General features: G+C 41.2%; 2 protein-coding genes and 2 pseudogenes across 3 annotated transcripts; 1 reads left to right on the top strand and 3 right to left on the bottom strand.

The window, feature by feature from the left end:
* Positions 1–88,555: 88,555 nt before the first annotated feature.
* On the bottom strand, positions 88,556–372,633 carry Efna5 (ephrin A5). Of its 2 annotated transcripts, XM_041631900.1 has the most exons (5): positions 370,743–372,633; positions 137,322–137,614; positions 98,841–98,906; positions 98,321–98,401; positions 88,556–92,900 (listed from the first exon to the last, which is right to left on the bottom strand). In XM_041631900.1, the coding sequence occupies exons 1-5, from the start codon at positions 370,865–370,867 to the stop codon at positions 92,779–92,781; spliced, it is 687 nt and encodes a 228-aa protein (XP_041487834.1). In that variant the 5' UTR covers positions 370,868–372,633; the 3' UTR covers positions 88,556–92,778. The 2 variants fall into 2 exon arrangements, with proteins under 2 accessions (XP_041487834.1, XP_041487835.1); XM_041631901.1 differs by lacking the exon at positions 98,321–98,401.
* A 213,296-nt stretch (positions 372,634–585,929) lies between these two features.
* Positions 585,930–1,075,931, bottom strand: Fbxl17 (F-box and leucine rich repeat protein 17). Its single transcript, XM_041631789.1, has 9 exons — positions 1,074,399–1,075,931; positions 1,063,481–1,063,603; positions 1,043,836–1,044,093; positions 1,029,127–1,029,258; positions 916,339–916,446; positions 885,345–885,475; positions 758,824–758,900; positions 609,785–609,927; positions 585,930–588,278 (listed from the first exon to the last, which is right to left on the bottom strand). The coding sequence occupies exons 1-9, from the start codon at positions 1,075,488–1,075,490 to the stop codon at positions 588,138–588,140; spliced, it is 2,205 nt and encodes a 734-aa protein (XP_041487723.1). The 5' UTR covers positions 1,075,491–1,075,931; the 3' UTR covers positions 585,930–588,137.
* Positions 725,912–727,239, top strand: LOC121433410 (annotated as a pseudogene).
* Positions 1,030,791–1,031,738, bottom strand: LOC121433411 (annotated as a pseudogene).
* Positions 1,075,932–1,153,433: the final 77,502 nt, after the last annotated feature.

The raw sequence follows: 1,153,433 nt of genomic DNA, 5'->3' as shown, positions 1-1,153,433 counted from the left end.
CCTGCAGTAGGGAGAAATCGCCTCCAAACTCGTAGTTTGGAAATGAGGCAGGGTCAGATCAGGCCAGGCTGGGTCGTTGTCCCCACCGGCTGCTATTGTCGGAAAGGCGTAACGTCACAGGCAGACCCAGCACTAAGGAGAGCCCTTTGCCTCTGTTAGCTCTGCACCCCAAAGACAGACCGTGCACTTTGGCATAGTCTGAAGCCACAGAAAGGCACCGCCCCTTGACTGCTAATCTCAAACTGCAGGCAACGTGTGAACGAGACAGCTGGCAGGGTGTGCTGACCTGCGCAGTCCTCTCTGGAAGCCCAGTCGGGGCTGCTCCTGTTTCTAGCAGTTACTCCAGGAATGGAAGAAGTGTCAGCCTCGGCTTTGCTGCAGAATGACTGGTGTTTACACCCTTCCTGTTAACCTGCCCACCGGAACGGAAGGATGGGATCCTTTAGACCTTTCAGTTAGTGCTCTGGAAATATTGCCAACAGGGTCAAAAGAGAGCCAGGAATCTCCTACCAAACGCCTTCCCCAAAATGCTGAAAGAGACGGTTGGAAAGCAGACAGAGCAGGCTACAAGGAGATTCAGAGCGGTGAAGCTGTAGTGTGCTCATCACTTTAGACCTTGAATTACAGATCCTTAAAGCACTTTCAGAGAAAAGAAAAACAGTAACATAAACGGGTGGGAGAAGCAGGAAAGAGAGGGACAGAGGGAAAAGAGAGTGACAAAGGGAGGGAGAGAGAAGTTCCAAATCACAGGATCCATCCAAAGTCCTTTTAAGGATATACAATTTGGTAAGCAGCTGCCTACTAGAAAGTGGTCAGAGTTATTTGCTGAACGCAGAGCTGATTAGCTGTAAGTTCATCAGAGAACCAGCTCCTAACATCTCAGTAGAAGGTCAGAAGGCAGTTGCTCTAGGACTGGTTTTAAATCTGCCAAGCTGTCATGAGGCAGCTTCTTAACAAGTCTTCATCCAAATACAGCATGGGACCCAACTGTCCCTTGCAATTATGTTTCAGGTGGCTCAAGCCTGGTGTTCCTGTTTTCTCTAGTTGATTAATAGTGTTCACATTTAAATGGTTTCAGTCAGCCCCTGCACTCATTAACACCCCATTAAGATGGATGAGAATTACTTCCCAACTTTTGTTTCAGTCTGTTGGGCTGTGGGCTTAACAAAACAGCAAGGCAGTGATTTAGGGAGGGAAGGTTATCTGCACAGACAGACTGGCTGAAACTTCCTTTAAAACAAAGAGCATTTTTAAATCCCTTATAAAAACCTTATTCTTGGAGACACTCTTCAAATATCATCTTAAGGATGCTAAACCCAAAGTTGCCCATGCCCTGGACATTTATTTGGCATGGTTCTCAGGAATATTGACAAAGCTCTGGCTTGTTCTTCCTTCTTCTTCTTCTTCTTCTTCTTCTTCTTCTTCTTCTTCTTCTTCTTCTTCTTCTTCCTCTTCCTCTTCTTTCTCTTCCTCTTCCTCTTCCCCTCCTCCTTCTTCTCCTTCTTCTTTTCTCCTTTTTCCTTTGCTGGATGCCTGTAATTATGATCAGAAGGCTGGCATTTCTAAGGACAGCAATAGAAATATGAATATCTGGTTACCTATGAGGGAGCAGACTTCAGTGTAAGCCCATGTGTGACAACCAAACGCTGGGTCTATTTCCCCAAGGGCAGTGGGAACCTCGAGTATCTGGAAAATTCAAGGAAGACTTCATTATTTCTATTTAAAGAGAAAATGAACAGCCTGACATTTGGAGCAGGATGCCCCCCGAGATTCTGTTTAACCACCAGAACTGTCATCGGTACTTGATATTTTCAGTTTCTAAGAAAAGAAGAAGAAGAAGAAAAAAAAAACAGCATTCCTTCAAGAGCATCGTGCCCAGGGGACATTGGTAGATTTGTAACAGATGACCTATTCACAGAATTCTGGGGCAAGGTGCCTCACTTTTCAGTCTAAAGGCTTCACGGGGAGGCAGCAGAACACGCTTTCTTTAAAGATGGGAGTTTAGCAGCCATGCTGGTCATGTCAACAGAAAATTTCCAGACAATTCTCAGGTGCCATGAAGTTTCCACCTTAACTTCCTAGCTAAAAATTTGTTGAAACAATCGATATTCGCCACCATTGTCTCTAAATTGTTGTCTTCGATTGAAATGGGTATCTTCCAAGCCATGCGGAAAAAATGTAAGAATCTTAAAACATACATTATCCGAAGGGGCTAAGGTAAAGCACATTGTCTCAGGTCTTTCAGGGGACAGAGCTGGTGGAGAGGGAAAGGAAGAGGGAGAGATGAGAGAGGGGGGCGGGAGAGAAGGGGGAGAGAGAGAGGGAGGGAGAGAAAGAGAAGAGAGACAGGGAGGGAGAGAGAGAAGAGAGAGGAGAGAGAACAGAGAGAGGAGAGAGAAGAGGAAGAGGAGAGAGAGAGGGAAGAGAGAGGGGGAGAAAGAAGAGGAGAGAGAGAGAGAGAGAGAGAGAGAGAGAGAGAGAGAAGAACTTTTCTTGCCATATAGGAATAGGAAGAGATTTTGCTAAGGGGCAATCGTAAATAATATAAAATTAAAATTCTAAAATATAAAATAAAAATTATTAGATTTGTTTTTGTTTCATCTCTAAAGTTACCAAACTAACCATGTTCTCCTGCCCATCCCTGCTGTATTTGAGTAGCTGACTATTAGTAGCAAGGTCCGGGTCTTCCACTAGACTGATAAAGACAAATACCTTGCACTGTGCATCGGTTGCTTTTGGTTTATTGAATTTTCCCATCAGTACACAAGCATGATTCAGTTTTTCTTACGTTAATGAAATTGCCCATTGATCCTGTTAGGAGCTGCGTATCTGTGTAACCCCAAACCCTGAGTCCCAGTGGAATGGCACTAGGAGCTGGACGCTCAGGAGGCAATTAGTTCATAGAAGTGGAAAGATCACAATGGATTAATGTCCTTGTGAGAAGAAAGAAATGATGAACTTTCTCTCAACTCCGTGAGTACACAGTGACAACCCAGGCGGCGTGTCTGTCCCAGACACCAGATCCTGACCTTTAAAACTGAGAAATAAAGTCGGTTGTTGAAACCACCTAATCTGCGGCATTTTGTTCTGGAGCCTTAATTGAGATAGATCCTATGTCTTCCTCCAAATGTCACTTTACTTCTCAGATCCCGTTCACAGGAAATATTCTCAAGAGAAATTCTCACCGCCTTGTCGCCCACTCATTTTTCCCACTGCCTCATTTCTTCTCTGTTCCCACCACCCAACTGATATGGCTGTCACACCTACCACCAGGCTCCATATCATTGTTTCTCCAAGTACTTCTCTGACCTCATCGTAGCCGGACTCGCCGCAGTATTTAAAATGATGTTTGTTTCCTGTCTCTGGCACACAGCCCCCGTGCACACTCTGGAGGTTTCCATGCCACCTCTGGAGGTGCTGCTGAGCCCGTTGGCAGTCCCTCGGCACCCACATAGCTTTGGATTTTAGTCTGCTCCAAAGCTGCTTCTGGCCTTCTTTTTTTCCCCTCTCCTAGTGGGAGCCACAAATAATAATTTTAAAAGGAAGCAAGCAAGTTAAGAAATAATTCGTCTTGCTAATTCTCTAGACCTGGAGGCCAAAGTGGCTTTAGCGAGTGAGAAGAAAACCATAGACTTTAGTGTTTAGACCCTTCTGCCTAGACATCCCATGGGTTGGGATCAAAGGGAAGGACCATTGTGGGGAGTGAAAGAAGGCCTGAGTAGAGGTGTGTTGTTTACATGAGTACAGCCATGTCAAGGATCCCAGTGCCTCAGACCCATGGGAACAGCAAAGCTGACCCCGCCCCCCCCAATCAGACTCAGGGAACAGACGGAGTCTTTCTCTGGTCCAAGTGCAAGTGTTTCAAAACAATTTGCCCAGCGTGTTCAGAAACCAGCACCCACAACTTCCACTACCCGGATGACTGCAGCCTGAAACAGCTCCCCTTTAGAGACCTTCTAGCAAGATGACCTAAACTTTCCTCCTTGTTCAACCATACACCACAAGCCACCTCTTCATTTAACCCATCCCCTCCTTTCACATTTATGAAATAAACGTGCTGAGATTCCAGGTTGCTGCTTCTGCTGCATCTGCAATCAGCGAGCACACAACTGAGCAGACTCCAGCTTTTCAGTATGTGTTTCGGAAGCACAATTAATAAAAACTCAGAGACAAAAATTGGGGCTCAACCTACATTAATTGTGCATAACATTTCTGTGTGTCTGCCCTACTTCGCTCCCTCTTGCCCCAGTCAGATTTCCAGGGGCATGCTGGTCAGGATTCGGTACACCACCACCCCTGCCCTAGGCAGGGGGATCAGAGGCTCATGGCTATCTTTGGCTATTTGGTGAGTTTAATGCCAGTCTGGGATACCTAAGACTCTGCTTCAGAAATGGAGGGAGGGAGGGAGAGAGACAGAGAAATAGACAGACAGACAAACAGACTCTTACACTGCTAAGTATAATCAAAAGTGAAATATAGCCATTAAACTTTTCTTTAAACATGGAGGTCGTCAATACCCTTACAATCTATGGACTATTGTGATGGAGAGAGAAAGGTATCTGAGAGAGGACCTAGCTGGGAGTGAAGGAACAGAAGCAGAGGGAAAAAAGATGGCTGACAACATGCTAAAGAGCAGTTTGCTTTAAAATTCTCCAGCGTATGTAATATGACTCATATGTGTATGGAAGCCAACTCTAACCAAACCCCAGTGGGAAAATAGCACATAGAGGAATCTAATTAGGAACCCAAATTTCAGTGTGGAGCTACAGCACATATTCTCAGTCCACCCCTAGAGAGTCGGCTAATTAGTCTAATAAACATTGGAAATAAATTTCCTTTTGCATGATGAGCAGGGTTCATGGTGTTGGAAGAACAGAAGTGATTGGATAGAGGTTGCAATTCCCACCTGAAAGACAGCGAAGAATCCAAGGAATCTAGTCCTTTCTGCCTGGATCAAGTACAAGTCCCACGAATTATTAGGGATTCTTCAGAGTAGTTCCTCAGGTCAGTGGCAAAGACAGCGATTAGGGAGCCATCAGATTTCACAGGACCGGCTTTGTGAGTTGTGCCTCTATTTCTTAATGTTCGTAAACGGAGGAAATTTCAAACTGCGGCTTCCATTCCGTATATCACCACGTGGACATGAGGTCACAAAAAAGAGCCTAAAGGCTCATCAGTCTGTATGGATCAGAAATGGCCATGTTTTAACAACAACTATAATAAATAGCAATAATAGTACATATTAATTGTCTAACTTAGGAGATTCATGCTGATGTTGTCACACATGCACATATGATACATTAATTATGAGTTCCCGTGTTTACCAAAATCACGGATCACTGTTAGACTGGATTTTTTTTTTTTTTTTTTTTGTCTGCTAGCAATTTCGGAACAAGGAAACAAGTGAAGGAAAAAGTCAGCCGGTAGACGCAGGGCGTGAATATGAATTAATAAACAGTTTTCTCGTTATTGTTCATTCCTCTTGCTTCTAAATGGAAGAGAAGGGAGAGAGAGAGTAAACAGTTTAAAACCAAGAACACGTGAAGGAGAGGGCGATGCTGGCAGACAAACCAGTGGCAGAGAAGCCTTAGAAACATAAGGGAGGGAAGAATGGGGAACACCGGGGAGTAACTCTCTGGATCTTATAACAGGAACTTAACAGAAATCCTATCTCCACGAGGTAAAATCCTTCTTTGAGAATAAGTAAAGAGGTAAATAATTCAGAGTTCTAAATTGTTCTAAAACAGTGTGATCAATGGAGCTCAGGTTTATCGCTGAGAGTATGAGGGGTCTGTTATTCTGGAGACATCAAAACCATGATTTCACGGGACTACAAAATGCAAAAGGCAGATCTGTGAACTCTCAGCGGAAATTTATTTTGCCTTTTCCTTCAGTTCCATTATTTCCAGTGCTCCGATTGGAGACTGGAGAAGGTCGTTTAATCCGTTCACTGGGGGATTGCATCACTGCTCTGCAAGAGGGAGGGTGATTTCAGTTACTGCAGAAACACCTCAGCAAAAGGGCGTGGTCACGCCATGACCGCACCCTCGCTTCAAGTGGGGGGCATGGGAAGGGAAGGTCAATAGGAAGCTTCTAAATTCAACTTCTTCCCTTTTGCTTTTCTTAAGTTTATTTCTTAAGTAATTTGGGAGCAAGGACCTGGTTTTGAATTTGTTTCAAACCAGCCCTCGTATTATTGTTATTTTGCAGCTGTCACGGAACCTTCTATTTCATTTTATTTCAAAACCAGCGTTTTAAGTCATTATCTTTGAAATGGCAGTCATATGGGAATGAACCTGTTACAAACTGCTGGAGAGCAGAATTTTAGTCGCGACAATTTTTGCATTAAATGGAAATAATGCTTAGCAGACAACAAAACTTTTGTTCCGTTTTCTTCTCAACGTTTTGATTCTGTATGAAGCCCCGGGAAACTAGTATTTGATGGGGAGGTTATATGTAAAATACAAAGGTCATGCGAATTATTTGTGCATAGGGTCTGGGGTCCGTGTATCATTGACTTAGAAATCTGGAGTATTTCATCATAATGCTAAAGCTTGTGGAATGTTCCGGGCATCCCCAGCACATGGTGGAAGAAATGGGAGCAAACTGGCAGGGGCCATCCTTTCGCACCCAGTTTAACTGACTGAGACAGGGCAATTTTGTTGGAAGGGGCCTGCTGACAATCTGTAGGTCTCGGCTTGCTCCTCTATGCCTTACTGAGAGAAAGAGTTCTTGGAAGAGAAGCGAGGCATGCAACTTTTGCCGGTGGAGTGTAAAACGGGTACAGGCAAATGATCTCCAAGGCACCCATCCTTTCACCTTGGTAAACATGCAACAAATGTACAAGAAAGAAAAGCTGAAAGGCGGCCCATTTCTCCTCCTGCAGCGACTCGGATACCTGGAGGCTGCAGACTGACTAATAGGTGCCCCACGAGTCTCCGCTGGAAGAGAAATGACCTAAGAAAACAAAAGAGACAGAAGTTTGAGGATAAAAAAAAAAAATAAATTATAGATTCCCCAGAAAGGCCCATGTCGGTTTGACTAGAAAGCCTGTTGTTATTCCTCCTTGTCCTTGCTGCACAGATAAAGACGTTCTGACTGACACCGGCAACGGTTTCTAATAGCCTTTTTGTTTTATTTTTACTCTCGCAACAGGATGCCATGTTTTGCGTTGTTTTGCTTTTTAATCAACTCCATTCTATCCTATTTACAAGCGAGTATTCCCTCAACAACTTGCTGTGTCAGGGAATGACTCCGAGAGGCAATCTCTTAAATGAGAGCTGAAGCAAGCTTCCCCCCATGATTCCCTTTACCGATTTTAACTATCGATTGAAAATTGTTGGCGATGGATAAAAATACACACGGAGGGCAGAGCATGGAAACATAAACCCCACACCTAAACCTAAAGACATTTTTTCCTGAGTCATACATTTCTTTTAAGTTATTGGTACGGATGGTCAGTGCGTTTGAGGACACCAAGCTGTCTGTGGGAGTTGCTTTCATCCCCAGAAATCTAAAAGTGAGTCAACTTTGCGGTTTCTCGGGCCCTTATCAGAAAACAGGAGCATGAAAAATAGCAGTTGATATATGGCCCCTAGAGAAAGTGGTGAGGCAACCCGGCACCAAATTACAGGAACATTCCAATTATGGATGTTATAACAAGATCGCAATCAATAAAGCTATGACTTTTCCCCACCGGAGATCCATCACTTGGAGAAACACCTGAGCTTGCCTTTAAAACTCTGGGCAGTGTGAGGAGAGACAGGGGAAATGAAGGGGGTCGCTGTATATCGAATCCTACCATCTTTAAAGAAAATAAGAGAAATTCTAAAGAAAAGAAGAGAAATTCACTGCGGGAAGAAAGTCAGGCAATCCTCAGCATGTCAGCATCCTTCTCAACAGAAAGGAAGGAAAAGCCCCTGCCCATGAGGATTTCACGGCTTTACCTTCTCTCTTTACAAATCCCTTAAAAATGTCAACTTCCACCCATTAAAAGCTCTAGCAGAGGCTTGGCAATAAATGCAGATTTTTCTACGACCAACAAATAAGACAAATATGTCTGGAGGCCTGAATTTCCCCGTCCCTTTCCCAGAGGTGGGCTGTGGTGCTGAGGACTCCCCATTACGAACACAATGAAATCTTGATGGGTCAACATTTCAGGGCTACAAGAACAGACTTTTGCATGGCAGAAAGAGTGGGGTCAGAACACAGAGGGAGGTGGAGTCTGAAATCCCACCAAACCTTATGGACATAAGGCAAGGCTCCTTGATAGCTCCTGTGAGTGCAGGGTGGATGTACACAGGTTGCCATTTTGTCAAGGGAGATTTTTAAATGGGATGAACGGGGAAGATGATCTCAGTGATGGACCATGGGTGACACTAAATGACAGCTTCCCAGATAGTACTACTGGGTCACCACTGCCACTGACGACCTGGACTCATCCAGGATCAGTCAAGAACAGTTACTGCTTGCATGGCAGTAGTGTGGAGAATGAACCAATTGGGGTAGAAAGGGACACACACAAGACATCCCACAATCGGGCTTTATTGGCTGCAAATGGGGCATATTTGTGTCATCCCTGGGCCTGAGTAGAAGAATTCAAGAAGACACCTGCAGCAAAAATTGACCCGGTGAGGAGGGGAGTGAGAGAAATGGCTCATGGAGCTGAGGAAGGCAGAGATGGAAGATAAAGCCGCCATCTTCCCCACTGGCTACAGACAGGGGACAGGGTAGAGTAAATGTGGATGAGCAAACCACTTGGTTTTCTGGACTGTGAATTTTCTTATTTGATTACCTACCACTCGAGGCTGTCGTCACTAGAGCCTTCTGGAAGCTTCCTTCAAGCGCTTCTCTTTCCAGCCAAAATGCAAAGCCGTGGACATTTTCTAAAATGTTAATTATCAGACAGTAGTATGGGTGTCACCTTCCCCTAACGGCTATCAAAATCAAAAACAAGCAAACAATAAACCTTAGAGCTGAAAAACATTTCATCTGCCAAAGTGTGGCTATTCTCTTCCATTTCCACTCATGACTCATTCACTTAACAAACATTTATCAGAACACAGGAATGCAGCAAGGCTGTTTATTTCCAACATTTTTATTTTTCTTTCTGAGTTTCTCGCGACTTTCCCCCCAGTTAGCCAGAGGCAAGTACATAGCCTTGAGGAAAAGTCAATTTTGGATATTTGTTTTTAATTTCTAAAACAGCCTCCAGAGAATCAAAAGGAAGGGCCTGAGGGGAGTCAGTGATCAATTCCAGGATATAAAAATAGAATAGGTAAGAACAGAGGAGAAAGGTGCAGGGGGAAAGCTGAGGCAGGATGGGGCCCCAGTGGACTGTAGACAGCTTCAGGCAAAGCCAAAGTCCCCTCCAGGACCCCAGACACGCAGCACAGTGAAGGTGAACTATTGCTATGCTCTTCGCGAAGTTGAGGAATGAGAGGCTCTTCTAGATGCCATCTTGGTACTCCTGTGATCTTTCTGTCCCTCTGTCCCTTTCTACACTTGAGCTGACATGCAGGAACTCCTCCCCTCCCTCTTTGCACAGTCCCCAAACAAGGGTAAGTCCTCAAGATACCATACAGGGCTGTCCACACCCATGCAGCAGGGATATGGTGGGAAATGTCAGGCAAGCATGCCAGCATTGTCTTTGTGCACCCTAAGGACTCAAGACAATGTACCACCTTGTAGGCAAAGGGAAGCAGAGGGTAGACAGTAAGAGAGAAAAGTGGAGGTCACCATGAAGAGCATGGGGTATTATATCAGAAATGAAACATAATGGATGATCTCCCAAAGCAGAACTAACCCCCAATTGATTATGAAAGTATTCACAGCATTTAGCTGTAGGGTGGGATGCATTAACCTCATAACACAGCTGTCTGAAACTACCACAAGTTTTGTGATGCAAACAGCAAAATGTGGAGCCTCTAGGGGGATGACTCTATCCATAAAGGGCCTGATGCATAAGCGCCAGGATCTGAGTTCAGATCCCTAGCACCCACAGAAAAAGTTATATGCCCAGAGCATGTCTGCAGTTGCAGCATTGGGCAGGTAGAGACGGGCAGGTCTTTGAAGCTCACTGGCCAGCCAGCCTAGCTGAAGTTGTAGACTCCAGCTTCAGTGAGAGACCATCTCAAAAACTAAGCAGTAGTGCAATTTAGGATAACAACCAACCTCTGGCCTTCATATGCACATGTACACATGCACACATGAACGCTTATGCACATGCATTTGAACACACAGAAACAAACCCAACAACAGCAACTTTATAGTCACCAAAGTGAAAAAGCTGAAATGGTTTCACTGAGATAAAGGTGTAGGCAAAGCTGCACTCTTCATACAAACTACAAAAGAAAGTCAAATCTTTGTTTATAGAATCCGGAGTATTAGCCCATGGCTCCCTCCTGGCAATGACATCACTTGGACTACTGTGTTCATTGTAGTATCACCTTCACAGACTCAAGTCCTGCATCACAAAAGGACGACTGTGACTACAGTGACAATCCCAGAATCTCTAGGTCACAGTATTCAGGCAACAGTAGGGTGTAGACAGAAACCAGTGGTCTCTTCGCTATTTTAGTAGCTCATTCATAGACTCAGGGATGAGACAGGAATGTGCACTATCACGCCTTTCCAGAAGAGATGAGATGGGGCCATGGTTAGAGCAAAGCCTCAAATGTCACAAAACAATGGCCATGAATAAAAATATAAGCTGAAAAGACTAAACCCAAAGACACCATAGCAGGTGTGACGGCTAATCTTGGTGGTCAACTCGACCACATCTGGAGTCCACTAAAACCCAAATTGCTATGCAAGCCATTGAAGAATTTTCATAATCGGGTTATGTAATGTGGGAGGTTCCACCCTAAGTCTGGTTTGCATCTTCTTGTGGCAGCCTACATAAAAGAACATGGAAGATAGAAGACTTTGCTTTTTGGGTGCTTGCCCTCGCTCTCAATGGAAAGTTTGTTTCCCCTGTTGCCGCAGCCAGAATCTAACATGAACGGGGGATTAACAGCTCTCTGGGAATCTCCCTGGACTCCAGCACCAGATTAGGACTGTTGAGACATCCAGTCTTGTGGATGGAACAACTACTGGATTCTAAGTCTTTCTGTCAAGAGACGGCCATTGTTGGACCACAGCCTATAAACCAGTCTAATACATTCCAAATACATTCTTTCTCTCTCTCTCTCTCTCTCTCTCTCTCGCTCGCTCTCTCGCTCTCTCGCTCTCTCTCTTCCCTCCCTTTAAGGAACTCTAATACAACATGACTAGTGCCAGAGGATTCAGGAAGAGGAGGAGGGAGGGGTCAGGAAAAGCATTTTTATTTAACGTCAAGGAACTGGATTTTAATAGGAAAACCATAGATTGCCATGCATGGATTGTAAGTAGGGGCCTATCATCATCAGACTGCCTTCTAGAAGAAGCATTCTGGCTAATGTATACCACAGTATACCCCAAAGTCCCAGAAAGTAGTGAGAGGTTTAAAAAGAAGGAAACAAAGAAGTGTGTTGTCACAACCCAGGTGGAAAGTGACTAGAACCTGAACCTGGACCACAGATAGAGGAAGCGTGAACGGGCACAAGAAACCGCAGAGAGCCTGTTTATAAGATGCAATGGCTAAAGTTAGTGCAGAATCAACAGGAGGGAAGAGTCAAAGAGGACAACCTGGCTCCCTTCGGGTGACAGCATGCCCAGTGATGCTCCCGCCTGACACCTTTCACCAAGGGTGGGAATAAAGGGAGCTGGGAATCAGGTTTCAAGCAGGCATGGTGTGATAGCAAATTTCATTTTACCCCCAACATTCTGCCCCTTCATAACCACTTTCCAAGTCCCAGTAAAGAAATTCTGCCAATGGAAGATTGGTGGTCAGGCCAGCCATCCAGTCTCTATAAAAAGGAAAATTGCCCTGGTAGTGGCAAAGGGCTTGGGTGGTTAGTCTAGAAATAAAAAAAGAAAAGGTAAGGACCAACTGAAGGGGTGAAGGTAGACCCAGTAGCAGGCGCAAAGTCTGAAGACCTTCACACTGTCTGTCAGTACACTCTGAAAGAGATACTAATTGGCACAGTAGACTGACTGTCTTGGACAGTGCTGTTGTTTAGCCTATGTCGTCAATCATTCCCAGTGGTGGAGCAATATTGGTATAACACAGCCACGTTAATAGGAATGGAAACGGTGATGGCCAGACCATCATGAGTTCCCCATGATCCAACGCTCAGCTAGTTAACATGCCCCTAAATTAATGCTGTGGCAACAAAGACTACAATGCAGCCGCCCTGTGGTCTCACCCCCTGCAGAGTTGCAACCCTGCATTCTGGCCAGCCACGTTCTGCATACCTCTTCCACAGAGGCGGCACCATAGAGTTGATAGAAGAGGTTCTATACAATAGACTTGTGTCCGTGAATGTTTCTTCTCAAGAGAGAGGGCGGACCAGAAGCTCAGTGTTAGTTTCTGTTGCTAATGAAGATTCTTCTCGCCTGGAATTGAATGAAGACATAGCACGCACAGACAACAGGTGTCTCTCTTCATTTAAGTTACCGCCCAGTCCTTGTGGGATTTCCGAGCCAAGTAGATAACTAATGAAGGAGTTGTTTTCTTAAGAAAAACCCATTTCTTTAACAGCCAAGGCAAAAGACAAAAGCAGTGGCTACCACCTGAGGTGAGCATGAAAACTCTTAGGATAAAGACGTGAGGGTAACATCTCCCATCAGATAAACACCTAGACCAAGTGAGGTAGGCCTGGGAGCTGGGTACAGAATGAAGGGAAAGGAGGGAGGTGATGAATGCCAGTTGCTTCTTCGAGACCAAGGACTGTGAGCAGACCTGCATCTCACCCTACAATAGCACTTTAGCCATTGGAATTTTAGGGGAGTCCTTCCCAGAGACCTAAATTTAATACATAAAAGGAACTGCTGGGTATGTTGGCTGTTTGCAGCCCACAGCAGAGTCTCAGTTACAAGAAGCCAGTTTGCCCAAGGTTACACCCATATTAAATCACCAGTCACTGGGGGGTTAAAAATGAATCACGCATGAGCTCCTTGCCTCAGTTCAAGACGTCTCAGAAGAACCAGCCCCATTGGAGGGCACCACAGGGTCTGGCTGAAGGCTCCATTGCAACCATGCTGTAGTTTATTTTCTCCCCGCGTAAAGCCCGAGTTCCCTCTTCCCATTAAAAGTGTCATTCCTAAGCTCACTCCCAATAAACAGGCTTCACACAAATCTCGTTCCAGGGTTTGCTTCCCATGGAATCCAAATTATACTTGGCTTCTTTCTCGGTTTTGGCATGATTCAGTCTATTATAAAGCTTTCTGTGCATTTATAGCGCTGTATAAATAAAAGTCCCAATTGCATAAGCTGGAATACTTCATACTCTTGGTATTATAAACAAGACCAAGTTCTGAGCCTTGTGGTTTTATTCCTAGGTAAGTTTCAAGCTAGTTTTATGCCAACAAAACATAATGCACACACAAGAACGTCAAATAATAAAATAAGTTCTGTCTAGATCACAACGTAAAATGTTTTAGAAACAACTTATTTCGTGCATGCCATACTCTTCTGAATGTTTTCCAGGATAGGATTCATTTAATTTTGGTTCATCATTCTGTATCTATCTTGTTTGGTCTGCACTCACCAGCTCCAATTGCAAGGAAGAAGTGTGCTCTGTGATTTCGTGCTTTCGACGGTATGTGTCTTAAAATACAACTTGAAAACGTGTTTTAATACATCCTGCTGTCTCTACAGAATGATGCTTCAAAGAAAACTACAGGGATGATGTCTCTGCCTAAACACAATAATTAAGAGACAAGACATGTTTTTTCTTAGAATCAACACGAGAGATAATTCTAAGTTGCTCTAACCTGAGTGTCATTAATTTCTCGCATTTTCAAAAGTGACATAGACCGACATTTTTACATCATCCGTCCCCTTGATCTTGTTTTAATTCCTGCCAGGGGTTTCTGTTTCAGTGTGCCATAAGCTTTCTCAAAGCAGTCAGCGTTCAAAATGTGGGTCTTGGCTTTTCATCCCCTCTGCCAACAGTGATTCTTATCCAATCTTAGAAATGAATGCCACCATTTCCTTTATTGATCAAGTCAAACCTGTATTTGATTCATTATTTCTCCACTTCAGAAGCCATCCATCACCAAGGTCTGTCACCGGTCTTCAAAACGTACCCCAAAACTACAATCAGTCTTTATCATCCCAGTCAATCTCCTTGACAAGCCCCGTCTATTGTGTCCCACAGTAACCCTCTTGATGCTCTTCCCACCTCATCCCAGCCTCTTTCGGGACACATTACCATCTGAGAACAAAAATGTTTTAATGTAAAGCAAAACACATTATGATTCCACTTAGTCCCTAATGCTTCCTATTGATCACGCAGTCTCATAGCTCACAGGCTATTTTCTCTTCCCTTTCTCCTCGTAGGCCCATGTCACTTCATATCACATCCTCTTTACGCTCCAACCTCAGACATTTTGTCTTCAGTTGCTATTGTAGTTTTTGACCAAATGTGTCAGTTTCCTTTCTGTCTCAAAACACCTGCTCCGTTCCTTCGGTTTGAAAGGTTCTGGCCCACGGATTCCTGTCACTTGCTAATGCAATCAATAAGTCTTAGCTCAACTCTCATGTCCAACGGGTTCCCCAATCAGCTTCAAAATAGACTACACTACTCCTCTCCCCAGGAATACATTAATTGATTAGCCTATCTAATTTTTATAAACTGCTTACTGTTATTTATTCTAAATCCTTGACTATTTTCTCTTCATGGTACGTGAAAATAGGGACCTGACCTGACTTCTTGCAGTTGACATATTAATATTTTATCATCGTACTCAGTAGATATCTATTAAATAAATACACCAGAAATATAAATAAAATAAATATGAAATGTGAAATGAATATATTTATGGTATACCAAATACAATATGTAAGCATAATATAAATATATGGATGAATTTATAGTTTGAGTGCTTAGTGCAAACACTATAATATACAGGGGATGGGATTTATAGCTAACAAACTGTATATTAAAGGTGAACTTGTGTGTATTTGTGTGTGTGTGTGTGTGTGTGTGTGTTTGTGTGTAAAACCCCGAGGAACTAGTTATTAGGCAAGTACACATCCAAAGTACTACAATGGGAAATGATGGGGGAGAGTCTTCTGTTTTGTGTTAATTTCATTGGTTAAATAAAGAGACTGCCTTGGCCCTTTCATAGGACATAAAATTAGGTAGGCGGAGTAAACAGAACAGAATGCTGGGAGAAAGAAGCTGAGTCAAGGAGTTGCCATGATTCTCCCACTCCAGACAGACACAGGTTAAGATCTTTCCTGGTAAGCCAGCTCATGGAGCTACACAGATTATTAGAAATGGGCTAGATCGATATGTGAGAGCTAGCCAATAAGAAACTGGAACTAATGGGCCAGGCAGTGTTTAAAAGAATACAGTGTCCATGTAATTATTTCAGGGCATAAGCTAGCCATGTGGGCAGCCGGGTGCGGGGGACGCAGCCCCGCTGCTCCTATTACAACAGGGAAATCAATTCATACCTGAGAGAATGAATATTACCCAGTAGACAAAAGACTACAGCCATCGGTAAGAACAGGGCAAAAGGAACTTTGCCCAAAGTTGGTGAGAATGTATCTATAGAGATGTTATGGGAAACTGTATGAAAATGTCTCAAAAATTAAAATAGAACCACCATATCATTCAGCAACGCTCCATTTTTTGTTTTTGAGACAGGGACTCAAGTATTCCAGGTTAGACTTAAACTTTGTGTGTAGCCAGTGATGACCTTCAACTTCTGACATTTTTGACTCTATTTCTTGAGATACATTCAAAGAAATGAAATCAGTGTCTCAAAGAGTTATCTTCAGCCCATTGTTCATTGCAGCATCATGCAGTGGCTTATATATTAGATATGTCTATTGGTAGAGATAAGAAAACGTGAGATGGAAATCCATGTATACCCACACCTATGCATGCTCATGCCTGCACACACACACACACACACACACACACTGGAATGCTATTTGGTCTTTTAATAGAAGGAAAAGAGAACTCCATGATGCATTGGTAGTATGGTGACGAGCCTTCCAAAGGAAGGAAATACTGCCAATTGCAGCATCATGAAGGAACCTGGACACTGAACTGTGTAAAACAAGCCAAACAAACACTGCCTGCTCTCACTTGTAAGAAAAATGTTACAGCCATAGAAACATAAAGCACAATGGTGATTTTCCAAGTAACAGGGGGGTGGCAAAGATCGCATGTTGACTAATGGGTATAAAGATTTAGATATGAGGAGCACATAAACTCTGAAGACCTTGTGCACAGCCTGATGACTCTGGTTAATAATATTGCTGTGCATTTGAAATTTGCCAGGAATAGAATTTAAGTTTTCTCATCACATAAAAATATAAGCATGTAAGGTATGTAAATTAGTTAGACTGAGACTTTTTACAACATACATATATTAAAGCTTCACACTCCCTACCCATTTTCAACATTTATTTGTCAGTTATGTCTCAGTATAGATTAATGACGAAGTCTCTATGAAAAGTACAGATTTTAACCTTCTTGGTTGTTTGCTTTTCATATAAGGGGCTATATTACAAACTATACTCTCTCAATATTTTTTTAGTAGAAATGCATTTTCTCACACTTTAAGTGTCCTTGTATGCTATAATCCATGCAGTTATTTAATGTTTCTTCTATTCTGCACATTAGACTCAGTATTAAGTAATTGCTGAGTGAGCGCCCTTCGTTGTGAACAGAGAAGTGTGGGCCTGTGAGGCAAGCAGAGGTGGAGTCTCAGAGGAGGGTCTCTGTAATGTGCTACCTCACTCAGCGAGCAAGAAAAGAAACCCATCCCTTGACTATGATCTCATTAATACCAAGCTATGACAACCAATTTAAATGATATCCAGGTTAGAACGAAAAATCAATGCGACTCAGACTTCAACACTGTAAATGAAACAAACCTCTAAATTATAAATTAATATTTTTCACATAATTACAGCTCTCTCTTTGAGTATCTTTAATAGCCTCGGTGGTACTGCTGAAAACCCCCTTCTAGTGCTTTATTTTCGTATTCAAGCGATGTTAACACCTAAGAAGCGCAGAGCGAATTCAAGTTCGCACCTCTTCCGTTGCTATTAGTCAGCTGAGGAGCGTTTAATTAAAGCAGCGAGATTTAATAATTTCTCAGTCCTTCTTATCTGTGATCTGAACACACCTCAGGCCTAGAGATAAACCTGAGTCCCAGGGTAGCAGAAAGAATCAGAAATAGCTCTCCTCATTTCCACCCTCCTGGCTCCTCTAGGCGGCCAGTAGAAAGCAGGGGCAGGTGAGTTAGCAGACATGTCAAGAAACTCTATCCATTCATCCCAGAACTAATACAGTCTCAATCTTAGGGCAGTCATGTGACTTCCCTGCATGCCTCCTTGTTTGGGGTCACCATCATTCAATCCTAGTTCGAGACAGATTTCTAAAGCCTGGTCAGATGTAAGAAGAAAGAACAGTATCACAAATGAGCAAAGCAGACTAATTCAATATCTATTTCTGAGTGCCAACATCAAGCAGGATATTACTCTACGTAATAAAGATCGGTAGATCATCAAAGCAGCAAAGCCTGGTATCTCGTACTGTAATTTCCATAATTAAAAATGCAAATAGTAAACACATAAATATGTCTTATGCAGCGAGCTCCATTCTAAGCTAATTTTAAATGTTTTAGTTCTTTTAACACCTACCACAACCACGTGTGGGCAGTTACTTCCTTAGGTCAAGACTGAACTCCTTGGCTGCTGAGATCTTTGGCTCTACAATGTCTTTAATACACCGTACTACCAGAAAAAAAAAATACACCGTACTACTTTTGCCTGCTGGGTTATAATGCTGACAGCCAGCAGAAGTCCTCGTCTTCGATAACATGCACTCTGCATGAATAAGACAGTCAAAAATTTTCAGTTTCAAATAGTGACCAGAACCACAGGTCTATAGATGAAACAGTGCCTGTAAGAACCATACATGTGGGACCACCAAGAACATCTCTAGAGACAAGAACGATGGAGCAAGAACCGGATGATGGAAGGAATGGAGGTGTGTTTGCAACAGTGGGATCAGCGTGTATAAAAGCCGGTGAAACAAGGACCTGCTGAGCACCTCAAGGTCAAGAGCATCCTGAGGTCAGAATGGAGACAACATTGGCCTGTTCGGTGATCTGATCCCTGGCCACGTCACGGAGAACAATGTAGGCCATAACAGCAGGTGAGGATGTTATTTCCAGAGCAATGGGGAAGCTACGTGGAATTAATAAAGACACAATTTCAGCTTATAAAAGACTCGAGGTGAAAAGGGAAAAATAAATAAATAGAAGTCCCTAGTTTAGGCTACTTGGCACTTTTCTTAATTTGCTCATTAATTAATTTTAATTTTCTCATGTTTGCCTCGTCTAAAATAAGCTCCGAAGTGGGTGGGTTGTTATCATTCTGCCCACGCGTTTCCGGCATACGCTCATTAGCAGAAAGGCTCCACCATGGAACTGCCGAGCAACTGCTCTGAGCCCCACCAAGAATTGTAAACAGAACCGATTCCAAGAGTGGAGGAGGGAAGAATAAGGACAAGCGGCTTCCCAAGGCAGTAATGAAATGTTCCTTCCGGATGCACGGGGACCTGACTTCACTTGAAGGTCATTTGACTTCGCACTGGGGACAGAGTCCTCCGTTTTTAATTGCTTTCATTTACTGAGATTTTTTTTTTTTTTTGATTTTTGGTCTTGATCTCATGAAGTTTCACTGTTTGTCTGTTTGTCCAAAGGATATTCTGTAGAGTCAGAACGCTCAGCGCCAGGACTGGCCAATCAGAACAGATACGGTACTGGACCAAAGTCCTGAGCTCTCTGTTCCTAGGATATACCATGAAGAGCTCCCGGAGTCTAGGCAGAGATCACAGTGGCCAAGCTGTGTTGACACAGAAGACTCCTCAATAGATGGGCTGCTGCAGAAGTAGATACTAAAACATCTCGTCTGGCTATAGAAGATATTTTACTGTCAGGGTTGCCCTCTCTCTTGGACCCTCTCTAATCCGACAATCGGGATTCTAACTGGGAGTGTCTAAGAGAAACAGGCCCAAGTTGATTTCACACGGTGTTCTGTCGGTTCCCCTAATACTTGGACCGTTTACACAAGAACAGTCAACAGTATGGCTGGAACAGGCCCCTCTCTGTGAGAGAACACACTGATTCTCATAGGACTTTTTTTTTTTTTTTTTTTTTTTTTGGTAGAGTTGTTGGCTAGGTCAGCCCAGCTCTGTTAGCAAAACACCACCCACTTCATCTGGTCAACTATGAACCAGACTGTTGTCCTAATGCAGACACCAAGTTATAGCACAATAGAGGGGAGCTTGCCAGTGAATGCTGGATGCTTGGCCAACAGCCTAGTAATAAGGGCATTGTATTGCATACACTCGTGGGTATTGTTCTTTAATGTGGAGCAATACAGCATCGGCCTTGGAGAGCACAGAAGAACCACACGTTTATCTCCAGGAGGAATGATGAATACCATACCCCCATCTGAAATAATTAGTAGCACAATTTCTAGTAAACGTAATAGGATTTCTGGGTTTCTGAAATCTTTTAACCATGTAGCTTTTAAATCGGTCTTAACTCATTATATTGTCCACGAACAAATATATGAAATACAATAAAACATTCAGCTCTATAAAATAATAATACACTGTGATGTTTTTAAACAATTCCCATGATAATTTGAACACATTTTTGTTAAAGGTACCTAGTAACATCATTGTAATATCTACTTCTGATTTCTTAAGTATTGTTTTTAATGGAGAGGGGCTTCCCTTCATGTTGATGGCGATTCTTTTCTTGTAAGAACTGGTCAACCAGCAAAATGACTTTAGTGGGTAAAAACACTGACTGTTAATACTGAAGAGATACACACTAGAGAGATTGTACTCCAGACATTTGTCTCCTGACCCCTACACACATGCTATGGCACAAGCACACATGAGTATGTGTGTGTGTGCGTGTGCAAGCACACACATACACACAAGACTACAGAGACATGTGAACATACAGATACAGAGATACAAAATGAATAAAGTGTAGTGAAAGATCTTAACCTGAGAAAAAAACTTTTATATTAGCCTAATTTTCACGTTAGGAAAAAAAATCTCTTTACTTACATAAAAAAACAATGAAGTAAAATCCAGTTTGTTTGTAGAACAGTGTGTCAGATTTGGTATAAATTCATTCATAGTTACAGTTCTCTATGATTAAAGGGACTGGAGAAGCTGAGAATATTGGCTGCTCCTCCAGAGGACCCAGATACAATTCCAAGCACCTACATGGCAGCTCATAATCATCTGTAAGCCAGTCACAGGTGGTCTGATATCCTCTTCTGGCCTCTGTAGGCACTGAATACATATGGTGCACAGATACATACAGTCACAACATTCGTGCACATAAATAAACACACACAGTCACAACATTCGTGCACATAAGTAAACAAACACAGTCACAACATTCGTGCACATAAATAAACACACACAGTCACAACATTCGTGCTCATAAATAAACACAGTCACAACACTCATGTACATATATAAACACACACAGTCACACTCGTGCACATAAATAAAGACTAAACGAAAAGAATCACATTACTTTTCAAGAATTCCATTGTCACTAAAGTGAGTTTTCATGCATATACTTATACATAATATTGTTTTTGTTTAAGTCATTGTATATATTCTTTTAGGAATCAAGTCAAATTTATGTATTCCTCAAAAATTTCATGCCATGTATCTTAATCATATCTACCCCGTCCCCTTTCCCTCCAAATCACCTTGGTTCCCACCCAGCACATCTCTCTCATTTTTGACGCATGTCCTCTTCTTTTTTTATTTTTCTTTCTTTTATTAAATAGCTATTTTTCTCATATCATATCCTGATTATAGTTCCCCCCACACCTTTACTCCTCTCAGCCCCTCTCCACTTCCCCTCCCTTAGAATTCTGCTTCCCTTTCTGTTTCTCTGTAGCTTTGGTGCCCGCCCCGGAACTAGCTCTTGTAGACCAGGCTGGCCTTGAACTCCCAGAGATCCACCTGCCTCTGCCTCCCGAGTGCTGGGATTAAAGGCATGCGCCACCACCGCCCGGCAAACAAATATGTTTCTAAGAGATAATAATAATAACAAATAATAAGCCAGGTGGTGGTGGTGCACACCTTTAATCCCAGCACTAGGGAGGTAGAGGCAGGCAGATCTTTGTGAGTTCAAGGCCAGCCTGGTCTACAAGAGCCAGTTCCAGAACAGGCTCCAAAGTTACAGAGAAACCCTGTTTCGAAAAAACCAAAATAATAATAATAATTAATAAATAAATAAAATATAATGAGAAAACCAAAGACTAAATTTAAGAATTAAATAAAACAGAATGAAAAGAGCCCAAGTGAAGAAACAATGACCCACTTGTTTGCACACTCAGGAATCCAATGAAAACACTAACCTGGGAGTCATGCTACGTATGAAAAAAAGCCTGTAGCATAAAAAGGTAAAAGAAATATATATTACATATATATACATATTATACATATATACAAAAATATACATATTATATTTTTTAAAAATAAGATAAAAATCTTAAAAGGTAGGGGCACCCTGACATGACATTGTGAGACAAGGAACGTCCAAAGATGCCATTGCTTCATTTCTCTTGGCCGTCTACAGCTGGGCATGCAGCCTATCCTTGAGAGCAGTTTGTTTCCCTAGTGAAGCTCCCTTGGAGGAAACTGAATTTTCATCTGCAAGTGGCCATCTACGGGAGATTACTTCTGGGTCAGGGATGGGGACCTGTCCACTTCTCCTTTCAGTTCTAGGTTCCTAGCTGATACACACTTGTAAAAGCCCTGTGTTCTGTGCACTCATATGTACGTCATAATGGTGACATAGAGGGCCTTGTTTTCTTGGTGTCCTCCATTCGCTTGGGCTCTTACACTCCTTCTGTCTCCTCTTACACAGGGTTCACTGAGCCTTGAGGGGAAGAATTGGATGAAGACATCCTGTTTTGGTCTGAGTGGTCCGAGGTCTCTCACTCAGACTGTGGTCTCTGTGTTTGTTCCAGTCTGTTTCAGGAAGAAGCATTTCTGATGATGGCGGCACAGGGCACTAATCTAGGAGTATAGCAGAATGTCATTAGAAGTCATGTCATTACTACTTTTTTGCTGTTTTTATTTTTTAGAGCAGTAGTATTTGGTTCCCCGTAGGTTCTTGAGCTATCTATTCTCAGGTTCTTGGTTACCCAAGCAGTGTGGGATCTGGGTTCCATCTCATGAAATGGACCTTGAGTCAAATCAGGTGTTGGTTGATTATTCCCACAAGCTTTGTCTCACCACTGAATTAGCAAATCTTTCAAGCAGAATACCATGGGAGATCAAAGGTTTTGTGGCTGTGTTGATGTTTACATTTCCCCTTTGGTAACATGCAGAGTACCTTCCTGTACCAAAGACTAGAATGGAAGGGTAATGGTTCTTTGGAGATACCAGCTCGCCTTCCCCCATGTTCAATGAGCTGTGTGGGTGTTGTCTTAAGCAATAGGGCTTTGCTGTGAGTTTATGGAGAGCAACATATAGCCTTGGCAACAGCCTGGGTTGTTTAGGAATTCACATTTTACCCCTTTGGCCAACAACTCAATTAGATGTAACCAAATTCCATATAAGCTAATACATTCCATATTTGTCTTTCTGGATCTGGGTTACCTCACCTCACTCAGTGTGTTAGCTGGGATTTTTATTGCTGTGACAAAACACTATGACCAAAAAGGAAGTTGAGGAGGGAAGATTTTATTTGGCTTATACTTCCAGATCATAGTCCATCACTGGAGGAAGTCAGAACAGAAACTCATCAGGATAGGATCATGCAGGCAGGAGCAGATGCAGGGCCTATAGAAGAGAGTGCTTACTGGCTTACTTCTCCTGGCTTGCTCAGCCTGCTTTGTTATAGAAACAAGTACTATCAGCCCAGGAATGATACAACTCACCATACACTGGGCCCTTCTGCATTGATCACTAATTGAGAAAATGCCTTACAGCTTAATGCTCTCATGGAGGCATTTCCTCAAGTGAGGCTTCTTCCTCTCTGATGACTCTAGCTTGTGTCAAGTGAACCCACAAAACCAGCCAGTACGACTAGCCCTTTGTCAAATTGACACACAATTATACCACTCTCAAGTCACAGCCCCTTCCTTTCATATTCTTACCCAAGATCTCACATTAAAATCAAAAATAATTTTAAAGATTCCACAGTCTTTACAAATTCACACACACTAAAATTTCAGTCTCTAAAATATCCAGTATCTTTTAAAAGTTCAAGTCTTTCATCTGTAGGATCCTTTAAAAATCAAAATTAAATAAAATACCTTCTTCAAGAGGAAAGAACCAAGGCACCGTCACAATCTGAACCAAGCAAAACCAAACCCCAAGAGTATAAATAACTCTGTGTCCAATTGTCTGGGATTCACTCACCATCTTCTGGTCTCCTCCAAAGGGCTTGGGTCACTTCCCCAGCTCTGCCCTCTACAGCACACACAGTTTATTAGCTGGGCACCAGTTGGCTCCTCTCCACTGCTGCTGCTGTTCTTGGCAATGTTCCCATGGTAATGGCATTTCCAAAATGCTGGGGTTCTTTGCTACAACTGGGCTGATCTTTCACCAATAGCCTCTCATAGACTCTCTTCATGGTGCCAAGCCTCAACTTAATGGCATGACCCTTTCAGTCGGGAGCCTTTCTTTGTTGTGTTCTTATGCCATTTGGTATCAAGGTAAGGCTGGCTTTGTAGAATGAATTTTGTGATATTATTTCACTTTTTAATGTATGGAATGATTTAAGGAACATATGTGTTGGCTTTTTGAAAAGGGGTTAATACAATTAAACATTGACTCCATCCAGTCCTAAGCTTTTCTATAAATCTGTTTAAGTTGTTTATATCATGTAAATATAATTTTGATATCTAAGAATTTATCCATTTATTCTAGACCTTCTAGTATTTTCTAACATAAGATTTCAAATTACTACCTACTGATATCTGTATGCTACTGGAATTTCTGGTAACCTTTTTCATCTCTAATTTTATTAATTTGGGTCTCCTCTCCTTCTACCAAATAGGTTTGGATATGGATTTGTCAACCTTGTATATTTTATTTTTAAGTCAATTGTTCATTTGATTGACTATATATTCCTCCAGTTACTATTTCATTAATTTCTTCCCTGATCTTTATTTATTGACATCTACTGATTTTAGGTTTGGGCTATTTTTTTTTCAATTGTCTGGGAACTTGAGATGTATCATTAGGTTATTTGAAATCTCTCTGGTTTTTTAACATAAACATTCATAACTACAAACTTTTCTCTTAGACCTCAAAGGTTCAGGCACTTTGTCTACGAACTTTCCCTTTAGCATGTCTTGCATTGTTCCCCATAGGTTTGGATATACTGTGCATTCATTTTCATTCTAGAAAGTCTTTTCTTTCTTTCTTTTTTTCTGTCTCAATCCATTTTTCATTTAGTAGAGAGTTGTCTAATTTCCATGAGTTTTCCAATGAGTTTGTAAACTTCCTGTTATTTCTGTTGCTGTTGATATCCAGCTATAATTCCTTGTGATCTGATGGTATGGAAGGATTATTTCAAATTTCTTGTATCTGATGAGACTTGCTTTGTGTCAAAGTATGTGGTCGATTTCGGAGAAAGTTCCATGAGGTGCTGAGAAGAAGACCTATTTTGTGTTTGAGTGAAATGTTCTATAAGTAACTGTTAGGTTCTTTGGGTGTATAATATATCTGTTATAAATATCTATTAGCTCCTATATTTTTCTATTTAGTTTTTGTCTGAGTGACCTGTTCTTTGGTGAAAGGGAGGCATTGGAGTCTCCCACTATCACCGTGTGAGGGACAATATGTGACTTAAGCTGTAATCGTGTTTCTTTTATAAAAGTGGCCACCCTTATGTTTGGGGCATAGGTGTTAAGAATTGAAATCATCTTGATGGATTTTTCCTCTGATGAGTATGTATTGGCTTCCCATCAAAAGAGATTAGCTTTGGTTTGGATTCTATTTTGTTTTTATTTTATATTTATGTTTTAACACTTATACCAGCTTGGATCTTAGGTCCATTTGCTGGGAATGTCTTTTTCCAGCCCTTTTACCCTGAGGTAAATACTTGGTGCTAAGAGTGGTTTTTGGATGCAGCACAAGGATGGATACTGTTTCTGTATCTGTTTTGTTATTCTGTGTCTTTTTATTAAAGAATAGAGACCATTAACATTGAATGATATCAACAAGCAGTGTTTGTTAATTCCTGTTATTTTGTGTCTGTGTGTGCATGTGTGTCCTGTTTTTGTTGGTCTGGGATTATTTAGTCCTTGTATTTTCTTCAATGTGGTTAACATCTTTAAGTTGGAATTTTCCTTCGAGAGCCTTCTGTAGACCTGTATTTATAGGTAGGTATCACTTAACTATGACTATGTTTTTGTTTGTTTGTTTTTAATCATGAAATGTCTAATTTTCTCCATTTATTGTAACTGAAAGCTATGCTGGGTATAGTAATTTGGGCTGGCATCTGTGATCTCTTAGCATCTGTAGAACATCTGTGCAGACCTTTCTGGCTTTTAAAGCCTCCATTGAGAAGTCAGGTGTTAGTCTAATAGGTCTGTCTTTATAAGACTTGATCTTTTTCCCTTGTGCCTTTTAGTATTCTTTTGTTGTTGTGTACATTTAGCATTTTGGTTATTATGTACTGAGGGGACTTTCTTTTCTGTCCCAATCTATTTGGCATTCCATATGCTTCTTGTACTTTGATAGGCATTTCCTTCTTTAGGCTAGGGAAATTTCTTCTATGATTTTGTTAAAAAATAATTTCTATGCCTTTAACCCGGGTTTCTCCTCTTTATCTATTCTTATTATTCTATTATTTGGTGTTTTTATGGTGTTCCAGACTTCTTGAATTTTTTTGAACAAGAGATGTTAAGATTTAACATTTTTTTGACTGACGTACCCATTTATTTCATGTCATCTATGCCCAAAATTCTCCCTTCTGTCTCCTGTCTTCTATTGGTGAGACTTGGCTCTGAGGCTCCTGTTCTCATTCCTAAACTCTCATTTCTAGATTTCCCTTAGTCTGGCTTTACTTTATCAACTCTATTTCCACTTTCATGTCTTGAACTGTCTTAATCATTTCTTCTCCCTGTTTCCTTGTATTTTCACAGATCTCTTTAAGGCATTATTCATTTTCTGCTTAAAATCCTCTATCATATCATAACGGCTGTTTCAAGATCTTTTTTCTTGTGCTTCAGCTATGCTGCAATACTCAAAGACTGTGTGGTAGGGTTGCTGGACTCTCGTGGAGACATATTGTTCTAGCTGGTATTTATTGTGCTTTTACACTGGTTTCTAGGCATTTGGATTTTAAAAGACTGTAGTTCTAAGTACTGATATCTGGTCTTGTATTTGTTGGCTAGGTGGTTTTTTTTCCCTTATTTTCTGTTGTCTTCTCTGATTCTTAGGTGGGTGTGTTGACTGGTAGGGATTTCTTTTTTTCTGGTGTACTTTCAGCTGTGGTCACTGGATGTTCTAGGTACAATGTGTTTCTGTGTTTTGGGAATTAGGGTGATTTAGAAGGGTGCCCCAGACCTCCACGGGAAGGAGGAAAGTAGGGTGTTCCACCAAAATCTGCCTCGTCCACTGGGAAAGGAAGCAGAGAGTGAAAGGTCGAAACAGGCAATCTGCTGAGGAGCTGGGGAAGAGAATGGGGCATTGGACCTGGAGGAACAGAGGAAGAAGAGAAGATGTGCTGTTAGCCTACCTGCTTAGCTAGCCTGGGTGTTCTGCAGTTCCTGGGAACTGTATTTTATAACCACTGAATCTAGTGCTGCTCATATATACCCAATGGTATGGACTCTCATCTATTGGCCATGGGCCATCCACCGGTGGCAACTTCACACAAGAAATTGGCTCTTCCTCCCCAATCAGCCATTGACTGTCGAATAGCTTCTCCGCTGGGAGTGAGTAGGGCCACAGGAGCTCCCTGCTCCTCCAAGCTAGAATTTTCAACTGATAAAGACAGGACATTAACTCAGCTTAAGTATCTGCCTCATATTCCTTTAGCACTATAACAAAAAAAAATCTAATAAGAGTTTGTTAAAGGTCAAAGCCATTTAAAAATTTGAACTGATTAAAAATTGGTTTTAAACATATGAATTTATCATACTAATATGAAAGGAAGAACCAACTGACTTCAGCTGCTTTCTAGATATGAAGCCTTCAGAGAGGCTCATCTTGCTCATCTACAGTCCCCAACCTAGCTAGCTGGAATACAGGTCGTGATATGGAAAAGATCAAAGGTAGCCATATCCCCTCTCAGCTACATCCAAACATGCACCTGACAATCATCAGAACAGATCTGCTCTTGCTCAAATCACCAGCTCCTAGAACCCACATGATTAGCCCGGCACAGAGTCATACCGCAGATAGTTCAGGCAATTATTAGAGATACACTGGCCCTATGCAGGTTTGTAGTGCTTGTCTAAGACTTCCTTTTGCAAGGAACAGTCCTCAGACCTATTTGATCTACGCTTTCCTGAATCTCAAGCTCTACAGTACTCTCAACTAGTACCCTATGGATTCAGGGTAAGTCTTTCCTGGGACCCTAGAGGTGCTTTAAGGGGTGGATGTGAGCAAAACTGCTAACTCAGTACAATATGGGTCTGTAGGGGATGCTCACTTTATTCTGAGAAGATGAAGAGGCTGGAGCCATGGCAGCTCTTTTGCTCTACCAGGACTGAGAAAGGATGGAACAGAAAACAGGTACGCATGGAAGACAAGAAAAACCAGTGGCCCAAGTAAGTTCTCAATTGCTTCATTTCTCCACAACTATACTGGCTTTGGTGGGTTTTATCCCATGAATAGAGAAGAACGTCCTACTTACACAAGTCTTCTTAAGTCACTAGAATTTCTGGTGCAGGCATGGTGGCACCTACCTTAAAGCAAACTCGAGGTATAGAAAGGAGGAAAGATAGTTTGGGCCCAGTTTTGATTACATAGCAAGACTGTACCTCAAAAAAAAATTTAAAAAGCAAATAAATAAATATATTGCACTTCTGAGTAATGAAACTATTAACTCTTAAATTCAATTAGACTCACAAATTAAGAGTGAATAAGTATCTCTAAAGTCGAAAGCCTTGGGAACACAACACCACGTGATCATCTCTCTTCTTTCTCCCATTGTGCTCATCAGTAACTTATTCCTCCCCATCCTAATTGTGAAAAGGCAGGAAGAGTCCCCTGCTGACAGCTTGGGGGTATCAACACGACAGTGACAGGTTCAGCTACGAACTGGAAGCTTGTCATCTAAGCTAGGCAAAAAACAGCCTTCTAATTGTTTTGGTCTTTTAATCTCTTTTAGTTACTTATGGCCATGAGTATTTTAAATAGCCTTTGCTTTCTGCAGGCCCTCACTCACCATGGCCAATTAAACTCAGTGTGAACTTTGTTAGGTACCTTGTCCCGCTTCCTGTTAGCACAAACACCCCAACTTTTATCACTGCCAGTATCTATGTGTGCACAAAATCTATGCGTTTGTGTGGATGTATTTTGTGTCTGTGCGTGGGTGACTATAGTTATGTTACATAAATAAATTTACATCTGTATGTCTGGAACCAATTTCACCACCTTCTAAATATCGTACACCCTGAGAATTCATTGGGGGTGACCTGGATGCCAGATTTTATAGTAATCATAATAAGATCCTTGGTTCACATTTATTGAGTGTTTACTACGTGCCAGGTTTTATCCTAATTGCTGTGGGTTTATTGGCTGTCTAATCCTCTTAACAACCTAGAAAGTAAATACTAATATCCTCACTTTACATATAAGGAAACAGAAGCACAGGGAGGTCAAGGTCACTGAGTATGCAGATGAGCTGAAACTCAACAGAATCAGTTTGAGTTTCAGGAGTCACATAACTGCCATGGTTGTTAAATGTAGGCTCCAGGACAACATTGTCCAGAATTAAACTCTTACATTGGTGTATATAACATTACAGGATGCAAAAAGCTTTTATATGAAAATGCCCTATTAAATTAATGGTTAATTTACTATTATTCCTATTTTACAAATGCACCAAAAAATGCAAAGATGGATGGTTTTATTTACTCAAGGTCATTAAACTAATGAATGGTGAATCCACATCTCCATCCAAGCAAAGGAAATTTAGATCAGAAGATTGCTTTCCCACAGGCTTTTTGTCTAGAGATAAATGTTTGAAACTTCGACAAAAATAGCTAGCCCAACTCATTCTCTGTAACTTCATAGCAGTAAATGACAGCCTCTGGGCTATCTGGGGGACATTGGCATTAATGATCAATTAGTATTGTAATTTATTTTATTTCCAGTTTTCAAAATGATGCCACAGTCTCTCCCCCAAATTGCTTCCTTCCTTCTCCCCTAACGTTCTTTGGTTTTCAGTATCAGTATCACTGTAACTAGGAAGAGCTACAGTGCTGCCAAGCGAGTCCTGGTTTCTCTTTGCAAAAGCAAAAACATGGTATTACATATCTTGGTTTTACAAAGCCTGATACACCTCCAAAGTAAGCAAACAAGAGAAATGAAATAGGTCCCCATTGTGGGTTGACTTATACACACTTAAAAGAAGTATACATGCCTTAAACCCCAATGCATCAGAATCTGACTTTGAAGTGGGATGGTTGCAGACCTAGAAGATAGGTTCACAGTGGCAGAAACTGGACTTGCTGGGTTAACCAAATGGACAAAATGAAGTTGGGTGAGCATGGAAAGGAGGTGAAGCTGAGACAAGCTGGAGGTGGAAGGTGAATACTTTCCAAACACATCGTGCAACATTCTCAAAGAACTAATCAAAAATTAGAAAAAAACAAGTGAATGAGCATACAATAGATTAGGACCCGCCTTTTGTCCAGGATTACTGCCCTTATTAAAAAAGGGGAGGGGAAGAAGGAAAAGGTGATCATGTGCAGACAGAAGCAGGGGTTGGTGTTAAATCCCCGTGAAACAAGGTATATTCTCTCAGGGCAATGAGAAGCTATAATAGGCAAGGAAGGTTCTTCCCCTGGAGTGTTTGGAGAGAGTGTGGCTCTGCCAATACCTCTATCATCGACTTGTCTCCAGAGCACCGGAAGAAGAAGTTTCTCTTTATGAGGCCATTTCTTCATGATAATGTGATTACAGCCAGTGTAGGAAACTAACACATTTCTCTTCTTCTTCTCTCCTCATCTCATTTCCATATTCAAAACATTTATGCACATACAATAAACATTATATAGTATGTAATATATGGGCATATCATTTATTTTATGACAACATAAAAGGTCTCTGAGAAACTCTGAGGCTGGACTTGAAGAACACAACAAAGATGTAAGACGTGGATACCATTGGACTTAGGAAACAATAATAGGAGCACAAACCCCCACTGAAATTCGCACATCCTACGAAATTGAAGGCCTCCCAGTGTGGGATCCAAAGACAGCAGTCAAGAAAAAGTACTTCATAAATCACTTAGGATTTTGAAGGCGCCCACTCTTACTTACTGCCCCCCAAACTATCTCCAATCTATTTATTCTCTGTTTAGTTTCTTCTCGGTTAGAATGGGAGACCAGAGACCTGTAGTGAGCAACCCGCTCTCAAAATGCACGGTCCTGGTGCTCGCGCTCCGGCACACGCCATTTAAACTCCAAGATTCGAATGCTACCTAGCACTGTTCCTCAACTATCTTATCCTCGCCTCCTTTCTAGGACCCCCACAGTGCTATTTCCTCCTCCACAGTCACCTGCCTTCTTTGCGCCTGCCGTCCCTTTTTCACAGACACCAGTTGCAGAAGAGGAAGGGCGCGCCCTGCTGCAGTGTGACCCAGTGTGACCTAACAGGTGGCTTGTGCATTCATCCTATTTCCTTTTTCACACATCCCCCTTGGGTGTGTAACACAAACAATTCAAATAATATAATCACTACGGGCTGAGGCGGAGGAGTGGACATAAGGGAAATCATGGCAGGCACTGGTCAAATTTAAATTGGCCTCCACAAAGTGCTTTTCCTAATCCTACTTTAAAACGGTTTCAGCGACGCAGTCTGGGGAGGAGGCTGTTCAATTAACAAGCTGTGGTCTCTCCCCCTATGCAAACAGAAATGCCAAACATCCTACTTATTTCGACTAAACAGTTGAATTTTCTCTGACAATAAAACAAATAAATGTCTTAAGCACCGGCTCATCAGTTCATAAATTCACAAAGGTTTACTTGATCTCATTTCCATCAAAATTGGTAACATCTGGGAGGCCTCCTCCGACATTTAAATGGACATTTTAGAAATAATGCTCGTCCATATATTTAGGTATGTTACATGTGTTCTGCAGCTAACTTTTCTTGGCAGGAGTATCAGAATGCAGGCCCTGCTTTCACAGGCAGCATAAACATCGTTCTGGTTGACTCCAATCCCTAACGCGCTACAGTTTCAAGGGCCAGGCCAAAAGGAAGATTCGGAGTCCTGTCTCATTGCAGCTTCCTGTGATTGGAGGAGAGCAACGTGCCTTCTGGTTGGGTGAGAAGCCTTCAGTGGCTCAACAAACCAATTGTGCCTCACTTTCTTCTGTGGGTTTGGGTTCAGGGCTGTGCCCTGAAGCTGACAGCGATCCAGCACTCGCTGAAAGCCTATTTAGAACATCTGGAGTTGGACAGAGATGCCCAGGGGAGGTGAAAGCACTTCCTTCTCCCGGACTCGCCCAACTCTATCCCTGTATTAAGTGAGATCTTTGACAAGCGGAATACTTAAACTTTCTTACGTGCGGCCCCTTAGGAATGTCTTCATTGAATTATGTTTTAATATTAAATCATCAGTTAGCAAAGAGGACAGACTCAGGGGGTCAGTCCAAACACTCTTTAGATATGGCAGAAGTAAAAAGATGCTGTTTATTAGGGGGGAAAATCCCTAATGCAAGAATCCACATAAAAAGTTCTCTTTTAATTTACATCCTGAAATAATTTTTCCCATATACAAAAGTTTGTGCTTGTGTTTGGGTTAAACAATGAGGGTTATGTAACCAATTTATTTCTGTTTTGCTTTAGAAGCCAAAAATTTCAAGTCAATTCAGTTCAGCAACAACTAAGGAATTTTCTTATCATCAACCATCCCCATGATGTAATTTATAATTGTTTTATATGGTTGTTTATGTTTGTCTAATCACATGTTACAATTCCATTTTACAAGCTACGTCAAGCATCCAGGACATGGGTTGGTAATTAATCCTAAGAACTAAAATGCTACTCTAAACTGTTTTTCTTTAAAAAGGAGTTTGAAAGGTCCTTCAGAAGACACGAGTAATCATCTTCATTTGAAGAGCAGTGACAAAGGAAGAACAAAAATCTTGGCCCTGTTGTGTCGCACAAACAAGGACAGCGGGGACTCTATATGGTGATATGCTTTTTTTTAATCAATTTATTTTGAGTTTGGTGACTCCCCAATGTATACAAAATCCAAAAAGAAAGCGCAGACAAATTCATGCTTGTTGCTCACATCCAGAGTATTAATAGCTTTTAGAATTGAAATTGTTTTATTAATTTGATTAGGTTGAAGGAAAAATCCAAAGCTCATGAATAATTCAGGATTCTGTCAGCTCCTACAAAGTCTTATGGAAAGCACCGTTATACCTCAAAAAATGCCCTCACAGTAGACCATACATTTAATTTTCAATAACATTGATTTATAGTTTTATAAAGAAAAATAATAAATATAATGAATTGCCCCCATATTTCCTGATCTCAGTCACTATAAAATAACTGCTGTAGTTTTACATTTCCAGTGTGAAATATTAAATGCATAAATCAAAACAAAATTATTTTTCATCCAGAGAAAGGGACCGGTTCCTGAGCCTGACAAATTCGTTTTATTTTAAAATTAATGTTTTAACAGGGGAGGGAAAGGCTCCAGTGAATCCCCACTACTTTAGGAAGAAAGAAAGTTCTTACAGATGACTCTTTTGCCTGCGATGTTTTTCAAGCAGGTACTGTGTGTGATGTTATTAAGATCCCCACAACACAGCTTATCAGGAACCGAATGGTGCCGGCTTGCGTGAATCATTTTCCTTTTCCACTTCCTTTCTCATGACGCTCCCTTTTTCCATAATTGTCTCACTTGAAATGGCCACCCTGAGATAAGTTTCACCCACAATATGCTTCGCCAGTGCCAGCAGACTGGCATGCTTGCCATTCCAATATTCTCTTACAGCTAAGACTAAGCAATCATGTAACGAGCAGAACATTATCGAATGAGAGCAACTCAGGAGAGACGCGGATTTCTAAATAGGCAGAAACAGATGTGTGAACTTCTTTATTTTCTCAACTTCCTTGCTTAGATTTCATGGAGAATGAGAAACTGCATTTTTGCGTCCTTGTTTTAAAAAGTAAGTGTAACTATGAGGATTCGTTTTTCACCTTTTAAATACTTCTCAGCTTTTGGGCGTGTTCAACATTCACCCCCAGGAGCTTTCAGAAGGTGTGAGAAAGGCTGATTACTATAAGTGAAAATACCCTTGACACATGGGGAACTCGGAGTTAACAGGCCAAAAAAAAAAAAAAAAAGTGTAAACCATCTAGCGGTCATGAGATTGGAAACATAGCTGTAGCATTGTCTCCAAGGCTCGGCTCCATACAAAGAACAGATCAATTCAAATCAGCTTTAAAATAATATATGAAGGGCTTTTATGATTCTTAAAATGATATGTGTATCATTGTCAGTTATGAATATATTGGCTCATTGATTCTAAAACTAAGGGTTACATATCAATCTTTGAATTTAAAAAAAATCCACTGGTTACGTGACCAAGTGCAAACTAACTTCTACTGTAAACTACTGCATGTCGAGAAAAAGCTATGGGTCTTTAGATTAATAGAAAAAGCTATGGGTCTTTAGATTAATAGAAAAAGCTATGGGTCTTTAGATTAATCTTTGCAAAGCTCAGCACAGCTCTGCGGTGTTGCGTCTTCTGGAGGACGTTGAAAAGGAGAAGAAGAGCCCTCAGAGGTCCTGAAACAACCGTCTGGAGAAGATCTGAACAGACCTCCCTAAAAATAACAATGGGCTGTAGACTTCGTAAACATTTTTGGAAATTAAATAGCTGCTAACTCATTCCATATGGAAGCAAATTTACAGCATCCAACGTGTTGTGCAATGAGATCATCATAACATATACAGCAAAGGAAGAGGGAAAGCCATCCCCAAAGTCATTCACAAGAGGCCAGAGGAGACAGATGGTGGTGAACCCCCTTTTTAAAAAAAAAGGCAAAAGGTTCTGAAAACTACAAGCTACTGTGGCTTTAAAACTCTATGGACAGGCAGCGTTTGGTCAGAAAATCTTTTAAAATCCCAACTAATATGAAACACTCCTTAAAAGGGGGCCTAGCAAAGTTATTAAAATTTCAGACAGCAGTTATAATTGCAAACCATGAATTTATTTGAATTTTTCACTTGGCGAAAAAGGCACAATCTCATGAATCTATTTTCACAAGATACTTAACACCATACAGAATCACAGGGATTTTAAATTCTTATTAGCATACAAGGTATTAGGTTTCATTATGGAACTTCCTTTCAAACAACTTTTGCTTGGTGTTCCCCCACTGCCTCCTTATTCCCTTGACCCTGTAGCCTCCTTTCCACTTCCGTATCACTTGAACCCCCCTTTCCCCCGTTTCCTCATACCCTTCCCCCCCTCTTGTGTCTCACTCTCCGGTTCCACAGACTACCAAAGGACATTAAATGCCAGAGCAGCTGACTGAGAGATTCTATACCTACAGAGTTATCCTCCGTGGTTCAAAATGGCCCATTTGTCTTTTAACTCAGAAATCTTAGTCTTGAGTAATGTTCCCAGATCAGATTTTTGGGTTTATTTTGGGTTCATGCTCTCCACGTAGAAGAAAAGGGACTGAGACTGTGGAACAGGAACAGCCCGGTCTTAGATTTGTTTGGCTGTTTCCCAGCAGTTCACCCTGGGCTCATCCACACGCGGGGCTGATTCATCCCAAGTTTATGTTAATAACGTTGGAAAAATCGGTTTCCTCTGGTAAGAAAACACTTAAACTTCAAAGTATTTCCCCTGTATTCAGACCCATGATTTTCATTTTTTGATCTTTCCATCTGCTGTTGTATAGATTCAAACCTCCCACCCCCTGCCCAGATCCCTACTCCCTCCAACAGTTCCAAACACATGTTTACTATTTAACACCCAGCACTTCGGCCTCACTGCTTCGAACTCCTGATTTGGAGAGAAACGGGCACAAGAAGAAAAATTAAAGATGAGATGATATCAAATACATCTTCAGACTAAATTTAGTCTGGATTTTATAATTTAAATCAAATTGGGGTTTGTTGGTTGGTTGTTTGGTTTAAATAAAGGGAAGGTTACATTTCTGGGCTGTTGCCATAGTGAGAAGTAATAGGAAAAGCTATAGGAGCGAAGCGGAGGGTGTCTGGTGCGGCTGATTGCATTCCCACTGGGGAGACGCCGTGGGGTCGTGATATTATTACCTATATGATCGCTACAGCATGTCTGTTCTTGGATACCAGCAGAAGCCTAGGAAATGTGTCTGAGGAGAAGGGAAGAGATAAATATGGAGGCCTTTGTTACAAAGATTCAAATTTCCCCGAATTAAGATTTGCTGTGAGTTAACGCTTGCAGGTTTACCTCGATAACAGAAGCGTTTAACATTAACCCATTTTCATCTGGTGGCCCGAAGATCAGGTAGTTTGTGTTGCTTAGGGAGCGCAGAGCCAAAACAGTTTCTTGCTGTTTATTCTCAATTTCAGGACCATTTTGTAAATCGCTTGGATAGGTGGTCATTTGTAGTGTGGACATTTGTGGAGTGTACACTATCATGGTTGATAGCTGGTCATTTGAAGAAAGTACACTGAGTCTAAACTCTTTGGTTATCTACTAACACGTGACAACTGAGATTTCATCACTAAAGGTTGATTTTTCCATAAGACCCTAGTAAAAGTGGCTACTTATAGGAGTCAAAAGGTGACTTTCATAATGTAAGCAAATTTTGCTCAGTAAGTTTTCTTTTTATTTTGATCTGTATGAATGTATAGCCAAAGGTTAACTCTATGTTTTGAATGTGTCCATCACCCCAGAAATCATGTGTTGGAATATTATCTGATGATACAACAACATTGGAAGATGGTACAACTAATGGTGGTTCACAGTTGATAAAAGCTTACTGCTTACAAACCAACTAATGTCAATTTAAAAAAGGGCTGAAGCTGTGTACACAATCTCTTTTCCTTGGCTTTCTTACCCTTCTTTTTTCACCATAGCATATAGTAAGATACCTTTGAACTTCGAGCTTCCAGTCTTGAGAACCACTGGCCAGGTAATTCTTTACTTTATCAATTACTGGTGTAGGAGGATCTTCTTTCTATGTGTTGTTTTCATTAGTTGAATAAAGAAGCTGCCTTGGTCTTTTGATAGGGCAGCCCTTAAGTGGGTGGAATAGACAGAACTGGATGCTGGGAGGAAGAAGGCAGATGGAGAGAGCTACCATGGAGCCACCTGCCATGAAACTGCAAGGTCAGACATACTGAATCTTTCCCGGTAAGCCACAACCTCGTGGTAAACACAGATTCATAGAAATGGGTTAGATCACTATGTGAGTTGGCCCATAAGAGGCTAGATATAATGGACCAGGCAGTGTTTAAATGAATAGAGTTTTCTGTGTGATTATTTCGGGGGTTAAGTTAGCCGGGTGGCTGGACGCAACCCACTGCTCCTCCTTACTACAAATTACTCAACCTCAGGAATTCTAGCATAGTCACTTAAAAACTGAACCATGGTGGTGTCCAGCTATAACCCTGGCCCTTAGGAAATTAAAGAAAGAGAATCACAAGTTTGAGACCAGGTTGGCCTATATAGTGAGTGAGCCCCCATCAAACCATTCTGAAGTGGTTTAAAATATATCTTCTTGAAACTTTTGATGCTCTACAGAAGTTTCAGTTGAAAAGTAAATGACATATAAGGACTTCCTTTAAAAAAAAAAGTTTTATATTTGAAAGAAGTTATTGATAGCCAGCTGTGAATGCGAGGAACCCTTGACCCCAAATTAACTTTACTTATGAATTTCCATCCAACATGCCTGTCCAACCTCATTCATATCATCTCCAGATATCCCTACAAGTGCAGAAAGAAGACCAATACCATAAATAGCTCAAGTTTGAAGTTGGAACAAGAAAAGATCGGTAATGAAGAAGAAGGAAGGAGAGAAAGCAGCTGGCTCCTCCTGTGTCTGATTGATGAAAAAAGATGTCCTGAGATCGACCGCCCTCCCCCCAAACACACACGGGTGGGTTTTGTAATACAGCAAAATCCAATTGAGAATTACTCTTGGGCAGAAATATGTGGACTATGAGTCTTCTTGAGTTATACTAGCCGCTACCACAAACAACCCCAAATCCCAATGGCTTAACAAAATAAAAGTCTATTTTTTGTTCATATCACAGTCCTAAAAGTTTTCAGGGCTTCTCTGAGCAGGTTTTCCTCCAAGTACCAACTTGGGACTAAGAGTTCCTTCCATCTTTGTCATGCCAGCTTTCACAAATGGCTTCCACCACTGCCGAGGAAAAGGAAGAAAAGGCAGGCAGACATGGTTGGAGAAATCCTTTATGCTCACATCTATGGCCACTAAACAAATACAAGGATCGCTACAAATATGGTTTTACTTTGTTGCAGGAGAGAGAAACAAGATAAATTAACACATAATCAGTTTCCACAGTCCCCCCTTCAGAAGTCCTCCTGTAGTCTTTCTAGGCCGCTGTATCAAATTCAAAGTCCTGTATCTATGAGCAAAATGCAGTCCTTTCCTTCAGACTGGATATACCTAATCTAGTTCTTCCTGTATATGAACAGAAAAGTCAGGCACAGTGGGCCCAAAAGACACTTTCCCTGTAACACTGCAACCAACACTCCTACATGTACATAAGAATCTGAGTCACATAATAGGCCGTTATCTTAGGGTTCCTATTAATGTGAAGAGATGCCATGACCGCGGCCACTCTTATAAAGAAAGCATTTAATTGAGTGGCTCGTTTACAGCTTTAGAAGTTCAGTCCATTATCTTTATGACAGGGAGCACGGCAGTGTGCAGGCAGATATGATGCTGGAGTAGAAGCTGAGAGTCCTACATCTTGCCGACAACAGGAAGTCAACTGAGACATTGGGCAGTGTCTTGAGCATAGGAAACCTGAAAGCCCAGCCCCACAGTGACACAGTTCCTCCAACAAGGCCACACCCATTCTAACAAAGCCACATCTAATAGCGCCACTCCCTATGAGATTGTGGGGGCCAGTTACATTCAAACTGCCGCAACAACGGTCCATGATCGTTCTTCAGTTCCACGAGTCAGATGGAGACAGTTTCCTAAGTTGTGCAGCTCTTGTTGGGCTTGATTCTTCTCCTTGGATGAATCTCCCTGTCAACTTTTCTTTTTGGCATCTGACTTCATCTCCTGAGTGACCTTGTTTACACATCACCATCCCTATTTGTGCCTTATGGACATGTTTCAGAGCATGATTCCCTTGGAGACTTTAAAACATGTCAACGCATGGATTTTAGATTCCTTACTATATGTTCCCTTAACATCAAGTGAATGGACCAGGATTTAAATGACATAGGACTGGGGGTGACATCAAAAAATATTGCAATGATGGCATCTGCATATAAGGCTCAAAGGTTACTTGAAACTTGAGCAGTCACAAGTATCTTTGGTGGTTTGAATGAGAATGACCCCCATAGGCTCATATTTTTGAATACTTGGTCCCAGTTGATAGAAGAGTTTGGGAAGAATTAGGAGGTTTTGCCTTGGAGAAAGTGTGTCATTGGAGGTTAGCTTTGAGAATTCAAAAGCCATACCCAGTTATCTTTGCCTCATGGTTTTACCTCAAGATATGAGCTGTCAGCTCCTGTTCTAGTGCCATGCCTATCTGCCTGCTGCCACACTCCCTACCACGATTGTTATAAACTCATCCATCCTCTGAGACTCTAAGTCCCAAATAAACCATTTCTAGTATAAGTTGTCTTGGTCATTGGGCCTTATCAGAGCAATAGAAAGGTGACTATGACAGTATCTTTAGTCTGGACTCACCAGTTCTTTGGCAATACAATCCCCTCAGCAACTTAATAGGCTTCCGATGCATTTGCCATGAGCTCATGCGTTCTTGAATTTTACATCTTAGATATAATTCCTAAGTCAACTCTGCCTTTTTTATTACGCATGTTTCTCTTGACAATTTCCCTTCGAGGATGAGGCAATCTTCCTTATCAGTAAATAGCCAGCAAGAATTAGCTGATAATCATCTAAGTGAGTGATATACCTTTAATCTGATTTCCCTTGGTTATTTGATTCTACTAACAAGTTTTTTTTTAAAAAAAAAAAACTCAGCTATTCTTGTTTCTGTTCTCAAGACACTTTCCAAACAAACATCCCTAGACACCATGTCTTCCCTTTAATTTTTGCTTGTGAATCAGCTAGTTTATTCCTGAGTTCACTGCTTTTTGTAATACCCAGAAAAATATAACAGGTAATAAATAGAAGGCCTGTAGTAGCATTCTACTTTATTTCAACCGTTCTCTCCCAGAGATGTGGGCTAAGTAGGGATATTTTCTTGCCTCTAACATGACAAGAAAGCCTCACACAATTTAGATTGTTAAATGGCAGTACTTCACTTTTGATAAAAATCTCTCTGTAGTTGCTATAACAAACATCAACAAAATTCCAGATGCTTTACACCAAAAACCATGTTTCTCATTTAGACCTCTTCTGAAGTAAGTTGGCAGCTCTCCTAGGAAGCTATACACACAGTCAGACTTAAAAGATTTTATAGTGGTATGATCTCCGAGATAGCTTTGCTGGTAATTGCTTGTCCACCTTTAGTTCCTTGACAAAATACCTAAGAAAAGTAACTAGAAGAAGAAAGGTTTTCTTGGCTGGGGGTTTAAGCAACGAGAGTCGGCTTGTTCCGTTGCTTCTCGGCTGGAATCAGTGCAGAAGCTTTGTAGCGGAAGGTGTCCTGGAAGAAGGCTGACCTCCTCATGAAGATCCAAAAGCAACCAGAGAAAGAGAGGGACAGAAGAAGACAAGACATATTTCCTTTAAAGTCATGTCCCTCAGGAACCTACTTCCCCAGTCTGAGTCGCAACTCCTAATAGTCCAGTCAGCTCTGAATCCATCCATGAATTTTTTTCATTGACGAGGACATGTGTGAACTCTGCTGCAAAACCAAGCCTCAAAGCCTGATTTCTTGGGGTCATATATAAATTATAACGCTCGCTAAGGCGGGAAAAGAGAAGATGAAGCCGTTTAGAAGTTCAGCCTGTAAGTCTGAAGGGTTTCTCTTCACTAATACTGCTTTAACCTCACCTCAACTGCAAGGGTCTTGGAAACGGCATTTTGTACAAACACAGAAAGAAGATATGGATTTACCTAGCTTTATGACTGACAACCCGATTACCCCTAGTAGTACATGGAGTTATAGCTGTAACTCCAAGAGAGAACTTACCTTGAAACAAATTAATCTACTGCAATAAAATTCCATAATCACTATGTCACCTAGATAGAGAAGGCCAGGTGTTCCCTATTATCCTGTAGATGACACCACAGTCACATGTGAGTGGGGACTGTCCCTACATTGACAATTCTCATCATCATTAGAGAGGAAGTTGTCAAGAAGCTAACTCCCTTGGCTGGGGGCACATGTGGCTATTTTCCCCACGAGTTTTCCAAGAAGAAAACACTGCCAGTTGCCTTAGACACAGACACAAATATAAGAAAATCTGCTTTTACTTCCCTAGACGCATCCTAGCGAAAACTATTGAAAGCCTTGTAGAAAACAAAGTATGTGCGTGTTACATCATCTATAAAAACCAAAAACTCCATTAGCCAGGCTAGGGACACGCTCAGTGGCGAAAAGCTTCTCTGGCATGCGTGAGGCCTGAAGTTCAATCCTCAACACTAAAGCAAAAGGCTATGTTTCAGGTGTCAACACACATGAAAATGTACAGAAACTAAGAGAAAAAAAAAAAAGGCTGACATTTGCCCTAGCAAAGAAAAGACCAGGATTCAAACAGGGTTTTAAGAATCTCGTGGTGGATGCATTTAACTTAAGACAAATCAACTACTCACATTTGGGATTCAGTTTTCAAATGCTACAAAATGAGGAGAAATTGCATTTTTATGCTTCCCACACTCCTCGGTTTTCCCCGAATCTGTTACCCAACCAAAACCATTGCCATTATACACAGTAAGCATAAAAGGTATGTCCAAAATAATGGACCATGTAATTAAGTACTGATATTTTTCTTCTAATTTACTCCTAAAAGACAAGTTAATTCCTTAGTTGTCTCATTTCTGTACATGACCCCACCATCCGACTCACCATCCCTGAATCATGGCATCCATCATCTCTCTCTTCTGGTTCAGCCTCTGCCAGGTCTTTGTGTACAGCTCTAACCCAGCAACAAACATTCATTTTTGAATAATCTTTTGCTTTGATAGCCAGAATCTGACTTTCTTTTTTTTTTACTTTCTTTTAATTTATTCTTTGTGTCTTTCACATCATCCATCTCCATTCCATTCATGTCCTGTCCCTACATCTCCGCTCTCTACCCTTGTGTCCTTCCCTCTCCCAAATAATAAAACCTAAGAGGGGGGAAAAAAAGGAAGTAGATCTTGTCATGCGAAGCTGCAATGTGTCACAGTGAGTCATGCAGTAAACCCTTTACCCATAAATCTTTATGTGCAAGTGTTCATTGCAAAGCGTCACTGGTTTGGTTTGCGGCCTCTGGCTTCTGCTACATTATCAGTGCCGGGCCCTCACTGGGCCCTCTCTTAGATATCCTGTTGTTGTCCTGTTTTGTGGCGATCCTGCAGCTTTGAGTTTGCAGCATCGGCCCCTTCACCTGCTCCAGCAAATCGTAGAAGGAGAGGATGTTGGTGGGGGAACCAACTCATAGCTCTGGTTCTGGGCCTGGGCAGTTGCAGGTTGGTCATCCCGCCAGCTCTCCCCTGTCTTCATCACCAGGGTGAGCTCCCCAGTTCACCCCTTGCTGCAGTGACCAAGGGGCGGGGCCAGCTCTCCTGCTTTCGCATCCTCAGGGGCTGCTCTCCAACACCTACACCTCTAAACTCCACCTTTAGGGCCAGCTCTGCTGTGTTCCCAAGTGCTGTGGGAACAGCTCTCCGCTTTTGTGACCTCAGAGCCAGTTCTGCCACCTTCCACAGGTGGCAAGGGGCATCTCTCCCGCCCGCCCAGGCGAGGGGCAGGGTCCACTTTCTCAAGTGCTGCAGTTAGTAAAGGGGAGGAGTCTGCTCCCTCAGCCACTGCAGGAGTCAAAGGCAAGGGGGTGGGGGGGGGTGAGTCTGACTTTCTATAAATAAAAAACACAGTAGCAAAGATTTGAACCCTGTCCAATGTTTTCTAAAGACAGTCGCTTCGTACGGAATCGGTAGACCTCTTTAGAAGCCGACATCTTGGTGTGTGCGTGGGACATAAACTCAAATCTTCGGCATCAGCTCTGAGCATGACTGAAGGAAGAGAACACATCCTCTGTTTCTACAGCTGTCTGTATCCAGTCACTCAGTGCCACGCATCTTGGCTCCCAGCCATACTTGTCTGCACTCACAAGCCTCCCCCAGTCTGTTGTCATCAAGCTTCCACTTGAGCAGAGAGTTTCAACTCTAGGGCCACCTCATCCACAAGTTCCAAGAGGCTGTTACTCCCCCCACCTCAAAGAAATACAATGCTGATCACAATAGACACTATTATTTTCTACATCGGTATCTTACCCACTTTCATTTTTTACATCTTTTTTACCTACTTACTTATTTATATATATTTGGGGGGATACATACAAGTATGAAGGCCAGAGCAGAACGTGAAGGAGTTCGTTTTCACCTCCTCCCACCATGTAAGTCTTGAGGAATGGATTTAGGTTGCCAAGACTGGCAACAGACGCTTTTCCCTGCTTACCTGATGAGCCCTCTTGCTGGCCCGATCAATGCCAGTTTTTGAGTGCTTACTATCTAGCAGTCACTCGGCTGACCTTCATGAGTAGTGACTCACTTAACAACCATATGAGATATTTTTATGTTCTTCGTTTTATGAGTGAGGACATGAAAGAAAGTATTTTTTCCAAAGGCACAATACCTATAGTGAGGGAAATATGATTGTACCCACCTATTCTGTCGCCAGAGCCTGAGCTCCAACACACTTTGGCCCTTCGGAAAATTCCTGCTTTCTCTGTCTGGAGACTATGCCTAATTTTTAAGGAGAAACAAACCTTCCTTTCAAGGTTGATACTGTCATGATTCTGAGACCTCCGTCCTAGGATGTTTTCACATTGATTAACTGGGGATGATCACTTAGTCCAGCATTATTATTTCAAAAATTACTTACAGCTCTTTACTCTGGCAGGAAATCAGTAAGAGCCGCCGTTGTTTACATCCCGCTGCTGGAGCTCTATGCGCGCAGGAGCTATTTCCTGAGTGGGGACTCAATGAGAAGAGACAGCTATTCAATCACCCAGACCCCAGAAAATGTAACTGAAAAACGCAGACTTGTGGAAGAGGGAGTCATGATGGATATGCAGTTAGTCCTGAGCATCTCCCCCTTGAATTGAGTGCTGTCTGCTCCACGCCAGAAAGAGTCCATCAAATTTGTTTATTCAAATAAGCCAACCATTTCTTCAAAGAATAAAATAATTACAAGCAAGCAATTTACTTAGTAACCTGCAAGTATAATATTTGCATAGAGACGCTCCTGAAATGTGATGGAGTTATTTCCCAAGAAGCAGACTCTAAGTTGAAAATATCATCAATTGGAAAACCCAAAACAACTAATGTATCCCATTTGTCAAACACTGGATCTTGACAACAATGTTAATCCAGAGAGTAACTGTTGTTTGCCCTGGTGATCATGTCATCAGGTGGGAGTACTGACTGGCTACCACCTTCTAGTATCAGAGGAGGGTATCAAAACGTTGCTGAGTGGAAGAAAGATCAAAATTCACAATTTACAGTGTGACCTCTACTGACTATCCATTGCTTTTGTTTGATCTTATAGTTAAAAAATTAACTCCATCTCAGGTCAGGGATTGCATAGGCAGTAAAAATATATTTAGTATATATAGTATATATAGATTTAGTGTATATAGCCATGCTTAAAAAAATAAACAAAAACAAACCTTTACCAGCCATCTGCTTGAGCCATTGATACATTAAAGAAATGCAGAATGCAATGGCAACAGGGAGCCTCATGCGTCTTGTTACATGCATGAGTTCTTCCATTCACATCATTGGATGACAGAGGGAATAGCCGTGGAGCAGAAGGATATTGTATTAAAGTGGCCAATTACACAGAGAAAGCAAAATCAAAACATGCTCAGACTGGGATGTGGATTTAAGCTCTTACTTCAATAGCTTATTGCTCTATTTGGGAGGTAATTGTGAGAGCATCCTGTAGTTAGGCTTCTGTGGGTATCTTCCTGTATCTTGCTCTTGGGATGCTGCGTGTCCTCCCACTAGTAGGGTTCAGGAACAGGAGACAGTGGGCAGTTGGCTATGTGACTATGTAATAATTCCTAAGGATCTGACAGGTGTGTTTGCCTAGACTATCTGTCCTTTCCAGAATGAAATTTCCACTTCAAGTTTTTGTCTATTGTTCTAAAGTCATGTCCGACAATGAGACTCCGTGAAAAAAATAGATGTGCTGCTTACATAACCGTATATCCTTACTCAGTACAGGTCATTTACTCAAGGACCCAATGTTGGATGGCAGATATCAAGAATCTAGCAGACACAACACTAGTCAGTTCCGTTCTGATAGAGACACTAGGGAGAAGAGAGAGGAAGTGGAGGCACCGTCTGAGGAGGCAGGGTTAAGGGTGAGCAGTTCTAAGGAAAGAGACATTTATGGATCCGGAAAACAGTTTCCCAAAAAGGCCAATGGAAAGGTGCCCAGTAACTCAGCTAGCCTAAGGCATGAGGTGACCCATATTGCTCCTATCTATCTGCCAGATGATAAAGGAAGAATGGAGAAATCATGAAAAGGTATCCTGTTTGCGAAATTCAACAGTCTCTGGATGGGTTGGTTGGGGGTGGGGCTCTGAATACAATGGCTAAGAAGGTCAAAATTCCTTATGATTGAATCATCCTCCATTTTCCTTTTCAAATGTTAGTCTTGGGGCTGCAGTGCCTAATTACTATGACGTTAGGAGATAAGACAACAGAAATGGTTTTTCTCACAATCTTGGGGGCCGAAAGTCCCAAGTTGAGAAGTCAGTGGATGGATGGCCTCTCAGGAGCATTAGGGAGAACTGGTTGGCTCAACGCTTTCCCATGTCAGTGATACCAGTGATCCTAGGCGTTTATTGGCTTTCAAATACACAAGGCCAGTGTTTCCTCTGCTGTGGGTCTATCTCTATATTGTCTTTTTATCAGGCCTTGGATTAGGGACTACTCCCAATCAAGTCTGGGATCATCTCAACTTTTTTAAAACGTATATTTGTAATTAAAATATAAGTACACCATCCCCCTCTTCTAGCTTCTCCAGGATCGCCTCTTTACCCCTTCTCCCCCCCACACACACACTTCTCCCATGTCTCCTCTCAAATTGGTGGTTCCTTTTTAAAATTATTGTTGTTACATATATGCATATGTTATATATGTACAAATACATAAATATAGCCTGCTCAGTCTGTTTTATATGTCGACATGTATATGACTTCAGGGATGACAACTTTGCATTGGATAATCATTGGAGGCATCATCTTAACGTAGCCATCTTCACACATCCTATTTACACACAGGGTCCCATCCACAGGCAGTCAGTGTCAGGATGTCAGCAGACCATGTGCAAGGAGTAAACGCACCACAGGTCTCTATCTGACTGGCAAGGAGCTTAATTTACCCTTAGCGATCACTGTTCCCAGGGCCTTCCCACAGTGTAGACCGGATCACTCACCAAAGTAGCCATTCAGCTGAAGCAGGTGATTTAGGAAAACATGACAGCTGTGATTATGAAACCAAATAGCTCCTTGATATTTAAGACCGTATTCGTATTATGTGCAGACCATATCCCTATTACGTTCTTCCATCTGGAGCTTCTCCAGCATCCACATCTCCATAAAGTTTTCAGAGTTTCACCCTTGGTAGTGAGCCAGCACTCGGGCACAGCAGTAAGGCTTTGGCCAAGAAACACAAAGGTTCACTGTTAGGGTTGGGAGTGGCACCTCAGAAGCATAGAAGGAAGAGATGAGCTAATCACGGGGACAAAGGAAGCTGCCCATCCAATCAAAGAGAATCTTAAAAAGACAGGCTAATGGAGTCTTTGTGTCTACATAGTTAGTTTTAGCGAGGTTCTGAACAGAATTGCACCTTGGATAGTAACTAGATATGTTTAACATGTAAATGTCGTCTTCATTCCACAATTTTCTCATCTTGGGTTTTTTTTTTTTTTTACGACTACATCCACGCCCAAATTCCATGTATGCAAAGAAACTAATTAACAGATCAGTCATTGAATAAATGAAACTCAAGTTATCCATGGCATCCACTGAAAATGGGCCAACGTTAATAAACCTACGCATCCATGCAAATCATAGTGAATCCGTCCACTGCCGTCAGTGCTGAAGACGTCAGCCCCTGAGAGCGGAAGCTTCAGAAGGTGTGCGAACAAAATAGAGATGCAATTGACATCAAAATTGGCCACTGGCGGAGCAGTTCCATTACACAAATTAGAGAACCTGAAAAGCTTTAGAGGTTTTGGGGGGAAGGAAGTGGCAATCTCACACCTCTTGAAAGTCAGATTTAAAAAGAAAAAAGATGAAACCACGTGCTGAATAGTAACGCTATAGGAACACAGGTTAACCACTCACCTCTGCATTCAGCCGACCTATATTACTTTTAATCTACAGACTCATCTAACTAAGGCCATTGAGAATTAAGTTTCATACTGCTCGCTCAGCCTGCATTGTCAAAAAGCAAGCAGAAATCCTGAGTGCCTCCTACTTGCTATGTAGTACTTTAAAAATAAGGCAAAGTCCTTACCTATGCAAATAGCATGTCAGCAGAATAAGACAGTCAGGCTGAAGCTTGGAATAGGGTGCAAAACAGCCTTGGAGGAAGTTGGCTTTTCCCCCTACTATATGTGTATCTTAAAATGAGAGCTTCCTTTCTCAGAGAGGGTTCAGATAGCCCAGGCTGCCCTCCAAATCACTAACATAGCAGAGGGTAGCCTTGAACTTTTGATGCTTCCAAATATTGGGATTACAAGAGTGCACATGTGCATTACCACCCAAATCCAGTGCTTAGAGAATGCTGGCAAGCCCTCTGCCAACTGAGCTACATCCCTGGCCCCAAAAACTACCTTACAGGGCAGAAGTTTCTTCTCAATCTTGATGGCCTTTTTTATAAACACTAGAGAAATAAATACAGAGACATGATAATGTGATTGGTAAATGATATGAGAAGACAAAAAAAAAGGTTGATTAGCACAAGGTCAAAAATTTCAAAACATATTTTTACTATTTGATTCTAACAAAAACAAATGCAAAAGCTTGAAAAAAGTCATACAACCATGGACAGAAAAAGGGAAAACAAGACACACCACACAACCATAAAACAGACTTACAGGGATGGAGAGATGGCTCAGTGGTTAAGAGCACTGGTTATACAGAGGACGGACTCTAGGAGCTGGAGATGGGGCTCAGTTGGTAGAGGGCTTGCCTAGCATGAAGGAAACACTAGGTTCAATTCCCAAGGCCGCACAGACTAGATACGGTGATGTGTATCTATGATACTAGCACTGGGCAGGCGAAGGTGGTAGTAGCAGAAATTCAAGGTCATTTTCAGCTACTAAGAAAGCTCAAAACTAGCCTGGGCTACATGAGATCTTGTAACCCCACCACCACCACAACCACCAAAAGAAAAAAAAAACCCTAACTTTCAAATAATCTTAAAATAGTTTTTAAATACAAAGCAAATCTATAATCAAATAATGTTTTACATAAAATTTGGCCAATGGAAAACAACCAGAATAAAATTTCTGTGCTCCTCTTGATCTCGAAGCACATGTTTGATGTTCTTGAAACTGGATTATCATAAAGAAAGCTATATCTGTGATCTGGTATATTGATCTCCATAAAGTTGTTCCTGGCAGGATATGATAATGCATGTTTATAATCCCAGCACTCAGGAAGGTAGAGATAGGCTGCCTCCTGAAAGCTCAAAGCTGTCCTGGTCTGCATTGCAAGGTTCAGGGTAACAGAGACCACATAGCAAGACCCTGTCTTATGCATGCAACAGAGTAATAAAACGAGTTAGTCCCCAGATCATATGCAGGATGGCGTGTGGCGACGAGGGCTTCGGCCCAGGCACCCTCTGCTCTGCTGTTCTCAGCAGCTTCCACTCAGGGGATGCATTTGGTGTTGACCCCGCTCCCTGAGCTTTCATTCAAATCTGCACACTAATTGGGAGCCAACACGTAACTTGGGATAGAATAACTAGTTTTGGTACATTCTACGCTTTGTAAACGTATTAATTTTAAATTTGTGATGAAGGATACAGGTATATTAGCTATTGGTAAGAACCAAACATTTTAAAGAAAAATAATTATTGCTGGGCTTTCAAGTTTCTAGGTCAATTTATTTGAAAAAAAAAAAAATCCTGAGGTTACAAGACAAGTTGCTAAAACCATGGACCATTTGCACCTACTTATTGGTGTGAATTGGGATTATTTTCCATATTATGTAAGTGATGCGAAATGCAAAAAATAAAACTGAACTTTGAGTCTGGGTCTGCAATCTATATAGCACAGGGTATACATGAGTTCATTAATATAGTGTACGTCTCATTATTCTGTTTTCACAGTAAGTAAATACTACAAATATAAACCTTTAAAATGGTGTTTCAAAGGTAACGTTGCTCTTATCTCTTCTTTACATGAACAGTTTTACAAGATATTGGCTTAGAAAATGCTTTATTAAGAAAGCAACTTTACAGTCCTGGGGAAGGCTTCCTTTCAAGAAGGAGAAACTTATTGTAAATATTCACGAGTTTAGGCTGTCATTACTGGATATAAGCAATTCCAATATGTCTGCTCAAACTGTCCTGAGCATGGTCTTGAAGGCCTGACATCACTTCCGTCCTGTGCACAGCTCTGATCTCAAGTCCTACCACGATCTTCCAGGCTTACTGTGCACCTGCCACGCTGACCACCTTGGTTCCTCTTGCTTACCTTCTCATTGTCTGACATTTTTCTGATATTTCCACTGAAACTGTTTCTCCAACTGTGCCAGGAGACAACTTCCTATGATCAGCGCCTCCTTACTCCTCTCCTCCTTTCCTTTCTCTCTCTCAATATGTATTTCTTCCACCCCTCCTTCCTCTTTTCCTTCCTTCCTTTTATTGATTGGTTCTTTTATTGAGACATGGTCTTATTATGTAACCCAAGCTCCAGAATCTTCTATCTCCCAGATGGCGATTACAGATGTGCACCGCCATGCCTGTCTCTTGTTTTTCTTTTAGCCATTTTGTCTTCCAAATCACAACCTTAATGGCAGCTCCTAGTGCTGACACAGAATCATTATAGGATTGATTCTGAACAAATAAATAAATGACTGGAGGAGTAGATGAATAGTGAGCAGGATACCCAACCCAGTGTGAGGAGTGAAAGAGGGAAATGAAGAACTTAGTTAGCTTTGAGAATCTATTGTTCTCCCCGCCTCCTCGATTTACACCTCCTTTTCCTTTCTCCAGACATGTGTTCACAACACTCAAAACTCCCAGCAGGCTCAGCATGGCTTAAGAGTCTTCTTCTAGCCTCTGTCCCTAAGTTCAGATTCTCAAAAGAAGTCATGTAGGATTGATATCGCACGGATTCCGCTGTTTTTTTAGGATCACCACGTCAACAGGCATAGCTGATGGCGATGTAGCAGGACTTCTAGCCACCAACAGAGTACAATAAAAGTAAAAACGCTAAGGAAGGCCATTTCGGATAGTCCCATTCTAATATTAACACTTTGATAACATAAAGTGGAATATATTGTATTTCTTTTTTTCCACTTCTGGTTGCATTTTGTAACTGGGATTCATTCCATTGTAATTTACCAAAACTTCAAATTTGCTAAAACAAACAAAGAAAACCCAAACAAAACAAACATTTGAAATACACTAGCTCACAGAACTGAACAGGACAGATGCGTTCTAGATCCAAACAAGGATTGATCTTGACCTTCGGTTTTTTGTTGTTGTTTGTGTTTTTGTTTTGTTTGTTTTGTTTTTTTGTCTTTGCTTCGTCTTTATCTTTCTCAATTTGATACCCTCAGTGTTCTCACCATTGGAAATGGCTTCCAAGAGCTCTGGTGTCTGTATTCCCAAGCATTCAAGCTACCTTGCAAAAGTGCTTATGAATGAACTCAGCTTACATTGAGTTAATTATACCTGATAAAGAATTGCGGTGTGATGGTTGGCTTAAGCTTCCGCCACAAGTTCTGCCCCTAGAATGAGGAATACAGTTAACTATCGTAGGTTGCTAGGAGCTGAGACTATGAGAGAAGAGCATCTACTAACATGAAATGAAGCTGCTAGGCAGAAAATCGACAGGTTTCCATTCTACTTGGCATCTTCCTCAAGTAGTGGTGGCTGGAAATGATTCCTCGCGCATCCATAAAGCATCTTGACCTCTGAATGTTGCTCTGCTGGCTTTAATAAAATAGATACTGACCACCAAAACAAAGTACTTTTTCACTGGTCTGTAGATAAAGTATCATAAAGTTAATATTACTACTATATCCTTTGCTTTTGGCTGAATTAACTTATTGACCAATCAATTCTTAATAAAGCCTCAAAAACCCTACTCACTAGACATGTACATTAGGTGACATGAACATCTAATCAATTAATATTTGCTGGCCAATGCTTTGACATTTTCAAAGGCTGGTATGCATCTCTGTGAAATTCTAAGATAAAGAGAGGAAAGTAATCAAGAAGACTTGACGACAAAGAAATCGGCTGGATCCAAGAAGCCTTTGTCAACCATGCTAAGACTTCACATCACACTGTGTTCTGTGAAAACTCAGACAGAGTTCACCTGCCATCCCCCACACAGCTCCCATTCACGGGCTGAAGATCATATGACCAGTGAAGTAAGTCACGGTAAGACAGACTGTTGGGGCATCTTGTGGACCTGGGCTTTAAGCTTCAAACTCCTGTTCACATTGTGTTGTGTCTATTTCTATAATACAATCTCTGTTTTCAGAGAACAGACAGCAGTTAATAGAGAGAGAAAAAAATACATCATCGAGGTTTAAAACCTCTGTGAATTCTCATGCTAGACTGCTTAGAATCAAGTCCCAAAATTGTACTTATTCCTTATATGCCCATTTTAGCACCAGAAAAAAAAAAAAGTGGAGATACTAATAGTAACTCTCTGCTGGGGACATTCTGGAGGCTAAATGAGTTAATCCACATGAAGCTCTTAAAGATTTGGGGAAAAAGAATCCAAGAATTGTTACTACTACTACTACTATTCCCTTTCTCCCTCTCTACCTTTAGTCCTTCTCCAGTCCTTCTCCTTTCCTCTCTCTCCCTCTCTCTCACCCCCTCCTCTTTTCCCCCCTCTGCATTAAGAAATGCTATTAAATTGCTTTACAGCACCTCATTTCTCCATAATGCATATTGCAAATTGGCCCAGCCATGACCGAGATATAATCACCAAAGAGATGCCTTTGACAGAGATGGAGTAGCTGACAAGCTGCTAAACACAATGTTAAATTGTTTGTTATTGTTGAGGAGTGGGAAGCTTCTCTTTCAAAAGACTCCCAAGTTTAAAGCCAACATGATTAATATTCAGAGCAGACAGAGTAGTGTATATAGCCAGAAACACTGAGGTCAGCTTGGATAATGGGAGGCCAGGCTCATCCTGAGCCTGTGGTGACACATACTGACATCCCTACTGAGTCTGGGCACCTCAGGCTTGTCAAAGAGAGGTGTGTCCATGGGGCTGTAAAGATGGGAATCCTTACAAATGGGCATCATGTAAGCATCCGGGTGAGTCACAGCCTGTTTTATGGGTGTAGCTCATCTTCAAAGAAAGATTGAACTGACCATAAACATCAGATCATGGAACATAAGCTTTTCCAAAGGCTCCTCATAAAATACACAATAAAAATAAATAGAGCTATCTCCTAAAATTCAAAGTCTCCCACAGATTTATTGAGAATCATATGCATCATTTCTCATCTTTTGGACAGTGTAGCACACAACTAAATTTATTTTTTAAAATGTTGATAAGCCATTTTTGTTGCTATCCATGACTGGTTATAGATGACAGCCCCCACAGAGCATGGAAAATGAAAAGATGTTAAAACATCTACGTTTTCCTGTTTTCTGATTTTCCTTTGACCATTCACAATCTTCCAGATGCACGTCAGCTCAAAGGCCGTCGGGATATAATCTAACATGACTTCTAAATAAGACAAAGACTTCGAGTGGCCGAAATCTCAAATGAGGTCAAGATGGAAACAAAAATATACAGAGTTGGAGTCATACACATTTTTACACGGCTGGAATAGTCTAAATTGTTTTATTGGTGTTATTACCATAACTTGGGATTGAACCTAATGTCTCCTGTATGCTAAACCAGCATTTTCCCACTGAGACATAACTTTTTACTTCTTATTTTGAGACAGGATCTCACCAGGCTGTTCTTAAACTCATATTATAGCCCAGGCAGGCTTTGAATTTATTATCCTCTTGCCTCAAGCATGCCACCCTAATTTTTTTTTAAAACTAGACCTTGTCTTTCCCTTCCATTCTCTTATCTTCTTTCTTGTCTTCTTTTCTCCTTTCCTTTTTCTCTTTCTTTCTCTCTCTTTCTTTTATATTTAAGTCAGTAAGGGTCCCACTTCATTGCCCTAGCTGTTGTCAACCTCATGATCTTCCTGCCTCAGCTTTCTGAGGGCTGGGATTACAAGCATAGGCCAACGGTCAGCATAAAAATAATTTTCACCAAATAAATAAATTAGGTTTTTGTTCTGATTTTAGTGTATTTATTAATTTTCAGCACCAGCTTGGAAATTCAGAGTAAGCACAAAAGGCAGTCTCTGTCCCCTGGGAGCTTGCATTCCATGGGGGAAGTTAGCTCATGAGCAAATAACAACAAATATTGTACGGCAGACAATTTAGCTTTTTAATAGAAACCACTATTATCCAGGATCAGAGACGAGGAGCAAGGACAAATCTGGCAAAATTCAGCAAAATAGCCTGGATATAGTGGGAAGGGCTTTGGTCCTGCCTCAAAGCAATGTGCTAGACTTTGTTGACTCCCATGGGAAGCGTTAGCCTCTCTGAGGAGTGGATGGGGGAGTGGGAAGGGGGTGGGAGTGGGGAAGGTAGAGGTAGCAGGAGGAGGGGAGGGAGTGGGAAATGAATTTGGCATGTAAAATGAGAAAAAGATAGTTTTTTAAATAAATTAAAATTAAAACAAAGTTGAACTGAATGAACTTCAATGGCCTGGAGAGACAGAAGGACAGGACATCATAAATGAAGTCTCCAACAGGGAGCCAGTGACTCAGATTGACCTAAACAACAGTAAAATCATGAAAAGATCAGCACAAAAACAAGACATCAACTCTTAGAAAAATAGCCGGGTTCCTTTGATAAAAGTAAAAACACCAATGAAAATTTTTGGATTTCAAACTTGGGCAACCTGGAAAAAAATTCCTTTTTAAAGATACAGATTTAAAAAAATGTTCACACACAAGGGAAGTTTTGCTAAATTGGGCATGATGGCCACATGCCTGTAATCCCAGTACTCAAGAGGATGTAGAGGGATTTTGAGTTCCAAGCTAGCCTGGGCCACATAGTAAATATGAAGTCAACTAAGAAAACATGATGAAATCCTGACTCAAAAGAACAAAAAAAGGAAGGGCCAGAGGGAAAGAGAGGGGAAAAAGAAGAAAAAAAAAATCAAGGTTTGGTTTAGAAGGTCCTACCATTGAAGTGTGTGTGTGTGAGAGAGAGACAGACAGAGAGAGAGAGAGAGAGAGAGAGAGAGAGAGAGAGAGAGAAAGAGAGACAGAGACAGAATACAGCATGGCCATTATAATATCACCTTAGTTGTCCCTTAGCAGCTTGCTCAATGTTGTCCAAGTTGCCCATTGATCTCCCCCTACCAGCACAAAACAGAGGAGCTTTGAGCTGTGTCTTTAGCCTCTGAATCTTTTATCCAGGTTCATTGTTTGATGAACAAACAACATTGTTCAATGCTGACAGGGTCATGATGAATCCAGCCATATTTTCCAATTGTCTTCCTCTTCCAATACCTACACAGTCCAATCATGCACTAGATATGCTAGATTTTAGGTTTTCCTAAGTGAAACATTACATATTGTATACAGTATTGTTCCATGTAAGTGCATTGTAACATAAAAAGTCCATTGTTTTTAGATTTTCTTTAAGTCATTATCTAAGCCTCAACAGTTATGTTGAGGCCACCTCAAATACCTCTATTATCAAAATCTAAAATTACTTGCAATAAATAATGATCAGAGTAGCCTTTAAGATTATTTTGTATTTTTCAACCTTGGTCACATTATTTGAACCTTTATTATGTGTTCATAAGAATAAAAGGTGGAAGTCCCAGAATAGTAGAAGCAGGAGGTTTATTAGGTAAATAACAAGGTGTAGTGGGAGCTGCGGGTAGCGTTCCTGCCACCCAGCTCCCGGCCGCCTGGCTAGCTTACACCCCAAAATAACAACACACAAACTGTATTCATATAACCACTGCCTGGCCCATTATCTAGCCTCTTCTGGCTAATTCTCACATCTTGCCTAAGCCATATTTAGTAATCTGTGTAGCACCAGTCTTACCGGGAAAGATTCAGCATGTCTGACCTGGCGGCTTGCTTCATTGCGTCTGCCCTGGAGAGCAGACGACCTGGCATCTATCTGAGGCGTCTTACTCCACTTCCTCTTCCTCCCAGCATTCTGTTCTGTTTACTCCACCCATCTATGTTCTAACCTATCAGGGCCAAGCAGTTTCTTTATTAATTAACCAATGACCTTCCTCCATCAACAAGGCATGAGAGGAAGTTCACATATGTGAACAACAGGTGAAGCATTTTAGCAAGTGCCATTTCCCCATGTTGTCACAGACACTTAGATTTGTGAAAGATACCTTAAAGGTTCCTTCCTTCCTCCCTTCTTCCCTTCTTCCCTTCCTCCCTTCCTCCCTTCTTCCCTTCCTTCCTTCCTTCTTTCCTTCTTTCCTTCTTTGCTTCCTTCCTTCTCTCTCTCCCTCTCTATATCTCTTTCCCTCCCTCCCTCCCACCTCCCCTTCCTCCCTCCCTCCCTTCCTTCTTCCCTCCCTCCCTCCCTCCCTCCCTCCCTCCCTCCCTCTCTTCCTTTCTCTTTTTGACAAGATCTAATGCATCTCAGGCTGGCCCACCTCAAACTTGCGATGGGACTGAAGAAGACATTGAACTTCTGGTCTTCCTTGCCTCCACCATGGTACTGGGATTTCAGGCACGAGCCACCACACCTGGTTTCTATACTGTCAGAGAATGAACAAGGGGTTTGCATATGTCTCACAAACACTCTATCAGCCGAGCTCCATTCCAACTCCTAATAGATTTCTTAGGAAGACTTGAGTCTGGGACAGACACAGGGGGTGGGGAGTGGGGGCTCTCTTGGTAAAAAGTGTTTCTTGCTGTATTCTGCTCCCAGTTGAGACAGGGATTCAGGCTTTGTGTTTGAGTACTTTTTAAAAAGATAACCTTCAAACCCTAACAGACTCCGGAGACTGAGACTGACTTCTCTTTTGCCTAAGAAAATCTGAAAGGTTGTTGAAAAGAAAAGGCCACAAAAAAAATGGCAATGGACTCTTAAGATCATTTTTACCAGATAGGGCTGATTTTCTCATTACCAATGGATAAATTCAACCAATCTCGTCTGTAACTACCCGCTTTTTTAACCTCACCAGGCCTTTTCTCCTCCTGTTGACCTCTGTGCTCTTAACCCTGTGTCAGGTCCTATCGCCCAACGATTCCACACAAATTCTCAGAATGTCTCATGTCAAACAGGTTCATGATAGCCGTGGTGGCAGACGTATGATTCAGTTTCTAGCCAGATCACAATTTTGAAATTTTATGGGACTATATGGCTTGATGGTAGCTCCTTAAACTTGGAAGTTACTTTCCAGGGTGTTTGTTAACATTTGATCAATTCACATGCATAGTACAACTGATGAAAATCAAGCGAACACTAATTCTTCACAATGAAACAAAAAAAAAATAAAGATAGAACTGTACTTAACAATCTACAAAGGGAAGTTTGGTTAATGATGCTGTGTAAACCTGTGTGAAACTTATTTCTATAAATGTCTGTTTTATCTTAGGTCAATATCTGTGATCAGATCTGTAACTGTAGCTGCCAGGTTCTCATTTTCTTTGTTTGCAAGAGGAAAGAATACACAGGGAAATATATGTGGTGTTTCACCGTCTGAAAGATTTTTAAGAGCTAAAACCATTTTGTAAACATTGAGTAAATTCCTTTTCCTCCCCTCTATTTAATGTTTATTATAGGAATGAAGGGTGGTAAGGATTTCTAGAGGAGTTGGTTGCTTGGCCTTAATCCCTGGGAAATTGGATTGCAGATTAAATCATTGAAATGTATTCTTACCCGTGTCATAGCAAATAAACACCGGAAACGGACTATATTTCCCTGGGACTCGGAGTCCCTGAGAGCGAAGGCCTGGTGTGGAGCTCTGATCATGTACTGTCCACTGAACTGCCACCCAGCAGAAATGGCGGTGAGTCACAAGAGGAGGGAAGCTTGTGACAGCAAAACCAGAAAGGGCAACACCTGAAGCCCTGTCCACAGCTAACCAGGCAAACTCCCCAGGGAAGGCGCTTTGCCACGCCCTGAGAGTCGCCCTGCTAGCACCTGGCGTGGTCAGTTTCGCCGGCTCTTCTCCGGAGTGCCTGGGCGCACTGCCCTGGGTTGCAGTTTCTTGCTAGCTACCTCTCTTTCGGATGCTGGCAGTGCTTCCTCACCAGGGCAGACAGAGAGTCCAGGAGCAAGACTCACACGTAGGCTCTTTCTCCCGCGCCACACACTTCGCTTTGCACAGTATTTACTTACGCACATTGCTGATTTCTACCCCCTCAGAGGAGCCTTTTAAATTCCATGATTTCTCATCCATCCCCGTCTGAGTTGGGTAGAGAGGCTTTGAATGCTGAGCGGTCCCCCGTCGACATTACCATTTCATACTGAGGAAGCACCGATAAAGGAGAAAGCACATTTCGGCTCGAAACTACGTCTGAAGTGGACAGACAGGCTTGCCTTCATAAGCCCAGCCTGGACGATTATGATAAACTTTGGCTTCACTCTTTCAGACTCTTGAATCTGGGGAACGACTCAGCTGAAGTGTCTTTACAGAGTGCAATGTGAGGCTTGCCCAAAAAGTAAAGCTGCCCTGGGGGCGGGGGAGAGATAGACGGTTTTAAACAGGGCTAATTTAAAAAACCTGAATAGAAAATAAATCATGTCTCTGAACGTAGAGAAACAACATCCAAACCCTAGGTCCACGCAACCCACCAGTGGAGGAGGAACCACCTCCCCTCGGGCCAGGAACAGAAGCCCCGGGCAACCCTGAGGACTCTTCCGTGAACCTACTCTGGCTGGGTGAAGACAGACGTGGCCCCTGAGAAGAGAAAAAAATATCTATGGGATCCAGTATTAGTGTGTGTGTGTGTGTGTGTGTGTGTGTGTGTGTGTGTGTGTGTGTGTTTCAAATTGGAGAAAGCTTTTATGATGTCTCTTGATGAAATATAACCACCCTCTCATTCTGAACAGCCCCTAAATCCTCAAATGTGTGTAAATGGAAAGCATGCTGAGGGTCTTTATTCGACTGAGCAGCAAGGAATAAATCAGAACTCCCCCTTCCTTGCTACCCCCTCTCTGTCTCTCCCCTGATACCTCACAGATGTGCAGCGTTAGAGGGAAGAGCAGAAAATACTTTACAAAATTAATATGTGGAAACTGCTTATTTACCATAAATGCCTAGCCCGGGGCTTTCTCTACAGTGGCCTGTCAAGATAGTAAGCGGATGTCTTCCCTTCTGCCTACCAAAATGTCTTCCTGTATTTCTATGGGACAAAAGGGTCCCCACCCTCCCATACGAGAGAGGCGGTTGTTAGTGGCTTGGCATTTGTATCAGAAGTAAGGGGGCTACAACTTAGCAGTAAACAAAACATTTCATCTATGATATATAAAATGTGTAAATCCCGTTAGGATCCTGCTGGGTTCAGAAATCCTAAATAAACACCCTTCATTAGTGTAATTGATATTGAACTGGCTGCTGGAGACCCCATGGATGCATCCAAATGCAAGAACTTGCCTTGGAGTTCATTCATATCTAAAACTATGTAGGAGATATACCACCGCGCTCGTGAAAGGCTCTTAACTGATTTTAATAGCAGTCATTACATGAGAAAATGAAACTTCCCCTTGTAGCAGAGATGAACTGGGAAGAAACAAAGGAGGAGAGGTAACTAGTGCAGCACCCCAGTGCCCTGCCAGAATTACTGCTCATCAGTCTTGCTTTCCGCAGCGAGCTGGCGCCTTTTGTCAAAGGCTACCCACCATCTAATGAAACAATTAGGGCTTGACAGTTTAAATATGCTATTTTGTTCTTTTCAAGCCTCCGTGCCAGCCACGAAGACAAACTATACCACCCCTTTCCTATCAGCACAACCATTGTTATCCCAGATAGAATGCCCTAAAAATAAAATCCATTTTGTATGTGCAGCTTCATCAAGTCAGGTCATGTCTGTTCCTTAGGGCAGCCTGCAGTGGACTAATTTCATTATGCTATTTTTAAACGTGGCCTCCTTGGATCTTTAAGTGTGTCCTACATAGCTCAACAGGGCCTCCAGTTAACGTGCGGGGCTTTCTTGCTAATCACCTCTGCCCACCCTGCCCTCGGTCTCCTCTGCAGGCCTATATGGTTACATGAAATAGGCACAGTAATGATGGGTCTGGTCACACTCAGATGAGCGTCACCTACTGAACGTCATGCAACACACGAGCCGGTGGTGTATCTAATGGGAGTCAGTTTCCTGAATTCATTATTAAAGTTGCTCCAGCTTTCTAAAAGAAAGGTGGGGGGGGGGTAGCACAAAAAAAAAAAAAGAGAATAGCTTTCTGGGTGTTTTAGTCGGGGTTCTCTAGAGGAGGCGTACCTATTGAATGAATGTTCATTGCAGAAGGCAATTTACTGGGTTGGTTTATGTAATCGGTGCTGGGCAGCCCTACAGTGACTGTCTGCATGCTGCTCGGTCCCTGGAACCGGATACCCCAGCCACCCCAATCAAGTGATGAAAGCCTGCAGGTTTTTTGGAGAGTTCGTGTCGGAATGAGGAAACTGGGTTATAACATCAGCGAAGGATGGTAGGAGGAGCCACAGAAGAGGGGTGGACGCACTCTCCAGCAAGGGGAGACAGGCAAAAAAGCCACAGATTTTCCCTCATATCTCCTCCTATCTGGGATGCTGCTGGGAGATGCCATCCACTCCTGGGGCTGGGGCGAGGGGGGGGGGCAGAGGGAGCGGGGCAGAGGGGGCAGGATTCTTACCCTCAGTTAATGCTTACCAAAAACATCCTGTTCAGAACTGCCTAGAGATGCGGGTCTTAGCTGGTTCCGTATAATATTAAGCTGATGACCAGGACTTAGACCATTACACTAAGATACCATCGTAAGCCATTTGGAACCCCAGAAAACACTTCTGTTTGGTCTCTTGTATAACATACTTCTTGTAGTTGTAAAGTGAACACAGACCCTTAGATGCATGAAGTTTAAAGAAAAGCATAGCATTAAAAGCTACTCTTCGGTTCATGACTAACAAACGAACTCAACCCCAGTATGTGATGGAGATACACAGTGTTCTCTCCCTATCTGGTTTCGTTTTCCTCAACCCCAGTATGTGATGGAGATACACAGTGTTCTCTCCCTATCTGGTTTCATTTTCCTCAACCCCAGTAAGTGATGGAGATACACAGTGTTCTCTTCCTATCTGGTTTCATTTTCCTCAACCCCAGTATGTGATGGAGACACACAGTAGTTCTCTCCTTATCTGGTTTGATTTTTCTCAACCTCAGTTCTATAAAAATGTTACACAACAAATTCCAGAAGTAAACAATTCATAGAGCTTAAGTCCTTCCATATTTTGAGAAGCTTGATAAAATCTATTTCCAAACTCCTCTACCATGCCCACAGTCGTGAGTCATTTCTTTGTCCATCCATCCCATGTCGCATATCCTGCCCACTCATTAGTAACCTAGTAACAACTTGGGTTATCAGTTTTTGTGTTCAAGTAGCTTTTGTTTTACTTAAAACACCATGTCCTGAAAGCTCAGGACTCTTCCTCCCTGTTCAAGCCACCAAGTCAGAAAGGTTCTCTCTTCCCAGGAGTCCCTCAACAGTCTCAAGATAACAATCATATCAGCCCAGGAACCCTAACAAAGGCATCTCCGTCATCTCAACATTGCACCTAGAGTCCCCAGACTGAGTCTTTATAAGGGTTTGATGTAGATGCCCAGCCCTGAACTTACAGTATGGCCGGAGAAAAGGAAATGTCTGGTTCCTTGCACTTAATTTTGCTATAGGCTTACTAATGTAGCAAGAAATTTATATCTGTCCTGAACAAACCTCATGGGTAGAAGAAAGGAAACATGTCCCATCAGAGATTACTGATATTGAGAGGAAAACATTCAGAGTGTGAAAAAATAGATACTCGCCACAAAAACCTATGTCATCACACACAAACATTAATATCCTTTAAAATGTTTCATTTTTATTTAGATAATGACCAGGGATACAGATTTCACATTAGAAGAAATGGAAGGATTAAAAGTTTTTTTCTTTTTCACACATTTTGTTGTTTGTACTAGTTGAAAGAGTTTAATATTTCCTCATCTAAGATTTAGATATTGTCAGGAGACGTCAGGAAGAGGAAAAATAAGGAAATAATACCCAATGAAGAAAGGATGAATACCCAGAATGTAGCCACTGGGACAAAGCACCCACTAGTTCAAGTCCTCACATTTGAAATTGCTGGTCACCTGCCTTCTTTTCTCATTTTTATCTGATAAAAAGATGCCTGGTTTTCTGGACTGGTACTATGTTCAAGATTTTCATTTTCTTTTCTCTACTCCTCCATTTGTTTATTCTAAACTTCAGCATTTTGGTTGTGGTGTGTGTAGGCACTGGTAGCCTTTCATTTCTCCTATCTGGAATTGTTTGGATGGTTTAAATGTGAATACTAACATTTACAATCAACTTTGGAAAGTTTTAGCCCTACCCTTTCATCTCTCCATCTTTCTCCTCTATGTTGAAAACTGCTATCAGCTTATTTTGAAGAGAAAGTGGTACCCAGATTTCTCTGAGACTGCTTTAGCTTTTTACCCTTTTTCTGTATCTCAGTGGTTTACACTCCTTAATTGATATAACTTTGTCTGATGGTTCTTCTTTCCCCTGTGAATTTTGAGCCTTTCTCATGAATTTTTCATTATGATCGTATCATTATTTCTATTGATTTTTTTAAATTTAAGTGTGTGTGTGTGAGAGAGAGAGAGACAGAGACAGAGAGGGAGAGAGAGAGGGAGAGAGAGAGGGAGAGAGAGAGAGAGAGAGAGAGAGAGAGAGAGAGTGTTGAGGGCAAAGCTCAAGATGGCCAGAAGAAGTTGTCGGAACCCCCATCTGGAGTTACAGCTAGAACTCAGGTCCTCTTCGACAGCAGTACAGTCTCTCAACCGCTGAGCCATCTTGATAACCTCCATTTTTAACTTCAGAATTTCCATTTGTTTTTTTTTAATGTTTGCTCTTTGATACGTCTTGCTTTAACTAAATATTGTCATTGTGTCTTTTTAACTTCATTAGACATGGTTTTCTGTCATTCTCTGAACAAACTTTTAATAGATTCTGTGAAGGCCATGTCTGTTAATCCCATCATTGTACTTCCTCCAAAATCAGTTTCTATCATCTACTATTTTTATAACACATATGTACCCTTTTTTGGTTCTTTGAATATCCTTTTTTAAATTTTAAACTCACAGTAGATAATATATTTATGTAATTATGAATATCCATGTCCCTTTGGGAGTCAATGCTAGATTTTTTTTTTGGCTTGTTTGTTTGTTTGTTTAACCATTTCCTTGCCTAGTGACTAATTTGTTGAGGCTTATTTCCCTTGCACTACACAGCTTTAATGCTTCTGCTCATGCCACTGTGACTCATTTTTATTTTTTAGTCTACATTCCCAGGGCTTGTCTCTTCCTCAACATAGGCCACTTGTAAGTATTATAAGACAGAGTTTATGTTTAGCTCCTATTGTCTGTCAGATTTGTACCCTTTCCCACTGGGTAAGGAGGGGACTTAAAGTACTATTGCGTTCCAGGACATCCATGATCAGACAGGAATGAGTAATTGTAAAACTCCCTAACTGCTCTGGAGACGGCAACACCTAGGACATGCAGAGTCTCTGTAACTGGCAGGAGACATGTAGCACCAGAACTGTTTAGTGGGTGTGGCCCTTGGACCAGAGCTTCTTACTAGTCAGCTAGCATCCAGTGCTTGTTCCAGGCAGCTTTCTGTGGTGGACTGACCTGTGTGCAGTATGAGTGATTTGAAGTCTACCACAAGTCCTGTTCTGACGGCTTCTGCATAGCATCCCAGCAAGTCTTTCTGAGCAAGACTTGGCTGTGTTTCCAAGAGAGTTATACTTGGCTATCTCTGACTATAGTTCTCTCTGTTAAACTTCTGGCTGCTGCGTTGTGTTTTACCTGTTGCTACTCGTACAATGGAGCTACTAACGCCCTCTTAATTATCCTCCACTGAATCCCCATTGTCTTCAAATCTCTCAGAACCAGAATTCTCCCAGCTCCCCTCCAGGAGAGCTGTTCTCAGTCCTGAGAACAGCCACTTGGGAAAAGGACAGTGAGCTGTCTCTCTTAAAGTGACATCTTGGCTCCACGAGTGGGTGATGGATGGATTGTATAAAAGGTGCCAACCCTCTGTCTACACTCGCCCCTCCCCATAGGCAACCTCCACACAATTGAGACACACACAACAGGGACCCTAGTCTTCACCTCCTGCCGTATCTGGGGTGGGCCCTTTGTCCTCGGAGTAGGAGGCTGGGGAAAGATAGGTCCTTGGTCCTTTCAACCACACTTTCCTCCACAGAGCTTTTGCTTTCAGGGGCTGGAGGGGTGGAAAACAACCATTACCTGCCAGCCTCATTGCCAAAACATGGCATGGTACGGGGAGCTTGAAGAAGGGGGGGGGGGGGGGAGCTCTCATTTCTATCTCTCTTCTCTTGGCTACACATGCCCAGAGTACGAACACCAGGAAAGAGATTCCCAACACATTACTTGGAGCTCTGGGCTATGATTCAAATGCCATAGAGGCTGGGCTGTAATGCTCAATCAGTTTTCTAGGGTGACTTCCATGTGTAACTTATGATACTTTCCATAGATGTGAAACAGGATTGTAGAAATACTTTTTAAGCGCAAATGGCTGCCTTACTCGGAGTTTTACTCCACACTCACACTTAACCTCCAGTGCCGGGGGTTACAAATCCTAGAGTCGCGGGCCATTCAAGAGCTTAAAGAGTTATTTGGTCTATTCCCTCTGCCTTTGGGCGGGATAATACCTTAGCCAGCCCAGATAGATGAAAATCTATACTGGTTTTGAAAACCTCCAGAGAAAAAACATTTCACAGCCTTCCTTAATAACCCAAATCAGTGCTTAATAACTCTCGGTGCCAGGAATTCCTTCCTTGCACATAACCCGAAGCCCATGTGCTACAGTTTAAAGGCCCATGTCTCAGCAGCTGTCCTGGAGGAGATAGAGAACAGCTGGCCACCATACAGCACACTTCCTCTCTAGGAGACACCAGCAGGAGCCTCTTAAAAAACTATATTTTCAATCCTCCTTGGCTTCTCCCTGGGAATAAATAATCTTAATATTTCCTCCTATTATTTTCTTTCCAGTCCTCGAATAACCTTTGTGCTCTCATCTGAAATCTTTCCTCTTCTGTATTTGCCCTCTAGAGATTCCCAGTATTTCTCAGGGTCAGAGTCCAGTGGTGCATACCTGAGTGTCTCCGAACACTGGTTAAATATACAGATTCCTGTGTTCCACCTGAGGCTGAGATTGTATCATGGTTATGGAACTGGGCATCAGAAGGCTTAGCAAATTGCGCTGGGTAGTTCTGGTGCTCTCTGTCCTGCTGATGGAGGTGCCCTAAGGCATCTGAGCCTAGATAGATGACCATCTGGGATGAGGGGCTGCAACTCCTTACACAGTGGAATCCCACGGACACGTTGAAGAATTCTGAAGTTCAGGCTGCACCCCGATCCAGCCAGCACACGGTCTCCGAGGTGGCATGAAGGCCGGAAGTCTTTTCAGATGTTTTCTGTAGTATTAAGGGCGGCGGGGCTGCGTCCCCAGCACCCCAGCCACCCGCACGGCTAGCTTAGCTTATGCCCCGAAATAACAACACATAAACTGTATTCATTTAAACACTGCTTGGCCCATTCTCTTCTAGGCTAATTCTCACATATTAATTTAGCCCATTTCTAATCATCTGTGTATGGCACCCCAAGGTGCGCTTACCAGGAAGATTCTAGCCTATGTCCATCCTGGGTCGGAGCTTCATAGTGTGCATCTGCCCAGGAGCCAGGAGCATGGCGTCTCTCTCAGGCGTCTGCTCCCGAGAGGAAAGCTGTCGAGACTCTGAGCTCACTTCCTCTTCCTCCCAGCATTTTGTTCTGTTTACTCCTCAAACCTATCCTCTAACCAATAAAATGGGCCAGGGCAGTGCCTTTATTAGCCAATGACCTTCCTCCATCAGACAAATATTCTAAGAAATTATATTTATATTATTTTATATTTTTAAAGTTTTTGTTTATTTATGTTTTATGTATCAATGTTCCTCATGTACACCAGCATGCCAGAAGAAGGCATCAGATTTTATTATGGATGGCTGTGAGCCACCATGTGGTCACTGGGACTTGAACTCAGGACCTCTGGAAGAGCAGCCAGTGTTCTTTTAACCGCTGAGCCATGTTTCCAGGACCTATTTACATTATTTTTAACAAACCATTTTAAATGATAAATAAATGGATGTTACAGATAGTATACATGTTTTTAATATTAAAAAAATGGTTTTAAAATAAAAAAGCCAGGACTGAACTGTAAACAGAGACTGCTTTTTTGTTTTTTGGTCACTCAGACCTGAATCACACAGAAACTATATTAATTACAAGACCATTTGGCCAATGGCTTAGGCATATTTCCAGCTACCTCTTACATATTAAATTAATTCATTTCTATTAATCTGTGTATTGCCACAAGGCTGTGGACTACCAGTAGGTAAGGTTTTAGCGTTCTTCTCCTTCAGCAGCTACATGACATCTCTGACTCCACCTATTTCTCTCTCTCTCTCTCTCTCTCTCTCTCTCTCTCTCTCTCTGTTCAGATTTTTCACCTGGTTTTACTCTGCTAAGCCATTGACCAAAACAGCTTTATTCATCAATCAATAAAAACAACCCACATACAGAAGGACATCCCAAATTACTGAGTCTTTAAAATCATTCCCAGCTGTCTAATGACCATAGGAGATCTCATTTTGTGACTAAAATGAATCTACTACCTGCTTTGTAAGTGTCCTTACAATTCTAACATAACAGTAGTAGAAAATACACCCTATGGTTTTTGTTTCATTTTGTTGATTTTTTAGCGGGGAGGGGGTTGGCATGACCTAAAAGCGTGTTTTGATTTCCTCAAGTCAGTCCAAGAATATCTTTCAGTTGTCTTCATAGGATGTGGCTGCTACCAAGAAACAGTTCTAAGTAATGTCCATGCAAAATGACTGCAACCACTTTCTGCTGATATCGCTGGAGGAGTCTCGTCATGGTCTTTCTTACAACGCTCTGTTCATAAAACACACACCTAAGTCCACGCTATCATTTTTCTATCTGTACAGTATGTTTTAGTTGCCTTTTTGACAGTTTATGTATGGAGAACCAGGGAGACTAATGCAAAACACCTTTCAAGGGAAAGTTTTGCATCCTGCAAAGCTCATGGCAAAAACCGTGCCATTGACACAAGATTAATTCAAATCCATTTTCCAGGCCTCGATTGAAAGATTTATGTAAAAGATACACATAAAGCCATTCTGTCTACTAAGCCGTATATACATTTTTATTACCACATCCACTTTTTCCCTCACATAGTTTGAAATCTATATTAATCATGTTTCTTTTGTCATTTGTTTTCTCTCTATTAATGTGTCAGGTATCTTTAAACAAATCAGAATATATAAGCTATAAAGCTTTTTATGTAGCAATACAGAGTCTTAAAAATGCCGAAGTCTTCAAGCTAAACAGGTGTCCAATTAGTAAGTCTTCTAGAAAGTTCTATGAATGAAGTAGTTTGGTCAGTGGTACTAACTTAATGCAGAGATAGTAACATTGAAGGAAAGGCTAATTATCTGGGAGATCAAAATGTGCCGTTGAAGTACTTACCTGAGAAGTGGATAAAATAACAGAAAACCCATCGTCACTTAAAAAGAGATAGGAGTGGGTAGAAATTGGATTTTTACCTAATTATTGTGATCAGTTATTCACATTGAGCAAGGTCATTGGATACAGGTCGACAACTCTTGTCAGGAGCAGATGGATCCACAACTCAACGTGGGAAGATACAGATGTACCTTGAGCCGGAGTTAACTTGGCTGCAACTGATTTCTGTAATCCTCCCCTTTACAATGACGACAGGTTTACTAGTTTGAATTAAATTATTCTAGATGATGCTCCACGGGCCTTACTTAGTTGTGTGGGGCTGTGTTAGAGACTCTTACGAACCAGTATTTTCACCAGGCCAGGTGCATTGCTCCCAAGCTGAAACATCAGAGAACTGGAGCAAGCTCAGACACTACCTCTGAGTAATCTTTTCCAGATTCTGCTGTCTTCTGGGATCACACAACTCCATGCTGGCAAGTGGGATGCCACTCAGACCCTCCTTAGCCAGTAGCCCACATGGAAGGAACACTCAGAATGAGATTCAAGGCTTGTGGTTGGTTTTGTTTGTTGTTGTTTTGTTTTTCTCTTTGGGGGCCCACTAGGCAGCTCCTAGATAAATATATGGAAACTTGTTCTTATTTATGAAAACCTGGCCTTGACTTGCTTCCAGCCAGCTACATGTTGCCTCTGGACTTCATACCTTCTTTATTTTTATTTCTTTCTTTCCTTCTTACTCCATGGCTGGCCCTGTGGCTGGGTGAGTGGTCCCTGGCCTCCTCATCTTCTTCTCCTTTTCTTACTGCTCTGGTCTTTTCTAGATTTCTCTTCCTATTTCTTCTCTCTGCCTGGCAGCCCTGCCTATCTTTCTCCTGCCTCGCTAATGGCGGTTTACCTCTTTATTAGGCCAATCGGGTGTTTTAGGCAGGCAAAGAAACGCGGCTTTACAGAATTAAACAAAGGCAACATAAAGGAATGCAACACATCTATGCATCATTAAACAAATATTCCACAGTATAAGGGAACGTAACACATCTTAAACTAATATTCCACAACCAAGGATGTCTGAAGCATCAAGAACGAGCCCTCTGAAATTTTTGAATGTCCAATATCCAATATTGTCAGGAGAGTCTTTTCAGTAGTAACTGACTGCTTTGACAGACCAGGATGCTTACATGCAGGTACTAATCATCCTTATTTTTTTTTTTTAGGAAAATAACTACTTGCTTTATTGGTGAAAAAGAGACAGACTCTTTTAACAATTTTCATCGAAATTTTCTTCGTGGAAAGCATTGATTTGGACTGGCAATGATTTCATTATTGACCCAGGAACCCCGGGAGCACAAAGCCTTGGATAAAAGCAGAGTTTATATGACAATTTAGTTTTCATCAGGTGAACTTATGCTATAAATTCGAAAGATGATAAAGGTTATATCCATTGAATTAGCATTTGAGACGATAAATAACATAAAACCACCTTTTAATATAATTTGCTCTTCTATCCTAGGATTTAAAAAATGATTGGTTTTAAACTTGATATAAGATTTAAAAAAAATTTTTTAGGGTGAAGTTTTATAGTTTCCTGAGGGGAAAAACTCTGTCAGAAAATGCTCACAAGGTATTTTAGGCTGTTTCAGATGTCTCTGGGTGTACACTGGGTATATTCTCTTTACTCCAGATCATCGAAAGTCTCAGACATTTCTTTTCTTACTGCACAGGAAGGAAATCCAGAATCGGTAAAGAAAGTGAGCAACTTCTGATTTAAGAAGCAGAGAACAACCATATCACGTGGAATATTGCACCTTGAAAACACCATCTCCTTTTCTGGCTTCCCCTGATAAACCTTGCCATCTATAAATCTGACATTATTTGTGTAAAATACATTAAGGCAGAAAAAAATGTAAGCTGAATTGTTATTAAATTCCTGCCGGTGAAGTCACTAAATTATAATAGTAAAGCATTACTATGCAAATTGGAGCTAATTTTCCAATATCCCTATCTAATTATTTACAGCGTATGGAATCACGGCGCTGTTAAGCAGGACAGGATGCTGTGTGAAACAGTGTGTTTTTAATTTGAGCCATTTTTACTTCCTGTGATTTTTTTTTCTTTAGTTATAGTAAGCATGGAAAAGGATTACGCACGGAGAAAACGAGGGCAGATGTCTCCTTCATTGTGTACCCAAGGACTTAGCTAATTAATATTTTCCATATGCTTCAAGCGCAGAGATGGAGATGCGCCCTCTTCGGAGGCGCACAACACTTCCTTTTTTCCAGTCTTTATGAGATGTCGGGCAGAACAGTCGACAAAGATTTGCTCCAAGGAATATTTTTAAGAGATTTGTTTTGAGATGAAGGGCTTCTTGAGTGTGAGGCATCCTAAGTGGGCCTAAGCCTCCAGCTGTGTTTCTCTCCGAAAAGGGTTAGAGAAGGCCGCGTGCCACGTGGCCTCGCAGAATTACCTTTGAAATGGTACTTAAGGAAAGGCTTGGAGAAGACAAGACCACTTTCCATCCAGAGGAGAAACCGCGTTGAATAAACAGTTTTGGTGAAAGGTCTCTGAACGCTGCCTTAGAGGGACCTCCCTCTTCCTAGATAAGCAAAAACCAGGGCTTGGATTCATTTATGGAGGCTGTCTGCTTCCTGTTGCCCCCACAATCCTACTTTTATCCTTCCTATTACTCAGCGATTTCATATAAGCTAAACTGCCGGCATATGAGAAACCTCTCTGCCAATGAGATGAATTTTTTTTTCCCTCAGAAAACCTTGCCAAGTTTATGAGCCAAGAAATAGCTGAATTATAATGCCTGCAACTTCAAAGAGAAAAAGGAGTGAACGGTACTAAATATTTTTATGAAATACCTTTGACTAAAAATCAGCAAGGACTGATCGATATGAGAACACAGTAAAAGTTTAGGGCGTGACAGGAGGGCGGGGAGTATCTGGCGTCGAGATAGCCCACTGGTGGAGCCCTCTTGCCCAGTTATTTTCCGTTCCTAACTTGGGAAAGTGATTATTAATTCAAGGGGGGAAACGTGTCAGATGAACAGGACCTCGCTCTTTTCTCTTGATTTAAAACATTTTGTTCCTTCTGTGAGCCACATGTTTTTGAGGGGGTAGCGGGGCTCTTCTGAAACATCCCTATAAAAAGTCTCTTGATCATCAATTATATAAGAATAAGACAAAGCTTTCCTCGTTTTCAACTCTTCAAAAGCCTTTATTTTCACTCTGAAGCTCTAGCCACTGTTACAAAGCCTGCAGGAAACGATCTTAAACCCGGTAACATTTTACCTCTCCCAGAGGACTGGGCCTTGCAGCAGACGAACAAGACACACCGCTTCCTAAACCTAGCCAATAGTTTTATTCCAGGTATCATTAGGAGCTGAATTTACTAGAAACAGAGACAAGATAGAACAGCAGATTGAGGCGGCTGATTTCTCCCACATGGAGAAAGTCTGGTGAGGGGGGCCTTGGATTTGGGGCGCTCCGTGTTTCCCTTCGTTCTGCTGCGTTGTCTCTATTTAAACCATAGTTCTCATTCTCTACTTGGCCACCGAGTCAAAGATGGCTGTTGCCATACTGGTCACATCCAGACAGGGATGACTGGAGACAGAAAGGAATGTAATCTGATATTCTCCCTTTTATAATAATTCTTGGGAAGTTGTCCAGCTAACTTTTGCTTGCATAACACTGACGATACATTTTTATTTAGGATTATCTTTGCCGTCAGTAAATTTGGAGCATTTGACATTGAGAAGAAAAGGTGGAGGGTTAGGGACGCAGTTCTGTACTAAAACATTTGTCTAATATGGTTGAGATGCTGGATTCCATGTCCAGCACCACTGGAAACTATTCGGGGGGATAGTTAAGGGGTAGGGAAAGTCAAGGTGCTGCACCTCTTAAAATGCAAATTTCTCTCAGTTCCCTACCTACTCCATGTGCTTACAAGCACAGTCATTCGTGTTAGCCTGTTCTCAGGACTTAAAAAGATAAATACACTATCAATTCAAGGGCCATATGGATAACATATGGAATAAAAATTCAATCCCGTAAGCAAACTACCAATCCCTCTTTGTTCTTAGCTCTACTGAGAATGGCCAACTCATCCGCTATACTTTTGCTCTCTACTTATTTTCATGATAGTGAGACACTAGATTGTCACGGATAACAAGATACAGATAGGGCTGTTGAAAAAATCTCAAATCCAACACCAATGTTCAGAGATTTCTTTTTTATTCCTACTTAAATTATCAGTTGAATTTCACACAGGCGAAAACAAATGAAACCAAATCCTGTGCTTGTAGACAAACCCACACACAGAAGAAAATTACAGTTCATATAAGTGAAAAAGGCAGAAGATCCCTGTCATTGTCGAAAAGAAGTTGTCAAGAAAAGAGTCTTAATATTTTAGTGTGTCGGTGTGAATAACGTGGCATTTAAAGGCGAACAAGCATGGTAATAACTTCTCCATTTCTTTCTTTCCCCTCCCCGGGGACCCTAATGAACTGGACTTGTAAAGAGCTGACTGCTGACGTCTAAGATAAGTCTCAGAAGTTTCCAGAAAGCACGTGGATGTGCCACCAAAAGAAAAGGGTGAAATATCTGACTTTACAAGACTCAGGGCTGGTGGTAGAATACTTGCCTAGCATGAACGGGCTCAGTTTCCAGCACTACAGAAAAACACAACACAGCAAAACAAACAAACAAACAAAAACATGAAGCTCATGAGTTGCTTGTGGGATATCATGGCTTTTTCCTTTCTTCAGGGTTCAGTCACAGTCTTTGCTCACCCCAGTTTAAGTCACCAGGACTCCCTCCCCACCTCTCCCTTTATTTCTTTCCCATTTCAAGTTTATATATTTCTTGACTTTTTTACTTTATTTTTGAGATTATAACTACATATTTTTCCACTTCCCTTGACTGAGACAATAAGAAAACTTGGTTTTGTGTAAGACTCAGGTTCTCATGAACTCACATGGTGGTTCACTACCATCCATAATTCAAGTTCCAGGGATCTGCCATCTTCTTCTGATTTCTGTGGGCAGCAGGCATGCTCATCTTGCACATACATAGATGCAAGTAAACACTCCTACACATAAAATAAATATTTCAAAAGTAAAGAAAAATAGAAACCATTAAGTGATGTTCTTAGTCTTTTATGGGTCATTGGAAGGCAGGTGTAGGTCACTCATACATGTGAAGTGACAAAATTTTCTGGTGTAGCATACATGAATCATCAGCTTAAAGTGTCAGTTTTGAGAGAAAAACTTAAAATATGTTTAACACCACAATAATAATGAGCATCATTTTAATTTCTTTTGGTAGCTCATAAACTACTTCACCAACTTGTTTAGACTGGCAATCATCGAGATTATAAGAGATATTCATTGTGCAGCCAAAAAGTAGTGGTTAACAAGGTGTTTTGGTGAGGGAGATACCCAACCAACCAGTTTATCTATATTCAGTCTAAATGTGGCTTGTAAGTGTTACCAACTAGGTTTTAAATTAGAAGGCTTATATTAAGTCATAAGTCCTTTCGTATGACACTTGGACTGTGCATCTCAAGTTGATGAAATTAAGAAGATTTATTCCATAGTCATCATTTCTATTTTCTAGATTTGTCACAGATTTTTCTTACTTCATATATTATGTAAATGAGAAATGTCATCATGCCTGGATTTGCCAGGAGAAGCATAAGGTCATCCATGTGCACACGTGTGCATTTGTGTGACATGTTTATCTTAACTAAGTACAAGGGTTGATATAAACATCTGATATATTTGTTCTTCAAAGAAACAACTTGGCCAGGCAGTGGTGGCACACACCTTTAATCCCAGCATGCCAGAGACAGAGGCAGGTGGATCTCTCTGAGTTCAAGGTCAGCCTGGTTTAGAAAGTGAGTTCTAGGGTAGCCAGGGTGGTAACACAGAGATACCAGGGTAGTAACACAGAGAAACCCTGTCTCAAAAAGAATCTAAATAAATAAATAAATAAATAAATAGAGGAAAAAGAATGAAAGAAAGAACTTTAAAATTTTAATTAATTCTAGAATTTTAAATTTATGGAAAATATCAAAGGATTTTCCCTTCAAAATACCCAAAACCCATAAAAAAAAACCACTGATATTTGACAAATTACATTTTGCTAAAAAACACCCTCCCTCCCAGATAGCTCATTCACTATAGCAATTTTGGTTTCAAGAAATTTTCCTCTCTCAAATGAAGAGCACCTTTATACATAAAAATGTGTCTTCTCAGAGGATGTTGGAAAGGTTCTGGAGGCAATTACCAAAAGGGAGCATTTTAAAAAGATTTTTAACTAAATGTACTATTGCAGCATGGCTATGGGCTCCTGGAGGACTGTTAGGAAGTGAGAGACTCACAGGAGGAGGAATCCTGATGGGTTTCTTTTTATAAAGCAGCCGTCTCAGGTATGCCATCTGTTGAGCCTTCCTGATTCTGTCAGACAGGAATATTTTCATCATTTCTCCCTCAGAGAGAATGCAAGGCTCACAGAGCAGGGGAGAAGCTCAGAGAGTAGGGGAACGCAATTCACATCTATCTCCGAACGAGGAAGAAAAGAGATCAGAAGAGAGAAACAGAATGTAGGTGCTGCCTAAGGACAAACGTAAGATGGGGCAGTGACTATGTTCTGAAGTAATTAGGTATCACTTTGAATGTTCTTGTTGGTGACGAATTTCACTGAGCATTTACCACAGCCCAATCACCAGGCATGGCACCTGACATGTGATAGTTCCCATACACCGTAAATGCCTATAAGTGAGATGCCATTACTAGCACCTTCCAGAGGAGCTGAAGTGGCCTAGACAGCGTTCGGATTCCTGTTTCTATGACTTGGAAGCCATGCGTCGTTCACATCATGAAACAAACATAAACCAGCACCTCAGGAGACTCTTCTGAGAGTCAGCAAGTTTGGGCACATTGAAGACACTTTCTCAGAGAATGTGGATGATCTGTCGCTCTGAGCCCATATCATATGCTTCCTGTTGATTCCATCCAGTGTTTTACTAAGGCATTGGACTACCTCTTGCAAAGCACACGCCTGGGGTAAAGGGGAGCATCCGCTCAGTGCCAACTCAATTAGAGTGACACTAGATAGCCACAGTGGCCCAGGAGTGCTATTTTATTTGATTAGCTTCCCTTTTAATACTGAAAAAAACTTTCTACTTGAGTTTCTGGATCATGACTATGTCCCCCAGGATCTTAACACTGCCTGTGTCACAGTAGGTAACCACTGGGAATTAACTGCCTATTGAGAAACTTTTCTACACTTTTCTACAGATTGCAGGTTTGAGATTTGTTCTTTTTTTTTTTTTTTGTTTAAGTTAGAGTACAAAAGAATGGGTTTCACTATGGCATTTTCATATACATTTCTGCCTTAGTTAAGGTTTCTGTTGCTGTGAAGAGACACCATGAACACGGCAACTTTTATAAAGGAAATCATGTAATTGGGGTGGCAGAGGTTTAATCCGTTATCACCACGGTGGGACATGGTGGCGTGCAGGCAGACATGGTGCTGGAGAAGGAACTTAGAATTTGACATCTTGGTCTGTAGGCAACAGGAAATGAACTCTCTACCACTTTGAGTGTAGCTTGAGCAAAGGACACCTCAAGGCCCACCCAACAGTGACACACTTCCTGCTACAAGGCCACACCTACACCAATAAAGCCACACTGCCTAATATCCCTTTGGAGGATATTTTCTTTCAAATCACCATAACTACCAACCGTGACTATCTTAAGTTATCCCTTCCATATAGCCGATTTCACACCCCCTTTGATTCTACATATCCCTTTCCATCCCCCCTTTGATGCTTTTTCCTTTTTTTCCTTTGCATATTTAACTAAAGATGAAACAAATGCCTAGAAAGTATTGTCTCCTTCTACCTGGATTCTAACCAGAAATGACATAAATGGCTTTTGTTTATTTTTTTCTCTTTCATTGGGAATAGATTTTTTAATATAATATATCCTAATTACAGTTCTCTCTCTACTCTTCCCAGTTCTGCCCTACCTCCCATCCAGGTCCACACCTTTTCTGACTCTCATTAGAAAACAAGCTGGCATCTGAGGTATAATAATAAAATAAAACATACACAAAAAATTGGATATAAAAACAAAAATAAACCGAAGGAAAAGACAAAACAAAACAGATGAAAATGCAGAGACCAGCTCATTCACACATTTGGAATTCCATAAAAGCACAAACCCAGAAGCTACTATATATTTGTAAAAACCTGTGGTAAATAAATTTTAACTTTTTTAAAGAACATCCTGATACAGCATTGAGAGACAGGGAACCTCCAAAGACACCACTGAATTCACATTCTGCTGACCATCTACGGCTGGATATGGGGCCTACCCTCCCTTAAGAATAGTTTGTTTCCCCAGTGAGACTCCCTTGGAGAAAACTGAATTTTCATTTGCAAGTGACTCTCATTTGGAAATAACTTTTGGGTCAGAGGTAGAGCCATGTGTCTACTTCTCCTTTCAGCTCTGCACCCCATCTGGTGCAGAACCCACAGGCCCCAAGTCTCTGCGAGTTCCTATGTAGGTGATGCTGTTGTGTTTAGAAGGCCTTGCTTCCTTGGTACCCTCTGTCTCCTCTGGATCTTCTTTCTGCCTCCACTTCCACAGGATTCCTTAAGATCAGAGGGGACGGATTCGATGAGACATTTAGTTTAGTGCTGAGTGGACCAAGTTCACTTACTCTCTGCATGAAGTCTGACTATGAGTCTCTGTGTTTGTTCCCATCTGCGGCAGGAGGAAGCTTCTCTGATGATGGCTGAGCAAGGCACTGATCTATGGGTGTAGCAGAATGTCATTAGGAGTCATTTTATTCTTTTTGAAGAACCGTCGTATTTGGTTTTGCCCTAAGAACATGGGCTATCTAGTCTCTGATTCTTGGTCACACAAGCAGTGTTGGGTATGGATTCTGTCTCATAGAGCTGGGCCTAAAAGAGAATCAGATATTGATTCGGTGCCTTCCATAAGCTTTGTGCCACCATTGCACTACCTGACTTTGCAGGCAAGGCACCGTGGTAGATTAAGGACTTTGTAGCTGGGTTGGAGTTTACATTCATCCTTTGGTAATGTGCAGGGTAGCTTCCAGTACCAAAGTATAATGTGGGGGTGCTGATGGTAGGTGCGCACAAGCTCAACTTCTCCATGATCAATGAGCTATGTGGGTGTTACTTTCAGCAATGGGGCCTTGACATCAGTTTGTGGAGAGCAACATACAGCTTTTTTTCTACATCCTGTTGAATATTCATTCATAGGGGACCCTTTGGCCAATAACTCAATCAGATGTAATCCATTCTCAGTACTGAAGGTTCATTTGGTGATGAGAGATGTCCAGTTGGGTCTTTGTCTCCCTCATTATTTGGTGATTTCATTTAGATTACCTTCATATATGTATATAATTTAGGAAACCTCTAATGTATTAGGTTTCCATTTGATGACTCAAATGAGCCTTATTTTAGCTGACCCTCTGTATTTCCTCCCTCATCCCCCTCATCCTCTGTCCCCCTCATCCTTTTCCCTCTCTGTTTGATCCTCAAATTAGAGCACCCCACCCATCATTATCTACTCTATTTCTCCTTCCTAGAGAGCTTGGTCCTCCACCCAGCCCTTTACTCCGTACTTAATCCCATTGGTTCTGTGGGTTGTAGCCTGCTTATCTACGACTTAATAGCCAACTTCTGCATATAAGGGAATTCATACCATATTTGTCTTTCTGGGTCTGGGTTATCTTACCCAGGATGATTTTTTTCAGTTCCATTTATTTACTAGTGAATTTCATGATTTCATTTTTTTTTAATGGCGGAGTAATATTTTGTTGTGTGAATGTACATTTTTTTATCTATTCATCTGCTTGAGGGAATTTAGCATTTTCCCCTAGTTTTCTGCTATTATGTCTAGAACACCAATGACCGTGGCTGAGCAAGTGTCTCTGAATAGAATTAAGCATCCTTTGGATATGGCTGGGTCTGGAGGTGGACCAATTTCCATCTTCCTGAGGAACCACCGCGTCATTTCCATAGTGGCTTATATGCATTTGCAGTCTCAACAGCAATAGGTGAGTGGCAAATGCATATTTGAATTATCTTTCACCAGTCATAGAAACTAAGTCCTCAAAAACGGATGTATGTCTAACCATTACGCAAACATCTTCAAGCCATGTGAGGAATTCCAGCTGAGCATGTGCAGCTGTGAGGTACTACACAGGCACAGAACACACGCTCCCATTCTTGCTCCTTATCAAAGCATTGTGCAGTTCATTCTGGCAATTGATACTGTATAGAACACACACACACGATTGGAGTTCCTACACAAGGGGCATTAGAATGTACCTCCTCCTTCTCCTCCTTCTCCTCCTCCTCTTCTGCTTCCATCCTTTTTAGATCTCCATCCTTCAGCTCCGTCTCCAGTTCCTTAGGGAGGCAATCCAAGGTATATCCCATAGGAATTCAGTTTCCAATTAGTCTTTTTGCTCCATGAAAACCCTATCACTGGTTCCTCAGATTTTAATACCTAGACAGATGTATGTGCTCTATTAAGGGAGACGCGCTGTGGAACGCGGTGTGCTGCATGCCAAGATTAATCTCCTATTCCAGAGACGCCGGTACTCAGTCTTGGTTGACTAGGCAATTCCCGTGTAGCTTTTGCTTAATGTCTGAGTAATTGGGGGGAGAAGGACGTTGGTTTATCTTTCTCCCTTTGTGACTTCCTCCTTTTGCACTTTACTTGAGATTATGAGTGAGTGCGATTTCAGATGAGAAACATTTAACAGTGAGTCAGGGAAATGAAATTTCACTGAGACGCAGAACACAGGAAGAGAAAATGTGTGAAAACTCACGTTGACTGGGTTGTCTTGGTAGCTCGTAAAGCAGAGAAAGGAAATTCCCGCACAGTGGGTTTTAATAAAATTGGCAAGCTGGGAAGTGGGGCTGTGTGAGAAGGCTGGAGAGGAATACAGAGACGGAAAGCAAGTGGAGGAATCATAAGGCCTTTCTTATCTTGGACATTTTTCCCTCTGCACCTAATTTATTCTCCAAATGAGTTCCCAGACAAGAACTGTTTTCCTATGAATCTGCAATCATAAATTTAAGAAGCTAGGGATACATCTTCCGATACAAAAAGTAAATCAAATACCAGGCGATATTATGCTTTGGGACTAGAGATGTCTATGAAGAATTTGCACTCATCTATGTATATGCTAAAGAATATATGGGAATTCAGACTCCCCGAGGAGATAAAAGTGAGGCAGGATCATTACGCAATGAAGAGACTCAACATGCAATTAAATAAAAGTCACACTTTAAGGGATTTATAAATACTGTTTGACTCTCATGCAACTTTTAGACTTGTAAGTCTACCATGTAGAGCATGACCATCACACGATGGCCACAGAACTGTTTTCTTAGTCCTCATTTTCTCTGTGAGCTACGACTTTCTTATTTATTTTGTTATTTATGTTCTGTTTCTACCTGCGACTCTTGTTACTAACAGTGTAGCTCAATGGTAGAGTAGCTGCCTAATATTCCCACGGCCTCGAGTTTAGTCACCAGTGTATGGTGAATGCGTGTGTGTGTGTATGCAAGTGTGCTTGTGCCCTCATACACCACACACACACACACACACACACACACACACACACACAAAAGCATTCTGAATACTTAGAGCCATTTGTGGTACCCATTAGATACTCTGTAACTTGTTTACTGAATAACAACTGACCTTGAGAGGCTGGGAGAGTTTAAGTTACATGAGAAAACCACTGGAATCACAGCTGGCAGTCAGTCCAGAGCTCCGTCATCTATCACTATTGCAATAGTTCTTGTTTGCTTAGCCATCACGGTTAGTGTGCAAGAGGTGACATGCTCCCAGAGGAGGCTGCTGAAGGCAGGATCCAGGACATTGAGCACCCCTACGTGCCAGCATTCACATTGGGAATCGCAGGCGATGTTAGTGGACATAGCTGCTGCCACCCTTACCTTTGAGACACGTGATAAAGACCCTTTCTAAATTAAGGCCTTTTGGCCTTCAAGAAAGTCAGCAGATTCCAGAGTGAGTGGGTGTTCTTCACTCAGCCACTTCAGGCTTTACAGAGTGCTTTGGATTTCTGTAGCTGGCACAGGAAAGGCACACCAGAGAATCCCGCTAGAGATCCAGGTCGCTTAGCTGCTAGAAGTAGGAGCCCACTTTACTACACTACTTCCTTCTCTTCCAAGGGGGACCAAGGGCTCAGGCACAAAGTGTGGTCAAAATGCCTATTTTGTCTCAAAACATCTATCAAAAGAGGAAGAGAACAGCCCAGATCCCATGCTCCAGCTTGCACTAGAGCTGTGGTTGGATCGGAAGGGGCAAGCAGCCCTGACTCTTCTCAGAGGGGTCCACTCTAGAGCCCTGCTAGTATGAACCACTTCACTGTTTTGTCCCCATCTCGTTATCTGTTCTTGTTAAAAATCTTTATTATTCATGGAAGCAAAGGAAAAAAAATCCCATCATTAACCCATCATAAATATTCATAACCCTTCACAACTGTGTGTGTTTCATTTAGCCACTTGGCAAAACTTCTCTGAAGTATCCAGGTTTTAAGGGAATCTGGCTAATGAGACGAGAGCCCAGGAAATGTAGGGTGGCCTTTCTCCTCTGTGGTGTTTTATTTTAACCTGAAAACAAATGCAAAATATAAATAATAATTAAAAGAGCTAAGCAGGGGAGGCGCTCACCGACAAAGAAGAGCCGCATATCCTCTGGCTTTGTCATGACTGTGTTCTTGTGTTTCGCTGAAGATAACAGTAAACTCTGTACTCCGAGAGAGGGGATTGCAAGTTTGCGCTTCTAATGGATTTATCCAGAAGCCAACAGAGGCAGGGATCTTTCTTCTCATGGTCTGTACCATGACTGACGTCAAGTTGAAGCGAAGATAAGAGAAGTCCTTGTCTTGTACTTATTATACCAGGCAGCCATCCCAGTTTCCGTGTCTGGGAAGGTTTTATATCCACCTCACCCTATGCGCTCTCCCATCGATAAGAAAGCTTTGCGTGGAAGTAAAAGGAAACCCAGGAAATTTCCACTGCAGACGGATAGAATTGGAATAATATACTTCCTCACTGCCATCCCCTCCCAGCGAGGAGAACTTGGGTCCCATAAATTTTCATTTTAAAATCTCTCTCCTGCCTTTTAACTTCAAGGTTCTTACTCCCGAAAAGGGGCGTTTAAATGGAATGAACCTGGAGAAGAAAATACGTCCACCAATAGACGTTGCCCCTTGCCCGCACGTGTTTAGGATTTTCCCACGCCACCACTGACGGCATTTATGCTCGAGAATGAGTTGCTTTTTCCAGCATAACGGCTAACAGGTGCCGGGAAACGTTTTGGGAGCATTCGAAACTGCTCGGCAGGTTCTCCTTCCCCTGAGGGTTTCCGCAGTGTAGAAACAAGTTACCACCAAGGCGAGGACCAGACTGGCTGGTGGCGTGCATCACTTCGTTAGGAAATGTCACATGTTAATAGGGAGCGTGCCAGGTTCCCAAGCAGAGGACCAATTAAGGGAAGCTCTCTGTGGTCCGGTCTTGCTGAATTAGACCGAGTTCTTCCGACTATCGATTCCTGAGCCTCATTTGTGGTAGTGTTCGGCCTCTGTCGCATTATTTGTTGGGCCGTCTCAAAGACGCTAATTAGAGTCTTTCTTTCTTAGGTTGTCCCTCTGCTAACTGATATGGATTATCATCGGGAAGAAGGGGCTCTTCCCACTATTTATTTTATATTCAATCCCACAGAAAAGATCTGTACTGTCCAGAAAATTAAGTGTGCTGTTTTCTAGGATTCATTGTGTCAGTGAATATGTGACCTTTGAAAGGCAGCACATCTCTTCAGTGAGTTATATGTTAAAATTCGAAACCAGGTCTTAAATTCTCGTAGCATTAATTACTCCCACTGTGCCTCCACCGTACTTTCTTCCCAACCTCCTTAGCCCATCATCCTCGCTTAAGAAAGTGTTTTGCTTGCAAGGAACTATGACTCGCTCAGTGTCACTCAGGTAACGAGGGCTTATTTCAAGGGTGTCTATGCTGTTAATAGAGCCAGAATCTCATGAAATCCTCCAAGTAGAAGCCAGTGGTCTGGCGGTAATGCCGCCGCTGCAATGAGAAAGTGACTCTGCATTTAAGGACATAGTTCTAAGGAGCTGGAGAGCCGAAGCAAGGCTTTGCCAGAAGAGATGTGCCTGGGATCGCGAGGCAGGCCCATTCAGGTTTCGCTCCTTCCTGTCTCTTCTGACTTATTCGACCCATATCATCTCTTAAAAGGTACACATTAGGGTCCCTAGTAGTCATTCATGAGAAGAGGGGCATTGCTCTCCTTGTCAGGGCACAATAGAAGCCGCTGACCTCTGTTGTTGCTTGCCTTTTGTGTCAAGTGCCCATTCTTTGTCCAGTCAGCTAGCCGTGGTTAAAATGACGAGCACATTACACAGCTTGCCACGGCTTCATTGTACTTCCCTGGGTGGCAAATTCTCCAGTTCATGGGAACAAATTCGAGATAACTAGCAGCTTTTCCTGGGTGGGGCCAGCCTCCTATTAACATATCCACCATGCTTAGCATCAGTAGCGAGGAGTTGTAGGTGCTCCATCACTTATGGGTTACTTGTGGTCCTGCTTCCCGAGGGTGGTCTTGGGTGAAGTAACGTTGACTGGTGTTCACATATGGTTTGATATCCTGTACTTGTAAACAGGGGAATTCTTGAGGGTTCTGGCTTCTAAGACATACATGATAGGTTTCTTTTCACCTTTCCCCTTTCTAGATTTTTCTGTGCATTAAAAAACAAAACAAACTGTCTGGGTGTGGTGGCACATACCTTTAATCCCAGCATTTGGGAGGCAGAGTAAGGTAGACCTCACAGACACACAAACACACACAAAACAACCACAAACAAAAACAGAAAACAAAAGAACAACTAAAGAGTCATAGCAAAGTCAGAAATCAAGTATATGATATGATATAAAAGCTAAACTTCAAGTCTCTCTCATGTCCTAGGGTTGCTTTCCTTGGGAGAAAAGAATAAAAACCCTACAGCTTCCACAAGAACAAGCTGCTGGGGAGACGAATTTGTTTTCTGGTTTTCAAAGCATCATGCTTTGGGAAAGCTAGACTCCTCCCTTCTAACCCCTTCCTCTCCCCTGGGTCTGGGACAGGTCTCACAGACACCAGGGAGATGAGAAGTAGAACCAGGCATGATTGGCACCCCCTGCTCCCCTCAGAGCAATCATGGGCGCACTGCGTGACTCTGCTTCAGTCTCTCGGGTGTAACGTTCCAGGGGGAATTAATTGTCTACAAACTACAAGACATTCTGGAACCACACGCTTGGTTCTTCTAGAAGCACAAACATGTAGCACCAACTACAAGTTTGTGCCATACAAAGGCTTCTCCTGCATCAACTGTCACCCGTCACTGAGGCGCCACTTTTACCTGTCCCTGCTTGTCTGTCCATTATAGGAAGACAGAGCAAGTCACACAGAAACCTAGAAAACACGACAGCAATTGAAACCTCTTCTTTTTTGCCTTTTGAAAAGTCTCCCATATAAAGGTGTGTATTAGTCAGGAGTGGTGGTGCACATCTCTTATCCCAGCACTCAAGAAGCAGAGGCAGGTGGATCTCTGTGAGTTAGAGGCCAGCCCGGTCTACAGAGCAAGTTCCAGGGCAGCCAAGGCTGTTACACAGAGAAACCCTGTCTTGAAAAACTAAAACCAAAACCAACAAAAAGAAAAACCAAAAAAAAAAAAAAAACCCAAAACAAACCAAAAGAAAAAAAATGAAGAAGAAGAAAAGAAAGTATCAGTTCTTCAGTTCTTTCCTGCAAGCCTTTTCCTTACTTTTTATTATGTCTGGGACACTGCTTCTAGGAGATTCTGTTTAGCCGCTGTGTATCTATAACTAGTTGTGGTTGTATCAGTTCTCTTTGCTATCTTCTTGTCTGTTTCCCCCCATCACTCTGCAGGGTATTTGTCAATAGCTGGAGAACACACTTCGTCCTTTTTCCTCTCCACGGTGCTGTCAGAATTGGACCAGGGAAGTATGGTATGTGTGTCTGCTTTGAATAGCTTAGTAAAGGAAGCTGATGTTCCCAGTAGGCAGAGTAGGTAATAAGTCTTGTGGGCAGGATCGATGATAAAAGGAAGAGAGAGGCGGGGTGGGTGGGGGAAGTGGGGGGGGGGAGCTAGACTAAGATGAGGGCAGCCGTACGGATCCCAGCTCAAACTGACTCTGCTTGCTAATGAACGCCCTTGCTAGTACTGTATTCCTGATACTCTCTTCACCTCTCAAGTCAAGTTTAAAAAAAAAATGATCTCATGCCAGTTACAAGGGGTAGACCTGTCTCTTATCAGGGAGATTAACTTGCTTTGTTGAATACTGACAGGGACGAAGGAAGGGCAGCAGCCACACAGAATGGAGGCCACTCTAACGCATGGTAACCTCGACACCAGAACCAGGAGTTGGCCAAATGTGTGCGGTTTGTGCCAGCACCAAGTTCAGACTAATGAAACCCCCAGAGAGTGAATTTAAGGAATTCTAAAACCAAGAAGGATTTTGGTCATCTCTGAAGAATCTTTATGCCCAAACTGGTTAGAGGCTGGAAGGTGTGGGCTCTAGTCCTTCGGTCGCTGTCACACTCTCTCATGCCGAGCCCGTGACACCAGTCAAAAGAGGTTAATTGTAATAATGGCTGTACTTGGCCTTGGAACATTGGGTCACTGTCTGGGTAGGGAATAAGCATAATTGAAGGAAGGACACCCAGGGTCCCTAATGCCAAGTGATGCTTCTGCCAGAGCAGATGGTTTCCCTGTGCAGCCGAGCTCTGGGAAGTCTCTACAGTGTGGTCGAATATGTGGATACTGTCGTGCTTGGCTGGCCGGGCCCCAGCATGGCTTCTTTTAACTGCCACATTTCTGCCCTATGGCCGTAGATGTTATCAGACTGATTTCAAATATGTCTAACATGATTCTTAGTGTCCTTACAAATGCCACATGGCTTGGAACAGACAATACCTTGGGGGGGAAAAGCTGCTGTAAATACATAAAATTAGAGAATGCACAAAAAAAAAAGTCTGAGTGTGTTTATGTGGAGCGCGGTAGGGTGGTGGTGGGGACAAACACCCCAAAGATAATACAGATCAGAGTTAGTTTTTCCCTATCCATGGGTTTGGCGCCTATTGGATTCAACCAACCGCTGGTTGGAAACGCATCTGTCCTAACTATGCCAACTTGTCGTTATCCCTGAACAGCACACGAGCTATTTCCAGAGTGCTTACGTCGTGTTAGATAGTGGAAGGAGCACAGATGTGACTTACAGTCTGCAGGGCGAGGCCTGCGGCTTTATAAAAACACTACAGTGTTCATATGCAGCACCTGCGCATCCAGGGATATTGATTTCTACACGAGTCCTGAATTCTGTCTAGATACCTAGGATTTCATTAAACGTTTCCCAAGTTTTAGAGATAAATTTGACTATGTCCAAAAGGCATGCGAGGACTTGAGAAATGAGAGAAGAAAGTTACACCAAAGAGTAAAGGTCTGTGGTAAAACCAGTGACTCACAAACAAGAAGTATTTGGAAAGCTGCCCAGCCCCTTTCTCCCGATTACAGGGCTTTGGAAACTTCCTTTAAGACGTTATAAACGTATCATTTGTTTTTCCTTCAGCCCTGGCTTTTTAGTTCTTAGGAATGGGGAGGAACAGACTGGGGCCCCTGTCCAAATCCTTGATGAACTTGCCCCTCCTTCTTTCCCAGTGCTACCTGGGAAAAGCAGCTTGCTGGGCTCTGCTCCTCCAGGGAGGGAGGATGACAATCCCCCCTCCGCCACGTGCCCGCCCTTTTCCAGTTAATTCTTCCAAGCTTGTTGGAAAGAGCCGTTGGTTTATATTTCATTCTCCATGCCTTTGAGATCTTGGGATGAAATACTCTCTATAAACCACAAAGCCTATTACTATTTTAAGTACCTGCATCTTCCAGAAGGAACATGCCGGCTCCCTGCAGGAGAAATAAATGGAGTCGGCTTTCGGGCTGGCACACTCTCCTTAGTAAAAAAATAAGAAAGACACAGATTGTCCTGTTCTGTCTACTGGAGAAAATGTGTCTTGATCTAGGAAAGCAGAGCACATATTTCAGAGGAGGTCCTTGTCACATTCTGCTTCACAAATCACAGGGCCTTTCCCAGGGCAGGGGTGTGGAAGGGGTCAAAAGGGGAAAAAAGCAAGCTTTGCATACGGAAAAAGACTGATGATAGCATTCACTTCCAGGGATGCGGGGGTGGGGATAAACTTTATCTTTTTTGTGCGTTTTAAGGTGTTCTTTCATGGATGTAGAGGAAGGAAAATGGCTCTGGCTACCCCCATTTCAAAGCCACATACGTGCGGTGTGAGAAAGCACCTGGTACTTATGAACAACACAGCAGGCAAAAATATTTTGTTCTGTTTTCCCATTGTCATCTCTCTCTCAGATTTTTTTTTCCTGTCCCTCCCTTTGTGTCCTTGTCAGGATTGACAAGCATCTGTGTGTTACCAAGTAACATGAAGTTCTTGCTTGAATAATCATGCTGAAAATCCGGGGTATTTCACAGCACATTATTGACTCAGAGAACCACCCACTAGAGTGAATTCTTCTGATTAACATTGATTGACAGCATCCTTGAGGTGGTGTTTTTTATACCAAACCGTCAGGTCTGCGGATGCCCCTGCTTTAGCTCGGACACTGGCGTCTTTGTCCCAGAGCTCTTAAGATGTGGGTTATAGTCAGGAAGGTTTCTCTCATTGAGGATACAGACAAACTGTGCTCAAGTAAAACAAAACAACCCAAAACGAAGGAAAACAAACAATAAAACCAAAAACCCCTTAGCAATTGACAAGAAGAGAAACTAGCAAGGATTATTTTCTCTTTTCTTTTCTTTCCATCTCTATTATTTATCGGCCTTCGGGGCTGCAATTGGTTGTAATATGGTACTCATGCCATACTTAGAATGAACAGGGGATATTTTATATAAGCAACGAAATCATGCTTGCCTCCCAGTGTGTGCGGAGGTCATTGAAAAGCCTGAAGCAACCTGTGGTGGAAATAACAAACGGTTCCTTCTGTGGGGGCAGGCTATTCCCATTTCTTCTCCTTGGTCCTACGTTGAGTCCAGAAATGCCCCCATGAAAGGGTTAAAAACTGCACCCTGCTTGGATACTGGAAGGAGACTGAAGGCTTCCCTGGGAACGCTATCTGCACAGTGAGCCCCCGGTTTGTAACTAGCTAGGCACTAAATTCTTCACAGGAGTGGCTTCACAAATCATTTCTTCTACATACTAACTAAATGCTTGGTGAAGTCCTTGACTGTTTCCTGTGCAATGCAATCCCCTGCCGCCTCCTCCTCCTCTTCCTTCTTCTATACTAGCCATTTCCTTATTGTCTGTTTGATTTTTGTTTTGTTTGGTGAGTTGGTTTTTTTGTTTTGTTTTCTAAGTTTGAGACAGGATTTCTCTGCGTAACTTTGAACCTGTCCTGGAACTTACTGTATGGATTTTAAGAAGAGGACAGAACTGCTATAGCTTCCCCACACAGAGTCAAGCAAGCATTCATGGCTCCATCTTCAATTAGGCACACATGTGAGTTTAGCCACTGAGCAACCTAACAAAATGGAAGGTATCACACTAAAAACTGACAGAGAATACAGGTCTGGTGAGTTATTTATGATTTTTGGAATATCTCTTTTCCAAGGGGAAAACATAACGCTTCCCAGAGCAGTTCCGCAGTGCTTTCTTAAAGGATTGAGATATTATTAGCTGAACGCGCAACGAGGCTTTGTGAAGAATCTCTAAGAAGCTGTTTTGCAAACAGTTCCCATGAAACTGTTGCGATCAATGAACAATTTCTCAGAAAGGCTTGAATCTTTATAGCACCTATATCTACTATTTGTTCCTGTGAGATACGGAATTCTAATACATATGTGTGCTTTATTCACAAAACACATGGCGACCTAGATGCGAAATGTCCCCTGTGACTTCTTATTTTCGGCACCTTGGATGACAACGAATTCCAAATGCATTTGGTTCCTGTGACACTGTTCAATGGGCCATCATCTCTGCTCCAGCTTGCTTTGCCATTAGTGTGGCTAGTACTCTCTGTTGAGACCTGTCTCTTCATCTGAAGCTTGCAGCTGTGATCAAACTGCCCATCAGTCTGCAGGTTTTATATACTGTGCTTCTTTCCCTTCATCACGTGTGTGTGCTCATGCATCATGGCTGTGTGTATACCATGTGTGTGCACCCTCTACCGTCACCAAGACGCTGGACTATTTCATGTAGGTACAGCCTTGGATTCAGTTCCAGCTATATCATTTATATTAAAGTGGAATCTGAAATTGTTATTATTTTTCGCTGCCCTTATATCCTCCGGGGAATAAATGACAATTTCTGTAGGCCAACATGTTCCAAGTTAGTTTAGTAACACTCACATTGTCTTGGATCCTCTCACGTTCATAAGCAGCTTTATGGCAACCACGAAAGGCCGCCCCATGACCTCATCTTTCTTAAAGTCTACAGTGGCTTTTCACTTACCTAGTTTTCAATTTTGTCACACACTTCTGATCTCATTTTGACTATTGTTTACATGATTTTCTATAACTTGAGTTTCCTAATCTTCAGATCCCCACCTTTTCTCACTTGCTCAAAGACACAAACAAAAACAAAACAAAAAGACATCTACTTATTTGTGCCCATTGTAAAGACCTGACTTGTACACCATCACCTATAGATGGTTATTACTAGGTTTCCATGTGCACCCTGTCACCCATTGTAAACTTTGAAAGTAGAGACTGTGAAGCCCATTCCACATAGCCAGCAATGCCATGATGGCTTCGATGCTTTGGAGGAAGGATGGTAGAGATGGCAATGACAACGTAATGCCGTTCTGGGTAGGATGTCACAAACGTGGTCCAGTACATCTTGTGAAAAGCAATGTGTCTTGGTTTTCACTTTATAAAACTGTCATTCTTCATTAGTAGGAAAAAAAGTTATGGTAAATTATTAGTGTGTAATGCCCTGCTGAACAATTATAGTAGGACAGTCTTGGTGAGCACAATGTGACTATCAGGTCACTGAAGCCAAGTTAGGACACACATGGGATGTCTATTATGTCATGTGTTTGTTGTCTCTCTACAGATGGACGCTGCAGTTGTCCTTTGATCAATGTCTTCCTCAAAGACAAAGATATGTGTAACTCAGATACAAAATGGGCTCCATACTGCCCAATGGGCAAAAAGAGTCTAAGGACAGCAACAAATCACCTCTAAAATGTCACCACATTCAGAGAAATAAACAGGGTCCTAAAGATACCATGTGTTTTGCCATGGTCACACCATGTAAGTTAATTCTTCCCTGAGAATGGGGATTGAGGTTTGGGCTGTACTGAAAGGGTTAATTCTACTGCTTCTCCTGAAGTGGAAGATGACTGTTGGATTAAATGGTAGGATAGAGAAGTTTGTGTAAAATAAAAATATAATGTGTATACTTCTGATGTACCTGCGTGGCTAAGAACGCAAGGCTTGCCATACTGCCTATTTTAAGGCTCAAATGCAGACAAGGCAGAAACTGCATCATTTTCTCATCAGATAAATGTGCGTTTTTTAAAAAACCCTATATCCTTTGATCTTCCCATACCTTCTCTTATAGTCGTCATATTATGTCTCTGTCCATAAAGATTTAAAAAAAAAAATTCAGTAGCGTACAATTAGTCCCTAAAATAAAGGCGTCACTCAAGGAAGAAAGAAGGAGAAGGAGGGATCCAATTAAAATGACGAAAATCTTTAATTTTTATTTAGGTATACTTGTACGGACATGTGTATATACAAATACAGATCATATGGGTTTGCGTGTGTGTGTTTTAATTTTTTTTTTTACATTTTCTGTTATGTTTATATAATGTCGGCATTTCAAAACAGCACTCCATGAGGAAGTGCAAAGGACTGCGAAGCAGGGAGCACAAGCACAGGGCCACATGGAGCTGGACGTCACACCCAGACGCACACACAATGAGTGGCTTCAATGGGGTGTCAAGAGTAAGCATGGAAAACGGATTCTGACTCATGGGTAACCTCCAACATGCCAGCATCTATTAAACTGTACAAACAATGGGAGTGAGGCCATTGTAGGGAGATTTGTCTCACATCCGAGCAGCTCTGGGGTAAAGGCATGGGAAAAAGTCAGTGATGCCAAACCAGAGACAGACCTGCCCATTCACGGCTCTGGGGGTGAGAAACGAAAGGTGGGAAGGCAACAGAAAAAAAAAGAAAAAAGTGGAGGGGGCAGGCAAACGGGGTGTCAGTGGAGGTGGTTTTTAAAAGAGGAGCTGGTGACCAACCACAACTCTGAGAGCAATGAATAGAAAAGGAGAAGTTTAAAACGATTATTTTTTCTAATTTTGTGAAATTAATAAAAATGGCTGCAGCCGTTGCTAAGGCACAGGAGAAGAACAGAGTCCCTGAAAGCCCACAGGTACTGTGACTCTTCCTTACACAGGACACACTGAGAGAAACAACCCAACTGAGCCTTCCTATAGGGACTGGTCTGCAACCATCCTGAGTCTGAGCTGTACTAGATACTGACAAGACTTCCTGGGGGTGGGAGGGGGGGAGGATGAAAAACAGAAAACCAAACCAAAATACAGAACCATTTCTAAGTTCTCTAAACCTTTTCAAACCACATGCTTGGGGTGGGGGGAAAGGACCACAGAGCTCCGACATCAGACCTTGAAAGCACTGAGGACAAAGTATCAATCGAAGCAGTCCTGTTTTTTTTTTTTTTTTCTGGTCCCAAGACGATGGAGCTGTAAGATTGAGTGGGCAATGACCACGCGAGTCCAGCATGGAGCAGTGTTCCAGTCACATGTGACTTCTCAGCCATGTATACATTGGATGTTTTCAAAAGCCTCAATGCATGTTTTGTATCCTGAAAGTCTACCGTTGTTCTCAGTTACAAAAGACATAAGAATCAAATTAATACTTTATTATCAAACACTATATACAACAGAGGTTGCTAATAATACAGAATTAAAGAACGCAATTTTTTTTTAACATTTTAACTTTTCTTTCCTCTGCCACCCAAGAAAGTACAGTACAAAACAATAGTCTAAAACTAACACGGACTGTCACCTGGACTATTGAAGGATACACAGTATCCACTAAACAGCCAGATCTTTATTCCCTGCTGCATGTTGCAAAGCCCTTGGCAACCAGGGGCGAAGGTCGCTGGGGTTTGACCAACTGGGGCTGAAGGGGCACTCCAGGGCTTCCCTTCATGCTTTTGAATTGTTTTTAAAATTAAACCCACTACCAAGATGCACCGACATCCTAAGCCCAGAGAGGACTGTAACAACACCACAAAAGGCCACCAGCGCTTTTTGGACAAGATAAAAACGGCCTGACACCAATTGTCTCGAGAACTCCACACAAGGGCATTAGCTACGATTATGTCTCTTACACGTAGAAAAGCATATTGTCTACTGGTGTGGAGAGTTCTGCTTTAAAACCAAAAAAACCTTAACCTGCGGTGGCATGACTATGAAGTAAAAGGGTCTAATTGCACAGTGAAAAATGAAAGACAATGGCAGAGGGCCATGAGGAATTATTTCATCATTTGTTAGAGACAAATGCTAGAAGAAGCACAGAATTCACCTTTTCTAAAATGACATTAGAACTGCTAACGTCGTTAGGACTAACTGGAATTATTACAGGATCACTTTGTTCCCTTGACTGTAGTACATGCAGAATTATTTTGGTTCTATCGATCCATCTTAGAAGGGATTTCTTCTTCGTCCCCTTACTGAAATCCCACTAACCCATAAACCTGTAACTATTAATAAAAAGAATATATCTGGATATTACTGAGAGTGTCGAGCCTATAAATAAAGGTAAATCCAATGCTTTGAAATGTGGCTTCAGTGAAATGGTGGGTGCCTTCTATGATGAGACTCTCCCACTCCGGAGAAGTCTCAGATGTAGGAGGAAGAAGACTGACAATATCTTTGAGGCCGGCAACTCCACGCACATGGTTCAAGCAAGAGCAGACTCCAGTTGATTCCACTCCAAAGGGACCAGGCTCACATTCCAACGTGTGTGAACTCTCTAGGGTGCAGTATGTTCCCAGCTGCCTTCCACTCACATGTTCTTCTAATTTGAAACTACTCACGATTCTAAGCAATTTCCGATTTCATGAAGTTCATCTAGAATGTGAACTCTTTTTTTTTACATATACATCTTAAAAACGAATATATAAAAATTCCTTCTCCTGGAATGCTTTCAATTTTCCACATGACATGATCATTGCATTTACTGACTTGCTTGTTTACAAAGGCATGGCTTCTGTTGATGTCGTGCAATGGCAGAACAAGGTTAGACCACCTTTCCACTGGGCTGACACTTTTCCCTGGCTAGGCTTTGGGGTTGAAAGCTCATGACACCCCGCCAGGAGAAACCCCATAGCTTGTGTTTCCTGATAATCAGCTGGGACCATCCCCTTGGCCATGCTAAGGTTCTTTGAACAGGGTCATCCTGTGTTCATTCTCCTTCTGCCCCAACCCTACTATGAAACAAGATAACCCGCCCCCACCCCCATGTTTCTAAATGTATCAAGGGTTACCACCTTTTCTCACAAGTTTAAATAGGACAAGCATATATACTCACTCTCAGCATAAAGTATATCTAAATAATGTATTTTCTATTCTAGTGGATTTTTAAAAAAATATTTTGTCAAAGTCTTTGGGACTCCATCTTGTTTATCTCCCACAGATAAACACGTGTTCCCCCTATGCTTTTAGGCTGTGTCAGAAAGGGAAAGAAGAGAAAAATCAACACTTGAATTTTTATTCCAAACTTTGGAATTTTTTATTCCAAATTTCCCTTTAAGCCCTCCCAAGTAGTGCTGACTGACTCTCCTGGTGTCAGGGGTTTGTGTCTGAGTCCCCTGTGAACACGGAGCTTGGAGCAGAACGTGGGCATCGGGGTGGGGGTTGGGGAAAGGCCACAGCACACTGGAGCTCCAGCAAAGCCAAACCGCATCTCCTAGGGCCACAGACTTCCTTTCCTTGTACACGTTGTCCCCAGAGGGGCAGGCAAAGCTATTCTACTCTCTACTCATCAACCCTGGCTTGTCAGCCTCGGGGAAGGTCACTTTATTCATAAAAATGCCTCTTTGAGCTCCTAAAAAGAAAAAGAAAAGTTGTAGCACCATGGTGATCTGTATTCAAAGGGAAAAAAAAAATCAGGTGTGCACTGCCCAGTCACTAAAAAGTTAGAGGCACTCACACCGCCAGCAATAGATCGTTTTCTCAACATACACATCTTCTGCATTACCATCCCTGCATCCAACACTCCTTCCGGAAGTTTTGCTGGCAAGAACGCTTGAGACAGTCCTATATGATAAAAACAAAAACTAGTATCTGAATCTTGGAGAAGCCTGCTCATTTCTACACTCCTAGAGGGTATGGTGTAATCGTATGTCTACTCTTTATTCCGCCCCTCCGTACCTGACACACCAACATCACCTTCCACACAACCACCTTACTGTCCTGAATGAGAAGGCATTAAGTACTTGATAGGAGAGAGATACCCTCTTGGCCTGGCCACGCTCCTTCCTTGTCTGCATACCGTTGACACCCTGAGCTTACAGAGGTGAGTCCGAGAGGAGAACCCACTGGTGTCGCTACAACGATTTGGCATTTTCATCTGGAGTCCATTGAATTTGGAAGGGGTGAGAGAAGTCAAGGACCAGGGCTGGGGATGGGGTGGGGTGAAGGAGGGCAGCGACGTGTTTAGCCCCCAACAACCCCAGGTTGTTGCTCAGAAATCAGTCTGAAGGAAAGAAAACAAAAACAAAACAAAACAAAACAAAAAATCTGACATCTGCCAAAAAACCAATAACAAGTCCCTTCTTGGGATGAGCAGTTAGGCGGATCTCTGGTGTCCCAAGACCCTGATGTTTTCTGTGACAGGTGACGAGAGGAGGCTGTGCTATAATGTCAAAAGCATCGCCAGGAGGAACAGTAGGATCGCCAAAAGGCGGCTGGGTATCCTTGGGGTCTGTGCCGCGTTCTCACCGCGGGATGGCTCGGCTGACTCATGTACGGTGTCATCTGTTCAAAGAGAAAGCACACATTCCAATGAGATTTCACATCCTTAATAACTCTCTCGCAGCAGCCCCGCCGTTAACAGACCTCGCCACCCTCTGCAAAGTAGGGTAATGAACCCTGTGCTGCCACTGACTTTCGTGTCTGCATAATCGCTCATTATTTACAGCAAACAAAGGAGAGGCGGGGAGAATTGGACTTCCTTCACAATATTTATACTCTCTCTTAAAACGGAGGGGGAAACTGTGCGTACAGTGTAATAATTTGCTGCATAAGCTACTTTGATTTGCTGCTATCGGTCGGATGCACTTTGCACAGAACTTGAGGTAGGAAAGGGACCTCTAAGTCTGCAGTCCTGCGGGGAGGAAAGCCACGGATTGCGAGGGAAGGGGGAAAGAGTTATGTGGGCATATTAGTGGTTACGCAGACGGGGTTGCTCATTTTCTGTGTTTTAGGTGTTTCACAGGATTAGTGGTGAATGGTTGTTCGGTGCCTACATGTACTTTCAAATGTGGAAAATGAAGTGCCAAAACAACAGTATTTTTAAACAAACTATATATAATACCCAGTAAACATCAGAAATCCTGTGCCCACTGGGCTGCCTACAATTAGGAATCAATTACGGTGCTATTTCCATTACAGGCCCTGCATCTCCCAGATTAAATTACTTGAACTTGACTATTCTTATTTTTTATCAGGCTGAAGCTTGGCACATAAATTATCAGTGTGGATGCAAATTTTCCTCTAAATAAAATGGATTAAGTGAGTTAAGCTTCTTTTATTTAGCTATAAAGTGTTCTACGAGGCTGCCTCTGACTTTGGATCGCCTCCCTGATCTGCATGATTAACAGGCTTAACTTCGAAATGGGAACTTTGCAGTAATTAGTGCCCAAAGATAGATTGGAGGCTTGCCCATGAGCCATGCTATTCTCTAATGTGGCCCATCTCCTTCCTCCCATCTGGCCGAGCTTATGCTTTTAGCCCAGATGACCTCTGGACATGTTTCTGGAGCTGACAGTTGGCCTCTGAGCAGATTTCATTTCAGCATCAGGGGGACGTCCCATGGGAACGCAAGCATTGCTCCTCGGGATTCGCTGACTGGTTAATCAGAGAGAAGAGTAACAAGTGAGACTCCAGTAATTGTTCTCAATTATGTAGACCCCCATAAGACAGTCCTGAACAGCCCTCACTGACCTACATGGTGTCTCTTAGTAGATTAATTGTCCATTATTTTAACCTCATGTAAGGTCACCTACCACACATGTCATTATTAAGGGTACTTTTTTTTTTTCTCCAAACAGGAAAGAGTCACAACACATTCTATTATCTGTCCTAAAGGGAACTCTTTTTTTTTTTTTTTTTTTTTTTTTGGCTCACACTTTTTGGAAGTTTCTGTTCATCTCATTCACATCCCATGTGAACTAAGAAATATGCCTTCTCAGAATTAAGTCCTCTGCCCTGGTGGACTCTTATTTTGGCAGGACTTCATCTAGGAGCCCCTGAAGTCCTTTGTTTAATTTGTCCTCCTCGCCCAGACTTTAGCAAACCCTGGATAGATTGCTTTCAGCTTAGGAGACTAGAAAAGGTTAGGAAGCAAGAACGAAGAGGCAAATCGCACACAGTGTAGCCAAGTACGCGTGGGCTCTCATCTTTTCTTTGCTCTTTTCAGCCTTGCTAATGCATTAATTAAATCTGTAGTTAACAGGAGGCAGAAGTAAAGGCCCTTAATAGCCCTGAAATTAAAATCCAAATCACATTTCTTAAGAGCACCAATATGGTGTCAATCAAAACAATGGAGCACTTCAGGCTTAATTATAAAAGAACCATAAACCCCGAGGATTCCACAGCTCATTTTGAAACATCACTTATATTTATACACCTGAAATTACATCACCTACTGGGGTTCTTCTCCACCCTTTTCTCAATAACACATTACTCAGTCTTTCACCTTGTGAAGCTTGGAAACAACCTATTGTTAAAAGATACCCAAGCTGCATTGCTGAACTCGGGGCAAGTATGCAGAGCAGGGCTTCCCTGCTTCCCTCTCCTGCCAGAGGCTCAGCAAAGGTCATCCACCAGCCCAGGCTCACTCAGTACAAGGCACAAGGGACGAACCTTGCAGAAGACCTGACTTTAACAAGAAGGAAGACTTCGGTTTTCTTCTAAGAGAAGCCTAAATTTGGATGCACCTTTCAAACGCTGCATCACAGATAACCTGTGATGTTAGTCCTTCTGTGAGCTGTGTTGTCTGTTATTTTAATATCCCTACCATATTTACCTATCATACATGACCTAATAACCTCCCGTGTAATCACCTACCATACATGTCCTAATAACTTCCCATGTATTCACCTATTATACATGTCCTAATAACCTCCCGTATATTCACCTACCATAGATGTGCTAATAAGGGTACTTTATCTTACAGGGGAGAGTCATGTTTTCCTGTTTCTCTCGAATGAGAAAGCCCACTACATGCTTTTGTTCCTATACCATGATGTTCACGAGTCAGGGTTCTACATGTCGTGCTCTGATTAAAATAGTCGTTGATGGGAAATTCCATGCACCATCACGCCCCCCCATACCCCTCACCCATGGCAGTTACTGAGAAGCTGGAGACCATTTAGATAATTTGGGGGAAAATTTCAGAATTCTAAGTTGAAACTCCTGAGTGAAATCTACCCTAATGGAAATTAAACCTACATGTGAGAGATTACTAAGACTTGGAATAGTGGAGTGTGGCTTGGTGGAAGAGAAAGCTCCTCTGCAGAAGCCAAATGGAGTGCTGTCTCTTAGTTATAGGATCCCACCACACCGGGGGTTCGGTGGTTTACTGAGAACACTAACGATACTTCGGAGCATGTCACGTGACATATGTCTGCCCTGAGATCATCCTGGGTCCCTACAGATAGGAAACTGGCAGGCAGAGTGTGCAAGCAAACAACAGAAGACGAATGCATTCCACAGACAGGTGAATTAGTACACGCGGCTGAGAACATGCGGTAGGATGCATTCAGGCTCCCTGCGTCTCCAGAGCCTGTATCTAGGGCTGGCCAAAAGAGAATGCTTGTTAAATCCAGCAGTTGCCACAGCGGCGAAGAACGCCAAGTGGGACGGACTAAATTCTCTATGAAATGAAGAAAAACACTCAACTCTGTTACCCCATTCATATTGCCAGGCACTGTGGTTCAACCCCTTCTTATCACATTAGTGAGGATGCCTGCCAGCAATCTCTACACACACACACCACACCACACACACACACACACACACTCACACACTCACACACACACAGTCACACTAAACTACACTCTGCTAAACTTTCCAAACTTCTATCAGTAATATGTTCATGGATTTGGGGCCACTATGAATTCCAAGTTCTGTATGAGGAAGAGCTTGTCCCTTAGAGACCCCGACATATGCCTATGTAGGAGAGCTTAACCTTTCCATTTTATCATTATTCGAGTCCAAAGGTGATTTTCTCGTAACAGAATAGTCCTCAGTGTTCTTCTTCATGACCAGGAAACAAAACAAAACAAAACAAATCAAAACATGAAATCTCTTATGTCTCTAGAGGTGCTAGTCCTCGCTAGAGAGGCGATTGACTTTGCCTGGAAAACAAGATCATGGGAAATGCACATCAAAATTCTCGTCCTGAGCAAGTTTGTAACAGGCCTAACCTGTGGTTCGTTCTACTCATGACTACTACTAGAGAAGCTAGGGGAAGTAACGGTTTTTTCTGAATGTCTATACCTCTAGTAGTGGGAAGAGTCTCTTGGATGATCCTGAAAAAGGGAGCTAAGGATATGAAGATTGACAAGCTGAGTGGCCTGGGCTGGCGTCCTCGGCCATGGGAAGAAGGATGTAGGTTCTGTGGTTTTGAAAAAGCTCCTGTTTAACTTGTCCCTATGGTAGTCATAGCCTCAAGCTTGAAGTCTGGTACCTTGAACAGCCACGCTAATGCGTCCAGTTTTTCGAGACAATTAAAATACCTCCACGTCAGCACTCACGTCTTGCTACTTTCTAAAGCGGCGAACTGATCCCTGGGGAGCCACTAAGGCCTCAGAAAGCTCCTAGTATACACCTCCCATTTGTACTCTGAGATGGCTGCCTTAGAAAAGACCGGAGTACTTGGGAAACCCCTAACTCTTCCTGGCAGCTAGAGCACTAAAGCCGTTGTCAGTCTGGAGGCACAGCACTTACGCAGGGTACCGCTCCCTAAGGCTCAATCGCCTTTATCCCTATGACAACACTCTGAGGATGAAGCGGACTGTAAAGCCCTTTGGTTCCTAGAACCGTAAAAACGATAAGTCCTACTACAAATAAATAAATATAGCTAGATAAATAAAATCAAGCAGAAACCTTGTTGTTTACATGAGGGGGCTCAGATTTCTTTGTGAGGGGGAAATGATTTTATTTCTCTTTAGCTCGAAGGTGCTCATGGGAGATAGATAAAGAGCACCGTGAATATCCACCACGTAGGTGGATGACCTGAAGCGAGACAGGAGCTTCCACAGAGTGCTTAGAGGCCTGCTACCCATCACAGTGGTGGGTCTGGTTGCGTTCAACGACCAGGTGAAATGTCTAAACAAAGAGACGGCTTGTCCCAGTTTAAACGACCTACGGTAGGCTGCATTGAAAGTGCTTGCATGAATATTCTTGCAGCCTTTACTTTTTTTCACACTGATGGGGAAGTTGGAGTATGAGCATCAGTAGTAGAAGGAAAAAAAAAAACCCTATCTTTAAAACTTATTTTGTCTTAGTACTCCAGGACGGCTGCTGGCTCAAGGAGCAGCTGTGTGTATCTGTGGTGGCAGCGGGTACGTGAGTTTGGGGCAGCAGCGCAACTGGATGTGTCCAGGCCAACTGCTATTAATAACAGGATAGATAATACCGAAATGAAATACAATGTTTTAGATGTTTCATTGACGCACATACATTTCTAGAGAGAACTAAAGATGTTGAGTCAGTGTTTTTATGCGGTGGTTTTACTACTTTTATTCACGGATTTGGATATGATGTTTTTTTTTAAAAAAAAAAGAGAAAGTTTCATAAACATGTACAATAGAAATATTTTCTGTCTTGTTAGGAAACTGGCCTTCATCACCGTGATCCACCGACACACCCTGAGGATGCGGCAAAAGGCAGGGAGGTTTTAGTAGTCTGGTAGGGCTTCTATATTAGAATACTGCGTCAAGTGAGTCCCATGTCCAAGAAAGAAAAGTTGTATTCTATCCAGCATGCACTACACAAAGATACTGGAGGAATGAGGTAGGAGATAAGTAATATTAGCAAGCTGCTAGCAATGGGCAAAAGCAGAAACGACTGGCGCATGCACACATGCAGAGAGGAAGAAAGGAAAAACAGTACGGAAGCGTGCAGAGGTAGATGCGTTGGTTAAGGAGAGATTCTCTAAGCATACTAACCTGCTGGTTCTAATGAATTTTCTACTTTGTCGTTAACATCGAAAACACGATCATGAACACCTATAGTTTTCATACAGCTATCTATAACAAAAATAGAGATAACAGCCAAATATGTTAGTGAAGACACCCTCAAACTCCCATTTCTTTTCTTTTTTCTTTTCTTTCTCTCTGTTGTTTCCTTTTATTAATGTAGGGATTGTTTTACAATCAATGGCACGTATCCACATGCCAACAGCGTTCCCATTTGCTGTGCATGTACAACAGTCTAAGAAGCAACAAGTTAGCAACTGCTGTGTACTTTTATAAACAAAATAAAAAATAAAGCATCATGAAGAATGATGAGGAAAAAATACGATGGAAACTAAAACATGGATGTGGATATACAAAACAGATACCACACAAGATTCAACAGTAAAAAAAAAAAAAAAAGAATAAAAATAAAATTTTACCGCTGTGAACCAGACCAAAGGATAAAGCATGCGCAGTGAAGGGGCCCTCTGGACTCATTCTAGGAACTTACTTGTTGGTCTCACGAAGACTTTGAGCTTAAGGCAGGACCTTCTTCCATTGTCTGGGATTGCAGAGGCTGTGGGGAAGACAAGGAGACAGGGCAAAAGAAAGGGGAGAGAACAAGGAACCATTATTCTTCGTTTTTCACATGCAAATAAATGGTCTACGTATACTCTTTCAGGACATGCTCTAATTCTTGTCCCGAAGCTAAAACAAATAATACTTTTCAGCCTAAGACAAATGCTAGAGAGAGGTGACTTCCATGCTCCCATCTTCTCTTTCCAGTACAATAAAGGAAGAATCATGCAGGAATGTGGTAATCTATAGAAAAATGCTCAGGGCTTCTATTTCAAAGGCACTTCTCTTTAACTTGGTCTGCTATCAATTTTCTCTAAATCGGGAGGATAATGCCTGAACTCTCCTGCTCCAGGAACAACTCCTCCTCAACCCTCTAGAGAGAGCCCAATAAAGCTCCACAGCGAGGAGCACTGTCGAAACCAGTAACAGACAGTTACGAGGCGGACTTCAACATGACCCACTTCTGCTGGGGAAAGCAGAGCTTTGTCCGTCCTGAAAGCTTGTCTGTCGGTGCTCAGCAGGTAATTCAATTAGAGGTTTTACTCAGAATTTGGCTGCGCTTTCTCTCTGACTAAGCCAGCCCCGCGACTCCACCACGCTATTGTAAGCACAATCTGCTATTGAGAGGGGACGGGGCTGCAGCAGGTACATCTATCTTCTTTTAATTTTCCGCAGAGAAGGATGGAATTAATAAAGTGAGTTTGCTAAAACACGACAACATGTTTCCAGTTATAAATCATCTGAGGAAGAGACTTTTCTTCCCCTCTTCCAGATAAGATCTCCGACTTTGCCTACTTTTTTCAGATTCTCATAAAGCAGTGTCAGAAGGATTCTGAAGGGTGGCCGGATCCTCCACGACCACATGCGTTTGCCAACGCTCTCGAGAAATGACAAAAATCGCAGCAATGAGGGCCACATACTTTCCTCCCCGCGGACTTGCTTCAAGTGGTTTCTTTGTTCAGAAAAGCAGCTGACATCAATCAAAAGGCACATGGCTTAAAATGAGTTTGGGTCATGCCGAAAGTGACAAAGAGGCAGCCGGCAGTGCCTCCTCTCGTCTATCTTCCTCTTACTCTTCATGGCGAGCTCAAAAACCGTGCTCCATATGAGGTGAGAGGAGTCAAGCTCCGAAGTTCTTCTGCATGAACTTCCTTATTTACAAAGTTACGGATCCCTGCGGGTCTCCTGTGGAACCTCCACGTTCAAGCGCTAAGGGACGTCAGACACGAAAGGTTCTCCACTGCCACTATTCAACACCTGTTGAAACTCTTAATTTGAAGACAGACTACAGAGGAAAGATGTTTTTGGCCCTCTGCATCTCTCCTGGTCTCCCCGACAAGCAGTTAAGACATGGGAACAGCTGGCTTTGCTGTAGGCTCTCATTAAATCAAAGTTGGGAAGACTCCCCCTACTGACATTAGCAGTAACAAGTGTGTTATTTAGGGCATCATATTTTACACTCTGTGGTTTGATCCCGGAAATGGTGTCCTTCCTGTGGACCTCATATGTAGCAAATGAACACACTACAAACACACTTCACACAGGTGACTCCAGCTCATTACAAAGCCCACGGGGTCGTGGGAGACGTTCCACCGGCACATGGCGCTCTTCTGAGCGGAGATGAAGGTCCCTCAAACTCCCTGAGCTTGGGTGTCATATGCTTGATTTCAACATGACGCTTCAAGATGAGCAGGCTCAAAATAATATCAAATGTAACAGTTCTGAGAGTCTTTTTTTTTTATTTCATGGAGGTTTTTTCAGATATTTATTGAGGAAAACTAACCCCCCACATTAAGAAAAACTAAACAAAAGCAAATGCTGACCTATAAGAAAACTTATCCGCTCACAAACGAGACGTGAGCCTTAGTTATTGTATAAACAGCGTTCTTCAGTGAATTAAAGATACTCAGTGTACTTCCGTAAGATGGGAACTAAAAGGCTTACTCTCAACAGGCCCCCCTCGTCACTCAGTCACCTACCACCCAGAAAGCTGCAATAGCGACAGGACTGACCCCTTATGATGCTGATTGACTATTTTCCTCCAATCCTTTGGGACATTTATGGACAAATGATCTTCATACATGACATAGTTTGTAAATTCATGTGTGTAAACTACAGTAGCCCAACCCCATGATCTCTAGGCCTACCCAGTCCATGGAATATAATCACAATTCTCTGGACCGACTAACCTGTGGGAACCCAAAAGTGTGAGCCTATACCACCTTGTCTGAAAGTCACAGAATTTCACCTTAGTTTTGCTCTTTCAAAACTGACAACAGGTATGGCTACAAAACAAGAAATCCTGACCTAGGGTGTAGTTACTTGGTGTTTTGGACATTAAGATGGTCCATAGAGGTAGATTTGCTCCCCCGTGACCAGTGGTCCGAGAATTCAAGCATACTTCTGCTCCTTCTTTTGAAATAGGAGGTTTGACTTAGGGAGTGACTGCCTGCAGGATACTTGGTAGGATGTGTTCACTGCCCCAAATATCAAATGCTTTGCTCAGGAATCAATGGCTCAATGTCTCAAGTATTGGAGCAAGTAACTGCTTCTGGTTGTTCTTTGTATCATGTTAAAGCGGTGTGTTGCCTTCTCCCCCACTTTTGTATTGGGGTATAAAAGTGTATGGAAAAGAAATGTGGGTGGAATTCAACATAGAGTATTCGCCGAGTTGCCCTCCCGGTACCATCCTATGTCTCTGTGCTTCTTTCTTATCTCTGTTCCTTTTACCTAACATTTCTAATCCTCATGCCCCTACCCTGGAATGTACGAACCCACCGTGGCTGGACTGTGTGTGGCAGAAGTTATCCCCAAAAGGTGACTCACAACACCAACCTAAGAGGTGACTTTGCTAGGCCCTAGTCACCTGACTTCCTATGTTTTTGCATTGAAACACAAAACCAAAAAAATAATATAAAAATATATCCCACACATTACCAAAACTTCCTTTACTTATTGAAATTTTTTTTTAAAAAGTAAGATTGCAGTTTACTCTATGTTAAATTTGTGATTTCTGCCACCTGTACTCCTTGGCTTCCAGAGGGTAGAGACATTAATTCTGTTTTAAATATAGATGGTTAGCCATTAGTAGTCTTGGAAGAGACTAGGCAATTTGTAAATAGTGTTTTACTTGTCATAAGGAAACAGATGGCAGAGGGCAGAGCACTAAAACCACAAAATGACATTAATTAAAATGTATAATATTCCCACAAGTCAACGCAGAAATCAAATCCTTTCGGGATCATTAATAAGCAAAAGATAGAGCCATTGGTAGACGTGAAAGATGAAAAACCTCCATTCTGCCAGAACTCTGTCGGGAAGGGAACTAACTAAGGCCAAGGCCTCAAATTCCAGAAAAAAAAATATTATTTTGTAACAACCACCACTAACCTTACTTTAGTCAAAGTCTCTCTATAACTTTATAGATACAAATTATAAACAGTCATATGTACATTTTTTTGGAGCTGGGAAATTGGGAGCAGGGACAGAGGAACCCACTAAAACAAACAAATCCTTCCATTCTACCATCTTAGCCACTAGTTCATGAACCTGTCCATAGGCTCTATTTCTGCAAAGTACCAGTCAAAACACTGAGACGGCTGATGAAATACTAGCTGAGATTCTCTGGTCTTTTGACTTCAGAATATAACACTAATATGACAATGAGGGCCCCTACTTCATTCACGATCTCAGAAGCCCCAAGTGTAAGCATTCCTGAAGCCTCATTCCTTTGGTCTCTTGGTGCTCAAGCAAGCTTGGCTCGACATTTAGTCAATGAGGCACCTATGAGAGGCTATATTCCTAGCCCCCGAGTAAGTTCTTATAAATGTGATATTTAGCATTGAAAACGTGCTATTCACACCTCAGGCCACTAACAGTCTACCCATCTAGACACAGCAAGTGTGCACTAGCACCACGCTTGACATGGGTAGCTTCTGCCAATCGTTCTCAACGTTCCCAGCAGGCTTCCGTTAATCCCCCAGTCTCCCATTTCTTTTCCAAAATCCCAATCCCATCGCCTTGAGTGTGGGCTGAGTTTAGTTTCTTGCTCCCAATGAACGGAACACAACAAAAGTTAGGACTTGTCATCTCCATGATTGTGTTCCAAGAGTTGTTGACTTCCTTCTTTCAAAGCACGTAAAGCAATGAGCCATATTGTAAGATTCCAAGTGGAGAGACCCATGCAGCACAGATGCTTCCCATCAGGAAACTGATAATCCTTAGAAAACACACCAGGATCTGAGTGTTGCTAACACTCACATAAGTGGGTGAGAAAAAGGGTCCTTCTTAGCCTTCTTAGCTGAGCCTCGAACTCACTGCGGTTTTGTGAGCTGAACCTGGATTCCCAACTTTCATCTAATTTGGCTGCTTTAGACAAAATAAGACAGGTTGAGCCAACCTATCATTCAAGCATTTACTGATGTATTTTATAAACAAAACCATGTGACCCCACGCTTCTCAGGACTGAGTTCTGATTGACTGACGAAGGCATGACAGCAACCCCCCACTCAAGGATGGCTATGCCCTTGCTCCACAGAGTCCTTCACTCCCCATTCTGCACTCTGCCTGGAGACCTGGATCGTTCGCTACTTAGACAAACCTGGGAGAGAGGTGATTCTAGAGTGTCTGTTAAAGAAATAGTTGCTTCTACTCTAGCATTTTTTTTTTTAAAAAAAAATGTTTTTCATTTTCCTCCTCATGCCTCAGTTCAATGCCAAATTACTGGGTGAACCTAAGTGAGTTTCGAAATAAAATGTGAACTTGAATGAATTGTAACAGAAAGAGAGAGTGTTTCTCATCAGTTGGAGGAAACAGGGTAGAAGAGTGAGTTCGAAAAACACCTCAAGTGAAAAAAAATTAAAAAGCTACTTCAAAGTCTTCCGATTACCTAAAAACGTCTATTAGTGATCTTCAATGTGCGTCGTCCCATTAAATATAAACATTATGAAAGTTGAACTGCTCAGACGTTCCTGGGTAATTAAAGCAAATGTTCTCTGAGACCCAAAGGTTGGCCAGGAGAAGGGCGGGACTCTTTTATCTAGTTTCTTTCAAATATTCAGGTCCAGTGCTGCGTCATCATTTACCACCCCTGGCTAACCTCATTCCGTCTCTAATCTTAAATCCACAGGCCACAGCCCCCCCCCCCTTTCCGAATCCACGTCAATCTGGATACTTTGGGAAATTTTACTTCTAGAGACAGCTAGCCACTTTCTCCTCTTGAAGGGAGTGTGCGTAGGTGAGAGCATTAAAAATGTACTTTTCCGTTATGTTTGCCATGGGCAGCAGTTCTCAATTGGAGCAAGTCAAAAGAAGAGACAGGCTATTAGCCGCCAGCAGGACACGGTTCTTCCCCTGTACGTTTTCCTTACAGCTCAACATAGAACACAGACACATGTAAATTAGACAGGATTCCTTCGACGAAAAGAAGAAAAAAAAAATCCCATTTGAATCCAGAGTGGTACTGGAAATGTTTCCCAGAATTTAATGAATCAATAAAATCCATTTTGTATATGTGGGGAAAGGGTGGGGAGCAGAAGTGGTGGGAATATGAGGGAGACTAACCAGAGCCATATGGGAGTCCCAGAAAATGGTTACCAGACACACAGACACAGACAAAAATAAAAAAAATTAAAAAAACAAGTTAGGTTTCAGAATAACAAAGCAATAATTTGCAACTTAGCTACCTGACATTATATGACATTATATATATAATATATATAATATGTATATTATATTCAGTTATCATATTAAAACAACAGAACAAAACAAAAGACTACCAGTTAGGACAGAATACATATATTTTGCTTCTTATAGACCAGACTTAATAGAGACACTGGTGTGACCTGGGCTTGAACCCAGGGCCTTCCGCATGTTGGGACAGTGTTCTACCAAGGGGCAATACCCTACCCAAAGGCCACCTTGCTGCAGTCACTTGGTTTATGGAGCTCCCACCTGAAGAGCAACCTCAGGAGCTGCCTAATTTGCATACATATTTCGCCTCTTGAATTTGCAGCGTCTCAGTCTTAACTGACAAGTCAAGGTCAAGGCCCCGATGCAAACACTGGAAAGAAGGTTATTGAGTTTAAAGACCCGAGAGAAAGTGAAAATACCATGCACATATCAGACTCTTTAATACAGCACTGGGAATATTTCTTTTATACAAACTAGAAGGTGGGAAGGGATGTATTTCCCACAATGTAACAAGAACGATTGAAAAAACACACTCTCTAAGTTAAAACTTGGTTTCAACACCAGGGGACTGCAGGGGAAAGAATAATTAGAGTAAAGTTCAGGGCGAAAAAGAGAAAATAAATTCCAGCTGGACAGCCTGAGAAGAAAGAGAGCTCGGAAGAAAGGCTGCGCTCACCTTGTGCCCGGCCTTGACCTGGCTTCCTAACCCTCAGGCTAACTTCTCACCACAGACCAGCTAAAATCCTGTGCAAAATTCTAGCAGCTACATCTCAGTAGATCAATTACTGTTCTTAGAAAACTTAAGTGACAAAGACAAAGCCTGTTCCCCTGATTTCCGGGATACAAATGAGGCAAAATGATGCTTATGTACACAGCTATATGTGACTTGTGAGCAAACTTCTATAAGACCTTCAAAGTTCAGTGACGATCTGTTTCTGCTACAGAGGGGCTCAGCTCTCCCCTATGCCTTGGTCTTTACTGAGTAAAAACAACCTGGAGTTTGGAGTAGTATTTTTAAAGGCCCCTAAGAGAAGCATTTTTGTTTAAAAAAAAAAAAAACTGTTTTTACAACAGTTTAACTAACTCCCAGCCTTTGACTCTAGACTTCAGCCTCTCTCCGTGAATGGGAAAATCTACTCCACTTAGGCACAGAAGGAAAAGATAGCGTTTAGATAGAATTACCTTTAAAATCTAGACATGATGGAGCTGTCAGCCTTACTATTAGCTGTGGGATCGTTTTGTTCATGTGAAGCCACTGAACATCCTTCGGCACTTAGAACACAGCTGGTGTCACAGCAAGTCTCAGGAAGCACCCACCCAAGCCTCAGAGTTTAAAGGACGATCCACGCCTCATAGGGCAGATGTTCCTCTCCTTCCTACTTGTGGTAACTTCAGTGAGCCTGCTATACTAGATAGGCATCATTTGACAAAAATAAGCAAGCAAAAGCATGAGCAGCAGAGCCCTTGGAAAATTTTTCTTCAGCGGGAAGCACATAATAAAGGTAATAGCAACAAAAATAAAAGAAAAAACAAGCCTAAATAAAAGGCAGAGTTCCTAGAATCTCACAAGAAGAATAATTTATACTTTTCCTTCCCTGTAGATTTCTTGCATACCTATCATCTGCCCGCCCACCCACCCATCCATCTACCAACCCACAAACCCATCCATCCATCCATCCATCCATCCATCCACCCATTCACCCACCCATCCATCCATTCATTCATCTACCCACCCTTCCATTCATCCACACAACCACCTACCCACCCACCCACGCACCCACCCACCCACCCATCCATCCCCCACCCATCTATCCATCCAGTATGAAGCACTAATAAAGTATAAAATTAATTACTAATTAAGTTATCAAGTTAATATAAAGATTGGTGTGGGCAATCCTGTATATGTGTTGCTTTTATTGGTTAATAAAGAAGCTGCTTTTGTCCAATGGCTTAATAGAACATAGTCAGACTGGGAAATATAGATAGATAGATAGATAGATAGATAGATAGATAGATAGATAGATAAGGCAGAGTTAGAAAGAAGCCATGTAGCCCCGCCAGAGACAGACACTGAACAGAACCTTCCTGGTAAGCTACAACCATGTGGTGATACACAGATTAATAGGAATGGATTAAATTAAGATGTAAGAGCTAGTCAATAAGAAGCTAGAGCTAATAGGCCAAGCGGTAATTAATTAATACAGTTTCTGTGTGGTTATTTCGGGGTTGAGCAGGCAGAAACAAGCAAGTGGACTCCTACAACAAAGGATATTCTCAGAACATCCCTCTTACCCCAGACACCTGTGTTAAAGGTCCTAGGGAGAAACGGGGTTTAGGGATGTCAATGCAGGCACAATAATGCTCAGCTTTCTCTCAGATTCATGCATTTTGGCCTTTCTTTGTGGCTTTGAGGCAGCTGCTTAATCTGTCTAGGCCTCAGTTTCCCAGAGACCCTCCCCTTCTCAAGAGATTTAATTATCACCCATTTAGAGGACATGTATAGGTTTCCTAATTCACTTGGGAGTTCAGGTGGCCTATCCTTACAGATCTAGAATAATATCCCACCTAAGATTCACAGCTACCGATTTGTTTTCTTTCTTCTTCAGCAAGACAATTCCCAAAATAAGGTCCTAACTGGGGCCTTCTAAGGTCTCTAGTAGTGGTGGTTGTTCTTCTTCAATGCTATTCTCTCTCTCTCTCTCTCTCTCTTTCTCTCTCTGCGTGTGTGTGTGTGTGTGTGTGTGTATGTGTGTGTGTGCGCGCGTGTGTGTGTCGCATGCACTTATCACAGGGGGATACTTAGAGAATGAGAAACAGCATTAAAGCGCCTCTTGTTTTTGAAAAGCAAATGAACATTGAGTTTGTTTGTTTGCGTGCAATCGATTTTAAGGTTGTGAGTATGCTATTAAATTTGAGGCCTGGGAGACAAAAGATGGAACTATGGATTCTTCAGAGGAGCAGCCAGGCTGGCACTTTGTACTTGAAAGGATGTGGCCAGAAATAGCACCAAAGAAATCAGCCTGAAGTGGACGCAGATACTTTAGCATGTCCTCAGCTGCCCAGATGTGGATGCAGACACCTTAGCATGTAATCAGCTGCCCAGATGTGGATGCAGACACTTTAGCATGTCCTCAGATGCCCAGATGTGGATGCAGACACTTTAGCATGTCCTCATCTGACCAGATGTGGCACTATTTCACCAAGGCTATTGTAACTCCAGTCTTAAGTGCTCTTTTGTAATCTCTAGGCAATTACCTATTTGCACAAATCAGTGAATTCTTTGCTTATTTTTTTTTTTAGCCAGTAGGCCATGTTCTCCGTATCTATTGCTTCTGATGTGACTGAAGGTAATACAGGCAGGAATACCCACTGGCTCAGGCAGCAGGCTACTGTTGGGAATATTATTTTAATTGTGTAAAGATGTGTTTTATTTCTTTATGCTGTAGAATATTACTTTAACTGTATAAAAATGTGTCACATTTGTTTATGCTGTAGAATACTACTTTAAGCGTGTAAAGGTGTGTTTCATTTCTTTATGTTGCATGTGTTTAACGAAAGGGTATGTGTTTAATTATGTAGAGATCTGTTGCATTTGTTTCGCCTTGGTCGCTTACGGCACCCAGTTGGTCTAATAAAGAGCTGAACATCCAATAGCTAGGTAGAAGAGGAACAGGTAAGGTTCGTGGGCAGAGAGAATAAATAGGAGGAGAAATCTAGGCTTGGGAGAACAAAAAGGAGAGGAAAGAAAACGAGGAGAAAAAGGGTGACATGCCTGGGGCAAGAAGCCTCTAACCAGACACAAGAAACAGTGAAAGTAAAACATACAGAGGGAACAAAAAGTTAAAAGCCCCAAGGCAAAGGGTAGATACAGAGAAACAGGTTGACTTAAGTTAAAACAGCTAGCCAGAAATGAGCCTACGGTAGGCCAAGCATTCATAACTAATAACAAGTCTCTGTGTGTCATGATCTGGGAGATATTTGGTGGCCAAAAAATGAAAACCTGGTAGAGGCTACTAATGAGACTCCAGACAATAGTGTTCTCTCTGACAGGCTAAATTTTACCAAGGAGGGAGTTGTTTAGGTACCAAGATTGCACAGTTTATTTCAAACCAGAAAAAAAAAAAAAAACCAAAAAACTCTTTACTGGATTTTTTTTAAGTTGACACAGTAAGAAAAATCAAAGCTTGGGTCACAGTTCTAGGTTATTCTGACTGTGTGTTCATGGAGACATTTCTAGGAAGGATGGCTGCACCCATCCAGCGGCCCGCAGCATAGCAGCCATGGTCTTCCATGATCTGGTCCCAACCCTGATTTTCTTCTCCATCTCTCCCATCCTTTCTTCTCCTTTAATACGCATTAAGGCTGGTCCTGACAATGCTACCTCCAAAGAAATCGCTTTTCTAACTCACAGGGCCTTCCCTTTGTTTCTCAAAGTGCTCTTCATGGTGCTTAGGACATCTGTTTCTGTCTCCTTCCCCACATGTGCTACCTCAGAACAGGCTACTGCACCTCTTCTCTGTTATTACAGTTGAGATGCAGTTCCAGGAGAACAGGGGCCATGCTAGGTGTTCAGAAGTGGTAGTCTACTCCTTTGTTCATAGAGAGTATTCATGAAAGATCTGAGGACAAGGGTAGAGGATAAGAAAACAGTCTGCAGCAAAGCAATGTGCTAGTCAACTGTGAAACAAAACAGTAAATAGTGGGGGAAGGGGGTCATAGTAAACACTCCCCAAATAAATAATGAAAGAAAAAAATTCTTCTGGAAAGCTCCTCTCCCTTCGCTATGTGCTCTTTCTTATGGAATGACCTTTGAAACTATGATTTACAGTCAGTGAACTACAGAGATACATAGAATTCAAATTAGTATTTTAAGCTCCATAAATGTGTATTCCCAAGAAATGAGTGAAGGGACCGTGGGTATCTTTAAAGACAATGATATATCTAATCTAAAGGACAGAGTGAGTAAAAAGAGGCTGCACACCCTTCTAGTGAGCAGAGGAATAGAAAGTAAGGTGAAACTAGAATCCAGGTCGCCACCCGCTTCTTGAGGAAGTGTTCAAAGCAAAGGTGATGCTGGGGGATGCAGACCCGGGTGAGGTGTCAGCCTGCTCCACTCACTCAGAAGCATCAACAGGATCTCAGATATCACGTTAGGCTGTAACCCCAGAAACTCCACTGAAGGTTCTAGCAACCCTTTAGCCAGAATTAAGCTATAGGCATTTTTTAAAAGAATTTTTGAGAAATCACAGAATCAATACTATGTATGAATACAAAAATTTTAAAAATGTGTGAAAACTTCAGCCAATTTGAGTCACAATTTAGAGATGTAATTCTAAGTTAAAAGATATGATGGAAGGGCCAGGTACACACCTATCATCTCAGTAGTTTAGAGGCTAAAGCCAGAGAATCTGAAATTCAAGGTAATTACCAGCTACACAAGGAGTTTGAGGCCATAGGATCCTGCCTCAAAACTAAATATATATGTGTGTGCATATATATATATATATATATATATATATATATATATATATACACACACACACACAATAGGGAAATTATTTAGATTTGTGACCAACTTGATGTGGGATTCCCCTGTGTATGCTGTGAATACCATTGGTGAATAAAGAAACTGCCTTGGCCTGTTGATAGAGCAGAACTTACATAGGCGGGGAAAACTAAACTGAATGCTGAAAGAAAGAAGGCGGAGTTGAAAGAAGCTATGGAGCCGCGCCAGAGACAGAAGCCTGGTCAGAATCTTGCCAGTAAGCCACAGCCATGTGCTGATACACAGATTAATAGAAATGTGTTAAATTAAGATATAAAAGCTAGCCAATAAGAGCTAGAGCTAATGGGTCAAGCATTGATTTAAATAATACAGTTTCTGTGTGATTATTTCGGGTCTGAGCATCCTCCTCACAACACCAATTGAAATCCTAAGTTTAAAACAGTGAAGCCTGACTGGTGAAACATTTTAAGAGGATGAAGAATATATTTTCAAAGGTGACAGAACATATGAAATATATTCCAACATAAAATCATTAAAAAGACATATGTTAGTTTTGCCTCTGGAATAAGATTAGGAAGAATTATTTTTCAAAATTTATTAACTTTGAAAAACAAACGTTGAATCCAAAGTAATACTCTACATGGGCAAAAGCTACTTTTCTGGTTTGGCATGAACACATGTCTATAATTCCAGCCCTTGGCAGCTGAGGCAGGTGACCACTTCAAGTTTTAGGTGTCACGTGAGCCAGGACTACTTGGCCTCAGTCTCGAAAGCAAAGCAAACCGAAAGAGAAGGGGAATAAGAGATGACTTAGTGGGTAAAGGTTCTTGCTACCAAGTTCAATGACCTTAGTTCAATTCCTGAGACCCACACGATAGAGGAAAGTCAATCCCAGAAACTGTCCTCTGATCTCCACATATGTGTCATAGCATATCCCCGTCTCTTCCTCAAGATGAAATAATTTTTTTTAAATAATAGAAGTTACTTTCCCATGTTCCAAGAGTTCATACTGAAGAGGTTGTACTGTCCCCTCCAGAGAAGCCTTCTATGACCAGCCAATTGAAAGCTGTCTCCATTTTCCTATGTGACCACCTCCAACTTGCTATAGATCCCAACATGATGGCCTTGTTGTCTAGTTTTTGTCTCATTCCCCAGCAAGTTGGCAGCCCCAAAAGGTGAGACTAATTTGGTAATGCTGTTTATCTGACATAGGGCCCACTTGATGACAGACCAGGAAGTTTCTGGAACCTAACACAGTACTTGGCATCAGGCAGACATCCCAAATTATTTCTGCAGGAATGAGTAAACAAGCGAAGTAAAAGCAGAATGAATCAGAAAAAGTAAGTTACCCACGTGTTCAAAGTTCTGAACACTTTGGATGAATCTGCTGCATTCTACCCTCCACTACTATCACTTTGATAGCATCCTCACACAGTCAAGGAGCAATCTTATCAACAGCAAGGCCAAAACTTCTCCCACTTGATCGCTTGCGGCCAACTTTCAGAGACTTATGCACTGCTTGTTTTGCCAGGAAGTCCTGGTTCAGAAAGGAGATAGTGCACAGATGGTAGCAAGATGGATAATAATGGGTCTAGAAGGAGGAATTATAACTTTCCCATCTTAGTACATTAAGTAAGTCAACGGTGTGCTTTTGAGGGAGTTTAGTATGCGGAGCTTGCAGAATGGAGAAAAAGATCAGTATCTTTCACAATATGTTTTTCTTCCTTTTTCCCCGTTATTTGTGAGGTTAACCTAAAGCAAGTATTCTGTGCAGTTATACGTTTACTAATTTATATGTCTATATGGTTAAAGACAAGGAAGCACTGATTTGGGGAGGGAAAGGGGCTGGATATGGGAGGGGTAGGATAGAACACGTGTAATTATATTTTAGACTTCAAAAAATCATTTAAAAAGCAAGCATCCTACCTACTAACCATGATGCGTTATTAAGTTTTAAGTCAATTGTTTAATAACAATGTGCTGTTTATGTCTTGAGAAATTATTTCTGTTTCAAAGTTGGCCCCACGTGTTGCATAGAGGATATTTCTTGTAGTCCGTGACATTTAGGGGGGGAGACTTTTCCTTTTCCTTTGTTTCGTGGACGAAAACTCCCGAGTCAACTTATCTTTTTCATCTAAGGGGTCTCAGTTGAAATTGGCTTTGAAGATTGTTAATTACAAAGCTCAACAGGGGTTTTTCCTTATGTGGTATAAGTCATATTTCTTTTCATTAACCCCAGTTTTAGAAGAGATTAAAAAGTCTGAATAGAAACAACTTAAAAACCGAAGAAAGGCTTCTCCCCTGTGATACCTTCAGACACTTCAAGCGAGGCCTTCCCCACACTATCTAATTGCAATCTGTGGCTTTGGGAAGGAAGGGTCAAATGTGTGCACTCCGAACTTCCCCGCTCCACGATCTTGCAGGGAGATGAGAAATCGGTACATTTTTTTTCCCCCTCTTTCTGTACTGGGAAATTTTATGTCAACCTGGGTTACAAGGAAATCAGGATTCTGAAGGGCCATCCTGCCAGCTGCTTTTTTGTGGGGCCAAGTCACCGAGTTCACATTCTGTCTTTCTGGTGAAAAGATCATTACCGGGCGGCTCCAGGGAAGTCGGCCCTCCTGGAAGTGCGTTCCTTTGTTATGAATATGGAACAGATGGAGCCAAATCTATCTGCTCCATAGGAACAAAAACACTTACAACCCAGCGCTCTCTATTAAAGACTCTACTTAGCTCCTTTATACCATCGGCTTTCTGTGCACTGCTGTGAGGTTTTGACTTTATAGAAAAAGGCACTTCATAAAAGCAACAGTTCTTACTCTAAACCAAAGTGGCCTAAGAACTAAAGAAGATGAATGCATGGTTTCAGCCACAGGGCTCCTTGGAGATATGGAGATATTCAATTAGGAATGTGTGTGTGTGTGTGTGTGTGTGTGTGAGTGGAAGAGTGTACTCAATTCTGGTAAATGTCTGCATTAAAACATGGAAATATAGAGGAGAGTGATGAAGATGTCATGTTTACCATTACAAGGATGGCATCTAATTGCTCCAGCATAATAAAATGCCAGGATTTAATTTTCTATGTCTGCAAGGCTAGGAAGGGGCTGTTTTGCACACACACACACACACACACACACACACACACACACACACACACAGAGAGAGAGAGAGAGAGAGAGAGAGAGAGAGAGAGAGAGAGAGAGATGACTAGGCATAAGAAAATCATGTGGGTAAGCATAATTAGTAATTATGACTATACTACAGGATAGGGTTGGCGTGATGAGTCTTCACTATGAAAAATAGTCACAACTGCGTTCAGCATCATGCCGGGCTGCCTTCATACAATGAACAACCTAAACATGGCAGGTAAAACCAGCACATGCACGTATTTATCATGCTGATGAGCCAAAAGACATCCAAGGCCACCCTGATCCTGAGCTGCTGTTGGTATATGGGTCATAGGCTTCTGGGTGTAGACACAGAACCAAATGGTCACCCCCAACCCCCATTGAAAGCAACAGGGAAGGGTGGGCCTGGCTCGTTTGATTACATTTATTATACTGATACATTGAAAGTCTGGCTGCCTCTTCGGAGATAATTGAAAAAAGAAATTCTGTGGCAGGATGCTTTGATTCTGACTAAATCAAGTCTCCGGGCAAATTTCCTCCTGCCAGTGGAAGCACAGCTTGCCTCAAGTCGTAACCTTTGTGGGAGGAAAGGAACTGGCCTTGAAGCAGGATCATGAAGCAGATGTTTTATGCCAAATCAGAGTCTGGGGATACGTAGGCTACTGCTAATAAAACTCTTCTTCTGTCTGCTCAATCATTTCAATTCCCTGCAGTGTGAAATATGAACTTGCCAACAAATGGCCAGCATGCTGTGTCTCCCAGCAGGGGGGGAAAGCACCACAGCTGTGCCAGAGACTGGAGAACTCCAGGCGCGCATGACATGTTCATTAGTCCCCTGGATGGCCAGGGCCTGATCCAGGCAGGTCTCCAGAGCCATCCACAGGGAAGCAGAAGCAGTGGTTACTACACCCAAAAGACTTAAAGACACCATTTCCACAGACAGGAGATGCAAACTCTGAGCTCTTCGATGACCTCAGGAGGTTAATCTTAAAAACAAGAAACCAAGGGCAGATCTTCATTGAAAATAGGAAGAAAAGATAAGAAGAAAGGCTGCCAATGATTACAGTTTTCCTCTTGACTCTCTTAACAGTCTACTCCCTGAGCACTAAAATATACAATATTTTGATCCTCAAAACAGCCATGCAAGATGGAAATACTTTAGATCCTGTGTACCAGAAGGATGAATGCGCAGGAACAGACAGGCACACCTGTCTCATGGATGACTAGTTCATTCTAGGATACTAGCCCTCTAGCCCATTCTCTTCACAGTTTCCCAATGATAAAACAGTGAATTCATCTAAACTGAAGTAAAATTATACCAGCAGGTTTCAATGTGAGGTCCCGTGTAGTATACAGAACCCACACGTTACTAACACCCTCATGAGTCAACTCTAGAACATCCATATATACATACGCATGTATGTATCCTAATCAATTATGAGACTTTTCAAAGGTTACTCATGGCTTCCTACTGCCGTATTCTTTCACGTTTTAATCATGAGCTCCCTAAATAGAAATCATTTGCATCTGTAAACATTTCCTTGCAGTAGTATTTAGCAATATATTCTCTGTGAGCAGAGCTATTTAAAAAACAAAAAAAAAGTGCGTGGGAGGGGGAACACAACCCATCAGGAACAACAATCAAGGAGCAATGGAAAGGGCAAATTAAAGGAGAGAGAAACCTTGCAACCGCTTTATGGGATTCCCGCTTGAGAGATGTTTGAAGTGTCTCAATTTTAAAATAGCTCAGAATCAGAGAATTTATTTTAGATGATGGATTTTAGGGCCTGCTACTTGTGCAATCTAACTTGTGACCTAAATCGCACGGGTTTTCAAGAGATGAAATGAGTTTGAAATAATTTACGACTCTGAAATGAGGCCAAATAAGTCCACATGGTTCAAGCTCGTAATGATCCGCTATTATCACAGCCAATAGCGGCGTCTCATTAGTTTACCCTTTCTAAATGAATGCTGGAGTCAATAAATCTCTCTCGGAACAGCAACAAATGATTGTTTGAAGGAATTAGTGACAAGACTTATATTTTTATTTTAAGATTCTTTTGGCACCAATTACCCTGGAATATTATTTTTTTCATAATGTTTCTTTTTCCCCACTTAACTGGACCACATACAAATCAGAAACATGAAATTATTTCTTAATTGACTTGGAGCTTGGTGGGAGGGAACCACATTGCAGGACACAGAATACCAATAATATTTTTACAATAGTTATCATTTATCTACTATTTCCATGCACTAGGCACCATGCCAGGTTTATTAAATTTAATCCTCAGCACATCTGTTTGAAGCAGGTATTATTCTTATTGGAGAAACAAGGAAACCGAGGCTTAGGGTAAGTCGCTAGCCAATGTCACACATAGCTAAGTATATGGAAGAATGGATATTCAGTTCCAAGTTCTTTTGATGCCAAAACTATACAACCTCAGTTTGTAGTATAAATCATACTTTCCTTCATGATTGCCCTTCTTCACATAGTGTCCCATAACTTCCCAGAAGCTCCGAAGAGTCTTTCTTTAAAAGGCAAGGGGACAGAGAAGCATGGCGGAACTTGACTGTGTAATCCTAAGTGTCTATAATAGGTCCTACTGGGAAAGCCCAGCAGAGTTTTGTCCACAGAGACATGCTCTGTACATATTTCCTAATCCAGTGCTTGTCATGAAAGAACCTTTAAATATTACAAGGTCATGAATGATAAACTCCCAAATATACAAAGGCATCATGCTGCGGGGAGCGGGGGTGGGGGGATACCCAGGAATTCAGTGTTACAGAAGAATCAGGAGAGAGGTGGCGACAAGACTCGGCATGTGGGAACAGCTCTTGCTACTGCCAAGTCTGATGACCTAAAATGAACCCCTAGTACCCACGTGGTAGAAGGAGACTCCTCCAAGTTGTCCTCTGACCTTGACCTATGCATCTTTGTGAGTGTGCATGCGTGCACACGCACATGCGCACGCACACACACACTCCAGTTTAGTGAAAATAAAGTAAAAATATTAAAAAGAAACAGAAGAAATCAGCAGTGTTTTTTACTATATATTTATTCCCCTGAGGGAAATTCCTGCGCAAGCCTTGCTAACGCTGATGTCAGGGCACTCTCCTTGAGACTGGGTAGCTCTTGCCTGGTACCCATCTAGAGCCTTAGACAGGAAGAGACACAAACTAACATTGTGGCCTAAGATGTAAAAGAACAGGCAGAGGAGGATTGTCTCTTCTCCAAACCCTACCTGTGTAGATCCACATGAGGAAGGGGTCTGTTGAGCTGACACCCACCTATGTACATACAGAGAGTTGGGGTCTTTTCGGATGCCCTAGAAGATAAACATATAGAAGAACTACAAAGCCACTTTAAGTCCAGTAAGGCTGTGATTGCCCAAAAGCTGCAGGACAAATGACCTTCAATTTTTCTGTTGTGTTTGCCTGTAATGATGGTATTTGATCAATGAATGTCTTTTCGGTGGCAATTACATTTTTTTTTCTGTACCATCTTCCAGTCTTTGTTTTAGTTGTTTAAGTACATGGTTCCCATGTAGTAGTAGTAGTAGTAGTAGTAATAATAATAATAATAATATCTATGCCCTGAGATGAGCAAGTGGACAAAAGTTCAGAGAGCCTCCACCAGAAGAAAAGAACCCTTCCTGGCTCCTATCAGAAGAGAACCAAGTCCCAAATATGCACTGTGCACCACAGTGACCCACGCTCGCCTTCACACACACTGGTCTGTATTTTCCACACTAGACATACTCACAGCATTCCTCTGTTCACACTGCTCCATCGGTCTTGAGAGCCTCCTCATGGACAAATCAGGCACACAACCCCCAAGACCTCTGCTGTGTTCCTGGTACCACAGCCTGAAAAATTCTCTTGGCAGACAGAAATGGGAATTTCTGCTGGGTTTCACCTTCAAATGCTAACTTACGGAGAGGCCTTCCTTGACCACAAAGTGTAATGTATTTCACACATATCAATCTTTCTGTTCTCCATTCTCCTTATTCTGTACACACACACACACACACACACACACACACACACACACACACACAATTTCAAATTTCTTTGTTGGTCTTTTACAGCCCTTTCCTTACTTCCTATGTTCAGAAGTTCTATTAAAGCAAAACTTTTGTCCATTAGTATTTTTTCTGTAGTATTCAAACAGTTTGAAATACAACCTGGCCAACTGTCTGTGAAATGAAGTAGAGAAGAAAAAAAAAAGAATAAGTGAATGAAAGAAAGATCAGAGAAAAAATGCTTATTTGTCCAGTGATCTATTATAAACACTTAAATCACATTTGGAGTAGAAGGAACGAACTACATATATATTGCCTGTAATATATATATATATATATATATATATATATATATGATGTATTTATAAAATCACTGAATGAGCATGTGAAGTTCATGCAATGTAATTACGTTCTTAAGTCTGCTATAAATATAAAAGTGGCTCGTTTATCAAGAGCAGGGACTGCTCACATTCAATTAAGTCGTGCTAAAAATGCATTTACATAAAGTACCTTTTGAAAACCTACGGCTAACCTGGTAGTTGTTTAAGGTGTTGCCACGGGAGATGGCGATTGCAGAGCATCAACTGGGCCTGAGAAGGGTTTACTGTTTCCTCCGTGGCCTTTCTTTGGAGTCGTGCTGAGCAGCAGGCTCCGGCCTGAAAATACACCACAGAATGATACGGGCCGAGGACAATTTCTTCTTCACCATCAGTATCCAAACAATGAGCACGTGGAATCCTGAGACCAACCAAGGCTTACATCACTGCATCATATACACCAGGTATGTACACCCACCTATTCAGCCTCTTGGGAGGGTAGGACAGAGATGTAGGATGAGGGGGGCGGGGGGACAACCAACACTAAGGATAGAAAGTGCCATATGGCAACCTTTATAAGCTACACACACACACACACACACACACACACACACACACACACACACACCATAAAAGAGTTTAATTGTAGTTATGCTATTTATAGGATAATGTTCCTATAAGAAGCCACAGATTGTGAAATAAAAGCCCAGTCCAGCTATGGGATACCCCCGTCAAGTTGTTGGTTGGCGGTATCTTAGAGATACCAAGAACAATGCAGGCTACTACTATTGATCTTGATCTCTCACCAGAAGCTATAACACCCCCTTGCCTTCGACATCACACACTTAGCTACAGGACGTGGGGGAACAAAGCTGATGGTGAGTGAGAAGATCTCTCCCTGCTGGATCGCTGTCATAATACTAAAAGGTGCTACTGGGGGAGAGGTCATCATCAATCTTATCCAGCTGGGAACCCTAGGAAATAAAATAACCAGCAGAGGGGTTAAGAACTGGCCCTGGGTAATGTTTTGGGGGTGATCTACCACTTTCTGATTGGATTTGGGGCCCACTCTACAGGAGGAAACACATGTCTTGCTGTAAATCTAGCCAAGAACCCATTGTTGGGAGCTTAGAGGCTCCAGAGGTTCACCGCTTACTATTATTCCGCTAAATGGATGCAATTATCAATGTGCTCTCTAAACTAGTATTTCTGTATCCATAGATTAACGCAGCTCTCAGAGCCTATCAGAGAGGTTTCTGTGTGCAGCAGGCAGAGGCATTGAATGCTAACTGAGGAGCTATGGACATCCCTATGGCTCCTTGGCCAGCCACGCTGACTAGGTAAGTTTCCGGCCAATGAAAAATCCAGTGTCAATGAGCAAAATGAATGGCTCCTGAGGGATAATACCTGAGACTGACCCCCACCCTGTACCTGCATGCACGCAACACATAGTGTGCCCGTACACACACACACACACACACACACACGCACATGGGCACACAAAAAGCACACACACATACACGTGCACATACACACTCATACACATATACACATACACATGCACATACAGACATACACACATACACAAGCACACACACACACAAACACATATACACATACACATGCACATACACATATACACACACACACATGCACAGAGGACACAAACAGCAACAGAGTCTCGCCTCAGCACCTTTATTTAAAGTGTGGCACGCTCTGGAGAAAGAAATCAAACAGCAGCTCTGACTGGGCCACACTTAGCAATGAAAAGACAAAAGTTCATCCAACTCTCTAGGACCACACCGGAGCACAGTGACCACCCCCAAGTACTTTTCCATAACAACTTATGAGGAATTAAGTCCTTAATGAAATTGTCAAGAACAACTCAGCTAAAACCTGTGAAAGAGTTTGGCTGAACTCTGTCTACCGAATGCATTCCTCAGAGCATGTAAAATCAATGCGTGTGATACCTTTATGTCCCTTTTATAGAAAGGAATATAATTTTACTATTTTAAATAACTGCTGAAAGTTATGAAAGTTGTGGCTGCTGCATCTTTGCCTCTGATGTGGGGGTAGGTCAGGGTGATGATTTATCTTCTCCTCAATTACATGGTCCCAGGATCAATTAAGATAGGAGTCTTGAAGGGCAATGGGAGGCGCATTACAGCTCTCCACGTTATGACCAGAAAGTGCGGGCATGAGAAGTGGGAGCTGCCTACGGCACCGATGAGCAAACTAATGAGGTCACAGAACTGCTACTTCTCGTAGCGGCTACCAGCTCCTACTGTCTACACAGCAAAAACTGTATCTCCACACGTATGACGTTAGCCAAGGCCAGACAGGCCAACAGAAAATAACACACACACATAACTGCCACCACAGTGCTTCCATAAGTACACTGTCCCGCACAACAAGACAGGCATCACCCACTACCAACCTCCACAAAACACAGACATTTCTCCAGCCCCTGCAACAATGAATAATTCACATGGCTACCCAGAGAAAACAACACACATACATCGGCATAGCACAGCACAGAACAACACATCCCAGCCGCCATCACAACCCTGAAACAACACACACATCACCATCACACCACACAAAGCAACATGGGCAAACTGCCGCCACCAAACAAGCCATACGCATTGACACATCACCACCACACATTATCATAAAACAACACACACATACCACAAAACAACACACCCGCGCCACCATCGCCAAACAATACATAAATTACCACGATTGCAGACCATAAATGACATACATCATCACTACCACAAAACACATCTACATCATTACCACCACACCACAAGATGACACCCAGGTGCCACCAAAGTAAAACAACACATACACACTGCCCTCATACCACCGCAAAACACACACCACAAGGCTATTGTAAAACATCGTATCGACTCCCACACCCTACTACAGAAACTACACATGTACACAATACCACCACACCGCTGCAATTAAATACAATGCACACTGCCACAAAAACAAAACACCCATCACGGCCACCACCATCTTACTAAGGAAGAAGTTTATAATATTTTTTTTTAAACTCAATTCTTGGTTATCAAGAGTTTCATCTTACTTTCAAAGACATGTTCCTCCAGCTTCCTACCGACACTTAAATCCACTCCTTTGGCTTCTAATAAGCACCGTGACTCTGAGAAATATGTGGAAACTAGCTTTTAAGAAATAAAATAATTTTTCAAAAGGCTCTAGGGCTATTAACAATAATCCATTTTTGTAAATGAAACAATCACTCTGGCATTTGTCCTTTTGTAACGTCATAATTGCCCTGTGCCATACTTGTTTGAAAATGATATAGACCTCTAGACGTTCCCTGAACACACGCAGAGGACTGTCATTAATGGATGTAGCCCTGATCTGTAGTGCCCTTCGCAAAACTGAAAGAGCGACAGGATATGTTCACAATTATCATAAGGGTCAAATAGTTGACAATTACTTCTGAAAGTATTCATGAAAGTATTGAATTCAGGCAGGAGAAGTAGAAATAAGCAAGGGAAGTTGAGGAGAAGTTGATCAAGGTATGTTGCATGCACACATGAGTATGTCACAATAAAACTTATTATTTTATATAATTAATAGACACTATTTAAAAAAAAAACACCATGGCATTTTTTTCTTCACACAAATCTTGCTGAAGTTTAAACGGTTTGGGTTACGTGATACCAACCTTGGGAGATTTCCTGACTAGCCTGTTTCTGATGATGGTAGGAAGAACTATCACACCATATGTCTCTACTGCATAATTTTATCAGGGAGGTGACAAACCGTGCTTTTTAGCGATGCCTTGAACTGAAGTGGAGTGTCCAGTAAAATATGGATTTCCTCGAACGAATTGCCAAAACCATTAATCTTTATCTAAGGACCCATAATAAGAGTTTGTTCTCAGTAGCAGGTGGGGGCTGGAGAGAAAATTTCTTCCAGAAAGCACGTTGGCAGTCAATCTGGTTGATAATAAAGCTTGATGAAACATCTGTGATTAATATTAATTCTAATTCTCTCTTTAATGGATAATTGTGAAAAGGATAATTTATCCCATTTCATTTAAGATTACAGCTGAGTTTCTCAATTTAGGAAAAACGAATATTTCTCCAATGGTTTTCAGGTATAAGACTCCATGAGAGAAGAATAAGTGCACAAAACCCTGCCAACGGCAAAGCAATTTTCTAGTTAGTCCTTGAAAATATTTTTGTACGCATTCATCTGACCACTACAGACTTGGATGTGAACCAGACAATGGCTCCCTGAGCGAGCAGGATGATATTTCTACATCTTCACCACTGTAGAAAAAAAAAATAAATGAATCCAGTGAACTGAATTAATGCCTTTTGAAGTGAATTAATACATTTTGGTCACATCTGATACTATAAAAATTGTGAGGAAAATGGACTTGTGAGTAAATGGCAGTGAGCTATTTCTGACGCCTACTGTATTTCAAACTCGTTGATGAGAGGAACTATTTCTGACATATGCAAATGTATAATTTAAAGTACCCATAAAGATTTGTCATGGAAGTGACCATTAATTTTGATAGACCCAAGAAAGTAACTAATTGCCTTTCAGATATCAATATTAAGAATATCATTTATTAAACTAGCACTTCATCTCACGTATATGCGGGTACCTTCAGGCCCAGGTGGAGATCTATTGCCTCGCTAGACAAACCTAGTCCACAGTAGACCCACGCTTCTCCATCGGAAAATTCTTTTTCTACACGTGAAATCTTTTTTAAATGAATCTCTGAGATAACAGACTTCTTCTCTGGGAAGCAGAGCATATTATGCAGGTTTTGAAATGACTCCTGTCCTGCCCTGTTTATGAGTGGTAGATGGTGATTAAATACACATCCCCGCTGACCTTTAATCATAACCGAATCATTGCTCCACTTAGAGACACTGCTTTTTCGTCAGCCTCTAACTGACATCAGGCAGGGGAGAACAAACTGTCAAGCACAAAAGGTCACAGACAATAGGCCCTGACTTCTTGCCTGCACTTCCAACAACCTGGGCTTGTGTGACGAATGTCAGGCTGAGTCACGATCCTTTACTTTCTCCACAGGAAGAGTTCTTCCTTCCACGGCGTGAGCCTGAAACGAACGTTTCTCACCCGCTCTCTTCCTCCTTTTTTTTTTGTTGTTGTTTGTTTCCATGTTTCTAGGGGTTTTGTCCTTGTTTATGAAGAGTATTGCTGTCTAAAAGGCATTCATTGTATAACAACATATTTTATAAATTGTACCAAAATATACTCAAAAGGCAAAAAAACCCAACCAAACAAACAAACAAACAAAAAACCCCCGCAGGGCTACGTGGCTCTCATTTGCACCAGCCAATCAAAGTGGTTCTCTCTCAGGATGAAACAAATGGAGACAACCTGACTGGAAGGGCAGAAAGACGGCTGATGGGTAGTGTGGATGAGACAGGTCTCAGAACCGCAGGCCACCTCAGCCTGCCTTCGCTTCCTGTTACCAGACCTCCCTGGGTTACGCTAACAGTCACAAGAGAAAATTCACCTTTTCTCAGGATGGAAGCCAGCACAGACGTGACCTTTCCACTTCCAGTGCTCATTCCAGACACATCCACATCCATTTTCCTCCCGCGTAAGAAAAGCAGCTGGGAAGGAAGTCCAAACGGATCCATCACCCCATAAAAAGGAGTGAGTCTGGCGGTGTGGAAGTGAGTTCCAGGACCCTGAAATCTCACACCTTCCTTCCCACAGGTAGATCAGTGCACCTAGGGTAGAGGAGCTAGCCTCACAACCTAATCCCACCTTGCCCGTCAGCTCAGGACTTCCCTCGCCACACATCTTACTTTCAATCCTTTAATTGCTTTTATCAACACGTATTCCTCCCATTTACTGTGCGCTCCTGGGGACAAGGGCTGCCCACCGGCACAGCGTAGACGACTACACAGGCCTCAGATACAGCTCACACAGCACACCAGCACACAGCTCACCAAGCACAGACGATCCTCTTAAACAAGAGGAGAGTGACCTTCTTACAACCCGGTAGATTTTTTTTTACAGATACGATGCATCGTAAAAGACAGCACTAAGTTGAGTCTAATCCATGGATATTATAGCATTTGAATATAAATATTTCAGGAAATAGCTGCAATAAATCTTCTTAAAGGGACTTCAAGAATAAACATATCATATCTAAAGGTCAGAAATTCTGCTTTTTAATTAAACTAATAATCCAGCAAACGCTATTGATTTAGCAATTCCGTTTAACATAAACATCATAAAAGCCGACACACACACAAAAAAATCGAAACTGTATAGCTATGGCAACAGAGTTGAAGGGAACACGAAGGCAACAGCGAAGTGCGAAAAGCCAAGTGAAGGGTATTAATGTCTCTGAGAGGAGAATAATTTCTTAATAACCACCAGGGCTGTCGAAGGAATTGGCTTTTAAACATGACGTTCCCCTCACAGACAAGATCTAAGGGCATGGACTTTGACGTCAGCCTGTATTCGCTCAGATTGGGATTCTTGCACACGTGAACAGTGTAAGTAAGGCCAGTTCCTTGATCTGTGTGAATTGCAGTTTCCTCGTCAGAAAACTGGAAACAATAGATGCCAAAAGAAATAGATAAGATGGCACAGCATACTCTGCGAGTAATGGGTAAGTGTTCATATGGTAGCTATTATCATATGACAAATGATTTCAATGTATTTATATGCTAATCCCTTCCTCCCCCCTCCAAAACAAAACAAAACAACAACCCTGGCTTCCTCCCCAGCATCATGTTTCTCTTAGATACCTGCTTTTCTTTCCCTTTCCTTTCCTTTCTTTTGAAACAGGGTCTCGCTATGCAGTCCTTGCTGACCTGGAACTCACAGGGCAGCGCAGGCTGGCTTCATCATCCTAGAGACCCTGCTGCTTCTGCCTCCCAAGCGCTGGCATTAGAGGTGTGTGCCACCATGCCAAGTATTTCATTCTGGGTTCTTGCTGTTCTAACGTCTTTGTCAGAAGTTGGGAGAAGCTTGTTCGGTTTGGGCTGGGATGTCTTTCCAACTCTAGGTAAGCATCTTTGTGAACCAGGGCCAAGATCATTTCTATGTGATAACTCCCAAAATGCAGGCTAAAGGATTTCAAGTATAGCAAATCTCCAATAGAGTCTGAATTCTAAAATCTATCTACCTACCTATCTATCTATCTATCTATGCACACACATACATGTATGTGTAATGTTTCTAAATTTGTAAAATAAAGAATCCTTTAAGACTTCTAAGCTTATGGAGAAGCAGAGGATTAAAAGGAAGTGTGTGTGTGTGTGTGTGTGTGTGTGTGTGTGTGTGTATTGCACATGACTGTGTAGGTATTTTGTTCGTGTATGCAGAGGTGAACGGAGGATGTTGGATGTCATCTTCTAACGCTCCCCATCTCATTTCTTTGAGGCAGGGTCTCTTACTGAACAGGAGTATCACCATTTTGGCGGGACTGCACGGCTGCTGATCACCGGGGATTGGCCCCTCTTCAAGGCTGGAACTACAGGCACTTACAGCCATGCTCATGTTTTTCAAGGGTGCTGGGTATTTGCACACAGGTCCTTTCCTCCTACATAAGCACTTAACCATCTCCACAGCCCCCATAAACTGTGGGACTTAAATAGTAAGAGCGATGGTTGTTACAGATGACAGGGTAATAATAAACACAATAATGCTAAGGTCCCATGATCCGCAGGGATCAGGTAGGCAATTTTCGGCTGGTCATATTAAGAGCTGCAATGCTGAGACAACTGGTCACAAGGCTTTACAATGCATCTACCAATGTCCAAACTGCACTATTGATTCTGTTAATGAAACTGAACCTCTGAAAAATGACTGAGGGCATAGAAGAGACACACACTTTCAATAGTCTTGAACATCATTAAATGCCATTGTTATAGCAAATGACACACTTTAATATACCATCATATTCTGATCCCACAAATCATTCCACAATGATCTGATGCACAATATCTGTTACATAGGCCTTTTGTGACTCTCAGTAATAAAGCAAAAGTAAATATCCCTAAAGATTTTATTCTAGCTGTTTTCAGAACAGGCACTGCCCTCTGGAGTACAAGGGCTCTGTCAGTGTTTAAACTCTGCCTTACTTTGACTTCTTTAGAAATACTTCTTATGAGGCTGTGGGAACAGCTCAGGGATAACATGCATGCTTAGCAACTGGAAGGCCCTGGGTTGGCGATCAGCAAATGATCTATTTTTATACATTACGAAATGCACCAACAAAACTTCGACCTGGAGGCATGCTGCAAGGACTTAACGTTTACTACTCTCTCTCTCTGAGCATCCCTAAGTAACACTGGGGACAATGGCATCACCTACCTCCCAGATGAGTATTCAATGGCTGGGAAAGAACCTAGTGCTCGAAACCAATATACATAGTACATGCAATAAATGCTAGATCACTATAGTTACAACGAGGGGGATGATCGCCCATCAGGGCACAGCAAACCTTTAGCGAAAGGATGAACTATGCTAATCCAATTTAGTACAGCAGCCACCACATGGGCTCAGATGCCACTGAACCAACTGCTCCCCAGCAAGACCTTTACGCATTCTTTCACAAGCTACATGTTTGGGGTCTCTGACTTCATCTCTTGCAGGTCTGTTTCTTAAAATTCCACCTGAAACAGAGCAAGACTTTCTAAACTGAAGGGTTGGGACCCACTGAAACTGTCCAACCCACCCATTCTCACTCCAGTAAGAATTGGTAGCATTTGCCCTCAGTGGAAAATTAATGTTTAAAAATTTCTAAGAGAATCAGGAAAGGCAAATCTGGATTAGAGCCCTGCTTCTTCAGGTAATAGAAAGCTGGGTGAGTTCAAGCAACGCAGCTTCTTTATTTTAAATCATCGAGAGCATGTTATTTGTTTTTAAAGGATTTGCATGCTAAGGGGATGCTAACTGCAGAGTGAAACTCAGCTTACAGTGATGGAGATAAAGCTGGTCAGAAATATTGTACATCTGTGGAAATAATAATGTAAAATGAAAAGATATTATCATTGCAATTTCTAACAATAATAGACAGGCTGGCTGTTCTCCAATTCACGATATTTTACTTTTGGGGCTCAGAAGGAATTAATATTTTGCAAAGATTTTAAAATTTTCAACTAAGCCTGGATATTGCATTTTTATTAAGATTTTGTTCCTAATGTGGATTTTATACAATCTGCATAAAAATATTTAATGGAAAAACAGCCTGTTGCCAAAGTCCACATATTTCCCCTATTAAACAGAGGTGAGCCACAGCCCCAGGAACCATATTTCAAGCCCACAGGATACTCATGAACTAAAATAATGAATGATAATGCCTCGTTCTCTACATTAATATTAAAGGAAAGAGAAAATAGAAAACTTTATAGCCACTATCAGCCCTCTGGACCATCAATCTCAAGTTTTGAGAATTGCTTCCCAAAAGGGTCGGGAACAGGATGAGTAGTGAGGAAGCTTCAGAGCCTAGAGATATTTTTTAGACATCCAGGAAAGCACTGGCACAGATCTCTACATATATCTGGCTGTGAAAAGTCTCATTTGTGGTGATTTATATTTCCCCATAAAGAACCCTGTAGATAATATAAGCCTGCTGTGAGGCTGTATGACAACTTTCAAACCAAGAGTTACAAGACCATTCTGTTGAAACAGAGCGAGAACAGACTGAGTGGGAAACCCTGCAGAAGCAGCGTTTCTTCGGATGGAAGACCACAACCCCGTTAGTCCCACATGAGCCCTGTCCAGTCAACTTTCACTGTGTGTGTGTCCCATGGAAAGATTGGAATTTTCTATACTACAACGCACTCATTTTCTCCCCTGAAGATCGACTATGCATCTGAAGTGTGCATGCTTGGGCAATTTATAACAAATGCCACTTAGACATCACCCCCATTGAAGTTCGGTTGCCTTCGTAAGTCACTAAAAGAGTCACAGAGACTAGTATGCTGACAACCCCAAGTCAACGAAGTCTAAACACCGTTATCCCAAGTGTCGCCGGTACGTTATTTCCATCTCTCCCGGCATCTGTTCTATGTAGCCCCACATGTACAATGAAACACAGAAGCCCATCCAACTATTTTCTGTTAACTCTGAACCCAATTTAATGCATCCCGTGTTTATAAGGCTGAGCTTGGCTGCTTCTTCGTGAGATTATGCAATTAATCAGAGGGGTTATTTCTGGAGAGGTGGCCACTTTTGACATTTAGGGGAGAAAAGGCGCAATCCTTTAATTTGTTTCTCTTTCAGCGTTTTTTTCAAAGCATGGGGAGAGGAAGCAAAAGGTGACATAATGCCCTCTCATCCCTCAGGAAGTCGGAGTGCTACATGCTTTCTCCATCTCAAACAGCATTCTGCATTCTCGAAGGGAGTACGAATAAGAAATGATTTTGTTGGTGAACTTCTTATCTGAATGTCAGAGCCTTTGAAACAATCAGACAATGGGGAGGCTGCTTAGGAGTCTCGGCTCCTTGTGGTTGATTCCGCGAGCTCCCCTCAAGTCCCAATTACTCAAGACTTGTCACAGGTCCCTCTTTAAATTTCCGGAATGCTCTCCATGCCAACATCCACGAAGCAGTGAGGTTCACTCTGGCTTTCATTTTCACAGGCCTGCTATTAATATCTCGAACTCTTTTTAACGTCTAGCTTTCTCCTTTCGTCCACTCATTTAACAACACGTTCATCTCTTTTGAGAAAGATAAATGCTTGGCAGAGCAATACTGTGAATAGGTTAAAAAAAAGAATGACGTCCTGACAAACATCCTGTGACCCTAGCAGTTTCTCTCAGGCCACCTGATGTGCACAGGGACACCACCCCAGCCTGGGTGCTGCACCCACAGTTGACAACAGGCCACCTGACGTGCACAGAGACACCACCACAGCCTGGGTCCTGCATGTGTGACCCAGAGGCACTGAGACCACACCACACACTCTCATTCAGAAAGTTAACATCAACACCTGTCCAATAAACAATTGTTTCCATAAGAGAAAATTACAATTGACACAGGGGAAAATATGCTGAGGTCCCCGCACATCATACAGGTTGTTTATTTAGCTTTCACTTAAGGACTTTTGAATCCGTTCATGCTTTCCTAAGACGGCCAGGGACATCTTGAACCAGAAACAATTCTCTAAACTCATTCTTTAAATGGAAAGGCACAGCCGTGTAGGCTCACAAGAGACTGTTAGAGCACACAAAGAGAATAAAAATGACGATTATCAGAAAGGGGGTTAATACTATCCCTGAAAGATGTCAACGCCCTACTGGACAAAAATGTTTACATTCTATTTAAAAAAAATTTTTTTAAAGCTAGTGTTTTATTTCTGTAGAAATAATCAAAATCTGTTCCTAATAATCTCTTCGACTTTTTCTGTGTTAACATAAATAGGCCTCAAAACACCACTTTCTGGGACACCACCTTAATAATAAAGCTGAAAGGGTAACTTAGTCCTTGATGAGAGTTCTACTGAACATTTCTGTTATGAATGCCTAGGATCTCAGAACAGTTGCTACTGGAGGGAATAATGCCAAAAGAAGGGCTCAGTAATAATAATAATAAAGACCAATAACAGAAAAGTGTGTGTTTGCACATGAACGCAAACACAGACACATACACACAGGAACAAGTGTTGAGGTGTTAATTCTAAAAAGTATACCGTATTTATAAGTTACCTCCCATGCAAGAGTATAATAGTGTGTATGATTAAAACATTTTTTTGCATTCTGCTTTTATAATCGTACTATTTTCACATTCTTCTATTGCAATAAGAAAATTCATGAAAACAAAGTGGATTGGTGGAAACTTCCAAAAGCAAAAATAATTCCTATGAACCTTCATCTGGCGATGGATCGAGATAGAGACAGAGACCCACATTGGAGCACTGGACTGAGCTCCCAAGGTCCAAATGAGGAGCAGAAGGATGGAGAACATGAACAAGGAAGTCAGGACAGCGAGGGATGCTCCCACCCACTGAGACGGTGGGGCTGATCTAATGGGAGCTCACCAAGGCCAGCTGGACTGGGACTGATGGAGCATGTGATCAAATCAGACTCTCTGAACATGGCGAACAATGAGGGCTGACTGAGAAGCCAAGGACAATGGCACTGGGTTTTGACCCTACTGCATGTACTGGCTTTGTGGGAGCCTAGTCTGTTTGGATGCTCACCTTCCTAGACCTGGATGGAGGGGGGAGGACCTTGGACTTCCCACAGGGCAGGGAACCTTGACTGCTCTTTGGACTGGAGAGGGAGGGAAAGAGGGAGGGGGAGAGAAATGGAAGGAGGTGGTAATTTTTAATAAAAAGAAAAAAAAATAAATTTCACATGGAGTTTGAGTCAGAGGAAAGAAATGTTGTTATGATACAGGCAGGAGTATTCTCAGAAATTAAGAATAAAGGTCTTGAAGTGAAAACTTTTATGAAAAAATAATAATTCCTAATGTAGATTACCAATGGAAGCCATTGCAAATTCAGACTTTACAGAGAATTTAAGACATCCATGGGTGAATATAATTCTGGCAAAATTCTTCTCATGGAACTAGTTTTCAAATGTAATCTTTACATGGTTTATGTATTTTCTTGAATTAAAATATCAATTTGGGCTATTCAAGGTAACTTAAATGTCCAAAGGACACCAGTCGTTTCGGGTAAGGATGGTTGAACGCACCTGTTTAGCAGGCTGTTCATTCTTTAAAAGACAACACATTTCCTGACTTGGGAAGAAGAAAGACCGTGGTGAAGAACTCCTACAGTCAAACCCATTTTACTGATGAAGAAAGGGAAAGCTTGGTAAGGTTAGACAACATCCCATCAACACCCTAGTATCTAGGAGACTAGTACAGGAACTGGAGAGATGATCCAGGGGTTACGAACATTGTTTTCCCAGAGGTCCTGGGCTCACTTCCCAGTGCTACAGGGCAGCTCAGAGCTGTCTCTTAACTCCAGCTCCAGAGACACTAGAGCCCTCTTCTGATCTCTGAGGCCACTGCATACAGACACGCGTATAGACAAAACACCTAAATAAGTCTTCAGGAGACCAGGTAGATTCAAACCCAAGACTGCAGTGGCCAGAGTCCAGACATTTCTCTTCTTCAATGCCACGGTATTTCCACTGAATTAAAAGCAAGCGATTGAGCTACTGCAGAGCGTGCCATACAATATTGCCTTCTTTAAAATTAGTCGTGTCCCTGTAGGTGGTGCATTGTTATGACACATATTCATTCAGGTGTTGTTTGCAGAGCAGATCTCCCGGATGTGCTGCTTGACACTATTTCTCCTCGACATACAGTTTCCGTTGGTATTGACTAAGCGGATTCTCTGTGTTGTTGAGCCCTCATCTGATTTTATAAACACTTCTGCAAGCAAATGCCACTCGGAGCCCCCACATAATTCCCCTACAGAAAACTTCCGGAGCCAGATGGTAAGTGAAGGAGCTTTGCCCTCACATTAATCTTCTGCTGTTCTGAATATTTTCGTCTCTATAAAAGGTTGTTTAATAACCACACTGTGCAATCAGTTTCTAGATCTGGATCATATGGATCCATCTCTTAGCAAAATTTAGATTATTTTGTTGATAAACTGAGTAGGGCATATTAGGATCGTCTCACAGCCTACGACAAAGCTATGCACTACTAAAATACATGGAAGATTAACAGTTAATATGCATTCAAGGAGCAATATACAATGGATTTATGAAAAATGTGCCCATGCATAGAAGGTACCCAGCAGTACATTAGATGAAGCAAAGGCTACCATCTTTTGCCCTTCTATTGTCATTTTCTGAAAATGATACTTATATCTAGTAAATAATTCATTTAGATTCACTAATTTGCCTGGCAGGGGTGGCACACACCTTTAATCCCAGCTCTTGGAAGGCAAAAGCAGGCAGATCTCTAAGTTCAAGGCCAACCTGGTCTACAAAGTGAGTTCCAGGACAGCCAGATCTGTCACACAGAAAACCCTGTCTCGGAAAAACAAGCAAACAAAACAACAACAACAAAACCCAATAAAGATTCACTAATTCAGTGGTACGGAGATCGGAGATAGTTATAATCTAATTTGGACACTTCACTGTTGCGGGAGGTCCTCCCACTCCTCCAGCCTATAGCTGCTGAGATACCAGCCCATTGGGGCGTGGTCTCTCTCCCTTTAAAAAAGCGGCCACTTCCCTCTCCTCTCTCTCTTCACTTCCTGCTCCGCCGGCGACTAGACTCCCTTCCTGGTTGCATAGAGGGCTGTTGCCTGGGACAGTGCTCTGTAAGTTTTTTCCCCTTTAAATAAATACCACCCTATTAATCATAATTCCAAACTGGTGTGGCATTGTTTGTGACTTACGCCTTCATTTTGGCGCCCAACGTGGGGCTCGAACCCACGACCCTGAGATTAAGAGTCTTATGCTCTACCGACTGAGCTAGTTTAAACCGAAAAAGGGGAAATGATGGAGAAAGGTCATTGGTTAAATAAAAAGAAACTGCTTGGCCCTCATTGGTTAGAAGATAGGTGGGAGGAGTAAACAGAACAGAACGCTGGGAGGAAGAGGAAGTGAGCTCAGACTCCACAGCTCTCCTCTCGGGAGCAGACGCCTCAGAGAGATGCCATGCTCCGTTCTCCTGAAGAAGCAAGCCGCCAGGTTAGACATGCTGAACCTTTCCCGGTAAGACCGGTGCTCACAGATTATTAGAGATGGGTTGATCGGGATGTGAGAATTAGCCTGTAAGGGCTAGAGCTAAAGGGCCAAGCAGTGTTTAAATGAATACAGTTTGTGTGTTGTTATTTCGGAGCATAAGCTAGCCAGGCTGCCGGGGTGCTGGGGATGCAGCCCCGCCACTCATATTACTACACTTCACCATACAAGTAGCAATTTAGGGGTTCTGTTTTAGAAAATGCAACTTTTCTGGCTTTGGGAGTTGCCTGGAGTGACAGAGCTAGTAATGTCTTCTGGAGATGGGAAAGCATCCCGCAGAGAGCTGCAGATGTATACACACTGCTCTGTGTGTGTGATCAGGAGACGGGCAAGCCAGCAGCACACCCAACATTCAACATTCCTACGGGCTAAAGATCCTAACGCACGCCCTCACGCTTGTCTGTCAAGGACTTCGCTGTGCCCTTTTCTAACCTTAAAAAAAAAGTATCCTCTTCCTTCTGAAGTACAGGAGAACTTCGATTTTTATCTTTTTCTTTCTTCTCGTAGCATATGCCCCAAATCCTTTTTTCAAGTTACCTGACCTTTGCCTCAATTTCTTCATTCACAAGAGAGAGAGAGAGTCAAAAAAGAACACTATCCTGCAGTACCATCCTAACGACCAAGTGTTCAGAATTGCACTTAGAACAGAGTCTGTGCTCTAGAAAAACTGTTTGCTCCTAGTTACTGAACATATTCTCCACGACAAACAGTATAATACATGCCACAGGGCAGAAACAGCTATGAACAATAAATCATAAATATTTAATGTCAGGAGTGATAAGCGCCTGAGGAAAAATAATAGCACAAGACAGTAAGAGGGTAGAGAATGATTTTTAAAAAAGTGTTGTTTCTATATTTTTTTTCAGGCCTTTGTGATAAAGATGTTTATCAACACACCTCTGAAAAGAGTGAGAGTAAGGGATGGTCAGTGAGGCCGGGAGACATTCCAGTGCCAAAGCCCCACCACTGGGGAGTGCTGCCTAGCTATAGGGAACAGGATGGGGGGAGGGCACAGCAACAGGGAGGAAGGGAAGGATCTGAGAGGAAGATGGTTCAGGGAGGAAAAATGCGATCATGGAGCACCTTGTTGTTCTGGTTCAGAAAAGATGAGATAGGGCCGGGGCAGCAGCACCGGGAGCTGGGGAATCACAGAGGAGCCTGTCCCACTGGCAGAGAACACAGACAGCAGTGACAGAGAGTGCAGGGTTCGACACAAATCTCTCAAAGCTCCCTTGGTCGCTAGCACTGACATCTACTCAGCACCCTGTGGGGCCACTGTACAGATGCTATCGAGGTGCGGACCTCAGATAAAAACTAATAACAGGAGGATATTAAAGTTTCAGGTAATTTCTGAACTCATTCATTTCGGCCACGTTATTGTACAGAGGTAGACGTAGAACTCCAAAGATAACAGATGACTTACTCAGGTTCAAATAGCTCATTACAGCAAGCGACGGGCCAGGCAATCACTGTTTTTATTTCCCCCTTCAACAAAAGGCTGCCCTCAAATCAGTATTTCTATGGACTTACAGAAATAATTTAACGTCCTTATTTTAGTGATTTCTCTGATCGCTTCTGGTGTAGCTATGGGAGCAGAAAAAAGTTCTAAACGTGTTCTCTATAGGTTAATATTTGGGAGAAAAATTTTAAAGTATTTTTTTTAATTTCTAACATTGCAATTTCCTTATAAAAAGTATTGACAGTGGGACACCAAGCCACATTCAGAGCCATTCCTGTCATAGGATGTATTCCGGCTCTGGGTATCAGTTTGAACACGCCCAGTATAAAGTCTATACTAATGACCTATTGCCTTAACCAACTGACTGGCAGTTCTGAGAATCTATTACTACAGATAGAAACACCGCTGATCTTTCTGTAGCCACTTTAGGATGCCAATCTCTTATCAAGGGCTTGAAAACTGTTGGTCAGACTCAGGAGCAGTCCCGGGTGTCACAACTCTGCCTGTAGCTAGCTCCCGAGGGAAGGGGGGCAGTGACAAGCCCCCAATTGAGACGAATAAAGGAGCGAGAACACTGAAGGGCACTTTGCCCTGAAGGTAAATCAGGCGCTCTACATGAGATACAGTCAACCAAAACATTTTCTTAATTTATGTAATGCAAAGAAGTTAAGAAAGAAGATAAGCCTCCTGAAGACGAAGGGGATATTGATGAGAATTCTCTGGTGTGTCTCTTGTCTGAATCTAGGTACCCCTGCTATGAAATGCTTGCCTTGCCTTTCTGCCAAATCTGTTACTTTCTGCCCCCCTACCTCACAGCTGAGCCCAAACCTAAAGCAGGACAGACCATAGGCTATGAGCTTCTTCCTCTTCCTGGTTCTGAAGATGCAAAGAGAGAGGTGTTAAGAGACTTGGTCCCTTTGTCCCCACAAGAACACTTTCTGATTTCTACTGGCTGGCAATTAAACTCCTTTCTGAGATGGATGTAACAAGTGTGAAGAAAAGCCATTTCCCAATCACTTTTTTCATTCCCCACATCGTAGGAGAAAGGAAATTCAACCGAGGGCCAATTCTCCCTGAAGAATCCTGTGCTTTAATTATGAGCAGAGCACATTAAACGTGCTAAGGCGTCCATGTTAGCCCTGCCCCTGTTCTCAGCAGAGAAAGACAGGCGAGCCTTTCACTATGGAGCAGACAGGGAGGGACGCTTCTGAGGGATGAAAACACGGTTGGAAATTCCATTTAATTGAACACCAGGCCACTGTGCCTCTTGTAAATGAACATCGCTTTGCTGCTTAATTTTGTGCTATTTTACCTTTCATTAAAAAAAAGTAATTTAAGTTAAACTCAGCTGAACAGCAAAAAGCTCTTGATATTTTGAAGCATTTTGGAACAATTACTTTGACGGGAGCCCTTGACAGTTAAATGACTCCGCTAAATGAATGTTATAGAAGACACATAATGATTTTTAGTGAAATATTGAATTTAACTACAAATGAGGAAAAACCTAGTCACAAGCACTACAGTATATGTGAATAACGTCTTGCTTATGAACCTCAATGGATTCTATAATTTCTAATAATCACGTAATCAACTAGTTGGCTTGTGAGTGTGTTTCCCATCTCGAGGCCGTCTCCTTATTTTCAGTTTCTGCTTTTGTTGGTTTTTAAATCTGAGAAGCCAATAAGAAGATATCAGTCCTGGTAATAATTTCCCCTTATAATACAGCAGTTTACAGTTGGGGAATTAATGAAATTAATGCTGCCCCATCACTGAAAACCTCCTCCTTCCTGTTCCTCCCTCTGCTGAATGGGATTCTTTCACAAAATCAGAACTCGTGAAGCTGAGTGCACTGCCTGAGACCGTGAGGGGTCACCGGGTGCCAGTGTTTCCTGCATCTGTGAGACTCAATCTTCCTTTTCTTATTTTATGCACTGGATGTGAGATAGTATCAAGGCTTTTTTACATGTTTTCTCATGACTAACAACAGAAGTATGTGCTGAAATAATAAAACTGGTACTGTTCAATTTCCTTTTTAAAATTCAATTCCAATACAAGCAAGAGAGCCGTGGCGACGGTGAAATCTGACTTACGATGAAATTCTGTTTTCTGAAGATGGAGAGGAGCTAGGAAACTCAGGGGCTCTAAACCATGTGGGTGGAGACATCTGGATGGAAGAACTGAGTCAGAAAAACAGGAATGTTCTCTGTCTTGTTTGTCTGGCAGGCTGATGGGGGAAAGGGATGCCAAGTATTCGGAGTGGTATCAGGTGGATTTCTACACAGCGAGTGCAATCACGCTTCTTCATTCCTGACACAGGTAAGCCTCAAGTCCTCCTGAGTCCAGACTGGCCTTTGCATCTGTATTCAGCAGCTGTTCTTACCTGCACTCCCTCTTTACAAGTCTCCCCCTTTACAAAAAATAGCGAATATCTTCGTCTAGCACCTCCCGACACTTCAGAGCCAATGTGAGCTCCTCAATAAACATACCATGAACCTCAGAGTACCATGAACGGACAAATAAGCTTCTGTGGCCTACTGTCAATAGTGAACACAGGAAAGGCCAGAGTCCAGCACCTAGACTCTAAGTATTCGATACTAAAAAAAAAAAAAAAAAAAAAAATGCTCAGCTACCAAGAGGCCTACGGTTGGTATCAGCTAGAACCCTGTTACTCAACGTGTGGCCCGTAGGCCAGCAATATGAATACTACCTGGGCACTTGATGTGTGCAGAATCTCAGGTCTAAAGCCAACATCTGTATGACAACCAGACCCCCAGGGGTCTCACGCATAGGGAAGTCTGAGAAGCACTTAGGAGTAATCTCTAACGGTGTGACGCCTCAATATGTAATGTTGTTGGAACGCTGTGTGTGACGGAGAGGAAGGGCCACCCATGGCACTGTGACGAAGGCAGGTCTGCCAAGAACATTCCGAGTTCCCTCAGGAGAGCGACCCAAGGCTCACAGGTGAGAAAGCAGTTCCCTGGGAGCTCTTCCTAGATCCTGCTTCACGCTTGCCTGTCTAAAGACACAGCTGCTCCTAGTAATTGTCTCTTCTCCTCGGTGCAAAGCAAGTATTTTATCGTCAGCCTGCTGACATTTGCAGGCGTTGTGGCTTTCTCCACGAAAAATGGGGATGATTGAAAGGATATTGCTGACACCTGAATAAGAAATGCAATGACTCCAAGTTATGTAAATTTAATTATTTCCTTTAATTCTTTTTTCAGGAATCTTTTTTTTTTCCTTTCCCCAAGCTTTAAAAAAAAAAAAAAAGTCCTGGCAATTTTCATTTAAAAGAAATACCAGTCAGCAGTGGTTCACTGAACGGGCTGACACGCAATTTCATAGGGGAAGAAGCGGTGTGTCTTTAATCTAATTTTGGTTCTCAATTCCCAGCTAATGTATCTAGGGACCATGATGTGTGCATTTACAAGGAGACATCTGTAATGCAGAGTCCAGCTCTGCAATTCTCCACAACATAGGTTTGGTGGTTTAGTTTTTTTTTTCTTTTCTTTTCTTTTTTTAAATGAGCCCGAGGTTTGCAGCTGCCCCACAACAGAATAAATCGCTATGTACTCACAGATGTAGAAATACTCTCGGCCTGGCCTGAATTCAAATCCTAGAGAAAAGGGAGTGAAGAGCTGGAATTTCTCCGAGAACTTGAGCGGTCCGTTTGGAGAGTGAGGCCGGTTACATTCCCATCTCTTGAACCCTTTGGAAGTATGGTCGCAGGCACTGTAGCCATCGAAGTTCACCATGTAGAGGATATAGCGCTCAGTCTTGTCTTCTGGGACAGAGTCCTCATAGTGAGGGCAGAAAACATCCAGGTAGTCATTGATGCAGACGTCAATGTGGTAGTCACCCCTCTGGAATCTGTTGGAAAGAGAAGGAGATGAAGATAATTCAGACAAGGAAAGTCTCCTGCTTGGAATCAACAGCGGAAGCCGCCAATAATCCTGGAGGTAAAACATTTAGTATAAAAAGTTCTTACTGACCGCTGTTATAGCCTGATGTGAAAAGTTACAAATCCAACTGCACACCACACACACACACACACACACACACACACACACACACACACGAGACACCAGCCCGTAAGTACCACATGTCTGCTTCAGTTCAAGCCTATAAAACTACAGCTTCTCTGTCTTAATGAATATCTTTCCCAATGAACTGAAAAGTATTTCACAGGCCACAGTGATGTGGGAAGTAAGAATCATATGGGCACATCTTTCTCAGCCCAAAATCATGGTAGGAAAGCTTATAAAAACGCCTTTGTTTTTAGCTAGCGGGGAAACTCTTCCCTAAGCCCTCGGAAAGGTTCACTATAAAGCTGTGTTACTGCTGAAATACAACACTCATAAAGCCCCATAATCTTCAAGCCGGACAGCCAGTCTCACATGAACACGTCCCAGCGATGATGAGCTGGTCAATTCCATTTTTGGACATCTCTAAATGTTAGAAACTTTCCTCCTCTATTGAGCATAAATCTGCTTCTGTGTAATTTCTACTCACTGATCCTACTTCTGCCGCCCGGAGTTACAAAGGGCGCATCTAATTCCTCTTCCACAAGGTAGTCCATAAAACATTTAGAGATGTCAGCTGTGTCTGTAGCCTCCTTTCTCCGTACATGAAAATCCTTGTTCCTTTGGTTATCTCTGGGACAGTTCCCAGGCTCCTTCTCTCTCTAAGCGCCTCCTCATTCCCTCCAGCTTCCCACTGAGTTCTTAAACTGGAGGACCCAAGCATAAATGAGGACTCAAGGTTAGCCTAGGAAAAACAGACCACTCTTATTTTCAATGCTAAACACTCTCTGGCAAAGATTCCTGTTTGAGACACAACACTGTTCAAAAAGAAAGCAGGAGAAGCACTCACTTAGTAAGCCTACCTGGCTTTAAGGATTGTATCTGATGAGTCAAAGTCATAAGTCACCCAGAGCCTCGGTTCCCTTCCATGTATGATAGGAGAACAATGGGTATCCACCTTGGTTGTCCCCCCGCCCCAAGGCTCCTCAAGTCTCAGAGGAGGAAGCATAGAAAGAGCAACTGGAGGTTTAAAAGTTCCAAATCAAAAACCAAGGGAAGGTATCGGAACATTTCCATTCCAGCTAGGATCCTTCCAAATACACGGGCATTTCTTCCAAAGAGAACCGCGGGTGTTTATGTCTTTGTGTTTCTCATGATCGTCAGTTTACCACTTCTTCATTACTGCCAGGCACTGATTTGTCAAGATGTACAGAAAGGCTGTTCCTTTTAAGAGATTTCTGAACATCAAGGTAACATCGCTGCTAAAGTACAAAGAAAAGACATTGCAATGTTCAGATAAAAGGTGTCGGGCTATGAATCATCAGTACTCAAGAGTAGCCTGACAGTTTTGGATGAGAGCCAGACAAGAACTGCAGCAGAAGGTGATGCCCAGATGCACTTTAAACTATTATATTATTATTATAGATTTTAGAGACATGGGGGGGGTGTTCTTTCCCTAGTGTCACTCATGCGAGCTTGACTAGCATTTGAAAGTGCTCAAATTGAAAATGAAAATTAAAAACTGTCATTACCCGGTTTTATTCTGATATTCTCTTATTCTATAATCTTGTTGTTCTATAATTAAAAGCCACATTGCCACATTTCTTTGGCACCTTGGGTTTAGTTCACCTCTTCCATTTTTTCTCTGTTAATGTCACTAAATTCTAACAATGCAAATTACGGAACTGAAAACCCATCCTCCATTGGGTTGACCAGTTGTCTCCCCCACGTGATACTGGATTTCCATGTGAGGTAAGTAAATTACTGAGTTGCCTATTTTAAATACGTGCTTGTTCTAACAACTCATATTCTTTATCAATTGCTGAAGATGATAATCTTTCATAGCTAATTTACACTTCTGTTTCGGATCCTTGTTTGCTTGTCTGTTTTTTGAAACAGGTGTTATGTAGCAGAGGCTAAACTTGAACTTGCCTCGTTGCCAAGAGTGGCCTTGGACTCCTAAACCTTCCTGTATCTACTCTTCAGTGACAGGATTGTAGGCCTGTCTTGTTTCGGGTCTTTAATTTGCACATGTGTTTACTAATGCGTATGTCAAAAAATAGGCAATATCTAAATAAAACAATGACTGAGTGAAACCCCTGAAAGGCATTATACAATGTGCTTAGGTATAAAAGAAAAAAATAGGATTAGACATTTTAATTTTATAGCACACAGAACATGACTAAGATTGAATACTTACTATGTTACATTCATATTTCAGTTTAATATCCATCACAGAACCACAGACAATTCACTACTGTGCTATCTACTCAAAGACGAAGACACTGAGATTAACCCAAGTGATGTGCCCAGTGTTCACAGCTAGTAAAAGGCCGAGGGGAACTGAAACTAAAGCCGTCTGACCTCAGAGCTAATGCTCGTCATATTGTGTTTCCTAAGAGATTAAATTGCTAATATCAAGTCCGCAGGTCTGCTTCGTATTCCCTAGAGGGACGAGTCTCATTCTCAATGGAGTTTTGGATCTCTTTCCCATTTACTAATACAACAAGCATTTGCTGTCCTGGGAATCTGTGTGTGTTCTGCATATATGACATACATACACTCTGATACTCAAAACTACTATATCAAGCAGTTACAATGTTTTACGTTACCAATCAGGAACAACATCCAGAGAAGATATCATTCTCTTAGCTCAATTTTTCACTATACATAGGTAGTGGGGTTAAAATCAGAACCCAAGTCTTACTTGGTTCTGAAGCATATCCTGTCTTAGAAACTACAATGGCCCCACAGTGTGACAGCTCCATCACTGCAGCAACTCGTCTTCTTAAATGGTACCCTCTTAAAACGGTGGGTACCAGTTTCCTTTAGGGTGACACCCATACAGGACAAGCCTGCTTCTCTTCCCTTCTTGCCCACGTGAATATCAGCATTGACAAGAAGCCCTCGACGGCAGTGTGAGCTCTTGACTCACACACACTGTTCTAGTCTCTCACAGAATAAAGGTGCTGTTAGGCTCAGCAGCCATTCGCATAGAGGGATTGTTTCCATCAGAAAACAGCTTTCACAAGCCTGGGCTCACACTAAAGAAGAAATGCACATCTAGAAAAGATACTGCATGCCATATTTACAGGTGCTGTGGCGACAAGAGCAGTGCCCTACAGGTTAGCACGCTTCTTAGGGCCTTTCCTGCAAACGTCTTCTCTTTCTTACTTCCTCTGATTTTACCCACTGCATGCGTAGTGGTGACCTCTTTGAGATCACTGAATCTTTAATATATAATAATTAAATAAATTGAATAAGAAACTATAATATCTGGCAGGCCATCAGACAAGGGAGCAATCATTCGTCCAGTCTCTAAATCATCACTGTGGTTCACCCTGTAAAAGCATGAACGCTCACCATATTTAGTAAAGGGGTTTCATCTGTGTAAGCAGTTACCACTCTGCCTGCACAATGTAAATCTCTCAGGAGCCAGAAACATCCCACATGCATAGAAAGATGGCCCCTGTTTCTCATTGGGATCATGTCTGGTCAGATCAATGCTCCTAACAACATACAATAAAATATATCTCCTACAGCAAAATTATATTTTACCCACCTATCAAAAATCTGTCAATAGATTGGTTGAGGGTCAATATCATCTCTGTTACCAAAGGTCCATGTTACCTGCCTAAGAATAAAATTCAGCACAAAAATTAAGCCTCTGTAATCATCCCCAATAGCCAGAGTGTGTCATAGAGTTGGTGGGAAGTTGGAGACGATGAAGCCACCGGACAGGTTAAAGGAAAGGCGCATTTTCAAAGGCGACTTGTGGCAATGTGACCACAGAAGTAGGGACGAGAGCTGGGAAGCCTGCCTCTAAGTACAGTATTTGGCTGGTGACTTTCCATCATATTGCAAAATGTCGTCTTGATTATCAGTTTACAACCATTGTTAATATCTCTTCTCTTAGTTAACCTGGGCAGTGGAAGTGAATCGTGACTTGAATCTCAAAACTCAAATCAAATAAAGAAATGACAATTGTCTTTTCATTTAGTTCTCAATGACATGCCCACAAATTCTTCCTGAGACATAAACTAAACTATCATTTGACAGCATTAATTAGCTTGATCCACACATCTCTGTCCTCCTGACTTCTTTATTTTCCACCCTGGATCACTGGAAAATCAGACATCTAGTAATGAGTACTTGGTTTCGTTTTCAGTGGGGTTCTTACTTCAACCCTGTCCTTTAGTAAAGCAAAGAGAGAGCGCCCAGGTGCCTTTGTCGGGCAACGGCTTTTCGTGACACTGACATTTCCTTCTCCTCGACCATATGCCCTTGCGTCGTGGGCTCTGACAGCTAGAGATGGCAAACGCCAGACAGACACAACCAGTGCAGTAGGAGCACAATCCTCCCCCAGCCATTTTCTCCTGTAGTCTTCCTCCTCCCGCTCCTTCCCCCTCTGCTAATGCCAAAATGCATTTCATCTTCCTAGCTGGAAAAGAAAGGGGACGGTGCATATTTAAAACATTCTAAATTGGCCTTTAGCATATGTTGCTGGCACAGCAGAGAGCTTGCTTCCAGGGAAATACATGTGAGGTATTTTATCAAGTGACTCCTGAGCGAAGTGTCTTCACTCCATAAATACAGACACGGTGTCACTGGAAGGAGACGATGCCATTAGAAGTTAGGGAGCTTCGGGGCACTTTTACTCCCCTTCGGGTAATGTCTTAAAGCACTCAACAATAAAAATGTTATCTCTCCCCAATCGGACGGTTGATGACTACATTTTAAATACATCTTCATATGTCAAGAGGTGATTGTTTTAACATTCCTATTTGAGTAGGACTCCGCTGTCACCTCCATAATTACAGGGCAACCTAATATATGACATTCTGGAAGTGAAATGCAAAAAAAAAAAAGAATGTGATTTATGATCAAAGATTAAGCAAATTTATCAGCTCAGGGTTCTTCTCAAATTTTAAACTAAATCTAGAATGAATATGTCTCGGCAGCATGGTCTTTCAATTCCACTAGTTTTGATTTAAAGTCTAATTACAGAATAAGATGTGTCTGTTAGCCGGAAGAATTTCTCACTTGTCCCAAAAGGACCCAATGGGCCCTGGAAGAGACGTGGGCTTTGCTTTATAAAAGTGCTTCTGGGCAATGGGCAGGACAGCCGTCCAGTTACGTAACACGCTTCTCCCCAGCTCCTTCTGCTCTTCCAAGCTCAGCGCAGAATGCAAGCCTTATGGCCCCTACCCTAAATCCGAAGATGTTCTTTTTTGTGTTTTGTTTCCTTGCAGAGGCTCAAGCATGAAATATAAACAGCAAGTGAAATTTGGCATAGATAAATGGTAGCGGTATCACCAAGGGCTGGACAAATATTTGTTTTGCTGATTTTAAACTTTTCCCCTCTCTCTCCGGGGCTAAAACAGGAGGCTTTTTGGGATGCACTGGCAAATTGAGGGGGCTCTCAGAGTGTGGGGCATGGGTAGTTTCGGTGCAACCAAAGCACTTGAAGCCGTGATGTCCAATCTACCTCCTCCAGGTTCAGCAGCGTAACAGTATCAACTACTATTCCTGCAGTTGCGAGACTCGCCAACTGGAGGGAAAACTTGCTTCCATAAGTATTTCAGGGATGTATCCTCCTTCGTCTTTTGCAGATGAAACACAGTCCAGTATACGCTACGTAGATGCAGCGCGTGTGCTAACAGCTTCTGCTACATTATATACCTCTCCATCCGATGAAGGGCGAGATACTGACGAGCTACTTACTCCACAGATCTAAGTGCCGTGTTGATCCGTTCATGAAAATTCCAAACAGAGTTCACTGGCGTGCAGGCCTGCAGCACGGCAGCTTTCATGAACTTGTTTACAGTGATAAGACCTAATATCTTGACTGACTACCCAGAATTCATCAGTAGACAAGTGTGATAACTTGCGGGTTTGGTCTTTCTCTCTCTCTACTGTGTGTGTCCACTTCAAAGTCCCATTATCCAGTGTTAATTATCCCTACCAAATGAGTAGATAAGGATCTTGAACAGCTCTTGCTTGTTGCTATCCTAGTATTAGGTGTACCAGTCCTAATGGCTTCTTACAAACTGTCCTGTGAGCAGTACCTGCCTCACACACACAGGGCACACGGAATGCTCTCTCCCCGCGTTTTAACTCATTTAGAGTCCGATTTATTAGCTTGACAGAGGAGCTCCAAAGGAAAGAAAGCATTAAATTGGCAGAGCCTAAACAAGACTTTTCTCTAGGAAGGAATTGGGTATTTTGGGTGACAGTCTAATTGCTTTTAAGCCCCCAATGAAGCCCGGGGCACGGGGTGTGAGTGAGCCAATGTCAGCAGGCCAAGTCAGCCTGTTTACAAGGCAGAGCCCTAACAAGACCGACACATCACAGATCATGTCAAATCGTTTTCGAAAGGGGATTTTGAAAGAAAAATAAAGAATTAACATCTGGCAATCAGTGTGGTCCTCACATGGGTCACTTCCACAACGCAGAACGAGCTGTTTCTCACCATGTCTGCTGGCCAGGAGTTTTCAACAAAGCTAGGCAGCAGGCTCCAAGGCATCTGGAGTTTTAGGGCCCCTTGAGTGTATGGGGTCGAGACCCTACTGCATCTATGCAGACTGATCATGAGTAGGCGCAGAAAAAGAATCATCAAGTAGGTTATATAGCCAGTATCTCATCTGATCAGGGGGTATGGGAGTCTACCAAACCAATGAACCATCTGTCCAATCGCTCACTTCTAAGTATGCCACTTTATTCCAGGTAGTACCTGGCAGAAGTCCAGGCCATTCTTAGTTTCAAAAGTAATAATAACAAAGAGTAATAATAAATCCTCTACTTTCTTCACCAAACCAAGAAGAGGACTTTGGAGAATAATGACTCGGTATTTCTCACATACCTGATATATAAACAGGGAAATATTTGTATGAGTTGATGGTAACTTTTTGAAAGTTATGTTCCAAGCCCCAGAGTTTTATCTCTGACTTTTCAATAACTGGATTTAGAAGACCCATGTGGAATGAGTCTATATTAATTTACTGATAAACAAGCAAAACACAATAAGCCAGGAGACAGGAAATATGCACGTCTTATGTGACCCTTATTAGCCAAAAGGTAGCAAGTGTGCCCAAAAATAACCACAGTAACGTCATCTAACTGGAAGCTCTGATTTGTAACACAGAGAGCAGTGCTGTGGCTAGGAAATATGGCATGGAAGAGGCAGCTAGGTTTACAGGCCACTTAGGAGGACCTTTTGAGTAGCTGGATTAATGTCCGAGGGTAAGAAGTGAAAGTAGATGAAATCTAGAATATCAAGAGTTTAGATGTTCACTACTGTCATAAAAAATATCGAATTCATGCAAAGAAAACAGGTAGATGCGGGGAAACTGGGACGTGTCTGTAGGCGTCTTCTCTATCCATCTCCTTGAAGCTGCTGCAGCCTCTATTGTCTCGGCACCCTGACAATCACCTGAGTGCCTGCACTTTGATGGATACCCAAAGAAGGGAAATTTTCGCTGAATAATGTATCCAAGAAATGGGAAACAAGTGATGGTCTTATGGATTCTGGGTCGCTGTGTCAAATTTTCCGAAGAGTTTCACGGGATGATAAACAAAGGTCAAGATCATGAAAGAAAATAATGGCGGGCGGCAAAGGCGGAAAATGACAGTCAAGACTGTTGTTCAAGCAATGCTAGAAAATTATGCCGAGCCGAGTAGACAACTTAAGCACCTAAGGCAGAATTAAAGTTTCTCTCTTGTCATTAAGTCCTCTATTCAATTACCATTTATCGGGGTAATTAAACACTGGAAAGTGATGCCAAGCTAATTGTTAGATTATGATAATTACATGTCTTTGCTATGCTACAGCTGATCAAAATAAGATGCGGTCCCGCGCTCTTAGCTGAAGCCGCGCGCCATAATCGCAGACTTTCGTACGGCACCAGGCCGCTTATTACTAATTCATTACAAATCAGGCGGAGAAGCTTATTATTTGTAATGTTGCCCTCCCCCCCCCCAAGTCTCCTGGAACAAGACTCCCAAAAGGTTAAGCACAAACTGCTGCCTCTCATTGGCCCATTTCCATCCCAATTACACAGCTGAACAGCACTGGGTGCCTCTATTTGAGAGGGTTCAGCAGACTGCTTCACAAAACCCTGCAGCCGCCTCTCTCACTGGCAGGAACACCCAAGACTCCTTTCAGCCTCTGCCAACCACTGTTCTGTTCTGTGCTGTGTCCCGGGCAACCAGACGCTGACAATCCAGTGGCTCCTCTGGTCTGGAGGCTCCCGTCTGCTCAGGTCAGGACCAAAGCAGGCAGGGTTTTGCTGCAGTGAGAAGGCGTGGAGAATACAAACAGCCCGGCATCCACGTCTCTCTGTCGCTGAACCCCGAGCGAGGAGAGGAAATCAAGTTTCTCAGCCAGTCACCACCAATGCGTGATTCAGACCCTTGTGAATAGAGACTAGAATTAAGCCACTGTCCTTAGTCTCTACAGGGCCAGAAGGCCTGACATTTTCCACATCTCTCCCAGTCAATCCAGGCCACTGCTTGAGGCCTGGTAGGTAGACCGGCTTCCCACTGTTTTTACCTTGGGACTTCCTCTAAAGCTATCGTCACCAGAGCACACATAAAGAAGCACAGAGCAAGCACCAGGTCAAAGTTTGGTGACCTCCAGAGTGCGCATTGTGATCTGATCTCTATTTGAGACACCTTTTGTTTCTTCCATACTTGCAGTGTCATGCACTTAACATATCTCTAGCCCCAGACGACTTATGTTGAAAGCCTAGGCTCTATATGAATGCATTTGGAGACGGGAGCTTTATGAGGGTAATTACGGTTAAAGGAGGCCTTAGCCAGAAGGATTAGTATCAGCTTAACAGGAGACAGCAGATCACTCCCTCTGTTGGCCATGGGAAGACACGATGAAAAGGGAGATGTTCATACCCACATAGTCACATTCAGCTAAGCCTAACCAACTCCTGCTGCATCTTGATATTGGATGCTTGCCTCTGGAAAATCAATCTGTTGCTTAAGATACCAAGTCTATTGTAGTTTGTACCAGTAGCCTGGGGGACTAATACTGGGTTTTTTAAAGATGAAATTAATAATATAGAAGAAAGTAGAGTAGGTATCAAGTTAGAATACTATCACTGACTATATTTGATAATAATATCAATTATAATACTATCAGTAAAAATAAAAAATAATGAATAATAAATTGATGAAATGCAATAAAAAATAACTAAAAATACCCAGGGAAGAAGGGAACGAGAGGGAAGGAGACAAGGGTAGCGTTAAGCTATTGTTGGCACCTCCCACAGTATCCTGCATGAGGAGATGCTCAATATCTCTGAGTTGTTCTGAGTAGACAGGACACACTATTTTCCTAAGTAGGGATCATTTTACTTCTGAAATTAACTTACAGAGCTACAAAAGTGAATGTATGGTCATGAGGCAACTGTGTTACCGCGAGGTTTCAGCAAGGCTTTCACTGAGAGACAAAAGAAATGAGGGTGGTATAGAACAGTCCCTACTTCGTTTTTCTCCTCCTTGACCCTGGAAATGAAGCCAGAAAATGCTAGCACCCTTCAAGCACCACAGCAAATGTGCCTTGGGAGGATAGCAAACCACACGGTACTTCTACTATCAGAACCTAGGAAATTGTCATTAATGCACATGCTGGCAGGACGCCCGTAGATTGAGCCTGGAAAGCCGGGTACCACAGGTCATCCCATAAGCATGGGTTTCCACTGCTTACTATTATTATGACTTCTTCCCTGAAGTTATTAAAAGGATATTCATTCATACAGCTGGCTCCTCTGTTTACTTTTATAGCCTGGACCACAGAAAGATATATGTAAGAATAACCCAACGTTCAAAATAAGAAATGGATTGCTAGATCCCAAGGAAACGTAAGAGAAGGAAAGAGATAAACAGTTCACGATTTATTTCTTAGAAACAAATCCAGACACTTCGGGGAGCCTTATGTACAATAACAGCTCTACCTACTTGAATCTTGTTTATCTCGGTGACAGAGAATAGTTGATGACTTGCTCCATCAGTTCCGTGTTAATAACCTCTCCTTTCAAAGCCACAGTTCAAAGCAAGTGGACACGACCTGCGTCTTGAACTTTCACAACTTTTGGTACAGCGTGCTACAGGGTTTGAACGAGCCATGTGTGTAGGCCCTGGGTTTCAAAGGACTCAAGATACAAGGATGATGAAATAGGGTGATAATGGACCCTCCATGCTGGGTGACAAGCCAGCTCTGTGAACTCGGAGGGGAGAGGGTCACAACTGGGTCTCCTCAACATTCCGCAGCGTAACCACAGACCCCAAAGTTTTGTCATGTACACAGTAACATTTTATTGCTATTCAAAGTGTTCCGTCCTCTCAAAGGGAGAAACCAAAACAAAACGTGAGCTGTGGCTGGTCACAAACTCAGCACTGATGAGCTAGGTCAAAGAACAGTAAATAGGTTTATGAATCCTGTGGGAGCTGCCAAATCAGCCTCGAACTTAAACACAGAATCTGTGTCCACTGTTGAGTAAATGTGACTTCAGCTCATCATTCAGCTTATTTACAGAAAAGGCCAATTTCATTTGTTGAAATTTTAATTCAACATCTGGTTCCTACTTTATATATGCCAAATATTTAATTAAAATCATAACCCATTTTACGTGCTAAAAGGAACTTGTGTTTTTTTTTTCCATCCTTCAGATTAAATATCAAATACACCTTTCAGCTCTATCTCAGAGAAGTAGGGTATAGGTAAACAGAAGACGCACTTTGGGGAACTTGCTGACCCTATAGCTGAGAAAGAAGATTTGCAAGGGGAAAGACCTAAGACCTACCCAAAGACAGGGAGTCCAGTCAATAGCAGAAAGGCAGAGGTCAGGGTCCCTAAAAGCTAAGGTGACTGTGGTTTAATAACCATGACTAGCAAGAGAATCATGCTACATGCTTTGACCAGGTAGGCACCACAGTCTACAAGATGGATGAAGAACAGCATCCACTGTTGTTATTGTCAAGGCCAATCTGGTCCAAAGGTGACACCAAAGGCTGAAGGAAAGTCTGCATGGTTTACTGTCATAGGCTTCAGCTTAGAATTCGGAATTATAAGGAGTTACAAACTATTTTTCTTTTATATAATTTATTTATTTTAGTTTTATGAAAACTGGTGTTTTGACTGCGTGAATGTCTATGTGAGGGTGTCGGATCTTGAAGCTACAGAGAGTTGTGAGCTGCCATGTGGGTGCTGGGAATTGAACCTGGGTCCTCTGAAAGAGAAGTCGGGGCTCTTAACCGTTGAGCCATCTCTCCAGCCCCTACAAACTATCCTAACCTCCTAGAAAAAATGAACTGAAAATGCACATGGGGCAGATAACGATTTTGTATTTCAGTGTAAATAAAGATGTCTGGTATCAGAGCTAAAAAAAATAAACTCCTGTAATGCAAACTTCTGATGGAACATTAAACTTGCCTTTGCTTATTTTTCAGATTAGGGTTGTGGCTTCACTATATAATTAATATCTCTAAAGAAGACAGATGTTTGGAAGCAAATGAAAACATGAAACACTATCATTCTCTGACAAGCAAGAGACCCTGCCTGCTCTAAGGACAAGAAACGTTATAAGACGACGCAAAACTGGTCAGATCATTCCTGGCTTTCTTACTGGTCAACTGCAATGCAACAGTCTTCAACCATAAGCTGAACTGGAATAATTAGCACCGTATTTGTGGCTACATGTTTATTATTCACTGTGAGCTCCTCTCAAACAACCTCCAATGCCCAGTTTTGACTCACCAGTCACAACTAAGCTATCTCAGCAAAAGCAATAAAACTCTACCTAAACACATTTTTAAAATATCATTTTATTTTGTATTATTAATTTCTTGAAATTGAAATGTCATTACATCATCCTCCTCCCTGCCCCCAACCTCCACCTAACCAGTCTTGTTTCCCAGGTTGTTCTCCATTGTGCCCCAGACACTACTCATGCTGACTACTGTTAACCTACAGGAATTACAAGTGTATACATCATGCATGGTGTAAGCCTGTCAAAGGTGAGCCTGCTTTCGTTCCCTTGATACTTCGTAGTCAGCAGCAATTACATTAGAACCTTGCTTCTCCATCAAGACGATAATGAGATAAACAAGGGATGGGTTTTGAGGGATCACGGCATACAGATGTTTACTTTCAGGACTGGAAATTACCTAGTATCGTTGCTGAAACTCTCCAGAGAGAACTTCAGGCTTAAATAGCACTTCTCCCCAGAAATTTAAGGAGCAGTCCAAATTTGACTCATAAAGGACTTTCCCTTCCAGGGGCATCCCACAGCATGTGCCTCAGGGCATCCCCACAGCCCTACCCTCGGAGAAGATCTGTGAGGGCAGCAGAGGAAATTGAGCTCATGTTTTCCTAAGAAAGTCAAGCTGATTGTATTATCGACTGTCTACTGCATTAGCAATTTCCAACTGAATTACAAACTGTTTCCCTGCATTATATTGCTATTGTTCAATACCATTTCCATTGCCCTAATGAGACAAAGCTATATAACAAGACCATGAGGTACTGATTACAGTTAGGCACAACGGAAGGGAGCTGAGCAAAGATCTATTTTTATATGCAAAGGAACATAGAGAAGAAACTCTGATAATTGGCAGACATGATTCTCTTTATTCTTTTTTGGATTTAGCGGAACCAAAACAATACTGACAAAATAATTATTTTTCTTACAATAACACAGATAGTATTTTCCCTAAGATAGATCTTTCTGGAAGACTTCCCTAAGAGTGAAAGTGTCCTACGTAAAGACAAAAACAGCAAGCCCGCCCCCTGAATTTTAGACACATCTTTAAAAAGAGCTGCTCAGTCTAAAGGGCTCTAGCATCATGAAGGAGGACATCCAAATCCTCCCAGGGTAGCAGGGCTCTCTCTGTCTGCATGTGAGGTTTCTGGAGACATGCCAACATAAAACCATTAGCGCGTTGCTTATCGCTCTACACTGAGTCAACCTACAACACAAATGACAAGGTTGCTATCCTGGGCTGGACGCTGCCCGAGTACGATGACCAAACCATGGCTGACATTTCTACCTTTCAGCAAAGGCAGTGAAGATATCGAGCAGCCTTTTATGTACTCAACTCCTTTTGGGTAGCTAGATGTAGAAACAAGGTCTTGGAAGGGACAGACAAAAGTGACAGAGGATGTTCTTAGTTCATGAGCTACATTATGACTGGGAGCTGTAGTGCCTGACACATATAACATCCATACCCAAAGCACTGTACCCTGAAAAGGTACACAGTAGAACGGGAACATTGGGGAACAGAGAGCACAATGTTACGACACACTAATCATGGCTTGAGCTGGTGATACTTGATGAAATTATTGGCTAGTTGGGCAGTAGCTGGTCTGCAGTGACTGCCCTGGTTCTAGAATCTCAGCATTCAACATCAGGAAACTCCTCTCGGCTGTTTCCTCAGTGGGCATAGCAGGGACGTATGGCTTGCTGCAAGGAGCCGGATGTGAAGATCAAAGCCTCATTTCTCCAAGATGCATTCCAGTCATGGAGCAAGCTCTCTGGAGATCTTTGTTGGGTATTCATATTTCCATAAGGAACACCGACAATAGAATCGTCCATGTGGACATACCATGCTGAGATCTACACACTGTATTTGATACATCGATCTAATGCCAGCAGCTCAGAGCTCTCTCCTCAATGCTCAATTTACTTGCATTTTTCCCATTTCTGCACCCTTGAACAAAGCCGAAAAATAAATCAGCTGCCTTCTCTTAGACCTTTTTCAATAGTGGGTATGACTTGAAAGATGAACGAGAATACACCTTTCTCTTTCCCTATTTGAGTGCTAATTTATGCAAGTTGGTCTGCCTTTTGTGTCTATTGATTTCATTCTTGTTGTCTCATCCTCTGTACTCCATTAGGATCCTCGCTGACTTAACAATAATGCAAAGCCAGACAAAATTTGTACAGATCTTTTATTTACATGCGCTCGCATCTACAGCCTATTGGGAAGTTTGCATAAGCAAGGCAGTGCAGGGAGAAATCATGGTTGGCTGGAAGAAGTGTCGCACTTCATCAGATCAGGAAGAAAAATCTCAGAGAAGATTGAGCCTACTTACGGCTAGAACTTCTCTCTTCAATTTTAAACAGTTATGCCTGAACGTCTGACTAGAATCCCGTGCTTCGGGCACAGTGACATTAAAATAGAAGCACAATTTGAGATTACAGATTACGAAACCAATAAGCACAGCTGCTATATGCAGGGCAGAAACACCCTTTTCCAAATTTACTCGGCAACACACTCAAACTTAGAAGTCAAATTTCCTCTACCGTGACAACTCGGGGGAAAAAAATGCTTAACCCCAGAGGAACGATTTTTTTTTTCAGATAAGGTTTGCTATTTATTTGCTACTCATCTCAAATAATGCTTGATCTATTACTTCACTGGGAGATATAAAATATAAAGCCCTACATATTTTCAGTGTTAATTAGCCTTAATGCTACCAGTTTGTGGGTTCAAACAAACTAATCTAATTTTAGTCTTGAAAACAACGACAAAAATATAAAATAGTTTAAGTTGTTGATCATAGGATAAAAGCACATAGGAAGCCGGCCAGTGGTGGCACACGCCTTTAATCCCAGCACTCGGGAGGCAGAGGCAGACGGATATCTGGGAGTTTGAGGCCAGCCTGGTCTACAGGAGCTAGTAACGGGACGGGCACCAAAGCTACAGAGAAACCCTGTCTTGAAAAACAAAAACAAAAACAAACAAAACAAAACAAAACAAAGCACATAGGAGTCGCCATCATAAGATGCATTATTTTTAACCCCCCAATTTGTTTTTAGTCTACTTTGCAGCATGTGCAGGTTAACTTCAGAGTTTGACTGCCCGTTTATCCAGACCCTGAAAGGGAGACGGGGATGTGAAAAGCCAGCATCTGCTCTCATCCTGCACCCGGTGGCCCTGGAAGCAGGAATCCCACAGTGGGGAAGTCACAGATGCTCGTGAGCCCACTAAAGGGAGGCTTCTCAGCTTATTGAACATTCTAGAAGTGCTCAGCCAGGGATGTCTGACATGGGCAGAGGGACACCTGGCAGGCAGAGAGGTCAGCCACCCAGGGTTCTCGAAGGAGGGTTGCCACACAGCTCAAGATGTCCAGGAACACTAACAGGCATCCTTGCAACCACCTGGGAGGTGTCAATAATAAAAAGTAGAAATCGGTATGGACAAAGAATTTTCTCTTTAATCCCTCTCGCGGCACCTGGCTTTCGGAGCGCATATGGTATGCTAGGTTTTTTAGTGTCTGGAGGTTATCAGGGAAGCCACAGTTGATTAAAGATATTTCAACTTTCAGACATCACTGATAACATGAAAAGAACAACTGTCTATTGGTTCTGGCAGGCAGGGCAGCAGAAAAGGTCGAGAGAAAGGGATTCACAGCCACCTGCTCAGCTTCCACTCTGGGATCCGCTACTACTGTCTAACCCGGATATGTTCTACTACCTCTCCACAGCCGGTCTGGGGATAGCAATGACGCCTCACTCCTCCAACACTCCTTAAGTTTAAGCATTTCTTTGTGCTGATGAAAACTAAAAGCACTTGGTACAGGAGTTGGTATATAGTAGGCGCCGAAAAATATTAATGGTGAAGGAGACCCAACTCTAATACTGAGATAATTTAAAAGGTACTCTTGACAGCCACAAGCAAGGAAATTATTTTATTTTATTTAAAAGTCTTGCTCTGGGCATTATGTCACATACCTGTAACCCCATTGCTCTGACAGATGAGGCAGGAAGAACTTGAATTCAAGGACAGTTCAGGATGCATGGCAACAAGGGCCTCTCAGGAAGGAAGGACAGAGAAGGAAGGGCGGAAGGAAGGATGAACCAGAGGAAGGAGGAAGGGGGGACAGAATGTGAGCAAGCATGCTGAGATTCTCAAGGGCGGTTACAAATGAAAATATCCAAATAACCGGCCACTTAGTTTGAAAGATTAGAGTATAATTATAAAACATTTGCTAATGTAACCAGTAAAAGTAACTTTGTTTATTTAGAAAAGGTCTTCCTATGTAGCCCAGGCAGACCTCAAACCAGCAAATCTTTCTCCATCAGCCTCCTAGATGCTGAGATTAGCAATGTCCACTAGCATGCCTAGCTGAAAAGGAGACTTCTGAGAGAAGTTTTTTGTGTCTAAACGAAAGGGAAAACGCTGATTCATTTGAAGGGTTCCTCGTGTATTTGCAAAATGTAACAAAGTCGTCCTATGAAGTGTGTCACACACATATAAACACACAAACAAAATGTGAAGTATCGCTTAAATGGTAGGATTTCCAGGACATAGAGAGCATCACCTTCCACCAGGAACATCTATCCTTACCCATGTAAGGAGTGTGTCTGCCTGGGAGGAAAATCACACTAGCTGGTCAGTGCGTCAACACGTGGTCATTTCTCCAACACACTACCTCCTATCACACACAGGACGAAAACCCGACAGGTCACTGACTATGTGGGGACATTTTGATGAGGAGGGGGTTTCAGGAAAAAGGCCCTGAACAGGAAGACAGAAATGCAGGATGGGACAGTAGGAGAACAGGGTGACTTCTACATTCTACTAAGGCAGGCTACAGAAAGAAAGCTCATAGTTTTCTGCTGAAAAAAAAAAAAAAAAGCCTGCTTGAATTTAAACTTTAAAATGCACTTTGCTAGAACAATATATCTGATAGTAAAACCGTATTTATGTCTTGTCTCTGTTAATTAGTCAATTCATTACAGACAAGTATATTGATAGCATTCTGGGGCTCAGGCACTGTACCTGAAGGCAGAGAAACTAACATGAATTAAGACATAGGAGTGGACAACCAGGGGGACAGAGGACAGACTGCCACACAAATCCATCACAGCAATTAAGTGGCAAACATCCACAGAGATACAACTACCAAATACTATGCCTTTTTGTAGATGATAAGGACGACACACTTTGAAAGAGTTTGTGAAGACTTCAGACAAGCTGGGTTTTGGAACAGAGACAGATTTAGTTTAAGAAGCAGAGGGGTGGACTTCCCAGGCATCGTGACCTACAAACCCAGAAAGGCCTGAAGCAATGAGTTTGTTGAGAGCAACTGAAACTACCAAGAAGAGCCAAAACTTCACCTTCAACAACAACATCTGACAGGCACTGAAGACACAGGGAAGATTTTTAAGACGGTGCAGACATGGTTGGGTTTGTACTTTAAAGTGATCACTCTCTTAGCCCTGGAGAAGGCAGCCTAGACAGACAGAAAGCAAGCCTGGAATCATTAGGATTCTGTTGCAAAAGACTAGGCGCGTGTGCACACAGACAAACAGACAGACTGACAGACAGGCAGGCAGGCAGACACACACCCCACACAGACACCCCTCACAGGCGTCAGCTGGGGAATTTTGTTCTGAGGCATCCTCCAATAAACTATTCACTTCTGCATCTATCTGGTGGCTATTTTTAGAGGCTTTCTTCTATGCAGGACATGTGGCATTGTTGAAAGCTACGAGTTAGATTAAACACAAACTCTCTGACTTCTTGTGATTGCCTAGATATGAAGCGGGCTTACACAGGGCATGTGTGGGATTAAAGAAAAGGAGATGAACAAGAGAAAGGCTACAGAGAGGCCACAACATCAGAGGAGCGTTAAAGATAATCCTCCAGGTTCGTCCGTTACTTGGGAGCTTTCTCGTGTCACATGCCTAAAGAGTGAGTGTGAGACGAAGAGCCTGGCTTTAAGACCGTTTGCCTTTTATCGTCTGTGAATTTGAGCACACGACTTAATCTCCTAATTTATCACGTTTTAAATAAGAAGGTGAACAAGTCGGTATCACAGTTTCCGTTTCAATGGGGAACACATGGGCTGGGGGTGTGATTCCATCATAAAGCGCTTGTCTAGAATATACTTGGCCCGGTTTCTATCTCCAACCCTGCAAGCATAACAAGCAAAACACAAATTAAGTATTTCTCGGGGAATGGAGATGGCTCAGAGGTTAAGGCCAATAGCTGCTCTCCCAAAGGACCTAAGTTTGAGTGCCAGCACCCACATGGCAGCCCATGACCATCTGTAACCCCAGTACTGGGGATCCAACATCATCTTCTGGCTTCTGAGAGCACCAGGAACCCACATGGTACATAGACATACATACATGCATCCTCCTCCTCCTCCTCATCATCATCATCATTACCATCATCATCATCATAAAACAGAAAATAAACGGGGTATGTAGAGAACAGTTAGTCAATGTGTAAATGGTAACTGAATTATTTCAACAGCTAAATGGTAACATTTAGTTGGCTACTGAGATAATAATTCCCAATCCCCGGATTAGACTATTACACCTGAAAAAACCATTCTCAAAGGTAGCTCCACGATTGTCCAATGACTGCTGTGGAAAAGTAAGACAAAACAAAACAAATCAAAACAAACATGGCAACAAGCCAGGCATGGTGATACAAGCTTTTAATTCCCGCACTTGGGAGGCAGAGGCAGGCGGATCTCTGTGAGGTCTAGGCCAGCCTGGTCTACATAGTGAGTTCCCGGACAGTCAGGGCTATGTAGAGACCCTGTCTCAAACAAACAAGAAGGAAAAAAAAAACAAAAAACAAAAACATGGCAACAAACTACACAAAGGAAAAACGATTCACCTCTTTCTGCCCAGAAAGTGACAGAACCAAGGACAACTTAGGTGATGGCAAAAGGCGAGAAGCTACAAGAGACTGCGCGGTTAGTTTATTGTACCCCGTATGTCTCCTCCTGCCAGACTGAGGGGTGATGCCACCCAAGAGAAGATGGGAAGCAAAGCAAAAAGAAAAGTCAATGACATCATCATCTAGCAATTTCCATCAAGTACCTACTCACCCGCTTCCGACTCTCGCACCATCAAAGGCCCTGGAGGAGCTGTCTAGTTTTCAAAATCCCCAACAAAAGGCTACAAATATGGAGGGTGCACTCCACGAAAATGATTTTACACCTGCTCAGCGCTACTAAAAATGACAGGAGAAAAACCTCCGCATCACCCTCTCTGGACAAATAAAATTTCTCTCCCGAAATCTTTCAGAAGATATAACTAGGTGTCTTAACTGAGTGGGTAATTTAAGACCCCATCCATACCAGAAACCGTTGCTAATACGTCAAACAGATGGAGGCCGTCACTTTTATCTTCCACCTCTGTTTCTGAATACGAGGACACAGCCTGCTCTGTTGTTCTGTGTGGCACACAGCCCTGTCGATCCCCAAGGTGACACAAATCTTGTCCTTTTAAGCTAGCAGCTATTTCTGCCGATAAACAGGGATGACGGTGGCCAAATGAGTTGAAACACTTTATACGCCTCAACTTCCGCACAAAGAAGAGACTTATGACAGAAGGATGTTCGCCCTGCAACAGCCTGGGATTGAGAAATGGCCCCTGGACCCCACCCTTGCCTGTCTCCTTCCTCATGTTTCTGAGCGGATAATGAATGATAGCGAGCAGCGGGAGACAAAGGGTGAAAGTCTGGACACAAGAGAGACGTGGCTCATCCGAATGTCCCAACCAAATGTCACGTCAACCAGACTCTGCTTTGTGAGAAACATGGGGGTTCTTAGAATTCTAAAATTATAAACAGAATATCATGGAAATCAGAAACCACTCAAACAAATGAGAACAAGGGATTTATGTTTCTATGTCATGATTCGGAAGTAATATTTTACTCCATTCATTCATGTGAAATAGATTAAGGCTTCTAGGGGATTTCTGCTCTCTATGGAACTGCAAGGAACAGGGCTACTTGGGCTTGATATTAATCCCTGAACATCAATCCCTTAGGTGGTCAGAGAGCTCTCCTCTTGGTGTAGACACCACACTATTTCCTAGAAACTGCACCTGAACAAGACAGGAAAGGTTAAATAGAGTTGTTGTTTTTTTTTTTTTAAAGACTATTAAAAGTTTCTGACATCACTTTGTTATTCATTGATACTCGTCAATATGCTCCATCGATCACTAGAGGACTCTTAATGTCACCTATGTACACAGTAACACCTATGCACTCAAGCTTCAGAGACCCGTTTCTTCCACAGGTGTAATTTGGCCACTTACCCCTGCTAAGATAATACTCCCGTTTAATTGACCGTAGAGCAACTGGATAAATCGGCCATATTGGTTTGTATTAATGATCTATGTACATGAGCAGAGGAAAAAAATCAAGACTGTCCAGCTTATAAACTGGTAAAACTACGAAGATTAGAACACAGTATTTTCTTAACAAATCAAATAGCAGACACTTTTGGAATTTGAAAAATAAAATTTGAATACTTAAAGGAAATCTCAATTATTTTGTTATTTTAGAGGCAGACAGAAAATATTCTCAATCTACATTTATCAGTATTTCTATATAAAGAATGAATGGATAATAAAATTAAGAAGAAAACACAAGATACCCAAGCCTGGACATATTTGAGAAATATCAGATTTACTAACCTGATATTCACTGGTAAAACTCGTTTGTTTTTATTTGATGATCAAATACACAATGAAAGTGCAGTCATTGCACAAAACTAATTAAAATCTTTCACATATTAAACTTAAGGAGTTCGATTGAAATTCCTGCTAGTTCTTAGTCAAATGTATGAATTGCATTGCGTACACCCCAAAAAAATCATAAACACAAATACACACACAAGCAGGCAATGTGGTAATTTAAAAAAAATGAATCTCAGTAAAAGATCTTAATACTTCAAAAAAGTAGAAAGAACTCCTTGCTTGTTTTTCTTTCCTTTTAAAGTTTTGTATGAATTTTTATTATCATATAAAAGTCATAATCTGTATATTATTTAATTTTTTTTTTTATTTTCGAGACAGGGTGTCTCTGTAGTTTTATGGTTCCTGTCCTGGAACTAGCTCTTCTAGACCAGGCTGGCCTCGAACTCACAGAGATCCACCTGTCTCTGCCTCCCGAGTGCTGCGATTAAAGGCATGCGCCACCACCACCAGGCATTATTTAAATTGTTTACCATGTGCTTGCAGTGCCCATGGATGCCAGAAGAGGGTGCCAGATCCCCGGGGATCTAGAGTTAGAGGCAGTTGCTGCTGCTGTATGGGTGCTGGGAATTGAACCTAGTTCCTTTGGAAGGTAGTCAGTGCTCTTAACCACTAAGCCATTTCTCCAGGCCCAATCTGTATAGCATTTAACAAATCTTAATTTGATATAATTTTCTTCTAGTGATACCATATTCATTTTTCTTCACTTATTAGAGTAATATATACACACAAACATACATGCATACACTTCGTTGTATATATTTTGTTTTCTTTGAACTTCTGGCTTCCTGTCTCTCCCTCTCAAGTACTGGAATGCCAAGGCGGCATCACACCTGGTTTATCAAGGGCTAGGAAACTAAGCAGAGCTTGTAGGGGCTGAGCAGGCAATCTACCAGCTGAGCTATACCGCCAGCTGCTTTTGATTTTTCTGAGACAGGGTTTCTCCGTGTAACCCTGGCTGTCTTGGAACGTGTTCTGTAAAATAGGCTGGCATCAAACTCAGCGATGCACCTGCCTCCCAAGTGCTGAGATTAAACGCATGCACAACCACGGCCCGAAAGGTATCTTTTATTTTTATTTATTTTTTTCCTTTTTCGAGACAGGGTTTCTCTGTGGTTTTGGAGCCTGTCCTGGAACCAGCTCTTGTAGACCAGGCTGGTCTCAAACTCACAGAGATCCGCCTGCCTCTGCCTCCCAAGTATTGGGATTAAAGGCGTGCGCCACCACCACCCGGCTGGTATCTTTTAAATAATAATCTATTATTAGATTGGAGATTGTGATGTACAATCTATACTTAATAGTACTCCTGGGGCATAGTCGTATTCTCAATTAAGTTCTAGAAGTGTAAAATATTGAGAAAGAAATATATTGGATCTGGAAAAAATAGCTCAGTGTTTAAGAACATCCACCGCTCTTGCAGAAGACTTGGATGCAGTTCCCAGCACCCACATGGTGACTCATGACCATCTGGAACTCTAGTTCCAGGGCACTGGACATCCTCTTCTGACCTCCGGGCACCAGGCGCACATGTGGTACACAGGTGTACACACAGGCAAGACTCTCACAGAAATAAAACAAATTAAAAAAAAAGTGTAAAGGTTAGAAAAGCCATTGTTCTCTTCATTAAAAATATGCTGATATTTGGTAACTTAGACAATGTCTTGGACTAATATAATATCATATCAGAACAAATTTTATATCACTTGAACATGTACTACCTTACCTTATTCTAAGTATAACTTAAGACATCTAGCCTGTTGTACATGAACTCTTTCTTCTGTACCATACATATGTCATTTTACGTGGAAAAAGATTTCTAGGAAGTGAATTCCAGAAGAGCATACATACAGAAACAAATAAAAAGCTATTTATAGGTAACTGATTTCACGAGCCTCAAAGTTATTGACGAGGTGATTTTAAAATGGCACTCGCCATGGAGTTTGCCAAGTTTCTACTTTGGGAAACATCAATACCTTGTGGTCGCAATTTAAAACGAGCCAGATTGCACAAACTCAGGTAGTTCCAGAGGAGACAGGCAGACCCTGCTGGCTTCAGAACGATGGAGCCGGGCAGGTATATTCTTGACACACTTGTTGATATGATTTAAGAGTGCTCAAGGCCATCTGAGGCTAAGGGGCATGCGGGAGATCAGCAGCTAACCTAGTCCACTGTCTCCCCTGACTGTGATGGGTTTGATTACCATCATGAGCTCTCAGCAGCCCTCAGGCAAAGGTGCCAATGGAGGTAGGGGAAGCGCAGACAGATACAAGGTCCCCCATTAACCTAATCTTAAAGCATTAATGTCACCAGTAGAAACAAAAGCAAACTACCCTCATAATTAGCATGGGCATTTTCCTTCTGTTACTCTGGCCGCATTTATGCAAAGCAAAACAAATATGGATAGCCAGGTTCCCTGGGAGTAAAGATGTGTCTATACACTGTCACTGGGAAAACAAAAAACAAAAAACAAAAAAAAAAAAAACAAAAACAAAACAAAACTAATTCTTTCCGGAGCAGTTGCTTTAAGGTACTTTACACCAAGAACAATAAATTGCCTAATAATTTATGAATCAACATTTTCTACTTTCTTCTCATCAAAATACTAGAGAAAGAATGTTAAAATCCTCTCTTCACTTTTGGAATACAGAATAAACATCCAGTTATCAAAGGTGCTACATTAAAACCGGCCAAGTTCAATTCCCATGGCCCTGCTTTAGGATCTTCCTGCTCCCTTCAGGTTAGAATGACTTTTGTGTCTCAGGAGTTTGTGCCAAGAATCTTTTCCTTTACTATTCCTTTGTGAAAATGTTTAAACCTGGGATTTATGATCCCCAGAACATTTAAGTTCTTAAAGGTGAAAATTTGGGGGGGGGGGGGGAATTCAAAATGCAAAAGGTAACATCTACTGCCCCAAATGCCACTAAAGACTTTCCTCTTTGTTTATATATTTGTCATGTTTGGTACAGCCGGGCTAGAATAAGAAACAACACACTGGAGTGACAGTAACTTTGTAAATGCCTCGTAAGTTTGATTTTTGCTTCTTAAACCTTCTTCCTAATGTGGTTTTAAAAATTAGAGCGAGCAGAGCAAGCGACTGCAGTCCTGAGTCTGAGGAGCTCACACTCAGGCCCAGGGATGGAGACGCTTTTAGCCACAGTGAAATGTTTTAAAACATTTGATAACATTACACACAGATCTCCATCTACCTGCCAGACTGGACAAAGTCTCCAGCCTTCTTCGCCTGGTGCCTCCAAATGTAACTGTCAGTCAGTTCGTGTCAAAACCTAATGTCTTTTCCACGGCCTTACACATCTGGTCCCCGTCAATGTCAGCAGGGCTTGTTGGATGTGGTGTCAAGGCCAGCCAGACGATTTATATGCACAGACCCAAAGATCGCAAAGCTCATTCAGGGGATGCGTTTCATCTGGTACACTTGACATCAACAAATGATTGACTGAAATTAAACAAAACTTTACATCCTGAAATCTGAGCACTCACTTCTCCGCTCAGGCAGACAGGAATAGGGCTCTGGAATTCACAGAAGACCCATGTCAACAGCCTATCAATAAGATGGGGGTGGGGTGAAGGCACATGAAACACCTCTGTGTTTTGACCTCTGACCTCCTTAAGCTGGCACATTTTTGAAATTCTTTATGGGATCCAGAATTACTAACCAGCCACACCGGGGAATAGAAATACGGATATTTGGTATTCAAATGTGCCCAGAGTTTTCTTTGAAAACCTTTGACTGAAGAAGGCTGTATATATAATGCACAAGTTTTAAAAAGGATGCTATTTTTTAAATCAAAAATTATCTCAGTATTTGTTTGATTAGAAGAGGAAACACTTCAATCCGTCTTCAATGTTTCTCCTATCACTAAAGGAAATCACATAGATATGCAATAAATCACCCAGTATTTCTTTCTTGGGCATTTGGGCTCGTTGCTGCAAGTTGGTAACGGACAATTCTCTTCACTTTACTCAGTGTGAATTACTCTTTTTTTCACAAGGCACGTGACGTTCTGGAAAGCTAACATTGGTCCAGTCTGTATGAGCATATGTTCAGACAACTTTAATACTCAGATTTCCTGTCTGGGTGCAGCTACACCAGGTTTTGAATGCTTCGCACAAAGAAAGCACCAGCCTCTCTTTGGAAATGGTTCATGTTTATCTGATGTCTGATTAGCATAGTTTTAGCTTTGACTGACATAATACAATGTCAAAGATATTAACTCCTCCTCTGTCTTGGTGGCCTTAATTGAAAACACCATGACAGGGAGGGCTAAGGAGGGGTCGTGTAGGTACCGTACACATCAAGCTAAAGTTAATTTAACCTAAACAAATGAGGGTACCATGCAGATTTTTTCCCCAGTGTGCTCCAAGCCATTTCTGAACTCCTCTCTGTGAACATGCAGAAACTTGCTTAAGCACCGAAGAAAAGGAAAAGATATAAGTAATGATTGTTGAGTAACGCGAGGGCAGTGTGCACGGGCGCTCGAAGAAGCCAGCTGTTCATGCACTGTCCTCAATCCAGGAAGGCTTGTCCTAACATGAAAAGCACTGTAACTCTAAGAGAGGTGTAAAAAGTGGCATGTGTAGCCACCAGCACACAAGAGCAAAATCCTTTCCGATCTTGCTGAGCCTCTGGAGAACCGTGAAGCATCTTATTTTAAGAAAAGATGTTTTGAAATCAAGGGTTGCTGCAACTGTACTAATAGTTGGGCGGGGGGGGGGGGGGGGAGTGTATATGGTAGCAGAGCAAACCACACGGGTCCCAGCAGATGCTCCCAGTCTCTTTGCTACCTGGTGGGGAGTGGGAATGGGGAGTTAGGGGAGCTCTTTATAACCTCCTGCTTCCCCACCTGTTTAAGTGTGTTTTCTGGTGGGAAACACCCTTTGCCCAAGATGCCCTTGCAAGAATTCAGAGGAAGAAACTTAAGTCTATTTCTTATAAGGATACATGTTGCTGGTACATTCTCAGGACATCCCAGGTAACCACATAACCCAGCTCTTCTACACCCCAGGCCTCATGCTTCCTGGATTTCCAGGCAGCAAAGTCCCTTCTGCAGGTCACACACCGTGTGCGTCCTTTCTTTCTGTTTGCAGCCAGGCCCCGTCATCAGCCTAACACCCAACCGCCCCAGCTGAACCAGTCAACTGCTGAACCCCTTTGCTGGCATCTGCAATAGGCTTAAGATTTGAGAATTTGATGTGCCAAATGTTGCTGAAAGAAACGCGACTTTTATGATTTTCTTTTCTCCTTGAATGTTCATCAGCGATCGATCTGTTATCCTCTCCAAAAGAACCATCATTTGCCAGTTAACACAGCACCCCAAAGAGGCGGGAACCAGCCAGTCTTCAGCAAAAACACAACAAACAAACCAAAACCGAGTCTCCTTTAACTGTTCCCTGACCTATTAGCTATAGCTTTATAATGTAGTTTGGAAAAGCTATGTAGCTAACTTTATAAAACAGTTAGCTTTACAGAGTGTTTTGAGCAGGAAAGAAATTTTGAATTGTTCTGAGAAGACAAATTAAACTTAAAGGGTGTGGGGGATGGTGGGGAGGATGAGTCAGTCAGTGGTAAAGGAGCCTGACACCAAGCCTGAAGACCTGAGTTCGGTCCCCAAGTTCATACAGTGAAAAAAGAAAACCGACCCCCACAGATTGATTCCTGACCTCCACATGCTCATCTTAATACCACCTCACAAATATATAAATGAATAAACGGGGAAAACAAAACACAGTGACTTAGCACATGTCTGACATAGCACATGTCTGACTTAGCACAAGTCTTCAGAACGGGTCCCCTTTGCATTTCTTACTGTAGTTCCTCCTCAGCCCTCAGTGCCAACGACATGGAGCTGAAGCTGTTTCTTCTCGCTTTGCAGATGAAGTAACTGAGAAGGGAAGACATTCTGAAACGTGTTCTGGTCAACAATTCTGACCTTCAAGTCCCGTGCTGCTCTGTGTGAATGGCATGGCTTTGGGTATGGTATTTATTATTAGAGTTAGCTGCTGGGAGCTAACACGGAAACACAATGCTCCATGAGGGTAAGATATTCTTAGTATGTTTGTTTCTCTCATCTTTTACACTTTTGAAAAATAGTTTTCAGCAGTCTCATGTGCTCTTCATAGTAAATAAGCTGACTGGTTATTCAAAAGCTTTTGCTGAGCTTTGTGGGCCGGGAGTCATGTGGTACAGCAAGGAAATAACGACAAGGTCTAATTCTGGTGCTCGGAGAATTCGGTCCCATCGTAGGGACAGAGCCAGGAACTTCTAATTTTGCGGTATATAAGTGGGACCCTGCATAGAACCTTGGAGATCAGAAAAGGCTTGCTAGAGTCAAAGTTTGCACAGGAGTATGCCTTCTCTGATTTTAGACATAAAGTCAGCAGAGACATTCCAGGCATGTGGACAGCAAAAGCAACAAAGAGAGTGAGGAGAAGCCAGACGCCTACGGAGTGGACTACTAAAGCCTCTCTAAGCATACTGGCAATCCCAGCTCCAAGGGAACACTGGATCCGATGATTTTGTTGTGCAGAAAGGAATGCTAGAAAACCTTATTATGGATCAGTATCATGAATTATTTGCTCAGATTGTAGGAGAAGCTAAACCTAGAATTCCCTTCACAAACCAATTTAAAAACGTTTTTTTTTTTTTTTAAAGTGATCGAGCCCCCTCAGTGGAAGAGTGAGCATTTTAGGAAGTAGTTTTTTCCCCACAGCCTTGTCTTTTATGCAATAGAAATTTTAATCACCCATCATACTATCTGGGGAAAAACGGAATAATTTAGTCTTTCTTTGTAAACTTCAGAGTTTTGCTGATATTTTAATGAATTCATTCAAGATCATTCTCTTCTTACATTTGATTCTCTACAAAGGCCTCTAAGTACAATTCTTGATTTTTTTATGTTGACAACGAGATATGCTTTTTCATAAATGCACACTGGCAACTCTTTGTTGTCTGACCTAAGAAGCGTTTCTCCTTTCACAATTACTTTGAAATCAAGAAGGTTTTAAGATATCAGTAGGAACATTTTTTTTTTTAAATATTGCTCTGGAAACATAAAAAAAAAGAAAAGAAATGCTCTAGGGATCAATAAAAAACCAGGACTACAAACAGAGGGTGACATGGATATGTTCTTGGAGATCATTTGTAACACACCAATGTCAGAGAGCTGAGAAGCTGTCATCTTGCAGAGGTGGTCTCGGGCATCAAAGATCCCCAGATTTAAAAATGGCTACACAAGAGAAGACTACGTTCCTGAATCCCAGGACAGAGTTGAGGATGTCACCTCCAGGATCACTGTGGGTGACATGACCAAAGACGGGGGAGCTGGGACTTTCTTTAAGAAACCACCCTTGTAGCGAGCACAGGGAGGGTGAGCAGAACGGAGTGGTCCTGCCGTGGCACCGGTTGAGGGAATCTCCACGGTCAGAGGGTGGGTTAGGAGCGATCCCTCGGTGAACAGCACTGTCTAGAATCCCACTGAGGAGACCTGGGGCCAGAACCTCACTGGCGCTTGCTAATTTCGTGGCCACCACTGTCTGTCATCTCTAAAACCTCACTGTGTTCAGCCACATGTAACTACCACGATTTCCTAGTTCTTCTCCTACAGGCCTAGGAGCTGGCCGGCCATTCCAAAGGGAACACATTTGGGTGCACCTTTAACTTTTCTAGCTGCTACGTTTTTTCCAATGAGAAAAGTTTACTGCATTGTAGAGAGACTCCTATCGTCGATGAGGAATTACATGTGGGAAAAACCTGCTCTAACACTCAGTAAGTATGGACTGTCTGACAACCACCAAGAAGGCTAAAAGCCAAATAAAATCTAGAACTTTGAAAAGTGCCTTCTCTGCAGCTTTGTTGACACCACCCTTGTGGTGACGAGATGAGAATTTTTTTTTTTTTAAAAAAAAGGTACTAAAAATGAATTTCAGAATTGGATCTTGCACCACGAAGCAAAGGATTATGGGCCGCATCCCTTTCTGCTTCACGTCTCCCATTATTGCCTGCTGACTATTGCTGTTCATAAGGGACCGTGAACTATCCATGAGTGCAAAATGGATACAGCACCAATTGATTCGGTAACATCACACAGACATGTATGAATAATGAGGTTTGGTTGCAGTCTGTCACACAGCAAGCATATCAGTGTAACTGATTTATTGAAAACTTGAGTGAGTAGAGCCTCATTCTTAGAGAAGATATTAGCTCTTTTTTTTTCTCCCTTCTCTTTTCTTCTTGGAAAAGCAACAGATCTGAACAAACAAATACCCTTCGTCATTTAAGATGTGCCAGTTGAAACTGGCACACAGCTGACCTACTTCCAATACCTCAAATAAAAAAGGAAAGGGGAGGGGGGACAAATGATACCACCATTATGAAAAAACTTAAAGGCTCATCAGAGATGCTAATCAATTTCAAAGACCCCAAGGAAAGCCGTGGCTCCGATGGGCGTCTATGACAGTTAGAGGAATGTACTTGTTGAAATGGGGGAAATGAGCCTGTTACCTTTCTCCCCTTCTGAACAACAGCCTAGGATATGCTGCGTGGAAAACAAACGCGCCCTCCACGTTCATTCCGTATCTGTCATGCAAGTATGGCAGGTGTGCAGCTGTGAAAACGGAGGGAGCAGCAACAACCGCAGGCACAATAGCCCAGCGATACTGAACTTGCCCCCCTAGCCCTCTGGGTTCCCAGAGCAGGAGACATTCCAAAGTCTGGCCATCTGCGCATTTCAATAAAAGAGGTAGAAACTAGCTCTTCCTGGATTTTCAGGCTCCAGGAAACCTTACATTTAAAAACAAAAGATTTTTATATAAAAAAAAATCTAAAGGATAGTGATAAGAGAGAGAAATGAAAAGTCTTAGTTAAAAAATGGCCATAATTGTAATTTACAGTTATAAGTAATTCTCATCTGGAGCAAGCACTATGCAGTCACCTGTGGAGAGAAAACTGGACTAAGAATACAAAGAATGCTATTCTGTTGAGTTCTTTTAGGATTTCAAGGTACCACTTAGGACGTCACTGAGGGCAAGCTCCAAATAGCATCTTTGGAGATGCAGTCAATACACTCCTGAAGAGAGGTCTCACATGTCAGATACTAAATACAGAGAACAGGACTCTACAGGTTGTAATCTAGGCAAGAGAGGGGATAACCATTACTCAGCTAAAGAAACCAGGAACAGTTTACGGCTGCAGCCTCGTTCCGGTGGGTCAAAAAGTGTTTCCTTTATACAGAATAACAAAAGATCCTATCATCACCCATTTAAACAAAGTAGTATCATAAATGTGAGCAGAGGAAATTAAGCCACTGTAGCAATAACTTGATTAGCCCACACAGTCAAGAATCAATTATTTAATATAAGCATTAAATAATATTTTTTAAAAAGCATCTGTAATTTATTCACCGGCCCTTGGGATATCTTTGGAATCAAAGACAGCTAAGCAGCGTTCTGACGTTGTCACCAAATACTTGTGCATATTTTCAGAGCCTTGAAAGCAGCTCAGCATTTTTCTGCTTCAGGCTACACATGCACAGAATTCCAATGTGTCCTGCACGGGGCAACCTCTTGACCAATTCTCTCCTGCAAGTCTTCAGAATATTTCTTTTGTGGAGAATGTGGTTAGACCCTGAGGTCACGAAAATGTCAAGATACACACACAAAGAGACAGACAGACACACACTCACAAACACATTACAAAAACTCTGGTCTAAATCTGGCATGCTAACACCCTTGTCTTCCCAGCAGAGAATAAAGAGCTGGCAGCATTCAGAAGAGGTGTGGAGGAGTGGTTTTGCAGGAGGAAATCTGCAGAAGAAAGGATCAGAAAGGAAGAAAGGAACCTGGGCATCTTGGTGCACATCTTTAATCCCAGCACTTGGAAAGCAGAACTGGGCAGATCTCTGTGAGTTTGAGGACAGTAAGGGCTACATGAAAAGACACTGTCTCCGAAACAAATGAAAGAATAAAAAGGAAACTAGACAAGATGGGGAGAAAAAGAGAAACAGGAAAGCACCCTCTTGTTTGTGTGGTTTAGGAGAGGCTGTCCATAAAGATGAACAGATTTACTCCCTATATTCAGGAAGGCAGAGACTGAGTTTAAGGTCAGCCTGGTCTACATAGTGAGTCCCATGCCAGCCTGGGCTACACAATGAGGCCCTACCTTTAAGAAAAAAAGTTTTGGGACTGCCATTTTTATTTTCTACTGAGAAATCACGCGAATGAATGGGATAAATCCTGTGCTGTTACTAAATTCTCTTATCATTCTGAATAGATACCGAACCCATAGTGAGGATTCCCGTGCAAAAAGTTCCCAGGCTCCTTACAAGATGTATGGAGATGGCCCTTCTGGAGCAACAGGGTTCTTGGGTTCCCCCAACTTAATCGCAAGTTCAGGGGAAATACCACTCCCCAAAGCTCTCAGAGACTGACAAAATGAACGGAGGAGGAGGAGGAAGGAAGAAGAGGAGGACAGGAAGAGGAAGGGGAGGAAGAAGAGGAAGAGGAGGAGGAAGAAGAGGAAGAGGAAGGGGAGGAAGAAGAGGAAGAGGAGGAGGAAGAAGAGGAGAAGACGCTGCTGCTGCTACCTGTGACAAGAGACAGCGTTACCTAGTAACCCTGCTATGTAGCCTCACAGTTCTATAATAAGCACCTCAGGGGCCTCAGTTAAACCAAGTCCTAGTCTCTTCTTCCCAGAGACTGGCAGACCCATTCTTTAGATTTATAGTGGCTTACACTTCTGCTATTATTGCGCTGAGACTCCAAACATTCATGAACCCCGAGTTCATTCACGGGCGTGAAGAGAAATACTTCATAGAGATGTGTACTGGAGAGGAGACACAGCTGGCAGGTTGGCAGGGGACCTGGGTTCTATCCCTTGTCCTGTCATCAGCTGCCAGGGTGCTCCTGAATGTGCCGCACACTTGCCAGAGCTCTGCTTTCTCCTCCGGGGAGTGTGCTGTAAGCAGACCAAGAGACAGAGGCAGCCCAGGTTTTACAGCTTGCAACTCTAAAAAAAAAGTTTTGCTCCCAAAATATATCTAAAAGTATCCTGTAAAATATTTCTCAAGCATGGATTTCATGTGTATGAACGTCCTGAGTGTTTTGTCTGCATGCACATTTGCACGCCAGATGCATGGCTGGTGCCCACAGAGGCCGCAAGAGGGTGTGGATGCTCCTGAACTGGAATTGTGGATGGTTGTTAGATATCATGTAGGTGCTGGGAACCAAATCTAGCTAGTCAGTGCTCTTTCCCACTAAGCCATCTCTTTAGCCCCAAATGCTTTCGAGATACTTCAGTTTGGTCATTTCTTCAGCAAAATAAGTATCATATAAATGTCATACATTACTAAACTAAAAAAGTTGTAGAATAATATATAAAACAAAGCATGTACATTTCAAGGCATATACAAACTCTTTTTTTATACACACACACACACTATGTAGTGCCATTTACAAATAGAGTTTATGTTTGTTTGTTTGTTTGGTTGGTTGGTTGGTTGGTTGGTTGGTTTTTTGAGACAGGGTTTCTCTGTAGCTTTGGAGCCTGTCCTGAAACTCACTCTATAGACCAGGCTGGCCTCGAACTCACAGAAATCTGCCTGTCTCTGACCCCCAAGTGCTGGGATTAAAGCTATGTGCCACCACTGCCCGGCTATAAATAAAGGTTTTTATCATTAAAATTCTAAATTTCTTCAATGATATCTTATTTCTTATATTATCAGAAAAAATAGAATTTTAAAATGAAACCATTTTCAGGGAATCTTCCCAAATACTCCCTGGCAAACTGTGACAGTCCTGATGGTCTACATGAGTACACATATGGACTTGGCTTGTGAAGATGATTTAAAGTTGTCAGTATTGCCATGACGTCATAAAAACACATCCAGCAAGCGATGTCTGCGAATCTAACTGTATGTCCCATGAGGTACCAGGTGCCTCACATGAGATCAAGGTTTATTTAACAACATCAAGGGGACGAGGCTGGAAGCATTAAGAAAACCATTTCAAAGCTCAGAAGAGCTTTCAGGAAACTTTAATATCAACCTTTAAACAAGAAGCGGTGATTGCAGAGAAAGATCATGGGAACATTACGGGGATTTTAAAAAGTAGCAAGAAAACAAGTCAGGCCTACTACTCATATCCTAATCTCAGAAGCCCTGGCTGCTTTGGCTTCAGCCCCAGCGATCTAGGAGCTATGAAGAAAGTTTAGGGGCCCACTTCAAGAGTGCGTGTTTCATCACCTCTCACAACTGGGGGTCCCTGCCACATCCTCTGGTAGGATCACAGCCCAGAACAAACTAGAAAGAGCAAAAATGCTGTTTTGGCAAGCCTTGGCAATGGTACAGTTTCTAAACTCTTGTCTGTCTTCCCTTGGGGGACATATCGCTTAGTCTTGCAGAGAAGGAAAGCACCACAGAGGATTCTGGGCACAGCTTCCCAGCTGCATCTCTCATTGGAGGCGGCAAACAGCCACAGCTTCCCACAGCTTCCCACAGTGCACTCCAGTAACTCAGGCCTGCGCTGGCTGCCGGGGCCAGTTCAGCTAAACTCACAGAGTAGAGTGTTACAGACAGAATCCCAGGCAAGGGGACAGTGGCCCATAGGCTCAAATTAACTACCAGTCCCCATGCAGCTAACCCTTAATGCCTCACAGAGAAAACTCGAAAGGAGAAGCAAATCCATCACAGCAGAAGGACAGGCACTTTGACTCCAAGGCCGCTGCTCTGTTCTCCCCACGGACACCAGATGCTCACAGGGACCGTGGTCACAGCCATCCTGACTCTGGTTTCAATGTGAAACTCCTTCCCTTTCTCTTTGTCCTTGAGACCAGCACTGAGCTCACTGAGGAAACAGAGCCTAAGGGTTTACACCTGCGACCCAAACTTTCCATTCTGTGTGGGGGTTTTATTATTTTTTCTCTCTAAAGCAAAACAGTTCAGAGGATGTTTCCGAACCAGTGCGTTTCCTTAGGCCAATGGTCACCAACAGTGACAGCAAAGCTTTATAGATTCAAATGTGACCCAAATTATGACTTCCACTATCCAGATTTCACCTTCACGTCCTACTGAGTCCCTCCCCAGGTCATCTTTTCTTTTTCATGTGGGAGAGAGTGAAGTCTATTATTTAAGCCTCTGACGGATATGGTTGGAGGTTACCTAAGAGGACCAGGCAGTGTCATTTCTTCCTGTCCCCTGGACCCTGTTCTGTCACAACTCATGTAGTCCACTAGTAGAGTTCGTTTGGACAGCGCAGTGTTGGGCAGCTCCCACAGGGCAGGACACCGGTGTCTCGCTGCTTTTCTCTTCAGGATGCCACACAAATATTTGGCTTTGCTCACAGAGTATGAGCCAATCTGACAGGGGAGCCAGGATGGTGATCGTGACATTCTGACAATTCCCAAGATAATCCTACATCATTAAAATCAAGTAAATAGGGAATTCAATAATTGCCAAAGTTTCGATTCCAAGCAAACCTATCACAGCATGAGAAATGTATTAAGGAGTGACAGCGGTGCCCCCTTCACTCCAGGTCTGGGCATTTCAGTTTGCTTGAAGAACTCTTCTTCATTTTGAATGTATTACTCTGGTGTACAAGGAAGAAAGGGGACAAGGACAGCACAACTCCTGCACAAAGGTTTGGGAACACTGAACAAGAGAAGAAAGAAGGTTGGAAGAGCCAGAAGATCAGGAAATCCGCCACGAGATTCTGTCCCCTAGAATTGCCAAGATATTTTACCTGTATGGTTGCCCAAACAAGTCATGGACAATGACAACACCATAGGCATCCTTATATAGAAGTCGGGAATCTCGTGGGGCCCCACCCCTAGAGAAAGAGCTACAGTCAATGAAGGAATGCTGGGATCAGGATAAATAGACTTGTCTAGGGATGAGATCCCCTAATTGGTTATCAAATACAAGTCACAGACACACAAGCCTGCATGTGCCTAACTATGTAACTGTACAACATATACATATATATTATATGTATACATATGTTATATATGTGTATGTGTCATATATTTATATACACACAAAATGAAAAAGGTCATGAATTTGACAAACAGGTATGGAAAGAGGGGACATAGAAAGGATTAGAAGGAAGAAGAGGAAAGGCAAAAATGTAATTATATTTTAATTTTTTAAAAAACTGAAGAAAAAATGCCAGGCAGTGGTGGCACATGCCTCTAATCCCAGAACTCAGGAGGATCTCTGAGTTCAAGGTCAGCTTGGTCTACAGAGCGAGTTCCAGGACAGCCAGGGCTACAGAGAGAACTGTCTCAATCAACAGAAATAAAACAGAACCAAAAAGACAAGGGAAAGGCACTAAAGCTTCATGATGTCTGGCCCATCTATGCCCCATGGGTTCTAAACCATGTGATTTTACCAAGAACACTCAACAACCCCACTGGGAAGGAAGACTCATCACCTGCCATTACCTCCCCCTCACCTCTAACCTGGTGCACTAGGAGGCAAGGAGGCCACCTCATGTCACCTAGCACCGGGGTAGAGGACTAAAGTCCAGCACCACAGCCCACTTCTCATTGTGGCAGTGTGTCTCTTTGCCATTGCGGTGCCACCGAAGCTTCACTGTGGATGTAGAAACAATGGATGGTCATCAATTGTGCTAAGCCGTTATCTGTGCCAGAGGTGCCGGTATTAAATGCTGAGTCAGTGCTATGCTCGGCAGAAATAATGCTTTATCCTCCTGCCCACATGCTCTCCACAGCCAGCTAGGGTGGGAGAAAGATAGTTCCAGGAGAGCTGGAGACCAGGGCTAGAAAGGAAAGAAATAATTTCTCTTCCGATTTTTTTCTAAGTCCACACCTCTCTGAGCTTCCAGTCTGACTGTTGCAGTGATTCATGTGTACGGGAACAAGGCAGGGTGTCACTGGGCCAAGCCTGGGGAGTTGGAATGCTACCTCTCCCAGCTGGGTTGCATAAGGAATGTTCTTGTGCAATCAGCTTACAGAAACTTACACTGCAGCCCTTGCTTTTCTGTTTTCTGCCATAGTCTATGGTGTTTGGTTTCCTGGCTTCACACCATTCCCCTGGCGGCTAGAAGAAGGGGTAAGTTAATTTTAAAAGGGCCAAGAGTATGCCGCTCTGGGGACTTTAGTAAGCAATGGAGCCTTCAGCACTTGGGGTGCGCTCAAACGTGTTGAGGTTTGATGTGAGCGTGGTAGAATGTGTGGTAGTGAAGAAAGGATAGAAGGAGCTACTCTAGGCTTAAAGAAATCCTGAAGAAGACCCTACTGCTTTAAGCCAACTGAGGAGAGCGTAACATTTGCTTTAAGGACTTCTTTGAACCTTTCCACGGTCGGATGTCTAGTCTCTGATCTTTGGTGGAAAGTTAGTCCCAATAAGAAGGAAAAGCAATCTTTAGGAGACTACTAAAAGGTTACAGAGCAATTTACATTTAAATAGGTAATTACTGAACAAAATCGAAATATAAATCTAAAGGAATGATTATAATGGTGGAGTCTGAGAGTGTAACAAGTGAAGGGGCTTTCTCAGCACCTATGAAATCGCATCCCTCAAGGCAGGGCTCGCGAAGAAAACGGCCTATTCCTCTAGAGGTATAGGCCCGCCATAGATACAACATTGGTGGCCATTAAATCACACCAGAAGATACTTTTTTGATGGGTCCTCTTTCAGGCAGCCTCAGCATGATGCTAATGTGTCACCCATACCTCCCCAACACTGTCTAGTTTCTATTTTTGACATATAGATAGAAGGCATCAAACCAGAACTTGCGGGGTTATTTTGGCAAGTTTTTATTCTTGGCAATATAACATTCAGAGAAAGTTAAAACCTGCTGGTGAATAGGGCTGGAGAGGTAGCTCGGTGGTTAAAGGCACTGGCTATTCTTCTAGAGTACCCAGGTTCAATTCCCAGTATCCACACCCCATGGAAATTTACAAGCATAAATAACGCCAGTTCCAGGGTACCCAATGTTCTCTTCCGGCAGCTGCAGGCCTTAGACACACATGTGGTGTACATTCATACATGCAGGCAAACACACACATACACACACACAATAAAATAAACTTTTAAAAGTTCCCATGAAAGCTGATGAGACGGCTCAGTGAATAAAGATGTTTAGCATCAAGCCTGACATCCCGAATTTGATTCTCAGGACTCGTAGGGAGAAAGGGAAAATCACCAAATTTGGGGAAGTCTCCAAGTGACCTGTACATACATAGCATGGCACGTCCAAACTCATGTGCACATCCTAAATAAATAAATGTAATAGTGAATAAATTTAAGTTACTATGAAAGAAATATTAATTAAAAATTAATGGTATCTTTTGAAATAAATTAGGTAAATTCTGACACAAGAGCTATGTGCAAGCAAGGGAAACTCTGAAGTTCACACACAGACATCTTAGGCAGCCTGTTTACCCCTCTGCTTCAGGGACCCAGAAGCCAAATGTAAGATTCAGTCCGTCTCAGCAAGGACAGTCTAGGCTGTGTACTGTGGCAGCAAGTCCTGATGCAGGGCAAGGCATGGTGTCTTTCCCAAGCAGAAGCAAAATGGACCAGGGACCCACTATCTAAGTTCCCTTCCCTTGACGAGGTGGATCAAAAAGATGCATTCAGGGCAATACAGATACAAAATCAGTACTAGGACTTTTTGGGGAACTCAGAATTCCATTACAGCAACAGGAAGACGGCATTTGAGCCAAAACTTTCACATGAACTCCATATTCTCTTCTCTTTCCGTGACCAGGCTTCACCTAGCGCTCTGTACCACCCATGTCTCTGCAGAATTGACAGCGTGCAAAGCGCACAACTTTCTGTATAAAAGCAGCATTACATAAACCACGGCTTAACGTGTGTAAAGAAACGCCAAATGACAATTGTTCAAAAAAAAAAAAGGAAGAGAAATCACGATGGTCTTTGTTTTACCACAAAGAAAGGTTATCACCCAATAAAAATGAAATTATACTTGTAGTTTTGAATAGGCAAGACTTCCATGGTCAGGGTGACAGTTATTTTCTTGAAAATGGCGACCCTGAGGCAGGAAAGACAACATCACTTTTAACAACGGGACGTTTTAGAAAGAGCTGGGAAGAGTGTTCAAAGAAGCCAAGGGAATTAGCCACAAAGCAACATGGAGCGAATCTACTGTCTCTCTCTCTCTCACTGGCCAGTACAAAACCAAGCCCAGCTATAGAATCATTTAAAGGCCCTTTCGCTGTGGCAGTGGTGACAGGGGATCTTCTTCATGTGTCCGAAGTCTCCCAGGGAGGTCCAGGAATGCACCTGAACCCTCACAAGTGTTCAGACCTTAGCATTCGGGGGCCTCTGCCAGTTCCACCACCTCTTTTCTTTAGAACTATACACTAACACATACACAACCAAACCATTACTCAGTCTTCTCATAGTCTCACAGTTGTTGATGGTTTATATTTGATGTAGAAATAACCAACTGAATAGTTTTTTTAAAAAAAAAATAGTTCAAACAGGTTATTTGGCACATAGTTCCTTAAGTAAATGACCTTTCTCAAAAGGAACAGTCCCGAAACATTGACAGACCAATCTGTATGTTGCTAAGAGTGTAGACTTTAATTACACACCGGGTGGCTGAGACTCAGTCTGCTAGCACACTCGCCGAAAGCTAAACACTCTGCTACCACCGCCAGGAAGGTTTAGCAGGACGAAGTGCTTAGCTTGGAAGATACGGGATGCCGCACAAAATAAAAAGGGGGAGTAGGGCTTGCTAAACATTGTTAAGAATTTTCAATATGGGGACAAGTAAGATAGCTCCTTGACAAACAAGCCCGATGGCCCGGAATTCAGGAAAAGTGACACGAGAAGCAACTCCATCAGGTTGTCCTCTAGTCTACATCGAGTTAGCTATTCCCCACCTCGACATCAGACATACACACGCCGAAACATGCACCCATATACAGACTTTTTCAAACAAGTATTTCAACAGAGAAGAAATACAGATGGAGCCAGCATTAGACTCAACCTCGCCCTGGGGCAGCCTGGGAGAAGGTGCAGGCTGAGCATCCTAGCAGCCAGTTCCTAGACTCCTGACTCCCATCTATTCTTTCTTCCCTCAAAGAAATTCCTACTAAACAAGTATCCTAGAAGTCCATCTTATATGCAAATGAAAACAGAGCCACAAATGCCCCCCCCCCCCCCCGCCCACCGCATTCTCCTTAAGAGACTGAAGCATGCAGGTAATTCTGACTCCCTTTTTCCCTATTGCTCAGCCATTATTTATTATTTACCCCCATCATTACTATCATCGTAAACAAAGACTTCCCCAAATGTTTTCATTTCCTGCTGCAAAGTTAGACCAAGCAATTATTTGGCAGTTCTAACAGGCAGTTCAGTGTATTATAAAGGAAGAAATTAATAGCCATCTTGAAGTCGAAGCCTACATGAACCCACCACAGCCTGGCTGGCCTTACCACAGCGGTGTCTTTCTTCTCCTGTTAATGCATCTTTCAGCGCTCCAACAGGATGCCAGCTAAGAGGAAAAGTTCCTGCCCTTTTCCTACCACAAGCGCCAGAGCCCTTTCCCCACCACAGGAATCCCTGTTACTCCCACAGAGGGTCTGTGCATTGTGGCTTAACCTCAAAATGAAATGGCTGTGCAATTTGTGATATTTTTCTTTGATGTCATTCCACCTATCAAAGGGAATGCTGTTGTCATCAGTGTGAGTTCGCCTCCTCTCCCCAAAGCTGGCCTCCTCCCACCTCTCTGTATTTCCTCCCAACTTTTCAGGCTTTGCCTGGTCAGAAGAAAATCAAACCAAGTGCCTCCCTATTCTGGAAGGCCAACCCTGACTCATGCCTGCCCCGGTGTGTACTCAAGATTTTGATCACACACACATACACACAGACACAGACACACACACACACACACACACCCCGGAAAGAGACGTCATGGCTCAAGTTCTACCTCTGAGGTCTAATATCATTTCCTCTTCGCCTATTTGGAAACCGTACTCTCTCTAAGCTTAACAACTCTTTCTGGCAAGGTAATATGAAGAGGTGATGATTTCTTCCAAATGAGGAGGACATTAACAATTAAGTGTTAATGCGGACGCCCGTTAACAGTAATGCAATTATAACTGTATTCCACAAAGGGCAATAGGAAATAATTACTCCGATCCTCAAGTGAGAGTTGCAGGAGAATGAGATTCTCCATCTACAATTCATTAGGAAGGGTTTGGAAACCCAGACCCACACCTCCTGCTGGAAGAGTTGTTTCTGTTGTGACAACAGCCGCCTGTCAGGGACAAGGCAGGTATGCACCTTTGGTCTGTTCTGACTCCTCAAAATGGTTGCAGCGAGGGTCCTGCGACCACTAGCTCACGGCTCTTGGGATGGCCAGACAGTCCTTCACATAGCCAGAGATGCCATTTTAAGCGTTCAAGCTAGAGCAAATACAACCGATGTCCAGTCACAACGCGGCTCTTGGGGATGATGAAGTGAATCCAAGCAAATGACTAATCTCCAATTACCATACGCGTGTCAGCATCAGGACTTGACCAGAAACACTGGGTAATTGCAAATGAACCATTAGTGCCTATCTCAGTTTTTATTTGATTAAAAGTGCAGGACTAAACAGAGGAGCGGATAGAATCTGTCAATTGGATGTGTTTTCTCCTAATGGTGCATAACTGGAAATCTGGCCTCTAAATTCCAAATGAATCCCCAGTTTCAGCAGTCCTTCAATAATCCACACATTCTCTTCTTCTGTGTGTTAAGGATTAACGGCGCAAATAATGGAGGAAACAAACTTTTTAATAAATTCCCAAACAGTCTCTGATGGACTTGCCTACTTGGAGAATGGAAAAGCAAAAATGGGAGGAAGATCTCTCTCTCTCTCTCTCTCTCTCTCTCTCTCTCCCTCCCTCCCTCCCTTCCCCTCCCTCTCTCTCTCTCTCTCTCTCTCTCTCTCTCTCTCTCTCTCTGTTACCCTCCCCTCTCCCCCTTCCCCTCTGTCTCTCCCTCTCTCTCTTTTCCTCTCTCTCACCCCCTCTCTTAGTCAGGTGTTTAGAGACTCTGATATTTTGCTCTGATGTCATTCCACTTATCAGAAGCAATGCTGTTGTCATCAGTATGAGTTCGCCTCCTCTTCCCAAAGCTGGCCTCCTCCCATCTCTCTCTATTCCCTCCCAACTTTTCAGGCTTTGCCTTGTCAAAAGAAAATCAAACCGAGTGCCTCCCTATTCTGTAGGGCCAGCCCTGACTCATGCCTGACTCGTCATGTACTCACGGTTTTGGTGCCCCAGCCCAGAATCCTGCCCTTGTTTTCTCACGTGCTGTGTCCACTCCTACCTGCGGATCTCTGCGCTCAGTCCCCTAAATCTGTCCCCTTCCCTGAGAAGCTTTTATCACCTTCACATCCACCCACAACCATTTACCGAATCATGTATGACTGAGGGGATTAAAGCACAATTACCTAAACGTGTGTAATTCGAGAAGTGATCTTTTTAAAATATGGTAGGATCCTCATTATAGCATGTAGTCGCCGTAATTGGCAAGGGCCATATTTTCAGCTCCTCTTCATGTTTCATTTTGCAACACAAGGTCCACAAATTCACACTAGTCAGTTGAGGACAGAAAAATCATCTCTCTGACTGGAAAGTCGAGCCTGGACAACTGGCTACGAAAAATGTCTTCTATCAGATTAAGACGCTTGTAACTTATGGGTAGGGGAGGTAAGGGCACAGAGTTCAGAGATGTTCGTGTAGACTCTGAGAAGTCATGACAGCACATCCTCTATGGGAAAGCGCTTCATGGATCTATTTTGTAGTCAGTTCTCATGTACCTGGTAAACCATAAAAACCTGCTACCTAGACTCTGACAGATGTGTGGACCATATCAAAAGAAGACAATATCAGAATGTGTTAACAAATGGATCTCCGTTAAAGGCAAGAGAGAAAGGAAAGAAGGAAGGAAGAAAGGGAGGAAGAAAAAAGTCTTTCTCCTGTTTTCATTTCATCACTGTTCTTGTGAACAGGCATGTCTACTAGATGGTATTGAAGTTAATTTTAAATATTAAAGAATTCGGTATTCTCTGCTGGTTGGCACTCTACAAGGAGAAAATAATGAAGCCGCAGATATCACAGCACCGTGGTTCTTATGTATAATTGGACATTTCTTTTATTGTTTCTTTCAACATTTAATAAATGACATCTGTGCCTGCATATTTTAGAAATTACCACGATATGATATTCTCAAAGAGAATCAAAATAGCCTTAAATCTGGGCTGCCATATAAAAGTTTTGGAAACTGTACAAAATGCTGTAGATAGTCACAGAAAATATATAGACCTATGCGCAAAATGAGGAACATAAGATAGCAAGTGTAATTAGACAGTTTTTAATCCAGGAAATTTGGAGAGTAAATGTGTATTTGTGTGTGTGTGTGTGTGTGTGTGTTGTGCCAGGATCTCATGTAGCCCAGGCTGCCTTTCATCTATCCCAACTCATAACTAATAGGATTACAATCATGAAATATCAGGCTCAGCTTAGATGTGGGTAAGGAAGAAATAAAAAAAATCTCAGTTTTCATAATGTTTGGAGACCAGTATCACTGATAACAACCAGACACTAGACAAACTTGCACTATTCTGAAATACGGTCATTTTCTTTTCTTTTTTTTTTTTAATTTAAAGAGTCTGTGTTTGCAATTAGCTAAATCTATACAAACTCTGATGTTAATATTTAAAAAAAAAAAGGTAACATTGCAGACAACGAAAACCACCAATTCCCAGGAAAGTCCTCTTGAACTTTCTCAGAATTTAGGGAAGAACTTGGAACACCTCCTACATTCCTGACCGTCTGTTAGCGACCGTCACTCTGCAGCTTCCATATGAAGAGCGCGGGAACCTGAAGACTCGGGTCTTTAATAAACCGTGCCCTAGAGGACATTAGTAGGCTGCATGCATCAGGTGACAGGACAGTGCTTCTTGAGCCGGCGAGACTTGTCAGACACGGCAACAGGATCCCGTGGACCGGTCTCAAACAACTTAATTACGGACATCTGCAGCACAAGGCTCTGGCTCTGGCAGCTTATTTGCACCAAAAAAAGGTACAACTCACACGGGACCTCAGAGAGCTAGGATGACAAGTAGATAGTAATCAGCAACGTGAGCCGGCTCAGTCATCTGAGAATGCTCAAGGTTGAAACGAAGCTGTGATGCCCAGGGACACACATGTCCAAATGTGGACTTGATGAAAAGGCTGGAGGATATTTGAACAAACCTTTGATACGCTTAGCCCCCGCAGGAATCTCCACACGGTAATGGAGCCCCCCACCCCGTCCCCTCCCCCAAACACCTGCCTGAACTCGTCAGTCATCGGCACCGTACCTCCCAAGTTTGTCCAAGGATCCCCTTCAGCGGTTTTCCTCCAAACAACTCCGCCCCTTTCCAAGACGCTGCCGCGGATGGAGATCTAGTCTCCGAAGCGGCAGCCTTTGTGCTGCTGATGTTGCTTGAAACCTTGCCTAGGGAACCTAGACTCCACACCAAGCAAAGCTCGGCTCTTGAAGACCAGGCTACTCTCACGCTTTGCATTCCAGGCCTGGGCTTTAGCGCTCCACCTCTACTGAGCTTAGTTGAGTTTTTGTTTTTTTGGTTTTTTTGTTCTTTTGTTTTAATTTATCTCCCTTGTTGGTCACAGTCTGAAGTTCACTGAAGATGAACTTCAATAAGGCCAGCTCCTTACTGATTTGGCTTTGTATGCAGACACAAGGCAGGAAAAGTTAGGTGTCTCCACCAACTACAACCAAGTTTTTCTCTAGATTGTTATTACCGACCCTGTCTTGTCTTAATGTTAACTATAGCAACTAGGAAGACTCACAGTGTTAAGTCCAAGGAAATGTGACTATGATAGACTCAGCTCTCCACACACACGAATCTGAAGAGACTCTAGGTGGGCTGACTACGTTTATGTCAACCTGACACAAGCTGGAGTCATCTGAGAGGAGGGGACCTCATCTGAGAAATGACCTTCATAAGATCAGACTGTAGGCAGGCTTCTAGAGCTTTTTCTTAGTTAGTGATGAATAGGGATGGCGTAGTCCATTGTGACCAGTGCCACTCCTGGGCTGGTTGTCCTGGGTTCTATAAGAGCACAGGCTGAGCAAGCCTGGGTGGATGCGTGGGGGCAGCGGTGGGGGTTGGGGAAGGGAAGGCAGCTAGTAATCAGTACCCCTCTGTAGCTTCTGCATCAGCTCCTGCCTCGGGGGTCTAGCCCACATGGAGTTCCTACCTTGGCTTCTCTCCATGGACTCCTTCCTCCCCAAGTTGCTTTTGATCATAGTATGTCATCACAGCAATGGTGACCCTAACTAAGACGGAAACCTAACACTTTCAAATTAGGGAAAGGGAAGAAATGGGTCTCAAACCAGACACAATCTTCCAAGCTCCATGATGTGTTTCTAATCCAAAATTATAACTTATAAACAAATGGAGTTTTTATTTGACATTAACATCTACTTAGTTAAAAAGACATCATGATTTAGATCTAGATTAAACATTGTAAACCTGTAGCCTCTGAGACAATTTCAGGTCCATGTATGTAGGTTCAATCCAAATAATGTCATCTTAACCAATATATTTGTTTGTTTGAGACAAAATTTCATCTGTAGCCTTGGATGGCTAGGAATTCACAGAGACTCATCTGTCTTAACCAGTGCTGGAATTAAATGCTTTTCTGTGTGTGCATGTGTGTGTGTGTGTGTGTGTGTGTGTGTGTGTGTGTGTCTGTCTGTCTGTCTGTCTGTGTTTCTCCCCAGATAAAATTCACTTTATTTTTCTGGCATAATAGCCCAATGTGGTCACCATAGATGAAGTGAGCCTACATTCTCTTGAAAGAGACTTCATTGTAGGTTGTCATTAGGTGAGCAATGAATTTCTAATAGCCAGACTTGGTTACCATAGTCTCTTCCAGGGGCCATGGGTCAGGTAGCTATAAGTCTTAGAGGTGGCATCACCTCTAAGTTATTGAGTGAAGCTCTCTAGGATGGCAGGGCACTCTCCTGGCCGATGGGTAGCTGTCATTAATGCCAGCCATCAGCAGTAGCTTTCTGAGCACAGGAGCAGAACCAAAGCCAGTGCCTCTGGGGACAGAGATGAGGTATAACCGCACAGACTCACGGTAGCCTGTCGCCTTGTATGGAAAGGTGTGGGGGCTTCCAATCTCGTTCTCCTAGAAGCATCTCTATACAGGGACAATAGAAAACTTGGCAAGGTATTTTGTGGGATTTCCTTTAAATCCCTGTGAGATACTTCCTATAGAGTCAAACTTTCGACCTTGTCTTGAGAAATAAGAAGCCGGAACAGCATGGACTCTGTGTTTCCCTGTATGGAAATTATCTGCTACGTGGAAGAATGACTTCCTTCCTGCACTGTCTACCCTCCCAGTTTGTAGCCCAGACTTGATTTTCTTACTTAGCGATTAGTGCATACATTGTATTAGTCATGGGACTGTGCATGCCCCGACAAAGAACCTCAGCGTTTGTCACTTCTCAGAAGTTTCCATGAAATCAATAATATTTCACCGATCGTCCTTCAGTTTAAGAAATAGTCATCAACACAGAACAGAAAAAAAGATAGAGTTTTCAAGAATTCCAGACAAGAATGAATTTCAGTTTTATATGTAAAAATGTCCCCGAGGATGGGAAACCTTGGTTAAGCTCTCATCCAAGCACGACTGGGACCGCATAGGGAGGCGCTGTGATGCAGTATTGCGCCTCTGCATTGGCAGCGAGGGACAGCTCCATTGCAAGGCACCCATCTCTAGCATCCTGGATGCCACCAACTGTGAAGATGTCAGTTCAGGTGGTATCGAGTCCAGGCAAATAGCAGGAATGCTGCCTCAGCTTGAGTTTACGATTAGAGTATGAACTGGCATTGGTCCGCTGGGCTGCAGAACGATGCTGGCTGACTTGCCAGAGGTGAAAATACAAGGGGAAGCATGGCTATTCAACGCTACTTCATGTGAAAGGACAAACGACGATGCTTCCTATCTATGCAGGCGCCTACAATTCAAGTGTTAGTATATTTACAGAAAACCACTATCTAATAGAACAGCCCTGCCCCGGTAGACAGCGTTTGTGCAATCGGACGGTACTTCTTCCCTCTACACGTGGACTGTGCCTTCTTTAACAAACTTTTGGGTTAAGATATTTACTAGACCAGGAAATGATTACCTAATCAGTGGCTAAGGGACGCAGCCTCCAGCTATGACCTGTGGCAGTTGTAACACCCTTCCCGTGGAACAGGTGTGTCATAGTAGACCGTGAGCAAACGTTCCCTTTGTAAGTTACACGCTCTTCGGTGTTAATAATTAATACTCCTTTGTGGACTAGCACTTAGGGTCTTTTCAAAACTGGCACGTGTGCAACCTCGCTCCACCTTGGTGAGCCTGCTAACCGTTTCGTATGCTTCACGCTTCCCGGCTATCGGTATCGCTGACCTCGAAGAGAGAAGTGTGAAACAGCAGGTGGCTTGCAGCACTCAGCGATGTCCTATGACAACTGAGAATGGGAGACAACATTAGGATGGTGACGGGGAGTGGAGGGAGACCTAATGTCAGCTTCCCGGGAAATTCAAGAGGAGCAAGATGCCACTACGGGTCCACCAACGATTGGCGAGGATCCTGGGAGAATAATGGAAAGGGATTCTGAGGCTATCAGGGGCACAGCATTTTCAGAGCGGGTGAAAGGCCATTTTTAATCTGCAGCCTTGCTAAAAGGAGAATAAAACCCGAAGTATCGTTTTAAGGGCTGACTGAGGACAACATCAGCAAAAGACTGGTGCATCCTAACACAGATGTGCCTAGGGCATCTGCAATCTGATTAACTATTTCTCAGGAGAGCTGACCCAAAAATGTCACCCCAAAAAGAGACCCTGCAGAATCACTCTCCTTGAGACTATCTATACCTTTAGAGTTGTTAAATGCGCAGGCTGAATGGTTTCTGAACACTGTGATGCTTATAGTTAATATCAATACTCTCCAGGCCCTTAAAAAAAAAAAAAAAACTGTTGGATGTCAAAATCTTTTAGAAAAGTGAATTCCCAACCGTGTTCCTGTTTCTCACAGCCTGGTACCTTCTGAGATGGTACCGTTGGAAAAATCTATAAAACACGGGATGGAAGATGCCAGGGTGGCCTGAGTGTGTTGGAAGCACGGTGGGGTGCAAAGCGGCGCACTTAATTCTTAGAACAGACGTACGTAAGCCGTTAGAAGTCTGTGTTCTCATAGCTCCCTCATGAAGCGCAAGCCCAACGCGGCTTTGCTGATAAACAGAGCTATCAACTGGCTTCACTGGGTTTTCAAGACAAGACAGACCATTCTATCCCCGCTGTTTCCCCCTTCTGGCTTCATTAACTATAAAGTAAACAAAATGACCAGTTCAACAAGAACATCTGAGTAGAGTTTGAGAGGGAACACTTCATTGCCATTGAATCAAGTACAATTCCCAGAAAGTTCAGATTCAGGAGTCTGTGCTTCTAATTCCCCGTGGAAACGCTTTATGGTTTATCTACCTACAAGACGCTTATTTTCAAGCACGCATCCATATACATGCACTATGTCATACTGAGCAACAGAAATGTATGATTTTCTTGTCTGGTATCCTGATTCCAAGAAATGATTTAGTTTACAAATAAGAATAAGACACAATGTAATTAGAATTTACAGTCTAAAAACAAACACACACACCAATGGGCAGAAGAGAGCTCAAACAGCTCTTGCCTTGTAAGCATGAGGACTGGAGCTTGATCCCCAGAACCCACCCAGAAATGTGAAGCCAGGTGTCATGCATGGATACTCCAACTGCCGGGAGGTGGAGACAGGGGTGTGCTGGACTCATTCCAGCCTAACTGGGAAGCCCTAGGTCAATGAGTGCTCCTGTCTTAAAGGAGGTGAATGTAACCTCTGAGGGGAGCACCCAAGGCTGTCCTTTGGCCTCTCTGAACACACAGACAGGCAGACAAGCAGGCACGCAGGCGTGTGCATGCATGTGCATGCACACACACACACACACACACACACACACACTCTCTTAAGGGTTTTTCCCCTTCTAAAACAGATTAAGAACTTTAAATTCATTGAAACAACTCTATCTTTCTAGATTATAGTTTCATGCGTGACCACGGAAGGGCAGAAAGAAAAACGCACGTCAAAGGGCTCTCTGTCCGGCATTACTACAAACTGCTCTAGAAGACACTCTCTGTTGAATGTAACCGTGGAAGAACCTCTAATAATTACACTGATTCTATTTCAACTATCTTTGGTTCATCAACTGCCTTTTGGGGAACAGACTTTTCAAATATTTTCTTTCCCTAGGTACTCCTACTTTCTTTGGGGGTGGGCCTAACAGTACTAGCCAAGCTATGGGTGCAAGGTGTGTCCTGGTGTATCCATGTGTATCCATGGCGTTCTCTTGACTTTCTACCTGGACTGTGGCCTTTGCATTGCATGGTTTGCATATGACTAATGCAGGGCACACTACACAAACGATAAATTTTAAGTTGGGCAAAAGCCCAGAGCTTGAAGTATACTGTAGTTTATTTGCTAAATTATGCAAACTAGTATACTTCTAAATCAAACACATACCTGTTCTAAGGAGAGTCCCCCCGGTGCTACAGCGCACTTTAACAAGCCATCAATCAGAATATAATATTTAGAGGTAGCATAACTGATTAGTAGCAGTGGGGATTTCAGGTCATTTTTTTTTTTAGTCGATAACCACTAAAATACGGGAGCAGCTTTTCAAAGCCCTTGGAAGAAAAAAAGGCTAGCCCCCGCCCGCCCCCCCAAAAAAAACCCTCTGACAGATACATAATGCTGTGACAGAAAAGCCGCTCGCCATGTCACACAGGATAACCCACATGTGGCTCATTGCACAGCTGTTTGTGTTACACCCCTGTTGCCACAGAAGCTTGCAGCTTCTCCTCCTGCTCTAGCGATTAATATGCGCATCGAGCACAGTGACCATCATCTATGGAACAGAGGAGGCAGGCATGGGAGGTGCAGACGGAAGACCTCAGCAGAAACCCACTCAGCATTATTCAGGAATGTTGAGTTGCTTGCTCGAATTCATAGCTAACAAAGGGCCTATTTCCCCAAGGTTCGAGCTGTGTAATTAGCAGCAACAAACACTGCCCCAAATCAAGTCAACCTGTGGGATTAGTTACAAAGGTTTTGTAAATTTCAGAAGATATTCTACACAGATGTCAGGAAAACAACACACACACACACACACACACACACACACACACACACACAGTACAGCATAATGGATGCATCCACAGCATTAAGTGGTTTTGGATTTGTGAGGCTCAGACAACCAATACATTTTATGGGGGAAGTCATAAAAGTCAGATAGGAAAAAATATATAGCATGAAAGTTGCAAACTTCTAGACAGCGTGTAAAAAATGCAGGAAAGTGGCAGGGGCAGAGGAAGAAACACCCGGGCTGGATCTCATCACTCTTGATAAATAAGACAGGGTCACCTGAGTTTACTTCTGGAACCAACAGAAGTCCCCGAGTATCTAATTATTTCGTACAAGGATTGGATTTCTTCAGGCTCGCACTCACTCTTGTCATTAGACTGTTCATACTTCATTAGTCAGCTTTCAAAAATGAAACTTGCATCTTATTTATGAAAGTTTTTAGACTTCTCTAAGGCTATTACAAAAACAAAAAACAAAAACATAAAATTAACAGAGCTAACCTTTCCATCAGGAAAGCAGAGGAAACCGGAGAGAGGCGAATACAGGGCAGTGTTGCGAATTGATTAAAAAGGCTCAAATTCAAGAAAGAATTCTAATTTGGATGAAAAGAATAATTTACAAGTGATTGGGGGGAGTCCAGAATGACATTACGGATGAACGTTAAAGCTAGAGACCTAATCTTGACGAACCACTCTGGTCTGCTTAGATTTGTTCATATTTGGTAAGCACCACTGTTTAATACTCAGGGTAACGATTCCATTTTTTTAAGCAGGTGGGCGATTTTCAATTCAGAAGCCAAAATGTTGTCTCAGTTGCCAATAGAAAGAATTAATAAAACCACCTCTAGCCCAAGGGTACATATGCAAGCAGGTGAATGGTGATGGGCGATAAAGCTGCACTTCCTGCTACATCTGGTTCTAATTAAATTCTGATCAGAGCAATAACTGAGCAGTGCCCAGGCTAGCCTTAATTCTCCGTGTCAGGTTTCAATTGTTTGACACAAAAGCACAGACCTCAATAAATGAAAACACATTAAAAAAAAATCTAAATTATAACTATCCTTATCCAGGCCAACAAGTGATTTACTGTCATTCTGGGTTTGGGGGTTGCATGAGACACAAATGTTTTCTCGTGAGTTCTATGTGCCCCTTCTGGAACAGGGAAATCCCCGGGGCTTTCCTTCCGAGGCATTCATTCCTCCCATCAAATCTAAATACAAACTAAGTGTTCCTTGCCTATCCTAACCCTAATTGACCTGAGATAATAAGACATTTCCTGACTTTTGCATGTATCGGAGGCAGGCACGCGGCTAAGCATTTCAGGTTCATGACGTCTTCGCGGGATCCTGCAGCAGAAGAATAATTTGCTTCTCCTCACACATAAAGACACTGCCTACGACTCCACAGTCCACAGTCTTATTTTTATCACACTTTATTAGAGGAAAGGGAAGAGAGGGCATATCTAGATAGTTTGTAAGCAAGGGAAAGGATACAGAATTTCCAGCATAAAATACTTATACTCGGCTTGGAGAGATAGTTCAGTGGTTAAGAGCACTGGCTGCTCTTCCAGAGGACCTGAGTTCAGTTCCCAGCAGCCACACGGGGTCTGGCAACCGTGTGTAATGGGATCCAATTCCCTCTGATGATGTGCATGAAGACAGAGCACTCAAATACATAATATAAATAAATAACTCTTGAAAACATATTTGTGCTCTCTGAACTACCTTTTATAAAAAAAAAAAAAGCAAAATCTCAAAGCCACTTTAGAAACAGCACTGGCTTACTTTTTTTGGATGTGACAACTAAGAGAAAAATGCCTGCTCCTATCAGTTTTAAAAGCCACTGGAAAACACAAAATAATACGCTTGTCCAAAGTGTTCTGTTTTTAACATATATAAAGTTCTAGTTGAGAATGAGAGCAAACATTACAAGTTTTGTATAACTGTTTAAAGAAATGTACACTAACCCTTGAATTGAAGGCCTTTTCTCCCCTCATAAGCCAATGTGTTGCTAGAACCATTCAAACTATTTTATCTACCCAACATATACTGTTCCTATTTAAAATCAAATTCAGTGGTACCTTTTGTAAAATACTGTATCTTGCTTCATGAATGGATTATGACAGAGACAAGAAATACGATCAGCTATTGGTACAAAGTAATAAAAAAAAAAGCTCTGTTTTGTACAAATGTTGTATAAAAAAAAACTCTTATAAAAAGTCCTCTCAGGGACTACAGAAATCAAGGCAAACCGCTCATGGTTGGGTTGGTCCTACAAAGGAGCCTAGCGGGGAGGTCCTATGTATGTGTGTATGTATGTATGTATGCATGTATGTGTGTATGTATGTATGTATATAGATCTTCCATGTATCAGTTCTGTCAATGCCTGTGTCCCTAAAGAGAGCATCTTAGACACCTGAGAAGAGGCCACGACCTAAGCAGAAGCATGGATACAGACGGGTCAGGACAGACTGGGAAGGTGAGCTGAGACCTATAACAGGGGCTGAACTGAGACGGACATTGAATGCTACACCCTGGGAACCACCTTGACTTTGTTATGGCGGGGGTTGGCCTGTTCTCATTTTCACAGTCCCCCTTACTTTCATAATGATTTGCTTAGGAGCACAAGGCTAAGTAACAATGAACCGAACTTTCTGAAACCTTGAGCCTAAATAAATAATTCCTCCCTTAGGTCCTCAGTCACAGCTATGCAAAAAGTAACTAATGTAAATGGTCTCGTTACTACAGAGCTCGAAGCAGGAGAAAATCCACTCCTCTTATAACAACAGATGCACAAGTTTTAGACAAATGTACCTTTGCATTATTATTGTTATGATTGTTTCATTCAAGTAAACACACTTACAAAATGAACATTTATCCTTGACTAGTCCTCCGTCCAGAAAATATTCATTTTAGGAGAAAGGAAGGGGAACAAGCCCCTTGTAGAGCTAGGGAATGAGAAGTCGATGGTGGCTCCTGCACATGTTTCCACCCTCCCTCTGGGTCTTCGTAGCCTACTTTCAGGAAAGCCCTAGAGTTTGGCAAACAAATAAAGGTTACATCCCTTGATGTGGCCTTGCTGCTCTGGTAGCTACCGGAGGCTCTGACCAGCAGTGGGATTTCCTCTGGGCTTTGTCAAGACAACATTTGGGCCATGGAGCCTGCGGTGGCAGAAAATGAAGCTGATATTTATACAAGGTATTAAAGGAGGGCCATCTCATGCCAGGCTGACGATGATAAAATGTCAGTCACAGTTTTACGACAGTCTGTGGTCTCCCTCTGTAACTCCTTTTTTGGGCTAATATATAATATCGACATATGCTTATGGACATACAGATATGTGTGTGTGCATGCGCGCACAAACACACACGCACGCCACTAGCAGAAGAACAAATTGAAGAGAGCACTGAGGCAGAGTGCATTTCACGCACTAGTGCCAATGTTTCATATCTCATGAACCTCGGGAAAACAATTCGGAGAACTAATTAGTTGACAGTGTTTAAGCAGCTTGTTCTTCGTTTTTAATCTTCTTTATGGAATACTGTGAACAAAGCCATATTATCTTCTGATTTTTTTTTATACAGTTTAACAAATATAATCTCCCTTTTCTTCCCAGAGATTACTTCATTTAGACATCAAACAATGTTGTTGTTGTCCCCCAACTCCCCGGGGAGAAAGGATAGAAGTAAATTGACATCTTTTCGCATAGGTCTCAATGGTCTACCAGATCCATCCAGGCCCTAATCCTCTTTGTTGTCATGGAATCCACCTGGCTTAATTATATTTACAGTTTTTTTTTTTCCAGCTATCCTACACAGCACGCGGGTTTTTTCCTGAACTGTTCGCATCTTCCTGAATCCTAGCTATAAGTCACATCCTGGCTGCTGTCTCCTGTGCAGATTCGGGATAATAACAGGGAACTCTTGCCTGACACACAGCATTAGGTTCCCCCAGAACAGAGCCCTGATAAATCTCCGCTCCAGTCTAGGAGCACAATTGAAGAGAACCCAGGACAGAGTCTGACTGAATGGAAATCAAGACAGGGATGTGGAAATTAGAGGGCAAGTCGAGGAAGAAAAGAAAACACACTCAGGAGGATTTATATTACGATACGACATTCCATCACGATCCTTTATCTTGCTTTTATATTCTGGATGGACACGTAATGGCTAAACTATCATAATGCTAAGATACAAGATTTTGACATAGCAAAAATACCAAGGTTAATATTTTTTTATTTATTTAATTATGTGCATGTATATGGGAAATGCACACGGGTACTGATACCCATGGAAGCCAGCGGAGTCGGGTCTCTCTGGAGTGTACATGTATATGGGAAATGCATATGGGTACTGATACCCATGGAGGCCTGAGGAGTCGGGTCTCCCTGGAGTGTACATGTGTATGGGATGTGCACATGGGAACTGGTACCCATGGAAGCCAGCGGAGTCGGGTCTCTCTGGAGTGTACATGTGTATGGGATGTGCACACAGGAACTGGTCCCCATGGAGGCCAGTGGAATTAGGCCTCTCTGGAGCTGGAGTTACAGGTCTTTCTGCATCACTTGATGTGTGCTGGGAACTGACTCCGGTTCTCTGTAAGAGCAAGATGAAATCTAAACCACTTAGTCGTCTTGTTGGCCTCATATAGTAAAACTTTAGACCAACTAAACTAAGATCCAAGACCTCTTAAGGCTGGATTTGGAATAACTATATTCTCCTCAGGTGTTAGCCACACACAAAACTACTCGTACCACCGAGAATCCGAGGCCGTCGTCCCCAAGAGAGAGTGTCTTCCAGCTGGCAGAAACCCTGCCTCAGACTTCACTTCTCTTTGGATCCACACTATTCAAGGGATTTTATAGTCTTGGTAAAACACAGGAGTCCATACAAATTTTCATCTGCTGGCTTGGAAACTGTTGGTAGCCCCATGGTAGCGATCTACCTTAAAGTTCTCTCTGTCCTTAGTTGTCAAACAGATTCATAGTAACTCCTAATTAGTGCAAAACAGGTAAGACAGCTGCGCCTGCCACAGCACCTTTAGCATCTCTATCAAGCTGCGGAGCCCTCGCTGCCATCCCAAGGTTAATGGTTGCTAGTCTTCAGAGAATTATAGAATGGTTTCCCACAGTGAGGGAGGACCCCTGGCTCTCCAAACCTTTGCTCCTCAGTTAATGGAATCAGTAGAAGAAACTGTCAGGTTCCAGCAATAAGGAAGGAAAAGAAAGTCTCTACATTGCTTCCAAATCACAGAGTGGATCGCATTCGGAACTCCGGTGGGAGATTTAAATGGATCCATGGCAACCACATTTCGCGTGCAGTTACTGAGATTGAGGGGAAAGCCATCATACAGGCTCCTGAGAGTTCCGAGTTTAGGATGCACAATAACACAATTTAAGCCAACAATAGCAATGATATTTGCCCCTCAGATCCTACTTTAAGAGCATTGGAATGAGATCACTAGGCATCCCAGGTAGGCCACACCTCAGTTCAGGCCAATTAATTCAGTGAGTTGAGGGTAAAGAATGAAATGAGATGGACCTACTATCTGGGTGTCTTAGTTAAGGCTTCTCTTACTGTGAAGAGACACCATGACCATGGCAACTCTTACAAAGGAAAACATATAATTGGGGTAGCTAACATTGTCAGAGGTTTAGTCCATTGTCATGGACTATGGTGGATGGACATGGGACTATGTGCAGGCAGCCTTAGTGACGGGGAAACAGCCACCTGTCCTACATCTTGGCTTGAAGAGCAAAGGAAGTGGTCTGTCTCACTGGGCATGGCTTAAGCATCGATGAGACTTCAAAGCCCGCCCGCACAGGGACACACTTCCTCCAACAAAGCCTTACCTATTACAACAAAGCCATACTTCCTATAGTGACACACCCATTGAGGGGTCATTTTCCTCACAACCGCCATATCTCAGGGGACATCAAAGTAAGGTACCAGCAACGGGCTGAGCTGCTGTGACAGTCTCATGACTTCTCTTTGCCTCCTCATTCTGGGAGATCAGGGATGTTTCCAAGCAGGTGTACTGTGAGCTCAAAGGCAGTGTGTACAGAAAAGGAAATATTTCCATAAAATAAAAAATGTCAAGGCGGAGAGACAGTGATGAGAAAGATGAAAGAAAAATAAGGAAACTCCAGGAGAACCCACGTGAGGCAGAATTAAAAACAAGAAACAAAGAAACAAACCAGAACCCAAAGAAAAGACAGGAAAATCCAAGAGAGAGGTTTAAATTTCTAATCCTGTTCTCTTCCCCCCTTTGATTCAAATTCCTTTTCCACACTGCAGTTCTGTCTGCGCTGTATGACCCAATTTTAGATCAGCTTCCACTTACAGCAGTCCCGGGGTAGAAATAATGGCGGGCAGGGGGAATAAAGAAAAGAACAAGTTCCTTCTTAGCTATGAAGAATGCAAAATACGTTAAAATGCAAATCAGTGTAAAAAAGAAAGCAAGACAGACTGCGCACACTCCACCGAGGTGAATTCTCAGGCAGAAGTGGAAGCCAGCTAGTAACCCCCTGAGGTGTGCTAGCATAATGTAAGTGTTTCAAGCTTGCCGGATGACAAACAGCTAGCCCCATTACTACTCAATGAATCTTTTTCTTTTTCTTTCTTTTTTCTTTTCCTTTTTTTTTCAGGGCCGGAAAAATGTCTGTGGTAGACTAGGACCTGGAGAAGGAGTGAATTGATCTGCTAGCTTTTTGTATCGGACTAGAATTAATTATTGCCATCCCCGCTTCCCATGGATTATGTTTAAAAGCTGTAGGCACTCACTTTGCTCTGTTTTTAGACTATAGGGAACTGGCTGGAACCAGGGCTCACGCTCACTGGCTTGCCCTTATTTTAAAAGTCAGGCTTAGTACTGAAGAAGTCAAAGAAATGAAGGAGAAGAGGAGAAGGAAGAGGAGGGGAACAAGAAAAGAATATGAGGAGAGGGAGGAGGATGAAGAAGATGATAAGGAGGAGGACAAGAAAGAGAAGTATGAGGAGAGGGAGGAGGATGAGGAAGAGGTAGAGGAGGAGGAGGAGGAGAAGAAAATGATGATGATGATGATGATGATTATGATGATGATGATGATGATGATGATGAGGATGATATTTAATTGTGGGAAAGTAAACCCTGTTTCAGATGAAGTTCTTAATGGATCTCAACCTACCACTGCAGAAGAACTCAGTCTTCAGGGTTTCCCTTTTAAGCTGCATCTTTATGAGCTGATTTTTAACCAGGAATAGCAAATGGTTTGCTGTCTACTCAGTCCCACAAGCTGGTACTGAAATGAGCAAGGCATATTTAGATGCCCTTACACTTTTAGGGTCACCTTAAAAAGGGGCCACAGCCATGTCACGTTCAGAATAAATGTGCGTTTTCACTCAGACTAGACAAGAAACGGGGGTCTCACGAGCAAAGCGGCATGAAGGGCTTTATAATAAATTATTGTATGATCCCTATTGGTCCATCTTAGCTCTAAGAAAATTGCAGTCAGCTGATAGATGTGCAACAACACAGGGAAAAATAAATCATGCGATTCCTGAGTTTTTATGTATGAAAAAGACCACCAAGGCCAGACTCCCAAGATACACACACATCCCAGTTCTGCTAAATCCAACCCAATATGTTTCCAAACCCACTTATTCAGTACACCCCCTTTCCCTGAATGTTAGGACTGGAGAGGGACCCTCTGAACCTCTGAGGAATAAGGCGCATGCATAAGAAAGGACTAGATGATAATTCCGATCAAATGCACAGCCGAACACTGAAAGGTTATTTGAATAATATGGACACAATCTGCAGCTACAAAAGAAAAATTATGACGGGCTGTAAAATGTAGGGGACTTCTAGAACTCAGCCAAATCCACCTTCCTCCCCTGGCATAGGAGGTGGCTACATTCCCTTGCTTGGGAGGAGCTGCGAGCAGTTGTAAGTGCATTACTCACTGGAGCAAAGTGATTCCTCGGTATTTTGTTACAGAGAGGACTGTGTCAAGGTGAAAAGATTGAGAAATATACTGAAACAGCTGTTAGCACCAGTCATATGCAGACTACTACCTACCATAATATTGCCAAGTCCTGGAAACCTCGGGTCTGTTGCTTACTGTAGTATAACCTTTCCTACCATAACTAATATGTGTACATCAAGGCGGGGAGGGTCTCAAAGCAATCTATCTGAACATGGTCTCAACCCAAGGATCTCCTCAGTGTATTTAAACTGACTCTGTTTCCCCCCTTTGCTGAGAATATTCCAATCTTCTACCTCCTGAAACTAACATAACTTTCTTTACCACGTCACTGTTGGCGTTCTAAGATTCCTGTCAGTCACATCTCTATGGGAAACAGCAGAAAACACACACACACACACACACACACACACACACACACACACGAAGATAAAGAGCACACTCCTTAGCATAGAACTAAGCCCCATTGTGACCTTCCTTGCCACCGGTACCCAGACTGAGCCAGTTCCTACTCTCACCCACAGATTGCTACCCAATGCTTCTAGCTGCAGTGCGCCTCCTTCCTCTCCTCCCTGGTGAACTCTTAATCAACTTCTGGTAAGACTCACTTCCTCTGCAAGGCCCCCATCCCCTCTCCTCCCTGGGCGCTTTGCACATTCTATTTCAATACACTGCTTCTTAAGAACGGATTCCTGTCTGTCTTCTCCCACTGGATGGGTGAGCTGCTCCAGGCGGGGACTGATTTACTTTTGCTTCCTCCGGAGTGTCTGACAGGCAGTTAGAAGTTGCCGAAATAATGAATGAGCAAAGGAAGGGAAGGAGGCATGGATGGACGTGTGCATGACGGCATTCGGCAGAGGACAGGAGTGGAGTCGAAGTTGGCTGAATGGTATGAAACAAAAATTTAAGTGGCTAGGGTGGTGTCCAATTATAAAGCCCGAGAAGTCTTCATTTGATCCGAAAGGTGACAGTGAATCATTATAATCTATGAAGCAGGGAAATGACGGAAATTTTGTTCAGCCTCATAGCACCTTCTGCCCTAAATGACAGCTATTTTTTGTGCCAATCTTATTCCCCCTTTGACTGTAAAATTCCCTGAAAACAGGAGTTGCGTCTTAATAATATTTGTATCCCCTTCAGCAGTAAGCATAGAGTTTGTATAACAGGCGCTGACAAATGTTGGATAAATTTAACTGTAGAAAAACTGTTCCTTCGGCTGTGAGGCTAGAGACAAGGCTAAGCAGACCATTGCATCGCACGCAGCATCGGGTGGGGAATGGTCCTAAAGGGTGGTGGCTTCTAGAGTCAGCCCCATTAGAAGCTTCTAGAGTGAGCCCCATTAGAAGCCTTCTCACCCTGACTCTACAATAAAGGCTGGGGGCCAGGGTCTTGGGGGGAAGTGGTACTATGTTTAAGACACAAATCCCTCGTTGAAACCCACAGTGTGTTTATGCAGGGGTACACAATAGCGTTGAGCCAGCCAGAAATACACGCGGATACAAGCAGTTAGAAACAGTAGGCTCCTGGATGGAGGTGGGGGTTCCTTGGACTTCCCGCAGGGCAGGGAACCCTGATTGCTCTTTGGGCTGATGAGGGAGGGGGACTCGATTGGGGAAGGGGGAGGGAAATGGAAGGCGGTGGCGGGGAAGAGACAGAAATCTTTAATAAATAAATAAATTTTAAAAAAAGAAACAGTAGGCTGATCGCTTACTAATTTTATACCTTTTTGGGGTTAATTTTTGTGGTTTATTAATTATTCATTTACTCACTTTTACATTTATAAATCAGCTCCGTTACATGAGACACAATTATTTCTGAAGTTTATTCTGAAATAATCTATTTTCATCTTTTACATTGACCATTTTCACTAAATCCCCCAATCACACGGTCAAGAAGGTGGTGGAAGACTGGGATATTCTCAGCAAAGTGGGACTGAGACCCATTTAAATACATCAAAGAGGTCCTTACTATAAGACCCTGTTCAGAGATATTCCTTCTAGGCTCTCCCTCACTTTCTACGCATCTGTTAGAACAGGAAAGTCATACTACAGTGACAACTCCAGGATTTCAGGAGCTTGACAGTATTTATCATGCAGGTCATTGTTTACCATGTATGACCCAATTAGGCATTTCCCACAAAATCTTTCAGAGATGTCTAGACAATTGTACTACATAATTCTTATAGTGGACATGTGGTTTTTTTTTTTCTTTTCTCTCTCTCTCTCTCTCTCTCTCTCTCTCTCTCTTTAGTTTTTCGAGACAGGGTTTCTCTGTGGTTTTGGAGCCTGTCCTGGAACTAGCTCTTGTAGACCAGGCTGGTCTCGAACTCACAAAGATCCGCCTGCCTCTGCCTCCCAAGTGCTGGGATTAACGGCGTGCGCTACCACTGCCCGGCTCTCTCTTTTTTTGTTACAAATAAATGATATGAAAGGGTGGTGATGTTCTGGGGCAAAGCTTAGACATCAGATGTAGGGGTGGGGAGGTCATGTGAAATCAACTACATGTTGAGATCTGTGGCTCTAAAAAGTTCTGTCTGATCTAGAGTAACCAGAAAGATATCTGAAAAACAGAAAAAAAAAAAAAACAGAGTGGACAAATTCTGTGTGTGTGCAGTCACCATGAAAACATTTCCGTAGAGAGTCACATTCCCATTCAGTGGGAAAGAGATAGAGTACTAAGTCTAGTTGCACAAGCCCTAACCCCAGGTTACCTTGCCCACCCTGACATACGTGGTACCTTGCAGAGATGCTACTGACCCCACATCTGAAAAGCGATGAGAGTTCATTAACTCTGACATGATGATTTGGAAACGGAGTTCCCAGCTCTATGGTCACATGGAGCTTAGCAGCACGTTTTGCAGTTACTCATTTACTCCACATCTTGATACAAAGTAAAGTTATGAATTAGAGAGCACGCACATTCTCGGGTTTCCACTATAAAATATTCAGGGACTTTTGGCTTTGTCATCACCGGTGACAGGAGACACATTGGCTTTTCCAGGGTCTACTCAAATGGCCCCGTAGGGCAATGGTTAGAAAATAAGTCTGCACCTCTGGGAAATGGTAAACCAGGGCACGGTTTATGCCCCAAGTAGCAGGACTCTTCTCAGTTCCAATATTTTCTCAAGAAAACACATTCAGTTCCTATTAGGTTCTCTCTTTGTGATATTTAAGGGAAGGGTGGCATTTTTTATGGCTTTGTATGTGTAATCACTAAGTTTATAAGTGAAAGTCACCTTTGGAGTGGAACAGGATAACTGGATAGAAGGGATAGAAGGCTTCCAATTGTAGTCTTTTTTTAGCCTGTGAGTTTTGAAAGAATGTTTAAAAATACATCTATTTTTTTTTTCCTACCTGGCGGGACAGCCGTGGGTGCTGGGAATCGAACTCTTATATTTTTGGTTGTGAGTCTAGGCTTTAACGGCTGAGCCACCCCTCTAGGCCAATTACATCTATTTATTTATGTGTGTATGTGTGCGCACACGTGAACGCGTGCGCGCACAAACACACATTCCAGTATACCCTCAGTGGCAGCAGTCAGAGACAGTTACATCATCACGTGTCGCCATGTGCACTCCTTAAGAATGTCTACCAGGCGCAGATCACTGCTCTCTGGCTTCTTTTGCCTCTCTTCATCTTGTTGTCTCTTCCCTATTCTCTCTGTCTATCTGTCTGCCTCTCTTTCACGCCTCCCCCCACATAAACCCCCTGCACTAACTCTGTTGGCATGTGGCATGTTTCCTTGGTGGCACACCTTTTCCTGATCCCTTCAGCCAGCGCAGGTGTGGAGGTCAGAGGACAACTCTCAGAAGTCAGTTCTCTCTGTCCACCACGTGGGTTCCAAAGACCAAGCTCAGATCATCAGGTTTGGTGGCCAGTGCCTTTGCCTACTGAACCATTTCACTGGCCCATAACTTGAGTTTATACCCATGTATACACAATACACACACACACACACACACACACACACACACACACACACCACTATATATATCTTAAAGAATCCATGAAGGAAAGAAAAAAAAAAGAAGCAATCTTTATGGCTGATTCTCTATAAACAGTCCAAAGAGTGTATCTGAACTTCTTCACGGCCAAGAGTCATATGTCACCCTTCTGTTGTGATTATTATTCAGTCAGAATGATCAATACTGTCATCGTTATAAAAGGTAGAGAGGCTTTTCAAAACTAATGTATTTTCAAAGAAAAACACGTAATTTCTCAGAAGGTATTCACGAGGAATCTCCAGCACTTCAAGTAAACACGTATTATCTCATTTGTCTATAGTGATCAACTTACTCTCTCCAAAGGGACTCCGGAAGCTTCTGGAATGGGCTTTTATTGCATCATTCACAGAAAGACAGCAGTTTATGATCCTCTCAGAACAAAATAAGACTGAGGTGTGTAGGCCCTCAATTTCCCTCCCAAAGAAAATTACCCTAAGGGTGCATTCTTGTGATATGCACATATCACAAGATACATTTTTTAAGAGGGGAGGAACAAAAAAAAAGTTTGGAAAAAAAAATAAAATGCCAGATTTGAAGCCACCAACTAGGGAGAGAAGTAATATATCTTATTGTTGCCTAATGCCCCACTACAATAATTACTTTTATTTGTTCCTTTTCCAGAGCCCACACAATGGTTTTGACTTTATCTTTTACAACCAAATACTTTTCAGTAAACAAGAGATAAAAGAGCAATAAAACCTTTGTTCTCCCTCCCTCCAACCAAGCCACCCTAAGGCCCACTTTATCTCCAGTGCTGTTATCTGAAGTGAATTACTGATAAGAAAAATTAAAGCCCCAGACTGAATCCGTGAGGTAATTGCAGAGTGTTGCGCATGCCCTGTCTCTATTTGTGGGCTGGATCAAGAGTCATTACATCCTTACCCTGCAGCCTTGTTTAGGCCAAGAAAGCTGCCTAACCAGCTCAGAAGCCTCCATGACTTTTCCAAGGAGAAAAACCAAGGAAATAACACTTGGAAAACCAAAGGCATAGATACAGGTTTATACCTATTTGAATTTGCAAGGTAAATGGCAGGAGGATATTAACCTCCACTTTCAAGAAGCCTCCTCCTCCGTAGACAAATTAGATCCCATGACCACCTTGGCAGACTTTAGGAGGCCCTCCAACCCATCGCTCCTCACCCTGTTCACAACTTCAGCTATCACGGGTCATACACGGGTCATGCACCATCTCTGAGCATCTTTCTAGGCACTTCCCATGCTGCAAACTGCTTAATATTCGAACAGCCCTCTGTGCTTCATGATTTCGCACACACCGCAAACATACATAGATACAAAGTCCACAGTGGATACACAGGCCTGCATTGCTAGACTGGGCACTGCAGGTAGTGTGACTCCAAGCCTACCTTCCACAATCGTTGTCTATGAACTCCTAAGATAACCAAAGATCACTTTGTTCATCTCGGTAACAGACTTTCCCTATGCTCCTGATGCAGGTTGCACTCAGCCATGAGTTCTTATTCTTTTAATATTAGTCATTTTTAATAACACATATATCACCTCCTCTAAATATGGGCAATCTTGTGTCCGGTACTTGAAACTGCTTGGTTTCTGCTTCCCCCAAAAAGGATCAAAACCACATTTCCAGTCACCTTTGAAGTCAGCCTCTTCTAATACCCGTAGCTCTTACAATCAAATGGCTTTATGAGGTCTGGTGTGGACTGCATTGTTGCGCCAAGTTAGCCCAGAGTGAACCCCGGGAGCATCCGGCAGGGAGCAGGTGGCTTGTGTCAAAGAGAAGGAGAGCCTTGGCAAAGCACTGACCAGGTACACATTCTCAACCTTCCTCTTTAAACTCAATCCAATTCCTCCTATTCCCTGCCCTGCCCCCAACCACCACCTCTAAGCAGCTGATTTTTGTCACAGATAAAAGCACAGGGTTTGGGTCACCCTCAGAGGTCCTATTTGAGTGGCTCTGCTTTAGGTTCTCTGTGTGTCAATAATTCAGGGTGGCGCCTGGCTCCTGGAGGAATACAAAGCACCTTATTACAGCCTGTCTGAATGCCTGGGGGACCTCTACTTCTTTTTCCCCTACTACTCCACAAAACCAGATCTGCAACCCAACCGGAAGAAATGAAATGGGGAAAGGAGGCTGACTCTTGCTCCAGAGATCTGTTGATACTGTCCTGGGGGCTTGCTATGCACCTGTGTGGACCAGACAAACAGCTGTAGCATCCACAAGTGCTTGCCAGCCTTGAGGGAGGAATGCACTGAAGGAGCAAGCTAGCCAGCAGATCCACCGCAAACTGTCAATGCAGTAGAGCTGCCAGGTCTCCTGAAGCAAGGCCACAATCCCTCTTGCTGAGATAAAGTAGTTTTTTGGCCAGTGCAAAGGAGACACTGCAAGTGATTGACTTCCTGGAGCAGGTCATTTCCCATTTGGCTGGGGAAACACACTCTTCTGAGCTTCTTTGGCAACACTCACCAATCTCCTACTGAGTAGCTCTCCCAATGACCCAAGGGATAAACCTATAGTTGCAGAAACCAGCTCCCAAAGCTGGTTTAATTTCTTTTACTGGCACAGTTTGGGCACAGAAACAGGTTAGAGATTAAGGGGACAGTGGCCTATAGTCTCGTATGATGTCCCAAGCCAAGTATCAGCATGAACATAGTAATGTCCTTTTATGGCAGGAATGTTGGCACTCCCAAGGACAAATAAAGCCACCCACATCTCCTAACTCATTTGCAGGACAAGCTCACACTGAGCTGAGAGCAGAAACTCAAAAGATGGGCAGAGGCAGAGCCTCCAACGGGGCAGGCATTTCACCTTAGGATCCCCGTGTAAAATCCCTCCTCTTGCTAACCATGTCTAGAACGTAACAAGACCCTCAGATATTATTAGAGAAAATAACAGTCTGAAAATGATACTTTGCTCGGACAAAGGATTTAAAAGGTTCCTTGAACCGTAGAGGCTTTGAAATGCAATGGAATCTGAATAAATGGGGATTTAGGCAGGGAGCAAAGGCACAAACACACACACACACACACACACACACACACACACACAAACACACACATGCAATTGGTGTCACATGGGCCACCCAAGGAAGCATCAGGAGATGGTGGGAACCTCTGCCACTCACGCCAGCTGAATGGGCCCCGGCAGGACCCATTATGTAAGGTTAGAGGCACAGCACAATATGAAAATGCCTTTAATGACACTAAATTATAGGGCTTTCCCTCTCCTTCCTGGTATCTCTCTCCTCAATTTGTCATGAGGCCTTTTATTTGCTTATTAGTATTGTTCTAAAGAATACTCTGACATATTTCATTATTGCCTGACTTTTACCGTTCATCTTCGTATGGTTCAACAACAATCAAGTGCAAAGAGGAGGGCACTGGACTTGTATGTGAAATCGTCAAAGGGACACTTCCTGGTTTGTAGGCGGACATTTACGTCATTGTTGCTGGGATAGAGGGAGCACTGAATGAAACTAACCCAAGTGAAATGAACTCACCTTTCAAGCTCTAGGTCCTGGTCCCACACACATCCCACCAATATTCTACAGGAACGGGTAGTTTCCATCACACACCAATTTCGTGCTTGCCGGGAGCCTGAATTCTTACATCTCAGTCATCGGTCATCTTGCGTTGATGGGGCAGCTCGAAGGTGGTAGGCAATGCTGTCATAAGGGTGATGCTGTGGGGTATGTATCACCACTGCTCCCGTGATGCTTCCCCTACGAGCTACCAGACAGTGACTGGAGGAGTCGAGTAGACACCTCCCGAGTACCTCAGCCGAACAGGCAGCTCCATCCGTCAGACCCCTTGCCGTTGCTGCAGGAGGTTCTACTTCCCAACAACAATACCAGGGTCTTCCGAGGATGCAGGTTTGAAGGCAGTTAAATGAGTTGTGGTAAATCAGCGGGAGGCAGGCTTTTTGCAATTACCCTGCAAATTATCCATTCATACTTTCCAGGGCTATGTGGTCCATAATTATACGATGTCCTCATATAATACTAGTGTGGCCTAGCTGGTGACCCAGGATGCAATCCAGATACGTGTACAGAACAACTAAAGAAAATGCTAAGTGCCTCCTTTCCCTAGGAAGCAGGGACAGTCACCTGCTTTACATTCTGCATGGCTTTTTTTTTCATAGGTCAACACACACACACACAGAGACACACACACACACAACACACACACACACAAATGCTTAAATTCCCTTCAGAATAAAACAATAAAGTTACCTCTCCTAACTGGCAGGAATAAACTTTTATCCCTTTTGTTCTCAAAGAACAGTGGGTCCCACTCAACGAGTTTGAATTAAGGAGTCTACTCCACCAGCCAACAGCTGGAATCCAGCAACTGTTGTCAATCTACCTTAATTGCTTATTATTCTATCAGTTCTTGTTTGTGCTTCTGTTACTCAAAGCAATTTCCTCCACATCCGCATGACCAAGAATGGTTCTGCAAGCTGTGGCTGAAGAATTCTTGAGTTGCAACCCTAGGGCTGTTATTGTTTTGTTTCCAGTCCGCACTCAGGCCGGACTGGAAAGAGAGAGACGACGTTAGTGAGGATGCCCATTACTAGAATACAGGTGCAGCAGGATGCAGGCCTTAGCCACTGTCTAAGTAAGAGCCAGCCTTCCTATGATGTTTTAATTAGAGCCTGGGCTCGTGCGCGGTACCATTTTCCCTAAACAATTCTTCCCCTCTTTGCTTTAGGGAGGGATTTTCACTCCACCACTTTATTGCACTCGTGAATAAATGAGATCTCAGGGTTCCAGGGAGGGGAAAAAATTATCAATATAAATGCATCAGGTGCAAATTACAAAGGTAAATAGGCCCATGGAGACAGGAAGCTGGCAAGACCAACTTGAATATCTGAGCGGAGGGCCACTGAGGGAAAGCTCCCAGATCGTGGTCATAGTTTAGACTGGATAATTTACCCCGCAGCCTCCAGAAGGAATCCACAGTGCCAGCCAGTCCTTACTGAGGAGTCGACGGCTTCATGATGGCTTCTTCCCTACCCCTCTTTAATTTAATTATCTCAGATGTCACACTTGGGCACTGCCTCTCAACGCCAATCCTTCAGGCTGGGAGACCCAATCCACTATAATCTCCATCTATAGGTTAATCATGGGTAATTATTTATTTTCCGGGACTGTGTTTATAATCTGAAAGAAAGCAAAACTCACAAATATATCAACAATGACTCTGATCAGTAGGGCACGAAGGTTGATTTTCCCCCTATTTAATCTTCCCTACAGTTTAAGCTTTATCTTCCACAAACTGTTTGTAGCTTTGTGTCCTTACCCCCAGCTCTTTATGGTAATGCCCTTCTTGTCCTCCAATAATTTTGTTCACGTAAGTCAAATCCCCTGGCAGGATTCATATGCACTAGAGAACTCATATCTATCTTTCCTGCCGTGCCACACTGTTGCGTCCTATCAAGTGACTTGGGATGAGAGAACGCGTGTCTTCCTGTTGACACGAGCCTGTCCCCATCCGACATTTCGCGTAGACGTGAGCCGTCCAACCTCTTTTCCTTCGATAACTCTACTTGAATGTACACTTATTAGCCTTATTCACTTCCCTATTTGTGCTATCAAAGTGGTTTTGAAAAATGAGGCTGTGCCACCCCGACTCAAGCAGGAGACACGTTAGGCAAGGACACATAAGCTCAAGGATGACAAAGGGGCATTTGCTTTGCCCTAAATCACCTTTACTCTGTTTCTTCAAGTAGCAAGATGCTGGAAACCATTCCTTTCAACAAAATAAAATAAAATAAAGAGGGATTGCCTGTGACTGCCTCAGCAAGGACCATCTCTCCTGGAGCCTATGGGAAGGAAGGGGTTTGTGGGCCAGTGGGATTCACAGTCAAAGCAGCTACAGTTCCCAGCTCTTGCCGTTTCTCCCTCCCATAACCTCATCTTAATGCTTCTGTTTTGGAGAGCACAGCAGAAAAGGGAAGGCTGTGCCTGAGCACACAATGTAAACTAACATAAAGACAACTCCTTAACTGGTCCGTCTAGTGCCTTAAAACTCTTTCTACAGGCTTTATATAGGCTAACCTTAACTGCAGCGTAACTCAACTATATGGCTTCTGAAATGCCTTTCGCCTATTTTCCTTTCAGGATACCTCCAGCCATCTGTACGGTATTAAGCACAGAATCAATAAAATACAGCTTTTATTTGTACATTAAGCTTCTTATTCTATTTGTGTTATAATTACTATGTGGTTTGGCGGTGATCTGTAGTTTTAAATAAATGATGTGAAATCCCAGATGACACGGAAGTGCAAACACTAAGGAAATCTGCTTCTCATTCATCAGCACCAATGACTCGAACTCCTCCCCTGAGCAAGGACATTCCCAAAGACTACTCTTCTCGCTCAGGCTCCGGGATGTTAATCCTTTGGAAAGTGTCTCTGCCAGCTGTGGTGGCACAGACCTGCCACCCGAGTACCCGGGGAGGATGAGCAGGGAAGACTGCAAATATGAGGGTGTGCTGGACCACACGTCTGGTTTGAGGATAGCCTGGGCTGTGCAGTAAGACCCCCATCAAAGTCAGAGGCTGGGGAAGCAGCTCACTTGTGGAGTAATTGGCTCTGAGCTCCTTGTCCTCCTGGCTTTTCCTTCCCAAGTGCTGTGATGACAGGCATTCACCACACCGGCGTAAATACCGCCACCACCCACTTCTCCAGTGGTTTTTGTTGTTGAGACAGGCTCAGGCCAGTCTGGTCTCTGACTTGCTATGTATCCAGGGCTGATTTGAACCCCTACCCTCCTGCCTTTAGGGTACTGGTCTCACAGGTGCAAGTCCCTGGATTGGATGGATTAGCACTGAAGAAAAAAACTGATTCAGCGTCACCATTCACTTTATACTTGAAAATTAAAAATACTTTAATACAATAATGAAGAAAAAGATGGTGCACACCCATAATTCCAGTACTCGGGAGGCAGAGACAGACAGACCTCCACATTTGAGGGCAGCCTGGTCTACAGAGTGAGTCCCATGACAACGAGGGCTACACAGAGCAAACCTTTCTTGAAAACCAGAAACAAAGCAGAAAAACACAGATACAGACTATATACTATATTCGTTACAGGTATTTCAAACTACTATCACCCTACTGAATCTTCAGTGAATTCTAACACTTGAATTAAACAAGGTTGGGTTTGTATGTGCAGGGAAGAGATTCAAGAAAATGTCCCAGTTAATTCATACCTTGAAGTAGAAAGGCCATAGCTGGATATGCTGATATACCTCTAGTAATCCTATTCGTCAGAAAATGAGATAGGACGTTCTTGAGTTTGAAGCCAGCCTGGATAGTTATAGCAAGTTCAAATACAATTTGAGCTACAATGAAACCATTTGTATATGTGTGAGTGTGTGTGGTATTTCTTATTTTGTTTGTTTTTGTCATTTTTAAAGGTGGCAAAGAGTTGGGACTCTAGCTCAATGGTACAGTACTTACTTTGCAGGCATAAAGCCGTGAACTCCATCCCCAGGACTGTGAACAAACAGTCCATAAAGTCAAAATAATAATATAGAGAACTATATTTTAAAAAAAGGTAAAGAACTTTTTGCTTAAAAGAAAAGTACTGTAGCTATCATATGATCCTGAAGAACTCCCTACTCTCCATAACAACAACAATGACCTCAAATGGAAACTGATGGGAATCTTCTGTCTGATGGGGCTGTCGTACAGAGCCTGGGCATTTCCGCTGGAAGTCCGCTAACCACACCAACCTTGGTATTCCTCCACCCAACACCAGCCTCCCCCAGCTGAGGGCTCCTCTCAGTTCACCATCTCTTTCTAGTGGGCAAGCATCCTGGCAACCCATTGGCACCTCCCCTCCCCTCTCCCATTCTCTAGGAAAACAATATGAGGCTAATTTATGCTTAGTTTCTCCGTTTCCCCTCCTGCCTCACTGCCACAGGAAGCGGCTGTCGGTGCCGTGTTTGGGCAGACTCATCTTAGCCATGAACTAACAATATCATCATCATTTAGCCAAAAAAAAAAAAAAAAAACCCTCAGCATGTCCCAGTCAGCACCAAAACTATCCCTCAACACTCTGAATTTATGTAGCTCATCGTCCCCATCTGATGCAAATGAACCAGCAATCATTTCAGGAGAGGAAACAGTGCTTTCTAGAATTGTGAGCCTGACACGGTGGAGGTTTACGCATTGCATTAGGAAGCGCAGCTGTATCCTGTTGTTTCATCTGGGGGCCCTTTGAGAGCACACGACTACAGCTGCTGGAAAGCAGGCACAGGGTTGATATACAGGCACAGACATAGATACTCAGGACATGCGGCCGAGGATACGGCTGTGCTCTGAGTGTATCAAACTATGACTTCTAAATTCCTTTCCATCAAATGCCAGGAGAAGCACTTGATAAATGGCCCTTAGGAGAGCACTTCTCGTTGCCCGAGGATGGAATGACTCGCAGGCAGACGACACTCCATCAATACAGAGAGCTGGCAGATTGAAAGGCGGGAAGGCCTATCTCCAATGGGGTGCATCTGCTTACTAACAGCAATGGGCGCTTCAGCCTCTTCCATTCATCGCCTACAGAAACCACTCCTCGGAGAGGCCCGCCAGTCAACAGATGGTCTCTGGCTAAGGTGTAATCAGGAGCAGCTTGCTAAATTTACCCAAAACAAATAGAATTACAGGCTTTTGCCCGAGTCTGAAATTGAATTGAGAACTTGGGTGGTAGATAATGGAAGCTAAAACACGGAGGCACTCAGAATGTGTCTCTGCGTGTTGGGAAAGAACAGAGATGAGGAGAAGTCTGCCATGAACCTCACCGGACCGGGAGAGTCAGCTACCCCCACTCAGGACCATTTCCCGTGGCTATCTGAGTTTCCGGGATTCTTGAAATCATTACCAGCTAGCAAAATCGTCTGCCTCTGTCAACTGCACAGTGGACAAGACAGGACTCAGTACAGTAGTTTTGTTCTGCAGGTTACAGCATACACCCTTTACTGCTGCTAGAAGCTGCCCTAGTCCTACAGGTGCGATATGAAGTTCACTAAAGGACCTGTCACTCAGGAAGTCCTCTAGGCATCAGTGATGTAACGAGCATCCCCAGAACTGGTCAGAGCTGTGCATTTGCTTTCACTAATGGCAACATAAAGTTTCAAAAACTGCCTGAAAAAAAAAAGTCAGCATAAAACTAAAAAGTAAGTCACTGAACCTATCCTGTGGTTTCACTACCTACAGAGTAAAACTATGCCACCCACGCAAATCACAGCACGAGGAAGACATAAAAATAAACCAGACCAAATATGTAGAGCATTTAAATGCTAAAGAGATGTGGCCTTCCATACTGATTCCCTCAGTCCAGAATCGGTTCCCACTCTCAGTGCCTTAAGGGTTCCCTCTTCTCCCCACCCTCCCCAACCTTACCACTTCTGGGTATATACCCAAGTCCGCTAAGTAGACAGAGAACAGAGATACCTTCGTGCCCACATTTACTGAGCTCTTCCCAAAAGCCAATATGGAACAAAACCATGTTTCTGCAAAGAGATGAGTCGATAAAGAAAAAGCGGCATACACATGCACAAGTTTTACTCAGCCGTAAAGAAGAATGAAATTGTGCCATTTGATGGGGAATGGATGCAAATGGAGATTGTCCTATAAAGCAAAAGGAACAAAGTACTGAAAGACAAATGTCACGTGCCCTCCTAGTTGTGGTTTCTGGAATTCTTTACAGACACACACACATGCACACACACACACACACGCACGCACTCACTCACACACACAGGGCATAAAAGCAGAAGGGAGACCAGAGGAGGAAGGGGACAAACGGTAAGGGAAAAAGGGAGGAGGAACATGGGGGATAGAATCGGGACACACATGGTAAAAGAACTCAGTGTGCCGGAGTATCAACAATCACTTCTAAATTAGTTTTACAATTACCGTTATTATTTATCACCATAGAAAATTGCTTACCCACTTAGAAAACCCTTTGAACGGAATTTCCTAATACTATTCTGTTTCGAAATCTCCAGAAATCAGACAACGTGCTGAGTACATGTTTTATAGCATTCAGTGACGGCTATGTAAACTTCCGAGACAGGACGGCAGGCACCAAACTGGTGTCTTTAACAGATCTTGCTCCCTCATTCCTTCCCAGGCACTCCTGCCTGCCCATCAGTTGCACAAGAAGCATGGAGGAGCTTTCTGCCTCCTTCTAGAAGGCTTTTGTTTTAAAGAACTCCCTGCTGTGCAGAAAAGGAAGGTGCAAAGTCTTTCTTGCAGTAAGCCGAAATGGTTAAGGGAGGGACATTTCTGACGTTTTCTCTGCATGTCTAAGGGTGTGTGGGAGGGAGCGGTTTAGATCACAAACTGACAAAGGCTGACATATATTAAAACACGATCATTTTAAAAATTGCCAAATTTCGAAGGAAACTCATACTTTTGTAAAATGGATGCTGGCAAATAAAAAAAAAAACAAAAACAAAAACAAAAATGTGCCCCTGCTCTCAGGAAAAAGCCATCGTGATGCAACCTCATAAAATTAGACACCAGACGACTCTACTCAAATATGTGACCTCTCCATTGGGAACTTTATCTGCTAGGTTCTCTTATCCTCTTGCATAGAGACAGAACTAAGTCAGGGGTCAGTGAGATGAGGCGGCAGAGAAACGCCCTGCTAAGGAGTCTGGCGGCCAGCGTTCAATGCCTAAAACTCACATGAAGTGGATGGAGAGAATCAACGCCACAAAGTTGACCTCTGACCTCCACACGCACGCTGTAACGCACTCATGTTCCCCTGCACACATCGTGCATACACACATAAACACCCACAATAATAACAATAAAGCTAATGGCAAGAGCAGGCAAACGTATCTATAACACCACATTGGGAAAACCCTTTAACTGCACCAGGACTCAGTTTACCCATCTGTAAAGTCATTGAAACAGCCTTCCTGCCCCTCCCCAGATACATGGTCAGAGCCCATGAAAAGTGGCAACAGAAGCCCTGTTTGAACTCCAAGCTCCGAGGGTAGCAGGTGTGTTTGCAGAAATGCATTTGTCGGGATTTTTATCACTGTTCTGCTAGCTTCTGTATTTTAATCCTTGGGAACAACCCTCGCTATTTCAAAGCGCTTCGAAAATAAAGCTGTAACAGAAAAAAACCTACCATAGAAACAACAGTAAAATTATGGCACTATAATATTATTGTATTTATTATTCAATTATTGCTTCAATAAGCCAGAGTATGTATAAAACAGTAACCTTTGTTTTCCTGTATCTTTAATGCAGTCTGTTCTGAAAACTACCATGACATCAATAACAAAGGAGAAGCTGTCCGAAGAGAAAGTGCCTAACAAGGTCTTGGCAATAATCACAGTTCAAGACGAAAATGCTATGAATTTTAAGATGACGGACCTGCTACATGTTAAATAAATATTCATACTTTATAAAGTGTGAAGGGGCAAGTATTTCATAAACGTAAGGAAGAAAAAAAACACTGTTCATTACAGGAAAAGCAGTTTTAAATACCACCCAGTGATCTAGCGCGAAGGAAGGAGGGGAGTTGTGTGGTATCCCGACATTACTAATCTTAGACTAATTTCATTAGCCCTGTGGAGCTGCCGGGTACACCGTGTACCGATTCGCCATGCAAAGGCTGCAAAGGCTACCTAGGGCATGCTGACTGGGAAACCCCGACAGCTGGAAATCACAGCAGACCAGGAGTTTCAGGTCATTGATCTCAGAATTGGAAAATTTCCCCTGGAGACCCAAAATAAACCCAGCACATATTATTCACACACATGTGCATTCACAAGCATGTATAAGCACACACACCCACGTGCTCCTCATACCTCCCAAAGCCACAAAAGAGTAACATGGCGTTGACAAATATTAGAAACTGTGTTCCTGGGATGGGAGACTGTGAGTGTAAACACACAGCCAGGTGACCGGTACGATGAAAACACACAGGACCGTGACTGACGGCTATGAGGCGGCTGCTCAAAACTCTTCAATTGTTTAAATTCTCCATTTTTGCCTCTATCCCCCTCACACCAATAACACGCATCGTCAGCATAAATACACCTCTCCAGGTTAGAAACCCAAAATATTAACCAAGTAATTTTCCCAGGCGAACTGGGATGGGAACCCAGGCCATCTGCGTGCTCAGGCAATGTGCTCCACTGACCTCAAGCAGAACAAGCACAGGGGACACGAGAGACAGTGTAGGCTCCAGACACTCAGAAGGTCCCTAGCGCAGACCCTAAAGCCTGAAGTGATGCTGGGCATAGGTGCCAGAGTCCCAGGAAGCACTCCAGGGAGAGCTGCCCACTTTCCCCTCCGGCCTACCGAAACACCTTGTTCCTATTCCAGGTTTTGCACTTATCTGATGAGTGTTCCAATCATTTGCCTACACACTTGCGCTCTTGACACCTGGAGTCACCCTGGCACCCAGCACACAGGAAGCATCCCACAGGGTTACTCAACGTAAGACTAGCTGTCCTTGGAACAGCCAAAGAAATGGAAAGGGATGAAACTCTGTTCATTGAAAAGCTTGCCTTTGATGAGGATGAATAAGAACCAGGGTCAAATTAGTGCAGGGTGTTCAATAAGGGGCGGGTAAAGAAGAGCTGGCTGGGACTCTGCTCAGAGCAAGGATGCTCTTGGTGGGCAAAGCGATGCAGTTAGGTCCCTGGCATTAGATCTGGAGCAGGGCTCCCAAAGGGGACTGGGCTGTGGCAGGCTGGGATGGGCATAGCTTTCACTGCAAGCAAAGGAGCCTAAAATCTACTGTCTGAACCTGAAGAATGCTGGGAATAGGGATACGATCATAGTCAGAAGTACAATATGGGAGAAGTATTTGGGGTTACAAGAAGGACAAAAATGAATAAAGAAAAGGGCATAATAATTTGGGTGTGTGTGGCGGGGTGTTAAATCTACCCCAAATCCTCCTGCAGGAAGGAAAAATAATGGCAGAAGAACTCGCTACCAAAGAAATGCTTTACTTTCTCCAATAAGCAGATTAGAACCAGTGGATTTTGGTGTAAGCAAAAAGTTATTTAACATGTATTCCTGCCTCATGTTCCCACAAGCTGAATACAAAAGCAGCACCAGTTTTCGGTTCATGAAAACTGAAACATAAAACAGAAGAAACCTATTTTTTTAAAAAAAAAAAAAAAGTATGGGCCGGGCGGTGGTGGCGCACGCCTTTAATCCCAGCACTCGGGAGGCAGAGGCAGGCGAATCTCTGGGAGTTCGAGGCCAGCCTGGTCTGCAAGAGCTAGTCCCAGGACAGGCACCAAAGCTACAGAGAAACCCTGTCTCGAAAAACCAAAAAGAAAAAAGAAAAAAAAAAAAAGAAATAAAAAAGTATTTTTTTTATGAAAGTCAGAAAAACAGCTATTATTTTTCCCACAATATGATCAGTCAATACAAGCACCCTAAGAGAACATGTGATGTGATGAAATAAAGTATATGCACATATGGAAATGTCCTGAGGAAACTTTTACTTCGTGCAATTAATATGCATTAATAAAGTACAATGCATTTGTTTTAGAAGACAGATTGTAAGATCAGAAAACAATAAGACAATCTAATCATACAGCATCTTACAGATGCTAAAACTGTGAGGACCACAGCATCTAAGCAGCCTCAAACATACCAATAATAGGCTGAGCAGGAAGCTGCTGCCAGGGCACAACGCACTCCTCATGCCTTCTTTGGGACAAAAATGTGGCTACCTGCAACCAAGAACTTCTGCCTTGTTTTTTCCAAAGCTCGACTCTTTAGTAGCATCTATATGAAGTTTAAAGGGTTAAAACAATACTGATCACGACAATGGAGCATTCCTTGGCAGCCTGTAGCAATTTAAGAACCTGTCCGGGCAATGCGTGAGCGGAAGTTTTAGAAACAAATGACAAAAGATAACATTTTTAGAACCGCACAGTCTATCACACTGTAACAAATGTAAATTACACGTGGGATTTTGAAAATTGGATAGAAAACATGTAAAACACCTCAATGTTTTCATATTGATTTCAAAGTTTTCATATTGAAATGATATTTTGGAAACTATGAGTTATATAAAAACAAATTTCACCAATAGATAGCTTTTAGTGTTTTTTTTAAATGGGTATTATAAAACTCAAAATATGTGGTTTACATCCTCTTTCTACTCTTGGTACAGCAATGAGATAAAGAGGCACCAGGCTACGCACTACCACATGCCAAACAAGTCCAGGAAGACAAGATGGAATCCAGCCATTACAGAGATAAGGATCTGAAGAGAAAAGAGATGAGTCTTCGGGGCACTATGCTATCTCAAAGGGAAATCATGTGGGAAGTTCTGCACCAGAAGGGCATCCCACCATCCTTGGGTACCTCGGGGGCAAACCAGGTCTTCCCTCTTCTCTCACTGAAGGAAGCTGGCTGTTTGTCACTTTGATCTCTGTAGAACTGTGAGCCGACTGTCCTACAGATGGACGGCTCTTTGGAATAGAACTGAACGCATGCCAGTACTTATGTTAGAATAGCATCCACCCTCCATGACCACAGTAGTCATGTGACCATCACAGGTCCTCATGGTGAGGTTACTGTAGTGACCAGTTCTGTCTGGAGCAACTACGTGTACTTAGCACATTCGTGCCTGTGCGTATGGATGCGCAATGCCATCACGGACTCCTCTGCTGTAAAGCATCATTTCTGTGTACTTAGCACACGTGTGTCTGTACGCACAGACACACAAAGCCACCACTGACTCCCTCGCTGTAAAGTATTATTATAGCGGTCTCTTTAATATGCGCACAAACAATTGCAGACCTCATCTGTGTTATGGCAACCTCAGATACACAAATAGCAGACAAAACTCCAAAAATATTGGGGTCAATGCTAGCGTTTTCTATCATTTTTTTTGGCCTCTGAGATAGAGTAATTGTATGCTTAAACAGATTCTTCTCCAAATAGAAACCAATTAAGTCAATCTAAAAACTAACACTATTCTCAGGTACAACGTATTGTACTAAAAATAGGAAGAGCGTGATACAAATGCACACACTGAGTAAATCTTGTTTGTACGACAATGGGAAAAATCATTCGAGACACTAATGCAACTTAAAATTTTTTCCACATTTAATTGCAAAGTTTCAAGTATTTTCATATTTATATGTGTGTGTGTGTGTGTGTATGTATATGTGTGTGTGTGTGTGTGTGTGTGTGTGTGTGTGTCCTCATTTAGGATTTAGGCTTATCAGTCCCTTCAAACATTTCATCCAATCTTTTATCATTTGTTTATTTCTTTGGTATATGCAATAATTGTTCCAATGTTTAGGTTTCCTCGATTACAAGGATATTTTAGGCATTCTGGTTTTAACATGTACGAATGAACTTCAGGTTTGTAAAGGATATTTGGACAAAGTATTAGTTTCATAAATTCATTTACAGGATGACTTTTCTTCTCAGTTAATTAAAAATAACCAGGTTTTAGACCCTGGCATATTAGTTTTCAATGAAATTTTGTCTGAATAAGCATTTAAATATAAGAGCAGATTCTTTAGACATTCAGATTCTGAAACAACTATTTGTTCCTTTAATCTCAAAGAATCCACACGAAAGAACAAAGATGTCAAGTGTGCGTCCACTAAGAACACACTCATACGCATAAAATTGTTATTAATGATTTTTAATGTAAATGAGAAACAAAGGAATATGGGCTTCACGGGGGCAGAAATTTTTACCCATGATGTGTTAACTGCTGCATCCTGAGAACTCAGAATAGTCTCGGCACACAGTGGACGCTCAATGAATATTCTGAATGAGCTGAATGGTGCATAAGAGGCACTCAGAATATAAACAATGAATGACTGGCTAATTCATGGAAATGGTGGGGCCGCTGGTTCTTAACATGACAGGACCCCCGTTTCTGTGCTGTCAGGATGCCCCAAATGCTTACACTAGAATGGGAGTCAGTGTTTAGTCAGTTTCCCTGAATGGGTGGAGGAAGGAGCAAACTGCATCAGTGTTTTGCAAAAGGAGTCATGAACTGTTAAAGATCAGAACCGAACAACCTTTCCTCACACAGCTCTGGGATACAAGCCTGAACACTGTCTGAAAAAGCTGTAATCAGTGCTTCCAAAACTCCAGAGACTAGGATAACAGAGCCGTCCTCCTGGGATCTGATGGAGACCAGACATCTCTCCTTGATTTACAATGCTGTCAGGTCCTAATTCAACCATGTGGGCTAGAGAGTCAGAGACATGAGTATACAACTATTTTCACAGAATGGGACAGAATTCCTTTCATTTAGATGCTATCCTATAGACTGAGTACCCTGAAGAGTCTGGTGGATAGCTCTGGATCTATCCACCAGCAACATTAAGACGCCTCCCTAAAATCAAAAATAAATAAATAAATAAATAAATAAATAAATAAAAATCCGGTCAGTTAATTGTCTTTAAAAAAATTAAAATGTCTACAAATACATATATGCACTCAATAACAATGAAGAACAGGATCATGAACTTCGAGAGCAAAGAGGAGTGTATAAGAGGGTTTGGAGGGAGAAAAGGAATCAAAGAAATGTAATTAAATTGCTATCTCAAGAACAAATAAAAACAAAACAGAGAAAAGAAGCTAACGTGACCGAGACCACATAAACGTGATATGCGCAGGCTCAGTCTGTTCAAAGGGCAAAGAATCTTTAGAGACAGTCCCACTGACAGAGCATTCCAAACTTTTCACGAGCTTACATCATAGCAAAACTTCACAAGGCAAAACTTTTCCACTGGAAAAGTCAGACTTCCCCTAAGACCTTGCTCACAAAACACCCAAAAGGTGCATTTCAAGCCCACTACGAAGGAAATGCCAAGATGCTATCTGTGACTGTCGCAATGCTTGTTTTACTCCCCTTTGTAAGAAGCAGATCGGCAAGGCAGATTTCAAATGGTGGTCAGATACAAATGGCATTTGGTTGAAAGGACATAAAGCAGCATTCAACAGGGGAAGTCCCACCCCACTGAGTCTGTATGAGACTCCCTCTGTCCCTGTTGTCATTGAAGTCAGGGCTGTCAATCAATTCTCACTCAGTAGTTAAAGAGACCCAAGTCCACTCCTCAGAAGGGTGTACATTACTCCAATGGAGTAGGTAGAAACAACTTATTTTCAAGCTAAGACCGAGGGGGTTGGAAAAACTAGTTTCTTCTTCATATACCCTTAAGTGCACACCCATCCTGTCTTTTGACCCCCTAGTTTACAGTACTTGCAAAAATCCTCATCTCAGGAACTCACAGAAGGCTCACAACCGACCCCTCTCACTCACGCCAAGAAGTTGAAAACCCTACGTAGACTTCCAGAGAATACCAACAAAGAGGCAAGAGCCTAGAGCAACGACAAAAGGTGTTGCCAGAGCAAGGCAAGGCAGTGATATTTTTCCTGGAGTAAATACAAGACCTTCCACCCTGGGGTGACAGCATCATAATGCAATAATTACCAAGAAGGTCATTCAGAATTAAAATGCAATCTTATCGACTGCAATGTCTCACTAGAGATCGCTTAATCTCTTTTATGCTCCATATTGTTCATACCACATTACCTGAATGTGGGGTGCTTATTTAGAAAAAAAAGTGTCAAGAATTGTGGAGTTCTTCACAAACACAAAATTGTGATAGGGAAAAATGAAGCTCCTAGGTGAAGAAGTCTCCAGGTGAGCTAGCTTTGGCTCTTCCAATGCGTTGGCAAGTTCTACTGTTACGAAGGGGCTCTTTGCCCTTCTTATGGAGATTGTAAGCAGGACTCAAAGGGAGCAGCAGAGTAGGGAACAGGCCTTGGTTCTCACCCACACGGAGTTAAGGGTCATTTATGCTCCCCATCTTGGCCCCATGTCTCCGTAGCAACAGCTGTGAGAAGACCATGGCCCAGCCCCAGCTACTGAGTCCAAGTCCTGCTACGGCCAGAGGTACTAAGCTGGGATAGAAGAAAGAAGGTGTTTAACGGTGTGGTTAGAAAGAGTTAAACTCAACTGCAAGATACGCCTGTCGAGACTTACTAGGAAACACTCACTTGGGATCTCAATTAACAGTGAAGTATGATGAGCATTGTTGACTCTGCGTGTTTTGTTTCCAGCACGCTGTCACAAATCTGCAACCCAATCATCCTCCGAGCATGCCAGAAACGGGTACTGGTCCCACTGCAAAAATGAAGAAGTTCGGAAAATAGCTCCCTTGTAGAGCAAGTGGAAGCCAGATGTCAGGAGCCGTATGCCGGGCAGATGTTAGAGATTTAAGATGAGAACTACCTGAACGGCCCTGGTTGGAAACACGGTGCTCTAAAAATAGAACACTGACACCCTACTGAAATCAACTCTTCATTCCTGTATCCTGCGCAGTGACTGCAGTGGGCACCAATTTCTTGCAAACCTGTACACTCACACCCATGGGCTCCTGAGGTCCTTTCTCAGCAGAAAGCAGCGTGTCCGTTAAAAACAGGCTCAGCACAGAGACACTAGGCTCCTTGTTGGCTTTTATTTTAATCTCGAGAATTCAGGGAGAGCCAGGACAATACTCAGTAGCTGGCTAGGGCTGGCTAGGCAGAGGGGAAGGGGAGTAAATGGCATCTGTAAACTGATCTGCAGGACACCCTTAGAGTGGAGGATGCTGCAAGGTAAGCCTGGGTCAGCAGCACACAGGTGCTGGCGTTGGAATTTGTTCCCTGAACATCTGTGCCTACCATAAAAACAGCCAGGGGCGTCGGGGCAGAAATAGCAGGTCTCATATTGCCTTAATAAAAACAACCAAATAAAGCACATCCCTGTTTTCTGCGGTATCTGCCATGCGGAATGACATCCCTGTCCCCAGGTTTAGCTATGTATTTTGCCACCTCATAAAACCCCGATCAATCTGCCCTTCTCTCCTGGCGGCACCAACTCTCAAAGCATCTCCAGTCTTCTGATCTCCCAGACCTAAAAAAACAGCCAGGAGATGAGGAGGCCCATCAGGTGAAGACTTCCTTTGCAGTCCGAATTTGAGACTAAATACAGACCTGAGTCCTCTCTTGGGACTCCAACAGAGCTCCAGCTTAAGAAACACTCCAAACATAAGCAGCCAGGCCTTCCTGCCCCTAGGAGAGCACAGAGAGAAGGCAAAGGTGTCTATTTCATGGGACGTGATCCCCCCTTCTCTGTGGGGGCAGAGAACACATCATCGCACCTGGAACGTGAGTCATTTGTGAACTGTTTTCAACTCAGACTTTTCCATAACCCGAGAGGCATGTGCAGGAGACCCCATGAGTCTGACACACACAAGAACAGATTTATTTTTCCTCGAGAAGAAAATCACCAAGGCAATGGTATCGCGATGTTTTTGTGGTCAAGCAAATAAACAAAATCCCATTGTCCTTCCCAAGAAGAGGAAAGTGCTCAGGACCCTCTGATAGTTTCAGAGCAGAAGGCCAGATTCCTGAGACCCGCCTGTTTCGGCCCAGGATTCCTGAACTATTAGCCTGCTTCTCAGACTGCTTTGCTCCATTCTGAGGACACATCCCAGCCTTGATGCATTAAAATCTACCACTCCTTATGCCTGGAAATGGCCTTCCCCTCAGTGTTGGTCCCCCTTTGTACATCATTTCACCAGAGACTATTCCACAGCCACTGGAGTCAGAAAACTGCCCCACGACATCTCCACTTTTTCCCCTTGCCTTCTGTAGCAATTACACTAACTTCTAATGCACCTCAGAACTTGATGGCTCCTGACCTATGTAGGGATTTTAATGGAAATTTATTTATTATCTACTGAAAAGGAAACTTCTGATCTTACATGCAAGTAACTTTTCCACATGGTAGCAGGTTCTCCATAATGCACAAAGGTCTGGATGCCACCAACCAAATCAGTAGAACTTAAACAAAAGCTCTGTGTCTTTGCTAATCTCATTGCCTCTGCCTACTCATCCTCACACTCCCACAGATATCTACCTGTCTATCTATATTCTATCTATCTATCAACCTACCTATCTACCTATGAATGATGTGACTACATACACTATCACTCTACCTACCTACCTACCTACCTACCTACTTACCTACCTACGATGGACCATCTCTATTTATGTATCTCTCTGTCTGTCTCTCTGTCTATCTATCTACCTACCTACCTACCTACCTATGAATGATGAACTACATCTATCTACCAATGATGTATTACATACACTATATATCTTTCTGTCTATCTGTCTCTCTGTCTGTCTATCAATCTGAAATGAAATAAATATAGAAAAGTCCAGGCTAGAATAACTGAAAATTATTCCGAAATGGTTTTGAAAAGAACAAAGGTGATTTCGTTATTTAGCTTATTGCATCTTCCACTGGTTGAACTAATCTTCATGCTGTTTATTCTAACAATTAAAATGGAGATTATTTAGGGTTTTGTGTTTGAAGCAGCTACAATATATAGGAATTAAGATGGTTTAACCCTAAAGAGCCAAAAGGAAAGGCTTGAATGAAAGGAAGTTATTCAGCCCCTACACTGTGCTCCAAATAACCTATTGATCAGCTTGACTCTTCATCAAACAAGTATTTTAACTATATTATGAGAAATGGCCATTTTATGTTGTTTTTTTTTCCCCAGAGATTTAAGAGTCTTTGCTCTTCCCATACTGCATATGATACACCACATACAGAGCTAGAAAATGACAAGATGGGTTAAAAAGGAGGACATCCATTTCTGAACATTTTAGTGTGTATCTGGGAAGCTCGGGGTGATGATGACGGTTATGCCTCCCTGTAAGCTCCTGAGGACTCCAGGAGAGCTACATAAACTTGGTGTGACAGCTGGAAGCCATAGCCTTCAGTGAGCAAAGCCAGGGCTCCCTTCTCCTAGCAGCAGGCCTAAAAAGACTTTCCAAAGACAGGTAAAATAACCAAACCCTACATAGATATCCAGAACTTTAAAAACATTACGTTTATCAAAAAAAAGTCAGATTCAAGATAATAACACGGTTTGATTCCATTACTATGAAATGTACAAAGAAGTCAAGTATATAGAGGCTCAGATGAGATTTCAGGTTGTTCAGGGCTGAGGAAAAAAAAAAACCAATGGCTGAAAAAAGAGCATAAAGTCCTTCCTATGGCGGAAACATCAGAACATTAGATTGCAGAAAAGCGTATGTAGCTCTGCACGTGGATCAAAACTCTTTACACTATGTATTTGAACTCATGGATTTTATGGCATGTAAATCTCACCTTCACAGCGCTGTTCAGAGAAACTGAATGAGAAATACGCGCAGTGTCTTTGGGATCTTCGAGTTCATCAGGTAGGGAGAGAAACTAGAGGAAAATGATACTCTACAGAACTCATCGCGTGAATGTGGTTTCTGTGCTTTGGCTGTTCCTGCTCAGTCATGAGGATCTGGGAAAGCATTGCAAGTATGTCAGGCATGGCACCTTGGAAAGCATACAGAACTGTGGGCCGGCCCACACGAGCCAAATTTACAAGGCTCCTCCTGGCTCTCCAACATTCAAGGAAGTCCGCTTAAGGCAACCTCTGTGCTCCACGTCATAAAAATAATACCAGCACTTACATCACAGGATTGGTGAGAGAGCCTTACCTTCAATACCCAAACAGTGTTAAAAGATGCTTGTTAGTATTACAATCCCTTTAGCATCACCTGGTATAGCCTGTAAATATTTCAGACCTGTGTATAGGGCACGGTGTGAGAAAAAAAAGGTTGTTGAAGAACTGCCTCGGGTGTGGATCAGACTACATCAGGTGTAAACCGTGTTCTATGACAAGTTACGTTATAAGTGGTACTGTTCTGTAACTTAAAGAGCACAAAAAAGTACAAGAAATACGTGTCCTACAGAAAATGATTGCTTCATGAAGACGAAGGTTGAGGGTCACCTAAAAACACATTCCTGAGGAGCCTTTGAACTTGTACTTTCATCATCTTCTAGTACATACGAACACGACAGGAGAACTTTGCCTACTCAACTGTCACCGTCAAAGGAGAAGTGGGTTGGGTTGACTGGTGTGTCTTTAAAAAAAAAAAAAAAAGTACTGTATTTTTTCTCACGCAATGAAGTGTAACCAGCGGGGATCCAAACGCTATACGAGGCAACACAACACGATTAAAAGCTTTTTAATGAAGGCACTGTAAACAGCCTTTCCCTTCTGCTTTAGAATATTTCAAATACAAAATTAGCAAGCCCCAGAGACTGGAATTTCTGTTACAGGAGAGATGAAAGGTTAACTGTCTAAAAGGAAAGAATATGTTTGACATATTCTATTTAGAAAATAAAAGGGCTTCCTAATAAAAGCAGAGCCCACTCGATGCGTCTAATGCTCCTTCAGTGTTTGCATACACAACCGAGTAATTAGAAAGCTCACTCAAAAAAAAAAAAAAGCAGAGCCATTGCAGACATCGGGGCCCCTTGTTTACCAGGCTTGCTAGAGGCCCCCGGAGGTCACTGTGATTGACAGGATTTTGGTGTTGGTAGGAGGGTTGATAATGCGCACACATCTCTTGAGAAGAGAGCTCCGGGTCCTGACCATGCTTAATAGAAGAGCAGTCACTATGAAGAACAATGTGACGGGGGAAGCCTGGGGGAGCAGTGGGCGGAAGGATGCTCGAGGATTGCAAATGGAATTCCCAGTCAATTAGTCCTCATTGGGAAGCTGATGGATACCATGCCAAGAAAAAGAAGACAAGAAAGAAAACTAAAAATTCCCAGGGCAAGCTTCTGCGTCTGCCAAAGACAAGGCACTCCTGTAAGCCAATTCCGTTGGTGACATGTCAGCAACCCCAGCTCCCCAAATGCATCTTTATAAACTGCCGAAGTTCAAAACACTCGAGGGAAACCACCCCGGGTTTCTGTAACACATGATGATGCTACTTGCCTTGGGCACGTCCGACAGGCAAAAGTAAACAAACAAAAAATTCCACTAAACAGCACAGGACCACAGCAGATAAGACTGTGGCTGTGAGTCACAAAGTCCCCTTAATTTTAATGTCTTCATGTCTTTGTTGAACTTGAATTCCTAGAAGCTCACTGAACGGTACTTTCTGTATTTCTCATGGTGGTGGGAGGTGGACCGTGTTCATTTCTCCCAAAGGTCCTGTTCTTCAAGATCCCATGACTCATGATGAGAGGAGCATCCAGCCAGTTTCACTGGATGCACTGATATTTGGGATATATGGTGACAGGGATAATAAGTGTATTTCAGTCGTATGTCATGAAATTGGATTCACGATAGAACTGCAGCTGAAGATGCCGTCCTTGAAGAAGCACAATGGTTACTGCCACGAGAAGCTTTTTATGCCGTCTCTGCGAGGGAGTCCTGCTCATTAGTGAGATCGGCTGCTGTCTGAGGAAAGTGTTCACCACGAATAAAATGCTCTTTTAAAACCTTGGTGAGCAAAGTCACGGCGCAGCTGCGAACTGTGCTTCTCCCGGCATCAATTAAAGCCGCAGGCTGAAGCCCAGGTTTTCCTAAAATGGGATATTTACCCTTACACGACTCCTTTATCTGAAAACACAAGATCATTTCTTAGGGCAAAAGAAAAAAAATAATCTTGTCTTGACAAGGTCAAACTTGGTTTTCCTAGCTTAATCCTTTTGGAAAACCTGTTGTCACTTAATCCATTTCATCCTGTAGAAAGCCTTGCCCTGAATTTCTATATGATGCTGAAACAATAAACAGACATGCAGGGTGTCAAAGTTCTAAGGGGAAAAAATACACAGAGACCCTTGAAACGGTGTTCTTTCTCCCAAAATAAAACACGCAGGAAACCGGTGTCATTTCTCTGGGGCCCCCAGTGAAGCGATTGCCCCCTCAGAGAAAGCACATGCCGCAGAGAATATAAAATTAGACGTCTATCCAAACAGCAAATCAACCAGGAAGCAGGTATTGCAAAGACAACTCAAGTCTGAAATAAACATCACCTTGCTTAAGTGTATTTTCGTGTTTTGACTCTAAAAATAGGAAATATGTTTTGGAAAAGCCAGAATTGTTATAATTGGCTTTCCCTCTGAGATGAACAGGACTGGACTGGAATGGAGCGGCCATGTCCCCTCCCCTCTGAACGGGCCCGGCAGTGCCTCCTCAAGGTCTGATGAAGTGGGTGCCACACAGACAAAGCCCGGTGACTCACTTTCCCCTTCTGCCCTGATTTCTCATTCATAGCTTTGTTTCCCTTCTTTCAAAGGGTGGCACGACCCTCCGTTCTTTGCCACAAAGCCCCAGAACCATTTCGGGGGCTCACGGGGACAGTGTGTCACCAGGCAACTGAATTAAACACAGGAAAGACAGATGTGAAGGCCGGAATTCTTCAAAGGCAAGGGGGTTTGACACTCCATAAATCACCGTGTCACTCCGCTCGAACAAAAACGGGTCTCGCATACTGTACCCGAGGCGCGAGTTGGCTAGACAGGGAGAGCGTGTTTGCACACCACATCTGGCCCATCACCAGGAGCTTTAAAAATGTAATGAATCAGCAGGAGCATGACAGGGGTGGGGCCTTCCTCCCCACACAGGAAAGCCTTTTGATGGGGAACTCAAGGAACCAGTTACTAAAAGATACCAAAGGTGCTAAAAATGATTCAGGTATGAAATGAAAATACTTTAACATACATACATGGTAGGTTTTATGGTCGTCATCCGACTGCTTTTCACTAGACCCTCCTAGTCTCCAAGGTAAGAGGTGGAAAATAGAGACTGGCTATTGGCATCTGAATCTCAGTCAGTCTAGCGTTTCCCTGCTAGGCGGTGGGAAAGTCCACAACACCTACCGCGGTATTTTCTCTTAATGTACAAGAACAAATTTAAAAGAAAAATTGAGAAGTTTTTAAGAACAGGGTCTTTCTGTTCACTTGGTGCCCTATTCAGACTGATTGGAAGCAGAAGAAATTGACAGGGACCAGTGTGGATCAATATGTTTGCTGTTGCTTTCACTGAAGTATCTTTGTCATGATCGCTCAGGGTGGTCAGGAGTCCCTCGTTCCCCGGCTACAACATCCTGCACCACAGCCAGACGCACGGTGCTGAGCAAAACACCAGATTTCCTTATTCTCCAGGATTTTTGTCTTTTAAATTTAGTTCATAGAGACTATAGCTGATGAATGCAATACTACTTAAAGCTTAAGGGAAAAGTATTTTGTGTCCTTTATGATTAGACTTGTATGAAACTTCATGCCTTGTCTGGTCAGAACACGGATGCCATCCTCCTGCAGCAGAAATGGCCAGGACTGTCCAACCCAGCGTGCCCCACTCTTGCCCAAGGTGGTAAACATGCAACAATGTGCTCTGTGGTGTTAGTCTCATATGGACATGAAAACGTACAAACACTTACGTTTCATATGAGACGATATTTTGTGAATGCAATGCCAAAATATGCATATTTTGGGAAAAAGAGTGGCATACACTCTTCTAAAATACAAGGAATATGGGAGTATTACTTTCAAATACTCATAGGTCACCCCAAACTGCTACTCAGGCCACCAAAACTTGTATCTCAGTGTTTTCTCGTTTGTCTGGCTTCAGTTCAGATGGGAGTAGCTCCCCGTCATCCTTACCGACCACCTGAGCTCGCTTCAGTTCAGATAGGAGTAGCTCCCCGTCATCCTTACCGACCACCTGAGCTCGCTTCAGTTCAGATAGGAGTAGCTCCCCGTCATCCTTACCGACCACCTGAGCTCGCTTCAGTTCAGATAGGAGTAGCTCCCCGTCATCCTTACCGACCACCTGAGCTCGCTCCAGTTCAGCTGAGCTTGTGGCTGGCCAGTGATCTTGGTTGTTTGGGGGTTTGTTTGTTTGTTTTGCATGTTTCTTTCAATTTGATACATGCTGGAGGAAGGAAACTCAACTGAGAAAATGGCCTCCATAAGATCAGGCTGTAGACAAATCTGTAGGTCATTTAATGATTGATGTGGGAGGGTTCAGCTCAGTGTGGGCAATGCCACCTCCGGGCAGGTGGCCCTGGGTTTTATAAGAGAGCAAGCTGAGCAAGAAGTAAGCAGCATTCGTGCATGGCCTCTGCACCAGGTCCTGCCCTGTCTCCTCTGGATGATGGAGTACAACCTACCCCATGCTAGCGGTATCTGTATATCAATTACTCTATGAAATCAAAACCCTGTCCTACCCAAGCTTCTTTTGGCATAGTGTTTTGCCACAACAATAGAAGCCTATAAGACAGGAATTGGCACCAAGTTGTGGGTATTGCTGTGACAAACCTGACCATGTGTCTGAAGGAGGCTTGCATTGGCATGTGAACTTTGGGCTGGAAAAACCCTCAGCTTAGAGCTCAGTTGGCTGTTTGCGGGGAGCTTGGAAGACAAAAACGCTGAAAGTAATGGGGTTCTGGCTCTGGCTCTTCCAGAAGAAATCTAAGAGTCCCTCGAAGATGCTCTTGGGTTTGTTCCTGTGATATTTTGGATTCAGAATCCAGAGCTGAAAAAATATTGGCTGTGCTTAACAAGCGACCAGGACCACGTCAGTGAAACCTTTCTTTACTGTGACGATTGATGCTGCTTATCCGGATCTGAGAAATTAACACTGATAAAGAAGAACTCAGCATTACGGTGATAAAACCTGGAAAGGTCTCCTCAGAGTAAGCAATGTGTAAATTTCTCGGGTGGTGCCGATTTTGATGGCAGTTAGGAGCCGTGGAAAGCATCTGAGGCAGAGTACTGGGGAGCAGGTCTGAAGTCCCTAAAAAGAGCAGCCCATTTGCTCAGGTGAAAGTGCAACCCATTCGCACAGTAACCATCATTTTGGAGAAGCCAGTATCAAGGGGTGATGATTCAAGACAGTGGTACCCTGGGAATGGAGCCTGCCTGAGTCTAGGAGACAAGCCGAATATGCTATGGCCAGACATTTGGAGCCGACTGTGAGTCTCTGAAATCTGACCCTAGACATTACATTGCTGAACTTTGGTTTGGCTTTGACCTGACTATGTGTACACCTTGGTTCTTCTCTCTTGGAGTAAGAGAGTATTTATTTATTTTGATTTTTTTACAGGAGCCCACAATTGAGAGACTCTGGAGTTTTAGAGTGGTTTTGGAGATGGGATATTTTAGAAAGGCTTGAACTTTAAAACAGACTTTGGATGTCTTAAAGAGGCTGAACTTTTAAACTGTTCACATTTTTAAAGACTGCGGGACTTTTGAAAGTTAGAATGTTTTATACTGTAATAGATTGATATATGCTCTTGGGGCTAAGCAAGAAAGGAAAGGCTATGGTTTAGCCAGAATGTGTTTGTCTGTGAAGCTGACGAGGACTCAGTTGTGCTAGCTAGTTATACATCAATTTGACACAAGTAGAATCATTTAGGAAGGGGGAGCCTCAACTGAGCAACTGCCCCTGCTAGGCTGACCTGTGGGCAAGCCTGTAGTGTATTTTTCTTGACTGCTGATTACTGTGCAATGTCTTAGTTCATTGTGGGCAGTACCACTCCTGCACTGGTGGTCTTGACTACTGTGAAGAAGCAGGCTGAGCAAGCCAGCAAGGAGCACTCCTCAATGGCCTCTGCATTAGCTCCCGCCCTGACTTCCCGCAACAATGGGCTATACTTGTAGAACTGTAAGAAGAAACGAATGCTGTTCTTCCCCAGTTGCTTTGGTCATGGGGCTTCATCACAACAATGGAAACCCTAAAACACTGCTCTATCATACCTCTGCTTTTTATGAGTCTTATGTCTTCTCAATAATCTTCAGAATCTCCATTTATTTTGCTTGCTCATATATTTGCAGGCTATCTGTGTCTCCTATCCAAAATGAAGATCAAAGGAAAGACAATTTGCTCTCTTAACATATACTATCCAGGGCCCTTACCATTCCATTCCCACTGACCAAGTTTAGGACCCTGAATCTGAAAGTCCCACAAATTGTATATTAGATATTTTGAATTAGCAAGGCTCAAAGGTAAAGTTTATATAAATATCACCCCCTCCCCTGCAAAAAAAAATCCTTCGAACTCTGAAATGCTTCTTCTGTTTTGAAGCTTTCTGGACAGTGACATTCAAACTACCACAGATCTTTAACACACTGAGGTAAGACTATTAAGACTATTAAACTCCATGACTACTGTTGCAAAAAGAAACCAACAACAGCTGATTTTTGTCATTGTTCATAGCCTTGTTTTTGAAAGATGTTGCATAAGACAGACACTTCTGGGAGCCAGCTATCCTAATATTATGCCAAATCAGAAAGCCGCCACAACCACAAAGACCTGTGGAAATGGGTATGTGTGCTCCTTTGAAAAAGTAGCCCCAGATACAATATGCTTGTCTTCCGCTGGTTTAAGCGGAAACAGTCTCAGGTCTGTGCGAGGCATCTGTTGTTCCACTGCTCTGCAGCGGGCACAGCACTCGCAACTGTGCAGAACCCTTTGTGCCAATACCCAAAAGGCTGCATCAAATTCAAAAGCTCTTGTTCGCAAGGGGCCAGCAGGTGGAGAACGAAAGGATCAGCCACGAGTCTTCTGCCCGCTAGGAAGCAACACAGATGCATAAAGAGAGGATTATGGTCCCAGGCACAACTTCAGTCTGTCCAAGAGGCTGTATCATTAAGCGAGAATACAAAGATTATAGCCGGTACCCAATTCTACAAGCTCGCTGCAAGGCTCCGAAGGTTTAAGTGCACTTATCCGTCATCCCTTCACTTTCCTTATTGAAATAAATCCCTTTGTCATAACAAATGAGGGTTTTCTCCTTTTCCTTATGCAGATAAGCAATGCATGGGTGCTTTTCATTTGGCTGATAGGGAGGAAGGAGCGACAAGAGGCAGCAGAAGCAAACTGCGGGTTACCATCTGCAATTAGTAAGAACAATATAGCTCTCCTCTTACTGCCCATTGCTTTCACCCCTGTAATAGCAAATCATTACATTTCACAACATTTTAAAGTAACGGCTTGGGTTCCAAATATCTTTGAGGTGATACAAAGCAGCAACTAAAAGCTTTTGTTGTTGTTGTTGTTGCTGCTGCTGCTGTTTGTTTGTTTTTTTAATGTTAATGGTTTAGACGCTAAAAGCAATCTACTGAGTTCTCCTGCTTTGTAATTCATGTAGTTAATCAACCAAAATAATAGTATTTAACCCCTCTCCACTCACGACAACCCTTACTGTACAGGAACAGCACCGAGCTATGCACATTCTAACTTGCTGTGTCCGTGAATGAGGCTTTAACGGGAAGTTACTCACCTCAGTTCCTGGCAAAACAGATTTGAGAACCAAAAATTCCCTTTAGGTAATATAAAGCTATTCTTGGTGCCAGAGGTGCCAGTAGGAACGATTACTCTACAGGTAGGAAAGAATAGAAAGAATGAAGAAATACGGTTGCCTGCCTGGTTACAGGAAAAGGGCCCAAGTACAAGGTGAGTGAGTCACAGTCGGCTGAGAGAGCTTGGAAATTGGCAAGGGCCTAAATACAGCAGAAAGTGCACGGCAGCTGGAGGTGGTGGTGCACAGCTGTCCTGCAGCAGAAAGTGCACAGCAGCTGGAGGTGATGGTGCACAGCTGTCCTACAGCAGAAAGTGCACAGCAGCTGGAGGTGATGGTGCACAGCTGTCCTACAGCAGAAAGTGCACAGCAGCTGGAGGTGGTGGTGCACAGCTGTCCTACAGCAGAAAGTGCACAGCAGCTGGAGGTGATGGTGCACAGCTGTCCTACAGCAGAAAGTGCACAGCAGCTGGAGGTGATGGTGCACAGCTGTCCTACAGCAGAAAGTGCACAGCAGCTGGAGGTGATGGTGCACAGCTGTCCTACAGCAGAAAGTGCACAGCAGCTGGAGGTGATGGTGCACTGTTGTCCCAGCACTTAGGAAGCTTGGGCAGGAAGAATGTGAGTTCCAGGTTACCCTGGACCTTATTTCAGAAACGAAAACTAAGCGCACAGCAGCTTTGGGCACCTGATACTATCAGCCTTGCCTCATGTACTCCTCACACGTCACCTTCTGCTCACTTCACTGGGATTCTTTTTCTCTAGGCAAACAAAGAACAGAACACTTCAGTAAATACAGGTCCAATGACAGTAGACATCAGGAACTTGTCAGAGCATTTGTTAAACTGAGTGCCAAACTGGGTTTTGACACTGTTAGTATAGTGAGACCTCATATTAAATCCAAGGGCAGGTAATTTTCCTTGGTACCTGTGACGATCCCGAAAGAGCAGAAGGTTCCCTGTTTTGCTGTCTCCATCACACACTTTCCCCAAGGTGATGTCACTTTGCACCTTCAAAACCCTTTAAATAGTGGCTCTGTAGTCATAAGAGCCATCTAGAAATTTCTATTACAGTAAACAATTGAATTGGTTAAAAACTAGTAGCCAACTAGAAAATAGCTTTTAAACTTTTATAATGTAAAAAGAAAAATAACAATACCATAACTTGCAGGAGTTACTGACATTGCAGGACTAATGTGTTAGCATACAGGAATGCAGAGACACCATCACAGTGGACAGTCAATATATAGCACATAGACACACAGTAGAGATGGTATACACTCACTAGATGTTGCTTTCTTATCCCTTTCCTTAATTCATGTTTATATTAAAATAATATCCCAATTTTAACTTTAAGCAATAGATACCATTTGTAATTTGTTTTTCATTTTGTTTTATTTTTATCCAAGGTAGGGTTTCCTCTGTGTGGCTCTGGCTGTCCTGGAACTCACTATATAGACCAGACTGGCCTACAGAGATTCACTTGCCTCTTCCTTCAGAGTGATGGAATTCAAGGTGAATGCCACCACTGACCAGCTTTTTTTTTTTTTCTTAAATACCATTTTTAAATCTGAGACAACATGAGAATGTTCTGATGGTCATAGAATCTATATCTACATTTTCCTTCAAAGCTCTTACTAAGAGCCGGGCGGTGGTGGCACACACATTTAATCCCAGCACTCGGGAGGCAGAGGCAGGCGGACCTCTGTGAGTTCAAGACCAGCCTGGTCTACAAGAGCTAGTTCCAGGACAGGCTCCAAAACCACAGAAAAACCCTGTCTCGGGAAAAAAAAAAAAAAAAAAAACAACAACAAAACTCCTACTAAGTTTGCAATGTGTGGGATTCCCTTCTGTATGCTGTGAATACCATTGGTGAATAAAGAAACTGCTTTGAGCGAGCCTATAGCAGAGCAGGGCAAAACAGAGGTAGACTGGGGAGAGGGAACTAAACTGAATGCTGGGAGAAAAAAAAGGAGGAGTCAAGGAGAAGACATGGAGTCTCCTCTGGAGACAGACATGCTGAAACTTTGCTGGTAGGCCGCAACCTAGTGGTGATATACCAATTAATGGAGATGGGTTAAATTAAGATGTAAGAGTTAGCAAATAAGAAGCTAGAGCTAATGGGCCAAGCAGTGATTTAAATAATATAGTTTCTGTGTGATTATTTCAGGAGTCTGGGCTGCTGGAAAATGAACAAGTAGCCTCCTTAAAACAGCAATGAATTTTATGCTATTGTGAAAAGTGTCTGTAAGGGGGCTGGAGAGATGGTTCCGTGGTTAAGAGCACTAGTTGCCTGGGATCAAATCCCAGCACCCACATGGCAGCTCAAAACTGTCTCTAACTCCAGTTCCAGGGGATCTGGCATCCTTATATAGGCATACATTCGGGCAAAACACCAATGCACCTGAAGAGAGAGTGAGGGAGAGAGACAGAAAGAAAGAGATCTGTTGATAGATAAGCAGAAGGGCCAGAAACTGCACCCACAGATCAATTAAAAGTAGGCATGACACTTTGACCGTGATCATTCCCAAAGAATGGAAGAGGAGAAAAACAAAGAACAACAAACCAAAATCCACCCCACTCCCCAGAAATATAGTTGTCATTTTCTCCTGGTTTGCCACTGGGCTTGGATTATGCTAGACTTTGAAAACGGGGACAACATTGTTTCTTGCAATAGCAGTAGACTCCATCTCCAAGAGGAGAAGGAGTCTGGCCCTGGTCTCAATTCTTCCCTTCACAGCCAGAGTTGTATTTATCCAGGACCATGTGTCCTTCCCGGAACCAGGGCGGGTCCTTTCATGGGAAGTCCGCACACACAGGAGAATGCAACAGCCTGGCCATGCCCAGGTGTGAACACACCAGCTTGGATTGCTGTGCGACATTAGGAAAGTGAACGTTCTCCTTTTCTGGACATGTTTTTATATTCAGGCTTCAATGATTACAGATTCTCTCATTAAAAAGCTTCCTGAGTGAAAAGAGCACAGGACAGAATAAAACAGGATTACTTTCTGAAAGAGAAAGTACATTATTTTATTCTAACAACTAACTAAACAAGGTGGTGGGTTAGCCTGAGGAGACCAGAAAGGGCCAATTCCTAAATAATAAGGTACTATGCTAAAAATGAGAGTCTAAAGAAAGATTATTCTTTCTTATATCATAATGATAATTATAAGGTCATGAAAACGGTGAAAAGCCATTAGAAAACTTTACAAGTTATGACAAAAAAAGGCCTGAACTCAGGCATTATTTGCATTATTTGAATAAACTCACCATTGGGATCACATATAGTTACATATTTTTAAAATTCAGAATGGGCAACTATATTAACCATAACATGCCATATTCTCACTTATTTCTGCTGAGAAAAAAATTGAGAAAACATCTTTGTGGTGGGAGAAATTATTTGGCCTTTTTTTACTTTTGGGCTTCCTGATTAGGACATAGTTCCTTGTTTTATCTTTTAACTGCCATCAAAGTCAACAGCAGGGAAAATACTCAGAACATCTCTTAAGGGCTCACAGTACTGTACTGTTTCTGTAAGGGCAAAAACCAGAATTTAATAGGAACGGGAGAATGTAATGTGTCTGGGCACCCAGGTAAAGTACGTCTGTCTCATGTGCCCTCAGGCTGACAGGCATGATCTCAAAGAACCTTCTAGCTAACTTCCACATGCTCACGTCCTCACTTGTTTTAAGATCCATTGGTTTGCTTTTTTTGTTCCTGTGGCTAAAATAGTTTAGCTAGCCACAACTAGCATAAAAAATTAAAATGAAATGTTAAATTTCTCTCAGTGATGTCATCATAGCACAGTATTGCAAATAAAATTTAAATATTTTAATCATATCATTAATAGACATACACAGAGAGGGTTATATCAAGTGATATATTGTGACAGGGAGATTAACAGTGGTCTGGGCATTTCAAAGTGCAGATCATGACTTTATTGGACAACTGCTTTTAAAATATCACATGGAATTAAGTAAGTTCTTGTATTACATTTATAAGGAAAATATTCTTTTGTGAAACTTTTCTTTAATTATGTATATGTTATAAATAAATGTGTTCGATGGGCTATTTACTAAACTAATTTCTTACAACAGACCATTGTCTTTTTTAAAAGGCATGCTTTAAGAAACACCAAGGACGCAAATTTTACATTTTCTTTTACGACTTTTCATACAGTGGATGGGGCACTTGGGTGTGTGACGCAGAACCGCTTGAACCCAGGAATTTCTGACTAGCCTGGATAACATAGTGAGGACCTGTCTTTCACCAAAAAAAATATTTTTAAGAAACAAGATGATCTGTTGAACTTATTTCCGTTTTCTCAACAATAAAATCAGACCAGCTGTTTATTCCAATATTGCCAGACAAACGGTTGGGGCAATTAAAAAGTAGTCTAATGTTACAAAGCTTTCTGCTCACTGATAATTAGAGACCCTGGTAATGAAAGCCCCTGACTTAAGGTTTGTAAAGGCCTGTACTAGACACTATCTGTATACTAGGCAATGCTCTTCTGGATATACTGCCAAATACCCTGCATCCAAGGGGCCTTTCAGGCAAGCAGAGCCTAGAGCCCTAGAGTTGTCTAGTCTGGGGCACTCTAGGGCTCTGGTATCCCAGAAGACGTCTGGGGGTGACCAGACCACACACGCTGGAGCTGAATAGAATTTTGATCAGTGGGAGTCAGGAAAACCCACGGAGCTCGGAAATTAATTGCTTTCTTTCTCTGTGAACCAAGCAGGCCAAGGACACCCGGGACTATCTTGCAATGCCAAGTGACCACTTTTGCTCTGCGCACACCTCCTTGGATTGCTTCTCTAGTTTCAGCACCCCAATACCTCTCTCTCCTCACTCTTCCTTCCCTGTGATGGGATGGGCAAGAACCACTTCTGCCCACTGGTTCAACATCAGCTGTGGAGGAAGCTCGTCTTGTTTTTAATTTATATTTATATATAAATTAAATATATATAATAATTATATAATATTAATATAATATTATATAATTATTATATATATATAAATAAATATTTGCCTACATGTCTGTCTGTGTGAGGCTGTCAGATCTTGCAGTTCCAGACAGTCGTTAGCTGTCATGTAGATGCTGGGAATTAAACCCCTGCCCTCTGGAAGAGCACTTAACCACTGAGCCACCTCTCCATCCCCAAGGAAGTTTATCTTAAGAAGTCCTAAACACAGGTGCAGACTCCACTGTGTGCTATGGACAAAGACAGCGGAATGGAGAAGTCTCTGGCACTGTCTATATGGCGCATTGCCTTCCTTATTTTAAGTTCAAGAGAATGTCGAGTCACTGCAAATTTTCTAATTTTTAGTCATGTATACATGATGGTGGGGTGTGCAGCAAGAGGAGAGGGACTTGGGGAGGCCAGAAGAGGATGTTGGATCCTCTGGAGCGAGTGTTACAGACAGCTGTGAGCTGCCACAGGCGGGTGCTGGGAACTAAACTCAGGTCCTCGGCAAGAGCAGAATGAACTCTTAACCGTGTGCTGAGACACCTCTCCAGCCCCAGTAACTGTAATTTTCTATCTTAAGCGGGGTTAGATTTCATGGCGAACAACCCGATCCCATCTCATCTTTGGCAAGCTAATAGTGATAGCCACGAGAAATTACTGGACTATGAAATAACAATCAACTTGCAATTTTTTTTTTGGTGATTTAAAAATAATAAGGATTTGTGTTGCGCTCATCCGTATGCCTACTGCAGAATTCAGGAGGGGGACCGTCACTGCAGTCACGGGGTGACCAGGTGGATAAGCAGCTACTGTCATGAATGTGGTCAGACCAGAGGAAATAGAGTACTTGGCCAGCCCACGTTGCTTCATAAAACTCCCTTTACAAGGAACACCGGTCAGTTCCACTCAGTCCTTGGCCGCAGACAGCCGTATAACCACAACAAATTTCAATTTAACAATATGCCTGGGAGGTAAGAGAACCAAAAACCTTCGTTCAACGTTCAAATGGCTTCTACGAATAGCATATGAGGTAAGCTGTCACTACCACAGAGTGTTTTTACTCTTGGGCCTTAATCCACTGACTTAGGGTGACTTGAAAAAGAAAAGGTTTTGTTATAAATATTGGAAATAATGGGAATTCACCCAAAAAGTCAAAAAAACCAGCGTGTAAACTTTAGCATGGCTATCAAGACAGAGCAGAAAGAGTGAGTAGCAGACTTGGGATTGAGCCTTGCTCATGCTACTTGCTGACGTCATGGCCTTAGATAACTCAACTGCTGGGGCAGAGTCTGGTGTCCACACCGGGTCCAGAGGGGGTAAGGGCGGGGCCAATTATACTCACCCTGTGGGTTTTCTGTCAAGATGAGAAACACAGCAATTGGAGATTCTGCTTGACACTAGGAACACACACAGCAGCACTGGTTAAGGAAGCTGGGGACCTGCATGTCTCCTGTGCTGCTAGGAGACACCAGAACACCTCATTTCTTTTTGCCTGGTGTGTGTGCTTCTCCATCATATGCATGACACTTTATAAGGAGGCCTCTTAAATTCAGTTTGCCAGTGACTCACCTTGTAAAATGATGGACTTAGAATTCAACGCAATGTTCCTTATAAATTATAGCTTTCTTTTTTTTTTTTTTTTTAAGTTTTCACTCAGGATCAAAAAGTCACCGCATAAAAGACAAAAGGGGGGGGCTGACTCTCTGAACTTAACTAACGTTTACACAACTCAGTCTGAACGCTTCTGGCTAACTGCAAGCTCACAACGAACCAGGGCGACATTACAACATCCTCCATCCTCTCCCTCCAGGTAACCCCGGAGTCCAGATCAAAGGACTTGTTACTTGATTTTGGACAGCCAGACCACACACTGCTGCCGTACTTGGAAAATCCACTGATAAATGAAGAAACATACAGGGTGGTGGGTTGCTGCAGAAAAAAAAAAAAGAAAGAAAGGAAAAGAAACGCACAGAAAGAGATGTTGAACTGAAAGAGAGACTGTTGTAGAAAATACCATCCCTCCATCCCTCCTCTCCAGTACCTCAAAGGCTCCATGATGCCCCAGAGAGCAGGAGGAGGACGCCACAGTGAGACCCACCCTGGGCTGCGGGTGAGATCACAGCCCGGTGCAGTCAGTCGCTGACCCTACTGAGGATGAGGGAGGGATTCCACAGGGCCAGAAACTGGGGCTGTGTCTTCTAATCCTACCCATCTCTCCGCCTTTGGGTGTGCTGTACTTGTTCTAAATAGGCATCCTTTTCCATTTTAATAAAGACATTATAAAAATAATAATGTAACGTGCAGAATTCATTTACCCTGCTTATGCTACAGAAATCTTGATTTACTAGATATCCCTCCAGGTTACAATTTCTGCTGCTGGCTGCAATAGAATAGAGATGCTGACAGTTGTGAATTACTTCACTGAGTTCGACAAGTTATCAAGTGCAATGGTAAATAGGGGAGAAATGGAAGGTAAAGTAGGTGGCTGGGTCAACAGGGGTGCTGACTGCCTCTCTACATAATTTAAGGCCCTCTGAGAACCCGAGAACGACGGCACGTAGATGTCCCTTGCCGAGGAAGAAGAGGACGTATATATGGCTTTACGTTTCAGGACATAGAGGTTAATGGAAAATGGGAAGGGCTCTGTTTTATGGGCCCTACTGAAGATGGATGGCGGAGGAGATGGGCAGGAGGAATTATCTCTTCTCTGGATGAGGTTGAGGGTAAGAGATGAGGCAATGGCGTGTGAACGCCGCATGGGACACTTATTAGTGAGGAGCTCTGACTAAAGGTGAATGGCCTGCTGGGAGATGGGAGACATCTGATAGGTAAAGTCAGGTTGGCCCTGGGGCCACGACCTCATTAATAGTTAAACAACAGCACTGAAAATTAATGGCCCACACACCTGACTGCCCAGTGGAACGGCAGTCCTCGCCACAACTGTCCGGAAACCCACATGAGCGCATTCCAACAGGGAGTCTGGCTGTCAGTGGTTACAGCAATCTCTGTGGAAATCAGCCGGGTTAAATGGGCAGCAAGCGGTTCCACAGACGACGACGAAGACTCCATCTGACCTGCACGGTGCAACAAGGGTCAGAAGCAGCCGGAAGTTTCGCTGAAGCAGAGCTTGGCCATGTTGAAAGTATTTAGTGGGAAGACCATGAGCGAGACATCGATGGGCAGCAGGAATGGCACGGATCTCAGGAGGGTGGGCCCCCCCAAGTGACCTCCACCCCAGATGCCACACAGCTGCCGGACAAAAGCCATTCATCAACCCTTCTAGTCACCAAACTTGCTGGCTCAAGATCACCAGATGGAAGGGAGGACATTTTTCAAAGAGCAATTAAGACCACATCATAGTTCTTAATCTCAAGACTTCCCTCTTGGACACATACAGGCTTACCTACTAATGTGTCCCCATCATCATAAAGACCTAAAAAACCAAAGACGCCCCCCGCTCCAACGGCTGCCTTTCCCCCACTCTCTGGGATGTCTTTCTGCTTTGTGAACAGAATTTTGAAAATAGAGGACAATAAATTCCACGCGTGACAGCTTACTGCAGCTAAAGACGGGGCTCCTGAGATGCACCTTTTTATTTATTGGGGTTGGGGAGGGAGGTGGTAATGTTTCCTGTATCGGATGCCTATACTCTGCAGACCTTTGGGGACTCATCTCTGCTGAATTCTTTAACAGCTGAGCTGACAGGGATGTCCATTACCCAAATGGACAGCACTCTGTATTGATCAGGGCCTCACTTAGCGATCTCATTTGTCATCCCTATTGTCTCTCGTCTTTACTGCTCTCGATATGAAGCTGGGGGGGGGCATCTTTTTTTCAGGTGTTGGGTGGTTAATCTACGTTTCAGGCACAACTGAGCAATTAAAGCAGGCAATGAGCAGACGCCTCTAGTGCTCCCCTCCATAGAAGGCTGAATGGGACGTCTCTCTATCTCTCCCATACAGACCAGAGGAAGTTAAGAGCTAATCTACTCCTGAAAAAGCCCAGAAGAATAACCCTGGCCATATCAAGTGCTTACTTTGCCTCCGTTTCTGCTTTCAGAAACTCATTTTAGAAGATAAAAAGGAATATTATAGGAAGAAAGTTCCAATCCCAACAAAACAAAAGAAGGTCTACCTAATCTTGCCAGTTAATCATTGGGGGAAAAGTCTTACTTTGCATCTAATTAGATCCATGCAGTTAAACACCCATCAAGAATTCTCCTACATAGGGTATGGTTTATGTAGTTCTCATAGAGGGATTAAATTGGGCATGTGGAAAGCAATGTTGATGCATTTAATGGACTTCTCCACAACATACATCAGCACCCGTGTCACGGAGCTAGACGACTTCTCCATCCTTTCACCAAAATGCAATAACAGAAATAATTAAACATCTCTCAGACCCGAACTGCATAGTCATTAGGCAACGGTCAATGGCTGGAACCGCCACTTGAGCCTGAACCGTACTTTACCTTGGCTTTTTCTAATTGCCTCTATTCAGAAAGCTTCCCATATCAGGATTTCCCCTGAGAACTAGTTCATGATGCTATAAAGGCTGCCGGCCAGAGGCTCCCCAGCACTTGAGCTACACACAGAACTATCAAGTAACATTTAATTGCTGGATGACACTGTGTGTCTGGGCTTGAATTCCAACCTCCAAATATTATCCACGCAAGTGTCTGCGGAGATAAGGCTGTTATGATGAATAACACCAGATAAAAGCAATTAAACCTGGGAGCGGCAAACACTTCAGGATCTTGACTTCCACAGTAAACAGAATTTGAGGATGGATAAACGACAAGAGGACTGATACTATCTCCCTTACGGAAGGAGCATTACTGCAGGCCTCTTCTCCTTCTGTGTACGTGGGTGAGTGTTTCCATGTAAACACATGAGCTAGAGAGAGCCACACACGCGAACTGCAAAAGCTATTAATTACTCCTTTATCTAGTGCTGGAGAGCCAGCAACGATAAGGAATGAAAATGGAGTTGGTTTTTAAATACTAGCCGTGGCTTTCGTTATGGACTTGAACAGGCCATCGTGAATACACTGAGCATCCCATGCAGGGGGGTCTTCTTATTTCATTTCAGCTGACAAGATTCTACCAGTATCCCTAGCTGTTTGTATCCGTGCTATGCCTGCTTTGTGACAGGTTTGCAGAGCCCAAGCCAAAACACCAAGCAGAAGTGCCAAACCTTAACCCCAAGTTCCTTCTGGAAGACCAGAGATAAGGAAGGGAGCCATAGATTGGGGGGGAAATGGACAGTGTGTGTGAGCTCCCTCGAAAGCTTATCAAAACCCGATGACTATGAGGGACACAGGGAAACTGATCAACCAAAGGACCATGCAAAGGAACAGAGAAGTGACATAAAGGGACATGGTACAGCTTCAAAGAGAGCCAGATTCTATAAAACATGGCCATCTTTCATGAAAAATAAATAAATAAATAAATAAATAAATAAATAAATAAATAAAAGCGTAATGGAAGCTTGCCACTAAGGAAAATATTCCATTTTCTTTTTTTTTTTTCAAAGTGACTTTCTATGCGTTTTGTGAAGAAGAAGAAGAAAAAAAACGATGCTATCCCCTCCTGCGTGTGTTTTTCTCTGCAGAAGAGCTGGGAGGGGGGAGTATTAAAAGCTATTTCATTAGGCTCTCTCTCACACCTGGGGTATAAATAGAGGATAATAGCCCCTATTGTCCAAAAGAGGTGGGTAATGGCGGTGGCATTCAGCAGCGGTGGGTAGTAGGTAGGTAGGTAAAGGACTGCAGACTTAGAAAGGGAAAATAAATGTCACAGATACCAGGGGAACAATGACTAGTTGGAGATTCAGGAGAAAAGAAACTGGATGCCTAATGACCCCCCAGCTAACCAACAACACAGTGTGCCGTTTAAAAAGAAAGTAATTTACCAGCAATATCAGATGATAAATAATACTGAAGAACTTCAAAGGCTCCTTCCTACAATGGAGGGAGGTAGTGGCCCCCTAAAAAACAGGATGCTCCAGAAAAAAAAAATAGAAGTAGTACTGGAGGCAAGAATATAACAAAACATTTCAAAGACCAGAAAATAAAACCGACAGAATTAATAAAAATGTGGAAATTTTTGAAAAGAAAAATAGATATTACTTACATGAAAAATAAACCACTTATGAAAAACAAAGAATTAGGCATTGTTAAATTTAGGACATAATACAAAATCCTCTCATAGTAGCAGGAATGATTTCATTAGCTGTAAGAAAAAAATAGATTTCGAAAAGTGATACGGAAGAGATTTAATACTTCATTTAGTTAGCGACAGTTGTCTCCTGTGGTCCTTAGAGCCCAAATTACTAGCAATTAACTTTGGTTATGAAGATCATTGCCATCATTACTCTCAATTAACGTAGATGGAAGAGTCAGTGTATGTGAGGTGAAGGGGAAATGCTACCACGGTTTTATAAATACGCAGAATTCCTCGCCCAAAACGTGTTCTCTACTTGTCTATCTGAGAAGTGCCTACTTCGTCCTCTTCCTCTTCTAAGGCACCCGTCCTTTCTTTTCTGATCCCAGGGCAGTCTCTCAAGGGCCAAAGCTCAACAGGAGAAGCTATTGTTGGAGCAAGTCCACACCTGACCTACACGGGGTACGTGAGAACTTTAATCAAACTCAGGTTTTATTACCATCCAGCAAGCTGGTCAAGGCTTCCACGTTATACCTTCTCAACAGTCTCAATGCCAGGAAAGAGCCTAAGCGCAGTAAGACATTAACCAGTAACACATGGAAATCTCCAAATAATCTTCTCATCTCACTGACAGCAATAAAGAAGAAATCCTAATGTAATTGTGCTCAAATCTAGGCATCCGAATTCTTTTTTTAGACAACCTATTTGATTCTACGAGATAAAGAGGGTAGAATAATATTGACATAAAGAATCATAGCTTCTTTCAAATCCTTTCCTTCATTTCCTACCGCAAGCCGCTCAATTGCATCGTCATGCTGTTTGTGGTCATGTAAACTGTTCTAAAAATTATTCAATACTTTTTATTGTATGAATTCCACGCTTAGCATGCCTCACACACTGGTCAGGTGTTACTTCTGGTGGATCCTTAAGTCTCTATTGTAAAAAGAAAACAGACATAATACGCACTAATTCTCAAGTCGGGAAATATTTCTTACTGAGTGTGGGAGCTCCATGCCTTTGCCCTCAGCATCATGGAGGCTGCAGTCGGTGGACTGCCATGAAGTGGAGGACTGGTTACACTACAACGCAAGACAGTGTCTCAAAAACAAAACAAAAAGGCTGGGTGTTGTATAGCACAACGACTTTAATCCCAACACTGGGGAAGCAGAGGCACGTTGGATCTCCGCGAGTTCCAGGCCAGCCTGGTCTAAATGGTGAGGCGTGTGTGTGCGTGTGTGTGTGTGTGTGTGTGTATGTATGTGTGTGTGCGCGCGTGTGTTTGTGCATGCATGTGCACACACATACACACAAAAATATATGAAACAGAAACGCAAGAGATATTTTTCCAATCGCCCTACCAATATGCCATCCCCCTCCCAAAAAAAAAACCCAAATGGCTAGGGGCAATAGTTCAATGAAAAATGCTTACTTACATTCATAAAGCGCTGGATTCTATCACCTGTTCTGTTCAGAACAATGGCAGTGTGTATGCATACACATGCATAATAATTTTGTTTTTAACATTAACTGTATGTAAAAGGCACAGTTCTCCATTTGGAAATACAGATAGTACAGATCTCCCCTAAAGGAACTTGTTACTCAAGGGAAGTATGAAGAAGAGAGAGATCTGGGGCCTCCGAAGGCCTGGAGATGGACCTCAGGGTTTCACACATTAGACAGGGTTCTGTCATTGAGTTAGCAATGTCTGTCATTATGACAGTGTCTCACATAGCCCACGTTAACCTCAAACTCACTGTGGAGTCAAAGGTCTGATCTTCCTGTCTCTACCTACTAGGAGCTATGATTACAGGCATGTGCCCAGCTAGGAACACACAAATACACATATGCAAACACATACTTAAAAGCTCATCATCGAGTAATGATAATAATTATTCCATTGGTATTTTGAGTTGTAGTTTATCTACAATTTAATGCACCTTCATGATAACTCTATGAAAAATCTTGGGTGTTTTCTCACTGTATTTTTGTCAACTCGACACAACCTGGAGTTACCTAGAAATAAAAACTTCCATGAAGATGATGCCTCTATCAGATTGCCTCCCCAGGTTGGTTTTGGACATGTTGTTTTATCACAGTACTAGAAACCCCAATTAAGACAATGAGCATTTTACTGACCACAAAACTAAGGTTAAGAGTAACAGGAATTACTAGGTAACAACCATGTGAACCAAATTCCAAACTTATTTAACCCTAAATCCAGGAACAAATGTCATACTAATTACTTGCAATATGCAAAAGGATTAAACTATGGTCATGGGACCTCAAAGAAGGCTAAAAGAGAGTTATGAAAGGAGGCTAGGTATATACAAATAATTTGTGTAGAATCCACTCTGGTATTTGCAAATACTATGTGATAGGCAGATAAGCGTTCCTATCTTAAGGACTGCAAAAGAAGGTCAGATGGAGCTTAGAGAGTAGGGAAAGGCTGATGCCATGGTAGACCTTTGGCTGTGCCTTGAGAGACAGGTAAAGCTAGATAAACAAGAAGACGGGCTGCAGAAATTCTACAGATAAGGGGTCTCCTTACAGTCAATGTGTAGTTTGTATTAAAAATAATCCAATAAAATAAAGGAGACATCTCTAATTTTCATTTAGAACACAATCTGAAGCCAAGGAAAGTTTACCACCCTCACTGTGCCAACCTTATTCAACAAGGGAAATAACCCGGATCCCTTTCTCAGCCTGAGCCGCTCATTTGTTTTCTTAGAGGAAAGTTAGCTAATCACTCACGCATTTCTGAGAGCCCCTTCTAAGGAAGGCAATATGGTGCCCATTCTGGCAAGAGACCGTGTGCGGGCTCTCAGACTACAGTCTCAGCGAGGATCCACAAATGTGACACTCCAATTAAATATTATGTAACTGAGGAACATACGGATGGTTTGAGCAGCTTATGCAATGAATATCCCAGAAGAAGTGGGATGGAGATGCGCAGGAAGTTGGGAGGGATTGGCCTTGCCAGTTCACAGCATAAGCAGAGCTACGATGGACAAAATGAGTAAAAATGTATGCAGGTAACGGAGCCGATAGTGTGTGCAGTGTCTACACCAGAAAGTGTGTAAATTTCACTAGGAGTATTCAGTAGGAGAAAGGGGTTCAGGGAAGCGGTAGCTACTCTACGCTATGTTCACAGCTACCACCAGTGAGATCCAGACTCCTTTTGTAATGACATCATAGGAACAGCTGGATCTTAGGTACAGGGGACAGGAGGAAGGTGCACCTTTCTAGGAATGAATGGCTCCCTTGAGGTGCTAGGCTTTTCTCTTTTGTTGAGGCCACACTGCTTTGATACGGCTCCTGTATTTCTAGCTGGGTACAATTGACAACTGCACACGTTAAGAACAAAACCGCTGTCGCAACATTCGGAGTCTACAAAGCATAACACAAAGGATGCACACTGTTCCAGTCATGAAAGAGTGGATTTTAACTCTCATTTATGTCCCTAAGAAGGTTCATACCACAGGCCACAGAGATAGCTCCCCAGATAAAAACACCTGCTGTGTAAATAGGACAACCTAAGTTTGAGCCCTAGATTGCATGGAAGGGGAGAACTGAGACCCAAAAGTTGTCTATTGATCTCCATATGTGTACCTGAATGCACACACACACACACACACACACACACACACACACACACACACGATAATTAAAGAAAAAGCTCACACCACACCACCATGTCCTTGAAACCCCCTGGGAGACACTGGTTTCTCTGTCTGTAGTTTTGGCCACAATCGCAGAATAAAAGCCACACCTTCTATGCCTAGACTGTTTAAGGCCACCTACTGATCAGGTTTATGGCACTGAAAAGAAAGATGGCTACCATCTGCGAAGGGACTGGAACATGAAGGACTTCTCCTAACTCACTGCGCACAAGAGCTTCCCTTCTCCTTTGAACACTGGGAGAAGGGCTAACCTGCAGCATGGCTGCTGATGTTGTTTTTAAGCTATGACCAATGACTACCAGCATGAAGGCCGCGCATGACATAGAAGTGAAGTTTAAAACGAGAGGGAGGGTCATTTGGCTCTGAACTCCAACCAGTCATCACACCACTGGAGGAAACCTGGCTGGTGAGAAGAAAGAGGGAGGAAGAGGAATTGCTAAAGGAAGAGGGGTTTATTGAAGCTGCATCTCACCCAATGGCTCTTCATACCAGGCCCTACCCAGGAATCAAGGCAATAAACCATTCGCTTTTCCTCAGCCATGGATTCTTTGCTCTGGAGGATTCTGAGAAAGGGAAGGCATTGCTAACTCCTCAAAGAGATGCCCTGACAGATGATCCCTAGGGAGACAAGGATCTACCCTGGAGGGGAGGAGAGAGGAGTTAGAGTTAGGAGCAGACAGAGAAAACTGAAAAAGTATATAGCTCTCAAGTTTCAGAAACTTATGTAAGCGTGCCAGAAGCAACTGCATGGTCAAAATAGCTATTCAAAAGTGTAGTCTAAAACAAGACTAAGAACTCATGACAAAACTTGTTTATGTAAGTTTGGGAAGACTGAAAAGGAGCGTCACATAAAAACAATGCTATTTATTCTTTCACACATTTAGAAGGGGGGAATCTCATGGAAAGGAAGATGATACTATTGAAATTATTGATTATTTATCGAAGGTTTACAACGATTCCATGAAGACAGTGTTAAATAGAATAGGAACAAGCTGGAAATATGTGTAATTCGCACATGAAAACATTCACTAATCAATGAGTTATAGAAGGCCAGAGACTGGTTACTGCAATTTATTAAAGCTGGTGGGGGAAAAAAAAATCCCTCAGTGTTCTAAAATGTTCAGCAATGAAAACTCTATAAGAACTTTACCAAAGCAATTATTCAATAGATATTAAAAAATTTTCAACAGGGTCTCATGTAGCCCAGGTTGACTTCAAAGTCACAATTTAGCTGAAATAACCTTGAACTTCTCATGTCACTGTCACGACCTCCTCAGTGCGAGGAGAGCAGGCATGTATAATCAATGTCCACAGCATATATATTTAAAACATTAACTTTATAAGAATGCCAATGATGTAGAAAGAAAAATATTGTAGATGTTGGACGGTTACAGCTTGTAGAAAGGCTAAGCAACAAATCAAAGCTCTCATGTATAGATGGGGAAAATATTGAAAGCTAGGGCAAGATAATGTTAACAGCAATCAAGTGAGGCCTTACTTTACTCCAATACATCAGAAATAGGTTACAAGTGATACATTTTAAGATAAGAGAATATAATCAACATCTATAACTTTAAAAGTAGCAATTAAATCCTAACACCTCTGCAATATTTGTGAGCAATACAAAATAAGCCAGATTCCAGCTCCTATCAATTCCTAGTTAGACACTGACATGAGCGTGTATCTCACAGCAAGAGAGCAGGGGCTCTGTCTGTCGGGCAAGTTTTGTGCTTGTATGCACACAAATCCCAGGATAAGACAGACACATTTCCATCTAGATTTGACCAACCGCAAAAAGAAGAAGGAGGGGGTAGGGTTTCCTAAGTATTTAGATGCTAAAGACATGACACTCAGCAGGAGGATGGAGAAAGACAAGAGTTCTGCTTTAGCAACTTCCCTGGCCAGATGGCGGCACACAACTCTAAGCCCAGCACTTAGGAGGCAGAGACAGGTGGATCTCCAGGTTCGAGGCCAGCCTGGTCTACGTAGTGAGTTCTAAGACAGCAAAAGAAACCTTGTCTTACAAAAAGAAAGAAAAACAAAAAAAAACTTCACTGAGTTAATTACATATAGGAATGTTCACGGACAAGCTGTAGAAACAGGCTAGCTGTTATCCTATCCTAATTAGTTTCTCTGTTATACAAATATGGTCAGACTTCTAAATTATTGTATACATATCTTAAGTACTGGGTAGAGAAAGTATATTTGCCTGAACACAAGTTATTGAGCAGACTATATAGAAAAAGTTAACATGGTAATTATTCAAGAAATGTTAATTTCAAAGGAAAACACTGACTTTTTTGTTAAGTTCTAGTGATTCGCAACCTTGTTATTTTGGATGGGCCAGAGTTAACATGCGCCCCAGTTTAAGGTGGAAAATAGGCATGTATAGCATGTTTTCCGATGTCTTGTCTAGTTTTCAAAATGCTTAGCATTATCACGCTGTTTACAAAGTTAAAGTTTCAGAGAACAACAAACAAGAGGCTTCGGCTCCCCAATGCTGTGCCGAAAGGAAATTATCAAAAGGAGCATGAAGTCCACTCTGATGAGCACTCCTCCGTGTACTGTGGTCCTGTGGACACAATGAGGGACTCCTGCGGAGAGGGGAAGCACAGCTGTGGTCAAATTAGTAAAAGACTAAAAGACGAAGGAAGAGGAAAGGACAGATTCAAGGTCTGTCCTCTGCAAAAAGTGACCTTGGACCTCCAAGTGCAGCAAGGAACGGTGGCTTTGCTGAGGCTGCTCACAGAGCACACGCTGGGCTTGTCATAGCTGCAGTGTGGGATACTCCATGGATAGGGTGGGAGTGGGCACGGGAGGTAAGAGGGCCATTCCTTCTCTACGGGCCATCTGTGACTCATGTATGCTAGGAGGTGGAGAAACCATTTCCCTGGTTATCAGCTACCCTGATGCAGTTCTCCTGGCATTCCAGAACACCCAGTACCAGGAAAGTCTGGCTACTTTCACAATGCCTGGCTAGGAAAAGTGCATCTAATCTCGGCTGTAATATCAGTGCGATAGCGGGGAGCATTTGTAATCACCACGGAGGAAGTAAACAGGCTCGCCTCGCCTCCACCAGCAGCTCAGGCTTGCCTGGTCCTGGCTAAAATACCTGGAGGAATGCAGACAGTCACAAGCTGAAATAAAAATGACGGTCTCAGTCACCCACTTACGACACCCCCCCCAACAGCGCAGCCCAGTACCCCCAGAAAGAAGAAGGGGCTCAGGGTGGAAAAACCCACACGCTTCAGACCGCACCTGGGCAGGGCTGTGAGCAACTGTACAAGCGTGTAGGATGTTGCACTCTCTGAGAGCCTCCACACTGCGGCAGGAGCTAAACTCTGCCAGCAGTCAAAGAAGAAAGTAGAAAGGGAGAGAAGTTAAGGACTCCAAGTTAAAAAAAAAAAAAAAGGGAAGGGAAGGGAAGGATTTTCAAAGCAACTCCTTCAAAGGACTTTTTATATTTATTTTAAGGAAGCATTTGAATTTAAGTGACACTGTCAATCATTTCTTTTTTCAAATATGACAATGCTATTCTACCCCTACCTTCTTCTCCCGGCTTGATGGAAATGAGGGGGAAGTTATTTTCTTCACTTGAGAGAACACCTTGCGAGGGCAAGCAATTTAAATGTTTTATTTTTCTCTGTTCTTTTTCATCTAGCTGTTTTCTATTTCCTTACAATGCCACCGATGGGCTCTGATTAAATAAACTTTAAGCAGAGCACATACAATTTCCTAAAATCATCCGGGGGCAAGGAAATCCAGGAGGTGCAGAACAGAGTCACAAAGCGGGAAATATTCCAAACTATAACCGCCCCCCTTTTTTAACAGACTCCATTAAGCCAAAATGTAAATTACAATTCTACCTTGTGATATCCTAAATATCAATCTCGGTGACACTATCCTGTATCTATTTTAATATTTAATGTTTCAAAATGGGACTAAGAATACCCACACATCTTAACAGACTCTGAAATTTTAAAATGTCAAATCAGAGGATTCCGAGCTACCGCGTGCCATTCTGCTAACTTCTGGGGCGGTCAGCTGGAGTCTCATTCAAGTGGTTGGGAATTTGGGCAGTCAAGGCATCCAGAGAGGTCTGTCAGGGGGCCCTTGAAGAAAAGGCCATTATGTCTGTGGGGGTTCCTGATAGTGGGGTAATCTAAACCTCATTGCCTGTGTGAATCCCCCATGGTGGGAGGGAGCTTTAGAATAGATACCTCTTACTCAAGCAATTAAGATAATTTAGGAAACAGAGAAAATGGGCAATAAGGCGTTCCCTCCTGGAGAGGGATGCTGAGCTCCCAAGACCGGAGCAATGGCACCAGCTACTTAAAGCACTCTGGGTAAACGCTGGGACTCAGTCCTACAGAGCCTTCAAATCTTGAACAGCCCTGCACAAAACACCCAGAGCTGTCATCTATCATACGTGGTGTCTCTGAACACCTGAGCACCAGGTAGAACAAGGACTCGTGACCTCTGGGGTGTTGCTCACGGATGAGGAGTATACTACTCAAGAGGTTCTCTGCTGGGAGAAAAATTATGACCCTGAATGTCACGTTACTCAAGAACACTACTTAGAAAAAAAAACCAACGTGAATGCTTTGTGAGCCCTGGAAACTATCTCCAGCACCTCTTTGACTTGAACAATACAGAGACATAAGCAGGACAGGCTGGTCTAGAATAGCCACTTGTCCCAAGTGATCTTGAATTGTCCCAACTGCACACTCACCATGTCCCATGCAATTGTTCATTCATGCCACCAGAGGCCCAGGAAGCAGCAAATGTAACATCTTACATTTCTTTTCTCCCCCTCATACTGACATCGAACCCAGAGCCCGGCACATGCTACTTGTACAAGTACTCTTTTTACTGAGATATCAATCATTTTTATTTTTCCAGTGGGGTCTTACTAAGTTTCCCCAAGCTTGCCGTGAACTCGCAACCTAGTCAACGCAGACCTTGAACTTGGGATCTTACTGCTTTAGATTCTGTATGGGTAGGATTACAGGCCTGTGCTACCAGAGCAAGCACGGTCTTATTTAAATGTTACCCTAATGTGTACCACGAGGCGGAGTCATTTGAGTGACCGCATAAAGCTCAGTCTAAACCCAACCGGAAGGACGTTCTCAGATAATACGAAAAGGCAGGCACAAAAGATGACCGCTGTCTCTAACTGTTCATTTCATAAAACATCTTCTCTGTTAGTGCAGTCCCCACTGGCCTCATCTCCATCAGGCGATGCTGTCTTTGGAGCCACGTGACTCTTTTTTTTTTTTTTTTAAAGCCACTGATGAGAAACAGAACTGACAATGTCCAAAAGGCAGCTGACGGTGGCTCTGAACGTGTGTCCTAAAACCCTACCTAGACCTTGGCTAACTGAGAAAATTAAAGTCACACGGTGAACCTCCACTCGCTGTAAGACATAATCAGGGCTGGGCACAAAGCCCTGTGTTGGTTCAGTGCTATCAGCCGTAAGCCAGCTGTGACCAGAGCTAGAGGCCACGTTTTCAAAAACAGATGCAGTCTCTCTGACGATTTAGATTTTAGGTATTCTGAGTATGAAATTGTCTTTCTACCAAGTTGATTACAAAGAAATCACCTGGAGGAAAAGCATTCATAGAGGGTTACGGACGCAAGACGGAGGCTACGGGAGCATTGAGGGTCTAGTGGACGGCCTCGGACCTGCTTTGAGGCAAGCTGCTCAGCTCCCACACTGGCATCCGGTCATTACCTAAGGGATGGCAGTCTGGCTCTTTCTCCCGGTGCCCTTGGAGAGCGATGAGACGCCTAGATGGTTAATTACTTCAGGCCAGGGTCAAAAACCTGTGGTGGGAAAACCCCATGGAAGGTCCTCGGTAGCTGGAGTTTGACTTCTCAATCTCCCCGCATCAGACAGTAATTTTCAACGGGACACAAGTGCAAAGGAGTTTCATTGGAAAGAAGGGCTTTGATAGCTGTGCAATCAACTCGGTTTCAACAGGCCTTTTGCACAGGCTGAAAGCAAAGTCTAACTCAGATAGCCATTAGTTTCCCCAGTGAAACACTGTCTCTTGCCTTCTAATGCCCTAGTGGGAATTATTTCTATGAACCAGGAGAAAATTTTGTCTGTCGCAGTTTGACAACAGAGAAAATGGCACTCCTGCGACCCTGACATTAGTGTTTTGTTTCTAATTGAAATCCAACATCAAATAAACTTGCAATCAGAAGAGAGAGAGAGACAGAGTAGAGTGGACCTTTGGAGGGAAAAAAAAATGTGGTTTTAGTGATTTCACTACCCAGAGAGATTGGGTTGTTTTCCATTTCCATTTAGCTGTACCAAAAGTGGTCACTTTGTTTTTTTATTTTTTTTTCTAATACAGAAGTGAAAAGTAGCCAAGGCAGCTTTCCCTTTTCCTGCGGTCTAGAAAAAAGCTAGTAGACAACAGCCTCCAAAGATAATACAATTTGTAGGGGCCACGCTCTTAGCATGGCTCGGCTGCTCAGCCCATCCTCGCGGATCAATCCGGTCGTCTCCAGCACATCTGCTTGGGCACTGACAAATGATGCGTTCCATCTCGGAATCCACAAGCAGCAAGGAGCCGACTGATGAACAGCCCTGGGTGGAAATGTATGCACCTTTCATAAGCAAGACAAATCACTCATGCTCAGCCGACGCTTCCAACGGGAACGCTAATTTTGTATTTATTTGCGCAGCATATGTACTGTGTCCGAAGCAGTGCATTAAAGAAAGATCTCAGGCAGCCAATTGCTCTGATTACATTTAGTCACCGTTGTATTACAAGGGGCTCAAAGGCAAGCAATGGAACAGGAAGCCGCGGAAGGCGGAAACACCTCATCAAATGGCTTCTCAGGTTGGAGGTTTTTCTGAAGCCTGTCTTTCTCCTTCTGCTCTGAAGTGGGACTTAAAAAAGAAGGCTGTGCTGGGACTGTGGTCATGCATCTTAAATCTACCATATGCCTTTCCTGTCAACCAGCAGTTATTTTTATTAATAACTCCAGGAACATATCGTGGGATTCTTTTTGTTTTGAGATCCAGTCATGTGACTCCTTCCATAGCAGGGAACACTGGGTAAATTGTAATGTCTTAACACGCCAATGAATGGTCCCTTGTAGGGCCCAGTTAGTGATGAATTGGTATTTGCTAAGGCCTAAGCAGGCATAGGGCACTACGTCTATTCCATCTTCTGTGTGCCCTGCAATGATGGATAGAAGCGAGGGGCAGCAAAGGCCTCGCAGAGAAAGGTGCAAGCTGACAAGCTAACAGCGACAAGGAGATTGTTTTCACCAGCCCACAGAAGCAATGGTTGCTTGTGTTACCCACTATAGCTCCATCACTCTACTGTGCACACTCATGGACATACTGCACCTTGGGGCTGGCTGAACACTAGAATGCCGTAGGAAAAACAGGAGATATAACTCCCCCCAGGCCCCACAGGAAGGTCTTCTAAGCCGGCATTCTTTCACAGACGGCAGAATTAGAGACAAACTCCACAGCCGGAGAGACAGGGCCTCCAACAGCGGGTGTGTGGCTCTCCTTTGACGCTCATCCCTACAAAAGAACCCTCCCTCCAGGGCCACAGCATGAGTGCTGTGACGTTATGCAGGACCATCGAAACCTTCCGGCAACAGTGCTCTCCTGCACAGTGGTTTAAGGGCATGTCCGAAAGGCACAGCGACACCCCCACAGTATTCAAAGACATATAAGCCTACCTCACCAGACTGATGCAGGCTGGGAAAAACCAAACACCTGATTAGTGCCAATCCTCAGCAAGACAGTTTTGGTGCGTCAGCTCTGGCGCACTAAGAAAGGCATTAAGTAGATGGTGCATTTCTCTTAACTCTCCTGTGACAGGCATTAAAAAGGGTATTTCTGCCTCTCTGATGATATGCATTCACTGAGGATGTCTACAAAGGCAGACATTGTGAGACTGTGCTTCTTTTTTCCCCAGAAATTTTATGATACTAAAACTTTAGACCTAGGTGTGGTAGTATATCCCAGCTCTCCGGGACAGGAGGGAGGAAGACAGGAAATTCCAGGACAGCTTGATCCACCGAGAGAATTCCAGGCTAGCCAGGGCTTCATAGACAGACAGGACCTCAACTAGGTATTTGACCTAAAACATCAAAAACTAATCAAATAAAAAAATCGGTTGAAAACAAAACTCAATCGAGCAAGCAAACAAATCTGAAGACTCACAACTAAAACTCCGTGCCTAAATGTAACCTAAAGTTTTGAAACAACAAACATCATCCTCTAAACTGGAAACTCGATCTCAGAAATGGTAACTTTCTCTCTATAGAGTAGGCTCTCCGTTCCCAGGAAGTTGTATATAGAATCCTGTGATGGCTATCTTTGCTAAAGATGACTGGGAAGAATAAGAAAAGACTTTGAAGAAAAACCACCAAAATCAAAGAAACTTTGATTTCTCAACAAAGAAAATGGGTTTCAGAGAGATAGCCTGCTCCCCAGGAGCACAGGGCCAGCAAGGCTGACAATACACCCAAATTGAGCGCCTGGAATTAAGGCAATTATCTAATTGAGATGGACTAAGAGAAAACAAGCTAGTTTTATGAAATGATATATGCTGGAAATAGTGTTCTCTTTCCACACCCAGCTCTATGGGAAAACTGGGTATCAATATAATACTACTATTTTTAATTAACACATTTTAAATTACACTATTTTTATTCTTGTGTATATGTAAGCACACCATGGTGCATCTGTGGAGGTCTGAGGACCACTTACGGGGGTTGGTTCTTTGCTTCCACCAAGTAGGTCCCCTAGGATTGAACTCAGGCTTGGTGGTAAGTGCCTCTCACCCACTGAGCCACTGAGTCCCTGGTTAGTTAGAGAGAGAGAGAGAAAGAGAGAGAGAGAGAGAGAGAGAGAGAGAGAGAGAGAGAGGTCAAAAACGGGTTTCTCTGTGTAACCCTGCTGTCCTGGAATTTATTCTGTAGACTAAACTGGTCTCAAACTCAGAGATCATTCTGTCTCTGCCTCCTGAGTGCTGGGATTAAAGGCATGCACCACCATCACCCAGCTTCCTGGTTCTATTATTAATGAAAATATTTTCCGCTGGAATTTTGTCTAATGGTTGAAATGATAGTTATTTTTAAAACGGCAACAAATGAAAATAAGGGAATGTTGTGCATATGTCTTCAGATCACTTTTCCAAAGAGGATCAACAGTAAAGTTGAAACCTGGGGAATCTTTGTTTGTATTCCTGCTATGTGATAGTCTAAAGTCTATGAATAAGTCAGAGCAGAGCTGCAGAGCTGATCTGAGCTGTGAGCAGACGTGTCTGGTAGAGGTGAAGAGACTGACTGGGGCTGAGTAACTATTGAATCAGTCCTTTGTTTAGGCCCAGATGTTCAGCGCATGAACCCACGCAGCCTCCTCGTCTATAGGAAGCCGTCAGTCAAGCTTGTGATGACGTCTTTTGGATGATGGCGGCAGGACCAGTGTTCCTCCGAGTTTAGCTGTGACCAGCAGGATCCAGTGCAAGCCCAGTCAAGGGAAGGTGTCCTGGAGCTTACTCCAGATGTGGAGATGGTCCCGAGCCCTTCTGTGTCTATGTACAACTGCACAGCTCACACACAAGGGGACAGAACATTCACAGTACCGTTCACTTCACTGTTGTCATTGTTGGACATACATTTTTACAAGATGATGTCTTTTTTATATACAATCAAGCTTGAGGAAGCAATAATCTCATTTCCTAAAACAACACTCCTGACCTATCTCGGGATACTATTACTATGAACCCAAAAATAACCCCAAATACACTTGACTGCCATAACAAAATTCTTTGCTTCCTTTTCTGAGGAACAGTCAAAATTGACCAAAATTGTTATGACTTTGAAATAAAGGTGCCCCACCAATATTAATACTTCTAGGTAATTAGCCAAGAAAAAAAATCGCATGCCATATCTCTCTGAACTTACATAAAACAAGCAAGATGCACACAGGTTTTAAAAGGGAAAAGGCTGTTAAATTTTACGAAGTTGAAAACCCCACTACTCACTGCTAATGGCCCACACTTTCAGCTAAAAGGGGACTTTTATGACAATCATTCCTTCAATTCATTTTTTATACAGACTGGAATCTTTCAAAATGTTTTCATATATATGTATAAATGATTTTTTTTTTCCCCTTAAAGCTCTGGCTTTAACAGAGTTCTGCAATCCTGGCCACTATAGCCCACAATGGGGCATAACACGACACTGTTCTTATTCCCTCTGCAGAAAGCAGGGAATGTAGAAGAGCCTTCCAGACACTCGCTTTATGGGAAAGGAGAACAGCAAAGGTAAGGACAACGAGTGACAATGCACACCATGACTCAGAGTAGAGGAACACCACCCGCCAGCATTAACTGAGAGCTGATTTTATGCTCAACACTGGTCTCCGCGTGGGTCAACTCATTTGATCCTTGCACTCTTGAGAGAAGCGCTAGCCCATCATCCCATTTAACAGGGAAGGAACGGAGACAGGAGAGAAGGGGGCTGGGAAAGACCGACTCAGCTATGACTCCAGGCTTCACGTCTCGGTTACTCTTTCTCAATGACCCCTCCATAAGCAGTAAGTAGTTGACACAGCCTAGAGTAAGGGACAATTACCCGTGTAACTGGGGCTGCCACTTAAGTGACTATAATTTCTACATTACCAAACACAGCCTGCTTGTAGGAACAGGTTACACCCTATCAGAGTCTGAAGGTTTTATTTGTGTTTTTTAATCTACACAAGAATGTTTTGCTGTTCTCACATGGACCAGATACATGTCTCCAGCCACATATGGAACAGTGACGTGGTAAAGACTAGCTAAGCCCTGCAAAGGAATCCCTGGGTCCAGCTCTGGGTCACTGAATGACTTGGAATGATTTCTATAACCTATACAATATGGAGACAACATGCATTACTTGTACGAGCAGTTTTACACATTGCCAAAAAAACAAATAAATGCAAGTTGTTTTACTGTGGCAGTCTTCTCTAAGGAATTAAACTGAGATACAAATTTGCTTCCAGAGGTTATATCCTAACACAAAGTAACATAAATATACAGAGAAAGGGTACTGGGGAGAGGAGAAGAAGGCCAGTGCTCCAATTCAACAGAATACCCCAGAACTTAAGGTATTTGCTTTAGTTTCCCCGAGGGACCTCATTAAATCACAGACAGGCTGCAGCCACACTAACTGGACGAGTACTAAAGGCCTGCTCTGAGCAGCCTTGCACGGACCCGGGAAGAAGGAATATAATACAAGGTGACGTTAGAAGACAGGAAAGAAGACCTCATCCTCTCTGCTACTGTCTCATCTCGCTGGTTCTGTTTCCCTAGCTTGGAGAGAATGCTCTGCTCCGGGTCAAGCCACAGAACCCTAAGGAAGATAAGCCTCCCCACCATATTCCTATCTCTAAAAGGGAGACCCCATCTCTCCATTTCCTGTTTCTGTCAGCATCGTCCTTTCAACATCAGGAGACCTCACTCTTGAACAGACCAACACGGTCTAACAGGTGTGCCCTCTCTAAAAAGACACTACGTTTCTCTGTGGCCATTGCTATTGGCAACAGTGTATCCAACGGGAGTTCAACAGAAGTCACCTGATCGATATAAAACTGATGCCTCTGTAGGCTGACACAACATTGCAAGCCATCCCTGTGATCAGATCAGAAGGATACTTTAGATGAAATGAGTTCTCTCAGTAGATTCTCTTACCCAGCGCTTGGGCTGCTTTCCATTTCCATTGGAATTTGTCAAAAGTGGTCATTTTTTCAAATGAAGAAGTGAAGAGAAAAGGATAATTTCCTCTATGATTTCCTTTCATAACCGAAGCACACTGAATATTGAAATGTTGTCTGAATGAGTGATGACCATCACCAGGTGTCATTTGTCCGAAGTCAGTGGACAGGGTTTCCGCGACGACCATCCTCCCACCGTTCATCCTCCTTTCTGTTTGTGCGGGGCTTTTTATAAAAAAATTACTTTTTGACCTGGAATGTGCATATGTCTACTATTATTCTTTATAAAGGAAAATTATGAAGAGCTATGAAATGATTCCTTTCAAAAAGTCAAATACTTTTGTGCTTAATACTCTATGTAGAACTTTTTTTCAAGTTTGTTTTTTTCATCAACAGAGAAACGGCAATTGATGTTCAGAAAGCTGGCTGATTACCCCACTATTTGCCATCATTCTAATTAGAATGGTAGTGATAATAGCAGTTCATTTAAAGGTACATTGTTTCCCATAAAATATTTCAGGTCTAGCAAATTAGAAGGAGTGGGGAATTAATTGCTCCAGAGTATAAACAGATGTGTATTAAAAGCGCACAACTTCACTGTAGAAAGAAAACTGATTAAGGCTTTAAGGATCTTTTTCTTAAAAGTCCTCCCATCCCCATGTTCCAATTCAGTCTTGTGCACAAAATAAAGGAGGTGTTACTGATGGTCATTTTTTTTCTATGCCACGGATACAGGAACAATTAATATTTGCATAATACATGCAAAGTTTCTAATAAAACAAAACATGCTAACAATTATCTACATATTCACAATTGTCTACTTATGCTCATAGAAACATTAAGTCAAAAAGAAGGGATCCATGATGAGATTTCAGGGACAGAAGAATGTGAAGACAGTAATTGACAGGGAAAGAGAAATATTAAGAAGATGAAGAGGGTCTCTATTTAATCCTGTGGTTATGCCTACAAATTACTATGTGCCAAATGTGGTCAACCTTAACCACATCAACGGGCCTACGAGTTAGGCACTATAATTAATTACACATTTGCCGATAGGAAAACTGAATCTCAGCTTTTCGTCACGGTTCAAGTGCTAAGAAACGCCAGAGCCAAGTCTCAAATGCCCACTGTGCACGCCTTCGGAGGAGCATATGCTCCCAGACACTGCGGCAGCATCTTCTCCAACCCAGGTCTAGAGGTCAGCATGCTGTTGGCCTGGCAGCTGTGCGTACCTCCAGCTGCTCTCTGAACAACTGAGAAATGTTTAGCTCCATCAGGAACGGTGGCTTGGCGATGCCCTGGAACCTGGGCACTTGCGGGGGTCCCTCACCTCTTGCTCCACATGGGGCAACATTGTTTAACAGATCCCACGGAGACAGATGTGGAGAGCTGAGCTTTAAAAATAGCAAGTCTTGGAAAACGCCTGGCTTATTAGCCCACACACCAGTTCACAGATGACTGGAATTCTCAAATCAGATTACCTGACAGGCAATTTTATTATCTTGCTCTGGTACACCTTCAAAACCTTGAGATAGCCAGATAGACATCACCTATTAATCTGTTTGGTCGTCGGTGTGCAGCTCTGTAATCCTATTTGTGCAGCTGCCAGTGTTCAGTATTTTCTTAATATTTCCAGGTCCATTTTTTACGTTGTTTTATGTATTATTGAAGGAGAATGGTCATTTTATTATAGGTATTCATATATATATCACATATAATTTATTATATATCACATATAATTTTATTATATATATTACTGGACAACAAATAAGACTTAAAAGGCATTAACTTAAAGAGATGTCCACCCCTTTATTTCCTGATTTCTCACAGGTCCGCTAACACTGAGTATTACACGCTATGCCACGGAAAGCGCTGACCACAACCCGAGTTTAATTACCCCGTGACAGAAGAAAGGAACGCAAAGAATGGATAAAGCCTTCGAGTTAAATGTACGATACACACATTCTTCTATAATAGGAGTTTAAACAGCTAATCTGACTTCGTCGTGGCTATTCATTTTGTCTCGAGCTAAGTTTAATGAAAAACAACTTTGTATGAGAAAAATGGAGCGCAAAGTTCCATTTAAGTAATATAGAAAGAGGAGCGTTCGCCCCCACTTCTTTCTCGTCCTCCATTTGGGAACTTGACCAAGTACAAAAAGCTTCTCCTGGAGTATACCACAAACCTCCCAGTGCCTTCTATCTGGCTTAGAGATGGTCCTCTGGGTAATCAAGGCAGGGATAAGGCAAGAGGATCAGGCGCTGAAGGCAAGCTGCCCTTACTCTCTGCTCCTACGCCTCCCTTCTCCACACAGCATATTTACTTCCTAATCCCTTACACCAACTGCCTTCCGGGTCAGAGTGCTGCCTCTCTCTGGTCCACATGCATCCTGGCTTGCTTTTGTGGGGAAATTCCATAGCCCCGCCAAGGCTGGCTAGCCCTATCAGGCATGGCACCTTATCTACTTGGGGTTCTTCTCGGCCCTCTACCTATTGAGCCATCTCCCCAGATCTACAGTTTCCCTCCTAGAGACAGAGTTTAGTATGGTCCTGAACTTGCTACCTGGCTGAGGATGACTGGGAATTCCTGATTCTCCTACCTCAGATTCCCAAGTCTTGGGACAACAAATGTGTGTCACCACGACTGGCTACGCCTAGCACACTTCATGGGCCCTACAGTATCCACAGTATGAGAACTAGGCTCAATAAAGTTAGACCATGGTAAGAATTAAACAACATCTGAGCCAAGCTCTCAAAGTTCAGGCCCTAAATCTCTCTATATGTCCCCTGAATATTCTGCATTAATCTTGGCGCACCTATATTTTGAGTCCTTTTGTGAAGTTCATTTCCTTATATCCATGTCCCAAGGTAGCTATGAGCTCTGCAAGAACAGCAGCCATGTCTGTGATGAGTCCCATCTTTGCGCCAGTCTCCAGCACAATAAAGGGCACATGGCAGGTGCTCAGACAACACCCAGAACAATGACTAGCACATGGTAAGAGCTCAGTTATTATTAGTTCAATGAGAAGGAATGAAGGGAGAAAGACACAGGTCAGGTAGGAGGAATCCCAGCAGGCAGGAGGCATCTATCCCAGCATGCAGTAGCATACTGGGGAACCTCAAGACTAGGCTGTCCCAGAGCCTGAGCTCAGGTAGATGGAAAATCATAGGTGAGAGAATCTCAGGCAAAACAATAAAAGGTATCTTCTTATTATTTTATTAGTATTATTGATTAAAAATAATGAACTTCATGGTGACATTTTCATAAATGTATATAACATTTGGTTCTATCCACCTCTCAATTAACTTCCCTTACTCTCTTGTCCCTCCTCTACTTTCCTTTTGCTCAAATAATTCTCTTCTATTTTCACCTCATCCGCTTCCTGCCTAGATTTTGCATATAAAGGATCATGTGCTACCTTTGTGTATCAAAGCTGCTCTTGCTCTGTAATGTCTCAATAATGAAATTTGTCAGCTGACGTCATTAGAAGGGCGTTTAGTCTAGGTTAAGGGGCGTTCTCCTACATTCTGCCGGATTTTCCTCCGAGCGTGGAGCTGTCTGTACAATGGGATGTAAAAAAGAGCTTCTTCCTTTTTAGCAAACTGAGATTTTGTTCAATGACCAGAGTGATCAATGACCTTTTGCAGAGTTTCTTTAAAGACAAACTGTTCACATGCACAAAGTTTTGTCACTTCTGTATCGAGAATTGCTTTCACGACTGGATAATCTAATTTTATTTAACTTCTCACAATGACTGAGTCAAACATGGCGGTCAGCATCATAGGTCCTGGATTCAAACAGTAGGTTCAAATTACCTTTCCCACCAGTCAAGCAAAGGTAAAAGCCAACCTTCGATCCTATGGTATTGTCTATCCTATACTGTGGTGGGAGGATCCGCTGGCTAACCATAAAGGACTTGGGAGAGTGGCTGGCTCGCAGCCAACATAAATATTTGTTATTATTGTTATCTTGAAATAAACAGAAATCTGAACCGCAAAGATCTTAAATGACTCGCTCGGGCGTTCCACAGAGCCCAGAACACGTCTGGAGCTCCATCCCCAATTCCAGGGTGCCACACAGATTAGGCTGTTGAGAATGCAGCTGGCAGCTCCCCACCCCCTTTCCTTTTTCACATTACACTGAACAATAATTTCCTGGCTTTCAAGAAATAGTAATTTTTAAATGCTTACTACCTGATTATATTCATTAAAGATTTCCAAAATAGTCCCTAGTCTAGCAAAGTAGAAATCACACTATGATTATGTTATTATAAAACTGAGGGATGGGGGCGGGGGAGAATATATTTCTCTTCCAAAACTTCTTGAGAGTCAATATAATTTCCATTATACTTTCCTTGCTATTTTATTATCCCTTTCTTTATTAGAGGTTTAGATTTGAAGCAGTTCTGAGGAAAAAGGGTAGGAATAGAAAGAGACTTAAATTACTCTTTGTCCATATTAAGGCCAAAGCTTTGGCAGATAAAGGCAAAAGGGAAGGTCAAATGCTGTGACCTAATTATGTCTTGACTGACTTTCTTATCCTTTTATTAATAAGAACCATCCAATTTAGACTGACTTAGTAATTATGTAACAATAAAAGACATATACGTTTAACCAGATCGTTTTTCCTGCCATGCGCTCACTTTCCGAAAGGGGAATATTTATGTTGCAAAAAGACCCCATCTGAATTTGAAAGGGACAGAGGCACAGTGCCTTTTCTGGGGCTGCCTTTGTATTTTTCCTTTCTTAAATGTGGTTTGCTACTTTCATGTTTAAGGAAAACACTGAAGCCAGAAATGAAGTGAGTTTACCCAGCTAGGATGGGCAATTAGACAGCAGAATCTTAAGCGTTGTAGGAGACACACTGGTGTTGGGGGGGACTCCACACAGAAAGGGTCTGGCAATCAGGAGGATTTCAATGACCTTGGCAGGAGCCGAATGCCATTACCGCAGTGCCCCTTCCTTTAACCCCAGTGACACGGTGTTTCTGCACTGGTCACCTCCAGCCCAACCTGGTCCCATTTGCTCCACAGCCTTCTTCACTGTACTTTTGGCTGCCTGAGACTGTATTTTCTGATCATGCATTGGGACTCTTCTTCTACCGTTTACCTCTTTCACAAATGTCTGCCTCACTAAAAACGAAAACCAACCAAAACACCCCCCCCCCAAATATGTATTTCTTGCGTATACCTTACTTATTTGTAACACTTTTGGGACATAGAATAGTTTGTAGTGGACCCAAGTGAGTACTAAGTGTTTACTGACAAGAAGTGGGAATAAATGAGTTCCTCGATAGTAATGATGTTTATACAGATGACGTCCCAAGAGTTCCTTCCTAATTTTCCTCTCCTCCCGTATAATTCATAGCAAAACGCTAACTTTACATTTTTACCAAAAATGTGATTACACCTACTTAAGTTCATTTCATTTCATATATAAAACTTAAAGTAAGAAGTGCAATCCAAAGAATATTTAGACTCTAACTGAAGGAAAATTTGACCTTAGAGCTCTTTGGAAGTCGCCTGTAAAGGGAGATTTTTTTCATGCCCAACCTGGAGTTAGGTGTGTAGTTAACCTGGAGTTAGGTGCATAGTTAACCTGGAGTAGGGTGTGTAGTTCCTTAAAGGGAACAGAAATGTCCCCCTCTGCAAAGACAGACAGATAGTGCAACATACAGTGACACTTCCAGAAGACCAGTTATCCTCTCAGGAGTTTATCTGAAAACAAACAAAACAAACAAAAACCACACACACACACACACACACACACACACACACACAAATCCTTCTGGCTGAATGCTTTCCGACTCCAAAACTGAGAACATAAATATCCTTTGAAGAAAGGACTGGGTATATACATATTGCTTTGCATAATATGGGCTCTGAAATTGACTGAAGGAAGAAGCCAGCCGAGAAGATAATATCTTCATATCGGATCCTATCTCAAGCCTGTTACTGTAAAACACTTTGGTATTCTAAGAGTATTAGAGTAGTTAGGTTAAAACTAGATTTATTCTGTTTTCTCAAAGGCTCGAACACTGACAATTCATGCCTCTTAGGCTGAGAATTTATTTTTTAAGATTGCTTTCACAATGACAAACCGAAGAATGAATTGCTTTCAGCTTCAATTTTATATATTTATGTAAATATCCACAGCATATGAAGATTTTCAATTTTTATAAAAAAAAATATTGGCTCTATTATCAAACAGAATGGCCCAGTTAAAGCTTTTCAAACACTGAGGGTGAGGGGCCAGAGGAATCGGCTGCCTCTGCTCAAGCACCACGTTAGCCACCTTTCTCCTTTCTGTCGTAGGATACCTAACAGAAGCCACGGAGGGAAAGAGGAGTTCGTGTGAGCTCATAACTAGGGGCAGACCATCAAGGTGGGGAAGCTACAGCAGGCGGAATGGCTCCAGCTGCAGCAGGGAGAAAGCGAGGCAGACGGTCATGAGCACCCACAGTCAGGAAGCTGGTACTCCGCCGCCTTCCTCCATTCCCCCATTTTACTCGGCCTGGGATGCTAACCCATGGGACAGTGCCATCCACATTCAAGGTGGGCCTCCTGAATTACACCTCTGTAGAAATACCCTCATAGACATGCTCAGAGACATGTGTCTAGGTGATTCTAAAGGAGATTAACCATTACATGCGTTGTGAGCACAGTCTTACTCATGAACAACAGGCAGATCCGGCTGTGTGCAGAAGTACTGATGACGATACTCTGTTGTCCTGTTTGATTAGCGAAATGTACTCCTTTAGTGACATCTGTCTGTCTGTCCTACTTTCTTTCAGCTTCCGGGGTCATTTCCCACCTAAGATGGAGGGAGCTCATCTTTTGGCTGGCCACAGACAGATGTCAATCCATTCGCTCTTTTGTTTTCTACTCTCATACATGGTATTGCTGAGTTGGGTGACATGGGCAAGTGACTTAATGTCCCCAAATAGCAGACTCTTCAGCTGTCAAGAGGGTGGTACAGGCTCTTCTTGCTTTTCTCCCAGCCTCTCAGTCTAATACTGCATGCACACACCCCCTTCACCATGATAGCTACAAGCTTAGACTCCGCATGCACGCACCCCCTTCACTACGATGGCTACAAGCTTAGACTACACCTATCAGAAGTCTCCCTGGGATCCTAGCTGGGTCTGTGATTCTACAATGTGAACACTACCTTTATATCAGTGTTCTAAAGAAAGAGCATATGATATTTCTTTTAACTAACAGAATAACTTCCTTGGGAAAAATCTATAGGGTCTTAACTGTCAATAAACTTCCCCTTTGAGAATTGGGGAAGTGCCGCAAGGAAGCCGGTCTCCAAATCAGAGCTACGATTCCTGTTGGTGCTTCAGGATCCCAATGTTCAAGGCAGATAATCCAATTAAGCACCCCTGGATATCCATAACACAACCAACAGCTCCTGCTCAACCGCCTTCTTCAAGTTAGGGTTCAAAGATGCGAATCTGGTCTTCAGAGGGTTATTAAAAAGTCAATAAAATATAACCTACAATCTCAACTAAAGACTGAAGCCCTGAGTGGCACCACATCGTGAGTCACGTGACAAATAGCTCATGACCACATTCCCCACCCTGGGTGGCTTCTTTCGTGAAAAGAAAAAGAAAACTATTTGAATAATCAGGTTTCTCTTTCTACAGCCACCGGGAAACTCAAAGTTAAATTTAGTGCTCAAACAGAAGTTCTTAGGCCGTCTACCAAGTGCTGCCTTAAATATTGCCATCTAAAGGGTTTTTTTAAGCATTTTTTATCTCTATTTCAAGTGATGCACTTACTCGTAAGTAGGTGAATACGTGGGTTAGATACCAGTACCTTATCGGGTTCACAGGATGAAAACATAGGCCATGCGGGCAGGAAGATGTCACAGGGAAACCCACGGAACTCCAAGCAGGACTTCGTCTACCCAGTCTAGGACGGCTACACAGCCTACCCTGCCTTAGGCAAATGTATCTTCAATATCCCTGCCAGCTGTGGGCAAGCCACTCACAAGGAAAGAGTTCCCACATCAAGGAACTTCCGTGCCCCTGATCTACATTAACCACATCAGCAACTCAGGCCCAGCCATATTCATTCAGATTTTTTTTTCTTTCATCTCAGTCATGTTTCTTGATCCCTTGACAAAATTAATGATGTAGCAATTCATTACTGACAGAGCCAAAAAGATTGCCACAGTGTGCACAAGCTCTAATAAATTATGGATAATTTACCAAATGAAAGAAAGCCCCCCTTTTATATTTTCATTTATCATTCTACCTAGTTCTTCCTGTCTTCCCACCTGCATCCTCCCTATAGACAAAGTCAATTTAGAAGTTACATTTTCTAAAGCCCCCTCCCCCGTGTGTGTGTGTGTGTGTGTGTGTGTGTGTGTGTGTGTGTGTGTATGATATCTGGAAGTTGCTATTGTTCTATTTCTCTAGCACAATTATTTTTCGGTTTTTGTCTTTCCAGACAGTTTCTCTGCGTAGTCATGGCTGTCCTGAAACCCACTTTGTAGGCAAGGCTGGCGTCAAACTCTGGGACCCTCCTGCTTCTGCCTCATAGGTACTGAGACTAAAGGCGTGCATCACCACACCTGACCCTCTAGCAAACTTTCTTTTTTTTTTTCTTTTTGGTTTATTGAGACAGGGTTTCTCTGTGGCTTTGGAGACTGTCCTGGAACTGGCTCTGTAGTCCAGGCTGGTCTCGAACTCAGTGCTGGAATTAAAGGCGTGCGCCACCATCACCTGGCCTTCTAGCAAACTTTCAAGTGCAATAAGATTCCGATCCAGGTGAAGGTGTGTTGTCGCTGGGCCCTATGCTTGTGGTACCCAAGAACTAGACTTGAAGCTCCGAGGAGCCAGATGGGCGATGGGAATCAGACAGACGATGGACATCTACGTTACTTGTCAACGTCAGCCTTTCCACAATCTGTGACAAAGTTAGCAGACTATGGTGACCTCAGCTAACCATCATAAGTTACATTTTTGGAACACCCACTGTGCCATCACAGAACTCTTAATCTAGGGCAAGGAATAAAGCTGGAAGGAACGCTGCGTTTTCTATTTTTTTTTACATTGGGGTTTAAAAAGAATATATTGGTGGATGACCTTATAAAGCCGAATTATTCTTAGCATCCAGATAATTTCTTGTGGTAATAATGGGAAATTATACTCATAATGTAATATTTATATTGGAAGAACCAGCATTAAATTACGGAGCTGACTGTTTATGTTGTAAAGCGCGATGGGACCAGCCTAGTTTTCCGTGGGTTTACAAACCAACATGAAAGCAAGTGGGGTTAACTCCATAATCAGCTGCTGGCTTTGCGAACCTCCAGATGATGGAACGCGGCAGATGCCAATGTTTTCTTAAAGCCATACCCAACTCTGAGAAAACAGATTTGAACTCCTTTTGAAAGAGCAAAGTTCAATTAACAGTTCTTTCTCTTTACTGATCAGACCTCTAATGAGGCACCGCCCCTGCCCATGCTAATTTTGAATAGTTCTAGACTAACAGGCCATACCCTATCCCAGCCAAAGGCAAGCTTGGCTTTTCCAAGGATCAGGCTTCCTCTGTCTCTTGCCTGAGAACCTGAGTGTCACACCCTGAAGCTTCTGTGTCCCTTCTCATGGTCAAATACTTTCTCTCCCAAGCCCTCAACATGATTTTCCCTCCTTCTCTGGAAGCCTCCATGGTTGATACCCATAGCCCTCTGTTGCCTTAGTTAGTTTTAATATAACTGTGAGGAAAACTCATGATTAAAGGTAACTGAGGAAAACCAAAGCAAAAACTCAAACTGGGTCTCAGCCTGGAGGCAGGATCTGATGCAGTGACCACGGAGAAGCTCTGCTCTTTGGTTTGATCTCATAGCTTGTCCAGCCTGCTTTCTTACAGAACCCAGGACCACCAGCCCAGGGCTAGTCCCACCCACAATGGACTAGGCCCTCCCACATCAATCACTAATTAAGAAAACTGTTCTACAGGCTAGACCACATCCTAATCCTATGAAGGCGACTTCTTAGTTGAGGTTCCCTCATCTCAGACAACTACAGCGTGCACCAAGCTGACTTAAAACCAGCTGGCACCCTTGGATTTCTAGCACGGACAGACCAAGGTTATCTCTCTCCATTCTCTCTCTGACTGTAAGACTCCCGGCTCTAAAGCCCAATTCTCACTCCAGAATTATCCCGCTCTAGATTCAACTGTGGGCCCCCTCTACTGTCCTGATACATACAACCCCCCCCAGAGGGACCCCAGTTTATATCCAAAAGGCTTCACCCAGAGGGTCTCAGAGAAGGTGATGCTAAAGACTAACTAACCTGTAGAGAAAGATCTATCCCTTCAGATAAGGAACAGGCCCAGGGCTGGGGGGTCGGGACCGGGGAAGCTGAGCTTGGTGGGAGAGGGACACTTCGCAGGTCCCAATACTTCCCAGTCGAAGCAGCTGGGTCTGCTTACTCAAGTGTCCAGCATAAATCATTTTCATGGAAGATGCTGCCGCCAAAATGGCCTGACAAATTACTGTCAGAAGTTGAACTCCGGTGTCTCTCTCTTGGTCTCCTGACCCTTCCTCCCTTCCACATTTTCAAAATTCTAACATTTCACACCCATCGAGCCTAAGAGATCCTCCCAGGGCCCTCCATCATGCGTGACTTCCTCGGTCCCTAGACCCCAACATCTGATAACTGTTTGATGCTAACGCTCGTATAGGTCTCGCTGTCGCTGATATCAGACCCTAGTGTATTTGTCCTGTTTCCAGTGTCAACATATAAACAGCATAGAACTCTCCAAACCACCCAAATCTACCACAGGCACCAGTGAAGGTTTGCCAAATACTAAGATAATGGAGAAAGTAGAAACCGCAGCTAGGATATTTTAATCTTAGTTTGTGTTAGTCTTTTTGATATGGTGACCTTCGTTAGAATATGTATTTTGTAATGGCATCTTCAAGGGCATTCTGCCCAGTCTGTGAGAGACCCTCACACCTACGCTTGTCTCCTGTTTTACTCATTTTTTTTTTTTTAGATTTCGAATTAACTTGCTAATAACACACATCCAAGTTCTCCAACTGATCATTATCTGATCTCAGAAGTATGTAAACAGTTGGAAGTGTTTCATAAATCCAGACTCCAAGCACTGAGTACACTTCCCAGCCCACAGCCTTCCTCCCAAGAACCCACACACCTCTCGGCATGAGTACTTGGCCAAGAGGCAAAAGCCTTATGTCACTGTTGCAGGGATTTGGTGACTGAGAATAGAACGTTGGGCATTTTCTGGCAAATGTCAAGGCCAATAATATGATATCATTCCAAATGAAAGCCACGAAGAAAGTCTACCCCAGCACGCATGGGCACCAACCAAAGCCTGAGAGAATCCTCACCCCGCCATTGTAAACGGAAAGGAAGGAAAATAAACACATTTGGAAATTTAAACCATGCCAGGAAGAAAAAAAAAATACAAACGGAAAGAGCACAGGATAGTATTTTTATGGGTAACTTTCAATTTTATCAAGACAGAGTCAGGAAAATCTGCATAGCTGTGCTATCCAGTCATGCCAAGTTTTCATTTTGCTTGATGTTTACATTAGGGCTTCTCTTATTTCATCTGTTTATGTTTAATAAATTATATTATATCAAACCCAGATTTAGAGTATCTCAATATAAGTATCTGAGTGATTCCTGTTGATATTTTCATAGGACTTAAACTTCAGATTTTTTTCCATGTTTCCCTGGGAAATAACACCTAAGCGTATAAATTTAATTCAACTACATTAGTACATTGCTGAATTATGCTTCTATCATTTGCACAGGAAAACGGGCTATGTCTGTTGTGTGTTTTATGCCTACTTGGAAGTGTGTATGTATTTCTTTTCCGATTCAGAGAGGGATGGGTGTGTTCATCACCCGATAACTTTTTTTTTTATTACACATAACATTTTTTAAAACCAAGAGCTAAATGATTAAAAGGCTCTGTCCATCAATAAACTGGCAGAGGAAATTCAAAAGTAAGTAAATAAATAAAGAGCCGAGTCCATCAAGTTTCAACTCTGGGAAAGAAAGGGGCGGAGACAAGTCAAGTTTACATGACGTGGCACAATTTTAAGTTAGCTGCTCTTTCACTCCGTGTCTGAGAAGGCTGCTATGGGAGACCCTTTTGTCACGTGTACAGAGAGGCTTTACTATTGTCCTCCAGGGAAGGCTGGCAGCAGGCTCTGCACTTTGACCTCTAACCCTGCCTCAGCAAGGGGGCTCATTGATAGTCCCAGAAGTCTCCCTCAATGGGAGACAGCCATTGAAAAGAGACCCCCCTCCTTTGAGGCTGGTGGTCCCTACTCCCACCTTTTGCTCTTGCCCCCGCCCCCCATAAGTGGTGGCATGCAGGTTTGGTCAACCCCAACAACTCCAGGGTCTTCACAAGCCACTATTTTTCAAGTCTATTTGATAGGCTCTTCCCTTGCTATTCAAAGCAGTCTTCGCAGTCATGTTTGGGTGTGAGGGCTTTCTAGTATGGCCTCATATTTGATTACTTTGCAGCATTCATGTGTCTAATTCTCTACACACAAAGGGGATGAACTGGCTTGGACTCTATCGACAGCGCATTTCTGCCAGGAGAGTTCAAATGGGAATCGAGCTGTTGGTAGAGATGGGTCCCGGCTTGCTGAAAGGAGCTTAGGAAAACAATAAGAGTCTCGCTTGAAGCAGGACAAAATGCCGCCATCAATGCCAGCGGTTTTGCTCGTGATATTCTAAAGCACAGAGGAAAGCATCTAACCACTGTGTCCCTCGTCAACGAGTGCATACTTCTTCACAAAAAAAGAGTGTCTGGAATGACTGCAGCCGGAGACAGCACACACACACACACACACACACACACACACACACACACGGAAAAACGTCTCCTGGCCTCCTTTCCAATCCCATCACTCAACTTTTATCAACCACGGGGGAAGCAGAAGGCGATAAACACTGTCTGCAGTATCATTTGGGTTTTAAGCTTTGGATCTATTCCAGGCCTGTTTGCGGAAGTGCGAAAGTATCAGGGAAGAGAATACCGCTCTCTCTTCTTACTACTCGATGAATATTTTCAAATTTGCCTCTAAACACGATTCGTGATCATCCCTTCAGCTGACCCTGGCTAATCTTCTCAGAAATGACAGCAAGAAGAGAGAGTGCCAAGTAACCTCCTTACTGTCTCCATGTCATCATTTGAATTTCAAAAGTTAATATTTACCTTTTAAACTCCAGGAAAAAAAAATGTCTATTTAATCGCCCTTCAACTTTTACAAAACATTTCAAAGAGCTTAAAACTGTAGACAAATTATTTTCAAGAAACAGGATAAGAGAGACTCGTCCTGTGTGCCGCACTGGGTTCCATGTGTCCTTTAATAAAAAGTGGAATTATGGTCATCCCATGATGTCCCTGGTCCTCTGTATTTTACAAAGCCCCCAAAGACCAAGTTCTACTTCCTTTTGGGGAGCTAGAGATGAAATAAATCTTTATAATGTAGAGGAGGAAAAAATGTGTACGAGTTCTTCCAGAATATATGGAGGAGCCTGCAAGGAACAGGGAAAGAATCAACAACTTGGTTTCCAGGTTTTCTGATTTACTTCGGTGACCTTGGGTTCACCCTCCTGGTAGAAGCAGGGGGAAGGGGAAGGATGAACTGTTGTATGCATTTCCAGGGGCTCTGGGACTTGACTCTGCACTCTGGAAAAGTGAGAAATTATGGTTCCCGGGAAATGGGAGTTTGGAACAAATTACACATAGAGATTCAGATCTTAGGCTGTGATGCCTGAAATCAAACTTCCTGCAGCTCCCAAGAAAAAGCAGACGTCACCCACAGGGTTCTGGAGACATTCTGCTTTCATAAGAACAAAGTGGCCCCTAACTTAAATATATCAATAGCCAGGGACAAGAGAGGAACCCAAAACAGAGATTAGTGTGTCGTTTTTTAGAGTACACTAAGAAATTGCGGGGGGGGGGGGGGTGCCGTGTGATTTGGAATAAAAGTGCATCTCCAACATACAGTATGTGTGTGTGCGTGTATGTATGCATATGTGTGTATATATATTAACAGAGGCAATGGGGCGGAGTAAAGATTGTGAAGAAGTAATCCAAGAGAAAGGCAGGAGCGAGCAATTAGAACAGCGCTGTATTAGCGCTTAAGTGATATAATGGTCAAAGAGCATCAGGACAGAAGGAAGCCACGGAGCCAGCTAGCTGTCGTCCTGTGCCTGTGCTCCATGAAGTCAGGCCCGCAGATGCATAGACGCCTCTCAGCACGGCTAGATGTGGACCATGGTGGACGTGTGGAGAATTGTGAGATGCCAAAGAATCAGTCACAATATGACTGAAGCTTGAAAATGTGTTGGAGATCAGAGCTGAGGTGATGAGGAAATCAGCTACTTCAGAGGCAGTTACACTTTGACCATACAGCCTAGGAGCCTAGCTAAGAGATGGCATATCTGCAGCACCAATAATAAACAAACGTGAGTAAATAAATGTCTGGGTGCAAAATAACGCTTCAGTTTTATAAAATTAGTATAAGCCCTCTGTATTTTTACAAACACACTTGTTTCTAGATTTAGTGGTAATGGATCTACAATGGGAACTGGTGTTAAAAAGCCCTAAAAGGGGCATGCCAGGACAAAAGAGTATAGTATATCATAAAAATTGCCAGCTCTATCATGATGCCTTGCAGCCTACTGACCTAAGTCCTTTCTCTAAGCTTAAGCACATACACACTCACACACAGAAACACACATACAGGCACTCACACATGGGCACTCACACACAGAAACATACCCACACATAGACACATACACATATAGACACACAGACATTCACACATATTTACACGTCTATACACACATACACAGATATTCACAGACACGCAAACACTCACACAGAAACACACCCACACATAGATACAGACACACACACAGAAACACACATACTCACACACATTTATCCATACACATGGATAAACACACACATAGACACAAAAACACACAAACACATCCACACATAGATACACACTCACACACACATGTTCACACATGGACACACACTCATAGATACACACAAAGACACACACACAAAGACACACACACACATTCATACTCATGCTCACACAATGCTTCCATGCACATCACATTCACAAAGCGTGCAATTGTGAGTTATGAAAGCAGGAGAGAGGCACCGACCTAATGCCAAGATGGGCACAAACACACGGGACAGTGTGTGCATATAAGTCAGAGCTCCGGCTGCTCAAGCAGAAGCCAACTCTACTGAACTTAACAGAAACGCCGTTTCTGATGTGGGATTCTCCTCTGTACGCTATGAATATGTTTTATTACCACTGGTTATTAAAGAAGCTGTTTTGGCCAATGGCTTAGTAGAGTAAAGCCAGCCAGAAAATTTGAAAAGAAATATAGAAAGTAGGCAGAGTCAAGGAGATGCCACGTAGTTGCCAAAGGAGAAAGACACCAACCACCAGCCAAAATCTTATCGGTAGGCCACAGTCTCATACGATACACAGATTAATAAAAATGGATTGATTTAAGATGTAAGAGTTAGCCAGAAGTATGCCTAAGCTATTGGCCAAAGAATGTTGTAACTAATAAATATAGTTCTGTGTTATTATTCGGGTCTGGGTGGCAGAAAAACAAACAAGCAATCTCATACTACACATTTCCTTTAAGAAAAACCCATCTTCTCATAAAATCTCCTAGCAAATTAGAAAGCAACTGCTCTGAACTTAAGACTACTGTTGCTGGAACCAATGTTCCTGTCCTTGATGAGCAGAAATGGGGCCACTGCCAAGATCTTTATACTTCTTCCCTAAGCAAAGACATTAGCATGGTAAGGTTAGATCACAGACCTGCACCTTGGCTACAGGAGATTGCAGGCAACCAGACTCTGGCTTTGGGGCGTTCTACATTAGAGGTAAACCTCTTTCTTTCTTCTTCTTCCCTCCCTTTATTTCTCTTCTCCTCCCCTCAGGAATCTTACAGGTGGCTTCAGAGGGCTCCTCTAAAAAACACAGGGTCACGACAGAAATGCAGCTATACCCCGAAACACACACTGTGAAGCAACCACACACTAGTGTTTTTCAAGCAAAGGTGTGACAGTAAATTTATTTATAGAGGAGATCCTAGATTTTTCTTTGTAAAGAACATAAAATTCCAAGAAACAGTCTTCGAATAAAGAGCAGTGAACTATTAAATTCTACCCTAACCAAGAATATGTCAACTTTTATTTAAAATGCAAATACTAGAAGAATCCAATGGAGGAAAGGGTAAAGCAGAACTATCTGGATTCTTTCCACAACCCCCAAATTATGACGGAGGGTCTGAGGCATATTTAAAAGCTTGTTGTATCTGTTTAACAAAAGTTCAGAGCAGAGGGCTAGCCCCTAATGGGGAGAAAAACTGTTTCCATATTTTGAGAAGTCCCAAAACTGAAGGACCCTCTAATTTCTTGTAATTGCCCTGGTACCTTAAAGTCCATAATTAGAGAAAGAGGGATGCCCTAAGCTGGCTTTTAGTTTGTTCTGAACTCAGTGCTTATAATTAAGCCTTGATTAATATCCCACATTTCACATCAACAGAAACCATGAATCCAAATGATCTTGTGTTCTTCTGCCTCAGGAAGCCTTGCTGTTCAGCTTCTGGGCCTTTTTCGAGGGGATGTGCTGAGCAAATGGGATCAAATGAAGCCCTGGAACCCACCTTGGCCTAACTATTCAGGGGGAAGCAGCAATGTCGCTCCTGTAACCATCTTAATCCCTTGTATCAGATAATTAACACAGAGAAAGCTTTTACTTGCACGTGAGCAATTAGACCAAGTTCCTGGTCAGTGTCCAAATGGACTCACAATGTAATTTATGAACGAGGCTCAGGGAAACACCTCGACACCAGATGACTTCTAAAATGAAGAGTTGGAAGGGCAGCCATTAAAACGTCTCTGTTAACACTAGGATTTATGAATAGAAAATAAACGTCATTTTTCAAAATTCCTTTTGGGGGCCTTATTTGCGCATGACTAGCTTAACCAGGCCCATGTATGTAGGTGAGCAAAACAGAACCAACACCACCAAAGAGTTGTGGCTATGTCTTTAGACAGCAGAGACGGCTGAATGGCTCGTCAGGGATTCGAAAACAAGGAAACCGCACATCCCTGCGTGACTGGCAGCTGCCAAAACATCCGAGGAAGCTCACTGTCCAAGGACTTGGGAAAGCTATCAGTGATTCTAGCTCAGTGGTCTCACTTTGTTACCGAGGCACTAACTGTGTTCATCTCTTCTTTCTGTTTCTTTTTTATTTGTAACGAAAGCAACAAGTCAATACCCATGGCTGGCTGAGGACTAACCAAAAACAGGAGGCCAGTGGCAGAGGGCAGAGGTGCAGAGGAAGGCTCAGCGTCCTGAAGCAGTGCACAGCAGAGCAGGAATGGCTCCAGCACCAGGGCAGCTTGTCATCCAGCAGGGCACACAGGGCACAGGAACCTAGTGGTTCAGGCATTCAAGAAAAGGCTTGCCTAACAAAGCATCACTTTATGGTAACAAGGCTGGGTGCGCACTGAGAACCCTTCCTGTGCAGATGGCTGACTGGGAGAACTTTACCCAACAAAGTCCAGGCAACGAGTCTCCACAGAATCCATGCCTTAAGAAATAAAATGCTTCCTCCAGTCACCCCAACCTCTGCTGAATACCAGTTCACACACACACACACACACACACACACACACACACACACGCAGAGAGAGACAGAGACAGAGAGACAGAGAGAGAGAGACAGAGAGAGAGACAGAGAGAGAGAGACCAATATACTTATCACATAGGTTTGGACTGTCTGTATATACTGTTCTGAGCCACCCTGGGAACCAGACACTGTCCTCCCAGCTATGAACAATCGCCCACCCGTGGAATTTTCAGGATCATTTCCCACCTTCCCAGTATATATCCACTGGCACGAACCAAGGGGCTGTCACCCTGAGGAGAGAAAACAAAGCTATGGGCTGCTTGGCGAAACAGGTTTTTCCTTCCCCCGTAGAGACATTCCTTTATGGTGAGGTCATGTAAAACAGCAAAATGCTCAGTGAAAACACTGGGTTCTGTTCCCTGCAGGTGACTGTGCCCTTCAGCTTGACCCGTGATACAGAAAGAGAGAAAGAAAACCACTCTCTAGTTTCTAAGTAAAAGGTGACCAGATGGCAGCTAAGGCAATGCAGAGACTACCGTTAACAACAAAAAAGAAACGGAATGCGATGCGGGCAGAATTATTAGACAGGTGTGGCCAGGGACCTGGGAGCACAAAATAAAATGTTTCTGGGGTCGAATCTTGAGCCAAATTAATTTAAAAGGACAGGATGGCAGAGCATGTGACGGGTGCCGTGCTGGCATCGGAAAACCTGTTCTTATCTGGCAAGGGCGCCCCCTGCTGGCCGCCACTCTGAACTCCGCCTCTTGGTCTCTCTCCAGAGCAAGCAAACAGCACTGAGAACCCGGCAGAGCTAGGCGGGCGAGTCCCTTGCAAAGCACACAAAAAGAGCAAAAGGTGCGGGCGCCGCCCCAACCACAATCTTTGGCCGTCAGGTCACGGTTCTCTGCCCGTCAGATAAATTACGATCTGGCTGGAAAGTGCGAATACTCTGATTGGCCCTTTGCAGGTGAGAAGTTGAAAGCTTGGGAGGCAAGAGGCCATTTTATGGGGCCCAGCTACAGAAAGCATTCCTCGGTTACTCGCATATATATAGTGCCCGACTGCAGGAGTAAATCTTGACTCTCCTCCTAATGGCTCCAGTTTATTGTGACATCCTTAATAGTAATTACTTAGTCCCTAGCACATGACGCTGCAGCCTGGGTTTAAAACACATCCAAACATCAGGGTGGAACACGGTTGCCAACAAAACTCAGCCCTAGAGTCGGCCTTGCATTCATTCCCATGGCTTTTTTTCTTCCCCTCTGTGCGAGCTACTAGGCACCCAGACACTTTGCATACGCTATCTTTCCCACACCATCTGTTTTCTTTGCTGCTGACCTCTTCCAGAACCAGACAAAGGTTTCACGATATCATCACACCGCCTCCCACGATATAGTCCCTCAAAATTCCTGCCAAACGCCATGGGCAGAAAACACTTCGCCATCGGGGGCTTGTGGGTAAACTCACAATTGTCAACTGGAGCCAGTTACTTAAGGAAAACTGGCCACGACACTCAGCTGGTGACACGCTCCGGGGCTACCAAAAAGAAACCGGTTTGTAAAGGCACGGTGAGTCCCTGCACTCCTGACAGAAATGTCATCCTTGAGCGTCTTTAGCTCAAGTCATACGCCCTTAGTCTCAGGCAGTTCACCAGCTCAGGCTGAACTTGGCTTCTCCCTGGGACCTCAATCTCACGTCTGTTCCCAGCTCTCAACTTCAAACACAGGGGACAGAGAAGCAAGGCATCTAGACGTGAGTAGAGAAATAGAAAGGGCAAAACAAACACGCTTCATCCCCTTTGGGTCACTGGGTCTGGTTTTCATTTTCTAGTTTACATGTGAAACCAAGGGCTGAGAAAAAAAAAAAAACACGGAATATAGGACCCAAGGAAAAATTTTCTCATTTCAGAGAATTTTGAAGTAATTTCCATACACTGGAACTTTGTGTTTGCTCTTTATTTAATTCAGTTTGCTGGAAAAAAAATTGGGTTTCATCTCCTGGTGTTTCTTCTACCACTGAAGGACCATCTGGATAAAACAGTGTATAGCCATTCTTCTGTTTACTTATATATTTATTTATTTTGTTCAAAGAACACTTGCTGAATGCCAGGCATGTTTTTGTCAACATGTCCTGTGTGGACAATATTTAACTCAGGAGTATATTTTATTTGCCGCTTCCTTTACCTTGTACTGCAGACAAGCGCCCCTGGGAGCGACGGGATCAGGTTTCCATGCTGAGGCTTAGAGAGGACAACCTCTACCTACCAAAAGCTGTGAGAATGAGAACGTGGGTCTATTTTTATATATAAAAGGGGAGAGCTGAGCAATTTTAAAATGAACCAGATCAATGTGTACCAGTTTGGGGAATAACTCTACTCTGAATCGACTTATCAAGACATCTGCAGTCGGCCTGGCCCTGCGTCTACAGGAGGCCAAAGGTTTTCATGTTTTTAATGCAGAGGATTTTTACTGGTTAGCACTTCAAGACAGTAGAGAACTCGTGAAAGTTGGGGTGACTTTAGTTGCCCAAATATTTACACATTTATCTTGACACCCACATGTACCATGTATTCCCTAGGACATCAGAATCAGGACCACGCTGCTTCCAAGGTAGGAAAAGTACAATGGCTAGCAAGTGCCATTTTTACTGATGTGAAGTAGTCAAACTGTCTTTAATAAAATCAGACCTCAAAGGCTGTTTGGGAGAATCCTGAAAAAGTTTGCTCGTGGCTTCAAGCATCACCAAACAGTAAACACTGTGGGAGCATCAGGGAACATCCTGCACCAATCAAACCTCTTTTTCACTTGCACCCTGTCTCTCTCTCTCTCCTACTGCAACAATACTCAGAGACCTTGCCTACCGAGAGAAAGGGAGAGCGAGAGAGAATCAATAATAAGCTCTGCCTGATACCCCCTGATTAGACTCAATATGCCATTAATATGAAAAGAATTTGACAGTTTACATAAGGGATGTGACCCGGTGCCAACAACCTCTGGCTTCTTCATTCTCCAGATGGTAGCAGATTAGTAGGCAGCCTTTATTCTCCTAAGAAGATTTTCCTCCCATGGAAAAACTATAAAGACCAACTCTGTTCCAAACTTCAAGTCTCCTTCACAAACGTCTACCCGATGCTAGGCCTCAACTAATGCCTATTAAAAGAAGTCCTTGGGCTTGAAGTTATGCGATGTGGGGGAAAAAGACGAAGGCAAACTTAACTCTAATGCCTGCCTTTAAAAGATCTATTGACAGAAGCAGTAGGAGGAGTTTGAACTAATGTTAACTTAAAGAAAAGGGCTGGCAAGATTCAATTGTGGATGTGAATGCTTGCTGGAGTTTGATCTTGACGGGGGCTTAAGATAAGGGAGATAAAAACCCTAAGCCTACTTATACATTAAAAAATGCAGTCGCGCTAAATTCACTCCACACCAAGCGCTAAATTCACTCCACACCATGGCTCGTAATTTGTTTTATGCCCATCACCACTGAAGCTGCCGAAGGGGACCCTGTATCACGGGGTATAAAGCCCCGGCAGAGGGCAATTGCCCGGCTCTGCCGATGCTAACATGGAGAAACCCTTCCTGGCATCATGGAACCTTCAAGGGTAATGTGGAATAACAAAATTGAACTTTTCTTTAGTTTTCTTCTGAAGGCTTAACCAGAACAGCTGGCTAATCAAAGAGATCTGAGAGATGAAAACTAGTTCTTCACACAGGAAAAAAAAAAAAAATCCTTCCCATATCAGACAGGATGGGATCTAGGAATAATTAGGGAAAACAGCATATTTTATAAACAGACTGACCCGGGTAAAACTATGAAGAGCTCACAGCTACACTTAAAAGCCAGGCAGGTAAGTGAATGGTTCTGCAGCCAGCACACAGGCCATCCATCTGAAGGAGGAAGTTGCTGTCTCTGAAGATCCTCTTTCTTGGGAACCATTTGAAACACATAACGACTATTTAATACCGAATCTTGTATGATCAATGTACCAGACAGGTTAGATACACTTCTTACTTTTTATACTTTTAATATTCCTATCAAACTCTTCAAAAATGAAAAAGAAAAGTGGGGGAGTTTTGCCTGACATTGCTTTTATCCTTCTTTGCTGACAAGTTGACCTACAAAATAATCTACTCCGGAAACAGCATGCACAATAAAAGACACAAATAGCATAGTATAAGATCACTCTTTTCCAGAAGTTTGCACCCTTCTGATAAACACTGCACCAGAGAAATGGAAAGTTCTGGAAATGATCTGAGATACTGAGAAGGAAGAAATTATAAAGCGCTTGCCTCTACTTAGCAGGTCTTCCTCCGATCAGCTTCTAAAATCACTTAAGTAGGAGAACATTAGCATTTTCCCATGGCTTTTTTTGAGGTCCCCCAAAATAAAAGTTTTTGTGGAAACAACAAAGACCATAAAACAGGGAAAAATTTTATTTAATTTCTCTTCTGCACACCGCCTCATTTCCTAAAGGGGGAAACTCCAGACAAACAGTAACTTAATGGTCATATAAAACACTCACCCAAGGATGCCATTAATGGTAACAGCCCAGAACTCATCAATGCAAAGCATGTAGTCTCTAAACACGCTGGCGTTGTTCAAAACTGAGTTATTCTGAACGAATATTTTCTTGTCTTATGGTCTCACTACCATGTTCTCACCGAAATGTCGCTTTTGTTTTTAGTATCATACTGATTTTTAGCAAAAAAAAAAAAAAAAAAAAAGTTACACTCAGTTATGGAAGTATTCTCCAAACCAATAGCTGGGACCATCCCTGCAATCAGATAAGGGTTTCGGAAACAGCTTAAGGAAATGAGCTAATAACAAGACTGCCCACAACAGATTAGCTCTGATTACTACAAAGAATGCTGTTAGGGGGGCACCATGCTTCCAAGTAATCATTTTTCCGGCCTGTTACAGAAAGGTTAATCTGCAACCCTGTTCATAAAATCAATTTTGAAACATGCTAAATAGAAAACAATTACATTTTAAAAAATCCATCACCGAAAGCCATGTTGACTTTGCTTCCGATTGTCATTCGAGGGCTTTCCTGACCAAAAACTGACCAATGAAAATAAAGGCTGGAGAGCATGACTTGACCAATTTATACTGTCTATCTATCTGGCATATCTGGAGCATGCTCATGAGAGGAAAATATCATTGCAGTTTATAAAGACTAATAAACATTTAACTCCCAAATTCCTTCCCTCAGGGGCATGAGCAAACATCCAGACAACTCCCCAAATACTGAGCCTCCTTCCTTCCAAACCCCAGGAAAACAGCTGCTGTTGCTAGGGAGTACAGAGATGGGAGAAAATCCTGTCCAACCCAACTTCAGCCAAACTGCTACTGGTCCCTCCCCCACCACCACCACCACCACGCCCCGCATTCCAGGGTTATCTCCAGTCCAAACAGAGACACCTGTTCTGACCTGCCTAGGTCAGAAGTCAGAGACTTTAGTCTAAAGACTTAATACCTGCATTTCACTCTCCTGTTTGGAAACTTCCAGTGACCAATGGCCCCACATGGTCGCCCTGGGCTGGCAGCAAGATCAGATTGTGAAAAGCGAATCAGAATCCCTTTCACCTCACCTGCAAAATGACTACCATAAAAGCCAGGGCGAATTTCCTCCAGGCCCAAGGGAGCTTTCTGAGGCGCCCCACCACCTGGGTGTGCTGAAAAAAGTCTATTGTGAACGCAAAACCCAAACAGGAAAAGCAGGCTGGGGTTAGTGGGAGATTTACCCTTCCCAAATGAAGTCAGTTTCTCAGTGGAGCTGTTGACAAACATTTCAAAGTTTCTAAGAAATCTGAATATCAGGTATTTCTCCTGCAGGCCCCAGGCAGAAGAATGATACGCCCCTTTCTGATAGAGAAAGCTCAACGGAGAAACTTAAGGGTGCCCCATTCTGGCTGGATTACATCCAAGACCCACTTATCTGAGATAGAATTAGACCAAATGTCAAGAGGAAAGAATGGACAGGCTTACCCCTTCGTGTTTCAGGAAGAGCTAGCCTTAGTATTTTGATGACAATTTAAGTATAAAAGAGTTTTATTGTAAACTGTGGACCCCTAGAAGGCCTGCTTCTAGAGAGCTCTGAAAGGGGAGATTAGCTGGAAGAGCCTCGGCCTTGGATTCCACCCTTCAATCACGTTAGACACAGGGCTTTAGCCACTTTTTTGCTCAGGAATCATGCATGTGGTCAAAAGTTTAATTATATCACCGGCTGCATCGGCAAGCGCATTGTCTCTGAGCCACAGGCGGGAGCAAACCTTTATCGGAATGCTGGCGCTCAGACACCCGAGTGGAGGACTGCCACAAATTCTCAGGTTATGCCTGACAATTGCTATTTTTTTTTCCTTAACTGATCAAAGAACACAGCCTGGATCCTGATGAGATTCTAAAAGGTTTCTCTCAAATTCTCAACTTCTGGCGGGAGTCCCGCTCTCTCCCCAAACAGCTGAGTGGCTAATGGACAGAGCCTAAACACAATCCTATTGGCACCTTTTACATAACTTCCTGGTCCGCAGCCAGCAGTCATTCCATCATTCAGCTGACAGGAATCTACGAAATGCTTAGGGGTTGAGAAGAGAGCCGTTCCCAGAGAAGCACGCAATCTCAGCCAGGTAGAACACCAACTAATTAGACTAGTTATGAGTCAATTAAACGAGTTATGCGTGTTGACCGGCCAAAAATGCATGAAGTCTGAGGTAGCCCTGAGTTTCACTCTCAAGGTTGAGAAACGTTTATTATTATCACCAGCATGGCTTTAAGACACCCGTGAGCCAACAAAACCTTGTCTGTCCCAATCGGAAGGAAGCAGACGAGGAAGAATGTGTCTTCAAGATGAACATGAAAGGGCTAAAGTGGCAATATGTGTCCCCAAATGCCATGAGACGTGATAAAGCAAGGTAAGTCAGAGGAACGACGGAGGCTGCCTTCCTTACAGACACACCCAGCCAGCCAGCACTAAGGGAGACAGCATTTTCGCTCATCCCCAGCAACCACCTCACACCATGGACGTCTGATGAACACACGGTTAGGCCCACAGAGAGGGCCTCAACACCCAACTTGATTCACTGAAGGAAGTCTTTTCTCTGAAGTTGAAAATGAGCCTTGGATGGTTTGAGCTGACTTTATATGAGGGGCCCTGAAACCTCACTCGCCAGGCCCCATACAATGTTTTCAATTTCTTCTAAAACCTAAAGTCACAGGTGGCGGGGAGGGGAGGCACACACACGACATCAGTAAAATCCAGACTGGATTATGCCTGTCTTTCTTTCCATCATGGTTATAAATATATGAATGTGTGTGTGAGTGTGTATATGTGTGTATGTATGTCTGAGAGTGTGTGTGCATGTGTGTATGTGGGGGAATGTGTGTGGGATATGTGTGTGTGTGTGTGTGTGTGAGAGAGAGAGAGAAAGAGAGAGAGAGAGAGAGAGAGAGAGAGAGAGAGAGTGTGTGTGTGTGTGTGTGTATTTTAAGCAAAGGACTCATACACAAAAGTACAAGCAAACCACGCCATGGTCCTGACCAGACCTATAGATCTATATGCCTACTGAACACCCTGCAGGAGCAAAGCTGCTCTGTCCCTTCCGGGAGCACTGGATGTCACGTACTAATTCTGTCCTCACTTCATTTATGTGGGTGCTGCGGCGAAAGAGCTTAGACAACCGTAACACACAACGCAGAGTATATACTTCAGACATAACCACTTCTGGGTTGCAATTCTGACTTCCCCCTTAGCCAATTACGCAACCTTGAACAAAGTATGACATTTAAGTATTTTTGTACTTAATTTTTAATACGTTTTATTAATTGAAGTGTGAGAATTAAGTAAAATACATACAAACAGCGGGCACCTAATAGGAGAAAACAGTGGCTATAACTACAGCAATTACTAGTGTTCGAGGTTAAACAGCTGGAGGAAGACCCAGTATTCAAACTCAGGTTTGCTACCTTGGGCCACAGCGTTTCTTCTCTTTAGACCTACATGGTATAGAAGAGAGAGAGGCTTCAAGATTCTTAGTTATTCAAGCCTATCTCTCAGAAGGTAAGAATGCGTGTGTGAGGGGGGTAGTTATTTTCGATAAACTGTATTCTGCGCGGCAGAAAACCATTAGAAGTCACAGTGAGTGACACCTTCGTGTATCCACCAACTCCTGAAAACTGGCAGTGTGACTCGGTCATTTCGGTTCACACTGCACTGCATGGTGCAAAGGCTTCCTTCGCTGGAGGCTGCACCCTTGGTTCACTTCCCGCAGCCTCCCCTGTGCCCTACCTTCGCCTTGGGGGCCGCACAGCTGCACTTGTGACCTTTCCTCTGGGGACTTCGCGGCTAACAAAATCCCCAGCTGCTTACAATATTTCAACTACGGAAGGGAGCAGCAGAAGGCTGACTACAATGCAGAATATTTGTGATAGATGTTTTTATCTGTGAGTCTTTTATCATCTCACCCTAGCCTGGAGCACCTCCTGGGCTCTCAAAGCGGCTGGCGGATGCGCATGCGCATATATGAAGGCGCCAACAGGCGTTTGGTTTTAAAGTCACTTGACAAGTACCCACAGTGGCATACCTATTTCAGTGTAACAATCTCCTTTTACATATCAATGTGTATCGCAAATTCAGAGACTTAATATGAGATGTTAAATCTCCAACGAGACTGAGCAATGGGAAGAATGTCCCATTCGGAGACAGTACTGAACCACAAACCTGAATTTTAAAAATTAAGGAGACCTGGGCATGAGAAGAGAGTTTCTGTTTCATCAGACCTGTTGTTGAATTCTCTGAACCACTGACAAAGCCTTCAAGGACACAATACCCACACTCTGCCATTAAAAAAGAAGAAGAAATAAAAGCAAAAAGAAAGAGGAAGAAAGGAAGGGGCAGAAAGAGAAAGATGGAAAGAGACGGGTAGGGAGGAGAGGGACAGGGAGAAAGAAAAATAGCTACAAATAAGTGCAAGGCAAACACAGCCTGCAGGACCACTCTATCAGCTGAACCCATACAATGCTTTCTAAGAGACTATCTATACAATGTTGATTCATGCACAACATTATTAAAAATCTTGTATAAAATTATCTTTAGGGCATGCGTGTCCAAAACCATAAGTGAATTTCCTGCTGAGAGCTGTTGGTCAGCGTGCTGTTCTCCAACCTGCTGGAGCCTCTGAACTTAAGTTAGTGTGATCTAAAAATATAAATAAATAAATAAATAAATAAAGCACGCAACCTTCAGGAATTCCTAATCTCTGCACTGAGCTGGTACAATGAGGAAAAATTTTTACTATAAATTTGTAATTCAGATAAAACCAGAAGATGACATAGAAAAGGAAAATTTTATGATGCACGGGTGTACATAAAATATATAGTTGTAACAAGACATCACTGCAATTGGGCAATCCAGGCTGTAAACAACACTGCCAGCCAACTTGTACGATGCGGATCTAGTTCCCTCCTCCCCAGCTCGCTCAGTTGCCAAGACGCATTAATAACCTCCAGAAACATCACGTTCTTCAGCCCGGAACAAACGCACACAGGTTAAACTGTTTTCTACGCGCAGTTCTGGAAGGGGCAACAGAAATCATTTAAGCCGCCTCTTCCCACAACTGCTGAAGTTTCGTTCCCTCTGTGGCAGGATCCTGAGAGAGCTCCCATTAGCATGGCCCTTTACCCCTGAGAGGTACAAAAGAATAACAAAGAGAAACAGAGACACGTTGTGCCCTTGGGGATGGTAAGGGCCCCAATCAGTGAAAAATTCCACAAGTCTAGGGCACCTTGAATATCTGGAGTAAGCTACCAGCTGGAATCAGACATCAGTGCCAACGACAAGGGTTTGAAAACAGTTCTGAAGCCATCGACGTGGTGGCCAAGGGCTTCTGGAGGCTCCACGGCCAGACCTACGAAGGGATGGGAATTCCCCAGACAGTTCACTGCGGCAAACAGTCAAGTTTCATGTGCCACAACAGCCTGAGATTAGGCTCAAGTTGTACTTACACAGCTGCCTGCGTGCCTGTGTCAGTGAGGACAGAGAAGAGGCTCAGGAAACAGAGCCCTGAACATCTCAACAGACAAACTCACCGCTCTGGAGCTCTTGAGATCCCATAGTCCTGTGTCACTGCGGTAGCCAAAACATCTGTTCTAGATACATAGAGTAGGATTCTGATTATATGTTATAGGGTTACCCCAAGTCATAGACTTTGGAGAGGATCAGAAGAGATACCTCAAATCCTATCAGAACAAGGAAAAACAGAGACAAAAGACTGATGTACATGTTTCCTGGACAGTAGATCTCCGTACGGCGGCTTAAAGTCACATGCTAAGTTCATGTGTACAAATTAATTACATACAAATGAAGGTAAGTGGATTAAAATTGACTGACACCTTACAAAGATGAATCGGTAGTGGCTCCAAGAAGGTGATACATTACTTGTCAGCCCATGTTCACTTTTAATCAGTGTAGCTGTGCTAACTACTTTTGATATGTCAGGGTACCTACCAAGTATGCAGCCTTGTTTATAGTAGGTACTCAATAGGTATTGACAGAACTCATAGGCGTTGGTATGTGCATGTGTGGCATTCATATGTAGTATACATGCTTATGCATGCTCATGCGTATGAATGTCCATGTGTATGTGAGTTTACAAGCACACATATGACAGGGTGCCCATGTGGAGGCAACCTTGAGTGCTTGCCTTCCACCTTGTTTGAAGCATGGTCACTAGCTTATGATCACTGTGTACCCAAGACTAGCTGGTCCTGGGACTTCTACGGATTCTCCTGTCTCCACGTCCCATCTCAAGGTGGGGGCACTGGAATTACAAGTGTATAGTTTACTGTCCAGCTTTATGAGGTGCTAGAGGATCCAAACTGCGCTCCTTAGCACTTGTGTGGTGACAAGTACTTTGTCCGCTGCCCATCCTCCTCGGCCCCTAACAAGTATCAAAGCAACATGTTGAGTATCCCCTGTAGGAATTGCTTGCAACTAGGTGTTTCACACTGAGGTTGTTTTTTTTTTTCATCTTTTAAAATATTTGCATATGCATGTTTCTAGCTCTCAGCAGGAAATTCACTTATGGTTTTGGACACGCATGCCCTAAAGATAATTTTATACAAGATTTTTAATAATGTTGTGCATGAATCAACATTGTATAGATAGTCTCTTAGAAAGCAAAGTGGTGGTTCTTGCAGCAACTGGTGTGGTTGTTGGCGAACACCACCACCCACCACTCCTGATTCGGAATGTATATGTTACTAGTAAGCAACTATTTCTTCCATTGTGAATTAACACGAAAACATAGTATGTTGAGGGTACCCAGCCGCGGAAAGGCATTGTGTGTGGTACCATGTTGCTGCACAAAGGGTTTCCATTTTGGAGCATTACACATTTTGGATATTTTGGAGGGGAGAGGCTCAGTTGCTATTTGGATTCATGGATTCTTCCCCATATCTGCTTAGGAACTTAAGTTCACTGGGGGATGTGATTACCATTTGAACAAGTAGAAGGCAGAACACAACAAAGGGTGAACGGCTCGGCAAATAATCAAGGCGCAAACGCCTGGTCTTCTGAAGACCTTAAAGGCCTATAAACGCCATGTCTCCCCGGGTTCTGACACAGGTCCCAGAGGGTAGGATGCTGCTGCAGCAAAGCAGCAAGCCATCCTTGTTCAGGTGATATTTTTGAGCTAATTTTCAAATGTTGTTTCTATTGCCAACCAACCAGTCCCTAAAAAGTAAAGGATTCAGAGCGAAACTAAGCACAATTTCTAAGGATTTCATGAAAACGCTGTTTGAAAAGATAAAAATAAATGAGAGGAGCTCCTTACTCCTCGTTTTCTGTCTTACTTCCACTCGCTGGTCAGCCTGAGAGCAACAATCGCACATTCCCTCCCAACACAAGAAGAACTGAAGATTAGCCTTTCGGGAAGACTGCTGTAAATAATTATAATATAATTAGTCGGGTTCCTTTCTGGCTCAAAAGGTTATAACAACAAGAGTTCTAAATTTCCCCGATCAAAAACTTTAATTCTCTCCTATAGGAAAACACCAGGATGTCCTCTAAAGATCAAAATAGGTCATGGGCCTAACATTACATATATGAGTGAGGATAAAGAACCAGAGTAAAGAATTTTAATCCAATACTACTTAGGTACACAAAGACCCAAGAGACTCACAACAGTATTTTCTGAGGATTCGAGGATAGGAAAGGTATCAATTAATCATACATCATAAGGGTGACCCTCTCTAAGAAGTAGAACCTTCACGGAAAATGCCTACCTAGACTAGGGCAATTCAAAGCCACTCAAAAAATAGAGTGGAAATAAATTATGCAGGCAAAAATTCTGATTCAGAGCCGGGCGATGGTGGCGCACGCCTTTAATCCCAGCACTCGGGAGGCAGAGGTAGGCGGATCTCTGTGAGTTCGAGACCAGCCTGGTCTACAGAGCTAGTTCCAGGACAGGCACCAAAGCCACAGAGAAACCCTGTCTCGAAAAACCAAAAAAAAAAAAAAAAAAAAAAAAAAATTCTGATTCAGATGTAAGTATTTTTAAAAGGAAACTATGAAAATAAAAGATCATAACAGAACAGTGACAATCTGAATATGAAGATGTTAGCTATTCACCACAAGTCAGGCCTCGTCGAGACGATGAAACGACAGCGGGCATAATTTGCTCTTGCAGAAACCTTACTGATAAGTGATGGTTTTGGTGGAAATGCGACCTGCCTAGAAGAACAGAGCAGGCACACTGAGGAACTGGGTTCAGTAGAGAAGCACTTGCTTGGGTCCTACCACACCTGGAAAACAGGGGTAAAGAGGCCGCAGGGAGAAAAAGAGCTAAAAGGGGACATTAGTGATACTAGGATCCATTTGTATTCCAAAGTCTGACAACCATGGAAATTGGGTGTTTCTAATAAGAAGGTTCCCAGAGGAAGATAGCTCCCATCCAACCAGAATCAAATCATGGCGTTGCTTGATCATGTGATAACGAGTATTTTCATTCTCTCTGCCACTAGCCCTGAAGACACTCACAGCAATTTAGATATAGGTCGGTTATGTGATGCCCGATGACCGGTACACTTAGTTTACACTTCAGAGCAAAGATGAAGGACCTTGTAGTTTCACCGAAAATCCACTGTGGACCAAAGTAGCATCAATTTACGTGAGGGCTTGTACAGCCCTGGGGAAACCTCACATGCTAACAGTCCCGAAGGGTCAATTAACTCCAGGGGAATACTAACAAGGTCCAGGATGCTCTGGGAGTAGAAAAACAGTTCCCAAATGGTCCAATCAGGATCCCTTTAGGAGACCTACAAAGAGAGAGCTCTGCCCTTAAGAGAAAAAGCAATCAGGCAGGAAGCCAAAAATGCAGAGGGAATTATTCTCTGAAGCAACTTGAAACTTTCATTGGGACTAGAATCTATCAAAGACCATATTTGCTTAAATTGGTTGCTTCTAAACACGGGGGAACCAAACTCTCCGATGATAAATCATACTGCACTCTTCAGAGTTCTCATAATAAAAGTGAGAATCCAATATTTCGTCCTTTCAGGAAAACACAGCCGAGGCATCGTCCATGTGGCCAGATGTTGCGTTCTCTGAGATTTGATTCCCTAAATGTATTATTTCGGCATAAATAACAATTAGATGCAATATTGAACATTTCTGTTTAAAGTATTACCTGGATTTCTCATCACCTTCTAATCCTCACTTATGCACAACTCAACCATTAAAAATTTTTAATGGACATCATTAATTTCTCTGATTTATTTTTCTTCCCAAGTGACCACATTTACTAACAATTATTTTTGACGAGATACTTGCTATCATGTTTCCCTGTTGCTAGCTCTGGGGCCCTGTCTGGTAGTGAGAGGAGATTCAGTAAACGTCTATGAAAAATGAATGGATGGATAGACAAGACGTGTTGCTCTAAGACTGATACAGACCTCACATAAGGGATGTAAGAGTGTAAGAGGGGTGTAAGAGTGTCTATGACCTACCCACTCCATAGTTCTGAAGCAAAGGGAGACACTGCAGAGATGGGAAGCAAAGTCACAGTGGTCGTAAAAGCGGCAAGACTTAGTACCAGGGAGAAATGCATATTTTATAGGGACTATTCCTTGCTCATGAGAACAAGACCTTTCCTGACACGACGAAGGCACTACTGAGGATCACGAATGTGCACGGGCAATCCCTCTGGGCTGCAAATGGTGTGAAAATCTACACTGGGAACAAACGCCATCCCTCTGAGAAGTGTGGATAAAAGCCAGATGGTATCTGGGAGAAAAAAAAAAAGTTTTATGCACTCTCCACTGTAATTGGGAGTGTGTACAATTTCCTGCATCTTGCTTATAATCAGAGATAGCGAATGGAAACTCGAAGTGGTCGTCTGTAAAATGCGAGTGCCGACGAATCTTCTCCGGGGAGCCCCCGGAGATGACTCATTCCTGTTGCATCTCATCAAGAGGAAAAGGGCTATCCCACAGACCCTCAATTCCTTCCCATTCCTTCTTGCAACAGCAGCCAGGTCAAGGCACGGCGGGAATCAGTTTGGCGATCTGCACAGATCAGTTCTTCCAAACAGAGAACAGAGAGCCGAGCTGGGGTAGTGATAAACAGAAAATCATCATACACAGGAACAGAAAGCTTAGGACTCGCCCTACTTCTGACCTCACGGTACAAATGAGTGAGTCGTTTTCATAATAACCCTAGGATGGATCAAGCAGTGAGGCCTGTACTATTCCCATTATCTACGGCGGCTGCAAGCAGCCATAGAAAAACAACGGAGAAAGGAGAGAAGATTATTAAATTCATGACACCTTTAAAAATCAAGTCGATGACTAAATATGGAAAAGATAATTTTCTTTCCGTGAGAGAAACTGACATGTTGCCATAGCAGAAATTAGCCCTCAGTGTCTCAGAACTGTGGTTAGAAGTTAAGTTACATAAGAACATCTGGGTGCTGATAAATAGGCAGAAGGTATTATATGCTATAAAAGAACTTACATTTGGAGGACAGTGTAGTCCACTGGTATGCTTCGTGCTTTGGATAGCATGGTGAGAAAAGCCACTGACATAAACACTGCCACGCAGAGCAAATCAGTCAGGGAGAAAAATCAGACTGACATCAAAATCCCCATCACCCTAACACCAGGGCAGCAGCAATCTTTCAAAAGTGACTTCTCTTGCCACTGGTCTGCAAAAAAAAAATACTATGTTTACAATGTTTTCCTTTGTTTCTGAAGTCTTTGCTTGACTCAAGGGATGGCTTAAATGTGGGTATTTCTGTTTTGCTCAATCATGCTCAATTAAGAATACAGCTTGCCTAAATAAAACTCGCCACAGAAAGAACTGCAATTGTGAGAATAACCACTCAGAGTAATTTTTTCACAGGAAAGGTTTTTAAAGGTACCTCGTATTCTAGAAACCAGAAGTAAGCTGGGCTTTTCCCCAGGGACTCGCCAAGAGATGACAAAATGCAGCTCAGAGGAGGACTATTGAGTAAGCCTCAAAATGGCCCCATATAAATCCGGTAAAAGAGTGAGTGACGTTGGCGGCGGACACACAGCCATGAACAGGAAGTAAACCTGTAGGACCGGAGAGAATGAGCTCTGCTTCTCTAGGATCCTCCAGGCATCCTGGCTGAGGTCTTGTTTGATGAGTGTCTTCATTAGCTCTCAACTCAAATAATTATTTTCTATCAGTGTATACATCTAAAATCTAAGCGTGTTTAAACATTGTTTTCCAATTGTATGATATGCCAAAGGGAAAATAGCTCCAATAATATCACATTTATCAAAATGTACCAACATTTTTTATTGTTTTAGATTGTTTTGTTTTATATGTGGGAGCGTTTTGCCTGCACCTACGTCTGTGTACCACAAGTGTCTGATGTCTGAAGCAGTTAGAACAGGGCATCAGATTCCAAAGAACTAGAATCACAGATGTTTGTGAGCTGCCATGTGGGTCCTAGGGAATGAACCCCGGTCCTCTGTATGAATAGCCTGTGCTCAAAATGGTTGAGCCGCCTCTCCAGCCCCGCAATGCACCAAATCATAAAGTGAAATCTTTATTTAGAAAAAAAACAAAAAAAATGTAAATTAAACATTAGAGATAATTTATCTTCAACAGTTACTATCTTTTAAGTATATGGATGTCTTACTGAAGAGCACAATGAAGTTTCCATTTATAGACCAAGAAATCAAAACATTGAAACCTGTCTCTCAGATACAACGAGGGGAAATCTCACATAAACACACAAGGATCAACTTGGTTGTTTCTCATAGGAACTTCCCAACCTGTCAGTGAAGATTAAAAGAATAAACCACATTAGAGATCGCATTCATTTCCACCTCTGTCTCAGAAAAATGAATAAAGCAAGGTAACACGGTTAAGTGTCTTAAGAGAATGATAATATTATCTGCACCCCATTTAGACAACACTTACAAAACAGCCAGCCCGGTAAACACACTCCTGTCTTCCCTCCTCCCCTTCTGATGGAAAACTGGGAAAGTAGTAAATGCAGAAGCCTCTTGGCCTCCAAAGAAACCTGGAAGTTATTTCGGGACTCTCAGAAGACTTCTTAACCTACTTACATGCTGGGGGGGGGAAAAGAGGAGAAGGGGCAGAAATTAGATTTAGGGTTTTTAAGGTTATAAAGACCAAACGTGAAATTGTATGCATCACAATAACTGTGTGCTAAGGCGGCAGTAGGCCGCTTTCTCGTCTTCTTTGCCGTCTAGAATTTTAAGCTAGGATGACTGTTCACTCCCCTGGAGCTGCCACTCCGTAACACTATAAAAACGATGCCAGCAGCAGGAGATACTTTGGAGAGAAAGGTGGACAGCATGCTAATGACCGAATTCCCCAAGATGCCAGCAACTGGGCTACAAAGCCACATGTACAAGAGTAAGTAATGAAAGCCAGATAGGTTGCGAGACCTCCATGATTTAACATGTGCAAGGACGGAGCTGGAAATCCACAACCGCTCCCTCATGCTAACTCACTAAAAAATATGGCTTGGCGAGAAGCTAGCCACACGCACCAACCCACTTCCCGGGAAGAGTGTTCAAACCCTACATATAGCTTAAATGGTCTGATTTTTTTTTAAATATCTAGATTTCTAGTTTTAGGGGGGTGGGTGGGAAACAAACAACAGGCAGCTACCAGGTCTTTTGGCATAGTGTCCCGTACTCAGGATCTCTGACGGGGGAGGCTCACCCTTGTCACCCCGTTGTACTCTCGGGTCCTAGGAGAGTCTTCTCATGGTTCTTTTCTTCCAGTGATGTTCACCTCCTATTTATCCCGGTCCCTGCACTGACACTAATCTGCCTTGAAATTGGCTGACTCTGCTCGAGCCATGTTTACAGGGAAGTAAGTTTCATCAGGTCATCCTGCTCACAGACCAGTTTATGCTCCACAGCAAAAAGATTATTAAAAACTATATATTACGTGCATCTACTTTCCAATGGCTCTACTCAGGAAAGATAACTGTATCGTATCTGCATTTCTCTGCCTCGGCTGTATAAAGGGGCCAGGAAGCATTACCATCTTGAATGAAAATTGTTTCCTAAATGTATTATCCTCCATAAGAAGCACTTAGCAACTGTTAGCGCCCGGGGGAAAAGGCTAAGGGGAAAAAAATGTGGGTAATAGAATATAGAGAGAAATGGGAAAAGAGAGGAAAAGGTCTCATTTAAATTATCAAGCTGAGCATTAACCACAAGGAGAGAAAAACAAATGCTCTGTGTTTTGCACAAACATCAATTATGTCTAGTAATTTAGCTGATTCCTCTCACGGAACAGGTGTTCTGGCTACAGTGTAACACAGAGAGCGTACACACCACTCGCCTCCTCTCAAAGGTACCAAGGGTCTTCAGCCTGCTCTCCAGAAGACTGCAGCCCATCCTGGCCCTGTCATCACCAACAGCTAAGGAGATCCCTACCCTCAATGCAGCAGGATGAGGGTGAATCCATCCTAAAGACTTGCAAAGGGGGCGCAAAGAGAAGAAACTCAGACATTATACAAATGCACATGGATTCTGTTGCATAAATCCAAGGGAATTATGCTTGTCAGGGAAAAGCAGGAGAGCTGAATTAAGATAACCGCAAACTCTAATCTAACAATAGAGCTGACTTGTTTACAGACCTAACTACCTCCAAACGGCTTAAAGAACCAAGCTGAATTGTCACACCTCTTTACATCATAAAAGATCAAAACATTGTATCATAAAAACAAAGTAACTAAGAGACCCAAAACAGGTATAGAAAAAAGACAACATCAAGAGCCACAGAAAGATGCAAACAAAGTAAATAACCCAACACCCGAAAAGCAGAGTGTGCATATAAACACACACAGATAAAGAGAATAAACACTCTTAGACACCGTGAATACGTGACATAAAGGAAGTAGACATGCACAGCAGACACGTGTGTGCAGAGGTCTATAGTGCAACGAGACCTGAAAGGATGTGACGTCATCTGCCGATCTCTTGGCTTTATCATGACCATTGGGGAAAAAGTCCAGGAAAGAAGTTCCTTCGACATCCTTTGTTTAGCTTCCACCTTAATTACTGATGGGATCCCCAACTGGTAAGGGGGTTTCCCCGAAAAGTAATCACTTCTACAGCATCTGCGTGTTGGAGATTTACTCCTAGCTAAGCCAACGTAAATGACCTAAGTTTTGCTTCTTTTGTTTATAGTTCTTAATCCCAAAGTATCTCCTTTCTTGAAATCCTGCCAGACCAAGAATCCCTCAGTGTGCCTGCCTTCTGTTTGTTCACAATGGCCAGCTATGGTTCCCTGTCTTGTGTAAATACACATCCCACAAAAGACTTCTATAAAACCAGGGAATGCAGACACTCATTCTCCATGGTTCTTACTGGAGACTGACTTGGATAGACAAACCATGTCTCTACCCTGGTTTCTGACTTGTCCAACAGGAGAGGCAACAGGCCCATGCCTCTTATCAAAGCAGTGAAGAAATTAAACACAGGTAGAGAAAGGCAGATAGATTCCCAGAGCTTTGTAAAATGCTAAAGAATACCGAGTAACTTATCTCGTTCCTATAGTCTAAACACTGCCCTCCAAATAGAAACCTTAGGAAGAATGACATTCTTGAAATGCTTCCAAATGAATTCCACCCAGGGAGAGGCGAGTTTCTAGTTCTCTGTCAAACGTCAGTAAGCCAGGGTCTCTTGTCATGAACATGATTTTATCTTAAAGGCAACTGATGGGCAAGAATCTCACGTGTGTCAGAGCCACGGGGCTGGATCAGACTCTCTGAAACCACAGCTGCTTTGCAAATTATTCTGAGCAATAATGTGGCCACAACGTGTTTAGTCATTCGGATAGTTTATGCGCCTGTATTTTTATGAGGACTGTCCACACCAATAATCATAGACGCTTGGAACCAGTTTGGCTCTTAATGCAAAAAAAAAAAAAAAAAAAAAAAACAACAACAACAAACTTAACAGTTGTGTGGGCGGGTCAAGAGGGGAGTGTGTGTGTGAAATGAAGCTATCATTGCACATATTTTACTACCATCTGTTCTTTCAATAATTTTTAATCACTTAACATGAAATCCTCGGTGCTGAGATATATTTCGAAGTAAGGCTCTAAAGCAAGCGACCCTGATTAGATGGTTTCCATGTGTTGGAGAGGGAGTGGTGTCGGATGGAAAGCAGGAAGGAGTGACAAGGATCGGTGTCCCACGAAGTCTTCAGCCTACGCACGTTTTTCTAGGCTCGTGCAGATTTTATTTTGTTATTTAACTGAGCTGGCATCTAAAAGCCAGTGTGCCGGTGACCTCAATATTTAGATTGCCTGCTTCTCATAAAAACATGGTCACACCTGGGAACACTGTTATTAATATTCATGTCCAGGCATCCAGCTGACCCACAGAAACCCTTGAAGTAGGATCTCCACATTCTATCTGACAATACCCCCTCTCTCTTCATTCTTACTAGAGCATACTAACTCTTTACTTATGTATGTAATTTGCTTGAAAGACACTGACCTTCGTGAGACCCTGATGTAGTTCCATACAGATCAAGGAGACAGACACGTGGTACATGCTTTAAAAAGATAACTGAATGAACGAATCAATGAAGAATCAAAAAAATTTAAAAAATCATCTCGGACAAGCCCAAAATATATCCCCATCTATTTCCCAAAGGGGTTCCTTGTGTAGTGTATTGTCAACTCCATAGAAACATGAAATGAATTTCCAAAGATTGCTCTTATTGTATTGTGAGGGGGCTCACACACCACAGTGAGAGTGTGGAGGCCAGAGAATGGACCACTGGGAGAAGTGAGGTCTCTCCTTCTACCTTTTACGTGGATTCCAGCCAACTCACATGCAGGCTTGCAGGGCAAGCCATCATTCTGTTGTGCCATCTTTCCGGCCCTTCAAATGGCCTTCTAACATTAAACACACAGTTGGTGTTAGAAGATTTGTTTACACCAGCGTTCAACTTCCACACAACCACAGTACCCACGTGATACACAAAGGTGAGAACAGATCTAGGGGACCCTGCAGACAGTCCTCATCCTCGAAGGAAATCTGAGCCAAACGCCACATGATCGTTCATAGCATGGATCTATCTGCTTTAAATAACCTGTAAACCTTACCCCCTTTTTTTTGTCTTATAAATTAACTTGGCTTATCTAAGTTGCTTTAAAGATTATAAAAGATGGCTTTGTGTAAGGGAAAAGACAGACCAACAATGCAATTTCCTTCAATAAGTTGGTGGTTACTTCATACGAGATAAAGGGGTACCCGGAACTTGACAGAAGACATACTCTAGAGGAGCCACAGAGAAAGACCTCACGAGGGGAGAGAATGTGGAGCTGGGGTGGGACCTCGGCAGCATCGAAGTATCGAAGGAAGAGCTTGGTGGTGACACTGGACATGTTGGGGAGGTGAAATGGGTTTGGGATGTGAACAAGGCATCACCCTTCCTAATACCTCTACCTGAGTGTCAAAACCAGGAGCCCACAGCCATTCCCTGATAGTACAGTCCAGCCCATAAGCTACAATGGAGACAGGAGAAACAAACAAACAGAACATGCGCCATCTTCTAATTTTCCTTAGTAGTCTCGAAGAAGGACCAATTAGACAGAATCTGTCAGATTCAATGTTTCACAAGAACAGAAGTATAACACGTAAAGAGTTGTGAGTAATTGACCTTGAGAAGGGGCTGGGCCTTGTGATCCCCACCGACACCCCTACTTACACAGGGTCTGTGTGGTTCTTTGCTGTCCGTGCATGGACATTAGCACCTGTTCGAAACCATCTTTGAGAGCAGCTGAGAGAACCCCACGGTTGGGAGAGACCACACAGATCCTCGGCCATAGTGTGCACTCCTCAATGCCAATCATCCCTCCAAACCCTCAAAAGAAGGCCAGAGAGTTTCTGGGAGGGAGCGCAGTCACTGAGCTTCAGCAGCAAGGCGCTCAGGACTGTGCGCCAGGAGGACAAAGGCACTCTTTCTGGAAGGCAAGGAGACTTCCGGCCAAACTCTGAGTTCTCTGCTGTGGCGGCTAAAGCCTAGACAACGGTGGGGAATGTCACTTGGTGAGTCCCGCTGACCAGAAGGGTCCTGAAACAGCTACAGTTCTGTAAGAAACGTTTAACCTGCAGTTTTAAAAGATCAACACTCCTGCCTCCTGACTCAAATTCAGTCTGACCCTACGGAAAGCGACTTAGCATCAGACATGCCCAGGGTGATTCTAAGGTGTATGCTGCTGAAGCTTGGGTCCTGACAGATCTAAGAGAGAAAGGAAGTGTGAACTGGAAAGCAAAGGGCCGGACTGTTCCTGTCAGGACTCCCGCCAACACCACATCACAGTAAACTTACCCTACATTGCCCAGGACAGGGCAGATTGGATTTTTCTCCCAAGTCCGCTGCCATCTCTTTCCCACCTAAAAAGTCTCCTTGGTTGCCATGTTTAATCTCGCACTGCACTCTGCCTTCTAGAGAAGAGATGCTTCTCCTCTTTTGGTTAGAAAATGGGTAGGACCCGCGGAGGTATGCGCATGTCTTCCGGTTCTCTTTTACCGTAAGCTTTTCAAAGAACTAAACCTAAAGAAACAAGCGATTCCTGTCTGAAACAACACCTGAATCCTGAGTGTAATTCCCTCATCAATGTGACCTAGTTCGTCAGTACAGAAAACACCAGTGCCCCTGACAGGCCTGAAAAGGACATCCCGGAAAGAAAGACGGACGGGAAAGATGACTTATCCGGGTCCTCGGACATAATCACTTTCCAAGTAGGAATGCGAATGGATGAGATGGTAAAGCTTGGAAGGAAGACTGGGAAGCAGAGTGCAGTGATCTGCTCCTGGGACAGACAGGGCCCGGGCCACCAGAAGGTAGAGGGGAGGGGAGGAAAGAATGAGCCCTGTCACTGAAGGGTGTGGCTGCAGAGATTTGGAGAGCTGCGCCAGTTGCTGTCATGACCGCCATCCGCAAGCCAAGCCCTTACACACAAGCTCGGGGATTCAATTTTTTTTTTTTCAAAACTTAATTTTTTTTAAAGCAAAACCCAACTTAATAAAATGTTCCAGTAATCCCCTATCATCAAACTTGACTCAATTTGTGGTATGGACTTCATTTCTTCATATTTTTAGCTACCAAGTCAGGGCCTGCTCTCTTCCAAACATTTTCTCATCTTCCTGCAGAACACTCCGCAGGCATGCCCCAAAGGCCAGGCAAGCGGGGTCCTCTCTGGTCGTGCTGTGGACACTGAGGTACTCCACTTAAAAATTATAAGGAGAAAAAGGGGGCAGGGAGGGAGGGAGGGAGGAGAGGAGAGAAAGAGGGAGGGAAGAAGGGATCCAGGAAGAGGAGGACAACAGATCACTACCCTCAAATGCAGAGGACCAGAGCCTTGCCTTTCTTCACGGTTCGCTTCTGTGACCTGGATCCTGAAGCAAGCTTTGAGCCAAAGCAGCCACTAAGTGGGTGTGCCGCTTCTTTCGTTACTGTATCTCATATCAGATAGTTTGATTTGGGGGTAATTTGTGGCATATGGCTGTATGACAGAAAGAAACAACATGGAATCAAAAAAAAAAAATAAGGAAAAAGAAGGAAGCAGAATCAGTGGTTCCCCCCTCTCCAGGAGCCAAAAGACTACACTACAGAAACCAAGATTAAACCTTAAAAAAAAAAAAAAAAACTTTTTTTAACTTCGATTACACAGTTGGGTTGGTTTGTGAATATGGTAATAAGTATAACCTTTAGAATGGGAAGCAGGATGAGCAGATGGGACCTAATTAATAGTGAAATATTATTAATCTGTCTTCCTACAAGGAGGAAAAAGTCGGTCTTTACAAAGGGATTTCTCTGTACAATTTAATAAAGGCGGCACTCAGCATACAACTGGGGGCTCATTAGGAAACAGATATGTTTGATACAAGCCTGTCCCAAGCCCCAAGAATTAAAATCACTTTATCCTATCACATAGAGCTTAAATATGCTATTAACATGAACTCAGCTGTTATATATCATCATGTACCAGCTAAAATTCATTATTTAATAAATATTCTTTACAGAAAATGAAGCCATAATTCATTTTGGGGAAGCTGGGGATGGAAAGATAAAATTAATTTACTAGGAACTCGACTTTATAATTTCTCAGAAATCAGACGTCTTATGTGGAAAAGGGCTCCCATCTGGGTAGCCTTCCCACAAGGCAGAAGTCACAACCACACCCCACAGGTGCCATAGCCAGGGACCAGAAACAGGAACTTCAGAATCCGCATGCTCAACCAAAGCCTCTCAATTCTACCATCTGTGTGACATCAGCAAGTGAGACTGTCTAGCTCTCAACATGCTAACTTCTAGAACAGGTAAAGGATATATGTCCATCAAGTGTCTGTCACCTAACAGAACACGGTCCCGCACACCTAGCAAGAGAAACTGACAGCACACACATTCACATATGGAAGCAAGCAGAAGACACCCTAAGGTGATACCTCAAACATCCCCACACGATTAGTTTTTTAAAGCTGTCTGGGAAAACAGTGTGTCTTTCTTCATCCTTAAAATGTAACGGACTCTCTGAGCATGGCGAACAATGAGGGCTGATGAGAAGCCAAGGACAATGGCACGGGGTTTTGATCCTACTTCATGTTCTGGCTTTGTGGGAGCCCAGCCAGTTTGGATGTTCACCTTCCTAGACATGGACGGAGTGGGAAGGACCTTGGACTTTCCACAGGGCAGGGAACCCTGACTGCTCTTTGGACTGGAGAGGGAGGGGGAGAGGAATGGGGGGAGGGGGAGAAGGGTGGGAGGAGGGGGAGGGAAATGGGAGGCTGGGAGGAGGCTGAAACTTTTTTTCCTTTTCTCAATAAAAAAGAAAAAAAGAAAAAAAGAATACAGTTTCTTCACAATAAAAACTTTCAAAATTAAAAAAAATGTGATTGAAAAATAAAAGTCAAGGGCAAAGTCGTAAAGCTAAAATTTTACTTACAAACACATTGTTGGAAGAAGAAAGTAATTTTTATTGTGTCAAAACACTGAGCTCATCATTTTGGCCACTGGCAAGCGTGCAGGACTCTGGTGCTGGCAATCAGTGGGTCCTTCTGGCAGATCCTGTCAATTTGTTATCCTGTAAGACGGAAACTCGACAGCACCACCGCACTGGAGGCCCAGCAATTACAGTGCCCTCGCTGGAATCAGTAACTGTCTTTTAGGCCTGGGTTACCTCTGCAAACACAACGGCTAAGTAATATTCCACACAGGTTTCTGCCATATTTCCGGAAGATGCCTAGGCACTTGGACAGGATCCCTCTCTCGAGCACTGCAGCTAGTGGGGCGGTCAGCATGAGTGCTCATTTCCCTTGTAGAAGGTGATAACAGATGTCTTCCGTTTTTTTTTTCCCAGCCATTTGTCAAAAGTAATTATAATAATTTATCAATATTAATTACAATGATTTGGAAAAGAGCCCAAATCTGTCTTGGGTCTCACAATGTTTAAAAGTGACTTAACTCGTAAAATGGAAATTTTGGTCTCCCAGCAAGAGGAGATATGTGTGACTAACGGGTTCTGATAAGATTCTCCTGCCCACCCTTGTCCACAGCAGACTAGGAGAGACTCCTAACCGGCACACTGCTGTCTGTCACTGCTGAGGCCATCATACTCATAGAGGAGAAAGAAACCTGAAGTAACAGTCGTAAGGCAAACGCTCACTGGTACCTCCGCACCAACTAGAAACTCAATAAAACGTTGAAATGTATATAAATCAAGACTCAGCATCAACTCTGGCACCAGTAACTGTGTGGCCACGAGCAAGCCACTCAACTTCCCCGAGCTTATTTCTTTACCTGTACATTGGGGTTAATAACACTCACTTCCTCCAGCGCCGGAACAGTGATTAAATGAGACAACACAGCTAAACTGCCTGCCAAGCACATAGAAAATATTCTAGGAAATATCGTGTTATTTTTAAGCTGGTTTAGAATTGTTGCTTCAAAGATCCAGCTGGGATAAAATAATTCCCAATCAGGACAATAAAAAGTACATTTTAATTCTTCTAAAGGGGTAACTAAAATTAACTATCAAAGCAAAACTCTACTCTACATACACATACACCATAGGGTGTGTATGAGGAGGCAAAGCCAGCACACACAGCCCTCTCGGTCAGATTTGGTTCCTATCAGACAACTTCACCAATTCCAATGTTAGCTCTGACATAGCCAGCATTACTTGGAAATGGATTCATCTTCCTCAAAATTATTTCCTCCTACTGGCACTGACCCATCACCACAAACATCAGTAGGGATTTTTTTTTATATATATATTTTTTTCACAGCACTGAATTAGTGGCTGGATACAAAAGCTGAGGGAACATCTTGAAACTCAGCCATATTGTATCACGCAGAATATAGCTTGGAAAAAAAATATTACTTTTCACAAACAAAAAAACTTGGCTAGAGAAAAGGAACGGGAGATTAAAACAAAATATCTCCAAGTAACAGTGTCGCACAGGAATTGCAGCAAAAACCAGGAGAAGTGAGTGGACTCGAGCCTTGTGTCCTGCCACGGCTTCCCGGAGACGCCTTCTGAATATACAAGATGAATTTCAACGGACCGTGAACCAGAGATTTTGAACATGATAAAGGGGAAGCGATATATATTCAATTTTTACAAGCACTGAGTGAGCAGAAAACTGAAAATTCTTCAGCTCCCGATAATGTGCTGATAGAAGTGTATCCTCTACAGAATCCCAATAGATTGCCAGGAAAGGAGGGAGGTAGCGAGCAGACGTAAAAACTCAGGAGTAACCCCAGGGCACACACCACCCGTCTAGAGTCACCTTTCTAGTTTTGCATGAGAGGGTCATTAGATATCATCTAAATAATTTACCCATTTCTAATAACCCTTAAACATCCCCAAAATGCAGAAGAAAGTCAGAGAGTAATAGATTATGTTGAAAAGAATATATAGTACATCTGTTATCTGGGTATTTTACCACAATTAAATACCACGATAGGCAATTCACATCCGTAAAGCTTCTCTCTGTAACATCCAGGGGAAGATGTTATATTATCTTCATTTTACCAATCAGGAACCAGATGAGCCATGTATTTTCCCCACCGAATCACTCTACTGGATTTGGCACTATTTTGAGCAACCTATCCAGAATAATTTGTGTGTACAATGTAAAGTAAACACAAAAAGTAGGGGTAAAAAAATAAGCTGAATTTATCTATGAATAGAATAAATGAAATTCTATGAAAAGACTACTTCTCCATTAATCTCTGGAAAACCACAGTTTGCTAGGCATAACGGTGCATGCCTGTAATTCTAGCACTAGGGAGGTAGAGGCAGGAAGAGTCATTGTTTAAGGTTATTTGCATCCTCACATAGGAAGTTCAAGGCCAGTCTACTTTACATGAAACCCCATGTCAAGAAAGGAAGAAGGAAGGTAGGAAAATAGGAAGGTAGGCTGGTTCAGGGTTCAAAGTGGCCAGTACACTATATAAAATGAGATACAATAGGAACTACAAAAGAAAAGAAAGACAAAAATAAAATAGAATCATTCGCTTGAAAATTTTACACTTTTTATAAGAAATGAAATTAGAAACAGTGTTGTCTAGGGGAGATAATGAAAACAACAAGGGAGGAGGATGATAGGGTTGAATACCATTAAAGGACATGACACACTTTACAAAAATCCCTTATTAAACTCATTTCTCTATATAATAAATCTATGCCAATAAAATTTCTATTAAAAATATTTACAAGCTTTCTTTGGAATGTTGTGCGTTGCAACTGTCCCCACAAAGCAACTCCTGCACCCACAAATACACATAGGCCAACATATAGCTGGTTCTCTCGGGTCAGAGTTCAGAATAGTTATGGGCCCAAACCCATATTCTATGACATGAATTTCATGCTCAACTATTTTTACTTAAATTTTCTACTTTTAAATATCAGTATAATACTTTCATTCTTTTTCTTTAAATTAACCAATAACATAAGTCCATTTAAAAAAATATTTCACTAGTAAAACTCCACATAGCTTGACTATTTATATTTGACAGTGGGGTGCTTCCTCTAAATTCTATGCAGTCTCTTCTTTACCTCAGTCCCTTAGATAAGTTGCCCAAGGAGGAGCTCATGATTGTGACTCCTAGGGAACACAGATAGTTCAGACTTGGGGCATCTTCAAGGCACCGTTTCTCTAATCAGAAGGTCACTGTGAATATCTTAAGGATATAATAATATGCATACATGGTTTTCTTGTGGCCTAAGAGGACTACACAGAGAAGGGCGGGGGAACAGAATGTAAAGACCAGAAGCAATGAAGCTGAAATGATCTGTGCACAGGGTCACCAACTACAACATCATTACACAGCAAAGGCTGCAGGAGTCCGCCACTGAGGACTACTTAAACAAACTGTAAGACACCCACACAGTAGGACAGCATGAAGTTAGAATGAATATAGACAGCCCTCTAACTGCTAATGGGGAAAGATCTCCATTCATTTATTTCATTCATTCATTCATTCATTTTTCCCTGAGACAAGTTTTCTCTGGCTGTCCTAGAACTCACTCTAAAGACCAAGTTGACCTCAAACTCACAGAGATCCGCCTGCCTCTGCCTCCCAAGGGTTGGGATTAAATGTGTGGGCCAGCACCACCTGGCAGATCTCCAATTTTAAAAAGCAAGACACAATAGGAGGTAATATGCTCTGAATATGGATAATCTCTTGGAAAGGAAGCCAGGATTGTAATACTATTACATGTATGTGTTTGCACAAATGTAGACTACTCAAGAAGCAGGCTGAGTTGGTTCCCCTTGGGGTGTGGTGCAGTAATAATAATAAAGGCAGGATGGAAACAAGGCTTCTTGATATGTTTCTTTTTATATTATGTTGACTTTTGGAGCCTCTAACTATTAATCAAGTAAAGTGAAATACACTGGAGATAACCAGAACCCCATATAAAATCTTTGGTAGCACGTAGCAATGACTACCATTGCACTCTAGAAAGATTTATTAAATATTTTACTGAAAAAAATACTTATGAAGTGAGTGACAAAACTTCAGAGATTTAATGAGGAAGGAAACATAATTGCTAAGCTATGTTTCTGTAAAATCTTAATCCCAGTGACACTACTATCGGGACACTACTAGAAATACCAGCGACAGCCTCGTCTCTAGAAACACCTTTGAGCAAGTGCCTGGCACACACTCAGGGGGAGGTGACCTCTAGGAAGGTACCTGGACAAAACTGAACGTGGCAGCTACAGCCCGTGGCACTAGGTCCTTTGGAGGACTTCCCCAACTAGCGTGAGACCTTCCAAGTCCAGTGAACAAGAATAAACCAGACTTGAGTGTAGTAATAAGGGTGGCGGCGGGGCTGCGTCCCCAACACCCCGGCCGCCTGCCCAGCTAGCTTATGCCCCGAAATAATTACACGGACACTGTATTCTTTTAAACACTGCTTGGCCCTTTAGCCCTAGCCCTTACTGGCTAATTCTGTTATCCCGATCAACCCATCTCTAATAATCGGTGAGCACCGGTCTTACCGGGAAAGGTTCAGCATGTCTAACCTGGCGGCTTGCTTCATGGCGTGTGTCTGCCCAGGAGCCGGGAGCATGGCGTCTGCTCCCAGGAGGAGAGCAGAGCTGTGGAGTCTGACCTCACTTCCTCTTCCTCCCAGCGTTTTGTTCTGTTTACTCCACCTACCTATGTCCTAACCAATAAAATGGGCCAGGGCAGTTCCTTTATTAGCCAATGACCTTCCTCCATCACTTGAGAATGATCATTGCAGCCCAGAAGATTGTGGAGGCTAAAGTTTCTCTTATGCCATCTTGATGTCAAACACGAAGGCTCAGTGCTCAGCCAGGGTTAATCCCAGGCTGCTTCCCAGAGGAAGTCGACGTAAGCCAAGGTTTGAAGGTGACAAAAGAGAAACGAATGCCAAGTTGACAAGAGATGAATTACAGTAAGACCTCACAGGGCTGTGTGAACAGACAGAACAGAGGCATCGAAGCTGCAGTGTGGGCAACTGTAATGGCACACATTTAGGGGAAATGAATATAAATTACACTTGGAGGATGATCAATGAGCTTCACGATGACAGTTACAACCCCAGAAGAGGAACTTCTGGCCACTGATGACTATTCACAGAAGATTATAACCATATATTGCTGTGGTCCCAATGCCAGCAATAAGTTGAAGGTAATTAGTGAGGTTATTTAGAAATGTTTTCCTTTTAATTCTCAAATACAAAGTATGCTTGCACCTGGTATTCCATCTGAAAAGCTAACCCCAACCTTTGAAGAGCCAAAGAGAGTCCAGAGAAGAGAGACTACTCTGATCAAGACAGGGAAAGGCTCCAAAAACGACAGAAACTAATTCTAAATATGTATCTTTAGGCCTGGAGAGAAGTGTAGTTCTCACTAGGCGATGGAGACCATTGCAGAAAACCACAGCCAATCAGAATAAAAAGCTGTGGAATGGGTATATCTACAACGCAGTCAAAAAGGATGCCTCTACAACATGCCCCTACATGGCTCAGAGAACACTGTAGAAGAAGGGGCAGAAAGATTGCAAGAGATAGAGTCGGGGAGCATGGCATGAGACTGTGTTTCTGAGCAAAGCCAGAGAAGGTACACGCATGAAGCCTCAACAACATGGCTGCTTACACAAGACCTAAGTTAAGATGACACTAATAAGCATTCTAGAGTGGATGGGGAAAGCCCAGGAGGCCACAACCATACACCAAGAACCACAGGCAACTGAAGGGCTGAGGAAGAGGAATCGTCTTCCCAAGGAAGAACATACCAATCGGTTATCCAATGCCAGATGTTTAGCCCCCAAAACGTAAACATACAAGTAAATCATACAGACTGAAGAGGCTATATTTATATATTTAGGAGTATACATACATACCTACAAATGTAACAAAAAAGTCATGAGTTTGAGAGAGAGCAAGGGGGTACATGGGAGAAGTGGAAGGGAGGAAAGGGGGAAATGATGTGATTGTATTATAATCTCAAAAAAAGATAAAAAGCAAAAAAGAAAAAAGCAAAAATGAGACTCCTTTTGTCTAGACTAATGAGAGCTGATAAAAGTGAGTTCAAGCCAGCAATGCCTTCAAACAAGTAGATGCAAAGTATTAGAGTTAGGAGGCTTTATATTTAGTATGTAACAAACTTGGAAAACTCTTTGCCCTAGAGAGATGCAGACAGAATTCCAAAGTAACTTCTAAAAAGGTTTAGATTGTTTCGTAGGAAGTACATTCATATTACATGATAATATTTCAAAAGGTCCCTTTGTACTATATTCCCAGGGAGGGGAAGAGGGGATACTTGGCTTTGCACAATTTTTTGGCCCAACCAGTCAGAGAGCATATACCTCCTCATAAATTCCCCCTTCACCTTGGCTCTTGCAGCTACTGTGGAGATGCCTGGAGAATTTGTGTCAGCCACAAAGCAGAGCATCAAGAAGGGCAAGGTAATTCATTCCTCCGTCTTCATTGATAATTGCTTTAAAATGCACAATTATTTGAAGGCTGGAGAAATGAAAGCTATGGTGGGAAAAGCAACGTAAATAAATCAGTGTACAAGGGCAAACAGGTTAGGAAGTAGGACAGCAAACTAATATTAAATATTCAGTCAATTTAGGGATAAGACCATGATCTTCTTAACAAAATCAAAACAAAACAGAACACTTAAAAACCAAACTTAGTACATTAATTAATATAACACCAGCGCTTGAGAGGCTGAGGCAAGAGAATCATATGTCCCAGGCCAGCCTGGGTCACACAGCACGACTTAGTTTCCAAACCACATAAAAACTTAAAAAGCAAAGCAAACTAAAGGCATTTAAAACACAATGTCAGAGAAGCGCCTTAACGGAGTGACACTTAGTCGTCACCAGACACTGTCCTGGGTGCTATGCGTTAATTGTGCTTTCCCTTTGTGTTTTGGGTGACGCTGATATAGGAATGAGATAATCTGGGGTCTATCCTACTGTCCTGTGAGCCTGACTACGCAGGATGATTGGCGAGACAGCAAAGTGTATGGCAGCCTGGTCACCAAACACTAGATGTCTTCTCAAACCCTGTACTTTTTCACAGAGCAAGCTGTAGCTTTCCAGGAATCAACTATTTTCCCCGTCTAGCCCTAACGCACATATTTAAATTTTTCTGAAGTTACTGAACACCAGTAATGAGCATTACATCGGATTTAACCCCTCGTTAATCTTGAGAAAGAGATGTGAGTTCACAGAGGAGGCAAAGGAATTTATGATTGCTCAGGAAATGCATGCATTACTTACAGAACACAGAGCAAAAACACATTCAATAAGGAGCCCTCCACCATATCCTAACATGAGTTAAATGTGGAAAACTGACAGTCACGTCACTTTGTTATCTCAACTGCTGCTTTTTACTAAGTGTTCCCAATTCTGAGTGTTATTAAGGGGCGTAGGCAAGGTTGGGAATGATACTGGCCCGAAAGAGGCCTGGCAATGTATACACACTGGCAACAAAACAGTCGTGTCGAAAGAGAAATTAATCTCGCTGGACTGTGGATCAAACATGGAAATAAAGAGTCTGTTATTTGACTTGAGAAGAGGAAGTAGGACTGGTAGTCTTTTTTTTTTTTTTTTTTGGTCTGGTCAACATTTAGAAACCTCAAATAACAGGAACCAAACAAAAGAACATTTAGGTAAAATGAAAACAGCAGTTAGTACATGCACTTTTCTTAAAGGTATAGCAGTGGGGTCAGGGGTCCTCACCAAACCCTGCTGGTCAGGATAAAAGAGGCATTACTTTGTGATTAAGTCAGGTTACTAATCTAGAACCAACAAGAAATCTCAGGCAGGTTCTAGGCTACACAGAAGAAAGGGGAGAGATGCTCCAGTAATCCTAGAGCAAGCTCCCAGAGATCACAGATTGGCAGAGAACAGGGATGGTCACAAGGAAGCAGAAAGGGAGGAAGGGAGGGAGGGAGGGAAAAGGAGGGAAAGGAGGGAGGAAGGGAGGAAGGGAGGAAGGAAGGGAGGAAGGAAGGAAGGAAGGAAGGAAGGAGAACTAATTATAATAACACAATGCCTAGAGGCTCTGGGCTTTGGGATTTACAAAAAAAATACCCTCAATATTGGCAAGAGGCAAGAGAACCAGCCATCTGGGGAAAGTCATAAAAAAGAAGTCAGTTAAACCTACAGACTCGTAGGCTCCAGAGTGCATCCCAGCCTTGCCAAAGAGCTGTGTCGCTGGTGTTCTTAATGAGGGTCCTGGTTCATTGAGAAAACTCACCCTACTCTAGAGGCCCTGGTCTTGTAAGGACTGTGGCATTTCAGAACCATTTGTAATGAAGGCATTTATAACTGCTCCGTCATTTAAAGGACTAAGCAGACCGAACCAGAATTTCCCCTTCCTAGACACCTGGAAGGAAGGTTATTCTTTCTCTCTACTTAGACGGGATAAAATACACAGAATGAATCATAGGTCTTCAAGAATATGTCATAAAACATATTTCTCATTTTCCTACAAATTTCAAGGCCCTTCTAAGTAACAATAGGGAATCATTCTGAAGATTAACACATAACCAAGATTAATGGGCCGTACTTTAGGAGAGCAGACCCTGTTTCCAAAATACACATGCGCCAGAGGAAAGGTTACTCATTCACTCCACCAAACAGCAGTTCAGTTCAGGCGCCATTGTGGCTCACCTACTTCCTAGTACCCCAAAACATGAAAGGGATTACATCACCAACTTCATCAGCAGTCTTTCCATGCAGGTTTCTCCTGTTTGGTAAACCGCGGTTATTAAGAGCAGAGAAATGCAGGATGCGTTGTTCTAACCCTCCCTACCCATGAGGAACTTTAACTTATGTTAGGAAGCAAAACTGGTAGGCATGAAATTTCTTTTACAAAAGCAAGCCAAGACGACAGCAGAAATTTCCTTGCTGCGCTGGGTTTTACGGAGCTGCGGAGTGGTTCCTGCCCATAGAACAGAGCTAGCTAATCTACTTTGTGAGAGACAGTGACCTTTCAAAGCAGGTTGCAGCGAGAGGCTGAATCGTCACTTCACAAAGACTATCTCTTCTAAAGCGGGCTCGGCAGGGCAAGGTGATTTTGTGGGGACTCATTCAGCTATTCCTTTCTCAAGGTGAAGGGCAGACACTTCTCGCATCTTAGGGGATGCGGACCAATGATACTGCACGTATATGCAATGAAATTCAGACAATCTTAGCTCTTGAGTGATAAATTGAGAGCTACACATCCGTAGAGCTGTTCCTTCTCACTAATCCCAGTCCCGATTTTTTTTTTTTGCTTAAATTGGACCAGTTCCATATTTTAAAAGTCAGCAAATGAAGATGTCTGTGGATTTCACATCTTACTTCTCAGCAACCATAAGAAACAAAGAGTTTGGCGAAACAGTGCTCCGCTTTCTGCAAAAGAAACTAATGTAATTTAGTCTTGTGTCTGCTCTATGAGCCCTCTTTGGCCTTGATGTTATCAAAATGAACAAACAAATTAATAAATAACACAGGGAGGAAGATGATGACATGGGGAGCACATGCAAGAAAACATCTGAGCTTAAAAAAATGAAAGTAACAGTAGCTGTTACCACTCCCATCTGCTGAATCCATAGTGGGACCTGTCTCGGGACTGTTACGTTTGCCATGCCCTGGATGGTTAAATCAGAGGCAGAACGTAAGTGAAAAGAGCTGGTGTAACCCCCTAGACTGTGGGCTATGAACCCTCAGGAAAAACCATTCACCCACCAAAGCATGGTAGTCCATCAGGGGCTTACAGTCTCGTTGGTGCGCCATTTTCATGACTTAAATGGAGGATACCTTGACAAGTCTAATGGTATCTAAGATGTGGCTATTAGTCCTGCTCAGGCTACAAGCAACCATCTGACTCTTTTCCGCCCATAACCTGTTGCACACCGGCACCCTAACAATAGTGCCCTCAATGAGTCAAGCCAGTTAAGTCTTCCTATTTGCTGTCCATCCCATAGGGCAACAAGGGAAGGAACCGCAGAGGCACTGGGAGGAGAGCATGTGGGACACATTAGGCGCCCCTGTACGGTTTGAAAGCTGCGGAGGGGGGCGCAGAGCTAACGAGAGGCAGCTGCTGGGATGTGATTTCAGTATTCCTATCCTCCCCTTCCCCCCAAGGCCTCTTAGGGGTGTTAGGAAGCAAAGCACACGTAAGACACCGTGCATGAGCTCTGAATGGACGTCAGGCAGAGACCATAACTCAGCATGCTGGAGACAGTTACCAGTCAGCAGAATGAGGTAAATGGCTGTAAACCTTTATTTGATAGTTTTCTTAAGCCTTTTTCATCTACATACACTAATAACAACAGAAAATTGCACTGTTAGCAGATAGTAGTCATGATAACCGAGAGAAGCCTACAGCAGCAGTAAACTCAAGCTAACTGGGGGGGGGGGGGGGGGGTAAAGCCGACCTACCAGCTGCAAATGGTACATCCTGTTGCCTCGGTGACCTCTGCCCTCCACCCACCCCCCCCAAACTCCACCTTCAAACTCTCATCCCAAGGCTTCAGTGTGGCTCACTGCCAGCACCTTCGTCCTTTCTTGGGTTCAAAAGTGGTTCTGCTGTTCTATACATATTTCAGGAGGCTGGGCTTTGGGCTTCAGCTGAGAATTAAAGTCACACACTATTTTAAATAACACAGAGAATGTATTGTTCTGACAAGGGTTTCCCTTTGCCTGCCTGCCCTGACCTCTCTTCCCTTCAATATTGTCCTCAATAAGGGGCTTTCTTCCCTCCTTGTAAAGCCAGTATGGGGCACTGAGAGGAAGCAGGGGGAAGGGAAGTGTTTCTATTGCTCTTGGCACCGAATAAAACAGCTCTCTAAAGGACAGAAGAGCGCTCCCATTTTAATAAAACTCCAGCTTCCTATACAGTATCACTCGGGGCTTTTCAAGGTGAGACGGTGATCAGAAACAGACGAGAGAAGACGGGACTTGCAGGTTGGACTCAACACAGGCCACGTGGTGCAAGTCCGTGCAGCGCCAGACTGCACCAGCCCTGCCACGACCCATACACCAGGAACCAAGCAACTCCACACGCTCAGGCAAACAGCGGCTGCAGGTCTCTAATACAGCACATCTTCATTTGAATTTTAAAAAATTCCTTCTCAAACTCAGGAATGATCAACCCATCACACGAAGAACATCAAAACTCTCCCTCACTCGTGAGCTGCTTGCACCCGAGTTTCTAAAGCAGAGTAAAGCACAGGGTAGCACTGGCCTTCACTCTTGGAACAGCTCTTTCCTCCCCAGGACACAAGTCAATGAATCCACTTAATTCAGAAAAAATGCCTTCCTCCTTCCCTGTCACTCATCCATCTATCCATCCACTTGCTCGGCTTTCTGTTGCTGTGAAGTCCAGGCTCCTACTCTGCTGCCCAATCAAATGCACACACCAACTAACACGCATGCATGCACACATACATGTGCGCGCATGCACAGGGATATTAATTCGGTGTGGTAGAATTCCCACCCGAACCACATCCTTGGTAGATACTTTTGGCAAGTTACACAACATCTCCAAATACTCTTCCATAAAATCAAGATGATAACCATTGTCTCTTGAGCCTACTGAGTAATGCCACAGCCACCAAGTACACTCTGCACAGCAGATGACATTCTCTGAACCTCCTGGAGCACAACATCTATCTCACCCCCTCTAAATATATTTGTCATAGATGGGAGGCTTTTTCCAAAGTCTGTTGATGCTATAAATAGCAGTGCTTTCTTCTCCATTGTCAGTTTCTTAATCAGGAATTTTTTATCCCTTCTTTCATGAGTACACTTTCTATCTTACATAGGTTGTTTTTCTTTCCAGTCTTTCTCCAAGTTTTTTTTTTAAATGAAAGGTCTAATATAATGATAAGAGTTAGTACCATCATCACATGAGCAATGTTTTAAGTTTCCCAATTCCATGAAAGCCAATATGAAATTTATATCCTAAAATACAAAAGAAAAGCCCTTCTAACCACACCAATATGACTAATAACCTATCGGGTTAAAAGCTGAGAGGGGTGTGTGAGCTTTCTTCCCTTCTCCAGCAGGAAGCTCATCACACACACTTCGAGAAAGCAGCCAGAGAGTGGTTCCTCTGCCTTCTGCGGAGAGTTCTGTTCGTTTCTTCTCCATCCCCAAACATCTTCAGTTGAGCCTAAGCCCAGCTAATTCATACCTTACAAACATCACTTAGGACAACGCTGCCTAGTTTACTTTCCAGCTACCGAATGTACAAACTTTCAAAACTAATCATTTTTTCCCAACTGTTTCAATTTTACTAACCTGTGTTACAGACAATAGAAACAATCTGTTGCTCCATTTTAAATCACCATGACACTGATGACATCTGGTAGCTGAACTTGAATTTTTCCCCTACAAGTTCATTCCACTCCTCTTCCTCCTGTGCCTCAGCTTCTTCTTCCTCCAGCTCTCAAAAAAAAAGTCTATTCTGCAGGTGACATGGGGTGGGAAGAGGCATGTGTGGGTGTGTGCGAGGGGGCTTCGATTTCATGAAATAAAAAACCATAAATCCTAAATGTCAAAGGGCTATTTTATGTTGCCCATGTCTACAAAAAGACCTAGACCAACCATGTTCCTCATATGGCTCCGAGTTCCCTCCTACCCTCTTCCTTCTCAAAGCTGCAACCTTCACAACAAAATGCAGAGACGCTGGCAGCGCCTAGTCGTCCAAGCCGTCTACTCTCTCCATCTGCTCGGAAATTTCAGAGAATTTTTAAAATTCATCACCGAGAAGGAAAGCGACGTTCAGCAACGTCAAGACAAATAGAGCCCAACGTGCGCTCTAAGGAGGTCTGGCGATGCTATATCGCTGCTTCCACGGTTCATTTCGAAGCAGAAGCAGTATTTAAATAATCACGCAACTTCCCCTGCAGCGAGGGTTTCAAAAATTCAACGATGGATTTAGCTGCTAGGTGCCTTGCTTGCCTCGGAGAATTTTTGCTTCTTGGTCCCCAGACAGCTCTGCATTTTCGAAAGCCACTTGGCAATTCATGTCATATTGTCATAGGCAACTATATAAAGAGACTTGATCAAGACACAGAGGCCCGATTCTGGTTCTGAGACCTGAATCATACACCATTCAAAGGGTTAAGCCTTATCTATCATAGGAAGAGACTAAAACCCCTAGGCTTTCCCCTGGATCACGCGGGCATGCTTTCGAACATTATGTTTGGTGCAGGCAGGACACTTCTGAAGGCCTACTTCAGCTGAATATGCTCTTTGCAAAACGTTCCTTTTGCTCCCTTCACGTCACAATGTGGGGAGGCCATGAGCAGAAGACTCACAGCTTCCCAGGGCAAAGACACCTCGGAGCAGGGAATTGGCACACATGGCTGTATATACCATGATTGTTGTGACTCACTGCTGCACAAGATACTGGATCAATGCCACAGCTGGGCTCAACCCCACTGAGCAGTAGCACCTTGATGCTGTGCCCATAGCCTTCATCCACCCTGGTGAAACGATGACCCAAGCTGGCTCCCGGAGTCAGCTTATTCACAATGATCTGTTTCTACAACTTCATAAATTCTCAGTCAGTGGAACAATTTATTCAGAACGGGTAGCTTCTAATTTTAACTCCTGATTGTAATATGTATATTAAATGGATGCACCACAAATCTGCTGCGCCCTCTCTTCAGGCGTCGATTTCTGAGGGTCGTATTTCTCCCCGTGAAACATGCATTTTTATACCCCATGCGTATCTATCTATAGCTACAATACCTTCCATAAAAAGTATTAAACAATCAAGCAGCAGATAAGTACAGAAACTGAAAGCAGGCAATGTAATTAGAGGGCTATCCTCTCCACAGCTCTGATAAAATGCACTCTCGGCTGCTCTCCTGCAGACTGGGTATAGGATTTACACCAGCATCCAACCCCAAAAAAACAACAGCGATGAAAATTTACTATCAGTCATTTCCATCCGCTTCAGCAAGAAACAAACTCTGTCATGGTTAAAATTATCTCCGAACTGGGTCGTTGAGACTAGCTGTCTGTCACACCAGCCCTGGCCACCTTCCTGTCTTCCCGGGACTTGGCCTTCATTCATCCTGCTTCTCTGGTTCTTGACATTAGTGGCAGGAGTAGCAGCAGATCCACATCAAAAAAAAAATAAATAATTCCTAAGCACAAGAGGGCTTAAACACAGCAAGCGCCCCCGAAGCTGGTTCAAACAGAGACGGGACGCTAAATCATCCCCAATCCCATCTGGAAGTGGGGGCTGCGGCTCAGGCGCCTCGCCTGGTAGCCACTCCGTCAAGCGCATTTGCCAGAGAGGTCACTGTTGGAATTATCTCTCTCCAAATGTACCCGTGATGTACTCACTTCCCCTGCTGTCCAAGGCCGAAATATTCCAAACACACAGTCCTTCAGCCTTGCCTACAAACTCTTCAAACCACCCTTGGCCTCGCCTGCCGCCAACTAAAATAAGACGACTGAATGGTGGCCTCTTGAAAGGTCGCGATAACAAATCCAATTTACCATTCTCAAAGGGACAAAACCAAAAGGTGGAGGCGCCTGAATAGGTGAAAAAGTGTATTATCGTTTAATTTTATTCATCAACAAGATCACCTCTCACTGAAGAAGCACGGTTAGATAGCAGTGTTCAGTAGGATGGGAAGGGGGGAAAACCGGGGAAAGGTGTGGAAGGGAATCCCACCTGCCCTTCAAAGTGGCACCCTGAGTTAAATTCTCGTCTATTATTTCTGTTCTTAAAATAGTCAGATAGCAATATGTTCAAAGGCACACAAAGCAGTGTAGTAGATCCGCCTCTTTTCAAAGGGCCAGGGCAGCAATTCAAAGAGTTATTCAGGCCACAGAGAAATTACACGTCTTTATGCATCTATAGAGAATTCAGAGTTTTCCATTTTTATTAGCGTTATTGTAATATCGAGGGTTTTCAGGCATATCATGAGAGGTGCATTTACAGACACGCTGGGCAGGCCAGGCTCCCGCTCGGCTCCCGCTCTGCACCCGCCTCTCTTTATGAGGTCCACAGCCCGGCAGACATTTTGAAAAGCCTAATGAACACATAGCATCCCACTTGCGAGATCCTGCTAATTCTCGTACGTAGCCGAACACGTTACGTAAAAATGAAAAGGATCCGTCGTTTCTGTCCATTACGGAGACCCCACAGGACGCCTCATCTTTGTGTGAACAGACTCCTTGGGGCCACTCCATCCCTTTCCTGGCATCGGCCGGCTGCCATTGAATTGTCACAGAAACTGTCGCATTTTAAAAAGGTTTGCCTTTAATTTTGTGACAAAAAAAAAAAAAACTAGAATTACTTCTGATTTCTTTGTTAATGCTTCAAGTGTCAAAGTCCCTAGTTTCTGATACAATTCCATGATTTTAACGATCCAATTGTGTCACCAGCTAATCTCATTCACATCTCCTAGCTTCTCCCTGGCATCGCCATGGCAGCCCCAAGCCTCCCATAGTGGCACTGTACACATTCAAAACCGGAAAACAAAACAGGTCATATAGCAAGCAGAGAATTTCCTAGCAATGTAGGTTTCGATCCTTGCTATTTCAGTGTTATTCCCGCTGAGCCTAGCGTGCCAAGAATACCACGGGCGCTGTTCGGAGGCACTCCTGATGGCTCAATGGAGAATCGCGAGACCTGGGTACTTAGCTGGGAGCCTATTCCCAATGATATTCTGTCTCAAATCATTTCCATCCTCACAGAAACAGAAAAGTGGGGCAATGACAGATATGAAGCCCAGCATGAACTGCCTGGAGGAACTCTGCCTAGCAACACAGCTCTATCGCTCTGCCAGGCAGATGAGGCCAGAGTCCAGGGGAAGAAAATCATGACATAAAGACCCTACTGAAAACACTACAGCTTAAGAAAGACTACGGAAAACAAACAACAAACAAACAGCAAAACATACCACAGAAGTGAATGATTAAAATACCTTAAATGCAATAGGTAAGTACAAATGAAAATTACTAGTTGTTTTATGCACACTGAACCAATGCAGTATCAGTGTGTGCTCTCTTTATGGAAAATCATGTATGACTTATAAAGACCCATGCTCATAAATAGTACATGCGTGAATGATGTGGGAGTGATTTCTTTCTAATCTGTTGCTTTCATTGGTTAATTAATAAAGAAACTGCCTAGGCCCATTTGATAGGCCAACCCTTAGGTGGGTGGAGTAAACAGAACAGAATGCTGGGAGAAAAAAGCTGAGTCAGGGAGTCGCCATGATTCTCCGACCTGAGGCAGACGCAGGTTAAGATCTTCCCTGGTAAGCCACCTTGTGGGCTACACAGATTATTAGAAATGGGTTAGGTCAATATGTAAGAGCTAGCCAATAAGAGGCTGGAATTAATGGGCCAGGCAGTGTTTAAAAGAATACAGTTTCCATGTAATTATTTCGGGTAAAGCTAGCCGGGTGGTGGGACACAGCCCAGCCCGCCAATCTTATTACAACACGTGAGGAAATAAAACAGTATGTTCAGGCCTTGACTTAGTTTGATCTTTGTTATAATAAAAGGAAAATGGTTATGTCTGGGACGTCAGGGTCAGTGATTCCCAACCTGCGGGTAACCCTTTGGATTCAAACGACCTTCCCAGTGATCACCTAAGACCATCAGAAAACACGGAGTTACAATACGGTTCCTAACAGTAACAAAATCACAGTTATGAAGTAGCAATTAAAATAATCTTATGGTCAGGCATTACCACAACAGAGAAACTGTATTAAAGGGTTGCAGCGTTAGGAAGGTTGAAAACCACTGGTGAAAGGTACCATCGAGCTTTCTTAAGTCTATTTCATGAACAGAAATTTCTAGAAGGTTCATTCTTCCCTAGACTTTTTTTTTTAACCTTTAAGAATTCTAGTTTCTAATTGCACATATTTTTTGGCAGGGCATAGAATCTGAGTTTGCTTGTTTAGGGGGAAGGAGGGAGGATAGACACATGTGTGACCTACTGTATGCACACTGACCTTTGGATTGGTATCAACCATAAGAATTGGTGGGAGGGCAGACCAGGGCTCTGACAGCGTTTCCAGCATCGGATGGGAATCTAATTAGCTAGTCTAATGGAGCCCAACCCCAAGTCCTTGAGTTGATTAGTAGCAAAGAGCACTTTTGTGGCGATGAAGGAATAAGCATACATAGAGCAGTGACTTCGAATCATGGTCTTTACTGGATTTCGTATTAAGAAACCAAATGAGTAACTGCTTCTGTCCCCAGCTACGCAGCAATTCTGACATTAACGGTGACGTAATAAACCGTGGGAGTTTGCCAGCGATTAATGCATACCCTTCAAATGGATCCGCTCTACTCAAAAATCAACAATGAATTGTAAGATGCAGTCCATAATTCTCCAGTATTAACAACTGAAAGGCAATGTCTACGCATTTGCTTCTGGACATTAGGCACAAGCATGTGTACTAAAACTGTTGTGAGGTTTTATACTATGCTTAGATTTACCTCATTCGTTTTGATGTTTCTTAGGTGGTAAACTTTCCAGATCACACATCTGCATGGTTGATTATATTATTCTATCTCTTTTATAATGACTCATATTAGGGTAGCATAATACAAGTCTACAGAATCAGAAAAGTGCATGACATTGAAGAATGTCAGTCAAGGTCATCTCTCCATGGACCTTGAACTCTTACAACCAGAAAAGCCTAGTTGTTATTAAAATGGGCAATCACCAATAACCTGTACAAGAAAAATAGTGGTGAGCAAACATACTCTTTTAAAAAAATATAAATTAGAATATCATCAAAAAGATTAAAACGTGAATCCAAAATACCTCCCTTGATTGGACCCCATGTCTAACTGGTGACTGTTCAAGCCCATACAGAATTAGTCCACAAAAGGTTCAGGGGAGAGCATGCTGCTTGCTGATGGAGGACGACAAGACGAGAGAACCTTAGCACTGTACATGGGCAAGGAGAAGAAGGCAGGTAGCAGCCTTTCACAAAGTCTGGGCTGCAGAGTTCCGTTCCAGTCAGTCCCTGGGTTACCACACGAACCTTGACTTAATGAACTGCCAAGAACAGAGCAGAGCCACAATGAGAAAACATTTCGTGTTTACCAGACGACAGAATCTGCACCAAGATCCCAGAATCCTCTTCGATGAGTGGAACGTAAAGGAAATAACTTTCCAGACACAAAAGCTTGGAAGCAAAATAAAAAATAAAATAGTTTCAAAAAGAAGTTTTCTTGAAGACTGCAAAACTTGCTTAGTCATCTACAAACAGTAATAATGCTACCCAAACAAAAGATAATCCCCTGGACATCTTGAAGGATGACTTTGACAATTTCCTTTCATGATAAAAATAATAATAATAAATAATAATAATAATAAAAATGATGACGAAAAACCTTGGAAAACACTGTGAGTGTATTCGTTTTATTAACCAAGCAGCATAAACTTGAATTATGTCACTAGGTTAATTTGCTAGTTAGTCATTTCCAAGTGTCTTGCACTAATAAAAATAAAATCTCAAGTGTTTTATAAAAGTAACGAGCCTGGAAAATTGCTGGAAGTATTTTTAATATCATATATAAGTCTCTTTTTATTTTCATGCCTCTGGGGATAAAGAAATGGCGTGCAAGTTATTAATTGTAATGTGGCCAATGTAATGACTACCGCCAGATTACAGCGAACATAACCTTCAAGATGTTGCAAGTGTGTGGAGAGGGGGGAGACAACAGCACCAGACATCTGCTGACGTGTGTGAGGACATGGATGGCCCTGGCTGTGGGGAGTTCTGTTCTCCATCCATTTCTTTCTGATAGGTCACGTGTCTGGAATGGAGTAAATTCAAAACAATTTTCCACCGATTGATACCTTTTTAAACACAGCGCACCTTGAAGGAGATCATTTACATAACGTATTTCAAGAGTTACATTGCTAAGTTAAAAAAAAAAAAAATCAAAGTAATGGCTCCAGTAAAAGATGCCTGAACCACTAAGCAATTTGAAATAAATGGAAGGAGAATGGGAGGCATTTTTCTCACTGGATGATAGACTCCTGATTAAATTTCCTGACACTAAGGCAGGCCTTGTAGTCCTAACGCTCTTCATCTCAGCTAAGGTCATCGTAAAAATGATTATCAAATAAACCCAAATCAGAGAAGACTCAGAAGTTTTCAGAGGCTGCAATTCCATGAGATTTCTGGGCATCCTGATTGGCAGGCTTGTAAAACATAAGGATAATTAAACTGACATGAAAATCACTACCCTGCAGCAATCCTAACAGCCGTTTATCAACCTCGTGGTCTTGGGAGAACTCAGGGTTGTCATAGCACCTGTCCCTAAGCACCATCCGGTGACCTTCATAAAAAGATTAATGCCCAACTCTCACACCCTGCATAGTTTATACGCATAGTCCACGCCCCCTACAATAACACGGCTGCACTAATTCTGTCGATAATGCTTCTTGCTACAACTGGTTCCCAGCAACATCATTCTCTTCTGCAGGCATGAGGCAGAATAAAATGGGTCTTCAAGAAAGACACTTGGTGAGATAAAAATTAATATTCTACTTTCAAACCGCAGCACACCAAATACTTAATGCTTTTGACAGTGTTTAAATTTCCAGTGGCCTGACAAAGTTAAACAGTACTTGAAAAGATCTCAAATTGTATATACAGTAGTATTACTAAATGCAAAACAAGCAATTTTTTTTAAATTAACACTTAAATGTTTCAATTAAAAAAAAAAAGCCTAGGTGAGTGAGAAAAAAACACTTGCTTGCCTATGGATTTCTCCCAAGTGAAGATAATCAGATATATATCATGTGTCCACTTAAAATTCTGCCTATTTGAAAAGCAATAAATACACGTGTGTGTGTGTGTGCGCGCGCGCGCACACACACACACACACACACACACAGGCGTGCGCGCCATCTTTGAGCACCTGACGCTGCCTCTAGATAAGGTTCTCTCTAAGTCAATGGTTGTTTCCCTAACACAGACATAGTCACATAAATTTCCTTGTAAGGCTCAGGGCTGTGTAAACACTCATCTCTCAAAAATTCCAAAAGGAACTTTTGAATATTTATGTGGTATTAAAGCAGGAAAAACAAAAATCCAAAAAAAAATATAACAAGCAGATTTTATTAGGAAGTTATAACATAACAATATATCTAAATGTTCAAGCTCCTTAACAACTTTCTTTTAAAAATGATGCCATAAAAATCACATATCAGCTCAGCCCTTTTGACAAGGGATTTTCCTCTACCTTATTTCAGACTACTTAGGAACCATCATGTTTTTGCTGGAAAGTGCCTGCCCAAGAGACAACAGGTACTGAATAGATTTTCATGCAAAAAGCATAGAGAAAATTGCCATGTCCTGCTTCTAAAAAAATATTGCCACTGCCCTCTTATTTCCTTCATCCTTTTCTGTGCAAAATCTTGAAAGTGACAAGGTATTCTTAAATTGGAGTTTTAAGGGGTACCTGACTGGCTTGTCAGACTAAACGAGCATATTAACTACACTCATTGTGGCACCGTAGGAGCCTCGGGTTTTATCATTTTGATATCCCCTCCAGGGTTTCAATCTTCTCTCTTGGAGCTCAATCATGCTCTGTGATGCTCTGTTCTTACCTGAGGATGAGAGAATTTCTATTTAAAAATACATGGGGGGGGGTTGTCAGGTACCACTGATTGAGAAGGCATTCCATGATGATCCCTATTTTCAGTTAAAATGTGCACTTAGAGTTTTGGATTTACCACCCCTGCCTCTGCAGTCAGACAGTCATTTAGCGGGAGTCAATCAAGCGTATGATTAGAAATAATAACTCACAAGCAATGAATTCAAAAAGATTAGATCTCTGACGACACACACAAGTACAGCAGCATCCCATCCCATTATATATACATCCTTTCCTCTCGGGTTTCCAGAGAGCAGATCCAAAAAACAAACAGAAAAAAAACAAAATCCCTCCTGCATGCTGTAACCTGCCTTCTCTCGAAATCTGACTAATCACCCTCTTCTCTGGGATCAGAAGCTCAGTCCACCAGAGACACGATCAGAGAGGGGGCAAGGTCTCGTCCACCTTGTCTGCCCTATGGCAAAAGTGGTGTTTTTGCATGAAATGGGGTGAGAGCTGGATGGATTTTATCTTATTTACATAAAATACAAAAGGCAGAAGAACATGGGGGAAAGCACAAATCAGGTGAGTTTCCAAACAGCAAAGAATGAGTTTCTTCTTCGGGTCTTCAAATTACACTTCGCCCCATGGTCTAGGTTTTCAATTAAGCTTAGGGTAAGAAGTAATTAGGAAAAAAAAACTATGTGTAGATTTCATAAAGTATTATATTGAAACCCGACTTCAATCAACCTCTCCAGTGTAACATTTCAACCAAGCCAAAAGGATTTAATGTCACTAATAAAATATGGAGAACGTGAATGAACTGTATTATGTCGTGTGGGGGCTTTATTGTTAACCAGAATACAAATAATATCATAGCATATATGTCATTCAGGGTCAACAGTATAGAGAAATGGATAAGGTTATTCCAAAGAAAAGAAGATTGGCAAAAAATGATAAATATTTTTGTTTTAGAGTCTAATGTGATTGGGGTGAGCTGGCTTGCCTTCCCAGGTAAACTCAGTTTACACTCCACTATGGCAGCACACACTGACAACACTAACGTAGTTCATACAAAGCAGGTAGCAGAGAGCAGCCTGGGAAGTGAATTTTTTCTGCAGATAAATTCCAAGGTTGAATAAACTGCATGTGAGAAACAGCTAAGGCCATATAGATTTTCATATATGTTTCCAAAATGCTCCTGTGTATGTGTGTGAGAATGCACACATTCGTGTGTGTGCACGCATGCACATGTGTGTGCATGTGTGTGTATGTGCACGCCTACATCCAAGTATGTGTGTATGTGTTCTTTAAAGGAATCAAAGACTATCTCAACTGGTAATGGAAGATATCTTGCCAATTAAAGAATATCTGACCTGTAGTCTCATCAATAAAGACTTCAACTATATTCACTACAAGCTATATGCTAAGAAAATGCCACTAAGGACACTTATTCAACAAAACGTGACATTTAAAAAAATATATCTAAATATTACTTCGGACACCTTTCACCACATTTGAAAATAATCATACTTAACATTTTCATTTTCCTTCAACTGCCAATTAGAGAATCAGATTCCATCCACCTAACGTGATGACACGACCTAACTACACAGGACACACTGGGGAATCCTGCATCAGAAACCCTGGCGCACCTCTACTACATCCATGGAAGGAGCACCAAGAACCCAGGTCAAAGGCTCTTTTATGCTGGGTCTCTCTGACTTTGACCCAGAGAACATTCACCGTGATTCACATAGGGACACATAGGACATAGGGACACAGGCACACACACTCACAGTAACATGCTTTCCCGGGACCTAGGAGGAAATGGAGCTGAATGACACTCACTACCCCTTCAACCGTCACTTCTGAGAACTATTATCATAAAGGAATAACTGCACTAGAAGCTGGCAGATACAGAAAAAAGCCACACCAGGTTTGTCTCTTGCCAGTGGCTATGGGGCAGTTGACTTCCCACGGAAGGAGCAGCCCCTCCCCCCCAATGCTTGTAGCTGGCTTGGCTGTTACAACAGCTTTAGACATGGCAGAAAGAGTTGGGAGAGACTGAAAAGACAGACTGTTGGGACGTCTACCCCAAGACTGCATGTGTTTATTCCCAGGTGAAGAGGAAGCGTCAAGAGGCACTCCCCAGGGCTCCTTCCCTTCTGTGGTGCACCGAGATATGTCACGCAGCCTCTAAACAGAGCCCATCTGTAGAGGCCCAAACCATCCAGCAGATAGGAAAGGAAAATATAGTTTAATTTGTATTTATTTATCTTTTATTTAGCCTTACAGGAAAGTATCCATCTAAAGTAGGTCAACCTATGAAATATTTAGATGAAAAGCTGTGGGTTTCAAGAAGAAAGGGGGAAAGAAAACATATCTTCCTCCAGCACACTCTCTCCGATATTTCAGTCTCTTGTTTAAAGCTCTGAAGCCTTGCTATTATGTGACAAACCCGTCCCCGGGCTGCCGTCTTTATGTGCATAATATGCAATATATAAATATGCAACTCAAAGAAGCCATACTCTCTCCTGATCAGTCATCCTCTTCAACTTCTTGTGAACACGTGAAGCCACAGCAAGAAAACATGAGGCTTCTGGCGCTAATTCAATCATAAATTCTTCAGGCATCCGGGAGACTTCAGGCTGGGAAGGTAACGTGTGCGTGCGCGCGTGCGTGCGTGTGTGCGTGCGATATTCCTTTTAAACAAAATTCATTAAATGGACTTGTGACTCTCGCGTGCTGGTTCTTTCCATCGTCCCCAACACTAAGTGACAGCCCTGGCACGGTGATGGCACTTCTGTCCCAGGGGTAGACAGCTATATTCCCCAGGCCAGGACACTGACAGATCACAAGGAAAGAGGCTCCCGCTTACATCAGGTGGAATGTGTCAGAAGTACACTTGGCACCGCCTTCAGAAGCGCCAGGTTTGGCGACATCGGGATAGGCAGTTTCCCTGACAGGTTCAGCCGACTGAAGTTTCAGAAGACAAGGTAGACCGAGCTGGGGGAGTGGAGGGAGGGAGGGGGATGGGTATCCGCTTTTGTCTTCAATTTTGGAGGAAAACTACACGCAAGCAAGAGGAAACGTACGAGGAGCCACCAGGCGTCTGACAAAGACGTTCGAAATGCCTAGCTGCTTCATCAGTAAAACGCAACTAGGAAAAGGTCCAAGAGGGTCGTGCATCTCCGCTTATGAAAACCACACTACCTGTGCTCCAAAGATGTCTTCGGTCTCGAGCCTTTCACATTTCCGATGAGCATAGAGCCCGCAGATACTCTAATAAGTGTGTGTCAAATGAGTGACTGGACGGACAGCATCGTATCGCATTGCTGAGAAACTTAAAACGGAGGTGAAGATGGGACACAGCACGCATGTGCTGGGACTTGTGTGTCCCTGTCAGCCCTTGTAAATGATTTTCTCTGTAACACGAGGCAAATAAAAACACAAGAAGGCAAACCCTAATCTAGAGAATCTATATTAGGCTCCTTTCCAGATTTTATGCAACACAAACTCCCCCTCCATTTCCTTCCCTTACCCCCCCCACCCCACTGCCCGTCCTTCCCCTTCCCAGTACACTCAGGCCGTGCTATCCCACAGAAGTAACAGCTCAATCAGTCCTCCAGGAAGCATCTACCTCTGGCTAGAAAACTCTGGCTCCTCCAATTCTCCCTTCGTAAATAGATCTCCAAAAGAAATCAGCCCGAGGGCACCAAATGGCGGTGGGTCTCGGCATGGGCCCTGCAGACTGACAAGCAGAGCCTCCTCAGAGAGCCGGCAGCCTGCCTAGTTCAGACACAGTGCCCCCAAGTGCTCTCCCACCACCGGCGCCGTCAACCTTCATCTCGGTCTCATTTATAAGTGAGGTTGCACAAATCCGCGACGATAAAGAATAGTGATAAAATCTTTGTTAGTACTTGGCATCTCTCATTTTCTACAAAAGCAAAAGCCAGAGCCCCATTCGGGCAACTCCTAATTGTACCGGCCATGCTTCGTTTACTTTCGCCACCGATTCAGGAGCAAACCGTCAATATTTGTGCCGTAAACTACCAAACACTCTAAATTACTTACTGCAAATTAATTATGCATTTGCATATTTATGAATATTATACATTAAAAGTTAAAAAAAAACATGCTTTTTTTTTTACTGCCTAAGTGTATACATCCAGTCTCCCAGATGGCATAAGTACTAAATCAATTAAGAGGTTTCATTTTAAAAAATAATTGTTGTGACTTAACATTGGCTCTCTATTTCAGCATGGCTTCCTATTCTTTTTCTTTCACAAAGGAGAAAAGCCATTTTTCCACTATATTGGGCAAATATAACATAATATAAGGCAACCCTACAAGAGACCCTTATTCCAAGAGTTAATCACTTCCGGATATGTACTCTTCAGTGACTATTTACTGGGCATGAACTTGTGCCCGTATCATGCTTGGTTAAGGAAACAAAGTAGAGAAAGACGGCACTGGAATGTCCCTAATATTAACTGAAGGAGAAAGAAAGGCAAATAGTTATAATTTCTAATTCTCAGTTGAATAGTTTCCTGGGCGTAATTTTAGCCATGTGGAAGGAGTAACCACGTAGCCTGAGAACCGAGGAATGGCCAGGAGCTATTTAACTGACAAGGGGTGAGAGCATTCCATATGTGGATCCCCTTGTTTAAAGAGTTTGAGGACGCACAGAACCTCCCCAGGGAAACAAACACAATTTGATATGCCTCATAAGGAATGAAGGGTTGGGGCAATTAATAGGAAAAGGAATGTGAGCCGGTAACACGTCTTCTATAAAATAAGGAGCCGTCAGAGAATTTGAAGCAAGCAGAAGATGCGGTCAAATTCTTGGGATTCAAAGGTAACGGGGTCAGAAGGTCGGGCAGAAGGCAACTTAAAAAGAAATCAAGATGGATCCGATGAGGACTGAGGACAGACAAGCAGCAGATGTCAGATGGTTTAGGGCTGGTCACCAGGTGCTGCTCGCCACCTTTGCAGGAGCAACAGAGGTTCCTGGCCTAGAAGCAGTGTAGACCAACACTCACAGGGTTCACTCACCCTAGGGAAGGACACTCATTCCAGGGCAAAAGGAAGATAAGGGTTTGGACTTTTATCTTAAGAGATTTTCCTCAACCAAAACTATGGCGGCCACTAAGACCAACACAGCAAAATGCAGTAAGCGATTATGCATGGGAGGGCACAGGGCAGAGACACATCCGGAATGTGTTGGCTGAGGAATGCTGAGTCACCTCCAAGCTGTGCCTTTCTGACCTTGCTGACCTCGAAGGAGCTGCTTTCCACTCTGCATAAGAAGGGGATAATATTATTTATTGGTTTGTTATAGGAATTAAATGAGCATTGAGCATGATTAAAATATAACCGATAAAATAACACATTATAAAAAGGAAGCGTGAGGAGGTCACTGCAAATAAGACCGCAGTTGTTTTGAGTTGATGTCAGCGTGGAAAAAAGACAAGTCGACTTGAGTTTGGCTTTAGATGAGTTTGGGTTTTATGAAGAGAAAGGCTTGGAGACAAAGGCATTTAGCTAAAAGCCAATGCTCCCTCCTATACCTTGTCTTGATGTGACATTTGAATTTCACAATCACTCATGCATCCTTATATGTCGTCCCTAATTAAAAACAACCTTGTGTATGCGTTGGGGTGTGAGTGTTAGTGTGTGTCAGACGTGTGGGGTACCCACGGAGGCCAGAAGAGGACGTTAGATTCCCAAGCTGGAATTGTAGGTAGTTGTGCACCACCCAATATACTGCTTCGTCAGAACCAAAACTGTACCCTCCCCCCGAAAGATGAGCGAACACTTTTACCCACTGCTCCTAATTCTCCCCATTTTTTCCACTGAATATGTGGAAAGATAAAAAAAAAAAAAAACAAGTAGGGGGAGGGGTGGAAAAAGTTACACTTTTATACCCTACCACTCCTTACAGCCAGGAAATTGAGTATTAACCAACATGACAGAAGCAGAAATCAGTACACGGACCGACTATGGAAGAACATACTCCTTCCCTTCCCTTTTCCATTTTGCTGTGAGAAGTATGCCCGGAGCCTTGGCATGCATCATGACCCATGAGGACATAGGTCACATCTCAGGAATGGCAGGGTAGCCTTGCTGAGGCCTTTGCCTTCAGAGAACCACTTGGGAAGCTTTTTTAAAACACATTCATGCCTCTTCCTCAACTATCCTCCACTGCTGGGGTCAACATATTTGTCTCTGGGTGTAAGCATTAGAATCTTCCCAGATAAATAAAAGTATGAAGCTAGAAAAGTCATTAACTTAAACTCACAACTATCATTCCACTATATTCTTTAGTACCTTTATTGGGGGGAGAGGACTCATCACATGTTCAAGGCTGGTCTCGATCTTGCGACCTCTCTGCCTTAACTTCCCAAGTGCTCCAGGTTCGAATGCAAGTTCGAAAATGAGCCTGAACTCTTTGGTGATACCCTCTCTCATCAAAATAATAATTACTTATATAAGGAGGCCCATAAGAAGGCCAGCGGGATGGCTCGGTGGGTAAAGGTGCCGACCACCAAGACTCACAATCTGAGTTCAACCCCTAAAGTTCACATCTTAGAATGGAGAAAGTTGTGCAAGTTGTCTGTGGCCTCCACATGTCCTCCAATACATTCGTGTGTGCTGTGTGTTATTAAGTAATTAACTGTAAGATAGATCTAAGTGACAAAAGTAATATGATGGAAGGATAAGTCACAGATTCCCAACTCTTACTAGGGGTCTTTGTCTATCAAGAATCTCCTTAGGATGATACAACTATGTTAAAACAATAATAAGCCTTACCACTAGTTGACTGTTCCCACTATACCACCCTGGTGGGTGAGATCTTCACAAATCAATGCCTTTATTCTCTAATCCAGTCCTTCTAACCAAGTGTTACGTCCATGTTATGGTTCTGCTGTTACATCTTGGAAAACTGAGGTGGACTGAACTCCATTAATGGAGCTGGGATGTCCCAGTTTTTTTTCAAACCCAGAATTACAGGGAACCAAAGTAGCTCTGCTGGCAACTGCTGGGTCTTAAGGCTTTCATTTAGGTAGGCACCACCCTGAAGGTGCTAATGAGCAGAAAAGCAGCGAGACAGAAGAGCTCACTGCTAACGCCTAAGGTTGGCTGCTCTGGGTAGCCTCCAGTCAGCTTAACCTTTTAGGTCCTAGGGTCTGCTCTCCCAACAATGGGCCTAAGAGAAAATGAGTCACTTTGTCTTGGCCATCTTGAGGAGCTAACTTTATAGAGTCTGCACCCGTTTTCGTGCGACGTTTTCTCTGCTCTGGATCAAGAAAAGGAGCAAGCTCAGAAGGACACAGGAAAAAAGCGTGTGCAGGGTGCCAGTGCCTCACCTAGCTCCGGCTCCCTAGTTCCGAAGCTGAAATAAATCAACGGAGGGACACAGAAAAACTCCTCTTTCTTTCCCACTGTTTAGTGATGATTTATAGGCGTAGAACATTCGTGAATTTAACAGCCCATCAAAGTGTCTGAGAGCACACCAGTTCTAAGGACTCATTAGGTGACATTAAGCATAACTCTCCATGAGGCACGGCGAAGCGGCAGCGGTGGGCAGCCTGTGAACAGCCACGGTTACATAATTTATTGTTAGTAATTTTGTCTTATTACATCTAAAAACATTCCTAAAGAGAGGGGAGAGCTTGTTACATACACACACACACACACACACACACACACATTACTACTCTGCCAATCCTATAAATCGGATGGGTAAAAAAAAAAATCTCTAGTGATTCTAATAATTCTTTTCCCAGTTACCCCAAAGTGACAAGGAAGACATTTTGTGGCACAACATTATAAGATTTTTTTCATGGGGTTACATTCTTCCCAACTCGCCTCCTCCCCAAATTCCAAGAATCACTCAGGAAAATGAACCCAAAATTTGTGGAATTTTCCTCTCAACACCCAGGTGGGGCCTAAGACTTCAGCCAGCTCACATCCTCAGATGGAATGCCTTTTGTTCCAGATATGCAAGGGTCAGAAGCAAGACTTCCTTCCACAGGACTAGTCTTTACAGTCCTAGTAAGGCTCTGTTGGGGCATCCATGCCACTTTAACCAGTCAAATCAGGAAGCCAATAAACGGTAGAGTAGAAGAGGGGATGCTCAAGTTCCCACAAAGCACGCGTGACCGAGTTCCAGTGACAAAAGTGAGTGGTCAAAGTTGGACTTTCTCCACATAGGAGGCAGCCTTCATGTCCATCCCCCCAGACAACCCAGTAGCTTGCCCGTGACATTCGTGGTTTCCATTCTTCCACTGTAACTGTAGGCTTAACAGAATATAAAACTTTTAACTCTCAGGATACTACACATAGCAATTATGCTGACAACGTAACTTTCACATGAAGCAGATCACTTATTTGGCTAAGGACTTGCTTTAAACATTGTTTTGTTTTGTTTTGTTTTGTTTTTTCCCTCCGCTCTCTCCCTCTGGACCAACACAGGTGTGTCTACATTCCTTTGCCAAATTCTGCACTTCACTTTGACTGGTTCTGTGACTAAAAATATCCTCTCCATAAACTTCAGCAACTTTGTAGTGGGTGTCTGCAGCAGCCACAGGTTCTCAGAAATAAAAGTGAAGTCATGGGATTAACATTACCTCAAGAGGGCAGCCATGTTGGAAATGAAATCCAAGTCCCAGGGCCTTCAGCTAATCCACTGCAGTGATCTTACTCACGAAGAACATGTGCAACAATTCCTGCAAAGCAGGTGTCTGCTGGGCGCAAGGTGGTGCTGACTTTAAATTTTTTTGAGTGTTATTTAACGTCAAGCATGATTTTTCAGAAAGATTATCTTTTGCAAGTAAGCATGCAACTGGCTAACTGTTTGGTATAGCTCCAACCAAAGAGTCCAAAATTAATCTCAGTGATGTCCATTTATGTCTACACATTTGTGTGACTTTTTAAAATTACATTTATTTGTTTGTTTGTGTGTGTATGTGTGTTATGCATATGGGTGGTGTATGAATGCCACGGCGTGCATGTGGAAGCCTGCATACAACATGATGAGAATTGGTTCTCTCCTTCCATCGTGTAGATTACATGGATGGAACTCAGGTCACAGTGCTTCGCCACGAGCTCCTTTATACACTGAGCCACATTATTTGCCCTATTTGTTTTTCTTTTTTAAAAATTCTGGAATATATAACACTAATTCCTACACAAGTCAAAAGGGAGCATCTACGTATGTTCATCTACATCTAGTATGGCTGATTTATTGGATAAGAGAAGAAAAAGTCAGCAAAAAAACAAAACAGAAACATAAAACCTCCTAATCTGCTGTACCAACTAATATTTTTAAATCCCATTCAGGGGTTAGAGAGATGACTCAGTGGTTAAGAGCACTGAGTGCTCTTTGAAAGGACCCCTCTTTAATTCCCAGCACCCACACAGCTCACAACTGTCTGTACCTCTCAGCTTCAGGGGAATCCAATGCCCTCTTCTGGCCTCCAAGGTCACTGCAGGCATATGATGCACAAACACACATGCAGATAAAACATCCATATGCATAAAACAGTATTTTCAATTATAAAAAAAATGAGATAAAATAAAAATCTTACTCAGCTCCATTAAACATGGAAGCGTTCTGTGATGGTTTGAAAGAAAATGGCCCCCAAGGGGTGTGGCACTATTAGGAGGTGTGGCCTTCTTGAATTAGGGGTGGTCTTGCTAAAGGAAGTGTGTCACTATGGAGGCGGGCTTTGAGGTCTCCTATATGCTCAAGCCATGCCCAGTGTGACAGACCACTTCCTGTTGTCTGCAGATCAAGACATAGATAGCACTCTCTCTTCCTCTGTCCAGCACTATGTCTGCCTGCATGTCACCATGCTTCCCATCATGATGATAACAGACTAAACCTCTGAACTGTAAGTCAGCTCCAGTTTAATGTTTCCCTTTATAAGTGATGCCGTGGACATGGTGTCTCTTCACTGCAACAGAAACCTGAAGTAGGATGGTTTCTTATCATTGTCCCTGAGCAGTCCACTGTGAGGATCAATTGTCTGAAATTAGTTTAGGTAGCTGGCCGTTCTGTACTTCTGAACAGGTGAAATCCAATTCTCTCATGGGCAAGTCTGTTTTCAGCAACCACCAAAAAGTTGGAAAGATTATTAAATCCACAATTAATCACTCTCTTTCAACATATGTGCAAAGCAGAAGCAAAAATAAAAATGAAATAAACCTATCACCAGCATGAGTGTCTTCATTATTTTTTCCTATCACTAATGACAACTGATATACACTTCATAACATATTATAATATGAAGCGATTTAACCACTTTAAAATGATAATTCTAATTCCTTATTAATTGGTGTTAAGTAAGAATTAGTAGATTATTCTGAAGCTAATATTCTATCATAGCCAGAAGAGGCAGGTTGGACAGTCATCTGAAATTAGCTTTTTCACTATAAAATAAAGATTGAATGTTAAGGTATAAAATTATTCTAAATCCCCAAACACACCAGAACCAATTGCGAAATTAAATGTGACACTTTCCATAATTCAAACTACAGCACTTCATTTTTGTCTCTCTCCTCAGCTACCCCTAAATTAAATTAGTCTTATTGATTATAATTCCGACATATTCATCATCATACCATGATTTTCAAGTTTTAATGAAGTGCACAATTCAGTTGTACGCAACCAAGTTAGTTTTCTTAAATTACAATATAGGAGGTCAGAAACAGGTTCAGTAAAAAGCCACTGACGCGGTTTCAGGCACGGTACAGACAGCGAAGTTCTCTGCTGCTTTAAGACAGCTGGTAAGTCACACGACCCAAATGTCTTTTCAGGCCCACTGAGAATGGTCTTTGGCTAAAGTAGGAGCTTAGTAACTCGTTAGCAGGGCTATTTAACTCGATATTGATGCCAGCTAAGTTATGGAATGAAACAGAAGCCCCCATCCAGTTAAATATGTCACCATAGGTAAACGAATAGCTTTGGTGAAAGCAGAACCAGAAGTTAATACTCCCAGGTCCTTATCCTGGAAATCTGAAGATCACACGTAAACATACCATGAATCTGCTAATGCAGACACACTGAGGAACACAGACTAGCGGCTACTCTGTGTTCGTGAAACTTCTCTCCTGTGACTTCAGAAACGCATTTGTGAAGCTCAGCCTATGTCTCAGCAGCATTTTCAATTTAGTGAGATTTGGATTGGGTTCTGAATTTTTAAGTTGGAAGAAAAACACGTAGCTTTTTCTACACAACTATAGTTGGCAGAGACTGGGGGTGGGGATGGGGGTAAGAGAGAAAGAAATAAGAAAGTATCCCGAGACATTCTCCTACCCCCCCCCCCCCCCCCCGTTCAAAGCTAGGACACTAACTCCCAAGCTGTCCTTATTTGCAATGTGTGGTGATAAGAACATTCTCATGGCTAATAACAGATTTTATATGCTGCAATAAACGCTGTAACTTCATTAACTGCTGCTTTTTTTCTGTCTTTAAAAAATGTACAGTCTATCAGTATAACCCTTGTTTCTCTTATATATTTAGGAATACATATATATATATACATATATATACGCTCATACATAGAACAACAGTTAAAGAAATGAGGCCATGAATTTGCACAAGAGCAACACAGGGTACATAGGAGAGTTTGGAGGGAAGAAAGGGAAGGGAGAGATGAGGTAGTTATACTATAATCTAAGAAAAAAAAATACATTTTTTAAATGTCCAGTCTTCTTGACATGGCATTAGTGAGTTGTTTTCTGGGTTTTATGTTTTTTTTCTGTTAACTTTGGTGAGGTTAATATAAAACTATTACCACCGAGCAATACTAGAGGACCCGAGTGAGGTGATGAGCTTGCCACACTTTACAACAGCAGTGGTACAGCTTTCATTTTCTTCACACAAGCAGAATAATAAATGTTGGACTGTCACTGAGGGAGTGTTTAGCCTTTGTCTGGGTTTACATTGTCATTGAGCAAAATGCTAGTCCAAGCCACACTCAGTAGTGCCCGGCCATTTCTAAGACTCCAGACCAATGGGGGTCCTCCTAAGGATAAGGATCCATTAGCAGGGAAAGAGCATTCAGCCACTGCTTTTGCGTCATGAGGCCTCAATTCTCAACTAGGAACACATGGATATACCTTTAATTGTGATGTTTCTTTTTTGAGCCAGGTGTTTTACAAGGTGACAAATCTCCATTGGAAATGTGAGGTGGTGTTTACACACTTCCAAAGGTTTGTTTACACTCCAGGAAAGTAAGTCCCGCTCTTTTGCACTCCTCACTGTCAAGTAGGAAACGCATTTGCTTTCAGCATCAGCGAGGTACAATATTGAGTTTTAAGATAGGTAAGTGCTCCATGAGAATTCATTTTTAGAAAGCCCTGGCATGATCCAGACATTACTTTCATAACCCATCACTCAAACAAGAGTGCAGGCTTGCATATGCCATGCATGGAACTAATTACTCTAGGCATAGAACACGCACTTACTAACGCTACCTGTGAATGACAGGGGGCGGCGGGGGGGGGGGGGGGGGGGGGGGGCAGTTGGTATTCAGCATTCCTAGTTCCCAGGCGGATGTGATGATACAAGAAGCTGAAGCACGAGGACACAAGTATAAAGCCAGTGATTGGCAGATAATTGATTCTGGAACTTAGGTTCTAAATTCTAAAGTAAGCCAGTTCAGTCACGATGCCTAAGTCTCACTGGAACCGAACGCAGTGGATTGCCAGCGCCTAGAGAAATTTTAACTTTAAAAAAAAAAAATGAAGTAATAGGCCCATTAAGTTATGCACATTGTAGCACTTTAGAAAGTTCACTTTAGACATACTCAAAAATGTTATTAGCATATAAAATGAAACCCAAAACACAAGACACCTAGAGTAAATGTTTTGCATGAACTGAACATCTCCCTCTTCCTTCATTTTCCCCAGTCCATTCATTATGAAAATTTGTCACTGAGCATATGGAACATATAAGCATTTCTTGTTTCTTTCTTAAGACTAGAAGCTATTCACGGTCCAGGAAGGCAACTCAGCTATTTGTTGTGGTAGAATTGTCTGTAATCTGTTAATCATGTTACAAATAAACGCTGATTGGCCAGGCAGGAAATATAGGTGGGAAAACCAAACAGGAAATAGAAATGATGTAATGAGAACAGGAGAATTCTGGGAAGGAGGAAGTTGATTCCTCCCAATCCTGCCTAGATCACTGAAGCAGCAGGATGTGATCTGCCCCACTGAAAAAAGATACTGAGCCACATGGCTAACATAGATCAGGAAAATGGGTTAATCAAGATGCGAGAGTTAGCCAGTGAGAGGCTAGAGCTAATGGGCCAATCAGCTTTATAACTTATAGAAACCTATGTGTGATTTTCCTTGCAGCTAAATAGTTGTGGGGTACCAGGTGGGACAGAAACCCACTACAACAAGCAGGCCCTGATCATGTTACAATTTGGTACTAAAACACCACATCACATTTTACCCAGAGAACCTCTGATAAATACTAAATACTACATAGGCAATGAGTAATGACCCCTGATAACAAAAGCACAATTTAACCCAATGAGAAAATATTACACTAAAATAAGTCACATGTGAGTCCCATTCAAACAGTCACTCACTCAGTCATTTGAGTCCTGCGAAAAGAGAATGTCACCTTTCAGACCAAGGAAGGCAGCATTTTTAAGATTAAATAAAGATAATGACATCACTTACTAGTATTACAATGCTAAGACAAAAATCATGCACCAACGATGCATATAAAGAATGAACAAACTCAGGCTGGAGAGATGGCTCAGAGGTTAAGAGCATTGGTTGCTCCTCCAGAGGTCCTGAGTTCAATTCCCAGAAACCATCTATAATGTGATCAGGTATCCTGGCAAGCCTACAGGTAGAACACTGTATACATAATAATAAATAAATACATAAATATTTTAAAAATGAACAAACTCATCACAGAGCCTTTATCCAGTAACGGATGGAAGTATATGCAGAGATCCACAGTCAAGCACTGGGCCAGGCTCTGTGACTCCTCTTGAAGAAAGGCAGGAGGGGCTGGAAGCCAGGGCACTTGTCACAGTCAAGATGAGGAACCCACAGAAACGGTGGACCTTAGCTAAGGAGGTTGAATGGGATCTACCGAGGCCCTCTGCACATGTGTGATGGTTGTGTAGCTTAGTCTCTTTGTAAGGCTCCGAGCAGTGGGATTAGGACCTATCCTTGGCGTTTAGCTGGCGTTTGGAAATCTGTTTCTCATGCTGCATTACCTTGCTCAGACTTTATACAGAGGGGGAAGAGCTTGGTCCTATGTCATGCTACATCCCAGCCCAAGGGAGACCTGCTCTTTCTGAATGGAGACAGAAGAGGAGTGGGTACATGGTGAGACTGTAGATGGGAGTCAGGGGAGGGAACCGGTGGATAGGAGGGAGTAGAAACTGTGGTCGGTATGTAAAATAAAGGAAAAACGTTAACTTAAGAAAAAAAGACTTTAAAAAAATGGGTAAACTGTTTTGTATAACTGTTTTAGTGTTTGCATATAAATAAAACACATAGTTTCTACGCACCCTAAGGAAATATGATAGGAAGGGTATGTTTATAAAAGTTTTGGAATTTTTGGATGTTGTGTATGGTCTGAAATTTTCCATGTGTACATGCTGTCATTTTAATAAAACCAAGATTTTTGTGTCTATCAATATTCCACCAAAATCACAGCTAGTATTCTACTTAATGTTACCTTAAATACTAACAAGTGACTAATAACTCTGAATATTCTTTATCTAAGGTAATAAGTCATGAAGAAAAGTATATTTTAAATGCATTCAGCTATGTCATTTTTATATACAATTATGACTCATTCAACAACAAGAATATGTTTGACAAATTAATCATTAGATGGTCTTGTCACTGGGAGAACATAAGGGTGTATTTTCCTGGAATAAGACAGATGGAACCTCACTAAATAATATGCTACATGACTACTGTGGTAGGTGACGTCTGTCACTGACTAAAAAGTCATGCGGTACATTATCTGTGTATATATATGTGGAATTAATATGCATGGTGACTTAGAGAAGATAATTAATTTGCAGGATGTAATAATCACCAATACATACTAATGCATAGCTTTCCAAGTCCATAGCTGGCAGAACAGAGAGTAAACCCTAAGAAGAACTATGAACTTTGGGTGATAATGTTGTTCTCACTGTAGGTTTATCATATGCAACAATTATATTTTGTTTTCTTTGGGACAAGAGGCATATGGGTAATCTCCATGTTGGTTCAATTTCACTTGAACTTAAATCTGTCCTGAAAAATAAATTCTATTAAATATACTTTGCCCTATCTTTTTTTCACGTACATGTATATAGGATGTATAATAATATGTATGCTCACACATTTTAGTTCATGTATGTAGTCTCAGAACTATCTTTTATACACATGTTAAAATCTCCCAAAGCAAACTGAATGCATTTAAATTTATGGACACCCACATGGCAATTGACTTTTCTAGACACCAAACAATAATAATTCTTCTTTTAGATTACAGATGGATGTAACATAAATAATTGCTATCAAAACATTTCATGTGTGAAGAAGTAAATATAGAGAGCTACACACAGAGAAATTCCTAATAAAATATAAGAGAGTTTGTTTAAACTCTCTTCAATTATCTGTACAGCCAAAATATTTGGCCACTTTTAAAAAAAACATTATAATCAGCATTGCATCTTAATTCCCTTATAGCAAGAAAATGGAGATGGGCAAAGTCACCAAAAGTTTATTAAGGTTTTAGTTGCGATCTGTTTTCACGACACAAACTGTGGACTTGAACAGTTGAGTCTTGTTGAAGTTTCTTTAGGGTCTCTCTGCTTCTGTTCTCTGGTGCTTACCAGGACGAGCACTGGCTCTTCAGCAAAGTAGACAGTCCGACCAAGGGAAAAGGAACAGCGGACCCCTACATCCCTTTGGTAACTCCTTGGACAGAGGCGTGCGGTCAGCCACACCGAGGAAGAACCACCCAGCTCTCATTTCTCCATCTTTACTTCCACCTCCCTGTTTCCCTGCCTTTCCCATCTCTTCCTTCTCTCACTTTTTCTCCACCATTTTCCAGCCTCTACCGCTTCCCTTTACGGGCTCGCTTCACTTCTTCGTATATGATATCCTTCTGTGTAAGGAAAGATTGTTTTTTTTTTTTTTAAAAAGGCAGAATACACAAAGAACTATAACAGTTGGGCAAAATCCCAGCAGGGAAAACTTGAACAAGCTGGCAAATACCAGCTCCTTCAGCATTCTAGACACTAAACTTCCAACCTCTGCCCCGTCAACTCTCCTTCTCTCTCTCCTTTTGACACCCTCTCTCCACCTCCCTGCTTGTTTATCCTCCACTCCAGCATCCCTTTCTCCCTCCTTGTCCTCCCATCGTCTTTATTACTCAAGCTCAAGAAGATGATTCAACCAAGTCTTCCACCAGCTTTCCCTTCAACGTTTAAAACCACAACAAACCCCAAGCCTCACTAACTGTCTTGCCAAGATGGACGGCTCTCTCCCATCCTTTGCCCTTTCCTTAGCAAGCCTGCAACAGCAAACCGAGAGGGTGTTTTCTAAATAAACACCCTCCACGGATGGAAATAATAACTTTTTACCCATCGCAGATGTCTGTTATGGTTGTGGGAGCTAGTCTTTGAAAAATATTTTCCTAATCTTCTCATGTGCCCAGAATATTTTATTTAAATTAGGTTAAAATTATTCTTTCAAAATAACTTGGCCAAGATTACATTTTAGAAATCACTTCATAATTCAGTAATTCTTCGTTCTATGCATTTAATCTTCTCTAAACTCATTGTCGATACACGTCTACTTTTATGTGCATAGCCCAATATTTTTCGTGTCTTGCTCTCCAAGAAATGGCACACGGAGGTATAAAAACAAAGTCCTTCCGTGGTTTACATTAAGTTTATTTTGTAAAATGTGCTCTGGCTTTTCAATTTTTCTTCTTGTTTTCATTATCCTCAAACCAAGATTCAGGGTCCTTTTCTGGAATGAACTGCTCCTCCAAAAACTACACAAAACCAGTTCTACTGGGAGTCGGGATAAGACAAGAACTCTGGCTGCAAGAGATCTGATGTACTGACCCTCCTGTCCGATTTTCCTGTCCTTTATGCATGGACACGTAAGCAATAGGGAGAAAAATCCTAACAATAGACAAAAAAAAAAGCTGTAGACCTGGAATGAGGTGTCCTCTGCCCACTAGTTGTGGTCCTGGTCCCCACAGCCCCGCTAGCTGTAGTCCGGGTCTCCACATCCCTGCTAGATGTGGTCCGGTTCTCCACAGCCCCACTAGTTGTGTTCCGGGTCCCCACAGCCCTCAAGCTGTGGTCCGGGTCCCCCACAGCCCTGCTAGTTGTGATCTGGATCCCTACAACCCCGCTAGCTGTGGTCCAGGTCTTGACATCCCCACTAGCTGTGATCCGGGTTCCCACAGCCCTGCTTGCTAGCTGTGGTCCATCCAGGTCCTGACAGCCCCGCTAGCTGTGATCCGGGTTCCCACAGCCCTGCTTGCTAGCTGTGGTCCAGGTCCTGACAGCCCTGCTAGCTGTGGTCCGGGTCCCCAGGCCCTGCCGGGAGAGCCCCACCACCTCGCTGCCCCACTGTGGCACATTACTTCTGCTTTTCTAACTTTTCCACTTCTGAGCACCATCAATTATGCACTAGAATAACAGAGGTCTGGCCAGGCACTGGAACATAAAGGCCGATTATGAGGATGAATAATTTAAACACCTGCGTGCCATATTCTTTTAACCCGTGATAGGAGGCCAGGAAAAAGTGATGCACCCGGAAGGTCCATATGTCCCAGAACGCGGAGCCTGGGGAGTGTAAACGGCACAGTCACCCTGAAACTCCCCCACTCATCCACCCAGTATAAAAAGCACAAGTCACGTGAACTGAGTTGTTCCCAAACTGTGTGGCTCAGAAAGGCCTCCCATCCAAACAGCTCATGCACTTGTTCTAAATTCAGCCCAAGAATGTTAGCCCTGGGTACCATTTTATAAGTTCCAGTAAAAACTGATAGAGGAAGACCGTTTCCATGCAAGGTTATTAAAGTTTTAAGAAATGACCAGTTCAGGAGCCCTTTGCTACACCATATACACATTCATCTAAGAATGAAATATAAACAGAAATCGTGAGGGGATTACACACAGGGGACACAGGTCAGTTCCCACTTAAACAGGGCCGCACACACTACCAGACAACTGCAATAGGGAAACTCTTCAGGTCTCTTGAGCGTCCCAATTTTTAAATCGTGACTTGAAAATTGACAATGGAGAGGAAATGGCCTTGCAAGGATTGCAAAGACAACAGAGATCCTCCATGTAAGGATCCAACAAGGCTCGAAAACAGCCCAACATGGAGGCCTTTGGGACATTGCTTCCCTACACCGGGGAAGTAAATTTCAAATCGGGTCTCTAGCAGCCCACACCCAAGCCTGAAACAAAAAAGCATTCCAGATGGGGAAAAAAATCTAGAAAATGTCCTCAATTCTATTTCTTGTGAAGCTGTAATGCAACAGAAGAGTTGTAGTTCACAAAGGAGCGAACAGGGAGCCACGGAAATGGAGACAGCAGAAGCTTGCAGGAACATCAACATGGACCTCCAACCATGAAATCCAGAAGGACCGCGCTTAAACCCTGCCAAATGATACTCACTTCTTCTGCAATGAGGCTCTCATTACCTAGAAATACTCCTAAATTAATCCTTAGTCTCCGTGAGAGCTAATATTACTTTTCTAGCTGCAAATGGATGAAAACTCCAGGGGAAAAACCATTTTGGAACTGTGGTTTCCAGAAGGCTTCAGGTTTAGTCATGTCAAATTAAAGGGGAGCGGAGCTTCTTAAAACAGGAGTCTTCCTAAATCACATCCATGCGATTTAGCAAATTGATATAGCCAAAGTCAATAAATCATGATGTAGGGTTTTTATTTTAATGTATGACTGCTTTCATTTTGTTGTATATATATTTGCTTTCAGCCAACTCCCTTAAACTTTTTAGCCCAGAGTTAGATGCGTATCCATGTCTGGGCAAGATGAGCTACTTCTCTCGTAATGGGTTCCTGCTTCTCAGTGGGAACACACCACCAAAGAAAGAAATCACCCCCAAAGTTCAGCAGGGCACCGAGCCGGCTGCCTCTGTGGTTGTACCAACATGCAACCCATTTAACTGCCTTTCGGTTGGCTGTATTTGAATGTGGAGATTTTTCAGCACTCCTCAGTGTGTGAGTGCTCCTTTTTCCTTAACCCCAGGGATTTCATTTTGTGCTGACACATACCCAAGAAGCAATCTCCATGAAACTATCCTTTTAAGGCAAGCGTTCTGTGCGCTCCTTAATGATGGGTGTTTAAGAGACATGGTAATTATGATAGATTCTGAGCCTTAGGTAACAGCCGCACAGTGAGAAGGTTCACTACATTGAAGACCAAAGTCCTCATTAAGAAATGGAGATGTATCAATCGAGCCCTGTGCAGACACACTTGACAGCAAACTCCAGGTTAGGAAAAGCGTCCACCGCCACGATGGATGGTCTCAAGAGAGAGTCTACGCGCAGCAAGGTCATGCTAGTGCGCCCAAATTTGAGCAAATGAAACTTCTTGGGAAAATTAAACCTAAGGGACACTGGTTGGAAATATTAAAAGAATGCTTATAATACTATTCTCGTCTAACACAATTATGATTTTTTTGGGGGGGTTTAAATGAGTCACTGAAGCTATCATGTTGGATATTCTCCATGCTATAAATGATGCTGTATCATAGTTTGGCAAAAGCAACCTACAATTCTTGACTAATGCTGGCAGTAACACTACCATGAAAACATGTTTCACGTGTGTGGGGGTGTGAAGGCATGCATGCGTATGTACGTATATTTTCCCACACACCTATGACTCCTCAGACTCCCTCAAGACATTGCAGATCAGCGCCACTGTTAAATCAAAGAAAATAAGAAATTACTTCCACCAAAATGACATAACCCCAAAATTCTCCCTATCCAAACAGGTGCATACAAAAGGTTTTTTGCCTAGCTTGTCTGCAAAGATGGCAAATAGAACTTAATATTTTATGGAAGCCGAAAGCACAAAACCTGTTCAAATTTGATACAAGAAAATGCTTTCCCTCGTTGCTTACAGATTAATAATCGAAAACAGTGAAAAATGTCAGAAAACTATGCCAAGTTTTAACCAAATGACATATAAAGTTCCTTCTAGACACCCTCAAGCTCTAAGCAAAATAGAAAATCATATTTAAAAAAAGGGTTGATTTGATTAATCTCCTTACTTTAAAATATTTGTTACCGAAGGGTTGACATATCCTATTATGTTATTTATTACATCCAAAGTGACTTAGAGTATCCTACTCAATTTTTCTCAGAAAGAAGAGATCAGGCTGGTGAGAGTGGAACAGTCCTGCATCTCAAACAACGGCACTTCCTCCATGGAGCTAAATCCCAGGAAGCATAAAACCAACAACTTAGCCCCACAGTAACCAGCTGTGAAGGATGGGGGGGGGTGTTGTGTCAGGGGAGTGGCAGGGTGAGCCAGAGCAATAATCCGTGAGCCATCAGAAAAGGGCACAAAAAGTATTTAGCGCTTTATAAATATTTGAGAGCAAAGCAAGCATTTCTGGTTTAAATCAAGCAGATTTTAAACTTTCTGGTTTTATAAGAACATCCTGCTATAAATCTTTCTAAAATTTGCCTGCTTTTCGTTTATTTTATTTTACTCAAGCCAATAATGACCAGGACAAATGTCTAAATGCTGAACTAAGCAAAGATTCTTCCCCTAAATTGTGTGTGAGAAGCTTAAATTTCGTCTGCCAAGCCAATGGCAGTAAATGGGTTCATTATTGGTCACTTTCCTTTTGATAAACTGTAACCAAAAACTACAATCTCTAAAGAATTTTAAGGAGAATCAAAAGTCTGAGGAAAAAATAAGATTATGGCCATATGCACTCCAATATTTAATCTGCCCCCCCAAAAGGCTTTGGCTAAAATAAATTCTTCCCATCTATAAAATATACTATGATAAGCGGTCCTAGTACTCCAGCCTGCCTCCAGCATCTGTCAAGAAAACCACAATCCTCACTCTTAATTTGCAGAAGATGAAGAACACCTTCCAAGGGGAAAAAAAAGGCACATTACCAAAAGCAGAGGGCCGTGTCTGAGGTGCTCTCTCACTGCGCACGGTCAAAACGTAAGCTCCCGAACCAAAATTACATATAGAAGTTTCATTGCTCATTTAAAAAAAAAAAAACAGCAAAAACAAATTAAATGCAATTATTTATGTACTCACACATATGTCGTTCACACATTGTATGCATGCATGGAATCAGTTTAAACTGGGGGAAACCTCAGTTTTAAAACTTAAACTAGTAAGTTATAATTTTTAGGTTTCTAGTCAATACCTTTAAATGGAAAACCACCTTTAAAAAAAAAGATTAATAAATGTTATGTGCATTGATGCTTTGCCTGCATGTAGGTCTGTGTGAGGGCATCAGATTCCCTGGTACTGGACTGACAGACAGTTGCAAACTGCCATGTGGGTGCTGGGACTTGAACCCAGGTCCTCTGGAAGAGCAGCCAGTGCACTTAACCATTGAGGCATCTCTCCAGGCTGTGAAGCCACTTTTAATGGTCTCTGCTTTTCTGTTCACAAAAGAGATTTTTATCAAACACAGTACTCTATCTCACAAGCTCACCCACGCATGGGGTGTAGGACTGCAGGTCTCAGGGGGACGGAGAGTAAGAATGGGCAGACCTCAGAGGTGGGGGTGACCCCAAGGCTTCAGTGGAAAGACACGAAATCTTAACCCAGGGGAAAATGCTCAAGGCAACTAGTCAATATACAGAGAACTGCAAAGAGATTCTAAGTACGAAACCACACAAAAGATGTGAAGCGATGTTCATGGCAAATGGCACGGTCTGGCCATGCCACAAACTACACACCTGCGTGATGCTGGGCAATACAAGCACACGCAATATGTATGTGCATTCTTAAAAATAAAGGCTGAAAAGTCAGCAAAAGAAGGGAAAGAGATGCGTGCAGCGGATAGTAAAGAAGCATCCTGATTGCACTTATTACTACACAATATTTTTCTGGTTTTTTTTTAAATTAAAATATAATTGTTTCCCCCTTCCATTTCCTCCCTCGCCACCCACTCAGGGGCCTTTCATCTAACCAACAACATTAATCTGAGCATTTGCCAATTTGCTCTGTCCCAAGCGTCACAAACACAGAAAACGACCCTTGTGGTATTGATTAAAATGGTGTCAGAATTCATATTTTCCTGACTATACTATTACTTTGAAGATGGTAGAGGTGGGGAGAACCAATGAAAAACAATGTTCACGTGGTAAACTTAATAATGTAATCCTTATTAATAAGTCTGCTTTGATAGCCTTGGTGGCAGGGGCAGCGAGGCGTGACGGCCAATGGCATAGATTGTGAAGCCGACTGCCAGGAGTTTTTAAATCCCAATCCTGCCCCTTCTAATGATGTAGAGACACACCTAGACTCAATGCCTTGCTTCCTCGTCGGCAAAATGAAAATAGTAACAGAGCCTACACTCTAGGGCATTACACAAATAGTGACTTCACAAGCACATGGGGCTTCTAGCAAGAGCGACACCATTTTGTCTCCTCTTAGATCTGCTTGTGCACATGGGTCACCTGGCTAACTGCTCTGTACAATCTTCACTCAGCAGTATGGGAGCCACGAACAGTTTCACTTCAATGGCAGAGGATCTTAAGAGTGAGATTTATCCATTGTTAGTACCTTCACAGTCAGCGAACAAACAAGAAGCTCCTCATTGCACTTAAAATCAAAGAAGTGTACATCAAAATAATATCTAAGTGAGATCTTGAAAAGAATTTCCTCTGCCGGTTTGGTGGTTGTTGGCACACGCCTTTAATCCCGGCACTCTGGAGGCAGAGGCAGGCGGATCTCTGAGTTCGAGGGCAGCCTGGTCTACAGAGAGAATTCCAGGACAGTCAAGGCTACACAAAGAAACCTGCCTTGAAAAAAAAAAAAACCAAAATTAATTAATTAACTGGAATATCCACTACCAACAGTGTAATGAAACTTATAAAGCAATTCGACAGTGTAACAAAAACTAGTTAAGACTAAACTGTTCAACTCCATACTACTCTGCCTTAAGTGAGAACCAGGCTGAGAAAAGCTTTACAAAGAAATACTGAAGTTGCTTATATGTCACGAAGGTTATCAAAAATGAAATAGCAATGAGGAATCACAGGCTAGAATCTTAAAATAAGAGGTTATGATATGCCCCCACATACAACTAGATTTCTCCATCCAGGCTTCTCAGTTCTTACTTCTACAGTAAAAATACTGAGAGGCTCAGAGACATCCTTTCCCCGACCCTCCACTTCCCAGACACATTTGCTAACAGACGCTATCCAGCTGTAATTCCCTGTAATCAGCACCATGCATCTGGATGGGAAAGTATAGGTTAGTTCAGTGGGCAGAGGCTAATCCTGATGCACATGTATGATGTCATCAACGAGGAATTTCCAGTAAGGCAGTCTGCTTCCAACAGTATGAAACAGAGTACATTAAGTGAGAAGAGAGAATTGCTAGATTTGGCTAATTAATTAATAGCCAAGCATAAAAGAAGCTCAAGGGGGAAACATCCCAACATGAGCTGTGGAATTACGTGCACACGTTCCTACAGTGTGGTGGTACTTCTACAGCCCAAACAAGTTCGCAGCAACGGTACGGTGACGTGGCTTAGTGATACAGAGGGCTGTCTTCAGTCTTCCTGATTTGGAAGTACAGTTTATGTGGTAGTTACTTTAATAAGGCCTGAGGGCAGACTCTTCACCGAAAGTGGCCTGTGACAAGAAAGGAGAGAACACACAGAGCCATCACTCGGCTTCACCAGAGGAAGACATGGAGGCAGCCAGCCCTGTCGACTGGGAAAAGGCTAATGAAACATTACCTGGGGGTGAGCAGACTGTCTCCCAACATCCCAGCTTTGCACGACAAATGATTTCCCAGCCACACAGGAAACCGCCACACGGAGGAGAAGGCGGCCATACACTGGGCCAGTCACACCCTCTGCGCATCCTGGGTGTCTCTTTCCCCACAGGAGATTTGGGGACTGGTGGGCACTCTGGTAGCAAGCCACACCTCTCTGTTCTCTTACAAGTTTGAATTAAGCAACTTGCTGATAAAGAGTATCTATGTATCCATGTGTGTATGCATATGTGTGTGCTAAAACTCTAGATGCTTTGGAAACACATCCTCACTCTGTTGAGGAAATGAATGAACACTGTGTTCATATTATTGTGGCATCAGAAATGTATTACCTAACGGCGTAGTAGGGTGTGAGGACCCTCAGTGACTGGCAGTCCACTTTAAATGCCTCAGCTCCCCAGGTTTACCAAGACGAGATTTTATTTGATGCAATGCATTCTAAGGATCCCCCCTTTTTTTGTATGACCTAATAACGCATCTGAATTTTAACGAAATTTCATTTTTTTAGTATAAGGAGTGTGTAGAAAGGCCGCAGTACGTGGGCAGCATCTGTTCAATGCATCTGCACTCACTACCACAAAAATTAACCTTAATCTAAAGAGGCACAAATGGGTTTTTATGCCATCAGGAGGCCCAAGTACTTAAAAATCAATGACTGTCCACCCAGACGAAGAGCAGCTGTTTCCTGATACTCCAGCTCCACACTGGGCCTCTGCGCCATCCGATGGCCCTCACTATTGTCTTCTAGCAAAACCCTGTCAGGGAAGGACACTATCTAGAAACCACAAGCTGTATCAAGCAGAGACCGGGCAGATGGTACTGCAAAAAGCACCTTTGACAACCATCACTCAGCAATTAAGAAAATCATAACCCATTTTGGATCACGTGTTCAGAAATCTGCTAATGAAATAATTTACCCACTTGTTAAGAACATAAAACTTGAATTAAATAGGAGGAACATGTTTCAAGGATGTGCTGGACATCACTGGGCCTGCACTTGACATTTAAACGCCGCATTGTACAGCAGCAATCAGATATTGCTGGGTATAAATCTTAAGGGTCTTAGTACACGCACACGTGTGTGTGTAGAGTTTCATCTAGTTTGATGTAACCCCTTCATGTTTCATACATGCATCAAATCATCAGGTAACACGTCATAACGTGCTTTTTTCCCTTGACAAGAGGTGGAGCGTTCTGAGGGCCTTGAACTCAAGGATTCCCTCTGTGAACTCCACGTGATATCCACAGACTTCCACAGCCAGGAGAAATGCCATCGAACTAGACAGTTCAAAGAATCTCTGAAATAGAGGCACTTTGGCTCTCCTGAAGGGCCGGAGGCAGATCTTATGGAAGGATAAGGAAAGAAAAACACATTTGCAAAATAGAAAAGTATATGAGCGGTAGCCATGGCCGTCCAGGGAAGCTACTGCGAACACTGGGATTTCCTAGGATGCCTTCCAGAAACATTTTAAACCAAGAGTTTCATGAGAGAGACACACATGCGCTTTCTCTGCTAAAATGTCATCTTTTATATTTCCATCTGAGAAAAAAATAAACAAATAAAATCTTACCTAAAAGATTGTAAAGGCGCGCACACACACACACACACACACACACACACACACACCCCACAATATGGTGCTGCTATCTTCATATAGTTTTCCTGACTCCTTAAACTAAACTTTGGAAGTTACACGTTGGGACAAAGTACCAAGTAATATTTAAAAGTGCTCCTAGGAGATTCTTTCAAAGTTCCATTGCCAAGTTTATCTTCTGAGGTATATATGCATAATTGCCATCTTTTAAAACATCTGTGCCCTTTACAGGAATGTTGTAGTATTTACATATTTAGTGATTTCAAAAATAACATTAACCATCTGTAAGCAATGATGAAACAAACAAAAACCACAACATGACTATCGCTTCTGCCTGGGATGAGAGGAACTGCCACCCTGCGCACTCCACACTGGCTAACAAGACACCGACCCAGGTGAACTGAATGCTTCAATATAATGGAGTTTGTCTGTTTCCATTTCCTATTTTTCTTCTCATGTAAGATAATTATTTTATACATGATTTCATAGCGTTATAATTTTTCTCTACCTAAGTGGCATTTTTGTCATTTTAAATAAATTTCCAACAGAAATAAACTTTTAAAAAGTGAGGAAACAATGCCATAGTTCTTTTAACCCATATGACCCTCAGCACATAGGATCAGACCCTTATATAAAACTTATATAAAACCCATATGACCCATAGCCAACAGGATTAGACTCTTATAGAAAACTCACTAGCTCCAACAAGAGGTCATCTGACACCCTGCAATGCAGAGGTAACCACTGTGTAAGAGCTCTCATTGCAGTGAGGCACAGATAGGCACAGGATTAGTGGCAATTCCGAGTGGCCGCCTCTGTCATTTAAGTGAGGATGAACCACGTGTGCTTAAGAAGCAGCAGGGAGCACCCTCTCCAGACTGCAGGGAGCACTCCCTCCGGACTGCAACCGAAATTCGCCTCAAAACTGAGGTCTTTTCTGACTCATCTTTGAGCCCATGGACTCCTGTTTCAGGGTTCTGCCTTCCAGAAGGTATCCCGGGGTGCTGCCTGAGCCCATTCATCTGGGCCCTCAAAGGGCCCATGGTTCTTACCCCCACACCCTTCCCCCAGTGCGATTGTCTCCAGAACCGCCTTTGCAGTGTCGCAGGCATCAGGGCTTATTAAAACCCCAAAGGGAAGTAATCCCTGAATGCTACTAAAAGATCTCCAGCTGCTACCGTTTATGAAGAAGGAGGGATGGTGGGGGGGAGTGCAGTGGGGCAGGAAGGGCCGGGGAGAGAAGAATTTGGACAAGGGCAAGTTATCCAAACAGAGCCCCCATCAAGACAGACAGAGTTGTGTTTTATCAGCTTAAGCTTTCCTGCCTCCTTTCAAGAAGTATTTCTCCCTTCAACTCCCATTAATTCTTCTTTATAGCTGAAGGCAACACAAAGTTAGGGGAAGGCTCCAAGTGTATAAAAATCAGAAAGACTAGTCAGCCGGGCTACCTGTGAGCATCCAAATATCTTCCCTGGGAAATCAGTGAAGAAAAACTGTGTTATTCCTGGAAAAGAATTAAAGCAACTTTGCTCTCTTTCTCTTTCTCTCTCTCTCTCTCTCTCTCCCTCCCTCTCTCTCCCTCTCTCTCTCCCTCTCCCCCCTTCTATACCCTTTCCAAAGGTCTTTTCATCCCATTAAGTTAAGCTGATTAATAAAAATGTGGCAGTTTGCTGATGGATCCTTTAGAAGCAGGGTTCCAGGCTGGAAGATGCAAGCGGAAGGGTTTTGTCCTGGAGACAATAGGGGGGTCACTTCTTAAGCCCATCGCTGTCATCCTCCATTAGAGACAGTCACCTTGCTCTGCTGGCCTCACAACACCACACTGCTACTTGCTTCTTTCTAGTAACCTTCCGGGCTGGGGGGCCGGGGGGGGGGGGGTGGGAGCACTGCTCACTTAAAAATTAAAAGGGAAGAAAGAAAAACATCCAGAGACAAGACAGTGAGAACATTTTACTTCACTTCCAAAAAAAAAAAGTTATTTGCTCAAATCGCTCCAATTAGTAGCAATGCACAGACTACAGGAATTAAAGAGTCATTGGAGAAAAGGCAATTTTATTCAAAGAAATCTCACACATAAACAAAACACTAGGCTCCTTCCTTTCCTGAACAACTCTTCACTGCGCCATCCAGAAACACTGCCGTGAATCGCCCAGTAAGTACCTGGCACACGTCCGAAGACTAAATAAGAGTTAATAATTTCCTTGACAAACTTTAAACGATTGTGGTTTTCTCCAGAAGATGAAAAAAAAAAATAACCAGTGTCAATTACAGAATGCCGTGATAAGCAAGTGTTTTCAGGAGTTCAGGCATAAGCTGAATTCACTTATGACAAAAATGCATACGATATCTAGCATGTGAAAAACGTGAACTAAAGATGAACATATCTATTGAGGGTGTAGAACATTTCCCAGCACAGTTAAACATGTAGGACACTGAACCGTTCATCTGAATTCTATCGAAAGTCTTTTCTCCCCGATGACTGAATTAAATTTGTACTTCATGATGGTTTGCTGAAAAGTCCTCTAAGTGGCATTACTGTGGGTATGTTAATAACCCTTCCGAATTTGTATCTGTCAAGTCTTTATTTGTATACAGCAGTGGCTGTAGTGCCATTTTAACCAATCTGCACACACTGTACTGAATCGGGTTTTATAGGAAGTCTGATTCCATGACCAAATTTACCCTACGATACCAGATCAAATATCTGATTCAAAGAATTTGGGAGGTAAAATTTAAATCTCATAGATATTTCATACACTGATAGTCTTAGAGAAGATCACCTGTCCTCTTCAGTAGAAGGCATTTTATACAGACAATCTGGATTTACTAAAAAAAAAAACAACTACCACCACAAAATCTCAGTCTCAACCCTGACCAATATATTATTCTTTGTTGCACATAAATATGAAGAATTCAGCACCATCAGGAAATCAAGTGCACTGACCTCACATTCCTTGGGTGGCCCATTTTGCCATTATCAATCCATCTTTTCAAATATGGAAGAGCTCTGCCCAGCCCAGGCAGCGGAGAAAAAAACAAAGGAAACAGGTCTATTTACAATCCTGAGGGAACTAATCCTAGCTAGTTATCTTCTTCATGAGCAAATTATAAAATTGGGCTCACTAACGTACAGCTTCTTTTCAACGGGAGGAGTAAGCAGAATCTAAACAAATCCCCCAGGACTTCATATGTGATATTACCAGGTAGGTCGTAGGATGCAGGAGGTAGTGGTACAAGATGAAGTAAGCCTGAAGGTCTAATGGACATCGTGAGAACACAGTTAAGACTATTTCACTGTATACTCAAGAGAGCGTGGACATGAATTTCCTCCACAGTCACAACCATCTCACCATGTGTGTGGTTCCCAGCCTGGATGTATATCTTGAATATAAAACATAAACAAATTTGAAACGAATTCTAAAACACACCGTAGGTGTAAAAGCATAATCCTTCTCGGAATCTGAAAATTCTACAGTGCCCACCAGCTAACTACCATGCACACAAAGAGTGAAGAGTCTTGACCTTGAGCCTGAGGGAAGCAGAGGCATCCTCAGGTGACACCTTTCATGAAGCGAGAGGAGACGTGGATGGAGCAAGGGAAGGACACCGATTCAGTAATTACATGCACTTCACTGCACCGATCTGCCTGAGCTCAGGGCTCTCCTTGTCCGACACAGACAGGAAGTAGCGCACACATCCAATCATATTGTGCGTAGATCCAAAGAATGTTAAAGTGCTCTCAAAATTGAAGCTGGCGGTGGAGGACACTGCCACCTAGGTACTGGCACTGTCGGGGATAGTAATTCTTAAAATGGTGTACACTGATTCCAAAGAAATAAGAAATATATGTGTGTGTGTGTGTGTGTGTGTGTGTGTGTATAATACATATACTACTGAAAAATCTTCAATCATTAAGTAGGTTTCTGTGTAATGTATAAACTCTCATGACCCATTCTCCCAGGTCCTCTAGAAATGGTATAACATAATAATTATTCTATTCAGATTTTAAACTCCATTAGAATCTGAACTTTTGACTGATTAACACATTGTAAGCAACTAATAATATTGCTTAAGTAAAATATAAAAAATAGTTGTGATGTCCATAAGACTCCTATATTACAAATTATTTGCCTTGCTTTTTCAACTGTATCATCTTTATGGTATTTTTCTTGGTACCCACAGATACTCATGCAATGTAAAATGGCATGTGCTTACATGTCTTCAAATATAATAATTTCTTTTACATCTTTCCTAATATCATCAACACATTTCTCTTAAACTTAGAAACCAGACACAAATTTCTTTCCTTTCCTTTTCTTTCTTTTTTTTTTTTTTTTTTTTTGGTGGAAGGAAACACATTACATCCATTTTCAGCCTCCTCTTAAATGCATCATGGGTATAACCATCTGTAACAGATAAAGATTAATTAAATATTTATAAAATGTATCTTAAAATCATACTCCCATAATTAGCACTGTTATTAAAAGCTCTTGTTCTTAAAATGTCTCCAGTGAAAATAATTACCTGGTAACTGAGAATAAATATTAGTGAAATCTATATTAATACTCACTCCGCTAAGCAAAATAACCAACATTACAGATTTATAGGTTTCTGAGGAAAACAATTCTCTATAAGCTAAGCTTAGATGCTTAAATTCAATATTGTCCCTTCCTTTGACTTGAGTAGCCAGGAAATAAGAACCACCAAGCTCACAGACAACAGATTGCAGAAACACAGGAAAGCACACGTTTTACTGGCGGTAATGGCTGCTACTCACAAATCAATCTACTTGCATGAGAACCGGACCTCTACAAGGACACGTCTTCCAGCTCTGTGACCAAACCCACGGTGACACAGGAGATGATGTGAATCCAGTGCAGCCTACCCATGCAGGGGATTAGGAGTAATTTGACTAGAAATTGCAGAGAAAATAGACCCTAAAGTGGGCCAGGAATCTCCAAGTAAATGACTTGGTAAACAGGACAATCCAATGCAAGGAAGAACATAGAACAGGTGAACCGGATAGTAATTAGCCGTTGCTATTTATACATCTCCTCTACATTTCCTGGCACACTGACGCAAGAACACTAAACAACTCACTTTAAAACATAACTCATTTTAGGACTGAAGCCGTTCATTCTTGCATAGCGCACTGACCTCTTGGAACTTAAGAGATACAGAGCATCTCGTCTGCTCAAGTTTCCATGGGCTATTAAAACAATTTTATTGAAAGGTCCACTTCATATTGTTGACCGTGGTGCTGTCTGTGCTCTTCGGTGACGGCATTTGGAAAAGAAACGTGCATAACGAGGAGAGAGAGCTCACAGGAAATTGGGATTAGAAATAAGGCTGTGGAATTGTGTCTAGACACCTCCGAGAGGGGCCGCCACCGGGCGCTCTTGTATGGAATTCCGGCATTTGACATATTTAGGCGATTGTTTATAGAAGGCTTCCTTGCTTTGCCTCTTACCACCTCCCAAAGGCAAGTGGGGAGGAAACAAGCGAAAGCCAGTTCTTGCGCCTCACTGTATGGACCTGTAAGTGAACATTTTATCTTATTCTAGGTTCTTATTTTCTTCTCTTGAAGCACATAAGGTCTTTTTAAAAAAAAAAAACTATCCTTAATTTTTATCATCTAAACTTGGAGTTTACTCAGACACAGCTTGGTTGAGATTCCCCAATGTGGGAGGATTTGCAGATTTGACTCATCAACCCGGGAGTGGGCAGCTCGAGTCTTTTGTGGTTGGATACGTGTGATCCATTACTGTCACTATTCGCTGACTGCAGTTTTAGCTTAGCTTTCCCATGTGCAAATCCTTTAAAAGACATGTCTGGAAAGAAAACAGGAAAAAAAAATACTTTGATGATCTATTTAGTGTCATATTTGAAAATTAAACAAAAATATGTGTGCCCACTTCAAAAGTTCACACTTGTTGTGGGTATATATGAATGAATCTCCTTGCACTGACAAAATGGGGCCGGTGTGAATTATAGGTTTCAACCAAGTCGATCTCAATGGCTAATAGATTCAGCAAGTCAAACGCGACCAGGCAGAGGACAATCTCCTCTCTTCACAGATGAGGAGCCTCAACTTGACCTGGGTTAAATGACTTACCCAAAGTCAAGCAATTAACAGTGTCAGGGCTCTGACACATTCCAGATCTAATGAATCAGATGTTGTCACCTGAAACACCAACCGATTCAATCATCTTGCAAAAAATGAAAAGGCGAGTTCCAGGGTATGTGGGGATTTGCATGAGGTTAAACACCTAGCTGGGGAAAGAAAGAGAGAAAGGGAAAGAGGGAGGGAGGGAGGGAGGGAGGGAGGGAGGGAGGGAGGGAGGGAAAGAAGAGCAAATTAAAAGAAAAAAAGCACCCAGCCTGATTCCAAGCCTTGGCAGTTTTGGAAAAGACACCACCTCCTCTTTCAAAGGGTCCAAATCAGCACCTCCTTATAACTGGCACCTGACCTCAGTTAGGGTCTCAGAACACGCAGCTATGTTAGCAGCCAAGATGAAACGATGTGCAGGCAATGGAAGTTGTATGTGACACGCCAGTGATTAGCTCTCTAAGTGACTGAATCATAATAGTGACAGTCCCTGGATTTCACTGAAGACATATCACACTCATTCGCTTTCTCAGTGAGTCATGCTGATGTTTCAAACAACATCTCCTCCCCACTGCACATCCATGAAAGCTGAGAGCCGGTCAAAACCAGCTGCAAACCTACATGGGGCTGTATAGTGGGGTTCTATCACTGTTAGGTGTTCTGTACAAGAAAAAAATTAAAATATAAAAATTCATTTAACTCTACTTATTAATAGCCAATATGGATGGCCTACATAGTATATAAAAGAACATTATAGGCTTTACATGTAAAAACACATCATTTAATTGTGGAAATAATTCCACTGGGTGAGAATATGATTATTTCTCTTTGTAGACAGGAAACTGAAACATGGGAAGGTTAATTTTTTCCGGGTCTCAGAAAACACCCAGTGAAGAAGCACAGAACTCCACCAGAACCCACCATAGACTCTTGGCATCACAAGCCAGCCCGGTGTACAGTGGTTCTGTATGCAAACCGCAATCTCTGACCTCAAGAATCCCATAACCTAGAACAGAACCCACGACGGCACCCAAAGGGTACATTAACTATTGCATGACAAATACCTTTAAATTATTCATATCAGCAACTAAGGCAGGAGAGGGTGTGACAACTGCAGTTTCAAGACAGGAAGGATAAAGCCCCTGATGTCTCCAGACATTAGGCTAACATATCTGGCAAAGAAGATGCAGAGGGGATAAAGGAATAGCAACCCCTTTACTCCGCTGCCAGGTACTTCCGGAGGCTGGTGGGGAGCCTGAGCCATGCCCAGACTAGCAGGGACGTATCATGATGACTAGTCAGGAATAATTCACTGGCTTCAAGGCTACAGGGCAGAAACACTGAAGGAAAGACATGAAGGGAATGAAAGAGGTGGATGGAGAAAGAATCTAGGCCACAGGAATGAAGTCAATTCAAGCAAACACAGTCTACTCCCTATTTGTTTCTCTGAAAAAATTATAATATGATTACACCACTTCCCTCTTGTGTTTTCTCCCTCCGACTCCTCCCCCAAACTAGCATTTCATGCTTGACATTTGTATACTACAGGGTAAGTAAAATATATTAAAAGTTTAAATCCACTAGGGAGGCAGAAGCAGGAGAATCTCTGTGGGTTCGAGGCCAGCCTGGTCTACAAAGTTAGTTCCAGAACAGCCTAGGATACACAGAGAACCCTGTTTTGCCAAGAAAAAAAAAATGAAATCACTCTAGATGATCGTGTTTACCCAAACTGGCCCTGAGTGCAGGACCTTAGATTAAATATTTAGGAAAATGCCCTGATTGCATGATGCTTGACTTCAGAACATTTATTCACGAGCCAGAGGTGGGCCAGCTCCTTCCAGACTATGCACGGGGGCTATCTCTGCACATATAAAACAACCTTACTGCTCCAAAGATCAAGTCCACAAAACAGCAGCGCTGTGAACTAATTATGTGCCGACCGGTGAGACAGTTTTGCTTGCTACTTCAGTCCATTAAACACTCAATAAGCGGGACTGAAAGTGTGCGTTGCTAATCCTCCCTTCATATTAGCATAGATTCCCTATCATTTGACACCGTCAGTCCTCAGAAATCTTGCCCCAAGGTCATGCTTCAACATTTCACTAAGTTCTATTAAACTAAGTATGTCGCTCTACACAGCCCAGCTGAGTGGTTAAGGGCCACTTACAGCTAAGAGGCCTTGGGGCTAGTTGAAAATATGCAAAACCCAGTTTGCTCATCTGTAAAGCAAAAATCATTCTAATGCCACTCTCACAAGACCTCTCATCAGGACCAAATAAATGCTAACAAGTGTGAGGTCCCAAGGCACTGGGCACGGTACACAGTAAGCAGCAATGGGTGGGTGCGGTTCCCTCGTTCCTATAGGAGACCCCAGCACGGCCATGGCCATACAAGCAGAAGTGATCTCTTCCAGCCCATACTCCTCGTTACCCAGAGGGAACACCAAGCCTGTCCTGTAACTTAGAGGATCTAAATTGAAATCCAAAAAATGTTCTCAGCCTGGAAACAGGGGTGTACAGATCACAGACCCTAAAGCCCTGAAGTACAGCCTGGGGTCTGTTTGGTAATGTTTAATCTGTTTTATACATTAACTTCCCACTGGTGATTTGGGGGCAACAATGAAGTTTTTGTTGTTCTTATTATTATTATCTTGCTTTGTTAAAAAAAAAAAGACAGAAAATGAGTGTGAAAACAGCAGCTTAAGCCATGCCAGGAATAAATCGTATTCTAATACATGAAACCCATCCCAGGTTTCACACGGAAACACAGAAGCTACTGGTTCTTACCATTCCCACCTGACCACTTACAAGTCAAGTCTGGCTTGAAGATCTTCAATGTTTACCAGTGCCTGCTTATGCTGAAAGAAAATAAACTGCAGTAGCCTGCCCCCTTCACACTACAAATGCTTACTCATGAGGGGACAGGGTCTATGAGGTATTTCAGTCGGTTCAATTGTGCTGTGAACCTAAAACTGGTCTACAAACAAAACCAAACATCAAAACACCTCTTTTCTCCAACCTAAGCAAAAGCAGAGCCTCACATCCATAGCCCACAACCCAGCTAACGCACCTCTTCCACACACGTCTCAGGTAACTTCCCAGAATACAAGGCTCTCCTTGTACCTCCACCTCCACCTCCAAGGCCAGTCTACACACTTTGTTCCCATTGCTGATGGTCCTTGGGCTATTCCTCTAGTGTTTCCATCGTGACTATGAAAACCATGCCTGTCTATTCAGAATCTAGACTAAATGATTTCCCTTCCAGGAAGGGCTTCCCAGCACCCCGGGACAGATGTGGTCTCTCCTAGTGTGCACGGCATTCCATGCTCTGGTGTGACACTATTTGTCCTAACATGCGAGCGGAGCAGAACAGATTGGTGATTGTCTTAGCAATTAATGAATATTCTAATCATCCTGGTATTTGCCTGCATGTGGCCTTCAGCACGGGTGTATTCACATCGAACATCCCAGAAGACTGGGCTTTTACAGTGACCCTAAATATCAGTGGTGATAAAAACCTCCAAACATGTCGTTGGTTTTCCCTGTGTATTTATTAAAAATTATTTCATAGTTAAGACACATGAAGATCCTTTTTCTAATCATGTTTACTTTTCCGGTTAGTAAAAGAATTGGAATGGTTTTCACTAAAATATAAGTCAGCCAGCTGTTGGTTTGAGTTCTTGAATAAAAGATTAAAAAGAAAAAATCTTAGTCAGCATTTACTCACAGGAATACACTTTCCAAGAGAATCTGCACTCTAGCTAAAGGATGTCCGGAGAAAAAGTTCAAATTTCTCATAAGAACAACTCTCCATAACTTCAGAACTTCCATTTCTGAGCATATGGCTCTCCCCCACCCATCTGATACCTTTGGGATGCTGTGGCCCTTAGGAGGCCCAGGAGGGTGTGTAATCCAACATGACAGCTGAAGGCAGGAAGATTGACAGGGCCTCTGCCCGGGCATCAGGAAGGGAGTACTGTGCCTCTGGAATTCAGAGTTATCCATTTCTCTTTCGAGTTCCCCCAAAAGCTACCCATACTGTCCCGGAAAAGGCGGCATCACCCCCAAGGAGGCTGCGCTCAGAGACCAGCTGGACCCACCCAAACAAGCAGCTTCGTGTTTGCTGAACTTCTCTGCCGCAGACAAGATGGCCAGTGTTTCTGCACTTCAGGCCCCTCAATTCTCTGCAACCCCGCGCAAGCCCCGGCCGGCTTTGTGGCCAGCTCCTCTTTCCGCTGTGTGGTGCATTTGCGAGTTCAGCTGTGGGTCTGTTCATTTCCCTCCACGGCCTTTCTTCTCTCCCTGACACATGCATACTCCAGGCTGCGCTGGAGTGCTGAGTAAGCCGGAACAATGGGAGGCTTTGAACAGGGCTCAGGCCAGGCCCCAGTCAATATTTACTTCACTGTGAAGCCACTGTTCTAAAGCTCCTTCCAAGCAGAACTCAACAGTGAGGAGTCCCTAGAGGTTTCGAGATTTTTATTTTAACAAGAGGCAAGAGAGGGGTAGAGATGAGTAAATAGATTACTGTCCAAGCCACTTTTCTCAGAAAATAAGGGAGGATTTTCTACACAACAGGTTAGACTATCAATACTAATTAGCAATTTATAACAAGAAAAACCAATCGTCTTCCAAACACTGATTACTGCCGTCTTAAAACTCCAAATCAGGCTGCACAGCAAATCCACTTAATGCGACTCCTGTATATCTATCTCTGATCCTAGAAACCTGGAGCTTGCCAGTGTTTGCCAATGTTTGCCCCTGCTGCCCAGAATGGCACTACAGGACCCTGGTGCCCTTAATCTACCCTCCGTAACTTGCTTTTGATCCAGGTCTTCTACACGCTGTCCATTCCAGTGTGTCCCAAAGCGAAGTCGTGATTACCACACCCCATGGATGAAGAGTATGCCGTGGGACATGACTGTGCCGTCTGTCTTGGCAACAGATTGAGCAGGTTGATCGTGATGCTAACGGGAGTAGCTGGAGTGTGTGCTCCCTTCCCGCAGTTTGTGGGGGCTTGCTGAGGAACAGCACACAGGACACTGGTGTCACCATTCTCTCCTGTCGCCAACGGCGTTGAGACAATGTGAGGAGACTCTACTTAGGAAAAGCAAAACGATTTAACTGAAAATACGGTCAACTGCTCAGCTGATTTCATGCTTTTTAAATTTTGAAACAGAGTCAATTCTCACAGCATTAACCCATAAGAGGTTGGGAAATCTTACTAAAACGTATGAGATTATTACAGATTTCGATTAAAAATTTTCAGAATTGTCTGGTCTAGCTAATTGCAATGCTTACCATTCTACCCAAATCAGTAAGCAAACTGTGTTATTTTTATAACCTAATCACATATCCTGCCCTCAGTTCATAAAACTTCTATAAAGACAGAGACGAATCCAAACAGTTCAATGTTAAAAACAAGAGGACCTGCAACTGGCCAACGTTATCATTTATGACATTTTTTTTTAATTAAAGGGGCAAGTCATCATCTTCCAAATGCTAAACATGTAAACACTGTGACACAATTTAGCTTTGGCAAATACAAAGCAAGTCATTCAAACCATTCTTCCCTCCAAAATGTATGAACAGAGCGTGCAACAGAATTGCCTATCCTGTTACAGTTCACTCAAGTCATGAGCTGCCCTGACTCCAGTCTTTACACCATTTCCTGTATTAGTAAAATGCAAGCAAACAATGAAAATGTAATCCAACCCAATTGTTTCAACATGGAAAGCAGTTGTTACACACTCGATTGGATCGACAACACTCTCTCAGGGAAAGAAACTGCTGAGGAAGCCTGGTTCAAGTACTTTTCTGGCTGGTACTTTATAAAACTGATACGCAAGAATTTAAGAATCTATTTTTTAGTAACCCAATGCCTGTCAATCAGTCAAACTTCTTTACTATTCTTTTACAAAGAACATAAGCTTGGGGAGGAGGGGGGGGTGGAGGGGTAGAGAGATGGCTCAGCAGATAAGAGGAATAGCTGCCTGTCATGGGGTCCAGACTCCAGTTCCCAGCATCTACCTTAGACAGCTAAAAACCACCTGTACCTCCACACTTAGGTGTGCATATAAACACACAGACATGCACACATACACATGAATAAAAATAAATAAATCTTTTGCGGGGGGGGGGGAAGAAGCTTCTGATGGAGGCCACTGCAGCCACGCCACAGAACAAGGAAAATTACACAAAACTGAAAGTTGTGGAAAGCCGTTTTCATGGCAAACTTTAACTTCCAGTTTAAGAAGCTAAAGCTTTGGTATGTGATGCTAAAAGAGCAAATATAAGTAAGCCCAATGGTCCCCTGGACATACAATTTTAAATATTAAAGCGCTGTGCTTCTACGGGAAGTCTGTTCTGCCATGTTAGCCTGGCTCACTCACACAACCTCAGTGCTCCCAATGAAGAGCTCAATGGGCCTATTAGCGCTGGCCAAGCAGCACTAAGTGTCTGGGTGTTGCACATATGAATCACTGGCCATTTCCCTTCTGTAGCATGTTTCTCTCTTTGGGGGGGGGGGGATAATTAAGAGTAAAAGGATGTTCTCAAATAATGACGTAAGGACATGAATGCTATTTCAGAACAAATGGTGAGCTCATTTGCTATTCACCTAACTATAAACATACAAAGTAAAATCTGCTTCGAATAATTCCCAGACAGCTCTCCAAGGAAGCCATCCTTTGGCAGTGATGTAACTCGGGTTTCACTGAAAGAAGTATGTGCTCCTTGACAAATTCAGCTGGATGCTATGATCTGTCTGTGCTCCTCCCATTAATGTCTGCATAATTAATACGGAGTAAGCTCTAAGGCCATCAGGAGCAAGACTTCTGAAGCAGACAGGCATCAAGAGACTCACTGCCAGAGCCCAGAGCAGTGGGGCATAGATTCAGAAAACTCCAAGATCTCAGGGCCAGCCTGGTTGCCTGCAAGAACAGCCATAGACAGAAATTGATTTGTTTCAGCAAGCTCCTCATTGGAAATACAAGCATTCTCCAGGAGGGTGTCGGTATTCATTAATTTCTCCTTTGAGAAAGAGGTATCTCATTACACCTATGAAGACCAAAGCAGAGAACACAATATAGACAAACAAACCAAGAGAAAACAGGACATCAAAATAAATGACCAAATTGAAAAAAGAGATCCAGAACTCATCTCCGAGAAAGGTCTTGCAGACATGCCCTAAGTACCACTTTCCTGACATTTCTCCTTTAGTGGGAATAAAACGATAAATTGTAATGAGACCTTCTTCAAAACAAAATCTAGATAAAAAAAAAAACGCAATGCAAGTGCAAAATTCATAGATCCCAGACACCACAGCACACACTGATAAATTCGTCTTTTAAAACGTTAACTCTCCCAAGATGCTTTGAAAGGAAGATTTTATTTCTGAGAACCGAGTTTCTCCTTTGCAGTTTTTGTTTTATAATGCTTGCCTGTGTTGAGGCAGAGTGTTACAATAGAGCACAGGCTGGTTTTGAACTCATCCACTTCTGCCTCAGCCTCCCAAGTGCTGGGTCGACAGGCCTGAGCCACCCTCCCCACTTGAAGAACATTTTCATCTGCAATCCATAAGGACATGTTGGGTTTTATAGAGTGAGAGTCACCTGTATGACGTAAACGTGCCCCCTTGAACTCTGACCCTTCCGTTCCCTGGCCTGGGAAGCAGGTGTCTGTGTGAGTCTACACTCCAGGCTAAGTGCTAAAAAGAGGAATGCAGGTTCAGGAGAGCCTGGGCTCCTGCTTGGTTAAGGTCATGTAGGCTGTGCACTAGTGCTGATGTCCTCTATCCACCTTATCAATTTTAGGGTCTCCTATATACATTTCCCTTAAAATTTTCACAGAAGGAAGACATTATTTTTATCGCACTTATTTATTTATTAGGATGGGAAAAACTCAGGTTCATACGTGACACTAATGAAGGGAACTTCTAATTCAACCAGCAATAAAATTTAACTAGATCTAAAATTTAACAAAAAAAAAAAGCTAAAAGATGATTGGCAAATTCAGTTTGATATGATTTTGGCTTTCTTTCTTATTTATTTGATGTGTGAGAGTTGTTTCTTGCATGTAGTATATGAACCACGTGAGTGCTTGGCACCCACAGAGGTCAGAAGAGGGCATCAGATCTCTGGACCTAGACTTACGGATGGCTGTGAGCTGCCATGTGAGTGCTGGGAACTGAACTGGGTCCACTGTAAGAGCAGCAAATGCTCTTAACCACTGAGCCATCTCTCCAGCCCCTCACTATGTTTTTAAATATCTTGTGCGCTAAGCCTTGTGCCTCCATAATGCTCAAAAAAAAAGTTTTACCCTAAACATTTGTGATTACAAAACTCAAATTTAAAAAATAGATGAATTTAATGCTTTCCCCCCCCCTTAATGTTACCAAAACAATTGACATATATATCAGGGGTTGCCTAAAAACTCAATTACAATCTATTAATCTGACAAAAAAGTACCTTTAATAATCGTAAGATACATTTTTCAATATTCACTATATTTATCTACTGTTTTGTAAAAATGGGGGCGCAAAGTCAGGTCTTAGTGGCGCACGCCTTTAATCCCAGCCCTCAGAAGGCAGGGGAGGATGGATCTCTGTGAGTTTGAGGCCAGCCTGGTCTACAGAGCAAGTTCGAGGATAGGCAGGGGTATTAAGTAGAGAAAGCCTGCCCCCAAAAATTTAAAAAGAAAAAATGTAAAGGGGGAGGATGACCAAACACTAGTTAGAATTACTGACCATCGTCTACTTTACTTTAAGCCCGCCCTTAACCATACGTCGTAGGTCCATGATCCTATGCTGAATGAAGACATTCCCTTGGAGATATTCAAATAAGTTCACTTTAATCAGTCAATACAGCGGATTCCTAAATTTAAAGTCTTCTAAGGACATAGCTTCCCTTCTAAGAGCCACTTCTGCTCACGCACAGTGGCAGAAGCGCCTGAAAAATTCTTTAATCTAAGAGAATTGTAAACTGTAAAAACAGGGAGAGGGCCCCTCAACGATCCTATTGAGAAGCATCCTTCCTTTATGCCAGAGGAAGCACACACCCACGCGTACAAATGAACAAACAACCCTATACTGAATTACTATTCTTAATAATGTTCATTGTTCTTACCAACTGCTGCCCAGAATTTTAATTAAATTCATTATATCAAGAATTTAACAAGGGGGATGTTTGCTTCTGCTTTATAATTAACCACAAAAAGTGTTGGCAAACACTGTTATAAAATAAGAGCAAGCCAGGAGATGCGCTTCTTTATCCCAGCACTCGGGAGGCAGAGGCAGGCTGGTCTCTGTGAGTTCGAGACCAGCCTGGTCTACACAGCGAATTCTAGGCTAGGCAGAGCTGCAAAGCAAGACCATCTCTACAACAACAACAACAATAAAAATAGTTATTATAATTATAATAATTTTTGAAAATAAAGGGACAGCTAAGTAGAATGCTCACCATTGTCTTGGTTTTCCTTCCGAAGGACCTGAGAGTCAGCAGGTTTTATCTTTCTTTCCACATTAGCATCAAGTCTACTGAATGAGGCTTTCAGAGATGTAGGATTCATTTAGGTCAGTGGTACTGGATTCACCGCGACAGAATAAGGACAGAAACGATAAACAAAGGAAGGCGGAGTGTCCAAAGTCTAGCCAGCCCTGTGGCTACCTGTTGATGAAATCATCACACACTCTTGGCGACAGAAGAAACTGAGGCCTCTGGCACGACAGGACACAGAAACCTATCTATAGACTCTGTAGGAACAGCTTCGCGCTAAGGACACTGGCATCATAGAAATTTAGAACAGGAAGGATCTTCCCCCAGTAGGTAAAGCTCTGCCGGAAGTATAGGTTTCTGAAAGCCACACACAGGACACTCGGCCAGAGGGAACAGAAATACTGTTAATATGCATCTTCTGTGCAAATATAAAATAAACATTCTGGGCTCATTTGACCGCATGGAGTTAAATTAGAAAGTGTTAAAAATCTGGTTTTGAGGTGTCATCCCGAAACTTCAATTTACAGTGCCTTCGGGGAAGGTTTGCATGTAAATTCCCTAAAAATTCATAGCAAGGTTCTCATCAAACTTCTTGGGCCAAGACAACATTTCCACGGCAGTAGGATTTGTCTCCAGAGCGGACTTACAACCAAATCCCCAGCCTTCACCTTGTTAATGGTACATTTTCAATGAAGCATAAACCTCAATGTACGATTTTATTTTATATGTCTACAATTTGGCGGAAACGGCTAGAAATGAAGACTGCTGGGCCTTTCAGACCTTTTAAATGGAGAATAATTTCACTCATGCAAATAGGAAGCCATTTTTGAAACCACAGAGACGGTTCCATAGGAGGCCCAGGCAAACACCACCCAGAGTCCTTAGCCAGAGAGAATCAACCTCTCCCACTGAATATTCAGGGGACACCCAAGCCCAAATTAGTTCCCAGTCAAAGGTCTCAGCATCACTGGACATGACACTCTCCCCTGGTACCTTGTCAGAAATGTGAGAGACTGGGTCTCTACCTAGGTCTACTAAATTAAAATCTACCTTTCAGCAAGATTCCCCAAGGCCTCCAAGTGCACCCTAGGGGTAAGATAAAGGGACCTAGAAAGCACTGAATTTATGTTTCCTGGTGGCTGGCATGTTGTCTACAATACTCTATTGCCAGCTCTGAGAACCAAAACTGGTCCACAGGAGACACTTTACAGGCTCCTACCAAGTGAAATGATGTGAAGATTTCTTCTTTTTTCTTCTTATTTTCTACTCTGTCCTGTCATTTAGAGCCACAAAATTCTTAACTCTGAACCAAACTCTTGAATTCCTTACGGGCACAGACACCGCCTGCCTTCTCTCTGAGTCTTCGTTATGCCTCTCGGTGTTTTACACATGGTCTCACTCAATAAATATTTTATCAATCATAACTTCTAAGTATCTAACACATGAATATATTATTACTAATAGAAGATATTATTACTAATACCGACAACGTTCCTTTAATGTGAACTCTTTTTTTTTGAGATATGTTTGAATCAATACAAAATTCCTGAATTCCCCCATTTGGATCTGGTATGAGACACAAGAAATGCATTCTCTTCATACAGAGAGAATTCACCCAAAGAATGAAAAGTGTTCGTCTAAAGCATTTCTAGAAGACACAGTGACTCTAGGCAGGATCCTCCACACAAGCGGAGTGTGAAGTGACCGCAACCCAGAACTGGTTCTGAAACACCCTGCTACTTAATAACTCAAGGGCTTGTGAGCAAACATACCGAAGCTGTTGACGGTTGAAAAAAAAAAGCACTATTTCTTGTTTTGTTTCCTTTCTTAAATACATCAAAACAGTGACCAGGACAGTGACACAGCACCAAAAAACTGACCGTCCTGAAAGCGACACAAACATTTAGGTAAGGAACTATCAATTTTCAAGAAATGATTGTAAGGAAAAATCAGATAATTAACAACATGTGTGCATTGATTACAAGACCATGCCCAAATAATATCTAAATTAATGAGATACTCAGAGGCATAAATTGACTGATTCCATCTAGGCACTAAAGTGTAGGGGCTCTCCATCAAAGAACTGTTGTTCTTAAACCTAATTAGCTGAGCTGGATAGCTTATGTACATTTTGTTGCCAATGGTTCATTTAGATTCAGAAAACATATAGATTAAAAATGAACCAGAAGGTATGTCTGACCCTATGTGTAGACATATGAACTTCTCTCTCTCTCTCTCTCTCTCTCTCTCTCTCTCTCTCTCTCTCTCACACACACACACACACACACACACACACACACACACACACACACCATGTTGTTGTCTTCCCAAGAGGACAGTCAACAGTGGTGATAGCTGAGTGTGTAATTAGTTCTCATTGTTCCCCTGACAGCTATAGTTCAACAGAAGACCTTTTCCTTTTTGTGTTGTAAATGCTATGGAAAAAAATACATTAATAACAGACATTTAATTGTGGGCCCAGCAACCATAGAGGAACCACAGCTAGAAAAAAAGTAAAGTCTGCCTACAAACACATTTGAATTTGTGGGGGAAGGGAGTTTCTTTCCCCAAGTAGAAGAATCTCCAAATATTGATGACGGGCATAAAATGAGGGGGAAAGCTTCAAAATAACACCCAAGTCTCTGGACAATAAAACATGTATAAGTGTTACACCAGAACTAAAACCAAGAATAGTATAACGCTTACACTAAAATATTAATAAGAATAAAGGCATTGCTTATTAATAAGGGAAATACTCTTTAGAATAGCTTTATGTTTTTGATAACAGCTGGGAAGAATACAGAGGTTCAGTATTAAGTTATGGTTTTTGTCTCATTTTTCACAGAATTAAAATATATACATTTGCATCTTCTATCTGGGTGCTACATTTCCTAAGGCTTACTTCAATTTCTTTTATATAGTATTTAAAATGAAGCATCCCCAAGTTGCTGCCAGGGTGGACATGAGATCTGCCACCGAGGTCCTTTCTTGTCTGATTAATTAGTAACTGGGAGACACGTTTTGGCAGCTTTCATTTCCCTATTATTTTCCCTCGTTTGACACAAAACCCTGTCAGAAGCACGACTATTTGAACTGCACCCCTCTTTAGTGCTGGGTCACTAAATGCTAATAAATGGAGCCCCTGCCAAAAAAACTACAGAAATAGGCATAAAAGTTTATTGAGGCAGTAACAGTAAACAAATATATGAAGAAAACACGGAATGCCACAGTATCTAAAACAGTAATGGTCTGCCTGAACCCAAAGGTTACTGGCAAGATTGCAGACCTGGAACGAAAAGAAAAGGCCTTTAACAAAGCGTTTCTTTCAGCTATCTTTAAAAAAAAGTATTTGCTAAATAAAGCAGGCAAGTGCTTTGTCCCAGCAGAAAGGTACCTCTGAGCCTCCCTTATCCTGCCTTATTCCAACTGGAGGAGTAAACTTATCTGGAAGCAAAGATTTGTAGCAACCGCACTGACAGTGACCACATCCAGAAGACAGCAGAGCTGTGAGCCCGAGAAGCGTTTCTCCTAAAGGGTGCGGGCGAGGCTCTTCCGAAGCTGGGAAGCCTGGTGAAGCCCTGCAAGGCTGCAAAGAACCACAGCATAGGCCGCAGGGGCTCCATCTCAAAGTGTCAGTCACTTCAAACCGGTCCCCTGCTACGATGGTGGCTCAGGACACTTATGTGCCAGGACAGAGGCCATGCGGTGCGAGTCAGAGGTCACTGCTTCCACATTCCCACATCTGTCTGAATCTTCTTGCACTGAAACAATAGAAAGGGGCCGGGGTCCATTTGCTCACACTTTGTTTAACCTAATTGTTAAATACAAAAGACAATTTCCCCATATTGAGAGTTGCCTTAACCTTTCTTTCCAGTCTCACTTGTCCCCGTTAACTTAAACACTATAAAAACGTTCTTCAGTAGGTTAAGTCTCCTATATATTAAGCTCCAAAAAATATATATATAAAATAAAAAAATGCAACAAAACAGTTATCCCACTGACATCTCAGAAACAACATCTATCATGTCTTTCCCCCATCATCAAATCCTGGGTAACAATTAATGACTTCACTAAAACCATAACTTAATTTTACTCAAACCACAAGACCACATTTCCTACAGGAAAACGCTTTCATCGTGCGTGTTCTCGTAGTAAGAGGCAAGAGCTAATTGTTAATTACAGTTTTTAACCTATATAAATAAGTCACTAGTAGAACTTAAAATGGAAACTCTGACAGCTCGGAAACAGCATTAAAAACAAAGGTATTTGTTAGTTCATTTAAAGCTAAAAGGTCACTTTGAATGCTCAGCTATTTTAATCTTCTCCACCAGCCTGTCAAAGGAAAGGAGATGTTGGACCAGAGAGAAGCTTTCTGGTTAAAAAAAAAAAAAAAAAATCTCTGCCAACTCAGATCTTGACTTTAACCGTAAGATGTCTATCTGTTCTTTAAGCATGAGGCTTATTTGCCCACTTCACCCTGCATCTAGAACCACGCAAGCGCCTCTTCTACTGAACTCTAGTGATCTGAAGCAGACCGAGGGCCCAGTTTAAACGAGACAGACGGAGATGGGCTACTTTAGAAATTAATCTTCAGGAAGCCTTGCTTTTACCAAAATACAAGATAATGATGTTCCCAGACATCATCAAACAGATGCAGCAGCAAGAAGTGTAGGGTAAACTTTTGGTAAAGTTTACCAGGCCACATGTTCTTCCAACTGTACCCAGAAATACAGAACGTGCTAGAAAGCAGAGCAGACTCAGCCCATATGATCTCACAAGTTTCAGGAACAAATGTGCTTGCCTCTAAAATAATTCTCTTTTAATACCCTCAAAAGAGTGTGTTTTAAGAGAGAGAGAGGAGAGAGAGAGAGAAAGAGACTGAGAGACTGTATTTCATGGGCACCTGGGCTCTGACATCACCTAATGCTTCTTAAAGCATACAAATGCTTTAATTTAGGAAGCATCCTCATTTCTACCCCTGCCTCTTACTGCATAAAGATACCTGGTAATGACCATCAATTATATATGTTCCTGCTTGGGGGGCGGGGGGCACTGATGTCAGACAATAGGAAGAACTACTTAATTGGGTCAGCAAAAAAAAAAAATCAGTAGAGAGGGTGGGGGTGCCGACATATTGTCTTGAAATTAGCAGTGAACCGTAAGCTTTGAGAGAAAAGCACATATGGAAATATGGTATAGCCTAGCATTTAACATTAAAATACGACACACCTCAGCTAAGCACATCAACACTACTTAAAACACCCTTTTGTCAACTCAACACAGGAAGACAGCATTTTCGTGACTTTGTAAATGAGCTAGTGCTTTAACACAGAGTCCCACCAAAATGCTTACTTGGTGGTTTAGCCCGCTTCTGCATCCATATTCATTTCCAGACGATCTTCATGAGAAAAATGAAATCGGACTTAAAACAAGATGGCTGCTTTGAGAGGGGGGAAGAAAAGAAAAATGCTGGAAGCCAAACCCAGCTTTTCTAAACGCAGAAACAGGACTTTCGTCTTATTCTAATTTCTGTGTGTTCATAAACACTTCTACCTGGGAACACAACGGTTACACGGTACAGATCTTTGAACGTATTAATAACAAAGCCACTTCTCCAAATGGTCCAATCTTTGTGTGCACACAGCACGACTGTCCAAGGCCTACACGCAAGTGCGTGGCGATCCTGGGGCATCACAGATGGGTAAGTTCTCACTTCCGTTTCACACCAAATCATGATCTCCAGTCATGAAAATCAGGCCATTGGCTAAACCACAATAGGAATAATATCAACTCAAATCTCTTAAGAATCCTATACAAAAACACACAAGCAGTTCAACTGCATTTGTCCTCGTAGAGTTAAAGCATAGGAACCCAACTGTTCAGAATCTCTCCTAGAAATGCATTCGCCGACCTTCCCTGAAGTAAGGGCAGATTAATTTGATGACTTCCATATAAAAATTAAAAATATTTCCCTCCATCTTGAAATAACTTTTAAGTAGATTTTTTTTAAAAAAAAATCTATAAACCTATTTTTATTCCTCCCTTGGGTGGAAAATAAGACCTGACAGTAACATTTTCTTCAACCTGTCAACTGTCAGTTGCGTGAAGGATGTTTCTAAAGATGACAAAGGGTTAGTTTTCCTTATTGAAAATGATAGAATTCACCTGAATGAAAGCTGAGTGAGCCCTCGTGAGTGTGCTGCAGTCGCTCAGCAGCTAGGTACTTCAGGGGGAGTTTTCAATATCTTAGAGTAATGTTTGTTGAAACATATGGGTCACTGTTGGAAAACTAGACTCAGAAAGCTCAAAAATCAGGAGTTTGTATCCATGTAAATCGTCTATGGGCAAACGCTACATGGATTTCAGGAGCTCAGCAATACTCCTTTAGGGAATGCAGTAAGGACTATGGACCATCAAGAAGACCAAAATACATGGATTTCTCTTCACCAAGAAGTATGTATAGTCATTTTTGCACAGAGAGTTTACGTTACTAATGTTTACTTTTAAACCAAGTGGTTCAGTGTCATGGTGCCGACTTGCTCGTGACTGACTACATTTTGAAAACATAAAAATGCAAACAGATTTAAGAGGGGAAAAAAGCGGACTTCCTAGTGGTGAGTGATCTCCTATTCAGAAACACTGGAAGTTCACATTAATCACAAGAAACTTTTCTACAAAACATCTCAGGACATGGGTTGAAAAGCAGACTAACATATAAATGGAAGAGTATAAATCAGCCCCTTCAAAGAGACAGTAATTTATTGACGCTTGGCCAAGACCACTATGGTAAGACAAATTATTAAAAGTGAGCATTAATAACTCATTCCTCATACTCCTCTTTGAAGTTTTTATGCCTGAATATGAAGGTGGTATTTGTCACAACTGATCAAAATACAATTTTTCCCCTCTGTGTAGAAGGCTCGTCTGAGTGAGTTGTCCCAGGCAAGGGACAAGGACTGCCTTCCTCACTGTGCTTGGGGGAACACAGGCTTCCTTTTCACTATGGATATTGTAGTTATGCTGTTATTTTAATAGTTTGTATACTACTTGTGAGGAAAAAAATCAATACCATGGACTGACTCAACAGAGTGGCTCATTCCTGAAGAGACCATACCTTTTAAAACCCTTCTAACGAAGGAGCTTTTTCAAAGCAGTCAGAAAAGGAATGGAGTCTTTTTCAAAAATTAAGCAAATGACTTACTTTGAAAAATAGACTATACAATGCACCAAATACTACTATATACATAAAATTGTTTTTTAAAACATATTCTTATGTTTTGTTCCTCTCTCCCTCCAACCTCCCTCCCTCTCTCTCTCGGATAAATTATTTTGGCATCTTCTTTTCCTACTCTAGCAAAGCCCAGGACTCGAAGGACTAATTGTACGCATTCACTTTCTTGGCCCAGCGTGAGGCTGGTAGGATGCTCCTTTCATAGCAACAGAAGAGAAGGGAAGTACCATCTTTATCTGTCCCTGTCCAACAGGAAGCCAGGTCAGTGGGGAGACGGCCATGAAATGCCTGTTCAGAGAGGCACTTTGCAAGATTAAACAGCAGAAAACTCAGGAAGCGAATCTGCCCCCAAAAGCTAAGTGTTCCATCTAAACCTGCCCCTGTTGTCACAGGCAGAGAGCTCCAACGCTATTGTGTAGCAGGCACAGAATAAACCTGGCTCAAGTCACACCTCGGAAGAAGGGAACTCCTAACAGCTGGCTATGAGAGCTTGGACTACTCAGTTTCTTGATACTGGTTTCATACTGAAAAGGCTGAATGAGCCCGGATAGCAGCCTCACGCAGCACTGGTGTGTCAGTCACCTTAGAAGCAGACAGGATATGCTTTCCTATGACTGTAAAATAATGCTCATCATGGCTGGGGAATAATAAACTCAGCGGCTAATCTTGCTCTGTTAAACTCCAGGAAAGGCAGGCCGAAAACTAAGATGAGGACTTCTGCAAATGTCTGTCTCTGAAAGAGAGACGAAGGGAGGGTGGTGTAGACCACAGATCTATAAATGGACACACATAAGGACATGAGATACCCATCGAATGTAGAGTACTTACGTAACTCTGATATAAATATCAAAATGATAAACTTATCCCAATACAGTTAATAAAAATGATAACATTACATGGCACTGGAACTCAGAGTTTGATTTCTTATGATGCCATTTTTTTAATGTGTTTTGAACATATAAAGACATCACTTTAAACATGTGAAACTTCCAGAAATAAAGAAATCCTTTACAGATTCAATCACAGACCCCACTGGAAACAAAGATGACTTTGCCCTCTCCCTTCACTCCTTGTGCCTAGATTTAAACGGTGATGATTTCATTTCCTTGTCAATGAAAAAAAGCACAGTGCCAGGGTTCTGGCATACATGACCAAACTGACGATGGCTTGGATGTTTTTAAAATGAACCACTGAATTTGGAAAGACAAATACCCAAGGGAATACTCTTAGAAAAATATTAGCACTTCTCCCTCCTTTGCTGTGTGCATGGGTCCCTCACCTTCAGAAACACTCAGGGCTGCTAGCCCACAACTCCGATCACTTTCAGAACTCCAGACGAAAACACAACCAAACAACGCAAGTGAGCTACTGCTCGTAGGTGACAAGCTTCTAGTTCCTACAGAAATGAAAGGATGCAAAGGAAAAAGAAAACTAGATTGTGCTTAATGAAACCTAATACGCTTAATAAACTCTTAAACTAATAATATTCATACCTTAGCAGAAGCAAAACACAGATTGTGGAGAGCTGCATCCGCTATATTTGCAACTGTCTTTTTTTTTTTTAACTCCCTTACCTACAATACAGATCAGAAGACATATTTAATGACTCCAGCATCACTTTGGCAAATAGAGAAACTAAAGAGCAACGTTCACTATACCACGGCGTTTAAAAGAATAGTTGTTGCGAGCTTTGACCTGTTTACAGCAATCTTCAGGTTAATGGACGTGTTCTTAATATTAAGTCGTGTCTATTTGTATAAGCACAGCTACCAAGGGGGGCGATGCAAATAAAGTTTTATTATTGTAAGTGATCTTCAAAAGTTCCTTAAAATCTTTCTACAGTTTGAAGTTAAAGCAAATAGGTATACTCTCTTTGAGTGAGATTTTCATTGGGCAAATCACTCCCTTACAGCCCAGCTAGCATGCAGTTTAATAGTAAAGAGGATTGTCTACACTCTTAGGTAAAACTCCAGCAAGGCTTCACAACTGAGAAACGTGAAGGATGCAGTTAGGCAAACGTGATATAGTACTTCTATTCAGACTGATATTTCTCAGTTGCTATTGCACAGATTTGTGCCAATTTGATGCATAAAATCAATTAGGTTCACTGCCTAATAAATACTGGCAACTAAAAGTTAGCAACGTTGAAAAGCTGAACATCCATTTCCCAGGAGTGACCAGCACGGAGAGGAGCTCTAGCTGTAGATCTATAATGACAGGACATGAATTTATATTTTCCTAGAATCAACGCAAAGTCAGGAAAGATACTCCATAAGGTAGACAAAATTCTATGTGCCTCAGAAGTTACTTCAAGTAATGTTACAGAGTGAGCTGCCTAATGCTTATGACCAAGATATATTTAATTTTATTTCAACCCAATAAACACAGTTTCAAGCAGAATCTAACAGAAGTTAAAATATATTTACTTTGTCTACAGAAACTATTCATTCTTATCAGTTTAATGTGCTCACTGAACTTTTAAGTTAAAATAGAATTTAAATTTCAAGTAATATAGTCTACTTATTTTTCCAAAGGCTGAAGTCTGTTTATTGCTTTACTGATTCAGCAAAATCTTGACTCATCTAGAGAAGACCAAAAGTCGGGGCTAGCTTACTTTACAAAATCATAATGTATATGAAAAGGAAATACACAACATTCAATTTGTAATACTGAATAAATTCATACAGATTCTATGACATGTTTTCTATCCCTGGGACAAAGAATTGGTTTTTACTTTGAAATTACTTGTTTTTCATTTGCCCCCTGGGTTACAGCAAACTGACTTTTTCTAATGTATAAAAAGTACATTTCACTCAATAAAGCTGAATTAAAACTACCTACAACTACCTATCTTTAAAGTAAGTTTTAATTTAACAACATACCACAATAAATGCCTCCGTATATCCCTAAGACTATAAAACGTTGGATCTGAGAAAGGTCCCTTACTCTTTTTTGGAATGTCATCAAATTGCTAATAATCAAATAGGGAGACATTTTCCGCAGTGTTCAAATTAGCAGGCTAGTTTAAGATCTACTCCTGGTATTTAAAAAAAAAAAAAGTCTACAGATTCTAACTTAGAGCAGGTTCAAAGCCACCGTGGTATCCTGAGAGAAAGAGTTTTCTTTAGGCAGGCCAGATTTATTTAAAAAAAATATGACCTATGACAAAAATCAATTTGCTAATCTCAAACTAAACAATGGTATCAAAAGACTAAAACTGAGATAAAATGTCCTGCAACTTACTGAGCCTAACTTGACAGGTGTGGGGGTGGCAGATCAGACATTTTTGATGCTTCCTTCTGCTAAAATCCAGGGCAAAGTGGAATACCCACCTTTGTAATGAATGAATACCAGGGCAAAAAGATCTCACTGAGTTTTTAAGTGACAAACAAGAGCCAACTGTCTCAAATTCAAACAACTGACCCTACTGGATAAAGCACTTAAGTTTAAAAATACAAGCTGTTGTTCCATACACGCTTCCCAATAAAGTCCAGAGAGGACTACGCCAAGCAACGTAATTAGACTCTAGACTTGCTTTTAACACCATCGTAACTGGAAAGCTTGCTCTATCTGTCTTGTCGGCTTTAATAAAAGGCAGATTCTTCAGCACAGTCGTCTCTTTCTCTTTTCCTAATAGTAGTTAGTGGCGTGTCAAAGAGGAAATAGTTTCCCATTCTAATTCCCACCCCCATAACACCCTTTTTATTAAAAACGCAAAGTTTCAGGGATGTCTCCACTTGTGCTAGGCAGGTACTTAGGACTTAAGGCTACCTGGGTGTGACTGGGCTGAAGGAACAGGGCGGGGCAGATTCTCCCTAGGCTGGGCAACCCTTAGAGCGTTCCTGGAGAAATCGGCTCTTCATCCCAGCTGACCCCAGTCAAGCTGGGAATCCTCGCGAATTCACACGGAGGGCAAGCTGGAGGCGCTAGAAAGGGCTGGTGGGAAACTGGATTGGAGGTGTCCGCCGGCCCCCTAGTCCAGAGCAGTAGATGCGCCACAGCCACAGGCTCAGCCCTCGGCCTCCCGCCTCTTTTCTCGCAACTTCCACTTCGGCTCAGAGAAAAACCTATGATCTTAGGTACAAGCGATACTGCTTCCCTCCCAGGACAACACCAGTACCAGCCCACAGCAGGAAGCCGAGCGAAGTGGGCCCTGCGGGCCCGATTGCTGGTCCAGATTCGGGAGAAAGTACGGTCTGGAAATGCTCCGGACCCGAAAGGGTCTGCCTGGTGCTGGAGACGACCCTCCTCCCCTCTCCAGGGTCCAGAAACACAGGGTGGCTGCGGCTGGCTGGGGCCCAGCACGTGCGCTGGGGCAGTCCCCGGAACCCGCCTCTAGCCTCCCGCGTAGCCCGCGGGCTTCGGGGTCGCGGGCACTCAGTTCCAGGTAACCGCGCGTCCCTCCAGCTGCGCAGAGCCAGGCCCTGGGGCGAAGGCTCCCACCTTCCGGCTCGCCAACTCCGGCAGCTCGCTCTGCACTCGTGACGTAACCCGGCATTCGATCAAACTTTCTGGCACCTTAAGCCCACTGGGGGAAAGGAGGGTGCCCGAGCTACGAGAATCCTTTCCACCGCCAAGCGCGCTGGGCCTTAGACCGACTCGGGTTGGGGGGGGGGTGTCACCGAACAGTTTTCTCTCAGTTAAAAAGAACATTAAAACCTAAAGCTTCCGCTTTCCATCAACACACGACCCCCCCCCCCCCCACTTCGCTTCCCCTAACCGTGCGCTCTGGGAGCGCACAGGGGGAAAAGGAATTATGTTTAAATTAGAAACAAACAAACAAACAAAAAAAAAAACAACCACTTAGATGTTTAGCTGGTTCCCCGGGCCCAGTCTTGTACCCCCAGGCTCCAGGAGCAAACTCTCGCCGATACGCACCCAGAGCTTTTCCCAAACCCATGCCCTAAGCCGAGATCCGGAGGTGCAAGCCAGTCTCCCCGGCTTGCAAGCCAAGTCGCTGGTCCCCGGCTCCCGCCCATTTTCGTGCCTTTCCCAGCACCCCCTCGGAGGCAGCGGCTCCGCGCAGCCCAGGAGATTCCAAGCAGCAGCCAGCCGTTCCTGCGGCCGTAGCTTAACAAAGAGCGGCGCGGAGCGAGCGCTTCCCGCCGGCGCCCGGCAGTCAGCAGCCAGCAGCGACCGGCGACGCAGGCAGGCTCCTAGGGCGCGCGCTGCCTGCGGCTGGTGCGCGCCGCTCCCGGCCACCGCTGCTCCCCGCTCCCGGCCCAGGCCCGCGGAGCCCGAGCGCTCGGCGCCCCTACCCCGGCCACCTTACCTGGGGTTGCTGCTGTTCCAGTAGACAGCGTAGCGGTCGGCGACGACTTTGGAACCCGGGTCCTGGCTGAACACACACATCCAGAGCACCAGAAACAGCAGCGTCAACATCTCCACGTGCAACATCACGCCTGGCCAGCGGCGGAGCCCCCGACGCGCCACTCCGGGGAGAGAGCGGGGATCCAGAGGGAGGGAGGAAGAGGGGTAGAAAGAAGAGACCAGACCGGACGCCAAATAAATATGAATAAATAAAATGATGGGGCGAGAGAAGCGCGGCAAGCGCGGGAGGAGGAGGGCGAGAAGAAAAGAAGGCAGTGGGTTGCGGCGGGAGGGGGGGGACAAACTCGCACCCCCCCTGAAGGGCTCGGGAGGGGAGAAGAATCACAAGACGGAGAGACGCGTGCGTGTGTGCGGTGGCGGCGGCGAGGGAGGGGGAAGGGGTGCAGAGCTGTGTCTCGGGCGGCGGCTGCAGGCCGGTCACCCCGGGAGAGGGAGGTGCGTGCGGGGCCGGGCGGCGGCAGCGCGGGTCAGGGCAGGCGGCGGCGCACGCTGCACAGTCACCAGGAGTTGAGCGCCGCGGCCTCGGGGAGACATACACCGGCCCGCCGGGCCCGGCTCAGCGTCGGCTCCGCGTACGCAGGGTTCCTCTGCTGCCCTGGGCCCTCGCTGTGCGCCCCGCTTTGCTCCAAGTTACTTTGGCGGCCGGAGAGAAACTGCGGGAGGAGGGCGCTGTGTGGACGAGGGCGGCGCGGGGGGGGGGGCAGGCTGGAGGGGGGGTTCTTCACGCTTGTAGCCCCTGGAGTCTGGACGCTGCCCGGAGCTTCCCTCTCTGTCTTGGCCCGGCGACCCCCGCAAGGCTCGCTGGAGTCTTAGGTACTGCGGTACCCGGAGGTGCGCAGAGAAGGGTGGGGATCCGGATCCGCAAGCCCGGCTCCGTCGGCGTCCTGGAAGAGCCTAAAGCCGCAGCTGCTCAGGCGAAGAGAGGAAGAGCGGGCTTGCCTCGAAAAACCTCAAAGAAAAGTTTGGCTCTCCCCGTCTTCCAGCAGGTCCCCAGAGGAGTCCGACCGCAGAGGCAAAGAGAGATGGCACCCCCGGGCGCTGGCTGAGTCGGGAATTTCTCCGGCTTGCTTTTCTTGGCCGGCTGTGGGTGCAGCCGTGAATGAAGAGCAGAGGTTGTGAACCAGCCAGGCGGGGCTGGGATGCCCAGACCTGCAGGGCGACGCCAACCCAACTGCTATGCTGGAAAGCTGGAGGGGAAACAATCACTTTCCAACCGAGCCCTCAGAGTCCGGGATGAGCTGATGTCAGTCTCCGATCGCCTTCTGGGAGCGAGCCTGAGCCCCCCACACCGCGTGCCAAGAGCCCCGGGGTGAGCTCTCAAAAGTGTCCCTGTGACTCCGACCGGTCCGGCCCCAAACCCAGCAACTTGTAGAGATTCATCAATCAGTTTGCAACCGGGAAAAAAAAAAAGAGAGAGAGAGAGAGGGAGAGGGAGCACGGCACGAGCTGGTAGCACCTCCCCGGTGACTACATCAGAAAACCTTCCCGATCTGAAGCTGCCTCCTCTTTCCCTCCTTAGGCACAGCAGTAACGAGAGGTGAAAGCCACCAACCGAATCTCCAAAGCCTCTGCCCAGGCGGGAAAATAAACTTGAGTGCAGCAGAGCGCGAGCAGCCTGGAGAGGCTGGAGGACTGGCGAGAAGTAGAAAGGGGTAAAAGTCAGTTTTGCAAAAGAGGAGGGAAAAAAGAGAGAGAGAGAGAAAAAAAATGCTTTATGGGGGAAAAAAAAAAACCTCCTCGGGCACGCCCCCTCGTTAATGACCTGCGTGTAAAGCCGACTGCCGCGGCGGCCCAAGCGGCAGCAGCCTCAGCACAACGCGAGGCCGCGCGCGTGAACGTGGACGTGGGCGGCGGGGGGGGGGGGGGCTCCGCCCGGGCGTGTTGCGCGGGGCGCTGGGTTGGCAGGCGGGCGAGCGCGGGTGTGAGCACCGGACCGAGCAGGGGGGGTGGCGCCGCCAGTGCTGCCTCCTCCGCGGCCCAGGTCATGTGGGTTGCTTTTTTTTTTTTTCTAGTCCCCCCTCCCTCCTTCCAAGCAGTTTACTTGTGAAGGGGGGGGGGGGGGGTTGATTGGAGTAACCAGTCAGGGAGAGGCCTGCTGTTTGCTTACAGATCGGGGTTTTTCCTCTCTCTTTTCTCTAACCGGATTGGTTTGCTCCCCGAGAAAGAGGCGTTTTCCTAATCTCCTCCCTCCCCACGCCTCCACCCCCACCCCGCCCCACCTTCCTGAAACCTGACTAATTGAATTACTGAGAGTGCCCAGGCACCCTCTCCTTGGCCCAGCCCGGCTGCACGTGTAACCCTTTGGTTGCTGAAGTGCGTCCGGACTCAAGAGTGATTTGGCATCTTTTTTACTTGGGAATGGGCTGAGGGGTGTCTTTCCATTGAAAAGAAACTGGCTCCCCACTCCAATAGGAGAGCCAAAAACTACCTCTGGGACTGCTCAGGTGACATGAAGTCTACACGGACAGGCTGGAGGAGCCTTGAGTGAATCCGGGTTCGGATAAACCTAAACTCGGTTCTGCCCGCCACACATTACCCGGCGCTGGGTCATCTGGAAATCTGAGCATCTCTCTCGTGCCTTTCAACGCCCTCTTCCTACCCGAGATTTACAGGCTTGGGGGCAGGAAATGGGACTTTTCTTTAACGTGATGCTCTGAAAGCGCGATTTGAAAAGACGGGGTCGGGGTGGGATCTCAGTTTCAAGCGATTACAATTCAGAGCGAACCTTCACCTGGAAGGAGCTGATGCAGCGCGGGAGCCCCTCAGTACGTTCGTTACGCCTTTTCCATGCAGATCCTGGGGCTGGGTTGCTACGCACACCCCACATAAATATCTTGAACTAAACTCCTTATGAGAAGAAAGGGAGGGAAATAGGAGGCAAGGAAACGCCTTTATTACTGAAAAAGGCCATGAATTTCTGGACTGTCTGGAGGTTGCCTCGGCCCAGTCTTTTGAGACCAGCCTAACTGGACCTCCTGGAAGCGGGGCTCCCCGGGACGGGTCCCTTGTGGTCCTGCGTCCTGGCAGCGAGCCCCACATTCGGCGCTGCGAGACCTGCAGCCCAGGCTTTTTATTTTGTTCTTCAGTGTATACAACCTGGTAAGAAGGCCAAACCCGAGAAAAAAAAGGGCAGTTCTTTTTTTTTTTGTCTTTCTCTCTCAACACTGCGTCTTTTCCCTTTTACATATTAGACAAATAAAATCAAATATCATATTATCTGTCCTGCGCCTTCCAAACCCCGAGCCCTGGGTTTCCGGGCTCTTCGAAGAAATTTGGAAGCGTCCAGACGCCCTCCAGTGGTAGGTCTGCAGTCGGCACCCAGCAGGGGCATCGCCAGCCGCCTGGGCCCAGACTGAGCTGGATGGGAAAATCTAAGGTCAGGAAGAGTGAGGACTTCCGAAGAGAGAAGCAGTTCCCACAGGGTGGGAGTTACTGGGAGGGATGGAGATTTTCCCTTATTATCCTGAAGGAACGTTAATGTTGAGTGACCAGATGTAAATTGCAACCGTATTATTAGTCTGCATGACTAGCCACCTGAGAGACAAATCTCCCTCTGAGTTTATAAAGGAGTTGAAACTCAGAACGTTCGCTCAAGCCCTCCTCTGCTTGTTTCACCAAATACCAGCATCAAGAAAGAAAAGACTTAAAGAAACCATAGGGAAGATTTTACCTTTGGAATCAATGTTTTTAATTTAAAATGCTACCTCTGGTTTCTCTCTCTGTCTCTCTCTGTCTCTTTCTTTCTCTCTCTCTCTCTCTCTCTCTCTCTCTCTCTCTGTGTGTGTGTGTGTGTGTGTGTGTGTGTGTGTGTGTAAAATCTTGCTGGTGTTCAAGTTGAAGGTGCTTTTGTTTTGTTTTGTTTTTTTCCCGCTGTGGAAGGATAGATTTCTTGCCCCAGCCTTTTTGGTAGTAACTCTAATAGACATTCATATGACAAAGGCAGTTTTGCAGGAAATAATCTGGCCCCTTGTAAAGGATATGTGTGTCTTTAGGAAGAAGAGAATTCACAACTCCTGTCTTGAGCAAAATGCTGAGCCTTAAGAAGAGTTGTCTTGGAGAGTGATCAGATATCACAGAGCTAGCCAGCTTGCTTCCTGGAACATTACGGTGGAAAGGGGCTCGACAAGAAAGAAATAATACCCACTTAATTCCCCCTTGGAAATGCATACAAATGAAAAAAGTCTGCGTATCAGAAGAACAAGCATATTTTAGTATCTTAAATATCTCTGGTTTATTTAAAATAGGAATGGCCCAATTTTTATAGGAAAAAAATAGTATGCTGTAGTCTTTCTTAAAATCATTCATGTGATTAGAATAAGATTCTGAAATTTGAAATGGTTCAAAACAAAACTCAGATGTCGATGGGAAGTAATTCTCAATTAAATGTCTCCTCCAGGACCAAGTGTTGACATTGGACTTACTAAGCAATATGACCCTTAACTACTTGAGTAGATACAATTTGAAGAGAAGCATATATTAACTGTACACATGTTACTAGATAATGTGACTATCTCTGCTGGGAAGCACACACTTTAAATCTACAGAAAGTTGTTTTATATAAAATAACATGTTTAATCCCATGTTATCAATCTGGCCTTCACACAATACGTTGCTTTCCTTCAGCCAAGGCAGGGAATTCTTGTCTGACCAAAAGAAAACAAGAACCATTAAAAGTGAAGGAATAAAAATGCAGGGAGTTGTTGAAGGCCTTAAGTTCTATAAGATGAAAACAGTATAGCACCCGAAAAGTAGATGGCCTTTGAACGGGCTTCGCTATTCTGAAAATGTTTGCATTTAAAAGTCACAGCAGCCATATATGCTGGTGGCTTTAAAACAAATGACATTGAGGCAATACCATATTTGCCCCAAAACATGAGCCAACTCTAATGTATTGATTTAATATTTTTGCTTTTAATTGCCCCAACCCGTGTGCTAATCTTAGCTGCGAATAAGAATCGCATAAGAAGCGGGGCAGTCTGTAGAAGGACAGTGCCTGGGCCCATGGTGCTTTAGGGATAGCCCCCTGTCTGTAAAGATCTCTACAAACCGGGAGGTGATGGTGCACACCTTTCATCCCAGAGACAGGTGGATCTCTGTGAGTTCGAGGCCAGCCTGGTCTACTGAGTGAGTTCCAGGACACCCAGGGCTACAGAGAGGGACCCTGTCTCAAAAAAAAAAAAAAAAAAAAAAAAAAACAACAGAAACTCTCTGGAGAATTCTGATGAGCATAGAGGATTGAGAACCACCAATCCAAGTAATTTGTATTTGCCTTAATTACTTCAGTCTTCTAGGAAAAGAAGTCCTATTCTTATTTGTCACAAGCACTCCAGCTCACCAGCGAGACAGACTTTCTTGATCCTGTCTACAAAGTTGAAATGAGTCTTCTGAACAGTTTTTCCCTGCCACACAGTTAGAGGTAAGTGCTGACTCCAAGATGTGGCGACATGGGTAATGCTTCCTTTTCAGTATGGGCAAATCTTTCTTTCTGGCCTTGTGGAATTAGCTTCGTAGAGTTCTATAATGTCAAGTGTCCAAACAAATGAATTAAATAAGCTGGTGAATCAAGCCTCACGGTTCATAGACTAAGCAACTCTTAATTTAACGAAATTAAATTTAACTAGATATTAAGATGTTAAATTGGAATTTGTATCCAACAGAAATAATAAAGGAAATAAACTCTAGAGCAAAGGTTAAGGAAATTATAATTAAGAGAATAAAACGTCCTAACAGATGACTCACAGTATTTAAGCCAATCCTCCTGTTTCTGTAGAGCTTTTAGCATTTATTCTAAAGCCCTGCTAAGCCAGCCCCCACCACCGGGCTGTCAATCATCAGCTGCCCTGCCCACAGACTGAAAAGGCTAATGAAACTCTGCTTACCCCCTTTCTAAGAAGTTTCTCAGGACGTTTAGAAATAATAACTTTGCTGCCTTTTCTCTCCTCAGACATCCAGACGAGAGAGGAAACATTCGTTTTCAATTTCTGACCTCGCTTAGCGAGTACCACATCTCTACCTTCAATCCCATCACCCGGAGCTTCTTTCTCTGGCTCATCTTTCTGTCCTGGGACTTTCTGTAGTTGATTTCAGCATCTTTTCTCTTTCAATCTAAAAAACAAACCAGCAAAAAACAGAAACAGTTTTGCAAGTTGCTACAATATCCTAAAAAAGGCATTTAAATATGTTCCATCTCTCCACTACTGGTCTGGGTTATTTTTCCCCGTCTCAAAACAAGTTTTAAATAATACCACTGTAGCAAATTCTCCAAACACACAGACACGTTAGCAGTCATTTTGATAAACACCTAAATCTCATAATAAGATACACACTCCTGTGTGTGTCTTGTGTTACAAAATTGCGTGCCCATATGTAATTCTGAAAGCAAACACAAAGTGTTGTCTCAACCAATCTCCACAGCACATTTTCAGAGTATATACCACAGAGTTGTGCCACCAACCACTAAACACATAAATGAATTTATCCCTAAAGCAATTTTCCTATTCTATGTTGCTTCTTGAGCATGTAAGTAAATGATTTTATTCTCTATTCCCTCTTCAGATTTTTAAGTGAAATTCTATGAATGAAAATTATCTCCATTTTACAAATCTAATCATTTAGCATAAAGTATAATATCCAATACTGTCTTTGGTGAATTATTAAATCATATACTAGAACCCTTGTGCTTAAATCAATATATTTCCACACACGTATATCAATAACTTGTCTGTATCTGTATTTTTCAATCAGAGACATCTATAACATGCCTTTTTAAAAATTAAAAAGAATATATGTAGCCATTACAGAAATAAAGTTAATGTATAGATTTTTCCACATTCAAACTAGTGATTAGGATGTGTTTCTCCTGCCAGTTCCATCTATCATCATCCAGAGGGCATTTTAAAATTCTTTTTTCTTGCTTTGAGGCTCCACGGAAGTCAACGCATCTCCGTAAAAACTGCCGGTGCTACCAACCCGCACATACACACACATAGACACGGAATTTTTATGTGAGAGGACACAGAAGAGCAAGCGCAGAGGTAGAGAGAACTTAGTCCCGATCAATGTTTCATCCACGATTTTCATCTGCTTCTGCAAGAATTCTATTTAAAGATGAGCCGGGTACACAACCTCTAGTCAATAAGCATGATTGTATAAAATGGGGAAGGCTGATTCCAAGCCCTTTTTTTTTAGCTTTGGCTTTACTTTTCCCCCCTTCGGTTCAAAACTGGCAAAGCAAAGTAAAATGTAGAATTATGGCAAACTAAGATATTCTTTCCTTAAATTATGTGCATTTTTTTTTCAGATGAAAAGCTTCTTTTGGGGAGGGGGAGACTGGATCTTGATATTTTTCAATTCTTGACCTAGTTATTGTTTTATTCATTTAAGTTTCTTTTCATATATATTCGTTTTACCTGATCACATAATGAAGACAAAAATTGTTTTAGAAAGTTGTCCTCAGATCTTTGGCCCCAGCCCTCCAAATACCTTCGTCAGCAGTATAAATTTTATATTGATAAATTAGAAGATATAATGAGGGTATAATGTTTTCAATCATTCCACTTGCAGTTTGGGATAACAATGGTAAGCCTGGTCTAGAAAACACTATCATCTCTGAATGGCAGATAATAATACATAGGATTATAGATCAAAACTTTTTTTAAAAAAAATGAGAACTATTTTTGCAAAATTGAGTCTTCCTAAACTCAGTTCTGTGAAGGAAAGCGTGCTCTTAGTCCGACTGTCCAGTAATCGGAGATTATCACTCTCCATTTCCACTGCCCTCCCTTTTCTCGGCAAGCGATGTATGCTAAATTAAATAGGATTTATTGGTTCAGCTAGATTCTGAATTACCCTATTTTCCTGTGGATTAGGAGAGTGCATTTCTTAGCCCTTCCCTTCAAATCCATCAAGATCCTTTATGTGGACTAGTATTCTGCATACTTCCAATGCTTAGTGTATATTACACTGCAATATTAGCATAATAATAAACCATCTTAAAGTACGACATGGGCTGCTAAGTGAGTGCCTCTTCAGTTTGGAGCCAAGACATCAAAAAGTTTTATTTTCTCCATATATGTACAAATTTTTTTTTTTAAAAAAAAAAAACTCCCTTTTTTTTTAAAAAAAATGAAATGTCCTTGCATCTGAATAGTCTACTTCCTACAGATTAGGGTAGAGAGAAGCATATCTTTCAGAAGCATATTTTTTTGTTTGGTACATTCTGAGGCCTGGATTTTTGTCCATTTTAGTGCTCTTCAAGCAGATGAGGGAGGGGGACTTGATCGGGGGAGGGGGAGGGAAATGGGAAGCGGTTGCGGGGAGGAGGCAGAAATCCTTAATAAATAAATAAATTAAAAATAAATAAATAAATAAAGTGGACGAAAATTACAATAACATCATATATCAAAATGAGTATTCTCTTTTCCATGTCAAATTCTAGGACCTGTTTTTACAAGAGCAGCAGCTAGATATTGTTCCTTGTTATTAAGAAATTATTTTGTCTCTGAAGGGGTGGGTTGTTGGGGGGGGACACAATTCAATTAGTACCATTTCATCTTGGTTGCTCTAAGCAAGAGCCTGATCTTAAGGTATTATAAAGAAAAGAATAACACGCTTTCCCTTCCCACAGTTTACAGCTGGGCGTGTAGCTCCATGGGAGAGTGTAAGCAAGTGTAAGATTCTGGATTCATCCCTGGTATCGTGGACGGGAAGGAGGCAGGAGACCAGGTGGGGATAGGAAACTAGTGTGTTTCTACATTCATGGGATAGGAATAAATAGCTAGATGATAGAACCCTTGCCTGGCAAGGACAGGATCCTGGGTTCCATCCTTAGCAGAAAGAGGAGAAAAGGGGAATGGAGGAGACAGGAAGAAAAGGAGGGTAAGGAACCCTTTCTCCACAGGTGGATCAAATAGGATAAAATGAGGTGTCATCTATGGTCAATAGCAAACATTCAAAATGGCTCCCGTATAGTGTGCAGGTAAAATCAGTCCCTCCTGGTAACAGATGTATCCTATTTTCCACCTCTTGAATTTGGGTTGATCTTATGACTTTTTTAAAACTAAAAGTATGGTGAAAACAATGTACCAATTCCGAGCCACACCTTATACATTCAGGCTTCATCGCTCTTTCTGGAAGGCCCGCCCTGTTGCCAAGGAGACAAATGCCAGTCAAGATAGCCTTCGGGTTGGAGAGAGAGAAGCAACACAGTGACCCAGCATCTTCCCACTCGAGTCCCAGATGCAGAGCTACCTGGTTGACTGGCAGCTATTGGAGCTGGCTAAACAAGAAATGGGGAATAGAAGTATATGACTGAGTCCCACCTAAACTGTGAACCCAAGTATCCTGGGCTGAATGGTTCTCCTTTCAAGATATTACATTTTGGGATGCTCTGTTATTCACCAAAAGCTTCAGAAATAACTTCTCAAATTATTAAAAATAAAACTTTGAGTATTACTTCATTCAAATTTTATCTTTTCACAACCCTATTCATTACTGAGTTAGTGGTGTTAAGTCTACAATTGGCAATAACAACTCTCTAAATGTTTGGAGCATAAATGGTTACAAATGTCATAGGGAGCCTTTCGCTTCAACAAATGAATATGACTGACACTCTCCTCTTTGGACCATTAGAATAGCAAACCTGAGCGGCTGATATATCCAGAGGAGATTCTTCTTCCAAAGTAACTCCCTGCAAGAAAAATAAAATAGTGAAATCAAAGGAAGCTGTGTTTAGCTTCATCTCTGGCCTCCACATCACTCACCACTATTGATTTCACATCACGGCCCCACCATATTTCAGCGGGAAGATCTGCCACAAGACAGAAACTGTAGCGACCCTGCAAGGGTCATCTTGCTGTCAACTTCAAATTACAACATCTCTACTCTTGGCTGACAGCCATGGCAGTCCCTGGGTAGCACAGCTCTCCATGGTAGATGGGATAGGTGTGTTTCAAGGAAATGAGATATGAGGTAAGATATATAGCAAGTGCTATCTCCCTATAATTTCAAGTTTTAAAACATGAAGAGGGGTTAAAGCCCATGGTTTGTTTACTAGGCTGCTTACTAACCTGAGCTTCCAGTGTCTATCATACAGCGTCTCCTCTAACCCACAAAGTTGTCCTTACAGTGTTCGTCCCACTTGCCTCCTCTCTAGCAACAGAACCCATTCATCTTCTTAAAACTTCTCTCTTTTGACATGCATTATTTAACATTTGAAGTTTCTCACATCTTTGACTAGTTTCTTCTGTAACCTCAACACAACCTCAACAGTTAGACCCTGAACTTTCTATGAATTCTTGCCTGCTGGAGTAAACAATTTGTGTTTCTATGTTTGCAGCTGCTCTGAGCACAGAACCCTCATGAGTTTCTGATAACAAGGAAGTGGCTTCTGGTGGGCTTGTAGCTGAGAAGTCCCAAGAGCTAGGGCGTGGCCACTAATCACGGAGAGCACTATATAAGTTGCCTTGGAACATAATAAAATGGGCATTCTTGTATTGACCAAGTTTTCTGTCCCACCAGGTCCCACAGTCATTCGGTCCCAAAGAAATACACAGAGGCCTTCATTAATTACAAACTGGTTGGGCAATTAGCTCAGGTTTCTCATTAACTCCTTCTTACATCATACATTAACCCATTATTCTTGTCTGTGCTAGCCATGTGGCTTGGTATGTTATATCAGCGAGGCCTTCTCATTTTGCTTTCTCTGTGGCTGGCTGACAACAGCAGACTGACCTTTCCTCTTCCCATAATCCTCCTGTTCTAGTTGCCCTGCCTCTACTTCCTGCCTGGTTGCCCTGCCAATACTTCCTGCCTGGCTACTGGCCAAGCAGCGTTTTATAAAAATAATACAAGTGACAAGATGAAAGGTCATTTTCCCCCAACATTCTTGCTTCAAGAGTGACCCACGTCTTTAATCCTCAGACCCTTGCCTGATCACAGTTCCAGGTGGTGCAGGCACCCCAAGTATTTGTGAAAGGAACACATTTATAATGCCCACCTCTGGTGCAGATGTTTGCTTTAGGCCTCTCTTCTTTCTTTACTGGCCTGATAGTCTTTACAGGTTGTGCCTATGCTCAGCTCTCATTAGAGTTTCTTGGTGGCTTTCGTGCTTCATGCCACCATCCCACTCCCTTCCCAGTCTTCTCATGGACTTCACCATGTCACTACACTCTCACACTTCAGAAGTAATACGCTCAAAAAAACCCTGTCTACCCATGTGAGATGTAGCCACACTCTCTGCAACCGCTCTTCTCCAGGACACCGGCATCCAAAAGAAGTCTCCCATAGTTCTCAAATAAGAATTCATAGTTGTCAGGCTCAATAAAGCAGGTAAAATTTAATTTTCAAAATGTTCACTTCTATGCTAGGTTAGCTCCTAAGAATAGTTCAGCCATTCATTCTTGTCTCTGTCTAACAACTAATCCAATTTGTGGCTGAATAATACATTCCAAAGGGAACTTCTGGTGTTACTTTCTACTGCTTAAATAATTGTCTGCTCTCACTCAAAATAAATTTAGTAAGAGTAAGGCTACCAACACCTAAAGTTTCTCTTTACCTTCTGCTCTAATTCTACCCAGGAAAATTTGCCCCACACTCAGAAACTGCAACCACTCTGAACATCTGATGTGTCCTCACAGAAGCGTGTCTTTCTGTCCTTGCTTGTGTGGTACCTTCTGCCTAACACGTTTGAGCCCTCTCCTGGCAAGCTTGTGATCATTCTTCAAATCTCTGCTAGATTGACACTTCCTTTGTTCGGTCTCCTCTGTGCCATAGGATGGGTCAAAACCCCTTCAAACAACCACATGACAGTGAGTTTCTTTTCTTCATGTGACCTGCGTCCTAGATAAAACTGTGTATCAGTGTGGTCCATCCCTCCCCTTTTGAGTCCAGTCACTCTCACTGTCTTGTCCATGCTTAGCGTTATGCGAAGTACGGAGTAGACATTCTCTCGATGTCTGCAGTAATGGATGGAAGGAGGTGCCAGGTGTTTACACCATGTTGTTTCTGCAGTTTTTATTGGGAACCCAATATTGGGTTATAGAAAAGGCGGGAGATGTAGGAAGGACAGTGCAGTGCCTCACAAAAGTTTGGGGAGGTTTAAGCAGCAAATCTCCATACAAGGAAACCCTACAGGAACCAAGAAAAGGCCTTGGGAAGCATTTATAAACTAGAGCCAGGTTAAAATGAAGTCTTTTCTTTTTTCTTTTCATTTTTTTATTTTGTTTTTTTTTATTTTTCTTTCTTTTTTTGAATGACAATAACTCCCATAGGCTCACATATTTGAGTATTCGGTCCCCAGTTGGTGGAATTGTATGAGAAGAATTAGGAGGTCTGGCCTTGATTGAGGAGGCGTGTTAGAGGGGCAGACTTCTAGGTTTCAAAAGATTCATGCTATTCCCTGTATATTCTCTCTCTCTCTCTCTCTCTCTCTGCCTCCTTCTTGTGGATCAAGATGTGATCTTCCAGCTGCTGCTCCAGCTGTTCCTGCTGCCACGCCTATGCTCCACCATCATGGACTCTAGCCTTCTGAAGCCATAAGACTAATCAAATGCTTTCTTTTCTAAGTGATCTCAGGCACGGTGTCTTATCACAACAATGTCAAAGTAGTGAAGGGATATGCAGCAAGAGATAAAATCCTGAAGGTGGCAGCAAGCAGATTTTTTGGGAATCATAAATCTTTGCAAAACTGGAGATGTTAAGTACAGAAAGAAAGGGAAAGACTAGAAGGCTCAGAGTTGAAACTAGGATTTGGGTTTAGCAGGGCTACGGTAGGCAGATCTTCTGAGACTCCAGGGCAGGAGAGATGCAGAACACCAGTTAAAGGCAATCTGTTCTCCAAGGGCTGCTGATGGACAGTACTGAGTTCTAATCAAGACAGGAGACCACGACAGGTGAAGATGGAAGGATGTCTATGTATGTTCATGGATTTGATTTATTAATTCTTCTTTCATTGTCACCTGTTGCTACCGTAGTTTGAAGATGAGGAATTCATACTAGAGATACTTGGATAGCAACAAATTATCTTCCCCTAGAGCTGCCCATGAAACAAGAGGGGAGGATTGGAACAGGAGCCTGGTTCTTAATGCTATAACCAGCCAAAGAGGAGCATGGTTTCTATGCAGGTGGGGTATGGCTTCAAGAACGATAAAAATTTTGAATTAATAAATGACTAACATTGAAATAAACAAGGGGGAGGAAATGTGCATGAACCTCGGGAAAGGATTTTATAATGTATCTGAGTCAACTCAATGATAAATGTACGTAATTAATCACAGACACCATTTTGGCAAATGAAATTTTTAAGTGATCGAGGCAATTATCTATACAATTACATATGCATAGGAATGCATTATTTCCTGACTTTTAGCAGTCAGCCTACCGCACCGTGTGTAAAGAGAGTTACCTTAATTTAGCATCCTACTTTGTAACCTTGCTCTGTCAAGGACTTTTTCCGGTGGCTAGAAGTTCAGGAGATGAACATAATAATGGCAGTCTCTTAGTTATGTTACTATTATCTTTGCGAAGCGATCTAACCACTTATGGATTCTGCTTTAAATATTAGTATAGATTGTATACCCTCCCTTTTCCGTTTTCATTAAAAGAATATAAAATAATTTTCTAATTGCTTTTTCCATTAATGTTCTGGAAAAACAAATACTAAAAATGTGTGGGAACAGTGGAAGAACACGTGAGCTCCCTGAGAAGAGATTAAAGTGAGAGAAAAATTTATCAGCTGCAGAAAGCAACAGTCCTTTCTCTCTTACTTGGTAGAATACATTTGTCTGGTTCTTAGCTTTGCAGTCATATCTTAGAAAGGCCATGTGACACCATGATTTCCATCCAGAATCAGACAAAGGCAGTTCCACAGGCAGCCCTACAACTTACGAAGATGCTAAGCCCCAGTTACAAATTATGAGTGCTTTGTATGCATGAAGCTTATCCTATCGGTCTTGTAAAATTTGCTATGTGAAATTATTTCTATCAAATATTATAGCTGGTCTAATGTTAGATAGATAACATGCTGGATTCTGTCTTAATTTATCATTAACATTAAGTCTTGCCACCCCCTAAGCTCTTTTATATCTTATCCTTTTAAATTAATCATGTCATTCTGTCATTCATTCTTGCCAATAAACTGAATGCTATGCATGTGTATAAGATTCATATATACATATATATATGTATATATATATCAACGTCTCATTTTATTTCATTCAGATTCCTACACTTAAAAAAATATTTTGCATATCACCATAGAACCTTCATCTGGTGATGGATGGAGATAGAGGCAGAGACCCACACTGGAGTACCGGACTGAGCTCCCAAAGTCCCAATGAGGAACAGAAGGAGGGAGAAGACGAGCAAGGAAGTCAGGATCAAGAGGGGTGCACCCACCCACGGAGACAGTGGGGCTGATCTATTGGGAGCTCACCAAGGCCAGCTGGACTGTGACTGAAAAAGCAGGGGATAAAACCGGACTCTCTGAACATGGCAGACAATGATGGCTGCTGAGAAGCCAAGGACAATGGCACTGGGTTTTGATCCTACTTCATGTTCTGGCTTTGTGGGAGCCTAGCCAGTTTGGATGTTCACCTTCCTAGACCAGGATGGCGGGGGGGGGGGACTTTGGACTTTCCACAGGGCAAGGAACCCTGACTGCTCTTCAGACTTGAGAGGGAGGGGGAGAGGAGTGGGGGGAGAGGGAGAGGAGTGGGGGGGGGGGGGGAGTGGGAGGCTGGGAGGAGGCGGAAATTGTTTTTTTCTCAATAAAACAAAAAGAAAGTTAAAAAAAATATTTTATTAGCATATTCATAGTTTAAAGTGACAGGTTTCCTAATGACATTTCATTCAAGTATGTCATTTGATCTGACCAACATTCACACCCCATTAACCACCTATACAGAGGAGACTGTATATGTAGTCCATCATGGTTAGGGGAGGCAAGGCTGCTGGGGTAGCTCTGCCTGTGACTGGGAGAGCTTGCCACACTTGATTCATCTGGTGGAAGGAAGTCGTGAGCATTTGTGAATATTCTCTCCCCGGGAGACCTGCATCTGCCAGGCTAGACCAGTCTTCAGCCTTACAAAAGCATACCACCCACTGGGGATCAAATATTCAGGTATCCAGCCAGTGCAGAACATTTCACATTCAACCCATAACAATGGCCTTGCAATTACTGAACATCTAAAACACGGAGATTTGAGATATTCTGAAAATGTAAAGTCACATAGCAATTTTTTAAATCTCAGAAGAAAAACTACAAAATCTCTCATGAAGACTTTTCCATATTGACCACAAGTTGAGACAGTAATGTGAGGTGCTTACAGGTAATAGTTATATGAATTATTAACAAATTGTTTTAATGAATTCATTGTTTTTATGCCTACTAAATGTGACTATTGGGGAAATACTGTTCTTGAATCACATTTATGGCCGGCATTGTGCTCCTCTTGGAAAGTGGTGATCTAAACATTTAAATACAACAAGAAAGACAGGGAGGAAAAAAAGGAAGAAGAAAGGAAGGGAGGAAGAAGAATAAAGGAGAAAAAGAAGAATTTTCAAGAACCAGAAAACTAAGCTTGAGAAATCGTGCTTTCTGCAGATGCCTCCAATGGTAGACCACCTAAGAGACTGAGACTATGCTTAAATACAGTGTGGGGTACTTGGCACATGCTCAGTTCATATCAGCATTTTTGAATGTTGGCTAAAAAATAATGTTTTTTAAAATTCACAGTAGTAGGTCCTAGCACTGGAACAATGAATAAACAGTCCAGTCTGCCCAAGCATGCCCACTCTAAAAAGAAATACAAAGCAGGGCGATGGTGGCGCACGCCTTTAATCCCAGCACTCGGGAGGCAGAGGCAGGCAGATCTCTGTGAGTTCGAGGCCAGCCTGGTCTACAGAGCTAGTTCCAGGACAGGCTCCAAAGCCACAGAGAAACCCTGTCTCGAAAAACGAAAAAAAAAAAAAAAAAAAAAAGAAATACAAGCAAGACAATATTTTGTAAACATTTACGTTTTTGTGTGTTATTGCGATTGTGGACCTAAACTATGTTAACTTTTGAATTTCAAAGTTTTGTGCATAGTTTTCTATCTGACTCTGGTTAGAGCAATAGCCAACAGTTTCCATTTGATAACAGGGAAAAAAATTAATAGTATCTGTATAATGAAGGGTAATTATAATTTCTATAGCAAAAATAAAAAATCTACTTGCTAAAATGCTGCAAAGGTGTTCAATAATAAAGATTCGAAGTACTTGCCCAGTATCTACCTATCTCTGTACTATCTATATCTAATGTACTGTATGCACCATTTTTATAAAAAGGCATTGTTGAATCCTGAGTCCATTATAAAACCCAGTATACAAATACATAACATCATATATGTAAACATACACACACATATATTTCTATATGTATATGTGCATGCATGAGTGAGGTAGCAAGTATGGTTCTGGCTGACCTTTACCATTTTTACCCCCTCTTTCACCATCAAGCTTCCGAGAAGCTTGCTTGGGCTCCTCGCTTGGGCACACAGAACTAGTCTTTGGATAGGAATATGAGCTGATAGACTATGAGGTGTTCATTGCAGTTTTACATTTTAAAGGAAATAGAATCCTGTCCCTGGAGAAAAGATAAGGGAAGTCTTGCAGGAAGCAGAGTTAGGTGTCAGTTTGAAGGGGTGGAGAGAGAAATGGCAAACAGGAACCGTGGCAAACTGTCGGAGACATGGAGACTTGAGGTGGAATGGATATCGATAAGAGTTGAGACATGCCCAGATTCTGAGGAGAGGGAAGGGAAAGCAGAGAGATCTGTGGAAGATTCCAAGAAGACTTACTGGGGTTCGTGTCTTCTTTTGGTGACATCCTGAGAAGTTTCAATGAGGCTGTAAGACGCTTTTCTCTAACATGTGGTTTACCAGTGGTACAGTTATTTGATACTGGGAAGAGCAGCTCTAAGGAGTTTAGCAGTAGCTAAGAGCCAATTCTGGGGCCTACTTCTTGACTTCAGTCAATCTTGGCTGAAGACTGTCCCAGGGTCTGTAGACTGGCCTCATCTGGAGCAAACCCTTGCACCATGACCCTAGCAATCCATAAATATGGGCTAAATTAAAATCCTTACAGTTTAGAGGAATATTTCGTGTTGATAGTTTTGAACACTAAATAGGTACATCATCAGATTTAACAAATATGTCCTTGTGGTTCTAGATGGTAGTAAAGAAGCAACCCAGGCATTCCCAAATCTTCGCGGTTGTGATACAAACCGCTGTTACAAACGTGAAGGCAAGCCTTCTCTCCCTCATCAGAGGAGTTCTTTTGTTCAGTGGGATACAGAAGATGGCACCTGGGAAGTGTAGACAATCAGTGACTGAGGAGGGCTCAGCCACAAATGGCCAAACTGTATCATGTCATTCCTTAGGACTTAGGGACCAACACAGGCAAAACAATCTGCCCTGCAGTCCACTCTGTCAATCGCAGCCTTCTCTAAACTCTAGAATATTTTCTCCACTCCTCTGCGTAGAGGCTGTAACTCAGAGACATTCTCTTATTTGTCCTGTTTTACGGTTGGGAAAAGGAGGGGAACATGTGCTGAAGCTCTGGGAGTGGACCACCCTGGGCTTCAACCTTGGATGACTACAGAAATGGTCTATGAAGTACAATGTCTTTAGGAAAGAAGCTAAAACAAATGACAGGCAGGCACCTTCAGATAAGCTCAGGGTTTCTCTGTAGCTTTGGAGCCTGTCCTGGAACTAGCTCTTGTAGACCAGGCTGGTCTCGAACTCACAGAGATCCACCTGCTTCTGCCTCCCTAGTGCTGGGATTAAAGGCATGCACCCCGACTAACCATTTACTGCTTATTATAACTCTCTCTACTCTTTTCCTTCTCTCTCCCAAGCCTACATACATTTTTAAAACACTATGACCCATTCAGAGGTTTATTTTTGTCTGAATCTGTCTTTATTGCATATCTGTAATCATTTTCTGACCAGGAGCACTTCTTTAATTAATTAATTAGTTTGTTTGTTTGTTTGTTTGGTTGGTTGGTTGGTTGGTTGGTTTTTCGAGACAGGGCAGGACCACTTCTTAAAATGCTCCGCAGCATGGTTAGGACTAAGGCTGTTTTGCCTTTTGGCCCCGCCCAGTCAAACATGACAGAGGTACATTCACCGTCAGCTCTGGGAGCCATGCTCACCACCCCAGCTCCAGGGACGCAGCAGGTCTGTGTCGTTATTAAGCAGCTAGTAGCATGCTGTTCATAAACCCCATTTAAGTGGTCTGTAACTGCACCAGCATGAACCAGGAAGCCAGCTCTTAAAGGAACTGCACAATTTTTGCTGCTAATGCAGAGTCAGGAAGCCTTCCCTTAAAGGAAGTGCAGTTCTGCTTGCCTCTAGCAAACAGAGTCCACCCAAGCAAATGCTGCTACCAAGAAGCCATGATTAACTCTATTCTTTTGTGCCTAGAATTCCTTCCCAAGCTCTCTTGGATTTTATGTGTATGTAATTGCCCCACGTAGGCATGCCATTTTGTAGACAGAGACTGCTCTTTAGTTTCCCAGCCGCCAGACCTGAATAATCACACAGAAACTATATTAAATACAATACTATTTGGCCAATAGCTTAGTCGTATTCCTTGCTAGCTCTTACATCTTGAATTAATCCATTTCTACTAATCTATGTATTGCCATGAAGCTGTGGCTTACAAATAAGGTTCTGTTCAGTGTCTGTCTCCTTCAGTAGCTACATGGCATCTCCTTGACTCTGTCTACTCTCTCTCTCTACATATATATATATGTATATATATGTTTGGATTTCCTACCTGGCTTTACTCTGCTAAGCCATCGGCCAAAAAAGCCTTATTCATCAACCAATAAAGCAACACATATACAGAAGGACATCCCACATCACAGCACTTAGGAAACCACCTCCAAGTAGAGATGATCCTCCCCGAGGCCAATTCAGTAGCAGAACCACCCTTTGCCATGGCCATAAATATAGCCTGCTTCTTTTTAGCTGCCTGCTCTGCCCACTTCTCATCAAGTCTGGATTTCTCTGAGAGAGTGATGACAGGAAACAACTGGAAACTTCTCCATCTGTTTTCCCTCCATACTGGGGCTTCTTCCTTGACCCCTTTGCTTCCAGCCAGCTTTAACACGTTCTCGACAGCCCTCACACACCGCCTCAGCTCCATCCCCTATGAGCCGCTAAAGCTGGTCGTGAGTCCAAGATCGAGTACTGTTAAATATCAAGCCTCAGGGTTGCAGGACTCAGTTCAACAAAGCAGAGGTTACAAACGCAGATCAGAGGGGCATACTGACCGGTGCTTGAGAGGCTGGGTAGGAAATGGGGTGGCAAGCTGCCATGCACCTGCTGCAGCTCAAGCATGCAGCAAGAGACTGCAGCTGTAGAGGAGTGCTAGTACCCAACGAGAGAGAGAGAGAGAGAGAGAGAGAGAGAGAGAGAGAGAGAGAGAGAGAAATATTAAACCAGGATTTTTATAAGCAGTCTACAATCTTTCTAAACTATTAGTTTTTAAAGAAATGTTGACTAGTGTTTAAATACTCCATGCTGGCTAGCTTGAACTTGTCTGTAAGAAGGATCTTGCTTTCTGGTCTGCTGTTTCCAGTGGCGCGTGGAAGTGTATTGCAGACAAGCCTCTATGCAGTGTGAACTGAAGATTGAGAAATCATCGGAGGCAAACCAACATGAAGTCCAGTAGTGCAAAGTCCTAAAGATCAGCCTGGAGATCTACAGTTTTTATGCATGAAAACGACAGGAACAACAACAGGAAGGCCTATTAAATGGCAAACAGCCACTTAAGAAAATCTTTTAATGAAAGGATATTTTAAACATCCTATAAGAGGTCCACTGTGCATTCTTTTGTGTCGGAACACCTCATTTTTCATAAACAAAAGCCTCTAATTGTCTTCTACTTTAAAATATCTTTGTCAGCAAGGATATTGAGGAGGCTGTAAAAATTGGCAGTGAAATCAGTTTTCATGTCCCTTATGACAGTTTACATTTTGAATGACAACTAAGGTTATCTATTTACAAATCTTGTAGCTTTATGCTCTAACAAGGTGATAGAAAAACCCATCATTTCCACTATTACTTGACATTATCTTGAAAAAGGAAGAAAACTATAGTACTTTAAATACATTATATTTCAACATAGGTTGGCAAAAATAGCCAATTGACTAAAATTTTGGAACATAGTTTTCCAGCCTCAAAGCTATTGACATGTGAGTCTAATAACATTTGCAGGTAGGGGTCTGTCTGGTGTGTCTGGCTATTTAGCAACAATCCTGGCCTCTCCCTACTAAGTACCAGTAGTGCCCTCCCCAGACCATTGCTAACACCCAATAACATTCCAGACACCACCAATATTTTGGGGGATGTAACTTGCCATCCATTAAAAACCTTTGCTTCCGGGGAGTTATACGTGGCAACTTGGATTCAGAGCCACCAAAAGAAAAAAAAAGGCTTGAAAATGTAGTTCACACCAAAGAGAGTTATTAAAGAAGCAATTCCATGTCTTTCACTCAAGTTACACTGAAGATTAGAAAGAGAGCTCAAGAGCACTGGATGAAGGGGGAGTTGCTGTGGGTAGCAGAGTTAAGAAAGGTCCCAAATGGGAAGTCTATTCTTGCCATTGTCAGAAATACCACAGCAAGTACGAATTGATAGAGATGAAGCCAAGTGATAATATCAGGTAGATTCCAAGTTCAAGACCTAAATTCCAACCTTCTTGATTCTGGTTAAGTCAAATTAGAGGTACATTTCAACATCCAGAGAGACAAGATGATTCTGAAGTAAGACATTACAAAGGGAGTTCTATTTTACCCATCAGTGTCAAGTCAAAACATGTTTCCAGGAAATGTTGCAAGGTCTCAGTAGTGATTAGCAGTCAGTAACTTCCTGGTGTAGGAGGCTCATCTGTCTATGTGTTTCTTTTATTGGTTGAATAAAGAAACTGCCTTGGCCTTTTGATAGGGCAGCACTTAGGTAGGCGGAGTAGACAGAACTGAATGCTGAGAAAAAGGGTAGAGAGAGAGAGAGCCGCCATGGAGCTGCCAGGTCAGACATGTTGAATCTTTCCTGGTAAGCCATGACCTCGTGGTTATATACAGATTATTAAAAATGGGTTAAATCAAGATGTGAGAGTTAGCCAATAAGAGGCTAGAGATAATGGGCCAGGCAGTAATTTAATTAATACAATTTCTGTGTGATTATATTGGGCGTAAGCTAGTGGGGCGGCTGGGACCAAAAGCAGGCCCTCTCTTCATTTCTTCAACAATTGGGCCCTGTTCTTTCTTCAACAACTCCCAAATTTTTCGTTTTGGTTACAGAAGAAATCACTAATTCTATTTATTTATCAATAGACTTCACAAATACAATCCTGTCCATGCCAGAACAGAAATTAAATGGCTGTGTGAGCCTCAGGGGAAGATGTACAATGAAGTCTTCAAGCCAAGCCTGGAGAGCAACACACACAAAGGAAGGAGCAAGAGGATGTGTTGTGTGCATTTACAGTTTAGACAGAGTCCTTTGTCAAAACAATACAGTTTTCAAAGGCAAGACTGCGTAAAGTTTCTTTATTGTTTTTCTGGAAGGAGCTATAAGGAACACAACCACTAAGATTTTAGTTGAGTTTTGGGTTATTTAACTTGTTCCCGAATAGTTAAATACTTCAAAATGGCATCTTCTCGGCTTCTTTCCATGGCGCATCATAAATTTAAAGTCTGTCTTGATGGCATTGCAATGGCGGATGCATGTCATTAGACTCCTGTCAAATATAAAACCTCCAACAGAAATCAGCTCAAAGGTTCATTAGGGGCTCCCATTAACAATGATGTTTCAGTGTTATTTCTTCAGTTGCAGTAAGTACACCACACTAATAGAAGATATTAATAGCAGGGAAGCAGTGAGTTCCAGTAAGAGTTTGTGAGGGGAATTCTCTGTACTTTCCACTCAGTCTCTATATAAACCAAGTGCCCTAGTATAACCCTATTCATCCAAATATGCTTTGGAAATTTCATAGAAAGAATTTGAAGTACTAAAATTCCCTATGTAATTTTTTAAAGGCCCTGAAAGATTGAAAGAACGGGAGATTCTCATTCAATACTCAAGATGAAGAAGAGAAGGGTCAAGACTTCCTCACAGAAACCCGGCCATGAGGCACTCTTGCCCATACTCCTGAAAGCTCAATTTGACTTTGTAAATAGTGTGTCTCAACAGATATTTGGCGTTCTTTTCATTTCTGTGATTTCTCAAGCGTTTATATTTTCTCCTTACAAGATAACTTTTGAAGGAAAATTCACTCGTAATTGTTTACAACGCATCACACACGGTAGGTAGAATGAGTGTCTAATTTACAGCAGCTAGGGCTAGCCAGAGAGTAGCAGGATGAGACAGCCAGCCCTTCCTGCTCTTTAAGCAATAGCAAACACGGTGTGAAGCTGACATCTAGCAAATTTGTTTTCTCCGTGGCATTCTGCTCACCTATCATAATAACGATAGACCCTAGCTTTAATTTCTGCCACAATGGAAGATTTTTCAATGCAGGAGCTTCGTGGCTGGTTGTCAGAGGGGAAGCTCCAGGCTCTTTAAGACCCTCATCTGTCAGAGGAGGAAGGCTCGCAGCACAACTTCATAGTAGACGGACTAAGGAGAGTGTCACGATCTAAAGACGTTTTAGGGATTATGCATTCAGAGGATACACAGCCTAGAGCAGTGGTTCTCAACCTTCCTAATGCTGCAAGTCTTTAACACAGTTCCTCATGTTGTGTTAACCCCCAACCACAACATTATTTTCATTGCTACTTCCCAACTGTAATTTTGCTATTGTTATAAATCATAACGTAAATATCTGTGTTTTCCGATGGTCTTAGGTAACCCCTGCGAAAGGGTCATTCGAATGCCCCAAGGGTGTGTGACCCACAGGTTGAGAACCACTGCTCTAGATGGCAGTCTAGAACCTACCATGATAACAGGAAAGAACATACCTAGAGCAACTCAGATAAAATCCTTTGGATGAAAGGCAAACCCGGAGCATCCGAGTGTTCAATGCACGGTAAGGAAGCACAGAAGCTGGCAAACTCATGTCTCCTGGATCTGAGGGAAGTCAGGTTCCGCCGAGGCTGTGAAACGCTGGGCGAAGTCACTGTTCTGAGCCTCGACGCTTGTGGAGAGAAGCAAGGTGAGATCTGGTCTCAGCAGGTTTGTGGCAAGAGCATGAGCAGGATTTTCTCGCTGGTGTTCAGAGCATCAGCTCTTTCATCCTTTCAAAGGGTTCGTGGTTCTGAGAGGCTCAGTGGGAAGTAAGGTGACTAGATTTTCAGGTCAAAATTTGCATTTCCAAAGCACTAAGAAGAAACAAGTGATATTTTGAAGTAAGACTAGACGCTATTTTTAGAAATGGGAATAAGACACAATACAGCTGCAAGAACTCAAAGGGGTTCTTTGGGACTATGTACAAGCATTAATGGATGTTCCCAACAGTAAGCAAAATCTGTGTTTTAAACCGTGCGTGGTGTATAAGGTGATGGAGGAAGGTCATTGGTTAATTATAATAAAGAAACTGCCTTGGCCCATTTTATTGGTTGGAACATAGGTGGGTGGAGTAGGCAGAGCAGAATGCTGGGAGGAAGAGGAAGTGAGGTAAGACGCCTCAGACAGAGACGCCATGCTCCCGGCTCCCGGGTAGACGCACGTGATTCAGCTCCGACCCAGGATGGACATAGGCTAGAATCTTCCCGGTAAGCGCACCTTGGGGTGCAACACAGATGATTAGAAATGGGCTAGTCCAGGTGCGAGAGTTAGCCTAGAAGAGGCTAGATAGAAATGGGCCAAGCGGTGTTTAAACGAATACAGTTTGTGCGTTGTTATTTCGGGCATAAGCTAGCCAGGCATCCGGGGTACTGGGAATGCAGCCCCGCCGCTCTTATTACTACAATAAGGAAGGCTTCTTGTATTAGTATTTATATTTTCTGTACATGTGTGATATTTTCAAAATAAAATGAATCATGTGGAAGCGGAATGAATAAATTCTGATCATTTTGAACATCTGTGTATTGTTTGGGGAGTATTGAGAAAATTTATTTCACATTTTGTGAATTTATGTTTTGGGTTCTGTCGCCTGTTTCTCACATTGTTGAACTCAAACTCCACGAGAAAGAAAACTTGCTCTCAAACATTGACATCGCAAAGACATTTCAGCTCCGGACTCCAGTCCGTGGCTCCAGTCCCGTGCCGATGATTAATTACTCGATAGACAAGAAGAAATAAAAGCTGGGCTCAAGGAGCCACTACCAACAGAAGGCCTAATATGTTTATGGCATAATAAAATGTAATTTACCAGAATTTATCTTCCAATTCTTTTCAAACCTGCAAGTGCTGTGTAAAATGAGATATACCAGTAAATTCCAAAGTAAAGCTCAGGGCTCTTGGGAGCCTGCACACCTTTGATCTTGTCACAAATTGGCTCCTGGAAGCCATGGCTCCAGCACTCAGGTCTCTAGGGACCTTACCCCTGAAGCATCTTAAAACAAATAAAGTAGCTGAGACAGACGCTAGGCCCAGACAGAATGGCAACTATTTCACAAAATTAACCCCAAACGATGTGAACAGACACCCCCCCACACACATGTCATTATGTCTTTTTTCCCTCCCTCCCACGAAATCGTTCTATTGCTTTGGCCTAAATGCAGGAGATAGAGGTATTCAGCCTGGGCTGGCAATATTTCCGATACATATTTCAATAGATTACCCTGAATTGGCCTCCTGGAAGCAGTTATGCTGACCAGCTTTGCAAACGTCTTTGTCAGCCCTCGCCCTTACCTGCTCACACCCGCCGCTAATGGATGGAAGCAGGGGGTGATGATAATCACTGTCTGTCTGCCAGGCCCTGGGTGTGCTGCCCGTGTGTCTCCACAACAGCCCCGTCTGGAGCGGGAAGAAAAGAATAAGGAGTGTAATTCAATGAATCCTTGGGAACCAAGCTTGAGGCTTTCTCTTTTTAAAAGAGAAGTGATATCAGAAGGCAGGATTATGAAAAAGAGTTAGTAAAAAAAAAAAGGATCATTGTGAATTAGAATAGCGAGAGCATTTCAAATTGAATTACACAGGATCATGGCAATTAGAATTGGAAAAGATCTTTCAGTCTTTGTCAAAGCATGATCACTCCCAGTGGTATAGTCTTCCGAGCCCAGTCCAGTCCAATTTTAAATGATTCAAGTGATGGAGTGTCCTCTCTTCTCCTGGGATATCACTTAACAGTCAAAAACAGCTTACAGTCAAAAACGGCTGTGGTACCCCCGCATATTTTTTTCTTTGCCTTCTTTCCAGCATTCTGTTTTGTATTTCCCCAATCCATCTTTAAATTATTTGGATTTAATTTTAAGTGATTATAGTCTGCGTGAAAATGATTAAACCCAGCTGAGTCTGAACCCTTACCCGTAGGGGAACTTGTCTCTCGGGCTCTCGTTCTTTCATGTGCCCCCCCACGTATCCTCAGACACACGATCGTGTAGCCAATAAACATACACGCAGAACGCAAACATATAATATACACAATCTGAAAATATTATACCGGTTCATTTTCTGGTGAGGAAATAAAGGCTCATGATTTTTAGATAATTCTTTGATTAAACAGTTGCGAAAGTCGACAACCAATTCCCTTTAGAGCTGCTATGAAGCCACAACTGGAAACTGAAATATTCTACGTTGTGGGTATATTTCTTTCGCATAAATAAAATGTTCTTCTATGATGCTCTCAGTAATTTATTTGGTATAAATAACATAGATTTACAATATAATACTAATATTCTAAATGTGTTTCTAGAGAATACATAATTCAAAGCTTTTTTGACATCCATCGAATACGCTAACTCATATTTTCTTTATGGGCAGACTTGTTCATATGGTTTAAGATTTGAGTAAGTAATAGATGCAGGAAGAACAGCTGGGGTGTTCAAGGTTAATGGGACTTGTTTAAAGGTATTTAAAGATAATCAAAGAGCTTATATAGCTTTCCACTTCTTTTAGTAGAACTTCCCGGAGTATTTTTCACACCTGTCAATCAATGAGCCAATTTCCAATCAGGGAGGAAGATAAGAGCACTAGAAAAAAAAATGAAAAACATAAATGAATAAACTTTTTCTTAAAAAAAATAGAGCATTTGTTATTTCTATGAGAATTTTATATGTCAGTAATCCATAAAATTTTTCAAGTTGGAACGTATCTTAGAAATCAGGTAGCTCAGTGGTTATGTAGTCATGGCTTGAAGAATAATAGACTGCCTGTGTGCAAAACTTGAAACTTTTAGATTTGTTCAAGAATTAATGGGTGTATCTATGTATTGGACACGTTCCTGCGTCAAATTCCTTTATAAATCTTTCTTTTTCCATTCGGCTCTGGGGTTTGCCCAAGTGTTCTGCACAAGTGTTCTGCCGCTGAGACATGTGCACTAATCCTCCTGCATAAATCTCAAAAATAAAACCATGCCTGCAAAGAAATGTTTAAAACACAGAGACGGCGAGATGAGACAACAGTGGAAGACATGACTCGATAGGGGAAGATGAAAGCAAATGGAATGAAGGACTGAATGAGGAAAAAACAAAAACTAAAAGATTTTGGAAGCTCAGTAAATACTTAGCATTAGTAGAGAAAGCTTGATGTGATTCAATTGCAATCTCTTACTGCAGTGTGCTCTACCCACACTTATCAGATAATGAACCTGCATCACAATGGATTAGCATGAAAGTTGTTTTACGTTAGGACTGGTCCATGACACATCTATGCAGAGGGGAGCATCCGTGACAAGCGAGGCAAACTGCCCTCTCCACCTGTCAGAGTCAGTACTGGAGGACTCCCGTGGTGGATGGGGTGAAGGGAAGAGACTCAAGAAAAAAACGTGGAAGTTCTAGTTTGCTGTGCCAACTGAGTCAGAGAATTGGAAAATTTTTTTGTGGCAGAAACTAAATCTTCTTAGGGGGATACAAAAAACAAACAGGCCGGGCCGTGGTGGCGCACGCCTTTAATCCCAGCACTCGGGAGGCAGAGGCAGGCGGATCTCTGTGAGTTCGAGACCAGCCTGGTCTACAAGAGCTAGTTCCAGGACAGGCTCCAAAACCACAGAGAAACCCTGTCTCGAAAAACCAAAAAAAACAAACAAAAAAAAAACAAAAAACAAACAAACAAAAACAAACAAAATAAAAAACAAAACAAAACAAAAAACCCTGACACTGTGTTTTCATAATGGAGTCAACCAACCAATTATCTGATACGCATTCAGGAGGGCCCATCTGCAAGGCTCTTCTGTGTGTGGAAGCTTGCAGTCAGGCTTTGTTGCATCAGTCTTGATAACTGTTTCTGTTGATTACATCGGCTCTTGATAATATGCTGACTTACTTCCCTGGCAGTTTTGAGTGTGTGTTTGTGTGTGTGTGTGTGTGTGTGTGTGTGTGTGTGTGTGTGATTCGTTTTTGCTTAGTATTGGATAATGTATACAAAAGAATAATGGATACCTAGAAATATTATCTGCATATCCATGTGAAAAGAAATGAAACTTGTATCCAATCTCAAACCATATACAAAATTAATAGTGGATCAGCCAGGGCTTGTGATATATCGTGGTATGTTTTGTCCCTGAATGTTCCGTATCAATCAATCCAATTTTTAAATACTGCATATTTTTATTACTACAAAATCATGTATTTTTCTATCACCTTACATAAATCATGAGTGTTAGAGAAAATGTGGATAGCAAAGAAAGAGGAAAAAGAGGCTAAGCAACCTCCATTACCCAACAGAGACGACCACTATTGGGATGTAGAGTCAATTTCTTAAGGTTTACCACCTTCTCTCACTGTAAGCACATTTTGGAAGACAAAAATTAGATCAGCTCAATATGGCAAATAAGTTTTTTTTCCCCACTCAATAAATGTCTTGTTTGCAACATAAAATGTACCCAATGAACGGCTCAAGTGTTGAAGGCGTGGTCCTATGGCAGTGTTCAGAGGAACTGAACCGTGGGAACGTTGACTTCATCAATGAATCGATAATAGGTGGTTGGATTGGTAGGAGCCAGAGGAAGTAGGTCACTGAAGTCAGCTCTTAAAAGGCTTTTTCTTCTGTTTCTTCCTCTTTCTCTCTGCTTCCTGGATGCAGCGTGGGTAAACAGCCTTCCTCTGCCACACTCTTCTGCCTGTGTGCTCCTGCTAATCCAAACAACTCTTTCTACCCTTAGACTGATGACAGGAGATATTTTTTCACAGTGACCAAAAGCTAATTAATACAAAAATGTAGGGTGGGCACCTTGTGTAGCTAGTGTAGATTTCCAAAATAATTTCACCACACAACATTTGACCATATAGATGGTTTATGATTTATATGCCACTATGTTATTATTGGACATTATATTTATTTCAATTTTAAAGTGAGTATAAGGGATATAAAGGATGATGATCTGGAATATCTAAAGTATTTGATTCTCACTGTAAAATTGACTTTAGAATTATTTTTGAGAGTTTGCTTTCACAGCAAGAGATGAGTGGAAATCCCTTCTTCACTCACCTCTAGAAACCTGGACATTATCATTTTCATAAAATACTGAGCAATAAAAGAGAAAATTGCAATTTAGTAGTTTAAATTTGCAGTTTTTCGTGTGTGTGTGTGTGTGCACATGTGTCTGTTAGAAGTGAATATATGCAGGTGTATATCTCTGTGGGGAGGCTATGGGTGGACCTGTGAGTGCACAAGTTTGTGGAGGCCAGAGGTCAACCTCAGATGTCATTTTCCAGGTGCTATCTCTCCCATCTTTTGAGACGGGCTCTCTCATTGACCTGGAGCTCACCAGACAGGCCTGACTAGCTAGCAGCAAGACACAAAGATCTGCTTGCTTCCACTACTTCCGGGGAGCAAGAGCCACTTCAGTCAGTTTTTTTTGTGCGTTCTTAGAACCAAGCTCAGGCTCTCATGTCTGTGCAGCAAACACTTTACTAATTCAGACCCCTCTCCAGCCTTTCCTCATACTTTTGCTGGCCTCCTGGATGCTTTTTAGTACAAATGCTCTCCAGCACTCCCTCCCGTGTTAAATAAAGGCTTTGCTTCCCAGCTGATGCTGCTCCGGAGGGGTGAACGGGTCATAAGGGACCTAATTTCGTCATTGATGAGTTCATTGTGAATGGGTTCATTTCATTTCTAATGAAATGAGTTCGTTTCGTTTCTATTGAGAGTGGGATCTGGTTTAAGTAACTGGAGGCATGGCTTTGAAGAGTACACGTATTCCTGGACCCTTTATTTGCCTCTTTCTGTTTCTTGGTTGCTCTGATTGACAAGGCCCTCTCCACCCTTGTTCTGCCTAGCCTCAGGCCAAAAGCAATGGATCCAGTCATCCGCAAACTTGCCTTTGAAATCATGAGCCAAAATTTATACTTCCTCCCTTAAGTTGCTTCTTTTTTTTTTTTTTTCGAGCTATTTTATCACAAAGAAAAAAGTGACTGGCAGTCATTTTTATATCTTCCATTGAAAGCATATTTAAATTTCTCCAGTTTTCATTGTGGTGTTCTTTTTCTTATCAGATACAAAGATGTTACTAAGTTAAGGGTAAGAAGACAACTTACCTTTTCCCCTCTTATGTTTTTCTATACGAAGGAGCGTTTGTGAAAAGACAGACAAGTAGACGGACAAAGGTCAAAAGGCTTGGGAGGAAGTTTCTACCACCTTAGGTGTGGCTATGTTTGAGAACTCTAGTTAAGGATGACATTTTTAAGACAAGAAGGAAATTGTTCTCCTGGTTCAGATGTATTTGGGAACGTCTTCTATGTATAAATTTGCATTACATAAGGAAGGCATTAACAGAATCCAGGCTCACCTAAAACTTTAGGAATTAATTCTAGGAATGACAATGAAATTTCTTCTTTTTAAGAATGGATATGTCTCTTGGCTAAACATGGATGAGAGCTTTTCCTCAATATGGGAAACCTCAATAGGGGTTTCCATAATAACCCCTGCAGGCTCACAGCAGTGAAACTAAGTCAGCCCAAAGTATCTTATTACAATAAAATCAAATTTAACCTCTTAAACTCAAGGCATAAATCACTCATTTCTCTTTCCAACAATTTGTGAGTATATTATCATAAATACTACCTGTCACAAGACTGACAGCTGTCAGTAGCTAAAAACTATGAATAAAATTGGAAATGCATTTGAATAAGAGAACCATCAGAGCATTTTTCCTGGATGGGTAACGATAACAAAAGGTTATGACAGACAAGAGAAAGAATCTCAGACAGTGAAATCAAGAAAACTTTCTTTAAATTAAAGACAAAATCAGCCTCCGCAGGGTTTTATTTCCACAAAACGAAGTCAGTAAAATAGCTATTGGTAATGTGTAGCAGTGGCAAATTGTGTTTACTTTGTGAGTTTTTATATTGAAAGTATGTATCGAAATGCAGGATATCAATTCAAAACTGTATTATCTGAGTTTACATCTTTGCAAATGATGCCTAACCTTCATTAATATTTCTCCAGCAATATAAAATTAATCTCTTCTGAGCTCTAAAGTATACTTTTAACCACTTATTAGAATGAATACATCAAATACCTTTCAAAAGACCCAACTCAATATATTTCCACATGTGGAAACTCAATTTGTCTTTCTTTTGCATTTTATGATTTAAAGAACGTAGCATTACATGCAATGACTTAAATAGATCTCAAGGGCGTTATGCTAAGTGGGAAAAGCTGACCTCAAAAGGTTAGATACTTTCCAATTCTATTTACATAACACCCTTGAAATGACAAGCTATGGAGATGGAGAGGATATTCTCAGCTGTCAAGGTACGGGGGTGGAGGTGGTTGTCACTAATAAACAACACGAAAAGAGTGTCTCCATATCGTTGGATCTGTATCTTGGTTATGGTCGTAGTTACAGAAATCTATAAACAGGATAAAATTGCAAGGAGCAATGTGCATACACTCGTGACTGCAAGTCAAAACTGATTAAAAACTGAACAAAGTCTGCAGTCTGCGGAGCAGTTTCTGTACCAACATACATTTCCTGGTTTTGATCTTGTACTGCAGATCAAATGATGACATGTCACCACTGGGAAAATTGAATGAAAAACTTTCCCAGAAATCTAGTGCATTAATTTTGAAACTTTGTATCTAATTAGTTAAAAATAAGAAATGATTCCTGAATCACAATATCAACTCATTCACATTTCATCCTATATAGACCGTTATCAGAAAGGAAGCAAATTATAATCCTTCACAGCCAAATTACCCTTCACAAAATTCATGTACCAGTAAATTTATCTCACTTGCTGGGGAATTCCTCAAACTCTCATTCAGCGCTTACCTGCTCTTGAAATGCATTTTTAATATGCTTCGTTGTTTAGTTTTCACAACCATAGCAGATACGGTTATTCAATCGATCAGGTGTTTTTTCGTTCTTTTCTCAAAATGAAGATGCATGGACTGGAATTCAGGAGAAAAAGCTCTAGACAAGAGCTCAATCATTGTGGAAATCTTCAGCTTTGAGGATGTGTCTGTCCCTTGGGAAGACATTGTTCCACTTCTCCAAACAGAGAGCTGATAAATAGAATGGGAGGAATGGGAAGATAAATGGAACTAACTCAGGAAAACCCCTCTGTGGGGGTTTTGGAGTACTAGCTCAAAAACTTCAAGTCGGGGTGTGGGATAAATGGTGGGGTTTGTTTTTAAGGACTTCATAGGTTTCAGTATGCCAGGCTTGAGGTGAAAGATGAGTTGAGAAGTTCTTGTAGTAATTTTTTCTTTATTAAGATTTTTTTTAAATACAATCTTTTCTCATTTGACATAGCTATCCCCATTCCCACATCCTCCTCTCCACCAGCTTCCCCCACTTTCACCCAACCCTTTCCCATCCCCTTTTCAGAAAAGATAAGGATTCCCATGGGGAGTTAACAAAATTTGACACTTCACTTCAAGGCAGGACCAAGGCCCTCCTCTTATATCTACACTGAGTAAGGTTTCTCTCCAGAAAGAATGTGCTCCTAGGTACCAGTTCAAGCACTAGGAATAAATCCTGGTCCCACTGCCAATATCCCCACAGACTGCCCAAACCTCACAATTGTTCCTCACAATCAGTGGTCCTATGCAGGTCTGCCTACTATCAGTCCAGAGTCAGTGAGTTCTTACCAGCTGTTTCTGGGGGTATCACCATCATGGTCTTTCCTCATATTATCTCTCCTCCCTCTCCTGGGCTGGTCTCAGGTAGCTCAGCCCAGTGCTTCACTGTAGATCTCTGTATCTGCTTCCATCAGTTTCTGGTTGAAGATTCTATGATGACAATTTAAGGTAGTCATCAGTCTGATTACTGGGGAAGGCCAGAGTACAAACTTGTACAGTCACTTTAGAAATAAGTATGGCAGCTTCTCAGAAAACTGGGAATCAATCTACCTCAGGACCCAGAAATACCACTCTTTGGCATGTACCCAAAGGATGCACACTCATACCACAAGGACATTTACTCAACTGTGTTCATAGCAGCAGTATTCATAATAATCAGAACCTGGGAACAACCTAGATGCTCCTCAACTGAAGAGTGGATAAAGAAAATGTGATACATTCATGCAATGGAGTACTACTCAGCAGTAAAAAAACAATGACATCTTGAAATTTGCAGGCAAATGGATAGAACTAGAAAAAAAATTCCTGAGTGAGGTAACACAGATCCAGATAGACAAACATGGTATGTACTCACTCATAAGTGGATATTAGATGTAAAGCAAAGGACAACCAGCCTGTACTCCACGATCCCAGAGAAGCTAGGTAACAAGGAGAACCCTAACAGACGTACGTAGATCCACCTGGGAAGGAGAAATAGACAAGACCTCTTGAGAAAATCAGTAAAGGCGGGGGAGAGGGTGGAAGGGGAGGAGAAAGGGAAAAGGGGAGGGTGGAGGAGAACATAAGGGAATGGTATGCTCGAGAAGGGGGAATACAGTGAGGGAGAGAAAAAAAAAGAGATATCTTTATTGAGGGAGGCATTAAAGGGCTATCGAGAAACATAACACTAGGGAAATTAATTCCCAGGAATCCTCAAGGATGACCCAACTAAGACTCTAAGACACAGTGGAGAGGACAAACTTGTAACCTCTTGTAACCTTTTGAGATGACTCAACAACAGTGTAGATGGGTAGAAGCAGAAAGACTAACTCAGAAGGAAAAACTGACAGGACGATTCTTCCTCACCACTATAGGAATGGAAGCATCCAAAGATAACCCAAGATGGTTGGCTTCAGAAGGAGCTCTGAGCCAGAATCTATTAAATTCATGTCATGTTCACATCACTTTAGTAGCTCCAAACTTGAGATAGCCCAACTGTCATTTGGGAAATAAATAGACTTTGATGGAATCTATAAAGCAATGAAAATGAACCAATACAACTAGACTCAATGACATAGTTGTGTCTCATAAATTTAATACTGAGAAACAGAAGTTATACAAAAGGTAAAGACAGTAGGCATCTATTATGACAAGACCAAACACTAGGAGACAAAATGGGTAGTTTCCTTTATAGAGAACCCTAGAGAGCAGCACTGAAAGAGAAAGAGACAGAGATGGCTTCTGGGGTCTGCTGAAATTCTTATGCTGTTCTTGTGTCCTGGTTTGCTTTCTATTGCTGTGGTAAAGGACCATGGTCAAAATCAACTTGGAGAGGAAAGGGTTTATTTGGTTTAAAGATTCCAATCAGAGTCACATGGAAGCCAAGGCAGGAACTCAAGCAGGCCAGGATCCTAGAGGCAGGAACTGACTCAAAGACCATGAATTAATGCTGCTTACTGGCTTGTTCTCCAAAGCTTGCTAAGTTTGCTTTCTTAGAAAACCCAGAACCTCTTGCAAAAGGGTGGTACCACCCACATCAATTATTAATCAAGAAACACCCAACAGACTTGCCCATAGACCATTTTCTCAATTAAAATTTCCCCTTTCTAATTTATGTTAAGTTGACCAAAAAAAACCTAACCCGCACACTCTGTGAAATTTATTAGCTGTGCATTTGCTTTTTCTATGTACTTCAAAGTTTGATTAAAATTTCACATAAAATAAGCACATAATAGCAAAAATTTACTGAAATACCAATCTGTCTGTCAATGAAGCAAATCCAAAAACTGTCTACTGAGTTGGAAAATAAATAGGTTTAAAATTTGTCTTGTATGGGGTCAACAGAGATGGTTCAGAGTAGGTTTTCACTTTCTAGCACCCATATGGCAGCCCACCACTGTCTATAACTCTGGTTCCTGGGGATCCAGCACCCTCACCACAGATGTTCATGTAGGCAAAACACCAATGTACATAAAAACAAAAATAAATTCAGAAAATTGCCTTGTACTGTGATAAGTCCTTTTATTATACCTGCAAATGAATAGAAGAGAGGACTTTAGCCATTAGCTGTCACAGTCACTAGACCATCAAGACATACGCAAATTTTAGCAGCTTTGGAAGTAGCCGTTTCATAACAGACCTACAAAACTATAAAAGTTACCTACTGTCTGTAAAAGCAGCAAGATTTTTGTAAACATTATCTAGGCGGTACTTTAGATTTCCAGACATCTGGCTTCTGTTCCCTCATTTAAAAGCTGACACTCAGTCCTCACAAGATGTGAGAAGCTAAACAAATTGAGAGATAGACACCTCTACTTAAATTCAACTCGAAAGTGGTGTCATAGAGCAAACCACTAAGCCGCTAATAAGAGAGATGGACAGAAAGACAGGCAGCTACAGATACAAGCCAACTAATCAGGGGTCTCTGTGGAAGGAGTGTTGAGACACAAAAATGCTAAAAAGTTGGCAAACACGTAGAGACTCGATGTGGACATGATTGCACAGCTAAAATTCCAGGAAGACTCCTACACGAGGAGGCTTTCCCACGCTATGAGTTTCACCCTCTGAAGCTCTACATGGAAAAACCCTTCCATGGTTTTTCTGGTCCTTTCTCCAGAGTAGAGCAGGAAACCACATCAAAGCGTTCTAGTTTTAACAAACCCTGCACCAGAAGACAAATGCTCTGGGCCTTAGGATCCAGGCTGTCAGAAGACCCTTGCCCAGCCCCAGAGAGAAGAGACACCAGACTCTACCTCACTGTTGCCATCTGGGTCCCACCTAAGGAGGAAGAAACCTGACAGGGTTTAGGAGGCTTAGAGCCAAGGGAGCAGACTCAAAGAACGTCTAAAACGTTATTGTACGACTACAAAAACAACTCTCCCACTCCTGTCTTTCAGAGAATCTGTTTACTCTAGTTCTTTCTATGCTACATGCAGGGACCACAATACTAGCAATGACAACGTACAAAGCATAGTAAAAGACATAGGACCAACAACTAAAAGCTTCAGAAAGAGACTCATTTACGACAAAAACGTTAGAATTAACAAACCAGTGTCCCAAAGAGCCATCAGAGCCCCGTAGACTTAATGGAAAAACGTAACTTGTGAGATGAAATGGAAAATGTCAACAGAGATCATGAAAGAGTTAAAAAGAAATTTTAATAATAAAAATGTTAAGGTAAGAAAACAAAATTTCTGGCCTTGCCGGAGATATAAGACTCTAGTTGGACACGGCAATCACCTGGCGAGGGGACCACCCCTCAGGAAGATAGAGCCACCGGAAGGAGGAATTATCAACTATTTAATGAGGTAATGTACTTAACCTTCCTAGAATTCTGACTCCCAAGGGTTGTCACCCAGGAGCCAGTATGAGGTTCTGTTGGGTCTGCCCACTTCTCTGAGTCCTGACTAAGAAAGGAATAGCTTCCTCTTTTTCCAGAGCATAAGTATGCTTTCTTTAGCACTTGGGGATTTTTCATTCTTTTTTTCCTCAGGCTCTACTCTATCACGTCCTTGTTTATCCTGTTTGTGTGTGACCTCCATGCCAGCTTAACTCAACGAACACGGCTTTGTTCTTTTCCCTCTCATTCTCCTCCTCTGAGCAGGGGCTAAGCTCGCCTGCTCTGGGTTTATCTTTAAACTCAAGTAAAGTTGTCCTTGAGCTTCCTGTGAGTCTTTTCTTAAAGTCTTTTATTAGCAATACTTGAGAACTCCAAGAAGGGACTCTGATTTCCCAGTTAGAAAAACTTGCAGAATAAATAAGGATGGGCTTATCAGGGGTCTGCGCACGACAGAGGACAAACCTTGAGAGAGGAATTTAGCAGCACTGAGTTCTAAAGCTGAAGAGGAAAGAGAAGAACTGTAAAAAGGAGAACTGAATTCAGCATGGAAATCTATGCGATCAGAACATCAGAATGGGGAGGGGGGACAAGAACAGAAGAGGCGAGAATCGTGTCTAAAACAATTGTGACTGCGGATTTCACCAGGTTAATGTAAGACACGAGATCTCAGGGCCAGGCAGCTCAGTACAGGGTAGTACACCAAGCATGATCAATTTGCAGAAACCTGTCTGGAGCCAAATCAGACCTAAACTCCACAAAATTAAATATAAGGAAAAGCCATGGGGGAGAAAAACACATCTTACCTAAAGGAATGGGGAGTGTAATTCAGTGGTAGACCATCTGTGTGCAGCCCTGACTTTAATCCCAAATTCTGAGAGAATATATATATATGGAGAGGGAGAGAACTTATCCATAGAAGGACAAAAGATAAAAATTATGCCATAAATCTCTTCAGAAACAATGCAGCCCAGAAGGGAGTGGAATAAATACTTAGTAGGAAAAAAAACCAGAAACCTAGACATTTGTATTCTATGAACTTACCCTCCACGAAGGAAGGAAAAATACATTATCAGACAAACAAATATCACAAGATCTGCTTCCAGCAGACCCGCCTTGCAAAAAATGGGAAGAGGAATTCCTTGAAAAAAGAATGCTATAGCTAAAAACCTTGGACTAGAGGAAGAAAGGAAGGGCTCCTGTGAGAACACACATGGGCCAAGTGAGAGGCTTTTCCTGCACATTGTTATCTAATAGATAATTTATCACTTAAAATAATAACGGTAGTAACATGTTTCATTATATATACATATGCATACTTCTGCATATGAGAAATGAGTGGCAATAATATTACAAGCACTGAGAGAAAAACTAGGACTATGTTGTCAACATAGGTCTACTTGGGAAATAGTATAATAATATCTTTTATCAGCAGACATGGGTTAGATGTAAAGAAAGAGTGTGAATTCAAGGGCAACAAAACAAGACATATGATTAATACATTAAGAAATGAGAAAAATGAAAATACAAAATGTGCAATTGAAACTACAGAAGGAAGGTTTGAGATGCATCTTAGTGGCAGAACATACCCAAGACCCTGGATAAGATATGGAAGTAGATATGTTTTTGCTAACCCCAATCTTCAAAAAGGTAGAAAAAAATGTATTAATTTCAAAAGTGCAGAAGTAAGAGCAAGGGATGTCATTGATTATAAACAGGGCATTACATCATGATCCAAGGCTCCATCGTTGAAGAAGACAGCAATCCTGAATGCATATGAACCTAACAACCAAGCATAAAAATGTGAAGCGAAAGTTAAGGTGAAAAGAGAAAGAGATGAACGTAGTATTACCGTGGACTATTTCAGCACCTAGCCAGGAATGGACAGATCCAGCAGGTACGCATCATTGAGCACATGTGAACTCAATTTTTCCATCAGGGAACTAGACATAATTGAAATCTGCCTTAACGAAGGAACACACGTAGAACATTCACTAAGGCAGATCAAACTGGTCACGTCAAACACATATCAGCTATATTAAAAAAAAAATAGAGATTACAAAGTTCTCTGCTCTTAGTAAAAGAATTAGACCAGAAACGCTTTCAAATAAATATAAAGATGAAACAAGAGAAATTTAAAATGTTTTGAATGAAATGATTGAATATATGGCTTATCAAATTCTGTGGGATTCAATAAAAGCACTAATTATAGAGATTTTAACATGTGGTGTATATATTAGAAAAGAAAGAATGTTTGTGGTTTGTGTTGCCTCCGAGGGCCACATTTGTGTCCACAGTGCTAATGCAGCTAGGGGCCGGAGACAATGTGGATGTCCGTGGTCCATGCTGTCACCAGAAACCACGTGGAGGTCTACAGTCCATGCTCCCACCGACTGGAAAGGGCGAGGACGTTCCTTTTACAGTGGTGTCGATGACTGCAGACTCACAGTTGAGAAAGAGGGATATGGAAGGCTTCTGTGGCAGCCCTATCGTCCCCGCCCCCCCCCATGACAACTAAACAGGAAGTCATCAAAGTGCTCTCTTAAAACTTGTGATAAGAATGCTGAGGTGGAACTCCTCACAATTGATGGCTTCTGGCAGGGATATGGGTGGGGAAGAGCTCAATTTTCTTTAAGGAGGTGGCCACTGGGAGTTTGTATCATCATCCAGACAAACACAAACCCAGCCCCTGGGGACCTGGCAGAGTGGCCACACCTGCAAGCACAGCAGCAGTACCCTGACTCTGCACACAGGTGCAAAGGTCTCTTTAAGAGACAAGCGCCGCCTGCTCCCTCTCTCTTTCTGCCATTTCTCTGAGGAGGCAGGTCTCTGCCTCTCTCTGTCTCTCTCTGTCTTTCTCTCTTCTTTTTCCCATCAGTCCCCTCCCTTCCCCAATAAACTTCCTTCCTATATTAGTCTGTCTGATGGCGTGTTTGTCCCCTGCCATGGGATCCGCGGTCCCACCTTACGCTGCATATCCTCACAGTTGGTTCATTCATCAGTGAGTACAAAAGCAACATAAATTGGACTTTTTTTTATTCCTTCCTTCCTTCCTTCCTTCCTTTCTTCCTTTCTCCTCCCCCTTCTCCCTCTTCTTCTTTTCCTATTTCCTACTCTTGTTTTGGGGGTAAGTCACAAGGCTGGGGGACAGATCTCGGAGGACTGGGAAGTGAGTGTGATGGGGTGTATGATGTGAAATTCCCAAATAATCAATAAAACATATGCTGGAAAAAAAACAAAAAAGCATTTCAGAACAAAAAAGAAAAGGGGGAGGGGAGAAAGGAAGAAAGAATACCCCCCAAAAAGTTAACAGGAGATCAAAAGAGAAAATCAAAACACTGACTTTTGAAAAAGATCAGTAAAGCTGATGAAATTCTACAAAGGCCAAGGAAGAAGAGAAAGGGTACAAATGAATGATATCAGAAACAAAATGGTCATAATTATACTTTTCATAAGCATTTAATGACTGGCCAGGAATACCTTGAACAAGTCTTTGTTCACACACCTAACAATCCTAGAATGACCTTTCAAACCTCACATAAGGAAAGAAGTAACGGATCATTTAAACATGCTCACTATCTCTGAAATACATTGTATCACTAATTAATAACCTTCCCAATCAGGAGCAAACCTACCATGGCTCACTGGCAAATTTCACAAAAAGATTTAAGGGATAAATTACATTCGTACTGTACTCCAAGTCGCTTTCAGAGGCTGGAAGGAGAAGGGATACTTCTCAACCCATGCTAACCCAACCAGCACTACCTTAATGAGCAAAGCAGATACAACATTGCACAAACAGAAAGCCACAGAATATTCCACAACAATTGATGTAAACATCTTTAACATAACATTAGCATCTCGAATCCCCACAACAAATGAAAGAAACAGACAAGAGATGATTAAATGGAGTTGATACCTGGTATGCGAAGCTGGAGAATTTTCAAAAATCACACAGAGAAAGCAATTAGTATATGCCTGAGCTCATTCAAAACCTAAAATTGCCAACAACCTAGGACTAAAGGAGCACTTCCTCAACTGCCTTAAGATCATCCAGCAAGAAATATAGAATGTCTACTGTTGTCCTTCTTCAGCTTGTGTTTGGGCAGTCATGCTGATGAGACTTTATGGGTGTAACTTCTGATATTATTAGGAGACATGGTCTCACAGCAAACTCCCCTCCCTGGTCCTCTGGCTCTTGCAGTTTTTCCGCCCCATCTTCTACAATGTTCCCTGGGTCTTAGATGCAGGAGTTGTATTGCAGATGTATCCTTTGGGACAGGGCTCTACAGTTGTAGTTTTCTGTAATAGTCTACATCTGTTGCAAAGAGAAGTTTCCTTGATGAGGGGTGAGGTTTACAGTTACCTTTGGATATAAGGGCAAACATTTGAAAGGTAGTTAGGGATTATGTTGGCTTCAGACCTACTCAAAGAACTACAGGTAATTACAGAATGCTAAGAGTGTTAGTCTTACTCAGGAAACAACATATCACTTGATTATCTAATACCAAAACAACAGACCTAAAAACATGCATGCAAGCAACATTATACAGACTAAGCATATTATATTTATCAATTTATATATATGTATATATATAAACAATTGCTGGAAAGAGGGGCCAAGAATTTGAAAGAGAGTGAGGAGGAGCATATGGGAGAATGGGAGGGTCTAGAGGGAGGGAAGGGAAGGTGGAGTGATGTCATTATATGATAATTTCAAAAATAAAAGCAATAGTAACAAATGTAAATAAGAAAACCCACAGATAACATCATAATTGATAGTGAAAAGCTAAGAGCTTTCCAACTAAGATTAGGAACAAGCAAAGATACTCCCTGTGACATTATTTTCAACACTGTATGCAATATCCCTAACTGATAAGATAAGAAAGGGGAGCAAAGGGCAGATAAATTCAGAAGGCAACAACAAACTGTCTTTATTTGTATAGAAAAATCCAACAGAATTAGCATAAAATTACTTTGAACCAATAATGGCTATAGAATTATAGGATTGTATAAGGTTTATATATTTACTCACCTTTCTCTATAGCAGTAATTAGCAAGTGACATTTGAATTTAAAAATTCATTACCATACATACTATCATCCCCTAACATCAAACATTTAAGTATAAGTACAGGAAGATATACAAAGGATCTATATGAAGATAACCACAAAACTGACAAAATGCATCCAAGAAAAACTAAATAAATGCTGAAACTGTCTATGTTCATGGATAGACAGACAATATATCAAGACATTGGATTTCTATATATTAATGTATAGATTCATTGCAATTCCAATACAATCTCAGCAAGATATTTTATGTAGTGCAGTAAACCAACTCTAAAGTTTATAGGGAGGGGCAAAAGATACAGAATTAGCAACTTAATACTGAAGGAAAAGAACAAAGTTGGAAATCTGACATTATTCTAGTTCAATATTTAATTGTAAGTCTAAAGCAATAAAATCAGTGTGGAACTAATGAAAGGAGACAATTAGACCAGTAAAACAAAGTGCAGAACCCAGAAACAGACTCACATAAATACTGTCAACTAACTGGCAGCCAGAACAACATAATATAACATAACAAAGATGGTCTCTGAAGGAATGAAGCCAGAAGAGCTAGAAATATACACGTAAAGTCACATAGATGTGAACCGAACACTGTCCACACACACACACACAATTAACTCAGGATGGTTCACAGGCCCGGACGTGAAATGCAGAGCTATTATCCTCCTAGAAGGTAGCCTACGAGAAAACCCAGATGACCTTGGGGATGGAGACGACTTTTTGATGGCGTGATTCATAAAATAAATAAGTGATGAGCTGAGCTTCATTAAAATTAAAGACTCTGTGAAAGAGAATGTCAAGATAATGAAAAGACAAGTCTGAGAAAATATTTGCAAATGATGCATTTGATAAAGGACCGTTGTGTAAAATACAGAAAGGACTCAAACTCGGCAATAAGAACTAGGTATCTACCTTAGTAGAAGAATGGTTCTTGTCTAACTGTGGGAGACCTTGAGTTCATGATTCGGTACCCAGCATCTCAAAAAAGAAATCAATGAAACACCTTAACAATCATAAAGTGAACAACTCATTTTTTCATAGGAAAAAGATCTAAACAGGTATTTCACTAAAGCAGATTTACAGATGAGCAGCAAGCATGCAAAAATGTTCAACAGAACATATTTCTAGGGAACTATGAAGTATAACAGACTCCACTGTATACCTATACCCACAGTTCAGAACTTTAACACCACTAAATACCGGTGAGCATGTGAAACAACAAAAAATCTTATGGGGGGGGCTGCAGAGCTGGCTCAGTCATTGAGAGCACTTGTTGTCCCTGCAGAGGACCCAAGTTTAATTCCCTGCACTCACAGAAGAGGCTAACAAATACCTATACCTCCAGCTTCAGGGGTCTAGCACCCTCAGTCACTGGGGTGCATATTTACACACATGCACATGTACGCATAAAAAGTAGACAGTTCCTTGCAAGAGAGAGACAAAGTACTTATTTACTGTTGATGGGAATGCAAAACAGAAGAGCTATTTTGGTGAACGATTCGGCAGTTTCTAAAACTCTAAACCACTCTTACCATATGATCCAACAATTGTGCTCCTTCATGTTTACCCAAATAAATCAAAAACTTATGTCCACATAAAAAGCTGCACATGAATGTTCATAGCAGCTATTTGTAACTGCCAAATTCTGAAACCAACCAAAATGTTCTTTAGCAGACAAATTGATCAACTGGGATGCCTCTAGACTATGGGATATTGCTGAATGCTAAAAGGCAAAGACCTGTGAAGCCATGAAAGACACAGAGGAAATGTGAATGCGTGTACTGGGGGAAAGCGGCTACTCCTTGGAAAGCCTACACAGCACATGTTTCCATTTCTGTGGCATTGTGGGAAGGCAAAGCAAAGCAAAGAAGACATAGGTTAGTGTTGCCACGGATTGATTGGCAGTGAGGGAGACATGAACAGTAAAACACGGAGGAGTTTTAGGATAGCGTATGATGTGGGAGTCCCCTCTGTATGCTGTGACTACCATTAATGAATGAAGAAACTGCAGTGCCCTGTTGATAGAGCAGAACTTAGGTAGGCAGGGAAAACTAAACGGAATGCTGGAAGGAAGAGGCAGAGTCAGGGAGATGCCATGGATCTGCCACCAGAGATAGATATGCTGAAACTTTGCTGGTAGGCCACGACCTTGTGATGATACACAGATTAATGGAGATGAGTTAAACTAAGGTGTCAGAGTTAGCCAATAAGAAGCTAGAGCTAATGGGCCAAACAGTGATTTAATTAATACAGTTTCTGTGTGATTATTTCAGGGCTAAGCTAGCCGGGTGGCTGGGACAAACAAGCAGCTCTCCTCCAACAAGCGTATTCATCTCTTCTCTGATGCCATTACAAAATACTGTATTCAGGATGCAATACAAAGACAAGGTTCATGTAGCCTATAGTCTCAGAGAATAAAAGCTGAAATCAGATAGACTTCTTGATTCACCCTCTGGCGACTCCCCTATTGGCCAAGACAGCACACAGAAGAAGGTATTGCAGGGAGGACCTATCACAAAGTCACACAGCCTATCCTATTATTTCATAAAAGCCTCCTAAAAATTAACAGTGTCCCATGAGAAGTACATTCATTCATCCAAGGGCAGCTACCCCCAACGACTTGAATCTTCACACTACTCACACAGAAGAAGTCTTCCATTGACTCTGACTTTGCCAACTTGGAGGCCAATCTTCCCACATAGGACCATTTGAGGGAAATGCTTAAGCTGTATCCAAACTGCAACAGGTAACAAATCTATTCATTTCAGCAGAATATTGATGGGTAGATATAATTCTACGTTTTCCCCAAACCATACAATGCACAACACTGAAAGGGAGTTCTATTGTAACTAATAGATTTTGAGTGCTAATGGGTATCAACATAAATTTATTGATGGTAGCAAATGTGTCTCTGTGGACAGAATCTCAGTATTGATATTGTTGGATGACAAGTTGGCTGTGTGTCAGGACAAATGGGTCAATGTAGTTTCTCTCAGCTCTCTTTGAACCCAGGACTGTATACATACATAATACATAAATTAAAATATATATCAAATTTGGAATGTAAGTTCAGCAAACAAATTAATTTTCAAATCCATATTCAGAATTTTTCCTCAATCCACTAAACTAAACATGAAAATTGAGAGAAATTTTTGGTTTATTTGAGATGGAGTCTGACTGCATAGCCCAGGATTTCCTGGAACTTACTTTGTAGCCCCAGTTGGTCTTGAATTCATAGTGATCCTCCTCGCTTGGTACCCCAGATGGTTTTATTCAGTTGCTTTTTAAGGTTATCAGTACCACTTATGATTATTTTTTTGAGTCCTAGGCTGATGCTTTCCTTCACAGAAAGAATACACAGAGAGCCTATACACGAGGGTTGTAGCATATACTCCTTGCCATTGCAACACTGGTGAGTTAAATTTCATAGGCTTAAATAATCATTTCTCGTGTTTAGAATGGATTTTGTTATTAATTTTAAAATATAACTTCTAGATATTTCTATTGAGGTTCTAAAAAGAGTAGAGTTTTTTTAAAAATCTATTTTATTTAGATTAGGATAAAAATAAAAGTACCTAGAAATTCACTTTAGCGCTAACACAAAAGATAGACTGTGTTTAGATTAATCATATATTGAGAAAATAGTTTCTCCAACTTTTTTTTTTTCATCTCAGAAGAAATAATTCAGGATCCAGAAGAGAAACAGTGTAATATCTGCTGTCAGGTGCATCTTTCTGATTGTCTGCAGGTGGTGATGTTTAGGAAGAACCAGACATTTCTCTCTTTAATGTTGATCCCTGAGCAGATCTGTGGCTGTCACACAAGTCTGTCCCCCCACTTCCAACCGCACCTGTTCAATTCAGAGTTCACATTGCAAATAACGACATAATTATCTGCTTTGGGAGACTGTTGGTATGTTATGAGTAGGAGATAATGGATCAGGCACTTTCGTGTGATTTCTAAAAATGATGCTTGGACAGATGACTCCATGAACAACGAGTCAAGATGGATTTTCCAGGCTGGGGGAGTCCTAGGGACAAGCAGGTCAACATATCTGAAAGAACTTTCCAGGGTCTCTGAGGTAGAAAGATTCTACCAAACTGAGGTGGGTTTATTTTGTTTTTGTTTGTTTTGTTTTGTTTTTATGTCTTTAAAAGAGTAACTCCTGTATATTTATGGAAATAAATATGAACCCTCCAGCCTTCCTTCCCACCACTGAGTCCTTCCTTTATACCAAATTCTCTGACCTTACCTCCAATTACTTCCAACCCCACTCTTGTCTGTCCTCCAAAGATTTCCTGCAAACACCTTAATAACTATTTTTTTGCCTCTCTCTCCTATGATTTCCAATTACTTATATGTTCATTGTTTTTCTTGTAACGAGCTCAACACTCTGACTCGTGTGCTCGGGTCTCTGGAGGGATGTCTGAATGTCGCCATGGTGATCGAGAACCACAGCAAGGCCCTTTGGGAAAGGAGATGGAGCTCGGGGCTGAGGTATACTCCTGGCAACATTGATTTAAGTGCTCTCTTTGGAAGAGAGCAGAAGGTAAATAAAGGAGCACACGCTAGATTCCGATTCTTTGGTGCTGTGAAGCCTTGGAAAGCAAACTCAACTCGTGACTTCAAGAAGAATTAACCTTGGCTTGGCAATCCGTCTCTCCATTCAGGTGGAAATTTGGCCAACCTTCAGTCCTGGAAAACCCTCCTGTGTCACCTTCATATTGAGGAGCAGAGAGGAGCGTGCGTGTGTTCAGTACCGCAAGGCTCTCAAGGAAGCTGGCTTCTACGTCTTTATCTGTAGCCATAGTTTGGAAATAATTCGTGCTGGAAGAGGTAGTAGAATTAATTACTAATAGCACCATTATATCAAAGTCTGCCACACAGGACAAATAATACAGCCATTTCTTCCTGGCCTCATCTTCAAGCCCGTTGCTCAGGCATGTCCCTGCAGATGCCAGCATCTACAGAAAGGCACTCCACGGAGTCCATAGCTCAGGCTTAGTCACCATTTTACTACTGTAGGATGGCGGGTGGGAAAACCAATATAGTTATAAACCTGATTTTTTTTTCATCCTAAAGTTTTAGAAAGCAAGTTCTAAATAATATATTCTCTAAAATGTTACAGCTGTCCCGCCAACAGTCTCTCAATGGTCACATTCGGGAAAAGAATCATTGGTCGGCTAAATCCAAGAAAATGCTGACTCAAAGGGCTAAGGTTAAAGAAATGAAGTTACAGAGCGCATTTGAGATTTGACAATGGAGGCGCTAAAAGGAATAACAAACAGGTATACACTGAAATCCTGACTCTGGTCTATAGTGGCCTTTGTGACTTACCCGCTTCCCTTCTGTTGTTGGATCTACCTACTTCACTCCCCTTCCATCTCTTTTGTCCCACATTGCGCCAAATACGAAAATGTTTTCTATCCCTGGACCATGTCCTCCACAAATGGTTAGGGTCCAGAGAACTTTAAGTAAAATGGCAGGATTAGGATGTAATTCCCTTGCTTAGGAATGTGGTACTTTCCCAAGGTCTACTGTACAGGGTAGAGTACCTGCATCGCTAGCAGAGTCCTAGGTAACGTAGATGCCACTCAGCTGAGGGACACACATCGAGAACCACGTTTTTGAACCAGGATTCAACCCTGGCCACAAAGTCTGTTAATGCAGAAGGTTTTTTTTTTTTCTTTTTTTTTTAATTTATTTATTTATTAAGGATTTCTGCCTCGTCCCCACAACCGCTTCCCATTTCCCTCCCCCTCCCCCGATCAAGTGTCGTCCCCCCCCCCCCCCCCCCCCGTCATCTGCTCGAAGAGCAATCAGGGTTCCCTGACCTGTGGGAAGCCCAAGGACCGCCCACCTCCATCCAGGTCTAGTAAGGTGAGCATTCAAACTGCCTAGGCTCCCACAAAGCCAGTACGTGCAGTAGGATCAAAAACCCACTGCAATTGTTCTTGAATTCTCAGTATTCCTCATTGTCCGCTATGTTCAGCTAGTCTGGATTTATCCCATGCTTTTTCAGACCTAGGCCAGCTGGCCTTGGTGAGATCCCAATAGAACATCCCCATTGTCTTAGTGTGTGGGTGCACCCCTCGTGGTCCTGAGTTCCTTGCTCGTGCTCCGTCTCCTTCTGCTCCTGATTTGGACCTTGAGATTTCTGTCCGGTGCTCCCGTGTGGGTCTCTGTCTCTGTCTCCTTTCATCGCCTGATGAAGGTTAATATTCCTGAGGATGCCTATGTGTTTGTCTTTGGATTCACCTTATTTAGCTTCTCTAGGAACATGAATTATAGGCTCAATGTCCTTTATTTATGGCTAGAAACCAAATATGAGTGAGTACATCCCATGTTCCTCTTTTTGGGTCTGGCTTACCTCACTCAGGATAGTGTTTTCTATTTCCAACCATTTGTATGCAAAATTCAAGAAGTCCTTGTTTTTTACTGCTGAGTAATACTCTAATATGTATATATTCCATACTTTCTTCATCCATTCTTCCGTTGAAGGGCATCTAGGTTGTTTCCAGGTTCTGGCTATTACAAACAATGCTGCCATGAACATAGTTGAGCATATACTTTTGTTGTATGATAGGGCCTCTCTTGGGTATATTCCCAAGAGTGGTATTGCTGGATCCAGGGGTAGGTTGATCCCGAATTTCCTGAGAAACCGAAACACAATGCAGAAGGTTTGAAAGCTCCTGACATTCATGTATTGACCCAGACCAGTGACATCAGTATCATGGTGGGAGTGACCAGCCTTCAATGCTTCCCCAAATGTCTTTGTGTTCCCAGCAAACAGCCTCTGTCAGGAACACCACCCAATTTCATAATAGTGTCTAGTCTGAACTCTACATTAGAGCTACCTGGTAACTTTACTTTTAATTATGGTATCCTAAAACTTACTCTCTTAAAAGTGTACAAATTAGCAGATTTTTACTTAGCAATTGATTCAGGTAATCATCATAATCAACTAGTAGGAACATTTTTATCACTACCTAGGGGACTTTAAAAATTCTGATGTGTGGTTTTGATACCCAGAGACTGCCAGAGCCTCTGGAGGACCCCGCAGAACACAAGAGGATTAGCTTCTGGTGAATTTCCAAACAATGGCCCAAATCCTTTGTTTCTCTTCATCTCTTCCCTCCTCTCAAGAAGTTCTTCTTGCAACTTTCGTATAAAGTGCATTTCTTGACCCCTTTTTTCCCCACTTTCTCTCAATAGTTTTTTCTCTGCTGCCTTGGTCTTTTTGTCTACTTTTAGCAACCACAGACACAGACAATCATATAAATTTACACACTATATTATATTAAAATTATCTTTTATTAAACAAATGTATTTAGAGTCTGCATATGAGAGAAAATGTGATTTTTGTCTTTCTGAGTCTGGTTTAACTAAACATAATGATATCTCATTTCATGTATTTTTTTGCAAAGGTAATTATTCAATTTTTTTGTATAGCTTGAAAATATTCCATTGTGTATCTACATCCAATACTTTGCTTATTTTAGAACCTCTGGATTCCATAGCTGAGACACCCTTTGAGGGAATCCCGCTCTCCTGTTTTCTCACGGTTTTTATGTTTGTGCTGTAGTTTGTATATCTGTTATTGTGGCTATGTCTTCCAATTTTATTTGGGACTTTTATTCCACAGCCTACTCTTGAGGGTTCATGCGTAGTAACATTCAGAGAAAAGAAAGCAAGCTGTGATAACAGCAGCATTAAATGGTGCAGAATATAGAAATAAAATTAAGTTGATGAAATCCACTAATGTATCACCAATGACCATAAATAGAAAATGGCAAAAAGCAATCTAGAAAGTAATATGAAGTTAAGAATTATTTTGGATGGGGCCTAGACAAATGACTGGACATTTAAGGGCACTGGCTGCTCTTGCAGAGGATCTGGATTTGATTCCCAGCACCCACATGGTGGTTCTCAATCATCTGCAACTCCAGTTCCAGGGAATCTGATGTATTCTTCTGACCTCTGTGCACAGGTCTCCATATAGCATGCAGACATATATGCAGGCCAAATACATATAAAAAATGAATAAATAATAAAAACCCCTTTAAAAATAATTTAGGCTGAATAGTGAAATAGAAAATGATTGAAATAAAGGAAGAAGGCAGAGAAAGAAGATAATATAGAGAAGAAGCAAGGCTGAAGAAAAAGAAGAAAAGGAATGAGCAACACTTTGGAATGGGAAAAAAAGAGCAAAGGTTTATGTCTCTGTGACTGTTCTCCTGCTGTGAAGAGACACCATGTTGGAGGCAACTTATAAAGAAAACATTCGCCTAAGTTAAGGTTTCTATTGTTATGAAGCGACACCATGACCATGGCAACTCTTATAAAGGAAAAACATTTAATTGACCTGGCTTGCATTTTCATTAGGTTGGTCCATTATCATCATGGGGCGTCACAGTGGCGTGCAGGCTGACATGGTGCTGGTGAAGGATTGTGACTCACAGGCAGCAGGAAGTGGTCTAAGACACTGGGTGTGGCTTGAACATATATGAGATCTCCCCAGGGACACAGTTCCTCCAACAAGGCTATACCTACTTCAAAAAAACTAATAGTGCCAGAGCCTATGAGCTTATAGGGGCCAATTACATTCAAACTGCCACGACATTTAATTGTTTATCGCTTCAGAGGGTTAACCAGTGACGGTCATGTCAGGGACTATGGCAGCAGAAGGCAGGCATGACCTTAGAGAAGTAGTTACATCCTGACCTGCAGCAGAAGAAGATGGGGAGAAGAGGATGGGCCTGGCCTGAGTTTTTGAAACCTCAAAGCCCACCCCTGAGGACACAGTTATTCTAACAGGTCACACCTCCTAATCCTTCTCACACAGTTGTACTGATTGGGGATCAAGCATTCAAACATGAGCCTGTGGGGGCCATTCTCATTGAAACCATCACAGTCAAGAAAGAAAGAAAGAAAGAAAGAAAGAAAGAAAGAAAGAAAGAGGGAGGGAAAGAGAGAGAAAGAAAGGCAAAAATTAAGACACATTATCTCAATAATAAGAGTTTAATTAAAAAGCAAAATTGGAGACATGTAAGAAAAGGAATTTGAAAAAGAACAAAAATGTGAGGCTTTTGTTGTCATTGCTGTTTGTCTGTGGTGTGGTTTGTTTGCCTTTTGTTTTTACAGATTAACATCAAGTCAAAGTACTACTAAAAGGGCCCAACTGTGTCTTGGTCGAGACATCATACTCTCAGGATCTCCCGGTACTGATGACCCTGCTGGGCTCTGTAGCAGTGAAGGGGACAAAAGCAGGTATTGATCCACACACTGATCACAGGTTCCAGGCTATCATTTGATAAGAACTGTTCTCGTGCCCGAGGTGGCACAGCCTTTCTCCAAGCCTTAACCGCGTGAACCAAGATTCTCACAGCATGTAATTTTCAGCTCCCCCATCTTTTACTGTGTACAGATTCCTCCCAGGGCTGACCCAGAAGATGTAGCAAGTTAAGTTCTTCCCTAAGTCTGATTGTTCTCGCTTCTCAGGTCCCGGGGGAGGCTGGTACCCCATCACTGCTCTCTGAGTTCTACAGAGCTGGAGGGGGTCGCGGCGGGGGGGGGGGGGGGTCGGGATATGCGATTCCTCCCCCTTGCTGACCAGGGAGGAATGAGCAGCTCGCAGAAATGCTGAGCTGTATTTGAGGCTCTTAAGGACTGTGGGTCTGCCCTGAGGGTAGGACTGCCAGACTCACACCGCCTGAGACACCTGGCGTACTTTTTGGATGAGGTTTCTGCTTTCCTGGGGCAGAGTGACACGGCTGGAGATGTGTCTGCCTTAGTTGGTTTCTTCTCCAGAACATAGCGTGCCTTTTCTCTTCGCTTTGCCACTGCTCTCAGGACAATGCCTTTGTGAGTTACTGAGGCACGCAAGCGCCCTTTCTCTCTTTGGGACTCATGCGATCTAGTCTCTCTAACACTGAGTCTTCTCCTTGCCTGGGATTCACAGAGGCAGCTTTTAGTCTGAACCTTCCCTGGAAGTCCAGAGAAGTTTATAAGACACACTCCTATATCCTGAAGTTCTAGAATTCTCCAGCGCTTCTACCTGGCTCCACGATATGATTCTACTTTCTAGTTTTCATTTGTTGCTGTTCTTTCGCCAGCAACATGCTGTCTTCACTGTCGTGGGCTTTCTTCATTCATGAGCTGTTTCTTTATGTCTGCTAGGATGGGTGCTGTTTCCACTTCTCGTTTGACAATTTTCTGGGTTCGTCACAGGCCTTGCTGTTCCGTGATAATCTTAGAATCAGTTGGTCCAGGTGCCTGAAATAACTCTTCTGGGATTTTTGTTGAAATCGAATTGAATATAAAAAGATGAACTTGAAGAAATCTTTATTTTTCTTTAAATCAATTTTTTTTCATATACTTTGATCAAGTTTTCCCTCTCCCCAACTCCTCCCAGATCCTCCCTCCTCTCCTACCCACCCAACTTTATGTTCTCTCTCTATCTTTAAAAACAAACAAAAAACCCACAAACAAACAAACAAAAAGCAAGAATCACCCCCCCCCCCAACACACACACAAAACACAAAGATAGAAATCAAAATAAATAAGCAAAATACCAGTAAGGCAAAATAAATAAATAAATATGCCCAAAACAAAGCAAAATTAGAGGGAAAGTCTACAAACATATCACTGAGTTAGTTTGTGGTGGGCATGAGACTTGCCCTGGGTATAGTTAATACACATAGTGAGACTCCATTGGAGAAGAAAATTGTTCCTTTGCGGATGAGTGTCAACTGCAGATGGCTTCTTCAGGGCTGAGAGCAGGAGTCCACTTTCCCCTCCCAGTGCTGGGACTTGTGCGTTTCCTCAGCAGAATAAAAGTATTAGCATTCTTCTTGTGTTTTATCTAAATTAATAGATAATATACACACTATGGCAGTTTTATCATTTGTCTTCAAATAGTTGTTTACTATGTCATTCCACTGGGCAAAAATCTCTATTACTATTTTTGCAAAGTAACATTTTAATAGATTAATATTTTCTAGTTCTAGACCCACTTGTACTGTAGCTACGAAGACTTGTACCCTCTTTGTTTAGAACTGGTAGTTTCCCCATAAACCTTTATTTACCTGTGGGGCTAGGAAGTGGCTGGGCACAGAACCTGGCTGGCAGGGAAACACATAAAATGTCTTTGATAAAGCAAATCCAGAGGTTAATTGCATGGAAACTAAGGTACTTATGCTAATACATACTTTGAATTTATGCTTGAGTGATTGCTATAACAGAATTAAATTCTCCTCCAGTTCTTTTCTCCCAATTCTTTCACATCTCAAAAGCACTCTGTAGCCTCTTTGTCTTTTTGTTTGTTTTGTTTTTTGGTTTTTTTGTTTTTGTTTTTGTTTTGTTTTTTGAGACAGGGTTTCTCTGTGGTTTTGGAGCCTGTCCTGGAACTAGCTCTTGTAGACCAGGCTGGTCTCGAACTCACAAAGATCCGCCTGCCTCTGCCTCCCAAGTGCTGGGATTAAAGGTGTGCGCCACCACCGCCCGGCCCTCTTTGTCTTTAAATACTCGTAAACTCCTCCTTGATGGACCCGAAGACTTTCTCTTTTTCTCTCTCGCTCTCCTTACCTGCTCAGCAATTTATTTAGCAGCAGAACTTGACTTGTCTCTCCCAGAGAGAAACAACCTTTCCTCTGTGGGAAGGGAAAAAGCAGTATCTGAGGAGCAGGTAGGAGCAGAGAGATGCTGTGACCATTCCAATTGGCAGTTTTTATTCTTTGTTTACATGATTTGGCAAGCCGGGGCTCTATCATTAGATGTTGAGGTAGACATATTTGAAAACAATAGTTCCTTTGGCTCTGTGCCCTCCTCTCTAGCAGCCCCGATTTGTTCAACGTGACATGTTCCTGCATCACTACGCCCTCCTATTTATGCAGTGTAATGTGGTCCTGCTTACTTAATTATTTAAGCAGCTGTAAAACCTTGCTGATCCATTTCGAAAGTATACTTAACTAAATTCCCAGCGTTGCCCCGTTATTTGTATAATGACTTTTGGATCCAATTCAAAGATTTTTATGTGAGTTCTTAAAATTCTGCCCTAGCGTTCTGTCTTCTGGAGAGATTTGGAAACGGGCCTCGGTTAGCCAGCACACTCTCCCGTGCTCCGATCACCTTGCTGTCTGGAGAATTGGATAGGAATGCCATCAGGGTGCTCCCCCAAACCTTTGATACATATGTCAAAAAGGACAGGGCCAGGGAGGACCCTGAGGCGCTCCACTCTAAAATTTCCTTCTGCTTGACACGGAATTAGCATTCTCGGACACGACTCTTCAATTATTGATGAAGTCACCTGACTGTGCTTACATCCATTTCACATTTTCACATGTTAGCCGCAAGGATTTCATGAGGAACACTGCCAGGTCAAGTGTTTTGTTAAAAGGCTAACGCACTGTATGAGCAGTATTTCCTTGACCCATCCCGTTGGTAAACACCTGCATTGCTCAGTCTACTTCAGTTTCTGATGAATTTCCACTGAAACGAGATTAAGTGGAAGACATAACCCACAATTTTGCCCAGCTCTATATTCTGCGCTATCAGAACATTTGCTCTCCCACCCTCTGTTGGGCTTCATTCATATACAGTAATCTCTCTAGCCCTTGAGTCTAGACAGCTAGTTTCCCCAACCATGCATTCCTCTTGCATCCCAGAGCTAATGTCATTGTCTTTTAGTAGATCACAAGCCTGTCTCTAAGCCAGATTCAGGGAACTGGAATGTTCTGAGTGGCCAACACCGGATCATACATCCAGCTCTCACTCGAGGGCTGGACACTGCTCCATCCAAAAATTCAGGAACTAAAATACCCCGGGACTGGCAGCACAACCGAAAGCAGAGGAAGGGATAGATAAGCTCTGGATTCAGTAAAAATGTCTCTGAGGCGCTCAACTATCTCCTGAACTTAGTTTCATCTTTTCATCTTTTCTTTTTTGGTCTGTGGTTTTTCAAGACTTGGATTCTCTATGGAACAGCTCTGGCTGTCTTGGGACTCACTTTGTAGACCAGGCTGGCCTTGAACTCACAGAGATCCATCTGCCTCTGCCTCCCTGAGTGCTGGGATTAAAGGTGTTCCTCACCATTGCCCAGTCATATTTTTATCTTTAACGTAAGAAAACCACATCAATTATGTAACTAATTACTATCTATTTGCATATGAAATCTCTGGCTAGTATGCAGTTGAGAATATAGAGATTACATAAGCAATATGTTACTAGAAATTTCTTTCTGTAAAGATGAGTGAGTGTTTTCCATTCTGAAGTCAGCGAACTCATATCAAACCCCACGTAACATAGAGCATTGAGCATAAGAAGCTATCTACAGATAAGAGGTGGGGATACCATGTCTACATTCTGAACTGTCCTGCAACGTAGAAATGATGACTTGGTCCTGATTCATTTGGATGCTAATAGTAATGTACAATCCAGAAGGCAATGATCTTAAAGCAACAGGAAAAGCTAGGATTAAAAGACAAGCAAAAGCAGTATTTTGGCTTTAAGCATATAACTACTACAATCTAGAAAATCCAGGAGGCCTGAATATTGTGAGACAATGGTCTGTACCCTGCCACTTGTATTATTTTTAATAAAATGCTGATTGGCTAGTAGCTAGGCAGGAAGTATAGGTGGGGCAACCAGTCAGAAAGTAGCGGAGGGGCAACAAGAATTCTGGGAAGAGGGAAAATTCAGTATGCCGTCCTGACCCAGACACAGAGGAAGCAAGATATGACTGCCTTGCCGAATAAGGTACCAAGCCACGTGGCTAACATAGAAAGAATTATGAACAAATATAAGGTATAAGAGTTAGTGGGAAGGTTGAGCTACTGCGATGATCAGTTTATAACTAATGTAGACCTCTGTGTATTTCTTTGGGGCTGAGCAGCTGCATGACTGGGTAAGACAGAAACCTCTGTCAACACCTGAAAAGGAATTTTCAGAAGTAGATTCATTCTCTAAATATACTTAATGGGCTAAGTGATTTTCCACCTTCCAGTACACTTTCCCAAACACTTAATTTCATCAGCTCCAGTCACATGGAAGTTCACGGAAAAAGTGTTGCCCACCATGTGAGAACCTTATCAAGGAAAGATCGGAGGACAAGACCTTGTGGAACTCTGTGAGAAGATGGCTTGAAGGAAAAAGTCTTGGGAAACCTACATTAGAATTGATTTGCAATCATCTGAAGCCAAACTCAACAGCTGTTTGCAGACAATTCCTATATTACTGATAGGATCAGCTTTTGTCTCTCTGAGAAGTCAGATTTGCCAGAAGGAAAGCCAATACCAATGATCACATGACCCTCTCCCCTCTTTGATCACAGACCCTCTCCCCTCTTTGATCACATGACCCTCTCCTCTCTTTGATCATCCTAATTAATCTAACGCAGGCTTGGCCTGAACTATTAATATATACGCTGATTGGCATACCAAGCTCAACTTGGGCAGTATCTATCCTGTTTATCTTTTTATTGTACAGAGCATCCTGGTTCTGTGTCACGTGAATTTCAATTTTAATCAAAGACAATAAGCATCCAGCAGCAACAGAATCATCAGATCTCAGACTGCAAAGTAGCTAGGCAGGCAAGAGAAAAAGCAAGAGTGTTGTCAACTGTTAGGAAACTATTAAGCTTCCTTAAATTTACTAGGTATAAAAAAATGAAAGTAAATATCAATCAGGGTATTTATAGACAGGCCATATATAGATAGGTCTATATCTATGTATCTGTATAGATAGATATACTCACATATAAGAGTATACTCATAGAGAATGGAGCAGGAGTAGAGGGACTAGATAATTTAGGAAACTAAGGGCAAGGCCAGTGAGCCATTTTCTTTCATTAAACACAAGAGTCAAGCCACATAACCATGGGAATGTAGGACATCCAACTCTTTTCCTGCCTGGTCGATAACAATAAATGCTGCAGTTCAGCCTGACAAAATGAAGCAAGCACAGAACCTGATCACTATCACGCCTACTACGTAAGGAACAACAAAATTGTAATTTATCCGAAGGTTCCACCGTTAGAAAATAGGACAAAATTTTAATTTCCTTTCCCCATTTCACAACAAGAAAGTCAATCCAGTGCTCTAGGCACTATTACATTAAATATTGATATAGAGTCACTGTATAGTAGCTTTTCCTTCTAAGAAATTAATAAATTCTTAATGAAGAGTAGGGAGAAGTCTAACATGAATCAGTAATTCACTCCAATACAATTGACTATTGTTTATTGAGCTGTTCTTTTTCCAGATTGTAAGAAGAATGATTTTCTTTTGGATTTAATATTGCTGACACTGCTGCCTATATACCTAATAAATATTTCTAGATTTTACATTAACATTTTTGTACATCTATCATATGGCACAAATAAAAATGAACAAAACTTAGCAGGGAGCTAGCTGCCTTAAAGCATGTATTTCTTGAAGGGCCAATTATCAATGGTTTCCACTTAGGAAAAGAAAATTCTCTAGTTGGTCATATGGCTTCTGTTCCTTCTACTTTCTGCACTGTTTGATGACATTTTCAACAAGATGGTCTCTGTGTTTAAGATGCACTGAGTGTAATCTATAAGATTCCGGCTAATGACACCTTGAGATGGGCATCTGCATAAGAATTACACAAAGGCATCCACGTGTGCAGCTCTTAGTCCTAGCTTTTGGCTCCACCCACTGCACCTCATTTTACTGAGTATATACCCAAGCGCAGGCGTTTGATCTGCAAGTTAGAAGTAGTAGAGACAGAGAAGACATGACTTGAGCCTTCAAGATATACATCAACCGTTACCTATTCAAAGCGAGTCAGGAAAGCTCAGTAGGAAGAGTCAGTGCATGAGGGTAATATTTACCAAGTGATATTCAGCAATATTTCATTAAGATTAATAAATAAATTAAGAAAAACATTTTAGAACTTGAACTTTGAAAAAGGAAAAGACAGGCTCCTCTTTTGACTTCAGTTAGCATAAGTCACTGGAAAAGTCTGTCGTTCAGATAAGCAGCAGGAACTGTCTTTGGGTTAGAAGACCACCAGGGAATGCTTTTGGTAGCCAGCATTCTCTGATACATACTTTATCACAAACAACTTAGAGATGACCCCTAGACAGGCAATTGGCAGCCAATTGGCAAACCTACCTGTTCGGCAGAGACATGGATGAGATAAGACAATTCCCTCATACAGGTAAAGGTAACTTGGATAAGAAACATTGGGATATTAGAAACCTAACAAAAATGAAAGCTTTTATGGTGTTTAGAAGAGAGTGAGTGTTTGAAGACATTCCAAAGGTAGATTCGATCAGTCACAACTACAGTGCGGAGGTTTAACTGAAATTAATTGAAGTGAATTAGGATAACTTGACATTTAGTAAGAATTACAAATATTCTTATTGGTCAGCATTACACTTCTGGATATATGTAATATAAGAGATATGCAATCTGGATTGTGAAGTTAATAGATGAATCATTGTGGATTTGTTTTTTGTTTTTTTTTTTTTTAGGGGTGATGTTGAGACAGGGCTTCTCTGTGAAACATCCCTGACTAACCTAGAACTTGCTTTGTAGACCAGGCTAGCCTCAAAATCAGAGAGATCCACTTGCCTCCACGAGTGCTGGGATTACAGGTGTGCCCAGCTGTGGATTTGGTTTATGACTCTAGTTTTACTATAGTGAATGCCTTTGCCTTTGAGCATTTAATTTTATTCTATGTTCTTCATTCCATGATAAAACAACAATATGGAAACATTTTGGTTGCATTCCTCTATGCAACCTCCTTGCTTATTTTTTATGTATGGAGACTAAGAACTTAAGCTCCCCAATGATTGCTTCCCAAGTCACTTACTGGCATTAGGCTGTAGGCTCCAAATCACTACGCCAGCATTAAACATTTGTGTTGCCTCATACAATATATATACATAGAGTCTCCGTAGTTCCTTATCTACAGACTGAAGGCTATAATAATTCATGTCTCAGACACAGCTATCCACATAATAATGAAATATAAGAAAAGATAAGTGCAATGTCTACCCCATGACAGCTTTCAAAAAGTATTGCCCAATTATTACCACTCGAATAAAAATAGTCATATTAACTTTAATCAGCGCAGTCAAAAGTTTGAGATTACTGTTCTGTGACTACAAATTCTTAATATTATCACTGAATATGTCACTTCCAGTCACCCTGTCAATTGACCCATGCATGCTTCCAGCATTGCTCCTGATCTTAGCTCTTTAAATAAGGGGTTAGTTAGGTCCTGACCTGATCTAGACCATCTCTCAAGTTGATGACCTGCAGTCAGATTCTGTCCTGATCTAGACTATCTCCCAGGGTGATGACATACATTTAGATTCTGACCTGATCTAGACCATCTCCCAGGGTGACGACATACATTTAGATCCTGACCAGGTCTCTTGATCCTCTTTGAATAGGGGTTATTTAGATTCTGAACTGATCTAGACCATCTCCAAGGTCTCTTGATCTTAGCTCTTTGAATAAGGGTTATTTAGATCCTGACCTGATCTATACCATCTCCCAGGTCTCTTGATTCTCCTTGAATATGGGTTATTTAGATCCTGACCTGATCTAAACCATCTCCCAGGGTGACGACATACATTTAGATCCTGACCTGATCTAGACCATCTCCCAGGGTGACGACATACATTTAGAACCTGACCTGATCTAGACCATCCCCCAAGTCTCCTGATCTTAGCTCTTTGAATAAGGGGTTATTTAGATTCTGTCCTGATCTAGACCATCTCCCAGGTTGACGACCTCCATTTTTACCATCACGGCAATAGGTTAGATTTGGAGAAGTTAAATTTTAACAAATACTTTCTACTTGCTGTTTTCCTTTTTGATGGTGTGGTCATTGAACCCAGTGCCTCATACACAGTGAGAACATACTCTACCACTGACTTACAACCCCAGTTTTATATGTTAAACTTTTAGACTTCACATTTGTGGTATTTATGAGTCTAGATTCTTCTCCTACTAGACAGTCGTAAGTCTCAGAAACAGAAAGATCTTCCTTATTTTTTGGCAACCCAACTGCCTAAAAGTGTCCCTTGCATATGATAACCACTCAAAAAACATTTCCTGAACTGACTTGTCAAAATGAGTTGAGTACAGAATGAAACACACACACGCAGAGAACACACACACACACACACACACACACACACACACACACACAAATGTTGCTGTGCTTTGTTCATCCAACAAGCATCCCTAGGGCTTCCATCCATATTCAGGCTTTAACACATCTCAATTCCCCTCACCCTGAGACACAAGACAGAAGCTTGCTAGTTGAGCACAAACTATATGCACCATGCACTTTTAGCTATTATATAACACAGAACCAACATATGTATGATAAAAGCCAATGCTTGGTATGCTAACCTAAAAAAATTAATACAAAAATAATATTGAGAACTGAGGTACTTATTAGCCAGTTGGAGAATAATTAAGGAAAAGTAGATAGCTTCAATATAAAACAGAATAACCCATGAATCCAGAGTCATGATAGGAGTACTGCCATTGAGGCTGGTTAAAAAATTCAGTGGTTAAAAATGCAAGAGAGTGTTTAAAGGCAGAATGTCAACAGTATGCTGACAAGGTATCAACGTCTGAGTGACTATGGCTGAAGCTGTGAAGAATACTGCAGACAACATTTATATTGGAAAAAAACAAAACTTCGTCAAAGAAATTGTGTCTTCTAAATGTTGATTGAGTAAAACAGACCAAGCCCATTCTCTTGGGACATAAATCTACTGGGGGTGTCAGAAATGAATTAAATAATAACAGAGATAAAATTGCATCCTTGTAAGAATACAACACTGGCAAACACATAAAGCTTGAAGTATATAAAAACAAGATTTGAACAAGATCTGGAAAGTCTGGGAGGAATACTAAGGAGGAAGAAAGGAATTTTCTTCTTCCTATCTTACTGAAAGACAGTGTTCTTTGTGTTTGTGCCTCAGGTCACATAAAAGATGGACAGAGAGGGCTGGAGAGATGGCTCAGCAGTTAAGAGCAGTGGCTGTTCTTCCAGAGGAACTGAGTTCAATTCCCAGCAACCACACGGTGACTTACAACCATCTATAGATCTGATGCCATTTTCCACCATAAAGGTACAAACACAGATAGAGCAATCATATACATAAAACAAATAAATAAAATCTCTTTTTAAAAAGATGCACATAGAATTAGTCTGCTCTTACAATGTACCACAAGCTGAGGAATTTGTGAAGAACAAAAGCTTATTTCTCATCGTTTAGCGGTTAGGCAGTCCAAGAACAAGTATTTGTGGGAATTTCAATGAGGGAGTGTTTGTAACATCCTTGTCTAGTAGGAAGCAGACCAATACAAGAAGAACCGGAATTCTAATCATCAGCTAAGAAGCCCTCATGACTTTATCATCTCCTTTAGCACATCACTCCTCCCTGCCAAACCTCTAGCTGCAATTACATTGAAAATAACCAAGTTTTATAAGGGACATATTCAAACAATAGCTCAGTATGTATTTTTTTGAATGAGAATCTTCTATCAAATCATTTTTCAAATGTTTTCTTATGATACCTAGATGAGAGATCTGAAAGTATTTTTTAATTTTTAAAAATAAGGTAATGATGTTTTCCTATGAGGAAATTAATATTTTGCCCTTTGAAGCGATAAAAGAAGGAATTATTGGGAAGCCAGAGAGACACTAATGACCCCAAATCAGATATGCCTTGAAAAAGGCTGGAGCATCAACAATGTCAGTGGACAGGGAAGCACAGCGCACATTAGAGACGTAAGAATGACGTTAGAGACTGGCAGGATGCAGGGACTGTGCCAAAGAAAAGCAAACCCTAGAGTCTGAGAGGAAAGAGGTTGACATGCAGGAGCAGGAAAGGGAGGGTGCACAAGGCCATGGTGTGGATGTGTTAGCCTGACTGTTTCAGAGACGCTCAACAGAATGATACATTAAAGAAAAATGGACAAAGTCAGAGTCTTTACTGGAAACAGGAGATCGATGGAAAAGTAAAGGTGAATGACAGCTCTGAAGAAGAGGAGAGTTAGAAGAAAGCATGGCCAGGTTGGGTCTTAGGGGTCAAGTATTTGGGCACAGGCTGCTACATTACAGCGGCTGTGTTGAGTGGCAGAGCATCCTGGCAGAGCACTTCCGTGGAAGCCTCAGGACCAAGCTTCTGCCAGGGATATGAGCTGCTCTGGGGAAGACAGGAGGAGAGCAGTCAACCTCCTGAACCAGGGGACCGATGCTCAAGAGGTTTGTGGAGTGGGTGCTCTGTCAGGACACATCTGATGACCCAGCTGTCTCCTGGGATGAAAACACAGAGGTTTACAAGGAGAAATGAGTGATCATGAAAATGGAACAGGGACACACACATCCATGTAATCGGCGGTTTCTCTCCTGCCTCCCAGTTCCGAATAACCACTCAGAGGCTTAATATTACTTATAAATGCTTGGCTAATTGCTCAGACTTATTATTAGCTAACACTTACATTTAAATAACCCATATTTTTTATCTATGCTTTGTCACATGGTTCATGGCTTGTTATCTCATTTCTTACATGTCTTGCTTACTCGGTAGCTGCCTAACATCCCCCAGACTCAGCCCCTCTTTTCGTGTATCTCTGCTCAGATTTCCCCTCCTGACTCTATCCTGCCTTGCCATAGGCCAAAGCAGCTTTATATATTAACCAATGAGAGCAACATATATTCACAACATACAGAAAGGCCATCCCAAAGCACTCTTACACTCCGCCATGCCTTTCTTTAAAAACAAACAAATAAAAACCATAGCCATGAAAAAAAAAAGAGAAGTATTATTGGGGATTGTTGGAGAATATAACCAAATCGTTTTCTCTGTTTCTAGACCTGAAAAAGTGTCTTTTCCAATGGGTAAAAATATTAGATTTTTACTTATAATAAAAGCTATTTACAGCAAGCCGACAGCTAATATTAAATTAAACGGAGAAAAACTCAAAGCCATCCCGCTAAAATCAAGAACAAGACAAGGATGTCCACGCTCTCCATACCTCTTCAATATAGTGCTTGAAGTTCTAGCAATAGCAATAAGACAACATAAGGGGATCAAGGGGATTCGTATTGGAAAGGAAGAAGTTAAGCTTTCATTATTTGCAGATGATATGATAGTATACATAAGCGACCCCAAAAACTCTACCAAAGAACTCTTACAGCTGATAAACACCTTTAGTAATGTGGCAGGATACAAGATCAACTCCAAAAAATCAGTTGCCTTTCTATACACTAAGGATAAGGAAACAGAGAAGCATCACCTTTCACAATAGCCACAAATAGCATAAAATATCTTGGGGTAACTCTGACCAAGGAAGTGAAAGATCTATTTGACAAGAACTTTAAGTCTTTGAAGAAAGAAATTGAAGAGGACATCAGAAAATGGAAGGATCTCCCTTGCTCTTGGATTGGGAGGATCAACATAGTAAAAATGGCAATTCCACCAAAAGCAATCTATAGATTCAATGCAATCCCCATCAAAATCCCATCAAAGTTCTTCACAGATCTGGAGAAGACAATAATCAACTTTATATGGAAAAACAAAAAACCCAGGATAGCCAAAACAATCTTATACAATAAAGGATCATCTGGAGGCATTACCATCCCTGACTTCAAACTCTATTGCAGAGCTGTAGTATTGAAAACAGCTTGGTATTGGCATAAAAACAGAGAAGTCGACCAATGGAATTGAATAGAAGACCCTGACTAAAACCCACAAACCTATGAACACCCGATTTTCGATAAAGGAGCTAAAAGTATACAATGGAAAAAAGAGAGCATCTTCAACAAATGGTGCTGGCAAAACTGGATGTCCATCTGTAGAAGAATGAAAATAGATCCATATCTATCACCATGCACAAAACTCAAGTCCAAATGGATTAAAGACCTCAATATCAGTCTGAACACACTGAACCTGATAGAAGAGAAAGTGGGAAGTACTCTACAACACGTGGGCACAAGAGACTACTTCCTACGTTTAACCCCAGCAGCACAGACATTAAGGGCCTCATTGAATAAATGGGACCTCCTGAGACTGAGAAGCTTCTGTAAAGCAAAGGACACTGTCACTAAGACAGAAAGGCAACCCACTGACTGGGAGAAGATCTTCACCAACCCCGCAATTGACAAAGGTCTGATCTCCAAAATATATAAAGAACTCAAGAAACTAGACCGTGAAAGGCTAATCAACCCAATTATAAAATGGGGCACTGAGCTGAACAGAGAACTCTCAACAGAAGAAGTTCAAATGGCCAAAAGACACTTAAGGTCATGCTCAACTCCCTTAGCGATCAGGGAAATGCAAATCAAGACAACTTTAAGATACCATCTTACACCTGTCAGAATGGCTAAAATCAAAAACACCAATGATAGCCTTTTCTGAAGAGGTTGTGGAGAAAGAGTACACTCATCCATTGCTGGTGGGAATGCAAACTTGTGCAACCACTTTGGAAAGCAGTGTGGCGGTTTCTCAGGAAATTCGGGATCAACCTACCTCTGGACCCAGCAATACCACTCTTGGGAATATACCCAAGAGAGGCCTTATCATACAACAAAAGTATATGCTCTACTATGTTCATAGCAGCATTGTTTGTAATAGCCAGAACCTAGAAACAACCTAGATGCCCTTCAATGGAAGAATGGATGAAGAAAGTATGGAATATATACATATTAGAGTACTACTCAGCAGTAAAAAACAAGGACTTCTTGAATTTTGCATGCAAATGGATGGAAATAGAAAACACTATCCTGAGTGAGGTAAGCCAGACCCAAAAAGAGGAACATGGCATGTACTCACTCATATTTGGTTTCTAGCCATAAATAAAGGACATTGAGCCTAGAGAAGGACATGATCCTAGAGAAGCTAAATAAGAAGGAGAACCCAAAGAAAAACATATAGGCATCCTCCTGAATATTAACCTTCATCAGGTGATGAAAGGAGACAGAGACAGGGACCCACATTGGAGCACCGGACAGAAATCTCAAGGTCCAAATCAGGAGCAGAAGGAGAAAGAGCACGAGCAAGGAACTCAGGACCTCGAGGGGTACACCCACACACTGAAACAACGGGGATGTTCTATCAGGAACTCACCAAGGCCACCTGGCCTGGGTCTGAAAAAGCCTGGGATAAAACCGGACTTGCTGAACACAGCAGACAATGAGGACTACTGAGAACTCAAGAACAATGGCAATGGGTTTTTGATCCTCCTGCACGTATTGGCTTTGTGGGAGATTAGGCAGTTTGGATGCTCACCTTACTAGACCTGGATGGAGGTGGGTGGTCCTTGGACTTCCCACAGGTCAGGGAACCCTGATTGCTCTTTGGAAGGGGGACTTGATTGGGGGAGGCGGAGGGAAATGGGAGGCGGCGGGGAAGAGACAGAAATCTTTAATAAATAAATAGATTTAAAAAAAGAAAAAATAAGAAATAACTATACATACAAGTAATATAGAGTCTGAGCAGGTATACACATGCACATATGAGTGCAATAACAGTGAAAAAAGACTGAATTTGAATGAGAGCAAAGGAAGAAATGCAATGATCTTATAATCCCATTTTTTAAGAAGAGAGACAGAGACGACGTACACAGAGGTGGGGGAGTGAGAGAAACCAGATTTCTGTAGCATTTTTCTCTCTGTAGACAGGCACAGTAGAAGTTATTGATAGATTATTTGGCTCCACCTCGGCATGACACAGCAAATGATTAAATATCCATGACCAAATGGTTGTATGAGAGGGACATTCAGGATCATAGCTAAGTCAAGCAACGACAATGGATTCCCCATCAGGTTACAGAGTTGTAACCTAGCTGTGGCCTAGTGGTTGTCAGTTTCACTGCCGAAGAGACAAGGAAAAGGGAAGTTGGGAAAGAAATATATAATCCAGTCCCACACAGAGATCTAAATCCTCAGATCTGGAGGTGTGCTCTCTTCAAAAATTTGGATTAGAAATAAAGGAGATGGAGTCTTGGGGAGCAGCGCCTCTGGCATGATGACTCACTATTTGAGGGTTTCATTAGGAGGGAAGCACATGTCCCTCCGTAGCTCATCAGGAAATCATGACTGCCTGATTATTCCACTAAATCCTGCAGAATTTAGCTAAGAAGGGAAGAGTCTGGGGGTGGAAGCTTCCACACTATATTGCCTTCCAATTTTTTTTCTATTTCAAATCATGGAAACATATATTTTTAGATGGATTGATAGACACTCTTACAGGATGATATATATATATATATATATATATATATATATATATATATATATATATATAATCTTTTTGTAAACATTTACCTGTCAGAGTCTGTAATTTAGGGTGCCTTTAAATGAAATCTCAACTGAATTAACCTAAAAATAAAATGTTTCCATATAAGTTCCCCAAAAGAAGATGAACCCTAAGAAGTACTACTCAAATTCATTCCAGAGAAAATCGGGACTAAATGAGAATACCAGGTACAGTTAAAGGGTTATTTTGATGAACTGATTTCTATATAATATGAAGGGAGATTAGAGCTCACGGAGTTCTGAGTTCTGTTTTAAAATAAATCACTGCATGGAAACAGAGGAAATAGAACTAAGAATTTTATCCCCATGCCTGGTTAACACTTTCTTTTACAGAATTCAGATTTTTTTTTTCTGAGGGAAAGCTCGGTTTCTGCAGTCTTCAGTCATTCAACTAAAGACACAAAGGACCTCCCAGGAGCCAGGCACAATGCTAGGCTCTATGGGAAGGCGGTAAACAAAAGATAGCTCTCACTCTCGAGGAGCTGAGGAGGTGGTGGGGCTGGGGAAGAGAAGGAGACCTGTAATGGCACCGATGGATGCCTCATTACCAAGTGAGATGAGTGCCTACAGGGGAAGGAATGGAGACCGAAAAGAGGCAAGCCACAGAGCAGGCCAGGTAGGGTGGGTGGGATGCAGACCCAAGAAGGCAGCCATGAAAGTGGACTGAGCGCGTGAGTTGACATCTAAAGATCAAAACGGAGCAAAAGCTCCCAGGAAAGGCAGTGGAGTGGAGAGCCCTCCGGACCTCTAAGGGCCTGCAAGGATGGACCCCACCCCCACCCTCAACCCTCACAGTGGGGAAGTCATGCCGATCCTTGTTAAAGATTTGGTCTTTATCCCAAGAGCAGTGGGAGGCCATTGAAAGACTCTAAGCAGGTTGGTGACAGGATGAGATTTGTGTTTTGAAAAGAACACTCCCGGCTGCAAAGTTGCAAACAGATTGGGGAGCCCGTCTGAAGGCAATTGTTCTTCCCTGAGTAAATGTGAAAGGTGGTAGCTGTCACAATCACTATCCTGTGGCCACCTGACCCTGCTAATGCTTGTCTGCACCCCGAGGACATTTGGAAGCTATTTCGGAGGACTATTAAGCATTTCTTGATTCCCGATCAGATTACTGTGTGGCAGTGTTTAAGTGCAGAGACACAATGCTTTTCTGTCTGCTCGAGATTTGGGTTGGCCCGGCTAGTCGCCTAGTCGTTGTTCTGTGGTGACAACAAGCAGGGACTCACACACTTGTGCATTTCAGAGTCACTGACAATAGCACATCTGCACTACACGTGTGTCCTTAATATCTCTTCAGTCTCCCTGTCGGCGCTTGGACTCTCTAAGTTTTTTCCTTAACCTCTGACTTCTTCCCATCAAAGCATCGGCCCTGGTGAGCGTTTTCAACGTTGCAATTGCTGTAGTATCTGGTTGGAGATGGGGGTGGGGGTGACGGGGATGGCAGGGTCCGGGTTGCGGGGAAGGAAATCTGTTAAGGACAAAGCAGATTGTCTGGAGATGTGGATCCCTGATAGAACACTTGCCTAATATAGGCAAGGCTCTGGGTTCCATCCCTGGCATGCCACGCATAGCACTATACCATAGAGAAAAGCTCAATTACAAAGGCCCATTTACTAAATTCCAGTTACCAGGACTAAATCATTGCTCCGAGGTTATATCAGAAATAGTTCTGGAACTCAAGGAAGGCTGGATTACTGCATAAAGTTGGTGGAGTCTGCTAAAGGACACAAAAGGATATAAGGGCAGGAAGCCAGGTAGAGGCTCACCCCCAGCCTGAGGAAACCTCCCCTTCTGCAGAACTGCCTTCAGGCTGCAAAATGCTGCTAGACAGAGTGGTATGCTCTCCGTAGTCATTCAAATGTGCTCTCCACCATGTTTAAAGCCTTCTTCAGCAGCCTGGGCAAGTGGCAATCACTGGGTATCATGGCTTTTATTGTCCTATCTTCTTAGACTAAAGCCTAGAAGGCTCCTCCTTGAACATCCACTAGCCTAAGCTAACTGTGGTCTCTGCAGCTTCACAGAAGGCTAATCCTGTGTTGAGGAGATGGCCATTAGTGATTTAAGTGTGTCATTATGGCCTCTCTATCTTCTGCAGGTGGAAGCATCGGCACTCATCTGGTAAGCTTTCCAGGGCTCTGTTCCCCTGGCTACACTTAAGGAGACCCACTGAGAGTTTGGGAAACACCAGCCCAACTGTATGATTCTCCCATTGAACAGTGTGGGCTCCATCAACACCACTGTTGTAGCTATTCTTCTCAAACCAGTTCTTTTCATACTTTACAAAGTTTGGAGACGAGTAAATAATCAACAATAACAACAAAATACCCGCCTGTTTTCCTAATGCGGAAAATAAGAATGTTTCTTTGGACATTCAAATCTGTTCAAATTTAAAGCTAACTTCTGTCCGGTTAACTCAAAATTCCGGATGCACACCCAGCTTAATGCTTACCCCTCTTCCTCCTCAGACAGGACCTCACCTCAGAAACCTGGAGTTGGGGACGAATTTAACTATATACTTTATTATTTCATAGTCCCACCCCACTAGAGGCTCTTTCCTACCTTTTTAATGTTAGACTGAAGGAAAGGCTCAGGGACCTGTTGGTGCCTTCTAGGCCGATGATTATGCAAAACTCATTCTTACCTAAAAGATACTATTTCATGTTCCTCTGAAGCATTTTACTAATGGCATTTTAACTTTTCTCAAAGTATAGTTCTCAAATCACAAACTTATTGTTAGCAAAGAGCTACAGATTTTCATACTCCGCTTCACACCTGATGTTTCAGTAGCATTGAAGGTCCACAAAAGGAAGGCTGTTGCCTCCTCCCTAAAAGAAAGGATTGACCTCACAGTTGGGTTCACCCACTTGGGCTGGCCCATCAACTGGCCCAGGGTCCGTCCCTCAGGGAGGCTGGTATTGTAGTGCCAGAGCAATCTTAATGAAAGGAGGAAGGGTTCACTGTTTAATGAGACAATATACATTCTCTGGCCCGAGCATAGTCACAATGACCTGCCATAATGTTTGGTTGTGTCTGCCCACCTTTCCGAGTCCTCTTTCTCCCCATTCCCTCCGTCCCAGCCCCTCTTTCTTTGGGTGAGCCTATGTATGCTTCCTTTGGTAGTTTGGACTCTTTCTCCACTCACCACCGTGTGGCTGTTTGACCTCCATGTGGGTGAACTCCACTCTAGTCTCGTTCAAATGCATGGCCTTTTCTCTCTTCCTCATCTTCCTGCTGCCAAGACTTACAGCTTGCCTGCCCTGTAAGGCAAGCTCTCTTAAATTTTCTTGTAAACTCAGATAAAAGTGTCTTAAAGCTTCCTTTTTAAGTCCATTCTTTTTTTTAAAATATTTATTTATTTATTTATTATGTATACAATATTCTGTCTGTATGCCTGAAGGCCAGTGGAGGGTGCCAGACCTCTTTACAGATGGTTGTGAGACACCATGTGGTTGCTGGGAATTGAACTCAGGACCTTTGGAAGAGCAGGCAATGCTCTTAACCACTGAGCCATCTCTCCAGCCCTTAAGTCCATTCTTAAATTCTTTTGTTAGTAAGACTAAGAGTCACAAGAGGGGCCCAGATTTCTCCCATACTTCAGTGACTCTAGAGGGACTCTCCACATTTTCCAGAAACTCTAAGGAGTTCATGTACAAGTTCAGGGATCTATGTATATATATATATATATATATATATATATATATATATATATATCTCCAAGGAGTAATTCTAATTCAGGATAAAGCTTGAGTGTCACTGATCTAAACTCAGCTTTTTCTCTGCCTGTCATTTTAGAATCCTGGTCTCACCCTAGTTTCTGTGTACAAGACATGGCCTAACCTGTGTTCTCTTACAGGGCAGAGCCAAGGCCCAAGATACTACCCGGTCCCTAAAGCCTGTGACAGTGCAATCCCTCCCAGTATTCTTCATTGCTACATATCTCAGATGTCCCAGATCAGACAATCCTTCTTAGGAAGAGGTAGGGAGAAAGTCTGTCTCCAAAACGGGAATAAGGACCAAGCTCCCGAGAAATTATCTGGTGGGTGTCTGTGATGTGTTCTACACACCGTTTCCACTGATGTGGTCCGTGATGGACATGTTACAACATTGATATGTAAGGGATGTGCTATTAACTTTAAATCATTCCCCTTAAGCTCTTGCTAGTCACATCTCCTCAAGTGTAGTATAAGCCGGGCATTTGTTTCCATTTTCAAAATAGATTTTCATGCTGGGTGGTGGTGGTGCATGCCTTTAATCCCAGCGTTTTGGGAAGCAGAGGCAGGTGGATCTCTGAGTTAAAGGCCAGTCAGGTCTACAGAGAAAGTTCAGAGGCAGCCAGAGCTACAGAGAGAAACCCTGTCTGGTGGGGGCAGCGGGGAGAAAAATAGATTTTTACATGTTAATCATGGCTAGACCCCACTTTTGCTTTTCCATATTCATGTATTGCGAAGCTCATGGAAGCTTCTAAGACACTGACTTATCTACTAGGGAGGCTCTCTGCATAATTACACTAACACTTCTGGATAAGATAATCAGTGCCCCCTTGTTGATCATAGACTCCCTGGCCTGTTCCCTTAAGTATGAGCAATGAAACACCATGGCAGGTGGAGATCCATCAGAAGTTCCGCCATCCCTATGTTAAATACCCTGCAAGTGCTCATCCCCTGTTACTTGACCCCCAGGCTAGTTACTCCTGGCTTCCACTTCATTCCTCAACCTTGGGTGATTCTCCTTGGATCTCATGCCAACTCCTCCTCACTTCTTAGAGAGGAGGCAGCAATTGTTTTCTTCTCCCCCAGAGATGACTCCACATAAAGTTGAATAAAAGAATTATCGCTGGGCAATATAAGCTTCTTCGGTAACCTTCCTCTCCACCTTACAGTTGGCCCAGAATGTTACTCTTTCATCAGCTCGGAAAATAATCCCTACACTTGCTAACACCAAGAGTCCATCTGGGCGTCTTAGTCACCTTCGGAATTCCTTTCCTTTAGTTCCTTGCTCTTCTTTGCCTCCGGGCTGGCTTCCTTACTTTCATCCCCACTACCCCATGACTGCTCTAATCTTTTCTCTCCATAACTGCTTATTCACAGGGAGTTAATGACTTAACCATGAAGTCTAAAAGCCCTGTCTCATTTTCCAAACTCTTGGAATCATGACCTTTTCACGTGAAATCCATGTTCCTCATTTTCCCCACCATGTGAGGTAAGTTCTCAGTGAGTACCAGTACTGATCCCAGTCAACAGAACAGCATCCACTTTGAGACTGTTCTCCCAGTGGGGAGCCTCTCCATTCACTGTGTGCTCCACCTGCAGGACGACTTTTTTAAAGACACTTCAACTTTTACTCGCCTGTCTTAAACGATGCAGCCCTGACACTGAGTTGCAATTTCACTCTTAACTGGTTAGCTGGTTAGCCAAGGTGGATGATCTTAAAAACAGCTGTTGAGAAGATGGTTTGGTTTCTTCAAGCCACTCCCACTTCTCTTCTTTCTCCATTGTTTCTAAGCATCCTCCTGATGCGTTAAGAACCACCACAACCAGGTGGTGTCTATGGAGGCCTTTAATCGCAGCACTTGGGGAGGCAGAAGCACGGGGATCTCTGAATTCAAGCGCAGCCTGGTCTGTAAGAGCTAGTTCCAGGATAGTTAGAACTGTTACAGAAAGAAACTGTGTCCTGAATAAAACAAAAAAGAAAAAGAAAACAAAAAGAACCACCACCACGTTATTTCTTTTCTTTTAAGTCCTGCTGATCACCTTAAAAGACCGTGATTTCCTTTTCTGTAGATGGACTTTTCTTGTGGGCCACCAGCTCACACACACACACACACACACACACACACACACACACACACACAAAAGACATGGAGTTTTACTATTAATTATGAAAGTTTGGCCAATAGCTTGTTTATAACTAGGTCTTATATCTTAAATTAACACACTTCTATTAATTTACTTTTTGCCTCATGATTTTATTACCTCAACTCCGTAGTGCCTATCCTGCTTGCTCTATGTCTCCAAGTGGCTCCCTCTTCTTCTTCCCAGTATCCTCTCTGCTGGAATCCTGTCTAGTTATTGGCTGTTCAGCTTTTTATTAAACCAATAAAAGTGACACATCTTCGTAGTGTACAAAAAGATTATTCCACAGCACTTTTCTCTGAATTCTTGTAACTTTCAGTATTTCTCATGTTATATGGAGTAATAACAAAATAAATAACAATGTGAATAAACTTACTGTTGCATCTTTCTCAAACAACCATAATTTCCCAACATATGAAAAGTCTTATCAGGACCCCACCTTTTGTCTTCCAACAAAATGCCGTCTGAGAACTTGGAAAGCCATAATTTTCTTTAGTATTTTGTCGGCAATTCGTAAAAGCACCAGAGAATATCCTGTGTACACATTTAAAAATTTTTCCCAGATGTCCTAATTTTAGTCTCCATGACACCAGCTGAACAACCAGATGCAGAGGGTTGGAGGACAGGAGCTAAACATGATTGACAGGTCTTGAAAGAGATCCTTTGTCAACCCGACTCCTATGTGAAGAAGGAGAAAGAGGGAGAGGGAGGACAGGGAGCTAGAGCTGGAATTCTTCGCCTTAGAAAAGACAGGGGCAGGAAATGCTGGCAACTAAAAAAGCATCTAAAAAAAACTATTATATGAATGACAGTGAGCAGCTGTTTCGTGTTCCTATCCGATGAGGACAGATGCTCTGGGTACTCCAAACAGACGTTAGGAACAGTCTCCAGGTTCTAAACTTGGCATAAATGTGGAGCAGGCTAACACGTTGGCAATCAAAGGGCAGAGAGATATCTGTCTACACTGGAGGGCCAGGGTGGTACCATCTTTGGAAGAAAAGGTGCTACAAGAAAATGGTATTGAAGATAATGCTCACTCGGGATTTTGTCTGATCTAATGAGGCCACTTACATAGAGAAATTGATCTATTGCATCATATACGAGCAAGGTTTTGGATTTTTTTTTTATTGTTTTAGAAAGTATAGGAATGCAATCAACGCACTCAAGAAAGGTTATAGATTACGGATGGCATCACAGGTAGATGTAGTCACTGAAACAAAAGAGACAGTCAGCTCCTCTAGGCTCACTGTTCCCCGGCTGTGTGACCCTCGATAGGTCATTAGAGGACTTGAAGTATCAGTTTTCTCTTGTACTTTCTTCACAGAAATTTTGTGAGTGGTGACCGAGACACAATAAATGTCCATTTTTGTTATTTTGCTGGACTTGAAACACCTTCTAGGCACTGTGCTAGGCATGTTGCCAAGAGTTCTCCCCTTCACAAAGCAATCATACAAGCCCTGTGTAAAATAAGACGATGTAATGACTTTTCACCAGCCTTACATTCTTTAATTAAAAATGAAAGCCCTGGGTATCAAAGCCCAGCCTGCTGAGCCCCCTTACCTTTCCCAGCAACGAGACATTTCCCTGATGTCTGTAGCATGTCTTTGACGTCTGGGATGGAAGACCAATTTGCCTCCACCCCCAAGAGGCTCCACCTGTCACCATTATTATGTGATCTCTATAAAATTAAACTGAGAATGTACTTTTATTCATTATGCTTTTAAGAAAAGCCATAAAGCTCGAAAATACAGTATCTGTTTAATCAAAAAAATGCCATCGGAAAGAAAATCCGTGTGTTTAATTTCATGTCTTTAAAATAATACAATTGTCAACTAATATATTCATGTTCAGTGTGAACTATAACCTATTCCTTGCCATATGATGATCTTGCAATAGAGGGTTTGTTCTTAGCCAGGGGTTGGTGCACAACATATATTTTCCTCTGGGTCATTGCTGCTTTCTCCCTCTACCATTTGCCTTCAAAAAAAGCCATTTTCTCAAGGGTCCCGGGACATGAATCCTTAAGTCTTCTGTTTATATTGGTAGAGAGATCATCACTTTGAGCTGGGGTAGCAGCTACTACATATCAATATAGACACCTGGGAAGGTTTCAAGTCTCCATTCGAGAGTCAGTTAAGAAGCACAGCTTGCTAAATCCCCCATGCAGTGTGTGTATTTGTGTGTGTGTGTGTGTGTGTCCTTCTTTAAAGGAAAGTGTGGGTTCCAAGGAGCAAGGATAATAATGCATATGCATTATTCCTAGCAAAACAAAGAGTTCAGTATGAAGTGTTATGTATAACTTAATGTAAAATACACTAATAGCTCTCTCTATGCTAATAGGGAAATTTAAAAAATCTAACCTGTAGGATTGTATGGCTGACTCAGAGAGAGTCATCATAATTGGAATTTCAACAACATGTTTGGGATGATAGAAATCAGTGGAGCATGACAATCTTCAGTTTGAGTTATACATAAAGATGGCTTAGGACTTGAATGAGACATGCATGATGTATAAAGGAATCCTTAGACACTATGAAAATAGTTTACCACTGTGCAGAGAAAAGAGAGAAGGTTAAATTACTTCAGCTCTAAAATCACATGTAATGCAAAAGCCAGCTGAGCTCCCCGTTGCTGTTTGTAGAATATTGAGTATATGAAGATGATTTCAGGGTATGGCTGGTGCTTTTAGAAAGAAACAGCACTAGTGATGATGAAAGTTTTAAATAATTCAAGAATGAGTAAAGAAAATAGCATTGTATTGGATTTGGTAAATACTATCACATTAGATTCTTAAATAGAAGATGCTCAAAGTGTCAGCCTTCAAAGTAGGGAGATGGAAGCTGAGTCCCAAAGCTTTCGTTCCCGTCTTTTGAGCCTTGGAAAAGCCCTTTGCCTCACTAAACTTAATTTCGTATTCTGCAAAGTGAGGGGAAATAATGATTACATGAGATGTGAGGGTGTGAAATGATATAGGAGTATAATCCTTGGATGTTGAAGAACATCAGCTATAGTACTGATAGTGATGAAGATAAAAGACAAGAAGAGATCACACAGGAAATAAATGCCAGGTAGACGCTATACCTGTCTATCTATCTGTTTGTCTATCTATCTATCATCTATTTATCTTCCATATATCATTTATCTATTTATATCTATCTATCTACCATCCACATATCATTTATCTATCATCTGTATCTACCTACCATCCAATATCTATCTCATCTATCTAACCTATCATCCATCTATTTTTCATCTACTATCTATGTATATATCTACATATCTGTCTGTATATCTAGCTAGCTAGCTATCTGTTGAAAGCAGCTTCTCAGAGGAAACAATTGTCTTATGATTTAATAAAGAATAACCCCTTGCCAGGTGGCAATGACATGTGCCTTTAATTTCAGCACTCAAGAGTTATGATTCCATATTAACTTTACAATAAATAATTCTCTATAATGACAGATAAATTGAGATGTCTGGATAATTACCTGTAATGTGGAAGGTGTGAAGGAGGAACATGTTTCTTTGTTGTTGTTTTTGAGACAGGGTTTCTCTGTATAACAGCTCTAGCTATCCTAGAATTCACTTTTCAGACCATGCTGGCCTCGAACTCACAGGGACTGCTTGCCTCTGCCACTGGAGTTCTGGGATTAAAGATGTGTGCCACCACCACCCAGCCAGCTAAGCATTTATTAAAGAGATTGCCTTCTCACTTTCACTACTCCACTGAGTAGAGATGGCACACGGCATATCAAAACTTAAGGCTTTTTACTTAAAATACTAAGCTGACCCTGAAACGTAATACTAAGCTAACCCTGAAATGGATACAGAAATCGAAAAAGAACCATGTCTTTTCTAGGCAATCTTTTAAAAGAAAAGAAAAACCTGAGGACTTAAACTACCTAATTTCAATATTCTATGAAACCATACTAATCAAGGTAATGTAGAATTAACATGAAGATTAACAAATCAATGAACCAGAAACAGGGACTGCAGTAAAAAACATACACTTATGAAGTCATCTGAATTTTGACAAAGGTGCCAACGCAATCCAGTAGGAAAAGGAATCTTTTCCAAATCCAATGAAGAATAAATACCATCTCTAAAGTTGATATCCATATAAAAAGAAAGTGAACCATGATCCCTTCATCAGCATACATAAAAATCAACTGAGGATGGATAATAGACATAAACATAAAAGCTAAGCCATAGACATTTGGAAAAAATATCTTTATGGTTGGATGATAAGCTAGGTCGCTGTTGGTTTTTCAATGAGAAAATATAGAGGGAAAAATCAATAAATTAAGTTTCATCAAATGAAAAGTTTCTTCTATCAAAAGACATTGCTAGCAAAATGAATAAGCCAACCATACACTAGAAGGAACTATTTATAAAACACCCACCTAACAAGAGAGCAGAATCCAACATTTTAGAGGCTTTTCCTATTCAGTGGTACAAAGTCAGTGAAAATGGGGCAAAATATGTAGAAACATTGCAAAAGAAGATATATGGCCAGTAACCACAAGAAATAATGATTGATACCATTAGTCATCAGAGAAATGAAAATTAAAACCATGGTGAAATATCATCACATACCCCTAGTCAATCTAATGGTCACAACACAGGCTGACAACCTAAACTAGCAAAACTACATTGTTGTAAGAGGTTGCTTGTTTTTTTTCCAGCTCTCAGACCCAAAATAGTCACACGGAAACTATATTATTTAAAACACTGCTTGGCCCATTAGCTCTAGTTTCATATTGGCTAACACTTATTTAATTTAACTAATTTCTAGTAATCTATGTGTTGGCACGTGACTGTGGCTTACCACGTAAAGTTCCCAGTGTCTGTCTCCGGTGGGACTACATGACTTCTCCTTGACCCCTCCTTTCTCCCAGCATTCAGTTTAGTTTTCCCCGCCTATTCCTCTATTCCCTGCGCAAGCCCAAGACAGTTTCTTTATTAACCAATGGTATTCACAGCATATAGAGGGGACTCCCACATCATTGTCATGGGTGTGAGAACAGCGGGTGGCTGCAGGAGCTGTAGTTCTGATAAGAGGCATGAGGAAACATTTTAGAGTATTGGGCTTGGGTTATATGAGTAAGCATTTGCCTTAAGATTCGTGCATTTTATTATGTATAAGTTTTACCTTAAATTTAAAAAGACTAGAAACAAATTTGAATCTTAATTAAAAATAATTAGAAAAAAGTGTTCTAGTATTTGAGATTGCTTTCATACCCTTGAACACATATGAACTGATAGATGTCTAAGTAGAAGGATAATTGGATGGAACTATTCTATAACCAAGCAGGCTTAGTGAAATGTAGGCAGGATATAAAGTTTCTAGCTGAGTGTTCTTTCAACTTCTAAGTTTGACTATTTTTATAATAAAATTCCAGAAAAAGAAATGAAGGATGCATGTAACAGCTAACAGCCGGGGAAGTACGTCTGATCATTCCAAAATGTAGATCAGCCGGGCGGTGGTGGCGCACGCCTTTAATCCCAGCACTCGGGAGGCAGAGGCAGGCGGATCTCTGTGAGTTCGAGGCCAGCCTGGTCTACAAGAGCTAGTTCCAGGACAGGAACCAAAAAAGCTACGGAGAAACCCTGTCTCAAAAAAAAAAAAATCCAAAATGTAGATCAGCTAGCCATGAAGGTTTTACAGTGGGTAGGGTTGTTATTATCCTTACACGGTAGAAAGACCTCCATGCCTAAAGTATTCAAGGTTAGTTGTAAGCCCAAGTGTAGATGGTAACTTCGGGCTGGGTTATCAATCAGGTAACCATTTGTTTATCCATGAGAAAGACTGGACAGTTTCAGAGCTTGACAAATGTGCTATCTTAGGTTCTCATACTTAGGGGGCGGGGGTGGAGAAATCAGTATTCTCCAAGTAAGTGTGTGCCTGTGACAAGCTGGGAAAGAAAAGGAAGGAGAAGAAGCAAGGGAGAGAGTGACGGTATATGAAGCAGCAGGAAGGAAGAAGAGTTTGAATACAGACACTGGATTCCATAGAACACATGCTGACTTTGAGGTTCACTACAGCGTCTGGAGGTAAAGATGCCCACGTGACATCAACAATAGACACATCAGAATTCCAAGAAAAAGACCATGATGGAAGATAAGGACTTTTGAAGTGTCAGGTAAAAGTCATGGCAATTCAAGAGAAAACTAGCAAAACAGCCCCTGAGGGCACCAGCCCTTTTAGAAAGGGACTGAGAAAGAGATGCAAGGCCATCGGACTATGTTTAAAATTCTCAAAAGAGCCCAGAGAAAAGTTCACACACAGGAAAGGTCACTGCCAGGTTGCTGGAGTGTGAAATTGGCAATGTTTTCACCAAGGAAGCGAGGCATCTTTTCCTAGCAAACAAGAGAGATAAAAGGAAAAGGAAAAATGTGAGTGGCCCAAGGCTTTGAGAACTTCAGAGTGTATCTTTTAGGTGCTAGATTGGGAGCAGCGATGTGATCTTCTCAACAGATCTGAGATGGTTGGTGTCATGGGTAATCTTGATTGTCAGCTTGAGGGATCTGGAACCAAGTAAAAGATACAGCTGTGGGTGGGGTGGGGTCTTTGGAAGGTAGTTAAGAGAAGAGAAGACCCTCCCTTAGAGGGAGTGGAAACTGGCAGGCAGTCCAGATATAAAAAAGATCTATGGGAAACTATTTCTGCTTGCCCAGCTAACTGCTTTTTCTCCTTACTTCTGGGTTTGTCTTTCCCATCGCTGTGGCAATGATGCTGCTCTCCTCCTCTGACATTGGACGCTAGCTTTAGCCTTCCCACATGGACTCAAGATCAATGACTCTCCAGGATCTTCCAGTCTTTAGCATCACATCTGGAACAACTGAGGCATCCAGCGTCATTGCTTGAGAAGCTACTGGGTGGGGCCTCAGGTTCTCCATCATGCAGAGAGCCATTACTGTACCCCCATCGTCTACTATGTAAGCCATTATAGTAAATCCCCTAGACATACATCCAGCTGTTCATCTCGAGAACCCTGACTAACATAATAACACAGTTGGTATACAGACAGAGGGTTGGGAAAGTGTGGTTTCTCAAGTTTCCTGATGTAAATCACTGCTTCTTAACTTTAGGGCCAGTTAGGATCAGCTGGTGGACATGCTGAGTCACAGAATGTGGGTATTACCACCAGAGTTTCCAGTGTCCTAGAGGAAGAGATGAGAAATTTCACAGTGTGGATCTGTGTGGAGCCTGATAGCTAGAATATCTAGTGTGGGGCTGGAGAGATGGCTTAGTGGTTAGGAGCATTGGCTGCTCTTCCAGATGTCCTGAGTTCAATTCCCAGCAACCACATGGTGGCTCACAACCATCTGTAATGAGATCTGGCACCTTCCTCTGGCGTGCGGGCATACATGGAGGCAGAATGTTGTATACATAGAATATCTAGTGTGATACCAGACAATGTGAATGCAGCAGGACTGGCAACCACACTGAGAAACACTGGGGTAGGAGGGGAAAGGTGTCACACAGCTTCCAGGGTCAGCCTCTGGTCAGGTCCTCATTGACAGAGGTGCTTTGACTGTAGAGAAGGCAGCCTCTCCCCACCCCCACATCCTTCTGATGACCATGTAGATGGCCACTACATCCTCCTGATGACTGTGTAGATGGTTATTGCATTCTCTTGATGTTGGAGTAGGCAGCCACCCAATGACTATGTAGATGGTCACATTTCCTCCTGATGATTGTGTAGATAGACGGCCATCATGTCCTCCCAATGACTATGTAGATGGTCGCTACATCCTTCTGACATTCTTGGTAGATGGAGTCTTCTTAATGAAACTTCACCTTGTAGAAATTTGGGGGAGTTTCTGGGGCTAAACTCTCTTCTACAAAATAAGCTCATGTTCAGACTGTATCCCAGAATTCCTGATTTGAACATTGTGGGGACATACATATGAGGAAATATCTCATGTGGAATTCTTCCCCATCCTGGCTGCCTCAGAGAGACCCTCAGCTTGAGGAGATTAATGGGCGGAGAGAATCTAATACAATATTTATTGGTTGTTTGGGCACTCAAAAAAAAGAGCCCACATTTACATCAGTTTATCATTCTGCTTTCACAACAAACTAGTATTGTTTAGATCAAGAAAATAAGTAAGCAGACCAGTGACCGTGGTATATGACTTTTCATAACAGCTTCTTTAAGAGACTCCAATGCACCATGACCTCTCCTAACAAGCTGCTAAGTTTCTGTTTATTTCAAATTCATCTCATCTACAGGTCTGTAACATAAAGAAACACAATCTACTACTGTAATTAATTGGCAGTTTTAATGTTACCTTTTCTTTAATGACAGAATTGTTTCATAACAGTTAAGTTTAGGATGCCTAAACTAGAAGAAGAAGAAGAAGAAGAAGAAGAAGAAGAAGAAGAAGAAGAAGAAGAAGAAGAAGAAGAAGAAGAAACATTCTACTCTTCAAATGCATCAGAAACCTTGAGATTGCAGAGGTCTTGGGGTGTTTGCATTATGGGAAAAGCAAAACCTACATATGTGGAAAGTAAGTGAAAACTTAGCTTCAAAAGCCTCCCTGATGTTAGCACAGAAGAAGAGCTGAGTTGTCCCTGCATCTGCAAGAGGAACACAAAAGGAAGGATCAAGGATAAGACTAATTGGTAGCAAGGAAGGATCAAGGATAAGACTAATTGGAAGCAAGGACTATGCAGTCTCATGGCAAAGATCTTGGTGAGAAGGTTGTCTAGGTTTTGATGGAGGATTATAACTCAGAGAGGTGCTCATACCAGCAAAAGTAGTTTCCATTAAGCAAAGTATATAAACAGTAGAGATGGGGTGAAATAAGTAAGCTATATGATACTATACATGGACCTATGAATTACATATATAAAATAGGTCTGCTATATGGCATATATGAACATATAAATGACCTATATATGAAATAGGTCAGCTCATGATATGGGATTCCCCTCTGTATACTAGAAATATGTTTTATTACCATTGGTTAATAAAGAAGCTGCTTTGGCCTATAGCAGGGCAGAATATATCCAGATGGAAGAGATACATAGAGAGAGTAGGTAGAGTCAGAGAGATGCCATATAGCTGCCAAAGAAGATGGACCCAGAACCTTTCTGGTAAACCACAGCCTGTGTCAATACACAGATTAATAGAAATGGGTTAATTCAAGATGTAAGAACTAGCTGGAAATAGGCCTGAGTCACTGTCCAAACAGTGTTGTAATTAATATAGTTTCTGTATGATTATTTGGGTCTGGGTGGCCGGGAAAAAAAGAGCAGCTGCCTACAAAATGGCTTGCCAACGTGGGGCAACTACATCTGTATAAAACCTGAGAGAGGTTGGGAAGGAGTTCTAGACACAAAATAACAGAATTAAGCATGGCTTTTTGGTAGAAGCATTCTCTCAGGTTTGCTAGAGGTAAGCAGAGGTGTGGCTCCTTTAAGAGAAGTCTCCCTGACTCACCTTTACTGGCAAAAACTGAACAACTTCTTGGTTCATGCTAGTAGTTCATAAAACTCTGTCTCTTCCAGAAAGTCCTGCACTTAAATGGGGTTTGTGAGCAGCTTGCCACTAATTCCTTAATGGCAACATAGACCTGCTGCATCCCTGGAGGTGGTGTGCATGGCTCACAGAGACCTTAAACATAACTCTATCATATTGGACTGGTGGAACAAACAGGCAGGGTTGTGGAGATGGTCTTAGCCATGCTCATTTAGTATGTTTTTTTTTAAAAGTGCTCCTTGTCAAAAAATGATTACTGGTATGCAATAAAGACAATTAAAATGAAAAAGACCTCTGAATGGTTCACAGTGTTAGATACATAGGCTTGGGAGAGAGAAGACAAAAAAAAAAGCGTATAGACAGTTATAAAAAGAAGTAAATGATTTTATTTTATTTTATTTGGATTTTTCGAGACAGGGTTTCTCTGTAGCTTTTGGTTCCTGTCCTGGAACTAGCTCTTGTATACCAGGCTGGCCTCGAACTCACAGAGATCCACCTGCCTCTGCCTCCCGAGTGCTGGGATTAAAGGCGTGCGCCACCACCGCCCGGCTATGATTTTTTTTTTAAGATTTATTTATTTATTAAGTATATAGTGGTTTTCCTGCATGTATGCCTGCAGGCCAGAAGAGGGCACCAGATCTCATTTCAGGTGGTTGTGAACCACCATGTGGTTGCTGGGAATTGAACTCAGGACCTTTAGAAGAGCAGGCAGTGCTCTTAACCACTGAGCCATTTCTCCAGCCCCAAGTAAATGATTTTAAAAAATAAAACAAAGTCTTTAAAGAGACAGTAAAAGTAATATAAAAGAGTATAGAAGTCATAGATTAAAGGAATAAAAAGTAAGCCACATAAAGATGGAATAAACACAGAGAGTCTGAATTATGTGTATTATTGTGTTTTCTTTGATTTTTTTGACTGCAGAGAGATAGTTGATTCTGAGAGTTGCTAAGCTAAACCAATATATATATATTAAAGGTATCTTGGCTTCAAAATTTGGGTCTAAGGATATGTTGCTTTGGTTTTGTTTCCACAGAGGATGGGAACCTGTGGATTCCTTCCAGGTTAGTGTGATTTGTTGGAACAAGACCCCTTTGAAAGGTCTCAGTGAACCCTAAAAATACTTTACCCAACAAACAGCAGAAAGAAGTTTGACGAAAACTATGCTCAAATTCACAAAATGATTGGTTATAAATGTTTGCTTTCATTTAAAGAGGAATGTGATATAAAGATGAATACTTTACATTGGTATGACCTTTGGTGTATTGATAAAAATTTAAGGTCAATTTAGATATATGTATATTATATTTCTATTCTTATTTAAGGTATTATGTTTTTACAGCTCATTTAAAGATATAATGTACAATTAAGAAATACAGATTAATAGTTATTTATAATAGTCAAACTTGTAGTCATATTAGGTTTTCTAGATATATAGAGATATATTTCAGTTAGGCAAATAATTTTTAATGCTTCAAAGACCTACAAAGTATGACATTTAAAATATTTTAAGAACTTAGACTTTACTCAACAGTGAGACATGTCTGTTTCTGGCATCACCAATTACTTCAGAGAGGTTGAAGGGTCTTGAAGAAACTTGTTACTGACTTTGCCTTCAATGTGACAAGACTAGTCATTTGGGCAAGAAATGCTCTTGCCTGGATAGCTTGATGGTATGCCGTATAAACTGCACATGCAGGACCCACAGAAAGCGACTGCTAAACATCCCTTAAGACGGGATGGTCAGAGTTCCTGCTTCACAAAAGAAGCAGCCAGACATTCTGCAGGGCACAGAAGAAAGCAACTGATAAACTTTGCCATTACAAAGCAGAACAGATCTTCTAATTTCTTGCTTCACAGAAAAATCTGCTGGATACTATGGGCCTGTAGGTTGAAGATGAATGCCCCAATGGCACAGAAGAACTTTGAGTCACTGTCCAGGCAGAAAGATGTCTCTGTCAATTCTAGAACTTTGGAAGTTGCTTACAATGCATTTTTTGCTGTTTACTTAGGTAATATTATATCCTTCTGGGATATATATTATCATAATATTGATGGAGTTGAAGACAAATAGTTATAGCTTTCCTGAGTTATGATAACAGGAAAATTAGATGTAAAACTTTAGACCCACAAAGATAAGATATATGATAGAGTATTTTCCTCAATTTGCCAAATGTAAATGGACTAAATATGTAACTATAATTCTTGCTTGATACATGTTTTGTTATATGTAACTTCCTTTTTCTTTGGACAGAAAAGGGGAGATGAGGTAGATTCCCCTCTGTATGCTATGAATATGTTTTATTAGCATTGCTTAATAAAGAAGTTGCTTCAGCCTCTAGCAGGCAGAATATAAATGGTGGAAGAAATATATAGAGAAAGTAGGTGGAGTCAGAGAGATGCCATGTAGTTGCCAAAGGAAAAGAACTCAGAATCTTTCCCATAAGCCATCGCCTTGTGATAATACATAGATGAATAGAAATGGATTAATTCAAGATATAAGAGCTTGCTAGAAATATGCCTGAGTCATTGGCCAGACAGTATTGTAATTAATATAGTTTCTGTGTGATTATTCAAGTCTGGGCCGACAGGAACGAAAGAGCAGTCTCTGTTTACAAACTCATAGTAAATCAACAGAAAGGTGAAGGATCTAACTGCAGAACAGTTAGAGAGGCACATTCACTGAAATATGAGGTACCCATCCTCCCTTCCATCATTTTGTCTTACTAGGTTTAATTTATAATAAAGATATTTACCATGTCCTTAGAGGGAAGCAATTCAAAGAACCAAAGGGCCAAGTTTCATGAAGTCGCATATGATAAAAATGAAACCAAATAAAGTCAATGATACTCAGCCTTAGGACACAACTCAATTCTGGAGGGATGTGATGTTCTCATCAAGAATTCAGAATTCTGTTCATGAAAAGGTTAAACTTAATGCAGAAGCAGAAAGTCACAGTATGAGTGGATGCTGCAAGAAGTAAACATCGAAACAAACAAAATAAGAAGTTTTCTAGAATAAAATGAAGTCTCTCAAAGAGTAGAGTTTACAGGGAGGTTGCTGGGGTTTGAACTCCAGCCCCCTCATGACCTTTAACCCTCTCCAGTGCCTTGGTTTTCTAATCAGCAAAACTGCCACTAAGAGCAACGTCTTCTGAGTGTGTTCCTGTGAGACAGAATGACACAGCAGTCCTAACGTGATCAGAACATTACCTGGCCCATGCTAAGCACACGATAATGTAGTTATGGTCATCATTATCACTATTGTTGCTCTTGATGGAGGACAGTCGTGAGGGATGACGTGCACTCTCGAAGGAGTGGTTCCAGCTGTGGAGTGCATTTACTGCAAAGGGAGTCATGGTGTAAGAGACAGCAAGGTCAGGACAGGGCTGGCACAGGATTAGAGAAGGAGAGTGGCTACATTCGTTCACCAGCTCCGCCTCTCGTAACAGTATGACAACTGCACTTGCGTTCTAAGTGAAAATATTTTCGTGCTACTCAAAATGACAAAGCTCTCCCTCCCCCCCACCAAAACATTTATGACAAGTTTGTATTTTTATAACTCTCCGCGGATGATTTGTGCATTATCATACAAACCATCAAAAGCCTTTTAAAAGTATTTAAATCACGATAGAAAGAGAGACACATTCAATTCTTTTATTTAATACATATTAGATACTTCATATCTATCGGGGCCTGTGACAGACATTAGACATAATTATATGACCATTAATGAGGCATGCCCTGCCTTCCAGGAAGTTACAATTTGGGCAGATTGTTGGAAAGAAATCACAACATATTAATCAACGCTAATCCAAATGAACCTTCGTGAGACATTTCAGTACTGAGGTCTGTGATGTAAATGTGAACTGTCCCCTCCGCAGCCCCATTGTGCTTGACTGAACATTTGGTGTGCAGCTGGTCACGCCGCTTGGGGAGGTTATGGAACTTTGGGGACATGAGGCCCAGCTGATGGATTGCTACTGGGGTAGCCATTTGTGGACTCTAGCCCCCTGTGGTTCCAGTCTAGGTGTCTTTCTCCCCTGTCACGGTGTGAACAGTCACCTAATTCTCCTGTCCACTAAGACGTCCTTGCTAACACACCTTCCTTGCCAAGATGGACTGAAATCTCCTGAAGCCGTGAGCCCCCACCCCACAAAACCTTCTTCATCAAGAGATGACTCTTGTCAGACATTTTGACACAATCATGAGAAAAGCAGCCAACGTAGGTAGAGTAAACAGTTCTAGCCAATTCTTCCTGTGATGCATAGGAGCACGCAGCGTCCCGGGACATAAAAAAGAAGTCCAAATAAATAAAACCCAGCAGCGTAGAACCAGTCTTAAAGTTGTAGTAACGTGTACGTGAAAGGCACCACAGGTCACTATAGGAAAGAACAAGGGCAGGAAGCAGCAATCCGTCCATGATAAAGCAGAGACATGTGTACTGTAGAAAGAAAAGAGACATACCCTAACTAAACTACAGTGTGGAAAACAAAAACTAAAGCTGACCCAGACATAATTATAGATATCAAATTATTAAGTCTCAGTATTAAATTCAGACCAGATGGAGTAGATCAACAAAGGGCACACAAAACAGAGACGGTTGGGCACTTTCATGAAAACTATGTAAGTTAGATATTTTTTCATACAGTATATTCCGATCATAGTTTCCTCTCCCTTCTCTCGTCTAGGATCCTTCCCGCCTCTCCCATCTACCTCCATGCCTTCTTTCTCTCTCTCTTTAGAAAACAAACAGGCAAATAAAACAAACCAACCAGAATTTAAAAAGAAAAAAAAAAGTGAGAGAAGCACAAATACACACATACACATGCACACACATTCTCTCTCTCTCACCACACACACACACACACACACACATACACACACACACAGACACACACACATACACACACACAGACACACACACAGACACACACACAGACACACACACAGACACACACACACAGACACACACACAGACACACACACAGACACACACAAACATACAGACACACACACACACAGACACACACACAGACACACACACAGACACACACACACACAGACACACACACACAGACACACACACACACAGGGGTATGACACAAAGCCAATAATTGCAAAGATGCCGTTTCAACAAAAGAAATTAGAGGTAAAACAAACGTTTCTCTTGCAATCAGTCTTCATCCAACACTGATGGAAAGGAGAATCTTCCAGGAAGTCATTACGTCGCACTTAAGACACGTAAGTATTTCAAATCTCCACAGCCAGATGGTATTCATTGTGAAGCCCCGGAAGGCTTCCCACGTGAGTGGCAATCGCATGGGTCAGGGCATAAAATACAGCCCCAGTGCTGCCTCCTTACCTAAGCATAATGTTCTGCCGGGAGGCTTCCTTGAATAAAGATTTGAGAACTGTGTCTCATCGTCGATTAGTCCAGGGGAATTATTTGGGGAAATTAGAAAGTCGTTCTGTTCTCAGGAGAAACAAAAAAAAAAAAAAAAAAAAAAAAAAAAAAAAAAAAAAAACTCTGAGCCTCTTGAGTTCTCAGACACTTGCTTCCAAGACTAACTGAATCAATATGCAGTTGCAATCTTGATATATTCTGAGGTTAAAAAATAAAATCAATATCCAATTTAAATTGTTTCTAGAGATGGACCACGAAATAGAAAGAAAGTAACTAATCAAATATGATTTCCAAAAAGTGATTTGTAATTTTGGTGCTTTTTTTTTTTTTTTGCAATCAAAGTTTTTTTTTTTTACAAAAACTATGTCTGATGACCAGAATTGGGAAAGATGTTTGAAACAAAGTAGGGTAATAAACCAATTTTAAAGCATTTAGTAAAACATTTATCTTAGAGGCTATACTTAATAATGGTGATTTTATTCAAAAAGATTTAGAATTATCAAGCACAATGAGAGTTAAGTCAACACACTTTAGGTTAGGATCCAGCTAGAGAACATGGATGGGTGGTTTGAAATGGCACTATTTTATTTTGCATTATTTTATTCTGCAACAGAAGAAATTTGAGATTTCATTGATCACTCTCGGTGTAATCTCAGAAACTCCCTATGCTAACCACTATGTGATAAGGAGAAAAAGGAGCGCTCTGTGAAACTAATAAGTCTGCCTTAAAAAGTGACTCTTTTAGCGTCCTTAAAGCAAATGTATAGACCATTATGTCAAAGATTATAACAGGAAAACCAGAGAGGCTTCTGTTTTGAATCATGAGTTATATTTGTCTCCATAAAAACAAAAATCTATCAGTTTCTCAAAACTACTGTGACGTTGTCAAGAAGCCATGGTAGTTAGTTGATTACCTATATAGAAGATAATGTTTATTTTCTCTGCCCAGTGTCAACGACTGGAACCCGCGCCCGCTGAAGACGATGACCAACTCGGAATTACCATTTGTCGCCTACTGATGGAACAAAATCCCTGGGAAATGGAAGATACCGCCGATAGCAGGTGTTTACTTTGGAAAGAATTTTCTTAGAAGAAACGTCCAAGCCTGACGTTGGTGGCCCACGTTTTTAATCCCAGCACTCGGGAGGCAGAGGCAGGCAGGTCTTGTGAGTTCGAGGCCAACCTGGTCTACAAGAGCTAGTTCCAGGAGAGGCTCTAAAGCTACAGAGAAACCCTGCCTCTAAAAAAGCAAACAAGCAAACAAACAAATAAATAAAAATAAAAAAGAAACTTCTAGCCTTTGGTGGAAAGACCAGCCTATTTTCTGGGGAATCCAAATCTGCGTACAAAATAAACTTTATTGGATAAGATACCAGTCTCCAGATCAGAGAGATGATACACTGTGTTTTCAGAACAGTCCTTTTTTGTTCTCATTGGACTAAACTAATACTAAGTGACCTCTGCCCTGTCACAAGTTATCCTGTCAATCAAGTCTGCAGGACAAGGACATTGTGTTTTTGAGGGACAACTTAGTGGTGTTCAGGAGCTATTGGCTTGCTGAAAACCCAACTCCCAAATGTTAAACTTCTAGGGCAGGTAAATAAGCACGATTTGTATCTTTGCTACAGGTAAGAGCTACCATTTCCTTGTGTTCATACCTTCTCAGTGTACATAATCAAAGTTTGTAGAAGTTGATGCTTTTCAAAAAAAAAAAATTCTGTGGAAACTTTAATAAAATTAAAATGCCCAAGCAGCCTGGCCCATAGAAACCTTCCTTTGCATATCTGACTTCTGAAAACGTGTATCCTCTTTGTAGTGTTCAGGCAAGTTGCCTTGAGCTGGGAGCAAGAATAGAGGTCAAATGAGAAAGGAAATCTTAAATAAATCAGATACATTTCATTTGCACCCAGAATTTTCTATCAGACTTGTCTCTATCAAGAAATCAGACTGTCTTTCCAGTTTACTTTTCCACTAGAGCAAAAATTAGAGTTTGCAAATTGTAAATACAAGGGGGAAAAGATAATTTAGAACACTGTTTTATCACTGTCGACCCTGCGGTTTTCATAGCCGAATTCCACGGATCTTGAGAATGTCATTATTGCCTTGCAGTGTTTATAGAGCAGAGTAGAGCCAGCCCGCCTCCACCAAAGGGCAGAAATGAAACTGAGTGACCCAGGGAAGGACACAGTGTGACCTGTTGATGATTAAACCCCGAAAAAGATAAATTGAGTTAGGCTAGCTGCCTGAGTAGGAGGGGAGTAAGGTGCACACAGACAGCATGGTCCCGTTTCCAGAGCCCTTTCGGTGCCAAGGCTGAGGGCTTCTCCTTTCCATCAGGGTGCAAATGTTTTCTTCAGTGCAATCATTAAAGCCCGGAGAAGGCAAGGATCTTGTTTGGTGATGGCGAGATGCACTCCTGTTTATTCCTTTGTATGCAGCGACAAAAAAAAAAAAAAGCAAGAGGAGTTTAGCCGGGATTTCAGCATCTGTCAATATCTAGGCAGAAATTTTAGCAGCGGAGGTCAATCAGTCTCTGGAAAGTGCTAAGCCACCATACCGAGTGCGCCCGCCTGACTAACACTGCCTCTCGATATGCATGACCAGGCATATTTCAGCGTGCGCTGCCAGGCGGTGTTAGTAATGCGAGCGATATGCAGCTCACTTTACTTGCTGACTGGCTTAAAAAGAGAAAATTAAATACATTTCTCATAAGGATATTTTGTGGAATTTTTTCCACATCATTAAATAAAATGTAGCCCTGGTTTAAAGGCATTTCCTGAGAGAAAACATTTCTTAACCTAAACTAACTGAGCTATGTGAAGTAGTCTGCCTGTGTACACCACAATATTTTTTTTCTGATTACACATAATGGGTCTCCTATCCTCCTGCAGGCTTACTCATATCATTGAATTGTTTCATAGCTATGGGGGGGGGGGAATGGACTGCAAACTTTTTAAAGCGGTTCTCAGGAAATGGGTGCTTATTCAATTTTCTTCTCAGAGTTACAAAAGAGTGGATGGTACTAGAGATGATATTTCTAAAATAATTAAGAAAAACAAGGGCAGGCTTTCTTTGGCTAGGTATGCACGTTCTTCGCAGCTTTAACACAACAGGCCGTGTTGCTGCTTCCTCATTGCGCGTATAAGGAAAGCAGGCTCAGATGTGACAGACAGAAAACGGCAATCAGGGGTATGGAATCAAACTGAAATTATTTTCTCTTTGTCCAAGCTGCAGAAGGCAGGGCCTTGTGCACTGAGCAAACACCCAGCTAGTGAGCTACAGACAACCCAGTCCCAAAAGTTTGCCGTTCGATACTCCATCAGAACCTGTATTTTCGCCTACTTCCCAAGGAAGTCAATGTGTGTCCAGACCCAACCCTTTCTGAGCTGAGTTTTTGCAACATGCCTTTAATTACTTTGATCCCAGGCGAGCTGAGTTATTCTCACTAACTTCCTAAATTTGTGGCCCCTGCCTAGGGAGGAAGGGGCTGCATGAGGCTTGTGTATCTTTTTTGTCTTCCAATGGAACAGCCACATGAGATACTCTGATTTTCCCCTTTTTAATAGACTCTCTTGGCCTCTTTGTTTAAGTTGGAAGTTTTCTATTAAGAACAAAGGAAAAATTTATCCTCCCAAGAAGATAGCAAGTATCTTCTCTTTAATCCCAGGAGCCCTCTAGCCAATTTGAAAGTCAACATCAGACAGGGAGGTAAGGCTTTTTTTCCATCTTAACTCTGAGCGTTACTCAAACTGAATCAAGAAGCAAGGCTTTCAAACTAAGTGGAGAACTTAAAAAAAAAGGGGGGGGGGACTGTCTTTTTACAAGGTTGTGTGGGATAACTACAGAGTATACCCTGAGAGGAAAACAAAGAGCGGGCAGTGTTCCCAGCAGAGGTTAAGGCTACACAGCAATCCACAAAGCAACTTGAAGGAGAGAATGAACTCCCTCCCTCCCCACTACCGCATAAACCCTGCTATTGTAAGGCAGCTCCGGTGTTTTGACGGAGGTGCCCTCAGAAATCAAAACAAAGACAGGTTCCAAGGACCTTAGGGAATCCTGCTCCACACACGCAAGCATGTGCATGCAGTCACCCGCACACGGTAGATGTGCCATGGGGACAAGGGTGCTGTGTCTAATGAGAAACACAGAACAATCTTCTCTTCAGGGCGCGGGATCAAATTCCCAGTCTCCTAACTAGGTTAGGACTCTGTCCCTGCTATGGGCATTGCCTTATGGCACACAATAACCTCTTGCTCCATTCCTATTCCCTGTAAAAATAAAACCTTCAAGGAGAAAGAATGTCCTATTGTTGGAGCAGAATTATTCCTCCAACTTCTCAAAGAGGAGGTATTTTCAGCATCTGGGAAGAGATTGTGTCCAGAGGGGCTTCTTAGTTTTACAGCTGGGTCCACTCAAACCGGTCCAACAAGCCAGCATTACATAGAGGAGCCCAGCCAAACACAGGCACTTCAATCATGCTCAATTCACTTGGGTTCTGGTAAATGAAATAAAACCCCAAAGCTTGGCTTTTTATTTTTCTTAGGGCAAAGTCCATTTAGAATGGATATAATCGCTCGCTATGGTTACATATGCCACATTTATTTTTAAATAGCTCCATATCCCAAGGGCTCCTGATTTTCATCCACACGGCAGGTAGGAAGACTGCAGGAAAAAGAATTTTCAACACAGTCTACATTTTATCTGGGACACAAAGCACATGTGGAGATGCTCACACAGCCTGGTTAGGGACGGAGCAAGTTGGCGACTGAGCCTTATGTCCTGGAAACACAGTTATGGGAATGGGGTGGCTAAAACACCCTACAATCTGCTGGCCAAACTGGTCATCCTGTTGCAAGGTTTGCAGCTGCAAGTGGGTGAGGTTACCTCTACTGGGAGCAAAATGATGCCCTCTGCAACCTTGCTTTATCACGAGGCTGTGTTGTCAAGCCACGGGAATGGGCCAGTGTTGGCCTGGATTCAAAAGTACTTCATCTGCTCTTGCATCTCTAGGGAAGGTGGAGCAGCTGGGGTGGGGTGGGGGAGTGGGGTGGGGAGTGGGGAGGAATGATGGTTTTTTGCTAGGGAGGGCTCAGGTGACAGACTTTTCAAGAATGTAGCTAAGTTGGAGAGAAGTGTTGGGGTCAGACGTGCCTCCCTAGTAAATGGTAATTTGGGTTTTCTGTATTTTGCCCAACCTTACCCGATCTTGGTGCTTTCCTTTGCTCTTATCAGTCCCCCGCAGCCAGACCCCAGACCCAACTCATCGTGGAACACTAAATGAACTCCAGTTAAGTCTCTCTAGTTTAAATGGTCTGCTGACCAAGCTGGCTGATTGTAGATCATTAGGCCTAAGCGGAAGTTAGTAGAGATAGGTATCATGTTTTACCCACATGCTCATGTTTATAAGTGGTAAATTGTTTTCTTGGTATCTTTGAAAAAAAAAAAAAACTGGAAAGGTTGGTGGCATGAGTTTACTTTGTACCTTGGCAGCAATCAGCCAGAAGGAGCAGCTGCTTCTTTTGATGACCGGGTGCTAGGTTGTAGTGCCCACTGTGCCCTGGCCCTTCTTGTGAGCTATCTGCCTTGTTTCCCTAGGTACAGAGTTTAATGAAGTAGGAATCACTGGAATAAATGATCCAGTAATTCCCCTTACTCCTGAGGAGCAAACCCATTGCTGCCACCACGACAGCCGTTATTATCACCTGCACTAGACGGTTTTCACATGTGACCTTCGATGTCACCAGCCAGGTTATCCTACTGGTAACAAGACTGAGGTGGTTGCTCCAGCCAGGAAAGCGGTCTGCCTCGAAGAAGAAAAGCAACCAAGTTGCAGGCTTCAGAGGAACCGTCCTGGGGAATAGATGTATTCTGACATCTCCCAGCCGATTGTAGCACACGGGCAGAGCGGCTTGCATCGGAGGAGGCTCTTGAGTCGCAAGAAGGAAAAGCATAAACACGTTCGGAGAATTGTGTTTAAAAAGCATGACAGAGAAGAGGCATCAGTGAGAGCTCCGAGCAAATAATTTTAGGTCAGGGTAAATACAAGGTTTACCAACTTCAATTTTCTGCACACATACTTAAGGGCAGAGTCAGACCCTGACCGAAGACAAATCGGCAGCTGCCTTCTTGTGCCTGGGCTTGTTTCCTGATGAGGGCTTATTTCGCGATGAGGGCTTATTACGTGATGAGAGCGAGCGTCGTCTCTCAGATACTCCAAAAGAGTAAGAGTAAGAGACACAACAGCTCATCTCAAATTCTCTTCCAAGGCTTGCATCACAGTTAGTGTCTGAAGTTGAGAGTGAGCACCAGGAGCCTCCCCTGGAGAGCAGCAGAAATCTTGATCATGTTTCCGGCGATGTAAGGGAGGCTGTGATCTGAGCAGGTAAGAAGCGGTGAGTCTGGGGCACGGAGTTTTAGACCCACATAAAGGATTGCCAGACAGCTCGGGGAATTGGGTGCTGGGTGCTGGCTTGGGGGAGGACTTAGGAGTTGAACAGGGTGCGTGTGTATTCATGTACACACACCCATGATCATGCGTGTGTTCGTCTGTTTGGATGAACATACACATATGTACATGTGAATATAGAAGAGAATATAGAACAATGGGTGTCATCCTTCTCCTTCGCTCTCCACGTTATCTTTAGAAACAGGGTCTAACTGAACTGGGGCTCACCGATTCAGCCACAATGGCTGGCCAGTGAGCCCCAAGGATCATCTTTTTATGATGACACCAACCTCTGCCTCAGTGATGGGGCTACAGGAGTGTAGCACCATGGGCGACTTTTTATATGGGCATTGAGTTTAAACTCCTACATGTGTGGTAAACGCTATGCCAGGAACTTTAAAAAAAAAAAAAAAGAATGGCAAAAGTCAGGTGGTGGTAGTGCACACTTTTAATCCCAACATTCGGGAGGCAGAGGCAGGATCTCTGTGAGTTTGAGGTCAGCCTGCTCTACAAGAGCTAGTTCCAGGACAGGTTCCAAAGCTACAGAGAAACCCTTTCTTGAAAAATCAAAATAAAGAAAAAGAAAGAAAGGAAGGAAAGAAAGAAAGAAAGGGAGGGAGGGAGGGAGGAAGGGAGGGAGAGAGGGAGGGAGGGAGGAAGGGAGGAAGGGAGGAAGGAGGAAGGGAGGTAGGGAGGAAGGGAGGAAGGGAGGAAGAAAATTAAGGAAAGAGACTGGAGGAAGTATGATGGCTAATTTTTCTTTTCCTTTCTTTTTGGTTCTGTCTTTTTGAGACAGGGTCTCTCTATATAACCTGGCTCTCCTAGAACTCACTATGTAGACCAGGTTGACCTCAAACTCAGAAAGATCTATGCCTCAGCCTCCTGAGTGCTGAGATTAAAGGTGTGTGCCACCACCCTTGACCCTGTGGCAGCTAATCTAGGTTGTCAAGGTGACTATATCTGTGATCAACTATAACCCAAGCAACTGGACACACCTGTGAGGAGCTTTTCTCAATTGCCTCATTTGAGATGAGAAGACCTGCCTTAAATCCACATTTTTGAAGTGGGAAGATCCACTCTAAATCTGGACCACACCTTCTGGTCGCAGCCTCTGTAAGAGGACATGGGCGGAGGAAACTGTTGTTGGCCTGCTTGCCCTCACTCACTAGCAAGGCCCATCTGTCCTGCTGTCGAGACATTTCTTGGATAGTGTTAGAACCTACTCCTTTAGAAGTCAACATACATTGAAGACTAGCTAAGACATTCAGCCTCGTGGACAGAACAACTATCGGGCTCTTGAACCTGCTGTCAGAGACGGCCATTGTTGAACCAGCCAGACCGCAGCCTCTAAGCCACTCCAATAAACCTCCTTCTAACACATACATATTTATTCTCTCAGTTCTGTCCTTGCAGGGAACCTGCACTAATCCAGAAGGAGAGAAGAAACCCTCATGGGATGATAACTGCCTAAGTTCTCTCTGAAGCTGGCCTGGTAGCAACCAGAAGTTCAGCTGTTACCCCTGGACATCACAGCAGAGGCGGCTGATTTCATCGGGAACCAGCCTTCACCTGTGGGGCAAGCGGGCCGTCAGAGCCTAGGTCCTAAGGTATACTTGACCACTAACCTGTTCCCAGATTTTTAATATAGTAACTGGCCTTCTGCCTGAGACCATGCGATAGTTACTGGGGAGAACTGAGAGTCATGGTCTGGGAATTCTGTTGTTGTTGGAGGGAGAAAACCATTCATGTTTCCTGGTAGTCTAGAGGACTTAGCAGGAGTGGATCAGGAATAAGGCATTAAGTATTCGGTACTGCCCGGGTTCAGCTTCCTCGCATTCAGAGTAAAAGAATTTTGAAAAAAAAAAGGGGGGGGGGGATTCCAATGTATTTGCATATATATGTATATATATATATATTATAGAGAGAGAAATTGTTTCAGAGGCTTTTAAAAGAGTGGTGTAGGCTAATGGCTTTAGTCAAAGCCTTCTAAAAAAATGTTTTAGCACCTCTGAGAGGGGCTTAATTTTTAGCTGTCTGAGGCATACTAATGACTGAGGTAGAGTTAAAAGTTGTTCTGCTCCCAGGGAGGATGGGGGAATGAAAACAGTGAACCAGAGGACTGCGCCACGCTTTTCCCGGTCGCTGAGTCCATGAGGGAACAAAGCAGCTTTGGTCCTACCTCTGTCTTGGTGCCACACCAGGCTTCCACAGCGGCAGTGAGATGCTCTCCAGGCCCAGCCACCTTTTCCGTTAGAGAGGAGCTGGGGAAATGAATGGTCCTTGAAGAGAATAAAAGCTTCGGATGTTTCTAATTCTCACTTTCCACCCACTTGCTTAAAACAATTGTGTTTCTGGAGTGCCCTTCCACAGATGCATCAAAGTGGAAAACACAGAGTCTGCAGAGAGAGAGAGAGAGAGAGAGAGAGAGAGAGAGAGAGAGAGAGAGAGAAGAAGAAGGAGGAGGAGGAGGAGGAGGAGGAGGAGAGGAGAGGAGAGGAGAGGAGAGGAGAGGAGAGGAGAGGAGAGGAGAGGAGAGGAGAGAGAGAGAAAACAGGATATCTTGGTGGCCTCTTCTGCAGCTCGAAGGCATGATTTTGATAAAGGGCTTGAACCCGGTTTCCACAGATTACAACAGAAAAGAAAACAATGTGAATAGCTGTAGCTAAAACACACACCCAAGAGAACGACTCCTTTATCATCTGCTTTTGAAGCAGGACTTGAGAAGGACATGAAGCCAGAGAGAGAGCCCACAGTGCTAATTGGGCACACAGAGCCCTGTATGCACCAGAATACCCAAGGAGGAAAATTTCCATAGTTTGGTTTTTCTCAGTGATTCAGGCAGAGCAATGCATGTCGTCGCCCCAGTAGAATATTATGGTTTCCAGACAAGAATGCGAGAGATGCTTAGAAAGCCCCCAGCTCTGTTTAGGGACATGCAGGTGCATCTCCCAATGAGCCTAAAGGGTCCAATGCAGGGCTTTTTCTCGGCTAAAAAAACAAACCACCGAAAGGCTCTGTGCACATTCCCCTTTAAGGCCTTCTTTCTCCCTACCCCTCGAATAAAAAACTGAAATATAATGGCTATTAGAGTGTGGTGTTTACTTTTAAAGTCTGGATTCTGCTTGTCCTGTTAGGAAATAATATTATCTACTGAAACTCAAAATAAAAAAAACCCAAGGGCTTATTAATACAATATCTCTTTCCCCCTAGAGAGTAAAACATAAAAGTATTCAATATACTCACACTCTGAGAAGGCTCTCCCTGTCACCAGCTGTTAGTTTTACTGTTAGGACTGCTCGGTTACAAAGTACAAGGAGACAGTGTTCACTTTCCACAGCATCAACAGCTCCGCCAACTGCTTCTGCCATGGTTTCTAGGAAGCAGAAGGAAGCGTGAAGGAGAACTACCATTCAGATGAAAAGTGGGGTCCTGCTTTTGCTCCTGTTCCCTGGCATTTCTTTCCTCAGTTGTGCTGTCTGTGAAATGGGCTGATCTCATATACGGCCGGTTGTATGAAGAAAGTGTGATTCCTGCCATAGAGAGACACTGGACCGTTTGCTCTCAGCGCTGAATTTCATCATGAGCCAAATCCCATTATAACAAGGGGTATCTTTTCAAAGAAAATTTTGGAATACTGTTTCAATATGTGTAACTGCCAATAGGAAGCTATAAAACACTGCTCCGTGAATTAGGCCCCCTCCCCACAACGGTAACTAAAATGTACTTTAAGAAGACTGGGTATAATAGAGCGGCCAAAGAGAGAGGGTTTCAGATAAACTAATTAGGGCCTGGAGAGATGGCTCAGATCTTCTCTGCTCTTCCAGAGGACCTGAGTTCAGATCTCAGGACCCATGTCTCACAACCGCCTGTAACTCCAGCTCCAGGGCCTATGTTACCTCCTCCTGGATTCCCAGGTAGCTACACACAAGCAGTACACATTTGTTCCAACATACACACATACACGTGAGTAAAAATATATCTCAAACTCAGTAGTCACATTTTGAAATTAAATATATTAGTGTGATCTAAAATTTTTAATAATATATTTTAAATTTATACATATATACAATGTATTTTTTTTAGCATAAACTACCCACACTCCTGCCTTTAACTTTCCCAACACTCCAACCAATCCCCTTTCAACTTCAATGTCCTCTTTTTCTCCTCCTTCTCCTCCCCCTCTTCTTCCTCCTCTTTTTCTTTGTCTTCTTCTACAACCCACTAACTTCAATTAGAGCTGCCAACATGTGTATGCTTCTGGGGCCATATACCCACTGGAGCCTTGCGTGGTTGGAGGGACAGACCTCACGAGGTCCGGTAAAGGAATAAAGAAATTACAGACAGAACGATACAGAGAAAAAAATAGCTGGGGTTGAGTGGACTGGGCTGATAGAGACCCCAGAAGCTCAGTATGTCTATTATATGCAGCTGAACAAGGAGGAGGGGCTATTGCCTACAGCTGAACAAGGAGGCGGGGTTTATGGTATACAGTTGGATCAAGGAGGCAGGTTTAGCTAATCTCAGTAGGAGCTGTCTCATAGGGGAGCTGTGTTCAGGCAGTGAACAACCAGGGGGAGAAAGCTACGGCAGATGTTTTCTGCACACACTATCAATATTTGCTTTTAGACCAGGGCGCAGGTTGGTGGGGTGGGGAAGCGCTGCCATTTTCCCATGGGTCCGGGGCCAGGGTCCTTGACAAGGCTGTGCCTCTGTCAAAAGCATACATTCACTCAAGACTTCACACAGGGTTACCTCCACTCTCTAATACAGCCCTAAAAAAAATGGCTTTCCTCCCCTGCAGCCTTCAATGTCCAGTACCTCCTCAGCAAGGGTGGGGCCTCATGAGCTCCTCCCCAACCATGGTGGAATTCTGGCTAGCTTAAACACCTGTAGATCGTGTCTGAGTAGCCACAGCTGCTCTGAGTTCATGAAAGCAATGACCATGTCATGTCTAGAAGACACTCCACCCCACCTTCCAGTTTCTATGCTCTTTCCTTCTTCCACAATGTTCCACGAGACTTGGGAGGAGGGAAACTGATAGATGTCCCAGTTGGGGCTGGGTACTCACAGCCCCGTATTCTCATCACTCTGACCAGTTATGAGTCTATGTCTTAACCACTGCCCACTAAAAACATACAGAAAAACCTCCTCTGACTGAGGCTGAAAGCACATGAATCTACAGTTATAAACATAAATATTTAGAAGGCAGTTTGACAACAGGACCATTTAGAAAAACAACAATCACATGTTCCCTCGTTAGGGTTCATGTCCTGCCTAGCTATGGGCTTTGGACCAAGTTTATGGTACCAGGCGTGAATAATAGTGTGAGGAGCAAACCTCACATCCAATTAAACAGCATTTGGTAGCCCTATGATGTCATATTGTGTGGAGCAAATCTCACATCCAATCAAACAGCATTTGGTAGCCCTATGATGTCATATTGTGTGGAGTAAACCTCACATCTAATCAAACAGCATTTGGTAGTCCTGTGACATCATACCCCTGTTGCACCAATGGGAAACTTTTGCTCCCCAGGTCAGTACTATAGGGGGCAGTGTAGAGCACTGGGTAAGACCACAGATGCCTTTTCCCCCCTAGGAGCCTGCATAGCACCTTCTGGTGTTATGGAAGTCGGCCAGCAAGGAAGAGGTTTCCTAGGCAATTCCAGCTTGACTTCTCTGTCCTAAAACCCAAGCAAGTGTTATCTTCAGCAGCGGAGCTAGTTCTATCTAGTTGTTATCTAGTTCTAAAGGGAGATTAAGAATTATGGTAATAACCTGTGTTATTTTAGGTGCCCCAGGTACCTCCCTGACCAATAACTTTTAAGGAGCCATCCCCTACTTGATGCTGAGATTTTTGTTTTTTAAACCTAGAACTTCTGGCAGAAGCAGTGTCCATCCCCTGCAGTGTTCATTCTTGCAGAGTAACTCTATTCAAGCTGCTTTATTTATATTTTTTAACTTTTTATATGATTAGTGTGGGCTAACATTTACTTGTTTACATGCGTTGAACCATTCCTGCATCTCTGAAAAAAAAAATCTGATTTGTTCATGAGTGATTTTTTAATGTGTTCTTCAATTTGGTTGGCAAGTGTTATGTTGAGAATTTTTGTGTCTATGTTCATCAGGAGATTTGTCCATAATTTTCTTTTTGTTGGTTTTCATCTTTTCTAGTTTTCATATCAGGGTAGTAGTCCATAAAGAGAGTTTTGCTATTGTCCTTCCTTTAGTGTTTCATGTAATAGTTTGAAAAGCATTGGTTTTAGTTCTTTGAGGGCCTGGTAAAATTCACCAGTGAATCCACCTGGGCCTGGATCCTTTTAGGCAGCAGATTTTAAATTGTTGCTTTAATTTAATATATAATGTATCTGTTTAAATAGTTTTTCTCTCCTTGTTTTAACTTCTGTAGACCATACCATCTAGAAAGGCATCCTTTTTTTAGATTTTCCAGTTTAGTGTGACGTCGGTCATTGTTTCTGTTTCTCATCTTGTTTTGGTCTTTGGTGACTTGGAACTATCGACAGAGGTCCTGGGAGTTGAACTTGGGTCCTCTGGAAGAGCAGCAAGTTCTCTTAACTATGGCGCCCCTTCTTCATCCCCGTGGTTCCTTCTTTCCTGTGTCTTTTGGGTAGACTTATTTTTCCCACCAGTCTGAAGAACTCCTTCAAGGGATTTCTGCAGAACTGACTTAGTGACCACAGATTCCTTGGGTTCCTCAAAATGGAATTTTAATCATGGACAGTTTTTGTTTTCCCTCCAATATGACAGATAGCTTTGTAGGATGTATAACCTGAATTGATAGTTGTTAATTTTCAAGACTTGAATACACCTCTCCAGTCTTCGTTGGCTTTTAAAATTTTCGTCAGATAATCTGGTGTTTTTCTGATGTGCTTCCCTTTCTTTGCCACTTAGTGTTTCTCTCTTGGCACTTTCAATAGTGTTTTGATTACAATATGATGCGTGTTCTTTTCTCCCCATCTGGGGTCATTAATTTTTCCTGCATCTGAATTAGCATTTCATTTCTCAACTGGGGGAAATTTTCTGTTATGATTCCTTTTGAAAATATTTTCATTGCTTTTAGAATGTATCGCTGTCCTCTGCAGTCATTATTAATAGATTTGGGTCTTCTCGGAGAGTTAATCTCCCCTGTGCCTTCCCATTTGCTCTTCATCCTTGTTACATTGTTGCAGATGCTCAGCTGTCCTATGTTTTGTTTGATCCATTCTGTTGTTGAGACTTTCCACAGGGCTTTCAGTTGACTTCCGCTTATTTGTTTCCAGCTCTAGAGATCAGTCTTTCTTCAGTATTTCTCTTTATTGAATTCATTTCATATCATCCCCCATCACCTTACTTATTTCAGAGAGTTGTTTGTGTCTGTGAGCATACTTAAGATGATTATTTTGAGCTCTCTGCCTGTACTGTCTAAGTTCACGTCCACTTGACACAGGTTAGAGTTATTCAAGAGGAAGGCAGCTTCAGTTGAGAGAAAGCCTCCATAAGACCCGGCGGGAGGCAAGCCTATAGGACATTTTCTTAATTGGTGATTGATGGGGGAGGTCCTAGCCCTTTGTGCTTGGGTCTACTCCTGTCTGCTGGTCCTGGGTTCTTTGGGAAAGCAGGCTGATCAAGCCATGAGAAGTAAGCCAGTAGGCAGCACTCTTCCCTGGCCTCGGTATCAGCTCCCGTCTCCAGGTTCCTGTTCGAGTTCCTAATCTCACTGTTTTTGGTGATGAACTGTTGTTATATGGAACTGTGAGTGAAAGAAACTGCTTCTTACCCAATTTTATTTTGGCCATGGTGTTTCATATCATGGCAATAGTAATCCTGAATAAGCCGGTGTCTGAAACTGCATCTAACTCACTCTCTGTAGATACCATTTTTAAAGTGTAAGCGTCAGTAATTTTGGGAGGAGTTATCTTGTTTTGTTGTTGCTGCTACTGTTTTGTTTGTTTTTTCTTTGTGTGTGTTTCTTGTATTACAATGTTGGGATTTACGTGTCTGGTGCTATTTTGTTGTTTGTTTTTTTTTAATCAGCTATATTTATTTCAGTTGAAGTCCTCACGATGTTCAAATGGAATTTAGATGTAGTAGTTAGGATACTAGAGGTAAAAACAAAGATGAAAGAAGAAAGAAGAGATGTAAGAACAAGGGATATGATACAGTAGAAGGGTTTAGTAGAGCATCTCATAGAGAAGACTGGGTGGGGAAACCTAAGGAACAGTCCTTATACCTAACCAAGCAATACACAAGCAAAAGTTCTACCACAATGAGACATATGCTAGAGTAGGCGTTAAATAATAGGAAATAAAAAAATAAAAGGATACTATGGTTTGAATGGCTGGCAAAGCTGACCCGAGTTGAAAGGTCAAGCTTATAGTTGGGTCCATGTGGTGGTGTGTGCAGGAGAGGGGAGTAAGAGCCACCTGTCTCTGCAGCCTCTTGTTCCTGGGGTTCAGCGTGCAGGGAAAGAAGGCTATAGATCCTCTTCTGCTAACTTCCTCAGATGCCTGCACTGTACCCGGCCATGGACTGTTATATGTCTGGCCTATGTGAGGGCCAACACTTTCCTTAACGAAAAGAGGACTTTGAAAGAAAGGATGGTCGAGTCTGGTGGGTGTTTTGATTTCTGGAGGCCTCTTCCCCTCTCAGACTCCCTGGCCTGGGAACATGACAGAGTGAGGGCTAACACAGGCCGGAAGCAAAAGTCACAAGTGTTTAACACTCACATTTTGTTTTTTGCAACAATTAAAAAACCGTATTCATACTAGCATACTTTGGCTTCCTTTGTGTTTCTTCTTTTGAGATAGGTCTCATGTATTCCAGGATGATCTTGACTTTCTGATCCTTCCATCTCCCAAGCAGGTGTGTACCACCGCACCGTTGGATGCGTTGTCTTTAAGCCCAGGGCTTTGCGCATGTGCAGGAAACACTCTGTTAACGGAGCGCCAGCGCCAGCCTACTCCCGCTTTTTAAAAGCAAATCTGTTCTGTCATCATGTTATTTAAGAAATAGCATTAGGTTGGTGTAAATGAAAATTACAGCTTTATGTGGTGAAGAAAAATAATTCAATACACTGTGAATTGTGACGTGATGGGAAGGAAACCTCTCTCTCTCTGTGTAAACCTCTGGTTCATTCAGCAGAGCTGAGAAGCCAAGGCCGACAGCTTCTCAGAGATATCAATTTTTAGTGACTGGGATATATTTCCTTACTGAATGAACAGCACGCTAATGCGACGAGCAAAACATCCCACAGAGTTTTGGTTCCTGAAAAAGGCAAAGTCTGCACTCTGTACTTCTAAGAAAATGTGAAGTCAAGTCCATTGTTGATGCGAACAGAATCTTTTGTGTAATTGTTCAGGCAAACAGGCAAGGGTTTGTAGAGTGAAAAGCAAGCAGTCCCGCAGAGCTTTGGCATGGTCAGGGGAGCTGGAATAGCTAGTAAGACGTGTAGCATGCAGGAGACAGACAGGGCAAGGCAGAGTCGTTTTTGATATCAGATGCTGCATCCCAGAAGCCCTCCTAGGCAATGCTCTGACATCTTGAAGGTCACAAATTCAGACGCCTTCTTTCCTATGAAATGAAAGTGACTGAGGTTGGAAGGAGTGAAAAATGAATAGGGAATTGTGAGAAGACAGTGCCTAGAAATGAATGTTTAATGAGAGAAAAATCTACTTGGACTAGTACCTTATAGAAATGCAAACTACACTTACCCTGTTTTCTTTTAAAATAAGAAAGAACAGAGCTAAAGTTGCCTATCAATCTTTCTCCATTTCGAAAACGTAGGAGCTTATTTTAAAATATTTAACTATCTTGAAAGAAACCCCTTGTTTGTAGGCTGTGTCAGTAGATGACCTTATTTTCCTTACACAAGATGTCCCTGGTCGAGGACCACCATTTCCCGGAGTCTCAAAGAGCCCAAGAGCACCTGCTTCTGCCTTCTCTTTCTCAGGAAGAGGCCTACAGGCAGATCTGGCTAGGGCAGATGTTGGCACCACACCCCCAGTTTAAACATATCCAGACTAAAACGGGGCAGGGTTCCCGAGGCAAGGCTTTAGTGACCATCCCGTGTGTGCCATGGGGTTTCAACATATATGTGTTGTTTCTACTGCACAACATCCCCTGCCCGATTCCAGGACCTCAGGAACAGAACTGCAGCCCCTGCCAATGGACGGCTTGTTCTTGTACCAGCCTGGCAGAGTCAGAGAAGGCGTGGGTAAGAGATCTGAATATGGCATAATTAGCTTTTCTTTAAAATCCACTTAATAGACTCTAAAGCATTTCCCCATTCTCAAGTGTTCTTGCTGTAATCCAGCCCTTATTTATGTTAGCAAGTTTGCCCTTGAGTGTCCCTGAGTGAGTTTACTCTCTCTCTCCTAAGAGGCAAAAAGAGAGCAAATTCAATTTTCCATAAGCAGAGAAAGGAAAATATTGTCGAGCAGCTTCAGGGCAGCAATTGTGGATGTTTTCCACAAGGGGAATTTGAGAATCTGCTATGTAAAAATGACAAAAGGTTGCTAGCAAGAGTCAACAAACCAGTTTGGAAGCTGATGTCCCATAAAAATGATGGTCACTTATCATGGGACGGGTGCCGTTAAAGGACATTGAAACCCAGAAGGGACCTCAGGTCATGTTTATGATGAAGCAGGCATCCACTTACTCAGAATGGCTTACAACTCATAGCTTTGTTATCCTTATCCCTCATCCCCCCTACACCTAACGGAGGGCCTTGCTATTTGAATGTTGCAGTATGAAATCAAACAAACCCATCAATCTTCTTCTGCTAGTCATTTGCATTTCAAATCAGTGAGATCATTTTAAATATTCATACCCTTCAACTTGGTAGCACACCGCTCGTGTGAATTTGTTCCAAGGAAAGAATTCTAAACAACAGCAGAAATAAAAATGAAAACAAGTTAAATATTCAATAATAGCAGAATGCTAAGCAAGGCACAGTTTATGTTCTCAGGAAAATGTTATACAACCATTGCAAAGAGTATAAAGATTATGCAATAACATCGAAAATACTTAAGACGTTGTCAGAAAAATCAAGACACAAAATTCTAAATAGGCATGATTATATATTATATGCCAGGCAGCAAGCTGGTGCAGAAAATAGAAGATTAAGAGGAGGGAGGCTTGCGGAAAAGTTAACAGTGGCTTCGTGTCGGAGCTGTACCAGTTTTCCCTGCTCCCTTAATTGACGGCATTTTCTTAAATGAGCGTGTGTTACTTTATTACGAAAATTCTTAAGAAGAGGCTAAACACAAAGGCTGCGGAAGATGACAGAGAACATTTAGCAGGAAGCAGTCTCCTCAGCAGAGTAGGTTTCGTGTTGTCCTGAATACGATCGTCTAAAGCAGACATTTCCTCTGGTTCCATGATGGTTTAAAAGCAGGTTTTCAGAGGAAGGCAAACAAATCCAAACCTTCCCTCGGATGACTTTGCCAACACTCTGAACAGAATCAAATTAATCATTCCAGGGATGGTTTACAATTCAGAAATGAGGTTTTTGTTATTTTTGTCATAATCTCAGCTAAATCTGGTAGAAGTGGTACAATCAGTCAGAAAATTAACCTTATTAAAATCCACCTACAGCATCAAATTAGGATTTCTAAGGAGGCAGATTCAGAAGGCTGAATGAATGCAATGTGGAGTGGAGTTTCCCCTTCGTCTCCCCACTCCCGCCCTTCATAAACCTCAGCCCTTCTGCTTCATCAAGCGGCCCTTTGTGCTAGCGCTCTGGGCAGGAAGTGTGGTGCGAACCGATCCGCTTCCCTAACACCTCTCATGGTTTGTGAATATGCACGTGTTTGAATACATCAAACACATCTGCTTCAGGAGAGTCCCGTGAAGTAGTCTCCATATGTGTGATTCAGATACAAGGCAAGCTTCTTTCCAGCCTTCCCCCTATGTAAGACACACACACACACACACACACACCATACATATACCACACACACACACACCATACATATACCACACACACACACCACATACACACCATACACACACACCACATATACACCACACATATAAACACTACACATACACATCACACACATACTACACACACCACACATCCACACACACACATACGCACATACAACACACACCACACATACACACGCACATCATACACACACACCATACATATACCACACACATACCACACACACCGCACACATACACACACCACACACACACTACACACACATGCTACACACCCCCACACCACACCCCCTCTCCCCCCACATGCACACACACACTCCACACCCCATACCACACACACCACACACACATCACACACACCATACACACACACGATACACACACCATACATACACCACACACACTATACACACACACCACACACACTACACACACATGCCACACCCCCACACACCACATCCCCACACCACACCCCTCCCTCCACACACATGCACACACACATTCCACACCCCATACCACACACACACACACACACACACACACACACACCACAATGGTTTTCCAGACAGGTTTTAAAAGTAAAGGAAAATCTGTGTCAAGAAAATGTGAGCGCTGTGTCACTGAGGCCAAAGCCCCGCTGTGAGTGACACAGCTAAGAAGTCGGAAGTCGGAGGAGAGTTCGGAGGGAGCTGGCCTAGGGAGAAGAAAGCAGTTCAGGCCTGGGCCCCACAGACTCGTTTTTTTTCAAAGCCTTTTCCAAGCTGTCTCCGTCTCTGTTATCACCTCACAAGCAGCCTGACTTGGTTGGGCTCATTAGGACTCAAACATGAACTTCTTCTCTTGGTGCTTGTCTTCCTTCTAGCACAAGGTGTTCAGTAGTTACTAGTCCAGCTGCTGCTTAGGTTTCCTGAGTGGCAGATGGTGTGAGAAGATAACCGGGCTGTTCCTGCTGATACCATGTCAGCAAACTTTCACACTGGTTTTCTTGGTGTCCCGGCTCCCTGGTTAAGAGTTAGTCCCAAGACCCTTCCACAAAGGCATGTATTAACTATGTTTGTATGTATGAGAACGTCCACAAAGGCATGTATTAACTATATTTGTATGTATAGGAACGTCCACAAAGGCATGTATTAACTATGTTTGTATGTATAGGAACGTCCACAAAGGCATGTATTAACTATGTTTGTATGTATGAGAACGTCCACAAAGGCATGTATTAACTATGTTTGTATGTATAGGAACTAAATTTTAAGTAAGAAGTTAGTATTATTTTCCCCAATCATTCTCATCTTTTCTTTCTTTCTTTCTTTCTTTCTTTCTTCCCTTCCTTCTTTTTGGCTAAATTAAATATTTTATTTTATTTTATTTTATTTTATTTTTTTAATTAATTAATTTATTTATTCATTAAGGATTTCTGCCTCCTCCTGAGTGAGGTAAGCCAGACCCAAAAAGAGGAACATGGGATGTACTCACTCATATTTGGTTTCTAGCCATAAATAAAGGACATTGAGCTTATAATTCATGTTCCTAAATTAAATATTGAATGACTTTGATTGTCACTTTCCCAGTTTGCTAAGTTGCATCAAGAGTGCCACAGCTTACCTTGAAAGGGACAGAGTCACGGCGGGGGGGGGGGGGGGGGGCGATGAACATCCACAGAGAGGCTTCCTTTGGCTCTGGAAGCAATCTGCAATTGTTTTCATTCTTCAGGGTGTTAGAGGCAGGTCCAGCTGCACAGCCCAGGGGGAGCTAAGCCTGCTGCGAGGGCTGTGAGGAGAAATTGTTCTGTCTTTGGGCTTTGTTTTACTTATTTGAAGATGCTCTAAAAATAAGGACACTCCCGTAGATCTGAATAGACTAGAATTAAGACACTGGAGAGGACTCATGGAAATTGGCATTCAGCTCATTGTCCAGTCAGCAGCACTGGGCAGGAGCAGCAGTGAGTGCCCTACCTAACACCCCTCACAGACCCCCCTGCCCTTCCCTTTCTAGCCAGTTTTCAGGTCAAAAAGATCTGCAATTTTATCCTCCAGTTAGTTATTCCCTTTAACTTTAAACCAGAAAAAGGGATGAGTAACCTACTGAACTGCTTTACACAGCTATGGCCACTGCTCAGAGGCTGGCTCCTGCCCTAGGCTCCATTCACTTTCACTGGGAATTTAAATGGTAATGTGGTTCCCTTCTACCTGGAGTGCTCTCTTCCTCTCCCGCAGACGGTTCTGCCAAGACCAGAAGCAGTGAAATAGGAACAGCGTTCAAGCTTGAGTTCAACAGCTTCCCAGATATCCCAGTAGCCACTCAAGTTTGGTGTGAACCAGAGAGACAAAATTGCCTGTGAAAGGCTGAGGGATGGGGACCTCTTTGTGGAATGTCCACTTAGCATGTCCAAAGATCCTGGTTGACAAAAATGGTTAGCAGATTTATATGCTAGTCTTAATATTATTAACTCAATATAAGCATTCCTCTGTGAGATTCTTTTTAAGACAAAAATAGGGTTCCATAACTACCTACACATGTTGCTAAGAGCATCTCATACGGGGTTGGAAATGATGGATTATGCCTGTGGAGCCTGCACTTTGGAGGCTCAGGCAAGAAGATTGGCCTAAGTGTGAGCCAGCCTAGGCTACAGAGTGAGGGCTACCTGACAAGCATCCCTTCTCAGGACAATAACAAAAGAACATTGCGTACCGTCAGCCCAATTTGGAAGATTTCTTGGCTTCTTTGGCTCCTCAGAATCCCTTCCAGACCTCTGCTTTCTAGGAGAAATTTATGGTGTACCCTGTCAGTCACCCCAAATCTTGATTAGTTTTCCATTCTCAGTGATTCTGTAGACATCACCCTCAAAAGCTTTGGTGCTCTTTCTAGTGGCGTGAGGCAGACCCTCCTTGTTAAGATCCAAAAAAAAAAAAAAAAAAAAAAAAAAAAAATGCAATCCAGCCATGCCCTATCAGTTCATCTTCTATGTGAATGTGTATCATGCTGTTGGCACAAGCTTGTTCCTCGTCTTTCCCCAGATAAATTCTTCTCTGGCTTCCACACCAAAACACTTCCATTTCCTTTGATTTTTCAGAGGGCCCACAAGAGTGTAAGGAGCTATACTGTTTGGGGGAATTTTCAGTGAACGGGTCATTTTCCTGCATTATGAACACCCTTGGTGATAACGGTTGATGAGAGGAAGGGTTTATGATGTGCCGAGCATCCAGTTTTCAGCCCTTAAACATTTTCCTACATATGCCCAGACCTTATTACCCCTGGGAGAGAGCTTATTAATCTCAGTGTCGAAGCTGTTTCAACAAATCTACTGTAATAATGAAAAGTCGTCCTCTCGCACTTTGCTCTCAGTAAATTTACCATCCTTTGATAAGGTTGCAAACAACTGGGAAGTAATTGATCTGTAATTAGTGCAGCCACTGCGGAAGAGAGCCTGCTTTGGAACCCCATCATTTATCTGCCCAGCGCAGCACATCCTGCTTCAGAACACTAAATTATTTAGTATTCTTTTCAAATACAAATGGTCTTGATGGGTCCTCCATTATTTTAAGAACTTTCTGAAGAAGAGACTAACATTTAAATTTCTGATTATCTGTCACCAGTGCAGTACTTAAAGGAACCGGGACTGGAAGGGGATCATTTTTCACACATGACTTGTCTACTGAAGCCAGCCTGAGCTATGAATGGAGAAGGACAAGGGCCCTTTGATCTGCACCAAACTTGCACAATTTATCTTTTAAATGCACTAAAGCTTTTGATAAATGTCAATTTGACAATTAAATTCTTCAAGGGCCACAATATATCACCATCACAGTGCCTATTTTTGAGGGTCGGTCAACCATAACGTCTTTCAGCAGGCTACAGCAAGCGCAAGTTAGCCAGGAAATGATAGCTCTCAGGCCTGGCTCTTCTGCGCATGGTATTTTTATCTCTTGTTAAATAAAATAGCTGTGATCTTTTCCTTCAACACAGGGCACAGCTCCAATGGCAGAGTTCATGTTCGGCCTTGCAACCCAAAGTGACTGTGTTTTCTCTCATCTTTCTGATGGTATAGGAGAGAAAGCAGTCCGTGGGAACCCTTTTCAATCTATATCCATGTTGATTTTTCTTTCCTCATTGCAAAGGTGTTTTCTTGTGTATTTTATAAGAAACAAGCTAAGGCAAGTCTGTCGCTCTCAGAGGCCTCAGAGTCAGCAAGAGGGTCATGGGGTTGCTACTCTGGGTTTAGGGAAGACCCTAGTTATGCTTTGATTACAAGGGTCATTGATTAAGTCAAAGACCAGAGATGGTAGAGTCCAAAGAAATAGCTGGAAAACAAATAGCCGGTATGATGATTTGTGGAGAAGCTACCCTTTTGAGGCTGTTCCACCTTTTTAGTGTATGTGAACTTCAAAGTTATTTCATGCCCATGCTCAAATCTTCCTGTATCTTTGAGAACAAAAATAGCCATCAGATATGAGGAAGAACTAGCCCCTGCCATCTGAGGGTTTACATTCAAAAGCTCTTCTCTTCTCTGCTCTTTTGGCCCCATTAAAAACTCAACATTAGCCGGGAGAATAGTGATTGTAATGTGACATTTTGATATGCTTCTCATGAAAGACGACTGCCAACTCCGCGGTTACTAAGGGGTTTGCAAAAGGCTGACAAAGGGACAGATCCACGGTGCCTGTGATCCCCTCTCAAGAGATAGTGTCTGCAGAGCCCAACGTGGCCCCACCACCCACGTATTTGGCATGGCTATGATGCTATCTTTTGACAAAACTGACATTTCGGTCCGATTGTGAAGAAAATTAAAGTCCCAGATCAGATAGCCGACCCGCTGAAAACACAGACACCTGGTGCTCTTCGGGAGCCTGCATCGCTTCTTTCCTCAAGGCCAGGGGAAGCAGCATAACCCTTAAAATCTCTAAGAAGAAGTGAAAAAGAGCCACCTGACTGAGTGTCTCCAGGGTGTCTCGCCGTTTCTGACACAGATTAATTTTTTGGATGGGCTATCATGCAGGATTGTCAGTCAAACACTGCTAGAATTGTAATGCGGCATCAGCCCTTGGTACAGCTGAAGTCAAGATCATTGCGAGGTTTCTCTTTCTTGAAAAGAGATGGAGGTCACTTCTCTGACCTTGATAATATCTGCGGTCTCTAACTTCTTGTGAAGAACTGAGACTAACAGCTATTTTGTAGATAGGACTGACAGAGGCTGTGTGTCCTGGGCCTGGGATGGTTTCCTCAAGGTAAACCTGGGTATAAGGTGTCGTTTTGACCAATGCCCTTTCAAGGCAGAGTTCTAAATAGGCCGGCAGCTCTGGATGAAGTTTCCTTGCCATCATTATGCCTTTCAAGGGCCTCCTTATAGTATGTAGTTCTTTGTGGTACCATGATCATTAACTTAGGCATGTAGTTGGACTATAAAGAAGCTCTTCTTTGTGTCTTTCTCATTGTATCGCACTATTCTTTATTGGCTATATTTAAGAAATCCATGGATGGATAAACAATGGCCTGTTTTAAATACCGACATTCAGATTAGAATTTATCACAATGTATATTTTAATGGGTATTTTTGTGAAGTTGGCAAAGTCCTTTGGGATGATATTGCTCGTGTAATAAACTTCTTGTCTCGCTCCCTCCATAAATTGTCTTTTGAAATATCACTAAATGAGTCATGAAGATTAAACATATGGAAATCAGGTTGAGAAATTAAGCCAAAGTAAAGAATTCCATCATTTACCCCAAAATAGCACTGGGTAAGTATTTCTACCGTTCTCCACATGTCATTTGGCTTCAAGAACTGCTCCAAACTGTCCCTTTCATTGTCTTTTGTGCTATAGGCAAGCCCTTCTCTGACACAATGGGGTCCTGCCTAGGAGCACAAAGGTAAATATATGTCAAAATATTAAAAGTTATATATTATATCTAAAATAGTAGAGGTAATACATTAAAACTAAAATTAAATGTCTTATTCTTCTACACTGATAAACATATATGGATAAGATCAAAATGGAGTAATAGATATTTGTTGTTGATTCTGTTTTTATTGAAAATTCATACAATACATTCTGATCATGGTTCCCCTCATCTCTGAGAGTCTCCCCACTTTCCCAAGCATCTAACTCCATTAGTTGTCTTTCATTTTAGAAAACAAACAGGCAAATAAAAAAGCAAACAAGGCAAAACAATTAACAAATGAATTAAAAAGGAAAAAGCACAAGAAACATACACACAAACCCTATAAAAATACAAAATCAAAACAATAATATACAAACAAAAGACCAGTGAGACAAAAAAAAAAAAAGCCCAAACAAAGCAATCTGAAAAAAAAAAAGTCTATGAAAATACTATTGAGTTCATTTTGGGTTGGCCAACACCTTATAGGCATGGGACCTGCTCTTAAGCTTATCTTATGAACTCAGTGAGACTCTACTGGAAAAAACTAATTTTCCCTTTGTAAGAGATTGTCAGTTGAGGATAATTTCATAGTCAGGGATAGGAGACCACATCTACTTCCTCCTCTCAGTGCTGGGATTCTGTCTGGTGGGAACCCGTGCACGCCTTGTGCATGCTGCCACAGTGTGGGTGAGCTCACATGTGCACCATCCCTGTTGGGTCTGGTAGACACTGCTTCCTTGAAATCATCCGTCTCCGCTGGCTCTGACAATCTTTCTGCCTCTTCCATGAAGTCCCTTGAACCCCGTGGAGAAGGATTTGATGATGACATCCCATTTAGGACTCAGTGTTCCACAGTCTCACTCTCTGCATGTGTCCAGCTGTGGACCTCTGTATTAGTTCTTGTCTGCTGCAAGAGGAAGCTTCCCTGATGATCAATAGGTAATGATCAATAGGTAATGATCAATAGGTAGAGCAGAATGTCAGTAGGAGTCATTTCATTGCTCTGTTCCTTTAGCATGTTTTCCCTTAGGTCCATGGCTTATCTAGTCTTGGGTTGTCAGGCACTGGTTCCGTCTTTTGGAGGGAACCTTAAGCCCAATCAGGGAGTGGTTGGTCACTCCCACACTTTGCCACTATTACACCATCACATCATCCATGCAAGTCACCATTATGAATTGGAAGATTTGTAGCTGGGTTTGTGGTTACTTTTCTCCTCTGGTAGTATGTAGAGTACCTTCCAGTACCATGAACACTGGTCAGTAGGGGAGAAGGCTCTTGTTAGGTACCATCTTGACTTCTCCGTGTTTCATGAGATACAAGAGTGTTGCCTTCAGCAATAGGTCCTCACCATCAGTTTGTGGAGAGCAACCAACAGACTTGGCAATAGCCTGAGTTGTTAGGGCATTCCCATGGGGGTGCTTTTGCCTAACGGTATCTATTTGTAATAGTTTGAATAGGAAATGCCTCCCGTAGTTCAAGGGTTAAACCTTTGTTTCTCACTTGATAGTTCCATTTGGGGGAGACCTTTAGGAGGGTAAGGCCTAGCTGGAAGAAGCAGAAGGAAGCTAGACCTTATTCCTAGTCCCCGTACTCTCTGCTGCCCGTCTACCATTAGGTGAACAAGCTCGAGCGCATGCTCCTGCCACTCCCTGGGGTCCTCCTCACTGTGGAACCCGGATCAATAGAGCCAAGGACTACAGACAGAAATTCCTAGGATTGTGAGCCAAAGTAAGTCCTTAAACCTTTACTTATCTGGGAGCCAAGTGAAACAGAGTATCGGTGTCAGGGAAGGCCCCTGCTGTGATTGAACCTGACTGTGTGGTTGCTGAGCCTCTGGAAATGGCTTACGAGAGGAAGTTGGGAAGTGGGACAGAGACACTTTAAATGCTGTAAGCTCAATTTAATGAGAGGTTCCAGTATAAGCCTAGGAGACCAGAAAGCTGCCAGGAATTCAGACAACGAAGCAAGGCCAGGCTCGAAAGCTCCTGAGCAGAAATAAGAACGTTATTGAGACTCTCACTAGAAGTCGGTCATGTCACATTGTGTCCTGAAACTTGGAGTGAGGCTGGATTTAAAAGTAATGGACAGATTAGTGCATGTGTGTATGTGTGTGGGTGGGGGGAGTGTTTCAATACAAAACAGACCATGGTGGTTGAAAATATTAGCACAACTAAAAAGAAACCAAGCAGAGTATTATGGCTCATACCTGTTATCACAGCACCCAGGAGGCTGAGGCAAGAGGATCAAGCATGAGTTCAAGGCCAGCCTGGGCTTCAGAGTGAGACCTTGTCTCAACCAAAAGAAAGAATAAAGAGAGAAAAAGAAAAAGACTTTGCATCCGGCCAATGGGAAATGGGACTTGACGAAAACTCAGGAATTGGTCAGGCCTCCTCCACCACACGATGACTTGGAGTATAAAACTTTTACTTATTGAAAACCTTTTGCTTCAAGAAGAGCGCAGCCCTGGTCTCAGGAGGCTGGCTGCTCCTCAACCTGGCAGTAGGCCAGCCGTCATGTGTGTGATGCCAGTATACGGGCGTGCAGAATAGAAGGATTGTATGGTCATGAGACTTTTACCCAGGTTTCAGTGGATGGCCTGGGAAGCCAAAATACGTGTGGAAGGAACAGAATCCTTCCTGGCAGCCCTTGAGAAGGCAATGTGCCCTGCCATGAGTAGGCAACCTGAGCTGCTGTGGAAATCCGTGGATGGCGGAGGGATGCTGGGTGTCTCGCGAGGAAGGCAGTAAATAGAGACAGCCCCAAAGAGAAGCCATCTGAGCTGCAAATGGAAAGGCCATCAGGGTAGGGCTGCCCAGGACCACACTACGTTGTGTGTTTCACCCTGTACTTGAAGCTACATGGTTTGACTTTTGTCCTGCTGGCTTTTAGGATCACTTTAGCCTCACCCCTCCTTTCTATACCCCAGTCTCTCTCCTTTAGAATGGAAATGTTTACTTGGTGACTGCATCTCAGAAATAAGAACAGTCCTTTTTGCTTCCAGGGCCAAGAGTCTTTCTTAAGCTTCAAAGGGGACTTGGGCTTGAATTTCTAAACAGTGTTGCAATTATTAGGACTATAGTAGGTCGTGCAGATGTGCGTTATAGCAGGGCATGGGCCTTTAGGGCCCGGAGCAGAAGGTTAGGGTTTGACTATGAAATGTCCTGCAGACACTCATGTGTTGAGCATTTGGCCACCAGCTGATGGTACTATTCTAAGAAGGAGTGGAAACTTTAGGAACCAGGACCTGCTTGGATAAAGTGTGTCCCTGGTGGCATGCCCTGAGAGGTTTTACATCATCTCTTGTCTAATCCTCTAGTCTTCTTCCTGTTGGCCCTGAGGCCAATAGCTTCTTCTTCTGCAGGCTCCCTCACCATGATGTCCTGTCACAGGACCGGAATCAATGGAGCCAATCACAAAGGCTGGAAATTCCAGAAGTGTGAGCCAAAGAAAACTCTTCTTCTTTTAAGCTAGCTATGTCATAGTGATACAAAGGTTGCTAGCCAAGACTTATTCCTTCAGCTTTTCCCCTGGACATCCTTCTGCAAAACTATATATGTGCTCAAAAGTTTTAAGCTTTAGGTTAAGTCCACTCAACATCAAGTGATAAGTTTAGAGGACCTGAACACAGTCACCAAGTCTGTAATGTTACAGACTTGTAACCTGTGATGTTACAGAAATGTTACGGAACATTTCTGAGATTCCAGAAAAAAAACAAAACAAAACTATTTTTCAAGCATTGAGTGCCCAGTTCCTTTTGTTTTCAGTCTCTGGGACCTATAAGGAAAATTATATTGTTAATAATTATGATTCATATAAATTTCTTCCTATTTTAAATCTCATGTTTAGGAAAAATCAATATATTTTTACCAAAAATTGAGACGTGATGGAGGAAGGTCATTGGTTAATTATAATAAAGAAACTGCTTGGCCCTCATAGGTTAAAACATAGGTGGGAGGAGTAAACAGAACAGAATGCTGGGAGGAAGAGGAAGTGAGCTCAGAGGCCATGCTCCCCTCTCCCGGGCAGATGCCATGCAGCCAGCTGCCAGGTCAGACATGCTGAATCTTTCCCGGTAAGCGCACCTAGTGGTGCTACGCAGATTACTAAAAATGGGTTAGGTAAAATATGAGAATTAGCCCGTAAGATGCTAGAGCTAGTGGGCCAAGCAGTGTTTAAAAGAATATAGTTTGTGTGTTGTTATTTTGGGGTATAAGCTAGCCAGGCGACCAGGAACTGGGGCGGCAGGAATGCAACCCTCAGCTCCTTACAACAGAGACGAAAAATTAAATAGATATTTTTTCATTTTAAATATGTTTTTGTTTGATTTTTTATTCTTAGAAATTTCATATATATATACAATGCAAATTGATCATATCCACCTCCACTCTATCCTTCCAACTCCTCCAGACCCCCCAAATGTGTCTTGATCATCATAACTGCATGTCCCCTTTTGTCTTTTTTTTTTTGAGATTATAATATAATTACATCATTTCCCCCTGCCCTTTTCTCATTTTAAACCCTCCGTATACTCCTTGTTATCTTTCAAATTCATGGCCTCTTTTTTTAATTAATTGTTACATGCATATATGTGTATACATAGATATTTTTACAAATAACCCGCTCAGTCTCTCAGTCTATAGAATGGTACTTGTATGTACGTTTTCAGGACTGACCACTTAGTACTGGATAGCCAATAGCTGTGCTCTTCCCTGGGGAGGACAATTTTGTCCCCTCTCAGCATCCTTTGGTTGTCTCCAGTCCTTTGTGTAGGGTTGAAGCTTCCTTATCTTTCTCCCATCCACTTTAGCAGTCTATCAATGTCATTTTAAATGAAAATAAAAAATATATAACTTTAGCATCAAGTGGCTGAAGAGGAAGAAAGGATGTCCTTCCATAAGTAGGAGGAGCTTTGCTGCCTGTCTGCCTTCCTTCCGTCTAGAACACTGCTTTCATTGCCCTTAGACTTGCACTGAAATATTGGCTCATCCTGAGTCTCCAGCCTTCAGAATAGAAGGATACTGGCATCTTTCCTGAGTTTCTGGCTTGTTGTTGGAGAGGCTGGTACTTGGGCCCTAGTCTAGGATAATTCCTTATAAGTTTCTTCTCTCCCTCCTGTGTATGGTCATTCTTTCCCTGAGAGATCCTTGTTGTTTGTTTGCTTGTTTATTTTACATTCCAACCACAGTTCTCCCTCCCACTCCTTGTCCCACCCCCCCTCACCACCCTCAACAAATCCACCATCCACTCTTCCCAACAGGTAAGGGCTCCCTTGGGAAGTCAACAAAGTCTGGCACATTAAGTTAGGGTAGGACCAAGACCCTCCCCCTACGTTAAGGCTGAGCATGGCATCCCATCACAGAGAATGGGGTCTAATAAGCTAGCTCATGCACCAGGGATAGATCCCGGTCTTATTGCCGGGAGTCCCTCAGTTCAAACTTCACCACTGTTTCCCATAAGGAATTGGTCAACATCCTTAATCATCAGGAAAATGCAAATCAAAATGACTCTGAGATATCATAATCTTATACTTGTCAGAATGGCTAAGATCAAAAATACTGAGGACATCTTATGTGAGAGAGGATGTGAAGTCAGAGGAACACTCCCACACTGCTGGAGGGAATGTAAACTTGTACAGCCTCTTTGGAAATCAGTATGGCGGTTTCTCAGATAACTGAGAATCATTCTACCCAGTGATACCACTCTTGGGCATGTACCCAAAGGATGCACGCTCATACCACAATAACACTTGCTCAACAAAGTTCATAGCAGCACTGTTTATAATAGCCAGAACCTGGAAACAACCTAGATGCCTCTCAACTGAAGAATGGATTAAAAAAAAAAAAAGTGCTACATTTACACAGTGGAGTACTACTTGGCGGTAAAGAAAACCAATGACATCATGAAATTTGCAGGCAAATTCATGGAACTGAATGAGGTAACCCAGACTCAGAAAGACAAACATGGTATGCACTAACTCATAAATGGATATTAGCTGTAAAGCAAAGGATAACCAGACCATAATTCACAGCTCCAGAGAAGATAGAGGCCTCCATTCAATAACCCATTGAACCAGATGCAGAGATCCACAACCAAACACCAGGCCGAACTCCGGGAATTCAATTGAAGAGAGGGAGGAGAGAATATATGAGCAAGGGAGGTGGAGATCCTATGGAGAAATCTACAGAGACAGCTGAGCCAAGCTGCGGAGACTCGTGAACTCTAGACAGCTGTGGAGCCTCCATGGGACCCAACAAGGCCCTCCATTGTTCTGTGTTAAATGACAGTTTTAGAGTAGTTATTTTGCTAGCGTCATTTGTTTTGCTGTGATCTCTGGAAACAGAGTCATGCCGTACATTACAGGCTGGCCTGCAACCTGTGGTATGCTTGCTTTCTCCCTAGTGCTCGGGTTACACGGGGAGAGCGCTACAAACAGCGCCTGGAATAGTCTTTACCACTGGCATTCTTTTTCTCATGCTATGTTTGTAGCTTCTGCTTGGTTTGCAGAGCGGCCAGCTAAAAACAGGACAGACATTTCCTTAAGTTCCCAAGCCACTTTCTCCCAGTCTTTGCTGAGGAGCTCTGTGTATGTGTAATTGTAAGGAGGCACACCTTTAGTGTTTGGTAAAGGTTTAGCTCTGACTAAGCCTTTGCTTCCTGTTGGTGCAGAACTTCATTCCTGCTTGCACAAACAGCCCATGAACACTGGCCAAGCAGTCTATTCCCAGTTTGACGGAGGGTCCCTTTCTCTGGTTGAGGATCCACGGTCATACATTTTCATGACGAACATCTTTCTGAGGTTTTTCAGAGGCCTGGCTGAGCCCTCCATTGTCTCTGGGATTCTCCAGAATTTGCCACTTCTTTCTAAAACTCTAAGTCCATTATGGCTGTGAGGCGACTGGTCCTCAAGGCATCTTAGTATTGTGGATGGAGAGATAAGAACAGAGAGATCTTTACAACCCGCACTGTCTCAGGTGGAGGTGACACAGGCCCTTAATGCCAGCATTCAGGAGGCAGAAGAAGGCGGATCTCTCTGAGTTCGAGGCCAGCCTGGTCTACAGAGCAAGTTCCAGGACAGCCAAACCTTCATAGAGGAACCCCGTCTCAAAAAACCAAAACCAATAACAAAACAAACACCCCTCCCCAACACACACTGTCTACTATCCTTACCAAAGTCCAGCCTTTTCTTCTTAAAGGCGTCTCTCTGTTGTTTCAAGCCTTTGATTAATTTCCAGAGCAGAGAAAAAGTTGGTTTTTAACAACTTCTGCCAGTTTTTTTTGTTGCCTTCACACAGACCAGATTTCTGAATGCCCTTACCCTGCCAATTTGAAAGAACTTCTCTTATTTCCTGAGTTCTACATGTTCAAAACTTTTGTCTGTCGTCTTTACACTTGCTGGAAATAAAAAGTTTGGCTGAATATAAAATCATTGGCTGACACTTTTCTTTCCTGAAGCATCTTAAATTGTTGAGGAGCTGGAAACTTCTCTGGAAGCTCCGAAGCCAGCCTAATGTTTTCCTTTTATAGGTGACTTCCCACCTTGGCCCTGCTCTCCAGATTGGCAGTGCTTCGTGGGTGTAGTCACACCTCAACGGGGATGCATCCTGAGGATGATGGGAGCTCTGTGTTTGGAACTCACCCAGGCACTGCCTTCTGTGTCTCCTCTTTTCATTGATATTCTGCATTCTTTCCTGAAATTTGCCAGGCTCTGAGGATAATCGCTGTCAGTGAGTCCTTCTAGAGAATTAGCGAACCTCATGGTGACTTGGGAAATCCCCCAAGCTTGAAGCTGGATGTTAGAAACAATGGTGGCTCTGTGTACGGCTGTGCCTCCCGACTCGGCCATTTAGATCAGTCCTGGTGAGGTTTTTAAAATGAGCTGTAGATATAGCAGGCTTGGCGGTGCCCATCTTTAATCCCAGCACTCAGGAGATGGAGGCAGGTGGATCTCTAAGTTCAAGGCCAGCCTGGTCTTCAGGGTGAGTTCTAGCACAGCTAGGGCTACATAGAGTTACCCTGTCTCAAAAGAAAAAAAAAACCCGAAAACTACCCCAAACCTGTAGATATTACATATAAAATCTGAATAGAAGCACTTTTTCAATGTGGGCATGTGTCTGTCTGTATGCGTGTGTATGCAATGTATTTGACAAATATTTTCTTTGTGTGATTTGCCCTTTTTTAAAACAGTGTAATTTGACAAGCAAGCGTTTCAATTCTTTACAGTCTGATTCGTTATTATTTTCTTCTGTAGTTAGTGCTTTCTGTGCTCTGTCTAAGAAATCCCCCATCTGCCCTGGTGTCACACAGTATTCTGACATGTTTTCTTTGGCAGCGTCATGGCCCTTCTCTGTGCTCTAGAATGTAGATGATATTCGTTCCTCTCTCTTCACGGAAATGGTGTTGACAGTGTTTTGCTCATTGACTTCGTTGCTCCTAGACGGAGGAAATGCTGACTTCCACTGCCCTGGTTCATACCAGGAGTCTATGATAACGTCACTTCAATTTTGAAAACCAGTCTCAATGTGACATCAACATTTTGGGACATGCTCTGTCACTCAGAGGCAGTGCATCTCCCTGCTGCCGTGGCTCACAGGGAGGCACGCTTTGCTTGGGATTGTGGTCACAGCCCGAGGAGATGAGCTGATGACGTGGAAAAGGCACTTCACTTCTCAGGAGGAGACTGTGCTTTTCTCACAGGGAACGGCTAGGAACTAACATACTACAACCATTACTTTCTCGTTGGTGTGACCAAACACCATGTGAAAAGCCACTTGGAGGCACAAGAGTTTATTTGGCCCACAGCTTTAACAGCCCACCGCGGCTCCGAAGGCAAGGAGCAGAAGGCTGGTCAATCCCATTGCACCGGCAGGCAGGAAGCAGAGAGCAGACAGGAAGTCATCCACCTCTCCAGCAAGGCTCTGGCTTCTAAAACAGCGCCAGCAGCCCAGGACCAAGCGTCGAAACACAGGGACCTGTGTGGCGCCGCATTTAGGTCAAGCATGAGCATTGGAAAAAACAAGAACAAAAGGGAACCAGGATACGGTTTTTTGGCACGAGAATTCTTATTTTTTTTCTCAAGAAAAAAATAGAAAATCTATAGTTCCTATTTCTATCACAAATGCAAAACTTCCTTTTGTGAACTTGGAGACTTTTCGAAACGCTAGTCTGATCCAGTTGGAGGAAGGAGAACTGAGTGCGGTTTGCATAGAGAGGGAGGATCTGATAAACATAACCCAGAAAAAAAATCAGGATAATGAAGTTGTAAATGCAGAGTGCTATAGAGTTCACCCAGCTCATCACTAATAAGGATGTGGATGGACTTGAATGCCAGTCTTAGTGAGGGTGACAGTTAGGAAGGGCAGCAGAGACAGCAGAAGAGATGAATATTTCAGTGGGTTTAACTGTTGCCGACTATTCCAGGCTGAGCTGAGATCATGACAGAGTTTACTGCGGGGACTTGGGAAGTGCCAGGAAAAATGTTTTGCATAGACATTTTTATTCAAGTATCAACCAAACCGGTACATATATGCATATATATATATATATATATATATGCATGTATATATGCATGACTGTTTGTTATTTGTGAAACACGTTCATGATTTCTGTCTTCATCATTTCCTGCCCACCAGTCTAGGGCAAGTATGATGCCCAAAGCAAAGCCAAGGAATTCTCCAATTGTATTTGTTTGTTTTCCCATTTGATCTTTCTATGATAAAAGAGATTAATTTTAAAAATAAGGATGTTCTATGATCTATTTGGTCCCATTTGCAAGGCAGATGACATTTAATTTAGACTTTTCATAACATCTCCTTCAACTTCCTAACATGGCAGTCTGAAAGTTGATTAAATATGATAAAGCCTAGACTTTGCTCCTCCTATTGGCACTGAGGTATTTTATATGGTTTCCTTGTACTTAGAAATCTCATATTTACCATAGGTTAGAAAACACTTATTTCCCTTGAACTCACAGAGACCTGTTTGTCTCTGCCTTCTAGGCAATGGGATTAAGAGCAGGTGCTACCACACCTTGAAGTCACAGAGGTCAATCTCCCTCTGCCTCCCAAGTGTTGGGATTAAAGGTGTGTACTACCACACCCAACAACTCTCTTCCTTTTTTTTTTTTTTGATTTTTACTTTAAGAACTTCAACTTTTAGCCTGCATATATATTTAACACACTGTAAATAATTTAAAAATTTTCTTTGTCTTTGGATCTCTCTTTATATCTCTCTTTTTCTGACCACATGAGTCTTTAATTTACCAAGCAATCTCAGTAGGACTAAAGCTGTGGCTTTGCCCGCTAGATGTAGCCCATTCCTTAGCTTTCTGCCATTCCAACCTTGTGGCTGAGGTTCCGGCCAGAGCCGCATTCAGTGCCACAAGTCTACAGTGTTTCAAGGTCCTTGCCATCAAACAAGCTGCAACAGACAACACTCAAGTCCTCTCTCTGTAGCTGGCCCTCCTGCTTCAAACAGTCAGAGTTTGCCCTGGCAGGATGGCCCAGAAAGCCAGCATTTTAAAACAACACAGGTTTTTTTCTGCTACTGCTGAAAACAAACAAGCATTCAGTCAGCTTTTATCAACACCATTTAAGTGTTTCGTGGCAGGACCTCTTAAGAGCTGCAGGGTTTTGCAGCTGAAGCTGAGTCAGGAAGCCTCTCTTAGATGAGAGCGCTTGCTTGCTTCTAGCAAGCAGAGCAGACCCGAGAAATTGATGCTACCAAGAAAACATGCTTTACTCTTTCCCAAGCTTTCTCAGGTTTTCAGTGGATTCAGTTGTCCACACGTCTGGGTGCCATTTTGTTGTAATAGGAGCCGTGGGGCTGCATCCCCGGCACCCCTGCTGCCTGGCTAGCTTATGCCCCGAAATAACAACACACAGATTGTATTCTTTTAAACACTGCTTGGCCCATTATATCTAGCCTCTTCTCGGCTAACTCTCACACCTGGACTAGCCCATTTCTAATAATCTGTGTAGCCCACCAGGTGGCTTACCAGGGAGATTCTAGCCTACGTCCATCCTGGGTCGGAGCTTCATCGCGTGTGCCCGGAAGAGGGGAGCATGGCGTCTCTCTGAGGTGTCTGGAGAGCTGTCGAGTCTGAGCTCACTTCCTCTTCCTCCCAGCATTCTGTTCTGTTTACTCCTCCCACCTATGTTTTAACCTATGAGGCCAAGCAGTTTCTTTATTACTTAACCAATGACCTTCCTCCATCAGAGATTGCTGCACCTGGCCAACAAAACAAAACACCCCCTCACAAAAAAAAAAACCCAAAAACAAAAAAACAAAACAAAAAACCCTATTCAATGGATTCTTGTTGATGTGAGTTCATTGGGAAAAAAAAGAAAGAACAGAAATCCTTGAAAACGGAAAATGTTTATTTGCCCTTATTTTTCTACAAAGGGGTGAGAGCATCAGTAAAAGAAAACGTGAGGACCAATGAGGCAACAGGCATGCAGAGCGCCCATCTCTCATCCGAGATCTCCCTACTTCAGAAATACAGATACAGATGAATATGCCTTGAGATTTATATTTTGAGATAAAATTTTAACACTGCAATACCCGTGCTCTGTCATAAAATTAAATAACGCTCAGTTTTACCTTCAGTTCTGAAGTTATCCTAGCATTTACCATTCCTTTCTTACAACAGAAATCTCTAACTCCTAGCGAGGTGAGGTCTAGGTCTCACACTCTTCCAGACTACTGCTTAGTACAAACGGTACCACAGTTTCCACCTTCAACTCCGTGGCCATCTACCGTCTTTACCTGGTTTGCATTTGGTTTCTTCCCCAATTTCTATAAAAGGGCCTGTCGTCATAATGAATAATGAACACGAACAAGTGTCACCCATTTCTTCCTGCCACCAAGTCACTTAGAGTTCTGCCAGAACTGCTTTCTGCCGGCTCCCCTTCTAGGTCTCCTTTTCTAATAGTTCAAGGCTGTGGCAGCCAGTCTGCAGTTGCTGCTGGACTGGAAGAGTCCTGCCGGGCAGAAGAGGTCCGCAGCCTGAACCAAGGACAGAGGCAGGAGCAAGCACACCCGGAACGTAGTTAGCCGAGGTCTCCACTGTCCTACAGAACTGTCAGGATTTCTCCGGTGCTGACGTGCACCGTGGCTTCCGGAAAAGGCCGCAAACTCCAACTTTTCCCAAGCATTAGAGACCATGAAATCATTTAGAAATACAGTTTTTAAAAGAAGCAAAAAGATAAAGCAGGAAAGGAAGAAGGAAAGAAAACGGTTCTAGCCGGTTTCGGCTCCATCCCTTTCTGTGTCAATATTAGAACGGTCTTAAACATATCAGTTAGGGAACAACTGGACACATTAGATGGCTGCCACATAGATTATTGCACAGCTGCCAAGCATAGCCCACTAAAGAGCTCTTAATGGTAGATAGATGTGCTAATTGTGAGTAAGAACAATGTAACTATGGAGAATTTGGCAATTTGTACATTGGAAATTCCTGAAAGGAATAGACACAGGACCTGGGGACTGACTGTCTGCTAGTTTAGATGCCACAGCTATTTCTGTCCTCCTTTCATTTCTCACAACTTCTACTTTTCAGTAATTAATATGTACTAATTTTATAGTATGGCCAAAGTTAAAGTTTTCATTCATTTTGTCTGCTATGATCAACTTGCTAGTCTCTCTTCTTGGAACTGCTTACTTGAACCAACTTTCCCTTTCGCCCACAATCAGTCATTTCTATCCGAAGTCAGAGAACCACAGCCCACAAGCCGTATTAGGAAGCAACCTGGCTGCCTAAATAAAGTTTTATAGGAACACAGACACTTGCCATGCACTGTCTGTGTTGTTTCCACTTAACGGTGACAAGAGTTGAGTAGTTTAGTGTGGCAGAGACTGTGCAGTCCACAAAAGACAATATATTATGTCACTGAGATATTATGTCATTAGATTAAAGAGGCGAGAGAGTCCTCGGGTTGCAGAATTGCAGTGATGGGGCATGTAAGAGGTCAGTCAAGTGCAATAGTGAGCTGTGCAGTAGATGCTGATGACCAGGCCTCTAAGGAGCAGAGTCAGTAAAAGAATGAGCTGCGTTTGAGATTTATTAACAACATGTCTATGAAGAATAAACAGGAGAGTGCTGGGGATACGGTTCAGGGAATAGAGTACTTGGGGTATAAGAGCGATAGCCAAAGTTCAGATGCTCGGCACCTACAGCAATGGTTGTTACGGCAACCTGCCTATAACACCAGTACTCAGAAGTGAGAATTCAGGAGTTCTCAAAGAAAACTGTCTCACTAGACTATCCCACGTTGTCAAACTCTGAGTTCAATTAAGAGACACAGCCTGAAAAAAAAAAAAAGGTAGAGAGAGAGATAGAGAAAAAGGCTCCTGATGCCAACCTTGGGCTTCCACATAGATGTGCACACATGTGACCCATAAACACATGAACATGTATCTATGCACACCACGCACACATAAAATATTTTTTCAAAGGAATAAAGATGAGGAAAAGAGGCTAAGGGATTGCCGAGGGCAGAATATGAGAGAGGTAGACTTTGTGAAGTGTGGCCCACGCTCTCTCAACTGGGTAGGCTCACATTTGACATACTGGCATCCCATTCCTTAGGTGTCTCAGGTTCAGGAATACAGCCCAGCCTAGCACGATTAGTACCCAGCACAAGCATGGGGTTTGGACTCTTTGGAATCGTGGGGTTCCAAAACCTGCTCAACAAAACTTATGGGCAGGACCATTGCTGTAGTGGAGTTTGAAGGTAGTGCAAGACAGGACAGTGGACCTGAGAGATGAAGTATTGAGCCAGAGTTGATCAGCTTTAAGTCTTAAGGTTGAAAGAAATTTGCCTGTTGACTTTTAGGTCTTATTGGGTTCTTAGGATGCTATTCTCCCTTCCTCATAATTCTTTCTTTTGTGATGAAGTGTTGATTCTGTGCCTCTCATTGTTGTGTTTTGGAAGCTTATGATGTGTTTTATTTCACACGTTCACGGCTGTAGAAGAATTTGCTTTTCTATGAATTATACTTTGGGTCTTACCCAAATATGATTTAGATAACATTTTCATGAGACTTTGGACTTTAGGTTTTTGACTCCATGCCTGAGTAGGAAGTCCTTTGAGCCTATTTGGTGGAAGTTTACTTTTAAGAATATGTTTGGGGGGAGCAAGAATAAAATATTATGGATATTGGCTTTCTAATTCAAATATTGAAATCTTCACAACCAAGTTGCTGGCATAGGAGACAAGGCTTTGGGAAGATGCTTAGGACACAAAGGTAGCATGCTCATGTGTGGGGTAACTATCCTTATAAATGAAACCCTAGAAATGACCTTGGTCTATTTCACATGTGAGAATACATCAAGGAGATGCTATCCATAAATAAGGAAGTGGAACTTCATTAGATGTCATATTTACTTTTCTAATGTGATAAAACAGCATGACCAAGGACAGCTTATTTTATTTTCTTAAGTATTTGTCTTATGGCTTCAAAGGGTTGCATCCATGATGGTAGAGTAAAGGCATGGCAGCAGGAAAAGGCAAACATTCACAGTTTGATCTCCAAGGAGAGACAGAGAGAACACTAGGAATGGCGCAAGGTTTTTGAAACCCAAAAGCCCACACCCTGTGACACACCTGCTCCAATAAAGCCACACCTCCTAATCCTTCCCAAACAGATCCATCAACTGGAGAAACAAATATTCAAACATTATGAGCCCAGCAGGGTATTTGGGGGCATTCTCATTCAAATCACTACAAGACACTGAATCTACTAACATGTTGATATAGAACTTCCTAGTCTCCAGAATGGGGAAATTTTTCTAGGTTTTGTTTATTGGGACAGGGTCTCACTATGCAGCTCTGGCTGCCCTGGAACTCAAAGAGATCTACCTGCCCCTGCCTCTCAAGTGCTGGATTAGAGGTGCGGTGCCACCACACCTGGCCTGAAGTCCTGAATTTTCTTTTTCTTCCCTTTTTTTTCTTCCCTTTTCTTTTCTTCCTCTTTCTTTCTTTCCTTCCTTCCTTCCTTCTTTCTTTCTTTTTCTCTTTCTTTCTTTCTTTCTTTCTTTCTTTCTTTCTTCTGACAGGGTTTCTCTGTGATGCCTTTGGCTGTCCTGGAACTCTCTTTGTAGACCAGGTTAGCCTTGAACTCAAAGAGGTCCACTCGTCTTTGCCTCCCAGATGGTAGATTAAAGGTGTGAACCACCATGCCTGGCCTGAATTTCTGTTTTTATGAGCTACTCAGTTAATGATACTTCGTTGTGACATAGCAAGCAGGGCCAGGCCACTCAAGGAAGAACCAGTGCTTGGCAAGTGTGACAGAAAGTCCCTGTTATTTAACTGAGTCACAAGACCAGCCTGAGATGAAGGTGACACAGAGAACTGTCTGCTCAGAGAGATGGAACTAGAGCCAGTCATGCCATGCCTGCACCTCCCATGAAGGTCAGGGGTCTTAACTCTGCAGGAAAGTTAATTTTCTCATTTCTGAATGTGAACGATGCTACATGAATGAAAAGAATGAAAAAAAAAAAAACCTTGCTGCCTTTAGTCTTTCTGAGACAGAGTATAGCAAAATTGAAAATCAACCAAGAGAGTTCAGCTGCATTAACTGAGATTCACTTGGTTGCAAGTCACAAAAATGTCTCTGTTCAAAGTGACTTAAACAATAAGGTATGGTATATTTTATAACTGGAAACCTGAAAGAAAGTCTCCAAGACCTCAGTGCCTCTTAAGTATCAAGAACAGAGGTTTGAGATGGAGAGATGCTCAGACACACTAGCTATAGCCTCAGTTTGAGTCCCAGAACCCATATAAAAAAGGGAAAGTATAGGATCAACTTCCAAAGTTGTCCTCTGGGACCTTCACATGTGTACTGTGGAAGCTATGCCACAAACATCACACAAGCACGTGCACACACTCACCACCATCAATGATGATGATGATGATGGTGGTGGTGGTGGTGGTGGTGATGGTGGTGATGGTGATGGTGGTGGTGGTGGTGGTGGTGATGATGATGATGGTGGTGGTGGTGGTGGTGGTGATGATGATGATGATGGTGGTGGTGGTGGTGATGATGACGATGATGATGATGATGAATCTGGGGTCTTTTCTTCTTCCCACTGTTTCAGCAGCATCAGATTTCGTCCATGACAAAGATGCCTGTCCTTTGCCATGACACTCCCTCAAGCAGAAGAGAGTAAGAATGCAGAGTCTAGATCTTTCTCTTGAGTTTAACAAGGTCATGCTGGACCAGCAATATGCGTAATAGATGGCTGTGTAGTAGAACAGCAGGAATAAGATGTTAGAGTGCCGGATAAGAGTTCATATGTACACACATGCGTGTGCACATTCAGCTATATACCAAGTGTATTTGTCTTTAAGTTCGGAACAATGTGATTCTAATGTATATGGAGACTTCTCATTCATTCCTGGTCACCCAAACCTGAAGTAACCATACAAAAACTGTATTAATTAAAACACTGGTTGACCAATCACTTAAACATATTGCTAGCTAGCTCTTATATCTTAAATTAACCCATTTCTATCAATCTGTGTATCACCACGTGGTTGTGGCCTACCAGTAAGGTTATGATAGCATCAGAGAGACATTGGATAATAGAAAAAACTTCTAAATTAAATCAGCCGGTGTATTTCAAGGATATGTTGACCTCACAATGGAAGTCAGGAGATGTGCTACGTTGGGGAAGGGGTTTTGCTCTTGTTTCAACAGGAAAAGAAAAGCTATGGATACCATCAAAATTAATAGAGATTCAGTTTGAAAAAGAGAAACCTTTTGAGAAAGAGAAATGACAACTCATCCACAGAGGTGACAATCATACAGGTGGTAAGGAAACCTCATAAGGGTTGGGACAGGGTTCTGCTCTTGTCTTTGCAGGAATATACTCATCTTCAAAAAGATGAGAGACCTTGAGCATCTAGGTGCCTAAAGAAGAAAAGATAGCTATCCAGAAAGAATCATCAAGCAAAGAGAAATCTGACTTATGATGCTGTATTATCTGCACAGTAAGATTTCATTACCTGAACATGTATATATCTCTACTTAAAAATCAAAGCTGGCTTTGGAGTTGGACAATGGTTATCCTTCTTAAAATCCAAGCATGTTGTTAAAAGAAAAAAATCAGAGTTTCTGTCTCATATTAGGAGCCATCTGGTATAAGACAGAAAGAAGGAAAAATTTTACTTCTCTCCATACCCATTTTTGTCTCTATCATACCTTTCTTTGAATTTATGTCTATATGAATAATATTTAACTTTTTCACAATGAACAATAAATTTTCCTGACGTCGTCTTTGAGATTTCTAGGAAGAAGATGGGGCCCCACAACAATTCCACCTGGTTGATATGACATCATGATGTTGATAGCACTTTACTTTAAGATTGCTTTTGGGTACCAACTGCTCAAGATGATTCCAACTTGGTAAGCTAAAATGGTGCACCTTCTTACAACATTCTGGGCAGAACTTCAAATAAAAACTTCAGAAAAACCCTATCGATTACTCAGAGACTATTTGCAATTATATCATACAGTAACTTGAAAATTAACCATCATTTTACTTTTACAGGATCCCATAGAAAGAATTTCAACCCCATGACAGCTGGAAGCAATTCTAGAAGATGACGTCCCTTTTCCCAACAAAGTTTGTCCTCAGGGTTAGGGACTTGGTTATATTAGGGGTTGATTATAATAGGTAGAGAGTTGGGGGTTGGGGTGGAAAGTATGTAGGCTCAGGGATCTCTTTGGAAAAAATAAGGGAAATTGGATGGATAATAGGTAGATTAGTATAAGCTTACTCACACTAATAATAACAGTGAGTAATAGAGTGAATACTTGTGAGCTATTATTTAAAGACAATTTACATTAGTATAGATTCTTGTATATTGATACAAATTCAAATTATATTTGTTATATTGAATATGCTCCTATTTCTGTTTATAATACTTGTACACCTAGGCAAAGTTATTTTGTCATATTGTATGCATGCATGCTTCTACCTCTGCTTAAGGCATTTTGTTTATTGATACAATTTTAGTATATATTTATCATATTGCACTATACATTTATACTTCTAATCAAGATACTTATACATTGTTTACATTTTGAGATCATTGTCCTCATTTGCTGCACAGATGTTTAAAAATTGTTTAATATTCTAATATGAAGTCTTAGTCTTTAAGCTATATAGATATTAAGAACTATAGGTCAATAGTCAAACATGTTTGTCACACTTATAATTAGACTAATCAGGTTCTTTAGATACATGGAAATTGTATTCCACATATATAGGTAATCTTCAACCACTTCAAAGAACTGTATAGTATAGCATTTAAATAACTTAGGGTTCTATTGACATGAGACACAATTGCTCCTGGCAGCACCGATTCATTCCTGACAGAATGTTGGGCACCAAAGACACTCCACTTGTAGTTTGTTTTCTTCTTGGCAATACTGACCTTTGGGCAAAGAACCGGCCATGCCTCAACCACTGACAAAATGCATGATGTCTGGACAGGAGAAGCAGAATATAAGAAAAAAGACTGCTAAACCTTGCCAAGATAGGGTAACATGGTTTTGAAAATTTTCCTGCTCTGAAAATGGTCTGTCAGTTACTCTAGACCTTAGCCAAAGTTGGTTGCTCCAACATTGCAAATGAGACTTTGGGTGATTGCCCAGGTAGCCAGTTGTCTCTGTCATTTATTGCATATTTTGGAACTTGCTTGATTGTACTTCCTGTTTACTCAAGTAATATTGTTTCCCTTCTAAGGTCTTCAATGGGGTTGAAGACTAGATAGTCATAGTTACTTTCCTCTCATGCCTTGGCCAAGCCATTTTTAATACAAGATTTAGACTCCTTAGAATAGGATAATTATTGAAGCATTTATCATGTTTCTTGCTTGATATTATTTATGCTGGTCATAATTCTAATTTTTCTTCTTGATATTTATTCTTATTGTATATAGTTTTGTATTAGGCTTAGAACTCTTTTATTTAGACAAAAGGGGGAGGTGCTGTGGGAACTCCTTCAGCCAATAGCCTTTAAGATACTAGCCCACTTAGGCGAGGTCTCTTACACTATAAATGCAGTTGTAAAGCTTGTGTTCTCTCTCTCTCTCTCTCTCTCTCTCTCTCTCTCTCTCTTTCTCTCTCTCTCTTCCTGCCGGATTTGGTTCCTGTTCCCTGCTCATGCTGAGGACTGTGATCTGTGAGACTACCCCTAAATAAAGAACCCTTTATTATACTCAATTCTGAGCTAGTGTGGGACTACTTTATAGTGTCCATCTGCAGTCTAATGCACTGCTTCCAACAGGATGATTACATTAACTAATAATTGCTGAGTGTTACCATGTGCCCAGTGATCTTCTAACCATCTTTCCATGCACTATGCCATTAAAACCCTCACAACTGCAACAGCCTTTTGAGACTATTTTCATCATGTCTCTTTTACAGAGGAGCTAACTGTTTTATCATCTTTGACTCATAGAGGAAGCAGTTAAAGATACAAAAGTGTGAAATAATTTGCAGAGTCATACAGCCAGTAAGTGTAAGCCAATGTTTTTGTCTTAGCATCAGACAGCTCTTCAAGGCTGTTTGACTCAGTTGTTCCCATCTGTCCAGTCAGGCAAGGCACAGACCTCTGTGCTTCACATTCCATGCAACAGGCTCACATGACATCACCAGCCACACTCATCACTGTTCTGTGGAGTGACCACCTTCTGATTCCATAATCTCCCAAGGACTCACGGAATAGAAAAGAATATATGTTTTACCTAAGGTAATAGTTTATTATAGAGAAGAGAGATACATTATAATCTATGTATAGAAGAGCTATAGGGAGAATCAGGGAGAGCAGGAGTTTTTAATTTACCATCTCCCTGTGGAAACTGTAGATTGTTTTTCTTATCAATACCCAATCTCCCTCAGGAAAATCTGAGAGAGCCTGACCCAGCCCCAGGTAGACAAAAGCATTTGCAATAGGCAGAATATTTCAAAGACTTAGAAGTCATCTTCTGAGAGCCAGTAGGGTCAGGCTTCTCCTAGGGATGTGAAGGGTTTGTGCAACTCAGACCTGTGGGCTATCTCTTTATTGTACAGTCCCATCAGATGAAGCTGGTGCCTATCTTTTGGGCCTGTTTCATGGGAGGAACTCAGTTCTCTCTCCTTCACCCCATCCTCACAGCCAGGAAGGTCCACTTAGCATTTCAGGGTTTGAAGGACCCAACCAGCCTCATCACAGCTGACCAGAGTTCAATGGTCACAACCCCTTGTTCCATCACTAATAAATATCAACTAACTCTTCATCTGCATTTTGGAAAACTCACTTCCAAGACCCTTTAAAAGGAAATAGTCTTCAAAGTCATAAAATTGATCATAATGAGAAACTATAATGGTTAGGTTTACAATCTATGATACATCTATCAGACCATTTCCTCTAAAAATGGAATTGTTACTTTTATAATTCAAGAATATGTAGAAAATTGAGATGTTTCTGTTTGGATTTCCCTTCTTATAATGATAAAGCCCTTTTAATTGCACACCTATCTAAACTATGCCTTTTCAACACAATTGCTAACTGATAAAATATGTGTACAAGTACTGCTACGCTTGTACAATGTGTGTCTAATAAATTGTATGCTCTCAGTATAATTCTTGAAAATGAAAACTAAAAATAAAAAGAAATTCTAATGCTATCTTATTGTCATACTGTCTAACACTGATCATCTGCAAAACTCCTCAAGGGTGGGTATCACTTTTCTCCACATGATAACCACACCCAATTCCTTACTGGAATTCATTGCACTCCCCAGGTCATTGCTATCATAACGTTGATGTATCAGCACTGTGCTTTAGAGAATATGATTCAATAAGGCAATAGGCAAAAGAAGGTCTGAATGAAATAACTCAAAGCCACGGAATGTTAAGCTATGTGTGCAGGGATTCAAGGCCATCAAGATGTAGGATTTACTGCATTAGGGTACAGAGGAGCGCCCAGCAAAGAGGAAGGGCTCACATTTCCCTGTAAGATGGATGTGAGTGGGTTGGGAGGTAGAAGTCTAAAGGGAAAAAGGCTGGAAAGGAGGAGTAAATGCAACCAAAATTGTAGGGCACATGAAGCCAACCCAACTGAAAGGCCCAACCCAAGGCGCCAAGAAGCTCTTAGCTTCTTTGCCCAGGGGCCACTAACATAATTCACCCTGTTTCCCTTCTGAACTCAGGGACTCCAGAGTGGGGTGTTGTCTTCTCAGGCTTCATCCGTTGAGGCAACAAATGAAACTCCACAGCTCTGAGATGACAGCTCTCTGTAAACGACTTTCACTAGACTTTGGGCCTCTGGCTGGTTTTCAGGCCCCTTCTCCACACAGTCATCAATCCTAGGCTTTCTCTGAGCCAAGCCGTGTTGAGCAAATGATGGCAGAGGAGACTCTTGGATATGGTGAGCAGCTCATGTTTTCAAGCTAAAGGTTCATCCATAAACTACACGCTGTCTTATTGCGTGTAGCTTTGCTATAAAATTATAGCACAAGCTGGCGCAAAAATAAGGCAGCCCTGACACCTCTACTTCCTCCCAAAGTTCACGGGGATTGTGCCTTGAGAACCTTCCCACTGATGCGGGTGGATATGAGGAAAGACCTCTCTGAAGCAAGGGAGCCAGGGAGGTAGATGGAGTGGCAGGAAGTGAGCGCTAATGGAGTTAAAATTAATTGGCGTGTGTGGGGTAAGAAGGAAAAAGGAAGGAGCAGATGTTGAGGCGATTGCCGGAGAGAGCGCTGGGATGGATTGCCTGTCTTACCGCCAGGGCTCAACGCAAATTCCTGGGAGAAATGGTTTTGCTACCTCAAGGTCTTAACGGAACATTAGTCAGGGCTGTGGAGACGGAACTTCTGCCAAGGACTGTCATTCTAGAGCAGATTTCAGGGAGGCCGCGGAAGGGCAGGGCTTTGCTCCTCTCTCAGACCAGCCATCTCCAGCTTCAGTTTGTGTGCCCTTGCAGCTGTCACAGAGGCGAAACTCGAGGGGATCCTGCAGGCTGCTAAACAGACACTAGATCTCCAGGTTGGATTCACATATACAGCAAGGCCTCAGGTCTAGCCCTGCTCTTCATAGCTTTATAGTCTGTGGGAGCGTGGGGCTTCCACACACAATTCTGCAAATCCATCCATTCCTCACTGAGTGTTCCTGCTGTATTTTGTACCCACATAAACTCTACACTGAAGTCGGATCATTAAGCAAATCAGACAATATTTCTACCTTCAGAGCCAGCATTCCAGTGTATTTGGAAATCAATAAACAATAGATAGAATGTGTCAATCTTCTATTTGGCTAAGAGGATAGGGATTCTGGTTCCAAGAAAAGCTGTAATCATGAAAAGGTGCCATTAATAGTGAAGGAAGATGGACAAGAGGTTAGGGTGGAGCCCGTCACTCAAGGGGGTCGAGAAAGTAGATTCCTTAGGAAAGAATATTCAAGATGGTGGGGATGGCCAGTGCCTGGGCAGAGAGTTGAAAAGTTCATTCACAGACTGAGCAAAGAAGGAAGGAATAGGAAACAAGGTCAAGGAAGACTGGGTCCAGACACAGAGACTACCTAAGGCCTTGCCTTTGCCCCTGGGTGTAATGGAAGCCGTGGCTGAGTTGGTAGGAGTGAAGAGACGTGATTAAGTATACCGAGTCCAGCTGCGGGGCTGAGAGACTCACCTGCGCAGCCATCACAAATACAGGAATGACTCAGGGGCTTCAGAATTCTCTGCACGAGAGATCCTGGGGACTTGGGCTGTGGTTGGAGGAAGCAGTTGAATTCGAGATAGAGCTCTCCAGATTGCCCTCTTCCTTCCTGTAGCTGAGTTTCGGCATCATCTCCACCATATCTGGTGCTTGTTCTGACTCTTGGGATCGTTACATATGCATCCAGAGCATCCTTGGAAAATGTTGTTTCAATGCCCAAGCTTTTTGGCAACTGAACATTAAAAGTCAGTGTCTTGGACACAATGTCTGTCTGTCTGTCTCTCTCTCTCTCTCTTTCTCGGTGTGTGTGTATGCCTGAGTGCGTGCATTTGTGTGTGTGTGTGCGTATGTGTGTGTGGGTATGTGCATGCCTGCATGCTTATGTGTATGTGTATGCGTTTGTGTGTGTGTGTGTGTGTGTGTGCGTGCGTGTGAGAAATGAGCTAGTCTCTGAAGCAGATTATCTGATACTACCTTTTCTCTCGACAACCTTCCTTTGTGCCATCAAATCCTCGTGTTCCCTACATGATCCCCTTCACACACTGGCTTGACTTCCCTGAATCATGCAGGCACCATAGTGAGTGAACCAGTTCTAGAGGGTAGGAAGACTGAAAGAAGCCATGTTCTTGGAACTTTGAGAAGATGACTGTGTGGTAACCATTTTCTGCCTTCTATTAGGTCCTGCGTAGTCCACGTTTGCATGCAGGTCTAACTGTCAGACCAAATCTATAAACCTTGGGCTGAGGAACCAAAGTCACCTTTCACCCTTACCCTCTACCCCAGCACTCCCAAGCCAGGAGTTCCAAGAACCAAATTCCTCTAGCTAAGAACTGTATTTGCCTAAAGTTTCCTGTGTGACTCTGCAGTACCTTGCAATAGTCAAAGAGCTGGTGATGAAGGAAAGAGTCGTCTTTCTACTTAAGGACTCTTAGTCCTCAACTAAGTGTGTTTGGTGGCTAGAGATGATCCAAAAGTGGCTGCACTCACTAGGAAAAGACAAAGAAAGACACCCCTCCCCCTTGGCTCCTCTGCTTGCTACAGATCCTGAAGAGGGAAGTTTCAGTACCTATGTTAGTGACTTACGGGGACAATGTCAAGAAGAACATTTCTGCTATGGCCCTTACCAAAATCACCACCCCCTACACACACACACACACACACACACACACACACACACACACACACAGGGCAATGATTGCAATTCTAACCTCTGCCTTTCCAAAGTTAGAAATGAGATTTACAATGCAAACAAGAGAAGGCTAAGCTTTCTGAAAAGCACTGTTCCGTATAAGGTCTCCAGACAGCAGCGGCAGCCCAGGTGATAAGGCAAAGATGCTTCAGTGCCCAGCCTTCCACACGTGATGGGAATCAGACAACATCCTGGCATTCTAGGCTGGAGTTAGAGGGGAAACAGTCACAGAAGTCTCATGAAGCAGCTTTATCTGGTCCTACCATCGCCATGGCAACCCACATCTTAGAAAGGCAAGGAACGAAATGTGTGAATCCTGTGATAGCTCCTCGACCTTCCGGCCTTTTGGCATTGTCTTATGCTGCACGTTCGAAGCACGCTTGCTGCACGCACTGTGGATTTCAGAGGATGCCCACGAAGAGATGATGACTCCACACAGCATCAGAGACATCCTGTTAGTGGCTAGCCGCTCAGGGCTGTTCTACCCCAGGAAGATGCCACGGTGCATATGGGAAATACGGACTGAAATGTTCAAGATCCATCTAAGTTCATCCAGCCCAGTTCGGACTTCCTATCTCTAATGTTTTCCTTAGCATGTTTAATTCATACCACAAATAAATAGATACCATTGAAGGAAGTAGTACGCACATTTTACTTCTTGCTAAGGGAGAGATGACTGGCGAACTCTAATTCAGTCCCTCGAATTGCTTTAAATATTGAAAGGGGGAACGAAAAATAAGAGCGCTGGCAAACACTGTAGATAGAAGTCAACCAAGCACCCAGAGAAGTTAGTAGTTAATGAGAACAGACACCAGTGAGTAAAGCATTCAGGTAGCTTGCTCTGGGGTTCAGGGTTTGAACCGGAGTTTAGAGTAACTTGAGGAAGCAGGGACCAGGGATGGTCTTTATCCTTGGATAGAACCCAAAACGCGGAGCTGAACAACTTTGATCAAATGCATTCTTTATTCTGGTGAAATAAGGAACTTGTCTGGTACTCTTGCATTAAGACTAGTGTAGTCTGTATGGGTCAAAGGTGCTCTTTAGCAGCCTCTAGTCCAAGCTGGGTGCCCAGCCTCCATAAACCCACTGTCTCCAACGTCATCAGAACTATGGTACATGCGACATATCTGTTTTCCTAAGCGCAAAGAAGCAGCTGATGCATAATGCAGTGGTCTTCAGTCTGACCCAGAGTGGTTGGAGGATCGTCTCATCTCATTTGTGCACAGACACGTGTGTTGCTCTCCACAGCCACGGAACTCTTTCCCCTAACTCCCTGGAAAGCCGAGGAGAGGTTTGGACCTAAATATATAAAGGCTAAGATGCAGTCCGTAGACGCAGACGATCCAGGACATCCTCGTTGACAGAAGGAGACCTGGCCTAGGAAGTGTCCGAGTCCGAGGAATGTGCTGCCCCTGTCAGAGATGGTTTCTTGTCACCTCAAAACCAGCAGCAAGACAACAAGTTCCATTTCTCCAGGAATCAGGAAAGGATTGAGTAGGGGAGGAAAAGGGCACAGACAGCTACCATATGGAAGAGGTTTAATCCAAGGAGAAGAAAGCCAAATGCAGGGGCTATTATTTCAATTCTATCTAGTTTTCAGCCTTAAATATGTTCTTGCTAATTCTCTTTACTTACGAAGCTGAGAAGACTTTCAGAATGAGAGAGAAATAAACAGGGCTTACATTTTTCCTTGCATTGCAATTGCACATTTTCATGCAAGATTTAACTAGCTCAAAGCCACATGTGGAAAGAACCTCTCTCACACCAGAACATACCTGCTGAGTAGCATCTTCAGGCAGTTAAGCCCTACACCCGAACATGTTGTGCAACAGTGCATGTAGTCACCAGCGAACATTCTAGAAAGAGGAATGCGCTAAGCAAAAGCATTCTTTCTTAATGAAAGAGGAAACCCACTAAGAAGAGCATACTGGGCACTTATTAATTTTTACAGAGCTAGGTGACCTATTTCACCTTTTTATTTCAGAAGCATTTTCTTCAGAAAACCAACTTAGTTAAGAAGAATAAATAGACCTGATTTAAAGCAATTTTTATTTCTGTACATCTTTGATGGGTCCTGGCTGATATTTCAATAAACATAATCTCACATGTTCCTAGGGATAGACATCTTCATGGAACCTTTTTATGCAAAAGTTTTCACACTCCTCTTATAAATATCTTATTCATAAACAAAGTGAATGTACTGTATTATAAAGTGTTTTAGGAATTTGTTTAGGATGCACAAAGTATTGTTTTCTTGGTCTCAAAGAAAGCCAAAGTAATAGAAGAAAAATTCTCGGGCAAACACCTTCACCTGTCTGTGTCCAGAACAACTTTGTGAGTGCGAGTGTGTGTGTGAAGTATGTGTACAAGTGTGTGTGTCTGTGAGTGGTGTGTGTGTTTATGTGTAAGAAGTATGCGCATATGTGTGAGTGTATGCTCGCACGCACGCATGCACGTACATCTTCTGAAAGTAGGATACATTTTAGAGCAAATTTATTTCTCCTGAAATTTGGTTTAAAAGCAAACCTAACAAAAGGTGCTAAGTTGAACCATTGTATCTTATTGATAGTGCTGGCTTTGAGTTTGGTAATGGTACTACCTTTGAGTACACAGTGTCTCTTGCTGAAGAATTCTCCTAATGTAGCCTTGCTCTTAGAATTCATGGCATTAAAGTAAAGTGTATACATATGTGACTCATGCATGTATTAGATCACAAACATTTACGGTTTACCATAATCAAGAAATAAGCATGGAGCGATAAGGAGACTTGGACTTCTCATGATCTGTTTTTTGTTTGTTTGTTTGCTTTTTGGTTTTTTTTTTTGTTGTTGTTGTTGTTGAAGTCTATTTACTTTCCTCAATTCTTGCCTTAAAAGTCAGTCCTCCGGGATGCCCTAAGGAAGGAAGTCCTTTACTCCACCCAAAAAGCCTAGGTAGAGTAGGTGCTGGGGTAATGGGGTGGGGGAGGGGAGCGCACAGTAACCAGGTGCAGGAGGCCCCTGCTGGATCTCATTGAGCACTAGCCTGAAAAAAAACCCTTAGGAAAGTTGAGCAAGCACTCACCAGCTGGTGCCCAGGAGTTAATTAAGCTCCTAAACAATTATTTTAAAAGGTGAATAAAGGACTTGCATTTAAAACCCAGGAGGCTTTCCTTAAAAAAAATCTGAAGTTCTGCTCTTCCCACGCAATGAGGCAACCTGCTAACAGAGAATATGTGTTCCCACCTGGAAGCGCTGGGGTAAAAGGGAGGAGCCCAAGTTCTTGGGAGGACAGAGGTGATGGTTTGTCCTCCTCAGTCCATAGGGTGTCTTCACATCCTGCCTGTCTCACTCACCTGACTCCCCTATAACATCTGTAGGATTTTGAGATGCCTCCAACCACGAACTGGGGCAGGAACAGATGAAATCATTTAGGCAAATATGCCATGGCAGGAAGTATCTTGGTGCCCTTCCGCTGGCAAAACTGGACTCTTCATTGTCTCAGAACCTGCCCTGTTTCTTTTGCGATGAGTCTGGAGTCCTTCTTCCCAGGGGATCTTGCGTGCTTCTAAATCACTGCGCTCTCCACATTGCAATACCACGCTCTCTCAGCATCCTTGACACACAACGGGCTGTACGGATTAATAGGAGGGCAGCTAATCTCGTCATACCGTGATAAGCATATCATCCAAAGATATGGAAAGAGACAGGATTAGAGGTAAAAAGAAAAAAACAAATAAACACGTTGGGATTGAGGAATAGCTTGGTTGGCACTCTTCTTATCTCCGGCGCTGCCTCAACTGCAGTCACAACCCAGCACTAAGGGAGCAAGGGCAGGAAGATCTGAAGGTCAAGGTCATCCGCAGCTACACAGTGAATTTGAGGCCAGCCTGGAATACATGAAACTCTATGTAAAAACAAAAACAAAAATCAAAAGAGCCAGGGTAGCAAAATTCCAGTTATGAAGAACAATGGAATAATTTTATGGTGGTGGGGGAGGTCACCACACTGTGAGGAATCATGTGAAGGCTCACAGTGTGAGGAAGGTTGAGAACCCTGCTCTACAATCTGCCAGTTTCAGGTTTCAGCGCCTTTGCCATGTCCAATGGCCTTGCAGAGTAGGCTTGCACTACCGAGATGGTCCCAGAGTGACCGTTAGCCAATAGGAGCTTCTTAGACCAGTTAAGAAATAAAACTGGCATCCTCCTTAGACACTGCCTGGGGGTCCAGGCTGAGGGATTTTATGTGTTCTTGTCAGGACCAATGCTAAGGATTTAATTCCCTGATACAGACCTACACCCCTTGGCCTTTCATGGACACTAAATACACCACCAGTGTGGCGGTGTTTGCAAAGTTCCTCCTAGCCATAATCACATAAATCTCGCCTCCTCCCTGCACTGCTACGCATTGCTTAGCCTGTAATCCTGAGCAAATGGTTTCTGCCCCTAGAAGTGTTTTTCTAGAAGCTTCCCTGTTCTGGTTTTTACAGAAATGTCTAGCTGTACGAAGGAAGCTGTTTGCTTATAATTAGCAGACTCCTGAAAATAATCCTAGGCTTTGCCTTGTGGTCTCTGGGCTAAGCCAGAGGGTGCTTACATTAACTCTTAGGCTACTGAGGGTGGCAGCTGGGCACAAGGATACCCATTTTTGCAAAAGAGATTGGATGGAAAATATTGCTTTTTTGAATCCTAGATAGCTTACCGAGTCCCTGTATACTGAGTACATAGGCCGTGTCTCATTTAATCCTCACAAAATTTCCCATAGTGCTTTTCATGCTTCGGAGGTGAAGAGGGTAGAGTGATGTATCCTACGGGTTATTAGCTGAGCAGCAATAGAGTCAGGACACACCCTCAGTCGCTCTGTTACCTGTCCGTTACCAATCACGTAGGCACGAAGTCCCTCTGACTACTTTCTTTTATAGGTAGATCACAAAGCACACATAATTATTTCATATGAATTTCAAGGTTATAATCATCCAGGTCTCAACAAAACCCTCAAATCCACACCCACAATGAATGCCACGCCTCTTTTCATTAGCTTGGCGACGGGGCAGATTTGTTAGTGTTTGTCTGAGCCAAAGTCTCACTACGTAGCCCAGGCTGGCCATTAACTCACTAATAATTCTACTTGTCCCTGAGTGCTGGCATTAAAGGCAGGCACCACCATGCCAGGCTTTTCCATAGCTCTCAAAACACTTGGGTTGTAACTTTCACACGTATGTACCTATTGTCTCCCGTTAGGTAAGACCTGATGGAGTCTCACGTTACTCCTGGTCTCCATGAGACCTGAGAACAACACGCGTCACGCATGCTCAGTGGAGTATGTACCGCATACTTACTACCAAGTAAGAACCTTGTGTTCGTACCGATGTATAAGCATCGGGCAGGGTGAGCACGTTTTCCTTTCCTCTTGCAGCTGGAACAGATGGCTGCAAATGTAGTGGCTTACACGGCACAAACCTATTCTCTTACAGTTCTAAAGGTCAAAAGTCTAGACCGGCCTCAAGGAGCTGCCATGAAGGTCTTGCAGGCCTTCTTTCTGTCTAGGATTGGAAAGTAAGGCATTTGCTTGCCTTTGTCCCTGTCTGGAGGAGAACCATGTGCCGTGCCTTGTGACTCTCTCTCTCCAGCCTCAGAGCCAGCCGCTGTGCGGACCTCTCCATCCTCAGAGCCAGCCGCTGTGGACCACTCCATCCTCAGAGCCAACTGCTGTGCAGACTGCTCCATCCTCAGAGCCAACGACTGTGCGGACCTCTCCATCCTCAGAGCCAGCCGCTGTGTGGACCTCTCCATCCTGTCTTGTGCTCCCATGCTCGTGTCTTGAATGATCTTGCAGTTAGATTGGCCCTTTCTGAATAATCTACACGAAGTCAGTTGAATTGCCAGAGGAAACCTGAACCCCCTTGCCATGCTGCTTGACATAGTCACGGGCTGCAGGGGTCGGTTTGTGGGCATCTTGGGAAGGGCACTGATTGTCCTGACTAACACACCAATAGAGAGGAGAGGACAGGGAAGTGGATAGTAAATTGGTAAAACCCACAAAACCAGAACTCAACAAGGCACCTGCTACCACTGCCCACTCTCTGAGCACTTAGGAGATACCCGAGTCTAGACTGAGGGCCGTTGATTCATTTTTCTGTACACAATTAAATTCTCAAATTGCTAATTTTTATTTTAGTCCTCTTTTCAGATTGGAAGAAGGCATGGAAAAGAAGTTGATGACTTGCCTGGGGTCCACAGAAGCACCAAAGTCGGGCCACCTTCCCTAAGCTTCCCCAGCCCTGGCAGTTAATCCTAGCTTCTCTCTGTTGTCTGGCATCTCTCAGCTGTACACTTCTGTAGCCTTTTACTCCCCCCTGCTCCCCGCCCCCCCCCCCCGCTGCCCCATAACTCCCAGACCTCCTTAACTCTACAGTGAGCAGTGGGGGTATAGTGAGACATGGCAAAACCCTCCAGCAGGGCGCTCTTAGGGGTTTGTTTTTCCTCTTATTCTTGTTGTTCAAGAAGACAGACGATAATTAAAATGTCAGAGCCCTTCATGCTTCCCTGATCAAGATAACGACTTTCCCACAGGTGAGAGAGAGGAAAGAGGGAAAATGTCTACCGTGGGAGGAGGTCAGAAACGATGCTCCAACTGAGCCAAGCTGGAAAAACTAAGGCCCCTGCGCTCAAGGGACAGCTGATTGCAGCTCCAGCTGATCCTGGACAAGGACTCGCCCACCGAGGCCTTCAAGAGGCTCCGCCCCACCCCTCCCCAGAGCCCCATCTGGAGCAGCTCCTCAGGAGTCTGCTCCCAGAGGGTCTGTCCAACAGCTTGCTAATTCCATCCAATCTCTTCAATTCCGTTAATTCCCAGTTTCAGAAGCAGAGGCAGCAGCTGTCAGGACCGGCAGCTGTGTTCCTTTCTACCTCTCCCTTTGCCCTCTTCAAGCTAACGAAGTGGATCACAGGCAGCTAGAGGGGAAAGAGTAAGGGCTCTGGATGAGAAACAAGGGGGAAAAAAAACCCAGAAAAATAAGATGAACTCACAGGAACACAAAAGGGCCAGGCTTCCTGAAGACAATGGGGAGGGGGGGATTAATTCCCATGCCCTGGCTGTAAATTGAACCATCTCCGCAACACCTATGTACCCTCTACAGGGTAGTTCTCAAATTCACTCGGGTAAAGAGTCAATATTTTAATTGTTCCTGTCTGTCGTTGACTTGTTAACAGTTCTATTGTGCATGTAGCAACACCTGGCCTGTTTGCCCTATGTCTCATCAAGAGACAGCACACACATTGATGTTGGGAACAAATTGCTACTAAAGTATAGACACACACACATATTATAAAGAGTTATTTGTTCGTGTGTTCGTGCTTGCATGTATGTTTACATACCACACGCATGCCTGGTACCTCAGAGACCAGAGAGGGTGTCGAAGTTCCTAAAATTGGAGTGACAGGCAATTATGAGCCACCGCCTAAGTCCTGGGAACCACACTAAGGAGCAACCAGTGCTCTAAGCTGCTAGCCATCTCTTTAGCCCCCGCACTTTAATTTCTGTCCTTATCTCAGTGGCTAAGTAAACCTCTTTTTGAGGCCTCGTTGGGAAATTACGTTCTATGCAAAGTGAGCCTCATACGCCTGCAAAAAGGGAAATTTCCGATGCGGAAATAGATGTGGGGTTTATGGCGGTTCAGGGGAGGAACAGTTGTGGGTCATGCTGGGTCTCTAGGATGTTCAAGGTTTTATCTTTGAATGAGATGGGGGGGTCCGTGTGAGACCTTAGAGAGGGGAGTGTTATAATCCCACTATATTTGGGGAGCCTGGGATAGAGAAAGGGAGGCTATTTAACTATTGCAGCTATCCAGGCAAGCAGATTACAGGAGCTCACACAAGGGTCCAATACTGCAAGGCTGGCAAGAGACCCAAAGCCAGATGCATTTGTTATTTTTTAAAGCAATCTATTTTTATTTTACATACCAAATCCCTGTTCCCTCTCCTTCCCCCTGTAGTCCCCCCCCTTCCCCTCCATTCCCCATCCTCTCCTCAGAGAGGGTGAGGCCTCCCATTGGGAGTCAACAAGTCTGTCACATCACTTGAGGCAGGACCAAGGCCCTACCCCTGTATCTAGGGAATGGGCTCCAGAGAGCCAGTTCATGCACTAGGAATAAATGCTGGTTCTGCTGCCAGTGGCCCCACAAATTGCCTAAGACACAGAATTGTCACCCACATTTAGAGGACCGAGTTGCAGGTTCCCCAGCTGTCAGTCCAGAATCAATGAGCTCCCAATAGCTCTGATCAGCTGTCTCTGTGGGTTTTTTCATCATGGTCTTGACCCCTTTGCTCATAGTATCTCCCCCCTCGCTCTATGACCGGACTCCAGGAACTCGGCCCAGTGCTTAGCTGTGGATCTCTGCAGCCAGAGGCATTTGGGTACCAGAAGGTGGACAGTGTTCAAGAGAAGTGTCAAGGATGAAGGACGGGTGCCATGGTTTTGAGCCTGTGTGACAGGAAGGGGGCGTTGCTGTCGCCGAGTGAGGGAGCGCAGCCTGTGAGGGAGGCTCAATGCCGAAATATCAAGAGTTTAATCCTCAACATCTTGAGACTGAAATCTCCACTTGAAGTCCAAAGAGACATAAGAGATGCCGGGCAGTGATTGGATGTCCAAGTCTGGGGCGTGAGAGAGATGTCTGGGTTGGAATAAAAATGGGAGTGTTGTCGATATTTAATGCTATGGGATTTAATGAAATCAGCAAGGTAGTACATTTAGAGAGATAGGCACTCTCTCTGAAAGGAGAGAAAAGGAGCAACCAGGAAAGGGGTGGAGGGAGGGGGTGGGGGAGCGAGTCATACAGAGCTCAGGACAGTGTGGTCTCCTCAAGGCAGGAGGAAGATGCTTGAAGAGAGAACCCGGGCAGGTTTTCACTTTTCATATTCTTTATCTGCTAAACAGGAATATTAATGTTCACATGAGGTTACTATGGGGATTATTAACGAGCTAATCCATTTAATAAGGGCGTACTGAATGTGGTCTCTGTGCCAGGGACTTGAATTAGAGTAACAGATAGTTCCCCAGCTCAACAGGAGATTACATATTTGTAAAGCATCTAGCCCTAGTGCTTGACCCCAGCATTGCCCAACATGGAGCTTTTTGCTCTGCGTAGTAATTGCCTCTGTGTGGCCTACATGGATTTACACTCTCCTTGGCTTCTTGAGACCAATTAAAATTACTTAGTGCTCATTAGTCAGAATGGGCAAGCAAGGGAATCTACTCCTTCTCCTGTTTTCAACCTTGACTTTATTGCCTTGATGCTCCATAGATCATGTGGGTTCCTGTCTTGATTAGGGGGCTAGAAAGGACCACTTCGGGATGTAGTAAGATATTTTACCTGGGATGCCCAAAGGGCCTTTAGCCCTCACTCAGGGAAGTCAGCAGTACCTAGACAAACTATGCACCCAACTTGGTCCCAACGTCCAAGTTTAGAGAGAGGGGCAATGAAGCAAAAAAAGCAATTTCAAAAAGCACGGGGGGAGGCTTAAAGCAGAAGAGGCAGTCAGAGGCCCACAGCCCAGTGGCTGGGCCTTCTCAGACACGTGTGGTCTGTGGCAGGATGAGAATGTCCCTTCCATCTATGTCCTCAGAATACACGCATGGCTTTTATGTAAGTGAGATTTGCGATCGTAACTAAGCCTTTCTCCTTTGCGTGGTTTTCTCTGCATCTCTCAGAAACCCGAGGCCTGGAAGAAGGCCTTGTCTTTCCTGCATCCTGCATCCCAGCATCCCAGCATCCTGATAGTGTCTTACAGGCTGCAGCTGACACCAGGCTCCACAAGCCACGTAACCAAGGTAACCCCAAACCCCAGAGCCCAGGTGGACCTCCCCGAGGACAGCTGGAAGGCCACAGGCTCCAAGCAGTCAAGGTTGAGTGAATCCCCCAGCTGCCTTGTACCTCCCTTGCCGCTGCCCTTCCCATCTGGGCCGCTGCCGCTGCCGAGGGAGGCTCCCTGGAGCCCCGCTGTTTTCTTTACAACCCTGGGTGACATTGCACAGGCGATCCAGATTCTCTTACAAACGCCTTTGTTTTGATCTGCACAGCTCTGCCGAGCTTCTTCTGGGCCTTGTCATGTTAACAAAAACAAATGTAATAATATGCACTTAAAAAGGCTCACACGTCTTGATATTTTAATAAGCTTTTGATTCTGTAGGGACCTCTGAAGCTTTTAAAAGTTTAAAGTTAATAAAGAGAGTAAAAGAAAAAAATATGAATTGTTTTTAATTATTCTTGTACAGGATTAACCAAGCCAGTTGTGTATAATTAGACAGTAGCTACCTTGCATCGTGGAGGCAGTAAATAGGCCCACAGAGGGGGTGCCAGAAGGCTGAGGTGTTTACAAGGCACCGGGGATGCTTTCACCAAGCTTCTAATTCCCGCTGCAGTTACTATTGCTTTCATAATGGATGTGTTCATTACAACCAGAGACTAATGTGCGAATCCATCATCTTCCGTCCGCCCCCCCCCACCCCACCTCTCACCCGGCACCGAGGACTCTGAAGTGGCGGATGGCAGGGGAGAGTGTGCACTTAGACTTTGGTGGTGCAGTTATTAAGAGAGCCCATTCGTGGGCAGGGTGTGGTGGTTTTGTTTTTGTTGCCCTCACAGAGAGGAATTTTAAGAGGTCAAATAAACAGTTGCTGAAGGAGTGGTCATTAAGAGATTGCCAAGACAGTGTTTTTGTTTCCTCGCGTGTGTGCCTTTAAGATGCCAGCAATGTCCGTGTCAAAAGCATGGGGACCCGAGTTCTAGGGCTCGGTTGTGAGCTAGTCCTGTGACTGCAGAAAACTGATTCTCTCTCGTTCAACAGTTTTGGTGCATTCCCACATATATTCTTGGCCTTGTCTGAGGGAGAGAGATAAAACAGGGACTCGAGAAAGATTAGACTCTTTCCCCCAGGATTCGAGACAGGACGCGCTTCGACATCCCCTGAGAAGTTTTGAAACTCTCCTGCCTGGACCCCACCCGAGACTTAATGATTTGGGGTAGCATCTCCAGGGGGTACCTTGGACATATAAATTTTGGACATGTCTTTGGGCTATTCAGGTGGATTCTGACTGGGGGAAGTGAGTCATAATTAAAGGTTAAAATGTGTCACATGCTAGGAAACGGGTTTTCTCTGAGCCTCCCTCCCTCTGCTCTTATAAAAATGCCTGTTCTGTATTTCTATCTTAAGGCAGAGCCCCCGGGAAGCAGTCTCCGAGAAGGCTTACCCAGGCATGATCTCGGGATAAAACTAGTTGGGGATAAACTAGTCAGCCTATGCCTGCTTCCAGGAGTGGGTGTGGCAATTCTGTCTACTCTCAGCCTTCTTTCTAGGGAGTTGGTGAATGACAATTATCAGCCACCACCTCCACTCCAGCTCCTGGAAGCTGGAGAACAAATGCCCCTCTCCATGTAGGGGGCACCCTACACTACACATCACAGTGTCCTACAGAGATTCAAAATGTAGGTTGAAAAGACTCCCAAAGATAAGAAACCATTCATTTTCTTGCCCCAATCCATAAATAAGTATGCTCTTGACAAGGACTTTTGAATGCTATTCATTTCTTTGTTATAAGAATCATCTGGTTATCATTGTTGGTCACACAGTGAATCCCAGTGCCGATTAGATGGCCAAAAATCCTATTCGTCCCCCCAAACCTCTCCTAAACACCATGTCCTCTCCTAAACTTACATATGGGATGAGGAGCATAGTCCAGGGAGAGGAGACATTACTCTTGCTAACAAACTAAGAGGTTCCACTCCCTATCAATGATGAAAAGAGTGACCGTTCCTTATTTTGTATTTGCTAAGTATCTTCCTTGATCTTCCCACTCAAGGAGGAGATGTTTTATGCATTCAGACAAAGAGCTTAACCCCTGTGTATCTCCATCCCACGACCAGAAATGAAGGGTTAATCTAAGCAGCTTGCATGGTTCCTCTGGCTCTATGGTTCTATGATTCCGCAAGCCTGCTATTTTGGGTGAGGAGAAGCAGACTTCCTTGCAATTAAGGACAGGCAATGCAGGGAGATGTCTAAATAAAAGGCTAGCCTGCTAGAACGGACGTATCACAAAGCTCCTGCTAATGGACTGCACTGTTGGACGGGGACATTTATTCCCTTCGTTGTCTCCTTCTGTCCTTGCGGGGACTCTGTGAGGAGGTCAAAGGTTTACACACAATGGCTGAGGGGAGACACATGAGAAGGTAGTGGTGACAGGGAGATGAAAGGACTGGAGATTGAGTAACACATTTGGGGTCCTTCTCTAGTAATCTCGGACAAACATCGAACATGTCATTCTCAAAGTATTTTTTCAGGTTTCTGTCTCAGTCAAAAAACTTAGGACAGGAAATCTCAATTACCTCTTTTATTTTATGCTTATTCAGAGAGAATTACCTCTTATGAAGCCACTCCATCCTCAGGCATGTTCAAGAATATTTAAACACAGAGCATCCCACAAAACCTAGAACTCTCTTGACTGGGGACCACAAGAACAAATGAGTTTGCTGGAGGATAGTAAGCTGAAATACAAACACAGGTGGGACTCTGGGCGCTGGCAGTGAGCTTGGTTCACAAGTGAGAAATGCATCTTCAATACATTCACTAGGAAAACAACCATTTGGTCTTCAACCATGGGCCATTGGGTTGGCCAAACATGCAAAGAACGCTTTGTATGAGTACATATTTGCATAACTTGGTCCTACTATTCCTCCCGCTTCCCTCTGGAATCAGAGATGAACCTTGCAAGGACAATCTGCCAGGACTGGAAATCGGTTGATTGATGAAAGCTGAAAGGAGATATAAGAAATGGAACATCCACTAGGATCTAGGGATGAGAAACCATCTATAATCATGAAGAAATCTAAGAAAAGATTTAATTATTGCTTCAGAGAAGGACTGGCTCTGAAGATGTTAAAATATTGTCTGACTTCGTTGTGTTGAATGGAAAGTAGCACACACACACACACACACACACACCACACACACACACACCACATACACACACACACCACACACACACACACCACACACACACACCACACACACACACCACAAACACACCACACACACACACCACACACACACACCACACACACACACACCACACACACACCACACACACACACACCACACACACACACACCACACACACACACACCACACACACACACACACCACACACACCACACACACACACACCACACACACACACACACCACACACACACACCACACACACACACCACACACACACACCACACACACACACACCACACACACACACACACCACACACACCACACACACACACACCACACACACACACACCACACACACCACACACCACACACACACACCACACACACACACACACCACACACACCACACACACACACACCACACACACACACACCACACACACCACACACACCACACACACACACCACACACACACATACACACACATATACACACACACCACACACACATATACACACACACAAACACACATACACACACACATACACACCACACACACATACCACACACACATATACACACACACCACACACACACACCACACACACACACCACACACACACACACACCACACACACACACCACACACACACCACACACACACTACACACACACACACCACACACACACACCACACACACACACACCACACACACACACACCACACACACCACACACACACACACACACCACACACACACACCACACACCACACACCACACACACACACAGAGGCACACACAGCACACACACACATATACACAAACATCACACACCACACACACACACACCACACACACACCAGGTCACACACCACACACACACACACCACACACCACACACACACACACACACCAGGTCACACACCACCACACACACACACCACACACCAGGTCACACACCACACACACACACACACCACTACACACACACACACCACACACACACACACACACCAGGTCACACACCACACACACACACACCACCACACACACACACACCACACACACACACACACAGAGGCACACACACCACACACACACACACCACCACACACACACACACCACACACACACACACCACACACACACACACAGAGGCGCACACAGCACACACACACACATACACTCACACCACACACACACACACACACACCACACACACACCAGGTCACACACCACACACACACACCACACACACACACATACACTCACACCACACACACACACACACACACCACACACCAGGTCACACACCACACACACACACACACACACACCACACACACACACACACACCAGGTCACACACCACACACCACACCACACACACACTCTTATCCCCATGGCATAACTGTGAGGTGTAATAGGAGGCATTGAAAGAGAAAAACTTGAGACAGGGATTAGGTAAGAGACAGAACGTCCCTATTCCCAGGGGAAGGTGAGCACATTCAAGGCATTTAAAAATTGAGGTTGAATTACACGCTAGGAAATATTTCCCATTGTCGGCAACAGTTCTACGCCGGCCTGCTGGGACGGTGTACATCTTCTTACAAGACATTTTCATTTCTAATTTCTTTAACTCACTGGAAAAAAATCCATCTTGAATTCTCCACAAATCTCTGTGGTGTTTACTAAGTGAAATAACTTAGTGCCCTCGACAGCCTTCACTAACTTAGTATCCACCGGTTTCTCCCAATCAATAATAAACACATTAAATACTATTGGTCCCCAAACAGACCCCAAATGCACCATGCTATTAACCTCTCTCTACTGCAGGAGACCATCGGACACTGTTTCTTGCTGCTTAGCTGAATCCATAAAAATTTGCAGCTGTTGACTGCTCCTGCCCAGTTTGAGAAGACAACCTCCAGGCCTGTTCTTCCCGCATCAAGTCTGCTTGGCCACTGGCGTGCAGGGTCTGGGGTGATGCCAGCCTATGGGATGTGGGAGGTCCAAGAGACGGAGCAGGGGTGGGGAAGACGACAGGGAAACCTGGTTGTTCTTGCTGCAAATCCATTTGCAGTGCCATTTTTCAATTCATTGAGAAATGTCAATGTTCTTTCCAGTCTGGCGGAGGCAGATTTGACCAGGTGTCTCTACACAGAGTGGGTTCTCGCAGTTTGGCTGGGTGTGTGTCATCAAGCTAAATAAGGAGCCAGTTTAGTCCGCCACCCCCCTTTGCTTCTGCCGGCCAGACACACTTCCCCATATGACAGCCTTATAAATAGCTGCGAAGCAGCTGGTCCTCCTCTCACCTCCTGACTCCGTCAGCTTCCCCCACCAAAAGCCCCTGACAGTCATACAGCTGGGATCTCCCCCTTTCCCTTTTTCTCCCCCCTTTATTCTCCACCTCTGGCATGCAACCACTCCCCTTGGCAATGCCCAATGTAACCATTTCAGGATTGGCTTCCATGAGAGGAAGGGTCAGGCAGGCTGGGGGCTGGATTTGACCACCAAAGCAAAGCCGTCACCCAATTAAATATGGGGAAAGAAGGTTGGGAGATATTGCAGTCAGACACCAGACAGCCTGTAGTACAGGGGCCAGATGGCTGACCCAACAAAATCAGAGAATCATTTCGGAGTGAGTCAAATATTATAAATATCCATGGAGCTTCTCTCTCTCTCTCTCTCTCTCTCTCTCTCTCTCTCAATACATGTAATATAAGTGCATTATTATTAACTTTTACAAAGTACCAAGTACATGTTCAAAGTTAGAGTAAGGACAGGATTTTGGATTAGAACACCCTACAAAGACTTGAAGGTTTGGAAGCCAATATTTAATAAGAAGCACACAAAATAGAAGCGCTGCTTTCTTCTGAAATTACTGTTGCCTTCTATGGAAAGGAAAGGCTCTTGCTCTCAGGGTATCAGAAGTGCAGGGGTATTGAGACTCAACAAATTTTACAAGAGTTCATGGAGCGCTCATGATGTGCTGGACATAGGGTGTACAGGGCTGTCCCTGGACTCATTCAGCCCATTCTGGTGAGTGAGCCAGGTAAGTAGATGTCATGGAAGGTGCAATGGTCAGTTCGCTTTTGGGAAAGAGTCCTGTGGAAATAAAAAGAGAGGTCAAAGGACCACCGAGGTGATGTGGATAGAAGGCCCCTCGGGAAGATGTGTGAGATCCAGCAGGGCAGGAAAGAGTGAGTGGATCCATCGAGTCACGGAGTACAGGCTAGAACTGGTGCGAGTGGGCTGGCCTGGGGAATGCTGCTGTGGACATAGAATTATAAACACGAGAAGGCAAAGCCTTTGGATAAAGAGTGTAGTAAAATATGCTAGTGCTGAAATCACCTATCTTGGTCATCAAGGGACAAACCCACCCATCTTCTGGCTTACCCCATGTTAGTTAATCTTCATGTTGAAACCTACCATAGTCTCAATCTGCTATCAAAAAACCATCCTTAAATTACGGTACCCACAGAAGAACATTCTCCAATGTAGAGGCATGCTTTGTGATGATACATAGCTGTGTTCCCCTCTAAAGGACCTTACACACTATATACATATAATATATATATATGTATATATATACATATATATATATATATTATACACACACACATCCTGTCATGTCCACATGGCACAGGAATCCCTCAAGGGTTAATTCATCATCTGATGATTCAGAGTAGGACTAAGGGCAGAGGGTGGAAGGACGCAGATTGTTGACAACTGGCATCCTTTGGACAGGGATTGGTGCTTGATTTCTGAGGATAGAGAACAGCAGCCTTTGTCCTGAATTTAGACATAGACCCAGCAGGGCTCAGCAGGAAACCAGGTAAATGTATGGACAGGCAGAAACTATCCTAGCTTCTTCTAACGTCAGCCAGCTTGTCAGCCTCTGAGCCACCTTTGCAGGCCATTTGCTTTACGTCCTCCTAGAAGCAAGTTAATCCCCTTGCTTCCCACCACCTCATCACCCTGGAATCAGTGTCTGTTCCCCCTTCCTGGAGGACCATCATTCCTGGTTGATTCCTCTATTTTTAGCACCCTGCCTGAAATACCCCCCACACCTAAGAAGATAACACTTTCTTGAAGGTTTATTGAGAAGTCTATTACCCAACTTTATCATCAATGCTTATTAATTAGATAAATAATATCATTTTTATGCCTTCTTGTGGTGAGTACATGGAGAATGAAAGATTAAATAGCTGGACAGATGCTATTCATTGGCAGAGATTGGAGTCTAACCCAGAAGCCTGGTACTAAAGCCTGAGCTCTCCCACCTTGCTTGGGCAGACAATGTCTCGTGGTCAGACCAAGTGGTAGAATGGGGGGAAAAAGTGGATCAGAAGAAGGGAGGCAGAGAAAGTGGTAAATGTGGGTTTGGGGGAGATCCTTTTCCCTACTTATGCCCAAGGGATATAGCTTTCTGGATCCAGCACAAGATCGCCTCCACTTCAGCTGTCTGGGGAGTATTTAGAACACGATTGAGGCTGGTTATCCTGAGAAGATGCGACCCACCCGCTTGCGGCTGGCCTCTCCAGCTGTTCCCTGATTAGTTCAAACTGGTAATTACTTCCTCTAACATCCCCAGCAGCAGGTCCCTCCAGCATCCTCACTGCTCCCTACTGCCACCCTGACCCCAGGTTCTAGTCTTGGGAGAGGTTCCAAAATAGAAGAGTGGCTAGCTGGTGAGTAGCTAGCTCACCTAGTTCCTGGAACAAGGCAAGATTAGTCCCTGCTTGCTTAAGTCGGAAGCACAGAGCGAGTTAGACGACCTCCTGTGAGCTGTCGCTTCTCTCAAAGCAACAGTCTCTGATGACAGGTGAAAGACCAGGGGCAGAGGGCAGAAGGCGCTTGCTTGACGTCACCTGGAGAATGAATGAATGATGGATCTGGGATCAGAATCCTAGATCTTTCTGGCCGTGGAGTCAAAGATCCAGGCAACCAATAGCAATAGCCCACTCGATTGGATATAATATGTATAACCATCTCCACTTTAGGATTTTGAAGATGATACTTCTTTAGACAGTCTGACCCATTACCTCGGAGGTTAATGTAAGGATTTTTTTCTTAACTATGTAATTATATTGTGACCTTAGTCTCCTTAGAAACAAATCTAGAAACCCCATGTTGTTCTGTATTCCTGATCCTCACCTCTCTAAAAAGTAATGCAAAAAAAAAAAAATGGGAAGTAACTCTGAAGAGTTTCACTTTGAGTGTGTGTGTGTGTGTGTGTGTGTGTGTGTGTGTATGTGTGTGTGGGAGGGTCTGTGGGGAGTGGGTCTGTGGGGGGTCTGTGTGTGTATGTTTTGTGTCAGTGTATTTGTGTGTGCCTCTGTGTGTGTTTGTGTGTGCTTATAACAGAACAACAGCTTTTGTCTAAAAAATTAAATGTGACAAGAAATTAATCCACATTGTGATCTAATTATTTTTAGAATTATGAGAAAAATGTAAGATGTCTCAACTATTTAAGTTTGAAACGTGTCTATGGAAATTAACTTTCTTTATCTTCTATAAGGGTTTTCGTTGTCTTGCCTTCCTTGGGAGGTGTTTCCAACAGTCCCTAATTGCTTTCAGGAAAGGTCACTAGCATCTAAAGTGGGGTTCTTTATATAACATCCGACTTTAAAGAACATGTGACATGCGATATAAAGGCTTATTAAAGATCTAATTACTTAACCTCCTTTCCCACCCCTTGGTTTTGTGAGATAGGGTTTCATGCTGCCCAGTCTAGCTTTGGATTCACTGAGTATCTGTGCCTGGCCTTGAACTCACTCCTGATTCTCCTTCCTAGACTTCACGAGTGGCAAGATTATTGACTTGTGCTATTCTTCCTGGTTTAACTGTTTCTAAATATTATTATTACTCTAGAAAATCAGACAACAATAAGACCAAAAGTAATGGAGGATTTGGTGGATAGAGTGGAATTTGCTAACTGAAGGAAAGAGTTTTCATACTGGACTAAACATATTCACAATTGTGATACATTCATAATAAACGTTTTAGAGATGCTAACATCCTCAATATTTGTCCCAAAATATGTTGCCTACTTAAGTCTTGAATTAGAGCTGATCTTCTAGGAGGACAGATCTTCTGGATCCAGAAGGAGCAATGAAACTTAAATTAATTTAGGGAGAGTTCTGCTCAGGTCTCCTACTCCCAGGGGAGAGGAATTTATTCCACTACTTATGAGAGAGAAGATCACAGTTGAAGTACAAACTGTGCACCAGAAATTACACAGCAGAGAAAGAGCAAAGGGAAAGAAAAGAAACAGAAAGGAGCGTATGACCTTAGCAAGTGAGGCTGCCATTGAGAACCCCTGAAAACCACTGAGGGAGACCCCACGGAGAAGGAGCTCCGTAAACAGAGACGGGAAAGCCAGAGAGGGCTATCGCTCATTTACCCAAAGTTTAGGTAGACTCCTTTGCGTGTTTTATTTACCTGAATTATTTTTAATTAAAATATAATGGTATCAATTCCTCTGTCTAACCCTTCCCATGTCAATGTTAGCACATGGCTAAACCCCCTTCTCCTGAAAAACATGTATCAATCTCAAGGTAACACTTGTTACACTTCTTGTTGTAGTTCCTACAGTAAATTTTAAAAATGATGACCGTATCCAAATGCCCTGAAGGTCTATGAAGTGCCATTCTCTGTGATGGGAGATGCAGGACGCAGACCCCACTTAGAACAGGGAGAATTTCATCAGCAGAACCACTTAGGCAGAGAAAGACAAATTAATTAGCTTGTCAGATTCTTGCTCTCACGAAGTATGGATGCAACGGATATCAAAACACCATATCCCAGTGGTGCCAAGCTGTCCATTTATCCCTGCTTTTCTTTCTCCAGTGGGGGATGCCAAAAGCACCCCCACGTTAGCACGGCAGTCATGACATGAAGCACAGTTGCTCATGGTACTGCCTGGAACGTATGTAATCACACGTGTGGATGCACTACCTGCATGCTTGGTGCCATCCTTCATAGGCAGCTACACAGGATTTCAGCACTAGATGTGCAACGGTTTATATGATAAAAATATGCGATGAATGCTTCACCAAAAAAATGTATATAGGTTTTGTGTCCATATTTTTTCTTTACATTTTTAATATTTAAAAATTTTAACTTGTATTTCTCCATCATCTTGTGTTGTGATCCAGCTGCCCTCACTCCCCCTGACTGACAGTGGAACTTCCTTGTGGTCTGTAATTGACAGGGATGTTTGTGTTCTTTCTGGCCGGTGGTTTTCCACAGAAGCAGTAGAGGTATAAAAGGTTTTAGCTGAGGCAAAATAAAGGTTGCTGTCCTTCCACCTGAAAAGAAGCCTCCGTGTCTCAATCCCGGCACCCTCCCCCCCCCCCCCCCCACACACACACCAGTCTCGGCATCCAGGTTGTGCTGGTGGCGCGGCAATCTTGAATATTTTTAAAGTAAATATAATACTTTTAAAAGTTTTTGTGCATGTGTGATATTCGTGTTGTGTTTTGTGCGTGTGTGCATGTGGGCGCACGTACATGTGGGTGCACACGCATATAGAGCTGGAAGTTGATGATGAGTCTGGCCCTCAATCACTCCCCAACTTATTTGTCGAGACAGGGTCTCTCAGTGAACCTTGGAGTCACTGACTCAACTAGGCTGGCTATAGAACGAGCTCCCGTGACCTTCCTGTCTCCAGCTTTTGCATGGGTATTAGGGATGCAAACTCAGGTCCTCGGGTTTGCACCGCAAACACCGCTGACCGAGCAATCATCCCTGCTCAAGTATTGCTACCGTGATGACGGTACCATAAAATCTACCATCTTAATAATTCCTAAGTGTGTATAACTGGGCCTTATGGTAGCTTTAGCTAAATGTACCTAGTTGTGCAACAGGTCTCTAGAAACTTTTCACTGCACAAAACGGAAATATTATATCCTTTGACAACAATGTCCTCTTTCCCCATCCCTTAAATTTTACTTTCTACTAAAAAAAAAAAACAAGTATTTTTTTAAATATCAATTTAATCTATTTTTTTAATTTTGAGCTTTAATTTCCATTCTCAAGAAAATAAATTCAAAAATTGACAACTTCTAAGTATAACTTTACCTTACTATTTTAACCCTTGGGATAGCAAGCTCAGTAAAATATCCATTGTACGAACATCTAGTTATATTCAACTAGTGGTTTTGTTAGAGGGAAAGCATCATGGAATCTGATAGTTTATGAATTATGCATGCCTTTATTTTATTACTCATCCCCGGCTCTTTCAGCAGAATACCCAGACATATGCAATAACAATTAATTCAGTCATTTTTGTCGTTTTGCCAACTTAAAGTCACAGAAAGGCCAACATTTTACTCACATTTTTCAATTTTTGTCTCTATGAAATATGATTGTCAAGGAAGGAAAACAGAACATATTTTGTTTGACAGTTTATTAGCTTTAAGCACTTAGGCATATGGTATGTGGGCCTCTATTTGTACTCCTGTCCTGGTCCCCAAAATATAAGCACGCCTGGTTGTAACTGAATATGTAATTATCTCTCTTCATTGTGTTAGCGTAAATTTTACAGAGTCAGTTATTTGCTTTATCATTGTATCTCTGGTGGTGGGTAATATCATGGTACATAACTGACCTTTAAAGAAACACATTGAATAAAACAAGTCAGTCCCCTTCATCGATGACAACTAAGCAAGCTATGGTGTGGGAGCCATCGTTCTGGCATCAAGGGGGCAAAGATGGATAAGGCACAGGCTCCCACAGGGCAATTGCCATGTGGTTGGGAATGTCTCTAAAACTCATATGGGTGTGTAATAATAGTGTTTGTGAATCCCAGATGCAATTTTCAATATGGAGATTGCAGTGGGATCTACTTTGCAGGGCTGTGAAGATCAGAAAAGTCAATATATGTAATGCTTAGAACTGTCATGGACTTGATCTGAGTAACGGTGGATGACGGGGGCAATCCGTCATAGGAGCAGTTTAGTGTCCCTAGCAGAAGTAGGCACAGTACTGGCGGTAGTCTTAGCAGTATTGATAGATGTGAAATTTCTGTGCCAAACAGTGTCTATGGGCTCAGAGGGTTGTGAGTGGCATCATAAAGAAGAACATACGGCTGTTAGAGTCAAGGGCACTTCAAAAGAATACACTTTTGAAGAGACAAGTCAAGGAGTCTACTCTGGATAAGAAAACAATTGGAGAGACGTGACATGCACGATCCCGTAGGTCAGGAGAGAGCACGGTGCGAAATGGGCAGGGGTTTCCTTCACAATGGAGGGGACTCCTGGAGAAGGAAAGTGGGGTGGTTACAATCAAGGCATAGCAGCAGGAAGCAAAGAGGAGTCTGACCCCTCCTGCCAGCCATAGGGCATGCTGGACTGCAGAGAATAAACAGTCGGACTTGAAAGGGCTGCTGGGGATTTCAAGTCATTGGGGAAGACCCAGGTGTCAATTAAAGGGAAGAACTAAGAGAGCGCTCTGGGGAGATGAGTTACTGGAATCCCGCACCTCCGGGCAGCAAGGTGGAAGCTTTGATGGTCCGGAGTTGAGTGAAGATCAGGAAGATGGGTCAGGAGCAAGGGAAAAACAGCCTCACTGGGACATGGGATGGTTTAGGAAGATGTGAGGTGTGGAGTTTCTTTTGGCTTAGGCCGCTGCAAGTTAGTTCAGTTAAGATGAAGACAGAGGAGCGCACTGAAAACTCATTTTCACTAGCTTCCTCGGCACAGATAATATATTATTGTCTTGTTGCCCAATTGCACAGAGCATTGATAAGAAATGTCCCTTCCTTCATTTAAAATATCGCTACACTACCCCTGGCCTTGCATGTCAATGAAAATAAAATTTATAAACGGTCAGAGATTAGAAAAGTACAAAGGGCTTTGGGAGTCTAAGATATGATTATGACCGGCTGGAGCTCAGTGCAGATTTCAAACACCGTCGTGCAAATCCTCAGAGATTCGCTCACACCAGCTTCGACTGCTCGCTGGCATCTTATGAAACAGCAGCATCTCAGAAGACTGATTCTAAGACAGCATCGCCCACCAGCATTTCAAGTCAAGCTGGATGAGGAGGGGCATGAAGAGAGATCAGACTGGATCATGATCAACACACCAGGCCAGACTGCTAGAAGGTTCTTTGGAGTTATGGAATGAGTATTGTCACCAGCATTCTGTTGAGAGGGCTTCTGCTTCACTAGGGAAGTCATAACCCCATTCATGACAAACAACACAAAGGTCTTGGGTAGGAAACAAAGAACAACTTGGCAGAATACTAAATAAATTAGCAGCGTGGAAGAATCCGAGTGACATTTCGGTCACAGAGTGATATTATTTCCCCGGCTCTGGTAATATTTCCCCCCCAAAGCTTGACTGTGCACAGATTTAGACATATATTTCTCTCAAAAGTTGTAATGCACTGTAGCTTCTCAGGTGTTAACGTTTATCACAGTGGGTGTTGACAGGGTGGGCATTTAATTGTCTGAGGACTGCTGTATTTTCATTGTTTCTTAAGTAATGAACTTGATTCTATATCAAAGTATGAGGTATTCACAGCTTCTCAGAGACGCTGGGGACCCTTCCATAAGTCCCATGAGAATTCACTTTTCACGTACACCCCAAGAGGATGAATGAAGCAAATGTCTGGAGATTTCGGGAAAACTACTGAGTCATCTTAATTATCTGGATTTACGTAAAATCTCATCTCAACAAACTTTGCTGTCCTAATTATTTTGGTTCTTGAGCACTGTTTGAAAGAAGTGAATTCACCATTAGGGCATAGAACTCTGGTAAATAAGTTGTTATCATTTTAATAATGTGTAGTATAAGATTTAGTGGGATTAAATTAGCTAAAATTTGCTTTAAATGGAAACTTTATTTTTTAAAATTTATTCTTTGATAATTTCATACAACTCTGCAATGTTCTTTGATCAAATCTACTTCCACTCTCTCTCCTCCAACTTATCCCATCCCGTATTTCTTCCTCCTAATCTAATGATTTATTTTGTTTTTAACTCACTAAAAATTCAGTGCTGTCAGTATGTGCACGGGAGTAGGCCCGTTCACAGATGTGTGGCCAATCTACAGGGGCCACATCCTTAAAGAGGACTGACTCTCCCCTCCCGGGAGCCATCAACTGTTGGTATCTCTTCAGCTGCTTCAGCCAGGTGGGAAGTTTTCCCGGCTTGATCTTGTACAGATCTTGTATCTGCAGCCACAGCCGTTGGGGCCTTAGATGTGGAAAACACTGCCTGGTAGCACTTCTCTGCACACACTGGCTCTCATGACCCTACTGCACCTTCTCCTATGATAACCCCTGAGCTTTGGCAGCAGAGAACATGACGTATATGGCCCACCTGAAGCTGAGAAGCCCACATCCTCTCATCCTCTACATGATTTGAGTATCTGTATTGACCACAATCACTGGGACAGAAGCCCCTCTGATGATGGCGGAGAGCCGCATAACCTACCAGATAAATATTTAGAGGGCAGTTTGGTACTATGCTTATTTATTCTTTATGAATAGAAGTAGGTCCTTTCCTAAAGCCTAGGGCCAATTCAGTCATGAATTATTGAGCTAACATACAGAAGCAGGCCTGAGGTCTTTTGCGGGGAACAGACCTTAAATCCAAATGTAGAGTAGTTGGTTATTTCCACAGTGTTCATGCCACAATAGCAGCAATAGGCAAATCTTGCTAGGCTGATTGTTAACATAGTTTTCAGTTGGTGTCTTTTCTCCCTAGCAACCTGATGCCCCTTATGGCCCTACAAAAGCTAACTGGTAGGAAGGAAGTTTCCAGCTTGGTACCAGCTTGATTTCTTCTTGTACAATTCAAGAAGATGTTGTCGAGAATTCTCTGTTCATCTCAGTGCCCCATTTTATAATTGGGTTGATTTTCCTTTTACGGTCTAGTTTCTTGAGTTCTTTATATATTTTGGAGATCAGACCTTTGTCAGTTGCGGGGTTGGTGAAGATCTTCTCCCAGTCAGTGGGTTGCCTTTTTGTCTTAATGACAGTGTCCGTTGCTTTACAGAAGCTTCTCAGTCTCAGGAGGTCCCATTTATTCAATGATGCCCTTAGTGTCTGTGCTGCTGGGGTTATACGTAGGAAGTGGTCTCCTGTGCCCACGTGCTGTAGAGGACTTCCCACTTTCTCTTCTATCAGGTTCAGTGTGTTCAGACTGATATTGAGGTCTTTAATCCATTTGGACTTGAGTTTTGTGCATGGTGATAGATATGGATCTATTTTCATTCTTCTATAGATGGACATCCAGTTTTGCCAGCACAATTTATTGAAGATGCTCTCATTTTTCCATTGTATACTTTTAGCTCCTTTATCGATAAGCAGGTGTTCATAGGATTGTGGGTTAAAGTCAGGGTCTTCTATTCGATTCCATTGGTCGACTTCTCTGTTTTTATGCCAATACCAAGCTGTTTTCAATACTGTAGCTCTGCAATAGTGTGTGAAGTCAGGGATGGTAATGCCTCCAGACGATCCTTTAATGTATAAGATTGTTTTGGCTATCCTGGGTTTTTTTGTTGTTTCATATAAAGTTGATTATTTTCTTCTCAAGGTCTGTGAAGAATTTTGATGGGATTTTGATGGGGATTGCATTGAATCTATAGATTGCTTTTGGTAGTGAAAGATCCCCCCCGCCCAGCTTGTTAAACAACTTAGCACCGGTAACGCCATTTTACGAGGCTTGTACTGAATATTCAGGGTTTGAACAAAGGGCAGTTTAGAAGCTGCCAAAACGAGATAGAGAAACCTGTGGCTGGGCCGGGGGAGGAACGAGGAATACCGAGAATATGGCTGGGTGTCGTCTGCCCCAGGCGGGGAGAAGACACTCTGTCTGCCCTAGAAAAGAGCCAAGGCAGCCCATATCTGAATCAAGTGGTCTCGCTGTTCCTTGGGAAGGGTCTCCCCAGAGGAAAGACACTCTTGGAGGGTCTTTCATTTGGGGGCTCGTCCGGGATTTGGAGACCCCCACCCAGGGACCACCGACCCACCACCGGGAGGTAAGCTGGCCAGTGCCCTGTCTGTGTCTGTGTCTATGTCTGTCTGAGTCTTTTGTCATTCTGTCATTCAGTAAGATTCGATAGGGTCTATCAGTATCTGGCGGGCCAGGGAAGGAGCTGACGAGCTCAGACTTCCCCCCCGCAGCCCTAAAAGATGTTCTAAGGGTGTCTGGAGCCTTTGGGGCTCAATCCGTAACTGGAGGACACTCCAGTATCCATACGGGCTAAGAGTGACCAGGTCACTCCTCTAGTTCCCAGGAGGCCTCCATCTGAATCCGTAATGCTGCGCAGCTTCTGATTTTGAGTTTGGTTTTGGTTGTTTTGTTTCTTTGTTTTTATGTCCTTTGTTTTTGGTATATCTGTTTGTACTCGAGTCTAAATCTGGTACCATGGGACAATCATTAACAACACCTTTAAGTCTCACTTTAGATCACTGGCCTGATGTCCGGGACCGAGCAAACAATCAATCGGTCGAAGTGCGAAAGAAAAAAATGGGTGACTGTCTGTTCATCCGAATGGCCCACATTCATAGCCGCGGGATGGCACTTTTAACCTTGATATCATTTCCTAGGTGAAGGAGCAGATGTTCGACATAGAATCCCCAACCCCCTCACCTATGGCTGGCCGACTGAGGGGCAGACACGGGCCACTGCCTGATTCCACCTCCCACGCCCTTCCCCTCCGAGAGGGTCCAAATGACCAGCAACAGCACTGGCCATTCTCAGCTTCTGATCTTTACAACTGGAAGCAACTAACTTGATAGAATCTATCCTAGTTACACACCAGCCCACCTGGGACAACTGCCAGCAGCTTTTGCAGGCTCTGTTGACCTTGGAGGAAAAACAAAGAGTCTTTTTGGAGGCGCAGAAGAATGTCCTGGGCCACAATGGACGCCCGACCCAGCTGCCGAACGAGATTGATGCGGCTTTTCCCTTGACCCGCCCTAATTGGGACTTTACCATGGACGCAGGTAGGGGACACCTATGTCTTTACCGCCAGTTGCTCATAGCGGGTCTCCAAGGGGCAGCACACCACCCCACTAATTTGGCTCAGGTAAAGCAAGTGATACAAGGGAAACTCCGGAGAAAAAGGAAGAGAGATTATGGCAGAGAATAAAAAAGAATCAGGAGAAAAAAGACATGAAAAGAATAAAGAATTAAGCAGGCTGCTGGCCACTGTAGTTCAAGGACAAGATAAACAGGGAGGTAGGCTGGGAGAACGGAAGGGGGCCACCTATGACCCCAAAGAGTAACATTGGGTCTTCAAGGAAAAGACTGTTATGCCAATGAGAAACCTTACTGGAACGACAGGAAACTGGCCCCAACCTCCTAAACAGAGATGGGGCCCTACAAAAGGTAACTGATAAAAATAAAGCCTGTGCTCAAGTAAACGCAGGTAAGACTAAGACCTGGACAATATGGATACAAATACCTATTGGTATTCATGGACACCTTTTCAGGATGGGTGGAAGCCTTTCCCACCAAACACGAGACTGCTAAGGTTGTAACTAAAAAGCTCTTGAAAGAAATCTTTCCCAGGTATGGCATGCCCCAGGTATTGGGCACTGATAATGGACCTGCTTTCATCTCCCAGGTAAGTCAGTTGGTGGCCAAGCTATTGGGGATTGATTGGAAATTACATTGTGCATACCGACCCCAAAGTTCAGGGCAGGTATAACGGATAAATAGAACCATCAAGGAGACTTTGACCAAATTAACGCTTGCAACTGGCTCTAGAGACTGGGTGCTCCTCCTTCCCCCAGTCCTCTACTGGGCCCGGAACACGCCGGGCCCTCATGGACTCACCCCATTTGAGATACTATATGGGACACCTCCACCATTCATTAATTTCTTTGACTCTAATATTGCTGATTTTGCTAACAGCCCTTCTCTGGAAGCTCATTTACAGTCACTGCAGATTGTCAAGAGAGGTCTGGAGGCCATTAGCTGCAGCCTATCGGGAACAACTGGACAAACTGGTGGTACCACATCCCTTCCAGATAGGAGACACTGTCTGGGTCTACAGACATCAGACCAAAAACCTAGAACCCCGCTGAAAGGGACCATACACCGTACTGCTGACCACCCCCACGGCGCTGAAAGTTGACGGCATCGCCGCCTGGGTCCACACCTCCCACATCAAGGCAGCCCATCACCCTGAGGAGAAGGAGCCAACTGCGACCCCACCATGGAGAATCCAGCGCACCCAAAACCCGTTAAAACTAAGACTCACCTGTGGGGCCCCTTGATTACTCTCTGGGCCCTGCTAAGACTGGTAGGGGCAACCCTAGAGGGGAGCCCACACCAGACATACTCCTTAAAATGGCAAGTCCTGTCCCCAAGTGGAGAGATTGTTTGGGAAATTCAGGACAACCATGCACTTAACACTTGGTGGCCTACTCTCACACCCGATTTTTGCCAGTTAGCTGCAGGATCAAATGACTGGGACCTAGAGATTCCCGAATCCACTTAAAACAATTGAATGGAAGATTCCATTCAAAGTCATAAGAGAAATGGGGGAATGAAAGACCCCCCCGCCCAGCTTGTTAAACAACTTAGCACTGGTAACGCCATTTTACAAGGCTTGTACTGAATATTCAGGGTTTGAACAAAGGACAGTTTAGAAGCTGCCAAAACGAGATAGAGACACCTGTGGCTGGGCCGGGGGAGGAACGAGGAATACCGAGAATATGGCTGGGTGTCGTCTGCCCCAGGCGGGGAGAAGACACTCTGTCTGCCCTAGATAAGAGCCAAGGCAGCCCATATATTTGAATTCTCGGGGACTAGGAACCTTGTCCCGACCTGAACTCGGCCACATTCAAACTGACCAATGAAAACCCTGTAACTATGCTTCTCGCTTCTGTACCGCGCTTTTTGCTCCCCAAAACATATATAAACCCATTACCCCGACCTGGAGGTGCACAAGTCCTCTGAGAGACTTTGTCGCCCCAGGTACCTGTGTATCTGAATAAACCTCTTGCTGTTTGCATCCGTACAAGTGGTCTTGCTGTTCCTTGGGAAGGGTCTCCCCAGAGGAAAGACACTCTTGGAGGGTCTTTCAGTAGAAATGCCATTTTTACTATGTTGATCCTCCCAATTCAAGAGCAAGAGAGATCCTTCCATTCTCTGGAATCCTCTTCGATTTCTTTCTTCAAAGACTTAAAGTTCTTGTCAAATAGATCTTTCACTTCCTTGGTCAGAGTTACCCCACGATATTTTATGCTATTTGTGGCTATCGTGAAAGGTGAAGCTTCTCTGATTTCCCTCTCTGCTTCCTTATCCTTAGTGAATAGGAAGGCAACTGATTTTTTGGAGTTGATCTTGTATCCTGCCGCATTACTAAAGGTGTTTTTCAGCTATAGGAGTTCTTTGGTAGAGTGTTTTTGGTCGCTTATGTATACTATCATATCATCTGTGAATAACGAAAGCTTAACTTCTTCCTTTCCAATACGAATGCCCTTGATCCCCTTATGTTGTCTTATTGCTATTGCTAGAACTTCAAGCACTATATTGAAGAGGTATGGAGAGAGTAGACATCCTTGTCGTGTTCCTGATTTTAGTGGGATGGCTTTGAGTTTTTCTCCATTTAATTTAATTTTAGTTGTCGGCTTGCTGTAAATAGCTTTTATTATATTTAGGTATGACCCTTGTATCCCTACTCTCTCCAATACTTTTATCATAACGGGGTGTTGAATTTTGTCGAATGCTTTTTCAGCATCTAATGAAATGATCATATGTTTTTTTCTTTCAGTTTATTTATATGGTGGATTACATTGAGAGATTTGCGTATGTTGAACCAGCCCTGCATCTCTGGGATGAAGCCTACTTGATTATAATGGATAATTTTTCTAATGTGTTCTTGGATTCGGTTTGCCAGTATTTTATTGAGAATTTTTGCGTTGATATTCATGAGTGAGATAGGCCTGTAATTCTCTTTCTTGGTTGGGTCTTTGTGTGGTTTTGATATCAGGGTAAATGTAGCTTCGTAAAAGGAATTTGGCAATGACTCTTCTGTTTCTATATTGTGAAATACATTAAGGAGTATAGGTATTAGCTCTTCTTGGAAGTTCTGGTAGAATTCTGCATTGAAACCATCTGGTCCTGGGCTTTTTTTGGAAGGGAGATTTTTGATAATAGTTTCTAATTCTTCACGACTAACAGGTCTATTTAGATCGTTCATCTGATCTTGGTTTAGCTTTGGTATATGGTACTTATCTAAAAAAATGTCCATTTCTTTTGCATTTTCCAGTTTTGTGGCATACAGGCTTTTGTAGTAAGATCTAATGATTCTCTAAATTTCCTCTGTGTCTGTGGTTATGTCCCCCTTTTCATTTCTGATCTTATTTATTTGCGTGTTCTCTGTCGTTTAATTAGTTTGCATAGGGGTTTGTCAATCTTGTTGATTTTCTCCAAGAACCAACTTTTTGTTTCATTGATTCTTTAGACTGTTTTCTGTGTTTCTATTTTGTTGATTTCTGCCCTCAGTTTGATTATTTCCAATCTTCTATTCCTCCTGGGCGCATCTGCTTCTTTTTTTTTTTTCTAGAGCTTTCAGGTGTGCTGTTAAGTCCCCAATGTATGCATTCTCCGTTTTCTTTAAGTGGGCACTTAGTGCTATGAACTTTCCTCTTAGCACTGCTTTCATTGTGTCCCGTAGGTTTGAGTACGTTGTCTTTTTATTTTCATTAAATTCAAGGAATGAAGGCGTAAGTCACAAACAATGCCACACCAATTTGGGGTTATGATTATTAGGATGGTATTTATTTAAAGGGGAAAAAACTTACAGATCACTGTCCCAGGCAACAGCCCTCTACGCAACCAGGAAAGGAGTCTAGTCGCCGGCGGAGCAGGAAGTGAAGAGGGAAGTGGCCACTTTTTAAAAGGGAGAGAAACCACGCCCCAGTGGGCTGGTACCTCAGCGGTGATAGGCTGGAGGAGTGGGAGGACCTCCCGCAACACCTCCCCCTTTTGTTTAAATAAGAGAGTTCTAAACCTACTATGAAATTATATACAATAAGTACAAATATCCTATTCTAACTAGCTTAGGTCTTGTATAATAAATAACTTGGCCAAGTCATGAGAGAAAGTAACTACATTTATATAGTCTTCAACCCCATCAAAGATCTGAGAAGGGAAATAATGTTACCTGGGTAATTAGGAAGTTCAGTAAAACAACTTCCAAAACATGCAACAAATCACAGAGACAACTGGCTACCTGGGCAATCACCCAAAATCATGTTAGCAGCGTTGAAGCAACCAACTTTGGCTAAGGCCTAACATAACTGACATACCATTTTCAAAGGCAAGCAACTTTTCAAAACTATCTTACCCTGTCTTGGCAGGATATGACATCCCTGTTTTATCCACTGATGCACGCTCTGTATCTTTGTCAGTCGTTGAGGTATGGGCATTTCTTTGCCCAAAGGCCAGTTCTGCCAAAAAGAAGGCTCCAGGTGGAGTGTCTTTGGTGCTCAACATACTCTCGGGAATAGAGTGGTATTGCCAGGAGCAATTGTGTCTCACTACCACAAAACTCTGAGTTAGATTAAAGGCCATTTTCTACAGCTCTTTGAAGAAGTTGAAGATTATCTATCTATACTGAGTATAATCTCTATATATCTAAAGAACCTGATTAGTCTATTATAAATGACAAACTTAGCTGACTATGAGTCTATATAATTCTCAATATCTATCTAACTTAAAGACTAAGACAATAAACGACTGTGAAACAAATGAGGACAATGACCTCCAAATATAAACAATGTACAAATATACATTGCAGTGGGTAAATATATATCAATACACAATCATTATATAAGTATCTTAATCAGAGGTAGAAATGTACACTGCAATATGGTAAATATATACTATATATATATATCAATACAATATATGTCAATACATAAAAAATGTTTTAAACAGAGGTAGAAGCATGCGTACAATAGTCAATATAATTTAACTTTGTATCAATATACAAGAATCTATACTAATGTATTTGTCTAAAAACAGTAACTCACAATTACAAATCTATTATCCCATCATCCCTTTTTTTTTCAAAATGATCCCTGAGCGTATAAAATTCCTCCCCCAACCCTCAATCGCATACTAATTATAATCAACCCCTAAATGATGTCCCTAAACCCAAGGGCAAACTTTACTGGGAGAGGGGACGTCGTCCTCTAGAATTACTTCCAGCTGTCATGGGGGCGACGTTCTTTCTGGGGGATCCTGTGAAAGTAAAATGATGGTTAAATTTCAAGATCAATGTCTTTTAAAATTGCCAATAGTCTCTGAGTATTTTGTGCAGGTCTGGCCAAAATGTTGTATAAGATGTGCACCATTTCAGCTAACCAAGTTGGAACTGTCTTGTGCAGCTGGTACCAAAAGCAGGTCTTGTAGTAGCGCTATCAGTATCATGACGTCATAGCAACCAGGTAGAGTTGTTGTTGTGGGGCCCCATCTTCTTCCTGGAAACTTCAAATGTCACTTCAGGAAAAACTCATTGTTCATTGTGAAAAACTTAAACATTAATCATATAGACATATATAGACATACATATATATTCAATGAAAGGCATGATAGATATATTCAATGAAAAGTATGATAGATATGAAGAAAAGCAAAGATGTTTTCTATACTCATATTTCTTTCTGTCCCATATCATGGCTCTTGACATGAGACAGAAACTCTAGAAACTCTGGGTTTTTCTCTTACTAACAGGCTTGGAATTGGAGAGGGACTGAGCCAGAGTCCAACTTCAAAACCAGCTTTATAAATTTAGAAATATGGTTTAATATTACTTACACAACCCATTCAGTTGTCTTGATATTTCCTATTGGGCAGGTATTTTTCCATCTGTCAGTATCCAAACATCCAGGGTCCCTTGAATTTCTCAAAGATGAGTGTTTTCCTGTGGAGATAAGAACAGAACCCTGCCCCCATTCTATATGTTTTTCTTACCACCTGTATGAATATCATCGTTGTGGATGAGTTGTCATTTCTCCTTTCCAAGAGGTTTCTCCTCTTCAAATCGAAACTTTATTAATTTTGATGGTATCCACAATTTTTCTTCTCCTGTGGAAACAAGAGCAAAACCCCTTCCCCAACGTAACACATCTCCTGGCTTCCACTGAGAGGTCAGCACATCTTTGAAATAAATCGGTTGATTTAGTTCAGCAGACTTTTCCATTATCCAATGTCTTTCTACTGCTGTCGTTCCTTTCTCATTAGCGTTAAGAAAATTCAAGGTTAATAAAGCATTATGTAATCTATTTCTGGGGGTATTTTCAGTCCCTTTCTGTTTGTTCAGCATATCCTTTATAGTACGATTTGATCTTTCTATAACTGCCTGACCTGTAGGATTATTTGGTATACCTGTAATGTGTTTTATATTATAATAATCAAAAAAGCGTTTCATTTTCTTAGATACATATGCTGGACCATTATCTGTCTTTATTTGCGCAGGTATACTCATGATGGCCATAACTTCCAATAAATGTGTGATTACTGAATCAGCCTTTTCTGAGCTCAGGGCAGTAGCCCATTGAAAACCTGAATACGTGTCTATGGTGTGGTGTACATATTTTAATTTACCAAATTCCATAAAGTGGAACACATCCATCTGCCAGATTTCATTTCTCTTAGTACCCTTTGGGTTACTCCCTGCAGGCAATGGTGTTTGATTATAGAAAGAACAAGTAGGGCATCTCTTTATAATGTCCTTAGCTTGTTGCCAAGTAATGGAAAATTCTTTCTTTAGGCCTTTACTATTGACATGATGCTTCTGATGAAATTCCAAGGCCTGCAACACACTTCCAATCAATAATTGATCAATCTCAGCATTGCCTTGGGCTAGAGGACCAGGCAGACCTGTATGGGACCGGATGTGTGTTATGTACATCGGACAAAGCCTGTTCCTGATTATGTCTTGTACCTGGATAAACAATGAAGTCAACTCTGTGTCATCTGGTATAAATTCAGCGGTTTCAATATGCAAGATAACTCTTTCTGCATATTGTGAATCTGTAACTATATTAAGAGGTTCTTTAAAATCCCTTAGCACCATAAGAATGGCATATAATTCTGCCTTCTGGACAGAATTATAAGGGCTTTGTTCCACCTTACTCAATTCATCTGACTTGTAACCTGCTTTCCCTGATTTATTTGCATCAGTATAGAACTTACGGGCTCCAGTTATTGGAGCATCACGTACAATTCTAGGAAGAATCCAAGAAGTTCTTTTTATGAGATTAAGTCTATCACTTTTGGGATAGTTGCTATTAATTTCTCCCAAAAAGTTAGCACAAGCTCTTTGCCACGGTTCATTGTCTTCCCATAACTTTTTTATTTCTTCAGTAGTAAAAGGCACTATAATTTCTGCTGGGTCTATACCTGCTAGTTGACGAAGTCTCAGCTTACCTTTTATAATTAATTCAGAGACTTTTTCCACATAAGTTTTTAATTTTTTACTCGGTTTATTAGGTATAAATATCCACTCTAAAATAATATCTTCCCTCTGCATTAGAATCCCTGTAGGAGAAATTCTGGAAGGCAATATGACTAGGATGCAGCTAAGATTTGGGTTCACCCTATCCACATGTGCCTCCTGTAATTTTTCCTCAATCATTGTCAGTTCCTTTTCTGCTTCAGCTGTCAGTTCTCTTGGACTATTCAAATCTTTATCACCATCTAAGGTTTTGTTTAAATGAACTATTAGATCAGGTGTTATCCCAACAGCTGGTCGTAGACTGGAAATGTCTCCTAACAATCTTTGGAAGTCATTAAGAGTCTTTAACCGGTCTCTCCTAATTTGTGCCTTTTGCGTTTTAATTTTCTCTAACCCTATTCTGTAACCTAGGTAATTAATAGAATTTCCTCTTTGAATCTTTTCAGGGGCAATTTGTAATCCCCACCTAGGCAAGACTTTCTTTACTTCTTCAAACATCCTTTCTAAAGTATCTTTATTTGAATCAGATAACAAGATGTCATCCATGTAATGATAAATGATGGACTTGGGGAATTGTTTACGAATTATTTCCAATGGCTTACTTACAAAATATTGGCACAGTGTAGGACTATTGAACATACCCTGTGGGAGGATAGTCCATTGATATCTCCTATTAGGCTGAGAATTATTATAAGTAGGCACTGTGAAGGCAAATTTTTCTCTATCCTTTTCTTGTAACGGTATAGTGAAAAAACAATCTTTCAAATCAATAACTATAAGAGGCCATCCTTTTGGTAACAGAGAAGGCAAAGGAATTCCAGATTGTAGTGGGCCCATAGGTTGAATTACTTTGTTGACAGCTCTTAGATCTGTCATCATTCTCCATTTACCAGATTTCTTTTTTACAACAAACACAGGAGAATTCCAAGGGCTGGTTGATTCTTCAATATGGTGAGCATCTAGTTGCTCTTGCACCAGCTGTTCCAATGCCTGTAGTTTATCTTCAGCTAGAGGCCATTGTTTGGTCCATATTGGCTTCTCAGCCATTTTAAAGGTAGGGCTGTTGGTACCTCTAAAGGTTTGGTATTTGCTGTATGTTCTTGTACAGCCTGAATGGCTGGTGACCTTTTTCCATAATACCTCATCATATCCTTCCCAGAATTATGAGTTCCTGGAAATACAGGAATGTTAATCTGGGTATCCCATTGCTGTAGCAGGTCACGGCCCCATAAATTTATGGCAATATTGGCTATATATGGCCTTAGTCTTCCTATTTGCCCTTCGGGCCCTATGCATTCAACCCATCTTGTGCTTTGTTTTACACGAGATAGGGTTCCAATTCCCAGGAACTGAACATCTACCTCTTGAAGAGGCCAATTCAGATGCCAAGATTCTGGGGTAATGATACTTACATCCGCACCTGTGTCTAATAAGCCTTCAATAAAAGTGCCATTTATACAGACTCTTAGCTTTGGTCTTTGATCATTAATAGAAGTCTGCCAAAATATACGTTTACTCTGTCCTATTGGGTTTTTTGACTCATCCTCCACACGTAATTCTTCATTTAGACCAGTAATACTTTTTACAGCAGAAATTGGAGCTTTTAATTTTCTTGGTGAGGCACGTTCTCCACTGTGACTGGGAATGACTGGGCCACTGTTGGCTTGGGGGCCTGCGAGAGGCCCCCCAAGGAGTTTCCCGATGTGATATCGGATTGCCCCGTCTGTCTGTTGTTGACCTACATTCCTTGGACCAATGCCCGCCTTTACCGCATCTCCTACATATACCTGAAGGTCGAGGTCTCCTATTTTTGTCATTCCCAGAAGAGATATTATTCCTAGAAATTCTTTGCCTGCAATTCCTTTGCAAATGTCCTAATTTACCACAATTAAAACACCTGGCAGTTTGACGTCTCCTCATTGCTTTGGAAATCACTTCTCCTACCCAAGATTCGTCATTATAGCTAAATGTCTCAACATTCATCGTATGCTGAATCCATTCATCCATAGGTGCTGATCTAGACTTTAAAGGCCCAATTATCTTTTTGCATTCTATGTTTGCATTCTCAAAAGCTAGAGATTCAAGAAGTATTCGTCTAGCTTCTGGGTCTGTTACCCCTATGTCCAGAGCCTTAATTAATCTTTGCAAAAAGTCAATAAAGGGTTCTCTCTGTCCCTGCCTAATTCTGGTATATGATTCAACCCTTTTTGCTGGATCTTGTATCCTATTCCAAGCATTTAAAGCTGCTTGGTGACATAGACACAGTACTTCATCGTCATAAAGAGCTTGGACCTGTGGATCAGCATATTCTCCTGTACCAAGAATTTGATCTTGGGAAACCTCAATACCTTTTGCTCTTCCTTGCTGTTCCATTTGTTTGGATTCTTCTCTGAAATAAATTCCAAACATCAAGGAAGGTCCATTATCTAAAACTGCAGACACTAACTGATGGAAATCATGGGGGGTAGCTCTAGCATTAGAAGCCCAAGTCCTTATCATTTCCTTTACATATGCATTGTGCAAGCCAAAATTAACAACAGCTTGCTTAATTTCTTTCAGATCATTCATTGCTATTGGTGTCCATCTAGCTTCTCTGACTCCCTTTGAGCCTTTAGAAGTTGATGCTTTGTCAGAATTAAGTATAGGGTATGTCGCTAGAACCCTGGGTAAGCCAGTTCTAATAGCTGGTGGAGGCATTGTATCCTGTCCTTGTGCCTCCTTACTCTGTTCACCAGCTGCAATAATTTCCCCAATCTTTTCAAATCTTTTTATCATTGTCTCTCTTAAATCCTGAATCTCCTGACCTGTATATATTTCCAGTGATTTCACTGAGGTATCAATTTTTTGGTCCCCATTCTGCACCTGTGATTCCAAAGCTTTAATTTTTTCCTTCAAAGATAACATGTCCTCCTTAAACTTTTCTTGTATATCATGTAGATTCCCATCTTGGAGGTACATTCTGTCTGTTACCTTATCAAAACTTTGTGATAAAGTCTGAAGGTCAAATTCAACAGCCTGAACCCTTTCAGGTAACTTTCTAATACCCTTGGATATGGAATCAATTTTGTCTGTCATAGTATCCACTCTTTCAGATAACCTCTGATTTTCAATAATTTTAATCCTGTCAATTAGTTGTTCATTATTAGTTCGTAAAGATTCTATCATTCTTAGGAGTGCCATATTCTTCTGTTCATTATTAGTTTGTAAAGATTCTATTGTTTTTAGGAGTGCCATATTCTTCTGTTCATTATTAGTACGTAAAGATTCAATCGTTCTTAGGAGTGCCATATTCTTCTGTTCATTATTAGTACGTAAAGATTCAATCGTTCTTAGGAGTGCCATATTCTTCCTTAATGATAGAATATGGAAAAGAAAACTGAAGCCTAGTAACAAGCAAATTAAGGTATCCCCATAATCATATAAACCTTGTATGATGTAATTCATTGTATTAGTAAATATAAATTTACTAATCCATTGTATTAGTAAATTAGTATTTTACAAAGCAGTAAAATTTGCGTTAGAAACGAAAATTGCAATATTACCTATTATCCAGCAGGTGGCGCTGTTGCAGAGTCGCGGTGAAAACATGGTCCTGTTTCAGTGCCTTAGTAGATGTTAAAAACTGGAAAATGCAAGTTTCTCAACAAAGTAAATGTAATTAAATCAATTCCAGAGACGGAACCAGAAACCCAGAATCCAGGGGTAGAGAAGAGCAATCTGGAAGCCGCTTATGCCTCCACGTGACAGAGTCACCCTGAGGGGTTGCAGCTTTCAGCAACCGCGTGTTCTGGTTTGCGCCACTTAAGAGCTGTGCTAACAAGGGAGATTTAAAAATGACTCAGAAAAGAGCAAACCACGCGGCCAGAGACTAAGCGGGCCTGTGGAGTTTAAATCCACGTGGGGAGGCCAAGGCTGCCGCTGGAAGGCACAGGCAGCAGCTGAGGAAGGAAGGGCTCCCGCCTAGCCAAACTCGCGGCTGCCAAGCCGGACTCGCGGCCGCCAAGCCGAACCCAAGGCCGCCAAGCCGAACTTGTGGTCACCAAGCCGAACTCGCGGCTGCGAGCGGGGAAAGGAGAGGTTCTGAAACCAAACGTTGGGTGCCAAAATGAAGGCGTAAGTCACAAACAATGCCACACCAATTCGGGGTTATGATTATTAGGGTGGTATTTATTTAAAGGGGAAAAAACTTACAGATCACTGTCCCAGGCAACAGCCCTCTATGCAACCAGGAAAGGAGTCTAGTCGCCGGCGGAGCAGGAAGTGAAGAGAGAGAGAAGAGGGAAGTGGCCGCTTTTTTAAAGGGAGAGAAACCACGCCCCAGTGGGCTGGTACCTCAGCGGTGATAGGCTGGAGGAGTGGGAGGACCTCCCGCAACAAAGGAAGACTCTAATTTCTTTCTTAATTTCTTCCTTGACCTAGGTGTGGTTCAGTAGTTGACTGTTCAGTTTCCATGAGTTTGTCAGCTTTCTGGAGGTAGGATTGTTGTTGCCTTCTACCTTTAATCTGTGGTGATCTGATAAGACACAGGTGGACACTGATATTTTTTTGTATCTGTGGAGGTTTCCTTTGTTTCCGAGTATGTGGTCAATTTTTGAGAAGGTTCCATGAGCTGCAGATAAGAAGGTATATTCTTTCCTATTTGGGTGGAGTGTTCTATAGATGTCTGTTAAGTCCATTTGCTTCATTACCTCTAATAATTCTCTTAATTCTCTATTAGGTTTCTGTCTGATTAACCTGTCCATTGGAGAGAGAGTTGTGTTGAAGTCTCCTCCTACTAGTGTGTATGGTTTGATGTCTGCCTTGAGTTCTAGTAATATTTCTTTTACATAAGTAGGTGCTTTTATATTACGGGTGTAGATATTCAGGATTGAGACTTCATCCTGATGAATTGTTCCTGTTATGAGTATAAAGTGTCCATCTCGATCTCTTCTGATTGATTTTAGTTTGAAGTTAGTTTTGTTAGAAATTAATATGGCCACACCTTCTTTTTTCTTAGGACCATTTGCTTGAAACACCTTTTCCTAACCCTTTACTCTGAGTAGATGCCTGTCTTTGTGGTTGAGATGTGTTTCTTGCAAACAGAAGAATGTTGGATCCTGTTTTCGTATCCAATCTCTTAGCCTATGCCTTTTTATAGGTGAATTGAGACCATTAATATTAAGTGATATTAATGACCAGTGGTGGTTTACTCCAGTTATTCTAATTGTTTTTGGTAGTAGAGTTTGTGAGTCTCCCTTCTTTGAGTTGTGCTGGTGAAGGGTCGCTAGATGCCTGAGTTATTGTAGGCTGTGTTGGTAATGTTGGATTCCTTGGATTGTGATTTTCCTTCTATTACTTTCTGTAGGGCTGGATTTGTGGCTACGTATTGTTTAAATTTGTTCTTATGCTGGAATGTCTTGTTTTCTCCATTGATAGTGAACACTAGCTTGGCTGGGTATAGTAGTTTGGGTTTGCATCCATGTTCTCTTAGTTTCTACAGTACCACTATCCAGGACCTTCTGGCTTTCATGGTTTCCATAGAGAAGTCAGTATAAGGCTTTACCTTTATAAGTTACCTACCCTTTTTCCTTTGCAGCTCTTAATATTCTTTCTTTAACCTGTATATTTTGTGTTTTGATTATTATATGGCAAGGGGATTTTTTTTTGATCCAGTCTGTTTGGTGTTCTGTATGCTTCTTGAATATTCAAAGGAATATCTTTCTTTATGTTGGGAAAGTTTTCTTCCATAATTTTGTTAAAAATATTTTCTGGGCCTTTGAGCTGTGACTCTTCTCCTTCTTCTATTCCTATTATTCTTAGGTTTGGTCTTTTTATTGTGTCCCATATTTCCTGAATGTTTTGTGATGAGAATTTGTTGGCTTTGCTGTTTTCTTTGATCAGTGCGTTTATTTTCTCTATGGTGTCCTCAGAATCTGAGATTCTTTCTTCTATCTCTTGTATTCTATTGATTATGTTTGTTTCTGTAGACTCTGCTCGTTGACCTAGATTTTTCATATCCAGCTGGTCCTCAGTTTGTGTTTTCTTCCTTGCTTCCATTTTAGTTTTCAATTCTTGAAAATTTCCATTACCTGTTTGATCATTTTTTTCTTGGTTTCCCAGGGTATCATGTACATATTTACTCATTTCTTCAAATTTTTTGTTATACTTCTCATCCATTTCTATAAGGGCGTTTTTTACATGTTGTTTAAGGGACTCTATTGCTTTCATAAAGTCAATTTTTTTCCACTTCTTCTGTGTTAGGGTGTTCAAATCCTTCTGTTGTAAGATCATTGGGTTCTGGTGTTTTCATGTTGTTGGATGAATTCTTGCCTTGGCGCCTGCCCATCTCCTCCTACCCATGCTATCTAATGGGTCTTTTAAAACCGGATCAGGTTTCCCTGCTGGCCAGGGGCTTTGCTTACAAAATGCCCCTGCTCTGTTTCCTGGCTCCTGCCACTGGCCAAGAGACCTCTCCCCATTCAGAAGGGTCTTCAGGAACAGGCTCCCCGTTCACCAGGGATCTCGCCAACAAAAGGCCTACCTCTTTGATTTAATTTTAGTGGGGCGACCTGCTCTCGGTGTGGTGTGCTGGTCCCCGTTGCTTGCATCTGCCGCCGCACCGGTCCCAGCCGCTTGCCTATATTGCCATTGTTAAAGCATTTAATTGTTTGCAACTTTCTTGAGAAACTTGCTTCCTTGCCTTGGGTAGATATTGCCTTTTTCTGAACATCTTCCTCCTTTAAGTGTTTGAATGTACCTTAAAATGTTTCTTATTAAACTAGAGTTTGCTTCAACCCCCCCCCCCAAAAAAAAAACAAAAAAAAAATCCAAACTATGGTTCTTGTTAAGCAAAGGGTTCTGAGTTTCCCTGAATGAAAGCAGTAGTGTATTGGGATTCCCATCCTAACTGGGGCTTTGCTTGGAGCAGCTTGGACTTGGTAGGGTTGCTGTAAGATTTCCATTTGAGAGCTGCTCTGTCTTGTCCTAGCACTTCCTGTGTGGTATACAATAGGCTGCTTTGTCCTGAACTCTGGCCCTTCCTCTGGCCATGCTAGGCACTACCGACAGGAAGACATGGAGATTCGCAGCCTAACATTCTTACACTATTACAAAAGTTTTAAAAATATTGCAAGACTATGATATGTTGAATGCCATTACGAAATAGAGCCAAAACACAGAACTATATTCCAAGGGCCTACCGTGGTATGTAATGCCTATGGGTGCTAGATTTTTACTAGCTAAAGTGGAAGTCACTTCTGACATGCTCCACTCTCAGACATGGCTATGGTAATAGAGCTTTCTAAAAGCAATTGCTTCGTGCAAGAGTATAGTTTGTTTCAAATTTCCTTTTTCGTTTCAAACTTACATTTTATCTTATTTTTTAAAAAGATGCATTTGTTTTTGTGGGTATAAGTGTTTTTGATGGTTGGGAGCCAATATGTGGGTGCTAAGAACTGAACCCAGGTCTGCAAGAGCAGAAAGTGCTCATAGCTACAGAGCCAGTGCTCTACCACCCCCAGGCCATTCATACTTATTTTTTTGAGAAGGGGGCTCTCTACACAGCCCTAGCTGTCATAGAACTCACTATGTAGACGAGGTTTGCTTTGAACTCACAGGGATCTGCCTAGCTTTGCTTCCCAAGAACCAGGATTAAAGGTGTGGAACTCAGCACCTGGCTCCAAACTCATATCTATTGCCATCACTACCTTGTGGTCCATTGGCAATACGAGGCCACTGTGGTAGGCAAGGGCTAAAATGACTGCCAAACATCTTGCCTCCTGACCTCGTACTCTGTGCTCAACCCTTTCTTGTGAGCAGGCTGAACCTATGAAAGTCACAGAACTCGCTTCTATAAGATGACTTATGATAAAAGGTAGGTGTTTCAGATTCTGGGCTTAGATTCCCAGAAGCTCTGGTGTGCCCTGCTTGTTGTCTCTTGCCTATTAGCCTCTTTAAGTCTCCCTTGCTTATCTGGTCCATAAGCCTTCTCTCAAGTCTTGGGTCTGACGACAGCCAGCTGCCGTATGGGTGATTCCAGAAAGAGTTGTAAGAGACAAGAAGTTGATGTCTTAGTGAACAACCGGCAGGCACCTGAGACCTGACAATAACTGTGTGTCTGAGTCATGTGAGTTGGCTTCTGGGGGAAACTCACGAGTCAAATCTTGAGGTGACTGCACCCCTGACTGATACCTTGATTTAGCCGGGGGAAGCCTTTGAGTCAGTGAAACTAAGCGAATTGCACCTGGCTTCCTAATCCACAGAACCACGAGAGAGACAATAAACACCTTGGGTTTCAAGCTAGTTTGAGGAGCAGTATGTTCTGGAACTTAAGTAACCAATGTTGCTTCTGTTTTCTTCAGTTGTAACAGTCTGATAAATGCTGTCTTTCCTTTTATAGCTTATCGCTGCTCACCAAAATCCAACCATTGCCAATGTTATATGTTTTAAAGTTTTAAACTGTTATATGGTCCTTTTGTGTTCTCAAACGAACAAACAACAACAACAAAAAGCAAAACTCCAAGCCCAGAAACTCCTGTGTTCTTAGTAGTTGGACATTTAATCAGCATATTTTCAATGTCTCCCTGGCTCAGCTACAGTTTTCCACAGTAAAACAAGGTGCTTCTCAGAGGATGAGCCAAGAGGGGCCATCCTGACCGGACTCAAAATCCTAATCCCACCTTAATCAGACAAGAACCATGCACAAATGATCCATCCATTGAAATCCCAATCTCCTAATCTGCAGAGTGAGAAGAGTAACAACCTACTGTTGTGTTCCTGAGAAACAGTTAAGTGCAGAATAATAAGTGAACAGAGCTCAGGGCAGGGCCTCCTGGCACCAGGTCCAATACATTTTTAATTACTAATTGTATCGGAAACTACAAAGACTAGCACCTATTAAATTTCAATCAGTGCCTCATAATCCTATCGGGATTTTCTGCGCTTTCACTGGGGGAAAGCTACACAAAGAAGTAAAAGCAAAACTTCAGATGCCGTGAGCAACTGTTTTGCCTCCTCCAAAGACTAACCCTGAGTATTAGTAACACTAAAGTAACTACTGAATTAGCAGGCAGAGGGATGCAGAGTCCGTTTGCTTGCTGTACTCTCTTATCAGGAGTCTTAGACTAGAAGCTTCTCTCCATAGTAAAGGTAGATATTAATGGGAAGGAGCAATTGTAGTCTTGAGTTGGCAGAAAATATTTCCGGTTTTCTGAAAGAAAAAAAATATTGCCAGGAAATGCATGCAGGGGGTGTGTAGCATCTGACAGGGCCTTTCCAGCTGCAGGGTGCTGTGGGAGGGGCATAGGCCGCACCCTCAATGACCTGGCGGCCAATGCGACTCTATCCTGGTTGCTGTGTGAGCCTTAGGCAGGCAGGACACATGGGTACCATCTGTTCGGGGAGGGTGGGGTGGACAAGCCTGGTCTCCCTGACTCATGGCGATGGCTGAAGGAACAACAGAGATAACGCATGCGAAGACAATATTTGAGAGTTGAGGAAAACAGAGATGCATGCTGTGTATATTTCTGTGGCTTCCCAGTTAAATAAGAAGTAGCCAGGCACGTGTGAGCACAGCAAGGGAAGCTATAATTGAGTCTGCTTATGTAAATGTGGTGTTTTTCTTAAAAGCTTTCCAAAAAATTCTAAAGGAAGTCATAAGACTAAAAGTCATTTTAAGGAGCTTTTTTTTTTCTTTTTGGAGTAGAAAAGATTTTTCATTTTTGGAGCTAAAAGAACACTAAAAAAAAAAAAAATCCAGTATTTAGCATGAAGGAATGGAGGAACGAAGCTGCAAGGCAGGAGGCAGCAGCTTCTTCCCTCGCAATGTGAACCCTTGTGGATGCCAGGAGCAGGTCTACATTGCCTCTTGAAGGCCAGTGCTGCACCTCCTCACAATGGTGCTTAGCAACTTGTCTTCAAAGGGGCAACCCACCTGAGCTCACACCTTCATTCTAAGCAGATATCAGGGTGGAAAGACACAAAACGGAAGTCTGCTACAGGTAACCGTGATCACTTTTCAAAGGCACCTCATTCCAACAGAGGAAACTAAGAAGTGCAAAGGGACAAGCATTGCCCGCTAGATTATTCTTGAGAGACCAAATCCACTCTTCACAATGTGGAACAGAAGCAGGTAGGTGTCTGCAATGCTCAGAGCCTCGCGGAAAAAAGGCAAAACAAGACAAGGCCTTCAGACCAGTGATAAAAATCAATCTGGTGGAAAATTGACAAGCTTGTTTAACTGGAGGCATAGGAGCCAAAGGCTGACCCCAGAGACCCCCACGGCACATCCGGAGAAATCCTGTCATTTCCATTAACCTGCTCAATCACGTGGCATCACTGCATGTTTTAAAAATTCAAACATCAACTTAAATTAACTTTTTTTTTTTGCCATTGTTTTAAGTTCTGACTTCTTTCTCTCCTTTCCTCTACACTAAATTATTAAAATCACCAACTGCTCAACAATTAAAAATATTTCAGAGAGCAGTGATGCCAAATTTGGATCGACCAAAGTGAAATCCGACAGAAGGGAAAGATATTTTCAACGTTTCCATGCTTGATGCATTGTTTAAGGATATGGCAACGTGGAGTTAAAACCGACATCTTGCCTTTCACCCCCGAAAGCAGCACGCATGTTTGATGCCATGAGAGCCTAGCTCCGATCAGGGGACCTGAGTGAACCACACTCAGGTGTCACAACATACTGGTTTTCATGTATCCCTTCCTTTTTGAAGCATGCTTGAGCTATGACAGAATGAGACACTAACTCAAACAAGGTCTTGTTTAGGGAACTCAGAATGAAGAGACATTAAAGAAGTTCTTTGTCTCATTTTTAAAGGGATTTTTTTATAATTTTAAAGACTCTTACTAAAATGCCATAGAGTTGCGCATCCATCTAAAACTGACCTGTGTTACCTCTTCTCCTAATGCCACCTAGTCACACGCTTGCACAAACAGAAGTGGACGGTCAGCATCACGGGGGAGCAGAATTGCAGTTTGCCTCTGCATCCAGATCCATGTGAGGGCACCGACTTCCTTTTCCAGTGGGTGGTAGTCCCCCCCCCCAGCAGGATCTCCCCAGGTCAGGAGGTCATAATCATGTCAGACAGCTCCTCTCCTCACCCCCTTTACTTTAGGGTATATTTTTCGATTCCATCCAGCTCAACAGCTGGGGTCCAGAAAACTTCCTAAACTTTCACTGTTTGTGGTGCTAAAGATGCAAGATTGACCTTGTTTTTTCAAAGCCCATGTGTTAAGAACTCCTTTTGCAATGCGGGCCAACATTCTAGGAAGTCAGTGGGCTGTACTTCACAAAGTTGAGGGGTGGGCTAAATATCGAATTGCAAATCAATGCATTTTTTTTCTTTTTTTAAGGAAGCAAACGTTCCCAGCGCTGCTGGTGGTTACAGGGCTGACCAAGTGAAGGCTTATTTGATGCCTAATGTGGTTAAAATCGTCTATGATGTCACAGAAGTGTGTGATGAACGGAAACTACATTGCTGTAAACACGGAGCATTTCAGATCTGAGCTATCCTGGACCAACCTTCAAAGCATGGAGAGGACATTCAAACATGACCTTGCTTGGCCACATGACGCTTGTTGTTGTCTTAAGTTTTAAAAGTTAAGAAATGAAAAGTGGTAAGATCAAGCCAGAAGCTACTGTCTAAGGATGGCCTAGTTAAGAAGGAGCAGGTCCAGGCCTGGAACCCGGGCTCCTGACCTGAGGGCCTATGTTCTTCCTTCTGGGATATTCTGAGCCTGTCCCTGAAATGTCTCTGGGGTAACAGAGATAGTCACAGCAAGGCACTGAATTTTACGTAAAGTAGTAACTAAAATGTTCGCCTAGAACTTTGTAGTTTTCTTAAAATACTTTTAAGAAATACTTTTTCCCCTGTGTCTTTGAAAGAATGTTGGGTTGTGGACAGGCTCCTCCCGAGGTGGCTTTTTGGCAGGGCTGTGCTGTTGGTTAAGCAGATATTACCAGGCTGGTTAGTTCCTGGCTCTGTTTCTATGAGCATCTTTCAAAGACTTTCTCTTCAGCGTTCAGGTTAGGAACTCCACATACTGATTAGTTAGAAAACAGAAAACCGAGAAGCTGCTAAAGACCGACTCTGCTTGATCTGTGCCCGGGTCACCTGAGAGCTTTTGGTCTGCCTGTTGTGCGGTTTTAATGGAGGAACAAGCATTTCAGGCAAATTATTAAGTTATTAGTTATCCAAGCCTTATATATTTACCTAGCGTTTTAAGCAAAAGCTTAAATTCTCAAGAAAATTAGACCAAAGTAGGAGTTTCTTTCTTTCCTAAGAGGGACCAAATGAGGCTCTAGGAAGTGAAAGTGTTAACAAATGAGTAACATTTGCAAAAAGAAAAAAGAAAAAAAATCAATTTTAAAATTAAAATGCCTGGATCCCAGATAAAGACATTTGTACTGCTAGCTGCTAATCTGAGTGTCAGAAGTGAATCCATTGTGACTGGCTGCCCAAAATGCAGCTTCTCTAGTTCTTTCTAAGCTTGTCCGCACATCTTCTGTGTGAGGACCCAGCCTTGCCCTCCTGCCTGGCCCCACCCCACTTGTGTGCGCACGTGGCTTATTAGTGTGGCCCACTACTTCTACCTTGTGGGGAGGATATTGCGTTTTCCCACACGTTACCAAGCCGCACGCTTTGGTTAGCTCTCTTGGGAAATTTGTGGCAGTGTGAAGTGAACTTCTGTCACCACTCAATGGATTGCAAAAATAGTTTAGTTCTCGCTAAAGACCTGGATCCTAGCTTGAAAGGCTGCGCGATCCAATCAGAATCTCTTCAGCAAGATCGCTTATAGCCAGTCTGGTTTCAATGTGTGAAATGGATAGAATATGCTTCGGCGTGTGTAGCTGGCTACAGCCTTCCATTTTATGCCTTCGAGATAAGCCCTTGGCGTGGATTTTTATAAGCCCATAAAAAGGAAACAATGCGAAGTGAGTTTGCCTAGATCCTGCTGTGCTGTGGGCACGGAGCTGACCGCCATGAGGGCTCACTGTAAGACACGGGGCTACAGAGAATGTCTCATTTGGATTCTAGGTCAAGCTGTGCTGATAAATATAAAGGCAGCCTTGGGTAAGCCGCCTCGTCCTTCTGGGCCTTTGTTCTTCTCTGTGCAGATGGAGCTAGTAACGCCTGCGTGGCTTGGCTTGAGAAGCACTAAGCACTTAGCAGTACTGTCTGTTAAAGCTAAGTATGTTAACTTGGTTCTGCTCTCTCTGGTCACCATTCCCTTTCCTGCTCCCTAAGAAAGCTACCACCCAAGAGTGTGCGCATGTGTCTAAAAGCTTGTACGTATGTACGGATTTTGGATCACTGAATACTGAGCCCAGCACTGGCATTTGCGGTGACTGCCTTTACAAATATAAAAATAACGTTTTTTATATCATTTGTCACAGGTCATTTTGAGTATTTTGGACAACTATTGTATTTCTGATGTATACAATTAATATAAATACTATATTTATAATAAGAATTATGACCCCAAAATATATAAGAGAATTGCATTTAAAAGGAAAAGTATGAAATGAGAATATTTCTTGAAAAATAAAAATATAAAAATGTGTATTTTGAAATTCATTCTCGTATCAAATAAAATAATTGAATGCTAAATGGTAAAAGTTAAAAAGAAACTGTTTTCAAAAGATGTGTCTGAGGATCGAATGCTAGCAAGATCTTACTGTGGACCACAGGGCTTCAGAAGGCACAGAAACCAACATGCCTTCAATCAGGCTTATGTGAAATTCGAGTCCAAACTCAGAGTTTTCACTGGCCCTTCACTCAGATCTGCTGTGTCTCACCCTTGAGCAAGCGGGCAGGGGTTATTAAGCTACTTTTTATGGTAAGACAATACTTATTGCTTGATTCATTTTATATTTATTTCAGATACATTTTGTTGGAAGAACACCTTTTACGGGATGAAAAGCGAAACTGTGATCCTGGCTTTTGTCTCCCCAAAGCCTGGGCTGACATCAGTAGATAAAGAGACAAAGAAAATCTAGGTATGTACACATATTATTGCAACGTAAAAAGAATGAAAAGATGGAAATTCTATAATCTGCAACAAAATGGGAGGGATTAGGGGTTGTTATGGGAAGTGAACTGTAGCAGGCTTTTTATCCTCTTGGGCCAACAGCCAGCTCCCAAATCATGACATGGAGACTTCTCAGTTATAAACGCCTGGCCTAGCGTAGGCTCATTCCTGGCTAGCTCTTTTAACTTAAAGTCACCTGTTTCCCTTTATCTACCCTTGGCCTCTGGGCTTCTTATTTTCTTTCCTTCTGTTCATCTCACTTTCAGTGCTTCTCATGTCTGCTGGCTGGCAGCTGCCTGGCTTCTTTCCCCCACGCGTCCCTTTTTCTCTCCTCCTCTTCCTCTTGTTCTTCTGTTCTTCTCAAGCCTAGATTTCTCCTCCTATTTATTTTCTCTGCCTGCCAGCCTCTTTTATCCTTTCTCCTGCCTAACTATTTGTCCTTCAGGTGTTTATTAGACCAGTCAGAGGCTTTAGGCAGGCAAGGTGAAACAGACAAGACACATCTGTCCACAGCAAAACATACACACTTACGTCATCAAACAAATGCCGCATAAACAAAAGGAACACACTTTGCACAGTTAAAGTGATATCACCCAGCAGAAACAAATGCGACACATCTTTATGTAATTAAAATAATACACCACAACAGTGAACTAAGAAAGACACACACTGCATGTTCTCTCTCATACGTGGAAAAGTAAACATTTGATCTGCATGGAGAATCATGGAGGGAGATTGGATAATGGGCAAAAAAACACAGTCCATAGAAGAAACACATTCTAGTTTTGTACAGTGCTCAAACAGTCAATGACATATTTATATATTCTATACTCTTTATTATATAAATAAGCAGAAGAGGGGAGCTCCAGGAAGAGTCCAAATGAACAATAATGAGGAGATGGAAGTACCAATTGCTCTTACTTGATCACTATGCTTCATAGTCTTGAAATATACAGTGTGCCTTATGAGCCAATACATTTATTACACATCAATAAAACACATTAAATATTCAAGCAGATTAAAGTGTTAACCATTCTAACTGCATCAATAAACTATGTACATGCATATCTAATCATCATACTGCAAACCCTAAGCGTGTACACCTGAAATTATAAACAGCAAAGCCCCAGAGCTCAGGACCTTTCAGTCTCTTGAAGAAGGTGTAGGAATCATGCATTTGAGTGGAGACGGTCAAACGTGTATTCTCTTTCTTTAACTCCTCAGATGAGAATGTGCTGGGCTGGGGAACTTGGAAGAGAGCGGGGAAGCATCTGCGAACACAGACAGGGTGTGGGAGGTCCGGCAGATTGCTGTGTGCCTCTGACTCCCAGCGGAGGCCGCAGGAGGCAAAAGTAAATTGAAAATTCTGTTCAGAGTTTGAGCCCGGAGCACTCTTTTCCCACAGAGTGAAGCTGTCTGCCCCATGACCCTAGAGACAGGAAGAACTCTCGATGGCTTGTGGAGATGCCCTTGTTTCTGCGTAGCCCATGATATGAAAGGGAGAAACTGTATCATTGAACATGACTTCAGGAAGCTGAGAGATTGACTTTGGTGGGAGGGGCATTGAAGAGGCACGAAGGATCAAGGAAGAGACTACTGTCAACCACTCATCTTTCCAATCTTTCAGTACTCATCTTTCAGTACTGTTAAGTCCTTGCACTTGCCATTCCAGAGAAAAGTGAGGCCCAGACTCGGGTTTAGGATAAAACCCACCAGTTCCAAAGAAGAGCTATTTCATACCTGATTAGTGGTGCTCATATACTCAAGCAGAATGAAAAGAACAGAGACGGACAGAGACCAATCTGTCTGCGCTACTCGAAAGAGGGGTAAGACTGGGGCATGAACAGCTCTCCACTGTCAGAATTGCAACCTCCCTCCATCATCCCAAGTCTCATGGACGGGTCTCTTGAAGTTGGGAAGCTGAGAGGGAAAGAAATCGGCGCCTTTCATGCCACGCCCCGCAGTGTTCTTGAGGCAGTCACTCCCAGGCAGCAGCGTTTAGTAATGAAGTGCGGCACTTGACTCTCGGTGCCTCGTGCGCGTTCAGGAACTTCAGTTAACGAATTCCTTTCACGTTTGTTCCAAAGACTCGCGTTACACCTGAGGGGAGCGCTGGGTTTTTCAAGTGTTCAAGGCAGTATTTGTTAGTCAGGCACAAAGTTTCCATTCCAAGGTGGGAGCGGTGAGAACGGAGCCTGAAGCACATCAAGGGTTTCTTGGCAGGTTTGGAGCAGTGTTGGGGGGCCTCCCAGAAGGTGGCCTCTGAAGAGCCGGGGACTCAGACTCTTCAAATGGAGCCAGAAAGAACTCGGCTCTAAATGGTGTTCTCCCTGCTCTTTAAAACTCTGAAAAGTGGAGCCAAAGAGATTCTATCACTAAATCAGAAGAACGTGAGCTTTATAGCGTACAGTATGGCATGGGTGTTGTCCACTAATATTGAGGAAGGCAGAGATGAGCCAATTATATCCCAGGAAGGGGGTCAAACGGGCTGGATTATTACCAAAACCCTTCTAAGGACAAAAACAAATACACTGGATGCTGTCCAAGGGCAAATCCATAAATAAAACGGGAGACACGGCCGCCCTGGTATGGCTCCAGAAGTTAAGATTGATTGCTTTGCATGCGGTATGAGAGCTGTGTGCAATGTACTTCCTAGTTGTGCGGCTAATCACGCCATTCCTGGCATGTGCCGTGGACTCTGATCCCAGGAGCGCGCTGCCAAGCCCCGGCAGATAAGAGAAATGGACGCACTCTGGATAGCTGCCCAGTCATTTCCGGTCACGACGAAATCACTCTCGTCTTGTCTTAGGCTTCTTCCCCGAGTGAGGGAAGGAAGAGACAAAAGCATCGCCCGGGGCCTGCAGGGCCCTCTTAAACCTGAAATTAGGGGCCTGGAATCGCAGCTCTACCTGGTAATGTTTCAGGGTACCTAGCAGGCTTCTCTCCCTGCCTGGTGTAATTGCTCCCAGGTGCTCGAAATGCTTTTTCAATAAACACGCTTTCCCCTCCCTGTCAGGAGGATTCTCATATTAAGGTGTGAATGGCTGATGCAGTGGGCTGCTTTCCAGGGCTAGGGTTTGATTAAACGAACACGCGATAGGTCATGAAGTTAGTCTTGGTAGCTCAAGTGGGCTTCAGGGAAAGGAAGGGGGTGTCATGCTGAGGGGTGGCAGAAAATGGAAAGAAAGAAATTGCCAAAGTTGGTCAGTTCGGATTTTTTTTTTTTTTTTTTGCATAGGGCCATTCTTATCTAAAGTAATGATATGGCTTTGCTGAGCTACATGAGAGTGTCAATCAGAACAATCTATTCGCATGCACGCACGCGCGTGTGCACACAGACACGCATGCACACACGCAACATTTTACATTATTAACCTTGTCATTGACAAGACTCCAAAGAAAACCCCTAAAAACATTGAGCTGTTTCCAGCTGTCCTTCTGGATTATGCAGCATCCAGGAAAACAGCCCAAACCTGTCCAAGAAAGCTCAGCGCTGATTCTACAAGACCATGGTCAGAAATTGTTCGACTCTCCCTGCCTGAACCTTTGGCAACTGGGAAGTCTCAAGATGTTCTTGGCCAAGCTGGGAGTGGATGTGGCAGGTCTCTCTTCATTATGAATTCCACATGATCCCCATGAAAGAACCAGCAAGCAGAGTCTGGACCTAAACAAGCTGGCTTTGGAGTTGAAATAGAAAAGCAAGCAAAAAAAAAAAAAAATAACCTGGAAATTTCGGGAGGAAAAATGGGAAGGACAAGGGTGAAAGAGACAATCTTTAGCAGATATTAGGACATAATGAAAACTCCGGACTCAAACTCTGTGGGGCTGCCGTACAGACTGTGGAAGAACAAAGAAACACAGAGAAGGACTCTAACACACTTGGTATGAAGGATAGGATGGAAAGCGGCCTTTTGGATGGGGTTGAAACAGCCGAGAAGCATGGGGCAAGGAGGGAAATCGGAGCTGGGCTTGCCCCTGTGCGTCCAGATCAGTGCCTTAAACGCAGAACTAAGCGTAAAGAAAACACACGGACAATTCTTTCATGTCTTGGCGTTGGAAGTGTCTTTCTATCTGTGCCTAAAAATTCAGAATCCATAAGGAAAAGATTGATAAATTTGACTATATTAAAAACACAAGCACCCTCTCCATGCAAAAGTTGTGAGAGAGAAAAAAAAGCCACAAGAAGGGAAAGGATTGCAGCTCCCGTACAGCGCTAATTTCTCTATTTAAAGAACTCGTAGAGAAGAGAAAAAGGCTAACAAACCAAATATAAAAATGAACAAATGACACGAGCAAATGCTTCGTAGAAAAAGGAACGCGAAGCCAAGGGCACGTCAGGATTATCATTGTCGCTCATTATAAGATAAATCAATTAAACCATGCAGAAAGGATGCCTCCCTAAAAGTCTGAGTCCACATGATGGAGGACAAATCCCAGGCATGAGGCTGGAAGACCAGGCCACTCATTCACTGCTGGTCAGGGTACCCCCCTGCCCTAGGTCACTTGACAGTGATCTTCAAATGAATGCACACACCAGGTCTCCACTGTGGGCCATAACAGACAAAAACAAAAACAAGTGAGGCTCTCTCACCCTAAGTGATGGAGACAATTTTTAGAAGGACAAAACACCAAATATTTGAGACGGTAATCTACAGTCATAGAACAGCAGAGAGCAGGGGACAACTTGTTGGTTATATGTGTCAGCTTAATTGGGCCACCAGTCTAGCTAGCTGGGCAAGCATTAGCATGTCTGTCAGGGTGTTTCTGGATGAGATGGACATTTCAATTGGTAGGTGGAATACGGCAGATTGCCTCCCTTAATGTGGGTAGACCTTGTCGAATCACTTGAAGATGTTAAGAGAATAAGAAAGGCGAGAAACTGAGTCTTAGTCTCTGAACCTCTGCGCTACCCCACCTGGCTTTGACCATACTGTCTTCAAGCCTGGACATTATGGGTTGATCTTACCTTTGGACATTAACCAGCAATCTGCTTTACCTGGAATTGGAGACTGCTCCTTCACATGTGAGCATCGTTCAAGGTTCCCGAGACTCTGCTTGTCCACTGCAGACACTAGAGGCCTTCCATCTTCCACCGTGTGGCCAGATTCCTCAAGCTTCTGGTCGATAGGCACATGTCCTGCTGGTTCCTTTCAACATGTTCTTTCTCAAGAGAGCCCTAATATAACCATGTGCGTGACAGCGGAGAAATGAACAAGATGAGCCTACAGTTGCCCCAGCCTTCTGCCTAGAAAGAATTTCTAGGCTACAGTCCAAGAAGGGGGCTCCCAACAGCACAGAAGCATAATTTAAGGAAAGAAGTTCAAAATTCAGAGAAGCAAAGAGAGTGGGATCCTCGGGACAAAGTACCGGTGACCTGAAAGCCCAGAAGGAACTTTGGGAAGTCAGAATTCTTCCAAGTCTTAGCCTAAGAATTCCCCCAAATTCTGGTGTCGGTTCTGGGAGGCGCCTGTATTTACTCTTGACTTTAGATGCCATCTTCCACATGATGGTGCTCCCTTTACCAAAACTACTACCTTTCCTACCACACAACTAGAGAATTACCCATGGCTTTGGTTCTAAAGGCAAGCCTGGCTATAGGACTTGCTGGAATGTGCATGGTGACTTAGCCAAGCTCTTTGACCATTTGCTATTTTTACCTGTTGTAGACTTCAGTTTTATTCAAAACACAAATCAACGAACAGTCCGGAGTACTAGATTTTGAGTCGGGAAGCTTACTGTAAGATTAGGTCTGTCCTATAACCTCCAGTTTGTGTTTTCATCTTCACAGAATGAAGTCGCTCCTTTATGTGAACCCTCATACCCCTTTAGTTCTAGAATTCCATGTAAATTTCTGACGATAGTGCACCACAGTTGCAAAGATTTACAACGCTTCATAAGGCATAATTGCGTTGGTTCCAAAATGTATAGTTACGCTACTTAATTTTACAACGAGATTTAATTAACTCGTCCTTCCTACTATCAGAAGCCCCCAGTGAACTCATTGTCTTTGCAAGTCGTGCTGAGCAGTGATGCTCTGCCTTGGGTACTCTATCCTGATTTGTTCCTGTCGCCGCGGGAGGGACTGTTGGACAAGGCTATATTCACTGGAGAGAGGGACGTAATATTTTTTGTCAGGAACCTGTTTCCACTCTCCCTCTGTGGCCCCAGAGGCCTCACGGAAGAGCTGTGGCACTAGGCACCAGCTAAATGTCAAGGGGAGTATTCAGTTCAATGGATACATTCTGTTCTTTCGGCTGGCTCACACAGGTGGGCCCATCTGAAGCAAATGTTACAAATTGGACTTTTTCATACAGCCGGTAGAAATAGCCAGTGTCCCTAGACCTGTGGAGTCAATGGGGAGTTGTCTGAAATAACCACGTTTTTACTCATCTTTTAGCTGAAGCAAACCTTCAAACATATACTCAAGTCTTCGAGGGCACGGAGTGGATTTGTGAGCTTCCCTTGAGGCTCTTGGCTCCAAATGCTGGGAATGTGTTATATGAAAAAAAAAGTGCCTTTTTTTTGCCATCTGTGAATGAAAAACATTCTTCATATGTTTAACTGTTTCAGATTGCCATATGTGACACACACACACACACACACACACACACACACTCCTGTTTGATGGTTAAGATGGAGTCTGTAAGCAGACTTTGGGCCCCTCTTTCAATTCCCTGCTTTTTTTTTTTTTTCAAGGGGACTAACGGTGAAAAGCTTACAGGTTTATACCCACCCAGAAAGAGAGCAATTTTCCTGTTGAGGCTGACTTAGCCAGGGCAGTTTTCTGGTATTTCAACCATCTGCTGTAATTCTCTTCTCCCTCCTATCCGTTCACCTAAAGTGCTCCCGATGCTGGCCCCAAATCACAAACATCTGACTGCCAAAACCACAGCAAAAAGGGCACCCGCACGCTAGTTAAATCGCTCGGTTTTATAAGACGAGATGGGTTGAGAGAAAGGCGGGAAGAAGTCAACTAAAGGGTGCCCCATGAGCTCGGCAGGCAGAAGGGACAGACATCTTGCCGAGGCGTTTATTATTTGGTCAGCTAGCAACAAGGAGCTTTTCCTTACTTCTCCACAGTTCCTCATTTATTCCTCCCAACCCCTTAGAGGTGAAAGCAAAATCCTTAGCAGCATCCGCTGCAGGATGCGTTTGCCCTCATCCTCTCACCGTGACTCGGGAACTGCCAACGTCTAGGGTGCTAACCCAGGGACGCCGTTATTCCGATATACGAAGGAAGGCCTCCGACAGAGGAATTGCTCACCAAGTCCTTTCAGGGCAGACGTGTCGGCTGCCTGCCTACTCCCTTCCAACCGCCTCGCTCGAAGACACAGGTGTTTCTTTGGCTTAGATTCTGTTGATCAAATCCACCTGGGTAAGACGAGCGCAGCTGCGCAGGCTGGTTTAGACAGCTTTGCCAGTGTTCCCCATGTCTGGTTTTCTCTACTTGTGATGCCCATTCCTTTGAATTCAGGCAGGGAAACGGTAAAGAGGATGTTCTGCATATCACCCCGGGGCGGCGGATTTAATGGCAGGGTTAGCCTCAAAGTCCTCTTTGTCCACAGTGAAAATTTTAAGACAAGAGCGTCACTTAGTCTGGGCCCATTTGTGAGCCAGAGAACCTGTGTGTGACATGGACCGCAAGCAATGCTTTTACGCTATTTGTTTAGTAATATTTTATTAGTATAAAATATTCCGTGCAACATTTCTTCCTTAAAAACAAACAAACAGGTATAAGATCCTAAAATAAACGGCCACCTTCCCCATTCTGGATTCTACATAAGGGGGGGGGGGGCATATTGTAAGTCAAAAGCCTACCAACCCATACAAAACCTTCAAACAGGGCCCTTGATAACAGGGACGCTGGATTAAGCCTGAAAGAGTCTGTCGCTAATCTTTATTTGTGAGTTAATAAAAAAACAAAAAACAAGCAAATCTCATTGTGTTAGTTTTTCTGTTGCAGTGACAAAATACGAAGAAAAATAATTTACAAAAGGTAACGTGCTTTTTGGCTCGAAGTTCCAGACCAAGGTCAGGCGGCTCCACCTCTTTGGGGGGCAGAACGCTGTGGTCCTAGGAGAGGTTGCTCCTGGCCTGGCACTTGGAAGCAAAGAGGCAGAGAGGGCGGGACCGAGGACAAGGCCGACACTTCAAAGGCGTGTTCCTGGCAACTGGCACGTAGGCTCCACCTCCTAAGAGCCCATTCATTTCTCAACTCAATGGGGCATTGATTAAGTCAGTCCCTTCACGATCCAGTCACGCTGGCAGCTGGAGACCAAGCCTTCCGTGCCTGAGCAAATCCACGCACTGGTGAGTGGGGGGTGGGGCATTCAAAACGTTAACAAACCACACGCATTTTCTGGAACTTTTGTTCCTCTTCGTCTCTGTGGTGTTTGTTAGTGCCATTCTTCCTCCCGACTGGGAGTCTAAGTACTAGCTGGGATGTAAATCTTCATTTCTTGAGTTCTTTGACTTTTTTTAAATTTAGTCCTTTGACAAATGTGCTTTCTATGTGTGGGTTCTATGTAACCACACAATTGTTGTCAAGAAGGGACAGAGAGCTTTGGCAGGGAAGCAAGACAGACAAATCGATGGCCACCTGTGCGCCTGGTCTACCACTGTGATCTGCAGATAGCCCACCAGAGGTTACCACTACCACATTATCATCTGAACACCCTCTGCACATCAAGTCTAGGGCCAATGGACCATGCAAGCAGGCCATGCCTATCCTGTGTGCTCAAGATTTACCACCAAGGAACCAACCCTGGTAGTTGTTGACACCCCCCCCCCCCCCAAGGGTGCTTAGAGATTGATCAGAAGCTTCTTCTCAAACCCTGTACTCTATAACCTGGTGTCGGTTCTCTGATTACCTCTATCAAAGACTGATGCGTTGAACAGCCCATTCCCTGCAGGGTGACTTCCAAGATAGTGTCCACAAGGACTGGAAAACAACCCCTGTGACCTTTCCTTGGTACCTCATTCTGGGGCCAAAGATCTATTCAGAGCTTCAGATGGGGCATGTTGTCTAGAGGTAGGAGCCTGGGTTGGTTTTGGTTTGTGAGATTTGCCTTAAAGAAAGGCTGAGGAGATGGCTCAGCTGTGTGTGCTATGCAAACAAGAGGAGCAGAGTTCAGACCTCCAGAACCCACATAAATGCTGGGCTGACATGGTGAGCCATCCAAAGACCCAGCCATGAAAGCAGAGAGAGGGGGTTCCTGGAAGAGGCTGTCCATCGAGACTAACCATATCAAGAGGTTCTGGGTTTGATTCAGAGACCCTGCCTCAAAAGCACAAGGTAGAAAAACAACCAATGAAAGATTTGGGACATCAACTTTGGGTCTCCACATGCGTTCAAATGTCCACACATACACCTGCACACCCACACACCCACAAACAAGCATGTGTGTAGGCACCACATACACACACAGCCCAAAAGAAGGAAAGATGAAAGAATTGTAAAACAATAGGAAGGAGATGGGGAGGAAGTATTGTCCCAAGGAAGACAGAGCAAGCAGGACTAGGCAGAGCTAGCTGTTGAGCTGGAAGGCAGACCAGCTAACGTCAGACAACCCAGAGAGTGCTAAGAAGGAAACACTGGTCATAAGAGTGTTCTGTGGTGTGGTGACATGCTCCCTGGGGCCCAACCCAGTCATCAAGTAAGAGCTGCCCTGCAGAGTGTGATGTCACATGAGGCAGTCCCCTGCAGCTGGAATAGCTCATAACAAAGCTGCAAACTGAGTGACTTGTCTCAGGTGTGCATGACCACTGAGTGTGCACTGTGACCTGCCCTTTGGGCTGCTTGGCTTACTTTGTGGGTGTCCACAGAACAGCAATTTCAGGATCTTTCTTCCTAGAGGAAGAAGGGATAATTGCATCCCTCCCGTGAGTATGGATCTGAGCAGAGTAGTTCACATGGGAGCTGGTAGCCCATGCCGCACCACCTGTCCTTAACACTGAGTCTAGATTTCATTGACCCTCAGAGGCCACATAGTTTGTCTCTAATGGGGCCTACTTGGCATGCCAAGAGTTGTATTTCGGAGTGGGGGGCAAAATTCTCCAAAGAGAATAGGCTTTGCTGCAAAACCTCAGGAGTTTGTGAAGGCGTTCTCCCATGAGGAATTTCCTCAAGCCTCTTGGGTTAACCACTCCGAGGTTCATATTCAATCTATTTGGTTCCCACGTTTTCCTACCCTGGGACCCGACCTTAGGTTAGCAGTCCTGTTTGGCTATTCTAGCTATTCTGAGTTAAAATCTTGAGGCTGGCCCTGGCTTTCTGTGCTGTAGAGTTGAAAATGAGCTCATCTTGGGCCTACGAGTCCTCATCTCTGGCTTTCTGTTGCCTGTGGCTCCAATGAGCTATTTATGTCCTTGCTGTAGACTCTCTGTGACGCTTAGCAATAAACCTTCTAGTCCCGATGTCTCTACAGCCTCATCTTTATGGGTTTAAGATGCCCTACAGTTTATTTCCCTAGTTTGTTCCCTTGTACCAATCTACCATTCCCAGTCACAGCTGATGAAGGGTTTTAACAATAGGGCCGTGATGTGGAGGCTGTTTGGGTGCTACCTGTCACCAGAAAACAGGTGCTAATTGCCAGCCAGAAAGCCAGTGAATCAGCTTCAGCACTGCGACTTCTCCCCACCTGCTTTCTCAGTCATCCTGGAAGCAACTGTCACCAGGCTGCCTCTTCAGAAGCCAAAAGCAATCGCTAACCGATATTTCTTAGAGATGAATACTCACGAAGGCAATGGGGTGGGGCGGCGGGGGGTGGGGGGAGGCTCAGCAAAGCCACGCCCTACTCAGTGGGGTGCTCTAGCATGGATATTGCCTACCGGGGCCTTATTTGACTTCCCTGAAGGAATGTGGTGGTGACGGTGGGTGACACGGTTTCCACAGCTGAGACCCACGCTGAAGCCATGCAAGCATTATCAGCTAGCTCTGCTAGCAGTGGTCAGACCAGGAATTGGTCCATAGGCTCCTCCCTGCAGGAGATCTACAAAGTACGCTTTGACAGCTACCACCAGCCTCATCAAACGGCTTAAGGGACCTCAAAAAGCCATGGTGGCATCAAGTGGGACCTGAAGTGAGGCTACAACCCAAGCCATACGTTAAGCCATATGTTTTCCCACTGTAGGGTGAGGGGGAAGATGTCAGGAGGGTACAAGAATAATCATGCAAGTTTAGAAGAGAGAAGGCACTAGAGCAATCTAAGGTGCAGCAGCATGAACATTTAACCTTGCCTGCCTAAGGTACCTGATTGGTCTAATAAAAAGCTGAACAGCTAACAGCTAGGCAGTAGAGGAATAGGTGGGGTTGATGGGCAGAGAGAATAAACAGGAGGTGAGAATGAAGGAGACAGAGAAGGAGATGCCCTGGGCTAGCCAGTGAAGCAATGTCCAGCCAGCAAGATGGAGTAGGACATATAGAAGGAAAGAAAGATAAAAATCCCAAGGCAAAATGTAAATGAGGAGAAACAGGTAAAGTTATAAGAGTTAGCAAGAAACAAGCCCAAGCTAGGCCAAGCATTTGTAATTAATAACTAGTCTCTATGTCAAGATTTGGCAGCTGGTTGGTGACCCAAAAGAAAGCCTGTTATACTCATATTTTTTAGACCAAGTCCCAGAATAAGAATTTGCCCAACACTTCCTTGAAAACTCTTGGGGGTTGTGGACCCTTCAGATCCTGAGTTTCTTGTAAACAAGTTTTTTTCTTATGCTTGCAGCTTCTCTGAGCAAAGGCCCTCAGGAGTTCCTGATGGCAGGGGAGGGGTTTCTGGTGAGTTTGGCTGGGGCGTGGCTCTCAGTGAAGGATCCCTATATAAGCTGCCCTGGGACACAATAAAGGGGGCATTCTTGTTTCAAGGATGACCCGTGTCCCCGTGTCTCTGTCTATGTGCGTGTGTTTTTAAATCTCCAGCCTAGTTCCCAGCTTGCAAATCATACTGTAGTGTGAAGTGCACTGTACTGTAGAGTGGAATACAGGCAGACAGTGTAAGTGGAGGCAAGATAGGGAACCAGGGATCCTCTGAGAGATCGCCCTTGGGAATGGAGAGGGTGAATTTAAGGCCTCAAAAAGAATGGAAGAAAAAAAGTAAAATTTCAAAGAGACAGAGTATGGACAGCCAGATTAAAAGGAGTAAAGAAATAATAAGCCATGTAAAGATGGAATGTGCACAGAGAATTTGGATTATGTGTATTATTGTGTTTAATTTTTTTTGACTGGAGAGAGACATTTGATTCTGGGAACTGCTAGGAAAGGTTTCTTGACTTTAAAATATGGGTCTAAGGATTTGTTGCTTTGGAAAAGAGGTTCTGCTTTTGTTTTTCCAGAGGATGAGAACCTGTGGAATCCTTCCAGACTAATGTGGTTTGCTGGACCAAGACCCCCTGAAATGTCACTGAGAATAAAGAAACTTCACCCAATAAACAGCAGGAAGTAGTATAGAAAATAATGCTCAAATTCCCAAAATGGTTTACTAGAGGTCGTGAGGCTGCGGAGGGGTTGAGGGGGATGCGGATGCGGCGGTGGTGCCAGGAGCATCAGCAACTGCGGCAACAAATGCTGGAGCTGAGGCAAGCCAGAGCCACTCAGACCCCACTGGGCTGCGGGTCTGTGAGTGGTATATAGAGAAGGTGGTGGTGGTTTCCAGCTCTGTGCTCCTGAGAGTCTGAGGCATGAGCAGCAAGCTTTCCCACAGGACCCAAGCAACCCATGCAGTAGCCCCAAAAGGTCCCCGAGCCTGCCTGCCACCCCGGCCAGTTGTGGTAGCACAGGCTGGTAGGATTTGCTGAAGGAGGCAGAGGCAGGAGGATCTGGAGCTCGAGGACAACTGCTGAGCTTGGTCTAATTAATATAGAAAAGAGAGAGCTGTTGGGGGCTGTGGATCCCAGACCCTGAATTTCCTGTAAACAACTTGTTTTCCTGTGTTTGCAGCTGCTCTAAGCAAAGGCCCTCAGGAGTTCCTGATGGCAGGGGAGGGGTTTCTGGTGGATTTGGCTGGGGCATGGCTATCAGTTAAGTGTCCCTATATAAGGTGCCCTGGAACACAATAAAGGGGGCATTCTTGTTTCAAGGATGACCCGTGTCCCCATGTTTCTTTCTGTGTGTATGTGTTTAAATCTCCTGCCTAGTTCCTGGCTCGCATACCATCCTGTAGTACAGGCGCTATAGAAAACCACCTGCCATATATGTTGAACCGTCCAGGTTTCTCCAGAAGTTTGGATTTTCCAGGTTTCTGTAAAAAAGGTGGGTCAAAACATGCTCTCTCTTCCTTATATTTAGAAATCCAAACAGGAGGTGTGGAATTTTTAACCTTGTTGTATGTATGCAAGCCAGAGAGTCACACTACTGGTCCCATTCTCTCCCCTCTCCGCTGGCCACATTGGCCCACTCCATACTAATCACTCTATGAAGAGATGACCAACAATCTCTTCCCCCTGTGTGTGTGACAAACCACCGAAATCCAGCAGCACCTCCCCCTCTCCAGGTCTTCCACACTGCATGTTTTAAAAAGCTAAGAGCACTTAAAGTGCAAGGATTACTCTGGAAAAGTCCCTAATTAATAAATGTTCTACATTTTTATGTGGGAATGTTTAATATTTAATTTTTCAATAATTTTATCATTTATAATTTATTAAATTTATTTTGTGGCTTGTATTTATTAAAAATTGATATACTTCCTATTTCTTTTACTCCAATGTTAGGTTATTTTTATGCACAAAAAATGAGCAAAAAGCAATACTTTTAAGTCCTAGAACTTTTTTCTTAAAACCCCTGTTGGAACATATTAAGACTGTAATATCCTAGGGTTCCCCTGTGATATTTCGCCCAGCATGGCCTTGGTGGCTGTTGCATTTGTATAGGTCAGGGGATTATCAGTCAACCTTTCAGAACAGAGCTAACCTGGGCTGCTTCCCCCTTCCCCAATGATCTGAGCCCCGAATGTTCATTTACGTGTAGTTGGACTGGTTTGAACTGAGAGAAGTCTCGGTCCACAAGCCTCAGACTCAATCTCAGCATGGATCACTGGCTCTCTGAGACTGACAGCTCAGTGTCTCCAGTCAGTCAGGCAGAAGAAGGGAAGGGCAGCAAGAAGAAAAAGAAAACAACCGAGAAAGAAAAAAAATTTACAAGTGGAGTTGGTGGCAAATGCCCCCATCTTTCATGATCAAACGTTTTCACAGAAAGTGTCTGATGCCTCTGATCTGGATTCGGTCAGTTTGCAGCACTTACGAGGAAGGCTTGGGTCTTTGAGATGTAGTTGGACATAGAGGAATTTGCCCATCTAGGTAGGGGGAATGCTATTTAGACTTCTTTTCATAGTGGCGTTGTTGAGTTGAGCTTAATACCAGCTCAAGTTGCGATGAAGGTCAGGAGGTAAAGCAAATCTTAAATGGAGAGGGACCCCAGCCTAAAATTCACCCAGCAGACAGCGTGTCCAGCTCATTCCCTGTGCAAATGTTTGTTGAGCATTTACTACAGGAGATACCGGAAGGTCAACGGGAGAGAGAGAGGCCAGGGCCGAGAAGGGCAAGGCAGTTCAGTTGGCAGCTTGAACAGCAGTGGGGCAGTGTGACCTTTGCTACCCTCACAGGATAGCTTTAGAAGTCCATCAAACAGAGCTCTGGAGTGCTGTGAGGTGCTGGGTTAAAAATACGACAGCAAACCGTGAATGTCAAAAGGGACCACTCACCGTATTTGGCATCATTTCATGGCTACCTGCAAGCCTGCCTTCTCACCCCTACCGGAACTGAGGGCAGAGGTCACATCTGTTTGGGCTTTATTCCTGCCACCCTACACAGTGCCTTGCTCATGGCAACCCTCATTTAGATGACCAAATCAATTGATGCTCATACCCAGTCCTTCACTAGCCTAGAAGCCACAGGAAGGCAGGTTAGATGTATCTCTCTCATGAGTGTGCCTCTCAAGGAACCAAGAACAATGCACAGTGCAGAAACTGCCGGACCAGTGTAGGTTTTATTGAAGAGGAGCTTCTGAAAGGCAACCAGTTTTTCTGATCCAGGCTCCCCCCGCCCCCAGTGCCCTTCTCAAAGCCTGGCAATGCTTACTTCGGTCCCCTTCAGTGCCAAATGAAGCTCTTTCCTGTATTCTAACTGCTAAGGCTCTTTGGAATTTTGATATAATACATTAAAACATTTCCTCAGCCAAGTGTTTTACACAACATAAAATATTTTTCTATGGTAATGTTTCTTTTATTGAGTTTATTTTTTTACAAAAATCATCACACATTCTACAGATATTCAGCAACACGCACTCAACTGAAACACAAAATAAAATTACAGAAACACCAAATAGAGACATTCTCCAATTAACCAGAAAGAATTTGTTGTGACTGAGGAATAAATGCCCTGACCCGAAATGCAGTTCAGGCATGCTTGGGGTCTCTTCCAGAATCCATCCCATGCTTGGGACATTGTTATCTGCTGATCCAGTCATTAGGACAGCGGACCCAAAGATACTAAAGGTTGTAAAAGAGACCTCAGCTTCAGATACAGAAAAGGCGACACTCTGAACACTGTAGGAGCTCAGACAAATGGGCACGAGGCGATGAATCTCATGTGCAAAGCAGACAGGAACTGCTAAGTCGGGAGGAAGCCGAGCTGAGGAAACTGTGGTTGTTAAACCTTAGCAAGACCCACAGCCTAACAAAAAGATGATGCAGAGACCTTAGAGGTGGTGGCTCCAGGGGTCCGGGTCACCAGGACTTCCTGGGGAAGTGTGTCCAAGTTGGTCAGTAGTAGGGGAAAGATCCGTGTAGGGTAGGGAGATTCTGATCTGGGAACTGAAGCCAAGTTTGTGTCTGAGGTTCAGGAAAGCTGTAGATTAAGTATGCAAAAATTGACTCTTTATCCTTGCCTTTGCGTGTCTAAGTCAGACCACTGCTGGCCCCTTGTGAGTCGGAAGCAGAGGTCAAGAAGCTAGCGCCCTGGGGTCAGGGCTCCCAGCACTACATGCGTACACATAGCGCAGGGAATTCCCACCCGTCACCCATGAATTGGTCAGGATGTTTGTAATTCCTTCTTGGCAGATGCGGAGATGGGGCATCAGGAAATTCCAGTGGTTTGCACAATGTGATATACAGAGAAGGGGAGACCTGGAGCTAGAACTGACGTTTTCTCACCAGTGACCCACTAGTTTGTGGCTTATTTCCTCTGTACCCGTTCAGTTTTCAGTCTCTAGCTGGTTTCCCTTGATCTCTATTTATAGCGGTGTCCCTCTCCCCATCCCAGCATTCTGTTTCCCTGCCCTCACCCTTAACACCACCGGAAAGGCTCCCAGCTGTGTGCTTATTTATCCCACATCCTCCCTCAACAGAAGTGCCCCGTTAGCAGGGCCTGCCTGAGATATTTACTACTGGGTCCCCGAACCTACACTTGTGACCGGCACAGCCTCTTTATGTTTCTTTAAAATCTGTGGGGTCCGACTCCTCAACCATCTGGGATCTCTTTCAGATGCAGATCCGTGTCTGAGCTGACACCTGCCGTGCTGGAGAGGTCTCCTGAGCACTCACTACAACGTTTGATCTTCTTGTAGTTTTAGAGGTGTGGGGGAACTGGTCATAGAAGAGGGCAAGCTGGGATCAGAACCGAGGTGATGAGTAAAACCCATCTCAGATGGGCGAGCCCCTTCTACCCGCAGCGGTTTCCTGTTTGAACACTTGGACATCTCGTATGTGACTGTTTCTCAATCTTACTCAGAAAACATTTGTCTTGCTTCTGTCCCACAGCGCTGTAAGAAACCGGCAAGCTTCAGATCCACCAGGCCCCCTCATGACCACATTAGGAGCTGCCCGCCAGTCGCAAACCTGTTTGAATTCCTAAGCAAGACTTGAAAACAGAAAAGCCTCAAAGGCAGCAGCTAGAGAGACCAACTCCCTCAAATAGGGATTTTTCTTTAGGGTCTATTTGGCAAAAACACATGCGTCTTACTTTGAGGCAGGCCATGTCAGCGGTTTAATTTAAGACATCAAATGAGAAACAATCTGTCTGCTCTAACCTTTTGCCGGTGAAATGAACAGCCTCTGAGCCAGCTCCCAGAGAACACTCTCATTATCCCGGTCTCCGTGACATGGGACATATTGTCTCTTTCCTTGACTTGACCTTAACACATCATTGATGCAAAACATATTTCTAGTTTGAAAAATAGTCATCTAGAAAAGAAAACCATTTCCCTGTCTCAATTCACAGTCTCAGACTCAGCACTGGGGGGAAAAATGTGTTTTACTTGTATTCGTGACTGGTTCTAGTCTCTAAAAATCAGGGAAATATTTGAGAGCAAAGTGGTACCCTAAAAATTTATTTTTTGAATTTCTATTTTTTTTTTTGTGAACAGAATGAGATCTGTGAGATATGGGGGAGGACATTAGCTTTTCTTTAATGTTCCTAGGAATTCAGGGAAAAGGGAGGTTTGCTTAGTAACTCAGGTTACATTCAACAAATTACACACAAAGATAATGTCCCCACAGATCTTTAGAACTAGCCAAAGCTAATTCTTATCTATAGTACGGTGAGGTCTATTGGAATAGAGAGTGGACATTAGGATGGCTTTGGTTAACATCTGCACAGCCGAGAAGACGGCAGCCCCAGACACAGGCTGGAAGAGACAAGACTGGAGTTGAGAGCTCATGGCAGCAGGGTAGTGACTCTTTGGCCTCACCTGCTTTCCCTCTCTTTAAGAGTCCTATTTGAGAGATACAATTGTATTTATTGGTTCATGATTGATTTCTGTGAGGCCCCCTTTTGTTTATATCAGAATTAGTATCTGCAACCACCAACAAGAAGACAGTTTATCTGATTCATTAAAAAGAAACATGGTGTCAGTGAGCAAAGATGGCTGCAGAATTCCAATCATGTTGCTCACCCTGTGTGACGGGATGAGAAGAATGAGAAGAAGGAGAGCAAAGATCTCCCTTTTGCTGTGTCGTTCTCTTTAAAGGAGATCACCAAAACTTGCAAGGATTTATATATACTCTTTCCTCACCAGCTAGAACTTGCCTTGCCAAAAGGGAGAGAGGGTGGTAATGGAAGCTGCTTCCTATCAAACTGGGCTTCTGGAGAGGGGCTGTGGCTATCGGGGGCGCTGCATTACAGTTCAGACACCGTTCTCAAAGTGCTGGGATAGCTAAACATGGCCTCTTTGGAATAATACCGCAGGAATATGGTTTGTGTGATGATAGACAAGCTTGCACTAGACTAATAGACACAACCATCAATTTCTTATGATGAGAGGTTCCTGAAATAAAAAGAAAGTGGAAGGTGTTACAGGGGCTTCAGACATTTAAAGCCAGGAACCATAGGGCAGGGGAGATGGTTGATTGCCTGAGTTCGGCTCTCCAACACCCACATAAACAGTCTGTAACCTAGTGCCCGTGGGAGTGGAGAGAGGCAGGTCCCTAGAGCTCACCCACAAGCCAGCATAGCAGAATTGGTGAGCTCCAGGTTGAATGAGAGATCCCATCTCAAAAATACAAGGTGGAAGAGCTGGAGAGATGGCTCACTGGTTAGGAGCCCTTGCTGTTCTTGCAGAGGACCTGGGTTTGGTTCCTAGCACCTACATGGTGGCTCACCACCATCTGTAATTCCAGTTCCAGGGGATCCTAGGCCCTCTTCTGCCTTTCTCAGGCACGGACATACTTGCTGGTATACCCTCATTCATGGACACAGAATAAAATTTTAAAACGACAGCAATAAGGTGGAAGGCAATCGAGGAAGATAGTTGATGTTTATCTCTGGACTCCATGTGTGCACATATGTGTGCATGCAGCAACAGCATCAGAGAAGACAGAGGAGAGACAGACAGACAGACAGACAGACACACACGGGGGCGGAGAGAGAGACAGAGAGAGAGGAAAGAGAGAGGCAGCAGCAGCGGCAGCACTGGGTGGTTTCTGCCTCTCATGGCTTTCCCGTGAGAGAGCCTTCCCCCTGTCTGCAGTTTGACACGGAGAAGAAAGCTGTTGCCATCTAGAATTGAAGGTCGAAAGAATGGCATTCAAGGCTGCTCAGGATACTGGAAACGGAGCGAGGAAAATCCTGGAAAGTAAAGAAGCCCCTCCGAGTCTGCACATACATTCTGCATATCTTTTGCTAAATTTTTTCCATGTGTGGGGTTAAAAAAAAAAGATAAAGAGCCCAGTGAAAGCAAGAATTGGAGGACTAAAGAGATTAAAACAATTCTTCAGCACAGCTGACACTGGCAAGAAAGGGCTGGGAATTTAAATCCCTTCAAGTTATGGGAATCGACTGTTATAGCGCACATGTTTTTCTCTCCTGTTCTTTTCTTATCTTCGGATTCTAACTGCACATGCATTGGCCGGCTCCTCCCCTCAGCCTCTTTTCTCTCCCTTCTTCAGATTGGGTAGTTTCTATCGATATTCACACCTATGTCACCTTCTTCTGCCAACTCGAATTCGCTCCCAGGCCCAGATTCAATGAGTTTTCTATTTCAGATATTGTACTTTTCAGTTCTAGAATTTCTATTTTTCACTTGGTCTCCATTGCGCTTCTGAGATCCCCATCTGTTCCCTCATTAGGACCATTCTCCCACCCCGCCCCCGGCAGGCCTTAGCGTCATCGTTGTAACACCAACGTCTACAGCACAGGCATCCATGTCAACTGGCTGGCTATGTTTCCCGAATAAGGGTCAGATATTCCTCCTCCTTCAAGCAGCTCGCCACTGTGTAAAGTTGTGCAGATGACTTTGGAGACCAGGCACTTCGGGGATTAAGATTTCTGCTGTTTCTCTTTGTTCGCATTTCTCTTTAAACCTTGGGAAGTGATTGGAGGCTTGTGTTTTCTGCTTTGTTAGAGATAAAACACGAACGACCAGTCCCAAGACAGGACAGGAGCAATGTCCCAGACCCTGCCACCATGAACAAGATAATAAGGGACAGCAAACAAGCCCATGCCAGCAACTTCCGCAGCTCAACAGCAAAGGGGCACTAATTGGGGCACAAAACCCAGGACTGGCCCTGTACAGAAAGTCTAGGTCTTGGCACTGCAGAATTCCTTCAAAATGCTTAAAAATTATTCTAATCTTACATCAATTACTTTAAGAAATAAAAGAATATTATGAGGCCATACTATAACACAAACATGATAGAATTTCTATTATTATACTAATCCATCTTCCAGAATTACTAGCAGGAAAATTTTTAGGATAAAGAAAAAGAACAGAAGAAAGTTATATAAATATGACATAGTGAAGAGAACCAGAAATGTTCAGTGTGGTTGAAAAGGGACGAAGACATTTGATCGGATTTACCACCCACTTATAATAATAAAAAGTAAGTAGAGGGCCTATGACTGTTTTAACTTCATGAACGGCATGTACAAGTACTACCTCCAAGATGATGCTAATTTAGGAAAAGCTGAGGGATTCCTACAGAAGGTCGGACACAAGGACTCCAGCCACAGCTATCAATATCGCCTTACAGCCAGTGCAGTACAGCACAGAAGAAAAACACAAGACACCAATACTGGAAAGAAATAGACACTGTTTTTCTTTGCAACATGTGGCATGATGTCTTTGAATTAAATAATATGTACGTAAGCAAATTGTGCTTCCATGTATAAGAGCAAGCAGCCTACAAGAGAAACATCATCAATTCCTTACATAGAAGCATCAACAAGCGTAAGACATATAGGGATAACCTAATAGAAACAGCGTGCAACCTCTACTATGACAGTGTGGAGCAGTGCAGGGTGTGGAGATTTGGATAAACAGACAAGGCTACAGAGTCAATAAGACCAAGGGGTCCATTACCTATAGATGAATGCAGTCATTGCGACAGATCTCAGCAAGGTTTTATTAAGCTTGTTTTAAAACTTGACGATATGATTGTGAAATGAATATCAGAAGAGAATAAAATTGGAAAACATGCTGCTGATGTAAAACTTTACTAGACAGGCATGGTATTCAAAGCCATATAGCATGGTATATGGCATTGTTCGGAGACAGACGAATAAATGAATATAATACAAGAGAAAATCTCACACATATTGGCAGTTATTTATTACAGAATGTTAGCGCAGTTAAATGAGGAAACATATCCTAAAAACAGCTATACTTTATGTAGCTCAAAGACAAACTTCACAAAAGGAGGCCAGGCAAGGACCACACACCCATGAGAATATCCTTGGCATCATTAGTCGTCCGGGAGAAGCAATTATAAGCACACTCTACCACCACAAACACCTTTGGAAAGAGCTAGCTTGAAGGACTGATGTCAAATGCCAGTGAGGACGCAGGGCAATCTGAGCTGTCACTCTTTGGTGCTAGGTCATAAAAAGGCAGCACCGACTTAGGAGAACTTGGAAGCTTCCAGGTCTGTATGGATATACTAGACCCATGACTCTGGAATCCTCCCCTTAGGTGTGTTTTCAAGAAAACAGAAAAGAGATAACCTGCTAAAGGGTTATGCAAAAATATTAGCTGCTTTCTGGCCCAGGTTTCAAGTAAGCAAATTTCTTTATTGTTTTTTAGGCTTTAATGCGCTCTCTCTTTGTGTTCACTTGTTTTTAAGTTAGCTTATTAGTGAGTCAAACTGGGTAATAACACACATGTCCGTTACCAGAAGGGAGTAAGCAGTGCTACAGCTACGCAGTGGCATCCTGCTCAGCAACATTTGATAACCCAACATGGATGTCTTAGTGTTACTACTGTTGCCATGAAGCACCATGACCAACCCAAGAAAGGGTTTATTCGGTTTACACTTCCACACTGTAGTTCATCACTGAAGGAAGTCAGGACAGGAACTCAAACAGCACAGGAACCTGGAGGCAGGAGCTGATGCAGAGACCATGGAGGGATGCTGCTTACCGGCTTACCCCCCATGGCTTGCTCAGCCTGCTTTCTTATATATAGAACCCAGGGCCACCAGCCCAGAAGTGGCCCCACCCACAATGGGCTGGGCTCTCCCCCATCAATCACTGTAGGCTTGCCTAATCCTATGGAGGCAATTTCTGAGTTGAGGTTTCCTCCTCAGAAGACTGTATCTTGCATCAATCTGGCACACAAGTAGCCAGTACAATAGATGAATCTCAAAAAGTCATCTGGGGGGAAATTATATCAACAGTGCATGCTCTATGATTTCATTCACGAAGGGTTGAGTAACAAGCATGATAAATACGTGATGGCATTTAAAAGGACCCTTGTCTTTCTGGGGTGGCATACACATGTGGTGGGAATTCATTCAGCCAATAGCCTTTCAGATACCAGCCCATTAGGGCATGGTGTGAGGTACTATAAGCACAGACAGGGAGCATGCTCGCCCCCTTTTTTTTCTTTTTTTTGTTTAGTGGTCGGAGTTCAGTTCGCAAACCCAGTGCCCACCGAGCAGAAGAACACAGTGGCTTTCTATTGTGAGTGAGCCCCAGTAAACATTTGTAATCCTTTATCATGGTCTCCTGTGGGCCTCCTTTAGTTACACACACACACACACACACACACACACACACACACACACACAATCATGAGCTTTTACACGACATAGCTCTTGTAGGACACACGTTGTAGCAGGTAGTCTTTAAAATCCAGACAGTTGGCTGCATATTCTGCTGTAGGGAGATTCTACCTTCATTCTAAAAGAGGGTTATCGGGAGACAGATGGCCAGATAGTGATTCCCATGAGCTGGGCATCTGTTTTGGGCTGAGTGGGTTCAGTGAAAACCTCTTAAGCATGGGCACATTAGTTAGTTGGTTGTTTAATTGGAAAAGTTGATTAAAACATTGAAAGGACATATATGCAGATAAATGCTTTCAATATTTTATGTTTCAATAAAACCGTGTGCATGCCCCCACGTGCTCGGCACTGTTCTTTTGATGTGTGGCCTGGGCATTTTTCTTTGGTTTGTATTTCTCTCTCTCTCTCTCTCTCTCTCTCTCTCTCTCTCTCTCTTTTTAAAAAAAATAGATTTACATTCTTTTTCTCTGCTCTGCTCCCTGCCTTCCCCTCCCTTTCAGCCCTTTCCCAAGGCCCTCATGCTCCCAATTTACTCAGGGGATCTTGTCTTTTTCTACTTCCCATGTAGATTAGATCTATGTAAGTCTCTCTTAGTGTCCTCATTGTTGTCTAGGTTTTCTGGGATTGTGGCTTGTAGGCTGGTTTTCTTTGCTTTATGTTTAAAAACCACCTATGAGTGAGTACTTGTGATAAATGTCTTTCTGGGCCTGGGTTACCTCACTCAAAATGATGTTTTCTAGCTCCATCCATTTGCCTGCAAAATTCAAGATGTTGTTTTTTTTTCTGCCGTGTAGTACTCCATTATGTAAATGTACCACATTTTCCTTATCCATTCTTCAGTCGAGGGGCATTTAGGTTGTTTCCAGGTTCTGGCTATGACGAACAAAGCTGCTGTGAACATAGTTGAACACATGTCCTTGTGGCACGATTGAGCATCCTTTGGATATATACCCAAAAGTGGTATTGCTGGGTTTTGCGGAAGGCTGGTTCCTAATTTTCTGAGAAACAGCCACATTGACATCCAAAGGGGCTGTAGCAGCTTGCATTCCCACCAGCAATGCAGAAGTGTTCCATTTTTCCCACATCCTTTCCAGCAGAAGTTGTCATCAGTGTTTTTGATCTTGGCCATTCTTACAGGACACATTCTCATTCTTGTCTACCATCCCCATATTATCTCTGACCTCTAATCCTGATCTCCTTAAAGCAGAGTTAGAAAGAAAAAGCCTGGGATAAAACCGGACTCGCTGAACATAGAGGACAATGAGGACTACTGAGAACTCAAGAACAATGGCAATGGGTTTTTTTTTTTTTTTTTTTTTTTTTTTTTTTTGGTTTTTCGAGACAGGGTTTCTCTGTGGTTTTGGAGCCTGTCCTGGAACTAGCTCTGTAGACCAGGCTGGTCTCGAACTCACAGAGATCCGCCTGCCTCTGCCTCCCTAGTGCTGGGATTAAAGGCGTGCGCCACCACCGCCCGGCTGGCAATGGGTTTTTGATCCCACTGCATGTACTGGCTTTGTGGGAGCCTAGGCAGTTTGGATGCTCACCTTACTAGACCTGGATGGAGGTGGGGATTTCTTGGACTTCCCACAGGGTAGGGAACCCTGATTGCTCTTTGGGCTGACGAGGGAGGTGGACTTGATTGGGGGAGGGGGAGGGAAATGGGAGGCGGGTGGCGGGGAAGAGACAGAAATCTTTAATAAATAAATAAATTTTAAAGAAAAGAAATCAAATGCACTTTTAAAGCAGTCTAAATACAAAAATCCTTCTAGGATTTTTATTTTAGTTTCCCCCGTTTTACACCCTCTGCGCTCCATGAGTAAATTGACAGCCTATTCTTTTTGGTACCTCACACCTTTCTACTGAATTTCCAAAGAATTCATCTTTGTTTCCACAGCGGAAGAACGGCAGCTCTCTCTGTTTTAACCATTCTTTTTTAGCTGGGTTGAGTGCAGTTTAGATCAACTGCGTCATTGCCGCCACCACCCATGCTGGATCTAGGCTTTCCTCAAGAGCCTGCAGCTTCTCGTTTGAGGGCAGGGCAGTGACACCCTTCCTCCCAAGGTCAACTAAAACCACAAGAAGGGCAGAGGGGAGAAGGCATTGGCCCCTTCCTCCGGAAATCTCTTGACGGTCTCTCACCTCCTTACTCTCTCCACACAGCGTTTACCTCACAGCTTCAATCCACTGTGAAGCCATGGCTTTCCCCTTCCCTGAGTGTCCTTTCTTTCCTCTGAAATGTGAAGGGAAACACCCACTTAAAGTGTTTTTACAAACACTATTTCCTATGTGGTAAATAAATCTATGAAACAGTATCCAGCTTTTTAAATGGTTTAAAGAACAACACAGCCTCAAACCGTGATAAAATGTCACTATAGGGCAAAGAGAATGACACACGAGGCCACTGGGAGCTTCTGTAACCTTTCGGTGCAAATTAAATTGGTGCAACTCCTTTGGAAGATGCTGCAGCACCCCTTAAGAAAATTAAGGATGTGCAAATATTAGCAATTCCTCTCTTATGGATGTGACCTAGAGGGACACGTTGCTTGGGTACAGGGAGACAGATAAGCAAGAGAAGTCTTGACAGTGTAGGGTCTGTAATTATCCCATCTAAGATCCCCAAAGATGCTGTCCAGCGGTACAGTGGATAAGCGGTGACAGAGATTTTTGTCAGCCCCTCAGCATGCATATTTAATGCACTTAAATCCTCACTGCCAATACTTAGAGGCAATACTTTTAGAAAGAGTGCAGGGACCCCAGGCTCAGGATTAGCCTCCTTATGAGGAGGTGCCAGAGAGCCTGTGTTCTTCCATCACAAAACGATCCGGCAGGAGCACACTGTCTACCGTTCGGAAAGCCTTCACTACATGCGTGGGTCTTTGACTTTCCAGTCTCCAGAACTGAGAACTGTTAGAAGTATTTAGCCACTGTTTAGAAGGTTATTTTTTGTTTGTTTCTTTGTTTACAGCAGCCTGAGCGAACTGAGGCAACTGTACAACAGCAGAACTGGGAGCAGGACACACAACAAAGTGGACCTGTCCCATAGAGACTGGCAACCAAAGGAAAGCAGTCACACACTAGACACATAGTAGGATTCTTTCAGGGAAACTTCCAGAACCTGCAGAACTGAACTACTTTGCTAAGGACTCGAGAGCCACTGAAGGACAGAGATATTTTCATGGAGCCAGGAGGGAGGCTACATTTGAAACGAAGGAGACGCCTGTCCCTTGTTATATGAAGCAGAGACTTTAGTGTGCTGACCATACCTGTCTGTTGGCCTGCACAGCCCTTGGCATGGTGTTTGTCTCCCACAGATCTTAGACCTGTACACCCCACCTCCAGGCTCCCACACACACCTCTCTCTGTGATGGTTTTCAAGCAAAATGTTTCAAAATGTTGCTCTTTCACACAATCCGTTCATTTCTCTCGGACACCACAACCTCTCACCTGCCAAAGTGTATCGAGACCTCGGTGCGTCCCTAACTCTGGCCTCTGGCTGATTCAAGCTCCAAGTTGAAGAAGAAGCAGGGTTACACATTCAGCAGGACAGACTGATTCCAAGACAAGCTTCCTTCCTGGCGCACGCCTACTTCAGAACATCGCCCTCACCTGGAATCTCTAGTAATGGGGGTGCCTGTGGCTTAATTTTCACATTAAGCTCAATTATTTGTTATCTCCAAGTGTGCTTCTCAGTGTTTGTCTCTCTACATCCATGAATCCCATATTGTAATCTAATTTTTGATTTATAATTGATTAAACAGTTTAATAAAAGCCCCATTTTAATATAATTAGGAAGGTGTCTTATCCCCCCCCATTAGTAAGTGACTCGGTTGCAAGATGCAGCTTAAAAAGACAACAAAGACATTTTGATCACCAAAGTCAAGATTTCAGGCTTTTTTATACCATTTATTTGTATAATTTCTTTCCTTTTCTTTCTTCTTTCCTTCCTTTCTTCATCCCTCTTTCTTTCTTTCTTCACCACTGTCTGTAGCCAGTCAGACTCACTGGGGGCAGCATCTATGTATGAGACTGTTCTGTGTAAAAAGCCTTTAGCTGGGGACTTATTTTTCATTTTCTACTATGTTTATTACAGAAAGCTGGATAGACTGCATTCTGTAGGCATCTTTTATGGCTGAATGGTGCATTTGGGCATGTGAGCATGCATCCGTGGTACACACACACCCCAAGGCACAGGATGGAGAGATCTCAGGCTAGAGAAAAGTTAGCCAGTGCCATCAGCCTGCTTGAGTGTCCCCAGGCCACTTTCCGTCAACGCCTCTCATCTTCAGATCTTTCAAGTGATGCCAAACTGTGGAAAGAGTTTCAGAAATGCATGACCATCTCCTCCATCCGGTAACGAATAGAACAGCTGGATCAAACAAGGCCAGCTCTTTTTGGAAGTCTCTCTCTCTCTTCGCGAGCCTCTTGCATCCTTACGATTATTAGGAAGCTCACAGGACTGTGTGCCCAAGGGTTACTTCTTAGATGGCTTTAGTTTGGGAAAATGTTCCCACAGATGGTTGCATTTTGGTTACTGAAGAGTCCTGTGTAGCTGCAATGTGTCTGCTAAAGGTCTCAGGAAAGCAGGGTTAATTTTAGCAGAATGCCCACTAGAAAGAACCTTCTATTCACTGACGGTCACATGGCTAAACTGTGGTTTATTCATATGATGAGAGGAGTAGACCCCGACTCTGACTGATTCTCCATTTCAATGACTGACCATCAGATTGCCAGCTGGCTTTGATACATGTTTATCACCCAATTAAAAATGAAGAGAACATATTATAAGTGTGGTGACACTTTGGGTCCAGTGGTAATGACGTAATATATACGTCATATGAATTCTTCTCTGCACCTCACACACAGGTGTCCACTTGAGACTCCAGTAATGGCTGGACAGACAGCAGGCTAGTCAGTGTTCTGCTGAGACCACAGAAGGACCACAAGGCTGTTCTGCCTCCTGCTTAGACAGGAGACAATCAGTGTAACCTGTTTGTCACACAACTAATGTCTGCTACTGTGTGAGTGGGAACTTTGCTAATAGGTTTAACAATTCTTGCTATCCAGTTAATCAGTTTAAACCAGACACAAACCTATCATTTAAAACCTTAGTATTTGAAGAAAATGGAGTTGTTACACATCTGAGCTGTATGCATAGTGAGTGCTGTATTGCTAGGCATATGTATTACAAGAACACTGTCTTATGGTACAAAGGCAAATACTGTGGAAAGCTCCTTATTTTAACTTAAGTTCTGTCCTATATTCACTCTACTGCCCTCTGCCAAATGCTTGAGTGTTTGCCATCACCTTCTTTCTCTGTAAATACACGTGCATATCAAAGGACACATTCTTTTTGATTGTTTTGAAATTTAAAAAGTGGTGCAAAGTTTTAAGATTCATCCAACATGGAGCTGAAATTTGTTTTCACGAGTTTGCTGCAGTTAATAACAACTATTAGTTGCCAAGCATGGGGCACACACCTTCACTGCCAGCACTTGGGAGGCAGAAGCAGGAGGATTTCTGTGAGTTCGAGGCCAACCTGATTTATATAGTGAGTTCTAGGACAGCCAGGGCTACACAGAGAAACCCTGTCTCAAAGACAAAGCAAAAACAAAACCCTTATTAATTATTGCTTATGAATGTCACCCCTATGTATCTTCTTCAGCATGCCTTAGGGTCCATACGTGTATATTGTTCTCTGAGGCACACCGGTGAGGGAGTGGCTGCATGTGTAGTCACCTTTGTAAGATGAGGGGCAAACATGAGAGCTATCTCCATTGCTTTGTTCCCCATACTTAGCCTCATGCACGGCTTTGCCATTGGTCATCAACTTCGTATTTTAGCGTTTGCATTCATGAGAACACAGATTGGAGTATGTTTTCCACAATTATTTGGGCATCTGTATTTTCCCTTTTGTCCATATTAACTCAACTCCAAGGACCTTTGTATATTCTGGATCTGTTCATTCGTGAACAACTTTTTGTTACAGATATTGCATGTTAGCTCCTGATCTTAGCCTTTTGACGAGTAGCAGGTACTCATTTTATTTTATTTTTTTTAAAGATTTATTTATTTATTATATATACAGTGTTCTGTCTGCATGAATGTCTGCTGGACAGAAGAGGGTGCCAGATCTTATTACAGATGGTTGTGAGCCACCATGTGGGTGCTTGGAATTCAACTCAGGACCTTTGAAGAGCAGCCAATGCTCTTAACCACTGAGCCATTTCTCCAACCCCGAGTTACTCTTTTAATATAAACAAGAGTCTCGATCTCCGCCTTTCTAAACAGCGCTTCTCAGTTTTGTTTCTGTGATCACTAAATGAAGTTCACAATATCATGAAGAGTTTATGCTAAATTCCTTGAATCCTGATTCTGACTTGTTAATTTTTACTTCATTTGTAATAAGCTTTTTTTTAATAGTAAAACAACCAGTTTAACTGCTGATATTTTATGTTTGTTTTTATTTTATGTGTGTGAGTGTTTTGCCTGAATGTATGTATTTGCCTCATGTGTGTGTAATATGTGCAGGGGCCAGAAAAGGGTGTCATTTTCTCTAGGGCTGGAGTTACAGTTGTGAGCTGTTTTATGGGTGCTGGGAACCGGACCCAGGTCCTCTGCGGGAGTAGCAAGAGCTCTTGGCTTCTAAGCCACCATCACTTTATCCCTCAGCTAGCCCTCTTACTTTTTAGAGTATCCAATCTTTCCCATTCACCTCACCTGCTATTTCCATAATATAGTTTAGATATTTTCAAGAATGTCTGATTTGTTCCATTAGTCCTGAAGCCTTTATTACATTGTTTTAGTTCCTATTGACAACCCGGTCAGTCAGCTTTCTCTTCTCCTACCATGTATGCGTATCTCAGGGATCAAACAAGCTGTCAAACTTGGCCATCTACTGAGCCATCTCACCTTAACAACTATTTGTTATGTCTCAAAATGTGTAAAGCAAATTCCACAATCTTATTCCTTAAATGCTATTTGATTGTTTTTAATTTTTTGTTTTTTATGTGAATTTAAGAGAGAATAAGCTTAAGTTTGATGAAAAATTTTGCACAAGGACTTTGGTTGCAATGACATTATATCAGCAGGTCAATTAGGGGGAAATTATCATGCTAAAAGCTAAGAGTGGCGTGGAATTTTCAGAACACATGTAGACCGACATGTCAGTTTAACAGTTTTGGGGATGTTGACTGAAGACACAGGCTGACTTCCCTGGGGCCTGACTCCTTACAGGAGTGGTAGAAGCCCAACCATCTACAGTTTTCTATGCAGGTTCTGACAACCCAAATTGTGCAAAGAAATAAAAAGGAGTGGTTGACTGGACATGAAGATGTGCGTGAGATAGGGGAACAGGGCTTTGCAGGCACAGATATTTCATCCTGGAAAGTATGCCATGTTTGAAGGATAGCCTTGTAAAGACATAGAGCAAAGGCACTGAGCACCTCTTTTCAAGATGTACAGAAACGCAAAGGTCCTCCAAGAATTGTCTCCTAACAGGCTTAAGATATTGGAAATTCTCCCCATGAACATCCTAGTGAGTGTGCACGCCTGCACACACACAGACTCTTCACACATTTTTTTGGTCTATTATTAGGTCTATTATTATGGCTTGATAATTTATCTACAGAGTCATGAGTTATGTTGCTGGGGGCTGGTCATGAAGCTTAGTTACATATTTGCCCAGCATTTGTGAGGACCTGGGTTTCACTCCCAGCATTGGAGATGTTACTGTATGTATTTGTTAATAAAATGTTTTGTTAGCTACCATATGGGTGCTGGGAATAGAATCTGGGTTCTGTGCGACTGCAGTTAAGTGTTCCTAACTCCAGAGCCATTTCTCCAGTCCATAAGGAGTTTAAAAAGTCACACCTTTTTACTTCGCCATTGATCTAAAAAGATGTAAGAGAACATTCTATTGTAACACCATAGCCAACTAACTCTTAGATTATTTTATTAATTTTAATGAGTACATTCCTTTGAGCTTTGTGACTGTCTTGGTAGATACTCTTACTAGATATACCTAACTCAGAATTTGTTTCTCCCATTCTAGAAGAATCATCTTATGCTGTCAGCGCTCTTCATTTCCTATGCTAAATGATAGTAATACCAGCAAAAAGAAAATGTTCCTTAGGTTTTTTTGTTTTGTTTTGTTTTTTAGGGTTTTGGTTAACGATGCGTCCTAGTTGTATTAGTTCCCTAAGATTTTTGTAACAGAAATAATGAATTATTTTGAACATTTTCATTATATCCATTTAAAAACCACTCATAATTTGTCTTATTTGGTGTTAATGCATACCGCCGCCGTTTGAATGTCTGTGTCTCTTCCAAGGATAATGTTGGACGTTTACCCCAACAGCAAGAATACTGAGGGAGCCACTAGAATGTGACAGCCGGCCATCTTCCCCACGGGTAATAACCTCAACGCCTTCTCAGACGGGACCAGAGCAGTTCTCTCTCCACTTCACTGTCTGGCAGTCGAGGCCATGGTGGTCGAGGTACCTTCTTGGAAGCAAACACTGGATTTTTATGGTCACCGATCTTGCCGGTGTGACTTCCTAACCTCCAAAACTATAAGGAATAACTTCTATTATTTAATTGGCGAATCTGTTATTTTTATTTTTAAGAATCAATGTTAAGGCAGTTTACCTGCTAAGTTATATTTAGGACTTCACTGGTTTATAGATTTTACCTATAATTTTGTGGTTAGACTAGCCTCGTAGAAATTGGACCCACTTCAGTAAGGCTTTGTCCATTGCAAACTATTAAAGTTGTACTTATGAAACCTCCTCATGTTTTACCAGTCAATTAATATTACTTATTTATTGGTGCGTGTATGTGTGTGTGTGTGTGAGAGAGAGACACACACACACAGAGAGAGAGAGAGAGAGAGAGAGAGAGAGAGAGAGAGAGAGAGTTCATGTGCCATAAAGTACAGGTGGTCAGAGAAGAAGAGAGAACTGGTTTTTCTTCCACCATGTGGGTGTTAGGGATTAACCCAGTCTTCAGGTTGGAGGTGAGTGTCTTTATCTGCTGAGCCATCGTGCTGGCCCCAGTGGTCAACTATCACGCCGATCTCCCTCTGCAGCATCACGAGGCTGGATAACTCTGTGTGAGCTTCTAACGTGAACTTGGCTTCTCTTCCTCCTCTTACATGCGCTTTCTCTGGTTTCCTTTGAGGTCTCCTTCTCTGTTTCCCTATCTTTGGAGTGTGCAAAAACACAATACTCACTTAAACCTCTTCCTTCTCTATGTATCTCAATAACAAATGATGACTTTAGACAGGTCCGTGTTCTGATGACAGTCCCTACGGCATCTCCTGCCCTATTTCCAAGCACACACTCGACATAGTCACTTGGACATCTCCATACTAACTCATCCATGACTACAGTGCAACGGGCTCTTTCTGAATTCTGCTACTACCTATGCCGTACTCCAATTCACTGCGTGGTATGCAGGCTGCTGCTTTATTCAGTATGAGCAACTTGAAGCTGGGAATAAATTTCATTCATCTTTAAATCCCTTGTACCAAGCACGTGGCTGCTACTCACTAAGTATTATATTTATTTACTTGCCTTTGGGGGAAAATAAATAGATGACTAAGCAAATGAGTAACCACGTATAAAATGGGATTTTAAACAAATCACTTGCTTACATTTATGAGGCCTGAGTCTTGTTTCTGAATCACGCTTATCATTCCGGATTAGCCAAAGCTATGCAAGTCCGCAGTGAAACACACAAGGGCACCGATGACCGTGAGCATCCCACTCAGCCAGCCACAGGGAGCTCATTTAGTGTCTAAAGGAAAACAAAAGACATGGAGTTCGGTTTCTCTTTTATTGCAACCCATTGCAAGGTCAAAAGATTCACAGAAATATAGAAACTACAAACTGGGTGAATTTTCTTTATCCACTCAAAAGGACATTAAATACAAAGAACCAGACTTTTCCATGGCAGCAATAAATTTCATAGGCTTTATTCTGAAAATACTGTTGACATTTGGAGAGAATAAACAGCCCCGCATTAAATGTGTTCACATGTATTTATGACAGGCTAAGCAAAAAAGAAACTATATCGCCCAGAAAAAGTATTTTAAGCCTCATTTCAAAGCATCTAATGAGAGCACATTCAACACCTTCCACAGGGTCACTGAGGTGATGCTTTGCTTGGCTGTTTTTTTTTTTTTTTTTTTTGTTTGTTTCTATGAGATTAATACTTTGAGGCTGGATATGATACTTCTACAGAGTTCTATAAATGATACAAAGCAGCTTCCCAGTTCTGTTGCACAGCTTCTCTGTATTACCAGCATCTTAGAGATAAGTGCAGCCCCACCCCCAAGCTAAAGCGTGTTAGAGTGCTGGGCTTCAGCTTCAAAGAATGCAGCATTTACAGAATTCATTCTACCGTCTGAAACCACCGGCGACTTCACCAGAACACTCCAAAGATGATCTCAACTTTGAACTGAAATCATGCCATCTATATCAAAGATGACTTTTCCTTCTTTTGTCCTTGTGTAGCTCTTTAACATATAATGTGACATATAAAAATTAAACTTTTGTTTATTCATTCAAGCTACTATTACTATACACACAGTCTTATAAATGACTTTTGGGTTAAAAAGCAGTTAAAGTATTATGAAATAACATTTTTTAGTAGCGGAGAAATGGATATAAAATGATACAGTTCAATGTATAAGAAGAAATGTAGTTTTCTAGTGGTAAACAACTTTTTCTTAAACAATTTGTATTTCTTTCAAACTAAACTGGCAACCTGTTTGGCTGTGGAAAAAAAAAACATTCCTGATACTTGCTCAGTATTTATTTTTAACTGATTGGAATTAGAGCAAAAAAGGAAAATGCCACATCAGAAGCATGTTGACATACTCGAAGGAAACCAACATTTCTACAGGAAAGTAGTTGTTGTACATATGCGAATGGCATTCAGACGGAAGGCTGCTTTCTGCTTCTTGCGGCTCGTATCACGTCAGGAGCATCAGGGTTTATAGGAAATAAAGTCAGACCTCATCATAATTGTCAAAGACCAAAGACCACGTGAGGGGAGAATAAATAGCAAGTTCAAAGGTCAAGGTTTTGCTTCTCCTACTATGAAAGTTAATCACTCTTTCGCTTGAAGAGGCTCCCTGCCGCCTGATTATAGACCAGACACAGGAGAGGTTACTGGAGCCCGAGTCCCTACAATGGATTAACTGGAAGGATGTGTGAAATCAAAACATATACTCATCTTCTGATAGCAACTGAGATAACTAAATGCTGGGAATATTTAATTAAACTAAAACACTTATTTCTGGCAAGTGCAAACAGAATCTTAATGAACAGATTTTCTAACTCTCTCCTTAACTCATACATTAGCTAACAGTAGATCTCTGCAGTAGTGTGAGAACTATTCAAAATTATAACATGCATATATCCAAAAACCTGTTCTAAATCCCAATGCAAAAGAAAATATTCAATAGGAAGATTGTCTACTTACATCTCATTCATTAATCTTCTACCAATGTGACTACTCCACCTCAGAATATATTTTCATAATTACCAAAATTGCCAAAATAATGAAATGATCTCTAAAATTTTTTAAATAACTGCACACCATTAATTACATTCGTGGCTTCAATGTGGATAATGTAAGATAAGCCCCAAATGTCACTAAAATATACCCTGGCCAATAACTACCCACAAAGTAAAAGCTAACAAGGTGTCAATGTAAAACCAACTAAAATATTTATTACTCAACAGAAAAGCATTTACAGAATAATGAATAATTAACTTTTGTGAGCTGGCCAGGGATTGTTGCCTCCATATACAAATTTACAAAAGGCTTTATTTATTCTCTCTAGTTCCTAAGGTACCCACAAGACAGCAAGTTGACCACCTGTGGGCACAGTGAGTCAGCCATTACCACTGGGAATGGCATGCTCCCCCCATGGCCTCCAGGAAGGTCCCTCAGTCTGGATATAACTTATCAAGATATTCACTGAGCATACGTGCACAGACATGAGGGTCCACGAGCGTGGAACTGCAGGTGTGTCTTCTGTTCTGGTCTAATCGGAAGTGAACAGCATATTCTATCACAAAAGAAAGCCTTTGGCTGAGCATCTCCAAGATGTGGCAGAACTTAGGCGCTCAAAATAATACACCCAGTTTTTTGACTTGAGATTTCACAAAGTCTTTTTTTAGAGAAATAAACTTTTGGATTAAAAAAAAAGTTTTTTATGGTTTTCATAATCTTCCATTTTTAGGAACACAAGGCAGCTCACCTGGGGACATAACAAGTGCACTTATGCTATGCAGTATGCAAACAAGACACAAATAGAACACGGGTCCAGACAGACAGGTGGTGGTTAAAACCGTTACCCCAGCCCCGCCCCCCACTGCTCTGCCCTGCTCAGGAGGAAGCGGCAGACATGTTGGGGGTCCAGCCCATCTGGTAGGCTCTCTCCAAGGTCCTCTTGCAGTCCTGCAGAACGGTGCTGAAGGTGATGTGGGGGTACTGCTGCACCAGCTGCTCAACCGTCACCTCGTTCACCTGGGAGCAAAGAAGAGCCACGGTCATACACAGGGACCACCAGCACCACATGGGGCTTGCAATGCAACAGGAACTGGGCTCTCCCCTTCCTTTCCGCTTAGCAGCATGAGGACGTGTTTGCTGGAAACATATGTTTTCCTTTAGTCTGACGCCTCTGATTTCCCAGCACTACATCTGCTCCTATGGATTTTTAATTAAACATGATGTCATGAAATCAAATGTACCTGCTAAACATAAACGACTAAATGACTGTGATTTGCCAAGACCTTAGCAACGACCATTAAAAAGCCAGAGCACAGAGGAAGGAAACAAGGAGATGGCATGCTGGCGGACCTTTGACTTCCTCACCCACAGGAGAGCCCTTCAGATGAACACTTTACAGTGGGGGAGGGGCAGGGTGACTACACAGGATTCCAAATAGAAGGGCAAGGGAAAATGTTTGTTTTTCTTCCCTTTAAATGTTAAGACATTGCAAACCCCAGTCCCTTTGGGAGAAGGGCTGAAATGCGAGGGATCAATAATTAAAACACACATAGCTGGCAGGTCAGGGATTGGCCCCAACAGACCTTAGCCGTCAAAGAAGCCACCGTGATTCTTGATTAGACAAGGCAATCAGACAGGCCTAATTAAAACTAACACCTTTACAATTGCTGTGCTGTGAAGGGATTAATTTGTCGATTATTTTTAAGCTGACTGCAGTTCATATCACAGAAGTAGACAGCTTCCTTCATCCTTTAGATAAATAAATGATTAACCTAAGAACCACAACTTATAGGTAGCTTTATTTAAAATCTTTATAGAACACTTGGGCATTTTCGAATACATCAATATTTCATTTACTGTGTAAGCTATACTGAGTTAATTCAGAATGAAGATATTTGTGGTAAACATTTTTGAACATCTTTCTTGATGTTCGTTATTGGAAATCATCACCACTGCAAAAACAACAACAACAACAAAATCCCCAAAGCCTGAACAATCCTAGAAGCCCTAGCTGCTTGTCTTGAAAGTAAGCTTATAAGTATACCGATCATTCGCTTATTCTCTTGTCTGTACTTTTCCTAACAGATGACTTGAAACTTAGGCAGGGTGTTATTTTTGTTTAATACTGAGAACTGCCATGGTCACTTTGTGCTGGTGACACTTAATCTTCATCAGAGGGTTTAAGACAGGGTCATTGCTATATAACCGGGCTGGCATCAAGCACAAGATGCTAAATCTTCCAAGAGCTGAGATTTTTAGATATGGACCTCCATCCATGCCCTGCTGTCAGGACATTTCTCTAGTTATGACATGCTTGTTCAAATCCTCTCTCTCTCTCTCTCTCTCTCTCTCTCTCTCTCTCTCTCTCTCGTGAAAGGACTTATACTGTAGACCTGTTGTGAGGCTTAGATGTATCCTTATGCCTAGCACCACGACTGACGCAAGGAGCCCCCTGAACGGCAGTGCCAGTTAGTGCAGCAGGTAATCGATGGAGAATTACTGAAGCAGGAGTTAACTAGGGATGTGTATGAGATAACCCTATCCTCACAGTGCTAATCAGAATCATTCCACTTCTAGATGTATCTGAAGTAAACCTTCATAAGGGTGGTCACAATGCTCTCAAGAAAACAGTCACAGCAAGAGCAATCTTTAGGGCATACTTTCCAGGCAGGACGACTGTTCTACTTGATGATTTCAGGAGTGGGCAGCCCAGCTTCTTGAATTGTGGATTGTGACCTCCACAAGTTGTATAGATAAATGTGAAGGTTTTAAAGTTTGGTGGCAGGTGGTTTCTGAGCATGCAAGGCCTGAACACTGATTTAAAATTAAATGCTATTTCAATCAGAGATGCTTCTGGCAGTGCTTGTCCGTACTGTGTAGTGTGAGTTCCCGGAGGCCCTTGGTTCTGAACCCACAGCACATGGACTTTGCACTGTGTATGCCACGCGACACAGCTCCAGAGAGGAAGGCCTCCTGAAACACATGGTCTCGTGGTCATGCAGCTAGGAGCTGCAGTGTTTGCACTGCACGTACAAGATTTCTGCTCTTAAAGCTACAGAATGGTTTAATTACTAAAAGCAAAGACTTTCGTCTATTTTTCTACCGCCATGCAAGTGTCAAATTTGGATTGTGCATTGTTAGAATGTTTGATTTTTAAGAATTGTTACCTGAGTTTCATTTAAAATTTTCATAAATGAATTTTGGTGTGGGACAGGACAATCTCTAATAATTTCTAAGATGGCTCTGGATATACCTCTGCCATTTTGAACTATGAATATGTATTTATGTTTCTGGCACAGACAATTGTAAAGTCTAAGTCTCAGTCAGTCTGAAAAGCACTGAAGATGCTCTATGCTCCACAGTAGCTAATACTCAGCCAAGACCGGATTCTCCTAACAAGTACACCCGCCTCAGCAGGGATCAACTTGCTTTCATCTTTTAAAAAGTGGTATGATTGTTTGTATGCCAAAGTATTATTTTTAAATGAATTTCTCTGTGATCTCTGATCAGTAAATGTTTGATTTGTAGACCTATTTTACTAGCAGATATGCTGGGGTAATGTAACGTTCCGTATGATGAACAGGGATGTGCGTGGCCAGGGTTTGAGAAGGCCTGATCTACAAGACTCGCGGGTTTAGGATCTCTGCGTCAGGGGACTGTGTGTGTTCCTAACACACTTGCGAGTTTAGGATCTCTGCATCAGGGGACGGTGTGTGTCCTAACACACTTGTGGGTTTAGGATCTCTGCATCAGGGGACGGTGTGTGTCCTAACACACTTGTGGGTTTAGGATCTCTGCATCAGGGGACGGTGTGTGTCCTAACACACTTGTGGGTTTAGGATCTCTGCGTCAGGGGACTGTGTTCCTAACACACTTGTGGGTTTAGGATCTCTGGGTCAGGGGACTGTGTGTGTTCCTAACACACTTGCAGGTTTAGGATCTCTGCATCAGGGGACGGTGTGTGTCCTAACACACTTGTGGGTTTAGGATCTCTGCGTCAGGGGACTGTGTTCCTAACACACTTGCGGATTTAGGATCTCTGCGTCAGGGGACTGTGTTCCTAACACACTGGGATGAAAGTGGCTTCTCTGAGAGAGCGCAGGAGCCACAGTCAGAGAGAACGCTGGGAAAGGAGAGCCACTGCACGCATCCAGGCACTTAGCAGGAAGGGACTACTCACTAAAGCAGGCAGAACGAGAGTGTGTGTGTGTGTGTGGGGGGGGGCAGAGCACACTGCACCTCCTTCCCAATCCACACACGGCAGGGCAGTTTTGTGTATACCGCTGACAGGTAATTTCTTTGGAGAATCAATTTTAAAAAGAAAAAAATACCAGTGTATAGCTTCTCCAGAGAGAGGAATGTAATTCACCTTAAGCAAACTCGATACCCAGAGACACAGATTTATAAAGTGTATAAATTAAGGTAGGAATTTTTCACATTAGCAAACCCTTTCAAGGGAGGGTTAATTTATTTCATCAGCTCCCCTAATATCACTTCCTTTGATTCAACGGAATTTAATTTATCTATTTCTTTTTCATGAAGTAAGGTAAGCCTGTATTTAAGAATAGAGATGCTATCATGGGAATTCTCTGGCTTTCGTAGGATATTAAGAACAGGTCGGCTCTGTGTAGCTGTGATGGAACGAACAATGGTGGGCCTCAGTAGATAACATGCGTCTTCTAAGCAACCCTTCTGCTAACTGTGCACTGTAAATTCCAGAGAACGCAGAAGAGAACACACAAACAAACCATTTCAGACCTTGGCTGGGGAAATGTTACGCGGGGAGAGTGCGGCGTGTGCTCTATTTTCACTTATAATGTCTCCGGGTGGTGCTAATGGTAGATTTTATATGCCGTTATGTTCACTGGCTCCTCAGAAGTACATGTGATGCTTACTTCTTCTTGTAGACTCTAAACGTGCCGAAGAGGGGCTTGAGCTTGGTGTAAGACACCAGGGGGAATCAAGTCATCTTCAGCATTATGCTGGCATACACAAGCCTGCAGAAACTTTGTCATGTGCCCTTCCACTTGCTAGGGTGAAGGAACCTTCTCTAACCTATAAAATGTATGTAATATAAATGGGGGAATAAAGGTGTTTTAAACATAATCCCTCATAACATCTTTCCTTCAATGGTAACTAATTTACTTCACATGAGATTTGGAAAATGAAGTGTCTTCCTAAAGAAAAACTTAGAAGTGTTATTTGAAAAAATTACTGTGATTGAAAGGAAAAAAAGCATATGCCCCAGGTTTTTAAAAAGTATACAAGAAAGATTGGATTTTGTCATTCGCTCCAAAGACAGCATAACCATGATCTACATCTTCAAGATTATTATAACTCGTTTTAAAGTAGTACAATTTGTCTGGTATTTTAATCTATTTTGAGTTAACATCTATTAGCACTTTTTGAAAATGTGAGGCAATTTGCTATGCTAATTAAGGTAAATCATACCATAGTTTCAGTATATTGCTGCTGCTGTTGCTGCTACAGCGGGGTGAGGAGAGAACCTCAGAGTCCAGAGATCCAGTGTGAACTGCCCTCCAGTGCCTTCCCTTCTTATCACATCCTCGTCAACATCATCAACAGGAAGTTCCTGCTAAGTACAAACCTAGGCTAGAATTCAACTATTCCAAAAAATTAAGATCTCATAGATATGCCAAAGAAACCACAAGCATCGAGTGGTCCTACTTTCCTCATTACCACAGAAAATGCTTGTTGGAAACAAGAAACCAGCAACTGGAGCACATTAGGTCAACAAGAAGAAACTACTCTAAGTGATTTGTTCTTTAAACTTTTTGACGATTTTTTTCATGTGTGTGGTACATGCATGTGACAGTGCAAATACATGTGCCTGAGTGGCCTCTTGTGGAGGTCAGAGGGGACAGTGGATGCTTTCCGCCATCATTCCCAGCCTTATTCCCTTGACACAGGGGTTCTTGTAGAACAGGAACTTGCCACGTTGGCTAGCTGGCTGTCCAATGAGTATCATCTCCATCACCCAACACTAGGGTTACAGACACGTGGAGCCCTGGATGCTGGTGATCTGAACTCATGTCTCCATGATTGCAGAACTAGTTCTTATCTTCACCGAAGCATCTACCTTTCCAGCCCAAAGTGCTTATCTATCTCTTTAATGGAGAAAGTTCTAGTCTAGTTTGAGATAGCGATAGTAACATGTTTTACTTTATACCCAGACTGTAAGTTCCTTGACAACAAGCAGTACTTCCTTCAACTCTGTTTTCCACTCAAAACACACTGTCTGCTGTTCTCAGCCAACTAAGATGCAGGTTCTACAAGGTAGCAGTCGTGTTTTGTTTGGGGCCTGGGGCACACGCCTACTATGCAGTACACACTCAATGCATATGTGTTGGCTTGGTGAATACAGGAGTTATTAGGAGAATTTGTTCTGTGTACACAAAAAGAGAACATGCCAGTACTGTGCCTAGTCAAAGTTAAGTCTTCACCAGACTTTCTAAAGTCTCCATCTGACCTCCGTCCCAAGTCCTTTAACTACTGGAGTTCCTAGGATGTGAGATTACCCTCTGTATGCCGTGAATATATTTATTACCACTGGTTAATAAAGAAGCTGTTTTGGCCTATGGCAAGGCAGAATAAAACTAGGCAGGGAAAACTCAATTGAATGTAGGAAGAAAGAAGACGGAGTCAGGGAAATGCCATGTAGCTGCCCAAAGAGAAAGACACTGGAACCTTACCAGTAGGCCACGGCCTCGTGGTGATACACAGGTTAATAGAAATGGGTTAATTAAAGATGTAAGAGCTAGCTAGGAATACACCTAAGCTATTGGCCAAACAGTATTGTAATTAATATAGTTTCTGTGTAATTATTTGGGTCTGGGCAGCCAAAAACAAAAGTGCAGTCTCAGCTTACCAATGGCGCCCACTGTCTGGAGCATGGATCAACATAAGACCTAAAAGAAAGTTTAAGAAAGAAAAGAGGGCTTCTAGACTCACAGAAATGGGAATCAAGTGCAGCTTCTTGTAGCTGCATTTTTTTTTTTTCAGATAGGCTGCGTTTGTGGACCACAAGCAGAGACGCAGCTCCTTTAAGAAACTAAGGGCATGAATAGCTCTGGCTCTTTCAGGAGATCCTTCTACAGAGCACTTAAGGTTTTTGAGCAGAGCGCTACAAGTTGCTTAATGGTGACATAGACCTGCTACATCCCTGGAGCTGGGGCAGTGAGCATGGCTTGCAGAAGTGGTAAACATACCTCCTTAAAATAAATATTAAAAAGTAATAGAGTAAAAAAAACATGTAAAGATGGAAAATACAATAAGAGTCTAGATTATGTATGTTATTGGGCTTTCTTTGAACTTTTTGATTGCTAATGAGTTAAATGAAGGGAGACATTTGATTGTGGGAGCTGCTAGGTTAAACCAACATAAAGGTGTCTTGACTTCAAAATTTGAGTCTAAGGATATGTAGCTCTGGAAAAGAGGTTCTGCTTTTGTTTCCACAGAAGATGAGAACCTGTGGATTTCTTTCAGGCTAACGTGGTTTGATGGAACAAGACTCCCTGAAAGGTCTCCATGAACCCTAAAAATACTTCACCCAAAAAACAGCAGGAAGCAGTTTAGAGAAAAATACACCCAAATTCCCCATATAATTGTTTATAAATGTTTGTTTTCATTTAAAAAGGATTATGTATAAATGGTCACAGTCAATTTTTAAAAAAAGATAATAATAAGGGGAATATAATATAGAGATGAATACTTTGCATTGTTATGAATCCTGGTCTACTGGTATAAGTTTAAGGTTGATTTTGGTTTCACTTTGTACATTATTTCTGCTCTTGTTTAAGGTATTGAGTTTATGCAGCTAGTTTAAAAATGTAATGATTAAGAAATACAGATGAATGGAAAGTCATCTATAATAATCAAATTTTTAGTTATGTTAGGTTTTCTAGATAGAGATATATTTCAGATGGATAGGTATTCTTCAAACCTTTCAAAGACTGACATAAAGTGGCATTTAAAATGTTTTAAAAACTTAAGACTTTTCTCAAAAAATGAGACATGCCTGCTTTGGGCAACACCAATCTACTTCAAGAGGTTAATGGGCATTGAAGAAACTCATTATGAAATTTGCTTAAATGTGACACGATTAGCCATTTGGGCAAGAAACTGATCTTGCCTGGACTGTTTGATGGTATGCTGTACAAACTGGACATGCAGGGTCCACAGAAAAGTGACTGCTGAACTTTCCAAAGGATGGAATGATCCTGCAGGGTCCTGCTTCACAGAAGAAACCGCCAGACAATCTGCAGGACACAGAATAAAGTGACTGACAAACTGCTAACACAGATAAAACAGACTTTCACATTTCCTGCTTCATGGAAAAGTCTGATGGATGCTGGATACTATGAGCCTGCAGGTTGGTGGGTGCCTACAATGTTACAGAAGAACTTTGGGTGACTGTCCAGGCAGTGAGATTCTAGAACTTTGAAAGTTGCTTACAATGTATTTCCTGTAATATTTTATCCTTCTGGAGTCTTTGATGGAGTTGAAGATAAACAGTTACAGTTTTCTTTAGTTATGATAAAAGATAAATTAGATATGAAACTTTCCAGATACAAATAAACTAAATAATATAAGTGTAATTCTTGCTTGATACATGTTTTGTTATATATAATTTTACTATACTAAAGTTAAAACCTTCGATTTTATTTAGACAGAAAAGGGGAGATGATGCGTATTTCCCCTCTATATGTTGTGAGTATATTTTATTACCATTGGCTAATAAAGAAGCTACTTGGGCCTATGGCAGGGCAGAACAGAGCTAGGCAGGGAAAATTAAACTGAATGCAAGGAGAAAGAAGGTAGAGTCAGGGAGATGCCATGTAGCTGCTGAGGGAAAAAGATGTGGGAAACTTACTGGTAGGCCATACCCTCATGGTGATTTATAGATTAATAGAAATAGGTTAATTTAAGATGTAAGAGCTAGCTAGGAATATGCCTAAGCTATTGGCCAAACAGTGTTGTTGGAGGATGGTGCTTGTTCGTTCCCAGCTGTTCAACTAGCTTAGACCTGAAATAATCACACAGAAACTGTATTAATTAAATCACTGCTTGGCCTATTAGCTCTAGCTTCTCATTGGCTAATGCTTATATTAATTTAACCCATCTCCATCAACCTGCGTATCGCCACATGGCAGTTGCTTACCCAGAAATATTCCCAGCATCTGTCTCAGGCAGAGGATCCATGGCTTCTCTCACTCTGCCCTTCTTTCTCCCAGCATTCAGTTTAGTCCTCCTCACTACCTAAGTTCTGTCCCATCAACAGGCCAAAGCAGTTTCTTTGTTCATCACAGTGTTAAAATGAATATAGTCTCTGTGTGATTATTCAGGTCTGGGCAGCTGGGAACGAAAGTGCAACCTCTGCTTACATTCCTCCTCATCCTGACTCTTGGATTTTATTGTTTTTCTCCAACACCACCTGGTACTTCTTTGCAGAAGCACGTTTCCAAGAGTTTAGTGATTTTGCACTCATAATAGTGGTAGAGAGATTGTTGCCCTTACAAGGCTTTCAGGCAGCTCTATGAAATGACTAAACTGTACTTTGGGTTGACAGATGGCAGCCCTCCTTCAATATCAGTTACACACAAAGCAACAAGAGACATGTTAAGAATCTTGGATGAAAACAGGTTTCCAATACTTTGCAAACCCTACATCTTAGAAGATTTGATGATTGCAGCCTTAGTGGCTTACTTAAGATGGTTAACTCAAGAAGGCCTCATGGAAAGTCTGAAAATTTCAAGACACTTAAGGTCTCTTCTGATGTCAGTTATTTGGCGTTAGAGAGAACAAATAATGCCATCTGTACCTTTTCTTTTTGGGGGAGGGGGATGCCTTGGAACGGATATGGCTTCGCTCCTCCATGGGATAATGAATAGAGTGGTTTTCTTTGGTTGTTGTTGTTGGTTCCCTGTCACTGCAGTGTGACAGGCGGCAGAGAGTACAGCCCCAGGTTAATAGAAATTACAGAATCTTAACAACTGCTCCCAATACTCCCTGCAGATTAGATTTCATGCGCTGGGATAAGACAGAAGTCAGATCCTTACTGTTTACCTTGGCAAAATATTTTAAAATTTGTGTTAATCTTTTAACTGTAATGAGCAGTAAGGTATAACAGAGGTATATCCCTGTTCTAGATAGTCTTGTACCCGGCAACAATCTCTCTACCACCATCATGAGTGCAAAATCACTGAACTCCTGGGATGGAGTCTCTACAAAAAAGGTACCTGGTGGTGCTGGAGAGGAAGCAACCTTGTGGGTGAGAAGGGAGCCATATGATGAACATCGACTACTTTCCAGTTTTCTGCATGCGAACATGTCACGAGAGGATGCCATGTGGTACAGTCGAAATTAGTAGTGCACAGAGCGAGCCAGTTAGAGTGACCTCAGGATCTTAACACATAGTGCTGTGGCACCTGACTAACACTGCTGAACATGAAGCGTGAGTCCGATGCTCGTCTGCCCTGTAAGACTTTCTAGCATTGAAAACAAAGATTCTAGTTGGGATATAAATACATTTCCAAGCACCTGACAATCTCTTCCATAGGGATGTTCTGACAAATAATAGATGCCACTGGCCTGCAGGGACTACAATGGAGCTGTGCGTGCAAGAGACAACGAGGTGTGGTTAAAACAGGGTGAAGCTCAGGGCTATAATGAGGGCCCTCCTGACAAAGCCAGCTTGGGTCTGGCACCCCAAAACCCGAACGGCTTTCTCTCCCACCTTCTTCACAGCAAAATGTTTCCTCATGTTCTACAGAGAGACTGGTCAGCAAGATGGATACAGGATGTGCTGCCTTGGAACTTATAACACAGCAGGAATACAGGTAATGACTGCAGCAGTAGCAAAAGCTGAGAGGAGATATGCAAGCTGTCACAGAGGGAAGTCCAGAGCAGGTGCTCCAGCGTGTTGGGAAATGCCTCCCAAACACAGGGTGTGTGCGCGACTTTCAAAAAAGTGTCTGTCTGTGCGCCACATATATTAAATGTATACACAGTGTGCAGATAAGAAGGGAAGCCTGTTCTGAAGCCAGCCTCTACTTTGTAAACTAGTACACCCCTGGTTCCTAATGGCTCTGCTCTGAGGAGGTGAGAGGTGAAGAAAATGGTCCCACTGTGCAGGTGGGAAGCACTCACAGCGCACACAGCACACTCAGTCAGGGCTTGCCTCCTAATTCAGGACTCCAGTTCTGACACTGGTCTGTCACTGCTCACAGACTCCCTGGGCAATGTCACTCAATGCTAACAGCCCTAGGGGCTAACTGCAGGCAGCCCAGAGGCAGAGTGTTGTCTCTGGGGCAACTGACCCTGGAGTCTACTTCTGTTAACTGGATCTCTGGGAAACTATACTGGACATCCATGGTATTCACTGGGTGCCGGAAAACGTCTCTCTATGCTCACTCTGGTGCTCTTTCAGCTACTTCCCACAGGCTCTGAAAGTGGTGGACAGTTAGTTACAGGAAGTTAAGTGTCACTCAAAATCTGCATGTGATATGATGGCCCATCGGAGTGCAGTTTATGACCATTTATGCAGGACAACAAGATACTGTTTCCCCACTTGGTGCTGGTGGTTGAGCCAGGACACACCAGTCAGCCCGCAAGTGATCCACCATGAAGCTTCATCACAAGTCCTTCGCAGAGAGTGAAACACCAGCCGACGGACCGATTTTCCAGAACCTGCCATAGCTAACAATGTGCATCAGTTTTCTGTGGAATTAAAGATTTCTTAATGAATCCATGTCTCTCTCCTTTACCAGGATTCTTCATATCGCCGGTTTATTGACAAGTCACATTTTACTGTGCTTTCCCTAAGGGCAGAACTGGAAACCAGGAATTCAATACCACCTGTATCTCTTTTGTTCAACATCAAGGTGAGTCTCAGAGTCCTGTTCCAACTGTTACGTAAGCAGCTTTCCCTTTCTCGTCCTATCCAAGGCTTCAGCCAGGAGCCCCACAGTGATGCATACATAACAAACATATGATACATGCTTCCTGATGTGGAATCAATTAAACTGTGTCTGTCATCAGGTACAGACAAGAACATAGTGGCTGTCATCCCAACTGATTATCAGAATGAGCAGGGGATCTCTTTAAAACCCTGGTGCCAGGCCATCTCCCAGGCAACCATATCAGTCTTTGTAAGGGATCAGTCTTTGGAGGCTCTCAAGAGAGTCAGATGCACAGCACAGGTGGAGGGAACAGCTGATTCCTACCACTGGCACCTGAGAGCAAGAAGTAAAAGCAACAAGTACCCACCCCTTCTGTGACGCCCTCCCCACTGCACAGACTACGGGAGCTGGAGAAGGGGACTTGGAGGCTATAGTCATCTTTTTAAAATATTCATTGCTGTGCTGCATAAAAGGTTAAATACGCCTGGGTGTCTCTTTTCATGCCTGGCATCAGGCCTCTAACTGGTCACCACTGACTTTCCCAGCAGCTAATGGAGAACAAAGGGCCCGGAAATGCAGTTCTCATATGGACTTAGTGCTTCTGCAAGGAGCTATTCAGGGTGCGAGAAAAGCCACCAAACACTGTGCAGTACCTTTAAAAGAGGAAACCTGCATATCTCATTGGAATCTTAAATGCCGCTTGCTAATTGCGGGGTCAGCTGGTCATGGAGCACACATGATGCAGTATGTTTCTGACACAAAGCTCCACTCGTGGGTGAGCTCTTTAAAGACAGAACTTGGTTCCTTGGTATCTTAAGACTGTGAAATGCCCGTGCAGGAAGGAGAGGGGCTGGGAAGAGGGAAGGCAGGGCAGGCATGGGAGAAGAAGGAGCAGGGGACAGAGTGAGAGAAAGAGAGAACACAAGCACAGAATTCCTGAGTGACGACAAACAAAATCCTCATCTAAAAATCCCAGAGCCTAGGAAGAGACAGACCCAGAGAATGCAGCGACCCTGAGAGGGGCAGCCTTGTAAATTCAGTCAGCTTTGTCAAATGCAGCCATTCCATTTCAGAATCGGCAATGATTGGACGTGCTATGCTCGCTCTGTCAATAGCACCACGGGCCTGGCTTCATGCTGTCTCTCTCCTGAAATGCAGGCTGCCTGTTAACACTAGCGCTGCTTCTATTCACTTGAATTAGCACAGGGAGAAAGCAGTGAAGAACCTGGGAGACGGGGATCACAGAAACGCCTGCAGTGTTAAGTGAGAATTGGGGCTTGCGGACCTGAAGCCTCTAATTAGAGATTAGTGTGACAGGAAGTCCAATAACCTGACTGTCAGAGAAAAAGTTAGTGACATTTTCATCCCTGGTCTCACCAAGCAATCTTCCACCGTGAAGGATGTTTCAAGCTGAGAGCAAGCTTTCGAGCCAGTCTTCTAGGAGTGATCATGGGCTTGATCAATGCTCCGGGCTACGCATTTGCACGGGCAGTACACATGAAAAACCAAAACATGGACGTAGGACACGGGGAGAGCTTGAGTCACCTAGAGGAGTCATCTGTGGTGTCCCCAATGCTTCAGCAAAAGAACAGCGATGTGAAAACCTAGGCCCTAATAGGATAATGAAGGTAGTCATAGTGGTAAGCACAATGTATTTATGGAACACATCTGGGTGTTTCTAAATTGAACTCTTAGAGCTAAGTTGAAAACATAATTGAGGGAGAAAACTCTCTACACCAAAAAAAAAAAGTTTCCTTTTGCGCCTAATGGTTTTCATTTCTTATGCTTCTCAGTTTTTAGGTTTTATTGTCATATGCAAAGGCTCAGAACCTGGTGATCACCAAGCAAGCACCTGAGGAAAAGTTAGCTTCCTAAAACTGTACTTTCTGCCAGGTGAGATTGAGAGGTCTGATCTGCTTCCCCAAACAACTGATTATCAGCAAAAATATATTCTGATCATATTCATCCAGAATCTGGGGGCTGAAGAGATGGCTCAGGGGCTAAGAGCACTGCCTGCTTTTGCAGAGGACCGGGGTTCAATTCCCAGTACCCACATGGCAGTTTACAACTATCTGTAACCCTGATTCCAGGGGATCTGACACCCTCATACCAATGCATATAAAATAAAGTTAAATAAATTATTTTTAAAAATCTGAAAATAAGTGTTTTTTTTTTTCTTTGTTTGGGTATGGTTTTGAGAAGCAGAACTGCACAGAAACCAGAGCATTCCAGGGCTGGACTAGCAAGGAGTTCAAGTGCAACAACACAGTAGGTGTCCAAGCTCTGTCTGGCTGTCCCACTGGCCACTCCCAGAATCCTCTACCTACAAGAAATGGGTATTAAACCTAACTCAGCATCTTTTTTATTTGGTTATTTCCTTCAGTCTAGGTACCTTTTTTTCCCCCCATCTATCAAATGGTTAAGAGGCAGTGGGTTCTAAATGTTGTCGAACTTGCTTTTAGCTATATAGTAATTTCATACGGTAAGTCGTGGAGACTTTGAATAAAGACAGCAACAAAAGGCTGCTATGGATGAAGAGACTACATATGATAAACAGAAGGCAATCCACACAGCCACCCAGCCTCTAATACATATTTGTTTAATGAGTAATGTGGGCCTGATGCTGGTGTAGGTCCTGTTTTAAAGACCGAGAACTTTCTGTGTAATGAGGATGAGAAGGGTCAATGCCTACACCTCAGCAAGTAAGAGCTAAGATTTGCTCACTTCATATGAGGGCAGTCCCTTCCTGTAATCCAGGGAATAGAGACACTGGGGGACAGGAGGGTGGTGGGAGATGGGAAAGTCAGCAGTGGTGATGGGGAAGACCGAAGAGCACCTCCCGGATTGGGATTTGCAATCATTTGACAGTTGCCAGGAGACGACAAAGCTGGAGACAGGGAGGTGGACGCTGTTTGAAGCATCATATCGGAGCCACAGTGAGGGTGAAACTGGAAAGAAAGGAGCCAGGAGAGAGCCAGGAGAACTGATCCTAGACAACCCTTTCAGGAGGTTTAACACTAGGGTGCCGAACACAAGGAAGAGAATGGGGAAGGGGAGGAGGGTGCTGGGGGTGAGGGGTACCAGATGGCGGCGGCAGGGCTGATGCTGGACCAATGTAAGAGTTTTGATTCAGGAGAATCACTCGGATGTTCTCTTAAATGAGTGGACAACAAGTTGCACAATAATCTAGTTCACGAGATTCAACTTGCCATTCTTTCTCAGGCTCCAGGGGCTGAGGGACGACTTCTTCACGTTTTCTCCTACCACAGTGACTGCAGTACAAAGTGAGCCCTCAACAGACATTTATTGATGACTAACATACATGACAGAATTGAAGGACAAAGGCTATGCTCTCTGAAAACCTTACGAACAAAAGAAACACGATTCTCAGAGGGTAAGCAGGGCAGGAGCAGATAGCTTGTCTCTGAGTGTTGGGACCTCAGTTTTCCTTTCCAATTGTAGAGAGCCCTCAGTCTCACAGGCTGGTGAAACCAGCCCTGTTGGTGCTTGGTCAAGGGTTAGTGAGCTGCCATTACCCCTTCTACAGCTAAACATTAAAATCACAATGCTATCCAGCCTCATTCTTTCATAGTATTGCTGAAGCCAATTCGAAGCCCCAAGGCGAATACTGACTGTGAAGCAATGATGCTGGGGGGGGGGGGGGGGCTTCAGGCAAACACGGCATAGGGCTACTGACTCTACAGTATTTGGGGGTGGGGTGGGGCTGCAGACGCTCCTTCAGTTTGTGGAAAATAAGCTAACGTTTTCATTTACATCAAATCCCTAACAAGCAGCTATTTGCAGCACTGACATCTTACAAGATCCTACCAGAAGTCGATCTTCTCCAGAAGCAAACCCTAGTCTTACCTGGATCCTGACTGGCTTTTGATTGGCAGGTCTTTACCGTGTTCAAAACAGAGTCAAACAAATATAAAACCAAGTGGTCCTCAAGGTTTTGCCTTCCTCTCTTTCCTTTTAATGAAACAGAATCCTGATGACTGAAAACACATTCTATTATTTTGAAATATTGCTGCATGTGTCTCAGGAGACTGTTTTTTGTTTTTCAGATCTTAGCATGTAGCTGGGTAGTGGTGACACTGAGCTTTAGTCCCAGCATTTGGGAGGCAGAGGCAGGAGAATCTCTAGTTCTAGAGTTTGAGGACAGACTGGTCTACACAGTGAGTTCCAGAACATCCAAGGGCTACACAGAGCAACCCTGTCCTGAAAAAAACAAAACAAAGCAAAACAAAAACAAACAAATAAACAAAAAACAACCCTAGCATGTGCATTTGTATTCAGAGCTAGAAATTATGATCCTGTAGGGCACATGATGAATCTGTCATATAAAAGATTTCAAAGTAGGAATGCACACAAAAATAAGAACAATAGTTATACTAATGATAACCAAAGCTAATTTTTATTTCTTGTGTATAGTGAACCTGACTTGTGCTCAGTGGTTTACTCTCATTTCAATTACTATTGTATGACCCTCTGGGGCACAAGTTATTATTGTGTTTCAGGTCACTGTAGGTGAGTCCGAGGCCCGAGATTAAGTTCTGAAAGGTCCTAGAGGTGGCAAAATGACAGAAGTGAAAAGCTAGCAGTATGGCACGGTGCTGACCAGTGCTGCCTGTTCCAAGGAGGTCCACACCAGTGTTTTCTGATTTAATGGCTGAGCTCGGGACAGGAGTATCAGTGACATTCGGCAGCGGGGGTAAACAGGATGGGAAGGAATGGAGATGGGAACACTTGACTAGAATGAGGCTGAGAGATATACCTCCGAGTCTCAGCCCAAGGCTTCTCCCTGTTCTATTACCAGGGATGATCAGGAGGGGGCTGTAAAATGTGTTTTAAAGTGCTGCTATGCAAAAATCACCTGCGGAACTGTTTCATCAGCAAAAGGAAGATGCTGATGTTTCAAGCAAAGACTTCTGCCCAGAGTTTGGAGCCCCTGCCACCTCTACCTCCCACCACCTCCTCTCGCCCCTTTTTTTGGCATGCAAGGTGGGCTGTGCAGTGACAGGTGTCAAGACAGGTTACACAGGGTAGGTCAGTCAGACCACTTCTGCCTTCGTAGAACAGAAAGCAAATTTTTTCAATGTATTTCTTTTTTCAGCAAGGCATTAATTTTAAATTTTGGCTCAGGGCGATCTGAAACCAGCCGTGCATACATAGGGGGATAAGGAGAGCCCGGCAGGTACTCAACTTTGTTTCATGGCTGAATTGCTACCAAAACAGTCCTGGACACAGTGCCCCACAAATTATTTTTCCCTTAAACTGATTTTTCCAGTTAGTTCTATGTATTAGTTACAGAACCGTCTATTATTTTCCCCATAGGGCTTTCCTGTTCACAATTCCTAAACAAGCTACTAAAACCCCCATTTTTTTCCCACAGAAATATTTTGGTTGTTGAGGCCTTCTTGTCCCATAATTGCCTTCTGAGAAAAGCAGTTCAGTGGTCAAATTTTCCTGAATTAACTTGGGCACACAGTACTGGGCCCTCTGTATCTTACGGCTGTAACCAGAGCTCTGGCTGACTGGTTCCTATCACTTGTTTTCCCCATTAGCCATTTCTCTGCCACTTAAATAAGGAATTCTTCGCGAGAGTCAGGCTTTCTTACATCCAAGAGAAATATCATAGCAAGCGACCTTTATCAAAATAAATCACTATTTCTCTCTTCAACTGAGAATTTCAAGAATTATGGCAGACAAGGAAGATGGTCTTGGGAAGTGAATTTTTGATAAGAAATGAATTAATTTGATTATTTTCATGCTTTGGACCAGTAAGAGCCAGCCTCCGCTGGGCCCCTGGCCTGCAGGCAGCTGGGTGATCAATAGAGACCACAAAGGCAGCCCTCCTCCCCCAGCAGCCTCCCTGATCTCTGCCTGGTGGACGCTTCACGCCTATGTAGTTCTAATTTATGTCAAGCAGCAATCAAAGGAATTCCAGGAGGCTTTGGTCATAGGACACTGGAGTGGACCTTCAAAGTCTATTTATGTCTAGTCCTGGAGTAGCAGGGTCCACACAGCCTTCCAGACACCTCTAGTGGTCCAGAAGACGGCAGCAGCAGATGGCAGCTACCTGCCTAATGGTGATGGGTGGTGGGGGGGGGGGGCAAGGCAGAGTGGCCTAAGGTATAAACTGGGGTACATTTTCTCCTAGTTTATAACTCTGCAGGAACATAAGAACTAAGCATTTTAAGTGAAAGCGTTGCCAAGAGTGGCTCCCTCAATAACGCTCTTTAATGATACCCCAGACGCTGGCATTTTCAAATCAAATGAACAGTGTGTAAAATTAGTTCTGCATGAAGTTAAAAAAAAATAGAAAGTGAAAGAGAGCTTTTAAAAGCTCCAGCATTTCTCCATCCAACTGCTTTTCACAAGGGTTTGGCATTTGAGAATTGCTACGTTTATGATGTTATTCACTGCTCATAATTCAGGCCTGTGTCTCCAAACTTTGGTATTAACACACACTGCAGAGGTTTCCCAAGCCAGCCAAGTTGCCTCTGGCGAGGTCTCCTTTTCTAGCCAATGCCATTCCATTGTGCCCTCTCTCTTCTCATCAACCTTGTTACCCCAAACCTTTTTCATTAACCTTGAACACTGCATTTCCATTTGCCCTACAGCTTTCCCATGCGCTTTTTTCCCTTTCAGTTTTGTTCTCTATCCAAATTGCCTTGTAAGAAATAAGGAAAATATCATAAGAAACAGATCTCTAAAGTCTAGAATTTACTGAAGTCGTGAAAACAATTTCTATGAACAAAGTCACCACTGACTGTTTATGGCTGTGGAAGCTAGAGTAAACACATTGCTTTTATTTCAGTCCCATCGATTACCTACGTACTTTTAACTAAGTCACTAAATAAATGTAAGTCAAACTGATAGGTGATTTCAGGTCAGCTCTAATTCCCAAGGTCAAGTAAGTCTTTGAACAGTGACTAAGAGCATAAGCTCCCCCCAATTCATCAAAGCAGTCTCATACAGCGTTTTCTTCTCTTGGTTTTTACAATGCATTAAAGTTTAGGAGATTATGTGGCGTCAGCTTCAAAACCTTTTAACATGCTTATCCATCCAGTCATCGGAAAAGCTACTCAGAGCCTTCTTAATGCACTTCCTAACTTTACAGCTGCGTGGGGAAGGCTCCAGTGGTTGGAGGGCTGGGGGACGCCTCCCCAGGACCCAGCAGTGTTGCAGCCAAACAAATTTACTGCAAATCTACTTAGACATTGATAATCCGTGTACATGCTTTTTCAGCTGCAAAGAATATGTTTGATCCTTTGCATCTGGGGGTCAGGAGAGGAGACAGAGAGAGATATTGAGATTTTCCTATAGCAAATAAAAGACATTTTGTTATGATTCTTATAACCTCTTAGAAGCAGAAGTAGGGGAAAGTACAAGTTTGGCTAAATATAGCCTCCAAATTAAATGTAAGTAGTACCGAATGAAACCTATATATGAAAGAAAATGCAACTAGACTCTACCCAGTCTTTCTTTTCTTGAGACAGAGTCTCACTATGTAACCCTGGATGACCTGGAACCAGCGTCTATGCCTCGTCTCTGTACCTCCCACCTCAGTTCTGGGACTAAAGGAATTCACCCCCAATACCCAGCTGACTTTGTGATTTCTAAGGACCAGAGAACTCCAGAACATGATGGAGAGACTTACAAACTCACTGACATGTCTCCCCAGCTCAGGGATCCTGCTGGCCACATTCTTGGCCAGGTGTCTAATTGTGTAACAATGAAGTCTCTTGGCCCTTGGCTGGCTCCAGACGGTGTGCCAAACAAGGTGGGGATCACTAACTAATGACCTTTGTTAGTGGTTAGCAGCACTGGTTGAGCTATAGCGACACAGTGGTACGCACCACTTTGGTTGATGCTTTGTTGGCTTGATGACCAATGTTGGGGACACACAGCAGATCTCCATGCCGTGGCCCTGCTTTTACTGTTTCTTATTTCTACTCCTGTTTGCCTTTATTTCTCCTTGCTAGTTTCTCAACCCACATCAGTGTCTTATGTTCATACTTTCTTCATCTCTGTGTGTGAGCAGATGGGTTAGGAACTTTACTCAAATGCAGTGTTCTGTGGAGACATTTGTTTTTTACCAGTGAAATGTGTAGAAAGTGATTATTGGTATCTTTCTATAGAACACAGAAGTTTAGATGTGAAAAATCTACAAAGGTATCTTCTATAGTTTGAGTATTTTATTTCCTCTTTAAATTTGCTTTCAAAATGTGATGTGATGTGTGTGTGTATTATATTCATAAACTCACATACCACTGTATGTTACTATGTCATTAAAAAGAATAGTAATTCAGGGTATTTTATATATGATTGACATTATCCTAAGTACTTTACATTCATTAATTTATTTAAATGTTCACAATTCTACAAGATGGGTACTAGGATAATCCTCATTTCACAAATGCTGCAAGAAGCTGAGCTCAGGACTACTCTACTATTAAGTGTGTGAGCCCATCTGAACCACGCTCTGGCCCAGAGGACATTCCCCTTATTATGGGCTGCTTTTCTTCTCCATGATCTGAACCACGCTCTGGCCCAGAGGACACTCCCCTTATTATGGGCTGCTTTTCTTCTCCATGATCTGAACCACGCTCTGGCCCAGAGGACACTCCCCTTATTATGGGCTGCTTTTCTTCTCCATGCAAATCTTTCTTCGGGTCTTGATGAGAATTTAAAGATGGATGACATAAAGCAAAATTGGAAATCTGAAAAACTACTTTAGTTTGAATTTTCCATCCAACTTTCTGTTCAATACTTTGCTTGCACGTCGTGTGTGGCTTGGAAATGTCTTCTGTTCTCATTGAAGCCCTCATGTTTGGCTCTGAGCAGACTTGAGTCTCAGGAAGCCAGACAGCAAGACTGAGCTCCTTGGGCTGGGCTGAACTGCAACAGGCTAAGGCCAGACGGTACTGTGTCAGAGGCAACAGACTCACAGAGCCGTCCTCTGTTTGAGAAAGGATGCAGAACTGAACACAGAATAGACTGCAATCCTTAGGGACACCACTAATTGCTATGACCTCTCTATCTCATTTTGCAGTAATTTGTGCTTTTATTTAGTCTTTTTTTAAAGTCCAGAATTCTTAAACTTAAAATCAACAAAATGTTGCTTAGCCTAGGGGATGGAATAGTGTTCTAAACTAAGAAACAAGAACATAAATGGTTGTAATTTGTATCTGAAAATGAAGCTAATTTTCAAGGTACAAACTATAAAGAGGACAGGCTAGAAAGAGTGGCTCTAAATGCATTCACTTTGGAGTCCTTGGTTGAAACAGCATGGGTTTTTGATAGATGCTGAGGAGCTTGCTTATCACTGTTTTGTATTTCCAGAGATCTCCGCCTATTGCGGACCCTTTAACTGTAAAGTGACAAGGTTAGCATCAGCATCCTCTCAGCCAGCGATGAGTGTCGAGGGAGACTTGCTCCGGCGGGTCTCAGTGCGGTTGCTAAGATACAAAGCAAGTAGCTTTCTGCGCTGGGCTAAGATACAATATAGTCTCTAGAACAGAACCAGCAAAGGTCTAGAGCAGTTGAGATTTTAAAACCTTGGAAACAACAATTAGATTTATTGTCAAAAATGACAAAGCACACAATGGATTTGGACCACTGTGATTTTTGCCTCAGATTTGTCTACACTTAGAAAACGTAGACAAATACATGGCCTTTGAGCAACATGTTTGTCTAATTTCAATTCGTGTGACAGATTTGTCCCTACTCATTGCAGAAGTGGCACAGACATGTAAACTGAAGAAGATGCCAGTACTTTGTTAGAGCACATCTCGAGACACACCTTTTCAAAGCAAGCTGCCTCTTGGCTAAAGGCTGCCTCTGGCACTTTTAAGAAATGTTGGAATCATATGTCAAAGACTTTGGGTACAGAGCCTTGTTCAGGTGTCTGAGATTTCTCAGCCTTTACTTGGCATTGCAAATAAAGGACTAATTCTTTGATTTGTTATAGGAAAATCATGGAAGCTGCAGAGGAGAGAACATCTGCTCAGGGCTGAGTGGGCTGCACAGATGCTCTCTGTTTCCTTCTCCGTCTTGTTAGGTGCAGTCCCATTTCTAAACTCATGCTCAGTCCCTGACAACGGACGGCTCCATGGCACTTTGGCTGGGCCTCTGGGGACATTTCACAGCGTGCGATAGGAGAGACAACCTGAGGTGCAGGGAGACACAGACTGGCTCCTTCTTGCCTCAAGTGGCCAGAACACACATGTGTGCAGAAATGAAACGAACACTTACGAAAAGCCAATTTGACAGTTTGCTGTTACAGGAAACTTAAACTCTAGAATTTCATTTGTTAAACCGTATAAATCGCGGTTTGCAGCAGCCTCTTAAATTCTGCTCTGTGAATTTAGGGATAGGAAGCTAAATTCTACGATGATACCACGTGATTGCCTCCTCCCCTTTAAGTACAAAAATCCATTATTAATCAGAAATACAAAAATAATTCCTGAATACTTTAGCAAATCAGGGCAAAAACCACATGGCTAGCAGTGTGCATGGGCATGTAGGAAGGAATATGGCATTAAGCTAGTTACTATAGCAACTACATGCAGAAAACAAACAAGTCCATCTTACTTTATCACATCTCATCAGTCCCAAGTATCTCAGGGATTTGCTGCTCTGTGCAATCAGGGTGGCTCCTTGATCTGTGATTTCTTTACACCATCCAACGTCCACTGTCTCTATGGTCACGCTGTATCGCCCAATGGCGATCAGTGCTGCCAGGAGGAAGAAAGAAAGTCTTGACATTAGCAGTGTTAGGGAACCTACCTCCCACCCATGATTGACTACGGCTCATCTCCTCACTGAACCTGTTCCTGAAATGCTGTGTGCAAATGAATGTTTTATAAACTAAATTAAATTTGAAATGCTTTAAGAAAGCTTGCCCTATGACAAACCCTTGTGTGCGGTGAATAATCATTCTGTAATTTCCCTGGCATTGAATACAGTCTTTACCAGTTCACTCACCTCAAGGTCACCTATACTTTCAAGCATTCATATTTGCAGGAGACATAAATACAAGTAAATTATAGATGGAGCATTATAAAAGTCCAAGTGCTATCTAAATTTTATTCAAGGTAAAAAAACACTGACCACATAAACACCATTTTGAGGTGTGTTATATTACATGCAAATTTCTTTTATGAATCAGTATAATTTTTTCCAGCTGTTCATTACTTGTAAAATATAAGAACATATACTACTTTTCACATTAGTTCTTCTTGGGCTGTTGGGAATTAAGAGTATATTATACATATAGTAGAATTTAATTGGTGCCAGGCTAAAGTGCAGCAAAGGGAATGTATTTGTTATGGCAAATTTCCTTTTCATATCAGAAATCTTTCTATCCATTTATAAAAAGAGCCTGCCATCTGAAAACCATGACATTATCTCTGATGTTCTTGGTTCTTTATCCCTGTACCACTACTAAAATGCAGATGTCTATACTAGAGTAACAGAGGTACTTTAGTTACCCCTGAACAGCTCCATAACCCACCACCCTGCTGGAGCCACCAGTCAGCAAACGGGGCTCTCTCCAGGGACTTGTATGTGGTTTGATAGGTGAGTATGGCTCTAACATTTATGAAGCATAGAAAACAGATTTTAGTACCTGCAGCCAGAATAATGTTAAGATGTATTATCTGTGAATGAAAACCTTGATGCCAATGCCACAGACATTAAAAGGGAAAGAGCAATTGTTTGCTAGTTATTTCCTTATTCCGATGACACGGTTTGACTTCTGGAACCATAGAGGTGGGAGGTATTTTCTAAACTGTGCTGACTACATTTAGAAAGCAGAATAAATTTCTCATGTAAATAAGACAACCCGGGAAATATCTCTTGGCAAAACTCCGGTAACCATCTCAGTGATTTGTTTTGTTTTGTTTTCTTTTAAAACAAAACAAAAAACTCTTATAACCAAACCCAAGGGTTCCTGTAACACAGTACTTACAGGAAGCCAATGTTTATAGAACAATAGCCATGATCCCAGTGTCTTCAATTAAAAATACCACAGAGATTTTTCTTAAGTTCCTCCTAACACCGGTATTCATTAACACTTTCCAATTGTGTGCATGCATGTAACAGGAGTAGCAGCAGAAAGGATATCCTACACTAACCCCACAGGGTGTCACTGGAACCATGCTGTACTGAACCAGCCCTGCCCTTGGCTGGCCCTGGGATAGCTGGCCTGCCCCTCAGGGGAAAGTGGTCCCAGCCCTCACCACAGGTATGTACCTTACCCGGGCAGCACACTAGAACTGACCCTGTGGTCAGGGGTGCAGGACTGGAAGTGTGAGAGCAGGAGAGCTGGTCCCTGACCCCAGGCAGTGGCATGGGTGAGGGAAAGATGCTCCCCCTCCACCTCTTGCTACCTGTGGAAGGCGAGAGAGCTGGCCCCAAGGTCACCAGAGGGAGAAAGCTCACCCTGCCCCACACCAGCTACAACACACAAGAGAGCGGGCCCTGCACCTCACATGGGCAGCACACGCAACAGAGCTGGCCCTGCCCCCTCACATGCCCCTGCACTGAGTGTGTGTGACCTGGAGAATCAGTCCTGCTCCCTGCTGCAGGCTGCACTGGTGAGGCGGCTGACATAGTGCTGAAAAGCTCACTCAGGACAGTGACAAGGAGGGAAGCTGGCAGGTGACCAACCCAGCTGCCACCCAGGCCCAGAACCAGGGCTATGAGTTTGCCCACCCTAACACCCACCACATCTATGAACTGCTGGCACACGTGAAGAGGATGAACCTACAAGGTATCCAAGAGGAGCCCCAATGAGAGCCCATTATCAGGCCTGCAGCAGAAACCAGAGGCCTTGGGCCAGGCCTATGACTCCAGTGACTCCTGGCAGTGAATACTTGAAAGTCAAGACGAACGGACAGGCTCAAGGTAACCTGTGCGACACAATGGGCAACACTACAGCTTCCACGACAAGGTTCTTCTCCCTTCTCTTTCTTGTTATGTTTGGTCTTTGGTTTTTCTTTTAAATTTTGTGTTTTTTTCTTGGGGGGTAGGGGACTGCTGCAAGGGCAGAGGTCAGATCTGAGGGGACAGGGAGATAAGTGGGATTGGAATGCATGATGTGAAATACACAAAGAATCAATAAAAGTTAACAGAATAAAACAAAACTGATTTTCTCTGGTATTGGCATCACTTTATTGGTATCCTGAAGATTGCCTCTGCTTAGGGAAGTAGGCGGGGCTCGAATGCCATCCCTCCCAGCACAGCCTGTGCCTACTGTGCTGTTTACAAGATGGAAATGCACAAGTTGAGGGAGGCCCCAGGTCAGAAGATTGTGAACAGCTGTTTCTCTGAGACTTGAGGCTAGAACACAAGAGTCCTGAACTATCAGAAGAGGGTAAATCAAACGATACAAGGCACTCTCCCAGGCTGCCATACAAGCAAATAAGGAGACCACAGCAGCTGCTGACCTGGTCTGAGAGCCACTTGTGTCTGGAGTTTTCCTTTGCTTTTTTTCTCCCTTGTCCAAATTAAATCATATAATAAAGGCAGCAACTGTGGGTAACTCAGGGCATTTGGTTTTGGTTTTGGCCTTGCTCTGTTTACTGAAGTTATGCTTCATCTTCATTATTTTGACATAGCTCATTTCTTCAGTGAACCTCATGAGTGCTAAAGCATTTCTACCAACAGCTTATAGACTACCTTCCATAAGTCAGGTTCTGGACTAAGGATTTCTGGCTAAGTATCTGATTTAACCCTCATAGTAAGCCTGTGGAGTCTTATTACCACCTCAGAGATCAGCAAATCAAGTCACCTAGAGATTGAATAACTTTCACAATGTGTCAAAACAGTAATGGTAGGAACAGTATGTGAAGATGGGAGCCAGCACCTCGTCCTGTCTTCTATCAGATATGTCCATTAGAACCACAGGGCATGACGTCATTCTAACAGGTGACATCCCAGTGGTGGAACTACCATGTGATGTACTGAGCCTAGGTGCTGGGGATACGGACAGAGCTCAAGGCTAGTTTAGTGGATGTGAGGGTAGGTTGGGTGGCTGAGAATAAATAAGCAGTCACAGTACCATGTTAATCCATCTCTATCCCTACTTCCTTCTCATTTTCCATATCTCATGTTCAGAGTCACCGCCCAGTCATTTATTCCTCCTGGGTACAGCTTTCACTTATTTGATGGCCTACCTCTCACATTAGAGCAATGGCCACTATGCAGTGCAGTATGCCCGGCACATGCCCGGCACAGAGCAGGCTCTTAACCATGCTATAAAGTGACCCTCTGCGGGGGAATGACAGAGAAGCCTTCAAAGAAGAGGTCACCTGGGTCTTAACAGACAGCCAAGAGTTCTCTGGAGAAACAAAGGCAGGCACAATGGCAAGAGTTCTGGATGGGAAAGCAGCCTGTCCAAGGGTTGAGGGATGAAAAGAGAGCACGCAAGTAAGTCTATGTGGCCACGCATAAACACACTCAAAGTGGCAAGAGGCACTGCAGAAACATTCCGTGAATAATGACAGATGCTGTGGCAAGACACAAAGCCTGCAGAGCAGGGTCCTCAACAGCACGAAGCTAGTCTCGAACATACAGCTCAAAACAAGTAAACGTGTAAGTAAACTCAAGTCTAACTGTCACAAGTGTTCTACAGAGGGCAGACTGGTCACTATAGGAATCAGTAACGACAAGATGCAAGTGCTGTTGGGATACCAGCTGGACCTGAGGTATTCCCAATGGAACTCTCCTTAATCCCTCCAGGAGCCTTACAGGATAACGAGCATTTGAGAGAAAAAGAACTCATGTTAAGTGGTTCACAAAGGCTGGATCTACCCAAGAGGTACAACCTCCTCCCACGCTGAGGACATTTTCAATTGGTTGGGATGGAGACTAAGCCTACTCTCTATGACACTATTTAAGACCTAAATATTATAGCTTAGGGATGGCCAAGTATTTAGCCTCTGTTGATAGCACTGGCTTAATGGAAAGCCTGATTACTATATCTATATCTATATCTATATATATGTATCTCTTAAAATATATAGCATCTTTGACAACTTCTTCATTGTAGTTCATGAGCTAGCTGTGAAAATGTAATAAAATCTAACTTAGGGTTCACCTCTAGCCACTGTATTTAGTAGATACCTGACCTCAGGGTGATATTTAACTTTTGTGAAACACAGCTTCTTCATCCAGATAATACAGATATTGACTGTATGTCTCATCTACTTCACAGGATCAAATGAGATAATGCACGTAAGGACTTTTTGCTACATAAATGTCACAGCTTGTTTGGAGTTTCTGCAAGTCATACTAGTGAGCAGTTGATACGCAATGGGAAGGCCTGACTCGAGCCCAGTGGTGCAAGTCTGAAATGCAAACTGCTTGAGAGGCTTGGTCAGGAAGGCTGTACGCTCAGCCTGGCCTGGCCACACGGTTCACGGCTAGCCTGGACAACTCTGGGAGAGACTACCTCAAAACTGAAAAGGCTGAGGATATAGCTCAGTGACAATGCGCTTCCTTGGAGTGAGTGAGGCTCTGGACTCTAGCCCCCGTGCCACAAACAACGTCGTGAGGCTAGACAAACGGAAGGCTCCGAGAGCACTGTGTTCAGGCTCTGCATCACTGTGAAGTCCTCGACTGCACGCTCTCTACTGCTGATCATGGATGTGTAAATTGCACCTGTGTTCAGAGAACTGTAAATGTAAATATGTGATTGCTACTTACATCAGGGGCTGGTGACATACCACAACAGTATTTGTACTGTTGAAAAAATATGCAATACTAACTCCCTAATTCCAAGGAAATTTCAATACTTTTTTAATGTGCTAAATGCAACTAGTCAAGAAAGTTACATTCTAAGAAATTTACACAAGCTAGTAGTGATTGCTCAGTAATTTCTATGTTCACAAAGACTAAATATTAACCTGCACACCCAGAGGTATATAGAGAGCTGACAGCTGAGTGCAAGACTGAAGTACACATGCACTTAATATTGACGAAGAAATTCCACTTCGAGGGTTCTACCTAGAAAATGTAGTTCTGATAATAAAAAACCTACCTCTGCCTCCCAAGTGCTGGGACTAAAGGCGTGTGCCACCACCGCGCAGAAAATACCTCTTTTTTTTGTTGTTGTTTAGGATTTTCTGAACTATTGTAGTACTTTACATCATTTCCAAAATAAATATCAATATGGAGAGCTCAAAGAGGAATACTGTCACAAATGAATCCAACTGTACTGAGAATGAACAGCACAACCCGGTGAACGACACAGCTACAACATGAGATGAGAGTTAAGAAATAGTTTGCTTTGGAAACAACGTTTTGACTGGATATTAAGATCATGAATTAGCAATGCAACAGCTACTTTCTGTGTGATCTAGGACTATTAGATTATGACAGGCAGTCTTTTTACTGTTAAAGCAAGGAGTCACAAATAGGGATAGCTGGAAGATGTTTATAATGAAGCTCCTTGCATTGAACTGGAATCTGAGTTATCTGGACGAACTCACGTTTTCAGAACAGGTGATAAGCACGGTGGATGAGTACGCCTGCTTTAGCAAGTCTGTGCATATCCTTGGTACTTCTTGCTGGGAGAGCCTAGGAGCTATTGCTATTATCTGAATACCATTCATCAATAAAAACAGCTTACAAGAGAGGTGACTTCTTATAAAAAGGATTAGAGAAACTAAGTGTGGAACATCTTATGACATTAGAAAAAAGAAGTATTAAAAGGAATGAAAGTACATCAAAAGGATAAAGTATCTAATCAGAGAGAATAACAATGGTCAAAGCTGGAACAAGATGATCACAAAAATAAACACAACAGTGTTGACTAATGATTTCTAAAAAAATATATCTATAAATCCATAGATATAAACAAATAGGCATAGATGAACAGCCCATCCATACAGAAGAGTTGCATTTAAATAATGTAAACCAATGAGAGAAATACAGAAATATTATTAGGCAAAGACTACAACAATAATCATAGCATGACAGAGCAATAGACGCACAAACCAGTTAGTTACACTGTATAAGAACAAAATACTGGAATAGTGACAAAGGTAGTTCTCATTTACAAAAGGAAAAAACTACCTTTGCAGTGGGTAGTCGATCCAGAAGACAGAGCCTTAAACAATGATCCATGTGGACTTAACTATGCATAACATACACACACATTTGTGTCTCCTGATCATTTCTTCAGGATTCCTGAAAAGTAAACAATCGCTATCTAATCATAAGAAAACATCACACTGTGGCCAGGTGAGATTGCTCGGCAAGTACAGGTGCTTGCTTTGTAATCCTGGCAATCTGAAAATGATTCCTGGAGGCCATGCAAAGGCAAAAGAAAAGAACCAACACCAGAAAGCTGTTCTACATCTACATGTGTGCTGGTATGCACACCTACACACACACCTCACACAATAATGATGATGATGATAGACAGCAACAAAAGTAAACATCGCAACACAGAAGCCCAAACGAGAAACATTTTACAAATGAACTCAGCAGTATTTATTCATCTAAAGGGCCAGAGAAGTAGAAATAAAATCCCAAACAAAGAAACAACAAAGATGAGCACATGGCCACAAACCAGAGGAGACTAAGGATTTTATGACAACTAAGTATAATGCAGAATACCAGACTGCATCCTGGGCCAGACACGGAGATTAGCTTTAAAAGCACTAAGATTGTGGCTAGAGAGATGGCTCAGCAGCTAAGAGCACTGGCTGTTCCTCCCGAGGACCAGGGTTCAATTCCCAGCAATCACATGGCAGCTCACTACTGTCTGTAACTCTGACACCCTCACACACAGACATACATGCAGGCAAAGCACCAATGCACATAAAATAGAGATAAATAAATCATTTTTTTAAAGCCAGTAAGATTTAGACACGTTTAGTTCATATTCTTTTCACCATTAATTCTCCAGTTTTGCTTATTATAGCTGTATCTGTCGTCAACATTAGGAATATCTGGGTGAATGCTGCATGTGATGTCTACTACTATTTTTAAAGTTTTTGTAAAATTACTATTTGTTTACTATTGTACTATTATTTGTTTCAAAATAATAACTTACAACATGGACAAATGCACGAAGGACAACAAGTGAAGGAACTAAGCTGAGAACTACAATGTTCTAAGTGAAAGTGGTGTTATTTCCACAGCGAAAGATCTGCTACATAAATGTTAGGACTAAAAATACATCCTCCCTCACGGGAGGAGGGTGAGTCATACAAGCACACTAACGAGGCCCTGCAGATGCTGCTGCACATCGTTCTCAGCTCCTGCTCCCGCTATGGAGCTGGGCGCTTCTAATAAAATCAGAAATGTCCTCATGCTTGAAAGGATAGGGGTTAAAATTTAACAGCAGGATTAACATCTTTCATGTAATACTTGGATAAAAGCCATTTGTAAAGAAATTTCTTGGCACACTTACAAAGAGATAAATATGAAAAAGTGCATGTCTCTGTAGATGTCACAGAGGCTACAGGAACAAAGAAATGACACTTTCAGGGACATTTGTTGCTGTGTTGCCAGTCCCTGACAAGACTCCCCCACCCACAGGGACTACAGTTCACCCTTGCTACCCGGAAGAGTCACAGTCTCCTACCCAAAGCACAGATGCCCAAGTGCCACCCCTGGAGGGTGATTTAGAAGTTGCAACAGCTCTTTGGATCCTGGTATGCAGCTGAGGGCTGAGAGGCCCTGGATAGATTGACCTACAACTCTGGCAAAGTCAGTCAACTCAAAACAAAGCGCTCACTTTTCCGGATGTAAATAGCACCCATGTTCTGACACAGTACTACAATGTGTCCTCTCACATGGCAGCGACTGGTTTATGATCCAACACTTCCTAATCGCTTACATCTTGTTCACTTTATGCACTGCCGTAGTCTTAGTAGCTTAGCAGACACTGACTGCACTCAAAACCAAGTTTTGCTGAGTCTGCTTTGGTAAATATATATACTTTTTACTTCCTTGCACCTACTTTCACACACAGCATGTAGCAGGGTTTTCCGTGTCTTACAATTGCGCATCAAAGCACCTGTCTGTCTTTACATAGGTTGTGAGCACTTTGGGGCATTGAATTTGGGCTATTTAGGAACACTGAATCTCTGAAAATAAAATTTTAAAACAAATTATTTTTCATAGCTATAAAGCAAGTGTAGAAAGTTTGCACATGAGAAACAGTGTGGCAGCCCTGGTCCTTCCCCAGCAGGAAGAAGGTTCATCCTGACTTTTCCATCAGTGGATTGGCCACTGTAAGAATTCATACAGACAGAATTAGACAACAGTGCATTCTGGCTGTCTAGCTGCTCGTTATGTTTGTGAGGTACCGCCAGAGCTGTGGCGCTAAGATGGTATGTTCATGTCACATTCCCTCCAGTATTATAAAGGGTCTAGTTTCTTCATACCATTGACACTGTTTAACAAATGCGCCCTGACTGTAGCACTCCAGAGGGCACACAGTGGGCGTGAATTGTCATTTCCCTGGGAGGAATGAGCTTGTGCATCTTTTCACCATATATAGGATGCTTTTAAATCCTGTAATAGATACACATCAATATCAATTAGGTTAAATAAGAAGGGAAGGCAGATGGTAACTTTTCAATGATTAGGCTACATAAAAGAATAATCTAAGTAAGAAATAATTTTCAATGTAATTTGAAGGAAATTGTTGCTAAAATAGACTTCTTCTGCTTTCAGAAACAAGAATCTTAGAACAGGAGAGTGAAAGGAGAGGGTGAGAAAGGATATAGAGAACACCCCAAAGCTGTGTTACACACACACACACACACACACACACACACACACACACACGCTTTGGTTAGGGAACCGAGATCTTTGCAAGTCAAGTACAATTGTGGCTAACACTGGAATCTGAAAACAGAACTGTCTCCCATTTTCACAATGCTGCACCTTGAGCCATCAATTTTCCATAGCTGTGTGTGGAGCTCAGAATAGCAACGTACAAGCATGGCTCATAGAGGAAAGCCTACTGAGGCCTCTAACTTCCATGGCAAGGCATTTTCCTGCCCTTCACATCCTGAGACAGAGATGCAAAAATTATTGATAGGTTGCATATACTTTCTTTCCTTTCAGGTAAACAAGTTGGTAAAAAGAATAAGTTCAAGAGATTTTTCTTAAAAAAAAAAAAAAGTCTATTAATGCATGAGAGAAGGATCAGCGCCGTCCTTTGATTCCTATACACACATCATTTCCCAGGCAGAAACATACAAATACGGCTGGGTGTGTAAAAACTATTTCTGTATACCTAACTTCCAGAATGTAGTTAAGTGAGAGGTGCATGTAGATGCCAGTCTGACGCCCTGCCCTGTGCTCCACTGGAGGTGTGTCCTGGATAACGAACCTTTGCGGGGATCTTGACTCCTCTGACAATTCTCTATCGCATTTTAGAATCCAAAATGAAGAAGAAAAAAAGAGCGCTACTACTCTAACATTAGCAGAGAATGTAAAATCCCTGGTTCAATAATTCTGCTTTATTCCAACCTGCATAAATACATATATCAAAGAATATATGTATAGCCTTTTCAAAATAGCCTTTTCAAAATCTTGACATTATACTAGATTTCTTCACTTTATGAGAAGTGAATTTAGGTTGAGAGTATGTTAATTCACTAATATGTCTGCTTACCTTCCTGTACTGAATTTTCCAGACTAATCCTAAAGACAGAGATATCGGTTCTAAGTAGGCATGAGCTACAAACATGTGTGTGACCCCATGTAAACAGAGTAGGGTAAGGAGGCATGGAAGTTGGTGCAGGCACATGTCAGGCAAACCAGCCAACACTAAAGGTTTCCTAAGTAGGCACAGAGGAAAAACAGAGTGAACATATTCTCTTGTTTCTTTCAGCAGATTCTGACTGCCTGCGATGTGCCAGCTATTGCTTGGCACACACATGACATACACATGCATGGCAAACACAACAAACACATGACGAGCAAGACACGCAGCACACATGACAAATATGTCACATGTATAACAAATACAGCACGCATGACAAATACATGGCGAACACGGTGCATGTGACACACTATGGTGCACACATGACAAATGCACAACAAATGCGCCACATGTGACAACTATGACACACATGACAACTATGGCGCACATGACAACTATGTCACATGTTTTAATTATAAACTGGTTGGCCTACTAGCTCAGGCTTCTTATATCTTACATATTAACCCACAATTCTTGTCTGTGTTAGATACGTAGCTTAGAACCTTTTATCAGTGAGGCATTCTGATCTTGCTTCTTCCTGGTCTGGATGACAACTGCATATTTGGCCTTTCCTCTTCCCAGAATTCTCCTGTTCTGGTCGTCCCACCTCTACTTCCTGCCTGGCTACTGGCCAATGAGTGTTTTATTAAAATAATCCAACAGACAAATCTTTACAAAGTACAAGACCATTGTCCCACAGCAATTTACCAGGTACTCACTGTGTGCCAGCATCTATCCAGGGTTACTTTCCTGCCTTACTAGAGCTTCTATTAAATTAAGTAGAACACATCACTTGTCATGTGGTGATTCTGTTTGGGGAAAAATAAAAAAGGAACCAAGGGTGGGAGTGTTCCAACCCTTCACAAAGAACGTGATACATGACCAAAGCTGGAAGAGGAGCGAGCCAGTCTGCCAGACATTTCAGAGAAAGGCACCCATGCAGGTAAGATCTCCAAGTCAGTCCCTGTGGTAGCAGGAAGGCTGGTCTGTTCCAGAGGGTGGAGGACAGCTGTGATGAGATTACCAAGGTGACAAAAAGACAAAAGTTCAGGGAAAATCATATTGCAGGTCACTTGACAGTATTGACCTTGGCTCTAAAGAAAATATAAATCCATTGGAATATATGTGGCAGAGGAATGATGTAATTAACCCAAACTATCAAAGGCTGCTCTGGATTCTGGACTGGGAATGAGAGAAGCAGAGAGACGACTGAAGAGGCGGCCACGGCCATTTTCCAGGCAGGAAGCGAGAATGGATGGGCTGCATGGCCGAGCTGAAGGGAAAGGCTGAGTTCTGAACAGACTTCAAGGGTCTGTTGAATGTCTGGGACATTTGTTGATGGATGGGGAAGGAGATTTTAAGATTGTCAAAAGAGCTGGGTGTGATGGCATATACTTCTAATGTCATCTCTTCTGGAAGTAAAATCAGGAAATAGCGAGTTTGAGGTAGCCTGGGCTACACAGTGAGTTTGAAGCCAGTTTGGCCAGCCTAGTGTGACCCTGTCTCAAAATAAAAGCAAAGGGTTGTGGGAAAAGCTCAGTGCTGTAGTGTTTACTTAACATGTGCAAGGCCTGGTGCTGTTAAATGACAAAAGGAAAAACAACAACCCACAGCACTTAGACAAAAGTCTTATATGGATTTTTATCAAGTTGTTTCTTGTGTTCATGTGTGTCTAAGTGTCTAAGTGTCTCTGTGTTACTGAGAATATATTGGTTTCCTCTACTACATAAAAGCCCAGAGTGGGATCAGGCTTAGTCATATCAGTCCATCACTGCACAGCATAAAGACTTTGTTTGTTAGCATTCTATAACCTGCTTATTGAAAAATGCACATTGCAATTACATGTGCCCAAAATGGGCTTCGGCATCCTGCAGAGCTCATAGTCAGTCTTCTACATTTAGAACACTAACCAGGCAGCTTTAGTATGTCAGCCACTATGGGGATTACAGATATCTTTGGAGATATTACAGGGTAACACACATAGCATTCAACATTAGGCTTTTCTAAAAAGAAAAAGTAAAGGCCAGAACTTAAAGGATTGGAGCGAAGCAGCTGGCTAAGTTTACCTGAACACAAAACAAAGACCTCTGTATTCCCTTCAGTGGGTTTTCTGTTGTGTCCAGAGTGCTCCCGACAAACACACTTACTGGTGTCAATAGTCAACCTCTCAAATTATTTCGAATCACGTGGTAAAAGCACAGTTGCAAACCAACTGAAACTAAGCATGGAAGTGCAGCTCAGTTATTTGTCCCTCACTGCAACCATAGCAGCTGTGACTTGGGCTCTGATGGAATGTGAATTTTCTTGGTAATTTTTTCCTTATGGGTATATCTCTGTCGTTAGAAAAACAAAAACAAAAATCCATGAAACTCAAAGCAGTTCAACTTGAGATTTTGTGGTCTGGTGGAGATCCTGAAGAAAACAGAAACATTAAATTTTCTGCATTATCTTTGCTTCTGATTTCTTCTCTTTTTTCTCCAGAACACTCCCCTTCACTGCTGGTTCACATTCTGATACGTCTGGTTATCTCCCAGTCACCCTCTGAACAGAAAAGAAGCCTATGCACACCATTACTGGGAACCCAACAGCAAGCTTAGAAAAACACGAGGAAAAATAAAAGACATACGAGGTTGGAAAAGAGTAAACAAGAGTCAGCAACAAAGAGAAAGCGAGTGCTGTGGTTAAGTGAGGTGTCCTTGTAAACAGCTCAGCCATGGAAGACTTTGCTCCTAGCTGTTGGCACTAGTTTGGATGGTTCTGCACGTTAGGAGGTGGGGTCTATTGGAGGAAATAGGCCAATGTGGATGACTTGCTGGAGGCTGCACTTGTCTGTCTCTCCCTGGTGAGGTGAGCAGCCAGTTCTGTCACACTTTGGTGCCACAATGCTCTCCTTCATCACAGGCCCAGGAATGGTGGCAAGTTGAATGGTCTGTGGCCGAAACACCTGAAGCCATGAGCCCACACAGTCATTGCTCCTGTTAGGTCACTAACAGCAGGTACTGTGTCATGGAAGTCCAAATGATACATACAGGGAAGAAAGAGCAAGTGCAGAGAATATCGGTGCAGAGACCACATGTCAGGATCACAGTCCTGGATCTGCCCACTAGAGTGTTCATGTGCGAGGATCACAGAAATGGTACATAAACGCACACTTATCCTTGAGCGCTAAACCATGGACTGACCTTGGAAATTACATTTTGCATGACCGGGGCCTGGGTCCCAGAGATGTAGACACACAGTAATATATTTCCTTAAATATGTAAGAGGAAGACACTTTGGATTACTCTTGTAGGGGGCACTCCAAAATCCAATAAACTCCAGGGAAGATCTGCAAAACCTTGTCTCATTCCCACACCCATAATACTCCGATTCTGTGGTCAGGGAACATGTGCTGTGTTTTTTAAACAGTTTTTCCGCATCATCAAATGATTGTGGCCCAGAGTCAGGGTTAGAGATCACTGAGTGAAGAGCAGACAGATCTGTTTAATGAGTCCCTCACATCTAGGTAGTATTTTCTTTTTGCTACTTTGCCACCATTGATTGGGACATAAACTATACAACGCTATGTAGTTTGGAAAAAGCTGACAATTGGCAATGCTCACTCCCACACTGCAGCAATGACTCACACAACCCTCTGCGCCGAGTAATTAACCACCCATTTGTATGGACTGGCTGTACCAATATAGTTTTCTTCAACAAGGAAGGAAAGGAATTTGGACAGAACATTAACAGTTGCTAATACCAAGCAAATAGAGTAAATTGGATTTATTAAAAAGAGTATCTGTGTGGATTTTTACCCACAGAGTTGATATAATTTGTCTAGCTTTCTAATTATAGCTGGGACAGAAAATGGCTGAACCCGAGGACCTCTCACGGCACCTAATAAACTCTTACTTACAGCGAGAACATTTCTCGGGTTGGAGAATGACACATACTTTACTAAGCTTTTCCTGAAAGATAGCGAGAGGTGTCTCACCTATATCCAGCTGATGAATTAGCTTTAGCTAATAATCAGTATCATGAGACAGCAAAGCAGCAGCCTGTAATTATTCTGAAAGGAATGAAGGAACAGATCTGATAAAGAGACTAGATCAGCTAATTTCTCCTGTGGCATACTGAGCAGGAGAGAAGCTGATTTTCCCAGGAGTTTAAGGGAGGCCAAGGTGAGGGACAATGGTAGCTTTTACCTGCCCGGGATCCATTGCGACTTCCTGGTAAAAACAAACTAACAAAAAAACCCCCCAAAACCTCAGTTGTCCTTGCTTTGGGAAGAAATCTGAGGTCTGTAATCAAAGTTTCTCTGTACGTGCTCCAAACCTGAGTTCCTAGTCTTGGGACAGACATCTAAATCTTGCTTGAAGTGGTGGCTTCTCGAAATCCAGAGTCCACCTGTTCTGGAGGAAGTTCCCTAAAGAGACTGTCATGGCAACCTGGAAACCCTATGTTCTTGTTCTTTTTAAAGCTTACCATGCTACGTTTTAGTTTTTATTTTGTGCCTGAGGTGGTTTGAATAAGAAAGGCCTTCTACAGGCTCATATACTTGAATGCTTAGTCACCAAGAAGCTTCACTACTGGCGTGGGTTAGAGGGTTAGGAAGGACTGCCTTGTTGGAGGAAGTATGTCACTGGAGAGCCCACACCAGGCCAGTCTCTTCTGTCTCTCCCCATCTCTCTCTGCCTACAGATCAGCGTATAGCTCTCAGCTACTGCTCCAGCTCCTGCCACGCCTGCCTCCATGCTCCCCACCATGCTGACAATGGACTAAACCTCTGAAATTGCAAGCAAGAGCCGGTAAATGCTTTCTTTCGTAAGAGTTGCCTTGGTCATGGTCTCTTTTCACAGCAACACAACAGAGACTGATACAAGGGGGTGGGGTCACCTCAGTTTTGCCAATGTGTTTCTCTGATCTTGTTCTGTATTGTCTTTCTTAAGTAGGGGCTGTTCACTCACAAAGGATGTTAGTATTTGTAGGGAATTATGAGACATTTAATATTGTCCTTGCTCAGCTTCTGAGGTCAGATCAAGGGTGCTCGGAGTTGAATGGCCTCAGACACCTTGTTTACTGTTTACAAGAGCGAATCCTTCCCAGCATTTTCTCAGAACATTATCCACACAGACAAATCAACCATCAAATAGAACCTCACTCAGTATATAACTATATGTGCCTTAAAAAATATGACTGGCTTTTACTTTGTATTTAACCAAAACAATGAAACTGAACTACAACAAAAAGATTTCTAGACTTTACAATGGGAGATAATTCTTTTAAAAACCTATATTCTTAGGGATGGAGGGCTGACTCAGAAGTTAAGAGCACTGGCTGCTCTTCCAGAGGTCCAGAGTTCAATTTCCAGCAGCCACATGGTAGCTTAACAACCATCTATAATGAGATCTGGTGTCCTCTTCTGGCCTGCAGGCAGACATGCAGGCAGAACACAGCATACGTAATAAAATCTTAAAAACCAAACCCAACCAACCAACCAACCAACCAACCAACCTATAGAATTAGTACTGGTCTAGTGGTACATTCCTATAAATTCCATCTCTTGGAAGGCAAAGACAAGACGCTCCTCAGCCTAGGCTATATAACAATCTGTCCTAAAAAGAAAAAGCCCACATAAATGAAAAGGTTAAGGAAAATATTAAACACTTGGGATGATTGTAAGCATCCTTCATGTTAATTTCAGACAGATTTCATGATGCCTCTGCAGGACAGGTGGGGAACCTGACCAACTTTTCCCATTTCCCATATTTGTCAGTGGTATTATTATTTGTAAATTGTTGGGTTTTGTAAATGTTCCTATCTGCTTTTGTGATCACAATTCTTATGGCTGTTTTTCTCTGGTTGCCACATTTGGGTGAATTAAATACTAAGTATTTACCATAAGTTTGCCTACAACTTTAGTTCAAAGCTCTTTATTTTGATTAATCCACTGGGTAGCTAGATGTTATCATTTAAAGATCTGTTCTAAAGCAAGGCTCCACATATACTCCCTAAGTTCCTGCATGCGTGAGAAAGACTGTTACCCTTCTGCTTAAGCAATAGCATGGCTAAATACTGCATTTGGGAGTCACGCCTATTTTTATCTTTGGGGCTTTATACACAGGTACTTGGTGCCAGTGTGCAGAAGCATATGTCTGACCTGATTTCTTCCCCTTCTGTATGTGTCTTGCTTTTAATGTCTGGAAGCCATATGGCTTTCCCTTTGTCTCTCAGGATCAATATCTTTATCAAAACATGTCTTCATAATTCAGTAGTGATTTATTTTCCTGGAACTCTGCAGGCTTCATATATATATTTGTATTCTAAACTCTTGGGCTGCAAGATCCACTGCCTCCCTCTTGCTCTGTTGCTCTCGGCTCCTCCTGATGCTCACACCCCCAGAAACAATGCTTCTGAATGAATGCTGGGTCGCAGACACCATAGAGGATCCTGTGATGGTTCCCTTCAAGGTGTTTCTTCTTTGACCGGAAACGGTTGTCTGTGGTGATCATGGGGTGAGGGGCCCAGTGAGCTAGAGCTGACCACAGCAGCTAATGGGAAAGTCTTATGTCTGGTGTCTCTGGCAGGGAGCTATCATTTTATTTTTCCTGACACACCCTCTCAGGGTTCTCTGTTTAAGAAGTTATGTGATACTTAGTATCAGAACTATTGGGGTCATTCTGAGTTGAATTCTGGAACTTTCTTTTTTTATCCTTCTCTCTCTTTTATCCACATCATTTCTGGAAATCTTCGCCAGGTGAAGGTGGCAGATGACGAAGATGGCTACTCGGCACAGTGTGCTCTCTGCAGGAAATCTTTTCTCTAGTTTCTGTGGGTGGGACACTGGGACCCAAATGGACAATCCAGTCTCTTCAGATTCAAGACTCTAATCAAGGAATTGTTGGCTAGACTTTTCTCCATGGGGATACCCATTTTTTATGTCAACTACAAATATTTCCCAAGATATTTCTCCTCACAAAGTTAAATCAAGTTGATAAAAGTTGAAAATGAAATTATCTGTGAAATTATTGATCTTTGGGTTAATCTTAATAATATTTATTGCATGAGTACTACATATAACATAACAAAGGGGTAAAAAGATCTTTGCCCTTACTTTCAGTAGGAGAAAAAAATAAAAAGATATTTGAATTATTATACTATGTAAACATTGTACACTTCTGGGTCAAGCAGTATGCTATAAGGAACCTCCATTTCTCAATTTGAGGTGGTTTGACTCCTATTTTATTTACATTGATAAACATTTCCCCAGATGGACCCTTACATTTTGCTTCCTAGCTTATACACATACCTTGTCCTACCCACTGAGGTCTATTTCCTGCATGATAAACATCTTCTCAAGTGATAGTGGGCAATCAACTCTAAGAGCATGTTTTTTTCACGTACACCATGAACACTCAAGGAGTGCACAGGATTTCAGAGTGAAACCACTTCTTCACAGGGTGGAAGGTGCTGTTTCCCAATCTCCTGGTTTCCCACGCTGATGATTTTAGAGCTTGAGCTATTCTCGTCACAGATCTGCACGAGAATCCTGAGTTTTATTTAGGCAGCTTTAGAATTTGCATTTCACTTGATCTGCAATGTCACAATGGGATGCCTCCATACAGATCTAGTATCACAATGTAGCTGGGCATTTGGGGGCCATTCAACCTGAAAGTGTTTTTCTTTCTTTTTTTTTTCCTTCTTCAAGGATGCAATTTCTTTTTATCTATAGAAATAATATTAATGGTGATTTATTCATTTACTGCCAACTACTTCACCACTGTTTCCTCTTGGTTTCATTTTAATCTGTTTCACATCTCTTTTATGGATGTGTTTTCTGTCATATGACCATTTACCTAAAGATATTTTTACCTTATCACCCAGGGTTTCGAGGATCCAATGTCTTTGAAGGCTGGGCCTAGCCAACATTCTGCAGCCCATCTCTGTGCCAGGTAACTATAATTGCTTCAGTTGTGACTTCCGTTCTGCTATAACAGTTATAGTGAGTGCCTCCTGATATGTTTTCTAAAAAAAGTGCTAGTATCTTATAATCTCTCTACCCTTTTCCCTAATGTTTTGTCTTTCAAAAATACTCTTACAGGGTTGGCAGAGATGGCTCACTTGTTAAGTATTTGTACTTAACTGCAAAAGACCTGAGTTCAACTCCTAACATACACACAGAGTGACTCACAACCATCTGTAACTACAGTTCCAGGAAATCCAACCCTCTGGGCTAAGTGAGGACCTGTATTTATATGTTAACACACACACACACACACACACACACACACACACACTTACAAATAAACCTCAATGGAGGGGAGGGTACTGAAGAAGATGACTGGAAATGGGGAGTGTGTTTCGGTGTCAGGCAGAAACCTGATGCAAGGGAAACTCCCGCAAATCTACAATGACGATCCCAGTTAAGCCTCCTAGCTATAGTAGATATGTAGCCTGAACTGGTCCTCTCTTGGGATCAAACTGGTTGGTGACTACCCCAATTGTCATCAGAGAGCCTTCATCCAGTAACTGATAGAAACAGATGTAGCAATCCATTGCCAAACATTAGGCTGAGTTATCTCCTGCTGAAGAAGAGGAGGAAGAGGAGCCAGGGGCTCAAGGACATCACAAGAAAACCCACAGAATCAACTAACCTGGCTCAAAGGAACTCACAGAGTCTGAACCAACAACCAGGAAACCTGCACGGGACCAACCTAGGTCTTCTACATATATATGACAGTTGTACAGCTTGGTCTACTTAAGGGACCCCTAACAGTGGAAACAGGGGCTGTCCCTAATGCTTTAACTGGCTCTTGGGAACCTGTTCCGCATGCTGGGTTGCATTGCCCAGCCTTAATATAAGGGAGGTACTTAGTTTTTAGGAAACCTGATATGCCATGCTTTGTTGACATCCATGGGAATCCTGCCCCTTTCTGATCAGAAGCAGAGGAGTGAATGGGGAGGGGGGAGGGAATGGGAGGGAATGGCTGAGGAGGGAGGGGCAACTTCAGTTGGAATGTAAAATACAAAATTAATTACATTTTAAAAATGTTAAAAATTGTCTTATATAAATTCTTGCATCCACAACCATTTTAATGGTTAAGAAAAAAGAGTTCATGAAATATATGGCCTTTCCTAATTGTTCCTAGTTTTAGGCGCCAGGATTTATTTCCTGTGAAGTTGAATGGAACATGTGGTATGTACTGTTTGTTAAAAAACAAGAAAGTAAACAGGAGGCCTGGCTGGCTTGAGCATGAGCAGTGTACTTTGGGAAATAACTGCAAGTCAAGCTAGTAGTTAACCACACCTTCCCAGTTAGTCTGCTGGTTTTGGCAGATTTATCATAGAGCCTGAAAGAATGGACAATTTTAGAAATGTGAATTTTCCACAACTGGGTCTATTTTACTACTTTGTCTATGCAATGTTTTTGTTATTGAATAAAATATGGAATTAAAATCTATTTACTAGGACAGTACCCACACATCCTCAACCACTTTCAATAGTTTCTGTAATTTAAATTGTTCCTTCGTAACATATTTGAAGTACATATGGTTTAACTAACACCTTACATATGCTAAATACCTTTATTTAAGGTATTTGGAAACAAACATGAAAACACCTGGTATTATATGAAGGAGGGAATTTTTGGTAAAGAGACTATTTTTGTAAAACTAGATGTCTTACGAGGAGTTATTTCCTTTGCATTTTACTGGGGCAATTCAGTTCGGCTTAAATGCAATAAACTTTTATGAAACAGTCTTATGTTTCCACTTGCTTTTCCCATCATCTACTCACAATATACGTAATGCGCATTAATTCAGCCAACCACTTCTCAGGTCCAGGGAGAGACTCCTTCAAGAGAAGTGACTATGATTGACAGTGTCCTCAAATCAGTAATATCATAAATATTTATATATACAGTTATAAACACACTATTATTAGTATAAGAAATACAATTTATCTCTGGTGATAATCGCTTTGAAAGTTAAAAAAAAGCAACTCTAAACGTTTTAGCTTTCTGAAACACTAAGGTGGCAGCAAAAGCAAACCTCTCCAGCTGAAGACTAGCAGGTGATTTCCTTCTCCACCAGCTGCTTCAGCACATACGCACACAGCATAACACAGCCACATGTGCTGGGGGTTGTTTCTGTGCATTACACACATCATCTGAAGAAGTGTTCAAACAGTAAGAAACTAAAGGTTCTAAGCCAAACTCCTGCTCCACAAAGTGACCGTCTAAGTACTATGAATTTATTGAAACTTTGAAAGCATAATAATGCCAAGTTTCTTGAGTTGTTTGTATATTTTGGAGATCAGTTCTCTGTCCAATGTGTGGTTTATGAAGATCTTTTCCCATTCGGTAGGCTGATGTGTTGTCTTGCTGACCGTGTCCTTTGCTCTACAGAAGCGTCTCAGTTTCAGGAGGTCCCATTTATTAATTGTTGTTCTCAGTGTCTGTGCTACTGGGGTTATATTTAGGAAGTGGTCTCCTGTGACACTGTGTTCAAAGTTACTTCCCACTTTCTCTTCTATGAGGTTCAGTGTGGCTGGATTTATGTTGAGGTCTTTGATCCATTTGGATTTGAGTTTTGTGCATGGCGATAGATATGGGTCTATTTTCATTTTTCTACATGTTGATATCCAGTTATGCCAGCACCATTTGTTAAAGATACTTTCTTTTTTCCATTTTATATTTTTTGTTTCTTTATCAAACATCAGGTGTTCGAAGATGTGTGGATTGATATCCAGGTCTTCTGATCAGTTCTATTGGTCTTCCTGTCTGTTTTTATGTCAACACCAGGCTGTTTCAGTACTGTAACTCTGTAGTAGAGTTTGAAGTCGGGGACTGTGATGCCTCCAGAAGTTCCTTTATTGTACAGGAGTGTTTTGGCTACCCTGGGTTTTTTTTTTTTTTTCATATGAAGTTGAGTATTGTTCTTTTGAGGTCAGAGAAGAATTTTGTTGGGATTTTGATGGGTATTGCATTGAATCTGTAGATTGCTTTTGGTAAGATTGTCATTTTTACTATGTTAATTCTACCTAACCATATCTTTCCATTTTCCGGTGCCTTCTTCAATTTCTTTCTTCAAAGATTTAAAGTTCTTGTCATATAGGTCTTTTACTTGTTTGGTTAGAGTTACCACAAGACATTTTATGTTATTTGTGGCTATTGTGAAGGGTGATGTTTCTCTGATTTCTTTCTCGGCCCATTTATCATCTGTATAAAGGACGGCTAGTGAGTTTTTGATTTACTCTTGTATCCTGCTAAAGAACAAATAAACTAATAAAAAATGGGGTACAGACCTAAACAAAGAAATGGCTGAAATACACCTAAGGAAATGCTCAACACCCTTAGCCATCAGAGAAATGCAAATCAAAACAACTCTGAGATTCCATTTCTGTCAGGATAGCCAAGATATAAAAAAAACACTGGTGACAGCTTATGCTGGAGAGGATGTGGGGTAAAGGGAACACTCCTGTATTGCTGATGGGAGTACAAACCAGTACAGTCACTTTGGAAATCAGTATGGTGATTTCTCAGAAACGTAGGAAACAACCTCCCTCAAGACCCAGCAATACCACTTTGGGGTATATGCCCAAAGGATGCTCAATTGTGCCACAAGGACATGTAGTCAGCTATGTTTACAGTAGCATTATTTGCAATATCCAGAACCTGGAAACAACCTAGATGTCCCTCAATCGAAGAATGGATTAAAAAAAATGTGGTACATTTACACAATGGAACTACACAGCAGCGAAAAATAATGACATCTTGAAATTTGCAGGCAAAAAGATGGATCTTAAAAAAAAAACAAAACATACTGGGTGAGGTAACCCAGACCCAGTAAGACAGATATCATATGTGCTCACTCATAAGTTGCTTTTAGGCATAAATCAAAGAAAAACAAGTCTACAGTCCATAATCTCAGAGAATCTAGACAATAAACAGGGACATACATGGATCTACATAGGAAGGAGAAAAAGACAAGATCTCCTGAGTAAATTGAGAGTGTGGGGGGCATGAGAGAAGGTAGAAGAGAGGAGAAGCAGGAAGGGGAGCGGAGGAATGCCTGTAGTTCAATAGGAACAACAAAATTGTAATAATGCATTAACTCAGTAAATCAAAATATTATTCCAGTATGTAAGAAACATAATTACACATGATATGTGACATTCTTTCTATATATTTTGAGTTAAAAATAAATCTAGTGCATTCATTACACATGCTGCACTTCTAAGTTGGGATCAGTTGTGTGCTTAGCAGCCTTGTGTGATCATAGCTGTCCGCTACTGTACTGGCCAGTAAGTATACTACATGGCCAAATGTTTTACCAGATGGAAAACTTCAAATGCCATTAAAAAAAAAAAATATACTCAGGGAGCTGTTGTTGCCACTAGAGGACTGCTTTTCTGACATGCTCAGGGGGTGAGGTTTTATTCTAAGCACTGCTCACACTGGATACAGAGACCTCCACACCTGTAATCCCAGCAGTCAGGGGAGAAGACAGGGGGATCAGAAATCCTGAACCACATAATATATAAATGGTGTGCGTGTGCATGTGTAGTCAGTGATATCTCATCTATGACAGACTATACTAGACCATTCTCATTCTAACCTTAAAGTTAGTTCACACTGACTTAGAGCTCTCTGCTCCAAACAGTAAACAATGCAATGAAACAAACTGCTCACTTAGAAAAAATTTAGCAGCTGGGCGATGGTGGCGCAAACCTTTCATGCGAGCATTTGGGAGACAGAGGCAGGTGGACCTCTATTGAGTTCCAGGTCAGCCTGGTCTACAGAGTGAGTTCTAGGACAGACTACAAAGCTGCACAGAGAAACCTTGTCTCGAAAAACCAACCAACCAATCAAACAAACAAAAAAACAGCTTACAGTAAATGTTCAATAAATATCAATAAACAAGATTTTAAAAAGTTACCGTTGCGTTGAACAAAATAGTCTGTATTTCTAGGATTTCTTTTCTAAAATTCATTTTTTAAGTTATCATACCAGGCAATGGCGTCACCACAGCCTACACTCTTTTCAAAGGGACTCCAATAATGGCCACAGGGTGTAGACACAGAGAACAAACTGCAGTGTAGTTAATTTGAAGAACATACTTGATTACATGTCAACTAGAGCAAGCCTCTCCAGAGACAGCATGACATCCCAGGAGATTACAGAGCTTATATAGCTGCTATCTGCTCATAATGAAGGGCTTATCAACCACAAAATATTTTCAATTATCTCACTGAGAGTATACTATCACATGCATGAACATAAGCTATATTTCGGATGTAATGAAGCAAGGCAGTGTGTGCTTTAATTGCTTCTATGAGATTTACATCATATTTACGGCTATTTTCTGTATAGTGTAAATTTTATGAAGTTGAATGGAGCAGTTTCACTCATGCGGTGTTGTGGCGAAGATGGGACTCCACAGAAGGGAGCAAACAAGACACTGGCTATACTGCAGTGCTGCTTTGCAGTAAATCTGCGCTTTCCTTCCTTCCTTTTTCCCTTTCACACCTTTCTTCTCCCCCTCTCCCCTCCCCTGCTACCTTCCCCACCCCTTCCTCTCAGCAGGACCTTATTCTCTGGAGCATAGGTCTGGAATTGTACATCGACCAGGTTGGCTTTAAACTCACAGAGACCCACCTGCCTCTATATCCCAGGTGCTATGATTGAAGGCATGCAATCTTATACAAAGTAAGTTAAGAATTTGAGCAGTTAAAACTTACTCAGAAAATTTCAAAGTTTCTTGTTTTAAGTATTTGGGGTAGAAATAGTTAAACACACACACACACACACACATATGCTTCTGCTTCTTCATATACATATATATTTGCTTTTGAAGAAGCATTTATTAGATTGAGTCTGAGTCAAACTTTTCCTTGACCACAGTTTAATGTGCTGTATTAAAAAGTTGAACTAAGGACTGCAGAACAGTTCCTGGTAAAGACAAATGCCTAAATATTACTAAAGGACATCAGGGAAGCTACTTTATTGCATTATTTATATAGATATGCTTGGTCTGCATGTTATACATAGTAATATTTTCCCTCCATAAAACAAAACCACATCCTTGCTTCCTACATGATTCAACCTTCTAGGCCCAGTTCCCGCTATTCACTTTTTGTTTTCAATGAAGACTCAGGTATGACTTTGCTCAATTTCTTTGTAGGCAGACTGGTCTTAAAAATAAACAATGCGCCGGGCGGTGGTGGCGCATGCCTTTAATCCCAGCACTCAGAAGGCAGAGACAGGTGGATCTCTGAGTTCAAGGCCAGCCTGGTCTACAAGAGGTAGTTCCAGGATAGCCAAGGCTGTTATACAGAGAAACCCTGTCTTGAAAAACAAAATAAACAATGATAAATAACAACCAACATAGAGCCCCAGTGTTGGGGAGATAATAGGGAAGGATGAGGACCATACTATGAACCAGGTAATGGGCATACCGAGGAACTCAAGTCTAAAAGCAAATATTTGAGCCTTGCATGGTGGCACGTTTCTTTAATCCTAGCACCTGAGAGGCAGAGGCATTAATATATTCTATAGAAACAAAGAACAAACAATTTCTTTAAAATATTTTAAATTACTGAGTCCAACACAACTCAAGGTATAGGTTTTAAGAATGCTGTTACTGCTAATACCATTGGCATATTACTGATGCAACCAGTACTGAAGTCAGGGAACAGAGGAGCAGCTACAATGCATGGTCATCCTACCACAAGAATCTTTAGTAGGGTAGGAATTGTGGTCAAAACTGCTAATACTGTAAGATTTCAAGAAGCTAAGTATGTTAGTTAGTTTTCTGTTGTAGTGCTAAAACACCATGCAAAATTTAAGGAAGAGTTTATTTTGGATTACGGTTGAAGAGTTAGGACTCATCATGGTGGCAGAAGGTGAGGCAGCAAGTTTGCTGCTGGCCAGAGCAGGAAGATGTCTTTGTAAGCAGGCAAGGCTATGAACTCGCAAAGCCTGTCTCCAGGGAGATACCCCCGCTGCAAGACTGCACCTTCTAATGGTCCCTGTCAGCACCACCAGCCGAGGAGCAGGCATTCCAACACACTAGCCTATGGGGGACAGTTAGGATGCTATCTCAGAGTCAGCAGAGCATGGTACCTCGGAGGCTGCTCTCCTCCTCCAGAAGGCAGAGCGGTGATCTGCAGAGGGCATGCCTTTGGAGAACACCAACAATATTCCTTAGTCTGGTTCTTCCAATCCACCATTGTTAGGGTTTTTTTAAAGTTGTGATAATATAAATTTAAGAACAAAAGAGATCTATGCATGAACTTTGTGGTATCTATTTTAATTGTGTGAAGTATTTTAATAACTTTAAGGCTTTTGGTTTATGTTCTAGCTGGAGTTGGTTGATAATTAATCTCCAGACAATTGAAATTTTACTGTATTTGTTTAATATAAAGTCATTCATCACACAGTCTGAATATAAAGAGAAACTTTTTGTTTTGTCTCAGGTAGTTACTTATCAGACTGAAGAATTTTTCTTGGATACTTTATTGGCCTCTACATAATAAGAGTGAAAACTACTAAATCATCTTAATTTTGACTTTATGATTACAAACTAATTTGTAATATAATATTAAACCAAAATAAATAGGCAACATGTTTCTGGAAAATAGTTCATATTTTATAATGCTTGTTTGCTTGCTTTACATTTTCAATTTAAATGTTTACTTTCCTTGATATTTATACCCTTTCTTTTATATCAATGGATTCTTTGATATCAGTTTCTTTAAGAGAAATTATCATTACAAAGAGTTAATTGAGATATATGGTAGTAACAGTAATCAGGAATATAATGGTTATTGAAAAATGTATTTTGAGCATTTTCAAGGCACAACAAATGATCTCATCCTTGCTAAAAGATTACAAAGCTTTAGGCTGTACCCAATGATGTTGTGTTTTGGGGGGACAGGGCTGAATTAACTTAGAAGATAGCACAATCATAGCTTTTACTAACTGGAAACTCACACTAAAGATGTAGGTACTGCAGCTCTTAGGACTCCAAGCTATACTCCTGCATGGGCGTGGTGGGACGGTTAAAGCAGAGCAAAAGGTAAAAATGAGAGTCCCTTAAACACAAGAGGTTTGTAATTCACTTGTGGAAATCAAAACAACAGAAAAAGTAACCATCAAACACAGACGCTAGCATAATATAAATATTGTTGTCGTGAAGAGGCCCTCAGATATACACATCCACAGATAAACTTGTCATTAAACCCCAAAAATCTATTACATTCCTCTGTATTAAAAAAATGTGTGTGTGCATGCATGTATGTGTGTATGTAGCATTTGCATGTGTGCATAGAAGTCAGAGAACAGCTTACAGAAGTCAGTTCTCTGTGTCCACTTTGTAGGTTCTGGACACTGAACTCAAGGTTCAGGCGAGGCAGCAAGCAACTTTACCCACGACCAGTCCTGCTGACCCCTCCTTCCCATTTGTCATCAGGTGATGGCACTACTAAGTTGGCCACAAGAGAGTTAGCAGAGTCACCCTTCCCTCCTTCTTGTCCCCAAGAATATCAAGGCGAAGCTCCTTGTCCAATTAGTACCTTATCATTGATTTTGTCTCTAAGCAGCTCTTCAGTCACCCCAGGCCCTCCACTCCCAAGGCCTCCGCTCCTATTTGAATCCTCGTCCTTTCTTGCTGATCAATGATCCAGTCTAATTGGTTCTCAGCTTCTATTCTGGGCCTACTCCAATTTAGCTTTCCTAGGAAGTTTCTTTTCTTGTTTTTAACCATAACAGTACATGTCAAAGATGAAAACGCCCTTCTCTCCTTAGTTTGGGGCTTGAGTGCAAACATAAACCCAACTCAGTTTTGGGTTGGTAACAACTACCGACAAACAGATTAAGCCTGAACACTTGGGCTCTTAGTACAACAGGTACCTATGTAATAATCATGGACACTAACTACACCCACATTTTTCCATATACCAAGGATCAAATGTCTGGTTAAAAAAAATCAAATTGCGCATATGCTGTTACTTTGGACAAACAGAGCTGTGCTGATTCTTTCTTCTCACTGTAGGAGGAACATTCTAGCACGATGATTAATAACACCATTTTCTAAACTACATCTTAGTCTACCAATTCCGGAGAGTGAGGAGGGGGGAGAAGGAAGAAAGCTGAGGGAGGACAAGGGCTATCCCAAATCCTCAGTAAACAGGATTCCCAGTTTTTGTTTCCTACCCAGGGCAGTTCATATGTATATACACATCCTGGCCCTTCAGTGAAGTTAATTGCCAAAGGGAAATGATGCTTAAAACAGCTGCTTTATTGCCTAGAAAATTTAGAGTGGGTGAAAAATATTCCAGTTCAATGTATAGCATCTAATTGAGTGTGTGTGAAGAAACAGATTTTACCTAAAGAATCATCAACACAACTAAATTCCTTTACACATACACAACAGCCTGCTGTGAGCTAAGATGTACCATCTAAGTCTGACACGTTGACTGGCACCTGTAGCTGTAGGGCCCAGATGCTGAGGGGCAGAAAGATAGCCAGTTCAAAGCCTGCCTAGGTTATAGAGCAAAAGTGAAACTTAAAAAAAAAAAAATCTGCTTTTCAAATACACCGCACATTTTAAAAAGTACTTAACTCAAACTCAGCATTCTATTCAATAGCATTCTGTAGTAATTTTGATTTGATTTCTTGCATAATCTACTTCTGTTTCCTAAGTAAGGTAACTTTAAAATAAAAAGCAGAATATCCCATCAGATTTCCATAATAATATACTACTATATATCCATTGTTTCTGGAAAAATAGGTATTTAGTGTGCTCCTTGAAAATAACACTTTAAAATGCACTAGGTACATATACATTTACCAATGATCATACCCTTAGATACATGCTTATGTCTTTTGTACAGATGATCAGACCCTTAGCATACATGCTTATGTCTTTTTGCATCTTATCTTTTTGGACTCACCCACATTAAAAGATCATTTCCAAGCAATCATGCATCTGGAATTATTTTTGTGATAGAATTTCTCATCATATTTGGGGGTAGAGGCTTGCCTTTTAATGAATTGTGTATGTTTTGTATTTTCCGCTGGCCTCACCTGCCCCAGGCAGCTGCAGCCTCCTGTGGTAATCTGTGTGTCTACCTTTGTGCATATGCGCCTCTGGGCAACACTGCTTGAGAATGAAGCATGGGACTGCACGACTATAGGGCATGGCCATGCTGGGAACCAATTTCATATTATGCCCAAAGGACGGAAAAGGAAAAGAGGCAGACTGCTTGCCTAGAGCAAACTTTTTTTTTTCTCTCAAGGAGTTTAGCAAATCTGGTTAAATTCCATGGATCCAAATGTATATTTTGACCTTTTCATGGAAACTAGATGACAGGCTAGTCTAGTAGTCAGAATAATTTCACTAATACAGGGCTTTTGAAAGCATGCTACTTAAACATCACAGGGATTCAAAATGTTCTATATTTACAAGTGCTCACTAAGTGTAAATTAATATATATACAGCATTTACTATCATAAGCATCACACACAAAGTGATAGGAACAGAACCCATTTTATACAAGTCCGAGCAGCAAAGCATCCACTGCTGAGCAAACGAGGACAAGGAAGGGCAGTCGGTGGGCGCTCACTCTGCCGTGGACCCTGCTAAGCGCCTCCGATCCCACTCCTGGGACATAGATGATGTCTGCTTTGTATAAACAAGGAAATGATGACAGGATCTGAAGCACCATGGTTAATAATCGGGTGTGTGTGTGTGGGGGGGGGGGTCGACCTTCAAGTCTGCCTGACTGTGCCAGATTCCAACATCTCATGTCACATCAGCAGATAATAAAATAAAACTCACAGAGACAAGAAAGTAGGAAGGGCTGGGGGGAGAAGCCATCTAGGAACATGGCTAACACATGTGAGCTTTCATTTACAGGAAACAAGTGACCAAAGAGACACAAAAGCTGCTGAAGCGTAGATTAGTGCTTCATTTGAAGAATCTGAACGAGACAAAGAAACTGCACATTCTTATAAGCATTGTGCATTATCGAGGCAGCGTCTAATCCTACTGCCATGTCAAATGGAATCATCTTTCTCTTAGATACATCTCTCAAGCAAGTTCTCATTCTCCATGGCAAGCAAGAAAATACTGAAATGCAAGGGCGGACATTTCAAAATCAGATTAAAAAATATGGTCAAACATTTGAATAGAAATATCTCAGCAAAACAGATAAAAATCTCACAACATATGCAGTAATTTTTTGATGAATAGATCAAAATACCAACAGCCAAGTTGCACCTCCACACCCTGTTCTCCTCTCTTTTAGTGTGTTCGTCCACTTCTGCATCACACGCTTTACCTGTAAAGAGCTCTGTCGTCTGGCGACAGCACAGTAAACAGGAAGAGTTTCAAAAGATGGTGAATTCGAAGGCAGTGGCCATGATCGGAATAGAAGATACTAGACCGTTGGTTAGCCATCACTCACGTTGTTTTATAGTGGTCACTTGTGCACTGCACATGAAATTATGGGGTGTACACAGTGTGTGCACTCAGACTCAGAGTTCAGCACCAGCAGAATGTCAGCACAGTATCCGGCTAGGGACAGCTGCAGATGACAACTCTTCAAACAAGACCAAGCAAACAAACCAGGCATATAACTAACATGGAATACCACACTACAGGGCAACACAAGAAGAGCTCACTCTTATGAATTTTGGTAACTTAGTAATAGTTTAATTATTCACTATTTTACCAAAACTCACATACTGTAACCAACACGTAGAAGAATGAATTTTTTTATTCGATAAGTGGTCGTAAATATCGAGTACGTCCCAGAAACAATTCTGAAATGCTGGAATATAAAAGGGTAGGATACATAAAAAGTATATCATGTTTTCAAGTAAATAAAAATGTCTGCTTATTCAAACTTAAAGGAGTTTTGAATCCATCTATCAAAACTGAGATGCATGACCAAAATCAGCATACGACTCTGAAGAGCTATGGACTCAAAAGCAGGGAAAAACCAGTGCTGCTGGTACAAAAAAAGAGTTTAGGGTGTGGGCTGTGGGCTAAGCTCTCAAGCACAAAAGGCTGAGACGCGGAGGAGGAGTGCATTCCAGACACGGGCCTGGAGACGCATGGGAAAATAGAGTCCAGCGGGCAGATCAGGGAGCCCAAAACCAGTGGTCAGAAATAGCCTGGGGTGGAGAGTAGTTTGGGGTCCTCTGGGGGGAGTGTTTAAATGTCAGTTTGGAAAGTAAAAGTGCACTTAAAACCCTCTCTTAAAATTCTCTAAGAATGATCTGCAGTGAATCAGGCCTTTCTGCTGAGCCGGTGGATACTCTGCTGGCCCTAGCATACCAAGTGGCTCTCGGGATAGATTCTGCTCTGATCTCAACTATGATAAACTGGACCTGTGATGGTTTTGCTTATAGACTTAAATGAACATAAATAGATATTTAAAACAATCCATATTGGGGTTCTAGGGAAAAATGAACAAAGTTCAGCAGAATTCTATAGTGTAAATCAATACAGATTGAATAAAAGCACGGAGGGTGGAGCACTCCCAGCCAGATGGAGCACTCCCAGCCAGGGCACTCTGAAGACTCATTATTAACTCCTTTAAGAGGATCCCGAGACCTTCACAAAGAACAATTGAGCCAAGTTTCTGTGGAATGAACCACAATTTGTGCACAGTGTTTCCAGCCTGTCAAATTAGGCTCAAATAATGATGCCTACTACATGCAGGCAGTGTTTATTACTCAGTGTTACACCAAACTTGCATATTCTTCAGACTAACAGAGCTTTAAGCCATAATTAGCTGCCTTGCCTAATGAGCACAAGGAACTTTCAGAAAGTGGTTGAGTGAAATGGTTCTGAAACCCTTAAGTAACACTAAGAATGATGGCAACACGAGGAGCGGCTGGCCATTAGTCCCGGGGCCTTTGAGGCCGCTCCCTGAACTCCACTAGCACACCTTCAGCGGAAGCCTAAGCAGTACACCCTTCCTTTCCTCACTAATTAAGGGCTTTCTGCCTGAGGGACTTTCCAAGAACATATATTACAAATAGCAGTATCTCTTTACATCCCCACCTAGTGAATTCTGAAGCTCTCAATAAAATATAAAGCTCAAATACAGAGACAAGAGAGGTAAGCAGAAGGGCCCAGTGCAGTGATGGGGGAAGGCTGTAAGGTTGGCTGGGGCTAAAGTAACTTCCCCAGGGAATCCCTTTCAGAATCCCACAAACATCTGCCTGGAGCCACAGGGACCGAGGCAGAACTATTGTCCATGCTCAAAGGAAGGCAAACATTTCAGAGATAAAAGTCCAACCCAAGGAAGACAAACAAGTCCTTTTCTATTTGCACCTTATCATGCTGCTAAATGGCTTAACATACTGGATATACATCGGTTTTAGTCTAAGAAAAGAAAGTCACTAAACCATTCTTGGAGAGTTACATGGTACACTGAACTAAAGTGACCTCACTAGAAGCTGCCCAAATGAATGCGGCCCAGAGTCTCCTCTGTTGTTTGCGTGCAGTGTGGGATGTAGCGGTGGGGAGGGAAGTTATAGAAAAGTGAAGGGCTGGCCATGGGGGATTAAGGGGCAATCTATTCAAGGAATTCAAGAAAAGAACCTGTTAAAGGACAAAAGGAAATAATAGAATTGGGCCTGAGTCTTTTTAAAACTAAGAAAGAAGCAAATGAAGTAAACTGCAAAGTCCACACTTAAAATTTAATGAGTGAAAAAAATATAAAGCAAGAGTTTTTAGAAGTACAGAAGGGTGACATAGACTTTTACAGATAATTGGGTTGATTTTAAGGCCTGGTGTGGTAGACACTTAAGGGTGTCCACCTGAAACCTACACCAAGAGTAGGATTGATGATGCAGAATGTGAATGGCCACTGAGGCCAAGCAAGGACAGGCCAGACCCAGGACCCAGGACACTCACGCTCGGCCCTAGATAATGTCAGTAACCAAGAGAAAGAACAATCACTCAAGGTGATCATGACTTCAAAGAATATGCTTGCTTTCTTAAAAACAAACCAAAGCCATACAGAAGACAGACACTGAAACAAATTACTCAAGACACTCACAAAGTGAGTCAACCACAAGAGGCAAGAAACCAACTGTGCCTCAAATATGAGTAAGAGCCACTCAGAATGAACAAGATAAAGAAAATAAATCAGACAGAAAGCAATAACGAAATTATATAGTGTTAAATAGGAACAAAAGCAATAGAATATGAGATAGCTTTGTGGAGAAAATTACAAAAATCTATTAACAGACATAAAGGAAGTTCTAAAATGAATAATAGTCAATTTATGGAAAATCCATTGTGAGATGACATTTCTCTTCAACAAAATCTATACACTCTGTGTAGTCTCTTCAAAAGACCAACAGTCTTTAAATTACGTTTAAGAAATTTATTGTTTTTATTATGAAAGAATAAGTACATTAATGCCAAAAAAGGAATAAAGGGGTGGGGGCAAAGATGACTCTCCAAGATAACCAGTTGATATAAAACAGTAGTAATTCAAATAGCATCAGATTAGTGCCAAAATAGACAAAAGAAATCCCTGACACAGGCCCATAAATATATGAAAATTTTATCTATGAGAGAAGTATTACATCAAGTCAGATGGAAAATTAGATCTGAAAAGATGTAGAGATAATCTATTAAAATACACAGATCCCAAGTTCACATATAGAAATGAATTTCAGGAAGATTAAGAACTCAAACATTAAAAGAAAAGTAAAATAAGATAACTGAGACACTACAGAAGATCTTCTTTGCTCCACAGTGCAGAGGGGCTACTTAATAAGGAAAATTATCCCTATTGTGTTGCCTTGTGCCAAGGGTTTGCACACATTAATTCCTCCACTTGTAGAAACCTAGGAAGTAGATACCATTGGTCTCACTTTATAGCTGAGGAAATGAAGGGACCAAGAGGCTACATTAAGTTGTCTAATATCTTAAATCAGGAACTGGCAGAGGTGGGATTCAAATTTCAACCTTCAAGACTGAAGGCACTTAAGAAACAGCTTGATAAATGTTGTCTCCAAAATTACATTCTTTTTAAAGATAAAGGTATTTGAAGCCACAGTAAATTTAAGTTGTATGGTGAGAAAATATTTGTAGCACATAACAAAATGTATTAGTGTCAAGAATATATATTTAACCAAAGTCTACAAAAGTAGAAAAATTGGCAATTCCTATAAATAATTTAGAAAAGAAATAAAACTGGCCAATAAATACATAAAGAATACCCACCTTCACTAGTAATCAGGGAGATGCAAATTAAAAGGCTGCCTAGAAAACATTTCTCATTGAGCAGAGCAGCAAATGAAAAAGTTTGCTAATACAAGGTGTGGGCAAGAATTAGGAAGGCAGACACCCTCCCACACTGCTGAGGGAAGCATAAATCCACGCGGCCACTCGAGAGGGTGATTTGGAAGCACCAATTAGAATGAAAACACGCAGAGCCAGAATGCAGACACTTACAGCAGCAGTGCACTCTCAGCGGAGCACCGGCTATGTGCGGAACCGCAACACCCAACATATTAATCCACTTAATTCTCATCATGGATATAAGATAAGAAGAATGAAATTTAGATTATTTACATAACTTGTTTAAGGTCTTATGTAAGCTAGAGAGCTAAGAACTGGGAAGTAACCAGCAAGATATATTGCTTCTTTGTACTCAGGGAAATTCAATGAAGTAATCATTTATAATACAGAAAAATGAAAAAGCATAATGTTAATAAATATTGATATATACACGCATAATATACATATATAAATGAAATATTGTATATTCATTCCATGGGCAATGAACAAATGTGCCTTAGCTACAACTTGGTTAAAAGAACAAACTAGATGTATATGAATCAATATAAATGAGTCTCAAAGGAATATTGCTAAATGAATGAAAGCATGCTGTTGGAAGATGTATAATTATTATTTCATTCACATAAAACAAATAAAAATAATATATTCTGATAGACACATTCATATGAATACATAGAATAGTCTAGAAGAGTAGCCACTTGGAAAGGAGGAAGAGTAGGACCGAGGAGAGGTTCAGTGGGCATAGCAATCATGTATAATCAGAGTGTAGATTCCCGAAATTCTTGTAAAGACAGGTAGGTGTGACAACCCACCCAGTGCACCAGAGAAAGGGGATTCCCTGAGCAAGCAAGCTAGTCATACTAACTGACTTCATCTAGCCTCAAAATATAAGGTGGAGAGTGATTTAGGATGACATCTGTTATAAACCTTAGCCTTCTGTATGCACACATATACACAGGCATACGAACCACACATACATATACATGGCAAAACAAAACTGCGATGCTAGAGGAAGTGCATAGTATGGTGGCCCAAAAGGATGGTTTCCAGTTCTAGTCATGCCACTAATTTCTTGGCCAAGAAATCTCATACTACAAGGTTATCTATGGGCTTACCAAAGGCCTAAAGTAAAGATATTGAAAGCCCTTTGAAAAGGGTATCAGTGGTTTGATTTGGTTATGACGGAAGAACAAGCAACAAAAGTGGTCATCCCGGGGTGCAGTAGAGAATGCCTTTAATCCCAGCATTTGGAAGGCGGGTCCAGATGGATTTCTGTGAGTTGGAGGCTGGCCTGGTCTACATAGTGAGTTCCAGGACAGCTAGTGTTACATAGTGAGACCATGTCTTGACAAACACACATTCACACACAAAACAGATAAATTAAATAAAGTAATTATATTTCACTTATGTTGTGTCTTTCCAGTGATGACCTTTTTCTCAAGAGACATTCAATGAATACTCAGTAAACGGATGAGAGGTTTGTCTATGTGGATGTGTGGATGTGTCTGAGGAGGACAGGAGAAGGCAAGTGGACCATTTCACTTACAGCCAGCAGAACAGTTAGCAGCAGGAAAGAGAAGGTGTCATTTTACAGCACTGACGGATTGAGAGTTGAATTAGTTGCTGGATTCACTGTGCCCTGAAGGCTGTACAGAAGGGTGTGCTGAGACATGGAGCAGGAGAAACAACATTCCTTCTGATACGGAACAAGGGAGGGGAGGAAGAGGAGCCTGGAGGGAGAGCGGTGGTGCTGATGACCATCACATCATAACCCTCTGGTCCCCAGGGCTGCAGAGAGCTCTATTTTGGCACAAAACCTTTAGAGTTCCTCGTAAATATTTAAACCGTGAGTGAAACAGGCCATCAGCTTCTACAGCGCCCTCAAGACTACAGGTGTAGGTGAAGGCATGAAATGACATTCTAATCCTAATATCTATGGGCAGCATTCAAGATTGAGCTTCCTAATGGTGACACTGTTCCTTCTGTAATTGGTCTCAGTTGTGGGGGAAAGTTCAAATCCTAGTAATGGACAAATTGGGGCACTGTTAGCATCACTGAAGGCAGCTCACAAACATGCTAGATAGAACTGAAATCGCTGAGTTGGATAATCACATGTACAAACAGGGTAAAAAACAGAGGAGAAATACTTCCTTCCCCTCTTTATGCGCTTTGAGCCTGCTTGTTTTGGTACAGAGGCACACAGCAACGTAGGGATAAAGTGCAGCTGCCAGCATGTCACATGACAATTGCTATCTACAGGAATATCCCTTATAGATTCAGCAAAAGAAACTCTAAGTACAAGTGACAGAAAATGTTTCCTATGGTATCTATTTTTATCTAAACCCTGGAAAGAATACTCTCAAAATGGGAGATGTTTTATACCAGACAGTATAGTCAATTCAAATGGGGTTCACAAGGTCTGGGAGTAGATCCCTCATGTCTGATGACTACACTCATTTTGCTTCTTCTACCTGGAGACACCCAAATGATGGGACTGTTGAAAGGTAAAGGAGATAACGAGCAAGATTAACATCCCTTAACACCAGCTGGGTACCTGTGACTTTTAGACATACAGGTGTAAGTGACACTTGCTGACTCTCCTAATTTTCAGCTACGATTCATTTTCCCATGTCCTAAAAGCAGTGAGATTTTCCTTCCAGAATAAAATCTCTGCCAATTTTTCACCAGCATTTAGGTGGGACTGAAGGCGCATTCAGCATTGATGTTAAGCTCCAACAGGCCCAAGCACACTTGTGTATCTCATCCACATGGCCAATGATTGTAGGCATTTGACTTGATCCAGCTCCCCCAGTTGCTTCTGGCAGTAGTGCCTGTACACAGATTCTTCTCCCTCCAGGATGATGTTGATGAATTATTATATCTAGAGCTACTATAGCCCACCTCACTACTATAAAGAGAGTCCATCTAACGATACCACCACCTATACCTAGTGAGACAAAATACAAAGAACTGTAGAGAAACAAGAGAGGGACCTGAGAACTCAGTGGCAGGCATGTCCAACCTTTTGGTATTGCAACAAGATATAACTTGCAAATTTCATGCTCCAGAACCCCACAACTGACTTTTTTTAAAAATTGCAAAAGTATTTTTGTAAGGTGTAGGTGACTTTATGGTTTTGGGTTGGTCTGCATTCATAGTGAGCCATGGCCACATGCAGCCCATGGGCTGTGGGCTGGGCATGCTTACTCTTCATGTGGAACTACAACTACCTCTCAGTCTATGCGTCAATAAAGCTGCCCTCCCTTCAATTCTTTTTTGAGCTAGACGAGGTAAAGCTTATATTAATTGTAACCAAAATATTTCAAGACTCCATTTATTTGGCTAATGTTTTAAAAATGAATATGGCCACACTGAACTATATATTAGTACTTAATGAAGAATAATAATAGTATATCTTGTATAGATAAAAACAGTTTCTACTATAATTAGAAATTTTTAAATATATTATTTGCTTAGACCCAAGTATCTCTTCATTATTTTTGGTACTCCCTAAAATTTATTCCATATGGATTCTGGAGGAGGGTGTTTTAATTCTAAATGAAAAGTCTCAGCCATTACAAGCATAAAACATAAGTATAACCCTTATTGCCAATTTTTATTTGTATACCCTATTTTAGATCTGGGAATCTGACACTAAAAATGGCCTCAGATTTAGTGTTGTTTGTATTCAATCCCAGCAACTAAAAATAAAAAGTTAGAAAGACAAAGCCCCTAGTTAACATGTCTTTGGTTGCTGCAGGAGGAATGGTTGATTTTTTTTTCTGTGTGAAGAAAAATTTTCACAAGTAGTATGGAAAATGTATTTTCTGTAAGAACTTAACGAAAGTAATGAGATTTTCCTCTTAGCTTCCAGGAAATTTACAGTGAACCACACTGTTCTTGTGGAATCTTGTCCTGGGTCATGATTTCAGAACATGCACACACAGTTCTGCATGTAGAAATAAACGTAATTTGGATACTTACTTAGAGCAGATAAACAAGAGGGCTGTTTACACTGGCCTTATCTTGACTTGTTCGGCTAAAAACAGCTCCATGGAAACCTGACTTTCCAAACATTTCATCATCATTGCTACTTCCTGCTGTCTCCACTCAGCTTACAATCAGGCTGACACCTTTGGTTCAAAAAACTCTACACATTTGACACGCGACAAAGAAAGTGGTGCCACACCTCTACCCTCATGGTCTGCACCTCATCTCATCTAAGCTCTTCATCCTCAGCAGATACTGCATCTCACTATGTAAAGGCCAACTTAATTCTTTCTTCTTATAGACAATACGGTGCTTTTCTTTGGGGAAATATTTATTTTTATTTTATTTATGTGTGTGAGTGTTTTTACTGCATGTGCGTGCATGCGTGTGTTTTGACTGCATGTGCGTGCGTGTGTGAGTGTTTTGACTGCATGTGCGTGCGTTCGTGTGTGTGAGTGTTTTGACTGCATGTGCATGCGTGTGTGTGTGTGAGTGTTTTGACTGCATGTGCGTGCGTGCGTGTGTGTGTGTGTGTGTGTGTGTGTGCACAGTGTGCATGACTGATGCCTGAGGAGCCCAGAAGAGGGTGCTGAATCTCCTGGAACTGGAGTTACTGAGGGCTGTTAGCCCATGTGTGTGCTGGGATCTGAACCCTGCTCCTTTGAAAGAGCATTAAGTGCTGTTAACTCTGGAGTCATCTCTCCAGGCCCCGTTTGCTTTGCCAGAAGGCGAGTCTAGTAAGAACTGAAACTCATTAAGGATCAGTGCAGACCTCACTGAATCCACATCTGGGGGCATGGGCAGGGCATAAAACGCCAAGTCCAGTCCCAGGTGACACATCCATATTTGGTTAATAAAGACTAGGTAGTCTGGGCTATAATAACAAACTTTTTGTTTTCCCAAGGCTTTATGAACTGTAAAGTCACCTAAGCATGCTTTAAGGTCATGCTTTCTAAAGTATGAAACAAAATTTTCAACAGAGGATGGGAAGGTGCCTCATTAAAACTAAAATCTCTGTAAGAACCCAACCAAATCACACTTTGTATAAGCACAGTGTGTTTGTGAGAGCAGAGTATGTGTTTGAGCACAGGGGGTGTGAGCAGTGTATGTGTTTGTGAGCAGAGTGTGTGTGTGAGCACTGTGTGTGCAAGCAGTGTGTAATTATGTTAGCAGTGTGTGTGAGCAGTGTGTGTGCATGTGAGCACATTGTGTTTGTGTGTGCAAGCACCATGTGTGTATGTGAGCAGTGTGTAAGCACAGTGTGAGAGTGTGAGCAGTGTGTGTGAGCAGTGTGTGTGCATGTGAGCACATTGTGTTTGTGTGTGCAAGCACCATGTGTGTATGTGAGCAGTGTGTAAGCACAGTGTGAGAGTGTGAGCAGTGTGTGTGAGCAGTGTGTGTGCATGTGAGCACATTGTGTTTGTGTGTGCAAGCACCATGTGTGTATGTGAGCAGTGTGTAAGCACAGTGTGAGAGTGTGAGCAGTGCGTGAGCAGTGTGTGAGTATTATCTGTGTGAGCAGTGTGTGTGAGCACAGTGTGCATGTTTGGTTATGTAAGCACAGTGTGTATATGTGAGCATATTGTGGAAGCACAGTGTGTGTGAGCAGTGTGTGATCAGTGTATGTGTAAGCACGGTGTGAGTGTGAGCACAGTGTGGACGTGAGCAGCATGTGAGTGAGCACAGTGTGTGGGGGTAGGGTTGCCTCGCTCACTCCCTCACTCCAATCTTTTCTACTGTAATCTCCTCTAAACGGTATCATCTTCTGCCTACCTTTCAAATGGAGCTTCCCGATGAAAATGACACCGAGTAAAGTGATCTGGGAATATAACTCTCCAGCAGGGCTGTTCTCTCCTCCAAGACATCCAATAATAAATAGGTATTCTGCTTAATCATTCCAAATGGAGTCAAGTCTAAAATTTTCTATTTTTATTCCAGAGCTCATGCTATACAAACATTGTCTTTCTTCTTTTTTATAGGAAAATAAACAAATGTCTTAAATGAGCTCTTCCACTTTTTTTTTGGCTGTGGCTCCTAGGCATAAAACAAGTTGTTAGCTACAGACACTTTAACTCCTGTCTTTATCCAGGTGATCTTTCACCACACCATTAAAAATGTGTTTTCTGTCTGGGCATAGTGGCCTATGCCTCTAATCCAAGCAAGTGAGAAGTAGAGACAGGTGGATCTCTGGGAGTTCAAGGCCAACCTGATCTACAGAGTGAGTTCCAGGACAGCCAGGGCTACAAAGAAAAACCCTGTCTTGATGAAATAAAACAAAACAATACAAAACAAAGAGAAAAAAACTTTTCTAAGTTAAAAATATTCAGAATATGGAATCATTTTTCTAGTAACATGCTAGAAATTTAGTCTTTGAGTACAATCAAAGGTGTGTTGATTGCTAGGACACACACCTAGCACCTTTGGAGCCCAGAATCCTATGTAGAATTTTCTATTTCAGTTTTGCAGGGCGTTTCTATGATTTCCTAAGAATACTTCACAGAAACTTGCAAATCGTTCGTTTCTAAACCTCGAATATGCCCTGCTAACTTGGAAATACTAAGAGGTTGCTAGTCCACCATTACAGATATTGCTACTGGCTGACAGTGATTGACAGCTCCCTAGCAGAGAACAAATACGGGGAGGGAGAAGGCACCCTTATTTTCCTATTCTAACTTCTAGGCTTATTGAGGGTTTAAAATGATCTTGCAAGGATGCTGCTAAGAGCAGAGCTGAAAACCCAGAGAGTGAGCACTCTCTAAAACCCAAGGATGAAATAATATCAAAGCTTCTGTGCGCTGTGCATCTTCGTCTCAGAGAAGGTGAGAGATGAAAGGGAAGCCCGTGCAGGAACGCACCGAGAAACAGATGGTCTTTTTACAAGCTGAACTTCTGCCTTCCACCAGTGTGCTTCTTAATTGTAGCATACTGAGCACTCTCATGCAAATGATTTCAATTGCTAAGCTCACAGCCGAATAAACAGGGTTAGCTCACTGACATTAAATGACACAGTGTACTTGAAGCTCATGTACTATTTAGTCTGTAAACACTTGATATGCAAAATTGTATGAGGGAACTAGTGCCAAGGCGGTTTAAGATTATAACCAGTGTTCAGTAAAGATTTAAAAGCTTGGCCTTCGTTTTGCTGAAGACGCTCACTTTCATATTTAATCAATGAACTTCAGTTCCAGTTTTAGTTCTTGATTCAGAATTTATGACTTTTTTTTTTTTTTTTGCTTATTCCAAAGTGAGTTAAAGGAAGCTGAGAATTAGCATGGGGGTAGAGAAGATACCTCAGGAAATATTATGAGTTAATAGTAACACTTGCTTAAGATCATCTCAGAAACAAGTTGATTATTGAATTTATCTTCCATCGGGAGGACAGGATGCTAATGGCTTAAATGTGTGTTTCTATTTAGCAGAGGCGCACAGGAGCACCAGCAGTGGCCATGGGGTGATCTTCTGTCTTCCTCATTTTTGCATGCTGGTGTGATGTGCCTCATCTTTTCTCATTGAGGATGTCTTTCAGTAGGGCACAGGCAGATGCAAAGACCCCAGGAGATGCAGACTGCCACAGAAGGAAGACCTGCTCTGGCAAGGAGCTAATCTCCCTGGGAGGCTGGGGCAGAGCCCGATGGAGGCAAAGTCAAGTGACGCAAGATCTGTACACAGTCATTCCCAAACTTCCCAGCACAGCTGTCACCCTACCAACAGAGTTCTGGTAGACCTAGCACTTGTAGCTATTCCATGACTCAATGCAAAACTTTTTCATGAAATCCTGGCTAATATATTATCATTAATTTGGATAAAAAAAAAAACCTTTCAAACTGAATTTCAACTTCATGTGCAAAAAGAACTTAAGTAGCCTCCTTGAGCTCAGTTTGCCATTGCTCTAATTACAGTAGCTAAAGAATTTAAAATTGAGAAGTGTATGGGTGAGTTCATCTTTACATATCTATACTGTTTATCTATGTACACATAAAATACAGAGATAGCTATCTTATGTATTTGCATTTGATACAGAGACGTCTACATCTATATTTGAACTAGATGAGCTACGGAAACGCTTAGTAAAGAACAGAGCTCCTTGTAGCCCTCTGAGGTATGTTAGGCAAGACTTTTGTGAAATGCTAATGTCCTTATTTTTAAAAGGGTGTGATATGCATCATATTTCTTTGGACTCCCAGTGACTGTCCTGCTGATTAATTGTAGCAAACAACTTTTGCTCAGCCTCTCTCCAGAATGTTTCTTAGTTTAACGACATCTTGTACAAGCTCTTGCCTTTACTGTTTATATCTCATTCCTTGCACCCCCACAGCTTGCATTATATATGAACTGCACTTTAGGAAAGGGCATCATGTTACAGAGCCTGTTCATTTGGGAACTTAATTTCAGTAACACTGTCAATATTATTAAAGAGCGTCCCTCTTTATGTTATACTGTTTTAAACTTTGCTGACACATCCTCTTCATGTTATAGACAGATATTCTCATTGCACTAGTAAGGAAATAAATACGTAGGCTACTGCTTAAATGGAGCCTGGATCCTTATTCTGTACACCTAACAAAATAACTGGGGCAACAATACTGGTATTCTCTGCACTCCTTCCCTCTTGCCTATCTTTGGTCCTTTAGCAAGTCCTGTTGACCCTACCTTCTATCAGATCAAATGGCTTCTCTCCACTGCCCTGCTCTCTAGGGTCCAAATCGTGACTATTGATTACCGATTACTGCAGCAGCCTGGGCATTTGTATGAACAGAATCTACTCTGATGGAAAGCTCCAGGGGTTCTTCCACAGTTCTGGTCACAAGCAGCTCATGATCCTTCCTTCAGAGTCATACCATAAAGGCACAATACTTTTGGGTCTGTAAACCTCCACTAAAGCTACACGCACATCACCATTCCACAAGTGACTTCAAAATTGCTCTGTGCTTCTTACCTGGCTTTTATGGCCTACAGGGTTGCTTTTTACGGGAAGCGGGGCAATCTTCCTTTCGGAAGCTTCCGCTCATGCAAGCCTTCCATGACGAGATGCTGGTGACAAATGACACTTGCTTTCACTCCCCCACATCGTGCACTGCTGCACTTTTCTCCAAATCATGTATCAGTTGACTTTCTTTGCTAGAATGGAAGCTATGTGCACAAAAGGAACTTAGCTTGTTTCCCTTTCTGCTGTATCCATAGCAAGTACGACAAGGCTTGAAGAGCGATACTAAATACAGGGTGGGGGAGTGGGGCTGGTTAGCATCACCCTGCAGTCTCCTAAGACCTACCTTTCTACCACAGCTTCAAGATGCATGTTTGAACTTCCACATTTTAGCGAAGTTATTTAACGTATTTAGCAATTAAATGTTTAAAATGAAAAATTGTTCCTTATATAAAAATGTACAAATTGAGAACAGAAGTGACCAGACCTGTCAGATTCTTGTCTAAATTGCAGGCGTGGACATCAGCACACAATCTGTAAGTCTTCCCAATAGTGGAGGTGTTATCCAATTACTGAAACTCTGAGCTGGAAGAGTTAATACACTTTCTTGGTGACCATTAGTCACAAAGTGAGGAGACACTTAAGCTCACTATAAACCTGAGGTTTCGCTACTGGCCAAACTGACGGGACAATGAGGTGATGACATCTGTCATACACACAGATTCACATGCCAAAATCTGAATTGAACTTCTGAGAAAATTGCATGACTTCTGTAGAGCACCTTATATAAATCTAGTAGAAGCTAAATTTACACCAATGCCAAAGGCAGAGCGGACCTTTCTGTAAGATGTTCCTTATTCTGCAATAAACCTGTTGAAGAGACAGGTTTAATGTTCACCAAGGTTAAGTGTGTCAGAGGTCTCTGTGGTATAATCTGTCACCACCTTGCCTTAAAGCTTTAAGAGCTACCCAGGAACTAAGATTCTTTTGTCAAAATCACGGTTTAAAATGATTTTTATTTTTATTGAATTTCCTTGTTTATAGCTTATTAGAAAATGTAATATATATATATATATATATATATATATATATATGCCACAAGATACAGTTGTATGAAAATTCAAAGGGAAAACTATTTAAAAACTAATACAGCTTGACTATAGTAACTGGAGCAAAATGCCATAACACTGTTTAACCTATTGGACAGAGGGTTTCACATGTGCAAGGGAACTGAATATTTATTTCCAATCCAGATGAAAGGTTAATTTATTCACATACTAGGAACATACTGACCATATTATAGCCCATGAAACTTGTTTAGAAATTTTTTTTTAAATTAAACACCCATCTCTGTTTTGTGTGCCAAATAAGATAACGGGGCATAATTACTGGATGGATGCATTTCCACACATTCTACACCTTTTCACTCAGTACAGCATTAAGATATCAGAGGCATAAGACTCATATCAAACAGCTCTCCTAATAGATTTTTGGCAGCTGAGGGCAATGGGATGGATATACAGAAAGTAATATGGCAAAAGGCAGGAAGCGTGGCTCAGGGGAGGGGGCTGCTCACACAGAAGAATGTTCATAACAGAGAAAATATGTGGTAACATCAAATGAAACACTACTCCACATACCAGTGGGGAATTAAACGCAGGCCAGCCATTACTCTGCTTGCTGGATGCTGGGAAGGAGCAAGAACAGGTGCGCAGTTTGAATAGCCCAACCCCTCTTCTTTACCCTGAACTGCTCCTCTTCTAGACAGCTAGTTGCTCCTTCCTCCATCAAGGTAGCTGGGGAAGGAACAATCATAACCTTTGAACAGGATTTGGCCTAACTTTACCGAACACTGATCTAATATTGATGTTCGTGGAGCATTTTCGGAATACAAAACTTATGTTTCCTCCATGCACCAGGAAAGGCGGTCTTGCTGGAGCCAGGAGATTGAAACTTGGACCCTAAAGCTAGGAGCAGAGGCCAGGGTATTGCCAAACACACTGAGAACAATGATGCTTACAGCTGCCTCCTCTACATGGGTACCAAGGGATACTGGGGAAGCCAGTGAGAGACCAGTAAGTCCTGCTTTCTTCCCCTTTAGCACATGAAACATATTTCTAAAATAGATTGAGGTCAGACAGAAATACCAGAAGGCATACTGAATCTCTGAATGTGAATGGCTTGCAATGAGAGCTGTGGGCGCTGGAGTCACTAATATGTATGAAGGTCCAGGGGACCATTTCTCCATGCAATACATTACAACATCTGAAAAATCAATGTCCTAGGGCAGAGAAAGATGAATACAGAGCTTTTCAATTATCTCTTTTCTTCTTTCTAAAAATACTTTCCCTTTCAAACAGATTCAAAAGGCAATATGAGTTGTTTTCCAGGGTCTCTACTAGCCTCATTCCACAGGGTAATGGCCCAGCGGGTAAAAGACAGTATAGACTTTGAAGTGCAGTAGGGTCCCTGAGAGCCAGGAATGAGGGCATGTTTAGCAACTGGCCAGTCTGATTAACAAGACAGCCGTGTCCAATTTCTTCAAGATTGACACAGTCTTTATTTATTTTTTTTAAAGCAAGCATCTTCTGTCAGTTAGTCTATGAATCACGGTTTGTTTGAAAGTAAGATTTCCTATCACATGCTCATCTTGGGAAATATAACAGAAGAAATCCTAAAAGCCCAGTTTCTTCATGTTGAATCAAAGAAGAAACGAGATTCAGCTCAGCGCAGCAGTCATAGCCCAACTTTCCATCTCAATTACGGAAAAGGCACAGGGTCACCTGCCACTTTTGAAGAAGCAGAAATCCACAGATGTGATACGCTGGAAAGATTAAGGTCCAAGACTCCTAACTGCAGGGCAGGCACAAGGAAGTGCTGCAGGGGACACAGAGCACAGCCATGTTGTCTTGCAGGCAGTGTTTCCGAAGCAGGTGTTTCTGCCAAGCGCCTAGAGCACTTCCTACCAGTGTTTAATGAGCTGTGCAGAGGAGGCTTGTCCAGCTTGTCATAGCAGCAGAATCCTTCCAAATAAAGTTTTCCAGGAAAGACTAGTAGTACGATCAAAAGCAGAATGACTCTAGCAGTTGACATGCCAGGGAGTTGTGGGGAGGAAGAGAAGGAAGGGGATAAGGCAAGGTCTAAACAGGGCTAGCTCGCAGAATGTGCTCAGCGAGGGTCTGGTAGAACAAGTGGACACTTGTTTCAGTACAAATTGTTCTGGAGTCCCACCGTGCTTGTTTCAAATCCACTCAGCTTGTATTTCTGGTCTAGGTAAGTGGGCTCTGTAACCTTGAAATTGATGGTGTGTTTTAGTTATAAGAGAGCTGGAATTTACCGAGCATTTGATAACTAATGTTTCTGTACTGAAGAATGGAGTTTGAACTCCCGGATTCTTCCCAAACACAGTTAATTGTACAGCTTCCTCCATTCTGGTTAACATCTTTTTATCCTGGCCAGTCCCTCAGCCTCTGTACTCTTATCCCAGACTCTGCCTTTTGACTCCTTTTCGGATTTCCATGTACTACGGCAGTGAGACACAATGAGTTAAGAGTCTTCCCTAAAATATCATGGTGTTTGATATGCTACATTTATTCTCAAGGACACGGGGCCCTTAGCATTTGTCCAAAGATTTATTGGGTACCAGCTATGGAAAGAAGCACCGTTCTCAACACAGAACTGCAGTAACTGAGGGGGCAGAAGCTCTCTTTCTGGAAGGCTGTGATGCCTTCATAAGAGGAGCCAATTCAAGAAGAACAGATAAAAGAGCGGAATCTGAGAGTGATGAGCGCTAAAGAAAACAGGCCAGGATGAGGAGCCAGACTTGGGCAAAGGAGGAGGGGCCAGCGTCAGCCAGTGTTGGAAAGACAGAGGTGGTTCTGAGCTCAATGAGAAATGGCCCTTGGAGAACATTCCTGCACCGCGTTTGCTGCCTTCATTAGGACTGGGGAGGGAATGAGTGATAGCCCCTATCTGTCTGCACTTGTGCAGTTTTGATTCCCCTAAAAACTGAGCCTCATGGCAGGAAGCCACACGCATTTCTATTTGAGTACAAAGAGTCATACTCGAGAAACATTCATTCTATGTAATTTGCTAGCAGTCTACAGATGGTTCTTGGGCATCTGCACAGAGCTCTGTATCAAATTAATAATCATTAATTAAGGTTCAGAGTATTCAAAATAAGCTGCATTGAAAAAGATAGATAAGTTGTCAGGTGGGTTTAGCATAGAGACTGTTCGATTCTCTTTTTAATCCTATGTACTACAACATACCTGGAGGCTTCATACACCACAGTTTAGCAATTCTGAACTTAAACAGGTAATTGAAAAGATCTGCCCTGAAAAGATTCTGAAGAATCTTTCTTTTAACTGAAAAGCAATTTCACCAGATGATCTGTTTTAAATTGAGCAAACCATCCATCACAAAATTCTTGAGGTCAATTTAAAAATCCAACAAAATTTCATGTGCCTAATAACACCTGTGCTCAGCTATAGGGTCGAGCAAAAAAGAGAAGGCATGGAGCTGAGCTCCTCTGGAATCTCTGCATTTTTTTGATGGGAATGATGGTGACATACAATGAAAGAACTGCTTTTGACCCTGTAGAGATGACCCTCAAGGACAAAGACTTCACAGTTTTCTGTTCCTAAAATAGATGAAAGATTCAATGTTCTTTGGAGAATCAATTGTTAGAATGACTGTGACAAAAGTTTGAAGTTTTCATATAAATATTACATGATCAAATTTAATTTGACAAAGGTGCTAAACAAAAAGTAGCAAGCCTTCTGAACTACTCCCCAGAGTCAATGACTTGAGACGCAATGTTTTTAGAAAGGAAAACTCCAAATCCCATTTCAATAATGCAATTTCCATATTAATATTTTCCTCTAGTTTTTTTTTTTTTTTTTTTTTTTTTTTGGTTTTTCGAGACAGGGTTTCTCTGTGGTTTTGGAGCCTGTCCTGGAACTAGCTCTTGTAGACCAGGCTGGTCTCGAACTCACAGAGATCCGCCTGCCTCTACCTCCCTCCCGAGTGCTGGGATTAAAGGCGTGCGCCACCACCGCCTGGCTTTCCTCTAGTTCTTTAAGAAGAATTATAAAGCCAGTGTTTGCTTCCATCCTCTCTTCTTATACAGCTCTCATCCTGCCATAGCATTGCCTGATGCTGGGTCTCTCCCAGACTGTATCACGACGAGTATTTCTAAAAGTTAAGAATTTGCTGGTGGAGGCTTCTGCTCTTTTGCTGAGTCCTCTGGCTCTACAGTATATCTGGATTATGGACAGTACAGCTAGAAATGCCACAGAAATAATTTCCAACATGTAGCCTTTGGTCAAAGAGAGGAAGATGATGGTTGGTAAACATGCGCTGCAGGGGGAAAAGTGTACGCCATGTGCTTCTCACCCTCCCCAGGCTTCTCCAGGGGGAAAGGGCCACGGACTTCTGCAGTAGCCTTGTGATCATTGGTATGCCTAATGGCGACTGATTTTTGGGCTGTGTCCATACCCAACTCCTTACTGGTGTTCATAAATATATCACATGTTTTTAAATCTTGCTTCAGAGGCTACTGAAAATTGGAATGTAAAATATGTGGTGTGAGAGTAATAAAGAAAGCATCTGACGTTCTGAGAATATGCACTGTGCTGGGCATTGTGCTACATTTTACTCTCTATTGACTGAAGGCGTAAGTCACAAACAATGCCACACCAGTTTGGAATTATGATTAATAGGGCGGTATTTATTTAAAGGGGAAAAAACTTACAGATCACCGTCAGCCCTCTGCGCAACCAGGAAGGGAGTCTAGTCGCCAGCGGAGCAGGAAGTGAAGAGAGAGAGGAGAGGGAAGTGGCCGCTTTTTTAAAGGGAGAGAGACCACGCCCCAATGTGCTGGTATCTCAGCGGCTATAGGCTGGAGGAGCGGAAGGACCTCCTGCAACAATAGACTCCTCCAACAACCTCATGGTGTAGAAATGGCTCAAGACTCCCCCAAATCTACTTCCTGGTTAAAATAACTGCAAAGTTGGGGTAACCATTGTATTCTCTCCTGAAGAGTTTTTAGCCTGTACCATTGCCTTGGTGATGGTGGTTGATGTCATCTAACTACATTAGTTCACTGCCGAACTCCAGCTCCCAGAGAAATGCCTAAGCATATCGAACACCCACACTGTAATGGCTGAGCCTGACTTTTATCAGTGATGTAGTAATGGCTGAGGAAGTAAGGAATTTGCTGGTGCTTCTACAGATAAAAATGGAAGGACCTAGTCTAGAGTTCCAGCTCCTAATCTCACACTGAACTGAGAACAATGTAGTTAAAGAAAAGGAACAGGGAGTCTCCTTGATTCATTCCAATGTAGCTTACAGGTGCATAAATGATATGTTTCACATGCAGACACACATGTACACATATACACGCACACACATACATATGCGTGCACGCACATGCACACAGTGCATTATCTGCATGCTCACTGATTACATTAGATACCCTTTTTGCCTGACTTCATCTTTTCTTCCCTTTTCCACACATCTCCTGAACAGGTAAGTTAACATGCTTGCTCTTGCATATGATGAGAAGATTCTAATGTTTAATGGTGGCATGTGTCATAATCTCTCTATGATAAGGTAAAGGAGTAAACATCTCCCTTTTTCTATTAAACACCAGTATTGATGAAGAAAAGTAGAAGGGATAAAAAAATATTTATTTTCTTGTTCAAAATAAATTGAGTACATAGTATTTCATAAAATACTTTCCAGTTAGTTATTTATATACATTGAATACTTGATTTTTCTTATAAATTAATCACTTAGCCAACCCATCATTGAAAACCTATTTATTTTTACTGGAATGTGGATTTGAAATTTATTTGAAAATAAGGCACAATAAAATAGTTGACTAGACTTTTTTTTTTTTATAAAAGCAATTAAGGTGGTATCTAAAAACCATAGTCAAATGTCTATGCTTAGTCAAATGAAATGCTCATAGGTGAATGAGCAGTTTTAAAAAAAGCCCCATATTAAACTATCTACAGAGTAGGTCTCAGTGGGTATTAAAATGGTGCCCCCAAAGACCCATGACTTTTAATAAAAACACTAAATACAGAATAACTACTAATTCAATTTCTCCTAAATATTGTAAATGCCAAAGGTTAATCTATTTTGGCGAACTAGCTATGACAAAGTGACATGTTGTAAATAATAAATGGCCTTCAATAATGAGAACTGTAACTACATTACACAACAGCATTATGTAAATGACGGCTTGGAGTCATGTGGATGTGATGGTTCAGGCAATTAACTATGTTAGGAACGAATGCAATGGCTACCACAACTCTACAGTTACTCTATCCAGAAAGTAGATTTTGTGGGTGGGCAAGTAAGTAGTTAAGACTCTTTAAAGGGCTTTAAAGTCTTTGGTTCTTGAGTGGGCCATGTAGACAACCACTGTCAGCAATCACTTGCTTTTATAGAGATTATTAGTCATGTACAAAAAAAGCAAAACAGAGAAAAGAATTTTTACAGTTAGTAAGTTCTCATAAGCCTTGATGGTGATTCTTTAATAAAGTTGATGTAAAGGGAATGTTATCTTTCACAAGATTATATACTTCATTGACTGATTTTTTTCAGAAAAGATTCTTTAATTTTAAAATTGCATTCTTTGTAGAGAGAAAAATATCAATATAACTCATCTTCTTTTTGTCAGAAGTTTACTAGATTCTACATGTGTTCCAAGAAATTAAGAATAAAGAAGGTTGTATGTGACTTTAAAAAAAGAGTCAGCAATTATTCTTTTGATTTCACTTGCTCATATAACTGACCTCACTTGGCATTTGAATAATAAATACCCAAGTACTTCAACGATGGCATAAATGATATAAAAATGATTCAATTTTCTTACTATCTAAAAAAACGTGCTACCATGGAAAAGGTTGTTCTTGGACAATCTCAGCCATAACAAAGGAAAGTCTAAATAACAACTAATATGTGGAAATATAGTTCTTCTTTGAACAGAGGTGTGGAAAATGTGAATACATCTCACAACCTGTAAACAGAAGCAGCGTGGCAACACACAGGAGAAATGGGGCTCCTCTGGGCCTGCGAAGGCTCGAAGGCTCTTCCACGAAGATCACAGAGGTTTCTGACTAGTGGGCAAAGAAAGACATGCAGTAGCAATTCATCATGCCACTGGCTGGGAAGTGCTTATTCTTTTAAACTTTTATTTACTTAAAAAAGTTTGACTATTGGATTCAGAACACATGAAAAGCTACTTTGAATTCTTTTTAAGTCAGCAAATATGACTCCTCCACCCTCATTAGATCTTCATTTTATAGAAGCTATATTGCATTTGGAATAATGTCATATTTACCTATAGAGACTCACTATTATTTCATGCTTGGATTTGAGAAGAGGCAGCTTTAGTTTCCTTATGAATAACCTCCGCATGCTATTTATGGGGCGGGGCACAGTGTGAAAACAAAGAAGTAAACATATTAGTATGACTGATACTGCCATATTATTTACTATAAACAGCAGGAGAAATGCATCCTGACTCTTGTGGGGGAAGGGTCTTTATCTGTCTATGGGTCTGCCTATAATTAGTCAACATTGCAAGAGCATGCATCCATTGGTAGAAAAAGGCACTCTTGAAACGCTAGTCATGTATACCCTAATTGCCTCTCTAGAAGAATTCCTCGCTAGAAAGGCACATTTTCCCCGCATAAAACCCGACACCAGAAAACAGAAAACACTCTCCCTATGCAGGAGTAAACACTGCCCTGGGTTGCCATTTCACCATTTACTTTCCCTTACATAGGTCGGCAGCGGGAAATAACAGGAGGCAATGAAAGGTGAAATCTCTCTCTACCTCAAAGGAACTTGCCATATTGGTACTGAAAAGAAACTCATTGTTAATATTGAAAACTATGACAACTACAGAGACACAATAGACAACGTCTTCGGTGAAGAATTCATTTTTAAATGCCCTGTCCTTTTATTTCCTTGTGGGTGGGGGTGGTGGCTGTGGACCCAGTTCTTTTGAAAGCCTAATCTAATTATTCTGCAGCTCTTGATTTTTCCTGATGTTACTTTTCCTATCCTAGTCTTTCAACTTGAAAAGAGCCACATTTGTTTGGCATTATTAAGTCTGATAAATTAACCTTAATGCTCTGAAATTTCTTTTACTGTTGCTTAGTGGGAAAACATATTAAATTACAATAACACAATGCTTGACTTATATGACATGGTATATGCACTGTGCAATAAATAACACAAATGACAGCATATTAAAGACACACCGGATATCTAGGGCTTCTAAAAGCTTCCTTGAGCCTTACTCCCAACTACTTATTGAAATATGAACTTGGAAAAATTAGAATTGGAATCAGATACCAATGAAACAATAAATCCTGCTGCTTATCACTGCAGGAGGCTGTAATGCAAATGAAACAAGAGAAGCTTGCTGGAGATGGTGTCAGTCAGGGTCTGTGAGGACTAAGGGGGCAGGAGGACAAGGAGGGATGGGAGAAGGCACTGCATACCTTCCTATACTCCTATAGCTCTAGACTCTGGATTTATATAATCTTAAAAATGACTTTAACACCTCCACGTAAAGCTCAGAAGGTAATCTAGACCACCAGACTGTTCATTCTACAACCTGGATGAGCTTTCAAAATTCGCTTTTTCCACTCCCAGGGCTCTATCTCCATGTACCATAGCAAAGGGTCCAAAAATGGTGATCTTCCACCCCAAACAGCCATTCTTTCCATACCTGCCCAATCAAAAAATTCAAAACACCAATTCTGGTTCTATGCATAATACCTTTCAATGGCTTCCCACTGAATTCAGAATAAAAACTAACATCATTACCACAGTCTGTGAGCCATGTCCCAACCCGAATTATCTAACCCCTGTCACTCGGTTCCTTCAACTCACCAAACTCTTTTCGTCTGGCAGGCTCTTGTAGTCACTGTGCCTTTTTCTTTGCCTAACCTGTCTCAAGGGCCATCTCCTCATCTGTAGGGTGGGGCACAGAGATTTCTTTCTAAGTGAAGGCTTCTCTAACAATACTGCATGTAATTCAGATTGTATGCTGCTGTTCTCTGCCACAAAGTCCTGTCAATTCCCTCAGCCATGACGTGATTATTGGGTTTGTTTACTTCTAGGGAATGAGTACACTTACTCTAGACATCAGACCTTGTGCATAATGAGCATAATAACTAAAAGGCATGAAGGAGAGATATGGGGGGGCGCAGAGGATATTTTTATGATTCAGTTTGCTTTGCTGGCTGTTTATTTAGTTAGGACCTACTATACAGACTACGAGTGTACTGACAACATTGAAAGATTTACTCGGATTACCATGTTTTTACTAAGTACTATAAAACTACACTCAATTTTAGAAAAAAAATGTTTTCACTTACATCATATCAGTATTTCCTGCCTTGACATTTTCTATTGACTGTTTGAGCATCTTTAAAATTTAGCTCAATTTACCACTTCATTGTGGTGTTCAACAAGAGCAAACAGAGACACTTTTTCTTGGGGTTAGGCACTGTGCCTTAGGTGACATCAACTGTCACTTCTGGTTGAGCTAACTGAACTGCCCGAAGTGGTCAGAACAATGGAGTCCAAGCCGTTGGATGTTTCTGAGACTTTCGACCTTACACGGACGGAATGGACCATCTGAACGAGTGGCCCCTGTGATGGCCTCCCCAGGAGCCACCTGATGCTTTTCCTGGAAAATGTGGAAGAAGTCAATATGGTTTAGTACTTCTGTGGCTGTTCATGCGAACACAATTTTAATTGAGTAGTTTATAAGCATCTTTCTACTTCACTTCATGGTAATTTACTGCAACTCTCTACAAACATGACTTTATTCTGACATTCCTAGTTTAAAAAGGAATTTCTAGAAAAACTTATTTAATGTCTGTTAAAGTTCAAAGGCATTTATCCATGAACTCACTGTGGCCTCTAGTTACAGCCATATGTTCACATTTTCTATTCATTGGAAATGTTTGAATTCAGATTATTTGTCTATCTTGGTTTTATCAGAACAATGATAGCTCAGGTGTTGTTCTTTTTTTTTCTGTGTCTGCCTCAATGATGTACATCTCTACCATCAGTCAGCCTCAGAATCTGGATGACGGAAGCCAGGATGCCAGGGTCCCTCCTCTGGATTTCAATTCACTGGGCATGTCTGGGTGGAGGTCCAAGAGTCTCCACTATGAACAAGTTCAGCAGATCATGTGCTAAGCAGTGATGAAGGCATATACTCTAGAAGACACTGGCTGGCTCTACCTTCCTTCAGAAAGATTTTATCTAACTTCTTTCTGTGTCTACTCAGCACTTTGGGAATTACTGACATGACATATTTTTGCTAAATGGACTAGTCATATGTACAGAAAATTTTTCTTGTAACTTTAGGAGCTGGTAGAATATTCTCATTGGTTTATCTTCTGAATAGTGCTATCATTTACTACTACTTTAGTTTAAAGGGAACACATCTAAGGAATGTTTACATTTAAAACTTTCTACTAATGAACTAGAGAACGCAGGAACTGGATATCAAGTGATGAAAGCTGTTATGAAAGGGGGAGAAAGGAAGCACAATGATAGTGGTTTCAGAGAGAAACAAAACAGATCAGAAGAGGGAGGGGCCACAGTAAACAAAGCATAGGATTTAGAACAGAAAGATACAAGGTTGAGGTCCAGCAACTTGACCTCCACCAAACCTGTTTCCATTCTCACCTCTTTTAAAGCGCAGGTATGGAAAGATGCAGGGATCTGAGAGATTTATCACTGACTCACCGGCTGACTCTAAGGGCATGTCGCCTTGGAGCCGGCTGACTGCTGGAATGCGGTCACTGAAGCACCAACATAGGAACAATAGGTAAAGGAAAAGATACTGATATTTTTCAATTTTGTTTCTGTTCAAAATTCACCTCCTTCACAATCATTCCAACGTACTTTCAGGGACTATCCAGCATGGCAACAGTTACTTATCTTCCCTTTGTTCTAGAACGATCCTTTTATTGTAAGACTCAGAAACAATACAGTAAGTTAAATGGTTGTTAAGGAAATGAAAATAACCTTCATAAGTGCTGTTTATATCAAGTGAACTGGAAGGAAGAGGACTGGAATCTAAATGTCTGTTTTCTGATTAGTTCAAATACAGAAGGAACTTACAATAAGTACATACACTTTAAACAGTAACTATTTCAATGAATAAGCCCACAACTAGTCCCTGGAATGCAGCCAGTCCTATTTCCTTTTTACCAATTTGCTTTTGATTTTGCTAGTGCATTTTCACCTCAGCTCAACTCTTGCAGAGTGTGATGTAGTGTTAAAGGCTAAAGAGCTGTTTGTTTATCATAGGAAATGCCTTTCCTGTCTGCTTTCAACATTACATTACATTTCCAATAAATAAAATAAAAGAAAAGAATAGACAGTGAGTTTTAGACAGGATGTGAACTCATCGTGAAAAGATCAGGTCTAATTCCTAATGCTCAGGAAGCTCCTCTCGGATGTCACCATGTAATGTGGACTCGAGGAGTCAAAGCTCTATCCATCCTTTACGGTTCTCCAAGGTGCTGGACCAGGAGACCTATTGTCCGCTCTAAGTACTCTACGTCTTTTACTTTCTATGAGAGACTTAGGAAGTGGGAAGAATTGTGTCCACTGTGGAATCGCATTAATCTAATAGTGAAGTGGGAGCCCCATTGCTACCTCAAAAATGTCATCTAACTATATAATGAACTGTAGATTTCAAAGAGAAAATTTTTATTTAAAACAATCTTTTTTTCTCATTCAATATATTATGTGAACACTTCATATAAATTAGGTAATTTATTTTGATGTCAAAACAGTTAATTCAGAATAAACATACATGAAATTTTGATAGTAAATAAGACCTTAACATTACTACACCTAGATAAAATTATTGACAGTTCGGTTGAACCTGATATCTGTTTGAAGCAGTATGACTTTATCAAAGGTGTTTTTTTTCCTTTCTTCTGGAACTGGTAGCACATGTTCAGCATTCAAGGTTGGTTTAAGCTTCTGTGTTTCGCTTTCTAACTACCACTTTAATTCTTCATTAAGCACTCAGTTTTTCAGATTCACTCCAGTTATAAGACCTAAAACGTAGCCTGTGGCTCTCAGGGAAAGTGGATAGGAAGATGCTCATCAATCTATGGAAGCGTTTCATTGAAGCCCTGGCACCACAAGTTGTCAAGAGCTGGAATTGCTGACCCTGTTCTGTATTTTCTGTGAAAGTATGCTAATACATTGTAATTGCTTCACTACTTATACAAACTTTATCACATGTATTAAGGTATTTTGTAAAGTATAAGGTCATCTTATAAATACAGATACCAAATCCTAGCCTCAAACAATGTCCTCTTGATCGAAGCAGTCACATGTGTTTAAAAGAGCTGTTTATGGTGTGTGCTGCCATTTGTCTATAGATAGTGATGGTCAGCATGATGATGCTCAGATCCCTTTAGATACAAAAGTTGCTCTTTACAAACTGGAGGGCTTGAGAGATGGCTCAGCAGTTAAAGAGTTAAAGCTGCTCTTTCAGAGGATCCATGTTTGATTCCTAGCACACATCCCTTTGTAACTCTAGTCCCAGGGAATCTGACATGCTCGTCTGGTCTCCTTGACTCTAGGCACATAGATGGAGCACAGAATACAGCCAGATAAGACACCCACATGCATAAATAAATAATAAATTTCAAATAAAAACTGGTATGTTTAATGAATTAGGTACCCATTCTTTACAAAACTTGCATAAGTTAGGTAAACTGGTCGTTGTGTATGAACTAAAGTCTTTGGAAATAACCCATAGCAATTGATTTGGCAGGAGACTATAACAAAGGCACGCGCGCGCGCACACACACACACACACACACACACACACACACACACACACACAAAAAACTGATTTGCTTTAGTCTTTCTGGGAAGTCAAAAAGAGGTAGGTAGGTAGGTAAGTGTAGGTCTGTGTGTGTGTGTGTGTGTGTGTGTGTGTGTGTACTAAGCTCAAAATATTGTGCTTAATATTTAACAAAGAAAAGTGTTGTCCATGGTAATACGATTCTTAAGTACATTTGCAGTGGTACCTAGAATCTTTAAGAAAGTGAGCATGCTTTCAAGGTTTTTCTTAAGAATATTAACACATTGGTACTTTTAAAGACAGTAGAGCAAAGAGAATTATCTCATTACTCTATTGTTGCAAAATGTAAGTGTTTGAGCTAGTGTAAAGGAAAGGGACACGTTTCACTTAATAAATCAGACAGGTATGTGGGATTGATGCACATGAACAGAAATGCCAGCAGCCGCCTGTCCAATAGGTTCACAAGGCCTCATTCTATAGAACAGATACAACAGGGAAGTGGTGGAAGGGGAAGGAGACTGTATCTCCATAGCAACCTGAGAGGGTGGGGGAAAGCAGGGCACTGCACGCCACCTGCTAATCAATTAGGAGAATTGTTTGTAAAGCTGAAGAAATTCCTGGAGAATTCAAGGACAGCTCTAGGGTCAGAAACAGAAAACGTTAATTAGAATCTCTTTTCAACTTAAAGCATTCATATTGTCAACACCTATATAGTAATAGTACTATACTTTATATTGACCACTCTGCTCTATTTCTTATGATAGGAAGTCTTTTTAATGTCACTACTATGATAGCCGTTTACTAAAATCAATAATAGTTTTCTTCTTTCCATGTGTGTTCAATGTCTGGGGAAGTTTGGAAGAGAACTTTCAAATGTATAATCTCTCCCTAGGACATCATTTAACTTTAATACTGATAAGCCTGTCTATACTCTTAAAATATTGCACCTAGATAAAATTATTGAAAAGTCCAGTTGAGCCTGTTATAGCTTCTATCTTATTGCCTATTATATCTTAATAGCTCATAACTTCAAAGCGTCTACTCTCTCTGTAGATACTTATTTCATGAAATGAGACTATCTAACTTGTCAAGTGAGGTCAAAGAAGCTTGTGAATCATTTAATATACTATTTGTTTTTTTCTAAAATTCTTCCCAGGGCCCAGTCTCTCTTGTGCTCTGGCTTCTGGGTGCCCCCGCCCTGCATATGTCTTTGTCTTGCTTCTCTTGAACTGGAGGTATCAATGGTGCTACCTTACGCTGGTGGATGTGTTAGCAACGACTCCTGAGCAGGCGGACATGGGATGTGTTAAGCAATCAATCCCTCATTTCACAGACAGGCTTATGGCAGTCACTGGAAACACTTTCAAGGAACACAACATTTTAGTCTCTATTCCTGTTCTATGTTGCCTTTTGGACACAGCATTGCACTAGTAAATCCCATGTGTAAACATGAGGCTGGGTGGCAAGACCAGCCTACTAAATATTTACAATGGTAAACTCTTCAGATTGTAATTTAAAACAGAAATAAGACAAACAGCTTCCCACACCACAAGTATGCTCTCTGCACTGTCTTGGCCGGTCAACAGAAGTTTATCTATATCAAGAAAATCAAAAGAAAACAAAAATGAAACAATTCATCACTGAAAGTAACTATGAATGTGCAAAAGATGAGGAAAAATAATGTTCAACATTAGCATGGAAAACTGTGCCTTAAATTAATAAAAAGTCAGAATGACCATTCCTGTTATTAAGAAAAAATTCTATAATCTCACATATAAACAGAATAGGGCATGAATTATTTTAGAGACAAAAAGATTCTACAGTGTATGTGAAACACCCAACAGTCATCTAAGCATAAATAAGCTAAGAAGCTCAGTCACCAACTGGAGGATAAGGGATGCAAATCAAGCCAGTCTTATTCAATCTATTGTGTGCAGCAATTCTCTAGGGTGGAATAAAGGACTCTGAAGCTAGTGTTAGACTGTGATTTTTGTCCTCTGGGAAACTCCACTTAACAGCTCTGAATATCATTAAAAGCCTGTGAGACTCTCATTCAAGGGCTGCTGCTGTAGGCGGCCTGGGGAGCTTTAAAAATGCACAGAGAAAGGCAGACCATGATTACAGACTCTGCTCAACACAACCAGTGGCCAAATGCTGGTACCCAGCTTCCCATGGAACTTGTTGTGTGTCCTCTCATCATTCCACAATAACCCTGGATGCTTTTGAAGGCATAAAGTGTGCTTTTTTTCCATCTCATGGCATTTTGTGTATTTCTTGGCATATGGAAGGTGTACAATACAAGCTGAACTGATTTACGGCGTGAGATCACGTACTTGCCCCCATCAACAGAGCCCTACACACCTCTTACTGGCAATACTGAGATTACAGGGGTCACTGGCAGCACTCTGCCTAATGGTGTGCTGACTGACAGAGTAGAAAATCAAATCAAGAAGGCCAGCGTGACCTTTGAGCTGGTGGACAGGGTGTGCACTCACTGTAGCAACAAGGTCAAGATCAAAGTGACAAATGTCCAACCTTCTAGGACATGGCTAGAGACCCGACTGGCCACTTCTGATTATCTGCACCATTTCCTCAGCATCACAGGTGAGCCAGAGCTCGGATCCTGGCAAACAAAGAGAGGGACAAACAGCAGCACACTAGAACGAGGCACATTTCCCAGGCTGAAAAAATGCACTTGACAACAGGTTTCTTGTGGATTATGCAAGCCTGCCGATTAGACATGAAAACAACTGCTTTATGGTGACCTGAAATGGGATTAACATAAGCCGGATGAGTGTTCGGAATGCTATAAAGACCCCGGTGAAGGGCCATTCAGAAATGATACGGCGAAGCCGCTTTAAGGGGAAAAAACGTCTTGCAAAACAGAGGAGCTGACATCAGCCTGCTTATCAGCAATCAGGAGAAGGGACAGCTCCTGCTGAGAAAACCTAAGTGGGGAACATGATTCTAGGAACCGAAGACTCTAGTTTCTATGACCCAGGGTGGGAGGGTCATTTGTCACTTTCCGGCCTTTTAGTCACATCAGTTGTCACAAGCGGTGTGAGAGTCAGAATATTACTTTAAAATAACATGGATAAAAAGGAATACTGTGTGTAAATAGAAGCCTACTCACTTCCAGGCACTGTAAAAGCTCTGTTAATTGCTAAGAGAGACAGTCAGTAGGTGACTAAGGCATTGCAATTTACGTCTGCTTAGCACTGATATGTTAGTCAGATCTCCAGAGGGCGTCTAACCTGCCTTCCTCCATATGGTACGCATATGTTATATTTCTTCTTGAAAATGGCCATATGCATCTCTTTCATACCTAAAGAATGGCAGCCTTCCTTTAGTCTTTGTTCGTTATCTTTGCTGTGATGTATAAATATTTATGGAAATAATTATTTTTCAGATCATTAGAATATAATGCCAGTTATATGCATTATTTTCTTTCTTGGAACAAGAAACTTCTTTTAGATATTAAAATTGTCAAGCCCCAAAGTCAAGATATATTGTTATACACATTTTGATCAAAGAGAATTTAACATGGATTTTAGTTAATCATGCAAACGCAGGCTCTTAAATATGCTTTAGAAGCAAAATTTCCCCAGTTGCTGAATGAGTCATTGCCAATCATCATCAGTAATCACTATCATCTATGGTATTAAGTTAACATTTTGTGCTCTGTGGCTACTGACTCCATTATGTAAAGGACACAGCCTGTCTTTCCCTGCCTCCTGTTTTTCTTTTTGCAGTGGAGGGAACACACCGAGGGCTCTTATATGCTAGGCTGGCAGGCATGCACTCTGCCACTGAGTATACTCCTAAGCCATCAGGTTTTATTTTTCCTACAAGGAAGAGCTATAAACAAATGTAACGAAGCTTGTAGTCACTTGTTTCCAGCTGGAATCTGGTATCATTTGCAGTCATTCTAATAGTGCTTTTGCACACTGGGAACCGACAATCCGGTGCTTTCGGTTTATAGAGAGTGAGAAAGTAAAGGGCAAGAGTCTTTTGCTTAGTTTCCATCCTCTAAGTTACTGCTTCTTTCCCTTTAACAGGCAGAATGTCAGCTGACTCAGAGCAGGATCAAGACTCACCTGGTTTCCATTAACACCTGCCTTTTGGTGGGTGAATCTAGTCCTTAAATGTTAGTAGATAATTGCCCCCTTTTTATCACCAGGCTGCCATACAGCCAGACATTTAGTTTTTCTCTACCCTTTGGAGAGTTTCATAATTTCTTGTCATATAATGGGGGGATTACCATATTTAAGGGATTGTTGTTTCTTATATTTTCTATTTCTAAATTATACAGAATAATGCCATTCACAAAATTTTTTGTCACCCCCTTGAGATAGCACAGCCTTTCAAAAGCATGATACTCTTTCAGTCTACTAATTGGTGTGTGAACATGTTCAAGGCTTGCAAACACGGCCCTGGAAGAGGAGGACAGGGAGATCAACTGATCAAGACCTAACTCATGCACATTTCGTTGGCTGATTTTGTCCTGTGTCAAGCTTTGTCTGTCTCATCTGTCACCTACAGTTCCATCTGGGTAGAAGTTTAATAATGAAGAGGTAACAGGAGCAATGGGAGCAGAGGATGGGGTAATGGTCTGCTGTTCTTGCAAAGGACCCATTCGGGCCCCAGAACTCACACCAGGCAGCTCACAATCAGCTCGCTCCAGCTTGGCATGGATACAACTACTATAACTCACGTGTACCTCTACTCGAGAGCAAATACTCCCACACAGGCACAGGCCTGGTTTAGGGCATGTCTTTAGAAGGTGATTGGATTCAAGAAAGTATCATAAACTTGAAAAAAAAAAGTGCAAGAGCCTTTCTGGGAGGCTGGTCTGTTTTCTGTAGATGAAGGGTTCCAAGCAGGTACACACAGCCAGAGCTACATTTTAAGAGGCAGGAGTTTTCAAACCTGGCTGCACATTAGAATCACCTGGAGAGCATTTACAGCTTTATTGAGAACTTGACCCTGTCCCCAAAGAATCTGATTCTGTCAGTCTGAGGGAGGGCCTGGGCACCACTCCATTTGCAAGTTCCCTGGGTGACTCAGGGAAGCAATCTAGGCTAACGCCATGACTTCCAGTACCTGCTTTATGAAAGAATAGGACCTATTTTAGTAAACATGCCACCCAAATTGAAAATCAAACTTTACCTAAATATGGTTCTCAGCTTTGTATAAACAAAATAAACAAACTAAAACCAACCAACAAACAAAAGCTCCTAATACTGAATGAGTTAAAACAACAACAACCACATTTAGCTTGTGATTATATGTCAAGGGTTAAGGGCTTTCTGGCTAGACTGTGACAGAATGCTGGGGGTTGTTACAGAATCAGAGGGTAGAACAATGTGAAAACCCTATGGTATTTAACATGGCAGGGAAAAACCGTCACTATCTACAAGAGGTTTTCTCCTTCCTCAAGCACCAAAAACATCCATCAATGCATCTTGGGTGACAATAGGTAAAAATCAGAGCATCTTTACTTTATTCCATAAAATCTTGACTAAATTGCATCCATGACAACTGTACAACATTTTTAGCAGAATTAATAATGGTTGGAAGGTATTCCAGCCCTTGGGTAGACTGACAATACCCACCCTTTTCATAGACTGGGCTACTATAAGCATGTATTCTATAGACACCTTCACTAACCTGAAGTTCTGGTGCGATTTTCTGTGCATGGGGACTAAATGAGGTTTGGGACGCTTCTCCTGGGCGCTTCAGTTCCTTCCATTAACACAAGTCTTGGCTGAAGATGGATATAACCCTGACTCCAAGCTACACATACAGAAAGAGGCAGTCTTCCATGTCCTCAAGTTAGCACTCTTACTTCAAAAGGTAAGAAAAGTTTTTCAGCATTCAGGGACCCAAAGCCTTTATGAGACACTTTCCTTCCATGAGCTCATGTCTTTCCTTCTCTTTCAAGCAGGGAGTACCAGGCCTGAGGAGCATCTTCAGGTGTAAGTAGCTCTGCAGCGTTGCCTAGTGACCCCATTTAGCCGCCCCCCATCCCAAGCTGGTTTCACAGAACTTGTTCGGAACCTCATTGTTTCCCCCCATCTAGGACAAAAATTCTAGTTAACGCTCTGAGCACTCTTACAGCTTCACCGTAACCTAGCCTCTCCCCAGTGGAGGATGCTGCTGCAGCTTTATATCCTACACAACATATTCAAATCCATATCCTGCTTTGCTCCATAAGTATAATGAGGATACTGTTTAAAGACTGGTGTGCAATGCACACAGGCCTGCAACACCAGCCTTAGGGAGGCTAAGGTAGGAGGGCAGACAGTTTGATGCCAGTCTAACCTATATGATGAAATGAGAGCCTGTCTCAAAACAATGAAACAAACTACAAAAACCCATAACTCTGTCCACTTGCATATGTATAGTCCATGATTGCTTTTGTACTATGGTGGTGGCTTATAAAACCTACAACATGAACTATCTGGCCCTCCAGAGAATATGCCGGCTAATATTGTTATTGCCCAGATAATCCTGATTGAAAATATAAATCTTATCCCATTGCTTTCACATATTAAACTTTGGTAGTTATGCTTGGTGGTGAGGAAACAGTGTCTGCCAACCCCAGCATTTCTGCTTGCACTGAATCACCCTTTTATTCTGAAGGTGCCTGGCATGCTGATGCTAACTTTGCCGTCTTGTGCTTTTTGCTCTGTGTTATGTATATCATGTCCTTTAAATGTGAATTTCTATATACCCTCTTAGGCTGGATTCAATGGTATCACCTTGTAGCCTTCTTTTGACTCCTTCTCAAGAGTCAAATCCTTCACACATGCCGCATTTAAATAAGATTTATACACTTGTCTGTTTTGCGTGTATCACTATTGGTTTTTTCTTTCATCTATTTACATATTTGCTGCCTTGCTAAGTCATGCAGACTCAGCTTAAATATAGAACACTCAATATTTAAATAAAAACAATGGAAGTTTTATGCGCTTTTGAACAATTGAAGCCACTATTATTTCAGGCTGGTTTGGGAATTTTCTTAATATGTCTGCTTCTAGGGTCACTTTATCCTGAGTAAAGAAATGCCACCATAACCATTACACATTATCATAAATTAAACCCAAAAGTTGCTATTTTAATTTTCTCAACAAACATAATCTCAAAGATTTTTAATCCTTTCCAAATACCACATTTGCTCTTAACAGAAGAACTTGCAGGACGCTCATTGCTAAATTATGTGGAATGGGCTCCGAATACAATTCTTAAAATGAGAATTAAAAATATATAGAGAGTTATGACGGCCATCTTGAAATAGCTGAGTACCGTTGTTAGGCTACTGACCTCACCACAGATGGGATGGCTGATGGGGCTACTGCACGGTCACTCACTGTCACTGGGAAGGAACACGGACCACTGACTCGTTAAGCAGATATTCACATTTTTTAAAAGGCAGCTGGATACAGATGAACAAAGGATATAAATATAAAAGAACACCATTAAGGAAAAATTATCTTTATAAATTTTGGATAAAGCAGAGTTCCAGAAGACAAAGATGAGGGAATGAAACAAAATGAAAGTTAACTGTAACTATCTTAAAGCAAAGAATCTGTTCTTGAGGATGGTGTGAAAATTCAAAGCTCACAGAGAACATCTGCAAAGCATCTAATGGTCAAACAAAGAGCACACTGACTGTCTACAAATTCACAGAAGAAAACTCAATCTTCTAAATAGAAAGGTATGGATACATGGGCAGTTTAAAATACAGTAACGTTTGGAGGTCCAACAAGTATATATCATAACATGCTCTATCTCACTAGAGTAACTGTAAATTAAAATCTCAGTTATATCATTCTACATCAATAGGATTGGCACATGCATGTGCGAAACACACACACACACACACACACACACACACACACACACACACACCAAGCAGTATCTACCAACCACTGGCAGAGATTTTAAGCATGACTAATCTTATACGTGATGGGATTCCAAATTAGCAAAAACTTACTTTGGAGGGCAAATTGTGACATCTAGTAAAGATTATAATTAATCCTATATTTATCATTAGACAGAATATTCAACAAGGCATTTATTGCAGCACTGTGTAGAAACATGAAAACAGAAAAAGTTAAGTTGATTAGTGGGAGAGAGAAATATGTAAGAGCCAAAACCAACGAATTAGGACCATACGCAGCTGGCTCTATCTCAAGAATAGAATGCTGGTAACAATGAAAATGCAAGATCCAAAGAACAGAGTATGCCACGTCATACCATTTATATGAAGTTTTGAAACCCACAAAGAAAAGAGTATGCCACGTCATACCATTTATATGAAGTTTTGAAACCCACTAAGGAATCTTATCTATTATTCAGAGATACAATCAGATGAATCAGAGCGTAGAGATGGTCCAGGAGTGATAGATAACTCCAAGTCAGGAGGATGGTTACTTTGGGGGGGGGGGGGACTTAAAATGTCTTTATAAACATTTATTTTGTTTTAGCTAATATTCATGACATATATAATATTTTTACAAATAAAAAAGTCAACCACTGCCAAAACAATTACTTTTAGAGGAAATGGTTAAAAAAGTAAAACAAAAGATATGCCTCATGTAATAATAATCCACTAGGAGATGTTTCCCAGTTGTTTAAGACAGACTTTATACTACTCTAAAGTGCTATCCATTTGAGAATTAGAATTTGTCTTCAAACTTGGTCATTCTATATGCTCCTGACTGTAAGGCAGGAAACAGAAGCTATGTCCATTCCTCAACTCCATAGAACTGCCAGCTGCAAGAACTTTAAAGTTAGGACCCATGTGCTATAACCACAGAGAAAGGGTGTAACCACACAGGCATTTGGAGCAGTACCTCAAATCCAAGCATGCTCTCTGAACCACACCTCACCTAATCTCATAAGCACACAGACTAGGAGTTCTGTCAGATAGAAAGCCCGCATCAGTATTGTCCTTGAGATGACTGTAATGAGGAACTGTTCATATTCATGAATGCATGCATTCACTCACTTACTCATTCATTCATTCATTCATTCATCATAGCTATTTGATGAAAGCAGTGGGGTCACAGGACAGTATGTATAATAGAGCATGCTTGATGAAAAAGGAAAGACATCCGAAGTATTGTATTTGTTGGCTTGTATAGGCCGAAAACTATGCATGAGTGGTTACGAAATGTGGAGAGCGGTGAGTAGGAACGGGTAGTGACTGGGAGGGACCCTGACAGCTCAGAGCGACTTTTACTTTGTATTCTTTTGAATTTTTACAGTTTGAATTCTGTAAATGTTTCATTAATTAAATTAAAAGGGAAGTCCCTAAAAGATGTATCAATCTAGCTTTTACTATATAAAAAAGCATCATTATCCTCATTCTTCAAATGCACTACATTTCCAGCTTCTTTCAAACCTAAACAAGCTTTCCCGTAATTTGGTCAGAGAATGATGAACGGTAACCAGGTCCTGCCTGGTGCTGTCTGGTAGCCATCACCACCTTCGCTTCACTGTGGAAGGATAGTCTAAGAGTCAGCTTCTTGTGCACTAAAACTTGCGTTTTTTTCTCCCAGGTTGAAACGCTTGAAGCCCATTTCTTCTGAAACACGGGTATTACATTATGGCAGGCGACACGGTGCTGGGTTTGCCTTAGTCTGAAAGGTGCTACATTATTCCGTGTCTAGACTGTGTTGGCTCTCTCAGTTTACCTTGTCTTGTCCTGACATCTAGGCACTCAGATGATCACTGGTTCTCAGCACCCTTCAGTTAGGCCAATCTTCACCGCCTGCTGAAGCTCACCAGGGTGTCTATTCTAAGGTCCTACCCACCTCTCCCCCGCCTGCTGAAGCTCACCAGGGTGTCTATTCTAAGGTCCTACCCACCTCTCCCCCGCCTGCTGATGCTCACCAGGGTGTCTATTCTAAGGTCCTACCCACCTCTCCCCCGCCTGCTGATGCTCACCAGGGTGTCTATTCTAAGGTCCTACCCACCTCTCCCCCGACTCCATTTGCTCATACCTAAAACAGCGAATTCACATTGGCCCATCTTTTCAACTAATGAGCACTTCTGTCAACTAGAAAGCCCCTTGGACCTTAAATTATAACTTTCTATCTTCTTTTATGGTTCTCCTTGAATGTAAAGGTGTCACAGTTAATCTTTATGGGCAAATGTCTGGATTCAGAATCATCATGGAAACACGTCTCTGAATGAATTTCAAGAAATGGCTAATGGACGAGAGAACACTCACGCACATAATTAGGACGGGTCAGTCTTCCAATCTCTATGAACCCAGTCTAGAAACTCCCAACGAACATTCCCAGAGGTTTGTCCCCCCGTTTATTCTAGATCCTGTCAAGCTGACAGTTCATATCCCCCATGGCGGTTACCACTTCAAGCTCTATTCCATCGTGTACTTACACACTTTATACCAATTCTTAACAGAACATACACCCTTAGAAACATGCACCTATTTAGCGTATAGTCATATATTAGAAAAGACTCAAAAGCCTTGGAAACATATAGAAACAAATGGGAATTGCTGCTTTCCAACTGCATCATGGGAAAAGTCCTTTTTTTTTTTTTTTTAATCCAAAAAAGTCTTCAAGGGACTTCGGTTCTAACAAACGAACAGGACACATTTCACAAAGGGAAGTAACAGAACTGTTGTAAAGCAGAGCTTGAACATGTGCCATCCATCTACTTGCTAATGAGTTTCTAAGTTTTCAAAATCAGTGACTACTTCTTAACTAATCTGCATTTAGCTGTACAGAGGCCAGGACCGCTGTGGTCATCCTAGCTTCCTTACCTCCCTTGACTATATCCACCCAGTCATCCAGTCTCAGGTGCTCAAACTCACAACAAAAGCCTGAAGCCAGGACTCCTCTATGTTCCTTGCCTAAGTGCTCTGCAGGCCTTGTGGTAGCATCTCTTGTCTGCATCTTACCTCCACAGACAAAGTCATTGTCTTTAGCTCATAAACCTGGCTATGCCACTCTCAAGCGGGTTTCAAATTAAATTCACCCTCTTTTCCTGGCTATCCAAAAATGTGGGATTTGATTCCTGTGTACGTTAAGTAGTTATGCGAGCTTGAGAATGTCACATGATAAATTTCATGCTATAAAATGCAGCTGAGAACCAGAACTTGCCTGTAACATACCTAAGATAGTTTTCAGGGAACTGCAAAAATTAAGCACACTCCCCTCCCCGCAAAAAGCAAAGTAAAACAAACAAACAGATTAAAAAAAAAAACCTGAAAACCTGGTCAAACAAGAAATGGGCTAATAACATGAACAGAAGGTTTCCCAAAGAAGCACAAAAGGCAAACAAACATTTCAAGTGTTCAGCATCCCTTGTCATCAGGGCAATACAAACTGAAGCTACTCTAAGCAGCATTCTGGCAACCTCATGCAGTCAGAATGGCTATCGTCCACGAATAGAACAACAAATGCTGACCAGGATGCGGGGCAAGGGGCCCCCTTATTCACTGTTGGTGGGAGAGTGCAAACTAGTACCACCGTTTTGGAAATCAATATGGAGGCTTCTCATGAATTTAAAAATGGAGCTGTATTGTTCAGCTAAACCACTCCTGAGAACATACTCAGAGGGCTCCACATCTTACTATACACTTACACATCCATGTTCACTGCTGCTGTACTCACGAGAGCTAAGGAATGGGACCAGCCCAGATGTCCATCAACAGAGGCACGAGCAATGAAAATGTGGCACACATACACACAGGGGTTGAAGGATAAAAAGGTAGAAAAGAACATGCTTTGTTTGAAATATAAAATGCACTTTGTTTGAAAGTGAAATAATGATACCTCATTATTATGTGAGAATTAAAAAAAAAATCTAAAGGCCATTCTTAGTACCCAGCAGGCAGTGAGTGAGTGTTAACTGTGCATATGTACAGTTGCACTGAGGATCCAATCTGTGTACAATACTAACATAGGCACTTAAAAACAAAACAAAACAAAAATCAGTGAACACTGACAAATGTTTCTCCCGATATATACCCCATTTCTCACCACTCTGTTGGTAAGAAGGGGATCATGACATTTAACTGAGAAAGTCTTATTTGGGCTAAAATAACAGTAATACAAAAAAATAGCCTAGTGCATTTTCGCAAGTGGGAAAAGACCTTAAGGGCGCAGTGGATTGCAAGTGGCTCAGTGTGGCCATTTTGACGCTGTCTTGTTGGCAATGCATGCAAAGAGAACAGCTGAATGAGGACAGAAGCCCTCCAAACTCCCAGTCCAACAGAACACAGACCTGCACACAGGAGAACATAATTTATTCCACTGATCAGGCAATATTAAGTTTAATTGTGGGTTCCATATGTTGACAGAGTTATTTACCAATTTAGAGGAAGTAGGAAGATATTGGGCCCAGAAACAATGTATATGAAACAGTTAATAGAATTCTGGTAATCAGCTTTGAGAAGAACATAAGGCTAAAATATTTTAAACATTTGAAAATATTTTCCATGAAAACTATGTTTTAATGAGCAGGGCTGAACCCAGATTACAGAAGCCATTACTTAGGAGGAAGACTTGAATTACCAGTCTCAGAGGTGGTGGGGAGAATAATATGGGAGACACCAACAATGGCTGTTTCAAGGGAGAGGGAGAGGTTTTTTTAAGGGTAAAATGAAGGATCATCTAGTAAGAACTGCGGATAAAGAATTTCATTTTGGCTAATAGGACAGACTAGACCATCAAGATAAAAACAGCAGCTAGTATTTATTAAGCACTTGACAGTGTGCTAAAAACATTACAAAATTACTCATTTAAAACTCGTAACAAGGACATAAAAGAAGCATGATTTTACTGATGAAGAAATTGATACAAGTTAAGTGCCTTGCTCACAGTCCAGCAAGGAGCAGTTGAAACAAGACTTAGAGCCAGAAGAGTGAACTCATCACCCCCATGCCATGCAACTTCTAAAGTCGCCAGTGGACCTGGAATGTCACCCTCTAGCTCTCATCTTAGCACAGCTCAAATCCTTTCCAGCCGATGCTGACCAGCATCCTGCATGCCTGCAACTTCCGGCTATGTTAGGAAAGGCTATTCTGCAATAATGAAAGCTTATGGTTTCTTAGAGATGCACAGGAATTCAAATGTACAAGAGGCCGTAGCTGGAGCAGGAATAGAATACAGGAATATTGATCTAAGCAAGACACAGGTAGAGGGGGCTGTAGCCAGAAAGGACCCAGTAAGAATACCTTTCCTAGAGAAAGAGGATTTCTGAGATCACTTTAGATCATCGGTCATTTCAGAACACAGTAATCTAGATCCAGGAGAAACAAACACACACAAAGCAAAGCACAGCAAACTTCACCAATCTTTTCTTGCTGTTGACTTCAAAAGCTTATGAGTTTAGGGCCAGAGCAAGGCTCAGAGGTTAAGATCACATCCTGCTCTTGGAGGGGCCAGGTTCCTGGCTCCAATGCTTAGTTGCTCACAACTGCCTGTAACTAGTTTTTTGGTGATCTGAGGCCTCTGTCTTCCTTATGCACCTACAACCGTATGTAAGCCCATGGGCACATGTGCATGCACACATACATATAAACACACACACAGAGTTCTAAAGAGTTTAATAATTCATGCACACACTGCCTGAGAGTGGGCCCTAGGGTTGCCTAAACATTGCTGTGTATCACCATGGGTAGTCCTGAAATCAAGACTCTCCTGTTACAGTCTCTGAAATGCCAGGAAACCCAACCAGCTAATTAAAACAGTTAACTGCAAGAAGTTAGTAAACCTGTAACCTGAAAATACAGTAGTCACCGTCCGACGCTCCACAGAGAGCACAAAGGAAAATAGTTTGGAATAATTGGACCCTAGATAAACAGGGTAAATATATAAGTTAAAGACAAAGGACAGAATTCTATCCCACAATGCACAAAAACTCTGTTCTAGTAAAAAGTTATGGGTATATAACTATGCTCCAGTGTCTCATATGGTCTCATCTGGCACAATTTTTCAGAGATAGTAAAAAATACAATTTGCTCATTTAGAGCATGTTTTAGAGAAGAGTGAGAAATAATTTCTCTAAATTGAATATTTGGGAACCAATTACAACCCCAACTCTGCTATTAACCTCAAAATAGGTAATTGCAAGTTTGTGTCTAAATCCATTTGTCATAATAGAGCAAATTAAGAGTCACATGATGGATGTGATTAATGTGTGACAGTTATCAGGAGCACCATGAGCACAAACTAATAACAACATCACAGGGAGATTCCAAATGTGATGCAGCCATGAAGGCAAAACGAATTTTCGCATTATAATAGCAACGTCCAGGAAAGCTAATGTTTTCTTTGTGCGATAGTCACGGCTGGGCATCTGGAGAATGGCTAGCCATTAATGTCCTAATAAATGGCAGGCACACACTGGAAAGGCTGTCACCATGTGATGCATGGAGCACAGTAGCTGCTGCTATTGTCATAATGGACTGGCTAGGTGGCAGGTCACAGGGTGCTGTAAAAAAAGGGAGACTCATTACTGGCTCCAGCTCAGGGCCTGGATGTGTCCTAGGGTTCTGACCGAAGCTGCATAAACACAGTTTCAATGCATATAGGAAATATTCTTGCTTAATTTTCATCTTATATTCCTTACCTATTCTTCTGCCAAAAGAACCGGTAAGATTAAACCAGATGATTAAAATAGTAGGGTCACAATACTTAATGCACTTTGTAGATATGATGAACATGCATTTAGTAACTATCACATCGATAGTAAGATAGAAAACAGTCTGAAGATTCTGGCAAAATATGTATTTATCTGATGTCCCTTGATACCTGGGGGAAGCATCTGTTTTGGCAGCTACTGGTAGGCGTGGTTCAGTCATTTGGACCACATCAGGTTAGGCAGTAATTTGACCTTACTAAACAGAATCCTATGAGGTCAGGAAGAAAGCTGGTTCATCACTACATGCCAGGCCTGAGCATGGATGGTGCTCTCACCCAGATGGCCAATCAATAAAGGAGAAGAGAGCTAAGTCAAGAGGCTTGGAGTCCTGGCTCTGCCATTAATTAGCCTGTGCAACACAGGCAACTAACTTTAGTTCTTTAAGTCTTGCTTTATCTCTGTGAAAAACTGAAAAAGTTATCGAGATACAAATTAATGATGCTGCAGGTAGGACACAGTGTGCTAAAAGTAGCTACTTCTTACAGTAAATAGAAGATGCAGCACAAGATGGTCATTTTATCACAGCTCAACTGTGGAGGTGACAGTTCTCTGAGTGGCAAGCAGGACAGATACAGCTTGTACAAAACTAGGTTGTGCACAGATGGCTTTGCAGCACTTACAATGGTCTCATACTCTTCAGACCCCCATAAACCTAAGTGTGAGCAGGTTTTCCGATATTAAACATAGAGATGTATAGGGATGTTCAGTGGGAGATCGTGAGGGGGTGAGCCTTGAGGAACGCTGCAGGTTCTAACCAGAAGACACAGTGGCTGGTGGGTTTTCAGAGTGCCGAGAAGGACCCAAGAGGAGCCGTCTGCAAGGGGCTAGAGGAAGGAAAGGCAGTGTCTCCTATGCTTCCTCTAATTCAAATGTTTTATTTTAACAATTACTTTTCAAATTCATTTTTGAATTTGAAATCACCTTTGTCTCCTTTATGGTAAAATAATGCACTTTTCTCCTCTTTATTATGAATACTCTTGAAACTCAAATGAATAATTTTCAGGCGTTGGAGAATTTTCATGCTTGGACTCAGTATGACTGAAACTATCTTAGCATTGTGTTTGGCAAAGAACCTTATTTGTTTTGTGGAGACTTTAGGTATGGAACTGTTAGAAGTTACGAGTGTCTTCACATAATTATTGATAATTAAAGGGTTAAATTTGAAAAAAGTGCTGTTAGGCTCTGAGGATCTTCGTGAAGTGAAGCCCTTCAATGCTTGTTGAGTTTAGGGACCACAAAAGAGACTGTTATTTCAGCACATCATCCACACCTCAAATCACTAAGATTATGTATTTTTTCTGGGGGTGGGGGTGGGGAGTTCTATTTTAAATGATACAGTTTAAAAATGCAGACCTAGGAGAGGTAATCAGACATGGAAGCAAAATAATTTGCATCATTTAAATGGCACAAAGAGTATATTAAAATGCTCACACATTCTAGCTGTACAACATTGTATATGTGGATGTGATTTCACTTAAAAGAGCCCAGCTTTTCTGAGCACAGTAAAAAGAAGTTAATGTTGCTGTCCCAGTGCTTCATAGGTAACTTGTCAATATGATCACTGTCAGGTAACACACACACACACACACACACACACACACACACACACACACACTGAAATCTTGCTCCAGTGAAACACACACCAGGACACCTGACCCCAGACACAAGCACTGGACAAAGTGCCAGGGGACACGCCCTCTGCTACTATCATTGTCTCTTCCTGCCTGCTCAGCAGTGGCCATCCCAGCACCTGCCATGCTGGCTCCTCCCCTTCAAACCAGCTTCTCTCTACCATTGCAACACTCTTCTCTGTCTTCTCCCAGTTTGAAACCATACTGTCCCTCAAAGTTCAGTGCTCACTCCCTTACTCCTACTAAACATTCCTCCCTTCTTAGAGGCCAGATATACCTCTGTCAAGTCAGTGCTTGGGTGTATATGGAAACTTCTGAAAGGTTTCTTCATGGGCGGCTGAAGGCAGAAGGAGCAGCCAGTCCCTACTGCACCCCGCTGAGGACACGGTTCTGAACTGAGCAGGCTGGCACGTGCTCTGTTCTAAGAGTCCACTGTGTGTGGGAGAAAGTTGACTTTGGAAGCATGAGGCCACTGACCTTAACTTATCCATATAGTTGTGTTATGGAAGGAAAATAAGACCCCATAGTCTGCTCAGTTCTGTTTTCATGTCTAGCCCTCATGTCTCATCTGGTCTTCAGTACCCTTACTTTCTTGTTGGACATTGCCAGAACATGGTCTAAGACTAGAGCCCTGTGAGGAGAATTTGGATACTTGTGAGAAAACTCCAAGAAAACAATACACAAGAGTCTTGTGGCCTCAGTTTCTTTAAAACCAAGGAATTATTGTTGGAATGTGTTTTTGTGCCCCTCCTGGGTGTAGTAGATAGGAGTGAGTTTACTTCGGATTACTCATTATTGCTGCTGTTATTCAATTAAATATTTAAACTCTCTTTTATGTACCTCTATGTTTTTTTGCCTCATGTGTCTTGTCCTTGTGACTGTACATAGCCAGAGCTCCTGAGCCCTTTCCTCATGTGACCGACCATTCTTAACTCACAGAGCATACACTGTCTGATGCTCTGAATAAAGTCAGCTGTAACGTGAGAACTCAGTCTGCCTCATTTTTAGACTCCCCTCCCCCAGCCCCCACTACCGCAGGAGCAGTGACAGACATCACACTTCAAAATGACCAAACTAGATTTGTTACTTCCTCTCTCAAGCCAGGCTGCATGACATCTTTCTCCCATAATGACACTTCATTCCCCCAAGTTATCCTTGCATGAAGCCTGAAAAGGATCCTTGGCTTCTTTTTGAGCATGTAAATTAAATCAATAGAAGTCTTTGGTGTGGCAAATATACTGAAATTGTGCCCATCTTTCAAGGACAAGTGCAAATACCAGATCTTTTCAAAATAATTAATTCACATTGATTTCCCTTTCTTCTGAAACAATAGAACATTGACTGTGTTCATCAATTATTCTGATACTTAATCTTACATAATTCTCTTGTTACTAATGACCAAACTGTAAATTGTTTTGTATTCCCATAAGACCTTTCATACACACACACACACACACACACACACACACACACACACACACAGAGAGAGAGAGAGAGACAGAGACAGAGGCAGAGACAGAAAGCTAACTTAAATTATCATTATTTTGATTGTTTCTATGTAACTTGTTACTGGCATATCTCTGAAAATGAATGAGATGTTTGTCACTTTTATATTTCAAATACTAAAAGCAAGGAAATTAAGTTCTGAATAAGTATGCTTTTAAGACATTTCATTCAATATAATATTTGTAAGTAAGGAAGATAAATACTAGTGATATACATAATGAAATGGGGGCTGTGGGTGATAGCTTGCCTTGCAAGCATGAGGACATGGACTAGAACCCCAGAGACCATAGTAAAACAGCTGGGCACAGGGCCTTGTGCTTGTAACTCCATGGCATGGAGGGAAAGGCAGGAGAATCCCTTGTGCTCTTTGGCTATACAGCATAGACTACTTGGTATATTGTGGACCAACAGAATGGTGACTCAAATAAACAAAACAACACAAACATGTGCATCTGCACATCTACAAATAAACACATATAAAATAACATTAAGACGGATATAAAATAACTGTAAGATATTATATACTTTATGAAATGGGGCAATTTGAATACTTTTTCTGGCACATACTTGAATCACACACACACAAATTTAAATTAGTAATGGCTGTAAGGGACCAAGGCTGTCACATTAGGAAGTATGAGTTCAGAAACTAGGTTGAATCACGAATGAAGCATAGTCTGAGGGCTTGTAAGTCGTGGAGGAAGAGCTGTTTCAGAATGCAGGATTGTGAGAAGGAAAACACTCTATTTCAATTCCCATCATCCAATTTGAGGACTCATTAGTAGGCAAAGACAGCTGATTTTAATTGTTTAGACTGGTACACAGGGAGAATGACAATCTCTAAAGTCAAGAATCTCTCTCCTAATTAGACAAAGAAAGTTGGCATACCATGGCATATTCATGAGCCTACAGGAGAGAAAACATTTTAAAAGGAGAGATGAATGAAAAGACAGCAGATGGAGAGAAACTGTATTTGATCATAGATGACTCAGAGTAAAGGGAAGTTGAGATAAACTAATATTAGAAGGATGAAATGGCTAGGAAAAGACTAATAAACATGAAAAGCAGGCGAGAAACAGGAGGTTAATTATAGGAAAACTGAATTTCACAGTTTTATCATCCATAAATTTAGGCTCGAGAATTACAGATAGCATAATTTCTGTTCTGATCGAATAGAAGACTTTCAAGACAGAGCTTCAGTCTGAAGCCCCAGAGTAAACTCATCAATTCATGACACACTTGAAAAGCTGGCCTGTGAACCGCATGATGCATCTGGAAAACCGCCTCCTTACTATCACCGTCCACACTACAGTAGACTGTAAAGGATTTCATCCTCTGTCCTATTCCCTGATTCTAGAACTGTCTGCAACAAGTAGAATACTTTAAATGAGTAAAATTCATGCACTGATTGGAGGAAATGCAGGGCAAAAGAACTCATCATTCAATACAGTCCACAAGGCGCTCTGCTTGCCTGAACACATCACGGGCTCAAGAAAAAAAAAAAGTTGAGTTGTTACATGGGTAGTATCAGAAGTGTGTGTTGGAATTTTTTTAAAACATTGAAACAAATAACAAAGAATGAATGACTATGAACATGTTTCAACATATTTCAAAAGGGAATAACTAAGAAAAATCACAAGTGTCCTTCACTTGACAACAATCTGACAATCTGACTCTGGAACTCTCCTAAAGATGGGCTTTACAATCGTCATGTTGGCAGCTCCAGGGCTATTGCAGCTCGCCCTGACAAGAAGGTCCAAAGGAGATAAATGATATCATCCCACTGACTGCAAAATTAATCTGAAGCAGACTATAAAAATGTAACTAATTGTGGCAGCACTTTAGTGATTCCAACAGCCCCTTTCAATAAAAATGAACCAAATTATAGAAACCTTATTTTATAAACTAAAAATGGTATCATAACAGTCTTGTTACAGATATTTTACTACTCCAATTCATTACTACTTTTGAGATAGAGGGTCCCAAAGTAACCTATTATATTGCTGGTTTCCGAACGGTCTACCTCTTCAAGATTTTGGATCTATTAATTAAAATTAACACTTAGGGCTAACAGAGTCAAAAGAAAGGTTCTTCAAGACACTGATAGGTGTTAATCTTAAATTCTGAACTCATGAAAATGAGAACAACTTTAACAATATTTGAATTAACCACACACACACACACACACACACACACACACACACACACACACAGAGAGAGAGAGAGAGAGAGAGACAGAGACAGAGACAGAGAGAGAGAGAGAGAGATTCAACTCTCGTTTTCTCGTGATGGAGACAGTGGACAGAAAAAGACTGACAAGTATGCAGATGGACATAAAACTATCAAAAACATGAGCAGTCAGTGGGAAGAGAAATAATTTTTGTTCATCAAAAGAAAGTTATTTTGAAAACACTCCCTGATATTATAAAATGGATGAACGAATTGAAGATGGAAATGGTATTTATACCTTTAGAAACTAATTAAGTAGAAATCTATTTCAGAATTTCTTAGTGTACTTGTTAAAAGTTCAAGTTCCTGGAATCCCTGAGGGTACAATAAGAATCTGCAATTCTACTGTGCTTCTCCCTTGATCAGTTCTACAGTAATGTTTCAAAGCTCTCCTTATGGAAGGGTGGTCTCTCCTCTGGACACAGCATGGTGCTGGAACACCGGGTTTTCTTTCCAAAGGTATAGGTATAGGGGTTAGAAGTCAGAGACTAAACATACTAAATATGGCTCTGCCCTTGGCAATCCAACCATGGGCATGCTATTTAAACTCAACACTTGGTTTCTTTATCTGAAAATAGGGATTATAACACTTTATCCAGGTGCTTTGGAGAGTCTGACACCCAGAATGTTCTGGAAGATAGTATAATTAGTTCATTCCCCAAAGTGAAAATTAACTTGTTCTGTAGCTGATCTGCTGAAAATGTCTCACAAAAAAGAAATGAGTGGCTCTGGAATTGCGTGCTCTTAGCACCAAAAGGAGATGTGACGAAAGCCCCGACAGTTCTACTAAAGCCGTACAAAATCTATTTTGTTGGGGAGGGCAGAATTTTCTGTTTACTAGATAATTTAGAAAAACAAATTAAGATAAGCAAAGAAAGTAATTGACTCTAAGATAAATTTTGGTTTGTATGAGTAATCAACTCCAGGCACTGACAGTGTTGAGAAAGTGTTAAACGAATTTGCATAGATTTCACAATTAGGCCATAATTTGCAACTTTCACAATTCCTTTTATGTTCACATGGTCTTAATGTCTGCTTAATGCAGTCACTTCCTTATTATTCCTTTTTTTTCCTTTAATGTTTTCTCAACTTTCTAGTGTCAATGATTAAGACTCCTTACACCAGAATTATGTATAAGAGGACCTGTATATAAAGAGCCCTGGTTTGATTCTAATCCAGGTGAGGGTAATGGGACAGACCCAGGAAGAAAGGGTGTGAACATCATCTGCTCCCACAGACTGTTCACTAAACTCAGCCAATTAGTGCTAGCAGGAAGTAACGGACTAATAAACAGCTCTAACACTGGAATAGAAAGGAAGTCATCCCCCCCATCACTGGTTGGAAAAAACTGGTTTCAGCTAAATTAAAAAATCTAACTCAGGAAGAAGCCTTAATTATTCCGCAGGATTTACATTTAGAAGTATAGCATGAGGAGGAAGACTTGCACACCGTTTTTCATGGCTCTGTTCATGGGTGATGTACAACTCCTAAAGGGGCTTGGGGCAGTTTTTACCTAGCAGAACCATACAGCTCTCTCACAGATCCCCCAGGTCCAGGCTGAGTTGCTTTTTATGGCCAAACTCCATTGGAGTGCACAATAAAGTTAAAACACATACACACACACACACACACGCACCACTCTTGATTGCCCTTTGGCTGTACAATGCATCTTTATGTTTAAAATACAGTGTTGCTGAGGGGATGGCTCAGAGAGCAAAACACTGGCCACACAAGTGTGAGGACTGCAGTTTGCATCCCCAGGACCTGTGAAGAACCTGGGCAGTTGTCACAGCTACTTGTAACACTTGCTCCCCAAGGCAATCCTGACACTAGCTGGAATGGACAAGTTCAGAGGTCAGTGCGAGACCATCTCAATAGATGAGAAGTGGAGAGTGACTGGGGCCTTTCCATGCATGTGTACATATGCCTGCACCCTCACACATGCAAAGATGAGCGCATGTATACTCACACACAGCCTATACAGCCATATATATATGTGAGTATATGTAAGTATGCAGAAATGGTGATTATAAACTTTCTATTTAATAAGTTTTTTAATTGAAAATGACTCTTTGCTCTCCATATTCATGGAGCAGTTTTAGGATGATCTATCATTCCCATGGGTGGCGGGGTAGTGATCAATATGTGGAATACATCCTTCTATAGCAATTTGTGTCTCAAGCATACTGTACATAGCTGAAGGCCTTGTGTCCATGTAATACATTCTAACTATTCATGTGGTAAAGGTACAAGCTGAAACAGTTCAAGTCATGAAATAAAGGTAGAAGACATAATTCTCCCCCTCATGGCTATGACTTAGCCACATTTTACAGAGATGGGGTAAGTTGGTAAAATAAAGAAGGGAAAAGACAGCATAGGTTGTGTTAGTGGCTCTCAGCACACATGGGCATAGGACTGCTGCGATATGTCTGCCTCTCCCTTCTTCCCCTGCCTCGGCACCGTCTGCACTAGGAGAGGAGTCTGTACTCTCAGGAATGAGGAAGCACTGGGATGGACAATGCAGTGAGCGGCACTGCTGCCAGTTTACAAGATTAGAGAGCCAGCACCACATAGCTCTTCTTGTGAAAAAGGAAAACCCTAAACTACCTTTCCTTCTATAGTTGTGCCAGCTACTGGTTGTCTTCACCAAGCACCGTAACACAAGTCCGTCAGCTGTTTGATCTACAGATACCTTTCGTGTGTGCCCTGTCCCGTGGAATCACTTCCTTAAGGGACAGTGCAACGGTTCGAAATGGATACTTCCATAGGTGTTCCTGGCATGTCCGCTAAACAGCCTTTACCTTTTGACAAGTAATGTGGCTGCCAGCTAATCCTCCATAAGCCATTTTATGTACATATGTTGTGATATGTCTCACACACATATATATATATGGCAAACTAGCTTTTTTTTCAGAAATATCTACACTTAAAGAATAACATTAGAAACGATATGTAAAATAACCCTGCTTTAATACTAAAAGAACTTTTAAAAAGGATAATTTGCATCATCATTCATATTTGTATGGATTATTGCAATTTTCAAAAATGTGTACCTTTAATTTATGAATAATAATAATAGATGAGTCTTTTTCTTAGTGTCTGGCACATTCGTGTTGAAAATGTCAACTCTGGTCAAGGTTCTGTGGAAATTAGTAGACATGAACATCAGGTGCTTCAGCGTCAGGAAGTGGTCTCCATGGTAACAGCCTTGGTGCTTACATCAAAGAGCCACCTCTTACTTACATACACACCATCACAGTTCTGATGAGTGCTTGGGCCATGAAACTGTTCCCCTACATGGGGGCCTTCCGTAGTCAGGGCTCATCATTAAATTGCATTTAAGATGCTGATAGGTGAAATTATCACTCGCAGTCTTGGTTTTAGCAGAGTATAAAAAGTACTTTCTATAAAGAGGTATACTTAGAAGTATCTCATATAGTCTCATACATTTTAGTCAGTTACACAGAAAACTTGTATGTTGAAACATCATGATCATTACATAATCTTGTAATGGTAATGGTCACATAGGACTATCACACAAACATGCACATACAGACGTACACACACACACACACACACACAGAGAGAGAGAGAGAGAGAGAGAGAGAGAGAGAGAGAGAGAGAGAGAAACTAACCATTAAGATAAACTTTATGCCAAATATGCTGGCACATACCTTTAATCCCGGTACTTGAAATGCAGAGGCAGATAGATCTCTGTGGGTTTTGTGGCCAGCCTGCCTATATAGCAAGTTCCAGGCCAGCTGAGTCTACATGGTAAGACCCTGTCTCAAAATAAAAGATGGATGGGCCAGGTGGTGGTGTTCCACACCTTTAATCACAGTACTTAGGAGGCAGAGGCAGGTGGAGCTCTGTGAGTTCAAGGCCAGCCTGGTCTACAAGAGCAGGTTCCAGCACAGGCTGCAATGCTGTAGAGAAACCCTATATATAAAAAAAAGATGGATGTCTGTGCCTATACTCTGATGTGTCTCACCAACCTCAAGCCCCCAATCACTCATTCATCAAACTCACACGACCATAGTGTAAGAAGAATGTTAAACAATCTTGTCTTATATTTTAATATAACACTTGGATCGTGCCAAAATGTCTATATCCCCATGGTACAGTTTTATAGTACATCTTACCATTAAGGACTAAGTCTATCATTTATTGGCAAAATTAACTCCAGTTTTCATGTCCTTTCAACCTAGTGATGATTAAAACAGAGTAGAGTGAACAGTAATTTGCTGAAACTGTGGCTAGAAATGTGTCCTGATTTCTCTGTGTCCTTTATTACTTATTCATCTCTGGATTAGCATGGTTTTACAGCAGCAAGGAAAGCTCTCAGAGGGTACTCAGCACTTTGCAGTAAAATCCATAGTTACTGCAGGGAAAGTCTCAGTAGATCTAATCCAGCAACTAAAATTAATCTATGAGCCTTTCTTCCCATTTCATAGACAAGTCCCTGGGCCTTATTTGGCGGCAGGAACTGATGTCTAGATTAATCAAAGCCAGGACTGGTGTGGCCAGGAAGGCACACATGCAGAACTTGGTGCCTGCTGATGCTCTCAGTTCCTCTCCATTCCTGCTCACCTAGACGCTGGGATTCTCATGTGTGCCACAGAGTTCATTTATGTGCCAGGAGTTCTGGGGCACCTCATGTATACAGCTGTTCATTCCCCTAGTCTCTTCCCCAGAGTAATATCAAACTCCACTGAATAAACAAAAGTATAAATCTAGGCATATAAATTGCCTGAGTCTGGCAGGCTGACAACAACCAGAGAGATCTGAATGCATAGTTTCCATTTCACAATACTTAGTGACTGACTGCCTCCTTCTCGTATTAGACACAAATGTCTTATAATCCAGATCTTAAGGAACTCCAGACTCAAAAGGAAGCACAGAAGGAAGCACATTCAGCAGTGTGATGCACGATGTGAACAGGTCTACCCAGGAGGCTGTGTGGAGAGAGGACAGATAGCCTTTCTACTGCTCTCTAAGCAGTGACAGCAGGCACCAGGCTGGCTACAGAGAAGTACCAGTCCAAGGTGGGCAGGAACACATAGTACATAATTAAAAATACACACAAGAGATACAGACACCGGATTCCAGAGGCAGTAAAGTTCTGATGAACCACATAGAGGTAGGAAGCAGGCACAAGAGCTGGATAGGAACAGAGGAAGTAGCCATACAGACTTGTGGCCAAAGCAAAATGAACCAAACCTTGACAAGATGTGAAGACCATGGAATTAATGCAAAAGTTTTTTCTCGATAAATATTTCATTTTATAACATTCCAGATTTTAAAATGCTTGGAATTGGTTATGCAAAAGCCATTTTCATCCTTGTATAGTTTTCTCACCTACGCTTTTCATTTCATATACTCATAGGCTGGGGTATACGCATATATGAACTAGGAGGGAGCAGACAATGAGGGCTCTTGGGACATGGAGAAGAAAAGATGAACATCTTTATTTATTAATCACATGTAGTAAATATCACTCATTAGATAGTGAAATGCCTTTGGATTTATAAATGACAATATTATATACATTATAGATATACTAAGTAAATTATTGTTAACTTTTCCAAAGGAGGTAATCATCTTAAAATTAAAAATAAAATGCATTTTCTACTTGGAGTGATTAAACTTTTCTAGAAATAGTGGTGATGGCTGAACAACACTGTAAATATATTAATGCCACTAAGTTCTACGCTTAAAATGACCAGAGCAGGAAATGATGTACATATTTTTATCAAAGTAAAAAAATAACCAAGCCTAACATTTATAAGACCTCTTTTTTAAAATGTAGAGTAGAAGCATTAATGACTTTGGTGATCTGTGCTTCCACTGAGTACCAACATCCCATTGTATGAGTGGCTACCAATGACTGACTATCCTGAGAGTGGCAAATTATACCCAGATCATCTTTGACACTGGGAGCCCTCTCACATTAAAGAAAGGAATACCACTTACTTGCTAAATTTGGAAGACAATTAATAGAGGTTATTGCTATTACTCTGATGCCAAATGGTATTTTATCTTGTTTCTTACATCATTAAATATACTGAAGATATCTATGGATTTGTATCTTTAGAATTAAAACACTGGGAATTTTAAATTTTAAATGCTAGAAATTTCTTAAAAATAACTTTGCTAGGCAAGTGAGATGGCTCATGAGGCAAAAATACTTGCTCTGCCATTTTGAGTTTTTTCCTGGGATCCATAGAGGAAGAAGAGAACAGGCTCCCAAAAGTTTTCCTCTGATATTCACACATGCTCACATTTACTTCCATGCACCAAACACAGACACAGTTATAATAATAATACTGTTGTTTTATTGGAAGAAATATAGATACATAAGCTAACTATATTTTTCATAAATTATAACATGAATTAATTGTATATCAATGATTTACATTGTTTTATAAATTTCTTGTAATAACTTCAGCTATTTCAACATCTATAAATGAATGATTAATAATGGGCTGGCATTTGGCAAAGTGTAACACTTACATGTGAACAGTTATTTTATTTATTATACTCCCAGTATGTATTATTTATTTATTATACATTATTATATACCCAGGGCCTTGTGTATGCAGGCACGCCCTGTCCCATCATCATTATTTTAAACTATGAAAGCTGTATGAATAATTTTTTCGTTTCTCTCTCCATTTTTGAGACACGGGTGTACTCTGTATCCTGGGCTAGCCTAGAACTCATTATATATGTTTCCCAGGCTGGCCTCAAAAAGTCCTATAGGTACTTCTGAGTCAGTCTCTGAAGTGGTCGGATTATCCTGCTGTGAACCACAATACTGTGCTTATCTGAACATGAAACCCACAAACTATTAGCATACTTATCATCTGAAGATGTGAGTTACAAGTTCACAGTGAGAAAAAGCCAAAAACCAAACATCAACAACAAAGCTCCAATAAAACCCCCCAAATAAAAACTTCTAAGTATTTGGAAGAGCAAAAATTGAACTATCAAAGAAGAAACAACTGTCTTATTTCTAAGGCACCTAATCCTAATCTTTTACTAATATACACATATTTTTAGAAATGAACATGAGTTTTACCTGAATACTTAAATGTTATCATTGAAGTCAGAAGTCTTTTTGACTGTGGTACTGGCACACCCATTCCATCTTCCATCTATTAAGGACCTATTGTAGGCAGGTTTTGTTAGGCACTGATGGAAAACACAGACATGCCAGACTGTCCAAAGTGGGAAACAAAAAGTTAAACAAAAAAAACAAAAGGTAAAAAAAAAAAGTGTGCATGCGTGAGTGAGTGTGTAAAAAATTGTGCATGTGTGTGTGAAGTATACTTATAGTACAAGTCATATAAAAGCAGAGGCCATTATCACTGCAGTCGTCCCCTTTACTCTCTCTACAGTATAAATACCTAGCGTGAAGCATGTTTAGTCCTGGGATCACAGATTTCACGTTATTTCTATATAACACCCTAGGTCATATTCAACTCAGCACAAAAATGTCAACAATTTTACATTCTGGAAATTCCTTCTAGGCTTTAAAAGAAAGAAAATTGTGAAGGGAGAGTCCTTTCTAATAATTAAGAAACATCATCAGGTAATTCACAGCATCTAAAAATCCAGGAAAAATCAGTCTTGCTTTCCACTACAAAGGAGACCAAGCACACTCGTCACTGAGGCAAATGTCCAAAGCTGGGGAGATGCTGAGTAAAGTCGAGAATGACTTTGATGTCTGCAGAAGCATTTAAAGATTGACTGTGATTTCACCCTAGCAGACACATGGACTCAGCGCACAGCTGCCGACTTTATTTCATTTGTCTAGGGTCAACCGGCGCCATGCAAAGGTTCCCACTCGCTTTATCTGAATGGATAATTTTGTCCGAAGAAATCACTTTGTCCGATGAGCTTTTATGTGGCGAGTTTTCTATGATAAAACAGCCACAATAAAAAAGCACAGAGAATAGAGTGCACGGGCTCTGAATTATGCCTGGGATAAATATTGTTACTTAGAGAATAAAAACCATGAAATTAGTGATTATCTGTTCTTTCAGAAAATTACTCAAAGCGAGGAGTAATGAAACGTAATGCAAACACCCTACCTGCATCCTAACCACACAAGATGATGATGCTGAGCCCAGGTCTGTACCTGCCCAGCTCCCATATTTTATCTTAATAAAATGAATTTCCATTTAATGCTGTGTCATTATCATGAGTACACAGTTAATACTTTATATAGAATGGATAGCTTCATCTTCAAAGCTGTTTATAGGCTGCTAAGAATTGAGACCCCCAAAGACCTCAATTTCCATAAGAAGACGGCAAGGCTACATTCACTCAGGTACACAAATCACTGGCACACAGACAAAGGCTCTAAGAACTCATAATCTCCTCTTTGTGAATTTGGTCAGGGATGGCTGGCTAATTGGAGGGACTCATGAAAGCACCTTACAATCCAATTAGCACTTCAGTGCAATTAAGTGCTAGAGACTTCCCTATTCTACAGAGACAGGCTTTGATCTCTCAGTGAAAAGTGTCCTTCCTTAAAGCTGCGGGTTTGATTTTTTTCTCAGTAATTAGTGCTAATTGTAAACCCAAGCCTGACCTGCTATAAACAGAGTGTTTTACCACATTTGACACAAGGACCTTAAATCAGTGTTCTCTTTTGTCTATATTGTACTTGCTTATTAGAAGCCTGGCTATTTTGCTCATCATTAGATGCACAATGGATAAGTACATACTAAAGTCAGCTGAAACAAATGCCTTGATCGTAAGAGCTTGTGTGGGTATTTTCACTCATGTCTTTAAGCCCAGTTACCACAAATGTGGTTGATTGAATTTCATTTAAGGAATATACTGTAGTTTTTCTACACAAAGAATGACTATTCAAAGGCAGTTTCTAAAGAGGTTTAGTGACCCTTGTATGTTTGGAAATAAAAACAAAAGAAGAAAATGGTCTTTTCATGGGAACAAACAAAGAACTGCACAAATCAACTGCAGAAGTCTGATAAAAAAAGTTTATTATAACAATATCTGTTAAATCAACTCATTGTTGGGATTCATGAAAATGAATTAAAATATAGGGCAATGAGTGTGTAGACCAATAAGATATCTCTGCAAGGAAATGAGATGCTGCAAAATATAAACTCTCAGGCCCCCACTAAGGCATAGATAAGATCCTTTGAAATTAGCAGGCAGTTTCTATGCAAATGCAAAGCAGCTGGGCGCTGGATGGGAAATTTCTCCCTCAGACAGTTTTAAATATACCCCATCCCACTGTTTAGTAAATGATTTCTTCATTGAAAAAAAAAATTAACACAAATGGAGCCAAGCATGAGAAACTGACACCAGACACTGAATTAGGACTGATTTAGTGATCTGAAGTAGAAATAGTCTAGTGTGTTCAGACATATAATTATTAGAGGAAAAATATATCTAAATACATACATTACACAGAAAACGCAAAAGCATCAATTAGCAGCCAGAGAGGCGGATATATTTTTTCCTTGAGGGAAAAAGAGAAGGAGGTTAGAAACAATATTTTTACAAAGGATAATATAGTTAAACATGGCTAAAATGAACAAAAGATGTGATGGACACTTAGAAATTTTCCCTAATTTTATGCTCTTTAGATTTATTAAGCCAGTTTAAACCAATGTATTGCATCCATATGGTTTACAGTCAAATAGTAATGAACCACTGTGATGCTTCCCCAGAGTTTGCTTCAGAGGTATGTCTCTCTTCTTTGAGCCTTTTTTTTTTTTTTTTTTTTTTTTTGCCTACTTCCCACCAGAATTTCCAAGCAGCTAAGATGTCCTGGTTGAGTGGCTAAGAGGGATATCTTTCATAGCTCATCAGGAGAGGAGGTGGTACCTTATGTTAGGACCAGGCATTCACCTTGGTTGGATATGGTACCTTGTGTTAGGACCAGACATTCACCCTGGTTGGATATGGTACCTTGTGTTACCCCAGGCATTTACCCTGGTTGGATATGGTACCTTGTGTTAGGACCAGACATTCACCCTGGCTGGATATGGTACCTTGTGTTACCCCAGGCATTTACCCTGGTTGGATATGGTACCTTGTGTTAGGACCAGACATTCACCCTGGTTGGATATGGTACCTTATGTTAGGACCAGGCATTCACCCTGGCTGGATATGGTACCTTGTATTAGGACCAGGCATTCACCTTGGTTGGATGTGGTACCTTGTATTAGGACCAGGCATTCACCCTGGCTGGATATGGTACCTTGTATTAGGACCAGGCATTCACCTTGGTTGGATGTGGTACCGCACCCTCTTCAGGCTCTGCAGTCTCTATGTCTAATCTGCTCGAATCTATCTTCTATTAGCATCACCTCCAGCCAGGATGGATGTGGTGAGGTGACTTGATCAGGGTTAGTGGGCATTTGGAATCAATGGAGATTGGGAGGTGGAGTCACATTTGCAATCAGCCTTGTCTTCATTAATGTCATTTTCTTTTATTACCCAGTGTGATGGCTTGAATAAGAATGGTCAAGACGCACAGAGGCGCAGCGGCGGCGGCGCCAGACGCGGCTGAGCGGCGGCCAGACCCAAGCGGCTGGGACAGGCTTGCAATAAGGAGAGCAGATCGCCCTACTACAATTGAATCAAAGAGGTAGGCCTTTGGTTGGCCAGGTCACTGGCACAAGGGGAGCCTGGTCCTGTCCTGAAGATCCTTCGGAGGGGTGAGAGGGTTCTTGGCCTGCAGCAGGAACCACGAAAGAGAGTGAGGGCATTTTGTAAGCGGAGCCCTTGGCCAGCAGGGAAACCTGATCCGGTTTCTAAAGGATCCATTGGATAGGATCAATAGGAGGAGATGGGCAGGCGCCAAGGCAAGAACTCACCCAATAATCCGAAAAACAACATGAAAACATCAGAACCCAATGATCTTACAACAGAAGTATTTGAACAACCTAACACAGAAGAAGTGGAAAAAATCGACTTTATGAAGATAATAGAGTCCCTTAAACAACATGTAAAAAATGCCCTTATAGAAATGGATGAGAAGTATAACAAAAAGTTTGAAGAAATGAGTAAATACGTACATGATACCCTGGGAAACCAAGAAAAAACCATCAAACAGGTAATGGAAACAGTTCAAGAATTGAAAACTGAAATGAAGGCAAAGAAGAAAATACAAACTGAGGACCAGCTGGATATGGAAAATCTAGGCCAACGAGCAGAGTCTACAGAAACAAGCATAATCAATAGAATACAAGAGCTAGAAGAAAGACTCTCAGATGCTGAGGACACCATAGAGAAAATAAACGAACAGATCAAAGAAAACAGCAAAGCCAACAAATTCTCAACACAAAACATTCAGGAACTATGGGACACAATAAAAAAAACAAACCTAAGAATAATAGGAATAGAAGAAGGAGAAGAGTCACAGCTCAAAGGCTCAGAAAATATTTTCAACAAAATTATGGAAGAAAACTTTCCCAACTTAAAGAAAGATATTCATTTAAATATTCAAGAAGCATACAGAACACCAAACAGACTGGATCAAAAAAAACATCTCCTCGCCATATAATAATCAAAACACAAAATATACAGGTTAAAGAAAGAATATTAAGAGCTGCAAAAGAAAAAGGGCAAGTAACTTATAAAGGTAAACCGATCAGACTTACACCTGACTTCTCGATGGAAACTATGAAAGCCAGAAGGTCCTGGATAGAGGTTCTGCAGAAGCTAAGAGACCATGGATGCAAACCCAAACTACTATACCCAGCCAAGCTATCGTTCACTATCAACGGAGAAAACAAGACATTCCAGGATAAGAACAAATTTAAACAATACGTAGCCACAAATCCAGCCCTACAGAAAGTAATAGAAGGAAAATCGCAACCTAAGGAATCCAACACTGCCAACACTGCCTACAATAACCCAGGCATCTAATGACCCTTCACGAGCACATCTCAAAGAAAGGAGACACACAATCTCTACTACCAAAAGCAATAAGAATAACCGGAGTAAACAACCACTGGTCATTAATATCACTTAATATTAATGGTCTCAATTCACCTATAAAAAGGCACAGGCTAAAAGATTGGATACGAAAACAGGATCCAACATTCTGCTGTTAGCAAGAAACACATCTCAACCACAAAGACAGGCACCTACTCAGAGTAAAGGGTTGGGAAAAGGTGTTTCAAGCAAATGGTCCTAAGAAAAAAGCAGGTGTGGCCATACTAATTTCTAACAAAACTGACTTCAAACTAAAATCAATCAGAAGAGACCGAGACGGTCACTTTATACTCATAACAGGAACAATTCATCAGGAGGACGTCTCAATCCTGAATATATACGCCCCCAATATAAAAGCACCTACTTATGTAAAAGAAATATTACTAGAACTCAAGGCAGACATCAAACCACACACACTAGTAGTAGGAGACTTCAACACACCTCTCTCTCCAAGGGACAGGTCAATCAGACAGAAACCTAATAGAGAATTAAGAGAATTATTGGAGGTAATGAAGCAAATGGACTTAACAGACATCTATAGAACATTCCACCCAAATAGGAAAGAATATACCTTCTTCTCTGCAGCTCATGGAACCTTCTCAAAAATTGACCACATACTCGGAAACAAAGGAAACCTCCACAGATACAAAAAAATATCAGTGTCCACCTGTGTCTTATCAGATCATCACGGATTAAAGTTAGAAGGCAACAACCACGCTGCCCCCAAAAAACCGACAAACTCATGGAAACTGAACAGTCAACTACTGAACCACACCTGGGTCAAGGAAGAAATCAAGAAAGAAATTAAAGTCTTCCTTGAATTTAATGAAAATAAAGGGACAACATACTCAAACCTATGGGACACAATGAAAGCAGTGCTAAGAGGAAAGTTCATAGCACTAAGTGCCCACTTAAAGAAAACGGAGAATGCATACATTGGGGACTTAAAAACACACCTGAAAGCTCTAGAAAAAAAAGAAGCAGACGCGCCCATGAGAAGTAGAAGACTGGAAATAATAAAACTGAGGGCTGAAATCAACAATATAGAAACACAGAAAACAGTCCAAAGAATCAATGAAACAAAAAGCTGGTTCTTGGAGAAAATCAACAAGATCGACAAACCCCTATCCAAACTAATTAAACGACAGAGAGAGAACACACAAATAAATAAGATCAGAAATGAAAAGGGGGACATAACCACAGACACAGAGGAAATTCAGAGAATCATTAGATCTTACTACAAAAGCCTGTATGCCACAAAACTGGAAAATACAAAAGAAATGGACATTTTTTTAAATAAGTATCATATACCAAAGCTAAACCAAGACCAGGTGAATGATCTAAATAGACCGGTTTCTCGCGAAGAATTAGAAATGGTTATCAAAAATCTCCCTTCGAAAAAAAGCCCAGGACCAGATGGTTTCAATGCAGAATTCTACCAGAACTTCCAAGAAGAATTAATACCTATACTCCTTAAGGTATTTCACAATATAGAATCAGAAGAGTCATTGCCAAATTCCTTTTATGAAGCTACAGTTACCCTGATACCAAAACCACAAAAAGACCCAACCAAGAAAGAGAATTACAGACCGATCTCACTCATGAACATCGACGCAAAAATCTTCAATAAAATACTGGCAAACCGAATCCAAGAACACATAAGAAAAATTATCCATTATGATCAAGAAGGCTTCATCCCAGAGATGCAGGGCTGGTTCAACATACGCAAATCTATCAATGTAATCCACCATATAAATAAACTGAAAGAAAAAAACCATATGATCATTTCACTAGATGCGGAAAAAGCATTCGACAAAATTCAACACCCCTTTATGATAAAGGTCTTGGAGAGAATAGGGATACAAGGGTCCTACCTAAATATAATAAAAGCTATTTACAGCAAGCCAACAGCTAACATTAAATTAAACGGAGAAAAACTCAAAGCCATCCCACTAAAATCAGGAACACGACAAGGATGTCCACTCTCGCCATACCTCTTCAATATAGTGCTTGAAATTCTAGCAATAGCAATAAGACAACATAAGGAGATCAAGGGGATTCGTATTGGAAAGGAAGAAGTTAAGCTTTCGTTATTTGCAGATGATATGATAGTGTACATAAGCGACCCCAAAAATTCTACCAAAGAACTCCTACAGCTGATAAACAGCTTTAGTAACGTGGCAGGATACAAGATCAACTCCAAAAAATCAGTTGCCTTCCTATACACCAAGGATAAGGAAGCAGAGAGGGAAATCAGAGAAGCATCACCTTTCACGATAGCCACAAATAGCATAAAATACCTTGGGGTAACCCTGACCAAGGAAGTGAAAGATCTACTTGACAAGAACTATAAGTCTTTGAAGAAAGAAATTGAAGAAGACACCAGAAAATGGAAAGACCTCCCTTGCTCTTGGATTGGGAGGACCAACATAGTAAAAATGGCAATTCTACCAAAAGCAATCTATAGATTCAATGCAATCCCCATCAAAATCCCATCAAAATTCTTCACAGATCTGGAGAAGACAATAATCAACTTTATATGGAAAAACACAAAACCCAGGATAGCCAAAACAATCTTATACAATAAAGGTTTGTCTGGAGGCATTACCATCCCTGACTTCAAACTCTATTACAGAGCTACAGTATTGAAAACAGCTTGGTATTGGCATAAAAACAGAGAAGTCGACCAATGGAATCGAATAGAAGACCCTGACATTAACCCACAAACCTATGAACACCTGATCTTCGATAAAGGAGCTAAAAGTATACAATGGAAAAAAGAGAGCATCTTTAACAAATGGTGCTGGCAAAACTGGATGTCAATCTGTAGAAGAATGAAAATAGATCCATATCTATCACCATGCACAAAACTCAAATCCAAATGGATTAAAGACCTCAATATCAGTCCGAACACACTGAACCTGATAGAAGAGAAAGTGGGAAGTACTCTACAGCACATGGGCACAGGAGACCACTTCCTATGTATAACCCCAGCAGCACAGACACTAAGGGCATCATTGAATAAATGGGACTTCCTGAGGCTGAGAAGCTTCTGTAAAGCAAAGGACACTGTCACTAAGACAAAAAGACAACCCACTGACTGGGAGAAGATCTTCACCAACCCTGCAACTGACAAAGGTTTGATCTCCAAAATATATAAAGAACTCAAGAAACTAGACCGTAAAAGGCTAATCAACCCAATTATAAAATGGGGCACTGATCTGAACAGAGAATTCTCAACAGAAGAACTTCAAATGGCCAAAAAACAATTAAGGTCATGCTCAACTTCCTTAGCGATCAGGGAAATGCAAATCAAGACAACTTTAAGATACCACCTTACACCTGTCAGAATGGCTAAAATAAAAAAACACCAATGATAGCCTTTGCTGGAGAGGTTGTGGAGAAAGGGGTACACTCACCCATTGCTGGTGGGAATGCAAACTTGTGCAACCACTCTGGAAAGCAGTGTTTCGGTTTCTCAGGAAATTCGGGATCAACCTACCCCTGGATCCAGCAATACCACTCTTGGGAATATACCCAAGAGAGGCCCTATCATACAACAAAAGTATATGCTCAACTATGTTCATGGCAGCATTGTTTGTAATAGCCAGAACCTGGAAACAACCTAGATGCCCTTCAACGGAAGAATGGATGAAGAAAGTATGGAATATATACATATTAGAGTATTACTCAGCAGTAAAAAACAAGGACTTCTTGAATTTTGCATACAAATGGATGGAAATAGAAAACACTATCCTGAGTGAGGTAAGCCAGACCCAAAAAGAGGAACATGGGATGTACTCACTCATATTTGGTTTCTAGCCATAAATAAAGGACATTGAGCCTATAATTCATGTTCCTAGAGAAGCTAAATAAGGTGAATCCAAAGACAAACACATAGGCATCCTCAGGAATATTAACCTTCATCAGGCGATGAAAGGAGACAGAGACAGAGACCCACACGGGAGCACCGGACAGAAATCTCAAGGTCCAAATCAGGAGCAGAAGGAGACGGAGCATGAGCAAGGAACTCAGGACCACGAGGGGTGCACCCACACACTAAGACAATGGGGATGTTCTATTGGGAACTCACCAAGGCCAGCTGGCCTAGGTCTGAAAAAGCATGGGATAAATCCGGACTAGCTGAACATAGCGGACAATGAGGAATACTGAGAATTCAAGAACAATTGCAGTGGGTTTTTGATCCTACTGCACGTACTGGCTTTGTGGGAGCCTAGGCAGTTTGAATGCTCACCTTACGAGACCTGGATAGAGGTGGGCAGTCCTTGGGCTTCCCACAGGTCAGGGAACCCTGATTGCTCTTCGAGCAGATGAGGGGGGGGACTTGATCGGGGGAGGGGGAGGGAAATGGGAAGCGGTTGTGGGGACGAGGCAGAAATCCTTAATAAATAAATAAATTAAAAAAAAAAAAGAATGGTCCCCACAGGTTCATATATGTGAATGCTCAGTCACCAGGGAATGGAAATGTTTGAAAAGATTAGAAGGATTAAGAGGTGTGTCCTTGTGGAAGAGGTATGACCTTTTTGGAGGGACCCCACACCAGACCCTTTCTCACTCTCTCCTCTCTGCTTGCTGTTCATAGCACTAAATTTCTGAGCTCCTGCTGCAGTGCCTGTGTGTGGCCATGCTCCCTGCCATGATAATAATGGACTAACCTCTGAAAGTGTAAGCAAGCCCCTAATTAAATGTTTCCTCTTATAAAAGTTGCCTTCGTCATGGTGTAGCTTCACAACAATAGAACCATGACTAAGACACCCAGCTTTTAATTTATGAGACCTCCTGAGGAGACAAACTGGATACTTGCTCTCTGGTGCTCTTGAGCCTAAAGCATTTTCTTCGACTTTACTCTTTTCTGTTCAGTTTTGTACCTTCTTTAAATTTCTTTCTGAGAAAATATATATAACAAAAATTTATTATTTAAACTGTTTTTAATTGCACAGTCAATACAAAGGCAATTCATACTGTTTTCAACTGTCACCACTATTCACCTGCAAAACCTCCTTGCTGCCCGTCTTCATCTATTTTCTGGCCATAGGTTGTTTCCTGGAGGCTATAATGATCTATAACTCAACTGTATGTGTTTCTCTTTTCCATGCATGGGAATGATTTCCCAAAGAAGGGAGCAGTTTGTTACTTATTCATCGTCCAATCCATGTCTCATCCTCTTAAAAGAGAAAACAACTACTGTGAAGAATGGCCAAGTGATGTGTTCTTGGTATCAATGTGACTTGGCATGACTACTGTGAAGAATGGCCAAGTGATGTGTTCTTGGTATCAATGTGACTTGGTGGCATAACAAGATTAGGACCCAGTTTGCCCAGTCTATTCCTCATCTACACTTCGCATGTCCTTCCTGGGGCTTTGTGATTCTGCATTTCCCTTGATTACTCTCTCATCTTTTCTCCTTTCTATGCATAACTATACATGCCTAAGAGATGGGTAAGACTTTAGATGTTATTACAATACCAACAGTTTGACAGGTGCTGGTTAGGGAGCTAGATCTTTCTAAGCTATGCACTGAACGGAAGAACAATGTAGAGAGCTGAATTTATATCCCTTTACAGATGAGTGCTGTGGAATAATCCTTCTGTACATGTGAATGTGTATTGCTCTCAGTGGCCAATAAAAGAGCTGCTTTGGCATATAGCATGGCAGAATATGGCTAGGTAGGAAAGCAAAACTACAGAGAGAAGGGCGGAGTCAGAGGGAGATTGGAGCCAGATGCAGAGGAACAAGATGTTAGGGGACAGGTGAAGCCACGAAGTCACATGGCAAGATGTAGATTAATAGAAATGGGTTAGGTTGTAAAAGCTAGTTCATAATATGCCTGAGCTATAGGCCAAGCATTCTGTAATTAATATAAATTTTTGTGTGATTACTGGAGACCAGGCAGTTGAGACAAAAGAAAAGCTCCTCTCTGTTTACAGATGACCCTGCAGCCCATATATTAGGACCCGTGAACTATACCTATAATACCTAACATAGCATGCATGCCAAACTCAGTGGAAATACTACTACTAATATTTAAAAGTATGACAAAAAGTATCAATGTTTCCTATTATTGGAAATCACTTTTTGTGATACATTCTAATTTCCTATACTTCCCATATCATGTAACCACCTATTATTTCATGAAAGACATGCTTCAATGATGACCGAAAGGAAAAGGGTCTCTACAAGCCAATATACCTTAAACAGCACACTCGGTCTTATTTTTAATATTTTTTTCCAAGTTTACTGAATTAAATTTAAGAATAAAATTTGAATACACATCAGATAATGTTTTGGTTGAATGTTAAGTTTCAAAATCTGTAATTTTATCTTGCATAAAAGCAGAGAGGAATAATTAGGGTAACAATGTCAAGGCATCAAGAAAGCTCCTCTCAGGCAGGTGTCCTCGTGTCTCTATTTTGTGGAGGAAAAGCCTGGGACTCAGAAAGATAATGAATCTACCAGAGACAAAGCAACAGCATAAACTCATAGCCTGTGCTTTCAGCCACTAAGCTGTGTGTGTAGACTACGGAGCTCCTGAAAACTCAGAACCAAGTTACTGACACCAACAGAGTAAACTGGGGAGTAAGCATAAAAACTATAGTACTACTGATCACGGCAAGGGCAGGGCAGCTTCTTCTCATCTGAAAAGGCAATTTAGCTGCTTCTTTTAGAGTAGACACATCTGTTACTCGTGATAAACTATTCATAAATATGGAAAACACCGGACGAGTCACACTATACCAAGCCCATGAAAAAGTAGTTGAAACATTTGCTCTTGATTTTAGATGAATTTGATGAATCATTACAAAAATTCATTGAGCCACAACAAACTTGTCTTAACACAAAACTTACTTGATACGTCTGCAATTTGTTCAATAACTCAGAAACAAATAAAAAGGACCTGTGAGCAAACATGGAGAAGAACACCATAGTAAATGCACGGTATGCCTTTGCAGCAGAAAGCCCTAGTTCTCACCTGGGAGCACAGTGACTCTGATTTTGGACACAAATCTGACACACTAGGTTCCAGCAGTGCAAAACCACAAAGCAGTAAACAGAAAGGTGTATTACGAAGCACAGGAGCAGAAGGACAGCAAAACACCATGAGCTTGATGTTCTCCTCAATGCTAACTCTAGAAAAAGGGTGGTACATGCCAGCACTTTGGAGTAGAGCCTGCAGGAGGAGCTGAAACCATGCTGGACTTAAGAAAAGCTGTTACAGGAAACCAGGCATGCCATGTACATGGCCTGTGCCCGCTTCCAGTGTAATGGCAGAGTGAGCAGAGCTAACAGCAGCCAGTGTCTTGTGAAACTGAAAGTATTTCCAACCAGTCCCTCAACCTCCAGGTCTAGACCATGGAAAGCATGGCCGGATAGCAGCCGATCCCTCACTAGGTCCAGTGAGCTGGCATATTTGAGCCACTCACCTGGTGTACTTCTCTATAAAACAGTTTGCTAAAGCCTTGAAGAATACAAAGAGTTCTTAAAAAGCCTTCCAGGGGCTAGGGTGATGACTCAGTTGCTCACAAGGCAAGCTGGAGGCTAAAATCTGGATTTCTAATGCTCATGCAAAACACCAGGTACAGTTATGTATTTCAGTAATCTCGGCCCTGAGAGGCAGAGACAGGAAGATCCCCGGGGAGGACTGGGCAGATCCCTAGCTGATCCATGACTTACAGATTCAGTGAGGATTGTCTCTTCAAATTATTTAGAACCTGGCTGAGGAGGACACTTGATGTTGATCTCTAGGCTCTGCTTATACACCCAAACGTGTGCATGCGCATGTGCAAGCACGTGGGTGCGTGTACACACACAAACCAACACCCACAATCTCCAGAAATAATTATAAGCATGCATCTAAGCAGAAACCCATTTACAGAACACTAAAAGAAATGGCATTTCTTCCTAATATTGCCAAAAGAATATTCAGAAGTTGAGATCTTAGAAAAGTTAAATCATTTCACATGCCCTTGCTAAAATACTTTTCCCCTCAAGATCAAAGTTTGTGGTCTGATTTCCTTCAGGTGAGCCCGCCTCAGGCCTGAAGGAAGCCTGTGCTCCCTACACTGAGCTTGCTGGCATCCCTGATTCCAGGCAAGGGAGGCAGCATGTTTGAAGACTGCTGCTGTAATTTAAACTTCTTCTTAATCTTCAAAGCGTGCTGGAGAATCAAGTTTTCGTAAAACCTTCTGACTCAATTGGTTCCATGATGGAGGAAGGTCATTGGCTAATAAAAAAACTGCCTTGGCCCATCTGATAGGGCAGATTTTAGATAGGCGGAGTAAACAGAACAGAATGCTGGGAGGAAGAGGAAGTAAGCTCAGAAATCATGCAGCTCCTCTCATAGCAGGCGCAATGAAGCAAGCCGCCAGGTCAGATATGCTGAATCTTTCCCGGTAAGACTGATGCTACACATATTATTAGAGATGGGTTGATCGGGATATGAGAATTAGCCTGTAAGGACTAGAGTTAATGGGCCAAGCAGTGTTTAAAAGAATACAATTTGTGTGTCGTTATTTCGGGGTATAAGCTAGCCAGGCGACCAGGAGTTGGGGCGCAGGAGCTGGGCTGTGGGAAGAGGCCCGCAGCTCCCACTACAGTCCCACATAATATGGACAGTGGGGAATAAATGGGTTTGATCAATTAGGAATTTCTATGATATGTTAGTCAGCCATTCAGACTTACCCCTACAGGTCAGTATTTTGAACGCTAATGCCATGCTACCTAATTTTAAAATAAATGGGTTTGATCAATTAGGAATTTCTATGATAGGTTAGTCAGCCATTCAGACTTACTCCTACAACTCAGTATTTTGAACGCTAATGCCATGCTACCTAATTTTAAAATGCTGCATTTCAGAAAAATCTTCCTAAGGAATATTTGCATATTTGGAAATCTAATTAACCCAAGCATATTTTAAGGCTTTCAAGAGAGAACATACAATAACATTTTTGTCAGCTGAACGTTTGCTTGAGGCTATGTAAGGATTTTATCATCGGGCATAATTTAACCCTTCAGCTCTCTGTTTGTTTTATAAAAAGGCTGTCCAATTAGGACAGGAAGCTTCCACCTGCCCAAGACTGCAGATTTCAAAAGGAGGACTCTGGCCACTTTAAGAGCAAACCGAGAAGCTGGGCTATGCTGCTTGTAATCCCAGCATGCAGGCAGGAGGATCCTGAGTTCTGAGCCAGTCTCAGCCAGTCTGGACTACATAGTGAGACCTGTCCAAAACAAAACAAAACAACAATGTCTGCCTGGGAGTATAGTGATGACTGTGTCAAACCTCAACCCGAGATCATCTTCTTCCTTTCTTTAGTAAGATTGCCTTTCCCCAGGACACTGGAATTAGGTTTTAAGAATTTCCATCGTAATGTATACATAGTAAAGTACCCTCATGTTTTTTACGGAGAAATATTTATAAGGACAGGTGTCCAGAAAATGACACTGCCCAATCTGGCTCCTCAGTTGTTACCTTCTGTGTCCTTAATTTCTACTAGTGGGGCCAATAGGGCAGTTCATAGGACCTCTTGGCTCCCTAAGAAAGGGCACCTCTGATTCCTACATGAATTGTGTATTTGGTAGAGAGGGCTAAACCATGGACAGGGACAAACTCTACCATGTCTTTTCTTTTCAGCTTTGGTCATCCATTTCGATGGAGTGAAGGCAGACCAGGGCTCTCTTCACTACTCCTCTTCAAAGATTATTGCACACACAGAGGCTCTAGCTACCAATTAATTAATGGGATTGCCCTTGTGTAGTGCTCAGCTGTTTATCCAAGTCCCTGGAGATGCTCTCCTGACAGCAGAGCCCAATGTGAGATGTTCGTGGACTGTGACTGAAAAAGCATGGGATAAAACCGGACTCTCTGAACATGGCGAACAATGAGGGCTGATGAGAAGCCAGACAATGGCACGGGTTTTGATCCTACTTAATGTGCTGGCTTTGTGGGAGCCTAGCCAGTTTGGATGTTCACCTTCCTAGATATGGACGGAGGGGGGAGGACCTAGGACTTACCAAAGGGCAGGGAACCCTGACTGCTCTTTGGACTGGAGAGGGAGGGGGAGAGGAGTGGGGGGAGGGAGACAAGGGTGGGAGGAGGGAGAAAAGGGTGGGAGAAGGGGGAGGGAAATGGGGGGCTGGGAGGAGGTGGAAACTTGTTTTTTTTTTCCTTTTCTCAATAAAAACAAACAAACAAACAAAAAAAGAAGAGATGGAAGCTGTAAGGATTAGTTAGGCAGACACAGGATTCATGAAGACCTCTGGTATGCCCAATGGAGTCTGGATAACAGTCTACTGTAAATCTCAGGGGCTAAAGTAAACTCAAATAATGAAAGACTGGGTACGTAGCTAAGTCTAAAGCTTGCCCACCACTCCTGAGTGGTCAGTTTCAATTTCTAGTACTGAAAAGACACAGGAGAAGGGGAGAAGGAAAAGGAGGTGGGGGAGAATTATGAAATAAAGTTTTTTTTTTAAAAAAATATGTAGTCAGTCCTTCAATAAATCTGTTTCCAAATCACAAATTATTAGAAAAGGATTGATATATTAAGGAACTATCTGAGAGGCTGCAGAGATAAGCTCAGCAAATAAGAGCACAAGCTGTTCTTGCAAAGGGCTGGAGTTTAGTTCCCAGCACCCGGGTCAAGCAGCTCACAACTGCTTGTAACTCCAGCTCTAGGGTGATCAGACTTATTTGCACTACAGCAAATCAAGGAAGCTGGAAGTGCACGAAGCAGATCAAACACGAACCTGAAACACCTATCAGCTACTGCCTTTCACCTGAGTGCCGCCAGCCAGGTGTGAGCTGAGTTCATCAACTGGGGTTCATCTTTCTGTCTGACCCCAGACAGCCCCATGGATCACCACAACCTTCGTTACTGTTAATTACCACACTGATACTCTGCTGGCACTGATCCTCCCTCCCCACTCCCTGCTCCCACTTCTCACCTGGAGCCTTCTCCCTTTCAGTCACATCTTTTATTACCTCCCCTTTCCCTCTTCATCTGCCTCTATAGTTTCATGAGCTGTAGCAGCTCTCACTCCCAACACACACATACATAAAATCAGAAGCTAGCATCCACATATGGAAGAGATGAGACTTCTTGACTTTCTGAGCCTAGGTTAACTTATGGTATCATATTTTTGAGTTCCACCAATTTGCTTGAAATTTTCGTAACTGTATTAGTTGATGGCTAAATAGTTTCATTGCATTTCAACCACAACTTTCTGATGTCAACTCCCACAAAACACACACACACACACACGTATTACTATGTAATTATTAAGCATTTGAAGATGTAAACCTGTAGACATTTTGAGCATTTCCTCCTGGTTCTATTATCTCATAAGAGATAACAAAGCGTATAGAGCAATGACTTTCAGAAAAGTATGTATGCTGGACTGATGAGCGGCTCAGCAGGTCAGAGCACTTGCTGCCAAACCTGATGACAAGAGTTCACCTCAGGAGCCGTGCAGTGGCAGGAGAAAATGGACTCCCCCCTCCCCCGGAGCTGTCCTCTTATCTTTAGTCATGCCTTATGGCACGCCCCACCCCCACACAGTGAAGAAAAGTAATACGAATTTTGAAAAGCATGGATGTCACCTCATAACAGAGGTCACTATAAATAACATTTTATTGTTGTATTAAAGATCAAGGAAAGGGCAGAGGATAGAGTCAATAGCATTTTAGTGGATAAGTGAGACAAATGCTTGTATACACTTCCTGCTAGCATGCATCTTGTTGGGTAAAAGCAATCAGTCCATACGGCTGTTGGTGCTTTATGCTGCCATCCCACCCACACCAATGACACTCACATGGCATCTCTTCCAAACTTGTTCCAGTATCCACAGCTGCATCCACGATGCCAGTGTTTCCACCGCCTCCCAGTATTCACAGCTGCATCCATGATTTCACAGTGTTTCTACGGCCTCCCAGGATCCACATCTGCACCCATGATTTCATGGTGTTTCCATGATCTCCCAGGATCCACATCTGCACCCATGATTTCATGGTGCTGCCATGATCTCCCAGGATCCACAGCTGCCATCCATGAGGGCACAATGTTTCCCTGGCCTACTCATCTTTGGCACAGGGCTTACTACTTCACACTGTGATTCTCTTTACTTACAATCCTCATTTGCTATATTTTGAGCAATTTAAAACCTTCTTTGTACAAGGGTTAAGGTTCTGAATGTGTAGCATACTGCCTAAAACAAGGGAGGTGCCCAGAAACTGAAGTGAAGGCAGAACAAAGGAATGCCATTTCTGTCCATTATCACTCACAGCTTGAGTAGAGTGCTCTGCACACAATGGGCACTTAAAAGGCTCTTCTTGGGTGAAGAAAATGGAAAAATAGTGTGCATTCGAGAGATAGGAAGATAGCACGCAATGCTATGTCTTGAAATGTTAAAGTCCTTGCCTAAATAGCATAATCTATATCCTATAGATGTACGCAGAGGGAAGATAGCTATGCTAGTGTATAATGAGGATGGCACTGTTAATTCCAACAGATTTTCTGATTCAGCAAGTCAACTCTTAAGTCTTCTAGCAAGGCTCTCATCTATTCCATTTTGAGCATCTTCAAAGATTATGACTCTGGGTCGATATAGAAAACATTTAATAGTTTATAATTAAGAAATCCCTTCATGTAAAAATAAGTTCTTCCTTGCTATTTCACAGTAATTCTCCCTTTTCTATATTATATGGAACTGGTAAATACTGGAATGGCAAGCAGCTTCTGTTTACTATTAAGTCTTCAATTGTCTCTTCTCTTTTCCTTTTAAAAAATCTTTCTCTGTGACCTTTTACATTCCAAAACATTTCTGCTTTTCTTTTACAAACATTTCCCAATTTTCATGCTTCCTCTTAAAATGTGGAAGTCAAAATCAAACAAATAGTTTAATAGGAGCTTATGTAATGCCAAACACATCAAAGAATTATTTCCTAATTCCCTAAATCCTAGTATCAAATGAGTTTTACAGCACACTTTGCTAAAAGCTAGCAAGCCTTGATCACTTCTCTGTGTCTGTTTCATGTGTTCCTGGAACACCCGGTGTTTGAGGGGTGCCAACCTCTCTGGTTCACATCACAGTACCGAGATGCAACACTGGGCATTTGGATCAGAAGAATATTCAGGGTGCCCCCATCAGAGCTTCCTGTGAATCTCACCACAAGGACTTATGTGTTCCGACTGCAAAGCAGAACCACTCAGGAAGCCTTGTTTGCAAACAGGCTCCACTGTTCCCACCACTCCAAATTCATGGTCTTCGGGTAATGTCCGGACTGTGGGATCTGGGAATAACTTTGAATCTGTTTCCTATTGCTCAAAAGTGATTTATATAATTTGTCACCATGATTCTGAATTCCAGTTCTAGCTTTCCAAGTGTTTGTGGCTTTGTTATCTTAGGGTAACCCCTAAAATGTATAAGGATGCTTTTAATTCTGTTGCCTATGCAATAATGGCAATGCAGGACAGAACCCATCGGCAGCACTAGGACAGATTCCTAATGGTCTGCAACCAGCAGGCTCCTGTGCTTTATGGCTGTCTTAGTCAGGGTGTCTACTGCTGTGACCAAACAGCAAGTTGGGGAGGAAAGGGTTAATTTGGCTCATGCTATCAGTACTGCTGTTCATCACTAAAGGAAGTCAGAGCAGGTCCCTGGAGGCAGGAGCTAACACAGAGACCATGGAGGGGTGCTGCTTACTGACATTCTTCCCATGACTAGCTCAGCCCAACCTTCTTATAGAACCCAGGACCAGCAGCCTGGGATGGTACCACCCTCCATGGGCTGTGCTCTCCCTCAATGATACTGATTGACAAAATACCTTGCAGCTGGGTCTCAAGGAGGCATTTCCTCAGCTGAGGCTCCTTCCTCTGAAGACTCTAGAGCTTGTGTTACGTTGACTCGCAAAACCACCCAGTACAATGATAAAGACTTTGGGGGAAGGGTTATATTTACCTAATTATTGAAGGATGTAGTCAGACAAAAAAATATTATCTATTCTTAAATATGGCAATTTATGGAACTGAGTTAAAGGTGATACTAACGTGATAATGATTTTATCCATTGTTATGCCTGTGTAGGCTACATTTCATCGGAGACTGAAGTTCTATCACTCCAGGCATTTGCAAAACAAAAAAAAAAAAAAACAGAATTATAACCAACATTTTCTACCCTAGTTTATCACTCTCTCTCTCTCTCTCTCTCTCTCTCTCTCTGTGTGTGTGTGTGTGTATGTTTGCATTTATATATTTATTTTAGGCTGTCATCAAACCCAGGAATTTGCTTGCTGTTCAAGTGTTTGCCATCAAGCTACACCCCAGTCCTCTATGGAACTTTAAAAACCTCAATGATTGGAGTAGGGGAGGTAGTTGCGTTAGTAAACTGCTTGGCTTGCAAGCTGGAAGACCTGAGTTCATCCTCCAGTAAAAATTGGCAGCGAGTGCCTGCCATGCCAGGGCTGCAGAGAAGGACACCAGAGGTGGGCAGCAGTCCTAAGGCTGACACTCGAGCTTGTCCTCTGGTTCCGGACTGATCAGTTCTCATCAGACACTCGGTCATGGGTGCTGCAATACTAAGAAACAGAAGTGCCACTTCTGGACAAAGGATGCAATGCCCTTTAGAGCATTTGGCCAACCGGCAACATTTACTGGTTCAAAGTTCAACTGCTTTAGGGAGTTTCCTAGTAGATTACTTTAAAATTTCCTTCCACTCCAGGTTCAGTTTTTTTCAGACTACCACGTTTCACCATGCCACTGCTTGTTACGTCTTTACTAAACTACACACAAACAACTCCAGGGAGAATTAAAACAGTTCACTGCAACTGACTCAGGTTTACTGGTTATTTGACAATGGGATATATTCCAATAGAAAGCGGAACCTATATCAAAAGAAGGAGAGAAAAATTGAGTTCTGATGTTCAGCAGAGTTAGTGAGCTGACCTTGGAATTGTATAAACACACATTTCTTTCCCATTTAGCTTTCTGCTGGCATAGACAGTTCTGTCTGCAATAATGTTAATGCATCATTTATTTATATCAAAAGCCTGCCCTAGACGAGAGACCTAAAAATGCAGTAGCTGACAGTCTTTGTTCAGAGAGTAAAAGCACCTGAGAAAGGTCTCATTCCTAAATGTCCTAAATGTGTTATTCTATGAAATTAATGTTCCAATATTCTGCTTCCAGTCATTGAGCCATGAGTTGCCTATAAATATGCTCAAACCTGCACCTCCTCCTTCCTCTTCTGCATGTATTGTCTCTGACTGTGCATTAGAACCTCCAAGAAAGCAGGGATGGGGTGACAAAAATTACCAATTAATGAGACTTCCTATAAAATTTGGGAAATTTACTTTCTTACAGAAATTTGATTTTTCATTGTAATTGTTGCTTGCAAAGAGTTTAATAAGATTAAATCAATGCCACACAAACAGATTCTGTAAGAAGTACTGTATTTATTTTCAATTCAAAACTAGCATCATTGCATAATCTATTTCTACTAAATAACATCTGATGCTTGTTTTTCTATGTAATATTCAAGGTTAAAGATGTAGGTTAAACTATACGTTTGTTTTGCCACCATGTATTATATTAAAGAAAACCTTACTGTGTCATTGCCTGGGATTTTTATTTTCTTTACTCTATGATGGCTTTCATTTAGGGATTTAGGATTGTGGATCATGACTAAGAACTGAAATGGACAAGACAAGCGTCCTGTGTCTTTGTGTAAGACAATTCTGGGAATGCAAAGGAACAATGAGCCATAGAATCCAAGTTCATCCAGACGTTAGCAATCCACTTTCATTATGGTAACTCACGTTTTGAGATAACAAGCCAACTGATAATATCAAAGCTTTTGTTCTTGAAGTAAAACGAGGATTCCTGATCTTACCCCTTGCTTTGATTCTCCCAACTCTGATTTTTTTTTAAAAAAAGAAAAACTTAAATATGGTTGATTGAATATGGTAACATTAAGTTTTATTGGTGAAATGCTTAATCTTTAATTGTGAAGTGGTCGCATATTATCAGAAAATATATATAGTATATATATAATATGAATATAAATATTAGTATGCTCAAACTCTTTGTCTGAATGTAGTGAATAAAGGCAGTAATTTCAACCACAAGATTAGAATGATAGCTTGTTTGAATGTTGGAATTTCTCAGTTTCATCTTCTATTTCTAAATCTTTCAGTTATTATGATATAAATGGATGTCCATTTTAACAGCTAAAACCTCTTAACATCTACACCTTTATAGTCAAATGCAATTCTGAGATTGGACTTCTCTTAGTATTCTCCAAGGGAACATAAATCTCCAGATGTTATATATGATGCATGCTGACATCTCTTGTAGCTGACATGTGGCCACTGGAAAGAATCATGACTTTACTTTAAAAGTCTATCTCATCTCTGCTAGTTACATGAAATACAATGAACATTTTAGATATTAAGAAAGCAGAACTATCTAGGTTCCTTTGTCTTAGATTTCTCTTCTCATTGTTGGATTTCCCCCAATATCAACAAAGGAATGAAAAGATACTGCTTGAACTATTGTGCCTACTTGAAACTAGTATGTATTATTCGATCAACCAAGAGTTATCAAATGACTTTGTTAATTTCATGAAGTATAACAGATTATGCAAAGGTGAAGACAAGAGGCACGGGAGACTCCATCTTCAAAGTCACTATGCCAATTAAGGCTAGGCGACTATTCATGATTTTCTATGATTATTTACTTTAGGCATTTGCTTTATTTATCTGGAAATACCCATTTCAGAAAATAGTGAAGAAACTATCATAAAACATTTTTAAAAAATGCTTTCATGGTATTTCCCCTCTATTGCTTTTTGAAACATGTCATAATATGACAACCACTTGGAGAAAAAAGAAAGATAAAAGATAGGGAATAGAATTCAACATGAATTAGTATTTCTACTGGGACCTCAAGTTACACTAGCCAGAAATAGGAGCTGATTTTAGTCTCAAGATTGTGTGTGTGTGTGTGTAGGTGGGTGAGGGTGGGTATGGGTATGCAGGTGGAGAGCATTATAAATTTTAGAATATACTAAGACAGTAAAAAACATTCCAAACTCTCTTCACTTTCACTCTCTCCCCATCTCCTGTTTCAGCTGCGACTGAGATGGTTCTGGAATCTATTGGAGAAGGGGTCGGAAATTTAAATGGTAAAACAACAAAAATACTTTGCCTTTAGTACTAACAAGGGACTAGACTATCTAGTTGTGCATGGGAAAGAAAGGGTGTATGCCTTGTTCCGCACAGGGGTAAACTTTCTGAGAATGTTTTCGAAGAGTTCTTCAGTAAAGGTAGGAGTCAGTAACCTATACTTGTATTTACGTGAGAAGCAACTATTACTATGTTTGAGTTATTTTATTAGTGGATTATTGTTCATTTTCTATTTAATTTTCAAAATAATACAGGGCATTTGAATCTGCAATCTCTCTCTCTCTCTCTCTCTCTCTCTCTCTCTCTCTCTCACACACACACACACACAAACAGTATATAGATGCAATGCCAAGAAGCTTTCATTTACTCCAATCATGCAAGATGAATGTCTGATTATCTATTCCTTATTTACAGGAAAAACCAAACCAAACCATTGAGGCTCAGGTTTGTCTTACATTTGTGTGCTGTGGAGGGTATTTGTGAACTTGGGAAAATCCCAGCATTCTTTACAGGCGTTACAGGACAGTCCTCACAGAGAGATTATAACCATGCAAGGTATTGGCTCCAGGCTAACATGATAAGCACATTTCACAAAGATTCATACACTGGTCACAACTTTCACTGGAAAATATTGAAAATGTCTGTTCAAGAGGGAATCATAGCATAGAGCTTCCTGTTTGACTAAAGTGAGATATTTCTTGAATGTTTAGATTCACTAATACAGAACGGTAATTAGAGGAGGTGTGTAGGTGAGGGGAGGAGACAGGAAGCGGCTGTCTCTTCATGCAGTGATAGGCTGGGAAAGCTGGTTGGAGACCTCAGCTTGAAGGGACAATGGGGGTCAAACCTCAATGCTAGCAGAATCACCTGGGGCTGTGGACACAGATTGCTGGCCCCTAACCTCAAGTCTCCTACTCAACTGGGCCACTATGTGGCCCAGATACTTGCATCTCCCCATTTCTAAGTAGTGTTCCTGCATCAGGACAGGGCACCAAATATCAGGTGTGAGAAAGTTTTGGGCCCAATGGGGTTTAAACCCTACGTCTTACTAAATGTGGGATTGCTAACTGATCCACCCCTTCCTGGCCCTAGTTGCTAATTTAGGAGATGGAGGTGACTGTGTTCTGTGAACACTACATAGGACAATGTAGTTAGTCTGGTGCCTAACATACATGAACAGCTCCATAGGCTCTCACCATGAATCACTAAACTTTTATACATAAAGCATACACAGTTCTCCTTGGATTAAATGGAATTACATATATAGAAATAATTCTCACACAACAGGATAATACCAAAGCAAGTTGGATATAATGCAGCTGTAGTTGTCTTTTAGAGGAATTATGGAGTCAAGCCAACACTATCACTAATATCTTAAACTCATAGTAATTCAATCATGGTTGGCACATCAGTGTTAAGGGAATCCATGGTAACCACACAAAGTAACCCCCCGCCCCCACGTATTAGTGCCAGCAATTATTTGGCATTTGCTACATTAGTTAAACTGTGTAATAGTATGTGAGATATCACTTTTTGCTTCCTGGACCTTTGGAAGGCCGATTTTCTCCCCAGTCTCCCTTGCAGGGAGTAGAAGCTGACAGCTGTGTCTTGAGGCACTGATTCTCTCACAGGCCCTTTGAGAAATAAGGTAGTAAACGTAAAAGGTATTAAGAATCTATTACTGCAGCTAGATTATTAAGAATAATCATTTTTATTTAGAAGACAACAGCTAATTTCTTTCATAGCTAACAAGTATTTCTCGTGAACACAAAACTAGGCTTTAGAAAATACCAATTTGAGGTGCATGTGTCACAATAGGAAAAAACTGAAGATTTTTCATTTCAAGAAATACAAATTGTTTGCTTTTCATTGAGATTTATACAGAGAAGCAAAGACCTTTAGAAAATAAATAATCTTGAACAAGAATAGCAATAAATGCAAATGCATCTTGCATGCTCTGACAATCCTTAAATTTAATCCTTTTCTGGGGGCCCTGGAGGATAGTCTTAGTTGAAGCAAACCAAGAGATGTCAATCAATTGACACAGCTCAGGTATGAAGCAACAGCAAGATGGAGTTGTCAAATGAATCTAAAGCTACATGCAGTATCAGAAAAAAAATAATAAACATGCGAGGGGGAATTCCAGTTTTATTCTGAAAAATTAAAAAAACTACAATCAAAGTAGAGTGTGAGGGCTCCTAAAACAGCAAATGATGGCGTCTACCAGGTGTGACCTCCACCGAGGCCATGTGCTCAGCTCCTTCTATGGCAAAGGCATTTGAGGGGAGGGGCGAGGATAAAGAAGTCATGACACCCACTCTACTGGGCTCCAAGTATCCCACTGGTGTAGAGAACTCTTTGTCCCTCTGCCCTGAAGAAAGCACGGACATTTTCCTTAAAGACATCTCAGGTGGCAGTGGCAGCTTCTCTGTTATAGCCCAGCAAACTGAGGCACAAGGACAGGAACATTATATAATAAAGGCACCCTTGTTGTTCTTGCCCCGGGCGAAGGGGAGAAAAGTCAGTGAATACAGAGTATGAGCATGCATTCATCCCAAAGTCTCACCCAGCCAATTTCACCTCCCCACTCCACCCTCATGAAACATGGCTGCTTACGGGGAAAACCAGGCTTGAGCTGAACTTCATTAGACAAAATGAACAACATAATTTTCTAAACTAAGACCGATAATGAAAAATATTTTACATGACTGCCAGCTCTCTGTGCAATGTTTTCAGTGTAACGGAATGTAGAGACCCAACTGTAATTATAGCTGAAAGAGGAGTTTTATATAATGTTGTTTGGGAAAAAAAATCAATGAAATGCAAAGATGAACCTTATTATAAAGATATAACATATTTGAATATATGATGTTCTCTGTTTAATGTCAGAGAGAGAGAAAGATACATACACACACAGAAAGAGAGAGAGAGAGAGAGAGAGAGAGAGAGAGAGAGAGAGAGTATTTTTCACTGATAGGTGGATAAACATCAATGGATTTTCTTTCTATTGCAACAGAAAGTTAAGGAGGTATTCGTATGTTAAGGCACACGAAGGCATACTTTACAGGATTATTGTACTGGGCCATCAATGCCTTTTCTATACAAAGGACTTTTATATTAGGTTGTCAAGGAAATTCATCAGGTTCATAAAAATATAAATCCTCCAACATCAATAAATAAGTATCAAGTGAGTCCTCGGTGCTGCTGTCATCCCTCCCCTCGCTGCTTTGACAGGTAGAATCCCTGACAATGAACTTGCTGTAAAACAACTGGAGTTCAAGATGAACCTTTCTGCTGCAGAGAACCTGAGGTAAACACACCCATTTGCTTCAAGTGCTGCCTGGCTCTACTTCATTCACGCAGCGTTTAGGTTTAATTGACAGAACACATCGGCATGGTTTCCATAAACCCTTTTACTGAACATATATCCTGACTACAGTGTCACATTAAGAAATGGCAGGCAATCTGTCTTCATGTCATATTTAATAGATTTCTAGTAAACAGCCCACAAGTGCTCTTCCTAACAGGTGATAGGTTCTATTAATGTCCTGTTGTCCTTTCATAATTAAGGGCCTGGCAACCTTTCCATTATAGTCAGGACCCCGGAGAGAGAGCAAAAGGGATGGTTTCCATGTGTCTTGGCCCTGACAACAATGCCTCCCTTTGCCCCACTGACTTTACAGGCCATGGGGATCCACTGATAGTTTGTCTAAAAAGCAAAACAAACAGAAAAACCACAAACAAAACAAAACCAAACCTGGAATGCTGGCTTGTCCCATGGCAATCTTTTCTTACTGGTCCCTTTTTCCTAGCTTTTTTGGTCCTTCAGTCAGCCCCTGTGCCTACCTTTACTTCTCTGTGAAATAATATAGCTATGCAGTTCTCACTAACACCATCTCTACCTGGATGTGGTGTTTCTCTGTAGCTTTGGAGCCTGTCCTGGAACTAGCTCTTGTTGACCAGGTTGGCCCTGAACTCACAGAGATCCACCTGTCTCTGCCTCCCCTCCCGAGTGCTGGGATTAAAGGCGTACGCCCCCACCTCCCGGCTTCAAGGTTGTTTTTTAATTTAAAAATCAACATCAAAATGGCAAAGAGAATCAAGATACCGAAAACAGTAAACCTCTCTCCACAAAACAAATGCAAGCCCACCAGAAAATTCATGGGACAAAATTTTAACTTCTGGAGTGCATCCCAGAGGCACACTTGCAAGAACACAGCAACATCCAACCCAGAATCAGAGGGCAGAGTCTAGGCTATGTTTCCCAACATTGCAGGGATGTGCCATACTCTACCTGCACTAGTCCACACCAGGAATGGAAACAGAAAGGACTGGGCTTAGTGTAGATTAGCGGGTCCAGGGAAGAGAAAGGAGACAACTGTCACGAGAAATGAGGAGGTTGGTGGGGCACGCTCTGGATTGCCTTCATTTGTTTTAAAGGGAACAAAATGAGTTTGGATTACCAAAAGAAATGAGAGTCCTTTTCGGACCTGCAGGGTAAGTGCTTTTCGTGAGCCTTGTTATTTCTACCACAGTGTCCAGTGAGCAAATACATTCTTAGTAGTTTGCGTAAGTAAGGTTTTGAATTCTCGGCTTTCCCAGACTGAACTAGCTGCATCTAAGTAGAGAAGGTAAAGGGAAGAAGTTACACAGGGCAGCAGATCAGTATCCCACAGCTGTTCTAAGGGTTGACTTAGGAATTGAAAACTCAAAGTGTCAGGGTTCAGTTTCTACTCACTTAACTTTCAAGCTATGGCATCTTATGAATTTGTAGCATGAACTGCACTCAATTATTTTGTTCATATTTGCACACTGTATGCTACTGCAAACAAACGGGTGCTTGCTGCTCAAACGCCAAAGCTGACAGGGTCTTCAGGGTTAGGTTGTGTCCAGTTCCAGGATACAGGAAGCCAGCGGAGAAACCCAGTTTTCAGCACCTGTGGGCTCCTGGTTCTCATGTATTTTATTGCACACCAGCAACATCCTTTATTTGTAAGCCCAACCTTCCCTTTATTAGCTGTTATTATTCATGAATGACTTCCTTTCCTGCTAGCAAGAGAGCCTAGATAGCAGGTGAGTCAAAGTCAATTAAAAACTAAAATGTCTATCAGGCATCCACGTTCCTACCTGCTCTACAGTGGCGTTAGATTACCCTGTAAGGACTAGTTAAGTACTGAGAAAGATTACTCGGGACACTACTATTCACCTCAGCATACAATCAGGGCATGTGCATAACTTCATCAGCATGCATTTGGGGCAAAGAGAAGAGTATTTTTCTGCTGAAATTGTATGTACTTTCCTAGAGTAAAAACTTTATCCTAACCTTTTGTAGAAAATCAGAATGAATTAGCATGGTATATACAATAACCTGCTATGCCATCATGCCAGGAGTTTGACCAATTCCCTTTCACGGAAGCCTGAAAATGTCAAGTTCATTTTCAAACCCATGGCTAGTTTCATCTACTTTAAACCAAAAGTGACAAAATAGGAATTGACTGGGGTAAGATTCTGCTAGCCACTGCTCTTAATATTTGATAATCCATGGGAGGCAGGTATACCACACACTGCTGTGACAGAACAAAGATGACAGATAAACTCCTGTGACCAAATTAATTGGAAATAGATGCCTCAGTCTTGTGATCCCATTTCAGGTTTGGAGAGAATTATATGCATCTTCAGAGCACGCCATGTCTAAAGATGATTAGTCTGTGCTTCTGGCATCAGGCTGTCATGGCTGGCGTGTTGCCAAGGGTCTCGAGAGAAAGCTAAAAGTTCAGCGGAGGTGTTGCAGACCATGGAGCAGTTCCAGAACTACCTTGGAGAACATTCTGGCTTTTCTGTTGAGAACTCATCAGTTTGAGAGCTATTCCCTTCGTGCCTGGGCTGTGTTTCCACACTGCTCTAAGCAACCCTTCTTAAACTGGCCTCTTGTTTTCTTCATTTTCATCATGCAGCTGACAAACAATCCACTTCATGGCTGTCTGCTCACCCATGTCTACCTACCTTTTCTGCCCTTACTATTCTCACACCCATCAGAATGGTGAAGGAAGGTGACGAATTCCGAAGGGAACTCTTAACATTTCTCAATTGTGTGAAACAACACCACGATGTGCAAGAGGCAAATGGCAACCAGCTAGAAATCGCAAATAGCGGAGGAAAGAAGACCAAATGTCAAGCATAGCCCCAAAGCTGTTAATTAAATGACCACATATGATACAAGTTGTTAATTGTAATTAAATCATTATCTTTGGGGGATTTGCTCTAAAACAAAACAGCAGTGTTTGTGAGGAGAGTGGAGGAAGGAAAGAGGAAACACTTGGTGCCCACTGTCTCTGCTGAAGTTAAAAATAGGGACAGCAGACATTGTTGCTTTTTATGGAGACTTTAACACATAAAACTAATAACTTTGGAAGATTATAATAATGCCTACTGAGGTTAAATAATGTTGTATTTCTGCTCAGAAATATAAACTGAATGCTTTTCACTGTGCTGCCCACTCTACAAAGTGACTGGAATAAATGTGTGAGAGAAAATATTGCTGGAGCAAAAAGTCCAGGGTCTAAACAGATCTATGTTTGTGTATGGATTAAAAGCCCCTTGCCTCGACAGAGCAGCTTTGACAAAGAGTACAAGAAACGGACAACTGTTTTAATAGACATTTCTTATAGGTATGTTTGGTTTCTAATTACAAATGATATCAACTCTTACAAATTAACCACTGTCTTCAGGGCAAAGGAAAGTATGAATTAAATATAAAGGAAAATATAAAATCATGTTAAAGTAAATGTTAGAGCAACAGAATGGGATCTGGAGACTATATCAGATATAGCTATCACTTTATCTGCAATATGAATAATATTATAAATATTCCCTTTTAACTCAATACCTCATCTTGTAGGGGTATTTTTATTGTTGGTGTATTTTTTTACTTGATATAAAAATAAAAGCCAAATAAGTAATGGATATTCAACTTCTTACAGATAATATTAATTTTTAATTTATATTTACTGTTGTTAAATAGAATATTTGTTTAACTAAGTAAAGATGTGTTGCATTTGTTTAACCTTGCCTGCCTAAGGTTCCTGATTGGTCTAATAAAAAGCTGAACTGCCAATAGCTAGACAGTAGAGGGACAGGTAGGGCTGGTGGGCACAGAGACTAAGAAGGAAGAGGACTCTAGGCTTGAGAGAAGAGGATGAGGATAAAGAGAAGGAAGCACCTGGAGCCAGACAGACACAAAGGAGACAGGAAAGTAAGGCATACAGAATAAAAGAAAGGTAAGAAGCCCCAAGGGAAGATGTAGATGAAGAAAAACAGGTTAACTTATAAGAGCTAGTGGGACAAACATAAACCAAAACTGAGCATTCATAACTAATAATAAGTCTGTGTCATGATTTGGGGGCTGGTAGTCCAAGAACACTTGCTACAGTTACTCTGTTTGCTTTTTAAAGGGAGGGAATAGGTATCAGAATCTTCATTTGGTAATTAAGAGCAGGACAGAGATTGTTTTCCAAGACGGTATTATGTGCATTATTCTAATAGGAATAAGAATAAAGAAAAAAAACAGATATATAATCATGTAGGTAGTAGAGTTTTTCTGCAATACCAAAACCTATAATACAAAAAAAAAATTTTCAAATGAAAGGAAATGTTCTGAAGCAGGAGCTTTGTGTGAAATCCTTCATGTGCTCTCTCCTAAATATTTCAATGGCTTCTTCAGGTCAGTGGTTCTCAATCTGTGGGTCACCCATGGAGTTGAATGACTCTTTCACAGAGTTGTGGAACACCTTCACAAAACACAGACACTTCTATTATTATTCAGAACAGTAGTGAAGTAGCAATGAAAAGAAATTTCTGGTTGGGGTCACCACAACATGATGAACTAACTACATTGGAGGGCGGCGGCATTAGGAACGTTGAGAACCACTGTTGTCAATGAAGATGCCTAAAGTAGCTCAGAATACAATTTATTGAGTCCTGGTAGCATGACCTGCTCTCTGCTCATTCTTCTAGGACACTATGTACCCAGAAGATACAGTGTGTTTATGGATTATGACCTTGTCTATTGTTTTGAAACATGGCTTTAGGGCAAAGATATTTAAAGGCAAGAAATTCAGTATACATTAGCAGATCTTAAACAGATGCCCTGCAATCATGGCTGTGAAAGAAAAAATGAGGAAACAGCCTTGGAGGCCCTTCGGCTTGACCAGGAAGCTCTAGTGAGGTCAGACAGTGACCACTTCCATACCTATTCTAATGATAAAAGATAACACTTGCACAGTGTTGAAATCATCATAGGACACATTAGAAGAACTGGAACTGCTGAAAGAGGATTTCTGTTAACTAATTATATCTTGTTTAAAAGAATACAACACTAGATTTATATAAACATATTTCAAAAAAGCACATAAAAATCTACCAATGCTAACTTAAAATCATCAAAAAAATAGAAATGACTTTTTTAAAAAACACAGGGATGATTTTAATGTATTTTTCATTATTTAAGAGAAATATTCTTAATAGGATCCAATGACAAAATATTTAGAAGTGATCTTCATAATATGCCCTGTAGACAAAACATGTACATATTCTCAGCTGTGTGACTGATCTGAAACCAAGTAGCTGTATCAGGAGCCTAGCAAAGTATCACCTTTCTTTCGATTCATTACCATGTATGCTTCTGCAGTAGAAACAAGTTCATCTGGGAATTTACTAGTCAGCACTTCCCACTTCTGCAATTTAAAAGTTTTTTTTCAGTCATTTTCCCTTGAAGATGTCACCCCGGGTACTGACACATTCATAAGCATAATCAACACCTTTGGAGCAATAAAAAAAACTGCTATGAGTTGAATCCATAGACTGATACAATTAGTCTTTTTTTCTAAGAAGTTTAGTTTTAGGAGACTTTTCTTGCAGGGGACCGAAGAAATAATTCTCTTAAAGCACCAGAATATAATTAAAGGTTACATATGAATGAAATACCACGAAAACTATAAATGAACACTATCAATAATAGAGAAAATGTGAAATTGTTACTTATACAAATTAGAATAATTATTCATCTTGATATGGTACTATATTTGATTTTTTGATTTAAATATAATGTGCTAGAGAGATGGCTCAGTGATTTGAACTTTCATAGAGCCTAAGTTCAGCTCTCTGTACACCTACCACGTGGCTCATAACTGTCTATAATTCCAGCTGCAAGGAATCTGATGTCCTCTTCTGTATTGCATGCACATGTAGTTAAATGCACAAACTAACACAGAGACACGCTTATATACACATGAATAAAAATAAAATCAATCTTTGAAAAAAGATAAATATCACAACAATCCCATGTTTTGTTTAGCTTACTGAAGGGAATTTTTCACACTGGAATTTAACATCAGGATTAAAATTTCCCATAGCCAAGAATGAAACTGGTCAGCATTTGTGTCATGCGGTTAACTCCTGATGCCTTGACATTGAGAAGGACAGCGCCATGTGTCTGTATGTGCATGGGGTTGTTTTCCCAGAACCACAGAGGAGGCGAACATTTGGAGTTCATACTGTTCCTAGTAACTCCTGATTCCATGACACGGAGGATAGTACCACGTGTCTACAGGTACATGGCTGTCTTCCTCAAACCCCAGAGGAGGGTACAGTTGGAGTTCATACTGTTCCTAGTTCTCCCTGAGCCAAGAGGGAGAAGACAAAAAGAGCAGTTCGTGTCGCTTCTAAAGATTAGAGTTCTATTAGATTCTGGGCCACATATGGTCACCATCACTTAACAATGACTAATTGTTTGGTGAGGAAGGATTAAAGGAGCACTCTCTGGAGTTATTCTCTATAAATTGGAATTATGGCTCCATCATGGAAAACTGCATTTCAGGTTTCTGTGCCTTAGTTTCCTCACCTGTGAAACAGAAGTAATAGTCTATAAGCAGGTTATCAGGATTAAGTTCATAAAAATGAAGCCGTCACATAGCAATAGGTACTTGGTGAATAAGTTTCTATTACTACTTAATGTAAGAAGTTTGGTAGTTTCTGTAGCAAGCAGGTAAGCAAAGGAAAGTATAATGTAAACATGAAAGATGAAGGTCCCTGATTCCCAAAGACTGTCTTTTGGCATCTTACCCATTCATCGTCTTAAAATTGCTAGGTTTTGTTTCTGATGTGAAATGTCACAATAATGATCAATTTTCATTATAGAGTGTGTGTGTGTGTGTATATATATATATATATGCACACACAAATAAATTATCTATCTATCAATTTTCATTATAGAACACTAGTTCTCAAAATGTGCTAGGTCCACATTTAAGGCTCACTGGCTAAATCTCCCGATTTCTTCTAAAGAGTTAATGTTATAAGTAATATTATGATTTTAGTCTGGCTTATTGACAGAGGGTTTCAGGAAATAACTTCCCAAACATGAACTAGAATGTAGGTGCACATAACTGGAAGCCAAAAGAACAAAAGAGCTGGTCTTTCTCTTGGCTCACCATGTATTTTTTTCAAGCCTAGCATCTCACTTTTAGTCTGTTTTGTTCAACATAACTACACATTGAATGGGCAGACAGTGTGAGCAAGGAGGAGGTGGAGCATGCCAGTGGTCTTTCTGAAAGCAGAAATGGTGGTACAACTTTTCTCTGCGGAATCACCATGGCGGCTGGGACCCTGTACACATATCCTGAAAACTGGAGAGCCTTCAAGGCCCTCATTGCTGCTCAGTATAGTGGGGCTCAGGTCCGCGTGCTCTCCGCACCACCCCACTTCCACTTTGGCCAAACCACCCGCACCCCTGAATTTCTCAGAAAATTTCCTGCTGGCAAGGTTCCAGCATTTGAGAGTGATGATGGATTCTGCGTGTTTGAGAACAATGCCATCTCCTATTATGTAAGCAACGAGGAACCTGTGAGGAAGTACTCCAGAGGCAGCAGCTCAGGTGGTGCAGTTGGTGAGCTTTGCTGACAGTGATATTGTCCCTCCAGCCAGCACCTGGGTGTTCCCCACCTTGGGCATCATGCACCATAACAAACAGGCCACCGAAAATGCAAAAGAAGAGGTGAGGCGAATCCTGGGGCTGCTGGACACTCATTTGAAGATAAGGACTTTCTTGGTGGGTGAGCGAGTGACTCTGGCTGATATCACTGTTGTCTGTACTCTTCTGTGGCTCTACAAGCAGGTCTTAGAGCCTTCTTTTCGCCAGGCCTTCCCCAATACCAACCGATGGTTCCTCACCCGCATTAACCAGCCCCAGTTCACGGCAGTCTTGGGGGAGGTGAAGCTGTGAGAAGATGGCCCAGTTTGATGCCAAGAAGTTTGCAGAGAGCCAGCCTAAAAAAAGATACTCCAAGAAAAAAAAAGGGTTCACGAGAAGAGAAACAGAAGCCCCAGGCTGAATGGAAAGAGGAGAAAAAGGCAGCTGCCCCAGCTCCTGAGGAGGAGATGGATGAGTGTGAGCAGGCACTGGCTGCTGAGCCTAAGGCCAAGGACCCCTTTGCTCACTTGTCCAAGAGTACCTTTGTGTTGGATGAGTTTAAGCGTAAGTACTCCAATGAGGACACCCTCTCCATGGCGCTGCCATATTTTTGGAAGCACTTTGATAAGGACGGCTGGTCCCTGTGGTATGCTGAATATCGCTTCCCTGAGGAGCGCACCCAGACCTTTATGAGTTGCAACCTCATCACTGGCATGTTCCAGCGATTGGACAAACTGAGGAAGAATGCCTTTGCTAGTGTCATCCTCTTTGGAACCAACAACAGCAGCTCCATTTCCGGCGTTTGGGTCTTCCGAGGCCAAGAGCTTGCCTTTCCGCTAAGTCCAGATTGGCAGGTGGACTACGAGTCATTTACATGGCGGAAACTGGATCCTGGTAGCGAGGAGACCCAGACCCTGGTTCGAGAGTACTTTTCCTGGGAGGGGGCCTTCCAGCATGTGGGCAAAGCCGTCAATCAAGGCAAGATCTTCAAGTGAACATGTCATGCCATCGCCTAGCTGCCTGCACCTACCCTTCTGGGGAGATGGGGGTCATTAAAGGAAACTGAACATTGAAAAAAAAAAAAAGAAATGGTGCAACAAACAGTGGTTCAGGGTGTACAGCTGAAGCTTCTCTATTACTGGATGTCTGAGCGATGTACGGAAAACAGACTACTCGGGGTGCACATACACACACACACACACACACACACACACACACAGCGTCCCATGATTTTTAAGAAAATTACCTTATCTTGATCAGTGATATCTAAATCTAACCAATTATAAAAGCCACCAGAGGAACAATAAAAACATCTAGAAAACACCACAGAGCTCTGGGCCATACCTGCCTCAGAGCTAGCTAGCCTGCCCTCCTTTCTGTCTGCCATAAAAGATTTAGTAGGTCTGATATAGAGGTGAAAACCTGTACACCCTGTTCTTCAAAACCATCAAGTAGTTGACTTGTAAAACACTGAGTGCCCTAACCGTGATCTGATCTTTAGATACTACCTCGTTCCAGCCCTCCACTGAAATGGACTTTACCATTCTGGCACAGGACTAGGAGGTGGTTGTTTGTTTTCTAATTTAAATTTATTTTTAATATGCAGATTACATTTATAATAAAACGTTATTTAGTATATTTACCTTTAAATCAGGCTAATTAAATATACCACTTCATATACTGACTTGTTGAAATAAGGGCAGCGGGGCTGCGTTCCCAGCATCCCGGCCGCCTGGCTAGCTTATGCCCGGAAATAATTACACGGACATTGTATTCTTTTAAACACTGCTTGGCCCTTTAGCTCTAGCCCTTACTGGCTAATTTTGATATCCCAATCAACCCATCTCTAATAATCTGTGAGCACCTGTTTTAGTGAGCATCGGTCTTACTGGGAAGATTCTAGCCTACGTCCATCCTGGGTCGGAGCTGAATCGCGTCTGCCCAGGAGAGCGAAGCATGGCGTCTCTCTGAGGCGTCTGCTCCCTAGAGGAGAGCTGTTGAGTCTGAGCTCACTTCCTCTTCCTCCCAGCATTCTGTTCTGCTTACTCCACCCACCTATATTCTAACCTATGAGGGCCAGCCAAGCAGTTTCTTTATTTTTTTAACCAATGACCTTCCTCCATCACTGACTGGTTTTTCATAAAACATGTACAAATATTTTTTCATAAAACATGTAGCCTGAATTAGACAATACAGGCTTTATTCAAAGGCATTCTTGAAGTTGACTATAATCTGTCTGATCTCTGTACTTCAGATTACCATGAACGTCAGCACTGAGCATGGGCATTAACACAGCTTGGAGTATATAACCAATGATGGATAACACCGAATTACATATGATACTTCCAGAAAGTTCATGCAAAATTCCATGAGATAACTGTCAGTTAAACATCACTGTCATAGGAGGACAGGCTGAAGAGGACAGCACAGTGAGGCTGCTATTTGTATTGAACCATTTGAGAGACAGGAGAGTCAGGGAACAATTCAGGACTTCTCTGAACCTCAGAGGATACTTCTTCAGTCCTTCAGGCACAAACTGGAAGATACTTCCGAGTTCCCCCACTTTCCACATTCTAGCTTCACGCCAACATTGGGGGGTCACGTGTGCTGGGAGAGACAAGGACAACGCACAAAAGCAAGCAGAATAACCTCAGGTGGTGCTCACAGAACCAGCTAGAAACGTGCCTGGGGGACTCGAAGCTAATGCCAGCACCAAAGGAGAGGAACATGTAGACTGTGGATACGGGACTAGCTAATCCCTGGGACTACCTACCTCTCTAGAAACATGCACAGATGTGACTAGCTAAAATGCCAGAGGCCTTGGGAAGGCTACCTGTCATTAGGTGAAGGTTCTGAGGGGAACTGAGCAGATACTGGGGTAGTTCACCATGGACAGTGAGCACACAGGCCTCTGTAATCCTAGACCACTATTTAGTAAAAAGGGGCTTTCAGTCTCACATTAGCTGACAGGCTTGGACTGGCTGACTGGTAAATCCTCTTGATTTGTAAAGGGAGACTGTTAGTCCTAGGAGCCAGAGCTCCTTAAAGAGCACTTTGTACTGTCTTTCCTTTAGTCCCTGTTTGTTCATGGTTGATGCAGCTTCCTTCCTAATAAATTCACAGGTGAGTGCGGTCCCAGGAGTCAGGGAAGATGTGTTGGTCTTGGCAATTTATTGTGTTCTTGCCTGGGTGAGGCTGTAATATATAGAAAAGAGAAGGCAGCCATTACAGGCAGACTGGCTATATTTACCTCTCCGGTTCCCCAGAGTTAACTTGCTTCTTCAGATCTGTTTTTCCTTCTAGTTTATCTCTTTCTGTCTTAAGCAGTTAGAAACTATTTATTTTGGGAGAAAAAAAATAATCTCTGAACTGTTTATCAGTTATTTTATAATATTCTTTCCTCGGCTTGGAAAATGAGGAGTCAATGTGACTTACTTTCAGGGATACTGTGGATAAAACACACTTTTACCACACATAAGTATATCATTCCAGTGCTTAAGGTTGGCAGATTTAATCTAGTACTTAGTGAAATAGAATCTGCTGGACTCAGAATATCAGAATTTCTTTTAAATGAAGTCAGAGGACGGATGAAATATGATTTTACCTCTTAGAAATGTCCTTGGCTACATAGTGAGCTTGAGGCCAGCCCAGGACTTTACAAGCCCTTGTTTTGAAAAACAAGTTTAAAAGCCAACCAATTTCCTAAAAATACTATTTCCTAAATTATTTTATTTCCTAAAAATAAAAATTACACACACACACACACACACACAAATATAGACATATATAATGAAAACCTCTCTATCTGTGAGGCTTTTAAAAAATAATATATTGGGGCAGGTCTATAGGCCATTGAATTTTGAGATTTTTCTCATAACGAATAAGAACTGGGTAAAAATTCTTTTTCTTGCACCATAATGTTACATGATGAAGTCACTTTCTGTATGAAAGCATAATGTCTCACCAAATACCCTGGGCTGACATGCAAAGGACAGGGTTAAGTATAGAATAAAACAAGTCATTTTTAAAAATTTTCTAATATGGTTTATCGAAGGAGGCTGGGACTTTTCCAATTTCTATAATTATTTATTTAATATGTGAAAATCTTGCCACTGCCACGCAGATTCATCTCATTCTTCTACAATAAAAAAGTTAATCAACTCTATAGAACTATAAAGACTTGCATATGTCAGTTCAGTATGTTTTGGCAGGTAAAATTCTTAAAACACAAAAACACAAGAAGTAAGGAAATAATGGTAACTTTTAGGTAGCCGTTACCTGGCCAAACTGATTTCAGCAATTGGCCCTAGCCTAACTTGGTATATGCCCACTCGCGCTCCTGCATTAAGATACATTGCTGCAGCGGCTTCAAAGCAAACCATAAACAGCATGCTAACTAGTGCTGGTCAGCATTTCATTAAGCCATTAGAGCCTGCATCTGAAAAAATTAATATTTTTCTTTTTCAAGATCTATCTCTTGTATTTTTCTCATCCCCATTATTTTCCAAGTTTTAATTCATGCCTACACCTTCTGGAAAGCAGAAAGAATTTCTTAGACCAGCATTAGGAAGATGATGCAAGGCCATTCTGTTTTCAATATGTGTGCTCTGTTCTTCAGGACTATTAAATCAAACACCAGATGGGAAAAGAGAGACACTGGCTTTACTAATGCCCCACAGAATATGATCATACGCGAATATATTTAGGCGAAACCTCTGCCATCACAGACAATGCCATTGTCAGGCTAGCTTCTACGTTCAGTTCAGCCTGCTAAACAAGAATATGGGAAGAGATATGTTTCTGGTGTATCTAACAGACATCTGGTTGTTTAAAATGAGAATATTTCTTAAATTTTCTCCAATACATAATCTAATGTATATTTTTTCCTAGAATTTTTTATTTTTACACTAAAAAAAAAAATAGAACACTTCCCTTTGAGGTGGCTAGCACTGACTGTCAACTGGAAAGAATCTAGAGTAACGCTGGAGAGGAACATCTGGGGAAGCCTGTGGGGGAATTGATGGACTGGATTGAAGGAGGTGTGAAACTCCACCCTAACTGCATAAAAAGAAGTCGCAAGTGAGGCACCACCAGACACCTCTACTGCTTCCCGGAGGCTCCTCGCCATGAGTGGCTGTATCCCACAGAACAGAAATGAAATAACCTGCTTTCTGAAGTTCCTTTTTGTCAGGTGTGTTGTTGCAGCACTAGGAAAATAGCTAATACTCTTCTCCACTGAAAAGGACAGAACATGTTTTATTGTTCTTACTCAGAAATCTTCTGGTCAAATCATAATTTGTTTGTGTCATGGTGCGACCTAACATAAAATATAACAAGTCTAAAACAAAATACTGTGGTAAGCCAAATTTTATATCTGATAATGTCATACTGGATCAGTATCAGTGTCAGTGAAGTGTTTATCCTACTCAATCAATCAATCTCTTAGACTAACATCCTTCCAAGAATATGTGTTCCCTTCAGCACCCGCGACAGTGCCATGGTACATAGGTTTAAGAAGTGGTACGTTCAAAAGTATATTAAAATCATACTAAAGATATGATTAATTATACATATTTAAAACTAAAATTTCAAGGTATGATTGTGTCTGATTAATGAAGAAGCCATGGAAAATACAGCAGACATATTGGAACAAGCTAGCCTGTTTCTCTTGATCATCACAGGTAGTGACTTGTTCCATGACATGGTAGAGGTAATCAAAAATACTGTTCTGAAAAGAAAATCCTCCACTTAGATGTCAAATAACAATTTTTTTAATTCAAAAAGATAATTTTTTCTATTAATATATTATTTTGAGTCATAATATTTTCCAGCAGGTATAAATCTTTTTATGGTGTATATTTATATGAGTGTGTATGTTCATGTCTGTGTGTGTGAGATCAGCCTCCTGCCCATGTTCGCCCTTTGAATGTACACAGAAGGGTATATGTTTATATATGTGTGTGTCAGAGGTAGTCTCCTACACTACCCTTGAGATTGTGGGTAATTAATGTACAGTTACCTTCAGGTTTAAATTTGTACTAGAACTGTATTTTTTCATGCAGTGCTGAGGCCTGAACTCATAGCCTTGGGTGTGGAAAACAAGCATTCTATCATCAAGTTACATCCTCAGCACTAATATTATAGATTTCAAACCGTTAACATAAAAGGAATAGTTTACCACAAACTATACAGAAAGATTCCTATGATGTTTTATGTCAAAAAATAAACAGAGAAGACAAACCTAAATACTGCCCACTGGAATAGGTAATAAAGAGCAAAAGTACAGGAGGACTGACACAAATTTGAAATGTTTCTTGATCTGGGAGCTGGTTCTTGGATTATGCTCAGTTTAAAAAGTTGTGTGTTTTTAATAAATGTAAATTTTCTCCATTATATATCATACACAAATAATGATTTTTGAAAAATTAAAAAATAAAAACTATCTAGACCATTATATAGGTTACTTAGAATATTCTAATCTTGATGTATTTTATATATTAAAACAATTAAAAGACTATCATATCTTAGATATACACAAAATGGAGAGGTGTATCCTGTCAACGCAGTGTAAGTCTAATTATCTCACATTTAATCTGGTGTGTTTAAATATATGTTCCTATGAAAGAATAGGCAACAACAGTGCCTACAACTGAGCTTCCAATAAGACTTAGGTACGGCTGCATGAACTGTTTCCTAAGGAACATTTAAACTATCAGGTGAAAAAAAAAACCCTGGGTGTATAAACTCCAGTGTGCTTTATTTGAGAGAAGACCAAATTCTCCTTTCTTAAAAACCAAATGTCCCTGGAGATGTGTGTAAATCAATGTAACTAAAACCTAATTAAATTTCTGAAGGCTTTAATAAATTATTCAAAATCTTTAAAATACTTTTGAAAAATGATATGAATTTCATACTAAGAAGTTCAACTGATCTGGCCTCATTTAAACTTTAACTTAATAACATTATCAAATAAAAATAAATACTATTAAGTTAAATAAATAGCATTATATCAATCAGCATTTAAATTAGTTCTGTGAAGCCTACTTAAAGGCTTTTTAAAAAGCCAAACTTCTGTTCTTAGACAAAGTACAAGTTCAGGATATGGAATGTGGAAAAATAAAGATATAAAAAACAGAGGCACTGAAAGGTTAAAAATAATTCAAATACAAGGGTGATGAAATACAGTGTGGACCCGAGTTTATAATCTCCTCCTGTGTGTGGAGGCAGAGGAAGCTCTTCTGCTTTGTGACCTGCTATGTCCCGCACCTCCACATCCCGGACTGTGTACAGATGCCCACAGATCATGAGGAACGACTGGCCACCGTAAGCACCGCAGCCCAGCTCATCTTTCATCACAGACTGACAGTCTGACTATGAAGCATTCCTATCCAAATTTTATCCTTGCCACACTGTATGGCATTTCATTTATATTTTAGTAAGTAAAGCTTGCCTGAAGATCAGAGAGTAAAACAGCCCTTCCGCTCAGCCTTTCAGACCAGACCGTGCTAAAGCACACCTTAATCCCAGTGACCACTAGTTGTCACAGAACCTGGGAGGTGCATGCCTTTAATCCCAGCCATAGAGAGGATTATAAAACGGGAGGAGACAGCTTTCAGTCACAGTCCTATTCTGAGATTCTTGGAGGCAGGATCGCCATTTCAAACTAAAGTAGAGGTAAAAGCCAGTGGCTGGCTGTTTTGCTTTTCTGACCTTTAGGTTGAACCCCAATTTCTCTCTCCGAGTTTTTGTTAATTGTGCTTCACCACACCAGCCTAAAATTCTTCATTTTGAAGTCTCCTCATCACACCCCAGTTTTTACTTAATTTTCCTTTTCAGAATTGCTATGATATTAGAAAGATAACTTTAATAGGAAAGACTGTGTTACAAGTTCACCTTTCATTCTTGTTTGATGGGGTAAGTAAAGGGCAAATTATAACTACTGCATTTCCCCACTGTATCTTTACGACAGTCTAAACAATTAGCTTATCTTCCTTCACACACATATTTAGAAGCAGAACCTGGCTCTGAACTCAGGCCTGACTTACTCCCAAGCAATTAAACCTGTGCTTTCAAGCACACATGGATTTGGAAAAGAATATGATCCTACTGCCTGAAAACCATGCAGACTTTTACACATTCCCGGTTAGTGCAGAGCTGAGGCTAGAAACTGCCTCCTGAGAGCTCAGAACCGTTGCTCTAACCCTTACTGAAAACTGAAGTTCAGAGCTTCTGGTGATGAACATGGTCACTAAACTGATAGCACAGTATTGTGGATAGGGCATGGATAAGGGTCAAAGGTGAAGGCAAATTTAAATCATGCTCCTGCTATTTGCTTTTTATCCTTAGGCAACAGAGGGCATGCTTCTGCTCCAGTGTAACAGTAATAACAGATATTAAAAGTCTAATGGGCTGGAGAGAGGCCTCAGTGGTTAAAAGCACTGGATGCTTTTCCAGAGGACCAGGGTTCAATTTCCAGCATCCATATGGCAGCTCACAACTAACTGTCTGTAACTTCAGTTCCAGGGGTTCCATAGCACCAGGCACACATGTGGTGCACATATCTGTGTATGCACAGAAAAAACATACACATAAATAATTTTTTAAAAAAGAAAGTCTATAATTGTTAAGATAAAATGAGTCTAGTTAGCTAGACTAACCAAGATCATACTTAAAACTAGTCTCCTGGTCTCCCTCACAACCAACTGATATGTAACCCTGAAATCCTATATTCTAATTATTCTCCATCATCCCACAAACAGATTCATCACAAAGCAAAGTCCACAAGTACAAGACGGATATCTGTCCATCCTCCACAGTGCATTTAATCTCTTTAGGCATCTCTCCACTATCCATTACTCTAAGAGTGTCCTGGCAATGACACCTGAGAACACCAAGAATTCATTATCACCCAAATAATACAGGAGTCACTACAAGAGGGCGAGAACTTATGATGCCCTTTCCTTCTGTCTGCCTTTCCTCTAAGGTATCAGACGAGCAGTCTGCTGTATTTATAAATGACAGCACAGCTGAGAACAAAAGGAGATTATAAAAAGAAGAAAACCTCAGAAGGTTGAGGCAAGAGGTAAATGTCAAGTCACTGCATAGCTAGATGAAGGGATACTCCAGCCACCACCATAGTTTCAGTGATTGGTTTCATATTTGCCACAAACAAAAAGGCTCACAGTCATTTTCACATTTTATTAAATTTATAATGAACCTATTAAAGGTAGTGAATGTAGACAGAAGGCTTTTCTCTGTCTCGCCTGGTCCCATTGGACCAGTTTCTCTCCACCCACTGGGTCCCCTCACTAGTTCCCCCAGCCGCTTATGAAATAACCACTCTGAGGCTTATAATCAGTTACAATTGTTTGGTCAATGTCTTAGGTTTCTTACTGGCTAACTCTAACTATTAAATTAACCCCTTTCTATTAATCTGTGTATTGCCACAAGGCTGTGGTCTATGTGTGCGGCATGTTACTCCTTTAGTGGCTACACGGTGTCTCCTCAACCCTGCCTATTCTCTCTGTATCTTTGTTTGGACTTCCCGCTTAGCTTTACTCTGCTAAGCCATTGGCCAAAACAGCTTTATTCATCAACCAATAAAAGCAACACATAGACAGAAAGACATGCCACATCGGGTGAATGTAGAGCCGCCCTGCCCAGCAGGGCATGCAGTCGTGGAGCACCTGAAACACGGGCAGTCCTACCTGAGAAGTGCTGTAATCAAAGAGAGTATGGGGAAACTTTTCATAAATAATATAAATTGACTATTGGCTAAAGAGGCAGTAGTTTCATTACACTGCATTAAATATTACTTAAACGAATTTCAACGTGTCTGTTCCTTTTTTGTCAATGTGATGACTAGAAAAATGAATTACTTATGGAGCTTTCATCTGTGACTTCATTGTATTTCTGTAGGACTAGGCTGGCTTACAGTGAAAACTAAACATATTGCACACAAATAGCAACACATAACAATTACTCTCTTCAATTTAAACAGAAAGGGCTGGATTTCATTAAGAATCTTACTGGCAAATTGTAATTGAGAAACAGATGTTTATGTAATACTAAGCAGAATGTAATTAGCATGTGAGAGAGCTACATTAAACATTTTTACCTTTTAATATCAATGCCCACAGATATACAATTTAAAGAATTTAATTACAGGGGTACGAGGGTTGGGGAGATGGCTCAGCAGATAAAGTACTTGCTGTGCAAACACAATCACTCAAGTTAGGATTCCAGAGCCCTCAAAAAAGCCTGACATAATGCCAGTACAATGACATGGTAGCCTGTGTCTGTAGTACCAGCACGGTGACATGGTAGCCTGTGTCTGTAGTACCAGCACAGTGACATGGTAGCCTGTGTCTGTAGTACCAGCACAGTGACATGGTAGCCTGTGTCTGTAGTACCAGCACGGTGACATGGTAGCCTGTGTCTGTAGTACCAGCACGGTGACATGGTAGCCTGTGTCTGTAGTACCAGCACGGTGACATGGTAGCCTGTGTCTGTAGTAGTACCAGCACGGTGACATGGTAGCCTGTGTCTGTAGTACCAGCATGGTGACATGGTAGCCTGTGTCTGTAGTACCAGCACGGTGACATGGTAGCCTGTGTCTGTAGTACCAGCACGGTGACATGGTAGCCTGTGTCTGTAGTAGTACCAGCACGGTGACATGGTAGCCTGTGTCTGTAGTACCAGCACGGTGACATGGTAGCCTGTGTCTGTAGTACCAGCACGGTGACATGGTAGCCTGTGTCTGTAGTACCAGCACGGTGACATGGTAGCCTGTGTCTGTAGTAGTACCAGCACGGTGACATGGTAGCCTGTGTCTGTAGTACCAGCATGGTGACATGGTAGCCTGTGTCTGTAGTACCAGCACGGTGACATGGTAGCCTGTGTCTGTAGTACCAGCATGGTGATGGAGGAGAGAGGTGACTCTTCGTGTAAGCAGAAAAGCGAGCTCCAGTTTCAATGAGAGACTTTGTTTCAAAAAAGAAGGCATGGAGTGACAGAGAAAGATGTCTGAAGTAGACTTCTAGTCTCTAAACATGCAGGCACTAGAGAAATTGTGTGTTTAGGGGATATAGTTTAATTTAAGAAAAGTATATAGATTTTATTTTTATATAAATTACTCATTCTAAGAGTTTCACAACTGAGTTATTTTGACCTTGAAATATAAATCCCAAGGAACTTACAACAGTAGCTAGGTGTCAATAGAATAGCAAAGTACAACATGTATATGCACACCTAGGAGACCTTTCTCCAAACAATTACAGTATCACCCTTGCTTGGTTTTCTTGCTAATCTATTCTCAGCAGCACCAATTCCCACATCAGTGCTGACTCTGTCTTTGGAAGGTAAACTTGTCTTTGCACTTTCTGCTTGCACTGTCAGTAACTCCTAATGTCTGTAGCAGAAAGTCTAACTCTAGCAAAGCTGTTAACGATGAACTGTAAATTACCTATGCCCGCCACTCCTGGATTTGTCAAGATCCATCCTTTGTGCTGCAGGTGAATGCCTGCCCCTGTGAGGGGAGCTTGCTTACAGCTCTGCATGGATGCTAGTAATATGGGCATGAACTTCTCTATACTATCCAGGTAGCAGACAGATATGATCAAAACTCCCTCTCATCACATCATATTGCATATGTTTACAGCCTACTAGAGATCATTTTAAGAGCAAGTTAAGTAGGATAAAGTTAAGAACAAACATTTGTTCTGCATATTGTTAAGATTTGGTACAGGGACAGGCATATATTGACTCTTCAAGAGATTATCTGTCACAACAATGATAAAAAGCTATCAACTTGAAAATGGGGGGAATGGGAGGAACTCAGAAGAGGGTGTCTGGGAGTAGTTGGAGGAAGGAAAAAGACAGGGGAACATGATAAAATTCTATTTCCACAAAAAAAAAAAAACAAAAAAAAAACAATTTAAAAGAAACTGCCACCACTTACCACCACCCTTGCCCCGTCTCTTTGGCACTAGCTACAAAACTCATGTTCTCTCTCTCTCTCTCTCTTCCTCCAAATTATATTCATTTATTTAAACTTTTTATTTTACAACCCAGTCACAGTTTCCCCTCACTCCTCTCCTCCCATTTCTCTACCCCTACTCTACCTCTGTTCCCGTCCCCTAATCCACTCCTCCATTTCTGTTTAGGAACGGCATGTCAAGTGGCAGTAAGACTAAGCACCTCCCCTTGTGTCAAGGCTGGGCAAGGTGACCCAGTATGAGTAATACGATTCCAAAAGCCTTTAAAAGAGTTTGAGACAGTTCCTGCTCCCACTGTTAGGAGTCTTACAAGAAGAGCAAGCTACACAACTGCAACATACAAGCCTAGGTCAGTCCCACGCAGACTCCCTGGTTATGGGTTCAGTCTCTGTGAACCCCTGAGTCCAGGTTAGTTGACTGTGTGTCTTCCCAAGGTGTCCTTGACCCCTCTGGCTCCTACAATCCTTTCTCCTCCTCTTCTGAAGGATTCCTGAACTCCACCTAATGACTGGCTGTGGAAGACTCACATTTTCAAACCAAGTGGCATGTACCAGCATGGGTGAAATGCCTTTAAAATATGCATGTAAGTATAAATACATGTAGTATGTTTGTATGTAGGTATGTATTTGCTTATTTATTCTGGTGGTGGGGACAGAGCTCAGGGATGACTTCTGTTCCGCAAGTGGTCTACCAGTGAGCTACATCTCCCGCCCTGAGTTTACTTATACCAGATAACATATGGATAATGATTTCTGAAGAAGCCGAACAACATAATCAGCAGTCCCATGGTGAATTCCTTCTCATCCTCAAATCTAAGTCTCCTAAACTGACCATCTGAAACTTAGCTTTCTTGATTCTTTCCTTCATTCTCAGATTTCTAAACTATACATACTCTCTGTCTCCCTTCATCCTTCCCCCTCTCTCTCCAAGGAAAGGAAGTAGGTCTATTCCTATTTCCGTGACCTCCAAACCCTTGTTCTGGAGGACTATACTCACAATAGCCATCAGTACACACCCTTTTAAGAATGGGCAAGTGCATGCACATGCTCTTTGGGACTTGAGTGTCAACTGCTGAAGAACCAAAGCAAAGAACTACAACGGCATACCAAGTGAGACCAAGCTAGGGGAGGGTGGAATACAGGACATGTGGATAGCAAACAGGAAATCTTCACAAAGTCAAAGATCAGGGTACCCCTGACACCAATACCATGTGAATGAATCTGGAATCTGATAGCCCAGGCTCTCGTTTTAGTTCGGTGATCTTGGATAAGAAACCCACCTTTCAGTGTCTCAGTTTTCTTATCTGTAAAGAGGATCTAATGTTCTCTATATCCAGGTCTGCTGGGTCTTATGTGATCTCAAAATGAGAGCTTCATTATTACTATTCAGCATATGCAAAGAACATTAAAGCAGTAAGTACCTGCCAATGTTGAGGGCAGGCTGACTTCTGAGTGCACCAGAATCTTGACATCCACTTGGCACTGAGACTTTAACAGGTAGGGTGCAAAGTAAAGAAATGATGTGGCCTGGCAGTGGCAGCTATGCAAGGCCGAGGAGAGGAGACTGGACAGGAATCCATTTGCTGAGACTGCAGAGACCTGTGTGTTTGCCTCCGCTACTCTATCAAGGAAATCCATATATCTTCTTCACGTGGACACTCACACAGGAGCTAAAATAGTATTTAACAAATATCAAAGACACCTGATTGTTGAAATTTAAGATTATGTATTTGGTGGAAATGTACATTTCATAGCATCACCTGCTAACAGAATCATTCCACTGAATAAAATCTCTACCTGCATTGTCTTAAGGCAGTAAAAAAGGTATTAAGTACCACATGCTGAACTCCATTTCAGCTTCTCCATGATGCTTGACTGTATTGATGTCTCGAGATTGGTTAAAAGCACTTAAATAAGACTCCTAGTCTTAAAATGTTCTATGAGTGAAACTAACACCGATTAAAAAAATCTTTCAAAAATGATTTGGTGTGAAAAAAGTACAACAAATTATTAATGCATTTGATAACAACGAGATATATGACACAGGCTACGATTCTCCCACTCAAACACACAAATGACCACTTCCTCTTATTTTAGAGCATGAAATTATAAAATTTGTGAACATAGTTTCATTAAACTAATTTGCAAATTCAAAGCCTCCAGGCAGCATTAGAGTGTTGATCTCACATCCATATACCCTCCCTAAGGATAGAAGGAAGAAGAATTCTCTTCACATGTAGTGGCAAGTTTAGCTAATTTTGAAATTCTGTTTTTTATAACAACTACTAAGAATTTACTAGTTGGTATCAAAATTAGAGAAAATAAAATGATTGGTTATGAAACAAAAGTAGTTTGTATTGATGTTTCGGCTAAAGCATTATGTTAAGAGAAATATATTCTTCACTTAGTCAAATATTTATATCTATACTACTAAAATCTACATTTCCTATTTTAATGAGAATTCACTTTAAATTCTGTAATGATGAGTCATTTAATTTGAAATAAATTTCATTTTGGAGATTTGGTTTTGACTTGTCTTGTTTATTAAAATCTATTACATCACAGAAATAAAATTATAGAATATTATCACATAACAAGGCTTACTTGTACAATATGCATATTTCCATCCTTTCAAGACTGGATAGTTTCAAAAAAAATCAGCATGAATAAGATGATGGAGGGAAAGGACCAGAGTTAGATAGGGAAAGGAAAAGTCTCCCAGCCTGAAAAAGACGGTAGTGTGGAGGCCCTGTATGCCAGTTCATGCATATAGAATATTGGGGCCTCAGAGGACCCAGCATTCCTTAAGAGCTAGTGAGACTGTAAAATCTTCCAGCTCCACCCTGACAGATGCCACCAAAACTTCTGTCCTCCATGATCTCAGAATTGGGAGCCAAGCTAGTGAGAAATGCTTCTTGTAGGATCTGTAGCTTATCATGTGGGATTCCTGCAATGGTTTGCACTACTACTTTTATGAGCTAGAAGATTTTGATTTCGATGCTTCCTGCTGGCCCTAAGAACGTAGGTACCACATACAGAAACTTTGAAGTGTTTACTGAACTGAACACTTTTGGTCTAGAAGAGTTTTGATTTTTTTTTTTTTGCTGGGGGTGGGGAGATGCTAGTTAGTATCTGCCAGGCCACCCAGTGGAAGCAGAGCAACAATGTAAACTGTCAAGGACTTTCTCTCTTTCCATTCTGGAGACCAGACTGATACAGTAGGCAGAAATGTGTTCTTGGTGATCCAACCGCCTAGTAAGTGGTTGTTTTTTCCTCCCACATCCTAAAATAAAATGAAGGAAATCTAAAGTGGTGTGGTCCTGCGTATGAGGCCTCAGGCCACAGCCCACCCAGTTCCAATTGCATCACACGCTGTAAGAGAGAGTTCAGCATCATCATCTCTGTCTCTCTATCACAGGCAAGCAAGCACGACTTCTCAAAAGTAAAGAACTAGGCATAGGCAGAATGGGGTTAAATATAAGTCTTCCAATAACTACAGCATTGTTTTCAAGTTAATTCTGAAGCTGATTTGAAGCTTCCCATAGTCGGCAAAGGACTTACCGAGCCGAACCTTTCCTTTCTTTCTGCGCTGTCTTCTGGCTAACCCCCCAAGCCTGTCCCCATGAAGAGGAAAGGAGTGCGCTGATTGTGTCCCTGAGCAACCCCGCCTGACTGGAAACCGACCAAAAGTGTGGCTGAGGACACTGCTCCATCAAATCCTCGGGGCTGAGGCTTTGTCGCTGGAAACAAGAAGCCATGTACTGGCTTGTGGGTGAGCCTCTCTTCATCGGCTAGGTGAGGAAACCAGCATCTCTGACTGCTGGGTCTGTGGAGGCATGGCGGCTGCAGGCTCCTCAGAAGTGGACTGAAGGACAAAGGCCTCTAGTAGGCTGACTCCAGCCTCCTAGTTCTGAGTGGACGGTTCTAAGGACAACAAGTAAGGGCTAATAAGGTCTGAGGGTAGTCAAAGCACCTGAATGTTTAATTTTTAATATTTCTTTTGGTTTGGAGGCAAAAATTCCTTTCTTGTCTTTCTCTTTTGTCTTTTATTTCTAAAAATAAAGGCTCACTATGTAAACGCCTGTCTGGCTTCAAAACCGGGATTCTCCTGCTTCTACCTCTTGAGCACTGGCTTTACAGGTGTATATTATGGTAACTAGCCTAAAACAATATATTCCAAAAGGCACGAACAATTAGAAATATTTATTCACCTGCAAAACAGTTTTAGAAACTTCATTATAGCTGTTCTGCGAAAAGTTCTCCCCCACTATTGTCTATATTAGATGGAACGTTTCCAATCCTCACAACCCATTAGCAACTCTGATTAGGTGAATACGGGGTTTAAATACATGTCTGCAATTCCGACACGCGTTTTTCTTTTTCTAAGAATACACTATGCTGGGTTGGCGTTGGGACAGCTGCTGCATGCCAGTCTGATAGTCTGAGACAGAATGGCATGATCAGAGGAACGGAGAAGATAGTTAGATGCCTGATGGATATCAATAGAACAACGTTACTGAAGATATATTTTGTGAACAGATTTAGCCTGGCTTGGTCATGGTAGCAATGAGAGGTATGAAGGAAAGTGAGGCACCCAGGATACCCAAGCTTTAGCTGAGTATGAATACTGAAGCATTTTCTGAACCATGTGAAACCGGTACTGGCTAAGAAGACTTTTTAAAAAAATGCTGAAAGCAAACGTTCTACTCTGCATTTAGATTAACCCACTGAAAAGGAAATACTTCCGGAGGCCAGCACAGGGAAATGATGCTTTGACAATCGTGGTAATATGGATCCAGGTTTATAATCAGTATTACACACCTAATTCCTGTACAGGAAGCAAGGGTGAACCAAGAAGAAACACTAGGCAAGGCAGGCGCAGTGTGAGCACGCAGCACATCATGTGTTAAATTGAAACAGCCTCAAAGTTCAACTTCCTTCCCCGTTCAAGGAGAAAATCTGCTGCTATGAACTTTAGGATAAAGGATTTGCAACTATATGGTGCTTGAGAAATATGCTATTGCTGTAATTTAACTCACTGTATGTGGGCTTCAAGATGCACAGTGGCATTCCAAACCAACTTTTAAAGAAAATTGCATGGAATTTTTAAAACATCAGGACCGTTCTTAAAAGCTATGCAGAGAAAAACGGATTTTTGATAGTTACGAATTACATTTAGTGCAGCCAGATTGTAGAGAACGCTCTTTTTGCCTCAGTATGGTTAGAATTACTGTTGACAAAGATTTAATTTAAATTTTTAAGGGTTTAAACTGGAGAATATAGGTCACTGAATTTTCATTCACTGTATAGTATCAGCACCGCAGAAAGCAAGCTTTGCTAGTGAGGGACAAATTCTGGCCCCAGAATCCATTGCTTCTGTAGTAGTTGGGGCCGAGTGTGTGTTAGTGAGAATGATTCGGTTCCCAGTCAATCAGCAGCCTGAACATTCACAGTTAGAAACATGCCTGGCATGGAAGAGAAGCTCAGTTCAGAAAATACTAAACGCATTTGTGAGACAGACCAGAGTCCACAGAAACCATTTATTTGAATCACAAGCTGGAATAGAGTCCATCTTTCCTAGCAGGTTGCAGATTTATATAGATTTATAATAGTAGAAAATATACTACGTAGCTCCAAAGTATAATTCTATGATGGCTAACTGGTTTCCTATAGCTGAAAAAATACTTGTAGGATTTACCACATGTAAAAACATTTAAAAGAACCTTTCTGTACACCTAAGAAACCATGAGAACTAATAGTAGCTTTCTGATTTAAATACGTCATAAAATAACAGGTTTAATAGTATATAGCATTAAAATGAATACCACTTTCATGAATAGAAATTTTAAATTTGTAGTTTTCATAAACTGAGAAGGCCGATTTCAAATCAATAATCTATCAAACAAGAGATGAAGTTTTGTACAGAAATTTTGTGGAGTAATGTAAAGGATCTACCCTTCCACGCCTGCGCTGTGTGAGAAAGTTCTTGCTTCACTTGGATGCCTGGTGCCCACTGTTCTGACGGGACCTCAGCTCTTATGAGTCTGTCCTGTGCAGACTAGGGACCGTGATGTGTAGGGTGTAGAAACATGAATGGATGTGCTAACTGTGCATGTACAGCACATTTCCTGAATTTATTTTGGAACAAGTATTAGCAAATATGGATGTAATAGAAGTCTAGGGGTCGTGTATTTGGGTCAAGGTGGGCAGCTTTCCAATAGTTTCTTACACAAATATCTAAGGAACCAATAATCGTTTACAGGCATAAGTACTAGATACTCAGAGTCTCCCATGAGGTAGAGCAACAGATGATGGGTGAATTTCACCAGCCTGATGAACTCATCTCTTTCACCAACATTTAGGAAAATATTTTAATCAGAATACGAGAAGGAAAAGATATCTGTACTAATTTATAGTATTTTAGAAAGTGAATCATTGCAAGCCTTGATTGCAAGGTGTGTGTGTTGGAAAGACAGAGTTGAAAATGAACACTGTGAGGATTTCGCCCAATTTCTTATGTAAACCAGAGCAGACGGCATGATTCTCAAAAAAGCCAAGTACATTTGCCTCACATAAAATAAGACTGATTGAATTTCAAGCTTTTCACTTATTTTATAGAGCTAAAAATTAAGTTCCCTTTTGTTGTTCAAGATGGGCAGTGTGATTCATGTGTGTATTTGATATGCATGTTATTATAACATATTTATATAGCATATGTATACATATATATAGCATATATATCGCCCCATTGTTTTTTTCATGTAACAGGTAGTTCATGCTATAGAATCAAATTTTGAATATTTGTTCCTTGTGCAAGTCCAGGGCGTCCTTGCAGATGAGTCTTCCCCATGACCTGTCCCCCTGCACAGTGTCTGCTCCTCACGCTAGAACAACATTTCGGGGACTCAGACTTGTAAACATATCTTTTCAAAACTGACTGCAGAGGAATTTCCAAAAATACAGAGGACAAGGAAGCGGCTGGATTCTATTAGGGGATTATTGTGAATTTTCAAATCTAATAGTAGAACAGAAAAAACTTTATGGGAGGAAATAGCATACCTTCAAAGCAAAACTGTTTTCTTGGAGAAGCTCCTAAAGCCATATGTGAGCAAAAAGGAGATAGTAGAAAGAAAGAAAAACAAGTCGTGTGGCATAAAGGAGATATGAACCTAAAAAACAAGGGTGTTTAAAAATAAGCCTGTATCAATCATCAAAAAGAATGTACATAACTAGTTTTCTACACATTTTCCTTCTGAACCAAAGAATTATTTACCATCTGAAAACACCATGACCTGTAACAATTAAATTATCAGTGAATATTATTCATTCGACAAGGATAGATATATGCTACACACACACACACACACACACACACACACACACACACACACACACGAAAAGCATCAGGTATTCTTAAAGATGGTGTGAGTTTTGTTTTGTTTATCTCCGTTTCTCAGTTTTTAAAAACCTCCTCTTCTCTGCTGGCTCACAGTCACACCCGGTGACAGCCAAGTCACTTTCAGGATGAATGTGTGTGGCACCTGGCACAGAGGCTGGATCAGCCATGCCAACTCAACTCAATTGTTAGCAAAGTTGAAAAGTTCAAACTATTTATTAAATGTCATGCGATAAACCCTTGAAGAGAAACATATATGACAGACAAATTCTGGGTGATTGAGTCTTAAGAGAATGTTTTAGAATAAGGGTTAAAACGAATAGTTGAATACCAGAGTTTGAAGTAAGTTTGATTTACTTAATAAAGTAAACTTGTAAGTCAGCCTTTCTGCACATGAGGAAGTTCTGTCTAACATTCACACTAGAGACATCATCAAGAGGTCGATGAATTATCCCTTCTTGCTCAACACAGTTGAGCTTGAAAGGGTTGAGACCATCTACCTCATGACACACTCCATGTGATCCCACTTTAATGAACTGGTTTCCTACTCCTGAACAGGTCATTTACTGACAGGCCCAGGACGTCATCTATACTTTGGAGAAAGTGGAAATGCACAAGACCATTGGTCCTTTCAATGATTAAATTTATTGAGTCATAGTCATCGAAGGACAAGGAATTTGAAGGCCTGTGTGGGAGACTATGGAAGACTACATAACTCATGCTGGGCGGTGGAGGTGAATGACTTTAATCCCAGTACTAGGGAGGCAGAGGCAGGCAGATCTCTGTGAGTTCAAGGCCAGCCCGGTCTACCAGAGCTAGTTTCAAGACAGTTTCCAAAGCTACAGAGAAACCCCATCTCGAAAAAACAAAAACAAAAAAGACTACATAATTCAAGCAACTTTATACTTATTTCCAAGAGGTTGGATCCATAAATTCCAAGTAAAACCTGGACGGAATTAGAAAGTTGATGGAGTAGCAAAAATACAAAACCATCTTTCTTTTTTGTTTGTTTGTTTTTGTTTTGTTTTTCAATACAGGGTTTCTCTGTATAGCCTTGGCTGTCCTGAAACTCACTCTGTAAATCAGGCTGGCCTCAAACTCAGAGATTTGCCTGCCTCTGCCTCCCAAATGTTAGGATTAAAGGTATGCACCTCCAGTGCCTGCTCTATCTTTCCTTCTTACGTCCCATCCCTTTTCCAGAAGCTGGGACTACAACTGTGGATGGAGAGAGGGTGCTATGTATTCTCAAATGATGATGCTTTAAAATTGATTTTTGCTGAGCTACAAAGGCTGTGCTTCTTGTGAGGAACCTACTAGGTTTTAGGCTGAACTTTCTAAGCAGTAAACCAACAATAGATGATTCAGAGTACAATTAGACTTGAGAAATTCACTACATAATCCACAGATTTTAGGAAAAAATTGTCCAATCCATGTGTTACTCTCAAAGTGAATCCCACAAGTCAGGCCTATCTGTATATAATGAGTCCATGTCCAATGACAGAAGAACCAGCACGAAAAGCTTCCACTGTCAAAGATAGGACTGTCTGGATGTCAGTAAGGGAAAACAATGGCCTAGTTTAAAATGATAGTGAACACTAACTTATTAGTCACATCTGAAAGGTAATAAACAACTCAGCATTTGGAAAACTGCTCAAGAGAAATGGTGGTGATGACTCTGACCTTTTCTCCACAAAAACAAGAGAGTGTACCTGGAGGAAAGCGAGCAGCCTGGCACTCTACAAGGAAGCACTGCAGGGGAATCTACTCCCTCTTCCTTCTCCCTCTTCTTATCTCAGAAAGTGAGGGGCACTACTACTGAGGAAGCAAAAGCAGAAGGCAGAGCCACACCAATGACAGATTCATTTTATTAATGTTCATTAACGGAAATGGAGGCAAATAGTGGCACTAAGGCCTAAGAGCCTGTGAGTTCCACGCCTAAGAACTACAGGAAGAGAACAATTAGCCATGCGATTTTTCATGGCATAGGTACAGGTTTCTAAACAGTGTACATCCTAAAAAAGTGATCAATTATCCTGTTATCAGAAACTGGTTTAAAATAACCATTTAAATGAAGAAATAATACTTGCCTGAAAAGCTAAAAATTCTGAAAAGGTACCCGCTGTCAGATGCAGCAGTGGTGGTGGCACTGACTGATTAAATTCTGCCTGGGCTCAGTTTGATCGTCTACTGAAACGACATAATGCTTCTAGGCCTTGCACAAATTCATTACAGTGCTTTCAAAAAGGGGAATTAAAATTTAATTCACTAAGATTTTACAACACTTTATTCATTGACTATTGTGCATATGTGTATGCACATGCATGTCCACGTGCTCATGCATGCTGTGACACATATTGACAGGTCAGAGAACAAGGTGCTACTGTTGGTACAGGGGAGTCCTGAACAATGGAGTCAGGTCCTTGGGCTTCAGGCAAGAGCCTCTACCTAGCGAGTGCAGTGGCACCTCGTTTGTATTTTAATAAGTAAAGCCAGCCCGAGGATAAGAAAAGTACAACAGCCACACTGGACAGTCTTACATACCAGGCAGTGCTAACGCACACCTTAATTCCAGTAGCCATACTAGTTTGCCATAGAAACTGGGTGGTGCATAACTTTAATCTTAGTGGTGCACGCCTTGATTCAAGCCCTAGAGAGGAATATAAAATGGGAGGAGATAACTCACAGTCTCATTCTGAGATTCCTGGAGGCAGGATTGCCATTTTTGGACTGAGGTTGAGGTAAGAGACAGTGGATGGCTATTTTACTTTTCTGACCTTCAGATTGAACCACAATTTCTGTCTCTGAGTTTTTATTAATTGTGAAACAAGTGAGATATATCATGGGCTCCAGAAAATTTAATGTATAAGAAAATTATACAAAAAATTTGAAGTTAAGAAACTAGTTGGGCTGGGGGTGTAGCTGAGATGTAGGGGGCATGCCTAACATGCATGGGGTCTAGATTTGATTCCAGGCAGCAAACATACCAGACAGAATGCAGACAACCAATTGTAACTTCAGCACTATGGAACTGCAGGCAGGAGGACAAGACGTTCAAGGACATTTTCACCTACATAGTGAGTGTGGGGGAAGCCTAAGCTAGAGACCCTGTCTTAAAAAAAAAAAAGGAAAATATTTAATACATCAATGAGTACTAAACAGAGAGTATTTTTAAGTAACAATAGTCCTGGGCACATCATTGACCTATGAGTAATTATATAAGAAGTTACATTAATACTGAATCCATAATACTGTAGTTTATAAACCATGTGATGTTATACCCTACCCAATCTCAGTTTCCACATCTGTAGCTCAAGTATTAGCAATAACTCTTAAAATGGAATGTTTAAGGAATTAAAGCAATGCCTACAGAAAATATCATACAAACTCCAATTAGTTTATCATTATTATGATGAAAATTTATATTTGTTCTCATTGGATCTATATATTTTATTAATAGTTATTACCCAACATAATGTTTCCCTCTATATAATATATGTTAAGTGAAGTTGTTGCCATGGGAATGATGAATTTGACAGGATAAGTTGCAACAAAAATTGGAACTTATTCTGACTTTTTAAATAGAATATTTTCATGATGTTTCTTCAACATTTGTCTGTATGTGCACGTCATCACTTTGGATGACTTCTGTTCATTCTTTAGATTAATCAATGCATACAAACTCACCCATTCAGACACCTGTTTATGCTCCAAGTCTTCCGCATAGCATCTACCTCAGACGCCCCCTTCTGCTACCTCTCCCACAGATCATTCCCCAGATAGGGCAGTCCATGACAATTCTTGTCTTTTCATACACACCTATACCTCACAGACCTACCTTCTAAACTGACACCATCATATTGCTTAAAATGATGGAAAGTTTATTAATATCTGACTATTACTTCTTACCCAAGTTCTCTATTTTTGGATTTTCCATAGCATCTCACCAGCAGAGTGCACACATAAGAGTAAAGCTTTGCTGAATGAAACAGTGCTGAAAAAAGCCTAGGATTAGAAAAGGATTTAAAGATCATATATGACAACTGTCTTCTCAGGTTTCCATCCTCCTAACTCTTCCTCCCAGATTTTCTCTGCCTATATAGATCTTTCCGTACCAACCAAGAAAAGCATTTTCAAGAAATTGTGAACATCAAGATTTCCCTTTATTTTTTTTTTTTCATTGAACAGTATAAAGTGAGAAGCTAGTGTGGTGTGGGAGAATGCTCATGAACACAGTAAATATTTGTCACTTGTATTGGTTTAATAAAACAATGATTGGGCAGCAGCCAGACAGCAAGTATAGGTGGGGAAACCAGACTAACAGAATTCTGGGGAGAGAAAAGGCAGAGACACAGTCACCAGCCAGACACAGAGGAAGTAAGATGAGAATGCCTTCCTGAGAAACAGTAACAAGCCATGTGACTAAACATAGACAACATTGGTTAATTTAAGATATAAGTCAGTAGTAAGTCTGAACTAAGAGGTCAAACAGTTAATAATTAACATAAGCCTCTGTGTGCTCCTCTGGGACTGAATGGCTATAAGAGGAGGCAGGATACAAACTTATGTTTACAAGCGTGGTGTTCAGTGTAGGTGTCACAATGCCACTAAAAAACCACTCAACACTCATATCACACTGAGGAGGAACAATCACAATTCTATTTGTAGTCATGTTAGAACACAACAACAATAATAACAACAACTAAAAATGCTCAGTCGGCATAGTGGAGAGCACTAAGCAATGAACTGTAAAAGTGGGCCTGTGGCAAAAAATGTACTGTGATTTGGGGTAAGTTTTCCATATATATAAAAGGAAACTCCTTCATTAAGAATGATGTTTTAAAAAGCTAATAAAAATTAAACATGGTACTTCCAAAATACAAGAGTAATGTAGAAAAGGAATGCTGAAAAGTTTGCAATTTAGATAACGGCTATACTAAATGAAGAATTACAACATTTAGTCATAAAAAGTTAATTAAGAACAATTGTATGCATGTCTATACTTGGAGGTTTAAGATTATTCATGCACCATAATTATACAAACAGGTTTATTTATCTTGAAAATATGGGTTAGGCTATTTCTTAACTTAAATACTAGACTAAAGGTAGAGTCAAAGTTAAGTTGGTTATGGTAGTAAGTTTTTTCATAGAGAATGTTTAAATTTTTTATTTTAAAAGATAAAAGATTTAATAAGTAAACTTAACATGACAGAAAATACGGAGTCACTACACAAATATTGCCTTTCTGTGCATAAGAAAAATCTATTGGAAAAATTCTGTATGCATTTAAAATAATAGCAAATGCCTACAACATACAGAGGTAAACTTAACTAAAAACCATAAAGTATTACTGATATAAATTTAACAAAAATGAATACTACACATATGTAAAAGGATTCTTAATATTGTTAAGATGGTGGTTCTCCCTTAAACAGAAGTATTGTTTGAAGAAATAGTTTAAAAATTCTTCTTACTAAATCTACATTATTTAGCTCATCATAGCAAATGGCATAAACACTGTCATTGTTCAATCTTTTATTTCAAGGGGAGCTAGCTTGTGTTGTGTACTAATCAAGGAAGGAAGTCAATTCTTTCTAGCAACCAAAAGTAGTTAGATAATGTATAAGCAGCAAAATGTCTCAGTAGGTCAAGTCTTTGCAAGAGTTTGGTCATAGAAGGAGAAAAATGACTCCCACAAATTGTCCCTTGTACACTGTAGTAAACACACACACGGGGAGGGAGGGAGAATAAATTCTCATTCCTTCATATTCCCTCATTTTCTTCTAATAAATAAATAAATGTAACACATACCAAATTTCAGGTGAGGAATCAGGCCCATTATTTAGAAGACAAGAGATCATCTTATCTTCTAAATGCAGCAGGATGGAGAATAAAGGAAAGTAGGAACAGAGAGAAAATTTTACATAGGCATATAAAAATGAGAATTTGCAAAACAGAGTTCAGCAGAATAGTACTATTCTGCAAGCAACAATGAACGCTATTTATATTTAAATAATAGAATGCAAAATGAGAATAAGAACAGTAACCAATAAAGTATTTTTTGACTTGCAAATATCCGTTCTATAGTTTCTCTCTGTCACTTTCTAGCTATTAGAGTCAGGCCTGCTGACAAAAAGAGGGGAATCTTACCCAGCAATCCCCGAGCATAGTCAAAGACAATGTAGAGTGAAACAAAGGGAAAGGCTAGAAGGTTATTTCAAATGCAACATCACTGCAGGTAATACACACCCAATAATGTGAAAAATGAGATGAGAGAATAAGAATAAACTGATTTTGGCTATAAGACTTAAGGAAGGAAAAGCACTTTGGCTGCAGGTCTTGCAGTCCTTCTTTGGATTTCTTCTGTCTCTTCAACGGAACGGCTTACTTAATACATCCCAGACAAATCCTAATCTGAGTGGACTAAGAGCAAAAAAGATCCAGGATCCCCAGAATGGCTGGAGAAGTACAGCTCATTAATCATTTATCAGTAGTAGGAGGTCGATATGGCAAGGGTGAAACATGGGTTATAACAAAGCAAAGATTAATCTTCCCAGACCACCCCTACCAATCTTCTTCCTGGGAGAAAGAGTTGTATTACCACCCCTAGCCTCAAGCCTTGCAGGGCAGCCCTGGCCTCTCAGGAATAGAGAAACTACCTCTCTCTCCCACACAGGGCCTGCCATTGTGGATGCTGACTTTCTATTCTACAGAATGAACATGTCTCAGGCCTGTAACTGTTGGGTCAACTGAAATGACAGCTCCCATGATAACAATGCATGAAGACCGAAAAGTCTGTGTCATGACCTTGTTTTAAGTTAAAACATCCCGAATTAGAGAAGCAAAGTGACCAAGAGCAATATTTAGCAGGAAAGGCGTGGCTCAGAAGAGCACTTCTGGGCTTCTGAGAGCAGCAGAGGAGCTTGGGGAGTGGCACCAGGTGACTGTGCAAAGCTGGGGTACTGTTCAGCAGTAGTCAAAACCCTGGGCCAACTCTGTTGCGGGAGGTCCTTCTGTTCCTCCAGCCAATAGCCGCTGAGATACCAGCCCATTGGGGCGTGGTCTCTCTCCCTTTAAAAAAGTGGCTACTTCCCTTCTGGCTCTCTTTGCTTCTTGCTTCGGTTTGGGCGACTAGACTTCTTCCTGATTGCGCAGAGGGCTGTTGTCTGGGACAGTTATCTGTAAGTTTTTTCCCCTTTAAATAAATACCACCCTATTAATTATAATTCCAAACTGGTGTGGCATTGTTTGTGACTTACGCCTTCACAACTCCAGCACTGAAAAAACGTGTCAAAACACAATAACCCTGGGGGTGCTAGTGATCTTGTAGGGCCCTAAACTACAATGTTGGTACCTAAATGTTACAGTCCTCTTTAAAGGTTACTTGACAGTTTGATAATGGAAACAAAATGGTATGTCTAGAGCATCAGTCTAAGGGTCCTCTGGAGGGCTAAAGTAAAAAGAAATGTGCTAACAACTCTCAGGTACCCTGGGTCCTGACATAACTACCCCCTGACACAAGGGTCGCACAGGAAAGACTTAGTATCCAGACCCCAGAGGAGATGAGAGCTTTTTTCATGTACTGTATCTTACTGTATCTTACGTATTTTACGTATCTTACTGTATCTTACGTATTTACTGTATCTTACGACGCTCTGTGCTGCCAGGATAGCAACTGCTTCCGGCCTCTGTGAACCTGGACAATACAGAGTGATTCCCACTCTGTGTTCCCTTCTTAATAACAATAGACATGTCTCTGAATAAGAATTTTCAGAAGTAGTCATTAAAAGAAAGCAAAAAGATATTAGCTGACAAACTATCCTAGGAACATAGAAAGACATGCAAGAAACCAAGAGTTTCTAGGAAGAAATACAGAGAAGAAAAAAGATAAAAGTCAAGATACTGATGGGGCTTAAACACACTGGACTCTGTTGAACCTCTCTTCCTCCTTGCTGATGGAACACACGTTCTGTACAAACAAGGGGCTAAATGTGAAGGAGGAGAAGGGTTGTGTGTGTGTGGCAGGGGCAGTCTCTAAGAACTAACCATTAGTGAGAGTCCAATATACCACTGGGTACTTGCACAGGTAGTTTTTATTCATCTTCACTACCTCCTGCGGAACATGTTATGTGGCTTAACAGAGGACAAAACCAAGAGATTAAGGACTATGCTTAAGAGTGATGAAGAAGAGACAAGAGTAGAATTGTCACCTGACTTGCCATGCCCCCCTCCCTGCCCCAATACTTCCTACAACAATTGTCCACTCATAGAGGAGCGACTATATTGAATTTTCTTCAGGGAGCAATTTCCCAAGGCTGTGTTTTCCATTTAGATGGTTCTGACTTAGTGATTTGTTCATAGATTGTTATCTTTTACCATAAAGATCTGTTTAATTTGAGGAGTTAGGAGCATATTAGTTTGATGGCTTTCTGCATGACAACTGTGTCATATATCAATTTAAATGAGGATAACATTGGAACAGCCAGGCTAGGTGCTGCTCAGCACTGTAGCCACATTCAACACCTGTGAGAATCTTGATAAAAATCATTTTTTTGCCTGGGGAGCTGCTGCTTGTGAGTCAACTCACCCTGCAACACTGTTAAAAGTATCATTGTTCCCCAACCAAAACAGTCCATACCTAGTAATATAGAAAGAGGAGACAAGGAGGAAACTGGTCAATCTGAACATGGGTAAAGCAGAAATATGTAGTAACCAAAAGAATGACATCCCATAGGAATAAGGTGGACATAAAAATGTCCAGCTTTAAATTGACTTCAAAGTCAAATGGATTAGATCAGCTGTTTCAGTTTGGTTGTATATAATCATCATTTATACATGATCCCAGACTTGCTGCTCCAATCCCGCCACCTAGAAGGTCTGCTTTAACTGGTCTTGAATATGGCTCACACATTCATGGGCTTTTGAAATTCTGCAGGTTTTCTAGTATGCAGAGGGGACTGAGAACCATATCTACATAATTCAGAGACACAAGTAAACTAAGCTGTGGTGCCAAGGTTATAGTGTGCTAGCACCACACTAGGAAATAAATATTATTTAAACCTGAAATACAGAAAACAATGTCACAAAGAAAACTCCCAGAACCTAGGATAAGAAAGTAGTAGAAACATAACCAGCAAGCCTCACCTCTAGCTGTTCTCCAATAGAAACCAGCTCACTAGACTCTTACACAGAAGACTTAATTCTCTACTTCACAAATAAAAAATTGAGTCTCTAATATGTGAAGGTACTTCCTAAAGGTCAAAATAAAAATTTAATGCTAGGATGTCCCAGGTCCAACATCTTTTCTCTTCTCTGAACCTTCTGGAAAGCTATCTGCACATGCCAAGTTAACAGTTACTGGACAAAAGCTTTATCGTTAAACAAAATAAACCTCCCAAACACAGTGTAACTGTAGTGACATTTTCCACTGTCGAGCTTCAGCAGAGTCCTCAAAAATTCTACCAAAGGCAATTTATAGATTCAATGCAATCCCCATCAAGGTCCCATCAAAATTCTTCACAGATCTTGAGAGGACAATAATCAACTTTATATGGAAAAACAAAAAACCCAGGATAGCCAAAACAATCTTATACAATAAAGGAACTTCTGGAGGCATTACCATCCCTGACTTCAAACTCTATTACAGAGCTACAGTAATGAAAACAGTGTGGTATTGGAATAAAAATAGAGAAGTCGACCAATGGAATCATATAGAAGACCTGGATTTTAACCCACAAACCTATGAACACCTCATTTTTGATAAAGGAGCTAAAAGCATACAATGGAAGAAAGAAAGCATCTCCAACAAATGGTGCTGGCACAACTGGATGTCAACCTGTAGAAGAATGAAAATAGACCCATATTTGTCACCATGCACAAAACTCAAGTACAAATGGATCAAAGACCTCAATATCAATCTGAACACACTGAACCTGATAGAAGAGAAAGTGGGAAGTAAACTACAACAGATGGGCACAGGAGATCGCTTCCTATGTATAACCCCAGCAGCACAGACATTAAGGAAAACATTGAATAAATGGGACCTACTGAAACTGAGAAGCTTCTGTAAAGCAAAGGACATTGTCACTAAGACAAAAAGGCAACCTACCGACTGGGAGAAGATCTTCACCAACCCCGCAACAGACAAAGGTCTGATCTCCAAAATATATAGAGAACTCAGGAAACTAGACTTTAAAATGCTAATTAACCCAATTAAAAAATGGGGCACTGAACTGAACAGAGAATTCTCAACAGAAGTACAAATGGCCAAGAGACACTTAAGGTCATGCTCAACCTCCTTAGCGATCAGGGAAATGCGAATCAAAACAACTTTGAGATATCATCTTACACCTGTCAGAATGGCTAAAATAAAAAACTCCAATGATAGCCTTTGCTGGAGAGGCTGTGGAGGAAGGGGTACCCTCATCCATTGCTGGTGGGAATGCAATCTTGTGCAACCACTTTGGAAATCTGTGTTTCGGTTTCTCAGGAAATTCAGGTCAACCTACCCCTGGACCCAGCAATACCACTCCTGGGAATATACCCAAGAGATGCCCTATCATATGACAAGAGCATTTGTTCAACTATGTTCATAGCAGTATTATTTGTAATAGCCAGAACCTGGAAACAACCTAGATGCCCTTCAATGGAAGAATGGATGAAGAAAGTGTGGAATATATACACATTAGAGTACTATGCGGCGGTAAAAAACAATGACTTCTCGAATTTTGCATGCAAATGGATGGAAATAGAAAACACTATACTGAGTGAGGTAACCCAGACCCAAAAAGATGAACATGGGATGTACTCACTCATAATTGGTTTCTAACCATAAATAAGGGTCATGGAGTCTACAATTGGTGAACCTAAAAAAGCTGAGTAAGAAGGTGAACCCAAGGAAAAACATATAGTTATCCTCTTGGCTATGGGAAGTAGACAAAATTGCCGGGGAGAAAATTGGGATCTTGGGGGTGGGGTGGGATGGGGGTAAGGGGAGATGGGGAGAGAAAAGGGAGAAGGGGAGGATGAGGGGAACTTGGGGAAAAAGGATGATTGGGATAAAGGAAGGTTGGATAGGGGAGCACGGAAGCACAATTCTTAGTTAAGGGAGCCACCCTGGGGTTGGCAAGAGACTTGAACCTAGAGTGGCTCCCAGGAGCCCAAGGCGATGTCCCCAGTTAGTTCCTTGGGCAGCTGAGGATAGGGAACCTGAAATGACCCTATCCTATAGCAATACTGACGAATATCTTGCATATCACCATAGAACCTTCATCTGGTGATGGATGGAGATAGAGACAGAGACCCACACTGGAGCACTGGACTGAGCTCTCAAGGTCCCAATGAGGAGCAGAAGGAGGGAGAACATGAACAAGGAAGTCAGAACCACGAGGGGTACACCCACCCATTGAGACAGTGGGGCTGATTGATCTATTGGGAGCTCACCAAGGCCAGCTGGACTGTGACTGAAAAAGCTTGGGATAGGGCCGGACTCTCTGAACATGGCGAACAATGAGGGCTGATGAGAAGCCAAGGACAATGGCATGGGGTTTTGATCCTTCTTAATGTGCTGGCTTTGTGGGAGCCTAGCCAGTTTGGATGTTCACCTTCCTAGATATGGACGGAGCGGGGAGGACCTTGGACTTACCACAGGGCAGGGAACCCTGACTGCTCTTTGGACTGGAGAGGGAGGGGGAGAGGAGTGGGGGGAGGGGGAGAAGGGTGGGAGGACGGGGAGAAGGGTGGGAGGAGGGGGAGGGAAATGGGAGGCTGGGAGGAGGCGGAAACTTGTTTTTTTTTTCATTTTCTCAATAAAAAAAAGAAAAGAAAAGAAAAAAAAAGAAGAAGGGATTTAATCCATAGCTCTTGGCTATTAGTAATGTGACAACTGGCAGAGCTTGGAGAAGAGAACCATGTGACATGACAGAAGGAAGAGAGGGAGGGGGTCTTAAATAACTAATCTGCTGTGAACATGAGTTCTCCATATGCATGTGGCAAGCAGGAGACTCTCCAGGGCCTGGACAATCATGGGCTTCATGAGAATCTTGAAAGTCAGGTATGTAAGTATCAGTTTAACATGCCAAGAGAGTCAAGAGACTATAAAAAAAGGAAAAGAAATCAACACATCTTTACAGGGCATAATTAGGAAAAAAACATAGAAACAGCATTTTTTTTTAAAAAAAAATCTTTATAAAATGTATTTAAAATCTGAATATTTCTTGCCTTTTTTTGACGGAATAGCTATAAACTAAGCATAGAGTCTCATACATACTAGGTAAATGATGGGTCAATGAGCTACATCCCTAGACTCCATGTTGTCCTGTTGTGGCTTTTTTAGGTTTTCTAAATGGCAAACTTGGGATGTGACAAAGTACTTATCTCTCCGGCAGGGCAGGGCAGCATGACACTCTAGGATTGAAGTGAGTCATAGCAGATATAAAAGCTAACAATAAAAGATTTAATGGGATATTAAGTTCTCTCAGATGGAAAAATTTCAGATTTAAATAAACAATTTAAATAGTCAGAAAAGGAAATAATTTCTCCCTCAGAGAATGACAACTACCAGGTTAAAACTATATATGGGTCAAATACATGCTGCTAGGGAAAGAATATAAAGCAGAACAGGATAGAAAGGCATAATTACTTCAACAGGGTGAGCTCACACTCTATATGACAGGGTGGTTCTTGCTGTTTTCAGAGGATTCCAGACAATAACTTACAATGCTGATGGGAATGGACACTGCTCCCTCCTATGTCTCTCAGTGTGGATAGATCTGTTAGAGCCTCTTTGGCACTAACAAGGCTTGTCATTACAATACCAGACAAACATTTTACACAGTGCTAGTGTGAGCAAGAGCCCTCAGTGCCCTGACTGTATTATTCATGTTTATGAGATCAGAAATTTAATCGACCAAAAAATTATTTTCACGTCCTTCCTCTTCAACCCATATTCTTTAGTTCTGTGTGTTAGGAGAATATATGGGGCTGTATGTCACCATGAACTCAGGCACGCATGCATTCCACTATGGTTTTTAGACTATGATTCCTTTTCCTTTATTTTTGTTTAATCTGAATTAGCATAAATGAACACAAATTGTCTAAATGAGTTGTAATATCTTTTTAAATAATTCTCAATGATTTTTAAGACTTTATTCATCTAAGGGTAAGGATTTAGGACAAAGGATCATTACATACCATAATCAGTGATTTTACAGGACACCAAGTACAGCTCTTTCAGGTTTTGTCCCTCCTTTGCAATGACCTCCACACACCTGAAACACACAAAGTGGTGGTGTTACACTATGCATCCCACTTAAATGAGCAAGAATCAGGCCACACATCTACAAGAAGAAGTCAAAGGTCAGTAGTGCCAGAATGCCCCAGTCCTCTCAGCTTTCAACACCTCATTCAAGGTGTCTCAGGGAGTCTCATGTTCTCTGCTTCCAAGATAAGTGCTCTGTTCTGAACGCTCCCATTAAATCCTTGTCTGATCCAGGAGATATTCCTGTAAGACCACTGTGAATTTGGGTACGAAAAGCTGATTAAACCCTTGTGGTATAATGAATGTATCACATATAAAATAACTAAAATTGCAGTATGTAGGTGACAGTTACTTTGAAAGAATGATAATTATTCAGAGTCTAATTTTTTAATTCTGAAGTTTGATATCATTAAATGCACACTTGCAGAAATTTTACTCAACATAAAATCGAAAATTGTAAAAATCTATAACTGGTAAAGGATATAAAACCAGAACATACAAGAACGATAAAACTTTCACTTTAAACATATTTCATTTTTAATATTTTAAATAAATGGTTATATAGACTATTAACTATATAAGTCATATAATATTTTAAAAATTTTTTTACTTAAATTAAAAGATTTTTCAATACAACCTGAGCAGCACTAGAGTAGAGAATTTAATGAATTTTAAAAATACTGGTTAACCACGCCACCTAATTCATAGCTCAGTTCGCTATAATCAGAAAGCTGGACTGTCAGACTGACATACAGGTATGGGTGCCCCGTAATGCAGTCCCTGTTTTAATCTGTATAGATAGCAGTTAAGTAAAAGGGTAAAAAGCAAAAGAGTCATTAACCTTTCTAGGAAGTAAGGATCAAGCTATTTGATACCTGTGTGTACAATCTATCAAAACTCACTTGACATCCATCTCTGTCTATAGGATATTTCATTTGCTGCCTAGCTTATTTGTAGGTATCTTCAAAAAATGTCAGGGAATTTTATACAATTTTATCCCGTATAATTCATTATTGAAGGTTAAATTAGTAAGAAAGACATATTTTTCTTTTAAAGTACTTTTATAGAATTTGGTCTTAATGGAATGATAAACATTTCATTCCCAAGGCAGCCAGGCAAACATGCTTCTTTGGCTATTTTATCTAAAAAGATTCATGACTAAAACATGTTTTTCCATAACTACAGCAGAGACTTAAAACACAATATAATTATGATTGACACAGATTATTGTGAAGGCAAACTTTAAGCCTAATTTCATATCATTTGGCTTTAATGTAGCATTTTAATAAGTTCACAAAAAGAAATGCTAAAAAAAGAAATGAGACAGTTCAGGCAAAGTCCACATATTACATATGACTTACAATAAATTTTCTCATGCTAAGAATAAAAAATAAAAGCCACAGATTACTACAAATCCTAATGATTCAAAATTTCCTAAAACACTTTCTGCAATATCAAAGATCCATATTTTACAATCCTTAATTGGATTAAAAAAGATAATTCAATATGTTTTGGCGACAATAAAAAAAAGTAATTGTATTTTGTTCTCATTCTTCATACAAATACATCAAAATGTCTGATTTATGATTGACTTTGAGAGACACTAAGCAAATGCAGTCTCTTGTATCTATTCATCTGCAATCTATACTGGATACGCCACAAACCCATAAAAACATTACAGACTCACAGAGATGGCTGGAGGGAGCAGATATCAGAAAGAATGCTGCTATACCGGGGAACCAAACACTGCTTCATGACAAAAGAACCAGCATGTATTTAAAACAAGACAACCAGGGGTGATGATTGCCCCCGAACAGTTGAATGACAGGGAACATTAAGGTTTCTCATGCCCCTCCCCTCGAAAAATGACGGAGAAATGGACAGGATGTGTAGATGATTATGAGTAGATACTGCAAATCCATGCAATTTGCTTGCGAGGTAATACATTAACAAAAACAAACTATTTCTTGAAGGGATTACAGCAAAAATTTTCATTTTCAATCATCTGTTGATGAGATATTTGATGATAGAATTTTCAAGTTCTATGAATCTAGACAGAAATTTTCCCTTGTGAGAGACGGTTGAGATAGGCCTTTTCTGTGTATCTTTGGCTGGAACTCACTATGGAGACTAGGCTGGCCTCAAACTCACAGAGATCCATCTGCTTCTGTCTCTTGAGTGCTGGGATTAAAAACATATGCCAACACCCCCAACTGAGACTGAAATTCTTAATACCATGTTAAAACAAACACAGAGTTGGACAGTGAAAATAAGCAGCTATTGTAAACTGGTGGAAATACCCAGCACCGCTCATCCTTGGCTAGTTTCTAAAGACTTGTAATTCTGCCAAGTGCGGCTTCTCAGGCCGCACTGGTACCGGTCTAGATGAAGCCAGGGTAGGGACAAACCTTTTCCCCTTACACTTTTAAAGTCCATCCTGGAACACATTTAGAGGAAGCACTACATTGTAACACGTCAATGAAGCACACTTGCCCTGTTTTATACAGAACACACTGAGAGGAAGCACAACAGTGTAACACATCTATGAAGCACACTTGCCCGGTTTTACAAAGGTTCTTGGTATGAACACACCCACCTCATTGTACAATATGCAAGTAGAAAACAATGGCAAATAATACAAATGATAGAAATTTTCATGACAGGTACTTATGAAAAATTTGAAGGGTATTTTCAAACACTTTTGAAAGATAAAAATGCTTTCCAGGTAATAATTTGACAGTCCTGAGCAGTGTGACTGAAACATACAGGGCATTTAGGACCCATGTGCCTCCATTCCTATCCCCATTCATGTATATCACACAAGAGAACACTCTCTCCAATGTGGCCAAAAAAAAAAAAAAATTACATTGGTTCACAGAGGCAAGCCACGAGCACCTATAATCAGAATCTAGAATTTAAAATGTTTCCACCCTTTCTATACTTTGTTTCCATCATCCCAAAGGACAGATCTCTGAATATCACATGACAAGCATTCTACATAGATCCGGGAGTTCTCATAACAATATAGGAATTCAAAAAAAAAAAAAACACAAACTCCTTAGGATAAGTAGTGAGATTATAAAGGGTACATTCATAACAGAAAAAAAAAGACATAATAGACACCAAAAAAATATCAGAAACTGTTCAAAGTATTCCATGCAATCACAAACAGGTAGGGCATGACACCCTGCTCCTGGGCTCTGAGAGCTCACCGGGAAGCATATCCTTAGCGAGAGGAAGGAAAGGCCAAAGACACATTCCCAGCCATATCTGTAAAGGACCAAGGAGCAGACTCCTACCTTCCTTTGAGATCTTAGATCATTTGCTTCAAAATGAGTCTCTGCATAAACATTTTTTTCCAGATCAAATGTATTGGGTTCACTTCGATATTCTTTAGTTTAGTCTGAACTGACTGCCCTTAGATTATCTTCTTGCTTTTAGACTTCAGCAACGATGTGAAGAAAAAAACTTTAAAGTCTTCCTATTGTAAATTACTAAGTAACAGCTGTTGAGAATGAATATATAATATATATATTCTTCTTTTTTTCTTTTAGAATGGAGAAATGTGCCAGATAGCCTTCTCTAAGATAGTCAGAGTCCAAAATTATTTTTGATAAATTTACACTCACTTGCTTTTAAGAATGTCTAAAATACACCTGAAGCATTTTGTAAAATTTAAAAACTGAAAGGTTATTTTGTGAGATAAATAAGGTGGATTTTTTCTTTTCTTTTCTTCTTTAAGAAAAGAAAGTATCAGTTTTGATGGAGAAAAAAAATCTGTCCTCTTAGCAATAGATTCCTAACCACCTGATTTATGTGAAGGGTAAAGGTTAATGAATTAAGCTGTGTAAGCGTCCACATTATCAAAGGAATTCAAAAAAGCCTTGAATTATGGAAAACAATGACCCATTCTACATACATACCAAGTTTTTATGTTTTTTTGTCTCCTACTCAAAAGCCAGAACATGGCATTAGTGACAATTGAAAAGAACTAATGAGGAAATATGACTACGCTGTTTGCAAGAGGAGTGTCCTAGGAGACCTTGTTACTGTTTGTGATGTACTTGAAACCGAAAAGAAGCTAATTGGAGCTGCCAGACACTGGTTTGCAAATCTTACTTTAAAGGACAGGCTCAATCACCTTCGAGGTGTGAAAAGAAATATCCCCATTAGAGATGCATTAGCAAGGGCTTGGCGGAGCTCTACAGACACTTCGGGATGCTCCCTCCAAGCCGCACTCCTGTTTGAACAACAGACCCGGCTATAAAGAGAGAAAACTGCAACAAGACAAAAACAACCCCAGAGATTAAGAGAAGAAAATGTTCAGAGAGTGCTGTAAAGAAATTGGTAAATACGTACAAAGCTCGGTGTGTTTAAGGTTGGATAAACATGGAGCTGAAACTTCACAATTCAAAAGACACCATAGAAGTGACCTACAAGAAGGTTCTAAAAACAGAGCTGGATTTCTGAGTAAACCTATGTTATATGGGCTGTCGATAGACAAACCGCACACGTGAACGTACACCACACACACACACACACACACACACACACACACACACACACACACCTGAGAAAGGAATTGACAGTTTACAAGCTCTAAACAGAGTAGCAAGGAGGAAGCAAAGCCTCCTGGTTGAAGGATGCCCTGCTAATTCACAGATGGGCTACTTAAGTGATACCAGAGGTTGCCAAAACATAATTTGGCATCTGGCAAAAAGCATAATGACATCTGATTGATTTTTTTTTGAAGTCTGAAATCGAGTTCTGCTGAAGAATAATCTAATCGCACCGCACATGATTTACAAGTGCACCATGCTTTTAGAATATATGGAAAGATCGCAAGGTTTAAAGAAAGGAAAATTTATAAAAAATTTATGTAAATTCAAGAATGTATGACTAGTTCCCTTATTTGAATAAAATCTCATCTATGAGCATTCTATTTGTAGGTTCTTTTTCTAGCAACAGGATAGCTTAGCCTTATAGAAAAAGACTAATATAATTATTTTGTCTTTAGGTTAATCAATTGAACTTGGTGGACAAACAAGATTATTTCAGGAATTTGGCATATGATACATTGAGAACACTTTGTATTTCTCCATGTCCTGTCTCATAAATGCTCTTCTATGCAACACCAATAACTGCAGTTACCAAATACAAAGTCACGTCTAACTTTCATGAACGCTTGTCAAGATATTTTCATAGAAGATATATAAGCTGATTTTTTAAAAGATTGATTTGCAATTAAAATGCTAACTCATTTACTCAAAAAACATTCTTAATATACCACAGGGGTAGAAACTACGAGTGACATGCAAAATGTCACCAGCTCCACCAGTTAGCAACAATTATCTTGGGACACCAATTAAGTTCTCACTTACCAAATGTCATTCTCTAGAAAGCCAGTAACTGATTAGTGAATCTGAGATCTATTTAGGCAGACATTTCCCACTGAAACGGTAGCAGATTCATTGTATCCCACAGAAAGGTTAGAAAATGACCATTGTACAAACTTGTTCCTGTGGTTTTCAAACAGGAGAAGCATCTCAAAAGGCAGGCAAGACTTCAGGTCCCTGAATTCGTGGCCCTTCCTAGGGTTAGAGAATTCTGAGGAGGAGAAGGCAGAGCTCATCGTTAACTTTCTTTCCAAGCACTGGTAACTTGCCCTGAAGCACTCTCAACATCAGCTAGGTTCTGCTTATGAGTTATGGAACTCAGCTAAGAAAGAGTAACATGACAGCAAACAGAGTTTCTCTATGTAGTTATAAGTGTCATCATGAACAACTCACATGGAAAATAGTTCTCTCTACCCATATATCAAATCACGCATTAATTGAATTTGAATGCTTACTTAATACAATATTTAAAATAGTCTTCAGGCAGAGTAAGGTTTACATGTAAATGGCACATTTCTTTTACCTACCAAGAAACAAAATACTTGAAGTTTTTCTAAGAGGCAGAAAAGGAAACTTAAACTAACAACTTTATAATAAATTTGATTCTGGCATTAATGCTTAGGGTATTTTATTCAAAATCTTATTTCTAATTTAGTCAGTAATCTGTCCTTTTTACCACAAGTTCATTAACAAACTAAGCAAACTTTTGGGGAGCAGTCCATAAGCCAAGCAAGAGAGCAGAAAATATGCTAACTTCCATTTATTAAAAATCAACATTTTTATCAAATGTAAAATACAGTCAAGGTACATCATTATATCATGATGAATGTAAGGCTTGTAGTTGTGATGGATCAAATACTATTTACTTTTGTTATTAATATTAGTATTCATAACCATGAATACAGAACTGTAAGTATCTTCAGAATTACTAAGATTCAAATATAGGCAGTCATTTTTAGGGCGAATGGAAACACTATGAATCATAAGACAAAAATGAAGAAGAGACATCCACTAATAAAGATCCTTCAAATGCTTAAGTTTTTTGTCACTGAGAAAAAAATATGGTAGTTTGGGAATAGTTACTGCTAAAAACCTTCTGTGATTTTGCTGTTGTTTGGGGGGCTCCATCAGTTAATCTTCAATGATTGAGGGGCATCCAGACACTGTACAACATGGATGAAGCTAAAACTGGTGGTGTCCTTTGGTACCCTGACAGTTTAATAAAGAGAGGAGACGAAAAGATCTTACTGGTCTATGCGTTACACAAATTTACTGTGCGGAGAAAAGCTTAGACACTTGTAAAAAACAGACATTTGAGAACAGTGTAAACATGAGCATTGGGATCCACCGTGGTGAGCTGCAGTCTAAACATGAGCACTGGGATCCACCGTGGTGAGCTGCCGTCTATGGGGAACATTTCTTTAGTGCACAAAGTTAGTCAGGGATAATCCTGGCCAGCTCCCACCACTTCTACCACTGATGATAAGTACTAACGATTATAGTAATGCCAGCAATATTTTAAAGGTGTCTGTCATACTTGCCAAAACAAAAAGTTTGATGTCTGTGTAGAAGCAGGGTACAGAACATCTGACTGAGGACTTCCCCTTCGTTCTCTACCCAAACCACTGCAAATGCTGATATCAAAGCCTTGTCTGCATTGTACATCAAACAGATATTTTATTTTTGACTGATCTTTAATTTAAAATGGCTGATTATATTATTTTAGTGGTTGATTCAGGATATGAGATTTCAGGCTTCATTTAAGAAAGAGCTAAGCATGTTCTCACCCCAAGATAGCCATACTCTGTTTCACAGTGACTAATTGCCTCTTTACGTCACTCTCTGGGAGTCGGCCCACCCTCCGCAGGAGTTTTGTGAAACAGCCAAAGACTGATGTTCAACACAGACCTCCCTTGACCCTGTGTAATCAACAAGGCAATTGGGACAACACACTGACAAAGGGTTTCCTTCTCGTTTGAGAAGGCAGAGTCTCAGAAAACTACAGAGCATGAGAGGTAAAAACAAAATGTAAATATTAAGTAAAGGGTTCCCCGCTTCAGCTAACAATAGTTTTTAAATATCCCAAAACACCTCTCAAAATTTTGTTTGAGGAAGCAATTATAGTGATATGAAAAAATAATTTAGTAGTGTTGAAGAGAAAAGAAGAAAACAGTAATCTGATATTGTGGCAAGCTTGTAATTAGATAGCTCAAACCAAACACAAGGGAAAGAGGGTGAGTGCTTCCACTCCCACCCGTCCCATTGCTTGCACACTTATCCTCAGGAAGGCTGCACTTTGTCACTAACTTTTAAGCCTCAGTTACCCTCTGGCCTGCCAAAAAAACTAACAAAATAATTCTAAGAAGAGATTATAAGTAGAGATGATATACACATAATTAATTCTGTAATTATGAGAACATGAGATTCAAGTCATCTTGGACTCTAAGACAGAAGCAACAGGAAGACTGTCTAGACCAGGCATCGGGGACAAAACAATGGACACATCTTTCACAGAGAGGAAGGAGAAAGGTAATGCACATGGCACAAATTTCACCATGCTGAAGTACAGTTAGATTGAACTCAGACTTCTGAGGCTCAACCACAATCACTGCTGAATACAGGGACTTGCATCCGAGACTCTGGACCACAGCAGCTCTGCTTCCTGGCCCTCTGCTATTACCTTCCAATGTTCGTGTCAGGGGTGAACCATCTTTGCTCTAATATTTATAGAGAAGAAAGGCCGTAGGTCAAGTTTGGTTGTTTTAGCCATTATATTGACAGAACCATAAATAATTTTACTTAAATAACAATTGCACTTTTCTAAAGATTTTGTTTCAAACATTTAATTTATTCAACTATGCAAAGGCTTGATTATAAATAAAACCTTTAATTGAGAGGAATAAGTTTTATATCTGGTACTTATATTTACATATATTTATAAATATAATTCCTTTTTCTTTCTTTTTTTTTTTCTGGGTATATGTGGGGTTTCAAGACAGGATTTCTCTGACTGTCCTGGAAGTCACTTTGTAGACCAGGCTGGCCTCATACTCATAAATTCGCCTGACTCTGCTCAGTGCTGTGATTAAAGGCATGTGCCACCACCACTCAGTGAAATATAATTCTTTTTTTCTAAATATATTTTTTAAGATTTATTTATTATGTATACAATACATCTCTATGCCAGAAGAGGGCACCAGACCTTATTACAGATGGTTATGAGCCATTATGTGGTTGCTGGAAATTGAACTCAGGACCTCTGGAAGAACAGCCAGTGTTCTTAACCTCTGAGCCATCTCTCCAGCCCCAAAATATAATTCTTAACAAATGTATGTGTCCACAGTCAACACTGTAAATAAATAACAAATCATAATTGTGCAGGTGCACTAGACGGATGAATTTAGCAACTGAAATACCATAATCACTAAAATTCATGTGGCTTTGTCTGGACTAGTCATTTCCCCAAAATGAGAAAAAGTTGCAGAAAGCTGATGACACTAGCTGTTAATAGTGACAGAAACCATAGTGATAGTGGGGGAAAGCTACCCATGCTCTCGTGGCAACTCACAAAGAAAAGGCAGCGAAGAAACATGGAGAAGGGAGAAGGCACCTTTCACTTCTGCTTCAAGACAATGGGGCTCTCTGCTGAAAAAGCAGGCTGGAGGCACCGGAGGAGCGAGGTACAGTCACGGGGCAGTACTCTGTTATTTTATAAAGGAACAAAGGCTAGGAAAGCAAATCTCCAGTGAACTCTCTATGACTGGTTACTACAGTCATTTTCTATGTCAACAGCCGTGAAAAGGAGTAGAACCACAGGATTAGGGTAGGTAGGTAGGTTCCTGCCCTGCACAGGAACACACTTCTCTCAGGATCTAACAACGTAAACCAAACGGTTTAGGCATTCTGAGCAAGTGGGAGGGGTCAGGGGAAACAGGTTGTTACTTTCAAAAGTTATTAGTGAACAGAGACGTGACAAAAAGCCAGACACTGAAAGGACATCACATAAGCATGCTTGGAGTTGGTTTCATGCTCCTAAAGATCCCAAAGGAATATCCAATTTATACCCAGTAATGCTGGAAAAAAATTATAGGTGTGTGTGTGTGTGTGTGTGTGTGTGTGTGTGTGTGTGTAAGCGTGTGTGTGCACACACTGGGGGGTAACAGTGTACTGAAATGTAAGTAACCCTCATCACATACACAATATACTTAAGGTATTTGACAACTTTAGAGAATCTGGGAATTCAAATCCATGCCATAGTTCAGAAAAGAGGCAACTATGAAAAGGTCTTGTTTAATGCAAACAGTGCTACATTCAGGCAAGCATTAGCTTGAATACTGGTTTGATTTTAGCTCCTGGAAAGACTATATAAAGAGGAGGAACAATGCATTCACAGACCCAACAGTCACTGATGGCTCTAAATTAACTGTTTATTTATATCCAGTAATATTCTAAAAAGTATATAGAAATCTGAAGGGGACCAAGTAGGTTTAAAATAAAGGCAAAGAAGTGTAGTCTGAGAGTTATGTAATTCAGACGTGAAGGTGCCACCTGTGGGAGGAGACTAGAATAAGCTTTGGAGGAAGCACAGAAGAGGAAGAACGTGAGTATGTGTAAGATCCACAATGCAGGTGCATTTCTAGCAAGCCCTGGTACTCAGGACACACTGCAAAGAGGTTCCTAACGAAAGAATGCTTTAAAGGTATCAAAATATCCCCTGTCATTTGCAGAATTTCCTCCCATTCCTTAACACAGCTGTGTCCTTGATCCGTGAGAAACTGACCCCAAGGAAAAGCTAGGGGGTGGGGAAGATGACACTGAAATACAACACAATGATAAAATAGATATTTAACGGCACCAGAATTTTATTAATTTCTAATGTTTCGTGTAAAAAATCTATGAGGCAGATGGACGGCTTAGTAAAAACACTTGCCATGAGGCTGGTTCCTTGGGCTTGGTCCCAGGACACACACAATGTAAGGGGAAAACCCTCCTGAAAGCAGTCCTCTGTGTTCCACATACAGACCATACCAGTCATTGCCTCCCCACTCTACACAGTAATGAACAGATCTGTAAAAGTGGCTTTGACAATCCTGGCTATGGAACAGACATGTTTGCAATGCTCAGCTATAGCCCCTGTGTCTGTGTGCCTGTTAACAGCACAGTTCTGAAACCAAGATGGAACTTAGCTTCCAGAAGTTTCTTCTCTAAGGCAGAAGTCACAACATCAACCTCCAAGGATTTAGGCTGCATTTCATGTTCACAAAGATGTTTTTACTCACACAATAAAGATGTCCAAACACCAAAATTTTCATTAAGTATATGAATCCAAAGATGGATGTGTCTTTCCAGGGGACCCTATCTTATCCACTCCCACATCCTCCACAGGAATAAGGTGGTGTGATTTACAAGGATAGAGTTTCCTAAAGCACGTCTCTCAGAGCACTGACACTGAACGAGGCCTCCCAACTTTTATTTTTTGATAACTCTGAAGTTTTAATAGTTGTCAAACACAAGAAAGAAATGCATGGTTTAGTAAGTTTATGTACATTATGTCCATCCCCCCAGTTAAGAAAATAAGTAAAATATATAGTGTGTCTGTATAAATATTATATAATATATATAGCTATACCTAGGAGACACTATGCAGTTAAATGATAAATACTATTTCAGTCCTTGCACAGCACAGCATCTCAGTTCTAAGAATGTTTGTGTGTACACACACCCACACAGTATCTTCAGTAGCTAAATAATATCCCCTAAATGTCAGGTCAAAGTTCACATAGCCTAGAGATGAAAACTTATTCTGTATTCTATAGGTGGGTCCTAATGACCAGCAGAAGGGTACCTAAAAGCTGGGTGGCAACAGCATAACAAAAGGAGGCCTCATCACTATGGGGGCAGCCTGCAGGGATACAGCCATGTCATCATGCTTGCCTCATCACTATGGGGGCCGCCTGCAGGGATACAGCCATGTCATCGTGCTTGCCAGCGGTCACCAGAAGCGAAGGGGAACATTCAGAGGTAGACTGACACCTTTTCTTCAGCTCAGGGAACACGACTTGTGTCCATCTATTGCCTACAACTGTGAGAGAATAAATTCTATTTATGTTTTAAGCGATAAGTTGGTAATTTGTTATACAGTAGTGAGAGGAAACTTCCCAGGTTCTTCCTTTCTCTCTTTCTGCTTTCCAGCATCCATGAGATGAAGAGTTTGTGCCTCCACATGTTCCTCGCCGATGGCTCCAGCAGAGCCCTCAACCCCAGGTGGAAGCTTCTGACAATACGAAAACCCAAATTACCTTTCTTCCCTACCCACAGAGCATTAAAAATGTTATTAATCAATGGATTGTGCATATGGAATTTTTATTTATAAAGATAACAACCTAGTGACATTTAATTAGACATCGCAAATCTTAAAAGATAATTTAATTAGATATCACAGATTTTTTAAAGATGATTTAATAAGATATCACAAATTTTGGTACGGGAGGTCCTTTTGTATATGTGTTGCTTTTATTGTTTAATGAATAAAGAAATTGCCTCAGTCTGTTGACAGGGCAGAGTAGAATTAGGTGGGGAAAACTATACTGAATGCTAGGAGAAAGAAGGCAGAGTCAAGAGAAGCCATGTAGCCCGGCCAGAGACATACACCAGACAGAACGTTGCTGGTAAGCCACATCCACATGGTTATACACAGATTAGTAGAAATGTGTTAAATTAAGATGTAAGAGGTAGCCAATAAGAAGTCAGAGCTAATAGGCCAAGCAGTGATTTGTTAATATAGTTTCTGTGTGGTTATTTCAGGGCCGAGCAGCTGGGAACGAACAAGCAATCTACTTACAACAAAAGATGATTTAATTACATATCACAAATTTTTAAGCTGTGATTGAGAGAGAGAGAAAAAAAGGAAGAACATTCATCTCTGTTTTAAAATAAACCCCCAAAAGTAAGTCTTTTATACGTTTTAGAATAAACACTCATTTCTGTCAACACTTTTAGAAAGAAAATCTCAAAAGTTGAAGGAATTCTGCATTGATAATCCCACTACCCACCACTTAATTCTGTAAGTGACATTTTGATAAGATGCATTCGGCTTTCTCTGTCTGCACTTTAATTCATGGAGTTGCATTGCACTCGTAATGCAAGTGAAGACTAACGTACTTCACTCCTAAACACTATAGTATACATCATTAACTGGAGTTCAAAGTCGGCTAGAGGACCTTTTTTTTAAAAAAAATTAAAACGAGAAGTACCTATTGTTCAGTGAATAAATCACAAATACTATTAGTTTTAGCATGTGTGCAGCCTGAGCTGCTACTGGAGTTTAGCTCTCAGTCAGTTCTCACACTTTCTGGGCCAATGCCCACAAATCCCATTCCACATACACAGTCAACTATTTTGTAGATGCCCTTGTTATTGTGCGTAACCTAGTCTGTTCTAATACGACGGTATTGCACTCTGTAGTGAGAGGCTTGCGTTTTTCATTTTTAGATTATCCTTCTTTCCTTCTTCCTTCCCTTTCTCCCTTACTTCCTTCCCTCTTTCCTTCCCCACGTCCCGTTCCTTCTTTATCTGAGTAACTCAGGTACAATGTAGTCTAGGCTTGCCTCAAACTTGCTGGAACTTCCCTGAACCAGCTCCCAAGTGCCAGGAGTAAGTCATGCATAAGCATGAGCGATTTCCTGCTTGTCTCTTTTTAAAAAGACATCTATGTTGGGCTACAGATGTACAAAGTGGCAAACAAATCAAACGAACATAGAAAAGCACACCACAGGGTTTTGTATCTGAGAATTTCTGCTATGTAGGAATGATTATCTTAGTATAGAATGTAAAAGTAAGGAGAAAATATTTGGCACATTACTATACATGTCATATTTCCAAATTCTAGTAGTTAAAGAGAGAAAAAAAGGTATACTATTACTTCTCAGCTGTGTAAAAACACACTAAAAATTCTATGAGTCACTCTTTTATTTTTCACAAGATTAATATTTAAAAATGTAAACCACTGGGAATAATTACAAAATTATTAACTGTATGAAAGCAATTTATACTTTTATATTACTCAATAAGGACATGCAAATTTCAGACCATTAAAGCTAATTGTTTTTAAAGCACACTTAGTATCATCTCAACACCGGCCTTGTTAACAAGGAGGTCACTCCATTCTCTCTCAGTGCTTTCTAAGCTTTGGCATTTCTAAGCAATGAAAATGCTATGTTTAGGTTTGCTCTTCCCAGTACATTACCTTCTACCCTGTTTTGGCTAAAGATATAATTTTGAAAGAGGCACACAAAGTGACTCAAACTTCCCTTTCATTTTCAAATTAAAAATACTATCTGAGGATACTTATGCTTATACTTTCTTCTAAACTAATTGTAAACATAAAAGTCTACAAAGACACTAAGATTAAGGGTGCACTTACTGCAAAAATTAATAAACTCCAAATGTGAATGTGATATTATCCCGCGTAAGTGTAACTAATGTCAGAGAGCAAGAAGCGCAGCTGTACTTGGCGGAAGTCCTTCCATGCGGCTGGCAGAGCAGGAATTCACAGAAACAGAGAGTGCTCCCTCCGTGTGCATTGTTGAGCCTGCCTTTTGCTGCCTATTCCCAGTCATCTGGAGTCTGGCTCCAGCTGAACAGTAACCTCTGCAGCTTGATATCTGATACTTTGCTGTGTGATCCAGGCCACAGCAGGTGCGAAGAAGCCACAAAGTCCTACGGAAAAGGATTTCCCCTCTCATCTATAATTGAATTAACAACCACAAAACATTAAAGCTGTAGAATTAGCAAAGACAATATGAAGTCTTCATTTTTCCGTGGAGAACTCTTTTCTATTTCTGAAAACAATGGCATGCCTGGAATGTCCTCTACAACTCCTGCACAGTGCTCATCTTGCAAGCAGACTTCTATGTCCAATCTGCACACCCTGGGTAATACAGTTCACCTGTTTATACTTTCACGTTCACTTCTCTGAGGACTGAGCACTTGTATCTTTGTAGAACGACTGTTGTCTTCAGAATTCCCTCTTTCTGCTTTGACCACTGGAGCAGTCACCATGCTAACTTGATTTCAAGTTCTGCTGAGAATGTTCTGCTCATATTTGATAATATGGTCAATCAGGTTTGATGAATGAATGAGAGAAAGAATGTCACATGCTAATAGGGTAAGTCATGTCACTTTATCAAATTAGCATTTGGAAAACCCCACAAATTTATCACTTTTTAGTGAGAATATTTTGGCAAAGTAGTGCTTTATTTTTTGAATGATAACTAAACTACATGTAGATAAGAAGACAAATACCCATGTAGAACCCTTTTAATAATAATGGGAATTGCCGGGCGGTGGTGGCGCACGCCTTTAATCCCAGCACTCAGGAGGCAGAGGCAGGTGGATCTCTTTGAGTTCGAGGCCAGCCTGGTCTACAAGAACTAGTTCCAGGACAGGAACCAAAAAGCTTACGGAGAAATCCTGTCTTAAAAATCCAAACAACAACAACAACAACAACAATAATAATAATGGGACTTGAACTAAATAGCAACAAAATATAAAGGGATTTAAAAGGCGAAAGAAAAAAAAAACTATGTGAAAACCACCAGCACTAAACACATAAGTAGAACAGGAGGATAAGAACATGGATTGGAAATACACAAATTATTCTAAATTTCCCCCAGTTAAAATTCCTTCTGATGGAGAAGGCACAGTAACATTCACTAGTGTAACAGACCAAGAAAACCTAAAACAGTTTTTGAATATATTATGGCTGCTAAAATTTATAAATTGCCATTAGTTTCAAGAAGTTCATTTTAAACTTCTTCAGATCAGAAAAGAAACATTACTATTTAAATGGAAATGGTATAAAAGAAAATAAATTTACTTCACATAAAATGCTCCAATGCAGGAAAGGGAGAATAGACAATTTGTGAAGGTGACAGCAAAGACCACAGACAAAAACAGGCTTCAAAGGGCATATCTTTCAGAGAAGGTAGATGGGGTAAGCAATTTATAATTCAAAAGTGCTTTCTATCACGTAAACATTTCTTTGCTTGAAGAGTCAAGACAGTGCTTTGACTGGAATGACTTGGACCATGACTGTGCTGGGATTCAGAAACACCCACCTTCCGGAGGTAGAAGAGCTGCCACAAAACTGCATGTACAGGTACAGATGAGAGGGATAACTTATTTCTATTATGTGTAGACATTATGCACTTCCTAACTTACTGCAGAAAGACATAACAAAAGGGCATGATATTTCAGCACTATCCTGCCAGTACTCAGGAGGCCAAGGGACCGAAGGACGATAAAGAGAAGAAACAAAGGAAAGAAAGGACAGAAGACAGCCAGGATAATTCATGGAATACTTTCCTCCAAACCTGGAATCTAATATTAATTATTCCAAATTTACTCATCCATTTTAAGGAAATAAAAAGACGAATAACAGGACATACTGAGTGGAAGCATAAGAAGACAATTAGCTAAATCCAGAATGCAAAATTTCTCGTCAAAAGAACGATTCACATTCTTTAACAAACCAATGTCATGCAATGGAAGGGAGGAAAAGTGTTAGTCATTAAGAGATAGCGTGGATTAACGAAATGAAATCTTTGATCTCATCTTGATACATATTCAAAGATGAAAGGGGTTGTGCATATGTTGTATTACAGTTCTTCAATGCCAACCTTTCTAAATTTTAAGAGCTAAATATAAAGTATAATAATAAAATGTTGCTGTGGTGGTGTGATTGAGAATGGCTCCCATATGCTCATATATTTGAATGTGTAGTCCTCTGTTACTGGAATTGTTTAGAACGGAGTAGGAAGTGTGGCCTTGTTGGTGGAAGTGTGTCACTGGGAGTGAGCTTTGAGGTTTCAAAAGCCCATGTCAGGTTCAACATCTCTCTGCTGCCTACTAGTGAGGATGCAAAGCTCTCAGCTACTGACCCAGCACCACGGCTGTCTGCTTTCCACCATGATGGAAATGGACTAATTCCTTACAGCTATAAACAAGCCCCCAAATAAATGCTTTGCTCTATTAAATTGCCTTGGTCATGGTGTCTCCTCACAGCAGTAGGACAGTGACCTAGACACTTGAATACTAAGTGGATCTAGAAAACTACAGTTGACGGTCACAACCATTTTTTGGGTGCAGCCCCCAAACACAGGGTCACACATCTGTGATCATTTTAGCCTCTCTGGAAAGAGCTCAGTTAAACAAAGCCATCACTGACTTTCCCATCAGTTTTCTTGGGTTGTGTGAAAAGGATCTGAAAAGACATGTTAAAATAGCACATACCGACAAAATCAGTGTAGAACATGGCCTATTAGTCCTTCCTAAATTTATAGACTCCTGCAGTCCACACATGACCCCCTTGGGCCAGAAACCCCAAAGACATTATCCCAAGACTGAACACTGAAATCCTGAAGGACTGAAATCCTCAAACCTCTAATTCTGAAATCAAATTCTTTAGAAAAAAATTTTTAAAGTATTAAAATAAATTCAATTGAACTTATGAAATTTGAAAACAGCAAACAGCGCTTCTTACGTCACTTTACAGAATAAAATAGGCAACAATAGCACACATATTTCTGAACGTATGAGTATGCATACACAGTTGGGTGATATGAAGGTATGAGAAAATGTGCAGGACTAAAAGTGAAACACGGATGAAGACGAATATGGTTGGCGACTGTGTGCACTCAGCTTCGTCACTTTGTCATGTTTACCATGGCTTTACCTATGTCCTTTAATGTCCTAGATCCAACTCCACATGGCATTGCTACTGCGGAGCTTTCCATGACAAATGGCCTCCATCCACTCATGTCTCTGAAGGCTTTTACCCAGCTTGCGGTGCTGTTTGGGAGGACACGAAGGCTCCCTGGAGCAGCTATGTGACTGGGACAGGCTCTAAGGATTACAGGTTGGCCCCACTTCCAGCTCACTCTCTTCTGCCTCCTCTGCGATCCCTCAGCTCCACCACCATCATAGACATCTAGCCCTCTGTGACCACAAGCCAAAATACACTCTCCCTCAAGTTGCCTTTGGTGACAGCATCTCATCTCAACAGCAGTAACAAACACAGCTAAAGGACAAGATCTTGGAGAACACTCATACTTCACAAACGCGAACATTTAAATGGGACATCTCTGTTTTACTGAGGAAATTTTGTTTCCTTCTTTTCCTTTTTTACGCTTATTTACTGATTGATTTCTGTATGTATTTATGTGTGTTGGAGCATGCAGCTGTGTAGGTGGTCAGAGCCCAACTTGTTATTTTCTTCTATTAGTTTTAGCCATTTGAGTTCTCGGACTTTCCATCTATGTTTTAGGGTAATTGCCCACATGTACAAAAAGAACTCATCAGGAGTTTTATAAAGGAATTTTGTCAAACTCATTTTAATTTTGGAAATTCTGTTGTCTTTATGAAACTGACTGCTAGTAATTAAACAGGACGTTTCTCTGCACTTAAAGGTTTGTTGTCGTTTATTTTGTTTTGTCTCTGAAGCACTGGCTAAACTCAGGACTCCTTGTGTGCTAGGAAGTGCTTTACCACTGTGAATGCCCCATCCAGATTTTTATTTTTAAGGGCTGTGGAGTACTGAGGATGTGATCATGAGGCATGTTTTGTTAGCTTGAGAAATTTCTTCCTTTTTGTCCTTTGTAGTGGGTGTAAATGATCTGGGATTTAATTTTGGTATCCATATGCTCACTACTACTTTGTAGACAAACAACTGGTTTTTGTAAATCTATTTTGCATTATGAAATCTTGATTATTAATGCTAAGTATATGTTATACATATGTAATTAGGACAACAGCAAATAACTGTGGATTATTTTTTTATTATTTGTATGCTTTGGAGACATTCTGTACGTACTCACTGTTACTACTAGATTGCCAGCTTTCATAGCTCAAAGTCTGAGATAGATAAAAGGATAAACTCAGGGATATACCCACATTGTTTACCAGGTCCCAAGGACACTGGCAGGCTTCTCTTTTCTCCACCCTTTGGCATCTCTCTGTGAATGTTTCATACACTCTTCTTTAAAAGGGGTGAGGAGCCAGGCATGGTGGTGTATACCTTTTATCACAGCACTCTGAGGCAGTGAAATCTACATACTGATTTCAAGACTAGTTAGTGTTAAATGGTGCCATCTTATCCCTGACAAACAAGCAAGAAAGCAAGCAAACAAAAAAGTGTTTCTATTATGTTTCTCTGGAAGTAGAAGCTTGTGATAGAAAGGCATTTAATTATTCATATTCTAAAACCTGTTCAAGTTATTAACTACAAGAAAATGAATAACTGGTCCCCTTTCCTCTAAAGAGGGGACAATCTTATTAATAATCAAGGTGTTATTGCATTATTACAAGAAAAATATAATACTACTCCAAAATGATTTTTAAACTTCAGGTTTATGACACCTGATTTTGTTTTTTAAGTGAACGAGATTCTTAAAAAAAAAAAAGCAAGAAAGAAAAGAAATGACACATAAAAAAGTGGTATTTAACATATACAAAAGAAAATCACTGGGCTGGAGAGATGGCTCAGAGGTTAAACAGAGCACTGGCTGCTCTCCCAGAGGTCCTGAGTTCAATTCCCAGCAACCACATGGTGGCTCACAGCCACCTATAATGAGATCTGGTGCCCTCTTCTGGCCTGCAGGTGTACATACAGATAGAGCACCATATACATAAAATAAATAAATCTTAAATAAAAAAAAATTAAAGTTCCATGGTCTGCAATGGAAGATGAATTTTAAAATTGAGAACCGGGGCTGGGGTTGTTGCAGACAAGTGCAGAATGCTTCCCCAGAATAAAGTATGTAACCAAATAAACATTATTAAGTAAATAAAAACTGAGATGTGGACATGTAGGTTTCAAATTGTGTCACTATCTCTTCTTGGAGAAATCAAATGAACCTTAGTAAGCACTCCTGCTCTGTTAAAAGATTTTCATAGGTAACTATCTCTTTGTAGGGGGTGGGGGACATGATACATGTTTGCTTTGATTTTTGATCTCATTTTCGGCCTGAGTTTGAAGTAACAATTTATAATAATAAGATAATGTCCATGATGATAAGGAACCTAAGACCTACTGGGAATGGTGTGCCTTTATTTAACTGGCTCTGACCCTGACAGCTTTCTAAAATTATTTATGTTTATTTTCCAAAATGAATGACGGTCCAAAACAAAATAAACTCATTATAAACTTCCAATGTGTTTAGGGACATAGCTTAGGGGCAGACCATCTATACAGCACGTGGGAATTATTAGGACCCCCGCCATGCAAACACACTGCGCAGGCACACGGGTGATCTCACTACTGCTCGCACCCAAGGGTGAAAGCCATTGCAAAACCTATGATGGTTTTCTTCAGCGCGTCAATGCTGCGCCCTCTCCTGGAAAGGCCGGAGCCTCTGGCCAGATACTTGATTTTCAACTGCTGTAGAGTATATGAGGATAGTGTGAAATTGCACTAAATTGGAACACTCAGGTTTCGTATTCCAGAGAATACAAAGTAAATTTTCTATAATCAGTTCTCCTAGTTTGGGCCACTTCCTTTCTGCGCTGCTTATCTGCACATTATCAATTCCTGACACGATCCTTGGTGTGAGTAGTGGATGTGTGCCGTCTAAACTCCAGTCAACACATGATGGCTTTACAAACACACAAAGTAGGCAAGCCGTTAACACACTGAAGCACCTAAGAGACCTTTCTCACTGTGACAGAGGCAGTTACGGGACTGAGATGGTGTCTTGCAAAACAGAACTTAGTTTAGAAACCCCAAAATAACCTTCTAGAAAACCATCTAAAATCCACTGCCATCACTCAAGGCCTGAACATGGATACCGATCTTTTGCCGTGTCATCAGGGTAAGCACTTCTAATATGGGACACTGATTTACGGGCTTGGAAAGAAGTTTTCTTTCACTTTAAGAGTTTTCTATTATAAGAAGAATCATAAATCTCCATTAACTGTCCCCACATGGTGTGCAAACAACAGGCAGCTTAACAGACAAAGTAAGAAGTCAGACTTTAAAGGTGCATGGTTTGCGGCCTTGATGCTTAACAAAGAGACATGCAAACTGCAGGCATCACAGTACCATTCTGAAAAGGCTTTCAAAACGACCAGCCTGCTTGAAGAAGAAAACATAAATAAAAATTTGGGGCAAAATACATTTGACATAACAAATAAATACAGCATACCTCAAAATAAAGATTTTAGTTTGCAAACGAGTCTAATGCTGGACACAGTGGCATTACCACTGTGATGACAGGCTGAGGCAGGAAGACCATGGCTGTGAGATTAGCCTGGGCTAAGTAGTGAGTTCCAGACTAGTGGACCATAAACTGAGATGCCATCTAAAAAACAAAATGACTATAATTTTAACACTTTTTGTATTAAACTTTTAAAATTCCACAAGATACTAATTTTAATGAAATGTTGCTATTAACAGCATCTTTGCATTATAAGATCAATAAGTTTAATAATCATAGACTTCAAATATGATAGGGAAAAAGGATGGCACTCCAAATGACCTAGAGCTCCCCGGCATTCTGAAGTGTAGCCTTGTAAGCCTCAAAAAGAAAACAAACAACAACAAAAAGAACAAAAACCTCAGTTTTCATATCTCCCATTTAAGGATTGCCAAGATTTATAATTTTTTATTCTGTCTCCCAAGCTCACTCTGGAGCACTTCTGCAGCATGAACTTGATCTTTATACAACTCAGCTGAAAACTTAAAAGCGCTATCTTTTATACAGTTATGTAGTTAAAGATGAAAGAACTTGTGCTCAATCATCGAGATGCATGCAAACCTCCCCTAAAGGGAAATCAGGAGGCTTAGGGTGCCTTCTCGAGTTCATGCTAAGGGATTATGCTAAAAATAACCTATGTCAGCACACCCATCTAGACAGATAAGTAACTCAGAACAACAAGTTCTGCTGTAGCATTGGTATCAGGAATCCCTTGACTCCTGGTCGTATCAAGCACAATCAGCTCACATAGCTCAGTCTCTCTAAGTTAACCACAAATCTGGTAGTCAGTTTATCCTATAACCCCACCCAGTTGGTTTTATCTTTATCTGATAAATGATTAATCTAAACGGAGATTTTCTCCCTAGGGGAGATATTTATATTAGTATGTATTTAGTATGTATACTAGTATGTAGTTAGTGATGAGCTAGCACCAGACGAACAGACCCTTTGCTGCCTAGACTCAGGAGTACCTGCTGGATAAATGGAAACAGCAATCAGCCAATAGAACAGAAGCTTCTCGACTTGTCAATATTTATCTATGTAACCACAACTCTTACTGGTTTGTTTACCTTTCCTCTTCTCTTTCACAATCAAGGGCACAACCTGATCTAATAGTGACTGGGCTTATTATCTCTACTGAGCATATTACAAAACGTGTGGACTTTCCCTGAGTGAAACAAAGATAGGAATAACCCAAAAGCTGAAAGATGCACCTCTTTCCTGTAATTCGTCCACACTCTTATCTTTTTATACAAGAAAAAAAAAAGAAGAAAAGGAGGAAGAGGAGAAAGAAGAAGGGGGTGGCTAAACACTACCCACTAACTACCCAACTCTGTAATGCCTTCAGCTCTTCCTATATGTATCCTCAACCCAGATTTTATTATAGCCCCTGACTCTCGAAGCTGAAGTAAATTACAAACCCAGCATTCAGTGTATTTGATAACTGCTTAGCTGACTATATTGTGAATAGATTGAGAACAATCAAAAATGACATTTCCATAACTGGAGAGCCTTTCAACATAATAAAGGGAGCTTCACTCAAATCCCGTGGAAAACCCCAGCTATTCTAGGCCTCAGATTTGGGCCACAGCAGCACGTGCACACGCACAGAGAGAGCTGAGGGAACTGCAGGATGAGAGCGCAGTCCTTGGGTGAAGCCAGTGTTCGCTGAGGGAGACACATTGGCACTCCCTGGAAGAACTCTGCACATTTCAGAAATCACCAAAAACAGACAAGGACTCAAGAACTGCAAACTGGGGAATCGGGAACCAGTGACAGCTTCTGACTACCACACTTGACTGTGGTGTCTCAGGGGGATGGAAGCTCAGACCTGTCCGTCCTGCATGGTGGAATTCTCTGTTGGTCTGGTTCTGGGCTACTGGAGAGAAGACTAAATGAGTACAGTGGTAAATGAAGAATACTATCTCAGGACACTCTTATTCTGCCCACTCCCTCTGCCGTTTCTCTCGTCCAAAGGGAACCATCTAAAACATCATGGTCAAGCTACAATTTTGAACATGAATGCTTGTAATGGAACACCATATAGGTGTCTAGTATGCTGAAATGGTCACATGTCTGAGCAAATTCACAACTTCCCACAAAATTACTGAATTGACAGGCATATAAAACACCTAGGGGTATGTATAAATTTAATAAGGAAAAACTAAGGGAAAAAACAAAAATACTCTCATCATCCTTATATAAAGACCTATTGCAAAGTCTGTACGTATATTGAGGCTTGGGAAATCCAGTTTCTAAATATTTAGTAATATACTAACTATATGTTACCTAAACATTCCTGTACTCATATAGTTGTTTATAGATAGAAGAGCAAATTATATTGATTGGTACTAGTGAATTCTGATCATGTAATTCCTGTACTCATATAGTGTTTTCTTACATTAAATTTTTGTTTTTTAATAGCTTACACTTTTTAAACAATATCCATTTTTATTTAATTTGCACTGATGCTTTGCCTACATGTATGCCCATATGAGGGTGTCAGATCTCCTGGAATTGGAGTTACAGAAAGTTATGAACTGCCATGTCGGTCCTGGAAACTGTACCTGGGTCCTTTGGAACAGTTAAGAGCAATCAGTGCTCTTAACCACTGTGCCAGCTCCCAGCCCCCTCTTACTTACATGTTCACAACTACTTATCCACAATTAATTCCCTTACATTAAGATGGCTTACCCTTGGCAGAGAAGAGAACAAGGTGGAGGAAGTCTCCTTCCTACAGCCAGCTTTTCTGGCTGTCTGACTCAATCCCACCAATCAGATAGCCTTTCTCTCGTCTGCTCATTTACAGTTACGTGATTCCTAAAAATCTGACCCTGAAACTTGTGTTTTACATCCCCAGTCGAGTTACTTTACTAATTTTCATACTGAGAGGCAGTAAATGAAGTCAGGTTCATGAAATTCCCCGGAGTTGATTTTTTGCTGCTATTTCCCTAACAAGGCTATTATAACATGCTAGAGCTATCTCTGACTGTCCACTCCTTTGCTATTCTTCAAGCAGAGCTTAGAACTTGAAATTCAGGTCAAGAAATCGAGTATGTTCACAGAAATGTATTTAATTAAGTCCTGGCTTTTGTTGGTGCAGGTGTGGGCTTCCGAGTCATCCAAGCTCCTGGACTTCGTGTTTCCTCTTTAAAAGCCACAGGAAATGCTCCTTATGCATAAAACACTTGGAGCTCCCAGATGAAAGCCCACATGTGAATGTGATGTGTATTTATTGCCTCTTTGCTGATGAAAAGTGGCAGCATTCTGATAGAAACGGGAGTAGAGATTCGGACTACAACAGAGAAGAGGGGGGCACAAATGTGTAACAAGCCGTCAGAATAGATAAAATTGAGAAGAAGGGGAACAGTACTTTTACAAAGGAAACATCAGTTATGAAACTGGTGGTTTAATTTGGTATGCTTTCCACTTTTAAAAAATTGAGCTCAACTGCATGTATAATGAGCTACAAGCAGAAGGTACATTCAGTAGTACATGAATAAAAAATGACCTTTTCATTTGCTCTTCTGTAGCTTGGCATTCCTATATTATTAAAATATAATGTATTAAAGATTAAGTAAGCATATTAGCATACAGACATCATGCTTCTATGACCATGGATATGATGGTTAGCCAATACAAAGCTAGAAATCCATCCCTATATTTATATTTTAATAAGGTAAGCATTTATTAAAATGAATACAAGGCCTTCTAATAACAATTAAAGTCAATTATTTCATTGGGTATGGAAAAGAAGGCAAGGAGGAGCGACTATCTTAGATAGCCACATATAATAATCACAAAATATTCAGTGGCTGGGAGAAGTTGAATTTCACATTACAGAAAACAATTAAACAGATAAAGTCCCTGGCTTAGTACAATGTAACATTTTCAGTCCAGAAATTAAAATAATAAAACAATTTTCATAATAATTTGAAACTCATTTATTAATTTCTAAAAAATAAGTTTATTTTCCTGCCACTTAAAACTATACAGTAGAGAGATGTACAGTGTTAAGAGAGTGCACAGGGAACTGCAAAAACACATAACATAAAATTATCAAATTCCAAAGGCCACGTTTCCCTCTCAGCTCATTACAGGAAAGCAAAGTAGGTTCAGAAGAGAAAACACAGAATTGGGGAAGGAACAAAGGAAACTGATGCTATGGGTGTGACGCAATGGCTGTGGGCTATGCATCTCCCTCCTCTGCTTTCCTGCTTTCCTTTCTTTTGTGATTCTGCCCCCTTGTAGCGCCCTCATTGTTACACTCGAGAGGCACAATGCTCCAGCATGTTCTCTTCAGGGTACATCAGGAGTATTTTAAACAGGTACATCTCTCCTTTTCATTTAAAGTCCTTTGCTTTCTCCATCTCCAAGCAACTGCTTCCATCTCTCACAATGGAAAGCTGACTGCCTTAATGTACAAAGAGAAAGTTCTGTGGAACCTAGAAATCTGTCACTTGTCCTAATGATTATTTCAAAATGGATTAGTAAAGGACACATTGCAGTACCTGAGTGGCTGACCATCATAAAGGACTCGGACTTGTCCAGGCCAAATACCTAAGATTTTAGCCCTGTGTTTCCACCACTAGAAACTGTGTGGTGTGATGAAGAATACCCTAAAAGCTATCTTCGTGGTGGTTAGCTTTGGAGGCCCAGAGATGTCCACTTCTCTCAGTGTAGGCCTTCACCATGCTCAAGGACCCTCAGCTGACAACCTCAATGAGCAATGAGCCAAGGGACAGTCTTTAAACGGCAGCTCCTAGTTTGAAACAGTCCAAAGGAAGGGCCTATAAGAGAATATAGAGTGTGTACTAAAGAGAACAGAATTCATTCATAAATGCAATTATTAAACTAAAATGTTGCTTATGTTTTTTAAAACATAGTTAAGTGGAAATCATACAAATAGTATACTAAATGAAATCTAAGGTATGTATGTGTGGTGGAGGCAAACACTTCTTTTTAAAATGATATAAATTTGAACAGACCTTTATCATACACATGGCTGCATTATGTTCTCTATGGTTTCCTTGGATGAACACAGAAATGACTTTATTTTTAAAAATCAGTTTGCTGTGAATAAAATCTATCATGTACTGATGCATTATTTCTCAATTTCTTTTTCATATTATCTCTTGGAGATAAATGGCAATAACAGACACATTAAAATGACACTAAAAGCAGCTTTTTATAGTTTTAATTATTTTTTCCTTTTTGGTAATAAAAATGATGGGGTGTGTTTGCATGTGTTATATATTGAGAAGCTATAATACTGCTTAAATATTCATAATTGTGGAAATAATTCTCGCTTGGTATTTTGAAAATAAAATAGATTGCTTCTGCTCCCTTAATATTATGTCCCTTTATTAATGCATATTGTGGGCACACCTATATTGACGGCAATCCATCACTGACTGACTAATGCTGCAGAAGGACAATTTTCTTTTATGAGTCCATTAAGCTTCACTTTTCTGAGAAATAATTCCACAATTTGGAATGTAGGTAATGAGCACTGCTTTTGGACCTTAGCAAAGCCAACCATGTGTTCTTATCCATGCAGTCTCCCCTGCCCTGGAGTTTCACCTGAGAAATAAAACTCACACAGATGAACCCACACCCACAGTGATGGGGCCCTCTGAAGGCCACATCAGTGGGCTCTCCAGTGAGGTCACACTCCTCACCTCTGCAGTCAGAAACAATTTTATGACACAGAAATGGAGAAAGGCCCACGAAAGCCAAACTAATTTAGGTGGCATTACAGTAATGAGAGCTTCGCATGTAGAAACTGACAGTACAGTGTCCACCCGTGGCTGGACACTGGCCCCCACCTCAAGGGATTGGGAATAATCTCAGTTCTTTACCAAGAAATTCAGAGAACTTTCTGGTAAATTCCTTTACTCTTCATTATCTGAATCTTTTCATTTATTTTTAACTTAATTTTAGCTATTTCATTTTTAAGGAAATATTATATAGAAGCTACCACAGTGAGGCAAACAGTCTACCTGTCTCCCCTGTCACTTCTAAATGTGATCTCCTCCCATGAAGTTTATGTTATCAGAAATTTCTTGAAGAAACTTCTGAGAATAATTTGTAAAATTATAAATGAATGCATATGTACACATCTATGTATGAGAGCTATTAGTGTATGCATGCAGAAATACAATTTGCCTTCAAATAAGTTACATCCTGGCAGACATGCTTACTTTACTTAGCACACGTGAGGCACTGGGCTAATCCCCAGACTCAAAAGGAAAGAGGAGCCTTTTCTAAGACATACTGTATGGCCGTCCTTCTTACACAAACATCAGTATCTACAAGTGAAATTTTACATCAAAGGGCATTTACACTTATTACCTGAAAAGATACACCTAAATTGATTTATATATTTTTCAATGTTAAATTATAATTAATAACAAAATATCAATTAATATATAACGTATTATGAATGCAAAGTGATTTACTATGAATTTTTACATGAGAAAAAAATTCAGAATAAATAAATTTGATTCTAATTGCCTTTCTATTCTAATAATTATTCTAATAATTCAAAGTATGCGATTAATTACTGATTCCTAGGAAACAAGACCATCATAGGGAATAAATTCGTAAATAGATAAACAAGAAATGAGAAATATGTCATACACCCAACATCAAAATATTTCAATTAGTTATTAGGGTGCAGTGGTACATGTGAATGTGTCTAGACTGGCACAGAAGTTCCAGGCCAGTGTGGTAACAAAGGGAGAACTTGTCTTGAGCAGCAGAAACCAGTTTCAGGGCAAAGCCTTCATAAGCATGAGGAGGGGGGAGGGGGGAGCAGGAGTAAACTAATAGCACCATCAATGACCAAGTTAGAAACCAGGTTCCAGATGAGGTAGGGATGGCTGTCACATACTAACATACTCAGGGCGGACAGCATGCTGTTAAAGTCAGGCTGTTAAAGTCCATCTGGATGGACGCTCATTCTTAGTTCAGATCTTCTCCAAGTAACAAGGGGAAGGGAGGAGGGAGGAAGAAAGGAAGGAGGGATGGGGAGAGGGAAGGAGGGAAAGTGGGTAAAACTAAGCACTGAATCTTCGGACTACCAACGCAAAATGCTTCACTGGGGGCCCAGAGCACCATGACACTGACCAAGACAGGTTACTACATGGAAAGGAGAGCTCACAAACAGCTAACAGAGCTTTAACTAACAACGCTGTTGGGTTAAACAACAGGACATCAAGCATGCAACCCAACAGTAACTAACAGGACATATAGACTAGATACACGGTTACCCTGACATTTTTTAGAAGATTTCTCAGGGCCGTGCTGCCACCGGGGCACTGGTGTCATCCAGATCTAGCTGCTACATAGGACCATGTCTGGGTCGGTGGTCTTACCGCAGCCAGAGTCTGTAATTAAATCTGAGGCCTGCGTTGCCACACAGAAGCCCGGGGTCAAGGCCTTGTTGGTATCCACGGGCCATGCCAACACCAGAGCCATTCTGATCTGAGTGGCCTGTGCTTCCACCCAGACCTAGGATGTCATCTGGGCACAGGCCGATGCCGAAGCTATGTCTGGGTCAGTGGTCCTGCTGCATCTGGGGTCTGTGTTGATGTCTGTGGTAAGTGTTACCACAGAGAATCACAAGAAACATGTGTGATGAAATCAGAGGGCCATGCAGAAGTGGACCTGTATGTTGCTGGCCCTGCCTCTCATTGGACACTCCAGAGAGACGGTCTCCTACCATGAGCAAGGGAGAACTGACCCTGATGACATGGGCTTAGTTAGAGGAGCTGGCTCTGCCCCTCGCCTGATGGGGCAACCCTAGTGGCCTAGACTAACCAGTTTAGCCACTCATGACCACAAACTGAGTGGGGTTGATCCACCCTAACAGCTACACCATCTAGGGCCTGCTGGAGCTCATGAAGAAACTGGTTCTCTGGAACAATACCTGCAGGGGCTCCATGATTCTGAGAGGCCGTGAGATATCTGAGAGACATTTCAGTGAGGATCCAGTGATGATGATGCAGCAGGAACCAGAGGCCTTGAACAAGACCAGTGACTCACAGCAATGAACATTGTAAGTAAAGCTGATCGGACGAAATGGGACCTTGTGTGACACACTGTGGCTCCTAATGCCACCAGAATAAATGAAGAGGGGTTGGAGAGGCGGGAAAGGTGGAGGAGCAAAGAGATTATTTTGTATGCTTTTTGTTTTTGTTGTTTTTCTTTGTTTGCTTATTTGATTGCTTCATTGGTTTGATTTTTTTTTTTAATTTTCTTTTGGGGGTTGCTGCAGGGGTAAGGGGAGGTTATGGAGGGACTGAAGTGTGAATGCAATTAGTGTATATAATATGAAATTCCCAAAGATTCAATAAAGAAATGTTACATTAAAAAAAAACAAACACAAAATACTTAGATATAAACCAAACACACACACACACACACACACACACAAAGTCTGGAAGATTTTGCTGTGTGTATGTCTGTGTGTATAATGTGTATTTCACTCACTACCTTCTAAGACTTAACATGGTTAATAAAAAATTCAATGTTAAAGAACTCCAAATAGTTCACATAACGTTCTTAAGAAAAACAGCATCTCTTATTAACTACATATGAATTTCCCAAAATAAAGAAAAATCTGTAAAACATGTTTTAGTTGTATAGTTTATAGTTACAATTTGAGAGCACTATCAAATATTCAGATTTCTTTTCCTTATATATCATTTTAGGAAGAAAATTGCTATAATGTTCCTCCATTTTATGACTTTGTTGTTTAGATAAATTTGCATATTTTCATAAAGCTATAGGGCTTGTTTTATGATTAGAATGTAAGAATTTCTTATTTGGGCTCTCAGTTCTTCAAAACAGAACAGACATGGCTTTAAAATATCTTATTGATTTAAAAAGTAATTTTGACAATTATGCATGAAATAAAATAAAACATTCATATCTTGAAATTAAATGTGGAACATTTAGATTGCAATGGCCGAGTAACAATACAAATAAAGATATATTACTAAGCAAAATTATCTTCCAAAAATGAATTATTTTCTTCTTATATTCATGATAAAGAAAAATCATGATATGACATAACATTGATTCTACATTGTGTTTTATATGAGTGTTTTAAAAGAGATCACTAAAATATATCTTATTTTTGTTGAGTGAATAAAAATTTCTGAAAGAAATATGATGCATGCCATTAATAAATTATATAACATGGAAAGCTCGATATATGACTATATGAATTTTGTGTGCTAACAATATATGATATTTCATATCATATGAGTCAGGTGAAACAGTTAATAAATGCCTCATATTAGTTTACTCTCATATGTACATATTTTTACCTCCTTTTTGGAACAGAAGCAATTTTACTTCTATTAGTAAGTGTTCCCATACATAGTCTAAGTTCAAACATTATTGGATGAATAGGCAAACATGTGAAAACATTCCTACAGGAAGTAACAAAAATTCTTTAAGTTCACTTCTATGCATGAGTGGGAAGAAATGTAAAGGAATAACTTAATTCTCTAAGTAGCACAGTTACTACTGCCTCGCTCTGCTCCAGTGGGAAGCTGATCTTAGAAGCCACATACGTGCCAGCAAACACTCTAACACTAGGCTTATCACCAGCCCTCAGTTTACAGAACTCACTCACTTGGTCGAAAACATTCAGAATTTGTTATATTTCAGCTACTTAAAGACCATATTTAGAACTAAATTTCCTATTTGTAATTTTGTGCTTAATTTTGTAAGGATAGAAAGAGGGTAAGTATAGCAATTTATAGGCCTTGGAACTTAGATCTGCTCCTCTGCATTTCTTCATAGAGTAAGCAGACCTTCACATGAGAGTTAAAACTGATGGGTCATTCACACAATAAAAAGAAAAAAAAAAACCTTTATTTACAATGGTAAATACCTGTCACTTGTGGGGACCATAAGTAAGGTCAGTGGTAGGCTGTAGTTCTGATGTACACTTTATGATCTAACATATTATGTAGGGAGCTCTCAACTATGCATCAGTGTGTCCTCTCCAATGGCGTATCCTCCTCTATTGATCAGGCTTGGACACCCTAACAGTTAACAGCTGTAGTCTACGCTGCCTTGCTTTGTGAGCTCACACTTCACATCCATTCATAACCTCAGACAGCCCAAGGAACTCAAGGACAACAAACTGTGCATTGCATTTTGTATTCTTTACATTTTATTCCCCATGCTAAAGTATCACATAGTTGTTGGGTTTTGGCTGTATGATCAAACATGTTCACTTAAAAATGTGCATTAATTAAAGTATCCATAGAACATTTGATTTTCAACTAAATATTTTGACATTCATTCAAGGAAACTATGTAAAGTCAATTATCTTGAAACACTTTTAAGTCAGAGATGTTCAAAGCTAGCAAAACAAAGCTTTTCTTTTTAACACCAATAAAATATAAATAGTCTTAATTGTTAGCAGACATCTTCTGACAAGTCCTAGCCCAAAACAAAGGCTTATGCTTATATGAGCAATGGGTATCTGGGAGAAAGATTTACAGTAGAAACATCGGCATGGCCCAAAACAAAATCAGCAAAAAAATATCGACCGTGGGCACAGGTAGCTAACAGGACAGTAAAAAGGCTCTCAGTATCTGAATACTTTAACAACATCTGATCATAGATTTTTCAGCAGACGGCCAGAACCAGTACCTACACAAACACAAACAGTCGCTACATACATAGCTTAGCTTTTTATGTTCTTAAACTTTAGAGGCAAAGATACGAGAAATAAAAAAAAAAATACACATATCCTATAATTTATAACTCAAATAAACTTTGGTAAAATATTAATTTTACTAGATGTTTCTTATTTCTACTTGTGTGATGGTGTATCTGTATTGAGTAAGTGACTATCTTAGGTGATATTAGGGGCTTTGGTATGAAGCTTTGTAATAGAATGTTTACTTAGCATTCAATCCCTAACGCTGACATTTTTGTTTGCTTGCTTGTTTTAAATGTAGGTAAGAATCAGAAGTTGAGCTGGTGCCTACCAAGAGCCTTCACCCAAAGGAAGCAACCAGAGTACTGAAAGGTACTCACTCTGCATGCTAACGAAGGAGAAAAGTGAAGATCAACCCAGCCACAAATTCTTCCATGTACAATGATGTCTTCCTGCAAGATGCACTAGAAGCATTAGTGGAACAAAGCTTGTGGGAGTCAACTTCATGGGAACCCATCCCTGACATTGCTCAGGTGGCCGACAAGCTCAGAGCAGATAGGCTTCCCATCTAAGATTAAGTGTAGGCCTAGCAGCAGATGGCCAACATGTCTTTGGAAATTCCTTGTCTCATAATGTTTTGTCAGGCCTTTTTGTTTTTTTAAAATAACCTCATAAGTCCTTTGCATATATATGCTGACTTTTGGTTTTGTAACTTTATGGGATTCCTGGATGTTTGTGAATATGTGTGTCTCTGCTTTACATATGCTTACATGTGTTTCTTGACTCTTTTTTGTCTGTTTTATCTTTTTTTGTCTTACTCTCTTTTTTCTTTGTTTTGTTTTTAATCTTTGTTAAAATTTAATTACACTTCCTTGAGTGTCTATTTATTTTGAGGAGAGACAGAAAGGAAAGATGTGGCTTCTGATGAAAGAAAGGCTTTATAGGATGAACATGCCTGGATTATACACAATTAATGGCATTCAAGGCCAAAAGTATAATTGTTAATAAACAGGGGGAAGGGAGTCTAGAACTATCACCAATCATTCCTTGTCATCCATATGAACTTTAAAATGTTATAAGTTATTTTTATGTATATTCCTCAAAATATACATTAATAAAATATTTATTTTATAGGCAGAAAAAATTAGGAGACCTTTAGTTAATTTAGCAAGTTAGCATATGTTTATGTCTAGATTATAGATTTTATTTTGAAAAAGTAATGTGAAAGATAGATCTTATTCAAGTCAAAGACGACAGTGAGAAATAATTTAATGATATATGTACATAAGCAAAAAACAAAGGGACTTTTTAATTTTTGGAGAAAAGAATTTTTAAAGGCTATAATTTGCTATATCTATTAATAAATTTTATGTATATGCTTTGTGCCACAGTATGCATAAAGAAGAAATACAAACTCATATTAGAAAACTAGACTCTAGGAACTGTATGTCATTCAGGTCTGAGACCTGCCCCAAAGGTTATAAGGTAAATCAGACATCTCTTTCTCCCTTGGTTCCCAAAGATGCCATGCCCCTGACAGCTGGAGGAAGAAGAAATGAGAGCTGATGACTCCTAATGTTGCTTGTTCTCATTTCAAAACTTGCCACATGCAGATGCCTGAAGCCAAGGCCCACTGCACAGGAGGGCGGTTTCTCACCTCATGTTCTTAGCTGGTACCTACAGCCATTTTGAAGATAGATAACATTCCCTTGTCAAACAAGAAGGCTAGTCCATAGAAACCATCTCAAATAGAGATTTGTACATCTAAGCTAGTGCCTTCATTCTGCTGCTGGTGTCTGTCTTAGTCACTGTTCTATTGTCAAGAAACACCATGACCATGCAACTCTTAAAAAGAAAAACATTGGGGCTGGCTCACAGTTTCAGAGGTTAAGTCCATTATCCTCATGGCAGGGAACATAATGGCATTTAAGCAGACATGGAGTTCTACATTCTGATCTGATGTAGGATTCCCCTCTGTATGTTGTGAATATCATTGGTTAATAAAGAAACTGCTTTGGGCCTATAGCAGAGCTATACGGGTACAGAGCTAGGTGGGGAAAACTAAACTGAATGCTGGGAGAAAGAAGGGTGGAGTCAGGGAAAAGCCATGGAGGTGCTGCAGGAAACGACCCACTGAAACTTTGCTGGTAGGCCACGACCTCATAGTGATGCACAGATAATACAGATGGGTTAAATTAAGAGGTAAGAGTTAGCAAATGAGAAGCTAAAGCTAATGGACCAAGCAGTGTTTTAAATAATATAGTTTCTGTGTGATTATTTTGGTTCTGAGCAGTCAGGAAACCCACAAGCAGCCTCCCAACAACACTGAGAGAACGGGGGGGGGGGGGGGCAATGAAAGAGAGAGAAAAAGACAGGCAGGCAGGCAACCTGGGACTGGTGCCTCAAAGCTCACCCCTAGTGACACTCTTCTTTCAACAAAACCACACCACCTAATCCTTCTCAAAGGTGCCACTTTTTGATTTTTAAGAACTCAAATATATGAGCTTATGGGAACCATTCTTATTCAAAAATCCACACTGTACCAAGCTCTTTGAATATATGGCATATGTATTTCAATTAAAATATTTGAAGTAGAACAGCATTTTAAGTATAAGTATTTTCTCAATGTGTTTAGTTGCAAATGAATCTATCAATATTAGAAATCTTTTCAGAGGGCCAAGACTACATGTAGTTCAGTGGTAAATCACTTTCCTAATGCATATGATGATCAAAGTACAATCTCAAACACCAAACAGAAAACACACACACAAAGAATACTATTACTAATATTAGTACTAATACTAATAAATAAAAACCACCTCATCAAAAATTAATATTCACTGTGCCATTCCATTTTATCAATTTGGCACTGCACAAGAATCTAATGCTTTGATTAAGCTACTGTTTGTTTTTGCAAGGACAATGCTCATCTCTAGAAGTGTATAAAACTCTTAAGAATACTACAATGTCCAGAGACATTCATTCTTAAAGTATATTTAAAAGATTGTCTCTATTAAGAATTTATTTTTCATGCTGGGAAATCTAGGGACCTTTTCATGACTGCATGTGGAAAGAAAATTACATGAAAAAAATGAAAAAAATTATAGTTTTCAAGTCAACGGATTTTACTTAATCAGGACTGCTCGAAAGACATCACACAAGAACTATGTGCTTATTCTCCTGTCATAGTTACTGAGTAAATCAAATAGAACTCATTAGGATAAACAGTCAGGACATACCAAACCTCAATTACTAAGATCTCAGCACTTCTGAAAACAGAGTTATATCCATGCTAACATCACTTAATTAAAAGTAGAGAATTTGCTTTGGACAGTTTCCTCTAACCCTGGTCCTTATTATCTGGAAGAGTGAGGCTGAGATAACTTAAGGCCGACTAGTTCCAGTGTGAGCAGACCATAAAGGCTTCAAAAATAGAGGCCCAGATGCAAACACCCACAACTCTGTAAAACCACTGGCAATTGTAATATAATTTGTAGTACAGCTTTAAGGAAACACCTTCATGAAAATAAAAGGCAATCCTTTAAAACAATGCAGTTCTAAGAATCCTTTAAATTCCGTAATTTTGCTGAAAAAACAGATGGGAATGTCTGAAGCATTTTATTTAATAAACCCAGCAACTGAGGTTTCTTAACAGGGAAAAAGCTGCCTCCGTTAAATAGAACCTTGAACACCTAGACTTAGGACAACGTTTAACAGAAAGATGACAGAATTATGTTACTGGAAGCCAGTGCCACTCTTGGGTGATCTCAGTGCGACCTGTGGCCTGACTGCCAACACGTGGGACTTCCCAGTGTGTTCCCCAAGGAGGAATGAAGGTCTCAGGATGCCCAGTTCATGACATCTTACCCATCCTTATGACTCTCTTAGGCATAAAGTCTTGAAAGAAAAGCTGTAAGATTTTCTTACTATTCATGTAAGAACAGAACAATTGAAAACAAGAAACTCCATTCATGTTCTATAGCTTGTAAGCATGTTTCAAATTAGATAAAACACAGAATTTTGTGACTGAGGTCTTCACCTGTGAGGACCGCAAATAACAACATGCTATCTTAATCTTATCAGATCAAAATGATGCCAATTTACTTCCAAAGCACTCCCTTCCTTTTCTTCCCCCATCTTTCCTTTCCCCTCTTCCCCTCCTCTTCTTCCTTATGCCTCTTTCTCCCTCACCTCTTTCCCCTTCTTTTACTTTTACTTTTGTTCTCAAAACTTACTTCATAAGTTTTTCTTTGCATCAGGGAGAGACTACTACAGGAAACCACAAAGAAAATGCAGAGTTATACAGACAAGTCCCAATGGGTATAACCATGAAACACTCCCATACCTAAGTCTCAAATAGGGGAGAAAGGTCCTGAGAGTCAGAGGATCAGGGACTTTGCTGTGTGGTTATGCCTCCTAGTGACATCAGAAGCTACAACCATATTCTCACCAACCAGACCGCCTAAATGAGAGCTGAACGAGGACACTAACGAACATGTCAAAACTGGATGGAGATTAGCCCATGAGGCCTCATCCCTATACAAACTACTACAGGCAACTAACTGAGTGTGGTGGGGGAGCAAAAGGGGTGCTCCTCTCCAATTGGATGTCCAGTGCCAAAGAGTCAGCTTTGAAAACATATATACAAGTAACATTATATAGATTCAACAGGTATATTTGGGAATGTGTGTGTGTGTATATGTGTGTGTGTGTATACAAATATATAAATGCATACAATATATAATAAGTGCTGAAGAAAGAGGCTATGAATTTGATGGAGAGTGAAGAGGGGTGTATGTGAGAATTTGGAGGGGGATGGGAAAATGTTGTAATTAAATAACAAACAATCTCAAAAATAAATAAAAGAAACAAAGAACTTGCTTACTAAATCCTAAAATGTAGTGATATTTGTTTGTGTTTTAACAAATAAAACTTGCCTGAAGAACAAAGTGTAGAGCTAAACCACTAGAGGCCAAGGAGTAGTGGCACACGCCTTTAATCCCAGAACTAGGGAGGTGGAGACAGGAAGGGATGTGGCTGGGCAAAGAGAGGAATAAAAGGCAGGAGGAGACAGGAGCTCAGATGTATGCAGTCTGAGGTTTTGTAGGGGATGCAGTCTGAGGAGGCAGTCTGAGGACAGGATCGCCCTTTTGGTCTGAGGATTGGTAGAGGTAAAAGGTCTCTCTAGTGGCTGCCTGCACTGCTTTTCTCATCTTCAGCATTAGCACCTATATCTGACTCCAGGTTTTTATTAACAACAATTAGAATTTGTGCTACATCAAGAGAAACTCCCCTCAAATTTGTGCATGCCTTTGTGACTACGAACTAAGGCATTCAGCTTGCTGCCTTTTCTTTCCTATCATTTATTTTTTCAATTAGCACATTAAATATCAAATTCTGGGGCCTAGAGAGATAGCCCAGTGGTCCAGAGCACTTTATGTTCCTCCAAAGGACCCACTTCCAGTTCCCAACACTTGCACACTGGCTCACCACCATCTATAAGTCCAGTTTCAGGAGATCAGACCCTGACCACCATGGGCAACAGGCACACATGTGTTGCACATACATACACATGGGGGTAAAGACTCATATATAAAATAATCTAAATTTTAATTTATATGTATAAATTCTATATCCTACATTTTAGAGTATAACTCTGCTAAAGTTGCCTAACTAACAGGATTTCTTAAATTAAAGGCAAAGTTTGGGCTTTCATCCTACACAACTTCTGCAGAATCTGAATTTGCCAAATTTCTCCTACACGAAGCCATCTTTTCCTCTGGCAGCCTCAGGCTGACTCCATGATTACTTTGTGCTGCCCTAGCACGGTATCAGTAAGCCATGCTACCAAGGTAATGCCCAAATACATCCTGGATGCTGGTTTTTATCTTAATCTTCATGTTTTTGCCAAGCACTTTAGTTTTCGGCTGGAATTTCATGCGTTAAAAAGTCAGCATTTTTATCATTTCCTCCATGAATTTAGTTTTACACATCTTACTTTTAAAAAGATCATTTGGCAAAATATAAAGACTACAATTACCATAGAGCCTCTTACAAAATCCCTGAAACTCTTACAATATAATGTTTGAATGAGAAAGTTGTTAAAACTCAAGTATGAGCAATAGCAAGCTAATCAAAGTCTCAAGTTGCAAACAACGGAAGTGTTCCAAGAGAGTCTAATAAAGAAACCCTCACTTAGAAACAGAGTGGGACACTAACATGTGGTTGCCTATTTATTCGTTTTTCATTTGGCATTTATCCACTGTGGCAGTTTGGATGAGATGTCCCTTGTATAATGGACAGATGAATATTTGGTTCCCAGTTAGTGGTGCTGTTTGGGCAGGTTTAGGATGTGTGGTCTTACTGAAAGAAGTATGTCCCTGGGGGCAGGCTCTGTAAGTCTTGCATCATTTTTTAGTTTACTTTTCTCTCCTTCGTGTTGTAGTTTACCATGTGAAATCTCAGCTTCTGCAGACTCCAGTTGCCATGCCTGCTCCTGCTGACTCTACCCCACCACCATGAATTCTCACCTTTGGAACTATAAGTCCCAATAAATTCTTCTATAAGTAGCTTTTGGTCGTGGTGTTTTTTTCACAATAGAAAATGTCACTGACACACCCACTAAAACTACCATACTATGTCGAGAAACAGTGAAGACTGGACCTCTTGCTACAGGGATAAGCATCAAGCAATGGGCAACTGGGAATTCTGTAGGGTTGAGTGCTATGGAAATGTAGGGAGACATATCTAGCCCAGTCAGTATCTGCTGAATGCAAAAGAAACCCCAGCTGAACTAACCATGAATTAGTGTCAATGGACTGGGTTCCACAAAGAGGAAAATGCATTCAGAAAAATGGGAAGCAAGGATCCTGAGTTCTACTTTCTTCCTGAATTTTTCTAGTCCTACAAACTGGTTTCTCTCAGAAATATTTTTCCACAACCTGGAACCATGAAAGTTTTCTCCATTCACACAATCTGGTCTTCCTCTAGACTACCTCTCTTGATCTGTATTACAATTACTAATGAGCTGCGGTGACCTGAGTAAGAATAGCCTCCATGGGCTTATATGTTTGAGTGTTTGGTCCCAGGCTGGTGGAAATGCTTGGGAAAGCTGAGAAGGTTTAGACTTGTAGAAGAAAGTGTGGCTTTAAGCAGGCTTTAAGGTTTCAAAAGTCCATGCCATTCCCAGTAAGCTCTCTCTGCCTACTGTTTGTGGTCTAAAATAGAAGTTGTTGGCTATGCTTGTTTACAGCTATGCTTCCCACAATGATGGTCAGGGACCCCTATGGACAATGAGTCCCAGATCAAATGCTTTCTTTTATAAGTTGCCTCTGTCATAGTTTTGTTGATGCTCTCTTTCTTTCTTTCTTTCTTTCTTTCTTTCTCTTTCTCTCTTTCTTATCATGGCAATAGAAAAAAATACTTAAAAAATGTAACTAAAACATGAGCCATATCAGGAATATTACCTTAGAGATCTGAGGTTCAACACCTTTGCTATTGGGGGGAATAGTGAAACATGAACAAAAGAGCATACGTGGTTAGACACAATCCAGCAGGAGCTAAGCGGGCATGCCTACTTGAAATTTGGATAGGTCCTCTCATGAGACCAGTGGGCTCTCTGTTGAAAATTTGACCACGTTGTGGAAAAATAACTCAGATAATGATGAAGCAAAGTTATTCTAACAGTCCTTCACAGAAAGCTGGTCATACCCCTAGGCTATAGACAGTTCAATATATGACTGTTGACTCCTAGTTAAAAACAAAAACAGAATTAATGTGTCTCATGTGATGAAAACCACTGGGTGGAGCTTATATTCTGTTAAATGGAAAAAATCCTTTAGTCATTTCTATATAATCTCAGTGTTATACAAGAACCAGAGAAGGTCATTAGAGAAAAATAAAATACCTTCAAACTCAAAAATCCCATCATTATTAACCTCTGCTTGAAAAGTTAAATGTGTAATTACAGGCTCTCTGGGGAAAACAATAACCAGTGTGATTATGTGGAAAAATGCATAGTTATTTGTGGGTGCCAGAAATGCGGTTTCAAGGATTATCTCACAGGGGGTTAAAAGCAGCAAACCTGTGAAGTGTTTGAGGCTGCAGAACCCAGGCTGGAGCCTTGTTTACTACCCAGTAATCGCAATGGGCCTAATTTATACAACAATTACTTAGAAGTAATTCCTTTGAAATGTGTTGTGTGATTAATTGACTGGGTTCCAGAAATGTAATGTTGTTCCCACACTGTTGTTCACTTCAAACTAATGCCCCCTAGAGCACAGATCCAATTAAGAAACAAGGTAGGGAAGCAGACAGTAAGCATGGTATTTCTATATTGCACAGCACTCTGTAGAGACTGAACACCACCACCTACGGTCTGCAGGCACCTGAGTCATTCAACAATCCTCTGTGACAAAGTGATGTGGCCATGCAAATGAACAAACAGGACTTAAAGCAAACATAATAGAGAAACAAAGTTAATAAATGTAACTACTAGTTAAATATAGGAGGCTTTAAAAAAGGCCCAACTATAGTTGAATGTTATATTTTCCTACAGAAATACAATGGACGCACTTCTCCATACTGACTTTTTCACACTACTGCCCATCTGCAGGAGCCACCCCACCCCCATTCCCACCAGCCTCCATTCCCTGGGGACTCTACATCCTGGTGTGGATGCAGGGTTCCCCTACCTACTTCCAGGACCTTCTCAGCTTTCCCTTCTTGCTCATCTCCACTCCTAGTCTGCAGAAACACTTTCAACCAAGGACCACCCAGTGCTTGCACTGGGCTGAGATGCACAGCAATGCTTTTCTCAACCCACATCCGAAAAGTTTCTTTCAGGAGCTGGGAACTGACACAGAGTCCCACAGCTGAACAATGTGCAGGGAGTGGGTGACTATAGAATACTCAGACCTAAACGGGATGCCTTCATCAAACTCCTCCAGGCCTGGCCCAGGGATCCATGGAGAAGAGGAGGCAGAAAGATTGTAAGAGCTAGAGGTGATATACGATGCCAAGGAAACAGTGCCTTCTACACACCACAGGACTGTCACACATAGGAGCCAACAGAGACAGTAGCAGCATACAAAAGACCTGACCAGGTTCAAGCCGGATGGGGTCCCAGCAATGCATGGGGAACCAGAGACACAGGATCACACCCCTAACCATCTACTATCAAGGGGAAATTTAGTTTTTTCTAATGAAGTATTACTGGGTATATCAATCACACTCCAGGGCAGGCCCATGTCCATGTCCAGTGTATTTGGCCAACATGAAACAAGCTCATTGTTTTTTTTTGTTTTGTTTTTGTTTTTATGTTGTGGTTTGGTTTTCTTGCTTTGTTTTGTGGACTTTTTACTTCATTTTGCTTTGTTTTGGTCTTCATTGGTCTTTTTGTTCTGATTTTCATTATGTATATGTGTTTATTGGTTTAATTTTTTTATTTCTTTTATGAAAGAGAGAGGGATGAGGGAGGGATGGAAGGAGGGAGAGAGAACACAAAGTTTGATGGGATGTGAGGAGGGGAGGGTCTGAGAGGAGCTAGAGAAAGAAAAAACATTCTAAATATACTATGCGAAAGTATCTTTTACAAATAAAAAAAGAAGAAATACAAAGAACAACCATCTTCACAGGCAAGAGCTGCAGTTTTGACTGATAGCATTAAAAGAAGCCTATAGTTAAGTTGCTGAGGCTACCGATTTCTCCAAGAATTCACAGGAATTTGAGTTCCATCCTCTTCCATTTATCCCTTGAGCACTCAGTAGGCTCAGTTAGTTAGGGCCTATCAGATCAAAGTCAAAGAGAAACCAGTGGGAAATTTTTAGGCATGTAAAAGCTTTTTAAGAAATCATCCCAAAAAATTAAAAGAAAGAAAGAAAGAAAGAAAGAAAGAAAGGAAAGAAGGAAGGAGGGAGGGAGGGAGGAAGGGAAGAAGGAAAGGAAAGGAAAGGAAAGGAAAGGAAAGGAAAGGAAAGGAAAGAGGAGAATAAGAATACACCAGGATAAAATGGACATGAAACAGGAAATGTCCAGCAGCTAGGAGCACTGTGAAAGTCTGGCACGACGAGCCCTGGCACACTTCCCTTTGAGTTTGAGCACTGCTTTCAGGGACCCAAGATGCAAGGTAAACATGGGATTCTTGATTCTTTAAGAACCAAGAACTTTGCCTTCTACTCCATCTGCCTGCACATGGTTCAGAATGTTTCTCTCCTCCTTGGATATTGATAATGGCCTGATTTGTTGACAATCAATGACTAGTTCCACTTAATTCCTCATGGAATTTTCATGAGCCATTCAAGAGTAACTGTGAAATGATGACGTGAAGGTGAGCCTAACAAGTTCATAGGTGAACTTCCAGTAATAACTATGTTTCTAAATACATGCTTTGGAAAATTGTTTAGAAATATCATTTAACTTGAAATTGTGGCAAATAATAGATATTTATTAAATATGTGACATCCTGATTGATTTTTTTTTTGTCAACTGACCAAAGGGGGGAAAAAAAACAAAACAAAAAACCAGACATATCTGGGAAAAGGGAATCACAATTGAGAAAATGCTTCCATAAAACTGGCCTATAGGCAGGTTTGTGAGGGCATTTTCTTTATTAGTGATAGATGTGGGAGGGGCTAGTCCATTGTGGGTGGTGCCACTCCTGGGCTGGTGATCCTAGGTTGTATAATACAGGAATGAGCAAGTTACAGGAATAAGCCAATAAGGGACATGACATTCTTCCATGGCATATGCTTTAGTTCCTACTTTGAGTTCTTCCCTAACTACTTTTGACAATGAACCAAATGTGAATTAGAACTATAAGACAAATAAAACCCTTTCCTTCTCAAATGACTTATAGTACATGTGGACTCCTTACGAGACTCCACCAATGCCTTCATGGCATCAATAAAGAAGGAGCCAGCCCCTACGCAAGGGAATGGGGAAATGCAACTTGGGAATATAAGAGTTTTGGATTATTCTCATTAATCACTTCTATTTAGCAAAGAATTTATCTTTCATATTCTTTTTTTGTTGTCTTTTGGGTTTTTTTTTAGTAGAATCTTGAAAGCTTTCTCTTCTGTCATCTTAGTCTTTTTTTTTTTTAATTAAAAAATTTCCAACTCCTCCCCTCCTCCCACTTCCCTCCCCCTCCTTTCACTCCCCCTCCTCCCCCCTCTCCAGTCCAAAGAGCAGTCAGGGTTTCAAGCCCTGTGGGAAGTCCAAGGTCCTCCCTCCTCCATCCAGGTCTAGGAAGGTGAGCATCCAAACAGACCAGGTTCCCACAAAGCCAGTATATACAGTAGGATCAAAACCCAGTGCCATTGTCCTTGGCTTCTCAGTCAGCCCTCATTGTCTGCCATGTTCAGAGAGTCCAGTTTGATAACATGCTCCATCAGTCCCAGTCCAGCTGGCCCTGGTGATCTCCCATTAGATCAGCCCCATTGTCTCAGTGGGTGGGTGCACCCCTTTCCTTGTTCATCTGCTCTTCATTTGGACCTTTGGAGCTCAGTCCAGTGATCCAATGTGGGTCTCTGTCTCTATCTCCATCCAAAACCAGATGAAGGTTCTATGATGATATGCAAGATATTCATCAGTATGGCTAAAGGATAAGACCAGCTCAGGCGCCCTCTCCTCAGCTGCCCAAGGAACAAGCTGGGAACATCTCCTTGAACACCAATGATAGTCTTTGCTGGAGAGGATGTGGAGTAAGGGGAACACTCATCCATTGCTGGTAGGAATGCAAACTTATGCAACCACTTTGAAAATTTGTGTGGCAGTTTCTCAGGAAATTCAGGATCAACCTACCCTAGGATCCAGCAATACCACTCTTGGGAATATACCCAAGAGATGCCCAATCATACTACAAAAGCATTTGTTCATCTTTCATATTCTTATAAAGTGGCTTTCTTCTGCATTATCAATAAAAACCGAGCGTTGCCCTTCTTCCTGGAAGGTTAAACTGCTAACTCCTGTTTGAAAAGCCGGAGTGCCGTTTCTCAGAAGAAACGCTACATATATGTGCCTCGAGCAATGAGAAAGAACACGTCGTCTCTCCGACCCTTCATTAGGAAGAGGATCTTGGCAACAGCGATGCTGCCTGTACAGGGTCTCTGCAGGAAAAACTATTTTCAAAGGTAACCTTGCCAAAAGCTATGTTCTGTCTTGGCAAAAGGAAGCAAATTTTACTTTTCTACCAATCGGTTTGCTCTGCATGAGAAACAGGTGTTAAGGTATGAAATCGGGCTATGAGTAGCAGCAAAATAAAACTTACCCAAAATAATTTTCAAGTAAAAAAAAAAAATCCACAATTCTGAGAGATAGTAAGCCTACAGGGCCGACATGTTTTTGCAAAATGCAAATCATGAAAAGTGGTTAAGGGATTAAATGCTCTTTTGCAAAAATGACCATGGAGATTATAATCATTAATTAAAATCATGTAAATAATTTTCTGAAAGAACTCTCCCTTTTTATCTCATAGGTTTCAAACAGTCTAATGGTAAAAAGGTTTAGTCTCAGAAGAGAGTCTCTAATTAAAACTAGAAATCTGGTATAATTAATAAGTGTCAGTCTGCAATCTTAGCCATTTAGTAAAGACATGGCAATCAAGTGCTGTCGGTTCACAAAAATGAAGTAAAACAGGACAGGGAACCCTGATTGCTTTTCGGGCTGGGGGGGGACTTAATTGGGGGAGGGGGAGGGAAATGGGAGGCGGTGGCGGGGAAGAGACAGAAATCTTTAATAAATAAATAAATTAATAAAAAAAATGAAGTAAAACAGAATCTCCCCAGAAAGCGAAGCTTTCATAGGGTCTAGTTCCCATCAGCACAGAAGGTACCCAGGAGGAGCCCGGGGCCTTTGCTACAGCGGGTTAAGTATCTTAACTAAGGCAAGTCCACATGTGCAAATTTTGTTCATTTCTCTTTTCTCCTTTGAGTTGCAAACTGACCTAAAAGTCAGCTTTAAGGAAGTTAATTTGTGCCGAAATTTTGAATTCTCTAAAACTCATTGATTCCTCATTATTATCTTCACCCAGAAGTGAACCAGAACTAAAAGAATAAGACAAAAGTCAAACATATCAAATTCAAATTTTGATTACCAGTCTTGTACCATTTCTTGCATCCTGTCTCCTTGCAGTGGATGCCCAACTCTTTGACAGTTTCACAGCTAACAAGTTTAAATTTACCCCCAAGCAACAGCTCACAGAACAAGGAGAGCCAATTACTATGAGACAGCAGCTGCACAGCCAGGGGCATTTATCACCAACCCTCTTGTCACAGGAATTATTGGTATCTGTCTTTCCTTAGTCCACAACCCCTGGCATCTACCTGCAGGCCATGGGGACCTAGTAGAAGATGAATCCATCCTAGGACCAAGAGTAGAGGTCAGAGCCTAGGTTCAGCCCTTAGCCCTCTCTTCCCTGCTGCTGTACTAACCTACATCAAGGCTGAGTTCACACAAGGACTGCCTAACAGCACACCCTCCCTCTGGCTACAGACCACGAGGCCTACAGAGGGAGAATCAGTGCACCTGATAACACCAGACAATAAAGGCCTACTTATTATGGAGAAATAAGTCAAGCAAACTCCAGAGGGTGGAGCTGGAATTGCAGAGATAAGAAAGATCTGAAATCTACTCAATTTGTGAGATTGTGTTTTCAAGAGCTTGTTAAATCCTAGACTGAATGAGTGTGAGTTGTTCTTTGCTGCTTGTAATACAGATAATCCAACTCAAAATATGAAAAGCATTCAATCAATTATGTATAGGATTACAATGCACTGGGATGGAGGTTTATGCATTCTCGCTTTGAGCATGGACTTCCTACTCACTGAGCCAGGGGTGGCAGGTAGCCTTAGCTGATAACTCCTTCAGGGTCAATGTTATCTTCAGGGAGCCACCTAACTCCAGCAGTAACAAAGCACCTTAAAGGTCTGCAGCGTAACTTGTTCTCGTCCCATACTGTGCTCTTCCTTAGGCTGTCCATGCCTATTACCTCAGAACCCGCATCTCCTCCTGAATCCACGACTCACCAGGGTAACCCAGGTTCCTCCTTCAATTTGTTCTATAATTACCCTCCTTTTATAAGCTCAGATCTTTTATACCAATTAAAAGCTTTACTAGCGTAAACCTATTTCTGCTTGTGAACACTTGAGAAGTGTTCTTCGTTTTCATAAACTATTTGTTAATTTGGCTTTGGTCATCATTACACCTACAGAATATAGAAGACACTGTATTTTAAAAGTTATTCCACATTTTTATGTTTGATTATGGCATACTAAATTGGAATCAATCACCATCCTCCAAACTTCTTTATATTATCTTTCTTGGGTGGAAATCCCTAAGTCTAAGCACACAGCCTGGATTTCAACCAACTCTGCTAGGATGCCGTGCTAACTTTGGCACTCACTGGTCCCCCCCCCCCTTTTCAATCACAGCATTTCTTATAGCAGAGGGTGGTAAACATTTGCTCTAAGGGCCTATTAATAAACAGTTTAGGTTTAACAGGTCACATGCTCTCTATCACAATGACGAATCTGCCACTAAGACATGAAAGCATCCCAGACAACAAGGAAATGAATGAACATGGCTGTGTTCAAATAAAACATTACCACAGACAGTAAGTTCAAATTTCATGATATTTGTTCATCAAGAAAATTTCTCTTTAGAACATTTTAACTCCTGATAATGTAACAACCAGTTTTGGTGCTGACCCCACCAGAATGGGTGGTTGTCCAGGCCTGGTTTAGGAACTGGGATCTGGCTCCACCATGCAAAACACAACAGGGGTACTCCAAGTGCACTCTCGTCGGAGCACGGCCCAAGAACAGAGTCCTGTGAGGAGAATTCTGAAGGCCTGTGAGAACACTCCAAAAATTATCAAGAGTCTTGTAACCTCAGTCTCTTCAAAACACAGAATTTTTCTTGGAAAGTGTTTCCATGCTCCTACCAGGTGTAGTGGATTCAACTAAAGGTTTATATGCCTCTACAGAAAGCCATGTTTTTATCACGTGTGACTTCTCCTTGTGACTGTACACAGCTTGAACTCAGGAGAACTTTACTCAGAGAATAAATTAGCGGAGGCTCTGAATAAAGACGGCTACTGCATGAGACTAGAGCCCACTGCCTCTAGAACAGTGTCACGTGCCTTGCAGTTTTATTATGTGAGGGTATTTTTTTTTGGTAGCTGGAGTTTTCAAATACCCTGGTTTTATTTTGTAGGCAGTTGAGCAATAAAACAATACCATATATTTATGCTTTATCCATACACTAGAATAACCAGTAAATTAACTGTGTCTCCCAAGTTTTACTTTTTATTCATTTTCTTACCATGGAGGAACATTTAAAACAAAGAATATATAGAGTTCACTGAAATTGCCACAATGTAAATTAGAGAAGAAAGCTACTAAAACCAATTAAACTTTAATGCAGACGTCTTACCATCTACAACTACTTATTGGCAGACCACACATTTTTCACCCTGCAATGTAAAATCTAGACAAAATAAAAGAAAGAAAACAACAACAACAACGCTTCTGAAAGTCGAGGCTCATACTGCAAGGCAACTGCCACAGACAGCACACCCCACACAACGACTACCAGTTAACCAGCAAGTCTACTATGCCTTTAGATGACCTCTTTCTTGAAGAAACTCTTGGGTAAATGCTACATACACTTTAACTTGAATGACAAAATTACAGCCATAAAAAACCCATTTCTCTGTCTTCAGCTGCTGTTTTGCATCGACTTCAATCTGTAATGGGAGGTACGTTTGGTTTGTTTCCTTTAACACATCTACCACTTGCAGACCTTCATGTGTGTTTCTTGTTATTATCTGTCTCACTGCTATTTGTATGCAAACCTTACTTGTTCTCTATCAAGTTGTTAAACATGAGCTTTGAGGACAGGATCAGGTCATGGCTTTGACCCATACCTAATACACCTTCACACTGATGGAGGATTAGCACACAGTGAGTGCTAGGAAATGATCCACTGCCAACAAAGGTCAATGAATCCTCTCCCTCTGCAATTTGATTAAATGTGTTTCTGTTCAAGTGGGAACTATGTAAGAATTCTTGTACCTTTTTAACATATTTTCTATTCAATATAGTACAACTTAAATGTATGGTTAGCAAAATAAAATGCTTATTTTAGCAAGAGTAAAAATGATTTACAACAACTTGATTTCTTTTGTTGCTTTAAACACTACACACCTCTGCCTAAAAGATGGGCATACACCCCGCTGTTCATATGGGACACTGCCTTTGGCTGCTTTACCATCTGCTAGCCTGAGAAAAACTGTGGCTTCAGACACTGTGGTTCTGAGTCCCATATGTTTTTACAGACTAAAACTTATTTGAATCTAATGTTAATTTCTGGTTTAAAATTACAATGTATTTTCTGTGGTTGAAGAAAAGACAAACTGTACAAAGTTTTTTCCTGATACGTTTGGATCAATCCATATCTTGTGATGTTTTCTGAGGCTCCTTAGTGAGGCGGGCAGGAGGGTGCAATGAGAGGCATTAACAACCCCGTAACAAAGGGGGACTTGATAGAGGTGGGTCATCTGTCTATCTGTTGCTTTCATTGGTTAATTAATAAAGAAACTGCTTAGCCCTCTGATAGGGTAGAATTTAGATAGGCGGAGTAAACAGAACAGAATGCTGGGAGAAAGAAGCCGAGTCAAGGAGTCGCCATGATTCTCCCAGCGGACACAGACGCAGGTTAAGATCTTCCCTGGTAAGCCACCTTGTGGGCTACACAGATTATTAGAAATGGGTTAGATCAATATGTAAGAGCTAGCCAATAAGAGGCTGGAACTAATGGGCCAGGCAGTGTTTAAAAGAATACAGTTTCGGTGTAATTATTTCGGGTATAAAGCTAGCTGTGCGGGCGGCCGGCTGGGTGCCAGGAACATAGCCCGCCGCTCCCACTACTACAGGGACTCTATATTTACATAACTGTAAAACTTTTCTTTCTACTTCCAAGAATCATTGACAGGTCTTACAAGATCTGCCCAGCACATATCCATGGGATGACACAATGAAGGTGGGGAGTATATATTGTTGTGCATATTGTTAGGATTTAGGATGTATCTTTTGAAGAATTTGATTATTCTTATTTTGCTATGAAATAAGAAAGAACTATGAATTGATATACTGACTATAATATCATTTATCTTATCTCCAAATTATATAAAAATATAACTAATGTGAGATACTTATTCCTGGAAACAGCAACAGAATTCCATAGGGACATTCCTAAACTATATATATTGATAAACTATTAATAATTTAAAAACTAATCCTAGTCATAAACAGATATCTTTACTAACTATTGTACTCTACATAAATTCATCATGCATAAGTCTAAACATTCCTTCAAAGAAGTTACACTTGAAATTTAATTTTGACAGTTTGTTGACAAAATTTTAAAATATTTCAAATTTTCATTACTTTAGAAAGACATCTAAATGATGTCTTATGATATGTTTTTATTTAAAATCTCAATCTACATTTTAAAGAAATGAAATTCTATGTATTAGTGGACTAGTCAGTTTCTACTGAGTGACCGGCCCACTTTCCATAAAGAAATGTGGTCCAGCTCGACCTGGCTTCTTTCTGAAGGAGAAGCAAACCCTGAGAGAAACCAAGTCTGAGCCACGAACAGAAACGCTCAATGACTAAAGATTTCATAGGGCTCCCAGTCAGGATTTGCTGGGAAAAGCTGAAAAGACACCTTCTCCTACTGCATACTCCCTATGGGTGGCCAGTGGAGAAGTCAAGATCATTATTAGGTCCTGTTTGGTATCTTGGAAGAAATTCTTTTCCTGCCTTCAGGGTCACAAACTTACACTACCCATTTTCTATTTTTTCTTTTTACTCAATTTGTTTCATTTATATCTGTAAAGATTATATGCAGACCTCAAGAATTAAGTGAGTAGATCTAAGAGTAAGTAAAATACAGTAAGATCTGAAATCTTTAACTCAGTGGGCTGTCTCTGTTTTATTCTTTATTTAAAATCTAATGTAAATATCTGATTTTTAAAAGACATTCGATGCTTTGAAAACCACACATTCAGGACGATGGCCCCACAGTCTTTAACTCAAGTGCACACATGCCCCTTTGTCAGTCCTGGTCACTTGTTGTTCTAAAATGCAAGCATAAAAAAAATCTATGGTTAAAAATCAAAATCTGTACTTGCTTATGTCCTCTGGAGGTAGCACAGTTAAGCTTTGGGTTCCTAATTTCTGACTGATCAGTCGACTGAGGGCAGCAGCCCTGCCCTCAGAAGTGCATGCTTTGTCACCACAGTCCTGTACAAACTGAGCTCCTGTGGCAGTACGCTAGCTGACGGAAAATCCCTTCTATAAAAACCAGACATCTTCTTTTAATTGAAAGAATAAAAATTAATTACATCTCTCTACATATTTTATGTCGAGAACCTTGTTGACCACCTGTGAATGAGGTAACAATGTTAAGGAAGGAAATGTAACCTCATCAAGGTTCTAGGGGACGGGGAGGGGGTATATAACTGTGTAAGCAGTAAACACTGTCAAAAGAAAAGGAAGGACAATTTCTGCTGTACTTCATCTCGCTTTCGTGTTTCTTTAAAGACTATGAAAACTACCTCTGAAGTTCTACTTATCCAGAAGGACAATATTTAGAAGTTCCTCCTTCAAGTGGAAACTGGATCGCCGTTCAGAGCACAAAGAGGCAGAGGTGCTACTGCTGGCAACTTGCATGAATTTAAAAGCTCAAAATTTTAATCTTCATATAAAAACAGAAGTAAGGATGGAAAAGTCTCTGTTAACCTGTCTGCACACGCTGGCTTTTAAGAACTTTTCAGAACATTTGAGAGCTACTAGAAAAATAGCTCTGCCAAACATCACAAGGCATAAAACAAAAGCTCGGGCTTTTTGGGCCAAATACAATGCGATATATATTCAGTTTTGCTCTAGCACAGTCAACAGGGTACCATTTAAAAGTAAATGCTGTAAACCTGGCTCCTGCAAAGTTCAAGGTCAGTTTAGTCAGCACAGCAAGGCTTCATTTGAAAGGTGTAATGCCAGCCAATTGTGGTCACACATGTCTGTAATCAAGGCATCCATTAGGCTAAAGCAGGGGCGTGGCACACTCTAGGACAGCTGACTATGAAAGCTAGATCTGTCTCAAAATCTTAGAACAAAAACATAAACAAAAATCATACCATCACATGTCCACAGTGGATGGAATGAGCGCTTTTCAAATCAATGTTTTCAGGGTGCCTACCAGACCCTACTTGGGAAGACCTCCAAATAACACTATATACTAAGACAGCAAAGATGCTGCCTAGACGAAAAAAGACTGAGATCAGAACTCAGAGTGGCAAGTTTTCTATCACAATCCATGACATTTATTTAACATTTCCTACAATGTTAAAAAGAAAAGGATTAAAAATGCCATTTGTGCCCTTTATGTGGGGAAATTCAAGTTACATAAAATTTAAGTAAATTGTTTTAGTAAACAATTCACAAAGACATTAGAGAAGTCTCCCACAGTCCTAATCCTCCATCTCACAGATAAATCGTAGCTAATGGACTAAACAAAGGTTATGTAGCAATTGTCTTAATAATTTCCTGGTAATTTTTGTGTTATTTCAAACAACCTTAGGAACATGATATGTTAGAAACCTATTTTATACAATTCGGCCCTGATTTTATCACTGCCAAGCTAATCAATAGTGAATCTAGCCTTATTTTATTCACAATAAAAGCTGATGTGACGATAAGTGGCACCATTCATAGAGTTTTCTCCTGTTAAGTCAGACGCCAGGATGAAGTGGCACGACTTCAATAGCTGGAAAAGAACTGGGACTTTATGAACAGAACTGTCTTTTACAAACAAGGAAAGCTGAGAAGTCAATTTCCTGGACAGGAAAAACCAATGGCTGACATGGACAAGGCCTCCAAACCAAAGATGACTTTAAAACTGTAGACAACATTGGTTTTGAAAAATTATAAACTCCACAGAGCTGAACTGCTCTAAAATTAAGAACAGCAGGGTTACCACATCAATCTAGTTACTGGCTTAACAATGCCACACTCAGCTACAATTCCAGAAAGCTAAGGAGTCCAAATATCAGGAAAAGAAAAAGGTAAAACAACAACAACCGAAAAAAAAAAGTCATGAATAATTACCAAAATAAAAAGCATTGCATTTGATTTTATTCATAAATGTCCAATTCCTTTTACATACTCAGTGAAGCACTGACTCAGCGTCTACACAGGACACAGCTAGGAAGAGAACATCTATTTGTTATCAGTAACACTTACCATGTACAAAGGGAAAAACACAGCTTTTTTCAAAGGTGTACAACAGATCTTAATTTACCCAGCCGCCCACACAAGAGGACCTAAGTGTTACAAAACCCATTTACCCCTAAAATATCTTGGGTAACTTTTCAAAATTATCATAACATATGGAAATTGTCTCAAAAAAGGACTACTAAAAACACGCTTATGGTCGCTACAGTGAAAGAAGATGAGGAGTGAGGCCAAGCACAGGAGGAGACAGAGGAGAGCACAGGAGAGTTCCACATCCAATTCTGAATATCAGACTGGATAAGGGTTAGTCCAGGAAAACAGGGAGTTGGCACTGGAAGACAGAGAAGGCCTTATGTCTTTCTTATTTGATGTTGCAAATTAGGTCGGTATGATAAGTAACCAGGCTAGCTCGAGAGAAACAGGAATACTTTAATGGTTAAAGATGGGAAACTTACTGTAAGAATGGGAGTTCCGAAATCTGATAGGTCCGGTGGACACCACGAAGAGAGAGAGAGTGTGCACCTGCATCCCCAGGTTTTTCTACCTGGGCTCTAGGTGGCCACACCCTAACTAGATGTGATTGGTTGAAACTATCAGTTGACAGTTTCCCCATCAATTTGAGAGTAGGGAGTGCAGGCAACAGTGTGATTAGGTGGCTCATCATTTTGGAAAGAAAATCAGGAAGAGCTACCTGCACAACCAAGGATTTTATACAGTTCTGGGAGAGAGTCAGTCTCACATTTCATCACAGCACGCTATAGGATTGTTGTTAATACATCTATACTGCCAATTGGATTTTAGTGTGTCTTTCTGTGGTGCCTAGATGTAAGTTTCATATGATAGGGCACTTACATATCTTATCACCACGTGGTCTCTTAAACTCAGACACACAGAGTAAGTGTGTGATGAATGAGCATGTGGGCACCTGTAGGGGCAGACAGATGGGTAAGCTGCAACTCCAGGAGGGCTTCAGTAAATATGAAATTACTACTTACATTCTGAAAAAGACTAGAAATTTATAATGGCTACTATGTATTACAGACCGATCTATGAACTCAGAGCAGAATTTAAAACTGTTTTACATTTTATTTCAAGTATGCCACATTGTAGCTGTAGAGGTCAGAGGACAACTGCTGCAGTGGGTTCTTCCCTCGTCCCCTGCGGGTGCAGAGCCCGTGGACTCACTGTGCCCATCCTACAGCAGGGCAGCTTTCAAAGGTCTTGGTATGTAGCGATGCAATGTTGTTAAATTTTGGAGTCAACCTGTCAGGAACTGAGTGTTGATTTCTATGTATACTAAAGGAACGATGCACAGGGGTGGGTGGAGTGGGAGTGTATGGATACCTACCATGGCCCATATTACACAGGTAAGGGGACAGCTTGCTAGAGTTTGCCACTCTTCTGCCATATGGTTTGGGAGTGTGTGGGGGGTTGTGGTGGTGTGGGTATGGCTCACACTCAGGTCTTCAGGCTTGGTGGCAGGGACTTCTATCTGCTAAGCCATCCACCTGACTTCTAGGCTGACAACTTGAAACAGATTTCTCTTGGCCTCAACTTCTCATCCTTATTGAGAATGTTACTTCCCTTCTGGTATGGACATGGCCCGTTTTGCACAGGAATTTCATCTCTTATCTAAATAACAAGAAGGGAAGTTAGCTACAACTTACTGCACCTACAGTTTTTCTAATTCTTTAAATTAAAATTAGGTAAAATTGCAGGGTGTATATTTGGGGATGATAAGTACCTGATGCCATCATCTTCCCTTCTCTTGATGCTACATTAACCAAACATCTCCACAATGATCTGACTCACTATACATGAGGACTCAACGACTTTCATGAAGCCTTTACACAGAGCTGCATGTGTCTGATACTGGTTTACTGGTATATGTTTCAATATATTGACATTTTCTGTGAATAATCTGTAGGAGATTAAGACATTCTAATTATTTTTAATGGCCTAAACATTTCAGGTACCAAACTAATCGACAGAATGATTTTAATATCCTCACTTGTAATGAGTATTCTACAGGACATCTTACAAGTAAAGAGTTGATCATTTACATCTGTAGCCTTACCTTCACAGCATAATTTAAAACTATTAAAGCATTTTAGATTTTTCAGATTTTATTTCTCTAGGTGGAAAACATTTCATCTTGTGGAACTGTGATTTGGGTTTTTTTTTTCTAACAATCCAGAAAACACCTTGAAACATTTTACTAAGAAGAATTTCAAACTTCTAAATAGTAGAAGAAAGACTATGGAAGGCTGTGTGTATCAATACATTATAGAGCGCTGTGTGTATCAATCAGGTCAATCAATTTATGACTAATTTTGGTTGGCCTGCTTCCCCTCCACCAAACTGTTTTTAAATAAACAGCAATAGTTATTTCATTATATTTCTATTTCAACATGTATTTCTGCAAGATCAAATTAGTTAATATTTCAATAATGAAGATTTTTTACGGTCCTATCTATTTGACAGGATTTTGTTTTAGAACACAAGATTAAAATATTTTAGATGCACCCATCTTGATAATTTACATGTCAACGTTAAGGAATTCTATGACTGAAATGTGCCTGAATTCAGGTTCTTTCTGACAGGCTCTAACTATGAAATTTACATTCCATTTTTTAAAAATGAGAATGAGAAAAGAAAGGCAACTTGTAATGTCACATTTAATCAGTCTTGTGAGCTGAAAAATCCGTTCATTTCTTTGCATTCAAGGGGGAGCTGCTCATAAGATCAACTCATTCTTGGAATTGAGAAGTACTGAGACAAATTTAAACCTTTCACCACAAATACAGATGGAGCTGTAAACATAAAAAGTCGGAACATCAGAAGTTCCACAGTAAAAAATCTGTGATTACCACAGCTTTCAGGGGGAGACATTTTGAGGAGAGAAACAGTGAGTGTCGGCACTGCTCTCCAGTTGAGAGAGCTGGTTCATGAAGTCTTTGCTGGGAATTTAGGAGAGCTACCAAATAAAAATGTAGGGTTGTGCCATTTTTACATCCGCTCCTTGTTTCTGGGTATACTCAGAGGAGGTGTTAAGGAACCTCTTCAGAGCTCTGCTTTAAAGGTCTTGTGAATGGAATACCATAGCAGGAAGACAGAGAAGTCCAATGTGTGTACACAGACCTCTGTCCATGAGCCAAGATTTTATTTTCAAAGAGACACAAGGACTTCTTTTTGAACAATGCCATGGTTAGCTCAGCATACTGACACAGGGCCTGTGCCAGGGCATTTAAGCCTTTGGATGTTATACTATTCATTACTCCAAATGATGCTTGCCAAAGGCCATACTGAATCCATTCAGTACAAAGTTTGCACTGAGCACAGTTAAAGGAGGTCAAGGAAAACATGAACAAGTGTTTTGTATGCAGAATCCAGCTCCTGGCAGTAACTCTTAGTGTAAGAGTTCCCAGTCAATTCCTCTCCCTTAAAAATGGCTTCAGCACTAAACTGAGTCACACCTTTGCTGTACTCCAGCATCAACTGATAGGAAAGGGGAGACGTGTTTGTAGTAATCACTTCAAAACACACTGTATGATATGTGCTTTTCCCAAGCTTCTCAACTGTACATGAGATGGTGAAAGCACCAACTTCTGCTCACCAGAAAGACCACCCTGGGGCCTCTAATCTAACTAAGAACATTCACCAAAGTCACTAACAATATAGAACCGGGTTTACTGTGCATGTCACTTCAAAGCCAGGAGAAATGCAGTGGTTATGGGCACACGGGCATACGGGCACACTCGCACGCGCGCCCACAAACACACACAAAATTTCAAACTAGACATCAGAAAATCAAGCACCACTGGGAAAATGGCACATCTGAAAGAAATCTATGTGAAAGGGCATGCAAGATTCCAGGGTAGATATATTTCAGGGGTGCAACACTCCGTGTGGAGCAGACAACTACACAAGTTGCGGGGCTCCAATGTGATGAGCAAAAGCCACCTGAGCAGCCTGTATCGTATCCCAAACAAGGATTAAGCAGAGCAGTTTTTGTTTTTTAGTTTGCTTTTCTTTGAGAGGTGTCCATTACAAATGAAAGTGTTTCTGGCTTTAAAGACTGAGGTTTGAGGAGCTGAAAGGAGCATGAAAAGCTGCATGACAGTATTAAACATCCCAGTCCCCAAACACGCAAACTCAGAAGTAACAGGTACCATTTTTAAATACTAAAATTGTTAGTCCCAAATCATTTCCAGTTTCACATTAGGAAAATAAGTTATTACAAGTTTAATTTCATTAGACTAAAATAGCTCTATTTCGCCCATTTTTAGAATCAAGGCAACAAAATCAAGAATGTGGTGAGTAAAAAAACAGCTTTCCAATCAGATAGTAATCTAATCTTGATTTCACCACTTACTAGGACTTAGTCAAGATATTCAAATCTTTCTGAACAACAGATCACATGTCTGAAAGAGAATAATGCTCCCATTGTTGATTTGAATTTGAAGGGTGTAGGGTGAAGGGTGAGCCATCTTCCGACCTCAGCCCCAAGCACTCTGGAGACAGTCACTGGGTACCTACCTGCCCTTACTCAAGTTCATCACTGTCCAGACTGCTAGTGTATTCTATCAACAAGCAACACTCGGAAATTACAACCTTCATGAGAATATATAGTTCAGGCAGAACAACTCTCAGGAATAAATGTTCTCTGGGTGTCACTAATGTTTAAGTGTCTAAAGAATACATAGCAGAAGAAATGTGTAAATAACACCTTTTATAAGATAAAAAAATCTTATGACAAAGCAATTTTCTCATGACTTTTTCCTGTCAATGATATTTACTGTTATGAAGAATGTAAAGCAGACTTGAGAGAGGAAACAAACACCCTAACATTTGCTAATAGGATGTGGTAAAGTATGTTGTAAATACCGAGATGAAGCCAATGGTGGGGGATTTGCCTTCGGAATTACTGTGTACTCTACAAATGCATATAGCATGTTGTGAAGAAGGGTAACTACTTCATTTTTTTTTCTGTCTCTAATGGCTTTATTATGTGAGCCAGTTAATCTGTCCGTGTTCTGGTTAAACCCATCAGCTGCGAATTCACTTGGGTAGAATTTGGAAAGCAATCAGAGCAAAGGAGAGCCATTTCATCAACTTACACGAGTATGCTGAAGGGAACCTGTATTTAGTAGTTCACTTCCTGAGACTTCAGCTATTCCCTGCAGTTTACAGTTTGAAGCTTCAATCTCTCCACTCTTCAGATTCAAACAGCTTCAAAATTTAAACACCTTTCACTGGAAAATATAGAAAGCCAAGGCATGGCCTCTGTTTAAAAACGTGGTATTTGTTGCTGTTCTTGTGCAAAAATTTTTTGATAGATGATCTGTGACTCACTTTCTTCAGTATAATCTTTGTCATTTAAGAAAAAACAAGGAAAATCAGAAGTATACAAATCTGGTGAGAAAAATATCTTTTAGCTTTCATGTTAGCCGTATATTTTATCATGCAGTTTGTGCTCTTGCAGTAAAATGTTTAAACTGTTTCAGGATGAAGAAGATATTTTCTCCTTTTTCCTACAGTGCTCTCTCTCTGATGGCAGTGTTTTGGAAGTCAGTGTGGCTTCATCATAGTTAAGAGGATAATACAGCCCTTGGTAGTTTGCATTGGCTGTTTGTGTTTTACCTCTCAAAAAGTTTTTCATTCAATCTTGCTCTTGCTCTCTGACCAAGACACTTCTATAGTTTTATCCTGTTGATTCTCTCTTTTTATTTCCCTTCTCTGATACCCTTTTCCTCCATTTCACAAATTAAACCGTGTAAGCCATGATGCCTATAATAGGCCTTCCCCTTATTTCGTTCATCAATTGGATCCACTCCCTCCACTCTAAATATTAATTTACATGTAATTGTATTGCTCAATGTCACTTTCATTAGAAAGATGACCTGAGTTTAAAATAAAGAAATTAATCAATCTTCTAAGACGTCTGCATTTGTAGAACATCAATCTAAGCTACAGTTTCAAAATGTCCAATTAAATGTGCAATGCTTATTGAGTGTCTCCCATTACTCGCCTCTGTGAATCTCTGATAGGGAAGAAGAAGCTAAAGAACTTAAGATACAGTCTGTGCCTTCCAAGAAGCTTATTTTCATTAGAAGACTAAACTAATGCAGATGAAAAGTTAACGGGGACCAAAATAACAGATGTGAAGAGTAGCGTCCACTGAGTTCAGTATATGAGGATCTGCAGTCCTACAGCAATAAATAAGTGCACAGTGCAGGTTGCATGGCCCTGTTTGCATGAGTGGTGTATTTGGCCACATGCTACAAATAAGCAGAAGGATGCTCACAAGAGCTCTGTGCAGCAGAAAAAAACGCTCTCTTCACAGAGTTCTGTTTTTGTTTATTTTGTTGTTGTTTTTTTGGGGGAAATGTTAGTTCTTATTTATAATGAAAAGTAACAGGAAATAAAAAGAGTAGGGAGAAATTTTGTTTCATGGAGCAGATTGGAATGGACCGTGGAAGCTAGGTAGAGAGGAAAAGAACAGGACAGTGATTCAGAAAGAGCAAATCAGGTGGAAAGAATGTTGCTGTGCCTTTAAAAGACTGTCACATTGCCAGCTTGGCTTCGAAAGATGGATCACGATCATGCAAAGCTGCAGTAGGGAAGTCTGGCTGTTGTGAACTGGCAAGTGCTTTGACGTTATGCTGTTATTGTGACATTAGACCTTGCATATGTTCTCAGAGTTGCCTCTCACAACAAAGAAGGCACAGGAGAAAACACTGCTCTCCTTGGATACATACCCAAGTTCTAACTATAAACAGGAAAAATGTGGGCAAGGGCTTTTAAATGCTAGAAAATAAAGAGTTATGTTCAACCCAAGTATCTGTGAAATACAGTCTCTACTTCATCGCTCATCCTAGATGAACCGCAAAATTCCTTCACAAAGGGATAGGGCAAAATACCTTACTTTTCACTCTTTTCTGTTGGCACAACCACTTCTGATGTTAATCAGTGGACACAAAGGAAGAAGGGCCAACGAAAACTCTATGCTATTTTAAAAAGCCATCAAGTGAAAATTACTATTTCTTACTTACTCTAAAACTGTGCATGATTAGAGTAAAAAGGCCAGAGATGGAAGAGGAAAGTGAGTCTGATGTTCTCTGACGTTCTAATAGCGTTTCCATGGCATCTAGGGATCATCACCAGAAGCAAGGGAGTGATGGTGTTTTTAAATGTGGGAGACTGGGGTTCAGAAAAGTGAGGAGATGGATTTACTCATAATCGCTCAAGCGGAAAGGATTCAGTCAAGTATTCAAAGCAAATTCTAATTCCAGGGTTACTTTCTCTACTCCTTAACTAACAACCCTACTGTGGTACACACCAGAGCACAATGAGTGTGGAATATACTTCAGCTAGGGTCAGTTAACTGTGCCAGGCATCCAGGGACCAGGAGAAAGAGCAGGATTGCTGACCTTTCTGAGTTTTTTTTGCTGCTTTGCCTGCTACACTGAAACTACTCAAATCATCCTCTTCCCCTTTGGTTAGTAACTTTGGGATTTCTAGTTCTTTTTTGTTTGTTTGCTTGCTTGTTTTTAGCTGAAAACTGAACTGAGGGACCAACCAAGTGTTCTATCACTGAGCAAAATCCCAACCCCCTCTGCCTCCTGGGAGAAGGAATGCTGAGGCCATCTCCATGGGGAGAACAATAGACATCAGAGAGATAATCCACAACTAAATGGAATTCTTCCTAATTCTCAACTTTCAGTCCTTTTTTATTCTCTTTATATGAGTCTTTTTTAAAGTAGTCCTTTCTCCAATCGACACGTAACTTCAATCATTCCCCACTGTCCTACTTAGGAAAGGCTCTATGGAACGGAAAAGAAGAAATATTTCTAAAAGAATTGATCTAAAATTTTGAGTGCATGTCTTTAAAACAAAAACAGTGAGATTTTCTATATTTATTATAGTGACAAAATAGGAAGTTCTCTTTATATTCAGAATTCTGCTACATAGAACACTGCGCTATATATAGTGATATTCTGTTTATGAACTAGTAAATAAAGCTTGACTGAAGATCAGAGTGCAAAGGAAGTCACAAATCAGCCATACAGGCCAGGCAGTGGTGGTACCCACCTTGAATCCCAGCACTAGAAAGAAATACAAGGTAGAAGGTAACAGGAACTCGTTCTCTTTTCAGTCTGAAGATTTCATAGTGGTTGGCTGCTTTGCTTCTCTGATCTTTCAGCTTGAACCCCAATATCTGTCTCTTGGTTTTTATTAATTACACCTGTACCCATTTTTCTTAATATAAGGAAGCAGCAAAAAATAATGAGCCAGAAAAATTTTACAAAGTATATCTTATCTAGGTTCTGAAACAAAACAAGCTTGGGGAAAGACTTAGCACCCGAAACCTTCAATGCCTATGTCCCATGGAGAGAAGCACCTCAGGAATGGAATATGTACCAAGACAGGCAGCTTCATCTGATCCGCCCCCCCCCCCCCCTTGCTGGTCTCCACACTGATCTAGCAGCAAATGCTTCTGGTCACATCCTCAAAATACATTCAATCCAACCACCTGCCCTAATCCTTGCTCCCGCCACCAAAATCCACATTGCTGCCAGTTCTCAGCAAACTCAACACTCCCTGATTTCTTTGCTTCCATCATTTACCCAATACTAGCTGCTCACCATATATCCTAAGTGATAGATCCTAATGATAGCCCTAAATAATTCTTGTGAGGTACACAACAGACTGTGTTACGTTCCATTCAAACCCTTTCAATAACTTCCCATCATAGCAAGAATAAAATCCATATGTTTTGATATGACCCATGAAATCCAAACTAACCTGCCTCTCTGACAGGACTAAAACATTATTTGCTCCCCACTTCTTCACCAGCTCTGCTCTGGCTGTACATTGTCCCCTATGTTCCTCACCAAAGCTCTTCCGTTTTAGGGATGTAGTTAGCCCTTGCTGTTTCCTTGTTTATCTACACGGCTCATTCCTTGCCTTTACCCAGTGCCATCTCTTCTACAAAGGGCAGTCGCTCCATCCTTTAGAAGGACTTAGAAACTAGAATCTTTAGCTCTACACCACATCCCTTATAGTCACTCAATCTGATCTCCTTTTCTTACTGCTACCTAGTATTAAAAGAGTCCTTACTTGTTCACTTACATCCATCCACTGGACGATAATTCCCCAGAGGCAGGGACTCTATTTGCTTACTGGGGTATCTACAGTGCTACAGTGAGTGTTATGGTTAGAAAGATCACAGAGTATTTGCTGAACAAATGCGTAAATATTCAGATGAACTTCAATGGGAGTTCTCAGAGAACTAGGAAGTGCAACTTTTTTGGACATAGTCACTCATACAGCCTTTAAATTGAAGAATAAGTGGAACCAATACATTTTCTGGTAAGAATTAGATGTATATGTTTAAAGGGAGCCACGAGTAAAAGCTAGGAAAAGCTTAACACATCACTGAAGTTTCCTGCTGTAACTTGTTTTTTTCCCACTGAGTAGAGAGGGCTCCTTAGAAATCCTAGGTCTGTGTCTTGAACTCAGAAAACTAACTTATAGGAAGTCCTATCATTTTGGCTGGTTTCCCACAAACCTAAAGGCACAGTCCAAATCATAAAAGGGAAAAGGGGAAGTACACAGCATCATTTGAAACAGAGGGCACAGAACTCTGGGGTAAACGGATGTACATCAGAATGTATTTCCTCAAATACGGAGCCTTTGTATGTGAGCACCACCCAGAAGAGATGGTGTCTCTTAGTTCCCTCACCCACTTCTGTGCAGAAGCACATCCCGAAGCCAGAGAAGAACTGCTCTGGCCTCCCCTGAGCTGTCCTGACTACTGCAGTAAACCCTCCCAGTCTCTAGAGAAAGCAGGGATTCTTATCTCTGAAGATACACAGACACCAAAAAGCTTCTGAGCAAATAGGTTTTGACAAGTTCCCCCAAGCTGGTAAATGATGGCCATACCTCCTTTCCACTCAACTCCATGACTATCTTCTTATTCATCAAACCCAGCAGAAAAAAAAACACACTGCTTTTCCATTTTCACAGGGCTTCATTTCAAAGGCTGCTATGCTGCATAAAACCAAAAATACTTTTCTCTTGCTAACCTGTCTCTTGTCACAAAATCCTCAGCTGTAAATGCAGCAATAGATAGGGAAGGAAAATATTTATTTCCCCTTTAAAGTAGGATACTTCTATCTTATTGCTAAGTTACTCAGGCATGCGGGGCTAGTCAATTAAAACTCTGTATACACTAAATAAAACAAGTTATATAAATATAAGACTACTGTATGATTGAAATGCGTTTCTTTACCTTTGATAATGTTACTACTTTTATAGAAATTACCTTCCTAATAATCAGTTCAGTAAACCCAGATGGGCGAGGGTGGTGGGATTTAAGGAAAGAACCCACTCACTCTAGTGAAAACAGAAAAAAGGACTTCTTGTCTGATAGTAAAGATCTTTGTCTAGTGGGCTTTCAGGTGATAAATTTAATGCCTTTATTTTCTTCTGACTTCCAGGTCAATGAAGCAATAAAGCATCACTGGTCCCAGGCATGAAGGTGTGACTGTGTTCCCATGCAGCTCTGATGCTGAGGCCCTAGTTAAGGCTGGCTCCCTGCTCCCTGGCCAGCCAAGCAGAGCTCTCCTGCTGCTCTACCAGCTCATTTCCACTCACTTGTTTTAAAATTCATATGAGAGGAGCCATTTGATTCAAGAACACCCAGGTAGAACCTGAAGCATACTTTTGAATTAATCTCTTATATGGTCCTTTCTTTGAGTTTAACTTGAAATAAATTCTTCAATAATACATGATATTTGTTTTTGTTTTTAAATGCAGAAAATGTATGTGTATTAATAATTGAAATAGGCTAAAACAGAGTATTTCCGAATAGAGAACTTCTGAAATTTCTCAAATAGGTACTAATAAAAATGTTATTAACACAACGAAACCTATGAATTAATGCATGCATTTGATAATGAGAATTTATTTTAATTAATGGGCCCTTTATCGAGTTTGCTTAAATGTAGGTACCTGTTTAGCATGTTCATTTCCACACAGGATAGGAAGGTATAGGGCTGAATAATTTCACTTTTCAAAATCTGAATAATGAAGTTTTTTTCCAAAATACTGTTCTTTTTCTTGTTAAAAGGTTTGTCATTTTTGATGAGAATCATCACTCATCAACCCTGTATCAGTCTTCTACCCTTTTATAGTATTTTAGTCCACTAAAAGTAGCAGGTGTGTGCAGAAAATATTTGATAGTATCACTGCTTACTATCCTTAACCATTTAAGGAAAAATAATCCTCCAGCATCTTAATGAAGATGAGCTTCTATGTTCTTGTTATCAGCAAGTAGTTAGCAAGAATGTGCCAGCTGCTGTTAGCCTTGGAGCCTCAATTCCCCTTTCGAGCAGTGTGGATCCCAAAATCAGTAGTGCCGAGTGAGTCTCTTACTTGGACAATGGCAACAAGAAATCTTCAACAAGTGCTGTACCGACCCCTTTTCTTTTGCTTCAGATCCAGCTGAGCAGCAAAAACTGCTTGAAATTCAGCAATCACATTTCTCACTGTTCCAGAATGACCTATTTTGCACTAGAGTGAACCAGTGAATTCATACATATAAATAACTATCTACAGACACTGTGTTTCAAAATATGAACAAGGATAACTTCAAAGCAATAAAATAAAAAATAAAAAGAAAGACAGAAAGGAGAAAAAAAGAAAAAGAGGGTGAAAGATTGGAGAATATATTTTTAAAGGTTGATTAAATCAGCATTTTTAAACTTTTAATATGATAATGGTGAATGACACAGATATCAACACTACAGGAGAGTACTTTGGAATTTTCTGTAAATATATACATGACAGTACATGCAAATACAGCATTTATAGCCAAGTATTCCAAATGTCATGTATATAAACTGCCTTTTCTTGATAACTAAATAAAAACGTGTTAGCAACTCTCAACAGAATATATAACAAATTACTGGATGAATACTATGGATATCAATAGTATTTATTGAATATTTTTGTGTACAAAACTCAATTATATGCCAAATTTTGCAAACCACTTTTCTAAAACTTTCTGATCCCTCAAAACTATTTTTAATTTTAAACAATCTCCCGGTATATAAAAATGCACACTCTAGTGTCCTCGCTACACTCTGAACCACTCTTCACTCACCACTGTTTCCAGTGACAACAAAAGATGATCACATAGTAAACTCTCAAGCAGTTATTTGTCAAGTGTTTTTCAAACATGACCCTGTGGTTACAGACATTTGGGCAGTGTGTGAAGACCCACTGTGTGTCTCACATCAACACCGTGGCATAAACCTGCTGTCAGACAGTGAACAAAAGCAGATGCAGGCAGGACCTCAGAGAGGGAAATGAATGAAGAGCACCCTTCATCTAAGTCAAATACTCACTGACTGGGAAAATATGCAAATACTGCAAAGGGAGAGAGATCAGAGCCCATCATTCTCAGCTGAGAGAATAAGAATACTTGCTACCATAGCTTTAAGATGCCTAAGCTTACATTGTCGATATATAACAAATTCAATCATTGCATAGAATTGAAAAACAATCTTTTGGGGGGATAATTGTATTGTCTTAAGTGTTGTGTGCAATGTTTCGAGGGTGGGAGTAAATATGAATGGAGGCGAAAACGGAAGTCAGTCCAGTAAGCAGAAGAGACAAGGAGACGGGGGAAAGAAAAAGATGGTCCCAGAATGAAACATAATCCTCAGAAGTAAGACAACTACTGAGGAACCCCCAACAGATGCCACGTCAACCTTTCAAAGCTAAGCTGTCTCTCTGAGGAACATTCCCATAGAATGAAACATTCAACACTTTAAAGGTTTTAACTCTGTCTCCTCTAAAACTGGGAAGTGTTTACCCAAGTCATTCTATTCAGTGTTTCCTCACTCTGAACCAACCCTGTAGAAAAAAAAAAAAAAAAAAAAAAAAAAAAAACGGTGTATCCAGTCCAGAAATGAGGCTGTACTCTGCTGCTTTCAGAAAAGTGATTTTTCAAAAGAAAAAGTACAACCAAATTGTGGAATATATATAAAATAATAAAATTTAGTTTGTGATTTTACAGCCTTTGCAAATAAAAGACATTTGGAATTCTTATTATCAGTAGTCACTTAAATAAAATACTCATCTGCAAGTCTTTACACCTATAGAAACAAACTTTGGCAATAGGATGGACTTCAAACAGCAACCCTGCATAATATATATGGAAGTCAAAGAGCAAACCTTGAATGTTGTTCTCTGTAAAACACACACACACACACACACACACACACACACACACAGCACCTCCACAAAGTTTCTTCTCCATTTTGTGAAAATAAAATTTTCCCCTTTCACATACTGCAACTTCCCAACTTTCACAATCAATTATGAATTTAGTGGGGATCTGTTTTGTGTTCTTTCTGTCTGAGGGAGCACCTTAAAATTCACTTTTTCTAGTTTCCAAATTATTATAAATTTGATATGACATCAAGCACAAATCATCATTTATATTAGTTGAATGTTGTCACTGAAAGACAATTAGGCACACATCACTAGTATGTGACTGAAACAAACTAAGCAGGAAAATAATATTATAGCCAATAATGAGAAATAAAGCTGTCTGTTCATGGACCTCATGCTGTTTGTGATAGTGGAGTGGGCTAAGTGACTTTTATATTCTTATGTGGACATTTGTCTTTCAAATCGAGTACATCAGAAGTACATTCAAAGCTGCATAACTCTTCCTGGGACTGGGTGGAGTGCACAAATGCTTGGCACATTGAAAATGTTTCACGCTGGGTAAGCTTTCCCACGCCTGAGAAGGAAAGTAGAGGCAAGCTACCGAATGCTAATCACACTGCTGCAACTATCCAGCACATTTAAACGCTCACAGGAAACATATTTGCCATGGACTTTGATACTACATCACTTTTTAATATTGCTCTCATGCCATTGGATAAAATTTCATGTCCTAAGCCCAGAGAACCACGAAAAATGACAAACACGTTGCAGATTTCTTTTCTTATCTGGAATATTAAAAGAGTGCCTCTAATCTTATACAGAAATACAGAAAAAAGGGGGGGAAAGCCATTTTAAGATAGCATGCACTTGTTGAGGGTAAACGAAGTCATAATCCCTAAGCAACTGATGATTGCATCAATCACCTGATAATTGGTAAATTTAAGACATATGTGAAAGAGCTGGGAGTAACTATTAGAAAATGTATGAAGCTATCTAGAGAATCCAGGTGCAATGCCCTGATAGGATGGGAGGTCTCAAGTGACGTAAACAACATGGTTGCTTCTTCCTCACACCAAGAGTAAAACATGAAAGTTTGCAGTACAAGGGAGAAAGATCTAGGAAAAAACATGGGTGTTTTCAAATTCTGATAGTTGTATGTGTTGTTATACATTTTAGTAAATTTTAATTTTTTTATTTAATTACTTAGCTAACATTTCCACAGTCGCCACTAGAGTCATGTGCCTATGCCCATCTCACAGCAGTCATTACATACAAGCCGTGTGAACTAGCATGGATGGGAAAGAACAGACCCACCCAGACAGACAGCTTAAATTGTTAGAGAAATGTCGGCATGAACAGAGATTTTTTTTCACCATCTTTCTATTTCTAAGGGGGGAAAAAAGTAAAATCTCAGGTTTCATATTTTTAGCACTAATTAAACACTGAAAATGTATTCCTTTGAGCAGTTCTACAAAATGACCCAGATTTATAGATGGCATCAGTGAAAATGCACTAGAGTAAGATGAGAAGGAAGAACGGAAGCTGTCAGAGGCACAAGAGAAGCCTCCATTGTTCCTCTTCACATAGCTCCACACATGCAGATACAGTACCTGACTAGTATAAAAGCTGCAGGGTAAAGTGAGCTTCACACACACGCACGTGAGCACGCGCGCGCACACACACACACTACACAGCAAAAACAGCACAGCAAATCTTCCAGGACTGTTTTGGTTTATTTTCAAGTTAAATAAACATTAGCTTAAATTTTAATGAATCAGACATGGCTTGGGGGGAAAAGATGGAAAGATAGAAATCATATTTAAAATAAAGATGATAATGAATACAACTGGCCTAGAAAAAAATGTGTTGCACAAAAGAAAAAAGGGGAACGATGAGGGAGGAAGAGAAGAAGGGGGTTAAAAATCAACTAGAGTAATAGCAAAGTTAAGAAAGAAAGAATGTGATGGTGATCATAACAAGGACCTCGGACGGCTCTAAGCACAGGAGTGAGAACAGAGTTCTGGAGAAAGACAGGAGAACAATATCCAAATGAGTGGCAATCAAGATGGGGATCCTTTAGGGGTAGAGAACTCCACAAACTCAAACTGGACAATTAGACAACAAGTAATGAAATGAGGGATGCAAGATCCAGTTTTCAAGAAAATGTTACAGCAATGAAAACATACTATCCGCCAAGAAGCACTTCAGGCAGAGCCACAGTGGAATACCAAGCTGTTCAATCCCTAGTTTTAGGGCCAACCCCGCACCCATGTCTTTAGCATGGCTGACATGATAACTCTCAGGCCTCATCAGGTGAGCAACCCTGCAACTTGAGAGAAAAAAAAACACATGAAATCAAGATGTAGACCAAAATAATACTTTTCATACATTTGAGAAAGCTAGAAATATTTTGCCCAATATTTACGATGTTTGAAACATTTAAGAGGAATCTTACAGAGGAAATCTAATATTTTCATTTTTAATTTAAAATAACTAAAATAAGCTAACTCATGGAAATTTGTTATATTTAAGGGCATTTTATTTTGAGTAAGTTATGCAGTGCTTGATAATACCCGAGTAAAGCACAATTGAGACCTTTTCAGTCCACAGTAGTGTTCAGGAGATTTTGGTTAGATTTATAAGGCTGCTTTATAAGGGGTTAAAGGTGTTTGAGAAAATGAAACATATTGGTAAGGTTTAGTTTGGAATAGAAACAAATTTAATCAATATGAAAATGTTTGAAATGTTTGGAGGAATTTAATCTGTCAGTTAAATAAGCTGATTTGATTACCCTGGAAGAAATAAAAATGTTTTAAATATATCTCTGATAAATATATTTACCAATGTATATTTTGTAAATTCAGCTTAAAGGCTTATAACTATTCAGCTTTGTGATTTAAGACTATTCAAAAAAGATTACCAATTATGATACTGGAACTGCTACTTACCTATCTCACATATCAAAGACCCTTAGAGATTCAAAGTTCAAATGACTCAGTGAAACCACTAATTTCTCCCAACCAAGAGATGAGCACAATTCAAAAGGTAAGACCTTTTGAAGATAATCATCTAACAAACCTGCGATATCAACGTTTCCAGGAAGCTATGAATGTAGTCTGGACATTCCCCACATACCTACAGGTCGGCAAGAAGCTTTATGAGCTGAAAACGTGCTTCACTCATTTGTTTCCAACAAGGAACTTAATGCTCACGAACACATTACAGAATAGAAAATGTTAAAGAGAACAGATTAGGGACTGCTGTATTAGAGAGCTGGACACAGATCCTTTTCAGGATGCTGAGCACCTTTAATCCCAGCACTCGGGAGGCAGAGGCAGGTGGATCTCTATAAATTTGAGGCCAGCCTGGTGTACAAGAGCTAGTTAGTTCCAGGTCAGGCTCCATAGCTACAGTGACACCCTGTCTCAAAACAAACAAACAAGGGAGCTGGAGAGATGGCTCAGAGGTTAAGAACATTGCCTGCTCTTCCAAAGGTCCTGAGTTCAATTCCCAGCAACCACATGGTGGCTCACAACCATCTGTAACGGGGTCTGGTGCCCTCTTCTAGCCTGCAGTCATACACACAGACAGAATATTGTATACAAAATAAATAAATATAAAAAAAAAAAAAAAACAAAAAAAAAACAAACAAACAAAAACGAAAGAAAAGAAAATGGTTATAGGTGACCGAAATTTCCATTACTTGGAGGTACCACATAACCCCTGACAAAGGGCTCCCTTAACAAGATGGAATATCTGCCCCATGACATTTTGAGGGTCCTCAGAGAAACGGTTTGCATTTTTCTCATAAAAATATTCCCTCTTAAAATCCCAGGCATATGCCTGGACTCCACTAATTCCTAAACTCACACTCAATATGTATCCACCAATCAACTACTCAACAGAAGCTAGCACAGCTAAGAAGATACTAGGTTGGACTGTCTGGCAGACACTGGTCCTGCCATGTTCAAACATGCTACAATGTGGGCAGTTTGCTACTGCACAAAACCTTCTTAATTGTGCTTGTTCTGTCTCTCTCTCTCTCTCTCTCTCTCTCTCTCTCTCTCATTCTTTGCATTTAAGGAAATCTTATGATTGTATTCATTCTTTTTCTTCCGCTTGCTTCTCAATTCCTACATGTCTCCAGGTTTTTCCTGCCTTAGGAGCAAGCTATTGTTTCCTGTTTTATTTCTAAGTTGCATATACATTCTGCATATATTATTAATTCAAAGAACAGTGTGCTAAAAGAAAACATTCTAAAACTATTATTTTCTGATTCACACATTAATATCTTTAACAACTCACTGACTTAATGGATTTTATGAGGCAAGGCTCTCGGATAGATGCAAAGGAAGACATAGTATACATAAATTCAAGAGAGACTCTGACATTCCAGCCAACCCTATTGCTCTTGTTAAGTGCCCAGGGTGAAAATTCTATAAGGTCAAATGGGAAGATCCTACCTGACCCTGGTGTGGATAATCATGTCCTGAGGTTGTGCAAAGGGAATGCCACTAGTCCCAAATCACCAAACGGATTCTATGCAGAGCCTGGAATAAATTAAGCACTTTGGGGAATGGAAACTGCTGTTCTCCCCAGGAAGAACCACAGCCCTATGAACAGGTCACAGTGCCTGCCTTGGGCATGTCAGGTGTCCAGCCGGCTGTGAAGTTCTTCCTAGCCCTTCTCAGCTGGAAGCAGCATAATAGGGCCCATTGTTAACACTGAGAAAATCAAGACCCTCAACTTCAGAAAGAGTTTGTTTCCCTCTCACCAAAGACTAAATGCAGAAAGTCCTGGGATACAGACCCACCAGGATTAATGAAACTGCATCATTCATATTTTTGTCAGACAATTAAATAAAAACACCTACTACTCTAATGAAGAAGAGTTGTCTCTCTAATAAGTTGTTTCTTGAATTAAGCATTGTACAGAAAGCTCTATGAAACCAAGTGGAGCCAGCACAGTCTATTTATTTTGAAATTAACTGACCCCCTCCATTATAACAATAAAAGTAATTTCTTATCATAACACTGTGTTTTTCAAGTAACTCTTGGGACCAAAATTCACTAAAAATGATCCCATGATTTTGTTTCAATGGTATAAATATCCAGGAAACAGAGATTTGACGAGTGCCACTGGCTCCAAGTATGGCTTGATCAGGTTCTGGCATTAGCCTTGCTTCTAATTGTGTACTTGCCATTAAGTCTCTGTATTGTTAGCATATGCTGCACTGCGCTACCAGTGCTGGGATCACGATTAACATTCATGTACCCTTCATCTCATTCCAAAAGCGATGGGGTAGATGAGGGCAACTGACTTGAGAACAGCACCGTAAAGCTTCCCATGGGCAGAGGAGGGTAAAAAGTGTCCTGTTCCAGTTCCTTAGCCTTTTGGAACAAAGAGGGTGACCAACAGTGCGGTGCCAGGCTACAGGATAAAGAAGCGGCAGAAGCTAGTTCATGTCACCGAGAGCAGCACATCCATGACCTTCACAGCTTTTTCTGAATTTGTGCTTCCTCAAAAATAGTATATCCACAAATATAGTAAGTCTAATCCATCTACCAATGTGTTTAGGCTTGATTTTGTAAGGTATACAACAACAATAGCCTACTTGGAGGTCAAGTGTTGATTACAGAAGGAAAAAAATACACCCCAAAACACTGGTACATAGATTAAACAGGCCTAGCTGATTCAGGTGCTAAACATTTCTTATTATCCAAGGTGGGCTATATCAAGGTGGAAACCACATAAGACCATGTGGTTTAATCTCACTGTTGTGAAATATGCTTCAAATTTGACCACTGCATTTAATAACTATTTATTTCAAGGCCAAGAATAAAAACATTTTAAAGACATAACATAAATAACAGCCCTGTGGATTCAATGTGTGCTTTGATCTTATTAACAATGAAGATCAACTGGGAATGTAGCTCAGTTGGTGCAGTATTTGCCTAGCATGCAAAAGGCTCCGGATTGAATCTTCAGCACAATCAAAAATTTAAGAGCAAGAAATCCCTGTAACACAGAGAAAAATAAACTTCTAAGCTAACGATCTCATCCAAAAGTTTCCTCAACATATCCTTAGTGTCTGGTGGCATAAAAATAAATTAAAGAATAAACCTATCAATACCACAACTTTTAGAATTTTTAAAAGTGAGAACATAAGCCATTACAAAAACCAAACCCAAAAGTTTAAAGGATTAAAAAATTTAATTTCAGCTCTTATTTGTTACAGTTTCTAAATAAATGTAGTACATTAGAAGGACGCAAGGGACTGGGAATCAGCAGAAGTACAGCCCTTCCTTTCATTTACACTGACCTGGCTTCAATTCCTAGACTACAGAAGAAAATCGTTCAATGAAATTTGACAACAGGAAATATGACGTCATGGTGAAGAAGACACAAACTGCACCTCAACCATGAAGATGTGACAGCATTGGAAGCCGTGAAAGACTATCTTTCTAAGCTGTCTACAGGAAGTTCATAGAGATTTCAGTAAGGCTTACTGTAGAGAAAGAAAAAAATGGCCGGGCGGTGGTGGCGCACGCCTGTAATCCCAGCACTCGGGAGGCAGAGGCAGGCGGATCTCTGTGAGTTCGAGACCAGCCTGGTCTACAGAGCTAGTTCCAGGACAGGCTCCAAAACCACAGAGAAATCTTGTCTCGAAAAAAAAAAAATGGCAACATGAATTAGTAGATATAAAATGTGTTTACAAATTGAAAGCTGTCTTTCCTTCTCCTCTTCCCTCTCTTCCTCTCTTCCTGCTTTGTTGAGATAGGGTCTCTCTATGAAGTGCATGCCAGCCTTGAACTAGTAAACTCCTAAGTGTGCCTCCAGAGTGCTGGAATTACAGGAATGTGCCTCTGTGCCCAGCTTCTCAACTTATCTTAAGATGCTAAGACCTGGTACTTTACTGCGCTGTAATTTTACATCTACTCTAATCTAAAGCTTTTACATCTGGTAAGCTCCAACCCTACCTACTAAAAGGACCAAGTCAAATCAGTAAATGCTAAGAACACCCTTGAAAGGCAAAGAAATATTATTTTCTGAATTCCAAAATCAGACTCCAAAAAAATATCAGTTTTTTGTATTTTCGAGACAGGGTTTCTCCTAGCTTTTGGTTCCTGTCCCGGAACTAGCTCTTGTAGACCAGGCTAGCCTTGAACTCACAGAGATCCACCTGCCTCTGCCTCCCGAGTGCTGGGATTAAAGGCGTGCGCCACCACCGCCTGGCAAAATATCAGTTTTTTAGAATGAAAATACCAACAGCATCAATAGCAAGCTCTTACACTAAATAGTACATATCATAAATTATAGTTTTATATGATTTGTGTTATTTATAAAACAATACTTTTGGAATATATATCTTTATGCAAAGTCTATAAAGTAGATGCTATCCTTTCTTCCATTTTTAAATACAAGAACACTGAGCCATACAAAAGTTAAATATCTTGCAAACAGTACATAACTGACTTGTAAAAGAGCCAAGATTCAAGTTCAGTCAGCCTGCTCCTCATTCCATCTTCTTAATAACCAACCACACCTTATTTTTAGGTTTTTTGTAAAAATTCATGAAGTAGGGGCATTGCTACCTAATGGATAAATACTGGCAGCATATTTTGAACAGTCCACTTATTAATTTCCCTTAAAGGAGCCACCTGAAATGGTTTATAGGGCTGAGACTACACGAATACAAAGGAAAGAAACAACAACAAAATCTTTGAGAAATTCCTAATGGTAGAAAGCCAACTGTACATTATATATATATATATATATATATATATATATATATATATATAGTATAAGCCATCTATACCAACTGTACATTAACACACATATATGAACATACAAGCACACACAAAGGCATTACAGTAACATATATACTGTTGAGGACCAGCTTTGATAAAATTACCACTTACCAAGCTAGGGGCATGGGGATTAGAAAAATAAGTAAAAAGAATGAAGATGTGAGTGAAAATATAACAAAAACATTAGGAGATTACCCGGATGGAGCTCTAGGGAATACTGAAATTCACCCTTGTTCAATTTTCCATACACTTTTATACCCTAATACAACAGGGGAAAGAAGAGAAAAGACTGTCTTAACATGATACAAAGGACTATACTTGGACAGTTACTTGCTTCGACATCAAGTCATTAATCCTTGAGAAAAGCATTCCATTGGCTAGGCAGTGAACCCACCCAAGACCAAGTCTCCAAAAAAGGCAGCCACTCCCAAGGTCAAAACCTCTTAATTCAAAAGAAGGAGCAGAAGTTTGCCTGAATTTCCTGACCATTGGTCAGGGTGGAGAGGATCTACCTGTGTGGGCCATCTTAAAGTCCAAAACACCAAGTAACCACACCCTAGGTCAGGGTGTAGCCACACTTGTTGTCAACAACTTTGAACAGGCTGAACTCTGACATTCGGAAAAGATAAAAATAGGCTCACATTTTTGGCCCCCACAATATGCAATGTCAATAAGGCAATACAAGTAACATTTTTCATGATACCCACCACAGAAAGTGTTATAAAAAATGTCCACAAAGAGCTGCCCAGAAAACACCACCTCTGCTACTCCTTGGGGCTCCCACTCTGAGAGCATACAGGAAGCACATGGAAGGGACTGTGTCCCGAACAGCCACCTCTGGATGCTGGCAGAGCTATAACACTCATTAATCTAACATCCCCTTCTGAGCATCTGGTTCCAGCACTCCCAACACATGACCTCACTTTGTGGCCAAAGGTCGGAACCCAGGGGCTCCTGCCTGGCTGCTTCTCACTTGCCCTCTGGCTTTACCCTCTATCCAGTCTCTGTATCATACTACATTTCTTAGGAAAGACTTTTTGTGGTGGTTGTGGCTCTTGTGTGCATGTGTTTGGGTAAGAATTTTAGTTTTTTCTTTTCAAAATTGTCACCATATAGTCTGCAGAAATACTTCTGCAGGAAAGTCAAGGCTGACACTATTAAAAAAGGGAGGAAGGAAAGGTTTTCTAGAAACTGCTAATAAGCATCTATGTGAAATAACTTTTTCCCTCCCACACAGGCAAAGCTAAAAGAAGAACAGAACAACAGCTGAGGAAGGCAAGGCGGCCTACCTTTACAAGGGCAGTGATGTCTTATCTACCCACAACTTTAAAAATAAACAGCAGTGGATGTACTAAAACATTACCATTTGATAACTTTGATTCAAAAACAAAACAAACAAACCAAAAACCCTACTTTCCAGGATTTTCTTTTTAAAAATGAGATTGTGTTATTTGGTAAAAGGGAAGGAAAATGAGAATCTGTGGTCCTAAAGTGCTCAAACTCTGTCTGTATATGCAGAATGTAACATGTTACTGTCCTGTGTACCACAGTCTGGTTTTGCCTGGATCTAGCCTACAGAGCACACGCTAATCAGCTCCCATTTGAAACCACATCAGAGGATGAACCAAGCCAGTCAGATCTGGTCAGCATCAGCGACAGTTTGCTTATTTTGAGTAGAGACTCACTTCATGTTCTAATGCTGACATCACTAAACTGCTTTAGCACAGTAAGACAAACAACGCATTTGTTTACTTTTTGTCTTTGTTTTCAAAATTCTCTTGACTTAAGTGCTTTAGATTTGTCTTAAGCACTGGAGGTTCTGGATCATATGGAGGCTAAGTGTGAGCTAAGAAGGAGAGATATCTCTATTATTTGAACGCACTTTAAACACAGGGGTCTACAAGAGCTAGTTCCAGGACAGGAACCAAAAGCTATGGAGAAACCCTATCTCGAAAAATCAAAAATAAATAAATAAATAAATAAATAAATAAATAAATAAATAAATAAATGAGTTTCAGTTCCAGACATCCAAATTTCTAGGTCTTTGACCTTGACTTATTAATCCCTCCAAGCTTCAAGTTCTTCACTGTAAAATAGGAAGGCAGGCTATACAAACTCTACAGTTCCTCAACATTGACAAACAATACACTTAAGCAAATGTATCTGAATTGTAAAGGACAGACATAATTACAGGTATTTAGGTGCTGCAGTGACTGAAATGGCAATACTACAATACATAATGCTATGGAAAAATATTTCACTTTGGCTCAAAATACTGCGCTTTATTAAGAATGCTACCCAGCTACTAAGCAAATACCTGTACACTGAAAATATTTTTACAGCAAGCATAAACAGTTTGACAGTAATTTGTATCATTCTCACGGGAAAATAACTTCTCCAATCTCATCTTTCTAGTCTATGTAGCAGTGCCAATTTATAGGCATATAAAATTTGAAATCTCTTCTGTGCATCAATTATAACTTACGCAGCTCCCTGAGCAGCATTTAAAAAGCAAAGAAGTGCAAACAATATTCTGCTTGCTGACATAGTAAAAAATTTAGCTAACATTGCTTTAGAACTTCACAATTTAGCTGCAATCAAATATCCTGTTTTTGAAAAAAGAGAGCAGTTAGGGTAATAGCTTAGGTAGATTTTAAATTCTACATCCAACTAACCTGTAATTACCCAGCTTGTCACCTAAGGAAATGAGCAATGACCTGAGCACAAACTAACAATAATTTCCTTCTAGTTTCATGGGTAGTAGAAGATGCAAAACTCCTAAATTTTATTTTTTAAAGCTATATTTCAAATCTCAGATCTACAAACAATTAAGAAAAATAAAATGTAACACAAGATACATAAGTGATCTTAACTTCTGGGGATATTTACTGCTCGGACTAGAAAGAAAGAACAGATAAATCTATACAAAAATAAACTGAAAGTTTGTGAAAGTTCCTAAAGAATCAATAAAGGGAAATCACATAACAAATAGCACACACTAATTGGAATTTAACTTAGAAAGAAAATGTTGTAGATGTGCTGTTTAGAGTTTATATGTAGCTCCCGTGACTACCGGTGAAATGGGAACTGCAGAAGGTAATACACCACCATATTAGACCTTTTACAAGGGCAGATGGTTGTAACTGGTGGAGGTAGCTTTGGTAGGCTACACTTAGACATTCTGCTTGATATTTGCATATAACATTCATTAACATAACTAGAGCCTGGTAAAAATTGAAATGTGTGAGGAAAGGACCCTTTATAAACTGGGAGAGCAGAGATTTATGACACAACGCTACCATTCAAAGGGCATCCAAAGCTCAGGAATTAGAAACTGGGTTTCCTTTGTCCAAAGACGATCTTCTGTCTCCCCAAGGCATGAACCCAAATGAAACATGACACCTGCAAGTCCTCACAGTCCAAAACGTCCAAAGAGTCAACATAAATTCTGAAAGCCCACGAGTAAAAATTCCTATTTCTCAATTCCCTAATTTTAGATTGCTCTGATGGAATGGGATTTTGAGAATTTCCCCTACAGCAATCATGGTCAGTAACAAGAGATGCAGAGGCAAGCAGCTTCTGGCCAGCTGTGGACCAGAGATAGTACTGGGGTGCCGTGCTAATGGAACATGGCTTGACTATAGTACAGAGCATAATTTAGCTTCTAATTTGATCAGTTTTAAAATCGGGTTGAGGGGGGTACCTTGGGCTCTAGGCTAGAACTTGGCATATGAGATATTAGCCCAAGGGCAAATTTCCTTGGGGACTATATGGGTGTTCTGTAGGGTGAAGCAAGGTAAGATTCAGCACATCTCTCTTCACATTCGAGATTTGGTCTCCTGTGTTAGACCACTACATATTCTTTAAAATGTAGCTAATAAAGAAATAAACCTGAAATCTTTACCCAATTTAAATCAGAATATATATTTCATATTAAAAGTGAATTTTAATAACTTTCTAGGGGGCTACACCACTAGAAGAAACTGCTGCTCTGTATTACGCCAATGGTCATGGGTAATATTCTATGTATATGTCCATCACTGATTCTCATAGATAGCCATGGGCCATCTACAGGATGAAGAGGGTTGTCAGCTCTACAGTCAAGGCACGGAATTTTACATTGCCAGGGTCAGTATGGTCTTCAGCTCACTGAAAGATTTATTTAGATAATGATAATGATAATAATAATAAAAATACCTTAGTATTTAAAGATGTAACAAACGGTCAAGGAGTCCATTTGAGTTCACCGTAAGTCTTGGAGTGCCAACACCTTCCAAACAATGCAATTTCCACCTTTTTCTATGTACTAGGCTCTTATTACTGTGTACATGTGTGCTTTGTTTGCTTGTTCACTTCCTTACACTAACAGATGAAAAAAAAAAAAAGCAAACATGAACTGGTAGCTCTCAGGCTGCATCCTCTCTGTAGTTCAAGCAAAGGCTGCAGTGAGGCCAATGCTAAGTTCTGACACCCAAGGTCTAGAATGATGACCGAACTGTTCCCTAGGTGTTGCCATCATACTGTCTGAACTATAATCGCTGGTATAGCTGGGCTGGCACAGGCAGACAGAAATGTCCTACTCACTCTTACTGGGGTGAGTGAAATGCAGGATAGAACTGGCTTAATAGGAATGCGTTTCTGAGGTTAGTGAGGCCCAAGGATGGCTGCCTTGGGGAAATGGAGACTTTCAGAATCCTGAAGAAGGTAAGAAAGGAACACTCAGGACTGGTGGAAATTTAAGCCAGGAAAGAATTCCATAGAAAGTATTGGGGAAAACCTTGGATGACACTTAGCATTCTGTTTTTTTTTTTAAGTTCAAAAAATATGTGGGGGCTGGAGAGATGGCTCAGAAGTTAAGAGCACTGACTGTTCTTCCAAAGGTCCTGAGTTCAATTCCCGGCAACCACATGGTGGCTCACAAACATCTGTAATGGGGTCTGGTGCCCTCTTCTGGCCTGCAGGCATACACACAGACAGAATATTGTATACCTAATAAATAAATAAATAAATAAATAAATAAATAAATAATTTTTTTTTTAGAGAAAGAAAGATGTGGAATTGAAAATACAGTTTGTAACACCTTAAAAGTTTGCTTAAAACTAGTTTATTTTAACAAAATCAATCTAATAAAAAAGATAAATGAATTAAAATGGTTTTTAGAAATATGTCATATGTAAGTGCATCCTCACAGTGAGACACGTTCGTGTAATAGCCCTCCTGGGGTTTTTCGAGAGTTGTCAGTTTTCATCAAACAATCCTTTTTCTTTTCTCTGCTTAACCGGTTATTAAAAATTTCTCCTTAAAGCTTGATTACCTCAAAACTGTAATCATCCATCTATGATTCTTTGTTTCCACTGAGTTTCCCACAGTAATAGGAAGCCATATTTTATGTTCTTCACTACAGATACTGTTTTCTCCAATATAATAATCACTTGAAGCAGCTTCACAGCTAACACCCACATACACACACACATACATGGACACATACATACACACACATATTAAAAAAGGCAACAAAACAGATTAAAAGTGAAAGGGTTATTACACTGACAATAATTTGTCACCTTGCATAACTAACAGCTTAAAACAACACTTTGAGGGTTTGCCATGATTACAGCTTTAAATAGCAAAACTCAACAAGCACAGTTAAAAATTATATGGAGATCTATACTACAATTTTATTACAGGCAGTTTTAATTTTTAATGGGAAATAGGTAACACAACAGTAACTACAGAAAGCAACTGTAAAACACAAGGGACTATAGCTACCAATGTAGATTTCTACGTGACAACTATAGGGAAAGTAGTCTTGAGATAATATAGATAATTTCAACAGGACCACCTGGATATTAAAATATCTGCAATATTATAACACACCAAACCAAATTCGATGATTATTTTACGTTCATAATATATAGGGATTCTTTCCCTATCTGACTAAATGGAGTCTTCTAGCTGATGTGATTTTTAAGTGGGAGCAATTGAAGCTAGAAAAACTGCATTCTCAAAGAACTGCAGCAAAAAGATTAACTTTAAAAACTCAGTCAACAATCTTGATTACTGTTAGTAGAAAACTGTGGTTTAAGTATATTCTTTCTACTGTAAGCCATCAATCTACTTTTATTGCACTCTGATGGAGCACATAGTTAAGAAAGAGAAAACCTGAAGAAAGGCTCTTTTTAGCACCGTTTTTTCATGAACTAGGATTTCACCAATTTGTTCTGTGGTTATACACGCTATCAAGTATTAAGAAATCAATGCAATGTCTTCAGCTGTCAGTCACGGGGTGGCACTACTGGAAACTAAGGGAACACATCTTCAAGTAGAGTTGCACACACATATTTCTAAAGGAACCCATTTGCAGTCTTATTTATGCTCTTAAAATAGACAACCTACCACTATCTGCTGAAAGTGCTCATGGGTATGAAATTATCTAATTGAATATCATTTTCTTTTATAATCAAAGTACGTTCACATTTAGCTTCAATCACTTGAAGCTTTAATTTTAATATTTTTTATACAGTGAAAATGAGTCAAAAGACTTCATATATAGTCCCAAATAAGATTACTTCTTTAAATATGTTTCTACTGGGAGGAAAACTGAGTGAAAATATGTCATGGTTACATAATCCCCGAGAGTTTAATAAGCAACAAGCTTGGAGTAGTAATTCTTTACAATGACAGATCGCTAAAACTTCTCAAAACTCGGAGTACAACAGAGGTTTTCAAAGGAAATGAAAGTAATGATGGAGTGGAAAATTATCATTCTTTATATATAAAGTAACCTTCTTCAGATCTTAAGTAAGGTTTTCCGGAGTGTGCTGCACATCTCTGTTAACCATATTTACTCAATAACCTAATAAAAGCGACCAAAATGGGTCAGTACGAGTTCTGGTAAGTTCGCATAGAAAGCCCATCATTGTGGTTGCTTATTAAAATAATGTTACTACAGGAGAAAGTTCGTTTAAGAGGAAGAATACTTATGTTGTGTAGGCTGCTTATTTGTCATGTTTACTTTAAGGCTTTGCCCTTTATTTTATAAATATATATATATGATAAACTTACTTACGATTTTATTATGTCTAAGAAAAATATTAAAAAGGTTTTAGTGGAGCCAAAGCTGAATTTTTAATTTGGAAACACATAAAAGGAATTAAAAACTCTATCATATACATACATGAAATGAATTCTAACCTCAGAATCAGAAGCATGAAAATGATCAAAACAAATCAATAAAATCCCATGTATCTTCATAGTCAAGGAGCTTTTATTAAAAGCAGAATTTAAAAAAATTAGTATTTGAATTATACAATGTGTGGAGATGGCCTAAAAGTGCAATGGAATGACTATCAGGCCTCTGGTGACATGCCAGGATCTGAGTGCGTACGGATTCAATATAAATTGAAAAAAAATGAGAATCTGCTCAAGATTTAAACCAAGCAGGAAAATGTCAATGTGTGCGTGCACGTGGGACAAAGACACATATACATGCATGTGTACGTGCACGCACATACACACACACATACACACACACACGGACTGGGGTGAGACAAAACCAAGTCTGCTCATAAAGACATTTTCTGCATGTTCAGTATTTCAAATATTTTTTCCATTGCTACCACATAGAGACATTTGTTAATGTCTATGTTCATAAGTATGAGAGAAACTTTGATTGCTTTTACATTCAGTTTAAAAAAAAACCACACAGGCGGTCAATTGTGTTCTGCCAGCACACTAAGATTTACAGGCTCAAAGATGGTATGGTCACATTAGCCAGGTGTGCAGAGAAGAGGAGAGCACTTATAAATGAAATTAATAGCATTATACTATGGTAACCTTACTTTAAAGCTCAGTCCTTGTTTTAACGTATTTCTCACACTTTTATTTCTGAAAAACAAAAACTAATCTTTTTCATTATTCCAGAAAGCAACAATCTTTCTAAACCTTCCAATTTTAGAAAAACTGTAAAACTCAAGAAACATGCAAGCCACATAAACCTCTATGTAACTCTTTCTTTACTTTGCTTCCAAGATACTGTTCCAAGATACTGATACAGGAACAAGAAGAGAAACAATTTTCCAGGTTAAGATCTCCTATTATACTACTAGTTAACGTTTGTTGTAACAGAAAGTTCTAGATTAACGTTATTTCTGATGCCGGTAAATTACTTCCCGGTCCAATAAAAGGCTCTTAGATGATAACTGTCTCTTGCCTACCCACCAGTGGAGGTTCTAAATCTTAGTCGCAATAAGCAAAATAGGTTATAATATTTTGTTGTAAGAGTGATTTGTCAAAGATTTGTAATTAGTCCAAGAATTCAGCTGCTAAAATACCATACAAACAGATACACAGTCCTCAAGAATGAGCATAAATGATTTGGAGTTGACGTGAGGAGGATGAATCTATAGAAATGCAACTTGTATGTACATTATTGGTTTTAATAGTAGAACACAGACCTTTGAAGGGAAATCCTAATAAAGCATTCCATTAGGAAAAAAGGAAGGTGGATGCATTCCTTAAAAACTAATGACTACTGTGAATTCTCTGGTATTCTCTGAGCAGCAATAAACTGCATTCTTATCAAAATATAAATCTTCACTACAAAGGGAATTTAGAGTAATGGTGAGGAGAAATAATTATTACGATATATGTTATATCATGAATGTTAATTTTTATATGACTGCAATCATCATGATTCCATTACAACTTCTAGTTTTCTCTTATGATTTCTAAAATTTATCTCAATAAATATAAAGGCTAAACCACATGAATCTTTCAAGAAATCATTTCAATTTTAAAGGATAACTGGTATATCATGTACAACTACATTCAGCCAAGTGTTATATTACTGGGTTGATTATGTGTCTTAGCAAAAGGATTTTATATGCATCTTAAATGAAGACAGTGCGCTCTTTACGATATCCAAGTATGATGACCACATGACTCTCTAAATCTAGCATCTTTTAAATACAGACAACAATGACCACTATTGTCTGAAGTATGCACCTGTTCATGTTCAGTAAAAATGCATGAAGTATAGGCACGCCATCCAGATACTAGGGAGGCTGAAACAAGAAGATTATAAGTTCAAGTCCAGGCTGAGCAACTCAGTGAGATGCTGTCTCAAAGCCACTGAATGAGAAAGGCTATGGTGTAACTGAGTAAATGCCACTGGCCAGTATGAACAAGGAAGGCGCTGGGTTCAATGCTCATTCCACAAGAAAATTACAAAAATCTTTAATTAGGATCTATGTTCATATCCATTCTTTATTGATAGGTATCAGCCAAATAGTTATTAACTAGGAAAAAGGTAATTTTTTAATATATAGTATATATGCTATACTTTGGTTGGAAGTTCTGGAGAGCCATCCTTGGATGCTGTCTGGACAGAAGCATTCTAAAAACCAAACAAATATTTTCTCTTTAAACATTATTTTCTTAGACTTAAAGAGATTTTGATGAATAATTACAAAAATGTTTGTATTTAGCAGTCTTTTAGTCAAGTACAGATATCTACAAAATAGCTTTCCCTTCACTGTCACCTTTTTGGATACTTCCTTATTAATGTCAGCCTTATACAAAAATATAATCTGGAGGCTCAGGGCAGGCTGCAGAGGTATTATTGGTTTGTGTCTTTTTACAAGTCATCACATAATATGTTTGATGATGTGTTTATCAGTTTGCCTCTAACTCATCATGCAAACAAAGAACCATTTATTTTTAAAAAATGTTGCTAGCAGAATTACATTAAGAAAATTTAGAAATAGTTTAAAATGCCTTCCAAGAAGAACTAAAAGAACAAACATCTACTTCCTCAGAGGCAAGGACGGGGCGCAGTGTAATCACTGATAATGACTCCAAAGATTCTGGAGGAATCGTTAGAATTTAGGCACTGCTCAAACTGTACAGGATGATTGCCATTTGAAAGACTATCTACAAGAAGGGGTGAGAAATCACAAAATTAAAAAATACTAGGGTACATTTTAACCTTCTCTCAAGTAACTAGCTCCTCCCTAAACTACTACCTCTCTGTCTGTCTCTGTTTCTACATTTATATTTCTAATGGAACTGCTGTTCTTCTGTGAGGGGGTATCCAGCAAGGACTACTCTGTTCTAATAGTAGAAACAAACTGTAAATGATAATGGAAATAGAAAAATCCCTATTTTATGGCTTCAACTTGTCACGCATTTATTCATTCATTTAGAATAAAAGAACACCCCATGCTAGAAACTTAAATATTACTGTTTTTATTTCATATTTATGTGTACCTGTCTGTGTCCATGTGTGTGCGTGTGTGCGTGTGTTTGTGTGTGTGTGTGTGTGTGTGTGTGTGTGGTGCCTTTGGAAGCCAGAAGAGGACACTGGCTCTCCTGGAGTTAGAGGTATAGGAGGCCGTGAGCTGCCAAACATGGGTGCTGGGAACTGAATTCAGTTCCTCTAGAAAAGCAGCAAGTACTCTTAACTGCTGAGTCCCTACACACAAAAGTCCCTATCCAATAAGAGCAACACTGAACTCTGAGTCAGCTCTGAGAATCTGGACAGGAGAAGAACAGAGAGGGAAGAATGGGGAGAGAGGGAGAAAGCGTGCAAAGGGATGTCATCTGTGTGGAGACCTAGAGAAAAGACAGGGAGAAAAATAAAGCAAAAAAACTGCCTCAGTCTGTATGGTCAAATACGTCAGTTTGAATCTACTCTCACTGGCTATAAAGTCTTTGCACTCAAACACTTATGGTCCCTTTTCCTGGTTCATAAGAATAGATGGAATGAGCTGGCATGTAGAAACATTTTGCACAATACCAACATACAGCAGAGATTTAGTGCATACCAGCATCTTAATAACACAACACACCTTCAACCATCAACAATGTAAGCTTTGAAAATCATCTCTCTTATTCCAGTACTACAGCGCACTGCACTCCAGGCCTTCTCCTCAGCTTACTTCCATGTCTACTCATATATTTTAAAACAACGGATAGATGTAATTTCAGAAATGACACATTAAAAATGCAACTAATTTTCTCCTCAAACTACATAACTGAGCTGATAGCTGCAGGTTTCTTTCCAGGGAACAGCGGGCACAGCACAACTGTGCCAACACATAGCCACGGGGTATGAACAAAGCGGCAGGAGTACACTCCCAAAGCTGTGCGTGATGGAGTGCATGCAAGCCATGCAAATGTGCTAAGAAGTTCGCCACACTGATGCCTCGCTGATGTTCCATTCAATTCTAACAGTTTCCTAGCTCCTGACCTTACCCTTGCTTCTGAAGTTAAGTGGGATCCTTGGGTCACAGTGCCCTGTCCTGTGCTGCTGCTACACACTCAACTTCTTCCACAATTTGTTCTCTCTGTCCTGCAACCACACAATGACCCTCCCCATAAAAAGCCATGAATTCACTCATGTTTAATGTACTTACACATTAATAGTAACATCATCATCTAAACAGGTCTTAATCACCTTCTGTTTAAACAGAAAGCACTGCTGCTGTAGAGAATGCTCTTGTATAGTGTAAAGATTTGCCACTCATGTTGGTTTAATAAAATGCTGATTGGCCAGTAGCCAGGCACAAAGTATAGGCGGGGCATCCAGGCTAAGAGAATTCTGGGAAGAGGAAAGGCATAGAGTCAGTTACCAGCAAGACACAGAGGAAGCAAGATAAGAAAGTCTTATTGAGAAAAGGTACCAACCCACATGGCTAAACATAGACAAGAATTATGGGCTAATTGAACTTGTAAAAGCTGGTTAATAATAATCCCCAGACAACAAGTCAAACCGTTTATAATAATGTAAGCATCCATGTGTTTCTTTGGGAACCACACACTGCTGCTATTTTTCTGGGAAAAGCCATGACTATGAATATACAAACTCAGAGGGGTAATAGACTGCATATCCAGTGACAGCCTCAAGTATGATTACAGGTGGGACCAGGGGCTGATGATGGTGAGCATCTCATTGCTGTGCGGTACAGTTGGCTTACAGCGTTGACATTCTGTCTGTGAATTCAGTATAAGCTTACAAGGGGAAATGGGATGTGGTTTGGAGGACGTTGGACCAGTAATTTTTTTCACATTTGAGAAAAAAAAATTGAAAGAGATTATTTAATGAGGAGAAGTAAGAGGTGGAATTGTAGGTGGGACACAGAGGAACACTGATGCACAATATGCTGTCTTCATTTCTGAGCCTTTACCCTTTACACTGAAAAGGGAATGATGCTGTAAATACCTGCCTCCTGGTGCAAACCTGGCTGACTTAATACTCTTGCAATTCAAGCCATGTTCCTAAGAGATTTTGTACTCCCCTCAATATCTTAAGTTATCAGCAGTGAAGTGAACAAGTCTAGTTTTTTTTTCCAGTATCTATCTTCTTTCATAATTATCACACTGTGTAGACAATAAGAAACTGAGCAAACCTAGGCTATGTGTGGGAGTTAGGGGCTGGAGGGGGAGGGAAGTCAGAGGAAAATAGATTAAAAAAATCCTTTGTTCTAAATGGTAATATTAGTTATCTAGTATTCCTTTTCTGCCCAAATACTAGACTTGGGTGGTGAGTTTAATAGCATACAGCTCTATTTCCTCTATCAATCAGCGGCTCTAATTTCTATAATAAATGACACGTCTGATCTTCCATATAAAAAATGAGATTTTAGATACCTGTCTTAGGAAATATTACCACAGTGGTAAAAAAGTAAATTCTAAACTAAGCACTTCCTCTCACACCATCCAGAAATCAGTACTTCCAGCACAGTTCTTTCTGAGCCATGGCAAGCATTAATGAAAGGACTAGCAAATATAAGCAAATGGCTACGTCATAGAAACACGGCCTGTGCTGTTCTGTGGACGTTTCTTCATCCTCAGCCCTCCCAATAGGTATGCTAATACCGAAAACAGATTCCTTAGAAGAAAGCATGACAATAACAGTGAACTGGTCTTGTGAACAGTGTGTCTTTCTCAGCTATGCACCTTCTATGAGCGGTCACTGTTAGAAATGTGGTCTAAAGGCACCAGGAAACTCATGTTCCTAAATTAGCATGAAGAACTGATTCCATCATCCCGAATTTTTAACACAACAAGAATAGTATTTATATTTAATAAGTATAGGATATTGTTGATATTGTTTTGAAGCCAGATTTTTATTTGTTAATTACTTTGAAAGTATGGCTAAAAACTAAGCTGTGGCACTGTTTCCTTAGGGTTTTTTTTTTTTTAAATATTTATTTATTATGTATACAGTATTCTGTCTGTATGCCTGAAGGCCAGAAGAGGGCGCCAGACCTCTTTACAGATGGTTGTGAGCCACCATGTGGTTGCCGGGAATTGAACTCAGGACCTTTGGAAGAGCAGGCAATGCTCTTAACCACTGAGCCATCTCTCCAGCCCCCTCCTAAGGGTTTTTTTAAGCCATTTTCAGCTTGACTTGGAGTAACCCTGATCAACTGCAGGAAACACAAGATCTGCCCTCATAGCACTCTCTCATGGAGGACAGGGGAGGCTCTGGAGACCGGCAGGTTCCTTCCAACCCCAAGGCCTTGTAAGAGGTAAACAATTAACTGTGGTGGGAGAAACTCTTGGATGTGTAGCTGCCTATATGTCACCCTTGGGGAATGTGCAGTGTGCAGCTGCCATGGGCTGTCCTTGTGGAGGTGGGACTCTCCAGTGGCATACCTAGTAATTGGCTAGGGGACCTTTAAGTTCGGTGTAGCTTGACAGTGAGTCACCCAAGATTCTTCTCTTTTGTTCCCTAAGTTAGCCTGGGATAGGAATCCTGTCTTTGGTTTGCCAGGGCCTTACCTATCTGATGTAAACAGAAATAAATGGGAATAAGCAGAAGAGATGGAAACACTCATCTAATATTCCAAGAAACTGATTTTGATACTGAATACTATCTAATCTTTTAAATCAAGAGTAATAGAAGCTAAAAAAAAAACAGTATCACAAATATACCTATAATATTGTAAAGTTATTTCAACTTATTTTCTATAGACTGAATACAAGATTAATAAATAAAACTCTTGAAATGTCTTTTTATATTTAAAGAAGGATAATTATTTTCAGTGTAATCTCTTCCAAAAATACTCAGCTTTATTCTATGGAAATTGGTTGTGTGTGTGGTGTACGGGAGGTGTTCGCAATCGAGGTTGGAGTCTTAGAGTGAAGGATTCTGAGAACCACCAGTGCTCTCTTCTGCAAACATGAAGAGCCTCCCCGTGCTCTTTGGTTCCATGCGGTAACATGCCGTCACATGTTTCTCCACTACCACACTGGCATCAGATACAGGATCACAACCCATGAACATTGACAAATTGGCACGATCATCTGCTGGTAGCCAAACATGAGAGGAAAGTGGCATGTCAGCTTGGAGAAAGCTGCTGTAGAGGACAACTGCACACAATGAGAATAGTTATTCCAGAACTGGTCACTGCCCAGCAATTATCAGAAAATGCACTGGACTTAAAAAGTCCTCACTGCACAGGATGTTCTGACATCAGTTTAAAACACAAAATTTCCAGAAGGCATTTTAGTAGAGCACTTTGTCTTTCTCAGAATAAATACTTCAGTATATCCACATACACATTTATTTCATATAAATCCTTCAGATGAAGTGAAAAGTCAAAACTGGGGAGAAGTAGAACATCACATTTGACTCTGGTCCAGTGAGAATTGGAAATACACAGAAACTCCCTCTGCCTAGACCATTGATAATCCAAGCATAGCGTTTCCACAATAAAAACCAGACACTATTAAAACTATTTTCAGTGCTGTCCTTGTCAACTCACATTTGGGTAATCATGCTGGTGAGACTTTATGAGAGTAGCTTCTGATACTGCTTAGAGATTACTATGCAATCTATGACATCACTACACAATCTCATAGCAAATAACCCGATCCTCTAGCTCTTAAAATCTTCCCACCCTCCTCTTCTGGAGAGACAAATGGGGAAAGCTGTGTGCAGGAGACGTGGTCTTCCCCACAGAAGAGCACAACTGACTGTCCAGTGCCAGGCAGTCAGCCCAAAACACATACATACAAATAACATTATACAGACTGAACAGGCAATATTTACAAGTATATATTTATATACATATATGCATGCAATAGAAATTGGTAAAAATAGAGGCCATGAATTTGAAGAAGAATGGGGTAGGATGTATAGGAGGGCTTGGAGGAAGGAAAGGGAAGAAAGAAATGTTGTAATTCTATTATAGTCACAAAAAAATTTAACTTTTTCTGGGGTTGGGAAGATGTCTTGGAGAATAAAGGTGCTTACTGTGCAAAAATGACTTGGGATTTCCAGAATCCACATTAAAAGAACCCATACACATCTAAGACCCCAGAACTGGATAGGGCAAAGGCAAAAGGATCACAGTGGCTTACTAACCATAAGCACCAGATTCAGTGAAGATGCCAGTCGCTCTTAGCTATGGTTTCTATTGGTGTGATGAAATATGACCAAAGCAACTTGGCAAAGAAAGGGTTTATTTGGCTACATATCCTGAGTCACAGTTCACTGATGAATGCCAAGGCAGGAGCTCAAACTGGGAAGAAACCTAGAGGTATGAGCTGATGATGCAGAGGCCTCGGTGGAGTGCTGCTTACTGGCTTACACATCATGGCTTGCTCGGCCTGCTTTCTTATAGAACACAGGACCACTGAACCTGGTACTAGAACTTGCAGCAAGTCTTCTGCCTCTGTCTCCCTAATGCTGGGACTACAAGCATGTACCATAAAACTTGGCCTAAGTCATGAGTTTTTATAGAAATTTTCTGTCCCTTTTAAGAAATAATTAATTCCTAAAAATATTCTTAAAAACAGAATTTAAGTGTGTCAATTTTTTGACCACCAGTAACAACCTGCTTCCATGTCTCTAACAGTCACTTTATATCTACGTACCACTCTGTTGGTTATAACTTTCATCAGACAAGAGGATGAAATAAAAGTTAATAAAAAGAAGAATGACTAGACCTCACTGCTTGTCCTAATGGAACCCAAAAGTAAACAGAAATCGCAAAGTGTTATGGTAACTGTGTATGTGCAAGGCCTATCACACAGTAATAACATCAGACAGAGATAAAACATCAAGTTGACCATTGAAAAAGGGGAAAACACAAGTTTCTACAGAGCAGGTCACATAAGTAGCAGACACTGAGAGAAGAATTACCTCAGATTTATCAACTTAATAGGAATGAGCATGCATCTCCGTTCTGACTGAGAGATCTTTACTATTAAATGAAATGATACAATGGAAACAAAGAAGTTTCCAGGCATAAACCAGGCACTGGGAGATTTAAGAACATAGCACTGGGTATATGTGGGTGGTAGGAGAGAAGCAGATGACCATGTACTGATGGTGTACAGTATTGAAATATCATCCCTAGGGCAAATGATGTGGGAGGAGAGAAGCAGGTGCCTAGGTGTTGATGGTGTACAGTATTGAAGAACCCAAGAATGTTCCTGAATAGTAAACAAGCTGCATGCATTTAGAGACACAGCATTTGCCAAGTGTAGAATTATTCCATCTATTCTGTCACCTACAAGTTTGAATTCACGGAATATGGTAGCTGACTTACAACATCCTGATTCACGATACCTTCAGGTTCAGTTTCAATCAGCGTTTTCTGAGTTCTCACAAGGAACTGCTGAGCTCTGCTGGAGGAAATGCAACAGTGATGTGGACTGCTGCCATATCAGATTTATGCCTTCCAAGCTCGCAAAACCACTCAGCAATTCTACATTCTGCCCCTCAGCTCCTTCTGCCACTTCCCATAGGGTTTCCAAATTGTAACTCCTGACATGAAGGCCCCAAACAAGCCTTTCTCTGCCTCAGGCTTTTAACTGGGAACTTGATTAGCTACAAAGAACAATTAAGGGCCATGGGCCTGTACTGTCTTAGCTTCCTGTTCTCTACAAGTACTGATGATTAATCCGCTCCCACCTGCCATCTCAGAGCATGAGAAAATCTCTTCTCTTCCACAATAATTCTTCCCAACAATCCCTTATTTCTACACGTGCCTCCCAATTCCACTGCCCCCCAAGATCCCCTTCTCCTTACTCATATCTCTCATTTTCACATCACCTTTGCCTTGGCCTTTGAACACCTTCAAGTCTCTCCCTCTTTAAAAAGTAAAGCATAGCAAAGCTCGGGACACAGCAGCCTGGCCTCTGTCACTCATTTTAGGTGGCAGAATGCTAGGTCCAAAGTGCCCCCTGGGTCCTCTGCCTCAGGTGATCTCTGAAGCTTCTGGCACCTTCTTGAAATGCTCCCTTCATATTTTCAAGGACTTTCATTTTCTTCATTATGTCTACTTCCTCTGCACACACATCAGCAGTGTTTCTCGGGACATGGTCTAGGCCCTCAAGCACCCTGATCCTGACCACATCCAACCAAGGAAGTAACAGTCACCTATATACTGGCATTGCCTTAATATCTGGCTCAAATTTATCCCTCAGCTTCTAATCCTACAATTAAGTAGCAAAGCAGATACAAACTCGAGGGTGAGCCTGTGCCCATCTTATTTGGTGTGACACAAATGAGAAAGCTGTTTGTTCTGATGTCCTGGAGTGAATCATGAATTGTACCTTAACTCCCACTCCCAACTCTCTATTTCTGCCTCACCTTAAACATTATTATCTCTTACTTGGACTATGTCCCTCTATCACTTTTCCTAAACCTTTATCATGAACTCTCCCACCTGTGCGAACCTGAGGTCACTCCTCTATTCAGCACTGGCTGCTGTCCACCTCTCCTACATCACCCCTTATCCTGTGTGCTCTGGGAACAATGAGCTTTGTCCTTCCAGAAGTGTATTCCCTCCTAGGCCCATCTTCCAGAACACTATTTTAACAGAGCAGGACAAAAACTCTGCCAGGCCTTCAACTATCAGGCTCGGTCCCCGCTATGTGAACCACCCTTGGGTTCCTCTGCGTGTCCCAGCATATGAAGACTAAGAGATTCTGTCAGAATGGCTGCTGTCCACTTAGACTCTACAGACTTCCTGAAATATCTTTGTTTTATGACTCCAGCTTCTCAAACCGTGCAAAGTCACTGTAGAAAAGAATCACCAGGTGATGAAAGGAGACAGAGACAGAGACCCACATTGGAGCACCAGACAGAAATCTCAAGGTCCAAATCAGGAGCAGAAGGAGAGGGAACACGAGCAAGGAACTCAGGACCGTGAGGGGTGCACCCACACACTGAGAAAATGGGGATGTTCTATCTGGAACTCACCAAGGCCAGCTGGCCTGGGTCTGAAAAAGCATGGGATAAAACCGGACTTGCTGAACATAGCGGACAATGAGGACTACTGAGAACTCAAGAACAACGGCAATGGGTTTCTGATCCTACTGCACGTACTGGCTTTGGGGGAGCCTAGGCAGTTTGGATGCTCACCTTACTAAACCTGGATGGAGGTGGGCGGTCCTTGGACTTCCCACAGGTCAGGGAACCCTGATTGCTCTTCGAGCTGATGAGGGAGAGGGACTTGATCGGGGAAGGGGGAGGGAAATGGGAGGCGGTGGCAGGGAGGAAGCAGAAATCCTTAATAAATAAATAAATTTTAAAAAAAAGCATCACTATTTCTCTTTGATGAAAAATAAAAATAAAATAAAGCCTTCACCTATTTTCTTTCCAACAGCTGTCCCACACATCGACATTGAGTTCTGCTTCTAAAACCAGACCTGTTCAAGTTGCCTCCTCAATTAATCTGAAGTCAAGGAACAGTTCTCGAGGGAATTTCTAAACATGACCAAAGCAGTCTATCCAGTCACTTTCTCCTATTTACCCTCAAACCAGAGGCAGCAAAAGCAACAGATCCTACACTGCTTTAAGCCTCGAGGCATGGTCCCCTGGGTCTGCATTCCCTCCATGCACAGGGGAAATAGCCTCCCTCATTCAAGCCTCTGCTCTGACACCACTCCCCTCTGGAGGAGATCTCAACTGACCACTCCCACCAAGGTTGCATTGATTAACCTGCCTCCTGGCATATTCCAAGGTATCTTGTGAGTTGCAAAGTCTCATGAGTTTTAATTATTTGTTAAGTGTTTCTCCTACAAGAATCTCAACTCCTCAGAAAAGAGGCTGCTATATTTATCTTTAAAACACTGGCACTTACATGTTCAAGTGCTTGTAGAATGAGCAAGGGGATAATCATATACAAACACAAAAATATAAACACATTCTTATTCCAACTGGCATTAATTTACCTACACTTAAAATATCCTTTTCCTCCATTCTTATCATTTTCACAGGCACTTTAGGAACCAAAAAGGCTACACTTGAATTATAATTATTTTTGAATTCCATGTTTTGCTTCCCCTGTAATCTTTTTTGTTGCAAACAGTAATTTTTCAAAGGCTGTTTAGGGATTTTTTTTTCCCACTTTACTTGCAGCAATAGAAGGCTCTTAGAAGGTGTTTGATGAGCTAAATCTGCACGACACAAAATGATCTGCACGGAGGGGCGGCTGGGCCTGAGCTTCCAGAGGCTTCCTGCTATCCATCCTCGTATATCAGCTCATCCACCATTGCAAACTGTCTTTCTTTGGTACAAAATGTTCTCTACTTCTCAGTAAATACCAGTTTTCTAACTCATTTTTCCCCTGAAGTGTTTGTAATAGTAATAATTAATACTAATCATTACATTTGAAACTAATTGGAAACAAGGAAAATCACAGGGAGAAAATCTTGATGAGGACGTGGAGGGAATTTCGTTTAAACTGTAAAACCCCTTGTAAAAATGAGTTCCATTGCCCACTGAAGAAAACATGACATTGCAGACATCACCACACAGAACCCTGAGATTCTGAACACATTACCCAGTGAATGCTCCATCACAGCAGCATCACACACATACAAAGGACACATGATTGATAGATTTGTTCACCGGTAGCAGTGCTTTCTGGAGAATAAGAAGTGTAACCCCAAATATCTCAAGGCCAGGCTTCCTAAAATACTTATTTAGGCAGAATGAATCAAACCTTACCCTTATAATTATATGAGAACCTCTTCCACATATTTTTGCCAATATCTATACCAAAATTCCCCACATTTTATTTAGATAAATATTTAAGTAGATTTTGAAGTGTCAACAGTCAGAGTCAGCAATCCCTCCTGGGCTGAATGAAGTGAAGGTACTTCCTTCTGCTCTTCATGTTTGTGAACTCGTTTTCTAACATGGGGTAGGTGAGCAGCTTAGGAGGTGAGGAGGTGAGCAAGTAGGCAGGTGATATGGGATTTCCCTCTGTATGCTGTGATTACCACTGATAAATAAATGAACTGCTTTGGGCCTATAGCAGAGCTATAGGGAAGCAGAGCTAGCTGGGGAAAACTAAGCTGAATGCTGGGAGAAAGGAGGCGGAGTAAGAGAGAAGCCGTGTAGCTCTGCTGGAGAGAGATGCCGGAACTTTAGCAGGTAAGCCACAGCCTCATGGTGATACACAGATTAATAGAAATGGGTTAAATTAATATGTAAGACTTAGCCAGTAAGAAGCTAGAGCTAATGGGCCAAGCAGTGATTTAATTAATACAATTTCTGTGCGATTATTTTGGGGGAAATGAACAAGCAGCCAAGCAGCCTCCCTCAAAAGGCAAGTAGGCAGATGAGCAGGTAAGCAGATGAGCAAGAATGAAGGTAGGCAGATGAACAAGAAGGCAGGTGGGCAGGTGAGCAAGTGGGCAGGTGGGTAGGTGGGCAGGTGAGGAGGTGAGCAGATAGGCAGGTGAGCAGGTGGGAGGTGAGCAGGTGGAAGGTGGGCAGGTGGGAGGTGGGCAGGTGAGGAGGTGAGCATATGGGCAGGTGAGCAGGTGGGAGGTGAGGTGAGCAGATGGGCAGGTGAGCAGGTAGGAGGTGGACAGGTGAGGAGATAAGCAGATGGGTAGGTGGGCAAGAAGGCACAACACTGCTTTCTCAGGTCCAGACTCATTCTGTCTATGGTTGCTTTTGCAAGTTGTCTCCATGTGAATTTTGGGCCAGAAAAATATGTGTGTGTGTGTGTGTGTGTGTGTGTGTGTGTGTCAGTACATGTGTTAGTATGTATGTATATCAGTGGGGGGTATCATAAAGCCTTTAAGTCCTTAAAAGACATAAAAGATCAGGGGAAATAACAAAAGTAATCCCTAATTGATGGAAATAACTTCAGATTGAAAATCATAGAAAGACATTACAGAAGTGCCTGATTTACAGCATTTAGGAAAGAGTCCTCCAACCTGTGTTTCTGAAAACACAGGCCGAGCTGGGGCACCTGAGGAAGCCACTCCTTGTTCTCTATTTCTCTAACAAACCACATTAATAAGAACCAAACGCAAAATGAAAGGCTTTCTCTGCGCACCTTTAAAAGCAGAAGAAAATAGTTTCTTTCCACAGTACACTCCAAGCCCCTCCAAGCAGTAACACACTTGCTTCTGGGGAGGGCCATGCTTGGAAGATGTTTAACACACTAATTCTATACAGACTCAAAATGATAATGATAAATGGGCTTTAGCACACACGCACGCACACACACCACATGCACAGGGTGGGGGAGAGGGGTTCTAACAGTGATACACCCTTCTTAAATGGTTTTGTCATTCAGAGGAAGCAATTCTCCACTGCTAAAAATATTTTTGAGTCTGATATAAGAATAAAATTACATTAAGAGGCCAAGATGCATGGGTTTGGTAACTTGCCAAAGGTAGATGCCGACTTCTGCAGGCTTCTATTTCAAAGATAATACCAAGCATTCCAACATTTCTAATTCATAATCAGCTGCTGCAGGCAAAAAGACTGTTCCCAGTCATCTGCCCTGCCGTGGCTAAAACCCATTCCACACACAATCATATAATACTGTGTCTGAGAGACTCTGCATACTCTTTCTTAGCAGAAATCTCTGACACAGATAATCTACTGAAACTCGCTAAATAATTAAATTCAAAATATGACTAATACTGACAAAAATTTTAGTTGGTCTATTTTACCTCGACAGCCCAGTGAACTGTCTTCACATCTAATGACAATAAACACAATTAACAATTCAAGTAATTCAACTGATCATTGTGAGTGTGTGTATTTTAAAAAGCAAATGTGGCAGAAAAGAATACCACTTTAAACACATTGTTCTAAAGTTGCACAGTTTTAATTCAGACTCAGTATCATCAAGAAACAATGGCACCAGAGAAAATAGCTGCTTTGTTAACAGAGTTTCCAAGACATTCTTAATTTAATAATAAAACAAGACCCAATTTTCTGTAAACTGGCATATTCTAATTAATCACACTGTTGATGACGGATTCAAGACTATAATTTGTGACTACTAAAATGCATCTAAGTTCAGATGGTCTGGGCTGAGTATTGTAGCCAAAGTGCTCATGTGGCAAACATGAAGATCCCAGGCTCAGCCCCTGAGGAGGCAGTGGGAAAGACGACGAGGGAGAAAGTGAGAACACAATCCTTGTCAGACAAATACTATACAGAACAGCTTAATAAATGCAAGTAAGGGCTCCAGGATGACAGAAAGAACTGCATTCCTAGATTCCTAGAACAAGTCTTAGAACACTTCATTCTCACAAGGGTTCGAGCCAGACAGAGCCTTGAAGTTCATTAATCCCTTGTCAAGACTCGTGTTATCTCCTCACCAGACCAGGTTTAACAGATGTAACTCACCAGCCCTCTGCTGCCCCTTTCATTTGTGAACACATTGAAATATTAGTACCTTACAGTAATTACTATAGAAAAATCAAGGATATGGAGTAAGCTATACTTTAAGTTCCAATTCTACAAAGTTTATCATACAGGTAATAAAAAGGATTGGAGGGGGGGGGAACATACCTAAGCGATCAGCTTGATTTAAAGCGCTATTTGAAATCAAAATTGTAGGTGCCTCCATTCTCTGTATGCAAAGGAACTGCATGGCTCAAGGAGGAACAGTACTAAAGCCGCCATTTCCTAAACTAAACACGTGCTCTTCACAATTTAGAAGGCATCACTACCAACCTCAAGAGGGAAACACACACATATGTAGTAATGTTTTCAAACTCAGGGCCATAACCTGTGCCCAAGCAAGCTATGCTGGGCCTCCTGTCCTCAATAAGCCAATTAAACTGCCAGTAAAAAGCACAAAATAGAGATTTATTTGACAGGGCAAAGGGTGCAGAGGAGTGTCGCCCCCCCGAGGGCCATCTTCAGTGCTCTAACATGAGGTAGGGCTAATAGTTGTGCATAATGAGACAGCCACCCTTCCTTCCCAGGCTTCCGACAAGATTAGATTCCCTACCCAGTGAATGGACTGACAGACACACTGTGAAGCTCCCTCTTGGAGATGAGTTCCATCTCTGCTTGCCTTGGGCCTCTAAGCTCTCCTTCTCTTAGTGGGAATTTCCTATGCAGGTATCCATTTCTTAGAACCCATCACTTTAGTCGTCTAAAGGGGGAAAGAGGTGGCATGAACCCTTTGTGCATTCCTCCCAGGCAGGCTGCAAAGGGACAGTAAGACACTGGGCTCCGATCTCCAGAACTGATCCACAGTTGACAATCTCCATCATGCTGTCACCTCCTTGGTACACAGAAAGGGTGAAGGTCGGGGACTTGTAAATTCTCAGAGGCGGGTTAATTTAATTCATGGCCCCTAAAATACCCCTGGGTGTCCTTTCCATTCCATTTCCAATACACAGTCACTTTAAGGCAAGTGTTCCCCTACCTCATTCAGTTTCTGGATTTCTATGCCCTTTCTCTAGTCCAAGTGGCTAGACCCAATCCAAATCACTGTCTCAGAGAGCAATCATAGGAGAGCAAAGAATTAAAGTTCTTTGAATTTCAGGAACTCAGGCTTTGTGTTACAATAATCGGTACTTAAGTTTAAGAAATGGTAAAACTAAAATTTAAATATGCCTGTTTACCTTCCTAGGAGCCTCTTGGGAAATTGACCATTCCTTTTTCGCTCAACTATCTACTTTCCCTACCAGAAAAATAAAGAAAAGAAGAGGCTGCATCCTGTCATGGTACACAAGAGAATAAGCTCAAAACTGCAATGAATGAGGAAGAAAAATAACCGTAGAAGGGAGGGGGGGAGGTAGGGATGCTAGAAGAAATTATATGCATAAGTTTTGGCATATACATAGATAAAAATAATCACCAACTGTGTAAAACTGTATAAAAGATTAATTCCTACTGAAAAAAAGTATTAAGTGTGACAAAGCATACTTCATTTACTTTATGCTAGCAAATGTATAGACTGACAGAGGGACAGTGGCCACTGGACAAACAGAGGTGAAGAGACTGACAGAGGGACAGCACCAGAACAGAGGCAAACTGGGAACAGTGTCTAACCAGAGGAAAATGATCTAACATCTGATGTTATAACAGTTAATCAATTTGAAAATGTAAAATAATTTCATAAAATTAAATCTTGTATATTGGAAGTCTGGTGTATTGGAAGTTCCCTAAATGCAAAAAAAACTCAATGGGAGGAAGGGAGGGAGGGAGGGAGGGAGGGAGGGAGGGGGAAAGAAGAAGAGAGAGTCCTAAATAAATGGAAACACTTGAACCTAACTCAAAAAAAAAAAAGATTAAAACTCTGATGAATTTCTTTTTCTGATGCAAACTGAAGCAAGCGAGGCTATGGCCCCACCCTTACTCAGATTTCCTTCTTGCCTCTGCCTTTCACCCATGGACCACCAAACCACTGGCAGCCCAAGCGGCCTGATTAGAGAGATGTTTCAAAACTTTAATAAACCTTTATATAGAGAGAGCAGATGAAGTATGGTACCTCTCTATGTAAATAAAGACAAACTGTATTATAGAGAATTACACCTATAGGTGATAAAAATAAATAAAAAAATGTCAGAATGTTTGTGGTGACATAGATCGTGGCAATGTGAAAATTCACATTTTAAGGATACGAACTAGTGTCTCTGGGAGGTCTCAAAGGACGGACGGACGGACGGACGGACGGACAGACGGACGGACGGACACACACACACACACACATCAATTTCATCAACATTTCTTTATGTAATTCTTAAGACTGCCACAAGGTGGCAGGTGTGGTGCAGGCTCTGGATAAGACAGAGCATTGTGAACTAAGAAATGAGTCACAACACTCTCCTGTTGGCATAATCTCTTAAATAGGAAGTTATGTGCCTGCCATTGTCCTTCTTTGAACATTATGACTGAGGCAAAGCAACAGCGTCTTACTTTGCTAACAATAAAATCAAAACTCAGCTACTGTAATAAAGGGATCTAATGATCCTCTACTCTCTTCCCATCATTAGGCTGTGGCATATAGTGTTCCATATATGCTGACAATGACTACAGACATCCTTATCTCGTGTCACAGTATACAGATACCCTGAGGATGGGATCTATGTCCTATGTACCATTGTTTGTTTTTTTGTTTGTTTGTTTTGTTTTTTTTTTTTTTTTTTGGTTTTTCGAGACAGGGTTTCTCTGTGGTTTTGGAGCCTGTCCTGGAACTAGCTCTTCTAGTCTAGGCTGGTCTCGAACTCACAGAGATCCGCCTGCCTCTGCCTTCCGAGTGCTGGGATTAAAGGCGTGCGCCACCACCTCCCGGCTCCTATGTACCATTGTTGTATCCCTTAAACTAAATATCCTATTACAAGTGCTTTACATATAAAGTAAACACTATTTTTGATAACTCCATTTATGAATTAGAGTAAATAAGAAATATTCTGAAATAAGGGAAGGCAGGTTCAGCAGTCCAAGATCAAATCCCACCCTGTCACTGCAATACACAACTAATGTGTACCTTGAGAATGCCAGATAATTTGTATTGGTATGCTTTTATAGATGAGGAAGATAATTTTATTAAATAGATAAAACAGCTAGTAAATGGCTGGTTAAGCATTATTGTTACATATAAACGTTCAAATAAAGTACACCAGGTGAAGAACTGTCATGGCAATACAACAGACTTTTTCCTTGGAACAAAACTCTTGCTGATGTCCAGGTCTTTCGTGTTGATGTCTCAATCACCTAAGCTGACATAATATTTACTTCCTTAGGCTTGACTATGAAGATCACTGCACACCTAGTAAGCATAAAAGAGGCCAGATATTCTTGCTTTTGATGGGTGAGTCTACAGATAGGCCATGAGAGTGACTTCCTTTAGTAGCCTGTTAAGCACCTCAACTTCCATACTAATTCCAACATCACAATCCACACTTACTTTTTACACATGACACCCTTCCTGCTTATGCTAAGATAGTTAATGATCTATTAATTAAGAAGAAATGGAAAAGAATAACTAATGTTAAGACATCCTACATCATCTAAGTGCTCTTTTCATGAAGCTTGTATTTAAAAAAAAATATTCCTTTTTGCCTTGAATATTTTGGGGTGTCAATCAATGTTCAATGTTAGCTGATAGCCATTCGCTGTTTTCTCTTGAGTCTGGGTCCCTCAGTTTTTGATTTTGCATGTGCTTGAGACCTTATGTTTGCTTCTTTCCTTTTTAATTTTTAATTATGAAACATTTCAAACACGCAGAAAAGAAGTTTTTAATGTATACCACTGAATCTCTCACTGAACACATCAACTGTTAATGTTTCACATCATCTCCTTCCTTATTTTCTCAACATGTATGTATGAAAATAAATTTCAAACACCCTGCCTGAGTACTCAGCATTTATTGACTAAAAGCATTCTCTTAGTGAGGTGCATTATACATCACAATCACGGCCAAGAAAATAACTCTGACATGATCTTTCTACATACATTTGTATTTCCACTTATCCCTATCATATTTTCAGAGTTTTGTTTGTTTCGATCCAAAAAGCAATAAATAACTACACAATGCAAGTAACTGTCACATTTCTTAAACTCCTGTCCCTGCCCTTCCCCACACTGACTATCCTATAGTAAATTTCACCAGTCTTTCAGGATGCCTATGGTCATGACTTCTCTGACTGCACTCCTGATACTCAAGGCAGACCAACCATTTGTGGAAGAACAATGGAACAGAAGCTGCACTTGCCCAGGCTTGCTCTGGTGGTGTACACTGTCCATTACTGGTGATGATGCTTGATTATCTATCTGATTAAGGTGATGCAAGCTGGATTTCTCTGTTGAAAAAGTACTATTTAAACCAGGTATGGGGTATATGATGGGAATCTCAGCACCTGGGAAGTAGAGGGGGAAGAATGAGAAGTTCAAGACCAGCCTTGGCTACAATAGCAAGTATGAGGGCAGTCTGAGTTATACGAGTGCCTATCTGAAAAAAAGAAACATTTTATATATCATATATATATCACATACATATGACATTACATATTATTTTACATAGTGGTTACCTCCTGACTTCTAGCATATATTCTGGTATTGCTTGCCTTACTTTCTATAAAAAGAAAGAGGGGAAAAGACATCCAAACACAAGCAGAACTATACTAAGCCTATAAAACTTGAGCCCATCTGTCTCACTTGCTAATAAAGAAAATTCTCTTTCCTTTGCAAAATTATAGGGAAATCTGTCAATCAAACTTAGCTTGTCTCCTACAAGCTCTGTACCAGGTTGTCTGTCACATCTCTAGTTTCTTCTTTGTGCCAGATCTTACTTCATCAGCACTAATGAAGCAAACTAGATAAGAAGGTGGAATAAGGTTTCAATCAAAATTCTAATTCCCAAAGCAGCAGTCAAGGGGGCAGTCAAGGAAGAGTAGAGCCATCTGCAGACACTAGAAGAAACTTTGCTATGACAAGTCATTATGAGAGTGGAACGTCTAAAGAGAGTCACTGTGACCTTATGAAACTCAAAACTGATCCTTCCGTTATGCAAAGCAGAAAGGCAATTTAAATGCGGGAGTTTATGTTTCCATTTACATTACTTCTTTTGTACAGAGACAGTCAAACTTTTTTACTAAGTCATCCAGGAAAGATCAAGAAGCATGAATGCACCCAATAATGAACGCGGTATGCTTCAATAGCATGCATTCCCAAGAACTTTGATTTCAAGGTTAAAATAAAGGGGGAACATAAATTCCTCTAGAAGTTCTAGATTTTAGGTGTGCCTGCAAGTAGAACTTCCTAATTTCCCAGTTCTCCAGGATTCCATTTCCTGGTTCATGCTCTCCTGTGCATGGCACCGAGCAAGCAGGACAGAAGAACAAGTTGAGGACAACACTCACGTGAGGGATAATTAGGGGAAATATTTTCTTAAAACATCATTGGAAGGAGGAAAAGTTTCTCTTCAAAAGACTTTTCCATTCCAAATAGGTAATTTTGTATGGCTACAGGGGTACTACGGTAATTCTGATGAGACATGTTTTCACATTCTAAATGACAACTAAATATAGATCTAGTCATGAAAATACGCAAGGTATCATTACATGAAGGCTCTGGTTTTCAGGAAAAAAATACAAAACCCGGGGGGGGGGATATTTACTTGAAAAAAAAACAAATCATGTCTGCTCTTTTTTATGTTAAGAACAGCCTATGAAGAGTAGACAAAGAATAAATTTAGTTTTCATTTTCCTTTGAAATAAAATAATTAAAAGTAATAATGAATCACTAGTTTAAGCATATTACAAACAAAATAAAATTCATATGTAAGAAATACCACGTTTTAATACTAGCTACTGAGCAAAAGAAAAGATAAAAGACAAAAACTCTGAAAGCAATGATTTATTTGTGATCATAAGAAAAAAACTAAACCTAGTACAGTTTAGTACATCAAGGCTTAGTGTTAGACAGAACAAATGGACCAATTATTTCTACATAAGCCCTTCTGACCCTAATTACAGACAGGTAACTTTCATTAATAATCACTGCGGTTATACTGAACTTAATATACCTGCTTTAAAAAAAAAAGGTTAAAAAATAAAAAAGGGGAAAGTTTGTAATAAAATCGCAAAGTAGCATTAAGGAAAAAATTCCCTAAAGTTCTAGGAAATACAATTAAATATATTAAATAAATGAAGGCAAAGCCCCAAAGCATAATGTTTTCAAATGGTGCAATATGAATTCTAACTTTAAAATACTAGATAATCATCTGTACAATCATCAAAATTGTCTAAGTTCAGAGAACAAACCAATTATGAAGCTAACATTCACAATTATATTTAAATGTATAGAAAGCATAGTCAATTATCAGCAACTAATCAGAAAATACTGAGGCATTTGCAATACAGATAAAAATTATTAGATACATAAAACTACATTTAACATCCATTTTAAAGAGTTTTTAATTTAAAAGGAAAATCAACTCCACAAAAGAGGACCTTAGGCAAATTTGAATTTTATGTCTTCCAATTTTTTAATCATACTAAATTTCCATAATAAAACTCAGATTTAAAGCACTAACGTAGTAAGGTGTGTGTGTGTGGGGGGGGTGTCTGTGTGTGTGGGGGTGTGTGTGTGTGTGTGTGTGTGTGCATAAACAAGCTTTTTGGGTCTGTTGAGGACCACAGAGGTGGCAGTCAGGTACTGCCCAAGACTATTTCGGTGATTTTAGTACACAAGACTAAAGGTCCTAAGAAATTCAGTCCCACATGTGGTTCTGAAGGTCAGGATGAAAGTCAGGGATCATTCCTATCAACATCAAGGAAGAGTCTAAGCACTAGCAAGACTAGAGTGCTCCAGATTCCCAAAGAGCTTTGAGTAATCAAGTCTAAAAGACACAGATCAGAGAATTAAGACAAAGACATCTGGAAGCCTAGACAAGAAAGCCTTGGTAACTGATGTCAGTCTTACAGTTTCCTGAATGTAGACAGCACTGGCGGAGGCAGACAGAGCTATAGAGTTTCGTAGTCTGTAGAGTCTTATTGATAATAGAGACATACTAGCAAAAAGTCTGTATACTGAATTATTGAATCAAGGGACAAGGACCAAAAATATAGGACAGTGCCTGGCAAATGAGTGGTGGCATTTCAATAATTATCTTCAGATTCATGATGTTAGCAGAGAATAAAGATCAGCATATCCTCTGCCCAAGATAACCAACAATGACCCTGAACAGAAAAATCTACAGTGTTCTGTCAAGCAGAAGGTCTATTCTCATGTCCCTGCCATTTAGGCCAAACTAACCCTACCCTCCCGTACACCCTTTACATTGATTCAAATGACTATTAAATTTGATGTAAAAAAAAAAAAACCCCTACTAAAGCAAATGATGATATGGGAGGATAACAATTCATATTTCTAAGAACCTACTGAGATGAAACACATCAATCTCAGCATTGCTTCGGTCTGCATATTGTGATCCTCTACCAGCATCTGGGAGCTGTAGGTCACACAAGCAGAGAACAGAACGGCACCCATGGTCTCATGGGGATGGGGATCCTTTACCTATCACTCTAATGGGTAAGGATGCAGAGATAATATACCAGCAGTTAGCAAGGTTGGGGTTGTTCACAGACTCAAGTCTGGTCAACAGTCTGATCATGGACTTTCTCTCCTCCAAAAGTCTAAGAAATTTGTAGTTTATAGGACACCTAGCATATGGTATTTTGTTACAACAACCCATGGACTAAAATAACATATAAAGATACTATATGGAAAACGAGGTTGAGACAAACTTTTCATAGAGTGAAATTAACAAAAACATTATATTTTCCATTATATCTTAACATGCTACATATATACATGTCTTTTTATGAACAAAACTAAGTTAATACATGAAGCTATAAATGTAAAGACAGTAACGATAAAATCAGCTTAGGTTCTAGGATTACTTTCTTTTTTTTTTTTTTTTTTTTGGTTTTTCGAGACAGGGTTTCTCTGTGGCTTTGGAGCCTGTCCTGGAACTAGCTCTGTAGACCAGGCTGGTCTTTCTTTCTTAATCAGGACAGGAAAAGCTTATACCTTCTACTTCTCACATATGAGAAACATCACAGCAACGAGACTCTTAGACTACAAGAAAATAAAAACATTTTAAAATTGTAAATCTCAACAGGCCCTTTACATTGTCACATAACCACTAAAAGAGTGACAAAGAAGTTCCACAAAACCCAGGTAGGTCCTAAGGTGACGATGGGTCAGAGTGATAAGGCACCACTCACTAATCTGAGTTACCTGCAATGCCGTCACTGCAGCACCAATGGTCTGGAGCAGGTTAAGAGCACTGTAGTAGCGAAAGCAGATTTACACATCCTAGGAAACAGTTACATGCTGATGAACAGCGTTAATTTGACATAAAGGATCCTAGTGGTTATAAATGTACCTTCTCCCTACTTTAATTGGCAATGACTACCCTGACCTTTCACCATAACTCTAACTACAGCACAGTAATTAGACAAAGCACTACTTTGCTTGTGAAATAAGAAGTAGGGGAAGAAGCTCCCATCATTAGCTTTGAGAATATAAAATAGGCCAAGTGAGTTGCCAATCAGAAATATATACGTGTGTGTGTGTGTGTGTGTGTGTGTGTGTGTGTGTGTGTGTGTTTGTGTATAGTTGACTATCCAACCACAGGCCAGAATACCTTGGTATTCTGAAGGGAGAAGCAGTTCCTACAACTAAAAAAGAAAACTAGACAGAAATTATAAGTCCAGAGAAGAAAAAAAGTCGGGTGTTTAGACAGCTGTAGAGAAAAAGGAGAGAAGTTTTACTTCAATGGGTTAAAAAATGATAACTATAAATTCCTAACTGTGGTACACAGAACACCTGCCTCGTGTAAAGCCATAGAGAAGAGGCAGCTTCCAGATACCCCTGGAAAATCACCCAAGTTCTTAAGACCCCCAAGAGCTCTAATGACCTCTCTATCCTGTGTTGGGCTAGAAGGAGTCAAAGAGTCAGACTTAGGCAGGCCTTTCTGTCACCCACCTGGGAAATACTGGGTCTTGGAGGAAAAGGAGCAGGTTTTATAGCAGCCAAGAGTGTGCCTAAGTGGTGGCATGCTGAAGACATCCTTGGGAAGAAACATGTCATTAGAAAAGAAAGGCTAATACAAGCTCAACCTTAGGTCCGTTTTCGCATCACAAATTGTTGCCCACTGACATCCCTAGACCTCTGCAGAGGTCACTCTTTTCTCTACCCACTCCAGTACTTGGAAAGTCATAGCACTGAGTAATGATAACTCAACTCAGGATCCAGTATTATTTTTTTCTCATTAGCATAATAAAAGCTTATTCATTTTTCTATATGTAAGAGGAAATACGATAATAGCAATTCTAGTAGTTAAATAATAATTCATGTTCATCATTAAAAGTCAGAAAATCTGTGACAACCATCAGTTAGAGTATGAAAATCACGCACATAAAAGGCTTTTTGAAGAATTACTATATAACACGTGAAAACCTAGGTTATACAAAATATATCACGCTGTCATTAAAAACTGTCCAGAAATTCAAACGAGAGTCACTGATGCTAGAATAGAAAGATCTAACAACAGATAACTATTAGATAAAGAAAATAGGGTATAAATACATCATGGAATTTTCTTTAAGCTTTAAAGAAGAATAAATTTATTTCATTTGTAGAAAATGGACACAACTGGAGATAAACATATTAAGCAAATTAATCCAGTCTCAGAAAGAAAAATATTATGTACTTTTTCTGCGAGATATTACACAGATTCTGAAAATCAGGGCACAAAGGTAGAGGTAAAACTGGGAAGACAAAGGTGAGAAGGGAAAGGTGACATGGGGAATATGCACAACATCTAGTACATTTGCTTTAGAAAATGTTCTTAATGTGTAAGGGCATATAGAAACTGTGAAGATGTATACTATATACTATACAATGAAAATGAAAGAATACAAAAGAAGGTAAGAATACTCAATTGATCATCTAACACAAGGAAACAGACTAAGTTATCAATAGCATTTTCTTTTCTCTCCCATATGATCTACTGTGATACAGACAAGCTGACCCTTACCAAAAACTCAACAAATGAGACCAAATCTTAAACTTAGGACCAAAACTAAACAAATAACATTTTTATGAAGTCCCCAGCTAAGGTATGTTCTTATAGTAACAGTGTGTGTGTGTGTGTGTGTGTGTGTGTGTGTGTGTGTGTGTGTGTGCTACTACAGCAGGTTGCCATATGACCCATCAAACGGCCCTCAGTGTTAGTCATCCCTCCCCAAAGTCCTCCTTTATTCTCTTCTTCCCTCTTTGTCTCTATTTAGTCCTCCCACTCCAGTCTTCCTCTTTCTATAACGATATATCTATTTCTCCCCTTGTCCTAGGCACTTGCTCTATACCTAACCTCTGCAGTTAGATGGGCTGTAGTATGCCTAGAGGGTGTGTAGTTGGATGGGTGGGGAGATGGGGACAATCTGGGAGGAGATAAGGAAGGGGAAACTATAAATGGACCATATTGTATGAAAACATTATTTTCAATTAAAAAAAGAAAATTCCAGAAGAAACAAAAATAAAATAAATAATTTTTTTGTTTTGTTTTGTTTTGTTTTTCGATACAGGGTTTCTCTGTGGTTTTGGAGCCTGTCCTGGAACTAGGCTTTAAATAAATCTTTTAAAAAGTAAAGATTACTGCTGTCCCATTTTACAGATAAGAAAATGAGACACAAGGACAGCAGTTTGCCCAACAACAAACAAATAAGAGGAGGCAGAGCTAGGAATCAAATACAGGCTGCCTACTCCAGTAGCTGTGCTATACTCTCTTAAGGGAAATCCACGTATGCGTCTGAGGGATTTACTGCACTGTTCCTTCCAGTTCCTCAATGGTAATGCCTTCTGTCTTTTGTTTCTGAGATTGACCCTACGACCTCACACATGCTGAGAGCACAACACTTCCAACTCGATGCCCACTTCAAATGCTCCAAAATAGCATCTAGCACTGCTGTGGGCATAGAGACATTCTTCTGTAAGGATGCAAAAGGACTGGCATTGTCTTTCCTTGAAGAAATTAAGCAAGATGTGCAAACAAGCAGGTTCTGAGACACATAAACACCTTTAAAGAATTTAATTGTTAAGAGACTGAACTTTACAAAGATGGATTAACAATGTTTCCTCACATGGCCACTACTAGGATTAAAAGTCAGAAATAATTAGAATGCCCACCATTGACAGAAGAGTTAAATATAATGTGCTGAAATTTTACTGATATGAATGATGAACAAAGGATTCTGAAACAAATTAATGAGCACTGGACTTAGGCTGTAGTACATTACATACAGTGCAAGTGCACTATCAGAAAAGACTCTCCGGAGCATCAGCAGTGGAAATCTCTGGTGGTGTTCTACATGGTTTTAGTTTTCCTTTCCAGAGTATTTACAAGGTGTGTGGGTATTTTGTCAGTCAAAGAGCAAAAAAGATACACAAGACCCCATAATCCAGGGAAACTGCAGTCAATTCTAGTTCAGGACAGAAAGTAAGAGAAGGCAGAAGCTGAAGAACGTAGAACTTGCAAACTCACTCGTGTGTGCATGGTGGGTGGGCACACCCAGGACAACAGCACTTAGGTTCCATTTTTAGCACTATCTAACAGCAAGAAAAATGATAAGCCACCAAATTACATTTGAGTCTAAGCTTCAAAACTGCAAAATGAAAGAGACAGACAGAATGACAGTCCTCAGGTTCTTTACAATTCTAAGCGCCATACTGACAATTTTGAGAAGAAGTAGGCAGAAATACAGTAACAGCTTCATCCTCTGCCAATCTTGAATTCTCCCAGCTGACATGTCACTCAGTTTGTGTGGGATTTGACATAGAAAAGTCCAGCAAATGGGCACAGCAAAGGAGCCCCCCAGTGCTCGTCATTGCAGTCACAGTTACTGTTCAACAGAGATGACAAAGAACACGAAGACAGGTGCCCATGTAAGGCACATCGCTGTCCCATGAAGAGTTTAGTTCCACATAGCTAACAGTTTCCTTGCAATATTTAACTTTAACATTTAAAAAAATGCATATGATCTATCTGACATTGTGGTACTTCCATTCCTCCTAACAAAAATCCAAGGAAAGAGCCAAGGGAGACTTTGATATTACATTGCACTGTTATTCAGATATATCAATAATCAAATCTGGGGAGCTGCCAATAAAAATAGAATAAACATCATTAGCATTTTAATAAACCTGCAAGCCACAGGGCAGGAAAGACAGAGCAAGCAGAGCAAAGGGAAATCAGCATATGCCAGGCTCACCTCTAGCAGTTTGCCCTCTGGCAGCCCGCTGTGTCCTGCCAGCACCATGCCCGCACCACTCCAGGGAGACACCTCTGTGTTTTAAATTCTTTCAAAGACCTCTCCATGCTCTCCTTGTCTAGAGGATATGGTGTGGTCTTTTTTTTTAAAAAAAAAAAAAGGCTGAGAATAGATAACCTGATTTTCAAACTACTTTGGGAAAGTGCTGATCTGTTGGTTATATATAAGAAGCCCTCTGAAGTCAGAATATGATTTTATATGTTAGCAAACTGGACCCAGATGACAGATGGGGAGAGCTGGTGACACGTGAAAACAAAGCCTGAGCAGAACCCACCCACTAGACACGCCAGGCTCTTGTAGGACAATGGAGAAATAAGCTGGTCTATGATATCACTGATGACCAGCTCCCAGGACACTTGACATATGCCAAGCTCAAATTTACATGGAAGCAGAGTAAACAGTTAATTAGGTTATTTTCTCAACCAAATTGGAAGTTAAAAATTGTGCTTCCTGGAAGGAACATTACTGTTCTATTAATTTCATCATGATTGTGTATATGAGTATATGTAGAGAACCAAAGCGTATTTTTAAAATGATTCATTAAAATATATTCCTCTGAAAAATCCATGGAAAAAAACATTTTACAAAGTATATAACTATATATAAAAGGGTTTTAGTCAATATAAACTTAAAATATAAAGAACATTCCTTGTTTACAAATCTTTATTCATGAACTGAATTCATTTCTGGTCATTTAATTTGAAGAAAAAAGTAGATGTTTACAGAGCATAATAAGCATACTGTAGTCATTGTATCTTCCTAATATAATTATGAACATTCAGTGCTACCATACGTTAAGTAATAAGTAACATCCAAGAGCCTGCTGGTGTCTTTATGAAGTGTGTGATTTAAGGCCTTCAATGTCCGTTCATCTTCAGGTGACCACAGGCTAGGATGGTAAGAAAGGACTGATGACGGACGATGCCATGCAAGATACCACTCTCATAATGAACTAATGATTCATGCTCAAGGTGCCTTTGAAACATGATTAAGCCTGCAAATATTACACTGAGGTGGGCTCCTATTACCCCAGTCATTAAAAATAACTCAAATAAGTTTACCAAGGTTAGACAGTGAATGACCCCATATAAAAACACTGAACAAAGAAAGAGAAATACAAAGGATCCCTTCCCTCAATTCCCATTGTACACTCAGTCCATTAGCATTCAGAGAAGACTTTCTGAGTAATCTATTTCCTTGTACCAAGTGTATGTGACCTTCTCTGGTGGCCACTGGCAAGTGTTTGCCAAAATGTCACTGACCAAAAACTGCCTTACAATGCAGGGTTTTCTGAAATGAATATGTCATGGATCAGATGAAAATGTCATCAGTGATACTGACAATGAAAAAAACCATTCCACAGAAAGAGAAGAAGATCCAAATTAATGGAAGAAAATTACCAGAGAAAATGTCATCAGTGGACATCAACAAAAACAGTCAACAGAATATAGCTTTTAAAAAGAGAAGACGCAGCTTAAAGAGAGGGAAAAAAAAAATCAGACAAGAAGCAAAGCCTTTTTACTGAATTCGGAGAAGAAAGGCTGCTTTAACAAAGGCTTGTCTTTAGGAAAAGGGACTCTCTTTAAGAGATAGACTGTTGTTGTTCCTGGGAAAGGGATGGGAGGAAGGAGGTGGGAAAGAGATGGGGAGAGGAGGTAATATGTCTAAGCACTGAGGAGGGGCTCCTCACATCTGAATCCCAGAGTTATTCATTTACTCATTTGCATGTCAAAATGAGTGATATAATTTGCGAATGTCAAAAGTAGTCACAGAAAATTAAATAGAAATTGAATAAAAATTACTTATTGCTGCCCTTAAAAGAGAAAGTCAAAAGTTGTTGATTTTCCCACTGTGCAGTCTCAGAAAGTTTCACTTGTACCAACATTTCAAAGAACCTAAACCTAACCAGATACATTCATTCTTTTAGAATTTAAAGGGGAAAAAAAGGCCTCACTGATTCTTGGGGTCTTTATTCAAATGGACCCAGCTTATCAGTGTCGTCACTGAAATAAGTGACTACGACTCATTACTGAAAAAATGTAGTTTATATTCTAGAACTCTTATCTGAGTATGACTGAGGTATCCTAAAGAAAGGCTTTATTAGAACCTTGAAAATAATACATGTGGAAAGCTACTTCACAGCTGTCTGAGGGTTAAGCATAGTCCACACCAAGTCTAAAACAGGATGATCCACCTAAATGCTCTAAGGACAGCACTCCAAAAGCAACTTGGAGGAAAATCAATGCTAAGATGAGCATTAACACATCAGTTCCTTGCCTTTGAATTATTATTCAACAGTATCCTCAACACACACTGCAAGAAGAGATCTATAAGGACGATCACACATTCTTAAAGTGAACACACAGAACCAGCTCAGACATGAGATACAGTATAAAATCAACAGTGACAAATCATTAAGATAGAGTAACAATTATTTACACTAAAATTACAAACATGCTGTCAATGGGACAGAACTGTAAACCAAATATATTTGCTTATATGCACAATAGGAGCTTGCCATGATAAAGCTGCCATGGCCCTGCCCTTTTTAAAAACAGGAACATTTTTCACAAATGAGAGATGACCATCAAGTACAAAGGAGGTCTGTGTGGATGACTAAAACTCTCTCAGGGATGACTTGGTGATACATCACATTCTTCTCCTGTTACCACTGGAGAACAGCTGCTGAGAGAGAACCCCAAAACGCTTCTCTGTAGCATAATGAGGTCTGCTTACTGTGAAGAAACTTGTGAAAGAGAAATTTTAGACACGAAAAGAAGATAGGCATTGGCTTAAAAATATGAACAACTTCTCATTTGTAGTTCTAATAAGGTCACAATATTCAAGATATTAACTATATGGTAATATGTATTTATTCAAAGATAATCATATCACAAATATCTAAAGGCCAAAGAAAGAAATGTTACAGGAAAAAAATCTACAGGGGTAACATATTGTCAGGATGAAATTGTACCTGTTTCCTTCACACATACACCACCATTCTATCTTGGAGGTTGCCTCTTTAATTCTTCCACTTCAACTTCAGAGCACTTAAAGGTCACTCTTCAAATTAACTATTTTGTTCATCTTAGGTTAACAACCTATATTACCTGTCCAACACGAGTAGGTCTTTATTTCCTTTTTATCTGGAACATAAGCTCACTAGTTTGATCACCAATCAATCAATCAATCGTTCAATCATTGATCAGGAAGCAGTTTCTGAGATTCCAGCTAAATGTTTGGTGCTTTGGCAGAATCATAATTCTTGCCAAAGATTAATTCCAATGCTGTCATCTACATAATAATATATGAAACTCAAATCCATTTCCATAAACATTAAAACTAAAAGAAAAAATACTCTTTTATACTTGTCCCAAAATAAAAGAATATTTACGTATTCATTTCACTAATTAACTATTAGTTTATATGGATGTATATTTGTGTGTGTAAATGTATATGCATACTTGCCATACATGTGTGGAAGGAGTCAGGATATCAGAGGATGGCCCCAGATGTTACTTCTTGTTTTCAACCTTGTCTGAGGCAGGGTCTGCTGCACAGGTCAGGATAGCCTGCTGCGAAGAATTCTCCCTCCACTCCTTCTCCCACAGGACTGCTGGCATTACAGATGCTAACACTACTGTCCCGAGCTTCTCATGGGTTCTGAGGATTCAAGCTCGGGTCCTTATGTTTGTACAGTAAGTACTTTTACCCACTGAGCCATCTCCCCAGCCCAAAATGAAGATTCTCAAAATAGATATGCATTTTTAGCAAAGTATTCTTATATGTGCATGTGTGCACTATAATAAAATACTGCAATCATTGGTAATTCATTAGTGAAAATTAATTTTCACCTTAAGAGAAAAAACCAACAACCCTGGAAACAGTATCTCCTAAATAAACTAAATTTCCACAATATCATAAAAAAATTACATAGAAAATGTTCCAAGGCTGTAACCTACAAGAGCAAAGACTTACAATGATCCTTAAAGATGATGAGGGATAAACATGTAGAAACTTTCTTCACGCAGGACGAAATTTTCGGCATAGGACAACCAGAAAGTATCTTTACCATGATATGCTGTGCAGCTGAAATAAAATTTGTCATTTGCTCTCAACTCTGCAGGTCAGGCATCTGAACAGGGCTCATCTGACATTCTTCCACTTTCCATACAAGACTGTAGGAGTCTCAAGGCTGAGACCACATTGTCTAATTTAGCTTCAGTTACAAGCTGGCAGCTGGCTATAAATGTTGGGTACTCATCCTTCTTAATGAGGTCTCTCATGATCAGAGAAAGTGGTCTATGCCAGTGGCTTTCAACCTTCCTAATGCTGTGACCCTTTAATATACTTCCTCAAGTTGTGGCGACACACAACCATAGAATTGTTTTCATTGCTACTTCTTAACTGTCATTTAGCGACTGTTATGAATCATGGTGTAAAGATCTGATATGTAGGATATCTGACCCATAGGTTGAAAACTGCTGGTCTTTGCTACATACATGTTAATGGCAGGATTCCAGAGAGGTGAGCACAGAACTTCTAAGAATTCTATGAATCAATTCCTGCAAGTCCCACAACGTAAATTCCACTGTAATCAGTACAAATCCTAAAGTGGTAAAGACATGCATTCCACTTCTTAATGGGGAAACAGGTCATGTCACATTGCACTTCAAAGTGCACACACAGGTGGCAGGAGTCTGGGGTTACAGTTTGAAGAATCCAGGTGAGCTTTAATAGCTCTTCCTGGATTATCCCTCCCTAGCTTCCGGTGCTCAATGACTGCAGGGTTTCATTCTGAAGAGGAAATGCAAGTGCTAATGTTCATCCTCTGCCATATGGAGTTACACGACTTGGCTGCTGCGCCAAGGAGATTCAGAGCATAAGCCACATCTGCACCAATAACTGCTACTACCATTGGGTCGGCTGGTTTTGGAGGTGGTGCGTCCTCTCAGGTCACAAAAGTCTTCAATCTTTTATGTTTAATCTAGTGGATATGTTCATGTTTTGATTGTTTCTCTTTTTTATGTATATGGGTGGGTACTTTACCTGATATATGTCTGTGCACTACCTGTGTGTCTGCTGCCTGAGGACACCAGAAAAAAAGCATCAGATCTGGAACTGGAGTTACAGATGGTTATAAACTGCCACATGGGCGCTGAGAATCAAATCTGGGCTCTCCCGGAGCAGCATGTGCTGTACCCCTGAACCATCTCTCCCGGAGCAGCACGTGCTTTAGCCCTGAACCATCTCTCCCGGAGCAGCATGTGCTTTAGCCCTGAACCATCTCTCCCGGAGCAGCATGTGCTTTAGCCCTGAACCATCTCTCCCGGAGCAGCATGTGCTGTACCCCTGAACCATCTCTCCCGGAGCAGCATGTGCTGTACCCCTGAACCATCTCTCCCGGAGCAGCATGTGCTGTACCCCTGAACCATCTCTCCCGGAGCAGCATGTGCTTTAGCCCTGAACCATCTCTCCCGGCACTCCTGATTTTTACTTTTAACAAGCAAGCGTTCAAATTGAACATTCTACAATAAATAGCATCAACAGAAGAAATCCAGGTTACATATACTGCACTTCAACAAATTACAAAGTTCATAAAAGAAGGAAAACATACCATTGTAAAAATTAAATATACTTCTATCCATTTGTAAGGTAACCTGTGGAGAAATTTTCCATTTACATTGTAATTAACTAGCTGACCTGGAAATCCAGTTATACTGAATTATGAAGAGTTCAAATTTATTACACTAGTTTTTGTTGTCTACGAATAAATAAGAATGTTTGATTAAAAAGATGAAACTCTAACTTACTCTATGAATTCTCAATTTCTCTCATTTCACTGAATATATTTCTGAAATAGCCAAGAGAGTCACAGAATGCCACAAAATGATAATTGCTACCTAGAATTCCTTGAACATGTTTGTCTCTAAAATACTTATTTCTATAGCCACGGTGCACTGTGGTATGTCTGCCCTGGACAATTTCAAAGGGTAAAATATGCCACTGAACACACTACATAATCAGAACCTTTCCTTATGGGAGGAGAGAAAGGAAATCGCTACTTGCTGCTTCACAATATGGTGAACCAAGAAGCAGTCTGAGGAAGAGCTAACGCCCACTAATGGCATCCCTACCATTGCCAATAAGGAGCCGGTTCCTAGAACTGCAGCTATTTTCGGCTGAGGATCTGTTACAGCAGTGCTGCACAGAGACGCAGTTGGACGCATAAGAAGTGCAGAATTTCAGACAAACTGGTACTGGCAAGATGATAACACTCGGTAACGAGGAGCATCTCATTGATATGGAAGCACTGATCTAATATTTAAGGCACTTTAATGTTTTTATTATGTAATAAGAGGCCAAATAATGCTCATCCAGAGGGAATGCCATTAATCAAGTCACCTTTTATAGTTAGCTTTTTCTTTCAAAGCAGTCTGGCATGATTTCCAGAAATCAGACAATTCTAGTGATTATTCAGGGTTAACAATATGTCAGTGCCACAGTCCAGGAACAGGTGATCTACTTCTCAAATGACTGTGACATAAAAACTGTGTATGTGTCTAAAATAACCTTCAAAGTCTTACAGACTGGTAGGTAAACTATATAGTTTGCAGAAAATTGTAACTAGCCTAACATATTTAAATTATCTCACTTACTCTTCTCTTATGCTGAATCTCAAAAGACAGTTCCAAAGTGCACCTTGAACAAACAGAAAAGCAATTAGCCTGAATTAATTGCTCCATGCAGAAGGCATGCTTGCTGGCCTAGACGATCCTGCCAGTGCTTTCACAACCTGATGCTCTGATGATAACTGCTGAAATGTGAGCTTGGTCTTAATCAGTATGTTTAGATACATATTAGCAATTAACCAAATATTAAATATGCATCAGAGAGCAGCACAAGAAGAGCAAGAGAAAATGCATGATTTTCCCCTTGTACAGCCATACTGTTCTCACCAAGAAGCAGAGAGAGAACTGTAGCTACCTTTCTGGCTCTTTTCTCAGTTAATACTGGCTACCACCATACACAAAATACAAATGAGTTAATGGTTCTTCACATAAAAAAAAAATCCCCAAAATAAAAAAGGTAACCCTCAATAACTGAACACTAAAACTCTTTTGAATAAAAGAGAGAATATGACTTCCAAATAATAGCATGAACCACATAAAGCTCCATCTGTATTTAGACAATAACATTAAATCATTTTGTTATCAATTTTACTCAGTAAGTCTGGAAGGAAGGGGACAGTGGAACCAATTACCTGACTGTTTCCAAACTTTGAGCCAAACATGAAAGTACATTTATTCACCCTGAGATAAAATCAATATTCATAATTCTCTTAACACACATGAATAAATCATGTCTATGAGCAGTGTACAATGTAAAGGTGATGGAAGATGAAGCCAGAGGCCCAGAATGAGGAAGACAGAGGACTGATTTCCTCACCCAGAGAGTCATCAACAAAACAGCACAAGCCACACAGTTGAGGCCACCAACAGGAATGTTCTCTGTATCCTGATGGACAGGAATGTCATGTTGAGCTTTTTGGTGTCATTTCATCTTGTCTTAACTACAAAAAGCATTCTTGATCATTTCAAGAGAAATTATTAGTACCCCACAACTATAATTGTTAATGTAATGAGTGTGCTCTTTTTTTAAACTTCAGTACGTGAAGACAGTTCACACTATCATAAATTAAATATTTTAACAGCTGAGGAACGGTATGCATGAAACTTTTCCATTTTGCATGTGGGAAAAGGTTCAAGCCGAAGTATTCTGTCATTTTCATGTCTTCAGGAAACACCTCCCTTTCTTAATTTCTGAAAGGACTGTCATACAGAAAATAGCCCAGGCACGCACAGTGTCAGGTCTGCCATTTTTAATTATTACCAATCAAGTTACAGCAATTTCCTCTCTGGTTAAACATGTGCGTACCTATCTTCCAAAGTATTTCTTTATGCCACTGTTCATAAAACATTTTAGGATGAAGGAAAATCCCCTGCACTAAATTAATAACTAATCACAGGAGATATTTATCATCTCAAGACTTTTACAGAGAAATTGTCAGATTTAATCACCTTGCCCATATTTTCACTATTTACTGCGCTTCATTTATCATACACTTTAGATTTTGACAACAGTGAGTTATTTTAATTACAACTTCAAGTTTGAGTAACTAAGAATAAGGCCATTCCTAGTAGACATGGGGGTGGGGAAAGTGGAGAAGTCATCTGAGGAACCAACAAACTATCACTTTCATGAATAAACCAAGGTTTCCTTCATTGTTAGAATTGAAAAACAGGCATGATGTAGGAAACCACCAAATCATGGGCCAAATGACAGTACTGCATTATCATCATTCAAAGTGTATCATTCCTGCTCTTTCCCATGATACGATCATAAACTGATTTCTTAACATGGAAAACATTTTGTATGCCACAAATCTGGGTCATGGTTCAGTGGTTAGTTACAGAGTGCATATTTATTATGAGTAAAGCCATGACTTCAATATCCAGCACATACTTCCCCTAAAAAAGAAGGATAAACCTCACAGACTAAATACCTATTTTGTATATTCAGCCTTCCTTCTATAGCTTAAAACATAAAACAAGAAACTGTATTACAGTCGCACATTCAGAAAAATTCATGACGTTAACTACAACTACGCTTCTATGGGCAGGGAGGTAGACTGGTGACTCAAATGCTTGTCGTGTGAACATGAAGACCTGAGTGTAGACCCCACCTACCACCGTCTAAAGAGCACAGCAAGGCAGTGCCTGTAACCCAATTATGAGAGACAGAGCCAGGAGAACACCAGGGTCATGGCCAGGCAGTCTAGCAAAAATGGTAAGCTAAAGTTCAATGAGAATCCCCCATCTCAAAAATTAAGATGAAGAAGCAAGTAAGGAAACTATCAAATATCAACCTTTGGTCTCTACACGTGCCTGCATGTACTCATGCACACAATATACATACACACATACACACGTGCGTATACACACATAAAGAAACAACTTTCTAGAGATGATCTTACAAATAACTATTCCAGTAAAACATATTTATTCTTTTTTTAAAAAAAATGATTACATAATAGTCACAAAACTATTCAGTGGGTTATATAAGTAGTTTATGACAGAACTTTAAAATTGCTACATGAAACCGCCTACCATATTATGAGATACCATATGTCAGGTTGAATGAGGCTGGCCCCCCTAGGTCCTTATGTTTGAATGGTTGGTCCTCAGTTGGCGAAACTGTTTGGAAAGGATTAGGAAGCATGCCCTTGTTGGTGTGTCACTGAGCATGAGCTTTGATGCTTAAAAAGCCCATGACATTCTCTCTCTCTCTCTCTCTCTCTCTCTCTCTCTCTCTCTCTCGCTCTCCCCCTACCCCAACCCTTGTGACTGCTGCTTTCAGCTACTGCTCCAATGCCATGTCTTCCTACAGGCTGTCATGCTAGAAAGGATGGTCATGGACTCTACAATATCTAGAATCGGGAGCTCTGATTAAATGCTTTCCTTTAAAATTACCTTTGTCAGGGTGTTCTATAATAGTGATAGAAAAGTAAGACACACTAGTATCCAAACTGTTCCACATCCTAGAGGAAGACTAGCAGTAGAACAAACACTACCACATGGATGTCACAATGGTTAGCATGAACTAATTAGTTTCCGAAGAGATGAGACTGGCTGGTGCATAGGCTGGTGTGAGACTCTTTGGCTCAAATAAGCTCCCTGCCTCATCTTCCCAAGACACTGGCACTACACACAGCAATGGCACATCGTTATCTCCTTTTTATTTCTAAGTTTCCAGGCTATGAGAGAAGGAAATTGCTCCAACTTCCCAACGTTCCAAGCTGAAAAGCATCTACTCCTCCAAAATGCTTAACTTTAATAGAAAGTAAAATAGTCTCAAGCTCAAATTCAACCATGCTAGCTAGGTCTGTCCCCTTGGGCAACCTTTAAACCTCAGTTTCTATGAGAATTAAGTAATATTAGGGGATTGAAATGAAATAAAAGTCTAAGTCCACTGTGACATGACATTCGCTGGAAGATGGTAGATTATCCCCTCAGTCCTTGAGCACTTATAAATACAATATATAGCATATGTTCACAAAACAATTCTTGGAAATAAAACACAATGGGCACTCAGCAAATATTTTATACCACCAACACCTGCTCAAATCCTCTCTGAACTTTAATTCTAAATATCACTGCTTTTTATTGAATCAACGGAAATTTGAAAGAAGAAACAGAATAAACATCCAGAGATGATCAAGGGAATTAGAAAAATCTTTATATAAAAGCTCATTGAGTTTTACATGAGCTGGGTGCTGTCAGTATCACTGAGAGGTGTGCTGTTGCATCTGTCAATCTACAATTTTAAGTCACATAAACTCAAAAGCACTACAAAGGGATTTGTTGTTTTCTGTAGGAGAACAGAGAGAGAAGAGAGAAAAGAGAAAAAAGAGAGAGCTAGGACTTGATGCTAATGGCAAAGGAACCATGAATCAAATCTAAGCAATACCTATTAATTCTCTGTAGTAATTGGAGCGGCGGGGCTGCATTCCCAGCACCCCGGCCGCCTGCACGGCTAGCTCAGTCGGTAGAGCATGAGACTCTTAATCTCAGGGTCGTGGGTTCGAGCCCCACGTTGGGCGCCAACTGAAGGCGTTAAGTCATAAACAATGCCACACCAGTTTGGAATTATGATTAATAGGGTGGTATTTATTTAAAGGGGAAAAAACTTACAGAGTCAGCCCTCTGCGCAACCAGGAAGTGAGTCTAGTCGCCGGCGGAGCAGGAAGTGAAGAGAGAGAGGAGAGGGAAGTGGCCGCTTTTTTAAAGGGAGAGAGACCACGCCCCAATGGGCTGGTATCTCAGCGGCGATAGGCTGGAGGAGTGGGAGGACCTCCCGTAACAATTCTCTAAAACAAACAAGCAAACAAACAAAAATCCACCTAAAATGGCTGTAAACAAAGGATGTAGCTCAGTGGTAGAGGACATGCCCAGAATGCACTAGACAATGAGTTTAATCCCAGCACAAAAATAACTAAGTAGCTCATAGCTTTGAAGCTGGAAATAGTTTAGAAGAGTACAATACAATAAATAGTTTTATAACAGCCCTGCTTACTTCCCAAATTGGAAGTCTGCTGATGAAACAAAAGATTCAACTATTAAAGCTGAATTGGGTCTTCCTCTGTGTCTTCCACCTGTTGGGCAAAGTCCTGATGTCAGAACTGACAGCAATAACAAAGAAAAACTAAACGAGACACAACAATTAACTCTATTAACTGTTAATGTATTTATTAGGATCAACTTTCTAAGAACTATTTGAATTAATATATGATATAAAAATCTATAAAGTTAAATAATATCTTTTGAGTGTATGTGTATCTCTGTCTATGCAAATATGCAATACATTTGGGCAGGTGCCCACAAGACACTGGATCCTCTGAAGCTGGAATTACAAGTAGTTGAGAACCAAACTCAGGACCCCTAGAAGAACAAGAAATATTCGGAACCACCGAGTCATCCCACGAGCCTCTACATTCTATAGTTTGATAAAATCAGTTTCTAAGATGGCTAGGATAAAGACAAATAAAATATGTGGAAGAAACTGATCAACAGACCATTCTCACGCTGAAGACATTGCTGATAAAAAGATAGGCTAATCCAAAACTTACAAAGGAAGACTAGAGTTCAGAATTTTCATGTAAATTATCTTAAAGAAACAAAACAAAAACCTTACTGTGTACTACATAGAAAGTAGACATAAGAGAGAAGATATAAAAATCTCCAAACAAAAAAAAAAAAAAAAGCCGGGCGGTGGTGGCGCACGCCTTTAATCCCAGCACTCGGGAGGCAGAGGCAGGCGGATCTCTGTGAGTTCGAGACCAGCCTGGTCTAGAAGAGCTAGTTCCAGGACAGGCTCCAAAACCACAGAGAAACCCTGTCTCGAAAAACCACAAAAAAAAAGATTTATTTATTTATTATGTATACAATATTCTGTCTGTGTGTATCCCTGCAGGCCAGAAGACGGCACCAGACCCCATTACAGATGGTTGTGAGCCACCATGTGGTTGCTGGGAATTGAACTCAGGACCTCTGGAAGAGCAGTCAGTGCTCTCAACCTCTGAGCCATCTCTTCAGCCCAAAATCTCCATATTTTAGAGTAAAGCCTTTTATGGAAATAAAAGACTAGCCCAACAAGTTATGGCAATGATAGTTTGCTTCAGCAACCACTGCTAAGGTTTGGGTATGACTGAGAATGTCATCCATGTTAGCAGCTGAGTTCTTGGTGTGCCTGTGTTGAACCAGTAGACCTTTAAGGCTAATGCTAGTTCTTGCCTGGCCTCCAATCTTTCTCTTGACTTCCTGGCTTACCATGTGACCTTTTTCTGCCTTTATTAGGCATCCATTTAGAGAACCTCACCCAAAGTCAGGCACATGCGCCATTCTCCATTGGACTTTCGACCTCCAAAACCATAAACTACATAAACTTCCTTTCATGACATGCTACCGAATAGAGAGTAATCTGTTATCACAAGGGTTGAGCCTGGCTTTGCTGTACCCTTGTAACATTGGCTAGTGGCTGCCAGACAATCTTTCATTTCTCTCGCATTATTACTTTACACTGTTTTCATCAGCAACACAGCAGGCTGCCAATCAAAGGGTCATTTGATAAAAGAAGATACAGATCACAAGAATTAAACTAACGTATTTTTTAGGACCACTGTTAAAAATTTAAAATAGAAAAATTACATTTTGACATTAAATATTTAAATTGAGGCAATTCCTTTTAATATTCTTGTACACTGTAAAGATTTGTCATACATATTGGTTTAATAAAAGACTGGCTGGCCAGTAAAGAGGCAGGAGGTATAGGCAGAGCAACCAGACTAGGAGAATTCTGGGAAGAAGAAAGGCAGAGACGCAGTCACCAGCGAGATGCAGAGGAAGCAAGATGAGAATGCCTCACTGAGAAAAGGTACCAAGCCACATGGTTAAACCTAGACAAGAATTATGGGTTAATTTAAGTTTTAAGAGTTAATAATAAGCCTGGGCTAAAAGGCCAAACGGTTTATAATTCATATAAGCCTCTGTGAATCCCTTTGGGACTGAGCAGGTGCAGGACAGAAACTTCCATGTATAAACTATTATAATCATATTGCTATAAGAAGCTTAGAATGATTCAAATTTTTATATATTACCCTTTTATACCTAAATGTACAGCTTTTGGATTCTGCATCAGTTACACAAAAAAACTGGAAAGACCAAACTGAATGTAAAATAACAAAAGATTTATGTCAGATACAGATAAATACTTCAATAAGTTTGGAGTCAGAAAGAATAGAGAAGACATAATAACCAGGTGTTTAATTTAAATCACAGATACAAGTAGTTCATATTCTCTTTTCGTAGAACACCTGGATTGTATTTGTATTTAACAGCAATGATAAATGTCAAATAACTACTTGACCATCCTTCTGACTTCTAGGAAATATCATGCTGTACAATCTGCTCAATGCAAAAAGTGCTTTTAGGAAACAGCAAAGAAAGAGAATAGCATGTCTTAGTGTAGTAATACAGGCGGCGGGGCTGCGTGGCTAGCTTATGCCCGAAATAACAACACACAAGCTGTATTCATTTAATCACTGCTTGGCCCATTTCTATCTAGCCTCTTCTAGGCTAATTCTCACATATTAATTTAGCCCATTTCTAATCATCTGTGTAGCATCCCTAGGTGCACTTACCGGGAAGATTCTAGCCTATGTCCATCCTGGGTCGGAACGTCATCGCACGCGTCTGCCTGGGAGCTGGGAGCATGGCGTCTCTCTGAGGCGTCTGCTCCCGAGAGGAGAGCTGTGGAGTCTGAGCTCACTTCCTCTTCCTCCCAGCGTACTGTTCTGTTTACTCCTCCCACCTATCTTCCAACCAATGAGGGCCAAGCGGTTTCCTTTTATTTAACCAATGACCTTCCTCCATCATCTTAGTCACACAGATCAATTTCAAGACTACATAATGCTAAATTGTAGGCGCTGGCATGTGGCTCAGTGGTAAGATTTTAATGCTGCACCTGTGAAACCCCAGATTTAATTCTACCACCACAAAAACCCAACCAAACAACAAACAACAAAAAGCAACCAGATACAATGATCAATACGCGAACAGTGTTTAATCATTATACAATTTTAAATGTTTAGCTTTTTTTTAAAAAAGTCTCAGACAAGAACTTTAAATATAGAAAAACTAAGACCACTAAAGTTTATTAAACCAGGCATGAATTGAAATAGTAATAGGGTTTTTATATAGAAATACATAAATAATATCTAAGGCTCTAGAGCAGTGGTTCTCAACCTTCCTAAAGCTATAGCCCTTTTTAATACAGCTCTTCAAGCTATAGTGACCCCAATCATTGCATTATTTTGTTGTTACTTGATAATTGCAATTTACTGTTATGAATTGTGAATATTTGATATTCAGGATAACTGATATGTGGTCCCCAAATGGATAATGACTCACAGTTTGAGAATCACTGTTCTAAAACAAAGAAAATAATGAGTTCCTACCAAAAACATAAATATAAGAATTTTCCATATATTAATAATAGATTAGTTCCATCTATGAAATAAAAAACTAATGGATGATTCATTAACATTTTCTTGTTTGTCAGTTTTCATAGTAACAATTATAGAAAACACATTCATCTAAAATAAAAAAATCCAAAAAATGATCTAAATTTAATAGGAATAATTTGGCCTTTCCTTGAATGAAAGATGTTGAAAGGCTTAAATGAGAATGCGTGTAAAATATCTATCAATTACCTGTGCAATAAAAGTTACATTCCTCCACTCTATCCTTATCGAACTCATTATTAATGTGAAGTCTTATATCGCCTAAAGAGACGGATGACCCTTACAGCAGAACAAGCTCAGTGCCCCATTTTTTGAGACATAGCACCAAGTACTTAGCACTGCTTCCTGATTTACTAAAGTATAGTAAGGATGAACAAATGTAAAACAGAAGCTAATTGATAGGCTAAATGCATTAGTGCATTCCAGTGCTCTCTCTATGAAAGGTTACTACCCCATCTCAGCTAAGTGCTGAGATCATAATTAAGTCTGATGGCAAGTCCTAGATTTATACCAATATAATTACAAATATTACTTAGCTTAGTAATACAGTATGGCAAGAACAATGAGATGAGTAATTTAGATGATACTGCAAAGTGGGTTTTAATGTCTGAAACTTCTATTACAGTACACAGGATAAGTACAAGTAGTGTAATTAAAACTAAAAGAGTCTGATCCTTATAACTCTACTGCTTGGCTCATTAAAATGCATGTTTTCTCAATTAATCCAAACTTTTCCATTAAAAACATAAAAAATACACTTTCATTCCTTGGGAATAAATCTCCATGGTACTTATTATATTTAGAATCAAACACTAAATAACCATTACAGATAAGTACAAAAAAAAGAGATAGGGAGCAAGAAGTTGTGCCTACAAAGCCTGACAAAGGAAGAAAAAGCAAATTAAAGGCTGCTTATTTTTCCATATAAGTCCCCAGTTTGGGCAAAGTGTTTGAAGAGCTAGAAGATTAAGATCCCTGAGCAAACCTATGTAAAGTGTTCACTTAGCAGATAATTTACATAACATTGACAGATTTCATAATATTTATGATTTACAGCATTCTCTGATTACTGATTCTCTTGATTTATATGATGCCTCGGTCATGTGTACAGAAAACTGTGGAATAATCACATTGCTGCAGAATGACTGCTCTTTCTTTTAATTCAATATATTGCTAAGAAACTTCTCTAAATATTAAACAGATAGAAACACAAGATGTTTATATATTTTATTACTTGTCATGAAAAGTTATTAGAGTATGTTATTAAATTGTCTGCAAATTAGAATATTGATAATGGAGACACTTAACTTTTAAATTGATATCACTCAATTTTCTTTAACTATTTAGCCTACTTTGTAAAGTAAATATTATCAGAAACAACAAATACATTTAAAATTTTTGACTCTTTATAAGTCTTTAAAAGGCCATTAGATTTTTAAAGAAAATTTGAAAATTTGGGTAGACTCCAAAAGTGCAGGAAACACAAGCAAAGAGTGACCAAGAAGATTACATCAAACTGAAGCGTTCCACACAGCAAAGGAAACATCAGAGTGAAAAGAAATTCGACTCGGAGAAAGCACTCAAAAACTGTATGTCACAACAGGGAGGGAACCCAAGTACATGTAACTCAACAACAAAACCCAAAAAGCCTGGTTTTAAAAATGGGCAATAGACCTTTTTATAGACACACAAAGGTTAAGCCTCACTAATTGTCAGTCTCAGACAGAACTAAACTTCATGAGTTATGCCTGTAATCTTTGCAGTGAGCAGGACTGGGAGTTCTCCTTCAGTGGGAAGCAAAATAACCCTCCCCCCTCCCCATGTTACCCACTTAGTAAGAAGGACTACTAAGAAAAAAGAAAGTGAAAAGATAATCTCTGGCAAAATCACAGAAGACGTAGGCTCTCTATGCATGGTTAGTGGAAATATAATTACAGCAATTAGGGTAAGCAGTATGGTGCTCCTGACGAGCCTACAAATGGGGCAACCACAGGCTCCCGTGATGCACTGCTGGACATTTGTCCAATGAAACCTGGAAAGAAAAGCGCACTGCGCTCAACATGTTTGTTATAATCAAGAAAGGAGGCAATCTCTGTATCCTTCAACCCATTAATAGAAAAAAAAATCTTTAAGCTTTTAAAAAACAGTACATTTTTACAACGATATACTAATCACTCCCTCGCCCCACCCCATATTGCCCGCAAAAAGGGCTGGGGATATTGGTCAGTGATATACTACTTAATCAGCATAATGGCATAGGTTAGTGACCTCTCATAGAAAAGGAACTGGAATGAACCTCACTTTGCCTTTGAAATCCTGTCAGAGAACAACATGGATAGAACTGGACATCATGTTAAGTAAAGTAGGCCAAGCAAGAAAGACAAGAGTTGCATGCTCTCCATCCTTAGAGGAAAATGCAAAATCTTGCCTTCTAGAAATTAAGAGGACCAAAGTAGCTGGCCATAAATTACACAAAAGTCAGACGCTCAAGGCTCTGATGGTAGACAGCAATACTGTTCTGTGGTATTTTTAAAAGACAAGAAGAATACAGCTGGCTGTTGCAGTTTTGCCTTTTAAAAAAAAAATGATAAACGCTTTAGGAGACAGATTTACTTACCCTTATTTAAACATCACATCATTTAAATATACATTAAAGCTTTACAGAAGACCCAATAAATATTTTTAATTGTAACTTTTATGTATCAGTAAAAACTTTTTTTAATTAATTTATTTATTTTTTCTTAGAAAAAAAATTTCCGCCTGCTCCCATTTCCCTCCCCTTCCTCAAACTCCACTCCCCCTCCCCCCACTCTTTTCCCCATCCCTCTCCAGACTAAAGAGCAGTCAGGTGGAAAGTCCAAGGTCCTCCCCCCTCCATCCAGGTCTAGGAAGGTGAACATCCAAACTGGCTAGGCTCCCTCAAAGCCAGAACATGAAGTAGGATCAAACCCCAGTGCCATTGTCTTTGGCTTCTCATCAGTCCTCATTGTTCAGAGAGTCCGGTTTTATCCCATGCTTTTTCATTCCAGTCCAGCTGGCCTTGGTGAGCTCCCAATAGATCAGTCCCACTGTCTCAGTGGGTGGGTGCACCCCTCACGGTCCTGACTTCCTTGCTCATGCTCTCCCTTCATCTGCTCCTCATTGGGACCTTGGGAGCTTATTCCAGTGCTTCAGTATGGGTCTCTGTCTCTATCTCCATCCATACTCAAACGCTTGCCTCCTCAGCATGGGTGGGGCCATCACACACTTGTCTGCATTATCAAAGTCTACTGACAAGAGGTATGCTTTATCAATGTGATATTTTATGAGAAAAATGGGCTTACAGTTATTTAAAAGAAGAGATTTCCCATTTTACACATTGTATATTATGTATTAAATTGCTAATCACCTGATTCAATTTAAAACAACTTACATTTATAAGAAATGTAAATTGTAAGCCAGGCGATAGTGGAACGCACCTTTAATCCCAGCACTCGGGAGGCAGAGGGATCTCTGTGAGTTTGAGGCTTGTTTCAACTACAAATTGAGTTCTAGGACAGCAAAGATTATAAACAGAGAGAAACCCTGTCTAGAAAAAAGAAACAAACAAACAAAAGAAAACCCAGAAAGAAGGAAAAGAAGGAAAGAAGGAAGGAAAAAAATCTAAGATGTAAGAAATGCAATCATCATCATTAAGAAGAGGTCAAATGCTCAAATGTTTGAGGTAATTCCTCAGAATCATGGGTAAGGTAAACCATAACAAACAACACAAAACTCTCAAGATCTTAAAAAAGACAAACCATATATGCTTCATGAATAACAAAAACGAGTTAACACAACCACTGTTGTATCTGTCCAAACATGCCAGTGCTGAAGCACATAAAAACCTGGCAGCGAATGCATCAAAGTATGCGTCTAGATTTTTCTCCACACTCTAGCGCAGCAATTCAGAGACATGGCTGCATGCCGCTATACATGATACTGCCATGTCTTGTTACAGTGATAAGCGTATCTGCCTGGCCTTCCTCTGGACACATGTCTAGATGTTCCAATAGTTACCTGTCATTTATGATCCAGTTCAGACAGAGGTTCAGAGAGCTAAGATTTTTGCACCTCTTGACGATTTCCATCACAGTTTCATTGTCCAGTTCAGTGATATGACGGAGATCCAAACTGGAAAGGTTTCTCAGCTAACGACATAAATAAAATGAGAGATAAAAAAAAATGAGTGCCAAGTTAATTCTCAAAAATTATACTATCATTTCTCATGCAATAGGAGTAGCACCTCTGCTGTACATGAGATAGTCTAGCATTCAATTAAATATCGAAGTATTTTACAGAGAATACTTTAAATAAGCATTGAAATCTATAATGTATATATGAATAGGCAAAACATAAAAAAGATTTTACTGAAGCACCATTAAAATGAAGAACTAGCAACCTGTTGTATAATAAGTAAAGAAGCTGCTGAACACATCACAGAAAGTACCTACAGCTGATAACTTCATGCAGTGTTTATCTTCACACATTTCAGCGTTTATCTTCAAAACTAAAACATCACTTTTATACAAGTTCTCTCATTTTATTCTATGAAATACACATAATCAGCTCAGAGGTGTCCTGACAATACTCTCTGAGTTGGGACTATGAGAGTCACATGTTTTACTGTACCATGCCAACCCCTATTTCCTCATTTCTCTCATTCATTTTTATGATCCCTAGTTTTCCCTGATGTACAGTCTCAAAAGGTAAATTAATAATATTTACATAAAGATGGCAGGGTTTTGATTACCCATTTCAAATAAGGTACGGTTTCAAAAAATTTTGCTTAGTAACAAACAGCACATGTGTGATGGAGGTGGGTCTTGTATCTTATCTGTTGCTTTCATTGGTTCACTAATAAAGAAAACTGCTTGGCCCTCTGATAGGGTAGAATTTAGATAGGCGGAGTAGACAGAACAGAATGCTGGGAGAAAGAAGCAGATTGAAGCAGTCGCCATGATTCTCCCAATCCAGACAGACGCAGGTTAAGATCTTCCCTGGTAAACCACCTCGTGGGCTACACAGATTATTAGAAATGGGTTAGATCAATATGTAAGAGCTAGTCAATAAGAGGCTAGAACTAATGGGCCAAGCAGTGTTTAAAAGAATACAGTTTCCGTGTAATTATTTCGGGGCATAAACTAGCCAGGCAGCCGTGAGCCGTGGTGGCAGGAACGCAGCCTGCCGCTTCACTCTTAACACAACACGTGTGTACATATGTATGCCTTACTCTGCCACCTTATAAGGCAAGAGTGACTGCACAGATGCCATTAGAGGGACTGTCCTGAAATAGAGAGATGGCGCTAGATTATTCAACCAGGTCCAATTTAATTGGTGAACTTCTAAGTGGAAAATCTTCACTGGCATCAGAGAGATGTGACCGAAGCTACAGCAGCATCTGAATCATGAGAGCGGTGTAGCCTGCCTTGCCCAGGAGCTGGAAATAGAGTGGGGACTTTGTGCAAGGGGTTCAATGCTGGGAAAAGTCATGGCCCTTGGCTGACAGCCATGAAAAGTAAGGATGAAAACCTACAGCCCCAAAGGGCTTAATTCTGTCAATACCTGAAGAAGCAAAACACACAGACTCTGTCATTGAGCTTTCACAAGGCAAACCAACCCAGACCACACCCCGACTTTACCTGGAAAGACCTGGGACAGACAGACAGGGTCTGTCTAATCTAATTTAGGCAACAGTGGAATGATAAATTTGTGCAGTTTAAACTAAATGAGTGACAATTCACCACAGCAGCAGTTAGAAAGTAGGACGCAGAATTTACACAACTTGAAGGAGCTCTCCTAGGACTAGTTTGTCTTCTCCAGACCACCATCAAATTGTTCTTAGGGGAAGGTTCTCCCTACAGGAAGCAGAATTGTAAGTTTGACCCAATTGCCAAAGGCCTCATAGCAGACAAGTCTCACCTGTGTCAATTCAGCTTAAATCCCCCGAGAAGCAGACACTAAAGCCATGGTAATGGTAGTACACGCGCAGCTGCTGAGCAATTTAAACATGACCAGGTTTCTGAGACCTGAGTCTTCAATTCATTCATATTTTGATTTTTGTATCTGTGTATAGTTGGTGGCTACTGTATTGTCACAGTTCATGAAAAGTCATAAAGGAGTTGGGGAGGAGTCAGCCAGGCAGCTCCCAAACTCACTTTGTATCTCAGATCACATGAGAGAAGCTACACGTACAGAGCTGAGACACCATGAGTCTCTGTTCTCTGAAGCAGGCTGCATAACTGCGGGAGAAAAGAGAAATGGAAAACCAGTCACTGTGGACACAATCCAGAGGCAGAAGTTTCCGCAGTGGCTCCTTCAAGGGCCATAAGGTTTCCTCTGCAGAGAAAAGCTTTTAAGAAGCCTCTTTACAATCTGCCTGTCAGGTCAGACGTTCAGTGAAGTGGAATCCAGCACAGCACCAGACCCAGAAATATCAAAACTGCAGAGAGAAGGCAAGAGCAGAAAAGAAGGGAGTTCTGAGGGGTTCCTGTCTGGTCGGCAGAGGCTGAGGGCCTCACTACCAGAAGCACACTATGAGAAAAGAGACTCACAGGTTGCTGGGGCAATTCTGCACAGAGCTGCATGCAGTTAATTAAAGGTGTCACTCACCTTTAAGCCCAACACTAGAGAGGCAGAAGCAGATGACTTCTGTGAGTTCCAGGCCAGCCAGGGTTGTTTTTCGGCCCTATCTGAAAAACAGAATACCACCAAAACAAGAACAACAACAAAAATCCTTTGGGCTGTCCAAACATCTCCAGGCAGCTGACCAGTCAAATGTCATCTAGCTTCTCTAGTATCCCTTCCTTCTAGGGACTCCTCACTACAACCATATAACCAACACAAAATGACAGGCCCCACATGAAAGCTGTCACCTACAAAATCCTAACCCTTAGATCCTCGACCCTTACCTCTCTGCAGTTTACACTGCTGGGAGGTAAACAAAACAAAGGAAAAACTATATAAAATACAAGATAGAATCCAGAATCTATAAATCAATTGAAATTCAATAAAATTCCAAAGGGCTCACACTCATATTTCTGCGATGTCTGCACGCCTCCCAATACCTGACATCTTTCCATGTGGCAAATGGAAATTAGAGCAGCCTGCAGCAATAACCTGGGAGCAAGGTGCAAAGCTGTGGAGACGTGCACTTCCTTTATGACAAGTGAACATACTGCAATAGAGTCAGAGAGGACAGTAATGGCAAGGGGACAAGCTTTAAGTCCTGATGGAGGAAGGTCATTGGCTAATAAAGGAACTGCCTTGGCCCCAGAGTTGACTTCACTGTCCCAGGCAACAGCCCTCTACGCAACCAGGAAAGGAGTCTAGTCGCAGGCAGAGCAGGAAGTGAAGAGAGAGAGGAGAGGGAAGTGGCCGCTTTTTTAAAGGGAGAGAAACCACGCCCCAATGGGCTGGTACCTCAGCGGTGATAGGCTGGAGGAGTGGGAGGACCTCCCGCAACAGCCCTGTCAAATTCATCACATCCATTTCCTTGATAGGGAATATTATAACAGTGCTCTCCAATGTTTCATAAAAAGCTACCTAAAATAATCCCTCATAGTCTGAAACAGATAATTAATTTAGAAAACTGATATTTTAAAAACCTTGCTTTGTTATAATTCACCAGTAATCTTGGGTTAAACAAATCACAAAGGATTTGAGTAAGTAGGGCCTTTTTACCAGGAGCTTATGAAGGCCTCACTCCCATTTTCAGACACGTCATAGGTAAAAAAACAAAACAAAACAAAAAACCCTAAGTCAGAATGTGGATGTAAGTAATCACTTTTCAGTTTAAAAAAGCATTGTTAGGGAAAAAATTAACTTGTATCTATTTGCATAAAAGAACAAAATTAATCTTTGATTGGTATGGCCAAGTCTGTACTTAAATATAAAATGAGATACCCAATCATTACCTAGGTAACATGGAATGAGGACTATAAAGATGTCTACAATGACTTCAAATTTTTATTAAGATAAAGAAAAGATGAAAGAAAAAGAAAGAAGAAAAAAAGAGGGGTGGAAGTTGTGGAGGCCCAGATAGGAGGATCAAAATACACACCCAAGAAGGAAGAGAGGGAGAAAGGGAGGGAGAAAGAAAGGGTGGGAGGGAGGGAGGAAGGGAGAAACGGAGATGGCCACATTATACAAGCTGACTACTGATGGAAGTGGGTCTTGTATCTTATCTGTTGCTTTCATTGGTTAACTAATAAAGAAAGCTGTTTGGCCTGATAGGACAGAAAATTAGGTAGGCGGAGTAGACAGACAGAATGCTGGGAGAAAGAAGCCGAGTCAGGCAGTCGCCATGATTCTCCCACCCGACACAGCCGCAGGTTAAGATCTTCCCTAGTAAGCCACCTCGTGGGCTACACAAATTATTAGAAATGGGTTAGATCAATATGTAAGAGCTAGCCAATAAGAGGCTGGAACTAATGGGCCAGGCAGTGTTTAAAGGAATACAGTTTCCGTGTAATTATTTCGGGTATAAAGCTAGCCGTGCAGGCAGCCGGGCGCCAGGAACGCAGACTGCCGTTCTTATTACAACAGAATGACCATATTACATCTACAGACAACAATAAATTCAACTCAAGCTGTTGTCACAAAAGCCAAATGGATATCCCACTCTTTTAGGCTAATTCAGTGGTTTGAACCAGAATGTGCCCCATAGGTTCACATTTTGGAATACTTGGTCATCAGTTAGTGAAACTGTTGGGGAAGGATTAGAAGGTATGACCCTATTGAAGAAACTGTGTCATTGGGGACAGACTTAAGATTTCAAAGACTGGTGCTATTTTAGTGTGCTCTCTACTTCCTGTTTATTTATCAGGACGTGAGCTCTCAACATTCATGCTGCCAGACTCCCTACCATGATAGTGAAGAACTCGCATCCGTCTGGAATGAAAGCCTCAAATAAATCCTTCTTTCTTTGAGTTATCTTGGTCATGATATTTTATCACAGAAATAAAAAAGTAACTACAAAGATAATATAAGAACAATTGGAGGTAATAATTTTTGAAAAGAATAAAACAATCTGTTTGTATAAATATATATAAATGACAATTAGTACCTAAATAACTCCTAGCTCTGTCACATTAGATTTATTAGGAGTATGTTCCTATGCAATCAGTTATAATTGCTGGGGAATAAAATCAAGGTTAAGACTGGCTGCCTGACTAATAGCATTGGTTCTGGAACTTAAGCAATCACTCAGCCAAACTTCCAGAAGCCTGTAAAGATGAAAACCAGGCTGAAGCCCAAAGGCAAAGGCAGAGAAGGCTAGAGGAAGGCATCACGAGGAAAGAAATAAGACTGAGTCACAGATCTTGAAGAGTAAAACCAAAAAATGAGAAAACTCAGAATGCTGGGAATAGAAAGGAGAAAACAGAAGCTGTCTATCTGGAAGACAGGAAGAGGTGCACACGCTGACCAGGTCTGACAGGTGCACAAGAGCAGCTGATGGACAGTAACAGCCTTCTGTATTCAGGATGGCAATGCTATACATAGTAATCAAAAGATCCATACGTCACATTTATGACATCAGACAAATCCTTCCCATGACATCATGAAACTGGAAGCACCACAGTAGAATTGAGATGTGTTTAAATCACTTTGAAGCATGGCACAAACAATAAGACCACTAATGCTAAGTATGAAAACAAGAATTCTAGAATCTTGTAATCTAGGGCAAGTCCACATTAGTACTCAGGCATGTTTCTATGTGTTCCTTCCGACCTCCTTCTCCTTCTCTTCCTGCTCCTCCTCTATTTCTATGTGTTCCTTCCGACCTTTTCCTCTTCCTTCTCCTCCTCTTCCTCCTTCCCATCTCCTTCTTCTTTTTGTGGTTTTTCAAGACTGGGTTTCTCTGTAGCTTTGGAGCCTGTCCTGGAACTAGCTTTTATAGATCAAGTTGTCCTTGAACTCACAGAGATCCACCTGTTTCTGCTAGGATTGAAGGCATGAGCCACCATACTCAGCCCTTTCCAACATTCTTTTAAAGTTATTTTTGGTTATTATAGCTTTCTTTTTTCTTTTATTTTTGAGATTATAATATAATTGCATCCTTTTTCCTTTCCTTTCCTCCCTCCTTCCTTGCTTTTTCAAATTTATGGGCCCTTTCTATCATTAAATGTTGCTACATGCACACTTAATGTTATATTTAGAAAAACTTACATATATTTAGGAATAATATGTATTTAGTAAATATATAACATAAATTATTCCTAAATATAAACTGCTCTGTCTATATGTTTTCAGGGCTGACCATTTGGAGAGAACCTACAACCACCACTGTACTAAATCAGCATGATCCCTAACTACATTCAAACATTCTAAACATTTATAGCTTTATATTCATAGCTAAGTGTGGTTCCTTCATCAAGAAAATGTCTCTTTGCAATAGATGGAGCCTACTACAGGAAACCACAACCAATCAAAATGCAGAATTGTAATGTCCGGTACCAATGGCTACATCTACAAAACACTTCCTCACCTAAGGCTGAGGGGACATTACAGAAGAGGGGCAGAAAGATTACAAGATTTGGAGGATCAGGGAGTTTGTTGTGAGACTGTCTCAGAAGCTACACCCATAAAGTCTCACCAATATGACCACCCAAGTTTGTGCTCAATAACGAAAGCAATACAAAAGCAAAGTGAATGGGGGAAAGAGCATGAGGTCTCAATCTGACACAAGGACTACAAGCAGTTAAGGTACTGAGACTGAGAAAACAGTCTTCTCCAGGGAAGAGTACACCGACTGGCTACTTAGTTACCATGACCTTCTATCTCCTGCAGGTTGGGTTCTGCCATTGTCCTATCACATCTGAGATCTCTCTCATTTGATTCAGCACTCTGGTTTGCTTTTTAGGATATTTTACCACCCTGCTTCTCCTCAGAGCTGTCCCTTTGACTCTTTCTTGTATATCACTGTTCACAATGAACTTTCTTAAATCATTTTACTGGCATCTCTCTCACCATATCCAAAGTCTCTAGGAAAGAAAAGTTCTTATGCTGCCTCCTTTAGTGTCTATGCCCTACCATTTTCTAGAATCAAATAAACTAACTCAAACTCCCCCCTCCCCCCAGCAAACTTGAGTTCTTGTCCCTGTGCCTAGTCACCTGTGGTCACTGCTTCAGGCTGGTCTCACAGGACTCATTTGGGATAAGTTGAAAATGCTGCTTCTTACTCTCCTATTATTTAATTATCTGGGTCAGATCTCATCTTCTCTGTAGGTTCTTGGTGACTTTAGGGAAAAGAAAAAATGTTCTCAGAAAACATACTTGCCTTAGCACAAGTTTTAAAGCAAGCAATTTCTAGTCATTTATGCCCTATGGGAGGAGACCACTGGCTGGCGTGTTTCTACTCTCAAATACTCAGCACCCCTCTGGCTGCTCCAAACCTCCCCACTTCCCTTCTCTGTACTCTCCCTCCCTCAAGCCCTGGCAATGCTCATGGGCAATTTCTCACACACACATCTGAAATCAGCTTACTCAGCTCTTAGACTCTTTGTTGTGGAATGTTAACTGAAGATCTGCTTTTGCTATGGGGCATTTGTTTAATGATGCAAAGATGTGTTGCATTCCTTTCTGCTGCATTTGTTTAACTCTGCGAAGCTCTGTTACTTTGCCTGTCTAAAATACCAGATTGGTCTAGTAAAGAACTGAAAGGCAAGTCAGGAGAAAGAATAGGTTGGGCAGGCAGGCAGAAAGAATAAATAGAAGAAGAAATATGGGAAGAGAAGCAAGAAAAGGAGAGGAGGACTCCAGAGACAAGCCACCCAGCTACACAGCAAGCCACAGAGTAAGAAGTAAAGAACGGTATACAGGGCGGTGGTGCATGCCTTTAATGCCAGCACTCAGGAGGCAGAGACGGCATATCTCTGTAAGTTTGAGGCCAACCTGGTCTACAGAGTTCCAGTACAGGCTCCTAAAGTTACAGAGAAACTCTGTCTGAAAAACAAAACAAAAAAACAAGAAAAAGAAAACAACAAAAAGGTATACAGAAATAGAAAAAGGTAAAAGCCCAGAGGTATAAGACAGATAGGTTAAGTTAAAGAAAGATGGCTAGAAACAAGCCAAGCTAAGGCTAGGCATTCATATGAGAGAATAAGCCTCCATGAATTTATTTGGGAGTTGGGTAATGGGTCCCCCACAGACTCCAAAACAAACAACTCTGGTCCATCCAGCAGTCATGGTGTCTTCTTCTCATCCTCTTCCCTGACACTGCTTAAAAGATTCTTTACATCTGGCCTGAACCTTGACTATACATTAGGAGCAGGTGGAAAATTTTAAAAACATTCATATGATCAGCCTCTCCTTAGAAATAAATATAAACAAACACAAATATAAATATGTAACCATAATTAATAAAAAGGGGGCATGAATTTAAAAGAGAAAAAGGAAGGAAGGGTATATGGGAGGATTTGGAACGAGGAAAGAAATGGGAATGATGTGACTACGCTGTAATCTGAAAAAAATTGTGAAAAGTAAACTATGAAATTCTCAAAGAAGAATATTTTATTTTTAAAAGATATTTGAGGGAAGGAAATAAAGGCATTCTAATATTTTATGTCTGAATGCCTAGATACTCAAAGAACAGACTGGATAAATTAAGGCGTCATCAGTCATAAAAAATATTTATGCTTCTAAATTTAATATCTAACTGTATAAATTGTGGGGTGTGGGTGTGTGTATGACTAAATTAGTTTTGTACAAACATTAGCTTAGCATTAATAGTGAATAAAATGTATTGATGTCTAGAAATGCACACATATAGTAATAAAACAAAATACATATATTTTGTTGTTAAAGAGTGATTGACAACTTGACACCATATAAAATCACCCAGGACACAAATACCAGAGTCGCTCTGTGAGAGTATCTCTATCAGGGTATAAGCAGTCCTAGTCCATGGCTGAGGTTCCACACTGAATAAGAAAAAGAAACAAACTCAATTGTTTTACTATAAAAATGGTGGCAATGATGGCCCAGCTATCTGGGGCAGGTACACAGGGCCACGTTCACACTTCACTTCCTTGGCCTACCCATTTGTAATTCAGCTAGCACACACCCTTGGGCAGAACTCAGCACAGAAGCCTGGCTCTATGCAAACCCAGAAAAAGTCTCATTCCTGCACCAGTGTGCACCATGTTGCTTTACGTTCGTATCTAGTGAAGTATCTGTGCCCCAGCACAGAAAAGCATAAACTGCAGCTGCAGCTCAGCACGGAGCACTGGTGTGCTTCACACCGCAGCACACAAAGCACTAACACAAGTGTGTTTAAATGAGTAAACAGGATAAAAACGCTAGAAATCTCAAATTCTGTCTAGAAAAAACTTGCTTTCATGATATTTTAAAGTGTTCTATACATTAACTGAAAAACGATTCAAACAAAAAGCGATGTAAACTATAAAAAATACTTTAAGGATAACTTCTCTAAGAGTCTGGAAGTCAGATCAGGTGCTCAATGTTTTTAGCAGCTGAAAACAGGTGTCACTAATATGTAAACATTAAATAGTAAAAACCAACATTACCAAGCCGCACAATTAACAGCCATTTGAGAACAAGGAGCATAACGAATTCTCTATTTACATATTTGTTCTTAAAATGCAGAACATTAAAAAAAAGTCTCTGTAAGCTGTCAAGATTTTGATATGTGTGGTGAGAATGTTGAGTTCTTCACCAAAATTGCAATCACGGCCTCCTGCTGCAGAATGTGAATTTGTTAATTGGGTCTCTGCTCAGTGTATGGTTCAGAACGGATGTGCTGCTCCCTTAGCTCTGGCAGGCGGTGCAGTCATAATTGACTTTTTCTAGGCCTTTTCTTCTTGCAAACTCCTTTTCTTTCTCCAAATAAGGCTTCTGGAGCTCAGGATAAACTACAAACAGCACCTACAGTTACAAGTGTAAAGCAACCCTGTCACTTTTCACACAGCGGGGGCTGAGAGTCAGGATTTCTCCTCAATTAAAAAATAACATGTTCACATAATTTCTGTTAAATAAAAATAAGGGAAAGCAAATGAAGGGTACATCGAGTCAGATAAACTAAGGAAATTGCATCTTCTAATCAGAAACCTGTATTCTTCTTTCATTCATTTTCTCCTAACAGGCACAGAGACAAATTAATTTTTAAAAAAAAGGAAGACATGGTTAATGAAATTCTAAAGTAACTTCAGTCGTGAGTCACACTTCAATAGGGTAAAAGTTTTCCAAATATATTCTAAAAGAGAAGTTTGAATTCTTACTTTTAAAGTCGTAAAATCACAAAACGCCATTGCCAGAGACAAACACTAATTACACACCCAGAACCATGACTGGTGCGTCATCTGCTGGCATTCACACTGCCTACTAAAGCAAAAACTTCAAATGATTTTATACTTTATTTCTAAATGTGTTAAGCTGAAAAACAAAGAAAGGAAATTAATGATTTTAAATTAAAGGACCATTTTGACAAGCAGTTTTATTTTGGACATTCTAAGAATGCAAAAGAGTTATATATGTGTTTAAAATAAGATATAGTTCAGTGATAGCATGTAGGCTTAGCAATACAAAATCTAGGTTCAATCCTCAACATCACAAAATTTAAATAAATTAGGTTAAGTGTCTATTTTTTTTCTTTCCTGGTTTTCAATAAACACCTAGAGCTCATTGGCATCAAAACAATCCATCTGATTCATGACCCCAACATAAAGCCAGAGCAAAAAGGAGACAGAGCTGCCACTCTTCTTTCAGAAATGTGCCGTTCTATTCTATGACTGCAGCCCCAGGTCGCAGGCAAGAATGCAAGTTCCACCCGTTCATCCTAAAGCTTTGGTGCACAGAACCTAACAGCTGGTGGAGGCTCTCCCCACCCCAACATTTAACACCACAAAAAAGGTTTCACAACATGGAGGCTGCATCAGCAGATCCCCACAGCTTTTCTTCACTTCACCGGAGGTCTGGAATTCACTACAAGCCAGATGACCAAGGCATTATACAAAATCTTTCTTTATAAGCAATAAGCCATGTTTATCACAATAAACATTTCATCTCTCTCTTTCTCTCCCCTCCCTCCTTCTCTCCCATCTCCCCGTCTCTGGCTGTCTCTGTATAATTTCTTATTTCTACCTTTTTCCAAAATCCACAAAAAAAGTGACAAATCTGATATTACCTCAAACTGGAGTATCAGACCACGTATCTAAATGAGCAAAGAATCAGAACCTAGGCCTTAAAGAAATCTCAGTGCAGAATTAGAAATACTGTTTCTTAGACAAATCATATCTACTCACTCATAAGTGGTTTTAGACATAAAGCAAAGAAAACCAGCCCACAAATCACAATCCCAGAGAACCTAGACAACAATGAGGACACTAAGAGACATACATGGATCTAATCTACATGGGAAGTAGGAAAAGAAAAGATCTCCTGAGTAAATTGGGAAAATGGGGACCATGGGAGAGGGCTGAAGAAGGGGGGAAAAGGAAGGGAGCAGAGAGAAATGTATAGCTCAATAAAATCAATTTTAAAAAAAAGAAATACTGTTTCTTCAACCACTTTGAAATTGCATTCGAGTTAAACATTAATGGCTCTTACCATACTCCCAATCACCTAGCCATGAATACTTAAGGAGTGAACACCTCCAGGGGTTTTAAAACAACGCCTTACAAGAGCCAAATGCCAAAAAAACTGGTGAGGAGTTATACTTCAAAGCACTCAGGAGTTCTCCAAATACTGACTCATATCCTTTTACTTAGCTTCACCCTATTCTACAAGCAGTTCCAAGAAGCGACAATGTTTGGTTCAGAAAGTTCTTAACTTTAGAATTAGTTTTTATTGGTGACTCTTCTCATTATACTAATGGTAAAAGCTCCAAGCAAAGAGCTAAAATTCCAGTAGAATGACTGTGTGGTGAGTAGTTACTCAATTATTTAAAAAAAAAAAAAAACAACTGTCTTTCTATAGTTTTATTTGAAGCAAATATAATAAAATTGAACTATATTATCATTAAAGTAAATAACACAAAGTTTCAAAATGAATTGGGGAAATGTATAGCATTGTATAGAAACCTACTTTCTGACAGAAGTAACTGTCCATTGTGACTCCTAAACATTCAATTAATGAAATGAAACTTAAAATAACAGTATCTAGTAAACATCTGAAGTAAAACTTTATCAAATTTACGGTTTACCTTGACAATTGTTCTGAATCTTAAACCTTCCTCTTATCTGTAAAAAGCAATGACTTTTGAAAAGAAACAGAAGCACTGAAATGGTACAATCTATTTTAATTACCTATCAAAGTCATCCAATATATAATATCAAATAACTGGCAACTAATAACCAATAGCACACATAAGTAGCTTATAATAGGTAACTTGTTGGCTGGTTTTCTTACATTTGCCTTTGTAGACTGACATTACAAGTTTCAGCAATTAAAAAAAAACTTCATGTTTGCTATTACTAAAAGACTATGTTAAAACCATCCTTCTATATTTAACACAGCATCTACACTGACACCCCCGCTCCAGAATTTCATAGCTTTATTATTCATAACTGTCATGTAAACTGGCCTGCCCTTATGTCTCCAGTACAGATTCAAGGCAGCACTACAGGCAGTGCTAGCATGGAGCAGTGTCAAATATGAGTTACATCCTACGTCCAATCCTCTATTCCCTGAAAGAAAATAAAAATCAGTGCAGTTGTTATGTGCTCTCATATAAGAAACCTAGCTGGATGCAGAAATATCAGTCAGAGTTTAATCAGAAAAAATTTACTAATAAGTTCATGTTACATGAGGGGAATATCAGTAAAGAGATATTCTAGAAAAAGAGAAGCTCAATAAACTGGACTTGGCAGTATATGACTGAGAATTAGCCATAGCAAGAAAGCCCAACCACTGCAAAGTCGAGGGCAAAAGGGAGATTGAGCATGCCTGAAATCCACAGGCAATATTAACATAGCAAGTTAGAGCTATCCAAGGGAAGGACACAGAGGAAAAGGGCTGGGACCAATGTCGGTACTAAAAACAGTGGAACGCAGACAAGTCATAGTCTCCCTCTTTCTTTTTTTCTGTTCCATTAAATATACACTGCAGAGTGAAGTCCTGTATAATGTCCAGGTAGAAAAGCACGTGCTTAGAAGATTTTTTTGTGTGTGTGTGTGTGTGTGTGTGTGTGTAAGATATTTTATGTTAAGAATTTCATACCTTTTTTGATCACATTTACCACAATCCACTTATCCTCCTAACCCCTCTCAGATCTAACTCTACCCCCACTTTTTCTCTTTTTCTTTATTATTAGTATATGAATGTATGCATATAAGTATATAATAATTATAAATATATAAATACAACCTGCTGAGTATGTTTAGTGTTTCTTGTATGAATCTGATTTTAGGCTGGCCATTAGGTACTGGAATACCAAGTAGGGGCTTACCCCTGGAGAAGACTCATTAACTGCCTGTGGTCTTTACCTGGGGTAGTACCCCAGGGGATTTCACCCATCCACACTGGCATGTCAACTAGTATTATTATTACTCAGGTCTTGCTGAGTAATATTGGGCTACAATATTGTTGAGATTTCATGGGTGTACACAATCTTGGAGCAGATGTGCTGGTCCTTTGCAAAGCTCCTACAATGTAAAAGGAGGATTCTAAAAAGCAAACAGTTCTTGGAGCAGCACAAAGCAAAGGACAAGCAGGGGAAAGGGTGGGGTTTTGCAGCAACAACAAAAATGATGCCGTCTATCTATGGAAGTCCTTAAGGCAATCCAGAAGTGGAATAATTGCAAGGGTATTATTGTATCCTCCCTAAAATCCTACAGTGCTCTTCTTTGAGCCTGCAAAAAGTATAAAAGATACAACTTGAGCAGTTTTCTTGGGAACAAGTGTGCATGCTCCATTGTTAAGCTCCAAGATTAAATGCCAATTTCATACTGAAATAAGCACCTCTGATCAAAGCAATCACCAATCATTTCTCTAGCTACATTAGGAAGCTGTTCCTTGGGTAGGTGGAGGGATGTGGTTTGCCAATCACCCACTGCGCTACAATCAGTTGAAAAAACTGAAAAGACATTTACAATGAGGGAAAACCTACACTCCTAAAGGTTTTGTAAATACAATGATCAACAGCTTCTGTGTAAACAACTGAGGCAACACTTGGCTGCCAAGCAAACATTCAAGAAGCACAGCTGCCTTACAGGGTTTCTCTAGTGCGTCTAATGAACAGTAATTTCAGGACCAAATGCAAACTAAAAAGTCACAGTGAATAATGACAGAGGCCAAGATCTGGTTAAATGTTAAAGCTTCACACAGAAATGTCTGAACATCCTACTCTTCTATATAAGCTAACTTCTGACTCACAGGGAGACACCAAGGAAGGTAATTCTCATTTTCAAAGAACAAAAGAGGCACAAGGTAACAGTTCATATTCTAGACAACCATTATAAACTAAACATAGTGTTACAATGATAAGAAATACATGATCCTTTGGGTTCTCAGTGTCTCAAGATTAGCATGGGGTGTATTGTGAATACTTTTATGAGTGCATATGCAACAAGTACACAGGTAGGAGCGTCTCTGCACTGACAAGCCTGCCCCAGATAATCAATGTATTGCTTAAAAAGGAGACAGTTGACTATAAAAAGAATACTAAAGACAAATTATCAAAACTATAAAGTGATTGCCAATGCTTTAATAAATCATCTTTTAAATTAAGTAGATTCTATTTAATTCTATACTCCACAATGTTTACTTGAAAGTAATAAATATATTCACCTTTATCTCAATAGTACATTTCCTGACTATATTACTAAGTTGTTATCAATGAGCCCTAAGTCTGATTACTTTATGCAGGCAGTTATATTTTGCTGATTTATAAGTGGAACTTGATGCATTTCAACACCACTGCTTTATAGGTCAAAAGAGATATGCAATAGAATCACATTGATCTGCAAATAAAATTTCCATCACAACAGTATGAACTAATCTTAAAGGATAAAAACTGGCTGGAAGTAATATCTCACAATACATTTTTGAATAAAGACTGACCTTGTGTTTGATGTCTAATGAAGTAACACTGAAATCCTCTTTGTAAAGTTATTTACAACAAAATTCAAAAGTGTGGGATAAAAATCCAAAAAGTGAATGGAAGATAATAAAAGCACAGTAAAATAATATTTAAAGTGTAACTCCAAGAGTTAAGCAAAGCCCTTTCAAAAAGATCCATCAGCTCTTCTCGTTTTATGTCATGTATTTCTATTAAGCCTGAAGAAGCAACTGTATCACAGAAGAGGTTCCACGGAGAATCTCATTTGCTCATTTTATTTGTTAGGACTTTCATAGGTCAGTCATTACAAAGATGAATTCATTTATTTTACTGGTGTCACACTGATACATGTTGCTATTTCAGTGGCTGACATGAGAATGTAGCACAAACAAATAAATGTATTTCAGCTAGAGTAGGAGTAGTAGAGCTATGAAATGCGAAGAGTAGTCCCACAGAGAAGGTATTTAACACTTAACAGTGACAACACTAGATGTGACAAATTACTGAACCTTCCTGGTAAAAACAAATATCAGTCACTAATTTGGGAAATAAGAAGAACCTAGAATAGTAAATCTCGTTTGTATATCACTATAGGACAACACATGTTAAATTATTTTTAAATAATATCTCATCTATTCACTGTTAACTAAATCATCTTTAAGGGATGAGCAGAAAAAGAAAAAAAGCATAGCTCTGAGGAGCCACAGAGTCATTAATATTAACATTCAGCAGTGACACTGGGTAGAAAACGAGACAAAGTTCTCAAGTAATGTTTGTCTTAAAAATTATTTTACTCTTTTAATATAATAGCTAGCAGCTAGAAGTAGAGTGCTAAGAAACTTTTGTAGGTCATTATAAATTCTTTCATTTTATCTAATTTTTAAATTCTTTACATAAATGGTAAGCATTCTTCCTTATATAATATAAAGAAGGTAAATGTCATTGTCATCACCAGCTTGCAAAGGAGGGAAGCAAGGCAGACAGATGAGATGTCCTGTCCAGTGTGGGTAATCAGCAGCTATGCCATTAGCTTTGATGACAGAGAAAAATAGTCTGCTGCCCTTTGCAAGCCTTTAAGAAAAAAAGTCAATTAATAAATCTTATCAGATCTAGAGAACCACCTTCATCGTCTCAAACTCAGCTTCTGTCTTAGAAGAGAAAACATGGCAAGCCAGCAGACACCTTTTCTAGCTTTCGCTGGGTGACAAGTACTAGGGCATACTTCAAAGCAATTGAAGAACATATTTTCTACATCTTAAAACATCATTCAGACACATATAACTTACCAGAAACAAATGAAGTAATCATCTATGACTAAAAGATATCATCACCCTTTAAGTACTGAGTCAGTACATTCTATTATTAGAAAAAGACACTAAAAGTGACCAGTTATTTGGAAACGTAAAAAGGCAAAAAGGTTCATCTTTCATTTCTGGTCTCTGAATACAAAAGAAAAGGAAGACAAAAATTGAGTTAGCTGCATGAGTGATCATTTTTTCCGTTACTTATGTTAAATCGACTGAAAAAAATCAATTTTATTTTCCTTTCAGAAACAGTTTATTTTCAACCATAAGCACTTTTAAAAATAAGTATTTTTTTATTTTCAACTTCTTTAAATATGACTGTGATCCTAGAAAATATCAGAAGTTTGGGCATTTTCTTTAGATTTTGAATATCATCTCAAGGAAAACTGACTTCTAAACACAAACAACTCAATCTGTATCTAGCAAGTCCCACAAAATTAACCAATGTTATTAATAAAATGAATAACTGAAACAACAGTAAGACATTAAGTAATAACCAAACACTATCTTCCAACTCTAATATTTATCAACAATATAAGAAGAAAATAAATTCATATTTCCAACTCATAGAGAACACATAATTTTCATATATGTTATAAAAATAATCTTTGGACAAAATCCTTCAATATCTTCCTTAATGCCCACTGCATATCACTGAGTGCCTAAAGTTATCTGCAAGCTAATCGCTTCACTGCGGGTCTGTGATACACGCTCTGGAGCCCATGATCCCCAGGTTGTACTCCAGGCACATGCTGACAGTTCAGACTCTATGGGGATAGTCAATTAATTTTAACTTAATCTGTATACTGATACCTACTTTAATTATCACCCTACACATTTTCAGGTCATTATATAGTCATTAAAAGTATAATCTTGATTAGAAAAACTCTGTAATTTTAAATTATCACCTGAAGTTTTAATTTTATGACACAATTATTTTACTATAGAAAATTTCAAATACAAACAAGCATACTAGAAACAAATAAATAACAGCTAATGTTATTTAACTCAGCTCAATTATCACTACTTTATCATACTTATTTCCTTATATGCCTAACCACTTCTTTCTTCTTAATCTCCTTAAAGGTGATTCCCTAATTTCTTATCATTTCACCAATACTCAACTATTCATCTCTTAAAATTAAAAGTTTTAAAAGCATAATATAAAAATCATAAAGCTAACAATAGCCTCCTACTATTCAATAGGCAGTTAATATCTGAGTTTTCTCAGTAAACACCAATATGTTTCCAAGTTGTTCTACTTCAATGAAGACCCAAGTGAATCCATTTACTCTGTCCTAAGTTTCCTACAATAATTCACCCAATCTTTGGGGCCTTTGGTGAGCATCTATCTGATAGATCTAGACTCGGTTATCTACAATCTACTCCCTAATTTTTTAGCTAAAATTTTGTAGATCTCACTGACAAATGAGAACACAGTCTCTCTATTTAAGCTGGGCTTATTTTACTTAATAAAACTGACCATGCTGTCAGAAATGAATCTATGGCCTTTTTATTGGCTAAATGAAATTCTACTGTGAATATGTATGACGGTAGCCTTTTGAAAATTCAACTAACTTTTTTTCCCAAAGCAGGATTTCTCTGTTGCTTTAAAGCCTGTCTTGGAACTAGCACTGCAGACCAGGCTGGCCTCGAACTCAAACAGATCAACCTACCTCTACCTCCCAAGTATTGAAATTAAAGGTTTAAATCACATTCTCCCTTCGCTTTTATTCCTCCAAACTCTCCCATATACATTTCCACAACTTCCATCAAATTCATGGGTCCTTTTCTATCAATTCTTTTTGCATGCATGCGTGTGTGGATACACATTAATGTTGAAGAATACAATCATCTGTGGGTGTAAATTTCCAGTCATGGTCTCCCTCTTCCTGAGCAGGAGACAGTGGTTACCACCAAGGTATGTGCACCACTACTGTACCTGGAGGGTTAGGACGTCATATTAGTCACTGATACAGTTTAAAGATGTGATAGCTGTATGAGACTATTGTTTGCTTTCCTCCTTTTATTCTTTCATGACGCCTTCTGGTACCATAAACGTTTATCCTCATGGAGGTGGCATTCATATCAGTACCAGCACAGGGAATGCTAGGTCCTGTTTTGAAGTACACTGTGTGCTCAGGAATAGGAATTTACCTTTCACTCCTTGGGGGGTAACCAAGGGCAACAGCAACAGGCTGCATGTTTCAGATGTCTCTTAGCACTGACCAACAAACAACTCAAAAGTGGGCACCTGGTACTGAAGTGCCATCAGGCCAAATGAGAAGAGTTTGTTTAAACTATGTGTGTATATTTATACACTGAACTATATGTGTTTTATGTTTCAGGGGAGGTTATGTGTGTGTGTGTGTGTGTGTGTGTGTGTGTGTGTGTGTGTGTGTGGGAGAGAGAGAGAGAGAGAGAGAGAGAGATTGAGAGAGATTGAGAGAGATTTAATAAATAGTTACTGGTATGAAACTTTGGGGCTTTTTCACACATCCATGCAGTTATTTAACAGACTGCCCACCTCCTGTATTTACCTTTCTCCCCCTTCTCTAAAGAGCCCTTCCTTTGCCCATTTTCTCCAATCAGATTCCTTGTATCCTGTTATTCCCCTTTATCCCCCTCCTCCTTCCTAAGGAGACCCTCTTTTTCCAGTTCCCTTTTTATCAGACCACTTGTACTCCATTATTTGCATCTGTTTTCCTAACTCCCTCTGTCCTAGTGATGGTCTCATTTTGAGTTCTGTGGTTCATGCTACATCTACAGATATGGAAATAGGAGCCTCCAGGAAGCAAGAAGATGTGATGCTTGCCTTTCTCGGTCTAGGTTACCTCACTCAATATGCTCTTTTCTAGTTACCATGTACCTGTAACGCTAATGATTTCGTTTACTCCACTGCTTAGTAGTATTCCACAGGTATGTGAACCACATTTTCATTCTCCATTCATCAAATGTAAGAAACATAGGTTGTTTCCATTTTGTAGCAATTGTGACTAGAAGAGCAATGAACATGGCTGAGCAAACACCTGTGGAGTATAATGTCATGTCCTCTGGGCATTGTAAACAGAGACTGCACTTTCGTTTCCCGGCCACCCAGATCCAAATAATCATACAGAAACTATATTAATTACAACACTGTTGGGCCGAAGGCTTGGGAGTATTTCTAATTAGCTCTTACATCTTAAATTAATCCATTTCTATTAATCTATGTATTGCCATGTGGTCATGGTGTTACCTCATTTTCTACATGTCTTGTTTTCTTGGCGGCTACATGGTGTCTCCCGGACTCCTCCTTCTTTCTCTCTGCATTCACACAGTTTTCCCACCTAGTTATATTCTGCCCTGCCATGGGCCAAGGAATCTTTTATTGATCAGTGGCAATTAAACATATTCATAGCATACAGAGGGGAATCAGACATCAGGGCATGTGCCACAAAGAGAAACAGCTGGGTCACATGACAGATTTATTTTTAGCTTTTTCAAGCTTTTCCACAGTGATATCCATAGTGGCTGTCCCAGTTTACAATCCCACCAGAAGTGAATAAGGGTTCACTTTTCCACTTCCCTCCAGCACATACTGCTGATTGTTTTCTAGAACTCGGCCATTCTGATGGGAATAAGATAAATTCTCAAAGTTGTTTTCACTGGAATTTCCCTAATTGCTAGGGACCATAAATGTTTACTGAGATATTTCTTAGCCATTGGTTTTTTTTTCTCTTTTAAGAACTCTCTCAGCAGGTCACAAGTCCCTTTTTTAATAGGTTATTTGTTGAGGTTTTGTTTCTTTTGACCTTTTGTTTTTTAATTTTTTGTATATTGTGGATATTAAGCATCTGTCAGATGTCTAGCTGTCAAAGGTTCTCACCCATTCTCTGGGCTACCTCTTCACCCAGCTTTTTTTTTTCACCCAGATTGTCTCTTCTGTTATGCAGAAGATTTTTAGTTTCACAAAAATCCAAATATCAATTTGGGCATTAATCCTTGGTCAAATGGTCTCCTACTCAGAAAATCCTTTCCTACATACATCATATGTTTTCTTCCAGCAGTTCCAGTGTTTCCAGTTTCACATTTAGGTCTTTGATCAATTTGGAGGTAGCTCGGTACAAAGTATTTGATACGGGTCTAATATTCTTCTACTTGAGGACATCTAGTTTATACGCCATTATTTGTTGACGCCTCTTTTTTCTGGTGTATATTCTTGGTGTCAAATATTAAGTGTCTGAAATTATGTGTGGTCATGTTTGGGTCTTTGGTTTGGTTCTACTGATCCAAAGGTGTGTCTGTAAAACACCATATTGTTTTTTATTACTATGGCTTTGTAATATATCTTAATATCTAGAATTATAATTCTTCCAGCATTTACCCCCACTCAAGATTTGTTTTGGCTAATGGGGTCTTTTGTGGTTCCATATAAAATTTAGAGTAGTTTTCTTTTATTTTTGGGAAGAAGAAGATACAGATTTTACTGGGATTGCACTGAATCTGCCTATGGTAGGAATGGTCATTTTTATACTGCTAATTCTACCAACCAATGAACATAGGATATCTTCCCATTTCCTAGTGACTTTCTGTTTCTTCTGAGATTTCAAGTTTTCATTGTATAGTTCCTTCATGTCCTTTGATAGACTTCTCTCTAGACATTTTATCTGTGGCTACTACGAATGAATGGCACTGTGTCCATAATCTCCTTCTCTGCATGTTTGTGATCGGTATACAGAAAAGCTGTTGAGTTCTGAAAGTTGATTATTTACCCTTCTACATTGCTGAATTTATCATTTCTAGAAGTTTTCTGGTAAAAATTTTTATAAGCTCTATTATCTGCAAATAGGGACAGTTTGACATTTTCTTCCCATTTGTAGCCTTTTAATTTTCTTCTCTTGCATCACTGTTCCATCTAGTACCTTGAGTGCAATACTGAAAAGGAGTGGAGATAGTAACCATCCCTGTCTAATTCCTGACCTTGGTTGAACTGTTTCAAGCCTTTCCCCAATTAGGATGAAGTTGGCTGTGGGTTTCTTGTATATAGCTGTTATATTGACGTATGTGTCCTCCAATCCTACATTATCTAAGACTTTTATCCTTTAGACATTTAGGCCTCATAAGGCCCAATGTAATTTCCTGAGCCTAACTTGAGTTGGCATAGTGTAACTTCCTGAGTCTAGCCAGAGACTACTCGACCTAGACCTGCCTCTGCTCGGCCACTGCTAGCATGGCAGAATCTTGTTAGCCCTATTTCCTTACTCTGCCTCAACCTATCCCAAGTTTCTCCACCCACACAACAACCCTTTATAAACCCCTGCTTGATACCATCAAACAAGATCCTGCTTCGACAGACTCCTGACTCAGTGGGTGTGTTTCTCCTGGGGCGGAAGGGAGGATGTTAGGGCAGCTGGGTCGTTCGACATTCACCATCTGGCTCTGTGCCACCCTCCTCTTTCTGCCAGAGAACCCGGTAAGGGCGTATTTTATCAATGGATTTTTCTGCCTTTATTGAGATGATCAAGTAATATTTATCTTGAAGTCCATTTATAAGGTTTATTCCATTTATTGACTTTCAGGGCTAATGACAACTTTGTCATAGTGGATAAAATTTCTGATATATGTATGTATTCTGGCTCCAAGTATTTTATTTGAGTATTTTTGAGTCTATGTTCACTGGCAATGTTAGCCAGTGATATTCTCATATTCTCTCTCTCTCTCTCTCTCTCTCTCTCTCTCTCTCTCATGTATGTGTAACTGGTTTGGATATTAAAGTAACACTGGCTTTAATAGGAAGAGTTTGGGAGTGTTCCTTCTGTTTCTTTTCTTTTAAAAAAAAAATTAAGAAAGAATGGTTATGGAAATTTGAATTCCCAGTAGAATTCTGCTGTGAATTCATCTGGTTTTAGACTTTTCTTAAATAGAAGCTGTTTTTTTGTATTATTTCAAACTACTCATTGAGCCTGCTTAGGCTGTTGTATTTGTCTTAAATAGAAGCCGTTTTTCTATTATTTCAGTCTACTCATTGAGCCTGTTTAGGCTGTTGTATTTGTCTTGGTTTAATTTTAGTTGTTTACCTAAATCTAGAAAATCATCCAATTCTCGTATATTTTTTCCAGTTTCACGGAACATACATTTATTTGTGCTTGATTTCATTTTTTAATGTAAACACTTAGAACAAAACACTTCCCTAATACGACAGCTTTCAACAAGCCCCGGAGTGTGTTGCGTCATGCTTTAATTTTCATTTAGTTCCAGGAAAGTTCTTTATTTTTCTTGACTTCTTGTTTGACCTATCCACCATTTAGTAATGAGTTGTTTAATCTCCATGAGTTTGTGTATTTATGAGAGAGCTTTTTGATCCAAACTTTAAGTTTTACTGCACTGTGGCCAGATCAGATACTGGGCATGTTCTCAATCCTTTGAAATCTGTGAAAATTTGTTTAGTGTTTCATGATGTTATTTATTTCAGAGAAGCTCCCATGTTGTGCTGAGCAGAATATGTATTCCTTGGTATCTGGCACAATACTCTGCTAAATTCATTTGTTGTATGGTGTCACTGAATTATGAGTTATTTATTTTTTGTCTAGACAACTTGTCTATCAGACATAATAGGGTATTGAAGTAAATGTAGGAACACAGCCCAACAAGAAAAGTCAAAAAAAAAAAAAAAAAGACAAGAAGAGTCTTGTGACTGCTGTTTTATTCAAAATCACAGAATTGATCTCAGAATGTGGTTTCATGCTCTTCCCAGGTACAGCAGAGAGGCGTGAGTTTGCTTTATTCATTACAACTGGCTATTGCTATGTTTGTGTCTCTTGTCCTTTTGGCTGGGCACTTTACTCATGTGACCATTCTTAACCCTCAGTATAAAGTTCTGATGCTCTCAATTTAGTTGCCTATTGCAGGAGACTTTAGTCTGCCTCATTTGTAGACTTCTCTCTCCTAGATTCATAATATCAATTAGAGCAGATGTTTATCTGTGTTTTAATTCCAGTACAAGATTTTAATTAAATTGGGAAACCCCGAGTTTGAGACATATAGGTTTAGAATAGGAATATCATCTTGATTAGCTGTCCCCTTAATCATAATGAAATATCCTTATTTATTCTCTTCTGTTTAGTTTTATTTTGAAATCTATTTGTCATATGTTAGGATTGCAATGTCTGCTTGCTAACTGGTTCCATTTGACTAGAGTACTTTGTCGACCCTTTCACTCTAAAGCAGGGCCTATCTTTAAAATTATGCTGTTTCTTGGAAGCGACAGATAGATTCTGTTTTCTGATCCATTCAGTCAGTCAGTGTTTTTTGACTGGAGAATTGAGGCCACTGATATTTAAATATATTATTGAAATGTGTGTGTTTGTTGTAGTCATCTTGTTGTTGATTATTGGTATTATTTGTGTTCTTAGTGGTATTCTGTTTTTATAATTATGGCTTCATATTTCTTCCCACAGTTTCTCTGTCATGCTCAATCTTTCAAAATAATATTTCCTCTATTTTTCTTAGGTTTGGTTAGATGGATATAGATTTAGGAGGCTGTTTATGTCATGGAAAAAGTATCTTTCTCCTTCAGTCACAGCAGACAATTTTGCTGGATATATTATTTTGGATTGGCTGTCACTGTCCTTTATGATTTTGGATGCATTGCTACAGGCTCTTTGGCTTTCAGTTTCCTTTGAAAAGTCGTCTGTTATTCTGATGGGGTTTCCTGTATATGTAATGTGTTATTTTCAGAGCTTTCAATACACTATTTTTGTTATATATAGTTACATTATAGTTATTATATGTGGAGATTTTGTTTAGGGTCTTGTCTATTCAGTGTGCTGAGTGCTTCTTGTATTCATATGGGTATGTCTTTCTCTTTACTTTGGGGGACCTTTCTTCTATGATTCTCTTGAAGATCTGGCCTATGCCACTGACTTGGGATTCTTCTCCCTCTTCCATGCCTATTATTGGAAGGTTTGTTATGATGTCCCATATTTCCATGTGTTCCTTCCCCCTCCCCCTGCTCTGTGTGGTTTTTTTTTTAATTTTTCACGTTCCTTACTTATTTGGTCTAGATGCTATAGTTTAGCTTCAAGTCCCAATATTACATCCTCCTGATTCATTCTCTTTTAAAGGCTTTGCTTTGAAATTTCTAGGTGAGCTATTGGGGTTTTCAATTCAGTCTTCATTTAAGTTGAGTCCACTTCAATGTTTCTGTCTCTTTATTGAATTCCATGCCCACTACCTGTATTGTCTTTGTAATTTCCATCGAACTTTAGTTTGTGTTTTCCTGGGCATCACTCGTTTATTCTCCTTATACTCATTCTTCTTGATTTCACTGAGTTATTTCTTTGTGCCCTCTTTAAACTTTTTGAATTCTTTGGCAAAATGTTTCATGTATTTTAATTATGACTATTCTTTTAACTTCTGAATTCTGAGGTTTCTCTAGGTGATTCTCATTGGCAAGCATTTCTGTAGAACTGGTAGGGAGAAAACTAAAGGGAAGATGCTGCTTGGTCATGTGCTGGTGTTCCTGTGATGAGAAGAGGACAGATCCTGTAGGAGCAAGCAAGTCTGGGTACAGAGCAGGGTGGTGTGTATCTCATCACCTTTATCCTTCCATCTGTTAACAAACACTCACGTGCTTCCATGCTCTGGCATTGTGAATACTGCTATAATGAATATGGAGCTGGGACGATCTCTTCAGCATACTGAATTCAGTTGTTGAATAACTGATCACGTGGTAACTGTGATATTTCCTTGAGACATCTCTCTGATGATTATTAATAATAAACATCAAATCTTTGGTCATTTATGTGTCCTCTTTAAAATATTCACTCAGGTGCTTGCGAGTTTTAAAACTAAGGTTAATCCTTTTCTTACTTCTAAGCTTTTATAAATTTGGTATTAATCTTTATTAAATCTGCAATAGGTATTTTTCCAATTCATTTTTTTTTTAGTTGTTTGTTTTTTGAAACACAGTTTTAGCCATGGTTGTCTTGGAACTCTCTCTGTATAGACCAGGTTGGCCTCAAATTTGGGGACTTCCGTCTCTGTCTTCTGAGTGTTGGGATTAAAGGGGTGTGCCACTAGACCTAGGGCAATCTCTATTTATGACAGCGAAATGCAATATTCTTAGCTTGTAATGTCTTTATCAGATTTTCCTACAAAGGTAATGATAGGCTCACCTCTACAGTAGTCATGATGAATTGGTTTCTTCTCTCTTAAATCCTTTGTAGAATTCACTATTGAATCCACCTACACTTGGAATACTCTTAGCAAAAAGCCAAGTAAAAATAGAACTTCTTTAAGAAACTGAGAAAATTCTGGTTATGTACAGCTCCATGTTTCTCCTTTACAGGAATGATAGCCTTGCCTTGTAGACTAGCTGGCACCCGATTCTTGGATTCTAATGATGCTGAAAGCACATGCTGGTGTACCTTCCTGGGTAAGCTTTGGTACTTTGTGCTTTCGGGTAAAACTTTCCTCCACATTGTCCCATATATATGCACACATTTATTCATAACAACACTCTTTTTATTCCCTTAATGTCTGTACCACTTGCTACAAGTCATGATATCAGCACTTTCATCTTTCCCTTTTCAGTCAATCAGACTAGACTTCATCTCTCTTACCAAAAAAATGAGCTTTTCCCAAGTCCATGTGTCAGTACAAGGTACAACCTTGGCTGCTTCTAGAACACAGCTTCTCTGTGCACTCAGGAATCACTTCCCAAAAGATTTCACCTCATTGATGCTGGTCTCTTCTTAATCACTGCTAATTTCTTAGCTCCAGCCAACCAGCATCAAGTATCTCAGGATAGCAAAATTTTGCTTTAGTAGTTCTGGTATCTTGTTAATCACGGCTGACTCTTCAGCCCCAGCTAAGATCCCAGAACCAGGGGATCTTAATTCAAAATAACAAATGACACAGATAGAGCTTTAAACTTCCCTCTCAAACTCTGCAAGCCAGGCTTCCATCTTCTGCACTTCTCTTAAAATTCCTATCTTCCAAGTTCTTATTAAAGAACACCCCCATTAACCCCTCACTGAGCTCTTAACACTCAACAATCTTCCATATCCTCCCAAAAACATGTCAGGACTGTTACAGCAATACTCCACTATGCTGGTACCAATTTGTCTTACAGTTTCTATTGCTGCAATAAAATGCCATGACTAAAAAGCAAATTGGGGAGGAAAGGGTTTATTTGTATCACACTTCCACATTGCTGTTCATCACTGAAGGAAGTCAGGACAGGAACACAAACAAGGCCAGATCACGGAAGCAGGAGCTGATGCAGAAGCCATGGAGGGGAGCTGCTTACTGGCTTGCTTCCTCTACATTGTTCTGCCTGCTTTCTTATAGAACCCAGACCAACAGTCCAGGGATGGCACCACCCACCATGGGCTGAGCCCTCCTTCACTGATGATCACTAAATGAGAAAACGCCTTACAGCTGCATCTAAAGACGGCATTTCCTCAACTGAGGGTCCTTCCTGTGATGACTCTAGCTTGCTTCAAGTCGACACACACCAGTCAGTAGTATCATTACTGGTTTTCTATTTTGTTGGCTTCCATTTGCATGTTTGCCACTTTCTTCTGTGCACTTCTGCTCTTTTCTCTCAAGTCCTTGAAAGAAAAACTGAGCTCACTCATTTGAGGACAGCTATTTAGTTCTACTCATTCTACCTAAGTAATGAGTTAGCAGCATCAGAGGAAATTTGAAACACGTGGTTTTAATTTCATTCAAACAGTTGAAAACACTTGCCAGTTTTCTTTGCTGCTCCTTACTCATGGACTGTGAGAGGCAGGATGAGCAGAGGGCATTCACATAGATGTCTGGGTTCTCCGTGCAGTTCTTCCACAACACTGCTCCCTTCTGAAACTGATGACCCCCTGAACAGTTGGTTCTGTCTTGTCACCTCACATAATCTATTGGGTCTTTGTATGTCACCCTTCGCTTTGCTGCCATCTGGAAATCCTTCAAAGAAGTCCTCTCAGATAATCACAGGTGTTTTCTTCTTAGTTTCTCAAATCTTAGGAATCACTGTTCTCTGTTGTCGGATATCCATCATCATCATAAGTCTCTCTACTTAGCCCTGACTATCTGCCCTGGTACTATGCAGACAAGGATGATCTCGAACTTGCAGATATTATCTTCCTGGTCTGCCTCCTGAATACAAGAATTAAAGGCGTGTTCTACCATGCAGGACTTGAACTAATTTTTCCTTGTTTTGTATCTGTTGAAGAGTTGGTCCCTGCTGTGATGCTTTAGCTGGAAGGACCACGCACTGTTTGTGCCATTATAAACCACAGTGTTTACATGTTTGACTTGTTTTAAACCCTTCCCTTAAAGTGAGCTCTCTTTTCTTTTACTCTAAGCATTTGAACTTAAACCCATGGCAGCTGTTTCCTGTGACTTCTGAGTGCTCTGATTTGTTCCTTGCAGTTGCTTTAGCGACAAGTCATATAGAATCACTCTACCTGAGCAGGAGGGAGTAATTGTACACTTTCATTTGCTAATTTGTAAAAGAAGCAAGAAAAAGACATTTCATAGTTACAAGCGGGTAGAATAAGTAACAAACCCCTACAGTGGCAGAGGCCAGTTCTGCTAGAGAGGAGGTGCTGACACTCAACTCTCACAGGAGCCTCGGTTCTCACCGTACATAACTAGATATTTAAACACAACCCAGTGCACCAGGCTTTCTCAACCTGCCTCTCACTGACCGAATGAACAGGTTTAGCAGTGTTCAAAGGGATGATGTTTGATGTTTAGCAGAATCTCCTGGGTACCAGGCATGGAAACAAGAAACATCACAAAGGAAGTTGAGAGTCAGGTTAAGATGGAGAATGTCAAAGTGGAACTGAACCAAAGTGAACGAGGTAGTAGGATAACAATCTTTTCCATCTAGTCCCAATCTTTTGCCCTCTGGCCCTTCGCTTAAGTTAAAGAAGTCACAATGCTCCAATTTTCTTTACTAATGTATTAATATATTTGACATTTTTTTTGTTTAGCTAAATAACTTAACAGTCTCCCTGGTCCAACAACTTCAAAATCCTTTCATTCTTTAAGGTACAAGAAATTTTCAATCTAAGAATAGATCATTTAATTCAAGTGTGTAGTTTTCTACACATACAGACATTACTGTATAGCAATTTTATGCTATTTGTCTTAATTTTTAAAGTGCAAAGCCATGTGCTAAGAGAAATTTTTAAAAATCATGTAAAAAGTAGACATATTTTAGGTGACTACTTTCAACACTGTATTTTACATGTCCCTAATCATTTCATTAAAAATTACATAGTATAATGATAACAAAGAAAACACAATTTAAGGGGCACTTAGTATATTTAAACAACATTTTGTAAACATTTTAATAACTGGTTAAAAACACTTCAGAAGGCAAAGATTTTAAGTCTAACGCTTGAGTTTTATAAAACTTGACATTCACAGCTTTACAAAATATTTGCATGCTTATAATACAATGCCACCTTATTCTATCTTAGCACAAGAAAGTGACCATCATTATACCACAAGCAACTTTTCATCAAAGTGAATATACTGTTATGGAGAAATGTGCAGGTTCAAACGCTGGGCTAGCTTTGATATGAGTGTAGAAGTTTTCACCTGTTAGCAGGTCACACCAGAAACCCTTGCCTATCAACTTCAGAAGAGCCTCCCCAGCAAAGGAAGCTTTGCACATACATTTACCGCAGCTATTATTTTATCACAGATAATGAATCTTTTAAATACTACTATACCAGAATTTGGGGCCATCTCAAATGCTCAGAGGGTACAGTCATGTGGAAAACTTGTTTTGTCTTTGGTGAGCAAATTTTGAGTGATCATAAAAAATAACACACATGGTCATTATAAGAGTTGTGCCCTATCTATTCATCCATGGTATTTCTAACGACAGCATTAGAAGGGACCAGAAAACACTCACCTCGAGATTTTCAGGTCAAGGTTACAGGGAATGAATAAAAGTATGTGGTTATAGATGGTCTTGGTTATACTAGATGCTTTAGTAGATCGATAACTAAAATTAAGAATACTACCTTTTCCTCTAGTGATAGGCTCCAGTGCTCAGAATCCAGGCAAGTCTGATCTCTTTAAGATACACTGAATAAGAATGGTGACTTGATTTTTTTGAACCAAAGCTTGCAACTAATTTTCTAGCAACTGGCTTAGAGCAGAATTTACTTTGACAGCAATAATGACCATTTACTTCACTCTTACTGTGGTCTTAATACTGAGGAAATCATTTGCCATATATTGCCTTAGCTAAAAAACTAGAAAGTAATTTGCACACTTAAGTTACTAAGTAGCAGAGCCAAGGACCAAAATGGAGCTAACAAAGGAGCCAGGACGAAAACGGAGGTGACGAAAGACTCGGGCATCTACTCACTGCCCCCAGCAGCACAGACTTATGTAATTCAGAAACTTTTGTCCTTTTTCTGGAAGGAAAGCAATGTTACTCACTAAGCTGCAACCTTGAAGAGACCCAAACAGATCAAGCATAAAGAGAGCTGTGATCTTCCCTACTTATTCCAGCACTGTGCTGCCATGTAAGAGCTTTGTGACCATCATGAGAGAAAGCTGAAGGATGAGGCTATCTGCTTTAAGTCAAAAGGGCAATACCAGCACTCCTCTTCTAAGTACAGTGTGGTCAGAGTTAAAAGCTATACAATGCACAAGCCAGGCAGAACACGAGGAAATGTTATAGTAGCCTGCTTGTCTATCGCATGGATATAAGAATTAGCCCTAATGATCACAGGAACAGAAATGAAATGCTATCGCAAAGAAGCTAGTACCATCATCATTTCTAAAATACATGTTTGGTTGTAAGTAAACTCTGAGCTAACAGCAAATTTTCTCATTTCACCTTATACATTCAGATTAATCAATGAAACAGCTAATGCTCCTAGGACACAGTGAGAAAAAGAGTAGTTCACACTCAATGTATCATCTGTGTGCAATGTTTTCAGTTGAAATTTAAGTCAATCTTGTCATGTATCAGTTTCTTTAACTCATGTTTTTATAAGTAAAATGAAAATGTAAAACACAAACTACTTTAAATTAAGGATTCTGTTTCAGAAAAAGGAGGTAGAAAGTTTTCTAAAACTGGTATTTACTTTATCAAACACTAGCCGACTCCTATAGTTATCCAACTATTCCTCATCAACTACATTTAGCAAAACCAGAAAGCCAGGCACAACTGGAAAATGTCCACCAGCACAGCTACTCAGGAAAATGAGGCAGAACCTATGAAGATCCAGAATCAGGTGGATCCAGAACCTATGAAGATCCAGAATTAGGTGGATCCAGAAATTGGGAAGATTCAGAATGAAGTGGATCTAAAACCTGTGAAGATCCAGAATGAGGCAGATCTGGAATCTATGAGGTCAAGAGCAGTCAGACAACAGAGGAAGACACTGCTTCAAAACAGCCAATGAACTGCACACAGGGCAGTGGGTCTGTGACTCCTGCTAGTCAATGGCTAATGCAAGAAGACCGCAAGTTCAAGGATTTCCTGAGCTATATACTGAGTTCCATGCCAATCGTGCTGCAAAATAAAAAGTAAAAAGATGGGTTGGAATATAGATCAGTGTTGGAGTGCCTGCTTAGTAACTGGAGGATGGCTGACAGTGACAATACTATGGCCTGTCACCTTCATAATACTCAAAAACATCAGGAAAATGAATGAAGCTGTGGCGCTTACCTTGGTTAGGTGAATGACTCCTTTGGAAGTAACTGAACAACCCATGAAGCCAACATACTGGAGCTCAGGGCAGTGCTCCGCAAATGCCTTCACTGACTGGTCTGTCACCTGGGGAAGATATGAGAAAGTTACTGAGATGGTATCACAGTGAACTCATGTCTTTTTCACAGCGCTCGTTAATCTTTCCCTTTCCAATGGGTCACTTGAATCAGCACACAAACATGCTGCAATGTCACCTGTGTGACTAAGAATTACTTCCTTGGCCACACATCCCTTATACCCATGTTTCCACACTTCTTTATAGAAACAGAAGATACTGACAAAAGCTACTCTGTAAACAGAGACTGCAATTTCGTTTCCCAATCACCCAGACCCAAATAAACACACAGAAACTACATTAATTACAACATTGTTTGGCCAACAGTTCAGGCATATTCCTAGCTAGCTCTTACATCTTAAATTAACCCATTTATATTAGTTTATATTTTACCACGAGGCTCATGATTTGTTATCTCACACCTTGCTTCGTGGGTGACTACATGGCATCTGCCTGACTCCAACTTCTTTCTCCCTGAATTCAGTTTAGTTTTCCTGCCTAGCTCCATAAGCCAAAGTAGTTTCTTTATTACCCAATGGTAATCAAATGTATTCAGAGCATACAGAGGGGAATTCCACATCACTATTCCACTTCCTGTCCTGTGTCTCTTCCTCTCTCTTCTCTTCACATTTTATGGACACTATTTACATGATATAGAATTCACCCTTTAAAGGTTCAGCTCAGTGATTAGTAATATATTTGTAAAGCTGGGCAGGATCATCAATACCTAATGCCACATAGTCATTCCTACTGTCCTCTCTCTGGATCACATCTTCCAGCTGGGAAACTGTCTCTCCAGCCTTCAAACTTAAGACTTTCACGACCATATGCTCTGCTTGGTCCCCAAAATGCCAACTATAGAGTTTGGAACTCCTCAATCGCAGAATCATGCAAGACTTTCTTGAAAGAAAAAGAGAAAAATCTCCTAATGGTTTTATTTCCCTGGAGAACCTCAGGGAAATATACTGAAATCTTCTGAGAACTCTTTTGCAAACTTACAACGGAAAGGGATAGGACCCCAGGGTCTGTATTTTTAATAAGTCCCAAGTGACTCTCAAGTCATTCAAAATTCAGAGGTCCCAGTGATGCAAAGAACTTACAGTATTAATTCTGGATATTTCTAGCTAGATCTGCTTTAAAAATGAAAGGCAGAATAAAACTATTTCTTCCCAATCATACCTAAAACTTTTCTTCACAGATATAAATTATCTTTCTATAATTACGTGAAATTTTTAAGATTCAACTTATAAAAAAAAAAGTCCAAACACATGGTTATTTTAGGTTTACTTTCTTCATCCAAAATAAAAACATTTTTGTTCGATTTCAGACATCAGTGATAACCACTGTTTCTACATTAGTTTTTAGTTTGGGTGACTGTTTTGTATCTTCTTTACGTTCTACAGACAGCAGGAAACAGAAGTACGTGAATAGCATTAATTCTAAGACAATCACAGGGACATTTCCCTAAAGTAATGAAACCAACAGCATCCATGGCAAGCCTGATAAAAGATTAATTCTGCCTTCAAAAGTAAAGTATGCTTAAGCATATTAATACTGAGGGTGCCATTGATAAATTAAAAATGGACTTGCCTTACACTCAGCTTTCTAAATACATTATGTTAACACGGAATACAAAAGGCACTAAAATCGCTGGAAGCATCAATGAAACACAATCTTTAATTAAAAACCAAAAAGAAAGGGAACGGGGTTAAGAACATGGTCAGTGAGTTAAATGCTCTGCTCAATCTCAGACTAGCATCAAGTCTTTTTTTGAGAAGGTTGGAAAGGAAGAGGAACTTAGATAAGGATAAAGAACACAAGAAAACTCAGGTCCCAAGATCCTCAGTTTTTTTTTTTCATTTCAAATATTGCAGTTTATTATTGAAACTATCCAGATAATCAACAGAGTGAATCTTGCAAAGCTCACCCATTAACATAAATTATGTAATAATACCACAGTTTAGAATACAATTACGGAGGCTTACTTAATTTAATCCTTTCCAAACATCTATATGTTTATTTGTATCTATTATTAAAAATTATCTTACATGACATAATCATTTATCTAATATAATAAAAATAATTAGAATAGAAAACACTTTACAGAAAAAAGTATCTACTATCTTATAAATAAAACATTTATAATTTTAAAATGGCAATTCATATTCAAAGGTTTAAGGATTATGTAGTCAACCACTCAGGTAAAGTAAGTTCTGAAGAAAATTGTATCTGAATTCAATATATACATATTTTCTTATTATAATTAACTATATACATTAGAATCACCATTTACAAAGCATTTACATAGTCTTAGATGTCTGAAGTAACCTAGAGATGATTAAAATATACAGGTAGATATATAAGCTTTATCAGAAATGACCTTATTTTATGTAAAAGACTGAGAAATGAGAAATTTGGCTTTCTTTTTTTTTTCTTTTTTTTAATTATTTATTTTTTTTTATTGAGAAAAGGAAAAAAAGTTTCAGCCTCCTCCCAGCCTCCCATTTCCCTCCCCCTCCTCCCACCCTTCTTCCCCTCCCCCCACTCCTCTCCCACAGATCCTCAGTTTTTAAAGAGAGAGAAAGGAATATTCAAAGTCCATGGTAGGCTTTTCTCTTTTAACTGAAGCCATTAGAATAAGACAGCTTGCAAGGAGCCTCTAACATCAACAGAGCCTGCAAAGGGAGAGCAGAGTGAAGCTCTCCAAGTACAGAAACACTCTGACTGGGTATGTTTGTTTTAGAAGACTAATAAAATAACCTTCAAATGTCAGAGGTGATTGATTCTTCTCCTACAAACAGAAGATCAGTGTCTTAGGGTTTCTATTGTTCCAACAAAACACCGTGACCGAAAAGCATCTTGGGGAGGAAAGGGTTTACTTGGCTTACACTTCCATATTGTTGTTCATGGCTGAAGGAAGTCAGGATAGGAACTCAAACAGGGCAGGGTTCTGGAGGCAGGAGCTGACACAGAGGCCATGGAAGAGTGCTGCTTACTGGCTTGCTCAAACTACTTTCTTACAGAATCCAGGACCACCAGACCAGGAATGGAACCACCCACCAAGGATTAATCCCTCCGTCACTTATCACTAAATGGGAAAATACCTTACAGCTGAATCACATGGAAGCATTTCCTCAGCTGAGGCTCCTTCCTCTCTGATGACTCTAGTTTGTGGTAAGTAGACACACAATAGAAACCCTAAGTAAGATAGTCAGTGAGACACCTGGGGCAGAAGTTCTGTCATAAACCCAAGTAGAGATGATAGGAAGGCAAGTATTAGTGGGTCTCAGCTTCTCTCAGACCCTTGAGTCTAGGTGCCTCACTTTAAATCTCAAGTGAATGTTCCATCCTTTTGTGTGATTATTTTAAGTAACTTTTCTGTATTATGTCTATCTCTAATACAGAGAATAAAAATGGTACTCACTTCACAGAGTAAAATATGAAAGGGCAAAGACAATGCAAGCAGAACACTTTGAATAGTGAGAAATCATAATTTCTCAATAATGGTTAACTAGTATCATCACTCTTGATCATACTTCTGTATTGTGATTCACAACCAGAACTAAGGAGCTGATGGGTTGAAGAAAATAATAATTCAAAACCAGCAGAACTAAAGGATGCTTCTTTATTCCTCCATGCACGCTGGAGATCCCGGTCACTGCCTGGGAGTTCTAGATAACAAGTGGACCTGTGATTGAACAGTGACAGAAACAACTGAAAATCCATTGCTGTCACAGCAGACTCAAAGTGAACTCCTGGTTATCTCTGACAAGAAACCCACACTGTTTTACTTTAAAATAGTCCAAAGCTCAGGTTCTGGTTAAAAAGGTCCAATGGACCTTCAACAAAGTCTGGTTCTTCTGACAAGCTTTATTGTATCATCCTCATCTTGAAACCTGCTTAGACTGCAGAACCTGGGTCCTACTAACTATGTACTCAATCCCAATAAGCACTTAGTCGAATCTTCAGGTGACTGTCATGTACCTTACAGCTTAAGGAAAACTGCCCAAAGGATGAAGATTCTCTTTGGGGCTTAGAAGACACAAACCTAAATAGCTATATCCTAACCCAAATAATATGGTGGATTTTGAAATCAAATATTGAGGTACATTTTCCCCCCATTTTAAAATTAAACTCGGCATGAAAACACTGAGAAACTTACTTACAATGTATCATTGTGCTGAATAAATGCACTTTGTTTTAAGTGATAAAGAAGTATAACTGAGTATAGTTCCTATCATTTTAACAATATAATACCATCATGCAACCAATCCCCTTTGCTCTTTTGTGACCACATCAGTGAAGCACTGCTCCACACCCAGACTCTGACAAGTACTGCAACACTTTCCTATCTTTATACCTTCAGCTTATCTAGAAACCTTCCTATAACTATGAAACCACCATAAGTAGCGTTTTGTGTCATTCTTTCCCTTGTAAAATGTTTTGGAGACTTATCCATGTGTGCATATACATCTATATTTTGGCAGAACTGTTACTGCTGTACACAATTCCAGTATATACAATACATCTGACCAGGTAATAAGTACGTGAAATCTTTCTAATTTAGGAGTTTGAATGGTGCTCCTTATATACAAGTCTTTGTATGGAACTATATTTTTAGTTCTTTTGAATAAATGTCTATGAGTAGAACTGATAAATGAAATCAGTATAAGTCTATATCAGTTAAAGAATTAAATTGTCTTACTAAATTGAAGGAGATTTTACATATTCTAAATTCAAATCATTTCCTAAGCTATGCCTTGTCTTTTCATTTTCTTAATGTTGGTATCTCTAGTATCCAAGTTCATTATGTTCTCTGCATTAATATTTATGTCTGGTGTGCAGTAAGGATAAGGATTCACGTTTAATGTAAGTATGTCCAATTCTCTCAGCATCTTTGTCAAAATCACATTACATCACTAAGGAATTTTACGTTTCCAACCTGTGATTCATTTATTTGGAGAAGACAGACTATGGAAAATCAAGGTGGAGAGTGGGAATTAGTATACAAACACAAACACGACTCTACATTGTGGAAGAATAAAGTCAGTCTGCAAATCAGATGCTGAGGTTTGAGTCAAAGCTATTGTGAAAACAAGGGGGAAGACGCCAGATTCAGCAAGATTCACATAACATAGGTAGAACATGACTGGCCTCCTTTGCCGGACATGCTAATCAAACAAGCTAAATTTGAAAAGGACATGGGTTCATGCAGTCTCCATCAGGAAGTCCTACTGCTAAGAATGACTGCTGTGCCCTCTTCAGTGAAGAGGAACATGATAATAAACTTCTACAAAGACACTGGCAGGGCTTCATTTCAGAACCCTACAGGGACTTTGTGATATGAGATTCCCTCTGTATGCTGTGAATACCACTGGTTAACAAAGAAGCTGCTTTGGGCCTACTGCAGTGCAGAATAGGGCAAGGCAGGAAATCCAAGCAGATAGAGGAGGAGAGAATAGGTGGAGTCAGAGAAGCCATGTAGCCACAGCAGGAGACAGAGGCACTGGAATCTTGCCAGTAAACCACGAGGCTCATGGTAGAATATAAAATAACAGAAATGGTTTAAGATGTAAGAGCTAGCTCGAAATACACTAAAGCTATTAACCAAACAGTACTGCTAATAATACAGCTTCTGTGTGCCTATTTCAGGTCTGGGCGGCCAGAAATGAACAAGCAGCCTCCGCCAACAACTTTGTTAACTGCTAACTTAAAGGAAAAGGGAAGCTGAATGTGGCAGTAAATTATAAAACAAACAACAAATGCAGAAAGTGCACTCTGAGGAAGGGACTTTTATCGAAAAAGGCTTAAAATCATAAAAAGGGGGAAAGTGGGGTGGAGAAGCCTTTAGAGAAATTTTATGATTGTAAATAAAGAGATCCAACTTGCTCTCATTTCAGACTTGATAGCTTAATGTTTTCTTACATCATAGAGAACTGTCCTAACCAAAGTAAGATAAATTCATGCAGTAAGGTATAACAAACTGTGCTGGCATTCTTTTTGAGTCATTACATATCTGGCAAGAAGAGCAACCTATAGCTGCATTAGTAACGTTTCCAAAGTGACTTTGGAAAAGAGTGGGTTCCAAAGGCCCACCATGGTAAGACAGCAGGCAGCAGGCATGGCAGCATGTGTAGAAAGCTGAGGTGTCACATCTTCAACAGAACAAACTGGACATGAGGCTTTGAACTCTCAAGCCGACACCCAGTGCAAACAAGGCTGCACCTCCTAAATCTCTCCAAAATGTACTACCAACCAGGAACCAAATGCTCCAACACCTGAGCATACGAGTCTCGTACAAACCACCAGAAGTATTAACTCTCAAAGAGTGGAATAATCTTTAGAGATTTGTTGCGGGAGGTCCTCCCACTCCTCCAGCCAATAGCCGCTGAGATACCAGCCCATTGGGGCGTGGTCTCTCTCCCTTTAAAAAAGCGGCCACTTCCCTCTCCTCTCTGTCTTCACTTCCTGCTCCGCTGGCGACTAGACTCCCTTCCTGGTTGCGCAGAGGGCTGAGGGTGATCTGTAAGTTTTTTCGCCTTTAAATAAATACCACCCTATTAATCATAATTCCAAACAGGTGTTGCACTGTTTGTGACTTACGTCTTCAGAGATTTATATATAGCTGACAATGAGCTACTCTGCAAAATCCTAATTGAGGGCACCAAATAGTAAAACAGCATTTCTTGCCCTTGATATAAAAACTGAAAGAAAAAAAAATACGACTTAGGAGACCTCCTCCTCCAATTTCAGTCCATATACACAGTTCTGGAAGCTGACCTAATTATAATTATTGAATCAATCTAAACCAAGTAACATGAGAGAATCAAACTACATGTTAATATTGAATACTAATACTGAACATGGCCTTCAGAATATATTGGGATCATCTCTGCACATTCTACTGCACCCGATGAAATCCAAGATATACCATCCCCCCTCCTCTGAACATCTTCAACAGCCTACATATAGGACTCCATACTGTAACTCATGACCCTACCAACCTAACCTTTACACATCAAGCCACAGTGACTTTTCAAAACCACAAATCAAATCAATCCATCTGCCACGGAGAATCTTCCAATGACACCAATTATTCTTAGAATAAAATCCTCCCTATCTCATCTACCTCATTTTAACCCGATATTCTATCTCTGTGCCTATATGGATATATCACATCTATACCATTCACTAGTCTACCCCCATGAATGTCTTCAATCCCAGCACTCAAGCAAGCAGATCTCTGAGCTTGAGGCCAGCCTGGACTGTTGGCAGAGGCTGCTTATTAGTTTCCCGGCCGCCCAGAATTGAAATAACCATACAGAAACTATATTGATTGCAATACTGTTTGGCCAATAGCTTAAGTGTATTTCTGGCTAATTCTAATATCTTAAATATACCCATTTCTATTAATTTGTGTATCACCACATGGCTGTGGCTTACCAGGTAAAGGTCTGTCCAGCATTCGGCATCTGTCTCTGGCGGGGCTACATAGCTTCTCCCTGATCCCACCATCTCTCTAGATAGATAGGTAGATAGGTAGATAGGTAGATAGGTAGGTAGGTAGATAGATAGATAGATAGATAGATAGATAGATAGATAGATAGATCGAACTTCCAGCCTGGCTATACTCTGCTAAGCCAGTTGGCCTTATTAACATCCTTATTCATTAACCAATAAAAGCAAAAGCAACACATAGAAGGACTTCCCACACCAATGGACTACAGTATGAGTTCCAGGACAGGTAGAGAGAAAAAAAATGTCTTGAAACTTCCCCCAAAAAGAAAATGATTCTATAAATAATTTAATAGAAGTAGATTTCTTTTGAGCCACAAATAAGAGCATGGTCTTTCCTGACATAAGATGTCAGGCAGGTACTATTCTGTATGTCATGAACAGGACAAATGACTGAACCCACAGAGCTTGTGACCCAGAAGGGGAAAAACACTAAGCATTCATTTCCAGAGTGGTATTTCCACTGAGCTAAGATCACAATTTTCAGTAGTCAGTAATTCGGTGATTTCTTCATATCCCATAATTATGCAGAAAGAAACAAGAACGTGACTAAAAATCATACGCAATGTTCTGCTCAAACATTTTAAGTCTTAATTATACAAATGGTAACACTTCAGAGACAAGCTACCATAAGTGTCACTTTTCCACAGCATGAAAATTAAAGACCTTTGACTATATTTCCTAATACAATTTTAAAATTAACACTATGCAATTATTTCATCAAGCAAATAAAAAATGGTGAAATTTTACCTTTTAGTCTCATTTAAAATTTGGACTAAATGAAGATTCTATGATGATATGCAAGATATTCGTCAGTATTGCTCTAGGATAGGGTCATTTCAGGTTCCCAATCCTCAGCTGCCCAAGGAACTAACTGGGAACCTCATCTTGGGCACTTGGGAGCCCCTCTAGGGTCAAGTCTCTTGCCCACCCTAAACTGGCTCCCTTAACTAAGAATTGTGGTTCCGTGCTCCCCTATCCACCTTTCCTTTATCCCAATTCTCCTGTTTCCCCAGGTCCCCCCTCCTTCCCTTCTACCTTTTCTCTCCCTATCTCCCCTTACCCCCATCCCACCCCACCCCCAAGATCCCATTTTCTCCCCGGCAATTTGGTCTACTTCCCTTAGCCAAGAGGATAACTGTATGTTTTTCCTTGGGTTCACCTTCTGTTGCGGGGTTGGTGAAGATCTTCTCCCAGTCAGTAGGTTGCCTTTGTGTCTTAGTGACAATGCCCTTTGCTTTACAGAAGCTTCTTCTGGTGATGGATAGAGATAAAGACAGAGACCCACACAGGAGCACTGGACTGAGCTCCCAAGGTCCCAATGAGGAGCAGAAGGAGGGAGAACATGAGCAAAGAAGTCGGGACCACGAGGCATGCATCCACCCACTGAGACAGTGGAGCTGATCTCCTGGGAGCTCACCAAGGCCAGCTAAACTGTGACCGAAAAAGCATGGGATAAAACCGGACTCTCTGAACATGGCGAACAATGAGGGCTGATGAGACACCAAGGACAATGGCACGGGGTTTTGATCCTACTTAATGTGCTGGCTTTGTGGGAGCCTAGCCAGTTTGGATGTTCACCTACCTAGATATGGACGGAGTGGGGAGGACCTAGGACTTACCACAGGCAGGGAACCCGGACTGCTCTGTGAACTGGAGAGGGAGGGGGAGAGGAGTGGGGGGAGGGGGAGAAGGGTGGGAGGAGGGAGAGAAGGGTGGGAGGAGGGGGAGGGAAATGGGAGGCTGGGAGGAGGTGGAAACTTGGGTTTTTTTTTGTTTATGTTTTTTTTTCTTCTTTTCTCAATTAAAAAAAAATAAAAAAAATAAAAATAAATAAATAAATAAAATTTGGACTAAGCAAAAGTAAACAAAACCACAAATGCACCTCCATATGCTAATCTTCTAATTTTGGTAATTATTAGTTTGTATGCAATGCTATTTCACACATAGGCCTCATACATGTACAAAATAACATAGTAATCTTTTCATATCTCTTTATAGTGATACTACTTTGGCAACAACATCCATGTGAAATAATATGACCTATGTACAATTTGAATGGGAACAATCTAACAGTGACCAATAAATCTCATTTAAAACTTACAAAAATTAAAAAATAGACCCTTAACAAGGGCACTGGAATTCAAAGCGAATCATTTACTAAAAGTTTAGAATCGCATTAGTGTTTAATGAAAATCTTATTGTTCATCTGACCTTTCATATTTTAACTCATCCTATCTTATTAATTGTTAATCTCTCTACTGAAAAGTTGGGATAGCTGACTTTTAAAAGTCTATAAATCCCATGATAAAGAATTATAAAAAATGAAGAGACTAGTCTCTTTCTAATGGTGTAGGTATCTATCTGTCTGTCCTGATTTTAAAAATCTTTAAGTGTAACCACTTTCTTTCAATTTGATAAGTATTTTCGACTAATACTGTTTTTTGTTTTGTTTTGTTTTCTGTTTTTCAAGACAGGGTTTCTCTATAGCTTTGGAACTCACTCTATAGACCAGGTTGGCCTTGAACTCTCAGAGATCCACCTCTCTCTGCCTCCTGAGCTGGGACTAGAGGTGTGTACCACCACCATCCAGAGACTAATAGTGTTTTACTTAATCAAAAGTTAATACTTGTATAATATAAATGAAATAGAAAGTTAGACTATTCTGGGTGTGTTCCTACTTTAACTTGTGAAATGGGCATTCTAAGATATAATCTATGAGGGGCTGGAGAGATGGCTCAGCGGTTAAGAGCATTGCCTGCTCTTCCAAAGGTCCTGAGTTCAATTCCTAGCAACCACATGGTGGCTGACAACCATCTGTAATGAGGTCTGGACAGAATATTGTATGCATAATAAATAAATAAATATTTAAAAAAAAGATATAATCTATGAATACAACTGTAAGGTACATACAGCAGGAAGAATCACAAATACTTGAAAGCAGGCATGTACATTAGCTTTGGAGATCAAAAGGCAGGTAAAAGTTCCATTTGATATGAATGAGCAAAGAGTTCAAGTACCTGCAAGTAATTCTGTGGTTTATCACAGGAACATGCTTTAATTATATGAAAACAAAGGACTCTTTTTCTATTCTGTAAAATGTTATTTCATTTTTAAATAAACCTTTAAGTTAACAGATACATTCAGAGAACTCATTTAAAAAAGAAAAAAAGAAAAAATTCATGAGCATGACTGAACGTTAAACTAAATCTGCCATGGAGATCACTTACAAAGCTAGGTTTTTTGTAAGAAAACAGGAAATGTGGTATAAAAAACTTGAACTCTGCATCAGCCATCTTTGAATGGTGCTTCTTCCTAAAACATAGAAGGAAGGAAAGAGCACAGAGAGCGAAGCTGTCTAAATGGCAGCAGCACTAACAAGTACTTCTGTAGGGATGCTCAAAGCCATACAGCAAATGGTTCCCTTCTTGTCTGTCCTCCTCCCCTGGCCTCTGCCTCGGACCTCTTCTCCTCTCCACCTTCCCTTACCCTTTCGCCTTCCTGCTTCCTTCTGTCACCTATGTCCTTCCCAGAGCTTAGTGATTCCACATGTTCCTTGCAATCCTTCTGCCCCCTATACCACTCTTCTTTTGCTGTTTATGAAATGGAAAGAAAGCCTTTTAAAAAATGTTATGTTATTAATTTAAAATATTAGATGTTTACAATAAAGTTTTAGTTATGAATAGATAAAATAGTGACAAACCTACTTATCTCAAAAAGAAATTTAAGATTATATAATTTTGCGACATTATTGGAATCAGACTGCCTAGGTTATAATCCAGCCCTAACTCTTTCTAACTATGGAAGCTTAAAGAAGTTATTCTGTATTTGGGGGTGAGGGGGATGTAAAGCTGAGACACAAACCCAGAGGGATCTCAGTATACAAGATCCTCCAGGAAGCACACCACTGCTCAGTGTGCAGACACTCACTCCCTTTCCCAGATCCAGGATATGGTATTTTAGACATTATTATACAAAGCTACCTTACTCCTATAATTTGTACTCAGGAGAACATATATAAGCAGTTAATAAGAAGGGTATGCTATATAATGCCATACCCTCTCCCATGTTAGTAAATATAGAAACGTCAACCACTTTTTGTTCTATACTCAGTCTGCATTTATACATAAGGGGAGTGGGGTGATATGTATAATCGCAGTTAATAAAATTAATAAAGAGCAATTTTAACTATATGAAACAAAAAAGCATGTACTTTTCCATAATGCACGGAAAAGCCCCAAAAGAGGCTGTCTAGTGACTTTAAACACAGGCCTCCAGGAATAAAAATGACAAATTTTCTTATTTCTGAGGGAATCATGCAAGGCAAGTTTTCAGTAACGTGTTCAATTTACATGTATGAAAAGATGATCGAAATGTACAATATTTCATAACAGCAAAGAGCATACCCAACTCAGGAAGTCCGACATGAAATATCAAAGGGAAAGCACAGAAGCACAACCTTCAAGAATCATCTGAGCTGAGAAAATGTTTAGAATAGACTTTAATATTTTAGCAGGTAAAGGTGCTGCCCAGGATGGACAAAATCTAGGCGAGGTATAAAGCCCTAATAATCTACGTTTTAATCATAAATGAAAGGCAATAATCACTTGCTTAAAAAAATAATACACACAATCTGGTGTGTGAATATAGAACATTTCTTACATATTCATGTTAACATTCTTTAAACAAGAAAACCCATCATCAAAAACAAAATTTAAATTAGGTTATTCATTTTTCATCATGTCAGACAAATACATTCACAGCTCACTAAAAGTTCTTCCGTACATTTTAAACAGCTTATAAAATCTCACCTACTTTAAGTAAGGTGTCAACAATAAGGAGAGAGAGGGTAAGTCTGCCATTTAGCCCAAACCAGTATGATATACACCCTCCCTCCTACAAGGAAGCCAATTATAGAAAGCAGAGGAAAAAAAAAAAAAAGGATTGTGCAAGCTTCTCACATTTTACAATTAGAGACCCAGAAAGGACAAAGCTCATGATATCCGTGTCTCTGGACTGTGAGGCAAGTATGTATAGCTTCTTTCTGAGACAGGGCTCCCAAGCACAGGCCCAACAGACAGTCAGCACTCCATAAACAGCGAAAATGCAAAGGAATTAATCGGTCCAGGCAAAGCAGTCAATGGAAACAGGGTATCACAGAAGCCAAACCCACTAATGCAATTCAGAATTAGTGCCATTAAGAAGAAGTGAAGATCTGAGTGCCTGCTTGTCAGGCATAATACTAGATTATGTTTATTTATACAACAGTGCATCAGTCTTTAAGAACTATATACACTTTCTTTGACTCAGAAGTGCATTTAGGGATTCCTATGAAGTATGCTAAGCAAGGCAGTAGAGAGATTTGCACATCACAATACTCACTGCAATATGACTTACAGTAACAATACTTTAAAACAGGACATGGCCAAACAATGGTGCATGTGGCCAAAAAGCTATTTACTAAAAATATTTATTAAAGTCCGAAAACAGATGCAAACTAAAATGGAATTAAATGGTGTATAAATATGATTCTATCCATTGGTATCCACACATAGTGAATAACTCTGGTGGAATATTAAAAAATCTCTTCACAGAGGAGTTACATAATTACCTTACCTTCCTGTTTGCCTTCTGCTTTGTTCCACAGAACTCTACTATAGTGCTTAATGTCTGCTTCCATTCTGGAGGTTCTGGATTTGAACCAAGAACCTCACACAGAAAAGCAAACACTATAATTAAGGCAAATATTCGGCTCTCTTCTGACATTTCATTTTAGGCAAAGCCTCAACTCTCTTTTCCCAGGATGGCCTTGAACTCACTCTAGCTCAGAAAGGCCTTCAATTTGTAATCCCAATTCAGCTTCAAAGAATACATGAATACACACTTGCATCAACTTGTAATCCTGATTCAGCCTCAAAATAGACATGAATAGACACTTGTATCAGCTTTTGCACTCACAGTCACAGAAAACAAAAAAAAGAAAAAAAATGCATGGCAGGAAATATTTTCAAATTTATCTCCTCTTGTAGCCTGACTAATTTCTATCAAACCTTAGAAAATAAACAAAATAAAATTGAAATGTTTTATAAATTAAAAGATTATTCAGCTTCTAAATATTAAATAAAACTCAGTATCATGTTATTACCTGGTCTTTATTCTTTAAAAAAAAAAAAGGTGGGTGGCGCACACCTTTAATCCCAGCACTCACGAGGTAGACAGAGGCAGATCTCTGAGTTCAAGGCCATCCTGGTCTACAAGAGCTAGTTTCCAGGAGAGGATCCAAAACTACAGAGGAACCCTGTCCCCTGCTCAATAAAACTGAAAAATTGGGGGAGGGCTTCTATAAACCACAGGGAAAGAACATTATTACAAAGCAATACACATGAAATCTGATTCAGCAGGCTATATCAGGCCAAAAGAAAAAAAGAAACCCACATACATTTTTAAAAGTCTGCTTTTATTTCATATATATTGAAAGTTTTTTGGTGTGGGATTCTACTCTGTATGTTGGGAATACCATTGGTTAATAAAGAAGCTGCTTTGGCCTATGACAGAGCAGAATAGAGCTAGGCATGGAAAACTAAACTGAATGCTGGGAGAAAGATGGAGTCAGTAAGAAGCCATGTAGCTGCCACAAGAGACAGATGCTTCTGCGGGAGCCCACTGAAGTTTGCCAGAAGGTCATGACCTCATAGTGATGCACAGATTAATGGAGATGGGTTAATTTAGGATATAAGACCTAACTAAAAATATGCTTAAGCTATCAGTCAAATAATATGGCAAATGATATAGTTACTGTGTGATTATTTCTGGAATCTGGGCAGCCAGGAAACAAATGAGTAGCCTCTGCCTACAGTTTTTCTTAAAAATTAAGGAATAAGAACAATACCATACTGAATTAATTTGCTAGTTTAAAATAAAAATATGAATGTGGATACAAACCACAGTCATCTAGTTAGAACCTATTATTAAAAGGCATTTTTGGGTGTCTGAATATGAGACACTGAACTGAGGGGCTCACCTGGGAACTTGTCAAGCTTCCTCAATGACATGGTAAGAATAGGCTTGAACTACACAGCTGCTCATTCATGCCCAGGCTGAAGATAATGCACATCAGATATTCCCCAGACTTACTGATATCAATTTAGTGACCTACTCAGGGAGCTAAATTCCCTGTTAGCCTGCCTCCTGGAAATCACATCTCTAAATTCCTTCCACAGTCATTTCTAAGGTGCCACCTTACTCCTGCTCAGCGCCCATCTTTTGGTTGGATCCTCTACTCGCTCTGGCTGAAGAATACCCCTATCTGCAACACCAAAGCCACTTGATGTCTTTTCATGTCTCCAATGTCATGGTATGATATCCTACAGCAACCAGAGCCTCCAAACTTTTAATGCCAGAGTGCTTCAAATGTGTATGCCCAGGCCTTCCTACTACTACTACTTCCTAGTCTGCCCTAGACTTCACCTGAAACCCAAAGCCTGTGGGCCAACCACTCACAAATGCCTGTCGCTCTTACATACATTCTTTTTTTTTCAGTTCTAACCACAAAAAATTAAAAATCAAGCAATGGAATTAAAGACAAGGGCCAAGGAATAGACAGTATCTTCAACTTGTACTTGTTTTCTTTAAAAATAAAATAAATCTTTAAAAAATAATCAATAACCAAAATGGAAGTCACTGGTTCTCAACCTTCCTAATGCTGCAACCCTTTAATACAGTTTCTCATATTGTGTGACCCCAACCATAAAATTATTTTCTTTACTACTTCATAACTGCAATTTTGCTACTTTTATGAATTGCAATATAAATATCTCTGTTTTTCAATGGGTCTTGGATGACCCCTGTTGAAGGGTCTGTCAAACCCCAGAGGGTCATGACCCACAGGCTGAGAACAGAACAATGAAAGCAATTCAGGGGGAAAAAATCTGCAGACTTTAAGACAGAGAATCAAACATAGCCCTGGACACATATGGCGCTGTAGCAGAGGCTGTCATATCCTTGCCAAGAGTATTTTAGAATGAATACAGGAACTAAATCGATATTTAAAGAAACAACAGCAGAATTTTTCCAATTTGATGAATGATATGAATCTGCAAATTAAGATCAGTAGTTCCCAAAAAGAGAGACTCATAGAAATACACATAAAGATACCACATAATGAGGTCCCTAATACTAAAACAAAAACATCCTGAAAGCAGTAAGACTTCTCTGCAAATTAAAAAGATAATTTGAATGGCATTTTTATCAGCACCATAAGAGTAGGGCAATACTTTTAAATCCTTTGAAAGTATTAAAGAAATTTAAATTTTCAAGCCAAAACTCTAAATTTAGCAAAAAAACATACTTCAGGGATGAATATGAAATTAATTTCTCAGCCAGTCAGCCTGCCTACCAGAAGAGAACAAGAAGGGACATTCTTAACACAGGAAAGGACAAGAAAGGCTCTTGTGAAAACTCAGAAGGAGCAAGAGGAAATATAGGGCGATGGATAGATAACACAATGGGATTCAGTTCTACCTGCAAGTTTTCTAAAATACCTTTGGAACAAGTAAGACAAGAGCAAGATAAGACACACAAAGCCACAAACATGCTTTGTAAATGTAGCGCTGGCATTTGGGTGGTAGTCAAAGCTCCCTTTCTTAGTTCCTTTTTTTTTTCTTTTCAACCAGCAGTAGATAAACAAAGCAATGATGCCTTGGCCCAGAAACCTTTCCAACGCCTCTGACCGTGCACTATATGAATTAGGTCTAAGTATACCCTTTATCCCACTACAGCTTTAATAGGAGGGACACTTCTGTACCTTGTATAGGGTGGATAAAGGAGCAACTGAGAATGCATCTGGCTAAAGCCACTCTGCCCGTGAATTCTAATCATGAAGCAAGAAGTGGTTAAGAAGAAAGTTCTTCATCATCTGGCCAAATACAAGTGAACAAACTGCCCTCTTCTGTGTCAACGTGTTTATAAACACACAGCTGTAGTAGTGCTGCATCAATCACCATGCAGACATCATAGTAAGTCCACCACCTACCACCACTGACAGGACCTAGACTTACAGAGTAAGTAGCCTCTCCGCGCTTCCTGAGTGTAGACTCAGGCATGTTATCTCCTCTAGCTTCAGTTCACAGTCCACGATCCAAACATGACGCCATGAGGAACGGTGAGAATAAGAGAAATGTGATCTTAGTCTCATGGGCATGCTACCTGGAGCCTGCGAGAAACCATTAGACATTTTACTAATAAAATGCAAATGCAGAGAACACCCCAATGGAAACCACTGCATTAGGGGGAAGAAACATCTTTCTTACACCCACAAGTAAACAACACGAGTGAAGGCACTGCACAACTGCGAAGAGGAGCGAGCTGGCATTTCCCCGCCGCATTTACAAAGCATGTTTTTGGCATGCAAGCAAAAATGACATTATTTTTTAAGAACTCTTTCATATCCAAGAGTCCATATAAATCTCTTCAAAGGTTTTTTTAAGGTTTAAAAGCCAGGGAATTTGGATGTTTCAGCACCATTAAGGCTAACCTTGGCACTGCAACTGCTACCAATCATTTTTTTTTCCTTTTAGAAAGAATGCATAATTTTGATGAATGCTATTGCAAATTACACACTGGAAACATAATTTTTCATCTGAATGGGGCCAATGTCTCTTGGCACGCTTGTCACCATCACAATATAACTGCTAATCTTCAGATATAGTTATTAACAACTTCAAAAAAGCATTCCGAAGACCAATTCTCCTTTTAAGGTCAATGATTGCCAGTTAATGACCAATTGGCTCGAACCACTGCTGTCCTGACCTTTACATCATGTTTTAAAATACAAGACAATAAATAACTATTAATAATGACCTATTTTGAAAAATGGTTTTCAGTGACCATCTATGCTCGCTGAAAACATAACTGCTTTGTGTTCATATAATCACTCAGTCAATTGCTGATGTTCGCTTGTTTTCTCTTTGCAGCTGGTGGTGTCTGATCATTAAAATGGAAATAAGGGTGGAAGGTGAGAAGCCTGAAAATCTGAGATGAGCTCTGTTGGCTCTAAACGGTGTATTACTGGTGAAACGTACTGGGGTAGATAACAGGGCACTAAAAGGTACAAGATGAAAACTAAAGGCCATCATCTTCATTCCCAAGGACCCCAAAATGTCCCGGGCAGAGGCTTTCACACAGTATATTCATCTTTTTAGTTTCCTTCTGATTTCTATGCAACAGATTTGTACTCAACGTGTTTGAAACTGGATCTTCACTCACAGTATCTCAAGTCCCAGCCACAGAGGCACGCACAGTTTATCTCATTTACTTAATAGCTGCAACAGTATTCTAATCTGAAAATAGGAATTTAATTACTCCTTTATTGAGGCATAGCTCAGTCATCTATATTTATGTGTTTATTTTGTTCTTATATTGCAAGCAATGCTCCTGTGGACATCCTAGTAAACATCTCTTGGGGAAAGTATACCAGGTAATTACAGTAATTCTCTGTATCTGACTTGTGTAAGAGGACACTGGCTTTTTAGTGACAGATTTTGTTAGACTATGACTGGAGTGACTAAGACTCCTTGGCAATACCCAGAACTATGTACAGGGAAACATACATCAAAAAAGCTCACACATGAAGCATTTCTTTGCTGACAACAGGGTAAAACTCCGATATCTTCCCTCAGAAACAGTGTTTTTAAATTTACTCTGCTGTTCCTATTTAGTTACCATAGGAAAATCAAGTTTGGCTGATTTACGCAGGGACTGGCTCACAACAGCTACAAACTTAACAGCTGTCTGCAGTCAATGACTCACATACCATTAGGAGACTGAACTGTGGGGCAGACAGACTGTGTTATTATGACAGACTCTAATGCTGCTTTTCACAAGCCACGAGATCCCTGAAACTGAGCCAAAAGAAGCTGGCAACACCACAGAGCAAGCGAGTCGCACAACATGAGCACAGCATGGAGACAGTCTCCTACGGGTACAATCACAAACAGTTTTCTATGGTGTTCTACTAATATACATATCTCCACATTCAAGAAAGTTTTTGTAAAACTGAACAATTCTATCTATATCTTCTTATGTTTTATGGGCTTTTCTTCATATATCTGTGTTGCAAACCCTTCTATAATCAACATTTATCTTCTTGTCTGGCATTATATGAATGAAATATAAGCATATTTTCATACAGTATATTTTACAAAGTTGCATCGAATGGCTCTAACCTTGCATCTGTTTGAACACACCTAGAGCATCCTCTATAAAATATGCATGTGTGCATACACCCAGAAAGTGTAACTATGAAGGTTAGGTCCTGGAGAGGACAAAGAGGACAAGCTATTCAAACACACGCTGTCATGGGCACTTAAGACAGTGACGTGCAGTAGGTATCTGAGTTTCCTTCTCCATAACTATGAACCCTCCTCCCTAAGACCCCTCTCACTCTTGTTATTTATCAGGACAAATTGTTGTGACATCAAATATAAAACTGGCTTGGGTCGCATGTACTACAACTGAGCTCATGCTGCTGATTTGTGACTACAGAACATCCAAAGTGCAGAAATCAAAAGAGCAATAGGTTTGTTAAATACTATACTATGTTGATAAGAATAAATTGATAAACCAGAATACTAAAAAAAACCCATTATTTATTTTCTCTATAGTATTTCTAAGACACAAAATTAATAAAACCAAATACAAGCATAGTAATATATTTACCGTGGATACGGCAGCCAATTATTTTCTGAAAGCTGATATTGTACATATATATGCCTGAGGATTTAGCAGCACTTAAATATATTCTACCATGCAGAGAAAAACACATGATGCATACATAAGACCATGCCTGACTTTAACTCAAAGGTTAAAAGTCACATAAACCACACTAGAACAGAAGAGAATTTTATAGGCATAAGCTGTCCCACTCACAGAAAACGAAGAATTATTTCATCAATTAAAAACTCTCAAATTATTGTTGTGTATGGCAAATCTGCACTCAGACAGAATAGAAAGGCATGGAAAATTAGAAGACTATGGGTACAGAAAGGAAGCCTTCACTCTAGAGTCTGGATGAAGCTCTTGCCAGCTGAGTCAAAAGATCCAGCACAATTAAGAAAATGTACTGTAAAGATTCCTGATATAGAGTCAATCTTCCTTTAACACAGAGATATTTCAAATAAGAATGGCAACATAGCAATGAACCATGCTTGAGCCCTAAGCACATACTGCCTTGTTTCTTTCCCAAATGCGAACCTGTAATTTTCTTTTCCTATAATTTGAATCTAAAAAACAAGCTATAACTGTTTATGGGGTTGGGGACATGGCAGTGTCTTAACTTCTTTGAGCAACCCCTTGTGATCTATATTTTCCCTTCTCTGTTGCAACCCTAACCATCGCATCCCAGGAATCATCCAATGATCTCACTTATCAGATTTAGAAAAAAAAAAGTTCCTTTGCAACACTTTGATATGTAATCAGAATCCACCAAAATAGCATATTTGGCTGCTATAAGAATGTAACGTGACTTTCTCTTGAAAAACCCACACCCACACTTGGGTAGGAACTATTCTTTTCTCCACAGTGTCTCTTTTATTAACTGCACACTTAAGTCTGTTAAAATTTCCTCTTAATGAACTCCAACTCTGCCTACACCCACTCCTGAATTTACTCCTGAAAGTGTCAGAAGGACTATCAAGAATTTGGCTTCACTTGAATGAAGCTCTCTGGAAACTCTGGAGGATGCTCAGAGGGCAGCGCTGAGCTGTGCCACTGGCAACTGACAGGATCACCACCAGAGGAATCCAGCACAGTTACTTTAAAAAAAAGACATAAAAGGGTGAGTGTGTCTTCTGAGGCCATGCTTATATACAGTCCCTGCATTTATAGAAAGAGGGGCTCTATCAACAACCTGAGAGAATGAGCTTGGCAAGCACAGCAGATCACCTAATCAACAGAGTACTCTGGGGGAGGGGGGACCGTCTAACTTTGGCTGCATGATCAAAGGAACTGTAAAGTTAAGTGTAGAGAATCTTTTCCAAGTTGTCCCAGGACATTTTCCTTTTAAATCTGGCTACATTAATTCTAGGAAGGGTTTAGCTTTCCCTGTTTTGTTTAAAATACCCAATCTGTGCCTCTGCAAGTGTTCTGAGAGTGAAGTTCTGGTGTTTACATATATATATAAAAAAAAAAAACACGCCCTCTAAAAACTGTCTCCAGATGATCCAAACCTGCTAAATCTACTACTTTAAATTTTCATATTTATTATTACCATGTGTTTAAGGGCATGCACACCAACTGAGCATGTGGGGGACATGTCACAGCACACAACTTGGTTAAATCAGTTCCCTCCCTCAACCTTTCCATAGTTTCCAGGGATAGACCTCAGGTCATAGCAAACACTTTTACCAAAAGAGCCATCTCACTCACTGGCTCTAAATCTCTATACATTACCAGCAATACTTTCCTACTTGTTGAGGCTATAATGTCACCTCTACACTCCAAGTCCTTCAGTCTCCCAAAACTTTGCAGGTTGGGTAAGAATCCAAAGTCATCCTCCAGACACACTGTACACATTACTTAGTTACAAGATTCAAACTAAGTTCTGACTAAAAATGAAATCAAGAATGTAGTATTCCAAGCATCTTCTCCAACTCTGCAATGTTGAAGAACAGGAAAGGGCTACATTTTTAAAGTGATACAAAATGATTTCCAGTAAGCCATAATTTCATAAAAATACATTTCCTCCATAAAGGTAAGAGATGTAATAATGATAAAGGGACAAGGGATGGTTCTGTCTTCTGCTCCTCAAGCAGTGCTGCCACAGCACAGCATGATGCTCTCCAGGAAACCACTGTAGGCAGCTAATCTTTGTATCCTCCACCTGTAAGCCTATATACACAGGCTACTGGGTCACAACTTATTGCAACAGAAAACTATATAATCTATATATTAATCCATTGCTTTATATGCCTATATATTAAATTACAATCCATTTTACATGGCTTTAGTAAATGTTCAGAGGACTAACATACTACCTAAAAAACAATATTATCTCCATCAAAGAAATTATTCAATTGATGTAGGAAAAGTGAAATACATGTATGTATGTATGTATATATCACAATGTATATCTACAGTTTATTCTCTGATATAATAAGATAGTTTCCTCAATTCCTGAAGAATTTATCTTAATAGATGAAAAAATTAATCATGGCAGAACATATTTATTCTAAAACTAACAGTGACCAAAAGCTTGTATAACATGCAGAATATTTTAATTCATGCATAGTATAAACAAATGTTAACCTTATTCATGTTTGTTCATATAATCTTTTAAAAGTTATGTTTTACAAAATCCTGATTCTAAAACTAAAGCATTGTTTTATGTTTCTTCACCAATTGCTACATGTTTGTAGACTCAAAAGTAAATTCATTTAAAAAAAAAAAAGAAGTATAGGTTCCAGGTACTTTTGTTTTTAAAACAATACAATAATTTATTTTTTGCTTATTAGAAATAGGTTTTCCTGGTTGTGGCAATTTAGAAGAATTTTGTTAAAGATTAAGATCAACCCTAGAATTCCTCAGGATTATGTCCATGCAAAGTCTGACTTGGCTCCATGCATGTTCTAGTCCACCTCCCGGAGTACAAAGGCCAGACAGCTCCTCACACGAGACACATTAGCTATTGAACTTGGAGTCTATGTCCACATGTTGCACTGTTTCGCACTGACTGAAAACCGGATGAAGATGTCAAAACCCCAAATAATGTAAATCCTTCCAAGGGTTTTACAGATGACTTACACCTGCCTCTCGCAAGACAACTCTAGACAAATCATTCAGGAAAATGGAGCTTTGAATGTATCTCTACAAATAGATTCTAAAGTTTTTATCGAGCTGTTAGTAAGAAATGGAAAGTAATAAAGGTTGACTATTCTTTGTATAAAATCCTTAGGACAAAAAGGGCTTTGGATTTTAGAAGGCCTTTGACTTGGGGCATGGTTAAACATTCATAATCCAAAAATCTAGAATATGAAATACTCCAAAATTTAGCATTGGGAGATTAAAGATACGAAACAAGTTCCCATAGTGACAAAGTTAGAAACTATGAGAAGAGGGTTAGCAAACTCCATGATCCTGGTATGCACGCACAAACATTAATGAAAGCTTGACATATTGGCTTCTCTGCTGTTTCTGAAGGGAGCCTAACATGTTACACTCAGATAAACCATTGTTCCTATATAGGTTCATTTTCATATATAAAACTGAACTCCATGTGTAACAGTCTGAGACTCAAAGGACATGTCCAGAAGACAAGCTGAGAAGGGACCCAGTTTCTGTATCACCTAAGAGTGACTTTTCAATGCCTCCATCTCTGCCCCATTGTAGATTCTTAAAGAAAAATGTCAAAAAAAAAAAAATGAAGATGCATCTCTTCTGACTTGAGAAAGAAGAAAATTAAGAGTTAAAAGTAGAACTACTAATGAAGGAGTTCTGTTCTTACCTACTGAATATCTCTAACTTGGCAAGTAACTGAGCTGAGTAAGCCAGGAGGAAACAGTCAAAATCAACAAGACTGGAAACAGATTAATACCTGAATGAGACCAAAGTAGCAAAGCCACAATCCCTGGAAATAGGAATTGAGCTGTTCAGCCAAGGGCTGAGGCCTCTCAGAAGCCTGCTATCCCAGCAGGGACACTGTAAGAACTTCCATGGAGGTTATTTGCATATCTCATCTCCTAATAGGATCCTGCTTTCCTGGAAGCAAGGATTATTGTCTCGTTTACATTTATATCCCCAGCTACATCCAGCATACATTCATCTAATATTAGGCAAATTAATTAAGTATGACGCCTTCTCAGGAACTCAGAGCTTATCTTGACATTCAAGCAAAGCATCAGCTTGAGATAAAGTCAAAATATTTATCATTAGGCAAGTTTGTTTTTTCTTTATTTTAGCTTTCATTTCATTAAGACACATGTGCACATGGTTTCAATCATCAAATAACTCCAGGCTTATTTAAAAACATAGCAGACTAGTCTTTCCCCATCATCCCACCATTTATCTCCCTTCCCAGAGGTAAGCATTTTCAGTTCCATCAGAAGATTAATCCAGAATATACTTCCATATTTCCAAATGCCATGCCAGCATTTTCAGTTTTCAGTATCAAGTTTGGATTATCTTATGACAATAAGACTTGAGCTAGTTTGTCTTACTTAGATCCAGTCTACACAGACTCCTTGCCTTATTCTGTGGTCATTTACATTGGGTTCTTATCTAGCATTCACATAATCACAACTACATAAACAGTTCAGAGCTCAGCCATATCATGAAATCGTATTACTTTTTTCCAAGCACAACTTTTGTTTATATGAAGTTAGTAAGTGTTTGGAGTTATATTTTGTTGCTTTGTGTTTTCCTGGCTTAGCTGTCAAAGTGTGTGAGAGGAACTGCATTCACACCAATGTTGTCATCTCCTAAGTTCTACTGTGCATTATATCTGTTCCCCTTTGGCAATGTAAGAGAAACAGAATGCTTAAACTGTTTTAACAGTGTTTCACTCACCAAGGTCATGTTTTACTCAAGTGGAGGCTGCCTGGGGTTGTTTATTCATTCCAGACATCATGATATTACAGAACTTTCCACTGACGAAATGAAGAAAACAAACTAAAAAGCTAACAGAGCAAGACACGATACCTGTGACCCCAGCATCAAACAGCTTGGGGAGAAGGATCATAGATTTAAAAAAAAAAAAAAAAAAAAAACAGAAAACCATGATGATAAATTATTTTTGATGTGACACAGTGAAAGGAGCATGAGCTACAAAGACAGGCCTCATAGCATCCTGCCTTCAGTTTTCTTGACCATCAGTTTCCTTAGCTGTAAAACGGAATTGGTGGACATACCACAGGTAGATTTCTCGTAAGTATCTTGTAGAACAGTGAGATGTGTATAAGAACCTTTATAAACACACACCTACTAAGAAAGGGCATAGAATAACATAAGTCTTCAAGGTCCTAAATAATAGAAAGCAAAACTCTCAGATATACTACTTAAAAGACAGATGTTAGAAACATTTAGATCATAAATTACCCTAAAAATAGTAAGTTTAGATGATAACAATCATTATCATTAAGTGAGCATTTTTAATGGGGTTTTGTCAGATAATATTCAATATCAGCTATTGTCAGAAATATAATTCACCAATGAGAAACTGAGGCATTAATATATCTACACCCACAGGTACCACTTGGCAAAACCAAGATTCAATCCAAGAATTCTAATAATGCCTGACATGATCACTTGAATATAAAGTGATTTAAAATTACTCACATGGAAACTTAACTTTTAAAAGAAAAGACCCCTGTGACCCTAGTTCTTGCTCTGAGACTGAAGCCAGTATGGGCTACAAGGTGATCTACTCTCAAAAGACAGACAGAACGGTGGGGAAGAGAAGGAGAGCTTGGGTGCAGGGTGATAAGAACCTGGAGCAGAGCCATGGCAACAAGCATGAGAGCTGGGTTTTGTCCAAGGGAGCAGAAGAAAGCACGCTATATCAGCCAGACTCTCCTTGGACTAGTCATACACTGGCCTTGCTGTCTAATCACCTTAATGAGATGAGACAATAACTGTGAGGAATGCCATTCAAATCAAAAGTTATGATACATATGCTACAGAATGGACTGAGTTGGGTCTCCCTCAAATTCATATTCTGAAGCCTTAACCCCCTCCCCCAAATCACTCTCTCTTGAGATATGTCAATAAATAAGTTTAACAGAGCTCATATTCCCTAACCCAAAGACCACGACTCTGCTGTGTAAGGAGAAGAAAGGAGCCATGTGAAAGCCAGAAAGGGCCCTTACCAGAAACCCAATGCTTCCAGGCATGCTTGGGTGTCTCCCCCTCCAAACTGTTAGAAAATATAGATTGTTCTTTAGCCACTTCTTACAACAGCCTGAGATAACAGACCATAAACTTAGAATGGATTTTGAATACTAGTTCTCTTTCTAGGCATTAATGAAACACACTATTTAAAAGAGAGATATATTAAAGATTGTGGTGGAGAGCCCATCATGTTGGTACATGCACGCCTTTAATCCCAGGACTTGGGAGGCAGAGGAAGAAGGATCTCTGTGAGTTCAAGGCCAGCCTGGTCTACATAGCAAGTTCCAGGACAGTCAGGGATCCAGAGAGACACTTTGTCTCCAAAAAATTAAAATAAAGACTGTTGTGCAGTTTACCATCCACTGATATTAAGAACTGCAGTTGGGATGAGAAAGTCTAGCTCTGGGATGACAGGACCTTATTCAAATCACTGAACCTTTCAGCTTCTCTATACAAATCCAGGAAGTTGGGGAGATTATCCTTGTCTTCTGCAAAACTCAACGGGAGCCCATTTAGTTGCTAGAAGAAGCCAACAGAATCACTGCCAGGGATAATCACTGCACACTGAATTTAAAACAAAATCTTTGGATATAAATTAAATTCTAATAAACAATAAAAACAAATGAATATAACAAAAAAATGTGATAGGTAACATTCAGGACTCACATACTTCCAAGCAGTTTGGAGCTCATAAAGAAAGCACTTACACACATCCTGCAACTTGACAGATTTCTGTTCCTATAGGCTGTTCTGCTATTAGCAAAATCTGAATTGGAGAACAGAAACCACAAATACAGCTCTGAGCACTGAGAGTCTGGTATTTAAGAGATTTAGCCCAAGAAGTTGTCAGTACAAAGAAAGTATGTTAAAATTTCTAACAGTCAGTACTAAATTGTGGGGTCAGGGATTCAGAATGTGCTTTCTATATACAAGATTCCTCCAGTTCAATACTCAAAATATATAAAGATTTTTAAAAATCAATAATAAAAAAAGAAAAAGAAAAAAATGAAAAACTGCTCAATGTGGAGCTGGGGTGCTGGGGCCTACTTTGTGAAGAAATTTGAGAGAGGTTTCTGCTCTTGTGTCTTCTAACGATGAGCAGAGAATGGACCATCACCATCATACCACAGTGACCAGCAAAGGTCCAACATCAGCAGGCAATGTGAGACCATTTCAGGCATCTGATGGAAGGAAGCAATTTCAGGGTGCCCTTCAGCCATTCCCCATTCACATTCCCGTAGAGAGTACCTATACAATGGGAATCTGAACTGATCTAAAAATCAACTAAGAAAAACAGCCACCTAATCATGTAACATTGGCATCCCCTTCTGGCAGAAACAAGGAAAGGGCAGAAGACAGTAAAGCCATGCCATCTTTAAAGAAGGGGCGGTCTCCTATGACCAATTTCTCCCAGTCAACTGCTCCAATCAGGCTCACTAAGCAAGAGACAACAAAACAGTGTCTAAAACTGCCGCTGATCTCCTGCTCATCAATGAAAACTAAATTTAGTTCATGGAAATTAAAGCCAGAGGCTAAATGACCACTAGATGGCACCAAACCATGGCCAGGACCTGGACAAATTCGTTTCTGAGACAAACATGCTGAGCTCCTAGCTAGTACACCACAGACGGTTCCTCCAGTCAGTTCATCACATGTTCTTGTACTTTTCATAACTGAAAACTGTAGGTTCTCACGGTTGTCTACTGCAGACTGTGGGACACAGATACTAATACTTTAAAATATAATATATCTACAACAACAGAAATGTTTTTCAAAAATAATAGAAGAGATAACTGGAAAAATACAGCTAAAGGGCAGGTCAATGCCTTCAAGAATCAAGTTGGGATCCTAAAAGGCAGTAGGAAAGGACCATATATAACAAAAGGGAAGAAAAGTCAAGGCACTTAGCTGTGTCAACAGCTCAGCATCCTGGGGGGAAAATGGAGAAGTCAGGAAGGCAGGGAGAGACAGCATAAACTCTGGATGCAATTATCAAAATAAACTCCCCCAAACTACAGAAGGACAAAAGATCTTAGTGTGAAAGGAATGACAGGAAAAGGAGGCAGAAAACCGTATGGTACCACACTACCTTGTGTTTGGAGCAAAAACATTCAATTTCCTAAGGTTTTCAGAGAAAGCATTGAGGTTGTTCACAGCACCCTTTAAAGCACAGGACAATCTGCCCTGGAGGTCTATGGCCTTCACTCCAGGACTCAGACAGCTGGGGAAGAAGACTGCCATGATGTCAGATTAAGACAGAATGAGTTCAGGACCAGCCTAGGCTACAGAATGGGACCCTGTCGAAATCAGGAGAGGAAGGGAAGAGAGGGAGGAAAGAAGGAGGAGAGGCAGGCAAACAAATAGGTTCCTTGATATCCAGGGCTACAGGAGATTTTTCTTAACAGAGACTCAAATGGGAAACCAGCTGTGGAAAGAGTATTCAAATTAAAAACAGGACTAAGAGAGAAGGGGTGGGCTGGAGAAATGTCTCAGTGGCTAAGAGCACTACCTGTTCTTGCAGAGGACCCAGATTCAATTTCCCACACCTACATGGACACTCATAACCATCTCTAACTCTGATTCCAGTGGATTTGAAGGTCCAATGCACCTTGCTCAGGACTCAGAGGCCACTGCACTCACAAGCACAGAGATTAATACTTAAAAATAAATTTTAAAAAAACTAGATGTGAGGACTCAGAAAAATAGCACTAACACATTTGATAAAAGAGTTACCAACTATTTTACCTGTTACTACTTTAGAGCCAAAACAAGACATAATGTGAAGAAAAACCTGAAAATCAAAATTGCTATACCGTATTAATAGAAATGAGAAGCGAGAAAATAACACAAGCCAATGAAGTTCCAGGCAAACTAATAGAAGAAACTGACCAAAGTTGCTTCTCAAAGACTAAGAATATGAAATAATATTTACAAACATTTCTCAAGACTCATCAGAAACACAGAAAAGTGTGGATGGGATTTTTTTAAAAAACAGCAAAATACTGAATTAAAGGGGGAATATGAAATATTAAATAGTTTACATATGAGATTTTAAAAACATCTAATTCAAAAAATCTAGAACAGAAACAGTTCAGAATAATAAAACACAACAAAACTGTCATAAATAAATACCTTAAATGAACAAGATTACAAACCTCAAAATCAACGACCACATAGTGATATGTGGGTTTAAATACGTAAAAACATTAATGATTCTCTAATACACCCTAAACCAGCAAAGTGGAAGGCAACAAAACTGCCCCATTTGTTTTAGGTCAACACAATCTTAACTCTAAAACCAGATAATATAAGGAAAGAAAATATGGCTTCATTTCACTTACAAGGTAGATGAAAGAAAACAGACAAAAGCACACTCTGGAGGTTTGAATAGGAATGGCACCTACAGGCTCAAACACTGAACGTTTAGTCATCAGAGAGTAGCACTGTTTGAAAGGGCTTAGGAGGTGTGGCCTTACTGGAGGAAGAGTGTTGTAATAGGAGCGGTAGGGCTGCGTCCCCAGCACCCTGGCTGCCTGGTAGCTTATGCCCCGAAATAACAACACACAAATTGTATTCACTTAAAAACTGCTTGGCCCATTATATCTAGCCTCTTCTCGGCTAACTCTCACACCTGGACTAGCCCATTTCTAATAATCTGTGTAGCCCACGAGGTGGCTTACCAGGGAAGATCTTAACCTACGTACATCCTGGGTCGGAGCTTCATCGATAGCATCTGCTGGGGAGAGGGGAGCATGACCTCTGAGCTCACTTCCTCTTCCTCCAAGCATTCTGTTCTGTTTACTCCTCCCACCTATGTTTTAACCTCTGAGGCCAAGCAGTTTCTTTATTACTTAACCAATGACCTTCCTCCATCAGAAGAGTGTCACTGGGAGTGGGTATTGAGGTTTCAAAAGGCCAAGCCAGGCCCAATGGTTCTCTTTTGCTGCAACTTTTCCAGCACCATGTGTGTCTGCATGTTGCCATGCTCCCTATCATGATGAAAATAGACTAAACCTCTACAAATGTAAGAAAGCCCCAATTAAATGCTTTAAGAGTTGTTGTAATAATGGTGTCTCTTTCCCAGCAACAGAACAATAAGAAATACACCCCTCACACACATGAGCACACTGCAACAAGATAATGCCTAAACATAAAGCCTAAGTAGTTGATTACCTATTACAGAGATAATTGCCCAGCCATGTTCATTGCCACATTATCACAATAACCAAGATGTGGACACAACCTAAAAGTCCTTCAAGTGATAAATGAATGATGAAAATATGATGCACATGCACAATGGAGTTCAATTTGGCTGAAAAATAAAATTGTGAAATTTTCAGGGAAATAGAACTGAAAAGATACTGAAGATTCTCTCTCACTTCTAGACCCTCGCTGTAACACAGACACTGCAGGTCCTCTCTCACTTCTAGACCCTAGCTATGCATCTTTAGTTGGAGCATAAACTTGAGAAGCTGCAATAATCAGCAAAGTAAGAAGGCACCATGGGGGAGGGAAAGAGGACCTCTAGAGAGGGAATATAATAGGATATAGGTACTATGAGGGAGAAAGGGGTGGGGAGGGAGGTTATTAACTGGGAAAGAAGGTGATAGGGTATTACTGAGAGAAAGTAGGAAGGGTAATACAGAGAGAAAGTAGGAGGGAGAGATAAGTAACACTAAAAATGTTTGGAACAGCCAAAGGGAAGCATATCATTTTATAAAATTACCTTGAACACACATAAATGTGTTTAACATATTATGTGTATATATGTATACATACATAGTTTGAATGGAGTTATGTGACAAAGGGTGATAATATTCTCCCCAGGAGTCACAGACTACTACAGAAGTATATTATTTGTGTTTTAATAAAGTCTGCCTGAAGATCAGGGGGCAAAGCAGCCATACTAGTCAGCCACACATATCAGGCAGTGGTGACACACAGCTTTAATCCCAGGTCTCGAGAGACAGAGACAGATGGATCTCTGGGAGTTCAAGACCACCCTGGGCTACACAAGATTGAATCTGTCTTAAAAAAAAAAAAGAAAGAAAGAAAAGAAAACAGTTCACATGAAGGTGATCCCAGCACTTGGGATCTCATGCCTTTCATCCCAGCACTAGAGAGGTAGAGACAGGAGTGACAGGTCTGGGCAGAGAGAGGAATATAAAGGGGATGAGACAGGAACTAAATGAAAGGAGAATCTGAGGTTGGTGGAGAGCATTGCAGGATCGCCCCTTTAGTCTGAAGATTTGGTAGAGGCAAAAAGTCTCTCCAGTGGTTGGTTGTTTTATTTTTCTGATCTTCAGGTTGAACCCCAATATCTGTCTCCAGGTTTTAATTATTTGTGCTACAGATCTAACAAAAACCCCATTACAGACACTAGAAACCTCCCTTTCAAGTTGTTAGTAAGTGTGGTCCAAGAAACTTCCAAAACAATTATAGGCTACTGTCGTGGTCCTTGGTTGCCTCTCAGAACTTGAAGGTTAGGCCCATATTGTTGAAGACAAGACACATTTTAGACACAGGACTCAGAAAATTAAACCTGGAACTGAACTGAAAGCCTCCTCCCTGAGTAATAGCTTTGCAGAATCTGAAGGTATTACAGAAGATTCTAAAGAATAACCAGAAGTCCTAATGACCAAGCACCAAGTTATTCCCAATGATGCTATAGTGGCACTTTTATCTTGTGAATAACCACCAGCTGCATCATTAGACTTAAGGCCCACAAAATAGGTAAGAATTCATACCTGGTACTGTAAACCTAGTAAACCACCCATGGAAAGAGGTCAGGAATCAAGAAAAGCATAAGATTGATGTTTACTAAATCAATATAATCCCAAACAATATTCTAAATATGTATCCTTTTATCCACATCTAAATATAACCCTTCTCCCCTTAGCAAAGAAGTTTCTTTTTATAACAGATGGAGGCCACTACAGAGGTCAACATCTGCAATGTGGAGAGAAAGTGACCATGAGAGGCCCAGCCCAATCAGTCATCTATATATAAGACTCAGTAATCGTTATAGAACACAGATACTAAGAGCCAGAAGACCACAATGCTTGCTGCCAGAGAATGTCTTCTGGACTTAACAGGGAAGTTGTACCCATGAAATATCAACAACATAGTTGACAAACATAATAACCAAACCACTCATGTAAACATGGATAGGAAAATTTCACAAGGAAATTTTAGAGGAAAACAATGGCTGCTGAAAGAGGTGCATCTTCTGTCTTGTTACTATTAAAAACCATAGATCCTATCTCAGTAAATGAGATCTGAGCTCCTATATTTCTAAGACTTGTTTTGTTTCTAAAGTACTTTATAGCCTCTTAAGTTTTGTTTACATACTTTTTTAAATTTTTTTATTGAAAAGGAGAAAAAAAAAACAAGTTTCCACCTCTTCCCAGCCTCCCATTTCCCTCCCCCTCCTCCCACCCTTCTCCCCCTCCGCCCACCCTTGTCCCCCTCCCCCCACTCCTCTCCCCCTCCCTCTCCAGTCCAAAGAGCAGTCAGGGTTTTCTGCCCTGTGGTAAGTCCTAGGTCTTCCCCCCTCCATCTTTATCTACGAAGGTGAACATCCAAACTGGCTAGGCTCCCACCAAGCCAGCACATTACATAGGATCAAAACCCCGTGTCATTGTCCTTGGCTTTTGATCAACCCTCATTGTTCGCCATGTTCAGAGAGTCCAGTTTTATCCCATGCTTTTTCAGTCACAGTCCAGCTAGCCTTGGTGAGCTCCCAATAGATCAGCTCCACTGTCTCAGTGGGTGGGTGTACCCCTCGTGGTCTCAACATCTTTGCTCATGTTCTCCCTCCTTCTGCTCCTCATTGGGACCTTGGGAGCTCAGTCCTGTGCTCCAGTGTGGGTCTCTGTCTCTGTCTCCATCCATCACCAGATGAAGGTTCTATGATGATATGCAAGATATTCGTCAATATTGCTATAGGATAGGGTCATTTCAGGTTCCCTATCCTCAGCTGCCCAAGAAACCAACTGGGGACCTCGGCTTGGGCTCCAGGGAGCCACTCTAGGTTCAAGTCTCTTGCCAACGCCAGGGTGGCTCCCTTAACGACGAATTGTGGTTCCGTGCTCCCCTATCCAACCTTCCTTTATCCCAATCCTCCTTTTTCCCCAAGTTCCCCTCATCCTACCCTTCTCCCTTTTCTCTCCCCATCTCCCCTTACCCCCATCCCACCCGACCCCCAAGATCCCAATTTTCTCCCCGGCAATTTTGTCTACTTCCCATAGCCAAGAGGACAACTATATGTTTTTCCTTTGGTTCACCTTCCTACTTAGCTTCTTTAGGATCACCAATTGTAGACCCCGTAACCCTTATTTATGGCTAGAAACCAATTATGAGTGAGTACATCCCATATTCATCTTTTTGGGTCTGGGTTACCTCACTCAGGATAGTGTTTTCTATTTCCATCCATTTGCATGCAAAATTCGAGAAGTCATTGTTTTTTACCGCAGCATAGCACTCTAATGTGTATATATTCCATGCTTTCTTCATCCATTCTTCCGTTGAAGGGCATCTAGGTTGTTTCCAGGTTCTGGCTATTACAAACAATACTGCTATGAACATAGTTGAACAAATGCTCTTGTCATATGATAGGGGATCTCTTGGGTATGTTCCCAGGAGTGGTATTGCTGGGTCCAGGGGTAAGATGATCCCGAATTTCCTGAGAAACCGAAACACTGATATCCAAAGGGGTTGCACAAGATTGCAATCCCACCAGCAATGGATGAGGGTACCCCTTCCTCCACAGCCTCTCCAGCAAAGGCTATCATTGGAGTTTTTTATTTTAGCCATTCTGACAGGTGTAAGATGATATCTCAAAGTTGTTTTGATTTGCATTTCCCTGATCGCTAAGGAGGTTGAGCATGACCTTAAGTGTCTTTTGGCCATTTGAACTTCCTCTGCTGAGAATTCTCTGTTCAGTTCAGTGCCCCATTTTTTAATTGGGTTAATTAGCATTTTAAAGTCTAGTTTCCTGAGTTCTGTATATATTTTGGAGATCAGACCTTTGTCTGTCGCGGGGTTGGTGAAGATCTTCTCCCAGTCAGTAGGTTGCCTTTTTGTCTTAGTGACAGTATCCTTTGCTTTACAGAAGCTTCTCAGTTTTAGTAGGTCCCATTTATTCATTGTTGCCCTTAATGTCTGTGCTGTTTGGGTTACACATAGGAAGCGATCTCCTGTGCCCATCTGTTGTAGGATACTTCCCACTTTCTCTTCTATCAGGTTCAATGTGTTCTGACTGATAGTGAGGTCTTTAATCCATTTGGAATTGAGTTTTGTGCATGGTGATAGATATGGGTCTATTTTCATTCTTCTACAGGTTGACATCCAGTTGTGCCAGCACCATTTGTTGAAGATGCTTTCTTTCTTCCATTGTATACTTTTGGCTCCTTTATCAAAAATGAGGTGTTCATAGGTTTGTGGGTTAAAATTCGGGTCTTCTATACGATTCCATTGGTCGACTTCTCTGTTTTTATGCCAGTAGCACACTGTTTTCATCACTGTAGCTCTGTAATAGAGTTTGAAGTCAGGGATGGTAATGCCTCCAGACAATTCTTTATTGTATAGGATTGTTTTGGCTATCCTGGGTTTTTTGTTTGTCCATATAAAGTTGATTATTGTCCTCTCAAGATCTGTGAAGAATTTTGATGGGACCTTGATGGGGATTGCATTGAATCTATAAATTGCCTTTGGTAGAATTGCCATTTTTACTATGTTGATCCTCCCAATCCAAGAGCAAGGGAGGTCCTTCCATTTTCTGGTATACTCCTCAGTTTCTTTCTTCAATGCCTTAAAGTTCTTGTCAAATAGATCTTTCACTTCCTTGGTTAGAGTTACCCCAAGATATTTTATGTTGTTTGTGGCTATCGTGAAAGGTGAAGCTTCTCTGATTTCCCTCTCTGCTTCCATATCCTTTGTGTATAGGAGGGCGACTGATTTTTTGGAGTTGATCTTGTATCCTGCCACATTACTAAAGTTGTTTATCAGCTGTAAAAGTTCTTTGGTGGAGTTTTGGGGGTCGCTTATGTACACTATCATATCATCTGCAAATAACGAAAGTTTCACTTCTTCCTTTCCAATTCGAATCCCCTTGATCCCATTATGTTGTCTTATTGCTATTGCTAGAACTTCAAGCACTATATTGAAGAGGTATGAAGAGAGTGGACAGCCTTGTCGTGTTCCTGAGTTTAGTGGGATGGCTTTGAGTTTCTCTCCATTTAATTTGATGTTAGCTGTCGGCTTGCTATAAATAGCTTTTATTATATTTAGGTATGACCCTTGTATCCCTAATCTCTCCAATACTTTTATCATAAAGTGATGTTGAATTTTGTCAAATGCTTTTTCAACATCTAATGAAATGATCATATGGTTTTTTTCTTTCAGTTTATTTATATGCTGGATTACATTGATAGATTTTCGTATGTTGACCCAGCCCTGCATCCCTGGGATGAAGCCTACTTGATCATAACGGATAATTTTTCTAATGTATTCTTGGATTCGGTTTGCCAGTATTTTATTGAGGATTTTTGCATCGATGTTCATGAGTGAGATTGGTCTATAATTCTCTTTCCTGGTTGAGTCTTTGTGCGGTTTTGGTATCAGAGTAACTGTAGCTTCATAAAAGGAATTTGGCAATGCCTCTTCTGTATCTATATTGTAAATACATTAAGGTGTATAGGTATTAGGTCTTCTTGGAAGTTCTGGTAGAATTCCGCATTGAAACCACCTGGTCCTGGGCTTTTTTGGTAGGGAGGTTTTTGATAACAGCTTCTAATTCTTCGCGACTAACAGGTCTATTTAGATTGTTCACCTGGTCCTGGTTTAACGTTGGTATATGGTATTTATCTAAAAAAGTGTCGATTTCCTTTACATTTTCTGGTTTTGTGGCATATAGGCTTTTGTAGTAAGATCTAATGATTCTCTGAATTTCCTCTGTGTCTGTGGTTATGTCCCCCTTTTCATTTCTGATCTTATTAATTTGCAAATTCTCTCTCTGCCGTTTGATTAGTTTGGATACGGGTTTGCCAATCTTGTTGATTTTCTCCAGGAACCAGCTTTTTGTTTCATTGATTCTTTGGATTGTTTTCTGTGTTTCTATTTTGTTGATTTCAGCCCTCAGTTTGATTATTTCCAGTCTTCTACTCCTCCTAGGTGAGTCTGCTTCTTTTTTTTTTTCTAGAGCTTTCAGGTGGGCTGTTAAGTCTCCAATGTGAGCTTTCTCTGTTTTCTTTAAGTGGGCACTTAGTGCTATGAACTTTCCTCTTAGGACTGCTTTCATAGTGTCCCATAAGTTTGAGTATGTTGTTTCTTTATTTTCATTGAATTCCAGGAAGACTTTAAATTCTTTCTTAATTTCTTCCTTAATCCAGGTATGGTTCAGCAGTTGACTGTTCAGTTTCCATGAATTTGTAGGCTTTCTGGGGGTAGCATTGTTGTTGAATTCTAAATTTAATCCATGGTGATCTGATAAGACACAGGTGGTTACTAATATTTTTTTTGTAACTGTGGATGTTTGCTTTGTTACCGACTATGTGTTCGGTTTTTGAGAAGGTTCCATGAGCTGCAGAGAAGAAGGTATATTCTTTCCTATTATGGGTGGAATGTTCTATAGATGTCTGCTAAGTCCATTTGATTCATTACCTCCATTAATTCTCTAATTTCTCTGTTAGGTTTCTGTCTAATTGACCTGTCCATTGGTGAGAGAGGAGTGTTGAAGTCTCCTACTATTAGTGTGTGCAGTTTGATGGCTGCCTTGAGTTTTAGCAATGATTCTTTTATGTACGTGGGTGCTTTTATATTAGGGGCATAGATGTTCAGGATTGAGACTTCATCCTGATGAACTGTTCCTGTTATGAGTATAAAATGGCCCTCTCCATCTCTTCTGATTGATTTAAGTTTGAAGTCAACTTTGTTAGAGATTAGTATGGCCACACCTGCTTGGTTCTTAGGTCCATTTGCTTGATAAGCCTTTTCCCAGCCCTTTACTCTGAGTAGGTGCCTGTCTTTGTGGTTGAGGTGTGTTTCTTGTAAACAGCAGAATGTTGGATCCTGTTTTCGTATCCAATCTCTTAGCCTGTGCCTTTTTATAGGTGAGTTGAGACTATTGACATTAATTGATATTAATGACCAGTGGTTGTTAACTCCGGTCATTTTTTTAGTCGTAGAGTTTGTGTGTTTCCCTTCTTTGATTTGTGTTGGTGAAGGGTCTCTAGATGTCTGAGTTATTGTGGTCATTGTTGGACTCCTTGGTTAGTGATTTTCCTTCTATTACTTTCTGTAAGGCTGGATTTGTGGCTGTGTATTGTTTAAATTTGTTTTTATCCTGGAAAATTTTATTTTCTCCATTTATAGTGAACGAAAGCTTGGATGGGTATAGTAATCTGTGCTTGCATCCATGGTCTCTCAGTTTCTGCAGTACATCTATCCAGGACCTTCTGGCTTTCATGGTTTTCATGGAGAAGTCAGGTGTAAGTCTGATAGTTTTACCTTTATAAGTAATTTGGCCTTTTTCCTTTGCAGCTCTTAATATTCTTTCCTTATTCTGTATGCTTTGTGTTTTGATAATTATATGGCGAGGGGATTTTTTTTTTTGATCCAGCCTATTCGGTGTTCTGTATGCTTCTTGAACCTTCATAGGTATATCTTTCTTTAGGTTGGGAAAGTTTTCTTCTATAATTTTATTAAATTTTATTAAATATATTTTCTGGACCATTGAGCTGCACTTCTTCTCCTTCTTCTACTCCAATTACTCTTAGGTTTGGTCTTTTTATTGTGTCCCATATTTCCTGAATGTTTTGTGATGTTTTGAAGGACTTGCTGTTTTCTTTGATCAGTGCATTTATTTTCTCTATGGTATCTTCAGAATCTGAGATTCTTTCTTCTAACTCTTGTATTCTATTGGTTATGCTTGTTTCTGTAGACTCTGTTTGTTTACTTAAATTTTCCATGTCCAGCCGGCCCTCTGTTTGTGTTTTCTTCTTTGCCTCCATTTCAGTTTTCAAGTCTTGAACTGTTTCCATTATCTGTTTGATTGTTTTTCCTTGGTTTTCTAGGGTATCATTCACTGATTTATTCAATTCTTCAAACTTTCTGTTATATTTCTCATCCATTTCTATAAGGGCGTTTTTTACATGCTGTTTAAGGGCGTCAATCACTTTCATGAAGTCAATCTTTTCTACTTCCTCTTGATTAAGGTGTTCGTGTCCTCTCGTTGTGAGGTTGCTGGGTTCTGGTGGCTTCATGTTGCTTTTCAGCTTGTTGGGGGAATTCTTGCCTTGGCGTCTGCCCATCTCTTCTTCCAAATGCTCCCTTATGGATCTTCTTTTACCGGATAAGGTCTCCTTACCTACCCAATGCTGGCTCTCCCCAATGCTGGCTCTCCTGGCGCAGAGAGATCAGGCCTCCATGCTTGTTGGGCAGCTCGCAAACAAAGCTCCTACCCTGCTTGGTGCAGGCAAGCCATAGAAACAAAGGAACACCCGCCCACTTGGGTGCCCCGAGGATTCGGACCCAGTGCCCAGAAAGGCTGGGCTGGGTGATGTTATGTGCCAAAAGAGGGTGGTGGGGCTAAAGTGGGGAGGGTTCTGGATGGAAGCTGAGTGGGCTAGGAAGAAAGAGGCAGTATGCAGGGAGTAGAGGCCCTGCAGAGAGCCCAAGAAGGATAGGGCCCCTGAGCGCCAAGGGGCCAGAAACTCACCCCAACGCTGGCTCTCCTGGCGCCGAGAGATCAGGCCTCCGTGCTCTTTTGTTTACATACTTACAGTACACAATGTGATATGCCAATAATGGCTATACCAGTTTGACTGGCACATCCATTACCTTAAATATTTATAATTTCTTTCTGTTGGTAACATTTAAAATCCCCTGAACTAGATATTCTGCAATACTCTCAACTGTTAACCACAGGCATCTAGTGTTACGGAACATCTGAAGGGTTCTTCCAAACCAACAGCGTCTGTTATCTATTATCCTCTCTCCACATCCGTGACACCTCACTCTTTCCAGACTTGGGAAACCATTTCTCTGCTCTCTCCTAAACTGAGCATAACTTTTGGTCTTAGACACATAGAAAAAATTATGTGTATTTGAACATTTGTGTCTCAATTATTTCACTTAGTATAATGTTAAATGTCCTCTACTCATCCATGTTGCTTTAAGTGTTAGGAGTTCACTAATTCTTTATTTCTTTTTTTGGTTTTTCGAGACAGGGTTTCACTGTAGCTTTGGAGTCTGTCTTGGAACAAGCTCTTGTAGACCAGGCTGGCCTCGAACTCACAGAGATCTGCCTGCCTCTGCCTCCCGAGTGCTGGGATTAAAGATGTGAACCACCACCACCCAGCTAGGAGTTCACTATTTCATAGCCAAGTGTCGATGTGTGTGTGTTCTCTTTATTATTCTGTCATCCACTGAGAAACAACTAAGTTGACTTTGTATCTTCTGAACAAATCCAGCCAAAGCAAAACCTCACGGAAGTGTACCCTGAGCTTTCTTCTAGACCTGTATACAGTGTTAGTTCCCTTTCTAGCCCTCTGAAGAGTCTCATCACTGTTTTAAACTGGTAGCTGGAGTAATTTTCTATACTGGTCCCTAAATACTCATGATACTCAGATCATATTCTGAGTAGCAAGATTCAAGACAAAAATTACATTCTTTACAGAAAAACAATAGGTTTTTCACATAAATAGGTGTCATATTCCTCATACTCTTTGTTCAGGGTACACATACTAAGACTATCAGTTGATGCCTAAAAATCTGGATAGTATCTAACCTTATATATAATATATTTTTATCAACACACACATATTTATGGTAAGTTTAATTCACAAACTATGGTTAAAAAATTAATAAAAAGAACTACAAAATACATTATTATAAAATTTAGGTGCCTGCTCTTTTTTGATATGAAATGACACGATCAGAAATGAGGCAAAAAAAACACAGCAATAGTGACGTGGCATTAGGCTACTACATACGAAGACAGTGTGATAATGCCACAACACATCTGATAGCCATGGCAGCTGCCACAGGTATAAAACGTGAGGGATGGTAGTGAGGGAATCCATCCAGACATGCTGGAGGAGGGCTCATTCAGATCACATGGGAAAGGGACAGGAACTGCACACGATTTCATCTGAGAAGTCATAGCAGCAAGCAATTTAAAGCTTGCTTATTTCTGGAACTATCCACTTACTATTTTCAGAGCAGTAGTGATCATAACTGAAGCTATGAAAATATGAAAATACAGATATGGGAGGCACTACTCACTTAAGGTATTACTCAGCATGCACTCCAGATGGCTCTTACCTTTGAACTTTAAAATGGGATCAAACTGGGGCAAATTGTAAAATATACATGAGAATCTTTTCAAGATTTAAAAACAGCACTTTAATTAAAGACCAATAATAAATTTTCTGAGATCATACTACTAATTTTAATTTTGGAATAATGAGAAATAATTTAACAATGATTATTAAGTTTTAATATTTATTTTACAGAATAAGTTGCAAATAAGGTCCCCACAAAATTATTCAAACATTCTTTAAACTATTAAATATATTTAACATCTAGATATGAGTAAAAGTTACAAAAACTGGCATAATACATTCATGATTTTCCAGAAATGAGTAATCAGGAAAATGATTTACATTATTATTATTAGATGTCTAGCTGGCAGTTAAGAACCAGCTTCTCTGTTTTAAGAGAATGAAAATTTGGATTTAGAAAAAGGCTTTCTAAACCTCTATATTGCTTATTGCCTTAATACGTACAAGTGTTCATTTACAAATACTCAAAGAAAGTCCAGAAAAACCACTCATAATGTATGCAAATAAACTCCTTTTGCTGGACTGGATAGGCTATAAGCTCAGCAGACTATACTGGCAAATGTAGCCTTGAAAGTACCTTGGGTTTGAGAATTATTGTCAAGTCTGTTTACCTTATTCCTATTTAATGTTTCTAACTTTACAGAAGCAAATCTAAATTTCCAAGTATTTCTGTACAACAGAAAATCTAACACTTGTAAAACAACTATCTGTGGAATTCTCTAAATATAGCCAAGGCAATATTTCAAGAACATGTTTTGGAACATATTTATAAAAAAGGCCAGGTTTTTACTACTGGACTAAAAATAATTCTCTCTCTCATATAGCTATGTATATAAAAAATTATACATAATCTCAAAATATTCAACTTCTCATATGCCAATAAACAAATTTAGTAGTGGTAAATTTTTAATTGTGTAATATTCAAGACATGCATTTTTATTTTTTTAATTTTTTTATTGTTTTTACTGAGCTATATATTTTTCTCTGGCCCCCTCCCTTTTTCTCCCCTCCCCTTCTACCCTCTCCCATGATCCCCATGCTTCCAATTTACTCAGGAGATACTGTCTTTTTCTACTTCCCATGTAGATTAGACTCATTAGGGCCCTCACTGGGATTGTGAATTATAGGCTGTTTTTTGTTTTGTTTTGTTTTGTTTTTTTGCTTTATGTCTAAAAGCCACTTATGAGTGAGAACATATGATATTGTCTTTCTGGGGCTGGGTTACCTCACTCAATATGATGTTTTCTAGATCCATCCATTTGTCCACAAATTTCAAGGTGTCATTATTTTTTTCTACTGTGTAGTACCCATTGTGTAAACATACCATATTTTCCTTATCCATTCTTCGGTTGAGGGGCATTTAGGTTGTTTCCAGATTCTGGCTATAACATAGTTGAGAACATGTCCTTGTGGTACAATTGAGCATCCTTTGGGTATATACCTAAAAGTGATATTGCTGGGTCTTGAAGTAGGTTGTTTCCTAATTTTCTGAGAAATCGCCATTCTGATATTCAAAGGGGCTGTGCCAGTTTGCACTACACCAGCAATGGAGGAGTGTTCCCTTTACCCCACATCTTCTCAAGAATAAGTTGTCATCAGTGTTTTGGATCCTGGCTATTCTTACAGGTGTAAGATGGACTCTCAGAGTTGTTTTGATTTGCATTTCTCTGATGACTAAGGATGTTGAGCATTTCCTTAAGTGTCTTTCAGCCACCTAGATTCCTCTGTTGAGAGTTCTCTGTTTAGGTCTGTATCCCATTTTTTATTGGATTATTTGTTCTTTGATGACCAATTTCTTGAGTTTCAAGATAAGCATTTTAAGATGCCTGTGGTATATCTCCTATACATTCTGTTGCTACTGTTTGACTTTGGTTCTTTGAGACAGGGTCTGTCTACATAGTCCTGAATGTCTCTGAGCTCACAGAGATCCACTCGCCTCTGCTGTGATTAAAGGTATGCACCATCACACCCAGATCCTCCTACTCATTATTAATGTTGCAGAGGTAAGTTATGTTTTTAAGTATTAAATCTATTTTCATAGTGAAGTGAGTTGCCCCATGTTTTATTCATCATAGATGTTGGGACTACCCATTCCAGCTCCTATCCTCTAAATGAAAACACAGACTAACACATATAGATTCAGAGACATGTGATGAGTGAGCAGAGTTAAGTACCGTGAAATCAGTTGAAGGAAGGTAAGATGATAAAATGATAAAATGTCTACAGCTATCATACAGAATGGGAAGACTAGAAAAAGCTTCTTAATGGAAAAGACATTTTAGTTGAGAGCTATCTCTAGAATGTTATATATATATATATATATATATATATATATATATATATACACACATACACACTGTCTGTCCTGCTTCAAATACATTGTCTGAGTTTTCTTTAAAAAAATCAATATTCATTTATCTGTAATAATGATAAGCAGAGATGGTATTAACAACTAAGTGCCAAACATAATTTCCAAGTTATTTTGGTATTTAGTTCAATAACTACTAACAAAGAACAAAATGGTTAACTTCAAGTACCATCCATTCTCTGCATGGCTCACCCTGTAGTACATTTGGTAGGAAAAAACAAACAAACAAACAAACAACTTACCAAAAGGCTGTTAATGGGGAAAACCTGAGAGCAGAAAAATAAGAGAAATTAAAGCTCTGGTTCGTCCTGTACAGACTGAAGACATGAGCACTGAGGTATGGGGACAGTTGTTGCTGCAGATATAAGGGAGGGAACGGCCAGAACCATCAAAAGAGCCCACTGCATGAATGAGAAGTCATAGACTTAACATGGTTCGGAGATTAGACTAGGCGAAGAGAGGAGAGAGAAGGGGAGAAGGAGGAAGACAGAGAGAGAAAAGGAGAGAGGGGACCAAGAGAGCAGATGGCTGAAATAGCAGGTTTATAGGGGAATGAGAAGCTGGGGGTGGAGGAAAGCCCAAGAGCTAAAGAAGTTTAGGGTAGAGGAGGGCTGAGAAGAACTGAGAGGAGAGAGGATGCTCTGCTATGCTCATAGGCACCACAGACAGAATCCAGCCAGTTTCTTTTGGACCTGACAGATCCATACACTAAAATCTAGCAACCAGATACTCAATTCACCAATTAGGCAGAAGTAAATGGCATTTCTGTTCTGGTTTTATTTCAAAGAGGTGACCATTTTAATGAGGGAACAGAAACATACCCACATACCCATGTGCCTGCATTTGTACCATGCTTTCTTATTTTTTCCTCTTTTACTGAAAATAGATTTTTTTAATCATGTATGATTTGGTTTCGCCTCCCTCTATTCTTCCAAGTTCCTCCTTAACTCCCCTATCATCTGAATCCATCCACTCTCTTTCTCTTATTAAAAAATAAACAGGCTTCTAAGGGATTATGATATAATATGTTATGCAATGATATAATGTAATAAATATGATATGATATATGATAAAACAAAAACAAACACATCAACAAATCAGGATAGGCCAGAACAAACAGAAGGAAAAGGAAAGGAAAGGGCACCACAAACAGATACAGATGCAGAGATCCACTCATTCAAACTCAGAAATCCTATAAAAACCAAAACTGGGTAGCCTTAACAAATATCCAAAGAACCTATAAACAACAACGACAAAAAAAAGTATAAAAATTTTTTAAAAAAGATAAAATGTTTAAAAAGAAATAAAAAAGAAAGGAAAAACTGATATGATTTCATGAGATAAGGGCCTCCAGAGATGCTGCTGTGCCTGTTTTCAGCTGGGCACCTCCTGCTGGGTATGCAGCCAACCTTTAAAATGCATTTGTTGCCCCCAGGAAGACTCCTCTGGAAGAGCTAACTTTTCATCTGCAAGTGGTAATCAATTGGAGGTAGATTCTGGGTTAAGAATGGGAACATTCTCCACTTCTTCTTCATCTGTATGGACCCCATCTGATCCAGACCCATACAGGCTCTGGCATGCTGCCTCAGGCTCTGTGAGTTGGTATGTGTGTGGTTCTGCTAACTTTAGAAGGCTCTGTCTCTCTGGTGTCTTCCATCCTCTCTAGTTCTGTGTGCCTCCACTTGTGCAGGGCTCCCAGCAACCTGAGAGGAGGAATCTGATGAAGACACTCATTAGAGCTTAATGTTCCATGGTCTCTCACTCTCTGCATATTGTATGACCAAAGGTTTCTGTATTCGTTCCCATATGCTGAGGATGGCCATTGTTCCGCATTTGTTCCCATATGCTGACCTACTAGCATAGCAGAATTTCATTAGGTGTCATTTTATCGCTATATTCCTTTGGAACATAGTATTTGGCTTAACCCAAAGCCCAGGGACGTATAGTCTCGGGTTCCTGGTCATGCAGGCAGCGTCAGGTATGGGGTCCATCCCATGGAATGCCTTATCTCAATTCTCCCACAAGTGCTGTGTCACCACTCTACTCACACATCCTGCAGGCAGAACACCACTGTAGGTCAAAGAAGCTGGAACTGGTTTGGGGTTTCCGTTTCTTCTTTGGTAGCATTCACAGTCCCTCCAGTACAAGGAACACTATCCGGTAGGGGTGAAGGTTCTATATAGGCACCAGCTAGTTTCCATAGTGGCTGTAAAAGTCTGCATTCCCACAAGCACTGAATGAGTGCTCCCACTGTTCCACACTCTCCAGCACAAGCTGTCACTTGTTTTATTTATCTTAGCCATTCTGACGGGTGTAAAACGAAATCAGAAGGTGGTCTAGATTTGCATTTCTCTGACGAATAAGAATGTTGAAGATTTAAGTGCTTCTCAGCCATTCAAGTTTCCTCTTTTGAGAATTATCTCTTTAGATCTGTTCTCCAGGGGCTGGAGAGATGGCTCAGAGGTTAAGATCTGTACTCCATTTTTTAAATTTGGTTATTTGTTTTGTTAATATCTAGTTTGAGCTCTTTATATGTTTGGATATTACAGTTTTTATTCTTAACATTGAAAGACCTGGATAAATCCAGACCTCCCCAGCAGGAAGAAAATAGCCAAAAATCCAAGCAGGAAGAGAAGAATCAGGAATCTAGCATTATCCAGTTTAGTGACTTTTTCAGGAACTAGCTAAGATAAAGTTAGGTTGTAATCTTGAGAATAATCTTGAGAAACAGAGTTTCCCCCTTGTAATTGTCATTGTAATGTGTTTTAAGAACTAGCTGATAATGACCTTGGGAGTGGTCCTGAGAGGCAGGGGGTTTTTCGGAATTTTTCTGTGACGTACTCCCTGCCAATTCCAGATCACTGGGCTGTGATTTCTTCCCTTAAAAATGGCTTCTCCCGGGCACTCGGGGTCGAACTCTCCCCCTGCGTGGGTTATGAGTCTCAGCCCCAGTGCACTGGTTCCCGTCTCATCTCATCAATTAAAGCCTCGTGTGATTGCAGCAAGGATGGTCTCTCGTGAGTTACTGGGGGGGTCATGTTATTCCAAGACTTGAGTGAGTGTCTCCCCAGCACTGTGGGGGTCTTTCAACATCACCTAACACTTCCCCTTCTTACTTCCAAGTACTTTATGTCAGAATGTAAGACTTGCAGGCAAATTGCTGAGAAGTGGCACTGGCTCACCACTACTGGAATAGGGGCAGAAAGCTAGGCTATACAAACACTGGTGTGTGATGCTAAAATGCATCAGCTACTTGGCACAACGCAAACGTGTGCTTCTTCGCTCCTTCCCTGATAAACTGTTCAACCAGAACTATGTCAAGTAGAGTCTGTTTGGAAAGAAAAAAAAAAATCCAGAATTCCAATCCTGAAAAGATGATAGGGTAGAGGAAAGTGCATTCTAAAAATACATATGTACTACTCAGACATTAAGCCAGTTTTCACACACTGTGACATTTTTATGGAGTCCTTATTAAAGGACATTAGAATTTATTATGTGTATTAAGTGATCTTACAATGTATTTTAGGGGAAGCAAAAGCTTTGCACTCCCTCTTAGGAATCCTTCAACTAGGCTTGAGAATGAAGCTGACACAAGGCAGAATCCAGAAGGGAAAGCAGAAAGTTCAGCTAACACAAGTTTGATGTGTATAAGACCCTTTTAAAACAATTTAATTTTTGAGAATTTTATACATGCATAGAATTTTGATCATGTTAACACCTCATTCCTAACTCCTCCCAGATCCATTCCCCATGCCCCTCCCAACATCATGTCCTCTCGCTCTCTCCCATAGCCTATTGATTCTAATTTGTGCTATCAATGTCTTCATGGGGGTAGGGGCATCCACTGGAGCATGGCCAGTACCAGGGGCCTCATCCTTAAGGAAAATGATTCTCCCTCCACTAGAAATAATCAAGTATCAATAACTCATCAGCTAAGGATGAGTGCTCCTGAGCCTCCCACCCCACACGGGAATAAGCAATGGCTAGATCTTGTGTACATCTTGTGCAGGGACAGAAAAATAAGTCAGAGAAAAGGACAAGGAAAAGGCTAACACTAAGGTTATGAAACCGTCATATGGAAAGTTACTATTTTATAAGATACACACACACATGTACATTTATAATCTGTCATATAAAAGAATTTAATTGGAGTTACCCTATATTGAAGCCATATGTTGACAAAAAGTCCAGTGCCAAGTATTCAGTACTACCCTTGAGTTGGCCAGTGGTGTTCAAGAGACACCCTTTGAATTGTTCTTGATTACCCACCAACACTTAATACTAAGACTCTCTTTCTAAAGACACTGTGCACTTTGGGCAAAAGACACAGAGTAATAAACTTGCTACTGATTAGGAAACTCCTTCCCTATTGACTATATGAGATGTGTGTGTGTGTGTGTGTGTGTGTGTGTGTACACATGTATATATGCATATATATGTACACACACATATCCGTCCTTCTATATGGTAGTGTTATACAAGCTACTCAACGTTGGGGAGTGCCACCAACAGTCCTACACAACTGTGAATCCTGTGAGCTACAATAATGAGTGGAATTATAAAATATATCCATGAATGAAATAGTGGTAAAATATATCCATGAATGAAATAGTGGCACAAATGTTAAGCTGCTAACCAATAACTTTCTGTTTGGATTTAGTGATAGTACTACATGAGGAAAACCATGTCTGCCATCAAAATCTGGTCAAGAATCCATGGCTGGGAAGCTCACACCTTTAGGTGACTCTACTATTACTTTGATAAACTGACATAGTATCAAACTTCCCACTCAACTCTTATCTCTACCCATCAATAGTACATTTCCCAGACCTTATCAGAAAAGTTTCTTTGTGTAGTGTATGGCAGTTAGAGCAGAAAAATCCTAACTAATCAAAGTGCAAAGAATAAGTATCTGTAGAGTGCTCATCTTTTCAAGGCTCGGAGACCATTATAGAAAAGGGAGTGGAAAGATGGCTAGGAGTAAGAACAAAAAAACAGACTAGACACAATGAGACTGCTGCAGTCATGAATTCACAGCAGGGTAGGAACCTGTTAAATGAACACACAGAGGTCACTGATTACTTAATTAGAAACAAATAATGCTAGTACTGAAAACTGATCCCTCCCCAAAAAGCTCACACTTCAACTATCATAAAGTATTAAGAAATAGAGTTTTAAGAGATGATGAAGGCATGCATGCTCTTTCCTTACAATGGATTAGTGTCATCAGTAGAGTGATACATTAGTTATCACAGTGTCCTTCAGTGAGCATCCATCTCCAACTATGCACACCAGCTTTTCCTTCTGCCACATTTCAATACAAGATAAAGACCCTTTATCAGGAATTGGCAATATGCTCTTAGTCTTCCTAATATTGAGGACCATGAGCCAAAAACACTTCTACTACTATAGTAGTAGAAACAGTGGTAGTAGACTAAGACAAGATAGTAAGCAGACTAAGAAATACAGAAGTAAACTAAGACAAGAACATCATGAAAAACGACACAAGGCAAAGGGGCGCCACTGAACATAATGAGGTAAAGAAGCGACTGAGAAGATGAAGGACAGTTTGATAAGGATGTTTGATTGTTTTTGTACAGATTCCCGATTAGTCTCAACAAAATCACATTTTTTTTCTGATACACAGAGGACATCTTTTCTGTAAGAATTTAACTTTCTAGCCAGGTGTCGGTGGTATTCACCTTTAATCCCAGCACTTGGGAGGCAGAGGTAGACAGATCTCTGTGAAGTCTACGAAGAGGTCCAGGACAGCCAAGGCTACACACAGAAACCCTATCTTAAAAAAAAAAAAAACAAAAAAAAAGAAGGAGGAGGAGGAGGAGGAGGAAGAAGAAAGGAAGAAAAGAAGAAGAAGAAGAAGAAGAAGAAGAAGAAGAAGAAGAAGAAGAAAGAGAAGAATTATTTTACTTGCACTTTCTGCTCTCAACAAGAAGGAAGACCCTACTGATCATCTTCAAGTGCCTTTAACTGAAAACAGTCAGGAAGCCACAGCAGATGGTGACGAATCTTTAACTCCTTTCACTCTTCTGGCCTCCATCTGCCAGGAGATGAGAGTGGCAGTCAAGTCAAAGCGAGAGCTCTGAGATACAGTCCAGGACTGATGGAGCCTCAAGAACTTAAAAGAAATGTACACTGATAAAATTTCAGCAAAACTTAGCAGTAGAAGATATTGACAAGAAAGTGTGGGATTATTTCGCTTTATTACATCACTGGAACAATGTGATAATAAAACTGGCTAACAAAAGAATTCTCAGGGCCCACACTTCTAATAAGTCTTAGATTAAAGAACATTATAATATGGATAAAAAGTATCATCCTCTCTGCCCTCTCCCATCACAGACTTTGGGGATACAAATTACTGATTTTGATATCACTAGTGACTAAGATAGTGCTACCACAAAACATTCAAATGACAATGTTAGTGAAAATGTTGCATTTTCACCTACTGCTGCTACAAGTATCAGCAAAAGGTGATGCTGACAGATTCCCCTCAATTCTGAGCAAACAGTCACTGACAACTTTGGACTTCAGTTTCCAAGTGTGTATTAAAGGGCCTAGAGCAGTAACCCACCATGAGCATGTGGGAAGCAAACAAGAGAGGCTCAAAATGAATGCCATGTATGTTCCCTTGACATGAAGTCGCATTCTGTGAAAATGTTGGCTTTTCATAAAAATGAAAAGTAAACCTTGAATTTGGAGACATTCTGTCAACACTACAAAAAGGGGACAAGTGGGAGGGTCCCCTTGCAGCTCTTTACAGTGTGCGAATGGAACAGGCTGCTTCCTTCACACATCTGCAAACCTCATACATTTAGCACACACTGTAATGAAATGAAAAGGAATAGAGCTTTAGGTTCATTTCAAAAATATATTTTCTGAGGAAATATATCTAGTGAGATCAAAAAATAGAGCATGTAACATTTTGTCTCAGCATAAAATTTTACAAAGTTCTGTTATTCAAGAATTTATCTAGTTTTTTCCTTTATAATACTGAGGTAATCATAAAAATTGAATACTGCAAGATTACTGAACTTAGCCCCCAAAAGACTATCTATTCACAACAAACATTCCCCCTCTCTTCCTTTCTCCCTTCCCTCAACCCCTCAACCCTATGTATACATTCAATGTACCTCCATTTCTGATAATCACATTAAAGAGAGGATAGAAATGATTAAAACAAATGACTTAATAAGTAAAGACATAAAGAATGAAATAGTCACAAGAGAGGATTATAAATATAACCTACACCTAAGAAAATCAGGAATAAAAACCACTCTTCTGAACCAATTGTTAAAATAAACCACAAAACCAGAGCGCCCCCATTTTCTCCCTTGAAGGGTCATATTCTCTACTAAACTTCCAAGTCCAAATGGAATTTACGTGGGAATTTCTCCTCCCTCCACTTCACTAAACTCCTCACTGATTTTTGATGAATTAAGAAAATTACAGGCTACAGAGAGCTTTTCCCCACATATCTATGTTTACTCATTACACGGGAGTAATCTCGTTCTAAGTCTCAAGTCCTCAGTTTATCATGAAAAGGATCAACCCTGAGGGAAAGAGACCTGCAGAGAGCAGAGATCAACTACCCCCATAAAGCCAGTAACCTAACTGAAAAGTCATGTTATAATTTATAAGGGATTATGAAAATGAAATCATAGCTAACAGTTAACATTTAAGTACATAGATTACAATATTTCACTGGAACCAGAAACCCAAATAAGCATATTATTATATCCAAATTATAATAATGTAATTATTATAGAGATGGAGAGCAGAGAGATCAATTAACTGCTCAATTTTTCATGAACAAAGGCAACTAAGAGAAATATAAGGGGAAATCTACATAAACCTTACACCGGAGCTCCAAAGCAGTATATACACTGCCAACACTAGTAACATGAACAGTGATTAGAAAACATGTGCAAAACTCAGTCATGCGAGGAAATTCCTTCATCTGAGACTACAGTGAATTTTCATAGCTAAGAGATCCTAGAACAAAAGACTCCAACAAACTACTCACTAAAATAGATAATTAAACAGTTTTTTAATTAGGCTTCACTATGCAAATTTTCAGATCAAATTTGGTTTTATTGTTTCTCTTCTCCTCTTATTCTCTCACCTCCCCTATCTTCTTGTGCTTTCCTATCCATAGTTAGCCTTGTGATTTCCTTTAATGTTAAGACAAAATACTTACATGAATTAAGACAGCTTTTTGAATGCTGCAACTTTACTTTTAGGCAGCCTTGGTCTCAACACTCTATGCTTTGAACAATCTTCCACTCGAATATAAAACAGAAACCATGGCCTAGAGCAATAGCTCAACAATTGAGAGTACTGGCTGCTTTTCCAGAGGACCCAGCAACTACACAGTGGTGGAGTTAACCATTTGTTATGTTCATTATCAGGGTATCGAATGTCAGATTCAGGTCTCCACCAGCACTGTATGTACATGGTTCACAGACATATTCAGATAAATATGCTTGCACATAAATTTTTTAAAAATCTCTGAAAATTTTAATAAATAAAACAGCAATTTTGAATGTCTTCCATCCATCAATCATTATCATCGCTAACATTATCAAGGTTTTACTCTCTTTGCAATCACCCAGAAGAATCAGGGTGGGTAATAAACTAACATTTCTAAAGTATCAATTAGTACCAAAAGAATAAAAAGGCCTGTCTTAGGGTTTCTACCACTGCGAAAAGACATCATTAGCACAGCAACTCTTACAACGGAAAAACATTTAATTGGAGTGGCTTACATTTTCAGAGGTTTGGTCCATTCTCATGGTGTGACGATGGCACACAGGCAGGCATGGTACTGGAACAGGAGCGAAGAGTCCTTAAATCTTGACTCAGGCAACAGGAAGTGAACTGTCTCACTGGATGTGGCTTAAGCATAGATGAGACCTCAAAGCTCACCTCCACAGTGACATACTTCCTCCAACAAGATCAAGCCTACCCACAAAAGCCACACCTCCTAACAGTGCCTCACCCTTCGGGGTCATTTTCTTGCAAACCACCACAGTCCCTTACCAATTAATTTTATGAAATTAATCCTTACAACCACTATATGGCTTGTTATAATATTGTTCCCATCATACAGATATGAAAGTAGAAACAGGAACTAACAACTTGACAAAACATACATCATCCAGTAACAGTCTAAGTTTGAAAGCCAAAGCAACTCTAAAGACTATTCAAATAGGTATTCAAGCACTGTGTTCTGCCACTCTCTGCAAACACATAATGCTCTCTCTCTTGGCTAACAGCCAACTCTCAGCATTCCTCTCTACTCATGATCCCAAAAGCACTGACGAAGGATCTGGGGAGAAAAGAATCTACCACTGCATATCTAGAACAAGAAAAAGTATTATGCAAAGAGGCCAAGTCTGCAGAAAATTTTCATCACTGTACTCAAAAACAAAAAAGTAAATTCTATCAGATACATAAATTATCTGCCACATACATACTTGTACCAGATGCTGAGTCAATCATCTCAGGTGGGGATAATTACTTAATTCTGTGCATGAAATGAAATGTTACATGAATGAAATGGAGTTTTTTTTGGGATTCCTAACTTTTTAATCCTTTAAATTTCTGAAACTTGAAAAGACAAATGGTAATCTTAAATACTTGCTTTGCTACAATATAAAAACATTCCTTCCTGGAGAAGCTATGAAATGACCTTCATTACAGACTGATAAACATTTGTGAGAACCCTTGCTGTGATGATTGATTGCATTCTCCCTTGCTTCACTTACCTCACACTAAATTGCCTGTCATTAAAATGATGACTTTCATCAATGTGCTTTCTTAATCCTTCCTCGGTCCTTTCTAGCAATGACAACCTTAGAATAATGTATTGTAAGTCTTTACGGATCAATAATGCTTAGAATACAACTCTACAATCTACCACCAGGATTTTTATCCCCCTATTTATAATCATCTCTGACAAGCTAACTAGCAGTAAAATTTCTTACTAAGGAGAGAAAAAATAGACATCTAACAAGTTGAGCACAACACTATAAACAGCATATGCCAATCTAAACAAGTTAAGAATTTTGAGTGAAGCTTAATGTTAGCAAAAGGCTTTTATCCTGAAGTAGTTAATGACTGAGATGTCATTTGCAGACTGCTCAAGAAAAAAATTATTACTCAGAATCTCAGACATGTTGAGATGATTTATGGGATGTTATTTATGTAAAAAGACTTTTCTACAATGTCAGAAGCAGAAAGCTTTCATTTACAAGCTACACAAGCCAGTATGCATACCCTAGGAATTTTCTTTGCATAGACAATTAGAAAAGACTTTTTTCTCATTTAGTAGGTATTTAGATTATACCTTAGATATATTTATGTAAGAATGCCATTATGCTTGCTTTAAAACACTACAATTTAGATACTTTCATTTAAATCAACATTACTTAAAATAAATGCCACCAAGTGAATAAAAGCAGCCGTGACACCCTTTACAATTGACTTTGTCTTTTCTAGGAAGGGACTACATTAACTTCAACTTCCTTAAACCTGCATATTCCCTCACAAAGCAAACTAGATGCACCCGAAGTCTTTGCTAGCACTAAAAGAAGGGGACTCTTTTGCTCGTGAGCCATTTTCTGTATTCTTCCCCAAACCACTTACCTGCTGGATGAAAAGGAAATAATTTGAGGTTTTCTGTTTTGTTTTGGTTTTTGGTTTTTTTGAGACAGTGTTTCTCTGTAGCTTTGAAGCCTGTCCTGGGATTTGCTCTGTAGACCAGGCTGGCCTCAAACTCACCGAGATTTGCCTGCCTCTAACTCCCAAGTGCTGGAATTAAAGGTGTGCGCCACCACTACCCGGTTGGAAATAATTTGTTTATTACTAGGTATCATGAAAAAAAAAAAAAGATCTGATTCAATTAATGGGAGAATTAAGTCCCACAGCCTTGTCAGTTTAAAGAAAAGTCAGGGAGAGGCATCACTCTTGTACATTCTTCTCCAAAAAGCTACTGGAGGCATTGACATTGAGGACAAAGACCAGACACATAGGAATATTACACTGAAAAAAAAAAATCTAAGGTCCCCAGAGGAATATCACCAAAAATAAATAAATAAACAGGCACTACACTGACCATAATTTAAAAAGGAGGAAAGAGGGGAGTATAGAGTTTTTATTACAGTTAGGAATAAAAACTGGTAATTAGCACAAGGAAAGTCAATCAATCAATGAATCAACCAATCAATAAATAAAAATGATCCTCATAAACAAAAACAAATCATCACGGGGAAGAAAACACAACAGAATACATTATAAAGCTCAGCTGCAGATGTGTAACATCAGCAAATGTCTACTATAAATGCCTAAAAATATGAAAAGAAAAAAAGCAGACAGAAGAGCAGTGGAAAGGAGGAAGACTGCTCAATGACTTGCTTCCTTCTGGGTAATGAAGGCTGCAGCAGGAACTGCTCATGTGCAGTGGTGGGGAGCTAAGGAAAGGGAATCAGGCTGTGAGCAGAGACCTCTATGCAGAGGACCAGAAGAGGACAAAGGTGCCACTCTCACCTCACCCTAACCTACTTAAACTTTCAAACCCACACAGCTATTGCTTCAAGCAAAATTTAAAATTAACTACAGCCGAATATTTAAAGTGAATCCTGATTTAAAAACTTAAAAATGAGACTAAAGTGAAAACTGCATAATGTCCAGTTTACTGTTGATACCTTTCATACCAATTTTAAAGCAGAAACCATGAATGTGACTGATGTGGGAGTGTCATATATCAATCTGTTGATTTCATTGGTTAAGCAATAAAGAAACTGCTTGGCCCTCATAGGTTAAAACATAGGTGGGAGGAGTAAACAGAACAGAATGCTGGGAGAGAGAAGCTGAGTCAAGGAGTCGCCATGATTCTCCCACTCCAGACAGACGCAGGTTAAGATCATTCCTGGTAAGCCAGCTCGTGGGCTACAGCAGATTATTAGAAATGGGCTAGTCCAGGTGCGAGAGCTAGCCTAGAAGAGGCTAGATATAATGGGCCAAGCAGTGTTTAAAAGAATACAGTTTCCGTGTAATTATTTCGGGGCATAAGCTAGAGCTAGCCATGTGGGCAGCTGGGTGCTGGGGACGCAGCCCCCCCCCCCCCCCGCTCCTACTACAACATGTGACATACGGGGAGTGAGGGGAAGGGAATACATGGAAGGGAGGAAATGATGCAAATATAATTTAAAAAACAAAAGTTATTACTAAAATCTTCAGATGCTATTCAGTGTGATGGCTATTCTGGATTGTCAACTTGACTATATCTGGAAGTAATAAAACTCAAGTGACTGGGTAACCTGTAAGAGAATTTTTTTTCTTAATTAAATCACTGGATTTGGATTTGGAACTTCAAGGTGGGAAGATTCACCTGTATCTGTGCCACACCTCCTGCTAGCAGCCTATATAAGAAGAAAGCTCTCTCTTTGTCTGGTTGCCCTTACTCTCACTGCTAAGTCCATTCCTTCACTGGCATCAGGACACACCATGCCAGAAGGCTTCCTCATGCTTAAAGAAGAAAATTCCTAACACAGTATCCAAATCCTTGCCACAGCCTGCATCCTCAGTCAGCTGTCTGCTGCTGTCTCTCTGCACACACACTCTCTAATGCCTCCATCCCAGCGGTGCCTACTCCCTTTCTGCTTCTCACCTGGGCTGTGTACTGAGTCTGTGTAAACGAACTGAAGAGTGGGAATCACTGAGCTCTCAGGGGGAAAAAAAAAAAAGCAATGTCACTGCCTCTGAATCATGTTCATGACTGCATTGACAGGGTCACAATTAAGTTCTCCATGACTCTCCTCCTAAACAGTATTTCATTATGGAGTACCTGCATCTAGCTGAATACATTCATCAAGTCCTAGAAAGTAAACAGTGTATGTGTGTGTCAGTGTGTGTGTACGTATATATACACACATGTACATCATGTATCAATGGGGAATATTATACCCTACAATAATACAGAGAGAGAAACACTGAAGTATTAGTAATTTATATTTAAACTGATGCATTTACAGATTCTGTTCCCTTTATTTTTATTATAGATAACAAAATATTCACATGGACTAATGGGATTTATTGTGCTACTTGTATCCACCTGAATTCTGTTTTGGTCATGCCCATTACCCATCTTCAATTCTCCACCCAGGAGCCCTTATCAACTCATATCCTTCCCGGTCCCATTTAATATCCTCGTGTCCCAGGCTGCTTTTAAGACCCCATCCCTAGGGATCACTGTTCTGTTCCACATCTACCAGGTTGAATAGTGAGAATATGTGCATTTCTCCCTTCTTGTCTGGCTTGCTTTCCATAAGCTAGTGTGCTCACACTCCGTCCATGTTACTACAGTCTTTACTGACTGTAGTATTCCATAAGCTAGTGTGCTCACACTCCGTCCATGTTACTATACTCTTTACTGACTGTAGTATTCCATAAGCTAGTGTGCTCACACTCCGTCCATGTTACTACAGTCTTTACTGACTGTAGTATTCCATAAGCTAGTGTGCTCACACTCCGTCCATGTTACTACAGTCTTTACTGACTGTAGTATTCCATAAGCTAGTGTGCTCACACTCCGTCCATGTTACTACAGTCTTTACTGACTATAGTATTCCATAAGCTAATGTGCTCACACTCCGTCCATGTTACTACAGTCTTTACTGACTGTAGTATTCCATAAGCTAATGTGCTCACACTCCGTCCATGTTACTACAGTCTTTAGTGACTGTAGTATTCCATAAGCTAATGTGCTCACACTCCGTCCATGTTACTACAGTCTTTACTGACTGTAGTATTCCATAAGCTAGTGTGCTCACACTCCGTCCATGTTACTACAGTCTTTACTGACTATAGTATTCCATAAGCTAATGTGCTCACACTCCGTCCATGTTACTACAGTCTTTACTGACTGTAGTATTCCATAAGCTAATGTGCTCACACTCCGTCCATGTTACTACAGTCTTTACTGACTGTAGTATTCCATAAGCTAATGTGCTCACACTCTGTCCATGTTACTACAGTCTTTACTGACTGTAGTATTCCATAAGCTAGTGTGCTCACACTCCGTCCATGTTACTACAGTCTTTACTGACTGTAGTATTCCATAAGCTAGTGTGCTCACACTCCGTCCATGTTACTACAATCTTTACTGACTGTAGAATTCCATAAGCTAGTGTGCTCACACTCCGTCCATGTTACTACAGTCTTTACTGACTGTAGAATTCCATAAGCTAGTGTGCTCACACTCCGTCCATGTTACTACAGTCTTTACTGACTGTAGTATTCCATAAGCTAGTGTGCTCACACTCCGTCCATGTTACTACAGTCTACTGACTGTAGTATTCCATAAGCTAATGTGCTCACACTCCGTCCATGTTACTATACTCTTTACTGACTGTAGTATTCCATAAGCTAGTGTGCTCACACTCCGTCCATGTTACTACAGTCTTTACTGACTGTAGTATTCCATAAGCTAATGTGCTCACACTCCGTCCATGTTACTATAGTCTTTACTGACTGTAGTATCCCATAAGCTAGTGTGCTCACACTCCGTCCATGTTACTAGTCTTTACTGACTGTAGTATTTCATAAGCTAGTGTGCTAACACTCCGTCCATGTTACTATACTCTTTACTGACTGTAGTATTCCATAAGCTAATGTGCTCACACTCCGTCCATGTTACTACAGTCTTTACTGACTGTAGTATTCCACTGTATTTTACACTGATTTTAAGTGGACTCTTCATTCGAAATTTATTGAAAACTTTTTACAAAAAAAAAGTGTGCATCTAAAAATTAAAAGGTATTCTCTTTTTTCTTTTGGTTTTTCGAGACAGGGTTTCTCTGTAGCTTTGGTGCCTGTCCTGGAACTAGCTCTTGTAGACCAGGCGAGATCCGCCTACCTCTGCCTCCCAAGTGCTGGGATTAAAGGCGTGCGCCACCACCGCCCGGCTTAAAAGGTATTCTCAAAAGGGAAAAAAAGCAAAATTGTATTCCTAAAAACCATTTTTGAATAGTTCTATTTTCTCAATGGTCTATCTATAATTTAATGCTCTTTTTGAAGCATACAAGTTTTAGGGACTAAGTGCCAATATAATGTATAATACAAAATTTATAACATATATACGACCAATAACTTATATCTCCAACAGAAAACCTTTGATTATGAATGCCACCTGCTAGGAATGGTGGTGGTACCCTACTAACCATATTCATAAATAACACAGAGACACAAAAGAAATTTGTAAAAACACTGTAAGTACATGCCTCTAAATTTAAGGAAGTAACTCTATACACCACAAAGGAAACTGATAAACTGCCAATTCAAAAGAATAATATTCAAGGAATTTACTGACAGACAAAAGAACATATTCAGATAATTCAATGACATAGAATTACTCAGTAAAAAGACAAAGATGACAAAATAGAACCCATCGGAAATACTAGATTTAAAACAAGTCAATAAATAAAATGAAGAAACAACATGATTGATCAAACAAAAGAATTCTGAGTCTGAAGATGCTTTGAAAAATGAAGAATAATTTTTAAAAAACTCTATGAGACTTACAGGACACTGTTAACAAGCAACACTTTTATCCTTTTTTGGCATGAGAGTGCCAAAAAGGATGAGAAAGGCATAAAAAAGTATAACAATGAATTAAATGCTGAAACTTTTCATTTTCCAACTTGTGAAAAGGATAAACACAAATTTAGGAAGCTCAAAGGTCACCTAAAGGATTTGATCAAAAAATATTGTCTTAGGGCACAGTGTAATCAGTATCAACGGGAAGCAACAAAAAGAAACCTCAATCCAGCAAGAGAAGAAAATGACTTACAAAGGAAACCTTACTAACAGCACAAACCTCACAGGCTAGCTGAGAAGGGATGGCATACACAGTCCAGCAAAGAAAAGAAAATGCAAACCAAAGGCACTATTCTCAACAAATCTACCCTTTTTATAAATGGAAAAATTAAAACTCAAAACAAAAAAAATTGATCAATATATCACTATCAAACTGGGCCTCTGAGAAAAGGGAAGAAAGGCCTCCATTAGAAATAAAAGAATGATAACTGGCATCATAAAAATACACAAAACAGAATTTCAACAGAAGAACAAATACACAAAAGGGACAGAGAATCAAACCCTACAACAGAGAAATCCACAATGAACAGCATTAGTCAAAGAAAGTGACAAAGATATACAAAACACCTAGAAAAAGTATGTAGTGGAGGGGTCATCTGTGGGTATACTCACCCAGGCATGGACATGTGGAACCACAGGTGGACACCAGCGTCTTCTTGGTTGCTCTCTACCACACTGTTTGAGACAGATTCTCTCTCTAGACCTGAAGCTCTTTGTTTCAGCTAGACTGGATGGCCAATGAACACTTAGCCCCTCAGCTCTGGGATCTCTCTCTCTCTCTGTCTCTCTCTCTCTCTCTGTGTCTCTCTCTGTCAATCTCTCTCTCTCTCTCTCTCTCTCTCTCTCTCTCACACACACACACACACACACACACACACACACACACACTTTTGAGTATTTAAAGGCACAAACACAGGTCCCATGCCTATGCCACAGACTTCATCCACTAATTCACCTCCACAGCCCCAGAAGTCTCACCTATAATAACCGTGAGTGTAAACAGACTAAAAAAAGACCAACAATGATGGCTGTAAGGAATTCATTTTATCAGTAAATAAAGAATGGATTGTAAGTCCAAGGTGGAAAGGTGATATAGCACATAAATGTAAACCAAAAGGAAGTTCAATTACCTACTTAAACAGGTAAGTTAGACTAAATCAGAGACAGCAAGAGAAAGAGCTCTCTATGTGGGAAGAGCAAAGAGTCCTAGAGGAATGTGTGTGCTTACATGAACTAGCCATGTGAAAGACCCCAGAGACTCAAATCCATGGAAGAACTGCAAATGCCTCCCCCTGCAGTGAGGTTTAGAGGTATGGCAAAGCCTTCTTGAGTACTTAAGTTGGCTGAACGCTGACTTGGGAACTGAGTACCCAAGTGGCTTTCTCCCTCCTAGATGTTTACATCCTGAAGACAGTTCTCATACAAAGACAGTTTCTACCATCATTAGCTAACCTGTCTCCTTGATCCAGCTGTATACTATAATCCCAGAATCCTTGTTTATCTGTATGTAATAACCCTACCTCATTGTTTGCCTGTATGTAATATCCCTGCCTCCTTGTTCAACTAAATAATAAACAACCCGAATGAGAATGCAGGGTGCTGCAGTTTCTCCAGCAGACAGCACAGATCATCAGATCTGTCTGTGGATCTGTATTTGTCATTTCTTCATTCTCTCACTGCCCCAGTTGGTCCATCCCTTGAGTTGTGTTGGATGCGGCAACTGTGAATGATAAAAGGACCAATTCAAAAAGAGGGAGGAAATAACAATTATAAATACAAACGCATCCAAGGATGAAGTATGCACAACAGAAAGACAACAATACATAGCTCTAAAGGGAAACAAACAAGCTAACTGTAGCTGAATTGCTTTGTGACAGTTAATCTTGTCAACCTGATGAAATCTAGAATGACCTATGAGAAGAATGCCTAGGATGCCTTTATGTCCAGGTTGCACTACCTAGTGTAGGAAGATGAGGAAGACCTACCCAGATTGGGCAGAACTGTTCCATGAGCTAGAATACCAGACTGAGTAATAGAAAGTAGAGAGGAGCTGAGCACAAACGTTTCCTCTCTGCTTCCTGGCTAAAAGAAATGTGAGCACTGCCTCAAGCTGCCATAACTCTCCTCCATGGTAAACTGACTAGACTGTACTGTAGTTTGAACTATGAGACCAAAACCAAAAACCTTTCGTAAGCTGCTGCGGTCAGATACTTTCTTACAGCAATGAGAAAAGTAACTAATGCCGATGTCAACACCCATTTCCTAAGAGACAAAGCAAGATGACAAAGGTCAGCATGGAGACAACAGAGCTAAACTAGGCTGCACATCAAACAGGTCTACGAAGTATTTACAAAACAGCTGCTCCAATACATGAAACAGTCTTCCTAACAGATGAAGTTCCATGTTAAGTCCCACAGTACATGTGATCACTAACCATACTAGCAACTGACTAGAACTAGAAATCAACAAAAAGATTAGTAACAAAACAAAAAAATGGGGAGACTCAATAATGTTCTCCTGACGCACCAAGTCATCAAAGTGAAAGGGAAATTTTAAATTGTACTGGAGAAAACGGACATGAAAAAAAAAAATCAACCAAAACCCATAGGATACACTAAAAAGTGCATAAAAGGAAAAGTTTATAGCAATACTATCTACCTTGACAAAAATTTCAAAGATTTCAATAAGTAATCTTGGTTTACCTTGAGGAAGAAAATAAAACCTTCCGTGAGTTACTCTGGTGTGAGGAGAAATGGAAAATGTGAGAGAGCCTGAGCAGGGTCTATTTAGGAATTTAGGGTGGGCGTGCGTATGTACATATATGTGTGTCACAGGAATTAATAAAAAGAGGAGCCTTGAATTTAAAAGAAATCGAGGAGGAGTATATGGGAAGATTTGGAAAGAAGAAAGTAAAAGGGGAAATAATGTACTTATCTCAAAAAAATAGTAATTGAGAAAGGGAAAAGAAACAAAAAGAGCAGACCAGAAGAAAAATAAACATCAGAAGTTATTTTGAAAGAAGAGATAAGATTGCCACCAAATTACAGATAACAAAGGCAACATTCATAATTGGTAGTGTAAAGGATCATAGAGACTACTAGAATAACAGTGTGCCAACAAATCAGATAGCCTAAAGGGAGTCAATTTATGAACACCTACAAGCTGCCAAAGTTAAATAATGAGACACAGAAAATATGAACTTGGCATGAGCAATGAGGGAGCACCACAATGGTATGGGGAGTCCCACACTACTATGGGAAGTCCCACACTACTATGGGGAGCCCTACACTACTATAGGGGAGCCCCACACTGCTATAGGGGAGCACCACACTACAATGGAGGAGTGCCACACTGCTATGGGGGTGCGTACACTGGAATGGGGGAGCATCACACTATAATGGAGGAGTGCCACACTGCAATGGGAGAGTGCCACACTGTAATGAGGAGTCCCATACTGTAATGGGGGAGTGCCACACTGTAATGGGGGAGCGCCACACTGTAATGGGGGAGCGCCACACTGTAATGGGGGAGCGCCACACTGTAATGGGGAGTTCCACACTGCAATGGGGGGGGCACCACACTGTAATGGGGAGCCCCACACTGTAATGGGGGAGCACCACACTATAATGGGGGAGCGCCACACTGCAATGGGAGAGTGCCACACTGTAATGAGGAGTCCCATATTGTAATGGGGGAGCACCACACTGTAATGAGGAGTCCCATACTGTAATGGGGGAGCGCCACACTGTAATGGGGGAGCACCACACTGTAATGGGGGAGCACCACACTGTAATGGGGGAGCGCCACACTGTAATGGGGGAGCACCACACGGTAATGGGGGAGCGCCACACTGTAATGGGGAGTTCCACACTGCAATGGGGGGGCACCACACTGTAATGGGGAGCCCCACACTGCTAAGGGGAGCCCCATACTGCTATGGGGGAACACACTACTAGCCACAAGCAAATCTGCTTTTGCAGTGTACCTCCTTTCAGGATGACATACTTCAGATTATCTCACTGTTGGCTTTTAATGCTGTTTTATTACAACAGTTAGCCCATGTTTGGAGGGGGCGGGAAATCAGTGAAGAACCACATCTCTCACATCAAAGAGGAAAGAGATAGTTAATCTTAAGCCATACTGTGCCAGGCTTCTTCTTTTGGGCCACCAACTAGCTTCCAAATCATGACACAGAGACATATTAATTTTGAATGCTTGACCTTAGCTTAGCTCGTTTCTAGCTAGCTCTTTTAACCTAACCTGTTTCTCTTTCTATGTTTTATCTCAGGGGTTTTTACCTTTTCTTACTTTCTTGCTGTTTCTATGTCTGGCTGGCAGTGGTTGCCTGGCTTCTGGCCCTGGGTGTCTCCCTTATTCTCCCTCTCATCTTCCTTCCCCCTGTTCTTGTTTTTGAATCTAGCTTTCTCCTCTTATTTTTTCTCTCTGCCAGCTAGTCCCACCTATCCTTCCTCTGCCTAGCTCTTTATTAAACCAAACAAGTGCCTAAGGCAGAGAAGGCTAAACAAATCCAACACATCTTTACACAGTTAAAGTAACATTCTTCAGCATAAACAAATGTAACACATAATTTCCTAGTTAAAATAATATTCCACAACACCATACCCTTTGACAACTTAATTCTAGTTTAAATGCGATGATTTTCATACAGGCAAGAACAAATGATGAACTACTAGAAGAAAAACATAAACTTCAAAACTTTGTGCCCTACCTAAAAGTTCTAAAACGTTTAACATAGCATTTCTTATATTACTGCTTTGTTACTCTTAAAATATTAAATATAACAGCATTTACTATGTTGTAAACACATTACAAATATAAATACATTTAATTTTCAAAACAACCCTTGAAATAGGTACTATTATAGTCTGCATTTTATGGAAAAGAAAGCCGAGGGTCGGAGGAACTAGTAAATTGTCAGAGGACAGAAGATAAAGAGTTGTTATCTGAACACAGAAAACCTTGGTCCAGAGTGTAAGCTCTTTAGTTAGAAAATTAAGCAACCATATACATGTAATGGATAATCCTGGGAACTGGAATTTATAGACCAAGCAGACAAATAAACAAAAACTAAATTGTTAATACTTCCAAGAAGTTACTAGGTATACACAGACACACACACACACACACACACACACACACACATATATATTTTAAAAGAAGCTTCTGATGATGAGATCTCTTAATATCTCATTGGTAGCAGATAACAAGCAAGTATGATTGATTCTTAAAATGACTTCAGGTTTGGCCTATACATAAGGCCTCTAGAATGGAAAGAAGAAAGGGCAAAGGAAGCTAGAAGGGTGGACTGGAGCCAGACTATATAGTCCAAGGAGCTCTGTCCCAAGATCAATTGTGTGATAAGCAATGAAGAACCAAAGGAGAATCTTTAATATGGCCACCCACATGTTTCAAGAGAAAAACAAAACCAAACCAAAGAACTCTAAAGTTCTAAAGGCAGGGTGTGATAGTGCACACCTTTAATTCTAGCACTCAGGAGGTTCAGGCTGACAGATCTCTAAGTTCAAGGACAGCCTTTGCTATATAGGCAGTTCTAGAGCCAAGTAGGCCTACATAGTAGGAGTGTATCTCCAAGAAAAGGAATGGGGAGGATAAGGGAGGGAGACGAGCAAGGGGTGAATGAAGGGAGGGGGAGTTCAGATAGGACAAAAAGGTAAAGACATGACAGTAACAGTTAAGAGAGATGAAGTGTTGTACCTAGGAGAAGGAAAAGATGCAGAGTCATTTCAAAAGCATAAAATCTGAAATTTTAGAGGAAAAGTGAGATATAGGGAAAAATCAAGGGGAAGTCTCAAGTGTCCAGCTTAAAATACTAACAAGTAATGGCATCAAATGGTTTAAGAAAAGAGTACTAAATAAAATCAAGATGTAAGCTTTAAAACAATATAGCTGAAAGTGTCTTTTTATATTAAAAAAAATCAGTAACTTTCTGATATGAAATATAAAAATACCGATCTGGGTTTCCCAAGCTTGTTTCTTTGCCTTATTTATAATACTCTTACTAAAAAGACTGCCAACAAGCATTGAGCAATTCATACTTAGAAATAAGACCTAAAATAAAAAGCCTGACCTCCGCAAGCCCCAGAGAACTGATTTATTTACCGTGCATTACTAATGTATGAGGGCTAACACTTTGATAAGCCCCAGAACTCGCTTTGATGTCAGAGCAGAAAGACACACTGGTGCCGTCTACACCTTGGAGTCTGTCTTCTCTAGAACATTAAACCAAAAAAAAAAAATCATAAAGTTCTAAAACAAGTTAATATAATCTTAATAAAAATCAACATATTCATTAATATATATTACTAAAATTACTATTTTAAAAATCAACTGTTTTCTTAGTATCTACTTGAGTTATGAGTATTTAAAATACTTAATACAGAAGCTCAAAATTATATAATTACAATAAAACTAACCCTTTTTAATACAAAAACTCATAGCTCAGAATCATGCAATTTGCCTTTTAACTTTGGATACTAAAGACAAAGTACAAAACACTCACACTTTCTTACCCATTCTAAGTAAAGTGTTCTGGTAATGGAGAGCTGATGGAATGGTGCCTACTGAGTTGGTCTCAATTTGCTAATCACAAATTTAAACAAGCAGCTCCCAGTGGCTGTTTCCTTCAACAAAGAGTGACCTTTTCACCTGTTCAAAGGCTGTTTTTAAACTCAGCAATATAAAACAGGAAAATAAACAGAAAGGGAAATAAGCATGAATCATTTTATATTTACCGCAGGGACAGCCACATGAATCTGATCATAAATATAGCTAGACACAATATCTCTTGTGACAGAATTATAGAAAAGATGATGCCCAATTAAAAACATGAGTTAATTACTTTGGGCAGGTTCACAAGTTAAGATACTTAAGGCTGACCAATAGGTGGTGCTCTATCTCCATTGTTAAAGAAAGTACTTCCTAGCAGTTCCAACAGAAGATATTTCAGACCAGGTACCAATTTAAAGACTAATGTCAGAAAACCAATGGATAATATCAAATTAACTGTTCTTCTGTGTAGAGGAAAATAATCTCACCTACCTATCTTTCAGAAGAATCTAAGATGGCACTGATTGACCTGACACTCTGAAATCAGAAATGTAACTCTAAACCCTAACATCAGTACTACAAAAACAAACGCTAAACCCTAGTGTCAGTACTACAAAAACAAACGCTAAACCCTAGCGTCAGTACTACAAAAACAAACGTTAAGCGACTCAGAAGCAAACGTCCTAAAACTGGGCCACTGCTAGAAATAAGTTGTGGAGCAGGTGAAGTCATTTTATTCCAACTGAACTCACGCTCTAGAATTTTAAGAACTTAGCATCCTAATCCCCTGATACAAAGCAGTTTTAAAACACAAAAACTAAGCTCAAATCTGGTACACATATATTTCTGCAATTTCAGGCTTCCATATAGCACATATTACCCATCAGTAAAAGCAGTTTCTGACTCAATTCTAAGTGTGATCTCCCCTCACTAAAAGCAGTACTATTACTACTTTATCTCAGAATGATAAAATAATTTTACTACTAAATTCCCAGAAAAATACAAATAGAGCTCATGTAACAGAACTTTATTATGGGTTTTCTTTTTCTTTGCCTTGGAGTAAATCATAGAAATTCTTGAAAATATAAGTGCAGAGGATAAAAAAAATGCCAGCAATAATGCTGAAGTCTGCTCAGACAGCAGTGTCCCCGCTTGTTAAAGACAGAGTCCACTGTATCATTTCCCTTCTAGAAGACCACAAGACATAGAGAAAAAACTAATAAAGAACTGTGTCTTAAATCTGTGCATAGGAGCTCTGTATCTGGTCCATCAGTCAAAGAAGGCCAGTGAGCAGCACAGGCTAGAGGAAGCTACAGTCTATACAGGGTCAGGGAGCTCCGCGGGAGACACTGGGAGCCTGTACTGTCCCTTAGAAAAGGTAAATGACACCAAGGAGACATGGAATTCCATCTGAGAGGTGGAGACAGAATTCTAATCCTAGGAAGTAGGAATGCTATTTTTAATAACAGTCAGTTATATAAAACAGTTCCTCACTGGACAGCACCTCCCTCCCACAGAACAGCAGAAAAGTCTTGCAACTTCTAATTCAAGGTATTCATGTCACTTTGAACCCATGTATACTCATTCCATAATTAAAGAAAACCCTAATTTATTTATCAGGTATTTTTAAATGAAAAACCCTAATATTTAATCATTTAAATATTTATCATTGAAGTTTATAATGAGCTTTTTTCTCCTGCATTCATTTAATATTGTTGCATTAGTATTAAAAATTAACTTTTGGTTTTATATGATACCAATATTCAATTAAAATAACAATTATCATTTACTATATCATATCAATAGTTTTAACTAATACACATTTGAAAAAGCAAATCTATAAATTCTCATTATTCCTTTGAATTCTGATATCCAAATTTCTTCATTTTTACAACTGTCAAAAATGACTTCAGATTTGTAACAGTGTTGGCTTAGAGTGGAGCTGGTCCCTTCCTCTTTGTGACACACACAATGAGCTGTCTGCAACCCGGTTGAAGCTTCCTGGGCAAGTCTGTCTTGTATTCCTTATTAACCCTGAAGCTCTCACTGCACTTCCTCCGAAAATCACTAAAGTATACTTTGAAAGCAAAAGAAGTCGTTTTCAGACTGTTTTCCAATCTACCAAAGAAGGTTAGGATTACAAAATATGTACCATAAATTGAAACTACGCTGCTAAAGGAGTCACAATGTAGGTTACTAAAAAGGGGGGAGCCCATAAGTAGGCTGTTGCCTGGTAACCTCACCCTATTAGAGCAGGCTAAGTGAGTTTTAAAAGGCACACTGGTTTTCAGTCCCCAGGAAAACTCTCCCATGAACGCTGCCGACCCTAGATATATCAGATAGGATGAAATAAACGAAGCAGCCTGGCCCTGGTCCTGGCCACTTGTAAAGAGGCCTAGGTCCCATGTAAGCTCTCCCTCTGCAGGGGCTGACCAGGCAGTCCTGTGGAATTCGAAAGGATCCAGAACTAAATAAAGAGCCCCCAACTGAGACACGCGATAACCAGCAGCGTAGAATCTGAAAATAAACTGCTAGATGTCATAGAAAACTCATCTTGCCAGAATATCTAAGGCAACGGGTAAATGAACCTAAATGTTCACATGTAGGTCCCACATTTAAAGACTCCAGACAATTCCTTTGCTAATGCTTACAGAGAATATGCCCATACTCAAAGAGAACTCTAGCGGAATGTCAGGTTGTATAGTCCACACTCACTGAAAGCAGAAGTAGATGGCCACACATCGGCATCTTAGAGATTTTTAAAGCTCTAGAATCATTTGAACCACTGCTTGTGCTAACAACTGGGTGATTTCGTACTGGCATCCTGGAATCGAAAATGTAGGAACTAGAATATTAAATTCATTTTTTAAATGCTTCATTCAATTATTCCTACTATATTCCTTTTAGTTGATTAAAACAACAGAAGGGCCGGGCGGTGGTGGCGCACGCCTTTAATCCCAGCACTCGGGAGGCAGAGGCAGGCGGATCTCTGTGAGTTCGAGACCAGCCTGGTCTACAGAGCTAGTTCCAGGACAGGCTCCAAAGCCACAGAGAAACCCTGTCTCGAAAAATCAAAAAAAAAAAAAAAAACAGCAGAAGGGAAAACATAGATGCCTTTAACATTCAACAATATCAAGGATGTGAACTGGAGAATTTTTGTTTTTTGTTTTTTGTTTGTTTGTTTCTTTGTTTGTTTTTCGAGACAGGGTTTCTCTGTAGCTTTTGGTTCCTGTCCTGGCACTAGCTCTTGTAGACCAGGCTGGCCTCGAACTCACAGAGATCCGCCTGCCTCTGCCTCCCAAGTGCTGGGATTAAAGGCGCCACCACCGCCCGGCTGGAGAATTTTAATACAGGCACTCAATTTCTACCTTCAAGGTGTGGCTACAATTATCTAAGGATTAAATGGATGGCTTTTTAAAATCAATGACTACAGAAGATACCCCTTTCATATCATGAGGACTTCTTACTAGGAACACTTTCCACATAGAAGGAAATTGTTTACTGTGTTTCACTTCCGCTTAGTTTGACTGCTACAGTCAGCAATTTGAGAAAACCCAGAGAGCAGCTTGTAGGCCTAATAATTATTCACTAGAATGAAATGAATTGGGCTCTTTTACAGGCACTTACAGAAAAGTATCTAAACAAGTGGGGGAGAGTAAAGCCTAAAATAAAGCCCTACATTTGCATAAAGTGCTAATTTTAAATCAACATGAAGGTCTATATGAAACTGTTTTATATATGAATAAAGTTCTACTGTTCTAATACAAACTGACTCAAAAATACTTCATAATTAAAACCAAAGTAAGAAAAGTGTGTATATATTCTTTAAAAGTATGAAAACAGAGTAAAATCGTCTCTTAGTTCAAAGAAAGTAAAACATAGTAAGAGACACGGATACACATACAACGTAAAACCCAACAAACATACACTAGAAAATCTTCCTGTGAATGCTGGCTCACAGAGCAATAAACTACAGCATTGTAATGATTCCTCTGGACACGCTTCTGTCCCCCAAAATCACGCACAGAAAGGGATCTCACTTTCTGCTATTCCCACCACTTTTTACTTCTGGGAATGCTGGTTGCTTTGTTGCTCTGCTTTCTATGATCGGGAACACACACACGTACATACGGCTCAGGAAACTGACAAAAATCTAAGCTGAGTTGCAAACTTTAAAACTCAAGAAACAAAAGAGATTTAAGACCAGAATAAATCCATTTTCAAACAGGACTACTGGTATTGTCTGATTTTTAAAGTAATTTAATATTAATTTTGCCAATTTACTTTTAATGTGTGTTTTCATATGGGGGAGATTCTTACATCTGTCTTATGCTGCATTTGAACCTTTAGTTTATAAAATGTGAAACTATAAATGTCATGGTAACTACTACTTGAACATAATGGACATGAACTAAGACGAAGTTTGGGTTTTTTGTTTTGTTTTAAGTTACAGTATCACACACATAAATTCAAAATAAAACAAAAAGACTCACTGGAAAATTAGCTTATTTCTTACATATAATATAAATGATAAAACTTGATTAACTTCTGAAAAGCTGTTATTACCAAAACCAGATTATGTTTAATTATCCACAAAAGACAGGATTTTCTTAATTAGGGGAACTATAAAAGATTTAGAATCCCCAAAAGTTTGGCATATTTGTTCCTATAATGATAATTAAACATATTTTCAAACACCTATCATAATATTTAACTGTGACAGTAACAAAACCTAGTCACCATGTTCTATATTGCTATAACGTAATAACTAACTTTAAGAAACCTCTAGTAAGACAGGTAATCCAGCCATTTCTCATGACTTGATTGGAACGTGCCATTCCTGTGTGGCAGCCCTTCATATGTCTTTCTGAAGAACATGCCATAAATCTGAATCAATAAATGAGGTCAAGGCTAATTGATCTGAAAATACAACTGTCAAGCACTGTAATCATATTGATAGATCAAAAAATAGACCCTAAAATAATGAGAAATGTAGCATAATTATTATCCATACATGCATGAATGTAACACGGAGGGTCAGGCCTGCTTGTTTGTTGGGGTTTTTTTGTCCCGCCCAGTACCCCACAACTGTTTAGTCCCAGAGAAAAATCTCACAGAGATCTCTATAAGTTATAAAGCTGATTGGCCTTTTAGCTCTAGCCTCTCACTGGCTAACTCTCACATCTTGATTAACCCATTTTTCTGATCTATGTTAGCCATGTGGCTCAGTATCTTTTTCCAGTGGGGCAGATCACATCCTGCTGCTTCGGTGGTCTGGGCAGGAGTGGGAGGAACCAACTTCCTCCTTCCCAGAATTCTCCTGTTCTCATTACATCATTTCTACTTCCTGTCTGGTTTTCCTGCCTATATTTCCTGCCTGGCCGATCAGCATTTATTTATAACATGATTGACAGAATACAGACAATTCTCCCGCACCACATGAATATAAAGTCAACAGTAGTACACTGCAGTAACAATAAAGAAAATGGTTAGAGGGAAGGCTCACTCACCTCCAATCCACAGAATACTTACATCACACACAACCCCAAAATAAAGTTAGTAACACACAGTTTCTTAACTACGTCCAGTTAAGTCTTTTTTGTTTTGGTTTGGTTTCATTTTTTTCAAGACAAACTTTCTCTATCTAACAGTCCTAGCTGTCCTGAAACTCACTCTGTAAACCAGGTTGGCCTCAAACTAACAGAGATCGCCCTGCCTCTGCCTCCTGACGGCTGGGAGGGAAATTTTGGTTAAAGTCTTTACTTAGAAATGTCGCCACTTGAAATTCTGCCTGAAACCCAAAAAATTCCTGTAACCAAAAACGTTAACTAAACTTCCTGATGAACTTTAAGTTTAGTTGAACTGCTGACGAAATACAGTATTTCATTCTAAATAATTTTACTATATTTAAATAATACACAAACTTATGCATTGACCTTGAGTGGTTATTTAAATACTGATTATTCAGCATTTTTATATATCCTTTATCGCTAATACATTTTCAATAATATCACCAATTGATGAACAAATACCTATTTTAAGGAAAACTTACATAGAAAGCCACATTACTACCATCAAATAATTTTTCATTTTATTAAATGACACAAGTCATTAATATGTAGATTAATGTGCAAAGGGTTATTTATATTTGACTTCTCTCTTATTGTTCTCATGATAGGGACTAAATCCAGGACTCATGCACACAAGGCAGGTGCTCGACCAACTGAGCCATACCGCAGCCTATATTCATTTTGTTACTAAACATGAAGCTACACATACTAGCACTGTAAGAGAATAACTGCATGAGAAATTCTATAGCTTCACCATTACTTCATTAGTTCAAATCTAAATGCTGCTAGTAACAAAAATATTATTCTTAATAAAAACATTTCCTAAAACTTAAAAATCATGATACTCTCTCATATAAAAATGTGTTTTTAAAAATAGCCCCTATATTAACCAAGGTCTCTACATTACTGGGTATTGGGCTCAAATAAGTTACATGGTAAGTCATAAAATGTATGGACAAAACAACAAAATGAATCCATGACTACCATCAAATATCAACTTAACAGCCACGGAGAATATATTTCTAGTCTCAGCTCAACTGCAAGCAGCCAGCTCATTTCCCTAAAACACTTTGTCTGTCTGTCTGTCTGTCTGTCTGTCTGCCTATCTATCTATCTATCTATCTATCTTAACATCTACTCTTGTTCTTCCATGTTTTTGTCCTTCCTATTTATGACCAAATGTAAATTCAAATTGCTGTCTTAGACTCTGTTAAATAATTCTGAATTCAAGAGCAATAAATTTTCTACACTGCCATAGAAAATACATATTCTTTTTTAAATATTTTTATGGTTTTTTTATAACTTTATTTTTATGTGCATTGTGTGAAGGTGTCAGATCCCCTGCAACTGGATCTTCAGACAGTTGTGAGCTGCCATGTGGGTGCGGAGAATTGAACCTGGGTCCTCTGGAAGAGCAGTCAGTGCTCTTTTTTTTTTTTTTTTTTTTTCTTTTTTTTTTGGTTTTTCGAGACAGGGTTTCTCTGTGGCTTTGGAGCCTGTCCTGGAACTAGCTCTGTAGACCAGGCTGGTCTCGAACTCACAGAGATCCGCCTACCTCTGCCTCCCGAGTGCTGGGATTAAAGGCGTGCGCCACCATCGCCCGGCAAGTGCTCTTAACCACTGAGTCATCTCTCCAGTCCCTACATACATATTCTTAAGACAATTTTATGACTTCAGCATCTCTCATTTAAAGGGGTTTAAAGTACAAGTACAAGGCACTTCAAGGTTGACCCATAAATCGTCAGCTGAAGCCTACCCAGGTTATGAGAAGTCCAAAAAAATGTTAACACTAATATAAAAATACCTTGCTTGTCATTCTACTCACAACCTCTGAGTATGTAATAGAACCCCACTACATGACATTTGAGCACAACTCTCAAGACAGAGTGTATGCCTAGATATTCAACTCCCTCATTTTAAGTTTAAAATATTAAAAAAAAATCCCAAATGCAACAAATATAATCTAAATTTCTTCAGAGTCCAAACAATTTTGCAAATCTAAGTAGGTCAATAGATCTGCATTTGAGAATCAGTAAACTAGAAAAAAATGAGGTTCCTTCAATACTGCTTTTGAGGGTGTATGTGTATGCATGCATGAATGTCTATGTATATGTATTTATATATGTGTGTGTGTGTGTGTTATATATGGAGAGAGGCCATGTGCCATCATTATTTCTTCCTACTAGTTTATCTTTCATATCCTCAAAACATGAAACTGTTCATTTTCATTTTACTCTTATAAATTCAAAACAATAACCTACAGTGATACTATACAGAATTGATACAGATATTTGAAATAAATTTCAAGCAAATAAAATCCCCATGAAAACATTCATTTAATACTTTATATTTCTTTAAACAGTCTATTTTGAATGGTAATATTAAAGAAAAACTATTACAGTGTTAATTTGAGTTAATGATTTTAATAATTGTATCTCAATGCTGTTAGTATCTCATTCAAATATTTAGAGCTCAATTTGAGTTTATTTAACACTTATAGAATAACCAAAGAACTGAATTAAACTAACAATTATTTTATGAGGAATTTTCAGAATTCTAATCAAAGTGATAAATCAATCTGTGGGAAGAAACCACTCTTTAGCAAAGATGCCCTCCACTTAACCGAAACTTGGGCCAGTCAAAGAACAAGTATGAACAGGCTTCACGAAATTCCACTCAGATGACTTCAGAGAGCCTCTCCCAAACATGAATGAAAAGCACATAATGAAGAGCCCCAGGCAGTTCCTCACTCTCTCACATTCCTTTTCTGAATGTCTCCTCCTATCTCTGTATTATATAATCTAGAAAAACATAACTCCCTCCCCAGGAAGGGAGCACCCTCCTGATCCTTGTCTACAACCAAGAGAGACCATTAGATCTCTCTAATGTCTACAATAAAGCTAGTTTATTAGGAACTGATTTGTTAATATTTTCATTCCCAAGAGATGGCTCTGACTTGATCTTAGGACAAGGAATACATGTGAATTCTCAACTTTTCATCTGGAAAGTGGGGAGATGGACCTATCTCATAAATCTATAAGACATTAAATATGGATCTGATGAAGAACTTGGAAAAAGGAAACTTTTGAGTGTAAGAACTGAGTTTGGAAAAGCATGTGGATTTAGCTAACACAGGATGAGTTTGTTAAGGCAAAGCAGAAATGTAGCTTGCAAAATGGAAATAAGGCCAACAGGGACACTGTCAACCATCCTAAGAACAACAATGAAGGATTTCACCAATGAATAACACAGAAGAAAAATATATTGAAGGGGGAGATCTAAGAATTCAGATATAAGAGTTTGGGCATTAGTCTGAACTGAAAACAAAGGTGAGAGGACATCTAAAGAGAAGACAAGAATCATTCCAGTAGAGGGGGCACTGGCACTCACAGCTCCAGCAGCTGTGTGGTGGTCCTTTGAAACCACTTAACCCATCTTGACAGCATTCACCTGTTTCATCTAGCTGGCCCTCCATTTCCTATGTAATCCACCCACACAAGCTTCTATTCCCTTGTTTTAAAGTTATTTTGAGTTGAATAAATGTACATAAAATTCATGAGTGGATTTAATACCCACAGAGCCCAGAAGACATAGACAAGGTACTATTTTTGAAGCAATCTGAGCAAATTCCAATGTCCAAGAGCTCTGACATGTGGATCTTCACATCCTACGTATTTATTTATATAGAAGGAAAGATACAACATCTGTGTATTTTTAGGGATGTTTTACTTTGAGGGTAAAGTTCTCATTTGGGGGATATGGGGAATGGATAAATGGATGATTTTATTCTTTGAGCAGTTGATACACATGAAAACATTCAGCAGCCTAAGACTTAATCCATGGTGCAGTGAGAGAACTGAGAACTCAAGAGTGGTGTAACTCCGTCTGCCCACTGTAAATAGCTTCCAAGACCTCTGCAGATATCAAGACACACAAAATACTCATCTTTCTGTAAAGTGACACAATATTTGCATACACTCTCTTACATTACTTAAAGATTACTTATGATGCCCAAGACAATGCAAAAGTTACACACAGAGTTGTCATAGTATACTGTTTAAGGTATGATGAGGAGGAGAAAACTCTGTAGATAGTGCAAATGCAAGGGGTTTGCGGGGGCGGGGGGAATTGGTAGTATTATGAAATATAGCTCTCCAAAAGCAGATTTTACTGCATTTAGTCTAAAACATCAGATTGACCAGTTTTGCTCCAAGAAAAGTGGTTCAAAGTCAGTACTAAAAAGAAGGATTTTATGCTGTCCTACCCCAATTCCACCCTTGGGCCTGAAACTGACTAGTCACCATCCTTTTGTGATTCAGTTTCCCCATCTGCAAGATGGAGATACTATTCCCTACTCCACAGCAGAGCGGGACAGTTGCACTTGGTGGAGTATGCAGTGTTTAGAAAAGCCCCAGGTCAAGTGTCAACTGTCATTACATCTTCTTTTGAACCTTACTTCTGTGTAGGGAAGACTAGCTTTCCCCATGTGAAATGACATAAGGAATAAGATTACTATCTTACAAACTCCTGAACCAGTTACAGAGCACAGAGCTGTACTGTTTTCAATTGGGTAGAATTTGACAGCATTATGTAAAAAAGAAATTAAGTCTTCACACTTCCCTTTTCTGAGATTGACTTGTCTGTAAGCACACAGAAGCAACGGTATCTGTAAATACTGACAGCAGCAATTACCATGCAATACATGTGTTGATTTACTGTAATGAATGTATGAACGTGTTGTTCAATCTCTGCCATTAATTGGTCCTTGTACCATCTACATTTTAAATCATTTATTATTTTTCTGTGTTCATTAGGAAAACTAAATAGTGATATCTGGAAACATTGTCAGACCATGAATATACTCTCACCCCTCCCAGCTGTTCCTTATGTTAACACTGTATCCCACATTACTGTTATTAGCAGTTATTCTGATATCTAACAATGCACCAAGAAAATTTGTATTATACTAATGTGTTACTTTGAGACACTAAAAACTTGCCTTTAAGAAAAATATTAATTTAAATGAGATGTGGCAAGTTATCTGCACTAACACTTTTGTGGTATAAATATTTTATTAAAACTGCTTTATCTGATTATATTTACAATAGACACTTCCAGGTCTAGTAGCTGATGTGTGTGTTCATAAAGAGGAAAACAGTGATTTTCATTTAAAAAATACCGAAGTAATATCTAAAAACACTGTTGTCAGCTCAAGCATGGACATCAATAAATATTGGAGGCAATATTAATTCTGTGTAGGCCCTACCCATTTAATGATAAACAAACATATAGACACACCCACACCACCTTGATGAATGTTATATTGTATACTCAATAGATGCATGCATATGCAAAATTTAACAAATGATCTGAAGCTATAGCCTTAAATATCAGCTGTTTTATTCATTCATATTGTAACATAACTGAAGAATTGTAATTTGTATTTCACCAAAGATCCCTGTAGATCAGCAAAGAAGATAATTTATTATTTGGGATATCTTGTCTGATACAATTTACTATGAGCATATTAGCAAAATATCTTCATGCAAAGATTGTCTAGTAGTACTGGAATCATCTATGGTAAAGATATTAAACAAATAAGTACGCAACAATAATTAATAGACCATAGCATATCAGTATAGTGGAATAAAAAGTATCTTTTAAAAATGCTATAATCACAAGTGGTCATCCCTGATCAAGGGGTGTGTGTGTGTGTGTGTGTGTGTGTGTGTGTGTGTGTTGGTAAATAACATATATAAACAACAATTAAGGAAATAGAAGCCATAGATTTGAGAGAGAACAAGAGAGGGGGTGCATGGGAAGAGTTAGAGGGAAAAAAAAGAAAGGAGAAAATGATGTAATTATATTTTAATTTCAAAAATTAAAAAATTAAAAAGAAAACACAGCTATCATCAGTTAGGCATGGGGGCACACATCATTAATCTAAGCCTTCCAGAGGCAGAGGCAAGAGGATCTCTCTGACTTGAGAACAGACTGGTCCACATAGCAAGTTTCAGACAGCCAGAGACCCTGCCTCAAAAGAAATAAGCCACAATCCATAATGACTGACATAAAATAATGTATATGGGGTAGTATGAAAAAGCAAAGCACTTCTTAGGGACCATTTGAGAATTAAAACATATTTCTTTATTAAATATAAAATAAAATTGACCACTTAACAGTGTTATATATCAAAAAACTCCAAAACACTACACTTTAATAAACACACTTTTGTAGTAAATATATATGTCTATAAATAGGAAAAGGGGTGATTATTATTTTTCAAGATCCACAAAAAGAGCCAAAGAACTTACTAGATGCATACGAATATTCAGTAAAGCACAACATAAAAAGAAATTTTTAAAAAGGAAACTAAATAAAGAGAATGAATCTCTACCCTTATCTACTTATACTGGATACATGAAATATTTTATATCTAATACTTTTCAGGAAAAATACTCTACATAAATTACGAGAACTGGTGTTTGTTTGTTTTCAAGGCAGAGTTTTTCTGTGTTGCCCTGGCTATCCTATAGACCAACTAGTCTCAAACTCAGAGGTACACTTGTCTCTGCCTCCCAAATGCTGGGATTAAGGATATAAGCCACCACTGCCCAGCAAGTTTTTATAAAAGGCTGGAGAGATGGTTCGGTGGTTAAAGCACTTGTTCTTTTTTTTTTTTCTTAAAACTTTCTTTAATTTTTTCCCAGTGAACGCAAAAATAAAAAAAAAAAGAATGGCAAAGAAAACCTCCATCAAAAAATAGATATCTAAGGAGTAAAATAGGAAGAGAAACACAACACTAGCTGACAAAAATAATGAGAGATAATTCAGTCTCAAAAGAGAGAAGCATAGTCTTTTCTTCCCGAAACCATGGATTATTAAACAAAGTCACATGCCTCTTATGGTTCCTTTGAGTTGTTGGTAAAGTAAGATGTTTTAGTAGCTCCCAAATAATACAGTTTATGGTCCTTGTTCTTGTTTGTCCTAAAGGGTAAATATATCAAGACCCTGTTTTGCTAAGATAAACATATTATGGTTGTGAGTCATAGAGAAAGCATACCAAGCTGACCTGGAAACTTCCTCCATTCTCGCTAGTTTTCAAAGAATAGCAATTCTTATGCAAGCCACTGGAATAAAAAGTCACTAAATGTAACTCTTAACTATGGAGCACACATGCTATAATAGTAATCTGTAATGCATGATTTTCCACCAATGCAATAGTGCCATGGCTATCACAGAGGTAAGCAACTGCTTTCTTATCATATTTGAGGATATCTTCAGTGGTATTTCTGCGCTGAATCCTTAGTTAAGGCATCTGTTTTCTTTTATACTTTTGGTAGCTATTTCATTCTGAGGAAGACTTTAAAATCCAGAGTGCTGTACTTCAAAAAAAGTTTTATCTAAGGAATGTATTTCCAAATTTATTGTAATCTTGAATATTAGAAAACAGAGAAATGAATTCAGCTACAGCAACAGAGTGGGTTGACTGTCCAGTGGTGCAGACTAGAGTAGGACCATTATATAAAACACTCCTACGAAGAGTAGGTGTAGCTTGAGTAGCAGGCTGGCTGCCTCTGACAGTACAGTCATCGCTGAAGACAGCCAGTAGTAGAATGAGCGTTCTATATAAACACTGGCATGTTATGGCATTGTCCAAACAGCCAAAAACTTTTACAAAACTGAATTCCACTCAAGGAGACCTTAAATTTAATGAAAATGCCTTAAGTGCTCTGATTCTGAGTCAGTTAGTTCAAGGTATGGCAATCCCGCACTAAAAACAATTGCCTATCCTTGCAAATACAACTATGTGATGTTTCCATGCCAAGGACACTGACATGAATCCTATCCACACTACCTTCATGGCACAAATGGTTATTCTTTCTCTAGGCCTCTAACTACAGGGCTCTAATGTGGACCATTTCTAAGACAGAACAGAGTCATATCAGCAGTTAAAGCATGTTGTTCCTCCATTTCATCAAAGGGTTAATGGCTAGCAGAGACTCCAACTTCCTACTTTCGTTAGAATAATGAGTACTATGAAATAATACTTGAAGTCAATATAAAGAGTGGCTACCTCAATCTACCTGTGTGATGATTTCATAAGTTCTTTATGAGAAGGTGATTTTTATTTTAAAAAAATCCCAAATGACAATTTCTAAGGTTTTAAGTGATGGGAAAACTCCACACTCAGACTCTTATTTACTCTGTACTGCCCACTGCTCCTGAAGCTCCCTTCCGACACCTACTTTCAGCTCTACACTGTTCATTACTGAGAAAGATAATTACAAGATGTGAGGATTAAAGCTGAAAAGCACATTGTTAGACAAATGATTCCCTGGTAAACCTTCAGCTGACGATCAACCTTGACTGATAGAGATGCAGGCTCCCTGTTCAGAAAGCAGAAAGGAGTCCAGGCTGCAGGACCACCAAAGTCCTCCCTGCATTCTCTGCCACAGCCCCAGAGGAGCACCTGTGCTCCACAGTATCCTGGGGGCCAGTTACTTCAGACTGGAAATGGCAGGTCAGGATTCCTAAAAAACAAAGCCTTATAGCCACTTCAATTTGGGTCTACCTTCTGCCTCTGTGTTGGAGGGAGAAATTGGACCTAGTTTTCTCATTCACTTCTAACAAGCCATCGCTACTTAACAAACTATTTGTTCTTTTACTATCTCAGTAAGAATAGGTGTATTTACATGTGATAGAACACTGGAAGGTTGTCTTTCAATTGCCTATTTCTAGACGTCACTGTGTTTTCTATTGTTCTTCTCCCTACTTGGCAGTGATGATGAATTCCACACACATGAGCACAGGTGAATACAGCCATCTGACACTGTGTTCTCATCACCTAATGCTTATTAGTTCTAGTCCCAAGATGCATCTAAAACTCACTCTTGAAGATTCAATAAAAATATTGACTTTATTTTCCACATGATGAAAGAACACAGAAATGAAGTTCTTAGTAGGAGTGGTGGCACACCCCTGTAATCCTATGACTCAGAAAACAAAAGCAGATGACCTCTGCGCATTTGGAGTCAGTCTGGGCCACGCAGTTGTTCTAGGCCTGCCATGGCTACAAGGCAAAACTAAACAGAAATTTTAACTAATATGAACAATTAGCTACTAGGTCTTAAGGGTTAAAAAAAAAAATTTTGAGACTGGAGCTCAGTTGATACAGTGCTCGCACAGCGTAGATGAAGCCCTTGATTCAAATCCCAAGACTACACCCTGAGTTTAGGGGCACACGCCTTCAATCATGGCACTTGGTGCCAGGATCAAGACTCCAGTGTCACCATCAGCTATCTGACGAGTTGGAGGCCAGTCTAAGATAAATGAGATCCTGTCTGGGAAAGAAAAGAATAAAGGACTGCTTTCACCACCAAAATAGAAGCTAAAAGGAAAGATTACATTTGGAGATTTAAAAAATAAAAGTTTTTAAAAATTATGGTATCTGTATAAAGAACAAACAAGCAAATTTTATGATTTCCCCAACACTTTTATATTGAAATTAATGCAAAATGAATGAAAATTAACTAAAATAAAAGCAAGAGATTATTTAAAGCATTTTCTTTGATACTCTGAATATTTATAGGAAATCAGGCAGACTTAAATGCTAACATTCTCCCATATTCTTGTGAATAAATTTTCTCCTGAACTGTAATTTAAAACAAAGAAATTCAATTAAGCTCTCAAAAATAGTCTTTTTATATTGTCTATATATACATTAAAATAGCATAATCAAGGAGTTTTAATTATGTTTATAAACACTATACAAATAGGAAAAATGAATTCTCATACTACAAAAATCCTTAAGACCCCTCATGAGCAAGTTAACAAACAAGCATGAGAGAACCAGTTACAATTCCAATCATATGGTGAACGTGTGCTGAATTCTACACTGTATTAAACATATCATCTGAAATCTATTTTATAGCTTGAATACTTCTTCCATATTAAAAACTGAATTCAAACTATTACAAAATTTGAAGGTTAAACAACCTATACATAATTCCTACTAATTATGCCAATTTAACAGAATCCACAAAAATGAGCAAAATTATTATTTATAAGAGTTACATGATTATTTCATCATAATTACCAAATTCCTGTAATTCTCAAACTCATTTTTATGTATTTTTGAGCTTTTCAAAGCAGTTTAAAACCTTTAATCTTATTCTAATCTCAACAAACTTTGTAGGTTAACGATACAACATCAATTATGTAATAAGTTTTCTATATACGTGATACCAAAACCACTTTGGGGAGTTATTGATGCAGGGGCGAAGGCGAGAACAGCAGAAAGTGTGATCATTAGAATCACTTTTACACATGTATGAAACTGCTAAAGAACAAACGGTAGAAATTTAAAAAGAAAAGGGTTTTCCCCCATTTTTAACAGTTTTTGCAACAACAAAAAATGACAGGCAGTTTACCATTATATTCTCTAAGAACATATTCTAGAAATCAATTAAAATAACATCAATCATTTTAGAATGGATCAATCAACAGGCTTACAAAAGCACTGCTAATTAGAGGGAAAATAATAAAAATTCAGGAAAACAACATTTATTGAGTCCACTTTACTAATGACATTTTAAAAATTAATAAAACCACACTCAAAAAAAACAATAATCCTCTTGTGTCTCTTTAGACTGCCTTGGGTCCATGAAATGCATCCAAAAGAACGAACTTGACAATCTAGTCCTACTTCTGCTCTGTTCAGTGTTTGCTGTTTAAAACAGAAAAGATCCCAGGAAGACCATAAAATTCTCTCATGCATAATTTAATATTGTGTGCTTTTTCGTAGTAGGCAGAAATGGGTACCATATTTATAAACTTAGTAACACTGAATAAATACATCATACTAGTATACTACAAATAAATACACCATCTCAAAATATTTTCAAGATGATAAGCTAAAATAGCACCCTAATTTACCTACAAAACTCATCATTTCATCCACATATAGAAGTATCAACTTTCAGTGTTTCTCTTTCATTTATAACATAATCAGAACCCTTATTTTCTCTTTGCTATGAACTTCATAAAAATGTGTTAATAAGCCGGGCGGTGGTGGCGCACACCTTTAATCCCAGCACTTGGGAGGCAGAAGCAGGCGGATCTCTGTGAGTTCGAGACCAGCCTGGTCTACAAGAGCTAGTTCCAGGACAGGCTCCAAAACCACAGAGAAACCCTGTCTTGAAAAAAAAAGTGTTAATAAAATGTCAGTCACATGCTCATTTATCTTCAGCATCAGTCAGTCTCATCAACACCCAAAGTAGTCCCTGAAATTATGCTACTTGGCCTCTATCACTTAATACTTCAATTAGAATATAAACCAAACATTTTACAGATGCCTAAAATATAGAGACTATTTAAAGATCCATGAGCTTGTCACCATCTAAATTGCTACAGAACTGATACTGTTGGGAAGCATCATCTTTGAACTAGACAACTCTAAGGAAGTGTTCCCTTCACCCCATCTCGAGATTGACTGCACTCTGCCTGACCAGCAGCAGCATGGGCCTACAGAGTACGGAACTAGAAATGAAGTCCGCTCAGATGGCTTTTGAACACTAGCTACTATGACTCATAAAAAATAAATATTGGAATCCAATGGAACTCCATCCTTGTGAAAGTCTCAAAAAAAGCAATATCCTCTTGTGTCTCTTTAGACTGTCTTGGGTCCATGAAATGCAGACTAAATGGAAAAAAATGAACTTTACAATCTAGTCCTAGTTCTGCTCTGTTCAGTGTTTGCTGTTTAAAAAGAAAAGATCTCAGGAAGACCATAAAATTCTCTCATGCATAATTTAATATTGTGTAAAGTCTCCTCACTTGCCAGATGATTAAAAACCTTAAAGAATGGGAAGAAAATATTTGAATACTGTTCTTAAAATATTTGCCAAACAAATGTTTTTAAAAGATAACTAAAATGGAAAATTAAAGTTTAATTCTAGTATTTTAAATAACTCATGAAATAGATTTTTTTTAGGTGAGCAATTAAACCTCAAACCATTTAATATGTGATGAATGAGTGCATATCATTCAGAATTCTACTGCATCATATAAACATATAAAGCAGGTTCTCAAAAGTATGTGTATATACATGACAGCTATCTTTGAATAAGAACTATACATTTTAACTATTAAAATATGGAAAGGGTAGAGAAAACACAACTTGCCTCCTTACTAATTATTAGGCAAACTAGAATCAATTTTAGCTTGTCAATCAAGTAATCATATTTAAACAATATAATAATGTTATAAATAAAATGAGCAATTCAAAATTCAGAAAAGAGAATTTAAAAGTTCCTAGACACTAAGAAATTAGGCTACGGATTCTTAAGATTTATAGTCATTAAATTATAAATTATTAAATGATCAGAAAACAAAATTATCCTAAGCTAAATTAACTTAAGAAATAACCATTTTTAACCCTGAGCCAAACTTCTACTTCCTAAGCTTTTTAAAAGCATTACTTGTTTATACCCTACCATACTAAGTTATTGATGATAATTTCAAAGTATACTCAGAAGGAGAGTACATATAAGAGAGTCAATTTCTAGTCCTAAGTTGCATATATAGCAAACACAATCAGACATTAATTAATTAAACAAACAGGAAAATATTAAATGTTACATATTTTCTACAATATATTTTCTATTATATGACTCTGGGTTCAATACCCAGCACTACAAAGGCACAAAAATATTTTTAAAAATTAGCAAAACATCAGCATATTAACTTTCTAAAAGTCAATACTATGCATATTCATTTGTTGAAAAGATATATCTAGAACTTTGGGCATAAGTTTTCAAACTGCTATAAAAGCACTTTATATGACAGCAATTTTTCTACAAACTAATAATATACTATAAAATTATATCCTGTACTATGGTTAAAAAGTGAAGACTGTTTATACCGAAGGTTGGCCACCTAGAGTAAAATAAGAAAAAAAAATCTCCAAATGTTTTAGTCTTCTAAATTCATAAAGAAATGATAACAAGCACATAATACTTATATAAAACTATTATAAAGACCTATATAAGGCCTACATAAAATTTGAGCTGCTAATGACATGGAATAGATTACACTCAATTATAATAAATTTAGTATAAAATTATAAATCTTATATAAAAATCTATACATTCTTCCTATAGACAAGTCTACAAAGAAAAACCAAAAGAGATTTAAATGTCTGTATTAGAATGCACATTTATCAACATAAAATATGTAACAGAATACTAACTATAAAATTATACATGATCTTCACCCAAAGTAACTTACATAAAACAGTTCAAAAATCACTTCAGTGCCTGATGGAGAGCTGTAAACCGTGAACATCTCCCTACCACAGGAAGGACTGCTAGGCTTCATAAATAGGAGGGAAAAAACAACCCAATTACAAAACAAAGACCTCTGCTATGTCGTATTATTTGTCACTTAGTTTAATAAGTATTGATATTAAGCTATATGCTCGGTACATCACATCATACTCAATAACGAAATACTCAGTTACTAGTGCTTTCTACATTAGGGTTTTAGCCTTGCTCTATACAATTGTGCTGCAGCAGTCAGGATCACACACAGACATTAACCCAAAAGTATTTATTAACCTTTATCATATATTTCGCGGTGTGTTCCCTGTTAATCTATGCCTAATTAGTATAATTTTAATATTTTTGGGCTAGAGTTTCACTATGTAGCCCTAGGTGGCTTAATAATTTTTATATTTTAAAAAATGTAAAATAGCCAAATATTGTTTTAACATAGGCACATATGGAAAAGGTCACTCGATAACCAATATGCATAAAAGTTCCTGCATTCTGAAGCAAAATGAAAAAAGAATGGTTTAAAAATTTACTAATTTGTACCATTTAGGTTATTTTACTATTTATACACAATATCATAATAATAAATATTTGACTCCCCCTCATCAAAACTGTGTTTAATTGTCCTGACACTGAATGGAATCATAAATAAGAAACAACTGTCTAACCTCTAGAGGCTTGCAATATTAGTATACAAAACAGTCCACAAAATAAAGCTGCATGCGATGTTTTCAAAAAACAAAATGTTCATCTTCCCATCTAAGGCATTCAAACTATAAGCCAGAGAACAGTTATTAAAACAATTCCCCACGCTTCATTATATTTAGACAAGGAAACTGCAAGAGGAGTTCTGGAAGTACTTTTTAATTTCACATTCTAAAAAAAAATCACATGGGAAATTTAAAATTTATTTTAAAAATAAGTCATAGCACATCTTCAAATCAAGGCAAAACCCAACTTTAATCAATCCTGACTGTTTCACACAGCTGGGACATTCTACTTTGTCTACACTCCCTAAAATGCACAGCAAGGACACTGTTTTACCTTCCAATGGCTCTATTTTAATTACAGCTTGTATACAACACCAAAAAAGGCCATTTTAAAAAAGCCACTTATTTATCCTTGTTCTGTGTAAAAGTTCTAAAATTATAGAATCAGTCTAAAATTAAGTGCAAAAAGGGAAATATCAGTAATAAGAGAACAATACACACACATCACCTTCACTAAGGCACATTTTAAACATGTACCTTCCTACAAATTTTTCCAAATATGAAAATTATTAATATGGCATTATACCTATAGCACAACAGAAGTGAAGTGTTTACTTTCTGAATGAAAAAATCTGCAATTTGGCTAGGAGAAGCAACAGTCATCTATTACATACCTAATGAATTTGCAGCGCACATTCTAATGCAAAATGTACCAAGAAATGGAACACTTTAATTGTGTTTTCAGCAGAATTCACTAAATAACACAGCTAAGATAATGTGAGTACTTTACTGACTTCTTCGCAGAGATATCTCTAAAATAAATCTGAAATTAGTCAGATTTATTATTTATTAGCTAAATAAAAACTAAATTTGAAAGTTATATGCACCCCTAAAAATAACTAGAAAAAAAGCAGTAATTGCTTTTACTGGAGTAAATTATCTCTCAGAAAAAAAAAATGTACTTTGAAGTAATAGAAAACCTTCACCTTTTGGGCTTAAAATTGTGCTGTAAGTAATCTCCATTATTACTACTGAATTTAAGGCAATTATTCCTACCTCAGTACACACCTCTAAAAGACAGCAGTAGTATTTTTCTCAAATATGTGTACTTGAGATGTATGTGGTAAAAATAAGTTTATCAACATGGGTTCAGATGTTTACTAAAGTCTAAAATTGACTAGTGGCCGATTGTTTTCATATGAAAGTTCCCAATTTTGATATCTTCTTAAAAATAAGTATTGTCGTACCTAAAACAGCACTTTCCAGGACGACAGAGAGAAGACATGTTGCTGCAGCCTTTCTGTCTGGGCCACCTGGGCTGACTTGAGACGGTTAGAGGCTTGGTGCCCGCTCCTTTCTGCGCCTTCCGGCTTTGTTCCTGCCCTTACCTTTGCTTTCCAGGCCTCCTTTGTTTGTGTCTTTTCATATTTCATTCGTTCTTTATCCAGTAGTGGTTCTTTATCCAGAACCAAAGTGGCCCATGTCACCAGGCCTGATATAGCTATGAAAAAATACATTCTCCCTAATTTAAGGGATAAAACTAAGCCAGTTATCATCTTGGAGAGGAAGAGGGGTTTTAGGCACCAGACAGGCCGCCCAATAAAACTCAGACTCGAGCCACTGATTATAACTTCCCACCCATACACACACAGAGCTCTTGGAAAGCATCCAAGTTTTTTTTTTTTTAACTCTTCTCTTCTGTCTAGGAAAGGGAACTAAAAAAAATAATTGAGCTATAACAATGCAATCTCCTTAGCAAATCTATTGAATAAGAAAATAATAATGAAATCTTTGTAATCTACAACTTTTGACAATTTTTATCTTTACTTAAATATTTAAATCTGAAGTCAGACTGAACAGTTTCATGCTTCTAACAATGTTGGCTCTGACTGATGAAAATATTAGTTACTAAGTATATAATCACTGGGATAGGAAAAAAATAACCAAGTCATTTGATAAGCCTTTAAGAAACTGACTTCCAGGATGTCATCATATTTGAATCAATTGTTCTCAACTTTCTAATGGATTAGCTAGCATCAATTTTCACTATATGAAAAGAAAGCAAGAAAGCAAATGTTTTTTTAAAGCACAAGCTTAAAGTCTATCTGCAACAGAACTGAAACATGGGCAGACAAATGATGAAGAGCTGCTTCCACTGAGACACAATTTCCCACCATTCATCAAGGCACCCCAGTAACAATTACTGCCATGCTACTTAAAAGCTGATGCTAATCAAATGTATTCTTTTAAGATTTTCATACTTACTGTAATATGCCTATAATAATCTAAAGTAACATTCACATTTAAAAATTTTAATTACTGAATATGCAAAAATATTAAAACACCAAGATGGAAAGAAACAAAATATCAAAAACAATAACAGAGATATCTATACAACTTTAAGGTATTTATATTGTCACTTCTATGACAAAAAGTAACATGACTTCTGCCTTGTCCTGATCAAATCAGTGGTGACCAAGCCTATCCATAAGAACATCAGGTCTTTCTCCACCTTAGAAAAGGCTCACTGGCAACTGTGGCAGAGGCCTATATCAGGGTAGCAGGAGACTGAGGTTCAAGCCAAAGTTCAAAGTTAGCAAGTTAGCCTGCCTTTTATACAGAGTTTTAGTTCATCCTGGGCTGCCTGACATTGTCTTAAAAAAGCATTAGAAGAAGAGATGCACTTACAGAGACACAATAATAGTGCTGGAGCCACCCTGTAACAGCTCGTCTGCACACCGTTATCCTCCACACACTGCACTTTTCCTGCCATACTTCAAGTTGTGAAATTTAGGTTACAACTGTTATTTCTGGGGGTGTTCATGTTCACTCAAAAGGTCTGCTTCTGCCTTTTCAAATTAAAATCCAAATTTAAAAACAAAACAGGGAAGAGATAAACGTAGACAAAATTTTGAAACAATACCAAAAACAAACATAAAAATGGTAACTATGGCTACAGAAAAAGGTTAAAAGATGCAAAAATGACAAATGCTGTGTCACTTTTATGATGCAAAGGATAATGCTGAAGAAAAAATTAGGAACTCCACAGAAAAATGGGCCAAGGTTGAAGAGACACAGAGAATTCAAATGGCTTTCAAATATGCAGCACCACTTCCGATTCGTAATGGAAGGCCGGTTACAACTAGTTCAGACACTGCCTCTCATCTATTGAGAGAGCAAGAACTGGGCAGTCTAATAGTTTAACATTGATAGGAGTGTAGGTATGATTTTTCCAACAACTGCTTGATGAATGTGCTCAAACAGGATGAGGGGTTACCTAGTGCTTGGTTGATGACTTTACTGTCACCAGAGACATTAAAAAGTTATTAGACCTAAGGCCCCTGAGGGAAAAAGAGTAGTATCAATAAAGCATTTGTCGCTTTGCCGCTGAACAATAATGCTGGCTAAAAAAAACAAAGACAGTGAGGAAAATGGCACACAGCAATAATTCAGCTCTAAAGGTGCTAAGGAAGATAAATTACAAGTTTGAGGCTATCCTTTGCTACACACTAGTTCAGTGCCAGCTTGAACTATATAGAAAGACATTGACTCAAAAAAATGAATATACAAATAATTATGATATAAAAGGCCCACAGCTATCACTGTTTTCTATGACAGAAGACCAAAAGCCTTTTCCCTAATGTAAGACAGAACATAATTTTAGCTCATGCATTTATATTAAAAATAGTACTACCAAAGTCCTAACCAGCACACATAGGCAGAAAAGAAATACAGAACATCCTACTTGGTTAGAACACTCTTAGTAGTAGAGTGCCTGGCCTAGCCAGCATGAGCTCTGGCTTCAATCCCCAACAAAAGAGGAGTAAACAGAGAGAGCGAAGTGGAGGGGACAACGAGAAGGAGGGGAGAAGAAAGAAAGAGGAGGAGACACAGAAGGAAGAAAAGAAGAAAGTAGAAAAGGGGCAGAGTAGGAAAAAAGTAATCTCTCTCTCACACACAGAGGTGCTAAAATATATGTTAGCAATGTTATAAAATAGCAAACTACCACATAATAATTGGGTGCACTTATAAACAATAAACAACAGTCAGAAAGATAAATATTGGAAACAATTATATTCGCATAAACATCAACAGAAGCACAATAGTTAAGGGGGAGGGGACATAGCCAGGGAACTGAAAGAATTTTATAGTGAAAATTGCAAAATATCTCTAAAAGAAATTAAAGAAGATAAAAAAATGAAATGAAATATACAAGACTTAGCATTGTTAAAATGACATTTCTACCCAAAGCAACACATAGATTCAATTAAATCAGTATAAAAATCCCAAAGTCAGAGTTCTGCAGAAAAAGAAAAATATACGCTAAAGTTCAGACTCTCAATCAAATGGATTAAGCAATACTGACAACTAACTTGAAAGCTAACACTATTTTTCATTGAAAACTTACTGCAAAAGTGTACTAATGAGAACAGAAAAATACTGGCACACAGGCTAACACTGAGGGAGAAAGCAAAAAGAATCTAGAAATGAATTCTTGAGCACACCATTAAGCTATTTTGACCATAGACTCAAAGACCTTTCAACAAGCAGGGGGCCTGCCTGAAAGTATTGAGAGTACAGCTCAACATGGTAGGTTTTCCCAGGATGTGCAAGGCTGCAGGTTCAACCCCAGCACAAAGGAGAACAGAGAATGGGGGGAAAGGTAGGAAGCAATGAATGAAGTTGGCAAAAATGTCAGAATACTACATTTAATATCAATTTCTTGTATAATAACAAAAGCAAAAATGATATATACTAAGACAATACAAAGTTTGAAATTTCTGCACATCAAAGGACACAATTAGAACAAAAATAACCTACAGGGTGGGAGGTACAAATAATCTACCTAGAAAATAGCTAATATGCAGAATAGAATATACAGTACATTCCTACAACCCAACAAGAATAACCAAAATATCCATCTTAAAGATGGACAAAACATTTGACAGATATTTCTCAAAAGATATAAGCCAGACTTTGCAACACATGGCTTTAATACCAGCACTAGGGAGGCAAAGACAGGTAGATCTCTGTTAAAAAGGACAGCCTGGGACACACACTAACACCCTGTTTCAAAAAAAAAAGCAGAGAAAGGGGAAGCAGATGGGGAAGAAGAAAGAAATTGGAGAAGTGAGCCAAAGGAAGGGGAAAGGGAGAAGGGGGGAGAGAGACGAAGGGGGAAGAGAAGGAGGACAACAATGATGAAGAAATAAATAAAATGGCCACAAAAACATATTTTACCTGGGGAGGTAGCATGTACAGTACCAAGAATTTTAAAAGTATTTTTCATCATTTCTTCATCTTTTTAACATTGTATTTATGTATTTTTATTTGATGTATGCACTTGTCTCTGTGAGGGTGCCGGATCCCCTGGAGTTTCAGACAGTTGTGCGCTACCATGTGGGTGCTGGCAATTGAATCGATGGCCTCTGAAAGAGCAGCCAGTGCATTTAACTACTGAGTCAACATCCATCTAAACCCCCATTTCTTCATTTTTATCCCTGCCTCAAAATGTTAAAACTATTTGATAGTTTTAAAAACTACGGCAAGCAATGTCACTAATAATAATAAAAAATACTAGGAACATAGATAAAAAAAGGGTTATACAAAAGACAATATTGTTTTTATCAAAAACTATCAAGTCAAAAAGGGGGCACACAAAATATATTCTGATAGAAAACAACTGAGCTTATGGGCAAAATTTGTTATGAGAAAAATAAATCAAGAAGAACCAAAGTGTCCATCAATATTCAAGTATTATAGATAGGAATATTTAGTATAATTTTAAAGAGACACAGATATGTTAGTATGTGCATTAAAAGTTTTCTGAAAATAACAACAAGGGAAACTGGCAAAATGTGTTTTAATTCACATTCTAATTTTCTATATTATGAGAATGCTTTTAGCTGGTCACATGTATTTTTATGAGAACAAATTACTTAGGCCTCTTTTTTATAGTTCTCAATATATTATATTTTTCAAATAAGTGTGTATATATATTTTAATTCCAGGTGTCTTCAATATTATCAACATTTCTATGGGCAATCATCTGAAGGAAAAACTATACAGATCATTTAATATGTGACTACCATGTTTATGTAAATTACTTGGTTTTTTTTTTCCTAAATGGATCACCTTGATTATTTTCATTCTAAAATACCAAAGAAAAGAGGGGGAGAACTCCTTATCTCTTTTATAAAATTAGTAATTTAACTGTAATAAAGGAAATCAAATGCTTTAGAAACCTACTTTCCCCTATGCTGAGGCCAAAAGCAATTAGCTACTTAAGTGTTCCCAGAGAGAAATCTATAGGACATAGGATGACAGAATTCTAAAAATAAAGGTAACACCAACCAATCAGTAAAACCAAAACTCAATTTACTGTATTTAATTCTTCTTCAAGTCCCATTTCCTACAGAATGCCCAAAAAGTGCTATACACACTTCTACAAAGCCTTTACAAAGTGTCTGCAAAAGATGGTCCTCTCCAGCAGACACCTGAAAGGAAAACACAAGAAAGAAATTAAAAGCTGGCAGTGGTGGCACACACCTTTAATCCCAACACAGGGAGGCAGAGGCAGGTAGATCTCCATGAGTTCAAGGCCAGCCTGGTCTACAAAGTGAGTTCTAGGACAGCCAGGACTACAAAGAGTAATGATGTTTTGGGGAGGGGGGGGGAGACAAAGAATGAAATTACTCTATTACTTAGCATCTCTGTAAGATGGACTGTCAAGAATTATGCAAAGGATCTGAAATCAGTTATCCTGGTGTGGTATGCATTCAACAAATGCTTAATGAGTTAGTTAACAACATGAGATTGGGCTTAGAAAAATTAATTCATCCATACACCTAATGACCATAAGGAGCAAAAGATCATCTGTCTTACAGGATTATCAGACCTGTAATAAGCATTAATTCACTTTCCTGTCTTAAATACATACCTTTAGGACAGAAATTATCATACCATTCACTAATTTTCAACCTATTCTTAGGATCTGTTCTCCCAAGTATCAAAAATCAATGATCACAAATGAATGAATGCTGTTAATGAATGCTGTCCCACTGGAGCCCGGTGGTGGTGGCACACGCCTTTAATCGCAGCAGTCAGGAAGCAGAGGCAAGCAGGTATCTTGTGAATTCAAAGCCAGCCTGGTCTACAAGAGCTAGTTCCAGGACAGGCTCCAAAGCTAAAGAGAAACCCTGTCTCAAAAAAAAAAAAAAAAAAAAAAAAAATTGTCCCATTGGGTGATCTACACTAAAAAAAAAAAAAAAAAAAACAAAATTTTACTGTTTTATTTTCATGGAACTATCTGACACATTAAAAACCACACAAGAGATTATTGTTTTATACCTCCAAGTGTGTCTCACATTAAAAATACTGAATAAACCTCAACACAATCAACTGTGTGAAGGTTCACAAAATACACTGCCAAATAGTGTGCATACTTGCACCAATCACTGTTATAGAATCTCACCAATATATGTCTTAAAGAATATAAACAACCAGCACACAAACATACATATGGGTCAGTGTATTCAATACAGTACTTGAAGAACTAAATAAATACAACAAATTGAGTGCTGGCATCATTTCTTTAGGTTGCTGTAATAATGCATATGATATACACCTAAATGTATAGACCAAGCATAATGAAAAGTCCTGGTAATAAGTACCACGTGCTGGTTCAGCTACTTATTAATACTTTTACTTTATTTTAGAATGTACTCTACCTGATTATAAACATCTACTATGAAGTGAGCTGCGGTTTCAAACATGTCACACCACAGCTTGACTGACTGACCTGTCCCATCTAACCTAACTATGATGTCACAGGGCAGTATCGTCTTACTGGATCCCTGGGATGCACGACAGCAGTGCTGACTAAACGTCATTTTGCAGCAAATGACTGTGTTTATCAGGCTTCATTTCACCAAAACTTTATATTAGGCTAGTATTCACCACCTTAGTTAACTAAAATAGAAAAAATTACTAATTTTTCTGAAAATGGGTGGTTTTAAAATTGGGGGAAGATATAAATATTTACAGTACTTTTCATTTTCTTCCTGTAAAAGCTATTGCTAAAGGAAATTCATAAAATTAATTTATCTTTATGAATAATGTTACTGGATACCTTTATTAAATTACTGGTAATAATGTAAGTAGGTAAAATTTCACAAAATTATTTTGGTAAGCTTGAATTTAGTTCCCCCCATACTAAACTAGTAACTGGTTAGATTACTGGTCAGCTAATGCATATCCTGAAAGAACATAACTTTTCTTAGCTGGACATCAAGTCGCAGGCAATGCTAGGGTTGCAGGAAATCAAATCAACAGAAAAAAGGCCTCATTACAGAATCAATACATACAATTTACAAATGGAAGATAAAAAAACCCAAGGGAACAGCAAACTCCAACCTAACAGCTAACACAAGAACATATTAAAGAGTATGCTAAAAGTTAGGTTTGAATCTTTCTCAAATTAAACTACAAAGACATACTTTCCTTAATTTATTAAAATTTAACCTTCTTAGTCAGGCAGTGGCGGCACATGTCTTTAATTCCAGTACTTTGGAGTCAGAGGCAGGTGGATCTCTGTGAGTCGAGGCCAGTCTGGTTCTAGGACAGGCTCCAAAGCTACAGAGAAACCCTGTCTCAAAAGCAAAACAAAACAAAACAACAACAAAAAATTAAATACTGAAATACTCACTAAAACATTACATTTACCAATCATTAATGATCTTAAATTTCGATCACACATCAGAAAAAACTAAATAGTGTATTATCCTGATAGACAGTCAGATGTAATAAAACAGGCAAGAAAACATAAAATGAGGTGGTGGTAGTGGCTGGCTCTCATTACCCTCATGTGGACGACGGGCTGAGGAAAAGCACAATGCAACGAAGGACATGAATAAGGCTCCAGCTGATGACTTAGAAACAGGGTTCTTGAGGTACTGCTAAATGCTTTATTTGCATGCCATTTTATGCCGAAAAAATTAAAAATTATAATATATCTAATTCAATATATGTTCCTCTAAGTCAAACTAGACCTAAACAGTTAATTTATAAGCAATATTTATTTAAATCAAACTGAAAATATCACTAAGTTCAGTATCTAATTATAAAATTCCCAAGTATATAAAAAATTTATATTTAACAACCAAACATCAATTAATGGAAAGAGGACAACTTTTGTTTGTATTTCTGTATGTGTAATGAATTTGATACCTAAATATGTCAAACCAAACACATATCTTCAAACAACAATGAATACAGAAACAAATTACTAGGTCAATTGTTACTTTTTAAGGTAATGAGGCACTAACACTATTCTTCTGACAAAAAAAATATTAGAGCCGGGCGATGGTGGCGCACGTCTTTAATCCCAGCACTCGGGAGGCAGAGGCAGGCGGATCTCTGTGAGTTCGAGACCAGCCTGGTCTACAAGAGCTAGTTCCAGGACAGGCTCCAAAACCACAGAGAAACCCTGTCTCGAAAAAACAAAAAAAAAAACAAAAAAAAAAATTAGAAATTTCAAACAAACTCCCTTTCAATAACATGTTGACAAAATGACATAACCATCTACGAGGCCTGAAATGCAATATGTAAAATTTGCATTCAAGTTTGAAGTAGGAAAGCCCAACAAGACAACACTTAGCCGGGCGGTGGTGGCGCACGCCTTCAATCCCAGCACTTGGGAGGCAGAGGCAGGCGGATCTCTGTGAGTTCAAGACCAGCCTGGTCTACAGAGCTAGTTCCAGGACAGGCTCCAAAACCACAGAGAAACCCTGTCTCGAAAAACAAAAAAAAAAACAACAAAAAAAAAATGACAACACTTAACTGGGAGGCTGGAAGTCTGTTCGCCCCACAGCAAGGTGGGTGAGCGGGCAATGACGAAGGTAAAGCATGCGTGTAGTACTCCACCACTCAGGTCTCTACTGCACTCACAACTGACTTGACGGGCTGCTTGTTCTAAGGAAGATTTAAGTTGTAGATGCACTCATGCACTTCACCGAGAGCAGCGGTGTCCCGAGCTTTGCTGAGGGGACCAACTGTGTACCAAACCTGATCAGTGTGCACCATTAAAATTCTAGAAAGATTTGATTAAAATTACAACTAGGTGCTTCAGAAATGGAGAGTTTGGTGACATGTAGAGCCCAACTACACTGTACTGAGACTCATTTAACAGAGCTCTCACTAAGCATACAGTGCCAACAAAGTGAGCAGCTACAGCTTCACTGTGTTGTTCAACAAAGAATGGCTTCTATATACATCTAGGTAATAGGAATAAAAAATTTAAAAGCCAAATTGCCCAAGAACTAGGAAGTAAGGATCTTCTGTACTACAGTTAAGCTTCCATTCTGACTTGTAATTCACTGTACATCAAAGAAAATCAACTCGCCTGACACAGAAGGACTATTCCCTTCAGTGACGAGGCAGGTGTTGAGGCCAGAAAGAGAGCCTGTTTTCCACAGCCTTTTACCTTGTTTGATCACTGGCTACTTTTGATCTGACACTGCCCTCTCTCTAGTAATGACTTCCCCCTCATAGACCCTACCTCACATCTGTCAGAAAGAATAAAGGGCATCAAACTGAGACCTGACAACGCCTATGGGCCATGCAATGTGCTGCCAACAGAATGTGCCCCGGCTCCCACCATTTTCAATTCAGTTTCTTTTGTTCTGGGAGGTACAGGGTTAGGGTGCCAGTGACAGCAGAAAGGATTATGCACCAACTGTGAAACCAAGCCGTATTGAATGTGTATCTTTTATCTTTGATTCTTCATCTTCTTAACCGCTGCAAACTTTATGGTGGTTTGCATACCATATTCATACGAATACATATTCAACAAGTGCAAAAGAAAGTTTGTTTAAATTCCTTTCCAGGACAAAACAAAGGATACAATGTATTGTATTTCAACTCTAAATCTAAGGAAAAAGTTTCAGAAACTCATGTGAACTTAAGACAGTCGTCACACAGCACATTAGCAGCAAATGAAATCACCCAATTTTTAGGGTTTAGTAAATATTGTCTTAATGGTCTAAAAAGCAAAAACATCTCACCTAAAACAACACATACATCCACAAGAGGAAATCGATCAGACTGTTAAAGCATACATACTCACATTAATTTGGTGTGAGAATAGATCAGAGCTTATTTAAATAAGTTAGAAGTTTCTTTAAGACATTATTAACAATCATTTCTTTAAAATGAGCAGTAAGGAAAAATCATCATTTTGATAACATCTTACTGATAGATAATTCTTCAACTTCCATTAAAATGTTTTCTAAGTTCTTAAATATAAACCTCTGTCTAACACACACACACACAATTATACAGCCTGTACTAAAGGGAAGTGTAGGAAATTTAAAGATCTTCTAAAGTCACACAAAGTTAAAACACCATCTCTTTTGTCTTTATGAAGAAATAGAGTTTTTCTTAACTTTAAAAGAGTGGGAAGAAATGTATGACCAAAAACAAACCAACAAATGTAATGTCAATGTAGTACGGTACTATAATGAACACAAATGGGTGTTAACATTATACATACACAGGGAAGAATCTCAGGACTGGAGGATAAGCATTAAAGTCGTTTTAAGTTGTTTCTGACAAAAGGGAAACATTACCGTCTATAACAGCAAAAGAAAGGTGCACATATTTACAGAAAAGGGAAGGTACCCAGGACTAAAAAGTCAACTCAAAAAATTAGGAAAATGAACCAAAGAGACTAAAAGTTATTTACTACTGTGGAGGGCTAGAAGGAAAATACTCACATTTTTATACTATCAGCAATTAGCATTATTAAACTCTTATAAACAATGTAAAAAGTTATAACTCATTAGTGCATTAATATGAGTATAACTCTAAATGCATTAGTAAAATGTGATCATTTTCACTAGATCTTAAAATATGAAAAAGATGGCTCTTACACACTTGGACTAACTATAAAAAAAGCTACACAATGCAACTCAATTATAGGATAAGGAGTACAGTGTGGCAGAATCTGGCTGCACTGTAGACAAGGTTGGTCTTGAACTCACAGAGAGCCACCTGCCTCTGCCTCCCGAGTGCTGGGATTAAAAGTCATGTGCCACCACCGCCCAGCTTCAGAATTAATAATGTCTTAAGAAGTTTCCCTGCTCGTGCTCTCTCTCCTTCTGCTCCTGATTTGGACCTTGAGATTTCTGTCCAGTGCTCCAATGTGGGTCTCTGTCTCTGTCTCCTTTCATCGCCTGATAAGGGTTAATATTCAGGAGGATGCCTATATGTTTTTCTTTGGGTTCTCCTTCTTATTTAGCTTCTCTAGGCTCACTAATTATAGGCTCAATGTCTTTTATTTATGGCTAGAAACCAAATATGAGTGAGTAAATCCCATGTTCCTGTTTTTGGGTCTGGCTTACCTCACTCAGGATAGTGTTTTCTCGATGAGCAAGGAACTCAGGACCGCAAGGGGTGTATCCACACACTGAGACAATGAGGATGTTCTATCGGGAACTCACCAAGGCCAGCTGGCCTGGGTCTGGAAAAGCCTGGGATAAAACCGGACTCGCTGAACATAGCGGACAATGAGGACTACTGAGAACTCAAGAACAATGGCAATGGGTTTTTTTTTTTTTTTTTTTTTTTGGTTTTTTTGAGACAGGGTTTCTCTGTGGCTTTGGAGCCTGTCCTGGCACTAGCTCTTGTAGACCAGGCTGGTCTCGAACTCACAGGGTTTTTGATCCTACTGCACGTACTGGCTTTGTGGGAGCCTAGGCAGTTTGGATGCTCACCTTACTAGACCTGGATGGAGGTGGGTGGTCCTTGGACTTCCCACAGGGCAGGGAACCCTGATTGTTCTTTGGGCTGATGAGGGAGGGGGACTTGATTGGGGGAGGGGGAGGGAAATGGGAGGCAGTGGCAGGGAAGAGACAGAAATCTTCAATAAATAAATAAATAAATAAAAAGAAGTTTCCCCTCAAGTTATCCAAATGTGGCCCAGCGCAGCCGGCGGGGACCAACTGGGACAGGCTGGAACCGGCTGGGACCTGAGCTGCAGCAGAGGACACAGGCTGCTGGTGGCGGGAACCATCCCAGCAGCAGAAGCAGGCTGCAGGGACCGCGCAAAACACGAAACACCGAGAACAGATCGCCCCACTACAATTAAACCAAAGAGGTAGGCATTCAGTTGGGGAGGTCCCTGGCAAAGGAGGAGCCGGGTCCTATTCTTGAAGACCCTTCTGAGGGGTGAGAGGGATCTTGGCCCCCCCGGCAGGAACCAGGAAACAGAGCAAGGGCATTTTGTAAGAGGAGCCCCTGGCCAGCAGGGAAACCTGAACCAGTTTTAACAGACCCCTTAGATAGCATCGATAGGAGGAGATGGGCAGGCGTCAAGGAAAGAATTCACCCAATAATCTGAAAAACAACATGAAAACACCAGAACCCAATGATCTTACAACAGAAGGTCTCCAACACCCTAACACAGAAGAAGTGGAAAAAATTGACTTTTTGAAAGCAGTAGAGTCCCTTAAACAACATGTGAAAAATGCCCTTATAGAAATGGATGAGAAGTATAACCAAAAATTTGAAGAAATGAGTAAATACGGACATAATACCCTGGGAAACCAAGAAAGAACGATCAAACAGGTAATGGAAACAGTTCAAGAATTGAAAACTGAAATGGAAGCAAGGAAGAAAACACAAACTGAGGACCAGCTGGATATGGAAAATCTAGGTCAACGAGCACAGCCTACAGAAACAAGCATAATCAATAGAATACAAGAAATAGAAGAAAGAATCTCAGCTTCTGAGGACACCATAGAGAAAATAAACGCTCTGATCAAAGAAAACTGCAAAGCCAACAAATTTTCATCACAAAATATTCAGGAATTATGGGACACAATAAAAAGACCAAATATAAGAATAATAGGAATAGAAGAAGGAGAAGAGTCACAGCTCAAAGGCCCAGAAAATATTTTGAACAAAATTATGGAAGAAAACTTTCCCAACTTAAAGAAAGATATTTCTTTGAATATTCAAGAAGCATACAGAACACCAAACAGACTGGATCAAAGGAAAACATCCCCTCGCCATAAAATAATCAAAACACAAAATATACAGGTTAAAGAAAGAATACTAAGAGCTGCAAAGGAAAAAGGCCAAGTAACTTATAAAGGTAAACCGATCAGACTTACACCTGATTTCTCTATGGAAACAATGAAAGCCAGAAGGTCCTGGATAGAAGTACTGCAGAAGCTAAGAGACCATGGATGCAAGCCCAGACTACTATACCCAGCCAAGCTTTCGTTCACTATAAATGGAGAAACCAAGACATTCCAGGATAAGAACAAATTTAAACAATACGTAGCCACAAATCCAGCCCTACAGAAAGTAATAGAAGGAAAACCGCAACCCAAGGAATCCAACATTGCCAACACTGCCTACAATAACTCAGGCATCTAGCGACCCTTCACTAGCACAACTCAAATTCTACTTCCAAAAACAACAAGAATATCTGGCATGAACAACCACTGGTCATTAATATCACTTAATATTAATGGTCTCAATTCACCTATAAAAAGGCACAGGCTAAGAGATTGGATACGAAAACAGGATCCAACATTCTGCTGTTTGCAAGAAACACATCTCAACCACAAAGACAGGCATCTACTCAGAGTAAAGGGTTGGGAAAAGGTCTTTCAAGCAAATGGTCCTAAGAAAAAAGCAGGTGTGGCCATATTAATTTCTAACAAAACTGACTTCAAACTAAAATCAATCAGAAGAGATCGAGATGGACACTTTATACTCATAACAGGAACAATTTGTCAGGATGATGTCTCAATCCTGAATATTTACGCCCCTAATATAAAAGCACCCATGTATGTAAAAGAAATATTACTAAAACTCAAGGCAGATATCAAACCACACACACTAGTAGTAGGAGACTTCAATACACCTCTCTCAGCAATGGACAGGTCAATCAGACAGAAACCTAATAGAGAAGTAAGAGAACTACTGGAGGTAATGAAGCAAATGGACTTAACAGACATCTATAGAACATTCCACCCAAATAGGAAAGAATATACCTTCTTCTCTGCAGCCCATGGAACCTTCTCGAAAATTGACCACATACTCAGAAACAAAGGAAACCTCCACAGATACAAAAAAATATCAGTGTCCACCTGCGTCTTATCAGATCACCACAGATTAAAGTTAGAATTCAACAACAATCCTACCTCCAGAAAGCCGACAAACTCATGGAAACTGAACAGTCAACTACTGAACCACACCTGGGTTAAGGAAGAAAGCAAGAAAGAAATTAAAGACTTCCTGGAATTCAATGAAAATAGAGAAACAACATACTCAAACCTATGGGACACTATGAAAGCAGTGCTAAGAGGAAAGTTCATAGCACTAAGTGCACACTTAAAGAAAACAGAGAAAGCATACATCGGAGACTTAACAGCACACCTGAAAGCTTTAGAAAAAAAAGAAGCAGACACGCCCAGGAGGAGCAGAAGACTGGAAATAATCAAACTGAGGGCTGAAATCAACAAAATAGAAACGCAGAAAACAGTCCAAAGAATCAATGAAACAAAAAGTTGGTTCTTGGAGAAAATCAACAAGATCGACAAACCCCTATCCAAACTAATTAAACGACAGAGAGAGAACACGCAAATAAATAAGATCAGAAATGAAAAGGGGGACATAACCACAGATACAGAGGAAATTCAGAGACTCATTAGATCTTACTACAAAAGCCTGTATGCCGCAAAACTAGAAAATGCAAAAGAAATGGACATGTTTTTAGATAAGTGCCACATACCAAAGCTAAACCAAAACCAGGTGAACGATCTAAATAGACCTGTTAGTCGCGAAGAACTAGAAACCGTAATCAAAAATCTACCTTCCAAAAAAAGCCCAGGACCAGATAGTTTCAACGCCGAATTCTACCAGAACTTCCAAGAAGAGCTAATACCTATACTCCTTAATGTATTTCACAATATAGAAACAGAAGAGTCATTGCCAAATTCCTTGTATGAAGCTACAGTTACCCTGATACCAAAACCACACAAAGACCCAACCAAGAAAGAAAATTACAGGCCTATCTCACTCATGAATATCGACGCAAAAATTCTCAATAAAATACTGGCAAACCGAATCCAAGAACACATTAGAAAAATTATCCATTATGATCAAGTAGGCTTCATCCCAGAGATGCAGGGCTGGTTCAACATACGCAAATCTATCAATGTAATCCAGCATATAAATCAACTGAAAGAAAAAAACCATATGATCATTTCATTAGATGCTGAAAAAGCATTTGACAAAATTCAACACCCCTTTATGATAATCTTGGAGAGATTAGGGATACAAGGGTCATACCTAAATATAATAAAAGCTATTTACAGCAAGCCGTCAGCTAACATTAAATTAAATGGAGAAAAACTCTAAGTCATCCCACTAAAATCAGGAACACGACAAGGATGTCCACTCTCTCCATACCTCTTCAATATAGTGCTTGAAGTTCTAGCAATAGCAATAAGACAACATAAAGGGATCAAGGGGATTCGTATCGGAAAAGAAGAAGTTAAGCTCTCGTTATCTGCAGATGATATGATAGTATACATAAGCGACCCCAAAAACTCTACCAAAGAACTCCTACAGCTGATAAACACCTTTAGTAATGTGGCAGGATACAAGATCAACTCCAAAAAATCAGTGGCCTTCCTATACACTAAGGATAAAGAAACAGAGAGGGAAATTAGAGAAGCATCACCTTTCACGATAGCCACAAACAGCATAAAATATCTTGGGGTAACTCTGACCAAGGATGTGAAAGATCTATTTGACAAGAACTTTAAGTCTTTGAAGAAAGAAATTGAAGAGGACACCAGAAAATGGAAAGATCTTCCTTGCTCCTGGATTGGGAGGATCAACATAGTAAAAATGGCAATTCTACCAAAAGCAATCTATAGATTCAATGCAATCCCCATCAAAATCCCATCAAAATTCTTCACAGATCTGGAGAAGACAATAATCAACTTTATATGGAAAAACAAAAAACCCAGGATAGCCAAAACAATCTTATACAACAAAGGAGCGTCTGGAGGCATTACCATCCCTGACTTCAAACTCTACTACAGAGCTACAGTATTGAAAACAGCTTGGTATTGGCATAAAAACAGAGAAGTCGACCAATGGAATCGAATAGAAGACCCTGACATTAACCCACAAACCTATGAACACCTGATTTTCGATAAAGGAGCTAAAACTATACAATGGAAAAAAGAGAGCATCTTCAACAAATTGTGCTGGCACAACTGGATGTCAACCTGTAGAAGAATGAAAATAGATCCATATCTATCACCATGCACAAAACTCAAGTCCAAATGGATTAAAGACCTCAATATCAGTCCGAACACACTGAACCTGATAGAAGAGAAAGTGGGAAGTACTCTACAACACATGGGCACAGGAGACCACTTCTTAGATAGAACCCCAGCAGCACAGACATTAAGGACCTCATTGAATAAATAGGACCTCCTGAGACTGAGAAGCTTCTGTAAAGCAAAGGACACTGTCGCTAAGACACAAAGGCAACCCACTAACTGGGAGAAGATCTTCACCAACCCCGCAACTGACAAAGGTCTGATCTCCAAAATATATAAAGAACTCAAGAAACTAGACCGTAAAAGGCTAACCAACCCAATTATAAAATGGGGCATTGAGCTGAACAGAGAATTCTCAACAGAAGAACTTCAAATGGCCAAAAGACACTTAAGGTCATGCTCAACTTCCTTATCGATCAGGGAAATGCAAATCAAGACAACTTTAAGATACCATCTTACACCTGTCAGAATGGCGAAAATCAAAAACACCAATGATAGCCTTTGTTGGAGAGGTTGTGGAGAAAGGGGTACACTCATCCATTGCTGGTGGGAATGCAAACTTGTGCAACCACTATGGAAAGCAGTATGGCGGTTTCTCAGGAAATTCGGGATCAACTTACCCCTGGACCCCGCAATACCACTCTTGGGAATATACCCAAGAGAGGCCTTATCATACAACAAAAGTATATGCTCTACTATGTTCATAGCAGCATTGTTTGTGATAGCCAGAACCTGGAAACAACCTAGATGCCCTTCAATGGAAGAATGGATGAAGAAAGTATGGAATATATACATATTAGAGTATTACTCAGCAGTAAGAAACAAGGACTTCTTGAATTTTGCATACAAATGGATGGAAATAGAAAACACTATCCTGAGTGAGGTAAGCCAGACCCAAAAAGAGGAACATGGGATGTACTCACTCATATTTGGTTTCTAGCCATAAACCAAGGACATTGAGCCTATAATTAGTGATCCTAGAGAAGCTAAATAAGGAGAACCCAAAGAAAAACATATAGGCATCCTCCTGAATATTAATCTTCAGCAAGCGATGAAAGGAGACAGAGACAGAGACCCACATTGGAGCACAGGACTGAATTCTCAAGGTCCAAATCAGGAGCAGAAGGAGAGAGAGCACGAGCAAGGAACTCAGGACCGTGAGGGGTGCACCCACACACTGAGACAATGGGGATGTTCTACTGGGAACTCACCAAGACCAGCTGGCCTGGGTCTGGAAAAGCCTGGGATAAAACCGGACTCTCTGAACATAGCGGACAATGAGGACTACTGAGAACTCAAGAACAATGGCAATGGGTTTCTGATCCTACTGCACGTACTGGCTTTGTGGGAGCCTAGGCAGTTTGGATGCTCAACTTACTAGACCTGGATGGAGGTGGGGGGTTCCTTGGACTTCCCACAGGACAGGGAACCCTGATTGCTTTTCGGGCTGGGGGGGGGGACTTAATTGGGGGAGGGGGAGGGAAATGGGAGGCAGTGGCTGGGAAGAGACAGAAATCTTTAATAAATAAATAAATTTAAAAAAAAATAAAAAAAAGTTATCCAAATGTCATTTTATCCAACACTGAGAGAGACAGAGAGAGAGAAGAAAAGCAAAAATGAAAAAAATCAAACATAATTTTATGCAAAATATCTGTTTATGTGTTGTTTGGGTCATTCATTCCCTAATAATTGATTCTACAAAACTATTAGAGTAAATAAGAGGGGGAAATCATAGTAAGCTTTTTAAATTATAAAGAACGGATCTAGAGATGGAGCAGCAGAGAGGGGCATTGCTGCTCTGCCACAGGACTCAGGGTTAATTCCCAGTACCTACATGGAAGCTTACAACCATCTTGAACTCTAACTCCAGGGTATCAATGTCCTGTACTGGCCTCGTCACACACAAGGCATGTATTCAGCTACAGACACACATGTGGGCAAAATACACACACACACTTGGTTACAGACAGACATCTGGGCAAAACACTCACACACGTGCCAAAAAAAAAAAAATGACAAAACTAAAAATATTCTTTAATTTTTTTCAAATATTTGAAGAATATTCTGACTCAGATAAAGTGGTATCTCTGAGTGTTATAAATGTGAGTTTCCCCAATGTCTAGGGAAATTTAACATTTTTTAAAAATAGTTACTGGCTTCTTATGCTCCTTTTGAAAACTGTGCAATTCATCAGCTCGCCTGATGACTGGCAGTTTATTTCCGTGGTATTTAATTTCTTTAATTCTTAGTTAGCAAATGTGTATCCTCTTCTGTGGGTCACCTCTGCTGACTGTTTCCTTGGCTGTGCAGAAAAGCTTTTAAGGGCGCAGAGTCCCATCCACTGGTACCTGGGCCAGCTGCTGGGCTTCTGAGTTCTATTCAAAAATTGTTGCCTAGCTCAATTGTCATTGAGAGCGCGCCCGATGCTTTTGTCTAGTTGATTTCAGTGTTTAGGGTTTTAAAGTCTTTGATCCATTTTGAATTCATGTTTATACAAAGTGAAAGATACAGACAGTTTCATTTTTCTGCAGATAGATATCTAATTTTGTTAGCACCATTTGTTGAATAAGCCATCTTTGTTTCCACTGTGTGTTTTGCCACCTTTATCAAACGTAGGTAGCTATAACTTTGTTGGTTTATGCCCAGATAATCTGCTCTATTCCATTCGTCTCCCTGTTCTTACCACCTAGTGCTGTAGTAAGAACACATGTTCTTACTTCTTACAATTGCTTTGGCTATTTGTGACCTTTTTTGAGTCCATGAAAATCCTTGGATATTTTTTTTTAAATCTAGATTTGTGAAATACAACATCAGAACTTTAATATGTTCAGCTAGCTAATTTTATGTCAACTTGACTCATGCTAGAATCATCTAGAAAAAAAAAAAAACAATTAAGAACATGCTCCAGAAGACTGGGCTGCAGGCAAACCCGCAGGGCATTTTTTTAGTGATTGGAGGAGAGCCCAATCCACTGTGGCTGGGTCCACTCCAGGCTGGTGGTCCTCGGTTCTAAAAGAGGCAAGCTGAGCAAGGCAAGGGAAGCAAGCCAGTAAGCAGCACCTCTCCATTTCCTCTGTATCAGTCCCTTCCTCCAGGTACCTGCTATTTGAGTTCCTGAGCTGACTTCCTTCAGTGATAAACTGTAATGTGGGGGCGGAAAAACAGCCTTCCTTCCCAGGCTGTTTCTGTCATGGTGTTTCATCACAGCAATAGTAACCCTGAATAAGGCCTATGTGCTACATTAAATCTGTAAACAATTTTGGTAGTATAGCTGTTTTCACACTAGTAATTCTGCCCATCTAGGAGCAATGCAAAGTCTTTTCATCCTCTGATACTGTCACTTCTTCCTTCAGTGTCTTCAAGTCTTCATTACAGAGGTCTTTCTTTTCTTTGGCTGGGTATATTCCTAGGTGTGTTGTTGGTTTGCTCTTTGGTTTTTGTTGTTATTGTTGCTTTTAAGCTATTATAAATGAGGTAGTTTTCCTAATTTCTTTCTCTAAGAGTATACTGGTGGTTTAATATGAAAGCTACCACTTTTTTATATAAATTCTATACCCTACAATTTCATGTGTTTATCAGAGCTAAGGGTTTTTCAGTAAATATTAAGGTCTCAGGTATTAACTCACGTCATCTGCAAATATTAACAGTGACTTTTTCCTTTCCTGTTTTACCTCTTATTTGGCTATCCTGTCTCACCCCTGATGTGAGAGGAAATGCTCTAGTTTGTCTCAAGTATAATGCTGGCAAAGGGTTTGTTGTACAACTGCTGTTATCTGGAGGTCTGTTCCATCTATTTCTAATATCTGGAGGATTTTTATCAAAAAAGACAGGATGAATTATGTCAGATATGGAATATTATTTATATAGCATATTCCATTTATTAATTCACATATGTTGACCCAATCTTGCTTCTCCTGGATGAAGCCGACATGGCCATAATGTATGACCATCTTAATGTGCTCCTGAATTTGGTTTGCAACTATTTTGCTTAGAATTTTTGCATTTATGTTCAGAGACATGTACATCTAGGTTTATTGCTGCCTTATTCAATACAGCAAGAAAACGGAAACAACCTAGAAGCCCAAAACATGAACAAATAATAAAAATCTGGCACATACATAAAAGGGAATTATTATTCTACTCTAAAGAAAAAGGAAAACCAGTAAATTTGTAGATGGCCTTATAATATATAATATTAAATGAGGTCACCTAGTCTGAGAAAAAAAGATCCCATGCTCTCTTCCATATGCAGATCTTAGCTATAATAAAAACATGCATATATGTAAACAGCTGTAATTATGGGTAGAACATATATGAGAAGAATAAAAAGGGTACTATTGGGTAACAATGGACAGAATGCAGAAAAAAGAATAAGAGTCATAAAAGAAGATAGGAAGCTAACTGTTTTCTAGTTTCAACTCTGTTGTCTTTTTTCCTTGCTTGTGGTATGTAAGACCATAAACATGAAATGGACAGGAAATTTACAAAGCTCAGTTAAACTTAGACTTCAGAATTATTTCTGACTTCCATGACTTCAGAATGGCTATTCTAGCTATATAGAAGTTCAATAATATAGATTTTGAGACTGGGCAAGTATTTGTTTGAATAGTTGCCTCAACCTAAATGTATGTTGACTGCATGTGTAAAAATTCACTACAATAACCATTTTTATTTTAAAAAGCAAAGATTTCAAAAAAGAGCAATGTAGACAACCTCTATAACATAAGTAGGTAAATCTGTAGCACCCACAGCGACAGTACCACCCACACAGGTTTACACAGGGACATAACTTGTACAGATTCTGGCAGAAGACCAGATATGTGAAAAGCCAAGTGTCACAAAGTGTTCACAGTTATACGTCTTTTAAGTAATAATAATAAAATAAAGGAAAAGTTGTAAATTATGAATCTGTAAACCAGATTAAAGCAGTTTGTAAACTACACTTAGAAAGGTAAAGTTTAAGGAAAGAAAGGGGGAAAAGCAAAAAGAAAAAGGGGAAAAGCTAATTCTCCAGTTCTTCTGTCTAAGCCTAACCACTAAAATAAGGAATGAAGTTAAGCCTCAGATAACCTCAAACCTTAGCACCTCACTACTGTGAATAGAGAAACCATTAGCCAACTTCTACCTAGATCCCAATAATACCTCTCGTTTGCTGACTGGCAAGCTAGACAGTAGTTGGGGAAAACAAGTGCTCATAAATGACAAGCTTAATGTACTCCCAGCATCCCTCTGGCACTCAGCCTTATAAATTTCTATCTGCCAAGCCTAATGATGTGATTCTTTATCTTAACACACTATCTCCTGGCACCAGCATCGAATGCAAAGCCCAAACAGCAGTTTCGCTCTTGTATCTCAGAGATAATTTGATTTGCTCACATCTTTTCAATTTCTTAAAATATGCAATCCTAAGAAATAAAATAAACAAAAAGACTTAAGAGCATAAAAATTTTTAAATTACTCATCAAACAAACAAGAGACACAAGTAGGGACCTCCAACAACTAGGATTTATCTACTTATAACTGGAAATTTTAAACTCAAGGGAGTAATCAAAAATTTGACACCAAAGTTATTTTAGAAAAAGAATATAAAAATAGTATTTATAGTGTCCTACTTTGAGCATAATCCACCATACACTTTCCACACTATGTTGTCTGTATCCTAACTCTAAGTTAACTTCCTCTGAGGTTCTGCTAGTATCTGGACATTTCCATCATCAGCTGATGAAGTCCTTGAGTTTATTGAATAATTTTAATATTATTAAACAAATAAAGACAAGTAAATCTGCGGGGTAAAAATATCAATGCACTACCAAAAAAAGTTATTTAGACATTATTCAAGTCACTGCCTGTCCTCCATACAACACTGGCACACAGGATAGGTAGAAATAGACACACATTCATTCTTGTTTTACTATGCATTTAAAAAGATAGACTAAATGCATTTGTTAGTAAGATATCTGGTATGTCAAAGACACACTCAGATATCAATAAATTGAAAAGAGAATGACAAGACCTAGTAAAGAATGCCGAAGTGAACTGATATCCTGTTAACTAATTTCTATTTTCAATTATATTCACCTTTCAAATACTATAAATAAAGCCAATTAATTAACAGAGCATATAAGTCAGCATTCTGACAAGAATTCTTTAATCTATTCGATTACAACTACATGTGTTTTCCCTCCAAATACTCCCCAACTTCACTGAACAAAAATAGCCCACAAAAATTACATCATTGGGATGGTCTAAATTGAAAGAAATTTACTTACTTGTTTCTTTAAAATAAAATTCCAAAAACTGTTGATTCTGCATCTTTAAACTATATAGCTATTATTTATTTGTTCAAATGTATCTTCTTTTTAAAAGCACATTCCCAAAGTATTTAAAGAAATATATTTGGATAGCATGTTCAATTCAGCAGTAACCCATATATTACTAAAGCATTATTGACTGAATCTGTTTTATGTCTGCATTGGAAAGGAGAAGACAGAAGGTGAATAGACACTCCCTGCCCTCAAAAGAAAGGACAAGCCATTAGCAGGAAGCACATCTAAATCACTTTACTTAATGAGAGTGACCTAGCATTTAGTAAAAAGAAATTGAAACTGAACCTGTCTTTGACTATACATGCAGAAATGCTTTCAATAAGCACAGCAGACTCACACACAGATTTTGCTGTAATATTGTCTATAACAACAAAAATGCCTGCCACAATATAAGTGACTTCAATTAAGAACAGATAGCAGGAGAATATAACAGATAAGTAACAGTTAAAGAAATGAATTACATAGCCTCTGTGGCTAGACCTCAACAATTAAATTAAATACCAAGAAAAGGCTGACCATATATTATGAGATCAAATACTTAATCACATGACAACAGATATAAATTACATGTGAAGACAATTACACAACATGTTATCCACGTGGGCGTTAAAATACTTTTTAAAGGTAATTATTATAGCTCCCTTTAGAAAAAGAAAATGGGAAACAACAATGCAAGATGGCAGATATTTAAGCTGCCTTGCTTTATTTCTTCAAAAGCAGCAGAAACTTTAATATAGTATTGACAATTTCTGCATGATGGGCAGATTTCCTACTCTTGTATTTTGCATCCTCTCGTCTCTTTCTCAGATATAAGAACATTCACATCTCCTTCTGCTTCACATGCAAAGACAATTTCAACCTGTAACATTCTTCATGCAGTTAGTTTCACATGACACAAAGAGAACTATCCCCACTAATACCAACTGAAAGACAAAAATTGTAAATGAAGCCTCACAGCAGCATCTTTGTAGTTGCATCAAGGATGAAAAAGCTGTCCGTGAAACAGATACCGAGACAATGCTGCCATCTAAAGGCCAAAGCTTAAAATGAAAGATGTGTACAGTCAACTGCACAGGAGCTCCAATAGTCTTGGAGAAGACTCACCTTATTGAGAGAGCAGAGTAAGAGTTCATTCGAAAGCTGATCAAAGCACCAGTCAAACTCTACAGCATCCTGTCTGGCACAGTGTCCCTTCTTAAGTACATCTATTAGTAGTTAATGTAATTGGCAAATGAGCAATAGTACTTGTCAAAACAAACACAGTTGACTACTTCCACATTTCAGTTTATTACGCAAATATGCTGCAGTCCTATGGGTAGTTGTCTGATTCAATCATCCAGCAGCACTCAATGAGTTCTGAACTTCCTTCTAAGAACCTTAGTGAGAATTATGTTGGCTTCTCTTTAAGGTTTATCACAGCACTTTAAATCCCCCATGAAAACCAAATCCAGATCTTACATCGTTCGGATTTAGGTATATGGCACATTATCAATGCAAAACAACATGGACACAAAAGTAAGAAAATAAAGCATAACCTCCCAGCATGAACAGCGCCCCCTTTGGAAGGCCATCAGCTAAATCCTGAGGTGACAACAGAAGTACTCCTCTGTGCTTTCCTAACAGGAAAACAAGTGTCAGTCAAGACAACAAATATTCCTACTAAAGACTAGAAAATGTTTAACATAGGATTAGTAACCTTTAATTTATGTTGTGTACCATGAAAATGAATGTTTAGTAAATTGGGCTATTACGCTCCTAGTATATCTTATGGGTCAGAATTTGTACTAAGCAATTTGTATTTGTTATGACATTTAATCTTCAACTATAACCTGAAAGACAAATATTAATATAACATCATTAGCAAATGAGGTTTAAATGATCGTCAATAATTTTTACAGGGTCACAACACAACTGAGAAACAAAATGTCAGTCTATCTAACCCAGAAAACCTAACTCTCTATAAGTTCATACACTCTCAAGTGATTACTTTCATATCAACTTTAAAAGGAAATGTGAGGTGTTTTTTATTGTGTATTTTCAATGTAAAACCATATTTTGAGGTAATAAAAGCACTTAATTTACGCCATAGTGCTTCAATTTTTAAGTAGTTTTTAAATAGTGTCATCTCAACAGACAGGTGATGCCTGAAAACTCCTTCCACAACTCAAGTTCATACATGTAAGGCATTTTATTTCATTCACAAAGAATGGGTCACTGTTGGGACCAATTGGAGTCCTGGCCTTCAGCTGCTCTTCCCTGCTAGAGCCTTCTGATTGGAGTTACTAAAAGCTGTGCCTTGAGGATCAGAGGATGGGCTTTTCACCTGTTGGCCCACTTGACTGCTGGGTATTTAAGCCTCCATGGTGCTATGAAAAAAAAGGGCTTTGTACCAGTGATTAGATGTTCGTGTATCTGTCTGTCTTTGTGTGTGTTTGTGTATTTCAACCTCCAGCCCCTTGCCCGAAGCTCGCGAACTGTATTGTAGCGCATAGAGCGCAGACGGAGATGGGGGGGGGGGGGGGGCAGTGTGCAGCAGGTCACCTTTAAGCACAAGCATTCATAGTGCCAGAAAGCACCAAGAAAGCTTCCAAAGGAAGGAGACAACCAACAGTCCTACCCACTTAAGACACCTATGAACCACATCAATGCCTAGCATGGCATGATAACCCTAAGGGTGCAGTAGTGGCAAGCATACCTTGATGGTAACCACCAGATCTCATATTGGATTTAAAACCTGGTCAGTAAAAGGAAGACCAATCCTGTCTGGTACTGGAAATTTACCTAATTATTCAGTACAAGTGAAATCATGATTACTAGAGGAGAATCTGCAACCATTAATTTACTAAGCTAGCAAAATCCCTAACAACAATCCATAAACATTTGTCTTTATACCCACAGATAAGTGGTCTTCACCACAAGGAAACTTCTCTTTGCAAGAGAGACCACTACAGAAAACCAGAATGAATCAAAAGGCTATTGTGAACCCCAGTCCCAACAGATAGATCTACAAAGCATTCCCTCACCTAATGCTCAGGGAACACTGCAAAATAGGAGGCAGTAAGACTATAAGAGCCAGAGGAACAGGGAGTTTGCTGAGCAACAGTGTCTCCTAGTAACTTCAGAAGCTACACACATAAAGTCTCACCAAAGTGACCACTCGAGCATGAGCTGAACAATGATGACACCAAAAAACTTGCTAAACTGGATGGGGAAAAACCGTGAGGCCTCAACCATACAAAAAGAGCCTCAAACAACTAAGGAAAGCTGGAGTGAGGGAGGGGTCTTCCCCAGGGAAGAGCACACTGACTGGTATTCAACACCAAGAGGTCAGCTCTGGAAACACAAACGCAATATACACACTAAACAAGCCATTTGCAGGAATAGGTATGTCTGCAATAACAATTAGAGAAAGAGGCCATGAATTTGAAGGAGAGTAGGGAGGGGTACATAGGAGGGTTTGAATGGAGAAGAAAGGCAAGAGGAAAATGTTACAATTATATTATAATCTCAAAGTTTTTTAAATTTTAAAATTTTAAAAACCAAAAAGGACAACAAAAATGTCTACATTTTAAGACGTAAGTTAAAAGCAAGTCTTTTTTATAAATACATTATTTTCAACACTGGAAACTCCCACTAGCTCCTCCCAAGTGATAATAGTAATTTCTGGTAATTGATATGATGTCCCTATCAGTTAAAAATAAATGGCTTTGCATTTCATTCAGCCATAATTAGGAATGAAATTCGAATACAAGGTACATCATGGATGAACCTAGAAAAAGACACAAAAGATCACATCTATGTAATTCCACTTGTATAAATCATATAAAATAGGCTAATTCATAAAAACAGAAAATAAATTCGCAGTTACCAGGTGCTAAAGAAAGGGAAAATGAGGAGTGATGGATGGCTAAAGATCAGAGTTTGATCTAATAAAGAAATGATATATAATTAGATATATAATTAGATTGCATAGCTTTATGTACAGTGGTATATTATTGGTGTCTTAATAAATAAAGCTTGCCATAATACTCAGCCACACAGGCCAGAGTGATGGCACACACATTTAATCCCAGGACTCAGGAGATAAAGACAGATGGATCTCTTGTGAGTTTAAGGCCACCCTGGGCCACACAAAATTGCATCTTTCTAAAAGAAAAACAACGCTCACATAAAAGTGATCCCAGCAGTTAGAATAACTCGCCTTTAATCCCAGCACTAGGGAGGTGGAGACAGGAACAATATGGCTGGACAGAGAAAAAGATATAAACGGGAAGAGACAGGAGCTCAGAGCAAAGTGGAGTTCGAGGATTCATGGAGACTGGATCTTGCCCATTCTGTCTGAAGACTTGGTAGAGGTAAAAGGTCTCTAGTGGATGGCTGCTTTGTTTTTCTGATCTTCAGGTTGAACCCCAATATCTGTCTCTGGGTTTTTATTGTTCGTGCAACATTATGGATATGATAAAAACAAAGAATCTTATGTGGTTACATGTCAATAAAAGAAAACTGAGTAGAGCATTAATACATGTGAAACACATATGTATGTGCTAAAATATAACACTTATGAAATTATCAAGATTATCTACCCAAATTAACTAGATACTATCTCTTCACTATTCTAAGTAAAGAGTTTTATTTATAAATGTATACATTCCTGAGCATTAAAATATCCTTAATCTAGAATTGTTATAATTCCTAGAGGGACCACAGAAACTCCAATAATGGACAGGTTTTGCTAACAAGTTTTATCTGTTCCAGCTGACCTGAGTTAATTCACTGTTGGAATTCTTTAAAGAAACAATAAGCACGTCAGTGAACGATACTTAAAAACCCAGCACCACACACAGCATCTATCCGCTTAGACGAGCACACGGTAAAAAGGTCTGGAAGAGATTTCTGCTTTTCAATAAGTAGGATTTGCCACTTGATAACCAGAAGACAATTTGTAAACAAAATCCAAGGAATTCAAAGGGCAACAAACGGAACAGTGTGAGTGGAACCAAGTACTTACCAATTTGTTTTCCTGCATGTATATTCTTTGTAACTTCAGGCAGCCCTTAGCTATGACAATCATGCCTTCATCTGAGATCTTGTAACACTGGCCAAAGTGAATGTCTTTGAGTTCTCTGCATTTTGAGCCCAGCTGTAAACAAAGACATTTGACTCAATGCTCAGAAAATGACAAAGGCAGTGTATTTCTAGTGCGCAGCATTCTAAAGTAGATATCCCAAAGTTAAAGAATGATTTATAAGTTACTTTTAAAATAACATAAACTTAAAGCAGTATTTTATAAAAGCATCTACCTTCTAACAGTCCTATTTCATCTACCTCATAGTACACCAAAGTACACAGACTCCTTAACAGTTTAAGCTTACACTTTTACTTCTATAAGTCTTAATAGAGTGTGTAGATGGGGGAAAACCTAAATAAACAAATTACAGTATAATCATAAAAATCAGTATTATATGCCCATTAAAATCTCGGGAGGCAGGGGCAAGCTGATCTCTGTGAGCTCAAGGCCAGCCTGGTCTCCAGAGTTAGTTCCAGGACAGCCAGGGCTGTTACACAGAGAAACCCTGTCTCTAAAAATATGAAAATGTATACACCTTTTATAGTATAATATGTATGTGTTCAAATGAACATGCACATATACAAAGAGACTGAAATACATACCAACATGCATACAATTAGCTTTGATTAATAACAGCATAGAGGCTTATACCTCTGACTTTTTATTACTTGCTCTTTAAATTAGCATATCGAGTACTGCTTCATTATGGTATTTTCAAGCAAAATTTGTTATGGCTTATTCTCCTGCCCCATCACCTCCCTTTCCTTCATCCCCTCCCCCTATACCCTACCCCTCCGTCTTCCCACTCTCCTTTCTGTTTTCATGTCACATGGATACCCTTGTCTGCTCCTTCCTCAGAAAAATTGCTCTCTTGATCTCCTAATTTCTCAAGTTTTGCCCATATTCCTCTCCCCAGTCTGTCTGTCTGTCTGTCTGTCTGTCTGTGTTAAAAAACTGAAATTCCTATATGAAACAGAACATGCAGTCTCTGTCTTGTCTGGGTCATTCTGCTTTAAAAAAATCTACAGATCCATGTATTATTCTGCAAATTTAACAGTTTCACTTATCTTTACAGCTATGCAAATTTCCACTGTGTGTCAGGTTTTTATTATCCAGTCATCTACTAATGGGCAACCAAGCTGGCTTCCCGTCCTGCCATACTGAATAAAGCAGTAGGAACTAGGATGCACAAGTACCTCTGTGCTAGGATGCAGTTCTGTGAACACATATGCTCAGAAGTGGTGTGGCCAGGTCGTAGGGTATACTGGTCTGTATTCTCTCAAGACCCTCCACACTGGCGTCCATAAAGGCTACACTAGCTTACACGCCCATCAGCTGTGAGCAAGGTCCTCTCTCCCCACACCCTCACCATGATTTCCTGTCATCGCTTCTGACTGGGATGAGATGGAATCTCAAAGTTATTTGAATTTGCATTTCCCTAATGGCTAAGGACACTGAACAGTTCTGTAAATATTCTTTTTTTTTTGTTTGTTTGTTTGTTTTTTTGTTTTTCGAGACAGGTAAATATTCTTTTTTTAACAGAAGTAAGCTTTTATTTCCATGTTTCTTGGATTAAGTTGTCTGAATCGGTTGTTTTGAGAGGATTAGTCAAAGAGACCAAATCCCATATCTTCATCTGATTCCTCTGACTCTTCCTTGGCTTCAGGCTTCGCTGGGGCTGCAGCAGCAGCAGGAGCAGCAGTGGTGACAACAGCCACAGGGGCAGCAGCCACAAATACAGATGGATCAGCCAAGAAGGCCTTGACCTTTTCAGCACGTAGGAAGGTGCACTCAGTCTCCACAGACAGAGCCAGAACCCGCTTGTACCCACTAATGATCGAGTGTGGCACTGAGGCAACAGTCGGGTAGCCGATCTGCAGACAAACACTGGCAACATTCCGGACACCCTCTAGGAAGTGAGAGTGCAGAGCCTGCTCTGTGATGTCAAGCACTTCTGGGTTGTAAATGCTGCCATTGTCAAACACCTGCTGGATGATCAGCCCAAAGGAGAAGGGGGAGATGTTCACCATGTTCAGCAGTGTGGCTTCACTGGCTCCTATTTGTCTCCAGTTTTTATCAGCTGCACATCACTCAGAATTTCAATGGTGCCCCTGGAGATTTTAGTGGTGATGCCTAAAGCCTGGAAAAAAGAGGTCTTCTCGTGCCCCAGACCAGTGTTCTGGGCTGGCACAGTGACCTCACATGGGGGGATAGCACCAGCACGGGCAGCAGCTGGCACCTTATTGGCCAGCAACATGTCCCTAATCTCAGTGAGGTCCTCCTTGGGGAACACAAAGCCCACATTCCCTCAGATATGAGGCAGCAGTTTCTCCAGAGCTGGGTTGTTCTCCAGGTGCCCCCGATGGCCTTCCGCATCAGGGTGTTCTTGCCCATCAGCACCACAGCCTTCCCTCACAGGGACATGCGGATCTGCTGCATCTGCTTGGAGCCCACATTGTCTGCTCCCACAATGAAGCATTTTGGATTATCAAAAGTTGGATGATCTTAAGGAAGTAGATGGACTTCCAGGTCACCCTGTCTTCCCTGGGCATCACGGCGGTGCGTCAGGAATTGCCACGCAGGGTTTAAAGACGATGTCACTCCAACGAGGACGCCTGGCAAGAGCCAGTTCTGTAAATATTTATTGACTATTTTTGTTTCTTCTGAGAATTGTCTGTTTCATTAGTTCATTTCCTTTCATTTTAGAGGAACTATTTAATTTTTGCACTTCATAAATTCTAGATATTGGTTCTTGTCTGAAGTACAGCTGGCAAGGATTTTATCCTCTTTTGCAAGATGGCTATATGTTTTGCTGATGCTTTTAATTTTGCAAAGTTTCATTTAATAATTTTGGGGGTTATTTCCTATCAGAAGGTTCTTGTCTAAATTCTACCTTTAAGTGTATTTTCTGTTTTGTTTTTTTGTTTTTGTTTTCAGGCTTTACCATAAAGGTCTTTGATCCACTTGGAATTGTTTTGTTTTGTTTTTTTACAGTGTGAAAGACGTCTGTTGAAGGTTTTTTTTAATATTTATTTATTTATTATGTATACAATATTCTGTCTGCATGTACACCTGCAGGCCATAAGACAGCACCAGATCTCATAACAGATGGCTGTGAGCCACCACGTGGTTGCCAGGAATTGAACTCAGGACCTTTTGAAGAGCAGGCAATGCTCTTAACCGCTGAGCCATCTCTCCAGCCCAATATTTTGGTATTTTACCTGCAGCATGTGTTGGCACTTTGGTCAAGCATTACATGGTCAGAGACGTATGGGTTCATCTCAGGGTCCTCTCTTCTGTCCCACTGGTTTACATGCCTGATTTTTCTGAAAGTATGTTTTGGTCTTGACACTACAGGTGGGTGGTAGGCTTCTGAGTCAGGTATTAGAATACCTTCAGCTGTGTTCTATCTCCTTAGGAATTCTTCAGCTATTCATGGTTTTCTACGTTTGATATAAACTTCTGGGCTGTTTTCTAGTTCAGTAAGAATGTCATTGGAATTTTGATGGTGATTGTATTAAATCTGTATGTTAATTTTGATAATATAACCATTCATAACTTTAATATCGCTAATCTAGAAGCATGGATGATCTTGCCATTTTCTGGTATCTTCTTTGGATTCTTTTTTCAGTATCTTCAAGTTTTCAATGTAGAAGTCTTTACTCCTTTGGTTAGGTTTATTCCTGGATACTTTTAAAGAATATTTTCCCTGATTTCTTTCTGGAAGAGTTTGCTTTCAGTATATAAGAAAGCCACTAACTTTTGCATGTAGATTTTGTATCTTGCGACTTTGCTGAAAATGTTTACAAATACTTAGAAATACTTTCACTGCCATTACTATTCATCATGCTCATTAATATCAACTGCCAAACCCCACTGAATTCATCAAAACAGGCAGGTACATTTCTAGAACTTACACTAAGAAAGCTGAACCCAAACCAGTATTACAAGTCTGAACTGGTTCACATGTGTCTGACAGAGATAAAAACAGTTACTCAAAGTCTGCTAAGCACCACTTAACCCTCAGACATCTCCATTACTGGCGACATGGCCCTTGGTCCTGGTCCACAATGGCAGGAGACTGCTTTCCTGGGCAAGAGAAAATACCGGGGCTCTGAGTATTTGGGAGGAGAGCACAGAGTTTGACTTCTGGCACTAAGAGCAGAGGAACATTGCTGATAAATCTGAGATTACATGGAAGTTCATACTTGTAGAACTGGAGGAACTTTTAAAAATCTATTAAATGTTCCAAACTGAAAAGATTCATCCACATTCTAGCACAGATGAGCAAAAGAGACATCAGCACACAAATCATCATGCAATTTCACAATTCTAGCTATGAAGAAGATTCTCTAGGCTTCAAACAAAATTTAGATTCACACAAAGGAATGAATTAAGAATGCCTTAAACTTAATGTTAAAATAAAGCCACAGAGCAGTATCATCAAATCTTGAATGACTGAATTTCTAGAGCAGAAATCTGCACCCAAAACTTGAATGAAGGCTGAAAGTAGAACTAGAGGTTTAATGGGGGGGGGGGGGCTGTTTTGTTTGTTTTCAGACACGTAAGTTCTCAAAAAAATTATCTCCCATGTATTTTTAATAAGGATGGCATTTTAAAAGGTAGCCTGAACCTGATAGTGATGGCACACACCTTTAATCCCCGCACTCAGGAGGAAGAGGCAAGTGAATCTTTGTGAGTTCAAGGCCAGCCTGGTTGACAGAGCTCATTCTAGAACTATACATAAAAACCAGGGCTATACATAAAAACCTTGTCTCAAAAAATAAATAAATATATATATAAATAAATAAAATAAAGGTGCTCTACATAACATTACACTGTATCAAAAAAAAAAAAGAAGACATAAGAACTAGGTAAAAGGAAATCAAACCCAATGTCAAGATGAAAAGAACTAATGGATTACGCTGAAGACATATTAAGATAGCATTGCTGCAAAAATATACAAGAACCCCAGGCTACAGTCTTCAGGGTGCCCTAGCTAAGTTTAAGAAGGCAATTCCGTTCAGCTGCAAAACATAGTTGCACTAATGCAAGAAAATCTTTGAGCTCCACTAGTGCTGAATATAAAACTGAAGAAGGTAGAAAGACACTAAATCCAATCAAAGCAAACTACTGTAGAGAAGAATGTAGTACATCATTATAAAATGTGAATAACACTCATTTAACAAAAAGCACAACAGAAATTCTGTCACAAGATGAAAGGATAAGAGTCAGAGAAAGCTGTGTAAGAGTGTTGAATTCTGGAAAAAGGAAGCAGCTGTCTAGCTGAAATGGGTAAGCAGATAAGCAAGGTAGAGAAAAGACTTCCTCCTTCCAGAGGAAGTAAAAATGGTTGCACTCCTAGAGGTACACTGATCCCTCTATAATTAATAAAGGAGAAATGCTCATCTCATCTCTACACTCCTTCACTTACGAACAAACCGCTCCCAAGAAGCAAGCGCTCTTGACTGCTCTGAGCGGGACACCTCAGTTGGTCTGTTTTATCCAGCTATGATTACATCAGATAGCCAAATGCCAGAGTCGTGTTAACAAGCTCACTTAGCTCCAGGAGAAACAATATCCTCTACTTAAAGTTTCTGAGAATTAATATGATATGATTTATTCCAGCACTGTTTCTTTGTTTTATTCTCAAACTATTTGATTCTGGGCAAAACAGGACAGACCTCCCTGTGACCTCAGCAATTATCACATCAGGAAAAAGACTGACAAGTAAAACAGTTTTCATACAAGGAATGACTAGGGCTTCAGTGATAAGACTTCAGGCTAAGACAAGATATTTAAGTTGATTGCATGGAATACTAACATTTACAAGTGATTCTGATGGTTTTACCTACAAGGAAATGACATCATGGCAAGGAAAAAGACCAACTCATTCTGTTAGTTCAAGCTAGTTATTAGAGAAGAGCGTCTCAGGAAGCAAGCTAGTATGACTCACTACGAAAGGAGTAAACACCAGTTAACAGCATGTCATTTATGGTCACTATTTTAAACAACATCCCCCACAAAGTAGAGGAATCCTGACTGAACTGATTATCATTATTTTATCCATAAATGTCCCAAGTTCTAGGCTTGGGCAAGTCAGTACATTTTATTGGTGTCCTTCAAATCTCTCAGTGTTGCCATGTGGTCCATGGCCCACAGTAAAACACTCAAAGAGAATCAACCAATCCTTGTGCCTTTCTCTGTATGCTTTCCCAAGTCTCACCCCACAGAAAGGTCTTACAAGTCTTCTAAACCCGGGATTCTCTATCAAAGAAGAAGATACTAAAGACAATGACACTATGACCCTGCCAAATGGAGAGATTTCCATTAGGTTTCTGCCAATCAGTTGAGACACACACAAAAACAGGTCGTGCCTTAAAAATAAGATATATCCCTGTCTGAGTCACTGTTCTTGCTGTAAAGAAACACCACGACCACGGCAACTTGGGGAGGAACGTTTATTGGCTTAGACTTCCACATCACTGTCCATCATCAAAGGAAGTCAGGATGGAAACACAGGGCAGGAATGTTGAGGCAGGAGCTGATGCAGAGGCCATGGTGGAGTGTTGCTTACTAGCTTGTTCCTCATGGCTTGCTCAGCCTGTTTCCTTATCGAATTTAGGACCACTAAGCAGGGGTGTCCCCATCTACAATGAGCATTAATTAAGAACATGTTTTACAGGATTATCTGCTTACATCTGGAGGCATTTTCTCAATTGAGGTTCCCTCCTCTCATATGTGTCAACTTGACATAAAGCTAGCCAGCATAACCAGTAAACAAGGCTTCATCTAGACCATCAAGTAGAAGGATCTGGGAAACACTGTGAACTTTCCACAGATACACCAGAATAAGCAAAAAACAGAGCATATGAGAAATAAGTTGATCACCCAGGAATCACTACATCCATTAATGAAACAATTTCTGTTTTCTAGTCTCCTGTGTCCTAACGGCGTAAAAAGTCAACAAGCTCAAGAGTCAGCACTCTTCCCATTCATCAAAGAAACAAGAACACAGAGCAAACTGCTACAGAGGATCACACTTTACCAGAACCGAGACCTCCTGCCCCACTACACACATACAACTGTACAAGCCTCACTGACATAAGTTCCCAGATTTATCAGAGAAAAATCACTTCATGATTCTGACCGTGAAAGAAAGTATTCTGATTACACCAGAAATTTTCAGGTTGTCTTGTTTCATTTTATTTTAAGACAAGGTCCAACCATGTAACCCTGGCTGGTCTAGCAATCTCAGAGATCCAGGTGCTGGGATTAAAGCTATGTGCCACATGCCTCGCAACGTTCCTTCCTTAACAGAGATTGTCCTCAGGAGAAACCCTTCATCTGAGCCTCACAGGCTGGAGTTTTGTCAGAGCCAAATCCCCTGAGAAGTCCCTTTCCTTGGGACATACCTAACTCCAGTCAACTGTGCTCATCCTATCCCACCTATGGCAGAAGAAAAAATAGAAGCACCAGGGGATTTTATTTTAACACTGCAGGTGCACACTCACCAAAAGGTTAAAAGCCCTCATCACAAGACTAGCGAAGACTCCCTCTACCATACACAATCCTTCCCACACTCTACTGAAGGCTCATTTACAGAAGTACCATTTGTCAAAATAGAATATTCACGAAGTATATTAAAAAGTACAGATGAATACCTAGAAAGGGAAAAGAGAATTAAAAATCATTAGAACCAGAATCTGACAGATCTGGAATGCTGAATTATTAGACCAGGATTTTTTTTAATTATGTCTAATATACTGAGGGCTTTAATGGAAAACATAGGCTACTATGCACACACATAAATAAGTTAACAAATAAATTTATTAAGATGTGCACAGTACATTCAGAAAACTCAGAAGCATACTAAATAAGCATATTTTATTAAATTTTCATTTAATTTTAAAAAGACCTGAGTAAATAAAACTGTATATTGAGGGTTTTAAGTCGAGCCAAAAAGAAACTACTTCAAAGAAATGATTCAGAAATATAGGAAAAAAGATATCACAATTATTAACTTTAAAAAGCTTGGAATAGTTATACTAATTTAAGACAGGACAAACTTCAGTTTAAGAAATGAACCAGAGCCGGGTGGTGGCATGTGCCTTTAACCCCAGCACTTGGAAGGAGGCAGAGGTAGGTGGATCTCTGTGAGTTTGAGGCCAGTCTGGACTACAAGTCTAGTTCCAGGACAGGCTCCAAATCTACACAGAGAAACCCTGTCTCAAAAGAGCCAAAAATAAGTAAGTAAATAAATAAATAAATAAATAATTTAAAAAAAAATTTAAAAAAAAAGAAGTTAACCAGGAAACAAATAATGACAAAGGGGACAAAATACATCAGGATGCCATAATAATCAATGACAGAGTATGCAAGTAATCATAAAAAGTGAGAACGTGTGAAGCAAAAGCTAGCTACAAGAAGAACCAACTAATCTATTATGGTGGTTATGGATATTAATATCCTGCTGTCCCAAATTAGCAGATCTACCAGACAAGACAAAACAAAAACAGTAAGGATACAGCAGAACTGAATTCAACTACATAATCAGTTGTCTGGATAAAATGGATATTATAGACCATCTCGTTCATTAAGACAAGAATATAGATTCTTGAAAAGTTTGCAAGAATTATTCAGCAAGACTGACTAAATTCTGGATCATAAAAGCCAACTTAACACAGCTAAAAAAAAAATAACATGTATAAACTGTTGTGAGATCACAATTAAATGAAAAATTAGTAACAGAAACATCATTGAACTGTTCAAATATTTACAAATTAAGGAATGTTTCTTTAAATAACACATGAAAGGCGGAGAGAGGGAGGGAAAAAAGCCAGGCCTCAAGAATCACTTGAAAACATTCTCAACTATATGAAAGAAAGTCCAACACATCCAATTTTCCAGACCAGATGAAAAGCATTTGTTAGAGAGGAGATACATACATAATTTGGATGCTACTGTAAAGAGTGTCTGGGTTCTGTTTGACTTTTTTAATCCTGGTACTTCACTAAAAATCTGCCTAATTTTTTTAATGTTTTCTATAAACAAAAGCACGTCACCTCAAACAGAGGCAGCTTCGTTTCTTTCTTTTCATGTTAGTGCATTTCCCATGTTGAACCATGCTCAGATTCCTGGGATTAATGCATTTGTTCATAACAGGGTATTATTCAGACATCTGCTGAGTTCTGCTAAGACCTTGCTAAGAACTGCTACAAATGCATTGAAGAGAACCTCGGTTGCTTTTGTTGACTCGCTGACTGGTTAGATGGCTGGCTAGTTATATTTACAAATAAGCTGCCTCAAGCTTTTTGGAAGAATCAGAAAAGGTTAGTGTTAATTCTCCTTTAGATGTTAAAAATTATCAGGACCATGAGGGGTGCATCCACACACTGAGACAATGGGGATGTTCTACTGGGAACTCACCAAGACCAGCTGGCCTGGGTCTGGAAAAGCCTGGGACAAAACCGGACTCTCTGAACATAACGGACAATGAGGACTACTGAGAACTCAAGAACAATGGCAATGGGTTTCTGATCCTACTGAACGTACTGGCTTTGTGGGAGCCTAGGCAGTTTGGATGCTCAACTTACTAGACCTGGATGGAGGTGGGGGGTTCCCTGGACTTCCCACAGGACAGGGAACCCTGATTGCTTTTTGGGCTGAGGGGGGGGGGGGGACTTAATTAGGGGAGGGGGAGGGAAATGGGAGGCGGTGGCTGGGAAGAGACAGAAATCTTTAATAAATAAATAAATTTAAAATTAAAAAAAAAAAAACAAAAAATCTAGATTAACCGTTTCAGTGAAGATAAAGTTAGATTGTATTCTTGAGAAACAGGGAGTTACCCCCTTGTGATTATCGCTGGTATTTTCAGAATTTTTCAATGACCACTGGTATTTTTGGAATTTTCCAATGACACCCTCCCTACCCCTTTTGGATAGTTTCTTCCCTTAAATACTCCTTCTCCCAGTTACTCGGGGTCAAACTCTCTACCCCTGCATGGGAAATGAGTTTTGGCCCCAGTGCACTGGTTCCTGTCCTGTGAATAAACCTCGTGTGATTGCAGCAAAAAAAAAAAAAAAAAAAAAAAAAATTACCAGTGATTGAGTCTTCAATAATTCAATCTCCTTACTTATTTTAAGTCTGCAAACTTTCTAATTCTTGGATCAGTTTGTAGTTTTATTCCTAGGCATTTGTCCATTGCAGGCTAACTTGATTGCGACACTCCTCATTTTTTATGTTTTATGCAACTCAGTAGCAATGTCCACCTTTACTTAGGATTTAGTAATTTGAGTCTTTTCCTTGCCCCTACCCCCACCCTTACTAAACAAACTTAAAGTCTGTCCATTTGAAGGCTTATTTCAAGGAATCTGCTTTAGTTTTGCTCTTTCTACAGTCTCCTGCTCTTGGTTGTATGACTGGTTCTTTCCATCTTCTTCCTCTGCTAGTCTTCGGGTAGGTAGGCTTGCTCTTCACTCATGAACCTTCAGATACACAGAGGCTAATGATGTGAGGTCTAGCACTGTTTACCGGAAGCTGTGGTAAACTATAAGTGACCATGCTGACTCTCAGACATCTTGCTGTGCAGAATTTTACTTTTACTCATCCCAAGGTACTTCCTAAACTCATTTGTGATTTCTCCTATGAGCCACTGGGTATGAGTGCACTGTTCAATTTCCAAACATTTGAAGATTTTACAACTGTTTGATTTCCAGTTCATCCCATCATGGTCCAGTAAAACTACTTTGTTTGATTCAGCATTTTTAAGCTTGTTAAAAGACAGTCTATTTATAAGAAAATTCCATGTGTACATAAAGATATGTATTCTTCCATTTTCTTATTATTTATACACAATTTTCATTTTCCATTAGTGCTTTGTGAATGATTTTCCTCAGCTTTTTGCATATATTTTTTTAAAAAACTGATTTAAATGTTTATCTCAGAAGTCCACTGCTTAGGTTTCCTCAAGGATGGCGTTGACTATTGTTAAAGATCGTTCAGTGTGCTGCATTTTTTATTCTTGCATGCCTTGTGACTTTAGTCCAAAATTATTCAAAGGGCTAGAAAGATGCTCAGTGGTTAAGATCAGTTGCTACTTCTGTAGAGGACTCGTATTCAGACATGAGCATGAGCATCCACGACGAGCAGCTCATAAACACCTGTAAATCCAGTTCTGGGATCCAATGCCCCTGCTGGTCTCCATAAGCTTTTTTACATAGTGATGCATTCATATCCACTCAGTCACACATACACAGATGAAATAAAAATAAGCAAATAAATTAGGTAGGGTAATATAATTTGGTGACTTGGGAGATTTATTAACTCTCGAGTCCCTGGGATTTACTATTTTGGCAGCAAGGATTTCACAAGAGGTTTCCAGAAATAACAAGTTTAAAAGCAAAACAATCTGCCCCCCCTCCACACACACACACACACACTCTGCCTAGTCTTTGCAACCTGGCTCTGTGATTGGCTACTACCTTAACATTCTTCTTGCTATGCCCTGCTTCTTACTTTCTATACAAACTAAGTCACAATTCTACAATTCATTATTTCTTTGAGTTTTAGTCACCCCTTTCTTGTTCTTATTGGCAGCAGGCAGGCATTGGGGGGTGTTTATGAGACAGGGGTATCACTATGTAGATGCATGCAATGATGAAAACTTACGGTCTTAGATTTTCATAAACATGTATCCTGACATGAATCCACATGACTTTCCAAACTTTCCTGTATACAATGATGCTCTGACTGTCCTGATATTTCTAAGATGATACTAAAAATTAAAATGTCTCCCCCAGACATTTTATCTGAGACCTCAGGAAGGCTACTGTATAGCTTCTCGTATGTTGTACAAAGCAACTACAAGATTTTCTTTCTATTTACCTTAAAATATTTTCAATCTATGTCTACTGCCTTTCCATCATAAAAAGTAGGTTATATATATATATATGTAATATATATATATATACATAATACCTGTATATATATATACATAATACCTGCATCGCTCCTTCAAGTAGCTCCCCAATAGATTAGATACACACACACACACACAAACAAACACAGAGTAACCTTCAAATAAGATCTGCACTATTCCCTCTGGGACCGGGAACCTGCACCCCAAACTGGAAATGCAATTGCCATCTTTATGATTGCTGTCAACCAAGGAAGAAACTGGAACACAAACTGGGTTGTGGGGGGTAGCTGTTTGTTTTATTTTTATTTTTTGTTTTTAAGCCATAATGCTATATTCCTTTACTCTTACTTGGCCTTTTCTTTGTTTTGAGGCATTGGTTTGTTTTGCTTTTTGATGTAGTTCTGACTGGCTTAGAGATCTCTCTGTAGACTAGGCTACTAGCATCTACTCCAATGGGTTGTCTCTTGACAATCTATCTTCCCTTACCTGCTGTGGCCCTTTGTTTCCACTGGGAACCCAGAAGATCCAGCACCTCAGCTGCTTTTTTTTTTTTTTTTTTTTTTTGGTTTTTCGAGACAGGGTTTCTCTGTGGCTTTGGAGCCTGTACTGGAACTAGCTCTTGTAGACCAGGCTGGCCTCAGCTGCTTTTAAACAATTCCACAGAGAGTTATAGCTGCCTGTTCAAATATTTTGCTCATGGACTGAGGTTTACTGATTGTTTCTGTTTGTTTGTTTGGGCAGTGCTAGAGACTGAAACCAGGACCTTGTGTAGTCTAAGCAAACATCCTACCACTAAGCTGTATCTCTAGCCTAAATATTTATTTTTTGAAAAATAAAAAACTCATAGCACGCAGAGACTGAAATTTACTGATGATTTAATTTTAGGTACTATTTAATTTTAATAATTTAACATGGAAAAAATCTACAGTGGCTTATTTTCAGAAATATCTGAGTTCCACGATTCAAACTGGATTGTGACTGTCACATAAAATAGTAACAATATATATTATTTCTTAAGCTTGTTTTAATGATTTTAATATTAACAATCACTTCCTTGAAAACAAATGCTAGATGATAAAATATTAAGAAAACTAGATGATAAAATATTAATAAAACTAAGATAGCTTATTACACTTAATTAAATTGCTCCTTCCCCCAGATTCATGACTATAGTCTAAGACAACAATGATAGAGATACAACATACTCATAAAATTTTTCCATTAGTAAGATTATATAAGATTATATGGCATAATTTCTATGGAGATACAACTACCAGTATTCAAAGAATGATACTGTATAAAGAAGATAATGTTCAGTCAAAATAGTCCAACTTGTTGGCAAGGTAAATCAGCAGATAAAAGTGCTTGCCACCAAGTCTAGTGGCTGGAGTTAATCCCTGGGACCCAGAAGAGAGATGGCTAGAGCTGACTGCTGCAAGTTGTCCTCTCCCTCTCCCTGTACATCATAGCATGGGTACACACACACACACACACACACACACACACACACACACAACAAATTTACATGGTGAGGGAGGCGGTAAGGTGGCCCAATGGATATAGACACCAGCCACTAAACCTGACTACCTGAGTTTGTATCCTGAAACCTACACAGTATAAGGAGAGAACTAGCTACCTCAAGGTGTCTCTAGCCTCTACATGTACACTATGGCACGTGGATATGTGTTTGTACACACACACACACACTAAATGAATAGGAAAAACTTTTTTAAACAGCAAAAGTTTTAAGTATATCATTACAGTCTGAAAAGCATTATCAAGCTTTTTTATTTGAATTCAATACTTTAAATATCACAGTCTTGATCTGTTAAAGCTTTAAATTGAAATGCTTTAAGTAATTGTTTAAAAAAAATAACTCAAAAACCATATACATCTCGTGTTTGTTAAAACCAGTAAAAATTGTAGCACTTATGAAGGAAAGATAGTTCAAAGACATTATCAATATAAAACACGTGTGTATTTCTGAACCACTTGTCAGTTTATTGTCAGATGTGAGGGGTGAATCAACAGTCAATTAACTGCTAAATTATTGAGTTCAAGGAAAGATAATAATTACAGAAAATTGTTAATCATGAATAGCTCATCATAAAAGTATTGGTTTACTAAACTATAATACACTCCACAGCACAATTATCAAATATCAGCAGGTTATAAAATTAATTCACTAGGGGGTTGGGTCAAGGGCAACATTTATTTACCACAGTAATACAAAATAAAAAAAGAAACAAAGGTACAATGCACACAAACCCTTAATCGTTTGTGTATACATAAAATGCATTCTCTCTCTATTAACCTAGTACGACATTTATTCTTTAAAAAACTGGTATTTTAAACCATGTTTAAAATATGCCATCTGATAACATAAAAGGGAAATTAAAAGTTAACTTTTAAAAACTTATTCTGCCCAATCCAAATACTGTAACTTAAAGCAAAATCTGGTATAGATCATCTTAAAAAATAAATAAATAAATAAATAAATAAATAAATATTTAAAAAGGAGTTAATAAAATGATTGGTCACAGATATTAGGCACTTGGTGTAGAACACAGCAAAATTAAAACATCTGACCGTCACCACCTGCCTAAGCAAACAGTCATCACTGCACAGAAAAGATGGCTCGTCATTCGTAATGCAGCAACCATTCAAACTGTTGCTGCAAAAGGTTTTTAATTAGTGTGTGAAAGCACTGAATACATGCCATTAGTTACCTGCTTGAGTCCTTCATCAGTAAGTTTGTCCTGGTTGCCTACGTGAACTTTCTGCAGTAAAGGACAGTGAGAGGCAACTGCAATGATGGAGGTGTCGGAAAGCTGTTTACACCTGTAGGCTGTGTACCTGAGAAGTCCAGGACACTTAAATGCTAGGACACACACGCCTGTGTCAGACATGCTGCGACAATCAGAAATGTTGATTTCAATTATATTCTGACTTCTTGATGCAATTTTTTCCAATAATTCATCAGTAACCTAGGGGGAAAAAAGAATAAATTAAACTTTGCTCAAAGGGGAAAATGACTTCGTATAATTTCTATCAATAAGTAATAATTGTATTATAGTATGTAAAACACAATGAAAAGAAAAATTTTCTTCTAAAGTATATCAGGAACTGTGGTATAATAAAACATATATATATATATATGTATACACATACATACACACTTTTCTTTATTCCCAGTTTCCAGTACAATTTCCTAAAACCTTTGGAAGTTTTTTAGTGTTAGAGTGTAGCACGAATAATAAAAACTCAGAGACAAATATTGGGGTTCAACCTGAAGATTAGAGAAGCAAAGCAGTCAGTCACTGGCTATTACTGCTACCTCAGTCCAAAATGGCGACCCTGCCTCCAGGAATTCTCAGACTGAGACTCAGCATGAGACCTGTCTACCTCAGTCTTATATTCCTCTTTAGTGCTGGTATTGAAGGCGTGCACTAGCACCACCCGGCCTCTCTGGTTAACCAGTGTGGCTGCTGGGATTAAAGGTGTGTGCCACCACTGCCTGGACTATATGGCTGACTAGTCTGGCTGCTTTGCACCCATCTTCAGGCAAGCTTTATTAATTAAAACATAAGTAATCTACCACTATTTCAGAGTCCCGTTACTCATATGAAGCGTCTGAGCCTTCCTGAACAGAATAAAGAGGTGAATGAGAGTAGGGCTCCTTACAGCTGCAAGATGAAGTGTGGTCACTCTAAAGACCACCAGGTAGCGCTAGAGACATAATTCAGTGGAAGAATGCTTACCTGGCATGCAAGAGTCCTGGGTTCAAACTTCAGTAAGGAAAACAAACACTAAATAGCTGATCAGAGAGTAGATCTGTCATCCCTCTAACCCCCTAAGGAGGTTAGACAAGTTTGCTGGAGATTAGGTTATAAAAACTCTTCAGCAAAAGTTAATCATCAATACTGAAGGGCTAAAGACTGGAATATCCCTATCTTGACTTGTAACTTTTCCATGTGGATGTTTCTGATTGTATCCTTAATTATAAATCAGAAAACAGAAGTAGGATCTTGTCCTATGCTCACTGGACAGTTGCAATTACATACCAAGCCCAAGGTGATAGCTGGGGCACCCGAGCTTTCACTGTTTGCTAGAGAATGGCTGCCTCCTAGGATCTGCCTTAACCTACCGGGTCTGTGGCTGTTGTATGGAATAAGCTCCATGGATCTGATTCTAGATGTGCTATCTGAACACAACGAGAATGTGCATTTTACTTTTCATTAGACCCCTAAAAATCAATCATTTGGGGGCCCATTTTAAACCTTCAAGCTCACCAAAAACTACGGACAAATGTACATTGAGATTTAAAATGTTTGAAAACTAAGCAATTATTACATATAAATCAGCATGACACACAAATTGGTTTCTGGTTTAGTTTGGTGTGTTTTTATTTTGCGGGGAGGGTGTCATGGTTGTGTTTTCTGGTGTGAGGAAAACTGACCATAGGGCCTTGCACATAGCAGGCAAGCACTCTACAACTGAGCCATATTTCTAGCCCCATGAACTGAGTGTTTATACTTGGTATCCAATGACAGCACAGTATGCAAACTGCAAGTTTTATTGCTACCAGAATACCACCTTGCAGGTAATAAATTCATAGCTGAGAAAATGCATCACTGTGTAGCAAAACATCAAAGGCTATAGAATTGTCCTTTTTAAAAAAATCTTTACTCATAATATTCAATACTAAATACAAGTAAAACATAATTCATCTGGCAAAAATGTCAACCATACATGTTCCCAGCCCAATCACCATATTTAAAGAGAAATCAGAGTTATGTTATTCAAGTTCTTTTGACAAAAATAAGGAAAAGTGAAAATGCAGATAAAGCTTAAAATGCAGAAAGAGAAAACTAACTTCTGAGTGTGCTGGGAGTGAGAGCCCTGAACAGGGCCACCTCTGTGGGTGTCTGCTGAGAGGAGCTTGGCAGCTGATTGGTGTGAGCCTAGAGGAAACAGCTGAGTTAGGAGGGGTCAGGGGTCACCTCCTACTTGCCTGACCTCCATTTGCACCATTCCTGCTATACAGATAGTTCAGGAATCCAAGCAAGCAGGCAACTAGCTCTGTAGCCGTCTCAGCCTCTTATCAATGAGGAGACAAGACAGAAAGGCTTACGTATGAATGCTCTGGAACTTGCTCAATCTGTTAAAGTGTGGCTCATACACAAACTGCCAGTGGTGTGTCAGCACTTGCTGAGACTACCTCACGAAAGCCCACTACATGTGCATCCTAGCAGTCTGCATTTGACAGCATAAGGCATGCTGGGGTTAGTCGGACTCTAATAATCTGCTTCTTTTTTAACGAAACCTCTGTCATCAACAACTTCCCAATGCACCAATGATAAATATGCAGAATTTAGAGCAGTTTAGGATTCCAATAAAAATAATAGCTTTATTATATGTTTTCATATATTTCTAATGCAAAATACCAACTATCATTTAAAGAATGAAGCCAAAAAGTCTAATAAACTGTCTGCAATCAGCACTATAAATTTCATCTGTTTTCATAATCTATGACACCATGTAAGTATACTGGAACAATTAAACAATTAGTTAGGAAATTTGAAAACTGCCAAAAGGAAAGTTGTCTGTTTTCAAAAAGATTATTTTAGCCCAATTTACTGCTATTTATCCATAAACAGGAAATAACAGCATCTCCTACTGAAGTTGAAGAGAGAGCCATGAATTCTTATGTGTAAGCCTGTGGAGGCCATGGCACGGGACAGATGCCTGTGTACCAACATTCGCTACTATCAAACTATTAGGATGCAACCTCCCTAAAGGAAAAGTTCCTGGTTTTGAAATGGTGATGATAAAGAGAGATACAAAAAAGACTACAACACAGAGAAGAAGAGTTACAGCTACCAATCTACATTAGAAATTATTTTTTCCAGCGGATCCAGACCAGGGACATTTACGGAAGCAGGACTGGGCCAGAGACCTAGGCTGGAACAAGCCTGAAGCAGCGACCTAGCCCAGGGCCTGAGACCACAAGCTCCACAGAGTAGGAGTGGATCAAGACCAAGAACATTTGTGGAGGCAGATCTGAGCCAACCTGGCCCAGAGCAGACCTGAGACAGTAAACTCCACAGAAACAGGTACAGAGGAGCAACCGCTGAGCGAGTGGGCCAGAGCCAGAGCCAGAGCCAGAGCCCAATGCAGGTTCAGGTGTGAATCTGTGACCTTCAAGGGAGTAGACCTGAGCCAGTACCCCTTGCAGGTCTGAGGAACTAGGCCTGAGCCAGGACCCTCCGCGGGTCCTGCATGGGTCTGGGTCCTCCAAGGGAGTAGGCAGGAATCAGAAACCTCTGCTGGTCCAGGCCTGAGTTTGGGAGCTCAGATGGAGTAGGCCTGAGCCAAGTCCTCTGTGGGTCCAGGCGCAGCCAAGTCTGGGACCTCCAAGGCAGACGATAGGAGCCAGAGACCTTTGCAGGACCAACCCCAAGCCAGGGACGTCCGCAGGAACAGATCCAGACCAAGGACATTTACAAAAACAGGTCTGAACCAGCAACCTAGACCAGAAAAGGCCTGAGACAGCAAACTCCACAGGAGGGGAGTAAACCCCAGGAGCACTGAGCAACCTCCAGGAACACGGAGTGACCATTGGGATAACTAGAATCCTGACACTGACTGTTCCACGAGGAACAACCATCTGAGCCTTGGATCCACTGGTACCTAGAAGATTAATCACCAGAGGCTCAGACAGTCCCAACCATACCAATTAGAGGAAAAGAAATAGACAAGGTAAGAACACATGCAACACCACAATGAGCAACACAACACCAGCCCTACAGAAAGTACTAGAAGGAAAAGTCCAACCCAAGTTGGCTACATCAACAAAAACACAGACAACTGATGATCTCACAGCAGCAAACCCCAAAGAAAATAAAACAAATTAATATCGCCATCAACAGATCATTGGGATGAGTTTCTGACCCACGGCAGCAGCCTGGGACACGGAACTCAGACGTTCCCCATCCCCCATATACTTCCTGGGCTTCCTGCAGGGCCTATAATCCCTGCATACTGCCTGCCTCTCTCTTCCTATCCCACCCAGCTTGCATCCAGAACCCTCCCCGCTTCTGCCTCCCTTCCCTCTTCTGGCACATAACATCACCCAGCTCAGCCTGTCTGGGCGCTGGGGCCGAATCCTGAGGGCAACCAGGCGGGCGGGAGTTCCTTTGATTCAATAGCCTGCCTGCAGCAAGCCAGGTAGGCACTTTGTTTACGAGCTACCCAACCAGCACGGAGATCTGATCTCGGCACCAGAAGAGATATCACTGGAGCACCAGGCCATCACTGGGGAGTGCCACCACTGGGAAGGTACATCAGTAGGCAAGGAGACCTGATCCTGTAAAAGAAGACCCATAGGGGAGCATTCGGAGAAAGAAATGGGCAGGCGCCAATGCAAGAATTCACCCAACAATCTGAAAAACAACATGAAACCACCAGAACCCAGCAACCTCACAACAGGAGGACATGAACACCTTAATCAAGAAGAAGTAGAAAAAACTGACTTTATGAAAGTGATTGACGCCCTTAAACAGCACGTAAAAAATGCCCTTATAGAAATGGATAAGAAGTATAACAGTAAGTTTGAAGAATTGAATAAATCAGTGAATGACACCCTAGGAAACCAAGGAAAAACAATCAAACAGATAATGGAAACAGTTCAAGACTTGAAAACTGAAATGGAGGCAAAGAAGAAAACACAAACAGAGGGCCGGCTGGACATGGAAAATCTAGGTAAATGAATAGAGACTACAGAAACAAACATAACCAACAAAATACAAGAGATAGAAGAAAAAAATCTCAGATTCTGAAGAAACCATAGAGAAAATAAACGCACTGATCAAAGAAAACAGCAAGTCCAACAAACTCTCATCACAAAACATTCAGGAAATATGGGACACAATAAAAAGACCAAAGCTAAGAATAATAGGAGTAGAAGGAGAAGTACAGCTCAACGATCCAGAAAATATATTTAATAAAATTATAGAAGAAAACTTTCACAACCAAAAGAAAGATATACCTATGAAGATTCAAGAAGCATACAGAACACCAAATAGGCTGGATCAAAAAAAAAAATCCCCTCACCATATAATAATCAAAACACAAAGAAAACAGAATAAAGAAAGAATATTAAGAGCTGCAAAGGAAAAAGGCCAAGTTACTGATAAAGGTAAACGTATCAGACTTACACCTGACTTCTCTATGGAAACCATGAAAGCCAGAAGGTCCTGGATAGATGTACTGAAAAACTAAGAGACCATGGATGCAAGCCCAGACCACTATACCCAGCCAAACTTTCATTCACTATAAATGGAGAAAAACAAAACTTTCCAGCATAAAAACAAATTTAAACAATACATAGCCACAAATCCAGGCTTATAGAAAGTAATAGAAGGAAAATCACTAGCCCAGGAGTCCAACAATGACCACAATAACTCAGACATCTAGAGACCCTTCACCAACACAAATCAAAGAAGGGAAACACACAAACTCTACTACTAAAAAAGTGACCGGAGTTAAAAACCACTGGTCATTAATATCACTTAATGTTAATGGACACAACTCACCGATAAAAAGGCACAGGCTAAGAGATTGGATACGAAAACAGGATCCAACATTCTGCTGTTTACAAGAAACACACCTCAACCACAAAGACAGGCACCTACTCAGAGTAAAGGGCTGGGAAAAGGCTTATTAAGCAAATGGACCTAAGAAACAAGCAGGTGTGGCCATACTAATGTCTAACAAAGTTGACGTCAAACTTAAATCAATCAGAAAAGATGAAGAGGGACATTTTATACTCATAACAGGAACAATTCATCAGGATGAAGTCTCAATCCTGAATATCTATGCCCCTAATATAAAAGCACCCAGGTACGTAAAAGAAACATTACTAAAACTCAAGGCAGCCATCAAATTGCACACACTAATAGCAGAAGACTTCAACACTCCTCTCACCAATGGACGGGTAATCAGATAGAAACCAAACAGAGAAAATGAGAATTAATGGAGGTAATGAATCAAATGGACTTAACAGACATTTATAGAACATTCCACCCATAATAGGAAAGAATATACCTTCTTCTCTGCAGCTCATGGAACCTTCTCGAAAATTGACCACATTACTCAGTAACAGAGCAAACTTCCACAGTTACAAAGACATATTAGAAACCACCTGTGTTTTATCAGATCACTATGGATTAAAGTTAGAATTCAACAACAATGCTACCCCCAGAAAGCCTACAAACTCATGGACTCTGAACAGTCAACTACTGAACCATACCTGGATTAAGGAAGAAATTAAAGTCTTCCTTGAATTCAATGAAAATAAAGAAACAACGTACTCAAACCTATGGGACACTATGAAAGCAGTCATATGAGGAATGCTCATAGCACTAAGTGCACACTTAAAGAAAACGGAGAAAGCACACATTGGAGACTTAAGAGCCCACCTGAAAGCTCTAGAAAAAAAGGAAGCAGAGTCACCTAGGAGGAGTAGAAGACTGGAAATAATCAAACTGAGGGCTGAAATCAACAAAATAGAAACACAGAAAACAATCCAAAGAATCAATGAAACAAAAAGAAGGTTCCTGGAGAAAAATCAACAAGATTGATAAACCCCTATCCAAACTAATCAAACGGCAGAGAGAGAATATGCAAATTAATAAGATCAGAAATGAAAAGGGGGACATAACCACAGACACAGAGGAAATTCAGAGAATCATTATATCTTAATACAAAAGCCTGTATGCCACAAAACTGGAAAATGTAAAAGAAATGGACACTTTTTTAGATAAATACCATTTACCAATTAAACCAGGACCAGGTGAACAACCCAAATAGACCTGTTAGTTGCGGAGAATTAGAAGTTGTTATCAAAAACCTCCCTACCAAAAAAAGCCCAGGTCCAGATGGTTTCAATGCGGAATTCTACCAGAACTTCCAAGAAGACTTAATACCTATACTCCTTAATGTATTTCACAATATAGAAACAGAAGAGTCATTACCAAATTCCTTTTATGAAGCTACAGTTACTCTGATACCAAAACCACACAAAGACTCAACCAAGAAAGAGAATTCCAGACCTAACTCACTCATGAACATCGACGCAAAAATTCTCAATAAAATACTGGCAAAACAAATCCAAGAACACATTAGAAAAATTATCCATTATGATCAAGTAGGCTTCATCCCAGAGATGCAGGGCTGGTTCAACATACGAAAATCTATCAATGTAATCCAGCATATAAATAAACTGAAAGAAAAAAACCATATGATCATTTCATTAGATGCTGAAAACGCATTTGACAAAATTCAACATCCCTTTATGATAAAAGTCTTGGAGAGATTAGGGATATAAGGGTCATACCTAAATATAATAAAAGCTATTTACAGCAAGCTGACAGCTAACATCAAATTAAATGGAGAGAAACTCAAAGCCATCCCACTAAAATCAGGAAACACGACAAGGCTGTCCACTGTCTCCATACCTCTTCAATATAGTGCTTGAAGTTTTAGCAATAGCAATAAGACAACATAAGGGGATCAAGGGGATTCAAATTGGAAAGGAAGAAGTGAAACTTTCATTATTTGCATATGATATGATAGTGTACATAAGCGACCCCAAAAACTCTACCAAAGAACTCCTACAGCTGATAAACACCTTTAGTAATGTGGCAGGATATAAGATCAACTCCAAAAAATCAGTCGCCCTCCTATACACAAAGGATATGGAAGCAGAGAGGGAAAACAGAGAAGCATCACCTTTCACGATAGCCACAAACAGCATAAAATATCTGGGGTAACTCTAACCAAGGAAGTGAAAGATCTGTTGGACAAGAACTTTAAGCCATTGAAGAAAGGAATTGAAGAGGATACCAGAAAAGGGAAGGATCTCCCTTGCTCTGGGATTGGGAGGATCAACATAGTAAAAATGACAATTCTACCAAAGGCAATTTATAGATTCAATGCAATCCCCATCATGGTCCCATCAAAATTCTTCACAGATCTTGAAAGGACAATAATCAACTTTATATGGAAAAACAAAAAACCCAGGATAGCCAAAACAATCTTATACAATAAAGGAACTTCTGGAGGCATTACCGTTCCTGACTTCAAACTCTATTACATAGCTACAGTAATGAAAACAGCGTGGTACTGGCATAAAAATAGAGAAGTCGACCAATGGAATCGTATAGAAGACCCGGATTTTAACCCACAAACCTATGGACACCTGATTTTCGATAAAGGAGCTAAAAGTATACCATGGAAGAAAGAAAGCATCTGTAACAAATGGTGCTCGCACAAGAACTGGATGTCAACATGTAGAAGAATGAAAATAGACCCATATCTATCACCATGCACAAAACTCAACTCCAAATGGATTAAAGACCTCAATATCAGTCCGAACACACTGAACCTGATAGAAGAGAAAGTGGGAAGTACCCTACAACATATGGCCACAGGAGATCGCTTCCTATGTATAACCCCAGCAGCACAGACATTAAGGGCAACATTGAATAAATGGGACCTACTGAAACTGAGAAGCTTCTATAAAGCAAAGGACACTGCCACTGAGACAAAAAGGCAACCTACTGACTGGGAGAAGATCTTCACCAACCCCGCAACAGACAAAGGTCTGATCTCCAAAATATATACAGAACTCAAGAAACTAAACTTTAAAATGCTAATTAACCCAATTAAAAAATGGGGCACTGAACTGAACAGAGAATTCTCAACAGAAGAAGTTCAAATGGCCAAAAGACACTTAAGATCATGCTCTACCTCCTTAGCAATCAGGGAAATGCAAATTGAAACAACTTTGAGATATCATCTTACACCTGTCAGAATGGCTAAAATAAAAAACACCAATGATAGCCTTTGCTGGAGAGGCTGTTCAGGAAGGGGTACCCTCATCCATTGCTGGTGGGAATGCAAACTTGTGCAACCACTTTGGAAATCAGTGTGGTGGTTTCTCAGGAAATTCGGGATCGACCTACCCCTGGACCCAGCAATACCACTCTTGGGAATATACCCAAGAGATGCCCTATCATATGACAAAAGCATTTGTTCAACTATGTTCATAGCAGTATTATTTGTAATAGCCAGAACCTGGAAACAACCTAGATGTCCTTCAATGGAAGAATGGATGAAGAAAGTGTGGAATATATACATATTAGAGTACTACTCTGTGGTAAAAAACAATGACTTCTCAAATTTTGCATGCAAATGGACGGAAATAGAAAACACTATCCTGAGTGAGGTAAGCCAGACCCAAAAAAATGAACATGGGATGTACTCACTCATAATTGGTTTCTAGCCATAAATAAAGGTCACTGAGTCTATAATTTGTGATCCTAAAGAAGCTAAATAAGAAGGTGAACCCAAAGAAAAACATATAGTTATCCTCTTGGCTATGGGAAGTAGACAAAATTGCCGGGCAAAAAATTGGGATCTTGGGGGTGGGGCAGGATGGGGGTAAGGGGAGATGGGGAGAGAAAAGTGAGAAGGGGAGGATGGGGGGAACCTAGGGAAACAGGATGATTGGGAGAAAGGAAGGTTGGATAGGGGAGCGGGGAAGCAAATATCTTAGTTAAGAGAGCCACCTTAGGGTTGGCAAGAAACTTGAACCTAGAGGGGCTCCCAGGTGCCCAGGGCGATGTCCCCAGTTAGCTCCTTGGACAGCTGAGGATAGGGAACCTGAAATGATCCTATCCTATAGCCATACTGATGAATATCTTGTATATCACCATAGAACCTTCATCTGGTGATGGATGAAGATAGAGACAGAGACCCACACTGGAGCACTGGACTGAGCTCCCAAGGTCCCAATGAGGATCAGAAGGAGGGAGAACATGAGCAAGGAAGTCAGGACCACGAGGGGTGCACCTACCCACTGAGACAGTGGGGCTGATCTATTGGGAGCTCACGAAGGCCAGCTGGACTGTGACTGAAAAAGCATGGGATAAAACCGGACTCTCTGAACATGGCGAACAATGAGGGCTGATAAGAAGCCAAGGACAATGGCGCAGGGTTTTGATCCTACTTCATGTTCTGGCTTTGTGGGAGCCTAGCCAGTATGGATGTTCACCTTCCTAGACATGGATGGAGAGGGGAGGACCTTGGACTTTCCACAGGGCAGGGAACCCTGACTGCTCTTTGGACTGGTGAGGGAGGGGGAGAGGAGTGGGTGGAGGGGGAGAGGGTTGAGAGGAGGGGGAGGGAAATGGGAGGCAGGGAGGAGGCAGAAATTTTTTTTTCAATAAAAAATAAAAAAAAGGAAGTGAAAATACAAAAAAAATAGATAGTTCTGACATGGAGAAAGTTAAAAAGTTGAAATCAAGCTACTTAGGACAGATTCTGGAAAGTTCAAATACAAAATTCATTTCTAAAGAAAAGCCAAAATATCCTGTCCAAGAGTATTCTTCAAAATAATTAATTATTATAAATATTTAAGTATTATACATACCTATATTGCTTAGCTAATTTTCTAAAGCCAAAAAAATGCAATTTTTGTTATCCTCTTCCCCAATCTCTATTTCTCTGGCTCATTGTATTTAAAGAAAACAGACAATAGAACGGAAATAAGCATTTCTAATTAGGCTGAAGAAAAATGGTGAGGAAAACCTCAAAGCTACAGGATCACATACCGTGTGTCTCCTCTGAAAACTCAGGGAGACATTTCAAGAGTTCCTGGCAAAGACATGTATTTTTTAATTATCTTCATTGGTTACTTCTGAAAATGACATAAGAAAGGAAATGTCATGTCCTCCAGAAGTTTTAGAACCTAGGAAATGTTTTAAATATCTTAATAGTCACAGATTCTCAAGTTAATGTCTCTTTTACAGTGTAATCCCCTCCACCATTGTAGCCGGCTATTATGCAGAGAATGGAAGGGAAGTGATATTTGAAAGTGTCCCAGAAAACAAAATGGTAGAAAAAGATGGAAAGAAAAAGGACACCATACAGGAAGTAATAGGCAAAAAGAATTGTGAGATGAGTGTGAAACGGAAGGATAAGGGGTTGTAGTGGTGAAGTCAAAAAAGTAGGGTTAAATTTTGAAAAGCTATCTAGTATAGTTTGCTAAATGGATGTAAGACAGAAAACTAGTGTCCAGAATAATTCTAAAGTTATTTTTCTTGAGCTATAAGCTAAGGCATCCAATTACATACACAAAGAGATATGGAGGAGCCACTAAGGAGGTACTCAGTTATGTATATGTATATGTATATGCAAGTACTCAGTTATGTATATGTTAATTTGAGGTAAAAAGCTGCATGAATTCTTCAAGCTACTTCATTTGTGCTGTCTGGCTGCATCTACCGTTCAAATCAGGAACTGAAAACATTCATGCTACACAAAATACAACAGACTTTTTAGAAATGTGAGGATATGGTGATCTCTGTAATCTCTCCCTCTCTCTTCCTGTATTTATGTGTGTATGTTTAATAAGCAGAATTTGTTATGCATTTCTATTTCTGTGATGTATAGTATATAATAAAGACAGTGACATCAAAAAAATATCGCCATCAACAAAATCTAAATTAACAGGAGATAGCAATCACTCGTCATTAATATCCCTTAATATAAATGGACTCAACTTACCTATAAAAAGACACAGGCTAACAGATTGGATATGAAAACAGAATCCATCCTTCTGCTGCATACAAGATATACACCTCAATTTCTGTTGCAAGGAGCCACTTGTTTGTCCTGGCCACCCGGCTAGCTTAGCCCCGAAATAACCACATAGAAACTGTATTAAGTAAATCACTTCTTGACCCAATAGCTCTAGCCTCCTATTGGCTAAAATTACATTTTAATTTAACCAATTTCTATTAATCTGTGTATCACCACGTGGCAGTGGTTTACTGGCAAGATTCTAACCAGAGTCTGTCTCAGGCAGAGGATCCATGGTGTCTCTCCAACTCTGCTTTCTTCCTCACAGAATTCAGTTCCGTTTTCCCTGCCTACCTAAGTTCTGCCCTATCAACAGGCCAGGGCAGTTTCTTTATTCATTAACCAATGAAAGCTGCACGTAGACAGAAGGACCTCCCACACAAAACCTCAAACACAGACATCGCCTCAGAGGAAAGGGTTGGGAAAAAAATTCCAATTAAATGGACCTAAGAAACAAGATGGTGTAGTTATCCTAATATCTAACAAAATAGATTTCAAACTAAAATCAATCAAAAGAGACAAAGAAGGACATTTCATATTAGTCATAGGAAAAATCCATCAAGAGGAAATCTCAATACTGAATATCTATGCCCCAAATACAAGACCACCCTCATATGTAAAAGAAATACTTCTAAAGCTTAAATCATGCATTAAACCACACACATTAACAGTGGCAGACTTCAACACTGCCCTCTCACCACTGGACAGGTCAGTCAGACAAAAAAATGAACATAGAAATAAGAGAACTAACAGATGTTATGACTTAAATGGACTTATCTATAGAATATTCCATCCAAACACAAAAAAATACCTTCTTCTCAGCACCTCATGGACCTTTCTCAAAAATTGACCACATACTCAGTAACAAAACAAACCTCAACAGATTTAAAAAAAAAATATTAAATAACCCCATGTATCTTATTAGATCACCATGGCTTAAAACTAGAATTCAATAACAATACTAATTCCAAAAAAAACCCACCAACACATGGAAATTAAACAATGATCACCTAAATCATCAATGAGTCAAGGAAGAAATAAAATGAAATGAAAATGACCACACAACATACCTAAATTTATGGGACACATTGTGAAGTAATAAGGGCGGCAGGGCTGCGTTCTCAGCACCCCTGGCCGCCTGCCCGGCTAGCTTATGCCCAAAATAATTACACAGACACTGTATTCTTTTAATCACTGCTTGGCCCATTCTCTTCTAGGCTAATTCTCACATATTAATTTAGCCCATTCCTAATCATCTGTGTGTAGCACCCCAAGGTGCGCTTACCGGGGAGATTCTAGCCTAGTCCATCCTGGGTCCGAGCTTCATCCCGGGAGCAGGGCATGGCGTCTCTCTCAGGCGTCTGCTCCCGCGAGGAAAGCGGTCGAGTCTCCGAGCTCACTTCCTCTTCCTCCCAGCATTTTGTTCTGTTTACTCCTCCCACCTATCCTCTAACCAATAAAATGGGCCAGGGCAGTGCCTTTATTAGCCAATGACCTTCCTCCATCATTTCCCCTTTTTCGGTTTAAACAAAAAAAAAAGGATTTAACATAGCAAAATTACATATAACAAAACAGTTATCAAGTAAAAGTTACAATAATCTTTATCATAACTAAGGAAAACTATAACTATAACTAACTATTCTTAACTCCATCAAAGACTCCAGAAAGATATAATATTACCTAAGTAAACAAGAACTAAGAAACTTTTAAAACTCTAGAAATGACAGAGACATCTCGCTGCCTGGACAGTCACCCAAAGTTCCTCTGTACCGTTGGGGCATCCATCTTCAGCCTTCAGGCCCATGGTATCCAGCAGACATTTCCATAAAGCAGGAAAATTCAAAGTCAGTTCAGTCACTATCTGTTGTGTCCTGCAGAATGTCTCGCAGACTCTTTCATGAATCAGGAACCCCGAAAGATCATCTCACCTTAGGCAAGTTCAGTAGTCCTCTCTCTGCGGGTTCTCTGTTTCCAGTTTATGCAATAGTCCAGGCAAGAGCAGTTTCTTGCCCAAATGGCTATCAAACCCCATAAGGTGCCTCTTCGATGCCCATCTTCCTCTTGAAGTAGATTGGTGCTGCCAGGAGCAGAGTGTCTCATTGTCATGAAAAGTCCTCAGTTATTAAAACATTAAATGTCCTATTCTGTAATCTTTGAAAGACACGAAGAATGTCTATCTAAAATATATCTCTATATATCTAGAAAATCTAACTAACATGACTACAAGCTTTACTATTATTGATGATTATCCATTAACAACCTATATTTCTCAATTATACAGTACATATTTTAATGAACTACACAATCACAATACCTTAATCAAAATCAGAAACACTTATACATATAACAAAATTGACCTTAAATTTCTATCAATAAAGCAAAATCTATACTAATGTAAATTATTCATATCTATATCATATCCCCCTTTAAATGTAAAAGAACATTTATAAACATTTTTTGGGAATTTGGGCGCAGTTATTTCTCTCCAAACTGCTTCCTGCTGAATGGGGGCGTCGTTAATTAGGTCTTTCATGGTATAACCTGTGTGCTAGTTTCATCTCAGTTGGCTGTTGAGCAAAGCAATTTTTTGAAGGCGTTCACACCAACCCTTCAGGAGGGCGTGGTCCATCATACCAAATCGGAATAGAAGAAATGAACAGGGTCTCATCCTCTGTGAAAACAAAATAAGAAACTCCTTTCCAAAGCATCATGTCCTTAGATCCAAATTTCAAAGTCAAGGCATCAAAATATCTATGTCGGATTAGTTCAGCAGCATTTATAAATAAATATCTTTTAGCAGCTGTTGCTCCTTCCTCAGCATTCAAACAATTCAAAGAGAGCATAATAGCATACAGTATCAAGATTCTCTGTGTATTTTCCATCTTTGTACAGCTTTGTTTTAACCTCTATTTCGTTTATTTTTACTTTTAACTTTTTGCTTTTTGAGACAGGTTCTCTGTATCTTTGACCTGAAGTAACTCTGTAGACCAGGCTGTCTTTGAACTCTCAGAGATCCGCCTGTCTCTGCCTCCCAGGCATTGGGATTAAAGGTGTATACTACTACACCTTGAACTCACAGAGATCTGTTTGTCTCTGCCTTCTAGGCACTGGGATTAAAGGTGTGTGCTACCACACACAACAACTCTCTTCCCTTTTTTGTTTTTTTACTTTAAGAACTTCAACTTTTAGTCTGCATATATTTTTAACACACTTTAAACCATTCAGAAATTTTCTCTGTCTTTGAATCTCTCTTTACTGTACTTTGAATCTCTCTTTTTCTGACCACATGAATCTTTAATTTACCAAGCAATCTCAGTAGGACTAAAGGCGTGGCTTTGCCAGCTAGATCCAGTCCATTCCTTAGCTTTCCAGCCTCATGGCGGATATACAGGCTGTAGCCATGTTTACTGCAACAACTGTATGGCATTTCAAGGTCCCTGCCAGCAAGTGAGCTACAACAGACAACACTCAAGTCCTCTCTCGGTAGCCGGCCCTCCTACCTCAAATAGTCAGAGTTTGCCCTGGCAGGACAGCCCAGAAAGCTGGCATTTTCAAACGGCACAGCTTTTTTCCTGCTACGGCTGAAAACCGAAAAGCATGTGTTCAGCTTTTCGTCAACATCATTTAAGTGTTTCGTGTCAGGACCTCTTAATGAGCTGCAGGGTTTTGTAGCTAAAGCTGAGTCAGGAAGCTTCTCTTAGATGAGAGCGCTTGCTTGCCTCTAGCAAGCAGAGTAGAACCGAGAAATGGCAGCTACCAAGAAAACATGCTTTACTCTTTCCCAAGCTTTCTCAGGCTTTCAGTGGATTCAGTTGTCCACACGTCTGGGTGCCATCTGAAGTAATAAGGGCGGCAGGGCTGCGTTCTCAGCACCCCTGGCCGCCTGCCCGGCTAGCTTATGCCCAAAATAATTACACAGACACTGTATTCTTTTAATCACTGCTTGGCCCATTCTCTTCTAGGCTAATTCTCACATATTAATTTAGCCCATTCCTAATCATCTGTGTGTAGCACCCCAAGGTGCGCTTACCGGGGAGATTCTAGCCTAGTCCATCCTGGGTCCGAGCTTCATCCCGGGAGCAGGGCATGGCGTCTCTCTCAGGCGTCTGCTCCCGCGAGGAAAGCGGTCGAGTCTCCGAGCTCACTTCCTCTTCCTCCCAGCATTTTGTTCTGTTTACTCCTCCCACCTATCCTCTAACCAATAAAATGGGCCAGGGCAGTGCCTTTATTAGCCAATGACCTTCCTCCATCAACATTGAAAGCAGTGTTAAGAGGAAAGTTCATAGCACTAAATGTCTACATAAAGAAGCTAGGAAAACCCCATATTAGAGAATTAACAGAACAATTGAAAACTTTAGAACAGAAAGAAGCAAACTCACGTAAGAGAACTAGACTGCAGGAAATAATCAAATTGAGAGCTGAAATCAACAAAATAGAAAACAAAGAAAACAATACAAAGAATCAATGTGTTAGTTCTTCCAAGAAAATCAACAAAATAGACAAACCTTTATCCAAACTAACCAAAAGCAGAGAGATAATATCCAAATTAACAAAATCAGAAATGAAAAGAGGGATATAATAACAGATACAGAGGAAATCTAGAGAATCATCAGGTCATATTTGAAAACCTGTACTTCACAAAATTGGAAAACTTAAAGGAAATGGATAACTTTCTGGATAAATATCACTTACCAAAATTAAGTCAAGACCAGATAAGCAAATTAAATAGACCTATAACTGCTGAAGAAATAGAAACAATTATCAAAAGTCTCCCAACCAAACAAAAGACTAGGACCAGATGGTTTCAGCTTAGAATTCTACAAGATTTTCAAAGAAGAACTAATACCAATACGCCACAAATTGTTCCACACAATAGAAACAGAAGGAACATTGCCAAACTCTTTTTATGAGGCTACAATTACCCTGATACCCAAACCACTTAAAGGACATTGCTAAGAAAGAGAATTACAGACCAATCTCACTCATGAACGTTGATGCAAAAATACTGAAAAAATACTGGCAAAAAGAATCCAAGAACACATCAGAACCATCATCCACCATGATTAAGCCGGCTTCATCACAGAGATGCAGAGATGGTTCAACATACCAAAATCTGTCAACGTAATCCACCATATAAACAAAATGAAAAATAAAAACCACACATGATTATCTCATTAGATGCCAAAAAAGCTTTCGACAAAATACAACATGCCTTCATGATAAAGTCTTGCTGAGAGCAGGGATACAAGGACCATACATAAACATAATTAGGGCAATATACAGCAAGCCAACAGCCAACATCAAACTAAATGGACAGAAACTCCCAGCAATTCCACTGAAATCAGAAACAAAGCAAGGTTGTCCACTCTCTCCATATCTATTCAATATAGTTCTTGAGGTCCTAGCTACAGCAATAAAACAACAAAAGGAGATCAAGAAGACACAAACAGGAAAAGATAAAGTCAAATTCTCACTATTTGCTGATGATACGATAGTTTACATAGGCAATCCAAAAAAATTCTACCAAGGAACTTCCACAACTCATAAACACTTTCAGTAATGTAGCAGGATACAAGATTAACACACACACACACACAAAAATCAGTAGCCCTCCTGGGCACAGATGATAAATGGGCTGAGAAAGATATCAGAGAAACATCACCCTTAACAATAGCCACAAATAGCATAAAATATCTCAGAGTAATTCTAACCAAACAAGTGGAAGACTTGTATGACAAGAACTTTAAATCTTTGAAGAAAGAAATTTAAAGAAGACACAAAAAAGTGCAAAGATCTCCCATGCTCTTGGGTAGATAGAATTTAACATAGTAAAAATGACAATCTTACCAAATCCACAGATTCAATGCAAAATCCCAGCAAAAATCTTCACAGACTTTAAAACAGTACTCAACTTCATATGGAAAAGCAAAAAACCCAGGATAGCCAAAACAATCCTGTACAATAAAAGAACTTCTGGAGGCATCACAATCCCTGACTTCAAACTACTACAGAGCTACAGTACTGAAAACAGCCTGATATTGGCATAAGAACAAACAGGAAGAACAACAGAACTGAATCGAAGACCCAGATATTAATCCACACACCTTTGAACACCTGATTTTTGACAAAGGAGCAAAAAATATCAAATGGAAAAACGAAAACACATTTAACAAATGGTGCTGGCATAACTGGTATCAACATGTAGAAGAATGAAAACAGACCCATATCTATCACCATGCACAAAACTCAAGTCCAAATGGATCAAAGACTTCAACATAAAGCCAGCCACACTGAACCTCATAGAAGAGAAAGTAGGAAGTACACTTGAATGCCTTGGCACAGGAGACCACTTCCTAAATACAACACCAGCAGCACAGCCACTGAGAGAAACAATTAATAAATGAGACCTCCTGAAACTGAAAAGCTTCTGTAAAGCAAAGGACACAGTCAACAAGACAAAACAACAACCTACGGAATGGAAAAAAGTCTTCACCAATCCCACATCATTGAGAGGTCTGATCTCCAAAATACACAAAGAAAAAAAAGGAAAAGAAAAAAAAACAAAATACACAAAGAACTCAAGAAATTGGTCATCAAAAGAACAAATAATCCAATAAAAAAAAAACGGAGTACAGACCTAAACAGAGAACTCTCAACAGAGAAATCTAAAATGGCTGAAAGACACTTAAGTAAATGCTCAACATCCTTAGTCATCAGAGAAATGCCAATCAAAACATCCCTTACAACTGTAAGAATGGCCAAGATCAAAAACACTGATGACAACTTATGCTGGAGAGGTTATGGGGTAAAGGGAACACTCCTGCATTGCTGGTGGGATTGCAAGCTGGTACAGCCCCTTTGGATATCAGTGTGGCAATTCATCAGAAAATTAGGAAACAACCTTCCTCAAGACCCAGCAATACCACTTTTAGGTATATACCCAAAGGATGCTCAACCATGCCACAAGGACATGTGCTCAACTATGTTCATAACAGCATTGTTTGTCATAGCCAGAACCTGGAAACAACCTAAATGCCCCTCGACCGAACAATGAATAGGGAAAATGTGGCACATTTACACAACAAAGTACTACACAGCAGAAAAAAATAATGACATCTTGAAATTTTCAGGCAAATGAATGGATCTAGAAAGCATCATTTTGAGTGAGGTAATCCAGTCCCAGAAAGACAATTATCATATGTACTCACTCATATGTGGTTTTTAAAACATAAAGCAAAGAAAACCAGCCCACAAATCACAATCCCAGAGAACCTAGACAATAACGAGGACCCTAAGAGAGGCATACATGGATCTAATCTACATGGGAAGTAGAAAAAGACAAGATCTCCTGAGCATGGGACCTTGATAGAGGGTTGAAGGGGAGGGGAGAGGCAAGGAGGGGAGCAGAGAAAAATGTAGAGCTCAAAAAAAAAAATTAATTAAAAAAAAGAAATCATCTTTTCCACCGTGAAATGTAGTTTTCAATTAAACTTATATATACACTGTGTGTGTGTGTGTGTGTGTGTGTGTGTGTGTGTAACATTAAATTTTTGGAAAATTGTTTAAAAGCATACCATTGTAGATTACAGTCTTCTGAAAAGAGAATAAAGATGTTTATTCAATGAGAAGGGCAAATAAGGGTTTTAGTAGAATTCATCTCCATACCTGCTGACGACTGCTAAGATCCAGCTGCTTCCAGAACTGGAAATCCAAACAAAGGTCACGCCAGTACTTGCAGACCAATGATGCAGAAAGGCAACGTTCATCCAGGGACAAATTGGAAAATATCTGTGAATTACAAAAGGAACCATGCATGTGCTTAATGTTTTCCAAGGCATAGCAATATGACAAACTTACAGGCTGAAGGACAATCTTGAAAATATATTGAATACAAGTGAGCACCATCAAAGTCAGTCAGAGACTATCCTACAGAACAAGAAGTGTGATGACAGAGGGGCCAAGAACAGGAACTGGCACTATCTTTTAGGTAAGGAGAGAAAAGAAAACAGAATGATACTAATGTCTGTATTTTTCTCTTCCCTTATAGTAAAACATATTACAAGGACAAGCCAACAACAAATGAAACACTGCCTAGGCTAACGGAAGAGGAAAGACTAGGGAGTAAAGACATAAAGAGTCCTCTGAAGCTTTTGCCTGACCTTGGGAGCATAAGAACTTTTAGACACAACTTAAGAAAACTCAGAAGTAAACCATGAGAGGTACTGTACCTTATGGTACCTCCTAGACACTCATAACCCCTGCCTAATGCTGAGGGATACAAATCTAATGCTGGACATCCCACAAAACATCTGCTTGAGACTTCAAAGGTTCAAGGTCATGAAAAAAAACAAGGAAAGATGAGAAACTGTTATATTCCAGAAAAGTCAAACAGAAACAGGTTCTAGTGCAAACCCTGAACTGGATACTGGACAAAAAACAGGAAAGAACATTATCTAAGAAAGTGACCGAATCAAAATAAAGATTAATTTGTAATTATGAGTAATATACCAACGCTGCTCCATAGTTTTGGCAAATGTACTTGCGGAATGTAAATCAATAAAGTTAAGGGAGACAAACTGAGTGCAGAGAGGAGGGGAACCTCTGTACTGTATTGTCTTTGTACTTTTTCTATAAATCTAAAATCATTCCATAGAATACACATTGCACATCTTAAATAGCGCAATAAAAATAAAGCTACTCCAAGGTGCAGACCTACTTTAAAAGAACTTAAAAGTCCTATGAGGAAAGAAGTGCTGGAGCCAGGATTAGGGTCCAGGCAGGTCTTTGAAGATGTTGGAGACACGTCAACAAATGACAGGATGTAGGAGATACTGAGTTGGACCAATTATCAGAAACACTTCAAAGCCAATTGATAACAATGGAAACCAAGCAGATGTTAGACGATATAAAGAAATTAGTTTTTACTTTTCTATATTATAATTATATTGATATTTTATTGTCTCTTTTATTCTCTTGCTTATGAGAAATTCAATCGAAAATTATGTTTTTATATTCACTGAAAATTTTTTTGAAAAGTTTAAAAGTTAAAACAAGATAAGCATAATATTGCTGAATTCTGGATAAACAGTATTTAAAGGGTTTGATTTACTATTCTATAGAGACATTTCATTTGTATTTTAATAAATAAAGCTTGCCTGAAGATCAGAGAGTAAAGGAGCCCCACTGGTCTGTCTTACATACCAGGCAGTGGTGACACACACCTTTAATCCCAGTAGACACACTAGTTTGCCACAGACACCTGGCAGTAGTGGTACACACCTTTAATCCCAGCACTAGAGAAGTATAAGATGGGAGAAGACCGCTCTCAGGCTCAGTCTCATTCTAAGATTCCTAGAGGCAGGATCACTATTTTTGAACTGAGGTTGAGGTAACAGCCAGTGGCTGGTAGCTTTGCTTTTCTGGTCTTCAGGTTGAACCCCAATATCTGTGTCTGAGTTTTTATAATCATTTTTCACTATTCTCTACTTTGGCTCATATGTAAAAATGTTCACAAAAGTAAAAGTTTTAAAACAGACTTTTAACACAAGTCCCTTACCTTTAGGCTTGAATCACGTCTTTACCATTTATTATAGATGCTTAACCTCTTGTATATCATTCTTAAAATGGGAATAATATAACAATTATCTAGTAGGGTAATTATGAGAATTAGAAAGCATGGACAGTTTCCACACTGTTGTCTGAAATAAGGTAATAAGTATATAAACCGTTTCTGCCATATCTTTGTCTTAATAACTTACCCCTGTACAACCAAGGGCTGTAGTCTCCAAGCTATACTATACATCTAAGCACCTCGAGCCTGGGAGAAACCACTGTCGTGGCTGTCACAAGCATTGTGCATTCCACAAAGGGTGTAATGGAAAGCACGGAATATGCCTAAGTATCTAATGAAAGTGGCTCCAATACCAGCAAAGAAGGAGTAAGCTAAGCTCCTGCCTGAGCTACTTAAAAGTAAAAACCGATTGACAAACTATGAATTCCTTCTAATCTGCTTTCTCTGTGTCCCATGTCTTCTGTATTGGCTTTCTTTCATTTCCTTCAACTCACAATGTTTCCAGTATTCTTGTGATGTCTTCTTGAGGAATGGTTATACAGAGGTATGAGATTGTTAGTAAAACCTATTGACAGCAGCTGAGAGCAACTGCCTCAAGACTAAAACTTAAAAATGATAGAATGCAGAGAAAGCAAAACTAGGAAGGGGCTGAGTTTTCTACTTGTTTGGTTGGTCTCTGCCTGAACCTTTTACTCTTCTGCGTGGGAATGAGTGGCACCTGTGTAGACCTGCACAGCAGACAACAGGGAGAAGGCTGTCCTCTTTCCAGCCAGAGGACCCAGAAACCCGGCCTGCCAAAGAGTGCTCGCTTTTCTTTCTCTTCTCCTTTATCCCTACTGTTCAATCCCAAGAGCTGCCTCTGTGGCCAAGCTGCAACATGACAGCTAAGCAGAATCTTAATACTCCAAAAGGAGCGTGTTTCTAGCCAAAGAACCAGAAGAGAGAACTCTCTGACCTAAGAGTTCTGTGGAGCCACAAAACTAAATTCATCATGAATGCAATCTCAAGCACAAAAAAAACTATACAACAAGCCAGATCTACAGCTCTGGCAGAAACTCCATCTTCCAATCCACAAAAGTAAGCTTCACTGGCACACACACTTTGCAAGACTGTGTGACAATAAAATTTTATGAAACCTGGCAGTAGATTTGCCTTGCCCCCGACTGTGTTTATGAAACCCATGTTATAGTACACATGCACTTAACGCTATGAATTCCTGCTACCCTACATTAGATGTATCCAATAATGTTTTCTGCACTGATTTTCATATCCTTCAATTCACAATATTTCCAATACTCCTGTGATGTCTTCCTTGATGAATGGTTATTCAGAGGCACAAGACTGTTAGCAAAATATGATAGAAAAGTTCAATCCAAAAGTCTATTCCCTCACAAAACCTGACAAAACTGTTAACAATTCTATTAAAGTTTAATAAACTAGTAAGTGGTTCATTTTAAGCAAGGAAAAATGATGTGGGAGTGTCATATATCAATCTGTTGATTTCATTGGTTAAGTAATAAAGAAACTGCTTGTCACTCATAGGTTAAAACATAGGTGGATGGAGTAAACAGAACAGAATGCTGGGAGGAAGACGAAGTGAGGTAAGACGCCTCAGAGAGACACCATGCTCCCCTCTCCCGGGCAGACGCAATAGCTCTGCTCTCTGAGGCACACGCGATGAAGCTCCGACCCAGGATGGACGTAGGCTAGAATTTTTCCCGGTAAGACTGGTGCTACACAGATTATTAGAGATGGGCTGATTGGGATATGAGAATTAGCCAGTAAGGGCTAGAGCTAATGGGCCAAGCAGTGTTTAAAAGAATACAGTTTGTGTGTTGTTATTTTGGGGCATAAGCTAGCCAGACAACCAGGAGCTGGGGCAGCAGGAACGCAGGCCCGCAGCTCCTACTACAGAAAAAAGGCGGTCCAAGTTTCAGCATGAAGGCATCTCTGTCAGAGGCTTCGGGGGCTCTATACAACATGGAGCCATGATCTCAAGAACAACTTTGGAATAGTCAATAAGAAAATTGGCAAGCACAAGCAGCAACAGTATATACTAAAGGGGAGGAACTCTACTTCTCAGAACTGCCACATTGGAATACTCACACTGCCAACTTTAAATATAGCACACAATCAAATATAAGCAACGTGATAAAATACATCTGTATAAGTGAGACATCGAACAAGAAAAAAAGAGAATCACTGGGAACTGCACACAAAGAAGCCTAAGACAAACACAACAAGTCAACAACTAACGTGTACCCAAAGACCCAGGGGGGAACCATGAACAAAGAGCTAACAGAGAGCTTGGGATGGGCCTCAGTGGTAAAACACACGCCTACTGTATATGGAGCCCAGAGTTCAAGACTCAGCACAGTAAAAACAGAAAAAGAATCAAAGTTAACAAACCCAGAGATGTCCCATCAGAGAATACTAATAAAAAGTAGAAATTACAGAAACAGAAGATCCTGGAACCAAATCACATCATAACTGAAAGGAATATTTCATCATGAAGATCGACAGGTAACAGCAGAGAGAGCTTCAGGCAAAGCAGCCCCTGCACGACCACTTCTTCACCAGGACTTATTAGCTTAAAATTCACTTGGGAAAACTCAAAATGTTACAAACAAAACTGCCTTCAAAGAGGCCAGAAATAAAAATGTAACCATCCAGAGCCTACTGCTGGCTTGCTCTGCAGAGTCTGTGACACCTGTCGCCTACTGATAACATAGGATCTTTGAGTTCAAAAATACTAAGTTGAAAATGAATTTTAAAAAACCATCTTAAATTATTCTATAAATTTGGGAATAACAAAGCACTTCCTAACTCAGCTATGATATCAAAGACAAACCAAAAACAAAATTTTTCTTTCTGGAAAAATGTATAGACTAAAGTCCATCATGAATGTTGGTAAAAAAAACTTTTTAAAAAATTAATGAACTATGTGACTGGAGAGGTGGTTCAACAGTTAGAACATAGTGCTCTTTCAGTGGAGCCAGGGTTAACTGCCAACACCTACATGGCAACTCACAACCATCTATATATAGCTCCAGCCCCTGCAGGGCCTCTGAGTGTACCAGACATGCATGTGATACAGACTTAGATGCAGACAAAATACCCATACACATAAAATAAATAAAAACTGATTTTAAGAAACCAGATCCAGCAACACAGTAAAAAGATCGCATAGACCATGGATAAAAGACTTTTTCTAAAAAGGATGGGCCAACATCTGAAAAAAAAAAAAATCCATATAACATACCAGACCAATAAATCAAAGCTTAAATAAAAATAACTGTCCCAACTCATGCAAGAAAAGGCACTTACCAAAATAACACTGTTTCTCGATTAAGACAGTCTACAATCTAGAAATAAGAGTGCTTTTTCAATTTGAAAAATGAGCTCCGCATGGCCCCAAGCTGATGTTACACCTGAACTGTGAGATTTCTCCCAGAGGTCAGGAACAAAACAAGGATGTACATTACCACTTCTATGTAATACTCCACTGGAGCTTCTGGCCAGGCCAAATGAAGCAAGGAAAAAAATAAAACTATCTGTTCCAGAAGGGAATAAAACAATCAGTGGCTGGAGACATGGACCAGCACCTACTGTTCCTCCAGGGGCCCAGGGTTCAGCTCCCAGCTCATTGGACCCAACACTCTTTTCTGACCTCCACAGGTGCCTGCACATACACATGTTACACACAGAGAGACAAATAAATAAAACAGAAATTTTTTAAAAAGTTATCTAAGTCAGGTGGTGGTGACACAGGCATTTAATCCCAGGACTTGGGAGGCAGAGGCAGGTGGATCTGTGAGAGTTTGAGGCCAGCCTGGTCTACAAAGTGAGTTCTAGAACAGCCAAAACTGTTACACAGAAAAACTCTGTCTCAGGAAAAAAAAGTTACCTAATCACAGATGTCATGATGTTAAACAAAATAAATCAAAGAGAAAATAAAAGCAAAATTTGGGCTAATAATCACATATTTTTGATACTAGTATTGGAAAGATAGAATTAAACAAGTTCTATCTACAATAGCATCAAAGAGAGTAAGATTCATAACTTTTCTTTCATTATTGAGATTTCCCACCAGTTGAGTCAATGTGCCAATATTCTTCTCTAAGCATATGAACATTTCCTTTTGTTCTTTCATTCACATTGTTCTATTTTACTCATTGTAAACCATTTATAATGGTCTTTTTGAGGTCTTTGTAAGGTCTATTTGGAGCTACTTAGAGTCAGTTTCTCCTGCTTTCTTTTCCCTCAGTCTGACTCACATTCTTTATACTCTTCACATCTCAAAACTGTTCAAAACTAAGTATTTCAGGAAATATGGTAGCGATAATAGAATCGTACTCTTTGATTTCTAACTTGCCTGCTCCTTATCTCTGGTCTCTGTGGTACAGGAGTCTGAGTGGTCAGTGTCCTCGTGTCCTTTAGCTTGGCTTTCTGGGAAGTCAGTGTCTCAACAGCTGTTTCAGTGTCTTGGAAAGTTTGCTGAAAACTCTGTAGCCTGCTCCTCAATCGGCTTATGGGTAGAAAGGCTCAACCAATGTGGTCTTTTGTTTTCTGAGATACGGTCTTAATCATGTTGGCCTCCAATCTGATTCTCTGACCTCTGCCCCCCAAGTGCTAGAATTACTGGGATAACTAGCTTAGCCAATTTCTCCAGCTACCTTGATCATTCCTTCCTGCCAGCCCTTCATACATTCATAGTTTTACAGTAAGGCAGGATGTGTGGAAAGATTATGTCTGCACGGTTCTCTCACTCCCACGGTCTACTTCTTCCATTTTCAGCTCCTCTCCCACTCCTCGAGTGGCACTACATCTTCAGGCCAGCGTTGTGTGAGCTTCCCTTGGACTGCATTTTGTTTCTTCCTACCAAGTCTCTGCCTTTAGTTGACAAGTCCCAAACTGAGTTAGACCTCTGGGTAGGTCACACCAGGAGCACTACCCTACATGTTACAGAATTCCACTATTCCTTTGACTCTTTAACAGAGTTTCCTGAGAATAAATGCATCCCAGTACCTGTCCTTTATTTAATTCTAAACCCCCAATTGGGGCAATTTTGTTCTTTTTTGGAAAGGACACGCTACACTTAGCATGTCCCTCTAGCAACTTTAAGTTATATGGATATTTTTAAGCTCATCCCCCTCACTTTACAGATGAGAAAATAAAGATTCAAGGAGATGAAGTCATCAGTATAAGGTTTTAAAGGGCTGGATGTTTTCTTTTCACATTTCATTTATTTGTGTGGGGGGTAGATAGGCACGAGAGTGTAGTGCACAAATGTGTGTGTGTGTGTGTACACAAGTGTGTGTGTGTAGGTCAGAGGACAACTTGCAGGAGTCCCTTTCCTTCTATCATGTGGGTCGCAAAAACTGAACTCAGGTCCTTAGAGTTAGCACTTACTCAGTGATAAGTGCTTTTACTGGCCGAGCCACCTCAGTGGCCCTGACTCTACAGTTTCAAAGGACTAATTTGCTCTTTGCATGATCATGGGTGCCAAGTAGCACCTGACTGGTACTTCTCCAGTTTTGTCTCTTTTAAATGACACTTTTGATACACACACCACTGACTAAATACATGTGGATTTAGGTTAGCTTTGCTTAACAATGTGAAAAGGAATTAATAGGCAGGTGATAAAAATAAACAAGGATACCTGGGAAGGTTGAGCAACTTCTTTAGATTCTACTATGCTAATGTGGGGTGCTTCTTAATCACCCTTTCTCCCCCATCTTTTCTGCAACCTGAAACTCAAGGCTCAACAAAGACTAGAAGGAACCCCTCTGGCAGCGTATAAAACACGACTGACAGAATTCTTCAGGCTACTGCACTTTTTGGTAGGCTGATAACTTAAGACCACCTAGCACACTTCAGAAAGGAAATATCATAAACCTGGCTTCCTAAAACCCTCCAGCTTCCCTCCAGAGAAATGTCTCCCATGAAACTGCCTTGACCACGAAAGCAGCCCGCTGGTAATAACTCTACTGAACTAAACGTCCCCTCCACTGACACGAGAGTGAAGGGACTGCAGAGAAGGTCTTCTAGTGGTGGAGAGGCTAGGTCTCCCGCTTCCATTTCAGAAAGGAACAGGCTTGCTAACAGAGCAAGGTAACAATCTAGACCTAAAGCAAACAGTACCTCTCGTATTGAGCGTGTATTTCAAGGTAGCCATTCATGCAAAGAGGAAACATGTCAGGAAAATTGCTGCACAGTGGTTACAGCAAAGCGCAAGCTATGACTTCAGTATGCAGAAGGGCTTGAAGTAGTAAAGGCAACGAGTAGCAAAATCCAAGGCTAGTTTGATTCAAAACAATCCAGAAACCAAAGCTCTAAGAAAACTGCTATTCCAGGGGTGACCTTAGAAGAGCGAGGCTCTGCTCCGCACACATCTTATAAAGATCACAATACAGCCCCACACTGTAATAAATCGGCCTCAGACTCAATGGCTTACAAGGTGTCTGCAATAAGCAAACAACTCCCCTATTCAGGAATGCCTTCCATAAACTCTGTGAGAGAGTATTCAAGTTCTCATAACAGTCTGTTCAAAGTCTGTCTACAGCGGGAAAACACACTAGGCTGCAGCTCAGGGTCTGCCATTCGCTGACATGTCCTTGGATGAGACATTTCTCCTCTATTTCTGTATTTATTAAGGGGTGGGAGTGAATAGAGGGTCTCAACAATCACTTCTTGTTCCTGACTTACCAAATTACGATTTCCAGGAATGCTTATTTCAAGAAAGAAGTTCCAATTTTTAGAGCACCAATTGTTACCAAAGGCTTCTAAATTGCCAAGCACATACTCTTTAACCCAGAATCCCACTTCCTTGAAACCTAGCCTCGAAATTATTTCAAGGGGTATATAGATAGCATCTGCACACATTGTTCTAGTAGAAAAAATAAAGCCGGAAATGTATCTCTCAATAGAAGGCAATATGAGACTATGGGATACTAAGCGGTAGTTTAAAATGAAGGAAACTAAATGATTCAGAAAAAAAAGACTTCCAAATCCACTAGCCACAAAAATTACAGCACACAGGCATGGGGGAGGGGGCGTGTACACAGCTCTTTCTGCAATAAAGGGAACATTCTATACAGCACAGTCCAATAGAGGAGGCACTAAGGACATGTGACTACAGATTTCTGAAATCTAACTCTCATAATTGAAAAAGTGAATTTTAAGTTTTACTTAACCATTGCAAATGTCAATACTTGTAGCTAGCAGCTAACATACGGATGGTATGGATCTAGAAAAATAACCTCAGGTGTTACCAGTGGTCATTCTACCTCTGGGAGACAAGATGAAACGGCGGGATAGGGCTGAAGCAAAGCAAGCTCTGTCTTAGTTGGCAATGCTGGAGCACTTCGAAAAAAGGCACAGTTAGCACTAAAATAGATAAATAAGAGAGTTAGCCTCGGTGATGTGGAGCCTGTAACTCCAGCACTGAAATGCCTGAGGCAAGAGGAGCAACAGTCTGGAGGCCAGCCTGAGCTACACAGTGAGACCCTGTCACAATAAACCGAAAAAGATAAGAAATAAGTAATTTATTATCTTTTCTTCGTGATATAAGAGCCCAGGTAAAATGAGAAGAATACCCAGTTTGTCTCAGTTTGCATCTACACCTGTCAAATAAGAAGGCAGCAATGAGAGAAACTTCTACTAAATGTTTGTTGATCATTTATTTATCCACGGCAGCCAGTGATGCAAAGGACTCGGGGAAGTTCCCTCTGCCCTAAAGCGCATCCTCTGAACACACACACAGTAATTACTCCTCTAACCTGCATAACGATTAAAGCATTACACTTGACACAGGGAATGGTCAACTTGCCCACTCTTTTGCTGTCTTGTTCACAAGAACATCGAAGTCACAGGGAAACTGATCCAAACACAGAAGTATGAATGTGCAGAAAGTCTAATCAAATAAGGGACACTGATGTGACAGTAACAACTGAAAGTCATAGCAGTCACCTCAGCAACAAGAGTAGCCCAATTCTCCTGAAGGTTATTTCTGGCTAGTCTCATTTAAATAGCATCCACACTGAAAGGGGCGTGCTGCTAACAAAGACAGAAAGCAAGGGGGAAAAAGAAGAACTTAATACAAATTCTATCACGAAGTTTGTCCTTAGCACTGACAAAACTGGAACTTTTTACTTGGTGATTTAAAGTGGCACAAAGTTCCCAGCAGGTACTTGAACTCTTCACTCACCCAACGCTCAAGAAGGAAGGACTTCTGATTTGTGGTAACCCTTGTTTGTATAGGAAGGTAAAGATATGGGAAGGAAAAACAGCATAAACAACAGGATGGTTGGGCTTGTTTTGTTTCAAGTCAAGCTAGCCAAAACTCCCTAGTTCACGACCCAAATGTGTCCTTCAGTTTACGGATGTGACCTTGAAGGAATCATTCAACCACTTCAAGTCCAACTAGACTGTTACAGCTTCACAAGAGAAAAAAAAAAAAAAACTCCTGTTGCAGGCACACCAATGTATGCCATCTGCTCCAAACCACTGAAACGTCAGTTTCTTTTTCTTATAGTACGTTATTAACAGGACTTATCTCACAGCATCAACCTGAGAAATCCATATACAAAGCTCGCAGTGACTGGTCACGGTAAATGCCTCCCAAGTTATTGCCACTTAGGAGCAACTATCAAATTTGCAAACTTTTAAACACCAGGATGTAAAGCCGAGACCCACTACATACAAACTGCTCAGGAATGCACGTATAGTCCACAGAAATTTAGTAGTTTCTCTACCGGGGGTTGCTAACGCAATCCACGAACCACGAGTTGTACATAACAGACCTAAGCTACTACAAGGCATTCAGCAGACTCCAAGTTTCTCTACTTCAAAACTAGGCTGAAAGCTCAGGCCCCACAGGCTTCCCAGTCTCCCCTTCCGGCGTCCCCCGGCTGTCAGGGAACCCCCCCCTCCTTTGCACACAGGGGGAGGAGAGAGCGAGCGAGGCGGGGAGGACAAGCTAGCATCCCTGCGCCACTCGCCCAGACCCACCTTAAGCAGGATGGACGGCGGCAGTTGGTTGATGTCTGGGATTTCGGGGGGCGGCTCCCTGTGACAGTCGCAGGGGTTTCCGTGGGGCTCCTGACAGTCCGCGTCGCCACTTTCTGGCTGCTGTTGCTGCTGCTGCTGCTGGGTGGACGAGGGGGCGGTGCCCCCAGCTCGGACAGCGTCCCCGGCGGCCTCGATGGGGGCACACTCGGAGGCGGGAGAGGCGGGCGCGGGGCAGAGCGGCGGCGGTGGCGGCGGCGGTGGCGGCGGCGGCGGCGGAGGCTGCTCCGGGGCCTGGCAGCAGCCGGCATCGGGCGGCCGTGGCGGCGAGGCCCCTCCCCCCGCCGGCCCTCCTCCGCCACCGCCCCCACCGCCGCAGCCCCCGCCGCCGCCGCCGCCGCCACCGCAGCGGGGCTGCTTGCAAGGGGTGCAGGCGGGGACCCCGGTCCCCTTCCGCTTGCAAACCATCTCGAGGACGGTGGGGGACTCGGCCTGCGGCGGCGGCGACAGCGGCCCCCGGAAGAGCTGCACGGCGGCCGACGGTCCCAGGAAGCGCACCGGCCCCACGCCGGCCAGGAAAAGGCCCGGGCCCTGCTGCTCCCAGGCGGCGGCGGCGGCCGCGGCCAGCCCCAACTCCTTGCAGCAAGACGCTGGCGACGAGGAGGCGGCGGCGGCAGCAGCGGCAGCGGCGGCGGCCGAGGACAGCAGGAAGCGGCGGGCGGCGGCGGCACAGTCCTCGGCGGCCAGGGCCGCGTAGCGCCGTGCCAGGTGCTGCGAGGAGGCGGCGGTGGCAGTGGCGGCGTAGGCCCCGTCCCGCGGCGGCGGCGGCGGCGGCGGCGGCGGCGGCGAGAGCGGCAGCTCCTCCTCTAGGCCGGCGGGGGCGGGCGCGCCGGGGCAGTGCACGATGAAGCAGAGCATGCAGGGCCCGCGGAAAAAGCAGTCCCGGCTCCGGGGCGCCGCGGGCTGCGGGGTCGCCTTCGCCGGAGTCCGGCGGGGCAGTCTGAGGAGAGGGCGCCGGCGGCGACACCAGCTGCAGCAGCGAGGCTTCTTCTGGCTCGGGCGGTTACGCGGCTCCTTCGAGAGAAGGTGGCCCATATAGAAGGCCCCCGAGGAGGGCGAGCGGGACGGGGCGGGAAGGAGGCCCGAGGGGCGGGCTCCGGCGGCGGCGGGGCAGGCCGCTGGCTTGGCCGGGCCTCTTGCCCGCCGCGGGGTCGCCCGCGCTGCGCACCCGGCACACGCGACGGCGGCGGGGGCGGGAAAGGAGGGAGGGACGGCGTCAGCTGCGGGCCGCCGGAGTTGCCCGACGCGGGCTACATGCTTGGCCCCGGGGAGCCGGGAGAACCATGGGCGCGAGCTGTGGGGACGCGAGGGAGGGAGCGGGTCTGCCGGGTGGGCCGGCCGGTTCAGTCAGTCAGGCAGCGCAGCGCCACGGCGGGGGCGACGCCGGCCCGCCTCGGACCATTTTAACTGCGGCTCGGCCGGCGGCGCGCGCGCCCGCGACACGACTCGCTGCCGCAGGAGCGCGCGCCTCCCCCGCCCCCCCCACCTCCGGGAGGGGGCGGAGCCGGGCGCGGGGGCGCGCGGGGGCTCACCCGGGGCGGGAGCAGCGGGCCCTCGCGGCCGCGCGCGCGGTGACGAGGACGCGCGCAGCCGCTCCACGCGCCTAGGGTGCTCGGAGGCCTCGGGGTGCACGCCCCTCTCCAGAGGCGGGCGGAGACGCTTCCGAGCCAGCTGTGCGACATCCGTTTCCCCAGCCGCACTGACGTCCCGAGGTGTAAGTTCAAGAGCTTTCATTGGTCGGGCACGGCTTGGCTCTTCCCCCTCACTTCCCACCCCACCTTCAGCCCTGACTCAGAAACTGAGGCCAGTTGGGAACCCGAGTGCCAGTTCTCCCGGAAAGGCGATGGAGAGCCCTGAGAGAGTGATACATGTTCCGCCATTGGGTGATGGGCAGGACCCGTTAGTTGGATAGTTGTGCGACACCACTGGTTCTACTCATTTGTCTAGGTACCTGTTGCACACTGCTGCCATTGCACTCCCATGGCACGATGAAGGCACGGATCAGGTTACCTATACAGGCTGGAGGGTAGTTTCTCGAACACAAGGAGTAATCCAGCATTGCAGACTTTGAGCTCAATGTTACTGTTGACACATTGGAAATCCAGTCTGGCCAGTATAGAGAGGTTAGTGCGGTGCCCGTATGACAGACGTTAGTGACCAAGGTGGGACAGTAAGCTTGCGGCTGACCCTTTAGAAATCTTAGTTACACTGATGCTGGACAGATACGGTCGTAACAGGTTCGCTGGTATGGAGTGGTTAGCTTTCACAAGGAGGAAGTAGGAAAGGCTGTGTTAGTCTCTTCTGCGATAAGGATACCACACACTGGTGAAATTATAAACAATAGTTTATCTGGCTCTTGGTTCTGGGGGCTTTGAAAAGTGGGATAACGTCGCACAGTGAAAGCTAAGTGGCAGGACAAGAGACAATCCGTCGTTTGTATGAGGATCCTACTACTCTTGTGGCAATCCATTCGGAGGGCAGAACTCAATGTCCTCATCACCTCTTAAAAGAGCCGCCTCTTAGTTTGTTGTATCAAACTGTTGCAATAGCAGCTTTCAGCGTGAGTGTTGGAGAGGACTGTCAAACCCGTGGTAACTAAAGACTCTAAGACGGGAGGTCGATGGAAGTGAAGAGGAGGAGGAGAGACTTTGGGAGGAATGTATTCTTTGTGACTGGAGGAAGGAGGAAAGGGAACAAAGATTGGAAAGAGATAGGGTGCATTCTGTTTCTGGCAGTTTCTACTTTGCACCAAATGAAGCCCCACCAACTGCTGAAGAAAAGGGGTGGCGTTCTTAAAAGCTACCAAGGAGTAGGTTGGGGATGTGGTTCCACCCAGACGTACCATCAGATTTTTTTGCTAGCAATGGTCTCTTTTCAGAAACCAACCTTTTAAATCTTCATATTCAGAAATCCCACTTCCAGGGCTTGATCATAATGAGATGGAACTTCAAGAAACATAGAGACAAAGATTTGTGGAAGAGATTCGCATACCTATATTGCAATTGGAAGAGCTGCCTGAAGTCCCCTTCCCTATAGCTGTACCCACGTGGTGGTAGTGGGTAATGGGGGAGGGGAATCTTCCAGGACACCACCAGAGCTTCACTGGTGAGAGACAGAGTTAAGGCCTTATAGCTCCTTTCCTGTCTCAGCTTGGTTATTCTTTGAGCAAAGGGAGCTGTTCTAAAACTGTTGGAACTTATGGCCCTGTCGGTTTCATTCAAATACAGACCTCCCCTTTGACCATCAGTCCCACATCTTGGATTAGCCAAGAGAAATAAAACCCTACCTCTCCAAAGAGACTTTACAGAAATGCTCATTTCAACTGTACTTAGGATAGCAACAGCCTCAAGGAGCCCAGATGTCCGTCAGTGGGAGAGTGAGTAAGTTGGAATATTCATCCAATACAACTCTACTCATGAATTAAAAATAAAACAGAATATGAATGAGTCTCCTGAGTGTGTGTTGAATCAGACTGGAGTGAGAACCTGAGTGTCTTCCTGGTTTTAGCTAGTCCTTTATGGGGAACCTGGCCCTGGGCAGGCCTATCCAAGCTACATGTGTGCAATAACTCCAGCTTCCTATTTTTAGAAGTAAACTGGGCAGATGACTCTGAGTCTTTTAAAGCTTCTGGAATTGACAGTAGCTATTTTATTACAATTCCTGAGGCAGACAGCAATGAACAGATTGTCTCTGGTCTGCTGGTTGCCCTCTGCCCATCATGAGAAGTGACATCTGTGTTGAGAATATTCTGTCTGTGCTCACCACCTTCCTACACCTGTGCAGATCTTCTCGAGGAAAGAGAATTCCTCAGAGTTTCAACGTTAATCCCCTAACTTCACTGCATGCCAGCTCTCAGTTTAGGGGTTCACACCTGTGATGCCAGAACTGAGGATGAGGCAGGAAAACAACCGCAGTTCTAGGCATGCCTGGGCTACAGGCACTCTTAAAAATGGGGGTAGGGAAGGTAAATTGCTATTATTGTCATTGTGGTTAGTCTCAGACATCTGAGTATTGGACCCCAGTGGTGTTGCTTTGTAGATTTTTGGAGGCTGAAGCTTGATGACGAGATATGGGGCAGGTCTTGAGGTTTCAGAACCTTACACCATTCCCAATGCACTCTCTGCTTTCGGCTTCAGTGCTGTGCCTGCACTTTGTGATCAAGGACTCTAATCCTTCTGAGACTGTAAACCCAAATAAACTCTCTGTGAGTCACATTGGTTGTGGTGTTTTTATCAAAGCAATGGAGAAGCAAATATCATAGTCACCAAAACTGTAGGAACTCTAAAGAGTCATGCAGATAAATTTTCAGGAAATAAAACCATGAGCAACAGTTATATGCACTGCAATCAGAGATTGTTTTGGCTGTTGAATATTAAAAAAAAAAAACTTAATAAACCCCATAATCCCGCATAGACAGAGACTAGGCTGGCCTCATCAGCTGGCCCTTGGTGGCTAGCATTGTCGGCTAAGTAACGTATTCTCTTGAGTATACACAACCACCAAACATCGGTGTCACCTATGACCACTGTGGCCATGGTAAGGTGAAATAAAGAACCCTCCACAGTCATGTCTGAATACGTCATACACACGAGCATCCTCCAAATGGGCAGGAGAAATGAATGGAGACACTTTTGTATTCTATATTGTAAGGACACATTTGTACCTAATGCTGTAGAAAGGAACCTGCACATACATGCTTTTAATAGGTTTTTAGGCACTGCTAATGGCTTGTTCTGAGTTAATCCCTGCCCCCAGCCCAGAGACCTGTAGAGGGTTACAACAAGGTTAATACCCAAGACACATAAGATTGAGCATTTTCAAGAAGTACCTGAAGCTAGATGTTCATAAAATGAGGACGACACAGGGCAATAATGAGAGATGCAGACATCACAAGGCTCAAATCTGGGTGACAAAGGGGAAGAAAGATTCCTAAAGGAATGGCAATGTACCCATGCTTCAGCACCTCCCTGTGTAATCTGCTGGCTGGAAAGGAGAGACATCAGTTATTTCTTCTAAAGTGTTGGTGTGCTGCCCTCTCGGATCACTGGCTCTGAACAAAATGCAGCTTAAATGTTTGATTCCTAACTGCTCATTGGCCTTTATGGTGACAAGCATAACAAACGCTAATATTTAGGTTTTCTCAACCACAAAGCTAAACATTTTAGCGATTATAGGTGACTCCTGTTTTCTGACCATTTACAATGACAGCTTTGCACTGTCCTTGTCTTCCAGGTAACATATGTCTGAAGACACATTCATGGACATTCTTCTGCTTTCTGGCGGCCTCTAAGTAGCCCTCAGAAGGAGGGGGAAAAAGGATGGGTTTGTTTTTTTTTTTCAATTTTCAGGAAGGTAATTTGGCAGCTATGCAGAAGGACTAGAGAATACAAACAGGTAATTGGTAGGAAGACTAGCAGAGATTGTTGTTGGAAGGATCAGAGGAGAAGCTTTGAAAGAAGTAAGATGTGGTTGAGTAACATTTCTGATGTGGATTTTCAAGTATTGCCGAAGTATTTCTGTGTGGTGATATTTTGTTTATAATCTAACAAATAAAGTTTGCCTGAAGATCAGAGCTAAGCCACTAGTTAGCCATAGATCTGGGAATAGTAGCACACACCGCTAATCCCAGCACTTGGGATACAGAGGCAGAGGGATCACTGAGTTCACGGCCACCCTGGCCTACATAAGATTGAATCAATCTAAAAGAGAAACAGAGCTCACACAAAGGTGATTTCAGCACTTGGGATCACATGTCTTTAATCCCAGCACTAGGAAGATAGAGACTAGCGATATGGCTGGGTGGAGAGAAGAATAAAAAGGGGAAGAGACAGGAACTCAGTGGAGTGTGGAGTCTGAGGTTGGTGGAGAGCATTGCAGGATCACCCCTTTGAGTCTTAGTAGAGGTAAGATCTCTCTAGTGGTGTGACTGCTTTGTTTTTCTGTTCTTCAGTTTAAACCCTAATATCTGTCTCTGGGTTTTTATTATTCACACTACATCATAGATCTGGACATGGTGGCACATACATTTAATCCTAGCACTTGGGTGACAGAGGCATATAGGAGATTAGGCACAACAGGTTAAAGGAATTGGGATTGCAGATTCTCAAGACAGCTTTCTGCTTATTTGTGGGTGTCATCTTGTGGGAGAGCCTGAAAAAGCTGGGTGCTGGTCACATCCTGGTGTAGCTGGTCTCTTTGCTCCTGTCCAGTGTTTGTGGTATGGAAATGTCTGGTGTCCCTTACACCTGTTATTGGCAGAACAGAGGACAAAGTTAAGTTTAGGGGAAAAAATTAAGACTAGGGAATTGGGAGAGGTGTATCTGACCTATTTAAGGTGGACCCTTCAATTTGGCTCCCTAGAACTCACAAGAATTTTTTGGGTTTGTGAAAACATAAGCTTTAGACGGTAGCATATTTATGTGAGAATGGATGTGACAGATGTTTTTGCACAATGAAAAGTATTTTTAAGACTATGGAAGGAATAGAGTGTTGCTGCTAGGAGCCAACCTGTCTCTTTTTGTTATGAAAAGTTTTTAATAATTAAATATTTAAATGTCAGATCCCCCAGATCTCTGAGCAGTTGAGGGCTGTTTACTGGGTATAGATGAGTTATAGAACCTGCCTGGAGAGCTGGGTCTGAGCTTGACTGTACTGGCTTTCAACTTAACAGGTAAAGCAGGGTTGGATTAAGAGACTTAAAAGTACATACCAATTTAAAACAGAAGAATTATTGCTTTGTAGTCTGGAATGGGATACAATGAACAGACAATTATAACATTTAAAGTAAACATAGGTGTATTTAAGTTACATGTATGCACACACACACTGAACAGAAATTGGGCAAAGTGGATGCTTTTGGTGGGCCCTACCAAAGACATACTACTGCACTAAACATACATGTAACAGAGTCAGCAAGAGGAATTTAGAAACAAAAAAAATAAGTAAACCAGGAAACCAGGCAGGGTATACCTCAGTAAGGATGGCGGTACTTGGTTACTGGACCTGGCTGTCTGTTTAAGGTGGCAGTGAAGTCACCTGACCTCAGTCAAAATGGCGGTGGTCACGTGTTGTATGGAAAAGCCACATTTTTGAGCCTTGGGAGTTTTAAATTTAATAACAAGAGAGACCTAAAGGCATGACCCACCCTGTTGCCAAGCCTCCCTACCACAAGCAGCCAGGAGCAAAGGCTAGAATTGAAAGCAGTTGCCTCACGGATCTGACTAATCTTGTCAGTTCCCACAGGACCAGCGGTAGCAGTGGCAGGGATAGTTTGAGGAAAACAGAGGCGGCCAGATACAGGCAGAGCATTTACAGGCAGGTGGCTGATAGTTTGAGGGTTTATAACTGTTGTTCTTAATTCTGCGGGTTAGAGGGTAAAGATGTTACGCGAGGAAGAAGACACAGACACGCGGCGGTCCCACGTGGGTGCACTTTAATGGGGGAGGGGTAACAGACAGGTAAGGGGTGTGCGGACACAATGGGAAAGGCGGGGAGAGAGAAGGGGGGAACTCGTGGCGGCCTTTGCTTTTTAAGGGGGAATGCAAAGGCTTCTGGGAAATGTGTCCTGCGCTTGCGTGCGCTGGAGTCCAGTGGAATGCTGGGAGCTGTAGTCTTGCAAAGGAACAACATTTCACCCTTTTGGTTTGATTAAAAAAAAAATTGGGGGACCTTAAAGGGTAGGGAATGGGGGCGTAGTCCGGTCTCTCCTGGCTGCTTCCTGCTGGCTTTGGGCATTGAGGGGTCCAGGGAATGTCCGATTATTTTGGCGATGTCCCACTGGAATCTGAGGTCGCTGGTGTCGCTGATCGCTGGTGTCTGGGATGGCTGATTGTACCGCTGGCATTTGAAGTCCTGGCTGTCGTCTGAGGTGGCTGATAGAAGAAATCTGTCTGGCTTTTCCTGAGTGGCTGGGTCATCATTAAGATGCACACTTGAAGCATGGGCCTGGCGGTTCACGCACCCCGGGGGGCAGGGGAGCCGTGCGAGGAGGGCGGGTAGTGGAGTCCATCACCTCGGCTGGCCTGGCGGGTGTGGTGATCACATGGCAATGATTCCGGGTCCTGTCATTCCTCGCGTGGTAGATCTTGAAGGCCGTCTCCAGGATCTGTGCCTGTGGGGTTAGGGAACCCTTCTCCAAACGTCTGAGCTTTGCCTTGATGTCTGAGTAGCACTGGTTGACGAAATGGGTCATCAGGAGCTGTCTGCCCTCCGTGGATTCTGGGTCCATGTTTGTGAATTGTAACATAGCTTTAGTAAGGTGGTCAAGAAATGCAGAAGGATTTTCCTTAGTGTCTTGGAAAATTTCTGCAAGTTTAGAATAATGTACTGGTTTGAGAGCAGCCTTCCTTAATCCCACCAGGAGGCAGGTTAGGAATTGGTCTCTGGCCAGAATGCCCCCGGGGGAGTTGTAATCCCAGTGGGGTTCCCGGTCAGGCACCGCCTCTGTGCGGGGGGGGGGGGGGGGGGGGGGGGGGGATGAGAAGGCTGAGACTGATGAACTTCATCAGTGTGCAGTCTCGCCTGCTCCCAGACCCGTCGGCGTTCCTCAGGAAGCAAGTTGTTACAGAGAATCATATAAATATCATGGTAAGTTAGGTTGTAGGATTGGGTTAAATATTGAAACTCTTTTATATAATTAGTGGGGTCAGCTGTGTATGACCCTAGTAGCTTAGAAATATGTGAAAGCTCCGATAAGGCAAAGGGGACATGGACCCTCATTAGCCCCTCTGCACCAGCTCCCTCCCGCAAGGGCAGGACGGTAGCTGGTTTGAGTTGATCAGGTCAGACTCTGCTGTGGCAGCGGCGCGCGAGAGGGGAGGGGTGAAGTTAGGCACAAGGCGGCAGGTAGGGTTAGGGCCTGAGGGGGTTTTGGAAGACCGAGGTGGCGGGGTGGGGGAGGGAGGTGACCCGGAGGATTCCGAAGTTGATTCGGACAGCCTGCGCCTCCTGTGATGGGAAGAAATTGTTAGCTGCCTGTGCGATCGTGTCCGGCTGCGGGAGAAGTTGGGTGAAGCTGGATCGGAAAGGCTGGGATATATGAGACGGGAGAATAAGATTTTTCGAGGGATTTAGAGGAGCGGGAAGGCGACCCAGAAGGATATTTATGCGGAACTCCTGGAGACCTAGGAATGGAACGTTTACAGGCATGGGGCGAAGGTGTAGGCGACTACTTTTTGTACCTAAAAGAAACCTTTGAAGAAGGAGGGATAGGGGAGGTGGCCCCCGATTGGGCAGGGCGGGAAGGGGGGATCCCACAAGGTTGGGGGGTGGGGGGTCGTCAGCGGGGTCCATGGCCGGAGCGGAGGGTTGCGAGCCCATGGCGGGAGCGGAGGGTTCCTGGATGGAGGGCATTGCCAAAAACATGTGAGCAGGTGAACAGTGTGAAGATGTGGAAGGGTCAGTCTTTAGGGCCATGTAGAAGAAGGCCATAATGTACATTAACTCTTTCCATTTAGCTGACCGGTGACAGAAATTGGCCAATTCTCGCAGCGTGTCGGGGTCAAATGACCCTTGGGAAGGCCAGCAGATAGAACCTTGTAAATTGTACTTAGGCCAAGTTTTGGAACAAAGGCGTGTCAACTTAGATAGTTTTATGGAGGGGATGAGGGCGTGAGGCCCAAGAGCTTCCAGAAGCTGCCCGAGAGGGGAGGATGGGGGAATTAGCTTAGAAGACTTAGAGCCCATGACTAAACCTCAAGCCTGTCCGCAAAAAGGTACCAGGGTACCACGAACACGGCAGCCACGAGTACAGGCGTCCGAGTACTCGAGGGGCGTGTTAAATCTTAATTGGCCCGAACCCAGCTACCGACGGGGGAAAAAAGCCCCGGCTGGGAGGAGACAATTAAGCTTTTTGGGGCTGACCGCACAGCCCGGAGGCACCACACCGGAGCGGGCCAGAAGGAAGAGAGAGAAAGATTAGAACAAAAAAAGAGAGGGAGAAGCTGGAAGCACCAAGCTTCCAGGCGCGGATGGAGGCAGGTTTCAGCCGAGGGAAAAAAGCCGGGGGGAAGGGGGAGGGAGGTCGGCGACCTTGCCCAGGATGCGCCAAAGAAAGCTGGCCGGACAGTCTCTGAGCGCTCCAGGGGGAAGGAAGCCAACTTAGGTTAACTCACGGATCAGGCAGTGGTGGATGGCCGTGGTAAACAGATGGAGGTGGTTGCAGGCGGTTGGTTCAGACCTTGTGCCGGTGAAGCCCAGAGGCAAAAGCCTCAGGCACCGGGACGGAAAGGTCACCAAGTCAATGACGGCACCAAAATGTTGTTCTTAATTCTGCGGGTTAGAGGGTAAAGATGTTATGCGAGGAAGAAGACACAGACACGCGGCGGTCCCACGTGGGTGCACTTTAATGGGGGAGGGGTAACAGACAGGTAAGGGGTGTGCGGACACGATGGGAAAGGCAGGGAGAGAGAAGGGGGGAGCTCGTGGCTGCCTTTGCTTTTTAACGGGAAATGCAAAGGCTTCTGGGAAATGTGTCCTGCGCTTGCGTGCGCTGGAGTCCAGCGGAACGCTGGGAGCTGTAGTCTTGCAAAGGAACAACAATAACATAGCTGAAACTATTAAAACACCACAGGGCCTGCAGGACGACATCACCTCTCTACAGGTGGGGTGTGGATAAAACAGACACTGCAAAGCCTATAGTTGGACATCTCTTCTCTACAGGTGCGGTGTGGAAGCCTGGTAGGCTCCAGTCTGGGCAACTCAGAAGCCAGAGAGTCTAGAGGCCACTCCAAGTGGTCTCTCATGGCTGGGACCAAAAGAAAAGGAAAAAGAAAAATCTGAGGGACCCCGGGCCCCAAATCAAATGCACTGCACTGCATGTGCAGTGCTAGCGCAGGAGGACCAACTCTGGGTAGTCCAGTCACGTTTTTAGCTATGGGAATCAACCAGAGATGAATGTCAGCAAAGGGCTCAACTGTAGCCATGAAGGCTGTGGTTGGAGCTGAAAGTGGAAAACTCACCACCAAAGCCACTAGTGTGCATAGACATCAGCATTAAGGCAGATACAACATAGAGCTGTTGTAAAGAAACCCAGGGTTCCACATTTCCTCTGCGGGCCCACCTGCAGGTGGGAGGGAACGTGGAGAGCCTGGCCAAGTCACGAACACCAAAAGTTATGCTAAAAATAAAATGGCGCCGTTCCTCAAGTGACAGTGGGCCAAGAGGAGCCATGAGTCCCAGGCAAGGAGCCTCAGGGTGGATGAGACTGAGACACATAGGCATTCCATGTACAGTAAAGTTGGATATTTATTTAGTGGGTTATGGATGGGAAGAGGAAAGGGAGGAAGGAGAGAAGGAGAAAGAGGAGAGAGGGAGAGATGTGATGAGAAGCAAGTGAGGCAGAAGCTTCCTCTTTGGGAGAGAGACAGAAGGAAACTCAGGCTGGAAGCAGAAGAAAGATCTGCTTGCCTCAGCAGATGGGAGTGAGTGGGCGGGGTGGGGCTTGTCTCTCAAAGAGACAAGACAGACCATTACAAACAGGAGTAACACGGCTGGGCAGAGAGAGGAATATAAAGTGGGAGGAGACAGAAGCTCATTGCAGTCTGAGGATTCATAGAGACAAGATCACCCCTTCAATCTGAGGATTCAGTAGAGGTAAAAGGACTCTCTAGTGGCTAGCTGCACTGCTTCTCTGATCGCTCGGCTTTCAACCCCTAATATCTGACTCCAGGCTTTTATTATTAAGAATAATTAGAATTTTCCAAGTGGTGGTGGCACATGCCTTTAATGCCAGTGCTCGGGTGGCAGAGGCAGGTGAATCTCTGTGATTTCAAGGCCAACCTGCTCTACAAGAGTTAGTTCCAAGACAGGCTCCAAAGCTACAGAGAAACTCTGTCTCAAAAAAACAAAAACAAACAAACAAAAAAAGGATAAATGAATTTATGCTACATTTATTAATTGAGTAGAAGGAAGAGAATGATGGACAGGAAGAAAACACCAACATTGCTACTTGCATGTATTAATGAGTTTCTTTCAATGCAGCTTAGTGTATTGAAATTTTTTACAAGTGTGAACAATATCCCAACCTAGGGCAGACTTCTTTTCCAGCATAGTAGGATTTGCACTGAAGTAAACTTCAAAGTATACCAATTCAGAAAGCCTTAAATTGGGCATAGTGACACACACATATAATATCAAGACTCTGTGTCAAAAGACAAACAATACCAAATAGCCTTTTCTCGTCTAAGAATATATACTGTCTTTTAAATTCACATTTGCCTGTAAAACCTACCCATGTATAAAAAGACTTTTTAGTGCATGCAGTTAGGTAATGATTGTGATGCATTGCTCAAACATATCAGTGATACAAGGGCACATTTCTTGTGCCATTAATTCTACCGATTGTGGTTGAGGGGATGGAGAGCTTGGAGGGCCTTTGCACATGGAAATTAAAGAACATACCAGGTGCCCAGTGATTTTAGAACAAACAAAGTTTAAGAGAATTCTCTTTAGGAAGACAACCTGTTCCTTAATTTATTTCAGACACTAGCTGCCACCTAGACTGTTCTTCCTTCACCTCTTTCTGGTCTCAGCCAGATGTCTCTTTCACAAGACTTCCTCTTCATGGCTCTGCTGAACTGCTCTGTAGAACCCCTTACACTGTTACCTGCTGTGGTACCTGATGTGGCGCCTGTTTCAGTTAGTGAATTAAACCCTGCTCTGTTTACTACAGAACAATCAGTATCTGTGATTGTCAGTCAGCTGGATTTGAGAGGCTGTGTATCTTCCGTGACACTGATATAACTAGGTGAACCACCTCAAAGGTGGTCCAGATGTGAATCATGGAGAAGTTAGGGAGGTTCAAAAGCAGCTGCAGAGACTTTCCTGTTAGCCTTGAGAGAATTGTGTGGCAAGAAACTGCAGGTAACCTCTGGAAACTGAGGAGCCCCTAGCTGACTGACACCTGGAGCTCAGCCTGATGAAAATCTGAGAAGCAGGGAACACAGTTGAACCCAGCAAGAACTTCTAACTTGGAGAACTACAAGCAGTACCCAGGTATTGCTTAAATCACTTTGTTTCCAGGACTTGTTTGTTTTGCCATAATAGAAAAAATGTTCAAACAGTCATGTGGAATCCAAGACATATTTTTAATAGGAGAAAGCAAATAATTATCCTTTGTATAAAGGAAACAATTAAACTGGACTTAATATAAATGATTTGCTGTTCTTCAAATTTTACATATGCTATTGAGACAATTAAGGCAAGTGTGGAGGTATATTGTACCTCATTTGCTCAAGATCCATATTTATCTTCTTAAATAAAAATAATACAACACAAAGATCTACTACTTCTATTTCCTCAAGTCAGTATCCAGCTAAGTCTGATCATTTTATTTTCTCATTTTCAACTGGTACAAATTATTCTGTCTAGGTTTCCCTAACCCGTTTTATTTGGTTTTTCTCCTGGAATTTAATAACATTTGGGTTCCTCATTACACAGCCTTTAAATTGCTAAACAGTAACCCAAGGCCAGATAATTAAAATTATTTCAGTGACTCAAAAATAGCAAGCTACGCATATGTGGGAGAGAGTTGGTCTCCTTCCCCTCCCTAACCACCCATCAACCAATGCCTGAGGCAGGTAGGAGAACTGGCCCTGAGGTCACAAGAGCAGGAGAGCTGTTCCTGACCCCCACCAGCTGCAATACTTGGGAGAGCAGGCCCTGCACCTCACCTGGGAAACACAATAGAGCCCACCCTGTTGTCAGAGGCTGGGTAAGCCAGCCCCAAAGTTGTAAGCGTGGGAGAGCTGTTCCCACTACTCATCTGTCATGTGGCAGTGTGAGAGGGAGAGAAGGCCCCCTTACCCCTCACCCCTTACTGCGCCTGAAACAGGCGAAATAGCTGACCCTTCCTCCTTACCAACTGCAGGACTCAGGAAGCAAGCAGGCCCTGCTCCTCACCTAGGCAGCACAGCAGAGCTGACCCAGTGGTAGGAGGTGAGGGTAACTCAGCCCTGATGTTGTGAACAAGTGACAGCTGTCCCTCTTACTAGTCTGGCATGTGGCAGCATGAGCAGGAGAGAGATACCCTCACCCCTGCCCATCAACACCTAAGACAGGTCGAGAAGCTGACCCTGAGGTCCTAAGAGTGGGAGAGCTGTTCCTGCCCTTCATCAACTGCAGCACTTGGGAGAGTGGCCTCTATACCATGCCTGGGCAACACAGTAGAGCTGGTCCTGAGGATGCTGGTGTGAGAGAGCCTACACTGAGGGTGTGAAAGCAGAAGTGGCCCCACCCCTTCCTCATTGCTGCAAGAGGTGAATTAGTTGGAGGCAATGCTGAGAGCTCACCCTGGTGATGACAAGGGAGAGCTGGTGGACTGACCAGCCCTACAACTACCCAGGCCCAGAACCAGGGTCATGACTTGACCCACCCCAACATCCATCCCATCTACGATCTGCTGGAGCACGTGAAGGGACCTGATCTGCAGACTCAAAGCTGCAGGATCTCTGCGACAAAGGGCAACAACAGGATATCCAAGAAGAGTTCCAGTGAAAGCCCAGCATCCATAGTGTAGTAGAAACCAGAGGTTTCGAGCCGGACCAATGACTCTGCAATGAACACTTGCAAATGAAGATATATGGACAAAGGGGTTTCCTGCACGGCTCATTGTGTCACATCGCAGCTTCCATGATGATTTTTTTCTCTTAAATTTTGTTTTATTTTGAGGGGATACAAGGGCAGACGAGGGCTGATGTGAAGAGCTAGGGAAATGATTGGGATCAAGATACATGATGTAAGACCCATAGTATAAATAAAAAAGTGAAAATGTTTTAATAGAAAAAATAGCAAGGTACATTCCCAACACCACATGTTGACAATTTGTCGTATTCTAATAATCAACCAGAATATTTACGTACCACACGAGCTTGCTCTGCCTTGAATGCAATGAGTAGGAGACTGCCACTTAAGGCATTCCAAATACCAAGAGATAAAACAGTCATAACGAGGATGCCCATACTGAAGGAACGGTGTCAACTCTGTGTGCAATCCCTTCTGTGACGGGTTCAAGCAGGGGACAAGGGAAGGCTATCAGGACTCCCGTGTATCACTAACCACTACCTACAGCCTTCACCTCTCTTCTAGTTCTTTCTGATCCTGCTGACTTTATTTATAGTCGCTAGAGTACAGAACTTATCCCTTGTGTTTAAATGATGGGGTATTGGTCTTTGTCAACACTCGGAGGATGGGTAATTTTTTGTGTGATTATAGTGAAGACAAGTTGGCTTTCCTCTCTAAAAATAAAAACAAAAATCATATTTGTTTGAAAAACAGACAGAAGTGATTTAGTGAAATGTCCTCTATGACCCTGTAAATTTCATGAACTCCGCTAACTTTTGGGAAGATATTTATCATTGGCACATCAGCAAGTCTCTTTTGTGTGGCCTTGGGTTTCTATTCTGATCTCTTGCTTTTTCAATACATAATATTAGTATTGTTAATGTAGTAAATATAGCTTCTAGCCATACTGACGGTATATAATAATGCTTCTGGGTCATCCCTATTTGGAATTCACTCTTACTATCTGTTTAGGATACAAAAATTTTAAATATGGTCTGTAATACAACTGGTAAAGTAGATGAGAGAATAAGTCCCCTAAATCTGGTTGTTCAGTAATACTTAAGAGTTATCTTTTCTGTTATGAGGTGTTGTGGGAGCAGCTGGAAGGCCTGCTTTTCATCCCACCCGGCTCCTGGATGGTTAGCTTTACACCCGAAATAACAACACACAAACTGTATTCATATAAACACTGCTTGGCCCATTTCTATTAATGTGTGTAGCACCATGAGGTGTGCTTACCAGGAAGATTCTAGCCTATGTCCATTCTGCGTCGGAGCTTCGTCGCATCTGCCCTGGAGATGAGCGGCATGGCGTCTGAGCTCACTTCCTCTTTCTCCCAGCATTCTGTTCTGTTTACTCCACCCACCTATATTCTAACCTATCAGGCCAAGCAGTTTCTTTATTAATTAACCAATGACCTTTCTCCATCAATGAGGGATAAGTAAAGCCAGGTGCAGGTCTTTTTTGAAGTGAATTATTGAAAAAGTCATTGCTGTGAGTAGCATAGTATCTTATGTAGCTTCCTTCTATGACTGCTTTATATCTTCATTTTACTCTTGTCATGAGAGATAGAGTCTTTTCCCTACATTAGTATATTTTATCTCCATAGTCTTTATTGTATGTAATTATTGATAACTCAGGGCCAGTAACATGGCTCAGTGCCATATGACCTGAGTTTGATCCCCGAACCCGTGTAAGGATGGAAAGAAAGCACCAACCCCCGGAAGCTGCCCTCTAACCTCCACTTGCCCAGCCTGGCACACCTAGACCCGTTCTTACACGAGTCATACACACAGTGACAATAAGCGAGAAAATAAGTTAAAAATCAACAGCCCACAGCATTACTGAGCAGATTTATTTCAACAATCTGCATCTTTCTTGCACTACAAACGAGATGTGCTCACAATTGAGTTTGTAATATGTAACACAAACACAGACGATGGTAAGTATTGTTTTCACAGGCTGTTGATACAGAAGAATACTTACTGAAAGGCATATCTTCATTTTCCATGTCAAACATGGAAGGACAAATAATATTCTCACATCACCAACATTGAACATTATTATACGCTTTTCAAATAAAGGAATGGAGCTTCCTTTGAAAGTGTGAGGGTGCTAAACTGTCAAAATCTTTACTGATGAAATTCTTTGCAGCACAGTCATTAGATCATGAAAATTCATTATTTCTAAAGGAACTTTAATTCTGGAACATATCCTACAACCAACTTTCAATTGCATTGCTTATTCCATACTGTTTCATCTGCTTCATTACCAACCAGCCTCCTCTCACCCCTGAAATAACCTCATTTCCAACTGTCTTTCTATTTCATTCTACCTCCTAATGATATTAAGATATGCTTCATAGTATCTTCTTATGGATTTAGTTCTGGGAAATAGTCTGTGAAGAATATTAATCCTTTTCAGGCACATTAGAGAGAATATTTGCTAAGATCAATTTGGAGGATAATTGCCCTGAGAAACATTGAAGAGAAGGCTAATGGGAGGAATAATAGTTTCTGGAATTAAACATGAGCATGGAAGACATTTTCTGGAAAACCAACTTATACATATATATACTTATATGTATATATATGTATATTTGTATGTATATATATATGTCAGGGTGAGAAGCAGAATACATGTCTGCCATAATAATACATTTTAAGAAAACTCAAATGATTCATAACTATACCATATTTTCCTTCCTTTGAAGTAAAACTGGGTCTAAATAAAGAAGTATAAATTTGCGATTTTAGGGAACTTTTGACTTTTTCTGAGAATAAGGCAGCACCAGGGGCTACTGTTACCTCAACCATGAAAGAATATGTGGATTCTAGCCATAAACAAAGGACACTGAACCTATAGTTCACGATCCTAGAGAAGCTAAGTAATAAGGTGAACCCAAAGAAAAACATATATAGATCCTTCTGGAAATTTGAAGCAGACAAGATCGCCAGGCAAAAGTTGGGAGCATGGTGGTGGGTGGGGTGGGGGGAAAGGGAGAGGGGAGAGAGAGAAGCAGAAGGTTGTAGGAGCTTGGGGAAGTGGAATGGTTGAGATGGAGGAAAGGGTGGATATGGGAGCAGGGAAGGAGATATCTTAATTGAGGGAGTCATTTCGGGGTTGGCAAGAGGCTTGGCTTTGGAGGGGTTTCCAGGAGTCCATGGGGATGTCCCCAGCTAGGACACTGGGCAGTGGAGGAGAGGGTGCCTGAACTGGCCTTGTCCCATAGTCACACTGGTGACTATCTTGAATATCACCATAGAACCTTCATCCAGGAACAGATGGAGATAGAGACAGAGACTCACATTGGAGCACTGGACTGAGCTCCCAAGGTCTAGTTGAAAAGCAGAAGGAGGGAGAATATGAGCAAGGAAGTCTGGATCACGAGGGGTTAGTCCACACACCGAGACAGTGTGCCTGAACTAATGGGAGTTCACCAAATCCAGCTGGACTGGGACTGAATGAGCATGGGATCAAACTGGACCCTCTGAATGTGGCTGACAATTGGGGCAGACTGAGAAACCAATGATAATGGCACTGGGATTTGTCTCTACTGCATGTACTGGCTTTTTGGGATCCTATTCTATTTGGATGCATACCTTCCTAAGCCTGGATGGAGGGGGAAGGGCCTTGGACTTCCCACAGGGCAGGGAACACAGCCATCTCTTAGGACTGGAGGGAGTGGTGGGGAGGGTGAGTGGAGGAGCTGGAGGGAAGTGGGAGAAGGGGAGGAAGTAGAAATTTTGATTGGTATTGTTTATAAAGTAATAAAAAAAAAAGAAAAAAAACCAGCAATGGCAGTTGGATACAACTCAATGAGTTTTTTGCCTTGTTTTTTCATACTTAGCATGATTTCTTTAAAATGTCTCAGTTGGACTCTGCTTAGTATTAAGTGAAATTTACATTTTAATTTGAGGAAAATAAACATTTTAATAGAATTGTGTTTTTAAAATAAGCATGGCGTTTCTACACTTAGTCAAGTCTTTATGTGCCTCAGCAAATATTGAATTTTCCAAAACATTTTCATTCCTTTTTCCTAGTTAGTTTGCAATGTTTGTGGTACCACAAAGTTGGTCATTCCTAGTCTGTAGAAATGTGCATTAACTTTTTATGTTTGCCCTATTTTACATGATAAGTTACATGAATAAATTTCTACATATGAGCTGATAATTTTATTGCTAGAATAGACTTGCAGTACTATTACCTTAATATGTTGTTATGGTCATTTGTTATATTTGGACTTTTGAATATTCATTTGTTAATTTGGTCCTTATTGTTTAAATGGGTTTTTATTTAAAAATAAGATTTCCCATTTTTGTTTAGGGGATGAAGAAAATTTTAATCCTTCTCAGACAGTAGCTATTATTTGACTGTTTTTTTTTCTGAGAAGCAAAAGCATTCCTAGTACTTCAAAGAACTACAAATTTCTGCTGAAGAAAGTCTCATATTTATTCACATAGGAATGCTCATTTTTGTAGAGTCAGCACCATGTGGATAAATTGAAAAGACTAGGAGAAAACAGATGTCATACCTAGAATAAAAAGTTAATATTCCTAGCCTATTACCTACTCAAGGCTAGTGAAGTCATGGATCTTGAAAGAAAACCTACAACAGCCACCAGGAAAGAGCACACCAATTGGCTAGGATTATACACATACCACCACCACCACCACCAACAACAACAACAAAAGAAAAGGATCTTGAATGAACAATTTTCAGTTTCATGTGGAAACACAAAAGGCCCAGGATAGCTAAAATTCTCCTGAATAATAAAAGGACAGCTAGAGGTATCATCACCCCCAATCTCAAGTTGTACTACCAAACTACAATAATAAAAACAGCATGGTATTAGAAGACTCAGACATAAGTCTACACACCTTCAAATTCCTAATTTTTGACAAAGATCAAAAAATACACTCTGGGGCATAAAAAGCATCTTCAAAAAATGGTATTGGTCAAATTGAATAGCTACATTGCATGTAGAAGAATACAAATGTATCTTTATTTATCACCTTACACAAAACTCAATTCCAAATGGATAAAGGACCTCAAGATCAGGCTAGATACACTGAACCTGCTAGAAGAGAAAGTATGTAATAGCCTTGAACTTAATAGCACAGGAAAAGCCTTACGAACAGAACACTGATAGCACCGACTCTAAGATCAACAATTAATAAATGAGACCTCATGAAGCTGAAAAGCTTCTGTATGGCAGGGTGTAGATGGACGCCATAGAGTGGTCCCACACTAGCTCAGAATTGAGTATAATAAAGCGTTCTTTATTTAGGGGTAGATTCACAGATCACAGTCCTCAGCATGAGCAGGGAACAGGAACCGAATCCAGAAGCCAAGAAAGAGCATGCAAGCTTTAAGGCTGCATTTATAGTATAAGAAACCACACCCAAGTGGGCTGGTATCTTATAGGCTGTTGGCTGAAGGAGTTCCCACAGAAGCAGGGCACCGTCTTTTTGGCAAAGCAGCAGCCTGCAGACTAGCAGGCTGTAGAATGGGAGAAGATCTTTAACAGTTACACATTCAGTAGAGAGTTAATTTCTATGATATATGAAGAACAAAGAGAAAACAAACAAAAAAAAACCACCCTGGCTATTAAGAAAACAAATAGTCCAATTAAAAAACAAAGTGCAGAACTAAACAGAGTTCCCAAAAAATGAAACATGAATGTCTGAGAAACACTTCAGAAATGTTTAACATACTGAGGCCCGATCAGACCTAGCTAGAAATCTTCAAATATAACAGACTATTGACAGTTGCTCTCCACAGACTGATGACAAGGCCCTGTTGCTGAAGGCATTACTTGCATCTCTTACTGAACACAAAGAAGTGGAGCTGGTGCCTAACTAGAGGCTTCACCCCTACTGATGGGGACTCTTCTAAATAAAAGACTACCTCCACTAAACAATGATATATGAAATGAAAATTCAGGTAAATGCATAATGCAGGATTATGTATAGGTTTTAAGAATCTGCACACACATGCAGACCTTTCTTAAAACAATTTGATGTATATATGTTATATATTGATGCTAATACACTTCTACCACCAATAGCAGCAACATCTGGCATGAGGCAGAGCATCAGGAATCTGAATAAGCCAAATAGGAACATCATTCAACTTTCTATGCATAACATTTTATATTACATTGCAGTGCTAAAGACCTTGAGACAAATTTCCCCCCTTTGCTAAGAGACTCGGTGAAGTTGGAAAAGAGGCATCTAAAACATCATATTTTACACAGTCTCATATCTGTGCAATAAGACAAATTGTTTCTAACTTTGCATTCTTTTTAAATAGATGTAAAGCTTCATTCAAATATTTATAAATGTTCTTTTACTTTTGAAGGCTATCTCAATGAATAAAACACATTCCCAACAATGACGGCATCACTGGAAAAATAAATGCATTCTATATATAATGTAGGCAGCTCTCGGTACAGTAACATAGTAATTAAAAATTCATTTGTAGATTAGTACTAAACTTGTCATAGCCAGAAGTCATTTGAAAAAGCTGAGGCAAGGTTACTATGGCTTCTGTTTGGTCAACAGAAAGTTTCTCATAATGCAAGAAGTATTTTCCCAGAGCAGCATTGTTAAACATGTCTGAAAGGCCCAAAGGCCAGGGTGAAAAAATATATTCAGCCCAAATATACCAAATTATAATACTAACTGTGGATCTGTTAAATATGATGTTTGTAGTGAGAAAAGGAGTAATAGATCATCAGAAAGGAAATGTCTCTGGGTCATAAAAAGCATCTGTTTATTCATGACTGAATTTCCAACAGTTGCTAAATAGTTAATGCTCACTGAATGTGGAGTGAATAATCCGTAGGAACTAACCTCGCTTTCCTAGTAATGGATCTGGAATTTTGTAATACACACATACATGCATATACATGCACACACACACACAACCACTTTTTAAAAAAAATAACATGAATATAGTACAAAAATATATATAAAGAATATTTTGGTTATTGCAGGAACAGGAAGTAGAATGGGATAGGAAACCAGTTCAAGGAGATTCAAAGACAAAACACAATAGAGGTTAGTAGGAGTGCTGAAATGAATTTAACATGCAAAATTAGTCAGACTCCAAAGGGAAATACTCAATTTCATCGTCATCAGCAGAAGCAATTTACAGTACCAACTGCTTTAGAACAACTAATAGTGTGGTAAAGACACTCCAAAGTTGGCAAAGTCACTGATAACGAGGACTTGAAGACTCCACAAGGCCCCACATTTCACAAGGCACGAAGTCTAGTGTGTGTGTGTGATGTCAAGTACTTCACAATGTTCCTTCCAGCTGGGCCCCCAGTAATAAAATGTTTAAACTTTAAACTCAGTTGGAAGAGTACTCACCGGGCACGATTTTGGCTCTGGGTTTGGTCCCCTACATAGCATAAAACTAGGTATGGTCGTTCAGAACTGTAATCCAGACGTTTGGAAATAGAAGCAGGAGGATCAGAAGTTCAAGGTCATCCTTGGACACACAGGAAATTCAAGACTAAGACTCAGTGGGTAATGGTATTTACTGAGCAAACCATCCCCAGAACTCATAGCAAGAGGACAGAACTGGCTCTGAAATTTGTCCTCTGATCTTCATGTTCGCACACACCATAGAACATGCACACCTCCACTGACATGCGCGCACACACACACACACACACACACACACACACAAATAAGTTTGTTTTTGTTTTTTTAAGTTTGTGACCACACTGGGCTACATGAAACCCAGTTGCAAAAACAAATACCAAGGTCTTTTCCTATTCTGTAAGTTGCTGTTTTGTCCTGTTGACTGTGTCCTTTGCTTTATAGAAACTTTTTAGTTTGAGGAGGTCCTATTTATTAATTGTTTCTCTCGTTGTCTGTGCTACTGGGGTTATATTTAGGAAGTGGTCTGTGCCAATGCATTCAAGTGTACTTCCCACTTTCTCTTCTATGAGGTTCAGTGTGGTTGGTTCTATGTTGAGATTTTTGATCCATTTGGACTTGAGTTTTGTGCATGGTGACAGATATTCATCTGTTTGCATTCTTCTACATGTTGATATCCAGTTATGCCAGCACCGGTTGTTGAAGATGCTTTCTTTTTTCCATTTTATATTTTCAGTTTCTTTGTCAAAAATCAGGTGTTTGTAAGTGTGTGGATTGATATCCAGGTCTTCAATTCGATTCCATTGGTTCTCTTGTCTGTTTTTATGCTAATACTAGGCTGTTTTTATTATTGTAGCTGTATAGTAGAGATTGATTAAACTATTCTTATTTCAGATGGTTGTGAGCCACCATGTGGTTGCTGGGAATTGAACTCAGGACCTTTGGAAGAGCTGGCAATGCTCTTAACCGCTGGGCCATCTCTCCGGCCCTTGATTAAACTATTCTTGATCACACAAAAAGCCTAACTTTATTAGATTTACCCTAATTCCTTACACAAGGCCTGTTTTATGATAAACCATTAAATTTTTTGTGTAGCTCATACAAAGGTGAAACTTCCAGCATATGCATAAACAAGCTGTATATGGCCTCACGCACACTTACAACCCCAGTACTGTATGGGCAGAGACAAGAAGATTACTAGCAGTTGTTGACTGCTAGACAACCACAAAACAAAGCAAGTCCATTCCACCAAATGTCACATTGGGTACCGTCTATAGACTTCAAGATCAAAAGGAAAGAAAAGCATGTGAACAAGAGTCAGCAAATTAACAAAGATGGGTATAATATTGCTGAGGGTTTTTTTTTTTGTCTTTGTTTCAGAACATGCAACCCTCAAATGTAATACCTTAGCATATTGAATATTTCAAACTAAAAGAATCTGAGAAAAAAGATAGAAGGTAGATGGTCTCTCTGAGCTTCTCCAGGTCCTTCTCACCCAGAGCCGACCTCAAGACTAGAGTGAGATATGAGAGCTCTCCAACTGCAAAGAAGGAATGGCCTTCTTTACAAAGACAAAAGCTCCAGGACTCAGGACCGAGGCCTGGCTAGGCGTCCCTGATTTGCTGCCATCAGATCATTGTCCTTGCTCTGACGTAGTTCTCCATCACCAACCACTCCTCGTCAAACCTCTTGTGCGACAGTGCTCAGAGCAGAAAGGTTGCTTTTCTCTTACATGGGAACAGCACTTTGTTTTCTTCACAAGCTTTCCCTGTCAAATCAATCGTATGTCAACTAATTTCATGATGTTTTTAAATTATTAATTTGTTCTCTGTTATTGGAACCTTAGAAAAGTAAAGAAAAGATTATATTCCCTCCTTATGGCACAAGGCTTGACAGGGCACAGTTATACTTTATGTTAGTATTGACCAGCTTAAAATACTAGTCTTTTAGCCGGATGATGGTAGTGCGCGCCTTTAATCCCAGCACTCGAAAGACAGAGGCAGGTGGATCTCTGTGACTGGGAGGCTAGTCCAGTCTACAAGAGAGTTCCAGGACAGCTGGTGTAATACAGAGAAATTCTGACTCCAAAAAACAAAAAAAGCAAAAAAGCAAATAAACAAGCAAAAAACCAAAACTAGTCTTTTGTAGAAAACTATGTGAGCACCAGTGCTAATGAGCCACACGTGGCTTCTCTGATTGGCTATCCAAACGTTAGCACTAAATGTTGATATCATTTGCCACGTTGAAGCTAAGAAATCAATGGTAAATCTCTACCTCATGACTGTAATGGTTGGTGGCTCATTCCTTAGATCCCTGTACTCAGGCAGAGGTAGGTAGATCCCAGAGTTCAAGGCCAACTTGATCTACATAGAAAGTTCCAGACCAGCGATGGCTAAACTATTGAGACTGTATCTCAAAATTAAAAATAAATAAATCCATACCAGATTTCTGACGTATCTTTACATTTGGGTGAATTTTTCTCTTTTGTAAATCTTCAAAATTAACAAAGTCTCCCAGTTTGCTTTCTGTCATCGTCTTAGAACCTAGGTCTCTAAACCCGGTATTTTGGGTAGACTTGACAGGCATTAGTCCTGTATGAAGCTTGCCTTTGTTTTCGACAGAAGTGACCAGCTATATATGATTGAAAGAGCATATGGAGGTTGGAAAGATCTGGGAGAAGTTTGGGGAGAGAGAAACATCAAACCATAGTATGAAAAAAATTAATAAAAAAAATTTAAGTGACATTATCAAAAATAATCTGTGAAAGGCCTTACATATTAACTCAATCATTCCACAGTATCCAGCCAAGTTCCTTCTCGTTAAAGTCATTTTGAAGAAAATAAGATAATATCGATTTCTAAATGCTAATTGGTCAGGAAAAATCAGATACATGCAAAATATTTTATTTTAGCTTGCAGAGACTTCCATAAAAACAATCAACTGGAGGCCAAAATATATATGCATAGGACCTCGTACAGACCCATGCAGGGCCTGTGCTAGCTGCTTCGGTCTGAGAGTTCATATGAGCTTTGATCATGCTGATTTAGAGGGTTTGTTTTTCTTGGTGTCCTCCATCCCCTCTGGCTTGTACACTTTCTTCCTTCTCTTCCACAGGGTTGCCCAAGCACTAAAGGGAAGGATTTGATAGAGACATCCCATTTAGGACTGAATGTCCCAAGGTCTCTCATTCTCTGTATAATGTGTGACAGTAGGCCTCTATATTTGTGCCCATCTTCTGCAGGAGGAAGCTTCTCTGATGATGGATGAACAAGGCACTGATCTATGAGTATAGCAGAATATTACTAGGAGTCATTTTATTACTACATTTTTAAAGCTTTTTAGATCAGTATTAGTTATTCGGTTTTTATTCTAGGTCCTTGGGCTCTCTAGTGTAAGGTTCTTGATCACCCAAGAAGTATTGAGTATGGGTTCCATCTCATGAAGTGGGCCTTAAGACAAATCAGATATGCCACCCTTGTCCTAGAGGTGTGGGAAGTCCTTCTGTATATGTGTTTCTTTTATTGATTAATAAAGAAGCTGCTTTTGGCTTAACAGAATATAGCCAAGCTGGAAGAGATAGAGAGAGAAAGTAGGCAGGGTCAGTAAAAAGTGATGTAGCTGCCGCCAGAGACAGATGTGCCAGAATCTTTCTGGTAAGCCACAGCCACATGGTGATACACAGATTAACAGAAATGGGTTAATTTAAGATATAAGAGTAAGTCAGAAATACGCTTAAGCTATTGGCCAAACAGTATTACAAATAATATAGTTTCTGAGTGATTATTCTGGGGCTGAGCAGCCAGGACAGAACAGGAGGCCTCCCCCAACATCCTAAAATATCTTGCCTTTTCTGATCTAATGAGATGATCATATGGTTTTTGTCTTTGTCTGTTTATGTGGTGGACTACATTTTTCAGTTTACATATGTTGAGTCATCCCTGCATTTCTGGGATGAAATCCACTTGATCATGGTGGATAATCTTCTTGATATTCTCTTGGATTCTGTTTGCAAGTATTTTATTGAGAAGTTTTGTATCTATGCTCATAGGGATATTGATTTATAACTTTCTTTTTTGGTTGGGTCTTTGCATGGCTTAGGTATAGAGAGAATTAGGAAATATTCTTTCAGTTTCTATTTTGTGGAATGATGTGAGAAGTATTAGTGTTCATTCTTCTATGAAAGTCTAGTAGAATCCTGTGCAGACTCCATTTGACCCTGGGCTTTTATTTTTTTTTAATTCAGAAACTTTTCATTGTTTCCATGTCATTAGTGGCTATGGCTCTATGTACATTGACTATTTCATCTTGATTTAGTATTTGGTAGGTCATATATGTCAAAAAAATTCCTTGATTTCTTTTAGGTTTCCTGTTGTTGTTGTTGTTGATATCCAGTTTAACCTATGGTAGTCAGATAGGATACAGGGTGTTATGCCAGTTTTCTTGTATCCATTGAGAGTTGTCTTGTATCCAAGTATGTGGTCAATTTTGGAAAAAGTCCCATGAGTTGTTAAGAAGAAAGTATATTCTTTTGTTCTATCGATATCTGCCAGGTCCATTTGATTTATGATGTTATTTAACTTCAACCTTTCTCTGTTTAATTTTTTTTCTCTGAATGACCTATCTATTGGTGAGAGTGGGCTATTAAAGTCACTCACCATCTCTCTGTGAGTATCTTAATGTAGTAATGCTTCTTTTATGGACTTGACTGTCCTTGTGTTTGGGGTAGAGATGTTTAGAAGTGTAATAACCTCTTGGATTTTCTTTTTTTTAATGAGTATGTAGTACCCTTCCCTGTCTCTTCTGATTAGTTTTGGTTTGAAGTCTATTTTGTCAGATAGTAAAATGCCTCCATGGGCTTGCTTCTTGGAGCCATTTTATTGGAATGCCTTTTTCTATCCTTTTATCCTAAGGTTATGTCTGTCTTCAATGGTGAGGTGCATTTCTGGATGCAGCAGAAGGATGGATCCTGTTTTCTGATGCAATCAGTTTCTGTGCCTTTTTATTGGGGAACTGAGACTATTAATATTAAGAGCTCTCAGTGAGCACTGTTTATTGATTCCTGTAATTTTACTGTTATGACATGGGCTTTTTCCCCATCTTTTGATCTGGTCCAGGATTACTTATCCCTTTTATCTTCTTGGGTGTGGTTATGAGTGACTAGCCTGATTCCATCTCAGGGTAAAAAGCCATTTTGTTATAAGGACAGAATAAGTTGTTTCTATTCAAAATTGACTCACATATACTGTACCCTGGTAAGATAAGGTGTTTTGCCAAGGGATCTTGAGATATTCCGCCAAGATGATCTGGGGTAAGATAAGGTGTTTTGCCAAGGGATCTTGAGATATTCCGCCAAGATGATCTGTCAGATAATCTAATCTGCTATCTGCCTTTGTAAAGTTTGCTTGCAAAATCCTTAAGTTTCAAAACCCTCAGTTTACACTTTTCCCCTATAAAAGGAGGCCTGAAAAGATAACCCACACTGTGGAAATCTAGATTTGGAGAGTCAGTCCTATATATATATATATAGTAAATGAAGCTTGCTTAATTGGCTTAAATTTGCATAATGGTTTTCATTCTTCATTGATGGGATCAACATTTATCCTCTTCAGAATGAAAATTTCCTTCTAGTGTCTTGTAAAGTTAGGTAGGTAGGGTGAAATTGCTTAAATTTGGTTTTTATCATGGAAATTTTTCCCTGGCTGTTGCTTGTGGTTGGTATTTTCTGGACTGACATCTGTGGTCTTTCAGAGTGTGTAGAACATCTCTTTAGGTCCACAGAGGAGGCAGGTGCTATAATAATGAACCTTCCTTTATATTATTTCATCTTCTTCCCTTTCAACTTTTAATAACTTTCTTTGTTCTTTGATTATTATGTGACATGGGGAATTTCTATGTGGTGTTTTGTATGCTTCTTGGACCTTGATAGCCATCTCCTTCTTTAGGTTGGGGAAATTTCTTCCTATGATTTTGTTAAAAATATTTTCTGTACTTTTGACCTGGTTTTCTTTTCCTTCCTCTGTCCCTATTATTCATAGATTTAGTCTTTTCATGGTGTCCTAGATTTCCTGGAAGTTTTGTACCTCCTTTTTTTCTTAGATTTAACATTTTGTTTGAATGGACTATCCATTTCTTTTACTCTGTCTTTAATATTTGAGAGTCTCTCTTCTATGTCTTGTAATCTGTTGATGAGGCTTACTCTGAGATTTTTGTTGGACTTCCTAACTTTGTCATTCTGGTTTTAATTTCAGTTTAAATTTTCTTTAGTGAGGCTGGAGAGATGGTTCTCTAGTTAAGAGCATTGACTGCTCTTCCAGAGGACCTAGGTTCAAAGCCCAGCACCTATATGGCAGCTCACAGCTGTCTGTAATTCCAAGAACTGACACCCTCACACAAATATACGTGCAGGCAAAACACCAATGCAAATAAAATAAAAATAAATAAATCATTAAGAAACTAAAAATAGATAGATTTTCTTTAGTGATTTTGCTTTTGTGAATTGTTTTCACTATTATATTCAACTGTTTCTTTGTGTTTTCACGTATGATGGGATTTATGCATATCCTCTTTAAAGTTCCTGAAATTTTCCTAACTGCTTTTTTCTTTTGAGACAGGGTGTCTCTATGTAGTCCTGTATGTTCTGGAATTTGCTATGTAGACCAAGCTGGCCTTCTACATAGATCCACCTGTCTCTGCCTCCTGAGTGCAGGGACTACAGGCATGAGCCATCTCTCCCAGTTTCGTAGTTTATGTTTTGGAGCCCTTGTCTTGTGCTTCAGATATGATGTATTTCTCCATTCCTCCTGTAACACGAGCTACTGAGTTCCAGTGGAGACACAGTCATTGCTTTGTCTGTTCATGTCTGTGTTTTAGCGCTGGGATCTGGGCATCTGGAGTTAGGATATCTGAGGTGTTTCTTGATGTTGGTGTCTGGTCTTGTTTTTTTTTTTTTTTTTTTGGTTCAGTTCTTTGGTTGCCCTTGCCCTCTCTGTATCCATGGTGGCCATGGGGTTGCTGGTGGAGAGTGCTTCTCTAGGTCAGGGTGTGGTAGTAAGAAGTGGAGATGGGCAAGGAGAAAATATTAAAAGCAATGTGGGACTGAGCTATGGGGACTGGGCCTGCACCAAGAGGTGGAGTCCCCAGGGAATGTGGGTAGAGTGGAAAGAAACACTCCTGGAAGTTGGTGGTATAGGACTCTGAGAGAGCCTGGAGAGATAATCATGGAGGACAGGAGGATCGTGAACATCACCTACCTGAGGATATCACACCTCAGATATCCTAACTCCAGATGCCCAGATCCCAGCGCTAAAACACAGACATGAACAGACAACAGACCTGGCATGGTCATCTGGTCAGCTGGTCAGTGGGAACTGCATCAACTGATGGAGTCCCCAGGAATGAAAGAGCTTGACTCATCTTTCTTAATGTTCTACTGCATTTACTTTGCTGACAATTTTTTTGCATCTATGTTTATCAAGGACACTAGCCTGCAGTTTTCTCTGTGTGTGTATGTGTGCATGTGTTCAGTCCTTGTCTTACTTCCATAGCAATGCTGGCCTTAGAGAACGAACTCAGGAGACTTCCTTGCTCTTTAGCTTAAAATGCTATTTCAGAGCTAATCAGTAAGTTTAATCATGTCTAAAACCTGCTAAACGTAGAATAAACAAAGTAGGTGCTTTGCAAAGTAGATCATATCCAGCTCAATATTTGTACACTTTCAATTCATCAGCAAGAAAGTGAAATGTACTTGGTGACAAAACCTTAGGAATGTTATCAAAAGGGAAAGGCTATGTGATGGAAGTAACTACAGAAATAAGATAGATTCATTTATCGTCAAACTTTAATAAAAGAGCATCAGTACCCTTTCTTTCCATAGACCTTAAAGTACACTCAGTAACAAAATTGTAAACCTCTATCTTAAGCATTTTAAAAAGAATGCCAGCAAGTTTTCTGTTAAAACATGTAGGCACATGCCTTTAATCCCAGCACTCGGGAGGCAGAGGCAGGCGGATCTCTGTGAGTTCGAGACCAGCCTGGTCTACAGAGCTAGTTCCAGGACAGGCTCCAAAACCACAGAGAAACCTTATCTCGAAAAACCAAAAAAAAAAAAAAAAAAAAAAAAAAAAAAAAAAAAGAAAAAAAGAAAAAGCAAACATGTAGGAATCAGTGTGTGTTGGCACATGCCTGTAATCCTAACACTGAAAATATGGATGCATTGGCAGTCAGTGAGATACCTCATGGGTAAAAGTGTTTAAAGCTGAGCCTGACAAACCAAGTCCCATCTCCAGGATCCACAAGGTAGAAGGAAAGAACTGGTTCCTGCAAGCTGTCATCTGACCACCACACCCACCAAGGTATGCCCCTTCCCCCCACATGCATTCACACACACACACACACACACACACACACACACAAAATAAATAAATAAATAAATAAATAAATGTAACATTTAAATAATAATAATACAAAACTATGAGACAGGCCTCGGCTACATTGCAAGTTTAAGATGAGCCTAGGCTACATAAGACCCTGGCCAAAAAAAAGCAAAATGAAGAAATATGAAGGAAGAATAATCATACAGGGGTTAATCAGCTAGCCTTTGGAGATATTGATATCTACAGTGAGCTGCCATCTCTGGCCCCATCAGAGTGGGTGTGGAAGCCAATGGGTCTTCCCGTATTAGATTTGACTAACCCAACACTATACTCCAAGGCAAAGTTTTGTGCATACTGACCTATTCTGCTTCCAGTAAATGGAGTCTCTTGTCACACTACACTGTACTCAGTTGTTAGAAAGCTGTCCCTAAGTCACAAGAGCTGGCACTAATCTATGTTACACCACAATGATCTGCACTATGTTGGGAATGTACTAAGGTCCATGCCAGCTGCTATCCCTCTGAAAACTCCAACTGTTCCTTTAAAGTTGTTCCCTTTTGCTTCAACTATAACTCTTCAGAGAAACTTCTAGGAACCTGACAAGTTGTTGAGCCTCTCTGACATGTCCTTTAGGTAATGGAGTGTCAGCATGGATCACTATAATACTGAACTGAGCATGCTCAGAAATTATATAGATATGAATAATTGGCATTAGTATGGATCTTGGTTGATTGATACAAATTTAAGATCAATTTTGTTATATGTGTATTTCTGTTCTTGATTAAGGTATTGTGTTTGTGCAGCTCATTTAAAAATGTAATGTATAATTAAGAAATACAGGTTAATAGATAGTCATCTATAATAGTTAAGCTTGTAATCATGTAAGTTCGGTTTTCTAGATGTACAGAGATATATTTCAGATGTATAGGGAGTCTTCAAATCTTTGAAAGTCCTTTAGAATATGACATTAAAATGTTTAAGAACTTAGGACTTTTCATCACAATGAGACATATCTGCTCCTGGCAGCATCAATTACTTCAAGAGGAAGATGGGCATCGAAGAGACCCCTCATGGAGCTTGTTAGCCATTTGGGCAAGAGATTGCTCTTGCCTGGACTTCTTGATGTTGTGTATGATGTCTCAACTAGATATGCAGGACCCACAGAGAAATGACTGTTGAACTTGCCTAAAGGTGAAACCGTTCTTCGGTGTTCCTTCTTCATGAAAGAGTCTGCCAGACATTCTGCAAGACATAGAAGAAAGCAGATGATGGACTTTTCCATTACAAGGCAGAACAGATCTTCAAATTTCCTGCTTCATGGAAAAGTCTGCTAGATACTATGGGCCTATAAGCTGAAGATGGGTGCCCTAACAATACAGAAGAACTTTGGGTAACTGTCCAGGCAGTGAGATGTCTCTGCCAATTCTAAAGTTTTTGGAAGTTGCTTACGATGAACTTTCTGTTTACTTAGGTTCTATTATATCCTTCTGGAGTCTTTGATAGAGTTAAGGAAATGATAATTATAGTTTTCCTTCTTTATGATAAAAGATAAGGTAGATATAAATGTTGTAACTGTAATTCTTACTTGATATCTGTTTTGCTATATGTAATTTTACTATGTTAAAGTTAAAACCCTCCTTTATATTTAGACAGAAAAGGGGAGGTAATGTGGGATTCCCCTCTGATGCTGTGAATACCATTGGTAAATAAAGAAGCTGTCTTGGCCTGTGATAGGGCAAAAGAGTAGAGCTAGGTGGGGAAAACTAAACTGAATGCTAAGAGAAAGAAGGCAGAGTCAAGAAGAAGCCATGTAGCCCCATCAGAGACAGATGCTGGATGGAAATTTTCTGGTAAGCCACAGCCACGTATCAATACACAGATTAATAGAAATGGGTTAATTTAAGATATGAGTTAGCCAGATATATTCTTAAGTTATTGGCCAAACAGTATTGCAAATAATATGGTTTCTGTATAATTATTTCAGGAGTCTGGGCTGCCAGGAACACACAAGCAGCCTCCTACAATGCAGAAATATTCACATCTACTCTCTCCTTTTAAAGAAAGTACTCCCTGCCCTTGAACTGAATCTAGAAACAACCCTGTGTCATCATTATTTTCTTTCTAAACATTTGATCTATGACCTGAATCTAAGCATGCTCAAAAATGTTTTCATCCCCACATGTACCATCCTACATGAACATAAGAGAAATCCTTATTCATGCCTTCTCTGTCCAGGGAGGACATTGACTGCAAATAACCACAGTGTTCCATGTATCAAATCTGTCTCTATTCTTTTGTCTTCAGTCTGTGTTCATTGTCTTTGCATTCACTGAGAGGAGATCCCATTACCTTTGGTTACACAAGAGCGCAGTTTCTGGCTGGACCTGGGACAAGTATAGTGTTTCTGTCTGTAATCAGCAGCATTGGGATAGCTGTGCTACCAAAGACTAATAGAAGAGTGGTACAGGCCAGTCCTGTGCAATAAGACCCAGCTTCCTACAGAACATACAATTCTGAGAATGAAGATGGCCTATCCCCAGTGCCCTGCTTCCCAGCACCAGGGAAAAGACGTATCTCCTGGCTAACACAATTCTGTCAGCTCATTTCATACAAGCTACCATGGGGACAGGAGTTATGTGTCTGGCACAGGATTGTGCTGTGGTAGGCCTGGTACTGAGATTCACATCGAAGCCCTGGATTCTATTCTCTCTTTCTCCAGGCTATTTGAAGTTATGAGAGTGATATGTGGGGACATCTTTCCTGCTGCCTTCTTCAATGTATCTTTTCTTACTACTCTACGAAATCCAAGCACTGTCATCTCTGGCTTCCTTTCCTGGGGTAGTGTATAAACAGCTCTTTAAATTCTGTCTGTGGGGAAAAAACCAGTGAAGAATCTGACTCTGCCACCATCTCATTCTGCTCCCAGGAAGCTTTTTTATTAAGAAGAATCACCCTTACCTCTGAAAATAGAGATTCAGATTCTTATTCATATCAAAAATCGCAGGGGCTGAGAGCTTGTCATGTGACAGACCTGTGGGTTTGATCCCCAACATTTCCATGCTTTGCTTGTAACTCCCTAAGTCTGCCATTTTGTTGATGTGATGAGGTTTGTATATAAATCTGCCTGTCTAGTAGGATTAGGAGCTCAATAACTAACAATCTGCAGACATAATAGTCTGTCATTTTCCCCCTGATAATCTGTCTACTGTCTGCTAAGTTTCAGGCCCCAGTCACAATGAGATAAGTAGGAACAGACTTGTCAAATTCTTCGCCATACACACACATCTGAGCAAAGTCCCATCTTAATACACTAAACACAACATTCTATAGCAATGCATATTTCTATCTAGTTATGTAGCAAAAATGAACCTGCTAATTGGAATACTAGACTAATCTCTGTGTAGGAGATATAACAGGACACATAAAAGGGTGCCTTTCAAGCTGTGCTTCCTAATACAAAAAGCACAGTACTCAATGCTTATCTGTTAATAACTGTCCAAGGTTCTAAGTTAAAGAGAAAATAATCTTGTAAATTATTGTAAGCTGAAATATTACAGAATGTAATTGCTCTACCATTAAAATTAAAAGTTTACTAGAATAATGACTCAGTTTATTTGGTCAAATATAACACAGTATTTTATGAACAAATCAGAATAGAATTCTTTTAAATGACTTCATTAAGTTAGTAGTGTATTATTGGATTAGTATATTCTCTAGAGACAGAAAAACTTTAGAGTTACAAACTGAGAGGAGAATATTTTTGAATTAGAAAAGCAAGTGCATAGTGGGTATGACCCCAGTTTGGCAGCTTTAGTCCTGCACTGAACTTAAACAGAAACACACAAAGGGAGAAAGGAAGAAGCGCGCACACACAAGCAGTGGGAAGAAGGGAACATAAAGCGGTAGTCAGTGGCATTAAAGCTGCAGTGCTGCTTTGCAGTCACTTATGGTGTCACAGCAGAGAGTCTGGGTGGCCTGTGAGGTGTGTGTCACCTATGACGTCATAGCAGAGAGTCTGAGTGGCCTGTGAGGTGTGTGTCACCTGTGACGTCATAGCAGAGAGTCTGGGTGGCCTGTGAGGTGTGTGTCACCTGTGGACGTCACAGCAGATGTCCTGTGCCGTCTGCGAGGTGTGTATCTCTCTGGCAGTGGATTCCCCAGCTCTGGTAAGCATCTTCAGCACCTTAATGATGATTTTTTTTTCATGGTGAAAATGCATTTATTTAGAATTAGCTGCTAGACTCAGTTTCGGTACCAATCTTGTTGGCAACACCAGAGCTTCAAAACCAGGCAGTGGAACATATCTATGCCTTCTTCTCTCTGCCACTCTTTAGCAGGGTATTGACTTTGGTATTGACATCACAGTCATAGCATTTTTCCACATCCAGTTTGATCTGGTGCTTGTTGGCTGTGACATCCACAATGAACACAAGTGTCTGTCTTCTTTCTTCTTTGTGATTGGTTCAGTGGTCAGGAGAACTTGGTGACAGCGTAGTGGTTGAGCGTGTTTCTCTCAGCACACTCTTGCAAGGGTATTTGGGCCTCCAGAGCTGCAGTGTCTTGAGGGGTTGGAAGGTGAGTGACTTTCAGGTCAGATCATCTTTTTGTGGCTGTGGGTGACTCTCAGTTCTGCCATCTTAGCTTTCAATGCCTTGTTTCTGGCTTCAGTTCCGGGGTGGACAGGAGTGTCCTTATTCACTTTGGGTACCATCTTGGTGAAAAAGCAAGAATGTCTTGTGAAGCAGAAAGTTTTTTTTTTTTTTTTTTTTTTTTCGAGACAGAGTTTCTCTTTGGTTTTGGAGCCTGTCCTGGAACTAGCTCTTGTAGACCAGGCTGGTCTCGAACTCACAGAGATTCGCCTGCCTCTGCCTCCCGAGTGCTGGTATTAAAGGCGTGCGCCACCACCGCCCGGCGAAGCAGAAAGTTTTTAAAGGAAGAATTTAACTCATCAAATATAAAATGAACATATGTCAAAGCTTTTAAAGATTTGTTAATGAGGAGACCAGGATTTGAAAAACCAAGTCGAAGGACAATTCAAAGAGCCAACGAAGAGAAAGGCACTCGGGTGTTGAAATGAATCTAGCAGATGCAAAGCTGGCCACCATGCACGGGGCTACAGACAATTCATATGAGTTGGTCCATAGGACTGTTTGTAGTTCTCTCTTCATTTCCCTCGTACACCTGAATGGTGAGGTCACAATGAGACAAGAGATAGATGACCAGGAAGCTGTGCTGGACAACACCAGCATTGTCCATAGAACATATTTCCCCCAACTTCTCAAAGTGGTTCTGAGTTTCCCCTGACACGATTTTCTCCAGCTTTGTCCTGTGCTCCACCATCCTCCAGCTGTCCTAACAATCCTCCATCAGCATGGATGACACTGACCTGTCCTTTGCCCGCTCTCCTACTAACGTCAGTGCGGTTGATCTACGTTACTATATAGAAAAGCACATAAAGAGTAAAACTCATTTTGTTTTTTGTTTTGTTTTTCCCAAACAGGGTCTTACAATGTAGCTGTCCTGGAATTCACTAGGTGGACCAAGCTGGCCTTGAACGAACTCACAGAGATCCGCTTGCCTCTGTTTCCTGAGTGCTGGGATTAAAGGTGTGTGCCACTACACCCAGCTAGGAGTAAAACTATAAGAAACTAACAGACCAATTCACTTCATTTGCTCAAATGTACTGATAGACCAGTGGTAACATCAGTAAAGGTGGTGTGTGTGTGTGTGTGTGTGTGTGTGTGTGTGTGTGAGAGAGAGAGAGAGAGAGAGAGAGAGAGAGACAGAGAGAGAGAGATAGATAGATAGATAGATAGATAGATAGATAGAGAGGCAGAGAGAGAGACAGAGAGAGAGAGAGAGAGAGAGAACCACTGTGCTAATTACTATCATCCTGCCTATTTGGTCAAGTTTCTCATCGCTTACTTGTAGTAAGACTCCATTTAGGTCAGCTTAGTTGGAATCTCCCTGGTTTTCCTGTTAGTGTTTCTATCCAGGGACTCCTTACTCTGCTCATAAATCCCCAGACATCTTTGCTGTATGTGGAGTTGACCCTGACCTCTCTTCCCCAGAATAGTACCCCTATTGTAAAAGTCTTGAATAAACTCTTCCACTATTTTAGCAAGTGTCAGGATAGCTTTTTTTTTTAATTTTAGCATCTACTAAAGAAGAAAAAGTATATATATTTTTCTCTATGCATACTTAAACTCCATAAGGAAAGGATGACTGGCAGAAGAAAAGTCATATAGGAATATTGCTTCATGTGACTCAGGAGATGAAGACCCAGAGAAACAGTTACATCTGAATTATTTTAAAGAGCCCTATTGAGAAATACAGTAAGAGGACAGCGTGCATGGGCTAATGGTAATGCATCAATTAGAAGAAACTTAGGAAGACCAGTTTGTTCAGATTCCTTATATGTACAACCATCTTTATTGGCAAGAATGTTCTTTTCTTCTACCATTGACCAATCCAAACTCATAGATTTCAGACATGAAAGGGACTATTGGGTATTTTAGGACTCAAATTGAGAAAACAGATTTTGTGTTTTATGTTTCTTATGCATGTGTCTGCATGTTGTGTTCTTGTGATTTTTCTTTTTATTCTGGTTTGTTTGTTTGCTTGCTGACTTAAAAAAAGGGGGAGAAAGGAGGCATGGAGTTGGCTGGGAGAGGTGGGAAATTGGGCAGGATCTTGGAGGAAATGAAGGAGGGAAAACTGTGATCAGAATAGATTATATTGGAAAAAATATTTTCAATTAAAAATAAAAAACAAAGTTTAAAAAAAAATTCAGAAACAGATTTAAGTTTATGTTCCAAAAAAGGCAGGGCACTGGGAGCTAAGATTGAGCAGAGTGTTGATTTATTCCAAGATGCTAATCATTCTTTTGTGGGGAAACTTCTACTGCTGTTGAGAACAGGTGCAGTTTGACAGGAGCTTGTGATGATAGGGAAAATCTCACACACATGGACGTAGTGAAAATATTCTTAAAACAAGCGTCCGAGCAGTGGTGGCGCACGCCTTTAATCCCAGCACTCGGGAGGCAGAGGCAGGCGGATCTCTGTGAGTTCGAGACCAGCCTGGTCTACAAAGCTAGTTCCAGGACAGGCTCCAAAACCACATAGAAACCCTGTCTCGAAAAACCAAAAAATATAAAAATAATAAAAAAACCCCAAGAGTCCAAGAGCTTCTTTCTATACATCTTACACATAATTATAGTTGCATAAAGCTGCTTGGGAAAGCTCTTTCCGTGCTGCGCTCATCAGGGTTTTCCCTTTCACTTTCATGGATGAGGAAGGCACCTCTTGACATAACAGTTCCGTGACCTTTCCACAGGAAAGAGCAGATAAATCCTCCAATGTTTCTGTGACCTGCTCCAGGGCACAAGCGTCTGAGGAAAGTGAGAGTGACTTTACTACCTGGCTGTTTTCTGAGATAACGAGGTGCCCCTGTTGGAGGCTCAGCACGTCTGTCCTGAACGGTTTCCACCTTTGGAACTTCTGTCTTATCATTTGCCCTTGCACAGCTAAGTATTGCTTTCCAGCTTCCTTTATTCTCCAGGTTTCCGGAAGTCCTAGAGGTGCGTCAATTCCCCTGACTCCCGGACACTGATGACCCACAATGCCTCTGTTCATGAAGTCATTCATACAGTATGCTCTGCCTCCCCTAAATATTCTTCAAATCTTGTTTTAAAAATCAGTTATATCTCAGGAAAACAAACAAAACAAAACTACCATTGACTTCTGTGGATGTGTTGGAACTCTTGCGGTGATCATGTAAGATGTCAATCTAACTATTTTAAGATTCCTCCCTTGGCATTAGAAATCTCAGTCAGTGGTGGAGACAATTTACTCTACAGTGAGGTGGGATGAGAGACACAGTGGGGAGAGACCCCTGAGACAGACAGTGTTCCAGAAAAGCAAGGAAAGGCCGGGTGCTCCTGCAAGGGCAATTGCAGAGATTTAGGAAGTACACGTGGTGGTGGTGTTGTCGTTGGGTTTTTTTTTTTTTTCTTTTTCTTTTTCTTTTTTCAAGACAGAGTTTCTCTGTAGCTTTGGAGCCTGTCCTGGAACTGGCTCTGTAGACCAGGAAAGTGCACATGTTTTAAAGGATGGAGCTACGGAGGGAGGATGAGAGGCTCAAATGCAAGGACTGCTCACTCAAGGGAAGACAGATAAGGAAACACCCAAACCAGGTCTCTAATTGACAATCTAACATTTGCATTTGTTGAATTATTTAAAGAAAGCCTCACCAAGATACCCAGGTTGGCCTTGAACACACTCTGCGGCCCAAGCAGGAGTTCTGCTTCTGCCTCCTGCCTAGTTGGGGTTACAGACCTGTGCCTATAAACCTTTGATTTAAAGACTTTTGGTGTATTGACCTCTAGCCAAGGACAAAACTGAGCCAAAGAGGAAACAAGGACTTGAAAGACCCTACAGACAGCTTTTATCCAAAAAAAATATGTTCATTTTGGGGTCCTCTCCTTAAACTGGCAGTGAACTTCTCTTTCCAGTTCTTATCAACAGGAGGAGGGAAAAAAAAAAAACAAAGAGAAGTCATACCTGAGAAAACCAGGCTCCCACTCTGTAGCACCAATAATAAAAACCCAGAGACAGATATTGGGGTTCAGACTGAAGATCAGAGTGCAAACCGAGCCACGCTACTCAGCCCTACAGGCCAGGCAGTGGTGACATACACCTTTGTTCCCAGCAGCCACACAAGTTAGCCATTAGAGGCTGGGCGGTGGTGGTGTGCGCCTTTAATCCCAGCACTAGAGAGGAATATAAAGTGGGATGAGACAGGAACTCGCTCTTTGAGTTTGAAGATTTTGCAGAGGTAAGAGCTCTCTAATGGTTGGCTGCTTTGCTTCTCTGATCTTCAGGCAAGCTTTATTTATTAGAACACAAGTAAAATACCACTATACCACTCCAAACACTTGCCCACAATTAATGAAAATAAATGACTATGCATAAAAATGCAAAAATAAAATTGCTTACACTTTTGGCCAAACAAAAATGGTCAGTGTCTCTCTACCCCGCCAATAGTCAGTGCTACACCTGAGGTGAAGCAAGGCCCAGGGACTACGACCATATAGACTAACTCTGTGTTCAGGTCACTGGAGCTGGGCGACAGTCTTTCTCCTTTGCCCTATGGTATTTCCTGTGGTCACCTTTATTCCTAGGGCTTTATCATAGAATTACAAGTGTAGCACGGTGCCCAGTCCCCTTCCACATTTACAGAATAAGGGGAGGAGGCTTCTTGTGTTGTTGCTATTGGAATTTGGGGGAGGGAGGGGTTTCATTGACCCCTGAGAAAAGCAGCATTAATTTTTGTAACTCAGAACTCGTTCTGACCCTGCGTTTTCTAGCGTTTTCTACGTGTTTCCATTTGACCCTACCTTTCTGTACTCTCCCTGTCCCACCCTCAAGGTCCCTTTTTCTCATTTGGATGGGGCCTTAATTGGCCCCAAATCAGCTATTCTAAATCTCTGTGGTAGAGAAATGAGCCATTAACAGCTTAACGACTGCAGTCCTGAGAGGTAAATCCTTCTTCCTGTTACACAAAGGAAAGTCCATTTAAGCCCGACAATCCTCTGAGCCCTCCTTCAGAGCAGTTTTAAAGTGACGGTAACACCATTATTATTGTGCTGGTAACGCTAGTAAGAATCAGCCCTTCGAACTTCTCATTTCTCCCATTTGATTCCTTTTTCCAGACTGACTTTGAATCTTTTTTAAATTTTTTATTTAAAAGCTTTTTTTCTTCATGTTACATACCAACCACAGTTCCCCCTCACTCCCCTCCTCCCACTCTCCTCTCCTCCTCTGCCCCCCAACCCCCCATTCACTCCTCCGAAAGGGTAAGGCCTCCCACGGGGAGTCAACAATGTCTGGCAGATCAGGTTTGGCAGGGCCAAGCCCCCCCCCCCCCCATGGAGATTGAGCAAGGTATCCCTCTATAGGGAATGGGCAGCTTTTTAATTTTATTTAAAACGAATTCCTAAAATACCATCTACCTTCCCTGACATAGTTTCATAAGAACCACTTAGGGAAAGCTGCACCACTGCAATCAAAGATAATTTCATTTTTCAAAGCCATACCAATATGGTGTTTTTTCTATTTGACAGTGTTATCACTTATTAAAAACTACTCATTTAGTTGTGTTAGGAAGCAAAAATTAAGTTAAATCCCTTCTGTTATGGTCAGTTTCACTGTTTGAGTGAGAAAGCCTACTCCAGAGCAGGACCTTAGAGGGGGTTTGGGCCTCTAGTCCCAGATATTTGGGAGGTTGAGGCAAACGGATCACAGACTTATGACCAGATTGGATGACAGAGTGATTGCAAGGTCATCCCAAACAGCTTTTAAAAAAACATATTCTTGAAATTAAAAAGTGCCCCAGAGATATAAGCATACAGTGATAGATCATTTCCCTGTACTTGGGAGGGGAAAAATATCAAATTAGAGATGGGGAAAATAAGATAGCAAGATAAACTATTTTTGTTGTTCTTAATTTCCTGTTTGTCCTATGGGGGTAAAGACGATTACGCAGGGAAAAGACACAGACACGCAGCGGTACCACGTGGTACACTTTTTAATGGGAGGGGAAAACACACTAGGAAAAGTGAAAGGAAGGGACAAAGGGAAGGGATAATAAAAGGGGCGAACTTGTGGCTTGTCCTTGCTTTTAACAGAGGATGCAAAGGCTTCTTGGAAATGTGTCCCGCGCTTGCCGTGCGCTGGAGTCCAGAGGGATGTTGGGAGTTGTAGTGTTGCAAGGGAACAACAGTTTTTGCTTGAGTTTGACTTAAATCTGTTTTAATTGCTCTCAACACACACACACACACACACACACACACACACACACGTGAGTATACATGTGCGTAACATTTTGGTTGACACTGATACCCGGATAACAGGGTCTCTTCTTGAGGTTCTTAGTCTCATTAATAAAAGAATTTAAGAACAGACTCAGATGGAAGCTCAAGAGCAACTTTATTCGAAGTTAAAAAGACAAGCTTTACAGAAGGCAAGCTGTAAATCTCAGATTGCCAGGAGGAAGGAGTCAAGTTGCTGTGAAGAGTAAACACAAGGGCTAAATGGCAGGGGTGGAGTGGGGTGGGGGGGGGGCTATAGAGAAAGGTTGAGGAAGCACAGGAGGCTCTGGGTGGCATCTAAAGGAAAAAGGCAGGGCAGGAACAAAGAGCAGAAGTTACACCTTTCTCCTACCCAGGTACAAATGAGGTCCCACCCTACTTAACTTTCTGGATCAAACAAGATGGGGCATGTGCAGGGTGATGTGGCCGTGCAGAGATAGGTGATGTCTTTCTGAAGGGAGAATAGACCCAACCAAACCTCCTGGGAGCTCAGGGACTACACTAGAGGGTAGCAGTTATTGGCAGGGAAAGTCATTATCTCCTAAAAGAGCTGACACAGCCTTCTGTCTCCTTAGAATCCTGTGATGGTTTGAATTCTTGTTAAGAAAGACACCTACCATCTTCCACTTTTAAACAGGTCCTTTATGGCCTTAAACAGAGCATGTCCAGAAAGGTGCTCATATTTCTTCCCTGGAAATAAGGCCTTACACTAACATGCTCAAAAGTGTACATCTTTGTAGAAGAGTAAATGCCCATCCCTCATCCTATACAAAAAAATCAATTCAACATTGACCAAATACCTTGATATTAGGTCTGGTGTATCCTGCCAGCTGACGGGGCAGGCCAGTATAATGCCTGAATCCTAACATCTGGACCTTTGAAACTGCTAAGGGAAAACATTTCAAGTTATATGAATAGACAAGGACTCCCAGAGAAGGATTTTACTACCCCAGGAAATAATACCAAGAATTAACAAATACTATGATATGAAAACTATAAGCTTCTGTACTATCTGGAAACAATTACCAGAATGAACAGATCCTAAGGAATGGAAGAAAATCTTTGCCTGCTATTTATTCAGTGGGGAATTAACAACCAGAATACCTAAAGAATTTAAAAATTAAACAAGCAAAGGATAAATAACCCAGTTAGTAAATGGGAGGATGTACTGAACAGATAGTTCTTAAAAGAAGAAATACAAATGGCTACTAAGTACACAAAAAATGGTCTCCATCCTTAGCCATCAGAGATATAAATCAAAACTACAGACATTATCTTGCCTCAGTCAACATGGCTTTTCTCAAGAAAAAAAAATGTGGACAAGAATGGAGTGTATGCGTGTGTGTGTGTGTGTGTGTGTGTGTGCGCACGCACGCATGTGTGAGATCCTATACACCACTTGTGGGAAAGTAAGTTAGTTGTGCAGCTACTGCAGAAGTCAGCATGAAGTTTCTGAACAGTGAAAGACCCTACAGACCCCCTCCTCAAAACCCGCAGCTAGCATGCTCCCGGGGGAACGTCCTGTTTGCTTAAAAAAAATTCTCCTGATCAGCAGCCAGCCTACTCCCGTAAGAACATCCCATGCGCCTGAGAGAGCAGGAGATAGAGATAGGAAGACTGCAAGGCAAGATGTCAATAAGATAGGATATCAACAAAGCAGGTTAGCTATAAGATAGGAACAGGATGACTGTTGCCAGGCATCCATGCTGAGAGAGGAAACCATTCATGCCCCCCGCCGCATTCCGATAACCACGCTTTTGCTTCTGTAAACTTGCTTTTTGCTCTTCCCTATAAAAAGCCCGCCCTCCAGTTGGCAGGTGCACAAATCTTCTGAGAGATCTTGCTGCCCACAGGTACCTGTGTCTACTCAATAAACCTCTTGCGATTTGCAACCATGCGGTCTCGGCCTGTTCCATGGCGTTGGGGAGGTCTCCTCCTGAAAAGAGGTCCTCGTCAAGGGTCTTTCACTCCCAGGCACACAATCAAAGAAATCCCAGCTGCATGCTGCAGATATACCTGCATATCCATGATTGTTCCCAAGTTATTCACAATAGAGAAGGCGCGGAATCAGTCTAAATGCCCAAAGGCAATATATAGAGTGAAAGAGGATGGAGTTATTCGGCCACAAAGAAAAACAAAATTATATTATGTGTGAAAAATGGATGAAACTAGAAATCCATCGTGTTAAGTGAAATAAGCTGAATTCAGAAAGATATAATTGTGCATTTTCTGTCATATGTAAAAATCTGTATTTTGATAAAAAGACATGATGATACATTCGGGAGGATGAATGAACCAGTGGGAGAGAAGATGTGGGATGGCAAAGGGAAATGAATGAGTAAATATAATCAAAGTACATTATATTCATGTATAAAAATGTAGTAACAAAAACCATTACTTTTTTTGTTTTTTGGTTTTTTTTTTGTTTTTGTTTTGTTTTTGTTTTTTTGAGACAGGGTTTCTTTGTAGCTTTGGAGCCTGTCCTGGAACTAGCTCTTGTAGCCCACACTGGCCTTGAACTCACAGAGATCTGCCTGCTTCTTCCTCTGCCTCCCGAGTGCTGGGATTAAAGGTGTGTGACACCACTGCTCAGCGGGGGGGGAAATCATTACTTTTTATAATTATTTCTTTTTATTTTTTCAGATTATAACTCCATCATATCCCCTTTCTCTTTCCTCTCTCCAAACTCCTCTCATACACCCTTCCTTGCTCTTTCAAATCCATGCCTTCTTTTTCATTAAATGTTATTACATGCATATATGTTTAAATATAACCTGTCCCGTACACATAATGTCACTTGTATTTGTTTCCAGGGACGACCATCATATTGGATAACCAAGTAGTATGCTTTTCTGTGGAGAAGACTATTTCTCCTGCCCTCAGCATTTTTAGTTATTTATAGTCGTTTGTGTAGGATGGAGGCATCCTGGAATTTCCCTGGTTCACATTAGCATGTCTTGTTCTTGGTTATTCTCACCTTGATGGTGAGAATTTATAGCTTCAGATGTTTTGAGGCAACACAATCTCACAGCAGACTCCTTGACCCTCTGGTTCTTATCAGTCTTTCCACGCCCTCTTCGGCATTGACCCTTGAGCCTTAGGGGCAGGGCTTGCATTACAAATGTTCCTTTCAGACCAGGCGCCTCAAGTTTGCATTTTGATTGATTGTGGTGTTTTGTAATGTTCTCTGTCTGGTGCGAAGAAGAGCTCACTCAGGAGGGGAAAGAACGAGACCTGTTGTGGGTATAAGGAAATGTTTAAATTGTGGCTAGTGACACTGCTGGTTTAGTATAGTGGCAGTTGTGGTTTCTCCTCCAAGGTCCGATTGAAATCTCCTCCCTAATGAAATCTCCCTGGATTCTTTGTCCAGAAAGCATGGAGCTTGGCAGTGAGAACAGTGTTTCTCTTGCTCAACGTGAGTATGAAAATTTTCTCTTTTCTTGGATTTTCCTCTCTTCTTCCAACTTATAGTTGTGTTCCTTGAGTTTTTACACACCAAGACGTGAACCTATTTCATATGGCTATACCAAGGATAATATCAAGAATGACACTCCTATGGTTTTAATATTCCTCTCTAAAATACATGCAGAAATGTTATTGCCCCTGGATGATTCTGCGAGCTGGAACCTCTAAGCCTGGTTAGATCATTAGAGCACTGCCCACATAGCTGGATATTACATTCCTGGATATAGGCCGTCATCTCAAGAGGGGGTTTGTGGAGTGCCATGTTATAGAAATTAGTTTAGCTTTTCTGGGTTAAAGTCAAACAAGAGTGTATGTACCAGGCTCCAGGCTTTTTCTTTTCTTTTCTTTCTTTTTCTTCTTCTTCTTTTTAAAACTTAAATTAACCCATTTCTCTTCATCTATGTTTTGCCTTGGGGCTTTTTAGCTTTTCTCTCTGTCTGTCCTTTGCTGTGCCTGGGCTGTCTGTTTAGCTGACCCCAGGCATCTCCCTTTCTTTCTCCCTCATTCTCTCTCCTTCTCTCGTTATTCTCTCAAGCCTAGATTTCTATTCCTTTTTATTCCCTCTTCCAACCAGCCTCTACTATCCTCTCTCTGTGTAGCTATTGGCCATTCAGCTTTTTATTAGACCAATCAGATATCTTAGGCAGGCAAGGTGAAACGGCAGCACATCTTTTCGTAATTAAACAAATGCCGCAAGACGAAACGTAACACTCCTTCACATAGTTAAAGTCATATTCTGCAACATAAAGTCTCTGACTGTGTTATCCTCTGCTCATTCTTCCATTTTCCACGGAACTACAACCTTCACACTGCTACTTGCAGAGTAGAGGATTCTCCTACAACTTTTACAAAATAAGATTTTTACTCCTTAAATTATGACATTATCCAATTATGAATAGTAGGTGTTCCAACCAAGACCCCCACTGACGGGGCTGAAAGAAAGCTCAGCACTTGCTGATATTTCAGAGGTCCTGGGTTTCAGCATCCTCATGGAGGCTCACAACTGCCTGTGACCGCAGTTTCATGGGCTCTAGTGCCCTCTTCTGGTCTCTGTCAGTTACTAGGTGCTTACACTGTGCATACATATGTGTAGACAAAAGACTCATACTCATTAAAAGTGGACAGATAAAAAGGAAGCACCTGACTTACAGAAACACCATCTTCACATTTAATATTTACCAATAAAACCCACACTTTCCCCAGGTCGTGCATTATTTGTTTGAATACCACACGAAATAGATTCTCCCAGAGGTAGGGTCTCTTAAGTTTGTTTCTGTTTTTTTAAACTGGAGCTTAGCAATGTAGGGGGACAGGTGGGTACCTGTGTTTACTTTGTGATCAGGGACTGTTGTGGAAGGGATGTTTTATAAAATTTACTCAGAGAAATGCTATGTTTTAATTCATTTTCTCGTGACTATGATTAAATAGCTGATAAAAAGCAATGTGAGGGAGGGAAGGACAATTGAGAAGGAAGGAACCCAAGGACCGAGGGAAGAAGAGGGGATTTATTTTCAATTCAGTCTGTCATATCAGAAAAGGCATGGCAGGACCATGAAGTCAAAAGTTACACTGGGTGCTCAGTCAGAAAGTAGGGCAGAGGGATGTTGGTACCAGGACCACTTCCTCCATTATTTTTTATTCTGTCTGTCAGCAGTGAATTGTGCTACCTGCATGTAGAGTGGATCTTCCCACCCAGCTGAACTTCACTGTCAGCCTCATCACAGACACTTGCAGAGGTTTGGCTTCAAGGCTATCCTAGAAATTGGTCAAGTTGACAGTTATTATTAGCCGTACACGACCACCTAGAATGTATGGGACAAAGGTTTTTTAAGTTTATAGTTGGGAGAAGAGTTGGGTAAATGAAATTCTGAGAATAGAAGCTCAAGACCCGTGAAAGCACCAGTTGTTCCAACACACTGACTCAATCGGACAAGCAAGAGCTTAAGGGAAAACTGGTTCCCTGATGCCGTTCCATTTTGTTGGTTATCACCTGGGCATTCCCCGTGGGGCATGGGATGACGGTAGCTTTTCCTGGTCCCCACAGTCAGCAGTCGGGAAGAGTGGACCCAGAGGAATGAAGTCTCTGTCTCCCACATCAGCTGCCTTCAGAGAGTGATGGTTGCAGCTTCTGTTCCTCTTTCCAGATCCCTCCTGTGTGACTCTACCCAGAGCAGTAGACCCTTGTCTACAATCTCTTAGGAAATTCTTGCCTTTCCTCTTGCAGTCAGTAGATGACAGTAGATGTCACCTGTCGGACTCAGTGTAGGGTTAACCCAGCAAAGTCGCTTGCGCTCTAGATGCTGTTGACTGCAAACTCACTCTGTTGGCTGTTGTTAAGGTGATTTCTACACAGAGGGCAAGGACATTTCTGGTTTCCCTTGTGGCCCTAGTGTTGTGCCAAGTTTTCCCAGCCACCTTAAGCATGACGTGGTCTGACATGAACAAATGCCCATTTCCCCCAGTCAGGCACCCACGACAGAATGAAAAAAGCATCCACCCAAGTCTAACTTAGTGAACAAGGGAACACTGAGGCGACACACAAGAGCATGACCCGGAGGTTATTTGTAGGAGCATGGATGGTTCCCAAGCAACTGCACCACCAAAAGCTGAGTCCAACAAGAGGACCCATCCTGAGAGCTACATCTCTTGAGATCCCTGCACAGTTAAAGGCAGCTTGACTCTACTCTGTTGGTGATAGGGCTGTCTCCCCAGGAACTGTACAGTTTATGCAACCTTAGGAGTGGCTGGGAATCTCATAAATTTTAGGAACTTCATGAGACTTCTGAGTTTAGCTGTTCAATCAGTTCTTTTTTTTTTTTTTTTAATACAGGGTTTTTCTGTAGCTTTGGAGCCTGTCCTAGAACTTGTTTTTGTAGACCAGGCTGGCCTCAAACTCATAGAGATCCACCTGCCTCTGCCTCCTGAGTGCTGGAATTAAAGGCGTGTGCCACCACTGCCCAACTTTAATCAAGCCTCGGCCCAACTTTAACCAAGCCACCGCCCAACTTTAATCAAGTCTTTGAGACTCCTACCAGGAGGAAGTGTTTGAATCTGAACGAAACAGTTACACAATGGCTTTGCAGAGGGCGTGATCGACTCTGCGAAGAATTTTAAAAAGCTTCAGAAACTGACACCAGCAAGACTACAGGATCCAAGGTTAACACAAAAGAGTCAATTGCTTTTCTGTCTACAATTAATACATTGTGAAATTTACATCTGAAACCCAGTACTGGGCAGGCTAGATGGCTCAGCAGGTGGAAGCCCTCGCCAGGCACGCATAAGGACCTGATTTTGATCTCAAGAGCTATGTAAAGATGCTAGAGCTTCTTTTATTTATTTATTTGGGTTTTTCGAGACCAGGTTTCTCTGTACCTTTGGAGCCTGTCCTGGAACCAGCTCTTGTAGACTAGGCTGGCCTCGAACTTACAGAGATCCACCTGCCTCTGTCTCCCGAGTGCAGGGATTTACCGCCGCCAAGTGTTTTATTTATTTTTAATTTTGTAAACTTTATTATAAAGAAACTTTAAATACATAAAACATTACATTTCTTTTTAATTGATAAACATTTTTTTTTTTTTTTTTTTTTTGTTTTTCGAGACAGGGTTTCTCTGTGGTTTTGGAGCCTGTCCTGGAACTAGCTCTGTAGACCAGGCTGGTCTCGAACTCACAGAGATCCGCCTGCCTCTGCCTCCCGAGTGCTGGGATTAAAGGCGTGCGCCACCACCGCCCGGCTTGATAAACATTTTTGAAAGGATAGGAGGACACATTGTTACTGTGTTGTTTGCCTCCTGGACTGATGACAGTAACAGGTTCTGCTGCACTCATTGGGAATGGGTTGCCATGATACAACTCTTTGTGTTGTATCAAACATCTTTTTGATGTAATGACTGATGTCCCTTCCTTCTGCTCTTTTGGAAATGGTAGCGGTCATGAGACTGTGGCTGATCTGAAAGATGGTACTGTGATAGGAGAGACTGAGGGTCTTGTTAACGAGGCGCTTAGGGAACTAACTGAGAAAGTAAACGAAAGAACAGAAGCATTAGCACGCTCACACATGATGCTGTGGACAGCTTGTTAGGTGGCATAGGTTTTTAGCTGGGAGGCATTGATGCCTTAGTGTGGAAATTCAAGTATGAATGCTTCCACGACATCACTGCACCTTTGACTTTGTTCCACAGGCTCCAGATCTGTGTGTATACATACATACATACATACTTACTTACTCACTTTGACTTTCTCATCTTCGAAGTTATCAGTAGCTGTCATTTTCCCTTGTCTTCCATGGGTATCCTTAGCTGTGGCATGATATCCTAGGTTCCCTTTTCTGAGGACTAAGTTTTATCCCTAAAGAATGTTAGGCTTCCCAATGCAATTAGCCTATTCCTAAAATGTTTTCCTCTTCTACTTTTTTTTTTTAATTTTATTCCTGACATCGTTTTTACTCTGATATCATCAAGCAGTTTCCCCCTATTTGCCAGAGTAAACTTCCAGAGTTTGAATGGATTTCGAGTGTGATTTTTTTTTTTTTTTTTTTTTTTTTTGGTTTTTCGAGACAGGGTTTCTCTGTAGCTTTGGTGCCTGTCCAGGAACTAGCTCTTGTAGACCAGGCTGGCCTCGAACTCCCAGAGATCCGCCTGCCTCTGCCTCCCGAGTGCTGGGATTAAAGGCGTGCGCCACCACCGCCCGGCTGAGTGTGATTTTTTTTTTATATTTTTGGTTGTGAGCCCAGCCTTTAACGGCTGAGCCATCTCTCCAGCCCGAGTGTGATTTTTTTTATTCTCCCTTTTGTTGTCCCTTTTCTCGGGTTGAGTCAGTGATAGTTCCTAATCACATTCTCTACAGCGTGCTTGTTCTTCAGCAGGAGTTGCATGTCTCCTTTGGTTGTGCATGTGCAAATGTCTATCTGCACTTCCATGGCCTCACTTATGCCTACTTGTTGACATCCCTAAATAACAAGGCAAGTCCCAGGAATGATCCTGTTCTCTCTTGTACTTTGTGTAGACTGAGGAGAAAACCTCTTATGTTTAGTGTCCCTTCTACCTCCTGCTTCATGCTCGAGTTCTCAGGAAGTACTTCACCTACTTTTCCTATTATGTTATTGTCACATAAATCCGCCTGGCTGGTCAGTTATTCCAGGGTTGTCACCCGCCTGGCGGGTAAATTATTCCAGGGTCCCCGAAGAGGCGCTATCTGAAAAGACATGGGCGGGAAAGAGGAACCAGGCCAAGCAAGATCTGTTGTCAAGGCCTCCCTTTATGAAAGAAATGGTTGTGGCTTATATATCCCTTGAATAAGGAACTTGGCTTGGGATGGGGGCAGGGGCATGGCAAGGTCAGGAAGGGATCTTTCGGCAATGGTCACATGGTCACGAGTCCACACACTTGGCGTTCTCTATGCAAGCGGAATCGTTTCTTTTGTGATTCCAACCACAAACAGTTCTCTAGATAGTTGGCATGTGGGGCAGGTTCCGCTAATAGATAGCTCTCAAGATAGTTGGGTGTGGGTGAGCTCCGCCAACAAACAGTTCTCAATATAGTTGGGGTGTGGGGCTCTCTGCAAACATCCTTAGGACAATAGTCCCTACTATACTTTTTGGGAAAATGGTTCCTGACAGTCAGAGATCCCAGGACTTCCAAAAGATAGCAGCTAAGTTTTCCTTCAGTGTCTTTGCCACAACACCTTGACCTTTACAGGAAAAAAAAAAATCCCCCTTTTATTAAATTCTCCCATCTCTTCCTACCCTCCAAATGCTCCTATGTAGCCATCCCAGCTTCCCTTTAAGTTCATGGCCTCTTTTTTAATTAATTGTTAAAGCATGAATATATTGCATATGTATATAGCATATATTGTATATGTATAGATATATATATATATTCCTAAATTCAACTTGTTCGGTTCATATAAAGGTACATGTCTGTATGTTTTCAGTGCTGACCACATAGCACTGGACAGCCAACTGGTTTGCTCCTCCCTGGGGAAGGCACCCCTCTGGCTCCCAGTTTTGCCAGCTTTCTCTGGACAGAAACAGAGACGAGCCCACAAGGCCTTGACCCTACACAAAGAAATTCTCTTCTTACGTCTTGCACTTACATACATTTGCCTAGGTCAGTATTGAGTTTTCTTGACTGGTGCTTTCTAAAGCTTGTGGACAAGTTCAAGCTCATCCTCTGAGTTCAGTATCAACAATATTGTCTTTATACCTTTGATTTTTTTTTCTTGCTGTTTTTTCAAAAACTGATTTGTAGGAAGAATCTTCTGCAAAGTATCCATATTTTCAGAAAAAATATGCTTTTTATTATGTAAAATCAGATTTTATCTCTTCTAGCAATAAAACAAAATGAACAAATCTGTCATTTTAAGCTTTTTATATTCAATTTCCTCTGAGAATATTTTGAAAATTTCATTGCATAATGCACACTTTAATTATTATTATTAATTTTATATTTTTTTTGTTTTTTGACACAAGGTTTCTCTGTGTAGCTTTCAAGCCTGTCCTGGAACTCACTCTGAAGACCAGGCTGGCCTCAAAGTCACAGAAATCCACCTGCCTTTGCTTCCCGAGTGCTGGAATTAAGGCATGCACCACCACCGCCCAGCTGATATTTTAAAATAACTTTGTATGATTTACCTAAATATAATATTGTTTTGTTTAATAGGAAAGAGCCTTAAAACAGGAGAAATAATTCTAAGGGCACAGTTGCATGTGCTAAACCCATTAACCACCAGGTGTCACTCTTGCTTCAGGCCTAGCCAGAAAATGAAAAAGACTGCAAAGTTGGACTTCCCATGATGAAACATCTTTATCAGCAGGGAAGATTTATATCTTGTAATTAAGCAATAAGACATAAAATGGAATTCATTTTGATAGTAGGAAAGCAAAAACTCCTTCTTGATTAGCTTTAATTATAAAAAGATATGGTAATTGTCTAAAACATGGGCTGTCAAGGATGAAGGAATTATTGCATGGGGCTTAACACACCGCTAATAATATCCTGGCTTTATTAAATGCCCCCACACAGTAGTTGCTTCATAAGCTTAATTTATAACATCACATTTATGGTGGAAATTTGGAGTATTGTTCTCTCGTAGGTTTAGTCAGAACTGAGAAGTTAAAGGTAAGTAAACATAAATTAGGAATTGTTATAAATTTCTTTAGGTTTTCCTGCAAAACAGAAACAAGTGTTAACTCTTTCCGTGTATGTCTTCTCAATGGTACATAAGGCAATAGAATTTATAGTACCGTGCAAAAGATATCCTGAGGATTCTTACTTGAAATACTTAGGATGCCGTACTGAGTTTCAGTTTTAATTCCTAGCCCTTATTGAGTACTCACCAGATACCACCCACTGCTTAAAATGCTTTCATTTGTCATAGTTAACCAGTTCTTTCTGAGGAATGCAAGGGACTTCCTAGGGCTTCTGCTCCAACTAAATGGAGTCTTAGGGATACATCTACAATAGCTACAATTTTCCACACCGTGAAGTGCTGCAGCATCCAATGAACTTCTATACACCAAGGAGATTTTGCAAAAAAATGTAAAAACCAAGCCTCCATAGCATGTGTGTGTGTGTGTGTGTGTGTGTGTATATATGTATGTATGTATGTATGTATGTATATAAATTTAGCACTTTTAGAGTGGTTTAGCAAAGTTGGGTATAAGTCAGAAAGTTCCAGGGTTGGTAGGAAAGGGAATTCTGTTTGCAGCTGGAGGTGCGCGAGTCCTATGTTTGACCCTATACTTAGCTCAAAAGATTCCTAAGGTCCCTCCTCAAGGTCATATAAGGAGAACAGTTGCGGAGCGGAAGAATTTCTTCAACCTGTTGAGTTGCCTGCAAGTCATGCAGCGAGTCTAAACAAACATATTTCCTGAGTTTTAACTGAAGGGGGGATGAGGGTAGTTTAGGGGGTGGTTTTGATGAGGTCATCTAAGCCACCCCTCATCCATACTCCTGTCACTAGCAGCAGTTAATGTATTGGTTTGCCAAGTTGAACTTTCATGGGATCATTTCTCCTGCCAGTTGTCAGTGTCCTTTCTGGGGTGAGCAGAAAATGTTATACAATGCTGACTTTGTTCTGGAAGCCAGATGAAGGGTGAATACTGGGTGTGGCTAAGAATGAAGTCAGCACTCTATGACTTAAGTTTTGGGAACTTCCTCAGACTTAGGAGTTGTTTACTTCCTGAGTCTTAAGGAGCCTCTATCCTGGATGAAATATTTCAATTATTTAGAGGGAAATAAATACTGAACAGTCAGTCAGGGTGTTAGTCCATATTCTATCATTATAATGAAATACCTGAGACAATGAATGTATTCAGAAAAAAGGGATTGTTCTGTCTCATAGTTTCAGAGGTTCCCGTTGTGATCAATTGGCTCTGTGTCTTTGTACTGTGCTAGGTAACACATGGAGGAGACCACGTGGCAGAGAACCAATGATCACCTCATGGCCAGAATACAAAATAAAGACAGAAAAGGGGTCTGGAGTCTTATTTTTTCCTTCAGGGGAACACCCCTGATGACTTAGAAACGTCCCATCTTCCCTACCCCCTTAAAGGTTCTACCGCCAGCTCCTGTTACTACCTCGGGGAGCAAGGATTCAGCTCTGGGCAGCCGTCAGCATCAACACTAGAAGAAGCAGACTCTCACATCCCAATGAGAAGGTCAGAAAACTACGTAATCAGATGAGAGGAAATATCCAAAAGCATCAGCACGAGGGCTTTGGACAAAAATGGCCTGTCCAGACAAAGACGCAGGAATTCCTAAGTTGATAGACCTCGTCTGTGTGCCGGGCGCTTCTCATTGTGGTAGAGTGACCCACGCTGAGTGAAGGCTTGCGGTTACATATTATCAGGTGTGTTTGGGAAGTAGACTACAGAAAAATAAAAACAAAAATAATAACAAACAGCAACTTGTAAGAGACAGAGCTATTGAGGAAGAATAAAATTTAAACAAACACCCCCACAACAAAGGACCCTACTTTTAACATCCTGAGAAGTAAAATATTGTGATTATGAAATAAGAATAGGATTCTTAAATGTATAAAGAACAAAGCAGTGAGACTAAAAGATGTAACAGTAGCAGAAAACTAAATAGAATATTAGAAGCTGAAACTGAGGTAATTGTCCATTAGCAGAATATATAAAGCGATGAAACACTGTCATGAAAAGTTATCCGAGTTAGAAGACTAGTCAGGAAATACAATGTCCAGATATGTCAGGGACAAAGAACAAAGAGATGATAAAACAGAAACTATTGAGTGGGCCCAGCAGAATACATGAAAATGTCAGGAGCCATTTCCCCCAAAATCATTACAGGAACCATCACCCTGAGGAGTTTGCAAAGAGCTCCACGCCCTAACAATTGTTTTATTGGCAGAGCCTACCCTACACCCAATTATCTGTTAATAGAGAGCTATCTGTTAGCGGAACCTGCCCCACACTCCAACTATCTAGAGAACTAGGAGTGTCAACTTGCAATTTCCTGACCGATCGTAACCTCCTGGCCAAGGACCTCGCGACCGGCTGGAACCACCGCTGCAAGATTCCTTCCTGCCCATGCCCCTGCCCCCCAAATTCCTCATCCTATATAAGCTGTAACCCTGACTCTAATAAACGGAGGCTCTGACAATGGCCTTCTTCCTCTCTCCTGCTCATGTCTTTCAGATAGCGCCTCTCCGGGACCCTGGAATAACTGACCAGCCAGGCGGGTTACAACTCCTAGACTGAGTGACCCGCCAAGGCGGTCTACATGAAAAGAGGCAGGCATGGGTTAGCAAGCTGAGACCCCATCTTCCCGCCTTCCTCTGGGAAGAAATCACGTGAGTTCATTTTCCCATGGGATCAGAATCTTCTCCCCCTGCAGACTGGATGCTATGCCTGCTAAGATCTCTGTGTTTAAGCAGTTGGTGTTTGCATGTGATTCCTACAGAAACTGGTCCTGCAGTTAGCTAGGCGGTTTCTCTCCCCTCAAATCAAAGCTGGTTGCGGGGACTTGCTTGGTAATAGGATGTAGCTGATAGGGACTTGTGGGATTTTTATGAAGTTTGTCGTTTCTACTCATGTCCCAGATGCTGGCTCTTGCTCCCATTTGTCATGCTGGACAGAAGCCCACCCAGCTCTGTGGCGAGAGCTGACCTCCGCTCGAACTTCCATCTGGCTTTCTAGACAACAGCTACTTCCAACTTCCTGGCCAAACAAGTGGGTAATTTTGGAAGCTGATCATCCAGCCCCACCTCTTCCACACAATCCAACTGGCAGGCTTGTGAGAGCCAGAACAGTGGCTGCTGCTGCTGCCCCTTTCTCCTGTCTGTCTGCGAGATGCAGTTGACCTTGTAGATCTCCCGACCTTGAACTCCCCTTCATAGGCTTCTGTATCTCACGATGGACTCTCTCAATTCAGACACCATCCTGAGCATAATCATGAACAAAACAGATTTACCCAACAACTTAATGATTTATAAAAAAAGTGAGAAAAATATTTCACCTATTTCAGAGAAGCTCATTACACAGCCCCAGAAGATCCTACCTAGCAACACTTTTTAAACCAATTTTTCTTGTTTTGCACCGACTTTAATTTAAAACGCTTGATCCAAATGAGTTCGCTTGTCTTATACTTTTTGGCTAATTTGAGGGCCATACTTGAAGTTGGTGTTTTCCAGTTTTCCTCTTATGATTCAGTTTGAGAACTGATTGATTAATAGCATTCCATTTAGAAAATAGCTAAGGCCTCGCTAATCTGAAATCATCAAAAGTAGAATTCTCTCTTTTAATGTTTCATGTTTTGAATATAATCAACTGTTTATATGAAAATGGGGAAATGCAATGAGCCTCAAAAGGTTGTTAAAATGAAAATCATTATTAAAAAGAAGAGATTCTTGAGGCTCGGGATTGTTCCAGTTTCAAGGCATTGCTGTTTGTCAGGCTCAACAGTATTTAGGAGGCACCTTCCACCCATCCTTGACTTTCCGCCCTTACCCTCTATCCCACCTCCTTTGACTCCCTTCTTTCTTCTCCTCCTTCCCCACATCCTCCATTTTAAGGAAGGGCTGGCAGGGGAAGGAGACGCCTCAGCAACTTCCCTTAGGGTAGAGTTCCATTTCTAAGATTTTCCAATAAAAGTTTCCTCTAAAAGATTGGTTGAAAAATATCCTGGAGTCCCAAGCGGGAGGAAACACCATTTCTTGCTGGAGTTGACAGAAGCAGAGGGCAGAACTCCCAGCTGGGAAGCTGTCACTGTATAAATGGACCAGAGCGGCAGCCCTCTGAGGAGGAGGAATGACTCTGAGTGGCATCTTCTTCTGCCTGTGTCTTGCAATAATAATGTAATCACTGGTCATCTAATGAAAAATGAAAGAAACTGATGCCTTTTCAAACCCGAGCTTCTAGAATCCCAGGCTGCTGAGCATCCTTGGGCAGAGAGCTGTCTGTTGCTCTCAGGTCACACCGTGAGGAAGCCGACTGTGATGAGGTAGCCCGTGCTCACATTCTGATTTCATCACTGCTGTTATCGTGTGATTGGGTTGCGTGGATGATTTTATGCCAGAGTCCTTGTTCGTTTTGTCGTTCATCCACCATCCCTGCCACAAACACTGATTGCAGGCTGCTGTGCGCCAGGGCATGTATCCTGGGGGACATAAAAATCAACAAGACATCCTCCCAGCATCTAGAAGACCTCACTGTAGGGGCAACAAGTCTCTGTGATACAATCTGATGAATCTGTTAAAGAAAGAACAACTGTTCATATAGATTCCATATTATGAAAGACAGAAGATAAGGGCCTTTCAGAAAGACCACCCCTGAAAATAAGATACTCTAACTTGTGGTATGTCTTCTTTAGTTGACCAAAGATCCCACAATTTTTAACTTCTTTTAAATAAGTCAGCTTTGCCTTGCGGTAGTGGTGCACGCCTTTAATCCAAGTACTTGGGAGGCAGAGACAGGCGGATCTCTGTGAGTTTGAAGACAGCCTGGTCTACAAGTTAGTTCCAGGACAGGCTCAAGAGCTACTTAGAAACCCTGGGATTAAAGGAATGCTTCACCACTGCCTGGCCACATAGCTTTTTTTAAAAAAAAAAAATAATAAGGGTTTTTTTAAAAAGCTTTATTTATTTATGCAGTATTCTTCCTGCATCTATGCCTGCAGGCCAGAAGAGGGCGCCAGATCTCATTACAGATGGTTGTGAACCACCATGTTATTGCTGGGAATTGAATTCAGGTCCTCTGAAAGAGCAGCCAGTGCTCTTAACCCCTGAGCCATCTCTCCAGCCCCCAGGCCACATATCTTATACAGCAGAAAAACTAAACAAAATTTATCCTTGACAGTCTGTCTGTGTTCAAAGAGTCTTTGGAGCCTAAAAAGATGGCTCAGTCCTTAAGACTACTTACTGCTCTTGCAGAGGACCTGGGTCTAGTTCCTGGTACCAAAGCAGCTTACAACCCTGTGTAACTCTGGTTCTATAGGATCTAATGCTCTTGGGCCTCCATGGGCACCTGCACTCATGTAGTGCATGTGAACTCACATGGGCACACATGCATACACACAAATGAAAATAAATCTGCAGCAGGTGTGGTGGTGCACACCTTTAGTCTCAGCACTGGGGAGGCAGAGGCAGGCAGATCTCTATGAGTTTGAGGCTGGCCTGGTCTACATAGAGACTGTGTCTTTTTTTTTTTTTTTTGGTTTTTCGAGACAGGGTTTCTCTGTGGTTTTGGAGCCTCTCCTGGAACTAGCTCTTGTAGACCAGGCTGGTCTCGAACTCACAGAGATCCGCCTGCCTCTGCCTCCCGAGTGCTGGGATTAAAGGCGTGCGCCACCACCGCCCGGCTGAGACTGTGTCTTTTTAAAAAAAAAAAAAAAAAAAACTTCTTTATTGATTCTTTGGAAATTTCACATTTTGCACCCCAATTCCTTTTACCTCCTGGTCCTCTCAAATCCTCCCCTTACCCTTGCAGCACTCCACCACAGAAGAAACAAAACAAGGCAAGTAAGCAAGCATGGAAACAAATAAAAACAAGAACAAAACAAACCAACGAAACAAAATAAAATGCCTTTTCAATTCTTCTTCTTTCTCACCTTTCCAACACCCCTTCATTCATCCTGGTGGCGTTGGGGGACCTTGGTGTGTCATATAGTATATGCTTTTGTCCTATCAGCTTTACTAGCAAATGGTTATTGCAATGAGACTACATTTCTTGCTGCCAAATGAACTGGGACTCCATTTCCCCCATTATTTGGCAATTCCACTTAGGTCACCTTCATATATGTATATATTTTAGGAAGTTTCCATTGTATTAGGTTTCCATACAACCCCGTTTGATCCTCCCGTTCCAGCCCCCTTCCACACCATCCATCTAAAACTGCACTGATTCCCCTTCCTAGTGTGTTCAATCTTCTCCCAAGTTTCTTACTGTAAACACAGCCTCTGTGGTTCTGTGGATTGCAGCCTGCTCATCAAACATCAACAGCTAACACCCACATATAGCAAATCTGTCTTTTTGGTCTGGGTCACCTCACTCAGGATGACTTCTTTTTTCTAGCTTGGTCAATTTATCTGTGAAGTTCATGATTTCATTTTTTTTTTAACAACTGAGGAATATTATGTTGTGTAAATGCAACACATTTTCTTTATCTAGTCATGTGTTGACAGGCATCTAGGTTGTTTCCAATCTCTGGCTATTATGAATAGAGCAGCCACGAACATTGTAGAGCAAGTGCCTCTGTTGTAGGATGTAGAATTTTTGGTTATGTCCCTGAGTGGTATAGCTAAAGCTGGAGGTGGATCTATTTCTATTTTAATGAGGAACCAACACAGATTTCCACAGTAGATGGACAAGTTTTTACTCCCACCAGAAATGGATACCAGTGTATTCCCCTTACCCTACAGCCTCGCGTGCATGAGCTGCTTCGACACTTTCACACATGTGTATGCTGAGTTTTGGTGCCTTGCTGCCCTCTCCTACTCCCCATCTTGCAGGAACCCTTCTTCTTCTCAACAGTCTTCTACTTTGATCTGTCTCTTTTGATTATTGCTTTTGAACCTTAGATCCTTAGCGAGGAACGTGGTCTAATGGGTCCCTTTAGAACCCACAACTGGGGAGTGCGTGATCGCCACTTGTCCTGGCCTGACACACTCTTCTCTAACCTCTAACTCTTGCATTCTTTCGCCCGTTTCTTGTTGTTCCCTGATTCCTGTGTGTGTGTGTGTGTGTGTGTGTGTGTGTGTGTGTGTGTGTGTATGAGAGAGAGAGAGTACTGGTTGTAGCCTGCTACTGGCCCTGGAATCTTAAGACCCCAGCACCCTTCTTGACCCCTTGCTGGACTTACCTTGATCATACACTGTTTTGTTGATTCTGAGTTTGCTTTTTATAATTCTATTTCTCTTTTCTTCTTTATGTGTTTTGACTATTTTATCACACACACACATACATATAGTTTATACACATAATAGCCATGTTTAATAATATTTTTGTTTTTAATTCTCTTTTGTCTGATATCAATTTAGAGAGCCTAACTTTCCCTTGGTGTTCTACAACTCTGTTCTTACGTTTTCAGTCACTACATAGTTCTGTGTAAAGTATACGCCAGTCCCCTACTGCTATTTAGCAGACTGCTCCAAAATTTAATGGCATTTTATAGCAAAATTTTGACATGTTCACTGTTCAGCAGGTTAACAGTGCGAGCTGAACTCTGACAAGCAGTTCTTCTAAAAGTTTCATCTGTGATTGTCCCCACTATTGCACATTGCCTGGTCATTTGACTAGAGCTAAAAAGCTGAAGATGGTTCCCTAGGTCTAGTGGTTGATATCTTTGACTGGGTCGTGGTCTCCACACACAGCTTCTTGCTCTCGAGGGGGCTGCTTGAGCTTCTGCACCCGATGCCACCTTGTGAAGACTAAGAACAAACCACAAAACATTTTAGGTGTGAGGCTTGGAAATTTCATAGTTTGTTTATTTGGCACCCCATTTTGACAAGTCATTAGCAAGGACCAGCTCGATGGTGTGTTCTCCATGTGAACCCCATGGGGGACACAGAGACAGGTCACTCAGCAATGCTCTTCGCAATGCCTGCTTTGAGACAGCGAGAGCAGTGCTTCTTTTTGGCTGCCATTTATATATGGAACTGTTGATAGGGTCTTCAGCCCAAGGGTCGCCCAGAAGCAGGATTTCATATGCCTCCGAGAACCTCAGCTGTTTCCATAGTGCCTTCAACTCAGTGGTCAAGGTCTACCTACTTTGTGAGAAACGGTTCACCTTGTCCAAGTCTCTTGCCACATCTGCACAGCGTCTGCCCAGACACACCCAGTGTAGTGTTTGTCCAAAAGCTCGGCTACCGTGGCCTAGTCAGTTTAATATGTAAAACTAACCATTATAGGAATCAAAAAGAAAAGTTACACAGGAACCAATTTTCAGTTAAAACAGTACTATTTGGGTAACCTCTGCCAGAAAAAGTAAATTTACTACCCACTATATATATAATACATATGATATACCATATAATAGCAAGTCACTTAGAAGTCAGAAAAAGTTCCGGTTAATGGCAGTCGAGAGGAAACGTTCTGTAGAAAACAACTACAAATCAAATCAGGGAACTTTAGTAACCTCATTTACATTCTTATCATTTTCACAGTTAAAGAAAGCTAATTCTCATGAATTACTGTCGTGGAATAAAATTAAACCAACCTTAAGCGAGTCAAGAGCTCCAGGGGTGCAGAAACAAAGAGAATGTGCACATCAGCATATTCATTGAAGGTTTAAAGATTTTTAGTATTATTAATCAAGAATTTAAATGTCCCAAAGACATAATACTTCTTTTCTCAGAATAAGATGTCTTATTCATAACCCAGATGAAAACTATATAAAGAAGGAGGAGAGGAGGAAGTGGTCCCTGGAATGCTTTGATTTGGATTAATGGTTCCAGTCTTCAGGGCTGTAAATTTCACTTCTATTGCTGTTTGTGCACTAAAGGGTACTCAATTGGCCCCAAAGAATTAATGCAACTTCTAAAAGTTGGCCAACTAATTTATAGGCAATAACTTACGTGTCAGGAAAAATTGGATCTGCAAGTAAAGCTATATTTATTCCCATGAAACCTGGTGGTGTTTTTCCTCATAAAAGTTAGAGGGATTAAGTTCATCTGAAACTTTTCCCTGAGAATGGTGAGAAGAAGGAAATAGCTCTTTTGAGTAAGAGTGTGAAGCAGTAGCCAAAGAACACCGTGAGGGAGGAGCAGGTGCCAGGGGAGAAAATGGACCCATGCTGCCAGCGAGAGCTTGTGAAAATGGAAGGCTCTGGATCACAACTGAGGCCAACAGAAAACCGATCTTCTCTGGTCATGTGGTTCTGCTCTTTGGTTTGTCAACATTGCATCTGCTGGGCTGTTGTTCACTGAGTATGTTCCTGTGTGAGGATGCCTTTCCCCAGGCCAAATCTGACAGCTAGCACCCCTAGCAAAGTGCTTAGTCTATATTCGTGATCAATCACAGTTTCTCCAGTCCCTCTGCCTAGTCTGTTCTCTAGATCTGATTGTAAAAGTGCAGTAAAGCCTCTGGGGTATCCTTGGCCAATGAAGTATGGGAGAGCTGAGACCTCAGCAACTCACTCATTGATGAGATGGTTCTGAAGTTCCTTCATAGTCCTGAGACGGTTCCTGAAAAGACTGGCATTCAGTGTCCCCCAGCAGTAAGTCTCTTGCCAAATTCTTGTAATTTGGTAATCCTGTATTTCCTGATCTGGACTTCAAATAGCCTCATAAATAATCAGATATTCATTTTTAAAGCATTCCCATTGTTATACAACTTACTGGGGGCAGGCAGAGACAGAGAGAGACACACACAAGGAGACTAGAGATACACAGCTTGATAAAGTGGTGCATGCCTGCAATCCCAGCACTCAGGAGGAGGAGCCAGAAGGATCATAAATTTGAAGGTTGACCTAGTTACATAGTGAGTGAGTGCCAAGACAGAGACACACCCTAGGAACATAGCTGAGAAACAGGAAGGAGAGGAGAGGAAGCAAAGGAGGGAAAGAAAAGGTTTCTAGGAAGAACTGAAGTGATGGAAGTTGAGAGAGCAGGTAAGGGACCAGTCTCAGTGTCTCAGGCTGTGTCTGCCTGTGCTGCGGACTATCACTATGTTAACCACCCCATCACTTCTCATCCTTCCAGACTTCACCTCCTGGCCTCTCTTTTTAAATAACTTAGTGCAGGCTTGCTCAATGTAGAAAGGAGGCAACGTAATGCAAAAGATGAAGGTCTCAGCATCTACACCTCAGCTCTGAGGTAGACGTGGTTGTAAAGAATTCGGTGACTACTTCTGAAACTTTTTTCTCTATGAATATAACTCTATTACATATTCACAATAACTTACTTATTTTTAAAGATACATTTATTATGTATATAGCATTCTGCCTGCCTGTCTGCCTACAGGCCAGAAGAGGGCACCAGATCTCATTATGCATGGTTTGGGAGCTTCCATGTGGTTGCTGGGAATTGAACTTAGGACCTCTAGAAGAACAGCCAGTACTCTTAACTGCTGAGCCATCTCTCCAGCCCACAACAATTTATTTTTATAAATATAAAATCACATTATAATGTCTCAGTAATTGATTTTTCTCTTGTAATCATACATGTACAGGTTTTAGTGTATTTAACATATCTATCCCAAGAGGCAGTATTGCCTACTGATTGTAAGAAAGGAATTGCAGTACAGTTAGCCTGCCTGAACTGGACAAGCCACTATAGCCAGTCCTCTCTTTTCAAAGTTCTCTCATAGGCAAATGTCACTTGCCTATAATCCCTAGTGAGATTAAAGCAGTTACTAAAGGCCTCCCAAACAAGAAATGCCCAGGGCCAGATGGATTTAGCTCAGAATTCTACCAGACCTTCAAAGAAGAATTAATGCCACTACTTCTCAATCATCCCACAAAATAGAAACATAAGGAATGTTGCTTAATTTTTTTCAAGGCCATGATTACCCTGATATCTACACCACACAAAGTTAAAAAAAAAATAAAGAAAATTATAGATCAGTTTCCCTTCTGAACATAGTTGTAAAAATTCTCAATACAATACTTGCAAACCAAATCCAGAAAACCATCAAAATGATCATCCACCATGATCAAGAAGGCTTCATCCTAGATGTAGGTATAGTTCAACATATATAAATTGATAAAAGTAACCTACCGCATAAACAGATTGAAGGCAAAAACCACATGATCATTTCATTAGATGCTGAAAAGGGCATTGATAAAATTCAACACCACTTCGTGATAAAAGTCCTGGAGAGACTAGGGATACAATGGATGGACATACCTCATCATAATAAAGGTGATTTACAGTAAGCCCACAACCAGTATAAAACTAAATATAGAGAAACTCAAGATATTTTCACTAAAATCAGGAGCAAGCATAGTAGTACTTGAAGTCTTATCTAGAGCAGTAAGATAGCTGAAAGAGATCAATGAGATATATAGAAAAACAGAAGTCAAAGTATCTTTATTTACAAATGATAGGATAACATACTTAAATGATCCAGGAAGCTTCTATGGTTGATAACTACTTTTAGCAAAGTAGCAGGATATAAAATAAACACAAAAATCAATAACTTTCTTATATACAAATGACAAATGGATTGAGAAGGAAATCAAGAAAGCAACAGCTTTCATAATAACCTCTAAAAATATCTCAGGGTCACTTTGACCAAGTAAAGGGAAAGATTTGTATAATAAAAACTTTAAGACTTTGAAGAAAGAAATTGAAGAAGATATCAGTAGATGGAAATATCTCCCATACTCATGAATTAGTAGGCTTAATATAGTGAAGATGATCATTCTACCAAAAGCAATCTACAAATTCATTGTGATCCCCACCAAAACTCCAATACAATTATTCACAGAACTTGAAAGGACAATTTTTAGATTCATATGGAACCCCCCCAATACCAGAATATCTAAAACAACCCTACATAATAAAAGAACTGCTAGATGTACCACCATCCCCAATTTCAAGTTTTACTATATAGCTATAACAACGAAAAACTGCATGATATTGTCATAAAAAGACATGTTGATCAAATAAAATTGCAGACCCAGGCATAAATCCACATACCTACGGATACCTGATTTTTGACAAAGAAGCCAAAAAAATGCACACTAGAAAGAAGATAGCATCTTCAACAAATGATGCTGGTCAACTGGATGTGGGCATATAGAAGAATGCAAGTGGATTCATATTTTATCACCCAGTACAAAACTCAACTATGAATGGATCAAAGACCTCAACCTAAACCCAGATACTTTGACCCTTATAGGGGAGAAAGTGGACAATAGCCTGGAGCCCATTGGCACAGGAAAGGACCTTGTCACCATTTTCACAAGCACTAAGATCAACAAATGAATAAATGGGATCTGATGAGACTGAAAAGTTTCGGCATGGCAAAGGACACCATCATTTGGAGAGAGTGACAGGCTACAGAATAACAAACAATTTTTTTGTCAACTACACATCTAATACAGAGCTAATATCTAAAATATGTAAAGAACTAAAAATCAAGTGAATACAATAAAAACAAATAACTCAATGAAAAAAAGAGGGAACAGATCTAAACAGAGAGTTATCAAAAGAGAAAACACAAATAGCCAAGAAACAATTAAATACTTAGGCCTCAGGAAAATTCAACCCAAAACCTGTTGGGATAATCTTTTTGTAAGATGTTGTCTCTGTCCGTCCTCACTTGCCTAGAGCACCTTCTGATTGGTTTAATAAAGAGCTAAACCACCAATAGCTAGGCAGAAAGAGGGTAGGTGGAGAAAGAGAGTAGGTGGGACTTGCAGAGATGGGACCTTTGGGAAGGAATCTGGTGCAGGAAATTTGCAGGAAGTTGAGGAAGTTAAGCATACAGTACTGAGGAGAGGGAATGAGTCACGTGGAAAAACACAGATGAATAAAACAGGTTAATTTCAGTCTTAAGAGCTGGTTAGAAACAAACCTAAGTTAAGGCCATGCTTTCATAATGAATAGAAATGCCTCCGTGTTGTTATTTGGGAGCTGGATATCCAAAGAAAGACCTGCTATGAAAACCATTTGAAATTTCATCTTGCACCAGTCAGTGTGGTCAAGATTTAAAAAAAAAAAAAAAGACAGCTCATGCTGGAGAGGATGTGGGGTAAGGAGAACACTTCTCCATTGCTGGTGGAAGTGCAAATTTGAGCAGACGCCATGAAGACCAGTGCAGTTGTTCCTCAGGAAGCTGGGACTAGATCTACCTTGAGTTCCAGCTGTGCCCCTGTTAGGCATGCACCCAAAGTACTCTGCACACTACTCCAGGGACACATGCTCATACGTGTTCATTGCTGCTCTCTTCATAATAGCCAGAAATTGGGATCAGCCTTTATGTCCATCAATGAAATGAATGGATAATGGGAATGCGGTACAGTTACACAATGGAATCTTACTCAGTTGTTAAAAAATGATGAGATCTGGGGCTTGAGAGATGGCTCAGCAGTTAAGAGCACTGCCTGCTTTTCCAAAGGTCCTGAGTTCAATTCCCAGCAACCACATGGTGGCTCACAACCATCTGTAATGAGATCTGGTGCCCTCTTCTGGCCTGCAGGCATGCATGCAGACAGAATACTGAGAATACTGTACACATAATAAATAAATAAATAAAATTTTTAAAAATGATGAAATTTGCAGTAAGTGGATGGAGCTAGAAAAAAATCATTATGCATGGGGTAATCCAGTACCCCAAAAACAAATACAGTGCATGTTTATTTATATGTGGGTATTAGATGTTAAATCTTTGATAAGCACAGAGGTTCCATATAGAATAAGGGACTAGGGGAAGAAAGGATTTTTTTGGGGGAAGGGGAAATAGAATATTTAGGTATAGAGGGATGGGGTTGGGAGGCTAGACTAAATCAGGATGATTAAATGGAGAGGGAGAGGGGCAGCGATAAGGAAGGAATATAGGGAGGGACAGCTAAATATAAGGGCCATCTAAGGAGACATACTACTACAGTAGAAGCTTCTGCTTTTTTGGTTTTCGAGACAAGATTTCTCTGTATGGCTCTGGCCATCCTGAAACTTATTCTATATACCAGGCTGGCTTTGAACTCAGATATATGCTTGTCTCTGGCTCTCCAGTGCTGGAATTAAGGGCATGAGCCACCACCACCTGCATCTGTAGAAGCATACACACACACACACACACACACACACACACACACACACACACGACAAAAAGAATCACCAAATAATGGGGACACAAAGCTCCAACTAAACAACTCTCACCATCAAATGAAACTTCCAGTTCCAGGAATGGGTCACACCTATCTAATGAAGTTGTTGGCTATGGGGACCCCATGGAGTCCCCCAAACAACTCAGGCTTTTGTCAAGGCTATTTATAGCTATCCACAAATTGACAGTAAGGCCTCATTGCTGAAGATAACACCTACATGTTTTGTTTATCGTGGGAAGTCGAGCTGGTGCCTAACTAGAACCTCTCCTCTGCCCATTGAATAGTTTCACCATATTGGAAAGTACTCTGCAAGTCACCAGAGGATGAAGGCACACACCAACCCAGCTGTAAATCCGTCAGTCTTTAGTGGCGACTGACCAACATGACACAGCATAATAGCGTCACAAAAGTTGTGGGAGTAACAAGCACTATCTGGCTGGATTTAAGGACCAGTCCATGAGATTGAAGCCATGACTGACACTGGCCAAGAACCTAGGGAAATACTAAATACCATTGTTCTGCTAATGTAGCAATATAATGACTCCTAGTGACATTCTGCTATCCCCACAGACCAGTGTCTTGTTCAGTCAGCATCAGAGAAGCTTCCTCTGCAGTAGATGGGGACAAATATAAAGACCCACAACTAGGAATGTGCAATGAGTGAGGGTCTTAAATGGGATGTCTCCATCGAGCTTCTCCCCTCCGGACTCAGGGAACATTGCAGCAAAAGGGACAGAAACATTGTAAGAGCCAGGAGGATATCACCAAAAAACAAGGCCTTCTAGACCCTATAAAACTTGCAGAATTGGTGGCAGCATGCACAGTGCCTTCCCAGATCCAAACCAGATGGGGTCTTAGTGCTGAAAGGGGGAAGTGGACATGAGCTCCCAACCCTAGCCAAGAAGCTGTCTCCAATTAACAGCTGCTCGCCAAGGAAAACTTAATTTTCTCCAAGGGTGTTTCATTGAATATATAAACCACACTGAACGGCAAGCCCATGCCCAGAAGTAGACACCCAACACAAAATGAACTCGATAATATTTGTAGAGATTTAAAAATATCTATAAGGCTTTGAACATTTTCACCTTACTGGTCTTTTGTGTATGTATTACTGTTTCCAATTTTATGTTTTTTTTAAATTGGTTCCCTTCTTCTCTCCTTGCCCTGTGCCCCCAACTTCTGTGTTCTAATACTTTTTCTTTGTTCTCTTTCTTTTTCTCTTCCTCTGTTTTGTTCTAGTCTGGTGTTTTGTTTTGTTTTCTAAAGAAAGAGACAAAGAAGGTAAGCAGTTGGAGATGAGAGGGAAAACCGTGATCAGAAAATATTGTATGGAAGAATATATTTTCAATAACAAGCTATGTCAGTTGCTATGTTTTAATTAATAACACGGGTCTCCCCATTGTAACCATAGCATTCAAACTGCAATTGTGTAAAGAGCAAATGTTGCCCATAGCTCTTTAGGTCACAAATCATCACATAAATAGCAACTCTGCATCATGGTTGGCGACCACAGCATCCATTCTAGATTCTGCTACTCAGGCAATACACAGACAACAAAAGCATGCCATGTCGTCTCTTTGTCTACCATGGGTAAACCTGTGTGACATTTTACAAATACCTATAATCAGAATTTTCAGGCAAATACGAAATAATGCACAGGAAGGTGACTATGATGGACAAAAATGATGTCCTAGAAGAAGGGGCACCAGCAAAGCCTTCACTTCGTAGAATCTCTTACATATGCATCCTAACACCAAGGACACAAGGGTCAAAGGGGAATGAGCCTCACTTGAAAGGAGTGTGACCATTTGCCACAGAATAGAAAAGATTATCAGAGGAAAGACATGTTATCTAAGCAAGTTTGAGGAGCTAGGTGCTCGGCTTCCCTACAGAAGAAAATCCTTCATTACCTGTCATCTTTGCTTTTCATTTCCTTGGGTACAAACATAAAGTTGTTTAATATTTTGACAAAGTTTCTGTCTTTGATTTTGTAGTGCTGGGGATTATACCTAGAGCTTTGTGCATGCTAAGTAGGCAGTTTATACTGAGCAGTAACCCCAGTGCTTGATAGAGTTTTAAAGCCACAGTTCTCCCATTATTATTAAGGCCAACTTATGCTGTTTGGTACACCTGTCATTGTATAGTCCAACACTGCTGTGTAAGAAGCAAGGACTGCCTGTGTCTAACCGAGTACCAGGTTTGAGTTGCTTCAGCTCCTAAGGCTCTCTTTTCCCTTCCTTCTGAACAGTGGGGATAACAGCAGTTTCTGCTTCACAGGAACATTGGGATAATCATCTAAGTTAATCTTTAGAAAACATTTAGGACAAAGATCTGGTAAGTAGTTAGCACTAATTAAATTACTTATATTTCATTGGATACTTATATCACAGCTTTAAACTATACATTGTTAATAGACATTAGAAATATTTCTGATAATTATGTTATTTTGATAATACAGGAATCTATGGACATACATATTTGAACTTTCTATGAGTAAACTTATTAGATACATTTTATTTATTTTTTTTTAATTTTTTTTAGACAGGGTCTTGTTGACTGATCAGAAACTTGCTATTTGAAGTAAGTTGGCCTTAAACTCAAAGAAGATGTCTCCAAAAGATATGACTATACGGCATTTTCAATTAGTGATTGATGAGATAGGGCCCAGCCTATTGTGAGAGGTGTCATCATTGGGCTGGTAGTCCTGAATTCTAGGGAAGCAGGCTGAGCAAGTAAGCCAGTAAGCAGCTCCCTTCCATGGCCTCTGCATCAGCTTCTGCCTCCAAGCTCCTGCCTCCAAGTTCCCGCCCTGTTTGAGTTCCTGTCCTGACCTCCTTCAGTGTTGGATGTGTAAGCCAAATAAATCTTTTCTTTTCCAAGTTGCTTCGGTCATGGTGTTTCATCACTTCAATAGTAACCCTAAGACAAACTGGTACTAGGAGTGGGGTACTTCTGTGACAGACCTGATCACGTTGTTTTGGGGAGGATTGTGGAAGGATTTGGGAACCCAAGGCAAGAAAAGTCATTGAGTGTTGAGAGCACAGTGAGCTGCTCTGTAGATGGCTGGAAGATAAGAATGTGGAAAGCAATGCAGATGACGGAGGCCTGCTTTGTGAAGTTTGATAGGGATGCAATGACTCTACCGGGCCTTTTGTGTGAACAATCTGTGGTAGAGCTCCAGTCAGCTGGAGATGAAGAACTGACTGTGGTTAACAAGAAACCAGATCCCTTAAAATAAAACCTTTGCTTTCCTGGGACATTGGATGCTGGAAAACTGGAGTTGAAGAATCGTTTGTGATTCAGAAGAGACCAGCATCACTGAGGTGAGGCCTTCTGGAATGTGTTTCCTCAGGCTCAGCACACGGAAGCTGTGTTCCAGAAGCAGCCAAGTGCTGGCCGCCAAACTTGGTAGTGTAAAGAATGGCCCAGGTGGTATTGGTTTTAAGGGTATGAAGAGGTCATGGAGAACTGCTGAGGCTTGGCACTGTGTGGCGTGGCTAGGGTCACTGAAGAGAGTCTAGGAGGAGCTGTTGGTAAAAGTGGAACCCAGTTGCAGCACGGGACCCTCCCTGGCATGCTGGAGATGCCAGTATTATGGGACCACCATCAAGAACAGACAGACAGAGTCTAGAAGACAAGCCGTGTGTGCTGCAGAGGGCAGAGCCACAGAGGTGACCCAAGCTCCTTGGAGGAGCCCAGAAAATTGTGAGTGAACCCCAGATAATTGGACATTGAGTTATTTACACTTTGTGAGTTTAGTTTTGCTTGGTTTAAGTTGTGACTGTGCCCGGGTTCTTTCCTCTTGAAGTAAGAAAATATTTATTTTTGGTTTTACAGGAGCCCAGAGTTGAGTCTTTGAATTACAAAAGACTTTAGATTTTAAGAAAGACTGAATTTCTAAGCATTTGAATTTTTTTAAAGACTGTGGGATTTTTAAATTTTGGAGTGTTTCTATTAATGTGTGACCTTGGGAAGGAAAGAGAAGGAGGGTTACAGCTTATTGGCGATGCCTTTGTGGGTCAACTTCACAATGGTCAGTTGTGCTGGGTGGTTTGTGTCAGCCTGGTATAGGCCAGAGTTACTTAGGTAACTAAGGAAGCCTCACTTGAGAAAAAGGCCTCCATAAGATCCAGCTATAGGGTAATTTCTTAATTAGGGGTTGATGGGAGAGGTCCCAGCCCATGTGGGTGTTGACATCCTTGGGCTGCTGGTCCTGGGTTCTATAAGAAAGTAGGCCGAGCAAGTCATTTAAAGCAAGCCAGCAGACCAGACGGCACCCCTCCATGACCTCGGCTTCAGCTCCTGCCTCCAGGTTCCTGTCGTGTTTGAGTTTTCCTATCCTGCCTTCCTTCAACGATGAACTACAATGTGAAAGTATAAGCCAAACAAACCCTTTTCTTTTCCAAGTTGATTGAATATCAAGAATATATAAATTAATATTTAATACTTAAATATTAAAAGGTGTACATATAATTAAATAAATTAAATATTTAAATCAATTTCTAGGCCATAACATGCTTCCTTATTAATCTAAAACGTTTTAAGTAGTATTGGCTTAAAGGAACTTGAGAAATACATGGAACCCAGTACATGTTCATCCAGTTTCTTCAATAGTAACAGGTTATTTAGTTTGTATGATTTTCATCCCCCTACATGTAAAATTCTATGTGGTTTTGTCCCATGTGTAGATCTGTGTAACTACCAAAACCAAGATACAGAACCATTTTATTTCTTTGAGGGACACTATTGTGCCGAGTTGGTATTTTCACCAGCCCAATTCCTGTCACCTGGAAGCAAAACATCAGTCTGTCCTACATCTCTATAACTGTGGCATTTTAAGAATGGTATGTGAATGCAGTTGGACAGTGTTTAGCCGTCGGGGGTTGGCTTCCAACTCAATGTAATTACCTCGAGACCCTTCCTGGCTATTTGTTACTAGAGGTTCATTCTTCTTTATTGCTAAAGTATGGTGCATTGAATGTCTGGTCCGGAGTTTGCTGTTCATCTGTTGAAGAACAGCCTTCTCTTTTGGTGTTGAAAGTGAAATCACTGTAAACGCTTTATACGGGTTTTTGTGTAAGTTTTTATTTCTCTGGGATAAATGCCCAGAAGTGTGACAGCTGGGTTATATGGCAGATACACGTTTGGTTTCTGAAGGAACTGCCGAATTATTTCCCAAAGTTGCATCATTTTGCATTCTTCCCGGAAATGGATGAATTTCAGCATCTCCACATGCCGGGGAGCATTGGGTACCGCCATCATTTTTCTCTTTTGCTAATCTAGCAGTCTTGTGATGAGCACACTGTGGTTTTACCATGCATCTCCCTAACAGTGCACAGTGCTGGCGGTCTGTTCCTGCACTTGTTTGATATTCTTACCTCATCCTTGATAAAATGTCTCTTCATTTCTTTATACATTTTGAAGTTGGATATATATTTTTTCTTCCTCCTCTTTCTCATCTATCTCTTCTTCCATCTTTACTTTTGAGATTTTTATTCAGGATAAAATTCCTTGTCGCTGTATGAGATCTCTATGGTTTCTCCGGTTTGTACCTTGTTCTTTCATCTAAGCAGGCTCTTTCACAGAGGAAATGTTTCCATTTTGATAAAGTCCAGCTTAGTAGTTTTTCTATAATTCTTCAATGACCTTTTTATTGACTTTACATCTTGTATATTATCCTAGTTTGTGTTTGGTGGCTGTGATAAACACTGATCAGCAGCATCTTGGGGGAGGAAAGGATTTATTTGGCTTACGGTTACATCACTGTAAGGAAAGCCAAGGTGGGGACTCTGTGGACTCTGTGCAGGAACCTGGAGGCAAGAGCTTCAACAGATTCCATGGAGGGTGAAGGAATCTGGCTTTTCTCTATAGCTTGCTCAGCTTACTTTCTTAGACAACCGAGGACCACCTGCTCCAGGATGGCACTGACTAAAGTGGGCGGGGCTCTCCCACATCAATCAACAATCAGGAAAACGCCACACAGGCATGCCTACAAGCCAATCTGATGGATGTAATTTCTCAATTGAGGTTCCTTATTCCCAGGCGACATTAGTTTTTTTTATCAAGTTGACAAAAACTAACTAGCACACATATTAAGAAAATTAGTATATGATTATCATATTTATTGGAAATATTTTCCTATTTGTGGTACTTTTGTTTCATAAGTTTTCTTTTTGGGCAGCCTATTTGTTAATCATTTACTGCGCATTTTGTGCTATGCTTTTCCTAAGCCTTTAAAAAATTATTTTCTCATCTGACTTGTAATTTGCTCTTTGATTTTGTTCAGCTGCCTCAAAACATAGGTCTTTACAGCTTTTAATTTTTAATGTTTAAAAACATTCTGTCTAAATGTATCTGTCCCTTCTCTCTTCCCTTCTGCTCTCTTCTTTCTTCCCTTGTTTTTCCACCCTCTCTGTGCTTCTTTCCCAGATGACCTCACAGCCTCTCCCATCACCGTGACCTTGGACTTGTATTTATATATCCAGGCTCATTGGGTATTCAAATGTCCGTAAAGAAAGCAGTGTGTGTCCACTAAGGACATCTCCATTTCCAGAGACAGGGAACTGAACATCTTCCTTTTCTCCCATTAAACATGGATAGTTACAGGTTTCTGCTAGTTTTATTGTACAGAATCTTTAACTTGTCCTTTCTCTAGTTCAGATGCTACTCATTGCTTATTTGAAATGCTGAAGTTGCCCTCTAACCAGTATTCCTGAGTCTTGTCTCTGTCAACACAATAGCTTATAACAATGTTATCTTCCAGTGTAAAACACACTCCAAATATGTCATTCTGCCACTCAAAAATCCCACAGTAGAACTGGATATGTAGCTCAGTAGGATGCCACTTGCCTAATATACGTGACTCCCTGAATCCCATTCCCACACTGCAGTGTCCAAAAAAGTAAAAGGATAACCTGAAAGTTTAAAAATCACATATAATTGTAGGCAAATAAGAAAATAAAAATTTCATGGAATAACATTACATCTAACTACAGAAATATATTTGAAATTATGGAAGAATTGATGCTTACCTAAAAAATGTAACCAATCAAAATTAAACATAGAGAAAGCCTGAACTGGTCCATAATCATGGAGGAAATGGAGAAGATTTGCTATCTGAAAGAGGATGGGACCTGTCACAGTAGCTGTGGGGGGAAACGACATCCACCCTACACTGGTAATGAGTGGACAGGCCACAGAAAAAACAAGGAAAATAGGTTTATAAAACCAACTGCTGGGCTTCCCTCTAACACAGCAGGCCTGTCAGAGCAACGAGGTGGAACTGGCCACATGCCCTCTGATTTCTGTTAAATTAATGACTTTATAATTTTCTCCAGAGAAAAGAGGTTGTATATAGAAATCAACAGACCTGGAGCCAGGGCCCGGGTTCCTCTTTCTCTGTCTATCTCTATATATTTTTTTAACTGGGGAAGCCTCCAGATGGCAGCATCTTCCTATGGAAGAGCCTAGGCGTCAGCTCTGTTTCTCCATTCACAGCAGCACCCAGGAGTCAGGCAGTCAACAAGGGGGTGGAGGGGGGAGCAGAGGGGGTAGGTATGTTTCAGAATATCCTGAGCTTTCATTCTCTACTCAGCTCACCATCCATAAAGAACATTTCGAAGCTGGCAGCTTGCTTAGGCAGTTTCCCTACGGTTATAATAGAAAATGGGTATTTTATTTTGAGCTGTGGTCGTAACACTCTCGTTTAGACTGATTTTCGTTGTTCTCAACACACCATTTACACAGAAACAATTTTTATTTTTCATATTTTAAACTAGGCAGTGAAGAGTCAGCATTACAGTTACGTGGATGCTAGCATCGACTCTAGTTAACTGCTCACTGGTCTCAGTTGAGCCGGATTCTCAACCTTCTTAAGGCTGCAGGACTTTAAACAGTTCCTCATGTTACGGTGACCCCCCAACCATAAAATTATTTTTGTTGCTACTTCATAAATGTAACTTTGTGACTACTATGAATTGTAATGTAAATGCCTGATATGCAGGATATCTGCATATCATGCAACCGTATGAAAGGGGTCATGACCCACAAGTTGAGAACCCCCGCTGTAGAGTCTTCTTTGCACATTGCTATTCTGTACCCAGGATCCCACAGCTTCTCCTCATAACTGCAGTAGGTATAAGATGCCACAGGGTACTCACAGGGTCCCAAACAATCTGCTCTTTCTCTCCTTTCCCAGCGTCTTTGGTCACTTCTTTGCTGTTTCTTGAACACAGTATGCTTGTACCCATCAGAATCTTTGCATGGTCCAGCACCTTCGGGGGCTGTGTGGCTCACTTACTCCTTTGGGTCTCTTTCCAGTTAGCATTTTTCTGGGAGTTCTTCCCTGATCACCACCCCTCTCTTCATTGTGAAGGGACCAGGGCCAATTGTTATTTTTTTTTCCTCCAGGGACCAGTTTGTTGGGACCTCGGCCCAGTATTGCCCATCATCCTATGCTGATTCATAGCTGGCTTTGACCAGACTCTCGGGAAATACGTCCAGTTTGAGACCCAATCAGGCTCCTACCTGCTCAAAAACAGGAGCTGTTCTTGCTATTTTCAGTCAGACAGACCCCTGACACTGCAACTACAAATGTCAATCATAAAATGATTCCTGTATTAGTGAGGGTCTATACCCAATCACTTCAAAGTACTCTTAACCACAGCTGGAATTCCCCTAAACAGGCTTAACAGGGACTGCCTTACCCTCACCCCTGGGATCGAAGCCATTTTGGGCAGGCCCCAGCATTCTGGTTTTTCTGTCTCCAGGATAAAGTTGCTTTCAATGATTGCATAGAGGGTGTCTTCTTGTCATCTGGAGTGATCTAAGGGCCCTACAATTATATCTTTATCATCCCCATATTGACAGCATGAACATACCTAATCTTTCTTGTGTCTGTTTACCAAGCATAAGACAAATTCTGTGGAAAATTGAGGCTTTGTATTGTTTCCTTCTGTCTTCCTTCAATCTATAAAAATGCCTGATACATATACTAGGTGTTCAATAATGAATTTATTGATTGAATGAAAGAACAAAGCAAAGTTCGGTCAGCTTATACCTCCATTTCATCCCCTTTGATGCATCATATGATAGATACTTGGAAAGTAGAATCCTAAACTCTCCTGACATAGTATTATTGTCAGTAAGTCATTGATATCATTTTCTACAATTTTTTAAATTATTTCCCTTCCTTCTGTCCTCCTTCCTTCCTTCCTTCCTTCCTCCTCCTCCTCCTCCTCCTCTTCTTTCTTTCTTTCTTTCTTTCTTTTTTGAGACAGGGTCTCTCTCTATAGCCCTGGATGTCCCAGAACTCACTATATATATTAGGCTGGCCTCAAACTCACGGAGCCCAGCCTGCTTCTGCTGGGATTAGTAGCAGGTGCCATCACGGCAGTTATTTAGTATCTCTTAAGCATACATTTGAATTTAAAACTGTACCAGGAAACTCCACAAGGTTCTACCCACAGATTAAAAGCCATGGACTATGGCTGTTGAGAGGGGGAGAACTGTTCTCGACTACAATTGAGGTCCCTGATGGGCTGTCTGCTCCCAACTGTTACTCCTAAACATATACACAAAGAAACAAACCTTAATTGGTCTCAGCATTATTATGTGCATGTAACAATAATTAAGAGAAGAGGCCATGAATTGAGAAGAGAGTGGAGACGTGGCATGTGAGGAGTTGGAGGAGAAGAGGGAGAGGTAAAAGTGATGTAAATACGGTACTCAGGCATGAAATTCTCAAAAAATTGACAGAAAACTCCCCCTAAAGTTACCAGTGGTCATATAAATTATAGCAGCTAGGTATCTTTAGCATTTGTATAATTAAAAGTGGAATCAGCATCAAATTATTTTATAAGAGATCTATGGAAGTAATTCTTTTTTATTTTCTCAAGATAGATAGGAGGGGCTGGAGAGATGGCTCACTGGTTAAGAGCACTGGCTGCTCTTCCAGAGGTCCTGAGTTCAATTCCCAGCAACCACATGGTGGCTCACAACCATCTGTAATGAGATCTGGCGCCCTCTTACAGCATGTGGGCATACATGGAAGCAGAATGTTGTATACATAATAAATAAATGAAATCTTTAAAAAAATGTTTATAAAAAAGATAGATAGGATTTCTCTGTGTAACAGCTCTGATTGTCCTGGAACTTACTCTGTAGACCAGACTGGCCTCCAACTCACAGAGATCCTCCTGAGTGCTAGGATTAAAGGCATATACCACCATCACCTGGCCTGGAATTAATCCTTAAACGAAGCAAATTTTACTGAGAACCTGGGCAAGTAACCAAAAGAATTTGTCACCAATGTTGAAAGACTATCTGCATTCCTAATCCTGGGTGGTATTTTGTCTTCAAAACAACTCTTAGCTATAGAGTGTGCAGGCTGGAGAGAGAAGGGTCTAAGGATTAAGATATGAGTTCACTTAGGCTGTACCCCTATTACGGTTCAGTTTCTGGTACTGCTAGTCCACTGTGCCCTTGCTTTGTAGTGGGATTGTATCCCCCACGGGCATGGGCAAAGTCTGAAAACTTCTGCTAAATAAAAAGAAATTCATTAAATACTATTTCCATTTGAATGGATATAGTTATAACCACAATATATGAATTCACTAATTAAAGTAATAAAATATTCTATTATAAGGTATATTAAATAATTCCTTAACTTCTTCCTTGGTATTAAGAAAAAAATTCCAAGCTGAATTGTGTTAAATATCTACTCTGAAGTGGAATCAATGACTAAATTTTTATAGTGTCTTATGGAGTATCCCTCTTATTTTTCTAATTAGCCAATATCTTAACTTTTATTTTAAAATAATTTTGATCATTTTGTTCATGATTATAAAATAGTAGCAGCTTTAATCTGTTATGTTTATAATGTTCTAAGCTCTATGTCAAGGGTCTTCAAATTACTTGACAAATATTCCTGGGCTAGCCTTGGAACCCAGTTACCTTGGTAATAGGTTCTCAATGGGAAGAAGGCTCTAACTTTTCTGATGGAGGAGGGTCATCTTTCTACCTGTTGTTTCATTGGTTAATTAATAAAGAAAACTGCTTGGCCCTGATAGGTCAGAACATAGATAGGAGGAATAAACAGAGAGAAAGAAACCTAGTCAGACAGTCGCCATGATTCTCCCACTCCAGACAGACGCAGGTTAAGATCTTTCCTGGAAAGACAGCTCGTGGTGCTACACAGAATATTAGAAATGGGTTAGATCAATATGTAAGAGCTAGCCAATAAGAGACTGGAACTAATGGGCCAGGCAGTGTTTAAAAGAATACAGTTTCCGTGTAATTATTTTGGGTAAAGCTAACCATGTGGGCGGCCAGGCGCTGGAAACGCAGCCCTGCCACTCCATCAACACTTTTCACTGATGACAAGTGAAATTTCTTAAGGCAGTGAAGGTGAAGAACTGTCTGAACTCGATGACTACACTCCCCCCCCCTTTGTTTGTTAGGCTGCAGAGATCTTGTAACCTAGGCTAGCCTCGACCATAAGTGCTGGGGTTACAAACATGTCCTACCTTGCCCAGGTGTATATGTTACTGGAAATGGAAACCAGGGCTTCATGCATGGCAGGCTAATAGGGTACCAACTAAGTTACATACCCTGCCCCCGGGGGCTGCTACTTTTAATGAAGGAAACCTGTGTGGCGTGGCAAAGTGAGTCAAATTAGCATAAATTGTGCAGGAGAGTACTGAATATCCCCTGTGCTTTATCCCCATGGAGTACTGTGATGTGTGACAGCATTGCTGCCCATAAGAGCTGTATTGCTGTCAGCATATTTATTTCAACAGCAACGAAATCTGATGCTTGCATGTCTTATAGTTACTTTTCCAGTGAGATCCCACTCATTTTCTTTAGCTGTGTCTTAGTTACTTTTCTAATGATGTGAAGACACTATCACCAAGGCAACTCATAGAAGAAAGAGTATATTAGAGAGTATAAAGAGAAAGGGGCTGGCCCTTTTAGAAAGTGAGACCATGATCCTTATGTCAGAGGTCATGGCAGCAAGCAGGCAGGCGGCTATGGTAAAGCAGTAAATGAGAGCAAGGGGGAGAGAGAAAGAGGGAGGGAGGGAGGAAGGGAGGGGAGATCTAAATGGAAATGAAGTGGGCTTTTAAAACCTCAAAGCCCACCCCCAAATGACAATCTTCTCCAATAAGTCTACACCTTCTCATGTTGTCCAAACAGTTCCATCAATTGGAGACCAAGTGCTCAAACAAACGATCCTATGGGAGCCATTCTCATTCAGATGCCACAGACTATGTCTTGCCGTGACCTAACACAGGGTAGTTTATTGTAGAAAGGCTTTTTTGATGCACAAACTAAAACCTCCTCGGTTATGTGACAAGATCACCATTTATTTTTCTAGTATAGCAAGGTGGATATAATAGACGTCTGTAACTCATTTCTGCTCATCAACCATTCCCCTATCGTGACATAAAATCGACCTCTTTAGCGAACCCTCCTCCACCACTGGTTTGTTTATTTCTATGCTTGGGATGTGGGGCAGGAACAAGGGGCTGAATGATGTTCTAACGCTAATGGTATACAACAGTTGAGAGTCTCGTATACCCTTCTCTTAGCTAGGATATCTGTTGCTGTTTAAAACACGGTGACCAAAAGCAGTTTGGGGAGGAAAAGGTTTATTTCATATTACACTTCTATGCTAGAGGCTTCTGTTGAAGGAAGTCAGGCCAGAAACTCAAGTCAGGAACCCTGAGACAGGAGCTGATGCAGAGACCATGGTTGGGGGGGGTGGGGGGCTGCTGTTTGCTATCTTATTCCCATGCCTTGCTCAGCCTGTTTTCTTATACAAACCAGGACTGTCTGCCTAAGGGTGGCACCACCCACAGTGGGCTGAACCCTCCCCCATCAACGAGTAATCAATAAAATGCCCAGCAGACTTAACTACAGGCCAATTTTATGAAGGCATTTTCTCAAGATTCTCTTTCCAGACATGTCTAGGTTTGTGTCAAGTTGCTAAAAACCAACCATTATGGTCCATGGTTCTGGTCAGTTCAAAGAAGGCGAATTACAGCTATGAACATCAAGCTAAGACTTTCTGCTAGAACTGCTGAGAA

Source organism: Microtus oregoni, unplaced genomic scaffold, assembly GCF_018167655.1.
Source record: "Microtus oregoni isolate MIOR12 unplaced genomic scaffold, Mior012 000038F_ref0000394, whole genome shotgun sequence".
NCBI lineage: Eukaryota > Metazoa > Chordata > Mammalia > Rodentia > Cricetidae > Microtus > Microtus oregoni.
Note: the sequence above shows the minus strand (reverse complement) of the source record. Positions and strands in the feature narration are given on the sequence as shown.

Excerpts from the sequence above, each read along its gene's own strand:
- Efna5 (XM_041631900.1), bottom strand. The coding sequence starts at position 370,867 with ATGTTGCACGTGGAGATGTTGACGCTGCTGTTTCTGGTGCTCTGGATG. Across the intron at positions 137,615-370,742 it reads TGGAACAGCAGCAACCCCAG|ATTCCAGAGGGGTGACTACC; the intron begins GTAAGGTGGCCG and ends TCTTTCCAACAG. Across the intron at positions 92,901-98,320 it reads AAATTCATTAGAACCAGCAG|ATGACACCGTACATGAGTCA; the intron begins GTTAGTATGCTT and ends CTCTTTGAACAG.
- Fbxl17 (XM_041631789.1), bottom strand. The coding sequence starts at position 1,075,490 with ATGGGCCACCTTCTCTCGAAGGAGCCGCGTAACCGCCCGAGCCAGAAG. Across the intron at positions 916,447-1,029,126 it reads ACATGCAGGAAAACAAATTG|GTGACAGACCAGTCAGTGAA; the intron begins GTAAGTACTTGG and ends TATCTTCCCCAG. Across the intron at positions 609,928-758,823 it reads CTGTAAAATCACTGATTATG|CACTGATCGCCATTGGGCGA; the intron begins GTATGTAATGAT and ends TCCTCCTGGCAG.